The sequence below is a fragment of the Giraffa tippelskirchi genome, chromosome 6, assembly GCF_054371585.1.
Source record: "Giraffa tippelskirchi isolate mGirTip1 chromosome 6, T2T-mGirTip1v1.2.pri, whole genome shotgun sequence".
Taxonomy (NCBI): domain Eukaryota; kingdom Metazoa; phylum Chordata; class Mammalia; order Artiodactyla; family Giraffidae; genus Giraffa; species Giraffa tippelskirchi.
Genome location: NC_137280.1, coordinates 21,185,001 through 22,226,387, shown reverse-complemented (window position 1 = coordinate 22,226,387; position 1,041,387 = coordinate 21,185,001). Strand labels below are relative to the sequence as shown.

Genomic DNA, 1,041,387 nt, shown 5'->3' with positions numbered 1-1,041,387 from the left:
AAACATGCTAAGTGCTATGATTAGGAATATGCAGAAACTGGGGCAGGATATAGGTATGGCACCTGAACCATGGTTTGGAGGTCAGAGAGGACTGCCTGGAGAAATAACTGTCGTTTGCATGAGGAACCAGTGGTAAGAAAGAGCTAGGTGCTTTCCAGGAGCTTCAGGATGGCTGAGACGGAGAGCAAGGCATGAAATAGGGAAGGGATGGAGACGTGAAGGCAATCAGGGAGTTGGAAGCCTTTTAAACCATACTCAGACTTTGGTCCTTACCCAGAGGGCAACAGGCTATATAAACAGGGAAAGCCAATGGTACCTATTTCCTTCCTGCCCATATTTCACTGTCAGGAAATAAGACACATGACCCCACTCAGCTGCATGGACTGTGGAGGCGGGTTTCTGCATGCCCAGGAAAGGAGAGGAGGGATTTGGTGAGCATTAGCAACGTCTACCACAAAGGGAGAACGATTATTACACAGACTGCATATTCTATCTCAAGTATCCACATTCATTCTTTCAGTAGAACAGACACAGAAACAAAAGTTTTAAAAACTGATCATTAAAGTTCCGGTCTATGCGTATATTCATCTACTGCTATAGTACATAAATAAGGATGTATACACACTGTCATCAGATCTGGACTTTACATAAGAAGACCTAACTCATCAGAAACGACCCTGGTGCTGGAAGAGATTGAAGGTAGGAGGAGAAGGGGACGACAGAGGATGAGTGGATGGCATCACCAACTCAATGGACGTGAGCTTGAGCAAACTCAGGGATATGGGGATGGACAGGGAAGCCTGGTGTGCTGCAGTCCATGCGGTCACAAAAAGTCGGACACAACTGAGCAACTGAACAACAACTGCCCCAAGTGCCTGAACAGTTGAAACTGAGGAACATAAAAAGCCCAGTATGGCTGCCAACTTGAAAAAAAATTGCCAAAAAATGTTAAGACACCATTGACAGAGGAAGCTTTGGTTTCAAATCTGACCTCCAAAAGAAAGCCCCAAGTGTGGAGGCTTCAGATTGCTGTGATGGCCTCAAGCCACTTCACCCTGTGCTGAGTGTGTTCCTCAAAGGGAACAGGATAGGGATTGATGTTTTTTAATCATTTTATTTATTTATTTAATTTGTGGCTGGGTGCCATCCTCGTTGCCACAAGGCCCTTTTCTCTAGTTGTGGTGAGCAGGGGCGCCTCTCTAGCATGGCGTGCAGGCTTCTCACTGTGGTGACTTCTCTTGTTGCAGAGCAGAGGCTCCAGGGGGTGTCGGCTTCAGTAGCTTCGGCACAAAGCATCAGTAGTTGTGGTTCCCGGGCTCTAGAGCTCAGGCTCAATAGTTCCGGCGCGTGGGGCTTAGTTGCTCTGCAGCTAACAGCAACGTGGGATCTTCCAGGATCAGGGATTGAACCCATGTCTTCTGCACTGGCAGGCGGATTCTTTACCCCTGAGCCACCAGGGAAGCCCCGAGGGATTGATTTTTAATGATGATATGATTCTCCTTAGTAAGTGTAAAAACTACTTTTGCTAGGAAAATTCCAAACTCTAGCTGACATGATCTCTGTAGACATTACTTGAACTATGTTGCTTTTGCTACTGTTTAGGTGAAGAAACCAGGCATGTGCTTTGCTTTAAACAGAAGCCCAGTTAACCCCAGATTCCACCACTACCAGCTGTGTGATCTTGGGCAATAAACCCAAACATTGTGAGCCTCAGCCTACTCATCTAGAGGATGATCATAATAATGACTATTTTACTATGTTGTCTTAAGGATTAATTTTTTAAGACCTATAAATCACATAATAACATGCTTGCCATGTGGTGAGGGCTCAATTAACAGGAGCCCCTATGACCTCATTTTTCAGTTCTCTGGGCTCAGTTGTAGTTTTTGGATAAAACTTCAAATTTTCAAAATTTAATATTACAAATTCAAAATAACTTCAGTTATTTCAAATGCGCAAAAGAATCAATGTAAGCTGAAGAATTTATACAAAGTTCATTTTAATGAACAAATTTTGTTATTAAAAAAAAACATGAATGCTATTTTGGTCAGATCTTTTTTCATAAAGTTCTGACGAGTGAAATCAAATGTTTGCCACATGTTTTCCCATCTGCCAAGAACTACAAATGTCCTGGCATCTGGTGCAGTGATACCCACAGCCATAGCCACAGGCTGAAGGGCTTTCAGAACCTAACGTGTAGATTCAGAACTCACTGTGCTTAGAGGCTCAAAAAGGTCCTCAAACTTATAGCCCTCAGGCTTGGCTGTGTCCACCGATGATCCCCTAAGGTAGACCGCAGAATTCAGTGCTGGGTGCACTGGAGGCCTTAAGTGAAGGCCCCTTCACAGTATGCTCTCTTCCCTGTAGCTCAGATGGTAAAGAATCTGCCTGCAATGCAGGAGACCTGGGTTCAGTCCCTGGCTTGGGAAGATCCTCTCGAGAATAGAATGGCGATCCACTCCAGTATTCTTGCCTGGAGAATCCCATAGACAGGGGAGCCTGGCAGACTACAGTCTGTGGGGTCACAAAGTGTCAGACACAACTGAGCAACTGGCGATACTGTGCTCTGCAGGTCTCCAGGAAATTTGATCCCTACCAGGGTTCATGTGGTAGAACAGGTTACAGAGAAAGAGGCACAGAACTGAGCAGTGCTTGGACAAGACTGCTTAAACAGTAGTTACATAAAACAAAGCCGAGTAAACATAAAGACCCATCAGGTTGAAAAACACTGCATCACAATCTATGCAGAGTTACCAGGTTGCAGATTTTAGGAAAGAAAGAAGAAAAGAACAATGAAAGAAACTCACACTCTGAAATCAATCTTCAGAAAACAATAAGGGTGAAGTAATAGTGCATTTAGCAGAGTCCCCTGTGCTATACAGTATGTTTTCAGTAGATATCTATTTTATACACATTTTATACACAGTATCAATAATGTATGCGTGTAAATTCCAACCTCCCAATTTCTCCTACCCAACCTCTTTCCTCCTTGGCATCCATATATTTGTTCCCTACATTTGTCTATTTCTACTTTGTAAATAAGATCATCTATACCATTTTTCTAGATTCCACATGTATGTGTTAATATATGATATTTGTTTTTCTCTTTCTGACTTCACTCTGTATGACAATCTCTAGCTCTATCCACATCTCTACAAATGACCCAATTACATCCCTTTTTATGGATGAGTAATATTCCACTGTATATATGTACCACACCTTCTTTATCCATTCCTCTACTGATGGACATTTAGGTTGCTTCCATGTTCTGGCTATTATAAATAGTGCTGCTATGATCATCAGAGGGCATGCATTTTTGAACTATGGTTTTCTCTGGGTATATGCCCAGTAGTGGGATTGCTGGGCCATGTGGTAGTTCTAATTTTAGTTTTCCTAAGGAATCTCCATAATTTTTCTATAGTGGTGGTATCACTTTATACCCCCACCAACATAGCACAGGAAAGATTGAGGGCAGGAAGAGAAGGGGACAGTAGAGGATGAGATGGTTGGACGGCATCACTGACTCAATAGACATGAGTTTGAGTAAACTCTGGGAGTTGGCAATGGACAGGGAGGCCTGGCATGCTGCAGACCATGGGGTTGCAAAGAGTCAGACACAACTGAGTGACTGAACTGACATAGCACAGGAAACTTAATGTACTGTGGTGACTTGAATGGGAAGGAAGTTCAAAAGGGAGGGGATAGATGTATATGTATGGCTGATTCATTTTGTTGTAGAGTAGAAACTAACACAATATTGTAAAGCAACTATACTCCAATAGAAATTTAAAAATAAAGTAGTTGAAGTAACACAATCTTTGCAACAGTAACACTGAGCTAGTGAAGAGCTCACTAACCAGCATATTTCTTAAGTCCTTTCTTCCATTCTCTCCCAAGTATTTCTGCATTAGATGCAGGCAGAAGGCAGAAAGGTCAATTTCTAAAAAATTGAGGGTAAGAATTTACCTTTGCTCTACTTCCTTCTATATTTGCAAAGATCAAAATTTAACCTCTCTTGCAAGGTGATTTTAGAAACATGTAAAAGAAGTAACTAGAAAAGAAGTCATGTGAGCAGGAAAACAGATACACACTCCATTACCAAGAGCTGGGTTGTAGTCCTACTCTGGTCCCTGAGGGAATGTGACTTCACTAAACTGCAAATCTCTATGGCTTCATTTCCTAACATGTACCACGAGAAGGGTTGACCTTTCAATAAATGACCACACATTCCAGAACAGACCCAGTCTGCACCTGCGCTCCTGGAGCTCTTATAGCAATCTCCTCTCACACTGAAATGTGCCCTGGTTTGCCTGATAAATAATGCAGTCCACTCTACTTCTTGGTAGCTTCTCTGGTGGCTCAGGCGGTAAAGAATCTGCCTATAATGTGGAAGACTAGGGTCCAATCCCCGGCTTAGGATTCAATCCCTAGAGAAGGGAATGGCAACCCATTCCAGTATTCTTCCCTGGAGAATTCCATGGACAGAGGAGCCTGAAGGACTACAGTCCATGAAGTTGCCAAGAGTCAGACATGACTGAGCGACTAACACTCACTTTTTTTTCACTCTTACCTCTTAGGTTGTATTTTTGAGCTCTAAAGTTCTACTAACACTTCCATTCATTTATCCTTCTGCATCTAGAGCATTTGTATACAGCAATGCTCTCACTAGAAAAATAATAGCTGATGCGTAGTCACTTATCTTGGCAAGCATGTGAGTAAGAGTTCCTTCCACGTAAGTCCTTTCAGCTAGACTTTTGCTGGAAGTCCAAGATGTCATCTGCCTGGTAGAATCAAATTCTGGAAAACTTAATTCACTTAAACTTTCCAGTGAAGTTAACAAATGTTACTTCTTCATTTTCCTGTTAGTGAAACACGGTATTTTATACCTAATAGTCTTCGTAAACTACTGAATTATAATGATTAATTTCTTGTTTCTTAGGCTATGTTACATGTCCAATTTCCAACTGGTCAATGTACTAGTTAGGTGCTAAAAGCCATCAGAAATATATCCCTATTATGCCATTTCCTGTGGAAATAAGAATTTAATAACATCAATCTCAGAAATATTCTGACTATAAATATATTTAAATGATTTATGATTTTTCTTCCTAAGTTAAGGAATATAATGATTAGTAACAAATGTTTCAATGTATCAACAACATTAATTATCTGTTGGGAATTTTTTTTTTTAAAGCTCCATCTCAAACTTACCAAGTAAATTAAAAAAAAAACTTTATTTTAGCACTACCTCAGCCAAACAAATCTATTTCTTGGCTGTATTATCCGTAACTGATGGTCTTTCTTGGAAACACAGACTCCTTTCTTCTTTCTCCATTGCTCGGCAGCCACACTTGCCTTCTGTGACACTCCTCTGTCTGTCTGAGCCTCCTCCGCCCTGCCCCTGACAAACCATCTCAGGCTTGTCTTTGTCTCTCCTGCACCCTTTAACTGGAGCTGCTGCTAATTTACAAAAGTGATAACTGTTTTAAGCAAAGCTAAGCTTTAACTATTAACACAACAGTGTCAGGGGACAGCTACAGGCTGTCTTCTTCCATAAGAAGAAGGACTAAGATGGATTACTCGATTAATCAAGGCCACCTCACTGTCATACCTTGCAGTCTCATCTTTTCTCCACCAATTAATCTTCACATTTGTCCCCATTCCAAAAAAAGCCTCAAACACAAATCTTACATTCATTTATTATCCAAGTAAATTTACAAACCCTAATCTCTAACTATTTATTACTATCATAACAGATCCCTGTAATGACTGTAAACTCTCTCCAACCCATGTGTGTCTTGAAGCATTTTTAAATGAATAGCTGTATACTTCAAACTTTGGAATATTAACAGCATTTGACAAGTTATATTTCATATTAAAAGATGAAAATGCTTTGGAGAGTCTCATAGTCTAATAATAAATAACAGAAGGGAACCAAAAATTAAAACAGATGTCTTCAGATATGATTTAAACAATAGATAGCAAATAAGTTTTTAAATGATCAAGGCTTGCATAGAACAGAAATTATTCATCAATAAAAAAGAATGAAGTTGTGATACATGCCACATCGTGAATGATCTTTGAAAATATGCCAGTGAGGAAGGCTGTCAAGTGAAAGACCATTACTGTATAATTTCATTTACATGAAATTTCCAGAATAGGTACATCTATAGAAATAACAAGTAGATTAGTGGTTGCCAGAGGCTGGAGGGAGGGGGAAATGAGGAATGACTGCTAATGAGCAACAGGTTTCTCTTTGAAGTAATGAAAATAGTCTAAAATTAGACGGTGTTGAAGATGGTACTACTCTGTGAATATACTAAAAACTACTGAACTACACTTTCAAAGTGTGAATTCATGGTTTCTCAATTATGTCTCAATAAAGCTGTTCTTTTTTCAAAAGCCAATCAATCATCAAGGCTTATAATAATTATACCTAACATTTGCCAAATACTTTCTCTGTACCATGTCCAGATCTAAGTACCTTCAGCTGTATAAACTTACATAATTACCACAACCATCCTACAAGTTTAACTATTTGATATATGAGAAAACTAAATCAAAGAGAATAGGAATAGCTTTCCAAAGATCTCGCAGCAAGCAGGTAGAGATGGGATTCAAACCCAGGACCGACTCCATAGTCCTTGCCTTTAAATCATTACACTGTCCTCCATAGATTAATGGCTTTTAACCCTATCATACTGAATACCGATTTTAAAAAAATATCTAACTATTTCAAAACCCTAAAATAAATTTACAGAAGGTATAATCTTCCTACAGATATAATTAAACAAACAAAAAACCCCATAAAACTCCCTGGTTGTTATATAGAAGAGAAATAAAAACAAAAAAAATTACAGTAAAAAATAATACATAATTCAATATACAAAGACTCACACTAGAAGAAATAATGATCTCAACAGCCAAAAACGCAGACTGACACAGGTATGCTGCATTTTTGATTCAAGTACCTCAAGCAGCATTGTCAACAGTGATGAGATGTTCCATAATGATGAATAACTCTTGGAAAAGCTCCAAATAAAACAATGGGAGACTGCTCTCTATGCATACAATAGCTGTATTCTGGCAAATTCAGTTGATATAAACTGCATGAAATGTCATTTGCTTATACGTTAAAACAATCATTTGGTTCTTCCTTCAGAAAATTATAAATAAGTTCTTGACCTATATGAATGTCCAGCAGGACTTCTAAAAGTCAGCAGTACAAGAAACAGTGATTTGTGACTCCGGACTAACCTGAACATTAGACATCCAACCTCCTGATTCTCCACTCACTAAATGCCAGAAGAGCCTTTTAATCATGGGACAACCATAAAACACCTCCCTCTGACACACAGATTTCCGAAACATTGCTTAGCAGCAGGACTGCCTCTAATGAGGACCATTGCTATCGAAGAGAGTAGATTACACGCTTGGAGCAGAGAAAGCACCACCTGTACAAGAGGAAAAGAAAGGCCAAGTCCAGATGAAGATGGAAAAATCTACTATAGAAGGTGTAATCTAAGGTAAAATGATTTTGAACTTTAAATGAATCCTGAAGAACAGGTCTTCTGGGGTCTTTGGCATTTCATTTTGACACTTCTCTCTCCCTTTTCACCAGCATAAGACATCCCACCTAGCGTAACTGAGTACGCGCCTCTGGTCTGGCTCCTTGTCCAGAAAAAACAGCGTTGGAATGGGCCCAGTCAACTCTGTGAAGTTTATTTGCTCTTTTTCTTCCCTTTCTGTCAAACTTCATCACCTTTCCTCCTCTGCATCCACATCCTCTTCACTCTTCTATGTTTATTAGCAAGTATTCCCGCAGGACTTGCAGAATACGACTGAAATGAGCCCCAAGAACAAATATTTTTGGAATAAAAGATTAGTGGATGTGAAAAGGGACTACGACTCTTCTAAAAATTATTTCATTCATTCAACAACTATTACTACGCACCTTAGATATGCCATATACTGGGTCGGGTACATGCTCTTCTCGCGGACCTAGTGGGAAGACAGATAACTAACAGGCAGTTTTAAGGTACCACAGGGAAGTCCAAGATGGTCTGGATAATGTGGAAGCTGACAGAGATGACACATGACCCAGGCTTGAGGAGGAAGCCTTGAAGAACTGCAAAGCAAGGTGAGGAGAAGAAGAAAGGGCATCTGACCGTCAAGGGTAGTTATATATAGAAAGACTCAAAGTCAAGAGAAAGTGATGGAGTCAGGGCACTACTACTAACTCAGTGCTACTAGGGACAGGACGGAAGTGACAAGGAATATGGCTAGATGTATTAGTAAAAGTCATGTATGTAGTAGGGGTTATATTTGCCATGCTGAGAAGACTGGATTTTACCCAGATTTCATGGGAATTCCACAATAAGGCTTTGTTATGAGAATTGGATTTTCAGAAGGACCATTCTGGCTCCTTGTGGAGAAGAGACTAGAGAAGGGCCATAGCGGGGACAGAGAGACCAGTAACAAGGGTCTTCCACTGTTACAGGCTAGAGATAAGGGTGCAATCGTGCTCACTGGTGTCCAACTATTTGTGACCATGGACTGCAGACCATCGGGCTCCTCTGTCCATGGGATTTCCCAGGCAAGAATACTGGAGTGGGTTGCCATTTCCTTCTCCAGGCGATCTTCCTGATCCAGGGATCGAACCAGTGTCTCTTAGATCTCCTGCATTGGGAGGTGGTTTTTTGTTTTCCACCAATGAGCCACCTGGGAAGCCCAGATAAGGGTAGCTGAGACTAAAGTTGTGCCAGTGAGGATGGGGAGACGTGGCCAGTTTTGAAAGTTATAATGGACATAGAAGTAGACAGGAGTAGGTAACTATCTAAATTAAAGCGGCGGCGGGGGGCGGGGGGGATGGGAGGTGGAGGGTGGGGAACGGCACACACACAGATGTCTGTCACTCAGGGAAGGATGGTGCCATTAACCGAGATGGAGACCACAGGAGCAGAAGCAAGTTGGACCAAATGAGAATGCAGAGGGTGAATTTTGAGGCAAAATATGCAATTGCAGCTCTGGTTACTATGGTACACAATTTTCTCAGAGATCAACTCTTCTCTTTAGAGTTGTTGAATTTTATAATGACAGAACCAAAGAGGGCTTTGGTCATCAGACATTTAACTTCCTCATTTTAAAAATAAAGAAACTGAAGGAATTCTCTGGTGATCCAGTGGTTAGGACTCCTCCTTCTAATGCAGGGGTTACAGGTTGGATCCCTGGTCAGGGAGCTAAAACCCACATGCCTGTAAATGTGGTGATACTATCTGCCTTACAGAATTTTCCAGAGATTGAGTGAGCAAACCTATGAACACACTTAAAACAGTACCAGTCACATGGGAGACGCTCAGGCAATCTTTCCAAGTAGGCATATATAGTTGAAATTTTCATCTTGCAGTTTAGAAAGGAAATCAGGACGACAGATCTAAACTGACTTCTCTAAATAGACATGACAACTGATACATTGGAGTTGGGATGGAGTACTGAAAGGTGGAAAATCTGCTAAGTCTTAAGGAGAAAACATATTTATGAAAGATTCTGGGGGGCAGTTGGTCAAAGTAGGAAAATAAAACCTAGGATTATAGCGCAAAAAGTTAACCGAGTTTAGAAGGGAAGTAGGGATTAATCAAGTAGTAAACACAGCACAGACATAAGTAATGAGAGGAGCCAAGAAAAGACTATGAAGCACGCAAGCTGGATGGCCAGAGTGGAGCCATTTGAGAGACCATTTTGCTTTCAAAGTGCACAAAGTGAAGAAGTCAGTAAACAGGTACTGCTCTCCAAATATTAATTTCCAGGGTGTGTATGTGTGACTAGGCGGGACTTTGTGTTTTGTTTGTTGGTTTTGGAGTGTGCATGCTACTTAGCTTCATAGAGAAAATGGCCCTTCTCTGCAGAACGTTGATGCTGCCACAACTCTTTAGTTTGTTTTGCTTTTTTAATCAAGCAAATAAACCACTTTATTTTTAACTAGGGGAGACTAATCTGGAATCACAGGAGAGCCCACACCGTAGGAGTTCACACTTTGCCACAACTGTTTTTAATTTCTGTGTGCCTGACCTAGCCTGGCCAGTCCTTTTGCTCTTAATAATTTTTGTTATTTTGGTGTTGGCCCGTGGAAACATATTTATTTGGGTTTTTTCTCTCTTTTTTAAAAAATAAAAAGCTATGATCAATTTTAAATTACAGAAAAGTTGGTTATTTACTTGTATATATTTTAACATGCCCTTGTTTACAGTCTGACCTATACCTTGTTTTTTGTTTTGCTTAATGAACTATTGCTCTATTTTCTCTACTTTCATCAACTCAAAGATACTCCAAGTGTTTTCAAAACTCAAAATGTGCTTGGATTTACTTTTCTAATGATTAAGAATTCAAGATCTCTTGACTTACCCTGCAAACAAGAAAATTAACATGTTTTGGCTTTTCTTAATTCTCTCTCACTTACTCCAGTTTTTCATAAACTTGACTTTTTTAGGCATGAATTATTTTTATCTTGTACATTCTCTTTAGGCATATATTTATATTTGTACTATTTTTTATTTATATTTACAGTAAGAATTTAAACTTGTGTGCCACTGGTGTCAGTTTAAAGGTCAGTCTTCTATGGCTTAATCTGTCCTTTTTCTGAGTTTGTTATTAATTTATGTCTTATTCCAATGTACTATGTATTTCATTTTTTTAATGGATGAGTGATATAAGTTTTTAGTTTTTTATTTTATGAGAATTTCTGTCCTTTATTTCATAATGTCATCTTACAAATACTCCTATTTTCACATTTCCTGTATACCTCGGGAAAGGAAAGGAAAGCTGGGGGTGACATCAGCACCATGGCTGCCCAAGTCATTCCTCTTTTCTCTCTTCTTTGACTGACACCTAATTAGACATCTGCAGATGGCTCAGTAAAGAATCTGCAATGCAAGAGACACAGGTTCAATCCCTGGGTCAGGAAGATCCCCTGGAGGAGGACATGGCAACCCAGTCCAGTATTTTTGCCTGGAGAATGCCATGGACAGAGGAGCCTGGCAGACTACAGTCCATGGGCACACAAGGAGTCAGACATGACTGAAGTGACTTAGCACAGCACACACACACCACCACACAATGGAACAAAAGGGCCTGTGCACATTATACCAGGATTCGCAGAAGGCTTCTACGTGCTTCTGAAAATGGGCAGATAGGACCTCAGTAGTGGCTCTGAGGCTGACTTGACAAGCCTGTCCCAACTTCACTCAACCTGATCAGAGACAAGAAATCTGGAAGGTACAAAACTGGGTGGATACCCATGGCCACCTGTGCGGAAGAGTTCGTGGGAATCCAGCCTTTCTGAGGGGAGAGTCTGGCACACCACAGAAGCAAGATGGAGATAGATGAGTTTGGATGATAGGAGAGGAAGGAATGGGCCAGGATGGGACCCTCTCCCCAGGGCGACACTGCAAATGGCTGGGCTTTTGGCAGCAGAGGTCTTCCCTGGTGGCTCAAACAGTAAAGAGTTTGCCTGTAATCCAGGAGACCCAGGTTTGATTCTTGGGTTGGGAAAATCCCCTGGAGAAGGAAATGGCCACCCACTCCAATATTCTTGCCTGGGGAATCCCACGGCCGGAGGAGCCTGCTGGGCTACAGTTCATGGGGTCGCAGAGAGTTGGATACAACTGAGTGACTAACACTTTCACTTTTCACTTTCAGTGGCGACCTCTCTGGCAGAGGTGGTGGAAAGTGGTGACCTCTCCCACAGAGGGGGTAAAAAGTTAAACTCTCCCATGGAGGAGGTTAAAAAGCCAAAGTGGTGAGTGGCTTCTGGGCTGTGCCATTGTGCGGGTTGCAGCTGGAGAAACCCGTTTCTCTCCAGCAACATCCAGGTTTCTGAGGAGGGAACTCTGTGACTGGGGAAGGGAGAGGGAAGGAGGCAAATAACATAAAAGGGCTTTGAAGGAAGGTGTTTCCTGCCGTCTGCTTCACAACCTCAGCAGGAGGTCGGCCTGTGGACCTCTGGGAGTGACACACTTGAGGAGTCCCCACCTGGGCTCATGGGAACCCCCAAAGCTGCAGGTGCTAAGCTCCCACCACCCCCCATTCTGCCATCAGTTCCACATTCCCAAGTGCATCAGCCAGCCAGCTCGAGTAGGAGAAACCACAGGCTTGAGCTGTAGCGCCACCTTCTGGAGTATAAAAGAAAGGTTTCTAACAGCTTGTTGAATTTTAAGAACTACAAAATCAAAGTTCAGTTAAGGGTGGATCTGCTACTTCAAATACAAAAACAGACACGCATACCTTCAAACAGCATGAAAAATAAAGGAAATGTGGTTTCATAAGAAAAAACTGATAATTCTCCAGCAACCAACCTCAAAGGCACGGAATACTGCAGTCTAAATCATAAAGAATTCAAAAAGAACTGTTCCGAAGAAATTCAGTGAGCCCCAAGAAAACGTGAAAAGACAATTCAAAGAACTCAGGAATAAGATATTTGAAGAGAAGGAGTTCTTTACCCAAAGACTGAAATTATTTTTTAAAAAGAACCAAATTCTGAAGCTGAAGAATTCAATAAATGATGCAACGCTCATGTACAGTCACTTCGGTTGTATCTGACTCTTTGCGACCCCATGGACTGTAGCCTGCTAGGCTCCTCTGTCCATAGGATTTTCCAGACAAGAATACTGGAGTGGGTTGCCATTTCCTCTTCCAAATGCAATAGAAACCAGCAATAACAGGGAAGAACAGTTGGGAGAGAGAATAAATGGTCCAGTTCAGCTCAGTTCAGTCACTCAGTTGTGTCTGACTCTTTGCAACCCCATGAATCGCAGCACGCCAGGCCTCCCTGTCCATCACCAACTCTCGGAGTTTACCCAAACCCATGTGCATCCAACCATCTCATCTTCTGTCGTCCCCTTCTCCTCCCGCCCCCAATCCTTCCCAGCATCAGGGTCTTTTCCAATAAGTCAACTCTTCGCATGAGGTGGCCAAAGTATTGGAGTTTCAGCTTCAACATCAGTCCTTCCAATGAACACTCAGGACTGATCTCCTTTAGGATAGACTGGTTGGATCTCCTTGCAGTCCAAGGGACTCTCAAGAGTCTTCTCCAACACCACAGTTCAAAAGCATCAATTCTGCGGCGCTCAGCTTTCTTCATCGTCCAACTCTCACATCCATACATGACCACTGGAAAAACCACAGCCTTGACTAGACGGACCTTTGTTGGCAAAGTAATGTCTCTGGTTTTTAATATGCTATCTAGGTTGGTCATAACCTTCCTTCCAAGGAGTAAGCGTCTTTTAATTTCATGGCTGCAGTCACCATCAGCAGTGATTTTGGAGCCCCCAAAAATAAAGTTTGACAGTTTCCACTGTTTCCCCATCTATTTCCCATGAAGTGATAGGACCAGATGCCATGATCTTAGTTTTCTGAATGTTGAACTTTAAGCCAAATTTTCACTCTCCTCTTTCACTTTCATCAAGAGGCTCTTTAGTTCTTCTTCACTTTCTGGCATTAGGGTGGTGTCATCTGCATATCTGAGGTTATTGATATTTCTCTCGGCAATCTTGATTCCAGCTTGTGCTTCTTCCAGCCCAGAGTTTCTCATGATGTACTCTGCACATAAGTTAAATAAGCAGGGTGACAATATATAGCCTTGACGTACTACTTTTCCTATTTGGATCCAGTCTGTTGTTCCACGTCCAGTTCTAACTGTTGCTTCCTGACCTGCATACAGGTTTCTCAAGAGACAGGTCAGATGGTCTGGTATTTCCATCTCTTTCAGAATTTTCCACAATTTATTGTGATCCACACAGTCAAAGACTTTGGCGTAGTCAATAAAGCAGAAATAGATGTTTTTCTGGAACTCTCTTGGAAAATAGAAATAATTTAATTAGGAGAGAGAAGTAAGATCTTTTTCTAATTGAAGAAACCCTACAAAAGCTATTGGATTTGATTAGAAAGGCAAATATCAGAATAATTGGAGTACTAGAAGAAGTAGAGAGTGGAAGGGGACAGACTTTATTTAAAGAAATAACAGCTGAGAAAATCTCAAACCTGAGGAAGAACTTGAATGTAACAATCCACTTCGTTGTCTCAATGCAAAAAGACCTTCACCAAGACACATTATAATGAAATTGTTAAAAATCAGGGACTGAGAAAGAATCTTAAAAGCAGCAAGAGGAGGAAAGGAAGTAAGTACAAAGACATCCCCAATTACCAATTAGACTATCAGCAGATTTCTCAGCAGAAGCACTTACAGGTCAGGAGAGGGTGATATGACATATTCAAAGTGCTGAAAGGTAAAAGTTGCCAGCCCTACTTATCTAGCAAAGTTATCCTTAAGATATGAATGAGAAATAAAGGCTTTCCCAGACAAACAAAAGCTGTGGGAGTTCACCACCAGTGTACCTGCCCTGTAAGAATGCCAAAAGTTCTTCAAGCTGAAATTCACTCACTCACGTAAAGAAGGAACCTACCTCAAAATAATAAAGGCCATATACAGCAAACGCGCAGCTAACAATATACGCAATGGTGAAAAACTGAAAGCTTTTCCAAGAACAAAACAAGTGTTCCGAAGCTCACTCCCACCACTAGTGAGAAGTACTGGAAGTCCCACTTAGAGAAATTCAGCAAGACAAAGAAACAAAAGGCATTCAAACTGGAAAGGAAGAAGTAAACTTGTCATTATTTGCAGATGATGTGATTTTGTACATAGAAAATCCCAAAGACTCAACCAAAAAGTGTTGGAACTATTAAAAAAAATTCAGTAAATTTTCAGGATATAAAATCAATATGCAGAAATCAGCTGCATTTCTATACACTAATTATAAAAGATAAACAAGAAATAAAACAATCCCATTAACAGCATCAAAAACAATAAAATACTTAGCAATAAATTTAAACAAGGGAGGTACAGTACAGTTTTACTGTACAGTAAAAACTATAAGAATTTGTTGAAAGAAACTGAAGAAGGCACAAACAAATGGAAAAATATCTCATGTTCATGGATTGGAAGGACTAGCATTATTAAAACATCCATACTACCCAAAGCCATCTATGGATTCAATGCAACCTTCATCAAAATAATAGCAGCATTCTTTAAAGATATAGAAAAAACTTCTAAAATCCTCAAACTGCCAAAGCAATCCTGAGAAAGAAAAACAAAGCCAGAGGCATCACCCTTCCTGATTTTAAACTATACAACAGAGCTATAGTAATAATAACAGTGTGATACTGGTATAAGAATAGGTGCATCAATCAAAGAAACAGAACGGGAAGCCCAGAGGCACACAGTCACCTAATATTCAACAAGGGAGCCACAATACCTGTGGGGAAAGGATAGCCTCTTTGATAAATGGTCTTAGGAAAATTGTATAAACATATACAGTGAAATTGGATCCCTATCTTATATCACTCACAAAAGTTAACCAGGAATGGATCAAAGACTCAAACACAAGATAGGATACCATGAAAGTTCTAGAAGAAAACATACGGGAGAATTTCCTCAATACTGGTCTCGGCATGATTTTAAATATAACACCAAAAGCACAAACAACAAAAGGGACTATATCAAACTTAAGAGCTCTTGCACAGCAAAAGAAGCAATTAACAAAATAAAGACAGCCTACAGAATGGGAGAAAATTTTTGCAACCCACATATTGGATAAGAGGTTAACATTCAAATATACAAATAACTCATAGAACGTGACCAAAAAAATGTTTTAAAAATGGGCCAAAGACCAACAGGTACATGAAAAGATGTTCAACATCACTAATCAGGAAAATGTAAGTCAAAATCACAATGAAGTATCACCTCACCCATGTCTGAAGGGATATCATCAAGAAGAGAAAAAGATGACAGGTGTTGGTAGGAATGTTGAGAAAACAGAAGTGGTCCAGCAATTCCACTTCTGGGTGTACATCCAAAGGAAATGAAAACAGTATACAAGGGAGATATATCCACTCCCATGTTCCCTGCAGCTTTGTTTACTAAAAGAAGTTGTGATGTATTTATACAACAGAATATTATCCAGCTATGATAAAGAAGGACATCATGTCATTTGCAACAAAGATAGACCTTGAGCACATTATGCTAAGCGTGATAAGTCAGAGAGAGACAAGTACCATATGATACTACTTATATGCGGAATCTACAGAAGCCAAACTCATAAAAACAGAGAGCAGTATGGTGGTTGGCAGGGGGTGGGCATGAGGGGGACAGGACAGATGTTTCGGGGGACAAACTTGAAACAAGTAGTAAATAAATCCTAGAGATCTGAAGCACAGTGTAGTGAATATAGGCAAGTTGTATTAAGATCAAATTTGCCAAGAGATAAGAATTATTCCAATCATTAAAAAGAAATAACTATATAACATGATAGAGATGTTAATTATTGCTACAGAGGCAATCATATTATACAACCTGTAAAAGTATTAAGTTAGCATACAGTACACAGTCCATGGGGTTGCAAAGGGTCAGACACGACTGAGCAACTTCTGCTTTCACTTTGCATACCTTTGATTTAAACAATGTTATATGTCAATAAATTTCAATTAAAATACTTTAAATTTTAAAAGAGAAAAATTATATCACAATTTCTTCCCAGGAGTGAGTATAAATGTGCCTTTAGAGTCTAACACTGATGTAAAGAACTGTCAGGAAAAAAAAGTTTCATTTCAATTTATTTGTAATTACCCTGGTCTGTTTTTTTGGTTTTTTTTTACTTTTCCAACTGGATGCTTAAACAGATTGTTCTTTATCTCTAAAATTTTAAAATAATTCCTCAGAATCTGTCTCTTCATCAATTCTACCTGATAATTGGTGCGCTTATTTTATTTACAGCTGGTCTTTCTTACATCAGTAAAGCTTTACGCTCTTGTGTATTTGATCCTTATTACTCTTCATTTTTTTTCTGACCAGGACCATTTTTTCTCTAACTCTCTAACTCTCCATTTTTTTCTTGAATATTGATTATGCCCTTCACTGCTTCTATTCAAGCTGTAAATCAAGCTTCATCACTTTTAGGTTTTGTACAGGTGTTTCCTATTTTATCTGCATAAAAGTTACTCCATTTTCATATTTCTTGTCAAATGTATATTATATGACTATGCTAGTGTGTGTATTTATATATAAAATATATATAAACACACATGCATGTGTTGGTTATATAATTTTATAGAATAATTTTCCTGTATTGTATCGAAATCCCAAAGCAGACTCTTTGAGACCTCATGGACTGTAGCCCACCAGGCTCCTCTGTCCTTGGGATTTTCCAGGCAAGAACACTGGAGTGGATTACCATTTCCTTCTCCAGGGCATCTTCCCAACCCAGGGATCAAACCCTGGTCTCCTGCATTGCAGGCAGAGTCTTTACCATCTGAGCCACCAAGGAAGCCCCAAAGCAGATGGTTTATAAAATTTAAATTTATGTGTTTTAATTTTTAGAAGTCTGATATTTCTCTGAAACTTGAGAAAAATGGTGTCATTCTTTACATCATAGAATCTTTCCTAAGTCCAATGTTTCCTTTAACCTGATTCCTTATCGTTCAGTGAGAAGAGCTCTATCAAGGTGAAGGGTTTCCCACAAAAACAGCACAATAACATTCTCCTTGAGAACCTAGACTTGGGGCTCTGGTGGATGCACACAGACTCTAATCAAATTCCTAATGTCTGACGTTCATCCTTTTAGAGTTAACATACTCAGTTAACTATAGGTTGCTGGAGCATATCAGATCATTTGAAACCCAATGAAGCCCATAAAATACCCCTCTCACACTCGCCCCAGCAAGTATTCACCAGCAACAGGCATCTAGATAATCTGAGTACAGATTCTAGCGCCCAACTGCTTATGTCCAAATCCTGGTTCTGCAACTTAGGAATTTTATTACCTAAGTACCTGCTGTGGAGAACACCCCATGAGGCTATGGTAGGAGAAGAATTTCATCAGCTTCTGTTTTCTCATCTCTGAAACAGAGATAAGTTTTTCCCTTATAGGGTTGTTGGAAGGATAAAATGAGTTACTCTGTGTAATGCACTTCCAACAGTGCCTGGCATGAGTTCCTATCATATAGCACAGGTGCTGTTTTTCAGAAGCATTAGCTTTCAAAGGGCTCATGTAGTGATTTTCAGGCTCTGTATTTACACAGATCTATGCAGTATCAAGTAGGAACTGAAATAACCAGAGCAACAGAAGTATAAAGACACTCCCAGAGAGGGCAGAAAATCTCTGTACCCGCTGACCTTTCACTCTGTACTGGGGAAAATGACTGCCCAGAACTGATCTCTTTGGGTGTGTTTCCGCAATACCATGTTCTAATGATTTTGTCAACCCCAGGATGTACATTTATGCCCATTAAAAATCATCATCTGGAAAATGATGTCAATATTCTCCTCGCCTGGCTGGCAATGCACCACAATGAAGAAGGGAACAGACAGCTGTACTTTTGGAATGAGACATCTGGAAGGATCCAGCTGTGCACTCAAGAGGTGGGTGAGACAGGAGATGGAGAGGTGAAGGGCCTTGGGCTGACAACAGGACAGACTTGCAACACAGTGAGTTTTACAGAGAACAATACCCATGATATTGAAAAACACACACACACACACACAAGAAAGAGAAAACCAAAAATGCTAAGGAAGCAGTCACCCCACAAAGGACGTTGGAGGACAGGGCGTGGGCACTGGCTTACTGCTCACACAAAGAGCACCTTTGTGCGCCCGACACTGGGGAGGTTCAAAGGGCCACCAGACATAATCAGGGGTGAGTGCAGAGAAAGGGACTGTGCCCTGTACATACCAAAAAGGGAATAAAAATAAGAGAGTTGTACACATTCGTGATGAGACAGAAGGACAAAGAAAGAAGGGAGAAAAAGGACTATGCCTAGATTCACTGGGCCTCCCACTCTACCGCTCCATTGTGCTCCTGTTATATGATTCTACAATGCATCCACTGAGGACACGCAAAGCAGCATTTTGTTTTTTCGCCTGACCTTCTTCCCTCCCTGTTCCTTTATTATCAATAGTCTTCTTGTTTTTGTTTCCAAGCTCAGCATTATAGATTTTAAGAAAACTAAACAATTCAAATGCGATAGAATTTGACCCATGGATACTGAAGAATTTAAGAAAATATCATAGGTTTCTTTGTTTGTTTCTCCAATCTAACCAGATCAAGTAAAGGACAACTAGTTTTCCCAGTAATTTTGTTTGAAATTGCTTCCATAACTGGAACATTTCTGGTGAAAACTCCTTTCCATCTTAATTATCTGAATAATTGTCTGAATTCACATCCCTTTGAAAAACTGCAGTGTCTTCTCCTTGATTCAATAAATGGCCTTGCTCACTAGTATCTGGAGAAGGCAATGGCAAGCCACTCCAGTACTCTTGCCTAGAAAATCCCATGGACAGGGGAGCCTGGTGGGCTGCACCATGGGGTCGCTACGAGTCGGACACGACTGAGCGACTTCACTTTCACTTTTCACTTTCACACATTGGAGAAGGAAATGGCAGCCCACTCCGGTATTCTTGCCTGGAGAATCCCAGGGACGGGGGAGCCTGGTGGGCTGCCATCTCTGGGGTCGCACAGAGTCGGACACGACTGAAGCAACTTAGCAGCAGCAGCAGCAGCTCACTAGTACGCATGGTTTAGACAGAATCTGTTGCAGTTCTCACTGTGTCCACAAGATGGCAGGCAGGGATCTAGCCTGAGTTTAAGAGTTCTAGTAAAAGACTTTTCATAGCTGTTTTTCTGACTCAGATCTCCTATTACTCAGCCCATCAACAAATCCTTTTTTTTTCTCCCCCCAAATTTATTGATGTATAGTTGAAACATTAAAAGTTACACATATTTAAGGTTTACAGCATGATAATTTGATACATGTACATAAAGTGAACCGCTTACCACCATCAAGCTAATTAACACATTCATCACCTCACAGTTAAACCTTTTTTGTCTTTTTTTGTTTTATGGTGAGAACACTTAGATCCACGCCTTAGAAATTTCAAGTATACGCTATTGTTAACTATAGCCTGGGTACTGCGCATTAGAGCCCCAGGATTTATTCCTTTTATAACTGAAAGTCAGTCTGTTCCATCGACCACATCCAGATTTAACCCATCCTGCAGTTGGCAACCACCATTCTACTCTGCTTCTATGAGTTCAGCTTCTCAATACCTCTTTTTTGCATGCATATTATATGCCAAGAATTCTACTAGATTTGGGGCAGCAATACTACTCAGTTTTAAAAGATTACCTTTATTTACCATATGATTTAGAAAAAATACTGGGTATTTTGTTTCCTGGAGAAAAGGCAAGAACTTTTGGATAGTATATTAATATAATTATTTGGTGCACAGGAAGCTGTAACTAAAAAGTATGCAAGAAAAGTAATACATAAAACAATAATCAAGGTAGAAGACTGGGCATGTCTGGCAATTTTTAAAAATCCTACTGGGATTACCACAAAGAAATCTGGAGATTGACTCCAAAATTCCAATCCTTTTTGTTTCTAAAGGTATTTCCTTTGGAATTTAATTTCCTTACAAAAATAAAATTGTAAAATATTTTTCTCCAGATATCACTATTAACCTTGCCAACCAAGTAGAGTTTGAATTATCAGTGCTAAAAAGAAACTTTCACTGTATTATGAAAGTCCAATAAATAGACCTATATTTTAAAATAAAGGGAATTTCAGAAGTCAAGTGAAAACGGTCCCTTTTCCAGATCTTGAAATTTAAATCTGTTAAATTTTCTTTCTACCATACTGATACTAGGTAACCTTAATTTAAACAAAATTAGAAGCACTGGAAAATGACATATAGTCTAGTTTATTTTACATATTCATATGTTTATTTCCTTTGTGTTCCATACCACTTATCATAAATTATTAAAAGCAAAATTGTAAAAGGTAAACTTAAAAATTAGTATTCAATATTAGAGAATACTAAAATTACATGAAGACAAAATCCCAGATGGTATCATAGATTTAGTCCTGGAACAGAAAAAAAGGGCACTAATGGAAAATACTGGTGATATCTGAATGAAGTCTGTAGTTTATTTAGTAGCATAGTATCAGTGTTAATTTCTTGGTTTTGACAAATGAACCAAGCTTGTTATATAAGCAGAGGAGCTGGGTGATGAACACAGAAATGCTTCATATTTGCAACTTTTCTATAAATCTAAAATCATCCCCCTCAAAAAAGTGAGAAAAAAAAATAGTCTAGGTAACCAGCACTACTGGTCACCCACCATAGACCAGGTGGTAATCGAGAGGCTGGTGACACACACCCTGTCTGAGCTGTTCACGTCTAGAAGTGGTATTAGTATTCATGTTAAATTATAACCACAAAATATCTTGCCAGTATAGTTTACTGGCACGTACATTCTTGCGTTTACTTGCAAGAATTAAAAATCACAAGAAATTAATATGGGTGAAAGAGGAAAGAGAAATGATGCTGTGATTAGTCGCTCAGTCGTGTCCAACTCTTTGCAACTCCATGAACTGTAACCCGCCTGATTCCTCTGTCCATGGGGATTCTCCAAGCAAGAATACTGGAGTGGGTCACCATGCCCTCACGTCAAATAGAGAACCCAGAGGGATACTGGCGGAAGCAAGGAACAGTGGGTTGGATGAAGTACTCAGGTGTGGTGGTGGAAACCCTCTCCATCATTGTCTCCTTTTACACTTGTTCCTGATTAAAATTTGCATTTTCAAAATAGCTAGCAATCATCACCTCACATAGTTACCTTTCTTTTGTGATGAGAACCCTTAGATCCACCCCCGTAGAAATTTGAAGTATACAATACTGTTAATTATAGTCTGGGGACCTAATGTACAGCAATAGCTAGACAGGTGGTGGGAAACTGCTGTATAGCACAAGGACCTCAGCTCAGTACTCTGTGATGACCTAGAGGGGTGGACAGGAGGTGGGAGGCAGGCAAGAGAGGGAGAGGATATATGTATACACATAGCTGATTCACAGTGTTGTACAACATAAACTAACACAACATTGTAAAACAATCATATTCTAATAATAAAATAGCTGCAAAACAAACTTAAATGGCACAATGCTTATGGATAATTTCACGTACTATCTTGTTTTATATCCTACCATTTTGGCTTGTATGGGCATCGTCTGAGCATCACTGACTCGATGGGCATGAGTTTGAGCAAGCTCCAGGAGTTGGTGAAGGATAGGGAAGCCTGGCATGCTGCAGTCCGTGGGGTCGCAAAGAGTCGGACATGACTGAGCAACTGAACTGAACTGATTTTGGCTTGTGTGAGGCATGTTTTACCCCATCCTCCTAAGAAACTGGAAGTGTTAGTTGCTCAGTCACATCTGACTCTTAGTGACCCTATGGACTGTAGCCCACCAGGCTCCTTTGTCCATGAGATTCTCTAGACAAGAATACTGGAGTGGGTAGCCACTTCCTTCTCCAGGGGATCTTCCTGATCCAGGGATCGAAGCTAGGTCTCATGTATAGGCAGATGGATTCTTCACCGTCTGAGCCTCATCCTCCTAAGAGCATGCTTTATAGATAATGGGCAGGTGAGGGGGAAGCAAACAGAAGCAAAAGAAAAAAAAAGTTGTGGAAGAGATGGAGAAAATAGAAGAAAAATAAAAGGTAGAAAAACAGAAAAAGCAAAATCCTCCTGCCTCATCACTCACTTCCCAAGCAATCAAGTTAAGACCCTGTATAAGCTGAACCCACCCTCTCCACCCTTCCACATCACTATAAATAACCAATAGATCACCCAGGGGATGAGCTTCTCACAGAAAGGATTTAATAGCTTTCTGAGAAGGTAGGCTCTCAAATTTCAAGAAACTTACATTTTCATCCTTTTTTCACTAGTCAAGAAGAACCTGACTTCCTCAGAACATTTTTTAAAACCTGAACAAGACAAGCAGTTTCTTAATATACCGCGATCTATCAACAGTGAAGTGTGCGGTATTTAGCACCAGAGGACATGGGATATGATACAGATGAAATTTACGATCTTAACATTTAAGCTGACGAGCCATGTCGAACTTCATTAATAAATAACACAACTATTTTGCTGGAAATCATTTCTCATGTCAAAAACTCAAGGTTCAAGAAGTGGAAAATGTGCACAGAAAGGCAACCACAACAATCAGAAGAGAGAGAAAGCTGAAAGTTCTGGAACATGTAGGTCTATAAGGGTGAGGCCGGAATGGGAACAGAAGAATGAACACAACAGACACCAACATGGACTAGCAGACTCCTCCCCCTAATTCTCTGCTACTAACATCTCCTTCACATCCCAGGGAGGTGGAGTTAGGACATGTGGGAGTATCGCTTCTTTCAGATGGGTAACCTGGGAGGTGACAGCAATGGAAATTGGTAGAGATTAATTCAAAACTGCCTTGAGAAAAAAAAAATGGGGGTAAAATATCCAAAATGATCACCTCTGTGAGTGTGTGTCCAGGATTCCTTTCCTAGGAACTGATCCCTTCATGACCTGGGTGGTTGTTGCAGGAGCTGTCAAGTTACAACACATCACCTGCCCGCTACTTAGTGAGTTTCCTTCCTTAGAAACTTAGACCTGAATCAGGAGACTAGGAGACAGCCTTTCCTCATGTGTCTATGAAGCCTGGCAGCTGTTAGCGTGTGACCGTATTCCATCACGTAAGTTAAGCGCAAACGATAAATCTGAACAGAGTGAGGAATAGAGAGAAAAGTCAGGGTCTTAACAAGGGTTCAGATTCATCCTGCCTTTCCTGAAGCACATAAGCATTCCTGTCCTTGGGACGCTTCACCGAGTGTCCTTATGAAGAAATCTCTGCCTGAAATTCATGTTAGATGGTTTCTGTTCTTTTCAACCAAAATAACCCCACTTAACACAAACAAGATAAACTTTTCTCTTTTTTCTCCCTCTCTGGTCTTTTCCCTTATATCTTCAGGTTTTGTGTGGAACCAATATGTATAGCAGAGAAACAATTAAAAACCGTCATCACCCTGCTGATCAGTAAGGGGAGAGCTTTCAAACAGCTACAGCTAGTCGGATTTCAAGCAGGAGCAAAGGGGATAGTGTTAACTGCTGATGCAAACAAAAACTAACAATAATGATTTTTAGAGTACATGTGTGAACTAGCACTCCACATAAAAGGTTTACTCTTCTTGCCAAATATTGGGTTGGCCAAAATGTGCATCTGGGGTTTTCCATAGAGGGAAAGGAAAAACCCAAATGAACATTTTGGTCGACCCAACACAATGGCGATCTCGACTACCTCTTCCAATGGTACAGAGCTATGCAGAGAGGTGGCAACATGCAGTGCATGTGTTTAAAAGAGTCAAATCTCAGGATTCAATATCTGCACACACTTGACCATGATAAATAGAAAGGGAGATACCCAGTCATATAAAGAGAGTTGTTGAAAACAATAAACTTAAATATGGCTGTTAGCAGGTCACCTCTGACTCTAGAAAGTAAAAGAGTGGCATGATTGCTTGAGGACATTGAACAGCCGTGATGAGCTGATGATACAGAAGTGGTCTTATTGGCACCTAAGTTTGGCCTTGGGGTACAAGATGAAGCAAGGTAAAGGATAACAGAGTTTTGCCAAAAGAACACACTGGTCATAGCAAACACCCTCATTCAACAACACAAGGGACTACTCTCCACAAGGACATCACCAGAAGGTCAATATCGAAATCGGACTGATTATAATCTTTGCAGTCAAAGATGGAGTAGCCCTAGACAGTCAGCAAATATAAGACCAGGAGCTGACTGTGACTCAAATCATGAATCATGAGCTCCTTATTGCAAAATTCAGACAAACTGAAGAAAAGTAGGGAAAACCACTAGAGCATTCAGGTATGACCTAAATCAAACCCTTTATGATGATACAGTGGGGGTGACAAATAGATTCAAGGAATTAGATCTGATAGACACACTGACTAAAGAACTGTGGATGGAGGTTAATAACATCGTGCAGGAGGCAGTAACCAAAACCATCAGAGAAAAAGAAATGCACGAGGCAAAATGGCTGTCTGAGGAGGCCTTACAAATAGCTGAGAAAAGAAGAGAAGCTAAAGGCAAAAGAGAAAAGGAAACATATACTCATTTGAATGCAGAGTTCCAAAGAATAGCAAGGAGAGATAAGAAAGCCTTCCTCAGTGATCAATGCAAAGAAATAGAGGAAAATAATAGAATGGGAAAGACTAGCGATCTCCAAGAAAATGAGAGCTACCAAGGGAACATTTCATGCAGAGATGGGCTCAATAAAGGGCAGAAATGGTATGGACCTAACAGAAGCAGAAGATATTAAGAAGAGGTGGAAAGAATACACAGAAGAACTATATAAAAAAGATCTTCAGGACCAGGTAACCACGATGGTGTGATCACTCACCTATACATCCTGGAGTGTGAAGTCAAGTGGGCCTTACAAAGCATTAGTATAAATAAAGCTAGTGGAAAAAAAAAATAAAAAATAAAAAAAAAAAAGCTAGTGGAGGTGATGGAATTCCAGCTGAGCTATTTCAAATCCTAAAAGATGATGCTGTTAAAATGCTGCACTCAATATGACAGCAAATTTGAAAAAATCAGCAGGGACCATCAGACTGGAAAAGGTCAGTTTTCATTCCAATCTCAAAAAAGGGCAGTGCCAAACAATGTTCAAACTACCGCACAATCGCACTCATTCCACATGCTAGCAATATAGTGCTCAAAATCCTTCAAGCTAAACTCCAACAGCATATGAACTGAGAATTTCTAGTTGTACAAGCTGGATTTAGAAAAGGCAGAGGAACCAGATCAAATTGCCAACACTCGTTGGATCATAGAAAAAGCAAGGAAATTCCAGAAAAATACCTACTTCTGCTTAATTGACTACACTAAAGCCTTTCACTGTGTGGATCACAACAAGCTGTGGAAAATTCTGAAAGAGATGAGAATACCAGACTACCTGACCTGCCTCCTGAGAAACCTGTATGCAGGTCAGGAAGCAACAGTTAGAACTGGACATGGAACAACAGACTGGATCCAAATTGGGAAAGGAGTATGTCAAGGCTGTATATTGTCACCCTGCTTATTTAACTTATATACAGAGTACATCATGAGAAATGTTGAGCAGGATGAAGCTCAATCTGGAATCAAGTTTGTTGGGAGAAATGTCAATAACCTTAGATATGCAGATGACCCTGCCCTAATGGGAGAAAGCAAAGAGGAACTAAAGAGCCTCTTGATGAAAGTGAAAAAGGAGAGTGAAAAAGTGAAAAAGCTGGCTTAAAACTCAATGCTCAAAAAAACTAAGATCATGGCATCCAGTCTCATCGCTTCATGGCAAATGATGGCAGAACAATGGAAACAGTGAGAGACTTTATTTGGGGGGGGCTCCAAAATCACTGCAGATGGTGACTGCGGCCACAAAATTAAAAGATGCTTGACCTTTGGAAGAAAAACTATGACAAATCTAGACAGCATATTAAAAAGCAGAGACATCAATTTGCCAACAAAGGTTCATCTAGTCAAAGCTATGGTTTTTCAGTAGTCATGTATGGATGTGAGAGTTGGACTATAAAGAAAGCTGAGCACCAAAGAATTGATGTTTTTGAACTGTGGTGTTGGAGAAGACTCTTGAGAGTCCCTTGGACAGCAAGATCAAACTAGTCAATCCTAAAGGAAATCAACCCTGAATAGTCATTGGAAGGACTGATGCTGAAGTTCCAATATTTTAGCTACTGATGTGAAGAGAGGACTCATTGGAAAAGACCTTGATGCTGGGAAAGACTGAAGACTGGAGGAGAACAGGGTGACAGAGGATGAGATGTTTGGATGGCATCATCGACTTAATGGACATGAGTTTGAGCAAGCTCCAGGAGATTGTGAAGGACAGGGAAGCCTGGCATGCTACAGTCCACGGGGTCTCAAAGAGTCAGACACAACTGTGTGACTGAACAACAAAATCTGCTCAATGGCATCACTGAACACCTGCCAAGTTTGAATCAGGACCAGCATTTTCAGGTCTCTGTCACAGGATGTCACCAGTATCCTGGGTCCTTAAGAGCAGTCTTACTTTGTACTGAGATCTCTCATTTCCAGGGCAAACAGAGGAACCAGCAAATGTGGCCCCTTGGACTCGATGATCTCAATTTCTCCTTGCATTTCAACATGCTTCTGTGCTTTTTGTATTCCTAAACGTGAAAGCACTTTGGGGCAAATTCCATTAAAAAGCTATTAGCAATGACAGTGGAGGGTGAAGAAAAGTGGTGACAAGGAAGAGGAAATCAGCAAGTATAAAAAGCCATTCATCTCATCAAAAAAAGGGTTTTTCTTGTTAAAATGTGTGATGTATTTAGAACATGTCAGACTCCAAACCATCTCTAGAGAGTTGATATCGTCATTTACAAAGCTAGGCAACACACCAAACTCACTCAGTTTATTCTCATCATACATTCATGTGTATCAAGAAATGAATCTAAACTATTTTTCCACATAATGTGTGAATGGTTTTCATCTTCACATTTTTTCTACTTTGATATAGCAATATAAGATCCATAGCCTTTTCTTACAGTAAAATCTCAATCTTACTTAGATCAGAGTAAATTAGAGTTATGTGGGAATAATAAACTTTTCTTAAGAAGTTACCACCAGGGAAGTCCCCTGGTGGTCCAGTGGCTAAGACCATGCTCCCAGTGCAGGGAGCCTGGATTCAATCCCTGGTCAGGAACTAGATCCTGCATGCCGCAACTAAGACCCAGTGCAGCCAAATAAATGGAAGGATGGGTAAATAAATGAATGGGTGAATAAATAAATAAACATGTTACTATGAAGTATGCATGTTTCTAAGTGCCCTGTGTATATATAATTCCCATGATATCCCTATTTCCCAAATACCATTGTGCCAAGTAATATGTTAATCAAAACTCTTTTCTAGATGAGCAAAGCGAAGCACAGAAAGATCTAATTCTCCCAAGGACCCACATCTAGGAAGCTACAGGACCGGTATTTGAATCCAGATGTTCTGCATTCAAGAGCTTCCCTGGTGGTTCAGATGGTAAAGAATCTGCCTGCAATGCAGGAGACCCAGGGTCTACCCCTGCATCAGGAAGATCTCCCGGGGAAGGAAATGGCAACCCACTCCAGTATTCTTGCCTGGAGAATTCCATGGACAGAGAAGCCTGGCGGGCTACAGTCCGTGGGGTCACAAAGAATCGGACACGACCTAGCAACCAACACATTGTTCTACTTTCAGAGCTGCACTCATAACTAAGCGGTAATCCAGATTTGGGGGGCCACCATGGAGAGCAGTTTGTAATTAGGGGCTTGATACTGGCTCTGTAAGACCTTCACAGACAACAGAGCTAAGAACAACCTTCAGGGCCCCAACTCTGGTGGGAGATGCTGTACAAACCTGGAATGGGCTGTTTGGAGAAAATACAGTGGATTTCCATTTACTTGGCAGAGAAATAGCATTGGATACAGGACCAAATACAAGTTTAAAGCCAATTCCACTCAACTTATTTTATGCTGTAGTCAGAAATGACAGGTACCTAAAAGGAAACATCTGGTTTGCTCTCTGCCCACGTGAAATTCAATACCATTATTAGGCTATCAAGACCCACCAGGATCAGCTCACTTAATCCTTTAGAGATCGCTCCAGCCATTCACTTGCTCACCTTTGTGAGAGTTAATAACTCAACATAAATGTCCTAATGGGACGTGATGTTTTTCTGCTTGCTGAATTATAATTGTTAACGTTATTTAATGATTTGGGGGTAATTTTCTTATTTTCTTATCTTTCGGAATTGGAAATGCTATGGAAGTTACTGGTAGAGAGTTAAAGTATATTTCAGAAGGAAGCCCGGCATATAAAAAGTTTTAAAAGTGTGGCAGCTTCATTGAAGGGACTTGGAGTCCTGGAGCCTCCCCGCCCCCCTACTAGTACATCTCCATCCTGCTCAGGCACATAAAGGTCTTTATGAAACTCCTGGGCCTCCGGATCACAGTTGGTAAACCACTGGCTATTACCAAGTGGGAAACATCTTGAGCTCTGGAGGTGGTACATGATATGCTCTGAGGATCAAGAACAAAGTCAGGTTGTGATGACTCTGCCCAGGTTAGCCTGTCAAGTCCATTTCCCTGAAGGTCTTCACAAGAATGGTAGGGATGGGAGAAGGGAACACCCATGTCTTTTCCTAAAATTCAGAAATTCCCAAGCACATTTGATGGGCCAAACACAAGCCCCTTGGATTTAGGGTTTGAGGAGCATCTTAACATCATTCTAAGGAAAGAGTCAAGCAGAGAAGATTCTATGAAGGTTATTAACACACAGAAGGAAGGGAGAAGGTGAGAGGATGGATGCTCAGGGGCAGAACGACAGTTTGACAGAAACAATAATGAGACAAAAGATAATTCTAAGGACAGAGAGGGGTACCTGAATTAAATTTGAAGGTGCCTAAAAGTGAGAAGGCTGAGGAATTGTGATAGATGCTGGAAGGGATTTCTTTAAGACTCAGGGAGCATGTTGAGGAGAATAAAGCAAACTTTATGATGAATCAGGAGTGGAAACCAGTAAGAACATCTAAAAGTTGAAACGATTTTTAGCACGTGAGGGCAGGATGAGCATCGTATGGCTGGAAAGCCTAGACACAAGTGGTGGTGGTGTTGATGGTGGGGTTTATCTGACTGACGAGCTTCACAATAACTGTGTTAAATTTCATCTTGTTACAGACCTTTGCTCTGGCTGATAGAATACTTTTTAGGTCATATTTCTTTTACCCTAAAATTCCACCGTTTCTTCCAGTTTAATATCACTTATGAAATCTACTTGGTCGATCTCAGTCAGCATTTGTTTAAATGAAATAGAATAAAAAGAATCAAATGAATTTTATACGGTTGTAGTTAGCATTTTTTGTGTGAATGTTGTTTTCATTAAATATGTGTTTATGTATATGCATTTATTATGTGTATATGAATGTATGCATTCTAAGTCATGGTATAAAGTGTTTTTTTCCCCTACTCTTGGGTCATAGTCAAGTAAAAATTTAAAAGTTACTAACTTAGATAACCTGGTCATGGTGATGTTGTTAAAAACAGGCATGGTCCTATGCTTCAGAGAAAGTGAAACTGTATAACCATTTCAGAAGGCAATTTGGTAATAGGTACCAAAAGCATCAGAATTGCTCAGATCTTTTGATCTTATAATTGGCCTAAAGAAGTATTTGATCAAGTACTTAGATACATATATTTTTCACAGCATCATGAATAGTAATAAAACCTGGAATCAACCAAAGGATCAAAGGATAGAATGATGCTTTACACAAATTTTGCGGCAGGTATATAAAACACATCAAAGTTTACTAGCTGTTGTTTATCAATATGGAAAGATACTCATGACTGGATTATATTACAATACAAATGGTGCCACCTAATTTTTCTGTTTAAAAAAAATAAAAACTGTGTGTCCATGAAACAAGCCCACCATTGGCCATTGACGGCCCAGAGGAGTCCTACCCGACTCTGTCCCCACAGCTGCTGTGGTCACAGGCACCTTGTCTCCCTTCCACAACCAAAACCACTCTTGCCCTCTGAAATAGCTGGGCTCTGCCACCTGGAAAGGAAGGGATGTGGGACCCTCAGGTGGGCCAGCTTTGGGCCAAACCTGGAGCAAGGCGCTGCAACATTCTCATGCCATCTCTTTCCCATCCCCAGGCAGGAGGGCCTGGGTGTAGCCACCAGGGCTGGGAAGAGCACACACTGAACCACAGGGTTGAAGCAGAAATCACAACATATTCCAGTAGAAATAAAGTGAGCACCCATAACAGGCACAGGTGAAACAAATGAGTTGGTAGACTTTCTGCAAGAACCATGAGTGGAAAAAGGCAAGATGCAGAAAATGAGTGTAATGTAGTCTCAGTTCTGTAAATAGTTACTATGAATGTATGCTGTTGCTGTTCACTTGCTCAGTCGGGCCCGACTTTTTGTGACCCCGTGGACTGCAGCATGCCAGGCTTCCCTGTCCTTCACTCTCCTGGAGTTTGTTGAATGTATACATTCATGTCTATATATATATATATATATATATATATATACACACACACATGAACATATACATATACATGTGTATTGCCAGGAGAAATATCAACAACTTCAGATATGCAGATGACACCACCCTGTGGCAGAAAGCAAAGAACTAAAGAGCCTCTTGATGGAAGTGAAAGAGGAGAGTGAAAAAATTGGCTTAAAACTCAACATTCAGAAAACTAAGATCATGGCATCCAGTCCCAATACTTCATGGCAAATAGATGGGGAAACAGTGGAAATGGTGACAGACTTTATTTTGGGGGGCTTCAAAATCACTGCAGATGGTGACTGCAGCCATGAAATTAAAAGATGTTTGCTCCTTGGGAAAAAAGTTATAACCAAACTAGACAGCATATTAAAAAGCAGAGACATTACTTTACCAACAAACTCCATCTAGTCAAAGCTCTGGTTTTTCCAGTAGTCATGTATGGATGTGAGAGTTGGACTATAAAGAAAGCTGAGCGCCAAAGAATTGATGCTTCTGAACTGTGGTGTTGAAGACTCTTGAGAGTCCCTTGGACTTCAAGGAGATCCAACCAGTTCATCCTAAAGGAAATCAGTCCTGAATATTCATTAGAAGTACTGATACTGAGGCTGAAACTCCAATACTTTGGCCACTTGACTTATTTGAAAAGACCTTGATGCTGGGAAAGACTGAAGGCAGGAGAAGGGGACGACAGAGGATGAGATGGTTGGATGGCATCACTGACTCAATGGACATGAGTTTGAGTAAGCTCTGGGAGTTGGTGATGGACAGGGAAGCCTGGTGTGCTGCAGTCCATGGGGTTGCAAAGAGTCAGACATGACTGACTGACTGAACTGAACTGTATATATACATACATGAATGTATATGTATACACATGTATATAGGTCGACGGATGATTCTATAAGCACAGAGAAAACAAGTTTAATTATATGGGCTTACCTGGTGAAGATACTAATCAAGGAAGACAGAGTATGAAAGAAAAAAGGAAAATCTAGTAAAATTATTTTGAAATTGAAAAAAATGTGTTTATAGAAAATTTATAAAAAGGTATTTATACAAAAGGTGTAAAATTAGTAACTCAGTGGGAAAGTAGGGAGGCAGTATGAATGTTTCGTTTTTTTTCTTTTCTATTATTTCAAATACTGTCTTTCTTTCTAAAATGAATATAGATTTCAATCCTGTCCAGCCTGAGACACTATTACTTACAGAGCCTCTATCTAAAGATGGACTTCTGGTCCTCACCCAAATAATTCCTTACAAGAGTATTTTCATGGCTCTAAGGGAGAGCCTATATTTTGAAGTAAAAAAAATGGGAGTAGCATATAGAGCAGACAAGAAGAAATGAATCCAGCTGGAAGAGAAGATGCTTGTTAAGAATACATTTTAAGATTAGATAAAGGGAAATCAATAGGATGTCAGGCCTGACACGTAGGGTTTGCCATATGGACTTGATCTTTGTAAGGTATTGTGTCATTTCATAGGAAGACATTGTCACACTTTCCTATCTGTACATCATAATGTCCGCTAGGTCTAACTTCAACACTCTGTGCAAACCAACTCTGAAGAGCAGAAATCCGCACTGCAATGGGATGGTGTTAGTATATGGAAGTCAAAGTGACACAAGAAATACTTCACTGAACTTTTCTCAACCAAACAGCAGATGTTCTTTTCTAGCTACTGTAACAAGTATTTTAGTTTTCATAACAAGCTAAAGAAAATTGCTATATAGCTATAAATGTCAGCCTGAGTTCTAGAATTAATATTCTCCTCGATGCTTCATTTCTTAGAGGACATTCATTCTTTGCAATGTTCCAAGCACTGTGTTTGGAAAGCATCATGCCTTAATGAAATAAGACCTAAATATGCTCTAAGCGAAATAAAACAGTCTCTACTTAATAATGTGAAAGCAAGATTACAAATACACTTTGCTTTGATTAAATCTTAGTCTAGAGTTTGGCAAACTTTTTCTGCAAAGAGTAAGATAATAAACATCTCAGGCTTTGCGAGCCAAATGTTCTGTTGCAACAGCAACGGTAGACAATTTATAAACAAAATGAGAGTGGCTATACTGCAATAAAACTTTTTTTCAAAAATAGATAACATGGCCAATTTTCCCCACAGGCTATAGTTTGCTACCACTAACTAAGACGATATAAAATAAACTTCACCAAAACACAAATTAATCTACATTCAGAAATTTACCAAAAAATAACACTGAACCAAATGAGCAAAGATTGCTGCTGCTAAGTCGCTTCAGTCGTGTCTGACTCTGTGCGACCCCAGAGACGGCAGCCCACCAGGCTCCACTGTCCCTGGGATTTTCCAGGCAAGAGTACTGGAGTGGGATGCCATTGCCTTCTCCAGAGCAAAGATTATTTAATCGTTTAAATACCCTCCTACTCAAATATTTATTGGACAGTTAAGTATTCTACTAGATTTTATGTACAAATTATTAATTTATACCAGATTTAGTGTGTTTTCCTAGAGCATTTTTGTATTTTACGAAATCCAACAATAGAGAGATGAAGATCAGATCTTTTTAGATACACACTAATTTTAAATTAAATACGTAAGTTATTATAACTGTATTGGAATTTTAAGTACATGCTTGAGTATGAAAATATATAAGCCTCTTCTCTATAACTAACTAGATAGCCTCATTTCTGCTGATGGTCAATTCTAGATCAGTTCTCAGTCCAGCCCAGGCACTTAAGTTCAGGCCTACAGTACAATGTTGTTAGAGTTCCAAATTCCGTCATATGTTTTAGGGTTTCCTCCTTTACCCAGTTCCTGAGTTCCTCTACAGTCCTAATACCAGGGAGGCTCCAGTACCAGCTGCTGGGTCTTTATCCCGTTTCTCCCTGGAGCTTGAGTGATAGTGAGTTCCTCGCATAAACAATGATGACCTTAGCATCCTGTGTAACTGACTATGTATTTCCCTCTCTCTGGCTTTTGGGGACTACTGAGATTCTGACCAAGCTTCCTGTAATACACTTCATCCTGCTTCTAGCCTTTGTCACCAGGTGGCAGACTGGGAAAAAAATTCCAATTCTTCACTCACTCAGGGACCCAGGGAACTCAAGGACACTTAGCATTGTCTAGAGTCCTGAGAAACTCAGATGGGAGATGGGGGACAGGGCAGTGACTGTCCCTCTGATGCTTAGATACATGATGTTTCCACTGCAGCCTCTCAGCTCAGCCACCCTGAGCTTGGTGCTAGGGTAGGGAGGACCCTGAGTTTTATACACAAAAATTTTCAGGTCCTCTAGTTTTAAATTGGTCTTTCTTTGTCATTTTCCCCTTGCTGTCTGGGGTAGGTGATGAGGTGATTCACAAGGAAAACATGACCTCAGGAATGGAGGCCAGAATCTCCTTTATTGTAAGGAGAGTCCCATCTCTTGTTACAAGCAGTCCACAGCCCAAGGCTGAAAGCTAATGGGAAAGTGTCTTGTGCCTGGAAGAAGAAGTAGGAGATAAACAATGAAAATGCTCTCTTTAGGACTGTTAGTTTTTAAAGCATGTTCAGGAGGAGGCAGGTATGTTATTCAGACACATGGACTAGTGATGTGAGGATAAGGTGCCGGGGAAGAGAGAGAATAACCGGAAACTGGTTCTGAAAGATCACCTAAAGCAGTATTGATTAGTGCAGTGACTATGCTGTTTTACTTCAGGGTGACTCAGCAGTCAGCCAGGTGTAGCTCTGAATCCTTAGTTCCCTTTATTTATTCTCTTGGATGGACTTTCTGCTCCTAAATCTAACCACTAATCTCAGCTCTTTGAAGATTTTTTTCCTGAATAATTACATCCCTCTCGTACATCATTCTTCTACTGCCTCCCTGAACCATTCTTATCAACATACTTATGTGCTGCAATATCTGACATCTTTAAAAAAATAACAACTCCCTCTAGCTCCCAACTCTTTACTTTGCTCCCATGTACAGTAAAAAAGATAATGCTGTGAAAGTGTTGCACTCAATATGCCAGCAAATTTGGAAAACTCAACAGGGGCCACAGGACTGCAAAAGGTCAGTTTTCCTTCCAATCCCAAAGAAAAACAATGCCAAAGAATGCTCAAACTACCACATAATTGCACTCATCTTACACGCTAGCAAAGTAATGCTCAAAATTCTCCAAGCCAGGCTTCAGCAATATGTGAACAGTGAACTTCCAGATGTTCAAGCTGGTTTTAGAAAAGGCAGAGGAACCAGAGATCAAATTGCCAACATCTGCTGGATCATCAAAAAAGCAAGACAGTTTCAGAAAAATATCTATATCTGCTTTATTGACTATACCAAAGCCTTTGAGTGGATCACAACAAACTGTGGAAAACTCTGAAAGAGATGGGAATACCAGACCACCTGACCTGCCTCTTGAGAATCTGTATGCAGGTCAGGAAGCAACAGTTAGAACTGGACATGGAACAACAGACTGGTTCCAAATAGGAAAAGGAGTACATCAAGGCTGTATATTGTCACCCTGATTACTTAACTTATATGCAGAGTACATCATGAGAAATGCTGGACTGGAGGAAGCACAAGCTGGAATCAAGATTGCCGGGAGAAATATCAATAACCTCAGAAATGCAGATGACAGCAACCTTACGGCAGAAAGTGAAGAAGAACTAAAGGGCCTCTTGATGAAAGTGAAAGAGGAGAGTGAAAAATTTGGCTTAAAGTTCAACATTCAGAAAACTAAGATCATGGCATCTGGTCCCATCACTTTATGGCAAATAGATGGAGAAATAGTGGAAACAGTGGCTGAATATATTTTTTGGGGCTTCAAAATCACTGCAGATGGTGACTGCAGCCATGAAATCAAAAGATGCTTGCTCCTTGGAAGGAAAGTTATGACCAACCTAGACAGCATATTAAAAAGCAGAGACATTACTTTGCCAACAAAGGTCTGTCTAGTCAAAGCTATGGTTTTTCCAGTAGTCAGGGATGTGAGAGTTGGACTATAGAGAAATCTGAGTGCCAAAGAATTGATGCTTTTGAACTGTGGTGTTGGAGAAGGCTCTTGAAAATCCCTTGTACTTCAAGGAGATCTAACCAGTCCATCCTAAAGGAGATCAGTCCTGAGTGTTCATTGGAAGGACTGATGTTGAAGCTGAAACTCCAATACTTTGGCCACCTGATGAGAAGAGCTGACTCATTGGAAAAGACCCTGATGCTAAGAAAGACTGAAGGCAGGAGGAGAAGGAGACAACAGAGGATGAGATGGTTGCATGGCATCGCCGACTCAATGGACATGAGTTTGGATAAACTCTGGGAGTTGGTGATGGACAGGGAGGCCTGGCATGCAGCAGTCCATGAGGTTGCAAAGAGTTGGACACGACTGAGGGACTGAACACAGCAAAATTTCTAAAGGTTTGTCTGTTCCTCACTGACTGTTCCTCACTCTTCCTTAGGAAGGGGGTGTGTGTGTGTGTGTGTGTGTGTGTGTGTGTGTGTGTGTGTGTGTGTGTGTGTGTGTGTGTGTGTGTGTGTGTGTGTGTGTGTGTGTGTGTGTGTGTGTGTGTGTGTGTGTGTGTGTGTGTGTGTGTGTGTGTGTGTGTGTGTGTGTGTGTGTGTGTGTGTGTGTGTGTGTGTGTGTGTGTGTGTGTGTGTGTGTGTGTGTGTGTGTGTGTGTGTGTGTGTGTGTGTGTGTGTGTGTGTGTGTGTGTGTGTGTGTGTGTGTGTGTGTGTGTGTGTGTGTGTGTGTGTGTGTGTGTGTGTGTGTCGCTGAGATACATCCAGCTCTTTGGGACCCCATGGATTGTAGCCTGCCAGGATCCTCTGTCCATGGAAAGCTAAGAAATCAACTCGGCTCTTTTGTTTCTACTAATAATAGTGCTTTCCAAGTTGAGAGAGCAGTAAAATATATGATGTGAACTTTTAAAAAAATATATGATGTATGTACTTCTTTAAAACCCATTATCTACATTATCAATGTAGAATGGAATTGTACCCTTGCAGGGCAGCACAAGTTAGACATTCAGTTCAGTTCAGTCGCTCAGTCGTGTCCAACTCTTTGCGACTCCATGAACCACAGCACGCTATCCCTATCCATCACCAACTGCCAGAGTCTACCCAAACTCATGTCCATTGAGTCGGTGATGCCATCCAACCATCTCATCCTCTGTCATCCCCTTCTCCTCCTGCCTTCAATCTTTCCCAGTATCAGGGTCTTTTCCAATGAGTCAGTTCTTTGCATCAGGTGGCCAACGTATTGGAGTTTCAGCTTCAACATCAGTCCTTCCAATGAATATTCAGGACTGATTTCCTTTAGAATGGACTGGTTGGATCTCCTTGAAGTCCAAGGGACTCTCAAGAGTCTTCTCCAACACCACAGTTCAAAAGCATCGATTCTTTGGCGCTCAGCTTTTGGAGAAGGCAATGGCACCCCCACTCCAGTACTCTTGCCTGGAAAATCCCATGGACAGAGGAGCCTGGTAGGCTACAGTCCATGGGGTCACTAAGAGTCGGACACGACTGAGTGACTTCACTTCTACTTTTCCCTTTCATGCACTGGGGAAGGAAATGGCAACCCACTCCAGTATTCTTGCCTGGAGAATCCCAGGGATGGCGGAGCCTGGTGGGCTGCCGTCTATGGGGTTGCACAGAGTCGGACATGACTGAAGCAACTTAGCAGCAGCAACAGCTTTCTTATAGTCCAACTCTCACATCCATACATGACTGCTGGAAAAACCATAGCTTTGACTAGACAGACCTTTGTTGGCAAAGTAATGTCTCTGCTTTTTAATATGCTGTCTAGGTTGGTCATAACTTTCATTCCAAGGAGCAAGCATCTTTTAATTTCATGGCTGCAGTCACCATCTGTAGTGATTTTGAAGCCCCCAAAAGTAAAGTCTCTGTTTCCATTGTTTCCCCGTTTATTTGTCATGAAATGATGGGACCAGATGCTATGATCTTAGTTTTCTGAATGTTGAGCTTTAAGCCAACTTTTTCACTCCCCTCTTTCCCTTTCATCAAGAGGCTCTTTAGTTCTTCTTCACTTTCTGCCATAAGGGTGGTGTCATCTGCATATCTGAGGTTATTGATATTTCTCCCAGCAATCTTGATTCCAGCTCGTGCTTCATCCCGTCCAACATTTTTCATGATGTGCTCTACATATGAGTTAAAATTGTCTTAATATCATTTTGAAGCTGATGATTCCTGAATCTGTATCTTTTGTACTGCCATTTACTCTGAAATCCAGAAAGACTACTCTACACTCTACTCAGATAGGGAATAAGCACTTCAAATTTAACTGTTCATAATAGAACTTAAAATCCTCCCTTAGTCTTAAGACAAAAAAGCAAACAAATATTGAACTGAGGTTCATAGTTTATTTTTCAGTAATATGTGTTAGCAAATCTCAAATTATTTTGTATATATTGCAGGATTGAGCAAATAGGACAATATATTGAGGATAACAGGAGCCAGGTTTATCACTGGCTGGTTGGTTGGAGAATAAATTACAAATAGAGAAATGGAGAATTGTAAATTGGAGTTAACAGTATTAGTATAAACTTGGGGTATTTGACGTAGATCAATAAATGACAGTGTAAATAAATACAGAAACACACGCACGCATGCACACACAGCTCTTCTGCTGAGTAAACATAGAAGAACTGGCACCCGAGGAACAATGAACACATACAGACCTTGATTTCAAAATACCATTTCTCACAAAGAAGGAATCAGGGTTTCTTGGAAACCACAGAATAAGGAAAGTAGAAGGTAAGCCGGCAGCATCTTCCTGTGCCAGAAAGTAAGGAACTATTCAAAGAACAATGGAGTTATGCCCAGAGAACACAAAACTAGCATGAAGAAACCTCACTGGCTACATCTTGGGAGTCTGGACATCAAAGCAATTATTAGTGGGGCTTCCCAGGTGGCGCTAGTGGTAAAGAAACTGCCTGCCAATGCAGGAGACATTTGATTCTCTGGTAGGGAAGATCCCCCTGGAGGAAGGCATGGCAATCCACTCCAGTATTCTTGCCTGGAGAAACCCCATGGACAGAGGAGCCTGGAGGGCTACAGTCCCTGGGGCTGCAGAGAGGGACACAACTGAAGTGATTTAGCACACATGCACCCTCTTAAAAAATATCAAGGTCTAGAAAGACAAAAGTGATTGAGAACTTGTTCCAGGTTAAAGGCTTCCCTGATAGGTCAGTTGGTAAAGAATCTGCCTGCAATGCAGGAGACTCCGGTTCGATTCCTGGGTCGGGAAGATCTGCTGGGGAAGGGATAGGCTACCAACTCCAGTATTCTTGGGCTTCCCTTGTGGCTCAGCCGGTAAAGAATCCTCCTGCAATGAGAGAGACCTGGATTCGATCCCTGGGTTGGGAAGATCCCCTGGAGAAGGGAAAGGCTACCCACTCCAGTATTCTGGCCTGGAGAATTCCATGGACTATAGTCCATGGGGTCCCAAAGAGTCAGACATGACTAAGTGACTTTTACTTTCAGGTTAAAAGATACTGAAGATACAGAGAAACTGAAAGTAATGCATAATACTGGGATGCAAGGAAAAAAGAAGACATTATTGGAATATTAGCTTTAAATATAGAAGATAAATTAGATGAGAAATAATACTCAGTAGTAAATAAACTGATTTGGGTCATTTTACTGTACTTATGCAAGGGAATGTCCTTGTTCTAGGAAATGCACTCTGAAATAATTTTAGGATAAAGGGTGATTTGCAACTTATTTTTTAAGTGATTCACAAAGAGAAAAGGAGTGTTGAAGCAAAAGAGCTGGCATGTGAATATATGGTGAATCTGAATATCAAGTACAGAGTGTACTATTTTCACAACTTTTCTGAAAGATTGAAGTTGTACTAAAATTAAAAGTAATGTTTGTATCTGTTGTTTTAGAAGAATTAGGAGTAGCATAAAGGTCATAAATGATGCAGAAGCTAAGATCAAGTTCAACAATAGCAATAACAACAAAAAAACACAAGACAGAAGTGAGGCTATGCTGAGAAGGAGTTCAGAATTTTACCACGTAAAAGAAGCTGTTTCCATAAAAGAGCTATGCTGTCTAAATCGTGGCCTCACTAATTATGGCTGTGAAAATGCAAGATCAAGTTCCTGGCATTGTGACAGTTGAAGAATGAAAAGGCCAGTCATCAATACAACGTTTGAAGTCTTACAAAGATGAAAACAGTGATGCAGAGAAGTCTTTGTCTATATCCAAGGGTTGAAGTCCTCGAATAAGACGGAATATGTAGATAATAACAATGAAGGTGGTGAGAAAATTGTATTAAGAGAATAATATTTGGGGTCCAAAGAAAGACATTAAAAAGGGTTAATGGGGAGCACTGAGAAAGAAGCAGATAAAATGGAAGCTCAATGTATAATGACTTTCCCAGGATCAACGAGAAGGAGAAAGTAGGGGGAAAAGTCCTCTGAGTATGGCCAGAAAGACAGTATCATTAGGGAAAAACATGTTTCACTTTAAAAAAAAGAACTGAAAGCATTCCAAGCAAATGTCAAAATTGCAGGGTTGTCTCTTCAATGAATGGTGCTAAGATTATCCATGTTCAAAAGAATAAGCTGGACCTTTACGATACACCATATACAAAATCAACTCAAAATCGACCAAAGATTCAAATAAGAAAAACTATTAGAGGAAAGCATAGGGGAAAATCTTAGTGATGTTGGATTTGTCAATGATTGTTGAAATACAATACCCAAAGCATAAGCAACAAAAGGAAAAATACATAAATTGGACTTCAACAAAATTGAAAACTTATGCATCAAAGGACACATAAAGAAAGTGAAAAAGTCGATGCATAGAATGAGGGAAAATATTTGCAAACCATATATCTGATAAGGTCTAATATCTAGAATATAGAAGAATTCTTACAAAAACAATGAAAAGACAATTATAAATGGTCAAAGGACTTGAATAGACATTCCTCCAAAGACAACATACAAATAGCCACCAACCGCATGAAAAGATGCTCAACATCACTAGTCACTAGGGAAATGCAAATAAAAACAAGATACCACTTCATACCCTAGGATGGTCATAATAAAAAATAGAGAATAACTGTTGGTGAGGATGTAGAGAAACTGGAATCTTCATACATTGCTAGTGGAAATGTAAAATGGTAGAGCCGCTGCAGAGAACAGTTTGGCATCTCTTCAATAAGCTAAACATAGAACTACTACAAGACTCAGCAATTTCACTCCTAAGAGTGCGTGTATGTGTGTGTGTGTGTATACACACAAAAGAAAATTTGTATGCAAATTTTCATAGCAGATCTACTCACTGCACCAACAGGTGGAAATAACCCAAAGTCCACAATGGGTGAATGGATAAACAAAGTGAGATAAATCCATACCATGGAGTATTATTTACCTTTAAAAAGAAATGAGCTACCAATACTTGCTACTTGGATAAACCTTGAAAAACTTACGTGAAGTGAAAGAGGTTAGATACCCTAAGACCACTTACTCTGTGATTCCATTTGTATAGAATATCCATCCATAATAGGTAAATCCATAAAGATAGAAAGCAGGTCAATGGATACCAAGGGCTAGGAGGGGAAGGGTGCAAGGACATGAGGAGTGACTACTTAACTAGTATGGTCTCTTTTTGCAGTGATAAAGAAAGTTCTAGAACTAGATTGTGATGACAGTTGCACAATATTATGAACATACCTAATACAATGAATTTTACACTGTAAGTTGGTTAAAACAGTAAGCTTTCTGTTATATATACTTTACCACAATAAAAACAAATGCAGATTATTTTAGAGAACATGGTAGAAGGAGCTACACAGGTGTGAAATTCTGTAGAGTGTCTGCAGGTTGGGGAACAAACAGATGGGAGGAGTCACATGAAGACAACGAAAAGGAACTTTGAAAACAAATTTTGAAGAGCTTTGAACATCACATTGACGAGTTTGAACATTACTTTAGAATCAATAAAGAACCATTGAGGACTTTAAGCAACATGGCTAATTGATCTGAAGAAGTTCTATAGTTACTGTGACACTCTTTTACATGGAGGCCTGATATGACACCTAAACATCTATCAGACATTCTCTTTTATTGATAGTTTCATTCATGAACTTGATTCAATCGTCTACTTCTCTTTCCCTGGAAGCCAGGCCACAAAAGGCCTTTCCTGGTATATAATTTTTCCAGTCTTCTCAAACTGTGATAAGCCGAAAGTAGCCAGCCTGGTGGCCATACCTAACAAGGTTTTAATAGATCTCTTAGGATGCTTTTTACACAAGGATATGAACGCCTCCCTAAACAATTAGTGGCTTGAAGGCCTAGGCTATTTGAACAAACATATTTCCCCTGCTCTCAGGCAGCCCTGAAGCCTCCTCCCAGCTGTGGGATGATCCTTGTGCGTCAGCACAAAAGCCGGGGCTGCTAACATTTCATGGCAGAAAGTCAACTCCACAGCCTGCAAGTCTGGCATGTGAAGCATATAGATCTATCTTTAATCAAAACCACAGACAGCTGGCACTTTGGGCACTCCAAGAACGCAGACAGGAATTCTCAATGATCTGACTCTGGCCAAAAGCTCCCATGAACACCTGACATTGAGAGACTCGGTAAAAAACCCATTCTTAACTCTTCCCTCTTTGAGACACTATCGTGTCTCAGTTAGATGAGCTCCTAAATCTCATACAGAGATTTAGTTCTCTGTAAACCATAGTTTACACAACCATAGTTCTCCAGTTATGTGCCTCTCCTGGATTTCATGGAGAAGGAAATGGCAACCCACTCCAGTATTCTTGCCTGGAGAATTCCCATGGACAGAGGAGCCTGGCAGGCTACAGTTGATGGGGTCGCAAGAGTCAGACAGGACTTAGCGACTAAACCACCACCTGGATTTCAAAGTATTATAGCTTCAGATTCAAATATTCAACTAAAAATTTTTTTTTTTTAAACCAGCCACATAGTCGCTAGGGTTCATTCAAGATCCTTCATGAGTTGCCCATCATCACTCTAACCTTGTAGATTCAACTCCCACTCTTTCCCCACAGAACCCTAACTTGTACCCATTTCTCTCTTAGTTGTATGTCTTCTGATGAGTCAGTTACTGAGGATTCGTGGGTGAGTAAAACACGGTTTCTGCCTTCATGGTATTATAGCAGCTCAACAGAAAGACGGACACTGGGCTGTCGCAGAAACAAGGCATTTGCCAAGTGTGTCTCTCCAGCACAGTTTCAGTACCTGTCAAATCTTTTTGCCAAAGACATTAGGAGCTTTACAAGACTAGAGATGTCTCCCCATTCCAGGCAGGACTTGACGTGGCATTGTTTTAATTACAGTGAGATGGAAACCTAGGACAATTAGACCAGCCAGGCAGGTTCTGCCATCCCTTTTTGTCTGTTTTTGCAGAAAACACCAGCCCTGCCCCTGCCCTGAGCCCGGTGTGTGTCTCCCCCGCTTGAGTGATCCAGGATTCCTAAGGCACGGGTACAACCCACAGCCAAACCTCATGGCCTTGATCAACTGACGGCTACAAAAGCGAGGCAGTGTTGCATCCTTTTAATACCACCTGGGTCTCAACTGTGCTATCGAATCACAACTCTTTTACTTGTTTTGAGACATGAAGGGGCAAGTCTCTTTCTAACCTGTTATATACTCATCAAACAACATGCGGGATTTTGGACAATTTTAATCTCAGAAATGTTTACACGATTCACATGTTGTCTCTACTTGTGTAATATATAGAATATATTTTACAGTGACTCGTCTAAGAAGAACAAACAGCTAGCACGGTTTATTAACCCTATTTCTCACGAAAAGAGAAGAAAAGAATTATATGCTAAGTGTCGCTGAATGCGTTAGTCGCTCAGTCATGTTCGACTCTTTGCAACCCCATGGATTGTAGCCTGCCAGGCTCCTCTGTCCATGGAATTCTCCAGGCAAGAATATTGGAGTGGGTAGCCATTCCCCTCTCCCGGGGATCTTCCTGACCCAGGGACCAAACCCAGGCAGATTCTTTACCATCGTAGCTACGAGGAGGTAGACAATTAATTTTCTATTTTAACATCACTGGGCTCAGGAATGCCCAGAAAGCTGGTAAACATCTCTCTCTCACTCTCCCCTTCTGCTCTTGCAGCTGGGACACCCATTTTCTCCTGTCATCAGACATCAGAGCTCCTGATTCTTGGGTCTTTGAACTCCTGGGCTTACACCAGTGCACTTACCATTCAGGCTCTCAGGACTTAGGCCCAGACTGGTAGATACAACATTGGCTCCCCTGGTTCTCAGGCCTTTAGACTTGGACTGGATTATACCACTGGCTTTCCTGGGCCTCCAGCTTGCAGATGGCAGACTATGGGATTTAGCCTCCACAATCATGAGTCAGTTCCTATTACAAATTCCCTCAGATATATCTGTAGGTATAGATTCTATTGATGGTGCTTCTCTGGAGAACTCTAATGTACTCTTTTAAAGGGGAAATTGACTGAGGAGTTCCCATAGTATGGTGCTGAGCACACGAAGAGTTTGTGATATGATAGTAATTTTAGTAGTAAGTGTGCTTCCATAGGAAACACATACTCTTCCCTTATTCAGATCCTCCTTGAATTTTCAAATGGCACTCGTTTTAGTGCCTATTAGGTCAATTTCATTTACATACAGGAATTTGACATAATTAGTGACTAAATTCTCATCAATCTCCTTCCATTTTGCAAACTAACATGAACGTTTCTTTCTGGTAGGAACAAAAAGTTTACTTTATTTAGGAGGCTGGCAGCCTGGGGATGTGCCCAAAAACCAACTCTGAGGATTCTGCTTGACCATGAAAGTGTTTAAAGAAAGACCAAACTATCACCAGTTTCTGATAAATCTTAGTGAGTCATTAGCCATACAGCTTCTTGTCTATTACCTCCACTGTTTCTACCCTGTGTGTCAAATATTCTGTTTGCTAGAATAAGGTTTAAACAGAGGCAGGAATAATTGTGAAGTTTGTATGTAGACAAAAATTATTGTTGGGCACCTGTGAACCATGAGTGAGTGTTCATTTTGGATTGCATTAGTGTGACAGAAGCCTATCCCACGGCTATTAGAGTCTTACTACCCAAGTAGACCAACATGGAAATAAGGCAACCCAAGATCCTCTACAAAGCCCATAGAGTCAGTTCACTGTCTGCATGGCAGACTCAACTCTCTCCAAGGCTAGTTCAAGGTCTAGATTCAGCTGGAAGTAGTAGGAATTTTGCCTTAACTTCCAACCAAGGAGTCCTCAGTTTTGGAAATCACTGGTTCTTTATTTAAACATGATTTGTTTTCCCGATTCAGTTTTGTACCTATTAACACTTACAGAGGAGGAGAGATAGGGTCAGTACCCTAGGATACAAACGGGCCTACGATTGGCCATTTCTAAACCAACTCAGTTTCACTTTCCAGGACAGTTTCTTTATGACCCCAGGGAAAGGAAAAAAAAAGAATGAACACTGAATTCTTCTGTTCTAATTCCTCCTCTCCCTACACACACACACACACACACACACACACACACACACAAATTCTGCAGTTGAAAAGGCAGACCCAATACAGTCTAGAATATCAACACATCTTTTGGGTCATCTGGTCTCACTTCTCTCCAAAATAACAACAGCAAGATTCTATTAAAGACAGAAAACAGAAGAAATATGGGGAGAAGGTTAATAGCCATATAAAATAGAAAGTAAATTTAACCTCAGCAAAAATAAAAATTTCGATAATGAAAATCCTTAGCAAACAAAGGAAATCTATCCCTGGAAACACGATACGGATGGTAGACGGTCATGCGAGGGGCTCTAGAAAGGATATACTGTTTCAATGAGAAATTAAAGAATCTCTGAGATTCTAACACATTATAGAGAAGACACCAGGCTACTGTCCCAAGGACAACCTAGCAGGGCTCTCCTTCCTTGGAGCAGGAGAGGCCAGCAGGTGTCAGTGAAAGCTAGAAAATAAAACCAAGTTTGGGTGTTTAAAAAAGACAACTTGTCTAAATTTACACTAGGAGATAACATTCTAGACATGTTTTAATAATAATAATGAAAAGTAATGATAATAAAGGGAATTTCAAATACAAAAACTCACAAAAATTACCCCAAAATTTTGCTAATGAAGACCATGATAAATGAACTACCAATTTTTCTCATATTATCAGAGAACATCTGTCTTAGTTAACCAATGCCACATCAGGGGAGAAAGAAACAGTTCCTATTGATCAGATATACAGCAAACAGTAAATAATTTTCATAAACTTGACCATCAGATGCATTTCCACTTGGCATCAACCCAAGCATCCTGTGAAATGGACCGTTATTGGAGGAACACAACTTTTGATTAATCCCAAGGAATTTTTACTGGCTTTTCCACTCTTGCCATGCAAATAAACTTGCTCAGAGTCTCACTGGCAATTTTAGAAAAAGTCCCCCTATTTAGGGAATTGATACTGCCATAAAGAGTCAAGTGAAAATAATCAACTCCCCTCCACTTCAATCAGACCTAAAATTACAATACTATGCTTAGAATAGATGAGTACCTTCTAGAAAATTTCATATTTTTCTACTATGAAGTCATTGTTTCTTGTTGGGGCCTCACCTGTATTTTCAAATTAGCCATATTCTCAAGAATTAGCTACTACTCTGCCTCAAAAACAAAATTATCCTTGAAGAAATAAAAATTAATATTTTTATATTATGCTTTCCTATTGTGTAGGTATAATAATTCCATGTCCATTTTATAGATGAGAAGATCAAGGCTAAATAATTAACCCACTTGCACACTGAATTAACTTCAGCAACAAGCTTCCATTTGTTAATCTTTCTGACTCAACTCTAAGAGCAAATAAACAAAGAGCCATATGCTACTATAACTGTTTTCAGTTTCCTGAGAAAATCACCAAATAAAGGTAGAACAATGAGACAAATACAGTTATCCAATAGAAAAAAAAAAAACATTCAATACTGTCAACTAAAGCAATTTTTGTCAAATTCTAGGCTAAGAATATTAAACTTGTCATGAGACTACCATTGTAAACAAAACAGACGTTATATATTTGTCATATATAAGAATATATATATTTTTTCCTCCATGTCTTTGGCAGGAACAGAGTGGGTTGTGAGCCAAATTCACTTAACGTTTGCTTGTCAAGGCTTAATTTTATGTTTTTAAATTTAAATGTGAAGAAACTAGGAGAAGTAGAAAAGTATCAGTTATGGAGATTTAAGAAGAAGCTCTAATAATATAAATGATTTTGTCTCCTGAGTTCTGAACTAACCGAGATAAACAGAAGTCAAGCAAATGAGACCACAAATGTCAGCTTGATGTGAGCTGTTGGAGGCAACTCTGGCGGGAGGCAGCAAGGGTCCCTAACAATGTACCCTGAACAGATTTACCTAGAAGCAGGACCCAAGGCAAGGGTTTGACCACCGGTAACAGTTTATTTGGGAGTTAATCCAAGTACTAGAAGAGTGAGGGAATGGGACAGGGAAGGGAAGAAAGCCAGCAAAGACTGTGTGCTAAAGCCAGTTCCCAACGTGGGCAACCTGACCTCAACCCAGCTGGGCATTTCTGGGAGTAAGAAGCAAACATACCTCTGAGAGTTACTCACCCCAGCGTCTACATGCATCAACTCCCACCAAGCTCGTTGGAGAGCTGCCTCTAGGGACATCACTCTAGGGCACTTCCAGGTTGTCCTGTGCATGGGCCAAACACATCCCTCTGGCCAGGCACACACAGTAAGGGAGTGCAGGCATTGGTAATAAGCAACCTTCTGCGTGTCCAGGTGAAGGCTGGGAGAAGAGAGATGGGGCATCCACAGTGTTTGCTAACTCACTGAGTCGCAGGCAGTACATACCAACCTCACCACGGCCAAGAGCAGACCAGCCCTTAGGGTTTCCTCAGCCAAGAAAGGGAAAGGGGCTGAGCCATGCATGCTTATCTACTCATCCAAACTCACATCGGCCAAGGCACTCCTCTGCTGAAAGGAACAAGTGAGGGGAGCAAGAAGACCAGGAGCAACCTCTGATGGAACTAAGGAAAAATGTCCCCCCATAATGACAGCCCAGGATGAGATTTATAGCAGGTGAGAAGTATCTAGAAACACTACCTGGAATGTCTTCACTCATCTTTTTTTTTACCTGTTGTTACTAAGAAAGAAATCCCAAGCAACTCACTCTTTCTGGTTTGACTTAGGTTTCAGTGAATTATTAGTACATTTCTACATAATCTTTCCAGTAGTCATGTATGGATGTGAGAGTTGGACTATAAAGAAAGCTGAGCGCAGAAGAATGGATGCTTTTGAACTGTGGTGTTGGACAAGACTGTTGAGAGTCCCTTGGACCAGAAGGAGATCCAACCAGTCCATTCTAAAGGAAATCAGTTCTGAATATTTATTGGAAGCTGAAACTCCAATACTTTGGCCACCTTATGCGAAGAACTGACTCATATGAAAAGACCCTGATGCTGGGAAAGAGTGAAAGCAGGAGAAGGGGACGACAGAGGATGAGATGGTTGGATGGCATCACCGACTCAATGGACATGAGTTTGAGTAAACTTAGGGAGATGGTGATGGAAAGGGAGGCCTGGCATGCTGCAGTCCATGGGGTTGCAAAGAGTCAGACACGACAGAGCGACTGAACTGAACTGAACATAAAGAATAGAAAAAATAATTTGCGCACTAGAGATCCAAAACAAATATATTCAACAGAGTTGATTGGCATAAAAATTACTTCTAGATTATACATACATACATATCCTCTAAGGTAGAGTTCAAAACCCAGTGGTTGGGTAGTAAAAATCAGTCTACTTTTAAATATTTTTATAACTCCCAGATACCAACTAAATTGACTTAAAGAGGTGAGAAGTAAATAGGCAAAAATAAATATTCCGAATAGCAACACAGCCAAGTATATAACATGTCAGGAAAGAACGAAATGTTTTTATGGGGTTATACCATACTTACACTGAAAAGTGAAAGTGATAGTTGCTCACTCATGTCCTACTCTTTGTGACCCCGTGGGCTGTAGCCCCCCAGGCTCCTCTGCACATGGAATTCTCTAGGCAAGAATACTGGAGTGGTTAGCCATTCCCTTCTCCAGGGGATCTTCCTGACCCAGAGATCGAACCTGGGTTTGCACATTGCAGGCAGATTCTTTACTACCTGTGCCACCATTCTAGGACCTAAATATATTCTGGATGTGGCAGACCAACATACCACCTGATTTATTTTAATCAAAAAGAGAACCCTTTCTAGCATGAAAAATATATGGCAGCCCAGTGAGTGTATGTACATATATACATATACACACAGGCTATGTGTACTTGTGTTTATGTGTCTATGTGTATGTATCACTGACTTATTGAGTGGAGATTAAGTAATGGCCATTGGCAATTTCCATTTCTGTAGACAGTCAATATAGATGTATAAAGTTTCCCTAACAAAAGCATATATGTGCTATAAGAAGCAATGGACTACCTTTCACAGTCAAACACAATGTATTACTCATTCCTCATTGATTTATTCATTCCACAATGACTAAGTGCCTACTTGGCAGATGGAAGATTAGGAAAGAGCAGAAAAGAGGTTGTACGTGTTACCTATTGCTGCATAACAAATTAACCCCAAATGGCATCCCTTAGGACAACAAAAATGTATTAATTACCTCACAGTGTCAGAAATCTGAGGGAGGCTTAGCTAGGTGCATCTGGCTAGGGAGGCTGCAGTCACCTTAAGTCTTGGTTGGGCTGGAGGATCTGCTTCCAAGGTCACTCAGGGGATCCTTGCCCACAGCTCGCAGTTGCTCACCACAGGGTCTTTTCCAAAGGACGGCACACAAAATGTCAGCTGGCCTCTCTAGAAGCCTAAGCTCTAAGAGAAAGAGAGCCACAGGCAGGAACCTGCCTGGCAATCTCTCATGAGACAAGTGTATTTGGGGACTCGAGTCATCATGTAAGAAGTGCTGCTGCTAAGTCGCTTCAGTCGTGTCCAACTCTGTGCGACCCCATAGACGGCAGCCCACCAGGCTCCCCCGTCCCTGGGGTTCTCCAGGCAAGAACACTGGAGTGGGGTGCCATTTCCTTCTCCAATGCATGAGAGTGAAAAGTGAAAGTGAAGTCGCTCAGTCGTGTCCGACTCTTAGAGACCCCATGGACCGCAGCCTACCAGGCTCCCCCGTCCATGGGATTTTCCAGGCAAGAACACTGGAGTGGGGTGCCATTTCCTTCTCCAGTAAGAAGTGCTGCTACCCTCAAACCACCATGATGGAGTTAGCACACGGAAAGGGCCCATAGACCCAGAGAAAGACGCCTGAGGAGCCCCAGCTCTGGCGTCCTCAGCCCAGGCAGCAGACTGTGTGTGTGGAGACCTTAGGGACCAGCCAGCCTCAGCCACAGAGGGGCTTTGACCCCATGAGAGACCTCGAGTGGGAACCCCCTCGCTGAGCCCAACCAACTCAGTGCTATCAGAGACAATGAGATCGTTGTAACCAATCATTATCTGAGGGTGGTCTGTGACAGAGTAATAGATAATCTGAAACAGATCTTACAGAGAATACAACCTCCTTCACCTTCAACAAGAAAGACGATTCAAAGGCACAGTATAGAGCCAGACAAGACAGCGTGCACACACACATATTTGTCTAAGAAGACTCCGTTGTGTTTGGGGAGGTTTTGGCAACCTGAAAGCCAGGGAATGCATTCCCTCCACTTCCTCTCTTCCGTTTAAGGCCTCTTACAGCACTTTTTCTTGTGGAGAAGCTCACCTCTGTCAAATCTTTTTCATTACGAAACAAGTGAAACACCATTTTCTAATCCCTCGGTTTGGAAGTTCTAGTGATCCTCACCTGCAGAAATGGCTATTTTTGAGAGAGAAAACTACCAAATGACTGAGGAAATATTTTACTGGAAGACAAAAACATCAGAAAGGTCATTTTCAACATGTCATTAAATTTTGTTGTTGTGTCTTAAAGCAATGCAATCACCTCACCAGGAGTGAAAGACAACCAGCGCAGACAACAGTCAATAAGGCATTTGCTACCCAGACCTAAGCTTACAGGGTGCTACCGTGCAGGTCGGGAAGCCATCTCAGGAGTGACAATCACAGCATCTGCCAGTGAGATCAATCCTCTGCCTCCCCCTTCCTAGAACATCACTGACCAAAGATGTGTCAATAGGTTTTTAGAGTGACACAATTAACAGCACCATGCGAAGTTGTTAGAGCTTAAAATTTATTGCAGCCTTAATGCACAGAATAAAGTAATTTACAAGCAATTGTTGTTAGCAGTAACTAGAGAATGGATAACTGGCCATTCTGGTGAATGTAAGAGCAGTCCAACAGCTGGTCCTTTTTATGGCGTTTGTAAAAGAGCCTCCCCCGCCTCAACTCTGCTCCCCTGCACAAATCCACCTTGTCAACTATCAGGCAAAATAAAAGAAGGTATTCTAGAGGAGGGCTTCCCTGGTGGCTCAGCAATAAAGAATCTGCCTGCAGAGCAGGAGATGCAGGTTTGATCCCTGGGTCGGGAAGATTCCCTAGAGAAGGAAATAGCAATTCACTCCAGTATCCTTGTCTGAGAATCCCATGGACAGAGGAGCCTGATGGGCTATAGTCCACGGGGTCGCAAAAAGGTCGGACACGACTCAGCAGCTAAACAACATTCTAGAGGAAATAATACCCACAGGACTGAAAAAATGCCACCAGAAAGTGTAGTCTGCTCTTCCAGGGGAAGGCACAGTAAAACACAGTAGATTTGTAATAGACAGTCTATTCCCCTACACAGAGGTGTCTGCAACACTACCTATTAGACTCTAATGACGTATGAGAATGTTTTAGGAAGACATGAACAGTTTCAAATGAATACATTAGATGCAAAAAAGTTGTTGATATTTATTCAAATACAGGTGTTTCAGTAGTTACTCAGAGAACAAATCACAGGCCACAGGCTTAGTTTCCCCTGCAAAAATCCCACTAGGACTAGTCAAAATAGGAAGGCAATGGGGGCGGGTAGTAGCCAGCAAACAGAGAACAGGGGCCTGTGGGGCAGAGGATGGGTGAGGGGAAAGGAAGTGAAACATCCAAGCTTCTAACTTATCAACTCTTTTCCCTAAGTCCCTGGCAGCTCCTCTACATGGGAGTTAGTTTTGCCACATATGCTAAATACGAACTCAGTGGCCTGGGTCCTCCTTTCTACAAGTACAGAAAGTCAAAACAGCTTTGCTGTCAGATCACTGCTGGAATGTTTGATTGGCTCCGCAGACCTCAGAGGCCTGGGCTCCAGGTTTTTGATACTTACATGCTGACCTTTAAGTCTGGGCCAGCTCTGTCCTTTACTGCAGGCGCAACATGGAATATGTTCATGCAGTTCCTTGTTCAGTCACTTTGTTAGAGTGTGATAGGCAGGGTTCAGTCACTCTGCAGGTCAATTCCTGTTTTCTCAGACCAACCCAGAAAGCATACTGGACACGAGCCTTACTTCCTGAGAGAAGCATTCCAGTTAGGCATTCTCATATCCTATTAACCTAAATTAAATGATTCACTAACAGGAGGGTGTTGTATAAAAGGCATGAGTTTAACAAATACAGTTCATACGACTGTGACCCTCATCTGCAAACCTGATGCAGCAACAGTTCAGGTCCAGAAGCACTTCTGAATCACCTAAAGGGCTCCCAAGTGGTGCTAGTGGTAAAGAATCCGCCTGCCAATGCAGGAGACACAAGAGATGCAGGTTCGATCCCTGGGTCAGGAAGATCCTCTGGAATATGGAGTGGCAACCCACGCCAGTATTCCTGGCTGGAAAATCCCACGGACAGAGGAAGCTGGCAGGCTACAGTCCATGGGGTCGCAAAGAATCAGACATGACTGAGTGACTGAGCACAGCACACACAAAGGGCTTCTTAAAAATGCTGACTCCTCGCCTGCCGCAGAACAGTTATGTCAAAAGAACCAGAAGGGCCATGGCACTGGTATTTCTTTTTAAAGCTCCCTTATGATTCTCATGTGCAGCTAAGTGAATTTCTGCTTTATATTATCTTCGGAGACAATAAATTCTTATCGGTTTCAGAATAAAAGTTTTTCAATGCCTTTTCATCCTGTAGGGTTGACCACCCTTTACTGTTCACCTTTAACTGTTGCTATAGGTAGTACTGCTGCTGCTGCTGCTAAGTCGTTTCAGTTGTGTCCGACTCTGTGCGACCCCAAAGACGGCAGCCCACCAGGCTCCCCCGTCCCTGGGACTCTCCAGGCAAGAACACTGGAGTGGGTTGCCATTTCCTTCTCCAGTGCATGAAAGTGAAAAGTGAAAGCGAAGTCGTTCAGTCGTGTCCGACTCCTAGCGACCCCATGGACTGCAGCCTACCAGGCTCCTTCGTCCATGGGATTTTCCAGGCAAGAGGACTGGAGTGGGTTGCCATTGCCTAGGTAGTACTGCAAATGTCCCTAATTCCTCATTAAAAGGAAATTTACTAGTTAAGGAAATAAAAGGGAAGACTTAGGAAAGGGATGGGATAGCCTGGGAGGTAGCAGGAAGGTTCAAGAGGGAGGTATGGCAGAAACTAACACAATATTGTAAAGGAATTATCCACCAATTAAATATTTTAAAATTAAAAAGAAAATAAAAGACAAAAGGAGAGCTCTTAGAGCAATTGTTGCTTAAAAGCAGAGATTCTGTACTCAATGTTATCTTGAGTCTAGTCATCCTCCATAAAGATTTAGCAATTGTTTCCAAGTATCTTATGTAACCCGAAGCTGGGTGCCCTCTAGACAAGAACTAACATAGTGTTGTGTCCACAAGCCAGCACAAGTATATCCCCAAAAGGCCTTGACAAAGGGTATGAGTCTTTGCTTATATTTCTTGAAAAGTGAGAGAGAAGAAATTATATAGCCATAAAACATAGCACAGTTAAGCTTAAAAACACCGTCTTCCCAAAATCCCACATCACAAAATAACAAGCGTCTCTAATATTAGCATCTACTCCCTGCTCTTTCAAAAACACCCTATCTCTCAAAAACTCAGCCTCCTCAACATTTTTCATTTCTCTCTCCTCTTTTTCTAACCCATTCTTTCCTTCTATAAATAGCTTTCTGTCTCTATCATATTTCTGTCATCATTACTTTTTATGTTTTATGCCCAGCATCCATGATTTCTTATTCTAGTAATACGAGCACTTTCCTCAGGAAACAACCCCCTTTCTTGAAAGTGTTTCAAATGTGGCTGAGCAAACCTGTCTCCAGGGCTGAGTGTGAGACCTGGCCGTCACCTGGAATCCACAGTGATTTGTCTACTCAGGGTGAGCACAGGCCAGTCAGGACGGTTAGAGGCAACAGGCCAACTTCAAGACTGCTTAAGCTTTCAGACAAAGAGTTTTCTCTTTCTTCTGAGGATACCAGCCTGAGAGATAGAATACATCTCTAATAGCCCAAAGGACACAGAACAGAGAGGTGGAAAGAACGTGCGCTTGAGTCTCAGAGCATCACTCCAGTAGGTTAATCCCAAACCTACTAAGTTTTCAATGGAAACCAGCTGTGCTTCAAGGAAAACTACCCTGTTTCACAAGGGAAAGAGCAATTATTTTAAAATATATTGAGCTAGGTTTCTGTCACTTGAAACTGAAAGTTACATGCAATACAGAAACCAGTGCTTAGAAATAGGGTTATTATAATAAGAGTCCACAGCGGGGAACTGGCCCAGCAGAGCTAGGAGAACTCTATCCTAACTAAGAAGTTGGAAGTGTCTGTTATGAGGTGATTGACCTATTTACTGCACCTGGGGATACAGAGCACATGCCTAAGAAGGCTGGAATATTAGGAAATTTTGCAGAAAAGCTCTAGAACATAGGGATTTATCAAGTCACCCCTCACTGCCTTCACTAAGCTCCAGCAAGAAACAAACTTCCTTTACAAAGAACTTATATGCATGTTCACCTTACTGGAAACAGAGGGAAGAACATAAAACGTTGCTAAGACAGACCCTTTCTACCCACAAGTAACTGGAGATGTTTTCAATTCTGTTTCCATTTTATTTGCTGGGTTAGAGATCCTAAGTTATCTGCCCTAGCCAGGGTAACAGTGGAACTGAAGCTAAAAGTGGAACAGGAGATAAGATAGCAGGAGGAATCAACGACTTTCTCCCTCAGGCTTCTTTTAAACGCCTGGACTTGTGCACTTCCTGGGACTACTTTAAAAGGCGACAGTCAACCCCAAGGAAAAAAACCAGTCACTGGACTGCAGGTTAGGAAGAAGGGGAAGGTGAGATGGGACTTCTGACTGATCTTGAGACAGAGGTCAAACTGGAGAGATATTAAGCTAACCACCGGTCAGCTGGACAGCGCTTACTCTGGGGCCCACTCACCAGTATCTAAAGTTGGTGGCACTGACTTAAGATAACTAGTTTGTCTTTACTAAAATTTACTGACAGCAAACAAAGCCCAAACCTAGCCCAAACCTACTAAGCTTTTAAAGAAACTGTGTTTTTAGAGAATCCTCAGTCAGTTGAACAAAAGCTTACACACCTAATTTTCTGCAGCGTTTCTTTTTTCACTTAGCAACGTCTTGAGAAGAGGTTCATACCAGTGCTTACCCCTCAAGTTCTACAGACTTCATTGTACAAAAGTTTTATAATCTGTTCAGCAAGTCCACTATTCTGACCACTGACTTCTACCCAATTCAGAGACATCCTAAAGAACACTGCAGTGAATACCCTTGTCTGTACTTATGAAAAGAGGCTTTTTCCTTTAAAATTCAAATCTGGTACTATGGGAAGGCCTGTCATGTTTTAGCTAACAACTCCTGGGAACTCAAACAAGCATCTGATCAAAAAAACGACCTGAAAGTTATCTTTATTACCCGTGTATTTTGTATTTCATTACCTGATCCTAGAGTCTTAGAAACAGCCTCCAAAGTTTTAACCAAAGACCCCAGCAACAAAGAGCAAAGGAGCCCCAAAGACTGAAATATTAAGACCTGACCTTTTGTAAACGCTTCAGCTTCCCACCAGCACAGTCTCCACACTCCAATTCTCTTTTCCTTTCTGGTTAGTTTTGCCAAACTTCCACATTTTCCGGGTATGCCAGCAGCATGTTTGTTTTTCATTTTCTTGTGGCTTGTGAAGCCGCAGATGTGGGTGGGTGGCGGGACTCAGCACTTCACTTTAGCAGTTGGTACCGCCATCGACTGCACACATATGGTTGCCATTAAAGCATATGGAAGGCACGTGTCTAATCTAGAGGGTGAAATTGGCAAAACTGAAACAGCTGTGGCTATTGATCCTCTTTTGAATGGGTACTACAGGAGGCAAATAGTTCAGCCCCCTTTTCTAACCCGCTTACATGATTTCTTTTTTGCAAAGTGGTCAGTTTCTTTCTATTTCTGTTTATATGTTCTAGGATTTTCCCCAGATTTTCCTGGTTCAGTATTTCTTTCTTTCTCATTATAAAATTTTTTTTAAAAAGCCATTTTGCACAGTCTGTAAATACCAATGACAAAAAACAACCTCCAGTGCCGGCAGAAACTGGGTGACCAGGTATTGGTGTATTTTAGAAGGTGTCAACTAAAAAGATGTACAACATGAGAGCTTTGAGTTCAGTTTTATTCGGGGCAAAATGAGGACTGCAGCCCGGGAGACAGCACCTCAGAGAGCTCCGAAAAACTGCTACAAAGAGGCAGTGGGGGAAGGTCAATATATAAGATTTTGGTGAAGGGGGAGTTCAGTGCAATTAAGCATTCATTTTACAAAAGGTTTTCTGCTAGTCATGAGGAGATGATTTCACCATGAAGGGGTTTAGGGCTTATCTAGATATGAAGAGATGCAAGGATTTGGATCATGAAATCAGTTCCTGAAAATATCTCACTATCCAAAGACCTGTTCACCAGTTTCCCTGGAGCACAGAGTGCCTCACTCTCCACCCTGCATTCCCCTCAGGGAGTGTTGAAGGTCAGCAGCTACAGCAGCACAGGGTTCAATCTTTGCAGAGGCAGATGGCAAATGTCCTTGTTGTTAGGTTACTCTCAAAGTTAAAAGCATGGTCCAAACTTAGATGGAGAATTAGGAATCATCACCATAGAGATATTGCAGAAAATATAAAAATGGGTAAGACTGACCAGGAAGAATATATGAAGTCTGGCCAGCTTTGGAGCAACCGACCTCTGAGGGACAGGGCAAGGAACCATCAAGACACAGTCAAAGATGTGGAATAAATATCTGTAAAGTTTAATGTCCCAGAAGTAGAGAGTGTCCTAGTTCATTCAGGCTGCTAAAACAAAAATACCATAAACTGGGTGGCCTATTTCTTGTTAGCATCTAAAGGCATCTGGACACCATCCCAAATGAAAGGAAAGCTATCTAAGATTAGACCACAAGGACACAGAGCTAAGGGTAGGACATCTGAATACCACTGTCATGATCGGCCAAATGAAAGAGCTGGTCTCCTTTGACAGGCTCAAAGCTTACAGCCTCTCTCATTAAAAATAGAGAGGACTATACCAAAACATTTTCATCTGGAAGCAATTGGTCTTCCAGTCTTAGCCAAGCTTCTAAGTACGAGGAATCAAAGACTTTCATCTCATGATGCAAAATGATTCCTTCTTCCCTGGTATGCTATCATTCTGTACACAAGCACCAATTGAGCTGAATGGACTCCCCGTCTCTTCCACCCTCACAAGAATTCACTGAAAGAAACAGACATCCAACTGATTTACAATTCTGGACAGCCTTTCCCACATACATGAGAAACAATTTCTCACAGGGCTTTTCTCAGCTGTTGCCTTTTCCTGACGCAAGTGTCAAATGCTCTGGCAGGTGAATTCTCCATCCCTGTGGTGGCCTTGGGTGTTGGCACTTGTAAACCAGTATATTTCTGTCATCACCCGAATGCCGGAGCTCAAAGGACGTGTGTATTACAGGAAAGGCAGCTGCTGTGGCTCCCGGGAGGAAAATGCAGTTAAGAAATGTTTTAGCACACAACCTCAGCCTTTCCTTTGGAGAATAAGGGGGAGAGCTGGAGAGCTAATGGGGGTCCCAGCCAGGGGAATGGCTACATTCCCTCTGTAGAACCAGATACAAGATACATGAATCTAAGAAGCTTAAAGAGAAAACACAGCAGAGAGAATGATTAAAGATCAGAGCCCACTGCATGCCTCATTTTGCCCAAAGCTTTGTCTGATGTAAAGCCCAGAAACTGTTTCCTTTGATTCTACCTGACAAAGCCCAGGGGTGAAATTTACTTCTAATGTACTTCGTATTGTGTAGACGTAGCAGGAACAAATCGGAACTGAAAGAACAAAATGTATTTATATCAATGGTCATCTTACTCTGTTTTTTTCTTTTCTCTTTTTAAAAATTGGAGTATAACTGCTGTTGCTGGCTTCCCAAGTGATGCAGTGGTAAAGAATCTGCCTGCCAATTCAAGAGATGCAAGAGACACGGGTTCAGTCTCTGGGCTGGGAAGATCCTCTGGAGTAGGAAATGGCAGCCCACTCCAAAATTCTTGCCTGTAAAATTCCATGACAGAGGAGCCTGTTGGGCTATAGTCCATAGGGTCGCAAAGAGTTTGATGACTTAGCGCGCATGCACACACACACACACACACACACACACACACACACACATTATTGCTTTACAATGTTGTGTCAGTTATAGCTATACAACAATGTGAATCAGCTGTATGTAAATATATCCCCTCCCTCTTGGATCTCCCTCCCACCCATCTAGGTCATCACAGCACCGAGCTGAGCTCCCTGTGCTATACAGTAGCTTCCCATTACCTATTTTACACACAGTGTGGACTACTCTTAGCTTGGCTACCTGTCAGTTGAAACATCTAACACTTGACTGGAAGATAGTTAGGTTCATTTCTTACTTTATCAAGTAAAAAAGAGTAGGCAAAACCATCACTGGGTTGAAGCAACACTTTATACTTTGAAAAGATTACAAAATATGAGAGCCAGAAATTATCTTAGAATTAAAATTTCCATACTCCTCATATTGAGAAAACTGAAGCTCAGATTGTGTGAGTTCACTAAGCTAGTCAGCTGATTAGTGAGAAGAGAGGCATTGATGCAGTTATTTAGCAAAAAAAAAAAATGATAATAATTTTTCCAGGCATGGTTGAGTATCAATGGGTGCAAAAGGGAAATAAACTATACTCATCACACCAGGAATCACACATGTGTTACGGTGGATAAATCCAGGAGTGAAGAGCTTATTCAGGGACATTGTGCAGAGTGAAAACAGGAGACACAAAATCCTGTCTCCTCATGAGCCATCCAAGGCTCTTTCCACAAGGCCCACCCTACTCAATACCTTCAAAGGGAAAACTTAACGACACCCCCATCACATCACAATGGAAAATCTTGTGATTTAAGGTTTTATGCCAATGTAAAATGCCATGTGTATTACCAAAATGCTTTCCAATCTCACACATACACTGTTTCTTATAAAGCGTATGGTCTGTAGCCTGCCAGGCACCTCCATTCATGGGATTTTCCAGGCAAGAATACTGGCATGGGTTGCCATTTCCTTCTCCAGGGGATCTTCCCAACCCCGGGATCAAACCCGGGTCTCCCACATTGCAAGCAGACTCTTTACCATCTGAGCCACCAGGGAAGCCCATATTTTAGTACATAGCCCAAATGTCCCAGACTTCAGCACCCAGGAGGTCACATTTTCCTTTCATACATAAATCACAACAGTTAGAACCCATTATCCTTTTGATGTGCAATCTGTTCCAGGTTGTCTTAGTCCATTCAAGTTCAGGATGCTCTAACAGAATACTGTGGACTGGGTGGCTTCTAAACAACGGAAATTTATTTCTCACAGGTCTGGAGTCTGGAAATCTAAGGTCAAGGGACCTGCCTGATTTGATGTCTGGTGAGAGTCCTCTCCCTGGTTCACAGACAAATACCTTTTCACTGTGTCCTCACAGGGTGGGAGGGGGCAAGGAGCTCTCTGGGCCTTCTCTTATAAGGGCACTAATCCCATTCACAGGGCTCTGCTCCTGTGACCTAATCACCTCCCACAGGCCCCATTCTCATTAAGTATAGAAAAGACGTGGAGACATGTCTCACCTAGGAATATACTAGTGCTATGTATTATATGTGTTGCTCTTGTCATGTGAGTTCATCTTGGATGCAGTGTAGGGAATTCTGACAAGCAGAGGTTCTGTACTAACTTTAGTCATTCTTGGAGTCCAGAAAATAATTTTAAACAATAAAGTTAAAGACAATTGGGAGAAATTTTAAATCAGTTAGAAATAAATTCTCCAACTCAAGGTGTCTCAAGTTGTCTGAGACTAATGACATTTGGGGCCAGGTCATTCTGTGTTACGGGGGTGGGGGGCGGCTGTCCTGTGCATTGTGGGATATTTAGCAGCAACCCTGACTCTACCCACTAGATGCCAGTAGCCTCCATCTGTGACAATCGAAAATGTCTCCAGACATGGCCAAGTGTCCCCTTGAGGCAAAATCATGGGTGACTGAGAACCAATGTTTTATCCCAAAGGTATATTGGGGGGAAATAAAAGAAGCCGTCTTTCAAGGATAACTTGGCTATTTCAGAATAGGAAAATGTTCCATTGAGAAGTATACACTGGTCGGATATGTGTCAACCCCACCAGCCATTAGGTTCTCAATGCATGGAACATAGTTTGGGATACAAATATCCATTTCACAGTGGTTTAGGTATTTGGATAAATTCAGTGCTTTCTGCCCCACTTTTTAATACAAGCTCTTTTTTCCATGAGTCAATCTTTTTCCTGGCAAACTGACTTGGAATGGCATAAATAAAAAAGGCATGGTGGCTGCACTTGTAAGGGCATGGCGTGACTTCTTAGGAGGTCAGGCACTGACTCAACCAACGGGATGCAGCTTCGGGTCACAGGGCACAGGCTAGTGGGCTGAGGGGACGCTGCCACAGAGCCACTCACGGAGAGGGGCAGCAGCTTCCAGCAGAGCTAAATTATCCTGGGCTAAAGTTATCAGATGGGATCTGTTCTTAGAAAACAATTCCACTGAAGTAAATGTCCACACATGCAAACAGCCCCATACTTCTATTCCATGAATGAAATTTAGCTACATTAACCTTAAGTGCTGGCATCTCAGGCGGCCACATGCACAAGAAATCAAAGGTTATCTATTCTTCTCAAATATGGTAATGATCTAAAAATAGGGAAGTGATTTAGGAACTAAACAGAGCAATAGAGTTGTTTGTTTATAACCTGTGAATAAGCCAGTGTATGAATTCAGCAGACAACAATTTGAAAATGAAGACATCGCTAGAGCAAACCTTAATCCATATCACAGTCAGATGAACTCAAATTAATAAATTAATGGAGCAGAGAGTCCAACGTTCTATTCTATAGCAAAATATCCGAGAATTTGGGTGACATCTTTTTTTCGGACTATCGATAAGGTCAGCTGGTTGCCTTTTATAGGATAAAGACTTTTCAAATTGGGATTTTCTTTGAAGTACATTTATGATGTCCATTTGCCAGATGTGGTGATAGTCTATGGAAGCAGTATTTAGGAATGGAAAAGTAAGTTAAAAGTGATAGCTAAAAAAAAGTGATAGCTAAATGGGATCTTTTAAGCAGGGTTCTATTTTAGATATTTTTTATAAATATATTCCCCTTAATGAATAATCACTACACAATTAGGAAAAAACCCATTTCTCCTTCAAAATAATTAATTCCCATTTTCCTTTTAGATTAGATTCAAGGTGATGCCTCAATTATGTTACAGATAAAAGCATCATGACCACAACTTTATAGTTCTCTTTAAATATTTCAAGGTCCATTATCTTAGGGGGATTAAGTCCCTATGTGTTTCTCCAGAATGAGGGCCGATGGATGGAAGCTTCAGAAAATCAGGTTTCAGAGCAAAATACAGAAAGAAACCTCTTGTTGTTTAATGAGAATGGCTTAGCCATAGACTGAGCTCCACCGGGCATCAACTCCTCCGGCAGGGTCTGCATCATCAACTAAAAATGATTTAAAGGAGAGGCTAGGCTAGCAGCCCTTAGAACAGCCTCTTCACTCTGCCAGAATCCATCCACTCCAGCATCTGGGGGCGGCCATCAGCTAAGGCTCACAGGTCCTGGGTTTTAAGAGGTCAGATGACTCTCCCAGCCCCACAGGGACCTGAGACAGCCCCCGAGCATCAGGGACAAGAGGTGTGGCCTCTGTTCTGTGTTGGAGCTACTGGTCATGACTGAGCATGAGCTCTGTCAACAGCACAGGTCAGCAGAGAACACAAATGGCCCACTGTCTGTTTTCCTCTGCCCTTACTTCCCTTGCCATCAGCAAAATGTTTTGTCATCAGTTGAAGATCCCATCCCTAATTAGTTAGGTCCCCTTTTGATGTTTTCAAGCTTGCTCAAAATTTTGGCTCACGGGAGCTCAGCTTGGTGCTCTGTGATAACCTAGGGAAGTAGAACGGCAGGCGGGTGGGAGGGAGGTGCAAGAGAAAGGGGATATATGTGTGTATATAGAGAGAAAGGGGATATATGTGTGTATATATAGAGAAAGGGGATATATGTGTGTATATAGAGAGAAAGGGGATATATGTGTGTATATAGAGAGAAAGGGGATATATGTGTGTATATAGAGAGAAAGGGGATATATGTGTGTATATAGAGAGAAAGGGGATATATGTGTGTATATAGAGAGAAAGGGGATATATGTGTGTATATAGAGAGAAAGGGGATATATGTGTGTATATAGAGAGAAAGGGGATATATGTGTGTATATAGAGAGAAAGGGGATATATGTGTGTATATAGAGAGAAAGGGGATATATGTGTGTATATAGAGAGAAAGGGGATATATGTGTGTATATATAGAGAAAGGGGATATATGTGTGTATATATAGAGAAAGGGGATATATGTGTGTATATAGAGAGAAAGGGGATATATGTGTGTATATATAGAGAAAGGGGATATATGTGTGTATATATAGAGAAAGGGGATATATGTGTGTATATATACAGAAAGGGGATATATGTGTGTATATATATAGAAAGGGGATATATGTGTGTATATATATATAGAAAGGGGATGTATGTGTATATATAGCCGATTCACTTCCGTGGACAGCAGAAACTAACAACATTGCAAGGCAATTATACTCCAATTTAAGGAAAGAATTAAAGCATTTTAGAAAGCTAAAAAAAACTGGCTCAAGTCTATTCCTTGAGTGTATTTATAAACTGAAATCATCCATTCAATAAGGACCTACTCGTGTCAGGGACTGTAGAAGGCACTGGGTTGAAGGGGTGAGCAAGACGGGGGTGGGCCCGGCCTTTCAAGGTGGCAACAGTCAAACATGGAACATATACACGTAAACAAGCACTGGCTGGTTCCAGGATGGAAGGGCCACGCTCTCTCACAAATACCCGCTCTCCAGCCTCCCTCTCCAAATGAGGTAGAATAAGGGAAATATGAGGCAGTATAAGAGCCTGTGGCAGCAGCTTCTCACCCACTGGGGTGACAGGGGGCTTGCCAGAGCCAGAGATCTTCTAGCTGAGACTGGAGGGAGGAGGGGGAAGGGGACCTGGGGAGAGAATGAGTGTGCCAAACAGAGGACAAAGCCTGAAGGCCAGCAGTCAAGAGAGTGAGGTATTTCTGAGGAAGCGGTAGAAGCTGCTCATGGCTGGTTTGCAGAGGATCGGGGCAGGGTGCCCAGTAATGAGGATGGAGAGGTGGGCCGGGGTCCCCCTGCTCCCTGCTGTGGAGCCACATTAACTTCCTTATAGAGGGAGTAAGGAAAACCTCGTCCCCAAGCGCCGTAAGCAACACACCCGATCCCAGGGCATGTCTCTTGTCTTTTCTTCAGGCAAAGCTCTGGACCTGCCCAGACATCCCATGTACTGACCCTCTCTGGACACGTCCTGCACACAGCCTGGAGGTGACACTGGTGGCAGAGTCCCTCTACCCCGTCTCTCTGCCATTTCCACCTAAGGTTGCTAGGAAGTTGTCGCCCTCCCCCAGAAGGTGCCTGCGGATGAGAGGAGCCCTGCACAGCACAGGCTCCAGCCCCCTGGTTCTGGTACCTGGATCGCTCCCAGCAGACAGGCATGCACAGGGACCTCACTGGGATGCGCTCCCCCACCCCCACCCCCCATCAGTCAGCGCTGTTCTCAGGGCACAGCCTCCTCTGGAGAGAGAGAGGCTGGAGAGCGGGTGTTAGTGAGAGAGTATGTCCCTTCCACACTGGAAGGGTTTTATCATTGCTTTCTACACCCACCTCCCCGGGGGTTGATTGGAAAGGACATTCTGGAATGATAGATGCTAATTCCGGCCTTTCTCCTGCACACCCCACCTGCAGGGTTGCTCGATATGTGGAGTGGGAGGTGGGGTGATTGTGTGGAGACAAGTCTAAGCGATGCCATGTCTCCATCTATACGGAGGGTCCCTGCCCACACCTCTGCATCACCCAGCTCACTAGTGGATGGAGAGAAAGCCTTCTCTGATCACCTCTCTTAATGACTACCATTGGCTCCGCGTCTCATGAATGTATGTGCATGTCCAGGCCCACCCCTCCCCTGCTTCTCAGAGCCGGCAACTCTCCTGGGCCTTGGCACACAAGGCCCCCGGGGAATGCCCCACATCCTGAGAATAAGTGGACCACGTGGTGGCCAAATATTCTTGGTTGGCACAGAGCGGCCATCCACTGGTGGCCACAGATACTGACAATTAGCTCTAGAGATCAAGCTAGGAAAAAAAGCGAGTTTTATGCGGCTAAAAGTATGATGAGTTAGGCAGAAACTCTACGTACTCTAACTGATCGATTGTGATGCTAAGGAATGATAGTTTATTTTTTTAGGTGTGATTATGGCATAATGGATGTATTAAAAAATAAAAGAGAGATCTTATCTTTCAGAAAGAAAAAAAAATGAAGTGAAAGCGTTAGTCACTCAGTCATGTCTGACTCTTTGCAACCCCACCAGGCTCCTCTGTCCATGGAATTCTCCAGGCAAGAATACTGGAGTGAGTTGCCATTTCCTACTCCAGGGGATCTTTCCGACCCAGGGATTAAACTCGGGTCTCTTGCATCTCCTGCATGGCAGGCAGATTCTTTACATTCACCAGGGAATGGGGGTATAAACTTTATTAATAAAATCCTATGTTATTCTAGGGTTTATTTCAACACAATGTGACAGTGGAAGGAGAGTGGATACTCATGTAGGTGAGACGAGCTTAGCATTAGCTTATGATTACTGAACCTGTGATGGAGATGGTTGGATGGCATCACCAACTCAATGCACATGAGTTTGAGCAAGCTCCAGGGGTTGGTGATGGACAGGGAAGCCTGGTGTGTTGCAGTCCATGGGGTCGCAAAGAGTCAGGCATGATTGAGCAACTGAACTGAATCTGACTGATGGAGATTCATAGTACATAGAAATTATTATTAATACATTATATTCTAGACTTTTGTCTGTGTTTGACAAACGCTGACTTTTGTCTGTGCTTCCCTACTGTGGAGTTTTAAGCGCATCCTTGGTAAATATGCAAACTACTAGAGAGGGTTAAGATACCTGAAATCCTTTAAAAAGGCTTTAACAAATGGCATCTCACTAGATGAATAAAGGCAGAACAAAGTCTCCACAGTCCCTGATGAATTCGGCAAACCTAAGATTGCTTTTGAAAGACCTCCTGCTGTGGATTATAGGTAAATGAAAAGTTGGGCTCAGAAAATTAAAATTTGATCACATACAAAGAAGGAAAAATCAGCAGAGATCACAAGCTGTATATACATTCTCTCTTGGCAAAGATACTGTTCGATTTACCAGATCATCAAGACTGAACAACAAAAACACATTTATTCATTTTCTGAAAAGTTTCAAGTCCAATTCTCCCAGAGGGCAGAGAGCCAATTCCAAGGAGCCTCCAGACCTCCCAGCTCGGTTTCTGAGCGAATGAGCGAGGACAGGAAACCTCTCAGAGTCATTCTTTCCATCTCAGTGATGGCAGGTCTGGTCCTCTAGATGGACACAAGTTTTATTATCAAAGGGATTGGAAACACCCACGCTGAAGCCTATTGTGTAGGGATGTGGCTGGATTCAGGAAGCGAATCCAAACCCTCAGGCTGGGCTCGCTCTCAAAATGTCAGAGACCTGAGAATCCAGTGAGCTTGTCATTTCATTCTAAGTTAGAACTTAGATGTCCGTCACGATCCAAATTCTTAGTCCTGACTTCAGTAAAAACTGTGCCAAGGTTTTCATGTCTCTCTTCAACTGCCACTGAGGAGCTGAATTAACAGACAAGACAGAGAGTGACCACTCAAGCACGTGGTCACTTTCTCTGGCCACTTTCAGGTAAGACCAGAGTCTAACAGTGAACTAATGAGTGCCCCCGGGCACTAAGCACTTCACCAATATCATCAAATATCGACCTCTCAGCTGTCACCTTCCCATTTTACAAATAAGGAAACCAAAGCCCAGAGAGGTTCAGAAAGTGACCCGAGGTCCTACAACTAGTAAGTTGCTCAGCTTGGGCTTAAAACCAGATCTCTAACTACAGAACCCATGTCCGTCACCACAACACGAGCCCATCTTATTAAATACAACAGAGACTAATAAAATATATCAGAGTACTTTCTCTCTGGCTTTGACCAAGTAAAGACACAACACTTTCATTGATTCATTGGGTGGGTTGTCTAGCTGTGTCCTTATCCCTCACTACAGTTCACCTGTCTCCAGTGCTGTGAAATTCCTTTTCTTCCAGAAGTTCATCAGGGCTCCAATCTGGGATATGACAGAGTCACTCATGCGTTTAAAAGCAGCCACTTGCCATGGTGACTCTTCTCAACAACACTGTATTTATTTAATACTAGATACATACTAAGTGAATAGATTTCAGATGCACTCACCATACACACGAAGTTGGTAACTGTGCAAGGAAGTATGTTAACTAGCTTGACTATAACATCAACTTCACTGTACATGTATATCAAGCAATCATGTTGTATACCTTAAATATGTACAATTTTTATTTAAAAAATAAAAGATAGAAAAGTCTTAATTAAAAAAATTAAACTAACTACTTGCTCTTCATGCAAACATGCACACTCAAACACACATTGATTTTGGTGGGTTGAAAGTCAGAAACTAAGAAAAGAGAATCCCTGAAAAGGATGCCTGTGATCACCAAAAATAACTTCTGATTGGAATTCAGAAGAGAGCCCCATCTAAGGCAAAGGTGACCTGTTAACTTGCCAGAGAAACTGTGTTTCGCTGCCCAGGGAGGAAAGCACTCGAGACCCACAGGTATCTGGGCCAGATGGCTGTGAATGCAGTTACAATGTCCTTCTTAACCCTGAAGGACAAGTTCTTTGGCAGGAAAACTGAATACAACCCTTTGAAAGGGTATAAATATTTAGTGCCCTAACACCACTAGTACAACAATCCTATGGCTAATAATACTCTCAATGCAAAGACTGACCATAGTACTCACAGCCCATGACAGCCATTATTTAAATAGCATCTTTTCCATGATGTAACTTTTATACTAGCTGACCACGAGCATTTGAAGCTAAAATAAGACAACTTGTTTCTTCATCTGTGACACTCACATGGGTGCTGCTGCTGCTTAGTAGCTCAGTCACATCTGATTGTGACCCCATGGGCTGTAGGCCGCCAGGCTCCTCTGTCCATGGGGATTCTCCAGCAGGAATACTGGAGTGAGTTACCATGCCCTCCTCTGGGGGATCTTCCCAACCCAGGGATCGAACCCAGGTCTCTCGCATTGCAGGTGGATTCTCTACTGTCTGATCCACCAGGGAAGCCCATGAGTGGGCTACCTTAAATCGAGTAATTCAAGTACTTCTTGCTTTTGAGTTCCATATTACGTTCTTCAAGAAGCTATCATCTATCAGGCTTAGTATTCTGTTGTATTTTCTTCTGGAATTTCTCATGAATGGAGGTGACTAAATGCTTGTCTATGATGCTAGGCCATAAGACAATCTTAGGTATAGCAAATTCTTTAATTTAATTAAACATGTGCGAAGGACAAATAATGACTGTTCCTCACAGACATCTCACAGTGCTCTGAAGTCAGTGGCACAAATAGTTAATAATTTATTTAATTAATTAAAGTTATTGCAATTAAGGGGATCAAAGGTTATGCTTTTCTTAAAACAGAATCATGGATTTTCCTATAATGTCACTCTCGCTGGTTTATATTTTAATTCTGGATTTAATGTGATTTTAAATGATAAAATTCCAATCCAGTGTAACATTTAAAAAGGGAATTTATTAATTAACATAACTGAAGAGTCTTAGGGGAATAACATCTTTGGGTATGGCTTGACCAAGGTGCTAAAACAGTGTTATCTGGATACTCTCTCCATCTTCTCATTTGCTTTTCCCATCCTAAAGGAGATCAGTCCTGGGTGTTCATTGGAAGGACTGATGTTGAAGCTGAAACTCCAATATTTTGGCCATCTCATGCCAAGAGTTGACTCATTGGAAAAGACCCTGATGCTGGGAAGGATTGGGGGCAGGAGGAGAAGGGGACGACAGAGGATGAGATGGTTGGATGGCATCACTGAGTCGATGGACATTGGTTTGGGTAAACTCTGGGAGTTCGTGATGGACAGGGAGGCCTGGCGTGCTGCGATTCATGGGGTCGCAAAGAGTCAGACACGACTGAGCGACTGAACTGAACTGATCTGAGGTTGATTTTACTTTCATACAGTGTCTCCCTGTGTAGCAAAACAGCTTACCTTAGAACTTGGCAATACCAATAGAAAGACAAACCTTTCCTTCCCAATAATTCTAGAAAAACTCTGGGATTGAGTCTCACTATATTAATAAAGTCACTTGCCCCTTCCTACATCCAAAAAGGATAAACCATGCTGGCTTGTGAGATCAGTCACTTATCAGGAGGGGAGGAACTAGGCAGGTGGTGGGTTTTTAGTCCCATTCAAACTACAAAGTAGGATGATTTCTCAAACAAAAATTAGGATGCTGTTTCCAGAAACGAGAAAAATGAAAACAAAGGAGACAAAACTAGAAGTAATCAACTCCATATAGTAAGGTAGAATTTTAGTAAAAGCACTTGTCAAACGCACCTAACCAGATGATCCTAACTTATGCTTTATTCTCTTGCAAAACAACAGTGATTGTTTTGTGGTGGTATTTGTGGATTATAATTTCATAAATTCTAACAATTTGTTTTCTCATTTTATTGACAGATATATTTTGAATAAGGAAGAGATCAAGGGAAAATGCAAAAAGAGTAAGTAGTATCTCCATATTCACACTGACTCTGATGCCATCATGGTAAATTTTGCTTATATTTACATCCAGATTTTTTTTAATGCTATCTCTCACATGTAGAAAAGCAGACAAAAGTTGGAGAACTGCAGACCTCTGAACAATGAGCCTTAGGGTATAACTGAACTCTGCAGGAGAGCTTCTAACCTACTAAAGATTTTTCTGGCTGCTCAGTCTATTTTGTTTGGATTTATTTTGGATTTATTTGTTCTTAGATTTTTCAACCTATACTAGCACGTAATGCAGAAATTGCCAAGGAAGTCATCAACAATAAAATCTGCAAAATGATCCATGCCTTAAAATGAAAGTAGAAATCAACGACTTTCATTGCTTTACACATGTAGTTGGTTTTTAGTGTCCTAACCCAGACATGACTGAGCGACTGAACTGAACTGAACATAATACTATCTTGTTTAACACTGTTGTAGACCAAGACATTCTATATAGGAAGATTTCCCAGATAATTGTTTTAATTATATGTTACTTCGATATATTTTTCTAAAGTGCATTATTTTATGTAGTAGCTTAGTGAGCATACGTATCTGGGCCATAGATAAAAACACCAACTAAATGAATACATCAAGAACTTCCCTGGTGGTCCAGTGGTAAAGAATCTGCCTGCCAATGCAGAGGACACAGGTTCAATCCCTGGTCTGGGAAGATTCCACACATTGCAGGGGAACAAAGCTTGTGAGCCACACAACTACTGAACCTGCGTGTCTAGAGTCTGTGCTCTGTAACAAGAGAAGCCACTGCAATGAGAAGCCCATGCACCGGAACTAGACAGTAGCCTCTGCACACTGCAACTAAAAACCAGCCTGAGTGCAGCAACGAAGACCCAGCACAACCGAATTAAATTTTAAAAATTAACACATCAAAAACCAGCGACAGTCTCACGGCTTACATTGCAGTAACTTACAGGGTTTTATGGATGTTTAGCCAATATATTCGATAGCTTCAAACTCACATGCAATTGACGTGTCCACTGTGTCCCCACCACTGCTAGATTTTCAGCTGCGGCTTCTTAGTGCTGGAAGAGGGTCTTCCTTATTGCCATTTCCAACCTGTGGCAGAAGAGAAAAATAGGTAACTGAGCTTGTTAGAATTTGTTTAAAATAAAACCACATAGATCATTTAAGGAACTCTGCAGTGAATAAGGTACCATAGTTTCAGTGCATAAACTATGTTAGGTCCATCAACTCCTATACTCTAAAGTCAAAGACAGCAGGGCCATGGATGCATTCTTAGAACCTTACCACAGTGGCCAATACCTAACTGGTACTCAGTAAATATGTGCTGAATGACTAAATAAATGTACAGCTTGGCACTTAACTGCTCTGAAACTTAAACGTGGATTCCACCTAAATTGCTGCTGATAGTCCTTGGAAAATGAGAAAATGTATGCAAAACCACATAGCTTAGTGCTTGACACATAATATAATAGGTGTTCAATAATACTACATGAATCAGCATTTTCCTCATCTATGATGCTGTTTGCTTATTTTTTTTATTTTGTTTTTTTTTTTAATAAATTTATTTATTTTAGTTGGGGGCTAATTACTTTACAATATTGTAGTGGTTTTTGCCATACATTGACATGAATCAGCCATGGGTTTACATGTGTTCCCCATCCTGAACCCCCCTCCCACTTCCCTCCCCATTGTTTGCTTATTTTTAAAAATGATTTTCATTTGTTACAGAATTTTTAGAGGCTGCATGGTATAATGGTAAAACCACTTCATCAAGACTGAGAGTATCAAGTTCAAGTCCTGGATTTTTCACATGTTATCTAATTCTGGCCATTAGCAGTTAACATAATTTCTCAGAACCTCAGTTTCTCTGTGGGCAAATGGAAATAATTATTCAACCACATAAAAATGTACTGAATCCCAATCAGAGCTAAGGTCTATAAGATTAAAAAATGGTTTATTGCTTTTCTACATCATACTGGTTCTTATGAAATTCAAATTAGAAAAGAATCTTTTATAAACTAAGAGTCAATTCCAACAATTAAATGGTATTGGGATTATTTTTCAATGAATGCTAAGGCCTTTTTTTTGTCACTGAAAATCATTCAAGTTCTTTGGTTTCTTCTTCTTTCACTGTATCATTCAGAGACAAATCAAACAAGTAATGCCTTGCTTTTTTCAAAGTTTGTTTTTATTTGCAATCGATTTTTCCAAAGCCCAAGTTCTAGCTTGCCTTTGGACTGTTTTGTGGGAGTGAGTTACATATTTTGTAGTTGTTTTGGGAGTGTTGGGGATGAATGTTTGCTTCAAGATCTTAGAGAAAGGTTTACAGGATTTTAATAAATGGATTTGATTGCTCAAGGGATTTTACTTCCCTGTATTGATCTAACAAGGATTCAAGGAATCAAGCATGGATAGGGGAGACAGAGAGTCTCTTTGCAACCAGCTCCTTTCAGTACTGGATTGAGATTCAGGGTATGCTAGGTTGCCAAGTTCAGCAAATAAAATACAGGTCTAGTTAAATTAGATTTTCAGATAAACAATAAATGAAGTTTAGTGTAAGTATTGCCAAATGTTATACCCTATACTGTATCTGGCAATTATAGGTGAGATGATGCCTGCAAGAGTCTGAAAAGACTTCTTATTTACTTGAAAGGGCCTACAAGGAGTCTTAACAAAACTGCAACCTTCAGACCATCTTTATTCAGTTAAAAACTGGGAGAATAGCATTGAAACATGTATATTATCATATGTGAAACAGAACACCATTCCAGGTTCAATGCATGAGACAAATGCTCAGGGCTGGGGCAATGGGATGACCCAGAGGGATGGGATGGGGAGGGAGGTGGAAGGGGGGTTCAGGATGGGGAACACATGTAAACCCATGGCTGATTCATGTCAATGTATGGCAAAAACCACTACAATATTGTAAAGTAATTAGCCCCCAACTAAAATAAATAAATTTATTAAAAAAAAAAAAAAAAAAACAACCCTGAGATACATTTTCCATCTGGAAAAGGGTTTTGTAGGGTGACCAGGGTCATCTGGAAGGTTCTCTCTTACAGTCTCCCATGTAGGTAATTACACAGCTACTGGGACTGGAGTTGTCTAATCACATCAGTAAGCTGCACACCCAAGACACTTCAGAGAACTACTGACCAAAAGTTCAGCTGACCACTCTTGATTAAAGTGTCTACCCTTGGCCGATCCATACAGCTTGGGTATCTCCCAACACGGCGGCTGTGGTCCTAGCTAGCATCCCAAGAATGAGTCCAGTGGCCCCCATACCTGCAGGTTCTGCACCACAGGTTCAACTAACACAGATCAAAAACATTTGGAAAAAAATTCCAGAATGTTTCAGAAAGCAGAACTTGAATTTGCCAAGCACCAGCAACTATTAACACATCATTTACATTGTATTTACAACTATTTGCACAGCATTTACATTCTTTTAGGTATTAAAAATAACATAGAGATGGTATATGCATATGGAAGGACTGCATAAAGTGAAAAGTGTTAGTTGCTCAGTGGTGTTTGACTCTTTCTGACCCTATGGACTGTAACCTGCCAGGCTCTTCTGTCCAGAGTGGGTAGCCATTCCCTTCTCCAGTAGATATTCCCTACCCAGGGATCAAATTCAGGTCTCCTGCACTGCAGGCAGATTCATTCCTATCTGAGCCACCAGAGAAGCCCAGTAAATATATGGAAGGATTGCATGGTTTATATGCAAATACTATACCATTTTATACAAGGCATTTGAGCATCTGTGGAATTTGGTAGTCTCAGGAGGTCCTGGAAACAACCCCTTTGGATATCAAGGGGCAATTAAAGTTCAAGAGCTAACTCCTCTGCTTCTGCACTTAAACTAAGTAAACTCAGTGTATTTGTTGATATCATCAACATGCGTGTTTTAGAGGTGATTAATATTACATGTTACATGGCTTCTGCTCTCTAGAACACATTTACTTCAACCGATAAGAATAGAAAGATGCAAAAGAGAGGTCAAATAGTGGCATGTGAAGTGAGGATTGAAGAAGAGGCAGAAGGACAGGTGAAGGCAAGTTTAAAAGACAGAGTAGTGGTGACAGGGAAATAGCCATCTTCATGCTCAGGGCAGTACATTAAGTGGAAGAGTCATGAATTATATTGGAATGATATATGGATTATCCTGAGAGCTGGTCCAGTTAAGAAATAAATTGACTCCTGGGGAAGGAAAACTAAGGACACGGAATCCAGTAAAAATAAAATCTTCCCAAATATTTTTATATGTTAGACTGTGTAAGGGACTACAACATACTAAATTAATGGTTTATCTTTTTAAAAAAAATTAAATTTGCTTGATTTTATTCACCTAAGTCTATCCCTAGATGCTTTAATAAAAGGCTACTTTCCCTTAAATGCACTTAAAAATGTTAACTGGACCAATGGGATTCATCTCTAACACAGATCTTGGCTTATATTTTGAATTATACTATAACACCTACTGCTGTTGCCTTTCCATATTTCATGAGTGTCCTGAGTATAAGCTGAGAGCCCCAAAGGCATTCAGGAGCCTGAGTGAGTATAAATCCCACTCTATCAACGTTTCTAATCACAAGTCCTTGACATGCTTGGGCATGTACAGAAAATGTATGATTGAGGCTCACTCTGTAAGTGAGCCCCAGAGGTTGCTATTAGTAAAATAAATATTAGGTCTATTGGAAGATTACCTTTCCCAGCCATAACATAGCTGCCTGCTGAGCAAAACAGTTGGTGGCTGGAAAAGTAGTGAATAAGAACATGTTCTGCCTGCTGCTATGAGATGTGAAAGTGGGAGGCTGAGAACCCAATTTGCCCTGAGAGACTCTGTAGCATAGAAAAGGTCAAGCCACTCGGTTGGACATTTGGGCTAAGATGCAACTGAACTGTTTCTGAAAGCCAAGCCCACAGGGAGAACATACCAAGAGGGAAAAATGAGATCATACTGTCCAGTCATTGATTGAAAACTCAGGCTATGATCTTCGGTCTGTCACTGTATCAGAAAACACAGAATTTCACTAATAGTGTTCAATAATGGGATCTGGGAAGCCACTCGAGTAGGGTGGGGAAGGTAATGGGGTAGGGGTTGGTACATTTCATGTTGAATCAGTACACAGGGCCCTGGAAGACAGCAAAATCACACTGGCTGTCAATCAACAGTACAGCATCTTGTTGATGTGGACTGGCCATTACTCACCAGAAGAAAGTTTTCCTTGGAAGATGAGAAGTAGGAATGTAGAAGAGTTAAGGTTGTAAAGAGGACAAAATCAATTTGACTCCATGCAAGATAGAGGTTGAGCTCAAGTTTGAGCTCAATCTGTCCTAAGACAGCATTTCTGAACAACCTTTGAAACAGGTAATATCCTCTGAAATTTTAGTCTTCAGTCTCCTTCCCTAAGAACTAATCTTGACATTAGAGACATTTAGATAATGTTGGAAGTTTAATAAGGTGGATCTTTCCACATGAAATGTTGCTTTAACCTTGTATCATCATTGCTGCAAAAAGACAAGCAAGGTTATTCATAGCTATTTCAAACTTGTTACTATTCCTCTCTCACTTAAAGAAAAACAACTCATGAGATTTCAGTTCAGTTCAGTTGCTCAGTCGTGTCTGACTCTTTGCGACCCCATGAATCGCAGCATGCCAGGCCTCCCCGTCCCTCACCAACTCCCAGAGTTTACCCAAACCCATGTCCATCGAGTCGGTGATGCCATCCAGCCATCTCATCCTCTGCCGTCCCCTTCTCCTCCTGCCCCCAATCCTTCCCAGCATTAGGGTCTTTTCCAATGAGTCAACTCTTCGCATGAGGTGGCCAAAGTATTGGAGTTTCAGCTTCAACATCAGTCCTTCCAATGAACACTCAGGACTGATCTCCTTTAGGATGGACTGCTTGGATCTCCTTGCAGTCCAAGGGACTCTTAAGAGTCTTCTCCAACACCACAGTTCAAAAGCATCAGTTCTTAGGCAATCAGCTTTCTTCACCGTCCAACTCTCACATTCATACATGACCAATGGAAAACCCATAGCCTTGACTAGACGGACCTTTATTGGCAGAGTAATGTCTCTGCTTTTAAATATGCTATCTAGGTTGGTCATAACTTTCTTTCCAAGGAGTAAGCATCTGTTAATTTCATGGCTGCAATCACCATCAGCAGTGATTTTGGAGCCCCAAAAAATAAAGTCTGACACTGTTTCCCCATCTATTTCCCATGAAGTGATGGGACCAGATGCCATGATCTTCATTTTCTGAATGTTGAGTTTTAAGCCAACTTTTTCACTCTCCTCTTTCACTTTCATCAAGAGGCTCTTTAGTTCTTCTTCACTTTCTGCCATAAGGGTGGTGTCATCTGCATATCTGAGGTTATTGATATTTCTCCCGGCAATCTTGATTCCAGTTTGTGCTTCTTCCAGCCCAGCGTTTCTCATGATGTACTCTGCATATAAGTTAAGTAAGCAGGGTGACAATATACAGCCTTGACATACTCCTTTCCTGATTTGGAAACAGTCTGTTGTTCCATGTTCAGTTCTAACTGTTGTTTCCTGATCTGCATACAGATTTCTCAGGAGGCAGGTTTGGTGGTCTGGTATTCCCATCTCTTTAAGAGTTTCCACAGTTTGTTGGGATCCAAACATCCAAAGGCTTTGACATAGTCAATAAAGCAGAAATAGATGTTCTTCTGGAACTCTCTTGCTTTTTCAATGATCCAACGGATGTTGGTAATTTGATCTCTGGTTCCTCTGCCTTTTCTAAATCCAGCTTGAACATCTGGAAGTTCATGGTTCATGTACTGTTGAAGCCTGGTTTGGCGAATTTTGAGCATTAGTTTGCTAGAGTGTGAGTCGAGTGTAGTAGTTTGAACATTCTTTGCCATTGCCTTTCTTTGGGATGGAAATGAAAACTGACCTTTTCCAGTTCTGTGGCCACTGCTGCGTTTTCCAAATTGCTGGCATATTGAGTGCAGCACTTTCATAGCATCATCTTTGAAATAGTTCAACTGGAATTCCATCACCCACTAGCTTTGTTCATAGTGATGCTTCCTAAGGCCCACTTGATTTCACATTCTAGGATGTCTGGCTCTAGGTGAGTGATCACACCATCATGATTATCTGGGTTGTGAAGATCTTTTTTGTACAGTTCTGTGTATTCTTGCCACCTCTTCTTAATATCTTCTGCTTCTGTTAGGTCCATACCATTTCTGTCCTTTATTGAGCCTATTTTTGCATGAACTGTTCCCTTGGTATCTCTAATTTTCTTGAAGAGCTCTCTAGTCTTTTCCATTCTATTGTTTTCCTCTATTTCTTTGCATTGATCGCTGAGGAAGGCTTTCTTATCTCTCCTTGCCATTCTTTGGAACTCTGCATTCAGATGGGTATATCGTTCCTTTTCTCCTTTGCCTTTTGCTTCTCTTCTATTCACAGCTATTTGTAAGGCCTCCTCAGACAGCCATTTTGCCTTTTTGCATTTCTTTTCCTTAGGGATGGTCTTGATCCCTGCCTCCTGTACAATGTCAGACAGCCTGAGTACTGAATTAAACTTGAGTATTGAGAGTCTTAACCCTTTGGCTGCTGGATTGTGTGTGTGGCCAGGCGGGGGGTAGGGGTGGTGGTCACTGTCAAGAGGTCCCTGGGTCAGAGCACAGCTGCTATTTACATGAGAATTTCAACATTCCAGCAACCATATTAGTTGTGTTTGGGTACACTTGCATCATATTATTTCTGTTTATATCCTAGGCTGCTCCAAATTATTCATTACAAGATACAACAGAAAACATGATATGGTCCAGATTTTGTATCTCAGCTGTATTTCTTATGCAAGTGTGTGATCAATCTCAATGTCTTAGCTTTCATGTGTAAGATAGTTGAAAACACAGTGATTGTGAAAACTTTCCAGAGGAAGATCTGTCACCAAAAATCTCACTACTCTCTAGCATTGTCTTTGAAATAGTCTTAAAGAATATTTGTCCTGTAACCTTCCTAACATGGTCATTAAAAAAGCATACATACTATTTTAGCTAGGTTCAGATTTAAAAGAAGGTATAAGTATAGTCATCATCATTAGTGCATTGTGTTGATGTTAGACATTTTCAGCACCTAATAATGTTCTAAAGCAGTGATCCCCAATCTTTTTGGCACCAGGAACAGGTTTAATGGAAGACAATTTTCCACAAGTTGGGGTTTGGAGATGTTTCAAGTGCCTTACATTTATTGTACACTTTATTTCTCTTATTATTAACTCAGCTCCACCTCATATCATCAGGCATTAGATTCCAGAGGTCAGGGACCTCTGTTCTAAAGGGAAGTTTATGTTCCCTCTTTCTTCACCATCCATAAATCAAATATTCTTGATTGGGTAAAAAACATATTCTTCTCCTGTTTTTTACCACAGTAAGAAAAAATAATGATGCTGGCATCTTAAGGTTGATTAGACTATATTACAAATCCAGGGACATCTAATACAAGAACATAAATAAGTATTTATATGTATGCAGACATTGTTGTTGTTTAGTTGCTAAGTCGTGTCTGACTCTTTGCAATCCCCATGGACCATAGCCCACCAGGCTCCTCTGTCCATGGAATTTCCCAGGCAAGAATACTGGAGTGGGTTGCCATTTCCTTCTCCACGGGATCTTCCTTACCCAGGTATCGAACCTGCATCTCCTCCATTGGCAGACATATTCTTTGCCACTGAGCCACCAGGGAAGCCCTATGTATGCAGATATCTGTCTTCTAATTGAGACATGACTTGTAAACATCAAGACTTGCATAGTAAGTTGACTAACAAATATACATGTATATATGTTTACATATATATGTATCCTGTATATCCTCTACTTTACTATCATGAATATCTGAGGACACATACAATTTTCACAACTCATTCTATTTCCTCAGCAGCTGACTTGAAAACAGTTTATTTGCATTTGCCACAAAATCCAAACCCTTAGTGGATAAAGGAATGAAAAGTAAAACATGTACCAAGGGAGATAAACCTGTTTCTTTATCTCATCCCTCAGTGGCTTGAAAATGTTTCTGACAGAAGAAAAGGTTGTAGGAATTTGGTTGCACGTGGTGGAGGATGATTTATGAAAGTTCAATTACAGCCTGACCCCATCTGTGGTATTTGCCAAGAACCAACTGTGTCTTTGGTAAAGAAGGACAAGACACACACAAAAAAAAAGCCCTGAATGCATATTGAGCTTCAAAACAAAGAGCAATATAATAGGAGGCTGCCAGATACAAGTCTCCTGAAAGGCCATTATAATTAAAAATACCTGAATAGTATTTTAAATACAATATACAAGGTCATTCCAATAAGAAGGTAACACAGGCATTGACAGAGAATGACGAGAATACTCAGAAAGCAAGAGCTTGGAAATTACATTGCACATGAAGTTTCACGCGGTGGTTTTCAAAACTGTGTCAGAAGAAAGGGTATAATTCATCTCCCATTCTAATTTTATTGTCATGACAGGAGGTAGGCTGCCACTCAAAGGCTCAGAGACCTGCTATTGCTTCTGCATTGTTTATATCTGCAAGAGATGGTGTGTAATCTAAGTAACATTTTACAAGTCCCCAAACAAAGTTTCAGAAGGGAAAAACTAGACCATTTACTGATTGGTAGGTTAGGAAAGGCAGAAGAAAGAAGCAAGTGCTGAGATGTGTGCTGGGAAATGTCTAATACAGTCCATCTTCAAACTGTGGTGCTGGAGAAGACTGTTGAGAGCCCCTTGGACAGCAAGGAAATCCAACCAGTCGATCTTAAAGGAAATCAGTCCTGAATATTCATTGGAAGGACTGATGCTGAAGCTGAAACTCCAATACTTTGGCCACCTGACGCGAAGAGATGCTTCATTGGAAAAGACCCTGATGCTGGGAAAGATTGAAGGCAGGAGGTGAAGGGGGTGATAGACATTATATGGTTGGATAGCATCACTGACTCAATGGACATGAGTTGGAGCAGACTCTGAGAGATAGTGAAGAACAGGGAAGCCTGGTGTGCTGCAGTCCATGGGGTTGCAAAGAGCCAGATATGACTTTTGGAACTGAACAACAACAGTCTTGAGCCACCTAGCAAACAGTTTATGATGTTTTGAGAATCGGGGCTTGAATCAAGATGCCAGATTTCAATTCTAGTGCCATGTATTTCCTCCACAACAAGGACAATCATTTCCTCCAGAGTTCTACCTACCTGTCTGTAAAATGAAGATAACATACATGTTTTTCCACTGTGAGTTGTAACCACGAGATTATCTTAGGTAAATAAACCTAACACAAGAAGCAATATAGATTTCAGACACACAGGTGTTGAACACTCCTTGGTGTTTTAAAAGAAAAGAAACTTACTTTGAAGAAAAGACGTACAAGGATTTAAAACATCTTACTTAACTAACTACAAATAACATTCCCTGGACTTTGGAGGAGGTAAATCGTTCTCACCAGAAGCATAACAAAGGCTAAATTAAAGTTTCTTTTTTGGTAGTCTCTCCCCGACAGGAAGCTGTTATCTCTCTTCTTCTTCAAATGCTGCTTAGACCCCTGCAACTTAAATTTAGCTCTCTGGCAGCCTCTTCTTCCTCCCTGTGGGCTACAAGTGGTGTTCAATGACAGACAGAGGTTAAACAAGCTACTTCCCTGCACAGCTGCCTTGAAGAAAGAAATCTGAAGAAAAGCCTGTCAGAGTGTTCTGAAGTTAACATAACTCCGACCTCCTGCAAGTGTCCTAAAACTTAAAATAGTGAATTGCCAGCTCGCTGCAAGACTTTGCAAGCAAAGCCATGTCTTGAAGTTGTAGCAAGTCTGCAGTGCTTCCCTGGCCACTGGGAGAATTTAGAAAGCAATCAAGGAGAGAGCAACGCCTCCTTGTAAAACTACACATTGAAAAGCTGACATCCTCCCGGCTCTTCCTGTCACAGATGCTAACTAACGACAGGGAAATTATCTCTTTCTGTATTTACTGAGCCAGGCTAATAGCTTTACCATCCATGCCCCATTTACTCTTTAGAACAATCCTGTCAAAAGCATATTTACACTTCCTGTTTGGATAGAGAATTCCAGTAGAGGCAAGTTAGTAACATGACCAAAGGTCATACAGGTAGCTGGTAACCGGGGTTTCATCTGATCCAAAGTCAGCCTATATAATACAAACAGAGAAGACTAAAGGACAAGAGGATGCTGAAGATAGGAAAACACTCTGCAAGAAGACGGTGGTGGATTGAATGGTGGCCATCCAGAAGATATGTAAATATCCGAACCCCTGGAATCTGTGAATACGATGTTATTCAGAAAAGAGGTCTTTGCAGATGTAATGAATTTTGAGAAACTTGGGATCATCCTGAACCGTGTGTGCACAGGCACATACACGCTCAATTGCGTCTGATCTTTTGTGATCCCACGGACTGTAGCCCGCCAGGCTCCTCTGCCCATGGGATTCTCCAGGCAAGAATACTGGAGTGGGTTGCTATTTCCTACTCCAGGGGAATCTTCCTGATCAGGGATCAAATCCATGTCTCTTGTGTCTCCTGCACTGGCAGACGGATTCTTCACCACTGCGTCTCTTGGGTCATCTGGGTGCGACATAAATCCAATGACAAGTCTCCTTATAAAAGAGAAAGGCAGAAGGTGATCTGACAGAGAAAGAAGAGGAAAAGACATGGACACAAAGAAGAGGACCGTGAAAAGGCAGAGGCAGAGGCCAGAGGGGTAATGCCACAAGCCAGGGGAGCTCGGAGCAGCCAGGAGGCAGAAGAGGCGAGGAAGGATCCTCTCCTGCTGCCTTGAGAGGGAGCACAGCCAGGCCAACATCTTGATTTCTGACTCTGGACACCACAATTGTGAGACAGTGAATTTCTGTTTTAAATCACCAGGTTTGTGGCAATTTATGACAGCAGCTCTAGCAAAACAATGCAGAATTAGACAAAAATCCTTAGGTTAACTTTTGGAGGCCCCTATAATTGTCATGACAAGATTATAAGAGACACCACCTTGCTTCTCTTTGTACCTCTTACATTCATGATACTCACCTGTAGCTCAGTGAATGTTTGTTGAGTTGGCCCCTGGAAGCAGCTGAAAGTGCAGCAAGTGGGAGCCAGCAGTATCTCCAAGCCTGGCACCATCTGAGACCAGACGGAGGAGACTGTGGCAAGTCAGCCCCTTCCAAAGGGCAGATCAGATTGAAATCACCCAGGTGGCTCTTCTTTGAGATTGAGAAAAAGGATCAGGAACCCTGTCTTCATTTTGGGAGACATAGAGGAGGCTCTTCCCAGATGGCTCTGGTGGGCTACAGTCCATGGGGTCAGAAAGAGTCAGACGCACTGAGCACCCAAGGCTGAGAGGAGGCCCCAGGATATTCGAAGCAAATATGTGTTTCTAGTCCTCATCTAATCAAAACACTGTCAGGAAGATGGAGATAGATTCCTGAACATTTAAAATTGGAAGAAAAAAAAAAGAATAAATCAGAGGCCCTTCTATCACTGTCTTTTATTTCATTTTTATTTTAAAAATGCATTCTTTATTAAAGATATGCCAAGGAATGCAGTAACATCTCCTCCCCCATCACCCATTCATTCACTGACCAAACATTTGTCAAGTGACTACCATGAGTGCGCGTCTCATGTTTTCCAACTACACATTCATATTCTTTGAGAATACTACCAGATTTATCTGTTCTGTTCCCATTTCTCTACCTCTAATATTTTTCCTGTAATTTTTTTTTGTCTTGGACAAGCGTCTTGTCATCTTGCCCTTGAATTATTATACCTGCTGCTCCCTTCTTATTCATAGAGGTGATGTTTCTTTAAGTTTTTGGCTGAAGGTTCACATTTTTCACCTGCTCTGTGGCAGCTTTTTTTCTGGTGAGTGTTCTTTCTTGGTAACTTTATTCTTCTTTTCCACAGATTTGTCTTCAAGTGTCTCTGGGTTGCTATTGTACCATCTTACATCTTTTAAGTGGGTTGAACTTTTCTGGACTAGGCATTTAAGAAAGTTCCTGTGAGGAAAGAGGACAGATCAGAGTAGCTTGCAGGTGTTTCAATCCAGAGAACCATCTGTGGCTTCCACAGAAATCTGACTGCTTCTTGCAAATATGATGCCTCCATCGCATTCTTTGTGTACCTTACTGCTTCTGCCTGTTTCAATCACTTGCTTTTCAAAGTTTAGAAGCATTTTGCTTGCCAGTCCTGACACCAGATTTCTACACTTACTACAGCAAAGAGCCATGCAGCTTTTTTACTACATGACAAAGCTCTTCCCTCCAAAAAAAAGTGTTTTTGCAAATTCCTTCTGCAACCCACCATTGCCAGGGCATCTCAGTATACCTCTGGACTTTGTGCTAGATAGATTCTAATCAATCTCAGTTAGTTTTAGCAGTCATTTCACATATGTCAAGGTGTGCAGATTGTTGTCGTTCTTCCGTTGCCCAGTCACGTCTGACTCTTTGCAACCCCATGGACTGCAGCACGCCAGGCCTCCCTGTCCCTCATCATCTCCTGGAGTTTGCCCAAGTTCATGTTCATTGCATCAGTGATGCTATCCAGCCATCTCATCCTCTGATGTCTTCTTCTCCTTCTGCCCTCAATCTTTCCCAGCATCAGGGACTTTTCCATTGAGTTGTCTGCAGATTATCTGTGTCCTATTTCACAGAAGTTAGAGTCTGAGAGGCTTTTTAAAAAAATTTTACTTGTTGCTTTTAGATGATTTCTAGGACAAGAGGGTCAACATCTGGTGTAGAAAGCCACATAAAATGGGCTATTTCAGCATTTTTTTTTTTTTCTCAAAATGACAGCCTTGTACTGAAAGGAATACTTTAAGCACAACCAAATTTTCAGGATTTGGAGTATATTTTAATTCTGTATGTTACATTCACACTGGCCTACGAATGAGGTGTTTGCGTGTGATATAATTAGGACTGGTTATTCTTTCTTCGTTTTCCAAACTTTCTGTCATGACTCTCTGACCCTCAACACATACACATATTCACACACACACATAGGAGAAGATGCTATAGGAAGTTTAAATAAGTGAGAACAAAAAGTCCTTTGAGGACTTCCCTGGTGGTACAGTGGATAAGAATCCACCTGCCTGTGGAGGGGACACAGGTTTGATCCCTGGTGCAGGAAGATTCCACATACCATGGAGAAACTAAGCCCATGTGCCACTGAAATGACTGCCCTCGCTCCAGAGCCCATGAGCTGCAGCTACCGGAGCCAGCATGCCTAGAGCCTGAGCTTCACTGCAAGAGAAGCCACTGCAATGAGAAGCCTGTGCATCTCAACGAAGAGTAGCCCCTGCTCACCTCAACTAGAGCAAGCCCTCAAGCAGCAATGAAGACCCAACCAAGAAACGCAACCAAAAATAAACAAAAAAAATTTTTTTAAACGTCCCCTGGGTTTGCCAATGAGGAAGGCATCCGCTCCTTGACTAAACTGAGTTTGTGGGCAGAAATCAGAATTGTGAGTTGAATGGATTGAGAAGTGAACAGAAGTTCTTAAAATAAGGAGTTAGGACTATTTGCTTATCCCCAGCTTTCCTGAGATACAATTGACATACAGGGATGTGTAAGTTTAAAGGCACACAATATGTTGATGGGATACACACGCATTACAAAATTATTACCAGGATGGAGTTAGCACCTCCATTGGGTCACATAATGACACTTGGCATGAACGAAAGGAAAGTTTTACAGGATCAGATAGAAAGTCAGGGCTAAGAAACTCTATATTTGGATCTTCTTAAGAAGCTTGTTTAGAGAGTGATGTCACAAGCTTCAGAAGTCCCGTCCTTGAAGGTGGGGGTAGACAGCAAGGAGGAGGAAAGGAATCTGTGTCAGAGCACAGCCATTCAAAGCCCTGATTGTGGAGCCAGAGTGCTTGACTCTGATCCCGTTGTTAACTCGTGTTGGCTCTGTGACTTGGCACGACCTTAGTGTCCTTGATCTAAAATGATCCCCTTAGTCTCCTTGATCTAAAATGATCCCCTAATCTAAATATAAAAGAGCCCAGACCTCTCTCCCGAGCTCCAATCCCTGTCTACTAGATAATTTACCCTGAATGTCCTCCAAGGTATCTCCAAGTTAACATGTCCAAAATTTAATATCTGTCCAATCCCCAAGCTTAGTATCCCTTTAGCATTTTTATTCTTTGGGGATCAAACCATCATCTACCTACAAACCCAAGCCAAAAAGGCTATGCCCATCCCAAATGTCTTCATTTCCTTCATATCTCATTGTGACCAACTCTATTAATTTCACCTCTTAATTTCACCTGTAGTACTTATACCCTCCTTTCCTACCTTACCACTACCATCTAAAAGTAGGTTTTCATCATCTCTTTCCTAGACTTCTGCATTCCTCTGCTCAGCACCCACGCACTTGGCCTGGAACCAGCCAGATTCAGATTCCCTAGTCCAGATTCAGGAATCAGGTTCCTGGGTGTGGAGGAGGGAGGGTGGCGGAAAGTAGGAACAGCCGTCCAGTGGCTAGAATTTGGCTCAGTCAGCACCTGCAATTAATTTTATTGGTTTGGGAGGAGGGTGGGAGGGGCACTTAGGTTACCCTAGGCTGTCACCATAGTAACCAGACTTGGTGGGTGAGGCCCTGGCTTCATTCTTCCTGCAGGAGCAGTGGAAATAAGCTGGGTCTGCCTTACTTCCAACTAGTTAATGAAGCTAATTGACTGGAACTTCTGCATTAGAAAAGTCTAAAGGGAATGGGGGAGAAACCAGAGAGCCTATGTGTGTTAGTCTCTCAGTCGTGCCCAACTCTGTGCAATACCATGGACTGCAGTCCGCCAGGCTACCCCGTCCCTGGGATTCTCCAGGCAAGAACACTGGAGTGGGGTGCCATTGCCTTCTCCACCAGAGAGCCTATAGAGACCTCCAAATATCCTGCCCTTGGCGGGGGTTTCCTCAGGATAAAAGAATAAAAGTGGTCTCAGCCTCTACTCTTGCCCACACATCATCCTTGAATCTGTGCTGTGCGCTGTGCATAGTTGGTTCTGCCTCTTTGCGACCCCATGGACTGTAGCCCTCCAGACTCCTCTGTCCATGGGGATTCTCCAGGCAAGAATACTGGAGCGGGTTGCCATGCTCCTCCAGGGGATCTTCCCAACCCAGGGATCAAACCCAGGTCTCCCACATTGCAGGCGGATTCTTTACCAACTGAGCACCAGGAAAGCCCAAGAATACTGGAGTGTGTACCCTATCCCTTCTCCAGGGCATCCTCCCTGTCCAGGAATTGAACAGAGATCACCTGCATTGCAGGCGGATTCTTTGCCAGCTGAGCTGCCAGGGAAGCCCCTATTCTCCATACTACTGACAAAGTGAATGCAATTCTGATCATGCCATTCTTCAGGTTAAAGCTTTACAACGTTTGGATAAAATCTACATTTCTTATCAGGGCTTTCAAGTTCCTCCACAATCTGATCTTACTTATCTCTCTAGCTACAAACTTCACTGTATTTCCTTCTCTGGTTTCCACTGCAGTAGGAGGTAGCAGTGGTCTTAAGAGAACCCTGTTTGTTTAGAGAGACTATATTATGCTGCTTGAATATGCAGAGGCAATGGCACCAAGGGTGGGGAATAAGGAAGTGAAGACCACGGGAATTAGGGACTTCCCTGGTGGTCCAGCAGCTAAGACTCTGTGCTCCCAATGCAGGGGGCCCAGGTTCAATCACTAGTCAGGAAACTGGATCCCACATGCTGCAGCTAAGAGTTCACATGCTGCAACTAAAAACCCCACGTGCCACAACTAAGACAACTGAGATGCAGTACAGCCAAATATTAAATAATAAGTATTTTTAAAAAACACAAAGGAAGCAAGTGGCCATGTCTGGGGGCAGGTGACAGTTGGAGATCAGAGTCGCCAAGGCAGGGTGAAGAATGGGTGGAGGAGAGTCAGAGGGGAACAGGTGGGGGCCTAACAAGGGGAGAGCGTGGTAGGACCCTGCAGACCATTGCGAGGATTTTGACTTTTGCTCTGAAGCAAAAATAAACATGGAAAAATTTTCAGCAAAGTGATATAATCTGACTTAGCTTTTTAAAGGATCTGACTAATCCTGGGAATGGACTGGACATGAGTGAAAGCAGGGAGACCAGTTAAGGAGACGACGCAATGATTCACAGAAGAGCTGATGGTGGCTTGAAAGCTACTAGGTGAGAAGGTGGGGAGGCTAATGTCAGTGAAGACGGTGAGAAATGGTCACATTCTGGATACATCCATGCACACTCTTATTTGAAAAGATTTCTAAGATAGACCACTAGACTCTTTCTGTTTACATTGAGTGGAGGGGGATGTACGTCATTTTCTTTGGTTCTTAAAAGAAAGGCGACGCCATCAGTCTGTAGTTTGTAGGGAAACTCAGGTTTCAGTAAGACATGCTATTTCCTCCTCCGTACCTTGAATCTTTAAAGTTCTCTCTGGGGCTTACTCTCACCCAGCTCCTTCCACTGGACAATAACCCATCATGCTCAGCTCAAGTAGCACCTTCTTTTTAAGGCCTTCCCTAATCCCAAAGATGTTACTATGACCTCAGATACACCGCTATTATAACCCGTATATCATAATCAGAACACCTGATTGCTCGCTTTCTCCATGTCCTACTGGGAGGTTCCTTAGGGCAGACGCCAGTCAGATTCATCTCTTGACACCCATCCCCTCCATAGCACACACGTGGTGCTTAGTGACTGCATGGCTGCACAAGACATCACGTAGTAAGGTGAAGATGGGTGGCACCAATGCAACTCAGAGACGGGGTACTACAGAGCTCAGTGGTTTAAAATCCCTATCCCTAAGGATCACATTAAGATCTTAAATCACATGAGGATCACCTGTGGAGCTTTAAAAACAACCGGTGCAGAGCTGTAATACACCCAGAGATGGCCATACTACTATCTTACCCAGTGGCAAAGGAAGCCTTCCCAGGTGGTGCTAGTGGTAAAGAGCCCACCTACCAATGAAGGTTAGATATGAGACACGGGTTCAATCCCTGGGTCAGGAAGATATCCTGGAGGAAGGCACAGCAATCCCCTCCAGTACTCTTGCCTGGAAAATAGGGTCACACAGAGTCGGAAACAACAGAAGCAAGGTAGCAGGCTTGCACGCACACAGTGGTGAAAAAAAAAAAGAGAAAAACTGAGCATATTGATTCATCTCCTATCACCCTCTGCAGTTTATAAAACACTTCGATATACATTACTAATTCTCACACCAGGTCCAGGACAAGGAAGATTTATACAGGCAGAAACAGCAACAATTAAACGAATTGTTTCAGCACAAAGCTTCTCCTCTATATGCACTCAATCATACATCTTCCACAATAGGAAGAAAAAGGCTTTTGCAGTTGCAATTCTATTCACCCAAACTATAAAGGAAAGGAGTAAAAAGTGAAGGTAAATGATAGCAAGCTTTGACTATGAGGCTAAGACTTGTAAACTTTTCCTGGATGGTACTGGGAAGCGGTTAGAGTGTTTTGATCAGCTGAGTGAGACATGAATTGAGTTTTAAGGTAAACAAGGGAGATGTGTCCAGATGGATTTGCATAGAGCAAAATGAGGAGCGAAATATATTAAGGAGATATCGCACTAATTAAGTGGGGGATGGTCAGACCAAACCAGATGTTGATTTCATTTTACTTTCACTGAACTGTAGGTTGACTCTATACTATTGAGGGATCAGAGCAATTAGAAACATTATACCTTAATGGGTATTGTCAGTTCAGAGTGTTACTCAGTTTAATGAGATACACTTCTAAATTGTGCAGTTTGGACTTAATAGATTAAGCATGAATTGAACCAAGTTAGTGTTAATAACATAGTGAAGATTGAACAACTATTATTCAAAGAAGAGTGAATTTAGTCATAATTACAAGGCCAGTTTCTGAGACATCACCATTTAGACTTAATATCAAAAGCATTTATGTGTTTGTTTCCTAAATTAAACCAATGTGGCTATAGCTTGATCATGGTTTTTGTGACACATGTTCTCTAAAGGTTTCTTTGGTCTCTGGCAATGTATGTAAAGTATTGTTTATGATGTAAAAGTTTACGCTGTATTATATGTACTGAGGTTTGATGTGTTGACTGCGAATCAAGGTCATTTATTTAGAAGGTGGCATCATTGGCCTCAGGGAGAGTGTAAAGAACATTGTAAACCCCTTCCACGTGGTGTTCTTACGCAGTGTATTGGGCACTGTGTTAACTGCTTCACAAGCATCATCTCATATGAACTCACAAACAGTGCTGGGGGAAGTCATGTTTTTGCCATTTTCAGAAAAGGCGATTGAGAAGTCAACTTTCCTGGTACACAGATCCTGAATGGAGATTCAGAATGCAAAACCAATCTGCCTGAACCCATACCTGGGCTACTGGTCACCACACCCTTGAGACCTGCATGTGGAGTGTCTACTGGCCCCCACAGCCTCTAGAAGCTAGAAGCAGGGTTGTCAGCCCTGATGGTGGGTTACGTTCCCTACCCAAGTAAGGCCTGTCTCCAGGGACAGCTCGGTGCTAGTTTTTTTTTTTTTTTCTCCCCCACAATTTTATCATTGTGTACAGATTTGCTCGACGATCACTGAATTTCTAGGACAGGTTTAGGTAACCAAAGAGCCTTTATCAGTAGTTTCTATTGTCTCGACCCAAAGTATGCTGCAAACCCAGGCTGGAGCCAAATGGGAAATAACATCTTTCTAAAGATAGGCTTAGAAATCCTCATCTAATCATTTAAGACGTTTCCTTTCTCAGGTAGCCCAGGCTGAGTTACACCTGGCTGCTAGGCCACCATTCACAGGGTTAGCCAAGAAAATAGGGTCCAGGCCACCAAAAACAAGACCAACCCATCTGCCTCATGTTATGGCACAAGTTTCACAACGCAAATCACCTGTATTCAAAGGTAAACTTACAAAACTTTGTAAGATACACGTGCCATCAAAAGTGGGATCACTGCCATTGGTAAGGCAGCAGCTACAGGATCCATTGCCACATGTAAGATACATCAAAAAAGACTAGTTGCTATTGGGCTACAGAGAGCAGTATTAAGTCCAATATATGCTGTTCCATTTCAAGCAGATTCCTGCTTCTGGAAGTCAGTTAATTTTTCTGGTTATGATAGCAATTAAGTTCTCCTTGACAGTATCATCTGCTTCATGGTTTTCCATTTATTGCAACCCTTTTCCCAGAATGCCAGTACCTTACTAGCTCTCCTCTCAGCAGTCACTGCCTCCTCCGGTCTTCAAAGCCACCAAGAGAGTTCCCTCCACCCTCTGTGCTCCTGGGTGTAGCCATTTTGGCTTTGCTCTAGTTATCAAAGCTTCACAGGTCATCCTAATGTGCTTAAGACCCTAATGTAATCCTCAGTGATTGGAAACCACTGAGCTCCATATTCCAGGAGTTTCCAGGAAGGCACCTGTGCTCAACTCTTTGGTAATTACTACCAAGTAACTGAGACATCACCTGACCCCCAACCAGGCTGAGGGAAACATTTCAGATGCTGCCTTAAAGGCCTCACTATAAATTACCTTAAAATAAAACACTATAAATAAGCGTTCCCTTTGCAGCCTCCAGTCCCTACCAGTCACCCCACTTGACCCTCCCACCTGAAGATGCACCCTGACTGGGGGTTTGGTATCAGTCCTGTCCTTGGTCACACAGAATTATCTAAGGAGCTTTAATTCTCTAACTCCGTGGCTCAACCTCAAGATGATAATAATAGCTGCATATCAAGCGCCCACGTGCCAGGCATGGTGTTCAGTGCCTCACGTGTGTTACTCTTAATTCTCATGCTGTCTGTGAGGTAGATTCTCTGATACTCATGAAGAAACTGAATCTGGGAAAAATTAGATAACATGCTAACCTGCGGTCTGGATTTTCACCCGTGGTTCTGCCCGACCACAGGGTTCATGTTCTCGGTTCTCCTCGCGGCTCCACGTCTCCACGTAAATGCCCCAGCACTTCTGCAACTCCAGAGGGTAACTCCTCACCACAAATCCTCCCCTTCTCCGGTCCTTTCCCAGCTAACGTCACCTCCTCACACCTGTCATTCAAACTGAACCCTCTAGATCATTCCCCAATACCCATGGCAACTAGTGAGTCTGCTGTGACCCTCGATGGCTCCTGAACCTTCTTCTCTTCTTTCAGATCCTTCTCTCAGAATCATTCTTTACAGTTCCTTCCAAGATTATTTTCATAACCTCTGTAAACAATCCCCCTATCCTAGTCTAGTCTTTTTCAAATCCACACCCCACTTTGCCGGTTTTTGATTTGACCATTTGGTAATGCAAATTTGATATCACATTGAGGTTTAAATTTTTTTAATGATGCAATACTGATAAAATACTGATTCCTTAGCAAGGTTCTTCAAAATATAGCTCCAACTTATTTCTCAAATGTGCCCTGGCCTCTTGTCCTTACCCCATAAACACTGTATGTTCTTCTCTAAAGTTCACAAACTGGGGGCCCACAGAATCTGGTCTAAGAACAGTATAGGTTCACCTTGTACTATTATTGTGTGTAAGTTCTGTGTATTAACCATCCATGTAAAGAATTCTTCACCATGTAAGGAACTGGGAGAGTTCATATAAAAACCCAGATTTCTTACTTCTCGAGACATTCCTTCACCTGTTTCCCATGCCCTCACACCCACAGCTGCTCCAACCTGACTTACCCCATGTGATAAATGAGCCGTGTGACCCTCCAGGTGTTTCAGGTTATGGTCTCTATGCTGGGCCATGAGAAGGTCTCAAGGCATACCATAACTTCATGACTTTGTTCATCGCATTTCTTCAGGTTGGTGTGCCCTTTCTCCCCCTGGTAAAGTTTTATTTTGAGGGGCTCAGATAAAGGACCACCATTTCTGTGAAGTCTTCCCAATAAAATCATTCACCTATGCTCAATAAAGCTTTCTATTTCTAATGTTCAGCTGCTCAATTGCGTCCAACTCTTTGCGACCGCATGAACTATAGCCTACCAGGCCCCTCTGTCCATGGGATTTTTCAGGCAAGAATACCGGAGTGGGTTGCCAGTTCCTTATGTAGGGGATCTTCTGACTCAGGAATTGAACCTGCATCTCCTGCCCTGGCAGGTGGATTCTTTACCACTGAGCCCACCTGGGAAGCCCCATTTCTAATGCAGCTCTCCCCAAACTGTTAAAGGCAGTGGTATGCACAACCTCTCCTGCCTAGATGGGAAGACCTTGAAAGTAAGCTTTGCTTTGATCCATTTCATATACTTCCTCACACCAACCACCATCAGTCCTCACCCTTGTATTCTTTCCATGAGCACTGAGTTAAGTAAATTCAGTTGAAATCAAAAGCCCTTTTTTGATGTCCATTAAAGTCTTTTCATTCCCACTTTTCTGTAACTAAACAAGAAAAGGACTTATTTACATAGAAAGGATCAATGAAATTATTATTTCATATGAGCTTTGAGCAAATGTGGGTTTCTAAAGTTTCTTTAGTAAGATTATATCACTGGTGATGAGAGCTGACTTTACCTGATTTCTAAGCATATCATGAAGAGAAGTGTATAAATATTAACTCCCTCCTTTCCCTAGTATCACCCATATGATCAAATAATTATTAATATTTTGTATAAAACACATTCACACCACAAATTTCTCAGGTGGTAAGTACTTCATTAATCAGGTCTACATCTTCACCTCATTTCTAATCTCATGTCTCATAGGAAACTCACAATGTAAACTACTTAGTTCACTATATCTTTGCCTTTTTTATATTCATTTATTTTATACCTTCTTTTAAAGCAGAAGAATGTTGAACTCAAGAATCTAGATCTAGGTTGAGAAAGAAGATAAAACATTTCTTATTAGAAACACTATAGGTAGCATACAGACCTTTCTGTAGGGAAGAAATGCCCAAAGCAGACATGAGGAGGAAAGGGATTTTACACTCTCTTCTGTAGAAGCATAAAGGAAGGACCACAGTTGCCGTGGAAGTAAAATCTCAGAAGGAATGACCAGATTCCTTAGGAGTTCCCTGGTTTTTGCCAAGACTATCTGCTGACAGCTCTAAGCCCCAGGCAGCCAGCTGCAATGCCCGTTAATATGTGAAAGACCATTAACATTTTGCTGTTTTCATTCTCCCCCTGTAAGAAGTGAATGTGGAGCAGGTGTGGACAGGGAAGCAGAAAAGTTCCTTTGAGAGTTATAAATCAGCCTGATCCTGGGTTGACTGCATGGATGTCTCTGAGAAACCCCATTTCTTTCCCAAGGCATTCCAAGTGGGTAAAGGGAATCTAACAGGAACCAAACAGCCTGCAGTGTGTCTACATTCCAAGAATGAATGCCAGAAGTTTCAGACTCAGATCGAAATCTTTGTCATAGTTTTCTCATGTGATTCAATTTCCTCTTAATTAATCAACTGGGATTTTTGTCTCTGCATTGTTGGACCACAGTTAACATTATCAGATGCTGTTGAACTCTGAAAACATCTGACAGATTTCCAGATAGAGTATTAAGTCATCTTCCCAATTGTCTTAATCTTAGGAGGTAAATGACCTACAGGACGAAAAACTGACAACATTTTTTAAAAGTAAATTTGTCTCAATTTCAGAAGTAATTACAGTTCTTACCTTTTTTAATGCTCTTGGACAGCAATTTTCAATCAGTGTGTTTAACTGCATGTCAAGATTGGAGGAAAGTATAAAAATCTATAGAACCGTGGTATGAAAAAAATTCTATTTGTCTTACTTTAAGAAATACTCATGGACCACAGCCTTGTCTGACAGAATGTGGTCTAATGGAGAAGGACATGGCAAACCACTTCAGTATTGTTGCCTTGAGAACCCCATGAACAGTATGACAGGGAGGCCTGGCGTGCTGCAATTCATGGGATCGCAAAGAGTCAGACACGACTGAGGGACTGAACTGAACTGAAGAAATGCTGACCCCTACACATTTTTACTTGGTTTAGGACACATCCTAGATAGTTCTTTCTCTGTACAAATGACCCATCTTTTTTATCCAGTCCTATTAAAACAAAACAAACAAACAAACAAACAAACTATATTCCAGTCTTTGTTCTCAGAACTGAAAGCATGGCTTTTTCTGCATGAACCTAAAGTTATGCCAAGGAAGTTTGTGTTATTAAAAACAAACAGCCGAGTGGGGCTTGCTTCTGATAACATTCACTTACTTTGTCTTTAAATAGTCTTATTTAACAAAATATTTGAAAAAGATTTGTTGTTAATATCAGTCTCTGAAGTTCATTGTGTGTATAGGTCTCAATTTAAAGATTAAAAAAAAATAATTGGACAAAATTTTTGACTATTGTCTTGTGTTTTAATACGACTTGTCTATAAAGTAATTCAAACTTAGAATACTAGGCCCTTTTCTCTCCTCTTATCTGGGCCTCCGTTTTCTCATCTGGTAAATGGAGCTTCGATGAGATGACCTCTAAGGTCTACATCAAATAGAGTTGAAGACAAAAGGAAGAGGCAATAGGATGCCTTTGAGGAGTAGGATGAAAAGAGGCACATGCTTTGCATCAGACATCTGGGTTCCAGTCTTAGATATTATTAGTTATGGGAACGGAGAAGGCAATGGCACCCCACTCCAGTACTCTTGCCTGGAAAATCCCATGGTTGGAGGAGCCTGGTAGGCTGCAGTCCATGGGGTCACTAAGAGTCGGACACGACTGAACAACTTCACTTTCACTTTTCACTTTCATGCATTGGAGAAGGAAATGGCAACCCACTCCAGTGTTATTGCCTGGAGAATCCCAGGGACGGGGGAGCCTGGTGGGCTGCCGTCTATGGGGTCACACAGAGTCGGACACGACTGAAGCAACTTAGCAGCAGTAGCAGCAGCTATGGGAAGTTATGCGTCATTGTATTCATCGATAAAATGGGACTAATTAAAGCTGTATGGAGGACTGCTGAGGTTTCAATGGAAATAAGCCTATTATGTTCCCAGCACAAATTGTACATGTATTTTATGCTCCTATAAATGGTAGGACCATATTTTAAGGTCAAGAAAAACCTAAGGCTGAGCACATGATCGGATCTAGTAGTTTCCACTCTGGCACTTGGAGAAGAAAGGGCAGGATCCTATCACTGTCCTTTACCGAGACGTCCCTCTGCTGTGATGAAACTGGAGCTGTCAGGGTTTAAAAAAAGCGCACCGTCAGGGGGAAGGCACCGCATCTTGGCAAGAGGAGCTTAACATAGTTTCCACAGTCACCAAACTCTCTTCCCACCCCACACCCCACTTCTATTTAAATCCCGGGCCCTCCACCGGTCCACACTCATTTTAGCCAGTGCCCAGGCTCTCAGCAGACAAGGGTGGCATGGCTCCGGGAGAAAAGGAAAGGGGGGACGGGCCGGCCAAGAACGCCCTCCGGAAGGTGCGCACAGCCACCCTGGTTATCACCTTGGCCCGAGGCTGGCAGCAGTGGGCCAATGAAAACACCACCAGGCAGGCCCAGGAGCCTGCAGGCTGGATGCCAGGGGGCACCCAGGACTCACCCGATGCTTCCGGACCAGCGATAGACGCCCCCACCCACTGGAAAGCTCAGAGGGCCCCAAAGCCTTCCTCCCCGAAGCCAGAGGGATGTGGAGATGGACACGGCTCAGAGGAAGCCAGCGCAGTTTCTCCTATCAAAAGGAAAGAGGTGACCAAAACGGTTGTGAGCAAGGCTTACGAGAGAGGAGGGGACCTGGGCCACCTCAGCCACCGGTATGAGCAGGATGGCGACCTGCCAGAGGCCGAGCGGCCAGAGAGCGACATTGACAGACTCCTCCGCAGCCGCGGCTCCCCAACGCGGAGGAGAAAGTGTGCCAAGCTGGTGACCGAGCTGACCAGAGGCTGGAAAGCGATGGAGCAGGAGGAGCCCAAGTGCCGGAGCGACAGCGTGGACACAGAGGACAGTGGCTACGGAGGCGAGACGGACGAGAGGCCGGAGCCAGATGGAGAGCAGGTGGCCGTGGCTAGGATCAAACGCCCCTTGCCCTCCCAGTAAGTGAACGCGTCTCTCAGTTCCTCACCCCGCCTGCCGCGCCCAGAGCAGCTGAGGGATCCCAGAGAACAGGGAAGCCCTGCCGAGTCAGGGTGAGACTCACCCACAGGGCTGGCAGCCAGGTCTGGGTGAAGGCTCGCCCCTGGGCTAAGAGGACAGTGCCCCGCTCAGTCATGGACCTCCGGGTCAAGGGCCCGCACTCTTTGGTTTCCCCCCTCTGTTCTGAACCCTCAAGGTTTAGCCACAACAAAGATGAAGCCATGGGAGATGGGTGTCTGCTACGGGTTAATGTTTGAAGTCAGTTCTATAATGAGTAAGGATTGGCTTATTTTTTTCTGCAGAAAAAAAGTATTTCCTGGTAGACTGAGTGGAGGGACCTTTCCCTTGTCTCAAATCGGTGCCTATAATATTATCAAGAGACACATCTACCCAAGTAGTGCCCATGGAACACAGATTTCTGTGAGCCTGGACACAGGTGGGAGGCTGCTGTCTGACTGAAGAACAACCTCTGAAGTGAGATAGACCCAAGTTCAAATCCCAGCTCTGCCCTGGCTATAGTTAAGAATACTGTGGTACACTTGAAAGTTGCTAAGAAAATAGCTCTTAAATGTTCTCATCACACACACACACACACAAAATAGCCAGTTATTCTTCTAAACCCATTTCCTCCTTTGTAAAATGATTGTAACAATAAATTCTGCTGGTTTGAGAGAAGTAGATGAGATTAAAGCTGCCAAGAACTTAGCACAGTGCCTGCACATAAGCTCACTATATGGAAGTTATTACTCCTCATAGAGAGCTTATTATTTAGCAATTCTTCAAACTTTCAGAAAGCTTTTTTCCGTTTATAAACAAAGGCAGAAATGCTATTAAAGCTAGGTAATTAAAATATCACAATGCTTGTGTGCTGTGTATGTGTGATAAGCTGCTTCAGTCGTGTCCGACTCTTTGTGACCCCATGAACTATAGCCCACCAGGCTGCTCTGTCCATGGGATTCTCCAGGCAAGAATACTGGAGTGGGTTGCCATGCCCTCCTCCAGGGGATCTTCTCGACCCAGGGATGGAATCTGAGTCTCTTATGTCTCCTGCATTGGCAGGTGGGTTCTTTATCACCAGCACCATCTGGGAAGCACAATCCTAAAGCAGTTAAATGCATACACACACACCAACACACACACACGCACACGGACTCAAACTGATACATTTATTCTGACAAGAAACACATGCTTTATTTCAAGACAGTAACTCTCTCTCCACAGAACAGAAAGTCAGGATTTCTCACTCTACAACCACAGGATATCAGAATATGGGGAAAATCTCAGATGTGATGAAATGCTTACAAGCTGACTCCCTCTGGGAACAGTTATATGTGTAGGTGTGCTTTTCAACTTTTATGGAACAATCAAAAAGTAAAGAACGAAATTGGGAACCTTATTTGACAAAACCTGCCTTACAGTTTGTGACCTTAAACATGTTGTGAAAGAATTAGCACTATTATGGGCTTCCCAAAGAGCTTCTCAGGTGGCACAGTGGTAGAGAATCTGCCTGCCAATGCAGGAGACTTTGGTTTGGTCCCTGGGTCAGGAAGATCCCCTGGAGGAGGGCATGGCAACCCACTCCAGTGTTCTTGCCTGGAAAATCCCATGGACAGAGGAACCTGGTGGGCTACAGTCCATAGGGTTGCACAGAGTCAGACACAACTGAGTGACTAACACATATACACACATACACACATGGGTATTTTACCTGCTTTGTCCTTTGAACTCTCACAATAAGGTCGGTAATATCTCATTTTAGGGATGAGAGCACTGAAGCTCAGAGGGAAAGCTCACTCAGCAAGTTAGTGACGTGAGACATGCATGCTCATCTCCAAATGTCAGATGCTTTGAAACCAGACATGATGCTACTCCTCACTCAGCACCTTGAGGAAACATTCAGAGATCTGAATTTGTGCTCTACTTACATTCACATAGAAATTCATAATCAGAAATCACTATTCTACCAGACCGTACGGAACTACAGTCTAAATTTTAGCCTCATGGATTCAGGAGACATGCATGCTAGAAAATGAAATAATAGCACCCAACAGAATAAAAACCGAGGGTAGCACAATGAAGATGTTCCTGTCACCGTCTTTTGAATTGGCAGAGGGTAGGGAGATGACAGCTGGGAACAGTCTCTGACACATGTCCTCTCTTTTGGCACCCAAGAATTGTTCATATGTTTATTTATTTAATCCTCACAACGTTCTTTCAGGGTAGGCATAGTCATTATCTTCACTGGATAGATGGGAACACGAGACAAAGAAATGTTAAGGAATTTGTATAGGATTTTACTGCTCATGGGATTCAAACCCAGGCACTTTGGATCCAGAGCCCACCTTCTTGACCACTACTCTAAACTGTCTCACCTGAAAGTGGGAACGTGCATAGTTCTCATAGTTCCCCAAAACACACCTTCTCTGTGTGCTAGAGCAGGACATTGGCTTTGAATGGGAGACAATTAGATTTGGAATATTGGTTACCTGGGAAAATCCTAAAGTTTCTTCATTCTCATCTAAAAAAATAGCTGTGATAATCCATAGAGTTATTTTGGTATCAATCATGTAAAGTGATGGGCACAGAGTTGTGTTCTGTATAATGCAAGGGGCCAGCCCTGGTCATCTCAACACCACAAGATACTAGGAGACTGGCTGTCAGGGTTTGGGGAAGGGAATAGGGCTTCCCTTGTGGCTCAGTCAGTAAAGATTCTGCCTGCAATGCAGGAGAGCCGGGTTCCATCCCTGGGTTGGGAAGATCCCCTGGAGGAGGAAATGGCAACCCACTCCAGTATTCTTGCCTGGAGAATCCCATGGACAGAGGAGCCTGCCTGGCTACAGTCCATGGGGTCACAGGAGTTGGACATGACTGAGTGACTAAACCTACGTACCTACCTATGGGAGTGAAATCCCTCCCTTGCTTCTTGGGTTCCTTTCCCTCAGTCTTAGAGCACACAGGGTACTGGAATGTTGCCCACAGCAATAGCAGCTCTAAATGTCAGCCAGGGTGAGTGATGCCCAGGGAGCTACAGCGGAAGCCTGATGGGGCTTTTTACCTGATGGGATGCTCACATTACTGCTGGAGATATAAATGCGGCATCACTGACTAGGCCTGTATGAGAGGGGGTTTGTTCACTTATTTTTAGTTCTAAGCACCATTCTTTCCTCATATCCACTAATAGGGAGAAAATGATGTGTCATGGACACTTAAGCAGAAAGAGAGTTTTCTGGATGGTTCTACGGATAACAGAGACAATTCAGGTTCGATAAAAAGTAGAAATATTCCTTAACAAAAGAATTTTACTAACTGGGGCTTTACTTTGAAAATGATTTCCATTGTATGCTTTATTTTTAAAAGTCTTTTGACTGCCTAGCTTTTGACTTGTTTGGTCCAAGTCCTTTAGACAAAGCAACTTTTATCTGTCCCCTTTACAGTAATGGCGCAATATTACATAGTGTATTACATACAATAATGGCGCATTATTAAAATGAAACTCATGCATCCACCCTCTCCTCCAAGGTCTATTCAATAAAAATTAAATGGTTGAGCATGAGGGGGTGTTTTATAGAAAAGGGAACTGAACACAGAAATGTATCCACGTCATAGAGCCGGGAAGTGATGCCCTCGGGAAGTGATGCCAGAGCTTGTGTTCTTCCCAACCCAGGGATCAAGCCCAGGTCTCCCACCTTGCATGCGGATTCTCTACCGTCTGAGCCACCAGGGAAGAATGACTTTACTCCTAGAACTTGTGTTCTTAACCACTGTGTTAGACTCATCTCTCAGCAGAGAATAGACTCGATGAATCAAATGGAGATCCAAGCATCACCTCTGTTATGGAATCCCAGGAAAACTCCCAAAGTGTAATGTTTTGGTGCAACTTTATTAAAGATATCTGCTAGAAACGAAGGAGAAAGTATGGCCTTCTAGTATTTGCCCCAGTTCTAGAGCTTGGAATGCTCCCATGGACTCAGGATGGTTACCAGTCTGCAAGGAGCAGAGTAGCACAGGCCCGATTTCCACACCTGGCTGATAACAGAACAGAGAGCACAGTTTGAATGCACAGTCACCCTGCTTCTGATAAATGTGACCCTGTGGATGTCACGCTCCCATTAACCAAACTCGCTATATTCTTCCTGTAAGAAGAGTAAGCACATGAGTGCACACAGGAGCAGATTCTCCCCAGAAATTCCCTGAGACATCGGAAATGTGGCAGAAGTTCTTGGCTTTACTGACAGAGAAGCGTTTTAGCCTAAGATATGAACACGGTGCCAGTCTTTCAATATCGCTTTGCTTTCTATGAATTTATACTAGGTCGTCTTTCTAAAGCTCAATCTGAACTATCATTCACATTTTACTTGAAAATTTAAAAAACAGGATAAGCTGGTATATTGATTCCTACATTCAATGAACAAGGAGATGCTCAGGGTCTGAGACTTACTAATCCTGATTTAAACCTGATTCTTTCAGACTTTTTAAAAATTGAAATATGAAAGTAATACAGAACAGCTACAAGATAGATAAAATTAAATACTCATTAAGGTATATTTCCTTCTAGTACTTTTTAAGCAACCCAATTTTCTAATTCTTGCTTAAAGGACCAATTCTTTCACTTTCCTTCTCTATTATTGGGAATTATAGTTTGACCATATAACAAATGGACATTAAAATTTATAAGATGCTTTTTTAGATGTTTCTCTTCTTCATAGTGTTATTACCTCACCAAACCCGACCCTTATCCCAAATGACATAGAATTTCAACACTCAGGGAATTTAAGCTCCTAGTTAAAAGAAAAAATATATATCATCAAAGAATGAGACACATACAGTAAACAGTTTAAGCAAATTATCTCTGGGTACTAATTTGAATATTTTTCAATTCTGTGCTTTCTCTAAGTTATAAAATCAATACAGTTGACTCTTACAACATGGGTTTGAGCTGTGTGAGTACACTTATAAGTGGATTTTTTTCAATAAATGCTTATTAGAGTATTGTTCAACCTGTGCTGGTTGAATCCATGGATGTGGAAACGTGGATACAGTGTAACTGTAGAAAGTGAAAGTCACTCAGTCATGTCCCGACTCTTTGTGACCCCATGGACTATATATACAGTACACGGAATTCTCCAGGACAGAATACTGGAGTGGGTAGCCTTTCCCTTCTCCAGGGGATCTTCCCAACCCAGGGCTCGAACCCAGGTCTCCCGCATTGCAGGCAGATTCTTTACCAGCTGAGCCACTAGGGAAGCAACTGTAGAGTTACACTCAAATTTTCAAGTGCCTGAAGTATGAGAGCCCTCCACCCCCATACATAGTTCCCCAGAACAAGCAGATGCAGATCCTGTAGTACTGTAGTGTGTGTGTGCGCACGCTCAGTCACTTCATTCGTGTCCGACTCTTTGCAACTCTATGGACTGTAGCCCGCCAGGCTCCTCTGTCCATGGGATTCTCCAGCCAAGAATAATGGAGTGGGTTGCCATGCCATCCTCCAGGGAATCTTCCCAAATAGAACTTAACGTCTCCTGCGTTCTTAACCACTAGCGCCACCTAGAAGCCCAGTATTATAGTATTTACTATGAAAAAATGTCCACATGTAAGTGAACCCATGGAGTTCAAACCTGTGTTGTTCAAGGGTCAACTGTAATACCAGAAGAAAGAAGTTCGACAAAAATGTTTTTAAAAAATCAACTGTCTCTAGACTAACATAATTAATTTCAGTTGTGCACATACTCTTGCTTTCTTCAACCTGGTGCATATATGCATTTTATATAGTTAAAATTGTAGCATGTGCTCAAATTTGTTTTATTCTGTTTATTTTTATGAATGTCTTTCAGAGATTATTCACCATTCTTTTTCATCACTGAATATTCAGTTAGTACTTAAAAGAGTGTCTGGGACTTCCTTGGTTGTCCAGTGGTTAAGAATCCACCTGCCAACGCAGGGGACATGGGTTCAACTCCTGGTCCAGGACGATTTCATGTGCTGTGGGGCAACTGAGCCTGTGTGCCACAACTACTGAGGCCCACACACCCTAAAGCCTGTGCTCCACAACAAGAGATGCCACCACAATAAGCCCACACACCCCAACTAGAGAGGTTGCTACAACTACAGAAAACCTTCGCCTAACAACAAAGACCCAGCAAAGCCACAGAAATATAATTTTGAAAAAAGTGTGTCTAGTGCACAGTAGGTGTCATACATACTTTAATAAAGGATGGAAGGAATGTCAAAGAAGTTCCTTAAAGGGAGGACATATTATGTTCTATACTATAGGACAGAACCGCAGTTGGTGCTCAGGAGACAAAAAGGATGAGTTAATGAATCATGCTGTTCTTCTCACTGTCTTCTGAAATGTTTCAAGTCTCTTTCCCAGCAAGATGTTTCAGCCTCGAATTTGATATGAACTTTGGGTTCTGCCAGGATGACACTGGGCTTGTGATTGAAGGCTGTGTCTGCCATGGATTGCCATCATTCCAAGGGGACTAGGTATTTACTCTCCTTTGATCATGAGATCTAGCAGCCCATACTCTGGGCAGCTGAACAGGGACAGTCTGTGGAGACACAGATGAAGACAAGGACCAGCAGGGCTGAGGAAATTGCATTTCTCTCAGGGCAGTGTAGTTCCTAGCACTAGTCCATACATATGTGTGTGCTTAGTTGCTCAGTCGTGTCCTGCTGTTTGCAACTCCATGGACTGTAGCCTGCCAAGCTCCTCTGTCAGTGGAATTTCTCAGGCAAGAATAATAGAGTGTGTTGCCATTTACTCCTCCAGGAGATCTTCCCCACTCAGGGATGGAACCCTGTCTCTCCTGCAGCTCCTGCACTGGCTAGCAGATACTTTACCACTGAGCCACCTGGGAAGCCCTTTCAGACATATGTGATCTTTTAAAGTTGTAATAATTGTATAAACAGTTTTTGGATGCTGATTTTTCCCAATTAACTTGGTCATATACTTTTGTCCATGTGTTTACAAAGAACAGTAGTGTTATATGTAGCAGTGTACTCCTAGTTTAAATTCTGATAGTGAAACTGCAGCAAGCTAGGGACACAAAGCGTGGGAATTAATGAAAGTTCGCCATCTAGTGGATGTCATTCCTCTTCGAAAAATAATACAAGTATGTATGCCTCCCTACCCACATCTGTTAGTTTCCTGAATTTGAATGATCAGATTTTAGGAAATGAATTTGGATGGTGAGGAACACCCACATCTGACTTGTTCCTGGGTTTTGACCAGCAAATTATGAGAGTTCAGGGAGGGGCTCTTGAATTCATGCCTGCCATTCACATGTGTGTGTATGTGTGTGTGCTTCCTCGCTTGGTCATGTCCAACTCTTTGTGACCCCATGGATTGTAGCCACATAAGCAATTTCAGCTCTACCCTACATCTCCAATTCCAAAGCTTCCAGACAAGAAGCCACCTGGTGTTGGGGAGAAGGATGGGTGAGTTGCTTGTGGGGATGAGGAATACAGATTTCTGACTTTTATATAGTCCAAGAGTTCATGCTTTACTTATGAGATTGAAGCTAGAGAGATGACAGGAAAGTCTGTTAAAGACAAACTTTGCTGTTTTTAAATTAGGTCTACACTCGCCAATGATGGTTTTTGTTTTAATCAGAAATGCATTCCAGGCTGCAAAGACAGACACACACATTTGAGACACAACTCATCCACTTATTACACACTGTCCTGGCAGGCTGAGCAGCACCATCACATAGCAGAGAGAGCACAGTCTTTGGCCTCAGACATTGGGGGTCTGAATCCCACCTCTTCCGCTGGGCTGGGGCAGCATTTCACAGTAGTTATGCACAGGCTCTGGAGCTAGCTTTACTTTGGTTCGAGTCCCAGCTCCATCATTTAACAACTTCGTGACTGTAAGTAAGTTACCTAACCCTTCTGCCCTCACTTTCCTCCTCTGTGAAATGAGATTAATGGTACCTATCTCATAAGATGGTTGTGGAAATATTAGTAGAAAGTGTTTAGAATGTCAGCACATAGTATTCAATAAGTGTTACTATTGTTAACTAGTGTCTCCTATTTATACAACTAGATATTTCAAAATTTGTGGTACATCATAGATATGAACATAGATATGCTTCACTAAAAATACGTATTTAAAAATCTCTACATGGCAAAGGTGGCAGCAAAGGAGACACATAAAGAGCAGACTTTTGGAAACAGTGGGAGGAGGAGACGGTGGGATTACTTGAGAGAAACATATATATCAACATATGTAAAGTAGATAGTCAATGGGAATTTGCTGTTTGACGCATGGCACCCAAAGGCGGTGCTCTGTGACAACCTGGAGTGATGAGGGGTGGGGGATGTGGGAGGGGGTCCGGGAGGGAGGGACCACATGTATGTCTATGGCTGATTCATGTTGATGTGTGGCAAAACCCATCACAATATCGTAAAGTAATTATCCTCCAATTAAAATAAATAATTAAAAAATCTACACATGAATGAATAGTACAAAGTATGTGGCTGATAAAAACCTTATTTTGGGCAAATAACTTTTTTGAAGTCCCATACAGAGTGGACTCCCTTAACCCACTGATATGATTCCAGTTCTAAATGTTACTAACATGCAAGTTTGAGCTACACATATTTGCATTACCATTGTGTAAGGAAGCTTTTCCTTGAAATAGAGTTTAACATCATCATTTTATGGGGCTTAAAACATTATTGTTACTCACAGAGAAAATAATCTAGGACCTATCTCAAACTCAGAACAATGGAGGCATCGTCCATGACTTTTCTTCTTCCATCTATTTTTTTTAATTGTTTACATGTCTTTCATAATGAAAAATTTATAGACTTACATTAAGATGCATATGTATAAGAAGTACAAGTAGAAAGCAACCCTTGCTAAATTATGAATATCTTGATTTTTTTTACCCTCTCTCTCTTTTAGGGCAAACAGATTCACAGAGAAGCTCAACTGCAAAGCCCAGCGGAAATACAGCCAAGTGGGCAACCTGAAAGGGAGATGGCAACAGTGGGCTGATGAACATATCCAATCCCAGAAGCTCAATCCTTTCAGTGAAGAGTTTGATTATGAGTTGGCCATGTCTACCCGCCTGCACAAAGGAGACAAAGGCTACGGCCGTCCCAAGGAAGGAACCAAAACTGCTGAACGGGCCAAGAGAGCTGAGGAACACATCTACAGAGAAATCCTAGACATGTGTTTTATCATCCGCTCAATGGCTCGCCACAGACGGGACGGCAAGATCCAGGTCACCTTTGGGGATCTCTTTGACAGATATGTCCATATTTCAGATAAAGTTGTGGGCATTCTCATGCGTGCCAGGAAACACGGACTGGTCGACTTTGAAGGAGAGATGTTATGGCAAGGCCGGGATGACCATGTTGTGATTACTCTACTTAAGTGAACTTTCAACGACACAAGCCAAACTTGACCCACTCTTGTCTTAATGCTAAAATGCTAACGTAGTGAGAAAGTAAAATGCAAACTGCTCTGTAATAAGTTACTAAATATTAAACAATTTTTTTACATAAATAACTTTTGAGCACTCTATTTCTGAGGGAGTTTGAAGACTGAGGGAGCACACCCAAAGCATTTCAGAAAGCACACTGAGGATTATTTGTACACAATAAGCATTTAAAATTCCACTTACCCTTTGGGCAAAGATACTTGGCTATTCTTTGCAAAGTTGCTATAGATATTAATGTAAATAATTATATGTAAGCTGAATTTGGGTAAATATCAGCAAACCATATTATGATATGTTTAGGAAAGAAAAAGCATTCCATTAATTTTGGCAAAACTAAACTTAAAATTTTCTAAGCAGCCTGACTTTGTTCTATTATTTTTATCATAGCATCACTTACAAAATAAGCACATATTTCATTTTACTTTGTGGTCTAATAAAAGTTTTTGAAAATACCCGAAAGTCAACATTAGTGCACCCAAAGTGAAAAAAACCATAAAGATGACAACGAAATTTATTTGGCACTAATCTGTTCCTTGTCAATTTTTCTCAGATAGATGTGGTGTGCCTTATATAATTCTAAAAACAAGCTGAATAAAATGTGAGATTATAATTCTTATGGAATTCAATGAAAGTTACTATATGATAGTACTTTGGTGTTACATACAGAAATTAATGTCAAAGTATAATCCTGCAAAATAATAGGTGCTCCTAATTGTAGATTGTTAGGCTTAATACAAAGTATGGATTAAACTACCATAGGAATTATCTTTGCGTTCATATATAATTCTCTTTCAAACTGAAAGTTTTAATATCTTCTTAAAGAGGAAAGTTTGTATATTTTTGTTTTCATAATAGATTTGTCAAATTACATATTACTAACACTTCTAAGTAGAATTTCACATAAGATGTATACTTTTTATCATAACAGTGAAACCTATGTCAAAAGTTTAAAACATGGCACAAGAATAAAACATACTTTTATGTTCTTGTTTTTGTAATACTATTTTAAAGTATATTACACAATATTACTTTCTAGTGTTTGAAATACAAAAAAATACAAAATTATAGCGTGCAACTCGGGTTACTTCTAGAATATTTAGACAAAGGCCTCGTATTCAGCTCTGGACAATTAACAGCTTGCTGCTGCTGCTGCTAAGTCGCTTCAGTCGTGTCCGACTCTGTGCGACCCCATAGACGGCAGCCCACCAGGCTCCACTGTCCCTGGGATTCTCCAGGCAGGAATACTGGAGTGGGTTGCCATTTCCTTCTCCAGTGCATGAAAGAGAAAAGTGAAAGTGAAGTTGCTCAGTCGTTTCCGACTCTTAGCGACCCCATGGACTGTAGCCTACCAGGCTCCTCTGTCCATGGGATTTTCCAGGCAAGAGTACTGGAGTGGGTTGCCATTGCCTTTAGGCAAGTATTAATACAGATCATTCAAAGTTCAGTTTGTCTGAATTAGAGGATGGAATTTAAGTCTTCTGCTCAGAGAGCTTACATTAACACTTCTGAATCAGGCATGACTGTAAAATCAGCAAGTTTCTTAGAGGAAAATGCCTGCTATATGACAGATTTTTATGTTAAAAAAATTTATGATAGGAAAAATCCATAGTTAACAAACTAAAGGCTTTTAGACAAAAAAGTAGAACTCAAGTGGCAAACATGCTAAAGAAAATTCTATGTTCGTAGTCACCAAAACAGCAAATGAAATGTGGGGTGTGTGCAAAATTGCTTAGTCGTGTCCGACTCTGCAACACTATGGACTGTGGCCCACCAAGCACTTCTGCCCAGGCAAGAATACTGGAGAGCAAGTGGCCATGCTGTCCTCCAGGGGTTCTTCCCAACCCAGGGATCGAACCCTTGTCTCCTGGGTCTCCTGCATTGCAGGCAGATTCTTTACCACTGAGCCTACATAAGGCATATATACTATCAATAGTATTTTATCTCTGATGACTCTAAATTCCCAATAACAGGTAGTACACAATTGGTTTCCAAATTTTCAGGATTTTCTTTTTCCAAAATTTCAATCATATGTTTAAAGAGTTTGGGGCTACTGCAATGTACTTTTTTTTTTTTTTTTTAAACCTTTTTGGTATGCACCTCTGTACATTTGATGCCTTTTAATTTCTATAACTTGAAGTTTTATAACTTGCTGATTCCCAAGTTTACCATCTTATCACTCTGCCCACTTAAATCAACCCTGGTAGCTCAGGTGGTAAAGAATTCACCTGCAATCCAAGAGACCCTGGTTCAATCCCTGGGTTGGGAAGATCCCCTGGCAAAAGGAATGGCTACGCACTTCATATTCTTTCCTGGAGAGTTCCATGGACAGGAGCCTGGCAGGCTACAGTCCATGGTGTCACAAAGTCAGACAGGACTGAGTGACTTTCATTTCTCACTTATATCAACAGGAGAGAAGTTCCACATTTTGGATTTTCTTCCTCTTTCACACTGTTGGAAAATGAGGCTGTACTTATAAATTTACTTCTGCTTTTACTTTCCCTTCCCAAATTCAAGTTCCTTTAAAAAAAAAATACTATCAACAGATATATCAGTTATTATTTCTCATATGATATAGGAATAATTCTTTGTAAAGCTTTACTTTGTTTCAATGGAAACTCATGCTTGGAGAAGTATCACTCTACTAAGTCACCATTTTCAGGGATTATAGGAGAAGCAGGGGACCATTTGGCCTATCAACCCTGAATGTTCATCGGAAGGACTGATACTGAGCCAAAGCTCCAATACTTTGGCCACCTGATGGGAAGGGCCGGCTCATTGGAAAGGATTCTAATGATAGGAAATATTGAAGGCAAAAGAAGAGGCCGGCAGAGGATGAGATGGTTAGATAGCATCACAGACTCAATGGATATGTATTAGAGCAAACTCCTGGAGATAGTGAAGGATAGGGAAGCCTGCAGTTCATGGGGTCGCAAAGAGTCAGACATGACTTAGTGACTGAACCATAACAATGCAGATGCCTCCTAGAGTGTGCATTTTCATTCCCAGTACCTAGCACATTTCTCGGCACACTCTTAAGAACACAATGTCTGCCTAAGAATTTAATTTATAAAGGTACTGTAAGAGCTAGCCTCTTAGCCTCGAGGTTTTCAGAGTGCTGTGGTCCACTCACCATCATTCCAATGTTACAGCAAGCAGGCAGGTAGCTAGGTGTGAGCAGAGAAATGGGGACAGGGGCCAAGTGGCAAGAAACCAAGACTCTTATGCGTGGGGAGGGGTGGTGGTCCATAGGCAGACAAAGGCAGGCAGGAAACTTCAGAGTGACAAGAAATCACATATTTTGGGTGATAAGAGTCTGAGAATGGTGGGGAAAGGTGGACTCCTCTGCATTCAAATGTAACCTTTTGCTCTATAAGATTAGCCTTACAGATAAGCACTTACCACTCACCAATGCCATGACACTTCTGATTTTGGCTAAATAACCACAAAAATCCCTCCCCCCCCTTGGGAAAATGGAGCTGGGATGAAAATCCGGGAAGATAACTCCCAAACTCCTCCTTCCCCAGTGAATATTCCATCCCTTCATTTTGTCAGCTACAAATTGGTCTTTGCCAAGGGCATGTGCCATCTGCCTCTGTGGGGATTGAATCTTGAGATGCTGCAGCTATTGACCTTCAACATGCCCTGAAGGGAGTTCAGGGTGAAAACAGGAATGAGAGACTTTGTGCTCCAGAAAAGCTGGTGCCCATTGTTAGAAGATGGAGTAGAAGAATGTGCCCTCATCTTCTGTGAGAACACCAAAATCACAACTCGCTGCTGAACAACCATTGACAGGATGATGTTGGAACCCACCAAAAAAAGATACCCCATATCCAAGAAGCCTCGATTAGATGGTGTGAAAACTTTTACCTCAGCTTAGGACTGGAATCCACATGGCTGGGCCTCGAACCCAGCCAAAACCCAGTTTGGGACTCCAACCCAGCCAAAACCCTGCTTGGGACTCAAATCCAGCCAAAACCCTGCTTGGGACTTGAACCCAGCCAAAACCCACTGTACCTGGTTTCAGGACCTAATGAAGCTCAGGTTCTTGATGTCTCATCACAGAAAGAATTCAGTGAGTGACAAAGTGATAGATAAGAAGTGGATTTATTCAGATACAGAGAGCACACACCACAGAATGTGGGCCATCACAGAGGGAGAATACGGTGGCCGTGAAATGTGCCATAGGTTTTATAAGCTGGGTAATTTTCATATACTAACGAGTTGGAGGACTATTCCAACTATTTTGGGGAAGTGGAGGAGATTTCCTGGATTTGGGCCACTGCCCACTCCTTGGTCTTTTAACAGTGCCTTGGAATTGTCATGGCACCTCTGGGTGTGTCATTTTACTTGCTGATTCAGGATCAAGGTCTAATCTTGTCTGCCATCTTGGTCCCATTTGATTCTAATCAGTTTATGTTGTGTCCTTGGGCTATGCTGCTGCTGCTAAGTCACTTCAGTCGTGTTCGACTCTGTGTGACCCCATAGATGGCAGCCCACCAGGCTCCACTGTCCCTGGGATTCTCCAGGCAAGAACACTGGAGTGGGTTGCCATTTCCTTCTCCAGTGCATGAAAGAGAAAAGTGAAAGTGAAGTTGCTCAGTCGTGTTTGACTCTTAGCGACCCCATGGACTGTAGCCTACCAGTCTCCTCCATCCATGGGATTTTCCAGGCAAGAGTACTGGAGTGGGGTGCCACTGCCTTCTCCGCCTTGGGCTATGACATTCTTTCAAAAGTTGTGCCCTGCCCCTTTCCCTCCTGTTACAGTAGGAGGGGTACAATCACATTTAAAATCAAACTTCATACCTGCCAGAGACACTTAGCAGACACAAACAAAACCTTGTGCACATCAGGACCCAGAGAAAGGCGCAATGACCCCCACAAGAGACTGAACCAGATCTGCCTGTGTTCGAGGGTCTCCTGTGGAGGCATGGGTCAGCAGTGGCCTGCTGTGGGGACAGAGGCTCTGGCTGCAGCAGTTCTGAGAGGTGCAGCATGTGGAGGCATAAGTCCTCTTGGAGGAGGTTGCCATGAGCTCCACCACAGACCCACCAGGTGGGCTATCCAAAACTGGAGAACAATCATACCAAAGAAGTTCTCGCACTCTTGAGAAAGTTCTAGGCCCCACAACAGACTTTCCAATCTGGGGATCTGGCAAAAGGACTGAGAATCCCCAGGGAATCTGACTCTGAAGGTCAGCGGAATTTCATTACAGAACTTCTACAGGACTGAGGGAAACAGAGACGCTTGGAGGACGCAAACAAAATCTATTCCAAGGAGAAAGGAGCAGAGACCTTCAAGGCCGAACAGGTCTTTAGATAGGCATTTTCAGGAACTAATTTTATGAGCCCAATCCTTGTATCTTCTCATAGCTAGAAAAGCACTAAATCCCTTCATAGTAACATCAGCTCCCCACCATGACTATCAGAGAACATTTTTGTAAAGATAGCAATACCAAAACCACATATATTGGCCTCCCCCACCCCACCTCCACACACACAACCCTCTCTGGAGCAGCTCCTGAGCTGAGGTGCCGTCTCCTGGGCTGCAATCCTCATTTTACCTCAAATAAAACTTAACTCACCTTTCACCTTGTGTATCTTTTTAGTCAACCATTTGTAGACACCTGCTAACTGGCTTGCCAAAGACACCAAGCTCCTCACCAGACTGCCTTCTCTCTCGCTCTCTCTGAAAGTGTATCCTTGCTTAAGTAAACTTTCATTTTACTTTCTTAACCTCTCTGCTTTGTCTCCGAATTTTTTCATAATGAAGAAAACCCTTAAAACTCATCGGGAATACCAATAAGAATTATCTCATGGCACTGTGTGCCCAGATTTGGGGAGCATCCCTGTCTCTTCACATAAAAACAACCTGTCTCTAACAGAACAACAATGCATTGACTTTTTGACCAAGAAATTCCAGTCCTGCAAGCAGCCAGACCCCACTTTTGGTAACAATAGGATATACTTTTATCCCTGATCTAATGAGACAGAGGAAAAACATTCTCCAAGTTATTCACCTCTTCTTTTGGAAAGAAACCAGACTGAATTAGCTCATAAGTAGTTACTGCTTACCTCTGACGAGGAGGGAAACTTGGGAAACTTGGCGCACACTCGTCGAAGCTCTGAATTGTTTGCTTCAACATCTCAGAGAACAGAGAACTTCAGAGGTGTTACTTAAAGGCTGATCTGCCTTCTATGGGCATCAGCAACACCTGTTGCTTGTTAGAAATGCAAATAAGGAGCCGCTCAGCACTGCAGAGGTTTCAAGTTTCAGCATGCTGAAAAGTCACCTGGAAAGCTTGCTAAGGATCCCTGGGGTGTACCCCAGAGATTTTAGTAGGTCTGGGATGGTGCCCAAGAATTGGCTTTTCTAACAAGTTCCAAGGTGGTGCGACTATGGCTGTTATTCTTTAGACCACATTAGAGCAAAAGAGGGAGAATTTGTCATTTTTTCAGGTTTTAACTTTTATCTTCTGACATAAAGCTCAGCTGCTTTCAGTTGTAGGTAACAGAAACTGGTTTAAATAACAAAGGGAATTTATTTCCTCATACAAAGAGTAGTTTAGAGGTTGGAGGTCTTCAGCTGTTGCCAATTATGTTGCCAACTTTCTGGTTCTTTCCAAGTCAAGAACCTCTTTCCGAATATAACTGAGAACTGTGAAGCTACCATGTGTGGCAATACATACCAACTAATCACTGCTCCTCACATTTATCTTCAGTCCTACCTATACAGCACTTTTAGCACATTATAGGGCTTCAAAAAAAAATGTTCATCTCTGTCCTTCCTCCTCCTTTGAGGATGTTTATTATTTCCACCCCAAACAATTTTTTTTTTCTCCATTTTCACAACATTTTGCCATACCAGAATAACTCCTGTGTGCTGGGTAGAGTGTGAACAGACACACATGGTCCTTTTTTTTAAAAAAAAGCTTTAAAGTCTAGCTCAGACGACTTTCTTAGTTTTCTTCACCATCTCCCCAAACCAGCTTAGGAATCCTTGCTACACCAGCCTTTCCTCTTACGCAATGATCACAATGTATTGTGTATGTATACTAAATGCTGTGTACATAAAAAATATGAATAAGTATAAAGTAGGCTGAATTGTGTAGAAATGTTATCTGAAGACTGGGTTTGCTGTAAGATACAACCAAGCCAAATTGCAGAAGACTTTTTACTTGCTCTAAGTAAGGAGAACACCAGGGATCTTTTCCAAAACAGTGTCTCTCTGAACAGCAAAACTGGGGAAATTTAAGCTATTGGTACAAGCATATTCACGAAGGGGCTTGGGTGGTAGGCAGAGTTCAAACTTTAGTTGACCAAAATCATGAGGGTCAGAAAAGGTCAACATCATTAGCCCTTAGATTCCAGCTGATCTGGTTGTTGGGATTTAAGTTTTGCAAACCAGCTCAAGCCAGTGCTTTAGGCTAGTCTTAAACCATTGACAGAGAACTAGCAGTCTTTACAACTGCTATCTTTGCTCTTGTTATTTCTCTTGCCTAGTAATGGTTTTGTTTCCACATCTTTTTGTCCCCTTAATTCATTTATTACTGATATCTGTTCAAGGTCAAGCACTGTGGCCAGGCTTGATCACAAAATAGCTTAGGCCAAAAATGGCTCATGTCAAGAAAGCCACGCCTGGTTTTTTCTCCCTACCCCATCTGCTTAGAGAAAGAGGTAAGTGAGGGATAATGACAATGTGGCTATAAAGGCCATGGGTTATTGCAATATGGATCAGGGTCTGCTCAATTGATCTTAGTAGGATACTCTCATTTTAAAATATGAAACATATGTGGTACTGAAGATTGAGAAGACAAAAATCCCATATAATATTATGGACTTTCCCAATGGCTCAGTGGTAAAGAACCTGCCTGCTGATGTGGAGAACATGGGTTCAACCCTTGGTCTGGGAATATTCCACATGCCACAGAGAGACTAAGCCACAACTATTGAGTCCCTGTGCTGCAACTACTGAAGCCTGTGAGCTCTAGAGACCATGCTCCAAAACAAGAGAAGTCACTGCAACAAGCCCGTATGCCACAACTGAAGCCGAGGAACAGCAACGAAGACCCAGACCAACCAAAGTTAAATTTAAAAAAAAGTTTCCATCCATTTTAAAAAGAGAAAAAAATCATATTTCATTAAACCCAAATCTTAAAATATCTGATGGTGTCTTAAAAAATCATAACATCATATTCTTTTTTAATAGTACTCTTCTGCCTTGGAATAGTTAACTACATTGTTATTTCTCCACGTAGGCAAAAAGAAAAGAAAAAGCCACGAAGTCCTGAATGGACATGTCTTCACTTGAATAAATCCTCTGAAGAGTACAGTTGATTTATAATTCCATTTAAGCTCTTTGTTACACGGATGGTCTTTTCTTCTTCCATTCAGCCTGGTAAAGCCTTGTCAAAGAAGAGAAAAAATTTCCAATCCTAAAATTTCCTTTCAAGATACAACTCAAACGATATGAAAACACAAATACATAACACATTGTGTACTATTTTTAATTGTAAAATAATGCAATAAAACAATACATATAGGAAAATGGTTGAAAAAAGTATGGTAACCCCACATGGATGCAGCTCTAAAAAAATAAGTAAAAGGTAGGGTGGGGGGAGATGAAGATGGCAGAACAGAAAGCTGAGCTCACCTCCACCCCAGGAATGCTTCAAAAGCACACGTGGAGCGACTCTTTCTGAAAACAAACTGGAGACTGGCAGAAAGGCTATTCTACAACCAAGGCTCTAAAGAAAGATCCACACAGAGTCAGGCAGGAAGGGACGAGAAGCTGTCACGTCAAAAGCTGCACTCTGAACAGGGAACACACAGGGGAGGGGGAAGTCACAGGCTCGGGGATCCTGGCTGGGGACTGAGGGCTTAAAACATACCCCCCAGAGCTGGAGTCCAATGCTGGGAAGGCGAGTCCTCTCACGCGACTTAATCAGAGGGGTGTTAAGAACTGAGACTCTGCTAGTGACGCCTGCTAGTGAGCTCGCTTACTCCCAGGAACAAAGGCAGAGGAAGTAGACTGGAAACACCTAAGGCTCTGGCTGGTTCTGTGACCACTCCAGTGCATGCCCTGGCCCACGCTGGACACCTGCACCAGCCCCTCTTGCTCTGGTGCAACTGCTTCTAGTGATGTCAACCCAGCAGCAACAAGTAAAGTATATTCAATGTTCAAAAAATCATTCTCCTTAAGAGGAAACACATCTAACTGGAAGAAATGGTTGATTTTAGGACTGGGTTACAGAAAGCACAGATAAGTCTGAAACATCTTGCTGCACTTAAAGCAACCAAGTGCTCAAGAAAATGGAGAAACAGACAGAAGTCAGTATGATGGGGTTCCCATTGGTTAAATCTGGGACAGAAATAGATTATTTGATGCACTGAATTGAAAAAAGCAAAGAACTAACCCATCAGTCCATCTCCTTTCATTCTGCCTCATGTCTGGAAATTCTTTTCCAACCCACGCACAAACCATGACAATAACAACATAATTTTCAAATGATGGAGAAACAAAAGTTCTTCCTTACAGTAAACCCTGACAAACAAATGTGCTGGGAATAAAAAAATTAGAAAAATCATCATTTTGCAATCTTTTAGTAATTCAGGCAAGAAATGCTTAATTGATACCAAAACACTGTGACAATTTGGTGAAGAATAGGGTATCTATGATATCAAAGTATCTCCCTACATATTCCTTATACATTACAAAGGGAAAAATTGATAGCAGAGGAGAAACATGGTGGATACTATTTTAACTAACAAAAGTATCACCAATAAAGGATAAACATACATCGTGTGCATCCTAATATGATACAGAAGACACATTAATTCTGTTTTCCTGTCCAAAATGTATAAATACAGAAAAATTGCAGACATCCATATTGAAGGATATCCAACAATCCTGAATATCAATATACCAACAATCCTGAATATCAATCAACAAAAACATCACTGTCATAAAATAGAAAGAACGACTAATGAGCTTTCCCAGGTTAAAGGACAAAAAGAACAACTGAATGCAATACAGACTCTTGAATTAGATTATGGATCAGGAAAAATAGTGCTTTAAAAGATATTATTAGGACTATTGGTGAACTTAAAAAATGGATTTTTTATTAAATCATATTACTGGATTATGTTAAATTTCCTGAATTCAATCACTTACTATGGTTACTAAAAATGATATTTTTGTTCTTAGGAGATGCAAGCAAACATTTACATTAAGTGTAACAGAATTAGACTTAGTAAAATAGGTGAGTCAGGGAAGTACATGCAGGGAGAGGGGAAACGAGTGGGAGAAGAGAAAGCAAGCAAATAGCTCTTTTGTAAACCTGCTAGTACATATATTCTGGTAAACAAATATAAACATTACTGTTGGGTACATACAAGGAATAAAATTTGCTGGCCAAAGTTAGCTTTGTTGAGTAGAATACTGGAAAAAATGTTTTCCAAAGGTACCTCACTTAATAGGTTTTATTGGCTAATTTAATACTCTTGCATGTGCATGCTCACTTGCTTCGTTGTGTCCAACACTTTATGACCCCAAGGATTGTAGCCTGCGGAATCCTCTGTCCATGGGATTCCTTTAGGCAAGAATATGGGAGTGGGTTGCAGTTTCCTTCTCCAGGGGATCTTCATGACCCAAGGATCAAACCGGCGTTTCCTGCAGCTCCAGAACTGGCAACAGTCTGCCTTTTTTTTTTGGTTTGTCATCATTTATATATTGTGTATATGAGACCTTCATTTGATCTGTGTATTAATTACAAAAACTACCTGTTGATTGCCTTTTCATTTTTAATGTTTTCTTTTGATGAAAAGTTCTTATAATTTTAATGTACTATAATTTATCAATTTTCCCTTTACAGTTAATGCTTTTCTGCCCAATGTATGTGTATCCTAAAGTCATGATGATTATTCTCCAATATCTATTATACTTTTCAAATTAAAAGCATTATTGTTTTTTACCATTCACATTTATATCTATAACTTGTAACTTTTGCATGCAGTAATGGGTTAAGATTTGGTGTTCCATACAGATATTCCATTAAACTGGCACCATTTACTGAAAAGACCTTTCTCTTCACTGAGCAGCAGTGTCAGTTTTTTAAAAAATTAGTTTCTAGACTCTTTAACTCTGATTCGTTCTTTAGTATATCCTTTGACCAATACTACATTATTTTAATCATCTTTTTAATAGATCATGAATATCTGGTATTTAAGACCACAGTCCATTCTTCAGTGTTGCCTTAGTTACTCTTTGCCTTTACATTTCCATGTTAAATCATAGAATAGCTTAATTTCCACAAATTCTGGCTGAGATTTCCACTGCCAATACAGATTGATTTTAGAGAAACAACTTCCTTCAAATTTTGTCTTCAGATCATCAGTATGGTCCCTAATGGTATATATTTCCCACTTACGTCTTTATCTTTTTGTTATATATCTGATATTTTCAATGTCATTACAAAATGACAGCATTTTAAGCTTCATTTTCTAATTGTTGGTTTAGAAAGAATAAAAAGAAAGGTTTTTATACATTTTTTCTTTTTTTAATATTGAACTTGTCTTTAGTGACCTTGTTAAATCAACTAGTTTCACCAGTTGGATCTTTTTGGAAATGTCTATATACACAATTATGTCATATACAAATGACATGTCTTTCATTCCCAATCCTTACGCCTTTTCTCCTTCTTGCTGTACTGAAATGGTTGGTACTCCCAAGATAATACTAAACAGAAGTGGTGAAAGCAGTTATTATTGTCAGGTTTCCTATTTCCGGGAGGAAACTTTCAATTGACCATTACAGATGATGATTCCTATACATTTTTTAAGGATAATTTTTTTTTATGAGGTTGAGGAAGATCATTTTTTCCCTAATTTGCTAAGTTTTTTTTAAAATCATAAACAGGGACTGAAGTTGATCAAATGTTTCTTATGCTTCCACAGAGATGATCATGGAAGAGACTGAAGTTCTCTCTTAGCAGCCTGGAAGAGTTCATGTAAAACTGATCATTTTATTTTCCTTTAAAAACTTAAAAGCATTACCCACTAGAAACATACATACAAGCCTGAGATTTTTGTGGGAAGGATTTTTTTTTTAATTAAGAGATTCAATTTCTTTAATACAAAAATTGTATTTCTTCACAGGGTCAGTTTTAATAAATTATTTCCAAAACATTTTTCCATTTCACCTACACTGTCAGGTTTATTGATGCAAAGTTCTTCATGATATCCTATCTTTTTAAGGCCTGATGGCCCCAGTGATGTCTCCATTTAAATTCTTCTTAACAGTGATTTGTCTTTTTCTTAATCTTGCTGGAGTTTCACAGTTTTACTATTCTGAGATTTTGTTTTGTATGCTTGTTCTAATTTTTTTGCTTATATCTTTCCTTTGTCCTACTTTCTATTTTCATTAGGTTCAATTTGTTGCTGTTTTTTTAGCTGCTTGAGATGGAAGCTTAGAGCCTTTTCTTCAGCTTGTCCCTGGATATTACTATACCCCAAAATTTATCCCAAGAATTTTCTTCTCACTCAGTGTATAATCTCCAAAGATATCTCATACATAGATTGTGGTTTCTACACCTACCTATATGATGTTGATTTAAAAATCTTTTTATCTATCAGAACAGAATAATCATCCCCACTTCCCCAGTCTGCTTTCTAGTTTCTCGTTATATTATAATAAGATTCACAACTAACCTAACTTCCCTATCTGCTGATTGTTTCTATTCTTGTAGATTACCCATCCCAATGTATAATGTACCCCATTCCTAAGTTAAAAACCCAACAGCTATCCTTAACTTTTTCTGACATCCAACTAATAACCGGATCTTGTTAACCCTAATTCCTCAATCTCTTTCAAATCCATGCCTCCTTTTTTATCACCATCACTATTATTCTTATTCAGCCCTCATAATTTTTTCTCCTGACTTCTCAACGGAAGTCTCTATTTTTTCTCTCTACTAATAATTTTTCACAGATCTCTCTTTAAAGCAGAAATTTGATCATGTCATTCTTGTACTCAAATTTTCTTAACTGCTCCTGTGAGATAAATAAATTTCTTGACATTGTATAAAAACAAAGCTTTTTATGAAATTAGCCTTACCTTGCTATGCACTCTCCACTAAAATAAGAAAAAAAGTGACATAATTTAAAAATAACAAACACTCTCACATGCCAAGTACCTTGTTACATCCCCATTTTCTAAACTGTGGTGTTCCCTCCACTTAAATTCATCCCTCCATCATTATTACTATTACCACCACCACCACCACCACAGTTTCTAGAACCATTTTTCACATGTAAAAGACAGTAGTATGGTTAATCAAAGACTTCTTAAATAGAAAATAACTTGCTTATTCAATAAATACAAATTCAAATTTATATTTATGTATTTAATTTTATTTGGTATACATCACTATGACCTTATTGTAACTGAAATCCAATACAGGATTTTTTTATGATTAGTCAACTCCACAAAGACAATAATACTGCTGTGGAAGACCAAAGGGGGGAAAACTGATATATTTATTTACAGTTCCCTATATTGTAAACATTTAATCTATACACTGTTAGTAACTTTTAATGAGAGCTTTACATAGACAAAGAAACGATGCCCTGCATTTCTAGTCATATTCAGCAATAGCATATTAAATAGAATATCAGATTTTCTTTTTCATTAGCATTAAGCTTTCTTTAGATATTATCTAAATTTTCAAAAGATCTAAATATATTCAAGTACTATACAACTAAAACTACTTAAGCCAACATATTTGGCTTATAATTTCATTTTTAGAATAATTTAAAGTGCTATAAGCAACCTGGCAATCAACACTTTCTATAAGAACAAAACTAACTTTAAACATTAATTTACAAGATAATATACAATGTTTATCTGGAATAGCTGAAATTTCAGCACAAGGTCACTGTCACATGTATAACAGCAGGATTCTTTTTTTTTTTGCATAACATGAAGCTTTGAAATTAACTGATGAATTATTGCCATAATGGCTTATTATTGGTTTCCTACAAAAGAGGATAAGAACTACTGATATAGTCTATCTTTTTTTTTTTTTTGAGGTCACTTGACAGTAAGTCTGCATATTCAACAAGTCTACTGAGTTACAATATTCTACTATAATCATTGCCCTTTTGTAACAGCAAATGCTAATGGTAATAACATATACCACTCAAAAAAAATCACAAGTTTTTTTTTCCTTTTGAATAGGAACCTATATTTTGGGAGTTGGTGTGCAACAAGGCTAAAACAACAGAACTATAAAACAGTTTACCTGACACAATATGTTGACGAAATATGCATCTGTTTCATAGTTTTTTTAGTTATGATAATGCCCTGCTAAGCTACAAATACGTAAATAGATATTTTCTTGCTTGATATATTAAATCCAGTAGAATCATCAAGTTCTCATTCTCCTTTGTCATTTTATAACTCTTCATCAGACAATTCAATGATGAAAGCATATGCCCAAACCTGAAGACCATGTGCATTGTGGTCTATTACAATCAGAATTCTCCTCAAATTTCATTTTTATTAAAATGAAATTGAGAATATAGGCAAAATTAATAAAGAGAATGCAGTAGTGTGAACTAAAACTAGAACTCAGTAATCTATGAAGTACGTGTTGTTTTGGCATGTGTTTTTTTCTTTCTAAGAGTAACTAGGTTGAGCATGTCCAATAGTCATTTGTGCCAACCTCACAGATAACGGCAGTATCGTGTATTCATTCCCTCGATATTTCAAGTTAGACTACTTTAGTAAAACAATCAATATAGTTTAAAAAATAATAAACCAAAATAGGTTCAACAAAAGAGCACCATCCTATTAGGAGACTGAGAAAACATGGATTATAGATGAGGTGGTCACTATGATCAAAATGCTACCAAAATTTTGACAAAATCTAAGCTGTTATGTTCCATGGACCCATGCCATGGTATAAACCTAAGAACGTCTGGGACAGAAACATGATTTAAAAAATAAATTTCAAAATTATAGCTATAGTAAATGGTGATACGAACTAATTTTAAAACACAAGCTACATGTTACATTGTATTGCTTCTTGAACTTTCCAAACAATGCTTGTTTGTCCATGTCAGGTTTGGGCCATTATCCTGCTAAGACAGAGAGCGTTATATTCATTCAAAAGCCCAGATTTCAATGTCTTGGATAAAGAAATCTTCCTTCTTAGAAAGTGTATGATTCCCAAATGTTTTACAAGAATGGCTTCTTCCATGGTAGAGATCTCCGTCAAGCCATAGGGCAAATTCTCCCCTGTAATATATAGAAGAGAATAGTTCTAACAAGAGTCTTTTAATACTTATGCCCTAAGTTATAAACGAATAATTGCAGAGGCTGTAAAATATTAATTTAATGAGACATTTCAATATCCAACAACTCTAAAATTCTTTTTTCCAAACCGTTCTCTGCTCCTTGCCACACTGGCACAAGGCAACTATTTTTTTGTTCATATCCCATTATAAAATCACTGAACATACAGAGCAAGGAATAATGAACCCTCTAAAATTAATTTCACAAAGAATTAGCTTTTGAGGCAGGCACTACTCTGTCATTCTTTGTCTGGTATTATAAATTTCTCTCTGCTGTTTGATTTTAACATATTTAATATGAGTTTCTCAGAGACATGAAAACTCCCTGTCATCTAAAATAAAAAGTGTGGTTAGTGTTAAGGGTTCAATCTCCAATTCACAGCTGAGGAAACTTTAGACTTGAGTTGTTCGAGGTCCCACATATAATGTGTGCTGAAGCTGAGAATTTGAATCAGGTCGGATTCTAAATCCTATATTCAGTCTATTACATGATTTTGATTTCTTTGGGGCTCCTGTTTGGAATTCTGGAATATCAAGTCCTTTCCTCCCATTTCCTGAGACCGTACTCTCCTTCTTCAAAGACTGTAAACTTGTTCTAATTTGTTATCGAATGACCCAATGGTTAGTTAGTTTAGCTTGCTGGAATCATGCTGTATCATCAAAACCAAGTTCCAGCAGACATCTAATGGCACTGTGTATGTTACTTCCAAAGACTGAAGGCACGCTTAACAGTTTGAAATTATAAGCCACTTGCTTGTGAGGCTTTCCTGGAGAACTAACTGAATCACATGTAAGACTACCATTTGGAGTAGGGCTGACTGACTGCCCCTCCCCAACAAAAAAGATGTAACTGGAACATATGAACACCATAAGCTGATTCCAATAACTAAAAATAACACTGTTTTTAGTTACCCAGTTATGTCCTTCAGAGAAGGCTATAATAACCATGCTTAATTTTTAATCACTGAAATCATGTCTTCCAAATACCTATCTACACAGAAGTTGTTAAGAGAATTTGTTAGAATCGGGATGATGCATATTCAGGCTAATAAGATTCTGTAACCTGAATGAATTATTATTATTATATATATCCTCAAATGTAGGAAATAAATAACACTTACATAAATTTGGGAATTATTTAGCATGTATTAGGTCTTATTTTGAAGGACACAGAGAAGTAACAAACGAAGGAGGTCACATCTGCCAAGGGCTAGTTAAGAAGTCTGGACTAGGAGGCAGTAGAGCCATCTATCTCCAAATACCATGCAGACCAAATGAAGCTGAAATACCAGAATAAGAAACCGAAGTTTCTTGCAGTGCTTGCTATGCTAAAAGAATCAACTCAAACTGCTGATTACTCATACTGCTAAAAACAAAATAAATAAGAAAACAAGCCCTGAAAACTTTAGGGGGGGTGGGATCACTAAAGTCTTTAACAGGAAAACAAACTGCTATTGTCTAAAATATCAATCCAAATAGTCTCCAGGGTAGAATAATATGAAAAACTTTAGACCTTTTTTAAAAACAGTAAACTGAAAGAAAGAAATACGTCATCATAATTTTTTGAAAATTTGAGAAGCTCGAAGGGATTAGTATGTTTCTCTTTCAAATATCAAGGAGTCACTGTACTCTAGAAGATGGGTTTTAATCGAAAGGGAATCAACTAAACAGCATTCTGAGATGAATAAACAAATATTCTATCAAGGGTTTCATATACATTTAAGCACTTTCCTGCAAATATATACTTCTTTAGTCATAATATAGAAATTAGTCATAATATATAAATTAGGATTCTAGTGTCAAAACTTTTCAAAGATAGCTGATTTAAAAATAACACAAATGAATTCTCAGTTTCTTTTAAAATCTCATAGTCAAATTTTCAAGAGACTTACCCTCCACCACCAAAAGCTAGTGAGTCCATGTCTCCTTTGATAAAAAACATATTATCTCCTGTCCACTTAAAGACCTACAAAAATGGAAAAAAAAAAAAAAAAGCTTTAAATATGTAGATGAAAATGATTACTACAGTTAGTTCTGAATCCCAAATAGTTAATAAAGCCTAAACAGACAGCAAGAAGAATAACAAGAACAGAAAAAGTTTGGGCTGAAAGGGTGGTGCTTTTGCTTTCAGTATTTCTAAGACTAAATATGAAAGCATGTGTTCAACTGCAACATAATTTAAATATACAAATCTTACTATTTCTTCATATATACAAATTTTTCTGACTACACAGGTATCAAGAATTCGATGGTCAATGAGAAATGTTAAAGAAAGTAAAACAGCTAAAAACTGAGTAGATGCTATTTTAACATCAAATTTAAGTGAAGTAAAAGTTGCTCAGTTGTGTCCAACTCTTTGAGACCCCATGGATTATACAGTCCATGGAATTCTCCAGGCCAGAATACTGGAGTGGGTAGCCCGTTCCCTCTTCCAGGGACATCAAATATAAATGTATATTAATTTGATAATATTTTAATATTTTGACATATGGCCAAGGTCTTTTCTTTGGGTATGAATTGGTCTATCATTATTCTCATAAAAACAGGTAACATGCTTATGACTTCCAGTTTCAATTTCTTTAAAGAGCAATGAATATAAAAACACTTGAGAAAATCAAGGGTAAAAACTTCCGGATGTTGGGTTCCCCTGGTGGTCCAGTGGTTAAGAATCTTCCTGCCAATGCAGGAGACACGGGTTCAATCCTTAGTCCAGAAAGATCCCATATGCTGCCAGGCAAGTAAGCCCATGTGCCACAACTACTAAACCTGTGCTCTAGAGCCCATGAGCTGCAACTACTGCAGCCCATGGGCCCTAGAGCCTGTACTCTGCAACAACAGAAGCCACCACAATGAAAAGCCTACAACCAGAGAGTAGCCCCTACTCTCCATAACCAGAGAAAGTCCATGTGCGATAACAAAGACCCAGAGCAGCCAAAAAAACCACCAAAACTTCTAGTAATATTCTTAAATATTTTCAATCTTTCATGGAAGTTCCACCTAAACTTAATACAACATCACTTTTTAGCACCTCGTCTTTACAAACATTTTCCGAAGTATTCATTATAGTTCTCAATAAACTTTAACACTCACTTTTTCATAGATATATAACATTTGTTTAATTGCACTGTTAGCAGGTAGAAACAGTATCACAAAAAGGACTGAAAACAAGCACAACTGAAACTTCCAAAATCTGTAACAACTACAAGCTTCCAGCTAGCTGTAGGCATCAGTTGATATGTTTTATGGAAGGAATGGAAAGCACTGGTTAATCTGCTGAGCCACTTAAACCCAAGTTTGTTAAGAGAGTTTTTCTTGTGCTACCAAATTATATTTTGTTCATGCCTCCCTGGTGGCTCAGTCGGTAAAGAATCTGCCTGCAATGCAGGAGACCTGGGTTCAATCCCTGGGTTGGGAAGATCCCCTGCAGAAGGGAAAGGCTACCCGTTCCAGTATTCTGGCCTGGAGAATTCAATGGACTGTATAGTCCATGGGGTCACAAAAAGTCAGACACAACTGAGACTTTCACTTTCACTTTCTGTAAGCTGTGCTTAGTCACTCAGTAGCGTCCAACTCTTTGCGTACACATGGACTGCAGCTCGTCAGGCTCCTCTGTCCATGGGGATTCTCCAGGTAAGAAGACTGGAATGGGTTGCCATGCCCTCCTCCAGGGGATCTTCCCAACCCAGGGATCGAACCCAGGTCTCCTGCACTGCAGGCAGATTCTTTACTGACTGAGCCACCAGGGAGGCATGAACAAAATAGAATTTGGTAACACAATAAAAACTCTCCTAACAAGCTTGGGTTTAAGTGGCTCACCAGATTAACCAGAAGCTGTTCCTAAAGACAACTCTCTTGTTTTTTTAAGCAACTGTGTTGGTTCCTATTTTCAAGATTAAAATATTATCTCCTAGGAACTGTCTGACATGCTGAACCAGACTGTACTAGAGACACTAAGACTGCACTAGATGCTTCAAACAGAGTCGCACATTCACTAAAATTTATGTACATTTAAAAATTTTAGATCTGATTGGCATTAGAATGTATCTACTTTAGTCAAGTCACAATAAAGAAAAATCAGGTAATCACTTTTGATTTAAACCCAAATGATTTATTTTTTAAGTTTTCAAGACTGACTTTTGCTATTAAACTTATTAAGTAAAGGTTTCTAGAAACTTTACAATGACAATTCATAAACAAAATAGTAATTATGATGTATACTTCTTACTGGGCCCACAATGTGTGTCTGGTACCACATCAAGTGTTATACATATATGATTCTCATTTAATTTTCAAACAACCCTGTTACATTTTATGATCCCCATTCTATCCACAGGAAAGTTGAAGGTGAAAATGGTAAGGGAAAATAAAAGTGCTAAGTTAACAGTAAAAGGCAGAAACTGAGAGTCAAATCCAAGTATGCAAAACTCCAGACTGAATGTTCTGTTCATGATGCCATCTCTTCACAAACTGAATATAATTAGAATAATTGTCCTTACCTCAAATTCTGGACAGAATGTAAAAACAAAGGTCTCTCCAGTTCCATAAAAGCCATCACTCACTTTAAATGGCTCAGATGCTAATGCACCAAAAACCTAAGGATTAAAAAAAGGCATGTTCAATATCAATTTGTTTCTGTAAGCATTATTAGCCCATTATATATGCTTAAGTAAAATACAAAAAAAAAAAAAGGAAATATACCATAGTTTTATCTATCTGTACTTAAACAGAGAAGCATGATCAGTTGTTAAACAACTCATATTATTGGCAGGTATAAACATATCAGTTTCTCAGTGGGAAAATGCTAGATTTTTCCTAGTTTTGAATCTATAAAGATGTTCACTGTAACAATTAAAAAAGACAATCTAAAAAAGTAGTAGACACATTTCAGGGTGACAATGTACATATAATAAAGACAACAGCTGTTGTGGTACTGTAGCACTTAAGAAAGCAAAAACCCTTCAGCATAGGTAAACATTCGACTACTAAAAAGGTATGCTAGTTTTTTCTTTATTATACAGTAAATTCCATGAGGACAGAATTTGGGTCTGAATTGTTCAGTACTATAATGCCTTGACACAGTACAAGACATACAATGAATAAGAGGCCTGGACAAGTCATTTCAATCTCTAGGTCTAGGGTTTCAGATCATGAAATGGGAATGTTGAGTTTGATTGATAATCTCTATAGTCATTATATCCCCTCATATTCTATTTTCATACTCTTAATTTTTAAATAGATTTTCTTATTGTAAGGTGTGTGTATGTGTGTAAACATATATATATGTACAAAATATAATTATACAGCTAGATATGGAATTAGCATGAAGCAAAGTCCCATTTAACCTCATTCATATTGAGAAACGGGACATTACCAGCACTCTGGAAACTCTCTTTGTGCCTCCTGTGTGTGACCACCTCCACCTCCCCAAAGGAAGCTACCAGGTCTGACGACACCAAAGATTTGTTCTGTCCGTTTATGAAACTACTGTTTCAGGGATAATCAATGTTTTTCTTGCTTATCTGTGATTTTGTCCTTGGTCTCATCCTCACACAATTATCTTTAACTTTCAAAACTTTCTCCACACTTCAAGACTGTCAATTTTCACCATTTCCCTTAACCTCATTCTCATCTCCTCCAGACAGAAATGAACAATATAAACACCTCTTTTACTTTTTATAGGTTCTCACTATACTAGGCACATTTTGCTTGGCATTAGAGATACTCCCATACTTTAACATTTTTTTCTACCAGACTGTAATTCTTTGAAGGTAGGAACTCTTTAATTATTCATGCTCATATCTATCCCTCTGCAGAACTCAGCATTGCCTTGCATATCAAGAGCACTCAATAATTACCATATAAACTTAATAAATTCCTGCTACTTCCATCTCTTAAAAGGTAAGGTGTCTATGTTGTTACTTTTCATACCTGCCCATCACTGTCTTTAATCACCATTAGTACTGGAGTGTCTAAACCTGTCATTGTTCGATAAAGGGTCTTCAAGCTTGTGCCATGCTTCCCAGTACCATAAACGAGAGTCCACGGATAGCCGATTGTTCTTGGTGGAAGATGCTTGGTAAGCTTTGAAAAATAAATTGTTAACTTCATACTTGATAGCTTCTTATTGTCAATCTGCAGAATACTAAGCCAGTTGGAATTAAATGATACTTTATAAAATGTAGGCTATAAAAGTTAACAGTAGAAATTATTTATCATTATGAAAGATACAGAGATGCTTGAAGAATATCTGTACATTTCTTGATATGAAATACTAATTGTTCATTAGACAAAGAATCTTACCAAACAATATATACATTAGAGGCAAGAAACATGGATTCCTTATTGTTTGCATCCTCTGTATCATATTAACAAAAATATCGGATGAACTGTTACCTTGATTATTAACACCTCTCAAATCTAGAGTCAGACTCTCAGAATTAGAAATCAAGCTTCAATATGTTACAGCTGTATGGCTTTGAACATTTATTCAACCTCTCTAAGCCCAAGTTTCTTCATTTACAAAATGCGACAATAAGAGCATCCAACTCCTACAGGGGCTGCAACAACTACATTAGATCACCTATATAAAGCAGGTAACTGGTACACAATAAGAAATTAAGCACTAGCTATTATACTGTCTCACCTAAATTACTATTGCCATTTATTTTAATGTCTGGTTACCCAAATCTCCTAATATCTTCCATTACATTAATTGCTATAATTTGTTTACTTTTTCTTCATTGAAGAGTAACAATAGGAGCAATAGCCCTGCTTCTTCAGTTTTTAAATCAACTAAAAAGAAGATATTTTACTCTCATGGGCACATACTCAGAAATGTACAAAAGTGGGTATATCATACCTTTTCAATTTGATCTGGCAGTAAGAGATCACTGGGATCACTTAGGTTTGGTCGAAAAGATTCAGATTCCAGGTCTGCCTTCACTGGAGTAACCTGCTTTGAATTTATGTCTTCCCTCGTAGTAATCTAAAGAAGCAAATAGAAGTAATATATTAATGTAAAACCACAACAAACCTTTAAAATTTTTAGCCTTTTGAGAGATATAAAATCTTATACCTTGAAAAAGGTGGCTAAAGCTTTAATTTAGGATTGTAGAAGGCAAAAGATGCCCCATCTAATAACAATGGCATGTCTAATGTAGAAAGAGATTTCTGCTAAAGAAGACATTTTCCTCATCCACTACATGAGTAAGGACAGGTATTGAAAGATAAACCCTGTATTTCTGTGTAAAAACGGTAAGTTGCATGCAAACTATACTTCTGTTGAAGGGCAAAAGTGAGCAAGCTAGCTTGCTTTTTTCTCTGTGCTATTTAAAGAGATTATTTTTATGAGATTATTTTTTTCATGGTAGACAAAATTTGCCAAAAATAATTAAGAAAACTTCCTGGGTGCCAAAATTTTAATTTAAAAAATAGTACAATAAAAAATATAATGCTTCACTGGTGTGCATTTATATGTGAATTTATATGCTTTGAAAAGGTTACTGTTATTTTTTAAAATGCCTTTAAAATTTTTACTTTCTAAACACAAACTTTTTTAATCTAATTGAACCAAACAATACATCTAAAAGTTAACTTGTTCACAAACCTATTTTTTAAATTAGAACAATCTAATGCACTGAAAAGAATGTATATATCTGTTTGATGAACATGATCTCACTGATATTCTTAAAATGATAAAAATGTTCATTAAATCAAAATAAATTCTTTTAGAATGTATTATGTTGGCACTTTTTTCATGCTAATTTAATCTATAAAATGCAATAATATTAGAAAGTAAAATATATGAAAACATACGTATTACTGATGAAACTTTTAAATCGGAAAACAGAATTCTATTGGAGCAGATAACTAAAATGCAGTAATTTTCGGCGACTGTGATTCCACATAGGACTGAAATCTTGCTAAATTATTTTGTTCCTTTAACATATTTCTTACCAAACCTTAACAACATACATTTTCAACCAATACATGTTCTAGAACTGTATTGTTTTTTGATGAGAACTATATTAATTCTTTCACATCATCATGTTTTACCCTTATTTTGATGATGTGAAAGGTTAAAAAAAAAAAAAATCCGAGGCATCATGAGAAGCATTAAAAGAAAAAAATTCAGGAAAGCGTATTTCATTAAGAAGAGGAAAACACACAATAATACACAAAACTGAAAAAATGAGTTCAAATATATAGTTATTTCTGAAAAATCACAAAGATTATTTCACATATTTTAAAATAATTTATCTAGTTCTAGTGCCTGATCGATACTACTCCAAAATATTTCTAATGCCAACCAGGAAAACCTCAAGGACAAAAACAATTCATCTCATTAAGATATTTGATGTAAGGTTGATACAACTGAAATAGCCTTAAAGAGAACCTTGCTTTCCATTAAATTTTTAAACATTTCTCCACAGTACCACATCTTTCAGATCCCGTTTAGTAAAGATTCAATCTCAAACTCAAGACATTCTTCCAATGTTAAATGAAACTCCTCATCAATCTAAGAAACACAGTACTGAGAACAGTTCTAAAATAACAGAAAATTCCTCTGAATATTTTTAATAAATGAAAAAATGCCAAAAACAATAGCCCTACAGCTCTTCAAGGCAATACCGTACTCTTATTAATACAAAAAGGAATTTTCTGATGGGGCATTTTAGTGCTGCAGTCAAAACAAATCCTTCAAAAAGAGATTTGCTCTGATGAAAGACACTAAAGATAGGAAGTATTCAATCTCTGAAGGGGTTTAAACTACTGAAGGGGGCACCTGGAGACGTCTGCAGAGTGTGCGCAGTTCTTCAGTATTTAGAGCATCGATCCTGCGGTGATACTCAGCCACTGACACTACCTGAATATGGAGACAGGAAGACAATAATTCCACTGACAGTTGAGAAAAACAGCCCAAATAAGATAAAACAAAAACTGGAGAAGTTTAAATGGGAAAGAGAATTGTAATTAGGATTTCTTTCCCCACTCCATGCTGAAAATCCAAGAGATTTATATATTAATCTACAGTGAAATACACATGAATATATTTAACTTACTAACTACCACATCCAACTAACTACTACTAGTACACAATGTAAAAGGTTTTAATTTTATGGATTGTTTCACATAGACAAAAATTTGACTGAGTAAGTAGAATCACAGTCCTTTACCAAAAAAAATGCTATATGAAATATAACATGTTTGCTAACATCAAAGATAACATCTAAAATCTAACTGTGTTGCAGTTTACAAAGAAAATGGTAGTTTCAACTCTCCTAATCATTTTAACTCAAATATTACATCCTAACGGCAATGCTGGAAAAATTTCTTCTAGGCAAAGGTAGCATATACCCAAGCTATACAGTCTGTACCATAACAAAGAAGTGGAAGAGCAAGAAAAAGATATGAAGTCCATTTTAAAACCTAAGACAATAAGAAAAATAAGCTCCAGAAACAGAACATTATAGATTTTTAAAAGCGTATCTAATTGTACTCTCAGGCATGTCTACTTCAATCTTTCTAAATAACCCTGAACTGAAAGTTTTTGCCTCTCCTTTACAGTACTACTTTAGAGTTAGTACTGTAGCAGTTATCTGTGACTACAACTTAATGACTGTCCTACATTCTAAATTACTAAGGAAAATTCTGTATCTTCTATAGTTGCCTAGACCAGTCTGTTGCACATTGCTGAATCTGAAAGCCATGTATGACAGATAAACATTATTATAAAAAGCCCATGAAAACAGACAAGTTTCCTCAGACTGACACAACAGCTACAGCTTTTTCAGATCATGACATAATGCCCCAAACAGTAACCGTAACACAGTGAACTCTGGTCGTGCTATAGTATGTGCTGAATACTCCTGAGCTATGACAAATTCCTCTTGTGATCAGTTATCGGCAAAGGTTCTGGCCACAAAATGCAGTGAAACCAGTTGACCCACAAGAGTTTAGACTTCTAAACTAGGTTTTTAAAAAGGTTCTTGTTCCAGCCAACTAAAATGAATCAGTCACCTCTATAAAGAGCTAGGTAAACTTGGTGAAAGCAATGACAGACATGAAAATAAAAAAAACGGAAAAGAAACTGAACAGATTTTCTCATTCTGGCCATTATTAGATTGACTTTCGCAAAGCAAAGAACACATGCAATATGATAGCTGACTCTCCACTTACAAAGAAATCCAAAGTGGTTATGATCTCAACCTCTGAGGAATTGGATGGAACTAGGTTTTCCTCCTCCTTTATCTATTTTTCTCAGTGGCAACAATAAGACAAAGGAAATAATAAGAGTTTATTAAAGAATGAAAACAGTAAGAGTACAAACCAAATAGGGTTTCTGTGTAAATAAAAAGAAGAAATGAAATGCACATAAAGGACTGAATATAGTGCCCACCACAGAGTAAATAGGGATTAACACTACTTTTACTTGATGATATTACTTGATGATTTTCCATCAGTTACCTAGGACTAGAGGATAATGCTGAAGATTCTCCATATTTATGTTTGGTTTTTATTTTTGATATTAAAACACTTCAGTTTTCAGAGCTCAACTATTTTATATACGGATCTTCCCGACCCAGGAATTGAACTGAGGTATCCTGCATTGCAAGTGGATTCTTCACCAACTGAATTATCAGGGAAACCCAGTTTCCCTACTCTGAAATTTAAATTTAAAAATATTAAAGATTGTTCAATTAAGAACAATAGCATTTTCAATAAATATGAAAGAAAAATTAGGTACTAAAAGTAAAAAACTAAAAATCAAAGCTTCCTTTTCTAAGGCACAAAAAGAACTTTCTGCAAAATATTTAAAGATCAGTTATATTTTTCTTCTGTTTTCCTATAGCATTCAGTCTACAAGAGTTTTCTATACAAGAATTTTCAAATTATATGACTTAACTATTCCTCTCCATTCTTTCTATTCTTCCACTCAACACTTATCTTACACTTAAAGCTCTTCTTTTACCATATAAAACACACTTCCTGGAGGAAAGTAAAGTTGAATTTGCTCACAAAGGGATCAGTTATAATCTGTCCACCAACATCACCTAGAACAGGAACTGACAGTGAGGGAATCATAAACTGCCATTATAAGCTTATTATATCTGGTAATGTCATAGTTTCTTTAATGTCACAAATCTACTTTTCTTTTTTTTTTAAACTATATTCCTTTCTGGGACTCACCACCTCCTTACCCTTAAATATTTACTCATGCTGTGATGGAGATACACAACATTGTCAAAAGTGCAGGTAAACTAATAAAGAAAGATTTGAAATCAAATGACTATGATCTTGGATGGCCTTGGCCTGAAGCAGGATTTCGGTTCCCTGGCCAGAGACTGAAGTCAGGTCGTGGCAGTGGTAACACAGAATCCTAGCCACTGGACCAACAGGCACAGTGGCCAGCGACAAGGCCCTTGACTCATCCGCTCTATACAAATGAATTCCCACAGAGAGAAAAAATGTAGTGAAACAAGTACAGTGTTTATTAGGAGGAAAAAAGGGTATGTTATGAATAGACTCACATCAGTGAACTCAGAGAGCACACCTCGCATTCAGGGTAGTTTAAACAGTCTTAAGGGGCATTCTCTTCTGGGCTTCCTTTGGCCAATCACCTTGCTTGCCTGGTTCTGAAACTGTATCTGGCTTATCCCAGGGACCTTCCATGTGTGTTCACACATCTCTTAGACAAAATGGATTCTCACAAAGAGGCCTATGGGTAGATCGACGTCACCCACTATGGGGAGACGCCCTCCCCCCTTTGACTTTTGAGGAGCCTTTCTCCGCACGTGTAGTCAGGAAGGTCTCTGACTTTGACAAAGAGAAATTTATGGTTTATTAGCTTTATTCTGGGCAAGGCTCAGATTCTCCTTCTGCTTGCTATTGTCTTCATCTTGGAGTATCTGCCCATAAAGAATGACCTCCAGCTGCTCAGCCTTAGGCCCATCTATCTCCTCCAGCAACTAGAGAAATAGACTTTCCCCTATCAAAACGAATAAAGAGATACAGATTCCTAGTATATATGGTAGATCTGAAATTAGTCTCAAATTAACTTTTAATCCCTTAGTAAATTATCATCCATGTACAGAAAGTATTATTTTATCCAAAAGATTAAACCTAAGTAGAAAATGGACAGATTGCTACAAAATGTCCTGTATCATACTCCCAAGTATTAAAGTATACAGTTGAGGAAATCAAGACCTTCTAACTAAAAGTGTATTAGCTGTCAGCTAGAAAGTCATTTCTTAAGGTGCAGAGTGGTTTGGATATACTGCTAAATCCCATATGTAGGAACTACCCTCTGCAGAATTAAGTGCTACTCTCCAGTCTTTACAGTTTTTGACAAAGGACTCTCACAAAGTGCTTGCCTAAGCATTTACTTTCAACAAATTAAAAGGCAGAATGAAATCCACCCATCTCTATTACAATGAGACACACAACTAAGAACAGAAGCTGAAAAAAGAGGAAATGTATAGTTGCTGTAAATGTCATGAATAAGAACACGTTTTCCTAGAAAGAAAGAGCAATACTTTGGTCTAACAGTCCTCTTGGGCTTCCCTGGTGGCTCAGACAGTAAAGAACCCACCTGCATTGTGGGAGACCTGGGTTTGATCCTTGGGTTGGGAAGATCCTCTGGAGAAGGGAATGGCAACCCACTCCAGTATTCTTGCCTGGAGAATTCCATGGACAGAGGAGCCTGGAGGGCTACAGTCCACGGGGTCCCAGAGAGTCGGACGCAACTGACTGTCTTTCATTTTGCTTCAACAGTCCTCTTTCTTGGATTTCTCCTTAGGATTATACTGTAAACAAACCTCCCTTCCCCCAACTGCCTTGCAGACTAACAGAGATATCTGTGAATGTGGAATTTTCATTTCTCATTTACTCCTTACTTTTATTCCTTAGTAAAGGGAGATGACGTAGAAAGAAATATGTTACTAACAATGCCATTTATATTTACTTTGATATCCAAAAATATTTTTAAAAAAGAGGGAATTAAAGTTGAGCTGTTGTAGCTAACAAAAAAGGGCATACAACAGCATCCTGAAACTACCTAAAACTCTGTTCTACATTTCATAATATATGACAAAGTTTTTATTACAAAATAAGACCTGGATTATGTTAAAACTTTGCTTCTTTTTGCTTTAAATTACAACTACTGTTTTCAATAGTTGCAATTTAAATCTTTAGTCAGGCTAACTAATAAAATAAAAAAAAAGAGAACATACAAATAAATTACATCATAAATGAAGGGAGGCTATCACCATTGATAATAATGGAATATTATAAACAACTCTATACTTTCAAACTTGAAAACCTAGATGAAATGGACCAATTCATTGAAAGACACAAACCACTAAATTCATACAAGAAGAAACAGATCCTCTGGAGTAGCTCTATATCTATTAAATAAAGTAATAATTAATAGTCTTGCAAAACATAAAGTACCAGACCTAGTTCTAGCCAACTAAAATGAATTAGCTACCAGTAAACATTAAGGTAACTCTATCAAAAGCTATGCAAACTTGTTGAAAGCTATGACAGACAAGATAATAGAAAAAAGGAAAAATTAACAGATTTTCATTTTGGTCAATATAATGATACTGACTTCCACAAAGGAAAAATGCATACCCTATTGCAGCTGATTTTGTACTTACAAGAAACCCAAAGTGGTATGATCTCTAGCTCTGGAGCATCTCCAGTGAATCTAGACAGATTCACTGCTGCTGCTGCTAAGTAGCTTCAGTCGTGTCTGACTCTGTGCGACCCCATAGACGGCAGCCCACCAGGCTCCCCCGTCCCTGGGATTCTTCAGGCAAGAACACTGGAGTGGGTTGCCATTTCCTTCTCCAATGCATGAAAGTGAAAAGTGAAAGTGAAGTTGCTCAGTTGTGTCCGACTCTTAGCAACCCCATGGACTGCAGCCTACCAGGCTCCTCCGTCCATGGGATTTTCCAGGTGAGAGTACTAGAGTGGGTTGCCATTGCCTTCTCTGGACAGATTCACTACTGAATTCAATCAAACCTTTCAGGAATAAATTATGGCAATTCTCTACAATCTCTTCCAAACAATAAAAGCAGAGAAAATACTTCCTAACTCATTTTATGAGGGCAGCATTATCCTAATAAAAAATACAAGACATACTAAGAAAGACAAACTACAGATCACTATCTCTCATGAACACACATGCAAAAACCCCTCAACAAACGAATCTAATAACATATAAAAAAAGATTTATATATAGGGACCAAGTGGGATTTAATTCCAGGTATGTAAGGGATAGGGGTTTCCCAGGTGGTACCAGTGGTAAAGTACCTGCCTACCAATGCAGAAGACTTAAGAGTCATGGGTTCAATCCCTGGGTTGGGAAGATCCCGTGGAGGAGGACATGGCAACCCACTCCAGTATTCTTGCCTGGAGAATACCATGGACAGAGGAGCCTGGTGGGCTATGGTCCAGATGGTTGCAAAGAGTCAGACACAACTGAAGTGACCTAGCACAGCACACATGCAAGGCATATGCAAGATATTTCAATAAATGAAAATCAACTGATACATTCCATTAAACATAAATAGATGCAGAAAAAGCATTAGTCAAAATCTCACAGTCATTCATTATAAAAACTCTCAGCAACCTAGAAATAGAGAGTAACTCCTGAAACTTGACAAAGAACATCTAATAAAAAAATCCTACAATTAAAATACTTTTCAACTCTTATTCATTATTATAGGAAGACCTAGCTAACAGAGTAAAACAAGAAAAGGAAATAAAATGTATACAGGTGGGAAGAACGGAATTAAACTCTAAGTACATGACATGATTATCTATAAAGAAAATTCTAAAAAATCAACAAAAACCAATGGAATTAATAAGCAATTGTAGCAGGCTAGCTGGATATAAGTTTAATATACAAAAGTCAACTGCTTCTCTATATATCAGCAATGAGTAATGGGAATTTGAAATGTAAAATAATACTATTTATTTTAGTACAGAAACAATATCAGTTCTTCCCAACTTGGTTTATAGACAACACAATTCCAATAAAAATCCTACTCAGTCACTCTGTGGATATAGGCAACTGATTATTTAAGGTTTATGTAGAAAGATCCCAATGCCAGCACTGAAGGACTGACACTACTCAACTTCAAGACTTACTATAATCAAGACTGGATATTGGTGAAAGAACAGATCAATGGAATGGAAGATACAGACTCTAGATACAGACAAGTACAGTCAATTGATTTTTGGCGAAGAAGCAAAGATAACACAATGAAGAATAGTCTTTACCAAAGAGTGCTGGAATGACTGGACATCCACATGCAAAAAAGTTTAATTGGACAAAGTCTTCATACTTTTTCACAAAAATTAACTTAAAATGGATCTTAAACCCAAATGTAAAATGCAAAACTATACAATAACTAGAAGATAACACAGAAAAATATCTAGGTGCCCTTGGGTTTGAAGATGCCTTTTTAGATATAACACCAAAAGCAAGTTGGATTTCATTATAACTAAAAACAACTGGTCTGTGACAGACACTGTCCTGAGAATACAAAAATAATCCGCAGACTGGAGAAAATCTTTGCAAGATTTATATCTGATAAATATGTCATCCAAAGTAGTTTAAGAACTCTTAAAAATAATGAGAAAAAAAACATGAACTAAACACCTGAGCAGACAAACAAGACTATGAAAAGATGCTCTATGTTATATGTCATCTGGGAAACGCAAATTAAAGAAACAATGGGATACTGCTATATACGTCTTCAGGATGAAAGCATTGATACCATTAAATGCTGGTGATGATGTGGAGCAGTAGGAACTCTCATTTATTGTTGGTAAAGGACAAAACAGTACAGTCACTTTGGAAAACTATTTGGCAGTTTCTTACAAAACTAAAAATACACTTATTATATAATTCAGCAATCACACTCCCTGGTATTTACCTAAATGAGCTGAAAATTTATGTCCACATAATATCTGCACACAAATGTTTATAACAATCTTTTAAGTGTCAAAACTTGGAAGTGACCAAAATGTCCTTCAGTAGGTAAATAGATTAACAAACTATGGTATGTTAAGACAACGGAATATTAAAGTGAAAGTCGCTCAGTCATGTTCAACCCTTTGCAATACCATGGCCTATATATATAGTCCATGGAATTCTCCAGACCAGAATACCGCAGTGGGTAGCCTTTCCCTTCTCCAAGGGATCTTTCCAACCCAGGGATAGAACCCAGGTCTCCCACATTGCAGGCTGATTCTTTACCAGCTGATCCACCAGGGAAGCCCAATAGTAAAAGTCAGCACTAAAAAGAAATGAGCTATCAAGCCATGAAAAGACAGGGAGGAGCCTTAAATTCATCTTACTAACTGAAAGAAGCTAACACGAAAAGGTTACGTATAGTATGATTCCAACCATATGATACTCTGAAAAAGGCAAAACTATAGAAAGAGTAAAAACATCAGTGGTCCCCTAGTCTTCAGGTGGAGCAAAGGAGAAATAAACAGACAGAGCACCGGGCATTTTGAAGGCAATGAAAACTACACTGTATCATCCTATAATGGCAGTTACATGTCACTCCATAGAATGTGTAACACAAAGAATGAACCCCAAAGCAAACTACAGACTTTGAGTAATAATGTATAATAATATTAGCTTATACAATATAACATGTACCACGTTAATACAAGATGTAAATAATAGGGGTACTGTGTTTGGAGAGAAAGGGGGTATATGGGAACTCTCTGTACTTTCAAGTTTTCTATAAACTTCGACTGGTCCAAAAAATCAAATCTAACAATTAAAGAAAAGCAGGGAAATGGTAACAAAATTTAGGGAGGTAGCTACCAATCTGGAGGTGACATGAGATGAGAAAGAGAAAGAACACACAGGAGGATACTCTTTTATTGGTAACATTCTAGTTCTTAAGTTGGATAGTGAGTGAATGAGTGGGATCAAAGAGACTCATTTTATCATTAGGTCTCACAACTTATATACTAATAAATATGCTTTTCAACTACTAAAGTCAAATAAACAAAAAAAATATTCTACACTGAATATATCTGTATATGTCCTTTTTTCAGTTATCTTGTAACCAGAGAGCAGATGGTTTATACAGTAAGGCATATATAAACACTTGTTAAACTTCCCACGAACATGTACTATAGGTAGGAAACACAGTATTGCAGAAAGAATCCTGGGTTTAGCTGTAAAACTCCTCTGTTGTAATTTTGATTCTATTTAACAGTCATTCCTACATATGCCTAAGGGATAGGTTCCAGAAACTGTCACTGAAACCAAAATCTATGGGTGCTCAGGTCCCTTACAGAAAATGACAAAAGTATTTGCATATATGTATGCACACCTCTCTCATATACTTTAAATCAACTATATATTACCTGTGCTGTGCTATGCTATGTCGCTTCAGTCATTTCCAACTTGTTGCAACCCCATGGACTGCGGCCCGTCAGGCTCTTCTGTCCATGGGTTCTCCAGGCAAGAAAACTGCAGTGGATTGCCATTTCCTTCTCCAGTATATTACTTACAATACCTAATACAATGTAAATGCTATGTAAATAGTTGTAAATACAATATAAATGCTATGGAAATAGTTGCCAGCATGTGGCAAATTCAAGTTTTGCTTTTTGGAATTTTTTCCTAAATACTGCTGATCTGTGGTTGGCTGAATCTGCAAATGCAGAACCAAAGAAGGCAGAAGTGGCAGATAAGGAAGGCTGACTATATTAGTTGGGTGAACTTGAGCAATCAAACTTAATCTATTTCTGGTTTTTCAAATGAAAATGATAATCATACCTTAGGCACTTTATGAGGAATAAATAACAGTATGTATAAGACATATATAAAGTAGAAACTGATACAATACATGTACAAAATAAATGTTAACCCTTTTCTCCTGGTTATATTCTGATGATTTTGAGAGCAAGCATAGCAAAGAATTTGAGGGCACAGCCTACAGCCAGAACAGAATGGCTGGATTCAAACCATAGCCCTGACTTCTGGTTGCAATATGACTATCGTATGTCTGTTTTGTAAAATGAAGGTGCAAGTAGCAATATTCTGCAGTCTGAGGATTAAATTTTAAAAACTCATGGTAAGTGTATAGTGTTAGTATAAATAATTTTTTTTATCAGTATTATAATCATTATCTTCAGCTGAGGTCACTGGAAAGAGCTTTACATTTAAATTGGTTTTTCTTAAAATTCTAGCTGTAAGCTAATTTCTACACAGATGTAAATAATTCATCATGTGTTTTCAAACATAAAAGCCTAAAATATAAAAAAGAAATTCATCTTGTCATATATGAGGGCCTAGGAAACAACAAAAAAAGGGAAATATGACAAAATCTAGTGAAGAATTGATAGAGAAAAGTGATGTTTAATATTTTAAATATTAAACAAATATAAAAATATTTAATATTTTATGACTTTATTATTATTTTTTGTGTGTAATAAATTTTTATTAAAGTATAAAGGAGACAGAGAAAGCTTCTGACATAGGCATCAGAATGGGGCAGAAAGAGTACCCCTTGCTGGTGTTAGCAGTGGAGTTAATATACTCTAAAAGCTTACACCCTTATAAAATGTGCTTATAAATCTTCGTGTCAATTACAATTTATTGACAAACACAAAAAAGGCAGAGTATATGGGTATATTAAATATATAAACAGCTTTAAGCAAATTTACATTATACATGAAAATAAACTCTGCAACAGTCTTTAAAAATAAGACAGCAAGATGGCTGAGTAGAAAGACACTGAGCACACGAGCATAGAAAAATCAGAATTATTCACAGAACAACTATCAGTGAAACAGATTGGAACCTACCAGAAAAGATCTTTAACAGCTGAAGATATATTGAAGATGGGCAGGAGGGGTGGAGTCATGGTACAGTCCAGACCATACCTTTGGTAGGTGAACCAGAAACAGAAGGCTAACTATAACTGCAGAAGTTCTCTCCAAAGGAGTCTGAGTCCCACATCAGGTTCCCAAACCTGGGCGTCCTTTGCTAGAAAAAATGAGCCCTCAGAATGTTTAACTTTGAAGGCCAGTGGGGTTTCCTTTCAGGATACCCAGAGAGTTGTAGGAAAAAGACGACTTCAGTCTTAAAAGAGCACACATACTCTGGAAGACTTGGGACAGAAGCAATAATTTGAAAGGAGCCAGATTTAGATCTGCTTGCAGATTCTGGAGTCTCCTGGAGAGGCAGGGAGCAAAAGAAGTTCACCCTGGGCACAGAGACACTGGCAAAAGCCATCTTTGGAACTAACAGGACTAATAAGTATAATATGCTCTAAAATATACAGAATGAAGTTAAATCTTTGTCTACTCTAGTTAGCTTAAGTGAGAACCATACTGATGAAGCATGCTTGACTTTATCAATCACTGTGTACAACAGTGATTCAAAAATTTTTATAGATTATAATCCATTTATAATTATTATAAAATATCAGCTGTATTCTCTGTTCTCTATATCTGTAAGATGGTTTCCTTTTTGTCATATTAACTACTTTGTTTTACATTTTAGATTCAATATGCAAGTGATAACATACAGTATTTGTTTTTTGCTTTCACTTAAGCATAATATCCTCTAGGTTCATCCATGTTGTTGCAAACGGCAAATTTTCTTAAGCCTTTCTCCTACCCTACAGCTTCTGGGATTTCTACTCCAAAGCAAGGAAAACAGTTAGAAAATGGGGACCTGAGCTTGTCTACACACCAAAACACATTATACTATATTGTACCATTTTATAAAACTCTCAAAGACATCCTGGTGAGCTAATGAAAATGCTAGGGTTGAGCTATCTCTGTTCTCCAGGACAGCTTAGTTCAGTAATAAATCCACACGAATTTTCTCACCTTTAAAATGGCAAGCGATACTACTGACTTTGCAACTTATTGTGAAGGTTAAATGAAGTATTATATATAAACTCTATGTGCAGAGCTAAGGACCAATGAGAAGCATGCTCTCATATCTGACAAAATCACATAACACCTTACTCTAAGGTTGAAAATGAATCTGTGACTGTAATAAGTGTGTGATGCACATTATAATGACCTATAAAGTTCAAAATATCCACATTTTGCCTGTATTTGTAATGAACTATAGACAGTATTAGCAAACTAATGATAAATGCTAATTCAAACTGCAAATTAAAAATATATGAATAGCATCACTGTTCTTGGTTTAAAAAAAAAAAAAGCTGTGTTAATTGGCTAATCTGATAATCTGATCAGAATTTTAGCAAATCCAATCATTTCAGATGACTAAATCCTCTGTGGTGATGTTTCATAAACAAAAACTTGAAATCATCAACTTAAAAATAAAAAGATTTAACAAAGTACTCTCAGCCAAATTAAAACACCACTAATAGAAATCATTTTGGTATTTTTACACAATTGAGAGTGGCAAGCTGCTGAGGGCAACTTTAAAAGTCACTCTGGCGTCTAAGTATATATCCAGTCTCATTTAAATCACCTACAATTATAGTACAAATAAAATGAACATTCATAAGGCAACATATAATCCTAAACTACCAAAGAAAGAACAACTGGCAATACATTTTCTAACAAATAATGCATAAATATTTATACCAAAAAATACCTAGGAGTCTTATAGTAGTAAGGTTGACTAAGATTTTTCTTTGTTAGAATATTATTTAAAGTTTTGTATTAGGCAGTAATGCTTGAAACTTTTTGGATAGCTTAAAAAAGGTCTTTTCTCATATGGCTAAAACAACAGTCTTCATACACTAAATTATAAATGTATTTGGTTTGGGATCCAATCAATATAAATAAAAATTCATTAAGAAGGTTCTACTCAATTTATTTTTAAGCAAAACAAAAATTTACTCACTTTTAAGGAAAACAAAATTCTGAGTATTTTCCTACAAAGCTTAACTTGAAAATTAAGGCAGTAATAAAAATTCGATAACTTCCTGCTGATGCAAAACAGGAAAACCAAAACACTTTGACAAACCAAAATCATAGTCCCTTATTTATGTCCTTTTGAAGATATTTACGATTAGCAGAAATAACTTGAAGGTACTTTTTTACAATCATACAATTTTGAATTCTGTAAGTATTCTTTATGCTTAAATTTTAAAATTGCATAATTCTGCAGAATGTCACCATAAAAATACTAGTAAATATAGAAACTGAAATCATCAACTAAGATTTACCAGAGTATATTTTTGATTAATTGGTTGATGCCTTCTCCCCTTTTTCCCATACCACAGACGAGACATTTCCTTTCCAGGACAAATTAAGTTACATCATTTCCTAAGAACTGTTTTAAAAAGCATTCTTCCTCTGTCAAAGATCCATTTCCAGCACAAGAGCCCTACTACAGTGACAAAACAGTTTGCTGGAGACAAAGATTTGACTGACAAGACAGAGAGCTAATCACTAAGTAGTATCCGTTGCAAAGATAGTCCTGAGTGGAGACTGTTAAGCTGGGGAGGGAAGAGAGGATTTCCCATGTTTAAGTTTGGTTGCACTGTACCCAAATGTGCAAAGAAAGGACTCAAAGGTTTAAAGATACAGAGCATGTATTTCAAAACACCAGTACATTAAGAAATACACTAAAAATACCTCAGTCATAAAAAAAAGTAATCAGTACAGTTTCCAGAGTTCCTTCCAAAGTATACAAATGATTTCAATTAATATTTTATTGTCTGTTTCTACAGTCATAAAATTCTGTTCCTTATTTATATCTAAGAATCCTATAACATTTCATCTTATATGTATTTTTAAGCATTAAAACATCCTTTGAGGACCCTTCAAACTTTTAGAGTGACTATAAAAATGAAGCCAATCTACCACAAATAAATCCTATACAAATATTCAGTGTGACCTGCAAGTTCCTCTGAGTATTACAAAGCCCATTTTTAAACTGCATTTCCTAACAGTTTCTTGAAAAAGTAATTATTATCTATTATGCCTAGGTATATACTTCACTAACAAGGGGTATCCTGAATGTAACTCAATTTTTAAGATTAAATATTATTATGACTATAAACAAAAAATATCTAGATCACCTGACTTTTAACTAGAGGTAAATAATATACTGAATGTGTTATAATGATACACTGAATATCTCTTCCTTTTTTTTTTTTTATAAATTTATTTATTTTAGTTGGGGGCTAATTACTTTACAATATTGTAATAGTTTTTGCCATACATTGACATGAATCAGCCATGGGTTTACATGTGTTCCCCTTCCTGGACCCCCCACCCACCTCCCTCCCCATCCCATCCTTCTGGCTCATCCCATTGCCCCGGCCCTGAGCCCTTGTCACATGCATCGAACATGGAATGGCGTTCTGTTTCACATATGATAATATACATGTTTCAATGCTATTCTCCCAGAACGTCCCACCCTCACCTTCTCCCTCAGAGTCCATAAAATTGTTCCATGCATCTGTGTCTCTTATTCTGTCTCGCATATAGGGTTATATTTCTTCCATTTTAAATTAAACATACTCTTCCCCCTTTACCTTGCTGTGTGTACACACAAAGCTGTGCACACAATGCCGCCCTTCACACATACACAACCACTTTTCTAGTATATGCACTGCACCATACCCATACCACCACATCTCCTTTCTCCACATTCCAGGATGTGCATGCACAGGACACACTGCACCTCTGATGAACATCCACCCTGCCACTCATACCAGCCACCCCTGTATCTCCCTAACCAGCTCTACATCACACTTACCCTAAGAACTCTCTCCCACAATCCCTCATAGACACACTGTAACCATCTCTACACCAGCTGTACAATACAGAGTCCTCTTAAATATACAGTGAACTGTGGTCACCAACCCCCATCCCTGCACTGCCTCACACATAAAACAAACGTTAAATAATTTGGTGGTAGTGGAGTGCTATTTTGAAAACCTACCATTACTTCCAGCCAGAATTTCTATAACTAAAAATATGCATACCAAAACGTGGTTTAAATGAGATTTAAAAATATATACACACACACACACCATGCATCAGTTCAGTTCAGTCCCTTAGTCATGTCCGACTCTTTGCGACCCCATGGACTGCAGCACGCCAGGCCTCCCTGTCCATCACCAACCCCAGAGTTTACTTGAACTCACATCCATTGAGTCGGTGATGCCATCAAACCATCTCATCCTCTGTTGTCCCTTCTCCTCCCACCTTCAATCTTTTCCAGCATGAGGGTCTTTTCAAATAAGTCAGTTCTTTGCATGAGGTGGCCAAAGTATTAGAGTTTCAGCTTCAGCATCAGTCCTTCCAATGAATATTTAGGACTGATTTCCTTCAGGATGGACTGGTTGGATCTCCTTGCAGTCCAACGGACTCTCAAGAGTCTTCTCCAACAGCACAGTTCAAAAGCATCAATTCTTCGGCGCTCAGCTTTCTTTATAGTCCAACTCTCACATCCATACATGACTATTGGAAAAACCATAGCTTTGACTAGACGGACCTTTGTTGGCAAAGTAATGTCTCTGCTTTTTAATATGCTGTCTAGTTGATTAAAACATATATATATATGTATATATATGTATAAAACATATATATACACACACACCATGCATAGGATAGCCTATTTTGTTTGTTTTAGTATACATCCTCACACCTTCTTCCTAATACAGCTTTGATTTTGCTAAGGTATCTTCAGCCATGTGTTTCTGAGAAAACTGGCTTCATGTCTAGACAGGATGGGCTCTTAAAGATCTAAACCAGTGGCTCCAAAATTTTAGCTATGTCAGAATCACTTGGAACATTTGTTAAAACAGAACACTGGGCTCCAAAACCAGTTTCTGATAAGTAGACTGCAGTGGAGGCTGAGAATGGACTTTTTAATTTTTTGGTGTGCCACAGCTTGTGGGAATTTAGCTCCCCGAACAAGGACTGAACCTGGTCCTCAGCAGGGAGAGCACAGAATCCTAACCACTGGACCACCAGTGAATTCCCTTAATTTTTAAAACAATTCCTAGATACTACTGCTGCTGCTGGTCTGGGGACTATACTTTGAAAAACAATTAAACCACAATGAACTATCATGTCACACCAGTTAGAATGGCTATTATCAAAAAAACAAGATATAAGAAACATGGGAGAAAGTATGGAGAAAAGGGAGACCCTTGTGCACTATTGGTGGGATTGCATTGTATCGATAAACTGGTGTAGCTACTGTGGAAAACAGTATATGGAAGTTCTTAAAAAAATTAAAAACATGTGATCCAGCAATTCCACTCCTGGTTATTTATGTGAAGAATGAAAACTAATTTAAAAAAAAGATGTATGTACCACCATAATCACTGCAGCATTATTTAAAATAACTAAGATAAGAGAAAGATATGGGAAAGATTAAAGGCAAGAGGAAAAGCAGGTGGCAGAGGATGAGATGGTATCACTGACTCAACAGACATGAGTTTGAGCAAACTCCAGGAGACAGTGGAGGACAGAGCTGCCTGGTTTGCTGCAGTTCATGGGATCCCAAAGAGTCGACTTAGTGACTGAACAACAACAAAGATATGGAAACAACCTAAGTGTTCATCAATGAATGGATAAAGAAAATGTGGTACACGTACGCAGTGGAATACTACATAGCCAAAATAAAGATTGAAATCTCGTCATTTGAGACAGTATTGGATGGACCTTGAGTTCATTAGCTAAGTGAAACATTCAGATAAAGATAAATACCATATGACTTCATGTATATGTGGAATTTAAAACAACAAAGAATGAAGTTCACAGATACAGAGAACAGATTGGTGGTTGCCACTGGGGGGATACTGGGGTGGGCAAAATGAATGAAGGGGGCCAAATTATAAAATATAAATTATAAGTAGGTTAGAAGAACTGTATAGTCAACATGGAGACTATGGTTAATACTGCAACACATATTTGAAAGTTGCTAAGAGAGTAGATTTTGAAAATCTTTTATCACAAAATTTTAAGTATGTATTGTGTTAACTACATTTACTGTGGTGACCATTTCATAATATGTGCAAATGTCAAGTCACAATGTGATACACCTGAAATTAATAAGTTATATGTCATTTACACCTCAATTAAAAAAGAAAAATCAACTGGTCTAAGCTATTTTAAGTGTGATTTTTTTGTTTCTTGAAGCCAAATGCTTCCTAATTAATGAATGTAATACCTACCTAGCATACATAAAATGAGCTCAGTAAATCTCCTTTCTATCCCTTTTTTCATAATACTCAGAAAACATAATGCCGGATCATTTAAATTTGGCTAGACATTCCAGAGCTTGAAGGAGACATCAATTTAGCATTACAGAAATAAAATGACAGACTATAAAAATGAAGCACTTTTAAAAAACATATTTTAATTTTTAAAATCACAAAACAGTCATTCGTCATTCATCCCTTCTCACAATATAAATTAAGTAACATTTTGGATTTTAATGGAAATTTTATAGCCTACAGCTTTTGGCTACCAACTGAGGACAATATTAATAAAGAAAGCAAAGCACCGTTCAAAACATTTCAGAGATAGTTAACATTCATAGTTAATATTGGCAATAGTCAAAACAGACCATAATTACTTTTGCATGCTAAATGCTAATATGAAAAGATCTAAGAGCCTAGAACCAGAGACCTACTCTATAGCATGGTACCAAACATATACTTCAAAATTTGTTAAGAAGGTTAATTTTATGCTAAGTGTTCTTATTACAAAATAATTAGAGATGAGAAACTTCTGGGGATGGCAAATGTTTATGGCAAAGGTTGTGGTGATGCCTACATGGGTGTATTCGTTGTTCAGTTGCTCTGTTGTGTCCAATTTTTCGCAACCCCATAAACTACAGCACGCCAGGCTTCCCTGTCCTTCACCATCTTGCTCCAACTCAAGTCCACCGAGTGGGGGATGCCATCCAACCATCTAGTGCTCTGTCACTTCCTTCTCTGCCCTCCATCTTTCCCAGCATCACGGTCTTTTCCAATGAGTCTGTTCTCTGCATCAGGTGGCCAAAGTATTGGAGTTTCAGCTTCAGCATCAGTCCTTCCATTGAATATTCAGGATTGACTCCCTGTAGGATTGACTGGTTTGATCTCCTTGTAGTCCAAGGGACTCTCAAGAGTCTTCTCCAGCACCACAGTTCGAAACGATCAATTCTTCTATGCTCATGGGCTACAGTCTATGGGGTTGCAAAGAGTTGGACATGACTAAGCAACTAACACACACACAGCCTTCTTTATGGTCTAACTCTCACATCCATACATGACTACTGGAAAAACTATACAGCTATGACTAGACAGACTTTTGCTGGCAAAGCAATGTATCTGCTTTTTAACACGCTGTCTAGGTTTGTCATAGCTTTTTTTCCAAGGAGCAAATGTCTTTTAATTTTGTGGCTGCAATCATTGTCCACAGTGATTTTGGGGTCCAAGAAAATAAAATCTGTTACTGTATTTGCTTTTTCCCCATCTATTTACAGTAAGTGATAGGACTGGATACCATGATCTTAGTTTTTTGAATGTTGAGTTTTAAGTCAGCTTTTCACTCTCCTCTTTCATCAAGAGGCTCTTTAGTTCCTCCTTGCTTTCTGCCATAAGGGTGGTGTCATCTGCCTATCTGAGGTTATTGGTATTTCTCCTGGCAATCTTGATTCCAGCTTGTGCTTCATCCAGTCCAGCATTTCGCATGCTACACTCTGCATTTAAGTTACATGAATAGGGTGGCAATATATATATAGCCCTGACATACTCCTTTCCCAATTTTGAACTAGTTAGTTGTTCCATGTCCGGTTCTAAATGCTGTTTAGGGCTTCCCTCATAGCTCAGTTTGTAAAGAATCTGCCTGCAATGCAGGAGACCCCAGTTCAATTCCTGGGTCAGGAAAATCTGCTGGAGAAGGGATAGGCTACCCACTCCAGTATTCTTGGGCTTCCCTTGTGGCTCAGCTGGGAAAGAATCCGCCTGCAATGTGGGAGATCTGGGTTCGATACCTGGGTTGGGAAGATCCCCTGGAGAAGGGAAAGGCTACTCATGCCAGTATTCTGGCCTAGAGAATTCCATGGACTGTGTAGTCCATGGGGTCCCAAAGAGTTGGACACAACTGAGCCAGTTTCACTCTCACTTTTCTTGGTCTGCATACAGGTTTCTCAGGAGGCAGGTAAGGTGGTCTGTTACTCCCATCTCTTTAAGAATTTTCCACAGTTTGTTGTGATCCAGAAGTCAAAGGCTTTGGTGTAGTCAATGAAGCAGAAGTAGATGCTTTTCTCATGATACAACAGATGTTGGCAATTTGATCTCTGGTTGATCTGCTTTTTCTAAATCCAGCTTGTACAACTGGAAGTTCTCAGTTTATGTACTGTTGAAGTCTAGCTTGAAAGATTTTGAGCATAATCTTGCTGGCATGTTAAATGAGTCCAGTTGTAGAGTAATTTGAACATTCTTTGGCGTTGCCTTTCTTTGAGATTGAAATGAATGGACCTTTTCCAGTCTTGAGGCCACTGCTGAGTTTTCCAAATCTGCTGCCATAATGAGTGCAGCACTTTAACAGCTTCATCTTTTAAGACTTGAAATAGTTCACTTGGAATTCACTAGCTTTGTTCATAGTAATGCTTCATAACACCCACTTGACTTCATACTCCAGAAGTCTGGCTCTAGGTGAGTGACCACACCATCACGGTTATCAAGGTCATAAAGACCTTTTTGTCTAGTTTTTCTGTGTGTTCTTGCCATCTCTTCATCATCTTTTCTGCTTCTGTTAGATTCTTGCCGTTTCTGTCCTTTATTATGCCCATCTTTGCATGAAATGTTCCCTTGGTATTTCCAATTTTCTTTAAGAGATCCTCTAGTCTTTCCCATTCTATTGTTTTCCTCTATTTCTTTGCATTGTTCACTTAAAGCTGTCTTCTCTCTCCCTGCTATTCTATAGAACTCTGTATTCAGATATCTTTCCCTTTATCCTTTTCCTTTCACTTCTCTTCTTTTCTCAGCTATTTATAAGGCCTCCTCTGAAAACCACTATTCCTTCTTGCATTTCTTTTCCTTGGGGATGGTTTTGGTCACCATCTCCTGTACAATGTTATGAACCTCCATTCACAGTTCTACAGGCACTCTGTCTATCAGATCTAATCCTCTGAATCTATTTGTCACCCCCACTGTATAATCGTTAGGTGATCTGATTTAAGGTCATACCTTAAAGGTCTAGTGATTTTCCCTACTTTCTTCAATTTAAGCCTGAATTTTGCATGGATGTATATTTGTCTCCAAACTCAAGTTGTATATATTAAACATGAACAGTTTTTTATATATCAATCATACCTCAATAAAGAGGTCACAAATAATCAATATGGAAATATTATACAAGACAATTTGTGTTAACTCATAAATTCTAATTATTTTTAATGCTTTTGATTTACAAATTTTTCAGATTTACTGAATTACTTTTGGTGTTATGATTTGTAATCCTATGTGATTCAATTTTTATACAAAAGTATATTCTTTTTTAATTGCTTTTATCTGAGAAATGTGACCTCAATTTAGTGATGCAGAGATAGTTCAGTTCAGTTCAGTTCAGTCGCTCAGTCGTGTCCGACTCTTTGCTACCCCATGAATTGCAGCACGCCAGGCCTCTCTGTCCGTTACCAACTCCTGGAGTTCACCCAAACCCGTGTCCACTGAGTCAGTGATGCCATCCAACCATCCCATCCTCTGTCATCCCCTTCTCCTCCTGCCCTCAATCCTTCCCAGCATCAGGGTCTTTTCCAATGAGTCAACTCTTCGCATGAGGTGGCCAAAGTATTGGAGTTTCAGCTTCAATATCAGTCCTTCCAATGAACACCCAGGACCAATCTCCTGTAGGATGGATGGATAGGATCTCCTTACAGTCCAAGGGACTCTCAAGAGTCTTCTCCAACACCACAGTTCAAAAGCATCAATTCTGTGGCACTCAGCTTTCTTCACTGTCCAACTCTCACATCCATACACGACCACTGGAAAAACCACAGCCTTGACTAGACGGACCTTTGTTGGCAAAGTAATGTCTTTGCTTTTAAATATGCTATCAAGGTTGGCCATAACCTTCCTTCCAAGGAGTAAGCGTCTTTTAATTTCACGGCTGCAATCACCATCAGCAGTGATTTTGGAGCCCCAAAAAATAAAGTCTGACACTGTTTCCACTGTTTCCCCATCTATTTCCCATGAAGTGATGGGACCAGATGCTACTTTTATTTTGAACAAAATCAATTCTGTATGGATTTTGCTGACTAGGCTGAGAAGAGATCAGGAATTGCTTTGTTTTACATATTGACTCAATTTTAATTTTGGCACTACTTGCTACTTTAATTAAACACACACACACAAACAATGTCTTTAACTCCAGAATACTCATTGTCTGGTAGCTTAAGAAGTAAAACACTAACCAAACAATGGAAGCCTCCTGAAACTGTTGGTTCTTAAAGTTGCAGCAATACGAAACTGTTAAGTCTTCTCTGAGAAATCTAATAAAACACCATAGCAATTACTCTATTTAATGACAAATAAGACAACAGAACTGATTCCACATAGTAATTACCACATCCAAGAGGAAAACCAAATCACTGAAGATATAATATGATAAATCTTACAGCCTAAATTGCTAAGGTTAGGTTAAATATATTAAACACTAAAAATTAATGTCAAAATGGGAAGATCCTATAAATGATTTACAAAATTTCATCAGAAAGCAAATTTTAAAATATTTGGCATAATTACAAAACCTTTGTACAGGTTTATTTAATAAGTAGCCAATAAATTTATATTTATGCATACATGTTAAGTTGCATCAGTCATGTTCAACTCTATGACCCTATGGACCATGGCCCACCAGGCTCCTCTGTCCATGGGATTCTCCAGGCAAGAATACTGGAGTGGGTTGCCATGCACTCCTCCAGGGCATCATCCCGACCCAGGGATTAAACCCACATCTCTTGTGTGTCCTGCACTGGCAAGAAGGTTCTTTACCACTCAGTTCAGCTCAGTCGCTCAGCCATGTCCGACTCTTTGCGACCCCATGAATTGCAGCACGCCAGGGCTCTCTGTCCTCACCAACTCCCGGAGTCTACCCAAACCCATGTCCATCGAGTCGGTGATGCCATCCAGCCATCTCATCCTCTGTCGTCCCCTTCTCCGCCTGCCCCCAATCCTACCAAGCATTAGGGTCTTTTCCAATGAGTCAACTCTTCGCATGAAGTGGCCAAAGTATTGGAGTTCCAGCATTCAACATCAGTCCTTCCAATGAACACCCAGGATTGATCTCTTTTAGGATGGATTGATTGGATCTCCTTGCAGTCCAAGGGACTCTCAAGAGTCTTCTCCAACACCACAGTTCAAAAGCATCAATTCTGTGGCACTCAGTTTTCTTCACGGTCCAACTCTCACATCCATACATGACCACTGCAAAAGCCATAGCCTTGACTAGATGCACATTTGTTGGCAAAGTAATGTCTTTGCTTTTAAATATGCTATCTAGGTTGGCCATAACCTTCCTTCCAAGGAGTAAGCGTCTTTTAATTTCATGGCTGCAATCACCATCAGCAGTGATTCTGGAGCCCCAAAAAATAAAGTCTGACACTGTTTCCACTGTTTCCTCATCAATTTCCCATGAAGTGATGGGACCAGATGCCATGATCTTAGTTTTCTGAACGTTGCGCTCTAAGCCAACTTTTTCACTCTCCTCTTTCACTTTCATCAAGAGGCTCTTTAGTTCTTCTTCACTTTCTGCCATAAGAGTGGTGTCTTCCACATATCTGAGGTTATTGATATTTCTCCCAGCAATCTTGATTCCAGCTTGTGTTTCTTCCAGCCCAGCGTTTCTCATGATGTACTCTGCATAGAAGTTAAATAAGCAGGGTGACGATATACAGCCTTGACGTCCTCCTTTTCCTATTTGGAACCAGTCTGTTGTTCCATGTCCAGCTCTAACTGTTGCTTCCTGACCTGCATACAGGTTTCTCAAGAGACAGGTCAGATGGTCTGGTATTCCCATTTCTTTCAGAATTTTCCAGTTTATTGTGATCCACACAGTCAAAGGCTTTGGCATAGTCAATAAAGCAGAAATAGATGTTTTTCTGGAACTCTCTTGCTTTTTCGATGATCCAGCGGATATTGGCAATTTGACCTCCGGTTCCTCTGCCTTTTCTAAAACCAGCTTGAACATCTGGAAGTTCACGGTTCACATATTGCTGAAGACTGGCTTGGAGAATTTTGAGCATTACTTTACTAGCATGTGAGATGAGTGCAATTGTGCGGTAGTTTGAGCATTCTTTGGCATTGCCTTTCTTTGGGATTGGAATGAAAACTGACCTTTTCCAGTCCTGTGGCCACTGCTGAGTTTTCCAAATTTGCTGGCATATCGAGTGCAGCACTTTCACAGCATCACCTTTGAGGATTTGAAATAGCTCACCTGGAATTCCATCCCCTCCACTAGCTTTGTTCGTAGTGATGCTTTCTAAGGCCCACTTGACTTCACATTCCAGGATGTCTGGTTCTAGGTGAGTGATCACACCATCGTGATTATTTGGGTCGTGAAGATCTTTTTTGTACAGTTCTTCTGTGTATTCTTGCCACCTCTTCTTAATATCTTCTGCTTCTGTTAGGTCCATACCATTTCTGTCCTTTATCGAGCCTATCTTTGCATGATATATTCCTTTGGTATCTCTAATTTTCTTGAAGAGATCTCTAGTCTTTCCCAGTCTGTTGATTTCCTCTATTTCTTTGCATTGATCGCTGAGGAAGGCTTTCTTATCTCTCGTTGTGATTCTTTGGAACTCTGCATTCAGATGGGAATATCTTTCCTTTTCTCCTTTGCTTTTCGTTTCTCTTCTCTTCCCAGCTATGTGTAAGGACTCCTCAGACAGCCATTTTGCTTTTTTTCATTTGTTTTCCATGGGGATTGTCTTGATCCCTGTCTCCTGTACAATGTCACGAACCTCTGTCCATAGTTCATCAGGTACTCTGTCAGATCTAGTCCCTTAAATCTATTTGTCACTTCTAGTGTATACTCATAAGGGATTTGTTCTAGGTCATACCTGAATGGACTAGTGGTTTTCCCTACTTTCTTCAATTTAAGTCTGAATTTGGCAATAAGCAGTTCATGATCTGAGCCACTAGTACCACTAGTACTAATGCCACCTTTATACTTTCACTTAAATGAAAGCTTGGATCGTTTGAGAAAATGTGAGTAATGTCAAGCACATAAAATGGAGAAGTCATATCAGAAACCAAAAACTCAATGTAAGATATTTTTGTCAATACTTAGGCAAGTGTGAAAAGTGAAGAGTAAACCAGAATAATTTTCTTCTCTCCTGTAGTATCACTTTTACTTCATGATCAGGAATTTTAAAAGGTTTTTTATGTATATCAGATAAATTAAGATAAATGCAAAATTCACATGAATCTTAAAAATAAAACAGGCTTTGGGATTTCTGTGGTGGTCCAGTGGCTAAAACTCTGCACTCCCAATGCAGAGGGCCCAGGTTCCATCCCTGGTCAGAGAACTATATGCCACATGCTGGGATGCTGACTCAAACAGCAATTTGTAAAAATACCCTCATATTATGTGTATTTTAAACATTTTTATCACATGTGAAGAAATGTGACGAACTGTGGAAAAGAATTATAAATGAAATAAGTTGATAAAGCTGAGTGGTACATGCAAATTCACTATACTGTTAACCTCTGTATTTATGTATTAATCAAATAAAAGCACAATCATCAGCAAATAGTCGGAGGTCAACAGGTATCTTTTCCCACCTTCACCTCAGGATCTTCCTTACATTGCTGAAATGCCATTAGTGTGTTTTCAATGAAAATTCATAAAAAGAATCCCCATGAAAAAGGAATATTTCTCACAAAATTGCAAAAGCCCACATAACACATTTTCTTCAGTAGACATGCTTTACTGATTTCTGGAACTGAGTACCGGAAAAAAACAGAGAAGACTACCAATTGTAGAAATTGTTCTGCTTCAGCTGCAAGGTAGGGCTATTGAACTACCAACAGCAGAAGAATTTATTCTTAAGATACTCAAGACAGTATGGTTAAAAAAGAAACAAGGTGAGGTAAGCTGATGTTTTATGCTAACTATATTTACTAACGACTAAATTTGAATAAAGTATACATAACAAATAACGTCAATCCAACACACATCTTGAGTTACACATATAGTATTTCTCAGATTTTTTCTCCAAGTATTCAGAAATCTTAGTTCTGATGTATTATAAAGGGTTCGTACTGCTAACAATCTTAAAATGCAGCTATCTTTTCTCTTTGCTAGTAAAGGTAGGTTTCTGCGGCCCTCACCTCTTTCTGGAATTCACTGTACAAATCTCTTAACATTACTCTTTTCTTCCTTCCTTTTTTCATCATATCTAATTCTCAAATTCAAGCCCTTTCTATCTTCAGTAGAACTGACTTTTAATTTGCACATTTGGGAACTTAAATTGTTCCAAATTTATAAATTTTTTCTTGCTAACAAAGATGCACATTTTATTAATTTGGGATGCTACAGTTAATGTCCTTTTAGGGTAGTGATGAAGACAGTGTCGGATCAAAGAAGTTATTAAAGTCAAACAGAAGTACCAGTGAAAATAATCTTGGTAGAGGATTTTTTAAAAATATAATAATAAAGAATAATATTTAAATATTAATATTTGATAATAAATCATAACGTTATCATATTACACAGAAAAATTTTGTTGTTACTAATGTGCACAGGAAGGAAGAACAAAGATAAATGTATTAAACTTACAAAGGTATATTTCTTCAAACTCACTAAAAGAAAGAACATTCTAACAGAACTGTCCTAAACTGAGAAGCACTGCCCTTTGAGGTAATAAGCTCCTTATCACTAAATATGCTAAAGTAGAATCAAGAATGATACAAAATGTAAAATGAGAGAGGCTGAACTGTCAGTAATTTCAATTCTAAGAGTTTATGGCTTTATGATAAAATATTTACTACAAGTGACATAACTTATTTCAGACCAATTGTTAACAAGTACAAGTTATATTTATTATTTATTTTAATCTATGTCCAAATTTATTCACTAATGCTGTAGTATTTACTAAGGGTCAATTATATGACTGCACTGTTCATAGCTCAGCAGATAGAGCAGTGTATGAAACCCATAAAACCCTGCCCTCATGATGCTTACATAGGTAGGGGGAAGGGAAGGGGGAATAGGAAGGGAGAACAGAAAAGAAGTAGAGAAGGTAAGTTTATCACAGGCAAACGTTCCCCAATGTACAAATTTCGTGTCAGCATGAAATAAATTCATAATAAATTCATCTTAAATTCTAAGTCACCTATTCTCTACACCTAGGTAGAAATTTTGAGTTATTGTTATTTTATGTAGGTTCTCTAGTCAAATTCCCTTTCTAAAATTTATCTTTATTTAGAGGATAATTGCTTTATAATGTTGTGTTGGCTTCTGTCATACAAAACTGTGGATCAGCCATAAGTATACATATATTCCCTCTCTCCTAAACTTCCCTCCCACCCCTATAATTTGCCAGAGACCACTGGGTTGAGCTCCTTGTGTTATACAGCAACTTCCCACTAGCTATCTAATTTGCACATGACAATGCATATATGTAATGTTACTATCTCAATTTGTCCCACCCTTTCCTTCCCCTGCTGTGATCACAAGTCCGTTCTCTACACCTGCATCTCTACTCCTGCCCTGCAAGTAAGCAAGTAGGTTCATCAGTACCATTTTTCTAGAATCTATATGTATGCGTTAACATATAACATTTGTTTTTCTCTGACTTACTTCACTCTGTATAACAGGCTCGAGGTTCATCCACCTCAAATTCCCTTTTAAAAAACATCCTTTAAACATTTAAGATACTTTTTATGTTCTCTTACATTTGCTCAAACCCAGAGAATGTACAGCACCAAGAGTGAACTCTAAGGTAAGGAACAGACTTTTGATGGGAAAAAAAAATCCCAGCTTTTTTGTACTTAGTAGCTGTCAGACACTAGACCAATACTATACAAGAGAAATACAATGCAAGACATATGCCATTATAAATTTTCTAGTGGCCACATTAAAAAACAAAAAAATAAATCAATTTTAATATATTTACTTAATTCAATATATCCAAAACATTATCATTTCAACATAATCAATGTAAGAATTAATGATATCTTCCATTTTTTCTTTCAGTTCTGAATCTTTAAAAACCAGCATATATTTTATATTTACAGACTATCTCTATTTGGACTAGCCATATTTCCTTGCTCAACAGCTACAAGTGGGAGGGGCTATTGTATTTACAGGAATTAATTAGCATATTTAACTACATCTCAATGCAGATACCAGATTTTCACAGGAAATACCTGATCTTATTTATGAGATCATATTGAGATTTTATGAAATAGATTGATATATCTAAGTTGTTCAAAACTTATCTAAAAGTCATCCAATACTGAATCAAGTATTGGTTTTTATGTTTAATCAAAATTAAACAATTAAAAATTCAGTACCTTAGTGGCATTAGCCACATTTCAAGTATTCAAAAGCCACATGTCACTAGTGGCTACTCTGTTAGTGCAGCAAAATGTTTCTGACAACACAGCAGAAAGTTTCTAAAATTTAATTTTTTATTAATTTTTTGTCTTCTTTTTATTTGAATCAATTCTAGTTGAAAACAGGTGAGAAAACTCTTTTTCTTTAGAAATTATAATCTGCAGAGTTGTCCATAAGAACTAAGATGGTTCCTTTTAAATAAAAATAGTTAATACTAAAAAAATTAGTAATAAAGTCTATTATTTCCAAAATTAAGTGTTTCAATCTCAGAAGAGAGAAACCTGTCAGTTCTCTGACTTGACTGAAAATACTGCCATCCACCTTGCCACCTAAGTTAGTACTTTACCATCATCTGTCACTATATTCTGTTTTATTAGCTAGGTAATACCTTTTGAAAACACTTTATTTTATCCTTTTCCATTCTACCTTTGTTTGTTACTGCTTTAGTATAGGTTTACATCCTTGATCACCTGGGCTATTTTAAAAGTCTTCTAAATCTAAATTGTAAATACAAAGGGATTGTTTTGCGTATGCCAACACCCAAGTAAATCATCACCCAGAATAAAATACATGACCATCTCCAGTACTCTATATTCCCTCCTGAGCCTAGACAACCCCTAAACTCCCAGAAACAGGTAGTCTGGTGGACTTTTGACTAGTTTTGCCCTTTTGAATTTTATGTAAATGGAATTATATAATATATTGTCTTGCATGTCTGGCTTGGCTTCGTTTATTCTGTGAGACTCATCCATATTGTTGTATCAACAGAACCTTTTCGTTGCTTCATTATTTGGAATTTTATAAATATTCCAAAATTTTTTTTATCCAATAACCTGCAGACAGGCATTCAGGTTGTTTCCAGTTCATGGCTATTGTGAAAGCTGGTAGGGAGATTAATAATATCGGTCTAAATATTAAAATAACTCAAAATAAATGCTCAGTATATGTTAACTCTTTTCCTCCATTATATCGTAGTCACAGTAGAAACTGATGCTGAATATACTACACAGAACGGACTGAGGCACATACAATATCAGGTGTGCGTTTTAAACAAAAGACATGCCATGTATACCTTTAACCATTATACATGTTAAGTACATATACATTCATCACATAAACAACCACAAACAACACCAGATGGATAACAAAATTTGATTCAGTTTATTATCACATTTTAGCATCTGCTCTGTATTTTCTAATGCATGAAGAGGTGACTCCAGGGAACCATAACAAAACAAAGACCAGATATGTCACTCTATCAATCCCATATGACAAAGCATGTAAAATCATAATATGCAAGATAGATCTAAGAGGGGTTAAAAAAAGTTGTTTAGTGTTAATTTGACCAATTATACAAGCTCAGTAAATTTGAGCAGCGCATAAAACTTTCATTACTTTGTAAAATTAGCATCAGCATATTTCCTTTGCATATTGCTAAACTGATGTCAAGATAATGCTTGGATATGAGCTTAGAAGGAGTGCTAATTTGCATGAACGTGTTAAATAACTGCTACGCCTCCTCCATGCAGGAGATAACATTCAAGTGAATCAGATCTGCAATAAATGTTCTATGAAAATTAGTATAACAGTAATTATTCCTAAAGTTCACTCAATAAAAGGCATTTTACTGCTGATAGGCTGCTTCTCTAGCATTTTAAAGCAAAAGGGAAATGGTGAAAAGGAATAAACCAAAGTTACTAATCAGATTTATTCAATAAACACTTATATACAAGGACAGTGAACCTTTAAAATATTACTCATTTAAAGAGCACTTGAACTTTGCCAACTCTAAAACTATAAATTCATACAAAGAAAAAAGATAAATGAAAGCTTCACATTTTTCCCCTTACCTCCCATTCTCTAGCTGCTGCTTCATTAGTAGAATCCTCATTTGTTTCAGATTCTTCAATCTTTTTTACTACTATAAATCCAGGTTCTTTGGTATATTCACCAGTATCTTCTGCGTATGTTTCTGGACTCCACTGAATGAAGAAGGCATACAAGTGGTCTGTCCTGTTAGAATGAGTGATTATGAATAATAGATCTGCTATTCTGAGTTGTTAGCAAGAATTTTAAAATTATTTTTGTTAAACAGCTTCACAAAACTTGGAAGACTTAAAATATTCAAAATATAACATATACTATTCTTTATTTAAAAATAAAACAAAGCCCACTACCAGGAAGACATTAACTTAAACTTTTGGGGCTGTGTTCCGTCAAGCTCCTAACTACACTAGGATTTTCTTCAGCCTGGTTTTGACTAGCTCAGATGCTGTCCATGGTAACATTTCTTTTCATGAAAGAAACTTGATAATGGGAAGGAAAATCGAACTCACCATTTTAACCTCAATCACACAATGATCTAATTATCTAAAATACAACTAAGAACTTACTCTAATTACCTATTTTGAAACCTGACCACTATACAGGTTTTTCCCAGGTTAACAGAAATTTAATTATATTTAACTTTTATGTTTCTTCTTTAAATTTTGTTTACTAAAGCCTAAATCCCTGAAATAAAAATTATCTGAGGGGTCAAACGCACATTTCAAATAGCTATGCTTTGTTGGCTTTAATTGGTATGGATAACTGAGAAGTGATTATAAAACGCTCTACTAACATATAGCAATCAATAATCAACTGTCCTGGACATTTTCCTCAATAAAATAAATTTTTAATAGTGTCATTTGTTATGTGGCAACTAATGCTTTAAAAAGGTATTAAGTATCAACTTTCAGATACTTTGTCTCTATGAAGCAACTTTTTTCATAAAATACTTAAAAGTTCAAAATTCTAATAGAACTAATTTTTAGTGAACATTAGTGAAGGTGCAAGGACAATATTAAAATGGAAAATTTCATGCAAAAATTAAAACAAAGCCAACACTAAGGGAAAAATAAATCCTTATGTTGTTTTTAACTAAAGATATAATAGGGTTGAATATTTCATTGTAATTATCTTGGTATCACTGGCAGATCAGAGTATCTGGCTCTTTGCCTTTCATGTACTCATGAATTATGCAAATCATATCATATTTTTAAATTATTCCAATCACATTTTCTTGAACGCACGGATTGTACTGTATATTTAGGTGAGGAGGGAGAGAAAAGAATTTTATTATTATATTCTTGAAAGTAAGTCTTCAGAGGAACATATAAAGCCTTTCCAAGAAGTACACACACATGTAAGATCGATTTAAGGGAATCAAGCTCTTTCTCTTCCGTTTCCATATGGTAATCTTCACTCATACTCATCTGCTTGAGAACAGCACGGTTAAGATATCTTACAGATTGCTTCTTCTCTGCTTTCACCAAAGTACAATCCTCACTCATCCAGAATTTTACAATGGTACATGTCTTTATAGGTAGAAAACTTCCAGTATAAAAACTTCTAGGTTGCCCAAAGTTGGTACTGAGATAGGGAAAGATTTTAAAGACTGGGTAATAAGTCCTTTTGCATATCAGGTGGTTTCCAATTCACTAATTTCCACAAAACTGAATGAAGCTATTCAATGATGGTTACCAAAAATAATTTTGATGAAAGATGATTAATTTTAGAATATAAACAGAAACATGTTTAAAGAACTGACTGACATTGTTATAAAACTTCTCAGTTTCATAGACTTTTTTATGAACAAAGCTTTTTAGTACTTATAGAAAAAGAAAAAAGAGAGGGGGCAGAACTGAGCCACCGAGTCTTATCATTTCAATGAACAATATTCATCAATGGATACAAAAACTAACTGGGAGAAAGCCCTATTTTATTAAGACATTTCCTGTATTTTACATTTTATGTGTAATAACTGTATGATAAATTATAATTCATGTTGCTTTGATCAACTGTTCATTAGTAATAATTTTAATGATAAAATTTTCTTCCAGGTTTAATTAATATTTGGAAGAATGTAGGTGTTGAAAGACAATTTTCTCTTGGATTTCTGCATGTCTTATGAGCAGAGGCACTGTGTACCTTTGTTCAGCACTACCTTTTCATGTATGTTTGCACAGAAAATAAAGCATAGAGTGGTTTCAGAAGGCGGAGATATTCAGTATCTTGTGGTGGAAGTTTAGTCGCTACGTTGTGTCTGACTCTTCTGTGACCCCATGGACTGTAGCCCACCAGGCTCCTTTGTCCGTGGGATTTCCCAGGCAAGAATACTGAAGTGGGTTGCCGTTTCCTTCTCTAGGGGATCTTCCTGACCCAGGGATCGAACACGTGTCTCCTGCTTGGCAGACAGATTCTTTACCACTGAGCCACTTGGAAAGCCCATTAGTATCTTACTCTGGATCAAAGGGCAACCATGCTTACTGTACATTATAGAAGTTTTAGGTTCCCTAAACTTATGGTTCCTCTTCTTTAACATAATCCATGGCACATGCAGCTGTCACTTGGCCTTCTTCACACCCAACTGTGGGAAATGAAGCTCGAACTCATACAAGTGCTAGAGCTGTGACTGCTGCTGTTGTGATTCTTTTCTGCCAGCACTCATTAAACTGAGGCAGGCCAACTTGTTAACAAGTAGGGTGAGGCTTAGACCCTTCACTGTTTTGAGAATAATGACAGAAAATGTTTAGTATGTGTAATGTCAGTACACACACACAGATAAATGTGTGCATGCATGCTCAGTCGCTTCAGTAACGTCTCTTTGCGAACCTATGGACTGTAGCCTGCCAGGCTCCTCTGTCCATGAGGATTCTCCAGGCAAGAATACTGGAGTGGGTTGCCATGCCCTTCTCCCGGGGATCTTCCTGACCCAGGGATCGAACTGGCGTCTCATGTCTCCTGCATTGGCAGGCGGGTTCTTTAACACCAGCACCACCTGGGAAACCCCAGATAAATGCTTAAGCATATGCAATTTGTTGCAAAAAATGTAAAAAGGAATAAAAATATACTACCTTATAATAAGATTCTATGAGGAAGTATAATTGAAATATAAATTCAAAGAGAAAAGCAGCGATGCAAATTTTAACTGTTTTAGAAGAGCAAATTCAAGTAGTGTTTAAATGTATAATATAATCGTAGAGGGCAAACTGTTACATTATCTAAATCCCACTGGATATATTTAATAGATAAATGTAAGTTTTAACTTAGAATGTCATTATTTATGATACAGTGAACTTAAAATGTCAGTATTTACACTACAGTGATAACAGACATCCTTTACAAATATTGCTCAATCATAATATGAGAAATTTTACTGTGCAGTGAGTATAAAAAATAATTTGAAGACCAGATCCTTTTAGTAGCTAATTTAGTGCTATGTATACAGCAAGCATTTATAATAGAAAGGATTTGATGAAATTTTTAAAAAACAAATTATATATAGTTAGGGAGTTTGGGATGGACATGTACACACTGCTATATTTAAAATGGATAACCAACAAAGACCTTCTGTATAGTACATGGAACTCTGCTCAATGTTATGTGGCATCCTGAACAGGAGGGGAGTTTGGGGAAGAATGGATACATGTATATGTATCGTTGAGTCCCTTTGCTCTTCACCTGAAACTATCACAACAGTGATAAATGGCTATACCAGTTAACAAAATACAAAATAAAAAGCAAAAAAAAAGAAAATTGTATCATTTCCTGCCTTGAGGTGGCGCTGTACCAGTTAATATTTTAATGAACCTTCTTGATCTAAAACATTTTAACTATGACTGTTTACTAGTAACACGAGGTATATATTCATATTTTTTGCATTAAACCACAAAGAGGACTAAAATTAAAAGTGGGGTAAATTAAAGAGTAGGAAAGAGGAGCTAACTGATTTTGAACAGATTTAATGTCAGGTTTTAATCATAAACTATTTCAGTACTTTGCTACTGGTGTGAACTGTTATACAAAATAATTTCAACTCAAGGAATCTCAATGTTTTCCAGATTTTGTTGTTATTGTTTTACCTTTCTTGTGGCACAGCAAACCAATATTCATGTTTCTTATCTCTCTGTGCATACTGTTGCATTGTTGCACTTGCTTGAGATACAAATGTTTTCCTCATAGGTTTTCCAACTCTGAGACATAAGAACTTATGCAATCGATGCCTTCTCTTTTCTTTTAAAAGTGCAGAACCTAGAATTGAGATAGAGTGTTTATTCAATTCTCATACACCATGTTTGAATAATTTAAAACAATTTAGACTAAGTAATGTTTATCTTCAAACTTCTGACAAATAATTACAGAATAAAATGTTAATTTACTGAAAGGTGAATTCTCTTAAGTAGCTTATATATTTTTCCATCAAAAGTAAAGTGACAAGTATAGCTAGACTAATAAACTAACACCCAAGCTATGAACTGATAATATGTCTAAGGGTATTAGGAAAAAAAGTGGAAGATCCAGAAATTCAGGTTAAATTTTTGTAACAACCACACTAAAGTAATTATTCATACACATACGTATACAATATTCTGCACACTATCACCCTTCTAGAACAATATCTAAATAAGTTTGTAGAATTTTCAAATTTTACTGTAATATGGTTGTTACAGAAAAAATTCAGTAAAAAAGTTTCTGAAGCTTTTACATACATATGAAGGTGTGACAAAAACAATATGCTAGATTCAGCCATCTGAGTAGTTTATTAAGCCTGAATTATCTCTAATCTTTCCAACCACAGATGCTGACATTTGACACACTGAAGGTCTGACAATATAGATCAATTCAGGAAACTAGACATTAATTAGCTTACAAAGGAGGCATACTATGGGAGAAAAAGCACTTTGCTATAGTCAGGAGATCTGGATACTAGTCATGGCTTTGTTCTGTGTAACACTGTGCAAGGTACATAATCTATCTGAGTCACAGCAGTTGCATCAGGTTAAAAGAATGAACTTTTACTATTCTTCTCACAATTATATTCCATTATATATTTACATTATATAGTTTTATGATAAAAGATCAGAAACTTTGAACATTTCCCTATATAGAATCTCAAGTTCCTTAAAACCAGCTACGTAAAACTAATTTTCTTGTCCTCCCTCCACATGCACACACAAAAAGAAGAAACCAAATAGCAGCAATCCAGAAACACCTATCTAAACATATCTACCAAACTTTCTCCTTTTAGCAACGTGTCACAATAAGAAAACCCAATCAAACCCTGCACCCAAAACAAACGCAATAAAATACAAGTAGTCTACTGTATTACTGGGTCAACCAGAATGCAACATTTTATCATTTTCAAAGATTTCAGAACATAAGACAACCAAACACAAACATATCAAATAAAGATATCTATGCAAGCATTCATCACAACATCAATCTTAATAATATGAATTGTTAATAACAACTGACTGTCTTAATAAATACAGAAATAGCTAAATTACAGGGCCATTAAAAACCATGAAAGAACTACAAGGGTTCAAGTTGGCCCTTGAACAACACAGGGTTGAATTGCACAGGTCCACTTAGATGTAGATCTTCTTCAAATAATACACACTGTAATACTACGATACATGGTTGGCTGAATCCATGTATGCAGGGCCACAAATATGTAGGGCAGATTGTAAAGTTATACATTAAATTTTGAATGTGGGAGAGAAGTATGTGTCACCCCTTAACCCTTGAGCTGTTCAAGGGTCAACTGTATAATGACACAGGAAAATGTTCATGACATAAAATATGAAGTGAAAAAAGCAAGAAACTATACTACATGTAATCCTAATTTTATATGAAACATATACACATATAAAGATATATACAAATTATATCAATATTGTTTATGTGTGTGTATATAAATGTGTGTATGTAGATACACATATGCACTAAAGAGCAAAGATAAATACACCAAATATTAACAATGATCATCTCCAGGTGATGAATTCTAAGTAATTTTTTATAATTTTCTAAAAAGCAACATATTTGTCAAAAGTTCTTTAGTGAACATTCATTAACTCTGAATAATGAAAAAATATTCAATCTCTTATAGAATGTAATTTCTCAACATCTATTGAATATAATCTTTAGGTCTTCGGTATATCTAAATTATATACAGTATATCTCAGTATATCTAAATTCAGGATATCTAAATGTAAAGACAATTCCCTGTTTCGAAAAACTGAATCAAACCCTAGTGTGTCACTGGTGGGACTATAAAATGGTACAGCCACTGTGGAAAACAGATCAATGGTTCATCAAAAAGGTAAACACAGAATTACCATAGAATCCAGCAACTCTACTTCTGGAAATCAAACAAATTATTTGTACACTAATGTTCATAGCAGCATTATTATTCACAACAGCTAAAAGGAGGAAACAATTCAAATGTCCATCAACAAATGAACATATAAAGAAAATGTGCTATGTACAATGGAATATTATTCAGCTTTATATAGAAAGAAAATTCTTACACACTACAACATAGATGAAACTTGAAGGCATTATGCTAACGGATATAAGCCACACACAAAAGGGAAAATATTGTATGATCCCACTTGTATGAGATACTTAGGGTAGAGACACAATTCATAGAGACAAAACGAAGAATGGTGCTTGCCAAGGACTGTAAGGAGGGGAGAATGGAAGTTATCATTTAATGAGTAGAGAGTTTCAGCTCAGGAAGATGAAAAAGTTCTGGAAATGGATGGTGGTGATGGTTGTACAGCAATGAGAATATGCCTAAAGCTCCTATATTTTACATTAAAAATGGTTAAACTCGTAAATCTTATTTCATGCATATTTTAACAATTAAAATTTTAATTATAAAACAGAAATATATAAATTAGATTAATCTGAAATCAATACTCCAACAGAATATGAGAAATGTTAGCGAAGATACTTGAGTTACACCACTTTTAACATAATGTACAAAGCAGAATCATTGTGTAGTAGAAATAAAAACGATTACTATCATTTTCAAAAGTAAACAGTATGAAAATACAAAGTTGAAAGAGAAAATGGTATTTAACTTATCTTAGTTCTGCTTTTTATTTATTTTAAATTAAAAAAAAAATCTATGGCCACAGCGCATGGCATCTGGGATCTTAGTTCCTCGACCAGGGATTGAACTTGGGCCCCCTGCACTGGAAGCACAGCCTTAACCAGTGGACAGCCAGGGAAGTCTCCTTAGTACTGCTTTTTAAAGAAAAACAATCAGATGATGATGGAACTTGTGGATACTTGGAAGAATTTCAGAAACAGATTTTTATATCTAATTACACTTTTAAAAAATGAAGGGATTATATAACTTTGGCAATTACAAATTGCAATTATGATATATATACAATTTTAAGGGGCTTCCCTGGTGGCTCAAACTAGAAAGAATCTGCCTGCAAAGCAGGAGACCTAGGTTCAATCCCTGGGCTTGGAAGATCCCCTGGAGAAGGGAATGTCTACCCACTGCAGTATTCTCGCCTGGAAAATTTCATGGACAAAGGAGTTTGGTGGGCTACAGTCCATGGGGTTGCAAAGGGTCAGACATGACTGAGCAACTAACACACTACACAATTTTAAAACATACCAAGAACTAAATGAAAAAAAAAAAAGGGAGAAATCAGAGGTATTATAGACTTGTGTTCATTTTCAAGAAATAAATTGTTTAAAGACAGAATGCAGTCAATCAGGAAAGCTTAAACATGGTGGAAAAGATGCTCATTATGTGTACAATCCACTGTGAGATAAGACAGTAGAAACCAGACACTATGTACTTGTCCCAGAGAAACATCCATCAAGGGCCACTAGATTATCCTTCAGGGTGGCCTAAGATATAGCAATTTTTGAGTCAGTGAGCAAAGAGGGAGACAATATAAAGTAAGACTAACTTAATATATTCCTCAACACTTACCTTCTATATCGGCTGTTGCTATTTTATGCTTAATTTCTTTTTGTGACACCTGTTGAATATTCTCCCTTTGCTGTTTAGTTTGTTGCATGGAATGGGATTTCCAGAGTTTCCGTAGCTCTTCTACCTCAGTCTCTGAGTCCTGATTTTGTTCCCTTCCTTGTTTTCCTTTGTTGACATCTTGCTTTTGTTTAAATTCTATTGCTTCCCCACAAGGCATACTTTCTTTTTCAACTTCTTCTTGATGTAGTGAATTCTCATTAAGAGGAAAATCCTGGTTACCTTTTTTTATACCTGTGCTTTGTTCTTTAAGACCTGATATTTTTTGAAGATTATCTGTAGCCTGATCTCCTTCCTTAGTGGCCATTTCAAGATTATTTAAACCAGTTTTAAGAGAAGGAGTCCCAACTTCATTGGCAGTATGTCCAGAACCAGATTTTAAGTGATCGGGAGTACCAGCGGCCTCTGATATGACTGTCGAACACTCTACTCCACTCTGAGTGATGGTCTGCACAGATTCTGATGACGCACCAGATGATTTATCGTGTCGCAGCTCATCTGAAGAAATAAGCTCCTCCCGAATAGGAGAGAGTTCTGATTCTGTGAACACATCTTCAGAAAGAGACTCCTCAGTGCTCCTAGGAGCAGTGCTGGCACTATCATTACCTGCATCACGGATTCTTGAGTCTATTTCATCAGTATTACTTCTTGTCACTTTCTTTAAATGGCAGAAGTCCCTTCCTGATAACTGATCTATCTCTCTGTCAGTAAACAAAATTTAAAGTTATTATTTTTTAAATTATAGAATTTTATTTTCCACAAACTTAACACTGAATATCACTAAAAAGGCTTTTCTAAAAGAACGTAGCATACATCTCTTAACAGCATACTAAAAAACTGATTCATATAGAACAAGTAATTAAGTCAAGTTTTTGCATCAACTACTTAAGATATGGGAAATATCAATGTAAGATTTACTGAATTGATCTACCTGAAGAGAAGTTGAAGACACAACTTTTGCATGAAGCTGTAATTCTAAACTAAAATTTACTCACTGATGAAATATGAAAAATAGGCTTAAATAAAGTTTTGATTAAAAATATAAATGTGTTAATAAAGCACAGTGACTTATACTATGTACACACACATAGTGCTTATATAGATTTAAATAGACATTAAACTAAAATAAATGACTCAAATGCAAATCTAAAAATCAACCTGAACAGAATCAAGGCAAAAGTACTTAGAGGGATTCTTCATGGTTCCAGTTACAACTCTTGACAATTCTAAGAGAACTTGTTCAACTAACAGGTTAGATATTAGCTAGCTGAATGATTCATCGTTATTTCTAGATTTCCATGTTTAATGCCATTTGTAATATACAAGCACTAATGTTCAAAGGTTAGGTAGTTTAAGTTCTACAAGGAGGCAGTGAAAACACTACAGCATGGTATACAAATCAACAATTTAAAATGATGGCTAAAAACTAGTAAATGGAAACTACATGAGTTTTTAGTGGGAAAAGATAGAAAATACTGGGAAGTAAGTTGACACAAAATTTATTGGTGACCTCTGGATGGTGAAGTTGGGTAACTCTTTTCCTCTTATTCTAGTATTTGATATTTTCATAATGATAAACATAATTTTTATTGTGCATAGGATAGGTAAAATTTAGTTTTTAAAAAGTATCAATTAGTTGAAGTCCAATTCCTATCTCTGCTTTCCTTGCACTGATTGATTCACCTTAAGAAATGCAAGCATCTAGTCGGAGAAGGCAATGGCACCCCACTCCAGTACCCTTGCCTGTAAAACCCCATGGATGGAGGAGCCTGGTGGGCTGCAGTCCATGGGGTCGCTAGGAGTCGGAGACGATTGAGCGACTTCACTTTCACTTTTCACTTTCATGCATTGGAGAAGGAAATGGCAACCCACCCCAGTGTTCTTGCCTGGAGAATCCCAGGGACAGGGGAGCCTGTTGGGCTGCCGTCTGTGGGGTCACGCAGAGTCGGACACGACTGAAGCGACTTAGCAGCAGCAGTAGCAGTCTGTGCTATTAAATATGTAACAGTGTCATCTACTGGTGATCAACTAAAACTGCACATATAGGGTACTGAAAGAAAGTGAAGTCCGGCTCTTTGTAACCCCAGGGACTGCAGCATGTCATGTTGCTCCATCATGGGATTTTCCAGGCAAGAGTCCTGGAACTCAGCAAAAAGGTTTGAGAAACTATCTGTAGAAGACCCTTAGGTAAGAGATAAAGTTAAGTAAATCCAACAGGACACAGATTCAGGTAAGTGTTGTAACTTTTTTTTTATGTCAGTCATGCTGCTATTGTTCCTGAACAATACCTTTGAAATCAACTTCCCAGTATAAGACAGAAGAAAACCAATCAAATCTTATACACCTCATTTTACCATACATAACATTATTCTGCAAAACCACACAACTCATTTATCTGATCTGTTGCCAGATATTTGTTTTTAATCAATTCATAAGGCAGGATTGAAAGAAATGCCTTTTTGGAGTAATTTTTTTAAATGTTTGGATCAAATAGATGGTCTTTCCAGGTGATGGTCTAAATGATAAAAAAGTGATTTACAAGAGGAAGAGGAAGAGTTCTACACCATCTGTGTAGAATAGTTATGGACCATACCACATAATACTCAATAAAATCCCAAAGTATCCTAACACAAATGGAAAATCAGGGCAAGAGAAAATGATCTCACCCATGACTGACATACCTATAATCTTGATTCTCTTTTAATCTAATCCTTCACTCCTTCACCTTTGTCTCACCTCTCCAGCTGCCACAGTAATCTTTATTCCTCAGACTGATTTTGGATGATGATATATTAAATAACTAACAGTAGAGGCAATCTTAGGAATAATCTACACCTCTAAAGACGAGTTCACCAAGCCAAAACAGTTATCTATTGGGGTGGCAGGTATAATGGACCTTCTTAAAGAAATGATCTTATTCTACCTTAGGTATTCTAACAATTTATGTAGTTATGCCTCAGAAACAAAAATAACTTTCTTTTTTAAGTCTCTTTTGTAAGTAGTTCTGTCTCACAAAGGTTAATTTTAAAAAAATCATTATCAACTTTGTAAGTTATTACAGGGACAGAAATCTCAGTATCAGTTAAAGTGAAGACAGTTTTTAAACTGTTGACAAAGGAATGACAAATGTACGAAGAAATAGGGAAGTTCTTTTCTATTTCAATTTTCTTCCTTTGTACCTTCCTATTCCTTTCCTTTGTATACCTATCTTTTATTTTCTTCTTTTATTTATTATCCTTCCCTTTTCTCTCTGTCATTCCTTTAGTTAAACACATTACTTTCACAGGCTGTGTTGACCTGTAACCTCACATCTTTTACCTGAAACACACAAATTCCATAAGCAGTACATTCCAAGGTTAACTTTAAACTTGTGCAATCTGTGGGTCTTCTCCCCTATATTTTATACTTTCCTGAGAGAGAAGGATGCAAACATATAAATCAGTAAATAAAAGACAAAGCTGCTCTGGTTTTATCAATATCAGGTCTTTGTTCATGACCTCTTCCAAATCCCATACCCAACTCTTCAGGCTCTTCTAAGGAAAATTTGAAAGGTATCCTTAATTACTTATATTACTTTAAATTACTAATAAAAATAACTTACAGTTATGAATTCTGTATTTGAAGAAAAAAGGCTGGTAAACATTGAATTAAATGAATACTACAGGTTACTTGTAAATATCAGGTTCTCTGACCAAATATGCAAATATCAATTTAAAACAATTCCTAACTATTCCAGTACAGTAACAATAATCTTTTCAATACTATATATGTTTCATTACTGATAAAATGAAAAACATCTATAATAAAACTATTAAGATATACTTAAGGGTTATTAGACCAAGGTCAACTGACTAGATGAAATCAAATTGCAAAGGAGTATAAATATCACTCTTACATGGGTAAGGATTCCTTTATTTTGCTATCCAAAATTTCTTTGTACATTGCCGCTGACATCACCTCTTCCATTGGACACATGATGCCATATTCCTCACAGCCATTCTCTTGAACCAATGGGTCAGTTTTATGTGGATCAAACATTATATTATTTGGTGTAACTAGCAATACACCACTGACAGTGCCCTAAAATGAAAAAGAAAATAATGTTTAATCTTCAAAGTTAAAATTTTCAAAAATTATTTTAGATATTTTTACTGATTTTCTTCCCACGTTAGGCCACCTACCTTATACAAAAGTAGTACACTCAAGCACTATGGCATTCTCATGAAAATGTTTTTAATAATACCCAAATTTTCCCAGTAAATTCTCCTTGTTAGCAGGGCAAAGTACAAAGACTATTATATTCACCGTCAATCAGTCAAGCCAGGAATTAAAATCTGCAGGCTCAGTAAAATGTTGAGTTACATCAGCAAGATAATTGCAGTAATGTAAGGAGGACTGTAAAGTCCTCCAAAGGCATGAGCCTTGTTTCACATTAATTTGCGCACAACTTCTTGTGTTGTTCCCTCACCAAAGGTATCAAATAGTTTCATGCAGACAGTGCAAGTTTAACAAATAATGTGCCTATAACCCAATCCACTATAAAAGGAAAATAGTATAATCTGTTTAAAGTATCTTTAAAAATAAGTCTCCACTTTACTTGACTCTGCTAGCCTAGTTATGTGGCCTTGGGCAAGCACAGCCTCTGGGGCTGTTTCTTCATCTGTTAACATAAGATGGATTAGATGACTTCTATGACTTCTAAGGCATATGGTATCTACTTTAATTTAATCATGAAAAGCTATGACATTTTAAATATATTTATATAAACAGCAATACAAATATAAAGACTTCAACCCTCTAATCTTACAAATGAGTAAATCGAAGTACTTAAGAAGCTGATCTCACTAATATTAGCTAATATTTACTGAATGCTTTGTATGTACCATGCTTTATATATATATATATATCTTTTTCATTTTCTCTTCACAATTATAGTTCTGAAATGAGAATGGAGACGAGAAAATTAAAATTGAGAGAGGCTAGGCAATCTGTTATAAATAATCAACAACACAGCTAACTAATAAGTGGTAGGACTAAGATCCAAAATCCAAAAAGTCCAATGCTTTATACTATAATCTTTCCACACTTGAGTTACAAACATTAATCACTCCAACTCAAGTACCAAAAGTTCTTTAATCCCATACTATTTATCCATTTATTTACTTCTGAAGTACTGTTGATTTACAATGTTTCTTTGATTTCTACATAAAGCGATTAAGTATTAGTAGGTGGGATCCTCTCATCTGGCTAATTAATAATGTCTGCTCTGACCCTGGTTATAATATGAATTTTCCTCTAAACTACTCAAGCTCAATCAGAACAACAAGCAAAATTCAGCCAAGGAAGAAAATCTCCCACAATTATGGGATGGATTTATGAGGTTAACATCAGGTTGTGGTCATTTCAGATTAAGGCCCCCCTTCCCATGGACAGAGGAGCCTGGTGGGTTACAGTTAACAGGGTCACACAGAGTCAGACACGACTGAAGTGACTTAGCACTTAATCTTGAGAACAATTAAATTATACTAAGGATAACCAGCCTAGTAAAACTAGGAAACTGAACTGGGATCTTTATGGACAGTGCCAATATAGAATTTCCCTGACAGATAAAGATTAGTATAGAACAGACTACATCAGATGACGTGAGAATACATTGGGCTAGACCTAATAGAAGTTCCTGGCTTAATTCTTAATTATGATCTTAATAATAATGCTAGCTATATTATTTGTACTTTGCCAGTTTTACAAGATTATTGTTTCTTACAATACCAAAGGTGTGACTGAACCTCCAATGAAAATAATGATGACTAGGCAACGTGAAGCAGTTGATCAAATACATAGCTCTATATGGTATCAATGATTGTAATAGTGTAATTCTAGACATGGGAGGATAAAAGAAGTGGGATTACTTTCCTGGATCATAATTAGAAGACAGATGTCCAGAGATCTTTGACTATAAAGACCTAGTCGAGGAATAGCACACTGAATGGCCTATCAGCAAAATCATCACCTAGGAATGAGCCTTCCTAGCTATGTGGGATGGATGGTCATGAAATGCCTCCCAAAGTATGATTGAATTTAAGACCATGATGGGGCCCTATCAACTAACTGGCGTTTGCCATGCATGCTTGCCATCTACCTCTACCAAGATTAAATCATGTGCTGCTGCAGCTGCTGACCTTCAACATCCCCTGAAGGAGTTTAGGGTGAAGAGCAGAAATGTGGCACTCTGTGCTCTGGGAAAAGTAGGGCAGGTCTTTAGATAGTTAGATATACTCAGGAGCTGATTTTACGAGCCCAATTCTTGCTTCTATTCATATCTAGGAAAGCACTAAAATCCTTCATGGTGACAACTGTTTGCTATGACTAGCAGAAGCTTCAGGAGACCAGCAGAAACTTCCTACCAAAAATTGCTGCTTGACTGCATGTATTCCCCCTTTACCAAAATCACATATATACTGTGCTTCCCCATTACTTATTTGAACAGTTTCTCAGAGCTATCTGAGGTGCTGTGCATGTTGTGCATTTTTTTAAGTCAACAGAATTAATATATACATTCTTAATCCCATTTTCAAACTCTCATTCCAGAGCATAGGCTCTACAGCATGCAGGTTTAGTTGCTCCTTGAGAATCCGCCTGCAATCCCCCCGTTCGATTCCTGGGTCAGGAAGATCTGCTGGAGAAGGCATAGGCTACCCACTCCAGTATTCTTGCGCTTCCTTTGTGGCTTAGCTGGTCAAGTATCCACCTGCAATGCACGAGACCCCGGTTTGATCTCTGGGAAGGTCCTCTGGAGGAGGAAAAGGCTACCCACTCCAGTATTCTGGCCTGGAGAATTCCATGGACTGTACAGTCCAAGGGGTTGCAAAGAGTTGGACACGACTGAGTGACTGTCACAAGACAAGATAAGAATGTGGAATCTTCCTGGACCAGGGATCAAACTTGTGTCCCCTGCATTGGCAGGCAGATTCTTAACCATTGGACCAGCATAGAAGTCCTGTATATTTTTTTGATGATGGCCCACACCAAGGCACATCATAATCAAATTGATCAGCAATTAAAAAAAAATCAAAAAATAGGCAGAAGATTTGAACAGACATTTCTTCCTAGAAGACATAGAGATGACCAAGAGATACCTGAAAAAAGACGCTCAAACTGCTAATTATTAGAGAAATGCAAATCAAAAACTACAGGAAGATATCTCCTCACACCTGTCAGAATGACCATCATCAGAAAAATCTACAGGACTTCCCTGGTGGTCCAATGGTTAAGAATCTGCCTGCCAACGCAGGAGACACAAGTTTGATCCCTGATCCAGGAAGGCTCCACATGCCGCAGGGCAGCTAAGCCTGCAGGCCCTACAGCCTGTGCTCTGTAACAAGAGAAGCCACTGCAATGAGAAGCCTGTGTACCACAACTAGAGTAGCCCTTACTTGCTGCAACCAGAGAAAGTCCATGAGCATCAAGAAAGACCCAACATAGCCAAAAATAAGTAATTAAAAATGTAAGAAATTTTAATTAAAAAAACCTACAAACAATTAAATACTGGAGAGGGTGTGAAGCAAAGGGAACTCTCCTACACTACTGGTGGGAAGGTAAATTCGTATAGCCACTTTGGAGGACAGTATGGAAGTTTCTTAAAAAGCTAAAAATAGAGCTACTATATTATCCAATAATCCCACTTCTGGGCATATATCCAGAAAAAAACATGGTTCCAAAAGATACACACATCCCAATGTTCACTGCAGTACTGTTTACAATAGCCAAGACAGGCATGCATGCTAAATGTCCACCGACAGAGGAATGGATAAAGAGAATGTGGCACATATATACAATAGACTATTACTCTGTCATTAAAAACAGTGAAATAATGCCAAATGCACAACATGCATGGACCCAGAGACTATCATATGAAGTCATGTAAATCAGAGAGAGTAAGGCAAATAGGTAGTATCATTTAAGTGTGTAATCTAAAAAAATTTATACAAATGAATTTATTTACAAAACAGTAACAGACTCAGATTGAGAGAACAAACTCAGGGTTATCAGGAGTAAGGCTAAGTAGAGAGAGAGATTGGGAGTTTGGAACTGACCTGTGCACACTACTATATTTAAAACAGATAACGGGACCACAGTGGCCTGAGGGCAGCTAGAGGAGGAGGCTGTTTGCCTTGCAGAGCAACTCATATCTGTGGCCACACAATCCACCTCCCCCACCAATTCCCACCGTGTGTATCCATTTGGCCACAGAGCCAGCAGGAAGCGCTGGACTCTGGGCACTGAATGGGTGGCTACACCAGACCAATGGCTGTGGCAGCCCTGTCTATGGGCCTTGTGGTGCAGCTGTTGTGCCTGGCCTCGACCCATGGCTAGGTATCTTCCCTTTGGCAAGGGACTCACTTGCACGCTGATAACCTTCTTCGACCTGGCCTGGCAGCTATGTATTAACTTCCCCTCCTTCTAAGTCATGGCTTCAGTGAGTCTCAACATCTGCCTGCAGCTACATATTTAAAGCAACTAACTTTGTGGCAGTGAGGCTGGGGGAGGCAGCAGGATGGCTGACCTCCACCCCAGATCACCTCTTCAGAGCAAAGTGACCAGCTCACCTCAGGCACACACATTTGCTGGCCTGGCCTGCCACTGACCCATATTTTCATGTAAATTGGTCGCTAGAAATCATTATTTGTGGAAAGCTTGCAATATAACCAAGAAGTCTAAGATATAATGATAAGTTGAACCTCAAGGAAATAGCTAATTCAAGGAACAGAATTTAAAAACTTGAAAATCCTCAGAAATAGCTGCATAGCTACCGCACACACAAAACAAAAGACAGCACAAACATAGGGAAGTGACACTGAGCATCCCCCCCACAGGGCATCTTGTGGGGAAAAAAGGAAAAGTTACTAACAACTTCAATGAAGATAAAATGTACAAAAATGGTCCAAATAGGAAGCAGATCTTCCAAATTAGAAAAAAGAAGTGAATAGACTTCCAAATGAATAGAGTCAATTCTAGTCAATAGATGGATAAAGTTAGAAGCTAATCACATTATCTGGAAAGCATACATTTCCTCATCCCAAAAGAAAAATCAAGGGCAAACAGAACCTACAGGGAAAAACAAACATTTCACACTGTACAAGGAGCGCATGTATCAAGTATGAAGCAACCTCAGATGTGACTGTTTTTCAACCACTGCCTGGAGAGTGAGAAGGGGAATCTGAACACTGGCACATGTGGATCAAGACTCCGCAGTCACGGAAAATCGAATCACAGTGTTCAACTTTGCTGTTCAGTGAACAGTGTTTAGATAATCATTATAATGGAAATATTAGTTATGGCTTTTCATTTTTAGAGTAAATCTCTAGGCAAAGCAGGGAAGACTTAATTGTGGTCACAGAACAGAATGGAAATATTAACCAACTTAGACAAGTACAGGCAACAAGTTGGCAGGTAGAGGGGAGGATTAAATGGAATAGTGGTGTTATTCTCCTAAACAAGGAAGTTCAGATACTGTCTCTAGTTTAAAGAGTAAGACAAATTTAGGGGTTACATTTTTAAAGTGAATAAGGTAACAAGTTCAGTTCAGTCGCTCAGACTTGTCCGACTCTCTGCGACCCCATGAATTGCAGCACGCCAGGCCTCTCTGTCCATCACCAACTCCCGGAGTCTACCCAAACCCATGTTCATCGAGTCGGTGATGCCATCCAACCATCTCATCCTCTGTCGTCCCCTTCTCCGCCTGCCCCCAATCCTACCCAGCATTAGGGTCTTTTCCAATGAATCAACCCTTCGCATGAGGTGGCCAAAGTATTGGAGCTTCAGCTTCAACATCAGTCCTTCCAATGAACACCCAGGATTGATCTCTTTTAGGATGGATTGATTGGATCTCCTTGCAGTCCAAAGGACTCTCAAGAGTCTTCTCCAACACCACAGTTCAAAAGCATCAATTCTGCGGCGCTCAGCTTTCTTCACCGTCCAACTCTCACATCCATACATGACCACTGGAAAAACCACAGCCTTGACTAGACGGACTTTTGTTGGCAAAGTAATGTCTCTGCTTTTAAACATGCTATCTAGGTTGGCCATAACCTTCCTTCCAAGGAGTAAGCGTCTTTTAATTTCATGGCTGCAGTCACCATCAGCAGTGATTCTGGAGCCCAAAAAAGTAAAGTCTGACACTGTTTCCACTGTTTCCCCATCTATTTCCCATGGAGTGATGGCACCAGATGCCATGATCTTAGTTTTCTGAACGTTGAGCTTTAAGCCAACTTTTTCACTCTCCTCCTTCATCTTCATCAAGAGGCTCTTTAGTTCTTCTTCACTTTCTGCCATAAGGGTGGTGTCATCCGCATATCTGAGGTTATTGATATTTCTCCCGGCAATCTTGATTCCAGCTTGTGTTTCTTCCAGCCCAGTGTTTCTCATGATGTACTCTGCATATAAGTTAAATAAGCAGGGTGACAATATACAGCCTTGACGTCCTCCTTTTCCTATTTGGAACCAGTCTGTTGTTCCATGTCCAGTTCTAACTGTTGCTTCCTGATCTGCATACAGGTTTTTCAAGAGACAGGTCAGATGGTCTGGTATTCCCATCTCTTTCAGAATTTTCCACAGTTTATTGTGATCCACACAGTCAAAGGCTTTGGCATAGTCAATAAAGCAGAAATAGATGTTTTTCTGGAACTCTCTTGCTTTTTCGATGATCCAGCGCATATTGGCATTTTTCGATGATCCAGCGCAGAAGCGAGGCGGCTGCAACGGCTCGGCGCAGAAGCGTGGCCGAGGGGAGCTAGGCCGGGCCGGGGGCCGGGGGCCGGGACCCGGGGGCGGCAACCGAGAGGGGCTAGGCCGGGCCGGGGGCGGCGGCCAAGAGGGGCTAGGCCGGGCCGGGGGCGGTGGCCGACAGGGGCTAGGCCCGGCCGGGGGCCGTGGGCCGGGGGCGGCGGCCGAGAGGGGCTAGGCTGGGCCGGGGGCCAGGGGCGGCGGCCGACAGGGCCTAGGCCGGGCCGGGGGCCGGGAGCTGGGGGCGGCAGCCGAGAGGGGCTGGGCCGGGCCGGGGGCCTGGAGCTGGGGGCGGCGGCCGAGAGGGCCTAGGCCGGGCCGGGCCGGGGCCCGGGGGCCGGGGGCAGCGGCTGACAGGGCCTAGGCCGGGCCGGGGGCCGAGGGCCGGGGGTCGGGGGCGGCAACCGAGAGAGGCTAGGCTAGGCCAGGCCGGGGGCTGGGGCCGGCGGCGGCAAGAGGAATTACCCAAGGCCCAAGGTAAGAGAAACCCAGGTAAGACGGTAAGTGTTGAGAGAGGGCATCAGAGGGCAGACACACTAAAATTAAAACTACAGAAAACTAGCTAATCTGATCACACGGACCACAGCCTTGTCTATCTCAATGAAACTAAGCCATGCCGTGTGGGGCCACCCAAGACGGATGGGTCATGGTGGAGAGGTCTGACAGATTGTGGTCCACTGGAGAAGGGAATGGCAAACCACTTCAGTATTCTTGCCTTGAGAACCCCATGAACAGTATGAAAAGGCAAAAGGATAGGACACTGAAAGATGAACTCCCCAGGTCAGTAGGTGCCCAATATGCTAATGGAGATCAGTGGAGAAATAACTCCAGAAAGAATGATGGGATGGAGCCAAAGCAAAAACGATACCCAACTGTGGATGTGACTGGTGATAGACGCAAAGTCCGATGCTGTAAAGAGCAATATTGCATAGGAACCTGGAATGTTAGGTCCATGAATCAAGGCAAATTGGAAGTGGTCAAACAGGAGATGGCAAGAGTGAACGTTGACATTCTAGGAATCAGCGAACTAAGATGGACTGGAATGGGTGAATTTAACTCAGATGACCATTATATCTACTACTGTGGGCAAGAATCCCTTAGAAGAAATGGAGTAGCCATCATGGTCAACAAAAGAGTCCGAAATGCAGTACTTGGATGCAATCTCAAAAACGACAGAATGATCTCTGTTCGTTTCCAAGGCAAACCATTCAATATCACGGTAATCCAAGTCTATGCCCTGACCAGTAATGCCGAAGAAGCTGAAGTTGAACGGTTCTATGAAGACCTACAAGACCTTCTAGAACTAACACCCAAAAAAGATGTCCTTTTCATTATAGGGCACTGGAATGCAAAAGTAGGAAGTCAAGAAACACCTGGCGTAACAGGCAAGTTTGGCCTTGGAGTACAGAATGAAGCAGGGCAAAGGCTAATAGAGTTTTGCCACGAGAACGCACTGGTAATAGCAAACACCCTATTCCAACAACACAAGAGAAGACTCTACACGTGGACATCACCAGATGGTCAACACCGAAATCAGACTGATTATATTCTTTGCAGCCAAAGATGGAGAAGCTCTATACAGTCAGCAAAAACAAGACCGGGAGCAGACTGTGGCTCAGATCATGAACTGCTTATTGCCAAATTCAGACTTAAATTGAAGAAAGTAGGGAAAACCACTAGACCATTCAGGTATGACCTAGATCAAATCCCTTATGAGTATACAGTGGAAGTGACAAATAGATTTAAGGGACTAGACCTGATAGACAGAGTGCCTGATGAACTATGGACAGAGGTTCGTGACATTGTACAGGAGACAGGGATCAAGAAAATCCCCATGGAAAAGAAATGCAAAAAAGCAAAATGGCTGTCTGAGGAGGCCTTACAGATAGCTGGGAAGAGAAGAGAAGCGAAAAGCAAAGGAGAAAAGGAAAGATATTCTCATCTGAATGCAGAGTTCCAAAGAATAGCAAGGAGAGATAAGAAAGCCTTCCTCAGCGATTAGTGCAAACAAATAGAGGAAAACAACAGATTGGGAAAGACTAGAGACCTCTTCAAGAAAATTAGAGATACCAAAGGAACATTTCATGCAAAGATAGGCTTGATAAAGGACAGAAATGGTATGGACCTAACAGAAGCAGAAGATATTAAGAAGAGGTGGCAAGAATACACAGAAGAACTGTACAAAAAAGATCTTCACGACACAGATAATCACGATGGTGTGATCACTCACCTAGAGCCAGACATCTTGGAATGTGAAGTTAAGTGGGCCTTAGAAAGCATCACTACGAACAAAGCTAGTGGAGGGGATGGAATTCCAGGTGAGCTATTTCAAATCCTCAAAGGTGATGCTGTGAAAGTGCTGCACTCGATATGCCAGCAAATTTGGAAAACTCAGCAGTGGCCACAGGACTGGAAAAGGTCAGTTTTCGTTCCAATCCCAAAGAAAGGCAATGCCAAAGAATGCTCAAACTACCGCACAATTGCACTCATCTCACATGCTAGTAAAGTAATGCTCAAAATTCTCCAAGCCAGGCTTCAGCAATACGTGAACCGTGAACTTCCAGATGTTCAAGCTGGTTTTAGAAAAGGCAGAGGAACCAGAGATCAAATTGCCAATATGCGCTGGATCATCGAAAAAGGTAACAAACATAAGCGTTAAAAATAGTTGACACAACCATATTTGGAAGGGGGGTAGAAAAACCAAGGAGATAGTAGAAAGGCAGTAGAAAATGCCTCATGTCATCAAGATCTCTCTAAAAACTCCAACTAACAAAGAAACTAAACTAAGAAACTTCTAAATATTCCATGGGCCAAAGAAGAAATAAAGAGAAAGTAATGAATAAAAATACAACATATCAGAACTGTGGATGCAGTTAAAACAGTACATAGAGGAAATTTATATCACTAAATATCTCAAATACTCATAATTTATGAATTACAACTATAAAGAAATGGTTTTCATGTATGACTTCTCAAGTCAGTAGTCAGTATCATACTATATTTACTTACTAAGAAATATGTGGATTTCTTCTGAACACTGTGGTACTTTTACTCTAATTTCCTTTGAAGACTAGTAAGTTCTCTGCCTTAGAAAATCAATAATTGTGGTAGATTAAACACAGATTCGAACTGGATTTGAATTTTGGCCAGGATAGAGAAACCCTGCACTTGCTAACCTTTTCTTAAAAAGTTTCTTTTACTCCTGTGGTAAGGAATATTTAGTCACTAAGTCATGTCTGACACTTTTGCAACCCCATGGACTCTAGCCCACTAGGCTTCTCTGTCTATGGGATTCCCAAGCAATAATACTGGAATGGGTTGTCATTTCCTTCTCCAATGGTGAAAGAAAAGAACTGCTTATTTCACAAGATTATTTTAAAAAGATCACCATGTGCTGATGACTAAAAATATAAATGCAAACTGTCATATTGCAGTAATAAATAAAAAATGATTAAAAGTTTTTCTAAAGTGCTATTCCCTACCTTGCCACTGGTAATATATCTGCAATTAATTTTAAGAAATTTCTCAGTAAATGCTTCTTCCTCCTCAGAAGTTGAAGATACAACTCGTGCAGGTCGAATAGCAGTAAAAGCAGATGAGGGAGTTGCTTCTTTTGGGTGGACTACATCAGGAGTCTTTAAAAAAAAATAAGATAAAGGCATTTCAGTGAACTAAATAAAACTAAGCACATTATTAAAGCCAAATGAATAGCTTTCCCCAGTATTTTTCCTTCTCATCATATTCTGAAGATCAGCTCAAAATGTTATTATTATTTTAAAAAAGGGAAAAAAGTCACTTTTTCTACATTTGGAAAAGATCTCCAGCACAGCTTAAACTCATATTTTCAATTATTTCTTTGATGAGAATATATTTATATAATATTTTTTATATATACACACATACACACACATATATATATATATATATAAATCATCTTGAGAATATTGAAAACCGTACCTCTTATATTGCCACCCTAAAGATACACACAATACACACTCAGTTGCTTCTGAATCAAATGACTGGTCCTGATCATCTAATAAATCCCTCAATTGTTGGGAGCAGAGAAAAGGTGAGTGCTTGTCTGTGAAACCTAGGAATTCAGCAGAATCCATTCACTGAAGGACTTTTTAAAATTTCAAGCTATGAGTTTATCAGTAACATTTTACAAGGTATTAATTAGTTAGATCATAGGTTCTTAACTTTTTTGATGCCATGGAGCATTTCAACAGTGAAGCCTATAGACCTCCTTTACAGAATGGATTTATTTTGAATACTTAAAATAGAGGATTACAAAGAAAAACAATTGAAACACAATTATCAAAACACTTTTAAATTGGATAGATAGGTATATATGCTTCTTTATTAATACATTATATAACAAGATCTAGAGATGACTCTTATAATGATAATTTTGAAGTAGATGGCCATAGACAACATTCTGTGATATTTACAATACTAAATTGATTTGAAAATATGTGAGTTCTGCTGGGACAAAGTCACAGGTATGTCTGGTGCTTTTCTGTAGTTTACTGCTTATATTCTTAATCCTTAAAAATGTTAGATTTCACTTAACATTTTTTATATCCAAGTTCACAGAACTCATAGTTCTCCCAAAAATCAGTATTATGTACAAAAGTAAGACGATTAGACAGGTACCTTTTAATCTCTGTTTTAAATACCTCTAACAAAAGCATTTCATGTCTTATAAGTAAATTCACAATATCTTATAAAATAGTTTTCATATAATAGCAAGGTTCTTCAGAGTTTTGAACTAAAACCTGCCACACTGTAATTAATACCTAATAGTTATGACTTGTCCTTTTGCAATAATAAACAAGACTGCTTCTTCATCAATCTCACAGACTCTTATATAGTTGAAAAGAACTACCAAATTTCAACATAACTTTTCCTACTCTAATAAGTAGATCTAATTTCTTAAACCTATATGAGGAAAGAATTTTTAGACTTCCTTTCTAAGTTTCATATGCCCTTCCTAAAATGGAAGGTTGAATTCCAAGCACTTGAACAGATATTCAACAGATCTTTTTGAAGACAGACCAGTTAAGAACACTGTAAAACAGCTACATTTAATAGACTATAGCTATACTTTTAAAAAATCTAAAATAAAATTGTATTTTAACGCTGCATGACACTGTAAATCATTATTATCAACCTTTTCATTTCAAGATGCAAATTATTAACTTCACATTCATCCTGTTGTCTCTGGCAATACTGTATCTAAGACTTTTATATCATATATAAATTCATTTAGCACAGATAATTAAATAAGGGATATTAATAATAATATTAATTGGAACTTTTATATTTAAGTGTTATAAAAACCATAAGGCACATACTATTGCCTTTACTTTTATTTATTTTTTCCATTACCTTAATTTTTGAGGAAACTTATGCTTGACCAAATTCAGTAACTTGTCCAATGAGTAAGATGAAGCTGAGATGAAAACCCACCTTGCCAACAAATAAACTAGTGAGCTTAACTAGAATACTATGTACTTTCCATTTCAAATATTCTTCTAAATGACTGTGTGCACAGGGGGAAAAAGTTAATACAAAGACATCAGAAAGTCCCCTGCAAGTTGGCACAAAACTACAAATAAAGTTTGTGATGTTGTTCACTTACTCTCAAATCAGGTGACAACATCATCTACCATATAACCGTATTATTCACAAAAACTGTATGTACCTTGTTATACTGTCAAATATTTCTCTTAAAAATAGACCTCATAAAACAACAGTTTGCTATTGTTCCATCACAGTCTCAAATTCTATTATACAACTCAGTATCATTAGCAATCCTGATTTGTCAATGTAACCCTATTAAAAATAACACAGATTAGTTTAACAAATGCTTCAAGTACAGCACAAAAGAGCATTTCTTTAAAAGAAATCAAAATTGTTTGGAGGAATCATAATCAGACTTCATTTTAACTTACATACATACTGATGCAAAGCATCAGGATCTCTGTAGTTCTCTGAATTCACAAATTCTGTTTCTTAATAAGGTGATTTTAAGGCTTATTTGAGTGCTTTCTGAAGCTTCTTTGTGCAATTTTGCTTTAGCCACTAGAGATGGAAAGGTTCTTAACAATATAGAATTAAAAACTATCAAGCATCAATAATCACTTCAATTGTTCAAACATGCAAAAGCAAAACAATTTTATGACAAGTGACCCAAAAAGGCCATCTTTTTTTTCTGTACAGTACGATTAAGTATTGTATAATTTGTAGACTATTATTATAAATCATTATCATAAGCTAATTAGCAACTACAAACTCTCCTTTTCCCATGCTGCCTTGGCTTTATTGAGGTTTTGCTCTTTAGTGACTGAAAATATGTAGAAATGTTCTCTGGTAACACATAGGTTAAGGTATATAAAATTTGAGGAGGAAAAACCATACAGGCACAGAAATACCAACATCTTATTTCATACAAAATAAATAATATAATCTAAAATAAAATGTTATTTTTAAAGCAATGTACATTTCTTAACCAATAAATATGATGGGTACCATTTATTTCATATAAATTATGTTTAACTATCACTCTCAGAATTTATTTAAACTCCTCTTAAGAATTTGAGGCTCTTAAAACCAACATACAGAATAAAATACATTACAAATAAAAAATAAAAATATCAGAGTGAAGAAAAACTGAAATGCAGTTTTAAGTGCTGTACTTGGGGCTTTGGATCTGGCTTTGAACTTTTTGGCAACCAGGTTAAAAAGCAAAGAAGAATCAGTTTTTAAATTCTAATTATGAAAACAATGCTCCCATTCAGAATCTAGAAGAAAACTCTTACTCAGTAATTTAACTATTTATTTGTGATGTTACAAATATAGAGATTTCTTCTATATAAAAAACTGCTGTCCTAAAATCTACATAAATACTAAGTCCTATTATGAAGTTCTATGTTTTCACATATTTCAAATATAAAATTTTGTTCCAAGAATATAAGACTAAGTTATAATTAGAGCACCATCATTTAAAAAGCACATATTAAAAATTGTAACTCCCTAATAAACTCCTGGTTTTTACATTAAGTTTAAAAGCACCAAAGCTAAATTATATTATACAATATGTAGATAATATATAATTCATGTGTTATTTATACATTTGGCATTTATAGTTATTTAACTTTATTTTAATAGAATATGTAACATAAGCTTATGTTTATTATATGTTACATATTTACATATGAAAATTTACATTTAAAAGCATGCAAGTTAAAATTATAATTTATATATATTATATAGATAAAATATACTTCACATATATATATTTTGGGGATTTTAAATTTATTCTTGGTTTAAATATATAATAGTAGAAACAAAGACAGAGAGGAAGCAGGGAGTAAAGAGGAAGGGAAAGAGAGGGGAGAGGGATGTTTGTGACTAGTTTAAGGATGGCATATATGAGAACAATTTTTGAAGCATATGCTGTATTTAATCTCTTTAACCCAAATTGATATTTCTAACTAAAATTTTTTTAACTTCCTGCATGTGTGCTATGACTTTAACATCTGTTTTCAGGTACATAAGTTCAATATGTCAATGAATTATGTGCTTAGTATGATTAAAATAGAGGGAGGTTTATTTTATTAGATATCACATATGTTCTCAAGATCCCCAAAACTCTGTAAGAAATTAACATCACTCTTTTATATATCTTCTCATCTATACGTGAAGAAGATAGTCACTGAATGTCTTTAAAATAAAAAAATAGTTATTTGACTAGAGTTAGAAAATCTTCTACAGCTTCCTGACTAAACTATGTGATTCTCTTTAAATTTTATTAAAGGCAAAGTTACAGGTTCACTGTATCACCCAAGAAGATATGCTGAAGTCCTAACCCTCTTCCTCAGAATGTGACCTTATTTTGAAATCAGGTTTTCACAGATAAAGTTAAGCTGAAGTCATACAGGAGGAGTAGAGTGGACCCTTAACCCAACTTAACCGGTTTCTTTATCTCAAGAGGAGACCACTGTGTGAAGGCACAAACACACAGGGAGAAGAGAGCCATGTGACTACAAAGGCAGAAACTGGAGTGATCTAACAACACAAAGAAGGACAAGGATTGTGGGTAAACACCAGATGCTAGAGGAGGCAAGGAAGGACCCTCCCTCGTAAGGAGATATCATACCCCTGCCAACATCTTGATTCCAGATGTCTAGTCTCTAGAACATCTTTTTTTTTGGGGGGGGGTGTTAATTCTAAAAGGTCTTGTAGGTCTTCATAGAACCGGTCAAGCTCAGCTTCTTCAGCGTTACTGGTTGGGGCATAGGCTTGGATTACTGTGATATTGAATGGTTTGCCTCGGAAACGAACAGAGATCATTCTGTCGTTTTTGAGACTCCATCCAAGTACTGCATTTCGGACTCTTTTGTTGACCATGATGGCTACTCCATTTCTTCTAAGGGATTCCTGCCCACAGCAGTAGATATAATGGTCATCTGAGTTAAATTCACCCATTCCAGTCCATCTTAGTTCGCTCATTCCTAGAATGTCGACGTTCACTCTTGCCATCTCCTGTTAGACCACTTCCAATTTGCCTTGATTCATGGACCTAACATTCCAGGTTCCTATGCAATATTGCTCTTTAGCATCGGACTTTGCTTCTATCACCAGTCACATCCACAACTGGGTGCTGTTTTTGCTTTGGCTCTGTCTCCTTATTCTTTCTGGAGTTATTTCTCCACTGATCTCCAGTAGCATATTGGGCACCTATCGACCTGGGGAGTTCCTCTTTCAGTATCCTATCATTTTGCCTTTTCATACTGTTCATGGGGTTCTCAAGGCAAGAATACTGAAGTGGTTTGCCATTCCCTTCTCCAGTGGACCACATTCTGTCAGACCTCTCCACCACGACCCGTCTGTCTTGGGTGGCCCAACACGGCATGGCTTAGTTTCACTGAGTTACACAAGGCTGTGGTCTGTGTGATCAGATTGGATAGTTTTCTGCGATTATGGTTTCAGTGTGTCTGCCCTCTGATGCCCTCTCACAACACCTACCGTCTTACTTGGGTTTCTCTTACCTTGGACGTGGCGTATCTCTTCACGGCTGCTCCAGCAAAGAGCAGCCACTGCTCCTTAACTTGGATGAGGGGTAGCTCCTCATGGCTGCCCCTCCTGACCTTGAATGTGGAGTAGCTCCTCTCAGCCCTCCTGCGTCTGTGCAACCGCTGCTCCTTGGTCTTCTCCTTTGCTTTTCGCTTCTCTTCTTTTCATAGCTATTTGTCAGGCCTCCTCAGACAGCCATTTTGCTTTTTTGCATTTCTTTTCCTTGGGGATGGTCTTGATCCCTGTCTCCCGTACAATGTCACGAACCTCCATCCATAGTTCATCAGACACTCTGTCTATCAGATCTAGTCCCTTAAATCTATTTCTCACTTTCACTGTACAATCATAAAGGATTTGATTTAGGTCATACCTGAATGGTCTAGTGGTTTTCCCTACTTTCTTCAATTTCAGCCTGAATTTGGCAATAAGGAGTTCATGATCTGAGCCACAGTCAGCTACTGGTCTTGTTTTTGCTGTCTGTATAGAGCTACTCCATCTTTGGCTGCAAAGAATATAATCAATCTGATTTCAGTGTTGACCATCTGGTGATGTCCATGTATACAGTCTTCTCTTGTGTTGTTGGAAGAGGGTGTTTGCTATGAGCAGTGCATTCTCTTGGCAAAACTCTATTAGCCTTTGCCCTGCTTCATTCTGTACTCCAAGGCCAAATTTGCCTGTTACTCCAGGTGTTTCCTGACTTCCTACTTTTGCATTCCAGTCCCCTGTGAGAGTTGGACTGTGAAGAAAGCTGACTGCTGAAGAATTGACGCTTTTGAAGTGTGGTGCTGGAGACGACTCTTGAGAGTCCCTTGGACAGCAAGGAGATCCAACCAGTTCATCCTAAAGGAGATCAGTCCTGGGTGTTCATTGGAAGGACTGATGTTGAAGCTGAAACTCCAATACTTTGGCCACCTCATGCAAAGAGTTGACTCATTGGAAAAAATCCTGATGCTGGGAGAGATTGAAGGCAGGAGGAGAAGGGGACAATAGAGGATGAGATGGTCGAATAGCATCACCACTTCAATGACATGAGTTTGAGTAAGCTCTGGGAGTTGGTGATGGACAGGGAGGCCTGGTGTGCTGCGATTCATGGGGTTGCAAAGAGTCGGACACAACTGAGCAACTGAACTGAACTGAACTGGAGTCTTTAGAACTGTGAGGTAAATTTCTGATTTAAACCACCCATTTTGTGATCCTTTGTTACAGCAATTCTAGGAAACTAATACAGGCAAATAATTTTTTCAGATGTAAAAACAGAAGAGCAACATATTAGAGAGTCCAGAGAATCTTATATTGGGAGCAAAGAAGAAACAAAGCAATACTTCTGTTCACCTTTTAATCATTCTAAGCAATACCTCTGAATCATCTGCTTTACTTTTATTTTTGCTTTTTAAGCAATAATTTGCTATATTACTTCCACACAGCTCTTTACTACGAACTTTCTAGTTTCTACAACTTGTGACAGGTATATTTTAAGATTGTATGTTTCAATCTCAGAGAATGCATACTGCTAATCCTTAAGCTTTCATCAATTAGTTCAAAAAGTGGTTAAGAATATAACACAAAATCTGAATGCAGACTGTCAGGGTTTAAATCTCAGTTCTACCACTCATTAAGTATGTGATATATATAAATTACTCATTCTCTGTATGCCATAGCTTCAATAATAAATGCATAGTAAGTACTTTTAAAATATTAACAGTAACTGCAGCAATATAATTGTTTATGCTTAAAAAGAAGCTTTTAGTGTGTCTAAACTCTATTAATACTTTATATATTTTCTCCTGTAAGACCTTCTAGGCCTGCCATAGAATCTCTTGGAAGTATTTTTTCAAAATTGTATTTTCTTACTACCATGAAATATAATTTGAAAATTATATTTCCTTAACATATTAGAAGTACTCTCCTTTTCTTATTTTTCACTTAAAGTACACTAAAGAGTGTTTTTATTAAGGAGAATACAGCTATCTACTGTCCCATCCTTCAGTGGAATATATTAACATAAAGCAGAAATTAAAAGCCATTTAAAATCATGTCACTTTTTCATCCTACTTATGTTAAACATTTTCCCTCTGAATGCTATACTGAGTGTATGACACTAGTAGCTCTAGCCTAAAATGACATTAGCATAATAAATAAATTTTAAGATGCACAGAAATCAAAGGAGGTAAACAAAAAAGGTTTCTATATTTATAAAAGAATGACAGATTAAAAAAAATGTTTTTAAGAAATGTTCACAGTACAAAAGTGATAGGTCTCACTACATTCACAATGATTAAATATTACCTATCTTTAGGAGCTGGGTCCAAATATTTACTGAGCAACAGTAGTTTCTGAGTTACCAATTTCCAGCTATAAAGTGGAAATTCAAAAAACATGGACTCTGGACTAACCTGCCTTGGAATCCTGATTCAGATACCAGCAAACTGAGTGACAGACACAGAGTACCTACCCTTTCTCCCTCAGTTTCCTCATCTGTAAAATAAGTACTGTACTATTAATGTACTAGAAGAAACAGATGGCACACCAATTTGAATGATTTTAGGAGAGTATAATAATGGAACTATTTACAAAGGTATGCAGTGTATACGAAAATTTAGGGCAAACAACAACAGAGGCTTCATTATCACCCCTAGGCCCAAAGAAGTAAGGGAGAGAGACAGACAGGGAGGGCTCTGTGGAAAGGGTCACGTGACAAGAAATTAGCTGCTGAAGAATGCAGCCACTTTGGAGTGACCCTGTAGGAAGACAGCTGAACAAATATGCTCCTCCTCTCTTCCTCTTATCTTCTGTTAATGTTCTCAGAAGACCAAAACCAACAGAAATAAAAGGTCAAGGTGGCCCATCCATGATGCAGGCTACCACCTAAAAGGATGAAGAAGGATGTAGAATGGGTCTAGAGGGAAAACAAGGACAGCCAGGCCAGGCGCTTATCTCTTAAGTTTGAGGTTAGGCTTAGATGGTGATTCTTTTAAATTGCTTAGAATTTTACCTGACACATAGTAAATTTTAGCTCTTTATCATATATTTACTCTCACTTTCATTCTATCTTCTTCCACATTTCTTCACCAATATATGAAAACATGAGGGGGGACTGTTTGATAATTCTCAAAGATTATATTTTATATAAAAATAAAATATTTAAAAAAACTAATGAGATCCTTTATGGTAATAACATTTTAGCCCTATAAATAAGCCATTAAAAAGCTGAACATTCAGGAAACCTATCAGTGAATATTAGAAATATAAACTTTTGACAATTTATAGGAAAACATATTAAAAAACTAAAAACAATATTTGAATTAATATAGTACAGATGAATTATATCAAATAAAACATAAGATCATAAAATCCTTGCTTCTAAGGAAGTTACACACAGAGTGTGGGAGATATACATTCAATAATTACAATACAGAGACAGAAGCACTTGAGATATTGTATATAAAAAGTCACATGGGAATATTATCTTAGAGGCTAGTAATGAATATATTTCTAGCTCTAAAAAGATATAACTAAAGTTTATAAAATTACTGTTTAAAAGAATTATTTCTGACGACTGCCCACAATCAGACAGTAGGTGATGACTATCACTTGGGTAAAGGGAACTTCAAGAACTATGTTTCTTACCGTTTTCCTGGATTCATCTCAGGGAGAAAGAATTTATTCATATGACTGGTCATATTAGAGGACACTTTGGGGCCACCTTTGACAGAAGCTCAGACACTAAAGGTTAAAAATGTTTCACAGCTTTATTGTTCTTTCCCTCCCTTTTACCAACATGGCAAGGTGAAGAAGACAGCATTTTCACGTAGGTTTTATTGCTCTCTTGAGCTTCAGCACTCTCTTCTCTTTGATCTTATGCCTTTCAATAAAGCCACTTAGTAGGCAGATTTGAGTTAAAGCAAAGGACAAGAAAAGGACCCCACAGGTTTCTAGTCAGTCAAAATGCTATAGTCAAGCTTTTCACAATTTTGCTTTAGAGTATGGAACACAAGCTAAATTAACCTAACCTAAGGTTACACTACTCTCCTTTGTCACTGACCCTTATGAATACACCTCTTTGTTAAGGCCCATGAGAAAATGGCATGGCCATGTTCAAAAAGGTATTTATTCCTGCATCGTTTGGTCCAGTAATACCTATCATTAGAACCTAACTTCCATTTTCATCGATGATGAGAATAAATGTAATATATCCCTTTCATGGGCTTCCCTGGTGGCTCAGACAGTAAAGAATCTGCCTGCAATGCAGGAGACCTGGGTTTGATCCCTGGGTCAGGAAGATGCCCTGAAGAAGGGAATGGCTACCCACTCCAGTATTCTTGCCTGGAGAATTCCATGGACAGAGCAGCCTGGTGGACTACAGTCGATGGGGTCACAAAGGTACAGTGTTGTCATTTTAAAAGATAGCCAACATGATGTTATATGATTAACTTATTAAATATTTAAATTATCATTTAAATTATTATATGATATTTATAAGAGGGCTGATGACTATCTTTGGATTACTACCACTACTAGTTCAGTTCAGTTCAGTTCAGTCGCTCAGTCGTGTCCGACTCTTTGTGACCCCATGAATCGCAGCACGCCAGGCCTCCCTGTCCATCACCAACTCCCGGAATTTACCCAAACCCATGTCCATCGAGTCGGTGATGCCATCCAACCATCTCATCCTCTGTCATTTCCTTCTCCTCCTGCCCCCAATCCACTACCACCCACTAACAGGTAAGTTAATTTAAGCAGTCTGATTTAATAAGAATGTTTCACTTTAAAAATTGGGACTCACAAATTTAATTAACGAAACGAGGTAAAATTTTATTCTAGCCATAGTCAAACTAGATTAAATAATGATGATATATATACAGTGCCGTTTCTTGATAGCTTTGTAAAGAAGGGAAACTTACAGTGGTCTTCTCAAATTCAGCCTCAGACGATGTTGGTGACAGAGGACTTATGGGGCTTAGAGATGGAGAGCTCTCAACACTGGAGACATATTCAGGATCAGGAACATATAAAACCTGAAAGAAAACATTCACATAACAAGATTCAGTCAAACTAAAATATTAATAATCAGATGGTGTTCTCTAAGAAAACACCATTAACAATTTCCTTCAGAAATAAATTTTAAAAATTAAAACCTTCAGATTAAAAGTATTCTTATTACTGAAATAATCTTAACAAAGTTTAAAAAGATTCAAATTTAATTTAGATAGGTTTGATAACACAGACTGTGGGCGACAGTGAAGGGAAACAATGATCCTTATAAATTATGGGTGTTCCTTTTTTTTTTTTTAATAAATTTATTTATTTTAGTTGGGGGCTAATTACTTTACAATATTGTAATAGTTTTTGCCATACATTGACATGAATCAGCCATGGGTTTACATGTGTTCCCCTTCCTGGACCCCCCCCCACTTCCCTCCCCATCCCATCCCTCTGGGTCATCCCATTGCCCCGGCCCTGAGCCCTTGTCTCATGCATCGAACATGGAATGGTGTTCTGTTTCACATACGATAATATACATGTTTCAATGCTATTCTCTCAGAACGTCTATGGGTGTTCCTCTTAAAGGACAATTTGGGAACAGCCAGTTAAGTTTAAAATGCACACATTCTTTAACTGAGTCATTTTATGTCTAGGACTTGACTTTATAGATATACCTGAATATAAAGAAAAAGATACAAATAAGAGTGTTCCTTACAGCAATGTTTACAATAGCAAAAAAAGCAGAAAATTTAAAGTTTACTGTGCTTAGTTTAATCATAATATAAGCACACCTTGTTTTATTATGCAACACCTTACCGTGCTCCACACATACTACGTTTTTACAAACTGAAAGTCTCTGGCAATCCTGAGTCAAGCAAGTCTATCAGTGCCATTTTCCAACAGCATTTGCTCATTTTCTGTCTGTGTGTTACAATCTGGTAATCCTTGCAATATTTCAAACATTTTACTACTATTATGTTTGTTATGTTGATACGAGATCAGTGACCACTGCAAAAAAAGTTATGACTCTCTGAAGGTTCAGATGATGGTTAGCATTTTTTAGCAATAAAGTTCTCTCAAATTAAGGTTTAAATTAAGGTATACACTTTTTTTTTTATACATAATGCTATTACACACTTAACAGACTACAGTGCAGTGTAAATATAACTTTTATACACACTGGGAAACCAAAAAATTCTATGACCTGCTTTACTATGATATTTGCTTTACTGCAGTGGTTTGGAACGAAATCCACAACATTTCCAATGCATACCTGTATACTGGTACAGTGCAACATTCTAGATACATGAGAAAGTCTGAGACTGAGTTATGCATAAATAGAATATTTTCCCAGATCAAAATTAATTTTTAAAAAAAAGAAGAAAGAAGGGCTAGAATATTTTTGGAAGGGTATACAAATTGGTAACTATAGTTGTTTCTGAAAAAGGAAAACTTTAAGTCTGAGATAAATTACCCTTAAGGAAGTTTGAATTTTTTATCAAATACATGTACTGCTTTGAATATTTCTAAAAGCTCTTTAAAACTATATTTGAAAAGACAATTTAGTTATTTTCAACATGTATTAAAAATTCACATGGATATAAGTGACATTTAATCTTTTCTTCTAGAACCAATATGATTTGTTCAAAGTGTGCACAAAACTATTCTTCTTAAATTAACTATATTGCAATGGACACTCTGTTTTAACAACTGAATGCTTCTAACCATCAATACATTTAGAAAATGATACCTGTCCAGTAACAACTGCTCGGGAGAATAATTTATTTAATTGAACAAGTTCGTTGGGCGTTGTATCAAATTTCAGGGCTATACTATTCAAAGAATCCCTTGATTCAACCTGTTGAAAAGAAAAAGAAATTAATGTGTTAAAAGAGAAAATCTAAACCATAAGGTTTAATCATCATTAATATGTCTATGGAACAATCTTACATTTGATTAGTAAGTGGTGTATTTCCATCTTTACAGATAGAATAGCTTGAGAAATTTTGCGTTTCTTAGCAATTAGTCTCAACCTATCATTAGAGTATATGCTTTACCATCATACATTACAATTACATGTAGTTCTCTACTTCAAGCAATTTCAAAATACAAAACATAATTTACAAAACACAAGTGATTTTTATCTTACAAAAGCTTTAAAGCAATATACTGTAGTTTCTAAACATTTATATAACTTTTATAAAGTAATTTTACTTTAGCAAAGCATGCTGTATTAAACTTAAAATGCTATTTCTAGTAATCTTTATGTACCTAACCTGTCATTTAAATGGATAAATTAGAAAATATATTCAAACCAAAGTGAGGAATATGCTTGTGAATCAGTATATCTTAATGAATCATACTTATAGAAATCTTAAATTATGAGATTTAATTGCCAATTATCCTGAAACAAAAAAGTCATTTGATTGGTCAACATATTCCTTTAGAATTCTCCATAAATAAAGCATTATGAGAGCTCTGTAGAGAACAAAATGAAGTGCAATTAAATAGTTTTACTGCATAAAAGATTTACAATAGTTGGAAAATAAGAAAGACAAAAGAGATTATATAAAAGATGAAAAGCAGTTTAAATGAAACAACAAGTACAACAAAAGCTTAGCAGAGGTAAAGAACATATTTGTTCCTAAATGTCCAAGAAAGGTTTTATGGAAAAGATTTAAAGCTAAATCTTGAAGAAGGGGTAGGAATTTGACAAGTAGAGAAAAGGGAAAAGAACATTCAAAGTGAAAAGAATAGAACCAACATATCAGAGACAGAAACGTTACAAAACACATTTGTGAGATTCTCTCTTCCACCTAAGCCATCCAGAGTACACTTATGAATTTAGGATTTTAGGAAGGGAAATAACTAGAGTTAAATCTCAAGAAAGGATGATATTAATAGGGTATTTTGAATTAGACTGTAATAGACTTTGAAAAATTAGGAAAGGTAGATATGAATGTGGGGGGGCTAAAAATATCCAATAAATATATATTTTCCTTTTAAGGTTTGGACTTTGAAAAATTAGGAAAGGTAGATATGAATGTGGGGGGGCTAAAAATATCCAATAAATATATATTTTCCTTTTAAGGTTTATAAAACCAAATTGATGCCAAAGACATGAACTAATAACCTAGTTCTGCTCCCTTCTGTGCAAACTTTCTCATCTATGCAATGAGATGGTATGTCACTTACTTTATTGAGATAATGTATGTAAAAGCCCTCTGTAAACCAATTTTACTTTGCTGCAACATCCGAAAATTTATAGTTACTTTCTTTCATATGAATTAATGCACATTTCATCTTCACTATTATTACTAATTGGGGTAATGAAGTAATTAAGAAAAACCCACTAATATAAAGCAATAAAGTTACATGGCTGAGAGGCATCTTACATTTGTGGCAACAGGTCTAGGATTAATGAGACGAGAGAATCGATGCAGAAAAACCAATATACTACTACAGCAGTAGATCATCTTTAAAGTAATAAAAATGTAAAGAAAGAGATTAAGGTATAAGATTTTCAGATAAGACTCGAGAATATAGGAATGGATTGAATGAGGTGGTAATACAGTAGTAGTTGTAGCATGTCACAGGTGTGAACATTAATGGGCAACTGATGCCAACCTAGACAGCATATTAAAAAGCAGAGACATTACTTTGCCAACAAAGGTCCGTCTAGTCAAGGCTATGGTTTTTCCAGTGGTCATGTATGAATATGCGAGTTGGACTATAAAGAAAGCTGAGCGCTGAAGAATTGATGCTTTTGAACTGTGGAACTGGAGAAGACTCTTGAGAATCCCTTGGACTGCAAGGAGATCCAACCAGTCCATCCTAAAGGAGATCAGTCCTGTGTGTTCATTGGAAGGACTGATGCTCAAGCTGAAACTCCAATACTTTGGCCACCTGATGTGAAGAGCTGACTCATTGGAAAAGACCCTGATGCTGGGGAAGACTGAGGGCAGGAGGAGAAGGGGACGACAGAGGATGAGATGGCTGGATAGCATCATCGACTCGATGGACATGGGTTTGGGTGGACTCCGGGAGTTGGTGATGGACAGGGAGGGCTGGCATGCTGCGATTCCCGGGGTCGCAAAGAGTCGGACATGACTGAGCGACTGAACTGAACTGATGCTAAATCCAAAAATACCAACCTAGATGAACAGCAGACTGATGGTAAATGGAATAAAAAACTAAGCACTGGGCAAGGATGAAGAAAGAATTGGTAAAAGGTTTTCTATAGTTTGTTAAATATGAAGTTAGTAGTAAGAAATGCAAGCATCTAGAAAGGTAGAAATAGAAAAAGTTTGGGTCTCACTTCAGATAGTAAAGTTCTTAAGATTTCCGATTAATAGAATGGAAATGGAAAAGTGAAAAGATACAAGGGACCACTCACATTTGGAATCAACAAGAGCAGAACAACCAGTGAAAAAGGTGTAAGATACAGTATCCTGGGAGCTTTGTTTCAGCAGTCCCACAGATATAAAAATCCACAGGTGCTCAAATCCCTTACATAAAATGGCAGAGTATTTGCATATAAGCTACACATGTCCTCCATATACATTAAATCATCTCTAGGTTACTTATAATACTAATACAATGTAAGTAAACAGTGGCCAGTAAGGGAAATTCAAGTTTTGCTTTTTGGAACTTTCCGGAATTTTATTCCCCAAAATATTTCGATCCATAGGTGGTTGAATCTGTGGATGCAGAACCCAAAGATAAAAAGGGTCAATTGTAACTGCAAATTTCAATTAAGCTTTTCCCCAAAAGAACGGTTCTTAATTTATATTTCAATTTGCAACCAATAACACAAATTTTACTGAATTACGAGAAAAAAATCGGTAAGCTCCTGAATTCAAAACCAACTAAAATTTCATAGTTCTTCACAACCACGTGATTACATATGTAGACAATGAAATGCCCCATGCCTACAGTCTTCTGCCTTAATGAAAACATCAAATTACACTACTTAATATTTTACTGTCTGAATTTATATTCTTAGTTTCTCAATCAGGAAGAGAAGGTACGAGCACACTCAAGTTTATAATATGTTTGAGAGAAGATTCCTTTGATAGTAGTAAATACATTTATACCCTAAATTATCTCATTTCAAACCTTTTAAAAATACTTAAAATTTCAAACTGTCAATTACAGTTTATGAAAATAAAGTGTAACTCAAGGTTTTGATACTTTGTTCAATTTTTAGAACTTATAAAAAATAATCAAGACTCAAGCCAAGACTGGAAGGCTTTGTGATGACACAAACGTATAAACTACTATTTTCTTAATACAGATATAACAACCTATTAGACAAACTATATAGTTAAAATAACTGTTTTATAACATGTTAACATTATCTAACATTTACATTTAATCAAATAAGCAGCATACCACAGACTAGATTTCTCACTTTAGTTCTCCATAGTAACCAGAAATATGAAAGGCTGACTCTAAGGACGTTTTTGAGAGTCATTTCTAGAACAGAGAAACTTAGCTATATATCAGTGCAAATAATTGAATGTGAGAGGTTATTCTAGAAAATTAATATCAATTTGCTTTTTCCATATTCTGTCATTCTCATTATCATTGGTGGGAATACAATGAAGATCACATTTTAAAAAAAGTAACTGCTTCCCTAAAAGCCCAATCTAATGAAAATTATTGTACCTCAGAAACTTTAACACCCAGTAAACTATTATTTTATTAAATTTGCTAGAATTACCTTCATATCACAGTTAATAAAATTTCTCTTTAAGAAAAAAAAATTCTAAATACAATTAAAAACTGAAGTATCATTGTTAGTAAAAGTTATTGAAAGTGTGAAGTACAGATTTTTAAAATAAGGCAATTAGGAACTCTTGTCTCATTTACAGTATAAACAAAGAATACTTCCAATAAGACTATCACAAACAGGAATCAACTTTTTCCAAAACAAATAACTTACAGTATATTCAATAGTCCCTTTGGGTTTCTGAAAAGACATTCTTCTCCCATCTTTTTTGTCTAGGGTCTTCTTTTGGCCAGTATCTGGGAAAAAAGATGATGTAAAATTCTATTAAATTATTTTCCCTTTCAGAGTAATTTAAGGTCATCTAAATAGAGCTGAGGGAGCACACATTTACAGATTCACCAGGAATACAGCTTGCCACCTAGGATTCTCTACTCTAAAATGCAACCAAGTATCAAAATAAGTAAATGTACTTCCTTCCCTGCTAGGTTTACAAACTGACCAGTATGAAGCACTACAATAACTGGAAGTCAATTCAAAACCTAAGGAAGGAAGGAGACAAGATGGAGGAGAAGTAGGTGGACGTGGAGTACATCTCACTCCATGGATGCATCAGGAACACAGAAGATGAGATGCAAAAGATCTTGCGGAGCACGACCTGAGGCTGGCAGGAGTCCCTGACAACCGGAAAGGAATATATAGAGCCACACAAAACTCAGTAGGATGAAGGAAAGAAGGAAAAAAGAAGAGGAGAGTGAGCAGGGTCAGACGTGCACCCAACAGGTGGGGAAGCTGAAGCAGCGGTGAGATCCCCACATTTGGGGCAATCAGTTGGGACCGAGGGAAAGCATTTGAAACTGTTGGAGAGTGAGGCAGCTGATGTGTGACAGTCTGAATAGAGTGAGAACCACACAGACAATCTGGGACGTGGCCCTACATACCCCAGACAGGAACGCAAGTCCACCAGAACGTGTGATGGCTGGGAGCTGGAGTGTAGGGACTGGAGCGCAATCCCAGGGCGAGGACTGCTTTTGACTTCAGAGAGATGGCCGGAGACAGGAGAGAAGATATGGCTGCAGGAAATGCTTTTGAAGGAAAGCTTGGAAGCCATGGAGGCAGGGTACTGCTGCTGAGTCACATGCAGGGTGTGGAGTCATCACTTAAAAACTTGGGAGTAAAACTACCATATAACCCAGCAATCCCACTATTGGGCATATACGCTGAGAAAACCATGATTCTATAAGACACACGCACACCAGTGTTGACAGTAGCACTATTTACAGTAGCTGGGACATGGAGCCAACCTAGGTGTCCATCGACATATGAATGGATAAAGAAGTTGTGGTACATATAAACAATGGACTTACTCAGTCATATAAAGGAACGAATTTGAGTTAGTTCTAGTGAGGTGGATGAACCTAGAACCTGTTGTACAGAGTGAAGTCAGAAAGAAAAAAATATTGCATATTAACACATATACATGGAATTTAGAAAAATGTTACTGACGTAACATTTGTAGGGCAGCAATTTGTAGGGCAGAGATAGAGACTAACTGGATGCATTGCTACAAAAAAAGCTAGTGGAGGTGATGGAACTCCAGCTCAGGTATTTAAAGTCCTAAAAGATAATGCTGTTGAAGTGCTGCACTCAATATGCCAGCAAATGTGGAAACTCAGCAGTGGCCACAGGACTGGACAAGGTCGGTTTTCATTCCAATCCCAGAGAAAGGCAATGCCAAAGAATGCTCAAACTACAGTACAATTGCACTCATTTCAAATGAGAGCAAGGTAATGCTCAAAATCCTTTAAGCTAGGCTACAACAGTATATGAAACAAGAACTTTCAGATGTACAAGCTAGATTTAGAAAAGGCAGAGGAACCAGAGATCAAATTGCCAACATCCGCTGAATCAGAGAAAAGGCAAAGGGATTCCAAAAGAAAGATCTTCTCTGCTTCACTGGCTATGCAAAAGCCTTTGACTGTGGATTACAACAAACTGTGAAAAATTCTTCAAGAGACAGGAATACCAGACCACCTGACCTGCCTCTCAAGAAATCTGTATTCAGGACAAGAAGCAACAGTTAGAAACAGACATGGAACAACAGACTGGTTCCAAATTGGGAAAGGAGTACGTCAAGGCTGTATATTGTCACCCTGCTTATTTAACTTATATGCAGAGTACATCATGCTAAATGCTGGGCTGGATGACTCACAAGACGGAATCAAGATTGCTGGGAGAAATATCTACAACCTCAGCTATGCAAATGATATCATTCTAATGGCAGAAAGTGAAGAGGAACTAAAGAGCCTCTTGATAAAGGTGAAAGAGGAGGGTAAAAAGCTGGCTTAAAACTCAACATTCAAAAAACTAAGACCATGGCATATGGTCCTGTCACTTCACGGCAAATAGATGTGGAAAAAGTGGAAGCAGTGACAAGATTTTATTTTCTTGGGCTCCAAAATCACTGCGGATGGTGACTGCAGCCATGAAATTAAAAGACGTTTGTTTCTTGTAAGGAAAGCTATGACAAACCTAGATAGCGTATTAAAAAGCAGAGACACCAACTTTGCTGACAAAGGTCCATACAGTTAAAGCTATGGTTTTTCCAGTAGTCATGTATGGATGTGAGAACTGGACCACAAGGAAGGCTGAGCGTGGAAAAAATTGATGCTTTCAAATTGTGGTGCTGGAGAGGACTTGTGAGAGTCCTTTGGACAGTAAGGAGATCAAACGAGTCAATCTTAAAGGAAATCAACCCTGAATATTCATCGGAAGGACTGGTGCTGAAGCTGAAACTCCAACCTTTGGTCACCTGATGCGAAGAGCTGACAAACTGGAAAAGACTCTGATGCTGGGAAAGATTGAGGGCAAGAGAAGGGAGTGACAAGAGGATGACATGGTTGGATGGCATCACTGACTCAATGGACATGAGTTTGAGCAAACTCTGGGAGTTAGGGAAGGACAGGGAAGCCTGGCGTGCTGCAGTTTATGCAACTGCAAAGAATTGGGACGGGAGTTAGCAACAGAACAACAATAAAGACTCAGATATAGAGAACAGACTTGTGACACGGTGGGGAAAGGAGAGGGTGGGATGAATTGCGAGAGTAGCATGGAAACATACACATTAGCACATGTAAACAGATAGCCACTGGCAATTTGCTATATGATGCAGGGAGCTCAATTGGGTACTCTCTGACAACCCAGAGGGGCAGGATGTGGTGGGAGGTGGGAGGAAGGTTTAAGAGGGAAGGAACATACGTATACCTATGGCTGATTCATGCTGAGGTATGGCAGAAACCATCACAATATTGTAAAGCAATTATGCTTTAATTAAAAAAATAAATTGAAGAAACGTAACTGTCAGCTGAAAGGAAGTTATTAAAAAGTAAATTAAGGACTTAAAATTTATTAATTTATTAAAAGTAAATTAAGTTATTAAAAAGTAAATTAAATATCTTTCAACACATTTAGTCCTATTATAATAAACTATATTTGAAGATTTATTATTATTATTAACCAAACCAAGTTTGAAGCATGTTAACCTTCACAGAGGAAAACATCTCTAGTTCTAATACAATCATAGTTAAAGACAAAATCTTCACTATGGAGTTATATTAAATTACTGTATTCTTTACACATACCATGAAGTAGATTAAGATATGCTTTCATATATAAACATACTTTTTATGCACTCCATTTCAGATAGAGTGCCAACTATTTGTCACTTGCTTATCAAGATATTTCATTTGAACACATCATTACCACCAAGTTTATAGTATCTGTTTTAAATTCTGTATTAGTGTTAGCTTTCTCATCTGTACTTCACATAACAAAGATTGCACGGAACTGATAAAATATCACTCTTATCTAAACAATTTTAAATAAAATCAATCTCTAAAAAACTAATAAACTCAAAACTGAATAAGATCATAAACATAACAAGATGTTATATTTATGCTCAATTTTTACAAGATTAAAACAGTAATTTTCAAAGAAAAATTAGTTCTACCTGAGCCTAAGGAATTTAGAAAATATCTTCCTCTTTGTTCTCCTTCCATCCAATCTTAATTGATATTTTGACTATACTAGAGTTTGTTTATAAATATCTAATTAGCTCAGCTGGGTGAATGGTTCTAATGAAGCATTAACAATGATAAAAAATAATAAAGTTCTAATTTCAAAAAAACCCAGCTAGCTCTACAGTACTTAAAAAGGCTGTCCTAAAACCTTCCTGATCATCCAGATTAAGGCAGATCTCTACTACTAGTCACACAGTATCTTTGTTTCCTTCACAGTATCTGGCACAGTTTTAAGTTTCTTTTGAAATCTCTTCCACTAAACTGTAACCTATAAAACACCCTACTTAGTTCCATAATGACTCCTCAGTGCCTAACAAAGAGCCTAAACACACAGCAAGCATCAAATGTGAATGAAATAATGTTTTGAAGCTACGGCTTAAACTGTACCTAGAACTGCCACAATTCTTATAGTCATTTTGTTTTTTAAAGAAAAGTGGACAAAGAAGAAAAATATATACTGTATGGCTGTAGAAAAAGAGGTGTTTTCCTAAAGTTATGGTGGGGATGAAAAATGGTATAATTCTTAGGGAAAGACAGCATTTTTTCTTTTCACTATATTCCAATTTTTCTCCATTAAACAGCATATAATTAAGTGTGTTTTTTATGATAAAACATTAAAGCTATTTTCAAATACATTTAAAAAATTAATTCCTTTCCTCTATCTCATAAACAGGAGAGAGTCAAAAGCACTTTCCTCATTTTGCAATTTAAAATCAATGCAAAATATAATTTCAGATTATTTTGACTAATAATATATATCCTTTCATTGATTTCAGGAGTAAATGATGGTCTGCACTTGCTTTGTATAGTAGTATTTTTTTAATCTGTGAAAGCTTCATTAAAGGTCTAAAAGAAAGTGTTAGTCGCTCAGTCATGTCTGATTCTTTGCAACTCAAGGGGCTGTAGTCCACGAGGCTCCTCTCTCCATGGAATTCTCCAGGCAAGACTACTAGAATGGGTAGCCATTCCCTTCTCCAGGGGATCTTCCCAACCCAGGGATCAAACCTGGGGCTCCTGCATTGCAGGCAGATTCTCTACTGTCTGAGCCACCAATTACAATTAAATTTGCAATTGCAGTATCATTTTCAAAAGTTTACCATGGAGTGCAGTTCAGAGAAAGAAAACTAATATATCAGCATTCCACAGCTTAAAGTTTGAAACAAACTGAAAGCACTCACTTTAATAATTTAAAGTTACAATATATTACAATAATTCTTATTATAAGTTCTAAAATTATTTTAATAACCAATATTAAAACATGTGTTGATAAATGTTAAGTACCAGAGCACAATGAAATACACTAATCATTCTATCAATACAGATTTATAATCACAATATTTGAGAGTTGAAAGTGATCACAGTGGTTACGTAGCCCCATTTCCTATTTGTTAACTTTATACTATCCTTTTAAAGACTACTGCTGCTACTGCTAAGTCGCTTCAGTCGTGTCCGACTCTGTGCGACCCCATAGACGGCAGCCCACCAGGCTCTGCCATCCCTGGGATTCTCCAGGCAAGAACACTGGAGTGGGTTGCCATTTCCTTTTCCAATGCATGAAAGTGAAAAGTGAAAGGGAAGTCGCTCAGTTGTGTCCGACTCTTCGCGACCCCATGCACTGCAGCCTATCAGGCTCCTCCGTCCATGGGATTTTGCAGGCAAGAGTACTGGAGTGGGTTGCCAAAGACAGTTGCCAGTAAATATGAATCTGGATTGGGAGTATGGAAAAGAGAGGTCCCATTTCTCTTCCTCCCAAAATTATTAGTATTAGTTTAGAAATGCACAGATATTTATGATTTGAAAATTCAAAATAATAGTGAACATTTATCAAGTGCCTAGCATATGCCAGGGCTTCCATGATAGCTCAGTCAGTAAAGAATCCACTTGCAATGCAGGAGACCCGGTGTGATTCCTGGGTCAGGAAGATCCGCTGGAGAAGGGACAGGATACCCACTTCAGTATTCTAGCATGTGCCAGGCACTGCTCTAAGTACTCTTCATTTACTATTTTACCTATTCGTCAACCTTATGAAGAGGGTATCATTTTTACTCCCATTTTACAACTGAGAAAACCAAGGCACAATTTTGGTTATCACAATAGGATACTGTTTAGCAGTGAATACACTGATAAACATTGTGTGCTAAAAGCACAAAACCGTCCCCCACAAGAGAACAATCTGTCACAAAATGTCAACCCTGCACAAGCTGAGAAACCATGCAATATACCCTAATAGTAAGCATGACATATAGAAGGTGGTCAATAAATATCAAATGAATAAATGAATATATAATACTTTCCCCTGAGATACAATTATCTGGTATGGTGGAAAGAGCAAAGGAGTTAGATTTTACTCTACATTACGAGAAGCAGAAGCTTAATGTATGTAATCTAAAACAAGAAATTCCCATCTAGACTGTATTCTATAAGTTTTGATACACTGTATTTTAATAATTTCATCCAAAATATTTCATGACTTCTACCCTAATTTCTCTGTTTGCTATTTTAAGAATGTTGCTTAATTTGCTAATCTACGACAATTAAAAATTTTCATCTTTTGGTGATTTCTAACTGTACTCTGGTAAAAGAAAATACTCTTAAATACTTAAAACCTATAAAATTATTAAAACTTGCTTTACAATAATGTATAAATTTAGCAAATGCTCCATATACATGTGCTTGAAAAGAATGTGTACTCTATACACAAGGGTAGTGCTATATGTATGTGTATGTGTGTGCATGTGTGGATATGCATGCACATACCCACACACAAACACCTATCTCTATAACCCTGAGATCAAATTTGCTGACTGGGTTCAAATCTTCTATATACATATTGGTTTGTTTCTGCATGCTTTTTCTTTAAATTACTGATAGAGGTTGTTAAAATATCCCACTGTGATTGTGGGTTATTCAGTTCCTCTGACGTTTCTTTATCTTGCTTTCTGTATTTTGAGACTTTTGAGACCATAATATTAGGTTCATACAAAATAAAAGCTGTTATATCTTCCTGGTATGTTGAACTTTTTCTTGGAATATTTTTAGACTTAAAGTTTGATATACTTTTTAACAATAATGTTAGTGGTCATACCATAGATTATAGCCTAAATTGTTAATTTTCAGTCTAATATTTACTAGTACTTTTATCTTCCTTCTGGTCAATGTAAGGATGTTAAAAACTGTGTGATCCTACCAAGACTTATACGCAATTGTCATTGTATATTTCAATTACATATATGTATATTCAAAAACACTCTAAGACTTTATTTTTCTAGACAGTCAACATTCATTCAGTTCTTCCCTCATATTTACCATTTTTATTGCAACTCTGGGTAATTTTGCAGGGGACGGATTCTTAGTTGGAAGGGATTTTCCTCTGCTGTTTAGTTTCCACTGTTTCTGTTGAGAAATCAATTGTCAATCTTATTCTTACAGCACTGACTGCTTGTTCTAAATGCTTTTAAGATTTTTCATCTTTGGTGACATTTGTATTGATTCCACTTGGGGCTTTGGAGAAGGAAATGGCAACCTACTCCAGTATTCCTGCCTGAAGAATCCCATGGAGAGAGAAGCCTGGTAGGATATATAGTTAGATACAACTGAAGCGACTTAGCAAGCACGCACTTGGGGTTTGTAGCGATGCTTGAATCTGTCAATTTCATCATTCTTGGCATTTTCAGTCATTCTTCTCTTAAATAATACTTCTGCCTTCATTCTCTCTCTCCTTTCCTTTGGGGACTCAAATATACACATATTAGAACTTCTAATTATATCTTGTATTAAACTTATTCCTGCCTTTATTTTCCATGTCCTCCCCCCTTTATTCTGGATATTTTCTTCTGATCTATTTTTCAATTAATTAATTCTGTGATGGCCGATTTGCTATTAAATTCATCCACAAAGGTCCTAATTAGGAAATTATTTTCAATTCTTGAATATCCATTTTTCTTTTTTATAGTTTGAATCTCTACAAAACTATCAGCTCAAAATTCTCAACACAGCTATTTTAAATCTGATAACTGCAAGATACAGGGTTCCTGTGGGTTTATTTCTATTCTCTTGTTGTTTCTGATATCTTAGAAATTAGGTACCTAATTATATTTTATGTACTGTATATTAAATATGAAAAATTGTCTATAGACAGAATTTGACACACGGAAAGCTGAAATTCTCTAGAAAGGATTAATGCTTGCTTCTGCCAAACACTTGAGGACACTAGCAACGCCAAATTTTATTAATGCAGTTACAGGAATGATGACTTAAAGCCAAGTTACCATCCTATGAGTTTTCCTCTAGTCCAACACCATTTTGGGGGTCCTAAGTGAGAGTAGTTCATTCCTCTACTGTGGTAGGTCTTGTACTGTGTCCCTGTTCCCTTATACCAACAGGCTGCCAACAGCAACTCAATCTCTGAGCTGCTGCTTCTGCAATCAATACTTCCCCTGGGGAAAAAAGCAATCCCAAATTGGAGCTGCTCTTCCTTCAGCCTCTGTCCTCACTCAGATCCTAACCTAGTTCTATCAACCAGTTTTCTGATATCCTCAATAAAATTTGTTTTGTTTTGGCCCAGCCATTTATTTATTTATAATAGAAGTACAGGTGATTTACAATGTTGTATTAGTTTCTCATATATAGCAAAGTGATTCAGTTATACATATATATATTCTTTTCCATTATGGTTTATTATTAAATATTGAATATAGTTCCCTGTGCTATACAGTAGGACCTTATTGTTTATCTATTTTATATATCATGGTTTGCATCTGCTAATCCCAAACTCATAATTTGTCCTGCTCCATACCCCTTTCCCTTTGGTAACCATAAGTTTTCTATGTCTGTGAATCTGTTTCTGTCTTGTAAATTAGTTCAGTTGTATCATATTTTAGATTCCACATTTAAGTGATATCATTAACAGTATTTGGCTTTCTCTGACTTACTACACTTAGTATGATAATCTCTAGGTCCATCCATGTGGCTGCAAATGGCATTATTTAATTCTCTTTTATGACTGAGTAGTATTCCACTGTGTATATATACCACAACTTTATTCATTCATCTGTCAATGGACATTTCGGAAGCTTCTATGTCTTGGCTATTGTAAATAGTGCTGCAATGAACAATGGGGTGCATGTACCCTTTTGAACCAGTTTTTCTCTGGATATATTCCCAGAAGTGGGATTGCTGAATAATCAGGTAACTCTATTTTTAGTTTTCTAAGGAATCTCCGTACTGTTTTCCATAATGGCTGTAACAATTTACATTTCCACCAATAGTGTTCCCTTTTCTCCACAAACTCTCCGAGATTTATTAATTGTAGACTTTTTAAAGATTGGTCCAGTTTTTTAATTGTTTTAATTAAAACAATTGTTTAATTGTTTTTTAAATTGTTCTTAGCAGGACAGTCTGAATCATCTAGCTTGCTTTTATTACCAGACGGAGAAGCCCAAAAAGATTTTTAAGCAGAGAATTGACAAAGCAGTATCAGACCTTTAAATTAAAAATCATTTTGGTAATAGAATGGGAAAGGCAAACTAGAAGAATAAAGCAAGCCTGAAAAACCAATGATGAATCCTGTATGAGGTCTCATTTTAATATACTAAAAGACTCCTAATATAACTGAATATTGTAATTTTGGCTGTAGTTACTGATAAAAAGTTTGATGATTTAAAAATATTGAGCTGGAAGTCAATATTTTCATACGATAATACAGATTTCAAACTTTGAAAATATCTTCTAAACTAAGAAAGATACACTGAGAACTGCTTTCCTAATTAACTGATTCCATCTACAGTGCAGTAGTATAGGAAACTATGCTTATGTTTTCAACCTTTCACTTGCTGCTGCTGCTGCTGCTGCTGAGTCGCTTCAGTCGTGTCCGACTCTGCGACCCCAGAGACGGCAGCCCACCAGGCTCCTCCGTCCCTGGGATTCTCCAGGCAAGAATACTGGAGTGGGTTGCCATTTCCTTCTCCACTGACTCCTAATTCATAGTCAAAACAAAACAAAATTTTTTTTAAATCCCTCAGTTTTTCTTCAACTTTGTACCCATCCTGCTCTAGATATCAGCCTTTCTGCTTCTTTTCATAGTTGAACTTTTAGAAATAATAGTCTACTCAGTCTTTACTCCTTTAAGAGATTCCACAATGTATTGCAATGGCTTCTGTCTTCCCAGTTCCCTAAACCTGCAAAGGAGACCAAACTAAGGGGAGAATCAGATGAGCTTTTTCTATTTTATTTTATTTGCTCTTTATGAAGCACCAAACTAAGTCCTTAATGCTCACCTTTCCTTTTATTTGGCAACATGTCAAGTCCCTTAGTCTCTAACACATTTGCTGTTCCCCTTTAATGCTCCTTTCCTCTACCTAGACAATGAATTTTTGTGTGTGGCCCACTTCTTATGTGAAAAGTTTCATGATATAGAATGCTACTGTTGTTATTTAGTTGTGTCTGATTCTTTCACAACTCCATGGACTGGAGCCAACCAGGCTCCTCTGCTTGTGGGATTTCTCAGGCAAGAAGACTGGAGTGGGTTGCCATTTCCTTCTCCAGGGATATTCCCAACCCAGGAATTGAACCCCCATCTCCTGCATTGCAGGTGGACTCTTTACTGCTGAGCCACTGGGGAACTTCCATATAGAGTGCTAATAGAGCCTTGCTATTTAAAATTACGTTCTAAGGATCAGCAGCACTGCCATCACCTGGGAGCTTACTGTGAACACAGAATCTAGATTTCACTCCAGAACTACTGATTCACATTGGCATGCACAATAAATTTGAGAAGCACTGTTAATAGAGCTTTTGAAAGGATCAAGCTTGCAGACTGAGTGACTGAAGAAATAGGCTTCTTTACAACTTCTTCACAAACATCTAGTCATTCCTGTTTCTGCTCCTGGTTAAATTATAGTGCTTGCAAAAGAAAATGTCTTCAGGAATTCATACATAAGAAGCAAATCACCGACTAGGGGAAAAAGAAAACAATCTAGCTTGCTTAAGACATAAGAATGAGATTATACCAAAGGTATCAAAATAAAAACTCTTTAGGAATGATCAAAGGATCTAACAGGGAGTACTGAACAATTATATAGTGGGAAAAACTGCAAACATAATGTAATAAATACCAGGAAGTGGAGAGAAGAAATATGGGAGATGAAACGTTCAAATCACCTAAGAGTTAAACACCACCTAAAACTGAAACAAGAATGTAATAATACCAACCTCTTAGTATTTTTGCAAATTCTGATTTAAACACACTATTTAGGAAATACTATCTTAAGGCAAACAAATATTATCTTTTAGTCACTCTTTCCTTCTAATCATCCATTCATCATTTTATATGTAAATAGACATAAAATTGGAGAAGGAAATAGCAACCCACTCCAGTATTCTTGCCTGAAAAATTCCATGGACAGAGGAGCCTGGTGGGCTACAGTCCACGGGGTCGCAAAGAGTCGGACATGACTGAGCAACTAACACACACACATACATAAAATAGATCTGAACAATAACATCTACCCTAAAATTAATAATATCACTAGATATTGAATAGGGGTAGCTTTCAAACTTTAATTTTTGCTATGTATGACTTCATAGTTAGCACGCATTAGTTTTACCAAAGTTTAGAATCTAAACTCAGTTAAGACAAACCATCAGATAACTGCATATGTGAATTAATTATTTTGGCCCTATATGGAATTGATTTTTACAGCCTTGCATTTTGTTGTTATACCACTGAACTACATTAAGTAATGGTGTTAAAAAACAGCTTTTTGAAATTAGAATCTGTATTTACTATAAAGATGATGAGGATATTGTTTGCTACGTTAAGAGTTGCATGAGGATTTTTTCTCTTTATTCTATCAGGAAAAGTCATGTTTCTTTTAGTAAACTGTGATGTATGGCTGATCACAATTCCCTTTTTTCACTGACTGCTAGACATCAAAGGCAAACTTGGGGCCTTTCTCTAGTACATTAATCTGACCTTAAAATATGCTCCTTTTTGTATGAATATTCATTCATTTAACAAAATGTATTGAGTCTCAATGTAAGTTTGCTGGTGGCCATCTAGGGAGTTTTTATATACAGAAGACTATTTGCTATTACTTTACTTTTTAATTAATGTTTGATTTATTGAAGTACAAATATAAAAATCCAGTTTTCCCCTTAAGTCTTCAACTATGTCCGTGTTATTATATTTACAAAACTAGTAAATTTTAACATACTTTCTAAGATGCTTTCAATAGTTAATCAACTCAGAAAACAAACTAGATATCCTTAAATAATCCCATTTATAAACTAGAGTAATTAAATTCTCTCATCTATACTAAAAGGCACTTATAAATCTACTATATTTTATTGTAAACACTTTAATTGCCTCTATAACAAGAAAATCTTTCTGAACTCTTTTAACTCTAGTACATACATTACAATAAAGTTTTAAATATAATGAAAAGTTCTCTTTGGTATTCATTTTCAATTAGATTTTTAGACTAATTTACAGGCACTCTAATAGGCCTAATTCTCTGAAATATAACAAATATTTTAAAGACCAAATATATTAATTATTCCTAAGCTTAATACAAAATACTAAGTATTTAACAAATTTCATCATTTCTATACTTATTTCTAACCTTAACATGAACAAATCTAAACACACCCACTAAAAAAAGCAGTGATTTTCAAAGTGTGGTCCCCAAATGAGCAGCATCAGCATTACTTGAGTTGTTGTTGGAAATGCAAACTATGGGGTCTGGCTCAGAAGTATTGAATCAGAAACTCTAGAGGAGGGGTCCAACATTTTCAACAAGCCTTTGGGTGATGCTGAAGTTTGACACTTACTGCTTTTTTGTAGCCTGAAATGCTCAGAGGCAGTTCTGTCCAAAAACACAGGTAAGTCTTGAGTTCAGCCATCCTGTGAGATGGGCAGCAATTCTAAAATGGGGAAATCTACTTTACTCGTGAGAACCAATGGAATAAGGGAACACTATTATGACTTCAAACTTCATCAGTTACTATCAGAGCAGACTGTGGCTGTTTATCTAGAAGAGATTCTTCCCCCACCTCCCACCTTAGGAAATGAGACTAAGACTGCAGATATCTAGGATTATCCTCTTCCACGACTGACCAGTACTCTTAATTAACAGTTACTCTAACAACTGGGCTTCCTTGGTGGCTCAGATGGTAAAGTGCCCCTGTCTGCAATGCAGGAGACCTGGGTTCGATCCCTGGGTTGGGAAGAACCCCTGGAGAAGGAAATGGCAGCCCACTCCAGTAGTCTTGCCTGGAAAATCCCATGGACGGAGGAGCCTGGTAGGCTACAGTCCACGGGGTAGCAAAGAGTCGGTTACGACTGAGAGGCTCCACTTTCCAACAACTGGTACTACAAATCCTTTACAGGTACTTGGTCTTCCCTGGGTTCAAGCTGAACTATTATCTAACTCTTTCAGACAATCTGCATCTCAATTTCCAACCTGAAATGTATCCAAGTTTTCTTACACCTTCCTTGGAGTTTGTATTTTCAGCTCAGTCATTTAATATTTTTCTGACTCTAAAGAAATTTCAATGACAATCCATCTTATCCTTTACCTAAATTGTTTTAACTTTAACATCAAATAAAAGAATCTTGTATTCTTCTCAAGCTTTTTTCTTGTCTGACATAACTCTTAGGAAGAGTTATGACATTACTCTTAGATAGGAAGATAACACTTAAATGGATTTTGTATCTCTCATTTCTCTGCCTGGCCAAGTTTCTTAATCAGGAAAATGGGTCAATAATAGTACTTATCTCACCAAGTTGTTATCAGGATTAAGCAAAAATATTTGGTAGTAGCTGCCCCATATAAAGTGTTCTTAGCTGCTCTGTTGTCATTTTTCCAAAAGATATTGTTTTATTAATAAATGATAAAAGTAAATGAAAAGAAACTTTAAATATGAGTTCAGATGTACATATTTAAAGTATACTGTCACCAAGTAGGAAAACAGAGTTGCCATAACAGGGAAGTTTATGATAAAAACTATATTACAATTAAGTTGGAATTCTAAATGCTTATATTTAGAGCCCCACTGTTCATGGGGTTCTCGAGACAAGAATGCTAGTGGTTTGTCAATCACTTCTCCAGTGCACCATGTTTTATCAGAACTCTCCACCACGACCTGTCCGTCTTGGGTAGCCATACACTGCATGGCTCATGGTTTCATTGAGTTACACAAGGCTGTGATCCATGTGGTCATTTTGGTTAGCTTTCTGTGATTGTGATTTTCTTTCTGTCTGCCCTCTGATGGATGAGGATAAGAAGCTTGTGTGAGCTTCCTGATGGGAGGCACTGGCTGTGGGGAAAACTGGGTCTTGCTCTGGTGGGCAGGGCCATGCTCATTAAATATTTAATTTTCTGCTGATGTGTGGGGCTGTGCTCCCTCCCAGTGGTTTGGCCCGAGGCGACCCAATTTTAGAGTTTGCAAACTCTATGGTAGGCTATAGGCTCTATGGCAGGGGTAACGGTGAACTCCTCCAAGAGGACTTATGCCAGCACACCACACCTCCCAGACTGCTGCTGTCAGTGCCCCTGACCCCAAGGCAGACCACTGTCAACCCACGCCTCAGCCAGACTCCCACTCACTCACAGGCAAGTCTGGTTCAGTCTCTTGTGGGGTCACTGCTTTTCTCTCCTGGGTTCTGGTGCACATTAAGGTTTTGTTTGTGTCCTCCAAAAGTCTGTTTCCCTAGTCCTGTGAAAGTTCTGTAATCAAATTCCACAGGCCTTCTAAACCAGATTCCCTGAATATTCACTGGAAGGATTGATGCTGAAGCTGAAGCTCCAATACTTTGGCCACCTAATGCAAAGAGGTGACTCACTGGGAAAGACCCTGATGCTGGGAAAGACTGAGGGCAGAAGAAGGGGGTGACAGAGGATGAGATGGTTAGATAGCATCACCGACTCAATGGACAGGAGTGTGAGGCAACTCCAGGAGATAGACAGTGAAGGACAGGGAATCCCGACGTACTGCAGTCTGCAGGGTCACAGAGTTGGAGACGACTGAGCAACTGAACAACAACTAAATACTAAAAAAAATTTTTTTTTATTTACTTAGAACTATGTGATCTAGTAAACTGACTATAGTGATGCCTCCAAACACGAGCTATGCTCAAGGCCTAAAAAAATTTTTTGAATCATAATTTACTCTTTGTTTGCGTGCATGGTAAGTCACTTCAGTAGTGTTCGACTCTTTGTAGTCCTATAGACTGCAGCTTGCCAGGCTCCTTTGTCCATGAGGATTCTCCAAGCAAGAATACTGGAGTGGGTTGCCATGCCCTCCTCCAGGAGATCTTCCCGATGCAGGAATCAAACCCATGTTTCCTGCAGCTCCTGCACTGCAGGCAGATTCTTTACCACTGAGCCACCAGGAAAGTCCAATTTACTCTTTTAGCAGGAACAAAAATGGTGTTATATGGTGTTTTCTTTGTAATTGTTATTAACTAGAGCAGTGGTGTGATAAGCTCTTTAATGTGTCTAAGTCCCAATTACGGTTTTCCGTAGAGGGGACTATAATGCCGGAGTCAGCAAACACTAGAAACTGTAAGACCAAAAGCAGACACCTTGGAGAGGAGAGAGACATTAGTAACAGTAACAGTCAGGTAAGTGGTCTGTTCACAGAAAGAGTAAAATCAGAAACAGATGACCAAAGTTCTATTAGGCCCATCCTTCAATGGTAAAACTATTTTACCATCATCATTACTGAACCTGAAATGGTGACGGATAAGGTCACTAACAACAAATGGAGTCCTGGAATACAGCCAACCTACAAGTGTGGAAGTGTCTGCACAAGATATACTGCTACAACACACAGGATACTTTAAAGAACTGAAGGAAGAGTAATGAACAACAGAGAACTTAAGCAGCTGTTATAAAAATCTAAAATAAGGGTAGTCACAAGCAAAAAGAGTAGAGGAAATCCTTAAAACAGACTAACAGATACTCATTCCAAAGGACACAAATGCAAGGAAAACCCTACAGCCAAAGCCAAAAAAATAGAGCTCTCATTTTAAGCAAAGGTTGAACTAAAAATTGATGAAGAACCATTTACTTTTTACCTGCATATATACATGTTGTCTCTCAAAGGAATTAATTTAGAAGCTGTACTTATTCAAGAACTGGAGGTGGTGATCAAATTATTGCTGGAACACTTATATCTTGAACTATCTTCAGAACTCTGTAGGCATAACTGTATAGACTTACAATATTTTTAACCCCAAATGCTACTTTGTAGCTTTACTTTCCAACATGTTCACTAATCCTGTTCCAAAGGAAAAAAAAGAGCACTGGAGTTGAGAACCTTTTCACCCATCTAATCAACCTCATTTACAAATAAGAAAATATAGGTCCAAAGAGCAAGTAATTTTCACAAATTCTTTCAGCAAGTTAATGGTAGGAAGTACCTACCCACCTGACTGTGATCAGAACTGTGACATCACAAGGTCTCTCTAACTTGTACCAGAGACTTGGGGGCACCATGAATGTTAAAGACTGGGCCATGAGTACACAAGCCAGCTTCACCAGAAGAGGACTTTGTATAATACTTTGAAGCTGCAACTGTGAAAGAGTGTCTGACATATTAACAGCAGTGTGCTCAATAAATGTTTCTGAATCAATGAATCAGATGTATATGTTTGGGTTTATTTATTAAACTATTCACCATATCCTTTCCTGGTTAAGTTTACCCCACATATTCTTCATCTGCCTAGAGGCTGGTCACACTTCAATTGTTTTCAATAAGTCAACTGAGATCTTACACACACAAATCTTTTATTCAAACACTTTAAAGTTCCAGTCCTCATCCCTGGTCCACCTTTAAGAGGATTCTACACCTGGTTAATGTTCTTCAAAGCAGAAACCAAGTACATACCCTTTCGTTTTTCTAATTTCATAAACAGGAGTTGTGAAGAAAAGATTTTATGTATAGTGAAGAAAAGTTAACAAGAGGGACCATGCTAAAAATTACATTTTAATACTCAAGTTTCTTCAAAGCTTAAACTACACACTTACACACAGAGATCAACAGATGTCCTCACTGGTTCACTGCTTTAAAATAAATCGTAGGATGTGGGGTTGTGGATAGATTTTATATTTTCTATACTTTTCTCTATTTCCTAAACACTCTAATGCTCATATAACTTACTCTCATAATACCAAAATGCTATCAGAACAGGTAACAAGAATAAAATATGACCACGAGAAGTCTGAGGAAGCCAACGCCATTGGAGAAGTTACCGCATGCATGACGCCAATACCGCTTCAGCAAGGGCTTTAAAAAATTTCGTAGGGTATCAGTACCGTGTCATTACGATTGATTTTTTTCTTTTAAGAATAGTGCAACTCCACTATGACGAAAGAAAACACAACAGGCGGTAGAAATAACAACTGAGAAGTTTGTTACGTTCTGCCCCCTCAAGACGACACGCAGCCTTTCAAAATACACGATACAAAAATCCACTGAGTTTCTGTGTACGTTACGCATTTTCTTTTTCAAAGTCGTATTAAGTAAGCGTTGATGTGAATTCTCACACATGTCAAATAAAAACAATGACCCAGCCCAAACCCAAGCCAGACAAGGCATTCTTAACGATCCCCTGAGAGGAAAAACACGAGCGTCATAATTGATTCAATATTCACCTCCAGTGGGAGGGAAAAACTTCAGAGCTCCTACCCTTGAAACAGTTGGGGCGGTAAAGAAAGTCGAGTCCCGGTGCAGAAAAGCAGGAAGAGCAGGGCAGGAAGAGACGCGACGCAGCCCCGAGGAGGTCTTCCGCCCCGAGCGCGCAGAGCAAGCGCTCGGCCTCCTCGCCCCCTGCCCGGGCCCCGGCCCCGGCACACCTGCCAACGCTGGCCCGACCCGCGCCCCTTCGCGCGGCGCCCACCCCGCTGCCGTCCCCCCTACCCCTCTGTCCTCAGCGCGGGTCGGCCGCGCGGGACGCGAAGGAAGGCTGGGCTCACCGGGTCCCTCCGGGCTGGACGGCGCCGGGGGCCGGTGGGGTGGGGACCCGCACCCGGGGTCCCCCTGGGCAGGCTCCCTCAGGTAATCCTCGAAGCGCACCTGACGGGCTTCGCCGCCACCCCCGAAGCCCCACAGGCGGTTGGCTGTGCCCCGCAGAAGGCGCCCGCTCTTCCCCGTGAACGTGGTCAGGTAGTCCATCCTGCCACGGGGGGCAGGAGCCCAGGAGGAGGCAGACGGTTTCTGCCCCGACGGCCGCCACTCGGTGCGCGCCCGCCCGCGCGTCCGACCCGAGAGCGGGGGCGGCGGCGGCTCCTCACGCCTCCGGGGAGGCGGGGAGGGGGGAGGGGACGGCCGCCGCTCGGCCCGGGGGCGACCATCAGGGAACTCTGTGGCGGGGGAGTAGCAGCGGGACGAAAGTTTTTGAAAAGTTTTTGCCGTTGCTTCCCAACGCAGATTCGGGGCCAAACTTAGGTTGAAAAGTAGATACATACTTCCTGGAACAGAGGTCGCGGCGAAAAGCGGCGGCCTTTTAGCAAGCCCAGCGGGGCCGGTCCGCTCCCCCCCCCCGTGCCTGGCCCCAGTGGAGCCGGCCCGCCCCGCCCTGCCCCGCCCCTCCCCGGCCCGACCCGACCGGACTTTCAGGCGGCTGGGGGAAAGCTGCGGAGGGCGTTTCCCGACCCGAGGGCCGAGTGGGGCGTCAGGGTGACCCTGGGGAGGCTTTGCTAGTTTTTGCGCAAAGCTTGGGGCCTGGGAGGGCAGCGTCCAAAAGTTTCTGTCCGTCAAGAAGTTTCAGTGAGTTCGTCTGTGTTAGGGGGAGGGGCACGAATCCACAGGAAACTTTTTGCAGTTTGAAATTTGGGGGAGGGAGGCCGAGTGGGTGAGAGGAAGGAGAGGTTAGTTTCAAGGTCGTAGTTAACACAAAACAGCCCAGATTAAGATGCTTCTAGGAAGCATTATGAGACCATCTTCGTAAAATAAAGCATCAGTCGTCACGTTCGAAGTTCGCTGTGACATTAGGAACTGATGTGAACAGTTTGACATTCCATGACTGGTCCTGTAAGGCAAGGTAATTAGGGCTTTAATGTGCACATTTATTCTTTAAGGAGAGAAAGAGCAGTGACATTTGACGGGCGTTCAGTACCCAATATTGTCTCCTGTGAGAGCTGGTTATTCTCTTCCTTTTACGTTTGTTTGAAGGATCTTTAACGAAGTGGGCTTCCCAGGTGGCGCTAGTGGTAAAGAACCCGCCTGCCAATGCAGGAGACAATGGGTTCGATCCCTGATCTGGGAAGATCCTATAGGCCTGGGAGCAACTAAGCCCCTGCACCATAATTATTGAGCCTGTGCTCTGGAGCCCGGGAGTGCAACTACTGAGCCCATGTGCTGCAACTACTGAAGCCCGAGTGCCCTAGAGCCTGTGCTCCGCAACAAGAGAAGCCACCACAATGAGAAGCCCACGTACCGCAATTAGAAAGTAGCCCCTGCTCGCTGCAACTAGAGAAATCCCAAGCAGTAATAAAGACCCAAAACAGCCAAAAATCAATAAATGAATAAAATTTAAAGAAAAAAAATTGGAAATGTATACATTTGAGCAACATCTCACCATTTCCCTCATCCTCCAGACCCTGGCAACCACTATTATCTGTTTCTATGAGTACAATTTTTTATATTCCACATGTGAGATCATACAGTACACAACCTGTCTTTGTCTGACATTTTAGTCAGCATACTGCCCTTAAGGTTTATCCATGTTATTGCAAATAGTATTTCATTTTCATGGCTGAATAATATTTCATGGTGTATCTAAACCTCATTATCCATTCATCCAATGATGGATATATAGGTTGTACCCAGGGCTTAGCTATTGTGAATAAAGCTGCAGTGAACATGAGGATGCAGAGATCTCTTTGAGATGATGATTTCATTTCCTACAGATATATACCCAGTAGTGGGATTGATGAATCCTATGGTAGATCTGTTTCTAATTTTTTGTGGAACCTACATATTGTTTTCCTTAGTGGCTGTACCAGTGTATCCACACCAACAGTGCAGGAAGGTTCCCTTTTCACTACATCCTTGCTAACACTTACCTCCTACCTTTTTGATAACAGCCATTCTAATAGGTGTGAAGTGATCTTATTGTGGTTTTGATTTGCATTTCCCTGATGACTAGTGATGTTGAGCATGTTTTCACATAACTGTTGACCATTTGTATATCTTCTTTGGAAAAGTGTCTATTCAGATCCTCAGCCCAGTTTTTAATTCAACTGTTGGTTTTTTGCTATTGAGTTTAACGAGTTCCATATATATTTTGGATATTAACCCCTTTCAGATAAGTGGTTTGCAAATAATTTTCTCCCATTTCTTAGGTTGGCTTTTTATTTTGTTGATTATTTCTTTTCTGTGATGGAGTCCCTCTGGGTTATTTTCATTTTTGTTGCCTGTGCTTTTGGTGTCATATCCAAAAATTCGCTGCCAAGACCAGTGTCAAGAAACATTTTCCCTCTGTTTTCTTTTAGAAGTTTTATGGTTTTAGGTTTCACATTTGAATTTTTAATTTGCTTCAAGTTAATTTTTGTATATTTTGTACAATAGATGTAGAATTTCATTCTTTTGCATGTGACTACCCAGTTTCCCCAGCAACATTTATTCTTGGCTCCCCTGTCAAATATTAGTTGATGGTATATGCATGGTTTATTTTTATTTCTGGGTTCTTGATTCTGTTTCACTGGTATATGAATATACCATCTGTGTCTGTTTCTATGCCAGTATTCTGCTGTTTTTTTTTTTTTTTTAAATTGGAAGATAACTGCTTTACAATGTTGTGTTGGTTTCTGCTGCACAACATGAATCAGCTCTGTGTGTTTGTTCAGTCACTCAGTCCTATCTAACTCTTTGTGAGCCCCTGACTACAGCCCACCAGGTTCCTCTCTCCATGGAATTCTCCAGGCAAGAATACTAGAGTGGGTTGCCATTTTCTACTCCAGGGGATCTTCCTGACTCAAGGATCAAACCCGTGTCTCCTGCATCTCCTATATCAGCAGGTGTATTCTTTACCACTGAGCCACCTTGGAAGCTATATACATATATCCCCTCCCTCTTAAATCTTCCTGCAACCCTGCCCCCCTTCCTAGCCCTCTAGGTCATCATAGAGCAGTGAGCTGAGCTCCCTGTGCTATTCCGCTGCTTCCCACTAGTATTTATTTTACACATGGTAGTGTATGTGTATCAATGCTACTCTCTCAATTCGTCCTACCCTCTCCTTCCTCCACTATGTCCACAAGTCTGTTCTCTACGTCTGCATCTCTATTCCTGCCCTGCATAGGTTCATCAGTATCCACTGTTTTGATTACTATGACTTTGTAATAAATTTGAAATCAGGAAGTGTGATGTGCATCAGTTTTGTTCCTCTTTCTCAGGTGGTTTGGTGGTTTTGGGTCTTCTTCAGCTCCATATGAATTTTAGAATTGCCTGTCCTATTTCTATGAAAAATTCCATTGGAATTTTGACAGGGATCGCACTGAATATATAGAACACTTTGGGTAGTATGGGCATTTTTAACAATATTGCAATCCATGAACATAGGCTACCTTTCCATTTATTTGCATCTTATTCAACTTCTTTCATCAGTGTCTGGTAGTTTTCAAAGTAGCGATATTTCACCACCTTGGCTAAATTTATTCCTAAGTATTTTATTGTTTCTGATGCTATTGTGAATGGGATGATGTTCTTTCTTTTTCAAATAGTTCATTTTTAGTATATATGAATACAACTGATTTGCTCTGTCGATTTATATCCTACAACTTTATGAAATCTGTTTATTAGTTCTAGCAGTACTTTTATTGGAGTTGTTTTAAGATTTTCTCTATACAATATCATATCATCTGTAACTTTACTTCTTCCTTTCCAATTTGGCTGCTTTTTATTTCTTTGTCTTGCCTTAGTGCTCTGGCTGAAACTTCCAGGACTATGCTGAATAAGAGTGGTGACAGTGGGCATCCTTGTTTTCTTCCTGATCTCAGAGGAAAAGCTTTCAACCTTTCATCGCTGAGTGTGATTTTAGCTGTGTCTTATCATATATATGCCCCTTATTTTAAGGTATATTCCTTCTATACCCAATTTATTGGGAGTTTTTGTCACGGAAGGATATTGAGTTTTGTCAAATGCTTTTTCTGCATCTATAAGTTTTATTCCTCACTGTACTGATGTGGTGTGTAAGATTTATTGAGTTGCATATGTTGAACCATTCTTCCATTCTAGGAATAGGTCCCACTTGATTGTGGTGTATGATCCTTTTAATGTGCTGATGAATTCTGTTTACTAGTATTTTGTTAAAAAATTTTGCATCTACATTCATCAGAGATATTGTCCTGTAGTTTTCTTTTCTTGTAGAGTCCTTATCTGGCTTTGGTATTAGAGTAATGCTGGCCTCATAAAATGAATTTAAGAGAATTCCATGCTCTTCAATTTTTTGTAAGAGTTTGAGAAGGACTGATGTTAATGTTTCTTTAAATGTTTGGTAGACTTCACCAGTGAAATCATCTGTCCTGGACCTTCCTTTTGGGGGATGTTTTTTATTACGGGTCCAAACCTCTTACATTATTGCTCTTTTAAGATTTTCTAGTACATTATGATTCAGTTTTAGGTTAAAGTTTTCTAGAAATTTACCTGTTTTTCCTAAGTTATCTGATTTGCTGGTATGTAAAATTTTTCATAGTAGTCTCTTACAAACTTTTATATTTGTATGTTATTAGTTGTTTTAGTTTAGACTATATTAGAAATAATTTCCCTATCTCTGCTATTTTTTTTTAAGGTATTAGAAAAATGCAAAAAAGAAGCAGACTATGGCCACCTAACCTACTCCCTACTGTGGGGCTTCTATGGGTGCTGAGCAGGCTCTACAACCAACACAGGCACAAAAAGCATTTAATGAATGAAGTCAACAAAGACTGGTTAGAAGCCACTCTGTGCCTACTCTACTAGTTTTCTGGGAGTTAAGGAAGAAAGAGGTAGAGAGAAGATTCTTGAAACACACAAAGAAATGTACAACAGCTTTGTTAAGACTCTCAGATTGAGTTGGTCCTACTACACGTTGCATGATACATAAACGCATTTATGTTTGCTCATTAAACTCTACATGTTGTGTGACATGAAACCTCTCAGCTTTTAGTTTCTCCCCTATTTAATCATCTCCAACACTGCAGCTTAACTGTCGCCTTTCCTCTAATTTTAAAAAAACAACTCCTCTTCACAGCAGTAGAATCCTGCTGATAATGAGAATCAGCTGTGGAACATTTTTAAAAATTCAGATTTCCCAACTATACCCCAGAGAACCTGATTCCAGGATTGTAGGGTGGGTCTCAGGAACCTCATTTTTTGATTATGAGCCGTGTTTGAGATCTGCTCCTTATATTATAGTTCAAGTGTTTTGCGTATTTAGTTCATGCAAATCATACATTTACTTCTGAAATAGGACCACAGGACTAGTTTTGACAACACTGAGCCACTGAGCAGAAGTGACATGTTTTATACTCAGATGTGTAAAGAAACAGCCTCTGTTTAAAGGACTCAATTTTCTACACTCCACATGCCTCTGCCCCTGCCTCAGCAACCAAGGATACTACCTGCTTCAGATGGCACGTGGTGAGATGGTGGCACCATCTCCAAAAACCTGGATCAAAAAAATTTTCAGATCAGAGTCCCTCCCCCCAACTTCAATCTGAATTGGACATGTAAGATGAGTGAGAAATAAATCAAGAAATAAATACTGTTACAGTAAGCCACTGAAGTTTAGGGGTTCATTTGGCACCATAGCATAAGCTTAGCCAACTTGACTGATACAAGGGTTTGTAAATGCTTAATTTACACTGATTTTTATCATACCTTCCAAGTTAATATACAAAAGACGACCTGATTTACATTGTCAAGTTCATGTATCTGTTTTTCAGGCCTTTCTTGCCATTTTTATATTCTGACAAGTATTCTCAGGTTCCAAAATTATGTATTAATTTACCATTTAAATAATGTATATGAATAAGAACTTTCTTGACATTTTTCAACCAAAAGCAAGCAAATAAACCAACCACAATGAGTAGAACAGTGAGGTATGTGTGTGCCAAGTCACGTCTGACTCTGTGCTATTCCATGGACTGCAGCCCGCCAGGCTCCTCTGTCCATGGGATTATCTAGGCAAGAATACTGGAGTGGATTGCCATGCCCTCCTCCAGGGGCTGTTCCCAACCTAGGCATCGAACCCACGTATCTTGTGCCTCCTGCACTGACAAGCTGGTTCTTTACCACTAGCGCCACCTGGGAAACCCAAATGGTGAGGTAGTGGTGCTAAAAAGAACCCATCAATCATCTATCACTCCCAATTTAAAACTTTAGTTTCATCCATATCAGCCTAATTCTCTCAATAAATGTTTTTATGGTCAGAAGATATTATAAATTTGAACTTGTAAACCATATGTCAGAGAAGGCAATGGCAACCCACTCCAGTATTCTTGCCTGTAGAATCCCAGGGACAGGGGAGCCTGGTGGGCTGCCGTCTATGGGGTCGCACAAAGTCGGACATGACTGAAGTGACTTAGAAGCAGCAGCAAACCATATGTATGATCATGTGTGTGTGTGCTTAGTCGCTCAGTTGTGTCTGACTCTTGGCGACCTCATGGACTGCAGCCCTCAGGCTCCTCTGTCCATGGGGATTTTCCAGGCTAGAATAATGGAGTGGGTTGCCATTTCCTTCTCCAGGGGATCTTCCCAACTCAGGGATCGAACCCAGGTCTCCCACACTGCAGGCAGATTCTTTCCTGTCTGAACCACTAGGGAAGCCCATGTATGATCATAACATGCCATTTTTATGTTTATATATTGGTTTTAGGTAAAACTCTATTAAAAAAAGTTTGAAAAGAATTGCTTTTAGAGCTATAAAGAGTAAGTCTCCCTGCCCTGAATTTAGTAATAGCAACCTTGTCAGAGAGACCTTGGTGTTAATCTAGTTTCGTCTCTTATCTTCATTGATTTGTTAGCTAAGGCCCAGAAAAGTCAAGCGAGTCTCTCAAGGTCACACACTTGGTAAGACTAGAGCCAGAAGAACCCGGGGCTTTCCTCCAGGGAGTGCTGCCACATGAAGTTCTCCTTCTCTGACCTGAGCAATTAATTATGACTCTCAATTCACCCAAACTTTCCCATAAACTGTTTTCCAATGTGAAAACTGCTGCTGCTGCTGCTAAGTCACTTCAGTCGTGTCCGACTGTATGTGACCCCATAGACGGCAGCCCACCAGGCTCCCCCGTCCCTGGGATTCTCCAGGTAAGAACACTGGAGTGGGTTGCCATTTCCTTCTCCAATGCATGAAAGGGAAAAGGGAAAGTGAAGTCGCTCAGTCGTGTCTGACTCTTAGCGACCCCATGGACTGCAGCCTACCAGGCTCCTCTGTCCATGGGACTTTCCAGGCAAGAGTACTGGAGTGGGGTGCCATTGCCTTCTCCGATGTGAAAACTAGATCAAACTATTTACTTTTGAGATGCAGATTTCTTATCTATGAAATAAGAACAAATAATACCTGTAGCTCTATTTTGACTAGAAAGACTATCATACTGTTCAGACCCATACTGTTAGACCCACTGTCCCTTGGCCTTAAGTAAACAAATTAAGATTTATTGTCTTCAGAGTTCAGTCTATATACTTCTAGATTAGGGTTCAGCAAAGTATGGCTTGTGGATCAAGTTGAGCCTGATACCTATTTTTATCAGTGCAGTTTTATTGCAACACAATGACACCAGTTCATGTATGTATTGTCCACAGCTGCTTTTATGTTACAACAGCAGAGATGACTAGTTGTGACCAAGACCTGATGATGCAAAAGCCCCCAGATGTATTCCCCCATGCTTATGCTCACCTGTGTTCTAGGTTGCTGAGATCATTTTGAAACTACTCTTGATTATTTCACTTAAGTATCATTCCCTTATCTCTTTCCCTGAGCCAACTACAAATTTATCTCTATTTAAGTTGTTCACAAAAATATTTGGGACTTGGGCAGGCAAAGGTAGGTGAGGATATAGGGCACAAACACAAGAGAGTGTCTTCATGGTTGACAGTCATTACCACTCACTGGACACACTTATCTGAAGAAGTATGAATACACTACCTGAGGCCATCATCCAGTTTTCATTTGTCAGGTATGTCATGCAACTGTTAAATGCTTTTCTAATTAGAAGATGAGGTACAGACTCCAAGTGATCACTGTTTTTCCCTTCCCAATGGGCTTTAAATGAACTTTGTTGTTTCTGTATCCTTCAACTCCACTTTAGCCCCATCTTTTGAAATCTGAATTCTTCATCTAATTATAGTTTTCTGGCAGATGTCCTACTACCCACATAGAGACTGTTATCTGTCAACAAATCTGATGATTCTTCCGAGTTTTCTTTTTGATCTCGGTGCCCAAGTGACTGAGTTCTAGCCAATGGAAGGATTGCAAAAGTGATGTGTGCTTCTTTGATGCCTGGCCCACAAGGGCACCCCACTGATGACCCTCCGTGGTCCTTTCCTTTCACAGCCTGGAAGCAGATGAACACAAAGTCCCGAGAAGCCATTTGTTAAGGATGACCATGAGATAGAAGCCAAGAGATGGAAGGAAGCTAGGTCCCTGAATCTTCTCTTAGAGGGGAGCCACCCACCACTGAGGAACATCAGTTTCAGACTTGAATAAGAAATAAACTTGTATTTAAGCCACTATCTATGTTTTGAAGTTTGTTTGTTATAAAAGGGAGGGTAATTTTCATAAGTTCTCTATCATTCTCATCATATTACTACCAAAGGCTCTATGACTACATCAAAATATCCTCATAACCCAGTTTTCTGGACAAAGAAGTTACACGTCATGCAAAGTGGATGTAAGGGGTCTTTCACTATATCCTCACCTACCTTTGCCTAAATTTCCATGTCACAGTTTTTGTTTTGTATTTTCTAGTAGTTCATTCATTAAAAAAAAAAATAATGCCCAGAGGTTTGTGAACTGATTCAGTCATTCAACAGATGCGGTGTCCTCACTAGGCACCAAGTAAGTGCTAAACCAGACTGACGAACTTCTGCTTCTAGCAATTCCTGATTGCTATTCTTAAAGAACTCAGTAAACACTGCCGAGACAGTTTCCTCAGCTATCACATTGGGATAGCAAAGGTGACCTAGTGTCTAATGAAAACAGTGTAAGTTCAGGACATTTGACACAGGCCTGATACAGGCCTGCTCTGTTGGGAAGGAAGAAAACTTTCCTCTACCCTTTTAGGTTTCCCTGTCTAGACTAAGAATTAAATTGATGTGTAGCTCATTCGTTCTCTCTTTTTTTTTTTTTGCCGGGGGTTGGGCGTGGGGGGGCGGTGTTGCGGGGAAGGGAGGGCTGCACTGTGTGGTATGTGGGATCCCAGTTCCCCAACCAGGGATCAAACCCATGCCGCCTGCATTGGGAGCACAGTCTTAACCACTGGACTGCCAAGGAAGTCTTGCACATTCATTTTTAATTGAGAAAAGCAAAGCAAAATAGGCGCAGTTCTGTCTGTAAATAGTCAGTTCAGCAATGTACATGTTCCTCAAGAAGAGAGCCTCACACTTCCTTCTTATTCTCCTTTATTTTAGGACTTCCCTTTTCATAGAATGATGCTAGTTGGCTGGTTCCTTTAGTGTTTCTGAAAACTCACTCTGGGTTTTAACCTTTCTGACACTCTTCACAGTTTTGTGCCACCCTTTTTTCTTGGTTAACATACCCTTCCTACTCATCTCTTTCAGGATCTAAGTTGAGAGAACATGGTAAGTCACTGAGTTCTCCCCATTTTGCTTTCTCAATAAGATTAGTTATGACTTTGATTTTTTGGAATGCTACCATCTTTCCTCTCTTTAGTTCTAATCTTCAACATTTGATTAAAATGTCTTATTTATTATCTGTCTGGTCAGGGAAGTTCCACACACCATATGTTGTGGCCAAAAAAAATTTATCTATTTGCTGTTGCTATTGTTGGGCTTCCCTGGTGGCTCAGATGGTAAAGAATCCATCTGCCAGTGTACGAGACTGGGGCTTGATCCTGGGTTGGGGAGATCCCCTGGAGAAGAAAATGGCAACCCACTCCAGTATTCTTGCTTGAAGAATTCCATGATGGAGGAGCCTGATGGGTTCCTGATGAGTCCAGGGGGTTGCAAAGAGACATGGCTGAGAAACTTGCAGTCTCCCTAGTGGCATTCAACAAGGACAGGGATTCCACTGCTTAGAACAAGGCCCAGCACATAGTAGGCACTCAGGTATTATATCTGTTAAATGAATGGATGAGTGAAATCATGTCCATCTTTTCTCTAAATTTGATCCCAACTTACTTTTCTATAACTCAAGAAACAGATGTAATTAGGTCTAGCTTACTCCCTCTCTCCATTATTAAGGAGTACCAGCTATCCAACTCTGTTCTCTCAAATTGCAGTTCTCAGCCTTGGCTACACATTTTAGGACTCCTGTGGATCTTTTGAAATCCCAGTGCTCAGGTCACACTCCAGATCAGTGAAATCCAAATCTCTTAGAGGTGGGATACAGACCTTAGGAGGGACACTGCCTAGGTGACTGCAGTGTGTAGCCAAGATTAAGAATCGCCACTGGGCTCCTGTTGTTTCTGTAATATGGTTTTCTTTTCTGTTAGTGAAAATTAAGTCGAGAAAACAGTAATGAGGATGACATCATCTTGTGAGGGATCCTGAAGTAATAATAATGAACATTTATCAGTTGCTTACTATGCCAGGCATCATACTAAGGATTTTTCTTACATTATTTCCTTTGATTTCAAGTCCACCCTGAGAGGAAAGGTAATTAGCCTCATTTTGTAAACTGGTAACCTCAGGGAGGTAAAAGAAAGTTTGCTCTTTCATGGGCAATTTTGCCTCCCAGTAGTGTTACTAGATAAAATACAGGTTATTGTTTAGTCACTAAGTTGTGACTGACTCTTCTGAGACCCCATGGACTGTAGCCCACCAGTCTCCTCTGTCCATGGGATTTCCCAGGCAAGAATACTGGAGTGAGTTGCCATTCTCTTCTCCAGAGGATCTTCCCGACCCAGGGATCAAACTCATGTCTCCTGCATTGGCAGGTGGATTCTTTACCACTGAGCCACCAGGGAAGCCCTAAAATACAGGACTGCCAGTTAAATTTGAATTTCAGATAAAGTACACATAATTTTTTAATAAAATTTTATACCAAATTTTGCATGGGACATACTCATACCCAAAAGTCATTTGCTGTTCATCAGAAATTCTAATTTACCTGGGTGTTCTCTAAATCTGGTGACCCCACCCCCAGGGAACATTTATCTATGTTCGGAGATATTTTTGGTTGTCAAATGGAGGGTGTGTTCCTGGCATATAAGTAGGTTGAGGCCAAGAATACTGCTTAAGATCTTACAATGTTCAGGACTGCTCCCACAACAAAGAGTCATCCAGCTTTAAATGCCAACAGTGCCCAGGTGGAGAAACCCAGATCTAGTAGATGGTGGGAAAGATAATTGCATTATGCCTCTGGCAACTTTTATAGTTTGTTCTCAGACAGCCTTATTTCATCCTCTGCCTAGCTAAAATATTATCTAAGATTCTTTTACATTTGTATTTTAGTATGTAGTGCCTAGGGATAGCATGTTTCTATAGGTCCTGATACCTCTCCAGGATCAGGCTATGGCCACTTGCTGCTATATCTTTCTGTGCTTTCTTTTTCAGCCCCACATTTTTACTTACTGTTTCAAAATCTATGTGGTCCCAACTAAGATGCCTATTTGCTGAAGTCCTCTTTGCACCAATTTGACTTAGTTGCAATTAGCATAGAGAAATCTGAGACTGAAAGAAAGATGTGATAAAAAACCCAGATGGCAAAGGGAGAAGATAGATGCATGCAAAATAGTTTATTGCTAATAGAATGATGCTTCTCTAGAAAGCAAATTTGTACGTTGTGAACACCACTAGCACGAATGGCAATATTTGATAACTTCTAAAGACAAGACCCTGATCCCGGGAAAGATTGAAGGCAGGAGGAGAAGGGGAAAACAGAGGACAAAATGGTTGGATGGCATCACCAACTCAATGCACACAAGTTTCAGCAAGCTCTGGGAGATGATTAAGGACAGGGAAGTCTGCCGTGCTGCAGTCCATGGGGTCACAAAGAGTCGGACATGACTGAGTGACTGAACAACAAAGGTGTGCTATCTGCAGATGTTTTTTCAAAACTTCAGCAAAAGAACACTGAAATGAATTTTCCTCAGTGATTTGATAGAATATGCATTTATGAGCTTGTTATGAAAAAATCTAAGTCAATTTATTTTATAGTATGCATATTTTCTAATTTGATTTTGGAATCTGTAAAAAGCATGCTGGGTATTCTTTCAAGCACTGTGATCAAACATAGTTTGTATTTGGTACAAAGTTTTAACTATTTCTTAAACATTGAATCATGTGCCAGAATTTGAATTTCAAAAGATTTGTCTTTTTCAGGTGTAACTTTAATATACTCACTTTAGGGTGTTTCTAAAAATTGATTTGCAAGGTAACAGATGTCAACTTTATGCCACCAAAGGTTAGAGTTTGAGTTACTTCCCAAAGTAAAAATCACTTGCTATTCAGACTTTTAAAATATATATATATACTTATTTTATTATTTCTAAATAGAGGATTACTATGTTTTAAAATCATCACACTCACTTTACTTCTCCAAAAAAGAAGAGACCATGAATTTTGGATAATATAAAAAGAGTTCTATCCAAAGGTTCTCTTATCCTAAGGTCTTGACAAGGATTATCTGCATTAGCTAGAGATAATCATAATTATCACAATAATCTAATATACATATACAGTTAGTTGAAATATAACATACACATATATACAATGAAGTATAATTGATTCTTAATAAATATGAATTCTTTCTGCTGCTCACATTTTAATATTGAATGTTTATAAGATATTATGTGTTTGTTGTTTCTAGACATACTTTATGTGTCTGTCTCTGAAACTATTAGTTGACTCTCTATGTTAATTTGACTTTACTACTCCACTATATTCTGGTTCATTTCAGAAATATCCTAAATGTGTACATCAACTCTTCAATAGAAGGCATCAACTGACAATTTTTACACCGGAACTCTTTAAACCCCTTGCCCCCAAATCTTCATTTTATTCTATCAATTCTAAACTATCATGCTAAGATCCTCACCCAGTCCTAACCAAGTTGTTACATTGAAAGACCTGCTTTAAACTTGAAAATCTCAAAAATCTCAACTATTACTCCCCTAGTCTTCTCCCCAACCCCAACACAAGGCACTTCAAAGGCTCTCTTGAGTCTCTCTACCACAATAAACTCAGCATTGTCTTACAAAAAGGTAGTTTTAGGGATATTTCAGGGAGCCAACTTTTGACATTTCCATTAGATTATGAATTCCTAAAGGGCTTCCCAGGTGACGCTAGTGGTAAAGAACCTGCCTGCCAATGGTGTAGATGTAAGAGATGTGAGTTCAATCCCTGAGTTGGGAAGATCCCTTGGAGGAAGAAATAGCAACCCACTCTAGTATTCTTGTCTGGACAATCTCATGGATAGAGGAGCCTGGTGGGCTACAGTCCATGGGGTTGCAAAGAGTCAGACATGACTGAAGGCACTTAGCACACACATGAATTCCTAAAAGGTTGTGTCTGTTATCTCACTAATCTTATCTTATTACAGTCTTCTGGGCAAGTGGTTATCAAAATTTTATCTTCAGACCAGCAGCAGCAGCATCTAGGATCTTGTAAGAAATAAAAATTCTCAGGTTTAACCTCAGCTCCATCAGAACATTGGTGGAACCCAGCAATCTGTGTTTTAACTAGCTCTCCAGGGGATCCTGATGTACTCTTAAGTTGCAGAACTACCGTAGATCATAGCAGATGGTCAGTACACAAGAATGTAATGAGTGTCAAGGGGAAGTACGGTAATTCCCAGTTAAAGTAGATAATGTACAATATCGCTTTTTGGAGGAAGTGACAATGGGGACTTGAAGGATTGGTAAAAAATAGTAGAATGTAGTTAACTGTGGCTGAATAAAGTAGGGTTTAAGGGTACTGGGCCAGAGAACAGAAAATGGAAAGAGGGTGAAGCTAAACTGTGAATATCTAAGGAATGTGGACCTTTTTGTGATTATAGTCGAGGGTCATTAATAGTCATAAAGCACTTAGGGATACAGTATGTTAAGGGGAAAATAATTCTGTGCTTCAGTGGAAAGCTATGCAGTGTCTAGAGTACATCTTCTGGATTATCTGATTTTGATTCTATGGAAGCAGATTTACAACTCTGTAAAGTGTAAAAGCTGATAGCTATGCAAAATTATTCTTGTCTATAAACAAAGACATTCTTGTTTGGGCAAGTTCTGTCCAAGAGACTTTGAATTGACTTTCTTCAGCAACAGTGGAAGAGTGTGTCCCCATCTGCACATGCATTCCAATAAGCCATTTCTATGTCTATTTGCATCCTCCTTTAAGTTGGTTGTAACATCTTATTTCTTCCTTAATTAATGAGTTAAATAAAGTATTTAACACATTCATTTTTATATCGGTCTTGATATTACCTTTTTGAGGGGGAAATTATCGTTAAATAGTACTCTCTGCCTGGAGGAGAGCATGGCAACCCACTCCAGTATTCTTGCCTAGAAGAATCCCCATAGACAGAAAAGCCTGGTGAACTACGGGGTTGCAGAGTCGGACACACAGCTGAGGGACTAAGCACAGCAGCACAGTACTCTCTGACCATCTTATTTGTTTTTTTAAAAATATGATGATATTCTTTTAAAATAGCAAAAGGATATACAATAGTTATTAATTGTATATTTATTAATTTGGGGGCTATGAAACTTTGCATCATGCTTCCTATAAAACTCATCTCCAGTAATAAAGGTATTTTAGAGCTTTTGAAATATTGTTATATTTTATGATAATAATTTTAACAGTAGGAAAAACTCTTAGGAAAAACAAGTTGTTCTAGTTATAATTCTCCAGGAAAAGATGATAATATTGTGCTATGCTGTGGCAAAACAAACAAGCTAAGGAGTGGAAGAGGTTTGCAGACAAATCTCAATTATTAGAGAAATGCAAATCAAAACTATAATGAGATATAACCTCACACTCGTCAGAATGGCCATCATCAAAAAGGTCTCAAATAATAAATGCTGGTGAGGGTGTGAGAATACGGAACCCTCCTACACTGTTGCTGGAAATGTAAATTGGTGCAGCCACTATGGAAAATAGTGTGGAGGTTCCTCAAAAAACTAAAAATAGAGTTGTCATATGATCCAGCAATCCCACTCCTGGGCATATATCCATAAAAGGTGAAAACTCTTAATTGCAAAACTACATGCACCCCAATGTTCATAGCAGCACTATTTATAATAGCCAAGATATATAAGAAACATAAATATACATCCACTGATGAATGGATAAAGAAGATGTGGTATATATACACATATATTGTGTATATTTGCAGCAAAATTGATAGACCTAGAGATTATGATACTAAGTGAAGTAAGTCTGAAAGAGAAAGACAAATACCATGTTATCACTTATGTGTGGAATCTAGAATATGACACAAATGGGTTTATTTACAAAACAAAAACAGACTCACAGACATAGAAAACAAACTTATGCTTGCCAAAGGAAAGGGAGGGGGTAAATTATGAGCTTGGGATTGGCAGATAAAAACTCTTCTATTTAAAATAGACAACAAGGTCCTACTGTTCCCTATCACAGGGAACTATATTCAATATCTTGTAATAAACAATTATGAAAAAGAATATATCTCTATATAGATATTAATATACAGATAGAAATATATCTGAATCACTTTGCTCCACACCAGAACTAACACAACACTGTAAGTCAGTGATACTTCAATAAAAAAAGAGAAAAGCTCACAGTTTAACTAACAGGTTTTTTAAGGGCTAATGAGCAATACAGAAAATTTCATGAGAGGCTGTTTTCATGGAAAGAACAGAGAAAGAAAGGCTAGGTGACTGGCCATCTACCAGGAAGAATAGGAAAAGGGAGAAAAAAAGATCTTAAGTCAAAATAAAAAACCACAGACATCTAACAAAGCAGCTTTTTATAAATAGGGAGACTCTCGGGGCACAACCTAAATTACAGAAGTGTAAGGAGCAGCAACTGAGTGTCAGTCATTCTCTGATTCAGAGTCAGCACCCAGATTCCCTTCACTGTCCCATTATTCATTTATTCCTCCAAATACATACCCATCAAAGGAAAACCTTAGATCTTCTAAGTTATTCCATCAAATCCAAGCCAATAGACCAAATACAGTGCCACGCCGGGAAAACTACTTGTGGTTCAAATGGGAAGGTTTCTGGAAGCACCTTGCTCACTCATCCTCTGACTCACTTTATAAACATAAGGCATCCACTGAACCAGTCAGGGGTCGGTTGTTCATCTGTAAACAGTATAACGTCTGCATCTGGGGATGCTGGCAGAGTTCATTAGTTAGTCTTTGAGAACCACTTTTCGGTGTCTACAGGAAGGAGCCAGAAAATATAAAACATATTGCCACAAATACTGCCTTTTAATAAGCTGCAAAAGTACTTGGCTTTTCTTTTTAATAGCTCATGGAATTCTCTTTTACTCCCTTTTCCAGAAACAAAAAAATGATATGCTTTTCAGTGGTTAAATACATGAAGGGTTTATATGATGTTGAAAGGAATGCCTTTCTATATGACAAATACATACCAGCTTAAAGGGTTTCCTATTGATCACATAACATCAAAGGACCTTAATCTGCACTTAGAAGCATAGACTCTCAACAGAATGAGATCAGTACAGGACTCTCTATTAAATGCCTGATTTGGATGACTATGTAGCTCAACATTCCATCAGTCAACCATTAAACTGAAGAATGCCACGAGCAAGGAAACACGGAGAGAGATCAGAGGCATCACCAACTGCTTCTTCTTGTTTTTAAACACAACAAAGGCATTAAATCTAAGACCAACAGTCCAAAGTATTCACAAAGCATAACATCTACCACAGAATCAATTTTGAGAAAGGGAGCTTGGCAGATTTTTTTAAGTCTTCTGGTTTTTACCAGGACTATATCTAAAATTGCCCACAGACCAAAAAATAAGTGCTAATAATAGCACATATTTAAATCCTTTAAATCCTTTGGAGAAAATGGCATCCCGTTAAATGATTAACCCTTTTTACTATAAGAAATTTCTTTTAGTTATTCCTACAATTTCTAGGCAATAAGTTCATTTATTTTGATATTTTTTAAAAATGTATGAAACATTCTAACACATTGAAAAGTTGATACAAAAACATAATAACTAATAGGACAGTTTCAAACATTTCCAAGATTTTACCACATTAGTATCACTTATTGCTACTGTCTTTGCCAAAACATTTTAAAGTAAATTCCATCCATATTGTTTCATCCCTATGTATCTTGGTATATATGTCTACATTTTAAAAGACTTGGGAACTTCCCTTGTGGTCCAGTGGCTAAAACTCTGAGCACCCAAAAGGGTGGCCTGGGTTCAATTCCTGGCTGGGGAACTAGATCCCACATGCCACAACAAAGATCAAAGATTCCAGATGCTGCACCTAAGATCTGGTGCCACCACATAAATAAATAAATAAAATATTAAAAAAGCAATAAAATAAGTGATTTGGACATTCATCATTAACCATTAGGTGCCTTTCTGTTGTTGTTCAGTCTCTCAGTCATATAGGACTCTTTGAGACCTCATGGACTGCAGCACTCCAGACTTCTCTGCCCATCACCATCTCCCAGAGTGTGCTCAAATTCATGTCCATTAAGTCGGTGATGCCATCCAACTATCTCGTCCTCTGTTGTCCCCTTCTCCTCCTGCCTTCAATCTTTCCCGGCATCAGAGTCTTCTCTAATGAGTTGGCTCTTCACATCAGGTGGCCAAAGTATTGGAGTTTCAGCTTCAGCATCAGTCCTTCCAATGATATTCAGGGTTGATTTCCTTTAGGATTGACTGGTTTGATCTCTTTGCAGTCCAGGGACTCTCAAGAGTCTTCTCCAGCACCACAGTTCAAAAGCACCAATTCTTCAGTGCTCAGCTTCCTTTACGGGCCAATTCTCACATCCATACATGACTACTGGAAAAACCATAGCTTTGACTATATGGACCTTTGTTGGAACCTTTGATAGGTTTCCTTATCACACCTAATGAGATTAGCATTCAGAAGCCAAGAACTAGTCCATGCCCAATTTCTCTAATAGGTGAAAAAGTCTTTTTGCACTTGGCTTGTGGAATTGCAATCCAAACAAGATCTACCTATTACAATTATTTCAGTCTCTAGTCCTCTAGACCAGTGCTTTGCAAACTCTAACGTGCAAATGAATCACTTAGGGATCTTAAGATTCAGTAAGACATGGGGCAGAATCTGAGCTATCATCTATCTTCCAGGTGGTGTCAATGTTGCTGGACTCAAAATGGACCATATTTGAAGCAGTAAGATACAAGCAAAGGCTCTGCTGGTGTTTGTTTGTTTTGTGCATGCCAATGGCTTGTTGCAGAAACAGGTCACTGATGCTGGGCTATAGCCCATGGTCTGAATTTCCATGTTTGTCTCCTTTTGATATTATTTAACTTTTTCCTCTTCTAATACCATTAGTTTCTGTGAATAATGTTTGCTCTAAACCCTGAATAGATTCAATCTCACCTCTTTCCATATGAATATCTTAAGGAGTATTATTTGATTCAAACTACTATTCAATCTGTATGAGTATCACATGCTTTATGGCAACTGCTGTGTTAAACAGCTGGTTCTAGAGTCAGATTTCTATGATTCAACTTCACCTCTATCACTTACTATTTATAGAACTTTGGAAAAGTTAATTTTTCCCAAGACTCAGTTTTCTTATCTGTAAAATGAGTATAATAATGCTCTCCTCTTACAGAGTAACCAAAGAATGACATGTGGCATTTGTTCAAGAAATGTAAGCTATTATTGTTGTTATTAATTATGTAATCTTTTTATTCCAAGTTAAAATATTTTAGTTTCTGGGACTTTCCTCTAAGTTCTAAAACTAACTCCTCAGTTATTTGTTCATTTTAGGCTCCCCTAGAAATAAGCTATAGCTTTTCTCTCCTTTCGTACAGTACAGACTATAGAACTGGGCAGGATCCTAAGGGTGAGAATATTATTTGTTTTTGGAGGTTTTCCTTTCCATGCTTTTTCAGCGTATCATGACTAGAAATAAGACTTTAAAAAATCTTAGATCAACTCATCGAGTAAGTCTTTCGAAAAGTGTCAGTTCTTGGCAGTTCATTAATAAAAATTTAGGTAATAAAATTGTACAATATGAATTGTCCCAAATCACCCATCTTAAGTGGATACCGTAAAACTAAGGAAACTTGTTGTTCATGCATATAAATCTTATATAAAGTATAGAACTTTTTGTACATTATCAGTAATAACTGTTTTGATACTATGACTAGGGTTTAGTCAGAGAGCAAATCTTCAAGATTACTGAAGTTGAGTTGATGGGACACTCTGATATTTCCTTATCTCTCTTTTAGCTTGGAAAGTTTGAAGAGAATCCCCAAATTAAACTCGATACTTTGGGAAATCTAAGAAGCTAGGGAAGAAAGCCTAGGTCAATCCACAACAGCACAGTGCATTCTGAATTTTTTTTATGAGTGACTATATATATGAACACAACACATGATTAATATGGACAAGAAGTCTGCAGTGGTAAGTTGAAGCCGTGACTTGTAAATTATTCCTTCTCTTATAATAAATTCCATCAGCACAGAGTCACTTAGAGTCTTCTTTCATTGCAAGCAAGTGCTGGCGCAGATGATCAGGGCCAAAAATAAACGAGGCAAGGAGCCCAATATTGTTCTACACTTTGCTCTTTTTCTTTTTCCTTTTGAGCTTGATTTTCTCAAATGTCTTTCCTATGAGACAATGAATGTATTTGTTTCAGAGATGTATTCTCTTAGTTTAACGATATGGAGAGTAAGATAAGAAGGTAGAATTGGCAAAGACTACTAGCAACAAACCACAACAATTGAAGAGAATAGTTTGAAAGTCAATTACTTTTGAAGACTTATTTGCAAGACAGCCATATGGTAACAGAGGAGTAGTGATATTACCATAATTTTATAATTATGTAGTGTTTGGGAATCAGTATTTACATGTGATACAAGAAAAACTAGAAATCACATGTTAGACTATATAACTATGTCTAACTTAACAAAACACAGTAAAAATTTAAATGAAAAAAAGGTGATATATAAAAAGTGCTCCCCCTTTTTTTGTAGCTATAATATATACACATCCACATATAACACCTAAAACCACATGTAATATATACATACACATATATATATATACACACACATACACACAGCACCTAAACCAAATCAATACAGAATAAGCATTAGCTAACAATGACAATCCATCTATTATCAGATAATAGAGCATCGTATTAGACAATTTGTTTCATTTTCAGACATTTGATTGCATTTAGCATGAAAGCCAGACATAAAAAGGAATTAGATGGAATAAGTCTAATTCAACAAGGTTGAATTTTATTAAAGTTAAAATTTAGAATTTAGGCCACAGAAATTTTCCAAATCATCCATATAAAGGTAAAGGCACAGAAGATGTGTTATGTGACCCATCACCTGCAATGGATGCCACTGCAAAGCTAGGTATGTACTTATGTGATCACACCTGAAGGAAGTATCTGTTTCCACATTAAGCATGAAGATCATTATTTTATTCTCCCCCAACCTTTTATTAAAATCTGAATGGTGGGCCTAATTGGATCATGTTGTATCTTTCTTCATTCTTAATATTTGCAAGGACTCCCTAGTGGTCTAATGCTTAAGAATCTGCCTGTCAATGCAGGGGACATGGGTTTAATTCCTGTTCCAGGAAGTTTCCACAACTACTGAAACTCATGCCTAGAGCTCATGCTCCTAACAAGAGAAGCTACTGAAATGAGAAGTCTATGTACTGCAACTAGATAGTAGCCCCTGCTCACCGCAACTGGAGAAAGCCTGTGCACAGCAATGAAGACACAGCACAGCCAAAAATAAACAAATAATATTTGCAAGATTTACATTTCCTAGGAAAACTTCTGCTTTCCCAAACTGTATTTAGTGTTAGTGAAAGTCAAAGTGTTTGTCTCTCAGTCGTGTCCGACTCTTTGCGACCCCATGGATTGCAGCCTGCCGGGCTCCTCTTTCCATGGGATTTCTCCAGGCAAGAATACTGGAGTGGGTTTCCATTTTCTTCTCCAGGGGATCTTTCTGATCTAGGGATTGAACCCACATCTCCTGCAATAGCAGGCAGATTCTTTACCACTGAGCCACCAGGGAAGCCCCTGGATGTGTAGACTCTGGTCTAAAAAACTTCAAACATTTCCAAAATCTCCAGCTCTCCTTCCTGCCCCATATCTCTTACCACTCACATGTTAATCTTCTCTCCCTTTCATTCTTGAACCTGTTGTTGTTTGGTCACTCATATGTGTCCGACTCTTTGCAACCCCATGGACTGCAGCATGCCAGGCTTCTCTGGCCTTCACTATCTCTTGGAGTTCGCTCAAACTCATGTCCGTTGAATCGATGATACCATCCAACCATCTCATCCTCTGTCACCTGCTCCTCCTCCTGCCCTTAATCTTTCTCAGCATCAGGATCTTTTCCAATGAGTCGGTTCTTTGCATCAGGTGGCCAAAGTATTGGAGCTTCAGCTTCACCATCAGTCCTTCCAGTGAATATTCAGGGCTGATTTCCCTTATGATTGACTGGTTGATCTCCTTGCAGTCCAAGGAACTCTCAAGAATCTTCTCCAGCACCATAGTTTGAAAGCATCAATTCTTTAGGTGCTCAGCCTTCTTTATGGTCTAACTACCACATCTGTACAAGACTACTGGAAAAACCATAGTTTGACTAGATGAACCTTTTTTGGCAAAGTGATGTCTCTTATTTTTAAGACACTGTCTAGGTTTGCTACAGCTTTTCTTCTAAGGAGCAAATGTCTTTTAATTTCATGGCTGCAGTCACCATCTCCAGTGATTCTGGAGCCCAAGAAAATAAAGTCTGTCACTGTTTCCACTTTTTTCCCATCTATTTGCCATGAAATGATGGGACCAGATGCCATGATCTTAGTTTTTTGAATGTTGAGTTTTAAGTCAGTCTTTTCATTCTCCTCTTTCATCTTCATCAAGAGGCTCTTAAGTTCCTCTTCGCTTTCTACCATTAGGGTGATGTCATCTGCATATCTGAGATTATAGATATTTCTCTTAGCAATCTTTATTCTAGCTTGAGCTTCACTCAGCCCAGTATTTCACATGATGTATTCTGCACAGAATTTAAATAAGCAGGGTGACAATATACAGCCTTGACACACTCCTTTCCCAATTTTGAACTCGTTTATTGTTGCACGTCCAGTTTTAATTGTTGCTTCTTGATCTGCATACAGGTGTCTCAGGAGGCAGCTAAGGCAGCCTGGTATTCCTGTATTTGTCTTTGAGATATTTAATCAGCAGTTTCTCCTCCTTCCATGACTTCCATGTCTGATAACCATTACCTTTGATCCAGAAGATTCTCCCTTGCTCTCTTGACCTCATGGTATATTTTTCCAGGCTTCACACTTGAGGTTAGGTCCCATTTCACACAGCAAAAGGCCAAAATAAAATCCTTGAGAGGACTGGTCTAATGTTTTCTTGAGCATAATGCTACAGGTTACTTACAGAAATTTCCATTTAACTGTCCTGTCCATTTACTGAATATTGGCTCAACTCTGATCCATGTATAAAGAAGAGGCCAATGGCTTTCTACCCCACTCCACTCTGCCCCAGGTTCTTAAGACAGCTCCTGAGTAAAATAAACCAGTCCAGGAAGTTAAAAACAATAAGAAAACTTCTGGGTAGTGATCTCAAATCTTTCAGTGAAATAAATGTCTTTACTAATCTCAGGTCTATCTGAGCTCTTAAGAGTCTGGATGTTTTTATTAATTAGTAGTATTGGTATAGAGCTCTGCTGTTTCTGATATCTTTCATTGATGAGCTATTTGGCTATTTCTGAATCTGGATCTACAAGAGAAGGTTATTGTGTGGATGGCTTCAGGATATTAGTTAGCTCATCTCTGGCTTCTAACCTTAATTCTAATTTTGATTACATACTAACACTCTTGAAACTAAAATATTTTACACATGATTCTGTTGAAAAATACTTTTCAATGTAGACCACTGTCAGACCACTGACAAAAGATAAATGTTTTTTCACTAGAAAAGTCTGAAGTTCTTGTAATGTTGAACACAAGAAAAATGATACCATTTGGTTTACTTTTAAAATTCAGTCCCCTACTCCCACTCTTTGGTTTGGGGGGAAAAAAATCTCTTTTTTAAACCAACTATTCACATCAGGGATTTCCAGGTAGAAATATTTTAACTGTCTTGTCCTACACCAGGCATAACTGACTCATCTTTTAAGGTGCTCTGAGACCACATTTGGATTGTGCAACCGGCTGAATGGCAAGAGTTCACAGAGGTCATGTAAGAAAGTAAGATGTTAGAACAGTCTGCAGCTGGTGTGTTTTAAGGTTAAATTTCTTTCACCTGTTGGTATATTTTTAAAATGCCCACCATGTATTTTTAAATAATTTATGCTTATTTTATTGTCACCAATGAACAGAGAAGCAGAAAGGCATGCATTACAGTCTCCTTCTAAACATACAGCTCTTTCCCTTCTATTTATATATCACTTATATTTATATAATACATTTTGCTTTTCAATTTGCTGAAATTCTCATTCATTTTCCCCTCATCAATGCTTCTCTGTTTCAGACTACTAACTATCCATTCTGCCCTTCTTCCTTCTTGATTCTATTTGGGATGACAGTGCGTTTAGCAAAAAAAGCTAATTTTTCACTTTCTTTTTCTAGGTAGTTCTGTGACACAGTTCTAGAAACTAAGATAGAAGTGGAAGTCTGCTATAAGTTTTTCTTCACTGACATGGGTGTTGCCCCTTTCTCCCTGTCACCTTCCTCCTATCTGAAAGATGGATGCGATGGCAAGAGCTATAGTAGCTCACAGAGAACCATGAGGAAAAGGCTAAGGAAATTTCAAAACGACACCAGCTTGACATCCTGAACTTTTACCAATTTCTGGACTTCTTTACACAGGAGAAAAATAAAACTTTCTACGTTTAGATAAGTATCATCAGAAGTCTTTACTCACAGACAGATGCAACTCCTCACTTCTAGAGTAGGAGTTTGAATTTAGGTTCTCAGGTCCCCGCTCTGTAATCTCTCCGCTGTCTCTTTTAGGTTATGGTGTCTGCTAATCCTAGACTTGTTCTAGGATGCTAGAATTTGACTTGTTCCTTTTCCTAGCACCCATGAAATACAGCACTCAATATCAAGTTTAAGCATAAAAAAAAGGTAGTATCACATTTTGGATTTTAATTGGTTACTTCCATGCCCTAAGTAAAAAAAAAAACAAATCAGCCAAAGGCTGTTTTTGGCATTTCTCACCAATCTTTTTCTTTTTTTAATGAGTTTCTTTTGCCTTCTGGCACTCAGTAACCTTTGATATCTACCATTCAACCTCTGCCTAGGTCTGCCCTTTCCTAAGGGCTTTAAGCTCTCAGTTACACTCTCTGCCACCTCTCCATACCAATCAAAGCTGAAGTGGTTAGAGGAGAAATGTAGATTTACTGTCAAGGACGTAATTTTCAGAGATATAAGTATCATTTTAAGAGAATATTTCCATTTCGTAAAAGGGACTTAAAAACCCAGTTGGATGCCTAAGATTGGAAATCACTGAAGAGTCATTAGTGAGTGAGAGGCCTCCTGGGCACCCCTCACCTAATCCAAGCAGCTACTTCTCTCCGCACCTCATCTCCTTGAACTTCTGCACGCACGCTCCACCCCCAGCCAGCACCGAGGCAACACAGCTTAAAACAAGGGATTTGGTGTGCAGTCCTAGAAAAGTACTAGAAACAGGGACAACAAGGAATGCTTTTTGAATAATTCTATATTTCCCAGGTGGTGCTAGTGGTAAAGAATCCACCTGCCAATACAGGAGACAGAAGAGACCAGGGTTTGATCCCTGGGTTGGGAAGATCCCCTGGGGGAGGAAATGGCAACCCACTTCAGTATTCCTGCCTGGAGAATCCCATGGACAGAGGACGCTGGCAGGCTACGGTCCATAGGGTCGCAGAGCCAGACACAATTGAAGTGACTTGGCACACACATACGTTAAAAAAGTATTCTTAGTAGATATTTTATCTGTGTAACATAAATTGGATAATTAAAAGCTTCTCATGTTTTAATGTATGTTTGGCATGCTATAAACTCGCCAATAAATGTTCTTCCTTGTACCTTTGTCTTTTCTTCTTTGCTTGTTTGTTTGTTACTTGGCATAGAACACCTACTTCCTCTTTGAGTTCACTCTACCATAGTTCTTTACATTCCTTCCTTGTGCATATCAGTTCCCTTGTGCCTATCAAGCTTGGGGGAAAAAAAGGAAATAAAAACAAAGCACACTCAAGCAAAGGCCTCAGATGTATGACTCATGGGCTAACTGGTCTTGAGCAAAGCATTTTTTTTTGTTTTAATCTTTTTAATTAATTTTCTTTTTCCATGCTGGCTCTTTGTTGCTGTGCAAAGGCTCTGTCTAGTTGTGTTAAGATGGGACTACTCTTCCTCGAGGTGCACGGGCTTCTCACTGCGGTGGCTTCTCTTGAGCAGAACAGGGGCTCAGTAGTTGTGGGCTTAGTTGCCCCATGGCATGTGGGATCTTCCCAGACCAGGGGTTGAACCCCTGTCCCCTGCACTGGCAGGCAGATTCTTTCATTTTTATTGCAGATTCTAAACCAGTGGACCACTAGGGAAGTCCTTGGGCACAACACTTACCATGTATTTCTTAGGTTAAAAATGGTGAGGTAGACTCACCTTGGGAAGGTCCTTTTCAGTTCCAGGATTCTGTAATTAACCTACATTTAGACATATGTCATTCATCTTGGCAAGAACCTTGTGGGGAAGGTGAGTAATATTATCCCCATGTTGCAGATGAAGAAATGAGGGGTAAAGGTGGTTCCATTATTGCTGCATACCTGCCAGGTAGCAGTGTAAGGAACCAAAGCCAGGTATTAGCTGACTTTTATCTCTACAGAGAAAGGTAAGGCACTACTTCCCAAAACAAAAAGAAAACAAAGAAGGTCAAGTGGGTGGGATGTTAAGGGTTACCTACCAATTAATAGACAGAAGCAGGGGTTTCACTCTCTTAAGATATGGGATTGTAATGTAGATATATCAGACTGTATTAGATTACAATGACTAAGGGAAATTATTACTATATTCTCCCCGAGTAACAAATCTGTTTGAGACCTTATAGTTGTTGAATATCACCTAGGGATGGAGGATCTTGCCACACAAGTTAAAAAGAAAAAGGAAAGCAGTTTATCAAAAATAATGTTTAACCTCTTCTTCATACAAAATAATGATGGTCAGTGAATATTTGTTTTAGAACTTAAGAAACACTTTCGTGTTGATAAATGTTGGTTCTCTATATTTTAGAGGATAATGTTAATTTTAGACATATTTCTTTGCTGTTATCCTTGGCATAATATTACATGCTAATCAATAGAATATTCCCATTTATGAGTTTAAAATTATTATTCTATTAAGCAGGGGGAACAGAATATGGGCACTGGCAATGACAATGATTTCTTTCCCCAACTGTACCATCTTCAGCATTTATCACTCCTTTAGGGGTCATGGCAGTAGCTGGATGTGTAGAACCCTGAACTAGTAGTCAGATGAGCAGATTTATTCCTGAAATTTCACTGACTCATTCTATGACCACGTGCCCATCAGTTGATCTCCCTCACGTTCTCAGATCTTAAAATTTAGTAGTATTTCAGACTTCCCTAGTGCTCAGACAGTAAAGCATCTGCTTGCAACGCAGGAGACCTGGATTCAATCTCTGGGTAGGGAAGATCCCCTGGGGAAGGGAATGGCAACCTGCTCGCCTGGAGAATTCCATGGACAGAGGAGCCTGGCGGGCTATAGCCCATGGGGTCGCAAACAGTCAGACACGACTGAGTGGCTAACACTTCTAATTCACTAACCTTTGAGAAACACTGTGAAAGAAGGTACAACTGTGTTCATGTGCGTGTGTTAGTCACTCAGTCGTGTCCAACTCTTTGCGACTCCATGGACTGCAGCCCACCAGGCTCCTCTGTCCATGGAATGCCCTAGGCAAGAATACTGGAGTCGGTAGCCATTCCCTTCTCCAGGGGATCTTCCTGACCCAGGGATTAAACCTGGGTCTCCTGCATTGCAGGCAGTTTCTTTACCATCTGAGCCAACAGGTAAGTAACTGTGTTTAGAAAATGTAAAAAGGGTAAGGGCAGAAAAGCTAAGACTTGAATCTTAGTCAACTTAGTGTGAGGCGTAACTATTTTTTTTTAAGAGAATTTACAGTTCATTTCACCATTTCTAAATGTTATCATCTTTCCTTCAATCTTGCTTCTTTTACATTTGTAGGGAAAAGGAGATTGAAGAAAAAGGAGGGTTCATCTTCCCTTTTCCCACTCCAACCTCGTAAGTCTGATTCTGCTCTTTCATAATGATCTAGTTGAGTGTTATTCAGAATGTTAATGCAGTTACACATTAAATAGAAGGAGGAATTCCTCATTTTTGAGAAAGGGAAAGCCCCACATATTTCAAAATTCTCTTCAGAGCTTGCTTCACTGCTCCCATTCGTTCACAATTGCTGAGCTGCTCTGCTCCAAGGACACAAAGACAGTGAAAATGTGGCACGAGACGAAGAACCCGCAGATGAAAGGCATTAGATATTTAAACAATTAGCACACTACAGGTCCGTGAGTGTGAAGTGAAAGAAGACAGCATAGGGAGATAGGAGCATCTTAAAAGAGGCCAAGAAGTGGTTTATCAGTTAACTTTGTTGCAACATGGAGGCAAGAAAGAAAGGTCATTTTCTAGACACTGTAAGTTTTATAGCAATGTTTGTTTTAATGAATATTTAATCAAGCTGAATTGTACACCAGGCAATGTGCCAGGCAGCAATAAAGTCTATAAAAGCATCAGTTTGGAAGTTGACTAGATAAAATTACAACCCCATTTCTGGCTATAGGTGTGACCTTGGGCAAGTTGGCTGACCTCTCAAAATCTGTTTCTGCATTTAGAGAATGGAGATTATAGTTAAAATTATCTATATCTCACAAGGTTGTATGAAGATTAAATGAGAGAATACACATAAAGACTCAGCCCAGTCTTTGGCACCTTGTAAGATGGTAAGTGTTCAGTAAATACTGGCTATTATTGAGTAATCTATATATAGTTTCTCACTGAAGTCTTGCAACAATCCAGTGGACAGGCATTCTTAAAATCAGGTCACTATAAAGAGGACTGAGGACACAGAGCACAGGAGATGCTAGGAAGGTAGGTTCCAAACCATAAAAGACAGTGTGTATGTGACATAAGGACTTGGAATATATGTAGCTGCTGCTGCTGCTGCTGCTAAGTCGCGTCAGTCGTGTCCGACTCTGTGCGACCCCATAGACGGCAGCCCACCAGGCTCCCCCGTCCCTGGGATTCTCCAGGCAAGAGTACTGGAGTGGGTTGCCATTTCCTTCTCCAGGGCATGAAAGTGAAAAGTGAAAGTGGAGTCGCTCAGTCGTGTCCGACTCAGTGACCCCAAGGACTGCAGCCCGCCAGGCTCCTCCGTTCATGGGATTTTCCAGGCAAGAGTACTGGAGTGGGGTGCCATTGCCTTCTCCAATATATGTAGCAGGCAATGGTAAATCTTAAGAGGATTTTTAAAAGAGAGAACCAAACAGTTCCATTAATATGTTTCAGAAAGATCATTAAGATGGGAGTGTGGATAACGGATTGGAAGGGCATGAAAAGAGAAAAGAAGGTTAGAAGTCCAGTTAGGAATTCCTTGTAATAAAGCACTCTGAGATATAGTAGTATGGGAAATCCCAGATGCAACACTACAGAGCTTCAGAAAAAAATGGCTGGCAGATCCCCTGCCCCTCCAATCTTTACCTCTTCCTACATCCTGTCATGACAAAAGCTTTAGGACTTGCCTTACAACTAACGTTTTCAGCTATGAATTGCACCAGCAGTCTTTTCAGATTGGTTGTCTTTGTTAGCAAGTGGCATGAAGCTTAATCACCTCTGAAAAGACACCAAGTCCCTTGCTGGCAATGGAAGAACCAAGTATCAATGCGATTTTTCCCTGACTGCAGGGGAAAAGTAGACAGCAGAAGCTCTAAAAACATTTGGGTAGTTTGCTAACTTTATCATTTTTGTCATCTTCATATGTTGGTTATATGATCATTATCAGTCTCCTGTATTGATTCAACAGCAGTAAATCATCCACAGTAGGAAAGGTGATACAAAATATAAACAGAATATCTCACTTTATATTGATTTACCACCACATACCTAATATTTTATCTTTTTCTATTTCAAAAAGCCTATTTTCCACATTTAATGTTCCTGCTGGGAACAGCAGTCCCTTTTCACTATTTTTGCTTAAAATTGTCAACGGTAAAATACATGCTTTGAAAGACAAAGGAAGGTAAGGGAAGATAAAAACATGCTGATGGCCAGTCTTCTCTCAACAAAACTGAAGCTAGTTCATAAGGACTGCTATCTTGATTATGGACCAGTGTCTGAATATATACTTTGAGAAGTGTGTGAGAAACCAAGTTCTGAAATACCACCTTTTCTATCCTGAAGTCTTCCCTTTCTGCTTGTGCTCTGATCCAGTTTTTATTAACAAGTTATCTTTTCTCAGAGTTGCCATGATTTCAATTGTTTGCATAACACGAACATGTACCTTGAGATAAATGTGGTTGCTGACTTGAAAGGTTAACTATATAGAAAAAAGAGTCAAGACCTTGAGGAAAATAAGGGTCTGGGCATTTTCTGTTTTTCAGAATTTGCAATTTTGAAATGATAAAATATGTGTGCTATCCCTTAAGCTACAGAGTACATTAAAAATTAAGCTGCATCTAAACTGTATTATTATATATATTAAAAATTGACTTGAAATATTTATATGATATATTTAAAATTAGGAATTGTAAATGTCTTGAAGAATTAAATTATGGAGTAAATTAAACTATGGACTATTGATCTAATAGTTTTGAAACTGAGAAAAAGTATCACAACAATAGTGAATAATAACCTGGAGATAGTTTCTTCAAGTTTAAGATTTGGTGGTGGTTGTTATGATTATTACAAAAATTTATGATGTTAAATCAGGAAATCAGCTTTAAGACTTGAAAGGGAAAGTATAGGGAAAAAAGCCATCCTTAAATGAAATATTTATCTGAAGCTTAAAAAACATGTAGGAGTTTTTAAAAACTAAGAAAAATGAGATGCTTTTAAAGTAAAAAAAAATATTGTTAAGATTTAATCATCCACATAGATAAGGTGTTAAGAAACCAAAGACCAAAGGAGAAATAAACTAATTTAAAAATATGAAAAAAGACTGAATTAAAAGAGAAAAGTCACCAAACTTCAATCAAGGCCATGTCTTACAGAGAATGAAATTTGTAGAAATACAAATGAAAATATAAATATAATAAGCAAAAAACAGGAAATACTATTTAAAAATATAATAATCAAATCCACAAAAGTGAAAAAGGGTTTCCTTAGCTAATAGACCAAGACAATAAATATCATACATCTACATGATAACTTCAATGATAACTTAACTTTAAAAATTTTTAAGAAAGAATATGAGGTTAAGTGCACAACCCTGACTTGCCTCTAATAAGCAAGCTTAATAGCTCCAGCCCTGAGATATTTCTAATATGTCCAGATTGCATTTCAGGCAGATTCTTTACCGTCTGAGCCACGTGGAAAGCCCTGTTTTGTTTTGTTTTTTTCCATTTTTAAAATTGTTTCTTTTTCGCCTTTAAAGAATTTATTCTATAAAACACACACACATACACACAGGCTATTAGAGCAAACTGAGATTACCTTTTCTTTGATTCACTGTAGGAATTCTTTTGTTTCTCTTTTTTCAGCAATGAGCCCCTTTAGTTATATACCAAAGCCCCAAGTTCATTTTAACTCTAGGTTAAAAGACAGTTTTGACTCTTGGACAATTTTGATGATGCATGGGGAATCATATGACCTATATCTGTGTAACTGGGGAAAGGGTTGCTTTGTAGGCCTCTTTGTATGCATGTTATGCAACATTTTTATACCAGTTTCCTTCTCCGTAAAATGGAAATAAAGTTAGTCCTGCCTACTTCATGAAGTTTCCCTCATGGCTCAGATGGTAGAGTCTGCCTACAATGTAGGAGTTCTGGGTTCGATCCCTGGGTTGGGAAGATCCTCTGAAGAAGGAAATAGCAACTCACTCTAGTATTCTTGCCTGGGAAATCCCATGGACAGAGGAGCCTGGTGGGCTACACCCCATGGTGTAGCTAAGAGTCAGACACGACTGAGCAACAAACACACACACACACTTCATGAGGATGTTAAGGAATTTTAAGTAAAATGAGAATGCATGTAAAGGTTTTTAGAAATGATGCAGTGCAGAGAAAATTCCAGTTATTCTCTACTACTGATAGAAATAGTAGTAGATTTATACTCGAGACACACTTAGAGAAGAAAAACAATTCCAATGCTCTTAGGCATAAATGACTGTCAATTACGAGTGTACATTATGTCACTGGCTGACTCTGAGACCTCACCCTGCACTATTACTACCCTGTCCAGTTGTACTTTTCCCATTCTGTGAACAAACCAAATTTGTTTTCATCTTCCAACCTTTGTATTTACAATCTCTCTACCGGGTTAGCTATTCTCCTGGCTTCTTGTATGGCTTCTCATCATACGGGTTTCAACTCTAATGACACCTTCTCAGAGATGCCCCCCATCATTATCCAAGCTAATCACACCACTGCCCCACCCCATGACAGTCTCATGTGATCACATAACTCTGTATTTTTCCTATTCTTAATATTTTCTTCCTAACACTTACTATTTAAATATCTTACCTGTCTTTCACTTGTTCATGAAGAAATCACCACCATGTAAGGGCACAGTGTCCTTTTTACAGACAATCTGAGTAACAACTTAGCAGGCTGTCACTAAGCTAGATCAGACGGCCAACACTTTGGATGATGGTTAGGAAGTTCACAGTGACCTTGTCAAATCAAAGAAATGATCAGCTGGAAACCTGACTTCCCAGAGGAGCAAGGTGGGTAGAGAAGGACGTGCAATTGATAATTTTCCGAATGATGCATTTAGATAAGTAATGATATCCTTTTACTAATTAAATTCAATATGTATTTACACAACCTTCAGATAACTGATTTGTCTGTAATTTCTATTTAGCAGCATACGTAATGCTGTTTTAAAGTAGCCTCTCTCACTTAGTCCAGTCATCTAAAGCAAAACTGTGATGTGCCACATTTACTGCTGGCATTCCCCAACCTCCTCTTTCATAAAGTGTTTCTTGACTCTTGAGTTATTTAATCCCCTTTCACTCCCAGGCAGCGCTAGTAGTAAAGAACTCGCCTGCCAAGGCAGGGGATGGAAGCGATGAGGGTTCGATCCCTGGGTCTGAAAGATCCCCTGGAGGAGAGCACAGCAACCCACTCCAGTATTCTTGCCTGGAGAATCCCATGGACAGAGGAGGTTGATGGGTTACAGTCCGTGAGGTCGCAAAGAGTTCAACACGACTGAAGTGACTTAGCATACATGCACGTACTCACTATTTACACACCTGCCCCACAACTCTCCAAGGCCCTGCTTTCAGCTGTCAGCAGATCTCTATTTGCAGTTTCTCCTAAATTCCAATTCAGAAGTACACATAACCCAACCGTGACACTCTGTGAAATGCATAATTATAACTGTCTGCATATATGTCTGTCCTCATTAAATTCTACCTGTCTTACCAAATACAGAGCTCTAGCACTTATTTATTACAGAACACAGTAGACATTCAATAAATGCTTTCATTTTGTATTTTTTCAGAGTGTTGCTTTTTTCTTTCTGACACTGCCCACATGTTACTTTATTATTTCTACTAGAGTGTAAACATGAGTGGGATTGGGGTCATTTGTTTGTACACTTTTCCATGTTAAAAACTCACATCTTCTTTTTAGGAAAAAAAAGAAAAATTCAAAGAGTGATGGAGGAAACAGGTGGTGCCAGCTCAGGCAACTCTCAATTTTCCACTTAACTGGAAGAAAAACATATTGTAGAAAATCCCAGAGAATAGTTGAATCTATATATAGTCCTATTTTTCCAATTGATTTACTAAGTGACTTAAATAAGGAATGGTCTGAACATAGACTCCAAAATCAAGTCTTGGGTTTGAATCCCGACTCTGACTCTTAGCTTGCTTGACTTCAGGCAAATTTCTTAATCATTCTGCAATTTAACTTCCTTGTTTATAACACGGGGGTAATAATTATAATACCTAATGAACAGGGTTAATATCTGAGGATACTGTCAACAAATGTTTATTGAGGATATATTATTACACACTAGACTCTGTTCTTGGTATAAAAGAAAGAATATGAAAAAAAAAAGACAAAAAATTCTTCTTCACAGTGTTTGCATTCTAGTTAGCAAGATAAATATCAACACACATACATTTGTTACTGATAAGTGCTAAGGAGGGGAAAAAAAAAAAACAGAGGAAAGGAATGAAATGTGGCGGGGCTGGAGGGTTTTAAGTTTTAGGCAAAGTGGTCAGGGATAGTCACATTGAAAAGTTATAACTCCTGAAAAAAGGCTGAAGAACATGAGGGAGCTGGCTATATTAGCCTCAAAGGGAAGAGCCTCCAAGGCTCAGTCATGTCCAGTTCTTTGACACTCTGTAGACTGTAGCCTGCCAGGCTCCTTAATCTGTGGGATTTTCCACTGGAGTGGGTTGCCATTTCTTCTTCTAGGAAATCTTTCTGACCCAGGGATCAAACCTGCATCTTCTACCTTTCCTGCATTGGCAAGTAGGTTCTTTACCACTGAGCCACCTGGGAATCTCCAAGACAGAGGGAACAGCAATTGAAAAAGCCGTGTGAAAGAAACAAGCATGTCCGGTGGGTTCAAGGAACAGCAAATGTAGTTGGAATGCAGCAAGCACTGTAGGAAATAAGCTGTGTATGTGTGTGTGCGTGCACTCATGTGGGGATGACCAGTTAAGACTCTGTGCACCATGATGAGAACTTCAGCTTGGCTTTCACTCAGAGAGAGAGGAGCTCCCAAAGAGGATTGGGCATAGGAGAGAAACAATGAGATTCACACAGTGAGATTCCTGGTACCATGTACCTCCACCTGCCTTCCTGAAAGCTGACAGGTAGAGGGGTGGTGGGGAAAGTAGCAGAGGCAGGGGGACCAGTCAGGAGGCTGTTGCCATAATGCAGCTGAAAGATGATGGTATTTGGACCTAGAAGGGAGCAGCACAGGTGGCTAAGAGTTGGGCAGATTCTGGATTTATTTTGAGAATAGAGTCTGCTGAATCTCAGGGGTGATCAGATATAGAGTAGCAGAAGAAAAAGAAGAGTCTTAAAAATGCAGTGTCTCTGGTCTGAACAACTAGGAAAATGGTGCTTCCATGAACTTCCAGGAGCTAATACATGCTTGATGCATGATTTATATAACTTTGCTAAAATGTGTTAACATGTTAATGAAATTAATATAGGTAAAGCACTTAGTATAGTACTTAATACCAAGTCTGTCCAATAAAAGTGTTAGCTGTTAACTATTAATAAATTGAGATGGAAAGTGTATTAACCCCCAATATATTATTAGATGAGAAAATGTTCACAGTAGAAAACTTTTGGCTTTTGAAAATAAAGTGACTGAAATGAGATAATGACAGACTCTCCATTGGAAGCTTAAGTGTAGGAGATAAACAGGATTTTCAAATGACCACAATTCCCTCTCCTTCAATTCCCCTTTTCACCTGCACACGCCTTTAATGTAGCATTTTTGTCTTTTTTACTCTAGCTCTTGAAAGTATCCCTATCTTCAAAAGCAACTCATGCACAAAGCATGTTTCTCTTCAAAAAAAATTGTGTTTTATATTTACTATAGCAATGGGATTTACATTTAACTATACTATTTTAACTGATGTGGAAGTATCCTGTGTTTTTAAGATCAGCAATGACATTTATTTTTTATTGTTATTTTATTTTATTGAAACTGTGAAAGCCAATACAATGAAATGTAAGTATTAAAGAATGCTCAAATACATACAAATATCCTAACCAGCTTTTTTAAAAAAGCACTTTTGGTTTCTATGTTCTTCTGTAGCATTTATTTTTCACTGGCAAATTGCAAGATGAAATTTCAAGCTGAAAATATCTGAAATCTTGATGGCAGAAAAAGGGTCCTGATAATGGAAATAACTATATGACTGATCTGATTTGATTCAATCAATTTTGCATCATTTCTCTCTTGTGAATATCTGGGACCAGGGAGTATTATAACTCAGAGTAACTTTTTCCCAGTGGGCATTAACTTATATCATAACTTTCTGTGGGAAACAAGACTCTACTAAAATGTATGTTCATGTGCCAATTCTGTTTAAGCTTTTATGTATAACAGGGCTTGGTAAATAAATAACATTGGGGACCAAATAAATAGACAATAAGTTTTGGTTGCTTCAACCAGACCAAGAAATCAATTCAAACACAGAAAGAACAATAAGTTCTGGCAATCTCACCACCACTCCATTCTGCCATGTTTTTCTCCGTTAGACAAAACTCTGTCATATAATGATTCCAAAACCCACTGTTAAACACCCTTTTGTTATTTTTCCAAAGTCTTACTGTAATTTATAGATCAATATGACTCTTAAATAGAAGGAACAAAGATAGGAAAGGAATTGGGGAATCTAAGTAACACCTTTTATTTTTAATGCCACAGAGGCACTGTGGGCTGTGGTTCTGCTAATTCAATAAAGGATACAAGCTCTCAGAGACTGGCATGCATTCAGCACAGGGATTCAAGATAGCTTTGGACTCGAAAGTTGGAAGTTCTCTGAAGAGACATTTCACAGTTCTCCTTATAATTTAGTCAATGAGTTAATGGGTCACATCATCATTTCCAGTGATAATTAAAATGCAGAATTTACTCTCTTCAATTTGCGATGAATTTTATAATTTCTTCTTTCCTCCCCCCAATTTTCTGATGTTTTAATGTTGATGTTAAAATTGATAGTTGAACAGTACTTCATAGTTTATCAAGTGCTGTCATACACATTTCATATTCAATATTTTACTGGTCCAATATTTTTTACAAATTGTCCTAACAATCTCATGATGAAGAACTTATTCATATGATTTCTATTCTTTGAATATGTAATTTGAAACTCTAAGAACAATTATTAATCACTAAGTATGTACAGTTTAAAGGAGTAGAACCATAACTTGAACCACAACTTTAGTTTAAAAAACACTGCATTCTTTCCATTTCAGTACTGTTAAATATTGGTAATTATCTTACTAAGAAAATTCTGGGAATATCTTCCAGAGGTTTTCAGTCAAGGCAGTTGGTCCAAGAACAAGTAGAACCACAGTGCAAAGGAATTAGAGTGGAGGAAAGTAGTGAGAAGTGACCCAAGTTAGTCATGGATAAGCGACATAACAGAAAGAGAATACTATTACAGAGTTTAAATGTGAAATGCATAGCATTTAGCATATAATACAAGTAATGCGTTTATCTAAAAGTTTTTACTCACATTTCTCATCAAGACTGCATTGATTATAAGATGTACCACTGAGAGAGTAAAAAGCAAAATCCTGTCAATTAAACCATGACACACCACTGATCATAAGATACTTTGAGATTTTAAAAAGTCAAAATGTGAAAAAAGGTATGTCTTAGAAGCCAGGAAATACAGTGCTGGTAACAGCAGAGGGTATGGGAATTCTCAAAATCAGTCGTAATACAACCTAACTAGACAATCAATAAACATTTATTAAGTGCCTTTGGATGGGTATAAAGAAGCAAAATGTGTAATCTAGGCGAAGAGGCTTAAGTGCTACATATAAAATATTAATTGCTGTCTTTCAGTCTTACAATGATGGCCACTGGTTGGAGAAAACAAATCTGCTTGCCAGGGGGATATGACACATAGAAGGGAGCAAGAGAGGAGTAAAGAGGAGGAAGCAACTAGGGGAGGGGAGGATGGCTTGGAGGACAGGTAGGAAGAGTGGAAGGCGGGGTCTAACCCAACCCTGAGCTTCACTGAAATTCATGAGTGATCAGAATCTGGTGTGCACAGATCTTCTAATCTTATAAAATATAATCGCTGGGCTGTATGTGAAATGATTCTTAAAAACAACAGCTTTGAAAAAGGGCTTCACACACTTTTGTAACATCTATAGTCTAAAGATTTTTCCATTCTTGTATATTTTTTAAATCTCAAAGATTGAAAACTTAGACACTTTGGATACCTCTCAAATTTGAGCTAAATGTAAGTGTTTAAACACGGCGTTGCTTGGAAATTACATTTTGCTATAGCTGGTTATCAACTTGCTTTTTAAAAGTTTTAGATTCTGTGATTCAAATGAAAAGTTGTTTGGGCTAAAACCAATCATCCAAATATCTAAGTTGGGCATTTTGCACATTATTGATATTATGATTACCAGCACAAAATCTGTGTGCTGAATTGGAAAAATGAAATTAGATCGTTTATTTTTAATTAAAAACATTTCTTTTTCTGCACAGAGATTACATAAATAAATTACCCTGTATTGTGAGGTAATTGGTTTTGAAATTAACCAAATAAAAAGAAAACTACTCAACCTTTTAACTGGGCATTATAATCATAAATTTATCACTAATTTGAAAGGGAATATCCCACAGCATTATTAAACTTCATGACTAAGTGGTAAACTATATTCTACATTCTGATATTGTTACACAGTTGTTTATGATGAGGAAAAATTAACCTGGTAATAGTATTTACTTCTTTTGAAAAGAAAAATGAAAATAATAACTCAGAACAATTTCATTTTTAAAAGTCAATAATGAATTCCATCTGCTGCATACCATTAAAAATCAAAGAGGTTACTCACATGTCTCAGATCTTTTTAGGTCTTTATTCCTTTCATTGAAAAGTATAGGCCAATCCCTCAATAATAACGTTATTTTGACTTGTCTGACCAAAACTTAAAAAAGACAAAAACCTATCAACTTCCCTCCACATTTCGGTGGAGTCTAAAGGACTTGAAATAACATGCTAAAGGAAAACCAAGGCATTTAAGCAAAGTTTTAAGAGGATGGTTAGGAGAACCTAAGGAAATGCATGCCAGTCTTTGAAACCCAGAGCACAGTGGTGATAAAAGCGTAAGCATGTGACTTAATCACTATCATTACCCTAGCTGTGCACAACCTGTCAGTTTGGGGCAAGAGAAGGTAATATGGAACTATTACTGACAAATGATTTCCTGTGAATGCATTAAAAAAAAATCACCAATGACATATACAAATGGCCACTGGACATGAAAACAGACTTAAAATCACTATGTTTGAATCTATTTCTGGGAGTGCCTCCATAGAGAATCACGGCAGCTGCACCTACAGAAAATCACAGACAAATAATGAACATACACAGAAAGTTTTTTTGCATCCTCTATCCAGATTAGTATTTCAACAGAGTCACTCCTTCCTGGGCACTCCCAGCAAACACTCCCTTTCTGGAGGTAGCTGCCAACAGAACCGCAGGGCTCATCTGGATTTGGAAAATAGAACAAAGTCATCCTTCTCTGACCTTCTAAAATGACTGGTTTAAAGCTGAGAGCACTCACACATACCTTTGCGTGGGCAGAACATTTCTGAGGTCCTCTCTTCAAACCCTACTCAGCCAGCAGTGAGCCGCTCTCAGGAAGAGAGGACGGGATTTTGGTTCCTGTGCTTCCTCGGGTAATACAACACTTCCTTCCTGGGAGAGACTGCCCTCTCCTCCAGGCCCTGACCTCTGGTGGCAGTGTGCGAGACTCAGATTCAGAGGTTTCTGCACACAGGAAACCCACTGCATCTGCTTTCTGACTGCAGCCTCATTCTTGGTTCACTGAACACTCTGGAAACAGTGCCAGCATGCTCTGCCTAGTAAGTTACTAAGTGGACCCTCTAAAGTCTCTCATGGAGTGAGAGAAAAGAAGTCAATATCTAACTTCTGTACGCTTCTTATCTTAAAGTAAATCAATGCACAGCTACTTTTAGCAAATCTCTGTTATTTAGTCCTAACAGCACTGACATTCAGCAGATCTGATAAGGCCGGGTCCTAACTTGGTTGGTGTTTTATACCCTTGCTGTTGTTTAGTGACTAAGTCATGTTCGACTCTTTTGCAACCCCCATGAACTGTAGCCCACCAGGCTCCTTGGTCCATGAAATTTCCCAGCCAAGAATACTGGAGTGGGTTGCCATTTCCTTCTCCAGGGGATCTTCCCAACCCAGGGATCAAACTCGCGTTTCCTGCATTGGCAGGCAGATTCTTCACCACTGAACCACCAGGGAAGCCCCAATATTTATACCTTTACACATATTTAAATATGCTATTAGTTGATGAGCTAATAATCCAAACATAAGTTTGATTTTTGTTTTCCTCCAGAACCTCCATCTGCATTGTCATGATATAGTACACACTGCTTTGCATTACAGTTATTTCCTTCTGTATTTTCTCCCTATAGGGACAAGGAGAGAGTACATCATACCAATAACAGTGCTGCAACTTAGCAACTGAATGAATGGGAAAGAGTCATAATAATCTTCTCTTTCCTACCTGCCTCCAACCCCTCTTTAATTCACATTCTGTGTTATCCTTTAAAAGCAGATGGCACCATCCACTGCCTGCTCTATAGACTCCCCGACCATATATTTAAACTTCAGAATCATAGAGAAGGTTTTGGTGGTTGTTTCCCTTATATTTCCCTTATATTTTTCATGAAATCCTTCAATGGCAGCTCACTGGGATATAAACATATGATAACACTGTACTTTGTATGATGGGTAGGGATGACAATCATCAGATAGAGAAAATGTAGGCTTAGTAGATAAAGATCCAAGGTCTACTTCTGCCACAATAGGTGGGTTTCAGGGGCAAGTTAAAAAGATCTACATGTCATTGAAAACTGCGTGCAGAGTTAGTACACTGTAATGAACAGACAATGATTATAAAGACAATGGAGTTCATGAATACCACCAGTTCACAACATTGTCATCTCTATGTAATATAGTAACACCATGATTTTGCATGCAATGTAGAACTTATGGCATTTGTTGAGTTCAGTTCCACAATAGGCTACCCATCAGTAAGTAAAGTACCTAACCAAACCAACACAACTTTAGAGGGAAATGGTCTGCACTGGCAATATGATTCAGTCTCAAATGAAAAGGTATGATAGCTAATCTTCTATGGAGCTACCTTTGTAACCACCACGAATTATTTGGCCTCTTTAAGAGTTCCAGCAGTATTCCCTACAAACACTATTAAGTAATAAGACAAACTATGTGAAACTTCTGGTGAAGTTCTTGGCACTCCGCTATGTGTTTTAATAGCTATTAATTTCCATTCCACTCCCTAATGACATGACTGGCTTATTCCAGTCCTAGATACCATTCCACTATGTTAGAGCAATGCTAATGCTAACAATGCCTTACATGTAGGTAAGGCTTTATCACTGATGACGTGCTTCAACTAATATTCTCTAGTTACACACACAACCACCCTGGGAGACACTGCTTATTCTCCAAGTTTTGCAGAGTTAGGTATGTATAGAAAATTAATGACAGAATGTTTCGTTGTAGCTTTATATGGTAAGCAAAAAGGGAGGAAAGAAGGGTTTTGAAGTTGCTCTAATGTTCATCTTCATATAATTCAACATAGCTGCAGACTCCTGGCAAACAACAGCAAGCAGGCAGAATACAGGAATGAACTGACTTTTTTTTTTGAAGCAAGACTTTATATTAGAAAAATAGACTCACACACAAAAAAAGAGAGACACACACACAAAACCCTAGACAAAACCTAAACATGTTTTTCAATATCTGCAGAAAATGTAAAATGGGGGCTTTTATATATTTACATTTCACATAGACAGTAATGCTATCCATATCTTCATTGTGTTTGAATTCAAATTCAAATTCAAAGACATATACACACATGTCAAACATACTTGTAAATTGGACATATGAAAAGTACTTGTATAAACAAATATCCATGACACTTACTCCTTGGAAGGAAAGTTATGACCAACCTAGACAGCATATTAAAAAGGAGAGACATTACTTTGCCAACAAAGGTCCATCTAGTCAAGGCTTGGGTTTTTCCAGTAGTCATGTATGGATGTGAGAGTTGGACTAAAAAGAAAGCTGAGCACAGAAGTATTGCTGCTTTTGAACTGTGGTCTTGGAGAAGACTCTTGAGAGTCCCTTGGACTGCAAGGAGATCCAACCAGTCCATCCTAAAGTAGATCAGTCCTGGGTGTTCATTGGAAGGACTGATGTTGAAGCTGAAACTCCAATACTTTGGCCATCTGATGCGAAGAGCTGATTCATTTGAAAAGACCCTGATGCTGGGAAAGATTGAGGGCAGGAGGAGAAGTGGACGACAGAGGATGAGATGGATAGCATGGACATGGGTTTGGGTGGACTCAGGGAGTTGGTGATGGACAGGGAGGCCTGGCGTGCTGCGGTTCATGGGGTCGCAAAGAGTCGGACATGACTGAGCGACTGAACTGAACTGATATACATTTCATATCTATACAAGATACATATTTCCCAGTATTTTGTCATTTGCTCTTTCTTATTCACTTTCACTAGGAATCTGATAGGAACTAGATTTGACTCACTTGTCAGCTAAGTGTAGTTCTTTCAAGGTTTTGTAAGACCAAATTAATCTTTCAATTGTGCTTAGAACTGTCTATTATGCATCTGAGGAAGATAGTTTCCAATGAATAAACACTAGCTCTTGAGCACTGCTTCCGTTTATCTCTCTATCACCTTTGGGATCCAGGATGCTAAGAAGCTCTAATTTTAAAATATTTTTAGTGCTGTGGTCAGGAATGCTACTGCTTCTACATTACCTTCAGTTTTCATTCTAGATTATTTTTCTAGTTTTTTAAAATGTATTTCTTAGTTTATTTTTTGATTGATTTGCCTTATATCTGTTACATCATATGGTTTGATTAATTCATGATAATTAGACTTAATTTTTTACTTGAAAGCATTTTCCCAATTTTATTGTGGTAAGAACAGTGGGTAACCACACAGTCTAGCTCTTACCAGATTCCTAATGTAAGCAAATAAGAAAGAGCAAATGATGACATACTAAAAATTACTTATCTTGTGTAGATATGACATATATATACAGATGTGGACACTTGTTTACACAGGTACTTTTCATATGACTAATTCACAAGTGTGTTTGATATGTGTATGTCTTTATAGCTCTCTTATTTGAATTCTAACACTTAATGTGTTAACATATAAAATTTTGTGTACATTATTGTTCATTATAATAATGTGACTGTTTTCCTTATTATATTTTGCTGAAGTATAGCTGATTTACAAAGTTGTGTTAGTTTCAGGTATATAACAAAGTGATTCAGCTATAGATACACACACACACACACATACATACATATATGTATATATATTCTTTTTCAGATACTTTTCCATGATAGGTTATTATAAGATACTGAATATTGTTCCCTAAGTTTTTTATCCATTTTATATACAGTGATGTATATATGTTAATCCCAAACTCTCAATTTATGTCTCCTCCCAACCCCTTTTTGCTTGTGGTAACCATGTTTGCTTTCTATGTCTGTGAGTCTATTTCTGTTTTATAAATAAGTTCACTTGTATATAAGTGATATAAGTGTATATAAGTGTATATAAGTGTATGATACTTGTTTTTCTCTGACTTATTTCACTCAATATGATAGTTCTAGGTCCACCTACGTTGCTGCAAATGGTATTATTTCTTTTTTATGACTGAGTAATATTCCATTATATACCACATCTTCTTTATACATTCATCTGTTAATGGACATTTAGGTTGTATCTGTCTTGGCTATTATAAATAGTGCTACTATGAATATTGGGATGCATGTATCTTTTTGAATAATGGTTTTCTTTGGCATATGCCCAGAAGTGGGATTGCTGGATCATATGGTAGTTCTATTTTTAGTTTTTTAAGGAACCTCCATACTGTTGTCCATAGTGGCTGTACCACTATGGACATTCTCATCAACAGTGTAGGAGGGTTCCTTTTTCTCCACATCCTCTCCAGTAAATAATGTGACTTTAAATGTTTAAATTTGTTTTATTTTTATGAGATGGATAAATCTCCTTGATTACACAACTAGGGCTTGTTCAAACTGAACGTTTTTCTGAAGATGGGAGGGGTAGGATCCTTTGCTAAAGGGAAATTTTTGAAAAAATAGTCTTTCCAAGACCTGGTAATTTTGGAATCTTGTGATGTTCCTATTTATGTTAATTGTTAATTTATGTTAATTGTTGGCAGGTGCTATTATAAAAGGGGCTTGCCTGGTAGTTCAATCAGTAAAGAATTCGCCTGTAATGCAGGAGACGCCAGTTTGATTCCTTAGTCAGGAAAATCCCCTGGAGAAAGGATAGGCTATCCACTCTAGTGTTCTTGGGCTTCTCTGATGGCTCAGATGGAAAAGAATCCACTTGCAATATGGGAGACCTGGGTTTGATCCTTAGGTTGGGAAGATCACCTGGAAGAGGGAATGGCAACTCCAGTATTCTTGCCTGGAGAATCCCCATAGATAGAGGAGCCTGGTGGGCTATAGTTCTGAGTGACTACGCACAGCACAGCACAGTATTATAAAAGCACTTTTGCTAGTATCTCATTACAATGTCAGGGATGCAGTCTTAATTTGAGATGTGAATTTAATTGTGGTATACACCCTTATCAAAATGCATGCTACAGAATACAAAAGAACACTTTCCTCCTCAGGTGAAGAGCAAAGTTGTAAAATAAATGTGGTTAAGATGCTAAGTGATCAATGGTGTCAGTTCTGAAACAAAGGTTCCTCAGGGGATGCATGCAAGGAAAAGCAATGTTGCCTGGTTGAGGGAAAACACCCAGCTTCTCTATGAGAAGGGTTACTTATTGAGTATTTAATTTCCTTTTAGAAGAGAAAGGATGTTTAAGAGCGATTTTTAAAAGAAAATTTGAACTGCTTACAATAGCGATTATTGTTGGGTGATATATAGGGTATTTCAAGTGTGCTAGTCTTCCTGGAATTAAATGTCTTACAAAATTCCTGTATGTAGAGTTTACTTAAAAGAGCTTTCACCAAATCAGATCAGGTGGCACTAACAAAATTAACTCTGTTTACTGAGCAACTAGAGCTTGAGGCAAGCCTGTGCCAGGCACTGGGGTCACAGTGGTGATTCAATGATGTGGTATACACGTCTTTAATTTTCTTCTGTCTCTTTGTGAACATATTTTCTGACTAAAGGAAAAAAGTTTCTTAAATTTGCATATTTTTCCCTTGGGAAAAATATCTCCAACTGAGCAGGGAGCATAATTTCCATTCTGTTCTTCCCTCCTGTTGTATTTCTCAGCAATGTGCATTAAATGGTCACCTTGTCTCCTTTCTCTCCTTTCTCAGCTAACTCAAGCAGTAGAGTGATCAACCGTTAAGATTCTGGAGCCAGTCTGCCTGGGTTCCAGCCTCCACTTTCCAGCCATGAGGCCTGGGGTAAATTATTAACAGTCTCTGCCTCTTAGGTTTCTCACCTGTGAAACTAGCATTTTAATACTGGTTTGGCAAAAAAGTGCCTTCGGGTTTCAAAAACCCAAAGGAACTTTTTGGTCAACCGAATACTTCCGGCCACCTACGACTACTATGAGCTTAAGTGTTTTCATACATACAAGGAATTAGGAATAGTACTTGGCATGGAATAAGTACTCAATAAATGCTTGCTTATTAAATTGTCATTATAAAGAGAAACCTAAAAATGTAGATGTAGATATTTTACATTTTGCCATCCATATCAAGATAAGCCATGTTATTATAGAAATTAGGTTGAATTCTTCAAAACAAAGCTTCCTTTAACTATCTAATTTTGAAAATTCAAAATTATTGTAGAAAGAAAAGAGATGCCAAAAGGAAATAAAGGGAAAAATACTCACTTGATAATGACAAATGAGTTTTAAGCTTGATTTCAAGCTTCTATAGTAAAATCTATCCAAGAAAATGAATGATTACACACACAACAAGTGCAGTACATTAAAATTATTATAGCCTTAAAGAATTATGTTAATGTTGATTCAGTGGTGCTATGGACACTGCCTAATAGTATATATTAAAATTTTTTACTTTATTAGTTATTATAACTTGATTAAAAATTTCCCTGTATATACATTATATACCTTATACATGTACATATATAAACACATACTGATTTCATTTACCTATGATTTTCCTCTATAGTTTCTCTTCTATTCTTACTTATTTATATTTTTTCTACAAATTTTAGAGAGCATGTATATGAGGAAAAAAAACTTTTTTTTCAACAAAAAGGAGACACTTTTTGAAGATTACAGGCATTTGAGAAGTGGAAACAGCAAAGATCAAGTAGAAGATAATAAAAGAGGAAAATGATGAAATGATTAGTGGATGATTAATAAGAAATAGAATAGATATCATATGAGAAGATAACTCAAGATCTTAGTCCTATTGATTAGTCTTAGAAACAAGTTAGTTCTCTTGAAAAATAGAATGGGCTTTTAGTTTTTGTTTTTATATATGCCTACCATATGTAGTGTAGAAATTGAAATCCTACTGTATTTGATCTAATCAGACCATGTGGCTGAAAATTGATGTAAAAACTGGAATTCATTATTGTATTTTTAAAAACAATCTATTACACTTCCTGACAAAAGTCACTGCTATAATTCAAAAGTAGAAGTACTCTCTACCAGCATTTAATGGCTGGAAAAAAAACAACCAACCAACCTAGATTTGACTAGGTTAATTTTGGAACAGTCAGGCAAGAACGGGGATGGGAAAGGGCAAAAAGAAGAGATTTGGAATGTCCAAGCTGTCTGCCCAGCAGTGCTACTTTATGTGAGACAAAGTCTTTGCTCTACCAACTAAAAAGAACCTTTGTGTGCCTTGTAAATTATACTGAGGATTTGGATTTTAATCTGATGGCAACAGGGAGATACTTAGGCTTTTAAGCAAAACACGTTTTGACATCACCGTTCCAGTTCTCCAGAGTCTGCCCAGTTCTGGCTCCTTAATTCTCAAGGCAACACCTTTGAACTAGATGGGACTCTCCTCGCCTTGTCCTTGGTTCCCAATATCCTCTCTTGTGTCCTCAGTACAAGTACAAATCCACGAGGGCAACTGAAATCAACACTCAGACCAAATTAGACCTGCGAAGGTGGACTCACTGCTCATCATCACAGGATCTGGCCTAAGACTACTCTTTCATCCTCATCTCCTCCTGTTTACTGAGTTTAACATTCTCAGGCTTCTTTGCTGTTGTTTGAACCCACTAAGCATGCTCCTGTCTTAAGGCTTTCCTACTCACAGTTCCTCTTTTCCTAGAATGCTCATCCCAGACACTGGTCTGAACTTGCTCCATCATTTTATTTAGGTCTCTGTTCATATAGCTCTTCCTTAGAGAGGTCTTTTCTCACTACAGTATCCAGTATCCAGGGAAATACCCTTTACATGCTTTTTCCTTCATAACACATCACTAACTGATATCATACCTTTATAAATTTTTGCATAGTCCCCTAAGAATGTGTACTGCTAGAGTCCCCACAACTGAAATGATGTCTGGAACACAGGAGACCAAGAAACATCAGTTCAATGGCCCAACTAGAAGTTGCTGGGCAGATAACAGATGTCCAGCGAATATTTGTGGAAAACCTTAATGACTGAATGTGTACATTCTTTAGGTAGGGCAGTAGACTTATGCTAGACTTAAAGATGTATTCATAATAATCCTGTTGTTATTTTATTTTAAATTTACTTCTAATTACTTATTTGCTAGGACTTGGGGTGTCATGAGTCTTTGCTAGAGATTCGTTGTCTACATTGAAATTTAAAGAGAGAAATAAATCAGGTAAATAGGATCATGTGTTGAAAAAGTAGTTGGGAATAGGAGAAACGGAAAGTATTCAAGGCAAACAGACTACAGGGGAAAAGACCAGGTTCAACAGGAAGCTTTAACCACAAAAAGTCCAGTGTGACAGAAGCAGGGTACAGGAGATGATATGATAAATTAAAGCATGCAGAGGGAGGAGAGATATGAGATTAGAGAAATATGAACCAGGGCCTTCATGTGCGTTGTAAATTACACTGAGAATTTAGATTTTAATCAGAGGGCAATAGGGAGAGCATCAGTAAGATCCAATTTGAACTTTAAAAATTAGCCCAAATACAGGAGACAGATTGAAGGGAGACAGAGCCTGAATGTAAGAGTGACTTTAGGAGGTGATGATTATAATCCATGTGGTATACGAAGCTGAATAATTACAGGGTTGCTGTTCAGTTGCTAAGTCGTGTCCGACTCTTTGAGACCCAATGGACTGCAGCACACCAGGCTTCCCTGTCCTTCACTAATTCCCGGAGTTCGCTCAAATTCATATACATTGAGTCAATAATGCTATCTAAGCATAATGACAGTATGGGTGAAAGAAGTGAATCAACTGAAAAAACTTCACAGGTTAGAACAGCTAGGATTTCTTGAGGGATTATAGCTGTGTTAATGGGGAAGATGTGGTTCAGGAGACAGAGGAAAGAGCTGATTTTGGGACTAAAGAAGAATGACAGAAACTCAGGTTTAAAGAGGGGCATTATAAAACCAGGGCTTCTAGGTGGCTCAGTGGTAAAGAATCTGCCTGCCAATGCAGGAGACGTGGGTTTGATCCCTGGAGAAGGAAATGGTAACCGACTCCAGTGTTCTTGCCTAGGAAATCCCATGGACAGAGGAGCCTGGCGAGCTACATTCCATTGGGGTCACAAAAGAGTTGGACACGAATTACCAGCTAAATAACAACGACGACAATTATGAAACTGACTGTGAAAGATTGGTTTTGAAATACCTGTGGGATATTCTAGTGGATGTCTAGTCAATAGTTGAATTTATAGATCTAGAGTTTATGATAATCTTCTCAGCTGGAAATTTAGATTTGAACAGCCTCTACTCATCAGTGTGAATTAATATTGCTTAGGGCTAACATTCTCATATATTCTTTACCTAGATTCAGCTACTGCTAATAATCCATCTCATTTGTTTTATATTTGTGTTTTTCTCCTCTTTCTCTGATACACATACACACACATACACACGCATACATGTACAATGTATATATTTGTTGAACCATTTGAGAGTAAGTTGCATGCTTCATGGTTGCGGCCCTAAACACGCACATGTATATTTCCTATGAATATGGATATTCTTTTATAGAATCGCAGTGCAGTTTTCAATTTAGTCAATTTCACACTGACACAATACTTTTATATGACTGTCGTCTGCAGTCAAGTTTTGACTACTGACCCAATACTAACACCAGACCGCATTTTTAATTCTCAAATTAAGGTCTACTTCTGCTATATTTAGCTTTTACAATTACACAAAAATCTTAAGAGCTGTGTTTAGCAATAAGGTTTGAAAGGATATTTCTTTATATTACTGAAGTCCATCTCTTGCAGCTTTTTAAAAATTCTACAACTTCCATCATTCTACACAAGGGCAAAGCTATCATTTGAATAAGAGTTGCCCAACTGAACTGTTTTGTATAGCATTTGTTATGATGCCTTTTTAATGACCAATAAGTCTTCTTAAGACTCCAGAGAGCATTCTTCCTGTTCTTAAGATCACCCAATTTGAGCTATATTACTTTTTTCTCCTTTCAAGAAGTAATTGATAAGGAAAGGGTGAAGGATAGTGGCAGAAGGAGATAAAAGTTCATTCTGTAAAGGAGGCTTTACGATTATAGTCACTTTAAAGAAATATCAAAATTATAATTCTAAAAAATGTGACACATCAAGAAATCAGCTTGAGCTAAAGTCAGTAGGTTGTCAGTAAGAGTTCAGAGTAGGATGATGTAAACCATCAGCATTCCACACCTAACAGGACCGGAGCTGCACAATAGGAACCATTGTTTATAGGAATCCTTTTGCACCCACTTGCAAAGTTGCTAAACTGGTTTCTGTTTCCTTTGTGGGTGTTTTGGTCAAAGAAGAGAAGCATGTTTTGGCTTGTCATTGAGAGCTGATCTCTAATGGAAAAGAAACAGCTTTATTAGAATCATTTACCTCCATAAGAACCCTAAGTTCACATGGCCCAAAGCCACCCACACCTGTGCAAATGACCTCCTTCTCCCTGCCTTCTTTCCCAGCCTTCTTTTCTTTAGATATGAGAAATGGACCTGAGTTAATCTGCAAGCCACAACAAAGGCAAATGTTTGATACATCTTAAGTCTTTGATAAAAATTAGTACACACAGCAGTCCTTAGCTGCCTATGGAAACCACTGGCAAGATGACCAACCCTAATGATACATTTGTCATTAGGCTACTGGAAGATCTGCCCCTAAAGTACATGAACTTGGGTGCACCTTCATATGGTACCTGTTTTAGAAGCTTAAATACAAAATCAAATCGTGGGACTCTGGTGTAAATCTGTAAAATTAGGGACTTTGAAATCAGACATTTCTGAGTTTGAATTCTTTCTCTGCTGCTTACTGTGTTGCTTTGGCTGAATTATATACAGCTCTCTATCCCCCCCCCGTTGCCTCTCTAGTAACAAAAGAGAGACAGTACGTACCTGCCAGGGCATTAAATTGTGATTAAATAAGATAACATAGGTAACATGTCTAAGTAAAATATCTGCCATATGGTAGGTACTTAAAAAAAAAATGTCCTGAACCCTCCAGCATGCTGACAAGGACTGATTCACCACAAAGCAGAAGGACTGATTTGAGGCAGAAGGATTGATTTAAGGCAGAAGAGACGGAGGGGAGGGAATAGAGACTTCTTGGAGGTGGTGATATAAATCAGGGAATGAAGGAAAGCAGGACACAGCAGGTTGCGCCTACAGTCCAGACAAGGGCACGCCAAGCCTGAACTTGGATAGCACCAGTGAGAGAGGGCTTGGGAGTGTGTTACCAAGCACAAAAGACATGCGACTCCTCATGTTCACATCTGCGTGGCAGGGAGCATGATGCTGCCCTTGCAACCAGCAGAGGGGAAGAGATGGCTTCAGTCAGAAATGGTCATCTGAATTCTGGATATGTTTTCAGAGACCCTTAGACTATTAGGAACAGTTGCCCAGTTTCAGATGGACGTGTGCTGCTTTAAGCTTAACAGAAAGGTCAGCACCCAAGTTTCCCCTGGAGGAGTTAGCTACCTATAGGTGAGTTGATACAACAGCTGTATATACCCTTAAGAAAGGAGGAAGTGTAGAGAAAGAAGAGAACGGGAAAGCTCTAGACCTGCTTAGGTCAGAGGTAAAAATTCTGTTCCATGTTTTTCAGCTTTAAAGGTTGAATGCCAAAAGTATGTTTGTAAAAGGTATTGAAACTCAGTGTGGGAGGTTCTGTATGCATCTGGTTTCTGGGACATTGGTCATTTGATGTCTTATTTAAACAGCAAAAAACATTCAGAGAGAGTTTCTTTCTTTATGGGGGATTAAGAATAGCAATGGAAGAAAAGCTATGATAAACCCAGACAGCATATTTAAAAGCAGCGCCAACAAAGTTCAATCCAGTCAAAGCTATGGTTTTTCCAGTAGTCATGTATGGATGTGAGAGTTGGATCATAAAGAAGCTGAGCACTGAAGAACTGATGCTTTTGAACTGTGGTGTTGGAGAAGACTCTTGAGAGTCCCTTGGACTGCAAGGATATCAAACCAGTAAACCTTAAATGAAATCAATCCCGAATATTCATTGGAAGGAGTGCTGCTGAAGCTGAAGCTCCAATACTTTGGCTACCTAATAAAACGAACCGACTTATTAGAAAAGATCCTGATGCTGGGAAAGATTGAAGGCAGGAGGAGGAGGGGACGACAGAGGACAAGATGGTTGGATGGCATCGCTGACTCAATGGACATGCGTGGAGAAGGGGACAATAGAAGATGAGATGGTTGGATGGCATCGCTGACTCAATGGACACGAGTTTGAGCAAGCTCTGGGAGATGGTGAAGGACAGGGAAGCCTGGTGTGCTGCAGTCCACAGGGTTGCAAAGAGTCAGACATGACTGAGTGACTGAACAACAAAGAATAGCAAAAATTAACATTCCCTGTGTTGCTTCGTGGCAGGTACTCTTGTGTAGTAGACAGAATAACGACTCCTAAAAGTGCCCCTGTGCTAATCCCCAGAACCTGTGAATATGTTACCACAAGTAGCAAAGGGGGCTTAAGGTTGTAGATGGAATAGATATGTGGGTGAAATGAATTAAGGCTGCTACTCAGTTGGCCTTGAGATGGGAAATTAACCTGACGGGTCCAATGGAATCACAAGGGTCCTCCTAAGTGGAAGTGGGAGACAGAAGGCTCAGTGCCTGTGTGATTCCATATGAGAAAGACATGATTGGCCATTGCTGGTACAGAAGATGGCAGTGGGCAAACACCCAGGGGTTGTAGCCAGGAACCTGTAAAGATCTCTAGAAGCTTCTAGAAAAGGCAAGACAATAGATCTTCCCCTAGAGCCTTCAGAAAGGAATGTAGCCCTGCTCACATACTGACTGTAGCCTAGTGAGATGCATTTTGGACTTCAGACCACTGGAACTATAAGATAATAAATTTGTGTTGTTTTAAGCCACTTACTTTTTGATAATTTGTTACAAGTGCAACAGGAAACTAATATATCTGCTAAATATTAATAGTGTTCATGCCATACTTGAGATAGGACCTATTATTATCCTCATTTTACAAAGAAGCAAAATGAGAAGTCATACCTTGGTCTGATACCAAAGCCTATGCTCTTAGCCACTACCTTCTCCCCCTCTAAATTCCTCCAAAATCTCTAGAAAGGAGTCTGATGTCATCAACTTGTTTCCTAGAAAATGCCTCAACATAGTTCTACTCATCTGAAGGTAACTACATCATAGTATAATGGGGCAGGAACAGATTATAATCACACCTAAAAAAAACCCAGTATAATTGTCTTCTTGTTGGGTGACTTTGTATTCTTTGCTTTCAACCAGGAATGTAAAAATGACCTTGTTATAAATAGACAATTTCCATTCCTTGAAACTCAGTGTCTACATTTCAATGTAAATAAGAAGTAGGAGCTATTTGACTTCAGGTTATTTTAGCAATGTTCTTACTCACATTAAATTTTACTCTTTCTGTCCTGGCTCCTTCCCTCCAGAAGGTGGTTGGTTCAATTAAAGCAGGCTATTAGGTAAGCCTAGGCTGAGTCTTGCTAGAGAAAAAGGAAGAACACCTGACCTGTACAAATAGACTTTAGACAGAAACCAGATAGGCAATGCCAACAGACAGCCATACCCTATCCTTGTGTTTTAATTTAATTCCTGTAGTTGTAGTTTTTATAAACATTTCCTTTTAGTTTTCAAGTGTAAAATAGTGCATTTATATATATATATTTATATGCAATTTTATTTTTATGAATTACACAGTAAATGCTTCTAAAAGCTTGCCTTTTTCATGAAATCTTTTTCCTCATCCCACTTTAGCATAAAGGAATGACTTTGCCCTAGTGCAAATTTGAAAATTAAAAGTCCCAGGATCTCACCTCATTCTTGTAAGATTTCAAGAGATTTAAGCTGAAGAGAGCATTAGGCAGCATCTGGTCTATTAACTGACTGTATTCTGACCTGGCTTTTTACCCAGAATGACATGCTGTACAACCTCAAAAACTGTGCTAAGAGGTGTGTAAGTTAAATGCACACATGTGTACACAGGGCACACAAATACACCCACATCTTGTACATAAACATGAGTTGCTGAAATCATTTCTGAAATGCTGACATCGGGCATAGTACAGTACATAAACTTTTTGAAAACCACTCTCTGAGAATAAACAAGAAAAGCTTATGTAACAATTATCAAAAGGTAGCTACCACCTCTATGTTATTTGCAAAGAGCTGTACAACCATTTGTTCATCAGCTGTGTACTGGAATGGCAGTAAACAGTTTTATTCAGTAAACCTCTTCCACTCCTCTTTGCACCTGGTTTAAAAACGTGTAATCCAACACTTCAGGAAAGCAACTGAGTTTTGTTACTGCATAAATTTCCACATCTGTCCACAGAAAACAAATGGATGAGGTTAAAAAGCAATGATTATTAATGCTGCAAGTCTTCTTAATAAGAGCAACATCCATAGAAATTTACAAAAAGCTAAAATACTATATTGTATCTAATTTAGAGGATATCAACAATATGACAGAAGGAGGAAAGATGGCAGCATCTAAGGCTTTTAAAAATTCACATAAATATGCATATTGTCCAGTAAACTATACATTTTGTGTTTGTTCCCTGTTAAAAGATGATACCAAACCATGAACACAGGAAATAAGCTTTTCATTCTCTCTCCATTAACAGTCATGGCCTTGTCCTGATATAGCCGTGTTTTCCTCTTCTGCAGTTCTTGGCTATTAATAGCCAATGTTTTTCAAATAACTCAGTGGTTCATGACTATGAAGTACAACAAACCTTACAGGTAAGTAAGTTGGAGAGGGAAAGAGCAAGAATAGGGAGTCCACATATTTTGGCTCTAAACTAATTGGTTGCATAAACCTTAGAGAAGTCTTTTAAATTAAACTTGGTAAGAATTCTTTCTGTTCTGACAAGTATTTAGTATTATAAGTAACTAATGATATAAAATATTAATCAGCACCATCTATAACTGAAAATACCTATATTTCATTTGACAGTACCAATAATAGCATTATCACATGGAGGATCAGCTTACATGGGGTTAATTTTTAAGTCAATGGGGACAGTTGAAAAAGATGTATTGTCAAATTTATAATTCAAAAAAAAATCATCAAATCACCCACACATATGGTATGCAATGTTTTGTGTATATCCCACATGTAGAGAAATTCTTAAGCATACTAAAGCATGTTTGAAGGAAGAACAGAAGGAAATTCTATATACAGATGTTTGGACACTCAAACTACATGACTTTAAGAAAGCTATGAAACCCTGGTGGTGAATGGAGTATGGATGGGGGACCATAAAGTATTTCTGTTTGCTTTTTGGTACACTGCTTTGTAGTTCTATTATACATATCTACAATTTTAATAGATTTATTTATCACGAGGTTTAGATGACAATTATGGAGCCACATTCTATACTTTATATGTATTCTGGGTCTGAAGTCCTTGAATAACTTCAAGGTGGTATGATTTCACTGCATCTGTAAGTGGTAGACATGTCTAGGAATATCATCAAAATTTACCCTTTCCTCTTGTTGAAGAGATGGACACGTGTTGGCATACGGTCACCCATGACCTTTTCCCTGAGCTGACTGGAGGATGACGTCTTACCTGACACTTGACTCAAGGACTGCTCTTCTGTGAGCAGACATCTGGATAATCAGACACTCAGATTGGAACTGAGAGATGAATTCTGGAGCTCAAAGACTTTCCTGTTAGAGCCTAGTTGAGGTCATAATGACCAAAGCCATGTACAAGCTAATGGATAAGAAGAGAAACTAAGCTATCACAGGAGAATGGAAAGGACTTGCACAGCAAAATGGAAATCCAAGACCTTGGGGACATATGTATACTTATTTGATTCATGGTGTTGTGTAACAGAAACTGACACAATATTGTAAAGCAATTATCCTCCAATTAAACATTAAAAAAAGAAAGAAAAAAGACCTTGGGCAGCAGGGGAAGAGAGAGGCAACCGTGACTTCTGATTTTCTAGGACCAAGTCCTATCTTCACCAAGCCTGGATTGCAGATGTCACTGCTTGCCCAATCATTACCCTCTCTATTGTTTTTGAGTATAACTGGGTCAGTTTTAACTTCTTATGACGCAGAGAGCCTTGACTAGAAAGAACACTACCATTTAAAGTGTATGAAACATTCTGATGGAAAAAATTATATGTTTTTCTCATTTGACCCTTTTACTAAAGCTCTGAAAAAAATATCACTTTTAGTTTATGGGCAATAAAAAGGAAACAGGAAGGTTGTGTTCAACACTGTAGAGCTTTGTCCAAAACTGGGATTTCCAACTCAAGACTGTCCATCTCCATTATTCCATCTAACCACCACCATTATGCCTAGACAGTTTCTTCCCAGTAGCTAACAAAATTTGTCTATAATCACAGATGTCCTTATTTTCTTACTAACTGACAACATGCCCAGGAATCATGTAGAAAGGTAGAGCTCTCTCCCCCGTAACATAATGGTGCCAAACTTGTCACTGGAGGTTTTAGCCCTTACCCCAATTTAGTAAATCTGATAGTACTGCAAATGGGTGTTGGTGGGCATAACAAGTAAGTGGATTCTGAAGGTACGGGCTATTTTAAAGAATCACAGGCTTTTCAACTAATCTTTAAGTACACTGAGGGTTATTACCATTTAAATTAATGGACTTTAAGTAAAGCAGTTTTGTAATGGGGATAGGCCTTATCAGTTGAAGGCCTTATAAGAAAAGACAGGTTTTGCAGATGGCCAACAGGCAGTTGAAAAGATGTTCAATGTTATTAGTATTCAGAGAAATGCACATCAAAAGCACAGTGAGATATCATTTCACCCCTATCAAAATGGTTATCATCCAAAAGAACAAAAACGATAAATGTTGGTGAGGCTGTGGAAAAAAGGGCACCCTTCTACACTACTGACAAGAATGTAAATTGGTACAGTCACTGTGTAAAACGGGGCTTCCTCAGTGGCTCAGTGGTAGAGACTCCACCCGCAATGCAGGAGCCGCAGGAGACTCAGGTTGGACCCCTGGGTTGCGAAGATCCCCTGGGGGAGGGCATGGCAATTCACTCTAGTATTCTTGCCTACAGAATGTCATGGACAGAGGAGTCTGGGAGGCTATAGTCCATAGGGTCACAAAGAGTCAGACATACTGAAAATGACTGAGCACATATGCATTGTGTAAAACAAAATGGAGGTTTCTCAAAAATTTAAAAATAGAACCACCATATGACCCAGCAATTCCACTCCTGGGTATATATTTTTAAAAAACCCACAAAAACACGAATTTGAAAAGATACATGCACCGCAATGTTCACAGCAGAATTACTCATAACTGCCAAGACATGGAAGCAATCTAAGTGTCTCTCGAGATGAATGGGTCAAGGATGTGGCACATATATACAATGGCATACTACTCAGTTACAGGTGAATGAAGTATTTCCATTTACAACAACATGGACAGACTTGGAGGATATTATGCTAAGTGAAATAGGTATGAGAAAGAAATCCTATGAGATATCACTTATATGTGGTATCTAAAAAAAAAACCCAACAAACTAGGGAATAGGACAAAAAAGAAGCACTCACAGATAACAGAGAACTAGTGGTTACCAGTGGGAAGAGATTAAGGGAGAAGAGCAGCATAGACATAGGGGATTAAGAGGTATAAGTCACTATGTATAAAATAAGCTCCAAGGATATACTGTACAACACAGGGAACGTAGCCAATATTTTACAATAAGTATAAATGGAGTATAACCTTCACAAATTGTGAATCACTGTATTACACACCTGAAACTTATAAAATATCATAAATCAACTATACTTAAATTTTTTTAAAAAAGAACAGATTTCCCAAAGAAAGAATTTGGTCTCAGGGCTGCAACATAGAAACCCTGCCTGAGTTTCCAGCCTGCCTATCCTGTCCTGTCCTACAGAATCAGGATTAAAGACTGCAACAGCAACTCTTGCATAAGTTTCAACCCTGCCAGCTTGCTCTCAGATTTTGCAAGTGCCAGTTGCCACAAAAGCATAAGCCATTTCTTTAAAATAAATCCCTCTAGATAAATCATTCTAGATATCCCAACAGATAGGTGGATAGATTACATATTTTTAAATGTGTGTGTGTATTTCCCCTTGATTCTGCTTCTCTGGAGAACCCTAATACCAAGGATTTGCTGAGGTTGTTGACAGTGGGAAAATTTGACTCAGGAGATGATACAGAAAAAGACCTTAGTTTAAAATCTGCAGGCAGTCCTTCATAAAGATGAAGGTAGAGACCCCGAGCAGATGACACTTGACTTAGTAGAATGTCTTAGTGAGTTATTAAAATACGAATGCAGGATCAGAGCCTAGACTCGGGTGAGGCATGGACAGCTGTGTGATCTTCCCAGTACCAGGGAGTAGTGGAAGGAAGCTGGTGGGAGTTACATGAACAAACTTCAGAAGAAAGGCAGAGGGTCTAGTAATGCGCCCAGAGGCCCAAGTCTGAGAAAGAAATCACTAGGGACAGTAGTATCTGATACTGAATTTGAGTTGTTTCCTGCTCTTTGCTTCACCACTTCTCTCCCCACTCCCATTTGTCACACTTTTAATGTTGTTTTAGTTGTGTCTTGGGAGTCAAAGGAAGAAGGTGTGGCTTTCCAGCTTGACGCAAACTGGGCACAGGGAGTCAGCTTCTGCACCCACCAAGTGCCTTAGTGAAGAACAATGAGTAGAGGTGATAACGGCAGAGAAATACGTTGCACGTAGTCTGATTCAATGACGGCCAGTCTTGAAAGCAGTGGAGGTTAAATTACCCATGTACTTGAAAGAAAAACAGTTTAGATAGACAGCAGATTAAGGATTGCAAGTAATAACTGAGAGCAAGATCTAGGAGTAAGACAATCCTGAGGTGAAATCCTACCCTCCCTGCTCCAAGGGGTGATCTCTTTAAATATGATTTCCTCATTTATAATATCAGTTCAGTTCAGCCGCTCAGTCGTGTCCAACTCTTTGCGACCCCAGGGACTGCAGCATGCCTGGCTTCCCTGTCCATCACCAGCTCCCGGAGCCCGCTCAGTCAACGTATAAAAAAATATTCTGTAAAGGTGTCAAAAACTGAATGCATGTAAAGCACAGAGCATTCTACCCAGTACATAGAAAAAACTCAAACAACAGATATTATCATCATTAACAAAGAGAAGCCTGTAGGCCTTTTCATGAGGTTTGCAAATGCCGTTTAATAACATGTGTGGTTGACGCTGGGCTGTGAAAGACTGTCTTTTCTTCTGAAAGTCAAGCTTCCTGATTTCACAGCAACCTGGATTATCCCTTCACCAGCAGGGCTCTACCCTTTTGGCATTCCACCCGCTCTCCCTGCCCCATCCATTTTGAAAAGGTGGTTGAAATATATATTTAAAGGGTGGTTTAGGTTTTTACAAAAGTATAATTGTATATTTGAGGTCAAGTGTTACAGCATACAATTACACCATATAAACCTGCTTTTTCAAGAGGTTTTTTCACTTAATCCCTTCAAATTTTAGGTTGCTTCTGTTTATTCTTGACTTTCAAAGCAGTTTCAAGGCACTGCTTTCCAAGACATCTTAAAGGGTTTTTTTTTTAATTTAAAATTCTATCCAAATCTTTATTTTTAGAGACAAATTACACATTCAATATTAAACATCTGGGTAATATAGAAATATTAAACATCTGGGTAATACAGAAAAGTAATAAAAATAAAACAACCACCCATCATAATCCCATTACCCATAGGGAACCTTTATTAAGTAATGGTGTATTAAATACACCTTCACACACAGAATACATTTTAAATGACTTAAGATATACTGTATAGGTTCCAACTGATAGCTTTAGCTCAGAAGGATAATATGGCAATATTATCTACCACATACCATTTAAAAATATAGAAAAACAGGATGAAAAATGTTGAGGACTTTTTTTTTCTCTCTTATATTGACGAATTCTATAAAAAGTATTTTGTACTCTATCTTTTTGGAGGAAAGCTGATTGAGGATGAGGATAGTGCCCGATTCTAGACATAATTTCAGGAAATGTATCAGAGAAAATTAATCATCTTGCTTTTTGTCCATTTCCCTGATTAGACTGTTAGCCCAGAGAAAGCAAAGCCCTTTGTGTCTTTTTATCCATTGTACACCAGTACCTAGCTAAGTGCCTAGCACCAAGAAATTGCTTAGTAAGTATGTGATGGGATGAACAAATGCTAATGGCAGATGGGCCTTTCTAAGATCAGCCTATATGATACGGGTCATAGAAAAAAAACTTGGAATAATATAGAAAAATGAGGTTCCTTTTTGCAGTTAACAGATTGTATATATCATCCACGAAGCCAAGTGTTAAAATCCTCAGTAGTGACCGACTCTCAAGTGACAATCATAAAACAGAGAAGCTACTGGACTCTTGATGCTCATAGCAATCTACTGTTAAAGTCACAAATCGCTGTCATTACCCAAAAGCATAAGATAGACTAATATCACTGATATAATCAACAAAAACTTTGGCAGCTTCAAAAGTTGATGAGTTATCATCACTGGAATTGTTTCAACAGAAGTGAATGGCCACTTGACAAAAATGTTTGAGAAGGGATCTGAGCCTTGGGTAAGAGGTTGGAAGAAAGTGCTGTTTAGGTCGGGCCACATCTTAAGGGTAGCAAATGGGAGATCCAAAGGCCACATTGTTTTGTGGATGGGTTTATATGGAAGGCAAAAAACATTTATTTTTAAATTGGTTTGACTCTGTTCTTAAAATTGAGAGACGCAACACACTCACATGTACCAATCTCTAGCAGGGGGCCTCCTAGAGATCCATTACTTTATAAATAAAATTTAGCAATATATTAAGCTAATAAGGCATCACCCTAATAGAAGAATAGTTAAATATTAGGAAAACTAATACAATAATTCATGTAATCATAACCATACAAATTTTACAAAATTCAACATTTTAAAAAATGACATTATCTTAACAAAGATTACAATAAAAAATAAATAAATTGGTTTGACTATCTTTAGATTGGGCATACGCTCTCAAATTCTCATGATTTCCATTACTCTTATTATTTGCAAGTGATGGATATGCTTATTTATAGTAGTTTCTTGACCCCAAACAAGCCTAGGAGTTTTCTGCTCTTGAATTCTGTAAGGTCTCTTTCAACATTGATTATCAAGGACTAGGTGACATGTTAACAGAGTTATTGGGAGGAAGGGATATAAACTTTACACTAAGAATAATCATCACTGTGGGACTTGCAAATCCTTTCTCTACTCTTTATCCTTGACATTCTAGCCTTGACATGAAATACAACTCTCATTACATAAGCTTGTGGCTCACTTCAAAGATTTTGTCTGTTATCAAAATATTAACTTAACCTTTCCCAGTAAGAAACCTGATAAAAATTCAACATATCTGTGGACATCAAAAGAAAATTAATCTTTTTATTACCAGTTGAAGAATAAATATGACCCAGTTCAGATATTTGAAGGAAGATACTGAAAGTAACAAATCTCTCTAACCATGTAAATAGTGAATTCAGGCTCAATGCTCTTTTTGATTTAAGTCATTGAGTTACAATTGTCGGTGGTTTTATCAGTGCACACTGTAACTGTAAACCACTGTGGTAGACCAGCTCTGTGACCCACCACCAATGTTTACTCTTTGAGATGCTGAACTAGTATCTGATAAAGAAAATGGTGACATTGTATCCATTCAGTAATAAACAGCAACTAGGAAGAAATCAAAGTGTTCATTGTATGTTAGGAGGTAACACTATCTTCTAATCTACCTGTCAACTTACCTCCTTAAATTGAATAAGGTCTACCAAGAGAAGCCACTGAACTTGCTACAAAGTCTCCTCTTTCTCATGTGTTTATAATTCTCTTCACAAAAAACCCCTATTTTTTGTGGCAATTTCCCAAGTGATAAAACTTGGGAAATATATGAAAACTGGAAAAAACATTTTTTTTTAAACTGAGGAGATAAGAAAAAATATTTTTAGTACAATAAATTTTACACTTACCCTCTCAGATTAATAAATATGTACTTGGCATTTATTTCATTGATGTGAGTCTAAGAGCAATCAATGAACACCTGAAAAACTTAGTTTAATTACTAAGGCATTATTCTTTTAAACCTATGGTGTCATTTGGCCTGCAATGCAGGAGTCCCAGGTTCAATCCCTGGGTCGGAAAGATCCCCTGGAGAAGGAAACCCACTCCATTACTCTTGCTTGGAGAATTTCACAATCTTTAATTGTCTAAATACCTTTTAAGTGGTATTAAATCTAGACTCATTTTTTTTTTTTTTGGAGCAACAGTTTTTAAAATTCTGAATAACAGCATTTTATTTAATGTTATGTAAAATAAAATAACAGTATGTCATTTAAATGTTTGTGGTATTGGTCAACTATTTTGAGCCAGCAGAATACATCATCATCTACATTTTGATTACAGAGTAAGTAATCAAAGTGATAATAAAATTTTTTCCATAAGTTGGGTTTCTATTATACTTCAGGAGGTTGTTGTGAAACTTGGTTACAGCTGCTTAATTGTGGCTTTAATTTACCACATCCGAACATACACCAAAGCACATGGTAGTCTTTCACGCCAGTTTCTCTGAGGTCTAGTAGGGTATAGGTTTTGATTTTGGATAGTTGGTAAGTCTTCATTTTAGTTGTACTATTATGTTACTTTTCACATCCAATTAAGTAAGTCCAGAGATACCTTTGATCTCCCACTAACATCAATCTGTGATGATGGAAATCAACTTTTCTCAGTTAAATTACAGCTAAGTATTAGTTACAAGTGATAAGTATAGACACTTTCTTTATAATACTCCAAAGTCCCAGTTCTGGAGGGGACATCATGAAGTTGCCTTTAATAATTCTTAGATTCTCCCTTGTTATGGGGTCAAGTGGGACACCTCAGGACACACTACTGGGGCCCTGTGATTCTGCAGTCTGCAGGGTTGTCTTACCCTCATGACTCCACACAAGACAATAAGTATTACCTTCAGACCTGTGTGTACGCATGCAGAGAAGTGTTCACATTTGTGCCTTCCTGGGTTGCATGGGGACTTGAGTAGGTTAAGGACAAGAACAGAGGCTGCGGGCTAAAACTGTTGAAGAATAGTTGAAACTAGTGGCAGTCTTGGAGGATGAGGGATTTTCAAAAATCATATCATAAACTTGATCTAATATGACTACGGTCAATTAGCCTGTCAATTCAATTCAGTTGCTCAGTTGTGTTTAACTCTTTGCAACCCCATGGACTGCAGCATGCCAGGCTTCCCTGTCCATCACCAACTCCCAGAGCTTGCTCAAATTCATGTCCATTGAGTCGGTGATGCCACCCAACCACCTGATCCTCTGTCATCCTCTTCTCCTCCTGCTTTCAATCTTTACCAGCATCAAGGTCTTTTCCAATGAGTCAATTCTTCACATCAGGTGGTCAGAGTATAGGAATTTCAGCTTAAGCATCAGTCCTTCCAATGAATATTCAGGACTGATTTTCTTTAGTATGGACTAGTTTGATCTCCTTGCAGTCCAGGAGACTATCAAGGGTCTTCTCTAACAGCACACTTCAAAAGCATCAATTCTTCCACCCTCAGCTTTCTTTATAGTCCAACTCTCACATCCATACATGACTACTACATAGTTTGACTAGATGGACCTTTGTCGGCAAAGTAATGTCTCTGCTTTTTGATATGCTGTCTAAGTTGGTCATAGCTTTTCTTTCAAGGAGCAAGCGTCTTTTAATTTATGGGTTCAATCCCTGGGTTGGGAAGATCTCCTGGAGAAGGGAATGGCAAACCACTTCAGTATTCCTGCCTTGAGAACCTCATGAATAGCATGAAAAGCCTGTCAATTAGTGATCTATAATCGATCACTGTGGAGCAACTGAACCTGTGCGCCACAACTACTGAGCCTGAGCTCTAGGGCCTGGGAGCCACAACTACTAAGCCCATGTGCTGCAACCACTGAAGCCTGAGTGCTCTAGAGCCCGCGCTCTGCAACAAGAGAAGCCACTGCAATAAGAAGCCCCTGCACCGCAATGAGACAGTAGCCCCTGCTTGCCACAACTAGAAAAGCCCTCTCACAGCAACGAAGACTTAGCACAGATAAAAATAAATAAACAGAATTACTAAAAAAAAAAAAATCTAGAACTTCCCTAGTGGTCCAGCGGTTAAGAATCCGCCTGCCAATACAGGGGACACAGGTTCGATCCCTGGTCCAGGAAGATTCCGCATGCTGCAGGGCAGCTAACCCTATGTGCTACAACTATTGAAGCCAGATTTCTAGAGCCTGGCCTCCACAACAAGAGAAGCCACCACAACAAGAAGTCCGAGTACCACAACGAAGAGTAGCCCTCACTCACCACAACTAGAGAAAGCCCATGCGCAGCAAAGAAGGCCCAGCACAGCCAGGTCTGACTCTCCAAGATCTCATGGACTGTAGCCTGCCAAGCTTCTCTGTCCATGGGATTCTCCGGGCAACAATACTGGAGTGGGTTGCCATGCCATCCTCCAGGGGATCTTCACAACCCAGGGATGGAACCCAGATCTCCCGCATTGCAGGCAGGTTCTTTACTGTCCAATCCATCAGGGAAGCCCAAGAATACTGGAGTGGGTAGCCTATCCCTTCTCCAGGGGATCTTCCCAAACCAGGAATAGAACTGGGGACTCTGGCATTGCAGGTGGATTCTTTACCATCTGAGCCACCGGGAAAGCTCTCTTCACATTAAACTTCTCCAAATTGCATCTGTTGTTCTGAAAATTCAGTAAGGCAAAATTACATGTACATTCTGGTTAGTTGAGAGTTTTCCTAAGATTATTTGTAAGGACTTAAGTACCTTGGGCCCAAAATAGAATGGTTATTACTTTAAAAACTCATAATGAAGAAAAAGACTAAGCAAGAGTAATGGATGAAGGAACTTGCTACTGGACAGGCTTTGGTCCCATGCAATGTCCCTGGCATTAAGAAGAGGATATGTTCTCTAAGGACATGGACTGTATACAAACAAGAGCTAATGAGAAGTGGTCTGATTCAACAGAGGAAACACCTGGGCTAATGTCCGGGTTCTGCTGCCTCTGTGTGACTTTGGGCTTAAGAGATCACTTGACTTTTCTAAGCCTCTTATGTCACATCTATAAAATACACCTCATGTGTATTGTGGAAATGAAGTGAGACAATGTGGGTCAGAAGGCTTTGTCTCCTTGAAGGCTCTTAAGGAACTCTAATGTATTAACAGTCAAATTTTCAAATTAAAATACTGTGGTGTATTTTTCCCCCAACTGTAGCCAGCAAACTGCCACTATTATACCTAGAGGGGGTCATCAAGTTTTAAAAGTTCCCAAAGTTCTATTTCTGCTGTGAGTGAGAAATGGAAATAACTGGGAAATGTTGGTACATCCTGAGCCAAACATACATGGCAGGTGAACCAGACCATGATGCCAATGAGCTTTACGATCTCTCTTTGAGGTAATGATGCCTAATTCTAATTGTTGTGGTCAAGAAAGTCTCAGCCATTCAGATAAACAAGACAACTATGGACATTTTCCACCCATAAGTAAGATAAGTGTTTAGCAATGAGAAGATGAAGAAGGAGGTAACTCCAAAGGTAGGAATCAAACTCCAGTGAACACAATCAGTTTACTTCCACGGAGTGAAAAATAGGACAGTTACGGCAGGACTGGGGAAGTGCCAGACTTTGGTAAGTAATCATAAAAACTAGAGAAGTCCTAGAGGAAAAAGTTATCTTTTCTTCTATAGTGACAGAGCTGGACAGGAATCACCTGGCAGAAGGAAACTGAAGTTATTAGCAGAAGCAGGGAGTCAGAAGGAGAATGCTAACGAAGCATCATGCTCTCAGAGGAGGCATACACAAAGTGATGAGGCTATCATCTTGAAAGGTCAAGAAAAAATGTGAAAAGAGAAGTTTGATCTAGTCAGATTATGGATTTCACAACATCTGCATAAACTGCAGGATACCTCTGGAATAAGCTTGGATGAAGGCTGAGGATCACTGTGTAGGGCTTTGAAAGTGAAGTGTGGAGACAAATGACAATGAACAGGAGAAAGCTATTAAAAGCCTTGAACCTACAAGATTTTGCATGGGAGTTTCCAGAACTGCAGCTTCCTATGTGGTCTGAACAACTGATTAATGATGTTGTTCATTCATCAGCTGAAAGACCCATATGGGCCCAAAACTAAACTGAGGATACAGTAATGGAGAAGACATAGTCTCTGCCCTCCAGGAGCTCACAGGTAAGTTATTACAGAGGAAGCAGTTAGTACTATAAGGATAAGCATCGGGTGCTGGGGAAACACAGGCTTGCTGGGGTGCCAAATTCAGCTTCAGTGGAATCAGCCAGATCTACTTTTACTTTTTCCACTGCACTTATTTCCTTCTAACATATCAGCACATTTATTACTTATTAGTTCTAAAATATAAACACCTTGAGAGCAGTTATCGTCATCTGTTTTGTTAAATGATGGCTCCCTTGTACCTTGATGGATGCCTGTGGGTGCTCAACAAATACTTATTGAACTTATCAAATAAAAAATAGATGAAAGGGAAGTTTAGTAGAAACTGTTGCTAAAACTTACATTTTCAAAGTAATTGTGGTAAGTAGGATTTACAAAATAAGAAGAAACTTTTGGAACTCATTTTCAAAAATCTAAAGCTTGATTCAACACTCTAACTTATGAAGGTTTCTGTTAACTAGTCTCCTCTAACTTGGATCTAGATATGCCCGGATTCGGGAAGGCAATGGCACCCCACTCCAGTACTCTTGCCTGGAAAATCCCATGGATGGAGGAGCCTGGTAGGCTACAGTCCATGGGGTCGCTAAGAGTTGGACACGACTGAGCGACTTCACTTTCACTTTTCACTTCCATGCATTGGAGAAGGAAATGGCAACCCACTCCAGTGTTCTTGCCTGGAGAATCCCAGAGACAGGGGAGCCTGGTGGGCTGCCGTCTATGGGGTCGCACAGAGTCGGACACGACTAAAGCGACTTAGCAGCAGCAGCAGCATGCCTGGATTGCATTTGCAAAGCATGTACTGAATTCTGATTTCGGCAGGTTATTGAGAATTCAAATACTGCTCTAGAAGTCTTAGTTGCAACCTTTACTGAATGTCTTGTTCCTATTATGTCTGTTTCCTCCAAGCAAGGAGGAAAAGGCCACCTCCACCATTATTATTAATACATATGTAAACTGACCATAAAAACAAGAGAAATGCTGTCTTTCTTAATTTCTTTCCCCCATGAGGTATAGTGCTGGTATTCTTCCTCTGTTTGAACAGATAATGGAATGATGCAACTGGTAGTTAATAATTCAAAAAGCTAGTCCTGTGAATGCTCTTTTTTCAGAGTCCAGGGGCCAGGAGCCTACTATCATTTTTAGGGAAGGGTTGCAAACTGGTGATCCACAGGCCACATCTGTGCCTCCCCACCCGCCTCCAGAAGAGTATGGTGAGCCACCAGGGAAGCCTATATATATAAGTTTCAAAACTATTTTTTAATTAATTGCCAATACTTCAAGAACAGGAGATTTTTCATAAAATTCCAGAATGCCAACCTTCACTTAAAAAATCTGGCGGCCATGGGACAGGTATTTCTGCAAAGCAATGGCCTCTGGGAGCTAAAGAGGAGCTGTTGTTTGACCAGGCAGTGTTTTGCAGCTCCAGAAGCTCCAGTCAGTCATTCCCTTCTCCTGCAGGCTGCAATGGAAAGAAGGAGAGGGTTCAAGGCAGGGATTCTAGGTAGGAAAAACTCTGGGAAAAAAAAAAAAAAGAATAGAAAGAGGGAATATTGGCAAATATTTAGGAAACATGATGTGATTCAGTGTTTCTAGAATTTGTGTAATGTTTATGTAAATGGTGGAAATGGGTGGTAATGCTTTAACAATACATTGGATCCATGATGGGGAAGGCACTGAAGGACAACTTGAGGGTTCTGCTTGTAATTCAGTAGACACTGTCTCAGGTGTTCTTCAGCAAAATAAAGACAGTGATAAAGAAAATAAGGCATTCTGCTGAACTCCTGGCATGCATTATCTCATTTAACTCTTATGACAAATCCTATGGAATATGTACGGTTATTATTTCTCATTTTACAAATTAGAAAACTGAGCTTAGAAAGGTTAATGTTTCCATGTCTGAGTAGCTAATAAATGGAAGAGCTGGAGTCAAGCCCTTTTATGATTGCAAAGTTCCTAAACATAACTGTTCTTGCCCTTTGACAAGTCAGAGCTATGCTTTGGCAACAGTGGGTAAAATGAGTGAAAACGGAGGCAAGGATAGAAAGGCTATTGCATTGTTCATGTGAGTGGCAATGAGGACCTGAAGTGATAGTGTAAATGGAAATGAGAAAGCTTGTTTGACTGACATTTCAGAGGAAGAATATTTCAGACTTAGAAACTGGCTATTTAGGAGAGTGTTGATAACATAAGTTTTAGAGTTGGGTGCTCAGAAGAATGGTAGTGCTACAGGTAAAGATGTGAAAAAAGGTTGGAACAGGTTTCCAGGGAGAGTTCAGTTTGATGGGCCCAAGGGATGTTCAGGTGATTATATAAAAGAGGCATGATGGCTGGAATGCTAGCAACCATGTTAAAGACAGAAGCCATGTGCTAAGGAAGGCAGAACAGGGAGATGACTGAGTCCAATGACCTTGTGGAACCTTAAATGCCTATCTCTGATCATTTTGCATTAGCATAAAGGTTTAGTTTGACTAAATACAATAGTTGTGTCTCTGTTACCACAAGCTAAGTGTACTTCCTTTTGGATGAAAGCATTACATTTTCACTGAAATAATGAAAAATTTAGTTCTAACTGCCTTGTTTTCATTGATATCTACAACTTACGGAAACAAGCTTGAGGATCCTCTATCATTTCATTAGAGTCATTCCGCTGTATTCATGGACTAAAGGGTTTTGTTCTATCATAAAGTAGTAATCCAGATAAAGTTGATTAAAAGTAGGCAAAGGGTTTTACAACATTTCTCAAAGTTTTTTAAAAAATGAACAGGAAATCCAATATAAAAATAAAAGTATCTTACGGTATTGCTGGGGAGAAAGCTTAGGGGGAAAAACAGATTTTATATTTAGAAACATGAGAGTTGGTCTTCCTATTTTCCTAAAAAGTATGAAAAGAAATCTGCTGCTAATTACATGACGTGGGATTCTAGTTTTTATAAGGAGCAAGGGATTCAGTTGGCCATAAGTCCACTCCCAAATGGGTCACATGAAGAAGGAAATTAGAGGGAGCTTCCACTTGAATCTGATAACTTGACATGTGATTAAGAGAGGTGACTGTTCCATTGTCTGATGGATTTAGAGTAGCCTGCCCAGGGTTGGGTGTAAAGGAACACTGGCAAACCAGAGAATATCAGAAAACAATGTGGCTGAAGGCCCTGGTGAGAAGAAGGGCTGGGAAACTAGGAATGCTAGGTCTCCTGAAGAAGAGGCCCAAAGGGGAGAGAAGTCATCAATCTTCTAACGAGTTGTCCTTTACCAGCTCTTGTTCTCCTAAAGTCTACTGTCCTTTCAATACCCAGAGTGAGCTCCTAAAAACAAGAATAAGGTCCCTCCTCTGATGACAATTCTCCAATGGCTCCTTCTTGTAATTTAGAATAAAAATCCAAGATCCTGAGCGTGAACTGGCCTCTGTTACTTTCTCTGCAGTCTCCTCTAATACAGGGTCTTTTTTCCTAGTACCTTGACACTCCAAACCCTTGGACTGCAAGGAGATCAAACCAGTCAATCCTAAAGGAAATCAGTCCTGAATATTCATTGGAACGACTGATGCTGAAGCTGAAACTCCAATACTGTGTCCACCTGATGCGAAGAGCTGACTCATTGGAAAAGACCCTGATGCTGGGAAAGATTGGAGGCAGGAGGAGAAGGGGACGACAGAGGATGAGATGGTTGGATGGCATCAGTGACTCGATGGACATGAGTTTGAGCAGGCTCTGGGAGTTGGTGATGGGCAGGGAAGCCTGGGGTGCTGCAGTCCACAGCGTGGCAAAGAGTTGGACATGACTGAGCGACTGAACTGAACTCCAAACTCACTTCCACTTCTAGGCTTCTGCACCTACTGTCCCTTCTGCCTGGCCTGCTTTCCCCTAGATTTTCAAAAGCTCTCCTCTTCATTTCAGGATCATCTCCCCAGAGAAGCTGGCCCTAAACATTCCTAGAGTCAGAAGTGCTTTTGTTTCAAATCTTGATTCCACTTAGGATTATTCTGGCCTTGCCTGTGAAGTAGCTATTTGAGAGTGATTTCAAAATCAAATCACAGAAAGCACTGTGAACAGTGCCTTTAACTTTCCTTGTTTGCAGAGACCCCAAATATTAATTATCATCATTGTTGTTTAATATATCTATCATAACTTTAAATTATTTTATTTATTGGTATTTTCCTTATTTTTTGGCTATTTACTCATGAAAGAATACGAATTCTTTCAGTGAAGAAACCTTGGTTTTTCTCTTCTCCATCTTCAGTGCTTCTGACAGTATCAGACTCATAGTGGGCACCTAAGAAGTAATTAGCTTACTTTTAATTTAATTGGGGAGAGGTTATATGGCAAAGTACAAACAATTGACTTTTCAGTAGCCTAAACCTGAATTTTCCACCATCTGTGTCATCTTGGTCACTTTGGAGGTGTCAGTTTTCCTCCTTAGTGAGATTCTATAATATGGGATACAGTTTTGTTAATTTGATAAGGGTCCCAAGTGTGAAAAGGAGCTTCTCAGGTGGCTCTAGTGGTAAACAGCCCGCCTGCCAAAGCAGGAGACATTAGAGACACTGGTTCAATCCCTGGGTCAGGAAGATCCCCTGGAGAGGGTTGGCAACCCACTCCAGTGTCCTTGCCTGGAGAATCTCAGCAACAGAAGAGCCTGGCAGGCTACAGTCCATAGGGTTGCAAAGAGCGGACATGACTGAAGTGACTTAGCAGGCAGCACGCAGGTGTGAAAAAGTCCAATAATGTATTAGGCAGCAGGGGGCAGCAGCATGCCAAAAATGCAGCTGCAGCTCTAGCTCAGGTGTCTTCGTTTTCCCTTGAGCTGGGTAACTTATATTTAAATATTCCATCAAGTCATTAAGTCCTGTGAGATAAGAAAAGAATTGATATCTTCAGAGAAATGATATGTAAACTGTCTTTTCTTTTTGCAAAAATAGTTTTCAATTTAAGGATGAAGGAAAAGTCAGTCTTGCCTTCTGATTTTATTTCCATGTGGGAAAGCAGTTAATATTGTGACCCATAAGATTTGGATTTAAGGATTGTGGTGCTGGTATTTCCACTCCTCCCTTCTACTAGCGTATGGCCTTAGGAATGTTTGGAATAAGTAGCTGATGATAACTTATCTATAATAGTACTATTCAATTCTTAGGCCAACCCTATGAGTTAGATATTAGAACAACAAACAGTGAGAGATAAGTCATCTGCCTAAAATCACACAGCTGAGATATACAAGCCCTGAAAGGAAGCCATTAACTATTTATAAGAATCTGCTTAGTTTAAAAGTAAACAAGGGACTATATGAACCTCTTGCAAGTAAATGAAAACTAAGAAGTGAGAAAATTTGTTTCATTTGCTTGAGAAATTAGATCATCAAATAAGAGGTTCAATATTCAGTTAACTCAGTATCTGGAAGACCTACCAATAGGAAGTAATTCAAGATAATTTGAGAGTCCTTTTGAGACACTAATTTCTTCACCTTCATCCTGCTTTTTATTTTTTTAATATTTAGATCATAGTTCAGCTGCCCTTACCTTCATGGATCTATTCTTCTGAGCAATTTCTTATCTAAATCTGTAATTTTCCCTTCTCTATTCTCAGGTATTCTAGTACCTTTCATGCTTTTTTTTTTTTTTTTCTTTCCCCATCTTAAAAAGAATGCTAATACTCATCAGTTCAAATACTAACATTTGCTATCTAGAATGTCATAAGAAAAGGAAATATATGCCAATAAGAAAGGGAAAACATGTGGGAAGGGGATACAGAAAAGTTTCAAGAAGATAGGAAAGAGAAAAAGCCAGGTTGCAATGTTTGCGTAGGCACAGTCACGGCCATGTGTGCATGCCAAACAGAAACTCACTGATGATTCAACACTGACCTCTTTGGACTTCTATGAGAAATTTAGCCTATTCTTTGAGGGAAATAAATTAGCTTATTCAAAGATAAACCTTCTGAAACTCTCCACTCTGCTCCACATTATCAACTGTTTCCCTTTCTGCTGAATTACTCTCAAATTATGCTGCTATTTCACCCATCTTAAAAAAGCCCTCTCTTGACCCAATTTACTCCATAGATGAGCACTCCCTTCTGTTGCTTCCTATTCTGGATTTAAAAAAAAGCTCCTTGAATTTTTCCTTATTCACCATTTCTAACTCCTGCTTTCCCAACTTCTCAACTCAACAGCTTTCCTATATGGGTGGGACACTAAAAAGTGCTGATTGGAAGTGCAGCTTGTCAGTTGTCATCTTTACTCCAAGAGCCTCTAGTTGAGCCGATTCCTAGGAGAATTCTTAATATGAGTAGGTGTTTTCTCCTGGGTCAATGTACTTTTTAAAAAGACATTATTTTGGTTCTACCTTTATTCCTACTTCATGAACTATTCAGTATCGCCAACCACATTTCAGGGGTTCTGCACTGTAAGTTTTGTGCTTCTCAGCTTTTCTCAATGTTAGCCTTAGCTTTCTTGTGTCTGCCAAGCTGTCTGCTTTACAACTTCCAAGATATTTTAACTGTTATTTCCTCTCTGTATTCCTTTAACCTATATTGTCCTTCTAAAAAAGTCACTTTACTGACATTTTAGTTGAGCATCAAAAAGGAATTGACCTTAATGGGTGTGTTTAATCTGCTATTTTAACTGGAAGTCACATTTTTAAGATATCTGAAATACTTAGGAGCATCTAACTTACGGTTTGTTTTTAATGCAAGTTAATGCCGCTGCTGCTGCTGCTAAGTCGCTTCAGTCGTGTCCGACTCTTCGCGACCCCATGGACTGCAGCCTACCAGGCTCCTCCGTCCATGGGATTTTCCAGGCAAGAGTACTGGAGTGGGCTGCCATTGCCTTCTCCATGCAAGTTAATAGGTTGGTGCAAACATAATTGTGATTTCAAACCATGAATTTTAAGTCACTATAAATAGATTCAAACACATCTTTATTAATCAAAATAGGAACCATCACAATCAACACATTTTTGCCAACAAGTGTATGTGTGTGTGTTAGTCGCTCAGTCATGGCTGATTCTTTGCGACCCCATGGACTGTAGCCTGCCAGACTCCTCTGTCCATGGAATTCTCCAAGCAAGAATACTGGAGTGGGGTTGCCATTTCCTCTGCCAGGAGATCTTCCTGACCCAGGGATCAAATCCAGGTCTCCTGCATTGCAGGCAGACTCTTTACCATCTGAGCAACCAGGAAGCCTACTCCAGGTTCTTGTAGGAACCTGGAATAAGCTTATTTCTTTAGCGTAAAAATCTGTGCTTCAGTATTCGATGAACTTTTAGAAAGTATTTCCTATCTCCTGCTGGTTGTGGAAGCATTTCCCCTGCAAAAAAGTTGTTGAGATGCTTGAAGAAATGGTAGTTGGCTGGCAAGAGGTCAGGTGAATATGGCAGATGAGGCAAAACTTTTGTAGCCCTATTCATTCAGCTTCTGAAGTGCTGGTTGTGCAACGTGCAATTGGACGTTGTCATGTAGAAGAATTAGGCCCTTCCTGTTGACCCATGCTGGCTGCAGGTGTGGCAGTTTTCGAGGTATCTCATCAATTTGCTGAGCGTACTTCTCAGATGTAATGGTTTTGCCAGGATTTAGAGAGCTGTAGTGACAATAACCTTTTTTTTTTTTTGGTGCAAGTTTGGCTTTGGGAAGTGCTTTGGAGCTTCTTCTCAGGCCAACCACTGAGCTGGCCATCGCTGGTTGTCATGTACAATCCACTTGTTGTTGCATCCAACAATCTGATTGAAAAATGGTTCACCGTTGCATACAGTAAGAAAAGATACACTTCAAAACAACAATTTTTTGATTTGCTGTCAGCTCATGAGGCACCCACTTATTGAGCTTTTTCACCTTTCCAATTTCCTCCAAATGCCAAATGACCTTATAGAATTGTCAACATTGAGTTCTTCGGAAACTTCTCCTGTAGTTGTAAGAGGATCAGCTTTCGATGGTTGCTCTCAATGGGTCACTGTCAACTTCTGATGGCCGACCACTGTGCTCCTCGTCTTCAAGGCTTTTGTCTCGTTTGCAAAACTTCATAAACCACCACTGCACTGTACGTTTGTCACCAGTTCCTGGGCCAAATAGGTTGTTGACATTTTGAGTTGTCTCTGCTGCTTTATGACCCATTTTTAACTTGAATAAGAAAATCGCTAGAATTTGCTTTTTGTCTAACCTCATTTTCTCTAGTCTAAAATAAATATAAAATACACAGCAAGTAATAATTCATTAGCAAAAAAACATAAGGTGAGAAATGTGCATTAAAAATGATGTATAACATAACCACATTTAATAATGTATTTCAATATCAAATGGCAAAATTCAACAATGTAAAACCTCAATTACTTTTGCACCAACCTAATACTATTTTAAAAGATTGAAGTATAGTTGAGTTACAATATTATGTAATGAAAACAGTGAAAGACTTTTTCTTGGGCTCCAAAATCACTGTGGATGGTGACTGCAGCCATGAAGTTAAAAGATGCTTGCTCCTTGGAAGAAAAGCTATGACAAACCTAGGTGGTTTGGTGGTTTAGTCACTAAGTCGTGTCCAACTTTTGTGACCCCATGGACTCTAGCCCTCCAGGCTCCTCTGTCCATGGGATTTTCCAGGCAAGAATACTGGAGTGGACTGCCATTTCCTTTTCCAGGAGATCTTCCCGACCCAGGAATCGAACCCAGGTCTCCTGCATTGCAGGCAGATTCTTTACTGATTGAGCTATGAGGGAAGCCCCTAGATAGCATATTAAAAAACAGAGACATTACTTTGCCAACAAAGGTCCCTATAGTGCAAAGTATGATTTTTCCCATAGTCATGTATGGATGTGAAAGTTGGACCATAAAGAAAGCTGACTGCCGAAGAACTGATGCTTTAGAATTGTGGTGTTGGACAAGTCTCTTGAGAGTCCCTTGGACTGCAAGGAGATCAAACCAGTCAATCCTAAAGGAAATCAGTCCTGAATATTCATTGGAAGGACTGATGCTGAAGCTGAAGCTCCAATACTTAGGTCACCTGATGTGAAGAGCTGAATGATTGGAAAAAATCCTGATGCTGGGAAAGACAGAAGGCAGGAAGAGAAGGGGACGACAGAGGATGAGATGGTTGGATGGCATCACCAACTTGATGTACATGAGTTTGAGCAAGCTCTGGGAGATGGTGAAGGACAGGGAAGCCTGGCGTGCTGTAGTTCATGGTGTTGCAAAGAGTTGGACATGACTAAGCAACTAAACAACAACAAATGTCCCTCAAACAGGACACCTAGGGAGTGAAAGGGAACCTCAGGGAATGTCTGAGGGGCTGGTGGTTTGAAGTAATTACATGTAGTTAGACATTCTCTGATGCAATTATATAGGACTCCAGAGAATAAGTGTATCTATTACCTGAAAGGAATACCGTAACAAAGTAAGTAGAATAGCTTATTGAGTCTGTTATTAGGACCCACTTGATAATAGTGCTATGTTGTTTATACTACACTATTGATAGCATATTTCATCAGCAAAAAACTTTGATAGTAAAGAAAGAAAAAATTATAACTATGTCTGCATATCACTTACTATCTCCATCTATTATTAAAAAGGTCCCTAGAGAAGTCAAAGGTCTTTATTTCTAATCTACCCCAGTTTTCTCTAAGAAATCTACTTTGTGACTACTTTGTGATTAAGTCTATAGACTTCTCCAAATTCTCACTGTTCAGTATATTAGTGATTCCTTCATAAATTAAGCCTGCTTGTCAAGTGATAAGCTATAGCAGTTAATTTCTAAAAGCAGGAAGTACAACACTGCTGTTGCTTTGTAAGTTATTGTATCTGCTTTATATAAAATGTGGTGTTTTCCCGCTAACTTCACTATTATTAAGTTCTACTCATAAACTTAGTAAGAAATTTGGCTTTTTAAGGTTGGCAAAGCCAAAATTAGAGTTGTAGAAGACTTCCTATTTAATTTTGTTTAATGATTTCCACCGTTGAACACTTGTCCTTGAGAAGAAATATACAGTAAGCTTTGTAATGACAGGGCATTTCTGTTTTGTTCCACATGCTAGATAGCCATTTATTCACAGAATAAATGTGAAAGAAAATTTCATTGTGAAGTTTTGCTATTTTTAGCTGCCACACAGAACAAGTGTCTTATTTTTGGCTTATTATTAAAGTTTATATTTCCACATAATCTTGTCTTATCTACTAGGTCTTTGTTATTTTTATTTCTCTCCAAGTAAGCTATCTTGAGTTTTGAACAATATTTGTTTTTCAATACATTAAAAAAAAAATTAGTTGTCTGGCTGTGTTTTTTTTTTTATCACTTATCTGATAGTATTAGAAAATTTATCAGTCACTGGCTGGAAAATGTTCAATATTCTGTTTTTTTTCCATACTAGCATTGCTTTTGAAATCTAAATATTGTCATCTCACAGTAAGTAAACATGAGATTAAATTATTATAATTTTATTTTATTCATCTGTTCTCATGTTTAGAGTGAAAAAAGGTATTTGCTTCTAGACATTTCTACTGATAAAGTGAGAAATGGAAACATGAAAAACAAAAAAAATTAATAGAAATAAGATAAATGTTTTAAATATTTTAAGACACATATCACAGCATCAAAATATTACAGACAGTTATTATAACGACTGCTCTTAAAGTTCAATATTAGCAATTTCTGGTGTTTATTCCATAGAAGGGACACTATACAAATATCCAAACTGATTCTTATTTGCAAGAGATTCTACCATTTGGTTAATTAACCAAATGCTTCACTAGCAGGATCCTGCTTTCTCTAAATATAACTGACATTTCAAGCATTAATAAATGAGAAATAAAAAATAGGCATGATTTCAAAAACTTACTTCTCGGCTTCATGGATACTGGGCATTTTTTTTTTTTAGAATTCAGCCTTCTGCAGTAGTGGGCTGGCGAGTTGTCTTTCAAACACTCTTGCTATTTCATTGGGTTTATTTCCATCCCAAATTCTAAATCCAAGTACAGAGTGTCTTTGAATAGCACCATTTTTTCTCCATCTTTAGCAGACTACTGAAGTGAGAAGTCTACACCTTCCCACTTGTCTTCCTCTGACTAATTTTAAGAAGATTTTAAAGCTGGGTAAGACAGTGGTAGCCAAAAGAATGAAGCAACAAGTATGTGTTTTAGGTTCGAAAGAGCAAGTTATTCATTTACTCAAGAAATGTTATGAGAAGTATTTAGTTACTTAGATTAAACACAGTCAGAGGGAAGAATATTTAAATGTGTTAGCCCCAAGTTGTTTCTCATGAAATATTAGCTTCAATAATATTACATTTTCTGAAATACAAAGTGTATTTCTTCATCAAAGAATGAAAAAGGTAACAGGAAATAACAAGGGCTTTTGCGAACACAGAGGGCACCGTTGGCAGGACTATAAAAAGGTGCAACCACCATGCAAAACAGTATGTAAGTTTCTCAAACAAATAAAAGTAAAACTACCATAGGATCCAGGAATACTACTTCTAGATGTATTACAAAAGAATGGAGAGCAAGGTCTTGGAGAAATATTGGCATATCCATGTTCACAGCAGCACTAGTCACAATGGCTAAGAGTTGCAAGCAACCTAAATGTGCATCAAAGGATGAATGGATAAATGAAATGCAGTGTATACATACAACACAATATCACTCAGTCTTCATAAGGAAGGAAGTCCTGTCACATGCCACAATACTGAGGGATCTTAAGAACACTTTACACTAAGTGAAACAGGCCAGTCACAGAAAAACAAATATTTTGATTTCACCTACATGAGGTATTTAAAGTAGTCATATTCATAAAAGCAGAAAGTAGAGTGGTGGTTAACAAGGGCTACAAGGGAGGGGAAAATGGAAAAAAATGTTTTATGGTACAGAGTTTCAGATATGAAAGGTGAAAAAGGATGTTTCACAACAAAGTGACTATACTTAACACTACCGAACTGTACATGCAAAAGTGGTTAAGATGGTAAGAAAAAGGATATATTGTTTGAAAAGCTTCCTATTTAAATTGTTCTCTGCCTATAATTCTGTGCGTTTAAAATCACAGGGACTAGTCACACACAGAAAGAAAATGCTGGTCATTAGGATATGTTTTCCAGGCTAAATCATTAATAATGCAGGCAGCTGGAAGTCTGTGATCATTCAGAACACACACACTTCTGCTGTGAGTTTGGCATGATGATATGAGACCAGTGAAACTTCTTGGGTTTTTGACCAATCATCACTACCCCCACACGTCACTGATTTAAAGAGCTGCACAGCTCATGAAGGCTAAATTACACAAAATCAAGCACAGAGATAGCACAGTGATTAAGAATATGGGCTCAGAATTCAGCCTTTCTGAATCCTGGCTTCCCTACTTAGAAGCTATATGCATGACCTTGGAAATTCTTAACTTTTCTGAGCTTTAAGCTTTCTCTCATCTGAGTGGTAAAAAAAGAAGTTGTAATTACTCTGTGTGGCTCTCATGAGCAGTACATCCAATGAAGCATGCAAAGGCTTCCTGTACATAACAGTACATATGTACTGGCACATAACACTTAAATGTTGGCTATCGTTACAACTTTTTCTTTTTTTGAAGAAATAGTTGAAGCTATAGTTTTGTTCTCAATATTCGGAGTGGGAAAATGAATCAAACTGTTTTAATGAGTCAGGCTTTATAATTACTTTGATTTTGTAGATTACTTGGTTCCTTCAAATACTAAGATATTAAATATTCAAATATTAATGGTATTAATTTTTACCATTGTTACTTTCGAACTCTATGAGATCTTTTGAAGTAGTAAGAGAGTTCCTTTTGAAGTAGTAATAGAAAGAATACTAAACTTGTAGTAAGTAATCATATGACAGGGTAGATATGCTGCTGACTACTAGCTAAGTTACACTGGGTACATGTATAAACTTTACATCTTTGTATCAATATCTTCATATGGAAAATTAGATTAATTTCTATTAAAATCTTGAAAATTAAGTGTGATCAACTGTAATCATGCTTACCAAAAACAGATGTAAACACTACTATTGTACAAATGTAAGAAGTTTATTAGAGTTATTTGATAATTAAGATGTATGGATTAAGAATCAAATATATATAGGATGTATATTATTAGTAACTGTTCGTTGTGGAGTCATTGCACAGGGCAAAAAAAATGTTAGCCAATTACATGCAGGTTTGCCTTGACGGATGAAAATGGTATCTTTGTCTTGTACATGGACTCAAAGTGCAAACAGCTAGACTGTTAACTGCTTAACCCAGAAACTTGGCTGGAACAGCCTGTTCTAAGATTTCCATTCTAGTCACTGCTTCTTCCAGGTTCCTATAATCTTTGGGTCTTTCAAACACAGACTGAAGAAAGATTTTATTAATAGTGAATTTTCTCCCTTCTCATTTAAAGAAACAGATGCCACATAAAAATGGGAGGGTTCAATAATTGTGTAGGGAAGCTATCTGTACTTAACCATCCTCTCATAAAGATTCACAAGTCTGGAAAGTAGTCATTTAGACAAGATATTCAATTTTAGATATCAACAAAAAATTATCAAATATCATCACTGAGGCATAACATAACAAAGGCTAATATTTGAGTGCTTTTCTGTGTTGGACATTCTGAGCAATTTACGTGCTTTATTTAAGTTAATCTTCACAATGATTTTGAGGCAGACATGTTCTAGTCATACTATATATAAGAAAACTCGGGTATACAGAAGTAAAGAAACTTACCTAAAGTCACACAACTAGTAATGGTTGAACTAAAATTTTAGTTCAGTCCTCTGACTCCAGAGCCAGCAAACTCAGCCACATGGCTTTCCAGCAACCTTCCCTCAACAATCTGTGATGAGCAGAGATGTAAAAATAGTCACTTACCCTCCCACTTTGGCTGTTTTCCTACTCGATTTTATTTAGCTAGAGGCTGGCAGGCCCAGGAATCTGCAAAATGAGGGCTAACCCTGGCCTCAGGTAAGATGAAAGGACACACAGAAGAGCCAGACGTGTGAGGCAAATCAGAGGTGAGGAGTTTCCAGGGTCAAGGAACAGCCATTACAAGATGTTAGACAGAACTGGATAAGTTTCAAGTGGTCACTGTGAAACCAACCACAGCCACAAATAGGGAATTATAGCAAAAGCCAAGCAGCAAGCCAGGAACCAGTCAGCTCAAAAATTCTGGAATCAGAAAAGCCATGGCTAGAGGCAGGCAAAGGAGTGGCGAGTCAAGAATTTCAAGAGCTAGGAGGGATCAGTCCAAGTCAATAAAAAAAGAGGGAGCATTTATCTCAGGAGGATATTTCTATTCAAGAGAAAGATTAAAAAGATTATTTAAGTAGTAACTAAGGTCAAAGGTGCCATTATATAGTTAATAGTAGTTGAGTTCAGATGATGGCAGAAACAGGGAAGAGAGTCAACAGGAAGTCAAGGACAAGCTTGTTGATAAGAACAATGCAAACACCATGTAAATACTTTTAAACTGATGAATAAGTATACACATGAGTTAAGTATTTTGCTAACTAACGAACTGAGTACCCAAGAGTCCAGACTTCAGATGCAAGCATCTGACAATGGACAATGGAACTAACCTGTTACAAATTAACAACTGACCTATTTTACAACCACATTAAATATTAAAATTTTTCTTCCTGTCACATTTTTACAAAATACATAAAGATACACACATACACACACAGATACACATATACACAATTATACACATACACTTATAGAGTATATATGGTAAATTTTTTATTCCTTAAAATGTTGACAAGGAAGCTATGCTGGAATATGAGAAGAACTGACTGATTTGTATTCCTGAACCATACGGAACTATATATATCCTATATATGAACTCATTTCTTTGCAAAGTAGACAAAGTTCTGATAACTTCTATCAGAGTAACCATAATATATCCAATGTTAACTAGTAGGAAAATTATAAAGACTGGTATTTCTGCTTTAGGAAATTATGCTGTTTCAGTTAATATAGCCAGGAGACAGAACAGCATATAAGGAACAGTTTAGGTGTAAAGTAGATAACAGCAAGTTAGCACAAAGATAGCAATTGCAGAAAGTAGCTACTGGAACAAAAGGAAGCAGTTGCTATTATTAAAACAATGGAACTTAGAGAAAGGTTGATATTAGAATGGAGTCTGGCTTTATTGACTACGCCAAAGCCTTTGACTGTGTGGATCACAACAAACTGTGGAAAATTCTTAAAGAGATGGAATACCAGACCACCTGACCTGCCTCCTGAGAAATCTGTATACAGGTCAAGAAGCAACAGTTAGGACTGGACATGGAAAAACAGACTGGTTCCAAATCAGGAAAGGAGTATGTCAAGGCTGTATACTGTCACCCTGATTATGTAATTTATATGCAGAGTATATCATGAGAAATGCTGGGTTGGATGAAGGACAAGCTGGAATCAAGATTGCCGGGAGAAATATCAATAACCTCAGATATGCAGATGACACCACCCTTATGGCAGAAAGTGAAGAAGAACTAAAGAGCCTCTTGATGAAAGTGAGAGAGGAGAGTGAAAAAGTTGGCTTAAAACTCAACATTCAGAAAACTAAGATCATGGTATCTGGTCCCATCACTTCATGGCAAATAGATGGGGAAGATAATAAATAAACAATGGAAGAAGTGATATACTTAATTTTTTTGGACTCCAAAATCACCGCAGATGGTGACTGCAGCCATGAAATTAAAAGACGCTTGCTCCTTGGAAGAAAAGTTATGACCAACCTAAAGAGCATATTAAAAAGCAGAGATATTACTTTGCCAACAAAAATCCATCTAGTCAAAGCTCTGGTTTTTCCAGTAGTCATGTATGGATGCGAGAGTTGAACCACAAAGAAGGCTGAGGGCCGAAGAATTGATGCTTTTGAACTGTGGTGTTGGAGAAGACTCTTGAGAGTCCCTTGGACAGTCACAGTCCATCCTAAAGGAAATCAATCCTGAATATTCATTGGAAGGACTGATGCTGAAGCTGAAACTCCAATATTTTGGCCACCTGATGCGAAGAACTGACTCATTTGAAAAGACCCTGATTCTGGGAAAGATGGAGGGCAGGAGGAGAAGGGGACTACAGAGGACAGGACGGTTGGATGGCATCACTGACTCAATGGACATGAGTTTGGGTAAGCTTCGGGAGGTGGTGATGGACAGGGAAGCCTGGCGTGCTGCAGTCCATGGGGTTGCAAAGAGTCGGACACGACTGAGTGACTTAAGTGAACTGGACAGCTACTCATGTGTGTGTGTTAAGCCACTGAAGTCGTGTCTGACTCTCTGACTCTATGGACTGCAGCCCAACAGGGTCCACTGTCCATAGGATTCTCCAGGCAAGAAACTGGAGTGGATTGCCATGCCCTCCTCCAGGGGATCTTCTCATCCACGGATTGAACTGGCATCACTTGTGACTCCTGCATTCACCCAGGAAAGAATGTGTTTCCCTTTTGCACCCCCTATAGGCAGAGCTCCCTGGTAGCTCAGCTGGTAAAGAATCTGCCTGAAATGTGGGAGACACCAGTTAGATTCCTGGGTTGGGAAGATCTGCTGGAGAAGGGATAGGCTACCCACTCCAGAATTCTTGGGTTTCCCTGGTGGCTCAGCTGGTAAGAAATCCACCTGCAGTGCTGGAGACCTGGGTTCGATCCCTGGGTTGGGAAGATCCTCTGGAGAAAGGAAGGGCTACCCACTCCGGTATTCTGGCCTGGAGAATTCCATGGCCTGTATAGTCCATGAGGTTGCAAAGAGTCAGACAAGACTAAGTGACTTTCACTTTCACTTCCATGGGCAGAGCATAAAGTTGGTTCACAGCGATCCAGCCATAGCTGCAACAGAGCTGAGCCGAGGAGAGTGGGTTTGGATCTGTGAGACAATAACTTAAAAATTGTCACTTGAAGAAATATGTTCAGTGCAACTTATAATTTAATAAAGGAAATCATGTAATTTAGCTCTCCATGTGACTAGTTTAGAGAATCTGCAGATGATGAATTATAAGCTATTATATTAAAGGAAATATTTTTTACATTAAGTAATTTTCGAGAAAATACTATGAATTCTTCTAAGTAAAAGTAGTTAAAAGTTACTCTCCCAAAATACAAAGAAAAATAATTTACACTGAAGAATGCTACAAAAACAATTTAAACAAACATCTAGCTCCTACATGCTAGATGACTATGTATGAAAAAAAATTAAATACATTTTGATTTAAATTGTTGAAGTTCTAATTATGTCTGAAACAATTTTAATTTGTCAAATATCTGTAATATTACTTACATAGCATAAGTACTCTAAGTATATAATGATGCTTGACTTATATAATTTAAGAATTTCCTTTCTAATGTTAGAATGTATGATCAATCATTATAATCATTACTTCAAAGAACAAATAATTTAGAGAGCATACAACAGATATCCCCAATAGACTATGGCCTAAATACTGATTTTTTTTTTTACATCATTGCTAATTATGTGTTTTGCATTTCATCTAGTTTCCATTTTAAATGCTACAAATACTACATGTTTATTTTTACTCTGAATAAAAATCTTTTCAAAACAGATTATACTTTTCAGGTCTTCTGCAGGAGAGTCTGTGGAACCAAGTTAGAGCTCTTCTTGCTAACTTGGCTACCATTGTAAGTACAAATGATTTACAATTCTATATGTTACAAATAAATACAAAGTAATAATTTCTATTCTTAAATTTTCCAGAATATTATTCCAAAATAACATAACCTTCACTCGCTTTATTAGAGTAATACATATACATTTTAGAAAATTTAGAAGATACAGAAAAAAGCAGGAAAACTTATCTTACCACCCCAAGAAAATCATAGCTAATATTTTAGTGCTTTACTTCCAAGATGTCTCTTTTCAATTTTTAAAATCATGACTGTGGTCAAATTCTGTGTTCAAAGTTATGTCCAGCTTTTAATTATTATAAACATAATTTTCTGTGATATTAAATTCCTTATAAAAGTAATATATAAGGTGTTCTTAATATACTTTCAATAGATGAGTTATAGCTGAATTAAACACTCTTTTTTATAAAAAAGCTACATTTTTAAGAAAACAGCATTTCAGGTTGCTGTCTTATGTGTGTTATAAACAACACAAAATCTCTTTTTCTCTGTCAACCTCTTACCTACCTACGTACCTACAAACCTATTATTTGTTGTTAATATGTCTGCCACTCTCTTCTAATTTGCTGTTTTTAATCTGCCATTGACTGGGAAACCATATAATCAAATGTGTCAGGATTTTATCTAACTTCAGAGTTAATGCACTTTGAAATGAGAATGTTAAGTCTCTGCTCCGAGAAAATTGCATGAGCTTTGGTACATAAATGAGGTGCCATGTATGTTAGCAATTCAATACCTGCTCTCTCTCTCTCTTTAAAATCCAGTCTTCAGGATTCTTGGCTGAATCAAGTTTGTTGGTATCATTAGGTAGGTGTCATTAAGTGAGATATCACATGTTCACTTTGCACCTGCTTTAGTGACTAACAGCTGGAGACATGAGAGTTTATATTTGCATTAAAACAAAGAATGAAGATCACTAGAATAGAACTTAACATGGACATGAAAACCTTGCTGGTACATGAAGCTACACTCAGGCTCATCAGGCGTTGAGGATTTGAGAATGCCCTTTTCCATGGAATCAAGTGAGACAAATTTATTTAATTATAATAATGCTAGTGAGAGTGATATGAAAGAGATCAGTAGAACGGAAGAAATGTTCATGAACCTTTGTGGAAAGTGATTTAGGATTATAAATTTAGAGTCTCTAAAAATGTTCTTACCTTGTGATTCAATTTTATTTTTAAGACCCTATTCTAATAAATCAAAATACAGGCAAACATTAATGCATGAAGATGTTCATAGCAACATTCTTAATAGCAATAAAGACCTGAAATTCTAAGTATTTGATACTGGTAACATGTTGAATAAATTCTGGTATTTCTACAGGTTAAGTTAATGCATACATAAAAAATATTTAGTACATGAAGTATTTCAACGATGTGATAATAATGTATATTTCCAGTTAAGAAAATGAAAAACTCTGTCCAATTAGCTACATGATGAGAAAGTCTCATGGAGAAAAGCTATAAAGTAAATGCGCCAAAATCTTCACAATGGTTATCACTGGCTAATGGAATTACAGTTGTTACCTTCTTTATAATTGTCTGTACTTTCCAAGCCTCCAAAAATATACATCATGAAGAATCAGAAACAAACAGTACATGTTATAATTACTTTAAAGGCTGGATTCTGTAACCCTGGTAACTGAGGTAGAACGTTATTTTTGTATGCAAAAATAAAATCTTATATTCTGTCTGTGATAGTTTATATTTGGACAAGTTGGTGTACTAACCGTCAGAACTGGCCAGATGTAACTTAGCTTGGGTGGACAGGCAGTCATGTAGCCTCCTTTCTTCAGAGACACTGTGCTAGATTCTGCTAGTTTTCTCCCTAATATCTGTAGTCATCTCCTATAGAGAAACTTGGTTTAACTGGGCACAAGGCTGTTCAACAAAAGACTTTTGTCTCCCAGCCTTCCTTGGGTCAAGGGGTGGCCATGCAACTAGTTTCTGGCCAGGGAGAAATGAACAAAAGCAGCAATGTGGTAACTTTTGGGTCATGCTCCTACAAGGAAAGGTCTGTCCCATCTCTCCATTTCATCTCTCCACTGGCTGAAATGCAGATGCTGGAGTGGACACTGGAGAAGTCTTTTTAGATCAAGAGATGGAAGATGAATATTAAGATGCCAGAGGAACTAGGAGTCTCTACTCTTGACACTAAGAAACCTGCCCAGGACTCCTTACCCTCAGACTGTTATATAGGACAAAAACGAAACCTTGGGCCTTTATTATAGCAACAGTCAAATTAGTTTCTTAACTCGTCCTGCTTCTATCTGACAGAAACAGCTGGATTTAGCTGATTACTTTTAGAAGATTAGTTTACCATTAATTACGCCAAAACTAAAATCACTATATTTAGTAGCAATTTCCCAACATTTAAAGAGCTAATCTTAAATAACCCATTCTGTAGGCCAATTAATACAGCTATTTGAGGGTACAGAGTGCCATGCTACTTCAAACCAGATGTCCCAGAAGCCATCTAAGGTCCTTCAATGAATGAATGCTTTTTTTTCTCCCAAATTAAATGTCACTCATATGACATATGGTTAAGACTCAGTTGCTGAAGAAAATTCAAAGTATTTATTGGGATAATATTGGGAGCACTTTCAGGTGACATGACTTTTGACACTAGTGTTGAAATGAGAATAAGGTTCTCAACTGCTTACAATAGAATGTCAGGCACTTCAGATCTGACATCTTAAGTATACAGAAATCTTGCTTTACTTTTATCTTAGATGCTGTCCCATCGAGAACTGAACCACAAACTGACTGCAACTGAATACTGCTCAAGCATTTAAAATGGCTTTCTTTGAAAGACTAATGGATATACTATAAATCTATTCTAGATTATCTAAATCATTATTAAAACATGAGAAAACAAACACAAATATATATGTAAAGTTAGTATTTGACTGGTGTTTCTTACCTACTGCAGCAGAATTATTACTGAACACATTGTCTCTATTAGTTATCTTTAGACAAAATTCAATTCAATAATCTCTCCAATTTCATCTCTAGAAGTACAAGACGAATTTCAAGTTTTCTTTTTTCAAATATATATAAATATATTTATTCTTTTTTTTCATACATACATACATAAAACCCAAAGTTTCCCATCTGTCCCCTAGCCTACTAGCATATATTCCTTCAACCCTTGGTGAAAGCACTCCCATTCTTGTACTGGTTCCAATCCTCTCCAACACAACCCATGTGCTTCGAGGGTAACTGGCTTGACCTCCAGATTAAAGAATCAATGGTTCACACCTAAACTAATTGGCCTAACCCAGATCTAACCACAATACATTTATGGAGATAAGGGTGGGCAAGTGCTCTAAGTTGATAAACTTAGGCCAAAGCTCAGGATTTTTGAGAGTAGGAAAGCTGTACACTTATTTGCTAAATGAGATAGCATATATGAGATTCAAGCTCAAGTTCACAACCATTCACAACAGACTGTTAGCTAATGCAGATCTGACATCTTAATCATAAAGAAACCTGAATGTGGACTAAAGTAGCCATCCTGGGGCTGAGGTGGGAAGCTCACAAAGAATGGGTTAGTATTGAAGAAGCAGAAACAAGCAATGCAGAGGGCGTAAAAATGGGTCCTTCTGCTGTCATTGAAACAGACAGATCAGGCCTGTAGAGACAGCAAGAAATTGAGACAAATTCAGGGCTTACCTCCAACACTAATTTCACCTCACATTCGTGGATATCACCAATCCCCTCTCTTAAAGGTGATCCTTGTTTTTTTAACTAGTTACATAATTTTACAGTAGTTTACTTTCATAAACCTCTGCAATAAACCTCTCCACATTGCATGGGAAAGTGGTGGCAAAGAAATCTTTGTTAATTCTCTGTCTATTTTGAGTCAGGCATTCAATGTATACTATTTTGTTTAATTCTCAAAACTGAGAAGGTTGGGTTCTCCATTAACAGACATAGGAAATCAAGTTCAGAGAAGATCCCCACAGTCACACAGCTGTGAATCCCAGTGCTGGGAACTGAATCTCCGAAGCTCAGTTTCTTTCTATTATACCAGGTTGCTTTAGATAAGTAATACTGATAAATTCCAAACAAATAAAAACATTGAGATATCATTTCATATGTGAGTTTTTGAAACATTAGCCAACACCTATCTCTTTACATTTGTATAAAACTTGAAGACTTAAAATTTTGTTTTGGAAAAACTGAGAATTTTTCAGACCATTCAGAAATAACTTCAATGTCAAAACAAGGTAGACAGCAGTGACTTTTAAAAAGAGAAAAACATGAATGTGCTAAATCTGAGCAGTCTGACAACTAGTAACTATTTTTCCTCAATATTTAGCCTCAGCAGGCTCATGTCTCAAATGATTCTTTATCAAAGAGCTGTTTTCAGAGTTTTCCCCCATCCCTCTAAGCTAGCCAGGGTCTCAGAGTTCAAATCTATCTCTGTTGTTAAAGCACAATTCTTGGCCATTCTTCTGCTTTATTACTGTAATTTTCCCCTTGATTTCTTGGCAACTTTCTTTTCCATAATAACCTTCTTCCCCTGCAGATAGTGGCCAGCTTCTTTGTCGACTTTTATATCATCTCTTTCTAGGAGGCAATGAAGTTCAACTTTCCCATTTTTTTTCTCTCGGCTTCCTGTTTAACTCTTCTTTTTAAATGCTCGTGCTCTTCCCTTCTCTAAATCTTCACAATATTACCCAACCTCTTTCTTGATTATTCATGTTGTCAACTAGCTCTCTTTGAGCTGCTTCTTAAATAGCAAAGTCATGTCTAAAGCTCTTGGTAATCATAAACTGATCACTTCAAGTTGAGCTCTATGCAATACAGAAAGTATTTTGGTGGTGTTGTTCAGTCACTAAGTTATGTCTAACTCTTTGTGACCCCATGGACTGTACCCTGCCAGGCTCCTCTCTCCGTGGGATTTCCCAGACAAGAATACTGGAGTGGGTTGCTATTTCCTTCTCCAGGGGATCTTCCAACCCAAGGATCCAACCCGTGTCTTCTGCTTGGAAGGTGGATTCTTTACCACTGAGCCACCCGGGGAAGCCCACAGAAAGTATGGGTTGACCAAAAAGTTTGTACAAGTTTTTCTGTAACATCCTATGGAAAATTTCATTTTGGTGAACCCAATACAACGCCACTGACTTTGTACTTCCAACACTATGTAGCCTAGAAATATCTTCGAGGGGGGTGGGGTGGAAATCTGAAATCTCAAGACAGACACAGTAGAAGTAGCATTAATGGTTTTCCTGAATGTCAAAGTCAGAGCACACAAGGAAGCAGAACTGGATATTCTCATATATGCTGTTCACATAAGGGAGGGTGGATAATAAAAATGTGAGTTACAATCATGGTCAGGGGTCACATCATCAGAGGCGCACCATGACAGTGTATTGACAAGAATGCAGTAGCTGCGTAAATTATATAAGGCTGCATTCAGCTGCAATGTATTCTGGTTATTTTAAAGCATTCACACCTAGAGATATAAATAATATTTACCTTGGTAAAACAGCTCCCACACAGACATTTCACATTTGATTCTTTAAGAGGAAAACATCAAACAGGCATACAAACATTTCACAAAGTTTTATAGTGTTTCTGGATTTCATAACAGTTTGGGATTGATTTAAATGGGCACTGTCAAACTACACAAATGTGAAATATGATTTACTGAAAATAATTTCAAAGTAGAAGGGTAGGATGTCAAAGTGAGAGTACTGATGTGAGTATCAATGGAATATGTATGGGGACTTTTTGTCATTTCTCCAAAATTAACCTAATCAGTGAAACAAACAAAACAGAACTCTCGAGACACTGTTTTAGCAAGATTTTACCCTTCCTGGGTTACATGATCTTATATCTCATAAAAAGTGTTTGGAAAGATGTCCTAGGCTGTTTATGTAGCATACAGAAATAAATATTTTAAACATTTAGTATTTAGTGATCAACTTTTTAAATTAGTTTTTAATTTTTTTCAACATAACACGTAATAGTGGTGCTAGTGGTAAAGAACACACCTGTCAATGCAGGAGACTCAAGAGACGATCCCTGAGTTGGGAAGATCCCTTGAAGTAGGGAATGGTAACCCACTCCAGTATTCTTGCCTGGAAAATTCCATGGACAGGGGAGTCTGGTGAACTACAGTCCATGGGGCCACAAAGAGTCGGATATGACTGAGCACACAATGCCTAATAATCTATGACAGAGAGAGGGAAACAGTCAATCTCTATTGGCTGGATAGCGAATCAACATAATCTTTTAGAAAGCAATCTGGCAACATGTAATAAGTTTCTAAACTTCTGAGTGGGTTACTTGAACTTGGTGATGCCCACCTTAATGAGTTTATCCTAACAAAGTCATAAAGAAAGAGAAATGCATAGGTTTAATTGCATGGATTTTGCTTAAAATACTGTTACAGGTAAACATGAACAAACAAAATCTTTGAAGTCCAATTTCCAACAACACAAGAGAAAACTCTACACGTGGACATCACCAGATGGTCAACACTGAAATCAGATTGATTATATTCTTTGCAGCCAAAGATGGAGAAGCTCTATACGGTCAGAAAAACAAGACTGGGAGCTGACTGTGGCTCAGATCATGAACTCCTTATTGCCAAATTCAGACTTAAATTGAAGAAAGTGGGGAAAACCACTAGACCATTCAGGTATGACCTAAATCAAATCCCTTATGATTATACAGTGGAAGTGAGAAATAGATTTAAGGGACTAGATCTGATAGAAAGAGTGCCTGATGAACTATGGACAGAGGTTTCTGACATTGTACAGGAGACAGGGATCAAGACCATCCCCATGAAAAAGAAATGCAAAAAAGCAAAATGGCTGTCTGAGGAGGCCTTACAAATAGCTGTGAAAAGACAGGAAGAGAAAAGCAAAGGAGAAAAGGAAAGGTATACCCATTTGAATGCAGAGTTCCAAAGAATAGCAAGGAGAGATAAGAAAGCCTTCCTCAGCGATCAATGCAAAGAAATAGAGGAAAACAACAGAATGGGAAAGACTAGAGATCTCTTCAAGAAAATTAGAGACACCAAGGGAACATTTCATGCAAAGATGGGCTCAATAAAGGACAGAAATGGTAGGGACCTAACAGAAGCAGAAGATATTAAGAAGAGGTGGCAAGAATACACAGAAGAACTGTACAAAAAAGATCTTCATGACCCAGATAATCATGATGGTGTGATCACTCACCTAGAGCCAGACATCCTGGAATGTGAAGTCAAGTGGGCCTTAGGAAGCATCACTATGAACAAAGCTAGTGGAGGTGATGGAATTCCAGCTGAGCTATTTCAAATCCTGAAAGATGATGCTGTGTAAGTGCTGCACTCGATATTCCAGCAAATCTGGAAAACTCAGCAGTGGCCACAGGACTGGAAGAGGTCAGTTTTCATTCCAATCCCAAAGAAAGGCAATGCCAAAGAATGCTCCAACTACTGCACAACTGCACTCATCTCACACGCTAGTAAAGTAATGCTCAAAATTCTCCAAGCCAGGCTTCAACAATACGTGAACCGTGAACTTCCAGATGTTCAAGCTGGTTTTAGAAAAGGGAGAGGAACCAGAGATCAAATTGCCAACATCCTCTGGATCATTGAAAAACCAAGAGAGTTCCAGGAAAACATCTATTTCTGCTTTATTGACTATGCCAAAGCCTTTGACTGTGTGGATCACAATAAACTGTGGAAAATTCTGAAAGAGATGGGAATACCAGACCACCTGACCTGCCTCTTGAGAAACCTATATGCAGGTCAGGAAGCAACAGTTAGAACTGCACGTGGGACAACAGACTGTTTCCAAATAGGAAAAGGAATATGTCAAGGCTGTATATGTCACCCTGCTTATTTAACTTATATGCAGAGTACATCATGAGAAATGCTGGGCTGGAAGAAGCACAAGCTGGAATCAAGATTGCCGGGAGAAATATCAATAACCTCAGATATGCAGATGACACCACCCTTATGGCAGAAAGTGAAGAGGAACTAAAAAGCCTCTTGATGAAAGTGAGAGAGGAGAGTGAAAACGTTGGCTTAAAGCTCAGCGTTCAGAAAACTAAGATCATGGCATCTGGTCCCATCACTTCATGGGAAATATATGGGGAAACAGTGGAAACAGTATCAGACTTTATTTTTTTGGGCTCCAAAATCACTGCAGATGATGACTGCAGCCATGAAATTAAAAGATGCTTACTCCTTGGAAGGAAAGTTATGACCAACCTAGATAGCATATTAAAAAGGAGAAACAAAACTTTGCCAACAAAGGTCCGTCAGTCAAGGCTATGGTTTATCCAGTAGTCATGTGTGGATGTGAGAGTTGGACTGTGAAGAAAGCTGAGTCCCAAAGAATTGATGCTTTTGAACTGTAGTGTTGGAGAAGACTCTTGAGAGTCCCTTGGACTGCAAGGAGATCCAACCAGTCCATCCTAAAGGAGATCAGCCCTGAGTGTTCATTGGAAGGACTGATGTTAAAGCTGAAGCTCCAATACTTTGGCCACCTCATGCAAAGAGTTGACTCACTGGAAAAGACCCTGATTCTGGGAAGGATTGGGGGCAGGAGGAGAAAGGGACAACAGAGGATGAGATGGCTGGATGGCATCACCGACTTGATGGACATGAATTTGGGTAAGTTCTGGAAGTTGGTGTTGGACAAGGAGGACTGGTGTGCTGTGATTCATGGGGTCGCAAAGAGTTGGACACGACTGAGCAACTGAACTGAACTGAACAGAAGATCCATTAAGTTGTGATATATCTATACTATATGATCCTATATAATCATTGAAAATGATGCTGCAGAATCATATTATTGGTACAAAACATATATAGGAATATAGTAGTTGAAAAGATTATTGTGTATATACTCTGTGATTGGCATGTTCCAGATGCTGTAGCAACATAGTTAACAAATCTAAGCACATATCAGTCCTTGCAGAGCACACATACTGCTGCTTATCTTAGAACCATATAACATCAACCAATTTTGTTAAAGTGCTGTGGCTTAGCTGGTAATGAATCTGCCTGCAGTGCAGGAGACCTGGGTTTGATCTCTGGGTTAGGAAGATCCCTTGGAGATAGGAAAGGCTACCCATTCCAGTATTCTGGCTTGAAGAATTCCATGGACTGTATAGTCCATGGAGTCGCAAAGAGTTGGACATGACTGAGTGACTTTTACTTTCATACACAGCTTACATGTAGTTAGAAAATCTGGCAAATTATATAAAGTAGTTCTCTCTGGAGAGTGTGTTTATGTTTCATTTCTTCTATTTGCTTATATTTTCTGGTACTTTGTAAAATGATCACATAATCATGTTATTTTTAATTAAAAAATTGGGATATACAACAGGCAGCAATAACAAAAAAATTAGTGAAAAGGAGCAATGAAAAAAGGTTGTCTACAACAACATGGGTGGAGCTAGGGATTATATTCTAAATGAAAGACAAATGCCATATGACATCACTTATAACTGGGGCCTCTCTGGTAGCTCAGAATCTACTTGCAATGTTGGAGACTCAGGTTCAGTCCCTAAGTCAGGAAGATTCCCTGGAGAAGGGCATGGCTACCCACTCCAGTGGATAACCCCATGGACAGAGGAGCCTGGGGGGCTATAGTCATGGGGTCACAAAGAGTTGGACACGACCGAGTGACTAACACTTTCATCACTTATAATTGGAATCTCAAATATGAGACAAATGAACCCATCTATGAAACAGAAACAGTCTCACAGACATAGAGAACAGACTTGTGGTTGCCAAGCAGGAATGGGGAAGGGAGGGATTGGGAGTCTGGGATTAGCAGATGCAAACTAGTAGATGTAGGATGGATAAACAACAAGGTCCTACTATATAGCACAGGGAACTATATTCAATATTCTCTGATAAACCATAATGAAAAAGAATGTGGAAAAGATGTGTGTGTGTGTGTGTGTGTGTATACACACCACACATATATATGTGTGTGTGTGTATATATATACACACATACATATGAGTGTGTACATATGTACATATATATGAATCACTTTGCTGTACAGCAAAAATTAACAGAACATTGTAAATCAACTATACTTCAATAATATAAATTTGAAAAAAGAAAAAGTTGTCTAGTATTTAGGAAGCGTGTCACTTTCTCATGATTTAGGTATGTTTCATTTACAAAAAATAAAGCCATTACAACCTCATAGACAAAAAGAAAAAGAAATGTCATACTGGATAATCGTTTTCAATAGATAGCATTACTCTTTTCACCAAGACAACTCAGGAGAAAAGCAAAATTATCTTTTGGTCTCATCTGTCACTGTTGTACATTTTATCATCCTTCTAGTTCAGTCTCCAGAATTCTAACTTTTTATGTAGGGGCCAGAGGTTAGAGGTCATGGAAAAAGCAGATTTGAGATTTCCAAAATGATGCAGGATAAGAAAAGGAGTACAATTTGTGGTGGACCTGATGAGTCATAAGTGAGAGATTCTGTACTTGGAGTTTTTAACTTCCTTATTCATAATTCCACCAGGGAGGTGATCTCCATTTGTTACACATCAGCAATCATGGAAAAGGTATTTTGTTCATGTTCACAAAGCTAGAAAGTGAAGAGACAAGATCTGAAATCATATCTGGGTCCAAAATCAGTCCTTCTTTCATTACCTTGGTCAGCAGGGCAGAAGAAAACAAGGTATAATAAAGTCAATGACCTTAGAAGCCACAAAAGTTTAGATCAGGAAAAGATCTTGTACATCATGGGTTTCAATTTCCTCATATTAGAGATGGGAAGGCAGAAACTCTGGGAGGCGAAGCAACTTGTCCAGCATCACATTCCCCTAGCACTAGGGAGAAATGATCATAAAATACCACAGTGTGAGTCATTAGGCAATAATTCTACTTTCTTTTGGTCATTACTCAGTGGCTGTTCGCAAATTATTCAGTGATAACATATCATTCAGATATATTTTATGCAGTGAATTTCATTTATATTTTAATTGAAGATATACTGTGTTTGTTAGCAGCTGGAATGGAAAGTCACAAAAATTATTTTTAAAAATTATTTAGCTTTCATTACCCATACTTAGTTTTCATTACCTTTATCGACTCTTTGTGAATACTCTGTGTTTTGAAGAAATGCATAATAGACACAACTTTCAAATTATGTAATTTATCTACTATTCTGACAGACCAACAAGAGTTTCCAAATGTTACCCCATTTAACAGCATTTTATTTAGTATTACAATGAATTTCTGCAGGCCAACTTCAGAGAAGTAACTCCTTAATTGGGTAATTATCTGGAAATCAGTTTATGGAAAACACTGCAGACAGATGAGGCTAAAAAATGTATTTAAACCCTTTCCTCACTGAGGTAAGCAAGCACAAAACAAAAGCCATGGCACCAAACAAGTGTCTCCTCTTTTTGAGGAGACATCTCTATAAAGCACACAGTGCTGACAAAATTGCAGAGCATCTGGTGAAGCCATGAGTAATCTTTTTAAAACCCGAGAACTTACCTGAAGTGTTTGTTCCACCTGTCTTGAATCTAAATAAATTCAACATCCCAGCTATCTCTCTATGCACAGCATGCATTTATAAAAGACAAAGTGTCCCCCGCCCCACCCCTTGCCTCTTCTTCCTACACCTTATGAGATACAGAGAGTGTGAAAACAAAATAATCGCAGGAGAGATTCAAGTTCTTAAGACTCAAGTTCTTAAGTTTGTTGTGGCCAATTAAATAAAAATGAGATAGGCTGATTAAAGGGTGGGATGTACTTGTCATGGCACTTGGCAAGTGAGCTGTACAGAGTCTGAAGCCCAAGACATTCAGGCAGATTCCCTCCTCAGCAGATGGGAATTCCAGGGCATGCAGGGATTTCAACAGAGTCCTAATAGGTTATCTGTCAAGGTCTGGGACAGAAACTACCTCTGGATGCCTGCTACAAGGAATCTTGGTCAGCTGTATACAATTCCCAAAGAGGTAAAACAAATCACTTAGGAGCATCAGTGCTATCAGAACAGGCTTATCAGGTGGGGCTTTGCAAAAAGAGCTCAGAGGAAAGACCCTACCCGGTTTATGGGGCAGACTTCTGTATCCAGTGTATAGCTCAAACCTGCTGACATTCCTGCTTTTTCACTTAGGTTAAGGCCCTTTCACAACTGTTCCTCCTCAATACTGCAGACCATCTGGAGCCAATTATTTTCCAACTTCAGTGCCAGTAAGAATTATCTGCTTGAAATACAGACTCCCAGGTTCCAACCCCAGAGAATCTGGCTTTCTCCACACTACCTTCAGTTTTATGTTTCTCAATGTTTTTAAGCTGTGTTGCCTTTTGAAATGGGGTAGGTCTCTTCCCATTTTGAGAATTGGGCAAATCTCTACCAACTTAACTTTTATTATCTATTATGATGAAAAATAATTGGACTTTTTCTGTCCCACCTGACAAGTAGGACTGGTAAAATATCGGAAAGCTTAATACGTTTTTTCCTAAGCCAACCATTGCCATATTTTCCCCAATGAAGAATCATCGCCTTATTTCAAAGAAGCATGTATATAACCTGTGCTTGTTATTGATGTGGGTTTATTGGAATTTGAGAGAGGTGAGATGGAGAGACACATGGATGTAAGCAGTATCCTTGGTGTCAAGACGTAGGGGGCACAAGTGCTAATTGCAAGGTACAATATATTAGTGATGAGCTATCAAGAGAGTTGGGACAACTTGGACAGAAGAAGATTATAATATGGATGGGACAGGGCTAACATTCAGCCAGTTTGTATCAGAAACTTTTCTATTGGCCAATCTATAGCTACTGCTCCCCTCTCCCAGCCAGCCCTCTCCCTCACAGTCCAGGCTCCCCAGTTTGGCCCCTCTGGCCAACTGATGACCCAGGAACTAAAGAATTAACAATCTCCTTGCAGGGGGCATCCAGCCCTGCAATTGAATTTGACTGGTCTGAGATTCTGCCAAAGTTATTGTTAAATATTTTGAATATCACTATTTTGAATGGGGCTAAAATACATAAATTTTCAGAAAAATCAATTATTTTGATTGAGTGTGAGAAGCAGGAGAGCCCAGATGAGGCCTGTATAAACCACCCAGCTCGGTGTTACCTAAATTTCCAACTGTAAGAACTGTGATTTCGATAAACAGTTGTTTTAAGCTACTGGCTTTGGGGTTGGTTTGTTGTGCATCAGTAGCTAACTCTTATAAGAGAGCTATGAACTTTTACTTCCCAGAGTGGGAAGTAGGAAGCTTCAAGAGGGAAGCTAGCTTTTCCAAGCACATGTCCTAGAAATGGGAGCTCATCTCTCATATAATTTTCACAGTAACTCTATGAAGTGACTGTTATTTCCACTCTGAATGTGAGAAAACAGGATTCAGAGACCTGAAATGACTTCTTCATCAGTTACAAAATCTAATCAGTGATAAAGCCAGAATTCAAAGTCAGTTATATCTGACTTCAAATCACTGATGTGAACATCTGTAGTAACATGCAATATACTTTAGTTTGCTGATGTGTATTCAGTTTCTTAGTTAAGTTTAAATTACTCCTTGATTTTTCCTTCTTTATTAATATGGAGCATTTTCTCCTAAAACAAATAAGAACTGTAACAAAAAAAACATTCCATTTCAGATAGGAGGGTCTGTTACCAACATGAGTGACACTGGACTTGCCTGGTGCAGAGGACAGTGGCTGGACTTCAGGACTGTTAAGTGTTGACCCTTGCTGCATTTTAGCTTAGCTCAGCTTGGTTACTTGCAGAGATAAAGAATATATGCTGAGTCCCAAAGTATCCTATGTGATAAATTCAATAAATGGAAGCTAGGGGGAATTATTTGCTTCTTTCTCTTCCTAGGAGCTATCTGTAATAAGGCAGTTACCAATAAATGAGCAGAATTTCACAAACCATAGTTTTATTGAGAGCCAGTATCTGCTACTTCTGTGCCTCAGATAAACATGTCCAGGAAATATTAATCATTTGACTTTCCTGTCAATGACAAGTGGTCATCATTTAGAAGAAACCTAGGCCAGAACAATAGCCTCTGAGGGTAACATAACCCTTAACTATATGCTTTATATACTTAAAATTTGATTTTAAACTGAGCACTAACGTACCACTACATATGGATTTACTTCCCATGCTCAGCCACCTTATTACGGCAAGAAATTTAAATGGTTTCAAGTACTATAAAGGGGAAAGTTTCTTTAAATCCCACTGATCAGCTTTTCAGGTAATGGGTTATGTCTTTCTTTAGAAGAAGAAAAACAATTAATTAATTGGAAGGGTTCAATATAGAAAATGCTTCATTAACAACAATTAGAGTCAACACTAAAAGAAAAAGGAATTTGAGTTTCCGTGTGTGTGTGTATGTGTGTGTGTGTGTGTGTGTGTATGAAGAAAAGGAAAGAATTCCAATTCATAGGAATTTAGAAAAAAAAAGAAAACTGCAGGTGGGTATTTGCTCAGATTGCTTCAATAGCTTCAAGGTTACAAAATTAATGAGGGAAGGGAATTGCTCAGTTTCAGATGAGAGAACGGGAAGTCGTGGCCTGAAGCTATGAAAGGAAAGCTCAGATAGCTGTTAGGAAACATAGTGAGTTAGAAAGAACATTTAGCAGTGAAGCATACACACAGCCAAGCGACTGTGAGGCAACACCAGCAAAGACATTGCATAATCAGTGAGGAAAGATTATATAAAATACAGGCCTGGCATTACATGGTCATCTTGCATAACAAGGGGCTTCTGGGCAGCTTTGGTGAAGTCACTTTTTGTGTCTCTTACTTTTTAAGGATGATTAGCTGTCCTACCATGCTCAGCTGTTGATGCATGATCTCAGTTAATGATGAGAATCTATGAATTAGGAATGACTCTGCTTTACAGAGGAAATAAATGGAGAGAGAGATGAAGTATTCAGCCCAGGTCATGCAGAAAATAAAGGCAGAACCAGGATGTGAACACAGATTCTGTCATTTGATATCAAAGCTTATGCTTATCATTGAGTTCTATAGCTTCTGATCTTGAAGATGATAACAGAATTTTAAACATAAAAATGTGTATTCTTCGACACTACAGAACACTGGTTTGTTCTTCCCTGAAATGCGTAAATACAGAACCTTAAATGAAAGCACAATACAAAACAGGCTTGTGCAGTCTCATTACTTTCTAGCTTTCTATTGGGTTGGCCAAAAAGTTCGTTCGGATTAGCCATAGGATATTACGGGAAAACCTGAATTAACTTTTTTTCCCAACCCAACAAGTTGTACCCACAGGCAAGTAACAAGGGCATGGAATGTTGGGGTTTCAATCTGCTTCTTCCCATGTCCCCAGTCTACTTTTACCCTTTTCTGGACTTTACAAATGCTATTATTATCAAGAGAGCTCTACTAGGCAAGGGTCATGCCTAATGCCTTCATTGAGTTCTCAGATACTGCTGGTGCTAACAAGAATATGCATTCTGCAGTAAGGCTCAGAGACTTGGCATCTTTGGGGAAGTTTAAAATTAATTTTTATTGGAGTACAGTTGCTTTACAAGTGTCTGGTGCACAGCAAAGTCAATCAGCTATATGTATACGTATATCTCCTCTATTTTGCATTTCCTTCCCATTTAGGTCACTACAGAGCATTGAGAAGTTGCCTGTGCTAGACAATAGGTTCTCATTAGTCATCTATTTTATACACAGTAGTGTATATATGTCAATCCCAATCTCCCAGTTTATCCCACCCTCCTTCTCCCCTTGGTATCCATATGTCTTTTCTCTATATCTATGTCTTTATTTCTGCTTTGCAAATAAGTTTATCTGAACCATTTTTATAGACTCCGCATATAAGATACATTATACGATATTTGTTTTTCCCTTTCTGACTTACTTCACTGTGGGACAATCTCTAGGTTCATCCATATCTCTGTCTCTTCATACTATTTATGGGGTTCTCAAGGCAAGAATGCTGAGGTGGTTTGCCCCTCCCTTCTCCAGTGGATCACACTTTGTCAGAACTCTTCATCATGACCTATCTGTCTTGGGTGGCCCTACATGGCATGGCTCATAGTTTCATTAAATTACACAAAGCTGTAATCCAATTCTTTGGCCACCTGATGTGAAGAGCTGACTCACTGGAAAAGACTCTGATGTTGGGAAAGATTGAGGGCAGGAGGAGAAGGGCCTGGCAGAGGATGAGATGGTTGGATGGCATCATCATTCAATAGACATGAGTTTGAGCAAACTCAGGGAGACAGTGAAGGACAGGGAGGCCTGGCATGCTGCAGTCCATGGGTCACAAAGAGTCAGACATGACTGAGCAACTGAACAACAACAGCAATGTTTCTCTGCAAATGGCACAATTTCATTCCTTTTTATGGGGTAAGTAATATTCCATTGTATATATGTACCACATCTTTATCCACTCCTCTGCTGATGGATGTTTTGGTTGCTTCCATGTTCTGGCTATTGTAAATAGTACTGCAATGAACATTGGGGTGCACACATGTTTTTGAATTAACGGTTTTCTCCAGGTATATGCCAAGGAGTGGGATTTCCAGGTCATATGGTAGTTCTATTTTTAGTTTTTTAAGGAAACTCCATACTGTTATCCATAGTGGTTGTATCAATTTACATTCTCACCAACAGTGTAAGAAGGTTCCCTTTTCTCCACACCCTCTCCAGCATTTATTGTTTGTAGAGTTTTTGATAATGGCCATTTGGACTGGTGTGATAGTTTTGATTTGCACTTCTTTAATAATTAGTGACGTTGAACATCTTTTCACGTGTTTGTTGGCCATCTGTACATCTTCTTTGGAGAAATGTCTATTTATGTCTTCCACCCTGCATCTGTTAACATTTCCACAAACATTTTTTTCTCATTTTACTCTCCAGCAAGCTTAGAGAACTTCCACTGCTCTGCTTCTGTTCTTTATTAAACCTACAGCTGAATAGAACTTACTTTCCAAATGGACACTGCAAATTTTCCTCAGAGGCAAGGTCTTGGCTTAAATAGATGTGTGGATAACTTCATACTGTAGCTAATTTCATCTTCTTCCTAGAAGATTCTGCTCATGTACTTTTCCAACACAGCAATATGGCTTGAATCTGAGTCTGAGGGAACTCCCCAGATCATAGAAAACTGTTTTCCTTTCCATGGATAGTCATCCAGTCTTAGGAATGATACACTGATTTATATCTCATTTATATATCTATGTGTATGCTGCTGCTAAGTCGCTTCAGTCGTATCTGACTCTGTGTGACCCCATAGATGGCAGCCCACTAGGCTCCTCTGTCCACAGGATTCTCTAGGCAAGAACACTGGAGTGGGTTGCCATTTCCTTCTCCAAATCTATGTGTATATACATCCCCAAAAGAAGAGATTCATACATATATGAACCATATCAGTATATCAGTAAGCTGAAGGACTTGTAGAACTTATGCCAAAATAAAAAATAATTTAGAACTTCCTATGGTGGTCTCTATTCAATATCCTGTTAGATGAGCAAATGTAACATTTAAATATATTATGCCTAAAGGTTTAGGTTTAGTCACTCAGTCAAGTCCGACTCTTGCGACCCAATAGACTATAGGCTCCTCTGTCCATGGGATTCTCCAAGGCAAGGATACTGGAGTGGTTTGCCATTTCCTTCTCCAATATTATGTCTATAGCATCCTACTAATCTCCAATTTCCTCAGTATTGCCATAGTTACCTCTTACTCTATGACAATGCTTCATTTCAAACCAGAACATGTAGTTAAGCTCAGAATTTGTCCTAAGTTATTTTATTAAGATGATCATAAACAGAGGCTAGAATGTCTTCAGTTCACACTTAATTGAAACCTTGGGAAAAAACCTTAGCATCATTTGAGAAAACTGAGCCTAAGACTCATCTATTATGACCAGCATATTCATTTTACGCATCACATGAATAAGTACATTGGCACTGAGAGAGTCAATTCCTAGGTAGGTTGATTAGAAGTCCAGGGTCCTGGAGGAGGAAAAGCAGTCTGGAGCCCTGGAGAAGGATTAAAGGGGTCAGGGGCTCTCAAGGAGAAAAGAAACAAGGGTTCTTTTCTACATTGCTTTGTCTTAGTCAATGTAACAATGTATCTTGCTCGAAGACATGTTTCTCCTTAACAAGAACCTTCTGACTAATCCTGTCATCTTAAAATGTATATTATGGGAGTGGGTCTGGTAAGATCTTTGTATTGTTAGTTCTAATCTTGTTAATTTAAGATGCATGTTATGAGAGTGGGTCTGAAAAAACTATATAAGGCCTGGATAAGACTAGTTAGGGGGGCATTCTCCCCTCCCCTTCTGATGTCTATGTCAGAAGCTTTCTCTGGCCCTTTTCTTACTTTAATAAAACTCTGCTACTAAAAGCTCTTGAGTGATCAAGCCTGGTCCCTGGTCCCAAAGCTAAATCTTTGGAGATCATGAATCCGACACTGTTCACTGTAAGCTATCAGCATTACATCTGATGTTATCAAAAAGCTGCTTTAGTAAAATGTGCATTTGAAGTAAAATACTTTTATGTGGGCAACTGAGGTTTTTTTCAGGGCATTAGCTACTCTGTAGCAAATTTTCAGTTCTAGAGCATGATATGGCAGAAGCCACTGTTCTAGAAAAGGAAATTTACTCAGTGTATTTAGTTCTCACTTTATTTTACTCATATTGTATATTACTGCATAAGCCAAGAATGGCTATAGACAATAAATAGATAAATACAGAAAAAATATAGATATAGATATAAATTATTTTCTCAAGTTATGGAGATATTAAACAATACATATTGGCAAATTGTTTTTAACAGATATAGGAATGAATCTAGACATAATATATTAATTTAATAAATAGTGTGTATAAGCAGAGTTTATTTTCTACACCAAAAGTATAGAAAGTATCAGATAAGTAGATAATCAGGTAAGTAGAAAAGTATCAGATAAGCCCACTTTCTGACAAAGATACTTACTATTCCATATTTATCAGCATGGTGCTGGTTGTTTTTCACAGGAAAGAGACTGGAAGAAAATTATTTCCACTGAATATGGAAATTGTGAATTCCCTCAAATAACATGCCAAATTTGTTTTCACACATTTTTTTCATTTTAAACACCAATGTAAGTACAAATAAATTCAAATAAGGTTGGAGATGCCATGCTCCTCTGTAAAGATTCCTGATCAGATCTGCAGTTGTTACAAAATGACAACTTAGAGAAGTGCCGTTACAGCTGCCCTTCTTCCTAAATGCTGCTAGAATAATGTTGGCTTGCAGGAGGCATTCTTAGAAGGGCAACATTAGGATACCACCTCCTCAATGCAAGTACTGGGGTAAAAGAAAAGGGAGGAAATGTAGTGGGCACCACATGGCCCTTCCTCTTCTAGGAACTGCCAGGCTTTCCTCGACCCTTAATCACTGAAGTTCAGTGGTGAGAGGGAGAAAAAAAGAACCTGTGGTTCAAGGAAGGAGTGGGTGATGCCAAGGAAGGCAGGGGTGTTATCGAATGAGCTCTTGATGAAGAAACACGAAGTTCACAACTGGATACTCACAGGGTCTGCAAGAAGCAGGAAGATGGCCACCAGTGGAGCAGGTCTGAGTGATGTCTACAGAAAAGCACTGACGTTTATCTCAGTTATTCATTTCTACGGTAACTCCATGCATTTGTGCATTAAGAACTGAACACACATAAAGAATCTTGGTTGTGAAATTCAGCTTGATTCTAATCCCAAATGGCTCCAGGGACACATGTAACACAGAAAACACCAACCAAAAAAATCCCTGTTGTGATTAAATAAATACACATATCTCACTTCCTTGAACAAAGCCAGTTATGACTAATAACTGAAACAGGTACTCTTTAGCATTTGATAATTCAATGTCTAGATACTCCTGACATGGGCCAAGATAAGACAGAATTCTCTAGGGTCACAAGGATACCTTGGGACTTGAAAGGCATTAAACATATTCAATTCTCCCTCAAAATTCCCCTCATATCTGAAAATTCCACCCTATCTGAAATATGGAAACAAATATACCCAGATACCTCTAACCTCCTACCTGTTCCTCTTTCCAACTCTCACATCTCTACATCTGTTCCATCAATACACTCTTCAAAAAGATTCTGAATCCATTCACTTCTATCTCTCTCTGTGACTATTATTCTTCTCCAAGTTACTACTTTCCTACTACACTGAAACAGCATCTTAGCTGGTGTTTCTGCTTCCAGTCTTGTCTCCAACAATCCATGTTTTACATACACTAACTATATATACATGTATTCACATACATACACACTATATATAATTAGGTTCAAATGGTGGCTGCTAGAACTCTTTACTACGGTCTATGAGTTCCCTTATGACCTACCTCAATTGTCCCTGGTAACTTCATCCACTCTCCCTTCCCTCACCATGCTGGCCTTTTTCCTTTCCTCCTATATGTGTAGCTCATTCCCCCCTCAGGACCTTGGCATTTGCTATTTCCTGCATTTGGGATTCTCTACCCCTTGAAGTTTACATGACTGGCTTCTTCCATCATTTAGGTCTTAATTCAAAAGTAACTCCTTGGGCAATGCTTTCCTTGGTGGCCCAATCTGGAGGATCCATCCACCATCTACCTTTCTCTATGATGTTGTCATATTAACTTTAAAAAAAATTATTACTATTTTTATTGAGCTATAGTTCACATAAAATTATTTTAAACTGAACAATTCAGTAGCATTTAGTGCATTTGCAAGGTTGTGCAGCTAACTGCTAACTACTTCCAAAATATTTTCATAGCTCCAAAAGGAAATGCCACATGTATAAAGAAGTAGCTCGCCATTTCACCTGCCCCAGCCCCTGGTGATCAATAATGTATGTTCTATCTCTATGGACTGACTTTTGCTACACTTTTAATATAGGAGTCATACAATATGTGACTTACTGTGTTTGGTTTATATTACTTAACATTAAGATTTTCAAAGTTCATCTACACTGTAGCTGCTGCTGCTGCTGCTGCTAAGTCGCTTCAGTTGTGTCCGACTCTGTGCAGCCCCACAGACGGCAGCCCACCAGGCTCCCCTGTCCCTGGGATTCTCCAGGCAAGAACACTGGAGTGGGTTTCCATTTCCTTCTCCAATGCATGAAAGTGAAAAGCGAAAGTGAAGTCGCTCAGTCATGTCCAACTCTTAGTGACCCCATGGACTGTAGCCTACCAGGCTCCTCCGTCCATGGGATTTTCCAGGCAAGACTACTGGAGTGGGTTGCCATTGCCTTTTCCGCTACACTGTAGCATGTATCAATATTTCATTCTTTTATGGCTAAATAATATTCCACTGTATGTGTATACCACAGTTTGTTAATCCATGCATCTGTTGATGGATATCTGGGTTGTTTCAAAATTATTTTTAAGTGTAATTTATCTGAAATTATCATGCTTACTTATGAATTACTTGTTTATCATTTGTATCCCTCTACCACTGGAATGCAAGTTCTGTAAATTCAAGGACTTGCCTGTTCATTACTCTTTCCCCAGTAAATCACTATTGAATAAATAATGGCCAAACTTACATTCTATCCAAGTTGGGGGATTTATCATCCATGGATTTCCTTTGTAGCCCATCATTTATACCCTTTCTTTTCCTGCTGATACAATAAGGAAAGGTCTCTCTCTGTAGAGCTTCAGCCTTCACTGGCAGAATCTACACCAACTTCAGTATTTCTAGATAATTTGTAATGTTTCTCAAACTTTTCTGATCATAAAATTCACCTGGCTGAATATTAAAAATATTCTTCTCCTCTGAATATTGATTCAGTAGGTTTGGAGCACCTAAGTCTATATTAAAATGCTTACGGCTATTGTCACGCTCATGGAACATTCCAGGATATGCTTATGATCATGCACATTTGGGAATATTAGCTTACAGCAGCAATTTTCAACCACATTTTGCATAGAATTACGTGAAGAGCTTTTAAAAAGTATCAATGCCTTGGTCCAAACTCTAGATATTCTAATTCAATTTGGGGGTAAAGGCTGAGAACTGGGATTTAAAAAAATCTTCCCAAGCGGTTCTAATGGACAGGCAAATTCAAGTACTGCTGGTTTAGAGCACTGGTTCTCAGCTTGTCTCTTCACTGGCATCACTTGGGGAAATTTTTAAAGTCCTGAGTTTCCAAGGTCTTGACCCAGACAAGTTAAATCAGAAAGCCTGGGAGTGACATAAATGACTTTTTAAAAAAGTTTTTTAGAAAGTTTTTTTACTTTTAAGTAATTGTAGATTTACAATAAAGTTGTGACAATGGTACAAAAGATTACCATATAGCCTTCACCCAGCTGTCTCTAATATTAACATCTTATATAATCACAGTATAATTATCAAGATCAGAAAATTAACACTGATAGAATATTTTAGCTAATCTATGTCTTTTTCAAGTATTACCAGCCTGCTTCAGAGGACTCTGCATTAGGTCATGAAAAGAAAGGTGAAATTCAGGCTTCCCTGGTGGCTCAGTGAAGAATCCACCTGCCAGTGCAGGGGACACGGGTCCAATCCCTAATCCAGGAAGATTTCACACGCCCAGGGAGCAACTAAGCCTGTGCACCACAACTGCTGAGCCTCAACTACTGAGCCCACATGCCACAACTACTGAAGTCCGTGCGCCCTGGAGACTGTGCTCTGCAACAAGCGAAGCCAACGCAATGAAAAGCCCACGCACCGCGACTAGAGAGTAGCCCCGGCTCGCCACAACTAGAGAAAAGTCTGTGCAGCAACAAAGACCTAGCACAGCCAAGAATAAACAAATAAGCAAGTTTTTAAAAGGTGAAACTCATGTAACATAAAATGAACTATATTGAAGCGTGCTGGCCAAGCATTTCACAGAATACCACTCAACTGGATCTGTCTGGTGTTTTCTCATGATTTGACTGGGTTATCCGGAAGCAGACCACACAGGTGATACTGCAGCTCATCTTAATACATCATATTGGGTGTACGGGCTATTAATATGACTTACTATGATTATGAGCACATTTAAAAACTCCCCAGGTGATTCCAATATGCGCTTGAGTTTGAGAACCATTAACACAGAAGAGATCACAGCGTCTCCAGAATCTATGGTAAGTTGATAGATTCTGGGATTTGAATATTACAAAGAGGAAAACAAGAAAAAACATTCTGGGATAATGAAAACTGATGATAGAATATAAATAGACATATAAATATTATAAATATGAATAACTGACACCTAGGCCTAAAATTTTTTACTGAGTGTTCCCTACACATCAGGCATTGGGACACAAAAATATATAGGACATAAACTTGGCCCTCAGGGAACTTAAGGTAATGGGGAAGAAAATATTTTTATAATGAAACATCAAATGCTAATACAGAGGTATTATGATGGCTTTCTGGAAGTGATGTTACCTTAACTGAATCTTAAAAGAAAAGGCAAAAGTTAAGTGAAGAAAAGTGAGGATAATAGCCTTTAGGCAAATGAGGAACTTTATGAATAAATAATTGCAGGAAGAACAGCAAGTTACATAGGTCAGGGGTGGAGTGGACTATATACATTCTACCCTTTATATAGTATAATTTAAACATATATATATATATACATATATATATATAAGAAAATAAAATATATAAGAAAAATAAGATATATATATAAGAAAAATATATATTTATATATAGAAGAAAATGAAGATATATAAGAAATATATATATAAGAAAAATAAAATAAGAAAAATTTCAGCAGAACAAAACAGCATTACAAGTTTAGCTTGGATTGTGTCTTTTAATATGTAAGACTTCAGGGTTATTTTTCTCTAAATAAGAATACATTTCTAATTATGCTTATAAACAGTTTTTCTCCCTTTGGGTTTAGAAACATTTTCTTTCCCAAGATGCCAGCAAATGCTTATAAAACACTAACTGCACACCCAGTATACTGATTGGTGCCAAGGGACAATTAAGAGGAGAATACAATGGAGTCTTTGATACCCAGGTTGTTACCATTTATTTGGAGAGGCAAGTTGAAATGATCCACCACCCATGTCCACAGTCAGGTTTACAGAAACCATGTGGAACTAAAAACACTGAGAACCCATTAATGTCACTACTGTTAAGAGACATGAAATATTCATACTAATGAACTTAGCACATTTCAAATGAATTTCACATCTGAAAAGCTAAGGTTAAATATAGTCTCTGTTATCTTCATGCCCTGGAAAAATTATATATTCTAATTTTTCACAAATGCAAGAGTCACTGAATCCTCTCTCAGGAAGATACAGAGAATAAGCAGAATTACAATGCACTTTTACTTTCTGGTCTTTCACAAATATATCTGGCCAGCTAGCAGCTAAGTTGAAAAAGAATTCTATCGGCTCAGTGGTAAAGAATCCACCTGCCAATTCTGGAGACTCGGGTTTGATCCCTGGGCCAGGAAGATCCCCTGGAAAAGGAAATGGCAACCGACTCCAGTGTTCCTGCCAGGGAAATCCCAAGGACAGAGAAACCTGGTGGGCCACAGTGTATAGAATCACAAGAAGAGTTTGACACAACTTGGCAGCTAAACAACAACATGTATCAAGAATCTCTCTGAAGTCCCTATGGATTTTTAGGAGGCCTGAATACACTGACTCAACTTTGATTTTTAAATGTAGCAACAGTTTAGGCCCGAAGTCCACATATATACACTGCCTAAGAACAGAGAACACAGCTGCCCACACAGTATATTCCTATGGAACTTGGGGGACATAATCAAAATGTATTTGCTTGATAAACAGAAATGGGACTATTCAGAAGAGATCGATGAAAGGAAGCACCATGTGGTTCCTTATCTCAGCGGCAGCTCCTCTGGCTTGGTTCAGCCACGCACTCTCCCTACAGACAAGCACCAAGAGGGGGCAGCTGAAAGTTAAGCTTCAGCATCTCAGATGATGTATAAAGCCTCCCAGGTTTCTGAACACAAGGGTTCCCCTAGTACAAATGTTTCCCCTAGAACAAAGAAACCCATTTCCATCTCTAAGACACTGACCTCAGATGTGGCCTCAGCATTCTATTAATAAACTGAGCTGTTATCACAAACACAGACCAGAATTCAAGTGGCTGGTAAGCATTTCATTTTGGCCTCTAAGGGCCCCAAAGTGAAACTGATGCTAAGCAAATAACTAAGTGAAAGTTTTATATTTTTGTACTTAAAAATACATTTAAAATGCACTCAAAAAAAAAAAAAAAAAAAACAAACCCCTTTGTACCCAAACTGTTTGAAGAGAAGAGGACTTTAGAGTGGTTTTCCTAGGGCTCACTACTTTTCTTAATCATTATGCTTCCATTAAATTTTCCCTAGTTCAACAAGAAATATTCCCTAATGGCAGCAATTATTAAGCACAACATAGCTGGTTGTTGGTTGGATACTATATTTAACTATTTCCTAAAATAAGTATAGTACTTTGGGATGAGTGAATTTTCTGGATAATTTACAAATGTATTTTAAAATGTAATTGCTCCTGATAGTAAACTATTTGAATTCTATTACTCCAGTTAAAAGCCCAAGTAAACAAAGGTACAACAGAATCTGGCCACAGAGAAAGAAAAGCTTCATTTGGGGACTGGGAGAAGGTTTCACAGGAGAGGAAGCATTTGAATTAAGCTTGAGAGCATTAATAGGTGACTAATTTACCTGAGGGTTAAAAGAGAGGATCATTCTAGGATGAAGAAATAACTGAGTGTTTAAATGTAGTGGCAGCTGCTTGCTGCTCGGCTTGGGCAAGGTCACTTTCTTTGGCTTATCAAATATGGTAGGCAGTTGGATTCCATTCATTCATTCATGGGTGAATGGATGAGGCTTCCTAAGACTTTCTAACAAGAATATGGACTGCTGTCATGTTATATACATTCTGGGTTTTGTTCTCTATCGACAGTAGAATTTGAGTGTTTTGAGAGCTGTGACTACAGTATCTTTCTGCACTGGAATTCTCTCCTTAGAGAGAGAGACAGAGACAGAAAGAGAGCAGTTTGAATCCCCCATATGAGCAGTGGAACCCAGGACTAACAGCACAGGTTTCCAAGTCCCATTTCCTTAGCAGCATTGTGACTTTCAGTAGATATTTAAGCAATTTAAGCCATGGTTTTCTTATACATAGTACAGGAATAATGGCAACCTCACCTTCATTGTACAGTGTTGTTATAAGAATTAAATTAGCTATCTAGGGAAAGTTTAGTAGCACGGTGCCAGGCAAATAGGAAGAATTCAGAACCATCAGTTATTTTTTTATTCAGAATGACCACACTAAACTATGTTCTTCCCAACAAACAGCAGGAGTAACAGAATACAGGATCTCCCATGTAGACAGTGAATAGTTGACCCTTTTTCATTTATTTATATCTTCAGTTTGTTATCTGAGTAATCATACCATTTGACAGACAGTAAACACTTTACCAGTTAATCCTCAAGGAACTCAATCCTGAATATTCATTAGAAGGACTGATGCTGAAGCTGAAGCTCCAATACTTCGGCCACTTGATCCAAGGTGCTGACTCATTAGACAAGCCCTGATGCTGGGAAAGACTGAAGGCAGGAGGGGAAGGGAACAACAGAGGATGAGATGGTTGGATGGCATCATCAACTCCATGGAGATGAGTTTGAGCAAGCTCCGGGAGTTGGTGATGGACAGGGAAGCCTGAGGTGCTGCAGTCCAAGGGGTCGCAAAGAATCAGACACGACTGAGCGACTGAACTGAGCTGAAACATTTTACAAACATGGCATTCGTAAGAAAGAACACTTGGGGTCATGTGCAGAAATGAAACTCCAGAGTTTAAAAAAATTAGAACTTTCCCAATCATGCTCACACACGTTTCTTAACATTCATTTACTCACAGAGACAGCAAATATTCATTGAGTGTTTCCTATGTGTCCAGCCCTGAGCAAAGTGCAGTGGAGATGGTGATGAACCAAGCAGCCTTGACTCCTGACTTCCTGGGGATTACAGTCTAGAAAAGGATGAAAGTCACTTCAAAACATCTGATGGGTTTTATAGTGGAAAAATCCAGCATGCCCCAGGGGTTCTGCAGTCTGGTGCGTGACATCACCCTGCTTCGTGGAGCGTGGGTTCCGTGCCGCGGCTCCAGTTTCCTGGAGGAGATGGATGCCCATGGCTGAGTTTACATCGTGGCTGCGTTGTTTTTCCAGGGATGGCACCTTTGAGGCAGGTGTGTTCTTCACTGCTGCTTTAATATATTCATGAATGTGCTGGGGTTATTTTTGTGTTGTGATTCTAGTGAGGGGGAAGGATTCCGTGATTGGATATTTAGACAAGTAGTTCTTTTTCTGCAGCTGGTTTTAGGCTGCCAGAAAATGGTGCATCTTGAAAAACATTCACAGACTACATCACCTCTGAATCCCCAAATATTTTGAGAACTCTAAAAATCACGTCCAACTCTCTCCATATTAATAGAATATGACAAAGCAATAGGCAGTACACATCCCACAAATATATTCAGCTTTCTTTTGCACATAGCAATTTCCTGAACACTACTTCGAGGCCCCAAATACACAGTACACTAATAAATTAAAACCACTTAGCTGGTTATCAATTCATTGTTGAGACCACAGTGTATATTACTTTTTAATTCACCATTCTTTACTGGTTTGTGGGGAAAGTATTATTTGTTCATGCTTCTCATTCAGTTTTTTATATAAAAATTTTTATTGCGGTAAACACTTAACAGGGCATCTACCCTCTTAGCAAAACTTCAAGGGCACTATACAGTACTGTTACCTACAGGCATATTTTTTATAGTTATTTCCTCCACAGTTTTGTAATTTTCCTGCTTTCTCTTTCTTATATGAGAGATTAGAAGATGTTTACCCATTAAGCAGGAGAGAGACAAAGGTGAAATTAAAATGGAAAGTTTCTGGTCAGTCTTTGTTTGTGTGCACTTGTGTAACCAGAGGAACATGATGGCTTGGTGGGAGAAGCAGTGGCCCGGGAGCCTGGAAACAAGATCAGTAGCCACTTAATCTGGGGTAAGTCCCATGAGTTCTCGGACTCAGGTTTGCTTATGGCAAAATGTGCGAGTCAAATTAGAGAACTGCTAAGATGTAAAAATGAATGATTCATACCCCTTCATATCCAATAGGATGCCTATTATTAAAAAAAACAAACAGATGAAAACAAGTGTTGGCAGACAATGTAGAGAAATTGGAATTCATGTGCTTTGCTGGTAGGAATATAAAATTGTACACGTGCTATGAAAAAACAATATGGTGTTTCCTCAAAAAATTAAAAATAGAATTATCAAATAACCCAGCAGGTTCACTGCCAAGTACATACTTAAAAGAACTGAAGACAGGAACAAAGACAGTTGAACATGTGATTATAGCAGCATTATTCACAATAGCCAAAAGGTGGAAGCAACCCACTGTCCATTGAAGGATGAATGGATGAACAAAAAGCGGTAAATGCATACATTAAAATATCATTCAGTCCTAAAAAGGAAGGAGACTGTGACAAATTTTGCAGCATGTCTAAACCTTGACGATGTTATGCTAAATGAAGTAAGCCAGTCACGAAAGGTACTTACATGAGGCACCTAGAGCTGTCAGATTCAGAGACAGAAACTAGAATGAATGGCAGCTGGTAGAGGCTGGGGCAAGCTGGGAACAGGGAGTTCTTGTTTAATTGGTACAGAGTTACAGTTTTTCAAGATGCAAAGTGTTCTGGAGATGAATGAGGTAATGGTAGCACACTCTAGGATGTACTTAATGTCACTGAGTTGTACACTTAAAGATGATTAAAATGGCAATTTTTTTTTATGGGTATTTTATCACAATTTTTTTACAAAAAAATAAGTATACTTTACAACCCCTGTGCTAGAGCCTGGGAACGCAATGATAAACGTCTCAAAGAGGGAACTGTTTAACAGAGAAGAGTGCTAAGTAAACAGATGTTCATGATAAAAGCTAAGCCTGTCCTGCTGTGGAATTATGTAAGAGGGGAATTACCAGGGACAGCAGACAGCAGAAGAGGGATGGCTCTGGTAAGTCAGGGCTGAGTGGTAAGTGTGCTGGTGAAGTGCACAGGCCTTTGGGTAGAAGGATAACCCACAAACACGGCACAACAGACTCAGTGCCTATGCTGCTGAAATGTAAAGTGTGATGGATTTAACATTTTTCTTTCACATGGTTAAACAACTGTACCAGCATCATTCAATAAAATTTCCTTCCTTTACCTCATGCTTTGTGATGCTACCTTTCAAAACTAAAATTTTTAATGTAAATTAGGTCGGTGTGAGGCCATTTACTCTGTTCCTACTGGCCTATTTGTTAGATAATTGTGTTGGTGTACCACTGTCTATATTATTATAGGTTTAAGGGATGCCTTAGTATCTGGGAGGACACCATTATTTTCATTCCTTTCTTTTTATAATGTCCCTATATTTCTTGCTTGCGTTTTCCATAGGTTTTTGCTGCCCACCACATGAGGAACCTCTAAACTGCATTTCCTAGCTTGTTTCTGACGGTTATCAATTTTTGTATAAATACATTGTTTTGCTAGTTAAATGAAGTCTTTTGTTCAAATAACTTCTCAATTGAATGTCTTGATTTCATCAGGTAAACAAATTATCTAAAATAATATTTTTTTCTCCCTTTCAGTAGCTGTTTCTAACTTCTATTTTGTAGTATGCTGAATTGTCTAGACGAGTGCTTCTCAAACAGAGAGGACTTACTTCCCAGGGACCATCTGACAGTGTCTGGTGACATTTTTGGTTGTCTCACTGGGGGTTGTGTTACTAGTTTCTAGTGGGTAGAGGCTAGGGGTGCTGGTAAATCAGACTTTCCCTCCATTATTTTTATTTGCAGGGGAATACAGAACACGTTTACATACTTTCGTGCTAGTCAAAAAGACTCTGACACCCCAGGAAGAGCAGTTGTCTTTTGTCAGAGGCTCCTTCTACCAATAAATGTATCAACATGTGCTTAACTGCTCTCATCAACTAAAAAATAGCCAGATACATCTGAAGGAACACTTCCATCATGGAATTACCTTCTAGAACAATATATAACTGAAAATATCAAAATAGGTTCCTGCTAGCTTCATCTTTTAATGTGATCAGATTTGCTAACAAATGCTCAGAAAAGGCAGCAAAGCAAAGCTGATTTTGCCAATATTGTTGGTTGCTAGGTAATTTCCTTATCACACATATCTGTCTCCCCTTGGATTATACACTTTGACAATATTGTAAATATAAGTAAAAAACTTGTCCTCTCTGCAATTCAGAGTCAGGATAAGAAAGGATATGTAAGCATTCAGAATGGTAACTCACTCAACATTACTCAAGCTAGCCCTTATAAGAGAATAGATAATTCCATCTAAGACTTATATGAACTGACCAGTGTTCTCTTTATTATAGAGATATCAATACAGTCCCATCCCTGACCTTTTAGATACAATGACCCAAAGGACTTGAAGACTAAAAACTAGATTTTTCTATATTCTCCTGTTAGTAAGCTTTCCATTTAGAGTCCGTCAATGAGAGGTATTCATAAAGACTTGAAAAGGAGAAGATAAGAAGACTTTACTTTTCTCCCTTAGTGGCAAAGGCAGATTTATGGGTGGATGGCAATGTGAGGTTTTCAGAGGTTTATGCCTTGATTCTAAGACCATTTCAGTGCTGCAGATAGCTGAGAGTTTGCTTCCTGTCAAATTGGCACTTCCAGGTTTTTTTCAAAATCAGAAATAGTTCTCTCTGACCTTCACTCCCAGCCTTTTCCATAGCTTTGTAGGCAGTCCTGCCTTGTTCAAATACCTAGAGTGGTTTCTGTTTTCCTAAGAAAACCTTAGCCAGTACTCTGTAGTATCAGCTGACCAATGAGTATCCATAGGGAGAAATGTACCTACTTATGTCTGAAGAAATCAAATCATCTGTCTAAGAAATTCAGTAGCTTTTCATACATTTTTAAAGAAATTGTTTATGGCTAAGAATTACATAATTTCTACAGTTTGTTTTTTTGGTCTTTTGTTTCAAGTGTATATAATGTTCAATGTCTTCTCTTATGGGAATCAATCAATCTCTGACCCACATGTGGGTCCTCAAAAAAGAAATAATCTATCAACATAACCCTGAAGAAAAACAAAGATAAACTGATTGTATCTCAGGTGGGGATGTTAAAAAAAAGGGGGGGGGTATAAAAACAAAGGAATGACCACATGAATGGGATGGGATGACACAGCTTAAACTAATTAAATCAGATTAATTTCCAGGTAGGGCACTTGATCCATAAGCCTTTTGAGAAGTTCTGTGAATGATGAGTTCATGCTCACGAGACTACATCCTTCTCCCTTCCCCCATCCTGCTCTGAAGAATCCTTCAATGTCTATATTTAGAGCCAATCACTGAGGACATTGCCAAATAGCACAGACATGTAGAAAGCCTCTTCTTTATGCTTATGGTGCAAAAAGAAGCTGCAAATTTCCGTAGGTGTAGCACATTCACCATCATAGTCATAAAAATGGGACTTCAGATTTGTGAGTCTTAAGTCAAAAGCTAGCAGACTTATCAGCCATATCTGAAATCAATTACAGGGAGAAAATAATTTACCATCCCATATCTTCAACACTTACGGGAAGACTGTGGACATAACCTATTTTCACCTATGAAAAAGAGCACAAACCAGAGCTTGATGGTTTGCTAAAAAAAGGTGAATTTTCTGAGATACCAGAAGTAAGTTACACAGAGTTCCATTAATTTTTTTCTCATGACCTTAGACTTGAAGCCAATGTGAAACTTAGTTTTTTATAGTGTTATTACTTTCTGGCTATTGCTAACAGCATAATTATATTGGAAACATTTATTTAAATGGAATCTATTTATATGCAGTAATGTTACCGCAGTTATATTGAAAGGAATGGGAAAAAAAAACTTTTAAAGTCTAACTCACAGTGGAAATTTACTAAGACAAGATAATTTTATGATTGTATATATGTGAATAGATGAATATGTATCATTTTCTCAATAAACTTTGGCAGAACTATAGATTGGGAAGAAGAAATAAGCTGTTTTTGTGATCTTTTAAAGTTCTGAACACGAATTACATATTTGGGAAGATTTGCCTCCAAAACTTCCTAGAATTGCTTTATGAAGATTAACATAAACCTATCTCAGGGAGGGAGAGGAGAGTACATATTTCCCCCATCAGGTCCTCCACCTGTTTAATAAACACTTGTTTTAAGCTACTTATAGTTTGCTGGTTTTCTTGTGAACTTATTTCATTAGGATTTCAGGTTGGGTAATTTTCATAGTAATCTCCAAGTATAACCTCAGCTGCTAAACAGTCTCTCTCAAGCTAAAGAATTCTCTCCAAATGGCTTAAGAAGATGACTTGTGTACTTATTAAAATGGTGAAATAATTTTGCTGTATTTATAAAAGAGAGGATCATTTTATTTATTGAAGGAAATGGCAGAATATATGTCCTGCTTTCGTACAGGACATACTCAAACCCTTGGTTTATTGGTTACTAACTGTGGGATGTCAGGCAAGCTACTTAGCCTATCTGAGCCTTAACTTGCTCATTGGCTAAATGGAGATAAAAAGTACCGAACTCATAGTATATGCTCAAGATAATACAGAATGGTACATGTAAGAGCCAGGAGGCAATACAATAATAAGCACTGGGCCTAGATAAAATGTTGGAACTTTAGCCCCACTTTGTATTATGTGTTTCTTCTCTGTCACCTTTGAGATCTCTATTCACTCCCAAGGACACCTCTTGGACGGCTCTGTATTTCAACCACTCAGTGTTAGTTCTTGCCCTGCTTCTCCATCTTCCTGAAATTAACTGTCTCCATAGCTCATCACACCTCAGGAAACCACTTTCATGCTTCTAAGGTACTAGCCACCAATCTGCTAAATTCAGTTTTGTCAAAGCGCTCACAGTAAAAATCAAAAATATCCCCTTTCTTCCTCACACGTGGAAAAGTGATTCCCTGGAAAAAGTCTTCTCTTTGTTTTATAACTTGTGGGTGATTTTCATTGGGAGGAAGCTTTGGAATCAAACCAAAACAGAAAATATTGGGGCACAGACATGGCTTTATGATAGCCCTCTAATCACGCAGCTTGCCTTGGCAACAATGAGTGAACCTTGGTTTCTTCATCTGTTTCCTGCTGTATCTCCCTTGGTAGAGATTAACGTGAAGAGAAATGATGAAATGAACATGTATTTCCTATAGGAAATCAAGGAGAGTATATAGCATGCGTGAGTTTCTGCTTGTTTTACAGGTACAAAGATTGGGAATAAATGATGTGTGCTGCATCCCAGGAGCACCGTTGTACCAATTTGTTTCACACCAACATAATCATCATTCATTGATCCACTACTTACTGTATGTCTGATATCTTTCCGTTTTAAAAACATGAATTATCATACTCTTGTGAGTGACTATTAAAGAGTATTTGTTAAATACTTATTGTATTTCATTGGAAATTACTAATTAAAAAAACACATTACCTACATTTAATCCTTAGAATAGCCTATTGATGCAGACAACATCTTTTTAGAGATGTAGAAACAGAAGTTCAGAGAAATTAAGCACATAGTATTAATAAGTAGTAGAGCCAAGATGTAAACAGATTATGCTTGGCTTTTAGCTAAGGCTTTTCCCCTCTTCTCACTGCCTCTTACTGAGGGAACTTCCTAATTGAGGGCAGTAATGCTTAAGAAGTAAAAGAAAAGGAAATCATTCAGAAGTCTATTAAAATGCAAACAAGATTTGACTGTGGCATTGCAAACTCTAAAAAATGGAACAGTATAGACATTACCATGGTTTTATGCAAAAATAAAATATGAATGTATTATTTAAAAAAAAACAGATTAACTGTTGGGCAGAGTTCTCTTTAGAATCCCTTTTGCAGTCATATTTTTATGTAGTCTTTGTTATTGTTGTTGTTCAGTCACTCAATTGTGTCTGATTCTTTGCAATGCCACGGACTGCAGCATGCTAGGCCTCCCTGTCCCTTACCATCGCCCAGATTTTGCCCACATTCACGTTCATTGCACCAGTGATGCCATCCAGCCATCTCATCTTCTGACGCCCTCTTCTCCTTCTGACCTCAATCTTTCCCAGCTTTAGGGACTTTTCCAATGAGTCATCTGTTTGCATCAGATGACCAAAATACTGGAGCTTCAGCTTCAGCATCAGTCCTTTCAGTGAATATTCAGGGTTGATCTCCCTTAAGATTGACTGGTTTGATATCCTTGCTGTTCGAGGGACTTTCAGGAGTCTTCTCCAGCACCACAGTTCAAAGGCATCAACTTTGAAAGAAAGCATTCTGCTTTCTTTACAGTCCAGCTCTCACAACCGTACGTGACCATTGGGAAGACCATATAGTCCTTATATTAAGCTAAAAAGTCGTAGCAGAACTTCTGCCCACTAGTTTTAGAGCTACCTTGGGGGCTATGTAAATGATGACTGATCCTTAGGGTAGAAAACAGCTACAAGGTTTCCCTGAGATGCTGATCATTCGCAATGTCACACTTCTGCCAATCTACTTCTAAAACTAAAATCCATGCATCTCTTTTTTTATCCAAATTGTTGTTAAAGCAGGTTTTCTGAAATGTACAATTGACTTTTTCAAGCAGAGAAAAGGTGACATTTAATAAGTTAATTTTAGTTTATAAGTTTATTAAATGTTAACTTTTCAATTTGGGTCAATCATTTATAGTGAACTTACCTTGTCATATTTTGATCTCACTCAGCATTGTGTCAATTTACAGCTTTTCTGTATAGGTCAAGACAATGGTGAAATGTGAATGAGACAAAGTCCTAAATTCAAGCTTTGTGACTCAGTACTAGAAAACCATTCTCCAAGCTGACTTCTCATTATCCTCAAAGCTATCCTCAGAATTACCTCATGCTTATTTCCCTCTTTGTTTAACTGACCATCACCAGGAATTTGTCAAATGTTTCTGCTGAAATCAAGATATTTTCTCTAAGACATTTTCCTAATCCTTAAATCTATTTAAAAAGAAAAGGTTTGACATGAGTCATTCCTGAAGAACTCATACCCAATTCCATTTCATGACATTTGAAATTAACTTACTGTTTTTTAGCAGTAAGTTGAATGAACTAGTTTTGCTTCCTATCAAAAAATTATTGTAATTTTATCAGTTCACAATTTACTGGCACATGAAAACACACAAATGATGGAAGCTGAGTTTGAATCTACACACACATACACTCTGTAACAAGTCTCAAGCTGAATCATACAATGAGTGTTCAAACACTGCCAGTATTTTGCTTTCATTGAGAAAATATGAAAAGGGTAAGGTTAGCACTTCAGTGGGAACAATGCATTAATTACAGAGTGCTATTTCTAATACACAAATGAGAAATAATATTACATGAGCAAGACTTAGTGCATAATTGTGCTGGTCAGCTATTTATTACTATTCCCTAGGAATCTAAAATGATTCCTTGAGTTTTAGCAATTATTGTAGCAATGAGTTACAGTTGCACAACACTTTACAGTTTATACAGAGCACATTATAGGAGCACCATCTCATATGATAAATAAGTTGCTATGACAACTTATTTAGGACTCTTTGGAGAAAGTGAAATTTAATGGAAAGAAGATAGGTTTTTGGAGTCCAATGTGGATTTAAATCTTTGTTATACCCTTTATGACGTGGATAACCTTGGGAAAACCATGAACCTCACATACATGGATACATATAAGACCAAAAAAAAATCTACTATTATAAGATTTTTATGATGATTAAATGAAATGATAATGCACAGCATCCAGCAAAGATATGTGCTCATAACTGTTGTGTTTTCTCTCCTTTTTCTTCCCCGCTTTGAAGAATCTAGCTCCACATGCATTTTCGCATGCTTAATTTTAACTATGTTTATTGCACTCAAAATACCCATTGTCTATGCTATTCAGAATTGCTGAATTTGTCAGAACTACCTGGGGTCATGAAACCAAAACAAAGAACATAGCTACTGAGAAAAGGATCCTTTCTATAAAGGATTTAATTATTATAAAGGGTGCTCCTTTTAACACAGCAAAACAATTACACTAAATACAAGTTTAAGAGATTTCAAAAAGACAAAATGTGATGAACAGTTCTAATCATGAACAGCAAACAATCAGATCCAGCCTGAAACTTGTACACTTTAGTAAAAGAGCCAGCTTAGTTTTTGAACAACCAAATTCAATGAAAGAATACTAAAAATGGCAGAAAGGACATGGTATAAGTAATGGAAGATGTTTTTATAGACAAATGTTATTTTGACCTAAATTTAGATATGTGTTATACCAAAAATCAATGCTCAAAATAATTTCATCTGAATAGAACACTAATGAAATGCAGTTAAAAATATTAAAATCCAAGGCTTAGAGGCTCAAAGGGGTTTTCTTGATGATAAGGATATCAAATTCCCCAGTTTTTCAAGTAGGAGTTAGAATTCCAAGAGGATAAGTGACCCAGCTCCAAGACCACACATTTGCTTTAGGAATAAATGTGGGAACAGTTTCAAAGCCATGTGATTTTTGAGTCCCCTCTTCCCACTGTTAGTGATTATCTGTCTGACCCTAATGTCAGGGATGGGTTTATCCCATGGGTCAGTCAACTGTACTACTTCTGCCAATTCAACCAGGACAAGGAACTTCGTCTTTCCATCATTTCCCACAGGAAATCCTATGACAGACAAAATGTCTTGATTTGTATAAACTTTGCTGAAAGTTCAGGAGTCATGGGAAGCAGAGGGGAGGAGGGAGCATTGGAAGGCCCAGTATTAGGGAAGAAAATTGGCATCTGGGTTAAAGGATAGCTGAATAAATAAAGGGCTTTGGAGACAGACAGAGATTTATCTCTCTGGAGCTACGTGTTTATATTTCAAAGGAGGCTAAAACTCTGAGCTATTTCGTTTGTTTTGCCAAGGGTTATAAAAATTTAGGGACCACAGAAGATTCATTTATATCAGGGACAAAGATTTCTCTCCCCTTTCCAGAGAGGGCAGCTGTCCAGCTCCTGTATAAACGTCCAGATTGATCACGTCAGGTTTCCTGCCATCCAAACCCCTGTAAGTAGAGTTGACATTGGCCTTACTCGAGCTGCTGCCAGGGCTGGAGGGAAGGGGAATCAGTGCTGTTAATGCTGTAGGTAATCTTAAGTCTGATGCAGAAGCCTCATGCTTGCTTTCAGGGCAAAATTGGTACTACAGACATTAAATATATCAATCACGTATCTTCCCCAAGCTAAGACTACTTATTACTGATTATTACTGATCAGCTATGACTTTTCCCATTGACCTCTCTCCATTTTCATTCTCCTTTTTTAATGAGAGAGCCACTATTTGTTAAGAATTTACTAATTAGATTTAATACTAAGAGCTTTATATGCATGGTTGTTGTTCAGTTGCTTAGTTGTGTCCAGCTCTTTGTGACCCCATGGACTGCAGCACAACAGGCTTCCCTGTCCTTCATCATCTCCTGGAGTTTGCTCAAACTCATGTCCATTGAGTCGGTGATGCCATCCATTCATTTCATACTGTGTCATCACCTTCTCCTCCCGCCTTCAATCTTTCCCAGCCTCAGGGTCTTTTCCAATCAGTCAGCTCTTCACATCAGGTGGCCAAAGACTGGAGCTTCAGCTTCAGCATCAGTCCTTACAATGAATATTCATGGTTGGTTGGTTTCCTTTATTTTATTTAATACTCACAAAAAGCCTATGAAGAAAGTGCTTTTATTCCTACTGACTAGTTGAAAAATTGATCAACAAAATTGACCAACACAGCCAGTAAATAACAGAGCTAAAACATTCAGTGAATTGCTAAATTCTAATATGACTCTTTAGTGTCAGAACCTACATTATTTCTCCTGCTCTGCACTAAACTACATGATAGTGTTCCAGATAATACCCCTGACTAATCAAATTCAGAAACTGCTAATATGTTTCAAATGCTCTAATCTTAACAAAACAATTTTATCTATTACTACCTTAGGGAAATTTGTGTATCTGATAGTATGAAAACTATGTGTGTGTATGTGTGAACATATCTACATTTTTATTTTTACTCAGAAAGTTTCTAATATCATAGGTGTTAAGGGCTTGGAGTCGAGTAGTTTGTTTCAAGAAAGGAACAAAAGTCTTAATGTTAAAGTTTTAGTCCAGGATGATAAGTTGGGTCCAAATTCTGAAACAAATTTTATATGTGTTGCCAAGTGAAGACGCCTTCAGGCTCTTTAGTCTAGCCTTGCTAGTCACAGAGCAGCAGCACCGGCAGTGTTGTTATAAGCGCAAAATGGTGGGCCCAAATCCAGGCCTACTGAGCCAGCATCTGCATTTTTATAAGGTTCTGCAATGTATACTAAACTTAAGAAGGGATTCTTTAGAACAGTCTTATGGCTTTAAAGCTTTCCTTCTAGAACCCTCCTACACTGTTGGTGGGCATGTAAATTGGTACAGCCACTTGGAGAATCATCCCCCCCAAAAAAAGAAATGCAAAAAGGCAAAATGGTTGTCTGAGGAGGCCTTACAAATAGCTGTGAAAAGAAGAGAAGCTAAAGGCAAAGGAGAAAAGGAAAGATATACCTATTTGAATGCAGAGTTCCAGAGAACAGCAGGGAGGGATAAGAAAGCCTTCCTTAGAGATCAATGCAAAGAAATAAAGGAAAACAATAGAATGGGAAAGACTAGAGATCTCTTCAAGAAAATTAGAGATACCAAGGGAATATTTAATGCAAAGGTGGGCACAATAAAGGACAGAAATGGTATATACCTAACAGAAGCAGAAGATATTAAGATGAGGGGGAAAGAATACACAGAAGAACTATACAAAAAAGATCTTCATGACCCAGATAACCACGATGGTGTGATCACCCACTAGAGCCAGACATCCTGGAATGTGAAATCAAGTAGGCCTTAGGAAACATCACTACGAACAAAGCTAGTGGGGGTGATGGAATTCCAGTTGAGCTTTTTCAAATTCTAAAAGATGATGCTGTGAAAGTGCTGCACTCAATATGCCAGCAAATTTGGAAAACTTGGCAGTGGCCACAGGACTGGAAAAGGTCAGTTTTCATTTTAATCCCAAAGAAAGGCAATGCCATAGAATGTTCAAACTACTGCACAATTGCATTTATCTCACACACTAGCAAAGTAATGCTCAAAATTCTCCAAGCCAGGCTTCAACAGTACATGAACCGTGAGCTTCCAAATGTTCAAGCTGGATTTAGAAAAGGCAGAGGAACCAGAGATCAAATCGCCAACATCCACTGAATCATCGAAAAAGCAAGAGAGTTCCAGAAAAACATCTACTTCTGCTTCACTGACTACGCCAAAGCCTTTGACTGTGTGGATCACAACAAACTGTGGAAAATTCTGAAAGAGATGGGAATACCTGATCACCTTATCTGCCTCCTGAGAAATCTGCGTGCAGGTCAAGAAGTAACAGTTAGAACTGGATATGGAACAACAGACTGGTTCCAAATTGGGAAAGGAGAATGTCAAGGCTGTATATTGTCACCCTGCTTATTTAAGGTCTATACAGAGTACATCATGTGAAATGCTTGGCTGGAAGAAGCACAAGCTGGAATCAAGATTGCTGGGAGAAATATAAATAACCTCAGATATGTAGATGACACTACCCTTATGACAGAAAAGTAAAGAGGAACTAAAGAGCCTCTTGATGAAAGTGAAAGAGGAGAGTGAAAAGTTGGCTAAAAACTCAACATTCAGAAAACTAAGATCATGGCATCTGGTCCCATCCCTTCGTGGCAAATAGATGGGGAAACAGTGGAAACAGTCAGAGACTTTATTGTTAGGGGCTCCAAAATCACTACAGATAGTAACTGCAGCCATGAAATTAAAAGACGCCTGATCCTTGAAAGAAAAGCTATGACCAACCTAGACAGTATATTAAAAAGCAGAGACATTACTTTGCCAGCAAAAGTCTGTGTAGTCAAAGCTGTGGTTTTTCTAGTAGTCATGTATGGATGTGAGAGTTGGACTATAAAGAAAGCTGAGCACCAAAGAATTGATGCTTTTGAACTGTGGTGTTGGAAAAGACTCTTGAGAGTCCTTATCCCTTGGGCTGCAAGGAGATCAAACTAGTCAATCGTAAAGGAAATCAATCCTGAATATTAATTGGAAGGACTGATGCTGAAGCTGAAACTCCAATACTTTGGCCACCTGATGCAAAGAACTGACTCATTTGAAAACACCCTGATGCTGGGAAAGATGAAGGTGGGAGGAGAAGGGGACGACAGAGGATGAGATTGTTGGATGGCATCACTGACTCGATGGATGTGAGTTTGGGTAAGCTCCAGAAGTTGGTGATGGACAGGGAAGCCTGGCGTGCTGGGGGCTGCAAAGAGTTGGACATGACTGAGCAACTGAACTGAGCTGATCTTGGAGAACAGTATTGAGGTTCCTTAAAAAACTAAAAATAGAGCTACCATGCATGTGTGCAAGCTAAGTCGCTTCAGTTATGTCCGACTCTTCTTGATCCTATGGATTGTAGCCTGCCAGGCTCCTCCATCCATGGGATTCTCCAGGTAAGAATAATGGAGTGGGTTGCCATACCCTCCTCCAAGGAATCTTCCTGACTCAGGATTCGTACCCTTGCCTCTTATGTCTCCTGCACTGGCAGGCAGGTTCTTTACCACTAGTGTCACCTGGGAAGCCCTAGAGTTGTCATATGACCTTGCAATCTCACTCCTGAGCATATATCCAGAGAAAAATATAATCCAATGGGATTACATGCATGCCAATGTTCATTGCAACACTGTTTACAACAGCCAGGACATGGACGCAACCTAAATGTCCATCAACAGAGGAATAGATAAAGATCTGGTACATATATACAAGTGAATATTACTCAGCCATTAAAAAGAATGAAATAATGCCATTTGCAATAACATGGATGGACCTAGAGAATGTTACACTGATTGAAGTTAAGTCATACAGAGAAAGAGAAATATCAAATTACATCCCTTATTGGTGGACTCTAAAAAGAAATAATACAAATGAACTTAATTACAAACCAGAAAGAGACTCATAGACTTCAAAATTAAACTTATGGTTGCAGAGGGAAGGAATAATTAGGGAGTTTGGGAAGGTCATGTACACACTGCTATATTCAAAATGGATAACCAACAAGGATCTACAGCGTAGAACAGGGAACTCTACTCAATGTTATGTGCCAGTCTGGATGGGAGGGGGTTGGGGGGAGAATGGACACACGTATGTATGTATGTGTGTGTGTGTGTGTGTATAAATATATATATATATGGCTGAGTCTCTTTGCTGTTCACCTGAAGCCAGCACAACAGTGTTAATCAGCTATACTCCAGTACAAAATAAAATGTTTAAAGTCTGAAAGAAAATAAAGTAATATAGATAAAAAAAAATCAAGCTTTCCTTCTGAGTTCTGCTGGTGAAAAGACCAAGTGTTTCCCCTATTCAGGTGGTGTATCACTGAAGTGCCTTGAGACCCTGAGTCATTTGCTGTCTGCTGCTTATCTTGAAGTTTTCTACAAGTCCAAAAATAAAGTAGGAGAAAGTTCTCAGATTGTGCGATGTGGCATGACTCTGCAATAAATAGGGTGTTTAAACAGAATGAATCACAAGTGTGATTTATACTAAGAGGACAGGCTCATGAATACTAATTCAATACTGGAAGAAGAGATGTTTTCAGATGCACTGACTTTCCTCTAAATCAGATAAAAACCATTTGCTTTTAACATCAAACGGTTTCTGATGTGATACTTACGACAACAATCCTAGTCCATCTCATTTTTCTTGACAGGTTTTATCACTCCAATGGACTTAAATCACAGGTGATGACCAAAGAAGGGAACTGAAGCGAAGTTGATGCTCCCTCCCTCTTTGACAAAGAATATCCCCACTCTACCTCTCTTCCAACATAACTTTCATGAAAACATTTATTCTTGAATTCTAGGATGTCAAAGCCACATTGTGATAACCTTTTGCACCTTTGGTTATATGAATGGTATAGTTTCATTTGTTTCCTACATAGCTAATAAGAGACAAAAAATGGAAAATTTGTAGGATTACAGAGCTTGAGGAAGCCGCAAAGATTCCTCCCATTTCTCTGTTCATGTTTTCTCAGTTTCCTTTGAAGCCTATTGGTCTGGTCCTATACATTAAATTTTGGGGAGGTCTCTTTCCAACTAGTTTCAAATCAGGAAATGAGTACATCAAGGCTGTATATTGTCACCTGCTTATTTAACTTATATGCAGAATACATGATGTGAAATGCCAGGCTGGATGAAGCACAAGCTAGAATCAAGATTGCCAGGAGAAATATCAATAACCTCAGATATGCAGATGACACCACCCTTATGGCAGAAAGTGAAGAAGAACTAAAGAGCCTCTTGATGAAAGTGAAAGAGGAGAGTGAAAAAGCTGACTTAAAACTCAATATTCAAAAAACAAAGATCATGGCCTCTGGTATCATCACTTCATGGCAAATAGAAGGGCAAAAAGTGGAAGTAGTGGCAGATTTTCTTCTCTTGGGCTCCAAAATCACTGTGGGTAGTGACTGCAGCCATGAAATCAAAAGCGCTTGCTCCTTGGAAGAAAAGCTATGACATACCTAGACAGTGTATTAAAAAGCAGAGATATCACTTTGCCAACAAAGTATCATATAGTCAAAGCAATGGTTTTTCCAATAGCCACATACAGATGTGAGCTCAGTTCAGTTTAGTCGCTCAGTTGTGTCTGACTCTTTGCAACTCCATGGACCACAGCATGCCAGGCCTCCCTGTCCATCACCAACTCCCAGAGCTTACTCAAACTCATGTCCATTGAGTCGGTGATGCCATCCAACAATCTCATCCTCTGTGGTCCCCTTCTCCTCTTGCCTTTAATCTTTCCCAGCATCAAGGTCTTTTCAAATGAGTCAGTTCTTCGCATCAGGTGGCCAGAGTCTGGGTGTTTCAGCTTCAGCATCAGTCCTTCCAATGAATATTCAGGACTGCTTTCCTTCAGGATGGACTGGTTGGATCTCCTTGCAGTCCAAGGGACTCTCAAGAGTCTTCTCCAACACCACAGTTGAAAAACATCAATTCTTTGGCGCTCAGCTTTCTTTATAGTCCAACTCTCACATCCATACATGACTACTGGAAAAACCATAGCTTTGACTAGATGGACTTTTGTTGGCAAAGTAATGTCTCTGCTTTTTAATATGCTGTCTAGGTTGGTCATAACTTTCCTTCCAAGGAGCAAGCATCTTTTAGTTTCATGGCTGCAATCACCATCTGCAGTGATTTTGGAGTCCAAAATAATAAAGTCTGTCACTGTTTCCATTGTTTCTCCATCTATTTGTGATGAAGTGATGGGACCAGATGTCATGATCTTAGTTTTCTGAATGTTGAGTTTTAAGCTGGCTTGAGTTTTGGACCATAAAGAAGACTGAGTGCCAAAGAATTGATGCTTTCAAATTGTGGTACTGGAGAAGAGTCTTGAGAGTCCCTTGGACTGCAAGGAGATCAAACCAGTCAATCCTAAAGGAAATCAGTCCTGAATATTCACCGGAAGGACTGAGGCTGAAGCTGAAGTTCCAATACTTTTGCCACTTTATGTGAAGAGCCAACTTATTGGAAAAGATCCTGATTTTGGGAAAGTTTGAAGGCAAAAGGAGAAGGGAGTACAGAGGATGAGATGGTTAGATAGCATCACTGACTCAATGGACATGAATTTGAGCAAGGTCTGGGAGATTGTGGAGGGCAGAGGAGCCTGGCCAGCTATAGTTCATGGGGTCACAAAAAGTCAAAGATGACTTAGCAACTGAAGAACAGCAATTTTTCTTTATCAGTTTATTCACTCTTCTTAAGAAACTCCTCTATACTTATATGCTGATTTGGAGTGACATCTTCATCCTAAACCTACCTCCTGAGCTCCAGAACCGCAGATCCAACTGCCTATCTCCCCAGGTACCTCAAAGCTTAATGGCCCCACCACTGAACCAATATCCCATTTTAAAAGTGACCCCTTGAGCATTTCCCATCTTGGTAAATGCCAAACCAGTGCACCTAGACATTCAAATCAGAGACTCAACAGTTATCCCAGAAGCCTCACACAAATCATAAAGTCATTTATTTTTTTTTCATTTTATCTACTGAATTCCTCACCCAATTGTTGCTTTTGTTGACTTTCTCAGATTTCGCTTTTCTCATGTACTTGCATTTTAGTTTCAGACTGCTTCCCTGGTAAAGAATCTGCCTGCAATACAGGAAAACCCGGGTTCAATCCCTGAGTTGGGAATATCCCGTGGAGAAGGAAATGGCAACCCACTCCAGTATTCTTGCCTGGAGAATCCCAAGGACAGAGAGGATACAGTTCATGGGATTGCAAAGAGTTGGACACAACTGAGCGATGAACTCTTTCAACATTTCTCTCTTGAGAGGGAGCTCTTGAGTTTTACATGTTTCTCTCTTTCCAGTACATTCACTCTTCTCTAGCCATTTCAACTCTAGTTCTACTTGCCCCCTAGATCTCCATTCCAGAACAAGATATGAGATGGTGGCTCAGGTTGCATGCTGCCAGTGGGGGAAAAACAGATTCTGACTCCTGGGTCCAGCCTCCAAGCCTTTCTCAGCTTCCTTTGGCCTCTGAAGCTTATGCTGAGCCACAACCTGGGGTGGGCAGTAATCAGAGATTTTTCCTTCCTTCTTTCATGGTTGGAAATCCTTTGCATATGCTCTCTCAGTCGACTGGAGTGGGTTGCCATTTCCTCCTTCAGGGGATCTTCCAACCCAGGGATTGTACCCATGTGTCCTGTGTCTCCTGCATTGGCAGGAGGATTCCTTACCACTAAGCCACCTGGGAGTCCCTGCTCAGGTGCTATAATTGAAGAAGTAAATGGGACCCTGTTCTCCTAGTGTGCATAGTATCTTTTTTGTTTTAAAGAAAATTTTCTATTTGGGAACAGTTTCTACATTTACCAAAAATTTGCTAAAATAGCACAGAGTTCTCATATGCCCATATCCAGTTCCCCTATTATTAACCTCTCATATTAATTAGTTACATTTGTCGTAATTAATGAACACATTACTATGAACTAAAGTCCATGCTTTATTCAGATTTCCTGACATTTTACCTAAAGTCCCTTTTCTGTTCCAGGATCCCATCCAGGACACCACTTTACATTTAGGTGTCATGTCCTCTTAAGCTGTGCTTGACTGTGACAGCTCCTGGGGTTCTTCTAATCCCAGCTACCCTGCTAGAGCTGAGGTCTTGGCTGCCCCTGATTATTTCTGGAATAAATAGAATCCAAAGACCCTTGTGTTCCATGCTCCTTTATTTCTATGTGTTTTTACTCCTTTTCTGGCCCATAGAGATATCTGCTTAGTAAAGAAAATATACCTTAATTGGAAACTGTCAGCTACCTTTGCTTCAAGCATTCAAAACTTGAAATCACAGAATTGATTGGAAAATATTCCTCTTTTTCATTTCCAGCTGGTTGCCAGGTCCTCTTCACTTATGTTCATTGGCTCTCTGTAATTCTCCTTTCATATTGCCTCTACCTTAGATTAGGACCTTGTCATTCTCCATTAATATTATTTTGATACTTTACTTTTTATTTAACTTCTACTGTACACTTACTCTTCACCAGGATCTATTAAGCAGTTTGTATGCATTATCTCATGTAAACCTTCTTAAAAAGCTGAGTGATACAGGGTAATATTTTTACTTCCCAAAGGAAAATTAGAAGTTCAGAGAGGTTAAGTGACTTTTCCAAGGTCACAGGGCTACTTAGGATGGCTGTGTGGGTATCCAAAACTAGGTTGATATAATCCCAGAGCCAAAGCTCTTAAACAGTACAGCATATATCTAAAAAATTATTTTTTCTCTAGGCATATATGCTGTGCTTAATCACTCAGTTGTGTCTGACCCTGTGTGACCCCATGGACTGTAGCCCACCAGGCTCTTCTGTCCATGGGAATTCTCCAGGCAAGAATTCCCATGGAGTGGGTAGCCAACCCATTCTCCATATGATACTCAAAACATTTCTCTATAAAGCAACCTTATCAAGGGACTCCAGTAGGAAAGGGCCTTTAACAATCCCCAAACTGTCACATTAGCCCAAATTCTGTAGCGCACAACATCCCCCATTATCTGGCTTCTCATTTTTCTCAAGCCTCATCTCTAACTGCCGGTTGCCAACACTAGTCATTCATTTATTAAATGCATGAGTAAGCATTCTTAAAACTGCCCACTGAATTGAGATTTAGATAGGCTTACATTAGGGGAGAGGTGAAAAGTAAATCAGAGCATGGAGAGAGAATTACTATTTATATTCCACTTTTTCTAATTTTAATGCCTCTTTTTGGCTATCCTCATCCCATCCCACTCACCCTATGTTTGTTTACAAGAATGTTTCTCATCTCACAAAAAAATCTGTAATTCAGAGAGTTATTTATTTAAAGCAGAAAGTGAAACTTTGTAGCCTTAAATAGCATACCAGATACCCTGTTCCTTTAAACATTATTCTGCTGTTTTGTTACACACTGACTCACTTGAAATAATACTTGAAAAAGACCTCAAAGACACTAAAATTACCAAATTGAAAAGGAAATTGTTTTGAACTGGTCTATGAGACTCTCAATAAATAGAGTTGCAAGGTTCAACTCTCTGTGGGCACCTGTGATATTTTATCTCCAATATACTATTGAGGCTAATTTTTATCTATTTTGGCTCAGAGAACTAGGAGAGGAAATCAATGTCCTCTCTATCAATGTATTAAAATTTAAGCAACAAAGTCCAAGTATCCTTGAGTGCAAATCATAGCAAATAAAAAACATTGTGATGCTGCCAGTAGGCAGGCACTGTTTATAAAGTCTTACTGATTCCTCTTTGATGGACTTATCCTCCACATACTTAATGTGTAATGTCTTAATATTTAATGTCCATAAGACAGGATGTATTAGAAGACTTACGATTCCAACTTATGAAACAGCTGATCAAATACATGACCAACAGAATGGAGTTGAAATGGAATGCTAACATGTGTTGGCCATGTTTATGCAGACAGTATAGGCTTTCTGCTCTAGGGAACATCCATATAAATTGATAAAGACTTATTCAGATAATATTTTAAAGGCACTTACTAACTTTGTTCTCTTTAAACATACATGGTAATGTGAGATTAAGTAATGTTTAACACTGTTTTCAAACCATCATATGAATTTCTCTTAGCAGGTATTTTTACCTACTAAAAAGCTATTAAACTAATTTGCTGAACATAATATTTTCTGCATTGTGAAATCATGTTTCCATTAAAAATTCACATAGCTTTTTACTCACATATTATACTGACACAAAGGCTTTTTATCTCATAGCTTGTCTAGATGATTCAACATCCGAATTAGTAAAGTTTTAAAATAGCTCAGTAAAAGCTTACTCGCATGTAGATGTGCACATGATTTACAGTGATTCTATTAGGAATGGTCACTGAAACATTTATAATTGGGTTATTCAAAGTAATTAACTGTAGTCAGCATCCTTTCAAAACCTCTGGCAGAAATAGCAAATAGAAGCATGTCCCTCAATTGTGTCTCACTTTTAACTATTTTCACATTCTTCGAAGTAATATTCTTTTGGGCAGAGTTGTGAACATGGTCAAAATTTATTGAGGAGTATGAATCTTTCATTTTTTTAATGTGTAAAAATGTCTTTAGATATGAAGTATGAAGAAAAGCCACATCTTAAAAAGATCACGTGATATGAATTGTTTCTTTAAATATATTTTTCATTGATATATAGTTGACATAGGCATTAGTTTCAAGTGTGCGACATAACGAGGGGATATCAATAGTCCTATTTCTGAATGTTTGTAAGATCCGAGAAATGCTTTAAATTGATGATTTTTTAAAAACAGAAATACTGGGAAAAACTGAACATATCAATTCACTGTTTAAACTGCCATTATTGCTGTCCCTGAATATTTAAAATAAAGTAGATATTTTTTAATAATCTGTCATTTTCTTGGTGAAACGGGAAAGTCATGGTGAAACAGGAAAGTCCTTACAAGCATTGGTGGGTGTAAAGGGTACGTTTTGATGGTCGGGACCGAGAAGGACTTATTTTCATAGGAATTCAGCAAATTTCAAATAGGATCATGATTATTTCTCCACCACAAAATAATGTCCATTTTAATTATTCCACAATTTTAACCAATATAGCTTTAATTAGGCTGCTTAGAAATCATTAAATGAATTGACAGGTATAATTTGTTTTTAATAAGTTGTAACTTATGCTGCGACTCAAACACTAAACCAATACTAGTAGCTCAAGGAAACCTTGGGGCATTGACATTTCTTAATCCATTGATCACCACCATAATTAAACCTTGTTCCTTGATCCTGGGTTGATTACTGCTGACAGAGAACAATAATAAAATTAGGGGAAAGAGCATAAGACAATGTACAAAATTTGGTGGAAACTTTGTAAACTAGAGTTGGCAAGCTTCCATAGCATGTTATGAACATTACCAATCTATAGGGGGTATCAAACAAATGTCTTTTTCTTCTTTCTGAGTGCTTAGTAAAACTTAGTTAAAATTGTATAAATGTTTAGTTAAGAAATCTGATTTCTCTTGAAAGAAATAAAGTGTTCATATTTATTCTAGAGTGGAAAGTGAGTTTTCATCTGTGAGTTTTCTTAGGCTTCATGTTTTAAAGTGGACTTTAAATGGAAATTTAAAAATAACACTAAATAAAAACCCATTCAAATTCCCTCTAGCACATACATACCCACAGACACAGATTCTCATACACTGGATAATCCCAAGGTCTGCTTATCCCATAAGTGAACAAAAAAACTGAACTTGGATTTTCAGCTGTCTTCAAATTCCACTATATTAGTAGAAAGGGCCCATTCTACTGCAATGTGATACTTCTACACATGGGTATGTGTGTGCTTAGTCACTCAGACACGTCCGACTCTTTGCAACCCTTTGGACTATAGCCCACCAGGCTCCTCTGTCAAAGGGATCTTTCAGGCAAGAATACTGGAGTGGGTTGCCATTTTCTTCTCTAGAGGATCTTCCTGACTCAGGGATCAAACCTGGGTCTCCTGTGTCTCCTGCTTTTTTGCAGGCGGGTTCTTTACCTACTGACCGCTAGGGCAGCCCACCTCTACATATGCACCAGTCTTTAAAATATGTGAAAATCCCAGTTCTATTTAGGGAATTCCAGATTCCATGCATAACAAGGAAGCTCAACAACAGAATAATTTTCCTTAAATAATCTTCTGACCCAGAAAATATAAGAAGTCATCAAAATGTCAGAACAGACTTCAAAACAAAGTCATTCTTCTCAAGAACATAATTTAATTTGACCCTCAGAGCAGTTATCCATTTTGTTTTTGTGCTTATAGGCAGTGACCTGCATGGCAAGTTGGTTCTTCTGATTAAATTAGAGAGGTTTCCTGTTTTTACATGAAGAATCTAGCTTGGAGAGAAGGTAGGTGCTGGTTCAGCGATGACCTAGTTTTTTTGCTGCAGAATGTGCTGCCTCCAGCAAGAGTAGTTTTTTCCCTCTCTCTCCTGCTACAGTATTTTTCACTTTAGAGTTGATCTTTTTTATTCATATAATTAAAAAGTCTGGATTCAAAATGAGAGGCATATAAGTTATGTGATGATACTTTAAAATGCCTGGTGTCTTGCAATTAAAAAGCAGTTAAATATGTCTTGCTTTTCCCTTTTTAGAATTTCCAAACCAGTTATTACTGCTTTAATTTTACCAACTACTCAGAAGAATTCCCAGGGAACCCCTAATTTTATAGGTGCTCTTTTCAATATGTAAGCATCCTGGGGTTAGCAAGATACAAATTTGTATTTAATTGTGCTTCATCAAGTTTGGAGGGTTGAAGATATTCTATTCTGAAGGCAGGGCAAAGGACAAGATCAGTGTATGTCAGACTTTTTCAATTCCATAGAAGAGTAATAGTTCAAAAGAATAGTTTAGGGATATTTACTAACAATTTTAACAAGTGAGGAGGTTTAAAAATAATACATCTTATTAAAAAATTCTACAGGAGTAATACACATATTATGTCATCATTTCACAGACATTATGCTAAAATATCATCCATTTGGAGAAGGAAATGGCAACCTACTCCACTACTCTTGCCTGGAAAATCCCATAAACGGAGGAGCCTTGTGGGCTGCAGTACATGGGGTCACAAAGAGTTGGACATGACTGAGTGACTTCACTAACATAAGGAGGTAAGAAAAGAAAGACAGGGAAAGAGAGAAGGAGGGGAAGAAGGACAGAAAGAAGAAAGGATGAGTAAAAAGAAGGAAAAGATGGTCATTTTGGTCAAATAAATGTAATTTCATGAAAAACTCGTATTCTTTTTTTTTTTTTTTAATGCATCTGTTTCACCATCAGTGGTATGGACTAGCACCTGCAGAACCACTCACTGAGATCTCTGTCAATGGTCTAGTCCTATTTTTGTTTTTGAGAAAAGAACCTGACCTGAAAGCATTTAGAAGATAAGCTGTTTACCATTCGTTATCAACCTACTTAGATTCTTTCCTTGGTTTTGCCACTATTTCCAGTGTGACTGTGAATAAATCATTCAACTTTCAGACACTTAGTTCCACAGAATGCTACACAGTGGCCATAATAAGTATCCACTCATTAATGTTGAGTGGAATGTTATTAATATAAGCATTCACCCAATTCAACATGTATTTGTTAATCATCTAAGACATAGACAATGCATATGCTAAAATGCTGTGGATTTATCCATGTGATCAAATGGGGAAGGGGTGGCCAAGTATGGGGGGAATCGGGGTAGAATTCTAACACTTCCATAAAGCCCATGACACATCATACAGAAGCATGCCTAGAGGGTAGGGCTGGGGTCTGAGACTAAGCTGGACAGCAAACTGGGGCACAGAATGAAAGGTCTATAGAGCAACAACCTTATCTGGTGGGGAATGAGAAACTTCCTGCTAAAAACCAAGAGATAAGTGAGCATATTCACAAGGATCAGGACTGGAGCCTGGCTTCATATATGCAGGAGGGAAGGGATTATGGCGCCTCATTCAAGCCATATCTTTAATGCTCAACAACAATTCACTAATATTCACGGAGAACCTCCAAGGTCTAGGCACTGTTATAAGCACTTTATACAGACAACTTCATTTACTCTTTATAACAGCCCTTTTAGGAAGCACCAGTTTTTATTTTCTTTTGTAAGTGAAGACACTGAGCTTTGAGATTTTAAGTATCTTGTTCATGGTCACATAATTGGCAGGGGGAATGAGATTCCAACTTAGACATCACATTCCATAGGCCAAGTTCCTCACTGATCCACCCTGCCTTTGGGAGCATACATAGGAACTCTGTAAGCACTATGGGATGCGTGACTACCCTTCTGCCTTCCTGCCATGGATCAAAACCATTCAGGATCTCAGAGAGCTAATCTTAGCATTTTTCTAGGCCAGTTGATGCCTAAACGACTCTTAAGACATAACAGCTGTACTTCAGAAAACAAAACCCAAACTTCCCAGTACATGTGCTCAATTTGTTACATTCCCTTGATATTTCATTTTAATATTCTTTGCTACAACTTATTCTTTTCTTGGTAGAAATGAAGAACATCTGTGCACCTCCTCTTTAAAACAATGCTGGGAAGCTTGAGAATCACTGAATTTCCCATCAATCATCTTCTTCTTCATGCTGCAAATATCAATTCTTCATGTTGCAAATATCAATTCCATTAGTCTTTTCATAAACTAATTCTACGCCAAATGAAAAACAACTCTTTGAAAAAAATCTATTATTAATACATCAAATGCCCTGTAATTGAAACCAGCCTAACTGATTTCTCAGAACTGTATCATTTATTTGCTATAATGTTTATAAAAATTGTATAAGATTTAAACACATTTTACCAAGTAACTTTTCTATTGCCTTCTTCCCTTAACCTGTTTTACTGTTCTTTAAAAACTTATCATTCTTTGACAATGTGTTAAATATCCCATTTATTTATAGCCTGTTTTTCCCAGTAGAATATAAGCACCTGAGCACTTGGACTTCATCTTATTTTCTCTTGTATTACTGGCACTTCAAATAAGACCTGATATGTACTAGGCATTTAGTAAGTACTTATTTAATTAATAAGTGAATAGGTTAACAAATGAAGGGACATATTTTCATATATGGAAAATTCTGAGTTAAACACATACACTAAAAAAACCCAGAATTTGTTCCTCTGAATATAACTGGAAATTACTGTGTAAAGAATAGTGACTGGTTCATCATAGGTGGTATCCAACAAAGAGAAGATGGTGCAGCAAGATTAATATAGAAAGGATAAAAAGTAGAGACTATGCATCAGGGCAAACAGGAGATTAAAAGGGGTGAGCAGACTGTCAGTTCCCCTGACAAGGTGAGGATGAGAACTAAGTCTCAACTGAAAGAAAGTTCCAGAGGTATCATTCAGACACCTGTTGGCCAAGGAGTCCCCTACTGGCCCTGTTTGGAAAACGTGCAGAGCTAGGAACCTGGGAAGGCTAAACTCAAGCCTTTTCTGTCTTCTCCTTGAGCTTGCAAAGAGCATTTAAATAGTGTAAGTAATTTAAAAAAGGGTTTTAAATATAAGATACGACACCATTAAACTCCTAGAAGAGAATGCAGGCACAACGTTCTCTAACATAAATAGCAGCAACATTTTCTTAGGTTGGTCTCCCAAGGCAAAAGAAATAAAAGCAAAAATAAACAAATGGGACTTAATCAAAGTTATAAGCTTTTGCATAGCAAAGAAAACCATAAAACAAAAAGACTACCTAAGGAACAGCAGAAAATATTCTGCAAACAATGCAACCAACAAGGGTTTAATTTGCAAAATATACAAACACCTCATACAGCTCAATATAAAAACAAAACCAAACAAACCGATCAAAAAATGGAGAGAAGGCCTACACAGACATTTCTCCAAAGAAGACAAATGGCCAACAGCCATATGAAAAGGTGTTCAACACTGCTAATTATTAGAGAAATGCAAATTAAAACTATAATGAGTTTTCACCTCACGACAGTCAAAGCAGCCATCATTAAAAACTACAAATAATAAATATTGGAGGGGGTGTGGAAGAAAGGAACCATCCTACACTGTTGGTGGGAATGTAAATTGGGGCAGCCATTATGGACAACAGTATGGAGGGTCTTTGAAAACTAAAAACAGAGTTATCATATGATCCAACAATCCCATTCTTGGGCACATATATGGAAAAGACAAAAACTAATTTGAAAAGATGCATGCAACCCAATGTTCAATGTAGTGTTATTTACAATACCCAAGACATGGAAGCTACTTAAATGTTCATCAATGAGTGGATAAAGATGTGGTATATGCATCTATGTGTGTATGTATGTATATGTATATATATATATGGAATAAAGCCATAAAATGAATGAAATAACGTCGTTTGCAACAACACAGATGACCTAGAGATTATCATACTAAGTGAAGTAGGAGAAAGATAAATATCATATAATATCACTTATATGTGAAATCTAAAAAAAAAATGATAGAAATGAACTTATTTACAAAACAGAAACAGACTCACAGATTTAGAAGACTAACTTGTGGTTAACAAAGCAGAAGGGACTTCCCTGGTGGCTCAGACGGTAAAGCGTCTGCCTACAATGCGGGAGCCCGGTTCCATCTCTGGTTGGGACGATCCCCTGGAGAAGAAAATGGCAACCCACTCCAGTAGTCTTGCCTGGAAAATCCCATGGATGGAGGAGCTTGGTAGGCTACAATCCATGGGGTTGCAAGAGTCGGACACGACTGAGCGACTTCACTTTCACTTTCACCAAAGGGGAAAGGTTGGGGGAGGGATAAATTAGGAATTTGGGATTAACAGATACACACTACATAGATATAGATACACACTATATCTAAAATAAACAACAAGGCCCTACTGTATAGTGCAGGGAACTATATTCAACATCTTGTAATCAAGTATAAAAGAAAAGAAACCAAAAAAAAAAAAGTATGTATAACTGAGTTGCTTTGCTGTACAACAGAAACTATCACAACATTATAAATCAATTATGCTGCAATTTAAAAAAATAAAAATGAGAGCTTTGCTAACTCTAACCTTTATATTTTCTAACAGATATCAAGGTTGTATGATCTTATTCACTGCTCCTCACAGCAGGGGTTCCAATCCTTTTCTAATGCACTGAGTTTTCAAAGCTCTTCCTTAAATTGAACTTTTAACAGATCTCCTCCCTCTTCCTCCACTGAGAAGGGCAAGGATCCTCACCACCACCTCCCCCAGCACCCCTCTCTCACTCCTCTTTCCCGTCCCTAAAGTTTATTGAGCACTTACTGTGTGCCTCACACTGAACTAAGTGCTAGGATTAGTGAAATTTATGGCATCCTTCCCTCCTCATAAGAAGTGACACTTGGTATGGAGGCAGATATGCCAGCACAAGAAGATAAGGAAAATGGGTAAGTCAGATGCAAGACAGCTGATAAACAAGGACAGTGGAGGGTGGTGAATAGTGACCAGATCTATGCAGTCAATAAAGAGCCCCTGTGTTTTTACAATCTGATGTGATTTGTCCATCTTTTGGATTCCACTGCACTTGGAGTGAACCTCTCCTGCCCTTCCTGCTCCTCTCTCATCTCCCCTCTGCACCCCACCCCTCATTATGGCACTGGGGGGCATCTGTCTTGTGTTCCACTCAATGAAGTGCCTGCTTTAACCAGACACTCCCTCCTTTTTTTCCTTCTTTTTGGACACAGCGTGAGGCTTGTGGGATTGTAGATCCCTGAGCAGAAAGCAAATCTAGGACCTTGGCAGTGAAGTTTGGACCCCTAACCACTGGCCAACCAAGCCATTCCCCCATCTTCCATTTTTAAGTGGGGATTATGTTTTTGAAGGCTATGCAGGTTCCTCATATAAACTGCCAAACCCAAATGGTTTTATTGAGCACGAACAAAAATTAGAGTAGGGAAGAATTCTATTCTGTTTTCATCTGTTTAGCCATTAGAGCTAGTCCACTAATTTAATGTTGTATTATTCTAGTTCTAATTAGCACTTTCGTTTAAAAATAATCATAGAATTTTAAGTATGTGAAGAACTTCAAATATCTAGTCCAGTTGTAGGTCACAGCTCCTTAACAGAACATGCAGTCAATTTAGTGAGCTAAATTAAATGACTACATTAAATTTAAATGACTGCATTTAAAACATGAGAAAATAACAGTCAGAATGAATAGAAAGGAAATGTTTTTTGAAAATTTTTTTCAGCTGTGTTGTGGTTGAGTGTGCATGGGGTAAGTAGTGTAAAATGTGTTAGGCCAAATGCTATGATAGTCCCCAATATTTCCTACCCCTCTCACCCTTCCTGTGATCCCCAGGCCTGTGATGGTGATGGACATCACTCCCATTATTAGCTTTTGTTGACTTTCAAACACGGAGATCATCTCTGTGGCCCTGACCTAACTACATAAGCCCTTTAAGGGCAGACAGCTTTCTTGCAAGCCCAAGGAGAGAAAGTCAGAGACGCATTATGGGAAGTATCTGACATGCAGTTACTGGCTTGAAGATGGAAAAGGCCACATGACCTCCAAAGAGAGTAGCCTCTAAAGGCTAAAAGCAAAGCTTCAGCTGATAGCCAAAAAGGAAAAGGGGACCTCAGTCCTACAAAGGAAAGGAATTGAATTCTGCCAACAAAAGAAATGAACTTGGAAGCATTTATTCCTTTTGTTGGAATTCTCTTTCCCTAGCTGAACCAACCTGCAGACAAGAACTCAGTCCAGCTAATACCTTGAGTTAAGCCTTGTAGGTATACCCTGAGCAGAGAACCTAGGCATGCAATGTGGACTTCTGACCTATACAACTATGAACTGATAAATGGGTGTTGTTTTAAACAGCTAAGTTTGTGGTAATTTGTTTCATTGCAACAGAAAATGTATACAGCATTTCACATGGTCAATTGTAAAATAGAGTGCAAGAGAAAAAAAAAAATACTCAGAAAGATCAATTTGCTCTAAATCTATCACTGTACAAATGAGAAAGTTAAGGTCAAGTGATGGTAAATAACTGTGCAAGACTGCACACTTAGTGACAGAAGCCACAGTCCTGATACTGTGATTACAATCATTTCAATTTAGCTAAAGATTCATATATCTCACATCAAAAGAGAAAAGCTTTGCCCCTACTTATTTCAAAACAACAAAATTTTATTGTACTTCTTGTAAGATGAATTATTCTCCTATAAAAAGTAATGAATTTATGCTGCACCATGTTTGGGCTGCTATAATAGGCTTAACATATTTCAGCTATTAGGAATAATTAAGGACCTGAATCTACTGTCTGCACAAGGAGGCAATAATTTCTCTTCCCTCAATAGGAAGTAGATCTATAAATAAGTTCATGAGGGATAAAACTGAGAGATCAAAAGAAATTTCTAGAAAAGCTACTGCAGCCACTCAGCCACTAAGGGACATTTAAATTATTTCAAAAAAGTTTTAGCTCTTTTTAAAAACTTCATTTATTTTTAATTGAAGTTCTTTTTTTAATTTAAAAATTCCCTGAATCATTGCTTGAATTTTCGTAAATCACTGAAGTATAGTACTACACTTCATTGCTAAATTTAAATGTAGTAGTCAACTTAGCCACAAGAGGGTTTTTCCAGTTGTGTGAATCATAAGTTGAGGCACCTAAAGTTATGTTTATTTGTTTTTTTAAATTTCTATTGGAGTATAGTTGCTTTACAATATTGTGTGAGTTTCTGCTGTACAGAAAAGTAAATTGGTTATATGTTATACACATATCCCCTTTAAGTTTTCCTAGAGTTGCCTAGTTTTTAGTTTTTCAGAGTTCCCTGTGTTATATATTAGGTTCTCATTAGATATTTATTTTATACATGTGTGTGCATGTGCATGCATGCGTGCACGCACACTCAGTCATGTGCAACTCTTTGCGACCCCATGAACTGTAGCCCACCAGGCTCCTCTGTCTATGGAATTTTCCAGGCAAGAACACTGGGACGAATTGCCATTACCTTCTCCAGGGGATCTTCCGACCCAGGAATTGATCTCGCATCTCTTGTGTCTCCTGCACTGAGGGAAGTTCTTTACAAGCTGAGCCATCAGGAAAGAGCATTTTATACATCAGTTCAGTTCAGTCAGTCAGTCATGTCCGACTCTCTGCGACCCCATAGACTGCAGAATGCCAGGCTTCCCTGTCCATCACCAACTTCTGGAGCTTACCCAAACTCATGTCCATCAAGTCAGTGATGCGATCCAACCATCTCATCCTCTGTCGTCCCCTTCTCCTCCCGTCTGCAATCTTTCCCAGCATCAGGGTCTTTTCCAGTGAGCCAGTTTTTCACATAAGGTGGCCAAATTACTGTAGTTTCAGCTTCACCATCAGTCCTTTCAATGAATATTCAGGACTGATTTCCTTTACGATTGACTGGTTTGATCTCCTTGCAGTCCCAGGGACTCTCAAGAGTCTTCTCCAATACCACAGTTCAAAAGCATCAACTCTTTGGCACTCAGCTTTCTTTACAGTCCAACTCTCACATCCATACATGACTATTAGAAAAACCATAGCTTTGACTAGACAGACATTTGTTGGCAAAGTAATATCTCTGCTTTTTAATATACTGTCTAGGTTTATACATAGTAGAGTATATATGTCAATCTCAATCTCCCCATTCAATCATCCCTCCTTTCCCCGCTTTGTAACCATAAGTTTGTTCTCTACATCTATGTGTCTATTTCTCCTTTGCAAATAAGTTCACCTGTACCACTTACCTAGATTCCATATATAAGTGACATTATACAATACTTGTTTTTTTTCTTTCTGACCTACTTCTTTCTGCCTGACAGTCTCCAGGTCTCTCTATTTTTCTGGAAATGGCACTATTTTATTTCTTTATGACTGAGCAATATTTCATTGTATATATGTACCACACCGAAAAATATCTTTAAACAAAAGGGCATATTGGCCGGTGTATGGGTTAGTTGGCATAGTTAACTTAAGTGAAATTATCCTGGGATTGCAGTAAAAATATCACTCTACTATATCTTCCATAGAAACTCGTTTGGCTCACCTCTTTGTAGAGGGGGTTGGTATCATTCTGAGTGACACAGAGGCTAACTCTAAAATGTCATGAGAAGGTTAATTTCATTCATAGAGTTGGCTATCTCTGGTTCACAATTTTTTCTTTAATTCCTTTAAGGTTCTCTCATCCATAAACAGAGACTATAATACTTAACAAAGAGTTGTGAAGATCAACTGAGATAGAAGGAACTTAACTTATGCCTGGTATTTAGAATTACTCATAAATGGCAATTCAAATAGATGTTGTTGTTTATCACCAACACATTTACTAAGGGATACTAAATAGATTTGTTCTGCAAAATGATCTTTCAACACAGGTGATTACATGGTTGCTAATAGTTCAATCTTGAAAATGTCTCCAGGCCCAAATTAGTAGAAGGGTGATATCAACAAAGGAAAGTTGACAATTCTTATCTATTTTAACATATAGACATGTCACTGACAATGGTTATGAATAAAATTTTTGCAAATCCAATAATTAAACATTCACTAGTGGCAGGGCTATTTAAAATAAAACAGTTCATCTTTCTGCAATTCAGACTTATGATTTAGACTTTTATTTTCCATGCTTAGCTCGTTATTTCCTTTGATCAAGCTGGTCAATTTTTTGCCCTCATGTTCTCATCTTTAAGAAATATTGAAGTTGTAAGATAAGCTTTATTTTCTGAAGGAAAAATACTGTCATTTTAGCTGTTAATAAACCAGAAAAGCAGCAGATGGTGGTGGACATGTTGAAAGACGGAAGGTGAGGACACTGGGAAATGGAGAGAGGCAGTATGTAAATGTCATGGGCTTTTCCAGCTGATTGCTTTTTAGAACTCTGCTATTATAAGTTTTACAAATGGAAATATGTTCCTGTCTACCCTATCTCATATCAAGTCTCATTACAAGTGACCACTGACATCCTGAAAGACACCTATTAAAAAAGTAAGACACAAATAGCTTCATCTGGAAAGAGGAAACCTGAGAATAGATATGGGAAGAAGACATGATGGGAAGAGAAAGCATGGTTTTAGGCGCCAAATCCTGAACACAACTAGACATACAGGGAGGCATCTCTTCAAGTGTGAAGGAACTAATTTAACCCAAAGACAGAGTAGAATGACTGCACAAAGTCACATAGAAAACTGGTGTGGGAATCAGAATCAGAAACCTGATATGATTACATTTCCAGATAGAGACACTAAAATATCTGAGAAAAATAATACAAACATCCCATATTGGGAGTGCAGGGGTATTGGATATCATGTAAAACATGAGCCCTTTGATGTAACTTTGGTAAAACCATTAAGCCAACAGCACCTACTGTTAGGGCTTTCGGTGATGACTAAATCTCTCCAAGAAATAATAAGCAACACCACCGCATCCATCATCTTCTTGGGTAAATTCATCTCCCCCATGCACGACCTCTACCATATATATGTCTAGCAACTTTTGTCTCAATTAGACCAAAAACACGGAAAATTGTTATTGAGAGGTAGAAATCAAGGTCAAAGACATGATAAGCAAACACTGGTACATAAAAGTGGGCAATGCAACTTATTTGTATTATCTCAAACACTTTATTTAAGTGTTAAAGTTCAGAATTATAGGATATTATTCTACTTCAGACAAAAGGGACACAATGTGGATAGGTTACCTATAATACTGAATACAATATGCATGCTATGTAAATAGTTCCGGGTGTACAACAAATTTTGGATGGACATGCGTTTGAGCAAGCTCCAGGAGTTGGTGATGGACAGGGAAGCCTGGGGTGCTGCAGTCCATGGGGTTGCAAAGAGTCAGACATGACTGAGCAACTGAACGGAACTGAATGTGGATAGACCCTATCCATAGCCTACGACCATATCATACAATGGTATCTATATGTGATTCACTAATGTGCAAGGTGAAAACAGATCTACAACATAATTTGTCCTTCTTCAGAATCATAATTTTCTATTTTCTTAGTGGCTTTGTTAGTTATAGGCTGACATCAACCACCATCTCAACAACCTGACAGAACAGGGTCAGCCACTTGAGAGCCTGAAGGGAGAATGAAAAGAACAAAAACCAAAACCCACAAAAAAAACAGGGAAAAAAAACCCAGCACTGGCTAAAGACTGGCAAAAATGAAAATATCAGCACATAAGCTTAAAATTTAGAAAATCATATATATGTCAGTTACTTCTGTTAGGCAGGATATAGAAAGTCCTCAGGCCTACTCTCTTACTTAACTTTGTAGAGGCTTGTGGTATTTTTACAACTCTGTGTTCAGGCTGTATGAAAAAATGTCCACAGAAACCATCAGCAATATAGTTGCCCCTCTGTATCTGCAGGTTCAACATCCACATATTCAGCCAACCAAGGATTGAAAATGTTTGGGGAGAAAAAATCAGAAAGTTCCAAAAAAAAAAAAAAAATTGCAATTGTTGTACACCCAGAACTATCTACCTAGCATTCATATTCTACTTGGTATTACAAGTAATCTTGAGATGATTTAAAGTATATGGGAGGATGTGTGTAGGTTCTATGGAAATATTATGCTGGTTTATATAAGGGACTTGAGCATCCTCAGCTGTGGTGTCCTTTAGGGGTCCTGGAACCAATCTCCATGGATACTGAGCAACAGTTATAAATATATTATTTAAACAAGGGGACATTAACCACAGCCCCTCACATTCACTGTTCTGATTGGATAGACCTCATCTACTCATTTGCATAAATCATGGTACTCACCAATGGTGTAGAATCTCTTCAGCTCACTTCTTCGGGAAGGATGTTTCTGGGAATTTGCTGCATTGTTCTGTTCTTCTTCAATGATGGGCGTCTTGGGTGCCGGGGGCTTACTGGCTTGTGGCATTTGCTTTCCTGCACCAGCCAAAGGGTTGAACCCTGGAGCAGTAATATCCACCGACTGGGACTTTTTCTTCAACCTACAGGTAGAGCATACCACATGTGATAACGCCTGACTCCAGAGACGGACACAATTTTTTTTCACATTTATCTCCACCATAATTTTTTTTCAACAACTGAGCTACATTTAGCCTTGAAAGAGAACAAGGTTTATTCAGAAATTACCGATCTTCCCTACAGTATTTTAAATCCTTCAAATATTTTTGAAACTGGTCAAGGGGAGGGGATCTTCTAATCAGAATATTTCATTAAAATACATTCAAATGTAAGGTGATAAAGGACTGTAACTGTTCGAATAGCAAACTAAAATCTGGCTTCAGACAAACACAATGCACTGAGCAATTGCTTGAAGTTTTGAACGGAGTATTTTTTAATGTCACAGTAAAACATTAGTTAGAAACAAATAATTGCAACTTCCAGAAGAATAATGAAATGTTTATCTGTACAACTAGAGGCTGCCAGTGCTTTTCTATTTCACTTGTAACAGCATCTTGGCTGGAAAAATTATAGAGTTTATATTGTTTCTCCAGACACTCTCAGTGACAGTAAGTTTACTACTGCTCATCCGAAACTTTAGAGAGACATCAGGTCCAACAGGAAAAGCAAAAGGCCACGCGAGCATGAGAACATTTTTCTTGGTGTAAAAATAATTGGTGAGTGATATGCCTTAAATTCAAATACTTGAAGCTACACAACCTGATATTTGTAATGTAACTGAGCCCTAAGCCCAGCATACCCTTGGCGCTTGGTACTTTTGGAGGCTTATGTTAAGTGTCATTTTTCAAGCCTTAATTCCCTACAGAAAACCAGTTGACAGTTTTATCAGGTATGGTAATCACACCTGCACATTTGCAATTTCCTAAAAGTTTCATAAAACTTCACACCTCCAGGTTTTAGTCAAGCTTTTCTAGTGTATTAGCTCCACTTTCTGCCCCACTGGTCAAACCCTGCTCCTGCTTCCACACTTGGCTTAGATGTGGCCTTCTCTTAGACACTTTCTGTGACACAGACATTGGTGGCCTGACACCATTCTGCATGGGAGGTTATTCATAATGAGCTCTCAACAAGCTTTTATTAAATTGAATTTATCAGAGCAAAATCTTTGTTAAAGGAATAGAATACACCAATTAGTAAAAGATTCTTTAATTAAAGCAGTGTTTATTCAAATTTAGTCATTTAATTATCACCTGTAGAGTATCTGCTATATTTCAGTTCAGTTCAGTTCAGTCGTTCAGTCATATCCGACTCTGCGACTCCATGGACTGCAACCCGCAAGGCTTCCCTGTCTGTCACCAACTCCCAGAGTTTACTCAGACTCATGTCCATTGAGCTGGTGATGCCATCCAACCATCTCATCCTCTGTCGTTCCCTTCTCTTCCTGCCTTTGATCTTTCCCAGCATCAGGGTCTTTTCAAATGAGTCAGCTCTTCACATCAGATGGCAAAGTACTGGAGTTTCAGCATCAGTCCTTCCTATGAAAATTTAGGACTGATTTCCTTTAGGATGGACTGGTTTACATACTACCTATGTGATCTACTTAACACTCATGAAAATTGACTTGCTTTATGAAAATTGTCAACAAATATATTAACAAATGCTCAACAGCACTAGTCATGAGAAATATAAATTAAGACCACTTCAAACTCAAAACAGAACTAGCAGAATGGCTAAAATTTCAAAGAAGTTACATGAAGTGTAATGATGAGGAGCAATTGGAATTCTGGGACATTGATGATGGAGACCACTCTGGGCAAATTCCTGCCACAATCTTAGCTGAAGGCATGCATCTTTTGAGTCACTCATTATATTCTTAGTATTTATCCTACACAAATACAGACATATTTACCAAAAGGCCCAATCAGGAATATTCATAGAAGCACTATTTATGAATACATAAATATCAAAAACAGCCCAAATGTCTTACCAACAGTAGAAATGGGTAAATAGGTTGTGATACTTATAAAATGGAATTTTATACAGCTCTGGAAATGAAAGAACTACAACTGCTTATAATGACATGGATGGGTCTCATAAAAATAACATTGAGCAAAAGGAGACAGACAGAGAAAGGCTCATGCTATATAATTCAATTTATATAAAGTTCAGATAGAACTATCAAACTCTCTATGCTATTAAAAGTGTGGATAGTGGGGAGTTATTACACTGACGGGCTTTCCAAGTGGTACAGTGTTAAAGAATCCACCTGCTAATGCAGGAGGTACAAGAGACACAGGTTTGATCTCTGGATTGGGAAGATCCCCTGGAGAAGGAAACAGCAACCCACTCCAGCATTCTTGCCTGGAAAATCCCATGGACAGAAGAGCCTGGCCATGGGGTTGCAAAGAGTCAGACACGATTGAGCAACTGAGCACGCACACATTACATTAACAGAGATGTGAATGGCTTTCTGGGACTCTGGTACTGTTCTGTTTCCTGATCTGGGTTCTGGGTACCAGGATGTGTTTACTTTGTGAAAATATAATCATCTACGGTTTCTGCATCTTTTCTGAGTATACAGTACACTTCAATAGAGTCTCCATTGGAAATTGGCTGAATTTTTAACTTATTCATTTAAAATCAAGATTATATATGGTTACTGAATAGCTGCTTGCCACAAAGCAGCAAGTAAAAAGAAACAGAATGATTGGGGACAGTAAAAAGAAACAGAATGAAAGTCTTGCCTCTAGCCTCCCAAAGATGGCCAGAGTAGAGTGAATCTAAAGAAGAATCCTTTCCTCACTGGGTTGGCTGTACCTCATCCCGCTGCTTTCCATGAACTGAAAGGGGCTATTCATTCATTCCTCAAAAGGCTACTTTGCATCAGCTAATATTTTGGGGACCAGGAACACACAGCAAACACAAAGGGGCAAAATATCTGCCATTATGGAATCCTCATTCTCATGGAGGAAGACAAGTAATAAGTAACAAAACAAACCATATATAACAAATCAGGTGGTGAAAAGTGCTGTGGATTAAAATAGAATAAAAGGGATAGCAAACAAAAGTGTCCAAGCACATTGTTACATAAAGGAGAGACAACAGAGGGCTCTCAGATCATCAGACTTTAAGAGAAGAGACCTGAAGGAAGAAGCCGTGAGCAATTTGGGGAGCAGTATTTCAGCAAATGGGGAACTTGTTTTTCTGTGTTAGAGGAACAGAGTGACTGGAGGAGAGAAGCAGGAGATGAGGTCAACAAGATGGGGCACAGGGGAAAGAGGATAGATTATACAGAGCTTCAAGGTCATTTAAGAATGAGGCCAGGAGAGGGTCTGATCCAAGGAGGCATGTCATGATGACTGTATTTTAAAACACTTTGTTTGCTTTGCTGAAATCAGGTTGAAGGCTGTATGTCCAAGTTAAGCAAACTGCGTGCAACGACCTTCAAGGAGTCAACACCAAAAATCACTTAGAGTACCACATACTTGAGCAAATAGGGGTTTACTTTGCACAGGATTATGAACTTATTAATGCCTTGGTCCTCCAACAACATCATTCTTGTCCGAGTCTGGAGTTCATTCACTGTAGCTAAAAGTTACAGTAGTATATAAGCAGCATTAAGATTAATAAGTTAAGGAGTAAGGTGAAGGTCATCGAGGCAACAACTTTGATTTGTTCCAATGTGGTTTACCAGAGAAGCACACTTAGGCATTCAAAGATGTAGACTACACTAAAAATATATTAAACCCGAAAAACTCTAAGAAATCACCAATATTTGACCATTTTCACCTACAGAAATGTTAATTTTCTATAGTGCATTTTACAAACTTTATTTCAATATCAAACTTGAGTTTCAGCATAAAGCAAGTTTTTTTTTTGGCGGGGTGGGGAGAGGGGGTGTGAAGGAGTAGGAATTGAAAGGAAAGGTGCTACATTTTACTGAAAAAAATCCAACTGCCCTTTGTATGTGTGCATGCTTTGTCACTCAGTCGTGTCCGACTCTTTGCAACCCCATGGACTGTAGCCCGCCAGACTCCTCTGTCCATGGAATTTTCAAGGCAAGAATACTGGAACGGGTTGTCATTTCCTTCTCTAGGGGATCTTCCCAACACAGGTATCGAACCCACATCTCCTGCATGAGCAGGCAGATTCTTACTACTCTTACTGCTGAGTCACCTGAGAAGCCCAACTGCTCTTTAGTTCTCAGTAAAGATTATTTTCAAAATGTAAATGTGACAAGTTTTATCTTCAATCCACAGAGCAAACTATTTCATCACTAGAAACTGCTTACATTTTATGCTGGCCTGTATTAGAATTGATCTGAGTTGCTAAATTTATGTCTCACACTGGAGGACATCAGCAATGAATCTTAAATGTTTGATAAAGGGCTTGATACTTAATTAATGAAATTCTCCATCACTTCAAATACCTAAGTACTCTACAACTCCTTTTATAGTCCCTGGAAAATGCAAAGGACAAAGGCAAGCAGTCTATATTTTCTGTATTTTCCCTTTTCTTTCTGCTCTTTCCCACCAGACACTCATCCCAATCAAGACTTGAAGGTATCATGTTTTCACTGTTGTCGCTGGAGTCTGAAATACTGCTAGTAGGTTTGTGGGCTTGCTTAAGGAAAGACTTCTATTTGCATGATCTTAGAAAGGAGAACTGTGTAGGTGACTGAATTACTCCTTTAAGGATTCTAAAAATGACTCCTGTAGTTGACAAGGAGACCTGCTAAATGCTACCTTTGATTTCCATATTTCATGAAAGGGGAAGTCTTTGTAAATTTTTAACAATGTTCTTAATTAAATGTGTTAAACAAATGTAAACATAGCATAATGGCCTATGTAGGTGTATGGGAGTAATAAATGAAACACTACAGCTAGAGACAAAAAGATCTCTCGATAGATACCAAGAGGATCTTTGTTTAATGTGCTTTGCATGACCAAAGGAAAAATGACTGTCGACATCTTAGAAGGGGAGAAGGAACTGAATAAAAAGAGGCATTCCCCCCTTGGCACGGCTTCAACAGGCAGACCGCCTTGTGTTTCACCATCTTTGCCTTTTCTTGTTCCTATGTTCTTGAGAGCAGAAAAGAATTATTCCTACTCCTCTAAACATGTATTCCAATACCTTCTTTCATCATGGTAACAAAGTGAGTGAGTGAAGTCACTCAGTCGTGTCCGACTCTTTGCGACCCCATGGACTGTAGCCTACCAGGCTCCTCTGTCCATGGGATTTTCCAGGCAAGAGTACTGGAGTGGGTTGCCATTCCCTTTTCCAGAGGATCTCCTGACCCAGGGATCGAACCCAAGTCTCCTGCACTGTAGGCTGACGCTTTACCGTCTAAGCCACCAGGGAAATCCTCATAGTAACAAGGTTGGATATTTTTCTGAGACTCATATTTCTTCATCTATAAAATGGGGATAAAACAAAACCAGGAAGGTTCTGAGGACTAAGTAAATATCCTATGGAAAAGTACCTAGCATAGCACCTCTATGGAATGCAAGTTCCAATCTCTTTAAGAGGATATAATTTTGTTCAAACTTCTATGGATGCTGAGGAACTAAACTCGGGTATGACTTAACGTATGTAAGAAAAAATAGTTTAACTTGAGTTCTTAACTGGAATTACTTCTCTCCCACCAAGTGAAATTTAAATTGTACCTTCATGATAATTAATCAGATATGTTCCTGAGCTCTGTAGCTATCTGAGAAAAAAATGAACCTCCTGTTATCATTTACTATATAGTATTAGGATGCCCATAGCAATAATAGAAACCGTTGGGAAAATCTACTATAGTATAATGGGAATATTCCCTAGGTCATAGGAAAAGTTTGGTTGGGAGGCTAAAAATTAGGGAAGCTGGAATCCAGCCAGGATATTTGGACTAAAAATCCACACTTTAGAATTAGGAGATAGAAAAAAATTTCAGCTCTAACATTCACCAGCCATGTGACTTTGGACAAGAACTTTGACTGTCTGGGTCTCTATTTTCTTACTCATAATGGTGGTATTCATCCTATATGCCTACTTGACCCACGAGAGTTATTGTGAACAGAAAATGTGTTAATGTTAATGAAGGCACTTTGTAAAACTCCACAGAACTCTGCAGTACACAGTAGTAGCTATACAAAATCGCTCTTTGTCCAATTCACTTGCTCTATACTTAAGCAAACGTACATGTAAACACACATACATGGATGCATGTGAATGGCTGTGCCCCAAAGACTCAAACGCTTGTAGTCCTTTCCAGTCATTTCCAACAAGAAGACCATCTGGGATTCGCACAACTCATTACTGTTAGCAAGGCTGTCTCCTTGCTTCCTAAAAGAGCTAATGCAAGGATATTTTTTAAAGTAGTAAAGCTGCTGAGAAGGCAGATTTTCCAAGTTGGATACTGTGTGCTGCAAAAATGTCAAGTCACTGAAAAAGAGTTTTTGAGAGCAAATGCCTGAAGAATTTTCACACTGCAAAATTAAGAGCTTTTGTTACCCCTTGTACAGTTTGACTAAAAATCAGCAGCTAAGAACAAACCACAAAACCAGCAAAAAACAAGCAGATTCAGAAATCCAACCAGAAGAAATGACAGATTGGAAATCTATGCATTAAAACAAGAAAACAATCCCTCGGGGTATAGAGTATGCCAATTACAGCCTGCTCTGTTACAGCTGTAGCCAAACTATTTATTTTTTGTGCCCCTACAAACAAGGATTAAGACAGAAAATATCACTAACATGGGATCATGAATTACACAATCTTCTTTCACAATTCCAAACCAATGCAAAAGTTTCAACAGAAGTATTCTTTGGGAGTGAAACTGGCATTGGAACCATTAATGGGACAGCAAAACCATATATCTTGCTATAACAAGATGTTTCTAGCCCTGTATTCATTCTAAGAGATTGATGCTGTCCTATTTTGGAGATTCAGAGAACAGAAAATTCAAGAATTGAGTCACAGGTGCAAAGATATGTAGAAATGGTTTGCTAGAAATTCTCTTATTAAATGCAACTGAATTCAACTCTGTGACGAGCAAGGCCAGTTGTATATAATATCAACCAAATAGAAGCATACATGAATCCATTGCTATCATAACCTAAATGTATAACAAAAATACTAGAAATTAAATCCAAAACCAATCTGCCTCTACAGAGTTCAATAAACCCTAACGTAAATGGTTAGCCTTTCTTATTGACCCTTCATGAAAAAGATATCCAAATCCTTGAAGTTTGCCAGGTGGTTTATTTATATCTTCATGCTTATACCAGCCCAGAGAAAAGAGGCTGGAGAGAAGCATTTTTCATCAGGATACTCACCACCAGATCAACTGTATTCCTCCATTCAGAGAAATTCAGTCAGTCCACCATTTCACTACTAGGACTTAGCATGCGTGCCTGTGTGCTCAGTCACTTCAGTCGTGTCCAACTCTTTGCCACCCCGTGGACTGCAGCCTGCTGGGCTCCTCTACCCATGGGGTTCTCCAGGTAAGAATACTGGAGACTTAGCATGATTCTTGGCAAATAGAAAGCACTTCATAAAAACTGTTAAATGAATGAGTGGTTTCCTTATGGGAAAAAGCTGCAAGATAATACAAAAATGCAAGCAACTTCATGTATAAAGTCTATGAAAATAAGCTAAAAGAGTAACTAATTTTGGACAGTTTGGGGGCAGATGTAATAATCAATTTAGTACATACCCACTCAATCATGGTAGCTTCGAAGCTCAGACAAAGGAAATTATTCCACCTCCATTATCAGCAGTATAATAAATTGGAACATTTCTATTTTCACTAAATTTAGCCTTGTAATTTCTAAAAATACACTCTGCAGTCTTGATAAATTGACATCCCTATACAAAAATTTCAGTGGTGACATGAAGAAGTGAAAAAATCAAGGACTCTGTAATCAAAAATTTGGGTTCAAGTTCAGGATCTACTGATTTTAAATAATCTAATATTAAATAATTTTCTTGATTTGAAGTTCTACTTTATATTTTTGATCATTCATTAAGAATTTGCATATTATCTTTCTACGACAAAGTTTTAAAAAATTAAGTCAACAGTATTAATAGTAAAATTTTTATGAGCTTCCCCTTCCATGTACTTTCCAATTATACCACTATATTGCAAGCATTCACTCTGAAATTACACAAATTTCCAATTTATTTCAGTTTTTGCCTTGGAACTTCAAAGCCTTTCAACTGGAAAATCCTGGAAGTAGAAACACATTATGCAAATCCAAAGATTAGGGCCTGAAGGATATGGAAGTCAAATTCTTATAAATGTTGAACAGTCTTCTGTAATAACTCACAGAGATAGAATTTAATTTTATTACCTTTGATGAAATGATTTGTAACATGCTATTGCCACATCGAGTGCATTCTGTTTATTCATCTTAGGAAGAAGGAATCAGAATAAATAAGCACTATTTTAAGACTTCAGGCATCTATCCAACATTGCTGATTAAAGGAATCTATTTTTAACAGGACCTCCTATTACAAACTATCTGTATAATGCATATAGACTAGCTGATTAAAATGTAGTTTTACCTATGCACAACATAAGGCAATTCCAAACTTAATCAAGATAGCTTCTGTAGGTAACAATAATCTGGGCCAAAACCCAACGGTTTACAGTTAAAATGCCAAGGTAGAACAACAGTCTCCTGTGTTAATTTCCCCAAATGAATACATGATAAACTGGAAAAGAAGTTACAAAAATATAGGTCTCTCATTTGCATGTTAATTCAGAAGCTTGAGAAAAAAAATCACTCCATTTAATTCATTGTTTCTTTACCTCTTTAAACCAACCTGTCCTGTTGATGAATATTAAAAAATCCTCAAGTCATTCTACATATTTTCAAATAAAAATGATGCTTGGTGGGTTTTACATGTAAGATTGCATATTGCTTTTATTCTTGTTTGAAAAGGATTTTTTTAAACTGCCTGATGTAGATTCTAATTACCTAGTGAAATACAGCACACCATTCCCCCCTCAATTTGAGGATCATTGGGAAATCTGTTATAATTTTCTTCAATTCACATAATAGTGGTTTAACACACAATGGTTATGAAGTGTTTTCCCAACACAACAAAGTTAGATTTTAGACCTTCTTCAGATAAACATACTATAAATGTTTAAAATTACATTAAATAAGTCACTGGTCTTCTTCCCAGTGACAACTCTATAAACCTACATTTACCTTTCCCCATTATTTAAAAATATTTTCCTATTATAGAAAAGGGTATGATCCTCCTCTTGTTAAAACTAATCTCTCAATGTGTTTTCTGAATCCATCTGCGTCCTCCCTCCATACCCGAGGTTTCAATGTACTAACCATTCTCTTCCCTCTGTAAATCCTGAATCAACTGACCAATAAGGATGGGAGTCAGGGAACCCATCACAAGCTGGCAGCTGGAGCAGCAGGGGTCCTGGCTGCTACCCCATGTTCAGAGAACATCATGAGGATGCCGTGGGCATCATGTCCTAAAGAGAGAAGGCAGAGGAGGTGGGGCCCGACCCCTGCAGTCCTTTCCTCGGTCTGAAAAGTCATTCTTCTTTCTCTGGAGAGGCAGAGATACAGAGAGCCCAAGGTCTCTTCTAAATCCTTCAGAAAAGAAGGAAGTCTATTTTACACACACAAGAAGGGATGCAGGCAAGGCAGGCAAGGTTCCTCCTCCATCGCTTTCTCAACTGCACTCCTAGGTTATCTGCTTCCATCCTGGTCATGAATCTCCCACCAGCATTCAACCAGGTGCTAACATCTCCCATCGCCTCAAGAAGTCCTTTTCTTCCTTAGGCTACCATCCCATTTCTGGATTTCCCTTCTCTCTATTCATCACTGCGCAATCCTCCCCAATACTGCCTCACACCCAGGGCTCTCACAAAACAATCACTGTGGTTTTCAATAATTTCACACAGTCAAAGGTTACTTTTTTTTGGTTTTCATCACTCTTAGCCTTACAATGGCAGGATGTTTGGTGGATATGCAAAGCACAAAGGGTAAGGTCATGGACTCTGATGGAGTTAGGAGCCTGGGTCCAAAACCTGACTCCTTATTATGGGGTCTATGGGGAAATTACTTAATCTCTCCACAGTTTATACTCATTTGTAAAATTAACTTAATAACTGTATTTACCTTGAAGGATTATTAAAAGGGTAACTTCATCCATATAAATATTCAACGAGATTTGTACTAGTATATCTAAGTATTCAACTTTTTTTTAATGGCCCCTTTATATTGAAACATTTTAGCTTAGAGCCCCTGACACATAACACTTCTAAGATTCCGTTTTTCCACAATTCCTTAAAAAGTTCCTTTTTTTTTCACCTCTTTCAACCTTAAGTTCTGAAATATTCAGGGGACTAAAAGAACTGGGCCTCCCTCTGCTTTGCATTCACTATTTCCCTAAATATTCTCATCCATTCCCTTGGAAGAAAGATTTCTATGCTGAAAACTCCCATATTTATACCTCCAGCCCACACTTTCCCCAGAACAGCAAACTTAAATATATAACTAGCTACTTGGCATTATCCATTACCTGCGGCACTTCTTAAACTCACCATGTCCCTAAACACATTCTTCATCCCTAAATTCACCCCAATCTCCCTTCCTCTCTTCTTCATCTGCAAATGGCACCAACACCTCCAGTTATTCAAGACCGAAAACTGGAAGTTATATTTGTTTCCTTCCTTTTCAACAGTCTCCACTTCTAATTCATCAGCAAATTTTCCCTATTCTGTCTTCAAATTACATGTGAAGTCTCCCTACTTCTCCCCATCTTCACTACCACCTCCCTGGTCATCAGCCCTCTGGGTTACTGTCACAGCCTCCATGTTGGTCCCTCTGTTAGACTTTCCTCTCTTCCCACCTATTCTTACAGCAGCCAAAATAAGCATGTGAGGCCTAAAGGAGACAGGCTGTTTTCTTGCTTTAAAGCATTAAATGGCTCCCCACTACAATACGATGAATTTCTAAACTTTGTTCCATGGTCCATAAGGCCCTGCATGTCTCCATTTCATAATTCATCGGGGGCTATTCTTCCTGCTCATGTTCTGGTTATGTTGGTGTCCTTCAAGGTTCTTGAACATGCCAAGTTCTTTCCTGCCTCAGGACCTTTGCACATGCTCCCCCTGCCCCTGACTGACTGAAATGCAGTTTGAGTTGTTGGTTGCTTCTCATTTTTTAAGTCTCCTCAGAAAAACCATCCCACGTGATTCTAAGTAGGGTGTCTTCTATCTCCTACCTTCCAGCCCCACTGAAGCTGTTCTCTGGTCTTCTGCCCATCTGCCTCTCATGGTATTTATCACCAAGTCTAATGATACATTTGTTTTTGTGTCCTTTCCTCTGTTCTGTCTCTCTCACTTCATGGTTCACTCTGGCGGCACTGGAAGAACATGTCCTTTATCCACCTACCATGTGCCTTGCACAGTAAGTGTACACCAAAAATGTTTACTATACGAATAAGTGAATTGGTGAATAAATGAATAATTTATCCCTCTGCACAGACTCCAGACATGAATTGACTCAGAAGACTTATATGGCATGAGGTTATGTTTATTCTCTCCAACTTCTTTCCTTTTCAGTTTGTCTCAGTAACAGTGTCCCAAATCTTTCTTAAGAAATTACCATCATATCTCTTTGGTTAGAAAACCACAATATTCACAGCAGTTATGTGAAAGGAGAGCTGTCTCCTGATCTATGAGCTGGACTAATTTTGAAAGCTGAAAATTATGGTTGAATACATCATCTAAGAAACAGGCTTGAGCCAGAAGATCCGTTTAAACATGTGTTGATAAACTGGCATTGTGATAATGGGCATTTCACTCCTGTATTTTCCGGGTCTCATATTTTTACAGTTGGTAAATTACATTAGGAGAAAAATCAAATGGAGATTGAATGCAGAGAAGCAAAGTATTACATATTAATGAGCCAGAGAAAAAGGGCAGTAGAAAAAAATATATTCATATATATGTTAATTTCTAATTACATTAAGGACTGATAGAAATCCTTACATAACTCTATTTAAAATAGTATATTCAGTCAATCATCATTAAAGAATAAGAAATAAAATTTGATGATGGCAAAAAGTAGCAATCTATATTTAATTATAGATTGGAGAACCTTTAAAATCTGTAGGGAGACTGAGTTCAACCACATAATTTCACAGTGGCATTAATGGAACTAATATTTCTTGAGCTCATGCTGTATGTTAGGTAAATAGCCAATTATTGCCTTAAATTTGTCCACCATAAGCTACTTGAGGTCAGGAATTGCCTTATTCATATTTGAGCCACCACTGCCCTGACGGGCACACAGCAGCCACCATTAAAGGCTTGACTTCACCTGGGAATAAGCTGAAGGACTAGGTACATACAAATGCCCCAGGAAAGACTGCCTTTGTGCCTTCTTATGAACCCTTAGTTGCTTTCTGTCACAAACCTGGTAGTACAGTACTGGCAGTACAGTACTCTTCTGGGTTTCTTTTCAGACCAATGTTCTCAACTAGATTCTGCCATAACTGGGAATAAACCTGACTTAAAACACTTAACCTGAACCTCATCATTCTCATCAGTACCATGCTAGATATTACCCCTATGATATTTGCCTAACATGTTTATATGTCTTTGTGTTCCCCAACATCTGCTGATTCCCATTTATGTTCAAGGCACAGTAGTAGATTTCAGGGATCTTGCTTGCCAGCGTCAATACTCTACATTTTGTTAGGCATTTAAAGCCAATGTTTTCTCTTATCAGGTGAGGTATTTCATGAGTTCTTTGTAGTTCACTCCTTACTATAGATCCCTCCTCTGTGGTTTCTTCTTTATGAGTGAATACAAATCGTCCCTCTGGGTCCTAACGGTTCCTATCCCAGGCCTCCATGTACACTATCATGTTATTTCTGCTGGGGTTATGGCCCTCCCCCAGACAGCCCTCTCAGACAAGATCTAAGACTTTTGCAGGCCAGATCTCCCTCTCTGCTATGGCCACATCTTGCTGATAAGATTCCTTGCCCTGTCGATTTGAGCACATTCATGAGATCTCACCTCTTTGTATCCCAGTGTCAGATTCTCCCTACTCTTCATTTTCTCTTGATTGGGTTAAAGTTGAACCCATTGTTTCCCCCAGTTCTCAGTGAAGCCCCCCATATAGATTTAAGGTGAGTTTGGGGGGTTGGATCGGACAAGATTCCCAGAACACCAGCAGCTCTCTCTAAAAACCCTGTTCTAATCTCCAAACAGTTATAATGGCTGGTGGTGGGTGGTCAGCTGAAAGTCACAAAAGCAGTCCTTGACCAACAGCTTATCAAATCTCAATTAGGTATTCTCATACTTCATTTCAAAATGAGTAACAAGTGTCTTCTCAGATCCAGTTGAACCACAGATAATGTCTAATTTTAACTTCCCGCTACAGATGCAATATACCTTTATTAACCATTCTTAAGGTCATTGTTCTCTAAGAAAGGGTTGGAACCACCAAAGAAGGTAGTGATAGAATGGAGCCATCCTTTAATTTCAGGAACATTTCTAGTTAAATATCTTATACACACACACACACACATATATTTAAATTGATGTTCAGCATATTCAGTGAAAGCTTAATGAGCCCAATGCACTACACTAAGTGCTAAGGATACAAAGATGAAAAAAAAACAAAAAAACCTGTTGCTTTCCTTCAGGACACAAAAGGGGATGGATTTATAAAACAAAATTATAGAAAGTGACAAGTACTCTGGTTACAAGAGGGTAATCCCTCCTCCACTTTGGATTTACCTTTAAATTCTAATATTCACGTGAATTAATTTCACATGAAACAATGGAAACAGTGACAGACTTTATTTCCTTGGGCTCCAAAATCACTGCAGATGGTGATTGCAGCCATGAAATTAAAAGACACTTGCTCCTGGGAAGAAAAGCTATGACCAACCTAGACAGCATATTGAAAAGTAGAGACATTACTTTGCCAACAAAGGTACATCTAGGCAAAGCTATGGTTTTTCCAGTAGTCATGTATGGATGTGAGAGTTGAATTACAAAGAAGGCTGAGCGCCAAAGAATTGATGCTTTTGAACTGTCAGACTCTCAAGAGTCTCTTGGACTGCAAGGAGATCCAACCAGTCAATCCTAAAGGAAATCAGTCACTGGAAGGACTGATGCTGAAGCTGAAACTCAAATACTTTGGCCACCTGATGAGAAGAACCAACTCACTTGAAAAGATCCTAATGCTGGGAAAGATTGAAGGCGGGAGGGGAAGGGGATGACAGAGGATGAGATGGTTGGACGGCATCATCAATGTGATGGACATGAGTTTGAGTAGGCTCCAGGAGCTGGTGATGGACAGGGAAGTCTGGCTTCCTGCAGTCCATGGGGTCGCAGAGTCGGACACAACTGAGCAACTGAACTGATTACCAGCATATTACAAAACAGAAAACACGTTAGACCAAAAATGGAAAAATTAATCTCATTTCAGAATAAAGAGCAGAACTCTCAGCTGAACAAACTTATCTTTACAAGAAATGGAGGGTATCATCATCCATGTTCTGATTTTTCCATGGAGAGGTAAAAATCAAGCAGGCATGGACTGCACACAGGCACTTGAAAACCACTGGACTAGATTGTCTCAAATTCTACAGGTAATGAATTTCCTTTGCCAAGAACCCCTTTATTCAAACTGGTTCCACTCCTTCCTCTACGTTTTTATGCCTTATAGCAGAGGGACAGATTTTCCTACAATTCTCCAAGCCCTGTGTTCAGGGCCAGCTACATAATTTGTGGTTCCCCGTGCAAAATGAAAACGCAAGGTTCCTCACTAAAAAATGTATTAAGAGTTCAGGATAACAACAGCAGAGTATACAAGCAAGTGCGGACAGGCACAGGCCCTGCACAGCTGCACAGGATGCACCAGCGTTAGGCTGGCTCTGTCCGTGTTGTCTAACACAATCCCCTACACTGATTTCCCAAAGAAGAGCTTTAAAAATGACGCTTCAGCACCGAGGAATCATGTTTAAGGAAACATTTCTAGAATGACAGTCCAGCTTGATGAAGTCTTTCTCACTGGTCAGTAAATCCTATCTTGAGGGTCAGAGCTCAACTCCAAAGTATTGCGGATTATGAATTTAAATGTTGTCTTAACCTCCTGGCAGTTAAAATGTTCTCAGCTTAAGTTGATCTTTGTGTCTACAGGTTACATTGGAGCTTAAGAATAATAACATTCCACATGTACACAATTTGACGAAAACCTCCTGGATGGTTGAAAATAATCTCCATGTGGAAAAAAGGACACTGAGCGGCTCCAGCTGTGGGATGGGAAACAGCTGTGGGAAGGATGCTATCCTGCCTTTTTTGCACTTGAAGCAGAAGGTGTTTAGAGGGATCACATACTTATTCTGCAGAGACAGGCAGCATTTCAGAGCAAGAATGACGGGAAGAGTCCCGAGAATGTTCTGGCTTACCCACCATGATTCCCCCTTTAGATTTCACTATGGCCTCCTGCTGTCTCTGCTCTTTCCTCACATTCAGTCCATTTTCCACACAAAGAGCAAAGCACTGTTTTAAAAAGCATAATTCAGGTCAAGTCAGTCCTTCCAATAAAGCTTCTGAATAGATTTCAAACCACTTAACTACATCTTGCAGGACCCTTCACGACCTGGCCCCTGCCTATTTCACTGTCCTTATCCCTATGCTCCTCTCATTCTCTGTTGTGTTCACGTGTTTTTCTGTTTCTGGAAATTCTACTAAGGCATTTGTATTAGAAGCTCTCCCTGCTTGAAATGCACCTTCCCTAGAAATTCATATGTCTGGCTTCTTGTCATGCAGGTTTCAACTCAAGAGCCTCTTTAGAGAAAGACCTTGCTTGACCACCCTTCCTGAAGTTGTCAGTTGTTTCCATCACCAGATTTTACCTGTATTTTCTTCAGACCATTTATCATAGATACATTTTATTATGAGTCATCTGCAGTTCCTAACCCCTTTATTAATGATGTGAGAACTGGAAGCTCACCTGCTTTGTTCACTGACAGATCTCTGATGCTTAGCACAGGATTTTAGATGGTAGAGCAATGGTGTCACATACTCAAATACTTCATTCTGCATTAACTAAGAAGGAAACACTACACACTTTGATTTGAAAATGACAGTGTACCTGCAGAGATTTTTAACTAGAAGGAAATGTTATGTGCTTTCCATCATTTAAAAATGACAGCTTCTCTGCAGAGATTTTTACATATACAGGAAAAAGATTGACATGTTAAATGTAGTACTTCATGTATAGTACCTGCTGTGTTTTTCCTTGATTATTGTGCTTTTTATTTTTAAAGAAATTCTTTGGTAATTTCTCAGGAGCTCAATTAAGTAGTCTACATACGATGACAATTTGCACCCCCAAAATCCATAGAGCACTACAGCTGGCAGCTAGACATTAATGTTCATTGATGATTCTTGGGTCATTGGTTTTGTCAGAGTAAGGAAAGGAAAGTTCAGTGACTACACTTTTAACATTCATTTCTCACTTCACAGGCAAGAAAAATATGGCATTATTATTCAGACTAAGATTTAAAATTGCAAGTCACTGCTGAGACAGTGATGAGAAGGTCAGTTTTAGGGGAAGAGCAATTCTTTTTCTACCACATATTCTCCTGTTTAACCTTGAGGGTATCATCGGAGTCAGAACCCAAATATTGCTTTATCTCACTACATATATCAAACTAATTATATTTCTACATTTCCTTTCTATACATCAGGAAATGTTGAATAAGATTATACTTGCTACTTAAGAATCAAGAAAGAAGAAGGAAAATTGTGAAACATGTTCATAATTCTTGTCATTCACTCAGTTGATTAAGGGCAGAGCAATTCTGGAGACAGTGATCGGTCCATAGTGTATTTTAATCTTTCGTACACAGTGGGAGCAAAATATTATACAGGTTTTGGAGAAACAACCCTCCAGGCATACAGAGAAGAGTCTATTTTGTTACTTTACTGCTGACAACACAGACCAGAAAAAGCAAAATCATGCTACACAAAGGTTTGGGCCATCAAAGGTAAAGAAATTAAAATGAATATATTTCATATTAAATATGTAAGCTTTTTTCCCTGACTTAGGATGACCCTTATGGACTGGACTTCAATAGAGACCACTAAAACTAAGATTTTTCTTGAGAACAAGTATTAGCCCAAAGAAAAAGGAGAAATTAACAAGCAGTTATTCTGGTAATTATATCCTGGGCAAAATTATTACATACTTTTATTATTATTATTATTACTTTTATATTATTATTACATACTTTTAATAATAATATTATTACTTTTACTTTATTATTATTATTACATACTTTTTATTTAAGTAATACATAAATACTAGATACTTTAAAAATATCTATTAATTCTTTAGCCAAAGAGGTAAAACCTGCATCAGTTGGTTTCCTGCCATGTAAGATGACGAGGTGCACGTGTGCGTGTGTGAGGACTCAGCTGTGTCCGACTATTTGTGATCCATGGAATATAGCCTGCCAGACTTCTCTGTCCATGGAATTTTCCAGGCAAGAATACTGTAGTGTGTTGCCATTTGAACTAATGACAAATGAAACTGTCTTGGAAAAAAATCAACTCCAACCATTTTGAAAAACTTTTCCAAGTGACATATAATAATGAATCCCAAGTTGCATTGCCTAATTTACAAACACACACACACATACACCGGAGAAGGCAACGGCACCCCACTCCAGTACTCTTGCCTGGAAAATCCCATGGACGGAGGAGCCTGGTAGGCTACAGTCCATGGGGTCGCTAAGAGTCGGACACGACTGAGTGACTTCACTTTCACTTTTCCCTTTCATGCACTGGAGAAGGAAATGGCAACCCACTCCAGTGTTCTTGCCTGGAGAATCCTAGGGACGGCGGAGCCTGGTGGGCTGCCGTCTATGGGGTCGCACAGAGTCGGACACGACTGAAGCAACTTCGCAGCAGCAGCAGCAGCACACACATACACCTTAAGATGCATGGAAATGGAATGGAAAATAGAGATGCAATCATGATTTAAGACAACAATCTGAAAGTTTGACTTAATGTGCATTCCGATGGTTTATGTTGCGACTTAAAAGTTTCTGGATTTCATACAAAGATTTATTTGATTAAAGCTAAAATATGTCAGCTGCAAACTGTCTCATGAAGTTTGTTAGTAAGCAAAAATTTTATTATTTCTGCAGATAGTGTATTTCCCCCCATACTTTTAAAATTATGTCTGAAATATTCTCTTGATTGATTGATTGATTTGTAAGACAGAGAGTATGTTGGGCTATGTTTAAAGGAATGGTCCATGTGCGGATTTATTATCTAGGCAGCAAATCTCAAAACCATATTTGAGAAAAATGTTTGCTAATAAATTTAAAACATGATGTTCATACGCTTGCAAAATTTAATAAAAGTTGTATTTTATTATAATTTTATAAAATGGAATTCAGAGCAGACAATATATGGGAATTTTCAGGAGTCTCTGTAATAACTTTTGGTGGCTATTGCTTAAGGACAATTATCAGCTAATTTCTAGCAGGGAACTACAATGAGAAGACACAAGTCGTGTGTACAAAAGTCAGAGATGAGTCAGGACATTTGAACTCAGTTAAAAGTATACTAACTAATCCTATAAATAAGTTTTCCTAGGCAATACAATACATTTTTCCTAGGGAAAAAACAGGGCCACAATGTGGGCAGACATTAAAATGTGTACATTTCAAAGTTAGGTGAAACATTCTCATCAACATAGGTTAAATCTCATTCTCTGACATTCAATAAAGATAACCCCCTTCAAAAAACTGTATTGTGACCATATAAATTCTTCTACAGAAACCTTTTCTCCTTGGGGGAGGGGCTTAATCACCAACTGGTACATTATAATGCAACTGAAAAACTTAGGGATTATAAATACAAATACTGCATTTTAATAGCAAATTTCGATCTTCATTGAATACACATTTATGGAGGCATAGTGGCTAAGATTCCAGTGATGTTTCAAATGTCGAGTGTCAAGTAATAAAATCTTCACCAGCTGAGCCAGGTTTTTTTTGTAAGACCATATTAGACCAACTTTTACTGTGACTACTTCCTCATCATTAAGTAGTGAATACCTTCTCTTTGAGATAAACACAGGGTAAGCCTAGAACATTATAGAAAAATGCCCACTGAATGTAAGATTTTATAACAGATGAAAAAGAATTACCTGTCAACAAAGAAATGATTAAGTACCACTGACTCACTGCTCCATTGACTGAGTCCCAATATGAATTTAGAAAGATTACAGGTCTAAGGTTTTTCTAAGTCAATATGTCAATTTAATCAGTGCTGAAGTATCCAAGGAGTTTATTTTACCATCATCAAAAGCATTTAAGTAATCACCCTTTTAAACACTCTGCATTAAGTCCTAAACTAGTGCAGTTTACTCAGAAAACTGCTCTGGTGGATATGAAGCTTACTCTACAATCTCAGGTGTGTCAGAAATATCATTTTTCCTTAAATCCACTTAAATCTAACACCAAACACCCTACAGCAGGAAGTTCAATCTCAGTCACTCTTGTATATTCCTCCCTTGTCCAGAGTTGTGCCAAAAGCTCCAGGATCTTAAGCATTACCAAAATAAAGTAAGTGCCCCCTCGCTTGCCCACCCCAATCATTGGCTTACTTTGTTACAGAATTTGTGGTCACACTGGCTCACATTGGTCCACCCACTGTCCCAGATCACACGGCTGTGATTTTACTTTTTCTGTGCTTGCCTCAAACATGAGAGTCATTGGAGTGGCGGTGGTAGTCTCCCCAGGGGTGTTAGCGGGTCATCCTCTCTGAGATCGCGCTGTCTCTTGATAGTGTGTTTGTTATCACTAGCTCCCTGGCTTCTGGGCGCTTCCTGTCCCCCAGCCACAGGGTAGAGCCTCGTGATTAGTTCTGGCAAACTAGTGGTTAGTGGAAGTGGTATGTGTCAATTTGGCCCCATGAATTGCCAGTGTGAGACCCTCCATTTTTCTCTCTCCTCTGGCACAGTACTAGTAACAGTGCAGATGGCGGCTGTTGTGTCAATCCGGATCCCAAGTGAGCAGATACGGAGTAAAATGAGCCCATCCTAACCACCATGGAAATTAATCTTGAGGGAAAACCAAAAACATGCTGTTTCATACTACTGAGATTTGGGGCTAGTTTGTTACTGCATTATAACTTAGTCTAGTGCTTCTCAAACTTGAGTATGCATCAGAATCGCCTGGAAGGCTTGTAAAAACACAGACTGCTTGACCCTGTTCCCAGAGTTTCTTTTCAGTAGGACTGGGTAAGACCTGAGAATTTCTGTTCCTAACATGTTCCCAGCTGATGCCAATGCTGGTGGTTCAGGAACAAGACACTGAGAACTGCTGACCTGGACTCTCCTGACTGATATGGGCTGCTGGGGAGTGGTGCTAAGTCATTCCTGGGAACCCAAGGCCCACACCATAGACTTGGCAGGGAGAATGAATATATTAAATATCTTTATTTTCATTAACCTCTAAGTGAACATTTGCAATTTCCCTCTATTACAAATGTATGCAATAAAGCACAATAGCATTAGCAGTACCTATAAGTTCATCATGAATAAAAAGTAGAGATATTTTTATATCACTTCATAACTAAATATCCATGCTCATCACTAAATCAAAATCAAGGTTATTACCGGTTATGCTTCTAGAACTTATTGTTTTGAAGTGAAAGTCACTCAGTCATGTCAGATTCTTTGTGACCCCTCGGACTATACAGTCCATGGGATTCTTCAGGCCAAAATACTGGAGGGGGTAGCCTTTCGCTTCTCCAGGGGATCTTCCCAACCCAAGGATCGAACCCAGGTCTCCTGCTTTGCAGGAGGATTCTTTACCAGCTGAGCCACCTGGTAAGCCCAATGCATTAATAAATAAATATATATTATTATGGAGGTGTTAGTCTCTTAGTCATGTCCGACTCTTTGAGACCCCATGAACTGTAGCCCGCCAGGCTCCTCTGTCCATGGGATTCTTCAGGCACGAATCTAGAGTGGGTTGTTATTCCCTTCTCCAGGGGATCTTCCCTACCCAAGGATCGAAGTCAGGTGTCCCACACTGCAGGCAGATTCTTTACCATTCAAGCTACCAGGGAAGCCCATATATTACTGTATCTCAATCTTAAAAAGTGTTTTGATAAGTGAATTCCAATATAATAGGCTTGGTTGATAATTCTCACTAAACTACTGAACGGGACCATAGAAAAAATGAATAATACCTACAGCAACATCTCAGCTTAGACTGAATTCTCTTGTCTTCGGAAAAATTCTTTTTCCTTTAACTGTCCTCAAAATAACTCTTCTCTTTTCTACCTTACACAGCATAATCTCTTCAAGTTTGAGATTCTAAAAAAGATGGAAAAGACTTTCAGCAACTTCTGCTTTTGCACTGCAAAATTCTCTACGATAGGGAAACTAGGGAGCTGGATAACACTATGGAAATTGAGGGGAGGCTTCCAGGGGAATAAACTTTAAGATAAAATCTCTAATAATAATCCTATCACATTCTATCGGAATTAATTACCTTCCTTTCCTTCTCTTTCTATATTTATAAAAGTGTTTTTCTTCATTTAAAACTACTGCAAGTTCTATCTCTTTTCTGAAACTTTCAACAGTTGCCTGACTTTAAGAAGTTTTAGTGTAGCTCTCCATAGCACGAATTTAACATGTATTATTATATATTTACAACTTGAGCTTGATAATAGATTCATCCAAATGTTGCTCTGAGGATAATATAGACAATACCTATATATATTACCATGGGAAATAGATGGGAAAACAGTGGAAACAGTGGCTGACTATTTTTGGGGGCTCCAAAATCACTGCAGATGGTGATTGCAGCCATGAAATTGAAAGACGGTTACTCCTTGGAAGGAAAGTTATGACCAACCTAGATAGTATATTAAAAAGCAGAGACATTACTTTGCCAACAAAGGTCCGTCTAGTCAAGGCTATGGTTTTTCCAGTGGTCATGTATGGATGTGACAGCTGGACTGTGAAGAAAGCTGAGCGCCGAAGAATTGATGCTTTTGAACTGTGGTGTTGGAGAAGACTCTTGAGAGGCCCTTGGACTGCAAGGAGATCCAACCAGTTCATCCTAAAGGAGATCAGTCCTGGGTGTTCATTGAAAGGACTGATGTTGAAGCTGAAACTCCAATACTTTGGCCACCTCACGCGAAGAGTTGACTCATTGGAAAAGACCCTGATGCTGGGAAGGATTGGGGGCGGGAGGAGAAGGGGACGACAGAGGATGAGATGGTTAGATGGCATCACCGACTTGATGGACATGAGTTTGGGTAAACTCCGGGAGTTGGCGATGGACAGGGAGGCCTGGCATGCTGTGATTCATGGGGTCACAAAGAGTCGGACACGACTGAGCGACTGAACTGAACTGATATATATTACCATTACCTGTATTCATTTAGTCACTTATGGAATCACAAATATTATTGAGTAATAGTGTGCAAGGAAATTGGCTTTCTGCTGCAGCTTATCACTGTGAATAGCCACACATATCAGGCGCTATTCTAGGAGCCAGGAACAAAGTGATGATCAAGGTAGGCAAGTTCTGTGCTCTCACAGAACTTTAATTCTATTGGGGAACATAAGTAATAAGTAAAATTGTTAAAGAAGACGAAATGCCCAAAAGTGTTAGAGAATTAAAAGAGGAATGGGACACCACACAGTGCTTCTAGAACTTTAACATGCATAAGATTTGCACATCTCCATGGACCAGCAGCACTGGTGTCACCTGGGAGCTTATAAGAAATGCAGTCTCAAGGCCCATCCTAGACAGAGTTAACCAGACTTGACATCTTAATAAGATTACACATGATGTGTGTGTCTGTTAAAGTCTGAGAAGCACTGTTATGTGACTGCATATCAGTACATAGTAGGTGTTCATTTTCATACGTCTAGTGACAATGAATATTCATTAAATTAACTGGCACACTATAGTTTCTGGCTGATAAATCAGGGTATTAATTAAAAGTGAAGAGAATTATGGTTTACATATTTCAAGTATTTCAAGAAAATACTTGAAAATACTTCAGTATTTCAAGAAAATTATGTTCAGGGCTCATTTTGTGCCTTACAGTGCACACCTACTATGTGCACAAAAAGGTCATCAAACACAATGTTTTTTTCCAATGGGGAAAAATCACTGTTTTTAGTGAGACCAAGAACAATTTATTCAGCTTGAAGTTTCCCTAACTGCTGGGGGGACGGGTGTGGGAAGCAGGAGGGAGGCAGTAATAAAATCCTAATGCTGTAAAAATCTGATGCTTCAGAACCCTCAGCTTCTAGATGGCCTCTGAATACCCAGTAGGAAAAAGGCTGTAGAATGAGGCAGATGGGGAAGGGTCCTCTGCTCATGCTATTTATGAACCATGATCTGCAGAAAGTCCCTTACTTCTGTCCTTAGTTGCCCCATCTGTGGTGGTTTAGTCAATCAGTCATGTCCGACTCTTTGCGACCCCGTGGACTGTAGCCTGCCAGGCTCTTCTGTCCATGGGATTTTCTAGGCAAGAATACTGGAGTGGGTTGCCATTTCCTTCTCCATGCTCCATCTGTAAAATGGGACTAACAATAATAACTAATCAGTGTTTACGATTTTCAGAGATCTTAACTCTTTCAACATCTTCTGACTTATTTCTCATAATCAATATTTAAGGTATGACCATGCCCTTTCTAGAGATGAGAAACTGAGGCTTTGAGTGGCTGAGTGTCTCAGTCCAGATCCTATGAACACCACGCAGAAGAGATGAAGTCTGACAGCAGGTACAGAGGGCAGACTTCAAAGAGAGTATTCTTATCTTTAGCTCAAACTGCCTCATTAAAGTTGGTTTTGGTAATGTAATGCTATATTGATTTTTATTCCTATTCTCATTTTTCTTTCAATCTCCTCTCCTAAAATGATTATAAACAGTAACATAGGAGTAAAAACAAACAAACAGTCTTGGTATTCTATCAGCAGATGCTGAGTCCCCAGGAAAAGTAAGTACAAGCCAGGAAGACAGTGACATCCCTGAAGGGAGAACAGCACATCTGAGCGCAGAGTCTCCAGATATGTGAAAACAGTGATAACAAGGAGTGTGTAAAATGGGCAGAGGACAGAGAGTGAGAGGAGATGACAGAAGAGCACCCTTGGGGGAGGGACTCAGAAGGGGCACCCAGGTGGTGTGGATGCAATCAGCGCACATTTGAACCTGAAGGAGGCAGCATGCTGCAAAGAAATGTATGTCCAGCTTGACATATCTGCAGGCTTTTCCTTAATCTCTAACATAGCAGCAACATGGTATGACCCTAAAGCTCCTTACTGATGACACATGTATCTATAGCTACAGCAAGCAATGATGCAGAATAATTTATAATACATTTTAGAAAGATTTTCTTTTAATTAGTTTAATGTAAAAAGTAACTTGGCCCAAAGGTCCACTCTAGCTCCTTCAGTATATGTAACTATATCTTTACAGAAGGTAAGAAAAATGTATGAGGCATTAAAAAAAATTATTTTTAAAAGCTCTTGTCTCTATCCTCCAGGTGTTCAGAAACCTAGACTCTATTGTTTAGGTGTCTGGACTGGTTTTGCTAAAGCACTGACAATAGAATTTTATCAAATCACTGACAACACAGTTTGGTAAACATTCATTATAATATTAATATAAAACATACGAGGGGTTAACTAGCCTGGCAGCTTACAGGTCTGCTGAGGCTGTGCTTCCTTTCCCCAAAGACTTAGCTTTTTACAACCAGACCAAATACCTGTGGGTGGCAACTTAAAACATATGGAACCATCTGGAAGATGGTGAGTGGACATTGATGTATGGCTGCCGGTTCCCAGAGCCTGGGGAGGGACAGTAAACACTAGGATTTCCTTTTACCTACATCATTGCACAGGTGACTTTCAAGTACCTTCTTCTTGGTGCACCTGCAAAGGAGCTCCAGGGAACCATAAAAGCAGGTACTACTAGGTTTTGAGGGCAGCTTTGATTGATACAGTGAGTACGTGGAGAACCGAGTCTCATTCTTTCTTCCTATTTTGCTTTAGATTCTCCAAGGCCTTCAGACACAACGCAGCACTTTACAAGAAGCTCCAGCTTTCTTTCTTAGGTTTTCTTCTGAGGGCTTTCTGAGCTAACTCCATCAAGAGACAGATCAAAGATTTTGGAGAGGAGGAATTCACGAGTCAGTAGCACAGAACACTTGCTGAATGTATGTGGAATAACAGGCAGCGAAAGTTGTTCAGTCGTGTCCAACTCTTTGTGACCCCATGGACTGTACAGTCCATGGAATTCTCCAGGTCAGAATTCTAGAGTGGGTAGCCTTTCCCTTCTCCAGGGGATCTTCCCAACCTAGGGACCGAATCCAGGTCTCCTGCACTGCGAGCAGATTCTTTACCAGCTGAGCCACAAAGGAAGCCAAAGAATACTGGAGTGGGTAGCCTATCCCTTCTCCAGCGGATCTTCTCGACCCAGGAATTGAACAGGGGTCTTCTGAACTGCAGGCAGATTCTTTACCAACTGAGCTATGAGGGAAGCCCAGAGGAAACAGCTGAACAGGCAGAGGAAAGACCTAAACAAGTAAGTGCCTTATCACTTTCAAATTCTGCCCTAAAATACCTCAGGGGCCACAGCAAACTCACAGAAGGAAGGGGAAAGGGTGGGAGGGATTTAATATTTTCAAGGAAAACACAATGACAACTGTGTACCCTCATGGGACTCAGGATGAAGGAAAAAACAGTATATTGGCTCTAGATATTTAAGGTGCATATCAAAGGAACGATTTATATGAGCCCAGACTCCTGCGTCTTCCCATACAGACCAGCTCTAAACTAACTTCAAATGTATGTGCTTTCTTTAATTAACAATAATCTTTCAATGTTCTGACTACCTTGTTTTTTGTTGCAAAACCCCTATATGTCCTGGTTTTTCTCCCTTACTTCTTTGGAAAAGTCTCTCAAAACTATCTGAGAGCTTGTCTCCTGGGCTTAAGTCCTCAGTATGTCCCCTAGGTAAAACATCATTTTCAACTTTAATGTTGTGCATCTTTCTTCAGTTGACACAAATGGCTACTTTTCCATTGCTTCGACTTAATTACTAAACAATATTTTAGGTATTTATTTCAGTCTGGGGCATCATGAAAAAATCCTGAGATTAGTGAACCCAGGAAGTTTGAAAACCTATGTTTCATGAAATATAACCGGATGGTTTTATACCACTTTTCACTTTTTAAATTTGCATTTTCATTGTTAAATCCAGAGGCAACAAAATAAGGATGACCACATAGACATCTCAGGATGTGCTAATCATTTTTCTAAATATTCATTCAAACCATGTCAATCTAGCTGTGTCCCTCTCAGCTCATTTTACAGACAAGGAATGAACAGAAGATACTGACTCACTTGCTCAAGGTCACCTACATTCAGAGCAGGCAGTAGGTGTGCCTGTGGAACTGGCACTTGTCACCACCACACTGCTGCTCCTGGCAGGCTGGGAACATAACAACAGTGTGACATGGAATTCCACAAGCCTCTCTGCTGTCTTCCACAGACTTGAAAACTCGGAATTTCACACTACTGATATTTTCACACTTCTAAAATGTCACAGATTTCATAGGAGCTTTTGGGGAGGGGTTGGGAAGAAGAGATGCAGCATCGCATTAATGATATGCATTGGTTACAATATACATTCTATTTAGATTAGTTAAAATGTAAAAAAAAGTGCCTGAGGGTCAAGGAAAAACAGTGTACTCACACTGCTGTATGTGTGTGTGTGTCTGTCTGTCTGCAATGACTATCTACACACAAGCATTGATTTCCATTCTATTAACCAAAATAAAATACCAACTAAGAAATGAGGAGAAAACCCATAAAAGACAGCAAAGATAAATTGGGGACAGGAAGGAAAATAAAGAAAGGAAAATCAAGGCCAGCTATTTAGGCAAAATTGGGCTTAAAAGGATAATTCCTCCTAAGGGTATGAAGCCACAGCAAGTCTTCTGGCATTGTATTTAGAATCTGTAGAAATAAGGATGCTTATATTTTGAGCACAGGCTCCAGGATAGTGGATCTGAAAGGAAGGGAGAAAAACATGAACGATAATCCCAGACTGAGACATAACCAGCCAGTATAAAGACAAATCGGACACCCAGGACACGAGAAGGGACTGGGGACTATCATTTGTTTAATAATAAACACCATCCTATTAAGCACACATTCTTCAGGTTGGCATACACAGCCCTCCATAATGTCATATGGCATTGGCTTCTCCAACTCCTCCAACACAGGGGCTAAACTCACCAAATCCGACTCATGCTTCCCCGTGCCTCTTCAAGCCAAGGTGACAGAAGACTTCCTCTCAGGCAGAAAGGCTGCTCCAGGGAGCCTCCCACTTACATTTCCATCTTCACTCTTTCCAACAGTCAGTCCCTCCAGGCTCACCCTTGGGAGGAGCATGCTTTTTAAAGGCTGCATCCTCCTACCATACGTAAGATCGGCTTTGTTTAACCTCGCCACCTCACAGCATTTTAAAACTTCCTCAGGGCATTGAACATATTCTACTCTACTGTTTTGGTGGTTTGCAAGTATTTTAAGTCAGGTAATACATTGTTTAAGTGAAAATAAATAAAATGTGTCAAAGTGGAACGCTGCTGATTGGTAGTGAAGAAGAAGGCTGGTGAAAGGGAAATGTATTTCTTTTTATGTATCTTCGGTTCAAAGAAAAATGTTTTGCACGCAATAGTACGCAGGAAGTATTTGCAGTGTTTAATGAAAACAGGGCTACTGGTAGAGTGATCACACCTCCCGTTCACCTGGAACAGTCTAGTTTGAGCCAGCTGTCCTAGCATAATTATTAATGGTGTTCTTATTCTCTCTCAAGTTTCAATTTGCACACAAATTATATGGTCACTTTAGCTATACAAGAAAAAAAACTGATAGGTGAGAATTATATGTTGCAGGAAAGGTTAAATTAGTTCCTCCAAATCATAGAGCACAGAATGATCTTAATACATATTCCGAAATCAACAAGAGGCAAGCATCTTTCATAAAAACAAACACCTTAAGTACAAAAGACAGCTTGATGAAATGCATTTTATCATTAATAATTAGAATATTTTTGAAATTATTATTGTCATAACAACTCTCCTGATGTATCTAAGTAATATTTTATGTTGTCTACATCATCACTGGTTTATTTAATATTCCAAACTATCAATACTCATCCTCAAATGTAAAAACCAAGCAATCAAGAAATATTTACCTAGTGTCAACTATGCATAAGACAGTGAATAATAGTAAATAATATGCCAGATACACTGACATAAAATGCGCACACTAATTGCACATAGCCTTATCTATGAAAGGAAACATATCTCCTGTGAAAATTTACAATGATGAATTTTTATGGCAGTTTCCCAAAGTCACCCCAGTGACAGTGCTGCACTGGGGTGGGGTCCTCCAGGGCTCTTCTGCACCTTTCATCTTGATGCCAAGTCATTCACAGCACTAGAGGAACCTGAACACGCAGAAAGGTTTCATAATATTTGAGATATTTACTCAATATGATCCAAAACTGCTGCTTACTTGAACTTCAAGAACTTTTAGGTTAAAAATTATGTTGACATTGAAAATTTTATTATATAGTAATTATAGTTTATTGTAATATAATAATATCTATCTGGTCATTTCAATAAGATATTATGCATATGAATTTAACTGTAGTACTATAGTGGGAATCTACAAATTCCACTTCTTCCCAGATGATAAAAGACAAGATGAAAAATCTCATTTCATACATTAAATTAATTAGGAATGTAAATAAAATGGGAAACCATGAGAAATCTCAAAAACCTCTCAATGTTAATAAAACATTATTTCCTGTAGGTCCAGGAAATTAATATATAAACCTTCATTTTATCATATACATAACTGAAAAGGGAGAACTATTTCACTGTTCCGCTATTTTTTTAAAAAAGGCACAAAACTATCAGTATTTTTCTCTAATTCATTCTGTATAATTAAACAAATTTAGGAAATACAGGCAAGATTTGAGAATTTTTTATCAAGATCGGGTCCCTTAATATATCATAATTCTTGACACAGTTGGCTCAGACATCCAGAAGGTCATATCTGAGATAATGTACACATGCAAGATTTGTTAGAAGAAAACCAATGTGAAGCATGGAGTGAAGCTCCAGTGACATTAGCTAAACATAGAACATGAATGTGGAGGCAATTAAAGAATTATGAGAAAACACTTGAAGTGTGTAAAATATGTGTGTTAGACTATGAAATAGGGGGACAGTTTTCTTTTACTTGATTAATTTATTCAAAGGCCATTTATTGAATGAACTAAAAAACATTAATGAGTTGAGCACTTATTGTGGGGCCCCATCTCAGAACATATAATATGAACATACAAAACAATCTGAATGAGACATGGGCGGATCTGCTAAACAGGCTAACAGATGTAGAGGGAGGTAAGGAAACAGCCAATTAACATGATACTGATGATCATGATGACAATACTGTTATCAGAAATCACTACAATGTGTTGAATGTGTACCATAACCTATGCAATATGTTAAGCAAGAGGGAAACTCATTTACAGACAAGAAACTCATAACAGAGGTTCAGTACAGATATACCATCGTTCAGGTAGAATCTGATAAAGCAAGAATTACAAGTCAATGCTCTCAACCACCATGGAGGTGATTATGAAGGTGAGGAAAAGGATATAAGGAGTGTGGTAGGCAGAACATGGCCCCAAAAGATGTTCAAATCCTCACCTGTTGAACCTGTAAATAGACTACCTTGAACAGCAAAAGGGACTTTGCAGATGTGGTTAAGTATCTTCAGATGGGGGAAATTATGTTGGATCTAAGTGGGCCCACCCAATGTAATGAAAATCGTCCTTAAAAATGGAAAGGATGAGGATAGTGTGGTGGATACATGATCACAGTGGAATAGGAGTAAACAACCAATGGGGAAGAGAAATTGGTGGGTTTGAACATGGAGGAAAGAGAACATGAAACAAAATGACTGGCTTCTGGAAATGAAAAGGCAAGGAAGCAGATTCTCCCCTAGTGTAACCAAGTAGGACCCCACGGGGCCTTCTCGGGACAAACCTTTCTCCCATATCCTCTTCCTACCTCCTACTTGTAGAAAAGCTGCATTCTCCTAAGTGTCCTCTGGGGCTTCCCAGGTGGCACAGTTGGTAAAGAATCTGCCAGTCAATGCAGGAGACACAAGAGGTGACTGTTCGATCCCTGGGTCAGGAAGATCCCCTGGAATAGGAAATGGCAACCCACTCCAGTAATCTTGCCTGAAATATCCCATGGACAGAGGAGTGTGGTGGGCTACAGTCCATGGAGCTGCAAAGAGTTGGACACGACTAAGCATACACACACAGGCATCCCCTGAGTCACAAAAGCCTGGCTCAAGAATTAACAATTGAAAGGATGTAAACATGTAGCAGCAAAAGTAGCAGTTGAGCCAGGAGAGTTGGTAACAATTTAAACAGTAAATCAGCCATATGGCAGTCACAAAATCTTTAGTTCCTTCCTGAAGTACCTAGATAACAGTATCTGACACACAATTCCTGAGTTGTTTTACATATGTTTTACGTATGCTAAAACCTCCACCAAAAGGAGGAAGTGAACAACTTGATGACCATGAGCACTTCACCCAAATTACTGGAGCCTGAGGATTGATAATGTTAACCCCTGTGACACCACCTTGTTACCTCACCACCAACCAATAAGAGAATTGCTTGGTGCCCTGCAATAAGTGTTGCACTTTCCTTCAACACAACCCAATATCAGCAGACTTGTCCACAAGGGCAAGTGGACCAAAGTTTGGTTCAGTAACACTAGGGACCCCAGAAAGGAAAGCAACCCTGCTAATGTCTTGATTTTAGCCAGATGAGTGTCAGGAACCATACGATGACAAATTCATGTTGTCTCAAACCACTAAATATGTGATCATTTGTCGCAGCAGCAACAGAAATCTAATACAAGGGGCAAGATTAGAACCAGATGGACAAGAGGGATAATACTATAAATCAGAATCAAAATGTTAAGAGCTCAAATTACAGCATGGCAGTAGGAATGGAGGAAAGGGGCATAAAATAGAGACCAGCTGGATCTGACGGGAAGAAATAAGAAGAGGAAAGAACAATGACTAGGTCTATGTCTTGGGAAAATAAGTGGTTCCATTACCCGAGATTGTGGTGGGGCTGCTGCTACAGCAGGAGCAACCTGAGCAGGGATTATGGAGAGAAGAGAGAGAAGGGGAGATGGCTAGGCTAGCTGTATATGTACTATGTCAAAGTGGGAACTTGCAGCAGGCAGCTGGCTCTGCGTATGTGGTGCCCCTAAGACTGTACTTCTGTATTCATTCTCTTGAGACTATAACTGTGCATTCTTAATGATGATTAAGTACAATAAAGGTCTCGTCTCTCCCTCAAGGTCCCTCTCATTATCCTCCAAACTGACAGTGGCTGTGCCCCTCCTTGTCTCTCCATTTTCTTCTGGAAAGTGACTGACACTCCTTCCCTCACTCCCTCATCCCTTGCATGGGCTTTTGTCCTCTGGCTGACCAGAACACGCCATGCCAGGGTGCCACGCTCTTGCGGCTTCTCCCTCACTCCCTGTGGAAGGAAGCACACAGGGCATCCCCTCAGTAAGCCCATTCAATCCCCTTCCCAGGGCAGGAACGCAGCACCCTTCTTGCTTTTATCTGCATGTTCAGCAAGCACATGTTTACCATTCTGTAAACAGAATTGTTCACAGTCCTTCAACTGTTACAGATCGGTTGCTTCATTTGACTACAGGGCATTACTCACCACTTTGGAAACTAGATTTCAGTTACTGTGGCAGCTGAAGTCAGTGCTTAGGGAAGGACACACACTCGACTGTAATAAATCCAGGAGGAAGAAAATGCTACAGGAAACTACTTATGAACAAAGCCACTGAGCAAGTCAAGGCGACTTTTTGACTGCTAGATTTTACTGAGGTATAACCGACCAAAAAATGGTATATTTTGAAGATGTACCATTTGAGTTTTTATATTCACATACATTGTGAAAAGATCACCAAAAGCAAGTTAATTCACCCATCACTTTACTTACTCTTCTTTTTTCCTTTCCTTGCCCTCCCTTCCTCCCTCCATTTCTTCTTTCCTTTCTTAAGATTTACCCTATCAGCAAATTTCAAGTCTACAGTTCAGTACTGTTAACTCTAGTTTCCATGCTGTATATTAAATCTCTAGAACTTATTTATCATGAAGAACTTTGTGTACTTTTGACCAACCTCTCCCCATTTCTCCCTCCCTCCAACCCTAGTAACCATCATTCTACTCTCCGCTTCTCTGAGGTTATACTAGTTTGGAGTCTGCAAGGAGTAGAAGCAAGTGAGATCACACAGCATTTGTTTTACATGTATGGCTTATTTCACTTAGCATAATGTCCTCCTCCTCCATCCATGTTGTCACAAATGGTAGGATTTCCTTGTTTTTAAAGCACGAATAACATTACACACACACATACACACATGAATACCACATGGTTAATAAGTACATTTAAATTTAAATTTCATAGGTACCATAATAAACCTGAGAATCTATCCAAGAATATGCTATGTTAGGAAGGACAGGTATACGAAGAAGAATGACTTGAAATAATCTTAAAAAATAGCATTGCCTATTATCTATATATAAAGTACATTTATAATTTTATAAAGATTATTTACCCATGTTGACTTTTGGACAGAGACTACCATTAAATTAATGATTTTATTTAATATATTTAGGTTACTTAGCAAAAGGAATTAGACTCTATCAAGAGCATTAAAAAATGGAATTAAAATTTAGAGTGACTGAAGAAAAAATTCCTGACTTCAAATTAAGTTAGTCAGGCCATGTTTTTGAACCAAATCATTCAGTTAATGAGCCAGGAGGTGTTCTGCATTCTTCCATCAATATCAAGCATTTTCCTTCATAAAACAATGCTGATAACTTTCAATACAATGGAAATCCAGTTATTTGGGCAAATCTTTGCCAAAAATGAACAAGCAAAATAAATGATATTTAAATCGATAAATTAGTATAATTTAATGATGAATTGATTGATAATGGAAAAACTGAAATTTTACGCTTTTAAAATTAGTCATACTTTTTATTTTATTCTTTTTTTAAATTTATTTTTAGTTGGAGGATAACCGCTTTACAGTGTTGTGTTGGTTTCTGCCGTACAACAGCGTGAATCAGCCATAGTTATACATATGTCCTTGCCCCCTTGAACCTCCCTCCCACCTCCCCACCCCCTCCCCCCCCCACCCCATCCCACCCCTTTAAGTAGTCACAATGCATTGGGTGGAGCTCCTTGTGCTATAGCAACTTCCCACTAGCTATCTATTTTACATATGTAATGTATATGATTCAATGCTACTCTCGACTCATCCCACTCTCTATTTTTTAAAATTAACTTTAATTTTATGTTCACAGAAAAATTGAGAAGAGATAGGAATTTCCCCTATACTCCCTGCACTGCCTCCCTGGAGCCTCCAGCATTATCAACAAACCCCACCAAAGGGGTACATCTGTTACAATTGGTGAACTTAAACCAACATGTCATTATCACCCAAAGTCCACAGTTTATACTAGGGTTCATTCTTGGTGTTGTACATTCTATGAGTTTAGACAAACTTAGAGTATCATATACAGTAGTTTCACTGTTCTAAAAATCTTCTATCTTTGCCTCTCTCCTATCATTGGCAACCACTAATCGTTTTACTGCTTTCATAGCTTTGCTTTCTACAGAATGTCACAGAGTTGGAATCATACAGTATGGAGTTTTTTCAGACCAGCTTCTTTGACTTAGTAATATGAATTTAAGGTCCATCCCTGTATGTTTTGAGTGATATATATTTCTTCTAAGTGCACAGTAACGTTCCATTGTTTGGAAGTACCATAGTTTATTTATCCATTCACCTACTGAAAGACATCTTGGTTACCTTCAAGTTTTGACAATTACAAATAAAGCTGTTATGAAGGATTGGAGGCAGGAGGAGAAGCGAACGACGGAGGATGAGATGGCTGGATGGCATCACCAACTCGATGGACATGAGTTTGGGTAAACTACGGGAGTTGGTGATGGACAGGGAGGCCTGGCATGCTGCGATTCATGGGGTCTCAAAGAGTCGGACACGACTGAGTGACTGAACTGAACTGAACTGAAGTCTTCAACTGCTCTGGATAAATACCAAGGAACATGATCTTTAGATCACATGGTAAGAATATATTTAGTTTTATAAGAAACCTTTAAACCATCTTCCAAAGTGGCTGTACCCTTTTGCATTCCTGCCAGTGTTGCTCCACAACCTTATCAGCATTTCGTATTGTCAGTTTTCTGAATTTTAACTATTCTAATGGATGTATAGTGGCATTGTATTATAGTTTTAATTTGTATTTCCCTGATGATGTCTAAAGTGGAGAATCTTCAGATGCCTGTGTATCCTCTATGGTGAGGTATCTGTTAAGAGATTTGGCTCATCTTTTTAAATGAGCTGTTTGTTTTCCTATTTTTGAGTTTTAAAACTTCTTCATATATTTTATAACATCAATTATTTCATTTGCAAATATTTTCTTCCAATCTGTAGGAGACTATACATTCTCTTGCGGAGAAGGCAATGGCACCCCACTCCAGTACTCTTGCCTGGAAAATCCCATGGATGGAGGAGCCAGGTAGGCTACAGTCCATGGGGTCGCTAAGAGTCGGACACGACTGAGCGACTTCACTTTCACTTTTCCCTTTCATGCACTGGAGAAGGAAATGGCAACCCACTCCAGTATTCTTGCCTGGAGAATCCCAGGGACGGGGGAGCCTGATGGGCTGCCGTCTATGGGGTCGCACAGAGTCAGACACGACTGAAGCGACTTAGCAGCAGCAGCAGCATACATTCTCTTGACAGCGACTTTCATAGAAGAGAAAATTTTAATTTTAATAAGGTCCAGCCGATCTATTCTTTCATTCAAGAATTGTGCTTTTGGTGTTCTAAATTAAAAAAATCACTGCCAAACTCAAGGTCCCATAGGTTTTCTAACTATGCACTTTTAATAAATAGAGTAAGAGGCTAAATTTCTCTATCTGATCCTTGAAAATCAAGTGCAAATTCATTCATTCTAGTTGAGTTCAGGATAGAATGGCTTCATTTTGAATGGAAAGGTGCTGGCAAAGATCTCTGGGGAAAGTGGCTGGCTCTCCAGATAAACTGGCCCCCTTAGCTTGTGATTACATTGCCCTTTCCCAGTATCTGGTCTGCAGCTTGTGGACTTGAAAATTTAATTATTCATCCATGGGAGAAAGTCCACAGGTAATCAGATTTCCAAGAGACTAACACTTTAAAATCACAATGCCAAGCTATGAATTTATAATGAGAAATGTCTTCAAGTGGACCAGATATTCCATTGGCCTATATGAAAGCTTTGCCTACAAAGGTTCATATAGTCAAAGCTATAGTTTTCCCAGTAGTCATGTATGGATGTGAGAGTTGGACCATAAATAAGGCTGAGCACCAAAGAATTGATGTTTTTGAACTGTGGTGTTGGAGAAGACTCTTAAGAGTCCCTTGGACTGCAAGGAGATCAAACCAGTCAATCCTAAAGGAAATCAACCCTGAATATTCATTGGAAGGACTGATGCTGAAACTGAAGCTCCAGTACTTTGGCCACCTGATGCGAAGAGCTGACTGACTGGAAAAGACCTTGTTGCTAGGAAAGACTGAAGGCAGGAGGAGAAGAGACAACACAGGATGAGATGGTTGGATGGCATCATCGACTTAATGGACATGAGTTTGCAAACTCCAGGAGATGGTGAAGGACAGGGAAACCTGGTACCTGGTGTGCTGCAGTCCATGGAGTCGCAAAGAGTTGTACTTGACTGAGTGACTGATTAACAACAATATGCAAGCTAATAATTCAAACCAAATTATAACTGGAAGCTTTCTGATGAGGATGGAAATAAGTAGATGATTTTAATGGCTACTTTCATGGCATTATTGGGACATAATTTTTAAAAAAGAAATCATGGTTCAGGTGTCATATCACCACCCCCTAAAGATGGAGCGAGAGGTGTTTGGCAGGCATTCTCTTACTAAGCCACCAATTTTTATTTTCAATTTCTATAATGTCTATTTCTTTTCTTCCTTCCTTCCTCCATCCCTCCCTCCCTCCATCCTTCTCTCCTTCCTTTTTAAATAAAAAATGCCAATACTTTCAAGTAAAATCTTGCTCTATGAATCTTTCTTAGTTGACTGAGCTCATATATAAGAGTTGCTTTACATTCACCCATCAGAAAGCAATCTTACTTCTTTATTTCCTAGTCCCCAGTGACTGGAACAACCTGCTACTACTACATCTTCCTACAGGTGTTGGATGACCAAGTGATGGTTTTATTTCTGGATAGTTTTCTATATACTTTCACCTATTCTGTTTCATTAGCTGTCAAGATTTTATCTTCATAGTAATTTAAGTCCCCAACAACTAAGCATTAAGGAAACCAGCAAGACACATTCTGTACATTTCTAAAAGAATGGTCTAAACGCCTTCACATTCTAATACGTATAAAGCCACAGCTCATTTGAAATAATCTTTGAAGCCTGGGAAAGAAGATCCATAGTGAAGTGAAATCCAAATGCGTGAACAAAACAAATTCCACAGTTAATAGCAGAGATGAGGAAGAAGACTTTAGTACTTCCTCAGCTATTTGAGTCTATGGATATATTGAGAATTGAATACCCATCAAAGTATCTAGTATAAGGAAATTAATATTTATTAATTGCCTGCCATGTGCCAGGAACTATGCAGGAATGTTACATACTGAGCTTGAGAAGTAGGTATTTTTATCTCTACTTGAAAATACAAAGCTGTTCAGGAATCTTTGTAGCCTTCTCAGTGTCACTGAGTTTACATGAGCTACACGTGGAATTTGAGCCCAGTTTCCTCTGATTCCTAATTCTTATTCTTCCTAGTATTTCACAACATCGTATCCACTCATTGTTAAAAGACTTACTTGGTTGGAACCCTTGAGAAAGTGAAAGTGTTAGCTGCTCAGTCATGTCTAACTCTTTGCAACCCCACAGACTGTAGCCCACCAGGCTCCTCTGTCCATGGAATTCTCCAGGCAAGAATACTGGAGTGGAAGCCATTCTCTTCTCCAGGGGATCTTCCTGACCCAAAGATCGAGCTGAGGTTTACTGCATTGCAGGCATATTCTTTACCGTCTGAGCCACCAGGAAGCCCAAAAAAGTAGTGAACACCAGTATTCCACACTGCCTCACTATCTTATCTACTCAATGTTAAATGATTTTCTCTGGTTGGAACCTTCCAGAAGGTATTTTAAATCCCACTCTGTGCTCTTGTCCTTCAGATAATGTGAGGGGTCAGAGCATGCATGCCCATGGAACAGTGCTTCAGAGCCCCTGTATGAACACTCCATCCACCAAAATTCAGTAAGAAGAGAAGCCATGGAGGCATCTTGATCTTACTCTAAATTTGTTTTGCAGTTGTGTGTATTTTCCTCATTAAATAGCCATGATTCACTTAACACTGTCAGTATGGTGTCTGTCTCATATTTGACATATGATAAAAATTTATTTAATGAAGGCATCCATGAATATTAAGTGCATCTTATCTTTAACTTGCCCATTATCCTCTCTCTAATTTCTGGCAACAACATCTCAAATTTCTATATATTTCTATATGTCCTACTCATGGAAGTCTAAAAGCATCATAAACATATAGGAAAAGTAGAATTACTTAAATTACTTAAACCTACTCATAATTCATATGCATAGCAATTATGAAGAAGATGACAAAGAATAATATAAGCATTAATGAATAAATTAATTATAATTCTAAGAGAGATATTTTGACTTAATAGAAATCAGATTATTAAATTAAATCCATAAAGAGTATGTTTTAGATATATTTTTCAAAATAAGATAAAACAGGTTAAAATGTAGCAAATTGAGTAGCTCCATGTAAAGAATGATTTATACTTTCCTTTCTCAAAAGCTATTTGGATGTACTCTTTTCCCCCATGGGTATTCTTAAAAATTTATTGTCTGGTCTAGAGACACTTCATATGTTCTCTCAATTTCTAGTCCTGCTATCACTTCAAAAGAAGCCAGTCATATTTACTAGAGTTACCAAAACAGTTCACTGGAGAACTATGCAATATTGCCTTTTATGTTTAAAAAAGGATCAATATTCTAAATCTTGGGCTTCCCAGGTGGTGCTAGTGGTAAAGAACCTGCTGTCTCAAGAGATGTGGTTTTGATCCCTGGGTGGGGAAGATACCCTGGAGTAGGAAATGGCAACCTGCTCCAGTATTCTTGCCTGGAAAATTTTATGGACAGAGGAGCCTGGTAGGCTGTAGTCCAAGCAGCCGCAAAGAGTCAGACATGACTGAGCAACTAAGCACAACATTCTAAACTTTTTCTATCTGGTTATGTTTCTTGTATCCAGCCTTTCCCTATTGTTAGAAGTCGTTAATGCAAATTTCTAAAAGTCTCCAAATTTAATCTATCATGTGGAATTGAGGAGGCAGCAGAAAACCATTACATAACATCAGTGCAGCATCTTCCAAGACAACTCAGTATTCAGTCTTTAACATTATATGTTCTATGCATTGCACATGGCCCAGTTGTTTAAGACACCAAGATCCAACCATATTTTGCTAAACCATTTGCCTATCTTAGGATAAGCACAATAAAAAATTTTCAAAGAAATGAGAAGCCTTTGTCAATCACCTCATCATTCTTACCTAGTTCTAGACATGGTCTCCTTTTTATCTTTTTTTACTAAACTGTCTTAACACTGATGGAGATGATTATGTAAGATTCAAAGACACCAATTTATTTCACTCAATGACCTGAAACAACGAAGCTTTTAAATAATAACTGTCCCCTTAATTTAGTTAGAAGTATTCAATCACTCTCGTCCTTAAATTCATATGGCACTTTACTGGTCTAAATTTGTTCAAGAACATTAAATAATTTAATCCACATAACCCTTTGTAAGATGGGCAAGGCAAGAACTTTATATTCCTATGAGCAGTCTAAAGTTCAGAAAGTTTAAGGGACAATGAAAGTTTACACAGCTAGTGATTGATGGAGGAAATGCACAAAGCTGGGTTCATCCGCCAGTGTTGGAACACATGTCACTGTGCTCCATCACAAGTGTTTACTGAGGGCTTATCATGTGTACCGTGCGTGCATTCCCAACATTCACTATCTAGGTCAGGAAATAAGAAAGACAGGCAGGAATTATGCTATACTATCATTCAAAAGGTCTGGGACTGAAACATTTCTAGGGCTTATTACCAGCTAATATTCAGTCCACCCATCAAAGTAGGACATCGGTAGGACAAAAGAAATAGAAGTTTAAGAAAAAAGGCATTAGTATCCTCAGAGCAGTTATTATTTTTCACAAACCTAATAAATATAAAGGCCTATTTCTATCAGGCTTTTACTAAAAGGAATTGAGAAAAAATGGAGAGAGTGAAATAGCTATAATAGATTTGAATTTTAAAAGCAAGATGATTTGAGAAATATCATAATGCAGAGAAGCAAAATACCTGGACTGCCTCTGCATATTGAGGGTAATGCTAACAAAGTCAAGGTGACCTTTTAGGGTTTCTTTTTTTCTTCGTCTTCTTCCCATCGCTTCTCAGTTGCTTATCACACAGAGTTTGATAATTAATGAACAAAAATTAGCTCTTTGGAAACTACTGTGGGAGAAGAGCATTCCAGAAACTTAAGGCATTGCTACAATGAATGCTAAAAATGTAGAAAAGTCAAGAAGTGGCAAAATGTTGTAATATACTGACTGTCACAATTCCTACAGCTTCCACCTACGTAGCTATCCAACTTCACAACAGAAAGCACTGCACTGTAAATAAGCCAAAACTATTCACATTTCCAGTAAAGTCTCTTAAGTTTGTTCTCTAAATCAAGTTAGAAACTTTAACCTTTTGTGATTAAATTCTAGAATACAGATCTTTATATTCTCAAGTGCTTCCTGTTGTTCAGAAATAACTATAAAGTTCTCAGAAAAAAACAAATGTGAATACTGACTAAATTTACAGCATCTGAGGTCATGTAAGTAAATCTTGGATCTTTATGCAAAAGCTAATTTATATAAAGTAATTAGCAAGCTCTAAATAGTAAACATAAATATCCAAAATTGAATTTGCCTGTGTTTGTGCAAAGAAAGTAATACATGGCTGCCATGTATGGCCAGGCAGGTTGTTCACTGCACAATCCCAGGGGGATAATGATGTACCCAGGAATTATGTAATGTGGCAGCACTTTTTGTGAATTCAATGTAAGCAATTGCTTCCAATTAGCAGCTGAGAATATGTAATGAGAAAATCAAAAGTTATACTGGAGAGGATAATAAAGACATATTAGGTAGATGAGACATTGCCTATAGTATGTCAATGGGAAGTGAATGAAAGACTTTGATTTTTGATTCCGTAAGGCAGAGTAGCATGGCAGCACGCATTAAGTCCTCAGCAGTGTATGGTTGGTCTCAACATCCAACAATAATTTAAACATGCACAGTCCCAGAGAAATGAACACTATAAAATATACTGACATAGTACTATTCAGAGTACATACTAAATGTTTAGATGAAAAAAGCTAATTATTGCTAGTACATGTTTTAACCTAGGTCTCCCGCATTGCAGGCAGGTTCTTTACCAGCTGAGCCACAAGAGAAGCCCAATATTAAGTTAGGATGGAGTTACAAAAGTGATTAATCTAGAGAAAAGTTACCCATTTTCTCCTCTTCTGAGGAAGTGGATATTTAATTGCTATTATACTTAACAAAGTATATCTAGAATTTGTCTAAAGTACAGGACTAAAATTAGATAAGGAACTTAAACTGTCATATATTATTTAAATGCAGTAGAATATTTAATTTCCTACTTCTGAATTATATACACACTCACACATACACATATACTCTTTAACTTTTCTTAGAAACCAACTCTAATGTTTAACTCTAACTTGAAAGAAAACTTTTTCTTACTGCTAGAAGTTATAATGGGTTTATAACAAAAAATAAGCAGTAGGAAAATTACATAAAAGTTCTCTCCTACAATCAAATTATTTTTTTAAATTAATCATAAAGATTATATTAAATTTAACTATTGACTAGCTCAAAGTCATCAGGGACCACTGACCAACTTCTCATGCTTTCACACCCATCCCTATCCTAAACTATTCTTTCTCTGAATTTAGTCAAGTGTTTATCTCTAAACAAAAAGTCTCTTTCAATCGATTATGGTGCCTCATCTTTTTTTCCTTTTTTAATAGGTGCTTTCTGTCAAGCATTTACTTACTGCTCATACATGAAAGAATTCAAATATGAGATATTTGTATTATCCTTTTACTCTGCTTTGAAAGTGTGAATTAATGTTTCTTTTTACCCCAAACGTCAACTTTTGGTGATTTGAGGTGACCTAAAGTACAGACTACAGTAAAAAGTAATCTACTTGGACTCAAACTTAAATTAATGACAATTTGGTTAGGGGCTTGCTATTTTATACTTTAAATAAATTAATGATGGTGTCCTATGTGAAACATTATAGGCCCCCAAATGAGGAGCTCCTCTGGTTACATACAATCCTTGCAGTATTGCTTGCTACATAAAATTCATACAGTGACAATAAACTGTTCTCCCCTATTCATATAATAAGGTCACTTATGGATATTGCTACTAATAGTTACTGTGTCAAGGTTAGTGTCACCAATGAATTTAAATGTAGAAATAAATATTATGTATTAATCCTACGGAAGGCCTTTCTACGTGAGTTCGCTTCTACTCCCTTTTATTCTGACAACATTCCAATCCCAGCCAACATGAGAATTTTAGATACACCAGCACATTATGGTTGAAAATGTACATAATCAATAACAATAGCAGGTAACACTTATTGAATGAGATACCCTACACTTCTCCTGGACTATCTGATTTAATTCTTAGGAAAATCCTATAATTTTATTACTATAAAGGGCGGGAAGTAAAAACAATCACAACACTACCACCAAGAGTGATAAAATTACAGTAGTAGTAACACCAGATACTACTTGATATTATTCACCTGTGCTATTTTTCATCCCCAAGAAAAAGAAATGCAAGAAAGACAAAATGATTGTCTGAGGAGGCCTTACAAATAGCTGTGAAAAGAAGAGAAGCGAAAGGCAAAGGAGACAAGGGAAGATATAGCGATTTGAATGCAGAGTTCCAAAGAACTGCAAGGAGAGATAAGAAAGCCTTCCTCAGCGATCAACACAGAGGAATAGAGGAAAACAATAGAATGGGAAAGACTAGAGATCTCTTTAAGAAAACTAGAGATACCAAGGGAACATTTCATGCAAAGATGGGCACAATAAAGGACAGAAATGGTATGGACCTAACAGAAGCAGAAGATATTAAGACGAGGTGGCAAGAATACATAGAAGAACTGTACAAAAAAGTTCTTCATGACCCAGATAATCACGATGGTGTGATCACTCACCTAGAGCAAGACATCCTGGAATGTGAAGTCAAGTGGGCCTTAGGAAGCATCACTATGAACAAAGCTAGTGTGGGTGATAGAATTCCAGTTGCGCTCTTTCAAATCCTAAAAGATGATGCCGCGAAAGTGCTGCACTCAATATGCCAGCATATCTGGAAAACTCAGCAGTAGCCACAGGACTGGAAAAGGTCAGTTTTCATTCCAAACTCAAAAAGAAGAGCAATGCCAAAGAATGTTCAAACAACCGCACAATTGCACTCATCTCACATGCTAGCAAAGTAATGCTCAAAATTCTCCAAGCCAGGCTTCAACAGTACATGAACCAAGAACATCCAGATGTTCAAGCTGGATTTAGAAAAGATAGAGGAACCAGAGATCAAATTGCCGACATCCATTGGATCACTGAAAAAGTAACAGAAATCCAGAAAAACATCTACTTATGCTTTATTGACCATGCCAAAGCCTTTGACTGTGTGGATCACCATAAACTGTGGAAAATTCTGAAAGAGATGGGAATTCCAGACCACCTGACCTGCCTCCTGAGAAATTTGTATGCAGGTGAAGAAGCAACATTTATAACTGGCCATGGAACAACAGACTGGTTCCAAATCTGGAAAGGAGTATGTCAAGGCTGTATATTGTCACCCTGCTCATTTATATGCAGAGTACATCATGAGAAATGCTGAACTGGATGAAGCACAAGCTAGAACCAAGATTGCTGGGAGAAATATCAATAACCTCAGATATGCAGATGACACCACCCTTATGGCAGAAAGTGAAGAACTAAAGAGCCTCTTGATGAAAGTGAAAGAGGAGAGTGAAAAAGTTGGCTTAAAGCTCAACATTCAGAAAACTAAGATCATGGTACTGGGTCCAATCACTTCATGGCAAATAAATGGGGAAGCAATGGAAATAGTGAAAGACTTTATTTTGGGGGGCTCCAAAATCACTGCAGATTGTGACTGCAGCAGTAAAATTAAAAGACACTTGCTCCTTGGAAGAAAAGTTATGACCAACCTAGACAGCATATTAAAAAGCAGAGACATTACTTTGCCAACAAAGGTCTGTCTAGTCAAGGCTATGGTTTTTCCAGTAGTCATGTATGGATGTGAGAGTTGGACTATAAGGAAAGTTGAGTGCCAAAGAATTGATGCTTTTGAACTCTGGTGTTGGAGAAAACTCGTGAGAATCCCTTGGATAGCAAGGAGATTCAACCAGTCTATCCTAAAGGAAATCAGTCCTGTATACTCAGTAGAAGGGTTGAAGTTGAAGCTGAAGCTCCAACACTTTGGCCACGTGATGCAAAGAAGGGACTCATTTGAAAAGATGCTGATGCTGGGGAAGATTGAATGTGGGAGGAGAAGGGGACGACAGAGGATGAGATGGTTGGATGACATCACCAACTCAATGGACATGAGTTTGAATAAACTCTAGGAGTTGGTGATAGACAGGGAGGCCTGATGTCCTGCAGTCCATGGGGTCACAAAGAGTTGGACACGACTGAGTGACTGAACTGAATTGAACTGTGCTAATTTTTACAGCAACCAATAAAGTAGGGGTGTGTGTGCATGCGTGTGTGGTAGTCACTCGGTTGTGTCCGACTCTTTGCTACCCCATGGACTGTAGATCACAAGGCTCCTCTGTCAGTGGGATTCTCCAGGCAAGAATACTGGAGTGGGTTGCCATTCCCTACTCCAGGGGATCTTCCCAACCCAGGGATTGAACCCAGGTCTCCTGCACTGAAGGCAGATTCTTTACCATCGAGCCACAAGAGAAGCCCAATCAAGTAGGGACTAGTACATACTTTCCTTATTTCACAGGTAAGCACACTGAGGCACAGAGAGGTCATGTAACTTGTCTAGGCAAAAAGCTATTAAATGGCAGACCAAGATTAAACTCATTTTGGCTCCAGAATCTGTGCTTGTAAATCATTACACTATGCTTCCTCTTTATTCTCTCAGGACAATGCCACATATTTATTATCCTCATTTTACAGATGGGAAAACTGAAACACAAAGGATTTAAGTGATTTAACTAAGACTGCTTAGCTCAGAGAAAGGGAAACTTTTTCTGTAAAGGACCAGATAGTAAAATTTTTGGCTTTGCAGAACATAGGATCTTTATGGCAACTACTCTACTCTGGTAATGTAGCACACAAGCAACCACAGATAGTACATAAATAAGTGAGCATAGCTGTGTTCCAATAAAACTTTATTTATGGACACAGAAACTTCATATATAAATTTCATGTGTCACCTTTAAAAAAAAAAACACTTTTCTACAAATCTACGAATATTCTTAAATTGCAAGTCATTCAAAAATGGGCAGTTGGCCAGATTGGGAAGAACAGCTATAATCTGTCTACTCCTGATATAGTCTGGGGTTGTTGGAGCTGATATATTAATCCCAGGTAGGGTTGGGAAGATGCCCTGGAGAAGGGAAAGGCTCCCCATTCCAGTATTCTGGCCTGGAGAATCCCATGGATTGTATAGTCCAAGGGGTCACAAAGAGTTGGATACTACTGAGCAACTTTCACTGTCACTTCAGTTCACAATCCATCTTCAGAGTTCATATTCCAAACAACTGTAATCTAAAGAAGTGTTTCTCAAACTTAAAGGCTCATAAGGATCTTATAAAAAATGCACTTCTTTAGATTAATATAAATGTTTCTTAGTCTCTGAAATCTGCTGTCCATGCTGCTGTCCATAATCAGGTGCTGAAAAGCTTAGCCTTCCAAAAATGCTTTGAGTAACAATGATCCCCTGGCACATGGGGGTTCCAATTTATCTTGTAAATAGAATAATTCTCTAGATTACATAGTCCATAACATTGTCATTACTAAGGAGATGGTACTCTTCAATTTACATGAAATAAAATATGTATGTATTTCTTACTGAATTCATGATTTTGTTGTTGTTCAGTCACCAAGTCGTGTTCGACTCTTGGCGACCCCATGGACTGCAGCACTCCAGGCTTCTCTGTCCCTCACTATCTCCTGGAGTTTGCTCAAGTTCATATCCATTGAATTGGTAATGCCATCCAACCATCTCATCTTCTTTCAACCCCTTCTCTTTCTGCCTTCAATCTTTCCCAGAATCAGGGTCTTTTCCAGTGAGTGTGCTGTTTGCAACAGGTGACCAAAGTATTGGAGCTTCAGCTTTAGCATCAGTACTTCTAATGAGTATTCAGGGTCAATTTCCTTTAGGATTGACTGGTTTGATCACCTTGCTATCCAAGGGACTCTCAAGAGTCTTCCCCAACATCACAGTTTGAAAGCATCAGTTCTTCAGCACTCAGTCTTCTTTACGGTCCAGCTCTCGCATTCGTACATGAATACTGGAAAGACCATAGCTTTTACTATATGGACCTTTGTCCGTAAAGTGATGTCTTTGCTTTTTAACACACTTTTTAGGTTTGCCATAACTTTCCTGCCAAGAAGCAACTGTCTTCTGATTTCATGGCTGCAGTCACAGTCCACAGTGATTTTAGAACACAAGAAGAGGAAACCTGTCACTGCTTCCACCTTTCCCCCTTCTATGTGTGATAAGTGATGAGACCAGATGCCATAATCTTAGTTTTTTTTTAATATTGAGTTTTAAGCCAGCTTTTTCAATCTCCTCCTTCACCCTCATCAAGAGACTCTTCAGTTCCTCTTTGCCTCCTGCCATTAGAGTGGTATCATCTGGATACCTGAATTCATGACAGCAGAGTACAAATAAGTAACCAGTTTTGCTTACAAATTGGACAGTCTTTCTGCCTTCCACTGGCAGTTGTAAGACTCATGTCACTAGCAAGGAAAGGCACAAGCAATATGAAAGAAAACAGGTGCTTCTCATGATTTTTCTTAGAATATTGAAAAGGCAAGACTGAAACTTCTCCCAATGATGAGACTCCAGACATTAAAAGTATAGAAACAATTTGGTAGGCAGTTATTTTAAAAGTATTGTAATAATTTTTTACACAACTCAAGCCTACCCCTAAAGAATAGAAACAATCCTCTTTAGAAATCTCTTCACTTTCCACTAGAAATTAAGCACTAAGATTGCTGGGAGAAATATCAATAACCTCAGATATGCAGATGATACCATCCTATGGCAGAGAGTGAAGAAGAACTAAAAAGCCTCTTGATGAAAGTGAAAGAGGAGAGTGAAAAAGTTGGCTTAAAGTTCAACATTCAGAAAACTAAGATCATGGCATCTGGTCCCATCACTTCATGGGAAATAGATGGGGAAACAGTGGAAACAGTGTCAGACTTTGTTTTTGGGGGCTCCAAAATCACTGCAGATGGTGACTGCAGCCATGAAATTAAAAGACGTTTATTCCTTGGAAGAAAAGTTATGACCAACCTAGATAGCATATTAAAAAGCCCAGACATTACTTTGCCAACAAAGGTCTGTCTAGTCAAGGCTATGGTTTTTCCAGTAGTCATGTATGGATGTGAGAGTTGGACTGTGAAGAAAGCTGAGTGCCGAAGAATTGATGCCTGTGAACTGAGGTGTTGGAGAAGACTCTTGAGAGTCCCTTGGACTGCAAGGAGATCCAACCAGTCCATCCGAAAGGAGATCAGCCCTGGGTGTTCATTGGAAGGACTGATGTTGAAGCTGAAACTCCAATACTTTGGCCACCTCATGCAAAGAGTTGACTCATTGGAAAAGACCCTGATGCTGGGTAGGATTGGGGGAGGGAGGAGAAGGGGACGACAGAGGAGGAGATGGTTGGATGGCATCACCGACTCGATGGACATGAGTTTGAGTGGACTCCAGGAGTTGGTGATGGACAGAGAGGCCTGGCGTGCTGCGATTCATGGGGTCGCAAAGAGCCGGACACGACTGAGCAACTGAACTGAACTTCTACTTTATTAAAGTGTCCTTCCCCACTCCCCCTGCCTCACAATAGATGTCTGGTCATAGCACAGAACTGTTTTTAGAGCCTTCTAGAAAATAGAAAGTCATACACTTTGTGTTAAAAGAAAGCCTTTATGGTTATCTTAAGAGTTTATTATTTTACATAACAAAAGGCGACATTAAGTTTTCTTTTAAACCTACAATCTAGTATTCAGAACCCAAACATTTGTTTTATTTTTCTAAAGAAACCTTGAGATGCCTAATGAGAGCATTTGCTGCCTAAACAAAACCCATATTTTTTATAGTCTTTTCAAGTGGTATTTTCAAAGGCACTGGGAGAAGAGCTGATGTGTGATGACTACCATTAGGAGGCAGTGATAGTCTTTGACCTTTATTTAATCACCATCATCAAAAGACATTTACCACGTGTCCAGTTGTGGCAGCAGCTTATTTGCGCTGCGGTATTAAGTTCCATCCTGCTTTATGGCTGGAAGAAAGCCTGGGTGGTCATTTTATCCAACACGGTCTGCTAACCAAGAACACACTAAACTGTGACAGTATTCTTTTTCCAAATGGTATCAACAAAATCTTTATTACCTTTCCTGCTAATCATTTCATAACAAAGTCAACTGAAAACGAAGGCAAGAGCAGATTTTACAGGACATACCAGTGATGTATACTTGAGGAGCACTATCAAAAAAAGGCAGAAAAAACACACTGCCTAACCTAGTTAGGCAATTTGCAAAATGGCTTACTGCTAGGAAAAATCAAACAAAAACTTTGGAGTACAAAGTTAAGAACAGCTTAAAAAATGCGGGTACTACAACCTAGACAGGAAGAACACGTGCATTCAGAGTACTGATATTCTGGCTTAATAGGGAGAAACTGCTGAGAAATACAATCACAGGACACTGATAATTAGATAACAGGCAAATATGGACATTAATTTTAGAAGAAAAGAAGATACATCACCATGGAGTAACAGTTCAATATAATTTAATTGCATAAGTCTCTTCCATGATCTAAGCATGGGTGAGAAAGTTGTTTGAATATAAACATATTCTTTGTTAAAGCAAGCACTTTGTCTCAAATGTTGAGAAGGATTTATCCTCTAAATTTAAGCCAATTCACATTTGAAGGTAATAGTAAATACCTGTTGGTTTTATTACTTAGTCTTCATTTACCCTGCTCCCCATAACAGCATTCCTCTATTTCCCTCTGAAAAGAACAACACCTCTCTCCTTTGTCACCTGTCTCCTGTGAAAGAGGCTTTGTGATCCAAGTCATCAGTTCAGTTCAGTCGCTCAGTCATGTCCGACTCTTTGTGACCCCATGGACTGAAGCACCCTATGCTTCCTTGTCCATCACCAACTACCAGAGTTTACTCAAACTCATGTCCATTGACTCGGTGATGTCATCCAACCGTCTCATCCTCTGTCGTCCCCTTCTCCTCCAGCCTTCAATCTTTTCCAGTATCAGGGTCTTTTCAAATGAGTCAGTTCTTCCCACCAGGTGGCCAAAGTATTGGAGTTTCAGCTTCGGCATCAGTCCTTCCAATGAATGTTCAGGACTGATTTCCTTTGGATGGACTGGTTTGAATTTGCTGTCCAAGGGACTCTCAGGAGTCTTCTCCAACACCACAGTTCAAAAGCATCAAATATTCAGCACTCAGCTTTCCTTATAGTCCAACTCTCACATCCATACATGACTACTGGAAAAACCAAAGCTTTGACTAGACAGACCTTTGTTGGCAAAGCAATGTCTCTGCTTTTTAATATGCTGTCTAGGTTGGTCATAGCTTTTCTTCCAAGAAGCAACCATCTTTTAATTTCATGGCTTCAGTCACCATCTGCAGTGATTTCGGAGCTCAAGAAAATAAATTCTCTCACTGTTTCCATTGTTTCCCCATCTATTTGCCATGAAGTGATAGGAGTGGATGTCATGATCTTAGTTTCCTGGATGTTGAGTATTAAGCCAACTTTTTCACTCTCCTCATTCACTTTCATCAAGAGGCTCTTTAGTTATTCTTCACTTTCTGCCATAAGTGTGGTGTCATCTGCATATCTGAGATTATTGATATTTCTCCCAGAAATCTTGATTCTAGCTTGTGCTTCCTCCAGTCCAGCATTTTGCATGATGTACTCTGCATATAAGTTAAATAAGCAGGGTGACAATATACAGCCTTGATATACTCCTTTCCCGATTTGAAACCAGTCTTTTGTTTCATGTCCAGTTCTAACTGTTGCTTCTTGGCCTGCATACAGATTTCTCAGGAGGCAGGTCAGGTGGTCTGGAATTCCATCTCTTTCAGAATTTTCCACTGTTTATTGTGATCCACACAGTCAAAGGCTTTGGAGTAGTCAATAAAGCAGAAGTAGATGTTTTTCTGTAACTCTGTTGCTTTTTCGATGATCTAATGGATGTTGGCAATTTGATCTCTGGTTCCTCCACCTTTTCTAACTCCAGCTTGAACATTTGGATGTTCTTGGTTCATGTACTATTGAAGCCTTGCCTGGAGAATTTTTATCATTACTTTGCTAGCATGTGATTTGAGTGCAATTGTGTGGTTGTCTGAACATTCTTTAGCATTGCTCTTCTTTGGAATTGGAATGAAAACCGACCTTTTCCATTCCTGTGGCCACTGCTGAGTTTTCCAGATTTGCTGGCATATTGAGTGCAGCACTTTCACGGCATCATCTTTTAGGATTTGAAAGAGCTCAACTGGAAGTCTATCACCTCCACTAGCTTTGTTCATAGTGATGCTTCCTAAGGCCCACTTGACTTCACATTCCAGGATGTCTGGCTCTAGGTGAGTGGTCACACCATTGTGGTTATCTGGGTCATGAAGATCTTTTCTGTGTATTGTTGCCACCTTTCTTAATATCTTCTGCTTCTGTTAGGTCCATACCATTTCTGTCCTTTATTGTGCCCATATTTGCATGAAATATTCCTTTGGTATCTCTAGTTTTCTTGAAGAGATCTTTAGTATTTCCCATTCTATTGTTTTCCTCTATTCCTTTGCACTGATCACTGAAGAAGGCTTTCTTATCTGTCTTTGCTGTTCTTTGGAACTCTGCATTCAAATGTGTTTATGTTTCCTTTTCTCCTTTGCCTTTAGCTTCTCTTCTTTTCTCAGCTATTTGCAAGGCCCCCTCAGACAACCATTTTGCCTTTTTGCATTTCTTTTTCTTGGGGATGGTCTTGCTCACTGCCTCCTGTACAATGTCACAAACCTCCGTCCATAGTTCTTCAGGCACTATGTCTATCAGATCTAATCCCTAGAATCTATTTGTCACTTCCACTGTATAATCATAAAGGATTTGGTTTAGATTATACCTGAATGGTCTAGTGGTTTTTCCTACTTTCTTCAGTTAAAGTCTGAATTTTGCAATAAGGAGTTCACGATCTAAACCACAGTCAGCTCCCGGTCTTGTTTTTCCTGACTATTTAGATCTTATCCATCTTCAGTTGAAAAGAATATAATCAATCTGATTCCAGTATTGACCATCTGGTGACGTCCATGTGTAGAGGAAGAGTGATCCAAGCCTAAGGCAATCTTAACACTGTTTCCCTTTGGCCTTGGCTATTGGTTCAGGAACATGCATGGACTCAGACTAAACAAGATACACTTAGACATATGCTATTGTTTCTGGGAAAGTAATTCTTCTTTTCCATTGTCTCTAAAAACCAAGACGACTGAGACCAGAGTTACTGCCGCCACTCTGCTAACACATGAGGATTAGAACTAAAGTTGACAAAATAGGAGATAGGGAAAAGAGATGTAAAAGAATAAAGTACTGATGATATTTTTAAAGCCTTGTTTCCAGGAGATCCTGAGCTCTCGGCTTTTCAGCCTATACAATCCAATAAAGTTTTTTTTTTTATTTAAGCCATTAAACAGATTCTTAATTGATTCAATGACTTAAATGATGGAGTAATCCTTCTTTAATATGTTGTTTTAATGTGCTCTTTAATCTTTTGTGCTTGTACATTTTAAGAGTGAACAAAGTCAAACAGTGAACAAACTCTATCTTGCCACCTTAGCCTGATTTTATATTATTTGCAGTAAAGGACTATGGCTTGTATTTCTTTGTATTTCCCAAAGCACCTAACAGTATATTTTTACTGCATATTTTCAAGTTTTGCCTGTTTGATTTAATGAGATCCTTTTATTTGTGAATGAGAAATCCTCAGTATGTTTGAACTGGGGAAAAAGTATCAGGCCAAGACTATTCAAAACTTGAGATTATTTATATACCACAACTTCTTTTTTTATTCATCTATCAATAGACACCTAGGTTGCATCCATGTTCTGCTGCTGCTGATAAGTCGCTTCAGTCATGTCCGACTCTGTGCGACCCCATAGACGGCAGCGCACCAGGCTCTCCGTCCCTGGGATTCTCCAGGCAAGAACACTGGAGTGGGCTGCCATTTCCTTCTCCAATGCATGAAAGTGAAAAGTGAAAGTGAAGTCGCTTAGTTCTAGCTATTGCAAATAGTGCTGCAATGAACACTGGGGTACATGTGTCGTTTTGAATTATAGTTTTCTTAAGACATATGCCCAGTAGTGAGGTTTCTGGGTCATATGGTAGTTTTATCCCTAGATTTTAAGGAATCTCCTTACTGCAGAACATAGATACAATGGAGCATTACTCAGCCATAAAAAGGAACAGATTAGTGTCTACTGAACTGTGGTTGGCGAACCTAGAGCCTGTTATACAGAGGGAAGTCAGCCAGAAACAGAAAAACAAATATTGTATATTAACACGTATATATGAAATTTAGAAAAATGGTACTGATGAACCTAACTGCAGGGCAGGAATGGAGAGGCAGACATTGAGACCAAACTTGTGGAGACAGCAGGGGAAGAAGAGAGTGGGACAAATTGAGAAAGTAGCTTTGAAATATATACATTAGCATGAGTAAAACAGATAGCTAGTGCAAAGCTGCTGTATATTTGTGATGACCTAGAGGGGTGTGATGGTAGAGGAGTGGGAGGGAGGTTCAAGAGGGAAGGATATATGTATACTTATGACTGATTCACATTGTTGTATGGCAGAAACCAACACAACACTGTAAAGCAATTATCCTCCAGTGAAAAATAAATTAAAAAAAAAAGATTTATGTTTATATGTGACATATCACTACTTTTTTGAACAAATGTATCCTAAGCTTATTTATTCAATGGCATATTTTTCTGCATGTCCGGAGTCCAAACATGAGGAAACTTCATTCAAACATTCTGCAAAATAAATGAGCATTACTATTCAAAAGTGACAAGATCATAGAAGATAAGCAAAGAATGACAGATGAGGGATATAACGAGATGTGTCAATGGAATACAACGAGGGATCCTGCCCTGGATCCCAAGCCGGAAAAAAGAGAAGTAGAAAACTGATGAAATTCTAAAAGGGTCTGTAGACTAGTTAACAGAATTTCTATATACCCATTTCCAGGTCTCAATAATCAAAATATGGTGATATAGGAAATTAACATTAGGGGAAGCTGGGTAAGGGGCATATGGAAACCCACTCTATTTTTGAAGATTTCCTCTAAGTCAAAAATTATTTCAAAATAAAAAATTTTTTTTAAAAAAAGCACTTTTGGACTTCCCTAGTGGTCAGTGGTTAAGAATCTGCCTGACAATTCAGGGGGCACAGGTTTGAGTCCTGGTCCGGGAAGATTCCACATACTGGCATGCCACACCTACAGAACCTGAGCTCTAGGGCCCACAAGCCGCAACAAGAGCAGCCAGTACGGTGAGACGCTCGTGCACCGCAACTAGAGAGAAGCCCCTGCTTGCTGCAGCTAGAGACAGCCCGCACGCAGCAACAGAGACCCACAGCAGCCAAAAATAAATAAAACAAAATTTTTAAAAAGAGTATTTTCTCTTTCAAAGTATCTTAAATATATACTACATGCTATTATTGGAATTTATCTCCCAGAACGAACTTTAGAGCAAATTTTTGAAACAAAAAAGCTCACATTACTTTAAAATTAGAATCACTAGGTTGGCATCCACTTTATTTATGTGAGACCCTTGAAGAATCTTCAGCATTGGGAACAATCTAGAATGTGATCCAGTAAATCTAGGTTGTTTTTTAATCACCAAGTCTAACTAAATTATTTGAAGCAAATTGTAGGCTTCCTCAGTGGCAGGGCTTCATCCCCTCTTCATTATTCTACCATATCTACATTTATCCCTTTATATTTAGTACAGAACTGTATTTTTGGGGGGGAAAAATCAATAAATATAAATTGAATAGGAAGTAAATTATACCTAATATATGAAATTTATAAGGATGTAAGTAATTGAATAGAAAGCAACAAAATCAAAATGTAATTATGTCATTTCTAAGTCAAAATTTTAGATTCCAAAGAATAATCAAGAGCATGATCAAATCATACAGTAGCTGAATAAATTATGGGGGTTAAAAGAATAGTCCTTGAAAGAAAAGTTCCTTTTCCTTGCCACTCTCCATCTCCCAAAAATGTGGCTCAGTTTTTCAAATCAATAATATTAATGTTGTTGTTGTTGTTGTTCAGTTGCTGAGTCCTGTCTGACTCTTGTGATCCCTTGGACTGTAGCCCTCCCAGGCTCCTCTGTCCATGGGATTTCCCAGACAAGAATACTGGAGTGGGTTGCCACTTTCTTCTCCAGGGAATCTTCTCAACCCAGGGATCAAACCCATGTCTTCTGCATTGGCAGGTGGGCTCTACCACTGAGCCACCAGGGAAGCCCAATAATATTAATCAGTTCAGTTCAGTTCAGTCACTCAGTCGTGTCCGACTCTTTGCGACCCCATGAATCGCAGCACGCCAGGCCTCCCTGTCCATCACCAACTCCCGGAGTTTACCCAAACTCATGTCCATAGAGTCGGTGATGCCATCCAGCCATCTCACCCTCTGTCATCCCTTCTCCTCCTGCCCCCAATCCTTCCCAGCATCAGGGTCTTTTCCAATGAGTCAACTCTTCGCATGAGGTGGCCAAAGTATTGGAGTTTCAGCTTCAACATCAGTCCTTCCAATGAACACTCAGGACTGATCTCCTTTCGGATGGACTGATTGGATCTCCTTGCAGTCCAAGGGCTTCTCAAGAGTCTTCTCCAACACTACAGTTCAAAAGAATCAATTCTTCGGCGCTCAGCTTTATTCACAGTCCAACTCTCACATCCATACATGACCACTGGAAAAACCCTAGCCTTGACTAGACGGACCTTTGTTGGCAAACTAGTGTCTCTGCTTTTTAATATGCTACTTAGGTTGGTCATTCCTTCCTATTCCTATGTTATATTATGAAGACTCAATTTCATGAGAAAATGATGAGTGTTCACCTTTTTGTTAAACTAGAAAATCATATAAAATAAGCCGTTAAGTGTCTAATCTGTTATAGTGCAGGATACAAAGTTCATAAAAGTTTTTCTTTGAATTGAAGAGCACATGGCCTAATAAGGACAACAGATATGGCAACATCCAAAATATAAACATGTGGAATAACAGAAGTTTATATTAATAAAAGGTACAGAGTAGGGCTGGAGAAGGAAATGGCAACCCACTCCAGTATTCTTGCCTGGAAGATCTCATGGACATAAAAGTCAAGGCTTTGGTCATGGGGTCACAAGAGTTGGACATGACTTAGCAACTAAACCACCACCATGATCATAGGGCAGTGGAGAAATTAATACTTTTTGGACAATGACATTAGAGAAGGTTTCTTAAGAGATGTGTGAGTCAGTATTATTTAAGAATAAGTAAGTTTGAGATTTAAAGTGGCTTAACCTACACCAAATGGCTAGTTTATGGAATATTCAAAAATAAAACTTAAGTCTCCAAACTGTCCCTTGGATAAAGTGCTATCAATTGCCAAAACTATGTGGTATCCTACCACTATGTTCAAATTGTTGAAGTTATCTCTTCTTAATCTATGACAGAGAAGATGACAACAGGTAACGATGCTCCTCAGGTTGTTAATGGCAGCTCCAGTCTTCTAGGTGCTTAAGTCAAAAACTTTGATATCATCTTGATCTTTCTCTTTTTCTCTTACATTCCGTAATTGGTCCATCAGCAAGTCACATAGGGTGCACTTTCAAAATTTATCCATCATCTGACCACTTCTCATCCTCCCATCACCACTGCTCTGGTCCAAGCCAAGAGTCTCTCACCTGGTCTCTCCACTATATTGCAGTCTATCCTTAACACAACAGCCTAAGTGATTCTGTTAAAAGGTCAATTAGGTCATGTCACTCATCTGCTCTGTATCCTCCAGCAGCCTCCCACCTACTCAGATTAAAGTCAAAGTCCTCACAATGACCTACAAGGTTCTACATGGTTTGACATCTTATTATCTTTCTGACCTCATATCCCACTACTTTCTCTCTTGACTTTCCTCTTCAGCATTCTTCAAACACATCAGGCATGTTCCCACTTTAGGCCTTGTACTTATTTTTTCCTCCACTGACACCCACAGTTGGCTCCCTCACTTCTTTCTAGTAATGATCCAATAATCAACCTCACAGTGAGGCTTTTCATGGTCAAATTATCCAAAATTTCCCAACATTTCTTATCTTCCCTTTCGTATTAACACTGAAAAATATTTAACATACTATATATTTCACTCAACTATCTTCCTTTTCTGTCTGCTCCCTCCAATCAAGTGGTTCTCATGACAGCAATGACTTTCTATCTTTTTTCTCTACTATCTTATCCCTAGTGACTCATAGTAGATACTCAATAAATATTCACTGAATGCATAAATGTGTGTAGATGTCAAGACAACAAAGAATAAGTGTTCAGTGATGCAGAACAGAGAACCAGACAAGAGCCGAGCATCCATGTTTACTGAATAAAGAGGTACCTCCCTACCTGACATATCCTAGGTGCCCAATAAATAATCGCTGAATAAATAAAGTATGTTCCTTCTATTCCTGCTTTCTGGAGGGTTTTTATCATAAATGGATGCTGAATTTTGTCAAAGGCTTTTTCTGCATCTATTGAGATACCCATATGGTTTTTTTCTTTCAATTTGTTAATGTGGTGTATTACATTGATTGATTTGCGGATGTTAAAGAAACCTTGCATTCCTGGGATAAAGCCCACTTGGTCATGATGTATGATCTTTTTAATATGATGTTGGATTCTGTTTGCTAGAATTTTATTAAGGATTTGTGCATCTATGTTCATCAGTGATATTGGCCTGTAGTTTTCCTTTTTTGTGACATCTTTGTCTGGTTTTGGAATTAGGGTGATGGTGGCCTCATAGAATGAATTTGGAAGTTTACCGTCTTCTGCAATTTTCTGGAAGAGTTTGAGTAGGATAGGTGTTAGCTCTTCTCTAAATTTTTGGTAGAATTCCGCTGTGAAGCCGTCTGGTCCTGGGCTTTTGTTTGCTGCAAGATTTCTGATTACAGTTTCAATTTCCGTGCTTGTGATGGGTCTGTTAAGATCTTCTATTTCTTCCTGGTTCAGTTTTGGAAAGTTATACTTTTCTAAGAATTTGTCCATTTCTTCCAAGTTGTCCATTTTATTGGCATATAGCTGTTGGTAGTAGTCTCTTATGATCCTTTGTATTTCTGTGGAGTCTGTTGTGATCTCTCCATTTTCATTTCTAATTTTGTTGATCTGATTCTTCTCCCTTTGTTTCTTGATGAGTCTGGCTAATGGCTTGTCAATTTTGTTTATCTTCTTGAAAAACCAGCTTTTAGTTTTATTGATTTTTGCTATGGTCTCTTTTGTTTCTTTTGCATTTATTTCTGCCCTAATTTTTAAGATTTCTTTCCTTCTACTGACCCTGGGGTTCTTCATTTCTTCCTTCTCTAGTTGCTTTAGGTGTAGAGTTAGTTGATTTATTTGATTTTTTTCTTGTTTCTTGAGGTATGCCTGTATTGCTATGAACCTTCCCCTTAGCATTGCTTTTACAGTGTCCCATAGGTTTTGGGTTGTTGTGTTTTCATTTTCATTCGTTTCTATGCATAATTTGATTTCTTTTTTGATTTCTTCTGTGATTTGTTGGTTATTCAGAAGCGTGTTGTTTAGCCTCCATATGTTGGAATTTTTAATAGTTTTTTTCCTGTAATTGAGGTCTAATCTTACTGCATTGTGGTCAGAGAAGATGGCTGGGATGATTTCAATTTTTTTGAATTTACCAAGGCTAAATTTATGGCCCAGGATGTGATCTATCCTGGAGAAAGTTCCGTGTGCACTTGAGAAAAAGGTAAAATTGATTGTTTTGGGGTGGAAAGTCCTGTAAATATCAATTAAATCTAATTTGTCTATTGTATCATTTAAAGTTTGTGTTTCCTTGTTAATTTTCTGTTTAGTTGATCTATCCATATGCGTGAGTGGAGTATTAAAGTCTCCCACTATTATTGTGTTATTGTTAATTTCCCCTTTCATACTTGTTAGTATTTGCCTTATATATTGTGGTGCTCCTATGGTGGGTGCATATATATTTATGATTGTTACGTCTTCTTCTTGGATTGATCCTTTGATCTTTATGTAGTGTCCTTCTTTGTCCCTTTTCAGGAACATACCTCAACATAATAAAAGCTATATATGACAAACCCACAGCAAACATTATCCTCAATGGTGAAAAATTGAAAGCATTTCCTCTAAAGTCAGGAACAAGGCAAGGATGCCCACTTTCACCACTACTATTCAACATAGTTTTGGAAGTTTTGGCCACAGCAATCAGAGCTGAAAAAGAAATAAAAGGAATACAGATAGGAAAAGAAGAAGTAAAACTCTCACTGTTTGCAGATGACATGATCCTCTACATAGAAAACCCTAAAGACTCTACTAGAAAATTACTCGAGTTAATCAATGAATATAGTAAAGTTGCAGGATATAAAATTAACACACAGAAATCCCTTGCATTCCTATACTCCAATAATGAGAAAACAGAAAGAGAAATTAAGGAAACAATACCATTCACCATTGCAACAAAAAGAATAAAATACTTAGGAATATATCTACCTAAAGAAACAAAAGACTTATATATAGAAAACTATAAAACACTGATGAAAGAAATCAAAGAGGACACAAACAGATGGAGAAATATACCGTGTTCATGGATTGGAAGAATTAATATAGTGAAAATGAGTATACTACCCAAAGCAATCTATAGATTCAATGCAATCCCTATCAAGCTACCAATGGTATTTTTCACAGAACTAGAACAAATCATCTCACAATTTGTATGGAAATATAAGAAACCTCGAATAGCCAAAGCAATCTTGAGGAAGAAGAATGGAACTGGAGGAATCAACCTGCCTGACTTCAGGCTCTACTACAAAGCCACAGTCATCAAGACAGTATGGTACTGGCACAAAGATAGAAATATCGATCAATGGAACAAAATAGAAAGCCCAGAGATAAACCCACGCACCTATGGACACCTTATCTTCGACAAAGGAGGCAAGAATATACAATGGAGAAAAGACAATCTCTTTAACAAGCGGTGCTGGGAAAACTGGTCAACCACTTGTAAAAGAATGAAACTAGAACACTTCCTAACCATACACAAAAATAAACTCAAAATGGATTAAAGATCTAAACGTAAGACCAGAAACAATAAAACTCCTAGAGGAAAACATAGGCAAAACACTCTCCGACATAAATCACAGCAGGATCCTCCATGACCCACCTCCCAGAATATTGGAAATAAAAGCAAAAATAAACAAATGGGACCTAATTAAAATTAAAAGCTTTTGCACAACAAAGGAAACTATAAGCAAGGTGAAAAGACAGCCTTCAGAATGGGAGAAAATAATAGCAAACGAAGCAACAGACAAACAATTAATCTCAAAAATATACAAGCAACTTCTGCAGCTGAATTCCAGAAAAATAAACGACCCAATCAAAAAATGGGCCAAAGAACTAAACAGTCATTTCTCCAAAGAAGAAATACAGATGGCTAACAAACACATGAAAAGATGCTCAACATCACTCATTATTAGAGAAATGCAAATCAAAACTACAATGAGGTATCATTTCACACCAGTCAGAATGGCTGCTATTCAAAAGTCTACAAGCAATAAATGCTGGAGAGGGTGTGGAGAAAAGGGAACCCTCTTACACTGTTGGTGGGAATGCAAACTAGTACAGCCACTATGGAGAACAGTGTGGAGATTCCTTAAAAAACTGGAAATAGAACTGCCATATGACCCAGCAATCCCACTGCTGGGCATACACACCGAAGAAACCAGAATTGAAAGAGACGCGTGTACCCCAATGTTCATCGCAGCACTGTTTACAATAGCCAGGACATGGAAGCAACCTAGATGTCCATCAGCAGACAAATGGATAAGGAAGCTGTGGTACATATACACAATGGAATATTACTCAGCCATTAAAAAAATACATTTGAATCGGTTCTACTGAGATGGATGAAACTGGAGCCCATTATACAGAGTGAAGTAAGCCAGAAAGAAAAACAACAATACAGTATACTAATGCATATATATGGAATTTCAAAGATGGTAACGATAACCCTATATGCGAGACAGAATAAGAGACACAGATGCATAGAACAATTTTATGGACTCTGAGGGAGAAGGTGAGGGTGGGACGTTCCGGGAGAATAGCATTGAAACATGTATATTATCATATGTGAAACAGAACACCATTCCATGTTCGATGCATGAGACAAGGGCTCAGGGCCGGGGCAATGGGATGACCCAGAGGGATGGGATGGGGAGGCAGGTGGGTGGGGAGTAAAGAAAAAAATAAATAAAAAATAATAATAAATAAATAAATAAAGTAATAAAAAATTACGTAAGGAGATTTCTTCTAGTTTCAGGATAAATAAGACCTGCTATTGAACAACTATGAATCTAACAACAAAAAAAGCCAATAGACGCACTGCTAAGAATCTCTTTCACTGACACACTGTGTTAATTCAAGGAACCCACAGACATCTAAGGGTGGCTGCAGCAGGCTGACATTTGTCATAGTGAAATCTCCTCCGTTTGAGAATTCTCTGGCAGTGCAGTGGTTAGGACTCCATACTCTCACTGCCAAGGTCTCTGTCTGGGAACCAAGATCCCACAAGCCGCACAGAATGGCAAAAAAGAGAAAAGTTCCTCCACTCTATGCAGAAGAGAAAAAAGGCATAAAAGAAGTCAAGCAATGTATGGTTCCTCCTTTACTTCTTTTTTTTTTTCCAATTTTTAAAAATTTCTGCATTTTTTTGTACAAAACACTGCACAAGGGACAAGTCTCCTCTTTTCTCACAAATGCACACATATAATTCATTAATTTGTGTGGTCTAGAAATAAACAACTTGAATAAATAACCTAGCTTAATTTTACTCCATTAACTACATTATCAGTTTTCTCATCACAAAATAAGAATAAAAATTCCTATGTCACAAGATGTTTTGAGGATTAGTGCAACACTGGGATTGAAAATGTTTTATAAAGTATCAAGTGTGATTATAATTCCAGAGGAAACATTTGTGGAAGACAGTACTTTTCCATGAAGATTCTAAGTTCAACTCAAAAGGCTACAATCAAACAAATAATGAGAGTATAATCAGAGAGCTTTAGCAATTGTTATGTTAAAATGAAATAAATACAAAAATAACAGAAAAATAGAAATTCACTTAAGTGTGAAGATAAATAGATGAGGCCCTGAAATTACATTCTGCAATACAGAAGCACCTGTGGTTTTGAATAATGATGTACTGATGAAGAAAATGCTACTTCTATGAGCAATAACTGACTATGTGCGACTCAAATGAGTCAGGCTTAGAGCTCAGGTTTTCCTCATCTAATCTAGGACTCTAAAATATAGCTAGCTATAAACATTTATTGAGTTCTTACTATATGCTAGGATTGCCTTAAGTGTTTTACATGAATAATACAATGATGCTGGTGCTCCCGTAATCTTTGCTTCCCTGGTAGACTGGTTGAGACAAACATAAACTAGGTAATTTAGCAAGGTCACACAGGTCAGAAATGGCTGAGCTAGGATTTGAACCAAGGCAAGTTGATAGCCTTGCTATGTTCTCAACCTCTATGCCACTTCTCTAAGCAGAGCTAGACTGCCTTGCCTTCCATTATGCATTTCTCAGTCTTCATGAAAAACTAGTTCATAGGCTCTTATTATACTTTTAATTAGTTTATCTAAGGTTTTGGATTACATTTGCTATCCACTCAGAGAAGCAATGTGTTCTCCCAAAGTTCCTCACAGGAGCTGAAGAGTCTGTGAATGGCTAATGACTGAAACAGAGGTGGAAAAATAACACATTCAATGCAGAAATAGCGATTAAGAAGTTCAACACAATATCCTATATACACCTTTACATGTTGCCTAAAGCATAACAATCAGAAAAACCTTGTGTCCTTTAAAGGTTAATAAAGACTATTGTAGGAACGTGAATATATAAAGCTAAGAAATCTAAATTGATTTCTATGAAATGATTTTGATTCTAAATTATTTGCAGAGGCATAATTTTCTGGAACTGATTATTATCTTTTTCCAAAACTCCTTTGAGATATACAAAATAGTCCAACAGAATAACCAACAAACAAAAACCTGTAATATCACCCAAGATCTTCCACATAAGAGAAAAATAATACATAAATATAACTAAAAATAAATATGAAAGGGAAATAAATTCACCTGTACCCAAATTCCTTTAAAGTGAGTCAGTACTCTTTTCTCTAAATTTACGTCTCAAAAATACAAATTCATATATTATCTTTAGGTGCTTTAATTTGGATGTTTCTTACAGATGCTAACGAATAACTGTGGTATTAGTCAGACCTGATTCACATTCATCAATGAGTAACTTCCTTTGGCTCAGTAGAATTACTTATATTACGTATTCTTTATATTTTTGCAACACTTTGCATATACAGTTGACCCTTGAACAGTGTGAGGGTTTGGGGGGGTTCAGAGTGCCGATCCTTCCCTCGACCACCTCCCACAGAAGAGAGTCTGTGTTGTGCTCTCTGTCTCAAAAACAAACTATAAATGATTCACTCAAGGGTAGGAAGCTGAGACAGTCTGGATAGTATCAAGTCTCAAAACTCTAGTTTTGATTCCGTGTATTTTGATCCCTAATCAAACACAAACTTTTTCCTGCATGCCTAGAGATCTGTAAAATGAAAATATAGGTGCTATATACATTGAAAAAAAATCCACACACAAGTGGACCCATGCAGTTCAAAACCACGTTATTCAAGGATCAGCTGTATCATCTACTCTTATCTGCACAATAACCTGTGAGGGGAAAGGCAGGTATTATTATTTACAAATAAAGAAACTTAGAATCAGTAAGAAGTCTATATTTTAATGTTTAAGATAACTATAAAAACCATATTTAAATTTTACATCAATGCTTGACCCCCTAAATTCCTATTATATATGTAAAAACATCTAATGAAGGGAACTCATCATTTCCCAAGGGGATTACGCCTACCCTGGCCAGATCTGAATTTGGGAAAATTTTTCCTTACCAAAGTCTGTTCACATAATGTCAAATTACTGGCCTTAGTTTATCTTTAAGGTCACTTAGGACAAATCTATTTTTGGATAAATAAATTTTTAAATATATGTGCTTGGCTATTAAGTCCCTCTATTTTCTTTCCTGCAAGCTAAACATTATACTTGCTTAACTCTTCTTTGTGTCTTAAGTATATATATATAAAATTAATATATCTTATATTTATTACATACATATATAATACAAGCATATTATATAAGCATATATAAAATATGTATTATATTAAATTACCATATAACTTTACACACAATAAATATATAGTATATAAATATACACTAATTTATAAAATGATACATATATTTATGTAAATATATGTAACTTTTTAATATAAACCTCTACACACAGGATCCAAATACTGCATTTTTTGTGAGATGTTATACAACCCTAAGGAGATGAAACTGAATGTCATTCAACTGCACTGTTTTATCAAGTTAATACATGTTTGAGTAATTACTGCTGCTGCTGCTGCTGCTAAGTCACTTCAGTCGTGTCTGACTCTGTGCGACCCCATAGACGGCAGCCCACCAGGCTCCCCCGTCCTTGGGATTCTCCAGGCAAGAAAGAACACTGGAGTGGGTTGCCATTTCCTTCTCCTGAGTAATTACTATATATCCCAAATTTGACCAGCACCTATGCAAAAAACTAAGGTGGTATAATATGTGGTAACTTATCTCAATCAATTTATAGCCCAGTTGGATTTATCTAATTTTAAAAGTATATGGACTAATCCAAGAAAAATTAAACACTCCATCATCTAGTACTAATTAAAAGTATAGTAAGGATTTAAAGGATTATCACACATGCTATATGTATCTTACAGGTCACACACATGCTACAATTTCTGCTGCCTTGTCCATGGCAGGCATTGCTAAGACAGCAACTGTATTGAGTGCTGAGAATGGGTCCATGACTTCAGAATCCTTCTCTGGGAGAAATGCCTTAAAAGAGTAATTAAAGGTAAGTTTGGGGATGGTGGCTCAAACTACCACACAATTGCACTCATCTCACACGCTAGTAAAGTAATGTTTAAAATTCTCCAAGCCAGGCTTCAGCAATACGGGAACCGTGAACTTCCAGATGTTCAAGCTGGTTTTAGAAAAGGCAGAGGAACCAGAGATTGAACTGCCAACATCCCTTGGATCATCGAAAAAGCAAGAGAGTACCAGAAAAACATCTATTTCTGCTTCATTGACTAAGCCAAAGCCTTAGACTGTGTGGATCACCACAAACTGTGGAAAATTCTGAAAGAGATGGGAATACCAGACCACCTGACCTGCCTCTTGAGAAACCTGTATGCAGGTCAGGAAGCAACAGTTTGAACTGGACATGGAACAACAGACTGATTCCAAATAGGAAAAGGAGTACATCAAGGCTATATATTGTCACCCTGCTTATTTAAATTATATGCAGAGTATATCATGAGAAATGCTGGGCTGGAAGAAGCACAAGCTGGAATCAAGATTGCCAGGAGAAATATCAGTGACCTCAGATATGCAGATGACACCACCCTTATGGCAGAAAGTGAAGAACTAAAGAGCCTCTTGATGAAAGTGAAAGTGGAGAGTGAAAACATTGGCTTAAAGCTCAACATTCAGAAAACTAAGATCATGGCTTCCGGTCCCATCACTTCATGGCAGATAGATGGGGAAACAGTGGAAACAGTGGCTGACTTTATTTTTCTGGGCTCCAAAATCACTGCAGATGGTGACTGCAGCCATGAAATTAAAAAATGTTTACTCCTTGGAAGGAAAGTTATGACCAAACTAGATAGCATATTAAAAATCAGAGACATTACTTTGCCAACAAAGGTCCATCTAGTCAAGGCTATGGTTTTTCCAGTAGTCACGTATGGATGTGAGAGTTGGATGGTGAAGAAAGCTGAGCACCGAAGAACTGATGCTTTTGAACTGTGGTGTTGGAGAAGACTCTTGAGAGTCCCTTGGACTGCAAGGAGATCCAACCAGTCCATCCTAAAGGAGATCAGTCCTGGCTGTTCATTGGAAGGACCGATGTTGAAGCTGAAACTCCAATACTTTGGCCACCTCATGCGAAGAGCTGACTCACTGGAAAAGACCCTGATGCTGGGAAGGATTGGGGGCAGGAGGAGAAGGGGACGACAGAGGATGACATGGTTGGATGGCATCACCAACTCGATGGACATGGGTTAGGGTGGACTTAGGAAGATAGTGATGGAAAGGGAGGCCTGGCGTGCTGCGGTTCATGGGGTCACAAAGAGTCATACACGACTGAGCGACTGAACTGAACTGAACTGAAATAGGAAAAGCAGTATGTCAAGGCTGTATATTATCACCCTGCATATTTAACATCTATGCAGAGTACATCATGAGAAATGCTGGACTGGATGAAGCACAAAGTGGAATCAAGATTGACGAGAGAAATATCAATAACTTCAGATATGCAGATGACACCACACTTATGGCAGAAAGCAAAGAACTAAAGAGCATCTTGAGGAAAGCGAAAGAGGAGAATGAAAAAGTTAGCTTAAAACTCAACATTCAGGAAACTAAGATCATGGCATCTGGTCCCATCACTTCATGGCTAGTAGATGAAGAAATAATGGAAACAGTGAGAGGCTTATTTTGGGGGGCTCAAAATCACTGCAGATGGTGACTGCGGCCATGAAATTAAAAGACACTTGCTCCTTGGAAGAAAAGTTATGACCAACCTAGACAGCATATGAAAAAGCAGAGACATTACTTTTCCTACAGAGGTCCATCTAGTCAAAGCTATGGTTTTGCAGTAGTCATGTATGGATGTGAGAGGTGGACTATAAAGAAAGCTGAGCACCAAAGAATTGATGCTTTTGAACTGTGGTTTTGGAGAAGACTCTTGAGAGTCCCTTGGACTGCAAGGAGATCAAACCAGTCCATCCTAAAGGAAATCAGTCCTGAATATTCGCTGGAAGGACTGATGCTGAAGCTGAAACTCCAATACTTTGGCCACCTGATGCAAAGAACTGACTCACTGCAAAAGACCCTGATGCGCAGCACTGTTTACAATAGCCAGGACATGGAAGCAACCTAGATGTCCATCAGCAGACGAATGGATAAGGAAGCTGTGGTACATATACACAATGGAATATTACTCAGCCATTAAAAAAATACATTTGAATCGGTTCTACTGAGATGGATGAAACTGGAACCCATTATACAGAGTGAAGTAAGCCAGAAAGAAAAACAACAATACAGTATACTAATGCATATATATGGAATTTGAAAGATGGTAACGATTAACCTATATGCGAGACAGAATAAGAGACACAGCATGGAACAATTTTATGGACTCTGAGGGAGAAGGTGAGGGTGGGACGTTCTGGGAGAATAGCATTGAAACATGTATATTATCATATGTGAAACAGAACACCATTCCATGTTCGATGCATGTGACAAGGGCTCAGGGTCGGGGCAATGGGATGATCCAGAAGGATGGGATGGGGAGGGAGGTGGGTGGGGGGTCCAGGAAGGGGAACACATGTAAACCCATGGCTGATTCATGTCAATGTATGGCAAAAACTATTACAATATTGTAAAGTAATTAGTCCCCAACTAAAATAAATAAATTTATAAAAAAAATAAAAATAAAAAAAATAAAAATTAAAAAAAAAAAAAAAAAAAAGACCCTGATGCTGGGAAAGATTGAAGGCGGGAGGAGAAGGGGATGACAGAGGATGAGATGGCTGGATGGCATCACCGACTCAATGGACATGAGTTTGGGCAAGCTCTGGGAGTTGGTGATGGACAGGGAAGCCTGGCATGCTGCCGTCCATGGGGTCACAAAGAGTTGGATACGACTGAGCAACTGAACTGAAGTGAAAGAGAACAGTTAATTATTTTTCCCAAGGTCACAAGTATACACGCACAAACACACTTAATATGCTCAATAATTTGATGCCACTCTCAGATATTTCATTTACAGAGTTAATACAAATTATCTCAGCTACTTTTTGGGATTTCTTTGGGAGGCACAGAGTATAGACATTCTGAGCTTCAGAGAACACAGAACAATGAAAGATGTTTAATCGGAGTTAGCGGCATAGTTTTTGCAAGACCGCTGGTGATTCCATGGTTCCAACTTAGTTTATGTCTCTGCAACAATCCTGGTCAGAGTATGTATGGGAGGAGGGGTTAAATTCCAAAGAGGGAAAAAGCGACAGCCCACAGGCCATCTGAAATCTCCGCCCGAAAGACAAGGGGTCAGGCCATCTGAGCAAATGTCCACAATACAAATATCATAGCATCTGCACCTGGGAAACACCTGAATTTCTTTGGGAATAATTTTGGCTGATCTGCTAGTCTCCTGTCTTAGGCCAGTGTGTGTGGCTAGCTCATTCTGAGCACAGAGAGATTCTGCCTTATGGAAAGTCTTTATCATAACAATTCACATTATCGAGAGCATATCCCAAACTCTGAAACTCCCAGCAGAGTGCATGCCTACTACCTAAAACGATGAGAATTTACACAAACTGTTTCACCAGCAATGGACATGATTTTACCCAGGCATGAGGCATAGACATTAGCCACTTTTAAAAGACTGCTTAAAGCCCCTTAGCTCCTATTAGAAATGCTTCTGAAACCAAGGCTGTTGGTGGCCCTACCACTTGACTTGGTACAACTGTTTACAAAATGCCAGGAAATGGCAGGTAGGTAACCATCTAGGTATACAGAATCCACCATGTTGTATTCCATGCAATTCCCAGATAATTGGAAGCAGAATACATAAAAAGATGATGATGGCATTTAATCCTGCACTTGGAAACTGATGGTGACAGTTCTTGAAGGACAGGGTAGCCTCAGAGAGTGTACTGGAAGTCTCTGTAAAGATTTCCAGGTATAAAGAGATTCTCAGTGATTCTTTGGGTCACTTTCAACTTGGAAAGACACTGATTCAGAGCACTGGTGTCAAAAGTAAATTTAAAGTAAACTGCAAGTGTCAGACTGCAATCTACAAGGCCAGGACCATCTCTGCCTTGTCAATCATTGCACAGTACTACTTTGCCACAAACAAGCACTCCTTCATTATAAAAGGAAGGGGAGTTCCTTGGTGGCTCAGACAGTAAAGAATCTGCCTTCAATGCAAGAGATCCAGGCTCGATCCTTGGGTTAGGAAGATCCCCTGGAGAAGGGCATGGCTACCCATTCCACTATTCGTACCTGGAGAATCCCATGGACAGAGGAGCCTGGTGGGCTACAGTCCATAGGGTCACAAAGAGTCGGACACGACTGAGCGACTAAACACATACACACAAACTATGAACAGCAGATACGCTAGGGGTTTTCTAAGAGATTGTCCCACCTTCTCCCTAGTGAAAGGCTCTGGTTTAGGACAGAAAGTGGTTCATTAATTACAGATGGGAACAGGAAGAGAGAAGACTACTCCTAAGAAGCACTGCCAGAAGCCCAAGGTATAGCAGTAAAAAAAGCAAGGAGGCTGAAAGAAGTGATTATCCTGCTCACGTGAGTCCCAGTGCCAAGCACACTGCCTGGCACACTGGAGGAATTTAGGACACGTGCAATCAATAAGTAGATGCTAATTAAGTAAATCCTAGTTTTGGAGGTGGAGAAAGACTGAAAATGTTGATGGAAACTGTCTAAGATATGATAATGATGCCAGTCAGATGTCTTACCACTTAATTAGAGGGCAATCTAATGATGCATTTTTATATAAAATGCTTATAAAAAATATAGCTGCAATTTACAGGAAGAATACATACACAGGCATCCGTTTATGTATGTGGTCTCGAATTCCTGAGTCTCCATTTATCTGCCATCCTGGCTGACATGGGACTCTGCTAGGAATCCAACCGAAAGAGGGGCTGGGCAGAGGGATTAAGTAGGTTTCAAAGGTAATCAAACAGCTGATTAATTTATTGTTATGGAGTTTATGATGGATAGATGTAAATACAAAAAAGAAATGCGGGTGAAATTGTGATGGGGAGGAAAAAGCAATAGCTCATAGATATAGATTCAAATTCTCTCTTTCCTTCAAGCTACAATGATGCTATTAAATAATTTCCAACATAATTATCCTGTCAATAGGAATAAAGCCAGACAATGGTGATAGATGTTTTCAAATTAAATTATTTGAGTATTTTTTCAAGTGCCCTTTTTATTGTGTAAATAACTCAATGCCTTTTTTTAAAGTAACTAATGTTTATTCTGCTTCTGCTGAATATATTAGAAGCCTAGAAAATCCTTAATGAAAAGCTGCTCAGAAAACAGCCACGCTGTTTCATAAGAGCAGGATCACATGACACGATGACTAGACTCAGAATCTTCAGAGGAAGGAAGAGTGGGTAAGGTATGGGGGACAATATCCATATTCTATTCCCAGTTACGGCTCCATCCTCTGGATGACCTAGGATGCAGCTGGTGCAGACGTCTTTCTACGTGCAGATGGTGACTCAGAATTGTTTTTTAAAAGTTTTATGTTTAATTCTATATCATAGATCATTTCCTCTGGAAAGCATATAATACAAAATGATCTTTTTTAGTTCTTTCTTCCATCTGTATTCCCAGTGAGAGCTATTAACTCCTCCTGTATATAGACTGATGTGAAATGGCATTATGTTTATAGAATTTCACAGTGAAAGGCTAATGATAAAAATATTCTAGAAAATACTTTTCAAAGTTTTTGAATTATAGGACTTAAGAGCTCTGACTTTTACAGCCCAGAAGAAAAAACAAATCCCTACTGGAATTTGGGAATTAGTCAAGGATTATCAAGAAAACACTAAATATATCTTCTGTGGTATCAGATTCAGTGGATCGGAATCTAAACCACATCTTAACAAGCTTCTGTGCCTATAAAAAGTCACCTAGAATCCAGGGAATGAGAAGCTGAGGCCCCATACTGCATTTCTATCCAGGATCCCATGTGACTGATACAGGCTGGACCAGACAATATTTTCAATAACACTGTTCTAGAAGGCTATCACCTGTTCCTTATTCAATATCTCTTTGAGTCATGTTACCATCTATTTAAAGAATGATTTATGGCTGACATTAGGGATTTGGACATAGATTCTTGGTTTTGACCCTTGTTAATGAAATGAGGAGACACCTTTAAAGAACCAGTCATTGGATCCTGGCTAATGTTTTTCTTTAATCAATCTACAATGTTCCAGCTGAGAATTTAAATTTGCTCTTAAAGGTTCTAAAATTGCTTCTAGTTGTCCTTTTTGAGACTCTGATCTCTGGTTAATTGTAGTGTAAAAGTTGTGAATGTGTAAATGATGTTTAGCAAATAGCGTGTACAATTTTGATGAAATGTACACAAACACTGGATTAGTGAGTTTTTGTTTGTTTTGTAAAATGCAGGTCTTGACCAATGCAGAACTTAGATATTCTATCTAAAGCAAAAATAACAAGTCCATTGTTGAATGATACTGGACTGAGGGAACCATTCATATAAGAGCAACAGGGAGAAGGCAATGGCACCCCACTCCAGTACTCTTGCCTGGAAAATCCCATGGACAGAAGAGCCTGGTAGGCTGCAGTCCATGGGGTCGCGAAGAGTCAGACACAACTGAGCAACTTCACTTTCACTTTTCACTTTCATGCATTGGAGAAGGAAATGGCAACCCACTCCAGTGTTCTTGCCTGGAGAATCCCAGGGACAGCGGAGCCTGGTGGGCTTCCATCTATGGGGTCGCACAGAGTCGGACATGACTGAAGCGACACAGCAGCAGCATCACAAGTCCTCCAAGGGAACAACATTCTCTCACTTCATACTACTCTACAGTCAACTAGAGGAATGAAATATGCCAAACTATATTTATTCAAGTTTCACTGAAAAATAACTGTGCACCAGCAGCAAGAGGACAAAGAAAAATACCATATGGTTGGTCTTTATCTTTCACCATGTAGTCACAAAAAGTGTGACAAGTTTTCAAATGAGTGTATACAAAAGTTCAGAGGGCACTGGAGAGGCAGAAACAAAGTCCATCTGGGGTAGTAAGGATGGCAGACTTGGAGATGGCATTTAAACTGGATCACGAAGAACCAGTGTTAGTTTGAGAACAGAGAAGTCAATTTCATGCTGAGTGAATAGGAATGAATGTGACAGCACAGAGTTGCAAAAGGATCTCCCATTGACAAAATCTCACAGTTTGGAGGAACAGTGTGTGGGACTGAGCGGTGGGGAGAGGAGACGGAAAGGGTAGGTTGGGAGCATTTTAATAATAGTATGCATTCAGCCCATGCTTGAGTCACTGAGTTCATCAATTGGGAGACACAATTTACAGTTTTAACCTTTTTTTATCTTTTCAGTTTTAACCTTTTAACCTCTGAAATCAGGATGCAGCTGGACAGGTGGCACTTACTATCTTGTCACTACCTATGATTGCACATAAACTTGCAAAGAGGGTGGAATAAAGTAACTCTTCTAAGTCATACTTTGTCATTAATACTCCTGATGAAACAGAGAACAATATTATGCGGAACAGAACACAAATGTCAATGACTCTGAGCGGGGAGAGAGATGCCAAAATGCCAGGCTTTCACTGTACAATTGTAAGAATCGCCTTGCGTATGTGCTCAGTCACTCAGTTGTGCTCAACTCTTTGGGAATCTTTGGACTATAGCCCACCAGATTCTCTGTCCATGAGATTCTCCAGGCAAGAATATGGAATGGGTTGCTGTTTTCTCCTCCAGGGGATCTTTCTAACCCAGGGGTCGAACCTGCATCTCCTGCATTGGTAGGCAGGTTCTTTACCACTGAGCCACCTGGGAAGCTCCTAAGTACCTAAGAATCACCTTAGCCCGTGTATTTTGGTGATTTATTCTTTGCTACCAGCTTCCCTCATAGCTCAGTTGGTAAAGAATCTGTCTGCAATGCAGGAGACCTGGGTTCAATCCTTGGGTTGGGAAGATCCCCTGGAGAAGGGAAAGGCTACCCACTCCAGTATTCTGGCCTGGAGAATTCCATGGACTGTATAGTCCATGGGGTCGCAAAGAGTCGGACACAACTGAGTGACTTTCACTTTCACTTTATGTACCAGAGTGATAGGTAATAAAAATCTGATTTTATCTGAAGTCTCAAAAATCTTTCAGGAGGAATAAAATAAAAATTCAAAGGCATGTAAGAAAGAAACAATTGTGCCATACTCGAATTTACAGATTTCTTTTCCCTTCAGTTCAGTTCAGTTGCTCAGTCGCATCCGACTCTTTGTGACCCCATGCACCACAGCACGCCAGGCCTCCCTGTCCATCATCAACTCCCGGAGTTCACCCAAACCCATGTCCACTGAGTCGGTGATGCCATCCAATCATCTCATAAATAAAGCTGTGTTTTGTGATCACTGACATCCTACAACAGCACGTGGATTATAGGGCATGCCAATCACTGTGCCAGGTGTTTGGGGTATAATGGGGAACAAAACACGATGTGTCCCAGATCTCACACTGCTGCCAGGCTACAGTCTTAGATGCTGGGCCTGGATTATGTATTATGATACGGTCTTCCTGGGGGGTTTAAGGATAGGAATGATCAGATATTATTATATTTTCAGGAAGTTAGCTCTCACGGTGAAATACAGGCTGCATGGCAGAGAAAGGGACTGATGATAGGACAGACTAGTTAGGAAGATCTTGAGATAGTTTGTGCAAGATATAATGAGGGCCTGAATGAAAGGCTGGACTAAGAAGAGGATTTAATCAACATGATTCGTACTCTCATAGTTCATGATTAAAGAAAACCAGCACACAATTCAAACTGCCTTCCCATGGATGGAAAACAGTCTAGCATTTGAGAGCTATTTGATCATCAAGCATATTGTCACTTTCAAAATGCTCCATATACTGTAGCCTTAAATCGCCCAGCATGGAGGGCAAGGCACCAGCTAAGCCCTGGGAATACAAAGAAGAATTGAGTCTTCCGAGGTGAAGGAGAGAGAGAGAGATGGAAAGGTGATGTGATTATGTGCAGTGATAGAGGAGCAAGTTCAGTTTGGGAGAGTTCAAACTGAACAGAACTGCGGCACTGCCTGGAAATGGAAGGACCTCCAAGGGGGAGCCACGTAGGACTAGATGCTTGAAGAAGTACAACAAAGTCACAGAGCGGAATAAGACAGGGCCCTCTGAGCAGAGATAAGCCTGTGCAAAAACACTGAGCTGAGAAAAACATGTTTGAAGCAATTTTCAAAATATGAATATGTATGGACAGGAGGGAGAGATTAGGGTGTATAAAACCCACAGAGCTTTATATCACATTAAAGGGTTTCAATTTAACCTTGGAGCACTGTGAACCCACTAAAGGATTACCTATATTTCAGTTTATGTTATTTCCATAGGCTTTCAAAAATTTTATCATTCTAAATTGGATTACACATAAAAACAAGTCCAAAAAGGGTTTTAACTATGTTTCAAAATAAACAATAAAAAGGGAAGAGACTGCTAATATGTCCCCATTAAAGTATGCAATTAATTTGAAATGCTTCTAAAATGGAAAAGCCAGGAGCAGTAAATTTTTGACCAGTTTAAAAGGACATGTCCAATATCAAGCAGAGAGAGTGGCTGTGTTTTCAGAATTATTCCACGATGTACTTGGATCATGTAATAGAAAGAAAAGGTGTCTGCAGATACTGAGTGGCCTAAAGATTACTGTTTGTAAAGATAACAAAATATGGAAACCTTTCCCTGTTAACTAAAAGTTTCTCTTTTATATTTCCATGTGCATGTGTGTGTTAAGTTGCTTCAGTCGTGTTCAACTTTTTGCGACCCCATGGACTGCCAGGCTCCTCTATCCATGGGACTCTCGAGGCAAGCGTACTGGAGTGGGTTGCCCTGCCCTCCTCCAGGGGATCTTCCCAACCCAGAGGTCAAACCACGTCTCTTATGTCTCCTGCATTGGCAGGCGGGTTCTTGACCACTAGCGACATGTGAGAAGCAGATATACATATACATATATGTGTATATGTAAATATAAGTAGTATATAAATATGTATATATAAATGAATGATTAACATCAACATTCTGCTTTGCTGTCATGTTTATAGAGTAACTTTAAAATGCTGCTGTCTTTGAGTTCAGACTTACATGCATTTCACAGATTTAAGAACCCACAAAAGAATAAGAAATTCAGCTAATGTCACGCTTCTCCTTTGGATATTAGTGGGGTGCAGCACCCATCTTCTACCATTTTAAAATAACCATTGAAGAAGAAGCCATGTCTTTTTCCTGTGTCTTTCATTATACACATGACCCTACTAGAAAGAAACCAAATGCAGATGGAGTCAGGAGCTAGACCACTGGTCTGTGTTACACATTAAATGTTTGAAATACTTGCCAGACTCTGGGACCCCAAACTGAGTACATAGCAGGCATTTAGTCAAGCATTCTCTCTTCCCCCCAATCATCTCATGGCCTCATGTTTTTAACACTGCACTGTGTGAGGCACATAGCAGCCTTCCTGATGTGATAGCATATTAATATTTGCACATTTAACTCTGAGTTTTACTCACTAACCAGTAAAATCTGGAGAGCAAGAACTGTGTTTTACTCATTTTTGAATCTTCTAACAAAAAGTAAAATGCCTTGCAAAAAATAAAAGCTAAAGAAATCTATGTTGAATTATATTGCAGATACACGTACAATATTTAAATTTTTTTACTGCTAGTCTCAATAGAGATGAGCATTTCTGGAAAACAATTAAAAATTTATACTAAATTCTGTCCCTTTGTGCTATTTTTAAATCATTAATATTCCAACCAGTGTACTTCAGCATCATCAAAACCAATATATAACAAACAAAAAGAAAAAAAATTCTATCAAAAAACAATCATATAAATTGCTTTGAAATGGCACTGGCTTTGAAGGAACTGACTATACACAAAATGTCAAAATTATAAGAACAAATCCTTTATTCTGAATAGTGTATATTTAAAGAACAACTACCATGATGCATTTTCTGGATAAGTTTTTGTCTCCAAGTGGGTAGAATTCATATGTATGAATAATATATATATTAGAGCCAGGATATATACTTGTAAGATTTCCATTAGCATGCACTCAGATGGAGTCCTAGATTCCAGATGGTCTAGAACAGAACGTTCAGAGTTATCTACGTTAAAACTCCCATTTCAGATGACTGTGTTCTTGTCATCACCTCCAAAGCATATATGTATTTTCTGCACTAAACCTTGAGAAATAAACATAATGTAAAATCTCTCTCAGACATTTAAGATGAGAACAGAGTCAGGCTCCACATCGCTAACTCTGATGGATTCCACAAGAGCACAAAGACTGTGTTACAGTCTCTCTTGTTTCCCAACCTGTGATGGGGACAGAACTGAAAATCACTGTTTGCTTCTTTACAAAATACTGCCAGATAAGCAAACCTGCTTCAGTTCCAGAAGCAGGAAAAGTCAAGCAAATGAATTGACGAGCTGCTTGTTCTTAAGAAATAAGAAAAATGAGGAATTATTTTTCTGAGGCACAAAAAGGAAGCACCAAGCATTGTAGAAGATTTACTTTGTTTTCAAACTCAAAGAGGAAAAAAAAAAATCTCTTTCAGGGCTCCATAAAATAGAAACACAAAAGCATTTAAGGGATAATTCTCCTATGTACCTGGGTGGCTAAAAGATGCCTGTTTCATTCTACAGGAAATAAGATTGGGGCCACTGGAGACATGGAACTCAATGGGTTGTACATAGTGAACTGCTGTTCACTCAGCCATGGAAAGCATATCCTTATGGAGAATATCCCAGATGATGTATTTCAGAGCTGCCTGTACCTCTTTATTGTTTTTATTGCTTTTGTTTTGCTTTTCAATCCAAAATTTAGACTTTAATGACTAAACATTTTCACTTCTCCCATCAGCAAAAATTTAATAGATATAGACATTTCAATTTTCCCATGTCCTAAGTCTTTTTCAGTTTGCTTCAAAGAATCTAAACTAAGATACTACTTAGAGACAAAGATGATGAGATCAATTATAGTCCTTAAAGTGATGGGGAGTATTTTAAAAAGTGTGTACTTGGGATATAGTCAGGCATAAGTTCGATCAAGTAATCACTAAGAAATTGCAGTATTATAAAAAATATCCTCATAATCAAATCTTAGCTTTGGTTAAAGTAACTGGTTCATCTCATTCTTTCTGTCAAGTGTCTAATTTAAATACTTAGGCAATTGATCATTCACCTATCTGAACATCCATCATAATATGAATAAATCATGGTTCGTTCATCACATGAAATATTATGCACCACTGTAAACCCTAGCCAAAACTACTGGTGTGAAGCATTACTCTACCATGACATGTAATTGGGTGAAATATCAAACAGGATGTTTTTATGTCTGTTTAAAAACATGCAGGGCTTCCCTCCTAGCTCAGTTGGTAAAGAATCCGCCTGTAATGCAGGAGACCCTGGTTTGATTCCTGGGTCAGGAAGATCCCCTGGAGAAGGGATAGGCTACCCACTCAAATATTCTTGGGCTTCCCTTGTGGCTCAGCTGGTAAAGAATCCGCCTGCAATGCAGGAGACCTGGGTTCGATCCCTGGGTCGGGAATATCCCCTGGAGAAGGGAAAGGCTACCCACTCCAGTATTCTGGCCTGGTGAATTCCATGGACTGTATAGTCCAGGGGGTCGCAAAGAGTTGGACACGGCTGAGTGACCTTCACTTCACTTACTTAAAATCATGCATGCATGTGGGAGAGTACACATGTGTTTGTTGTTTAAGGATGAAGAAAATTGCAGCCTCTCCACTATCAGGAGAGTAGGTTCAGAAAGGGGATGAGGCAGAATTTTTTCTTTGTGCTTTTGATTTGTATCCATAAGCACATATTTTATAATTGAAATATTATGAAGAAAGTATCAGTGGAACTTTAAAAACTTAATCTTGAATTGGATTTGTTTTAATTTTTTAAAAATCTACTACCAAGCTACTATGGACTCTATTCCCTTCATTAGTAAATGTGCAATGCTGAGAAATTTATTTACTTTTTACATTTAGTATCCTAATAAGTACAATAGGAATGATAACAATACCAATTTCACAGGAGTGGTTGTGATAATTGTGTTAATATATGTAAGGCATACAGAATAGTGGTCCATATTAAATAATAAACATCTTCTAATGAAAGTGGTGGTACCTCTGAGGCCAGTTCTAAAGAAATAATTTGTCAAAGTTTCTGAATAACTCTACTGGTTTTGCGACTAAAACATATTCTATGTAGCTGTCTGCTTTTGCCTCAGAACTCTGGATGGTTTTCCTCATTTAAATATTGATGGAAGGAAGGCAAGAAGAACTGCAGGTTTTTCTCATTATTAAACGAAGTGTCAAATTGGTCAAAAAGGAAACATCTGTTGAAACAGGTTGACTCTTATTTAGGAAATTTCAACCCCTAAAGTATTTCTATAATGCAGGAAAACACCTATATATTTTTAATTATGTTTCCAGATAATTGTGGTTTTCTTGCTTCCCAGATATAAATTCATGGTCAACTTTATCAAACCAGGTGGCAAAGGGCTAATTAAGTAATCTGGTTAAATACTCAAGTTTCAAAAATTATGTTTTTTCCCACTTACCCCATCTGTAAACTCCACATCAGAAGGAAAAAACAGCTTTAATTATGTAAAGTAATATAATTTTGATATTCAAATGACATTAAAAACTACTAATTCTGTAGTCCACATTGTACTGAAACAAAGAAAACGAAAACATAACCTTATAGATAAAAAAGGGATTAGTAAGTAAAGGGAGTTTATTTCTTGGGGTGAAAGATGAGTTTCTATACCTTTGCTATGTCATATGTTCTAAAAGATCACACAAGCATCTACCATTGCCCATAAACAACTGAAAACTGAAAATATCCAACAGATATTTGGATGCTAGACCAATACCACTGCTAGTTTAAAAGACAAAGTGCTTGAAAAATTATCATTCTAAGAAAAACACCAGTTTTTCATGACTCATTTTCTCAAGTAATTATTTTAGAATGATTTAAATAATGTATCAAGCTAAATACAACATGCTAAAATATAAAATAAATGCTTAGATACTTTTATGGAGAACAAAAAGTCTGATTATCTCCCCATATCGTTGAAAATCGTTTAACCCACCCATAAGAGGTGCTAGTCAATGACAGGGAGTACTGGGGTGAAATAAGAAAAATACTGTTCAAAAATTACAAAGCACCATGGCTTTGAAAGGGATCAGAAGTAATTAATACAGCAAACCAAGCATGTCAGAAGGTTTCTCCTTTCTTTAATACCTATGCCTTTAGCTGCCTGCCTTGTTCATGGTCCCATTTTGCTAGAAAACAAACGGTAACAGAAATCCATCTGTTTGGTCTCATAAACACAGAGATTTGATTTTCCACTTGCACAGAAATCAGAGATCTATTTGCTAATGAAGTAGGAAACGTTTTCTTCATAAAAACAGAGGAAGTGACAACAGATGGAGTTGGTAGATCCCACCTACCCTGGGCTGTTTTTGTCCTTCGTCATTTCTGTGCAGGCGAGCAGGCAACCTTAGAGCTGAGTGGGAGCCCAGGCGGATCTGACGGGCATTGCGTTACCTGTGAGCCTGGTACTTGGTGTCGCGCATGCTCCGCCCACACCTCCACCAGGGGCCCGGCTGTAGGGGGAGGGGCCGGCGTGCAGAAAAACATCCGAGGAAAAAGGAGACCCTAAATTCCCCACAGCAAGCTGTTATCCCCTAAAGAACACGCCATTGTGAGTACAAAGAAGGCGGGTGTTATAAACGGAATTGCTTTTCGATTATGTATGTGAGAAATATGTTTCCATAAGTGTATTTTTCTTTATGGCATATCATTTAAACTACACAGTAAGATGTGTTAGTAAATGGTAGGTAGTACTCAGGTGAAATTTCCTGGTAGCACACAAAACAGACAAGCATTTTAGAGACAGTGTCCATATCAGACTTTTAATCTTCAGAAAACTCAATAATATTGAGGCGGACACAGCTCTCACTAAAATTCATTGTGTTCTTACCACGTGCTAGGCATTGTGGTACGTATTGTCTTACCACACAGTGGTGCCCCTGAAGTATTACTCACCCTCACAGTGGTGCCCAGGAAGTAGCTACTATTCATATTTCCACTGAACAGACAAAAGAATGGGGAATTGGAAAAGTTGTGGAATTTGCTCAGGGTCAAATCGCTAGTTAATGGCAGACATGGGATTTGAACTCTGTCCTTTAAGACTCCAAACACTGACCCGTTGACCACTTTATCCGCTTTCCCTCACTTTATTACATAACTTTAGGTAAAGTCCTCCATACTAGCAGAATATTCTTCCTAAATATTAAAAAAGAAATACTTAGGTAAGGTAGATTTTGTAACTTAATGTGCAGTATTACCAGAGATAAGCCTCAGTTACTGACAAATTAATACCCTCAAAAAGTTTTAAATGCCTTCAAAGAAACATTTAACTTTTAATTTATTTTCAAAATCTTGGATGATGATGATAAGATATTAAAAACCTGTAAACACAGTCCTTAGGTGTAAATTACCTAGCATCCTAATAAACAGAAGGAGCAGAAAGAGTCAAACATATGTCGTTTAAAGGATATGTTGGGGATGGGATAAAAGCTTAGACTGCTTCTACCAGAGATCATTGTAAAAATTCAATTTTTAAATGGAGAAGCTCCCTGTGGATTCAGAGAAGCCAGGAAATAAGAAAGCCCCAGGGCATTGCCACACCTTGACTTGTGAAGAGAAGCAGAAATGAGTTATACCAGCTTCCTCAGATGACAAAGCAATCTGTTAAGGAGCTGCATTTGGATACACGAAGGCGTCCACCTTGCCAATTTCTAGAGGGAAACAGTGAAGGGGAGGTGAGCCACCTCTCATCACACGCATACGTTTTTTCACTCATATCCACCTGCTTGGGCTAGAGAAGAAGACTGTCACAAAGTCAACCTCCATTTCATAGCCAAGAAAGAAAAGGTTCTGCCTGGTTCTCTCTGCACACAGTAGGGTTTAAAAATGTGCTAAGACTGTGGTCTTGTCAATCCTTCTGTTCAGTAGCGCTCATGCTCCAGGAGAAATTAAGGCCAACTTGCTTTTAAGGTAGAACTAAACCAGGCCCAACGACAACAAAATCTGTTTTTGCTACTCTTCTTCAAGAGGAGCTAGATTTTTGTTGCACTTTTAGAGAAATAGTAAGATATGACTTGCCACAGGTAGAAATTCTTCCCCAGCCTTTGCAATCTGAATAGTGCTAAGCTGTGAGCTAATCAGTATGTGTATCTTTTCTTTCTGTCCCTAATATTTTACTCAGGTAAGACCTAATTAAGTGGACATGTAGAGTAAATTAAAAGGCAAAGAAAGGCAACACATGCATAGCCCTAGCTCCTTGGGAAGAGTCTAAAAGGAATAAATTCAGAAAGCCAGTGGTTTAGGACCCCTAAATTTAAAAGCAAATATCAGGAAATAGAACAAAAACAAAAAGCTAAAAGAATAAATAAATATATACATATAAATACATTTTGGAAAAACAGATGTCTTCTGAGTATTAACAACAGTAAAAGCAACAATGCAACTATCATTTTTCCATTATTTTGCTCCAGGTAGAGTTCTAAGCAACTTTCATGCATTATCTCATTTAATCATCCCAGTGACAGTGAGGATGGGATTCCTATTAAACCCAATTCATATGTTGGTGGGGACTGAGGCACAGAGATGTAACTGGCCCAAGGTCACATGGCTGGTAAGTTAAGGGCACCAGAGCAGTGATCTAATTCTATACCCATCAGATAAGCAATAGGGCTTGAACCAACATGCTTATCCCTGGCCCTTTATCTTAAACATGCTACTGTCATTCACTAAATCCTAACTGTGGGCTAGGAACTAAGTACTTAATTAATATAATTTGATTTAATATTTAGAGCAGCATTACTCTCATGCCCACTTTTTATAGATGACAAAACAGAATCTTAGAGTAGTTAAATAATTTGCCCAGCTACAAAACAGCAGACCCAGGCTTAGAATCCAAGGTTGGTGACTCCAAAGCCCTTACACTTTGTTCCTGTAAATACTTTGATGTAAATCTGTAAATACTGTGTTGACTTCCTGAAACTCTACTACTCAGGCAGCACTGGTTCAGACAATGTAGTATATAGACAGGCATCTATTTTGGAATGAGAAAGTCCTGAGTTTGATTCTGCTTTTTGTGGTCTATGGGCCCAGGACAAGTTAGTTAATCTGAATGATCTTCCTTTGAAATGAGGATAAAAAAAATCCAACTTTATATGGCAGCCCCAAAAAAGAGTAGGTGCTCAATAAGTATGTGTTTTCCCACCCAATTCTCCAATATTTTGAAATTAGTGACCAGGCTTTAGAATAAAGATATCTGGAGCTTCCTTACAACTTGGAATTGAGAACTGGTGAAAAATGGGATTCATAATCCCAGTTCCTATCTGGTCAAGTTAAATAGTGCTGTTCAATAGCCATATAACATAAGCCATAGAAGTCACATCAAAATAACTAATTTAAATAATATTTTATTTTACCCAGTGTACCCAAAATATCATCATATAATTTCAACAGGTGGTCAGTATAAAAATTATTGATGTATTTTGCATTCTGTTTTTGCACATTGAATCAATGTGTATTTTTCAATTACAACACATGTTGATATGTACTAGTGGCTCCTATAATGGACAACATTTTAATATGTGAATGTTATGGTCATTTCTCTGTTTGTGAGAGATCTTTTCCAATCTCTTCTTTCCTTATTTAGTCCACTCTGGATTTAGATGTAATTGCTCAACAATATGGTCCTTGTATACCTCCCTTGACCTCCTACATTTACCTTTATGCTGATATTCATGGAATTAATTAGATTTACCCATATTGCAAAGTATGTGTGGACAGTCCCTAACATCTGAACTGCTCATCAGAAGTTAAATCCCTGAATTACTTGTCCTGTTCACATGACACACTGTATATGCTGCTTTGTATATCTTTCTCTCTGACTGTATCTCTCCAGGTAGACTATAAGCCCCTTAGAGCTTTTCTAGATATCTCTACAGTCCCCTCTTCTAGCACTGTGTCATGTACCTGTTAGACAATGCACTTTAGGGAATGACGACAGATTCCCTCGAAGAACTATCTTCTGGGTTTCACCATATCTACCACAGCACTTTGCCACAGACTCTCAATTCATTTTTGTCTGAGTGAATGAATTTTGATTCACTGGCTAATTTGAAAAGCTCTACTGTCCCCAGTGTGAAAATACAGCCAATAATGAGATTATCTAAGAGGCTTGTAGGAGGATCATCTTAGAAAGTTAGGAACTAATTTGTTATCCTTCACTCACAGAGAGGATTTATCAAATTGGGATCATCACCCTGGCTTCCTGATTCCTCATCCTGTACTCTTTCCACTGGGTTACATTATTTATTTCTGTGCACATTTTTCTACTTAATTTCTCCCAAGGGGAGAGTATTGTCCTCAAAGTGGGAGGTCAAAAACACTGAAATAAAGATTGTTGAAATGCTGATAAAGACTGTGTTTGGGGAAAAGATAGAAAATAGTAGTGCATTCTTAAAATGAAAGGTGAGGAGAAAGTCCATTTTATGCCAAATATCCTTTATTTTCAAGATGTAAACAGGGACATTTTATTCAATGCAAAATTCTGCCATGAAATTAGATACTAAATCATTGCATTTTTAAACCTTGACTTCAGAGAATCTATAGCTTCTAGAAATAGTATTTCTCTGTATGTTGACAGACGTATTTTAAGAGATATATCACAAGCAGGCTGGTGCTTCTAAAGGTCATTTCCTTAACAAAGGGGCATTTTTTTTCCCACAAAAGTACAGGAGATTTTGAAATTATCTGACAATAGATTTTTAAAGACAGTTATCCAGAGATGAAGATCATTGTAAAGGGTAAGAGATAGTGCTTTGAAGGCTTATAGGTATGAATTTGAGACCTGCCTATGCCCCTTACTGCTCCTGGATGGACAGATGTTATTTTGTTGTTTTTCTCACTCCATGGCCATCTCCCCTTTTTTGAGGTGAAGGTACAATGGACTGCTTCACTTCTCTTTGTGGGCTTTGTGTTGTGTTGAGCCCACTTCCCTGCCCCAGGGGAGAGCTGGGGATTCAGATTTAGGCAAACAAGGAAAATGATATTCAGTTCCAGCAATGTGCAGGAAGTTCAGGGAAAGAGGCATGGCTGGTCTGCTAAGGACTGGTAAGCAGAGAGGGTGTGAGCCTTCAGCAGTTGGCAGCCATTCAGCCCCCTCAACAGGAAAGGCTGTGTGTGCAAGTAGCTGACAGAGAGGAAGCACGGCCAAGACTTGGAGAGAGGGAGGTTACATATTTTGAGCTCTACCATAATGGAAGCCAGTCCTGACCCTTGGCTTTACATGAATTATCAACAACTATGTTTTCTCTCTCTTGAAATTGTTACGCGCATGATGAAACAGTAACTTATGGAACTTCTCTCAACCTCTTATTTTTTAGTGATAAAATACCCATTTTATCAGTCTTTGGGGAGGAGTTAATTGAGATTATATTCATGCAGTTCCTGAAATAGAGTGGGATGCAAACAGTCAATGGTGCTATTTTTATTTTAAAAGCAGTGGAGAGTGAGGTGGTTGAGAATGTGAGCTCTTGAGCCAAAGAGATTATGTTTGAAAGCTGGAAGTGCTGCTCACCTGCAGGGCAAATTTGAGCAAGACTACCGGACTTCTCAGTTCCAGTTTCCAAATTTATCAACTGGGAATAATAGTATGCATTTGAGAGAAATACCATACCATTTAGAAATAGCATATGTGAGGGCCTAGCTAACTGCCTGGCACTTGACCAGCAGCCATGAAACGGTGGCTACTTGTTTTGTTATTACCAATTTCAGTGATTATGATTTCGTATCTAATATATTTTATGTCAAAAGCATTCTAAATAGTATCTGTTTAAGTTTTTAGCCAGAAAGTCATGATTATTTTTAATCTTTCTTTGGAGAGAAAAAGAAACTATGTCATGTGCATTTCAAAAAAGTGAATGTGATCTTAAACAGTGAAAATGAATGTGACATCCAAAATAAACAAAGTAAAGCATCCATCTGACTGATTCTGTAGCTCAAGTTTAGGTGTCCACAGGATGTGGCTGGTCACGTAGATACACGTAATGGCATCCCACAGAGCAGTCAGGAATCAGAGCACTGAAGGTGAGAAAATGTATCACATGGAAACTGGCTGTCATATCTGGGGCTGCTGAGTGTAGGGAAGTCTGAGGGGATTGGATGGGGGCACATATCTTAATGGCTAAGAGAAGATGGTTCCCAAGGACCAGGCAGCAAAGTGAAAGCACAGGGAGATAGCTTCCATTGTTTGGAGTCAAAATGTTTCCACTTTCCATAGCTTTATGATCACCCCTGAGTCCTCCACATCCTACCTATAGACATAGTACTAGCTTTCCATCTGGGACATCAAGTCATACCCACAAGTCCCCAAAGTGCTTGCAGTCACACAAACATACATGAATAATTCAGGACTTTATAAATGATTAAGCAGATGTACTGGTATTTATCAGCAGCAGGGACTTTCCTTTCACAGTATCACAAATCCTCAATGATTGAGAGTAATTAGGGAGAGGACCTGAATGAATAACTGACAAGCCCAGATTAGTAAGTCATTTCATAGTTTTCTACATTTAAGTAGACTCTGTAAATAGCAATAAAGTCAGCAAGTAAGATGTCCTTGTCAAAAGAAGCCCTTCAGGTTCTTCAGAGTAAACTGTAGATAAATATCATTTGCAATGAGAATATTATTTACAGGCAAATGGGAAGTCATACACTAGAACCATTGTCTTTTTTTCCTGAAATTTCTAGGTCCAATCAGTCATTTATGCCCTACTGCCAAATAAATATTAAATATGGTTGCTGTTCCCCATCTCCAATACTATCGCCCTACTAAAATACAGAAATTTATGGCATAAACATATATAAAGATACAGCATGTACATATTGTGCTTAGTTGCTCAGTTGTGTCCAACTCTTTGCAACCCCATGTACTGTAGCCCACTAGGCTCCTCTGTCCATGGAATTCTCCAGGCAACAATACTGGAGTGGGTAGTCATTCCCTTCTCCAGGAGATCTTCCTGACCCAGGGATTGAACCCAGGTCTCCTGTGTTGCCAGCAGATTCTTTACCATCTGAGCCACCAGGGAAACTCAGCATATACATATATATGTACACAATAACTGCTATGTATAATATTGCATTATTATTGTTAATCATATTGAAAGGCGGCAGGGCCACCCCTGGGTATGTCACACAAGCGAATTCTGTACAAACAGACCTTGTAAAAGTCAACCTTATCTTATCTTGGCCTCCCTGTATATTTTAGGTGCTTTACCACGATAGACTCTTCGTTCAACCTGGCATAAAGCATTTAGGTTTTGCCACTTCTTTGGGTCTCCACATTTCCTCACGAGGGCTCCCATGTCAAGTAAAACTTACAAGCTTTTCTCTAATCTATCTGTTGTCAGTTTATTTATTAGACCCAGCTGAAAAACCCTAAGAGGAGAGAGGTAAAATGGCACCTTTCTTACAATATGATAATGATACAATTTAAGTATGTTAATAATTATGAATCAAAAAAAATATATGTGTCTAGCATAACACACATACACACAAATCTGCCATGCCACTCCCCTGCTAAACCTTTGCAGTGGCGTCCTAGAATACCTCGGAATTCCTAGCTTAAAATCCAGCTCCTTACCCCAAGGCTCCTAGCTGTCCCGCCACCTGTATCTTCTGCCCCTCTCTCCCTCACATTCTCAGCCACACAGACCTTGGCAGTCTTCACACACAGCAAACTTGTTCTCACCTGCTGCTCCTTTGACTGCAGAATCTTTCACTAGATGTCAGCATGGCTGATGCCTCATGCAGCTCTTAGCTCAACTGTTACCTTCTCAGAGGTGCCCCCAGGATCCTACAGCTAAGGCAAATCTGACCCACTGTGTCCCCCAGACACACTCACTTTCAATCATACTGCCCTGTGTTATGGTCTTCATGGCACAAGTCAGTTCATGTTGTGGCATCACCTCATTTAAGTATGAATTTCCTTGTTTATTATCTCACCTACTACTGTTATAGTAAGCTCAAATGGAGTAAAGACCTCAAGTATTTTATATATAATTGTGTCCTGAGTCTCTGGAATAGCACCTGACTCTTGGTAGGCCCTCAATAAGTAACTGCTAAGTGAATAAATTATAGTTCCTGAATCCAACTTCTTCCAGGTTTACTGAGGTATAATTGCCATTTGACTTTAACAGCAGTTACTTACTCATTTTTCTTAGCACAGATAAACTTTTTAAAATGTTGACATTTAGATTAACTTCTATCCAAATTGTTACAAATTACAAATGAAGTAAATTGAACTCAGCTTTTTTTTTTCTTTCCGAATCGTTTAACAGTGAGCAAGTTAAAATGATCACCCCCAAAAGCAATTTTTTTCTTATCTGTTTTAGTGGCATTCATAGCTTCATAGTCAAGATGTATGATATCACCAATAAAATATGCTATTTCAAAGCACATTGAAAGCTCCAAGTTTTTGGAAAATTGTCTATATCTTAGAGTTACAGTTTTAATGAATTTTTCAATGTTTTCTTCTCATCACCTCTTCAGTTAACAAAGTTCACAACTTTGTAATAAAGTTGGTGCTTTTTAAACTGTAGCAAGCAAAATGCAAAACTCTCTGAATAGATCCTCTATGATTTAATGGAATATTAGTGTTGCCTAAACCATCGGGAACACAGTAATTCAAATGATTATATTGCTATGCACACCCATATAAACATGCATGCACACAACATCAAAATGAAATAATTTAATCAGAAGTAACATTACATTCTAGTTTTAATGGCAGAACATATACACAACTAAGGCATGATGTCAGAAAAGTATGAGATTTAAGAGATAAATTGAATATTAAACTTGTCCTTTAAAAATGTTTTGTAATGTTGTTTTTCTCCCCACTCCTAAAACAACTTTTAGGTTTGCAGAGGGACATCTCATGGATGATAGATTAATCCTGTAAGCCAAAAACTCATTTCAGTACAATTACTTTTCTAGATAACTTTTAACTGCTAGGTGAGAAAACTCAGAAATCTAATTCTGTTATACACCTACAAGGAAAAACAAACAAGAAAAGTATATTTTAAAAAATGTGTTTTTTTTGGGGGGGAGGGATAAATTGGGAGATTGGGTTGACATACATATATGTCTATATATGTTGACATATATATATATATATATATATGACATGCTACTATATATAAAATAGATAACTAATAAGGTCCTACTGTATAGCACAGGGAACTCTACTCAATATTCTGTAATGACCTGTATGGGAAAAGAATCTAAAAAAGAGTGGATATATGTATAACTGATTCACTTTGCTATAAAGCAAAAACTAACACAACATTATAAACCAACTATACTCCAATAAACTTTTTTCTAAAAATTTCTTTCAGCAATGTTTAGAGAAGTGAAATCCAAAAGTAACTAGAGGGCTTCCGGGTGGTTCAGTGGTTAAGAATCTGCCTTGCAAATGCAAGGGTAACCGGTTCAATCCCTGGTCCGGGAAGATTCCACATGCCTCGGAGCGACTGAGCCCCTGCACCGCAACTACTGAGGCCAGGCTCTACAGCACATGTGCCTAGAGCCTGTGCTAAGCCACCGCAATGAGAAGGCCACGCATAGCAACGAAGAATAGCACCCAGTCTCCACAACTAGAGAAAGCCTGGGCACAGCAACAAAGACCCAGGACAGCCAAAAATAAATAAATAAAATAAAAGAATAAATCTTTAAAAAAGTAACTACAATCTAAAAATAGGGGGATGCATAAATAAAATGTATGGAATAATATAAGACTAGATATATAAATATATATATAAAACACAGACACAGTGGGGGAAGGAGAAGGTGGGATGAATTGAGATAAGCATTGACATATATATATATACTGCTGTGTACAAAACAGATAGCTGGTGGGAAGCTACTGCATAACACAGGGAGCTTAGTTTGGTGCTGTGTGATGACCTAGAGGGATGGCGTGGGAAGTGTGGGAGGGAGGATCAAGAGGGAGGGGATATATGTATATTTATACCTGCTTCATGTTGTTGTACAGCAGAAACTCATACAACATTTTAAAGCAGTTATCCTCCAATTAAAAATAAAACTATAAAAAATGGATTGAGTAAAGCAAGTTGCCACAAGATACAAACACATATGATGTAATTTATACACAGAATACAATATTCCTATATTCCTCATTCAACACATATTTTAGGGGCATCAACTTTATGTCAGTTATTATTTGAGACACAAAAAGATGTAATCAAAGAAGGTCCCTGACCTAACAAATAATCTAGTGAAAGAACAGATGGCAAAAACAGATAAATGCATGTATATATACATGCATACATGTCAGGCGGTGGTACATTTTATGGAGAAATATAAAGCCTGAAAAGGGATCATGAGGACTTTTCTATTATAAACTGAATGGGCTCCCCACCGCACGGGGAAGTGACTTTTGAACAAAACCCAAATGCAGGCAGTGATCTTATGGAACCACAGAAGACAGTCTGTGGAACAGCCATCCAGGGAAGGACGAGCAAGAGCTAAACCTCAGAGATGGAAATGTGCTTGATGTGCTTCCTAAACAGCAAGGAGCCCAGTGCTCCTGTAGCTCAGGGGGCAAGGCGGAGATCGGAAGGCTTGGAGGTTGGAGGGTGGATCATACAGGGCCTTGGTGAACATGGCAAGGATTTTGCATTTTATTCCAGTTGCAATGGTGCCCCCATGGGCTAGGATGATGGAAGTTATTAATACATGATCTGATGTATGCTTTTAAGGATCAATCTAGCTGCTGGGTGGAGAAGAGATGGAATATGTTGGAATGATTCTATGAGAGAGAAATCAAAGAGCAGCTAGGAAGATGTGGCAGTAAACCTGATAAAAGATGCCATGAGGGAGACTAGGGAAGAAGCAAGAGCAGGTAAACAGGGCTTGGGACTATAATATACTTTCACTTGAAGGCAGAGCCAAGCAGATATATTGTTAGTGCATAAAATGGTACGTAGTAAAAGCACAGAATTTACATGTTGATAGTATTGCCTCTAGGAGAGGAGAAAGGGGAATAGGAAAATCTAGGCAGATTCAACTCTCTCCAATATTTTATTTCCTTTAGGGAAAAAGAAAACCCTCTGATCCAAATATGATATAATCTGAACATCTGTTAATTCCTGGTTTTGGATATTCCAGATATTTGCTATATTATCTTTCTAATATCCTGGTTTTCATATTTTCCCATAGGAATTACATTCTACACAGAAAAGAAGAGTAAGTAATATCTATGCTTTTTTCTCCACTGTGAATCATGATTCATCCATTTATTCAACAAATATTCCTTGAGCATCCATTCATGCTGCGAGACTCTGGTTGCAGGTGCTTTGGAAGCTATACACGGCAACACAAGTCCTCATGGAGTTTATATTCTGCGGGAAAAGGCAGACTATTGAAGTAACAGATATATATATAAGGCCATTTTGGATAACGGAATATGAAGAAAAATAAAACAAGATGGCAGAGTTATTTCAAATTGGTTCTAGCTTATTTTCTTATAAGAAAAATCTAATTTATTCAGTTTTATTCCCGTAGGAAGTTGGTAAAAATAATTTATCATCAACATCACCTTATTATTATTATATCTCATGAATTTTGCAGGTCAGGGATTTGGTCTGGGTGGAGTGTGGAAGGTTTATTTGTGTTTCATGATATTGGGATTTTAGCAGGGATGTTTCAGAAGTCTGGAAATAAGAACAACTGTAGGATATATTAGCATATCTTGGGCTTCCTTGTAACTTGGTGGCCCCAGTTGGACTTCTATGTCTGCTCAGGACTCTAAGAACAACTGTCATTGGAGTTGCAGGCAGAAGCTGCAAAGTTTCTGTGACCTAGCCGCAGAAGTCCTAGAACATCACTTGTGTCACATACTATTGGTGAACCAAGCCACCGAGGCCAGCTTACACAAAATAGAAAGGAATTAAGCTCTACCTCTCAATGGGAGGAGTTGTTGTTTAGTTGCTAACTTGAGTCCCATTTTTTGCAACTCCATGGACTACAGCATACCAGGCTTCCCTGTCCTTCACTATTTCCTGGAGTTTGCTCAAACTCATGTCCATTGAGTCAATGATGCCACTCAACCATATCATCCTCTGTTGCCCTCTTCTCCTCCTGCCCTCAATCTTTCCCACCATTAGGGTCTTTTCCAATTAGTTGGCTCTTTGAATCAGGTGGCCAAACAATTGGAGCTTCAGCATCAGTCCTTTCAGTGAATATTCAGGGTAGATTTCCTTTAGGATTGACTGACTTGATCTCCTTGCTATCCAAGGGACTCTCAAGAATCTTCCCAAACACCACAGTTCCGGTTGGTCTTCAGGGCTTGGTCTTCTTTATGGTCCAACTCTCATATCTGTACATGACCACTGGAAAAACCACAGTTTTGACTATACGGACCTTTGTCGGCAAAATGATGTCTCTGTTTTTTAATATGCTATCTAGGCTGGTCATAGCTTTTCTTCCAAGGAGCAAGCTTCTTTAATTTCATGGCTGCAGTCGCCATCCACAGTGGATCTGGAGTCCGAGAAAATAAAATCTGCCACTGTTTCCATTTTTTTCATCATCTATTTGCCTTGAAGTGATGGAACCAGATGCCATGATCTCAGATTTTGAATACTAAGCTTTAAGCTAGCTTTACACTCTTCTCTTTCACCTTCATCAGGAGGCCCTTTAGTTCCTCTTCACTTTCTGCCATTAGGGTGGTGTCATATGCATATATGAGGTTATTGAGATTTCTCCCAGAAATCTTGATCCCAGATTGTGATTCATCTAGTCTGGCATTTCACATGATGTACTCTGCAAATAACTTAAATAAGCAGGGTGACAATATACACCCGTGACGTACTTCTTTCCCAATTTGGGACCAGTCCATTGTTCCATGTTCAGTTCTAACCGTTGCTTCTTGTCCTACATATGGGTTATTCAGGAGACAGGTAAGGTCTCTCTTTCCTTACTTTTAAGAATTTTCTAGTTTGTTGTGATCCACACAGTCAAAAGCTTTACTGTAGTCAATGAAGCAGAAGTAGATGTTTTTCTGGAATTCTTTTGCTTTTTTTATGAGGAGTAGCAGGAATTTAATCTACCACAGAGAATTACTTTATTTAGAGATGCATTAACTAAAATTCATTAATTAAGTCTATAAAATGGAGCAATAATGTCTGCCTCAGAGCACTGTAAGGATAGCAAATAATGTATAGAAACTATCTACATCAAAGCAGGGTTTTGGGGCCAGACACCAACTCTCTGTGCAGTCAAAAATTTGTTTATAACGTATAGTCCCCCTCTGTAGCCATAGTTTCTCCATATCTATAGCTCTACATGCATGAATTCAACCAACCACCTGTATAGCGTAGCACTACAGTACTGACTGTTAAAAAGAATCTGCATATAACTGAACTCATGCAGTTTTAACCTGTATCGTCCAAGGGGTTAACTGGAGTACCCAAGAGGACCTCTAAAATGGATCTGTTCCCATAGACTTAGGAAAGGAACAACAAGACTCCAAAACCATTTTCCTCTGAGATGAGGAGGGTCCAGGAAATCCTTGAAATCCACTAGGACTAGAAGAGTGGGATAGTCATAATAAGGCTCTATTATTTTCTCCAGTACTTGGAAGACCATGATAGGAAGATAAGCTAAAATACCACACCTAAGATACTCCAAACTCTGCATCTGTCTTAGTTCCCAAAGCTTTATGACTTCTGAAAAGTAGGTAGCCACTTTGTTTTGGTAAAGGTAGAGAGTATAATTTTATACTCAGCAGGTTTTTAGACATGGAAGGAGATAGGCAAGTGAATTCTTGATTCTTAGGATTATAAAATCAATAAACTTTTCTTCCTGAGGCAGCTGTTAAAACCAAGGCATTTTGAATAGAGTAATAAATATTCCTTTACTTACCTCTGAAACGAAGTCAGATAGGTAAAGAGCACAATCTACATTTGAAGAAACTATGGGATAAACATAACTTTCATTCCCATTGTGCTGTATACAATTGTATTTTTTAAATGCTAACTAACTTCATTCCACCAGTTCTCTTTTAGAGATTAAGCAAACTAAATCGGTCCATTGGTTTTTATAACACATAAAGTTCCTTTCAATTCGTTGAATGGGCCTTTGAATGTTTGGAAAATGCATTCATTTTATAAGGGATTATGACTTAAGAAAAAATGCTTAAAGAAAATAAAAGATAGCAACCTATTGTGTTGTTAAATGAAATCACTAAAATTTTATTATGTAAATAAAATCACTAAAATTCTATCTGCACTTATGTAATAGGCTACAGAAATCCTTCTAGCCTTAGTTTTCATCTTAAGGAAATATAAATCTCTCTAACCATCAATTCAAAGAGAGTTATTAGTACAGAAATCACTAGAAAAACATTTACACTGAACATACATAAGCTTTAAATATACTGAATAAAATACTGGAAGACATGCACAAATTTACCTATATTTCACAATCTTATTTTCTTAGCAAAACTGAGAAATCCAAAGCAGTCTAGAAAAAACTCAACTACACAGGAAAAAATTTATATAGAATCTTACAGTCCTCTAAAAATATATTGATCTCTATAATAGCTCACTTGATAAATCAATTGTTTCTTAAGCCTCTACTATATGTCAGATGCTGTACTAAGATCAAAAGATATTTAGAAGAAATTCTTAACTCTTGAGGAGCTCACAGTCTTGAGCTGGTAGCCTTCTCTCCACCCTTGAGGAATTGAGGGTGGAGAGTGAAGTACCTGCGTGCATGCTTAGTCGCTTCAGTCGTGTTCGACTCTGTGTGATCCTATAGGCTACAGCCTGCCAGGCTCCTCTGTCCATGGGATTCTCTAGGCAAGAATACTGAAGTGGGTTGCCATGCCCACCTCCAGGGGATCTTCCCATCCCAGGGATCGAACTCCCGTCTCTTACATTTAACCTGCATTGGCAGGCGGGCTCTTTACCACTAGTGCCACTTGGGAAAGAGAATAAAGTACCAAGGGCCAATTTTATCTAAAAGTGCAGCCATTGCTAATGAATTTTCAGCAGGAAACAAATATGAACAGAAACGGATCTTAGATAGATCACACAGTAAGTGAAGAAACCAGATTGTGAACCCAGGGTGGTGAGTACTGACAGCTCTCACTTTATCCTTCTGTGGACAACTTTGGATTGTTGCCAACTGAGATTGAGCTGAATCCTAACTCTGCAACACAGTGGTTATGAAGCTGTAGACAACACCTTAACTGCTCCAAGCCTCAGGTTCCGATTTTGTAAAAGAAGGGTTTAAATTTCTGTTCATGGCTGAGAGGATAAGTAATCATCTTGTGGTGTGTGTGTGTGGGGGTCTTCCAGGGCGACCCGTTGCACATATGGCACCAGACCATGCCTCCCACACGTCCTGTAACTGGGATGCCTACATATGTTGGCATTTGAATTTCTAACTCAAATATCTTTATTCCTTTAGTAATATGTTGAGTTGTTTTTAATATTTCAAAAACCATTTAATATTAGTCAGTTTTCCTTAAATGCAGCACTCTGTACCTATCATCACTCCAATACATCAAAGTCCTATACTCTCTAGTTCTATACTATAAACAGTTTTGAAGCCAAAGTCTAGTGTCATCTACAGTCTTTCACCTAGATTTTTGAGAAAGATATTGACTACTCCATGCCCATAATTGTGGTATTCCATACAATATGGAATCCCATAGGAATTTTAGTTAAATGTCTGCTCTGGCAACACTGTAAACCAGTATACTCCATACGCTTTCCAATCTTCTCTTCTTTTTGCTTTCTCTACAATAGAAGGTGCTATGAGAAATACACGAACTCCCAGTCTGTCTTGCAGGCAGGTGTGGTCATGTGACAAGTTCTAGCCAATGAGTGGTGAGTGAAAGTCCCAGGAGTAACACAGAAGGGCCTTCTAAAGTGAAGTCTTAACTTTCCACCCAACCTCGTTCTTTCTGTGTTGAATACAGATGACATGCCTTGGGGTAAAGCCATCTCAAGACCATGAGGATGAGTGGGCTGTGAACCTTAGGCCTGCTGAGAAACAATACTGAAGGAGCTCCTTTCCTTAGTAACACCTTTAAGCACCCACATTATTCCTACACTTCTTAGTTACAGATTTCTTATATGAAAAATAAACCTAGTACTTATTTAAGTTATCTGTAGATGTTCTCTTCAATATGGTAGCCACTGGTCACATAAGGCTTTAAAATGTTAATAAATTAAAATTAAATCTCAAATTTGGTTCCACAATGTTGAACAGTGCCATTGTAGAACATGTCCATAATCACAGATATTTCTATTTAAACTGCACAGAATAAAATGTTGTTTGCAGCCAAATATACTGTGAATGCTACTGATGTTAATGTTTTTATCACTAAGCCAAGGGCAGAAACATTTCAGTCCCCATCTCTCAGCTAAGCCATATGCCTCCAGGTATTTGATTGTTTCATGTTGAAATAGCATACTCTGATTTATCGCTAGCCTTTCATCCAGGAGATTTTTCATACTTTCTTAGAGGATTATATTAGTCTGTCAGAACGTATTTTTCACATAACTCCAAATAATCAAGTACTCTCCCTAGAGATAATGGCAGAATTAAGAAAATTAATATTCCTGTGCTAATATTTCAGGAAGAAAGGAAAGGCAGCCACATCATGTCACAATCACAACATTGCCAAGTTGAAGCAACTGACCCCAGTAAATGACAATCTCTCCAGTGGTAGCTCTCAGTCCTTTCAGAATATACCAGTCTCTTTTATTCTCTTAAAAATTATTCCAGGACGAGAGCTGAATCTGAGACCCACATTATCCACAGCTGCAAGCCTAGCTATCCGAAGCTCTGTCCTGCAGACTTTGATTAGGCTTCAATAAATATAGTCACGAATCAGCCTATCAAACACAGAGGCATATCACAGAATTTAAATCAATTGAAAGAATATCTGATGAAGCAATTTCTTACAATTTAAACTTAGTTATAGCAAAAGAGGAACAGATGATGAAAATTTCAAGAACATTTATGACAAATTTCCTAAGGTAGCAATTCTAATTTTAGCTTATTTATTTAAGTCAGAAAACAGTGATTATAATCATATCTAATATTTATTGAGCATTTATTATGATCCAAGAAGCATTGCAAGCAATGTTAATAAACTTTTTTTAATCCCCACAAATGTACTCTGAGATAATTACTGTTGTTATCCTAATATTATACATAAAGTGATTAAGGCACAAAGAGTTTTAAAAATTTGCCCAAGGTCATGCTGAGTAAATGAGTAAATGGTGAAACTCAAATTCAGATGCTCAAAGATCTGTCTCCAGGGTCTTCCTCTTAGTCACTATATTCTTTCAAATGGATCATGTTTCTACAGAAATGTCAAGGATTATTCATTGACTTCATGCAGATAATATCACTTTCAACCAGGTACCAAGATACACCCAGAAGTCTCAGGCCACCCTGACACTTTGTTCTCCATCACTTATACCACTTGAGCTTCCCTGGTGGCTCAGACAGTAATCTGCCTGCAATGCAGAAGACCTGGGTTTGATCCTTGGGTCGGGAAGATCCCCTGCCGAAGGGAATGGCAACCCACTCCAGTATTCTTGCCTGCAGAATTCCATGGACAGAGGAGCCAGCCCGGTAGTCTACAGCCCATGGGATTGCAAAGATTCAGACATGACTGAGAGACTAACACTTTCACCAAGATACCCCCAGAAGTCTTAGACCACACCAACACTTTTCTCCATCACTTATACTCCTACTTCTTAAAGAACAGAAAACAGCAATTATGAAAATGAGTATTTTCTGAGATATAAAGTTATTTTAGATTAAGGCATGATCCTCAATTATTTTAAAAGAGTGAATAAAAGACATAGAAAAGAAGAAAAGTATAGCAGATATGCCAGAAATTAGAGGTCTGTAGAATCTGGGTAACAATTTATAAAAATATTAATGTCAAACAGTTACTGAACACCTAAAGTGCCAGGCCTTATTCTGAGCATCACATTTTACCCTCACAACATCCTAGTGAGGGAAGTATCGTGATCCCATGTAAGAGAAGCAAGCAGCTGAGTCACAGAAATGATCAGGCCGATAGTAGATGGTGCTCCCAGGCATCTGGCTCCACAAGTGACCGTTCACACTTTTTGTGGCCTGGCCCTGACCTCTTTGCTACCTCAGCCCCCACTCCTTTCCCCTTTGTTCACTCTGTTTCAGCCTCCTTGTGTTCCTTTCATGCTCCCTCTTCAAGAAGCTTACAGTAATTTTCTCTTTTATCAGAGAGGCCTTCCCTGACTTCCTAAAATGACAATCCATGGTCCCAACTCCAGTACCTAGCAGATATTTATTGAATGAATAAAGAAACAGACCTGTGTCAAGTCTACTCCCTCAGGGAGGTACAGTGATGTTTGATACCAAGAAGACACTTCACAGGTGTTCTGGATTTGCTTTCCTTTCCTCACTAGTCTTTGTTCAGCCAATTTTTGGGGGGGTGGGGTAGGAGTCAAAGATTCTAAAATAAAAGATCAACTTTAGGAAATAAAACATATTTCAGAGAGAAACTAGTTCATACAACCCTATGACTATAGATGGTATATCCCTTTTACCAACCTAGAGGATAAAAGAAATAAAATCAATAAGGATGCGGACTTACTGATCCCTTAGTTGTTTTCACTGTTGTCATTCAATGGTAAAGCTTACACTTTCACAAAATATATTATGCAATGTATAAGATTGTATCAGAGTAAAAAGTAATATTATAAATGAAATCATCTAAAGTCAAAAATATGCCAAATAGTAACAAAATTTGAGTGAACTGCAGTTTTCAGTTTTCATAGGTTACTTCCAAATTATCCAAATTATTTTTTTTAGTCTATTTACATTAAATAACTCAATTCTTGGTGATGGTTTAAAGAAACACCTGTATTTCAAAAGGAAAAATTATAAATACTAAAATGCATAAGGAAAATTAATCCTCGCTGGTAATAAAAGAAAACTGAATAAAATAGGGCATCATTAAAAAATTTATGAAATGGAGAAAAAAATTAAATTATAGAAACTAATGATAGAGTCCAAGGAAATTAAAATCTCATAAAACTGTTGGCCAGGGTAAGACTTGAAAGAGGGCAATTCAAAAACTTCATTAGAGACTTCTAATTTTAAACACATATTGGTCCATCATTTACATCAGTACGAATTTTTCCCAAGAAAGTCATTTTGAATGTTGGAAGATTTGTCAGATGAATGCCTGTCATAGTGTTATCCGAATAGTGAAAGACTGAGAAACAATCTTAGTGTGACCAAGTGAACTGGTTAAATACATAATTGAATATTTAATAGAATTTTTACCCCCATTTACTAGTCATTAAAGATAATGTTATTCAAGAATATTTAATGACATGGAAATATTTATGTGTATTTTAGTAGGAAAAGGAGTTAACTAATTATGACAGAGTGAACCCATTTAAATGTACAGAAAAATTCCGGAAAAGTACACACAAAGTTAAAGGACTCAGATGACTGAATCTTAGATAATAGTGATATCCTCCCTTTCATTTCATGCATTTTCTGATTTTTCTAAAAAGGACAAAAGACATGTTTTTTTCAACTTAGAAAGAAATGATTATTATAATTTTTTTAAAACTGCTTGATAAAGGAGGAGAACGTATTTCACCTTTTCCCAGTATCTTGTGTAAGGTGATAATGATGAAATTATTTGTCTGGCTAGAGGCTCCTGATGGTAAAGAGGCTACGATTTATCTCTCAGGGAATGAAGAACAACCTCTTAGGACATGTACAGCTTTTCATTGTATCTTCATCTTCTGTGGTTAAAAATGCTGCCTACGTACACAGACCAACACTACCCAATTTTCCTCTCCTTTCTAAATCTAGTTTTGCCTTACCAAAGTTTAAATAATGGTAGACATCCACTAGCTAAACAATTGATCAGGTTCAATAAGTTGCATAACAGAGGCTTAGCAAGTAAACTTAATTTAGATGCATTTTGAGAATAATTAATTTATCTACCAGAATTTAGGCAATTTATTCTTTCCAACTGGCTTTCAGGTATATCCTAGCCATAGTTTCAGACATATAGAAATAACTCCTTAAATAAAGCCCAATCACTTAACTTGAATGACAGTTCCAAAACTGCACACTTGAAATTGCTTTACCAATGAAGAAAGCATGGTCAGAGTGACAAACAGATTCAAGGGATTAGATCTGATAGACAGAGTGCCTGAAGAACTATGGACGGAGGTTTGTAACACTGGACAGGAGGTGGTGATTAAAACCATCCCCAAGAACAAGAAATGCAAAAAGGCAAAATGGTTGTCTGAGGAGGCCTTACAAATAGTTGAGGAAAGAAGAGAAGTGAAAGGCAAAGGAAAGCAACCTAGATGTCCATCAGCAGACGAATGGATAAGGAAGCTGTGGTACATATACACAATGGAATATTACTCAGCCATTAAAAAAAATACATTTGAATCGGTTCTACTGAGATGGATGAAACTGGAGCCCATTATACAGAGTGAAGTAAGCCAGAAAGAAAAACAACAATACAGTATACTAATGCATATATATGGAATTTGAAAGATGGTAACGATAACCCTATATGCGAGACAGAATAAGAGACACAGATGCATAGAACAATTTTATGGACTCTGAGGGAGAAGGTGAGGGTGGGACGTTCTGGGAGAATAGCATTGAAACATGTATATTATCATATGTGAAACAGAACACCATTCCATGTTCGATGCATGAGACAAGGGCTCAGGGCCGGGGCAATGGGATGACCCAGAGGGATGGGATGGGGAGGGAGGTGGGTGGGGGGTCCAGGAAGGGGAACACATGTAAACCCATGGCTGATTCATGTCAATGTATGGCAAAAACTATTACAATATTGTAAAGTAATTAGCCTCCAACTAAAATAAATAAATTTATAAAAAAAAAAAAAGAAGTAAAAAAAAAATCCCTCAAAACCTCTAACTCACTCCACCCAGTCCCATCACCTCCCCTGGAATGTACTTTTGGTAACAGTTTGCAAACCTTGTGAACAATAAAGCTGTCCTTTTGCTTTAAGGAAATAAAAAAAAAATAAAAAAAGAAAGGCAAAGGAAAAAAGGAAAGATAGACCATCTGAATGCAGAGGCCCAAAGGATAGCAAGGAGAGATAAGAAAGCCTTCCTAACTGAACAATGCAAAGAAATAGAGGAAAACAATAGAATGGGAAACACTAGAGATCTCTTCAAAAAAATTAGAGATACTAAGGGAACATTTCATGCAAAGATAGGCACAACAAAGATAGGCACAACAAAGATAGGCACAACAAAGCACAGAAAATGGTATGGACCTAACAGAAACAGAAGATATTAAGAAGAGGTAACAAGAATACACAGAAGAACTATACAAAAAAGATCTTAAAAACCCAGATAACCACAATAGTGTGATCATTTATTTACCTAGAAGCAGATATCCTGGAATGTGAAGTCAAGTGGGCCTTAAGAAGCATTACTAAAAACAAGGCTACTAGAGGTGATGGAATTCCAGTTGAGCTATTTCAAATCCTAAGATGATGCTGTTAAAGTGCTGCACTCAATATGCCAGCAAATTTGGAAAACTCAGCAGTGGCCACAGTATTGGAAAAGGTCAGGTTTCATTCCAATCCCAAAGAAGAGCAATGCCAAAGAATGTTGAAACTACTGCACCATTGTACTCATTTCACATGCCAGGAAGGTAATGCTCAAAATACTTCCAGCTAGGTTTCAACAGTATGTGAACCAATAACTTCCAGATGTACAAGATGGCTTTAGAAAAGGCAGAGGAACCAGAGATCAAATTGCCAACATCCATTGGATCATAGAAAAAGCAAGGAAATTCCAGAAAAACACCTACTTCTGCTTCATTGACTATGTTAAAGCCTTTGACTGTGTGGATCACAACAAACTATGGAAAATTCTTAGAGAGATGGGAATACTAGACCACCTTACCTGCCTCCTGCAAACCTGTATGCAGGTCAAGAAGCAACAGTGAGAACCAGACATGGAACAACAGGCTGGTTCAAAATTGGGAAAGGAGTTTGTCAAGGCTGTATATCCTCACCCTGCTTATTTAACTTATATGCAGAGTACATCATGAGAAATGTTGGGCTGGATGAAGCACAAGCTGGAATCAAGATTGCCAGGAGAAATATCAATAACCTCAGATATACAGATGACACAACCCTAATGGCAGAAAGTGAAGAGAAATTAAAGAGCCTCTTGATGAAGGTGAAATAGGAGAGTGAAAAAGTTGGCTTAAAACTCAACATTCAAAAAATGAAGATCATGGCATCTGGTCCCATCACTTCATGGCAAATAGATGGGAAAACACTGGAAATAGTGGCAGACTTTATTTTCTTGGGCTCCAAAATCACTGTGGATGGTGACTGCAGCCATGAAATTAAAAGACATTTACTCCTTGGAAGAAAAGCTATGACAAACCTAGACAGCATATTAAAAACCAGAAGCATCACTTTGTTGACAAAGGTCCATATAGTCAAAGATACGGTTTTTCTAGTCATGTACAGGTGTGAGAGTTGGAAAATAAAAAAGGATGAATGCCAAAGAATTGATGCCTTCTAACTGTGGTGTTGGAGAAGATTCTTGAGAGTCCTTTGGACTCCAAGGAGATCAAACCTGTCAATCCTAAAGGAAATAAATCCTGAATATTCATTGGAAGGACTGATGCTGAAGCTCCAATACTTTGGCCACCTGATGTGAAGAGCTGACTCACTGTAAAAGACCCTGATGCTGGGAAAGATAGAGGTGAAACTGATGGAAGCAGAGGCTTCAAAGAGCATTTGGTTATTTGCTTCCAATCTTGCTTCTCTGAGGTCACGGTGAGAACACAGTCAGTCAGTCTTGCCCTCTGAAGGAATATAATAGACAAGCATGTGGAAGGAAGCCCCAGTTGTCCCAGCCCATAGCTAGCTACGTGAGAGAACCCAGCCAAGTGATCTCCCCACCCTACAACTAACCAGACATAGTGAGCCCCACTGAGCCCAGAAGAACCATCCAGCTGACCTACAGACATGGGAATAATGATAAATGCTTGTTATTTTAAACTACTATGATTGGGGGCAGGTTGCTACATGGTATTATTTTGGTGATAGATAACTGATATACTCATATATCAGAGTCTTCCAATTTTAGCTTCCTTATTACACAACTTGGAATTATTTCAAGAGGTCTAAGAAAGAGCAGAATTCTACACTAATATTCTTAGTATTAGTATTCTTGAATACTAATATTCAAAGTGTGTATGTATGAGTAGCGGGGAGTGGCCTGTATCCAGGTGTTGTAAAAAATCATCTATTTGGGAAGGGTACAAAATGTGTGAAAAATTCTATTTGCGTAAAGAACTCCATTTTGGGAATATGTTTTATCATGTACAGAGTATATTATCATAGCTGACATATAATTTATTACTAAATATATGCACATGTATTGGAGGCACATATTTTATTAATAGGTATACACCCTCAAAAAAGTTCAGAGGACACTGATTTTGACTGTTTACATTTGGTAATTTTCTTATCTAGCCTGGGCTTTCATGGTGGGTCATCTCTTCAGGAACTAAATGAAAACAAATTCACTGGCTAGGTGTCAGTATTCTCTTCTGAATATGATGCAATTTTAAGTATTTTAGAAAATTATTAGTATTCTATTAAAGTAAAATGAAAAATAAAGGTAGTGATGTACAATGTTTTCTTTTTTAAATATATTGTCTGTGTATAGAACATTTGCAGGGGAAAATACTGCAGTCTCTTTAACATGAGACCATTCCTCAAACAGTAACATCTTAGTTTGCCACATCAATTTAGAGTGATATCTTATTAAAATTTGGGATATAAAATATTTTAGATGGAAAATTTAGACATATATTAGTTTTACTACAAAATACTTACCAAAAGACACCTTGATTTTAATGAGTTTATACTCATTATATCTTTATAGATTTAGCAGTTCTGATTTTGTAAGAGATTGCACAGATTAATGGTTTATAGTGATTTTAAAATGCAGCTAATTTAGTTAATCACATAAACCCCCAAATAACTCCTTTACTGGAACTAAAATTACAAATATACATATTAGTAAACTAATAAGGAATGATGTATTTTTCAGGTTAAGGACATGTATAAGAAAGATATATTCTTCATGACTTCAGAGAGTAAAGATAAATGTTAGAACGTAAATTCTACAAATTAACAAATAAAGATGTACAACGTTCAATTCATGACCAATTTTACAATGTGCTACATCTTTAAAAGGAGAGTAATTTCAAAATGTCAACTTTGCTTCAGCATGGTCTTCTTCTATGTCAAATTCTCATAATGCTGCCACATGCTTTTTTTTTCTTTTACTCTTAGATCATTCTGCCAAATTCATACACATTATATTTAAAGGTATTTTTAAAACACAAGTAGTTTTCCTCGTCTTCACATAAAAATGCTTTCCTTCTTTTCAGTCCCAGAGAGCTACATATTCTGGGCTACTGATTTTCCAGAGAGCTCAGTTTTAACCCTTTGAAAGAAGGTTGGAATAATATGTATATGTTTATCTAGGTTGAACTGTATTCTTTCAAAAAAAAAAGAGAAGAGTTTAAAATCTGATTTACATATTGATTTCCATAGTGTTTTGAGTTATATCTAATTCCATAAAATGAAATAAATTTGTCACTTTATACTACTGCAGTCTAACTGGCAAATAAAAGGTCCAAGTTATTTTAAAAATCCATTGAATTATTGCCCATATTAAGGAACAAAGAACCTGAGGGGTGGCTAAGAGGTTGTCCCCAAGGATGCAGGAATCCAGACATGCAGAGCTGAGGGATGCAGTGTGCCAGCCTGTCCTGAAGGGGGAGCCTCTGCAGCCCCACCAAGGAGGGAGATACTTCAGCAGAGTCTCCTGGCAGACTTCATGGATTTTAGCTCCCCGTGCCTCTAGCCAGATAACGAGCTCATCCGTCATCTCTTTAGCTTTTGAGCCAACAGGCTATTGACTGGATCCGGGCTCTAGGGACTGGGATGTTCTTGGAAGAGCTGCTGATACTCACCATGTGACCTCTGTCAAGCCAATCGATATGCCACTCAGCTCTTCCATGTTCCCTTCCTGCAAATGGAGGATAAGAAACAGCCTGCGACCTATCCAAGTGTGTGCTATTTTACAAAATGCTTTTTTTCCCCTCTTGTGTGGACATTTATTCTTTTCCCATAAATGAACGGATTAATAACACAATTTTCAATGGCTGCTGCATTGTGGTCTACGGCAAGGATACACTGTTTTTTTCTCAAAAACAAACCATCAACAAACAACAGAAGGGACGCTTAGCACCATTTCAAAAGATCAGACATTCTGTTATGAACAAAGGATCAGGAGATGACAGAGACATTACAAAAGAGAGAAGGACATGAAATATACAGAAAGATGGCATGAAGAGATGAACACATTTGTATATTTTCAAATGAATCTTGTGATATATATATATATACCGAGTAGTCCATTTACAAAATGGAATAAAACAGTAAAGATTACAAAATCCCAAATTTGTAATCACAGCCCCAAATGAACCTCCCCCCACTCACTGGTTTACTGTCTTTTCTTTTTACTTTTGTTGTAATCACATTCTGTAAGCTGCTATTCTTGTCAAAAATTAAAATTTAAGATGCCCTTTACGAAGCTGACCACTTGACACTGAGTGGACAGCTGGATGCCCCAGAGACGGCCTCAGCTAGTGACTCAGCCCGATCCACAAAGTCCTCTGCCTCTGTCCGTCCCTGGTCACTTCACGTCTAGGAGTGGTAAAGCCCCCTCTCACCACCACTGTCCCTCATCCCTGGAGGTTGCTGTGCTTTCCCTATGGCCCCCCTACATTCTGGTTACCCTTTGTAAATCATCCCTTTTTAAACTGAAGTCTCCTCAAAGTACACACTCTGAGTGTGCCACTATTTCTGGTTGGGTCCCTGACTATACATATTCCATAGGTATAAAGACACTATAATAGTACTATGAAATATGTAGGGTTTAGTCAGTACACAGCAGGGGAAGGAGAGGGTGGGTCAAACTGAGAGAGTAGTGCTGAAACATATACATTAGCATGTGTAAAACTGACAGCTAGTGGGATGTTGCTGTGTAACACAGGGAGCTCAGCCCAGTGCTTTGTGATGATCTAGAAGAGTGAGATGTGGGTGGGGTGGGAGAGGGGTTCAAGAGGGAGGGGACCTATGGCTGATTCATGTTTTTGTATGGCAAAAACCAATACAACATTGTAAAGCAATTATCCTCCAAGTAAAAATAAATTTTAAAAAGTAATACTGATGCTATATGGTAATAGTTGGAAATCCTAGTGGTTCCTGTTTACATCACAAAATTTGGTTGACATGGAAACAACTTTTTTTTTTTTCTGTAAACAGTGATAGATTTTGTAGATAACAGTTCTATGGATTATATTAGGGACAAAAAATTTGATAAATGAGTTCACTGGCCTCAAAGGCACATTTGAAATTTAATAAGACTATTAGGTGTTTTCTGATTATGTTTTAAACAATGAATTTCCTCCATCTCATGGAATAAAGTGAGAAAGAACTAGTTCCTGAGAGTAAAGACTATATAAAACATACTGTATTAACCCTTACTGAGATCTGAGTGATAAATCCACATTCTCTCTTATTTTCACAGATTGTCTTATTTGCACAATCATCTCATGTTTGTATAATAGCAGAGTTTCAATAGTGAACACTGTTGGAATACATACTATCTGATAGCTATCATGTTAGGCACATTATATAAATTACTGCACAATTTTCCAATAATCTTATGACATCTGTATTCTTCTTTTTTTTTTTTCAGATAAAGACACGCAGCTAGAAGTGAAACTTGACAGCTTGAAACACTATGTTAAGTGTGCATGCGTGCTCAGTTGCTTCAGTCATGTCCAATTCTTTGCAGCCCTATGAACTACAGCCCACCAGGCTCCTCTGTCCAAGGGACTCTCCAGGCAAGAATACTGGAGTGGGTTGCCATGCCCTCCTCCAGGGGATCTTCTCGATCCATGGATCCAGCCCATGTCTTTTACACCTCCTGCGTTGGCAGGAGGGTTCTTTACCACTAGCGCCACATGAGACGTCCCATGTTAAGTGTAAGACACCAAATATGATTCATTGGGCACACACAGAAATATATTTGATGCACAATATGCCTTTAGGTCTCTTTACAATACCCTTCCTGTGCATCAATCTTGTTTCTTTGTAATGCTAATCAACATTCTAAGTTAAGAGAAAATTCGATAAACCCTAAGGCCCCTTCCAGGTCTCACCACCTACAGACAACTAAGCCACCCGATAAATAAAATCTTCAAAAGCTATAACTTTCAGTTTAAATCTGGGGATAAGAAATGGCTAATTAAGTAGCCATTCACAACACTTCAAGTCTTTCTCAGGAATACAAGACAAAAACAGTTCATAATAACACACCAGTAATACATACTGAATTCTTGTATTTGCCGTGTACTCACTTTTTTTGCATTATCTCATTGAAAGTTCATAGTGACCTTAACAGTAGGTACAAATACTATCCTACTTAAGTAGTAATTAGAATCCTAATTCCTTATGTATTCTAAATATGCCTCATTGTTCAGTCACTGAGTCTTGTTCTATTCTCTGTGAGTCCATGGAATACAGCAAGCCAGGTTTCCCTGTCCTTAACTATTTCCTGGAGTTTGCTCTAACTCATGTCCATTGAGTCAATGATGCCATCTAACCATCTCATCTTCTCTTGCCCCCTTCTTCTCCTGCCCTCAATCATTCCCAGCATCAAGGTATTTTCCAATGAGTTGGCTCTTCACATTAGGTGGCCAAAGTACTGGAGCTTCAATTTCAGCATCAGTTCTTCCAGTGAATATTCAGGGTTGATTTCCTTTAGGATGGACTGGTTTGATCTCCTTGCAGTCCAAGGGACCCTCAAGAGTCTTCTCCAACACCACAGTTCAAAAGCATCAATTCTTCAGCACTCAGCCTTCTCTATGGTCAAACTCTCAAATTTATATATGACTACTGGAAAAACCGTAGCTTTGACTATATGGATGTCTGTTGGCAAAGTAATGTCTCTGCATTTTAATATGCTGTCTAGGTTTGTCATAGCTTTCCTTCCAAGGAATAAGCATCTTTTAATTTCATGCCTGTAGCCACTGTCCACTGTGATTTTGGAACCCAAGAAAATAAAATCTGTCACTGCTTCCACTTTTTCCCCATCTATTTGCCATGAAGTGATGGGACCAGATTCCATGATCTTAGTTTTCTGAATGTTTAGTTTTAAGCCAGTTTCTTCACTGTCCTCTTTCACCTTCATCAAGAGGCTCTTAAGTTCTTCTTTGCTTTCTGTCATTAGAGTAGTATCATCTGCGTATCTGAGGTTATTGGTATTTCTCCCAGCAATCTTGATTCCAGCTTGTCCTTCATCCAGCCCACCATTTTGTATGATGTACTCTGCATATAAGTTAAATAAACAGAGTGACAATATACAACCTTGACGTACTCCTTTCCTGATTTGAAATCAGTCTACTGTTCCACGTCCAGTTCTAACTGTTGCTTCTTGACCTGCATACAGATTTCTCAGGAGACAGGTAAAGTGTTCTAATATTTCCAACTCTTGAAGAATTTTCCACAGTTTGTTGTGATCCACACAGTCAAAGGCTTTAACATAGTCAATGAAGCAGAAGTAGATGTTTTTCCTGGAATTCCCTTGCTTTCTCTATGATCCAATGGATGTTGGCAATTTGATCTCTGGTTCCTCTGCCTTTTCTAAAATCAGCTTGAACATCTGGAGTTCTCTGTTCACGTATTGTTGAAGCCTAGCTGGAAGGATTTTGAGCATTACCTTGCTAGCATGTGATATGAGCACAATTGTGTGGTAGTTTGAACATTCTTTTGCATTGCCCTTCTTTGAGATTGGAATGAACACTGACCTTTTCCAATCCTGTGGCCACTGCTGAGTTTTCCAAATTTGCTGGTATATTGAGTGCAGCACTTTCACAGCATTATCTTTTAGGATTTGAAATAACTCAACTGGAATTTCACCACCTCCATTAGTTTTGTTCGTAGTGATGCTTCCTAAGGCCCCCTTGACGTCACACTCCAGGATGTCTGGCTCTAGTTGAGTGATCACACCATCGTGGTTATCTGGGTCATTAATGAAGACCATTTTTAAAATGATTAAACTGTGCCATTTTAAGCCAAACAACTTTTTCTTCTTTCAAAGAAATGACAATGGGTAGCCATGGTAATTGACTTAGAATTAGCACCCAATTAATTTTAAATTGTAGCTTCAAATTACAACATAGAAATCATAGTGCCTGAGTGACCTGATTTTGTGTGCTGTCAGTACCTTCAGGATCTGGCTTCAGCTCTTCTGATGACCTCTTCTCCTGAAGTCAAACTACGTTTGCAGGAATGTCACCCCACCACTCAGTCTTATCCTCAGGCCCATGCATGTTCTAATTCTCTTCTGCTTTCTCATCTTCATGCCTTTCATTTCTCAATTGTATTAAAACTCAGATAAAAGGTTATGGCCTCCAGTAAGTCACTCTCTTACCCCAGGGGTGTTTCTAAAATGTACTTAAATCAATCACAACACTTAGAGATTATATTATAATTAACTGATTATTTGTCTACAAGCTTTTTAAGAGAGGGGCCTGTATTCTGTTTACCTGGCAAAGTACTTGAGAGTTTCTCAGAATCTGTTGAGTGAGTGAAAGCCCAGGCAAGACTGTCCTAAGAGGACAGCATCAACAGTATGGAAAACTATCTGAAGATATACTGTGAGCCAGGTGCCAGGCTCTGTATAAATATGTATTCTCCAGAGACACACAATCTAGTTAGGTGAAAAAAAGGCAAAAAAACACCCCATGATATAATATATAAAATTACGTAAGTTTAAAATAATATTGGCTTGGTGACAAAAGAGCAAAAATTTCTTACTATTAAGGGTGAGAGTAATTACCATAATGTATCAAAGAAAGTGTTTTATAAAAAACTTAATTATGCAACTTTTTCCTATGCCAGAAATTATTCTCCAGAAGGAAGCAATATGATAAACATCTAGTCCTTTCTCTACATATGCATATTCTCTCTCACTCTCACCTTCTTGCTTTCACATGCATGTGTGCATGCCACACAAGCACACATGTATGCACACAAACACATATACACACAACACATGTATACACATAAACACACACTAAAAAACATTAAAAGCTTTTAAAATAACCAAAAGATAAAGGAAACTTTATCTTACATAAGGATTCTTATGTAGCCTACTCTCTAAATTAAAAAAGAAATTATCTTGGTTGCTAGAACTGAAATTTGAATATTGTCTTCTAGTCAACATCAGCTGTTAATTCAAACTACGGATAACATAATGATGCTTTCCCTTTTGGCAAAGCAGATTAATACCGATAAAAGATGTCAAAGCATTATTATAAGTAATAAGACAGATGGCAATAGATTTTAGGCCTGCAGAAAAGCCATAAAAATACACTGAATATTACAAGGAAGAGAGGTTTCAAAAATGGTGAAATGTAAATCATGGCTCCATTAAGACACTTGAACAGTGTGCCACTGTGGTGTCAAATGAAGGCAGCAGATTCTGAGAAGACATGTCACCTGTCACTTCAGATATTTGTTTACAATTCTAGGAGTTTATACTCCATTATGAAGGATGACTCAGATTAAATTCAGGCCATCATGCCTACAGTAATTAGTCTGCTAATTCTGCAGCACAGCTTTTGGCTTCTGCTCAGCAGTTGGCCTAAGGTTATAAACTGGACTATTTATTAAGCCTTATTAAGACTGCTGTCAGCTGTAATCATATTGCTCCTCCACACAAAACCTTCAGTGGCTCCCTGCTGCCTTCCTAATTAAGTCTATACTCCTTGTCTCGACATTTCAAAGTCCTTTACCATATGTTGCTAACCTTGCTTTCCAGTCTGTATTTTCACCACTCCAAAGGTTGTTCTGGTCTGGTCCAACTAAACTTCTTCTCCTTTCTCAAACACCCTTTCTGATGTCTATTCTTCACTCATGAGTTTCTGACTGGATTGCTCTTTCTGCTTCCCATCATTAACAGCCCATGCTGACCCATCCCTCTATGTGACCACAGTTTTACAAGCTTTCCTGATGTATCTCATTAAGTTCGTCTATTAAAGAAATTAAGTGATAAAAATGGAAAAAGTATCAAGTTTAAATGAGATAGATTTGATTCTGAATTCTAATTTTTTTTTCTACTTGCTGATGAGCTTAAGCAGGTTAAATGAGATTTCACATGTAATGATTCTGTTACAGTGTCTGGCACATGGTAGAAAATCTATATATACTGGTTTTCCTTTCCCTGATTTCTCCAATGCAACATAGTCTCTCCCCACCTTGAATTACATGACAGAAAATACTCCAACTGTGTCACTTGGTAGCTGTTTATGATCTCTTAGCACTTGTCACATAGGAAATATGTGCCTTGTCATCAATGACTAATCACTGATGGCACATTTACTAATGAAAACCCATCAATCCCAGAAAACAAAGTTCCAAATATCATAAATCAGTTCATTAAATTCAGAAATTTAACATAGCTCCTTAACTCCTTATTTAGAAAAAAAATATTATTGGTTAAGAAAAAAGCACTCTGCACTTCTAATGACGAAATAATTACAAGATATTCAACCAAAAGTAGATCCAGCATTAGCTATATTTTCATCCTACTTTGTTATTTACAATCAAACCACCGTGTGTGCAGTGAGAACTGGATTTGCTTTGAAAACTGGAAAACATCTAATTAAGAATATTTTTTAGATAGCACGAAGCTATCTAATAAAATAAAAATAAAATCTAATTGTTGACCCTTAAACAATATGTTAAAAACCTTTTCAGTGTTACTGAAAATTTGTCTTGATTATCTCTTATTCAATTTAACAATGTCTAATAATCCCTAACTGTGTCTGGGAGACCTGAAAAATTTTAAGAGATAAGAGCCTTAACAAGAAGGTCAGTAGACAGTGATATCTTTCTACAATTATTAGTCCATACATTAATAAATCACAATGAGTACTGGAAGAATGTTTAATTCTGAGATGAGTACAGCAGTATATCTGGGCTCAGGTACCTGCATGCACAGTGAGTACATGTTTTGGCGTAATATTAAATGGCTATGTATTCAAGAGCACTTTAGATCAAAGTCAAAGCCAAAGTCAAAAATTATCATACTAAAAACAGGCTTCAAGTATGATGAACATGATGGATCAGTAACAGCTCTTGAAAAATAAGGTATATACATTTAAAAAATGAAAGCAAAGCTAAGCCTTGTCTAAAACAATTTTCTTCTTTAGCTATTTGTCAAAAAATGTTCTAAGTCAGTTGTAGACAACCAAATGGATTCCCTAGCAAGCAGTGAAACATGTTATTTATCAAGATTTGCTTTCAGAATAATGCAAATTACCATCTTTCAACTGAATTTCTATAACATGTTGAGCATGAGTGTTCCCTTTATAGGACAATAAAAACAAATAAGATTATGAAAGATATAAATATACACATCATCATTCTGTACTGAAATATATATATACCTTTTTTAAAGAAAATGATTTATCTGATAATATAAATAATACACATTATAAAACTTTTAGAAAATTTAGGAAAATACTAAAATAAAAGAAAATCACCCCACTATATTTAAGTTCAATCTGCCAGTTAACCAACAAAAATAGAGGCTCACATTGCCTGACTTGATTATTAACATAATTCTATTTCAGGACAGAGTTGTAGGTCTAAAACTTCCTGACTCCTTGTGTACTTCACCTTGAAAATGATAATACAGGTTCAGGACTTTCTATGCCAGAGTAAATTAGGTTATGGAAATTGATAACAATACTTATGTAGGAATGGTTCACAGCCCAAAGGGCTGTAATTGTTTTAATTCTATAAGATGCACACTGTTATGTATGGTGACAATTTTTTTTTTTTTTTTATAAATTTATTTATTTTAGTTGGGGGCTAATTACTTTACAATATTGTAATAGTTTTTGCCATACATTGACATGAATCAGCCATGGGTTTACATGTGTTCCCCTTCCTGGACCCCCCACCCACCTCCCTCCCCATCCCATCCTTCTGGATCATCCCATTGCCCCGGCCCTGAGCCCTTGTCACATGCATCGAACATGGAATGGTGTTCTGTTTCACATATGATAATATACATGTTTCAATGCTATTCTCCCAGAACATCCCACCCTCACCTTCTCCCTCAGAGTCCATAAAATTGTTCCATGCATCTGTGTCTCTTATTCTGTCTTGCATATAGGGTTATCGTTACCATCTTTCAAATTCCATATATATGCATTAGTATACTGTATTGTTGTTTTTCTTTCTGGCTTACTTCACTCTGTATAATGGGCTCCAGTTTCATCCATCTCAGTAGAACCGATTCAAATGTATTTTTTTTAATGGCTGAGTAATATTCCATTGTGTATATGTACCACAGCTTCCTTATCCATTCGTCTGCTGATGGACATCTAGGTTGCTTCCATGTCCTGGCTATTGTAAACAGTGCTGCGATGAACATTGGGGTACACGTGTCTCTTTCAATTCTGGTTTCCTCGGTGTATATGCCCAGCAGTGGGATTGCTGGGTCATATGGCAGAAAAATAAACGACCCAATCAAAAAATGGGCCAAAGAACTAAACAGACATTTCTCCAAAGAAGACATACAGATGGCTAACAAACACATGAAAAGATGCTCAACATCACTCATTATTAGAGAAATGCAAATCAAAACCACAATGAGGTACCACTTCACACCAGTCAGAATGGCTGCTATCCAAAAGTCTACAAGCAATAAATGCTGGAGAGGGTGTGGAGAAAAGGGAACCCTCTTACACTGTTGGTGGGAATGCAAACTAGTACAGCCACTATGGAGAACAGTGTGGAGATTCCTTAAAAAACTGGGAATAGTATGGTGACAATTTTAAAGAAGTCTGGAAACTGTTTCCAACAGTGGATCTTAAATAGCTTTCATATTTACAGCTAGGTTTGAGAGGTGAGTTTGTAGCTCCCTTTTGGTCTCAGAAACACATTTCCTCCATCCAAGCATTTGAAGGATAGGTTGCCTTTTGGGATGCTGGGGAGTGATTTGTATGCTATTGGAGATGGCAGAGGAAATTTCCCGAGAGACACCCAACGCCTGGGACAGCCTGATACAGTCAAGAAAGAAAGTTGTAAAAAAAAAAAAAAAAACTAGATTCAAATGCTAGAGTTACTAGTATCTCAGAGGAACTATGAGAATGACCTACAAACAATAATTTTAGAAAAGGAACATTTTTGAGGGTTTACTATTAATATGTATTGAGAGTATACCAAGAAATTTATAAAAATTTTTAGAGTCAATCTTCACAATAATCCTATGAAGTAGGTTCTGCCTCTCTCTCTATTTTACTACTGAGAAACTGAGGACAAGAAAGTTAAAATATCACAGTGTTAATGAGCAGCAGTCACCACCAGATCCAAAGTGTTCAATCCTATACTCTTAGAGTAATAGGTAGAATGCAGGGCCTTTTGCAGCCCAGCACTTCTCCTGTTCTGAACATAATACAGGCCCTTGGGTGACAGTATCTAAGATGATATAGTTTAATCTAAAGGATCAAAGGCAGGCATAGCCTGAAGCCTTAGACCCTTGAGATGCCAGAAGCCACTGTTCTAAGACTCAAAGCGTTGTTCAGAAATCAGGGACCTTGGATAAGCATTCATATCATTGCATTACGGATATTTATAAAAAATTATGCCATCAATATATATTTACTACTGAGAACAAATCTATTGCATTAGGGACACAGGATAAAATAAAAAATAAGAAACTGTCTCCCGGAAACTTCACTGGGAGAAGCATCATCATCCATATGTCTCCCTCATGACACTGAAGGGTTCCTGAATGAACCAACTGTGACTTCCACATTTTCATACCCTTCATTGTGCCAATCATGTACCATAATGTGCCTATTATGTGGCAGTTGTATACTACACTGTGTCTTCATGGTATAGGGCATCATGGGCACCCAATGGATGAAAGCCAGCATGTTTACCCTGGTCCAAAGTGCCGTGCATGCTCTGGCCTTGTCTTGTGTCATCTCATTCTCCTCCCTCACTTCTTATCATTCTTTTTTTTTTTTTTTAACATCTATTTCTGCTTTATTGACTATTACTTTACAATATTGTAATAGTTTTTGCCATACATTGACATGAATCAGCCATGGGTTTACATGTGTTCCCCCTCCTGGACCCCCCACCCACCTCCCTCCCCATCCCATCCCTCTGGGTCATCCCATTGCCCCGGCCCTGAGCATTTGTTTCTTGAAGACATCGATACTTTCCCAACCCAGGAAGCCTGTCCACAGCAGCTTTCAGCTTAAGTTTAACTTTCATAGAGAAATCTTCTGCACACTAGGTCAGGTCAAAATTCCCTATAAACCAATCTCATCCCATAAGATAGTTTTCCTTCTCAAATGCTTACCTTGAATATAAATAAACACTTATTTATGTAACTAATTATAAGGACAAAAACATTTTAAGTCTTATTTGCTGCTATAATCTCAGCACCTAACATAGTTTCAGATAACTGGTAGGCCCTCAGTAAGTGGATGAATAAGCATTTCTGAACAAATAAATCCTTTCTGGATCATACATATAATCATTTAACCATTTCTGGAGGACCACAGATGCATTAAAATGGAGAAATACTGAGAAGCTTAGAATTTAGTACAAAATAAAGTTTTTACTCATTGGAAGAACTGATGCTAAAGCTGAAGCTACAATACTTTGATCACCTGATGCGAATAGCCAACTCATTGGAAAAGAACCTGATGCTGGGAAAAATTGAGGGCAGGAGGAGAAAGGGATGAAAAAGATGAGATGGTTGGATGGCATCATAGCATCAGTGGACTTGAGGTGAGCAAGCTCTGGGAGATGATGAAGGATAGGGAGCCCTGGCGTGCTGCAGTCCATGGGGACACAAGGAGTAAGACACGACTGAGCGACTGAACAACAACGATGAAGTTATTAGAAATGATTGCTCTTTTCTCTGAGACACTCATGTAAAGCTGGTTGTTGTACACATTCCATTACCTTCTTTTGCTGGTATTACCAATCAGTCATCCATGCAATGCTTTTATATTTTTTGAGTCATGTCCCATATCACATTATCCACATCTCAGGTTTCAAGTCAGAATTTTGATAACCTCTTTGCTGTGTCTGTAAACATTTGCATCTCGTCTTGGCTCAGCACCAATTTGCAGGAATTACCTTGGAATTAATTAAATGTTCTAAGAGGCCAAGGCTCCTTCTGAAGGTTCAGGGCTCATTTTCAAAGAAGGTTCTGGGTTGATTTTGTACTAATGAATTGATTTACTGAATAAAGAAAGAGTCATATCTTTCTTCTAAGGATGTCACTAACAGCCAACATCTACCATTATTCCAAACCAGCATCACTGGTCTCCACCCACTAAATACTAGTAGCAAACTCAAGTAATGTCAGTCAAAAATGTCTCCAAACAATTGCCCTGTGTCACCGGAGAGGTAAAACCATCCCTTGCTTGAGAACCATGACTCTAACTGATGTATTGCACAATCATGGATGCTGGGGTCACGGTCAATGGTACCTGGGGATGTTAGTGAAAGCTTCCCAAACAATATGATGTGATGCTAGAGTTGAGGTTTCAAGTGTGGGCAAGAATATATTCAGAAAGCCAAAATGAACCCTTTGCACGTGAGTAAATTTAACTGGAGATCTCAAAACTGGGAACATTCAAGGTCAGTACTAACCCTCCCTGGGCCAATCAACCCTCCAAACTGCACATGAACACTGCTCTCCCATGCTTTCCCTTCTCTACCATAACATGTTTTGTACACTCTGCGCTGCTGAAAGACATGTATTTACTCAATAATGGTACAGGTTCAATCACTAGCTATGTGATCTTGGGAAATCATTAAACTTTTGGGAGTTTCAGTGCCCATGTCTATAAAGTGAAGGTGTTCGATTAGTGTTTGACCTCCAGAGCCTCTTCAAATTAAATTCTTTGATAAATACTTCTTGTTTTTTACAGTAGTCTCTCTGCTCATTAAATTAGATACCCTTCATGTTATATTGATTTTCAGTGGGCACTAATCAAATAACAGTTTTAATAAGTTGGGTACTGAAAACTGACTAGAAGTGTATCCCCACTTTTCACGCCCCTCTGGGGAACACATTCAGATTCAAAGGAGAAATCATTCATCTTTAAGACAAATAGCAGCATTATTGCACTGACAGTGAATTTAACTCTCGGGACTGCATCATTTTCAAAGAGTTATAATCTTGTCATGTCACAGATGTACACATATTCATATTTATATGTACACACATTTTTTTTCAAAAATACTGAATGTTTCCACAAAGAAAGAGAGAGGGAAGAATTGAGTTCAATACATAAACCATGTTCTGTTTTTTTAAACAGACTTTTTTCTAGAGCAGTTTCAGGTTCACAGCAAAACTGACTGGGAAGTACAGAGAATTCCCATATACTCCTTGACCCCACAGATGCACAGCCTCTTTCACTATCAACATGCCCCACCAAAGTGGTACACTGGTTACAGCTGATGAGCCTACAATGACAATCATTATTATCCAAAGTCCATAGCTTGTCCTAAAAATCCTATGTGCTCTGTATATTCATCCCTCCCTTCTCCCTATCCCCTACCAACCACTGACATTTTTTTTTATTGACACCAATAGTTTTGCTTTTTCCAGAATGTCACAGTTAGAACCATACAGTATGTAGCCATTTCAGATTGGCTTCTTTCATTGAGTGATTTGCATTTAACTTTCCTCCATGATTTTCCATGATGTGATAACTTATTTCTTTTTAGTGCTGTATAATATTCCACTGGTTAGATGTATCCCTGTTTACCTGTTCACTTATTGAATACATTTTGGCAAGTTACGTCTTTGACAAGCTTTGGCAATTATGAATAAAGCTGCTACAAACATCATGTGCAGGTTTTGTATGAACATAGTCAAACAATTTTTAAAATGTGGATTTATGTATGTGAATACATACATAAACCACTACTAATACTACTGCATAACAAATCACCCTGAAAGGTAGTAGCTAAAAACAACCACCCATTTAACTCATGATTCTCTGGATAAGCAATCTTGACTGGACTCATCTGGCTGGTTCTTTTTTCTCAACTGCCCTCCTTCACTGCCATCAGGAGCAACTTGGCATTGATCTGTTTTGTACTCTCTCACGTCTCTGTGACTATGGCTGGGTCAAGGGGGCTGACTCAGCTCCAAACTATGTTCTCTCACCCGCCAGCAGGTTAGCATCTAATTGTACACATGATATCTGGGTTGGCTTCCTAGAGGGTGGAAGCATGCAAAGGGCTCTTGCAGGCTAGGCTCTGAATGTGCATAGTGTCAATTCTTCAGGATTCTGTTGGCTGAAGCAAGTCACAGGGCCTACTCAGATTCAAGGGAAGGGGAAACAAACCTCACTTCTCGATGGGAAAAGCTGAAAGGTCACTTTGTACAGGGCATAAACATAGGAAAATGTGAAGAATTGTGCCATTGTTTTGCAATCTGCTACATCTGGGTTATTAGACTAGCAGGACAACATCATGGTTTAAATTTTGAACTCTGGAAGTCAGCCACCGAAACTCAGAACTTTCTTTGTCATTCACTAGCTGAGCAGTAATGACCTCTTTAACCTGAAATCATCTTACTTGTAAAATTGGCATAATAATGGTAACTACCTTATAGTGTTATTAGGAGTGTAAGCATACTGCCCGGCACACAAAGCATTCATGATGGCTTTCCATTGCTACTATTCTACTAGCATCACGGGGACTTGGTGCTGGTGCTTAGTCGCTCAGTCGTGTCCGACTCTTTGCCATCCCATGGACTGTTTCCTGCCAACTCCTCTGTCCATGGATTCTCCAGGCAAGAATATTGGAGTGGGTTGCCATTTCCTTCTCCTGACTTTACCTCACTATTAAAAAAAAAATTATTGCCCAGTTTGAGAAAATGAGATAAACTCCCCTTCTTCCTCACATCATTCATTGTTAAGTCACTTCTTTAAATCATGGTTCTGAGGATACAGAAAGATCATGAAGCTATTTTTGGTTAGTTTTTACTTTTGTGCTAATTAATGGCTTTTTTCCTATCTTTCTCGACAAGAACAGAAGTAATCATCAAAATTTTCATTTGCTGGATAGTTTCAACTAAAACAACTTTTAAAACTTAATTTTCCATCTGTCTTTAATTTTTCATTTTCTTAAATGTACTATTCACTTGAATACATGGTAACACGTTGAAATTTTTGAGTAGTAGCTACTAAGCCATGTAAATTGAATTATAAAGTAAAAAGGATCATTTAATCCTCCAAAATACATACCTACTTGTATATATCTGTCATTTGTCCATTCAGCAGGATCATACCTTTGAGCATGTTTTATTTACATATCAAAATTACATATTCTATCTCTAATTGTGCTTCATAATGGAACCTTATTACGAAGCCATTTTCATTGCAGACATTTGCTTTTGTGATGCAACAAATTTAAAACCTGTTTATTTTCCTAATCCAAATTGGATGTTATAACTCAGTATTTCAGTCACTCAAGTAATTGGCCAACTCTGGCTACTAAATTATAATATAAGATCAATTTATGTTAATTTTTAAAAGGTTTTAAAAACTCTGTTTAATATTTTACTATTCTTGGAAAAAAAAGAAACTGATTTGAAAGGAATATTTTTGTTAATGTTGGAGAAATGCTGGGATTCTTTCAGTCCAAAATGTTCATGCTATGTCATTCTTTCATTTGTTTAAAAATTTATGGTGTTATTCAAAGTAAAACTTATATATATAAATGTTTTCTAAATATAACAGTATATAGAATATCAAAATGATGCTAAGTTAGAATATAATATAATCAAGAATTCAAGACTAAGGAAAACTGAAGCATACCCTCTTCTGGGGGTATTTTTAAGAAGGCAGCCATAAAACCACAAGAATAAAACCCAGAATTGAAACAGATAGCTCTGGTATACATATACAGAAAGTGCTGCTATTCAATGGGAACATGATTTCCAGTTATTCAAATGAAACTTCCTTTACAACAAGAAGATTTGGCATTTAAGTAGTTAAGAGCATCTTCTAGGCGCACTTTGGTGGTGACACAAAGGAAAAGTAGGTAATATTCCTGACTGAAGAATGTTGGAGTATGCTTAAGAATACAAGGCATATGGATATTAATGATGTAAGAATATACACAGAGAGCACACATATGAATGATCATTAAAATAGTGAAAGATATGCAACTACTAAAAGACAGTTTTTTAAATCAAAGTAGTCAGAAAGCTAATAATCAAGAATTTATTTTGTAAAAATAGTGAGTCTTAAAAGGGCAAAACACAGAATAGGAGAAAAATGAAAGTAAGTTAGGGAAGTTGACAAAAATAGAACTGAATGAAGACAACTCCTATCATTGCTTTACATAGCTGTCTGGTGATGAATTTTCTTACCAGACACAAGGAGACTTGAAATAAGGAAAAATACACTAAGATTGTCTATAGAACTCTATTTTATTGCTGAGGTAGCAAAGCACAGGAATTAAGAGTTTGAAATCTGGAATCAGACTGTCTGGATCCAAACCTGATTCTGTCACTCATGGGTCAGGTGGCCCTGGGCAAGTTCCTTGGCTACGTGCCTCAGTCTCCTCATTTGTAAAACAAGGAAAACAGCACCTGCTTGTATGTTGGATTGTACCACAGCCACTGGGTTAGGGTAGGAACTACATTTCCCAGAACTCCTCCCCTTGTACGTTTCTGGGTTATTCTCATCAAAAGAAAACTTGTAGGAGATATGTAGAGTGGAAATGAAGTAGTGATCATTTAATCTCTGGATGGCTTGTAGTCAGATGTGATGATGGACAGATGCAGAGATACCTGATGGTTTTCAGTCTGTCCTAACTTTCTCCCACTGCCCCGTTAGCAGTTCTTCCTGGCTTGTCATGCTGCTGACCAAGAACAGGACTCAGGGCTGCCAGCAGACACTTGACTGAGGACCCACCAAAGCAGAAGTTACCAAAAACACCAAGCTTCTCTCTCTGAGCTCCCCTTCGTGTTGTCATTTCAGTGTCTGGATGTACCTGGATTCTCATATTGATCGGCATGCAAATAGTAAACCATGTGTAAAGGAAATTAACTCTCATGCTTACAACTGTCATAGTTGGAAAGTGGGTCTAATATTGTTCTCTCCCCACTAGTTTCTGTCTTAATAAATTCTATTAAAAATTGTACTGTGGCCTGACGATCTCATATCTTACTAGAGATTCTGAGAGGTTCTGTTCTACAGAAACACCATTGTAACTGCTCGTTGTTCATATTTCGTGGGCAATAGAAGCTACAAGTGACATGAAAACAGTAACATTTTGACTCAGTGGAAAAATTCTGGAGTTTTGGTAACTAGAAAAATCTGTATGTGACCCCTGACTTTCTGCCCTCCTGTGTGACTTTGAGCGAAGTTCTTAACATGCTTGATCCTAATTTGCCTCAAAAATAAAATGGAAATAATACCACTCTCAAAGAACTTTCATAGAGGCTTATGAAATAACACAATAATATTTGGACAATGGCTGGTATATTGTTAAACACTTAGTATATGTTTGACCAGTATTATTATTTATTTTCTAGATCTCAAGGCCTAAGAAATAAAAAATGCACAAAAAGAAAATTTTAAACTCTCTGGATTTGTCCTTGTGAAAAATACTACCAGTGTTCCATGATTCCCATACATAAGACTTGTTGATTTCCTAACTATACTCATGAAATAAGTTAAAGTTAACGTATTGTAAAAATGGTGAATATCTTCTTTGAAATGAAGTGCCTATTTTTCAAGATAATATGAAAAATAGGCACTTCATTTACAGAGGATCAAATTAGGGATAATGTATACTTTCTAGCATGTTGAGAGAAAACACACAGATGGCATGCCAAGTCATTAAACTAGCAGACATGTTTGACCATAGACCTTTTAGCATATCTGAAAATTCTGACAATGAACATATTAGAAAAAAAGAATAGAAAGTTAAGTAATGAAGGTTCTGGTTGTATTTCCACTTCAAAGTTCAGTTCAATTCAGTCACTCAGTCGTGTCCGACTCTTTGCAACCCTATGAATCGCAGCACGCCAGGCCTCCCTGTCCATCACCAGCTCCCGGGGTCTACCCAAACCCATGTCCATCGAGTCAGTGATGCCATCCAACCATCTCATCCTCTTTCATCCCCTTCTCCTTCCACCCCCAATCGTACCCAGCATTAGGGTCTTTTCCAATGAGTCAACTCTTCGCATGAGGTGGCCAAAGTATTGGAGTTTCAGCTTCAACATCAGTCCTTCCAATGAACACCTAGGATTGATCTCCTTTAGGATGAACTGGTTGGATCTCCTTGCAGTCCAAGGGACTCTCAAGAGTCTTCTCCAACACCACAGTTCAAAAGCATCAATTCTTCGGCGCTCAGCTTTCTTCACCGTCCAACTCTCACATCCATACATGATCCCTGGAAAAACCATAGGCTTGACTAGACGGACCTTTGTTGGCAAAGTAATGTCTCTGCTTTTAAATATGCCATCTAGGTTGGTCATTACCTTCCTTCCAAGGAGTAAGCGTCTTTTAATTTCATGGCTGCAATCACCATCAGCAGTGATTTTGGAGCCCAAAAAATAAAGTCTGACACTGTTTCCACTGTTTCCCCATCTAAAGTTAGGTATGCACTTAATATAAAAAACTACTCTGACTCCTTTAGTCATGAATGCCTAGGAAAGTGAAAGTGTTAGTCGCTCATTCATGTCCAACTCTTTGCAAGCCCATAGACTGTAGCTCACCAGGCTTCTCTGTCCATGGAATTTTCCAGGCAAGAATACCAGAGCAGGTTGCCATTTCCTCTTTCAGGGGATCTTCCTGACACCAAGATCAATCCTGCATTGGCAGGTGGATTCTTTACCACTAACGCCCCCTGGGTACATATAATATAAATGTGTTAAAATCTATCTCTTATTTCACAGCAGGGTAACACTCAACCTTTCCTGAACTAACATAAAATCATAACAGGCATGTCCTACCTGGGATAGAGAAAAGTATAAGTAACTGCAAGAGTTACAAAGAGGGTCATGATTCATTAATTTTATTATTCCTCTCTGCTATATTACACAGGGGTTGGCAATTACCCCCACACACACTAGCAAAGTAATGCTCAAAATTCTCCAAGCCAGGCTTCAACAGTACGTGAACTGTGACCTTCCAGATGTTCAAGCTGGATTTAGAAAAGGCAGAGGAACCAGAGATCGAATTGCCAACATTCACTGGATCATCAAAAAAGCAAGAGAGTTCCAGAAAAACATCTATTTCGGCTTTATTGACTATGCTAAAGCCTTTGACTGTGTGGATCACAATGAACTGTGGAAAATTCTTAAAGAGATGGGAATACCAGACCACCTCACCTGCCTCTTGAGAAATCTGTATGCAGATCAGGAAGCAACAGTTAGAACTGGACATGGAACAACAGACTGGCTCCAAATTGGGAAAAGAGTACATCAAGACTGTATTTTGTCACTCTTTTTATTTAACTTATATGCAGAGTACATCATGAGAAATGCTGGAATGGATGAAGGACATGCTGGAATCAAGATTGCTAGGAGAAATATCAATAACCTTAGATATGCAGATGACACCACCCTTATGGCAGAAAGTGAAGAAGAACTAAAGAGCCTCTTGATGAAAGTGAAAGAGGAGAGTGAAAAAGTTGGCTCAAAACTCAACATTCAGAAAAGTAACATCATGGCATCTGGTCCTATCACTTCATGGAAAATAGATGGAGAAACAATGGAAACAGTGACAGACTTTATTTTGGGGGGGTCCAAAATCGCTGTAGATGGTGATTGCAGCCATGAAATTAAGACCCTTGCTCCTTGGAAGAAAAGTTACGACCAACCTAGACAGCATATTAAAAAGCAGAGACACTACTTTGCCAAAAAAGGTCCATCTAGTCAAAGCTATGGTTTTTCCAGTAGTCATGTATGGATGTGAGAATGGGACTATAAAGAAAGCTGAGCACCAAAGAATTGATGCCTTTGAACTGTGGTGTTGGAGAAGACTCTTGACAATCTCTTGGACAGCAAGGAGATCCAACCAGTCCATCCTAAAGAAAATCAGTCCTGAATATTCATTGGAAAGACTGATGTTGAAGCTGAAACTCCAATACTTTGGCCACCTGATGCGAAGAACTGACTCATTTGAAAAGACCCTGATGCTGGGAAAGATTGAAAGCAGGAGAAGGGGACAGAGGATGAGATTGTTGGATGGCATCACCGACTCAATGGACATGAGTTTGAGTAAGCTCCAGGAGTTGGTGATGGACAGGTAAGCCTGTCATGCTGCAGTCCATGGGGTTACAAAGAGCCGGACACGACTTAGCGACTGAACTGAGCTGAACTGGCAATTACCTACTCATATCACTATATACACAGTTCCACTATTTAGTGTTTCATACCTAAATTATGTAAAACACTGTATATATTTTTACTCCTAAGAAGAAATTGTATTATTTCATTTTTATTCCATTTTAATTGGGTTATTTTCCTCCTTCCTGAATCCAGTGAAATCCTAGCATGAGAAGAAAAATAGGGCTTCTAATCTGGGTGTCTAAGTACAAGCCCTCAGAAAAGCTTCTTTTGGGACACTGAAATGTTAGTTTAAATAATGCTTTTTAATTAATCACATCTATGGCTATAGCACTCTTTTTTGAATTATGAGTTTAAAGAATAATACACTGGATAGGGTAGATAGCATCAGATTATAAAGCCCATGAAGGGTTATAACAGCTCATTTTCATTCCAATTGTTCCCAGGAAGGTAAACAGCTGAGAGCTTAGATGAAATAATGATGATAAAATGCTAGAATTTCTATTTTTGCAGCTGTATCCCTGAATACAATAAAACTATAGAGCTAGGGTATTTTATATACTAAGCCATTTCTATCATCTTTATTCATTTAATTTACACACAAACAGAATGATGCACTTACATAATTATGAAATTAGTTTATCCATGTCAGAGATGGAGAAACTGACTCAGGATTATTTAGGAGGCTTAAAATCTAATTGGCAGTCCCTTCTACTTAAATTTCAAAACATTTTAGTACTTTCAAGTGGTCTTTGGGGCATCAAAATCATTATGGCAGGTGAAAATAAACAATGACAATAGAGACAGACATTAAATATTCAGTATTTCAATTTGGATGAGACTAGTTAATGGTGGTGGGGGAAGGTTAAATTGAAATTTTAGAGAAAATGAGAAAAAAACTCTGGATGTGCATGTACGAGGAATATTTTTAGAGAACAATAAGAACAAGTAAGGTAGGGGTGTTTCAGCAAAGAAAAGAAGCTACGCTCACACTCATATCTATGTTACAACTCAATAACAACAAAAATCAATTTAAAAATAGGCAGAGAAACAAAATAGGCATCCCCCCTTCCCCCAAAAAAGACATCCAAACAGCCAATGGATACATGAAAAGGTACTCAGCATCACTAATTATCAGGGAAATGCAGATCAAAACCAAAATGAGATATCATTTCAGACCTGTGAGAATGGCAATCATCAAGAAGACAAGAGATAAGGAAGTGTTGGCGAGGACGTGGATAAAGGGGACACTTCTGCCTGGCTGATGGTACTGTAAACCGGTTTAGCCACCATGGGGAACAAACAGTAGGATGGTTCCTCAAAAAATTAAAAACAGAATTACCTTATAATCCAGCCATCCATTATCCAAAGGAAGTGAAAACAGGCTTCTGAGGAGACATATGCACCCTCCTGCTTATTTATAATTTACTTTTCTGATAGTGATAAAGCTGACTCTAGTTATTTGCAATTTACATATATATGTACACATATAAAGTAATTTCAGAATTGCTACTAAGTACTCCTGAGAGAAACAAACTTGCCAATTAGAATATAATGTTCATGCACAGTTCTTTTTTTGTCTCCAGCTTTATAGTTTCCAGTCAAAATATATTTTCTAATTATTTTAGATAAACTACTTTTTCCCCACTATGATAAATAATTAAGGTTATGTCATACATCTGCAACATCTGTAAGTTAGATTTGTTTTTTCAGTCTGTATTCTATGCCCTAGAATCACCCAATATTGTGTTTGATCTTTTAAACAATGTATTTACACACACTGAATTTAACATTTGTGATACATTTCTATGGACTATGATTAATACATAGTGTCCTATATCTATCACCAGACTAGTACACGAACAGTTTCATCAGAATTTCCTTGTGTACTCCCTTTTATTCAACCACTGTCACTTCCTCAAAATCCTGACAATCACTGATCTGTTCTCCAACCTATACCTTTGCTATAATGCCAAAGAAATGGAATCACACTATATGTAGCTTCTTCAGTCTAAGCTTCTTTAACTTAACAAACTATAATTACAATGTATCCATGGTGTTGCTAGCATCAATAGTTCCTTCCTTTTTACTGCTGAATTGTAGTATTCCATTGTATGACTAGATGACATTGGTTTATCTGTTAATCAGTTGATGGATAATCAAGTTGTTTCTGATTTTAGGTGATTATGAATATAGTTATTATAAAAACCTTCATACAGATATCTCTGTGAATATTAGTTTTAATTACATTTGAGTAATTATCTAGGAGTGGGGTTGTTGGGTCATATATCAAGTATATAATTAATTTCTGTAAGAAACTGCTTTATTTTATATCTTTTTTTTTGCCATTCCAAAAAGTATGTAGCAGTAAATATATTCCTTAAGAATGTCCTCTAATTTTAAACGTTTTATTTTCAAAGTGAGCAACATGTCATGATATATGGGTGGCTGTGTGTCAATTGTTTAGAAATACATCTCTTCCACTCTCAACTCTCAGAATAAAATATTGTGTCTCAAATGCCCAGTCAGTGGTTATTTAATCATCTAATGGATTGTAAATCTTTAGAATAACATGGTCTGCTTTTTTAGATAGAGATTCCATTAAAAATTCACTCTAATTCATGACTGGTACTGGCATCTACTGTTATTCAAGTCCTGAGATCTCACTTGGCAAAAGAGCATGATGAGGGTCCACTGCCATCTATGAGTGATGCACAAAGGTGAGCAGCCATTGCCCTTAGTTCTTTTCAATGTCCTCCAGTTCTGCTGCTAGTGTGTCATGCTTGCGTAAGGAAATCCTTGGTGAAGCTGGCACCATGTAACCATTTCTGCTGATGCCACCCTATCTCTGGGGAGGTGCTAAGGGGGGGACAGGATAAGGGGGCCCTTACCCTCAATCTTTGAGCACTGTTTCTGGATTATAGATTTGCAGGTGACATTTTCCTTCTCTAACATTTTCTATCTTTAAAATTTTTCTCTTTTGTAGATGTATTGATTCAGCCATCAGAAATAAATCAGCATTTGGAAGAACACTAAAAAAGAAATAAAATAATCAGGGATTTTAAAATTTTGAGTTTGTAGATCTCAAAAGAATACACAAATACATTTCTGCTTCACAAGAAATTAGACTATGGTAAAGAATATTTATATGCAGAGTACATCATGAGAAATGCTGGGCTGGAAGAAACACAAGCTGGAATCAAGATTGCCGGGAGAAATATCAATAACCTCAGATATGCAGATGACACCACCTTTATGGCAGAAAGTGAAGAAGAACTAAAGAGCCTCTTGATGAAAGTGAAAGAGGAGAGTGAAAAAGTTGGCTTAAAGCTCAATGTTCAAAAAACTAAGATCATGGCATCTGGTCCCATCACTTCATAGGAAATAGATGGGGAAACAGTGGCAACAGTGTCAGACTTTATTTTTTTGGGCTCCAAAATCACTGCTGATGGTGATTGAAGCCATGAAATTAAAAGACGCTTACTCCTTGGAAGGAAGGTTATGGCCAACCTAGATAGCATATTGAAAAGCAGAGACATTACTTTGCCAACAAAGGTCCGTCTAGTCAAGCCTATGGTTTTTCCAGTGGTCATGTATGGATGTGAGAGTTGGACGGTGAAGAAAGCTGAGCACCAAAGAATTGATGCTTTTGAACTGTGGTGTTGGAGAAGACTCTTGCGAGTCCCTTGGACTTCAAGGAGATCCAACCAGTCCATCCTAAAGGAGATCAATCCTGGGTGTTCATTGGAAGGACTGATGTTGAAGCTGAAACTCCAATACTTTGGCCACCTCATGCGAAGAGTTGACTCATTGGAAAAGACCCTAATGCTGGGAAGGATTGGGGGCAGGAGGAGAAGGGGACGACAGAGGATGAGATGGTTGGATGGCATCACTGACTCGATGGACATGGGTTTGTGTAAACTCCGGGAGTTGGTGATGGACAGGGAGGCCTGGTGTGCTGTGAGTCATGAGGTCGCAAAGAGTCGGACATGACTGAACGACTGAACTGAACTGAACTGAAAGAATATTTGTTGTGATATATGAAAATCTCAAGTGACATAGACTTGAAATTTCATTTCAAATAGAGCACATGTTTTTATTTGTTACATCTCAGTATTCATTACTCAAAAAATATTTTAAAGAAGGAACACATTTTCCCTTATGACTCAAGTCTTGGTCATGGAACACTGGCATCATTTTAGTGAAAAAGTTTATTATTTATTTGTACTACCATATGCATAGCACCATCTACTAGTGCTACTAGTAAACTCTCACTAATGCATACTCTAAATTTCACTTTGGATATTAACCTCAGCAGAATAAGATATAGAGTAAAATGTTATGATATTTTTTCATCAAATATAATATTTGTATCTTTAAAAACTTTTTCTTAGGGAAATTTAAAATATATACAAGAGTAGAGTATAATGTAACTTACTTACAATTCAACATTTTTCAGCTCCTTACATATCTTTTAGTTACCAACTCATGGCCAATCTTGCTTTTTCTATACCTCCATTCATTTTGCTCAACACCCATTATTTTGAAACAAATCTCAGAATTTATAACATTTAAATTTCTACATTGTTTTCAAAGGCAAACCCAGTAAGAGATTAATGGCAAACATAAGCAAAATGTTTCCTTCAGTTTAATGACACTTATTTAAAAAAAAATCATAGGTACAAACTTGCCAATCTCCTACAAAGCATATTTTTAGGGGCTCCAAGAGGTCAAATGACCACAAAACTGATCATTTAGTCCTAACTACTGCTTAGTAGTGACTTAGAGGCATCCTGCAGCATTAATGCATTCTCTCTAGCTCTTGACAAAAATACACATCAGTTGCCCTGAAGGGGAAGTATTATGAGGCAGTCCATTAACCAATCAGTTTTTGAGCTAGACAGATGATAAGTACCCTCAATGAGATAAAGCAAAAATGGGAAATAACCATCATGAGACAAAGATAAAAGGGAACACTGTAGCTTCTCTAAGGAGGAGGAAACAAAAGAGGCAGAGGGTACCAGTAGGAAAGTCAAAGATATCAAAAACCACTTTTGCCAACTTTACAATTTTGTCTATGTTCCTCTTGATTTTCAGTCAACAAAGAAGAGAACAATCGTGAAGAATCTGAATGAGTCACTCTTAGGTAGAGCTACTAAATCTGCTTGAAGAGGATTAGTCATAGAAATTTCTTGAATGATTCACGTAAGACCAAACTGTATTGGAGAGTTTAGTGTATGATTCTATCGGGACAATCAATACATATTGACTTACAGAAGATTTGGGAATTCTGCAAAAGAAAGTAAAAGCAATTTTATTTCTATTATCAGTAGCAAATTAACCATTTGTTTTTCAAAGGTAAACTCTTCTGCTGAATTATTTATTCTGCATTTGATTCTAATGGTAAAAAATTTCTGTAGAAGAGAAACATCAATATACAGCATATGCAATGATTATGAGCTACACAACTAGAGCCAGACTTGTTCATTTGCTCAGTTGTGTCCAACTCTTTGTGACTCCATGGACTGCAGCACGCCAGGTTTCCCTGTCCTTCACCATCTCCCAGAGTTTTCTCAAACTCATGTCCATTGAGTCCATGATGCCATCCAACTGTCTCATCCCCTGTTGCCCCCTTCTCCTCTTGCCTTCAATCTTTCCCAGCATCAGGGTCTTTCCCAAAGAATCAGCTCTTCACATCAGGTGGCCAAAATATTTGAGCTTCAGCTTCAGCATCAGTCCAAACTTCCTGGGTGTAAAGACCTGCCCTGACACTAACTTGCAGTGTGACCTTGGAAAAACTGCTTAACTTTTCTATATCTCAGTACCTTCATGTATAAGAAGGGGAATAATAACAGTTATTGTCTCTTGGGGCTGTTATGAGGGATTAACTGAATTAATATATGGAAAATGTTATAATAGTGCTTAAGTCAAAGTCACTCAGTTGTGTCCGACTCTTTGCGACCCCATGGACTGTCACCCACCAGTCTCTTCTGTCCATGGAATTCTCTAGGCAAGAATACTGGAGTTGGTAGCTGTTCCCTTCTCCAGGGTATCTTCCTGAACCAGGGATTGAACCCAGGTCTCTAGCATTGCAGGCGGATTCTTTACCGTCTGAGCCACCTGGGCAACTAGTAAACACTACGTAAGTGTGACTGCTCCCCGCCCCACTCCTCACCCCTAGGATGTACGTTCCAGGAAGGCTAGTATTTTTTGTTCATCACTGTATCCATAGTGCCTAGTGCCTAGTACTAACACAAAACAGGCACTAATTAACATTTGTTGAATATATAAGTACATAAAACTTTAGTTATCTTATTATAGGGGAAATTTTAAACATGAATGTGTACTATTTACTATGACATTAGAGAATAAACAATCCTACTAAAGTAAAAATTCTAATTAACTATTAATCATGAAGGAAAAAATTACAGATTCTGTGACTACTACTTATATTCATGATGGATAAATTTGAACACCAAGAGCAAATGAAGCTAATCCATATCCAAAAGGCAGTGATGTCTCAGAGATTTGTTCTTCTACTTAATATCTGAAGGCATATCTCACCAATAGTATTAGTCTTTTTGAGGCTGAAATTTTATTTCTTTTCACAAGATACAGTTTTGATATCTGGTCTACATTAGAAAGATAACTGGGAAATGGGAATTAACTAGCCTCTCACAAGCTTACTAATAAGCGTATGGATCATTCAATGAATTATTCAACAATGATTAAAAGTATCAATTAAAAAATGTATCTAGGCGCTATAGACATAGGCAGCCCAGAACTGTTAAGGAGATAATATTTAGTTAAATAATTTGCTTTATTATGAGAAAATACAGCCAAATATGGAGATGCTTTACACTGGCATTATATGGAATACTTCACGGAATTGAACTTTTCAAAAACCTAAACTTACCGCTCTTATACAGGGGTTTCCCTGTGGTAAAGAATCCACCTGCAATGCAGGAGACATGGTTCAATCCCTTGGTGGGGAAGATCCCTTGGAGAAGTAAATGGCAATGCACTCCAGTATTCTTGCCTGGGAAACCCCATAGACAGAGGAGGCTGTTTGGCTACAGTCAACGGGGTTGTAAAACAGTCAGACACTACTTAATGACTAAACAACAACAACCCCTCTAATATAGTGTTCAAATATTTTCATGAGCATTTTCCCAAAATGATTCTAATTCTTTCTTGCTTTTTTGCCCAGAACAGGCATTGTATGATTAATTTTTATGATGGATAATTTAACATTTTTGTAATGACTTAGGGTTATCATTGCCAAAATTAATTATTGCTCCGTGTTGTAACACAGGAAAGACCTCGGAAGTTTTTGAGGTTTGGAAAGATGTTTGTCTTGTGAAAGGCTCTGGAATACTATGATTCTTCATTTCTTATTAAAAGGGTGACAGTAAAGACAGGGGTCTACACTGAACATTCACTTTGCCACTGAATTCTGATTTTCTATCAAGGCCATTAAATAATCACTCTCATCCCTCAGGAGCTTCAAGGGGACCCCAGGAAGAAATTCTGAAGTGAGAGAGAACAGAAGGGTTTTGTTGGGCAAAATAAATTCTACTGCATCCTAAGGAATTCTTTACTAGCTGAGCCACCAGGGAAACCCAAGAATACTGGAGTGGGTAGCCTATTGCTTCTCCAGGGGATCTTCCCGACCCAGGAATTGAACGGGGGTCTCCTGTATTGCAGGCAGATCCTTTAACAACTGAGCCACCAGGGAAGCCCTTCCCCCAGTAGGGCAAGGGTTTAAACAGCTACAGCCAATCATCGCTTTGCTTTTGCATCTTCTCTAAGATCCTTGCCCATAGCTCCTGTCGGTGGAGTGCCCCTAACCACTTTTCTGCATGACACTGTTCCACTGTGATGCACTATATGCTCAAACTCTTGAAAAAAAGTTTAATGTGCCTCAGTTCACCTTCTAACAATAGGCACTGATGAACCTTAAGGTGCAGGAAAGTAAAATAGTGGAATTTCTTAGATGCTGTATTCCTTTTATGTTTAACTTAAGAGAGTTTAAACATTTACGGTAATAGACGGCATAACGGCAGTGTTAGGCCAAGAGCAAGGGCTTCATGTTTTTTAAGGACTGACTCAATGACACAGGCTTGAGATGGGGACATCATTATTCCATCATTTGTTCAGGGTTAGCTGCATATTTTATTTATATCTGGGCCTTTGTGTAGCTTTTCCAGAGAATGGGGAAATAAGGATGATATTTATCTTCAATCCCTCATACAATGAAACTCCTAGTTGTTACTTCTTGAAGAATTCACTGGATTTGCCACTGTCACCTCTTCCTCCCCCTTGTAATTTGTTGTTTCTAATTTTTTATGGTCTGGGAAGCCATAATCTAAACTTCCTAAAATTAAATCTATAATAAAAGTAATATTTGCCTGAGGGCTTTACCCATGGCAAGCACTTGGACAACAGACAATGCTGCAACTATTTTAGGACATAAGAGAATTTTAAACCTCATTCTTCATTCTTAATGTGTTCTAGGATGGCTAAGATTCCCAAATAAATTACCATGAGATAAATAAGGCATTATTATAAATGGATTGAGAGCTCCTGAAGTCACCAACTTGGTACTGACCTGATGCATACCACTTAAGTGTCTCATCACAATAAACACTTTCTGAGCAATCTCATTACCAGGAAAATAAGTGTACCTATATGTCTTGCCTATAGTATGTGCCCTACAATAATCTAACTGAAATAAAGTTCTAGGAGAGATGCAACTCTAGGCTTAAAATACATGTTAAGAATACATGTTTTTTTGCCTTAAAATTTTCCATGTGGGAAAGAAAAAGCTATTTTGAGTTCCACTTATGACCGTTGGGTTTTCCACTATCTGCTAAATATTCCAATCCCTTTATAGTGTTGTTTTTAAAGATAGTTACAAGTTAAATTAAAACAGAAGGAAAGCTAGATCAAAACATCAGAGAAGCTACCAAATGGAAAAATCTCAAAAGGATAACTTCCTTTCCTAGGCCGATGAGAACAATAGCATGGAGCTCCTCTTAGCTTACGTTGGAAGACGTAGTCATGTCTAGATGGAGAAAGAGAGTTGCTACGGAATTTCCAGCAACCTCGGGTATTCAGTGCTGGTCACACCTCTGTTGCCAACTTCCACTAACAAACAACTAGGAAGAATGAGTGTGGTCTGTGTGCAGCTGCAGCTCCTGCTATTTGCCATCTATTTTTTTAAACTGTATTTGAAATTATGCCTCAAGGGTGGTTAATGGGTAAGTTCAATAGTTTTGTGTGTTTTTATTCTTATTTAGATCATTGAGGCTTGGCATTGCTGGCCATTCTCATTTTTTAAAGCTCTTTTTTTTTTCTTTGTACTCAGCTTCACAACAATTTCATAACTTGGATCAGTACCCTTTTACTAATCCTGAACTTTCCATTTCTAGCTTTGTATTTCAGATGTTTGCTCCTGAAGTAGATTCACAGCTACTCTTCTGTCTGTCTCTTTCCTACCTTCAATCATCCATTTTACCAACCTCATATTAATTTTCTTACAAGAGCCTTTTAAAAATAGAGCTATCATATGATCCAGCAATCTCACTCCTGGGCCTATATCTGGAGAAAGCCATGGTTCGATACATACACCCCAATGTTTACAGCACCACTATTCACCAGAGCCAACACATGGAAGCAACCTAAATGTCCATCAATATATGAATGCAGAAAGGACATGTGGTACATGTATACAGTGAACTATTACCCAGTCATTAAAAAAATGAAATAATGCCATTTGCACCAATATGGATAGACCTGGAGAAAATCATACAAAGTGAAGTAAGTCAGACAGAGAAAGACAAATATCATATGATACCGCTTATATGCAGAAACCAAATAAAGATACAAATGAACTTAAACATATTCACAAAACAGAAACAGACTTACTTATGGTTACCAAAGGGAAAGAGTTGGGAGGAAGGATAAATTGAGAATTTGGGATTGACATATACACAATACTACATTTAAACTGGGGCTCTGTGACAACCAAGAGGGGTGGGATGGGGTGGGAGGGAGGTTCAAGAGGGAGAGGACATATATATTCCTATGGCAGATTCATGTTGATTTACGGCAGAAATCAACACAATATTGTAAAGGAATTATTCTTCAATTAAAAAGAAATAAAATAATAACAAACAAGAGCACAGAGAAGTCTTGATCAAAATTCTGTAACAATCTAAATGGGAAAAGGATTTGAAAAAGAATAGATACATGTATATGTATGTGTATGTGTGTATATATATATAATATATATATATACATATATATATATAAACTGAATCACTTTTCTGTATACCTGAAACTAACACAATATTGTTAATCAACTGTAATAAAAAATAAATTTTAAAAAAACTGCTAAAAATACCAGGCACTCCACATAATAGTGGATTATGTTCTAAATTCTTCTCTCCAATCTTATCTTCTCCTATTTCTTTGCCCTTCCCTTCACTTCAGCTAAACTTGAAGACTCATGTCTCAGTGTCACCCTACTCTTACTAGTGGATGTTCAGCTCCAGGGATGCCTTCAGTACTGTCCTATTCAACCTCCTTTAAGACCAAGTACAATTTCCCACTTTGCATTGATTTGGTTGGGAGGTTCAGAGAAGAAAAAGACAAGAGAGAGATGAGAAAAATCTCCATGATTTCTCCTCCTCAACTGAGAGTATTCATATAAAAAGCAATGCTTTGGGGGAGGAGGGAGGTCTTCTTAATTATGTAGGTTTACCAGGTGGCTCAGTGGTAAAGAATCTGCCTGCCAATGCAGGAGATCCAGGTTTGATCCCTGGGTCGAGAAGATACCCTGGAGAAGGAAATGGCAACCTGCTCTAGTATTCTTGCCTGGGAAATCCCATGGGCAGAGGAGCCTGGTGGGGTACAGTCCATGGGGTTGCAAAGAGTTGGACAGGACTGAGCACACAATAACAATTATTTCTCAAGATAGTGTCCGTTACTTTTTTGCCGGACACGTTATATCCCAGAAATGCAGTGCTTTTCGTGAGATGGCTAACTCAGTGAAGAAAGAGAGAAACTCTACTGAAAAATTGGCTTAAGCAAATGTAGGAAGTATTCCTTCTTAGCCCCATTCTGGTCTTTAACCTCAAAAATCACCAAATTTTAAACTTGAGGTGGGCTTTCTTGTCCAGATTTCTAACACTGGTGGAATATACTGCCTCTAGTTGACTTTCCAGTACGGGAGGGCCACCAAGAATCAGAGGGATGTCTGGATAATATCCATGTATAGACTTGAAGACCTCTGCATTAATCAGGGTTCTTGTTCACAGGGAAGGTAATCGAGCATGCTTAAGTAGAAAGTATTTTATTGAAGGGTAATAAGTAGTTATGAAGTCCCAACCACATTGCAAGAATTTCATAGAGGAATTCTTGCTGGTGTTGCCAACTCCCTACTCAACAGCTATGATGTCAAAGACCAGACCAGTAACCATAGAACAAATGCCTTTGTTGCCTTTTCTGCACCTCACTTCCACACAACCCAAGTCTCAGTCGACAGAATCTGCTTGGCAGAGCCCAGAGCACGAGGAAAGCTCTAGTTGCCAGGGAGTCTTGCAAAGGTACTGTTTGAGTGTCCAGGCTCCAGGCCAGGAAGATATGCTAGGAGGGGAGTAGTGTGTGTGTGCATGATAAGTCGCTTGAGTAATATCCCACTCTTTGTGACCCCATGGATTGTAGCGCCAGGCTCCTGTAGAGCCCGGCTCCGTGGGGTTCTCCAGGCAAGAATACTGGAGTGAGTTGCTATGCCCTCCTCCAGGGGACCTTCTCCAACCAGCAGTGATCTAATCCGCATCTCTTAGGCCTCCGGCATTGGAAGGCAGGTTCTTTACCACTAGTGCCACGTGGGAAGCCCAGAGGGGGAGTAGAGTGGGTATCAAATGAGCCAGCCTGTAGCATCTGCTTCGCGCACTTACCATACAATGAATAGCTTGCTTCTCTCGTGTATAGCAAACTGGATAATGAGGCCCTGCAAAGACTTGATTAAGAGAGTAGGCCCTGGACTGAGACTGCTAAGGCTCAAATCACATGTCAGACAGCACCTATGTGATCTTCGGTAGTCACATGTTATTTCTACCCATTTATTTTGTCTACAAAGGGGTTATCTGTAATTCTTCACTCTCCTGATTAGTGTAAGGATTAAGAGCATTGAAATGTAAAATACTTGAAACACTGCCTCTTATGTACTAAGTGCTCAATAAATGTTTGTTAAAACTATTTCCATGAAATTGTGACTTTTTTTAATTTATGTAAGCTGACCTAAGATCTCTGTGCATCTTTACCAGAAGACAATTTATATAAATTGCAGTTAATGGAACATGATCCCTGCAGAGTATCAATGAAAACTTTGCCACCTTTTTGTAATACTGCTGTTAAAAGATGAAAAGAAATCTGTTATTAACTTGCCTCAAATTAGGTAATTGTCAAAACCTATGATTGCTGTTCCAGGGAAGGTAATGAAAGCTTCCAGAAATCTTTCTTCTTTGAAGGAATAAACCCCGTCCCAGAATGTTTGAATTCTGAACAGAACTCTCTATTTTCATCTCTGAAAAAAAAAATAAGACTCCAGACTGGAACTAATATGGGAAACAACACAATGGTCTTTAATGTTGTTTTCAGTCAATAATTTAAAGACAGTAAAACAGCAACAACAAAAGCTTTTGACCACTCTTAGTATCTTAGATAACAGAAAACCCCCATCTCCATCAGGGCCAGACCATAGGAAAGAGCTGTTCTGGATCTTGCATTTACCTACAACAGCTCCCCTGCCAATTCTTGAGCTCCTTTGTTTATTAGAAAATTCTTTCACTCAAAGATTTGAGAATCTGTCTGCCAAATTTAACCCACTGGCCAGGTCCACCCCATAGCACTGTATAAAATCTCTCTTTCCTCCATCGCAGTCCCAGGACAGCACTGTCCAGGATAGGCAGTTGTTCACAGGTTGCACAGCCTGCAATATCATTAAGGACATGGGCTCAAGCACCTATCTTCCTGACTGTGTGATCAGAGGGAGATGCATGAACCTCCCTGTGCCCATTTGATTCTCTGAAAAATGGGTGGTAATACGTATGCCTACCCCACTGGACTGTGAGAACATTACATAAGATAATGTAATAAGCATGAGTTATTAATGATACCTTCATCACCATCCTCACAGACTCTGCACTGGTCTTGGAGTTGGCTAACAGTTTGTTAATGAAAACATCCTTATGAGATGCAGTTCTATCTACCTTTAATACATGGATTCATTTTGTCAGTCTCCTCCATAATGTGATGGTTGGAAGTGTGCACTACTCTCTGTGTGTGATTTAACTAGCAGAGCGGACAGATGAAGTTTTCTTCCTTGCCCATCTGTTTTTGCTCTATGCTTTTTTTGATGTCACATATTATAATAGGTATGGGAGCGCATCACACTCTGGTTTACATCAACTTTATAGTCCAGTAAAATCCCCAGGTCTTTTCCTGAGCAGCTGCTGTTATGCCAACTGTTTTTCATACTATGTTTTGTGAGTGATTTTTTTAATCAAAGTGCTGTATGATAAAAGAATTCTGCTTAGACACAGTTTTGACTTGGTTTGTGTGATTTATGGGTACAGACTATTTTGGTAAATAGGAATAAACAAAATGAAGATGATTCCCATGGTACTGAAAATCCAATTATCTCCTGGCTCCTCCACCAGACTATTAGCTAGATGAAGCCTAAGATTCAGTCCTGATCATCTGTTTGTTTTTTAGTCAAAAGTGTGCACTCAATATATGATGAACTGCCAACCTCTGTACAGTAACGATTGCTCCCTTTGTTCTTATCAACCATCTGCAAGATAATCCTGATAGATTTGTGAACACTGTATCAGTTTCTTCATAACACAGTATTTCAAATGATGCAATGACAAGGCACACATCTGGCTTACAACCAATACTTCATTTTAATGCAATCTTGTAGCTGCCTAGAGGATGTAATATATGTCACTGATAATACATTTCCAAACTAATACAGCGTGGCTTATTACAGGTACTGAAGATAAATTTAGATGTACAGACACCAATGATGTTAACTACGTAAAATGCATTGGAGTTTTACATAGAGAAATTTAAAAATACATTTTATGCTATTATCTAATTAAAACACTGATCAGTAGTGTTCTTGCCTCATTACACAAGCAACTCAAGGAATGACAACTGCTTTTATGATCATTTATTATTAACAATGGAAAAGCATGATTTCCATTAAAATAGACACTTTGAAATGAAACGAGCATGCTCTCCTGAGGTATGTTTATCATTCTTTCCTTCCCCATATACTTCAAGTCTCTCTCCTTCCCACCCTTCAAGGCATCCAGGACAAAAAAAGTGGAAAGAGCATTAAAGTTCTTCCTTCTAGGTAGGCCCAATAGTCTTCTACCCCATGATTATTCTAGATGTACAAAAATAGAGTAGCAAAGAGCAAAAACTCTGGATGTAAGCTGTCAGTGGTTCAGACAACCTCCCTCTACTTACTTGGGTAAGTTCTTTAACCTGAATTACCCTTAGTTTCCTCATGTGTAAACTGGTGATGATCCAATTTTCAGGAGATGTATAAAAATTTACTGAGATTAAAGGGAACTCCCTGGTGGTCCAGTGGCTAGGACTCAGCACTTTCATTGCCAGGACCCGGGTTCGATCCCTGGTTGGGGAACTAAGATCCAAAAAGCCACATGACAGGGCCAAAAAATTTTTACTGAGATTATATGACAGTGTACCTAGTACAGTGCTTAGTATGGAAAATACATCCTCAGCCCCCCATCCACAACCCCCAAAGTAAAACAAATACACAAATAAAAAAACCTCACTGCAATTCAAAGACCTGGATAGGAAAAGAAAAAAATACCAGATTTCCAGGACCCTCTGGTAGGGCTGGGCTGAAGAGTGAGAGGGCACTAATCACAAATGTGGTTCACGTGGGAAAGAAGGTCCAGCAAGTGTATAAATGCTCTTCAGGAGACCTGAGACTGGGCCAGCCTGGCAAAAGGCTCTGAATCAACATTGCATGAAAGAATTCAGGACAGGAAGGAAAACATCAAGATTTCTGTTTGGAGGATTTGCAATCAACTGAAAAAATCAGCAATGATAAATAAGATAGTATGTTGCATTATGGGGCTTCCCTAGTGGCTCAGTGGTAAAGAATGCACCTGCCAATATAGGAGATGCAGGAGACTCCTGTTCAATCCCTGGGTGGGAAGATTCCCTTGGAGGTGGAAATGGCAACCCACTCCAGTACTCTTGGCTGGAGAATTCCATGAGGAATTCTTGCAGAGGAGCCTTGCAGGCTACAGTCCACCGACTCCCAAAGAGTCAGACATGACTTAGCGACTGAGCACGTACACATGCTTGTTGCATTATACCTTTAAAACAGAATGGTGTGTGTGTGTGTGTGTGTGTTTTAACTTGGGGATCTGGATTAGCAAACAAAGAGAGAAAATGCAACTCCAAATTTCTATAAAGACTCACAAAATAAATCTGGGAGGCCCGTGTAATTTCATTTTGACCTGTAATTTTACTATGAAGAAAATAAAGTATCCAGAGAGACTGTGGTTTAGTCAAGGTGAAAGTTACTGCAGAGGGACTTCAAGTTGGATCTTCTGGTTTCTGGTCAGTTAAAAGTCTGATTTGCATACACTTATTTGCTAGATATTGGTATTACATTGACAGGAAAACTTCATATATAAACCATAAAAACAGAAAAAATCATCTGAAGGAACCTTGTCATTTAGAAAGAGATGTTTTGCTTATTGTCTATTAAGCATCTATCAGTTGGAAATGTGTACATTGTTAAGTTTGCTTTGGCTAAGAGATTAAAATTAGTAGCCATTTCAAACATCCATGGGATTTTCCTGGTGGCTCAGGTGGTAAAGAATCTGCCTGCAACGCAGGAGACCTGGGTTTAATCCCTGGGTCAAGAAGATCCCCTGGAGAAGGGAATTGTAACCCACTCTAGTATTCTGGCCTGGAGAATCCCAAGGACAGGAGACCTTATTGGGCTACGGTCCATGGGGTTGCAAAGAGTCGGACACGACTGAGCAACTAACACTTTCACTTTCACGCACACAATATGCACCTGGATTTGTAACTAGAGGTATATTTATGCCATTAAAATATTGAGTTATAAGGGTATTAGGTGAATTTTTCAATTAAAAGCTTTCCTCAAACAGAATGTCACTGTAAAAAAAACTCAGTAACAGAATATTCTATAATAAGGAATATTTCTTTATGAACAAATAAACTGATGACTTGATAGATGTTTCAGATGAATATATTATAAGGAAGGAATGTGATGGGAGTTAGATGTCTCATTCAGGAAACAGTAAATGAATGATATGAACAGAAAAGACACAGCCTGTCTGTTTGGGTCCCACGTCTGAGATAGGCTGAAGACCTTTGAGAGATGGCCTGCTGGCCAATATGGAACTGCTCTCCTTATATTTTCTCTTCTGCCCACTCTCTCTCCTTCATGTTTAAACAATTGTTCCCTCTCCACACACTTTCTACCCATTACCTCAAGCATGCTCAAATCTTTCCAGTCTAAAGAACTTCCTCTTCCTTATTCCTGCTTCCACCTCATGACCAGCCTCCTCTCTCCTACTCATCACATGGCAATTTAATCAAGGCACATGTATCCTGTCACCATGTCATCCTTCTCTCTCACTTACAAGCCGAGTACACTATGCTTCTGGCCCATCATTCCAAACAAAGTGTTCTCCTGTGTCACAAGTTACCAGGATCCTAATTTCCACAGCTTATATTTAGTTCTTATTCTGTAACTCTTCATGATTTGGCTACCCACCCCTTATGAAAACTCTCTTACCTATAAATCTCTGCATTGCTTTTTTCCTCAACAAATTTGAAGCAAAACCCCTCAATTAAATATTCTAGATAAATAACAGGTGAATCTGAAGTTGAATTATTGTAGCAGTGACCACTGCTACTCTGTTTCATGAAAAGGTCACTCTCAAATCTCTCATTAATCTCCTTCCTCATATATAGAAATCATATCTAATCCTTCAAGTCTTTATTTAAAAAACTACCATGAATTATAATATCTGACAAGGACCTGCATCTAGGGTATATAAAGAATTTTTGTAATTTAGTAACAAAAAGTCAAATAACCCAATTAAAATATGGACAGATGATCTGAATAGCATTTCTCCAAAGAGGTGGCCAAAAATTATATAACAAGAGTCTTAACATCAACATCATTAATCACTGGGGAAGTATAAGTCAAAACCATGAAATGCTATCCAAATCCACTAAGATGACTAGATTCAAAAGATAGATAGTAACAAGTGCTGACAAGGATATAGAGAAATTGGAACACTCATACATCCCTGATGGGGATGTAAAATGATGTAACTATTTGCAAAATAGTCTAGCAGGTCCTAAAGAAATCAAATACAGAGTTACCATATGACCTAGCAATTCTAGTCCCAGTGATGTATTCATGATAAATGAAAATAATGTTTATAGAAAAATTTGTATATCCATACAAAAACCTGAGAGTTCACAGCAGCATTATTTATTCTAAAATGTGGAAACAACTCACGTGTCTGTCAACAGGTAGACGGATAAATAAAATACAACTTATTTATATGTAAAATATTGTCTATTCTTAGATATAGTATGTATGTATATTAATGAACCACTATTTGCAATGATTTGGCAATGGCACCCCAGTCCAGTATTCTTGCCTGGAAAATCCCATGGACGGAGGAGCCTGGTGGGCTACAGTCCATGGAGCTGCTAAGAGTCGGACACGACTGAACGACTTCACTTTCACTTTTCCCTTTCATGCATTGGAGAAGGAAATGGCAACCCACTCCAGTATTCTTGCCTGGAGAATCCCAGGGACGGCGGAGCCTGGTGGGAGGCCGTCTATGGGGTCGCACAGAGTTGGACACGACTGAAGCGACTTAGCAGCAGCAGCAGCAAAATAATGAAAAGGACTGAATTACTGATAGGTGCTATAACGTAGATGAACTTTAATATCAGTATGCTAAGTAAGAGCAGCAAGTGATAAAAGAACATACATGATGCCATTTATATGATAAAAATATTGCGGTAATTATGGTGATGGTTGCACAACTCTGAATATACTAAAAGTTATTGAACTGTATATTTTAAATGAGTGAATTATATGACATATGAATTCTATTTCAATAAATCTGTTATATATTTTTTAAATACCATGAAAACCAGAATGGTCAGGAATGGCCTCCAGCAACACAAATTCCCCTTTGAATAGTTTAAACATAAAGGAATCAGAATTACTGTTTTAATTTCTATACCAAAAACTTGGTCTTAAATTTACATCAACTGGATGCCACAGCTGATCAGAAAAGAAGCATATCTTAGTTGCTGACAGAATTCTCCTCCTGTCAAAAAACAGCTTTACAAAAAACAGCTGAAACTGTTAGTTAAATATTAACAGAGAGATCTTCTGCATATCAATTATGCCCAAAGTAATTATTTTTGGCAGTCACACTATAAATCTAGACTCCAGAGAGACAATTTATACCATCTGTTCTTAAACTTGAACATGTACCAGAATCACCTGGAGGGCTCAATAAACTACAGACTGCTGGATCCCAGCCCCAGAATTTCTGATTCACTAGGGTTGCAGTGGGGAGTCCCTAACAAGTTCCCACGGGTTGCTAATTCTGCTAGCCTAGGGATCACAATTTAAGAACCACTCCCTGTTCTATACTAATCTATTTAGTTTACTTGTGGTCTTACTTAGGACTAATTTATCTCAAAGACAGTTATCGAAAATCAAACCTGTTACACAAGCCATGTGGTAGATTAGAACTGCCATAGTAGAAGAACTGCTTGACTGAGAGAAAGCTATTGACATAAGATAGTAGTGTACTGAATAGGCCACCACTTGAGCTTGAAATACATGATGAGATTTAAACAGTGGGAGCAGGTACAGAATCAGAAAGTCACAGAGAAAGTCAGGCCTCAGTAAATTAGATGAATGCAAAAGAACTAGAGAGAGATCAATAAAGTTATGCTCCTTGGGGCAATGAGATGACAGTCACTAGGACATCAGTGCATCTTAACTGGCCTTCAGTTCCTGAACCACATTCTCAATTTTGTGAGGCCTAATGGCCCTGCTGTATCAGTGTTCCCCCGACACTTTCTTGTGTCACTGTTTCTGCAGTACAGCAAGCTGTGTGGCTGAAATACCTGTCCTCATTATTCCAGAGTCATTCCTACAATAACCTGCCCCTGTGAAGGGCAGACTTCAGTGGGAAGCTTTCCTCTGAAGTCCAAAGAACATATTCCCAAAAAGACCTAAGGATACAGGTTGATCTAAGGGCCAGCTCTAAAAAATGGTGCTTAATAGAGATGTGCGCTCATTATGGACTCAGAGCTCATATTTGATAACCACATGATAAAAACTGACAAAAATGAAGCAGGGAAAAATAAAACAAAAATGAGCTCTTATAATTGCACTTATAAGAATATACTCCCCAAAAAGGAAGATAGCGGTCCCACATTGCATGAAGTCAAGCCAAACCCGGTTTCGGTGTCCAGTTATTAGCCATACTTTCAACAGAAGCAACAGACAAGCTAAGGCATCACCAGGGTAAAGCAGAAGGAACTGGAAATTATGTAACTGAGTAAGAGTTAAAGGAATCAACATGGTTTGTTTGTGAAACTTCAAAGAAAGGCAACAAAGGAGAAAAAGATAACTTCTATCGAATCATTTTAGTGCTTCCCCTAATAACCGCAAACGACAAGAAAGAAAGAAAAAATTCCACAGTCTAAATTGGGGAAATTCAGATTATTCTTTCTTCCTCTTAAAGATCTCCAGTATAAATCAGAATATAGAACACTGCGTGCCATGTAGTGGATGCTCAATAAATAATTGTTAAATGAATTAGCCCAACAAAGAATGTGTGAAGTACTGAAATCAATCAGTCTACTGTTTGGAAGTCTTGCTTCCCCAAATAATCTGACTGGGGTTCCTCTTCCTCCTCATGATACCTGTTAACATAGACCTTGGAATTAGTGGCCTTAAGAATATACATGTGAAAAATGTTGTGTTAAACATAGCATATATTGTTTTAGGTAAAATGATAAACTAGTAATCAGAGTAGTAGCCTTAGAGCCAAAATAGAGGGAAACTTGTAACAGTAAGAAAAGCCCAAATTCATATGGGCAGCCCATGAGGCTGGGGACTCACAGGAAGAGGGTTGAGGAAAGGGTGAACTAGGATTAGTTCAGAAATCAACTTAGGATTTCTGTTTATGGGATCCATGGCTTGGGTAATTATCCAAACTAGGTCAGTAGTTCCCAGACTCTTAGATTTATATAAACATAAATCTGAAAAATTAAATTGGACATCCACTTTTGGACTAAATACTTCTATTTTTATCAATTAGGGACAATGATTATTGTTTACTGTCACCTTTTCACAAAAGAAAGACCATTTTAATAAGAAATAATCATTTTGAATGAAAGAAAGAAATTTAGCAAAATTAGGCAATTATTTTTATTTTTCTCATATTGTAACAAAATGGTTCATTACTGACTGCCCCTTGTCCATGAACCCCAACTCTGTAACCAATGCCCTATGTGACCTCAAAACTTCCTTCTCAAAAACATTCTATGATTTTAAACAAATGTCCCACCAGGGCCAGGCAGTAAGTTTTGATGATATGAAAGGGCTCAAAGACAGAAAGGGCAGAAGATGATAAAACACAGGTCTGAGAAAACTTCTCCAAAGTGTCGAGGTTAAAAATTAGGATCACAGGATTGGAATAGAGCTGCCTTATTTTCTCAAATATTAGGATAGTTCCTGAATTAGCTCTAGTGAGCCAGGGCTCTAATTTAGAGCTGAAAATATATCCACAGAACTTCTCAGTGCCCAACGACACGCGCCTGCACACATTAGACACAGAACAGCCTTACGACAGTGAAATCATTCCACCTTCTATTCCAGCATTGGACCTTTTTATAAACAAGATCTTCCTACCAAAACTATATATGTCCTATCTATCACAGTGCCTCGCAGAGGAACGAGGCTGACTACTCTGGTGAATGTTCAGCCAGTTATGAGGGCAAAGCATCTGGTGAGCACCAGGTGCCAACTAGGTGCAAGCTGACCTCATCTCTGTCCTAGCAGTTGGCTGTCCAGACACACTCTAACTGAGAAGCTGAAGAGTCATATATGTTCTGGTCACAGCTAGAGCTCCATGCTTCACCTCAACCAACCACATTTACACCTTGCCAAGTGGAATAAGTATTTGATGTATCTGTTTTATTCTCCAAATACTTAAAATCTGAACTTGGAAAAGCTATGGAGGGATATCAAGCAAATCCTCACTTCAAGAAAATTACTTTCTCTTACTCAGTTCATGAAAATCCAGAAGTAATAAACATAATGAGTGCTTTCATCATGCAGGAGAATTAATAGATGCCTTTCAAATCTTTTCACATCATCATCTTCACAGTCACTTCAAATATCTAGCTAGCGTTCCACAAAAACACTAAAGAGAATATTACAGATTGAAAAAGATCATCAAAATTTCAATGAGCCTGATTCTACGCAAATTTTGTATCTGCCTACAATTTTATGACACTATAAAAACCTCAGGGAAAACATCTAAATAAGAATGTACCCAGGGACATCACTTAGCTTGAATTTCAATTTTTTCTGTCATATTCATGAAAGCACTTTGTATCAATAATCTAAAACCAAAGAGCAGTTAACCTAATTTAATTTCTTTGTCAAATGTTGGAGTAAAACCCAATTTTCGGTTACAGCAGGAGTCCAGGAAGGTAGTGTGCGTAAAGCTGAAAAGCCATCTGGAACAACAGGATCCCTCCTGTGTGAAATATATCAGTCAGAAAACATGGTGAAGTCTCAGGACTTCTACTTTGTATGGTGAGATCTCAAGCAAATGAGGGAGGCCTTGTGCATCTGGCTCTTTAGGAATCATCTGTCAGGGAAGGTGATTCTCTCTCTGTTACTGTGACTGTGCTGCTCGGCATACTTAGCATAGAAGTTGTAAAATCATGCACCATTTTACCTAAGGAGACCTAGATCAAAGGAAAATGTTCATTTTAATTCAACTTGGTATCTATAATTAATAGCTTCAATTCACCCAATATCATTTATGTGACCTCTGTCAATGTGAACGTGAAAGAAGGTAACTTTACAAATTCTGGGGACTCAAAACACATTCAAAAGTTCAAGAGTAGTTATTATGAAATACACATATTTCTTGTTACTTGGGAGTAGCATTATTAAGTAGCATTGAGAAATGAACTAATTGTCTCTGTTCACAATAGAAAAACTTTAATGTTGTTGAACCACCAATAGAAAAATAATGTTATCAGATAAAGAAAATTATTAAATCAATTAATTGTTAAAAGGAAAAGGAAATCCATAAATGTCAAATATGACCAAAAATAAATAGCAAGAAAGTGGTAGTTATAACTCTGCAGAGATACCTCCTAGACATCAAATGGTACATCCAGAAAGGAGAAAGGATTAGCCACACTTCCTTATATAGTCAGAGCCTTGCATAAATCTAGCAAAAGAAGAATCCAATAGGTTGATATTATATGCTTGTAAGGCCATTTTATTCCACTTTTGGCAATAAAGTCATTTTCAAGCTTTCTCAATATATTGGATCTATAATTCCATGGTTCCTAATGAAGGTGGCAGGTGTCCACGGATGATTTCTTCTATGACCTGGATCAATATACCATTGACAATTAATACTATGGATTGGAGCCAGTTTAAAATAACTCCCAATACACCAGAAGTTACAGACTTCTTAAATTTATGGTCCAATTAAATTAAAACACACACATACATATACAAGATAGGGGAGGAGGGTTCAACATTGTGTTTTCAACTTTAATTTTGCCAAATAAAGACATAAAAAGTAATAATCTGATTTCTATCTATAAGCAGTACCATGAAAGAAATCATACTGTACCACCAAAAGTGCAGAAAGGCCATAATCTTAAAATAAAGATGAATTTTTCCCAAAGAAAGAACATCTAATATTTCTATGCCAACATTCTCTTCAAAATACACATTAACATTTGAATACATGTTGTGTTACATCTGATTCCTCACTAAAACCACACTTACAAACAACCAGAACAGAATAGACACTTCACTGTTTAATGCACTTTTGTGTTTATATATGGAAATCAGTCTTGAAGTTTATTTTGTAGGAGGAGATTTAAAAATAAATGTAAAATGTAAGTTGGATAATTGATAATCTAGTCTCAATTTCCAAATTTACAAAAAAACATTCATTCACCTTCTGTTCAGTTCAGTCGCTCAGTCATGTCTGACTCTTTGCGACCCCATGAATCGCAGCACACCAGGCCTCCCTGTCCAACACCAACTCCCAGAGTTTACCCAAACCCATGTCCATCGAGTCGGTGATGCCATCCAGCCATCTCATCCTCTGTCGTCCCCTTCTCCTCCTGCCCCCAATCCTTCCCAGCATCAGGGTCTTTTCCAATGAGTCAACTCTTCGCATGAGGTGGCCAAAGTATTGGAGTTACAGCTTCAACATCAGTCCTTCCAATGAACACCCAGGACTGATCTCCTTTAGGATGGACTGGTTGGATTTCCTTGCAGTCCAAGGGACTCTCAAGAGTCTTCTCCAACACCACAGTTCAAAAGCATCAATTCTGTGGCACTCAGCTTTCTTCACCATCCAACTCTCACATCGATACATGACCACTGGAAAAACCATAGCCTTGACTAGATGGACCTTTGTTGGCAAAGTAATGTCTCTGCTTTTCAATATGCTATCTAGATTGGTCATAACCTTCCTTCCAAGGAGTAAGCGTCTTTTAATTTCATGGCTGCAGTCACCATCAGCAGTGATTTTGGAGCCCAAAAAAATAAAGTCTGACACTGTTTCCACTGTTTCCCCATCTATTTCCCATGAAGTGATGGGACCAGATACCATGATCTTAGTTTTCTGAATGTTGAGCTTTAAGCCAACTTTTTCACTCCTCTTTCATTTTCATCAAGAGGCTCTTTAGTTCTTCTTCACTTTCTACCATAAGGGTGGTGTCATCCGCATATCTGAAGTTATTGATATTTCTCCCGGCAATCTTGATTCCAGCTTGTGTTTCTTCCAGCCCAGCGTTTCTCATGATGTACTCTGCATATAAGTTAAATAAGCAGGGTGACAATATACAGCCTTGATGTACTCCTTTTCTTTGGAACCAGTCTGTTGTTCCATGTCCAGTTCAAACTGTTGCTTCCTGACTTGCATACAGGTTTCTCAAGAGACAGGTCAGATGGTCTGGTATTCCCATCTCTTGAAGAATTTTCCACAGTTTATTGTGATCCACACAGTCAAAGGCTTTGGCATAGTTAATAAAGCAGAAATAGATGTTTTTCTGGAACTCTCTTGCTTTTTCCATGATCCAGCGGATGTTGGCAATTTGATCTCTGGTTCCTCTGCCTTTTCTAAAACCAGCTTGAACATCTGGAAGTTCATGGTTCACGTATTGCTGAAGCCTGGCTTGGAGAATTTGGAGCATTACCTTACTAGCGTGCGAGATGAGTGCAATTGTGCGGTAGTTTGAGCATTCTTTGGCATTGCCTTTCTTTGGGACTGGAATGAAAACTTCTTCTTCACCTTCTGTAAGACTCCTTAATTCAAGGTAGAATATTTCTGTAGATGAAATTTCTCCTATACTATGCCTGTAATTATTCAGATGTATCAGAGTTGTTGGATTTTTTTAAATGGATGATAAGGAGAGACAGGCTATATTCCTGAAAAAGATTTTCCATTAATCTATTTTTCTTTCATTATTACATCTCACTAATCATATCTGCTGTACATTTATATTAAAAATATAAATTGTTTCAAAAAATTTGAAGATCACAGAGATGTCCTTTTAAATAGAAATCCAATTTAGACTCCAGTCTCAACCGGCAGCTCTCTCTAACACTGAAATTTATACTTTATATGAACTTTTTCCTGTAATTTGATAAGTGAGGGCATCACATTTAGAATGTAATCCAGTCTTTCTCATGACATACACAACCCCTGATACCCTCACCTGCTACCCTCACCAAGTTCAGTTTCTGGGACTCTCCTTTCTATTGGATGAAAGAAAAGTGAAAGTGTTAGACACTCAGTCGTTTCCAACTCTTTTGGATCCCAAGGACTGTAGCCCACCAGGCTCCTCTGTCCATGGAATTCTCCAGGCAAGAACATTGGAGTGGGTTTCAATTTCCTGCTCCAAGGGATCTTCCCAACCCAGGGATCAAACACAAGTCTCTGGCATTGCAGGCAGATTCTTTACCATCTGAGCCACCAGGGAAGCCCACTGTTTCCACCAAACTAGCTTCCTTGATGATTCCTCAAACACACAAGGTCCATTTCAGTCTCAGAGCCTTTGTTCTTCTGTTTCTCTGCCTGAAATGACTTTCCTCTATAAGTTGTATATCTTGTTCCCTCTTGACTTAAATGCCACCCGTCCAAGAGGCTTTTCCTGACCAATTTCCCACTCCTGCTATAACTATATTTTCACACTGCTTGATTATTCTTCAAAATCTTCACCACTATCTGATACTATAAATCATATTTGTTAATCTATTTACTAGTCTTCAGCACTAGAATATAATATTAATCAGAGTAGGGACTTGTTTCATTCATTATTCTATCCACAACATTGAAAACTGCACATTGTAGACACTCAAAACACCAGCTGAATGAAGAAGTACGGATGAATATAATTGTAAAATATTCTAATTTACATAAAAATAATGCAATTAAACTATATTAATTTGTCTCTAACTGTACAGGAACTGTTTTTATATTCCTATAAAATTCATAACAACAAATCTATTCTTTAGAAAAGAACACAAAACCAAGTATAAATGAATAAATCTAACTCTTACTCAACTGATTCAAAAAGTGATTTTTTTCAATTGAAGTGGAATAGTTTTAAAATCAAGCTGAACTCCACTATTCACAATAGCCAAGACATGGAAACAACCTAAAACTACCTAAATTTCCACTGACATAGAATGATTAAAGAAGATGTGGTATTTATTAATACATATAATGGAATACTACTAAGTCATAAAAAGGAATGAAATAATGCCGTTCGCAGCAACATGGATGGACCTAGAGATTATCATAGTAAGCAAAGTAAGTCAGAAGGAGAAAGCCAAATACGCTATGATATCACTTGCATGTGGAATCTAAAACATGACACAAATGAACTTATCTATGAAAGAGAAATAGACTCACACACATAGAGAACATTCTAGTGGTTGCCAAGGATTGGGGAGAGTTAGAAAAGTGGATTGGGAGTTTGGGATTAGAAGATGCAAACCATTATATATAGAATGGATAAACAACAAAGTCCTATTGTATAGCACAGGGGACTATATTCAATATCCTGTGATAAAAGCATAATGGAAAAAATACAGAAAAAAATATATATATAACTGAATCACTTGAATGCACAGCAGAAATGAATACATTATAAATCAACTATACTTCAGTAAAATAACATTTTAAATAAGTCAAACTGAACTCTTCACAATTTTAAAATCAAGTGAAAAAAAAACAAACAAAACTCAATAAGCAAACAAATATTTAAAAAGTCAGGAGGGATATATACCAGGATAAAAAGTTATTGAAAATTTTGCACACCAATAGCAAATGATATTTAAGATTTGACAATTTAATTGTGACCATGCTGAAAATAACATTAACTTAGCCTATACAATTATTTTACTAACAAAAGTCTTTTCATAGATCATCCACTGAGCTTTACCTTAATTGTTCAAGCCCAAAAATAGTTGGTGTTTAGTAACTCCACCCTTAATGGTTGGAATGGACTGCTGAGTTTTACATTAAAACCTCTACAGTCTAAGGAAACATTTCTGTCATTATTCACTGTAGTTGTTTCACAGCAGAGGAAATTACGGTTCCTCTGATAATGATAAAAGGCATATTTCGCAGTGTATTTATAAACCTGGATGATATTCAAAAGGAAGATGATACATGTGACCCATTAGCATTCCCTGAAGTGTACTTGATTTTAGTGTTTACATTCTTTCCCTGATATGATAGTGACTTGGTGATCAATCAATTATTTCTATGACTTGTGATCAACGGCAAGTTTGAGAGCTGGTCAAAGTTACAGGTGTGGGTTTTGGTCATCAAAAAATGAAACTAATTGGCTCCTGTGGGAATGGAACCTGCAACCCCAGACTCATTAACTCCACAGGAAACTGCCTGCAAGCAGACCAAAACAACACAGTTATCTTCAAAATGTGATTCATGTCTAGTTGGCACTGGTTTTTAAGAATAAAAATAAAACATTCTGTTTTACTAATTATTTTCTTATTCCAAAGAGAAAGAATCTGAGGTAGATATATGGAGAAAAATATCCAGAAGGTTTCCTCTAAATTTTTAAAAAGCTATTTCTAAAGACACACAGCGCAAAGCCAAAAATGGTCAAGAATTCTAAAAATACAGTGTGTGTACTTAAAGTGTCAAGCATGAATCAAGATAGCATTAATCATGTTAATGACGAAGGGATTTCTATTTCAAAAGGCATATTATGAACAGAAAGACATATTGAAATTTTTCAGAATTCCGTAAATTGACTTTCATCCAAATCACTGCCCTATAATGTAAAGTATGGTGTAACTTGGGGGACACACTGAGGTTCCACTTTGGCTATTTTATACTCTCCTATCTTTCTCTCCCAGGTTATTTTCTCAAATCTGCCTGCAATGCAAGAGACCAGGTTCAGTCCCTGGGTTGGGAAGATCCCCTAGAGAAGGGAATGGCCACCCACTTCAGCATTCTTGCCTGGAGAATTCCATGGACAGAGGAGCCTGGAGGGCCAGAGTCCACAGGGTCACAAAGAGTTGGACACAATTGAGTGACTAACAGTTTCACACTTTCTTTTCTTCTATGTTCAGGATCTACTGCACAAGCTGAACATCCCCACTTAGAAGAAGATTAAGTTTAGGCTCTCAAACCCACTCTTTCTTCCCAGTGCCTGAATATACTAGCCATTCATTCAATATGCACTTACCATGCTGAGAAATACACACAGTATCTAACCAACTAAACTTTTCCTATCACTCAGAAGCTCTCGTCTTTTTCCAGTTTGAAGCACTGCACATAAATATTTATGTATTAGCTTTTTATTTTTTCCATTTCTCCAATATTAGGCTAATGACAACTGACTTTCAACCTTTACTGTAAAACTCAGGGTAAAAACTTCCGTTGCAATCTCTACCTATCCACATTTTCCCCTTGTGGGTTCTGATATCTCCAAAAATAGAGACAATTCAAGTCTCCACTTTCTCTACCTGTCCCCGAAAGCCTACCATTTAACAATGTAAATAGGACAAGAAGTTTGCAGAAGAGTGGCTAAGGCAATTTTTGAGGAAAAATCCTAATTATTCCCCTTCTCCCCCTGCCTTAGAATAAACAGGCTGCTCCATCTCTCCAGAATATTTTTTTCTCCTAAATGCAATGCCAAAGAATAAGATAAAATGATACATTTCTGTATTACTTATTAAAGAAGAACTGAGGTAAAAATATTATAAATAATGTCAATAACCTGACAAACCAGATTTTATATCTTTCTCAGTTCTAGGATTCTAACACACTGTATCTGGATAAAGAAGATAATCCAAACTAGTTTTAATCTCCTATTAGAGCATTACTGAACTTAACAACATTCATAATAGCATTTTATACTACAGGCATATCCAATAAAGACTATTTACCACTTCTAAATTTAGTCAATATATCAGTAACTCACACAATTCAGACTTTTGTAATATTTCCAATTTATGGGCATGCATGATAGAACAGTTTGTTGACTTTTGATAAAATTCTACTGGTCAACTCTAAGAAAATACTTCCCTGACAATTATCAGCACATTTTCAATGTTTATGAGGGACTACCTCTGGTGAAAGGATTAGCATATATGATGAGTCCTTTTCTAAAACAAAAAAGGAGATGAGCTGACAAGAACTTTCTCAGAAATCTCACATTTTCTCCATAACCTTGATGTCTGTCTGCAACTCCAGGAGTGACAATAAGATAGAGCCTTGCCTGACTGGCACAGTACCTCGTAACCCAGTACCTTGTGACCTAGTAATATTTGATTACTTTTCATCTGAAGAGAATTACTTACAATAGGAAAATAAAATAAAAAAATTAGAAAACATATGAAATTCCAACCTGCATGGGTGAAATAAAGAACACTACTGCCAAGAATCCACCTCCAATGTGGGAGACCTGGGTTTGATCCCTGGGTTGGGAAGATCCCCTAGAGGACGGCATAGCAACCCACTCCAGTATTCTTGCCTGGAGAATCCCCATGGACTGTAGCCCACCAGGCTCCATCCATGGATTCGCAAAGAGTCGGACAAGATTCAGCAAGTAAGCACAACAAAGCCATACAACCTCACTAGCCTTTACATGTGATGGTGTCACTCACCTTATATTTATCAAAGAGAGAGACGACTTCAGAAACTGTTCAGTGAAAATAGAAGATGGCAAAAGATCAGGCATGGTTTGAGTCCATTTTTCCAAAAAGACGTGAGTGTATGTAGGAAAGACTATATCTCAGCATTTATAACAGTGGTTTTCTATGAATGGAAGGATTCAGTTCACTTTTCATTTCTGCTTTGTAATTTTCTATAGTGTTTGACTCTGTAATTAGTTTATTTCTTTATGTTTACAAATAAATACAAGAGGTGCATTTGTATTTCTGAAAACTAAGCCACTTATTTCCAAGCATAAAAAACAAATCTCCATTTTGATTTTCAAAACACCCTGGGCGTCCTCTTAGAGAATGTATCACATTAAATCAGTTACTTGAATACAGTCGTCCCTTGGTATCTCTGAGGGATTGGTTCCAGGACCTGCCAAGGATACTAAAATCCAGTGCACTCAAATCCCACAGTGGGCCTTACACCTGAAGTTTGTGCATTTGCAGATATGGAAGGCCAACATATTTAGTGAAAAAAATATGCAAAAATGTGAACCTGAGCAGCTCAACAGTACATGAACCGTGAACTTCCAGATGTTCAAGCTGGATCTAGAAAAGGCAGAGGAATCAGAGATCAAATTGCCATCATCCACTGGATCACAGAAAAAGCAAGAGAATTCCAGAAAAACATCTATTTCTGCTTTATTGACTATGCCAAAGCCTTTGACTATGTGAATCACAACAAATTGTGGAAAATTCTGACAGAGATGGTAATACCAGACCACCTGACCTGCCTCCTGAGAAATCTGTATGCAGGTCAGAAGCAAAAGTTAGAACTGGACATGGAACAGCAGACTGGTTCCAAATCAGGACAGGAGTACGTCAAGACTGTATATTGTCACCCTACTTATTTAACTTATATGCAGAGTACATCATGTGAAATGCCAGGCTGAATCAAGATTTCTGGGAGAAATATCAATAACCTCAGATATGCAGATGATACCACCCTTATGGCAGAAAGCAAAGAAGAACTAAAAATCCTCTTGTTGAAAGTGAAAGAGAAGAGTGAAAAAGTTGGCTTAAAACTCAACATTCAGAAAACTAAGATCATGGCAACTGGTCCCATCACTTCATGGCAAATAGATGGGAAAACAGTGGAAACAGTAAGAGACTTTATTTTCTTAGGCTCCAAAATCACTGCAGATGGTGACTGCAGCCATGAAATTAAAAGACAATTGCTCCTTGGAAGAAAAGCTATGACCAACCTAGACAGGATGTTAAAAAGCAGATGTTAAAAAGCTATGGCTTTTCCAGTAGTCATGTACAGATGTGAGAGATGGACTATAAAAAAAGCTGTGTGCCAAAGAATTGATGCTTTTGAACTGTGGTGCTGGAGAAGACTCTTGAGAGTCCCTTGGACTGCAAGGAGATCCAACCAGTACATCTTAAAGGAAATCAGTCCTGAATATTCATTGGAAGGACTGATGCTGAAGCTGAAACTCCAATACTTTGGCCACCTGATGTGAAGAACTGATTCACTGGAAAAGACCCACATGTTGGGAAAGATTGAAGGCAGGAGGAGAAGGGGACTACAGAGGATGAGATGGTTGGGTGACATCACTGACTCGATGGACATGAGTTTGAGCAAGCTCTGGGAGTTGGTGACAGACAGGGAAGCCTGGTGTGCTATAGTCCATGGGGTCACAAAGAGTCAGACACAACTGAGCGACTGAACTGAGCAGCTCAAACCTGAACCTGTGCTGTTCTAGGGTCAACCTCAGTTAGTTTTCCTGGCCAAACGCTAAGCTCCTCTAAGACCAGTCATCGCTTTTCACCAACACTTCCTTGATGGTTTTGGGTTTTACATGGGTAGTTTAGCAGTTAGGAGAATCAAATGGCTGTCTACCTTCACTTCCTAACTTTGCTACTTAGTGACTGTATCATATTGGGCAAGTTACTTAACTTTCTGCACCTCACTTTTCCATCTGTAAAAAATGTAACTAACAATATTACATTACTAAGATGGTTGCTGGGAGGAGTATGCAGACAAAGTATCTTTAAAAAAAATGCCTAGTACATGGTAACTGCCATGTAAATGTTCATTCTTGATAATATTTACTTAGATTGCATATTGTAAAAATTACATGTTTAAAAACATTACATATATGTACATATAAAATATTTATATATGTTATATATGCATATATATACACACATATATATATATATATACACGTCTTTTAAAAATATTTTTGAAAGGAGGAATTCAGGATGATTATCAGAAAAGGAAGCACTGGAAGTTCTTCCAAGCACCCCTCAGCATTGTACCGTCTCCCCCTTTGTGCTACAGACATAGGACCCTTTTTTAATTCTTCCGGCCTCATCATGTCTCTTGCTAATTATCTCAGCTCAGCAACCATTCTTCCCCTCAGATCATAGCTTGACACCTCTCACCTGTCCATGGATGCCTGCAATTGATTCTGTACATCCCTCTGTCTCTGTCTCAACCAGTGTCAACTCCATCATTGTCTCCCTCTAGTAATTATTTACTAAAGACAAGAAGAGGATTCATGAAACACCTGTTGTATGTCCCTGTGTGACTTGTAATCAATTCCCACCACTCTTTTTGACACTGAATAAAAGTGAAAGTGTTAGTTGCTCAGATATGTCTGACTCTTTGAGACCCCTGCACTATAGCCCGCCAGGCTCCTGTCCATGGAATTTTCCAAGCAAGAAAACTGGAGTGGGTTGCCATTTCCTTCTCCAAGGGATCTTCCCAATCCAGGGATCAAATCTGGGTCTCCTGTATTGCAGGCAGGTTCTTTACTGCCTGAGTCACCAGGGAGGCCCTAACACTGCATAGTCTCTCATAAACTTGGAACCTTCCTAGACTGTATTTCTCTTTGAGATTCTGCATGAAAGGGTCAAATTATTTTATATATTTTTTTCAAGGTTCACACACATACCTTCTAGAGAAAGAAATCCTTTTGATTTTAACATGTAAAAAGATATTTTTCTTATACTTGTATTTCAAAGCTAGGAGTATTGCTTGGATAGTTGTAAATATGTATGTAAGTATCTTAACCTATATTTTCTAAATCCCTAGGTTACATGTAGGGAACACAATTAGGCATCCCTTCTTCCATTAATCCTCAGAGTTAAATTTTAAAATCAACACATGGTTATGGTCAGGTATGCATAACATCATAGTAGGCAGATCAAACTCTTCACAGATTGAAGGAAGTTTTGGCTATAAGCCCAATGCTAATATTAATGAGAAAGTCAAGCCAAGGAGAATCCAGCAGACCTGGAAGAGAAGAATCAGTGACAAACACTGCCAGTGTTACTGTAACTCCTAGCCATGAAGCAGCTGCCCTGGGAAACAGATGGTGGTGTCTGGCAGTCACAGCCCTTAGTGTCGGGCATATCCTACCAGGCACGCCAACTCTGTTTCCTTCGAACACTGGAAGCGTGTAACTGTCCTTTCTGTGATGATGTGACCTCAGCCAAACTTCTGATTTAGGTTCCCAGATAGTTTTCTACAACAGTTAGAGTATGCACTCCTCAGGCCAAAGCAAGCAGTCTGCACACTTAAAAGTTATACACGTATCTTATTTTCAATTAGTAGTCTGGCAACCCAGTCTATTTTCTGATGGCAGTCAATATTTTCACATCTTAGTTTCTGGATTTCAAAACAGAGAGCCAGACCCTATTTCACTAAATTAATGTAGCTCTGAGAGAAATTCCCATAGAGAATTGATAAGTTACTCTGCATCTATATATATTCAAATATTTATAAGATAATATTTCCCAAATTATAGATTAGAAGTATTAGGACATATGGATGATTTACAAAGGCTAATGTGAAAAAGAAGATTAATGATTTCTAAACTGGGTATAGGGACTTCCTTGGTGGTCTGTGCCCCCACTGCCAGGGATGCAGATTTGATTCCTGGTTGGGGAACTAAGATCCCACATGCCAGGGGGTATAGCCAAAAAGAATAAATAAATAAATAAACCAGGTTTAAGTTAAATAAATCAGTGGCTTGTTTTGCATATCTGAGATTTCCTTTCCATACTCCTTTCTTGCCAGTACGTGAGGAGCCCAAATTCTAAGAGGTAGAATGGGAGTGCCAAATTGCACATAATTGTATGAAGGGTGGACACTGGTGAAGCAAATTAAGAGCTTACTATAAAATCTAACGTGGAACACCTGCTGTAGCCAGAATTAAATGTATCATCACATGAAAATATCCAAGAGCTATTTCTGTAAAATTTGAACTTTTAACATGGAAAGAATTCTAGCAAATTTCAGACATATGAATTCTATAAGATACCCTCACAATTTTAAATTCTCTTTTCAAATGAAAACATTAATTTGCCATTGAATCACCTGCTTTGCATTTTCTCCCATTCATTCACACAGCACACATTTCTAGAACATCCACTAAATTGGACTGGAACCACAAGACACCATCTCTCTGTTTGTGAGGAGTTCATTGTGTTTGGGATGGCCCCCGATCAAAACGTTACCTCACATCAAGGCATCTGTTAACTGAGGAACAAACCAAGGACAAGCTCTAGTGCCAGTCTCGTCCTGACTTTGCCAAGCAGGCCATACCACAGCCTGTCTTGAGATACGATAATTATATCTGTGTTTTAATATCCCTCTCCTTTCCTATTTCTTATTCATCTCCTATTTCCCCAACCTCACCTCCTTTTTCTCCCCCACCACCTCTTCTTTCTTCCCGTTCTCTGTCCCCTTTCCTTTCTCCTCTTTTTCTTTGGCATGCAATTTTTGTTTTGAGGATTCAACTCCAACACACATGTCTACCAGGTGGTATAATTCTTTTTTTAAAAAAATATGTATTTATTTATTGGCTCTTCTGGGTCTTTGTTGCTGTGTGGGGGCTTTCTCTAGCTGTGAGAAAGCTCAAGCTCTGCATGAGCTTCTCACTGCAGTGGCTTCTTTTGTTGCTGAGCATGGGCTCTAGCCAGCTTGCTGGTTCTAGAGGGTAGGCTCAGTAGTTGTGCACATGGCTTATGGGATGACCTACAACATATGGGATCCTCCCAGACCAGGGATCAAACTGGTATCACCTGGATTACAACATGTATTCCTAACCCTTGGACCACCAGAGAAGCCCCGGGGGTATAATTCTTTTAAAAACATGTGTCCTTAATAGCTCCTAGGTGTTGAAGGGGTTCACAAGCTTTCCAGAAATTGTTTAATTTTTAAATTTTAATGATAATTTTATTTTCATCAGAATATAAAAGTAAATATTTTATGGTAATAATTCACCCCTGAAGTACTTTTTCATTTATTTTTACAGAATATATTCCAGCTTCAATTTTTTTTTTTATTGAAATACTTAGCACCTAGTAGGGATCAAAGAATATATTCTAAGGCATCCATAAAAACAGGTCCTTCAGAAACACAACTCTAAACAAATGATCCTATGTTCTGCCTAAAGACATTGTTTACTTAACTAAAAACAAATGCACACAGTTAAACTGCAGAAACTCGTCTTTAATCTGAGGCTATCTATATTGCCAGCACAAATTGAAGACAAGCAGGAAATGGGCTCTTAAGGAAACAGAAAAGATTACCAGATATTTCTGACATTCACATACTGAATACTGTGAATTTGTATAGTATCACTTATTCAGCTCTTTATCTACAGAAAAAAAACCAAAGTTCAATAAACTGACATCAAATTCATCCATGTTAGTACTGCTCTTCATTGTCATAGAAAAGTTGTTGATTATTTGCCAGAAAAATATCTTCATGCTTTTTAAAAACCACAAACAGCTTTTAAATGAAGTATAAGTAAAAGATTTTTCCGAATGTCAGCTATTTAGAGATATGAACCTATAAAAGAAGTTTCTTTTCCATATTTAAGTTCTATTTAGTTTAATTTGGGTAGATCTATTGAAATAGGAGGCCTGAAGGAAAGTATTGATGAGAAAATGTCTACCCCACCCTTAGAGCCACCCTTACAGCTTATGAGACCTGGATCTGGGAATATGACAGCAGAGAGGAAAACTGAAAGCCTATTTTATGCCCATCCTTCTCTTCCCCTCAGTGTGAGAGAAAGAAAGGCACTGGATGTTATTGGAACTCAGTGGCAGGCTTGAACCCTTCCCAGAGTCCCCAGATCCCCCGGTGCTTAAAATGTCAAACCTTTAATTCCAGGTTGCTTCCTTCAACCTAACACAGGACAACAATCTCTTGAAAACAGATTTTTAAGTTCTCTCCCTCTTTGAGTTCTGACCACAGAACTTATAAAATATTGTATCATGATATATGTATATTTGAATTTAAAGTTAGAAAGTCATTCACTTACCATGACAAATTAGTTACAGACATTGCAGCAATTTCTGGAGGAGTCTTGTGGCACAGTCTTCTCTTGGTTTCAAAGTAGGGAATGAGTAGGTCAGATAGACAAGACCGTCAGGAATTTAAGCTTTGCTACCACAATGATGCATAAACCACTCAGTTACTCACAGTTTGAGAAAACCTGGAAAGAAAAAGAAGAAAATAGTATCATTAGTACCTAGTTAATATAACTTTTCACACTTATTTCATTCAGGTCAATAATTTTGCCATGCTGTAAGTCACACAAAATATGGATTTTTTTTCTGAAAATGTAAGACACTCATAAACCAAAGAAAATTAAACCAAGTTTAGGATAAACTGAATGCTTTATCTGGAAAATAAATTGAAAGATTAATAAAATGTTAATTCTCTGAAGCAGAAAATACGGAGGGAATAGACTGTATTTTAGAGGCACTGAATTTTTTTCCCTTTAGGGTCAATCAGTTATGTGCTCTAAATCAGTTTTATACATTTGTGATAAAAAAGTTCAAGATATTGATTAGCTCATAGTAGATACTGAAAAAAAAAGAGTTCCTTGGCACAAATTGTCATTATATCCAAAGTTTAATAAAAAATCATTCATTACTACATCTGAACAAATAATTTATAATAACACATGGGGGATAATCAGTATGTTTTTATGTAACAAACATTTCCACACACTTTTTGGAACATTTACTGTGTACAGTGTTCTATGATTTTGAACCAAAATTTTCTTAAGGTACAATTAACTCCATGGTACTATGTTAGGCTCTTTCATTAGTTCAGGCCATAAATCTGTTGACAAACATTCACTGAACATATACTATGTATGTTTAGGCTATCCTAGGTAGAGCTCAGGAATAAAGACAAACAGCACATAAATAAAACATTGTCTCTGCCATCAAAAAAATTTAATATAAAAAAGATAATTATAACAAAATAGGACAAGAAAAATTTACACAGAGTGTATGGGAATACAGAAGAGGGGCTTCTATCCCACTATTAAGAGATTTTTGGAAAGATTTCTAAGGAAAATATGTCCCATACTAATACCATCAAATCTCATTGCAAGTTTCAAAAGAAAAAAATTAAAGTGACAGAATAGACAGAGTTTATCCCTTTCTCATAGAAACCAATCTTGAGTCTTAAGAAGGCCAAGGTGGATATGGCAACTTCATGGACACCAGGTAAGCAGGCTCCTTTTCTGTTTCACCATTCTCAACAGATGGTTCCCTATCATGCTCTAAGTGGCTGCTGACTCCAGGGAGTGTGTCTGGGTCCAGCTAGCAGAAAACAGGAAGAAGGAAAGAAGGATGCATCCTAAAATTTACACATGAAATTTCCACTTGCATTTCATTGGATGGTGTGTAGTCACACGATCATTCCTAGTCTAACAGAGGCTAGAAAATGCAGCCATTATTCTGGACAATCATCTGTTTAGCCACAAACCAAGGTGTCTATGAGAAAGAAAGTGGGGTGGGTGGAGTGGGCCTTGAGGGAAAACTAGCACTGTCTGCCATGTTTGAGGCTCTGTGATCTTTACCCCCAATATTTTATGATGTTGTACCTACTGCATAGTGGCAAACATGGGACAGAGGAGAAGTGGAATTGATCCATGTTCATGGGTAATTTTACATATTTGATATATAATTTTAAATATCAAACTTCCTCAGTTTTCTTGAATCATTCATAGAATCAATAAAATGTTTTCTGTGCCCTACTATTTACCACGCCTTAACTAAGGACACGAAGATTAATAAAATATAGTCTTTGCTCAGAAAGAGTTCACTGTCTAACACAGATACCATCAAAAATAAAATAAAAAAATAAAATACACTCTAAAAATTGCTGTTTATGTTCAGCATACAAGGAGCTATAGGGGAATAGAGAAAGTACCATAACTCAAATGCTCTAATTGTAAGAGATTCTGACTACCAGTGGAGTAAGCAGCTCGATAGTCTATATCCTAAATCATCTTGCATGCCAAGAAGTTTTCAAGCCCATCCTGCCCACGGTTAATTGCTAAAATGTATGGGGGCTTATGTTTACTAAGGATATAAGAACTTGACATTCCCCTCCTCAAACTGGTAACTGCAAACTCTCATAATTTATATTCGCTGAGTCTCTAGGGTTTGGTTATTGCCCCTTTCCTCTACCCCCAAAAATGTATGTAATACTGTCTGACACAATTCATCCTTTAGAAATTCTTAATTCTATCTTTAGAGAAATGTAATATATCTGGATGTTATTATTTTAATACCTAACTAAATTATGCTTACTGAATTATACTTTGGGGTTTTGCCAAGAGTTTGCACTGAGGGACATCATTAAAGAAAATAATGAGTAAACAAGCAAAAACCAGGCCTGTGAAATCAGCTATTAGGTTCAGTGAAATATTAGTCAGCACAAAAATACTGCCCTTGTAAGCATTTGGTGGAAAAATGTGTCAGGTCTCAACACCAGGAAAACTACTGTTCTAAATTTCTGGTTTCTGTCAATATGGTTTGCTTGATTTAAATTCAATAATGCAGAGAAATAGAGAAAACCAATAGAATGGTAAGAGTAGAAATCTCTTCAAGAAACTTGGAGATATAAAAGGAACATTTTATGCAAGGATGGGCAAGATAAAGGACAGAAATGGTAAGGATCTAACAGAAGCAGAAGAGATAAAGAAGAAGTGACAAGAATACACATCAGAACTATACAAGAAGGTCTTAATAACCCAGATAACCACAATAGCGTGGTCACTCACCTAGAACCAGATATTCTATACTGAGAAGTAAAGTGAGCCTTAGGAAGCATCACTATAAACAAAAATAGTGGAGGTGATAGAATTCCAGCTGAGCTATTTCAAATCCTAAAGGATAATGCTGCTAAAGTGCTGCACTAAAAATGTCAGAAAACTTGGAAAACTCAGTGGCCACAGAACTGGCAAAGTTAGTTTTCATTCCAATCCCAAAGAAGGGCAATGCCAAAGAATGTTCAAACTACCGTATGACTGTTCTTGTTTCACATCCTAGCAAAATGATGCTCAAAATCCTTCAAGCTAGGCTTTAGCAGTACCTGAATCAAGAAATCCCAGATGTACAAGGTGGGTTTCAAAGAGGCAGAGGAACTGGAGATCGAATTGCCAATATCCTTTGGATCATAGAAAAATCAAGAGAGTTCCAGAAAAACATCCACTTCTGCTTCATTGACTATGCTAAAATCTTTGTGTGGATCAAAACAAACTGTGAAAAATTCTTCAAGAGATGAGAGTACCAGACCTCTTTACCTGTCTCCTGAGAAATATATATGGAAGTCAAGAAACAACAGTTGGAACCAGACATGGAACAATAGACTAGTTCCAAATCAGGAAAGGAGTACGTCAAGGCTGTATATTGTTATCCTGCTTACTTAACTTATTTGCAGAGTACATCATGCGAAATGCCAGGCTGAACGAATCACAAGCTGGAATCAAGATTGCAGGGAAAAATATCAACAACCTCAGGTATGCAGATGATACCACTCTAATCACAGAAAGTGAAGCAAAATTAAAGAACCTCTTATGAGGGTGAAAACGACAGTGAAAAACCTGGCTTAAAACTCAACATTCAAAAAGTTAAGATCATGGCATGCAGTCCCATCATGGCAAATAGAAGGGGAAAAAGTGGAAGCAGTGACAGATTTTATTTTCATGGTCTCCAAAATCACTGCAGACAGTGACTGCAGGCAATTAAAAGACACTTGCTTCTTGGAAGAAAAGCTATGACAAACCTAGACAGCATATTAAATAGCAGAGACATCACTTTGCCCGCAAAGGTCTGTATAGTCAAAGCTATTTTTTTTTCCAGCTTCCCTTATAGCTCAGTTGGTAAATTATCTGCCTGCAACACAGGAGACCCAGGTTCAATCTCTGGGTCAGGAAGATCACTTGGAGAAGGAAATGGCAATCCACTCCAGTATTCTTGCCTGGAGAATCCTATGGACAGAGGAACCTGGAAGGCTAGAGTCCACGGGATCACAAGAGTCAGACATGACTTATCGACTAAACCACCATGTTTTTTTCAGTAGTCACATATGTCAGAGTGACAGTTAGACCAGAAAGAAAGCTGAGTGCCAAAGAATTGATGCTTTCAAACTGTAGTGCTGGAGAAGACTCGTGAGAGTCCCCTGGACTGCAAGGAAATTAAACCAGTGAATCCTAAAGGAAATCAACCCTGAATATTTATTGGAAGAACTGATGCTGAAATTCCAATATTTTGGCTACCTGATGCGAAGAGCTGACTCATTGGAAAAGACTCTGGTGCTGGGAAAGGTTGAAAGCAAAAGGAGAAAAGAACGGCAGAGGATGAGATGGTTAGATAGCATCACCGACTCAATGGATGTGAATTTGAGCAAACTCTGGGAGATAGTGGAAGACAGAGAAGCCTAGCATGGTATGCTTCACGGGATCTCAAAGAGTTGGACATGACTTAGCGACTGAACAAAATCAACAATTCTACAACACATGGCGTTACTGCAATTTATGCTTATTTCCTTGCTTTAACTTATGGGAAGCTCTGAAGCAAATTTATACATCTCTTTAAGAACTATATAAGGCCTTGGGCCTTGAGGTCTGTTTTTTTACACCAATCCATTTTTCCATTTTTGCCAACTTTGATTTTTAAGCTGTCTTGATAAACACACACACACATATACACACTATACTTATGTAAATACATATAAAACCATTCTTAAGTCTGTTTTAGAATGAGAAAAGACCACAGTTTCAGAGTTGTTTGCTTCTACAAAATGAAGAAATAACATGTAAAGAAATTAGATCCAGTATCTTAGAACAAGTCAAACAAAACTGTTGCTCTTGTAGGTCAAATATCATCAGTGTATGTGATCCAACTTAACATAAGTGAAGAGTCAACCACTACAGCCTTCAGCCTGACTAAACCTTAGACATGTTTCTTTTTGACTGTGGGTCTCTGACCTCCCCTTTCTTGGAAAAACTACCAGTGTAAATTCATTCTCTGCCTCTTTGAAATGTAAATCTTCTTCCAGTCTCTGGCTAGTTTTACAACCAAGGAAGGCCCTTCATAAGTACCTAAGAACCAACCCTTTGAAATGTAACTCTAAAAGGAGATATTGCTCCGCTCCCCATTCTCTGTGGGAGGACAGAAGCCTAACTTTCATAAACACCAATCAACAAAGATGCCTGATCACAATGACCTACCTCCCCAACACCTCCACTACTTTTCTACTAGCTCACCCACAGCACATAAAAACCTTCCTGCCTTTTGTTTCAGCAGAGGTGAGTTCCATCTCTTTCCTCTACTTAAAGAAAGAAAGAAAGAGAAGTCATTCAGTCATGTTCAACTCTTTGTGACCCTGTGGTCTGTAGCCTACCAGGCTCCTACATCCATGGGATTCTCCAGGCAAGAATACTGGAGTGGGTTGCCCTTTCCTTCTCCAGGGGATCTTCCCGACCCAAGGAACGAACCTGGGTCTGCCACATTGCAGGCAGAAGCTTTACCCTCTGAGCCACCAGGGAAGCCCCTCCTCTATTGAAACAGTCTTGACTTAAGTTATCCCTGCCAGCTGAACTCTGGTTCAATTTTTCTTTGAGACAGTCTTGTTTTTAGTCCTTAAAGTTCAGAAAAATTTCCTAAGGTGCTGGCAATATTGTTAAAAACTGCAGTCTTTTCTTAATCTACTTTACCTGCAAGCACTATCAACTTGGATTTTAATAAGTTCATATTAAATGTGGATTTGTAAAAAAAAAAAAAAAAAACAAAAAACAAACTAGAGAATTGCATTTTAATGTAGACTGCATACAAGTAAAATATTTGAACAAAAAAATCATAGTGACCACTGATAATTGAGGCTTCCCAGGTGGCAATAGTGGTAAAGAATCTGCCTGCAAAGCAGTAGGCCCAAGTTCGATCCCTGGATCAGGAAGATCCCCTAGAGAGGGGAATGGCAACCCACTCCAGTATTCTTGCCTGGAGAATCCTATGGACAGAGGAGCCTGGAGGGCTACAGTCCGTAGGGTCACAAAGAGTTGGATATGACTGAAGTGACTTAGTATGCATTCATAATTACTATGACATTAGTTTTGGTATTACATTATCTTTTATTTTTATTTGCATCTTATAACTAAATGATTCATTTCTTCAAGGACATACACCTTGAGGCACTCAATAAAGTTTACTCAGTTGGAAAACACATGCTCAAAAAAAGCTCATTATGTTTACATTTCCATGAAGTAGAGTTTTTCAGAGGCCTTGAGAGTGGGCTTGTTATTCTTTTAAATGACATTTAAATGATTCATTGTTTATCAATACAACCTTTCCAGAAAAAAAAAATCTTTATGATCTTCAGGCAAGTTTAAAATTTCCATTTATTGTGATGATTCACAATCTTTATTCTAATCCCAATATCAGTCTCCACACTGAAGTATGAATTTATAGCTTTCGGCCAAAATTCTAGCATTACTAGGAGCCATATTCTGCCCCTTTGTCACAAGGAAAAGAGAATATATCTTCATGGTTATATAAAGGTTTCAAAATATATGGAATAATTTGACTTTCCCTGAATGCCAAGCCAGGACTTATAAGTTATAAGTATAGGCACAATTGTTCTCTTTAGATTAATCTTTTAGCACAATGTTAAGGAAAATGGTATGTGAATTTACTAGACCTCTCACGGCATAGTCATTAAAAATGTGAATAACACCTGAAAAAAAAACAACAGTGGATTATTGTGATTATAATTTACCAAAATAATTATTTTAATAGTTTTATTCATGAGTAACATTCTAGACTTTAAAATCCAGTTGAAAGGAATATGGTATTTTCATATGCTCATTTAGTTGAAATTACTTTGCCATTTAGTTATAAGCATAAAAGAATTTCTGTAAAGTGATCTGACTTAAGCAAAAGAAGCATTTTCATAACCTAGTCCATACATAAACAGATGCTTTTGTGTCTTTAAGATGTTACAATTCCATGAATATCAGCTTAAGGAACCTACCACATAATAAAAGTATGCTTTTATATATAACCTATACTTAAGACAATAAATATATAAAAATACTTGGAATAGGAAAGGAAAATGATTAAGGGTTTTTGACCACAAACCCTATTGAGTGATACTAAACATTATATAGGATAATTTCAAACTGGGTGAGAGTACTGGAGTGGGCTGCCATTGCCTTCTCCTGTAAGACTTGAAGTGATCTGATTAACATAGATAGTGTTTCTTTCAAACTTTCCTAACCCTTGTTAGGTGCAGCTCCCTCATAATACCGTGTTCCTAATCCACAATAACTTTTGGAAACAATGGATTACTTCCTTTACATAGGTCTATATTTCCCTCTAGGTTTTAAGTTCCTTGAGAACAAACACCAAGTCTCAACACAACCTAGTAAACCTAAGGCCTATCACAGTGCCGGAGACGGAGAAGAAAAAATAATAAATGTAAGTTAAAAAATAAAGAAATAAATGTCTGAAATAAAGAAATGTAAAATTCTACAGAATGCTGAACTAAAGCAGTGACTCTTTGCCTTTTAAACTAAAAATATCATTTTTTTAATTTTGATTTTTATTTACAGGTTCCATACTTCTAAAATGTAATCACTTTTTAAACTGATTTTTTATGTTTCTTTGAAACTTGTATACATCAGGGAATAATAATTATGGAAACGTTGAGGGGAAATCATTTCATTTTTCAAGTCTCTTTTGCTCCTCAATTTTATCCGAACCATGGCTTAGAAGGAAACTACGTAAACTAAGATCTTTCTGTTTGGATATGCAAAATGAGGTCAAACAGTTCTAATACTTTATCTACTTCTGGAATCATCACACAAAATCCCTACTAGGAGACAGATGTTTCTCTCTAGAACAATTCCGTGATTAAGGTCAGCATGGCTATAGACCAAATAGCACAATTACCTTCCAAGTTGTTTTTATACCCAATTGATACTTGGCCCCCAAAATACAGTCTTTGCAGAAGGTTGGGAAATCCCACACATGACAACTTCATATCAGCACAGATGGTAACCTTGGAGAAAAGCTAATGCAAAACTTTATGTGTCCTTTCACTGCAGTGCAGCTGTCATTTTACTTGTATTAAAGCCATTTCATGGGAGATATTAGTATTCAATTGAGCATGTCAGTAATTGGTCTAAAAGCATTTATCACAAGAGACTTGGCTATATTTATGATTATCCTAAGTACCCACTTCCAAAATATCCCCTATGTTCACATTATAGGAAGTACTTATCATAAGAGAAATAAAAGGTTATGGGCCTTAGAGTAATTTTTAAATAAATTAACACACTAAACAAAGATCACTTTAAAAGAGTTTGAGATTATTTTCTTCAGAATAATTGACTGTACCAGATATTAGTAGGACTTTCTGAAGAATATTCATTTTATTCTTATATAAACTACCATGATACATTTTTCACCTGTGTTTTTGTGCTTTGATCTCATTTTCTCTCAAACCATAATATAATCATAAGCTTCTCTGCTGCCTACATCTTCCAACTCCATCTCTTCCTAATTCTTCTCCTCTGTGTCCCTGATTCCATACAATCTTTCCTATGACTTTAAACTATGCCTTTCTCTTACTTCCTACCTTTACTGACGAACTCCATGAAATATTACCTGCATCCACTGTCTTCTCTTTTTCATCACCCATCTCTGCCTTCTAGTTTCTACTCCAATAAGCTCATCACCAGTCAACTGATTCCAATAGTCTTGTGTCAGATGCCATTCTCATTGTTTACTTGTCCTGAACTCTCCTTCTTTAACTTCTAGGATGCTGAAACATCCAGGCTCTCCTAACCCTCTCTGTCCTTCATTAATCTATCACCATTCCTCCATTTCCTTTATGTTGAAATTCTTGAAAGTTTTGTCTAATGTGATTTTCCCAGTACATGATTCACAAAGTTCTATCTATGGATCTGATATTTTTTTCTGACTTCCAGAATCATTTTTTCTAGTTATTTATTAAACAGCTGACAAACCTTGTTTCTTGTTGTTATTTTACCACTTAACAATATCTCAAGTCACTGTTCACTTTTTATACCTACTACCACCACCCAAGTTCAAGCTCTTATTATGCTTTGTCGTAACTATCTTTTTTCAGATATTTTTAAGTAACTGAAAACAAATAAATAAATAGATACTAAAGAACACTTTAAAATCTTAAGATGGACCAGCATTCTAATTGAAAAATAGATTTTTTAAAGGTTCTTTGGCAGGTTAGTGTTTGATAAGGAATATATCATTGTCTGGAAAATACTTGAAGCCTATCCCTGAGTGCTAGTCTTCTCTGGTACAGTTTTCAAATCACTACCTAGAAATGGCTCCATTGGCTTTGAACTTGTCTCTGATCCTCAGTCCATACTAGAAATTAATTTTAATAAGGCAAAGCACATATACACACAAATTCCTTATTTAGAAAACCTCAGATAACCTCCACCACCTAAATACTACACTTGGGGTCTCTTCCATATTGTTTGGCCCCTATTTTCTGGCTTGTCCTCACTCAGTTCGATTACCACCATTTAGTGAATTTGTTTTCACCCTCTGCTGCAGGCCTCACACAGCACTCTGTACATTGTAAGTAGTCAAAAATATTAAATTTAAATCTCAGTTCAAAACTCAAATTTTTCAGGTGTACCTTATTGTACCCAAGGGTAGCACTAACTACACAAGTCTTTTAAAATGTATGATACATCTAAACTGCCTAAGGTTCTTAGAATTTACAATATTTTTTGATGAGTCGCTGAAGGTTCAATCTCATGTGGATTGCCCAGTAGAAAAGATTGACAAAACACAGTTTATTTAAGAACAGAAAGAATTTTTTCTAAATAAATCTTTCAAGTGAAAAAATACCTTAGGCACACTTAATAAATTTTCCTGTAATCTCAGAACATAAGCACTTTAATATTCAGGATTAACTTGGGAGAATAGCTAATACAATCATGCTGCGATGGAGAAAAAAGGATTTTCTTAGCTTATCATCCAAATTTTCTTTCTTCACAGCAGCACTTACTCAACAATTTCTTCGTCAACTCTTAATTTCTTAAATAAAAATTTACTCCTCTCAACCCCAAGTCTTTGTGTTCTTCTAAGAAACCACACTCTTAAGAATCGTCAGAAACACTCCTTGAAAATGACCGAATGCCTCCTTCCTCAGCCAAAGTTCTATGATTTGAGAACCATATAATAGGCAATTTACTCTTCAACATTTCCTTAAGGACCCTGAGATGTTCAGAGTTATGCAAATACATAAGGTTTTTATTTGTTGGTTGAATTGTTTTTTAACATTACTTTTAACTTCTCACTTAAAAGTTGTATCAGCTTATTTTTGGATATTTAATATCCTGGATCTTTTTTCTTATCTTTTGATAACATTCATTTTTAAAATGCCACATTTTACCAAGAAAATAAGTATTTATGAAAAACTTTTAGCTCCCTTTGTTGACTGTGTTCTGTAATTCACTGGGAAAAACTGCTACAATCTCATTACCAAAAAGTTGCTTGAAATGATGCTGCCTTGGATAGTTTTTAAATTGTTTGTACCATTCTTGGCTTGGTGTTGAAACCTGACTTCTATACCAAATGATCAATCTCTTTCATCTTCTTCAGATCTTCAAAGATATGTAGTACCTTCAGTAACATCTATCTACTTTCAAAGATCATGATTATTCATTGCATGAGGTATATTTCTAGCTTTTCAAACATACCAAACTATGCTTGAGTGACACAGTGAAGCTTTGCAAAACCAATAATCATAATATAGAATTGTGATAGACATTTTTATAACTAGGGAAAAAAAAAGTCTATGCATTATAGATGAAGACATACACATGACCAGGCTAACATCTTTTGTGTGTTCACCCCTTTCAATATACTTTCAATGAGTCTTCCAATGAATGGAATTCCCTAGATCTTTTGTACTCACCAACTTTCTTCAAAGGCTTTTCCATTTCATTAGAAGACACTGAAATGATCTTCTAAGGAGAACAGCTAAGCTATGATGGAAGAACACATTCTCCTACATGGACTCACCTGCAACTTAAATATTTCTATTTTTGCACTATATAAATTTGTTACTTGAATTTCTATTTGGATGGTAAACTTTTAGTGAAAATTTTTATACATTGTTTTAGCAAATATTTGGATAGCAAGAGTCCAGATAGTGAGGGCTTTCTGTTTTGCAGGAATACGCATGTTTAGTGGTCTATAATTTAAAATTTTAGAGTTAAGAAACATTGCCCAATTCATTCCTCCATGCTCCAGGCAGAATTAATTGCTGCCAGTTAAGAACCCCTATTACTGCCTATAAATGTTTAAAAATCAGAGGGGGAATCTGGTCTGTAGCATCTGCCAATTTCTGTCATGTACAGAATTCAACTATAAGGGGGCAATTTCAACATGCCAATGTGGCATCGTTGAAAGGAAAGTTGGGAAGGAATGCTTATTATTGGTCCTCAGGCACCATGTTGGTGTGGGCTGGCAAACAACCTGTACACAGAGTACAAGGTGTGGAGAAAGTGAGGAAAGGGGGAAAGCTGAGATAAAATATTTTTAAAAAATGGAAAGAGAAGCACTGAAGAAAATTCTTGGAGTGAAGAGGTCAGGTCAATAATAGATGGAAGGATGAAGCCAATACAAAAATTAAAGAAAACTTTATCTGAGGCTTAACAAAAAGAGGTGAGGTTGGTTATAGACAGAGGAACTTTTTTAGGTATAGGATGGGAAATTGTGGTACTTAAGACCAAGAGAGTTCAGAGTTTCCAATACTTTTGAACAGTAGGAAGCTAAGCAACTGGGCAGCCCTGGGCTGTCAGGATAGATGAGCTCATGTGGGGTATAGGAGCAGATGGTGATCAGGAGCAAGTACTAAATATATGTGTATGTATGCATGCATATAGTTGATGTACTTACCTATCTATCCCTACTAGACTGAACTCCTCCAGAGAAATAAAAGTAACTTTTTTACCTTTGTTTCTTTGACATATATTGCCTAGCTCTTTTTGTTTTCTTTTAACATTATTCTTTTTTTTTCAAACTTTTTATTTTATATTGGGGTATAGCCAATTAGGGCTTCCCTAGTGACTCAGATGGTAAAGAATTAACAGTGCTGTGATAGCTTCAGATGAACAGCAAAGGGACTCAGCCATAAATAAAGATGTATCCATTCACCCCCATCTAGGTTACCACATAACATTAAGCAGCGTTCTATGTGTGATACAGGAGGTCCTTGTTGACTTATCCATTTTAAATATAGTAGTGTGTACATATCTTGATAAGTAGACATAGACTCAATGATCAAATAAACACAGAAAAAATAAGAAAGTATTTCTAAAAGGACATACTATTTTAAATATCCTTTATTTCTCAATCTCATTCAAATCCAATTAACTAGAATTTAAATATCATGTTTATGGTATTTGCTGTTGTTGTAGACAAGAGAGCATTTACTTGGGGAAGAATGACCTAAGTCTCAAGATAAAAATTTTAAGTAATGTACTGCTTATAAAAGAGATTATATACACATAGATGACATAAAACACAGGAATCTCTCTCCCCTTTTTATAGGATATGTAGAACAGTACTTTTAGTATAAAAGCTGAAATATTTTAAATGCGCTTGTGCTAAATGAACTATTCAGGCTTAGCTCTCACTTAATGTCTTTATTCAGAGTTCATATTTGCTTATTTCTGCAGTATGAATAGTGCAATTTTATGTAATATATCTTTGAGATGACAATAAGATTTGCTATAAACGTTTTGCAAATATCAATAAAGGTTGAACAAAACAGTGGCTTTAAGAGAAAACGTTTGAGAGATATCCAAGATTGTAATAGGCAATATAAATTTATTGCAGTTTACGTCATTGCTTTCTGCTGTGTTCCCTGGTGCTTTTACATTCTTTATTAATTCATCCATTCATTGATTCTTTGGACCATATTTAAATGACTGTTACCTGAGAGGCATTGTTCTATGAGCCAGGATTGTAGCAAAAAAATACAAAATAAAAAAGCTGCTGTCCTCATGTGGTTTAATATCACAGTATAGGAAAAAGATTATAGCAACAAAATAATAAAGAAGGAATGATAAATGCTGTGAGGAAAAGCAAAGTAAGGCAAGGGGCCTGCCTGTGAAAAGGCTATTATTTTAGATATGGTGGTCAAGGAATGTCAATCTAAGGAGGTGACATCTGGAAATATATATATATATATAAAAGGAAACAATTGAATCTTTCTAAAGCACTTATGGATTTTGAAGAATTTTTCAAAGTTACATAAAAATAAAAGTAGGGAATACAGTAGCTCAAGTAAAACTTATAAAGCATATTATTACACTTACTTTTGCTTTCTTAAATGGAATAAGCCAAAGAAAATTTATTGATGACTTGAGTGGCAGATCATTATTATGATCCATTTAAATCAGAAGCTTTTCTTTCCTTTCCCCAACTGACAGCTGCTCCAATTACAACCTATCAGTTGACTGCTGCTAATTGCTATGGTATGGAAAATTAGAGATATAGTTAAAAGGATTCAGTGAAAACAGTTAAAACATTCTAACTGATGGCCTTAATGCTTGCCTATAGAGAAGAAGTCTTGGTGGTAGGCCTACACAAGTTCTTTCCTTAACTCTGAAAATTTGTGTTTGTCAACTGACTCAGAAAAGAAACATATAGATAAAAAATATGATTTACATATGAGATCACAAAAGCTAATATTTATTAAGTGCTTACCCTATTTCAGACTCTGTTCTAAGCACTTTATCTCGATTCCTCTTTCAAAAACTAAGCATGCTCTCTCAGTTTTATTGTCTGGAAAATGCAGAGAAAAGTAGTACCCTCTTCAGAGTTTTACTGACAAATTTATTATTTACCATCTATTATATAGCAAAGAAAAAATTATATTTTTTATCAGAAGGAAGATAGAATAATATATAAAGACTCTCAGACAGAAATGAACTTGTGTTTTAGGTACTGCAAAAGTCCAGTATGACTCATTCAGTGTGTGTGCGTGCTCAGTCACGTCTGACTCTTTGCGGCCCCATGGACTGTAGCCTGACAGGCTCCTCTGCCCATGGTATTTTTCAGGCAAGAATACTGAAGTGAGTCGTGGTTTCCTCCTCCAGGGGATCTTCCCAACCCAGGGATCAAACCTGCGTCTCTTGTGTCTCCTGCTTTGGTTAGGTGGATTCTTTACCATTAGCATCACCTGGGAAGTACTACTCATTCAATATGTATTCAATATATCTAAATAGCAGTATGTGCTACATGCCAGAATATTACTGGTTATCTTTTTTTTTCTATTTTATCTTTTGTTAAATTTGTCAATGCTCATATTTGCTGAACACATGCAATGAGGGGGTAACTACCAAATAGCAAGATTTCAAATCAGTTTCCCAATGTGGAAACAGAAATCCCAAGTCTGTTCTTAAAGAAAACATGAAATGCAAAATATGAGTCTCCCTTTAAGAAGAGAAACAGCTTTAACAGAAAACTGAAAAAGACATTGCTTTATTTAGGTGCTATGTATAAATTCCTTCTTTTGAGGATGAGGATAACTTGAGAGGACAGAGAGTATTCACAGCTCTATTTGCTAAAAGGTAGATTAAGACCAGATACGACATTAAAGAGAGAGGGAGGGAGAGAAGCAGTATGACAACAGAGAAGCACGTATTTCCTTTCCAGATAGTCACTCTTTGAATACATTTCAAGAAGAATAAAATACGTTGGGAAAGTGAAAGCCACTCAGTCGTGTCTGACTCTTTTTTGACCCCATGGACTATACAGTCCATGGAATTCTCCAGGCCAGAATACTGGAGTGGGTAGCCTTTCCCTTCTCCAGGGGATCTTCCCAACCCAGGGATCGAATCCAGGTCTCCCACATTGCAGGCAGATTCTTTACCAGCTGAGCCATCAGAGAGGCCCAAAATATGGTTCAGGATATACTGACAGTTAATATCAATACACCTGTAAATCATTTCAGACATAACAACTTACAATGAAAACTCTGAGATTTTCCACTGAAGAGTAAGGTGTTTTTTTTTCCCCCTAAAGCTATAAGAAGCCAAATTAGTTTTTAGTTTCTGAGACAGTTATTACAATGTTATGTTTTCCTTATGTACAATTTTAAATACTGAAATACAAATGCTTCTGATAGTACTTGAAGCCAAACATGATATGAAGTTCTGTTTATACTTCAATATAAGGTAAAGGTGATTAATTAAATTTAAAATGGAGACTTTGTACTTCTACTTCCTTTCTTTGAAGAAATGTTTTCTTCTGTCCCTTATAACTTGACAGAAAAAGTATGATGTCAAAAACACTTATATTTGGAACTCTGAGACATTTAGGACCTTGTACAACAAATTCTGACAATGTTTAAATAATTTTTAAAGTCACATCAATAGGCACCTAAGAGTCATTCCATAATGAAAGTTTTCTATGTGCACAATGTTACAAAGTTCAGAGACTTAGGTTCTACCCCAAGATGATATCAGAAACCTATGAGACCCTAGTCCTTTAAGGAGCAGCAATCTCTGTCTCTATCTGTAAAACATGGAAGATGAAGTACGTCACCTGCCTGAAATATTTCATAGAATGTCAAGCACTATTCCAATAATCTTTATCATTTATTACCATTGTTACCTCAGGTAACAAGTTTTAAGATTCTAGGATTGTGCTAATAAAGCTCTTTGGAAAAACTAATAAAATTTGAATCCCTAAATATGAAATTGTATTTCACATAATATTAACATTAAATATATTTGATTGTATTCTAGTTATTAGGTGTATAACGATATGTTCATCAGATATTTAATTACCTAGAAGGCCATAGTCACAAATCATGCTTTAATAGTACGTAATAAAGTTTATCTCTTTGTATCTCTCTTTTTGCCTTTCTCTGTTTCTGTCTCTCCTTCTTTGCACAGAGACACACACACAAGTATATTGCTTCCCCATTTTTAGAAAAATTAGTAAATAAATCAAGTATTACTATTCTACTAGGTATGTCCTATGCTTCAGTGAAAATCTCTATTTAGAAAATTTTTGGATTCTTGACAAACTAATTTCAACAAATGTTGGCATATATAGCTGAAATATACAATAAATAATTTAGAGAAAGAAATGTTAAGTTTTCTTCATTTACTGACTTTTTTCCCCTCTCTGTTCTCAGCTTATGCTGCTGTCACATGTGACATAAGCTCTTCCTTTCTGTTTTCTTATTTTAGTCAATAAGCCAACATCATGTACAGAACACGTCTAGAGAAATATTATCTTAGAATAATAATTTCTTCCAAACTGTTTTTGTTCATTAAGTATGACATCTGACAGAGATATTTTGGACTTAAAAATCATAACTAAAATCTCATCAGGAAACAGTAAGAATATTCATGAATTATCTCTGTACTTCTATGTTAATTACAAAACTAAATAAGTCATGCTTTATAATGCAGAGATTGTTCTCAATTAGAAAATTGACTAAGCATAGCTGCTGGATGTTAAATTTTAACATATTTGTAAAATACAAATACAGCTTTCTTTATGAAGGGTTTATAATATCCTATCGTTATGCTATAGACATTTGCCTAACAACATTTGAATTAAGCTCTTTGCCTAAATGACACTTGCCAGCATAAGCCATTGGTTTATGTCAACATTCCCAGATCATTAAAGAGTCCTTCTGGTCTAATGTTTATAACAAGAAGTAATAGGAAGTTTTGTCAGCCTGTGACACTGCCAAAAATTCTCCAATTTGGTTTTCATTTCCTACTAAGAACTGTAGAGGAGTTCACCAAGAATAAAATACCTTCAGAAGAGGAAGTTGAAGTCAACGTAGTGGGCCTTGCCAGCGTCCCTTCCCAAATCCAGTTAGTAATAAGACTCTGCAGGGAGGAGGAACCTGGCAACAATAAAAACGTGCTCTAAATTAGTTAAAGCTGATGGACACAATGTGATTCAATGCATTGGTTTGAATTTAGGCAGAAGTCTACAGGTGAAATGTGAGTGAGGGAGCAACATATTACAAAGAGATCACTGGGTTAGTTAGACTGGGAAACCCAATCCCTTAATGACCAGAGGTAGGTCATTTGCCCCCAAGGGAGTAACACACAGCCATCATTCAAAACAGCCTGATGAAACACCCCCAGTCTCTGACTTTGCCACTGGAACTGCTGAATGCCCATATCACATCTCAACTGCTATTCTTCCCAACAGCACACAATGGTCGCCTCAGCGTCCTTGGAGATGCATGGGATGCCAGACAATACTTAGTCCTCACAGTCAGTCTGCATCTGTCCAAGCTGAATAAACTGCGATCCTGCCATCTGCTTTTTGACCAGCCTTCCTCACCCCTCCCTTCTTTCCAATGGGCCTAAGGAAAATGGGATTGGTGTTAAAGTCAACTTTTCTATTCATATCTTGTGAATCTGAATTATCTATGTAAAAACTCACTCTTATAGAGAAAAATCAAAGACCCTGAACCTAGTTCTAATTCTAAATAATCGAGGAAATCATTTAGCTCAAATTACATGCTTTAATATTACTTCAGTGAGTAGGCTACCATAGTGACTGTAACCAAGTGGGTATGATGGGGTGAAAGGAGGAGAACAGACACTAAAGGTCCAAACTGTCATGTCCTTCCATGGAAAAGAGTTTGTGAAAGATGCAGCCTTTAATTCTGGGTGGTGAATAAGGCAGTCTGACTCAAATATTTTTCAGTATTTACTGCAGACCACTCTTCAGTTTGGGATAACCAGAAATCAAAGAAAGACCTGATCTCAAGGAGTTAAAGGTGCGGTGAAGGTGGCAGAGATGAAAATGTGCACCTAAGTATGATGTAACTGTATGCCTGGGGATTAGAAGAGGAAAGTGGAGGATATAAAGGCATGGATCAGGGCAAGGAAAGGCAGGTCTGGGTGAGCTTCCTAAAGGTCAAGTCAGAGTTTATGAAAATTGCCAGTTGAGGCACTTTGAGTGAGAGAAGAAACATATTCCAAGGCCACTGAGACAGCATGGCATGTTGACATGGTTAGGAATGGGTATGGCATAAAAGGTATGTGTGTGTCTGCGTGTCTGGGTGTTTAGGGTAAGACGTGAGATGAAATGGGAAAGGTAGGTATGATGTTCCAAAAAAAGATGTTAATTTTTTTTAGATGTTAGGTAAACACTTAAAACACAAGCAAGCAAAACAAAAATAAGCTAGAATTTTTCACTATTAAAAATATTTGCATGTCAAAGGGCACTACAAAGAAAGTGTAAAGATACTCCACAGAATAGGAGAAAATATTTACAAAGTAGAGCTGTTAAGGCTTTAGCATTCACAATATATAACAACTCTTACAACCAATAAAAAGAAAACTTGTCCAATTAAAATTGAGGCAATTAACATATTTAAATGTTGGTGAGAATGTTTAGAAATTGGAGCTCTCATATCTTGTTGATTAAAAAGCAAAAATGTGGAAAACAGCTTGACAGTTACTCCAAAATTTAAACATAGTTTTACTACATGACCCAGCATTTCCACTCCTAGGTATTTATACAAGTGTTGAAAGCATGCACTCACACAAAAACTTACAATAAATGTTCATAGCACTGTTTTCATGATAGCCAAAAGTGGAAGGAAGTCAAACGTGCATCAGCTGATAAGAGGGTAAACAAAATGTAGCATACTCATACAACCATACAATGGAACACTATTCAGCCACAAAAAGAAAGGAAGTACTGAGACATACATAGATAAACCTTGAAAACTTTATGCTGAGTAAAAGAATACAGACAGAGAAAGTCTCACTTTGTACAATTCAATTTATATGAAATGCCCAGAATAGGCAAATCCACAGTGACAGAAAGCAGATTATGGTTACCAGGAACCAGGAAAGAATAGAAAGTGACTGCCAATAGGTATGGAATTTCTTTTGTGAATGATGCAAACGTTCTGGAATTAGCAGCGATGGTTGTACAGTTGTTTTTCTTTTTAAAATATTACTGATTCTATACTTTAAATGGGTGAATTTATGGCAAACATTTTATTTTGATTAAAAAAACATTTAATGTGTTGCCAAAGGAAATGTAAACTCCACGGACATGACATGGTAGGTTTGAGTCTCAATTACAAGGTACAAGTCTCCAAAAGTCAGTTTTATCTTTCTTGGCTTTTCCCATGATCAGTCCTTGTACTATAAATGCATTCAATTTCTGGCCAACAAATTATGTAGGAATCAGTAAAAATCTAATTTGTTATGATAAGTATGGTACATTTCTTCTTTTTTATATGGAGACTTAGTGACATCTAGAAAACAAGATGCAAATTAATTCCAATACACTGCATGCAGAATGGTAAAGAGCACAGAAACTTTGATATTGAATGTAGAATGTGTTAAAGAAATATCAAGTAGACATGAAATAAAGACCCAGGAGGTGATTTAGGGTAGTGATTGTTGTTGTTGTTTAGTTGCTAAGTCATGTTGACTCCTTGTGACCCCATGGACTGTAGCCCATCAGGCTCCCTTGTTCATGGGATTTCCAAGGCAAGAATACAGGAGTAGGTTGCCATTTTTTTTCTTCAGGGAATCTTCCCAACCCAGGGATTGAGCCCAAGTCTCCTGCAGTGACAGGCAGACTCTTTGCCACTGAGCAACAACAAGAGTAGTGCTACCCCGGTACAATTCACAGAGCTCTGCTAATCAAAGAAATGTTAGTTACCAGTCTGCACTGACATAGAATCTTGTACCAGAATGAAAAACATTAATTTGTTATGATAAGCATGACAAGTTTCCTAAACAAACATGGCAAGATCTTAAGTGTCAGTTTTTCTTCTATAGTATGTTTAAAAGTGGAGATCCAACTGGAAAAACATCCAACTAGAAGAAGAAATATGGCAAAAACGGATTCTTAAAAACAATACATGCACAGCTCTAATTTTGAAGCTGCTAATTTATCATGTTAGCCTAAACTTCCCCTTGATACCTTCCCATTTCCTGAATACATGACTTGGTTTTATAAATTCCCTAATCCAAAAAATGGTATCATTTATTTTATGAGAAAACAAAAAGGAGAAGAAATTAGTGTATGTGGAGTTGGACGGAAGGAGAGTAGAGATACATACACCCTGTCCTTTCTAAGAAATAAATATAACAAATGGTGCCAAAAGCATTCCGTTAAAGACATTTATGTAGTGTTTCCTATCACAAATTACAAAGAATAAAATTCTGTCAAAATGGAATTTAAAGAACTTCCTTCTGTAATTCTCACAAATAACTTCAAAGCCATCACTTATTACATTATAGCTTTACTAAAAAGCTAGTACAAGATATGTTTAAAATAATTTTATAATTTAATTCTAAAATGCCTCTAAGATTCTGTAATTGCAATGAATTTAGTAAAGAAAAATGTATTTGTATAAGTGTTTCCATGACAAGTTAGTCTATGGTAGCAAAAATTTTAATTGTGAAAAACATTTGAAGTAATTTTTCAAATATTTCATTTCAATCAACTAATGGAAAAAGTTAACTTTAAAATATTTTGTTGATATTAGACAATTAGAATATACTACTTTTTTTGTCACTGGATGAAATGTTTACTTGATGATTAAAGTTAAAGTGAACTTAAATATTTATAAAGTAGAGTAAATAATATTGGAGTAGCAGTTCATAAACAGACAAATAACAAGTAGGTCTTGAACAAGACAGTTATTTATTGTACTTCTGTGATTCTGGGCAACTTACCAACCATAAATCACAGCCATATGCTAATAAAGCAACTCCAAAGTCTAAGAGATATTTACAATGAAACTTGCACTTAATACTTTCCCCTTCTTAACTAACATTTTTAAAACCAGCCAGTTACCACTTAACAAAATTAGCTTCTGGAGATCAAAGAATTATTATTTTCTCTGAGTCCTCAGAAAAATTTGCCAGCAACAACCACTTATTTTTGTAGTTGAAATGTTTCTAATGTATTTTACTGTATGGTCCAATCACTTTGGTTGAATGCTTCAAAACTGATCAAATAAAAGTGCCACTAGCTCTTCATACCTTGATGACACAGCCCAGTGAACTCAACAGCAGTCACCGGCACTTATACTGAATCATGCTGATTCAGTATGATTTGCTCCCATGCAGCAAAGGTGGGGTCTTGAGAGACTGAGCCATAAGCAAGCAGTCTTAATGCTACTCATCAGGTAAACAAAGCACATTCAGAGAAACTTTTACCCATGAGACGATTATCTTCTTTTCCCTTTTAATTTCATAAATGAGCATATTTTCCCTTTTTAAGGTATCAAATGATAAGTGTCTTTCTGTTGTAATAGATAGTCTGGTCAGAGACAGTTGAAAAGGGTTGTGGAAAAAAAAAAATCACTTGCTGAGCCCAAAGAACGTATTCCACAACACTTGGATATCTAGGTTGAAGTAGTTTTTTTTCCAGTGAGGCTTCTACCTTACCCGACTATGATGCCAAACTGAAAGCAAATATTAATACTTGAAGGAGCTAATTTTATTTTGAGGAAAGAACAGCTATCCTCATTCAACATTATTTCTTACAAGTCTTCAGAAAGTTGCCTGGCATTGTGTTAAGAACTGTAAATCCAAGTAAGATATAATACTACTCTTAAATCACTCAACCTAGTTGGGGAAACAGAGGAAGCAGAATGTACAAAGGCCAAGATTTATAAAACAGAATGGGAACTCAGGAAATAAGAAGTTTGTGGTTAAATCACAGGGCAGATATGGGGGAACAGCCAAACGATGAGGCTAAGAAGAGAGATAGAATTCATAGTGTGGCCAATACTTATTAAGGATGAACTAGATGCCAACAGTGCAAAAGGGTTCCCTTTTCTCCATGTCCTTGCCAACATTTGTTATTTCTCGTCCTTTTTGATAACAGCTTGGTGTAGCTACTATGGAACGCAGTATGGAGGTTTCTCAAAGAATTAAAAATAGATCTACCAAATGGTCTAGCAATTCCACTACTAGGTATCTATCTGAAGAAAATTAAAACACTAACTCAAAAGGATATACACACTCTATATTCACTGTAGCATTAGTCACAATAGCCAAGATATGGAAACAACCTAGGGGTCTATCAGTGGATGAGCAGATAAAGATGTGGAATACATGCAATGGGACACTACTTAGTCACAAAAAAAGAATGAAATCTTGCCATGTTGGACTACATGGGTGGACTTTGTGGGTATAATGCTAAGTAAGTGAGAGAAAGACAAATACTACATGATTTCATTTATAAATGGAATCTAAAAAACAAAAGAAACAAACAATAAATAAATAAAAACAAAAAGAAAACCCAGACAAAATAAAACAAAACTCATAGATATGGAGAACAGACTGGTGGTTGCCAGAAGGGAAGCTAATGGGGGGAGTGAAATGGACGAAGAGGATTAAAAGGTACACAGTCTTGGCTGTAAAATAAATGTCATGGGGATTTAAGGTACAGCATAGAGAACAGAGTCAATAATATTTTATTAACTTTGTACAGTGACAGACGGTATCTAGGCTTATTGTAGTGATTATTTCACAACATACCCAAATGTCAAATCACTATGTTATACACCTAAAATTGATGTAATATTGTATGTCAACTATACCTCAATAACAATCTAACTATATGCCAGCTGCCGTGGTAAATGCCACATATATTTTTTTCTCATTTAATCCTTGCAAAACAAGTCTATAAAAGCAGACCTTATTTTGATCACCCAATTATAGATGAGGAGGCTGAGACATAAAGAAGATGTGTAAACTGATACCTATGCTACCCAGTTAATAAGCAGGAGAACTATGATTTGACTGTGGCTCCAAGATTCCAGAGTCTATGCCTAAAATAAAGGGCCTTGTGTAGAAAAACAAGTTTTGCTTCTTTCTTGTTGTGTCTGACTCGGCAATTCCATGGACTGCAGCCTGTCCCACTCCTCTGTCCATGGAATTCTCCAGGCAAGAGTACCAGAGTGGGTTGCCATTTCCTTCTCCAGGGGATCTTCCCGACCCAGGGATTGAACCCAGGTCTCCTGCATTGTAGGCAGATTCTTTACCAACTGAGCCACTAGGGAAGCCCTTGCAGATGAAAAGGTGTTAGGGATGAGTCTTACAAAGATAAGCAGCACAATGAGTTTGACTCCAGACAAAGGCTACCCTGACCCAAAGTTGTGCATGAACTTCAAGGGACAGACCATGGAGTAGGTAGGTATCTGGACGGCCAAAGTGGTAATGGAGGCTGGAAATGATGGAGCTGTGAGTTTTGGCAGCAGAAATGAAAAGAAGCCATGGCTTTACTCGAACACTGATTCAATTAGAGATATTTAAGTTTCTAAATAATGACTGTGAAATGAGAAATATGCTCTTGATAATCCCTAAGAGTCATTAAATGTTCTGGTCTAAAAGAATGAAAGGTGACAGGGACTCCTATTATGCACTATTCCTGCTGAGAGCTTTTCTTTTCTCCTATTACTTTCTTCCTCTTCTGTCTTTTATTCTTGGCAATTCTGAATTCTAAAACAAAACTGTCACCCTTTCAATACATGTGTGAGTCTCAGCAAGCAAGGCTGACCAACACTGAAGTATAACACCTCCACTACAATCAGCTGCTGGCATGGCTGTGCTTACGTTTCACTTCGTGAATTTTCAGACACGTCCAAGAACATAGTTGTGCCTCCTTTGCTTATTAAATTTATGTTTAATTTTTAAAGGGGATTTTTTTCTATTTTTAGAAATTTATTTATTTATTTTTTTAAATAAATTTATTTATTTTAGTTGGGGGCTAATTACTTTACAATATTGTAGTAGTTTTTGCCATACATTGACATGTATCAGCCATGGGTTTACATGTGTTCCCCTTCCTGGACCCCCTTCCCACCTCCCTCCCCATCCCATCCCTCTGGGTCATCCCATTGCCCCATCCCTGAGCATTTGTCTCATGCATCGAACATGGAATGGTGTTCTGTTTCACATATGATAATATACATGTTTCAATGCTATTCTCCCAGAACGTCCCACCCTCTCCTTCTCCCTCAGAGTCCATAACACTGTTCTATGCAACTGTGTCTCTTATTCTGTCTTGCATATAGGGTTATCGTTGCCATTTTTTAAATTCCATATATAAGCATTAATATACTGTATTGGTCTTTTTCTTTCTGGCTTACTTCACTCTGTATAATGGGCTCCAGTTTCATCCATCTCAATAGAACCGATTCAAATGTATTTTTTTTTTAATGGCTGAGTAATATTCCATTGTGTATATGTACCACAGCTTCCTTATCCATTCGTCTGCTGATGGACATCTAGGTTGCTTCCATGTCCTGGCTATTGTAAACAGTGCTGCGATGAACATTGGGGTACACGCGTCTCTTTCAATTCTGGTTTCCTCGGTGTGTATGCCCAAAAGTGGGATTGCTGGGTCATATGGCAGTTCTATTCCCAGTTTTTTAAGGAATTAAAGGGGATTTTTTAATCCAAAAGAGGATTTTACTAGATAGGCGTAAAAAGCAAATAACAAACTTGTCATCATTAACAATCTTCCCCTTGATTGTTATGAAACAAATGAGGCTAATCTACAAACATCAGTGTGCCTTCCACCCCCCTAAATCAAAAGGGCCCCAACCTACTCCTATCAGGGCACTGTCCTACCCTTCACGTCTTCCACCTTGACCTCTTAGCACTGTAACACTTTGAAGAATGCTACCTGATAGAACACAAACACAATACACACATTACTCCAATGTAGTCTCTTTATATTTCTTTAGGAGTTCTGAATAGGCAGCATGATTAACTGTGGAGTGATTTTTTTAAATATTTTATTTCTGTATTTATTTAGTTGCTGTGGGTCTTAGCTGCAGCACACAGGAGCTTTTGTTGCAGTGCATGGACCCTCTAGTTGTGGCGCTCAGGCTCCAAAGCATGTGGGCTCAGTAGCAGTGGTCTGTGGGCTCAGTTGCTCTGCAGCATGTAGGGTCTTAGTTTCACAACCAAGGATCCAACTCCCATCCCCTACATTGCCAGGCAGATTCTTAACCACTGGGCCACTAGGTAAGTCCCAGCAGCGACCTGAATGAAGGGAAAACATGTTCCTACATTTGGAGAATCATATCTGAGCTGTCCATGATTCCTACAGATTTAGAAGATCACTTTGAAGATATTCTAAAATTTAAGTAACTGACCTGAAGAACTGTTAGTTGAGAGATTTGTTATGTGCACCTCCAGATTGAAACCTGGCATCACAAAGACCTGAACTAAACATGGGAGTCTGTTATTGCTGGTCACCTTGTCCTCCTATGTAAGAACCTCTTGTCCCCTAGCCAGGCCATTTCCTCTCCCCCGTCCCTCTCAGCAAGGCACTCAACTCATATTACTCAGAGCTTCTCATCCTTTGAGATGAAAATTTATCCAAGGGTATGCACACGGAGAGAATGGCCAAATACAACCCTTCTGAAGAAATTATAAACATCAAGGGGAAGAGAATCATAGTCTTTTCTCTGTAAATGTGAACTATGAGGCCTGGAACTAAGAGCTGACCATCTCTGTTGCCATTCATTACTCAAAAATGGATGTCAAAGTAAGAAGTGAGTAAAGGTGAGAGAGACACGCATGCATCCAGGATATTCGTGCTATTGGGTGAAGCCCTGGCTATACCATGCCTGAATCAATACCACACCCTTCACCCTTCCCATTCCTTTCTCAGTTAAGCTAATTTGATTTGAATTTCTGCCATTTGCAGCTGAGAGTCCTGATTACCAATGCAAGAACAGCAGTAAATTAACTTTCTCTTTGAAAATGCAAAATAATAGAATATTGGTTAAAAATAACTACATTATATAATGAAATAAACTCATTATCAGTAGATTAACTTGAATTATGAACTGATACTTATAATTCCTTTGGCACTGAGTAACCAACTTTGGAGAACCTTAAGAGACAAAACCAAAGGATCCTTTTTTTGAAGAATCATTTATGATGAAAGCTAATAGGAAAAAGCTAGTAGATCTCAACATTTAAAACAATATAGAGAGTTGCATTTAGCAAGGCACATTTTAAGTTGAGCACAATGGAAAATATGAGTGAATATAACATTTCATGAATTATGCATTATATCAGAACCTCATTTGGTAAGCATTCTGACCTCTGCTATTTCTGTTCTGGTGTCTGTTGTAGTCCCAATTAATCAGGAAAGAAATTAGCATGGTAGATAATAGATAATGGTAGAATTAAAGACAGGAAGTTGAAAACCTTCATAATAATTTAACATTTAAAAGCATGAAATTAGTTTTGAAATTAAAATGAAGTCAAAGAGTAGGAGCAAGAAGTTACCTCTTTCTAATTCAAGATATAATTTTTAAGAGGACATAAAATTTCTCTCTATATTTTTATTCTCCACAATGTAGTTCAAATGTGAATGAACTAAATATATAATAAAAACATAGAGAATAGTGAGTCAGTCAACGTAGGCCTTGCACTAAAACTGAATATATGGCACATTAAAAAATAATCTGGTGATTAGATGTGAGAAAGCTTTTATAAAGGACACTTCATTTCTGAAATTATTACCATAGGTAAATAAATATTTTCATCATAAACAGAAAATTTTATTATGTTTGTTTATTCTCTATCCCCTCTCTCACAAAAATGCACAGGGATATATTTTTGTCCAAGCACTCAGAGAAGTATTAAAAGGTATTTAATAGACACTTGTTTAATGAATAACTGGAAAGTTAACTATGACAATGTTGAATGAAAATAAACACCATACACAGCCCTCTAGTTTATAACATAATTTATAATTACCAAAATGTACTTTAATTAGTAAAACTCATAGTTGTACATAAGAGGAAAACTATACATAATTTAAGCCCAAAGAAAACACCTAGGCCCAGAGGATACTGGTTTGTAAACAAATATGTCCCCTATTCATCGGTATGTGGTCTCTTTTTTTCTTACAAATGAGACCCAACAAGTCAGATGAGGAAAAAGAAGGGAGATAGAAAAGAGAGGCAGGGAGGAAGAAGACGGGGAGGAAAAGAGGTAATTTCTGTGACATAATGGCATAGACAGTGACTCCAAGACTCATATTTTCAGTAATATGGTGGAGTCAGCTAATGCAACTTCCCCTATTCCAGCTACAGATAGACAGAAGTCAGAGATAAAATTTAACAGTAAATATTCTGAGCTTGTAAGAAAAAAGGAAAATTCCCAGGTGCTAAAAATGAAGATAAAACAGTGAAACCAGTAACCCATGAGCCCTAACTGGGGAGCTAGCTTACAGCATAGACGATGGAAACTTAGTGAATGTACATCCATAATGGGATCAAGAATGCGGCAAGAAGTTGGAATGGAGGTCCGCCCTTTTATTTACATTTTTTTTGCAATTTAACTTTTTTAATTGGAGTATAATTGCTTCACAGTGACGTGTTAGCTTCTGCAGCAGCCGAGCTCCCCGTGCTACACAGCAGGTTCTCACTAGCTACCTATTTTACACATGATAGTGTATACATGTCAGCGCTACTCAATCAATAGAGGCCTTTTAAATCAGCATTCTTGACAGGCTTACACCTCAGTAGAAGGAACACTAAAAGAGCTCTCTCCATCAGTTCACGGAAGCAACAAGAGCATTGTTTCATCCAAGGCTGTACAATGAATACAGGAGAGAAGGAGGGTTGTTATAAACGGAAATGATCTCTCTGATGAGAAATAGAAACCCCAGTTTGTCCACTTGAGGGTGTAGAAACCAAACTGTAGATATATGTATGTAGTTTGCTTCAAAAATAGGGTTTTTCTTTTTTTTTTGCAAGTTAATAGTGGGTTATGAAAATGAAAGTTAGGGGAAACATTAATTAATAAGAGACCATCCAATAGCCTCCATATATACACTGAAACCAAGCTCCACCCAAGAGCCAATAAGTTCCAGAGCAAGACATACCACGCAAATTCTCCAGCAACGCAGGAACATAGACCTGAGCATCTACATACAGGCTGCCCAGAGGCACACCAAATCCATAGACTTCTCCAAAATTAATACTGGTCACTCCATTGCACTCTAGAGAGCAGAAATTCAGCTCCACCCACCAGAACACCGACACAAGCTCCCCCAACCAGGAAGCCTTGACAAGCCACCTGTCCAACCCCAACCACAGTGAGGAACCTCCACAATAAAGAGGAACTTCATACTACCAGAATACAGAAGGGCCACGCCTAACACAGCAATCTAAACAAGAAGAAAAGGCAGAGAAATACTCAGCAAGTAAAGGAAAATGAGAAATGCCCACAAAACCAAACAAAAGAGGAGGAGATAGGGAATCTATCTGAAAAAGAATTTAGAATAATGATAATAAAAATGATCCAAAATCTTGAAAGCAAAATGGAGTTACAGATAAATAGCCTGGAGACAAAGATTGAGAAGATGCAAGAAATGTTTATCGAGGACTTAGAAGAAATAAAAAGGAGTCAATATAGAATGAATAATGAAATAAAGGAGATAAAAGACTCTGGAGGGAACCAACAGTAGAATAACGGAGGCAGAAGATAGGATAAGTGAGGTAGAAGATAGAATGATGGAAATAAACGAAGCAGAGAGGAAAAAAGAAAAAAGAATCAAAAGAAATGAGGAAAACCTCAGGGACCTCTGGGACAATATGAAACGCCCCAACATTCGAATCATAGGAGTCCCAGAAGAAGAAGATAAAAGGAAAGGCCATGAAAAAATACTCGAGGAGATAATAGTTGAAAATTTCCCTAAAATGAGGAAAGAAATAGTCACAGAAGTCCAAGAAACCCAGAGAGTTCCAAACAGGATAAACCCAAGGCGAAACACCCCAAGACACATATTAATCAAATTAACAAAGATCAAACACAAAGAACAAATATTAAAAGCAGCAAGGGAAAAACAACAAATAACACACAAGGGGATCCCCATAAGGATAACAGCTGATCTTTCAACAGAAACCCTTCAGGCTAGAAGGGAATGGCAGGACATACTTAAAGTAATGAAAGAGAATAATCTACAACCCAGATTACTGTACCCAGCAAGGATCTCATTCAGATATGAAGGAGAATTCAAAAGCTTTACAGACAAGCAAGAGCTGAGGGAATTCAGCACCACCAAACCAGCTCTCCAACAAATGCTAAAGGATCTTCTCTAAACAGGAAACACAGAAAGGATGTTTCAACACGAACTCAAAACAACAAAGTAAATGGCAACGGGATCATACTTATCAATAATTACCTTAAATGTAAATGGGTTGAATGCCCCAACCAAAAGACAAAGGCTTGCTGAATGGATACAAAAACAAGACCCCTATATATGCTGTCTACAAGAGACCCACCTCAAAACTAGGGACACACACAGGCTGAAAGTGAAGGGATGGAAAAACATATTTCATGCAAACGGAGACCAAAAGAAAGCAGGAGTCGCAATACTCATTTCAGATAAAATAGACTTTAAAATAAAGGATGTGAAAAGGGACAAAGAAGGACACTACATAAAGATCAAAGGATCAATCCAAGAAGAAGACGTAACAATCATAAATATATATGCACCCAACGTAGGAGCACCACAATATATAAGGCAAATACTAACAAGTATGAAAGGGGAAATTAACAATAACACAATAATAGTGGGAGACTTTAATACTCCACTCACGCATATGGATAGATCAACTAAACAGAAAATTAACAAGGAAACACAAACTTTAAATGATACAATAGACAAATTAGATTTAATTGATATTTACAGGACTTTCCACCCCCAAACAATCAATTTTACCTTTTTCTCAAGTGCACATGGAACTTTCTCCAGGATAGATCACATCCTGGGCCATAAATCTAGCCTTGGTAAATTCAAAAAAATTGAAATCATCCCAGCCATCTTCTCTGACCACAATGCAGTAAGATTAGACCTCAATTACAGGAAAAAACTATTAAAAATTCCAACATATGGAGGCTAAACAACACGCTTCTGAATAACCAACAAATCACAGAAGAAATCAAAAAAGAAATCAAATTATGCATAGAAACGAATGAAAATGAAAACACAACAACCCAAAACCTATGGGACACTGTAAAAGCAATACTAAGGGGAAGGTTCACAGCAATACAGGCGCACCTCAAGAAACAAGAAAAAAATCAAATAAATCAACTAACTCTACACCTAAAGCAACTAGAGAAGGAAGAAATGAAGAACCCCAGGGTCAGTAGAAGGAAAGAAATCTTAAAAATTAGGGCAGAAATAAATGCAAAAGAAACAAAAGAGACCATAGCAAAAATCAACAAAACTAAAAGCTGGTTTTTCAAGAAGATAAACAAAATTGACAAGCCATTAGCCAGATTCATCAAGAAACAAAGGGAGAAGAATCAGATCAACAAAATTAGAAATGAAAATGGAGAGATCACAACAGACTCCACAGAAATACAAAGGATCATAAGAGACTACTACCAACAGCTATATGCCAATAAAATGGACAACTTGGAAGAAATGGACAAATTCTTAGAAAAGTATAACTTTCCAAAACTGAACCAGGAAGAAATAGAAGATCTTAACAGACCCATCACAAGCACGGAAATCGAAACTGTAATCAGAAATCCTCCAGCAAACAAAAGCCCAGGACCAGACGGCTTCACAGCGGAATTCTACCAAAAATTTAGAGAAGAGCTAACACCTATCCTACTCAAACTCTTCCAGAAAATTGCAGAAGATGGTAAACTTCCAAACTCATTCTATGAGGCCACCATCACCCTAATTCCAAAACCAGACAAAGATGTCACAAAAAAGGAAAACTACAGACCAATATCACTGACGAACATAGATGCAAAAATCCTTAATAAAATTCTAGCAAACAGAATCCAACATCATATTAAAAAGACCATACATCATGACCAAGTGGGCTTTATCCCAGGAATGCAAGGTTTCTTTAACATCCGCAAATCAATCAATGTAATACACCACATTAACAAATTGAAAGAAAAAAACCATATGGTTATCTCAATAGATGCAGAAAAAGCCTTTGACAAAATTCAGCATCCATTTATGATTAAAACCCTCCAGAAAGCAGGAATAGAAGGAACATATCTCAACATAATAAAAGCTATATATGACAAACCCACAGCAAACATTATCCTCAATGGTGACAAATTGAAAGCATTTCCTCTAAAGTCAGGAACAAGGCAAGGATGCCCACTTTCACCACTACTATTCAACATAGTTTTGGAAGTTTTGGCCCCAGCAATCAGAGCTGAAAAAAAGTAAAAGGAATACAGATAGGAAAAGAAGAAGTAAAACTCTCACTGTTTGCAGATGACATGATCCTCTACATAGAAAACCCTAAAGACTCTACTAGAAAATTACTCGAGTTAATCAATGAATATAGTAAAGTTGCAGGATATAAAATTAACACACAGAAATCCCTTGCATTCCTATACTCCAATAATGAGAAAACAGAAAGAGAAATTAAGGAAACAATACCATTCACCATTGCAACAAAAAGAATAAAATACTTAGGAATATATCTACCTAAAGAAACAAAAGACTTATATATAGAAAACTATAAAACACTGATGAAAGAAATCAAAGAGGACACAAACAGATGGAGAAATATACCGTGTTCATGGATTGGAAGAATTAATATAGTGAAAATGAGTATACTACCCAAAGCAATCTATAGATTCAATGCAATCCCTATCAAGCTACCAATGGTATTTTTCACAGAACTAGAACAAATCATCTCACAATTTGTATGGAAATATAAGAAACCTCGAATAGCCAAAGCAATCTTGAGGAAGAAGAATGGAACTGGAGGAATCAACCTGCCTGACTTCAGGCTCTACTACAAAGCCACAGTCATCAAGACAGTATGGTACTGGCACAAAGATAGAAATATAGATCAATGGAACAAAATAGAAAGCCCAGAGATAAACCCACGCACATATGGACACCTTATCTTCGACAAAGGAGGTAAGAATATACAATGGAGAAAAGACAATCTCTTTAACAAGTGGTGCTGGGAAAACTGGTCAACCACTTGTAAAAGAATGAAACTAGAACACTTCCTAACACCGTACACAAAAATAAACTCAAAATGGATTAAAGATCTAAACGTAAGACCAGAAACTATAAAACTCCTAGAGGAAAACATAGGCAAAACACTCTCCGACATAAATCACAGCAGGATCCTCCATGACCCACCTCCCAGAATATTGGAAATAAAAGCAAAAATAAACAGATGGGACCTAATTAAAATTAAAATTAAAAGTTTTTGCACAACAAAGGAAACTATAAGCAAGGTGAAAAGACAGCCTTCAGAATGGGAGAAAATAATAGCAAACGAAGCAACAGACAAACAATTAATCTCAAAAATATACAAGCAACTTCTGCAGCTGAATTCCAGAAAAATAAACGACCCAATCAAAAAATGGGCCAAAGAACTAAACAGACATTTCTCCAAAGAAGACATACAGATGGCTAACAAACACATGAAAAGATGCTCAACATCACTCATTATTAGAGAAATGCAAATCAAAACCACAATGAGGTATCATTTCACACCAGTCAGAATGGCTACTATCCAAAAGTCTACAAGCAATAAATGCTGGAGAGGGTGTGGAGAAAAGGGAACCCTCTTACACTGTTGGTGGGAATGCAAACTAGTACAGCCACTATGGAGAACAGTGTGGAGATTCCTTAAAAAACTGGAAATAGAACTGCCATATGACCCAGCAATCCCACTGCTGGGCATACACACCAAAGAAACCAGAATTGAAAGAGACGCGTGTACCCCAATGTTCATCGCAGCACTGTTTACAATAGCCAGGACATGGAAGCAACCTAGATGTCCATCAGCAGACAAATGGATAAGGAAGCTGTGGTACATATACACAATGGAATATTACTCAGCCATTAAAAAAACACTTTTGAATCGGTTCTACTGAGATGGATGAAACTGGAGCCCATTATACAGAGTGAAGTAAGCCAGAAAGAAAAACAACAATACAGTATACTAATGCATATATATGGAATTTGAAAGATGGTAACGATAACCCTATATGCGAGACAGAATAAGAGACACAGATGCATAGAACAATTTTATGGACTCTGAGGGAGAAGGTGAGGGTGGGACGTTCTGGGAGAATAGCATTGAAACATGTATATTATCATATGTGAAACAGAACACCATTCCATGTTCGATGCATGAGACAAGGGCTCAGGGCCGGGGCAATGGGATGACCCAGAGGGATGGGATGGGGAGGGAGGTGGGTGGGGGGTCCAGGAAGGGGAACACATGTAAACCCATGGCTGATTCATGTCAATGTATGGCAAGAACTATTACAATATTGTAAAGTAATTAGTCCCCAACTAAAATAAATAAATTTATTAAAAAAAAAAAAAAGAAACCAAACTGTACTGACTGCAGAGTTCAGGAGGCCAGAAGTTGAGAAAAGAGAAGTGGCATTAGAAGATGATAGAAAATGGCTTTTTAAATATCCAGGTTTCTGATTTTTTCCAAATAAACAGCCAAGTTTGCTCAGAAATAAAGATCTGATCTCAAAAGAGAACACAGATGTATATAAATGTGTTATAAGAAGAAACCCTAGAAATAATAATGATCCTCTTGGAAAACATTAAAGTGGAGAACAGGAGGAAAATATTAACAACGATCCTTGGGATTAAATTAAAATTTTCTAATCAGAAGCAAAAATCATCTGATAATTGACTATTGTTCTACCTTCACTGACAAGAGGAAGAACCTGCTTGTCTTTCCAGGGGCAGAATTTAGGTCAGAAAATATGAGCAAAGTTAAATTTAAATATATTTTTCTTACCCTTTTTCTTATCTTATTAGGATTATACTGCAGGCAATGCTAACATTTTAATATCCAAGTAAACACGATAAAATTTATCTAACCAGAGTATCCTAACATTCATCTTATGCAACACTTTAGGCCAACCTGATACAATATCATTCTGATTTTTCCGGTACTACAAATCATTTTAACAAATAAGTAGTACATTTTCTAAACTGCTTAAGGACTTGGAAACATAATTTGATTGCTTAACAGAATCATTAGAATTAATAATAATTAATAGAATTATTCTATTGATTAATAAAATTCTTCACTTGTAATCACAGATTTAAAACTTCAAAGACTCTTTGATCAGGTAAAAAAGACAGACTAGAAAGTTGCACGCCCATGATCAACCACACAAATCTTGAGACCAAGATGGAACCTACAATCATATCATAAGTAATTAAAGCAGAGTAAAAAGGAGTAATCTGAAAGTACAATTTGCTTCAAGAATACAACATTCAGTTCAGTTCAGTCGCTCAGTCATGTCCGACTCTTTGCAACCCCATGAATCACAGCAAACCAGGCCTTCCTGTCCATCACCAACTCCTGGAGTCTACCCAAACCCATGTCCATTGAGTCAGTGATGCCATCCAACCATCTCATCCTCTGTCGTCCCCTTCTCCTCCTGCCCCCAATCCTTCCCAGCATTAGGATCTTTTCCAATGAGTCAACTCTTCGTGTGAGGTGGCCAAAGTATTGCAGTTTCAGCTTCAATATCAGTCCTTCCAATGAACACCCAGGACTGATCTTCTTTACGATGGACTGGTTGGATCTCCTTGTAGTCCAAGGGACTCTCAAGAGTCTTCTCCAACACCACAGTTCAAAAGCATCAATTCTTCGGCACTCAGCTTTCTTCACCGTCCAACTCTCACATCCAAACATGACCACTGGAAAAACAATAGCCTTGACTAGATGGATCTTTGTGGGCAAAGTAATGTCTCTGCTTTTCAATATGCTATCTAGGTTGGTCATAACCTTCCTCCCAAGGAGTAAGCGTCTTTTAATTTCATGGCTGCAATCACCATCAGCAGTGATTTTGGAGCCCCCCCAAAAAAGTCTGACACTGTTTCCACTGTTTCCCCATCTATTTCCCATGAAGTGATGGGACCAGATGCCATGATCTTAGTTTTCTGAATGTTGAGCTTTAAGCCAACTTTTTCACTCTCCTCTTTCACTTTCATCAAGAGGCTCTTGAGTTCTTCTTCACTTTCTGCCATAAGGGTGGTGTCATCCGCATATCTGAGGTCACTGATATTTCTCCCAGCAATCTTGATTCCAGCTTGTGCTTCTTCCAGCCCAGCGTTTCTCATGATGTACTCTGCATAGAAGTTAAATAAGCAGGGTGACAATATACAGCCTTGACATACTCCTTTTCCTATTTGGAACCAGTCTGTGGTTCCATGTCCAGTTCTAACTGTTGCTTCCTCATCTGCATACAGGTTTCTCAAGAGTAAGGTCAGATGGTCTGGTATTCTCATCTCTTTCAGAATTTTCCACAGTTTATTGTGTGTCAGACTTTATTTTTTAGGGCTGCAAAATCACTGCTGATGGTGATTGCAGCCATGAAATTAAAAGACGCTTACTCCTTGGAAGGAAGGTTATGGCCAACCTAGATAGCATATTGAAAAGCAGAGACATTACTTTGCCAACAAAGGTCCGTCTAGTCAAGGCTATGGTTTTTCCAGTGGTTATGTATGGATGTGAGAGTTGGACGGTGAAGAAAGCTGAGCGCCACAGAATTGATGCTTTTGAACTGTGGTGTTGGAGAAGAATCTTGAGAGTCCCTTGGACTGCAAGGAGATCCAATCAATCCATCCTAAAGGAGATTAATCCTGGGTGTTCATTGGAAGGACTGATATTGAAGCTGAAACTCCAATACTTTGGCCACCTCACGCGAAGAGTTGACTCATTGGAAAAGACCCTAATGCTGGGTAGGATTAGGGGCAGGAGAAAGGGATGACAGAGGATGAGATAGGTGGATGGCATCACTGACTCGATGGACATGGGTTTGGGTAGACTCCGGGAGTTGGTGATGGACAGAGAGGCCTGGCATGCTGCAATTCATGGGGTCGCAAAGAGTCAGACATGACTGAGCAACTGAACTGAACTGAACTGATTGTGATCCACACAGTCAAAGGCTTTGGCATAGTCAATAAAGCAGAAATAGATGTATTTCTGGAACTCTCTTGCTTTTTTGATGATCCAGCGGATGTTGGCAATTTGATCTCTGGTTCCTCTGCCTTTTCTAAAACCAGATTGAATATCTGGAAGTTCGCAGTTCACTATTGCTGAAGCCTGGCTTGGAGAATTTTGAGCATTACTTTACTAGTGTGTGAGATGACTGCAATTGTGTGGTAGTTTGAGCATTCTTTGGCATTGCCTTTCTTTGGGATTGGAATGAAAACTAATCTTTTCCAGTCCTGTGGCCACTGCTGAGTTTTCCAGATTTGCTGACATATTGAGGGCAGCACTTTCACAGCATCATCTTTCAGGATTTGAAATAGCTCAACTGGAATTCCATCACCTCCACTAGCTTTGTTCGTAGTAATGCTTTCTAAGGCCCACTTGACTTCACATTCCAAGATGTCCGGCTCTAGGTGAGTGGTCACACCATCATGATTATCTGGGTCGTGAAGATCTTTTTTGCACAGTTCTTCTGTGTATTCTTGCCACCTTTTCTTAATATCTTATGCTTCTGTTAGGTCCATACCATTTCTGTCCTTTATTGAGCCCATCTTTGCATGAAATGTTCCCTTGGTATCTCTACTTTTCTTGAAGAGATCTCTAGTCTTTCTGGTCTGCGCAGAAGTGAGGCGGCTGCGACGGTCCTCATAGAAGTGTGGCCGAGAGGAGCTACCCCACTGCCGAGGCTGGGGGCGGTAGCTGAGAGGGGCTACCCCAGGCCAGAGGCCGGGGGCAGTGGACGAGAGGAGTTACCCCAGGTCCAAGGAGCGGCGGCTGCATGGGCACAGGAGGGCCAAGAGGAGTTACTCCACATTCAAGGTCAGGAGGGGCTGTCGTGAGTAGATACCCCTTGCCCAAGGTAAGGAGCAACGTCTGCACTTTGCTGGAGCAGCCGTGAAGAGATACCCCATGTCCAACGTAAGAGAAACCCAAGTAAGATGGTAGGTGTTGTGACAGGGCATCAGAGGGCAACACACTGAAACTATAATCACAGAAAACTAGCTAATCTGATCACACAGACCACAGCCTTGTCTATCTCAATGAAACTAAGCCATGCCGTGTGGGGCCACCCAAGACGGATGGGTCATGGTGGAGAGGTCTGACAGAATGTGGTCTACTGGAGAAGGGCATGGCAAACCACTTCAGTATTCCTGCCTTGAGAACCCCATGAACAGTATGAAAAGGCAAAAAGATAGGACACTGAAAGATGAACTCCCCAGGTCGATAGGTGCCCAATATGCTACTGGAGATCAGTGGAGAAATAACTCTAGAAAGAATGATGGGATGGAGCCAGAGCAAAACAATACCCAGCTGTGGATGTGACTGGTGATAGAAGCAAAGTCCGATGCTGTAAAGAGCAATATTGCATAGGAACCTGGAATGTTAGGCCCATGAATCAAGGCAAATTGGAAGTGGTCAAACAGGAGATGGCAAGAGTGAACGTCGACATTCTAGGAATCAGCGAACTAAGATGGACTGGAATGGGAGAATTTAACTCAGATGACCATTATATCTACTACTGTGGGCAAGAATCCCTTAGAAGAAATGGAGTAGCCATCATGGTCAACAAAAGAGTCCGAAATGCTGTACTTGGTTGCAATCTCAAAAACGACAGAATGATCTCTGTTCGTTTCCAAGGCAAACCACTCAATATCACAGTAATCCAATCTATGCCCCGACCAGTAACTCTGAAGAAGCTGAACTTGAATGGTTCTATGAAGACCTACAAGGCCTTCTAGAACTAACACCCAAAAAAGATGTCCTTTTCATTATGGGGGACTGGAATGCAAAAGTAGGAAGTCAGGAAACACCTGGTGTAACAGGCAAATTTGGCCTTGGAGTACAGAATGAAACAGGGCAAAGGCTAATAGAGTTTTGTCAAGAGAACACACTGGTCATAGCAAACACCTTCTTCCAACAACACAAGAGAAGACTCTACACACAGACATCACCAGATGGTCAACATCGAAATCAGATTGATTATATTCTTTGTAGACAAAAATGGAGAAGCTCTATACAGTCAGCAAAAACAAGACCAGGAGCTGACTGGGGCTCAGATCATGAACTCCTTATTGCCAAATTCAGACTGAAATTGAAGAAAGTAGGGAAAACCACTAGACCATTCAGGTATGACCTAAATCAAATCCCTTAATTATACAGTGGAAGTGAGAAATAGATTTAAGGGACTAGATCTGAGAGACAGCGTGCCTGATGAACTATGGACAGAGGTTTGTGACATTTTATAGGAGACAGGGATCAAGATCATCCCCATGGAAAAGAAATGCAAAAAGGCAAAATGACTGTCTGAGGAGGCCTTACAAATAGCTGGGAAAAGAAGAGAAGGGAGAAGCAAAGGAGAAAAGGAAAGATATTCCCATCTGAATGCAGAGTTCCAAAGAAGAGCAAAGAGAGATAAGAAAGCCTTCCTCAGCGATCAATGCAAAGAAATAGAGGAAAACAACAGATTGGGAAAGACTAGAGATCTCTTCAAGAATACAACATTAAAACATTAAAAAAGGAACAGAATCACTACACTTTATTCCATCTGTTTTGCTTATGCATTTGTTAGTTGCTCAGTCGTGTCTGACTCTTTGTGATCCCATGGACCAGAGCCTGGCAGGCTCCTCTGTCCATGGGATTTCCCAGGCAAGAATACTGGAGTGGGTAGCCATTCCCTTCTCCAGGGTATCTTCCCGACCCAGGGATCAAACCCAGGTCTCCCGCAGTTCAGGGAGATTCTCTACCGCCTGAGCCACCAGGGAAGTATGCATCGTGTATTTCAATTTTTTATTTTGTTATTGTTTTTGATTGATTTCTTATTGTTCATGACCATGAATATAACAACTTCTGAGTCTTGTGATTCCATCTAGTGAATCATCAAGCCTGAAGGTAGTCTTGGAGATTGCTAACACTCCTTTTAAAGCCATGGTTGAGTCCTATTAAACCCAGGAAACCTTTCCTCATCCAGCGCTCTTTGATTTTCCTCTTCTTTGCCACGAAATTGTATATTGTCTTATCTTTTTCTATGGTTCATTGATCTTTTGACCTATGAAAATTTTACTGCCCCAAACAAATAATTACAAAATTTTAACGAATAATGTATATCCGATGCTACACCTAACTGGACATTTCAATAAAACCTGTTATACTGAACTTAATTCAGATACGTACTGGCAATTTCAGTATAATATTAATCAAACACTTCCATACTTTGCAATTCAAACAAGATGGTTACATCAGAGACCTTTAATTCATTTGTATGCTGAACTGAAAAACAAGTATCAAAAGGAAGGCAAGTGTTTCCCCCACTAGCCAAGTGAACACACACTAGCAGGAGATGGTTATTTTCCCTCCTCAACATTTAATTGGCCATATGAATTATTTATATATAACAATCAAGTTTAATGGCAAGTTGATATAAAAAAAAGAGATTGACTCAGAGTTCAAAATATATCACTAGATAAAGCAAGCATTATTCTATCAGTGCTTTGTAAAAAGCATTCAAGTTTCTATGATTTCACCTTAGCATTTAGTATCCACTTAAATATATTGACGGTGATTTTATGTTCATAAAAACACTAGGGACACATTTTTACTGCTGAAAAAGATCTTAAATTTAGCCCACTGAGGAAGGGAGCTCACAGAAGTTATGTGATTTGATCAAAGACATACAATCTAACTCAGATCTCTTAATTTCCATCTATGATCTAACTGTAGAAGCATACTGTACTTATACGAAATCAATCATATTGATGATGACTGCTGGCTGTGCACACATCTCTTCTTTTATTTCATATGCAGCAAATAGGAATTGCGATAGATGACATCATCTAAATTCATTCTTCTATAGAAATGCTTTCACCTTTAAAGAAAATTTTATGCTATGATAAACAATAACCATGGCATCATCATTTCTATGGTACAATAAAAATCAAAATAATCTGTGCATACTTGCACAGAAATGTAAATATAAAATATATTTTGAGGTTTTCTCTGTATGGGCATCTTCCTAAAACATTCAGATCCCAATGAAAAATATAAATCAGGAAAAAGAAATGTGATTGGTAAATTCCAGTGATTCAAGAGTTGATGTGCATTAACAGCAATAGTGATATTGGATAACATTCCATGAACATGAATGAGAGTAACCAGCATATACGCAGCCAGGGCTGTCCTGTATTAGCTCATATAATCTTCACAGAAACCCTGTCATAGATGCTATTATCATATCCAATGTACAGCTGAGAAAACTGAAGAATAGAGAAGTTTAGAAATTTGGTAAAGATAAATGCCAAAGTTTGAGGTCAAAACCAGAGAATCTGTTTTCAGCCTTAGGATTCTTAACCACTGCAACATTATGCTATCTTGTCTCCTATAGGTAGTAGGTCCTCTGTAAGAAAAATGTGCAAATAAAGAAAAACACATACAGATTAATTCTAAAGGGAAAATGTGCAGATTCCGAGAGAATATTAATGAAGCAAAGATATTAATGTTTGTTTACGTTGTTAGCAGAATACATTACACAAAAATTCATTAACAGCTAAACAACATTAAGAAAATGCATTGTTCTCCTGAGGGAAAAATTTCTATGAACTAAAAAAATTTAAAAATTCTCTCCAAAGTCTCCTTCCTCTTTTATCTTTTATTACTTTTATTCTTTTCCTAAAAGGTCTGTTATCCACTTCTGGATGATAAATGCAATTTTTTTCCTACAAAATTTCCTTTATAGTTCAGGAGGCCGTAGAAGAAATTATAGAAAAACTACAAGATTTGAAAGTTAAGAGATGTGGATTATATTTATCTTACGTTGTGTGAGTTTTATTCAAACACAATACACACCGTCTCATGGCTTCTTTTGTACTGTATCAGCAGAGATGAGCCAAAAAGGTCCTTATGGCTCCCAACGTCTAAAATATTTACCATCTGGCCCTTTACAGGAAAACTTTACCCATTAATGAGATAATCCACAGGTAAAACACTTAAAGAGAGTTCTTCTCATGCTGATCATCAGTCAGGACAGGTGAGCTCAGCATGGGGGACAGAGGGTGGTTGATATCAACAGAGAGCACCAGGTGCTCTGAAAACAGAAAGGAAACATCCCTGTACCCAAGGACAAACCCAGGACATGGCATAGAAGGATTTCTAAAGCTTTTTTCCTCTTTGTTGGTATAAAACCTTCTTTTCAAATAAAACATGACACTGAAATTCAATACACAAAATGAATAAAAGCAGTGCCATTCTCGTTGGGAACGGGGACGGTCAAGCTACAATTCAGGCATCCTGGCTCCCAGCCTTTGGTCCTTTCCTTGTATCATATGCTGTTCTTTCATATAATAAGGCTTTGTTATTGTTTGATTTTTATTTGCATAATGAAGATAAATAACGTTACGTAAAGAGGTGCTTTAACAAATTTGCTTTCCGGGTAATAATCTAGGGCTTCCTCAACAAAAGGTTAATCTCAAATTTTTTTCAACATCAAACCCAAGAGATATTTGGTAGCTCCAAATTAGAGTTGATTATTTCACAATTGTAGCATAAATCATCATGTTAGAAAATAACCCCTTGTCAGGGGTGCTGAAGGCAACTTTGAATGTCATTTCAAATGAACTCTGGGGTAGAATTTGGGGTCTGTGCCTTTGGTTTGTGGGAAAGCCTGTGTGAGGCTGCACTCTGATTTTTCTCTTCTACCTCATCACTCTTACTTCCCACTGCTCACCAAACATCTTTTCAAAATAATCTTAATGTCATTTATAAATTGGAAAAAGGCTCTGCATTGTATTGAATAATATCCAGGGTTTGCTTGGTCATCTGAATTAAATTCACCCATTCCCATCCATTTCAGTTCACTGATTCCTAAAATGTCCTTGTTCACTCTTGCCATCTCCTGCTTGACCACATCCAGTTTACCTTGATTCATGGACCTAACATTCCAGGTTCCTATGCAATACTGTTCTTTACAGCATCGGACTTTATTTTCATCACCAGACACACATATAACTTTGGGCCATAAAGAAGGCTGAACACTTGAAGAACTGATGCTTTCAAATTGTGGTACTAGAAAAGATTCTTGAGAATCCCTTGGACAGCAAGGAGATCAAACCAGTCAATCCTAAAGGAAATTAACCCTGAATATTCACTGGAAGGGCTGAAGCTGAGGCTTCAATACTTTGGCTACCGGATGTGAAGAGCCGACTCATCGAAAAAGACCCTGATGCTGGGAAAGATTGAAGGCAATAGGAGAAGGGGTCGACAGAGGATGAGATGGTTGGATGGCGTCACCGACTCGATGGACATGAATCTGAGCAAACTCTAGAAGGACAGGGAAGCCTGGTGTGCTGCAGTTCATGGGGTCGCAGAGTCAGACACAACTTAGCAACAACAGGTTTGCTCAGTCCATCAGTGCCTTTCCCAGCACCCCTCTCCCCAAACTCAACATCCACCCCCAGCTTCTGTCTCTCACCTGCTCCCCCTGCTACCTACACTACTGCCAGTCACAGGCCCACTATCAAAGAACCCTCCTCACTGTAAATACTTCTTTCATTAACTGAGGGAGAAAAAAAATACGCTAAAAAAAAAAAAAAAAAACCTATCAGATCTATTGTATTTTTTTCTTTGAAACATGAATAATCAACTGAAAACATTAATATGGGGAAAATGTATGTAAACCCACTGGTCTTTGTCCCAACAAACAAAATTTTCACAAGTTGTTTTTGTAAACTGTGATTTCAAAGGCCATTCTACCTAAAAATTATTGTTTTCAACATAGAATTTCAAGAGGTAAAATGAATCCTAGATTTGAAGGAATTTCATTTTTGTCACATGAAGTATTATATTATAGACTTGTTTACTAAGTCTTATACATTATTAATCAACATTTCCATCTGTCAAAGCTGTAAGCAAAATAATAACTGTTGTCAAGAATGACAGGGGAGAAGAAAAAAAGAAAAGAGAGAGAGAAAGAAAGAATGAGAGTTACAAACAGAGTGATTTCAACTCACCACCAAGAAAGTACTTATGGAAAGAAGTAGATGCTCTGTAGATTTTTAACTGATAAAATATTATCTATTTCACCCTGAATTCCAAATGAAAGGGCATATCCAATTAGCATCATTATAGGCGAGGCAGCAGAATCATGTGACAGGTTAAAACATTAGTCTTCATAACCATTCCCACTTCTCCTCTTCTTCGGATTTCTGCTATCTTTTCTTTGTGGGCTCAGGGCTCATCAGATGTAAAGGGGAGAAATAAATATTTGCAGAAACTTCAATCCAGGACAAGGAGATCCTAAAGGCAGATGTGCGTGATGAAAAAGAAGACGCATCTGTGAGGAGAGGGGCAAAGTAGTGAGGTTCAGTGAGGAAGAAAGCCCTAGAACACGATCAAGAGGGATTTGAGCACACTCTAAGAGAGGATTTTAAGTGAAGTATGATATGACTGGGTCATCACATGTCAATAATAGTTACTATTGCTCCGAGCCCTGCAGCCTGAGAGACAATCTCCTGACAAACAGGAACAGATTTACAGAGTGAAGCTTCACTCAGCTTCTCAGGCTTATTCCAGATCCCAAGAGGGTACCTCTCAAATTGCCTCAAACTTGGAAATAAAAAAAAAACAAGAACCGTAACAACCTTGTCAGAGGAACTCCCTGCAAAACTTCAACAACTGGGATGTGAAATACTGCAGATAAGCAAGTATTCCTCATCAAAAGCTCCACTGATTTTTAAATTGGGCTAACAAGCCCATCCACAGAAGTGCCCAGAATATAAGATAAAGGATTTGCCTCGATTCTTCCTGCCCAAGGCTACCAAGGAGCCCATTTATCTTTAGGGAGTTATCCTCTCAAATATTCCCCCAGCATATTGCCTAAGGGGAAATGGCTGCAGCTGCTTCTTAATGCATTTTCTTTTTTTTTTTTTTGGTCACGAAAATAAGTTTCCTCATTGAAAGGGTAAATGGAAGAAGAAAAGGCTTCTGCAAACTGTCATATTTCACAAGCAAAAGGCCTCTTTAAAATTCCCTGGGAGTTTGATTTTCTCTTTCAGGCCAAAAGAACTTTAATTGCCCAACTGTAGGATGGGCGAGATAGGCCTTGTTTCTACAGTCCAGACCTAGACAAAAAGTTTAATTCTCTGAAAAGCTATTTCTCTCCTATTAAATCACTTTCCTCCTGGATATAAAGTTGGCCAATCACCAGTCTGAAAATGTGCTGCCTTTAGTGGAATGTGGTTTTCTTTAGTCGAAAGAAAGTCACTTTTCAGCTTGTCCTTCTGACTGCCTGGCAAAGGAGTACTTAGCTGCCTTCTTTCTCATTTTCCCTGGCTCCACTTCAATGCCATCCACTATACAGAAGGCTTCTAGATAATAATAACCCTAAATTACTTCTGATGGAAGATCTTATGGAAAAAGAGCCTGTGAAGTGGTAAGTTTCAAGAATATTTTATGACATTTTAGCTGTTGCTGCTATTGTTCAGTCACGAAGCCGTATCTGACTCTTTGCAACCCCATGGACTGCAGCACACCAGGCTTCTCTGTCATTCAGTATCTCCCAGAGTTTACTCATATTCATGTCCATTGAGTCGGTGATGCTATCTAACCACCTCATCCTTTGCTGCTCTCATCTCCTTTTTTTCTATTTTAGCTAGTTACCTTAATTTCGGAAGGAATCTTTAGGGAGCCCACAGGTTGGGGCTTTAAGCTATGGAAAAACGTGGGACCAATGTAAATTACCTTGGGAATATACAGGCTACTAGAAATATCAACTATTCAAAGAATCTATCGCCTTAAAGACATTCATATAAAAAGGAAAGACATTTATGGATATTTCCTCATTTATTAAATGGTTGTTGACAACTGTAAATAAAACTATGGTTCAATTCATGTATTTATCTCTTTCACCATGCCAGGCTCTAGTGATGTAAAGATAAACAAGTACCTGCTCTCCATAAGATTAAGAAACTAGCAGAAAAGCAAGCATCCTATAATTACAGTGTGAAATATGCCATCCTTGTGATATGAGTAAAGAAAGTGAAGGAATGCAGACGGGGAGGAAGTAATCTAACCAGGAGACAGAAGAAAAAAAAGGATGCAAGAAGCTTTCACTTGAGGGGAAATTGGAGCTGAGCTTTGAGAATCATCAGAATTTGCTAGGCAGGAAAGTAATGAGGTGCCATTTCAGGTACTGTGGATCTGTAGCATATTTGAGGAAAGGCAGAGAGCTCAGTGAGCACAGGAAATAGGGTGAAAGGGTAGGAGAAGCGGTTCACAAGCTAGATTTTTTAAGGTCTTGAAAACGATACAAAAAATCAACCTTTCTTTGAGGCTCTGAGGAGCTGTCCATGATTTCTGAAGAAAAGAAAACGCACAAACAAAAGGACTGGCCAGAAAGATTACCACTGAGACAAACAAGTACAATAAACATTATAGAACATAGTGTTTGAAAAATACATTTTCTTACACTTAGATTTTAATCAGTTCTCAGTTCTAGTGTGGGAACAGAGAAGTCCGAACCAATTACTTCAGACTTTCCCTTTTGTGAGAGTGTTTACACTGATAACAAAGCAATAGATATTTTAAAAATTTATCAATTTTGTTATTATAATTCTGAAGGTTAGATTTTTAGTTACAATACCTATCTGTATTAAGTATCCCATATATTTGGTATTGATAAAATTTATGTAAGAGACATTGGAATTTAATAATGTATCACTATTTTCTTATCAAGGTTGTTTGGACTAGATTAATTTTATCTTTTCACATTTAATATTATTCTTTACACAGCAGGTTTATTTTCTTTGTTAGTCTTCCTTGGAGTACTCTTTCATGGAGGATTAAAGTTTAGAATCTCAATGGACAGAAAAAGAAAAGGGTTTTCCAAGTGTTAATTTTTAGAAAAAGTATACAAACTCCCCAACTCCTTTTTTTTTGGTAATTTGGTAAAGATGAAGAAAAGAGGGGGTGAAGGGAGAGAGAGAAAGAATGAGAGTTCTACAGAAAAGGTATTCTGAGGCATCCTGCTGTGTTAGTCAGATCCACAGCTGCTCCAAATAAGTTCGGAAGCACTGTGCTGTGAAGTGGGAGAGAAACTCTGTTTGTTAACTGCCTTGCTCCAGTGGTGTCTTAGCTAGAAAGTCATCTGGGGGCATGAGCTACAGGAAATATACATTGTGGTTATACTGTATGCAAAATGCTTTAATATGATGAATATTTAAAATCAGACCTTAAGCTTAGAATGTTGATATGCACAAAGCCTTTGACTGTGTGGATCATAACAAACTGTGGAAAATTATTAAATAGATGGGAATATCAAACCACGTTACCTGTCTCCTGAGAAACCTATATGCAGGTCAAGAAGCAACAGTTAGAATCTCACATGGTACAACTGACTGATTCAAAAATGGAAAAGGTGTACAACAAGGTTGCATACTGTCACCCTGCTTATTTAACTTATATGCAGAGTATATCATGCAAAATGCTGGGCTGGATGAAGCACAAGCTGGAATCAAGATTGCCAGGAGAAAGATCAACAGCCTCAGATATGCAGATGACACCATCCTTATGGCAAAAAGCAAAGAGGAACTAAAGAGCCTCTTCATGAAGGTGAAAGAGGAGAGTGGAAAAAGCTGGCTTAAAATTCAACATTCAAAAAATTAAGATCATGGCATCCAATCCCGTCACTTCATGGCAAATAGATGGGTAAAAAGTGGAAATAGTGGCAGATTTTATTTTCTTGGGCTCCAAAATCACTGCAGATGGTGATTTCACTGCTTGCTGCTTGGAAGAAAAGATATGACAAACCTAGACAGTGTATTAAAAAGCAACAATATCACTTTGCCAACAAAGGTCCATTTAGTAAAAGCTATGGTTTCTCTGGTAGTCATGTATAGATGTAAGAGTTGGACCATAAAGAAGGCTGAGTGCTGAAGAATTGATGCTTTCGAATTGTGCTGGAGAAGACTCTTGAGGGTCCCTTGGACTGCAAGGTGATCAAACCAGTCAATCCTAAAGAACATCAATCCTGAATATTCATTGGAAGTACTCAAGCTGAAGCTTAATGGAAAAGACCCTGATGCTGAGAAAGGTTGAAGGCAAAAGGAGAAGGGGCTTGAGAGAGGATGAGAAGGTTAGGAACACCGACTCAGTGGAAGCATGGTATGCTGCAGTTCATCAGATTGCAGAGAGTAGGACAAGACTTAGCGACTGAACAACAATATTATGTGTGTGTGTGTGTGTGTGTGTATAGAGAGATAGATAGGTAGATGATAGATAGATAGATAGAGAGTAGATAGATACATGAGCTTCCCTGGTGGCTCAGTGGTAAAGAATCTGTCTGCCAATGCAGGAGACGCAAGAGACCCAGGTTGCAGGTTCCATGCCTGGATTGAGAAGATCCCCTGGTAGGAAATGACAACCCATCTCAGTATGCTTGCCTGGAAAATCCATAGATGGAGGAGCCTGGTAGGCTACAATTCATGGGTTCATAAAGAGTTAGACACGACTGAGTGACTGAACACACATGCACACACACACACACGTGTGTGTGTGTGTGTGTGTGTGTATATTTACAAAACCTTTCATATAAAAAATAGTAAGGTATGTTGCAAACTTGGTCATCAAATTGTAGCAAACATTTGTAACTATCTTTTCAAGGATAAAACAAATGTATCAAGCCACTAGCCTTTCCTAGCCTAACGTTTTACTTAAGTTTTGAAGGGAGCAGTTCAATGCTGAATCTTTACAGAGATCTAAATAAAATAAAGAAACAAGGATGTGATTTAATATTGTAGGTTCATTTATCTTTCTTTGTAAAAATAAAAAAAAATCACTGTAAGTAAATGGTTATAACCCTCAATGACCAAGAGAGGTAGGGAGATGGCAGATAAATGCAAAATGTAATGAGGCAGGATTGTCCAAAAAGCCCTGCCTGTCTTCAGTCTAGATTCTTTTCAATAAAGATTGATTGTAGCCTTCAAGGCAGAATGTACATCATTACTCTTTAGATATCCCATTCCAGGAGGCTAAACTCCTCCCTAGAGATTTTCCTTTGTTTGTGTACATGTGACACAGAGAAAAAGAAGCTTTCAATCATGTATTTTATACATTTACCCTTATATAACCAAACAACTGATAAGTTTGCATTAGAACATAATTATCCAAAAAAGACGCCTATGTTTCTCCAATGGTCAGATTTTCCTTTACACACCCTGTTACCAATGCTGGGTCACTTCAATGATACAAAGGTACTTTAGATTTACTATAGTTTTTGATTTGACAAACATTACTATCAAGTCGTACAAACCTTTCAAGACCATCTGCCTTTCCAAATGGTCCATCCTACCGATAATCCATTTCCAAAGGCCTTTGAGAAATACATTTCATGATTCTTTCCTAGTTCACATCCAAGTTTAAAAATAACACACATACCAAAAATAAAAGTTTTTTTCTAATCTACACTACATGCCTCTTGTTTCCAGTTTGGCTCATTTGAAGTTATTCTTTGTGGAATTAAGAGCTATGTTAAAAATAAGTAGAGATGACTTTCTCTGACCAATGGAATCAGAAGTTCTCTCTCTACCCACTGCTACATGGGCTTTCTGAGCTTTGGTTTCTTTTTAATGAAATGGAGAAAATAACAGTGCATATCTAAGCAATTACAATTACCTCTTTTGTTACCTTACCCGTTATGTTTTCTGTGGTATTTCTTTGATTCTAAGGTGTCATTGATTCTAAGTCTCACTAGTGAATTAATAATAGCTTTTCTGAACATCTTTTCTGACATGTTAAATGAATAAAAGCATGAGTCTTAGGATCAAGACAAAGAGATTTTTCAAAAGTAATTTTCAACCATGCCATAGAGATTTTCAACTATAAATGAGTATGTCAAGAGGATGCCATCCAGCTGTAGGAAGTTTCATATATTTTATCTTGTCTTTAAATAAATACATCAAACAAGTTAATGTCATTAACAAATATTACTGGGGTAGGGAAAAGGGGAAGAAAACACCATTCATTTTTTGGTGGCTATTTGTGTTGTCTATGTAATTTATGTAAGTTCTTTTATTTAATATGTGCAATAATCCTATGAAATACATGTTATTCTCCCCATTTTACATTGAAGGGAACTCAGGCACCAAAGAGGTTAAACAACAACACAAACAAAACTTGACCAAGACAGAAGACCTAGTCCATGCAGAATGGAAAGTCAAAAGTCTAAGACCCTTTCTATTACAATGCCTCAACAAAAAATGCCAACTTGATAATTTTACAAAAACCGAAATCTCTACTAAAATATACTTTCATAGGCTTAAGACAATTTGCTTAGAAACATATCCTTTGTATTATCTGAACCTAATTCTTCAGAGATATTTACTTTTCTAACCTTAAAACCAATGTTATCCCCTGGAGACAATTCTTGAGTTACTATATTGTAACATCCTAATGAAATCATCTTTTCTAAAATTCAGTTAAGAGCCCATTATTTTCATATATGTCAGGATACTCTTTCTTTAATGAGACTAAACAACTGATTACTCATGTTCTATCCATGCCTATATTTGCCAGAGGTAGTTAGGAGTTTGTGTGAAGCATGGCTGGGCTAGTTTTGAGCTGTGGGACTTTGGACCACTTACTGAGCTTCTTTAAGCCACAAATGTCATCTTCATTTAAGAGTCCATGTTCATAAAGCTCTCAGCCCACTTAGCACAGAGTAAGCTCAGCTGATTCATTCTATTAATATTTTAAATGTTACTGAAGTTTACAGCCTATGTCAGGGAATTCAAAATCTCAATGCATTTAACTTTAGCTTAGGCAGCGGGCATGTGTGCACAGTATCTTATATATAGAAGTAATTAAGCCTAATTTTAGACTCAAGCATGTCATATTCAGCTCCATCACTAATTAACAATCAAACATTGTCTTCCCTTTAGAATTAGAAAAGCACTGGTGCTAATTCCATGGTGGTCCATAATACCCACCTTTTCAGAGGTCACACCTTAATCAAAACATCAAGAACCAAGGGGAACTTATTTGCAATGAATGAAAAAACATATTCCATAGATTCTGACCTCATGACATACTCCTAGAGGGAAAAGGCTCTCTGCACTTTTGAATTCCTACTGTAGAAAATATTCCCTTTTGGTCATGTGTGATGATCAAGTGCTCTGTGACCACCTCTAATAAGGAAGCCTGTTTAACGCTACAATTTTATACCTTCCTGAATTTGTATGATCACAGAAATTTTTTTTTTCTCCACATATCATCTATTAAACCAGTCTGGGATTCAAAAGATCCCAATGGAAAGTACAAAAAAAAAAAAACAAAAACTCCTCTTTAATTTTTTTGTTAAAACAATGGCATTGTGGATTTCCTCTTCAATTTTCAGGAAAATTCTACTACAGAGGCTTGGAATTAATGTTAAAAGTTCAACTAATTTAGTATTGATCACTCCAGGATGAGAACAGCATAGGGCAGTAAGTCATATATGTCATACTAATTGTTTTAGTTCCATAAAAAGCTTTATGACTTAATTTGGCAATGGATTCCTACCACTGGAAAAAAATATATCTTTAAGCTATGATATGACTGAAATAATTCATTTTGTCTTGGCAAGAAGAAAAATCAAACTACATTGCACAAGAGATTCTTGCTCATCACAAAACAGCAATCTAGCAATTCATAATGGTGCTTGCTAAGAAAAAAAAATTCCATATTAAAACATGGTCTGAACTTTCTGGTCACCCATTTAGGAAAATCTCATTAAATTCAAAAACACCCAAATGAAAATCAAACAACCGTGGAAAACAATATGCTTTATTTGCATGTTTCTGAAATCTACTGCAAGAAAGAATAAACTGTACCCTAATTATACTGGTTGCCAGTGGACTTAAAAATTAAAATGACAACTTTTTTCAAAAGAAATATATGTACTTAGGGAATTTTTAAAGTTTTAAGAATGAAATTATAGCTTCGACAACATGAAGCTAGGTGAGAGCAAATTTTCACCAATCTTGAAGGCAGTCATGAAAAATAACAATTATTTTTAACAAGAGAGAGGCCAATATTTCATCATCTTGAAATAGTGTTTCATACAACATTATGACTACTCAGAGTATTAGTACAGAAATACAAATATATACTGAAGGAAAAAAAAAAAAAGATCCTATATGCCCTTCCTAAATTTCACTTTGATTAACTGGTCTCTGATGTTATTATCACATGTTTCTAATGACCATGTTTTTATTTGTGGAGTATAATTGCTTTACAGTGTTGTGTCAGTTTCTGCTGAACAACAAAGTGAATCAATTACCAGTTCAGTTCCGTGGCTCAGTTGTATCCGACTCTTTGCGACCCCATGGACTGCAGCACACCAGGCTTCCCTGTCCATCACTAACTCCCGGAGCTTGCTCAAACTCATGCTCATCGAGTTGGTGATGCCATTCAACCATCTCATCCTCTGTCATTTCCCTTTCTCCTCCTCCCTTCAATCTTTCCCAGCATCAGGGTCTTTTCCAATGAGTCAGTTCTTCACATCAGGTGGCAAAAATATTGGAGCTTCAGCAACAGTCCTTCTAATGGATATTCAGGACTGATTTCCTCTAGGATTGACTGGCTTGACCACCTTGCAGTCCAAGGGACTCTCAAGAGTCTTCTCCAACAGCACAATTTGAAAGCATCAATTCGTCGGCATTCAACTTTCTTTATAGTCCAACTCGCACATCCATACATGACTACTGGAAAAACCATAGCTTTGACTAGACAGACCTTTGTTGGCAAAGTAATATCTTTGCTTTTTAATATGCTGTCTAGGTTTGTCATATCTTTTCTTCCAAGGATCAAGCATCTTTTAATTTTGGCTGCAGTCACCATCTGCAGTGATTTTGGAGCCCAAGAAAATAAAGTCTGTCACTGTTTCCATTGTTTCCCCATATATTTGCCATCAAATGATGGGACTGATGCCATGATCCTAGTTTTTTGAATGATCAGCCAGCTTTTTCATTCTCCTCTTTCAATTTCATCAAGAAGCTCTTTATTTCCTCTTTGCTCTCTGCCATAAGGGTGGTGTCATCTGCATATCTGAGGTTATTGACATTTCAGTTATGTCTATACATATACTCCCTCCTTCTTATGTCTCCCTCCCATCCCACCCCACTCCCTCATCCCACCCCTCTAGGTCATCATAGAGCACAGAGCTGAGCTCCCTGTGCTATATATAGCTGCTTCCTTGTAGCTAGTTATGGTAGTGTATATGTCTAATGACCACTTTTAAAAATAATACCTCCAAAGTAGTCTATGCAGTTCAAAGGATTTGCTCTTTCAAACAGAAGGCTCTGTTTTGGTGTGATCTTACATCTGATTATCTGCCCTAGATAATCACCATGAAACATACAGATCTACACACAATGTAGGCACCCTTTACTAACACCTGAAGGAGTAATTTTAAGTCCAACCTGTTGATTGAGTCATGTGTTAGATGACAACTATATTCACATTATATAACAAACGGTATAGGTTTCTGGGTTAACCTAAGCTTTATTAAATGATTTTCAAATAGCAATCTTATTTTGATTCTTCACAGGTAATACCATAAAATTTAGTGCATCTTAGTGTACAAATCTGAGTCACTCAAGCTTGAGAATGCTACAGACTGAATGTGTCCCCTCAAAATCTCTATGTTGAAACCTATTTACTAACGTGATGATATATGGAGCGGGGGCCTTTGGAAGGTCATGAGGTCATGAGATTAGGTCACAAGAACAGAACCCTGAAAAATGGAACTGGTATTCTTTAAAAGAGACTACAGAGAGCTCCTTTGTCCCTTCCGTCACTGAGGACATGGCAAGAAGAGAGCTGTCTACGAACCAGAAAGTGGTGCCTCACCAGACACTGAGTCTGCTGCTGCCTTCATCTTGGACTTCCCAGCTTCCGGAACTGCGAGAAATGCATTCCATTGTTTTTAAGACACCAGCCTTCCCAGGTGACATTAGTGGTAAAGAATCCACCTGCCATGCAGGAGACACAAGAGATGTGGGTCTGATCCCTGGATCAGGAAGATCCCCTGGTCAGGAAGATGCCCTGTAGAAGGGCATGGCAACCCTCTCCAGTATTCTTGCCTGGAGAATCCCATAGACAGAGGAGCCTGGTGGGCTAGAGTCCATAGAGTTGCAGAGTCAGACACGACTGAAGAGACTGAGCAGACGCACACATGGATGATGATAGAGAGCACTTTAACCGGGGAAAGAGCTTGGATAAGTACCCAGCATGGCAGCCAGCTTCCAGTATGCCCGGCCATGATTTCCACGGAGCATACTCCCCAACAAAGAACAGAGAAAGCTGACCTCTTTAACTCATAGGATGCTGAGGAAATGAAACAGTGCAGCATCTCAGGTGAAATCATAGATGATACTGTGGCTTCTGCCTTGCTTTCTTAGCTTGCTCGCTTTGACAGAAGCCAGGCGTTACGTTGTGAGGACACTCAAGCATGGGGAAGTCCAGATGAGAAAGAATGAAGGCCTCCTGCCAACCACTAGCACTGTGTGAATGAAACATCTTGGAAGCCACTCCAAGTCAAGCTTTCAGATGACTGTAACCTTGTCTGGCAAACTGACTCAAGCTGGTGACAAATCTAACCAGGGCATCCAGCTCAGCTGCTTCTAAAGCCTTGACCCATAGAAACTGAGATGCTAAGTAGTTATTGTATCTCTAAGCTGTTCAATTACACAGTGATACACTGAATGATAATGGACAACTACTAACTTGTGGGAGAGTTTAATGCACATCCCTGGTGGCTCAGACGGTAAATAATCTGCCTGCAATGTGGGAGACCCAGGTTTGATCCTTGGGTTGGGAAGATTCCCTGGAGAAGGGAATGGCTACCCACTCCAGTAGTCTAGCCTGGAGAATTCCATGGACAGAGGAGCATGGAATCCATGGGGTCGCAAAGTCAGACACAACTAAGTGACTACTACAAGACCTTCTAGAACTAACACCCAAAAAAGATGTCTTTTTCATTATAGGGGACTGGAATGCAAAAGTAGGAACTCAAGAAACACCTGGAATAACAGGCAAATTTGGCCTTGGAGTACAGAAAGAAGCAGGGCAAAGGCTAATAGAGTTTTGCCAAGAGAACACACTGGTCATAGCAAACACCCTCTTCCACCAAAACAAGAGAAGACTCTACACATGGACATCACCAGATGGTCAACACCAAAATCAGACTGATTACATTCTTTGCAGCCAAAGATGGAGAAGCTCTATACAGTCAGCAAAAACAAGATGGGGAGATGACTGTGGCTCAGATCATGAACTCCTTATTGCCAAATTCAGACTTAAATTGAATAAAGTGGAGAAAACCACTAGACCATTCAGGTATGACCTAAACCAAATCCCTTATGACTATACAGTGAAAGTGAGAAATAGATTTAAAGGACTAAATCTGATAGAGAGAATGCCTAATGAACTATGGATAGAGGTTCATGACGTTGTACAGGAGACAGGAATCAAGACCATCCCCAAGAAAAAGAAGTGCAAAAAAGCAAAATGGCTGTCTGAGGAGGCCTTACAAAGAGCTGCGAAAAGATGGGAAGCAAAAAGCAAAGGAGAAAAGGAAAGACATTCCCATTTGAATGCAGAGTTCCAAAGTATAGCAAGGAGAGATAAGAAAGCCTTCCTCAGCGATCAGTGCAAAGAAATAGAGGAAAACAATAGAATGGGAAAGACTAGAGATCTTTTCAAGAAAATTAGAGATACCAAGGGAACATTTCATGCAAAGATGGGCTCAATAAGGGACAGAAATGGTAGGGACCTAACAGAAGCAGAAGATATTAAGAAGAGGTGGCAAGAATACACAGAAGAATTGTACAAAAAAGTTCTTCACGACCCAGATAATCACGATGGTGTGATCACTCACCTAGAGCCAGACATCCTGGAATGTGAAGTCAAGTGGGCCTTAGGAAGCATCACTACAAACAAAGCTAGTGGAGGTGATGGAATTCCAGTTGAGCTATTTCAAATCCTCAAAGATGATGCTGTGAAAGTGCTACCCTCAATATGCCAGCAAATCTGGAAAACTCAGCAGTGGCCACAGGACTGGAAAAGGTCAGTTTTCATTCCAATCCCAAAGAAAGGCAATGCCAAAGAATGCTCAAACTACCGCACAATTGCACTCATCTCACACACTAGTAAAGTAATGCTGAAAATTCTCCAAGCCAGGCTTCAGCAATATGTGAACCGTGAAATTCCAGACATTCAAGCTGGTTTTAGAAAAGGCAGAGGAACCAGAGATCAAATTGCCAATATCCACTGGATCATCGAAAAAGCAAGAGAGTTCCAGAAATACATCTATTTCTGCTTTATTGACTGTACCAAAGCATTTGACTGTGTGGATCACAATAAACTGTGGAAAATTCTGAAAGAGATGGGGATACCAGACCACCTGACCTGCCTCTTGAGAAACCTGTATGCAGGTCAGGAAGCAACAGTTAGAACTGGACATGGAACAATAGACTGGTTCCAAATAGGAAAAGGAGTACGTCAAGGCTGTATATTGTCACCCTGCTTATTTAACTTATATGCGGAGTACATCATGAGAAACGCTGGGCTGGAAGAAGCACAAGCTGGAATCAAGATTGCTGGGAGAAATATCAATAACCTCAGATATGCGGATGACACCACCCTTATGGCAGAAAGTGAAGAAGAACTCAAGAGCCTCTTGATGAAAGTGAAAGAGGAGAGTGAAAGTGTTGGCTTAAAGCTCAACATTCAGAAAACTAAGATCATGCCATCTGGTCCCATCACCTCATGGCAGATAGATGGGCAAACAGTGGAAACAGTGGCTGACTTTATTTTGGGGGGCTCCAAAATCACTGCAGTTGGTGACTGCAGCCATGAAATTAAAAGACGCTTACTCCTTGGAAGGAAAGTTATAACCAACCTTGACAGTGTATTGAAAAGCAGAGACATCACTTTGCCAACAAAGGTCCATCTAGTCAAGGCTATGGTTTTTCCAGTGGTCATGTATGGATGTGAGAGCTGGACTATAAAGAAAGCTGAGCGCCGAAGAATTGATGCTTTTGAACTGTGGTGTTGGAGAAGACTCTTGAGAGTCCCTTGGAGAAGACTCTTGAGAGTCCCTTGGACCACAGGGAGATCCGACCAGCCCATCCTAGAGGAAATCAGTCCTGAACATCCATTGGAAGGACTGTTGCTGAAGCTCCAATACTTTGGTCACCTGATGCAAAGAGCTGACTCATTTGAAAAGACCTTGATGCTGGGAAAGATTGAAGGTAGGAGGATTGACAGAGGATGAGATGGTTGGATGGCATCACTGACTCAATGGATATGAGTTTGAGTAAACTCCGCAGAGTTTTTGATGGACATGGAGGCCTGGCATGCTGCGGTTCATGGGGTCGCAAAGAGTTGGACACAACTGAGCGACTAAACTAAACTGAATAAGTAGATAAATATTGAGCATTTTCCTGGCAATATACACATTTAGCTGGCTTTCCATTTTATTTTGTGTAGATCCTTTAGTACCACACAGTTTTTCACATAGGAGAGAGTTTCTAAATACATTCTAGCATTAAAAGAGAGCTTTTTAGGCATTAATCAATAGATGATTACATGAAAGCTTCTGGTTGTGTGGATATTCACTTGCAGCTTCTTTCTTTGGATTTTGATATAAATGGAAAGCAGTTAATAGAAAGGAAGCTACTGATACAAAGGGCAGGGAAGGGATTCTTTAACTCTTCTAGGTGTAAGCAGGTCAGCATTGGATTATGGACCTATAGCCGATCCCACACATTGTCAGAAATCAGACTGACAACCACGGCCTTTATATCCTCAGAAATCTCATTTCAAGAATGTATACCCATTGACCTAGCATCTTCAGAGCTCTCTACAAACTACCGGAAGAGATTTAGAAGTCAATACTTACATCATTTGTTAAATTCATGGCACTAACAATTCCAACTTCATTAATTTAAAATATATCCCAGAATCAACCACCCCCCAGGTCACTGTGCTACTTGTTGAGGACACACCCTTCCAAAGGACACACATGTGGTCCCTGCCCTTAGGAAGCTTACATTCTAGTAGGAGATATATATAGATTAAAAAGCTAGGGGGAAAAATGGGTCAAAAAATCCCAGAGCAAGTGAGTATGAGACCCAAGAAGTTTGTTGTGGGAAGGGTACTTGAAACTGAAGAAACAGCATGGATAAAAGCCCAGAATGAAACAGAATAAGATACATTTGGAAACCAGAAGATTATAGGTGAAACCAGAAGATTATGAGTGAATCAGGAATGTAAGGAAGTAAGAAGGCTAACAAAAAATGAGGCTGGAGAGGGAGGTGGGTGCCAGCCCATGAAAGATAAAAAGATTTTTGAATGTTACCTCGAAGGCAAAATACTCATTTTACGTAAATTTCAATATAGGGTCAGTATCCCCTTGTCCCGCTGTGTAAACTACAAGTGTTTTTTCCCTGTCAACTTTTGGGAGGTGTTGAAAGTCCAGTGGTTAACATAGTTGCCTTCCATCCTTGGATTCTTTTTACATGTCTTCCCTTTAGCTACTAACATTTTCCTTTTATTAGTGCAAACTTGTTAATACCTACATTCTATTTGGAAAATATCCATAAAATGTACATAGAGTGAAATTGCACAGATACTAAGTATAGCCCGTACAATTGGGAAAATGTTAGCAATTGTACACATCCTTGTACTCAACATCCCAATCAAGATATAAAATATTTCTATTATCCCCAAAAGTTCTCTTGCTTTCCCTTGTAAGCAGTCAGTTTTCAACCTCCATAGGCAACCACTCTCTTGATTTGCTGTCACCCAGATTAGCCACCTATTCCAGAAAGTCATACAAAAGGAATCATACAATATGCACTGTTCTTTCACATAACATAAATGTTGTAGAGACATCCGTGTTTGAGTGTGCATCAGTACTTCATTTTTCTCTATACTGTTTGCTAACTAGTATTCTATTGTATGAATGTGTTAATCTATTTTCTTGTTGGTAAACATTTGGAATTTTTCCAGTTTATAGTTATTGCAATTAAAGTTACTATATGAAAAGTACAACTATTTCTGTAAACAAAGCTTGTTGTTTATTCATCTGTTGTGAATAAATATCTTGACCTAGCCATACGTATATGTTTAATGAGATAGTGATAATGGATTGCCACAGCTTTAAATCACAATGTATTATAGTAAGGATTTGTATATCAGTTCTTTGTGAATCTAAAATTATTGTCTTACTTGAAGATAAAATCTGAACACTTATGTCTAATATTACAATTTAGGAGTCATTATGAAAACCACTCCTTTGATGTCCCCAAATAAGAAACATTTAGTACAAGGAAATTTTAAAAACTCAATTGAATAATAGTATCAGTAACTCTTCAAAATCTAGAGGATCAGATTCATACTGCATTTTAATGGGAAAAAAAGAGCTTTGAAGTTATGGGGCAAAATGCACAATGAAGTTAGCCTAAAAAGTAGGGGGAAAAAAAGCCATTTCACTTCCTAAAATCTAAGCCCTTTGGATGATACTTTACCCTCTCCTGAGGTACTTAAGAAGATTACCAAGAAGTCCTTTAGTTTTTGCTTTATATTACAAACTGCAGCTGTGAGTGAGAAATAGTAATTAAAAATCTCTCTATCCCAGTTATGTGTTAGTTGCCCAGTCGTGTCCAACTCTTTGTGACCCCATAGACTGTAGCCTGCCAGGCTTCTCTGTCCATGGAATTCTCCAGGCAAGATTACTGGAGGGGGTGGCTACTCCCTTCTGCAGGGGATCTTCCTGACCCAGAGATGGAACTCACATCTCCAGCTGGATTGCCAATTCAACCCTGCATTGGCAGGTGGATTCTTTACCATTTGAGCCACCAGGGAAGCCCAGTTATAGGGAAGAACAGAACAGAAGAAAAATCCACCTAACATAGTTAAACAAATGGCAATGGGGTGAAAGTACAGAACAGAGAATGAATCTGAGACCCTGTTACCTACTGTGAATTACACTGTGATCACTCCAGACAACTGACCCCAATTAACTGTTAAGAGTAGATACGGATTTACAGAAAAGAGGGGTACACTGGCAGATAAAAAGAAAAACAGGAGTAGCAACCGTAGCAGAAAAAAATGGATGGGTGTTTGGAGACGGGTGTTTGGATAAAAACAGACTTTGGAAATTATTATCCACATAGCTAAAAAGATCATTAAATATTAATGATTTCTCAAGTAAACATAAATCTTTAAGATCATCTTTATTACAGTAGAAAAAGAACTATTAGTAGAACTATGAAAAAAATTACTTAAATCTCTTAAACAAATTTAAATTAATTTAATTGGAGTCATTTCTTTATTCAGAGCTATTAACACTTAAAAGTATATTTGCTAAATTGGACTCTCTGAAGTAAAATTTGAAAGCATGTTCTTTCACACATGTTGACTCTTAAGCTGGGAATAAATACAAACTCTTCGGGCTATCTTTTTATGAATTATATTTTGGAGACTAAGAAAAAAATTTTCAGATAACACAAATTATAGTAACAAAAAGGGGAACAAATAAAACATAGAACTATGAAAAATGATTAAAATATATTAATTGGTAGACAGTGCATGGGATAGGAAAGCACTGTATTTTCAATTGTAATGAATGTAATTTTTTCTATATAATACTTTTACCTTAGCCTAACATAATTTCTTCTTCTCATTTAGAAGGCAAAAGTACAAAATCTCTAAACCTAGTTTTTTATTCTTTTCTGCATAAAATACTATATTACTTAAAGTGCTATGTAGCTAAATAGAGATAATTCTGGTAGACATTGTTATACTTTTATCTCAGCCCCAAATATGGAAAACCAATTTAAAGTAGGCATGTGGGTTTCTATATATATATTAGCTGAACTACTGCTGCTGCTGCTAAGTCGCTTCAGTCGTGTCCGACTCTCTGAGACCCCATAGACGGCAGCCCACCAGGCTCCGCCGTCGTTGGGATTCTCCAGGCAAGAACACTGGAGTGGGTTGCCATTTCCTTCTCCAATGCATGAAAGTGAAAAGTGAAAGGGAAGCCGCTCAGTTGTGTCCGACTCTTCGTGACCCCATGGACTGTAGCCTACCAGGCTCCTCCATCCATGGGATTTTCCAGGCAAGAGTACTGGAGTGGGGTGCCATTGCCTTCTCTGAGCTGAACTGCTAGCTACTGTGAATTACATTGTAATCACTCCAGACAACTGACCCCAATTAACAGTGAAGTAAAGTTGCCTTGAGTCAAAGTACGACCTATTGAGAGACAATCCCCCAAATAACCATTTAGACCTGAGTTGTCCAATATGGTAGCTACTAGCCACAAGTGGCTATGAAGCGCTTGGAAAGACGCTAGTGCAACAGAGAGGCTGAATGTTTTTCATCAATTGAGATGTGCTGTAAGTATAAACTACACACTAGATTTTGAAGATCTATTATAAAATGCTAAATATCTCACTGATATTTTTCATATTCCTAATAAATTGAAATATTAATATTTTTGATACATTGGGATAATAAAGTATATAATTCAAAATAATCTCACTGGTTCCTTTTACTTTCTTAATGTTACTACTAGGAAATTTCAAATTACAAATATAACTCACATTAAAGTGAAAGTGCAAGTCATTCAGTCATGTCCGACTCTCTGCGACCCTATGGACGATACAGTCCATGGGATTCTCCAGGCCAGAAACTGCAGTGGGTAGCCTTTCCCATCTCCAGGGAATCTTCCCAACCCAGGGATCAAACCCAAGTCTCTCGCATTGCAGGAGGATTTTTTACCAGCTGAGCCACATGGGAAGCCCGAGAATACTAGAGTGGGTAACCTGTCCCTTCTCCAGCGGGCCTCCTGTCCCTTCTCCAGCGGGCCTCCTGCATCGCAGGAGGATTCTTTACCAACTGAGCTATCAGGGAAGCCCTCACATTATACTTCTATTAATAGCTCTGGTCTAGATTCTTTAAAAGAACACAACCCAAAGTAGAGCATCTGGTTCTGACAGGTTTTAAAAGCTATGAATTCATTTTACTTTCTTCAAATTAAAATGCACAGTGATTAAGTCCAACATTTTGGGGGGCTAACAGATTGGTTCTTACAGTTCAATGAATAGGCATAGTTCTAGGCTTAGAATTTAGACAGCAGGAATGATCAAACTAAAAACACTTATCCAAGAAAATGTGTCTTCAAGCAAAAGACACAGAATATAAAATAGGACAAAAAAAAAATCCAGTTGTCGGCCTTTTAAAAGAAGTACATCAGATATTTAGAAATGTAGGTGATGACTAAATATTTGGGGTGAGCAAAGAAGTTCAGTTACCATTTAGAAAGAGATTAAATCATAGCACAGCAACAAACTAAATTAGAGAGTATTTGATTAAAACAACTCAAATTTAATCAGGATTTCAAGCACTAGCAGAAAGGGTTGATTCAATCAATTTTCCTGTAAAAGTAATTAAAAATAATATATAAAAATGGAGTCAGACAATCTTATTTAATGAAACAGATAAGGCATTTTATAGTAGTGATTTTTACTATTCTAGAAAAATCTTTCAGTAATTTGCACAGCTAAAAAAGAGGTAAATAATACTATTTGAGTTGTTTTTACCAACATAAGTGAAATACATACTTGCTAAACTACTAGTAGGTATTACAATTATGAAAAATGAGATTCCTACTCAAATATATTTACCTGACAGATACTAAAAGGAAAAATACACTAGTTTTAAAATATTTAGTTAAGATTTTAATAAAACAAGTTTATGCATTATACACATTTTATTTCAATATATGTTAAGATATTACATTAAACAGATATTTGTGTTTTTGAGCATATGAGCCATAGATACTAAAAATGCCACAATGACTTGGAATTCTGGTTTTCAATCTATCTAGTAGGTTTACTTGAATGATTTAAGGGAGTTTTTACACACAAATTTCCAAGTTTATGGCAAAGTAAGCATCCAAAAAGGTTTACTCCTTTGCTTATATGTGTGAAATGTGTATAACACTTAAAAATATCAAAGACAAATTCAGATAAATCAATATAGCAAATTAAAATATTAGGCTAACTTAGGGCTTTCCTTTTGATGTCTTTAATTTAGGAAAGACAGGTATGTATTCCTTTTTCTTCTTCTCTCAAAATATTCAATCTATAGTTTTTTCCCCTCATTATACTTTACTGTCATAGTTTCTAAATGATTCTCAAAGTTTTATTTTTTTTTAAGGCACAGGCTCACCCTTCATTATGGTACTTAATAAACTTAGTATTATAGGAAAACAAATTGCTGAATTCAAACATAGTCAGAAGTTCTTCTGCCCAAAGAATGATTCTAGAACTTGGGCCAAAGACAACAGACAATAAACTAGGGAAAAGTAGCAGGTGGCCATGAACTCCTTACAAAGTTATGATGCCTACACTCCAATATAACTTCAATCTGGTCATATGTAGGTAGGTCCTTCTTCTGTTATTTCTTTCTTATCCCTATTATCAGTAATTTAACAATGGTGATTTTTATGTTTATCTACTCTACTTTTAATTCTCTCATGTGGTAGAGATTTTTGTTTCCTCTTAAAGAAAAATATGGCCAAAACTATATTTTAATTTCTGACTTCTAAAAGGAAGAATTTTTACTTGAAGTATAAATAAGTTATCTTTAATAACTGAAGTATTAACTGAATCCTTAAAATAAACCTCAAAATTTGTACATGTTCTCTCATATAATTCTTAGAATATCTCTGAAAATCTTTAAACCTTTCTAAGGAAGTTGTTGCTTTTAACAGGTAACAGAATTAATGTTCAAAGCAGTTGTTACTTAATATACTGTCCAATCATACAGCAACTGTAATCATTAGGTTCTAAGATGAGTTTGTTTCATTCAAATGCATCCCTGAAATCAGGAAACTACTTACAGTCAATGACGTCTTCATTTGATGAAAGTCAGTAACAAGATCATTATGGCAGAGATCTGGACCTTGACTGATTCATTCAATCCAAGCCCTCTTGTTCCTCTCTACAATGGCATTACAGTGGCTAGATGGATCTATACCTGGAGTTCCCCATTAGATTGCACTCCCAGACCCTGTAAATTTCAAAGCATGACTACATTTGTGTATTCCTATTGATTGAGTACTGAAATTAATCCCCCAAAATATAAAAAACAAATACAAGAAAATTTAAAATACTCTATAACATGAAAACACCTCAACTCTCAAATTATATGATTCAAATTCCAAAATCACTAGATCAATACATAAGTATAGCTAAAATAACAGTGGTTATAAAATTTATAAACAACCTTTATCAGTAACAAGCACCCCTTTCTAGAATAATTTGGCTCTAAGTAACATCCATCATCCCTAATTTGGAGCGATGTTACAGATATGCCCAAACAAACACTGCATTGAAAGATTCTTGACTTCAGACCTCAGCTTTTATGTGACTTAAGTTTTACCACTTTATATTTTTAGACCTAAAATTGTCACATTTTACAATGTAAGGGTTTGAATCATTTTGAAATATTCCAGTTCTAAACCCAAACTATCCATTCTCTAATCCAGACATACAGAAAGAAAAAGGTGAGAAAAAAGAATGGAATCATTCAACAGAAATTATCCAACAGGGTTTTTAGCAGAGACATCCTGGAAGGCAGGGTATGAAGGCGCTCTTTCTCCTTGGTGGAAAGCACAGCACTAATGCACAGAGTCCCACCTCATTTCAACTAAACCTCTTCAAAAAGGTAATGCGGAAGAAGTTCTTTTTCAATATCTGTCCCTCTGACTTTTATGAAAGAAGAACTGAAGCAGTAATGGTTTTCCTGGCAAGTTATATTTCAATCTGTCTATGAAATGTCTGTACAGTGCAGTCCTTATGACATAGATGAGTCACTATATGCCTTGGGTTGAATATTTGTAGAACATCATAAAAACAATGATTGATGGTGCATTTCATGGTGCAAATGATGCATTAATTCATTTTTCTGAGCACATTAACTTAGGGATCCATGTACAAAAGTGAAAATTGTAAATGTTGAACAGAAATATGGAAGTCTGCATAAGGGATTAATTTAGATGAGAGAAATGTTTTAGGTCACTCACTGGGATGAGTTCATTTTATTCAAATAGAGAAAGTCATAAAACAAAGAGGCTTCAATATAAATCTTAGACATGGAAAAGGGGAAAGGTAGGGGCTCAAAGTAATCAAAGGTAATGAATGCAAGGAAACCCTGGGGTGTGGACTAGGATTTTGCTCAACTGAGAAGGCAAATAAAAGTAACAGAAAAGGTTCCACAGTCAGGAGCCAAAGAGAATACACATCGGCTCAGGAAGGTTGATCTTTCTAGAGACATATGATAAATTCTATCAAATAACTCTACCATTTTTCTTAATCTGTAGACCCACTCTTATCTCTAACTATGCTTTTCCTAAATGCTATATCACAACTATAAAGACCTACGTGTATTTTTCAAAATTGTTTTGCATTTTTTTCCCCCTGTGCCTTAGATTTTGCTTATGCTAACTGCTTTGCCTAGAAGGCTTTCATGCCATTTCTTCCTTGACTTTTAACAAAATCCTGCCCATCTTTCCCAGAGCAGGACAGATCTCATCTACAGCACCATGTAATGTTTCCATTCTCCAAGAATCTATCTTTCTCTTCTTCATGTTCCAAAACACTTTTTAAACTCTCCCTCAACATGTCTGTCTCTTCCACAAAATTGTGATCTAATTTCACACAGTGACTAGAATGCTTACTTAACATACACATTTTTATAATATATACTTATGAATAGCATATACTTAACATATTCATTCTTTAATGAAATAAACTATTTCCTCCAGGCTTGAAATAATAAAGAAGAAACATCATTTCTGAATAATATCAAGGTGTCATCAAGCATATGGTAATGTGCCTGGCAGAGAGGAGGTTCTCAAAAGATAGTTGACTGAAAAATACTGGCCATGATCTTTATAATACAGAAATAGTGACTCGATGTCCTTAGTTACAGAATGAATGGAAATATGAAAGAGTTTTTTGGGGGGAGAGTGAGACAGAATGTGGATTAGTGAGTTTAGAGCCATAAAGCAATGTTCTGTTCTTATCTATTACTATCTCACCAACCACCTGGAAAAAAAATTCCTAAGAGTAGATGTACCATTTCCTGTGGGTACAATTACATTCTGAGAACTACAGTGCATTCCCTGTACACCAATACTCCTCCAACAAATACAGAATTAGTTTGTGCATCACTATATTGGGTTATCATATTATAGTAGTTCACATTATTGTTCAAAAATATTGTTGCTGGAGGATTATCTATACCCATCATGCTGATATCAGGCTGTAGCATGACTTTCTTTGACCAATGATATGTGGGAAGAATTGACACAGGTGGGCAGAAGCTCTTGGATTTATTATAAGGTTTGCCATGTTGGACCATAACGTTGAGTTGGACCATAAAGAAGGCTGAGTCCTGAAGAACTGATGCCTTCAAACTGTAGTATTGGAGAAGACTCTTGAGAGTCCCTTGGACTACCAGAAGATCAAACCAGTCAATCCTAAAGGAAATCAATCCTGAATATTCATCAGAAGGACTGATGCTGAAACTCCAATACTTTGACCACCTGATGCAAAGAGCCGACTCAATGGAAAAGACCCTGATGCTTGGAAAGACTGAGGACAGGAGGAGAAGGGGGTGACAGAGGATGAGATGGTTGGATGGCATCACCAGCTCAATGGACATGAGTTTGAGCAAACTCCAGGAGATAGTGAAGGACAGGAAACCTGACGTGCTGCAGTTGATATGGTTGCAAAGATTCAGACACAACTGAGCTACTGAACAGCAACAACAACAACAACTGCCATGTTATTTTTTCTCTCTCTCTTATGAGATAAGCAATGATCTAGATATAGGCTGACTTGTCAGCCTGACTTCAGAGTAAAATCGAGTAAAGGAGAGCTGCAGCTGACTTGCAATGGACACACAGCATGAGTGACACATTTCTGTGGTCTACAACAGGGGTCCCCAACCTCTGGGATCTAATGCCTGATGAACTGAGGTGGAGCTGATGTGATAGCAATAGAAATAAAGTGAACAATAAATGTAATGCTCTTGAATCATCCCAAAACTATCCCTCCACCCTGGTCCATAGAAAAACTGTCTTCCACAAAAATGGTCCCTGGTGCCAAAAACAGTGGCAACCATTTCAACTCTTAATATTTGTAGGGTAACTGTTAACACTCCATAGCCTAGGTTACACCAACCTATTATATGAGTGTGTATATATGCTGGATTGCATAAGCACTGTATTACATCTAAACATATACATATACAAAATGTACACATACATGTGTAAACGTGCTTTTCTTATGTTTTGTCTTTCAGGAGTTTCAGCATCACTAGAGGGGAAAGAAAGGTGTGTCAGTGTTGACAGATTAGTAAGGCTCTTATTCTTCTGCCAATAAGTAAAATTGCTTTTGTTATCTTTTTCTCCCCCAGAAGTGTCTCCTCTCAATAAAATAAACATAACTATCATTTGATATTCCCTATCAAATCAACTATGTGTATATTCCATCTATGCGTAGAATCTATGTGTAGATTCTGATTCTGATTATCCACCTTTGCATCATTTTCTACTCAATTCCACTCTATTTCTATTCCATTCCACTCGACTTTATAAAATGCTGCATAAGAAAACAGATATTCTAGAGATAGAAACAGCACTCATCATGACTGATTCCAACTGTTAGGATTTATTCTCCCCTAATCCTTACTTGATATGCATCAAAAAGCAGCAGAAAATCTGACAGAGAAGGCAGAGGAGCACACAAGAAAAGAAATTGTTGCTTATCTACCAAATTTTGTTTTGCAATGTTTCTTTGTAAGGTTTACATCTGGTCCTTTGCTGGATTGCTGCCTCCCATGGTGATAAATTTTATATATCCACCAAGGCAATAGTTTGCCATCAAAAACCTGTTCCCCATGTCAAGCATTTGCACTGTATTCATGAAGGACTCTCACCAGTTTGTGTGCATTTCCTTTATCTTGTAGATTTCTCCCTACTCCTTTCCCGAAGTGTTCTTGAGCCAAGATGTGTGCATCTGTGAGAAAATACTCTCAATGAAAATTTACACAGAATTGTAAGACTGGTAAAAAGAAGAATCTAAATGCCAACAGTTAGCTTAGTGCTTGTGCTAAGTCACTTCAGTCGTGTCTAGCTCTTTGTGACCCTATGGATTGTAGCCCTCCAGGCTCCTCTGTCCATGAGGATTCTCCAGGCAAGAATACTGGAGTGGGTTGCCATGCCCTTCTTCAGGGAGTTTAGTGCTTAGCAGACACTTAGTAAGTATAATATCCCTTCCCTTAAGAAAATTATCTAATTCAAGACAAAAGAACAAGCAAGAGAATCTATCTAATCTAAGACAATAAATTATTCAATGCATGACAAAATAAAATAAAATCTGAGTCCGTTTGTCTAATATATTCCCAATCATGGGGCTCAAATCACTTTACCTTGACAGTAAGTGAATGAGAGACGCAGTTATCAGCTTTGGGAATGCTGTATTGATAACACAGTGGGATCACCTCTTAAAGTCTGTAGGAGGAGTGAATGAGAATGAAGTACGTGAGGTAGGTGGGAGTTTCAAGAGTAAATCCCCTAAACATTAGTGATTATGACACTGAATAAAGCCATCATCACAGTGTTAGGGTGTGCTTGGACTCCTCTGGCAGGTGAAGAATTATTTTTTAGGGCAAACCAGTGGCAACACAGTATCTGTTACCAGTTCAGGTCAAAATAAATAGTGAACATCATAAGGCAAAATTTAGGAAAATTGTACCAGCATGGGCTAGGAATTAGGTGTCAAGATCTAAGATTACTCTAGTCCCAGCTTTATCATTTCTCTCTTGAACCTGCCTTGGCCTTCAACCCAATCTTAAGTACTATAAAGACAAATATTCACTGTTTTTCCAATGACAGAATGAGAGCCAGAGATTATATTTAGCCCCCAATATATACACAGACCTCATCACTCCTCATCAACCCAACCCAGGGCATCACTAGAGAACAGCCAATCACCAAAGCTAATGGAGAACCAGAGCTCTATCTGGGGATCTTTTTACAGGTACCTCCTATTTGCTGGTAGGAACTGAGGAGGGTGATGGCCAAGTTACTTAACTTCTCTTTGCCTTGGTTATTCACCTGCAAAGTGAACGTAATAATGACACTGTCCTTCCAGAGTTTTTATTTTAAAAAATGGGAGAAAATATTTGCAAACCACCTAAGTTAGGGACTCACTTAATTTTAGTCTTCAATAAATATTAGTGATATCATTATTACTATCACCAACATCAACATCATCCTTATAGACTAAGTCCTTTTTATACAGGCTTTCAGGACTAACAATAGGAAGGATGCCCTTAGGAAGTTCACCCACAGCCAAGCGAGAGTTCATAGAACCTTTGACTGCCTCAAAGCAAAACAAAGAAAAAAAAGAAGTGGGGAGTGAAATGACTAAAATTGCTGTCATTGATAACATCATAACATCCTTAAGGGACAACTTCAGGTTGTTCTTCCCAGACAAAGATGAGCTAACACACTCCCTAGGTTGTGGACTACCAGACCAGAGACCTGTAATCCATAAGCATTCTGACTCCTGAAACTACTGTTAAGAAGTATCACAAGATGATGATTACTTCCAATTTCTTTGTTCTTCTTTAAAACCCCCTAACTCAAAAACCAAGTTGGAGTGGTTCTAAGGCTTGTCTCTCTGTTCCTTCCTTGGCCCTGCAATAAACCTTGACTTTGCTACAAAAAGAGAAAGAAAGAAAGGGATGGGGCACAATGCAAATTGATGCTAAACCCATTAGACCCTAGAAGAACTACAGACAGGAGCAACCATTAAGAGACTGAGAACAAAGCTGGCTTTGAAAATTGCTGCCATGGCTGAGGTCTTCCTGATGAGTGGTACACCTCAGGGAACAATGACTGTGAGCACCGATGGAAGAACTGCCTCAGGGAGCAATCACTGGGAAGAGCAGACAGGGTGAGGTCAGAAGACCTTCAGGCTTTGTGATTTCCACTAAGGAAGCATGACTCACTCTCTCCGGGGATAGGGGCTCAGTCTGCGTTATTTTATAACACCTGGAAGTATGTGCAGCAAAAAGATTGATGATATTCCATTATACTCCTCCTTAAAGACAAAATCCATGTCTGATTCATCTTTCTATTTCCCCACATCATCCAGCACTTTAATGGTACCTGGTACTTTCTGTACACAGTAGATGCTCCAAAAATCTGTTGAATGAAAAAAAAAAAATTAAAACCTGAGCTCCAAGTTTTCTGATTGGTTATGAAACCTAGAGTCTCCAGATGGTAACTGGTTCACCTGTAACTGTAATCAGATCTTAAGATTTTCAAGGAATTTTGCCAAACACCATATCTGAACTCCAGTACCCACTAACAAAGAAAGAAAGAGAAATTGCTAGATGCCACGGGCTCAAATCTGACTGTGACATCGTTTGTGGTTGTGGTGGTTTAGTTGCTAAGTCGTGTCTGACTCTTATAATCCCATGGACTGTAGCCCGCCAGGCCCCTCTGTCCATGGGATTTTCCAGGCAAGAATACTCGAGTGGATTGTCATTTCCTTCTCCAGGGGATCTTCCTGACCCAGGACTCAAACTCTGGTGTCCCGCAGTGCAGGCAGATTCTTTACCCACTGAGCTATGAGGGAAGCCCTCGTTTGTGGTACAATGAGATTATTATAATATATGTACAGAAGTCTCCTTTATATCTGAAATGATATCACCCAGGCCAATTGCTCTCTTTCAATAGACATGGTTGATGACTCCAATGTGCAAAACTCATCTAACTATTAAAAACACTTCTACATATGAGGCTATAAATAGTGTCATTCAACTCAGATTTTGGTTAGCCTAGAGAAGTCTTTGATTTGGGGTTACTCCAAACTTGAGTGCTAAACATTATGCCCAGCATAATGTTTACACAGTAATAATGTACACAGTATCCTCTGGTTCTTTGAAATTATGATCCTGCTACATAGCATGTGTGCGGAAAGAGCAAATTGGCCAAGATGGCGTGTTCAGGCTCTCTCGCCCCACATTTTATAAATAATGACTCTGTAACAGCTGAGATCATTTGTAGCACTGTGCGTGTGCATCAAGAGGTGCTCCCTTGGTCATGGGCTACTTTGTGCTGTATGCATATATAAGCTCCACCTAGAAAGCAGCAGCAGCAGCAGCATGGCTATGCCCGATGTGTCAGCCACGAGAGGAGAAAATATAGCGTGTCTACTGTTACAGCTGCTGCAACAGCCAAGAGAGAATAACCGTATCTACAGTTCCCATGGCTCTATGAGTTTTCTTCCAGCTTCCCGCTTACGCCTTGCCTACCCTGGTTTCAGCAAACAATGTGAACAGTGTGAACAGCAAGACAACTGGCATCACAAACAGGATCAGCGATACATTGTGTAAAGTTTAATTGGGTATCTACAACATTCCAAACATTCTACTTGCTACTGGCATTATAAGACGCAGTCTTCCTTCCACCTGCTTATTGTTTTGGGGGAGGCAAGGAAATTTCAGTCAACCATTCTTGATATATAATAATGCTATGAAAAAGGTAAAACACACAGTTTTGTGAAAAGACATGAGACCCATCAGAATGGTTAGATAACCTGGTAGGCTTCCTAAAAGACGGTGCTAAGTTTTGAAGAACAAGTATGGTATAGCTTGACTTGCCCTGTGACCCTACTTCATAAACATGGGTTAATTTGTTATTTTAAAGGAATTCAGGACTTTCCTGGCAATTCAGTGGTTAAGATTCATGCTTCCAATGCAGGGGGTATGGGTTTAATTCCTGGTTGGGGAACTAAAATCTCACACGCCTTGTGGCAAAGTCAAATAAATAAATAAATAAAAATAATAAAAAGTTTAAAAAACATTTAAAAGAAGAATGTTCTCCTAAGCCTATTCTCTTTCACTTGCCCACTAGTCAAAAAACAAAATTAAAAAAACCCTAATGAAAATCTAGAAACCATATCTTTAAGAAGGTATTGCTCCACAAAGTACTTTATTTACTTATATGTGTGCAGTCCCACAAAAAGTTAACAATAGTTAACTTTGGCAACCACAGCACACATATGAAATTAAAAAATCAGCAATTTTTCAAGAATGTGGATAACTCTGAGAACTTGGTCCTGCTAGTTTCCAGTAAAGGCCAGAGATGAGTCTGGTATGGAAACTCTCTCTGGTCTATGGCAAAAGGAGGAGCTTGTGCTAGAATTTGCATCAGGGTATTGCTTCCTTCCTTGAGAAAATCTCGCTATGCAAAAGAAAGTCGGCTGATTTACATTTAGCACAAGCTTCTTTGTCACAGACTAGTGACAACAAAGCCTGCACCCCAGTGCTTTGGTGACACTGATCTAAATGAAAACCACCCAAAAAGGACAATTCTTGTTCCCTCACACCAATACCGAATCCCTCAGTGAGTCCTCTGTGTACCATGTTTGTGTCCTACCTTCCATGTTTTGTGCATATCCCCAACGCAGCTTCTTTGACCATTTCTGCCACTACAGTCATAGCCCAACAAGACTTATTTCTCACATCCATCACAGCCACAGCCCACTAAATGATTCCACTTTTTCTGTCTCTGTCCTGTGATTAACCTGCCTTCTCGGCAGCCAGGGCAGAACTTCCAAAATCTTCAGTTGGGTCAGGTCACTCTTGGGCTTCACAAATGACTTTAACACGTGCTAAGGACAGGAGAGATAAGAAAGCCTTCCTCAGCGATCAATGCAAAGAAATAGAGGAAAACAACAGAATGGGAAAGACTAGAGATCTCTTCAAGAAAATTAGAGATATCAAGGGAACATTTCATGCAAAGATGGGCTCGATAAAGGACAGAAATGGTACGGACCTAACAGAAGCAGAAGATATTAAGAAGAGGTGGCAAGAATACACAGAAGAACTGTACAAAAAAGATCTTCATGACCCAGATAATCACGATGGTGTGATCACTCACCTAGAGCCAGACATCCCGGAATGTGAAGTCAAGTGGGCCTTAGAAAGCATCACTACGAACAAAGCTAGTGGAGGTGATGGAATTCCAGTTGAGCTATTTCAAATCCTCAAAGATGATGCTGTGAAAGTGCTGCACTCGATATGCCAGCAAATTTGGAAAACTCAGCAGTGGCCACAGGACTGGAAAAGGTCAGTTTTCATTCCAATCCCAAAGAAAGGCAATGCCAAAGAATGCTCAAACTACGGCACAATTGCACTCATTTCACACGCTAGTAAAGTAATGCTCAAAATTCTCCACGCCAGGCTTCAGCAATACGTAAACCGTGAAATTCCAGATGTTCAAGCTGGTTTTAGAAAAGGCAGAGGAACCAGAGATCAAATTGCCAACATCTGCTGGATCATCGAAAAAGCAAGAGAGTTCCAGAAAAACATCTATTTCTGCTTTATTGACTATGCCAAAGCCTTTGACTGTGTGGATCACAATAAACTATGGAAAATTCTGAAAGAGATGGGAATACCAGACCATCTGACCTGTCTCTTGAGAAACCTGTATGCAGGTCAGGAAGCAACAGTTAGAACTGGACATGGAACAACAGACTGGTTCCAAATAGGAAAAGGAGTACATCAAGGCTGTATATTGTCACCCTGCTTATTTAACTTATATGCAGAGTACATCATGAGAATCACTGGGCTGGAAGAAACACAAGCTGGAATCAAGATTGCTGGGAGAAATATCAATAACCTCAGATATGCAGATGACACCACCCTTATGGCAGAAAGTGAAGAAGAACTGAAGAGCCTCTTGATGAAAGTGAAAGAAGAGAGTGAAAAAGTTGGCTTAAAGCTCAACGTTCAGAAAACTAAGATCATGCCATCTGGTCCCATCACTTCATGGGAAATAGATGGGGAAACAGTGGAAACAGTGTCAGACTTTATTTTTTTGGGCTCCAAAATCACTGCTGATGGTGATTGCAGCCATGAAATTAAAAGACGCTTACTCCTTGGAAGGAGGATTATGACCAACCTAGATAGCATATTGAAAAGCAGAGACATTACTTGGCCAACAAAGGTCCGTCTAGTCAAGGCTATTGTTTTTCCAGTGGTCATGTATGGATGTGAGAGTTGGATGGTGAAGAAAGCTGAGCGCCGCAGAATTGATGCTTTTGAACTGTGGTGTTGGAGAAGACTCTTGAGAGTCCCTTGGACTGCAAGGAGATCCAACCAGTCCATCCTAAAGGAGATCCGTCCTGGGTGTTCATTGGAAGGACTGATGTTGAAGCTGAAACTTCAATACTTTGGCCACCTCATGCGAAGGGTTGACTCATTGGAAAAGACCCTGATGCTGGGAAGGATTGGGGGCAGGAGGAGAAGGGGACGACAGAGGATGAGATGGTTGGATGGCATCACCGACTCGATGGGCCTGGGTTTGGGTGAACTTCGGGCGTTGGTGATGGACAAGGAGGCCTGGCGTGCTGCAATTCATGGGGTCGCAAAGAGTCGGACGTGACTGAGCAACTGAACTGAACTGAACTGAAGAACAGCTTTCCTGGTTCTCCGGCTGCCTCACTGGCTGCTGCTCCATGGGCACCTTGCTGTTTTCCTCCTTTGCTTCCGATTCTCTGAACATCCCTCTACCCTGAGCCAGTCCTCAGATTCCTCCTCCTTTTAATCTCTGTACTATTGTTTCTCAGCCTCCAGGCTTGGCATTCTCTTTCACATTACCCACAATTTTATTGGAGTATCTTTTCTCCAAAGCCTTTACCTCTGTATGTGCTTAACGGTTGATCGTTTCCACAATCTAGAATGTGATGTCTGCAAAAGCAGATTTCTCTAGATTTATTCACCACTTTTTTTTTTCCTACGTTTGGCAAAGAGTAAGCAATCAATTTACATATTAAATGAAAGAATGAATAAATAAGTTGAGAATCCTCAAAATTAATATGGAACGCAAACTACAATCAGTTTATTATACAGTTAGCAGAAGTATATTACACAAAAATATGTATTTCAAGAGAGGGGGTTCCTATATATAAACTCCCATCAGGTGCTCATTCATGCCAGGCTGTAGGGAACATCTGAACTTTCCCTGGACTTTCGTTCCCCTAGACGTCGCTCCTCCATGACTCATGCTTTTCTGTACTGGAATGATCCCTTCCCTGGGTCAGCGTCTGTACTGCAAACAGCAGAGAACGCTCAGGTTTTCAGTCAGCAGTTGTACCAAGAGCAAGGTTCATAAATTCAGAGTCGCCACTTGAACGTCTGCAGACCTAGTTCTTTCTCATCTTAATTTCACAAAACCAAAGGAGGCTCCTTGTCTTCCAATAGACTATTCCTTCCACAAATGAGTCCTCACTGCCGAGGAACCCTGGATCTGCATGGCCCACCTGTCCCTTAGGTCCCAGCCAGCAACCTCCGCAGCCGACATGGGCACAGTCACAGCAACAGGTTGTGCTTTGTAACTCACTCCTTTCGGTAGAAGAGCATGCAGATTGAGGTGCAAATGCACAGGAAACTCCCTGCACTCAAGTGTGCATTCTAGTCACTTCCCAGCATAAGACTGCAAAGTCTCCATCTAGCTGAAACCAACCCCAGGGGACTCTGTTCTCTCAGCTCTGTTTTCTTACAGAAATGATAACTGATAAAAAACCAAATACTTGGAGGCAAATCCCAAATTTAGATTTATCTGCTAATTCGTATTTATTAATCAATCTCCTCTGGATACAAAGGTGAGAACTGTTTTGGTTCTTGTTTTTTTTTTTTTTTGTTTTTGTCACCAAGGCAATAGTTTATTAAGCCATCGGTTCACTACACACAGCACAACAGAGTTTCATTACCTTCATGCTACTTTTTCTTGTGCAGCATTTTTCTTTTGAAAATGTGATGTTTTCCCCCATTAAATTACCTGGGAAGGAGAAATCTATTTTTTTCTATTACGGGAGCATAAGGGATAATAAAAACCTCTGCACATTCTATGATATCTAATAGAAAACTAGTGTTTGTTGTATTTTCTCTTCTAAATGGAAGACAGTAAGCTAACCAAGATGTTTCTTTACATATTTGGAGACCATTCTGGCCATATCCTGGAAGATAATGTTTTCTGATCACTGAATAATGATTTACAGAGTACCTCTCCTTCCAGCTTAGGAACCAGGTTCTATTATTAGCTAAAGGGCTTATCTTCTAACCCTTCTTAGCAGAAATTATTATCCATGAGACAAGCATCAATGTAACGAGTCTTAATAATGTCTCTGATTCCCCTAGCCTCCTTTAAGCCATGAACAATCTTAATTTATAGATGTTGCATGAATCTTTTCGGAAAGGAACTATGAAAAAAAAATATGCCACTAGCAGAAACTTGTGTCAGAAATGTTACTATAGACCCTCTGCTTTCCACTTTAGGTTCTCAGGACACTTAAGTGCTCTTTTTCACTACCATACTGTTCATTTGCTCCTCCCTGTCTTTAAAAGGAAATGCCTGTAAGAAACCGATACCTAGGATACCAAATGGAATGAAGCTGTTGCAGGATTGTGCATCCAGAATGACTGACTCATATTTTCTAGCTATTTAACATCCAAACAAGAAATTAAATGTCTTTCATTGCTGAGTTACTAGAAATAGAGGATAATTTGTCTTTTATTATTGTTACTGCTTGTCCCTCTAATCTTGTTATTCATGTTAGAGACCATTAATGGGGCTGTAATATCTTATTTGTTGAACAATGGACCTTAGAATGCCTCATGGTAAAAGCAAATGCATCACAGATAAATGTACCCATGCATTTCAGATGGCAAGGCTGTAACTACAAACCAGCCAGCTACCATTTAGGTGTGTTTCTTAATACAGAGCAGCACTGTCTCTCATTTCTGTATATGGGAAAGACCTAGGATGCTACTATCTTGAAACCTGGTTTCAAAGACCCAAGGTTATTTAAAGGAAATGGCAACAGGAGGAAAAGTGAGCATATCCTTTGGTCTCCCTTATAAACTTTCTGGCTCAGACAATAGAAATTTTCAAAGCCTTCACTCGACACCAAATGACATACTCAGACCTCTCCCTTCCTGCTGCCATTTTAGTATAAGGAGAGTTTATGGGAAGCATTCATGCTTCAATTATTTTATTTAAAAGTAATGGGGACATTCCTGGTGGTCTAGTGGATAAGACTCCATGCTCTCAACACAAGGGACCTGGGTTTGATCCCTGGTCAGGGAACTAGATCCCACATGCCGCAACTAAAGATACCGCATGCCACAACTCAGACCCAGCACACCCAAATAATAAATAAATATTTTAAAAATAAACAAAAGCAACAAAACCTAGCTTACATGAGCTTAAATAGAAGCGAGAAAATAGGCTCACGCCACTGAAATATTCAGGAGTCTTACTGACTTCAGGTGTGGTCAGATCAATAGGCTGACATGTGACTTTTCATCTCATTTCTATTTTCTCTGGACAAGCTTCATTTTTAGGCAGTCTTTCTCCATTCGATAACAAAGATGGCCACCAGCAGCTCTAGATACGATCCTAACAACTCTGTTCCCCCATGAGAAAGATGACACTGTTTCTGTACTCTGTCAAAATCCCAGGGAGTGCTCTCATCATCCGGCCAGCTGGGATCACACACCCATCCTTGAACAAACCACGGTCGCTGCAGGTGGGGGCCTGTGGCTGGCTGGGTCACACGTTCACCCTGGGGGAACAGAAGCAAAGGAGGCAGGCTCACTCCGCATCATCTGCAGGACTGAGAGGTTGATTCTAACGGGTGGGGCAGTCCACAAAGGAATTTTACACAGACCAAAAAAAAAAAAAAAGAAGTACCTTTTCATGGGAGTACATTCTCAAATAAAGGACCTAAAATAGAAAACAAAGCCCTCTGATGTTATGGTTAGGCTGAGGCTCTTGCTGACATCATGCATAAGGATGCCAAACACACAGAAAAAGGATTCTCTGTAACTGCTTTAGTCACCTCCTCTGAATATCCTGTCTCCAGGTCCTTTCAAAGTCCTCCTTCACAATGTAGAATCCGTAAGAATCCTTCTAGATCTTCTGTGTACTAGGTAAAAAAGAACTAGGGCATTAATAAAGAGCCACTTAAGTACAGGTGGATGCTGGCCATTTTATCACAGGCTGCCTCAGCTTCATGTGAAACCTTGCAGAAATTGCACAGAAGGGGACACACAGATCCTGGTTTGGCAGCTTGAGAGGGAAGAATGTTCTTGCTGTTCATGTCCAATGCCTCCATGAGAATCATACAATCATCTGGTAATTGACTTATCATCCCCACTGGTAGCTAATATTAAAATGAGGCAAGAGCTGCTCCAATTAACCTCTGGACAAAATGTTGCCATTTCAAAAAGTGTTTACATGAAATAAAGACTGTATTTTACATTCTTACTCATATGACCAAAATATTGCAAGAATTTTTAATTCAGAGTAGTGGTTAAGAAGGCCACAGAGACAACAGTGTTCAAAATTACAAGTCAGTTCCATTCAATTATGGCAATGATACCTCCAGTCTTTTATAATGAGGTTTGAATAAACAGGTTAACAGTGGCAGATAAAATACCAGGCAGATACTTGAGTGATTTTAATAACCCTTTCTTTTAAAGACTGAAGATGTTATAAGAGCTTTTATAATGGAAACTTTACGAAGAAGTCTTCAAAGGCAAATGACAAAGGCAAGTGGTTTAGAATTCCTTCAGTTCAGAACCTCAAAGAAACAAGTAATTTAATCTTGGCACTGAGACCAAAAGCCTGCTACCCAGAAGTGAAGGAATATTTGTAATAATGTATATGTATTATGGTATACGTGTCATGTTTCCTGTATTTAAACAACAACCTTTTCTTTTTAAGGTGAAAGGCATGCTACTTTTGCTTAATGTCATCTGTTCTCTTGGGAAAGAAATAATGTTACCTCTGTGTCAATAAGGAATAGTTGATTATGTCAATCTCTGTTTCAAAGATCAAAATCCTCAGCCTGGCCAAGAAAATCCAGTATTGTCTGATGCTGGCTTCTCTTTCCACCTTCATTTGGTACCACCCTGACCCTTGACCCAGCCACACTGATCATCTTTCACTTCCTCATAAGTGCCAAGCTGTTTCTTCTGCTTGGGACACCTCTCTATTCCTGCCCCCAGCTCCACCCCTCCAGCCTTCAATTAGAGAGCTCCTCTTTTCTCCAGGTCAGATCTCACTTCTGTACAGCCTCCCACCCCACCTAGTTGCTGTTTCAAGCTCCTTCCCACACTACAGCTAGCAACCTCCCCCCAGCACCCACAGGGGCAGGGACAAGTCGGCTCTGCCCCTCATTTTATGTATATGATCAGTGTTCAGCTGAGTGCCTAGCACATATTCAGATCCCAAACATTTGTTAGAAAAATGTTTCCCAGAAAGTATATTTCAGTCAAAACATACTTTGGGCAGATTTCACAGTGATCTGCAGTCTTTCGACATGTCAGGAAGGTCACAGTAAGAACACTATAGTAACTTCAGGAAAAATTCCCAGATAACTATGAGGTTTTGCAGACCAGACCTAGATCAGTGAAAGAAGTTAAACAAAGGCAGATTTTATTCCAAAAGAGGCAAAACCTCCTGTCAGGGTTGTCAAAAATGAAATAAGCTATCCTGAGATAATTTAGACAATCTACTTTCATAATAGATATGTAAATATTTATGTAAACTATAACCCACAGGGAATCAATCCTCCCATCCCTCAGGGGTCTAAGGGAATCCCCATTTGCCCACTAGCATTGCTGACATTTAAGTCACCCAAGCGGTTCACTCTGGAGTGACAGTATTTATAAGAAAGTTTGAAAGATAATAAAAGTAAAAATATAAAAATCTTGGCAAGGGAGACGTGTTCACTAAAATCTTACCTGACTTGCCAGGGAACTGAATCACAAATAGAAAAAGAGCTCTGACCTACAGCTCTGAAGTTAGATACCAGTCCTCCTAGAATTCACAAACACGAGAGTGGAAGTCACCAGGCTGACCCCTGTTAACAGCTGCCGGTCTCTCCAGCAAGGGTCCCAGAGGCCCCAGAGCCACAGACACGGGATGGAGTTCTAAGACCAAGGCGCTCTAACGGGCCAGATCAAAAGGCATCACAGCATGTCCTTACTTCTAAGGCTGCACTGGTCCCCACTCTAGGAGAAGCCTCTCTAAGAGGCCACTGAGGATTTACAGATCCTGAAAAACATGTCCACTGCCCTCCCCAACAAACATGAAACCTGCTAGAACCACTGCTTCCTATGGAATGGCACAGCTGGCATCTGGCAGATCAAGCCCATGTGCAGAGTGAGAGAAGACACTCAACACCTCCAGCTTCCCGGTCCCAGCCATCTGCTGCGAGTCCAAGAAAGGTTCCAGGTGCTTCTGTGATGTTACGAATCCCTCTAGGAGTCTGTCTGAGCCTATGACCTCTTCAAAGAATGAGATACATAGGATTACAAAGGAAATGAAATACAATGAAAGAGTTATCAAATTATAAAAGAATGAATTTGTGACATGTTTCTTTTTCTAATAATCTAAATAAAAAGATCCAACAGCAGATCTAATAATAAGCATACTTTCAAAGCAGGAATGAGCACAGATGATTTTTTAAAGTATATCTACCAACAATTGTAATGAAATACGATATTATCTGTGATTATCTGCTGACAAGGCCACAGGTACTGCCATTCTACTGTGGTTTGTGACCTACACCCATAACAAAGGACAATGCTAAATTTCAGTTAGAGGTTAACAACAATAAAGATGTCATTTTCTGCACCCAAGTTTGTGCACCAACTGAATGCTATCCATGCCTATGAACTACAGCTTAGGAGCTGCCAGTTCAGAAGATTATTAGATGAAGATCCTTTAACCTTGATGAGTTTATGACCAATTTGACACAAGTTTAGGGTAGTGAAAAAAAAACTGTAGATACATTTACAGAGGGCTTTGAGTTTCAAAAATAGAGTAGTTTATACATCAATAGCATTTTATGCGGCAAAATGAAAAAACCTCAGATCATATACAGGACTGTCTTCTTGTTGAGCAAATTATGACCTCTAAGTCTCTCCTAGCCTTACAATCAGCCCCTCTAATTATCCTGCTTTCTTCGTAACTGTCTTGATCTACTTTCGAGCCTCTGCATTTTCTAAAGTGCCACGTTTTCCATGAAATATTCATGGCTCCCTCCCTGACGGTTATTCTCCCTGATCACAGGCACGGCGATGAGGTCAGCACATATCTTCTGTTCCTTTTCATTGTAGAATCCTCAGTTCAGTTCAGTCGCTCAGTCGTGTCCGACTCTTTGTGACCCCATGAATTGCAGCACGCCAGGCCTCTCTGTCCATCACCAACTCCCGGAGTCTACCCGAACCCATGACCATCGAGTCGGTTATGCCATCCAACCATCTCATCCTCTGTCGTCCCCTCCCGCCCCCAATCCTATCCAGCAATAGGGTCTTTTCCAATGAGTCAACTCTTCACATGAGGTGGCCAAAGTATTGGAGTTTCAGCTTCAACATCAGACCTTCCAATGAACACCCAGGATTGATCTCTTTTAGGATAGATTGATTGGATCTCCTTGCAGTCCAAGGGACTCTCAAGAGTCTTCTCCAACACCACAGTTCAAAAGCATCAATTCTGCGGCGCTCAGCTTTCTTCACCGTCCAACTCTCACATCCATACATGACCACTGGAAAAACCATAGCCTTGACTAGATGGACTTTTGTTGGCAAAGTAATGTCTCTGCTTTTAAATATGCTATCTAGTTTGGTCATAACCTTCCTTCCAAGGAGTAAGCGTCTTTTAATTTCATGGCTGCAATCACCATCAGCAGTGATTTTGGAGCCCAAAAAAATAAAGTCTGACACTGTTTCCACTGTTTCCCCATCTATTTCCCATGAAGTGATGGGACCAGATGGCATGATCTTAGTTTTCTGAACGTTGAACTTTAAGCCAACTTTTTCACTCTCCTCTTTCACTTTCATGTAGAATCCTAGTCTGTGGAATACCACCACAGTTGGTTTATTCATTCCCCAAATGATGGACCTCTGCACAGCTACCAATATTTAGCAGTTATGAAAATGGCTGCTATATTTGAGTTCTCCGGGTCTACCCTCACTCTTATGCCTTGGGGCTTGGGGTGGCTTTTCCTTACCCTTTCTGCCCCACTCTCCTCCCATGGCAACCAGACTACACTCTGGATCTGGGGCAGATCTTGGCTTTGTACCAGCGCACCTTCCTGGGCTCAGTGGGGTTTCTGCTCCTTCCCCAGTGGTATAAGGTTTTTGCTGGCAAGAGAAGAATGTGGAGCTGGAGGTGGGATTCTACATCTGTTTCCAGGGGCAGCCTTGCACTATGCACACACCTGTGAAACCAACATGGTCTGTCTCTGGTTAACTTCCCTGCCCTAAAAACTCTTTGGAAAGCACTGAGCAGAAGACCATGGGAAAGAACTTGTGCACTTATATGTGGAACCTAAAACATGATACAAATGAATGAAACTTGCTTGGGTCCAGTGGTTAAGACTTCATGCTTCCAAAGCAGAGTTCAACTCCTGGTCAGGGAACTAAGATCCCACATGCCATGCAGGAGAGCCTTCCAATTTTTTTTCAATTTTAATTAAAAAATAAAATATGATACAAGTGAACTTATTTACAAAACAAAACAGACTCACAGACATGGAAAAGAAATGTATGATTACCACAGGGGAAAGCAGAGGAAGGATAAATTAGGAGTATGGGATTAGCAGATATAAACTACTATGAATAAAATAGACAAACAAGGTCCTACTATACAGCACACAGAACTGTATTCAATCTTCTTGTAAAACAAAAAAAACATAATGGAAAGAAATACATGTATATGTATAAAATAAGAAATATATGCATGTATAATGACAAAGAATATATGTATATGTAACTGTATCACTTTGCTGTACACCAGAAACTAACACACATGGTAAATCAATGATACTTCAACAAAAAGAAGAAAGAACTGGTGAGAGAGCGCAAACTCCCCTTGTATCTACGCTCTCACATATTCTCAGCTTTCTTGTCAGCCCTCACTTCACTTTCAAAAGCATTTCAAAATACTTTACATCTTTATTTGCTTTGTAAAATCATTTTTTAATATTATTATCTTTAGTTGAAATAAAACACACATAACATAAAATTTATGATCTTCACCATTTTAAGTGTACAGTTGAGCGGTATTAACTCCACTCACTGTGTTGAGCAACCATCACCGCTGTCCATCTCCAGAAGGCTTTCCGTCACTTGCAAAGCTAAAACTCTGTATTCACTAACCAAGAGCTTCCCATTTCCTCCTCCCTCCAGTCCCTGACAACTACCATTCTACTTTTTATCTTCATGACTGTCTGAGGCACCTTAAACAGTCAAGGAAGAAAAGTGGAATCATATAAGAATTTGTCTTTTTGTGACTGGTTTCTTTCACTTACATAATGTCTTCAAGGTTCATCCATGTTACAGCATATGTCAGACTTCCCTTCCTTTTTAAGGCTGAATAATATTCTATTGTATGCCACATTTTGTTTATTCACTCATCTATCAGTAGACACTTGAGTTGCTTCTACCCCATGTCTACTGTGACTAATACTATGAACACAGGCATACTCTTCTTATCTACTTTTATGTATTTGTTCTTCCTGTGTTCTGGCACAGGTAAAAGGGTTCATGTCCCATATCTCCTTAGAGGGACTCATCCTTCTCTGATTTCAGTTCACTTGCTTATCTTGTGAGCTCAGTTCTTGATGGGCCCCAGACAAGTTAAGATTTTGTATATTATTCAGCTTTTTCTCATTGTGATGGTGGGAGTGATTTCTTGCGGCTTTCTCCCTCTTAAGTGGAAACCAAACTTCTGAACTTTATTTCATTTTAAAAGATAATGAAATAGTGTTGGGAGCAGTGGGAAGATAGAGAAGAATAAGATGGAGGGACGTTACTAAAAGAGATATTAATGCACATCTTCTATATTTTCTAATTTAAGAAGTCATCAGACAAAAGCAAATATCAAGACCTAGAGCTCTAAGTATGTATTTAGGAATATGGAAGTAAACACTGGGGGGAAAAACTGGTTGTTTCCTATGAAAAGGAACTGAAGATGGTGAGCACTGGAGGAGGAAACTGTTAGTTATATCATATGCCTTGTAGAAAATTTTGACTTTATAAACATGCACATGTATAAAATTTGTTGAAAAGCTTAAAATTTTTTTCAGTATTATAACTGATTCCCCAAGGTGGCAAAATGCAAAAAAAAAAAAAAAATTCCCTTTTTCTTTTTGAAGTCTGGGCCCCGTGACATGGAGAAAACAATGGAAAAAGAATTATATAAATTAATATGACATTCATTCTATCAATGTAAGAGCCTACCTTGAAAGCCAGAAAAGGAATTTTAATTGCTTTTTAAATTAATTTACTTATTTTAACTGGAGGCTAATTACTTTACAATATTGTAGTGGTTTTTGCCATACATTGACATGAATCAGCCATGGGTGTACATGTGTCCCCCATCCTGAATTGCTTTTAAAAAACAGTTTAGGAATACACAGTATCTAGGCACTGAAAGCAATGCAAAGCCACATTTATATGCACAATTTCCTCTTTCTTTGAGCCAACAAGTATCTTGTGAAACAATTCAGGAAGGGAGGACTCTTACACAGAACAGCTCATTCCAGGTGTGCAGAGTGCAAAAAAGTGCTAGAAAAGCAAGGAAGAAAATCCAGACAGTTGAATCATAGAACTTTGACACAGAAATCTCCAAGTCTCAATCATCCATCTATATTACCTTCTTGCATTTTTAAAATATCAAACCATTAGAAATTTCCCTGTATGAATTTTTAAAGGAAACTTTGTGTCATTATTTGATTTGGAAACTAGCACTTAGCATGAAAGAAGATAAAACAAAATCGAAAACAATGAAAACAAGATACTTTTATTCAACAATATTGTAAAGTTAAAAAATAGAAAATAAACTAAAAAAAAAAATGAAAGCTTGGCAACTGAAGCTTACTCTATTTGAAAAGGAGATAAACATGTATTTGAGATACTAGTTTTAACACTGTCACTGAATTGCAACTTCCTCCTTGCCTTAGTAAGGAACACTGAAGGACAACAAACTCAGAATCTTTTCAATTCATTCAGTTCAATACATATCCATACACCTCCCAAGTCATCTTGTATAGAATCAGTCACACTGTTCCACACTCTGAGAGACACTTCTTTAGCCAAAGTCCCCTCCAGGTTTCACATTAACATATGAATTTCAGAGGCTCAGGACCACCTCTGCTGGCAAAGACAGCCCAGAGCAGGAAAGAGATTAAGGAGAAAAATCACTCCCCACCTCCAACTCTATTTTTAAGATGGCAAAAATGAAACAAAGAGGAATCACATATGAACAAGGTAGGTAATCCTGGATAGTCAGAAAGCCACAGAGAAACCATATGACAGAATAAGACAGGGCTGATGATGATCTGGGAAGTACTCCAGGTAAACAACTTGAACATATATTTGTAAAGTAGATTCTGATGAAACAACAAATTCACTCAACAAGTTAATTATTGACCTTGTGCTTTGTGCCAGATACTGTACAGTTTCCTGGTTTGTTGTTTATCACCACCGTAGTAGATTAATGAAATATTTATCTCTGTAATAACTAGAGTCTGTGTGTGCCATGTTCACTTCTATTTCCACAACATATAATAATGCTTTGGGGATCACGAATGTCCTATGTAACCCTAGAAGAAGACAATCTTAAACATGAAATGTGGGGCCAGTTATCAATCTAAGCTCCCTGCATACTCAGAAATCTCTTCTATCTCATCCATAACAAACATGATGAGCTTCTGCTGAATGTTTCCAGAGATAGGGACTGCTGAACCACACTCACAGAAGACTGTTCTCTCATAGAGAAAATCAGCTTCTCTGGAATTCCCAGCCATAGGTCCTAGTTCTCAAGCAAGCAATAAAGATGAAATCTTTCTTTCTTTTGACATTTGGAAGCTCATTTTATATTTATCTTGGACTCCTCTTTGCCAAGTTTACGGTCCGTAGTTCAAAAAACTGCTCTTATAAAGTAAATTGTTTTTCCATTAGTTCTCCAGCAGACACATGATCATCTGAAAATGGGTGCCTGAAACCAGGCATGATACTTCAGACAGAGTTTATAACAGAGAATAATAGGATAGTACCCCTTCCCACTATTTAGACCTCGCTGTGTGCATGGCTGTTTATCCTATCCACATAACATTGGCACTAAGTTGGATAGCATCCCCTCAAATCTCATGTTCTTCCTGGAATCTCAGAATGTGACCTCATTTGAAATTGGGTCATTACAGATGTAACTGTTTACATTAAGATGAGGTCATAGGGGAACAGTACAGGTCCTTAATCCAATACCACTAGTATGAGGAGAGAAGAGACACAGATTCAACGTGGCGGGGGGAGTGGGAAAGAGCACCATGAGACAGTGGGGGCAGAGATTAAGGTGATGCCTCTGTAAATGGAGGAACACCAACGATTACAGGCAGCACCAGGAGCTAAGCGAAAGACATGGAACAGATTCTCCCCCAAAAGTCTTTAAAGAGAGAATGGCCCTGCCAACACCTTGACTACAGGCTTCTATCTTCTCAAACTGTGAGAAAATAAACTTCTGTTGTTTTAAATCACCCAGTGGGTGGTAATTTGTTAGAGCAGCCTTGGAAAACTGACACAGTAGTTTTGTCTCGCACATAAATAACACACTTCTTTTTCGTTTTTGTTTTGTTTTCCTTCCAGTAATTGATCATCACTGAAGCAAGTTTTTCCATCAGGAATCCATGTAGTGAACATGAGTATGCCTGTCCAGTATTATCTAGTCCCCTCTTTCCAGTAGGGGGGGATTACAGATTATGCCTTGGTAGCCCTTTGGGTCCATAAGCACAGGGGTGGTGGACTGCCAGTCATGATGCCCTGTTCTTCCTCTGAACTTGTTCCCAAAATGCAAGCCCATGTGCCTGATGCACAACAAGGCCAAACAATACAAAACATCAGCGTTTGGAATAGAGATTTATTACAGGGCCCTGCAAGGAGATGGGTGGCTCATGCTTTAAAAACCTTGAACTCCCCTAAGAAAGAAAAGAAAGTGAAGTCGTTCAGTAGTGTCTGACTCTTTGCGACCCCATGGACTGTAGCCTACCAGGGTCCTCTGTAGATGGGATTTTCCAGGCAAGAATACTGGAGTGGGTTGCCACTTCCTTCTCCAGGAGATCTCCTGACTCAGGGATTGAACCCAGGTCTCCCGCATTGTAGGCAGACACTTCACCGTCTGAGCCACCAGGAAGTCCAAACTCCTCAAAAGCTTTCAGCAAAGCCCATTTCTAAGAGAGGTGAGGGAGGGGTGTGGTTAGTTGCTGCAGACATCTTGTATCAGATCCTTTGCTCCTAAGGTCAGGGTAATGATACTCCTGTAAATCTCCACCAAATGAATGTTATTCTCTGTTCTGATAAGGAAGGGTCCGGGTCTCAAGGTACAACTTTCACCCTCCAAGGTCCGGGTCCCAGCTAAGAGGAGACCCAGCTCAGTTGGCAGCAGATCCCTCAGGGCCAGGTTCCCAGGCCGTACCCAGTGGTCATCACTGAGGGAGCCAGGTGCCCAACCCAACCGGCTCTCAGGATCCTCAGGCCACACAAACGGGGCGGGAGCAGGTCCCACAGATTATGACCTGCAGACTCGCTGCTATTAGGTCACAGAGGAGAGGATGGGGGAATCATTCACGGCTGCCATCAAGGCCTGAGCCAAGGCCAGTGGGCGGCCTTGGTGAGGGCTCTGGAGCCCTACAGGACACAGCCCTCAGCCTAGTCCCTGGGCCCTCCAGCTCACCCACTGACCCAAGGCCTGGTGAGCTAGAGGGTTTTGCGGAGAGGCTGGGATCCACCTCTTACCTCACTCTCTATCTCACGACCAACATTCCACCAACAGCTGACTGAACCCCGCCACCAAAGGTTGCTCCGCGACAGCAGGCTGCTTGTGGGCGGGGCCCACTTCGGTGCTGACCAATGGCTGAGCAAGACTCATTGCCAGGTAACAGGGTGAGGAGTAACGCACAGGGAGGGCAGTGCTCTGCTGCAAGCTGACTCTTTTTCTCTCTTTCTGGCTCTCTCAGAATTCTGAGTCTTGGCCACAGAGCCCCAGTCATGGAAAACAGCTAGAGTTGACTTATTCCAGCACCAGGTTATCATTTTCAAGATCTCTTTCTTTAGCATTTCCTTCGATTCCATAAACTCCTCCAGGACCGTACACTGAATCCCTTTCTGTTTAAATAATCCAGAATCAGTTTCTACTTAATTCAGTTAAGGAATGCTGATAAATTACAAAACTGAAGCTTTGAATTTTGTTCTGTTGTATTTTATTGCTTATCTGATTTTGACTTACCACTACTAGTAGGTTCCATTGAAATTTCAGCTTCATTTCATTCCCTTCCACAAAATAATCTAATTCACTCAAAACTTTTCCATGTATAATTGTCTGTAATGGATTACTGTGTTTTGCAAGCCTCTGCGCCTCTGCCCAAGAAGAGGAAGCTGATGGAAAACTTACAAGAAATGAATGCATAGTTTCCACCTGGACTACTAACAACCTTTTCATTCTCACTACCATTAACAGTGAACTAGTCACATGGTTCGAGCCCTAAATCAGGTCCAACCCAAAGCCAGATACATATACTCCCATGTTTTACTCAGTTACACATTCATGAAGCCTCTCTTTTTATTCCCCTCTCAAGTCACTTAAAATCAAGTTTTCCGATTCTTTACGGTGAAAATATATGAACAAGTTCAAGTTTAAATAGTTACTTTCAAGGGCATAGCTGAAGTATGGTGAATTAGCAGCGTACAAGGAAAAAGAAGGGTGCAGGCATCATGCTAAGATCTTTACTTGCTTATCTTACGGAATCATCACAAGAATCATACCATAATCTGGTCAGTGTGATTTGTAAAAGATAGGAGAAGCTGGAAAGTCATTTGTCCAAGTTTTCACAGCTAGTGACTAAAACATAGAGATTTGAATTCAAGTTTGAATGATTCAAAAGGGAATGTTTGTTCAAAGTTGCCATCCATCCTGGCTTTCAATTTTAAGTCTTTCATTATCGCAACTGATAATATATCTTTACCATAAGTTACAAATAAGACAACATACATAAAATACTTTACAACTCACAAAGTATTTCCAACACATGCAGGTTTTTATATTTTCACTGAATCTGAAACTCTTCAAGGAACCACAATGGCAACAGCATTGATTTAAAACAAAAACAAAACTATTAACTTAGCAACAGAACCATCAACAAGGGCCAATATTCAATTTTGTTCACCCCAATTACGAAAAAATAAAGATATGCTTGATTATTTTGATCATTTAAGTGAAAAGTTGAGTTGAGCTCCTATACAAATTCAATTAGAGATCCACTGATGCCTTTTTTAATGTGTCTATAAAAGAACTTTATAACAACTGAAAAGAGAGGTTCTTGAGTTGAATAATCATTTTTAAATAAACAGAATAAACATGGATTTAACCGAGAGAATAAGTGTGCTCTTAAGTGGAGAATATTGGGATGGAGACTCTGAAAATAGACTCAGCTGAAATGATGTAGCATAACCTTGGGCAAATCACACAATAATCCTGAGTCCCCAAGGCCCCATCTGTCAAAAGAGGACAACAGACCACTTCACCTTTAAAACCCCATCCTAACTATGACCCACCCCCATGTCCTTTTCCACCTCAGCTTGCTCATGAATGGCCCCACTGCTTCCCCATCGTGGACAGTAACCATTTAAATTTCAGCACTAGAAGGAAACATAAGCCCATCACCATCACTATTGACATTGACAGGTACTTTGCTTTGAAAATATTTCCTCTAACCCTACAGTGAATTCTATAGGAGAAAAAAAATTCTGTTTCAGAGATGAGGAAATTAGAGCACCATGAGGTAATAAAAAAAAAAAAAAAAAAAAACCCTCATCTAAAGTCACAAAACTACTAAGAGCGCCAGATCAACTCCCTGGACCGCTACACCTCTTTTCTGCTAATGGGGAGTGAGTGTTCTGGCTCATCCGTTGGTCTTCTCCAAATACATAAAATTGACTCACAAGCCTGGTTGCAACACTAGTTCAAATCAAAACTGCTGAAATCATGTTTCATAATCCAGAAGACTAAGATGTATGTTTGCTCAGTGGAGTCCCAGACCAATGTCAAGTACCAGGCATGTTTGTGTGTAAAAGAAGCTGCTTCTGGCACCCGTAACTGTGCTCCCAATGACAAACAATATATCTCTTTCATCTCTTTAAAAAGACAGAGATGGCTCTAAACTACAAAATTAGAAGGGATTGTATCAACCAACTTAGCCCAGTATTCAGATTCCAAATTATATCACATAATGAATATTCCAGAGATAGAAGAGACACACTCTTTATAATGAAGACTGAAAGTCTTAGGAAATCTTCTAGGCTACTTGCTTCTTCAGATGAATAAGCATTTATGAACGAAAGTAAAACCTTCCACAGGCAAGGTTACCTTGCTAATAAGGTAAAATGAAATTAAAAATAGAAACTCTCTTTGCCTTTGCTATAGAATAAATATCAAATTCTTGCTTTTGTTGTTCTCACTCTTGAATTCAGCAAGGGCAGCATACACTGTTCAATAAAATTTCCAGTCTTTACACTGCCCTTCTTCTAACTGGACAGTGACTGACCTGCCGCAGTGACCACCAAGTTTGTTTACAGGTAAGAGAAGCTGCCATATTAGTTCATTCCCTATTCCCAATACTTAATACTCTGAGAGTTTAAAGCATAGGTAGTACCTGGTACAGCAGAGATGTTCAGCTCTGTAATCTTTGTTATTAGTTTCATCAAAATAGTGACAGGATACACTCAGTTTTTGAAAGTGAGACTTTGTTGTAGTTTTATTGATGAAAATGATTTGAAATTCTGCTTCACTCTAACCATCTGTACCAGCCAGCCCACTGCCTCCTACTATGGCTATTAAATGTATAAAAAGGCACACATCAGCTCAACAAGTTTCTGTGGGAAAATAAACCATCTCTCCTTGCTCAGACGTCAAACAAAATCAATAACTATTTCCAAAAGAAAGGAAGAGGTAGACAAGAACTGACCACTTTCACCTCAAACTGCTCACTCCCTCCTTGTCTGATCTATAAAGAAACTCAGGTAATTGTTTCCCTCCTATTTTTTTTTCTCTTTCTGCATTTCACCAAGGTGGTCTGAAGTATGAATATTTTCAAGAACAAGGCTATATATATCCCTATAGCCTCTTCAAATTTAATGAAAATGAATATCCATCTTGTGTTTCTTTGCAGAGACAGATTTTTAGAGACATACATGAAATACATGTATGTTACTCTAAATAAACATGGTTTTGCAAACCAGTTGCAACGCACAGTGCAGCTCAGCATTGAGTTCAAGTGCCCAGAAGAGAACCTGCTAGAGTTGAAATTACACAGGCTTGCTGAATTTACAGAGTTCATTGATTCAAATCATTTTCTTGAGGCTTCACACAGCCCATGAAAAGTGCCCTCAATCAACACCAATGTGGCTCACAGTGAGGTTCTGATTTCCTCAGTTCTTTCCCTCTTGTCTTCGGGAAGAGGAAGCCTTCCTAAGATCAAGAATATGTGACTAAACAAACAACTGAACAAGGCAAGACAGGGCTGCAAGCAGAGAAAATGATGTTGCCTTTGTGGAGAACAAGGGCTCTCCCCCCCAATACTTTTCCAAGAGGCAAAGCTCTGTTCCTCTTAGAAGCAGGAAACAGTTGTTTGTGCTTGTACACACAGGAGTGAAGGAGGGGATACTGACTGCCCCAGAGACTAAGCAGGAGGCTCTTCTGCTGTGTGAATTCCTGAGGGACTGAAGGCTGGTGGCAACCAGTGATGGAGGGAATGGTTATTATAACAAGAAAGGAAATAAGCAGCCCTAATGAGAATCCCTTTAGGATGAATTCTGAAACCAATCAGCCAACCAACAGAAGCACCGTGCGAGTGGAAGTAGACAGAGGGGAGAGAGTGGAAATGCTGACCAAATCTCTTCAGTGTCATCATGACCACGGTTTTATCTAACAGGTGTTCTGAGTTCCTGCATGTGGGCCATCTTAGAACAGCACTCTGATCTTATTACATCTATGAGTGTAAGCTATTGTTCCTCCTCTCCAGGCAGTGTATTGTACTACAGGCCAGAAAGGTTTGCTTCTCAATACATGCCTTGCTGTTGATTTAAAACTGAAACTAAATCCCTGAAAATTATATGGGATTCTTACCTTTCTGGGTGGACAACTACAAACACTAAGGTTTCATCTGGGAACATTTCATGAGGCTTCTAATAAATGTTCAGCTAACATCTTCCTTTGATTCAGTTCAATTCCTCGCTACATGAAGAACGTATTAAATTTAAAAGAAATTAATATTAATTAAAAATAAAAACTATGTATTTTTAAAGGCAATTACCAAACAAGTTCAGTGAAAAATACTGCAGTAGAACAGTTTTAACTTGTTTTCATCAAAAAAAATGCTTACTCAGCTCCTATGCATACTATATGTGTCTTTTCAGACATTCCCAATCTATTTTAGGACCTCTTTTTTGAAGGCTGAAAAGAAGTCCTGCTAAAAGGAAATCTCTTTAATTTACTTTATTAAAGCAAGTGTTTTTGTACATGGGGGACTGTTTGCAAAGAGAGTCTCTTAATATTAACTACTCTTGGTTTTTCAAGGTAGACTTCCAATGAAAATATGTGAAAGCATCCTGACAGGAGTAGCTTTTCATTCTAATCACACCTGGTCTAAGCCAGTGTTCTTCATCTTCAGTACTGCCGACATTTGTGTGTGTCTGTGTCTGCTCAGTCGTGTCTGACTTTTGTGACCACATGGACTGTAGCCTGCCAGGGTCCTGTGTCCATGGAATTTCCCAAGCAGGAATACTGGAGTGGGTTGCCATCTCCTCCTCCAGTGAATTTCCCTGACCCAGGGATTGAACCAGAATCTCCTGCATTGGCAGGCAAATTCTTTACCACCATGCCACCTGGGAAGCCCCAGTTGGATAATTCTTTGTTGTGGGGCAATTCAGTATATTGTAGAACATTAGCAACTTCCCAGGCCTCTGCACAAAAGATGCCAGTAGCACCCCTTCCCACCAAAGTGTGACAGTCAAAACATCTCCAGGTACCGCCAGTGTTCTTTGGGGGGGCAAAATTGCCCCTGTTGAGAACCAAAGTTCTAAACCTATCAATAAGATCTATTCCCTGGAGTAACAGAAAGTGATTTCTCTTTTCCCATTTTGGTTAGTATTTCTCTCACTCATTATTCTGCTTCATCAAGCCTTTTCACCACTTTTTTTTTTTTTTTGTAATGTCTTTACCTTAGGGCTGCAACGAATCTGTTGATTATTGATTATTTCCTAAAGCAAACCTGAATTTAGGGAACAGTTCCCCAGGAAAATTTTTGTCAAGCTAGACTTCTGAAGACTAGGAATCAGTCCAAGGATACAACCCTTTGTATTTCAAATGCAGGAAGTTTGGAGTTAAGGAGTTATTCTCATTTCATACTGAATTTAGCATTATATAAATGAAGTTTTACCTCCACACTCATGTAATATCTTCAGATGCCTAAATTCGAACTTCACTTGATACCCTAATCAATTTGCCTAACTCTCCTTCCTCCATGACGCTCCAGCAAAGAACAGACAAACATATTTGGTTACATCTATTTGAACAGCACTCTAGGGAGAATTAACAGGCAAAATAATAGTTTATTTCACCTTCACCACATGTATTAACAATAATCAATGAAGAAAAAACAGTGGTAGAAGCAGAAAATGACAGTATATGCCTTTTTATTCAAACTTTTCATCTTATAGATATCCAGAATCATGGTCATATTTCAAAAGGCATATTCCAGTAGTTACTAGAAACTGGGCTAGCCACTGTCACATGGAATAAGATGATACATCCCTCCCATTAGAAGCTTGTTGCTCTTCCTGCTGTGTCCCTCCAAGGGTCAGTGATCACCCTGCAAGGACACCCATCCTATGGTCCTCATCACTTTTTTAGAGTTCCTCACTTCGCTTCCTGAGTCTCCCTCCTGCAATCTGGATGTTCAGAATTATTTCTGATGCCTGTACACACCATCTCAGAGCCCAGTCCCCAGAGACATCGGCAGACAGTAGGTACAGCTCTCACTCCCCCTTCTTTGAGTCCCTCCACAGATGGCACCAGTTTCCAGAGTTGACTTCATCGTCATTTTTCATATTTGGTGAAGCCTCGCTTAAAATATGGCCCCGATGACACAATACAGCAAGCTGGATGGAGTCTGCAAAGCAGTGGACATGGTGGCCATTCCCGCTCTGCCGCCCCCTTCCCCTCCAATTTCAGATCAGTACATTGCAGAAGCTTCTTCCCTTCTTGAGGTTGGTGGGTAAAATATCTGCTCGTCAAAGAGAGGCTTTTATATATAGCTTTTTTGCCCTCAGAGCTGGTTTAGTCTTAGTCATTTTCCTTTTTAAGTTACAATTTAATTACCTGTGGGGAACTCAAGGGAGACCCACCTCCGGAGAACCAGTAAGTGTCACTCACTCTTGTCCAGTTTTCTGGACTCCAGCTATTTGGAATCATCACTTGGGGTCCGCGGGGCAACATCACCCAGTCACCTGCAGGGGCAGCAGAGCGAACTGCGGAACACCCCCCCCCCCCCGCCCCGCCCCCGTCCCCGTTCCCCATGAGTGACGCCCCAGGGAAAGAGCGGGGTCTGTGGGGGATTCGGGAGCCCCTCTAACCAGCGGGATTCCTGGGATTCCCTCCGGCAGAAGAGGGACAGCCGCGTCCTCCCGGTACCGAATCGGAAGACAAGACCGGCATCAGGTGTGGGGGTGTGTAGGAGCCGGGAAGAGGTTAGAGAAGAGCATCACCGGATGAGCAAAGAATGTGACCCTAGCGAAAGGAGGCAGAAGAGACGCAGGAAAGCACGTTTCCTTTAATCCCCTCCCCGTGCCGCCTGTGGAGCCCTGGATCTCCTCGTCATGGAGACAGACTGCAGCAACACAGGCGACCCCGGGCGGGCAACACGCACACTGGCGCGCGCGCACACGCATACTCACACGCCCCGCCGCGAGTTGCACACTGCAGACTTCTTCTGCCTGACTTCCCGGCCCCAAACACCGCACCTTCGGGGCGAGACCGCGGACTCCTGTGGCCTAGAGCAGAAACCCCCTTACACACACACACACACACACACACACACGCACACACACACCTAAACATACACATTCAGGTCCTGCTTTGTACCGCGGACTCCTGTGGCCTAGAGCAGAAACCCCCTTACACACACACACACACACACACACACACACACACACACACCTAAACATACACATTCAGGTCCTGCTTTGTACCCCAAGGGTGCTGGGAACCACTTAAGGGAAGCACGGACAGCTCTCCTGCAAACGACTACCTTCCCGGTTGGCTGATCTGTCCAGATCTACAAACTCGCCTTAAGCAAGCCGCCCGGTGACCAAGCCAGGTAGGAGATGAAGGAGGACCACCTGGCTTGGAAGTGAACCTCAGAGAACTGCTACTAAGTCACTATTCAGAGGACCGCACATAGCAGCCTCCAAGCCTCTCCTGAGCCTTCTGATCCCAACCCTGGCCCCATTCCTCTACTCGATCGCTTCACTGTTCCCCTCCTCCCCTTCACTCAAATCCCCCAGCGATTTTCCAGCTGGCCCTTCCAGGCCACTTTCTGCATCCATCCTCTGCCCAGGCAGTTCCCAATATTTGGCCCCGCATATTCGCTGCAAAGACCTTGATCCAAGGCTGCCTCTCTCCATCATTATACTGCCCTGATCTGGTACAGATTTCCCCAATTATTCGAGTCCACTCGCTTCCGGAAGCAGACGGCCTCTTCCACCGACGTCCTTTGCTCTGGTTCAAATCCGCTTTCCACCCGTCCCACTTTCCATCCACCTTCCCTCCCGCCGCTCCAGCCAGGACACGCTCACCCTCTCCTATGCCTTCCACACTGGGTTCTCACGTCGCTCCCACCTTATCCCCCGGGGACACCCCTCTTTCCCTCTGTGGCTGTTCTCAGCCAGGAGCCCGCATCCCAAACCCAGCCTCCCCAGCCGGCACCAGCCCGCTTCCTGGCAGTGCGGTCCTCCCCTCTCCCCAAGTTGGCCCCCTTAGCCTCCACCGGAGTCAGTCTGGCCCTCCTGCTTTGCCGGTACCCCAGTTCCAACATCCCAGTGGTCATCACTTTCAAACTGGCCAAAAGGCTGGCCGAGGCGTCCGGCACCGGGGGGCAGCGGGGCCAGCCGGCTCTCCGGAGCACCAGCCGCGCCTCCGGCCAGGGCTTCCCTGGGGGCGCCGGTCCCTCGCCCCACCGCCCAGGCACCTCACAAACTTACTTGCGGGTCGCCGGGAGGGGGTTGCGGTGAGCGGCGGCGGGCCCGGCGGCGGCGGCGGCGAGTGCGCCCCTCTCGGCGGGGCTGGGCTGCGCGGCGCGGCGCCGGCGCTGCACTCCTGCGGCCGCGCGGTGGACCGGCTCAGCCTGACGCAGCCCGGTTCTACCCCCGCCGCCGCCGAGGCCGCCGAGCGCTTCCAGACATGCTCAGTTTCCAGACCTACCCGCGTGGACGCTACCATGAGCGAGCGGCGGCGGGGGAGACAGAAAGGAGGCGGCCGCCCGCCGGAGGCTACCACGCCGGAGGCCGAGGGAAAGTGGGGGCGACGCGCCTCTAAAAATAGCTCTTGCGGAAGCCGCTGCTCGGGTTTAAAACGCACCCCCCCCCCGGCCACCTTGGCGCTCGTACGTCCCCGCAACCGGGGACTGGGGACCTGAGGGCGCGCGTCCTTCTAGGTCCCTGCCCGCACTGGGAACCCCACCCCGGGGAAAAACCGAGCTCCGCGCCCCAGCACCCGAGAGTTTTCGCCGGCACTAAGCCCCAAGCTTCCCCGATTTCGGGCTCCAGCCTGTCCGGCAGCCCGAATTTCAGGCTCTCGCCAAAGAAATGAAAGAAAGTTGGGTTAAAGCGATGGAAAAGCTCCGTAACGGCGAAATTAAGACTTCTGAAAGAGAACTGCAAGTTTTTTTTGGATGCTTAGTTTTTCTGGAAGGAAAAAGTAGGAAAGGAGGTTGATGATCCACGGCCGAGAGAGGGGGCCCTTGAAAGAGCTTGTAAAATACAGAATTCTTTTCAGGGCGTCTCTGACTCCTCATTCCACAGGATTTTGCATCGTTCGCTGACACTCTCCCTGACCTTAGTGATTTTGTTATTCTTATAATCTGAACTGTAATTTCTTTCCCCCACGTTTTACCTCCACCCTTCCTCCCCCAATCCAACTTTACATGCAAAAAAGGAAAGGACGCACACTGGAGACGGGTAGATTCTGACACCCGAACTGGAAACCAGCCAATTGGTAACCCTTCGCAGGGAGGGCTCGGTACTGTTCTCCAGTTCAGCCAGGAAGCATCCTGAGGTCTCCTGAGCATCCAGCTCTTTCAAATCTCAAGGTCTCAGAGCCGCAGCACCTGCAAATACACCTTCCCCGCTCTTCATTTTCAGTCTAGTCTACCTTCATTCCTAGAAATCTACTTTTGAAAATTTTCCTGCCTTGAAGTGAGAGGTGCAAAAGTTTCCTGGGTCAAATTCCCGTCTTCATTCACCCTTCACAACCATCCAATAAGAGAATCATTATTATTCCTCTTCTAAAGATGAGGACGTTGAAGTTCAGGGACGTTCCTCTCTTGTCTGGAATAATAGTGTTGAACCCAGAGTCTGCCTAACTAGAAACTCCGATGGCTTCCGTATAACCTACTTCTTTGAATCAATAGCTTTACCTGATAAGGGCTGGGGAAAAAAAAATCGATTTTTCTGTGTGGAGTGCTCAGAATGAGAAAATGCCAAATACGAGTTTTGCTCTTCATTATTTTCCCCCTAATTTCTTTCTCAACATTCACAGCTTAGATTGTGTGTATTCTATTGAAAGGGACGAGTTTCGTTTTTATTCATTCAGAGAAAATGTACTGCGAATCTTCTAAGAACAATGCACCTACTGGCAATGTATTTTATATCCCACTGTTCAGATTCTTTGCTACGCCTACTTTCTTTTGCCGTTGTTACAAGTTAGTGAGGTTTCCCTAACCCTACTAAGTAACGTAGGTGTACATTTTCACAGTACTGAGTGGTATGTGTCTCTCTGGACTAAGCTGTCCTCCCTCTTACCTTCCCTTCCTTCTTAAAATTTAGTGTCATGTCTAGCCCAAAATAGATGATTACTTAATGCTTGACCTTTTACTTGCTAATCTCCAGCTTCTCCATTCCTTCTTCCTTTAGTGTGTGCATTCCATAGATGTCATCTCCAGAACTAGAGCCACTTGGTAATGACACCATTTTCCTAATTTTCTATGAGCAATAGGAAGATCAAAATGGAATTTCTCTTAGAGTATCAGCACAACTACCCCCATTCCTTTCCATAGGTACTGAAAGAAGGTGAAAACTGTATCTTCATCCCAGTTGTGTTTCTTCCTTTCTCAGTTATTAACTTACAGTGGGTATGATTATCTGAACATCTTCATGCTACAGCATGCATACTAAGCTTAATCATGAAACAGGCAGATTTTGATGTCAAAGTTAATCCTCTATGATTTCCTACCGATACATGTAGTTCAAAAACCTACTGCATTTAGGGTTCTTATTAGCAAGTGACAGAAATTCAACTCTAACTTACTCAAGCAAACGAAGGAAATGCACTGGGCTATGTATGTATCAATAACTCAGCTGGGCTGATTCAAGGCTTAACAGCATCAGCTGGAATGTGTTTCTCTCTCTCTCACTTGCTCTCAGCACTGCTTTCTGTTTGGGCTTCATTCTCCATCAGACTGTGCCCAGAGTGCAGCTCCAGCCTTACACAGATGACAAAGTTGGCGATCTTACAAAGAAAGCAAACCTTGTGCTCTGATGAGCACATCAATCTTTGTAAAAGGAGTCTGGTTGGCTGTCCTTGTACATCCTCTAGGGTAAGAAACCTCTCCAAAGGAAATATAGTATCCAGTCAGTAGAAGGGATAAGGTGTGCTTTTGAGAGATAGAAATAATAGGCATCCACCACAGGCATGTTTCCCCATAGAACAAAGGGGACAGCAAGCCCGTGGCAGGATATCAGTTGATTTGAGTTATTCATAAATGAGCAAAAGAATAATGATGCTTGCACATGTTCTGTCCTCGTTTTAGGAAGAGATACTTTGATTTGCCTAAAGATAGCAGTTAGTTCCTCTTTGTTGCCTTTCCATCTTTACTGCAGGGCCATAGATACTTACAAGGTGGTGCCACTCATTAAAGCTTTCTAATGAGCCTTCATTCAGCTGAGCCCTCAAGTCTACGATCTATCTGTATGGGAAAATGACATTTTCCACATTCTTAAAGCCCATTATTTCTTTTTTGATTTAACATACCTGATAATTCTGTAAACCATGTGACAATTAAAAACTGGGCTATTTCTCTTTTGCCTCCAATCCTGACGGGGAAATGCTGCTCTTCCTATAGTAAATGTATTATGTCTTTCTTATGGATCACTGCTAGAATTATTGAAATAAGTGATTATCATTCCCTTTCTCTTACCCCAAATCCATGCATTCACTTGTTCCCTTTTTTAATATTTGTTTATAAATAAATAAATGCAATCTGAGTCACTTCATTTAAACTGTATTTTATAATGATATTAAAATCATCAAATTCAGATCTTTTCCTTAATATTCCTCCTCATTGACTTCTGAGAACTCCTCAGTCAGTGTCTCTTGTACCACACCTTATTAATCCACACTTCTGATTATTCCTCTTTCACTTTCCTAGTTCTTTGTCCTTCTCTTACACCACTTTCCCATTTGTTTTTGTTGTCTATATACTTGTTTTTCCTCTCCCACCGAAGCACAAGTTCGTGGAGGATTGGGACTATAGTGAATTTATGTGTGTGTGTGTGTGTTTTATCTTCTTCAGTGTTTGACAGATGTTCACTGAAGCGTTAGTGGATTATAAAGGGAAGGTGAATGTTTAGATCTGAAACAATGGGTCTAAGCCTGAAGTTTCCAGTTTCATTAACTGGAGAAAGTCTGGATAGGGCTGATGCTGGGGGTAGGATGACATGGCATATAGACTTTTTCCTGTCTCTCCATTTTGTCTGGGGCTAGCTCAGTATAGCCCCTTATTCCCTCCCTGACATTTTCTTACCAACCTTCTTGAAGTTGGAATGCTTCAATGTGATCTGTGCCACACTGCCAAGCACCTGTAATTTTCTGCGATACTGGCACTGACCACTGAGCATATTCTGCTTTTATTACATAGAGACAGTTTATCTTAGACACCTGAACACTGGGCTTGCCTCTCCACTGCACTCTTTTCATACTAAATTTCCTTTTAGAAAATCAGGACTAAATTAGGAATGTGAAATTACTCATAATTGAGTTCCTCAAGGAAAAAGGCAGTATCATGATGGCTTCATTGAAGAGCTATTAAGAGCTTGTCTTTTGATACCTGTTATTTTCCCATTGTGGAAAAAAAATGTATAAAGAGAGAACTAAATGGGAGCAATTCAAAGACATTAATGCCCAAATTATTCTTTCATTTCATGACCATAGATAAATGTCATAACAGATCAACTAATGATATGCACTAAAGGTATAAATGTTCATTTCCCCCTCTCTCTGCACTTCAAGGCTAAAACTGCTCTAGGTAATAGTCATGGGACATTAAGGATGCTCATAGTATTTGTGAATCAAAGATGCTTCTTGACTAAAAGACTTAGCTCTGATGGCCCTTTCCTCAGGGAAGAAGAATGTGGGTAATTATGCACTTCAAATATCAAGCTGCTCTTTTCTTGCCTCTAAATCTAACACAAACATGGCTTAGTTATTGAGCAGGCAGCAAGGTCGGGTTACAAACTGCAACTCTTTTCACTTCTCATTGAATCCAGTGCAACAATAACAAATATTCTTAACGCGTGATCTCAAATTCTCAAGTTGTATCAAGAAATTCATGATCATTATTTCCAGAATACATTTGAATACAGTAGTTCAAAAATCCTAGTCTGCATCAGTTAATAATACTCAATACTTACCATTACCTCTGTGTCTCATTCGGCAGTAGGCACGTACTCTGCATATTTTTATCATTTAATTCTAATATCAGTCCAGTGAAGTAGTATGTTACTTAGATCTTTTAAATTGTACATATAGAAATCCAATCTAAGCTAGTTTAGGTGAAAAGGAAGATTTTCTGGCACAATAGTGCAAAATATAACCTTCAGAAGGCAGGGGGCTTCTCTGAACCTCAGGTTGTGGAAATACTGTCATGATTCTGTCCATTTCTCATCGTCATCTCTCCCTTGTGTCAGCTTTATTACCCCACCTTGCAGATAGGCTTTGTCTACAACTGGCATCGTCTAAAGATCTCTCCTTTAAATATAGATCGAATGTGTTACACTTGTTTTAGCTTTAAAACTCTCAGAGAATTAGTTACTTGCTTCCATAAAATAGAATATGGAAAAGGGAAGTAGCAACTTTCCAGTGGAGAATCTTGGCAGACACCACCTTAACCAAATGATGAAGGTTAACATCACCATTGATGTCATGTGGAACTTGTTTACCTCCTGATACAATATGATAAGAAGGGCACTCATCTCTATAGAATTATTCCCCCAGGCTAGAATTCTACAAAATATCAGGCAATCTTAAACGGAGCAGCAGTCTACAAAATACCCAAACAATATTCCTCAAAACTGACAATCATAAAAAAACAAGGAGAGACTAAGAAACTGTCACAAACCAAAGAAGACCAAAGAGACATGAAAACTAAGTCCAGTATTGTACCATGGATTGGGTCCTGGAAAAGAAAGAGGAAATTAATGAAAAAATTAATAGAATCTAGAGTTTAGTTGGAGAAGGCAATGGCACCCCACTCCAGTGCTCTTGCCTGGAAAATCCCACGGACGGAGGAGCCTGGTAGGCTACAGTCCATGGGGTCGCTAAGAGTCGGACACGACTGAGTGACTTCACTTTCACTTTTCCCATTCATGCACTGGAGAAGGAAATGGCAACCCACTCCAGTATTCTTGCCTGGAGAATCCCAGGTATGGCTGAGCCTGGTGGGCTGCCGTCTATGGGGTCGCACAGAGTCTGACACGACTGAAGCGACTTAGCAGCAGCAGCAGTAGCAGAGTTTAGTTAATAGCAATGAGCCATGTGCTTAAATACTACCAAATTTTGCTGTTATAAAATTATACCAGCAAGATCTAGGGGAAGGAATGTGTGTGTATGTGTGTGTGTGTCTGTATGTCTGTGTATTCTGAGGCTGCTAACCCAGGGAAGAAAGAGGGACATAATTTATCAATGCAGGGTTTATCAGAGGGTTTGCGTTTGATGTACAAGTTTGAATGGCTGGAAAAGGTTCTAATGGTTTGTTCACTTGGTTATCTAAATCCTGGTCTTGTGGAGACTATCCTAAATGGAGTTGAGATGCTAGAAATTCCTGTATGTAATATAAAGGGGATGTGAGGTTGTGGAGATAGGAATGTTTGAGTGGCATTATCAAGGAGGATTGGCTCAACTATTCCCTACTGGTCCCCAAAAAGGACCAGAAGACTTCTCATCAAGACACTAATTGCCTCATTGACTCTCCTCTTTGGCTACAAATGAAGGTGAGAGATGTTGACATTGAAATGGTTTCTAGGGTGTAATGGAAATAAAGGAAAATCAGTGTGGATGAGGTCAAGAACCAACTTAACCACCAGAGTCAATGTGGGTGGTTATCACAGTGGGTAACAAGGCTGAAATGGTCATAGAAAGTGTGACCCAAAAGAGATATTTTGTTGTTGTTTAGTTGCTCACCCATGTCCAACTCTTTGGGACCCCATGAAAGAGTAGTTTGCCAGGCTCCTCTCTCCATGAGATTCTCCAGGCAAGAATACTGGAGGAGGTTGCCATTTCCTTCTACAGGGGATCTTCCCAACGCAGGCATCAAACCCACATCTCTTGCATTGGCAGGTGGATTCTTTACCATTGAGCCACCAGGGAAGTCCCACAGAAATCTTTAAAAGTGGCTGAAAAGTCATGGTCTCTTTTGGACTGGATACCTGAGTATCATACTAAGGTCCTACTTAATCTATAGGTAGCTTGTGTTCTGGTGAAAATGGACTTGACTTTAGTCACAATAGAAAATCATGGCTATCTACCTAATTTCCAGACCTGAGTTAGAATACTGGAGTCTGGTTACACTCAGAGAGGAATCCTCTACCACGAGTAGATATTTTGTATATATATATATTTTAATTAATTTATTTTTTAATTGAAGGATAATTGCTTTACAGAATTTTGTTGTTTTCTGTCAAACCTCAGCATGAATCAGCCATAGGTATACATATATCCCCTCCCTTATGAACCTCCCTCCCAACTCCCTCCCCACCCCACCCCTCTAGGTTGATATAGAGCCCCTGTTTGAGTTCCCTGAGCCATACAGCAAATTCCCATTGGCTATCTATTTTACATATGGTTTAATGTAAGTTTCCATGTTACTTTCCATACATCTCAACCTCTCCTCCCCTCTCCCCATGTCCATAAGCCTATTCTCTATATCTGTTTCTCCATTACTGCCCTGTAAATAAATTTTTCAGCACCATTTTTTTTAGATTCTGTATATTTGCATTACAATATGGTATTTATCTTTCTGTTTCTGGCTTACTTCACTCTGTATTATAGGTTCTATGTTCATCCACCTCATTAGGGCTGACTCAAATGCATTCCTTTTATGACTGAGTAATATTCCATTGTGTATATGTACCACAATTTCTTTATCCATCCATCTGGTTACATCTAGGTTACTTCTATATATTCCATAGACTAGTTGATTGTGTGGATTTAATCTGCAGCTTGTACAGCTGGTGGGAGGGTTTTGGGTCTTCTTCCTCAGCTACGCTGCCCCTGGGTTTCAACTGTGGTTTTATTTCCACCTCTGTATGTGGGTGATCCACTGGGGTTTGCTCCTGAGGCTGCCCTGGAGGGCTTGGGTTTGCCCCTGTGAGGGCCAGGTGTGGAGGTGGTGCAGCACCTTGGGTCACAGGGGTTCTGGCAGCACCAGGTACTCAGGGGAGTTGGCAGCTAGGGCAGCAGGGAATATAGTGCTCTAGAAGGGTATGGCAACTAGTATTGGCCAATACGCTCCAGTATTCTTGCCTGGAGAACCCCCTCCCTGACAGAGAAGCCTGGCAGACCACAGTCTACAGGGTCGCAAAGAGCTGGACTTGACCGAAGCAACCCTGCGTGCATAGATGCAAGACTTTTTTTTGCCTGTGGCAGCTCTACCCCAATGACAGTTGAGCATGAAGGTGGCTCAGCTGCTTGGCTTGTGGGGTCCCTGGTGGCACCGAGTGTGCAGAGACATGGACTGCTTCTGCCTCAGAAGTTATGGTCCTATTGGAGTCTTTTTTCGAGCTTCTTGTAGCTGGCGATCAGAAGGCCTCTCTTGTCAGTCTTTCTCTATAGCTCTGCCCGTTCAGGCACTTAGAGGGCTCCCTTGCCTGGGGTCCTTCTCTGTTGTTCAGCATGAGAGGCACATAGAGGGGGCCCCCCTTGCTGGGGTTCTACTCTGTAGTTCAGTGCATCAGGCGTTTGATGGGCAGCCTCTCTACTGTTCAGGGGTCTACGCTGGCATGTGGGGAGAGGCAGGCTATGGTGATGGCTCCAACCCCTATGCGTGACTCAGCAGTATTGCCTTGCTTCCATGGCTGCCCAGCTTTCCTCTACAGGCATTTAACCTAACCCACCACAGTTTCCTCCCTCACATCTCCTCTGTCCGTCTCTCTGCAGGCAACAGCATCCCTCATCCTGGGTTTGATCCACAATCCCTGAACTCCAGCTCCCAGCTGCTGCACCTTCCAGGGCACCTGTGTCCCTGTCTGGGGTATGTATGGCTGCAGCAAGAACTGTCTGATTCTCATTCCATTTAAGCTGCCACAGATCAGTTGTTTCACTCTCAGCCTTAAATGTTTCTCCTCTGACTCTGACAATTGCCCTGCTACGGGGATCAGACCCCTGCTTTAGTTCCCCCACCCGCTGAAGGCAAGTTCGGTCCTACTAACAATCCTGGTTTTCCCCCTAGATCCTTCCTCCTACCGAGTTTTGTGTGGTTCTATAAATTCTTTCCCGCTGGTCAGGTACTCCTGTCTGTTCTCAGCTGGTGTTCTGCATGCACTTCTGTGTCTGAATGTATTCCTGATGTATCCATGGAGAGAGATGTACTCCATGTCCACCTATTCCTCTGCCTTATTGTTCCCTTCCACAAGTAGATATTTAATTCTTTTCCCTCATTTCCCCCCAAAGGATGTGCAATTATTTCCCAGAGTGACTATCTTGGGAAAAGGGAAATAGCCAGATCTTTCTGGGGCTTACTGCATTCTAATTCTAACCGAGAGCACCACTGTGGTCCACTGGCAGAGGATAAGTAGAAATTCTGTTCTTAGTGTCACCTGGAGAAGGAAATGGCAACCCACTCCAGTGTTCTTGCCTGGAGAATCCCAGGGATGGGGGAGCCTGGTGGGCTGCCATCTATGGGGTCGCACAGAGTCGGACACTACTGAAGTGACTTAGCAGCAGCAGCAGCAGCAGTCAGTGTCACCAGGGGCTCTGTGATTCTACAAACACATTCTGTACTTAATTTTCCTTCCTGAGTGAAGAGTTGGAATACATATACTCAGCAGCTGTTATGAACTCTGACATTATCATGAAGGTTTTCAAGGCAGAAAATCACACCCTCCATAACACACAAGCAAAGCAAAATACTCCCCAAAGACCTAAACCTCAACCTCCCTAGCAAAGTAATAGTGAGCCAAAGCAACATCACAGTGCTTGGGGAATCACAGACAAAAGTGTTACTACCAAACTTGCAACTTACAAGTGTAAGTTGCAGGGGTAGTGATGCAATCACACCCACACCCCCATTTAACTTACCTCTTTCATTTATGCACAAGCTATATGGATACTAGAAAAAGACAGAGGATTCTCAGAAGCTTAATTAGGTGATTGCACCAACTGCAGTTGATTTTTCAAAGGTGACCTTATTATTGGAGCAACTCAAGACAGCCCCTGACATCTGGTATGCATCTATTTATCGGCCAGATATGTTTTTCATTGTCTCTATAAGCACAAAACTGTAGAAAGTATTCAGTTTCACCTTTATTTAATAGAAAAGCAGAACCATTTACTGTCTTTTTTTTCAGGGTGAGATCAACTGTCTGGTTCGGCACCATAACATACAATCCAGAAGTCCCTTGATTATGTCATCTGCCCCTAGGTTTTATGCTGAGCAACTGATGACACTCTCCTGGGGGGATATGGTGATCAGAAAATCATAGGTGCACTAAGTTGCTTTGGTAAGACATCCAGGAGATGGGGAGATAGATTCAGATAAAAATTTCATATATGTAAGAATATATTTATGGATATATATATAATTATTACCCAGTTTTTTATTTAATGTTGCCCCTCTTGGCTAGAATGTATGTTCCAAGAAAGCAAGGATTGTGTCTGCTTTGTTGACCACCATGTTACTAGCACAATCTCGGCACCTAGAATAAATGAACATTCAATGGATAGGTGTGTTATTTAATGCTCATCCTCTCCTAAAGAATGGTGAAATTTTTATAACAGCTATCTTCTTCAGGCAGAGATGAAGTTTTTACTGCTCAGCATTATAATTCAGAAAAGGTTTTGAATTCTGCTAAAACAAGATTTGATGTGTAATCATTTGGAGGAAGAAGCATGGTTTGGAATAAGTAATAAACATTATAAATTTTCTCAGATCTCAATGACTTGTGCTTGAAAGAACTTCCATTTATGAAAAAGGACAGCATAAGTACTTACTTTAAGAGAGGCTAGAAAGATATCAGTCACAAAGGGCAATTATTATATTGTTTTGTCTACTTGTTTGCTTTTACCACTTACTGTTGAGCAAACAGTTCATGAAGCACCAAAATGATGCATATTTAATAGGACAGGAGGTCAAGAGAACAAGAGAGAGGAGTAAGCAAGTAAGCAAAAATGAAACATCAGTAAGACATTATTTTATATCAAATTTTTAACAAAGAAGTCAGTAAGAAGGGAAATATTTGGTGAAAATTTTGGGTTTTTACTATTAAAATTGTGCTGTTTTAAAGCTTCTAGAGTAAGGAGCTTGTTCACTAACCCATATTTATTAGAGGTTACTTTGTTCCTCTCCAATGAGAAGAGACTCCTTCCTAAATAACCAGTACACTATGCCAACAGGGAAAAATCTACATAAGAAACCAGGAATGGGTCATCGACACATCATATTTTGCTAGTGCAGGGCATATGAATTTGCTTCATTTACCCACCTCCCATCATCTTTCTAGAATCCTAACACCCCATCCCCACCTCCCAGAGTTGGGCTGGATGCTCTTCCTAAAGCGAGTGTTATCATATTGTACTCATTCCTCTCTAATACTTACGGGTTGCCATCAACCACTTTCTCATCTGATACCTCAGTTGAGGCAAGGGGTATGTCTTCTTTCAGATAATATCTCCAACACTTGCACAATGCCTAATCACAAAGTAGCTTTCAACAAATATGGGTTAATGGACAAGGACATGAAAGATGACATGACCCTCTCTACAGAGAATCATCCCAGACTCGAGGGAAAAGGAACTGATCTTGACATTTTTTAATTCAGAGAAACAAATGTGGAAATGAGGACTGACCATGAGGTTAAAGGGCCCACATCCTGGACTTGTACCTTTTTCTGAAGATCAGCATCATTTTGACCCATTCAGCACTAAGAGAAAGCCTTGTATTCTGACTGTAGTGCAAACTTTCCTGCAATAGAGGAACCACTGTGGTGAGGGGATTTTTCAAGGCATTCCCTGTTGTAGCTATAGAAGTAATCAAGTTCTTTCTTCCACTTCCAGAGGTTATTAAAAATAAATTGCTTTTCTTTTAGGGACAGTACTTTTTATATCCTGTCTGCCCCCAAACTCTAAGGCTGTATGATTTTTTAATGTTGTAAATAGTGAAAGTGTTAGTCTCTGAGTCATGTCCAGCTCTTTGTGACCCCATGGACTGTATCCTGCCAGGCTCCTCCATTCATAGAACTTTCCAGGCAAGAATACTGGAGTGGGTAGCCACTCCCTTCTCCAGGGGATCTTCCTGACCCAGGGATCGAACCAGAGTCTCCTGCATTGCAAGCTGATTCTTTACTGTCAGAGCCACCACGGAATTTTGCTATTTTAATTTCATTTTCAATTGTTTGTTGATAGTATCAATATATAGAGATGCAGTTTCTTTTGTATATTGATCTTGTATCTTATAAATTAACTTATGCGTTCTTATGTATGTACGTGTTAGTCACCCAGTCGTGTGTGACTCTTTGTGACTCCATGGACTATAGCCCACCAGGCTCCACTGTGCATGGAATTCTCCAGGCAAGAATACTGGAGTGAGTTGCCACTTCCTTCTCCAGGGAATCTTCACAACCCAGGGATCGAACTCTGGCCGCCTGCATTGCAGGCAGATGCTTTACCATCTGAGCTACTTGAGAAGCCCAAACACATATTAGTTCTTAGTAGCTTTTTAATAGATTACTTGGAATTTTATATGTACACCATCCTACCGTCTGCAAATAAAGGCAGATTTCTTTCTTTCTTGCTAATAAACAGGACTTATTTTTTTTTCTGTATTGCTGTGGCTAGAAATTGAATTATAGTGATAAATAGAAGACATTTTTGTTTTTTCTCAACTTTATTGTATATTGTCACCGTGCTTATTTAACTTATATGCAGAGTACATCATGAGAAACGCTGGGCTGGATGAAGCACAAGCTGGAATCAAGATTGCCAGGAGAAATATCAATAACCTCAGACATGCAGATGACACCACCCTTATGGCAGAAAGTGAAGAAGAACTAAAGAGCCTCTTGATGGAAGTGAAAGAGGAGAGTGAAAGTGTTGGCTTAAAGCTCAACATTCAGAAAACTAAGATCATGGCATCCGGTCCTATCACTTCATGGGAAATAGATGGGGAAAGAGTGGAAACAGTGGCTGACTTTATTTTTTTGGGGTCCAAAAATCACTGCAGATGGTGATTGCAGCCATGAAATTAAAAGACACTTACTCCTTGGAAGGAAAGTTACAATCAACCTAGACAGCACATTGAAAAGCAGAGGCATTACTTTGCCAACAAAGGTCCGTCTAGTCAAAGCTATGGTTTTTCCAGTGGTCATGTATGGATGTGAGAGTTGGACTATAAAGAAAGCTGAGCACTGAAGAATTGATGCTTTTGAACTATGGTGTTGGAGAAGACCCTTGAGAGTCCCTTGGACAGCAAGGAGATCCAACCAGTCCATCCTAAAGGAGATCAGTCCTGAGTGTTCGTTGGAAGGACTGATGTTGAAGCTGAAACTCCAATACTTTGGCCACCTCATGCGAAGAGTGGACTCATTTGAAAAGACCCTGATGCTGAGAAGGATTGAGGGCAGGAGGAGAAAGGGACAACCGAGGATGAGATGGTTGGATGGCATCACCGACTCAATGGACATGAGTTTGGGTAAACTCCGGGAGTTGGTGATGGACGGGAGGCCTGGCGTGCTGCGGTTCATGGGGTCGCAAAGAGTCGGACACGACTGAGCAACTGAACTTGAACTGAACTGATACTCTTAGGTATATCATTTGTTGTTGTTCAGTTGCTCAGTCATGTCCGACATTTTGCAACTCCATGGACTGTAGCACACCAGACTTTCCTGTTCTTCACTGTCTCCTAGAGTTTGCTCAGACTCACATCTATTGAATCAGTGATACTATCCAACCATCTCATCCTCTGTCACATGCTTTTCCTCCTGTCCTGAAACTTTTCCAGCATCAGTGTCTTTTCCAATGGTATTTCATTAAGCATCCCAAGAGGTATTATATGAGCTGTAGGTTCTTCTTGATGCCCTTTATCACATTAAAATAGTTCCTTCTCTTCTTCAATTTTGATAATGTTTATAATAAACAGTTACTGAATTTTATTGATTTTAAAATTTTTATTCTGAATTGTGAAGTACATTGATTGATCTTTTGAAAGCTAGATCAAGTCTTTATTCCTCGGATGACCTTCACTTGCTATAAATGTTATTTCTTTTTATGTTACTAGAATCAATTTTCTTGTGTTTTGTTGAAGGTTTTGTGGATCCAGGGATATTTGTCTGTAATTTACCTATATTGCAATGTCTTTGTCAGAGTATCATAAGTAGGATAGCCTCAAAAAAAATGAGTTGGGAATTTTTCTCTCCTTATCTATTTTCCAAAAGAATGTGTGTAAGATTCATATCATTTGAAATGATCTGGGTCTAGAATTTTCCTTGTGGAAACCTTTTTTGTTATCAAAGTCAATTAATAGATATAAAGCTATACAGATATTCTATCTATTCCTGAGTTTGGTAAGTTACACTTATCAAGAAATTTGTTCCTTGTTCCAAATATTGAATGCTAGCTTAAAAGTTTTCATAATCCATTATTATAGGTTTAATACCTGTAAAATTTTTTATAATATTTGCTCTCTCATTCCAATGTTCTTACTCTACATATTCTTTTACTTGATTAACATTGCTAGGGTTTTTTTTTTTTTTGCCCATTTTATTAATCTTTTTAAACAACATTTGTCCTTCACAAAATAAGTAACTTAAATGGATCACATAACTAGTTGTAAAATGCAAAACTGTAAAACTACTGAAAGATAACATAGGAAAAAACCTAGATGACCTTGGGTATGGGGTTGTCTTTTCAGATACAACATCAAATGCATGATCTATAAAAGAAATAATTGATAAGCTGGACTTCATTAAAGTTAAAAACTTCTGCTCTGTGAAAGACAATGTCAAGAGAATGAAAAGATAAATCACAGGGTGGAAGAATATATTTGCAAAATACACATCGAATAAAGAATTACTACCCAAATCACACAAAGATCTCTTAAAATGTAACAACACAACAAAAAACAAACAAATTAAAAAATAGACCAAAGATCTTAACAAATACCTCCTCAAAGAAGACATACAGATGGCAAATAAGCATATGAAAATAAGCCCCATATCATATTTCATCAGAGAAATGAAAACTAAAACAGTGGCAAGATATCACTACACATCTACAGAAATGGCCAAAATTTGGAACACTATCAATGGCAAAAGCTGGCAGGGATATGGAGCAATGGGAAATCTCATACATTGCTTGTGAGACTGAAAATATTAATAATACATATGCTATTATTGTTTTGTTTTAAACAAAGTAGTCTGGTTTTTTTTTTTAAGGAAAAAAGGTAGCAAAACAGTTACCAACTTCCCATTAATTTCATGTGGGTCCAGTTTTCCATCTCACATCATCTATGTTTAGCCTAAAAGGCATCCATTTCATCCATAGCCTAAAAGTACGTTTCTGTCTACAAGATCATCTATGTCAAATACCCAAAAAAGACAATATGCTTGGCCCAACTAGCTGTTGCTGGATCCATTGTTTTTATTATTTCATATCAGCATATGAATTAACTGCCATTATGTATAGAATCCACACTTGACTTAATGAGCTGTAGATAAAGTTTGAGGGTAACATAGGACCAAATTTTGCTGACTAGGACTAACTCTTCAACATAACCTATAATGGAATACTTTCTCCTGGAATAGTACCAACTACTATTCAATAAACTATGGAAAATTCTTAAAGAGATGGGAATACCAGACCATCTTACCTGTCTCCTGAGAAACCCGTATGCTGGTTAAGAAGCAATAGTTAGAACCAGACATGGAACAATGGATTGGTTCAAAATTTGGAAAGGAGTATATCAAGGCTGTATATTGTCACCCTGCTTATTTAACTTATATGCAGGGTACATCATATGAAAGGCTGGGCTGGATGACTCACAAGTTGGAATCAAGATTGCTGGGAGAAATATCAACAACCTCAGATATGCAGATGAGACCACTTTAATGGCAGAAAGCAAATAGGAACTACTCTTGGTGAAGTTGAAAGACGAGAATGAAAAAGCTGGCCTAAAATTCAACATTAAAAAAACTAAGATCATGGCATCTGGTCCCATCATTTCATGGCAAATAGACAGGGTGAAATTTTGAAACAGTGGCAAATTTTATTTTTCTGGGCTCCAAAATCACTGCAAAAACAGTGACTGCAGCCATGAAATTAAAAGACACTTGCTCCTTGGAAGAAAAGCTATGACAAACCTAGACAGCATATTAAAATGGAGAGACATCACTTTGTTGACAAACGTCTGTGTAGTCAAAGGTATGGTTTTTCCAGTAGTCATGTATGAATGTGAGAGCTGGACCATAAAGAAGGCTGAGTGCTGAAGAACTGATGCTTTTGAACTGTGGTGCTGGAGAATACTCTTAAGATTTCCTTTGACAGCAAGGAGATCAAACCAGTCAATTCTAAGGAAAATCAACCCTGAATATTCATTGGAAAGACTGATGCTGAAGCTGAAGTTCCAATACTTGGGCCACCTGATGAGAAGAGACGACTCACTGGAAAAGACCCTGATGCCGGGAAAGATTGAGGGCCAAAGGAGAAGGGGGTGGCAGAAAATGAGATGGTTGGGTGGCATCATTGAATCAGTGGAAATGAGTTTGAGCAAACTCTGGGAGATAGTGAAGGACAGAAAAGCCTGGCGTGCTGCAGTTTATGGGGTCACAAAGAGACGAACACGACTTAGAGAGTGAACAATAACTATTCACTGAAAGTTTATGAGTTTCCAGTACAGTTTATTGGCTAACAGATAAGAGATTGTTTTGTCTAATCCTTATCATTACCTTGGCTTCCCTGGTGGCTCAGACAGTAAAGAATCCACCTGTAATGCAGGAGACCTGGGTTCAATCCCTGGGTTGGGAAGGTCCCCTGGAGGAGGGAATGGCAACCCACTCCAGTATACTTGCCTGGAGAATCCCCATTGACAGAGGAGCCTGGCAGGCTACAGTCCATGGGGTCTCAAAGAGTTGGACACAACTGAGCGACTAAGCACAGCACGGCATAGTTACCTTGGTTTCCCTGGTGGTTCAGGCAGTAAAGAATCTGCCTGCATTGCAAGAGACCCAGATGCGATCCCTGATTGGGGAAGATCCCATGGAGAAGGGAATGGCTACCCACTCCAGTATTCTTGCCTGGAGAATTTCATAGTCAGAAGAGCCTCAAGGGCACGATGGAGCAACTATAATTACCTTAGGAGATAGTTATTTTTATGTCTCAGACATGTGAAATAAATTTCCTAAAGTCAGTCACAAGATCATTTATTGTAGAAATCCAAAGCCTATGCTATAGGATCTCAAAAACTATGCATATTTTTAAAAACCACCATGCTGTGCTGCTTCCTATAAAATTAACTGGTTGCCAACATTGCTTACATAATCTGCTTGAAGATGTGCTATAGAACAAAAGAATGATCACTAGGGAAAAAAAAATTCCTCAAGAATGATGAAATTTGAGTCAAAAAGTGCTGGCATTAAAACTATTTAGATATATAAAGCTAACTCTAGGTAGTTGTTCTACATATGGTTATGAAGTTAATTTTAAATGTGTTTTTGAACCAGGAAGATACAACATGTAGTTGAAATAGATGGCAGTGATTACAATTATATAAATGTTCCATTTTCCATGAAAGAGCATTTAGAAAATTTTAGTCTTTTAGATAGATAATGGAAAGAATGAAAGAAAACTAAACCGGAATTCTGACATGGTGATCTCTGGATTGTGAAATTATGTCTTATTTATTTCATTATACTTTTCTGTATTTTTTGAAATAATAAGAAAAACTTTACTATAAAACAAGATTTCCTTTTTGATGTCGTGAAAGACTCAAAACACTTGAAATATGTAATGTGTTATGTGTTAAGTCGCTTCAGTCATGTCCGACTCTGTGCAACCCCATGGACTGTAGCCCACCAGGCTCCTCTGTCCATGGGTTTCTCCAAGCAAGAATACTGGAGGGGTTGCTATTTCCTTTTCCAGAAGATCTTCCCAGCCCAGGGATTGAACCCACGACTCTTACGTCTCCTGCATTGGCAAGCAGGGTTTTTTACCACTAGCACTACCTGGAAAGCCCTGAAATACGTAATAGCTGATATTTATTCCAAAAATGCATCTGTGCAGGAAATTTTTCCTTTGAGTCAACTTAATCCAACCAAAGCTCCCACTCTGTAGGCTAACGAGAAATGGAGCCATAGATACTCCTTGAAGTCTGCCTACAGGAGAATTCTGCAATAGTCCTGAATGTTGTATGTTTTGGGTTGGCCAAAAACTTCATACAGAAAAGCCCAAATGAACTTTTTGGCTAATGCAATACAATATAGCATTTGAAGGTTGTCACTTTTCACTGATCTATACTGGTTACTGTTCAGCGAATCAGCAGGAAGACCTGGGTCCTTGAAGGCCAGGATCTTTCTCTATCTTGCCACCTGGAATGAAAGAAACTTTTCCATTTTCTTGAGATCCTAATCTTCATAACATTTATGGTCCTCTTGTACTTCCTGGGTTAGAGCAACTCATCCTTTCTCTGCTACTTTTTTCAACTCCCTCACAGCACTTACCTCTCTTCCGTTTTCCCTTGTGTAATAATTCTCCTTTCAGTTCAGGCTTTCACAAAAGATTGGAAGAGATCTTTGGACATTAAAAAATAAAATCTCCATTTTGTTCTTTGTGATGAGTAGACAGCCAAAGATTTTTGGCAGTTAGTTCAGAGAAAAGCTTCTAGCTAGGCGCTGGAGTTGAAAGGGACTCACAACCCAGTTGGGAAGATGGGCCACATATATGGATAAATAATCAGCCAGAGAGCACCAGTGCATAAAGAGTAAGTACAAATTGGTGGTCATGGTTTTATTGTCATCTTTTCCCAATGTCTTTAAATCTTTCCTTCATCTTTTTTACTTCTTTTATTTTTATCTGGGCTTTTTTCCCCCATCATGTCCTTAATCAGTATCCTCAATCTTTTCCCCCAAACGGAAGCAGACAGATTTCTTCCTTCCTACACAGTTTACTCAGTGAGTATGTCAGAGTGATTTTGTTTTTCTCCCAAAGTAAATTAGAATTTTGAAATGTCAGGTAGACAGATGTGTTAGAAGTTCTTTCAGGTAGAGGAAGAGAGATGATTCAACATCTTTGCATACAGGAAACACAACAGAATTTAGTTCTATTATGTTCTAGTGCATATAAATCTCATAAATTGAAGGCTCTGAATTATTTCAACAAAACTCTGCCCTTTCCAAGGTTTCTCAAGAATAACTCCTGGTTAAAAAAGTAAAGTGATACCACAACACAATTGGCTGCCTCTCTCATATCGTCCTCTGAGTTGTCAATTTCATAGCACTTCTTTCTTCTCTAAATGTGCCTTCTTTACTAAAAGGAACCAGAGGTTTTCCTAAATGAGTTAGTGTGTCCAGTACAGTATAATCTCACCTAGCTTTCCTGATCACCTCAGTGTCTGTCTATTTAATCTATCAGAGAAAAGAAATATGGAGGAAGAAAAATAATAAGGAAATATGTATAATATTGTATGTTTGTATAATATTAGAAGATTGAAATAAAACACAGAAAAAACCATTTAAGCCTTTACTCTCCCCCAAATATCCCCTTAAGCTCATCTTTCTTATGACTCTTTGCTATAATTTTTGAAACAGAGATTGATTCTTAACATTTTCCATTTTCAAGATCTCAAGAGCACATGAATAGTGTATACTAAATGCATATTGAAATATTCTCTGTTGTTCTGAGCTGAAAGAAGATTTCTCCTTGGATATCATGATTTTAGTATCAAAAGACTTGGGTTCTAATCCTTGCTTCTCTTCCTAGACAAGTGATGTTATAGAAGAGACAGCTACTCTGTATTTAGTTGCCTCATTAGTAAGATGAGAAAAAGAATCAAGTTCCTAGGATTGTTGGGAGGGATACAACAGGTACCCCAATGGTTGCAGAGCCTGTAACATAGAAAGCACATATTTGGAATTTTTAAAAATATTTATTTATATTTATTTTTGGCTGCACTGGGTCTTCAATGCTACACGCAGGCTTTCTCTAGCTGTGGCGAGCAGGGGCTACTCTGTAGTTGTGGTGCGCGGGCTTCTCATTGCAGTGGCTTCTCTTGTTGAGGAGCACGGGCTCTACAGGGCATGGACTACAGTAGCTGTGGCACATGGGCTTAGTTGCCCTGTGGCACGTGGGATCTTCCCAGACTAGGGACTGAACCTGTGTCCTTTGCAGTGGCAGGTGATTCTTAACCACTGGACCACCAGTGAAGCCCTATATTTGGAATTTTAAAATGCTTTCTTGAATATAAAGTAAAAGAGAAACTAGTTTATGACCTATACTTAGAGGTTTGGGATTGGTCGATATATTTCCCTCTCTTTGGGTATATACCAAATGCCACTAGGCAGGACCCACAGAGTTTTGGGGAGAGCCTTTTAAAACCAGCAAAGTTCTAGGAAGTGCTCTCTGCCAAACATAGGATTGCATCTACTGTTTCCTGACTTTGACTTCTGCTCATAACCTAACTGTGATATCTGTTGGTGTTTTCCATTCCATTCCAAAGGGTCAGCAGTCCTTTGCTACCCTCTATTTTCTCCTCCTGACTTTGCCCGTGCTTGTCCAGGACAAAAGGCTTTGCTCTTCTTGCCCTTAGAAATTCCCCTGACAGTGACATCTGGCAGAGTTCAGGATTGTGCTCTGCAAAGGAGCTTGGGAAGTAATTTAAAAGCTATTTTGGAGTCAGAGCTCAGGGAAAAAGCGTTAGTAAGACAATAATATTAAGGGCTAGTACTTTATAACTAGCTTTTTGTATTTGTTTGCTTATCGGGTTCATTTAGCTCTTTTCCGTAAAAGAAAGCAAGTTTCTGAAACTTGTTCACTCCTAAAATGAAAAAGAAACCTTATTTGAATTTTAATAGACAAAGTCTTAGAGTGATATCTAAGATAGTGTTTGTAACTGACAACATTTGATTGCTTATTCTCCCAATTTTAGGTAAGAATTTAATAAAGGAAAGGCTCGGATGCTGGGTGGGTACAAAATCAAACCAGATGTAGCCTATGTCTTAAGAAGCTTTACGTGTTGAATAAAAAGCAAAAAGTTTAGAATAGAAGTGAAATATTAGAGGAATAAAGTCTCATGGGAATTTAAAGGAAGGGGAGATTATTCCTAGCTACAAAAACCCAGGAAGCCTTCATGTAGGAGGTAGTTATTTATTTCTTTTTTCATTGTAAATTGATATTTTGTCTTGGAAAAAATGCAGGGAAGGAAGGCTAAGAAATGAAGGCATGCCAAAGGATAAGTACAAGGAAACATATGTAATGAAATAAAATTTTTACCTCCAAAGTCTAACAATGGATAGGTGAATTGACTAAGTTTGTGGTGAGCATCAGAAGCTCAGCTGTAGCTTAATAAAGGCAATGCATTAGGCCAGATAACTGTAAAACCCAGAGGAATGTGAACTTCATGCATAACTAGATCCAAGTTCTCAAACAATGTCATCAGGCTCACCTGAGGTCATCTCGCTCAGCCCATTGGCTGTGCTTTCTTTCATAAATTCTCAGAAGTTCTTTGCATGTAATGGCTGCTGGTTATTCTAGGCTATATGCTGCCAGGTCAACTTTAGTGGAAAAGGTGTTGGGGCTGAGAGTTTAGGTTCTGTTTGGAAAACAGGATGTTGCGGGGGGGGGGGGGGGGGGGAGGGTGTTTCACGCCTATCCCTAAGGCAACTGCTATAGCCAGGGGAGGGAGTTTCTTTGGTTGACCAAGTCTGCATTGTGTGTGAGCCCTTAGAGCCTGAGAATGGAATCAGCCTCGAGATAACCCCACAGTCTGAGAATCAAGAGAGGTCGTTCACCAGGAAAAGCCAGGATGATGTGATTAGCAGAAGGATGACTGAATGGAGGGGCCGTAGGAGCACACGGTATTCCATAAGGAAGGAAAATTCCAGGTCTGGGAGGAGGAGGAGGAGAGTCTGACTAAGCGATCTCCTGATCACTGCTGTCATCCTTCCGGCTGTGCATGGTTCCTTCTTTAACACTCTGCTCAAAGTATAGTTTTTAAAAAGCAAGCAAATCTCCATTGGGTCTCATTAGCACAGCTAAAGCCAACTGAGTGTTTAAAAAAATAAGAACTACTGTGAAAAGATAAACTGAGGCATATTAAAATGTTCGTTTATTTGAGCAAAACTCAAATGGGTTGTCCTTGGATTTCAGTTTCTAACCTTGAAGCATTTACAAGCTTAGATTTTGGTTTGGTTCTGTGAACCACCACAGCATGAGAGCCACCTCAGTCTAACAGGTCCTGTTTATAAACCGATTTAACAATACAAAGGACTGGAAGTACTGTATTACCAAATAACAACCTCTCTTTTGAGAAAATCATAGAGTAGGGGAAAGGGAAAATCACTTTTCTGCTTCCATCTTCCTGGATAATGCCCAGAATTTTGTGGCTACCCACTCCAGTATTCTGGCCTGGAGAATTCCATGGACTGCAGTCCACGGGGTCGCAAAGAGTTGGACACGACTGAGTGAGTTGCACTTTCACATTCTCTGGAGACCCTCACTAACAACAATTTTTCAAAGTCTGTTCCTTGGACTCTGAAGTCTGAAGGAAACTACTAAACTCTTTCTGGAAGAGGAAATGTTTCCAATGTCTAATATGTTTAGGAAACACCAGGCATTACAAGACAAAGAAGCTTCTTTACTTCAGCACTCTTTGGAGCCTTCACTAAGCTAGCATAAAGGAAAACTCCCAAGGGTCTATATGAGGGTGGATTTAATAAGAAGCATTTCCCCAAGTTATTTTATCACCAAAGTTTTAGATGAACTTCTTACAGGAGTATTGTTCCTTAGAACACATTGTGGCAGCAGACTACTGTAAGGCCTTCAGGGAGTGAGGAGAATTATGGATGGCCACATGCTGGTTTCCTTTTGGCTCAGACCTTTAGAGTCTGTAGTTTGTAGGTAAATTCTGCAGCTCCAAATTCATCTCCTCCCTTTTTTTTTGTTTCCCTCCAGCTCGAAGTTCCATATTAAAAAGTCATTATCAAAATGTCACATTCTAATAATGCAGAGAAATTTAGAGAAAGTCTTGTAAAACAATACATATTTTTAGAAGTTTGAAGTCACCAGGAATTTTTTAAAGAGAAAGAAATGAAAATTTCAAAAAAGACCTATGAATTCTAGAAACAAAGTACTTTAATTACTTGCAAACATTTGAAATCATGAAGATGATATCTATGGTAACATCATGGTCTCTAAAATGTGTTCTGAATAATCGGACAATAATTTCTGCAAAAAGCAGAAGTGATGGCACTTATATTTCTATTTCTACTAACAATGTGTGAAGAGTGAACTGACACTTTAAACTTCTAATGATTTTTGAAATAGATAAATATTTTGAAAGAATATTTACCAGATAATTTTTAAGAGTTAGATTTTTTTTCTAAGTTAGGATTATTTTAGCATCCTTGCAAATTCAGACCTGGTGCCAGATAGTTGTACTTTCTGATAATTTTACTTCACACTTCATTTATTTATATGTTCATTATTCATATGGAATGACATATGTATGAGATAAATTTTTATTAGCATACCTTTTTGAGGATCCAAAAATAATCACTTCTATATATTAGTTCTAGCATAATTTCCTCTTCCTCCCTTGAGCTAAAAATATCTGAACTCTAGTACAGTCACTTACAATCTTTTTGTGGCCTTATTCCTATGTTTAAAATTTTTTAAAGACATATAAAATAATATTTTTAAAAGTTTTAAGTCAATTGATGATATACTAAAGACAAAAGACCTGGAGAAGGAAATGGCAACCTACTCCAGTATTCTTGCCTGGAAAATTCCATGGACAGAGGAGTCTGGCAGGCTATAGCCTATGGTGTTGCAAAGAGTCGGGCACGACTGAGTGACTAAACAAAAGACAAAAGAAAACTCCAAATTGTTCCTATCCTTAACATCCCAGTTCAGAGAGTGCCTCCCTTGGTTCACAACAGTCCAAGAGGGAGAGAACATTGCCCATCCTGTGTCCTGTCCAATCTGCCAGCCAGCACCTTTATGTATCACTGATATAATACTCTGCCTTGTCATCTCTGGGATCTCACTGTGGGGATTTCCTCCTGGTCTCTAGCAGATACCCACAGGTAGTCCTATCAGTTGAGACATGGTCTTAGCAATTGTTGGGTCCCCTGGATTACTGTAATATCTGCTGAACATGTAACTTTAGTTTCAGCAGAAATGAGAAAAAAAGTCATAACTTCATTCTCTCCAAATCACCATGTCAGCTTCTAGATTTCAGCATCTTTATTCCTTCCCATTGTATTGCCTTCCTCTCTGACAATCTGCAAAGATCAATGTGTATTCACCTCTGTTCTTCAAAGATATGATGGGTTTGTGGAAAGAGCTGTTTTGGAATCAAATAGAGCTGGATTTGAATTCTTTTTAGCTAGCTGGTCTTAAAAATCAACTTAGACTTTGTGTCTGCAGTGGCAGAAAAATGACAATCTTATAAGTTGATGAAAGAATCGGGTGAGATAAGTATCTATTAGGACCTTGGGACATAATATATATTTATTCCACAAATATCAAGCCCAGATGGAAAATACTCTCTTCCTGTGCCATCTCCACAGACTTTTCTGCAATGTTTCCTATTCCCAGTGAAAGCAGCAGAGTCAAAACTATTTGCTGGTCATTGCATTGGACTCTTCAGTGCAATAAAATAATTGGAATTCATTTATTTAGCAGGTGTTTATCATGTAATCCATGCACATTGCACAGAGATAAGGATAGTATAAAGAGATTGAAGAAACAGCCTCTACTTTCTAGAGGAAGCATACATCTATTTGGGTAGGTAAGAAATGAAGCAGCAAAATATCAATTCAAATTACCTATGTACATTATTAATTGAAAAAAATGAATGCTACAAGAAGTGCTGGAGAATACTTTTAAAAACTGGAGATCTTAGTGTAGGGATATTTGGAGAAGCCTTTTTGAAACTAAAATCTAACCTTCTACAAAAGAATGCTTTTGGTAAAATGATTCCATAAGGCTATTTCTCTTTTAAGCTTGATATTTTGAAGTATTGCATGTTTGATATTCTGAATATTTTATTCAATTTTCCTTGTGAAAAAAGTCAAATGATTGTTTCAGAGTTAAGATGGCTTTTAATTCTGTGGGAAAATAATCACCACTTTAACAATAAAGAGATAATAAAGAGACAATTTTTACAAATATATATCCAAATTACAAAAAAAAAAGCAAGCAGCTATTGTATTTAGACACAAAATAAGTTTTTCAGTAACATTTTAAACTTTTAAAATGAGGCTATTTCTATCATAAGCTCTGACCATGTCACTTCTAGGTATATATCCAGAGGAAAGAAAATTTGTCAAAGAGATATATCACTCCTGTGTTTATTGTAACATTATTCATAATGTCCAAGTAATGAAAACACCCTAAGTGTCCATCAGTTGATGAATGTATGATGAAAATATCCTGCCATTTGTGACAAAATAGATGGACCTAAAGGATATTATGTTAAGTGACGTAAGTCAGACAGAGAAAAACTAATATTGCATACCCCTTATATGTGGAGTTTAAAAAAACAAAAAACCAAACTTGAAAAGACAGAGTAGATGATAATTACTGGAAGCTGGCTGGTAGGGGAATGGAAGAGATGTTTAAGGGTACATACTCGCAGCTAGTATATATATAGGTCCCAGAGATCTAATGCAAAACAGAGTGATTATAGACAATAAAACTGTATTGTAAACATTAAACTTTCTACACAACTAGATCTTAAATTGTTCCCATCATTAGAAGAAATGATGATTATGTGACATGATAGAGCTGCTAATTGTTGCTACAATGGCAATCATGGTGCAATATAAATGCACTATATGTTTTATGACTTAATCTTTTAAGTCAATCATATCTCAATAATGAAAAAACAATCCAACAGTACCAATCTGGAGAAAAGCCACCAAATCAGATGAAAGAGTTACTTAATATTATATTGATAGTTTAGAAGTTACTATGCTTCAACACACAACTTAGTGACTGAACAACATCAGTGATGCTTCAACACTATAAATATAACTCCTTTTTTTGGTGTATTAATTCATTAACTCAATAAATATAGTAAGTATCTTTCACAAATTAAAGGTGGTCCCCGCCCTCCAGGAGTCTCTGAGTTAGTGAAGGAGATGGGTATTAAATATAAATATGTGGGGCTTCCCTGGTGGCTCAGTTGTGGGAAATGCAGCTGCCAGTGCAGAAGAAGCAGGTTTGATCCCTGGTCTGGGAACATCCTATATGCCATGGAACAACTAAGCCCATTAGCCACAACTATTGAGCCTGTGCTCTAGAGCCTGGGAACAGCAACTACTGAAGCCTGTGTGCCCTAGAGTCTGTGCTTCGCAACAAGAGAAGCCACCACAGTAAGTCTGCACACCACAACTAGAGAGGAGCCCCTGCTCTCCACAAATAGAGAACTTGTGAAGCAACGAAGACCCAGCACAGCCAAAAATAAATGAATGAAATTATTTGAAAAAAAAGATACGAATATGTAACTAAATAGATAATCACAAATTTTAATGAACAAGAGTAGAGGACAAGAATGGATGCAGTATGAAAAAGAATATAAAGAGGGACCAAATTTAGATTTGGGAAGGTATCTGGGAATGGGTCTCAAGAGAACCGACTGGTAAACTGAAAGGTAAAGAATGAGCAGGAGTTTGCTAGTGAAGAACATGGCAGGAGAATTCCCAGGCACAGGGAACAGTGTAGACAAAGGCCTTGGAGTTAGAAAGAGCCTTAAAAAGACCACTTAGTTAACAAATGGCACTTCCCCAGTGGCTCAGAGGTAAAGAATCCACCTGCAATGCAGGAGATACTGGGGATGTAGGTTCAACCCCTGTGTAGGGAAGATCCTCTAGAGGAGGGCCTGGCAACCCAGTCCAGTGTTCTTGCCTGGAGAATCCCACAGACTGAAGAGCTTGGTGGGCTACAGTCCATAGGGTTGCAAAGAGTCAGACACGACTGAAGCGATTGGGCACACAAGCACACAGTTAACAAACAAAGATCAAGAGAAGGGTGGCATGTGCTGAGATTGAGGAGGGTCTAGGAGATCATGGGTTTTATTCTAAGTAAAAGAAGAATCCATTAAAATCTAAAGGTAGCTTTTTATAATGATGTACAATAGCATTAACAAAATTGTAGCACATTGATTCTTAGCAAGTGCAAATAAATGGTGACATTATCATTAGCAACATGAAAATAAATTCAATTCTAAGATGAATTTCTTAAAATTTTTATTGCTGTTCCTGAGCCTCTTGATTCTACATGTTAATATAATAGATTATGACCTAGTTAGTATTTAAGTTTTAGGAACTAGTTCTTAGGGCTTCTCTGATGGTGCTAGGTGGTCAAGAACGTGCCTTGCCAATGCAGGAGACTTAACTCTGGGTTGAGAAGATCCCCTGGAAGAGGGCACAGCAACCAGTATTCTTGCCTGGAGAATGCTGGACAGAGGAGCCTGGTTGGCTACAGTCCATAGGGTTGCAAAGAGTCGGACACAAGTGAAGTGAATTAATTAGCACAGCACAACAGCACATTTCTTATGAGATTCTAGTGTCCTTAAGACTCAATGCCATAAAAATATCAGGATATTTTTTTCCTGCAGTCAGGCATGTTGCAGGAACTCAAGGAGTTATCACCAAGAATGGAAGCAGTTTGAACTTTCCTTTCTACTGCAGCAGTTGAAATTCAGATTAGAACTGAAGGCAACCTTTTCAAACAATACATTTAGAATGTCCCTTTAGATACACATGATATTATTTCACTGTAAGATATTAAAATATTGGTTCCAAATGCATTATTCAGAGAAATAAAACTCTTCTTCCTACATTTCTTGTTAGTGAGAAAATCTACAATTGGGGAAATTCATTCAAATCTGATTAATTAACAGAAATTCCACACTTTAATTAGAAGCAGCAGCAAACATGAGAATATCTATTTTGGACCCAATTTTACCATTAATAAAGACAGACTCTTTCAAAATAAGACTTTTTTCTTTTTAAAAGGGAACAGTGATGAGATTGCTTCATTAAATCCTAGTGTTTCGTTTATAGCCGCAGAATCATTTAACAGGTTTAATTTTGCTTAGCACTGTACAACTAATGTTAAATTCAAAAGCGATTTTATTTTAATTTCCTAGATAGTAAGTTTAATAATTTTAACTTCTACTTTGATATTACTTTGTATAAAAAAAGAATACTTTCCTTTTAATTTTTTTCAAGATTTTTTTCAAGGGAAGTCTCCTTATCTAGGCTCTGGTGTTCAAAGTGGCATCTCCTTTATTCATTCCCCACAGAATTTGCTCCAAACAAGTCTAGGGGAAAAGTATGGTAGTCCTCCCCAATCTGCAGGTTCATGTACCATGGTTTTAGTTACCCATGGTAAACTGTGGCCTGAAAATATTAAATGGAAAATTCTAGTAATAAGCAACTCAGAAGTTTTAAACTCACACCTGTCTGAGTAGCCTGATGTAATCTCCTGCCATCCTGCTCCATCCTGCCTGGGAAGTCAATCACCCCTTTATTCAGGGTATCCCACTGTTGGTCACTTAGTAGTCTTCTCAGTTGGACTTCCCAGGGGGCGCTAGTGGTAAAGAGTCTGCCTGTCAGTGCAGGAAATGCAAAAGACATAGGTTTGATCCCTGGGTCTGAAAGATACCCTGGAATAGGAGATGGCAATACCCATTCCAGTATTCTTGACTGCAAAATTCCATGGATAGAGGAGCCTGGCAGGCTACAATCCACTGGGTGGCAGAGAGTCGGACGTGACTGAGACTAAACAACAAACAAAAGCCTCCTCGGTTATCCAATCTACAATTGTGATATCACTGTGCTTGCGTTCAAATCATGCTTATTTTACTAAATATTGGCTCTACAGAGCAACAGTAGTGATGGTGGTTATTTGGATATGCCAAAGAGAAGCCGTGAAGTGCTTCCTTAAGTGAAAAGGTGAAAGTTCTCCACTTAATAAGGAAAGAGAAGAATGCTGAGGTGGCTAAGATCAACGGGAAGAATGAATCTTCAGTCTGTGAATTTGCAAAGAAGGAAAAAGAAATTTACGCTAGTTTTGCTGTTGCACCTCAAGCTGCAAAAGTTAAAGCCATAGTGCATGATAAGTGCTCAGTTAAGATAGAAAAGGCATTAAGTTTGTACAGTAAGATAATTTGAGAGAAAAAGAGAGACCACATTCACATTACTTTTATTACAGTTTATTGTTATAATTATTCTATTTTATTATCAATTATTATTGTTAACCTATTATTATACATATATATATGTATATATATACACACACACACACACATATATATTTGGTTCATGTACTGTTGAAGCCTAGCTTGGAGAATTTTGACCATTACTTTGCTAGCGTATGAGATGAGTACCATTGTGCGGTAGTTTGAACATTCTTTGGCATTGCCTTTCTTTGGGATTGGAATAAAAACTGACCTTTTCCATTTCTGCGGCCACTGCTGGGTTTTCCAAATTTGTTGGCATATTGAGTTAAGCACTTTAACAGCATCATATTTTAGGTTTTGATAGTTCAGCTGGAATTCCATTACCTCCACAAGCTTTGTTCATTCTCCAAGCTAAGCTTCAACAGTAGATGAACCGAGAACTTACAGATGTTCAAGCTGGATTTAGAAAGGCAGAGGAACCAGAGATTAAATTGCTAACATCCATTGGATCCTAGAAAAAGCAATAGAATCCCAGAAAAACATCTACTTTTGCTTAATTGACTACACTAAAGCCTTTGATTGTGTGGATCACAACAAACTGTGGAAAATTCTTCAAGAGATGGGAGTACCAGACCACCTGACCTGCCTCATGAGAAATCTGTATGCAGGGCAAGAAGCGACAGTTAAACATGGACATGAAACAACAGACCAGTTCAAAAATTGGGAAAGGAGTACATCAAGGCTGTATATTGTCATCCTGTTTATTTGATTTATACGTAGTGTACAATTGCAAAATGCAGAGCTGGATGAAGCACAAACTGGAATCAAGATTGCCAGGAGAAACATCAATAACCTCAGATATGCAGATGACCCCACACTTACAGCAGAAAGCGAAGAGGAACTATAGAGCCTCTTGATGAAAGTGAGAGGAGAGCGAAAAAGTTGGCTTAAAACTCAACATTCAAAAAATGAAGATCATGGCATCCGGTCCCATTACTTCATGGCAAATAGATGGGGAAACAATGGAAACAGAGACAGACTTTATTTTGGGGGGCTCCAAAATCACTGCAGATGGTGACTGCAGCCATTAAATTAAAAGGCACTTGCTCCTTGGGAGAAAAGCTAAGACCAACCTAGACAGTATATTAAAAAGCAGAGACACTGCTTTGCTGACAATGGTCCATCTAGTCAAAGCTATGGTTTTTCCAGTTGTCGTGTATGTATGTGAGAGTTGGACCATAAAGAAATCTGAGCACTGAAGAATTGATTCTATTGTACTGTAGTGTTGGCAAAGACTCTTGAGAGTCTCTCGGACTGCAAGAAGATGAAACCAGTCAATCCTAAAGGAAATCAACCCTGAATATTCATTGGAAAGACTGATGCTGAAGCTGAAACTCCAATACGCTGGCCACCTGATGTGAAGAATCGACTCATTGGAAAAGACCCTGATGCTGGGAAAGATTGAAGATGGGAGGAGAAGGGGATGTTAGAGGATGAGATGGTTGGATGGCATCAACGACTCAATGGACATGAGTTTGAGTAAACTCTGGGAGTTGATGATGGACAGGGAGGCCTGGTGTGCTACAGTCCATTGGGTCGCCAAGAGTCGAACAAGACTGAGTGACTGAACGGAACTGAAAGCAATTATAAAATTGACTATGGGAAATATTAATCTGACCTTTTAAGAAACAGACTTAGAGATTATAAGAGTCAACCCAGGTGACTCAGTGGTAAAGAATCCACCTGTCAGTGCAGGAGACACAGGTGTTTCCCTGGGTGGGGAAGATCCCCTGGAGAGGGAAATGGCAACCCACTCCAGAATTCTTGCCTGGAAAATCCCATGGACAGAGGAGCATGGTGGGCTACAGCCCATGGGGTCGCAAAAACTGTCAGATGTGATTTAGATCCTAAACAACAATTTTCATTCCATATTCTAAAACTGATAAACTTAATTTTTAAAAGCTGTTTAGGTTTACATAAAATTGAGCAGAAAACACAGAAAATTCCCATATATCTTCACATCTTTTCTTTCTCTCCACACACAGTTTCCTCTATTAAGTTTTTGCATTAGTGGTACATTTGTTACAATTAATGAGCCAATATTGCTACATTATTATTAAGTAAAGTCCATAGTTTGTACTGTGTAGTCTATGGATTTTGGCAAATGTATAATGACATGTATCCACTATTATGGTATTGTACAGAATAGTTTTTCTGCGGTATACATCATCCCCTGTGTTCCACATATTCATTCTTCCTTCCTTCCTTCCCTCAAACCCTGGAAGCCACTGACCTTTTGTCTACTTGACTTTTCCAGAATGTCATGCAGTTGGCATTGTACAATATGTAGCCTTTTCAGATTGGTTTTTTTCACTAAGCAAGAGGCATTTAAGTTTCCTCTATGTCTTTTCATGATTAGATAGCTCAGTCCTTTGTATCACTAATATTTCATTTTATGAATGTACCACAGTTTATTCATCCATTTACCTACTGAAAGGACATGTTAATTAATTGCTTCCAAGTTTTAGCAATTAGCAATAAAACTGCTATAAAATTGTGTGTTCAGGTTTATGTGTGGACGTTAATTATATATATACACACACACAGATATGTATATTCTCCAGGCAAGAATACTGGAGTGGGTAGCCATTCCCTTCTCCAGGGGTTCTTCCTGACCCAGGGATTGAACTTGGGTCTCCTGCATTGTAGGCAGATTCTTTACCATCTGAGCCATATATATATAGATACAACAAGGTCTAGCATATAGTAGGTTCTCTGTAAGTGCTAACTCATGGTAATTCAGCTCACAATTGATTATTTCATACTCATGTATAAAGAAAATATATAAGGGAACCAGTATCTGGAGCCAAACAAACTTTGGGTTCAGGCAGAGGTTGCCTAGATCTTCAGCAAAATTAATTTTCTCATTTCCTAGGCACACAACGAATCTATGTTTCCCAGCCTTCTTTGTAATTGAGTATGGACAATTGCCTGCATTTTAGCCAGCAGAATATGAGCAGAATTGATGAGTAAGTAAGGTTTGGCCCATAAAAATCACTTCCATATGTCCTCACCCACTATAACAGAGATGGCAACCACCAAAGCAATCTCAAAACTCTTGAAGACGGCAGAGTAGCCAACAGCCTGAGCCCTAGACTCTATGTGCAGATATCATCACACCAAGCAGAACATTTGAGTTGGGCTGTTCTGTGAACAACAAATAGACTTCTATTATACTTGAGCTAGTATAAATTTGGGGGACAAATTTGTTACAGCAGCTTGTATCACTCTAATATTGTGGCTGATTACATTATCACCAATGGAAAAAATTGGTTGCATTTTTGTAAAAATGATACAAAACCAAAAATAAATAAATATACCTGAAACTTACATATTATTTAACTTGAGGTTTTACAAAATATCATGTAAGGGGACAGTATGATTAAACATATAATTATTGAACATATTAATGATAAACAACTATATTTGCACTTTTTTTTTTTTTTTTGTCTTTTGGTTTGGGCTACATATCAAGTTTTAAATAATATGCATCACAGTGAGTTGACCTTTTTGTATTCTGGCTTTGCCATCTAACAGAAACATTACTCATATTCATATATATTATTTTAATAAGTGCATAACACTTCATTTAATTGAAATACCACATTTTCTTAATCATTCCCTATTTTTATATTGTCAGTTGGCTTCTAGTTTTTATAATAAATATAATAGTACAATAAACATCTCCTGAGCATTTTTCCCTTAGAATAAATCCTTAAATACAAACCACTAGGTCAAATTATACAAACATTTTATGATTCTTGATATTTTTTCCAAATTATTAAAAAATTGCTTCAAATTACTATTTCACAAAAATAAGTGGGCTGTTAGATTATGCTCCAAGTCACTTCCCCAAAATTAGGACTTAAAATTTCAAAATCAGTGAGATACATTGATCTTATGGTAAAAAATCATGAAAATGAAGTCACATTTTCTGTATATTCATAGGAATCAAAACTCACCTAGCTCAGTGTCTTGCGTATTAAAGTGTTTAATGAATACTTGCTGAGCAAATGAATATATGAATGAATAATAAGTATGTGAATGAATAAATAAATAAACGAGTATATGGGATCATTTTTTCTAGGTTGGTATTTTTCAGTGTAGTAAGTGTACTGAGGTAGTTTTAAAAATTGTTCATCATGAGGAATGAATGTGTCATCATACCAAGATACTGAACAGGCGAGTGAATCTGAATCTCCAGCAATCATGTCTGAGGCTGTTTATATCACTGAGGCAGAAACAGGAAGAAACAGGAAAGAGTATCTTGGATAGAGTCCTTTAAAAAGAGCCAGGAGGGAAGTTGGAAGGACAGGTATAAGCATGAGTCCAAAGGCAGGAGTGGTTGTGTTTATTATCTGTGGGATATCTCCTCAGCTTTAATTGGGGCTATTACCCCTTACTAGTCACACAGTTCCATGGAAATATCTATCTATCTATTTACCTATCTACCTAACTATGTACCTATCTATCAATCAATCAATCATGACTCTCAACCCTTCCCCATCCCTGGGCACTGGTGATGGGTTTATGAGTGGTCATAGGAGTCAAGCTGGATGAATGAATCCTTTCCAAGGGACTTGAAAGAAAATATAAGATCAGTTTCTTCCCTGGAAGTTGTAGTACTAAGAGTAAAGCCCAGAAGTTGTGATTGTGCAAATATTTTGTCAGGGGGAGTATCATATAGAGAGGTTGTTTAAAATGGAGGAGCTGGTATTTATTTCTTGTGAGGCTTCATACTAATTTCTAAGTTATTCCAATAAGGAAACCAGGGAAAGGTTGAGCATGATAAAAGATAGCTACTGGTCTGACAGGTTTTCCAACCAAGCCCCTTTATTTTCGAGTAAAAATATGTAATATTTGTATGTAAAAATATGTAAAATATGTAGAAATATGTAATGATTTGATTGCTCTTTTACTGGTTTCTCAGGATTCTACTTTGTTTTAAAGATTTAATTACAATTCAGTTAAAATGTCACAGCACCAACTATCTATTTCAGAAGAAGTTGGACCAAAAAAAGATCTTTTGTAGTTAAATTCTATGAATAGTTTCCATGATGACATCTCCTTCTTTAATTTTTTAACACCAAAAACATTTTGTCTTGGCATATAGCCAATTAACAATGTTGTGGTAGTTTCAGGTGAACAGCAAAGGGACTCAACCATACATACACATGGATCCATTCTCTCCCCAAGACCCACCCCATTCAGGCTGGCACAGAACATTAAAAAAAATGATAAAATGCCATTTGCAGAAAACTGGATGGACCTAGAGAGTGCCATATTGAGTGGAGTAAGTCAGACAGAGAAGAAGAAATATCATACACATCCCTTATATGTGGAATCTAAAAAGAAATGATACAAATTAACTTACAAAACAGAGACTCAAACACTTAGGAAGTGGAACTTACGGTTGCTGAGGAGAGGGATAGTTGGGGACTTTGGGGAGGTCATGTACACCCTGCTGTGTTTAAAATGGATAACCAACAAAGACCTATCAGAACTCTGGTCAATGTTAGGCCTCTCCTTGAGATAAACAGTCTTTGTCTTTTATACCTGAGATAATTAATTGACAGTGATGTTGGAAAATTGTATTTTTTCCCCCAAATGTTGGTGAGTCTATGAGACTGTTGTTCACTGGGCTTCTCACTGACATTCCTCTCTGGAAGAGGGCACTCTTCTTCCAACCCAGTGGCTGTCGTGGCTTGCCATGACTTCTAGCCAGCAGAATGTGAGCACAGGGGATATAAGCCAGTGTGAGTAGAAAATTTAAGAACCATTTTGAAGTTTTGTCATTGTTTGTTTCCTTTTGCTATGAGAATGGTATATTCCAGGTAGGGGCTGCTCCTTTATTCTAGAGCAAAAAGGAAAGACACAGAGTAAAACCACATCTGACCTCCAGGCCACGTGTAATATGGAAAAGAAATAAACTTTGTTACTGTGAGCCACCCATATTTGGGGATTATTTATTACTCGAGCATAATTTAGTGACAGCTAGCTGTATTATAACCAATGACTGTTTTTCCTTTCTCATTTGGGGCGCTGAGAGGCAGGATTCTTCTATTCTCTAACAGAGAGCCTGAAAGAGCTACATGCAAACATTCTCAGGAGATTGTGCAAGACAACTTCTTAAAAATATCCTATGTTTTTATTTCCCCTGTTAAGACTGATATAAATGAGTTCCTGGAGAAAACCTGGATTAAGCACTGCCATACCATACCTGCTTCATGGTGATTTACCAATGCCATAAGTTCAAAAAAGAAGGAAGAAAGTCACATGAAAATAGCTCAAACCTCTCTCAGTCTGATGTGGCAAGAATGTCCAAGAGACCATGCTGTATTCCATATCTCAATTTTTTTTCTTATTGATTGTGAACAGATGGGAGCTGTACTATTTGAGGAAGAGTAAACCCTGGTATTTGGCCATTATCCAAAGGTAAATGAAAGAAGGGGGTGGCATTCACTGGGCTCAGTAACAGAAGACAACTAAAAATAGGTGCCAAGCCCAATCACAGTTAGGCTGTGAGTTATTAGGCAAGAAAGCATTTTTTCTCAGCATCTTAGGGTGCTCCATTCACAAGTTTTAAATTGCCTAGTAATTTATCAACTTTATTTATCTCATCTTCGCACTCATTTAACATCCACCTTTATGGCCTCTTTATTTTATATTAACCTGTGATACAGATTAAGATGATTTATACACTGAAGCAGATCCCTTTTTGCTCACTTGGTCCATTACGTTCAAGAATGATACTCCCAGCGCTCAGAGGTTTCTATTCAAATGCTCTAACTTTATTCTGAAAATTAACGTTTCCTGTGGTTATAAAAGTTACACTATTAATTAGGGGCTCTGCAACCTTGAAGGTGTGGTCCTGTGAGGGTTGCTGATGTTAACACTGGATGCTCTGATTAAGTTTCCCATCATTTCTAGAGCAATTGTTAGAATTGCTAAGTCTTTTCTCATAGATAAAGAAGTCTTGAATATGTGATAACAACCTCTTAGAACAGAGCCAGATAATCCTATTTCTACTGCAGTGACTCTGATGTTAGACTCCCAACCAGAGGAATAAAACAATCCACTGTTGTTATTGTTGTTTAGTCTCTAAGTTGTGTCCGCCTCTTTCTGACCCCATGGACTGTAGCCCACCAGGCTTCTCTGTCCATGGGATTTCCCAGGCAAGAATACTGGAGTGGGTTGCCATTTCCTTTTCCAGGGGATCTTCCCAATACAAGGATTAAACTCATGTCTCCTGCCTGGCAGGCAGATTCCTTACCACTGAGCCACCAGGGAAGCCCAAAACAATACACTGTGCACTAGTGTGTATATAAGCATAGTGCTGGCAAATGAGACAGTTTATTGACTGAAGATCAAAAATGAACTGGCACTCCCGAGGCTCACAAGTGGCTATTGTACCATTCTCAACAAACCTCACTTTGTTACACATTTGAAATGCTATCCTTGAAATTACGCCCTAAAATGAACTAAATTCCAAGAACATGAAACAAGATGGAGGAAAGTCAACAAACAAATATTGAACAAAATGAGCCAGATACAAAAGAATACATGTGTATAACAAAGCTAGGTGACATTAATCTATAGTGTTAGAAGTTTGTCTTTCCACAGGAGGTAGAGGCTAAAGTTGGAAGGGACATAAGATGGTCTCCAAGGATGGTAGTCATATTTTATTTCTCGATCCAAGTGGTTGTTACACAGATGTGTTCTATTCGTGACAACTCATGTAAGTGTATACTTCTTATTTGTGCTGCTGCTGCTGCTAAGTCACTTCAGTCGTGTCCAACTCTCTGCGACCCCATAGATGGCAGCCCAGCAGGCTTCTCTGTCCCTGGGATTCTCCAGGCAAGAAAACTGGAGTTGTTGCCATTTCCTGCTCCAATGCATGCCTGCATGCTAAGTCGCTTCAGTTGTGTCTGACTCTGTGCGACTCCATGGACAGCAGCCCACCAGGCTCCTTTGTCCACGGGATTCTCTAGGCAAGAATACTGGAGTGGGTTGCCATTTCCTTCTGCTAACTATTCTGTAAATAAGTTATACTTTAATTAAAAAAAGGAAAAAATCATACTCCAGAACTGAAGGCACAGTCTTGGGTGGTGGAGTCTTAATTTGTTTTGAGAAACTTTCTATTTCTGCTTGTCCTTTAAAGCAAGTTTTATTCCTATTTTATTTCTAACCAATCAAACTCTGCCTCTTGAATGTGGGCAAACTCTGACCCATAATTAAATGTTGACTGAGTCCTACATTTCAAACCACATTATAGAATTGCTCATTTATTTACACCGTCTCCCTGAAACCAAACTGACTGATTTTTATTTGGGCAGACATTGGCATCATCTATTTCAATTTGACCTAGATCTTTATTCCATGGAATTTTTAAAGTTTGGATGATACCAGCGAAATCTTAGCAAGTTTCATATTCAAATATGATTTAGCTCCATGTAGGGTCTTAAAGAGGAGGGAATGGCAACCCACGCCAGTGTTCTTGCTTGGAGAATCCCCATGGACAGAGGAGCCTGGCGGGCTACAGTCATAGGATTGCAAAGAGTTGGACACAACTGAAGCAACTTAGCATGCATGCACGCAGAATCTTAAAACGACCTAATTTTCTGTACATACCATGCTGGGTCTGATCCTTAATGTTCTATGTACTTCTCCATTTGTTATTTTAATTATATCAGGTTGATTCTTTGATTGAGGTTTTTAAAAATGAAATGTATTTTGAGATCTCTACCACTCAGGCTACCAGCACACGCTTCCTGAACATTCTTTCTGTTAATAGAAGCATTTATTGTTAGGCTTTGTAAGATAAAATCCGCTGTACTTTTTTAACTCAATCCTGATACCAGGCACCTCACAACTGACTTATGCTTTATGCACACCAGTTATCATTAACATTTGTTTTTCTTCAAAGATTTATTTCCCAGTAACCATGGTGGAACAGTCTTTCCCCTCCCATAAAGCTGCTTATAGATGCCATTCAGGTGTGTGATTAAATTTAAGACCTTCTATAGCTGGTCTCTCATGTGGAAACAGAGTTTTGGGTTCTGTTTCTTATTTTTTGGAGAACCTCATGAGTGCTTTCCACATATGCTCTAAATAAGGACAGCTTTGCCTTCCAGACCCTGTGTGTACTTGTGATCAGGGAACATTTGCTTGTTTAGTTGCTCAGTTGTGTCTGACTCTGAGTGACCTCACAGATTGTAGCCCACCAGGCTCCTCTGTCCATTGGGATTCTCCAGGCTAGAATACTGGAGTGGGTTGCCATGCCCTCTTCCAGGTGATCTTCCCAACCCAGGGATCAAACACAGGTCTCTCCCATTGCAGGCAGATTCTTTACTGTCTGAGCCACCAGAGAAGCCCAAGAATACTGGAGTGGGTAGCCTATCCCTTCTCCAGGGGAACTTCCTGACCCAGAAATCAAACTGGAGTCTTCTGCATTGCAGGTGGATTCTTTACCAGCTGAGCTACCAGGGAAGCCCCAGGTGATCAGGGAAATTTGGGTAAATTTGGGTAAATTAAATCATAATAACAGTCATGATCAAAGGTAGCTTCTCATCAGAATGAATAGGATTGGAGACCCAGACTGGAAAAGTAAAACTTTTATCAAGTAAAACTTTTTAATATCAAATAAACTGGGGAGGGTTTAAAATTATATTTTTCTTATACCTGCTCAGTTCTACATACAGTTTTTCTTGGGCTCTGGAGGATTACTTCTTTCATAATTAACCCATAACTTGCCTCCTATTTGGCCAAAGGAAGTTGCCATTTTTAATTAATATTTTTAGTGGATTATAAAGTCATAAGTCCTTGATCTAGTTTAATGAGTATGAAACCTCATCTGTTAACAGTATATTTTTTGATTTTTAGCTTCTATTTTCATGAATCACATTTTTTTGTTAAAATTCTGTTAACAAGCAAGATTTACTTTTTTTCTTTACTTGGGCTTCAACAAAGAAATGTTCGTCTTTTATGTGCAGGAACTTCATGGTGATTATGGGCTTCCCAGGTGGCGCTAGTGGTAAAGAACCCACCTGCCAATGCAGGAGACGTAAAAGGTGTGAGTTTGATCCCTGGGTCAGAAAGATTCCCTGGAGGAAGTCATGGCAACCCACTCTAGTATTCTTGCCTAGTAAATCCCATGGACAGAGGAGTCTGGCAGGATACAGTCCATAGAGTTGCAAAGAGTTGGACATGACTGAAGTAACTTCATGCACCCATAGTGATTATGACAAAATATATCTAAAATGGGAGGATGGTCTGATTTATTCATCAAATCTATTTCCTTCATTTTATTTTCCCCTGTCTCTTGGTCTTATCTTCTAGGATGCAGATAACCATGGTGATGACCCTATAAAGCCTGGTCCATTGAAACCAGTTTCAGGAGGGAATTTACCAATGATAGACCCAAAACTGCTAACCTTTCAGAGGCGTGAGGACTTTGATCTGGGAGTCAATAATGTATTTTATAGTTACATTCTGTCCATTGCCTGAAGGTGGAAAGAAGGTAAAAGTTTCATTTTATATTGTTATCTATACCCACCTATAGACAACTCTCGTGAAATGTATTCCTGAAGCATATATTTTGGGACTAGGGACCCTGTATTTTTTGTCTAGTTACTAAGTCATGTCCAACTCTTTTGGGACGCCATGGACTACAGCTTGCCAGGCTCCTCTGTCCATGGGATTTCCCAGGCAAGAATACTGGAGTGGGTTGTCATTTCCTTCTCCACGGTATCTTCTCAACCCAGGGATCAAATCCACCTCTTCTGCATTGGTAGGTGGATTCTTTACCACTGAGCCAGCAGGGATGCCCAGGGACCCTGTGTATTTGAACAATATTCTGCATAAAACTACTAATGATGACTGCATTAACCAGAAAAGTGATCCTATAACCTGAATGAGAATAACATACAAATTTAATTTTTATCTGGGAGGCATAATATGTCCCAGTAATAGACAAATAAGTATTGCCATACATATGAAAAGATACTAACCATCACTCAAAACAGTAATGAAAATTACAAGCAAACTGATATGCTATGATTCATATACAGCAATATCAGAACATTTAATAACATTATGCTAATGAGGGAGTGAGTATAAATTGTCAAAAATTTCTATGAATCGTAATTTGACAATAGCTACCAAAATTACAAATGCACTTATACAATGACCTAGCATTCCCTTTTGTAGGAATTTATTTTACAGATGTACTTGCACTGTGCAAAATGATGTATATTGAAGAATATGCATTAAAGCATTATAACGTCAATGACAAAAGACTGGAAGCAACTCAGTCTGAAAGCAATGAACTATAGAATGATACATTCATACAATAGAACAACATGCAGGCATTTAAAAATAATGGAGACACTTTTATGTGTTGAAATGATTTTCACGATACCTATATTATTAAAAAGATGCCAAGCAGTATGTGTCATATATGACTATTTATGTTTCTGGAAAGACTTGATATTATATACATAGAGAAGAAAATCAGGCTATTTATATTTCTCCTTAGATTGATTAGACTAAACAGTATAAATTGAAATTAGTTTCCCTTACTTAACATTACCCCTTACAATTGGAAGGGAGTAATGGTAGGGTCGATTATTCTACCGCTTTTCCTGTTTGCTGGTTATGCACACACATGAAGTCTAGAAGAAATGCAAGCCTTTAATTCAGGCTCAAAAATCCAATTTCTAACCCCTACTGCATGCACAAGGACTAGGAGTATTGATGAGGGAGAGTGTGGAAGTCGCTCCTTTGTTCTTTTCAAATTATCCCCAATTCACCAGGAGATCAGGGTCTTTTGGAAAAGTCACCAGACACCTCACAAAGCTGTCTCTCACGATTCCTAGGGAACAAATCCACTACTTTGGACTCTTTCTCCTCTTTCCTTTTCCTTCCATTAATGTTTTGCTTGTCTTGCCCTGATTTCCCGTTTTCTCATCAGTCTCTGGTATAGTTTTCCGTCATCTCATCCCATTCCAGTTCTACCCTGGGTGAAATAGATAGAATGGCAGCAGGCATCCTGGAATCCTGCCAATGGACTACGGGAATAGCCAGACCTCCAACCCTGGGCCCCTAAATGATCTCAGATGATAATAAAACATACATTTTCTTCCTCTCTCTTGGATTCCATTCCTAAATGATGCCTTTCCCTCCCCTCCTCTGTTTGTAGTAGGTGCTAAGACTGGGGGAAGGGGAAAAAAATCTCATTCTGCTCTCTACTTTATTTTTTGAGGAGAAAGAGGCATCCCACATTTAGCCCTAGCCTGAAAGCATGCCTGTTTAATCTAGAGTCAAATTAATCAGACAGCTTAGGCTTTGGCTGCCTCTCAATTCTCCCTGCTCCTTATAGTTCTGCTTTGTTCAAGAAAAGTATCTATCTTCTTTACCAGCTTTTCCTCCGACTCAGCTCTTTACTTAATATGAATAATTAAAACTGTGCAACTAAGAACATCAGAAAGCCTACAGTCAAGCTAATTTATTTTAATTAAAATTTGATTCACAGCATTCAAAGGTCCCACTAGACAAAAATATGCACCGAAATTCAGAAGATACTTTGGGAGCCTGGAGAAGGTCAGTCAGCATTTCCAAGGACTAATACCAATTTAAGATCATTAAAATGAACTTAGGGAAAGTAAACAGCAATCAAGAAATAGATATAGATATTAATGTATATTTCAATATTTGGTCTTGTGGGATTGTAGATTCCTCTGGGCTTCTAAGTTGAACAAGTCTGGAAAGATCCTCTATGTATAAATATTTTAAATGTATGTGCACAATTGCAAATTTGGTGGTCCAAAATAACATTAAGGTGAAAATGGGTTTCTTGCATTCAAGAGCAGAAATGGGATGCCTGCATTATATGGAAAAGGAATACATTATTCTATAATTATAATTTAATTTAAAAAATCTCTGTAGTAATTATATATTAAACAGCATCAGTCTGCTATTGGAGCCCCTTTTAAAGTGGGACCATGTCCTAAATTTTCCATCTATTTCCAAATCTTCATGGCAATGTTAACCAGTCAGATACCCAATTCTGTAATGCTCTCAGGCACTGTGTACTTGCTTAAAGCAGTTTATGATTATTTTAGGCTACTCAAAATTGTCCATAGTGAGTAAATCATTCTCAGCTAAGATACGTCTTGTCAATTTGCCAGTTGCTGACAAACACTGCATCTTCTCAAAATAGCTGAATCTACCTTCAATTGACTGGAGTCTCCTAGGACTTTTGATTGGGCCTTAATTTTAGCAGGTTGTTAGGGAAGAAGATGAACCAGATGTTGAAAACTTCCCACTCCTGTGGACTTAATTACCACTCCTGGCATACAGAAAGCATCAAAATATTCATATTTTTTGAATGAAAGTTGAGTGAATATATGACAAGGAGTATTTTTCAATTATGCTTGTGATTTATGGCTTCCATTTGACATCCTTCTGGACCTTGAACAGAGCCTTTGTTTTTATTTGCTTTTCTTCTGTAGGCTGTACAACATAGAATTATTGTACTTTTCATCCAGTGAAGACAGGAAGAGAGAGAGAGACAGAGAGAGGCAGTTATCACAGCTGCAGCTTCAAATGGAGTTATAGAGATTACCACATTTGTGGAGCCCATATCTGTATAAACTCAAATGTACTATATTTTACTAATAGCAAAAAATGCAGTTGAGACAAAGAAAAAATATATAGAATAAATAAATAATAGAAGAAATTAATCAAAAAAGAATTACATTTTCTAAGTATTCTTCATTTTTGCAGCATCAGGGCAAGTTCTGTCTTTAGCTCTGAAAAGCCTTTAGAGATTTGAACAAAGTGTAAGTGACGGTCTCTACTGAAATTTTCCATTTAAAAAGACAGCCTGGTGTACAGTTATATAAAAGGAAAAATAGCTGGTACAGGCTAAGTTGGTGTATGACCTAATTTGGAGAAGACTCAGTAGATTTCATCACTCCAAGATCATGATCTGCTTGAAGATAATAGGCTATCTACTTTATTTCCTCCCCAGGGTCAACATTATGCCAACATTATGCCTTCTTTGTGGGTCCCTTTCTCTATAAAAATATTAAAAATTATATTTTCAACTGATATAATGACAAATAGGTTAATAGCATCAAACAGTTTTCTTTAACTTATGCATTCTTTTTTTTTTTTTCCTTCTGATTCAAGATCAAACACTTTGATTTGTGAGCCTCTAAAGGCAGTGTGGCCCTAGGCACAATGCTTTCTCTGCTCTTTGGATGGTTGGCACAGAATGACTCAGTGCTGGAGCTGCAAGGATCTTTTTTTGTAACCTTAATTTTTCTTTTATTTTTGGCTGAGCTGGGTCTTCCTTGCTGCACTGACTTTCTCTAGTTGCAGTGAGCACAGACTAGTCTATGCTGTAGTGTGTGGGCTTCTGATCGTGGTGGCTTCTCTTGCTGCTGAGCCCCGGCTCTAGAGGGCACAGGCTCAGCAGTTGCAGTGAACAGGCTTAGTGGCCCGTCGCATGTGGAAGCTTCCCACAGGATGAATCAAATCCATGTCCCTACACTGCAGGTGGATTCTTAACCACTGGGCCACTGGGGAATTCGTGGTAGGATCTTTAAAGTAGAAGTCCAGTGTTTTCTTGTACTGGGCCAAATAATATGATCTTGGAATGAAAAGTAACCTATGGGAACATTTCTAATTTGTGCAATTCAAGGACGGATGGTTTTTCTTTAGAGATCTTAACATCTGAATAAAGAGAGCTTTGCAAATGCCTAGCTGTAGATGGGTACGTGCTAATTAAATATCAGCATCTTTTAAAGCAGACTTTGTATGGAGGTAGAACACACACGCAGCATATCAAAAGTGAACAGCTCAATGGATTATCACAAAGAGAACAACCTCAAGTAATCACAGCCAGAACATGCTATCAACATTTTGACACAAAGCACATGCAAGAAATAATTCAGAAGTGGGGGCTGAAAATATGAAAAGAGACATGGCTTAATATTTACTTTGATTCTAAGAATAAATGACTTACACATTTGTGTAAGTGTTCTATTTTATCTTGCTGTCATCTTGTTTATAACAGCTACCCGCTTCCTATCCCTGAATTTTACTCCCGATCCTTGATCTTCAACTCATTCCTCAGCAGTATGTTACTCCGGACCTCCCCTCATTTCGTCACCGACATGTCCACTCCCAGCATCACCCTGTCATTTATTTGTTCTCAAATATTTGAGGACCCATCATGTACCAGACACTGCCTAGTGCTGGGATACAGCAGTGAACAAGTCTCGACCATCCTGGACCTTCAAGGTTAATATAAGAGATATAGACATTTCATGAATAACTATTAAATTCAATTATATAAAATACTAAAAGGTAAAGGTACAGCATGCCATGAGAGTGAATAATACAGAGGCCTAAGCTTATTTTAGTGGTAGATTATTCATTCTTCCCTTTTTTATTAGACTAAAGATGGTAATGGTCATACTAGTGACCAGTGACAGCTAAGGTAAATATGAAACTTTGTACAATAAGTAGAGACAGTTTCATGTTGTAGAATAAATTATACTGTTGTAAATCTTTATACTATTTTTGTTGGTGATGTTAAAATATTTGGATTTTTATCTTTCAGAATCTCATCATCTGAACAACAGCATCAGTTTCCATGTTATCCAGATCACTGTGCAAATGCCCTTCTGTATCTTCATCTCTCTCTCTTTCCCTCTCTGTCTGCTTGTCTGTCTCTCTGTCTCTCCCACATACACACATATGCATGCATATATTCCATTGTTGTTATTGTTCAGTCGCCCAGTCGTGTCCAACTCTTTGTGACTCCACGGACTGAAGCATGCCAGGCTTCCCTTTCCCTCAACATCTCCCAAAGTTTGCCCAAGTTCATGTCCATGTCCACACATCCCATAGCAGATCCTAAAATCACAATTTTAAGCAACTCTCAGATCTCCAAATTTTTTTTCTCTTATTTCAACAAGTACACAAGATTAAAACATCTTGCCACTTAAAAATCCTCATAGATTTATACCAGAGTGAGGACAGATTGGTGATTGCAGCCATGAAACTGAAAGACGCTTACTCCTTAGAAGGAAGGTTATGACCAACCTAGATAGCATATTTAAAAGCAGAGACATTACTTTGCCAACAAAGGTCCGTCTAGTCAAGGCTATGGCTTTTCCAGTGGTCATGTATGGATGTGAGAGTTGGACGGTGAAGAAAGCTGAGCGCAGAAGAATTGATGCTTTTGAACTGTGGTGTTGGAGGAGACTCTTGAGAGTCCCTTGGAATGCAAGGAGATCCAATCAGTCCATCCTAAAGGAGATCAGTCCTGGGTGTTTATTGGAAGGACTGATGTTGAAGCTGAAACTCCAATACTTTGGCCACCTCATGCGAAGAGTTGACTCATTGGAAAAGACCCTAATGCTGGGAAGGACTGGGGACAGGAGGAGAAGGGGATGACAGAGGATGAGATGGTTGGATGGCATCACCGACTCGATGGACATGAGTTTGGGTAAACTCTGGGAGTTGGTGATGGACAGGGAGGCCTGGTGTGCTGCGATTCATGGGGTCGCAAAGAGTCGGACACGACTGAGCAACTGAACTGAACTGAACCGAGGATAGACGCCTGGAGGAGAAGAGCTTGGCTGCCCCTCTCCCGCATCAAGGCAACTCATCCGCTTGCCCATCCTGTCACATAACACCTGGAATCGAATTGCTGCCACTTTGTGATGACCCTCCACTCTCCTATGAGTCTTTTTTTTTAAACCAAATCTCTGCTTAATGTTTGTACTTTTAGTCCTTGAGTATGCTTGCCTTCCTGTTCCATTTTGGCAGGCTTGATCATGGCCATAATTAAGTGAAAGACAGGTACACAGGATGATGCCTCCTGAGTCCACCATTCTCTGAGGCATGGCTGAAGTACAGAGAAATACAAACATAAATCCTGAAACACATGGATGTTTAAGTAGGATTATGTCGGTTTGCTTTTCTCCCCTCAGGTATTAAGTTGAGGTCCCTGAACTTCTGGTACCTAGTAGGGACTCAGTAAATGTTTGCCAAATGAATGGATTTGTTTCTATTCTCTCCCCATGTAGTCATCGGCTCCCCATGATTTCCTCTTTAGAAACTGGATTGTCTTAGGTAAAAAGGCTTAATGTGTGCAGGGGCCCGACATTAGGCAACAGTTCCCTGGCTATAGTTTCCACAGCCTCCTGAAGGGCTCTTCTCATGTTGAGGGTCTCATGGCAAACGCTCCTCCTCTAGCATCATTGTATTTACTTAGAAAGGGTTTTTTTTTTTTTTCATTTTGCCTAACAATTTCTTCCTTGGGTTAATTTAAAAATTTCAGGTAGCTACCATCTGGTCTCATGGATTTAACTGCATTTGGTTTCTTCATAATTTCCAGAATAGCCTGGGCATTTGCCAATGTTTATTCAAGCACCTCCTACCTGCACACTTCAAAAAGCGATTTGGGAGTGAAAATACTCTTAACAACTTCTCCCCTAAAGATGTTGGCCAATAATTTATTTACCCTTCTGCTATCTGTTCTGTCCGTTTAATATGGTCTGCATACTGTGCTCATCATGTGATTATCTTCTATTTCTAAAGACACAGCTTTCACCTTAGAGCCTCTCCACGGTACTTTTTTCCTTCATTTCTCATTTATAACATGCCTGGTACATTCGAAGATGCTAAAGTTCTTTTACTTGCCTAGATTTATTTTGTTAACTTATTTATTTTATGTTTGGTTGTCTTGGGTCTTTGTTGCTGCACGGGCTTTCTAGTTGCAGTGAGTGCAAGCTTCTCTTGTTTCAGAACACAGGCTCTAGACCATGGGCTTTCAGTAGTTGTAGTACATGGGCTCAGTAGTTTTAGCTCCCAGGTTCTAGAGCACAGGCTCAGTAGTTGTGGTGCATGGGACTAGTTGCCATGAATAAAGTAGGATCTTCTTGGAGCAGGGATTGAACCCCCGTCTCCTGTACTGGCGAGCAGATTCATGACCACTGAGCTACCAAGGAAGCCCTTGCCTGATTTCTTTCTTTAAGGGAATATTCCTAGGATAATTCCTTCAAATTTTCCAGCTATGGATGGCAAGAGTTTTGTGTGTGTGTGTGTGTTTGTGTTTAAGTATATAGTGATTCTGATAGCATATTTAATCTCAAGATTTTAAACAGCAATCTTGAAGAACTTCTAGAATTCTTACAGATTAATGAATTTTTATGTAGTTTCATTGAAAATTTCTATATTTTGTCCCCTCATTTATCAAAAATACCTACTTATAGGGAAAATAAATATTTAAGTGTAATGAATTTTAACAAGACATAAGACAAAATGTTTGATGGTATAAATGGACAAAGAGAATACTGGGATTGATGTTTATATAAGTCTTATAAGTTGAAGAGTCTGAGGATGGGGAAAAAAATGTCCTTAAGTGCTTTTAAACATAACAGGCAAGAAATAATTAAGAGATTGAGGCAACCTTAAGAAAGGTCTCTGGAGTCAGGCCATAGGGTTCAGAATTGACCTTATGCTGACTGAACAATGGTTCACATGAAGAACTAACGTAATCTTGCTACAAAAATAGTATTTAAAAAGGAATCAGGCTTTATTCTTATCACATCTATAGTGTGTTCTTCTCCCTGAGTATCAGGGGTTTTATTTTTTATTAATTAAAAAGGACACTGTCAAACTGTAGTATAATAGAACAAACATTACTAAATGACATCTAGCTCAAAACAATGATGAAAAGAAGATGAAGTGGCCAAAATGTGAACATGAAAGATGACTTCAAACACTGGGGAGATGACATGGGCAATAGGGATTTAACCCAATTTAACTAGAAAAAAAAACAACAAACCTAGGATCCATGATTGGGACTTAAGAGGTTTCCAGCTTCAGTTCAATATAAAAAGTTTTTAAAGGTTGTCCCAACAAAGTAGTGATGTTGCCCTGTGAGGGAGTCAGTTCCTTGTTGCCAGAGCTGTTAAAACAGATGCTGAATAAAAGTCTGTCAGAAATTCCATCAGTTTGGAGGTTAAAATAAGATAATAATTTTCAGCTCCAAACCAAAGATACTTTAAGTTCGGTTAATTTCATTTTCTACAACTAGAGAAGAAAGGCTGATTTTAAGTGCTGCATTTACCTTTAAAACCCATTTGGAGGAACTTCCCATGCTTAACAGTCACAGCAATTCTAGTTACCCAGATGGCTGTGGGCTAACATTCCCTGGGCTCTAATCTCTAGAGGAAACATTAAGGAACACGGCGTGACCACTGGGGCCTGAACTTGAACCTGTGCGGGGCTGTGGGCTGTCCCCTTTCTTTAACAGCAGATGCGAACATCTACTGGTAGATGGCCGTTTTAACAACTGCCACCGCACAGACACTTTTGCTTGGCCGACCCACCTTTTATTTTCAACCCTCTTTTCCCGACCTCCTTCTGGGCTGTCATGAAATAGAAGCAGGGTCTTATAGTAAGATTCTTGGGAAAACTGTTGTTTTCCTGATCCAGGCATTGCCACTTCCTCCTTCTTCAGGGTTTAATCATGAACCCTGAGGATTGAATCACAGGAGCTAATGTATAGTCATGAGGAAAACACCCTGGAGGATCGTAAAGACAGCAGCTCCGACAAGGGCCTTACAAACCCTTTCTTTCTGTTTGTTTAAACATTTCTGCTCAGAATTTTTTGATGCCAACAGCTGAAAGCATTCCTGACCAAGACATGATCCTTCCTGATTTTCCCCCTTGGGAATGCTGTATTTCCAGTCATATGATTGCTTAAGCATCTTACACAACTTATTCTTTAGAGCTACCCTCATCTGTAACTGAGAGGCCTGAGGAACACAATGGATGTTTATGGAACCATAGAATCTTAGAAGGAAACAGAAAAGTTCACATGTACAGGAATTTTCTTTTCTAAGATCGCTGGTAAACATTTATGCATTTATGCAATATTAATTGGGTGCCTACTAGATTTAAATGCCTTCATTAAGGAATCTCAGTAACTATGAAAGTAACCTTTGAACAGCTCTGATTGATAGAAATTCTTTTGTTTATGAACCAATCCTTTTTAAAAAAGTCTTAGATGTATAAAGGATATGATCTCTGAAATAGCTATCAATATAAGTTATTGGAAAATGAATTGTCACAGTGGAAAGCGCATGATCTTTGAATTAGAAGATTGGTAGAAACGGTTGGTAGAATCTGTGGGCACTGCCTCTTACTAGCTGTGGGACTTGGCAAGTTATTTGTGCTAGTGGTTCTGTTTACTCCTATCTCCCCTCATCCCACTTACTCTCTCCATGCTGAACTTCTTAGAGCATATCACCTAGGCTCCCTTTCTTCTGCTCCTGGGTGGGTTTGGTCAATGGGAGGCATGTGCAGGAGACTAGAAGATGGGAGGAGAGACAGTCAGGGTCTCTGTTCCCTCAGTAAACTCCCCCCATTCCCTATGGTTCTGCTAGTGGCTGCACTCCACTATGGTTCAACCCCTAGAGGATGGCCTTTCTTCCCTCAAGCCTTCATGTGGCCCTAGTGACATCCATCTCTTCCCTTTTCGTTTTGGGTCCAGGTGTGTTAGAGGCAACCTACTGTGGCCCTTTCCTGTTGCCATTATTGTATGTCCTTACCCTGTCCTTCAAGGTTTCCTTATCTGTCTCCATCTTTGAAAATGGTCCCTTCTGAATCGGTCATCTGTTTCTTGTGTCAGCTGCTACATTATTAAATCTGTCTGAGTCTCCCTTTACTCACTGGCATGGGAATACTAATAGACACCTCCAACAGTTCCTGGGAGGGATTAAATGTCATTACCTCGGTACTACAGTTCAGTGTCTGGCCCATAGTAAATGTGCCATAAATGTAAGACTATCAATATTACAGGTAAAGATATGATTAGCATAGTTTGCATGGGGGGAGGGAACCAAGAGCAGTCCTATTTTTACATACTGCAGGATCCTTTTCCTGACATAAATATAGCCTAACACATAGGAGTGGAAAGAATATGCAATTACATCAATGGCTGTGAATGTCACAAGGAGCAGAGCTTTTCTCAAGATCCTCACTCTCCCCTACCAAACTCATCCATCTTTCTCTCCCTGGGAGGTCTGTTCATTCAAGGATGAGTAATAGGTAACACTTCACAAGCTGAATGCAGAGCACCTCCATTCATTTTATGATCAGTATAATTATCTGACTAAAGACAATTCAACACACTGTATCACTACCATTGATTCTGTTTTTCTGTATGGTCAAATTAAATGCTTATTAACATGTACACACCTTAAAGAAAGAAAATCTGTTACTTTCTTTCCAAGGTGAATATTCTTCCCTTAGAATCGCACATACTTCTATGTATCACTTGTGGAACTGTCTTGTAGTTAGTTGCTTGCTTATTGATCTTCTCTGTGAGACCTTTTTACCCACAGTACCTTACAGAGTTACCCTTACCATAGCAGGCACTCAATAAATGCTTGTTGAGTGAATGGTGCCTAGGAGTTAACAGGGACTATTGGTTTTATTTAGGTTCTGGAGTAAGACACAGATGGCTTGGCAGATGGCATGTAAGGTCATGCGATGCCTTCCCAGGGAGCCTGAAGTTATTCACAGAGAGCCATTGCGTCACCATTGTGACCAGCCTGAGTGCTCCCGTGAATCTGAGCAGACACATTAGCGATGGGATATTAGTAGGGGAGAGTTCAGCATCCTGCCAACTTCGAAAAGACAGCACAGAAAAGTAGGAGAAATAATGGCCTGAGGACACCAGTATAGGTCAATGAGAGCTACATCTCAAGTTTAACCACGATCAGGGTCAAGTGCACAAAAAATGATGTAGGACTTTTTTTCTCTTCCTAACCGAGACCTTTTGGCGTTAGATGTTAAGCATGTTAAAGTAATGAATAAACCAAAAAGGTGCTTCTGAACAATTTGAAGTCATGGTTGAAAACATCAGAAAACAAATCTGAGGTCCACTGAGAATTCCTTCATTCCGATCACATTGTTTTATATTGACTGCTGTCATCACTCAAAAGATATGCAATAATTTACACAGTATAGGTACTTAATATTTCCTGATTGACAGGTCACAGTGCAAAGGGAACATTACTGGTAGTCTTTACTCTCCAAACCCTATCTCTGATGCCAGAAAACTTTAGTATCAAAGGTCCTGCAGTGCCCTGAACTTGGCATACTCCATTACCTCCGGCTTCTGCCATGGCTGTACCTCTGCCTAAAATGCTCTCCTCTCCTTTTTATCTATCTCAGCCCTGCATGTGAAGGCTTCCAAAGTTACACTAACACCAGGTAATTAACAATCCCATGTGCTTCCACGATGAAAGTATCTTTGCACAGTAGATTTTGGCAGTAACCATACTAAACAGTATCATCAGGCAAAATCAGATATAGGTAGTTAAAATTATTTTGAAATAGTTTAGTCATATGGGGTTCCTCTAGTCTTTCATTCTTTTTCCCCAAGAGTCACAGTAATGCCCTCCAAAGGGTATCTGGCTCCATTTACATTTTTCCTTGTTTCCACTATGAAACAGATATCTCCTTGTAGATGCTTTGATGTGGTTTACAGGATGTAAAATACAGATAATTTATTCATTCAACTTCTGGAAGTACTGCTGGGGGGCAACCCTCACCTGTCAACACTCTTTGGAGATGCCTCCGCTGAAGAGTGCATCCTGATGAAGCTGGCTTTCTGTGCTGTCCCAATGTCCTTTCTCCAACTTGGGAGAGTTCTGAAGGGTTGTTCCTAATAGCTTATGGTGAACGATGTCTGATTCATGATCTCTGAAGATTTAGCTTCAGGACCAGGGACCAGGGACCAGGCTTGATCACTCAAGAGCTTTTGTGTAGCGAAGTTTTATTAAAGTGAACAAGGGACTAAGAAAGCTTCAACATAGACACCACCCCAAGTGCTAGTCTTATCAAGGCCTTATGTACTTTTACCAGACCCACTCCCCCAACATACATCTTAAATTAACAAGATTAAAACTAACGATGGAAAGGTCTTACCAGACCCACTCCCACAACATATGTCTTAAGATAACAAGATTAGTCAGAAGGTTCTTGTTAAAAAGGACAAACTATTCTCGAGTAAGGAGAAGGCAATGGCAACCCACTCCAGTACTCTTGCCTGGAAAATCCCATGGACGGAGGAGCCTGGTAGGCTGCAGTCCATGGGGTCGCTAAGAGTCGGACACGACTGAGCGTCTTCACTTTCACTTTTCACTTTCATGCACTGGAGAAGGCAATAGCAACCCACTCCAGTGTTCTTGCCTGGAGAATCCCAGGGACGGCGGAGCCTGGTGGACTGCCGTCTGTGGGGTCACACAGAGTCGGACACGACTGAAGCAACTTAGCAGCAGCAGCAGCATTCTCGAGTAAGATACATTGTTGTTATATAATCCTTAGTACAGAGTTTAAGATGAGTTGTTTTGTTGTGTAATTATTAGTTCTGGGCTTAAAGAAAATAATGTGACTAAGACAAAGCAATGTAGGAAAAAAATGTCCTTTTCTCCTCCTTGAGAGCCTCAGACTCCTTTCTCCTCCTCAAGGGCCCCAGACTCCCTTGTGGCTTAGCTGGTAAAGAAGTCACCTGTAATGTGGGAGACCTGGGTTTGATGATGCCCTAGAGAAGGGAAAGTCTACCCACTCCAGTATCCTGGCCTGGAGAATTCCCATAGCTCATGGGGTCGCAAAGAGTTGGACATGACTGAGCGACTTCCACTTCACTTCACTTCAAGGATTAGCTGTCTCATTCCACCTTCAGGACTTCCCAGAGGGTTGACTGAAGCTTTGGCTGTGGCTCAGACCTTTCCAGAGGGTTGACTGAAGCTTTGGCTGGGGCTCCGTGGCTACCTTCTTCTTCTGCCCCATTCTGCTTGCTTCCCTCCCTTTCCCTTCAACAGGTGTTAAGACCACTAGGTCTTCCTAATAAACCTCCTGAATGCACATCTCTGTCTCAGAATCAAGGAACTCCACTAGTGAGAGCTGGCAGGAGGGAGCCCACATGGGGATGGGATTTGGGAAAGGTTCGCACAGCTCCCTGGTAGGTAGGGAGGACCCCATTAGTGAGTCCAGAGCACAGAGAGTCCCTGGCACACAATAGTGTCATTGCAAAGACTTTTACCTTGGAAAACAGGGATAAACACAGTTAGAAAAGATTATACCAGCTGGTGTGAAGTGTGAAGTGTTTGAGACATAAGGGGAACATAGTAACTACGAGAAGGATGGAATTGGTGGCTTTGGCTAAGCTTGATGGATGCTTTGGAGAAATACAGCAGAAAGCTGAGAATAATGAATCTTTACTTAAAAGCTAAGCTTGTTACCTTGGAAAACAGGGATAAACACAGTTAGAAAAGATTATACCAGCTGGTGTGAAGTGTGAAGTGTTTGAGACATAAGGGGAACATAGTAACTACGAGAAGGATGGAATTGGTGGCTTTGGCTAAGCTTGATGGATGCTTTGGAGAAATACAGCAGAAAGCTGAGAATAATGAATCTTTACTTAAAAGCTAAGCTTGAAAGCCAGAAGGCCCCTTTGGTAGCATCAAAGAAACTCTCATCTTCTGCAGCAAAAGGGCAGAGAAATTGAGGCCTAAAGAGTAGTTGGGCTTCAAAAAGGTACGGATCCTTCCAGGGCAGGTCTGCTGCACCAAGATCAGGACTCTGGTTGAAGAAAATAAAAATGGAACTATGATCCTTGGGATGGCATTGATGTCCTGAAAATCTTGAATTCCCAGACCTCATTCAATCCTTTGGGACTACAAAAAGGCTGGAAAAAAAGTGAAGGTGTTCATTGCTTCAGTCGTGTCTGACTCTTTGTGACCCTGTGGACCGTGGCCTGCCAGGCTCCTCTATCCATGGAATTCTCAAGGCAAGAATATTGGAGTGAGTAGCCATTCCCTTCTACAGGGGATCATCCCTACCCAGGAATTGAACCTGGGTCTCCTGCATTGCAGGCAGATTCTTTACTGTCTAAGCCACCAGGGAAGCTCCAACTAAAAGGCTTATTTCTCCCTATTAAAGACTAGGAACTGCCTACTAGGTAAGAAGCACGATTGAGTTATGACATCACTGCAGCTAGGGATGTGCTGGGCCTGCTAAAGAAGTGAAAGTGAAGTTGCTCAGTCGTGTCCGACTCTTTGCGACCCCGTGGACTGTAGCCTACCAGGCTCCTCCATTCATGGGATTGGATTCTCCAGGCAAGAATACTGAGTGGGTTGCCATTTCCTTCTCCAGGGGATCTTCCTGACCCAGGGATCGAACCCGGGTCTCCCACATTGGAGGCAAACGCTTTAACCTCTGAGCCACCAGGGAAGTCCCCTAGATAAGGGAGTGTTTGTTTAATTATTTGGGATGGCTCTCCTGGGATAGGTAACTGAACATCCTGACAAGGCCTTGGAAAAAATAATGAAGACAAATGACTAGTCATGGACCACATATGGACAGATATGTCAGAATATCCAGAACATATAGTGTAAGAAGGGATTAAAGGCTCAGAGATGTGGGTGTGGCAGAGGGAAAGAAAGGAAAAAAGAAAGTGAAGTTGCTCAGTTATGTCCAACTCTTTGCGACCCCATGGACTATAGCCTGCCAGGCTCCTCCATATTCCAGGCAAGAATACTGGAGTAGGTTTCCATTTTCTTCTCCAGGGGATCTTCCCGACCCAGGGATTGGATATACTATAAATACATTATGTACTGCCAGAATTCTCACCAGGGGACCATGTTCTATAGAAGAGCCTGGAGGATATACCATTCACCAAAACAATACAGGATGTCCTGATAAAAGCAGTACCAATATCAGTTAAAAGGTCAGAGGTGGCCATCTCCTGTAAGCTAGAGTTAATAGCAAGGTTTACAGGGCGGAAGCAACAGAGTTCAGTGGTACCATTTAACTGTTGGAAGGCGGATAGACACATTTTAATAAGAGGCAGATTTGGAAGGGCTCCCAGGTAGGGCCTGCCTTTCAGAGAGTTATAGAAGTTTTTTATACAGCATGGTGTCCCTGGGCCTGTGACATACATGGGCAGCTAATACTAGAAGCAGGTGGTAGTACTACTCAAAGAGTACAATTAAAAGAAATTAAGAATGAATCACTGGGAATCTGAGGGCGATTGCCCTCCAAAGAATTATAATACCTTGCTAGATCTGAGGCAAATGTTGGGCCTGAAAACTAACTTACTGAAGGAGAGGCCTGCTTACCAGAAGAAAGGACCCTGAAATACCACAGCAAGTGTCCATATTATATTCTCTCAGGTTTTCTCCAGTTCTCAGTTTTAAGCTGTTAAGTTTGGCGATGATTTGTTACACAGCAGTAGATAACTGATACAGCTACACTGGTCGCTTTATGCATGCACCCACCAAATGAACACTAGGGGGAATCATCTTTCTTCCTAATTATGAAACACCTTTTCCAGAGTGGGAATCTTTGGCGAGAATTCACATGACAAACACCTGTCTTCATACACTGGGTCTGTCCATAACTTTTCCCCAATCTCGTTTGTCACCAATTCCTCTTCTTTACCCCCAAGTCCATGACCATCAAGTCAAACCATGTGTTCGTCACAAATTGGTATAGATTTTGTTTCAGGACAACTCTCCTAGGCAAAAAGGACAAAGACATCTACTGCTCAAGGTCTTGCCTATTGATTAGACCAGGCTTACCCACTGCCTTTTAAGTGATGCTTAGTGGGGATGTAAGTCTAGCTGTCTTCCAGCTGATGCCAGGACACTGAGCAGAATCAGTTCTAAACCACAGTAGCTGTGTGTTGGAGGAGGGGGAGGTGGTGTATCAGAACTAGACACACAGGTCCATGCCTTGAGAAAAGAATATAGGGTTTGAGTGTGTCATTTGATTTTTGATCTAATAAGTGCTTATTCTTCAACTCCCCCACCTCCACACACACACACAAACCTCATGGTCTTCAAATGCCAACAGTGACAGTGACCTTCAAAATTTTTCTTTTGGTGGGAACTTCATTCTAAAGAAACTCAGAATATAATTTTATTAGATGTGCTGTCTGGCAGGTCCTAGGCTGACAGTTTTCTATCCCTTACGAGTTGACTGGATGTTTTCTAACTCCTAGATTTCTTGGAGGTTCTATGCTGCAGCCACTCCTGGTACCATTTCCTTTAAAGTCAAGATTCTTACCTACCACCAATAGAGGCTGACTTTGGCTGAATTAAACTAAATTATAATTTATTTAAATAGACATTGTGTTACCTGAAGAATTTTTGGCAAAAATAAGGACTCAGAAAATGGACAACTATAAAAGGTGATGGTGCAGCCAGAACCAAAAAAGAAGATCAGTTTTGAGAAGCAGTCTAGTGAGAGGACTGGTTCTAAGGGCACCAGGCATGGGTATTACAGTGTGCACCCACACTGCTGCTGGCACTGAGCAATGGCTGTCACCATGGCGACACTGCCAATCCTACCTCCGGACACCAGATGTTGGTGCTGGTGCTTCTGCCACAAAAATAATCCCCCTGCTTCTGGTTCCAGACTCCAGATACAAGTCAGGTGCATTTGATTGGCTAAGCTTGGATCAAAAATCTGAACAATGGCTGCCTCAGAGGCTAGAAAGAGATGCACTGAGCTTTTTGGCTTTTACAGTAGAAGATAGATTCTTATTAACACCCATGTTCGGAGAATTTCTGAAACACAGGAGGGAGGTCAGATATTAGACAAAGAAGAAAAACACAAATGCCCTGTATCTAAGATCCCTCTGCTCTATTTTTCCCTGGTCCACTTCCCCCACTATACTATATGTCAGTCTTCAGGAATCCATCGATGTTTTAGGACATGGGATAATAAACTTCGTAATCTTGAACTTGCCACCCTGTAGGCTGAACTTCGAATGTGGTCTGAAGAATTACAAAGCTGAATAACCAGGTAAGGAATTACATTTTTTTTTTCAGGTTGAGAAATTTGTATAAAAGGAACTCCATGGCACAGGAACACACAAATGTTGGAGTTTAAGAGTTATTTTTTTAAATAACTAAAGAATACAATCAGTTTCACAGAGTAGAAATTGGTACTCATATGAATAAAAATGAGTTATGAAAAAGAATTGCATAAGAACCATTAGAAATGAAGTTTAAAAATTCAGATGAACAAAACTAAGAGAATATTTTGAAGATATTAGACTCTGAACTTAAAGTCTTTCATAAAAGTGTGAGTCACAATGAATGAAAAATAATTTTACATCTTCTGAGACAGTTTCAAATGAGATGTTTAAATATAATTCAGCCTCTGACCTCCTTCTCACGTATGAACCATACTAAATAGGGAGAAGAGATGAATATTGAACATAGACATTGTGGAAGACAGAAATGATGGATCTTTAAAATTCCTGTTATACAAGGCTGATGGCATTAATGGTAAAAGAAAATGGACACAGGTCTATCTTAAGAGCTGACTTGCTTCCCCCTGCTTCAAGCATATATGTCAACAAAGGCTGTGGTTAAGAAATCTTTTCAGTATTCATATATGGAGTAAGTGGGTAGTCAGGTGTTGAGCAATCTGGAAAGGTCGTGGTGACCTTCAGGATCATTGCAAACACTGTGTGATATGCCTGAAGCACGGATTCCAACACAGGAACTATGTAGGGGGATAATTGATGGGCGTGACAGGTACTAACAGAAACCAGAGAGCTTCTAGGCTTGTTCTTCTTAGGGCTAGGCTAGCTGCCCCCACCAAGTCACCTACCAGGTGTTTTCAAGTTCATCTGTTCCTATAAAAGTCCCTGTCTCTGTCTTTCTTTTTATCTGACTGCCTATCCATCCATACATCTATATCTACCTATCATCATCATCATCACTTATCCATCATTATTACAGAGAAATTCAGCCACAAACAGAAAAAGAATATAATAAACCTTCAAATACCCATTTTCCAGCTTCAATAAGGATGAATTTGTGGCCACTTCCACTCTTCCCATGACCCTATGGACTCTAGCTCACAAGGTTCCTCTGACCATGAGATTCTCCAGGCAAGAATAATGGAGTGGGTTGCAATTTCCTTCTCCAGGGGATCTTTCTGACGCAGGGATCAAACCCAGGCCTCTTGCACTGCAAGCTGACTCTTTACTGTCTGAGTCACCAGCGTGCATTATTTTGAAGCAAATACCTGACCATATAAAGTCCCACATGGCTCAGTGGTAAACAATTGCATCTGCCAATGCAGGAGACACAGAAGACCTGGGTTCGATCCCTGGGTCAGGAAGATCCCCTGGAGAAGGAAATGGCAACCCGCTCCAGTATTCTTGCATGGAAAATTTCATGGATAGGGTAGCCTGAGGGGCTGCAGTTCATGGGGTCGCAAAGAGTTGGATATGACTGAGTGACTAACACACACACACACACACACACATCTGACCATATAATTGGATCTTACAAACATTCTAGCAAAGATCTCTAAAAGCTAATAACTTTCAAAAAACATAACCACAATACCACTATTACAAATAAAATTAACAATGTTTCCTTAGTATTATCAAATATCCAGTCAGAGTGCTAATCCAATTATTTCATAAATGTCATTAATATTGAGTAAGTTTTTTGCGGAGGGATGGAATAAAAAACCCAGATAGGGTTTATACATTATGATTGGTTGATATGTTTCTTTAGTCTTTCCCCATCTGTAAATTCCCCTTTTATCTCTCCCTCCTTCCACTACTTTGCAATTTATTTGTTGAAGAAACAAGGTCATTTGTCCTGTAGAGTTTCCTAGTCTGGAGCCGTGAATTTTTGAGAACAAAAAATAGTAATAAATGAGATGTGAATGTTCACAGTCTTGTGCTTCTGGCCCCTAAGAGAAGTCTGACTTTGCTGTATAAGTTCTTGGGGTTTTGTGCAAAAGAACAGAGCTCTAACAGAGAGCAATGGACTTGGGAAAACCCAGGAAGGAGAACTGGCCTCCAAAATTGGCAAATATCCTTGCCCTGGTGCAGGAAAGAAAGAATGAAAGTGAAAGACAGAAAAGGAAAGAAAAGAAGCCCTAGGAGGAGCTTAATCTGAGGCTGTGAGCAGCTGTAGATTGACAGTTAAATTGGGAGAGAAAGCAATTTGGAGGGATAGCTGATATTTCTATGGAAAAGGTTAAGGTCACAGAAACAGAGACTGTAAAATTTTTTAAATGTGAATTAGATACATGCTAATCATCTCACCCTGAATATTTGGGGTTGTGTTTTTAAGAAGCCAAGGAAATATTGGACTTTTATTTGTGATGTTTTTCATCATTATTTAAAATGGAACAAACTGGATTATGTGGGGCCTCAATCACCTTCCTTTGGTTCATTTCTTTAGGTTTCTATACCCAGAAGGAAGGCCAGAATGGTGTGTCCTTTTCACCCACTCAACCCACCCACAGTAGCTGGAAATCAGTGATCCTTAACCTTTTTCCCTCACTCCACCCTATTCAGTTCAGTTGCTCAGTCGTGTCTGACTCTTTGCAACACCATGGACTGCAGCATGCCAGGCTTCCCTGTCCATCACCAACTCCTGGAACTCAAACTCATTTCCACAGAGTCAGTGATGCCATCCAACAATCTCATCCTCTGTCGTCCCCTTCTCATCCTGCCTTCAATCTTTCCCAGCATCAGAGTCTTTTCCAATGAGTCAATTCTTCACATCAGGTGGCCAAAGTATTGACGTTTCAGCTTCAGCATCAGACCTTCCAATGAATATTCAGGACTGATTTCCTTTAAGATTGACTTGTTGGACCTCCTTGCTTTCCAAGGGACTCTCAAGAGTCTTCTCCAACACCACAGTTCAAAAACATCAATTCTTCAGCACTCAGCTTTCTTTATAGTCCAACTCTCACATCCATACCTGACCACTGGAAAAACCATAGCTTTGACTAGATGGACCTTTGTTGGCAAAGTAATGTCTCTGCTTTTTAATATGCTGTCTAGGTTGGTCATAACTTTTTTTCCAAGGAGCAAGTGTCTTTTAATTTCATGGCTGCAATCTGCAGTGCTTTTGGAGCCCAAGAAAAGAAAGTCTCTCACTGTTTCCATTGTTTCCCCATCTATTTGCCATGAAGTGATGGGACCAGATGCCATTATCTTAGTTTTCTGAATGTTGAGTTTTAAGCCAGATTTTTCTCTCTCCTCTTTCACTTTCATCAAGAGGCTCTTTAGTTCTTCTTCACTTTTTGCCATAAGGGTGGTGTCATCTGCATATCTGAGGTTATTGATATTTCTCCCTGCAATCTTGATTCCAGCTTGTGCTTCATCCAGCCCAGCATTTCTCATGATGTACTCTGCATATAAGTTAAATAAGCAGGGTGACAATAGACAGCATTGACGTACTCCTTTTCCTATTTGGAACCAGTCTGTTGTTCAATGTCCAGTTCTAACTGTTGCTTCTTGACCTGCATACAGATTTCTCAGGAGGCAGGTCAGGTGGTCTGGTATTCCCATCTCTTTCAGAATTTTCCACAGTTTATTGTGATCCACACAGTCAAAGGCTTTGGTATAGTCAATAAAGCAGAAGTAGAAATTTTTCTGGAACTCTCTTGCTTTTTCGATGATCCAACAGATGTTGGCAATTTGATCTCTGGTTCCTCTGCCTTTACTAAATCCAGCTTGAACATCTGGAATTTCATAGTTCATGTACTGTTGAAGCCTGGCTTGGAGAATTTTGAACAGTACTTTGCTAGCGTGTGAAATGTGTGCAATTGTGTGGTAGTTTGAGCTTTCTTTGGCATTGCCTTTCTTTGGGATTGAAATGAAAACTGACCTTTTCCTGTCCTGTGGCCACTGCTGAGTTTTCCAGATTTGCTGGCATATTGAGTGCAGCACTTTCACAGCATCAGCTTTTAGGATTTGAAATAGCGCAACTGGAATTTCATCACCTCCACTAGCTTTGTTTGTAGTGATGCTTCCTAAGGCCCACTTGACTTCGCATTCCAGGATGTCTGGCTCTAGATGAGTGACAGACCTTACAGAAGCAGAAGATATGAAGAAGAGGTGGCAAGAATACACAGAAGAACTATACAAAAAAGATCTTAATGACCCAGATAACTACAATGGTGTGATCACTCTATTCAGTAGGGCCCATGTCAGTTGATATGCTTTTGGCTGCAGGCAAAAAGATCCTTAACTCAAAGTTACAAAAATAAAGCAAAGTTATAGTGCCATATAACAAGGAGGTCTGAGGTAGGGCAGGGTTATTTAAATATCTTCAGTCAGTTTTATCCCAAACAGCTCAGGCATGCCCTCCTTTACTGGTTTCCTTGTCATAAGATGATTGCAACAGTTCAGATAATCAAATCTTCACCAAACTATCCAGAGGCAAGAAATAATAATTTTTCTTTCTTTTGTGTTTCTCTTCATGAACAAAAATTCTTTTTCAAAAATCATAGCTTCTTTATGCATCTTCCCCTTTTGACTCATTTTCCAGAACTGGGTGCCATGACTCATTCTAAAACAATCACTGGCAAAGGAACATTGAATTACCATGGTTTCATTGGCTTGGACTAATCAAGACCCACACTTCTGAGGGGATTCTGACACCTTCTGTGAGCACAAAGTCATGTAGAGAGCAGAAAAGAGGTCTGTCTTTATGGAAGACTGAGGTGGGGGGATTCATTTGTTAAGGCATCCAAGAGTGTCTGTCATGGGTCTTACAGGCACCAAAGATATAGGAAAAAGAATCCATTAGAGAAATAAAAGCATTCATAGAGATGATAAAGCTTCTTATTAGAGACTTATTAGTATCCTCTTTTCCCCAAATTCCTGTCCCCAACATCCCCCCAGCTTTGGTAGGTTTAGTTGCTCAGTCATTTCTGACTCTTGTGACCCCAATGTCTATAGACGACACCCAGGCTCCTCTGTCCATGGGATTTCCCATGCAAAAACACTGGAGTGGGTTGCCGTTTCCTTCTCTAGGGGATCTTCTTTACCCAGGGATCGAACCCAGGTCTACTGCATTGCAGGAAGACTCTATCGATTGAACCACCAAGGAAGCCCAGCTTTACATATCTTAAAACTATAAAGTCTAAAACATTTTGTTTATGGGAATGAAGTGATTGAAGAGATAATGACACGCCTTTCGCTTTTATCAGCACAGTACATTGGGTGATATGCCTAGGGAAGGAATATTTTAGCCTGGGAGGTAGGAGGTTTCTGCTTTTTTAGGATTAGAAGGGCCAGAACTGGGCTCAGAGGAGAGAAGGCAAAATTAAGATTAAAGAGATCCTTCTCATGACATCATCATGCTCAGCATAGCAGGAATTCAAAATAGTGTGATGAGAAAGAGAGGGGGCACATTTGAGTGAAATATCTATAGGTATAGATATCTATTTAGAATAGCAGTCTGCTACCTTTTTAGCACCAGGGATCCATTCCGTGGAAGACAATTTTTCTACGGACCAGGGAGGAGGGGTGGTTTGGGGACGATTCAAGCACATAGCTTTTATTGTGCACTTCATTTCTATTATTATTTCATCAGCTTCACTTCAGATCATCAGGCATTAGATCCTGGAGGTTGGGAACCTCTGTCTTGGAATCTTGGTATAATGATTAGCAGTTGAATAGAGAGCAAGTAGAGAAAAGGAGAAACTGACTCTTCATTGCAGCTGTCCAGAGGATTTCTCAGGGGAGGCGGCAAGGGAGAAGGAAGCAAGTTTTGACAAATAGGCTTGATCATGTAGGCCTCTGGAGTCCAAAACAAAATTTAACATTTTTCATTCACTCATTCATTCAACAAATATCCCAGACTCATCACGCTACTCCTTCCCCTCTACCTATGTTCGGTCTTGTCTGCACAAATGAACCCAGGACTATTTCTGCTGGAGCAAGGAAGATACTTGTATCTAATTTTTCTCTATGTATAGAACTCATTATCTCTTTGGTCCTGGGTGAATCATATTCTGAGACACAGTTCTATTTTCTTTCTTCACTGAAGTATTCAGATGTACTAAATAAGATCATTTCCTCCACTCTCTCTCTCTCTCTCTTTTTTTTTTCCATGCTACAGGCTTTCTCTGGATATATTCACCCAATCCTGGTCTTTAAATTCCATTTCCTCACTGATGACTTTGACACTGGTATGTTTAATTCAAATTTGTTTCCCGTTTATTAAGCCCTAAAACCATTTGCTAAGTGAACATGTATACCTGAAAATCTCATAGGCTTCTCATAGTCTCCATCTCCAGCCAAAATGGATCTGTCTTTGCCCTCTACTTGATTCTTCTCATGTAGACAATATAAAATATTCATTAACTCATTTAGCCTACCAAACTTCATGCTAGGTGCTTTGATTAATCAAATGATGCATATGACATACTGCCCTTAAGATCTTACTTCTGAATTTTCACCTTCTAATGAAAAAAGAAAAGTAAGAGAAATTAGTGATAACCCTTTTGTTTTCTAAAATTCTGTGTTCTTGCCAACATATTTAAAAGGGCATATGTTTTAATTAGTGTAGGTTTAAAAAAAAAAAACACCTCTGCTTTTATTTCAACAGAAATGGTTTAAGTAAGGAATTGGGGTTATGCCAAATAAATGAAGTAAATTACTTAAAAGATAAAATGGCATGATGAAGCAATGTTATTTTTATTAAGATGATTGATATGATTAGTGGTGACCTTGAAAACATTCATAAATGTTTTAAATTGGCATAAATTGGGGAGACAAGATGGAGAAAGTGATGGCTCATCCATGTTAAGCAGAAAAATGTCTTAACAAGAGGAGAATTCAAGTAGGCAAAACATGAATTCAGAAAGAAGACTTTGATCACATAATTTGCTTTTAGGGAACCAGCCTACTTTCTCATCTAACAAAATTTTTCATGATGATATGATATGAAAGACAGTATTCTCTGTTATTCCTGAGTATAAAAAGTTCTTATACTATAATTTCTTAATGAAGATGACTTGCAGATAATGCCTAAATTATGATTTCAGGGAAATGGCTTTACAGATATGGGTTAGTGATAATCACAATGCAGATGAAAGTAAAATGTGTAATGTGACTAAATAATAAAAACTAAGAAAAAAGTGAGTGCTTATGATGACAGTTTAAAGAGCAGAGTCTGAAAAAAAAAAAAGAAAAAAAAAGAGCAGAGTCTGCCCTCTAAGCAGGTTAGAAATGAGTAGGGAAATGAGTCATAATCACAAACTACTTCTGTACAAAGTAAATACTGATAAGTTTTCAAAATATAAACAGAGCTATGAGAATTCAAGTAAAGGTAGTTCATATTTAACAGTTAACAAGAAGTCTTCATGGAAAAGAACCAGGTGATCGGGGTCATCAAAGTGAGCTGAGTAACTACCGCAGGCCAAACACGGGTGTTTCTGTTAGATCTTGATGCTGGTCCTTGGGGTGCAAGGTGGGATGCAGGAGCAAATTGAATATGCGGTCTGGACAGTATGCAATGCAAGTTGTGAGGTAGCAAATATTAACTGGTTTTGAATCTAAGGGCTAGGTGATAAATGAGGGTCATGGTGCAAGGGAAAAAAAAACTGGAGAAATGAGCATGAAGTATGAGAGTAAGGTGATTAAAGATCTAAATAGAATTCTCATTGGATCCCTACATGAGTTTATATAACTGAGCTGTGTTTATTTAAAGAAGTCCACAGAGGATAGGTCAGAGGTCTGTTTCAAAACAAAGGGCATAAAACAGAATGTAAATCTGGAGAAAGACTTGACTAATGTGGAAAAAAACAGCAGGTTCATTTTGACTGACGTTTAGGGCCGCTTTAGATAAAGAGATATTCAGACAGGAACTTAAAGGAATTGCTGCATTTAGATGTTACGAGGAGGAAAAGGAGCCAGAAAAGAATCAAGCAGTGGCCAAATGTTACAGGAATACTAAGAGATAGACAATTTGGGAAAAATGACTTTTGAACTACCAGTTTCACCAAAGAAAAAAGGTAAATATCAAAGTGGAATTGCTACTATTGGGGATGCACATAAGCATAATAATTAATAACACAACTCTAACTACAGTTACGACTGGAGTCATTGTGATATTAGCACATGTTTTATTCTTGACAATTTCAAAAATACAGAGGGAGTTGTTTTTGTGATTAAACTCATTTGTTTTGAAAATGTTTACTTAGGAACTTGATATCTTAGACAAAAATGACAAGTACTTATTTTCCTGGAGCTCTTAGCTTGGTTAGAGTTGTTCAGAATCAACACATGGGGGTGGAAAAGAATCATGGGGGGTAAATTTCAAGATGAGGTCTTTCATTAGGGATAGTGTCCTAGCTGTCTAATGCTGCATAACACCCTTCAAAACTTAGTGTTTATAACAACTGGCATTTTATTGTTTCTTATGATTCTGCAGGTTGCCTGGCTTAGCTGGGTGATTCTTCTGCTCTGTATGAGATTGACTGGGGATACAGTCATCTGAGGAGTCCACTGAATGCAATGTTCAAGATTTCTTACTCATGGGACTGGAAGTTAATGCTGGCTTTTAGATGAGTGCTCACTTGGGGCTCTCAACTGACACATTTACATGTGCCCTTCCACGGATCTTGAGCATCTCGCAGTACGGTGACTGGACACTGAGATGAAGTGTCCTAGGAGCCAGCATTCCAAGAGGGAGGAAGCAGAATCAGTTGCCCTCTTAAAGAACAGCTTAGACATAGTCCAGTGTGACACTTCTACCACTCTCTATAGTTGAGCCAGATTCAAACAGAGGAGAAATCAAGTTCACTGCTCAGTGAGGACAATGAGAAAGAATTTGCAGCTAATCTGAATGCAGCAAGTATAAGAAATCAATTAGGTAGTTAGAGAAAACAGGCAATATGCTGTGAATTTTTTTTACTGTTTATACACAGTGGGCAAAAGGAATAGTATGAGATAACCAAAAATACATGGAAAATCCCCTTAGCTAAATAGAAAGTAGTACCTAAATCAAATTTGGTCAAGAAAGGAAGGGGTTTCTACCTAAAAGGACCTTTGTATCAAAAGCAAAACATACCAGGAAAAAAAAAATCATTTTTTTTCCACCACTAGAGGGAGGAAATCCCCAAAACAACGATTCACAGAAGAGACTTCATAATAGTTTGCCTGTAGAACACAACACAACACAACAGACTGTGCTTTGAACTGTTTCAAAATTTGCTGTCAAAGTGACTTTCGTTGAGAAGTTAAACAGAGCACTTGATGTGGTTCTTATGTATATATTTCATTCCTAACTGTGAGTTCATATTTTCTGCATGAAAGTAAGGCATTGCTATGACAAAAGCACTGAAGAACACTATTCAAAAGAAATTAAACCATGAAAAGAATGTTTTGAGTGTAGGAGTAAAAATAATTAAACGTTAATTATGTCTCCTTTTACCTTTTGCATTTCATCATTAAAAGTATTCCTGAAACCAGAAGTCAGATAAAATAGGATTTTTTTTTAAAGTGGAAAGCTCTAACAAGCTGACTCGAACGTTTTTCATCTTTGAAAATATTTTCAGTAGGATAGATCTAAATTCAAATTTGGAACAATGGAGTCTTAAGGGCTTCAAATCTCCACGCTTGAGTATGAGGTCACATAACACATTGGTACAGCATTTTACTACATACATTTATCAGCAAGCAAAGAAGCCATCCATCATCCATCAGAGCATGTTTTTTTCAGGTGCTGCTATAGTCCATGCACTAGACCAGCCCTAGATGTACACTGGTGGGTGGATAATAGAGATATGTTTCCTAACTTCATGGAGAGTTTAGGCCGTTATATGGATAATAACACAAATAATTATAATTGAAATTTTAACAAGTCACACCTAAATTTAAAAGAAATTGTGAAAGAACAAAATTAATAATAATAATAAAATTATGATTCATTCCTTTTTCATCCTGTCTCACAATTTGCGATCTTAGGATGTTGTATTTGTGAAGGTTGTGTTCTCTCTAGGGTGCCTAGACACAACTTTTTTAAAACTGTATGTCATCTTTGCTATCTTTGGAATTCTAACATCTCTTCTGTTGTCCTTTCCATTATCTAGAGTGCCCATCACCCACCTCAATTTACCTAAGTGCATTTACATCACTCTTTCTGCTAAAGAATCCACTCAGTCTCTCGAGAACATACAGAGCATTATCTGTTTCTTTTCAATCATTCATCTATCTCATGGTCAAACGCCAAGTCTTTCAGTGCAGTTAGTAAGAGATACATGTTAGGAGTGTCTTCAATTGCTCTGAATATTATCTCCAACTCAAATCTCTCCTGTACTCGACTAAAAATCTAGCTGCTTCTTTCACATTTGCATTTGGGTACTTCAAACTCACCATTTTAAAAATGAAGTGGACTTTTGTATGCTACTTGCAGCTGAGATTCATATCCATATTTACCAAATATTCCTTGAGTATCTACCGTAGTCTTTGGGATATGCTAGGCTTTGTTCAGATCATATTATAACCAGCTCATTACTTATCAACCTCCCTCTTTGCATGCTGACATAAACACTACTGATTTTCCAGGTCCGATTGAAAATTAGAAGAGCACTAATATCTATGATTCTTTTTGGGAAAAGAACATGGATTTTTTTCCAGAGGGTTATTCCTCTCAAGGCTCCTTGTAGTTATCATCTTTTCACCCTCTTTTAGTTTCTCCAAACTCTGCCATTTGCGGTTTTCCTCAATTTATCTTTCCAGAATCCAGAGACATTCTCTAGTTCATCTGTTTCTGTAGAGTTAGTAATTACAAATTGTGAAGTTGCTGTTTCTAACACTGTGGGTATTTGGCAGTAGCTTCTTGTAGGCCACACTATAGAAAAAAATCTTTACCTCTTGTGTATCAAGTAGAGACAGGTACTCAGAGGTGTCTCTGTGAAAATAGTTTTTAAAAACATACATTAGGAGGGTCCTGTGTTGTGGAGGCCTGGCTGTAGAGACGAAAATGCAATCATACAATGTGAGAAATAACTGAAAGAATGGCCCTGTTTTCAAAATGTAATTCTCAGGTGGTAAAATGTAGAAAAATTGCATACAATTGGAATCAATTACAGTTCAGCTCTTAACTTCATGACTTGCATAAAGGTAACTTGTGAACCCTCTTATTTAACTTGTTATGGGTTTTATTGAGATGCATGTTCAAGTGAAATTAAAAGAATATTCTTCCCTTTGGTTTATCAGTGCTAAGATTTACTTGTTACTATTGAATAATCTTTTGTATCCATGTTTGAGGAAGGACAGATTGTTTAAAGAGAACCAGAATTGCTTTGGCTAACTCACAGGATATATATGGAAGGATGTATAGTATGGTTTAGATCATTTACTCTGATTGTGAAAGGCTAATTTTCTTAAAACATTATGCTGAAAAAAGTCTCAGATACAATATAATTTAACCTTTTTATTTTACCAAAATTTTTAAAAGGGAAATGAGAGCTTAAACAGTTAAGTGACTTGCCCAAGATGACTCAGCTTTGTTGGATAGGAGACATGTGGTAGATTAAAACTAGGTTCTAAGTACCATAAAGCAGATAGTGTTCATCTCTCTGTCCTAATCACCACTGCATCTTTAGTGCCTGCCATATTGACTGGCACAGTATGGGTATTTAAGACATATTTGTTATATGAATGAATAATAAAGAGTGTGTACTTTCACTCTTTCATTTATTTTTCTGAAGTTAAACTAAGTCCATGAAGTTTCTTCAACCTCAAATATGCACTTGTCTTTGCTACTTATTTCTTATTATAACTAAGGTTGTTGTTGTTTGTTTTTTCTTAGCAAAACAGTGGATTGAAGGAAGCATGGACACACCTAGAGACTATTGAGACCATAAGAGCCAAAACAGGTGAAGAAATAAACCCTACCCTCAGGAGAAGGGACTTCCCAGGTGGTGCAGTGGTAAAGAATCTTCCTGCCAATGCCGGAGATGCAATCCTTGGGTCGGGAAGATCCTCTGGAGGAGGGCATGGCAACCCACTCCAGTATTCTAGCCTGGAGAATCCCATGGATAGAGGAGCCTGGGAGGCTACACTCCATAGGGTTACAAAGAGTCAGACATGACTGAGCTACACATGTACAGGAGGAGGAAATCATTCTGTCTGCATCTAAGAATCCAGAAGTCAAGAACACATGACTTATGCATAAAAAGGCAGTTCTATAGAAGGCAAGTTTGAAAGTATTTAGGTTGGTAGCATGTAGAACACGATACTAAGGATCTTTGGAGGCAGACAGTAGGCTAAAGGCCACAAACACAGTTCTTTGCTGGCTATTTGGCACCCCGGTCATTGGTTTGGGGTTCAGGGTCAAGGTTCCTATCCCCAAAGAATCACAGAAGTGTCTGTGATTATCAGAGAAGAAAGGAAGTTGAAATTCTGGCTTACCAACCCAGGGCTATGCATGCTATGACCCAAATGGAGACTGTTACACTGAAAAAAATAAGTTACGGCTTCTGAACAAGCTAAATGTGAACGACGAAAATTATAAGTAGGTTAAAGTTTTCACATAAACTTTGGGCTCTGTTGGAACATTATCCTTTTTTGGTAGCACTTAGAACAACATGCTCACAGAAAAGTGCCAAGGTGTTACCCTCAGCAGAATATAATATTCAGAAAGTGGGAGCAGATAAAACTGTGGCAGATTGATGACCAGCACTTCTGCTTGCAGTCTCCTCTTGGTCCTCTAATTTATAGTCCACGGCCCTAGCCAGAGACCTTAACAATTCAAACATTTCTCTCTTCTGATACACACAAATTTACAAGTTTTTAAGGTGCACTTTTTGCCATAGAATTCTTTGAAAGACACAGTTAGAATATCTCAAAGGAATTTCTACAGACAAAATGGAAGTTTTAATAATTATAAAATGATGAATTCACTTAAAACTAGTGAAGGATTGGAGTGCAGCAAAGACAATAATAGGAACTGAGTTGTAGAGATGCTCGCTAAGAATAAGCTCAGGCACACAAACCTCAATTGAAGGGTAGCAGATCAAATAGCCAAACAGACTTCCCATCTTATTTTGTTGGAAATTGAGGATCTTCCTGTAAATCTCTTAGACATGGATTGTATCTTTGAAATGGATTCCTGTGGAGCTAATTCCTGCAAGCTACAAATATAGCCGTTTACTAATTAATACTGATTATTGATGAAGTAGGTGACAGATGAGGGGGCAGAGGTGGCTTACTGATCTGATAAGATGCCCAGGAAAGGGAGAAAACAGTAACAGAAATCCAAGATAACCCAAGACAAAATCCCAACATCCTTGTTCCCTGGTTTTCTGGCCATTATTATTTGATAGTTAAGTGACTTGAATGATCTGATTTACCTACTTTTTCTCCCACTCCACTTTGCTGCTAGAAGCCTAGATTCAGAGTTGTAGGCAGGGGTAGAAGTTTTCAGGGGAGAAACATACGGAGAGGTAGAAAGGTGGAGATTTACCCACCCTTTGCCTTTGTCCCTCTGTCTTCACAGACACCCCATTGTCCCCATAGTTGGCTTAGCCCCCAACAGGATTCTGAGATTATTTCTCTAGGTTTTGTGACTTAAGGAACTCTCACTCAGTATTTTAGTGCAGAAGAATCAAATCAGCCTTGCAGGTGGACCTGCTCTGACACTATCTCCAGGTCTAGAACCTCAGCCTTCACATAGCCTTTGTGAAAAAGCCCCTACTGCTGCTGCAGTTCTTCAGATACTGGCATATATCTGCTCCGAGGAATAAGAATCAGGCTCAAGGAGCGGAGTAAGGATCCAGTAACAAGATCTAAAATTTTAGGGAATAAAATGATACTCCAGGCAGTAGAGCTGGACATCAGTTCTGTCTGGGTAGTATCCCCAGCATATCTTACTTAATACTGAGTAAGTGGAGTGTTCGAGAGGGTCTATTTTAGTTCCTTCTGTGTGGGAAATACAGACCTGGGTGGTAAGAGAGGATCAAGCTGTCTCAGTAATGAGAAAACATCTGGGTAGGTAGTCAAGTGTGCACTAGGATATTTCATATACTGTGTATTTTCAATTACTTGTTGAGCTGGAAAGTGGCAAAAAGATCGAAGGAAATATTGCTATTCTGCATCCCCACTATATAAGTCAGAAAAACATCAGTAAATGATTGAACAGGAAGTGGACTCCACATGCCATCTGTTTAAAAGGCTGCATTAGAAAATTGGCATAACCTTCGCTGCCAGTAACCGAGGGTATAGTTTATGAGAGATGATTTTGGCCCCGATTCTGGTCTAGATTGCTTCTGTATATGTGTGCGTCAGCATGTGTGTTTCCCTTGATGGGATTTTTTATATCTGAAGAGAGATTTTATTGATATTTAGAAAAAAACTGAAAACTGGAAGAACTTAAATCTCAGTCTTCTTGGTCCTAGATCCCCGTGTCTCTGCCTATCATATTCTGCACACTGCATTTCTGGGCAGGCTGACTTCTGAGGTCATCTTTTTTCTTTTTCACATTTCATGTATGACTTTTTGGTAGTTTAGAGATTCCCAAAATGTGTTTATTGTAAATATTAAGCAGTAAGACCATCCTCAGGTCAAATGCACTTAGGAAATACTGGGCAGAATAAAGTTAAATGGTTTTTTATTGTGAGGTTTTGCCGAACCTTAAAACTGCCAATAGTTCCTAATCTCTGAGAATTAAAGTGCTAGATCTTTATTTGAAAACAGAACTGTTCCTTTTTTTTTTTTTTTCCATTCGTGAGGAACTCTGGAAACTATTTTGTTTTGGAGCACATTTTGGAAAAGCTCCTATGGAACCCAAGGGGAAAAGTTTATATAGGGTTTTTTTATCTTGTTGAGTTCTGTCAAGTTGGTTCCTCCTTTGCTGCTCTGAAAAATCAGGAGGCATTATTCTTGTAAATCAGATTCCTTGGGATGATCAAAAAGCAGACCTTCTTGGAATTTTAACTTTGCATCCCTGTCCCTGTGTCTGGCCCTGATTCCTTTCCTTGAAGGCATGAATTTTCCTTTCCTAAAATAGAATAGGTTGCTGTAATCAGTGAAGCAAAATCATGGCTCTGAAAGGATCATTTTTAGACACTGTTTGTATCATAGACCTGACAGCTATAAGCTAAAATCTACTAGAGATGCTTTCATAAAAAAACAACCCTAGGCAAGGTAATATTATTGAATGTTTGACATGTTTACTCTAACTACTAAAAGTGTGTAAAGTAATAAGTACGATAAATAACTGCAGGGAGATTAAAGTACGATATGAGCTGTAAATTAATGTTAACCAGTCTTTATGGCCAGGAAGGGCATGCCTTTATAAACTAGCTTAATGTGGAAGTGTGTGAAAATTATGGGAAGTTTTTACAGAATTCATAATCACACTCTTCACATTATTATTATTCTACCCTCTAATCTTGAGTTGATTGTTTTGAAAATCTCCTTATTTTATTTTTTGTCCATGATAAGTGTAATTAAGCTCTCATAGAGCTTTACATAGTAAAAGGTACAATAGTCTCAAAACCCAAAACTCTGTGAGGCATGAATAATTAATCTCCTTTCAGGGATTAAAGAGAAAATGCAAACAATTCAGTTGTAGCCAACTATCTTACTGATATCATCTTAGAGATATCTAATAAGATATCTTCCTCATGTCTTAGAGCCAATATACGAATCCGCTTCTCACAACACCAAATCCAAAAGTCCACATGCCATCATCTGCATTGTGTGAATAGTGTTAACATTATACATACATACATATATATATATATATATATATATATATTTAATGTATACAATGATTATATACTTAGCACTTTGAGTTTTCATCTAAAAATTTGTGGGTAAAGCATCCAATTATATGACCGGCAATCACATTTCAATTAAGTCAATGGTAATTCTTTTAGATTATGATTATTTAGAATTCCTTCCTCTCTATTCCCCTTGCGTCTCCTACTCTTTTTCCCACTTCAGTGCACTGGAAAAAAGGTAAAGGGTACCTTCCATAGAAGATGATAGAGAAGCCATTCATCTGGGCTATTCACAGAGTCTGCTGAATAATTTTGCAGCATGTCAGTATCACATGCTGGGTAATCCAACATTCCAGAAAACACAGGAGTAACCTGACACATACCTCTAGAGCAAATGCCAGAAAATTCCTGGATATGTAAAGGTGTCATTCTTCCGGACAAGTAAACCATTTGTTATACATCTGGTCCCAAACTGTTTCTATCCTTCTTTAAAAGGATCATACCTAACCCTGCAAGCTCAGGTTAAGGTACCTAAAAACCCAGTAGCGACCATTCACAAATGACTTCTCCCCTCTGTCGTCATCAATATTCATATAAATGAGGAGATGCTTTTCTTCCTAGAAAAATAGATCTCCTTCTGCCAATGACAGCATACCTAAAACCATCCTTAGATCATAAATGTAAAATTTGTTTTGAAATATTTCAAATGGACCCATATCAACAGACCTACTCACATCTACTAATCACACTATCTTTTTTTAGAGCTTGTATATTATTTCCTGCCTGCTATAAATTTATTCTCAATACTCTACACAGGCTTGCAGGGGAAATGTCATTTATTAGATTCTTCCCAAGATTTATTGATTAATTCTCACTTTTTTTTTCTTAGGAAGAAGGCACATGCCATACTCTGCAGTTTATTTCCATGCTAATCTCTAAACATAATTTCATTAATTTACAAAGCATCTCCATTAAGTGGCAAATAATTTTATGGATGCAAAAGTTGGGCTATGAGGAGTTAAGATTAGCATAAAACTACATAGCTTGAAGAGACAGTTAGGAACTGAACTTCTATATCCTTGTCTGGTTTTGATGCTTTGATATTCAGCAGAACTGGAGAGATCCCCTGGAGGAAGGTATGGCAACCCACTCCAGTATTCTTGCCTAGAAAATCCCACAGACAGAGCGGCCTGGTGGGCTATGGTCCATAGGATTGCAAAGAGTCTTTCACAACTGAAGTGACTTAGCATGCAGCACGCATGGTAAGAAACATGAGTACTGAACTTAGATTTAGGAGCCATGAGCTTGAATCCCAGATCTGCTTGTTGCTAGCTGTGTGAACTAGCTAAATTATATGACCTCTCTGAGCTCAGATTTCATTATCTGGATGCTGCAGAGAATGTAATTAACTTAGAGAGCTCATAGGAGGATTAAGTGAGATCATCTACATGAATGGACCTGACATTGGCAGATGCCCACTAAGTGTGAAATGATATTTATAAATGTCCAATAAGTAGCTTCAATAAGGGGAAATAACCCTATGGGCCTCATTTCTGTCGCTGGCTTTGGGATAAGTTGTTATTAATAGAAGAGGCATTTCAATTTTAAGACAAGACTGACGTGCATCCAAGCAGATTAATTCTCCAGTCCAGAGTCCCACAGTGTGAACATGAGGAAAATATCCATACTAAGAACTTGTCTTAATGTGGAAAAGATCATCTGAACAATGAGTCCCAGGAAATGAGGCCAAAGCACTGAGCAATTTAATCATATTCTCAAATAAGAAAGTAGGAAAAGAAGATGGAAGAAAACTCACTGAGGATCCTAGGAAAAGGAGTGCTTCTTTTTGTGTGTGTGTCCAAGGGAAAGAAATGGATAGAATTGGAAATGGAATTGAGAATAGGGCAGAGTAGCCCCAAAGAGATGATTCAAAAGGTAATGTCCTTAGACAATACTATCAAAACAGGCTGTGGTATCAGAGGAGAACAGACCTAACTGTCTCCACTGGGAACCCGTGGGGAGCGTCTGGTCTGCACATGCCCTGCTGTTAGAGTTCTCATTACAAGGAAATGGCCTGGAGTCAGGAGTTTTTATGTTCAGATTTTACTAACTATATTGTGATGAGAGTATAAAGAGTCTGTAGAAAACTGGTCCAGAAGCCTGGTCAGATTCCAGAGCTGGAGCGGAGAGTCAGAAATAATAAAATCAAATAATTCATATTTTCACCATTCAACAAAACATCCTTCTTCAGAGATTTGGAAATGAAAGTGTCTAATTTTATTTATCTTGTTGAACTAACACGACTCATCTCAGGCTTGAATTGTTGATACTCGTAATGAGAAACCTTTACTTGGCCAAAAACTGTTAAGCAGGGAAAGGTTGATTATGAAAGAGTCCTTCAGATAGAATAGGAAACAATGAGACCAAACGTCAATTGACATCATTGCAATGTGCCATTACGCTGCTGTGGAAAATAAACCTCATTTAAACTGCATTATACTTGATGTTTGAAGATGTTAGTAACTGATGTTGCTAAGATGTAACTACAGATAATTAGGAAAGACTGATAGCAAACACCCTCTTCCAACAACACAAGAGAAGAATCTACACATGGACATCACCAGATTGTCAACACCAAAATCAGATTGATTATATTCTTTGCAGCCAAAGATGGAGAACCTCTATACAGTCAGCAAAAACAAGACTGGGAGATGACTGTGGCTCAGATCATGAACTGCTTATTGCCAGATTCAGACTTAAATTGAAGAAAAGTAGGGAAAACCACTAGACCATTCAGGTATGACCTAAATCAAATCCCTTATGATTATACAGTGGAAGTGACAAATAGATTTAAGGGACTAGATCTGATAGAGTGCCTGATGAACTATGGACAGAGGTTCGTGACACTGTACAGGAGCTAGGGATCAAGACCATCCCCATGGAAAAGAAATGCAAAAAAGCAAAATCGCTGTCTGAGGAGGCCTTACAAATAGCTGGGAAAAGAAGAGAAGCAAAAAGCAAAGGAGAAAAGGAAAGATACTCCCATCTGAATGCAGAGTTCCAAAGAATAGCAAGGAGAGATAAGAAAGCCTTCCTCAGCAATCAATGCAAAGAAATAGAGCAAAACAACAGAATGGGAAAGACTAGAGATCTCTTCAAGAAAATTAGAGATATCAAGGGAATATTTCATGCAAAGATGGGCTTGATAAAGGACAGAAATGGTAGGGACCTAACAGAAGCAGAAGATATTAAGAAGAGGTGGCAAGAATACACAGAAGAACTGTACAAAAAAGATCTTCATGACCCAGATAATCACGATGGTGTGATCACTCACCTAGAGCCAGACATCCTGGAATGTGAAGTCAAGTGGGCCTTAGAAAGCATCACTACGAACAAAGCTAGTGGAGGTGATGGAATTCCAGTTGAGCTATTTCAAATCCTCAAAGATGATGCTGTGAAAGTGCTGCCCTCAATATGCCAGCAAATCTGGAAAACTCAGCAGTGGTCACAGGACTGGAAAAGGTCAGTTTTCATTCCAATCCCAAAGAAAGGCAATGCCAAAGAATGCTCAAACTACCGCACAATTGCACTCATCTCACATGCTAGTAAAGTAATGCTCAAAATTCTCCAAGCCATGCTTCAGCAATACGTGAACCGTGAACTTCCAGATGTTCAAGATGATTTTAGAAAAGGCAGAGGAACCAGAGATCAAATTGCCAACATCCACTGGATCATCGAAAAAGCAAGAGAGTTCCAGAAAAACATCTATTTCTGCTTTATTGACTATGCCAAAGCCTTTGACTGTGTGGATCACAATAACTGTGGAAAATTCTGAAAGAGATGGGAATACCAGACCATCTGACCTATCTCTTGAGAAACCTGTATGCAGGTCAGGAAGCAACAGTTAGAACTGGACATGGAACAATAGACTGGTTCCAAATAGGAAAAGGAGTACGTCAAGGCTGTATATTGTCACTCTGCTTATTTAACGTGTATGCAGAGTACATCATGAGAAACGCTGGGCTGGAAGAAGCACAAGCTGGAATCAAGATTGCAGGGAGAAATATCAATAACCTCAGATATGCAGATGACACCACCCTTATGGCAGAAAGCGAAGAAGAACTAAAGAGCCTCTTGATGAAAGTGAAAGAGGAGACCGAAAAAGTTGGTTTAAAGCTCAACATTTAGAAAACTAAGATCATGGCATCTGGTCCCATCACTTCATGGGAATAGATGGGGAAACAGTGGAAACAGTGTCAGACTTTATTTTTGGGGGCTCCAAAATCACTGCAGATGGTGATTGCAGCCATGAAATTAAAGACTCTTACTCCTTGGAAGGAGGGTTATGACCAACCTAGATAGCATATTTAAAAGCAGAGACATTACTTTGCCAACAAAGGTCCATCTAGTCAAGGCTATGGTTTTTCCAGTGGTCATGTATGGATGTGAGAGTTGGATGGTGAAGAAAGCTGAGCACGGAAGAATTGATGCTTTTGAACTGTGGTGTTGGAGAAGACTCTTGAGAGTCCCTTGGACTGCAAGGAGATCCAACCAGTCCATCCTAAAGGAGATCAGTCCTGGGTGTTCATTGGAAGGACTGATATTGAAGCTGAAACTCCAATACTTTGGCCACCTCATGCGAAGAGTTGACTCATTGGAAAAGACCCTAATACTGGGAAGGATTGGGGGCAGGAGGAGAAGGGGACGACAGAGGATGAGATGGTTGGATGGCATCACCGACTCGATGGACATGGGTTTGGGTAGACTCCGGGAGTTGGTGATGGACAGGGAGGCCTGTTGTGCTGCGATTCATGGGGTCACAAAGAGTCGGACACGACTGAGTGACTGAACTGAACTGAACTAATCTGCTATTAAATCTTTAATAAAATCATGCATGGCTTCTTGTTCCTTTCATGATGTATTTCAGTGCTGAATTCAAATTAAGAAGAATTTGGAAATGCAAAAAAAAAAAAATTCTATTCCTTGAAATAGACATTTATGCAGTTCTTTATTATGGCTGACAATTTATATAATCTCTGTGAGTCATTAAAGGAAGCTGGCATGATTGACCTCAGTGCTTCTGATGTATAACTAAAGAGGAGAGGAAAGTAATAAAAATGTGTCAGGAAGCCCACAATAATGTTTACTATTTGGGGGGGTGGTTCTCTCCTGAGTCTCCTTTTCCAGACTCTCTCAACACCATGTTGATCACATAAATTACTATGAATGAAGATTAGACTTGAATTCCATTTTTCTTTTTCCTCCTGTTGATGTTCAGAAGTGCATTTTATTGAGTGTAATGCAATGATGTGACAAAGATACAAAGAAAGAAATAGAAGATAATGAATCATCCTACTTAAGGTTTCTTCTTGTAATAAGATTTTTTTTTTGTCTTCACATTACTGTTCTTTGGCCCAGGGTAAAGTCAATATTTTTCAAGAATGCATCAGGTTCCCCATTCTGACAAGTTTCAGGATCCTTGAGGATTATTAGTCTGGAAATACGGGCTATAAAACAATAAGGTTTTAAAATTGTCATGGAGTTGCCAAAAAGTTACAAAAGTTGTAAATGTAAAAATTTACATTTTTAAAAAAATAATTTTTAAAAATTATTAAAATAATTTAAACAATTATTTAAATTATTGTTTAATTTAAAAATAATTTAAACAATTCTTGTTTTTTGAGATTTTTTGGATGTGGACGATTGTTAAAGTCTTTATTGAATTTGTTACAATTTCGCTTCTTTTTTTTTTTATGTTTTTGTTTTTTGGCCAAGAGACATGTGAGACCTCAGCTCCCAGACCAGGGATTGAACCCACGTCCCCCTGCACTGATGTCTTAATCACTGGACCAGCAGGGAAGGCCCTAAACAATTCTGAAGTATCCACAGTAAGCAGTGAGAAATTTGTCCTTAATTTCCTGTTTTCTGTCATAGTTTGGTCTGCAGTTCCCAAAGGGAAGGGGCCTTGCATGTGTGCTGAGTCGCTCCAGTCATGTCCGACTCTTTGCGACTCTAAGGACCGTGGCCCACCACACTCCCTCTGTCTATGGGATTCTCCAGGTAAGAAAACTGGAGGGGATTGCCGTGCCCTTCTCCAGGGGATCTTCCCGACCCAGGGATTGAACCCGCATTTCTTAAATCTCCTGCATTGGCTTGCGAATTCTTTATTACTAGTGCCACCTGGGAAGCCCAGGAAGAGGACTTGGTAGAAATCTATTTTTTCCACTCATGTGGTGTTTGGTTAATACCACCAAGAAATGTTTGATCAGTGTGTACTTGATCACTTCCAGTGATGGAGGACTCATGACCTCAGGAAGCATCCTGTCCCACCTTTCAATATTCTTTCACTGTATGAAAGAGCCAAAAGCTCTCACCCTAGACTTTCTACTCATTAGATAACTCATGAACTTTCAGTGTGAAATCTAACATGCAGATGGTTCCCTCCTGCTCCAGGGATTTCTTCTAGAGGTGTTTTTCCTAACGCTTCTGTGCATATCTGTGAATTAACTCAGATTAGTTGCTAAATGGAAATCTTGCTTACATTCTCTGGGACACTACAAATAACTCAGACTGGAGGGTACATTCTTCTTATACAGTCAATGGCACTGTCTCTACTTCCTCACCTCCTGTCATTCCTGATAGTGGCTTGAAACGCTATATATCAGTGTACACATTTTTTGAGATCAAGAGAATAATCAGAGGCATTGATGGAAAGCCAGGTATTTCTGAAAGATATTGATTACAGTTAATTAGATTTGTTTGTGGGGGAGTGGATAAAAGTTAACTAGACTGGATATGCTATGAAAGATCAAAAGGCATCATTTACAAAAATGAATTCTCATGCTGGATCTAGAGAATAAAGAGGTTTTTGTTTTTTGTTTTTGTTTTTGCATTTAAATCTTTGTGTTCTTACTCCATATATTTAAACTAAGAGATATTTTTATCTGAGTTGTCACCGTTTCTTATTTTTCCACAAACTGAAATTGGATTATTTAAAATATACAAATTTTTGTCTCCATTCCTGGGTCAAAGAAGGAAGACTTCCCTCCCTTGGAATGGAGTGGGAAGGAAATATGTGTGGTTCTGGCTTTTCTTCTCTTTCCACTGAAAAGCAGCTACTGGGTATCCAACTTGATAATTATGGATATGGCAGTATTTCCTTTTCCTGTTCTTTATTTATATTATACTCCAGGTATATGGAATAGTACTGAGAGAGTCAGTTCCTAGGTAGGTTGATAAGAAGTCTGGGTTCCCCAAGTAGGAAAAAGGGGTTGGGGGCTCTCAAAGAGGAGCTAGGGGTCTGGAATTCTCAAGGAGGAGGAAAAGACATACCTTTTTTCTCTACATTCCTTAGTCTTAGTCACATAAAAGGTTTTTTTCTTTAAATCCAGAACTGATGATTACACAACATACAACTCAGTTTAAACTCTGTACTAAGAATTATATAACAACAATGTGTCCTGCTTGAGGACAGTTTCTCCTCCTGAAAACCTTCTGGCTAATCCTGTTATTTTAAGATATAAATTATGGGAGTGGGTCTGGTGCAGTTTTCACAAATTTGAGACATTCCTTTGATTTGCAGTAATAATTAATTAAAAAATATGTAACTCCCTTGCTAACACTAGCAAAGGGGGCATTCTCCGTCCCTCTTCTGATGTCTATGTCAGAAGCTTTCTTTGTCCCTTTTTACTTTAATAAAAATCTGCTATACAAAAGCTCTTGAGTGATCAAGCCTGGTCCCTGGTCCCGACATTAAATTTTCTTTGGAGATTACGAATCCAGCACTGTTCACTGTAAGCTATCAGTACTATAATTTTGATGTTATGCGAAAAACTTTCAGGTTTTGTATTTTTTTCTATTTTCAAATTTAATTGCTACATAAGAAGAATCAGGTGGTTTGAAAATCAGAATCTTGGGGAAATTTTTAAATTTAACTCAGTACTTCCAAGTTGCTCTCTGACTGGACCAATCTGTAGGGGGCTGCTTAAATGAGAGAACAGGTGGCAGAGTTATTGAGATACACTAAAGAAGCAAAGAAAGCTATTTCAGGTTTTCTTTTACAGAAAGTAGGTCTGGATTCCATTTCTATTGAAAACATATTTCGATATTCATAACAGCAAGGTGCAAAAACTCCAGTAGAAAAGACGCCTTACTCAATCAATCTCATCATTTTTACAAATGTTCCCCCCAAATCATTACTTGAAAACAAAAGAATCTCACACACTATACTCAATGGTTAGTACTACAGGTTTGTGAGAAAGTTTCAAGTAAGTTTCAAATCCAAATATGATTACAGACAATTTCAGAGGAAGAGAGATATAGGTAAACACTCAAGCTCTGTCATTTATTGACTATGTAATTTTGGATAAGTCATTTAATTACTCTCAGCCTCAGTTCCCTCATCCATTTGATGGAGATAATTGTAGCACTGGCTTCATTAATTTTTCTAGGGCTTGTGAGGAGTAAATGACATGGGTTATGAAGACAAATGAGACAACTAATTAAAAAATAATTTCGATCAAGTTGTATCACTTCTCAAAGCATTCCAAAGGTTTCCAATATAATTAGATTAAAATTCAGATACTTGATCTTGGCTTGTAAAGTCCTGTGTGATTTAGACCAGGCGCAGCTTTCCAATTTTTCTCCTACAATATTTGCTCACATGTCTTACCCTGCCACCATGCTGGGATTTTTTTTCCCCCTGACAGTTTCTTTAACATGAAAAATGTGTTTCTACCTTAGAGTTTCTGAGTTTACTTTTCCCTCTATCTGGAAAGTCCTTTCCCCAAATATTCCAGGATTGATTGTATTCAGGGAGTGACTTAAATTTCATTTCCTTGGGGAATGTTTCCAATCTGTGCTCCCAGTTGGGAGAATGTTGTCTATACCAGAAACATCTGTAATACTAAATGAAAGTAGCTGCTTACCTATATTCTATATCCACTGGAAATATTTGTCAAAAATGAAGGTAAGGGACGTCCCTGGTGGTTCAGTGCCTGAGACTCTGTGTTCCCAGTGCAGGGGCCAGGTTTGATACCTGGTCAGGGAAGTAGATTCCATTGTCACAATTAAAGGTTGCACATGTCACAACTAAGACCCAGTGCAGCCAAATAAGTAAATAAATAAAAGAAAGCATAGATAAAAGGTGACGATGCCCTGGAGAAAAATAATGCATGTATTGTGGGGTACAACCAGCAAAACTCCGAATGAGGAAAATGGCAAAGCAATTGAATTTAAAGAAAACAATAAAGGTAAAATAAGTATGCTTTCAGATAAACCAATGAGATAATTAGTCACCAGAAACAAAATTTAAAAAAATATATGCTAATGAAAAAATTTCAATTGGAAGAAAAATAATCACAAACAGAAAAATTAAGCTTCAGAAAGGGCATGTTTATGCATAAACATAAATGAATATTGACTATATAAAACATTAAAAATGTTTTATACAGTTTGTGTATAACAAAATGTTTTATACAGTTTATGTACAATAAAGAAAATATGTGTAAAAATACAGAAGACAGGAGCAGGTAAATTATATTAAAAGTCTTAAAAATACATATGTAATTGAAGGAAGAAAATAACTCCAGAATTGAATTTTGAGATTTGAGAACTACTTTCTCTGTAACTGATAAAACAGCTGAACAAAAGCTCTGCAGCGGCAACACTGATCCAAACAACCCTATCAAACACCTTGATATTTAGACAATACCACATTCAACAATTCCTAAACAACAACAAAAATTTTTAGTGCACATAGATCATTTCTTGTTCTCACAAGATGGATCAGATACTGGCCCATAAAACAAATCATAATTCAGGTTAGAAGATTGAATAATTCTGGGTATTTTGGGGGCGGTGAAGAAAGCGTACATCAATAATAATATCTAAGAAATAGCAACATACTTGGAAATTAAATAACATACTACTAAATAATCCATTGTGAAAAAGGAAATAATAAGTCACTAGAATATAGTTTGAACTGAAGGATAATGAAAACACAGCATATCAACATTTGACAGATGCAACTGAAACAGTTCTAAGAGAGAAAGTTATAGATTTAAACGCTTATATGAGAAAAGAAGAAAGATCCAAAGGCAATGACTGAAGGTTCTATGCTAAGAAGCTAGCAAAGAAGAACAGAATAAATGTAAACAGCTATAGAGAAATAAAGATAGAACACATAATCAATGAAATAGAAAGCCAAGAATAGATTTTGAAAAGGTCAATGGAATTGATTAATTCCTAGCGAAACTGATCAAGAATAAGTGAATGAAGACAGGTTTGTAAACTTCATTTAACTTTAGAAAATCAACCAATTTAATTCACATTATTAACAGAATAAAGAAAAACTATGTGATCATCTCAATAAATGTAGATAAAGCATTTGACAAAATCCAATATCCATTTATGATAAAAACTCTTAGTAACTAAGAATAGAAGGGAACTTCTTCAACCTGATATCATCTACAAAAAGCATATAACCAATATAATACTTAAAAATAAAATATTTCTAATATTTCTCTAATATTTAAAACAATTAAGAATGCTCACTCTCATCACTTCTATTCAAAGATGTACTGCTTTTGAATAGTGATTAATTTATATGCAATGTTGGCCATATAGTAATAATATAGTACATGTTAGCTATTCTTATTCTTTTTTATACTACTTACTGGATCATGCTGTATGAGTTAGTATAAGGGTACCAATTCACCTGTTTTATTGGTCATGTTCTGCCTGAGTAAATGAGAACTTCAAAAGGACAGACTATGCCGCAAAAAGCATACCTCTCATCCTAGTCAACATCTTAACTGCCTTGGAGATGGAAGGCAAAAATATGAACTTACATTCTGGTGGAAGCCCACTGCCCCTTTCAGGAAAAGCAGCTCTATGTCAATAATGAGTGTTCTGCTGGTTTTATTTACCAAGAGACAAATATTTGTGAAGTATTAGGTTAATTTTGCTTGCATCCCTGCTGGGCTTGATAAGAATGTTTATTTCAGACAAGAAGGAAAATGTCACAGCATTTGAGGTATAAGAAGCATAACACTTCTAAATTGTTATAGCATCTTTCAACAAAATTGTATATACCTGGCTACCTCAAGTCTGGTGCAAACTGACAATTATAATGCCTGCCTGAAATCTGACTTTAGAAGCGGTAGTGCCTCACAGAACAATGGTGAGAGGCTGCCACATGTTACAAGATGGGACTGATGTCACATCCAACTATTCAGTTGTTTTGGAGCTTCCTGTATTCACCAGGTCTAGAATTTGAGTTACAAAAAATATCAAATTTGGGGAAAAAGTATTTCTTTCCATAAGTTTGTGTAGGAGGGCACCTGCAAACAGTCAAAGACTATTTCCAGATGAAAATTGTGTTATGAAATGTAGAATATTAACAATGTGTTTTGTTCCTCTGTTTTCTTTCTTCCCCCTGCATCTCAGAAAGCAGAAAAGACTTATTTCTGGTATTAAGGCGGTTTAAGGCATCTATTTATACCCTCACAAACATTTTGTTATTAATCTAGCTGAAGCTGGAAGCCAAGATTTGGGGCACCACCTACAAATAGGTTATGTTATTTGATGTTTGACTGCTGCAAACCTGAGTTTCTCTTTTGTTTTGTTTCACTAGAAACATTTCAAGTGAAGGCCCTCAGGTTTCTAAGACCTCTGTTAAATTCAGTTTTCTCCAGAAATATATGCACCAAACTAAGAATGGAAACCAGTCTGAGGAAGTATCTCTCTCTTCTCTGCTTTGCTGTTTACTTTCCCTCAACTCTTTCCTGCTTTAGCCTCTGCTTTCTAGACACTAGATTATGAGGAAAAGGCTTCTGGTAACAAAAATGATTTGCATAAATTCTTATCATACTGGTATCAATTTCAGTGACATCAAGAATGAAAAAGAGAGAAAGTAGTAGAATGGAGAAAGGATACAGGGTCTTTCCATAAATGGAGTATTCCTCGTTGTCCACCCCTGAAAGTAAATCCGGAAACTCCATCAATATTTCAGTCCTGGGATAGACCTTATAGTAATATTTCCTTCTAAAGTCTGACATTGATTGAAATAACTTCATAAATATTTATAAATACCACCAAAACTTGGGGCTGATTTAAAGACGGGTGATTTAAAGAAGCTTCAATACTTTGGCCACCTGATATGAATAGCTGACTCATTGGACAAGACTCTGATGGTAGAAAAGGCAGGAGGAGAAAGAGGGAACTGAAGATGAGATGGTTGGATGGCATCATCAAATCAATGGACATGGATGTGAGTAAACTCTAGGAGATAGTGAAGGACAGGGAAGCCTGGTGAGTTTCAGTTCATGGGGTTGCAAAGAGTTGGACACAACTTAATGACCGAACAGCAACAACAAAAGATGGGTGAGTAGTCTTTTTTAACCAGTTGATTAGCTGAAGTCAGAGTGGGAAGGAAACAGAGGTAATTTCTCACGGGTTTGAAAGAACAGGATGAATGAATAAGAATTGGATGATGATGATGGTGATGATGATGATGACAGCATTTAAAATTCATTTATCAGTTACCTGACTTTCCTGGTGCCTCAGACAGTAAAGCGTCTGCCTACTCTGCAGGAGACCTGGGTTCAATCCCTGGGTCGGGAAGATCCTCTGGAGAAGGAAATGGCAACCCACTCCAGTACTCTTGCCTGGAAAATCCCATGGATGGAGGAGCCTAGTAGGCTACAGTCCATGGGGTTGCAAAGAGTCAGACAGGAGTCCATGGGGTTGCAAAGAGTCGGACAGGAGCGACTTAACTTTCACTTTCCTTTCATGCCTACCCTCAGTGCTGTGTTTGGAGGAAACTAAGACTGAGAAAGTTGAAGTAACTTAGTAACAAGCAACAAAATAACATGATCATACAAAGACTAAAAGACGGATTAAACCCAGGTCTTTCTGACTACAGTGCCCAAACATTTGGTCAACCAACCGTAGATTTATACTGCCTCTTGTGAAGCAGACAAAATTGGGGACAGCACTCCAGAATGGGGCAATAGCATAACCAGTGACAAGGAGAAATAAGACACAGTTCATACAGGAATGCTCAAACTTGCCTGATTAAAAAATTAATTGCTTATTGGGGTTTTATGGAGCCCAAGGTGCAATTTTCTTATTAAGTTCTCTTTAAGTGCTCTCATATACCTGAAAATGTTATCTGAAAAAGTTGCATGCAGTGGGAAATGTTATATCAATCTATATAGACTTTAAGAAGGAAAATAAAAAGCTTGAGCTGAGAACTGCCTGTAAAATTCCCTGCCCTTTAAATTTCCCCAAATTTTATTTTCTTCACCAAAGGGGAGGCACACAGTTTCTTTTAGGGCAGAGCTTCTCTTATGACATTAAACTGAGGTTCTTCTAATAACCAATTATTGCCCATTATTTGCTTATATGGATTCCAGTTGTACAATTAGAAGACATTATTAATTTGAAAGTAAAGAAAGGAGCAAGGCACAAATTATTCTAGACTCACTTGATTTTTTTTTACATAATAAATTTTATGTAATTTTGGGACATCCAAATGAAAATTCCCTAACGACTATCAGGTTTGTAGAAATAGACCATGAAAGACAGATCTGTAATGAAGATGTATATTTGAGAATCAGAAATTAATGGCATTTCATTGCTTGAAGGGATCTTAGCATCTGGCACAAAATTCTCGTTTTATGAAATGGAACCTCCATAGCTTAAATAACATGCCCAAAGTCACAAAGTAATTTAGTGTAAGAACTGAAACTGGCTCCCAAATTTTCTGACCAATTAGTCTAATATTCTTATCAGGCCATCTAATTATTATCAGTATAATAATGATTACTCAGTCTATGAAAGAAGTGAATTGGAGTGGAAAAAGGAAAATAAACTAAGAGACATGGAAATGAATGCCATCCCCAGGGTTTTGGGGAACATTTATAATTAAGTTATGTATTGAGTTGGGCTCCAAAATCACTGCAGATGGTGACGGCGGCCATGAAATTAAAAGATGCTTGCTCCTTGGAAGAAAAGCTATGACCAATCTAGACAACATATTAAAAAGCAGAGACATTACTTTGCCAACAAATGTCTGTCTACTCAAAGCTATGGTTTTTCCAGTGGTCATGTATGGATGTGAGAGTTGGACCATAAGATAGCTGAGCACCGAAAAACTGATGCTTTTGAACTGTGGTGTTAGAGGAGACTCTTGAGAGTCCTTTGGACTGCAAGGAGATCAAACCAGTCCACCCTAAAGTATATCAGTCCTGAATACTCACTGGAAGGACTGATGCTAAAGCTGAAACTCCCATACTTTGGCCAATGCGATGCAAATAACTGACTCATTGGAAAAGACTCTGATGTTGGGAAAGATTGAAGGGAGGAGGAGAAAGGGAAATGACAGAGGATGAGATGGTTGGATGGCATCACCGACTCAATGAACATGAGTTTTAGCAAGCTCCAGGAGTTGGTGTTGGACAGGGAGGCCTGGCATACTGCAGTCCATGGGATTGCAAAGAGTCAGACACGACTGAGAGACTGAACTGAACTGACTGAACTGGATTCTTCATTAAAGAATTAAACTAGTTTCTAATTAGATCAATAACTTCTTAAAAATAACAACTTGCACACTAACTTCAAAAGTTAATGTAGATTATCTGCAGTTGTATCAATAATTTGAGTTAGGGACTATTCTAAAATTAAACTAGCATAGTAAGAAATAATTTCAGTTCGGTTCAGAAGCTCAGTCGTGTCCGACTCTTTGCGACCCCATGAATCGCAGCACGTGACATTGTACAGGAGACAGGGATCAAGACCATCCCCATGGAAAAGAAATGCAAAAAAGCAAAATGGCTGTCTGAGGAGGCCTTACAAATAGCTGGGAAAAGAAGAGAAGCAAAAAGCAAAGGAGAAAAGGAAAGATATTCCCATCTAAATGCAGAGTTCCAAAGAAGAGCAAGGAGAGATAAGAAAGCCTTCTTCAGTGATGAATGCAAAGAAACAGAGGAAAACAATAGAATGGGAAAGACTAGAGATCTCTTCAAGAAAATTAGAGATACCAAGGGAACATTTCATGCAAAGATGGGCTTGATAAAGGACAGAAATGGTATGGACCTAACAGAAGCAGAAGATATTAAGAAGAGGTGGCAAGAATACGCAGAAGGACTGTACAAAAAAGGTCTTCACGACCCAGATAATCACGATGGTGTGATCACTCACCTAGAGCCAGACATCCTGGAATGTGAAGTCAAGTGGGCCTTAGAAAGCATCACTACGAACAAAGCTAGTGGAGGTGACAGAATTCCAGTTGAGTTATTTCAAATCCTCAAAGATGATGCTGTGAAAGTGCTGCCCTCAATATGCCAGCAAATCTGGAAAACTCAGCAGTGGTCACAGGACTGGAAAAGGTCAGTTTTCATTCCAATCCCAAAGAAAGGCAATGCCAAAGAATGCTCAAACTACCGCACAATTGCACTCATCTCACATGCTAGTAAAGTAATGCTCAAAATTCTCCAAGCCAGGCTTCAGCAATACGTGAACTGTGAACTTCCAGATGTTCAAGCTGGTTTTAGAAAAGGCAGAGGAACCAGAGATCAAATTGCCAACATCCACTGGATCATCGAAAAAGTGAGAGAGTTCCAGAAAAACATCTATTTCTGCTTTATTGACTATGCCAAAGCCTTTGACTGTGTGGATCACAATAAACCGTGGAAAATTCTGAAAGAGATGTGAATACCAGACCATCTGACCTGCCTCTTGAGAAACCTGTATGCAGGTCAGGAAGCAACAGTTAGAATTGGACATGGAACAACAGACTGGTTCCAAATAGGAAAAGGAGTACGTCAAGGCTGTATATTGTCACCCTGTTTATTTAACTTATATGCAGAGTACATCATGAGAAATTCTGGGCTGGAAGAAACACAAGCTGGAATCAAGATTTCCGGGAGAAATATCAATAACCTCAGATATGCAGACGATACCACCCTTATGGCAGAAAGTGAAGAAGAACTAAAGAGCCTCTTGTTGAAGGTGAAAGAGGAGAAATAATTTACTGGTAAATAATTGTTTTAATGAAGTGACATGCTACAAATATAAACATATATACTGTACCTGTTATAAATATATATATATAGTGTGTTATAGATATAAATATATATGTATATATTGTCTGTTAAATTATGAAGAATCTATTATTTGAATGCTTTTACATGTACAATAAAGAAATCTTCCTCTAGAGATTATTATGACATCTGGATTGAAGAAGAGTACTTATAGTATTAAGATCCAATTTTCATGTCATGAATGCTTTACACATTTTGGAAAAATATGCTATCCAAAAATGTATTGTTATGACTTGCATATTTAATACTAATAACATTTGCAAGGTGAAAATTTAGAATTTTCTTTATATATGAATATAACATCTACTCACCTAAGATACAGAAGCATAGGCATGAATAAGGAATACAGACATTTAGGGGCAAAATTACTTCATTTATTTATAATTCAAAATTGTTGCATATCATCTTCCTAAAACTCCATTTCTTTCTGTAATGGTTCTCATTTTTAATCATAGTTTCCCCGTATATTTAAAATTAGAATTTTGAGTGCTTAGTATGTCCAAGACTATGCTGTAAATGCTTTTTATATATTAACTCATGTAATCCTCACAACAATTTGAACATATAGTTACTATTATTGTCCTTACATATGAGGAAAGCCAGGCACAGAGGAGTTAAGTAACTTGCTAAAGTTTATGCAACTAGTAAATGAAATAACTGAAACTGAGAAACCTATCTCTAAGGACCATATTCTGAGTCAGTACATTACACTGCCTATTTATGAACTGTTGATTCCCAATAAAGATACATACTGTCTACCCCTACCAATTTGGGGATTACCCTACTTGGGGTTTGTTAAGCTATAAGATCTGAATTTATATTTTTTGTCAAATTTGGGCCACTATTTCCTCATTTTTATCTTGCCTGCATTTCTCTTTCCTCCTGCTCTGGGATCCAATTATCCATATGTTATGAAGTTGGTTATTAGTCCATGGGCTACTAGGGTTTGGTCTCCTTTTTTTTTTTTTTTTTTATAAATTTATTTATTTTAGTTGGGGGCTAATTACTTTACAATATTGTAATCGTTTTGCCATACATTGACATGAATCAGCCATAGGTTTACATGTGTTCCCCTTCCTGGACCCCCCACCTACCTCCCTCCCCATCCCATCCCTCTGGGTGGTCTCCTTTTTTTAAAAAAATTTTTTTTCCTCTTTGTACTTGAGTTGGAATAGTTTCTATTTAACTGTCTTCAAGTCCACTGATTCCCCTGTTTTCCAGTGTTCAATCTACTCTTAAGTTCATCCAGTACATTTTTCATCTCAGATGTTATATTTTTCAGTTCTAAAATTTCCATCTGGTTTTTATATTTCCATTTATCTGCTCTGATATCCCATATGTTCACTCATTATGTTGATCTTTTACTTTAAATCTTTAAACACATTTAGACTAGCTTTTTAAATGTCCTTGTCTGCTAACTCCAACATTTTTGTCATCTCATGGTCTGGAAGAAAATGTAGAGAAATAGCTTCAGTCAAAGCAGAGGCTGTGTGCCTTTGTGTTCAGAGAGTGGTTTGACAGGAGATTTGGGTAGTCCGTGCACACAATGGGTTTGTATATAACCATGAAAATAAACTATCTATAGCTAAATACAACAACATGGATAAATTTTTGTAGCATAATATGGAATGAAAAAAGTAAGCCATTGAGGACTTTACACAATATCATAGCCTTTTTTAAAAATTGAAAAACAGGTAGCATTAACTAATATATTGATTAAATATACATATAGGCAGTAAATAGCAACAGATATAAATAATAAGAAATATTTAGGATAATATTTGCCACTTAGGGAAAATTGTGGGAGGAGAAAATAGATAATGCTACATTATGGGTTATATTGCTGGTTTATGGATATTTAAAAATTGTAAAGCTAAAAGATTAAATCCACAAAATAACAAATAAATAAAGCCAAATAAAGGAAGTTCATTATACCAATGATAATAGTATATTGTGAACAAAGAATTATGATTATATGGAGAAGGCAATGGCACCCCACTCCAGTACTCTTGCCTGGAAAATCCCATGGATGGAGGAGCCTGGTAGGCTACAGTCCATGGGGTCGCTAAGAGTCGGACACGACTGAGCGACTTCACTTTCACTTTTCCTTTCATGCACTGGAGAAGGAAATGGCAACCCACTCCAGTATTCTTGCCTGGAGAATCCCGGGGACGACGGAGCCTGGTGGGCTGCCGTCTATGGGGTTGCACAGAGTCGGACACTACTGAAGCGACTTAGCAGCAGCATAGGGCAATTCTATGCCCTTGAGGGACATATCAAAAATTTAAAAGAAAATTAAGAAGTAGACAATGGGAAATGATGCTGGAAATGTAGGAGATATCAACTCATAGTTTTCTCTGTCTTTTCTATCCTTGTTAGCTTCAACTGTAAGCAATAAGAAGCAGACTCAATCTTTATTTGAATTTTGGGGCCCATCCTTTCTAAAGAGGAAGTAACTCAATGAGCTTGTCATCCCAACCCTCTACTTATAAAGGCTTCCACTTATGAGCTACCAGCATATGGGATCCATGAGATCAGTCAGAATGACGGGCCTTCTTATCTAGCTGACACATCAGAAATCTCCAGCTCTCTGAGATGTCCTCCGACATAGATGTAGCCCCATGTACCTTTCTCCATTTCTGTCTCCTCTACTACCAACCATCATCACTCCCTATATCACTCCTCCTGCCTACAAACCCCCATATGTGAACACACACACACACACACACACACGCAGACATGGAGGAGGGGTACTTCATCTGTCTCTATTGCTACTGCTGTCCACTCTTCTTAATTTCTCAATTCCCTTTTAAGACTGGATCCATGCCCAGGCCAGGAGTTCTGCCGCTTCACTTTTTCAGGCTAGTCTGCAGCGCTAAAGCTAGAACTTTGTGCTGTATTCTCAGTTTTGTTTGATTCCCCTGTCTGACCTGTCATCTGTTCCAAAAGTCATGTACTTTGACCTCGCTGCCTGGGTAGACTGGGGAGGAATTTTTAAAGTATTTACTACATTTTAACGTCTAATAAGAAAGAATTTTAGTGAACAGAAGAGAAAAACACTTTTTAATGAAATGCTGCTGTAGGATATAAACTCAATTTCTGATAATGTTTTCTAAGAGCGCGTAAGGACTGAAATTATTTTTGAATTACTGTCAACTGCTTGACTTAAAAAATTATTCCATAAGAGTTCTGCGTTGGAGGGGTTATGTTGTGTTTAAAATCATCTGTAGCTCTGTGATATTCAATTCAGATTTCATACAGACATGGGCTGTGTGCCCCCAGAATCTAGACTGTACCTAGGCTCATATATACTCAATAATCTTGTCAGGCAGTGCAAATAAATTGTGCTTAGATTTAAGTTCTAGACAGGGAATGGATTTTATTTTAGGTGCTGTAGAGAGGCACTGAGGGCTCTTTTTTTTTTTTTAACAGAGACAAATATCTGGATTAGATTTCTTTTAGTGTTGGTAACTATGGGAACAATGTAGAGGATCCCTTGGATATGAGAAGAGTGTGGAAGGAGTGAGACCTCTTTTGAGGCTATAACAATGGACAATAATAGAGTTTATGTGGGCTTGCACTGGAGTCTGTTAGAATAAAAGTGGATGAACAAGTCATTGTGTGGGCAGAGTTGTTAGGACTAGCAACAACTTGCAGGCATCTTCAGAAGCTTATATTTGATCTTTGCATCTGCTGTAGCATGTGGGAATTCCTTGGACTTATTTAGAGTTAAGTCAAAAGTTATAAGGCTGGGGACATGTCATGAGTTAGAGGGACAGATGATAAGATTTGTATCATGAATCTTAGAAATTAAAATGATGAAGTAGTCATTTATTGGGACCAATATCACAGAAAGGAGAAGGAGAATTAAGATTAAGATGTAAGGTGATGTCTTATACGGAAATACTTTGATTTTTATTCTTTCTGCTACAACTATGTGGGATGTACAGAGAGTCTGTCTGGTTTGGACCTTAGGATATTTCAGACTTGAGCAATTTTATTTGAGAATTATTTGCATGGGCTTAATCATGAAAATTATGGAAATAGTATGGAATGAGATAGCACATGAATCATAGTGAGAAACATGATATGCTAAAATATAAACTTGGGAGAACATACATTTAGATATTGGGCTGATAAAACAAGCTAGAAAAGCAGAGTCAGATGAAATTAGAAGAGAAGGATAAGAACTAGGCCACCACAGGTGGAAGGGATGCCAGAGGAAAGAACATTAGGGAGGATACAGTCAAGAATGAGGGACTCTGCAGAGGTCAGTACAAGCAGAAGGAGGAGTTGAGAAAAGGCGAAACATTAATCGCAGCAGAGACTTTAGTGTCGAGCAGAATGAGGCCTAGGAAAAGTTCATTTAATATAGCACAATATTAGTGAAGCTTAATAAAGAAGTTTGATTAGAGGTGGGAACTATGCCTAGATTACATGAACCAACATAGAGAATAGACAGTGATGCTCTTTTAAGTTATGCAATAACAGGAAGAAGCTAGCCAGTTTGGGAAGGAAGGGAAATTGAAGGGACAGATTTGGAGCTCTATGGTTTGGGGGAAGGGAGGAAGTGGACAGTGGGAGCTGGAATATGTAATGTGTGTACTGATGCAGAGAAGTCCTGGGGAAGCCAAGGAGGACTGAAAAGTCCCATAGGCATAGAGCTGCTGAGTGCATAAATCCTTCCCAAGAAATAATATTTGAAGGTAAATGAGAAGAAAATGAAGGGAATTCATATAAGATGGCCTCAATCATTCCTGGAAAGTGAGCAAATTCTGGTTATCTGCCAGCTGAAGGATTCTGGTAGTGGTTTAGGGTTTCATGGTGAATAAACATAATTTCAGATTATCTCCTTTGGTACATTTCTAGAGTAGTTTTGAGGAAATCCTGTCAAGCTCTTTGGAGAGTACATATTTTATAGAGATAAAATATTACACTTATTCTACCCCTCAAATGGATTTATAGCCCTTTGTTCACCCCGGAAACTGGGAAGCTGTTCACCTTGATTCTGTGTATCATGTAATAGCCATTGCAATCAGATTGTTCTTTCTGAGTGATAATTAGCCCTTCATCAGTTTGTTTCCTGCCTATGACATTTTTGCAGTGAGTTTTCTGCAGCAGCCCCGGGTGAGTGAGTGTGCAGGCAGGAATAGGGCCAGTTCTCAGGCCAGGCTGCTAGCAAACTATTTCTTCCTAAAATGTCAATGCATCTAGTAGTCAAGTCTCCTCATACATCATACTAAAAGGAAAATTCTCTGTAGGTCAAAGTCAGATGATATTATTCCAGACAAATAGCCTAGATAACAATTTTTGTTATATATCTAAGTGTACTGTATTTATTTATTTATTACCATTAATAACTTCAGCTAAGGAAATCTTTTAAAGTAGGGCTCTTCCATCACCCTGAACATGTCCATGCTTTCTACTCCATGCAGGAAATGGATTCTTGGTTGATCCTGACATTTGGGTTAGAGCTGAATGCATTAACAATAAACTGGCCAAAATATGAATGAGTTCTGATCTAATATACATATTATATCATATATGGTAAATTAGATAGATTTTGCTTCAGGTATAACTAACAAATAAACAACAATAACAACAAAAACAGTCGTTTAAAGTAGATAGAAGAATGTTTATCTCCTAATGAAAAGTCTAGAGTTCTGCAAACCTTGATTAGTATGACAGCTCTGCTCTGTGAAATACTCAGGGTCCCTAGACCCTGTCCAGCTCATCTGGGCCTTGTGCTCATAACCCGATACAGAAGAGATTACATTCCAAATAGTATAATGAAAGAAGGCATAAAAAGGAAGTGAGAAAGAGGTATTAGGGAGAACTCCCAAAGTTTGCCACATAGAACTTTTGTGAAAGTTCAGTCAAGTGGCCAGCATTTAGTCACATGGCACACTCACCTATACTGACATTTTCTAGATGTTCAAGTGCTAAACTAAAATTTGGAGGTTGTATTACTGAGCTCAACTGGGAGTCTTGGCCACAGTGGTATCTACAATTCTTTGCCCTGGAGGGGAATATTCATAAGCATGAGCAGCAAGGAGGCAACTTACTAGTTGATAGAAGAAGAGTGAGGAAGTTTCTTTGATCAGGAAGTAAGTGAAAACTAGCTCTATGTTCAAAGCACTGGCAAGAGTTCTTTACCAGCTCTCTCTAAATACAAACTGGTTAAGGTCTTCTTTGGTGCCCTCATCAATTTTACTCTTATTGTGTGGTCTCAAGATTCTATGTATGACCATCAGTGCTTTGAAAGGACAACCAGAGTTGCCTACACCCTGTTGGACAGTGAATCAGCTTCTGAGGAAGGTATTAAACACTGGCTGTGGAGGGACAACTTTTTGAATGCAATTGTTTAGTGGAAAACATATGTTCTATGCATATTCATTTAGTATAATAAGAGCCTGGAGAAGTTAAGACAGCTGGAGTTAATTTGGGAATAGGAACAAAAATTATTAGCTCCCAGAGATTAATATTTTGCTGAGGAGTTCTAGTATCTTCTACCTCTAAAAATACTTTTTAAAGTTTTGACTGAGGTAAATGAAGAGCATTAAACCAATATTTAGCAGCTGGGTTGTACCTGTTACACATGAAAAGTTCTTGGTAAAGAAAGAATTGATGGCGTTTACTGTATTTCATGAATATGTTATCTAAGTACCCCTTAGTATTTAGTCCCCAACCATCCTAAAGGTAATGAGTCCATCAATGTTCACCAAATTTTGTAAACTACATTACAATGAAAGGTGACAAAAAAATACTCCAAATAGGCAAAACAATCTTGAGAAAGAAGACCGGAGCTTCAGGAATCATACTCCCTGACTTCAGACTATACTACAAAGCTACAGTCATCAAAACAATATGGTAGTGGCACAACTGACACAGATCAATGAAACAAGATAGAGAGCTCAGAAATAAACCTACACAATGATGGTCAGTTAATCCACAACAAAGGAGGCAGAAATATACACTGGAGAAAACAGTCTCTTCAGTAAGTATGTTGGGAAAATTGAATGGCTACATGTAAAAGAATGAAATTAGAACATTCTCTAATTTTATATACAAAAATAAACTCAAAATGGATGAAAGACCTAAATGTAAGACCAGATACTATAAAATTCCTAGAGAAAAACAGAGGCAGAACACTCTTTGACATAAACTGAAGCAATATTTTTTTGGATCCATTTGCTAAAGGAAATAAAAGCAAAAATAAACAAATGGAAACTAATTAAACTTAAAAGTTTTTGCAATGCAAAGGAAACCATAAAAAACAAAACAAAAAAGCAACCTATTGAATGGGAAAAACATTTGCAAATAATATGACCTGTAAAGAGTTAATATTCAAAATATATAAATAGCTCATACAACCTGACATCAAGAAAACAAACAACCCAATTAAAAAGCAGGCAGAAAAACTGAATAGGCATTTTTCCAAAGAGGAAATGCAGATGACCAACAAGCAAATCAAAAGATGCTGAACATTGCTAATCAAGATATCACCTCACATTTGTCAGAAAGGCTAGCATCAAAAAGAACACAAATAATAACTGTTGATGAGAATGTGGAGAAAAGGGAATCCTTGTACACTGTTGGAAATGCAAATTGGTGCAGCCACTGTGGAAAACAGTATGGCAGTTTCTCAAAAGTCTGAAAGCAGAATTACCATATGACCCAGCAATTCCACTCCTGGTTATATACCTGGAAAAAACCCATCAAAAAGATACATGTACCCCAATGTCCATAGCATTATTATTTACAATTGCCAAGATATGGAAGCAACGTAAGTATCCATCAACAGATGAACGGATAAAGAAGGAGCAACACACACACATATATAACAAAAAAAGTAGCAGACTCACAGATATAGAGAGCAAACTAGAGCTTACCATCAAGGAGAGGAGGGGCAACATAAGGCTAGGGGGGTAGAAGGCACAGACTATTGGCTGTAAGATAGACTCAAGGATGTATTGCACAACACAGGGAACATAGCCAATATTCTATAACAACTGTAAATGGAAAGTAACCTTTAAAAATTGAGCACAAATTTTAAAAGAAATAAACAGGTTTTACAACCCTATCATTTAGCACTTTGTTCTTTCATTATTGTAGTTCTAAGTCCTTACAACTGACTTTGCTACTGACAAGTAAGAAACAGATGAATTGCTGGATTTCATCTTTGCAAGGGTAGGAGAGAGAAGAAATCTATAGTACTTGTCTTGCCATTGATTACTTTTCTAATCCTGTTTAGCTGCCTGCCACACCACACTGACAGGCACTTCTCATCTTCTCTAGTGCTGAACAGCAATAAAAACAAAAACATCTTTTCCTTCCTCCCTCCTTTCCTTCCTTCATTCTTTCCTTCCTTCCTCCCTTCCCATCCCTCTCTGCCTTCCTCCTTATTTTCTTTTTCTCTCTCTCCCCCTCCCTCCACTCCTCTTCTTTTCCCATTCCTTTCCTTCTTTTCTGGCTACACTCAAAGAAGGGAAATGCATTCACATGGTAGCCAGTCAGACTTTGCAGCATGAAGGTAAATGTGAATTAAACTTTAGCTCTGAGTCTTTAAATTCTGAATCTGTTAAAAGATCTAACCCTCAAAGTGTTAGATACAAAATAAATATGGTTGTATGTTTTTCTACGATTTTCCCACTCTTCAGTTGGACTCCTCCTTTCTCTTTTTGCCCACTCCACTTGAGACATGTGAAGGTCGTGTATTGGACATGAACACAGGAAGAAACTTGAGCTTCCCAAATGCCAACTCATAAGCAATGATTCTCATTCAACTGCCTGGGTTTTTTAATCTTCTGGGTCTTTACAATTAAGAGTGCTTGATAATTTGGCCCCAGATTTCCAGAGCTCAACTGAGTAATTTAGGATGGCAGTGGTTAACTGGAATGCAGTTCTTCAATTATTATAAAGCAACAAGAAGGGTGGGGATTGGCATTTGTCTCCTGGGTTGGACGTTGGCAGGTTAAGATTCTATAAATCTCTGGAAGAGTTAAACTCCAGTGCACAATTAAGAGAAACTGCCAAGCGAAATTTTATTACAATCTCTACACAGTCTGCACAATAGGACTAGCCAGTACATATAGTATTTAGTAAAATATTGATGGAACTTACTTCCTCTACCACATATTTATTGTTACTTTCTATATTTTAGAAACTGCATTGGATAATACAGGAGTAAAGTATAAGTCATGGTGACATTTATGACTTCAAAAGTAATAATGGAACTGGACATAAAAATAAAACACAGGAGAATATGATGTTATCCCGAGTATCCAAAATAAACAGATAAGAACTATTAACTTCATGGAAAGATAACATAAGGAAGGTACATCTAATCACACTTTTAAAAAATTCCAGGTTGTAAGAACAATATGAGCAAAAACACAGAGATGTGATATGACATGGTGTTGGTTCAAGTTTCACCAGCAAGGAGCTGTATTGACTTGGCCAGAATATTTACCTGTCTGGACCTCCAGTTTTTAATTTTTAAAGTAAGTTATTTGGTCTTAAATCAATTCAAAAAATGTATCTGTGTACCTACTGCATTGCATAAGAAATAACAATGAATAAAACATAGCACTTTCCCTTGAGGGACTTTCAATCTATTAGAAGAAAAAGACAAGTAGACCAATAACCAGACTTAAAGCAGTCCTCATGAAAAATCTGATAGCCTGGAGAGTCAACAAGGAAAAGTTAAAGTCTTGCCTAGCAACAGGAAAAAGCCACAGGCAATTAGGTCGGATTTATCTTAGAATAAGTGATGATGATTACAACAACTAATGTTTCTTGAATAATTGTATGTGCCAGCTCTATGTGCATTACTCAAATTACCTCATTTAATTCACATTAAAAAAATCTATGGGTTTATTATTGTTATTCCACTTTGGAAAAGAAAACTGAAGCATGGACGTGTTAGGTGATATATCCAGGTCATAGGCAGATAGTGCCAAAGTTGATATTTAAGTGCAGACAATGCAATGCAGGACTCTGAGAGCTTAATCATTACACTTTGTGACCCATATCATCATGTCCATATCTTTGATTATGGAGACTAGTCAGGGCTTTAATTTGCTGAGAGCAGGAAGATAGCATGGCAGAAAAATGCTCCACATCTGAGTAATTTGCAGTTAGTGAAGACCCAACCATGAGAACAAAGGGCTTTCCTTGTGGCTCAGATGGTAAAGAATTGGTCTGCAATGCAGAAGACCTAGGTTGGATCCCTGGGTTGGGAAGACCTGGAGAAGGGAATGGCTATCCAATCTAGTACACTTGCCTGGAGAATCCCATGGACAGAGGAGCCTGCTGGGCTACAGTCTGTAGAGTTACAAAGAGTCAGACATGACTGAGCGACTTAGAGTTTCAACCACAAGAATTAGGACTTCAGATTCCTCATCAACTGAGAAAAATTGCAGAGCTGGGTAAGAATTCAAGGTGAGGATCTAGGTTTTGCCAAAGGAACCAGAATCTCATTTACTGAAACTGGAGCTCAGTGCAAGAATTAACTACAAGGAATCAGTCACAAGTCCGAGCTGTGGAAGAGAATACAAGATTAGAGAAACCCCAGTGGTGAGCTGTGGTAGACGAGTGTTGCTATTGTGGCATTAAGTACAGGCTTTGAGTTATCTTGAAGCTTGGAATAGATCATACACTCTGAGTCACTATGTGGCATGGTGGTCAAGAATACTTGCTTCAAATATACTTGCAGACCTGTTTTGGAATGCCATTTACACCACTTACCAGTTGTTAGCAATTACTTTTCTGATAGAAAGTAATTTTTTTCTTATATAAATGTAGGCACGCTCTGGTTTGGTGTGGCAGCTCCAAAATCATCAAGGATCCAAGCTCCTTACACTCACTGCTCTGCTAAGCCTAGTGTATCTTCCACTTTGTGCTCTAAGATCTGTGCTCCAGCTCCAGCCATCATGTCTGCATTCCAGCCAGCAAGGAGGGTAAAGGCACTTCCCAGAAGTTGTCTATACCTTCTTTTATGTTCTCTTTGTCCCAAACAAGTCATCTGGCTAAACTGATCATAAGGGAATGTCTTTAGTCCATATAAGCATGCCCCGAGATGCATATCGGGTTCTACATTACTGTAGAAAAAGTAGAGAACAGATATGAGGAGACAGTAGTTTTTGGTACTCTTTATAACTGGTAACATCAGTAGAACTACTTCAGTAGTTATTGTATGAAAGGTTGAAGTACTGAGACCTTCCACTTGCAGGAATGAAATGAAAATTCCCAAGGGGATTGGAGTTTTGACCGATCAGTACTGAAGGAGCCTAGTCCTGCACATAGGACTTCTATTAGCAGAAGTCAGGAATTGGAGTTTGAATTTTGCAGTTAATAACACCTAAAAGTGAAAGTTGCTTAGTCGTGTTCGACTCTTTGCGACCCCACGGACTATACAGTCCATGGAATTCTCTAGGCCGGAGTGGGTAGCTGGTCCCTTCTCCAGGGGATCTTCCCAACCCTGGGATCAAACCTAGGTCTCCTGCACTGCAGGCGGATTCTTTACAGCTGAGCCACAAGGGAAGCCCCAATAACACCTGGCTAATCACTAAATGTGTTTCCTCATCTTACTGAATTCACAGGCTATGTTTGTTTGTTTGTTTCCCTTGCAGTTAGGGATGACTTATGATATGGAATTCTAGTTGATGAAATATGAGAAGGATCATGTTTTGTCCAAGCCTGGAACATAGAGACTTTCCATGTGTGAGTGTCTGGGTACTTTTGCCTTCTGAGGTGACCTGTGAAGTCACTTAAGATGGCAGAATTCTTCTTACTCCCCCATCAGACTGGCCTGCTTCAGGGATATGGAAATAAACCCCTACTTCACAGCCCTGTTAATTGTTCTCTTTTCATGGTCAAATGCTTTCTCTTTATTCAGGTCTCAGCTCTAGAATTCTTTCCTAAGAAAAGTTTCTTTTTGTACCCATCACCATCTTTCTTGCTACCTTTAAAATTTTTCTTTGAGTTTTATTGCTGATCACTCCCTCTCTCACCATCCATTCATCTCTCTATCCATTCATCAGTCTCTTGAAATTAGAATATAATACTCATGGTGTCAGAGACCTTGAAAAGTTGGTTCATTACTGTATCCTAGCTCTAGGGTAGTGCTTTGTACATTGTAAGTAACTACTCAGTAAATATTTATGAGAAGATTCAGGAAGGAATTCTATTATTTTTCAAACAAACTTTTCAGTATAAAATATAGGAATTGTTTCCCCTACATTGTGTGATTTAGGGATACACAGTCTTGTAATAAGTAAAATAACATAGATTCACTTATGTACTGTGTGCTATAAATACTTGATAAACAACACAGATATTATTTGGCATATATATACCAGACAGTACAGTAGATTCACAGACACCATATATAGCAATTGCAAATTAATATAAGATGTAGAAATTATCTCATTTACACTGTAAATTCCTTGATTTTAGGGCATTTCTTCTAATGTTCTTACACTTTTTTGGTATCTTGCAATTAATAATTGATAAATCTGTTTATTGGATTTCCCTGGTAGCTCAGCTAGTAAAGAATCTGCCTGCAATACAGGAGAACCTGGCTTGATTCCTGGGTTGGGAAGTTCCCCTGGAGAAGGGACAGGCTACCCACTCCAGTATTCTTGGGCTTCCCTGGTGGCTCAGAAGGTTAAAAAATCCACCTGAAATCCGGGAGACCTGGGTTTGATCCCCTGGAGGAGGGTATGGCAACCCACTCCAGTATTCTTGCCTGGAGAATCCCCATTGACAGAGGAGCCTGGTGGGCTATAGTCCATGGGTTGGCAAAGAGTTGGACATGACTGGGTGACTGAGCACAAATTTGTTTATTAACTGAAGAAGCAGACTTTACTAAGATTTTGGTTTTTTATGTGATTAGCATTATCTCCATCAAAGAAATAATTGACTGTTAGGTATATGATGAGAGTGTTAGTTTCTTAGTCGTATCCAACTCTTCGTGACTCCAGAACTGTAGCCTGCCAGGCTCCTCTGTCCATGGAATTCTCTAGGCAAGAACACTGGAGTAGGTTGCCATTCCCTTCTCCAGGGGATCTTCCTGACCCAGGGACGGAACCGAGGTCTCCTGCATTGCAGGCAGATTCTTTACCATCTGATCTACCAGGAAAGCCAGGTACACGGTAGCACTGCTTTTTTTCTTTTTACTATGATATTAAACTCAATCCATGATGGCAACCCCTAATACTTGCCAGTACAAGGGAGAAGAAAATGTATAATATGCGGAGTTCTGGAGGTCAGAAGTCTTATGTTTATTTAGCTATGCACCTAGGGATAATTTACTTATGCAGTTGATCATTTATACATAAAAGAGAGGACATTATAAAATTTAGAAAGAGCTACCAATTTTTAGAACAAATATATTAAATATTGAAATATAAAAATGCCAAAGAAAGAGCAAGTAAAAAGTTGCCCCCCAAATCAGTCAAAAGACCTATCCACCAGACAAAATACAAACTTCCAGATTATATGCAAAAGTCTTTCCAACAAGCTTACTTTGCATGTCCAGACTGCTGCTTTCCTAGGCCGCACTACCTGTACCACTCAGGACATTAAGGACAGGTTATCGGTTTGGTTATGCAAATATTTGGTGACACATTAGGCATAACTGCTGCAGGAATAGGATGTCCTAAACTTGAAATTCTAACCCAGGAGAAGGCTTAAAGTTCTATAATGGTTTTGTGGCCACCTAGAGGTTGGCTTTTCTGAGTAGAATAGCCAACACTACTCACTAATTTTATTGGACAAATGAGAACTAAAGTTAACCTGGTATGTCTTAGAATATATTTTACTTTGTATTGCTCCAATACTCCAAAAAGATCTATAGCTATCTAAACAGTATATCTTGGATTATTAACTATATGCTTGGCACAGAATAAACACTCAATTAGCAACTTTCGAATGAATTTGTTGGAACCAACCTGTCTGCAGAAGTTAGGACCAGTGAGAGCAACCAGGTGGTACAGTTCAATATTTCTTAAATTTGAATGGGCATATTAAATACTTTTTAAATTGCAGATTCTGAGTCAGTATTTTTGAAATAGTACCTGAGATTGAATATTTCTCACAAGTTCCCTGACACTGACCATAATACCGGCCCTCAGAGAACATTTTAAGTACCAAGGGTCTACCTATTGCTCAGGTCTTTAAACATGGCCACATTTTGGAATCACTTTAACTTAGAGAACTCTAAGAAATACATATGTGTACATGGAATCCAGAAAAAATGGTTCTGATGAACCTATTTGCAGGGCAGGAATAGAGACACAGAGCTAGAGAATGGACTTGTGGACACAGAAGGGGAAGGAAAAGGCAAGATGAATTGAGAGAGTAGCATTAACATATACACACTACCAAGTGTAAGACAGATAGCTAGTGGGAAGCTGCTGTGTAACACAGGGAGCTCAGCTTGGGGCTCGGTGATGACCTATGGGGTGGGGTGGAGGGTGGGGTGGGGGGTGGGGTGGGAGAGAGGCTCAAGAGGGAGGGGAGAATATACGCATACATCTGATTCACTTTGTTGTATAGCAGAAACTAATGCAACATTATAGAGCAATTATACTATGATAAAAAAATACCCTATGATAAACCATAATGGAAAAAATATTAAAAAGAATGTGTATATATGTGTGTGTGTATATATATATATATATATGTATAACTGAATCACTTTGCTGTATAACAGGCATTAATGACATTGTAAATCAACTATAATTCAATAAAGATAAATAAATAAGAAAAAAAAGAAATACATACGCTTGTGTTCCACTTCCAGAGATTCAGCTTAATTAGTATAGGGTGTGGTCTGGTCATCGGGGGTTGTTAAAGATCTTCACCATATGAAGACCACTGATTCAAACGATAAAGACATGTATGAGAGGAGCACAGTAGAGTCGAAAGAGAATTTTTATCGTACAAATTCTCTTCTTTAATGTATGTGGAAATTTACTGGTAAAAATAGTCTAGAACATATTGTCATTTCACCTTTGGATGTATCTGTTATGAGCAAGAATAGTTTTCCTCTGACACAGCAACAGCGTCGCCTGATCACTGGATTTGCACCTGTTCTCAGCTGGGAAAGCAGTTAATGTTCTGAAGCTCCCTAAGTTTAAAAAAAAAAAACAAACACAGAAGACAAATTCTCTAGTGTAATTTTTCATTATCTTTTAAAAAACACTATCACATGTTGCTCATCTAAGGCTAACTACCCAGCTTCCTGAGGGCTATTTAGTTTTATGGGAAAACTGAACTGAGATGCTCCTGAGATAAATGCAAACATGTTCTTTTGTAAAGGGGCGCACATGCTGGGTGAGCAAGGAAGCTTTGGCTCATCTTTGATAGGCCCAAGGGAAGCCAGTGAATCATTATGATGAGCAAAGCTCTGGACCATCTGATAACCGGGGAAAATTCTGATGAATCTATGTATAAAATTTAGCATACATAGTTCACAGACACATGATTTGGAAAGATTTTGAAAGTATAAACACAGTGTAAAGAGCAATGCAGGAAATGGCTACAGCCCTAAATATTTAATTGAAAATATTCTTTGAGGATTGATATCACAAATACCCATCATTTGTAAACATTTAATTAGTGACTTCTTTCGTTTGATGTAGGAATCATGCTAGGCCTGGATATACAATGGTGAGTAAAACAGACATGATTTGGGCCTTCTTGGAGCACCGAAAACATTTAAAAGGAAGAGACAAATTTTGAAAAATATCTGGGAGAAGTATTCTGGGAACATGGTGACTCAAACACAATTCTCTCTCTATCTCTTGTTCCTCTAACCTAAACCCAAGCTATTTGCCCCTACTGATACAAATAGCTACAGGATTCTGTAGATAGATGTGCATGAATGATGCTCTTGTCTTGGCTGGCATCCTGGTGGAGAAAAATGGTACTGAGATTTCTTCCCTACTGGTTTGGAGAGCAGTTGGAGAACAGCGTGCATCTCAATGTAAAATCTGAGAGGAGTGGATCCTGCTAAGAGCTTGGTCCTTAGAGAAGAATAGATGCTTGTGCAGAAAGTTCACATTCTCCCTAGAATCTTCCTGCAGGTGCTGCCATCAACAAATGCCTGCATATATACCATCAGCACATGGGGGTAGGACACTTCACCTTCCACTACCTATGAGAATGCTCCACCCATCTAAGGGGACTAAAAGCCAGAAAAAGGAAGATCAATCACAATAAATGGAATCCATCCCAAGTGAAATAGAGCTCCAGGTGGAGGCAAAAATGAAGAGAAACTAAGAACACTTTTTTGGGAACTGAAACATGATTTTCACAACTATATAATTCAGTATGTGTATGAAGGAGAGGATGACTTTTGCTGAAACCTGAATTACTAACCTGAAGATCAAGTTTAAGCACTATCCCAAAGTACAGAGGGGAGTACTAAATAAATTGAAGGTATAAAATGGAAAATATATGAGAATTAGTGGATGGGTCCAAGAAAATTAAAAAATGAAAAATAGGAATTGCAGAAGGAGAATGGAACAGATGTAAGAGAAGCAATAATTAAGAAAAATATTTTTTTCTGAGCTGAGAAAAGATCTGTATTGCCAGTTGAAAGGACTTAATAAGTTCCAGACAGGATGAATGAGAAAATGCACTGACCTATGCAAATTCTGGCAAAAATCTCGAGCTTACGAGCATCTGTGCAGAAAAAAAATAAGTAGTCTACAGAAGAATAGAAAATCAGATGGATGCTAGACCTTTCATTCCCAACTTAGTTGAAAGGCAGTGAAACAGCATCTATAAATTACTAAGGGAAAAAACTACAGCACAAAAATCCAAACCTAGCTAAGCTACTATTTATTCATTAGGATGAATCTTGAACGGTAAGACTCAATGTCATAAAATTTAAGTTTTCCAGAAATTAATTTATAAATATTATGCAGCTCCAATTAGAATCTCAAGTTATTTTTAAGTAGAGACTGAATAACCTAACCTTAAATATATATATATATATACACATATATATAGTAGGTTAAATGTCAAAATATAGCCAGAACATATTAATTAGGGAAATAATGCAAATATGACTCTTGTCTTATCAGAGATCATAATACTAGAAAATAAAGCCTTTGTAATCATATCAATGTAATATTGATATAGATATAGACAAAGAGTGGGAAATATAGAAATTCAGAAATAGACCTAGTAAATATAAGAATTTATTACTTGCCAAATGGTAGTTTAATAAAATAGGAAAAAGATGGGTTATTTATTAAGTTATGTTGAGTCAACTGGCTATTCATCATGGAAGAAATAAAAGTGAAGCCACATGTTATGCCAAATCAAGAATGAGAAAGAAGATATATAGGATGAGGTAAACATTTTGATACCTACAAGCTGTAACTTTTGTTTAAGACACAAAATACCACAAAGAGTAATTATAATGACTATAATGCACAAAGAGCTAAACAGTGTAATATACCAAAATTATTGACATAAGAAGAACAATGAAAGTAAAATAGGCAATATATATGGTTAGGCAGTTACATGGGAGAATAAATCCAAATAGCCCACAAATTCACACCCGTGCATGCATGCTAAGTCGCTTCAGTTGTGTCGAACTCTTTGTGACCCTATGGACTGTAGCCTATCAGGCTCCAAATTCACATCAAGATTCCTAATTCCAGCAACAATGAGAAAAATGCAAATAAAACTAACCGTGATATATCACTTTATTCTCATTAGACTGGAAAAACTCTACATATCTATTGCTAGTGGGTCCATAGAGAAAATGGAATTCTATATGTGTATATAAGCAGATATTCTATATGCTTATAGAAATATAAGATTATGTCGCTTTTTAAAAACTTAATCCAACCACATCTATTACAAGGTAAGATTTTTGTATTCTTAAAAGTATTATGCAAACTCTTAGAAAATAATTCCTGGAAATAAAAGCTTTAACACACAAAATATATAATATCTATGAGGATTTTTATTGCAGTATTGGGTATAGAAACTAAAAACTGGCAACAAAGTTAGTGTTCAACAACAGATGAATGACCTGATAGATTAAGACTCAATTGTACATGGCATACTATGTGGCCATTAAACAATGGCTACCAGATGACTTAGAAGACCTTCCCAAGATGTTACTGAGCAAAAACAGCAAGGTGCAGCAAGGTGTATAAACCTACAAATTAAATATTGCAAAAAGATAATTATATACATAAGGTGAAGTAAAGTGTTAGTAGCTCCGTCATGTCTGACTCTTTGCGACCTCATGAACTGTAGCCTGCCAGGCTCCTCTATCCATTGAATTCTTCGGGCAAGAGAATACTTCAGTAGGTAGCCAATACTCCAATACTGGAGTAGGTAGCCATTCCCTTCTACAGGGAATCTTCCCAACCCAGGAGTCTAGCCTGGGTCTCTGGCATCACACACAAATTCTTTACCAACTGAGCCACCAGGAAAGCCCAATTATATACACATATATTAAAGCTCAACATTCAGAAAGCAAAGATCATGGCATTTGGTCCCATCACTTCATGGCAAATAGATGGAGAAACAGTGGAAACAGTGGCAGACTTTATTCTTTCGGGCTCCAAAATCACTGCAGATGGTGACTGCAGCCATGAAATTAAAAGACACTTACTCCTCGGGAGAAAAGGAGTCACTTATGACCAACCTAGACAGCATATGAAAAAGCAAAGATGTTATTTACCAACAAAGGTCCGTCTAGTCAAGGCTTTGGTTTTTCCAGTAGTCATGTATGGATGTGAGATTTGGACTATAAAGAAAGCTGGGCACCAAAGAATTTATGCTTTTGAACTATGGTGTTGGAGAAGACTCTTGAGAGTTCCTTGGACTGCAAGGAGACCCAACCAATCAACCCTAAAGGAAATCAGTCCTGAATATTCATTGGAAGGACTGATGTCGAACTGAAACTCCAATACTTTGGCCACTTGATGCAAACTGACTCATTGGAAAAGACCCTGATGCTGGGAAAGATTGAAGGCGGAAGGAGAAGTGGACAACAGACGATGAGATGATTGGATGGCATCACCGACTCAATGGACTTGAGTATGAGTGGACTCTGGGAGTTGGTGATGGACAGGAAGTCTGGCGTGCTGCAGTTCAGGAGTTGCAAAGATTCAGACATGACTGAGCGACTGAACTGACATAAATGATGTACTAATGTGATAAGTGCTATGAGAAATTTCAGGGAACTGAGAAGGCATATAGGATGTTTTTCCTAGAGGAAATAGCATATAGAATACGATATGAAGGATACGTCCAAGTTGGCTGTGTGAAGAAGGAGGAGAAAAATGGTCTAGATGGACAGAATTGCTCATGAGAAGACTGCATGTGGGAAAAGAGTTTAAACTGGTATTTAGGAGGAACTGTAAGAATTCTAGAACAATGCTGCTGCTGCTGCTAAGTTGCTTCAGTTGTGTTTGACTCTGTGCGACCCCATAGACAGCAGCCCACCAGGCTCCCCTGTTCCTGGGATTCTCCAGGCAAGAATACTGGAGTGGGTTGCCATTTCCTTCTCCAATGCGTGAAAGTGAAAAGTGAAAGTGAAGTCACTCAGTCGTGTCCAACTCCTAGCAACCCCATGGACTGCAGCCTACAAGGCTCCTCCGTCCATGGGATTTTCCAGGCAAGAGTACTGGAGTGGGGTGCCATTGCCTTCTCCGCTAGAACAATGGGAACTTGATAAAAGAAGAGAAACCTAGCTCAATGTGAGATAAGAGGACAGGGCAGGCAGGCAGGATTTCAACATAAGAACTTTGGTTTTATCTCAAGAGTAATGAGCACATTCAAGGGTTTAAGTAAGGAAGAAAACAGGAGCATACTGGTGTTATAAGAAAATCACCCTGGCTGTTATAAAGAATTTGGATTGTAGTGGGCAAAAGTGAGCGCAGAATGTTTGATTTAGAGACCTGGGATGGTGGCAGAGAAATTGGGAAGAGAGAAGATTTAAACATAATCAATGATTCAGAGGAAATAATTTATAAGCGTGATATATTATAGTGTTATTAAGATGGGTAAAATCAATTTGGAAAATGGTAAGATAAATTTTGGTATATCACTTTGACATACTATTTGTATTTTTCAAACATTAACATCATGGTAGCAAAGAAAATACAGTGGTAAGAAAAATAATGATAACATTTTAAAGCCAAAGTTTTTATATTATATATTGTGATCTTAGCTACATAAAAGAGAAAAAGTGTGTTTATGTATGTATGACCCAGAACATGTATGTGAATCTTCAGGTGAAAATAACACCAAAATGAGAATAGTTATTTTCTATTTGGTGTGACCAAGTTGATTTCCCCCTCATTATAATTTTTTATAGTTTCCAAATTTGTCCAGTGACTACAAACTACTGTATTAATGAGATTTTTAAAAAATACAGGATAACAAAAGTTTTGTCAGAATATTTTGATGTTTATTTAAATGCTAAATTAACTAAATGTTAAATTAATTAAATTAATGCTAAATTAATTTAGCTAAATGCCAAATTAACCTTTATCTTATTTTCTTTACTTAAAAATTGTCTGGGGAGGCGGGGCTAAGATGGCGGAGGAATAGGACGGAGAGACCACTCTCTCCTCTACAAATTTATCGAAAGAACATCTGAACGCTGACCAAACTTCACAAAACTACTTCTGAAGGCTGGCTGAGGACGTCAGGCTTTCACAAAAACTGCGCATTATCTTCAAAAGAGGTAGGAGAAATTATAAAAGATAAAAAGAGAGACAAAAGAGTTAGGGACGGAGACCCGTCCCGGGGAGGGAGTCGTAAAAGAGGAGGAATTTCCAAGCACCAGGAAACCCTCTCACCGGCGGGTGTGGGGGAGGATTTTTTATCTCGGAGGGCAACGTAACTGGGAGGAAAAAATAAATAAAATCCACAGATTACGTGCCTAAAGCAACTCCCAGCAAAGAACCCCAGACGCTCGCATCATCCGCCACCAGCAAGTGGGGGCTGAACGGAGAGGAGCGGGCGGCATTGCCTAGGGTAAGGACCGGGCCCGAGTGCCCCGAGGGCGATCTGAGGGAGCTAACGTGAGATAGTAACCTAAACTGTGGGACAGCGAGAGAGAGAGAGAGAGAGAGAACTATCCCGCGAAAAGCCCAACTCTAAGGCACTGCCGGCCCGCTCACAGAACAAAGGACTGAGCGATACCAGAGGAGAGCTAGCCGGCTGCGGACCGCCCCATCCCCCTCCGGACACAGCGGGCAGGCAGGGCCCGCCAGAGCCGGAAAGGGGCAAACTCGGCTCCAGAGAGGGCACCCCCTACCAAACTGCAAACAGGCTCCCAGTTTCTAAGCAAAGACTGCCTGAGATCCCGGAGGGTCGACAGCCGCCGGGAGGGTCGCAGCCAGAGACCAGCTCCCCAGAACCGACACAAAGCACACCGGAGCCGGGCGCGCCCGTAAACCGAGGCGGGGACCAGGGTGGTGATAAGCCGCACCGCCCCAACAGGGGACAGCGCCCTCGCCAAACTTCTGGCCGCCTGGGCAGCTCCGACCGGGAACGGCACAAGCCGCGGGCGAAACCGAGTCTGCGCCTTTGTGACCGGGAGCCTGAACCTGAGCGGCTTAGACCTGGGAAGTGCACGCAGCTCAGGGCCCGCTCCCCGGCCGAGTAACCTGAAGCCTGAGCAGGGTAGACGGGGAAAGCACACACGCCGTGAGCGGGGGCGAACCCAGTGCGGCCGAGACACTGCGAGCTTACCACACACACGCCAGAATTGCAGTGTTCCTTCCTCCCCACAGCACGATTGAACAAGCGAACCTAAAGAGATCACCTCCACCGCTTTGTTGCAGGGCGGAAATTAGATACTGAAGAGATCTCCAAACAGAAGCCAAATAAACAGAGGGAAGCGCTTTGGAAGGGACAGGCCAACAGATTAAGATCCCTGTAGTTAATACCGACTGCATTAAAAAGGACCTATAGATCTTGAAAAGTATAAGCAGGAATAAGGATCTATCTAAAACTGAGCAGATCCCACACTGCTCACAACAGCTCCAGAGAAAGTCCGGGATATATATATTTTTTACTATTATTATTTTTTTTTTTTTTAATTTTTTTTTTTTTTTTTTTTAATTAAAAAAAAATTTTTTTTTTCTCTTCTTTCCTTTTTCTTCAAGTCCTCTATTACACCTTTAACTTTCATTTTCATAACCCACTATTAACTTGCAAAAAAAAAAAAAAACCCTATTTTTGAAGCAAACTACATACATATATCTTATACCTTTTGTGTTTTCTTTTTTTTAATGTTTTTTTCCTGTTCTACATTTTTTTACTGTTTCTTTTTTTACTGTTTTACTGTTTTTTTTCTTTTTACACTGTTTCCTTTTTTCTTTTTTTTTAGATTGTAAGTTTTATAAGAGTCTAACCTCTACTCTAGATTTTTAATCTTTGTTTTACATATTTGATATCAACTTTGTACATTTAAGAACCCAATCTTTAGGACCCATTTTTACTCAGGAGTGTGATCACTGGCCTGATCACTCTCTCCCCCTATTGATGCTCTTTCTTCTCCCCCAGGGAACCTCTATCTCCCACCCTCCTCCTTCTCTTCTCAACCCAATTCTGTGAATCTCTGAGGGTGTTCTGGGTACCGGAGAACACTTCAGGAACAGGATACTGCCCAGATCTCTCTCTCCCCTCTTAATTCCTCCCTTTCTACTCATGCTCACCTCTATTACCTTCCTCCCCCCTCTCTATGTATCTCTGTGAATCACTCTGAGGGTTCCAAACTGTGGAAAGCACAGAGGGAAGTGCTTACTGGCTAGATTGCTCTCTCCACATTTGAATTCCCCTCTTCCCCTCCTGGTCACCTCAACCCCCCCCCCCCCTCATCTCTCCATGTAACTCAGTGAACCTTTCTGGGTATCCCTCACTGCGGAGAATCTTTTCACCATTAACCTAAAAGTTTTATTATTGAGGCTGTATGGAAGGAGAAGTCTTGAGGCTACTGCAAGAATAAGACTGAAAGCCAGGGGAAACATTAATTAATAAGAGACCATCCAATAGCTTCCATAAATTCACTGAAACCAAGCTCCACCCAAGAGACAATAAGTTCCAGAGCAAGACATACCACACAAATTCTCCAGCAACGCAGGAACATAGACCTGAGCATCAATATACAGGCTGCCCAGAGGCACACCAAATCCATAGACATCTCAAAAATTAATACTGGTCACTCCATTACACTCTAGAGAGCAGAAATCCAGCTCCACCCACCAGAACACCGACACAAGCTCCTCCAACCAGGAAACCTTGACAAGCCACCTGTCCAACCCCAACCGCAGTGAGGAACCTCCACAACAAAGAGGAACTTCATACTACCAGAATACAGAAGGGCCACGCCTAACACAGCAATCTAAACAAGATGAAAAGGCAGAGAAATACTCAGCAAGTAAAGGAAAATGAGAAATGCCCACAAAGCCAAACAAAAGAGGAGGAGATAGGGAATCTATCTGAAAAAGAATTTAGAATAAGGATAATAAAAATGATCCAAAATCTTGAAAGCAAAATGGAGTTACAGATAAATAGCCTGGAGACAAAGATTGAGAAGATGCAAGAAATGTTTATCAAGGACTTAGAAGAAATAAAAAGGAATCAATATAGAATGAATAATGAAATAAAGGAGATAAAAGACACTCTGGAGGGAACCAACAGTAGAATAACGGAGGCAGAAGATAGGATAAGTGAGGTAGAAGATAGAATGATGGAAATAAACGAAGCAGAGAGGAAAAAAGAAAAAAGAATCAAAAGAAATGAGGAAAACCTCCGGGACCTCTGGGACAATATGAAACGCCCCAACATTCGAATCATAGGAGTCCCAGAAGAAGAAGATAAAAGGAAAGCCCATGAAAAAATACTCGAGGAGATAATAGCTGAGAATTTCCCTAAATTGAGGAAAGAAATAGTCACAGAAGTCCAAGAAACCCAGAGAGTTCCAAACAGGATAAACCCAAGGCGAAACACCCCAAGACACATATTAATCAAATTAACAAAGATCAAACACAAAGAACAAATATTAAAAGCAGCAAGGGAAAAACAACAAATAACACACAAGGGGATCCCCATAAGGATAACAGCTGATCTTTCAATAGAAACCCTTCAGGCTAGAAGGGAATGGCAGGACATACTTAAAGTAATGAAAGAGAATAATCTACAACCCAGATTACTGTACCCAGCAAGGATCTCATTCAGATATGAAGGAGAATTCAAAAGCTTTACAGACAAGCAAGAGCTGAGGGAATTCAGCACCACCAAACCAGCTCTCCAGCAAATGCTAAAGGATCTTCTCTAAACAGGAAACACAGAAAGGATGTTTCAACACGAACTCAAAACAACAAAGTAAATGGCAACGGGATCATACTTATCAATAATTACCTTAAATGTAAATGGGTTGAATGCCCCAACCAAAAGACAAAGGGTTGCTGAATGGATACAAAAACAAGACCCCTATATATGCTGTCTACAAGAGACCCACCTCAAAACTAGGGACACACACAGGCTGAAAGTGAAAGGATGGAAAAACATATTCCATGCAAACGGAGACCAAAAGAAAGCAGGAGTCGCAATACTCATTTCAGATAAAATAGACTTTAAAATAAAGGATGTGAAAAGGGACAAAGAAGGACACTACATAAAGATCAAAGGATCAATTCAAGAAGAAGACGTAACAGTCATAAATATATATGCACCCAACATAGGAGCACCACAATATATAAGGCAAATACTAACAAGTATGAAAGGGGAAATTAACAATAACACAATAATAGTGGGAGACTTTAATACTCCACTCACGCATATGGATAGATCAACTAAACAGAAAATTAACAAGGAAACACAAACTTTAAATGATACAATAGACAAATTAGATTTAATTGATATTTACAGGAGTTTCCACCCCAAAACAATCAATTTTACCTTTTTCTCAAGTGCACATGGAACTTTCTCCAGGATAGATCACATCCTGGGCCATAAATCTAGCCTTGGTAAATTCAAAAAAATTGAAATCATCCCAGCCATCTTCTCTGACCACAATGCAGTAAGATTAGACCTCAATTACAGGAAAAAAACTATTAAAAGTTCCAACATATGGAGGCTAAACAACACGCTTCTGAATAACGAACAAATCACAGAAGAAATCAAAAAAGAAATAAAATTATGCATAGAAACGAATGAAAATGAAAGCACAACAACCCAAAACCTATGGGACACTGTAAAAGCAATACTAAGGGGAAGGTTCATAGCAATACAGGCGTACCTCAAGAAACAAGAAAAAAATCAAATAAATCAACTAACTCTACACCTAAAGCAACTAGAGAAGGAAGAAATGAAAAACCCCAGGGTCAGTAGAAGGAAAGAAATCTTAAAAATTAGGGCAGAAATAAATGCAAAAGAAACAAAAGAGACCATAGCAAAAATCAACAAAACTAAAAGCTGGTTTTTCGAGAAGATAAACAAAATTGATAAGCCATTAGCCAGACTCATCAAGAAACAAAGGGAGAAGAATCAGATTAACAAAATTAGAAATGAAAATGGAGAGATCACAACAGACTCCACAGAAATACAAAGGATCATAAGAGACTACTACCAACAGCTATATGCCAATAAAATGGACAACTTGGAAGAAATGGACAAATTCTTAGAAAAGTATAACTTTCCAAAACTGAACCGGGAAGAAATAGAAGATCTTAACAGACCCATCACAAGCACGGAAATCGAAACTGTAATCAGAAGTCTTCCAGCAAACAAAAGCCCAGGACCAGACGGCTTCACAGCGGAATTCTACCAAAAATTTAGAGAAGAACTAACACCTATCCTACTCAAACTCTTCCAGAAAATTGCAGAAGATGGTAAACTTCCAAACTCATTCTATGAGGCCACCATCACCCTAATTCCAAAACCAGACAAAGATGTCACAAAAAAGGAAAACTACAGGCCAATATCACTGATGAACATAGATGCAAAAATCCTTAATAAAATTCTAGCAAACAGAATCCAACATCATATTAAAAAGATCATACATCATGACCAAGTGGGCTTTATCCCAGGAATGCAAGGTTTTTTTAACATCCGCAAATCAATCAATGTAATACACCACATTAACAAATTGAAAGAAAAAAACCATATGGTTATCTCAATAGATGCAGAAAAAGCCTTTGACAAAATTCAGCATCCATTTATGATTAAAACCCTCCAGAAAGCAGGAATAGAAGGAACATATCTCAACATAATAAAAGCTATATATGACAAACCCACAGCAAACATTATCCTCAATGGTGAAAAATTGAAAGTATTTCCCCTAAAGTCAGGAACAAGGCAAGGATGCCCACTTTCACCACTACTATTCAACATAGTTTTGGAAGTTTTGGCCACAGCAATCAGAGCTGAAAAAGAAATAAAAGGAATACAGATAGGAAAAGAAGAAGTAAAACTCTCACTGTTTGCAGATGACATGATCCTCTACATAGAAAACCCTAAAGACTCTACTAGAAAATTACTAGAGTTGATCAATGAATATAGTAAAGTTGCAGGATATAAAATTAACACACAGAAATCCCTTGCATTCCTATACTCCAATATTGAGAAAACAGAAAGAGAAATTAAGGAAACAATACCATTCACCACTGCATCAAAAAGAATAAAATACTTAGGAATATATCTACCTAAAGAAACAAAAGACTTATATATAGAAAACTATAAAACACTGATGAAAGAAATCAAAGAGGACACAAACAGATGGAGAAATATACCGTGTTCATGGATTGGAAGAATTAATATAGTGAAAATGAGTATTCTACCCAAAGCAATCTACAGATTCAATGCAATCCCTATCAAGCTACCAATGGTATTTTTCACAGAACTAGAACAAATCATCTCACAATTTGTATGGAAATATAAGAAACCTCGAATAGCCAAAGCAATCTTGAGGAAGAAGAATGGAACTGGAGGAATCAACCTGCCTGACTTCAGGCTCTACTACAAAGCCACAGTCATCAAGACAGTATGGTATTGGCACAAAGATAGAAATATAGATCAATGGAACAAAATAGAAAGCCCAGAGATAAACCCACGCACATATGGACACCTTATCTTCGACAAAGGAGGCAAGAATATACAATGGAGAAAAGACAATCTCTTTAACAAGTGGTGCTGGGAAAACTGGTCAACCACTTGTAAAAGAATGAAACTAGAACACTTCCTAACACCGTACACAAAAATAAACTCAAAATGGATTAAAGATCTAAACGTAAGACCAGAAACAATAAAACTCCTAGAGGAAAACATAGGCAAAACACTCTCCGACATAAATCACAGCAGGATCCTCCATGACCCACCTCCCAGAATATTGGAAATAAAAGCAAAAATAAACAAATGGGACCTAATTAAAATTAAAAGCTTTTGCACAACAAAGGAAACTATAAACAAGGTGAAAAGACAGCCTTCAGAATGGGAGAAAATAATAGCAAATGAAGCAACAGACAAACAATTAATCTCAAAAATATACAAGCAACTTCTGCAGCTGTATTCCCGAAAAATAAACGACCCGATCAAAAAATGGGCCAAAGAACTAAACAGACATTTCTCCAAAGAAGACATACAAATGGCTAACAAACACATGAAAAGATGCTCAACATCACTCATTATTAGAGAAATGCAAATCAAAACCACAATGAGGTATCATTTCACACCAGTCAGAATGGCTGCTATCCAAAAGTCTACAAGCAATAAATGCTGGAGAGGGTGTGGAGAAAAGGGAACCCTCTTACACTGTTGGTGGGAATGCAAACTAGTACAGCCACTATGGAGAACAGTGTGGAGATGCCTTAAAAATCTGGGAATAGAACTGCCATATGACCCAGCAATCCCACTGCTGGGCATATACACCGAGGAAACCAGAATTGAAAGAGACGCATGTACCCCAATGTTCATCGCAGCACTGTTTACAATAGCCAGGACATGGAAGCAACCTAGATGTCCATCAGCAGACGAATGGATAAGGAAGCTGTGGTACATATACACAATGGAATATTACTCAGCCATTAAAAAAAATACATTTGAATCGGTTCTACTGAGATGGATGAAACTGGAGCCCATTATACAGAGTGAAGTAAGCCAGAAAGAAAAACAACAATACAGTATACTAATGCATATATATGGAATTTGAAAGATGGTAACGATAACCCTATATGCGAGACAGAATAAGAGACACAGATGCATGGAACAATTTTATGGACTCTGAGGGAGAAGGTGAGGGTGGGACGTTCTGGGAGAATGGCATTGAGACATGTGTATTGTCATATGTGAAACAGAGCACCATTCCATGTTCGATGCATGTGACAAGGGCTCAGGGCCGGGGCAATGGGATGATCCAGAAGGATGGGATGGGGAGGGAGGTGGGTGGGAGGTCCGGGAAGGGGAACACATGTAAACCCATGGCTGATTCATGTCAATGTATGGCAAAAACTATTACAATATTGTAAAGTAATTAGCCCCCAACTAAAATAAATAAATTTATAAAAAAAAAAATAAAAAAAAAAAAAAATTGTCTGTATTCAGATTGAGTTAATTGCTATTTTGTTTAAACCTTTAAATACATAAAAAACTTAAATTACCAAAGGTATATGTAGATTTTAATTAACTTCAGCCTTAAGGCTATTTTTATTTCTAGTTTGCTTGGCTGAAATTCTGGAAAAGCTAGTAAATCCAACATATTATTAATGCAGATTTCCACAAAAATTCAGTGGAGAAACATTGGCGATATGGGAATTTGAAAGTGAAAGTGTCATTCAGTCATGTACCACTCTGTGACTTCATGGGCTTTAGCCTGCCAGGCTCCTCTGTCTGTGGGGCTTTCCCATCAAGAATACTAGAGTGGGTTACCATTCCCTTCTCCCGGGGATCTTTCCAACCCAGGGATTGAGCCCAGGTCCCCTACATTGCAGGCAGATTCTTTACCATCTGAGCCACAAAGGAAGAAGGAATTTAATAAATCATAATTCTGAAATCTGTCTATGGAAATAATAAGCTTTTATTCCTAATGTAGACGTGAAAACATTAAGCTGATGTGTGTGTAGATAAGATAGAGCTTCTATCTTAAATACCAGAAAAGGTCAGTTTTGTTAGATAGGCTTTCCCAAAGTCTAGACAGGGGTGGGGTTTGATCATAGGAGTAATAAACTGGGAAGTGCATATATCTTCATTTTGTGAAGAAAGAGGAAATTTTATACACAATGAGATAGTTGTTTATAATACATATAACACCTTACATTAAAGCATTACATATTTAAAAATAATTTCCAAACCCTCAAGTCATGTCTGACTCTTTGGGACCCCATGGACTGTAGCCTACCAAGTTCCTCTGTCCATGGGATTTTCCAGACAAGAATACTGGAGTGGGTTGCCATTTCCTTCTCCAGGAGATTTTCCCAAACTAGGGATTGAACCCAGGTCTCCCGCATTGTAGGCAGATGCTTTACCGTCTGAGCCACTGGGGAAGTCTAGAATACTAGAATACAGGCAAGAATACTAGAGTGAGTTACCATTTCCTACTCCGTAGCTAACTCCCTATTTATATGTAATTTTTTTTTAATGAAAAGGGATGTTTTTCCCCAAATTCATGTTCTTAACTTTTAAGCATATTAAATGGTTCCCTTATCTACACTATTGAATCCTAGCAGTTTAACAAATGTTATCTATGAAGCAAAATCTGTTCAAACTGTGGCATATTGCAAAATAATACAGTGAGAAAATAATGAGATTTTGCTTAATTATGTACTACTTGGTTACACTATAACGTTTGGTAAAGGGATATGATTCAATTAATTCTTCATGTGGATATTCAGTAAATGCCAGTGGGATAAAGCTAGACTGAGAGGAGAAATTGCAAAAGCAAAATTTTCTTATTTTACTTCACATTTACAGTTTCACATCAAAAACTAGTGGTTAAAATATTTGAAATCAAATTTTTATTGTGTTGACTTGATGGAATATTTTGAGAAACACAGCCTATGAAATGTTTCAAATTTCAGCTTATCCAGATTTAAGACAGTTCACGTTCATTTTGCAATATTATATGCTACTGTTTACAGCTTAAGATATGTTAGTGAACTGAATGACATATTGTAGCTCTTCCTGCTGAAGCCAAACATATAGAACATTGAAACAAAGCAAAATAAAACAGTAGCAAAAACCTTAGAAAGCTGTTGGAAAATATAACTAACCCAGAAGATAACAGAACACTTGGATTTTATCTTTCGAAAAAAAATCCAGAGCATCCCCTTGGGATTGGTCAATAGTCAGTCTAATAACTGGAAAAAAAAATCCAAATTTCCACAATTTCTGATTTTTGTCATTTTTGCTGTTGATAGAAAACAATTTATTTCCATTGAAGCAATGTAGCCAAGTTTGGAAGCTGGCCTAGTCATAGGATTGTTGTTGTTTAATTGCTAAGTTCGTGTCCAACTCCTTTGCAACCTCATGGAGTGTAGCCCGTCAGGCTCTTCTGTCCATGGGATTTCCTAGGCAAGAACACTGGAGTGGGTTGCCATTTAGCTTCTCCAAGGATCTTCCTGACACAGGGATTGGACCCACATCTCCTGCATTGAAGGTGGATTCTTCATTGCTGAGCCACTAGGGAAAACTTAAGATTAAAAAAGAGATCTGATAGGTACACTGGCTACTGGCATCATTTCCCAAATAATATACTAGACTCACAGAGTTGTCTGACTTCAGTTTGAGCACAAAATCAATGACTGAGGTGAGAGATTCAACAAAATGTTGTTACTTTTGGGGGTGGGATGAATTGAGAGATTGGGATTGACATCTACACATGATTGATACAATCTATAAAATAGATAACTGATAAGAACCTCCTGTATAGCTCAGGGAACTCTACTCAGTGCTTTGTGTGACCTAAATGGGAAGGAAATTAAAAAAAAAGGGGGGAGGAGGGGGGATATATGTACGTGGATCGAGAACTTCCAGATGTTCAAGCTGGATTTAGAAAAGGCAGAGAAACCAGAGGTCAAATTGTCAACATCTGTTGGATAATAGAAAAAGCACGAGAATGCCAGAAAAATATCTACTTCTGCTTTATTGACTAAGCCAAAGCCTTTGACTGTGCAGATCACAACAAACTGTGGAAAATTCTTCAAGAGATGGGAATACCAGACCACCTTATCTGCCTCCTGAGAAACCTATATGCAGATCAAGAAGCAATAGTTAGAACCAGACATGGAACAATGCGCTGGTTCCAAATTGAGAAAGGAGTAGGTCAAGGTTGTATATTGCCCCCCACTTATTTAACTTCCATGCAGAGTACACTGTGTGAAATGCTGGGCTGAATGAAGCACCAGCTGGAATCAAGATTGCTGGGAGAAATATCAATAATCTCAGATGTGCAGATGACACCACCCCTGTGGCACAAAATGAAGAGGAACTACAGAGTCTTCTGATGAAGGTGAAAGAGGAGAGTGAAAAAGCTGGCTTAATACTCAACATTCAGAAAACGAAGATCATGGCATCTGGCCCCATCACGTCATGGCAAATAGATGTGGAAACAATGGAAGCAGTGACAGAATTTATTTCCTGGGGCTCCAAAATCACTGCAGATGGTGATTGCACCCATGACATTAAAAAAGGCTTTCTCCTTAGAATAGAGGCTATGACAAACCTAGACACCATATTCCCTTGTAGCTCAGTTGGTGAAGTCTACCTGCAATGCATGAGACTCAGGTTCAATTCCTGGGTCGGGAAGATCCCCTGGAGAAGAAAATGGCAACCCATACTGGTATTCTTGCTTGGAGAATCCCATGGACAGAGGAATCTGGCAGGCTATAGTCTATGGGGTTGCAAGAGTTGGGCACAACTGAGTGACTAAGCACACACAGAAAACAGCAGAGACATTACTTTGCCAACAAAGGTTCATATATTCAAAGCTATGGGTTTTCCAGTAGTCATGTATGGATGTGAGAGTTGGACCATAAAAAAGACTGAGCACTGAATAATTGATGCTTTTGAAATGTGGTGTTGGAGAAGACTCTTGAGAGTCCCTTGGGCTGCAAGGAGATCAAATCAGTCAATCATGAATCAGTCCTGAATATTCATTGGAAGGACTGATACTGAAGTTCCAATAGTTTGACCACCAGATGCAAAGAGCTGACTCATTAGAAAAAAACCTGATGCTGGGAAAGATTGAAGGCAGGAGAAGAGGGGGATGACAGAGTATGAGATGGTTGCGTGGCATTACCCACTCAATGGACAGGAGTCTGAGCAAGCTCTGGGAGGTGCTGAAGGACAGGGAAGCCTGTGTGCTGCAGCCCATGGGGTCGCGAAGTGTTGGACACAACCGAGTGACTGAACAACAATGAATGTACACATATAGCTGATTCACTTTACTGTACAATAGAAACTAACACTATTAAGTAACTGTACCACAATAAAAATTACCTAGAAGTTTTTTCTTATGATTGGTTTCACTCTCTTTTTCAAACTCACACTGCTTCATTTTTAGAGACATACTTACACAGATTAGCTATTCTTGTTAACTATAGTGTTGCACAGTAGTGGTGACATTGTAAAATGATTTGGGGTGGTAAACAGATTAGACTTATTTTAGTAAATATTTTCATATGTTTTAGAAAAATACAACTGACACTCTTAACTATGGTTTCATTGATATTGCCTAGGATGAGGCTTATTTTATAAAATTATTGATATAATGTTGTTTTAAATAAAAATACTATAAATATAGGGCAGATGATAAATCCATGGCAAAAAAAGTTATGAGTCTGGTTTTGAATAAAGTTTGTGAAATACTATTTTATGCTAAAAATGTTCTTAAATCTCTGAAGACTCTTAAGTTCTCCAGAAGTCTAAACTATTGAGCCAAACAAATAATAGTAAGTGAAAAACTAACAGCATTAATTAGTTGAACTGTCATGTTTTCTTTATTTTTCCAAGAGTATGCCTTTTAAAATAAAAAGTGATTTCATTTTGATTATGTAAATTAGTTGCCTTCTTTCCATCTCTTTATCACTTTTGGCTTAGACTCTCATCATTTCCTTATTAGACTAATGCAAACAGTTTTCCTTTCCATTCTGTTTTCCTTCTTCCAGCATTGGTCCAATTATTCTCCACATTACTTGTGAGAATGACTTAAAAAAACACACATTTGATAACTTTAATCTCCAACTTAAAAAGAAAATCTTGGAATGGTATTCCTTTGCTGGAAAAATAAAGTCATATATCCAAACCACTCAGCAAAGCCACTCTCCCAATTTCTCACTCTTTGCCTTCTTATTCTCCTTCTATTCTGTCTTCTCCTCAGGCTCCAGACACATCAAAGAACTTTCTGTTTCCTGAAAGGATCCATCTCTATATGTTGACCTGAAGGCTGATGTATATCAAGACTCAGCTGATTCATGGATTATTTCTTTCATGATCAAACACTCACAAGTGTTCCATGTGTACTGTGCAAGGCAACGCATATTTCCTGCCTTTGCAGTTTAATGGAGAAGAGACATTAAATAAGTAAAAGAGTAATTACATAGTTAAAATGATATTAAAGTCTATGAAGAAAAACACCTCAGCTGATATAAAAGAGTAAGAGGGCAAGCATTTGTACAAGTGAGCAGGCACAACCTGAAGCTGACATTGAATGTGAAACTTGAAACTTGAAACTTGAAGACTATCTGTATTAGTTTCCTGTGGTTGCTATAGCAAATTATCACAAACTTACAGGCTTAAAACAACATAAATTTATGCTGCAGTTCTGGAAGTCAGAAGTCTGAGGATTTGTGGGGCTAAAGTCAAAATTTGGCAGGACTGTGTTGTTTCTGAAAGAAAGGAAAGGAAAGAATCTGTTGTCTTTTCCAGAAAGTGCAGACTGTCTTCTTTCTTTGCCTTGCAGCTCTCTTTCATCTTCAAAGCTGACAAGCACATCACTCTGACCTCTGTTTCCATCTTCACATTTTCTTCTCTTTCTCCTGCCTCTTCCTTCCCATAAATATCTTTGTGATTACCTTGGGCCCACCTGGATAATTCAGGATAATCTCAATGTAATGAACTCCTCTGAAGGCCATTTTGCCATGAAAGATAACATAGTCACAGGTTCCAGGGACTGGACATGGGTATCTTTGGGGGGTATTATTCTGTCTGTCATGGTCTCCAACCACTTATCACCTGCTCTTATCCCTCACCTCCCCTATCTGGCTGACCTGGTACCCTGAGTTCTCCCTTAGAGTTCTGTGAAGTCCCGTCACAGCCCTACACCATATAGCAATTTCTGCTCATGAATCTGCCTCCGCGACTCTAATATTCTGGGGGGTCATGTCTGGTGAATGTTCAGATTCCCAGCTGCGCATAGCATTTGCATATAGTAGACATTTCATAGTTATTAGTTAAAAATAATGTCCAGTTTATTTGAGAACAATGTGAATGCTGTTGCCCAACTGCCTTCAAAAAGTAAACTTCAGCTAGAAAGTTTCTGGGTTTTTAATAAATACCATATACTAGAAAAAGTTCATCAGCACTATTTTCCCTTAGGTTTCAAACAGTGGTTAAGTGTGTGGGTATAGGCATTAGACGGCCTAGTTTGGAATCCCAACTTTCATACTCATTAACTGTGTTCTTGAGTATACTCCAAGGGGGAAAAAAGAAAACAAAATATTTTTTGATGCCTTAGTTTCCTCAAATGTAAAATGGGGCTGGTAATGGCACTGACCTCATAGGACTGTGGTGAGGATTGAAAGGATTAATATAACACATATAGGCTGCAGCAATGAGTATAAGCTGTTAATATTATCATTAACAAATATTTAATGAGTGGTGATTATAGTTAGGGCAGAAATTCAATTGAAATTTCACCTAAATCTGATTTCTGTACAATTAATCAAGATTTCACAGAGAAGAAAAAAAATTTGAACTGAAGTCTATACATTATTTTGTTTTCCTAGCAGACTTGAAACCCTCTGAGAGCTCTGTCATGCACCTACAAGTACATGGGAGATTGATGTTCAGTTTCAGCGCTTACATTTTTACTTGCAAAACAAGATTCTAAAAATATATATTAAATTAATAACCGATTTGTGGCAAAACCTTAACATTTTCAGAGGTGAATAGCTTCACCCTGGGGCCATGGTCAAATATCATCTAGTCTTTGATAATTTAATTGAAACTAACCTTGGTGATAAAAATACAGGCTTTTTTTTCAGGGACAAAGTTTGGTTTGGGAGAATGGGAGGGGCCTGGCCTTGACCACAGATAACAAGACTCCCATTGGGGAACGTCTTTGAAAGGTTAACACATATTTCATTTTGTGTTCTAGCCTCCCATGACTCCTTCTTGGCATTCTCTTTTAATTGGTGGTGTTATTCTTTTCTTATTTGCAGATAAATTACATTTTATTGTGGATGTTTTCCAAGATTGTGGCTAGGCTCTATGGTTTATTATGTGCTTTCAGTTTTCTGTCAGGTTTTATATCTTTTAATCTTTGGAATTTCAACAGATGGTGACTCTTTCTGGAGGTTAGATGAGCAATTAAAATGCTGTCTGGTTGCTGTGTGTCAGCGCATATGCTATTCACATTTCATGCTAAATGTGAACAAACCACACAGCCTTCTTCTTCTGCCTTACTTTCCTCTTTGGGAATTTAGGAATAGAAATTTTCATTCTTCCTGACTGCTGTGAGGAATGAGTCAGAGGAAAGATGTGACAACTAGCTCAGTTAATACCCACCAAAGCTAGGCAGAAGCACAGACTCAGACTTGCTCCTAAAAGCAGTTCTACCAATAACTGTCCTCAAAAGGGGTTCACAGCACATAGTCAAATGATGTGAAAAAGTCAGGTTATAAATTAACCTTTAGAACAAGAACTTAATTACTTAGAAATATTCCTGTGTGCCCTAAAGACAAATGTGTCATCCTGTAGATATAATCTTCCATTTTGTTAATAGTTGACATCCATTTTCAACTTTGTAGAATGTTAAGAGAAATACATAAAGAAAATTCATTCCAGCCTCATGACCTGGAATTCGATTAAAAATTAAATGAGATGTTGAATTGTACTGGAACTATAATGGGTTTTGATTAAATCTGACCAACTTTTATTGCACATCACTTATTTAATGAATAAATTTTGATACTTAGCATGGAGGATCAGCCTGGAAAATCAAAAAGATAAATAACACAGCTTTTGCCTAGAAGGAACTTACAGTAAATTTAGGGCAGACAGAAATATATTGCCCTTGCCTAGAGGATACTTAATAAATGTTTATTAAACAAATGGTAAATGTCCTGAGAGGGGTGAAAGACTGGTATGGAGCACAGAGTAGGGATTGAAGTTGAGTGGGAGTATTAAGGGAGGCTGGACTTAAAAAGATAATATTTATGATTGATTTTTTAACAAGGTAGATTAAGCTGTTGAGAAGAGGGCTTCTTGGGATTGGGACTGGCACATGCTGGGTTACAGATACAGGAAACAGTTTAGTATAATCAGGGAACTGTGAACAGCCTGATGTGGTTGGAGACTGTAGAATATAGGCCATGGGCAGTGTGGGATATGGAGCCAGAAAGGAAGTACAAGGCCAGATTATAGAGGCCTAACTTGCTGTGAAAGACTTTCAGTCAAAAATAGAACTGGAGGATGTAAAATGAGAATCTTACATGTGCACTCAGGAAGACAAAACTTAAGCCCTAAGAGACTGATTTTCCATAAATGCCTGATTTACAGAAAACTCCTAGTGTTGGAATTTTCTTGGATGATGGAAGGCTGATCAGAGGTTGTCTCATATCAACCTTGGCAAGTTTTGCCAGAGGCATGAATGGAAGATGACCTAGGTCAGCTTAAAGTCTCACAAAGGGGGGCTGAATAGGGCTTTGCTTGTATTTCTGCACTGACTTCATCTGGTTGGAAGTTCAAGCCTGGTCTCCATTTGGTTTTTTATTTTAATTGACTAACTGAATAATTGCCCTATTACAGTTTCTACCCATAAATGAAAGCTATCCTAAACCCTCAAAGGACAGGCCCATGGCTTGCTACTGTTTGCTTGTCCAATATTGCAATACCTCTGCTATTCCCAAATAAACTTATCTTTTGGAGTTATCTTGGTTACCTCTTTATGTAGGTCAAAAATACTAAAAGAATTTTAATTTTAGGCAATGGAAAATATCAGCATTGAAAATACAGGCAGTATTGTGTTGGTAAATCTGTTCTCAAAAAAACCCGTATTTGTAGCTTTTGCCAATTTTTGTAGTGTAAATTCTCCTGCTATGTCTGGTTTCAACCTACCAACCTGATATCACTAAACTCAAAGCTGGGGAGAGACACACATCAGCACTTTCCAGACAGTGTGAGCTGGTCCCCAGTACCATGCTCAAATAGCTATTTTAGACAGGTTATCTTGGCATCTCATTAGTGAACAGAGTGGAAATGGGGTCAGAGAATGGGTTGCAAGACTAAACTATAAGTCAGGGGAAAGATGAAGAAAACTGAAATGTGAAGTGGGGATGAAGAGCTGAGACAGATTAAGGAGAAAATGGTTAGCAGGGCAGAGTTTCTGAGACTGAGGTCTAAGGGTGAATTCTGTGAATGCCCTGAAATTATATGCGCTCTTTAGTGCCATTTGGACATGAGTCTTATTAGATCTTCAATTGGTCAATGACCCTCAAAATTTAAAGGTCAATGACCTTTAAAATTTAAGAACTGTCATGTTTAGATAGGATAGACAGAATTTAGTAAGTGTGTGTAAAAATAAGATCAGCTGATGAGTAAAATAAGATCAGCTGATGAAAGAAAAAGAACAGAGTTGTATATATTTTGGAGAATTATAACTTGGGCAGTTAGAACTTTTTTTTTTTTTTACCATTTTCTGGGACAGGGAAAGAAAAACAGGAGCAAATTCAGATTAGTAAGGAAAACTCAGAAGATTAACTAATAAAAGTGATTTTTTGAAAAAGATTTTTAGATCAATTTTAGTTTTACAGCAAAATGAGAGAAAGGTACAGAGATTTCCCACATACCCCTGCCCTAACACATGCACAGCTTCGCTCACTACCAACATGGCTCCGCTAGAGCGGGACATTCGTTACAACTGGTGAGATTACACTGATGTATCATAATCACTCGAAGTCCACGGTTTACAGAGGGGTTCACTCTAGATGTTGTACATTTTATGGGTTTAAAAAATGTACAATAGCAAGTATCCATTATTATAGTAGCATAAAGAGTATTTTCACTGCCCTAAAAATCCTCTGTGCTCAGTCTATTCATTCCTCCCGCTGACAACCACTGATATTTTTACTGTCTCCATAGTTTGACCTTTCCAAGAATGTCATAATGTCATATAGTTGGAATTATACAGTATTTAGCCTTTTGGATCAACTTTTTTTACTTAGTAATATGCATTTTGGGTTCCTCTATGTCTCATGTCTTGATAGCACTTTTTTTTTTTTTTTAGCACTGAATAGTATTCTGATGTCTCAATGTAACAGTTTATTTACTCATTTACTGGCTGAAGAACATTTTGATTGCTTCCAAGTTTTGGCAAATATAGATAAAACTGCTGTAAACATCTGTGAGCAGCTTTGTATGTGGACATAAGTTTTCAATTTCTTTGAGTAAATACCAAGTTGCTGTATCTTATGGTAACATTATGCTTAATTTTGGAAGAAATCACCACCGTACTGTCTTACAAAGTGGCTATACCATTCTGCACTCCCACCAGCAATGGATGAGTGTTCTTGTTGTTCGACAATCTTGCCAGTATTTGGTGTTGTCTGTGTTTAAGATTCTAGTCATTCTAATAGGGTTGTAGTGGCATCTTTTTGTTGTTTTCATTTGCTGTCATCACATATGATGTGGACTATCTTTCCATTTGCTTATTTACCATTTGTATATATTTGATGAATTGTCTATTGAAGTCTTTGGCCCATTTTAAAATGAGGTTGTTTCTTATTCATCAGTTTTAAGAGTTCTTTATTTTGGATAATCGTCTTTTATCAGATGTCTTTTTACAGTATTTTCTCCCAATCTGTGACTTGTCTTCTCATTCTTTGGGCATTACTTTTTACAGAGTGGAAGTTTTCAATTTTAATTTTGTCCAGCTTATCAATTCTTCCTTTTATGGATTGTGTCTTTGGTGTTGAACCTATAAAGCCATCACCACACCCAAGTTAATCTAGGTTTTTTCCTATGGTATCTTTTAGGGGGTTTATAGTTTAGTTTTGTATTTTACACTTATTATATATGTGATCCACTTCATTTAAGATCTGCTTTTAGATTCATTTTTTATTTTTTTTGGATGTGGATGTCCAGCTGTCCCAGCACGACTTGTTGGAAAGACTTTGTTCCATTGTATTGTCTTTGCTTTTTTGCCAAAGATCAGTTGACTATATTTATGTGCATCTATTTCTGGGCATAAACATGATGTGTAAGAGAGTTTTAGAACAAAATTACTTGCAATGCAGCAGAGTACAACAAATGCAGCATGAGAAAATCAAGTGCTAATACTAATTTTATTACTGAATATGTGAATTCAGATATAGGAACTCAGAATATGTTTTTTTATAGAAACAAAATGATCATTTTGATTATATTTCCAGGCCAACTCAAGACCTTGTTGATGACAAAGAGGGAGGAAGAGGGAACATAGGAGGAAAAGGAGAAGACAAAGGAATAAAAGGGTAAAGAAGAAGCTGAAGCCCTGTTCTAAGTTCTGTTCTTCCAGCGATATGAGGCGGCAGCTATCAGAATTAAGAGGAAGTGCAGAGAAGTAGCCTGGGTAGCACACAGGCTAAGAAATCAGAGGACCTTTAGTTTATATCAATTGTAGAGCCTTCTCTACTGAAAGAAAAACCCACTGCCTAAGAGCTGTGATGTTCAGTTTTATTTATGGACCTTACTGAGGACTATATCCCAGGAAACAGTCTCTCAGATAGCTCTGAGGAACTGCTTCCAAGAAATAGCAGGGGAGCCACTATGCATATGAATTTGGGGGGTCAGAAGTACATGTGGCCAAGCGTACATCTTGGTAAAAGATTACAGATATCTCAACTTAATAATTTTAGGGCTTTACCATGGGGAAATGCAAGAATTTGGGGTCACTGAAATTATCTTGAGATATGCATCTTAACTCTCTAGAGCCCCCATTTTAGCCAGAGCACCCAAGGCCTTACCCTGCTTTCACCATCCTGAGTTCCCTGCAAGGCACGCTGAAGATGGGCAACAGCAGTGAGCTCATATCTAACCTTTCATATAACTGGATGGTGAGCAACATTCTGTGTTCTTTTTGTTGTTGCTGTTCACAAACTTCACCAAGTAAATTAACCTCTCTAATTCTCATTCTCCTCATTTCTTGAACAACATAGGTTGAAACTACCCTGGTCCACCTACGTGTGGATTTTTTTCAATAGTAAATACTATAGCACTGCACAATCCACAACTGATTGAATCCTCAGACAGGGAAGTGCAGATACAAAGAGCCAACTGTATGTTATAACGAGACTTTTTCTCCACGGAGAATCAGCACTCCTAACTCCTGTGTTGTTCAATGGTCAACTATACTAAAATCTACTTTTCAAAACCATTGTATAGGTTGGAGATACTGTCTCTAAAGACTCTAATGATAATTGTTCGAACTAGCTATTATTATTAAAGCAAGATAATTCTTTGGTATTTATTCTGATAGAATCTGATTTACCTAATATAAGTAATATGAATATACTGGTGACTTTCAACTTCCCTGGTTGCTCAGTGGTAAAGAATCTATGTGCCAATGCAGGAGATGCGGGTTTGACCCTAGGTCAGGAAGATCCCCTGGAGGAGGAAACGGCAACCCACTCCAGTATTCTTGCTGGGAAAATCCCATGGACAGAGGAGCCTTGCTGGCAACAGTCCTTGGGGTCTCAAAGAGTCAGACACAACTTAGCAACTGAGTATGCATGCATGCATTTTTAAATTTCAGTGTGAATAAAAAATCTTGAAATTGTAGGTAAATAAAGTTTTACTTCAGTGGGATTTTGTTCTATTGTAACTTCTTTCTAATCAACCGTTACTTGAACTTGTGGACATATAAAAGAAGTTAAAAAGAATTCCATGTAACTAAAATCAGTGAGACTCATAAATGTCTCCTCATCCACTAATGGGTTTCAGAGAAAACTGACTTTGTTGGTTGATAATCAATATGCACTTTGTTGGTTGATAATCAGTATGAGATGTCTTATGGTTTAGGATTTGAGTCATATAATTTTTAACGATTTGCCTTCAGTTTTCCTTTGTCTTGCTGAAAATGACTTGAAAACAAATCTCTATGAATTGAACAAGAATTTCAGTTCTTACCCTAAGTAGTAAAATATGACTATAATAGACTCCAAAGGTTTCTCCTGGACCTGTTAAAGAGTTTGAATTTAAGTAGTTTTCTAGGGCTGCTGTAACAAATTAACACAAACTTGGTTGTGTAAAACAACAGAAATTTATTCTTTCAGTTTCTGGAGGGCAGAGTCTGAAATCAGTGTGTCCACATTCTATGGGAAAATTCTGTTCCTTGCCTCTTATAGCTTTTGTGGCTTCAGGCTTTTCGTGGTACTTCTGGGCTTGTGGCCATATCAAGTTAGTCTCAGCCTCTTTCTCTGCTTTTTCGTGTGTGTGTGTGTGTGTGTGTGTGTGTGTAAGTAATCTCCCTTTGCCTCTCTCTCATAAAAACTCTTGTGATGAAATCTAGACTGATCTCCTTATCTTAAAATCCTTACTTTAATCACATCCACAAAGACCCATTTTCCAAAGAAGGTAGCATTTACTCTTTTGACAAACCAGGTAATAGTCTCAGGTTCCAAGGATTAGAAAGTAAATATACCTTCTGGGGAGGGGAGGTATTTTTTTTTCCCGACTATCACAGGGTTTGCCATACATTTAATGCAAGCAGAAATGTTGTTTAGAATGAATTTGTTTTAAATACTACTGAGAGTAAAACATAAAATATGTGAAAAAAAAACCACAACAAAGAGATAAGATTCTTAGACACAGGAGATTCTTACTTCACTTTGGTCATGCCTAAAGCCTTCATGTATGTGTTTCTTTAATTAATAGCTAGGAATTGCTTTTTCTATGCTGCTCAATTTTAACTTGAGTTGAGTGAAAAATCTAGGACACTGTGAGAAGTTACAAAATTGTATTGTGAGTTCACATAGCCAGCAGGCCTTTCATTTGTTTACCTCCCTCTTGAGATATTTCAGCTTTCCTAGGGAAGCTGAGGATGTTTAGTACTGGCAGGTATTGCATACACAGAAGATATTTAATAAATAGCTGTTTCCTCTGTGCAAGTTTAGCCTTTGGTTTTATAGGGACACGTTAATATTTTAGATCTAAAAGCTAATCTTCAATTAAAAATGTTGTGTCAACACGAATGTAATAATTTTAATACTTATTTTAAAGCCTGGGTTGAAAAAGTCAAAGCAAGCAAAAGTAATAGAAAAGGTAAATAAATATAAAAGCTGGTACTTTGAAAGGTGCAATAAGATAGATTTTAAAATGCAATCAGATAAGGAAATAGAGAAGGCAAAAATGTTCAACACTAAGATTGAGAGAACATGTAATCACAGATACAGAAGTAATTTTAGAATTGTGAGAAATTATTCTATGCATCTTTCTATAAGGTTAAAAGAATGTGTGGCAAAGAACAGTTGGGCATATCTTTCCCTTTCTCCTTTGCCTTTTGCTTCTCTTCTTTTCTCAGCTATTTGTAAGGCCTCCTTAGACAACCACTTGGCCTTTTTGCATTTCTTTTCCTTGGGGATGGTTTTGCTTACCGCCCACCGCCCTCCCCGTACAATGTTATGAACCTCTGTCCATAATTCTTCAGGCACTCGTCTATTAGATCTAATCCCTTGAATCTATTTGTCACTTCCAGTGTATAATCATAAGGGATTTGATTTAGGTCATACCCGAATGGCTTAGTAGTTTTCCCTACTTTTTCTTCAATTCAAGTCTGAATTTTGCAGTAAGAAGCTCCTAATCTGAGCCACAGTCAGCTCCAAGAGGGAACACAGGTGGTCAAAACAAGATGCTCAATCTCAGGAATCAGCAGAAAAAGCAAATTAGAGGTGAAAGGCATAAAAGAGACCCAGCTGCTCCCTTCTGCTATGTCTGAAGGGTCTTTTCTTTCAGAGGAGCTATCAGGCTGTGCTCCCAAGAACTCACCCAAAGTGGACTTGCTGCCTCTGCTAGTCTTCATTCTTTATGGTCTGAGCCACCAGGGAAGCCCCCCTCTGCTAGTATTCATGCTTATTCTGTGGCATGCCTCATACAATCTAGAGTACTTTACACCTTCATATTTTCAAGTATTTGCATCTGCCTGCAGAAGCTCTTTGTCTAGGATGACAGTCAGATACCTCAAGAGATAATTTAGAATACAGTGGAGTAGGTGGGAAAACGCTATAGAGGCCCCAAAGACAGAGCCTCAAACCTTGCCTACAGAGGTCAGTATGGGAAAGACAAGTTGCCAGATATTCTCTTAATCTGTAGGTTGGAAAAACTGGGTTCCCAACTGTAGCTTGACAATAGCTCTGTAGAGTCTGTAGTGATGTCATCTCTCCCATCCCTGTCTTGAGCTTTTGTGTCTTTCCTCTTCTCTTTTCTGTTCATCTGATCTATCTAGTTAGAGGTTTGTTCATATCAAGTTTATTCATCTCTCAAAAAACCAGTACTAGATTTCATTGATTTTCTTTATTGCTTTTCTTTTTCTTTTATCTCAGTCTGACTTTTATACTACAATTTAACTTTTTTCTACTTACTTTGGGTTTAACTTGCTTTTCTATTTTTCTGGTTTCTTAAAATGGAAGCTGAATTCATCCATTTGAGAACCTTATTCTTTTCTTTAATAAAGGTTTTTAGTTCTATATATTTCTAAGTACTTCTTTATTAGCACCCCATAAGATTTAATAGGAAGTGTTCATTTTCATCCACTTCAAAATATTTTTCAATTTCTTTTTTGATACATGAGTTATTTTGAAGGGTATTTACTTACCAAATATTCAAGAAGTTTTCTGTTATAGATATAATTTCATTGCACTCAGAGAACATACTTGGTACGTCTTGAACTGTTTCAAATTTTTTTTGAGACTTATTTAATGGTCTACAACATACCTAGAGTGTGTTCTCCACTGCAGTTGGGAGAAGGTTCTAAAAATGTAAACTGGGTGAATCTGTTAAAATCTGAGTTATTCTTACTGTGCCTCTATTCCTGATTTTCTCACTTTATGAATTTAGTTCCTCTCAATGTTTATATTTAGAAAATATTGTCATCTGCTCTTTAAGTTATTAATACTATGTACAGATCCCTGGGTCGGGAAGATCCTCTGGAGAAGGGGATGGCTACCCACTCCAGAATTCTGGCCTGGAGAATTCCATGGACAGGGAAGTGTGGAGGGCCACAGTCCACGGGGTTGCAGAGTCCAACTGGACTGAGCAACCACCGCTCCACTACTACTAGAGCGATGTATAGCTCCCTCTAGTGACCAAATTCAAACTTTCATATTTTAAAAATCATTTGCTTCTGATTGTTTAGAGAAATGAATTTAGTAAAAAGTAAATATTTTGGTAATTACAGATTATTTTTTAAATGTGTCTCCACACGGTGAATTTAACTGAAGTGTTACAAATAAAACTTTTTTCATTTAAGTTTAAAAATTATATTTATCATTATGGGGGGTTCAAATAGCTATATCATTTTTCTAACCTTTTTGTCAATCATACATTGTCTAGAACTTTTACGTATAAACTGAAATATGAGTCCATTTGGCACAAATACAGATTATTGGTTATTTATGAACTCTACTCTGTCCCCATAGATGACACAAATTCCTCATTCCCCTAATCAATTATTCCACTTGCAATAATTGAATATCTGTTACAAGCCATTATGGGTTGAACTACGTCCTTTTTGAAACCATGCATTGAAGTCTTAACCCCTAGTTTGTCATAATGTGACTTTACTTGGGGGATAAACTCTTTAAGTGAAAATGAGATGATTAGAGTGGGCTTTATCCAGTACTACAGATTTCCTTATAAACAGGGAAATTTAGAAAATAATTCATATAAGAAAAATATCTGAACATGAAGATGGCCATCCACAAGCCAAGGAGAAAGGTCTGAAAACAGACCCTTCTCTCACAGCCTCAGAATGAACCAACCTTGCTAACACTTTGGTTTTGGACTTCTGGACTCCATAATTATGAGACAATACATCTCTGTTATTTAAGCCACCTAGTTAGTGGTTGGAGAAGGCAATGGCAACTCACTCCAGTACTCTTGCCTGGAGAATCCCATGGATGGAGGAGCCTGGTGGGCTGCAGTCCATGGGGTCGCTGAGTCAGACATGACTGAGCAACTTCACTTTCACTTTTTACTTTCATGCATTGGAGAAGAAAATGGCAACCCACTCCAGTACTCTTGCGGGGAGAATCCCAGGGATGGTGGAGCCTGGTAGGCTGCCATCTAGGGGGTCGCACAGAGTCGGACACGACTGACGCAACTTAACACTTAGTGGTACTTTGTTATAGTGAAAAGTGAAAGTCGCTCAGTCGTATCGGACTCTTTGCAACCCCATGGGCTATACAGTCCGTGGAATAATCCAGGCCAGAATACTGGAGTGGGTAGCCTTTCCCTCCTCCAGAGAATCTTCCCATTTCAGGGACTGAGCCCAGGTCTCCCACACTGCAGGCGGATTCTTTACCGTCTGAGCCATTAGGGAAGCCCTTGTTATAGTAGTAGCCATAGAACACCAAAGCGTGCCAAACACAGAACCTAAGTTCAAAGGCAAAAAGCACTGTCTTAGTACCATGAAATTCAAAGTCTACTAGAGAGATGGTCTTATTAACTTTCAACCAGTATATATTGGTTGCAATTCATGTCACAGAGGAGAGACATACACTCCAGATCTGGTCAAAGTATGGGGCATCTTGTCTGTGAGGTAGAGACATCTGAGCTAATCTGGAAGACACAGTATGACTTAAAAAACTGAAGGACAGAGGAGATGTTGGGAGGAAAAGGAATAATACCAGCAAAGACACCAAAATAAAAGCTAACCTGCTAAATTATAAGATGAGCCAAGAGTTGGGAAACAGTGTTTTAAAGCTAGAATTTATGTTGTTCAGGGCAGTGGTAAGAGATGAGACAGAGGAGACAGAAAACAGTATTATTGTAAAGAAGACAAATATGTTTTGCTTAAGAGGCTGACAATCTAGTTACATACACAAAATTTAAGTATGTGAAGAGCGCAGAAAGGATAAACATGTAAATACAAATGAATATTAACTCCATAAAACAACAGTAATAGTGACTTGTGAGTTTAAATAAATGTGGAATTAATAATGTCACCAGAAGCTGGGAAGGGTAAATAGAGTAAATATATTCTAAGCTCCTTGCTGGTAAATGGTAAAAGTATTCATTTGTAATAGATTCTAAAATGTCATAGATAGGTGATAATTTCTAGGACAACCACTGAAAGGTAATAAAAAAATATATAACCAACAAGTTCACCAAGCAAAATGAAATAGTAAATACACTTGATTAATCAAAAAGAAGGCAAAAAAGAAGAAAAAGGAACAAAAACCAGTGGAAAAAATGGAAAGCAAATAGTAAGATGGTAAAGTTAAATCCAAATATTCCAGTCATTAATTTATAGCAACCAATTAAATATAAAATATAGAATTAAAACAACCAATAAAATAAAAATAAAATACAAATCCAGAGAGTGAATTAAAAACAGCAACAAAACAACTATATAATTCAATGATATGTTGCCTGTAAGAGACACACCTTAAATATAATGACACAAATGTTAAAAGCAGCACAGGAAAAGATAAACTATGCAATTACTAACCAAAAGGCAGCTCATGTAGCTCTGCTATATTATACACTTTAAAACTGGTTTTTAAAGCAAGAAGCATTACTAAAGATAGAGATACTTTGTAATAAAACAGTCAATTTCCTAAGCAGACATTCAATTCCAAATTTTTTTAATAATTAATAACATAACCTTAATTTATAAAACAAATTCAGGCAGAACTAAGTGAAGAAAGTAATAAACCATGATCATAGTGAAAGATTAGCCACTTTTCTCCCTATGGCCATGGTGTTTATGTAATCACTACATCAAGGTTTTGACTTTTCTGTTTCATTTGAGTAAACAAAACAGTAACTACTTACAAAAAATGGGGAAATTTGAATAAAAAATAGTATTTGAAAATATTTTAGGAGATATATAAGCTATATGTATCTATCTTTATATTCCAAATCACATTTTAAAGTAAGCAAGATTTTTTAAGAGTATTTGAAAGAAATTTCTCAAGTTGAGTTTTCTGGGTGAGAGTTTGATTTCTCCTCCTGAGATTTTACTGTGTATGTGTGATCAAAAACTTGCATTTTAAGTTTATTTTCTGTTAATATATTCAGAATTGCTAAATGAATTTTAATTACTAGTGATGAGAAATCTAAAAATGCTTATGGTCTTTAGGGAAGCTCAGTTTCAAGAGACCCAAATATTTTATATTCTTAAAGTTTATGCAGTACAAGTAAGGCTTGCTGATAGGAAGAGAGACATATTGCTTCTTGGAGACCATGAGAGATTTAGATAGAGATGACAGAGTTTACTGTGAAGCTTCTGTTTATACTTTGTATTCTGATTCTCCATCAGGTACTGAATAAGACAGTCAAAGCTGGCCACACACCCCTAAATAGTGAGGTTGTTATTTAGGGGAACTGAGCCCTGTGAAAGCACATACTTTAGAGTATCACAGTTTGACTTTGCTTCTGAAGCAAATCTGGCTATCACTTTTTATGGATTTCCTTTTCTTGCTATTCCTGTACTTCCTGTATATTTTTTCTTAATTCTGCCTGCAGATGTTTCTTTTTAAAAAAAATTATTGGAGTATAGTTGTTTTACAATGTTGTGTTAGTTTCTGCTGTACAGATGAACCTATTTGCAAAGCTGAAATAGAGACACAGACATAGAGAACAAATGTATGAATATTAAGGTGGGAAACAGGGATGGTGGGATGAATTGGGAGATTGGGATTGACGTATATATATATATACTACTCTGTATAAAATATCTAACTAATGAGAACCTACTGCAAATACTTCTTAACTGAACACTCTGTTCAAACGTTCTGTTTTTAATTTTGTGTGCTACATTTTAAACAGATGCACTTTCTTCCAGTTATTTTAAGATAGAATGGAAGAAACCAGGGGGATTAAAATAATTTCTATACTGGATGTGTATCTCAAGTTGCTTTGATTCTCTCAAGTGCTTTAGAGAGTTATGCATTCTTCTTCATAGCTAGCTCTCCAGGCATCCTGCTCACAGATCAATCAATATTCATCGCTAGTTCTCTTGAGGTGCTACTCACAGATCAATAAGCAGTGCTTTCAGGCATACTAACCTCTTGGCATAATCAGCATCTCATTCGAATGTGCCATCTGTGCTCCACCAGGGACACCTTTCTCTCACAAAACTGGCAATAGTGACAAAGTTCATTTGAATTCCTGGTACTCATAATCCTAAGGAGTCTGAGATTCCTTTTCTAAATATAGTCACCTCTCCTTGGAAAACTCTTACCGCCCCATTACAGTAAATCAAGGTTCACATTTATTTTCTGTGCTGGAAAAAGAATGCCTCACGATATTCCTCTAAGATCTCTTATCATTCCATAACGTTTGCCCACGTTCCCCCAAACAGCCTCCTTCTTTGCCATCATGCCTTTTTACCTAAATTCACCAACAAGGAGGCTGAAGGAAATCAGATAGAAATCTCTACAGGACTTGTCAAATCACTTTTTAATGAGACCTACAGGTTGTTGCTCAACAACAGCATGAGACTCTACCCAAAGATTAAGTCTGTTTGTTCAGAGGCAGTGTTCAGGTAAGCATCGTAGCTGCCTGAGAAAACATGCTAACTCATCAGAGGTTTATTTCCTCCTTTAATGTCTGGAAACAACAAAACAAACAGAAAGTCCTAATACCAGGCTAGCATTCTCACTAGATCTAAGCATATTTCAGGATATCAAGTTGATGCTCATTAAAATAAAAACAACTCAACCTGTCTTGAGGATATACAATACAGATGCCAATGGATTTTCTTTTTGCTTGTTTTCTGTATCTAACTAGGAATAAACTACTGGAATGCCACAGGGAAACTGTTTTTATCCTAGCTACTTTAAACTCTTTCAGTATTTCAAGAGCAAATTTGAAAAACTGATTCTAGTGGAAAGAATGTGAGCTGAGCCTCCTCAGATACCCCCAGAGAAGTAGAAAATGATTAGTCAGTTAGGAACAGAGATTTGGGGTGGAGGGAGATTTAGCAGTGACATAAGAAATAGTCTTTCAGTTTTGTAAATTTTGCACCATTTGCAAAGCAATGACACCCTCATGTCTCCATTGGAGACAAGCTAACATTTGCTTCGGTGATGAAATATTTACCAACATTATGATGTAAGGGTGATGCTCAGTTTCAAAAGTTGCTTATTAGGAGTCTATGAAAATGTTCATCTGGATTTTGCTCTAAATGTTTTCAGCTTTCAGTAACGTGAAAAAAATGGACAGCATGGCTTGGTTTATTGCTGTCACTTTTAGCTGATATTTGGTCAGAAAAATATTCATTAATTCATTCTAAAATATTAAATAAACAGCTATTAAACACCAGGAGCTGCATTAGGTATTGATATTGAAGAGGAAAGGCATGTATAGAAATATACAGAACTATTCTTATTATATGTTTACTGTTTTATAGATAAGATTATATTCCTAAAAACTGCATTTAAATAAAATTCTATAGATTTAAAATATTAAAATAGATGTATCTCTTTTTATATAGATTGTATACACATGTATATGCATGTGCACACTCACACACACACATGCACACACACAGTTTTAGAAGATGGATAACCTGGACCTTCATATCTAACTCCAAACATATACACATATAAATTACATATTTATAGCCTCCCAAGTTAGATTGCAACCTAGAATTTGATTTTTTCTCAGAATACTTAGAAGAATGTGGTAAGCATTATAGGTGTTCACAAAATTATTAATTGGTTGATGTTAACACACTGATTCAACAGGAACGGTTCAAAACAGAGAAGCCAAGGATGTTATTTCAGTCAGAAAGTCCTTTACTAGGTTACTTATTTTTTTTTCTAGGAATGCACAGAGAATTTGAGTATAAAAGCATTGTGGTACTTCACTGAGATCCAAGCTATATTCACGTTCCGAATCCGAAATGATTGCTGCCATTAGAGTCACAATGTGTAGATGTTAGTTGCCATTCCCAGGATATTATATGCTAGGTCTTTGTTCCCCTATTTACAGCTACAGAGTTGTGTTCAAGTTAGTGAAAGATGTACTTTTCTGTCATAAGTTTGGGCGAGAGAAAAAATAAAGATGTTCTCTTCATGAAGAACTGATATTTGGCAAAAGAGAAATTTCCTGCAAGTGTGTTATTCTACAACAAGGAAAAGTGGCATCATGGAGGCCTGAGATATACCTTTATTCACTATTTGACACCGCAGAGACTCGATACACGTTTGAATTCCCCACAAGAATATGCGCTGCTCGGCAGCGGGTGTCTCCGCCTTGTTAGCTTTGTGTTTCCGTTTCATAACACATTGCTAAAGGTTTGAGGATAGACTAGGGAGTCTCCGGTACACCTCAGAGACTTTCTCTCCATGTGTGATTCTGCCTTAAGCCATGAAAGAGCGCCATGGCTGTAACCAGGGCTGGACTCAGTTTCTTTCCTCAATGCTTCTGTAACAACACCATCTCATCGAATGTCTTAAATTGTAGGTTTATTTCTGTATTATTAGAACTAAGGCTATTTTATCATTGTTCCCTTTAAAAGCCCATTTTAGTGCTTGCATTAGTGAGCATTTAGTACATGCATGCATGCTCAGTCCCTTCAGTCATGTTTGACTCTTAGCAACATTACGGACAGTAGCCCATCTCTGTCCATGGGGATTCTCACGGCAATAATACTGGAGTGGGTTTGCCATGTCTTCCTCCAGGGGATCTTCCCAACCCAGGAATCACATCCATGTCTCTTATGTCTCCTGCATTGGAAGGGAGATTCTTTACCACTAATACTACCTGGGAAGTCCATTTAATACATGCTTGTGAACCTGATAGACAGAATGCCTGATGAACTATGGACAGAGGTTAGTGACATTGTACAGGAGACAGGGATCAAGACAATCCCCATGGAAAAGAAATGCAAAAAAGCAAAATGGCTGTCTGAGGAGGCCTTACAGATAGCTGGGAAGAGAAGAGAAGCGAAAAGCAAAGGAGAAAAGGAAAGATATTCTCATCTGAATGCAGAGTTCCAAAGAATAGCAAGGAGAGATAAGAAAGCCTTCCTCAGCGATCAGTGCAAACAAATAGAGGAAAACAACAGATTGGGAAAGACTAGAGGCCTCTTCAAGAAAATTAGAGATACCAAGGGAACATTTCATGCAAAGATAGGCTCGATAAAGGACAGAAATGGTATGGACCTAACAGAAGCAGAAGATATTAAGAAGAGGTGGCAAGAATACACAGAAGAACTGTACAAAAAAGATCTTCACGACACAGATAATCACGATGGTGTGATCACTCACCTAGAGCCAGACATCTTGGAATGTGAAGTCAAGTGGGCCTTAGAAAGCATCACTACGAACAAAGCTAGTGGAGGTGATGGAATTCCAGTTGAGCTATTTCAAATCCTCAAAGGTGATGCTGTGAAAGTGCTGCACTCGATATGCCAACAAATTTGGAAAACTCAGCAGTGGCCACAGGACTGGAAGAGGTCAGTCTTCGTTCCAATCCCAAAGAAAGGCAATGCCAAAGAATGCTCAAACTACCGCACAATTGCACTCATTTCACACGCTAGTAAAGTAATGCTCAAAATTCTCCAAGCCAGGCTTCAGCAATACGTGAACCGGGAAATTCCAGATGTTCAAGCTGGTTTTAGAAAAGGCAGAGGAACCAGAGATCAAATTGCCAATATCCGCTGGATCATCGAAAAAGCAAGAGAGTTCCAGAAAAACATCTATTTCTGCTTTATTGACTATGCCAAAGCCTTTGACTGTGTGGATCACAATAAACTGTGGAAAATTCTGAAAGAGATGGGCATACCAGACCATCTGACCTGTCTCTTGAGAAACCTGTATGCAGGTCAGGAAGCAACTGTTAGAACTGGACATGGAACAACAGACTGGTTCCAAATAGGAAAAGGAGTACGTCAAGGCTGTCTATTGTCACCCTGCTTATTTAACTTATATGCAGAGTACATCATGAGAAACGCTGGGCTGGAAGAAACACAAGCTGGAATCAAGATTGCCAGGAGAAATATCAATAACCTCAGATATGCGGATGACACCACCCTGATGGCAGAAAGTGAAGAAGAACTAAAGAGCCTCTTGATGAAGGTGAAGGAGGAGAGTGAAAAAGTTGGCTTAAAGCTCAACGTTCAGAAAACTAAGATCATGGCATCTGGTCCCATCACTCCATGGGAAATAGATGGGGAAACAGTGGAAACAGTGTCTGACTTTACTTTTTTGGGCTCCAGAATCACTGCTGATGGTGACTGCAGCCATGAAATTAAAAGACGCTTACTCCTTGGAAGGAAGGTTATGGCCAACCTAGATAGCATGTTTAAAAGCAGAGACATTACTTTGCCAACAAAAGTCCGTCTAGTCAAGACTATGGTTTTTCCAGTGGTCATGTATGGATGTGAAAGTTGGACGGTGAAGAAAGCTGAGCGCCGCAGAATTGATGCTTTTGAACTGTGGTGTTGGAGAAGACACTTGAGAGTTTCTTGGACTGCAAGGAGATCCAATCAATCCATCCTAAAAGAGATCAATCCTGGGTGTTCATTGGAAGGTCTGATGTTGAAGCTGAAGCTCCAATACTTTGGCCACCTCATGCGAAGGGTTGACTCATTGGAAAAGACCCTAATGCTGGGTAGGATTGGGGGTGGGAGGAGAAGGGGACGACAGAGGATGAGATGGTTGGATGGCATCACCGACTCGATGAACATGGGTTTGGGTAGACTCCGGGAGTTGGTGATGGACAGAGAGGCCTGGCGTGCTGCAATTCATGGGGTCACAGAGAGTCGGACACGACTGAGCGCCTGAACTGAACTGAACTGTGAATAAATGAATCAGTGAATGAAGAAAATGATTTTTGATCAGCTCTAAGGTCCTGCGAGGTTCTCATTTCATGTGTTCCTACACACAAGATATGTTTATTTTCAGAATCTTGATGTTTGTCTAGGGGAAGAAACCAGTAATTCCTAGGGATTAATTTGTCTAGAGCAAATAGTCATGGACACTACACCTTTGTTCACGCACCAAATCCATGATGAAGCTCTGAAAGAAAATAAATTCTCAGAACTTTACAAAGCTGGCAAACTTTTGAAGGCACACAGAGGAGAAGGTGAAAATGGAAATTTACTTTTAGTTCTCTCATCCAATATAAATAAAACACAAAATTTCAAAGAAGAAGGAAAATTTTTTTCTACAAGGTGAAAAATAGATATGTTTCTAATTTGTCTATAAATAACCTTGTGTGTGTGTGTGTGTGTGTGTGTGTGTTTGCGCTCAGTCATGTCTGACTCTTTGCAATTCCATGGACTGTAGCCTGCTAGGTTCCTCTGTCCATGGGATTTTCCAGGCAAGAATTCTGAAGTGGTTGCTATTTCCTACTCTCGGGGATCCTCCTGACCCAGCAATCAAACTCATATCTCTTGTCTCCTGCATTGGCAGGCAGATTCTTTACCACTAGTACCATCTGGGAAGCCCATAAAAAAGAAAAAATGGGCTACAGTCTTCCACAGTAGCAAGATAGTGTTTCACATTATTTATTATTTTGTATGAAATGAACCTTTGGAGATTATCTTAAAAAATGGCAGTTCCTCCTTCAGCATTAATAATTCTATCCTCATTTGCTATTCATTCAGTGTTGGACAAGTCACTAACTCTCTCAGATTCTCAATTGTCTCAATCTACAAAATAGTTTGTGAAGAATTTATGAAGATTAGGGATAATGAATGACAAATATCTGGTACATATTTGATGTTCCACAGTTAATAGGTGTTTCATCATCATCAGGCTTCCCTCATAGCTCAGTTTGTAAAGAATCCACCTGCAATGCAGGAGACCCTGGTTCGGTTCTTGGGTCAGGAAGATCCACTGGAGAAGGGATAGGCTATCCACTCCAGTATTCTTGGACTCCCCTTGTGGTTCAGCTGGTAAAGAATCTGCCTGCAATGCTGGAGACCTGAGTTTTATCCCTGGGTTGGGAAGATCCCCTGGAGAAGAGAAAGGCTACCCACTCCAGTATTCTGGCCTGGAGAATTCCAGGGACTGTATAGTTCATGGGGTCGCAAAGAGTCCAATACAACTGAGTGACTTTCACTTTCACTTTTCATCATCATCACCTTCAAAATGATCCTCATGAGTCATTATTATGAAAATTAACTTGAAGTTTTAAACAGATTTTAGAATTAGGGCATAAGATGTTACAAATAATTCATATGTTAATAATAAATGGAACATAACATTTCTTTCACTGACTCGATGGACATGAGTTTGGGTGGACTCTGGGAGGTGGTGATGGACAGGGAGGCCTGGCGTGCTGCGATTCATGGGGTCGCAAAGAGTCGGACACGACTGAGTGACTGAACTGAACTGAACATTTCTTTCCAAACCATCCTGTTCCTCTTTAGTAGAGCCAGCTAACTAACTGATCTATCAGGTGACTGGCTTAAGTTTAACTGAGTCAAAGGAAAGCATAGAGTTATATATGTGCTAACTCACAATGGGTTTCTTAAAATTTGTATCCTGTAATTTTATTCTAGAGATCAAGAAAAATCTACTGTTTTTAATGAGTTTGCCAATCTCATCATGTTTCCTAAACTGTAAATTTACTTGTCTTATCAAATGTGGGATGCAATGATTATGCAATTGTTCAGAATACTACAAAAGAGATTACATGGGATTAAGTAGAGAAAAGCACGATCAATCATGTAGCAAACATGTTGAGATTAATCATGTAACAAACATGTTAGATTTCTTGCTAATCATCAAAGAAATAAAAATTAATTTCATTTTTAATGAGTCAGTATCATAGCAAAAATACTAACAGAAAAATCTGACACATATTTTAAGCTAGTATATTAATATATTTTTATGACATTGGAAATTAGAATAGCCTTTTTGGAAAGCAACAAAAGTCACAAAATTTGTTTTATCTTGGTCAAGCAAATGAAATTTGTAATATGTATTCTCAAAAAAATAAAAAGCAAAACATTTATAGAAATGTTCATTAAATATTTTCTGTATAATGAAAGCTAAATAATACTCATAACAGCCAGCACTTCTGTTTTACTTATGCTGTGCCAGGCATGTTTTAGATCCTTTACAAGCTTGTTTAATCCTTACATGCTCTCTTTTTATCTCCCAGATTAAGGAAACTGAGGTGCAAGGGGCTTAAATAGTTCGTTTCAGTGCAGAAGATATCAGACTGTAGATTTTCTTCCCTAAACCATTACATTTTTAGCCCCACAAAAAGATGGAACAACTTATGACTTAGCAATAGGGAAACTGTCATGTAAATTATTATTTTAACTGGACAGAATATTATGCAACCGCCAAAGTGAACCATTATGAAGAAAATGAGCAGCGTAGACTTCTAAAAATTATGCTAAATCATAAAATGATATAGTATGATCAACCCATTATGGTTGTAACTGTAAAATATGACTCTCATATGAGGGACAATGTAAATGAGTATGCAGAGCCAGTCACATGCACACAGAGATTACCAGAGGGTTGAGATAAAAAAAGAGGGCATAAGAAGATCTAGCCACCTACTAAATCCTCTGTAAGAGAACAGCTGTCCACAAGATCAGACCCAGAGGCTATGGCAGTATACTCATATGATGCTGCACAGGCTTCCTAACAGAAGAACATTTTAACTGAATGATGGAGAAGAGCACTTGGATTTAAAATTTTCAAGTAAATAGTGAGGTGGGTGAACCTGGAGGCTCTTATACAGAGTGAAGTAAGTCAGAAAGAGAAAAATAAATATTGTATATTAATGCATATATATGGACTCTAGAAATGTGATATTGATGAACCTATTTGCAGGGAAGGAATGGAAATGCAGATATAGAGAATGGACTTGTGGACACGGTAGGGGGAGGAGAGAGTGGGACAAATGGAGAAAGCAGCACAGACATATATACACTACCATGTCCTTGGATTGTATAGTCCATGGAGTCGCAAAGAGTCAGACATGACTGAGCGACTTTCACTTCTCTTCACTTTACTTCATGTGTAAAATGGACAGCTGGTGAGAAGTTGCTGTAAAACACGGGGAGCTTGGCTTGGCACTTCTTGATGACTTAGGGGGTGGGATGCAGGGAGGAGAGGTAGACTCAAGAGGGAAGTGATATATGTATAATTATGGCTGATTTGTGTTGTATGGCAGAAACCATTACAACACTGTAAAGCAATTTTTCTCCGATTAAAAAACAAATTGAAAAGTGTGACATATAGATGGAGAATCAGAGACAGAAGGAAAATTTTTCCTATTTTATTAACCAGAGAAAAGTCAAAGGAGTTTGAAACCTGAGCCTGGCCCTTAGTTGGATGGAGTTTAGAAGAACAGACTCCTGCTGGCTCAGATGGTGAACAGAGCTCCTTCTGGGGTCATTGCCTGGCAAGTGCTGTGAAATTATAGATAGCCAAAAGATTCCAGCAGAGGTAGATAGTTGTTGATGGCAGTAGGGGTCAGATCAGAAGGAAATCTGTGTCTCTTTTCGAATGGAGTCAATTTCTAGAAATTGTGGGCTATTAGAATCATAGAACACGAAGAGCTACAGAATGCTCAAGTATAGAGCAGTAGAAGATCCTCTAAATCCTTCTCTCTAGGACTTGGGAAACCCTTGATAGCTTTTGTCTTCATGACTGTGGAATTCAAGAAACGGCCAACTGGAAGGCATGAGTCAGGGCCATTGAACAGCTGGGATGGGGCAAGGTCTTGACAACAATTAAGTAAAATATGGAAAGGAATGAGTGATAAATATGATTTTTATTTTAGAAACTTTCTTTAATGTTAAAATATTTGTCAATTAAAAAAAATCTGGCAATTTGTGGAAGTTGTACTTTGGCAAGTCTTCTCTTTTAGCTGTGTTCTTTAGCTATCCAAGTTCCTATAAATGGTTGTTTTTAGATGAGAATTTTCCTTCTTCTACTCTTTTTCACTCACATCAACAAAATAAAGCAAAGTGGTTCAATTTATTTATTTTTGCCTTTGTTTTCCTTGCCTGAATATAAAGATCCAGATAAATATTGCTAATATCTACGTCAAAGAGTGTACTGCCTATGTTTTCTTTTGTGATTTTTATGGTTTCAGGTCTGACATTTAGGCCCTTCATCTATTTTGAGTTTATTTTTGTATGTGGTGTGAGAAATGGTTTAGGTTCATTTCTTTCCAACATCATTTATTAAAAAGACTGTCTTTTCTTCATCGAATATTATTGTCTCCACTGTCACAGATTAATTGACCATATGTATGTGAGTTTATTTCTGGGTTCTCTACTCTGATCTGTGTGTCTGCTTTTGTGCCAGTACCATACTGTTTTGATTACTACAGCTTTGGGGTATAATTTGAAGTCAGGTAGTATGATACTTCCCACTTCACTCTTCTTTCTCAAGGTTGCTTTGGACATTTGGGATCTTTTGTGATTCCATACAAATTTTAGTATTATTTTTCTTCTTCTGCAAAAAATACACTTCCTATTTTGATAGAGATTGCATCGGGTAGTATGAATATTTTAACAATGTTAATTCTTCTAATCCAGGAAGAAGAAATATCTCTCTACTTATCTGTATTATCTTCTATTTCTTTCATCAATATCTCAGAGCAGGGGTCCCTAACCTCTGGAATCTAATGCCTGATGATCTGAGGTGGAACTGATGTAATAATAATAAAGTGCACAATAAATGCAATGCAGTTGAATCATCCTGAAACCTTCCCACCCCATCCCTGGTCCATGGAAAAATTTTCTTCCACAAAATCAGTCTCTGGTGCCCGAAAGTTTGGGGACCAGTATCTTAGAATTTTCAGAGCACAGATCTTTCACCTTCTTAGTTAAATTTCTTCTTGGGTATTTTCTTATTTTTGAGGCAATTGGAAATGAGATTGTTCTGTTGATTTCTTTCTGGTAGATCATTATTCGTTTATAGAAATGCACAGATCTTTGTGTATTAATTTCATATCTTATTTCATTTATTAGTTCTAGTAATTTTAGTGGAGTCTTTAGAATTTTCTATATACAGTATCATGTCTTGTGCAAATAGTGACAGTTTTATGTCTCCCCTTCCAATTTGAATGCCTTTTATCTTTTCCAAACACAACAGTATTAAACACAACAGTATTAAACTAGAAATCAATTACAGGAGAAAATAGGGTGAAACAAACCAACACACAGTGAGAGTGGGCAACCCTGACTTGGTGTTAATCTTGGAGGAAATGCTTTCAGCCTTTCAACATTGATTATTTCATTTCTTTTTTTTTTCCTGTCTGAATTATGTGGCTAAGACTTCCAATACTGTTGATTAAAAGTGGTGGCAGTTGACCACCTTGACTTGGTTTTCATCTTAGAGGAAATGCTTTCAGCCTTTCAGCATTGATTATGATGCTAGCTGTCATGAACGGCCTTTATTATGTTGAATTATATTCCCTCTATACCAACTTTGTTGAGAGTTTTTATCATGAAAGGATGCTGAATTTTATCAAATTCTTTTTGCATCTATTGAAAATATCATGTAATTTTTATCCTCTGTTTTGTTAACATAGTTAATCACATTGATTGACTTGTGGATATCGAATCATAATTGCATATCTTGCATAAATCCACTTGATCATGATGAATAGTCCTTTTAATCTGTTACTCAGTTTGGTTTGCTAATGTTTTGCTGAGGATTTTTATATCTATGTTCATCAGTGATATTTGGCCTGTTGTTCTTTTTCTGTGGTTTCGATGTATGGATTTATTGTCCAGGTAATGCTTCCCTTGTGGAATGAGTACAGATACAGAACTGTTCCTTCCTCAGCAATTTTTGGGAATAGTTGGAGAAGGATAGGTACATGATATTGTCCCAGAGGTCCTTTAAACTATATTAATTTTTCAAACATTCTTTTTCTGTCTCTTTGCTATTTTAGTCCTGTGATTTCTAATATTCTGTCTTCTAAGTTGCTTATGCATTGTTCCATATCACTTAGTTTTTGATTCCCTCTAGTGTATTTTTCATTTCAGTTATTCTTTCAGCTGTAATTGGTTATTTTTTATATTTTCTGATTTATTGTTGACATTTTCACTATGTTCCTCTATTCTTTTACCAAGGTTGGTGAGCATTTTTATGACTCTTTCTTTGTCATTACCTATCTCTATTTTATTAGGGCTTTTTTTTTGTTTGTTTTTATCTTGTTCTTTCCTTTGGAACATATTGCTTTGTATTTTCATTTTGTTTTGCTTCCCATGTGAAAGTGAAACACAGGCAGGTGAAACAGTTACCTCTTGAAGTCATGTGCTTCTGCAGAGCATTTCTATGCAGACTACTTGTGCCTGATGGTTTTAGAAGCAGGGCTGGAGCTGAAGTGAACGTGGCCCAGAGCTTTATCGGTGGGGTGGTCTGAAGCTTCTCCCAGTGCACACTCGGGCTTCTGTCTCAGGGTGGAGGTGGGGGGCTGGAGTTGAAGCCTGGTACGGGCCAGGGGTTCTCCTGGGATGTGTAGCCACTGCCTAAGTGGGGTGCTGGACCCAGATCCCTGTGCCAGCTGGGGCTTCTCCAAGGGTGCACTGGGAGCCATGGTCTTGGCCGCAGGTCTAGGGCTGGAGTCATTCGAGGCTGAGGTCTCTCCTGTGGCCTGTTGAAAGCTGCTACCTTGGCGGGGTGGAAGGGACTGGAGCTGAAGTCTGATATATGCCGGGGCTTCTCCTGGATGCACTGAGGGCCACCGCTTCGGTGGTTGCTGGATTGAGAGTATCAAGAGGGTGAGCCAGGTCTTCTCCTGGGGCTCATCAGAATCCACAGCTTTGGAGGAGATCACGGGGGCCTGGAGCCAGGTGTGGACTGGGTGTCATGCTTGGGTGACCTCGACAGGCCAGGTAGAGTACCAGTCACTTTTTAATATGTTGCCTCTGTGCTGGGACTCAGAGCTAATTAGTTTGTACACACACCCATTGTTTCCTCCCACCCTCCAGCTCTTCTGAAAGTAAGCTCCTTTGGTTTTCAAGGCTAAATAAGGGGGTCACCTTCCCATTGCCCATCCCCAGGGGCAAGATGCCCAATGTGGGGCTCAAATGCTTGCTCCTTTATGGAGGACCTCTGAGTTTGTAATATCGCCCTCCTCTTTGGGGTCACCTTTCAGAGGGGCCTGAGTCCAGATTAGAACACTGCTCTTCCCTTCAACCTGTCTCAGTGTGTGTGTGTTTCTTATATTCTTAATTATAGAAGAGCTCTTCTGCTAGACTTCATATCATTCTCAGAGTTATTCTACATGTATTTGCAGTTTTGGTGTGTCAGTGGGAGGAGGTAAGCTCATGATCTTGCATCTTGATCCTACCTCCCCCTACTACCTTATACATTCATTTCCCAAAAGCCCTGACTACCATTCACAGATTCAAGTTCTAACACTAAAAACATTTTAGTATGAAATTCTTGCCACTGGCTTATTTTGGGGTTTAAAAGAATCAAGTGCTACTGAGAAAAGTGCACTTATCTACCTTTCTAGACTAATATTCATCAGTCTGTACCAACTAGCCAAATTTCATTCCTATTAAACCACCAATGCTGTCTAAGAACTTTAAATTTATCTTCTAAGCAGCAAAACGTATATATTGATTGGATTGTAACCCAAATAGACCTTGTTCTGGGGGATCTGCTTTAGAAAATGAAAAACTCCTATTGTTGAGCTTTGCAAACAGTGTCATACTATGGCATGAAGCATAAAGCATAAATAAGCTGGCCAGTACTGAGGCTAGGCCAGCTGGTTGCTAATGAACTTCTTTTCTAGGGCCTTCATCTGCTGTATTTCCTGTGACTCAGCGAAGCCTCCCACCCTCTGTTCAAAACAGTTATGGATCATTTTGGAATAGTTTGCAGTACACACCCTTTATACTTTGATGACATCAAAGGTAGTTAAATTTAGTCACTAAAATGCAAACATTTGCCCATGGAACCAGCCACAGGACTCCTTTTAAACACAGTACGTCACCACTTTTCACCAATAATACCAGCTACATTTTGCTGAACATTCCCTGTAATCAGACACTTTTCTGAGCACATTCCACCCATTAATCCATTTAGTCCTCTTAATAACCTTAGTGAGAAGATATTACTCCCATTTTTCAGATGAGTAAACTGAGGCACAGAAGGTTGAATAACTCACTCAAGCTCACACAGAGAAGTTGGAGTTGTAAAGCAAGGAAAATGGCACCAGATTCCCTATGCAACAGTCTCAATTCTTCTTTGCCCTCTCCCACCCTAGCCATCACCGTCTGGTGCCTTACATATAATCTATGATCCAGACACATTCCATTTCTTTCAGTTTTAAGTAGATCCCCTGCTTATGCATGGCTATTGCCCCTGAGTTTGCAATACTCTGGTTTCTCTATGGGGGATGTATGCCTCTCTGCATTTAAACCAACATATTCAGTAGACCCTTGCAGAAATATTGTAGTTAAGTTGGGGGAGAGTTACAGGACATTCAAGGGGAGAGTTACTTTGTTTTGCTTTAGTGTTAGTTTGCTTAATCACAGGGCTTCCCCGGTGGCTCAGAATCCGCCTGCCAGTGCAGGAGATGCAAGAAGCACAGGCTGAACCAGAGGGACAGATAGATCCTCTGGAGAAGGAAATGGCAATCTGCTCCAGTATTTCTTTCCTGAAAAATTCCATGGCCAGAGGATTCTGGCCGGCTACAGACCATGGGGTCCAAAGAGTTGGACACAACTGAGCACACACATAAAAGGATGGAAGGATGGGCAGTAAAGAAGAGAATTACAGTAATGATAATTGGGATCAGAGCTCCCCTGCATTAACTAGTTGATGGATAAAGGGAAGGATAATGAACCAAACATGGAACAACGGACTGGTTCAAAATTGGTAAAGGAGTATGTCAAAGCTGTATATTGTCACCCTGCTTATTTAACTTATAATGCAGAGAACATGATGCAAAATGCTGGACTGGATGACGCAGAAGCTGAATCAAGATTGCCAGGAGAAATATCAATAACCTCAGATACACAGAGGACACCACTATAATGGCAGAAAGCGAAGAGGAACTAAAGAGCCCCTGGATGAAGGTGAAAAAGAAGAGTGAAAAAACTGGCTTAAAACTCAGCATTCAGAAAATGAAGATTGTAGCATCTGGTCCCGTCACTTCATGACAAATAGATGGGGAAAAAGTGGAAATGGTGATAGATTTTATTTTCTTGGGCTCCAAAATCACTTCGGATGGTGACTGCAACCATGAAATTAAAACTCTTGCTCCTTGGAAGAAAATCTATGACCAACCTAGACATCTTATTAGAAAGTAGAGACATCACTTCTCCAACAAAGGTCCATATAGTCAAATCTATGGTTTTTCCAGTAGTCACATACAGATGTGGGAGCTGGACCATAAAGAAGGCTGAGCACCGAAGAATTGATGCTTTCGAACTGTGGTGCTGGAGAAAACTCCTGAGAGTCCTTTGGACTGTAAAGGGATCAAACCAGTCCATATTAAGGGAAATCAAGCCTGAATACTCATTGGAAGGACTGATACAGACTGAAGCGCCAGTATTTTGGTCACCTAATGCGAACAGCCAACTCATTGGAAAAGTCCCTGATGCTGGGAAAGATTGAGGGCAGAAGGAGAAGAGGGTGTCAGAGGATGAGATGGCTGGATGGCATCGCTGATGCAATGGACATGAACTTGGGCAAACTGTGGGAGATGGTGAGGGGCAGGGAGGCCTGGAGTGCTGGTGTCCATGGGGTCGCAAAGAGTTGGACATGACTTAGTGACTGAACAACAACAGTGTGTCTTGGCTAGAGATTCTTACTTTTGTAGCATCTTGAGCTACTGGTCTAAATGAGATTCTAAGCCCCCCCGCCCCATCCTCTTCTTATTCTGTCCTTCTCTTGTATCACAACTGAAATATGATTTTGTTTAGTAATAATCCATTCATATTCTCATCTCAAAGCAGTAAAACAATTCTTCTCTGTCGAGCTCTACTAAGAATGTATTGAACTCTCTGTTTCATCTTGGAACCAGTATTTACAGGAACCGAGTTCAAAACAGATTTCATGTGCTGTGTTCCATGGTCTTATTTTAATATCTTTCAGAATTAAAATTTTCTTTTACTTTCTATATTAGAAATATACCGCTTTATCCTTCTATTGATAGACGAAATATCTAATGTCATCTGTCAGGCCTAGAAGGTTAAGAACTTAAATCCAGATCTTAGAGAACGAATAACTCAGGTGTCTCAGTTCCTGCTCTGTCTGCCTCACATTTCTTTTTCAGGCATGTGCTAGCCTGCCCAGCATTCTTCTACAGCACCAAATAACTAGCACTATTAAGGAAACAGTCTATATTCATCTGTTTACTTAATAGTCTTTCCTACTAAACAAATTGAAGGAAAATATTACTAAGCCTATGTACAGGTAAAGAATTTGAGACGTAGAGAGTTGAACAATTTGTGATAGGTCATGCAGAGAGTGATCAGGTCATGTGGCTAAAACACTCCAACTTTGGTCTTTTTGACCTGTATCTTTTTTTTTTTTTTTTTTTAGAAAAGGAATTCAGTTTTATTACTGAATGGGCATTAAACCGGAATGTGAATCACATTACAGGCAATCCACTAAGAGGTTTCAAGGACAGAAAGAACTCTCCCCCTTCTATAAAGGCAAGCAGGTATAAACTATTACATAAATGTTTTCAAGATAAACAATAACTATTCCTCAGGTATGACCTGGATCTTTTTTCCTAGATTATGCTATCTCCCTGATATGTGAGTCAGTGATTTATTCTTTCTTTTTCCTATAATTGCTGTACGTCATTTTCTTCTTCATATTACACTCAGATTGTCAGAGGTTAACGTCACTATTAAAAACTTACAGGATGCTGGGGTGGTGCCTCTCCCATCTGTGCCTAATTTTCCAACCTGGCTCTTGCACAAATGCATTGATCCAAGCAGCCAATTCTAAAGGAAACCACTCCTGAATATCCATTGGAAGGACTGATGCTGAAGCATCAGTATGGGGCTGACTCATTGGAAAAGAACCTGATGTTGAGGAGGATGGAGTGCAAGAGAAGGGGGCAACAGAGGATGAGCTGGTTGGACGGCAGAACTAACTTACTGACATGAGTTTGAGTCAACTCCAGGAGCTGGTGAAAGACAGGGAAGCCTGGCGTGCTGTAGTCCATGGTGTCACAAAGATTTGGATGGCTCAGTGACTGAACATCAGCAATGGATCCTGGAGAATGACTCGAGTATAGACCACTGCAAGCTCCAACAAGGAGTAGCCCTGTTCACGGCTGCTGTACTAGATGTAGTGTCATTGCTACAGCAGATTTATAAAGCTGCATGTTCCTCATGGTATGCAGTTGTTGATTTAGTGAGTGCACTCTTTTCTATTCTGGCCAGATAAGGGGATCAGAAACAGCTTGCATTTATATGACTGGCACAAAGGCATTCATTTGTGCTTTTACTTCAGGGTTGTGTTAATTCTCCTGCCTCTGTCATCATATAATCTGGAGAAATTCAGACAGAATTCCTCAGAACATTACATCAGCCCACTATATCAGTGACATCACACAGGTCAGACATGAGGAACGAGAGGTGGTTAGCATGTGGAAGGCTTGGGAAGTGACCTGCTCTTCCCATGATGGAAGATAAACTATATGAAGCATTTACTGTAGAAAACTTGTAAATTCCTTCTTTATGCCTTTGAATTGTGAATCTTTGGAACTTTCCGAGTGGTCCAGTGGTTAAGTATCCACCTGCCAATGTAGGGGACACAGGTTCAATCCCTCGTCCAGGAAGATTCCACATGCCATGGAGCAACTAAGTCCCTGTGCCACAAGAACTGAAGCCCACATGTTCTAGAGCCCATGCTCTGCAACAAGAGAAGCCTCCACAATGAGAAGCCTGCACACCACAGTGAAGACAAGCCCCAGCTTGCTGCAGCTAAAGAAAACCTGCTTGCAACAATGAAGATCCGGTACAACCAAAAAGAAACAAAGGAAGGAAGCTATTTAAGTCTTCTTCTAGTCTCTTGGCAATTTCAAAGCCCAAGAAATGTCCCGAGAACCATCCCTTAGAAATGTAACCTTGAAGAAAGACTGTGTCCCTCTCTCCCAGCCTCTGTGGAAGGGCAGGAGCCTAACTCCATGAAGCATCAATTCACAAACGCAGATGATCTGTTCACATTGATTAACCTTCCCACTCCACCAAGCCCTCCAGGACTATTCCCCTAACTCACCCCAGTGTTTAAAATATCTCATCTTCAATCCTTCTCCCCTATTGCCAGTATCCCCCCCCCAATTATATTGTGATATAATTTATATTTCACATTGAATAAGTTTAAAGTACACAACAAATGATAGGATATATGTTTATACTGGAAAATGGCTGTCACAATTGTTAATATCTATCGCTACACATTTACAAATTTGTTTTATCTGTGTTGAGAACTTTCCAGATGTACTCTCAGCAACTTTTAGATGTATAATATACTATTGTTCACTTGATTCATTGCCTGTTTAACTCAGTCTGGAACAACCTGTCTTTGATATCAGCAGGCTTCATGATGAGAAGATCTGGAGAAGCTGCTTTGGCTGTGTTTGGAATTTCAGAACTTTCTTTTCAAGCCTGAACCACCTACTTCTGGACCATGACACAAAAGAAGAACAAAAATCTATCTTATTTGAGCAGCTGGATTTGGATGTCTCTCTGTATCTCAGCTTGGCATGTGTCATAAGTAATACAAGGCCTATTTGACTGAGTTCCTTTAAAAAGGAGACAAGTTTGAAAAAAAAAACCTGAAATGTAATTTTGTTTTGTTTTCTTCCTCTGAATATGAATTATGGCACTGAACTTTGTTAAAAGTCAAAACTAAGGAAACTACAACAGTGCATGCAGCATCCCATCACACACAATTGAAATAAATGAATGTGGTATTTAAGTCTTGGATCAAAATTGTGTTGTTCAGAACAGGAAAGGACAAAGAGGTGGATACATTTATAATATTTTAAGATTCAAATTGGCCAAGTTATACAATGATTTATTTATTAGAAAAACATTGCAGAAAACCTATCCTCAAGTCCACTTTACTTTCTCAAATATTTAGATTGCTCAGAAAAAAATGAATATAATAACATGGTAAACATAAAAAAGGAATACTTCTGTTATAACGGTATTTTTTAAAAAAGGAACAAAGAAGGCAGACCATCATCCAGTTATACAAAGGGTTAAATCCCAACCCACTTCAGTCACCCATAGACAGGGTGCCCTGAGGGGTATTCAGGATGGGAAAACAAAAGGATAATGTATTCTGTGTTTTGGATGACCAGGCCCCTAGTTAGTTAAGATGCACTCCTCAACAAGAATCTCAATGACTCCAGATTCTTGCATCTTCTTATACTAGAAAAGCACTAAAATCAAGTTGAGATCTCTGTTCTTTATGATTAGCAGTACTCTTTTATCAAGATACACCTTTGACTATGCATTTTCTGTCAAAAAATTTTTTTTTCCTATCTATTCTGGGTCCTCTCCTACCTCTTGGGAGCAGTTCCTCAGAGCTACCTGAAAGATGTTTCCCAGGCTATAGTTTTCAGTAAGGTCCCTGAATAAAACTGAAACTCACAACTTTTACATTATGTATTTTTAAGTTGACAGTAGTCATGTGTATTTCCTAATGAACTTCTCGCCATGTCCTTATTACAGTTTTCTTGGGATGATGCTAATTTTCACCATGTCGCTCATTGACACCTTTCTTCTTTCCTTTTTCTTTCTCTATTTGTAAATATTGTTTCATTAATTGATTCAACAGAAATTTTGAACACTTACATTGTGCCTGGAACTGCTGTAGGTACCAACAAATTGCTTATGTTATCCTAAATGGGGATGGACAATAAAATATGATCACATAAGAGAACACTGGTTTGTAACACAGCACAAACTGAAGTGGAGAGGGAGGTGAGGAAAGAAAATGATGACAGGGAAATTAATTGGAGAGAGAGAGCTAGGCTAGACAGGCTGACCAGGGCATATACGCCTACACAGTGCCAGGGAAGAGGAATCCTCACCCAGAAAGTGCAAATGCAAAAACTCCTGGGAAGGAGAGAGCTGGGCTCCATGGAAGAGGAGGAGGCTGTGGAAGCTGGGATATGGTGAGCAAGGAAAAACAGAGAATGAGAGGACGTGAGAACTGGAGAGGCCTCATTCAAGGAGGGACTCAGGAGACAGCCTCGGTGTTTAAATTTTGTTCTAGGAAGAAAGCAAGGTTTTAAGAAGATAAATAATAGGATCAGGTTTACATTTTTCAAAGACCAGTCTGGTCATTAGCGGTGCTTGGATTGCAGAAGAGAGAGAGTCTTATCTTTCACCACTGAGGTTACACGCTGCTTGGGGGTGGGGATTTGGAAGTGATGACTTCCCCAATTAGGGAACTGGTAGTGAAATCTCTGGACACCAGAGTTCATTTGCATATCACAGCTTGATTGGCTTGAAAAGGTTTCTTGTTTGTATTCTGGTCAGACTTCCAGCCAGATGGCTTGGGGCTGAAACTGAAGCAAAAATCTACCCAGCTATGCACAGGGATTTTATTGTTGTTTTGTTTAGGAGGTCTGGAGATAGCACTGGGAAGGATCAGGGGCCACGGGGAAGTTTGCCTCTGCCCCCCAGAATGTGAGAGTTAAGAATGAGAGTAGCTCAGATGACAACCAGGCTATTTTTCTGGGGCATCAAAAAATCAGTAAGCACCACAGCACGAGCTCCATTCACACTCCATTTTAAGTCTGCATTGTGGTTTTATTAGTTATACATCCATCTTCTCCATATCAGGATCTAAAAAAATAATTTTGTTCTTAGAACTTCTTAGCACTCTTTATAAGTATCACCTTGAAGTTAAATGAGTTGGAATTAAACCATTCATGGATTAATATACATGTAGTAGAAGATACGAAGTGAGTGTGCTAATACTTAGCAAATTATTATTTAGGAGATGAGCATATTGGAATAATTAACATAAATAATTAACACACTTTAAGACTATTGTGTATTATGGGAAAAGAGATTTGAACTATCTGTGAAAAACTATTGGACAAGCATCCTTGATGATGATTAAAACTCAATAACAACTTTTTTTTTTGCTTTCTTTTATGAGAAGAAGATAAATGTACTTGAAATGCTTCATTAACTGGAAAGTCTGCTTTATGCCATCCAGAGCTGAATTTATACTTGCACAACATGCAAATATTTTCAAGGTATAACATTTTAACTGCAGCTGAATTCATCTGAAGCAGCCTGAAAAAATGAAACTAACACAGCCCATAATTCCATTTTTCATTTTAACAACCTCGGCTAAACATTTTTTCAGGATTTAAATTTTTGAGGTAAACCAGTCTTAGTGACTTACGATCTCACTTTCTCAAATTATATCTGCCAGGTTTCATGGGGGCACAACCACCATCCTCAGATGCCAAACAGGACCAGAGTAGGAACCTGGCTTTGTAAAAAGTCAGGAGCCAGTCCAGCAGCTGCAAATTTTACCTTTATATAATCACCCGTTCTTTTGTCTTAATAAACAGTCTCACTTAAAAAGCAAATGCTCTCAGGAAAGATGGGAGTTAAAACTTTGCAGAATTTACTTGTACTTCACCTGTTGGATTTGACAAAGATCAAAATATTAAGAAAATGTAACTAGGGACTTCCGTGTTAGTCCAGTGGTTAAGACATGGCCTCCCATACAGGTGGTACAGGTTCAATCCTTGATCGGGGAACTAAGATCCCAGGAGCCTCTTGGTCAAAAAACCAAAACATAGAAGCAATATTGTAACAAATTCAATAAAGACATTAAAAAAAGTCCACATCAAAAAAAAAAAATCTTTAAAGAAAACACAACTAAAAGAAGGATATTTTGATTCTACCTGCAGATATTTGCAGAGAAGAAAAGTTATTTTTACAGCTTGCAACACTACCTAGGCATGTTTTATGGGGTGCCTGAATATTAGTGATGCAGTGAGAGGGCTGAGAAGAAAGGATCATCCTGAGAGAAGGTCCAGACAATAGAAAGGAGAGGAGAGGCATCCACTGTTGTCTAGGGGATGGAAATCTGGGGCTAGAATAATAGGAGATCTTGATTTTTTATCCTAGGTTTATAAACAAAGCCATCATAACTTCTCAGGTAAAAAAATAGATCCAGGGCAGATTCAACCTTTGTGTGATGCCTATCTGTCTCTGGGCAAATTCTAGGAGGAAAAAATGAAAAAATATATGAATACAAAATTAATTGTAGAGCTGTTGAATTTTTTTTTTTTTTTTTTAAAGCACAACATAAAAGCTATGCATGGAGTTTATTCAGTATGTTATTGAGAAAGTACAGCCTGGAATACAGAGCTCTGAGAAACTGCTCTGAAGAGGTAAGGGGAAGACAGGTCAGTGTATATATGATTTGGGGAAGGGAGTACATTCAAACAAGTACATGTCTCAGTTTGCTGCAAGTCACGGGGATTAGATATCTTATGGTTTCAGGGCTTCTCTAAGTATGAGAAGATGAAAAAATCCAGGTTCATAAAAAATTTTCTCCTGAAAATATTTAGAAGCCTATTCTGTCCGTTTTGCTGGAGCACAGTGTGCCTCATTTCTGATCTCCACCATGACTTCCTTTCAGGGTGTATTAAAGGTAGTGACTTCAGTGGATAATGGCTCAATCCTTGTAGAGCTAGATAGCTAGCAACGTTCTTTAGTGGGCAGAGCCTTGGAAGATCCACATGCCAGAGGACAAAACTAAAATGTTAGTGATGAGTCTGACATCCTTTATTCAAAAGAAGACCATCCATGGATTGGTGGAACACAGTGCCTAACAAGCAGTGGTACACTCTTTCCTGCGGATTTTGGGCAAGAACATGTTTTAAGGAGTCCATTACCATATGTAAAATTAGATAGCCAGTAGAAATTTTCTGTATGATGCAGGGAGCTCAAATTCAGCACTCTGTGACAATCTAGAGGGATGGGATGGGGTGGGAGAAGGGAGAGAGATACAAGAGGGACGGGGCATTCGTATACCTCTGGCTGATTCATGTGGACATATGGCAGAAACCACCATAACATTGTAAAGCAGTCACCCTCCAATAAAAAAATAAATAATAAAAAAAAAAGAGACAATGCAGAAACAGGGCATGATTGGCTCAGAAGTGGAGGATTTCCTTGTAAGTCTAGCAGGTCCTATTTTCTAGGGTAAGTTCAACTAGCTAGAACTGGGTTGGAGTATTACAATTGGTGTTAGGTTTCCTTGACAGTGAGGCATTTCTGGTAAATGAAGGCTGGCTTAGGTTTAGATTTGTGAAGTGGGCCAGGCCACTGGGGCGGGCAGTCTCCATTTTGCAGGTCACCACATATGAACTAACTGTATTAGTGTATGGAATTAAGGGCTCCTGAAACTTAACCATCTATTAGTTTCATGGGCAATAATGACTCATAGTAGAGATCAGAATTTCAAGTCTCATACGACATAGCTGAGATCCAAAGAAGGCTTCCAGTTAGTACTTTGAGAGAGCTAAGCTTTGAATCTAGTCTCATGAAGCTGAAATCTCTGCTATTATCTCCCTATGTAACTTCAAGCAAGTTACTTTATCTCTTTGCCTCTTTAGTCCTATCTTGAAAAATGAGAGGCAAAATAAAACAAATGCACATTTCTCCCCAGTTTAATAAAAGCACTGCCAATTTACCCAAGCTGAAAAATGAGAAAGTTATTCTCTGGCTTCTCAGACTCTCACCCCTACAATCCAACAGAATGTCACACAGAATGGTGAGCAGCAGTACGGCTGCCATACTATATTCTTACAAAACTCTTGTTTTTTTTTAAACACATAATTAAGCATATTTAAAAGACACTTACTTACTCTGTGTTAGAGACTGCAATTTCCTTTTTCTGCCAGCACCCCAGGGTTTCATTCCTAGTCTTACTCTATAATAGCCATGGGTTCTTGGGCCAGTTAACTGGTTTCTCTATGCTTCCATTTCTCATTTATAAAATGGTGATACTACTGACAGCTTTAAGTTATAATGATCATCAAATAACTTGATGAATTAACCATTATTTTTTCTAGTTCAGTTCAGTCACTGAAATCTGCATATAGATTTCTCAGGAAGCAGTTCAGGTGCTCTGGTATTTCCATCTCATTAAGAATTTTCTACAGTTGGTTAAGATCCACACAGTCAAAGGCTTTGGCGTAGTCAGTAAAGCAAAAATAGATGTTTTTCTGGAATTCTCTTGCTTTTTTGATGATCCAGTGGATGTTGGCAATTTGATCTCTGGTTCCTCTGCCTTTTCTAAATCCAGTTTGAACATCTGGAAGTTCATGGTTTACATACTGTTGAAGCCTGGCTTAGAGAATTTTGAGCATTACTTTGTTAACATGTGAGGTGAGTGTAATTGTGTGGTTCAGTTCAGTTCAGTCACTCAGGCGAGTCCGACTCTTTGCCACCCCGGGAACTGCAGCACACAAGGCTTCCCTGTCCATCATCAACTCCCGGAGTCCACTCAAACTCATGTCCATTGAGTCGGTGATGCCATCCACCATCTCATCCTCTGTCCTCCCATTCTCCTGCCTTCAATCATTCCCAGCATCAGAGTCTTTCCCAATAAATTAGCCCTTCAAATCAGGTGGCCAAAGTATTGGAGTTTCAGCTTCAAAATCAGTCTTTCCAAGGCACATTCAGGACTGATTTCCTTTAAGATGGGCTGGTTTGATCTCCTTGCAGTCCAAGGGACTCTCAAGAGTCATCTCCAACACCACAGTTCAAAAGCATCAATTCTTCTGCACTCAGCTTTCTTTATAGTCCAACTCTCACATCCATACATGACTACTGGAAAAACCACAGCCTTGACTGGAGGGACTTTGTTGGCAAAGTAACATCTCAATTTTTTAATATGCTGTCTATTTTGGTCATGACTTTTCTTCCAAGGAGGAAGTGTCTTTTAATTTCATGGCTACAGTCACCATCTGCTGTGATTTGTAGCCCCCCAAAATAAAGTCTTCTATTGTTTCCAGTTCCCCCATCTGTTTGCCATGAAGTGATGGGACCAGATGCCATGATCTTAGTTTTCTGAATGTTGAATTTTAAGCCAACTTTTTCACTCTTCTCTTTCACTTTCATCAAGAGGCTCTTTAGTTCTTCTTCTCTTTCTTCCATAAGGGTGATGTCATCTACATATCTGAGGTTATTGATATTTCTCCTGGCAATCTTGATTCCAGCTTGTGCTTCATCCAGCCCAGTGTTTCTCATGATGTACTCTGCATATAAGTCAAATAAGCAGGGAGACAATATACAGCCTTGACTTACCCCTTTCCTTATTTGGAACTAGCCTGTTATTCCATGTCCAGTTCTAACTGTTGCTTCCTGACCTAAATACAGATTTCTCAAGAGGCTGGTCAGGTGATCTGGTATTCCCATCTCCTTCAGAATTTTCCACAGTTTATTGTGACCCACACAGTCAAAGGCTTTGGCATAGTCAATAAAGCAGAAATAGATGTTTTTCTGGAACTCTCTTGCTTTTTCGATGATCCAGAGGATGCTGGCAATTGGATCTCTTGTTCCTCTGCCTTTTCTAAAACCAGCTTGAACATCTGGAAATTCACCATTCATGTATTGTTGAAGTCTGCCTTGGAGAATTTTGGGCATTACTTTACTAGCGTGTGAGATGAATGCAATTGTGTAGTAGTTTGAACATTCTTTGGCATTGCGCCTTTCTTTGGGATTGGAACGAAAACTGACCTTTTCCAGTCCTGTGGCCACTGCTGAGTTTTCCAGATTTGCTGGCATATTGAAGACAGCACTTAAACAGCATCATCTTTTAGGATTTGAAATAGCTCAACTGGAATTCCATCACCTCCACTAGCTTTGTTTGCAGTGATGCTTCCTAAGGCCCACTTGACTTCACATTCCAGGATGTCTGGCTCTAGATGAGTGATCACACCATCATGGTTATCTGGGTCATGAAGATATTTTTTGTACAGTTCTTCTGTGTATTCTTGCCACCTCTTCTTAATATCTTCTGCTTCTGTTAGGTCCATACCATTTCTGTCCTTTATTGTGCCCATCTTTACATGAAATATTTGCTTGGTATCTCTAATTTTCTTGAAGAGATCTCTAGTCTTTCCCATTGTATTGTTTTCCTCTATTTCTTTGCATTGATCACTGAGGAAGGCTTTCTTATCTCTCCTTGCTATTCTTTGGAACTCTGCATTCAGATGGGAATATCTTTCCTTTTCTCCTTTGCCTTTCCCTTTTCTTCTATTCACAGCTATTTGTAAGGCACCTCAGACAACCATTTTGCCTTTTTGCATTTCTTTTTCTTGTGGATTGACTTGATCACTACCTCTTGTCCAATGTCACGAACCTCTGTCCCTAGTTCTTCAGGTACTCTGTCTATCAGATCTAATGCCTCAAATCTATTTCTCACTTCCACTGTATAATCATAAGGGATTTGATTTAGGTCATACCTGAATGGTCTAGTGGCGTTATATGGCAGAGTAGAAGGACATTTGCTAATCTTCTCCTGCGCAAACTCCAAAACTACAACTCGCTGCTGAACAACTGTCAACAGGAGAATGTTGGATCCTGCCAAAAAAGATGGCCCACGTCCAAGGGCAAAGGAGAAGCCCCAGCAAGACTGTAGGAGGGACAAAATCGTGTTTAGAATCAAACCCCTTACCCTCAAGAGATGCTCAGGGGGCAAAAAAAAGCTTGTGCACAAGACCCAGGACCTCACAGAAACTGAGATGGAACTGTGTTTGAGCATCTCCTGCAAAGGTATGGGTCAGCAGTGAACTGCCGCAGGGGCAGGGGCTCTGGGTGAAGCAGACCTGGGTATGGCAAAGCCCTCTTGGAGGAAGTCACCATTAACCCCACCATAGAGCTGCCAGAACTTACACAGGACTGGGAAACAGACTTTTGCAGGGTACAAACAGAACCTTGTGCACCAGAACCCGGGAGAAAGGAACAGTGACCCCACAAGAGACTGACCCAGACTTGCCCGTGAGTGTCCAGGAGCCTCTGGCAAACATGTGGGTCGGTGGTGGCCTGCTGTAGAGTTGGGGGCACTGAGTGCAAAGGCAGTGTGTGCACTGGACCTTTTGAAGGAGGTTGTCATTATCCTCATTACCTTCACCATAGTTTGGCCTCAGGTCAAACAACAGGGAGGGAACACAGCCCCACCCATCAGCAGAAAATTTGATTAAAGATTTACTGAGCATAGCCCTGCCCATCAGAACAAGACCCAGTTTCCCCCTCTGTCAGTCTCTCCCATCAGGAAGCTTCTGTAAGCCTCTTATCCTTATTCATCAGAGGGCAGACAGAATGAAAACCACAATCATAGAAAACTAACCAAACTGATGATATGGACCACAGGCTTGTCTAACTCAATGAAAGTATGAGCCATGCCATGTAGGGCCACCCAAGACAGACGGGTCATGGTGGAGAGTTCTGGCCAAACGTGGTCCACTGGAGAAAGGAATGGCAAACCACTTCAGTATTCTTGCCTTGAGAACCCCATGAACAGTATGAAAAGGCAAAAAGACAGGACACGGAAAAACCTACCCCAGTCAGTAGGTGCCCAGTATGCTGCTGGAGATCAGTGGAGAAATAACTCCAGAAAGAATGAAAAGACGGAGCCAAAGTAAAAACAACACCCAGTTGTGGATGTGACTGGTGATGGAAGTAAAGTCTGATACTGTAAAGAAAAATATTGCATAGGAACCTGGAATGTTAGGTCCATGAATCAAGGCAAATTGGAAGTGGTCAAACAGGAGATGGCAAGAGTGAACATCAACATTTTAGGAATCAGCGTACTACAATGTACTGGAACGGGTGAATTTAACTCAGACAGCCATTATATCTACTACTGTGGGCAAGAATCCTTTAGAAGAAATGGAGTAGCCATCACAGTAAACAAAAGAGTCTGAAATGCAGTACTTGGATGCAATCTCAAAAACGACAGAATGATCTCTGTTTCTTTCCAAGGCAAACCATTCAATATCACAGTAATCCAAGTCTATGCCCTGACCAGTAATGCTGAAGAAGCTGAAGTTGAACAGTTCTATGAAGACCTACAAGACTTTCTAGAACTAACACCCAAAAAAGATGTCAGTTTCATTATAGGGGGCGGGAATGCAAAAGTAGGAAGTCAAGAGATTCCTGAAGTAACAGGCAAGTTTGGTCTTGGAGTACAAAATGAAGCAGGGCAAAGGCTAACAGAGTTTTGCCAAAAGAATGCACTGGTCATAGCAAACAGCCTCTTCCAGCAACACAAGAGAAGACTATACACATGAACATCACCAGATGGTCAATACTGAAATCAGATTGATTGCACATTCTTTGCAACCAAAGATGGAGAAGTCCTATACAGTCAGCAAAAACAAGACCGGGAGTGAACTGTGGCTCAGATCATGAGCTCCTTATTATTTTCTAATCAGTCACCAAATCAAGAGCAGCTCCGATCCATATCTCTGGACATCTTCCCCTATTTTATCTTTGCTTTCTTACTGTTTCCAATCAGGATGCTTCCCAGAATTCTCTTCAATATCAGGACAGAGCTAGGGTATAAACACCCCTATGCTTTTCACTTTTCCTCTGCTATTTCCTATATAATAAACAATTCAGGTGGGATATGTTTCTCAGTATCTAAGTGTCCACCACCTTTCTGCTCTTTTGTCACCTGTCTTTACTAAAGCAATATTTTAATGCTCTCATTAATCTTTTCATCTAGAAGACTACAGTGTCTTTGGAGCTCCTACCCCCTTTCTGTTGTGTGTCCTTAGTAATTCTGAGTGTTGAAGGTTTGAGATACCTCTCCACCTCCCACATATTTCAGCCCCTCTAATTAGCCACAGACTGATACAGGGACTGACTGACTTGACTGTAGGATGTCATGAGGCCTCTCAAAGCCTTTGTTTTCTTTCTCATTCAGGGATTGGGATAATCACTGTTCCTACTTGACTGTGGTGAGAATTGTATTAACCGGAGCATGTAAATTAGCACACTGTCTAGCACACTGCAAGTACTCAAGAAGTACTGAATATTATCATCATAATCACTATTATCTCCAGGGGAGTTTGGTAACATCCTGTTTCCTTTCCTCCTGCAGAATACTTTACGGGATGGGCTCAGTAACATTCCAGTTCCAAGTTTTGAAAATAAGGAGCAAAATATTAAGTATGTTGGTTACGGTTATCTCCTAGTAAGGACACTTCTTTCTATGATTGCAGAATCCATTCTTATGCTGGTGTTATAGCAAACATATTGCATTCTTAGGAACCTCTGGTTCTAAAAAAAATTTAAATAATTAAACATCTAAAAGAGAGATTGACTTATGCTGTGAGAGAGACTGCATTTTACTTCTTCTGTAAATGGTCTTATAATAAGTAATTTCAAAAGATATGTTCAAAATAGGAATGCCATCAGGGAAATGTTAGTGCAGATGGAATGATTTTAGAGCTCAAAGTAATTAAGAATTCTTGGCAAGAAGAAACTTTGAAAAAATAGAATCCAATTCACCCATAATAGTTTAATGCTGTACCTTTAATAAACTCTTACTAATACTTATTTATGATATACCAAAATTTGGGACAAAGGCATATAATTGAAGCCTTTATATTCTGGGTACATTCATTTAAATTATTGATTGGGCCAGTGTCCTATTTTACAATGTTCTACTTTAGTGCAATAAAAATTAACTATTTGGTATGTCATTAAGAATGACAACAAGTTCTGGAATTGCTAAGTATTTGGAACAAAAAGAGAGTGCACCTAATAATGAGATAGTTTATTGGCTCAGAAAGTACTTTAAAGTTTCTTACACATTAGTGCTATCAGTTAGGTTTCTGATGACTAACCAAATTGCGTGAACACCTTTGATTAAAGGCAAATACAACTCCAACCAATAAAAAGTAACACTTTGCTTAACAAAAAAAATGAGAATAAACTGTATGTTAAAATAAATCATAATACACAGGGATTCAAAACATCAAAATAGAAATTATGGTTATTATAAACTAAAATCTCTACTAAATGTTGTATCCAAGAAACTATTAATTCAAATTTACAAAATTTAACAACTAGCCATCCTTTATTGACTTATTTATTCAAAATTATGAATATCAACTATATGCCAAAATTCACACTAGTTGTTGCACACCCAAATGTTAAAAGAAATATACATGGGATCTGTTTTCAAGAAGCTGAAAAATTAATGAAGTAGACAAAACAAAAAATTACCTGGTCTACTTGCACTTTGAAACTTTAAACCCTTGAAATAAAGAGAAAGATGTATTACAGAATAATGGATGAGTAGAACTTAGATAAGGTAGTACTATTTTCAGAGGATGTGACATTTCTGATGAGGCCTATATGATTCCAGGAACCTGTCATAAGGAGAGAGATAAGGAGGAGCTTCCCCACAAAGGCAACTATGCACATGCCAAGTTCCCAAAGTATTCAAGCATCTGAAAAACAGGAAGGTCAGAGTGGTTAATAAATAAAGGGAAAGATGGATTGAAATGACTTTGGACAGGTAGCTACAAATCAACTGATGCATATAAATAGCGGTTATATTTTAACCAATACGCAGTGGGGACCCTTAAAGTCTGGAAGGGAGCAGTTAATAGAGAACTTATACACTGACTTCTACTACATAGCAGATATTGTTCTTCCTAAATCATAGACCAATTCAGGAGGCAATGAAATGGAAGGAAGTTAGAGAAGAGAGGAGGGAGGATGGATTAGAAGTGAGAGAGGAGACCACCCTGAGACTAGGGGATTAATGAAGAGAGAGATACAGCTCTCAAAATTGATTTTTAATTTGAGTATTCTTTTCCTAAGATTGGAAATCTCACTTTGTAATTGATGGACAATTTTGTTCACCCAACTTTTATTGATTGTTTAATGTGTCCAGAATTTCCCAGTTGATAAAGACTTAATGTAATTGGATTGATAATACAATCATGGAGATAACAGATGAAGGATATGGAAAACAGGGAATCTCTTTGGTGCAGAGTCAGGCAACTGTTTCAGTTGGAAAACAATCTCATTCATTCATATGAAGACTATTTTGTATGGTGATCACATGAAACCATGGACAAGGCTCTGTACATTCTGAGGTGTGTAGAGTTGAGTCATGTCTACATACTTTCCTCAAAGAACTCACATCCAATGGAAGCAAGGCAATTATAATAGAGCCAAATGAGGATCTCAGGATTCTGAAGATCCTTTCTATCTGTTACACAGGATATGCAGCTTCATTCATTGATCCACAACAAAATGCGCTGATCACTTAATTCGTGCCAAGTATCATCAACATGTCTGTTCTAGAGTATTACTGTTTTACAGAAATTTTTTTTTTAAATGTGAAGGAAACTAATATATGCTATGTACCTACTTCATGTCAGATAATATGTTGGGTTAGGTTCCTTTATATTTTCATTCATAGCAACTTTATAATAACCACCCCTCTTCTTTTTTGTGAGGAAACAAAGGTTCATATAGTATGTGCAATTTGCCCAAATTCAACTACCTATTAAGGGTTCCCAGGTGGCACTAGTGGCCCTGGGTCAGAAAGATCGTCTGAAGAAGGGAATGGCAACCCACTTCAGTATAGTTGCCTGGAGAATCCCATGAACAGAGGAGCCTGGTGGGCTCCAGACTATGGGATTGCAGAGTCAGACACGGAGTGACTTAGCACTCATGCACACAACTACCTATTAAGCAGCAGAGATAAAATGTAAATGTTTCATTGATTTTAAAGCCTGTTTTCTCCTAATCTTGACTATCCCTAAATCTTTACTTAGTGGGAAAAATATTTTATCTCAGAAAAATGGGATATGTTTTGATGCAAATTAATAAGTTTGATGGCAGATTTAGATGTACAGAAATAGAAAGATGTTCAAAAGATAGAGTTAAGTGGAAAAAACTTATTGGAGGTTAAAACATGTCAATTAATAATAATCCCCAAATAAAAGCCAATAAACAGGAGGACTGAAACTGAAAGGAATTTAATGGTTATATATAGAATTGATATACAAGTTTGCCTCTCAAAAAGCAGGGAATGAAGAAGTGGAAAGAAAAGTCTCGTTTAGTACTCTGTCTAGTTAAATTTTTTGTAAGAATGAATCTATGCGAACAATTTTTTGGACTCTGAGGGAGAAGGTGAGGGTGGGACGTTCTGGGAGAATAGCATTGAAACATGTATATTATCATATGTGAAACAGAACACCATTCCATGTTCGATGCATGAGACAAGGGCTCAGGGCCGGGGCAATGGGATGACCCAGAGGGGTGGGATGGGGAGGGAGGTGGGTGGGGGGTCCAGGAAGGGGAACACATGTAAACCCATGGCTGATTCATGTCAATGTATGGCAAAAACTATTACAATATTGTAAAGTAATTAGCCCCCAACTAAAGTAAATAAATTAATTAAAAAAAAAAAAGAATGAATCTATGCATCACAGATAGAATAAAATAAAATAAATACACCTGTAAATAAACTCACATTGTATTCATTAAAATAACTGGGTGATAAGTAGAGTAGTGTGGTTTCACGTGTGTAGCAGAGAGTTTGGAGACAATTGTTTCTTTCATTCTGTGCACGCTCTCTCTGAAGTTTTACTAGATAAAGAGATGAACCGTCAAATAACAGAATTGATGGTGGCAGAGCTTTTCATGCTGCCGTGGCAGCCTGAGACGTTACTGTAGATTAATTCAGACTAAAGATTTTTGGTCATTACAGGATCCGCACAGAGCAAGTCACAGATGCCAGCTGTAATGTAGTTGCCAGTTTCTGCTCAGAGGTCAGGATTCTTGCTTTTCGACTTTATGCTTAGACCTTTTGGAGCAGCGATAATCAATCAAAAGGCCCTTGTTTCACCCACAAGGTAAGCACAGACTCTTACCTTTCCCAATGTTTGCCAAGCACTCCCTCTGTTAGTTTTTATATACCCCTTGAGAGGTCTGGTGTGCTGTTTCCATGGCTACTCATTCTGAAGAGTTCTTTTGGCAATGGTACAACCTGCGTGACTCAGATTTTTTTCAGATGTTTCAGTAGAACTAAGGGCATCTTTGTGAAGAGGCTGTGATTGCCAGTGAACTGGATATATTGTATGTTCTGGGTTTGATACTTATGTTAGTATCAGTTTTTTTTCTCAAAAGCTTTTCCCAAAACATTTACCTTTGGATCAACAGGTACGTGTATGATTACAGGGAGTAGGTCTCATGATACGGAAGGAAAAACCCTGACCTAGAGTCACCGAATATATTCAGTTGATAAAACATAAAAGTAGAATTGCCAGCTCCTAATTCCTACTTTAGTGCACCGTCCACCTACATTGTGGTACCCCTATATGAGTCTTTTTGGACAGTGCCTACTTATCCTGAGTTATCAATCATCACACCATGACAAAGCCAAAAGGGATGCACCTTCACAGCCCACCTAGCTATGAACTGAAAGTTTGTGTTTCTCCAACATTCATAAATTGAATCTCTAATCCCTAATGTTATGATATTTGGAGATGGTGACTTTGGGAGGTAATTGGGTCATGAAATAGAACTCTGATGATGGGAGATGAGAGAAATTTCTTCACTTCCTTCTGAAATGTGAGGACACAGCAGAAAGGTATCCATCTGCAAACTAGGAACCCAATTAACCAGCATCTTGATGTTGAACTTCTCAGCCTTCTGAACTGTGAGGGGTAAATTTCTATTAAGCCTATTTTTTTAATAGCAGCCTGAACTAAAATATATCCAGATCAATAGACTTCTTATTTATGATTGAATAAGGAAAGAATAGGTGTTATTCTCTTTAACACCACACAACAGAAATTTAATTCCCCATTAGATATCTTTCTTTTTCTCATTTTTAGTTCCTGAATGTTGCATGGAGGCATCAGTCTCAAGTAAACATGGGTATGACTGACTGCATTCAAATCACTCTTTGCCAGTTGGACAAGCTGAATGGTAAGTCAGGAAGAGCTCAGAATTTTTCTACCTTTCCTTTTACTGTTAATCTCTGGAGAATACATAAACAATTAGGTAGAAACCATTCAATAAAGAAGGGGAAAAAAGCAAGATGAATAATAAACCAGCAGAAATTTAGTCCCTTAAAATCAGCATCATGAGCAAGGGAATTTACAAACAGTTTTAGGGCATGGTAATTTCTTGTATAGATGTTTGTGTATACATACACACACACACACACACACACACATATATATAATATACATGCAAGTCCATGATCAAATGTATCTGGGAAGCTTGCAATTTCACTTTGAAGTATATAATAAACATTCCCATAATATCACAGAAAAAAATGTATTTCACTTGTTTAATTCAGGATGTCCCAAGCTTATTTGAGCACTTGTCAAACTTGTCTTTCTTCCTTTAACACTCAACATTATCCTGCAGAACACACTTTGGCTCTAAAGGAGAGCAAGTTGAGAATGGTAGCCTACAGTTTTTCAGCTCACTCTAACCATTAAGACCTATGAGCTGTCTCCACTTGCTTGCAGAGCCTGTCATTTTGTTTTAAAATAAATATTTTAATCACAATCTCCTGTACAGTTGTCTTCTAATCATAACATAGCCACTTAATGAGTGCTCATATTCACACACACTCTAAAACATCCAGAATAACTAAGACCAAGCAGCGAGATAAGAGGACACGGCCCTGGGTATCAGGAGACCAAGAGGCCAGGCTAGACGAAATATGTAAATCTTGGGAGTTCTGACCTCTGAATATTAAGGTGGCAAGAACAAAGTTTAAGCATAGTTGTTAAAAACAAAGAGCCTAAATAAATATGAATGAAATCAAAGTTTACACTAAAATTAAACTAACTAATGGGTAGTCACTGAATATTAAGGTCGTTTCCAAGAAGATAATACACTGAGACACAGATTGCTAAATATAAGTTTAAATATATCTACTTCTGATTTAATTTTTATAAGAGACAAAAGATATTTGAGTATATTAATAAACATGTCTTCTGCCACATTTAAAATTTACATTGTGAAAAACATATTTCTAAAAAATTATAACTTTTAATTTCATATTTATAAATTTGTGAATCTACTATAAGATGTAAATATATGATAGCTCAAAATTGCCTGTTTCTTTGTTTTGGCTGGAAAGTAAAGGTTACTAATAGTAAAAATTTATAATTAATTTATAAAAGTAGAACTACTAGAAATAGAGTGAAGGAAAGCAACTTTGTATGCAAAGTATGGGAACAAAATGGGACATAACTTTATATGAAGAGTATGCAAGGAATATAGCATGTGTTTTTGTAGTGGAAAATGAGTAATGTCATCCAAAATAAAATGATTGGTTATTCTAGAATAAAAGGAAAAAGAATAAGAAAAATTCTAATTGGATATAGAAATTTTTCAGAAGATTTGTGGAAAAGAAATTACGTTGTGAGGCCAAAGTTTGCTAAATTAGTTTTTCATTTTCATTTCACATTTAATGAGTTCAATAATGTACTGATACAAAACTAGACTTTAATATTCTCTTTGTTAAAGCCATAAAATTTTGTCAATTATTCATCCACTCTTAGTAAAAGTTTATAAAGGGTTTTTCTTTATGTAGATGAAATCTACTTAGGAAAACAAAGACTCTACAGTTTAGAAAATACTTCCTGTGTTCCACGTAGTCTTTATCAGGTCTTTGACTACTTAGAAAAGCTGAGTCATTTCAATATTAAATAAGCCAAGGTGTTTTGTTTGTTTGTTTGTTTTACAACCATGTAACTTTCTGCATCTGCAATGCATATCTTCTCATTCTCACTTTGGCTAAAGGTATAACGATTGTTGCACAGTGACTTATGCTTCTATCTGATCAACTGTTTTAAACCTATTGGCATTTCATACAAATGTCCCCAAATCAAATTTTGAATGAAATCTTTTCAAATTTGCACTAATTTCGGGATTTTCCAGAGGGCTCCTAGAAAATCTCAAAAGTTGTACTTTCTCCTTATAAAAGACAAATGTTTATTAATACTTAGGCATCTGATGCGAGCAGCGGACTCATTGGAAAAGATCCTGATGTTGAGAAAGACTGAAGGCAGAAGGAAAGAGGGTGACAGAGGATGAGATGGCTGAATGGCATCACCCATGTAATAAATAAACTTGGGCAAACTCCAGGAGATGGTGAGGGACAGGGAAGCCTGGAATGCTGCAGTCCACGGAGTCATGAAAAGGTGGACATGGCTTGGAGACTGAACGACAAGACATATTTGATGTTAAATTGTATAGGAAAGATTGTCAAATAAATGATGTTTAACCTCCTTAGATTATATTTACATGACAAGTGTGAAAGTTTTAGTCACTTAGTTTTTTCCGACTCTTTGAGACTCCATGGACTGTAGCCTTCCAGGCTTCTCTGTCCATGAGATTCTCCAGGCAAGAATACTAGAGCAGGTTGCCATTCCTGGGGATCTTCCCGACTCAGGAATCAACCCCTATATCCCACATTGGCAGACAGATTCTTTACTGTCTGAGCCACTAGGGAGGCTTCTTATATTTACATAGATACGTTATTAATATAAGTAATGTAGAAATTATATGAAATTCCTAGAATTCTGATATGGTCTGGTATAATGTTATCAGTAATAATTCCAACTTTTATCTTAAAATACTGTATATCACAAATACAACCAAGTTTACTCATCAACTGCATCACTTTTTGTGTGGGTGTGAATTATCCACAGATCTTTAACCATGGATATTTTTAAGTCTTTTGTCATTCATAGTTATTGTTTTGGGCTTCCCTGGTAGCTCAGACAGTAGAGAATCTGCCTACAATGCGGGAGACCTGGGTTTCAATCTCTGGGTTGGAAAGATCCTCAATTCTTCTCTGAAAGTGTTTATAATCAACTATAAGCAACTATGCTTCATCTTCAAAGATATTCATGGAAAAAACCCTGACAGTACTGTAGAATTCCTGTTTCTGATCACTTTAAGATTGCAACACCGAACTAGGTAAGGATTTCTAAAACTAATGGGAAACTGATTCATAAATCTGCTAACCCAAGATGAAACAAAACAAGAATTACAAGAGACTGAAAGTACTGATGAAGATAATTATAACTGTCATGACTTTATTCAAACCATTCCTGGCTCTTTAATGTTTTGTTTTCAAGATTTAAAAGACTCTTTTTTTTTTCTCCTCTCTTTTAAGCTATCTGTAACTTACAGCACTATGGTAAAATATATTTTGTCAGCAACGGTTGAAACACTTGTTATTCTCCTTCCCTGATCTCTCCAGAATTCAGGAACTCTTATTAAATACTCTTATTTTTCTTGACAATATATGTACTTACCTAAGTTCAATAAAAATCTGTACTCCTTGTGTAATAGAACACAACTAGGCAATTTCTTAGCCTGACTTCTATGCCTAAAGAGACTTTCAAGGTCTAATCTGAGATTCCTTATTACTGAACAATTTAAAGAACTAAGGTTGATCTTATAACAGTGGTAAAGTACTTTAGATATGACCCAAGCTTTGACTGACAAGTCATTTTCAAGAAAATGCATAGACTATTTTTTCATACATTTATGTAAACAATCAAGCCAAGTTTAATAGGATTAGTATCACTTTACAAAACAAATTGTTTTCACAGTAAATATCTTTGATAAAAATGTGCTGACTATAAAAAAAAATGCATTTCAGTAGATAACTCTAGTGTACCCATTATCAGATTCTGTTAATTGTCTTTGAGGCTTTGTAATCTACTTGTAAATTTAAGAGAAAGCACCACACAGACCATATGCGGACAACCTCATGCCTGTTGCTATACGGGTCACTTAAGAGAGTTCACCATCTATAACACTATAACATCTGATACAGTCAAACTGCAAACCAGGAAAATCCATCAGACGTAACTGCCATTCTCATTCCACCATGTAAGGATGATTCAAACTCAAATCTAGAAAATTTTCTCAACTGGCTGCTCCCCAGATTCAGAAACTGAATTAATAATTTACTTGAACTTTAACCTTTGCTAACCTCTTAACCTTTCTTTAAAATGAACCTTTGTTTTTCTTTTGCTTCCAAAGAAATGCTTCTCATTAAATCACCTGATTGCGCACAGCATATAGAGGTCTAACTTAGTACTTACAATGCCACCTCCTGAAATAGAAACATCCATATGTTCATCTCCTCCTAAGTGGTCACCAGGATATGTGATTGCTAATACAGCATTTTTTGCCTATGTAAATAATGCAGAAAAATTGAAACCCAAATACACACACATTATTCAAAAAAAAAAAGTAGTGAAACCTGTATCTTAATAAAACCCATTTGATTTATTTAATTGGTTAAATCTTGGCTTCTGCAAATCTCTGTTTTGGGAAATTGTTCAATTCTTGGCTATTATTCTCCATATAGTCATCATGTTAACCTTTCCAGTGCATTGTATCCTGTCAAGGGCATTTTAAAATGCCTTTCAGCAGCCACTCACATATCAAACAATATCCACGAGGACTAGGCAATAAGAACTCAATGATCTGACTACCCACATTCATGATGACACAAAATCATTGGTAATGGAGACCACATGACTCCCCATCCTGACTACTGAACTAAAAGAAGTAGCAAATATGTGATTTTTCAGCCTGGGCTAAAATCAAGGTGTTGGCAGGGGCTGTGTTTCTTTCTGGTGGCTTTAGGAGATAATCCCTTTTCTCACATTTTCCAGCATCTAGAGGCTTCTAACATTCCTTGTGTTTATTCCAATTGTGGCTCCCTCCCTTTTTCAAAGCCAGTAACATTGGGCAAGTCCTCTTCAAGGCCATCTCTTTGGTTTTCTCTCTTCTGCCTCCTCTTCTACTTATAAGGACCCTTGTGATTACCTTGGCCCACTTGGATAACCCAGGATAATCTCTTCCATCTGAAGGTCAGTGAATTACCAGCTTTTACATATCTGCAGCCTTAATTCCCCTCTGCATAATAACCTATCTATTCACAGGTTCCTAAGATCTGGACATGGACATTTTTAGGGGGCCATTATTCAGCCTGTGCTGTGCTGTGCTTAGTCCCTCAGCTGTGTCTGACTCTTGGAGACCCCGTGGACTGTAGCCCGCCAGACTCCTCTGTCCGTGGGGATTCTCCAGGCAAGAATACTGGAGTGGGTTGCCATGCCCTCCTCCAGGGGATCTTCCCGACCCAGGGATTGAACCCAAGTCTCTGGCACTGCAGGTGGATTCTTTACCATCTGAACCACCAAGGAAGCCCATTGTTCAGCCTACCACATAGTAACAGAAAGATTAGTCACAATGACATTTATTAAGTACTTACTGTATACAAGAACCGTTATATAGAATAATTTATTTAATCCTTACAATAGCCCAATCAAGTAGGCATTTTTATCACCATTTTATAAATTAAAATACCAAGGGAGAGATGTTCAACAGCCTTGTTTTTAAAGTCATGGAGCCAATGAAGGAAGAGGACAGGATTCAAACCCACTCCTGTCTGACTCTAAAACTCTTGTTTTAACTGAAAACATCTTTCCCATCAGATCTTCATTCCTTGCCTCATACTTTTTTGACAAAAATGAAACCACACAATTCTCTTCTTTTAAAATTCTTTTACATTTTTGATGGATTGGAAAAAATTCAAAGAAGTGTAACATTTTGTGAACAGTGAAAATTATCAGAAATTCAAATTTCAGTGCCCATAAATAAGGTTTTATTGGAAAATGGTGTACTTGTTTATTTACGTGTTATCTATGCCCGCTTTCTCACTACAGCACCAGAGTTCAGTCTATGGGACATATACTGTAATGCCTACAATCTGATCTTTTACAAAAAAAAAAAAGTTTGCTGACCTCTACTTTTCACCAACACTGCTAATATCCAGCTCTTCACTGGTGGCAGAGCCCAGCCAGAACACATTGACCTGAGGAAGTAGCATTATTGTGTGGAGAGACTGATGTTTCACTCATACCCCTGCAGGTAAAATTTTTGAAAATGGTAACAGTATTGAACACCTTCCTTGTAACTTTCTCTGGTCTGTGAACAAGGAGTGAGCTAGACTTTATCCTTAGAACTATCTACTCTGACCAAGCACTGGATGAAGGGTATTTTATTTATAATATCATTTACTCTTAACTTTGAGAAATATTACTATACCCATTTTACAGATAAAGCAACTGAGACACAGAGAATTTAACTCATTTGCTACAGATCCCAAGTGGTTGAAATCTAGATTTTTTTTTCTCAAACAAAGTCTGTGGGTCTGTTCTCTAGATGACACTCCCATATCACCTATACCCCGTATTCCAGAATAAAATACCGTGAACGAGAATTCTCAAATTATGTTTTTCATTGTTTCCACCTGTGACTCTAAAAAATGTTAAAATAAATAGGGGTATGTAAAAAGCTTAAATACCCTCTTGTATGAGTATCTTTCACTAGTGAGGAATCCTATACCGCAGTGTGAAACAGGACCAGAGCAACATCGAATCCTCCTCTTTTCCCCACAAAAATGAGACAGAAGGGGCTGCAATGGCTGAAGTGAAGGAGGGTCCTTCAGAACTGCAAATTAAATCTGAAGTACTTTGCCAACTGACTCCCAATCGATTATTCCAAGTGTTTGTGCTGCCGAGAATGGGATTTCTCCCAGGGACTCTGAAGAGTGGTGCTTAATTATTCATCATGAAATTTAATTTCAGAGCTTGTAATCATGTAACTGTTTAAAATGGAATTTGTCACTGAAACATGATGCAAGAAAATAGAGGATTATTTAACATCTACTCATCTCACTTCAAGATCAGTTTAAAATTGTGTGAGTTTCATGATTTCATGATGGCAATCACATAAGGGCCATGTAAGCTAAACCCGTACATGTTTTCTGCTAATTTGGTTGATGTAGGTCATTTTCTATCGTGAACTGGAAAGGATATTACAGATTAGGGGATGTAGATATAAGATTTTTCTTTCCTCCCAAAGGTGCAGCTCTACATAAATACAATTAACTTGTTCTAAGCCATTCCTTGAGATGCTTAGAAAAATATTAACTGATAAATCAAGGCTAAGGTAAGAGATGAGGAAAGACACTAACTGAATTAAGTAAGCATGAAGTGACTCAAATTAGTTTTAATCTTATACAGAGGCCAAAAGTGCTTTTGAACTTGACAGTATCAAAGATTACTGAGGAATACTTTTATCAGAAAACTCCGGTCCTGGGTTTGGCTGTAACCAGAGAGAGAGTGAGGCACCCCACACAGATGTCTCAGAATAGCCTGCCTGGACACAGATGACCAAGACACAAAGCCACTTCCTCATCATGTTAATGAAAATGAAATTTGCTGAAGCTTGTTGCTAAGTTCTGTTCCATTCTTTGCTAGCCCATGGACTGTAGCCTACCAGGCTCCTCTGTCCATGGGATTTCCCAGGCAAGAGTGCTGGAATGGGCTGCCACTTCCTTCTCCGAAGTAATTTTTTAAATTACCACTAAAACATAAATAAAATGCTCTCTGAATGTGAAGGGGTTAGTTGCTCATTCGTGCCTGTCTCTTTTCAACCCCATGGATTGTAGCTGGCCAGACTCCTCTGTCCACGGGATTCCCCAGGCAAGAATACTGGAGTAGTTTGCCATTTCCTTCTCCAGGGGATCTTTCCAACCCAGGGACTGAACCTGGGTCTCTGGCATTGCAGGCAGATTCTTTACCATCTGAGCCACGAGGGAAGCCCAAAATGCTTTCAAGGAGTAATAAAATAACTACCATTAAAAAGAAAACCTGGCAATTGCCTAATAACCAATTGTAAAAGTTAAAAGTTTCTAATTTAAGGTGATACTATGATTTGGCATTATCTGAGGTGATACGGTTCAATGAATGACATAGTTTTTGCAAAAAAAAAAAAAAAAAAAGCATGCACATTTTGTCCTATTGGGTATTCTCTAACCTAGTTCCACATAGCAATAAAGTTGAAAGTTGACCTCTAGGAACAAACCAACTCCCATTTTAGTTTAAACCAATTCAGTCTTTTTTTTTTTTAACATGGCTAGTGATGCCCTGCATGACCTGGAATATATGACATCTCATCCTTGTCTCAGGAGAAGGCAATGGCACCCACTCCAGTACTCTTGCCTGGAGAATCCCATGGACGGAGGAGCCTGGTAGGCTGCAGTTCATGGGGTCGCGAAGAGTCGGACACGACTGAGCGACTTCACTTTCACTTTTCACTTTCATGCATTGGAGAAGGAAATGGCAACCCACTCCAGTGTTCTTGCCTGGAGAATCCCAGGGACGGGGGAGCCTGGTGGGCTGCCATCTATGGGGTCGCACAGAGTCGGACACGACTGAAGCAACTTAGAAGCAGCAGCAGCATCCTTGTCTCATGCTACTGTGTCCTCAGCTTACTGGCTTCTCTTTAATGCTTCGAAGCCTATTATTTTTTCTTTTGTCCCTACTTTTAAGCCTTTTCGTATCCTGTTGCCACAGCCTGAAAAGTCCCAGCCCTCATCACATGACTGGCTTCCCTCTTCTGGGCTACAGTGTGAACGTCAGCCCTCTAGCAAGGTCATTCCTTTAGCTCATCTAAAAGTTGTACTCTTCCTACCCTCCATCCACTTTTCTCCATCACTGAACCTTGTTAATGTCAGAGCATTTATAACAGTTTATAAGTACATGTCTATGTGTCTAATAACTTATATAGTATCTCTTATCTCAAATTTGTAAGTTCCACAAACTTTTGATATTGCCTGAGGTAATATCATAGACGAAGTTTTAAAACTAGTAACCACATTCTGAATAATGTAATGAAAGGTAATATAATTTATTAGGTAATATACATATAATAATATAATGAAAGATACTATAATTTATTTCTCCGAAGTTTCTCAAGCCCAATTCATAGATGCTTTACTTTATTCTAATAGTTAAGTGAGAAGTACAAGTTTTAAAATACAATCTCTATCAATAAAAAGCTTGAAATTTTATCAGAGCAACCCCTATACTTCTGTTACTTAGCAGCAGCAGCAGAAGTGATTGTCAAAGGATTTAAGGCTTGAGATAGGATATTAATTTGTTTAAGCATAGAAAGAAAGAAAAGCCCCAAGGAAGAATATTTTAGATGGAAATGCAAGCACAAGGAATGACATAAAAGGAAAGAATAGCATGCCATGTAGTAAAGAAAAAAAACAAAGGAGGACAATCACCCATTATCTGTGGGAAGTAGTTTATGTGGGTTTAGGCTGAGAATGTAACCTCATGGAGAGATATTAATGCTAGATGAAGTGGATCAGTGTGAGCTCTTAGCCAACAAGTTGTCACTGTTGATATAAGAGAGATGATAAGATACAACTGAAGTTTTAGCGGAATCATCTAGCAGGACCTAATGGGGGACAAAATGTTCTCTGTAACAAGACGAACAAGATAACTGAAGCAATGCATAAAAGATGGTAATGAAGATGCACAAAAGTAGCAAAGGAAACACTGAGGGTAATCAGTAATTCCTTTCATCTGAAAACAGGAGATTTTATCCTGTTTGAATAAACGACTGAGAAATTTTAAGACTCTTACAAGTTGAAGTTGTAATTTTTCTTATCAAAAGAACACTTAAATAATAAGACATAATTTTAAGGGAAAGTTGATTCAATTTGAATAACCAAATGGCACACTATCTTAACTTCTGACAAGCTTTCTTCACGTATTCACTGCTGAAGTTTTTATCAGCTAGAATGAACTTCTAATCAACGGACATTCAAAATAAAATAAATGAAGCAGGAGTTTGGATTCAATTTTCCTTAACCAAGAATGCTTCAGCTTTTCTTTTGGACAAAATTGGCTTAAAAAGTTTGGCCCTGTGAATAATAGAAGCTTTCTTCACTTGACATCATCCTCAGATGTCACCTCATACCTCTGTAATTTATACCAAATTCGAAAAGTCTTTGAGAAGCTAAGCACATAGGTCTTTTTAATGAAGACAAGCTAGGAGGGAACACAGTGCTCTTTTGAGAAATTAGAGCAGGACTCTTTGAACCTTTTTTCCTCTTCATCTTGCCTGGTTTTATAAGTTTTGATTCTATTTCAATCTTTTAGTGTGTAAAAGTTATTTGCATAAAGTCATCTTCAAGAAAAATTGCTCTTGGGTCTTAGAAGAAAGTCTGCTACATCATCTTAAAGCATCTTAAAAGTCATAGGAAAAAAAATAGAAGCCCCAAAAATGATATTGACTCAGTTCAGCAAAATCTCTTTTATCATCTATGCATTATAGACATTTAGAGGTCTGCTTTTCACAATAGATCACAGTATCAGTGAAGCACATTGGTGCTTATTCCTTTCAAAAATAATGTACTACTATTTTTTAATAAAATATATTGGCTTTCCTGCCTATCTTAAAGGTAATTCCAGTCTTATGAAGCACATTTGAAAAATACAGAGAAACATAAACAAGAAGGAAATTATTTGTGATCTCATCACCTAACTTTACCACTTTGTCTGACTCTATCTAAATTGGAATCACACTGCACATTCTACTGTATAACTTGATTTTTTCACTTGATAATACATAATAAACCCTTGTCATGTTTTTAAATACACCTCTCAAACATTTTTAATGGCTGTCTACTGCTAGTGGAATCATATTTTATTTTACTAACCACCTATTGTAGCAGCTTTTTGACTTTTTAATTATAAGTACTACAAGTAATATCTTTGTGTAAAAACATTGTATATTTCTCTTTCTTTAAGGTGAATTTTTAGGATTGAAATTGCAGAGTCAAAGGTATTTATATTTTATGGACTTTTAGTATATTTTGCCCAATTGCCTTTCTACTATTCATAAAAATGTAATTTTAGGTATCTTATCTATAGCCACTCATTTGTGACTACTGATACTTCAAATTGTGGTGCTGGAGACGACTCCTGAGAGTCCCTTGGACAGCAAGGAGATCAAACCAGTAAATCCTAAAGGAAATAAACCCTGAATACTCATTGGAAGAACTGATGCTGAAGTTCCAATACTTTGGCCACCTGATGCGAATAGCCAACTCATTGGAAAAGGCTCTGAGGCTGGGAAAGATTGAAGGCAAAAGAAGAGGGTGACAGAGGATGAGATGGTTGGATAGCATCACCAACTTGATATACATGAACTTGGGCAAACACCAGGAGATCGTGAGGGGCAGGGAGGCCTGGTGTGCTGCAGTCCATGGGCTGCAAAGACTCTGGCACAACTTAGCAACTGAACAACAGCAACAACAACACATGGCATTTAAGTTTTCATTTGCTTTGCAATTTTGTCCTTTGAGCTGGTCATCAGTACAAATTATCTTCTGTTGGGGTCACGTACACATTCTGGGATATGAAAGCATGCTAGGTTCAACTTCCTGCTTGCCTCTATTGAGGAGAATCAGTGGGATCATGATACAATATGGTATTGTAAAGGTAGTCAAGGGCAAGATTATCAAGAGACTATGGGTTATATTAAAGAATTGGGCAGTCACTGTAGAATTTTGACTGTGTGGGTACAGATGTGTGCACACACATGTGTATGTTTACTTAAGGTCCCTTATATTTAGATGTGTAGGACTGGGCCCGTATGTTACTAACAAGTATGCACCAGTATCCATCAGTTTGTAAAAGCGCAACCATACCTGTTGTTGAAATACTGACATAATTTCATTATTAGAAGTAGTTGCTATTGTGTGCCCAACTATCTTTCTGCCATTTGAGTGGGTAGTCCTGACTTTATTCCAGAATCAAGCAATCAAAAAACTATGCCTGGTATAGCAGTGGGCTTCCAGAATGCTGTTCCAGCACTACTGCCAGCATGTATTCTTACAAGTTGATGCCTGTCTAGTAGAAATTGTAGATATTTTTTTAGATAACTCCTTCCCAAGGGGATAATTCTTAAGAGAGTTTTCATAGCTGTTAAGGAAAGAAGTAACAGCAACTTGTCCCACTTTGGTTAGGGTAAGGGTAGTCAAGAAAAAGGGAAATAGAAAGAGTTGATTTAGGAATTAAAATCAGAGATGAATTAGATGTGGAGGTTTAAGGTGGATACTTTGAAATGGTGGTCAGAGAAGGCTTCTCTCCATTGTTGACATGTAAACTGAGCTCTGAATGAGAAAGGAGCATGGGGAAGAATATTTTTGGCAAAGGAAGAATAGTTATAAAGGCTGAAAGGTGGACATGAAGCAGGAAGGAAGGGGTCAGGGCACAAACTTTAAAAAAAAATGACATAGCCCTAGGACAGAACATAAACTGATTAGGACCAAATAAGTCCAAGTTGGCAGATGACTTCCACTAGAACTTGAGCCTCAATAAATGTTCATCATAACATATCAGCAAGCTAAATGACACACCCATCAGTGCCATGACAGTTCTGAGGTGAACCATCAAAGGCCAAAAAGTGAGTGGTTGTCCAGTTCCTGGAAATCCCCACCCCTTCTCTGAAATAGTGGAACAATCTGCCCACTCATTAGCCTACAAAATTAACCAGCCCATAAAAACTAACAGGCTATATTTCAAGGCCACTCTCTTCTTCTGAAATGGCCCATACTCTGTCTGTAGAGTGTTTCTTTCTAAATAAATCCACTTCTTACCTATCACTTTGTGTCTCACTAAATACTTTCTGCAATGAGACATCAAGAAGCTGAGCTTCATTAAGTCCTGAAACCAGATGCATGAGCTCAGTTGGAAGACCGAGGGTTCTGACCGAGTATGAGTCCCAGCATGTGTGCATGCATGCTCAGCTGCTCAGTTGCGCCTGACGCATTGTGACCCCATGGACTGCAGTTGGCCAGGCTCCTCTGTCCATGGAATTTTCCAGGCAAGAATAGTGGAATGGGTTGCCATTTCCTTCTCCAGGGATCTTCCCGACCAGGGATTAAATCTACATCTCCTGCACTGGCAAGCAGATTCTTTAACACTGTGCCACCTGGGAAGCCCCCCACATGGGTTCAAGTCCCAATCTGACTTGCACGGTTTCAGAAAGAGATTCACACATTTGCAGACATCAAAGGAGAATAAAGCCACAGCATTCCAGAAAGTGGAGTGGAAATGATGGGAGAGTGGAAGAAGAAAAGTTTAGCACGGTAGGAGATAAGTAATGATGGCAAGAATGATTTTCCTCAGATAGGGAGGGAAGACCCTTCTGCATGGCAGAAGGACTGGTCCGGGTGCATGTAGGTCACTAGATTTGATGTCAGACATTGAACAAACACTAAACTGATTTTAGTCAATTTTCCTGTAGTCATGCGCAGGTGTGAGAGTCAGATCATAAAGAAGGCTGAGCCCTGAAGAACTGATGCTTTCGAACTGTGGTGCTGAAGACTCTTGAGAGTCCTTTGGAGTGCAAAGAGATCAAACCAGTGAATCCTAAAGGAAATCAACCCTGAATATTAATTGGAAGGAGTGATCCTGAAGCTGAAGCTCCAATACTTTGGCCACCTGATGAGAAGAGAGACTCATTGGAAAAGACACTGATGCCGGGAAAGATTGAAGGCAGAAAGAGAAGAGTGTAACAGAGGATGAGATGGTTGGATGGCATAATTGACTCAATGGACATGAGTTTGAGCAAATTCCGGGAGACAGTGAAGGACAGGGAAGCCTGGCATGCTACAGTCCATGGGGTGCCAAAGAGTTGGACATGACTGATCGACCGAAAAACAAACCTGATTTTATTTTTAATAATATTATTAGAATTATAAATTATCAATTTGCCAGATACGTAGCTTACATTACTGTTTAAAACCATATTTCTCAAAATATCTGTATAGGCAAGGCAGAGAAGTGCAGTCTGAATCACTATAAAGATATTATCTTAGTTGTATATAGAGTCAACTATAATGTGTATGTGCTGTGCTAAGTCGGTTCAGTCATAGCTAACTCTTTGCCATCCTATGGAATGTAGCCCACAAAACTCCTCTGTCCATGGGATTCTCCAGGCAAGGATACTGGAGTGGATTCCCATGTCCTCCTCCAGGGCATCTTACCAAGCCAGGGACTGAATCTGTGACTCTTAAGTCTCCTGCATTGGCAGGTGGGTTCTTTACCACTAGCGCCACCTGGAAAGTCCAGGATCATGTATATACATAATGTGTAATAATGAATGGATCAGCCATTGTGCATTTGTTCATTCAGTAAATACTTACTGAATGTGTACTGTGTACAAGGTATTATGCTGGGTCCTTGTATTATAATAATAAAGAAAAAAGTCAGGTACAACTTTCTGGAAAAAACTTCACAGCTCTCTTTCCTTGGGTTCCTTCTAACAACAGAGACTGCTCCCTTGTTGTTAATTTACTTTGCAAAAAGATCCTAGGGTACTAGAATTGGATAACAAAAGGAGAGAAACAGGAAGGAAAGGAAGGAAATTTGAGGATGTAGCACTGAGCTAATTACCACTGTGGGCCCTTGGAGGAGTGAGCTGAAGTACATCAGAATTGTCTGCACTGGATTTGGAAGTGGGGAATGTGAGCCATTGGCTCCCATCTTCCGCTGATCACAGGTTGCCCAGAGGAGTGCTGACTCCCTTGCACCTCCAAAGAGGTATAGAGTGTGGTTAATTGGGCACCTTCAGTTCCCCATGTTGAGCAACCAGATAGCCCAGGATTTCTTGCATGGTCTGTGGTACCCAATAAAACTAGCTGCTAAATGATTAATTTCTAAATATAAAATGGAATGTCTGTTACAAAACTAAATTATGCTGAGCAGACTGCATGGCATAAATCCTTCACAGGATGCTATAACCTCTATCGTTTTTTTCTGAAACTACACCACTCCTAGATACAGGGTGAAAGAATCGATAAATATCTGACTTGGGCTTCCCACATGGTTCAGTGGTAAAGAATTAGCCTGCAATGCAGGAGATGCAGCAGGAGCCTCAAGTTTGGATCCCTGGGTTGGAAAGATCCCCTAGAGAAGGAAATGGCAACTCGCTCCAGTATTCTTGTCTGAAGAACTCCACAGACAGAGGAGCCTGGTGGGGACAGTCCATGGGGTAGAAAAAGAGTTGGATACGACTGAGGGACTAGACAACAATACAACGATAGGAGTCTGCGCATCTCATTTAGAAACACAGAGGACAACAGCAGAAGAAATAAATAAAACAACTGAACGCGGAAAGTAAAGGATGCGCAGCAAAAGTGTTTTAAGGGGGCACCAGCCTGCAGCTGGTTTAAACAGGAATAGCTGTGGGGGTGGGGGGAGGTAGGCCAGGGCTGTGTGAGAGACTTTACTGTCCACTGCTTATAGTGTTTAGTTACCTCATCACAGACCCTTAACATATGCAGTTGGCTGCACTCTACAAAAACTCAGAGGGTGTAACAGTTTCCTAGGGCAGCTGTAAAACACTACAAACTGAGTGGCTTAAAAAGAACAGAAATGTATTCTCTTATAATTCTGGAACCCAGAAGTCCAAAATTAAAGGGCTGACAGGGCCACACTCCCTCTCAAGCCTGTGGTGGTGATCCTTTGGTCTCTCCTAGCTCTGGTCACCCTGGGGGCTCCTTGGTCTGTGGCAGCACAACTCCGATCTCTGTCTCATCTTTACATCCTATCTTCTGTGTTTCCGTGTTTTCATACAGCATTTCCTGCCCTCTGTGTCCATATTTCCCTCTTCTAATAAGGGCACCGTTTCTATTGGATCAGGGAACCACACTGCCCCAGCATGACCTCTTTATAGTTAATTACATCTGCAACCATTCCACTGGAGAAGGCAATGGCGACCCACTCCAGTACTCTTGCCTGGAGAATCCCAGGGACGGGGGAGCCTGGTGGGCTGCCGTCTATGGGGTCGCACAGAGTCAGACGCGACTGAAGAGACTTAGCAGCAGCAGCAGCAGCAACCATTCTTTTTCCAAATAAGTTTACAAGAAAGAAAATATATCAGCTAAGGAGACATCACAACAACTACAGCGTGGAGAACCAAAGTCCTCACTAATAAGCTGGTGGTGAGAACTGAAAGAAATTCACACCTCTCAGAAATATTGGGCAGGTGGCATAAAAATAGGAGATTCAAGAGAGGAGGTTGCTTTAGAACAGGGAGAAAAACTGAATTCAGCTTTGAACACACTGAGATAGAAATGTTGAAGGTATTTAACCACAGACCTACTATGTCCCAGATGTTTGTCTAGCACACATCTACCATTTTTCATAATAATTCACTTAGTTGAAACTCCTCTACACTTTGTAAGTGAAGCTTCATAGAGTTAGAACTTTATCCAGAGTGTGAAGGCGTTGATGTCTATGATGTTCTTTGAAGTGAAAGTGTTAGTCTCTAATGTCATGGCTGACTCTTGTGACCCCCCTGGACTGCCCTCCAGGCTCCTCTGTTCATGGGATTCTCCAGGCAGGAATACTGGAGTGGGTAGCCATTTCCTTTTCCAAGGGACCTTCCTGACCCAGGGATAGAACCCAGGTCTCCTGCATTACAGGCAGATTCTTTACTGTGTGAGCCACCAGGTAAATAAGTTGCAACATACTTTTCTTTGGCTATTCCTCTTTCTCAACCTTCTTCAGTTAGTTCAGTTCAGTCACTCAGTCGTGTTCAACTCTTTGCGATCCCATGAATCGCAGCACGCCAGGCCTCCCTGTCCATCACCAACTCCCAGACTTTACCCAAACTCATGTCCATTGAGTCGGTGATGCCATCTAACCATCTCATCCTCTGTCGTCCCCTTCTCCTCCTGCCTTTAATCTTTTCCAACATCAGGGTCTTTTCAAATGAATCAGCTCTTCGCATCAGGTGGTCAAAGTATTGGAGTTTCAGCTTCAACATCAGTCCTTCCAATGAACACCCAGGACTGATCTCCTTTAGGATGGACTGGTTGGATCTCCCTGCAGTCCAGGGGACTCTCAAGAGTCTTCTCCAACACCACAGTTTAAAAGCATCAATTCTTCGGCGCTCAGCTTTCTTTATAGTCATCCTTCTTACTGTGAAGGAAAAATTTTGCCTGATGTGGTAGTTAACAGAGGATGTTATAACCATGAAGCCACCACATTATAGCTTCCCCAACTCAAGATGGAAACAGGATCCCACCATCTAGCAGTCAGCTGCTGCGGCCACCCCTGAGGAGACCAGGGATGAGAAAGCACAGGATACAGATTCCAGATGGCTGAGGTGCATATCAAAGAAATGATTTCAGTGATCCCAGACTCTTGATTCATCACATACATAGAAAAGCACTAAATTCCTTAACTTGATATAACTGATTTTCTTTAATTAACAGTAATCATTTGGTGTTCTGACTACCTGGTCTTTATTAAAAAACTCTTATGTACACTGGCTCCTCACCTTGCCTCCTTGGAGCAGTCCTTCAAAGATATCTGAGAGCCTGTCTCCCAGGCCTGAGGTCCTCAGAAAGTCCACCAATAAAACATAATTCTCAACTTTGAGGTTGTGTCTTTTCTCTCCCTCTTCCCCCTTCTGTTAGTTAATACATCTTTGTCTTGAATTAAGGTTTCAGTCTAGGTAGAAAATGTCACTGCCAATAAGTGATGGTTCATAAATGTTTTGAGAAAAAAAAGGTCTTTACAAGTTACTCCTCCTAAACTCTGAAATTTGATTTTAAAATCACTTCCCAAGTAAAACCTTGGAACATTGTTATTGCATATTTTAAAGTTTTTCCATCTTCAAGTTTTAAAATATGAAATTTACCTCAATAAAATACCTTGATAGTGATCTAGTTTCAGACTCTAAAAGTTACATTTCATAATACCTGTTTTAAACAAAAATAACTAAAGCCAAATATGCTTTGCTTTGTCATAGTCCCACATGGACAATTTTTAATTAAGCATAATTAAACTCAGCCTCTTCTGTCTTATTTTATATTCCCATTCCATATGCTATATGTCTTCTAGTAAAGAAGATGTAACTTTAATAAAAATCACCTTTTGTTCTTTTCTCATATGCTATTATTTTATAGCTTTTAAATCCATTATTATTAGGCTCAGGTGCTGGGGATTATTGATTCTCCATACTTTTCTCCCAGTAAAGATTAAGGTAAGATAAAGGAAACGACAATTTCTAACCTGGTCTAGCCTTGAAAAAATAAGACTCAGAATAATATTAGTGAGTCCTTCCCTGGAATGACTGGATTTGAGCAAAAAAGTGTTACTTCTCCCATGAATTCAGGAGGGGGGATGAATTTGGGTCAGGTATTCCATCAGAAATCCCCCAAGATTGCCTAAGTACTCGTAGGTTCATTCCAGTCTAGAAACCTAAATGAGCCCCAAACTAAGCTACCTCTAAGACAATCGGAAAAATCAAAGCAAATAGCTTTATCATTATGTTTTTCTTGATATTCATTGACTCTACATTTTAGTGTAACCATATGTGTCTCAGTCATTGAATTGCTGAATGGTTACTGAAATGTCTCAATGCTGACCTCTGACCCTCTGTGACCCTGGAGAAGTGTAGTTCCCACTGGGGCAGCTGAGATTTCCAGGCTTCTCTATTAATACAAATAACCTTCTCTCTTTACCTTCAGTTCACTGATCACACATATCACACATATTGCACACATATCACACTGATTGCACATATCACAATTTTCTGAGTAGGCCAAGATATCAGAAGAATGGGAAGCATTGGTTTAAATTACAGAGAGTAATGAGGGAAAATGTTAGCTTTAGATAGACCTGCTATAAGATAAATTTAGTATATTCTTATTTAAAATATCATTATTTATATCAATAGTTCTTAAATTTTGCTTCATATTAGATTTAGCTGCAGAGCTCTAAAATAATCTTGATGCCCAAACTATACCTCAAACTAACTACAACAGAATTTCTGAGACTGCAGCCTGGCTGAGAGATAGTGCTTTATGGGATTCCTAATGATAGAGAACAAATATGAGATTCTCTGAAACAGTCCCAATATCTACTATTATTTTATAGGAAAGCAAGTTATTAACTGTGTACCTAAATGGGCAAAATATGTGCATCTGAATATGATTCAACTTTTACAGCTTAATACTATTTTTCTCATCAAGAAAGTCACAAGAAAGGAACAAAAACAGCTCTGATGTATCTGCCAAAGTGACAGCCAATCCACCAGAGTGGTAGATACAAAAGATTACTTCAGTTTGATGAGATTTTGTTTTTGGTATGTGACAACTGAAAACATTTAAAAATTATGTTTCTTTGTTAATTATTTTATTTATACAGCCTATGAGTTATGCTGTAAGGAAGGGAAAATAGGCATTGGTTTGGGTGAAGGGAATTAACATGAGCTCCCTCTGTGAGCACTTTTGTGTTCTGCTTTGAGAGAATGTGTGTATAGTAAGGAGCCTGGAGGATGACAGGTTTGATTAAAAGAACTTATCCTTTTTTCTTCAACTGTGAACAGCCAAACAGGATAAAATCATTAAAAACACAAAGACAAAAAACAAAAGCTAAGTAACTACCTGGGAAGACTAAATTGTGGAAAGCAGATTTAAAAAACTGAATCCTGAAATGCTAACTTTTCTTTACTATGGCAGGAGGAGAAGGGGAAAACAGAAGATAAGATGGTTGGATGACATCACCAACTCTAAGGACATGAGTTTGAGTAAGCTCCGGGAGTTGGTGATGGACAGGGAAGCCTGGTGTACTGCAGTTCATGGGGTCGCAAACTGAGTGACTGAGCTGAACTGAAGTGATCAATTGTTTTGCTAAGATATACTGCTCTTTTCTCTAACAGTGTGTATCACGTAACTAACATAATCATGCTGAATAATCTATGTCAGCTATTTCATTCACAGAAGACATTTTGTTTTAACCAAGTATTCTTAACTGTTTTACCAATTGGTTTTAGGAGGTACAAGGACCTCCTGAATTTATGAATACAATAGAATTTTACGTTCATTTCCCTACTGACTTTAGGGTAAGAGTTCATTGTTTTTCATTAATTTCTCATAGAATTATCTAACCCCAAAGTATTAGGCATCAAATTTTAATGGTCCAAAATTTATTATATAAATTATTTAAATCTAAGCCCTCAAGGGCTAAATTTACATTTGTCTTTTATCTCATCTCCAAATTTAGCAATATTTAAAGTTAATATAATGAACACATTGCACTATCAGGAAACAAAATAAAAAGAATAAAAGTTGACATTGGTCCTTTCCTTGGGCTGACTTTGATAGAGAAATGCTGAGGGACAGTAAATAGTCACTTTGGTGGTAGAATGATCAGCAAGTTCTCAGTTCCTCCTTTTGTGACTTTTTCCAAAAGGAAGATACAGCTGCAGGTGCCACATACTAAGAAAAGGAAGGAAAATAGCCATGAGTCTGCTAAAGAAAAGCAATAAGAAGGGAATTAGATGGCATTATGCTAAATGAAATAACTGCAACAGAGAAAGATAAATAACATATGATATTACTTATGTGTGGAATCTAAAAACACTACAAAATAGTGAATATAGCTAAAAAGTTAGCAGACCCATAGGTAGAGATAACAAACTAGTGATTACCAGTAGGGAGAGGGGGAGGGGCAAAATAGTGGTTGGGGAGTGGGAGGTACAAACTATTGCGTGTAAGAGAGACCCAAGAATTTATTGTACAAAACAGGGAAGACAGCTAATATTTTAAACTGTAATTGGAAAGTAACCTTCAAAAATTGTACAAAAATTTTAAAATATATACTTTTTAAAAAAGAAGATTGTTAGAGACTGGAAGATGGAAACCCCCCAAAAATGTGCAATGAATTCCAAGCCATCCATTTCCCCTCTTTTGACTTGCTGTTTTTGTACTTTTTTGTTGGTTACAGCTGTGTTCTCAATAGATGAGCAATTACATAGTGTTAATTTTAATTTAACCTGTGAATAATGGTGATTAAGGGATCTATAACCCAAGCATGCTAATTAAGCACCCTTTGTATGAGTTCTAAGAGTGGGAGATTTGGGTGTCTATCCATTAGCCATGTTTGTGAGCCCATGGCTTCATCCAGCAATGATGATTTTTCACTGGGTTTTATTGCCTAGTATCAATTTTACACCTTATCCTTGTCCATGTAAGGCTTTTCAGAAACATCAATGGAGTTGGACTAAATTATCTTAACCACTGCCTTCTTGCTGTTTTGAGGGAAAGAGGCTATCTGCATGACAAGTAAGACTGTCTGCAATACCATGTCACAGCTCATTTATTTAAAGATTTATCATTCATCATTGTCAGAGACTCTGAGGACCAAAGAACACCATGGTCTATGTCTCATGATCATTGTGAGCTCTTTCAAGTGTTTAGAAGACTAAGCACAATGAAACTTAAGGCATGAGTAGGAAATAGTTTTAACTTTTCTGAAATGGATTTTTTTCATTTAAAGAAGAGATTTCTGTATAGAGCTGAGCTACAAAGATCACAAATTTTGCATATGTTTAGAGGTTTCTGATGCTTTATAATTTTAATTTTTATGTCCTCCCCCCACACACAACAACTCATGCAGAACTTACACAAGGAGTAAGTAATCAACATTTATTATTGACTTGGTATGTATGACAGAAAGTGAAGAAAAAGAGCCTCTTGATGAAAGTGAAAGAGGAGAGTGAAAAAGTTAGCTTAAAGCTCAACATTCAGAAAACTAAGATCATGGCATCTGGTCCCATCACTTCATGGCAAAAAGATGGGGAAACAATGGAAACAGCCCCTGACTTTATTTTTTGGGGCTCCAAAATCACTGCAGATGGTGACTGCAGCCATGAAATTAAAAGATGCTTGCTCCTTGGAAGTTATAACTAGCCTAGACAGCATATTAAAAAGCAGAGACACTACTTTGCCGACAAAAGGTCCGTCTAGTGAAAGCTATGGTTTTTCCAGTGGTCATGTATGGATGTGAGAGTTGGACTATAAAGAAAGCTGAGTGCCGAAGAACTGATGCTTTTGAACTGTGGTGTTGGAGAAAACTCTTGAGAGTCCCTTGGACAGCAAGGAGATCCAACCAGACAATCCTAAAGGAAATCAGTCCTGAATATTCATTGAAAGGACTGATGATAAAGCTAAAACTCCAGTACTTTGGCCACGTGATGCAAAGAACTGATTCATCTGAAAAATCCCTGGTGCTGGGACAGATTGAAGGCAGGAGGAGAAGGGGACAACAGAGCATGATATGGTTGGATGGCATCACCAACTCAATGGACCTGAGTTTGAGTAAACTTTGGGAGTTGATGATGGACAGGGAGGCCTGGTGTGCTGCAGTCCATGGGGTCGCAAAGAGTTGAACACAACTGAGTGACTGAACTGATGTATGTATGTACATCTGTGTAGGTATTTTATAGTTAAAGTTTATTTCCTTGTGGTAAGAACTTTAAAGATCTACTCTTAACAATTTCCAAATGTACAATACAATGGTAGGAAATTTATGTATTTAAATTGACAAAATACCCATTTGCAAACACTTCAAGGATATGACCCCCAAATCACCAATTAATGTCGAATCATTTGTTAATATTTTTCATAAACAGGCATCTGCCAATGAAGGTAGGCAAACTAAATTCATTCTTTAAATTTTTGTTTACATTCTTGGATATTTTATCTTTTCCTTTCAAATTTTCTTTTTGAAATCTTGTCTTGGCAATGTATTTTAAATATCCAAGAGCTTTTTCTATTTTCATTGCCCTTTTTTCTTTGTATCTAGTTCTTTAGGGTGGAGAATCTTTTTGAATATCCCTGAGAGTAAAAATTTTGTTTCTTAAGGCTAGATATTTCTTCCTGGTTAAGATATATATATATACACACACACATATATATATATTTTATTTATTTATACAAATATATTTATACATATAAAATTATTTTATATTATATATTATAAATTTATATATAAACATATAAATATAAAACAACTTCTACTTATTAAGATCAATTAAAATACAATAAATTTATTTTTTATTTAATTTAAAAATATTTGTTTCTGTGTACATATATATATTCATTTATATTTCTTTTTTATTCTGAAAGCTTTCTTGGACTATTTTATGAGGCCTGGTAATTTATTTATCTTCTTAAAAGTAGATAAGGATACTGACTGAGACCTTTGTGTATATGAGCGGTTTATCACCTCTCGTTCAACTTTACTTTAGGGTTAGTAGGCAAAATCCAACCATTATCGGGTAAAGCCTCACAAACACCAGAAAGTTTACGTGGAGCTGACTCTGAGATGTTGGGAGCCAAACAGATTCCTTCATTCTCCCCAGTTTTTCTAATTTACTAACAACAACAACAAAAAACCTATTGATATTTTGCCTTGGAGAGGGGAGATAATCTACATGCAGTGTGATCTGCACGATAAGAGAATTATCTGAAATCTGTAGAAAGCAGAAGAGACTGTTCAGTTTTCTTTTAGTGCACTCCTGGGATTTATATTTTATTAATGTTGTCTACGCTGTCTTACAATTCTTGGGGGTGGAGGTTAATCTTTAGATTTTTGTTTAGTAGAGATACAAATAATTTCTTTCCAGTAGAAAAGATGATCCTAGAGATGACAGTTTGTGTTCCAGATGGACATTAACCAGCTGTGTATCTAACCTAGCATGCCTACCCTACCATAATTTCTATTAAATTGCCTCATTCTAACTTTATTAACTCCCTCATTAGTTGAATTTAATATCTTGACATGTGTTCATTTTGTAATTATATGAGAGTCATGCTCTTATCTTTCGGAATATTATATTGAATAGCTGTTAAAACCTAATCAGATGACCAGGAACAAGTCCATGGTTTGATAAAATAAGATTTATTGATTTGCAGCCAGGGAGTACACTCCAGAGGAATTCTACTGGGCCAGAGGGAGGAGGGAAGTGTCTTTTATAAGGTTTGGCTTTTCACTGAAGGACTCTAAGGAGGTGGCTCAGTGGAAAAGAATCTGTCTGCCAATGCAGGAGACTCAGCAGATGTGGGCTTAATCCCTGGGTCAAGAAGATCCCTTGGAGGAAGAAATGGCAACCCACTTTATTAATCTTGCCTGGAAAATCACATGGGCAGAGGAGTCTGGTGGACTACAGTCCATACGATTGCAGAGAGTCAGGCATGACTGAGCACACACACACCTTCAGTTCAGGACTGCTTGCTTTTTCTAAAGCAGGTTTAGAAGAAATGGGATTGACTAGGCACTGGGTCTGCCTTAAGGTGAGGAAGACTTGGCATTTGAATATTCCCAGTAATAAATGAAAATTGCTAAATGGGTCTGGAGCATCATTGATAAGAAAGCAGTAGTCAGTTGAAGAGGGACAGGTGGCAGCATTTTACAACAGCTCTGTGATCTTGAGTGAAATAATGTCTTCTGTTAACTTTAAAGCTGACTTTTTCTGTTTATTTTCACAGCCTGAAGAATGGCAAAGTGCTCTTTTCCTTTTCAGTTTGAGGTGACTTTCTCTCTTTAAGTCTTGGGTAGGTTTTTACTCTTTCCTGGCATGAGAAGGTGGGAGATGGAAGGTGAGATAGATATTTAACACCTTACCACCTTCACTTCTTCTCTCTTTTAAGCCCTATTTTTTTCTCTCTGGTCATCTATGCAACATTCTATTTCTGAGTCTAGAGAGGGGTCAGCAAACTTTTTCTGTAAAAGGCCAGAAAAAAAGTATTTCAGATTTTGAAGGCCAGATGGTCTTAGTCACAACTACTTACTTCTACCAGTATAACAAGAAAACATCCAAAGAAAATTCATATATGAATAGCTTTGTTCTAATAAAAATTTGTTTATAAAATCAGACAGTGGATTGGACTATAGCTGCACATTTGGTCCATGGCCATAGTTGCTAATCCTGATCTAAATTCTCTCTCTGTTTCTCCCAAAGTGATCAGCTCCATTTTTTTTTTTTTTTAACCATTGTCCCCACAACATCTTTTCCTAGCTGTGACTTCCTTTGCTGATTCATCTTTCAACATTTGATTTTGATTTTGATGTTTCAGAAGTTCACTGAAAGATATACTAATAGTCCATCTTACTTTCACATCACTGTTACAACTTTTAAATTTCTTTTATCATCTTTATAGCAAGGTCTCTTATGATATATGAGATAATTTCTTGGGTTCAACTTATTATCTTGAACTGGAGACAGTATAAAAACTTTTTTAATAAAAGTGAGTCAAAATAAAATATTTGCATTGCTCATTAAGTTATGCCTAGAATGATTATTTTATCACTATCAGCATTTCTTAAGGTTCCAAATTTTCATATTGAATAATGCTGGTATAGTTTTTCATCTAAAAGAGCTTCATGTCCCAGAAAAGCTGAAAACAGGTTTAAAAAACAGGTTTAAGAGAATAAATATATTAACAACAACAACATCCATTTGCTCAGTACTGGTAAATGTTTAAGTGAAGCAATACTACAAAAGAGATCTGATTCTGAAAAATTAGTTTATTTGTTGTTGTTCAGTCGCTAAGTGGTGTCTGACTCTTTGTGACCTCATGGACTGCAGCAAGCCAAGCTCATCTGTCCTCCACTATTTCCTAGAATTTGCTGAAATTCATGTCCATTGAGTGGGTGATGCTATCTAGCCATCTCATCCTCTGCTGCTCCCTTGTTTTGCCTTCAATCTTTCCCAGCATCAGGGTCTTTTCCAATGAGTAGCTCTTTGCATCATGTGACCAAAGTATTGCAGCTTCAGCATCAGTACTCCCAATGAATATTCAGAGTTGATTTCCTTTAGGATTATTATGTACATAGAGAAAACTTTAAAATCAAATATTTCTGTTTGGATTTCAATCATCACCTCTTTTTCTTTAGCTTCTTTTATAAAGATACAGATACAAAAATGCCAAATACAGATGTACAGGTTTTGTAAATAATGATTCATTCATTTTCTAATATACAGAACTTTCTGAAAAATCTAGATTGGGAAGCATGTCTGGGAATTTAGGCCAGAATAGGGACATTCTACTATTTATTGCAAATCTACTCTTTATCTTCCATCTGTGGGAAGAACTGAATTTTCAAAGCAGATTCCAAATATATTCACCTAGTCAGATACATGGATTGTTGCAACCTTCTTCAGAAATCCAGTCACTATCAAACTATAGGTTTGCCTCCAGAAGGAGAAATGGAGAGGAAGCCTTGGCTCATGATAACAATGCAAGAAAGGGTGAAACAGTCCTTAATTTTGAGAAACAGTAATGCTACCCACTGCTACAAGGACCAAATGGATATTAATCCACTACCAGTTACATGAGTTATTCTTTCAATCATGTAGTACATTCAGGATGGAAAGAGAAACAAAGATTCTCTTCTCTGTTCTCCTCATTGTGAAAAGAAATGAAGATCTCTTTGTTTATGGTAAAAGAAAGCAGAACTAAGAAGAAAAGGGCTCCTCCATCCCCTCAAAACTCATAAAAAAAATGAACTGTTATACAAATGCAACTACCATTCTACTAAACATCACTTAATCTGTAATTCTATAATGCTGATACAGTCAAAATCTTTTTTTTTAACCTAAAAACATATGGAAGATTTCACAAAAGAAAGGAAACTTGGGAATTATAAGCAAATAGCTAAATACCTGGGCTTAACTAATAGAGTGAAATCAGCCATAAACTAGTTAACAATGTGCATATCTTAAGGGTATGACTTTTCCAAGCTGATTATTTTAGAACTGGTAACTGGCAGGCGAAAATCACATATGCAGAACCTTTAAGGTATCTTCTTCAATAGCATCTCAACAGACAGTAATTAGGTTTAGACTCCAGCAGCCTGCAGCTGAGGCTGTGTCACATGGTGATGGATGCTTACGTATCACAGCGTGACTCACAGAAGGTAAAAAGTAAAATGAATCATCTTGGCTCCCTGTCCTTATTTTTGGGGAAAAAAAAATGGAATAAGCTCCCACTTCCACTTGAGAAAAAATTGAAAGTGAAGCACCCAACGTCCTGTGATAAAAGCAATATTTCAAAGAGGTTTAGATTTGTGGCTGTTGCTAAGATCGAACCTGAAATTACAAGACTTCACCAAGAGCCAATCAGCCAGTTAATTGTACTTTTTTCCATTGAATCAGTTCTGCGTCATACAGCAACCTTATTATACACACGATGTATAAATTCACCAAGTTACTATTTTAGGTATAAAAGCAAGCAAAGGGTGAAATAATTGAACTCTCTTTATCTAGTCTATAATTACTAATGAGGAGTAAGAACCAAGTACGGCATTCCTTTGTGCTGCCAACTAAAGAATGTCACTCTTCCTCTGGCTCTGCAAGGATTAGGTCAGTAGCCACTGCAGCTGCTGACCTCCAACACCCCCTGAAAGCAGTTCAGGGTGCGGATCAAAAATGAGGCACTGTGCTCTGGGAAAAACTGGCAGAACAGGCCTTCAGATAGGTATTTTCAGAAGAAAAATTTTTGAACTTAATTTTCTGTGTCTTTTCATACTTAGAGAAGCACTAAAATCTTTAACGAAGACATCTACTCTTGGTGATCCATGTTCTACTGAGGTTCATGCCTCATTGCATTCACCCCCTAAATCAAAATTGCGTATATGCTGACCACCCCCTGGGCTTCCCTGGTGGCTCAGCTGGTAAAGAATCCACCTGCAACTCGGGAGACCTGGGTTCGATCCCTCGGTTGGGAAGATCCCCTGGAGAAGGAAAAGGCTACCCACTCCAGTACTGTGGCTTGGAGAATTCCATGGACTGTATAGTCCATGGGGTTGCAAACAGTCGGACACGACTGAGCGACTTTCGCTTTTTCGCTTGACCACCCCCCTTATCTCTTCAGAGCAGTTCCTCAGCTCACTGAGGGAGATTTTGTCCTCTGGGCTACAGTCCTCAGTAAGTTTCCAAAGAAAACTGAAACTCACAGTTCTCACACTGTGCAGTTTTTTTTCCACTTAACAGTGCAAGTCATCTGCTTAATTCATTCTTTCTTAAACATTATTTGTCCTTTTGTCCATTGCAACTTGACACTGAATTACTATCCAACATGCATAACCCCTCCTTTCCCCACCATCACCATCACTCTCAACTTAGACATTAACAAGAGGAAATATAACTCATTGGATTTTTAAAAGAAGTATGTTACAAGATAATTTTTAAATACAGCAAAACCATAACTCTCGTACAAGTAAAAAATGAACATGGAGCAAATTAATTAACATTAATTAATGAGGGACTGAGCAAAGGCATTAAAAATTGGTTCAAAGGAGAAGCCAAAGAGAAGAAACATACATAGGCAATAAAGCAATGATGAATTGGTGTGTTAATAGATGTAAAACTGGCTCCTTTCTCAGGAGCTGGGGGATCTGTATACCTTCACTGGAAAAAAATGCATTTACATATCTATGGTCAGGAATACTTTGCATCAATATCAATTTTCTAAACTTACAGAGCCATAAAATAGCTAAAAAAAATGAAGTGCACAAAATACTCTAGATTTAGGTATGGTAGAAAGCTGTACTACACAGTGATTAGCATCCCATAAAATATGAAGTCTTGTTTTTTGTTTCTTTTTAAAAATACTGATAGGAACACGAGTAAATTAGATTTCAGTTCAACAAAACCACTAAACAAAAAAGTATGTACATGTTTGATAGGATCATATACATTTTACCTCATTCTATTTTGTGCATATGGAAGATAAACCCAAAGATAGCCAGATAACTTGCTTTGTAACTACTGATGAAGGAGAAATCTTCTACTATTCATTGACTTCTTTATAATTATTTCTTATACATTCAATTATCAAGATCTGCCCTGTTGATTCTCCTCTTGTACGTTCTCTTACACCTCACCATTATTTTTCATCTTCACCTTAGCCCACCATTATTAGCCCAACCATTTAGTCAGTAAATCACTCAGCAGTTGGGTTATGATACCATTTAGTCTCACTTCTTTGAATATATGTTTACTGATGGACACAATACTGTTAGATTGGAAATAACATTTTCATGGGACTCTCCAATCAAAAATCTTTTAAGATTTTTTAGCCTTACATTCAAGGGCAATTGGTTAATGGAAAAGCAACTACAACATGAATGAGCCACCTTAAATCCCATTTTAAAAAACAAGCTAGTAGATATTTAAACAAAGAGAAAAATCAAACCTGGCTTATAGTGAGTAAAATTCAGATAGGTCAACAAGTACGTAAAATGGAAATTTTTTCCAAAAGAGTTTTAGAAGCTGCCAGATTCAACTTTTAAAATTTCTTCTACAAGGGATAGAAATGACTTTTAAAAGAGATTTCCAAGTTCACCGAAAGTTCAAAATTCATTGTCTTTGTCTTCACTGTGACAGTACGCTATAGCTCCAGAGTGATTTAGAAGACCTTGGTTGAAGTTTTGGCTCATTACTTCTCAGTTGTGTCACTCTGGTCAGTGTTCAGCTACTCTCAGCTACATTTCTTGTTTCGTAAAATGGAGATACAAATGATGACAACCCTACTTACTCTTCAGGGTTATTGTAAGGGCTGGAGGTTGAAAATACTGAAATAATTACTAACTGATAAAATATTGTTCAGATACTAATAGTACTAAAAGCTATGTGCTCTACTTAGTCACTCAGTCGTATCCGACTCTTTGTGACCCCATGGACTGTAACCCGCCAGGCTCCTCTGTCCATGGGGATTCTCCAGGCAAGAATACTGAAGCGGGTTGCCATGCCCTCCTCCAGGCAATTGTCCCAACCCAGGCCTCCCACATTGCAGGTGGATTCTTTATCATCTGAGCCACCAGGGAAGCTATAGTGCTAGCTCTTGCCTCTAGTTAACAGGGATCAGTTCAGTTCCGTTGCTCAGTCATGTCCGACTCTTTGCGACCCCATGAATCGCAGCACGCCAGGCCTCCCTGTCCATCACCAACTCCCGGAGTTTACCCAAACCCATGTCCATAGAAACTAATAATAAATCAGAACATAAACTGCCTCAAGTTGAAGATCTTCTGCCATTTTCTTCCAAGAACAAAAACACTGTTGCCTTTTCCCCAAGAACAAAAGTTACATCAGTGCCTAGGTTCCCATGAAGAGTATGTCAGTTGATATGTAGTTTGATGTAACTGTTTTCATCAATTTCTTACTCACAATTTTACCAAGTTACACTAGATTTTGACATTCGAATTTCATTTAAAGAATATTCAAATAGATAAAAACTTAGAAATAGCTGGAAATTTTTATATGGACTATAAAAAGAGGGATTTAAAAAATATATTAACTTTGGTCATAATTTAGAAATATAAGTATGCATTGTATCAAAACAAATCACAAAAAATGACCATGTAAAATGCAATGTTTTATCTTCAACTATTATAAATTTTATTTAAGCTAAGTGAATAAAGTGTCACACAAAGTTAAAGAAGGCAATTAATACCTTATTAAATATCTACCTTGTGTCAGGCACAGTTTTGGGTTACCATGTCTTGGGTTAAACTCTGTGGAGATGCTTTACTGAGTTAATAAAAATTATTATGAATGAACACATTATTAATTGGGTTTATGTGTAGGTCTCACAAAGCGTACTTTTAAACAAGAATTTGAATGCTAGTAGTTTATTTTGGAAATGACTCCAGGAAGTACTCTAAACAAGTGTGGAAGTGAAACCAGGCAGGAAAGACAGGCATTGGAGAGTGCTTTATTGAGCAGTTTTCCTCTGTGGGCAGCATAGGAAAAAGCCAATTTATAACCCTGTTGTTAGGAGACTGTAGGAAACATTCCTTGGAGTTTTTCCTATAAGAGCTAAGAGAAAGCTGGAATATTCATTCATCAACTTCATTCCTAAAGGAAACCCAATAAATATTCATTGGAAGGACTGATGCCGAAGCTCCAGTACTTTGGCCACCTGATGTGAAGAGCCGACTCACTGGAAAAGACTCTGATGCTGGGAAAAATTGAGGGCAGGAGGAGAAGCGGACAACAGAGGATGAGATGGTTAGATGGCATCACCGACTCAATGGACGTGAGTTTGAGCAAACTCCAGGAGATAGTAAAAGACAGAGAGGCCTGGCATGCTCCAGTCCATGGGGTCACAAAGAGTTGGACACAACTTAGTGACTAAACAACAACAACAACTTCTGTTCCTCACTGGTTAAAAGATTTCTACTGTGGCACTAATCCTTCAGAAACTACAGAAGACCATACTTGAGGCCAGAGAACACCCTCAGGCGGAAAGACACAGGAAGTCATTGATCTGAGGGAACCGTCTGCAGAAGCAGACCACAGGATGTGGGGGGGACATCTGTAGCATCTACTACATTAAATCAATGAAACATGTCATTATGCTAATCACTGAGGGGACACCAAAGAAACCAAAAGACTAAAGCATTCTTTGAGTTGAATCTCTTTGTCATGTACAGACCGTGTATCAGCTATTGAGCTAGATACCAGGAGGAAAATAAACAATAAAATACAATCTGTGAACTTAAGGGTCTTATATCAGGATGAGGAAGTATACATAAGCCAAGATAAAAGATGTAATTTAAAGAGCTACATAAATTTTGAGTGCCTCCTAAAAAAACAAATGTAAGTGAATTATTCAGATACAAAGAAAAATGAAGCAAAGATATTATGGATGAAAATGATTGACATATATACACTGTTGATACTATATTTAAATAGATAACTAATAAGAACCTACTGGATAGCTCAGGAAACCCTACTCACTGCTAGTGGAGACCTAATTGGGAAGGAAATTCAAAAAAGAGGGGATATACGCATATGTATAGTTGATTCACTTTGCTGTGCAGTAGAAAGTAATACAGCATTGTAAAGCAACTATACTCCAATAAAAACTAATTTAAAAATTAAAAAAATAAATTTTAAGTTATACAATAAAACTAAAAAATCAACTATAAAAAAAGGAAAGAATGATCTGATCAGAGAGATAACCTGAAGTGAGGTGTTAAAGATGAGTTGGTTGAAGGATTGAAGAGAAAACATAGGAGACAGGAGACCTATTGTGTGTAATCTGGTGTTGATGTGCTGAAAGCCTAGGGCTAAGAGTGTGCCACAATCTTGGGCTAAGATCACATCACGATGGTGTGACCACTCACCTAGAACCAGACATCCTGGAATGTGAGGGCAAGTGGGCCTTAAGAAGCATCACTGCGAACAAAGCTAGTGGAGGTGATGCAATTCCAGTTGAACTATTTCAAATTCTAAAAGATGATGCTATTACAGTGCTGCACTCAATATGCCAGCAAATCTGCAAAACTCAGTAGTGGCCACAGGACTAGAAAAGGTCAGTTTTCATTCCAATCTCAAACAAGGGCAATGCCAAAGAATGCTCAAACTACCGCACAATTGCACTCATCTCACATGCTGGGCAAAGTAATGCTCAAAATTCTCCAAGCCAGGCTTCAATGGTATGTGAACCGTGAACTTCCAGATGTTCAACCTGGATTTAGAAAAGGGAGAGGAAAAAGAGATCAAATTGCCAACATCCGTTGGATCACAGAAAAAGCAAGAAAATTACAGATAAACATATATTTCTTCTTTATTGATTATGCCAAATACTTTGACTGTGTAGATCATAACAAATGGTGGTAAATTCTTCAAGAGATGGGAATATCAGACCACCTTACCTGCCTCCTGGGAAATCTGTATGCAGGTCAAGAATCAACACTTAGAACCGGACATGTAACAACAGACTGGTTCCAAATTGAGAAAGGAGAACACCAAGGCTGTATATTGTCACCCTGCTTATTTAACTTACATGCAGAGTACATCATGCAAAATGCTGGGCTGGATGCAGCACAAGCTGGAATCACAATTGCTGGGAGAAATATCAATAACCTCAGATACGCAGATGATACTACCCTTATGGTTGAACGTGAAGAGGAACTAAAGGGACTCTTGATAAAAGTGAAAGAGGAGGGTGAAAAAGTTGGCTTAATACCCAACATTCAGAAAACTAAGATCACGGCATCTGGTCCCATCACTTCATGGCAAATAGATGGGAAAACAATGGAAACAGTGGCAGACTTTATTTTCTTGGGCTCCAAAATCACTGCAGATGGTGACTGCCACTATGAAATTAAAAGACGCTTGCTCCTTGGAAGAAAAGCTATGACCAACCTACACAGCATATTAAAAAGCAGAGACATTACTTTGCTGATAAAGGTCCATCTAGTCAAAGCTATGGTTTTTCCAGTAGTCATGTATGGATGTGAAAGCTGAGTGCTGAAGAATTGATGCTTTTGAATTCTGGTGTTGGAGAAGACTTTTGAGAGTCCCTTGGACTGCAAGGAGATCAAACCAGTCAATCCTAAAGGAAATCAGTCCTGAATATTCATTGGAAGGACTGATGCTGAAGCTGAAACTCCAATACTTTGGCCACCTGATGTGAAGAACTGACTCACTGGAAAAGACCCTGATGCTTGGAAAGATTGAAGGCAGGAGGAGAAGCGGATGACACAGGATGAGATGGTTGGATGGCATCACTGACTTGATGGACATGAGTTTGAACAAGCTTTGCGAGATGGTGAAGGACAGGGAAGCCTGGTGTGCTGCAGTCCATGAGTTCACAAAGATTCAGACATGACTCAGTAACTCAACTGAACTGAAGATTGTGCCAACAGAAAGCAGCAAAGACATGCTATGTACTGCCCAGTTGCTCCTTTCCCATCCAGGTCAATCCTTTACTAGCATGTCTTTCAACACCAAAGTGGTTGGACCCCTTGAAATCACATTTTAGGCTCCCTTCCAGTTGGAGTGCCACATATGGCTAGGATAAAAAAAAAAGAGAACCCAAATATGGCAGAGATTAAAGCTTATATCCCTAAAAAATTAATCTTAAATTCACATCCACACCCACCTCCCTTGTGTCAATAGTTTTCCTGGTCTTTTAGCTAGATCGATTTACCTGCTGACTTATTTTTCATCAAAATGAACTTGGGAGTTCTACACTGAGTTTAGCTCCAAATCTCTCTAGATATTGGTCATACTCTATGCCTGCATCCTATTTCTTAAGAATAGAAAGTTTTATGACCAAGCTTCTATCTTATCTTACAGTCTGGGTCCCTGTTTCGAGTGCCGTTCTTCTGGAAATAAAGTAATGATTTGTTACAGAAGTTTTCGCTGGGGCTGAATTTCAGGTCCTAAATTGAATAACTGGATCCTTGCTGTCATGTTTCCCATGTACCTTTCTGCAAAAATTTTGCTGGGTATCTACCAATGACCCTCTTGATAGTATTTTCAGTTCAGTTCAGTCACTCAGTCGTGTCCAACTCATTGCTACCCCATGCACTGCAGCATGCCAACAGCAAAATTAAATTGAGTGTCAAGTAAAAATACCAGCATATAATTGTCTCTCAAGGAATGTCAATATCTTTCCTGCCCCAATTTCTTTCTGCTCATACCATTTTAGGACTTGTATTTCTGATCTCCTTTCCTCTGATACCTTACTCTCTCTTCTTAGCATCCATCTGTACCTCTGTTGTCACTTATGACCCTATATCTTGCATCAAATTCTTTGTAGCTATTTCTGATTTAACAACCTAGTCTTATCAATCTTACTTTTCTTCACCCTTTCTCACATCCTGCCTTGTAATACATATTTTTTAGCACATCAGCAAATGTCGTGAGGAAGTTTTTCAGCAACTCACTGAATTGATAGCTTTGGGAAAGTAATCATTTGTTCCATTGTTGAAAGAATGAGATTGATACTGCTCTCCTAAAATGCACTTCAAGCCTAATTATACGGAAGTTATTCTTGTATGTCAAATTGTGGGTGGTTGTTTTGTCCATCCTGTGTTTTTCTCTAATTTTTTCACAGTGGGGGAAAAACAGTAGCAAAATTAATTTCATTTAAATGAGATGGGGCAGTAGGAATTGAAAACTGAGTAAGATTTGCATAAAAAAAGCACTAAATTTTCACTTTAGTTTGACATGGTTCAAGACCTCATAGTATACAAATAAATATGGTAGCTGCATAGAGATATAGAACCAGAAGAAGCATATGATATACTTACTTTTTAACAAAATACGTGGGACCAATCCATTTCTGTTTAAGAGGACTGAAACCTTAAAGCACTCATTTTAGATCTCTTGATATATATGTTCAATAAAATACATAATTTGATTGTAAGAAAAGGCTGAAATTATTCTCTGGATTCACTGCAATAAGTTCATAGCCTCAGGAGTTGTTTTTTTTTTTTTTCTGTAGAAATAAAATGATGTGATTTGAAGCTTGAATGAGATCCCACTGGGAGGCAAGATGAGCAGAAATGAGAAAAGTACTGGGGGCAATAGATCAGAAAATACTCTTTTGAATGCTGCAAGCGACAAAAGACAGCTAGAGGAGACATCTTAGCCAAGGAAGCACAGGGGAAGGGTGGCATGTGCTTTCATAACTTTCACAAAGATGCCAAAACCCATGACAATGCTTGCCAGTTCTAAGTGATAATAAGGTTCTACAGGCTTGATTTATGTGTGGCCACAGAATCATGTAATATGATGGTTTTCTGCTACAGGCTACATCTGTACCATTCTAACAGTCTGGAACGAGGCCAGGGTATCAATACTTTCAAAAATCTCTACACAGAACTCTAAAGTGGTGCCATGTTTGGGAAATACTAACATAATAAAGGAGGCAACAGAGGATGAGATGGTTGGATGGCATCACTGACTCAACAGACATGAATCTGAGCAAACTCTGGGTGACAGTGAAGGACAGGAAAGTCTGGCATGCTGTAGTTCATGAGGTCGCAAAGAGTCAGACATGACTTAGTGACTGAACAAAAACATAAGAAAACCCTAAGGTCTGAGAAGGGTGAATAAATTTAAAACATATGGAAAGGAGAATTTGCCATTTGCTGCAACTACCACCATTCCATGTTTTACCACTAAGTACACATTTTGTATTTGTTAATGAGTTGTGGACACAAAGGGACGTAATAGTGGAGATTTCATTTTAAGCTTATTAAGTACAGTGTCACAAAATCTGCCTTGCTCTACTGTCCTGGAAAAAGAATATGTATATGATAGTTCTCTCTATCCAGCCCATTTCAAGCAAGTAAACCTTGTGTACATATGTGTGTAAGTGCTTCTATGTATATGTATGTAAATGTTTATGCTTTGGCAAGTTTGAGATCTGATTTGATATTTTATCTTGGGGAAATATATCTAAGATAATTCTGACTTGAATACACTCTGATTTTTTCTTCTACTTCATCAGAGCTAATTCCAGCCATGAGACCAATACTCCGCTGAGTTGCAGATTCCTATCATCCATTAGCTCCTCCATATGCTGAAGGATAGTCAGATGGTCAAAAGCTTGAAAAGTGGAAAGTCCAGTGGAAAATCAGAGGCCTAATACAGATGTTTTATTTGTTCTTCTCTTTTTTCCTTGTCCTTAGATCCTATATAGGCAATGGATCTTTTTGCACTGATGACAATCGCGTTAACTTTTACCCTGAGGGGATCCTGAATGTGCTCTAGTGAGATTATGAATGATGGTTTTTTTCTCAAAGATTAGGTCAGATTCTATGTGTATCGGGGCAAAATGGGAAGCGAAGACTGGGGAGACCAGTAACAGTCACAGCAAAGATGACTGATTTTTGTTTTTTGGTACTGTTGGTATTTTTTTGAAGCAGTGCATTGCATTGTCCTTATATCCTTCTTCAGTTTTTAGGTTAGAACACACATTATTGCTGATGACTATGTTCTATCTGGTGGCCATCTTCTTAACTACTCTGAGCTGCATTTGATTACAACCTGTTTCAGGGATTATGGTATTATTTTATCATATTACATCTTTCCATCATCTCTTCAGTTTCTCTGTAAGTAAGGACTATTCTGCTCTGGAAGTACCTCATCAGATTGTTATGTTTGCCCTGTAAGTTCAGTTATTAATGTTCTGGAACATTTCCCTTGCTAATTTGTTCCAAAGTATAAATTTATAGGTCACCATTATAGAAAATCTTAAATGTCACAAGAGGAAGCTTCCTGTAACATGATAATGTTCTTCTCTATTTCCCATCCTTGCTGATAGCTATCGCATATTAAGGTTTCCTTAAACAACTGCTGTTCTGTGCACTCTACTCACTTAAAATTTTACTGATGGAGCTAAGATATCCAGACCACCTTACCTGCCTTCTGAGAAATCTGTATGCAGGTCAGGAAGCAACAGTTAGAGCTGGACATGGAACAACAGACTGGTTCCTAATCGGGAAAGGAGTACATGAAGATTGTATATTGTCACCCTGCTTATTTAACTTATATGCAGAGTATATCATGCAAAATTCTGGGCTGGATGAAGCACAAGCTGGAATCAAGATTGCAAGGAGAAATATCAATAACCTCAGACACAAAGATGACACTACCCTTATGGCAGAAAGTGAAGAGGAACTAATGAGCCTTTTGATGAAAGCGAAAGAAGAGAGTGAAAAAGCTGGCTTAACTCAACATTCACAAAACAAAGATCATGGCTTCTGGTCCCATCACTTCATGGCAAATAGATGGGGAAACAATGGAAACAGTGAGAGACTTTATTTTCTTTGGCTCCAAAATCACTGCAGGCGGTAACTGCAGCCATGAAATTAAAAGACACTTGTTCCTTGGAAGAAAAGTTATGAGCAACCTAGACAGCATATTAAAAAGTAGAGACATTACTTTGCCAACAAAGGTCCATCTAGTCAAAACTATGGTTTTTCCAGTTGTCATGTATAGATGTGAGAGTTGGACTGTAAAGAAAGCTGAGCGCGGAAGAATTGATGCTTTTGAACTGTGGTGTTGGAGAAGACTCTTGGGAGTCCTTTAAACTGCAAGGAGATCAAACCAGTCAATCCTAAAGGAAATCAGTCCTGGGTGTTCATTGGAAGGACTGATGTTGAAGCTGAAACTCCAATACTTTGGCAACCTGATGTGAAGAGCTTACTTATTTGAAAAGACCCTGATGTTGGGAAAGATTGAAGGCAGGAGGAGAAGGGGCCGACAGAGGATGAGATGGTTGGATGGCATCACTGACTTAACGCAAATAAGTTTGAGCAAGCTCCGGGAGTTGGTGAAGGACAGGGAAGCCTGTTGTGCTGCAGTCCATGGGGTCCCAAAGAGTTAGACATGACTGAGTGAACTGAGCTGAACTGAACCTTTTTCCAATTGACAGAATTTTGCCTTAGATATTTATTCACTTCAATAAATTTCATTCCATGAGGATTTCATTCCATGAGGATTTCATGTGAGATTTTGCTATGATAACACAAATATAGTTAATATTTAGAGTAACAGAAATAAACTTACCAGGGCCTATTTGGATCAAAGGATAGTTTAGCTTGCAAATAATAGTGAGAAATTATTATGTATTTCTCCTTTAGAGTTTACGTCCTCTCATTAAAGTTCAGAATGTGATATTCCAGGGATACTAAGATATTTCTATACACTAAGCTTTGCTTCAGGTAACCTTCAAAGATAGCAACTTCGCACTTTAGAAATGATATGTGATTAAGTATAAAATACAACTTGGTTCCAAGCCCTACCATTTTCTCTCTGTGATCTTGATACAGTTCAATGTGGTCTCTATTCTCTTACCCATAACACAGAGAAAACTATGCCTACATTGTAGGTATGTTCTGAGAATTAAAATAATGCCTAGCTCATCAAATGAAACCAAGTGATGAAAACCAATGCAGCATTTGATCTTTAATTTTGGACAGTTTATTCTTTTCTTGGATTCTTCTGTTTGATTCCTGTGGCTTGCTAAAAGTGTTGCTAACATTTTCATTGGAGAAAGCTCCTCTTGCTACGCGTTTTCACTTCCCCTCAACAACAGTGATCACCTCTTCAAAACATTGTATGATCTTTTCATAAATAATTTTTCTTAGATAATTATTGTATCTGAGTTACTTTATGACTTAGAGGTATTTTCCTTGAATGTCAATATATTTTAGAAGTCATTATTTGGTTTGTGAGCCTTTGAAATGCAGTATTAATATTGAACCATGGTAAAGTGGCCCATTTTAAAAGCCCAGCAGAGGTTTTATTTTTATTCATTTTTTAAATTAATTTATTTATTTTAGTTGGAGGCTAATTACTTTACAATATTGTAGTGGTTTTTGCCATACATTGATATGAATCAGCCATGGGTTTACATGTGTTCCCCATCCTGAACCCGCCTCCCACCTCCCTCCCCATCCCACCCCCCTGGGTCATCCCATTGCCCCAGCCCTGAGCATTTGTCTCATGCATCAAACCTGGACTGGAGTTTAAGGTGATATCTTTAATTTCTCTTCCCATCTGGATTATAAATGATGTCTTGAAATTATAAGGACAATGTCTTTCAAATCCATAGGTTCAAATGACCCTGAATTACCTGCATATGCTAAACTAGATGTAAATTTTATTCATTGTAATATTCATTTGTTTATTGTAATAATTGGCCTAGTACATTACAAGTGGTAAGTACATCACAAATAGTTTCTGACTGATCTTCCTATTTGCATATAAATTACGGAATGAGTGGACAGGTTAGATTTATGTTAGTAGTATAACTCAATCATTTCCATAGTGCTTAGATTACAGGTTTACTTAAGCCACTTCCAGCTTTGGAAAAGCATTATAAAATATAACAAAACTACATAGGAGAAATTTAGCTAAAGATAATCACTCACAGGGATGTGATGAGACGCTGACCTCTCATGCTGGTCTCTGAGTTATAAATTTCCTTATGGTTCCAGCTACAAATGGGCCCCAGGGGGCAAACAATGTAATACTACTGGCATTGAAATGGGCAAAGGCCACTCTGTGTTCAGCTGGTACAAACTACAAGAGGGCAGTATATCCCTGTTTGAGTGTTAACTACGACTATGATTTCATGTATAGAAGTCTCTGTACCACATACACCATGAAATAAGGTGTAAAGCATTTGTATTTCTAATAGATACCTGTTTGAGTTAACAACTTGGTAATGTCTTTGTTGAAAAACATATGAGTACATCAGAAAAGGCTAGAAGAGAATCTTTACCCTTGGCCAAATTACATACTTTGTGAGTTGAGCCAAAGGCTGATTTTTTCCCCCAAGTACATTATTTACAAAGCTTTTTTTTTAGCAGCGTTTTTCAGTCATAAAGTCAGAACTCTTTTCAAACAAATTGCTTCCTTAATATTGATTTCATGTATAAGAATTGGATAATTACATAAAAATTCAAGTTGAACCAAGAAAACAGGTTTTCAATTAACTTTGTGCTGAATATAATTACAAGGTGGCTGTTCAAAAACACCTGAGAAGGCCATTTACAAATTATAATTGCTTTTATCTTGAGAGAGAGAAGCAAGGTTAACTATTTAATGTTATGGTGGTATGCCAAGGCTTTAAAAGTTTAGTCATAATGAAACTTTGATTAAATAGTAGTTTCTATAACTTGTAACCATTTCATTTTTTGTTAAACATCCTTGTGCTGTGCTTAGTTGCCGTGTTGTGTCTGACTCTTTGCAACCCTATGGACTGCAGCCTACCAGGCTCCTCTGTTCATGGGGATTCTCCAAGCAAGAACACTGGTGTGGGCTGTCGTGCCCTCCTCCAAGGTAAATATCCTTTATAAAGATTGATTAGGGGGGTGCCTTTCTCGTATAAACTCTATAATTGTCTGTGAATAAAATTGGACTGATCAGAACTTGGACCTGTTGTAATAAAGAAACAAATGGCAGATATAATATATACAAGGACCTTACATTTATAGTACTCTTTTCTGATATTTTTGGATATAACTTTAATCTTTACTTTCATTTGAGAATTAAAATGTATAATAAAACTAAATCCCACTGAATCTTCAAAAATTATATTGAAAAAACTTTCCATACATCCAACCTCTGAAGGAAAATCAGAAATTACAAATTTATTTCTTTCATAGAGTCAAGAAAAGTCAAATATAGAAATGTTTATTCAATAAGATTTTAGACAAACCTCTCAAAAGTCAATAAATTCAATAAACGTATTGCTTGTTTCATATTGAGTGTGCTTTTAAATTTTTCCAAATAGCTCTGATCCTGTTTTGGGATGCTTTTTGATAAAGTATTTGATAAAATTCTTTGGAAATATCCAATAGATTACATTAATTCTGAGATCAAGGTATCTGTCATTTATCTCTAATCCTCCCATTTATAGAGATACCACAAGTGTAATGTGACTGTGTATATGACAGAGAGAGGGAAGGAGGCAGGAAGTTTGGGAGGGGGAAGGAGGGAGAGAGAGAATAGTTCTTGTTAGTTCATTTGGCTTGTTTAATAAATAGATGGATGGCTGGATGAATGAGTAAAGTAATTTAATGTATCACATTTTGGTCAAGAGAAGGAACTAGGCATGCTCATAGTCTGATCTTAATAACATAAGATGAAATTCTATGCATAAGTTGTCTTCCCAAAACACAAGAGAAGACATGGATATCACCAGATGGTTAATACCAAATTCAGATTGATTATATTCTTTGCAGCCAAAGATGGAGAGGCTCTATACAGTCAGCAAAAACAATACTGGGAGCTGACTGTGGCTCAGATCAGGAGCTCCTTATTGCAAAATTCAGACTTAAATTGAAGAAAGTAGGGAAAACCACTAGACCATTCAGGTATGACCTAAATCAAATCCTTTATGATTATAGACTGGAAGTAACAAATAGCTTCAAGGGATTAGATATGATAGACACAGTGCCTGAAGAAATATGGACAGAGGTTCATGACACTGTACAGAAGGCAGTAATCAAGACCAACCTCAAGAAAAAGAAATGCAAAAATGCTAAATGGTTGTCTGAGGAGACCTTACAAATAGCTGAGAAAAGAAGAGAAGCAAAAGGCAAAGGAGAAAAGGAAAGATATACCGATTTGAATGCAGAGTTCCAAAGAATAGTAAGGAGAGATAAGAAAGCCTTCCTTGGTGATCAGTGCAAAGAAATAGAGGAAACAATAGAACGGGAAAGACTAGAAATCTCTTCAAGAAAATTAGAGATACCAAGGGAATATTTCATGCAAAGATGGGCACAATAAAGGACAGAAATGGTGGGGATCTAACAGAAGCAGAAGATATTAAGAAGAGGTGGCAAGAATACAGAGAAGATCTATACAAAAAAGATCTTCATGACCTGGATAACCACGATGGTATGATCACTCACCTAGAGCCAGACATCCTGGAATGTGAAGTCAAGTGGGCCTTAGAAAGCATCACTACAAACAAAGCTAGTGAGGGTGATGGGAATTCCAGTTGAGCTATTTCAACTCCTAAAAGATGATGCTGTGAAAGTGCTGCACTCATTATGCCAGCAAATTTGGAAAACGCAGCAGTGGCCACAGGACTGAAAAGTCAGTTTTCATTCCAATCCCAAAGAAAGGCAATGCCAAAGAATGCTCAAACTACTGCACAATTGCACTCATCTCACATGCTAGCAAAGTAATGCTCAAAATTCTCCAAGCCAGGCTTCAACAGTACATGAACTGTAAACTTCCGGATGTATAAGCTGGATTTAGAAAAGGCAGAGTAACCAGAGATCAAATTGCCAACATCCTCTGGATCACTGAAATAGCAAGAGAGTTCCAGGAAAACATCTACTTCTGCTTTATTGACTATGCCAAAGCCTTTGACTGTGTAGATCACAACAAACTGTGGAAAATTCTTCACGAGATGGGAATACAAGACCACCTGACCTGTCTCCTGAGAAATCTGTGTGCAGGTCAAGAAGCAACAGCTAGAACTGGACACAGAACAACAGACTAGTTCCAAATTGGGAAAGGAGTACATCAAGGTGTATATTGTCACTCTGCTTATTTAACTTATATGCAGAGTACATCATGCAAAAGGTCAGGGGGGTTGAAACACAAGCTGGAATCAAGATTGCTGAGAGAAATATCATTAACCTCAGAAATGCAGATGACACCACCCTTATGGCAGAAAGCAAAGAACTAAAGAGCCTCTTGATGAAAGCAAGAAAGAAGAGTGAAAAGTTGGTTTAAAACTCAACATTCTGAAGACTAAGATCCATGGCATTCAGTCCCATCACTTCATGGCAAATGGATGGGGAAACAATGGAAACGGTGAGAGACTTTATTTTCTTTGGCTCCAAAATCACTGCAGATGGTGACTGCAGCCATGAAATTAAAAGATGTTCCTTGGAAGAAAAGCTGTGACCAACCTAGACAGCATATTACAAAGCAGACACATTACTTTGCAACAAAGTTCTGTCTAGTCAAAACTATGTTTTTTCCAGTAGTCATGTATGGATGTGAGAGTCGGACTATAAAGAAGGCTGAGTGCCGAAGAATTGATGCTTTTGAATCGTGGTGTTGGAGGAGATTCTTGAGAGTCCCTTGGACTGCAAGGAGATCCAACCAGTCCATCCTAAAGGAAATCAGTCCTGAATATTCATTGGAAGGACTGATGTTGAAGCTGAAACTCCAATATTTTAGCCACCTCATGTGAAGAGTTGATTCATTGGAAAAGACCCTAATACTGGGAAGGATTGGGGGCAGGAGGAGAAGGGGATGACAGAGGATGAAATGGCTGGATGGCATCACCAACTCGATGGACATGGGTTTGGGTAGACTCCGGGAGTTGGTGATGGACAGGGAGCCCTGGCATGCTGCGATTCGTGGGGTACAAAGAGTCGGACATGACTGAGCAACTGAACTGAATAATTAGTGATGTTGAACATCTTTTCATTATGGAGAACAGTATGGAGGTTCCTTAAAAAACTGAATATAGAATTGCCATATGATCTGGAAATCCCACTCCTAGGCATGTATTCTGAGAAAACCATAATTCAAAAGATACATGTACCCTGATACATGTAAACATGCAGCGCTGTTTACAATAGCCAAGACATGGAAGCAACTTAATTTTCCATCAACAGAGGAGTAGATAAAGAAGATGTGATACATATATACAGTGGAATATTGTTTTTGCTGTTTTAGTTGCTAAGTTATATCCAACTCTTTGTAACACCATGGGCTGTAGCCCACGAGGCTCCTCCTCAGATTTTCCAAGCAAGAATACTGGAGAGGGTTGCCATTTCCTTCCCCAGGGAATCTTCCTAATGCAGGGGTCAAACTCTTCATCTCCTGCTTGGCAGGCAGATTCTTTAAACACTGAGCCAGCTATAAACACCCAGTGGAATATTATTCAGCCATAAAAATGAAGGAAATAATGGCACTTGCAGCAACATGGATGGACCTAGAGATTGTCACACTGAGCAAAGTAAGTCAGACAGAGAAAGACAAATATCATATGATATTGTTTATATGTGGAATATAAAACATGGTATAAATGAATTTACAAAACAGGAATAGAGTCACAGATGTAGAAAACAAATTTATGGTTACCAGGGGATTAAGGGGTGAGGGAGGGATAAATTGGGCGATTGGGACTGACATATATCCACTACTATATGGGATGACAAATAGATAACTAATTAGAACTTACCATGTAGCACAGGGCTCTACTCAATACTCTGTAATGACCTATATGGAAAAAAAAAATCTAAAAAACAAATGGATATATGTACATGTATAACTGATTCACTTTACTGTACACCAGAAACCAATATAACATAGTATTATAAATCAACTATATGCCAGCAAAAATTATTAAAAAAATCATGAGACACACATAGAGAATTTTCCTTTGCCAAACATATCATTCACAACAAATAAATGTTTTTTGTTTCCTTTGTGGACTATCCTTTACATATACTGCCAGGTAGGTAGGTAATCCTTATGTTAACTAGTTTATATCCTGCAACCTTTATTTCACGACCTCAGTTACTGTCAGCCAAAACAGTCCAACCGTATTTCCTACTTTCTTGATATCATAACCCTTTGGCATCCACAGGTAGGTTGGTCAGCACTCCTGCATTACTGAACTGCCAAGGTTCTTTTCAAAACCAGACAATAAAGATAAATCAACAGATACCATCTCTGAGGAAAGAAACTACCAGCAGAAGATTAAATCTTACTCTTGTCTCTTATTCTATAGCAAAGGGACTAAAAATAGTGTTGCATCAGTTTTGTTCCCTCTGTCTCCAGTCTCCAATCCATTCTTCCCGAAAGCAGAGAGGTAGTGTTGTCCTTCAAGTCCTACAAAGTTTTAAAAAGACTTTGTCTGTTCCTTACATTAAGATACCTTAAAACATTTGAATTTTAGATCACACATGTGGTTCTGAGATGTTATCAAATGCCATTGTGCATTTTCTTGGTCCCTCTATTTAAAAGGTGACTTTTCATCATGAATATCCCATATGAAATGCTATTGTCTTTTTTCCTTCCTGTTTAAGTGTTTCCTCAATCACATTGTAAACAAAATTGGAGCCATCATATTTCTACAGCAATGAAGTAATAGCTTGACCACTTAAACAACCACAACAATACCTGCCTTTTGCACACTTACAGAATCTCAAGCCCTTTTATCCTCATTTTTTACTGTGTTGACTTATATTTCACAACCATGTGGCTTCATAGTGAGAAGGTTAGAAATGATATAATTCTTATTGATAAGAAAGAAATCTGAAGTCAACCAAAGAAAATGTTGTTTTAAAAAATTTATGGTGCAGTCTCTACTATAGAAAATAAAGGATAAAATTATACTACATTTTGATGGGTGCTTAAGAAAATAAGTTCATAATAACATAACCATATTTGAAAAACAAGAATGGAGTTAAAGTAAGTTGTAATTTTACATGGGCAATAAAATGGAAAATCTCTCCCTTGGTTAAATAGAGCTGAAGTGTTCAGTACAAATGAAATTTATTAAAGGAATCTGAAGAAACATTGGCAAGCTTGAATTTTGCATTGGGATGTTACAAACAGTATATTCTAAGATAGCTTTTACTAATAATATGTAGAGCTATAAACCTGAATACAATTATTTTAAAAGGACTATTGCAAAACTATGTCTAAATGCCAATTTCATCTCTCTGAGAAACATAATGGATTGATAAGACATTTTATTCCTACAATCTCTTCCAAATAGCATTAAAAATTCAGTGTTATCTCACAGAAGCTATCTTAAATGAGATTGCATATCTATCTCCAAAATAAGATAATACATTAAAAATTTGCAGGTTATACTTTTTATCAAAACAATGTACGATACATAATTATACCCTTCTATTTTGGGAATGAAGGATGAGGTCTGTAACTTCATTTATATCCATATACTTTGTGTTTTCTTTAATAGCTTTAAAAAGTCCAAACAGTTTGTGGTTTGTTATGTTTTCATAGTAAAGGTAAACAGTTCTCGAGTATAGTATTCCATTTTTACTTCATGTCCTCAAGGTTAGGGTTTCTGCAACAATTTCTCTATTTGTTTCACCATGGGCATCTTGTAATCCAATATCAAAATACATGACTAATATATGAATATGAGATATTCAGAGCAGAAAATGAAGGTATCTACCCAATATCCATTTAACTTTTTTTCCTTTCTAATGTAACTGCAGTTCTGTTCAGGACATCAATATATCTAAAGAAAATAATTTAATCTCTCCGTCTCAACTGCAGTTAAGGATGGTCATGTGTTATATTTCCAGATGAGTTGTTGGAGATTTTTTTAAATAAATAAATAAGTGTTACCACCAGCAATACGGATATAATGAGTAGATACCTTGTGAACATGAGAAAAATACTGTGTTAAGAACAACAGATCTGGAAATTAGAAAGCAAATGAATTTTTGATGGCATACTTGAACTGATGTGTCAAACCTGAATTATGTATTTCCTAATTTCATGTTATGAAGCAGGTAACCTAAATAAGATTTGGTTAAGCTACTCTTTTGGTGCTTTTATTATGTGCCCTGGACACCATTGTGATACTGTGTTTTTATTAACTAGGTGGGAACTGTAACTCTTCATTAAAATCTATCAGTCCCTACCTTTTCAATCACTTCATTAATGTCTCTACCTTGAGACTCAGTCTTGTCTGATTTCTGAGCCAAAAACAAATAGAGCAGTAAGTATATTAGGTATTTTAGCACCACAATCAAGAAGACCTTGCAATAAATCTTGCTGCCAAGAGATCAGGACTTGGCACTTGAGCATTCTTATACCCTGAAATAATGGCTTAGTCTTAGGAATTTATTTTCTTTCCCTAGTGTTGTAGTTTTCTCTAGGACTGGCAGGAGGCTTAAGTCTCAGTTTTATTTGTATAAGAACCTGATCTTCTTCCTAATCCTTGTCAGTATCCTTCTAGAAGAAGGTTGCTGGTTAAATGCAAAGGTTTCAGGCTATGCAAATGTCTTATTTTGGGTTGAATTGTAGAGTCATTCATTTGCTCTAAGATCCCATGGAGCTTCATGCCTGAAATCTCTTCCGTTTATGACTGATCCAGGAAAGCAGAGATTACCCAAGAATTTATCATGCAATTTGAATTCAGAATTTCTTTTAAAATTAAAAATTTGTACTTGTGGTTTGAAGCTGGAAAAGTCCACCAGAATTACCAGTCATTTAAGTAAGGCTTGACCTGAAAATAACAGAAAGTGACAGCGTTTCCATTGCTTTTGGGCTTTAAAAATCTTGAAACTTTTAAGAATTGATGAGAGGGGCAGAGATTTACTTCTCTGTGAATCATTCATGTGTAAAAGCATTTTATTTCATACCAAAAAAATTCCTGAAAAACTCAGAAGATCTGTTTCAGTCTGTAAAGTTCAGTAGGCTCTCTATTCACCATTATCAAAAGGGAAACACAGGGCTAAGATATTTAACTTTTAACTAGCCACATTTTGGTGCTTAAAATTTTGACAAAAGGTAATCAATGCTTTGTATAGGTTAATGAAGGCTATATGAATGGGATGCATGTGCGCATGCACACACACATATATATACACACACATATATATTCAATTTCTGTGACAGTCATTGAGTAAATGACATTTACATTTTAAACTTCTATACTGTGATATTAGTGAGAATAAGAACAATGTACCTAAAGACCATTTTGAAGAAGTGTATGGGATATCTCTGTTATGATGTTCAACAGATTTACGTTTTTTCAAAAAAATCAAAGAATTTACAAAAGAGAAAGACCTTCAAACTATTACAGTTGTAAACACTGTGAATTTTACACACATCACCTAGTCCAGATAAAAATGTGTAACTCATATTGTACATACCAGTCTGCTTTACTTACATAGTCCAACTTCATGATGTTACTCATTGACCTTTGTATAAGAAACTAACTGATGAATCTGTTTTGAACTTCAGAGTCAAATCATTCTATCTTTTAAAGGACTGACACATTTATCAGAAAATATGAGTGCTATTGCTTTTTGTATTTTTAATTTTTGGAGCCTGAATGCCAGAAACCACAGAACTAAATTCAAATGCTTAGTTACGGTAATCACCTGATCCCTTTTCCAAGTACATTTATCTCCCTTCATCGTGACCAAAGTGTATACGTATAATAAAGTCTATCTTCTTTATCTTAAAAATTGTTACCGTTTGTTTTTAAAAATTAAGCCACTTTAATTTTGTGAGGGAAATAAAGGGAGAATCATATAAATATGTGGAGAAGGGAAAAGCTACCCACTCTAGTATTCTGGCCTAGAGAATTCCATGGACTGTATAGTCCATGGGGTTGCAAAGAGTTGGACACGACTGAACGACTTTCACTTCACTTTCATATGAAAATATGTGAAGATATAGTCAAATAGTTGAAGTGTGAAAATTGAAATAATTTGAATTAGCATGAATATTGATAAAATAGCTAAAATGTGAATATTGAAATAATAAAATTGTCTTGTAACTAGTTTGATTACTATTTAAAATGGGTTGATTAGGTTTACATTGTTTATAAACAGCCTGAAGAGTTGAATCTTTCAAATCAATTAGCCTTTAACACTATTTCAACTGTATCAGAAGCAGTGAGAAGTTACAGAGGAAAAATATAGCATAATTCTCAATGACTGACTCTATTCCAGCAGTTTTGCAATGCAAATTTTTGAAATGCAAGTGACACCAAAAAATGAAATCACTAGATTTTAGCCATAAATATATGAGAAATAATAGTTTACCACAATGATACAGAAAAGTTTATGTAATCATTTTACATTATAAAAATAAAACTTAGGCAAAAGGGCATAGAGAAATTGGCATTACTACTGCTATCATTTGGACATAATTGAGAAAAAATATAAGATGAATGAAAAGTTTTTAGAACATGTTATCTAGGAAAGTTTTTAAACTTTGTTTTATTTTCAAGCAGCGTCAAAGTGGCTGTCTCCAGGTCATCATGCAATAAATTTGATAATAACCAAAATATGATCATAAAAATACTGTGTGAATTTGCCAACTTTATACTGCGGATTTCCTGTTATCTCCTCCCCTTGGTGAAATGACTTCACATTCCCTAATTTCAGTATAATCCATAATAATATATATAACTATAAAATTATATACTTATGCGATGTGTATATATAAAATATGTACACATATACTCAATACTCATGGCTCAATACTCATAGAATACTAGGGATAGTAGAAGTGTTCTTAAGATACACTTTTTTCCCTCCTCTATTTTACATATGGTAATATAAGTTTCCATGTTACTCTTTCCATTCATCTCACCCTCTTCTCCCCTCTCCCCACGTCCATAAGTCTATTCTCTGTTTCTCCATTGTTGTCCTGTAAATAAACTTTTCAGTACCATTTTTCTAGATTCTGTATATATGTGTTAGAATACAGTATTTATCTTTCTCTTTCTGACTCACTCCACTCTGTATAATAGGTTCTAGGTTCATCCACCTCATCAGAACTGACTCATATGCGTTCCATTTTACGGCTGAGTAATATTCCCTTGTGTATATATACCACAACTTCTTTATCCATTCATCTGTCGATGGACATCTAGGTGGCTTCCATGTTCTAGCTATTGTAAATAGTGCTGCAGTGAACAATGGGATCCCTGTGTCTCTTCCAATTCTGGTCTCCTCACGGTGTATGCTAGGAGTGGGATTGCTGGGTCACATGGTGTTTCACTCCTAGCTTTTTAAGGACTACCCATACCGCCTTCTGCAGTGACTGTATCAGTTCACATTCCCACCATGTGAGTGCTCCCTGTCCTCCACACCCTCTGCAGTATTTATTGTTTGTAGATGTTTTGATGAAGGCCATTCTGACCGGTATGAGTTGATATCTCACTGTAGTTTTGATTTGCATTTTCTAATAATGAGCAATGTTGAGCATATTTTTATGTGTCTGTTAGCCATCTGCATGTCTTCTTTGGAGAAATGTCTGTTTAGGTCTTTTCCCCACTTTGTGATTGGGCTGTTTGTTTTTCTGGTATTGAGCTGTATGAGCTGCTTGTATATTTTAGAAATTAATCCTTTGTCACTTGTTTCAACTGCTATTATTTTCTCCCATTCTGAGGGTTGTCTTTTCACCTTGCTTATAGCTTCCTTTCCTATGCAAAAGCTTTTAAGTTTTTAAGTATATTCCATAATAATATATATAACTAAAATTATATATGTATGCAATATGTATGTATAAAATATGTACACATATACTCAATACTCATGGCTCAATACTCATGGAATACTAGGGATAGTAGGAGTGTTCTTAAGATACATTTTTAAAGGCAAGGAAAGAGAGGGAGGCGATACAAATTTGGAAGAGATAATCTATTCAGTTCAAACAGAGAGAGGCAGAAGACAGATCACATATTTCATTGAATCTGAAAGTCATTAATTTTAAGATTAACTTATTTTTTGACTACCAAGAAAGAAAAAAATTTGCTGTCAACTACAGTATGACACATCATTCATTTGAAGATGCATCCTGAAATTAGCATATCAAATGTGAAGAAGTCCATCTTAGAATCAGTGAAATGTATCAACATATGTAGTATTTTTTGTCTTTTTTCTATTTTGAGTGATGTCTCTTTAAAACATGTATTTTCAAGATTAATATTTTAGATTAACATTAAAGGTAAGTTTTACCTCCAAGCAACTGAAATTATTAAATAAGAATGTTGATAAATTGCAAAAGTTTCCTTTTTTCATGAGTTATTTCTGAAGACTAAAATGTGGTTAGTTCCTTGTTCATAAAGAAAAGGTCTCCCTTGCCGATAAACAAGTTATAGGTTTGATACAAATGATTGTTCATTATTCGTATATGGAACTTCATGGGATCAGCCCTCTGAGTTAATAATTAATGTAGAATTGGGAACATATTTGTCTATTTTTTGTTTCTTCTAGTGTTTGAAGTATAAATGCTCTATTACTAGAATAATTTCCCCCTCCAATTTAGGACCCTTCAACAAAGTTGTTATTCACTATTTAAAACAAATGCATATACTTTGCTCAAATTCATGGAACACTTGGGCATATGAATCTTCCTTCAAAATTCATAGTTTTTTTCATTCGTTAATTAAATAGTGCAGTCTGGTATCTCACCATAGTACAGACACATTTTAAGCCCAACTCTTCCTTTCCTAATCAATGTTAAATATTGTAGGTTTCATTAATAGCATGACAGCTCTGAATTTATTGATGACTTTGAGTTAGGAGCCTAGTTGGTAAACTATAGTATGTTTTTTTAAAATGTATTTATTATATTTGTCTGCGCTGGGTCTAGCTCCTGTCGGCCGCCGCCCCTGGCCCCCGGCCCGGCCTAGCCCTTCTTGGCCGCCGCCCCCGGCCCCCGACCCAGCCTAGCTCCTGTTGAACACCACCCCCAGCCCAGCTTAGCCCCTGTCGGCCAACTGTACAAAAAAGATCTTCACGACCCAGATAATCACGACGGTGTGATCACTCACCTAGAGCCAGACATCCTGGAATGTGAAGTCAAATGGGCCTTGAAAGCATCACTATGAACAAACCGAGTGGAGGTGATGGAATGCCAGTTGAGCTATTTCAAATCCTCAAAGCTGATGCTGTGAAAGTGCTGCACTCAATATGCCAGCAAATTTGGAAAACTCAGCAGTGGCCACAGGACTGGAAAAGGTCAGTTTTCGTTCCAATCCCAAAGAAAGGCAATGCCAAAGAATGCTCAAACTACTGCACAGTTGCACTCATCTCACATGCTAGTAAAGTAATGCTCAAAATTCTCCAAGCTAGGCTTCAGCAATACGTGAACCGTGAACTTCCAGATGTTCAAGCTGGTTTTAGAAAAGGCAGAGGAACCAGAGATCAAATTGCCAATATCCGCTGGATCATCGAAAAAGCAAGAGAGTTCCAGAAAAACATCTATTTCTGCTTTATTGACTATGCCAAAGCCTTTGACTGTGTGGATCACAATAAACTGTGGAAAATTCTGAAAGAGATGGGCATACCAGACCATCTGACCTGTCTCTTGAGAAACCTGTATGCAGGTCAGGAAGCAACAGTTAGAACTGGACATGGAACAACAGACTGGTTCCAAATAGGAAAAGGAGTCCGTCAAGGCTGTATATTGTCACCCTGCTTATTAACTTGTATGCAGAGTACATCATAAGAAACGCTGGTCTGGAAGTAACACAAGCTGGAATCAAGATTGCCAGGAGAAATATCAATAACCTCAGATATGCGGATGACACTACCCTTATGGCAGAGAGTGAAGAAGAACTAAGGAGCCTCTTGATGCAAGTGAAAGAGGAGAGAGAAAAAGTTGGCTTAAAGCTCAACGTTCAGAAAACTAAGATCATGGCATCTGGTCCCATCACTTCATGGGAAATAGATGGGGAAACAGTGGAAACAGTGTCAGACTTTTTTGGGGGGGCTCCAAAATCACTGCTGATGGTGATTGAAGCCATGAAATTAAAAGACGCTTACTCCTTGGAAGGAAGGTTATGGCCAACCTAGATAACATATTAAAAAGCAGAGGCATTACTTTGCCAACAAAAGTCCGTCTAGTCAAGGCTATGGTTTTTCCAGTGGTCATGTATGGATGTGAGAGTTAGACGGTGAAGAAAGCTGAGTGCCGCAGAATTAATGCTTTTGAACTGTGGTTTTGGAGAAGACTCTTGAGAGTCCCTTGGACTGCAAGGAGATCCAACCAGTCCATCCTAAAGGAGATCAGTCCTGGGTGTTCATTGGAAGGACTGATGTTGAAGCTGAAACTGCAATACTTTGGCCACTCATACGAAGAGTTGACTCATTGGAAAAGACCCTAATGCTGGGAAGGATTGAGGGCAGGAGGAGAAGGGGACAACAGAAGATGAGATGGTTGGATGCATCACTGACTCAATGGACATGGGTTTGGGTAAACTCCGAGAGTTGGTGATGGACAGAAAGGCCTGGCATTCTGCGATTCATGGGGTCGCAAACAGTCGGACATGACTGGGTGACTGAACTGAACTGAACTGTCTCACAACTTAGCTGGATCCTGAACTCAAAGTCTCACAAGGGTATTATTGAGGTGTAATTCAGGCTACATTCTTATCCTGAGGTTGACTGGGGGAAGAATCACTTCCAAGCCCACTCAGATTGATGGCAGGATTCATTTCTTTAAAGTTGTAGAACTGTGGGTCTGGCTTCTTGCTGGTCCTCTGCTGGAGGCTGCCTTCAACTTGTAGAGGCTACCATAAGTTCCTAGATGCTGCTTTTAGTTCCTTGGCAAGTGGCTTTCCCAACATGATCATTTACTTCTTCAAACCAGCAGGGAGTGTCTCTAGAGACTCACTCTAGATCAAGGTACAGTCTTCTATGATGTAACATGATCATGGAAGTAACATGCCATCATCTTTGCTATATTCTAATGATTCCAAGTGTTGAAGAGGAAGAAATTTTCCTCTACCCTTCTAGGTTCTTCTGGCTGGTCTAAGAATTATATTACATATTAACAAGGGAAATCAGAAGTGCAATAACAGGTATATACAGGAAAGACCCAGGATAACTGCATAACTTGCCAAACTACTCAAAACTCTCATCTTAAATACCACCTTCGGCTATAGACAAAAGAAAATATTGGCAGTAGTTTGGAATTTCAAAGCAGAGGATGGCAATTCACATGGAGATGGTAAAGCAAAAGTTTAGTAAACAAATGTATGCTGGGCCATGCAGAGACAATGGACTCAGAGAGGAATTTTAACAAATGGGCTTTGCTAGATGCCTCCCCATCCACACAGGTGCTTCAAAGTGTAGTTATCTATGGTGATAGCTCCCTTCCTGGAACAGGCCCTTCTCTCAGACACTTAGGGAGAAGATCAAAGTTTCTTCCTGCTTCTTTTGAGTCTTGATTGTCTTCAGTTTGAAATAATCCAAGTGTCAAAGGAGCATTTTGGGGTGGTTAATTTTGCTCCCCTGCAGAAGCAAGCCAAAGGCCCCACACTCAGTGGGAGAAGGAACAGGGCATGAGCACAAACATCTGGAGACACATCTTTTTTGGCTGTGCTGACTCTTTGTTGCACATGTGAGGACTTCTCTTGTTGTGGCATCTGGGTTTAGTCACTCTGTGGCACATGGGATCTTAAGTTCCCTGACTAGGGACCGAACCCAACTCCGTTGCTTTGGGAGGTGGATTCTTAAGCACTGGACCACCAGAGGAGTCCCTGGAGACAGACAGCTTGATGGAAACTTAGAGTCTCTCTGCCATAGTTCCTTAAAATGGCAATGTGCATATCTGTTACCCAGCAGAACCCTATGGGGCCTTCTTGGGACAGACTCCTCCCCCCCATCCTCTGCTTTAGCTTCTCTCTGAAGTACCTGGATAACGGTATCTGATCCACAATTCCTGAGCCATTTTACAGACATGAAAACCTCCATCAAATGGAAGACAGTAACTACTTGATGACGATGAGCATGTAGTCTCCAGGTCACCTGGAGCCTAAGAATTGATAATATTAACCCCTGTGACACAGACTTGTTACGTCACCACCAACCAATCAGACAATTGGGCATGAGCTGATCATATACCCTGTGACCCTCCTCCCTTGCTAAGTCACTTCAGTCGTGTCCGACTCTGTGCGACCCCATAGACGGAAGCCCACCAGGCTCCGCCGTCCCTGGGATTCTCCAGGCAAGAATACTGGAGTGGGTTGCCATTTCCTTCTCCAGTGCATGAAAGGGAAAAGTGAAAGTGAAGTCGCTCAGTCATGTCCGACTCTTAGTGACCCCCTGGACTGTAGCCTACCAGGCTCCTCCGTCCATGGGATTTTCCAGGCAAGAGTACTGGAGTGGGGTGCCATTGCCTTCTCCCTTACCTGGCCTTTAAAAATGTTTTGCTGAAAGCTTTCAGCGAGTTTGGGGTCTGGGGGCCATGAGCCACTTGTCTCTTTGCATGGCCCTGCAATAAACCTTTCTCAGCTCCAAACTCTGATGTTTTGGTTTGTTTGGCCTGTGCGTTGGGCACATGAACTTGTGTTTGGTGACATATCCACATCTGGGAAGTCAATGCTTACAGCGTGCACTGTGGCCCAACATTTTTGACTGGAAATACTGGTGCTCCAAAAAACATATTCTAGGAAATGCCACATGAGAAGGAAGTAAGCCCCATGTACAACAAATAAATTTGAATCCCTGTTCATTTTCATGTGCCTCTTTTCCCCATTTGCCATTCCTCTATGCACACAGAAACCTTTTTTATGTGACTTTATTAAAAGTCAAGTCATAAGAAATATCATTATAAAAATTATTTGCTCAGGTGCTCAGTGGAATCATTGCTTCTTACCACTATAACTGAGTTTATTCCAGCCTTTTATGTTATTACATGAAGAATAAGAACTCCAGTTTCATGAACTTATGTCTCCACATTGTAATACTTTTTGATGAAGAATATCTCATTATGAATTACTGAGGCTTGTATCCCAAGAGGCCTCATTTTTCCTTGAAATTCTGCCCAGGGTTCCCTCTGGAACTCAGATAGACATCAGGGACTATTCTAGGGAATAGGTACCCTGCTGTTCTCTACTTTTCCAGAAACTTTTCTCCTTCCTCCCCAGTAAGTCAATCCGGTTAATAGATACCATGAGGCCTTAGTTTCAGTTTGTTTGACAGACCCACCCAGAGAGTTTAAATACTACTTTTGTTTTCTTGAAAAAATAATTGCACAACACGCAAGTTGCAAGTTAAGTTTGATTTGGGGCAAAATGAGGACTGCAGTTTAGGAGGCAGCGTTTCTGATAGCTCTAAGACACTGCTCTGGAGGAGGTGGGGTGAGGGTGAGTGGGGTGTGCAGCTAGGATATGTAGGAGTTGCAACAAAGGGCAGGTAGACAGGAACATCAAAAGATTATTGCTAATTAAAAAAATCAGATATCTCAACTGAATTAATTTAGCACTTTTCTATGTATGGGAAGATGCAAGAGTCTGGGCTCACTGCAATCATTCCTTTGATATATACCTCACCTATATGGGACCAGTATCCTGTGTTTTCACATCCTGAGTTTCCTCAGCGCTCACCATAGACAGTGGCTACAGTCTGATGGCTGCTAGATGGCAGGTATTCTTCCCTTCCTGAATTCCCTCAGGGCTCACCCATGCAATCACTGATGACTGTGACATCCTTTGTTTACTGAGATGGCAGGAAATATTCCATTTCTCAGGCTCATCTAACACCCCTGCTATAATATTCTACCACCTTTGACATGTTTGACATTTTGGGTGTGGCCATCTCTTCTGTAGAGACCTCCATAATATGTAAGAGGCCAGGTAAGAGAGAGGCTGGAGGAATGTAAGAATGTCGCCTCCCATATCAGTAAACAAAGAATGTGTGGCCATGAAGCTACCAGTCGCTGGAACCACCCAGACTGTGCACCCTGATGGGATTCAGGATGGAGAAAAAACCAGAAACTGGCCTTACATAACTAAGGTATATATTAGAGGAATGATTTCAATGAGTCCAGACTCCTGCAACTTCCCAAACATAAAAAAGTACTAAATGTATTAATCTGAGATATCTGGTTTTCTTTAATTAACTGTAATCTTTTGATAGTCTGACTACCTAGCTTTTTCTTTTTTTGCAAATACAACAACAACAAAACACCTCTTATACATCCTGGCTACTCCCTTACCTCTTTGAAGCAATCCCTCAGAGCCATCTGAGAGGCTGTCTCCCAGGCTTAAGTGCTCAGCAAGTCCACTAAAAGAAATATATTCTATTCAAAATATAATTCTCAACTTTTACATTGTGCCTTTCTTTTTTCAGTCGACACCTGTTAAAAAAAAAAATGGTCCCAAGATCCAGAGAGTAGATGCTGGATGGCTGTGATAGTCCATGTGGGATGTGTGTCCATGTGTGCTCAGTCCAGTCTGACTCTTGCGACCTCTTGGACTGGAGCCTGCCAGCTTCCTATGTCCATGGAATTTTCCAGGCAAGAATACTGGAATGGGTTGCCATTTCCTTCTCCACTCTGTGGGGGTGGGCATGGCTAATTAAGAGAACCGATAAAACTCTCTCATTTGAGGAAGCTGGAATCCAGCAGTTTTCAAATTATGTTCAGTGTAGTCCTGCAGCTGAGGGAATTTCCTCTAGGCTGCTTCCAGGGACAATCTAGAGATTGATCCAGAGCATCCCATCCACATAGGACCCAGATCAACATACAGTAATGTAAGATTTGAAAACTGTGAGATGGTTTTACTGTCTGAGCTGGTAGGGCTTCCCTCGTGGCTCAAGTGGTAAAGAATCCACCTGCAATGCAGGAAATCTGGGTTCGACCCTTGGGTTGGGAAGATGGTGTTAAAACAAAAATTGCACTGGACAAAGTTAAACAGCTAAGGATGACTTCATTCAGTATATCACAATTGGAGAGACAGATTGGACTCAACTCCACTAAACCAAAAGGCAGGAGGGATTGTAAGTACTAGGGTGAGCTGGTGGGAAAGCACTGGAGGACAATTACCGTGGGAAGCTGATCACAGGGATGTGTAAGTACACTGAGTTATTCCTGAGTTTGCACGTTTTTCCTTTTATGTTTAGGGCATTTCTGTTTGCTATAGAGACTGGGAGATAGCATGTTATCTCCTTTTATGTTTACAATTCAAAGAGGTGGTTTCCAGGTCCTTAAGAAAGACATTCCTGGGTTATAAATCTGGCAAGAGGCTTTTAAAAAGATTTACACCTTAATGAGACAGAATTTACAGTGACAAGTTTTCTAAAGTACATGCTCTAAGAAAAGACAGGTCAGGGCCTAGAGTCAGAAAGTTAAGCCTGTCTAAAGTTTACCAAAGCTATAACAAAGGTTAAAGCTCTCTTATTCAACGGTAAATTAGCCAAGGCCTTCAGGAAATAAAAGATCAAAATTAGAAGACCCTCTCCTTACATGTTCCCATTGGAAACAATCCATAAAATAAAGCAAAACAACTTAATTTTTACTGGGATATTCCTCTAAATCGTGATGCAGAACACTGAAAAAGTGGGCTGGGACAATAGGTATCCCACCTTCCTTTGTATGCTTAGTTGCTCAGTGTCCAACTTTCTGCAACCCTATGGACTGTAGCTCACCAGGCTCCTCTGCATGGGATTTCTCAGGCAAGAATACTGGAGCAGGTTGCCATTTCCTCTCTAGGGGTCTTCCCTGGCTCAGGGATTGAACACATGTCTCTTGCATCTCCTGCATTGGCAGACAGATTCTTTACCACTAGCGCCGACTGGGAAGCCTTCCTTTAAGGCAACCTAAAACTTTCCCCACTTCAGCAAGAAAGGAACTGATGAGAACAAAGGCCCAAGAGCTGGACAATTGACCTAGTATCCTAGCGCAGATACTCACGATAGAGGAGACGAAGAACTAAGAGCAACCACATGTCTGTATTCATTCATGACTCTGCTCGTGAGCAATCACACTCTGAGACAAGTGCATTAAGGACTATTCTTTAGATGTATGCCCAGGAGTGGAATTGCTACATCGTATGGTAGCTCTTCTTTAAGGAACCTCCACACTGTTCTCCATAGTGGCTGAACCAGTTTACATTCCCACACATAGTGTAGGAGGGTTCCCTTTTCTTCACACTCTCTCCAGGACTTATTGTTCCAGAGAAAACCATAATTTGTAAAGATAAAAGTGCCCCAATGTTCGTTACAGTACTATTTACAATAGCCAGGATGTGGAAGCAACCTACTAATAAATGTCCATCAACATAGGAAAGGATAAAGAAGATGTGGTGTATCTCTACACCGTGGAATATTACTCAGCCATTAGAAAGAACGAAATAATGCCTTTTGCAGTAACATGGATGGACTTAGAGATTGTGACACTGAGTGAAGTAAGTCAGACAAAGGCAAATATCATATGATATTGCTTATATGTGGAATCAAAAAAAAGGATACAAATGAATTTATCTACAGAACAGAAATAGAGTTACAGATATAGGAAATACACTTATGGTTACCAGGGAGAAAAGGGAAGGAGGATAAACTGGAAGATTGGGCTTGATATATGCATATTACTATACATAAAATATATCATGAATAAGGACCTACTGTATAGCACAGGGAGCGCTATTCAATACTCTTAATGGCCTATATGGGGAAAGAATCTAGAAAAGAGTGGATGTGTGTATATGTATAACTATCTCACCTTGCTGTATACCTGAAACTAACACAACATTGTACATCAACTATCCTCCAATAGAAATTTTTTTAAAAAGAACTATTCCTCCTTAGAGGAGGCAGGTAAGAGAGTGAAAGGAGAAAAATAAAGGAAACTTCAAAGAACTTATTGCTATATGGGCTCTGATTTTAATAAAATATTTCTGCAACCAAACAATAAAAAATTAGAAAATCTGAGATTGAAAGACCTCTTCCAGTTGAAACATGTTATTCAATTTATATGTATCTTCTTCTACTGTGCTTGAATTTTACTCTGTTCAGTTTTACTTAAAATAATGGTTTATGGTTTGGACTCCATGATTCACTGGAGTTTTGAGATTTGCAGGAATGGAAATGTAACTGAGCAGGACCCTCTGGGGCCTTCCTGGGACAGATCCCTCCCCCATATCCTCTGCTTTAGCTCCTCTTTGAAGTACCTAGATAATGGTATCTAGTGAACATTTTCTGAGTTGCTTAACAGATGCTAAAACCACCACCACATGGAAGAAATTAGCTCCTTGACAGCCATGAGCACATGGCCCCCAGATCTACTGTGCTAAGGATTGATAATGTTAACCCCTGTGACCCTACCCTGTACCTCACCATCAACAAATCAGACAATTGTGAGAACTGTGCACAAGCTGATCACATACCCTGTGACCCCCGCCCCCTTCACCTGACCTTTACAAATGCTTTCTTGAAGAGGACAATGGTTCAACCCCCAATCAGAAGGATCCCACATGCCATGGGACAACTAAGCCTGCGAGCTAAAACTACGGAAGCCCATGCAACCTAGAGCCTGTACTCTGCAACAACAGAAGCCACCTCCATGAGAAGCCCACATGCCACAACTAGAGAAAGCCTATGCATAGCAACCAAGACCTAGCACAGCCAAAAATAAAAACAAATTAAAAAAAAGAAATGCTTTGCTGAAACCCTCCCAGAAGTTTGGGTTTTAGAGCAGGAGCCACCCCATACTCCTCATATAGAGGCCTTTACAATAAACACTGCACTTTCCTTCACCCCAACCTTATCTCAGTTGACTAGCTTTACTGCATGTGGGCAAGTGGACCCAAGTTTGGTTTATTAACAAAAATTGATCAAACTCTTTGCATAGTTTGACCCATCTGAAGCACAGAGAAATGTAGAAAACTGTTTTGAATCTTGAGAATCATATAGATGTGCCCCAACTGTTATAGTGTATTAAAAACTGCATTGAAATTCTGAATTACTGGGTTTTTTTTACCAACTTCTTTTCTATCCTGATTATCCTCATTGAAACATTTGGCCATTCAAGTCAAGACTGAATAGTAACTGAGCATCTGGGCATAGTTTCCATAGTTTCTGTAGCAGCTGAATGAGATTGAGTTGTATTTGTGTTGAAAGTGTGAGTCATCAACTTGAGGTTTGTCATATTTACAGCAAAAGACCTTGGTTGAGACAAAACTGGAGACAGAAATTGCAATAACAATCAATTCTTGGATAATTTTCTGGGTAAATTCAGCACACTTGAACACAAAGCTTTCAAAACAGTCTTTAAATTAAATTTGCTATAAAAGAAAAGATAGAAGCATTCAAATATGGTTTTGGAACAAATGTTAATCTCCCAATGCCAAAAATTTGCTGAGAGTTTCTGGAAAGATTATTTGGACATGCGTTATTTTAATTTAGTTGAGTATTCTCTGAATAATTCTGTCATATGAGGCTAAGAGCCCAGGTTACGGACAAAGACTACCTGAGTTCTAATAGCAATTTTTGCTGTACTAATGTGGCCTAGGGCAAGTTATTTAACTTCTCCATGCCTCATTTTCCTCTAACATAAAATGGCAACAGGGGGTTGTTTAAGAGAAATAAGCAGGATTAGCATAGAGAAAAGTGCTAATTCAGTATTTATTATGATTTACAATCTGTACTTTTCCAAACTCCACAGATTCATTATCAAAAGATTACTTAATCTCATTTTAAAATGTTTGATTTTGCAAAACAAGTTTTTTATACTTATTTTATATTTTTAAACTGTGTCCACACATTTTTAATATTCTGTTTGTCATTAAATAGCCACTTCTATTATCATTGTCTACTATCATGGCCAATTGCCTAGCTACAGTAAGGTGACACACTATTTTGATCTGAATTACTCAAGTGTTAGTCACTCAGTTGTGTCCAGCTCTTTGCAACCCCATGGACAGTAGCCTTCCAGGCTTCTCTGTCCAAGGGATTCTTCAGGCAAGAATACTGGAGTTGGCTGCCATTCCCTTTAATCCAGGGGATCTTCCCGATCTCGAGATCAAACGCAGGTCTCCTGCATTGCAGACAGATACTTGTATGATCTGAATCACCAGGTAAGCCCAAATACAGGGCCCTACTAAGAATTACTCAAATTCAAGTTTATACTTGAGAATACAATTTTCAATCTTTGTTGAACTTTTCAGAAGTTTAAAGAATTTATGTGCTGGCATAAAATGATTCCACATTAGTGGAATAAAATCATAGTTTAGGGTAACTCTTTTATTTACTTTTCTACAAGAGTGTTTTCAGTTTCAAATACATGTCTTGAGACATTTTTTGATCAATGAAATGTTCGAAAGACAGAAAAGTTGATTTCTTTGATTATTACTTAAGGAAATAGGTTGGAACATGGGGTTGCTTCTCAGTTCTCACTGATCTGTTTTCATAATTTAGCTTCATTTCTTTATCTGAAGTAATTTCCTAGAATACCATGAATAACCATATTTCATACAAACATAAAAATAATCAAAAGCTAAGAGAAAACAAACCTTTTTTTCCATTCTATAATAGAGTCTAACCCATCTTATAGTTTTCTCTCTAATGATATCACTACCCCTTTGGGGTAATACGTTGTTTTGCCTGATTCCTTAACTCCTTAATGTAAAATTTATTCTAACCTCGTTTTTCCAGTTTTTATTGTTCTGAAACTCTCTCTATACCAACCCACAACCTGGCACCAACTGTTCAAGTTAATAGGTCACCTCCTTCTGGTCACTAATGGAAGCAGAACATTAAATAGGAATGAATCCAATACTAACAGAAATACTGGACTCCTACCTGAAATCAACAACAGTATAACACAATAGTAGAACTAGACAGTACTTGGGGTGACTACTGTGTTCTCAGTCACCTTTGCTTTTAATGGAAATAGGCCTGCAAGAGAGAAGCAGAACTCCTACCCTTGTGATAGCATTACATGGCTCTGTCCTTTTGACCATGCTGATTGGCTCTAGGGTAGACCCTTGACCCTAACTGGGCTGGTAATATTCCTTTTCCAAACAACTGGAAACTTAGGCTGAAGGGACTCAGACACTGAAAACATTAGAGCTGAGTCATGTCAGTGTCAGAGCCTGGAGAGAAAGCATGAACTCCCACCCTGCTACCTACACTTTGAGTAAACTGCTATGAGCATTATCATTATTATCTATTTTCTAACATTTCTTGAGCACTAGTGGATCAGGGGCTATGCTAGGTGATCACTGAGCATTAGGTCATATAATCCTTTCAACATAAGGAAACAGATTTTGTGAGGTTAAATAAATGGTCACACATCCCATAGCTAGTCAGTAATAGAGCGAGCGAGTGAGTGAAAGTCACTCAGTCGTGTCCAGCAGTTTGTGACCCCATGGACTATACAGTCCATGGAATTCTCCAGGTCAGAATACTGGAGTGGGTAGACTCTCCCGTCTCCAGGGGATCTTCCCAACCCAGGGATCGAACCTAGGTCTCCTGCACCGCATCTGTGTTCTTTACCAGCTGAGCCACCAGGGAAGCCCATCAGTGATAGAAACACTACAAATCCAGAACCTATTTCTTAACCATTGATTTATGCTTTACTTCAGCAAATGTTTATTAAACAACTTCCAAGTGGCAGGTAAGTTTAAGAGAATGGAAATGTGCACGCCAATATACTTGACTATATTTTGTAAAATCTGATTTTTCACCCAAAGCCACCCTTTCTTGAAGGTTATTATGTAGATATTTAGGAAAAACATTAGTTTTACTCATCTCACTTTTTGGTTTCTCTATGATTTGTCTGGAATCTAGAATTTTTTTTAAAATTTTAAATACATCCCTACTTTATACTCAGTAAAATCTATTTCCCTAAATCCTGAACCACCAGACATATTCAAAAAGAACACAGATCAATATGGGAATAAAGCCTTAGATGAATGGTGGGAAATTTGACATAGATTTATTGAACTAGCCTTCACAGAGGAGCAAGGACCCTTGAAAATTGCTACAGCCCATGTCAGGCTGAAAAATAGCAAACTGCTATCCTCTAATATGTGATATCTCTATGCTAACTATAGTTTGAAGAGCTTACCTGAGTTATTTTAAAATATATGCAATTAGCTACAAAGTTACTGACTGCTTAAGGCCAACAGAAAGCTAAAATTAAAGGCTAGAGCTGTTTGCTTAGCATACTTGGACTTGAATGCAAAGAATTATAGGGACACAATGTGCTCTAGCTTTTGGTCACTGACATTCCCTAGCAGTTGGAAAACTGCCTGTGATAGATGCTAGGGAGTGAAAATAATATCTGGTTACTGAGATAATTTTCATAGCTATTTATGTTACCATTCCAACTTCAGCAGTGGTTCCTAATACTTGAAACATTTAGATAAGAAAATTACAAGCTTTTCTGAAAAGTATTAGGAAGTAATAGGAGAAGAAAATTAATGGTCTTTAAGTATTTGGCTCATTCAGCATTAGCCAAGTAATTGGATACACGACAAAGCCAGGCATGAGGCGGTTAGAGTTTATGTACGCATTTCAACATAGTTTGTACATTAAACTGAGTCTGACAGAACAATCATGCATCTGGGTCATACAATCTATGGTAAGAAGCTTAATGTAATTCAGTTAAACTCATTTTTATAAAAGTAAGCTTACCATATAAAGAATTTGTGTATTCAAAGGTCAAAGCACAATACTGGGGTTAGTTGTTTGTCCCATTGGAAAAATCATGGTACAGATATTATTATCCCCATTTGGCAGATTGGACTCTTGAAACAAAGTAAGATTGTATGCTTTATCTCAGAATTACTGACTCAATATTCTAAATAAGAGAGGACATATTCAATATTTCATATTGGTTATTCCTCTCTGTTTATTTCTGTTCATATGTTTGACAAGTATATTTAAATAAAAGTTAAACTATTTTAAAGTTTGATTAAAAATTGAGAAAAGTAGAAAAGAAAGGAAGAAATTGTGGTAAAGAAAGGAAAAAAGCTGTAGGAAAAGAGTGAAATATCAAAAGGTAATGAAGAACATTAGTATAAAGTCCTATGTTAAAGTTAAAAAAAAAAAATCTTTGCTTAGAGAGCAAGTAAATAATCAATAAATAATAGTATACCCTCAGTAAGCACTGTGTTGATAACAGAATAAAATGAGCTTAACAACCAACCAACCAACACTATCCCTTATATTTTCAATCATAGCATATTTGACATTGCATTTATTGATTTTACATAAAAAATAAAGAAATATAATATAGATGGAAAATTCTGAATGCAGATAAGATCTTAGCATTATATTAACCAAATAAATTCAAAACAGTGACAAAACTCTTTATTCATTAGAAAAAAATTCTATCCCAGTATAATCCAGCCATTTGATCAAAGCATTCAAGGGGGAGATATAAAGAAAGTAACATGATTTCTCTCTTTTCTCTGCACATCCTATAATTAAGCTCTTTCAGAATATGGATGAATTTCTAGCCCAGTAGTGGTTAGTGTGTAGGGCAGGAGCTAAGCAAATTCAAAAATCAAAAATGCAAAAAACAGTACCATTCCTTCTCCAACTGAAATATCTGGAAAATGACTAGCAATGTTGATTGTCACAATGACTGAAACTTGCTACCTGACCTCATGGCCTGAAGGCCAGAGATCCTATTGCTTTACAGGGGACATTCCTATATGAAAGAGAATCACTTGCCCCAAATTCCACTGCACCCCCATTAAGAGATACAGGAGAGGTAACAATTACCTGCCCCACTTGTATACAAGTCTGCCAGATGTTTTTAACCTTGGATGATAATACTGTTTAGATAGTAACTTTCACATCTAATTTCTTCACCTCTATCATCCAGGAGATTGTGAAGGACAGAGAAGCCTGGTGTGCTGGGGTCCATGGGGTCTCAAAGAGTTGGACGTGACTGAGCAACTGAACAACAATCAATCCAGGAGCTAACCTATCCCAGTGCACATCCATAAGTAGTGCTCAGTAGAAATTTGCTATAACTCTATCCAAAAAAATGATGAAGAGTGAGAAGTTGGCCTGAAAAGTTAAAGTTAAGGTGGACTTCAGCGTGTTGTTGTTTTCAAGTGGTGTCACTGCAGGTCAATAATTCTTTGCTTGGACTTTCACATTTAGTGACTTGATCACATCAATTCATTTAGAGATAGTAAGAGTTTGAAGTAGTGAATCACATGAAAGAACTTATGAATCTCAAAGTTTCAGAAATTCTCATTCTGCCCTTGGGTAGGTTCTAAATGAGTATATGAGAAGCAGGGCTGCCATGTAGGGGTGTGCAGGTTGTACACAGAACAACTGGCAGGGACCCCATTTACATGGACTACTGTGCAAATGATGTCCTTAGAGCTCTGCAGCCCAATCTTATGCAGCAACTTAGAAGTATTGCTTGGTGGGAATAGAATTGAAGGAGGTTAATGTTCTTAAGAAAAATTACCATAAGTTTGTGAGATCTTGATTGCCACTCATCACCTTATGTGAATTTTTGTACGCTCAATAGAAGTTATTAGATTTACTTTTTATTCTAGACCATAGTGGAAGTGTAATGCCAATTTTCCCCTCTAGAATCCAGTAAGAATAACTAGTGTTTCCTGAGTGTTTACTAAGTGCTAGGGATTAGTTTAAGAATACTATGTTTTAAAATTAACCTTCAGAACAATCCTATAAGGTAGGTAACTATTATTCTGTTAGAGATAAGGAAATGAAGACACAAAAATATTAACTGATATGTCCAGCGTAAGTGGAAGTGAGGAAAGTACATGAATTATGCTCGGCACATGGCTAGTACTAAATACAGAGGTAACTGTGACTGCAGCAAGCTAATCTCTGTATTTTATGTTGCTCCAGAACTGACTCCATTTTGAAGGGAGACCTGTTTTTTTTTGTTTTTTTTTTAAGCTTACTCATAAGTTTAAATTCATCGACAATCCCTCTACACACTGAAAAAAGTAAAAGCAGGTGAATTACATAAAGGAGTGCTTGATTTTTATCTGTGACCCCGGCAAATAACACCAAACAAAAATGGTAGGATTTTCATGCAAAATGACATGTACATTGGTTATGAAAAAAAAAACAAAAAACTCTACCTGTTGAATCATCCTAAATAGGAAGTGGAGGATATAACTATAAAAAAGAACTCTTTGGCTTCTGCTCACGCTTGACCTTGAGATGTTTCTAAGCTTCAGGGAAGAATTGAATTTCTTTGGCCAGTTGTGATTTTTGTTGAATTCTCTTTTCACATGGTGACTATTTTCTTGCCCATAAATGTCTTGTCTTTAAAGGCAAGGGCAACAGTGTGTGGAAAAGAACAAAATGAAAAGTATTGAAATGACAAATTACATATTCAGAAACCAATACTGAAAATAAGCAACGAATAGTTCCCTGGATTAATACATAAAATATATGAAATATTACAAAATGAAAATATAAGCAAAGTGAGACATTTCTGGAAAAATTGAGGAGTTCTCTTTGTTTAAAAAAAATATAGTTCCATCGACTGAGCAGGAAAGACAGGTTTTAAAATTCATTAGAATAAGCAACTCTAGGGAAGCACCTTAGGGAAACTTCTATGTACAAATCAAATTGGATGTCAAGTTGAGCTCCTGGGAGAATGCAGTTAAAATTATAGGATCAGGGAGCATAACTACATAAGGAAAGCCTTGTTATACAGTCCTTGGATAGAGTGGTGGGGGCTAAGCCTTAACTTGTATACAAATTGAAACCATTATAAGGTTTGTGGTCTCTGAAATACATATGAAACTGCTTAATAGGCTCTTATGTTGGCTGCAATATTAACCCAAATGCAAAGTATACAACTCAACAGTGAAGTCATAACATTTAATTTGGAATCTACTATGTGCCTAGCATTATGCCACAGAATTGGACTACAGCAGTCTATACCCTCAAAGAGTTCAAAATCTGAGGATGAGGCACGTACACAGCATGTCATTATTAACCTCAATCCTTGCCCCACCAACACCATGAAATATGAGCATCTGATCCAAATGAAGCCAATGACCACACCTCACCACTGACATAACTGATTGGTTTGATATGATTTGCTGACCTAAGCTGGACCTGTCAAATTCTTCTGCAAAAATTAGCATTGGATAATCAAAGATAGTGAGGTTAATGTCTTTTGGAGACTGAATCTTACATACAAAACTCCAAAACTTGAAAGAAAACAGGAGTTAGGATGAGTCAAAATGTTTACCTACTTGAGATGGAAAGCTTGATGGTGAGTGACATTTTTTCCAAGATAATCTGTTTCCCACACATGGTGAGGGTCAGAGATCCTGATTTTCTGGGTGTTTCTGAGGTCTAAGATGGGTCTTGTCCTTTCAATTCATTGCTCTTCAGGTCCTCACCTCAGATATATGGCTGGTTTCCATTGTCTTATCACTAGCCATGAAGTCTAAAGGATGTGACTGGCAGTGTATCAACTGAATCAGAATTTTTCCTAATTTATATTCAAGTCTCCTTCTCTCTGGACTTCCAGGGGACACTGTTTACTGGAAGACTCTTTGTACAAATGAAACTAGATTTGCCAAGCAGTACACCTGGAGGAATGCAATTAAACTCACACACCAGGCAGACTATCTATAGCAGTTACTAAGCTGAGTGCTTCATGATTTTTTATGTAGAAGCTTGGGAGAGATGGAAAACATAAACCTGCCCCATCAGATGGAAACTTTCTTCCTGTCATGTGAAAATTCTTCTTCCAGTGATCAATAACTATTAGGACAATTTCAATCATCTGATGTTCAAGATCTGAGAGTAGGAAAAACTGCCTTACACTTCTAGATAGATCACAGCTCCCTGGAACATCAGGCTAGGAGACTGTGGAGAGGAAGATCTTCAACCTAAATTATACCAAGTGCAGGAAAGTTCTGTGGGAAGGAAGCTTGACTAGTCAGAAGATCTAGGTGGCTTAAGAGGCTTGCAAACATAATTATAATATATAAGGTTAAGCAAACATATCAATCTGGTGGCATTAGTGGTAAAGAACCTGCCTGCTAATAGAAAGACGAAAGTGATAGGAGTTCAATCCCTGGGTCAGGAAGATCCCCTGGAGTAGGGCATGGCCACCCACTCCAGTATTCTTGGCAGCAGAATCCCATCTACAGAGGAGCCTGGTGGGCTACAGTCCATGGGGTCGCAAAGAGTCGGACACAACTGAAGTGACTTAGCATGCACGCACACACCAATCTTATCTTCCTAACATGAGGAAGATCAATTATGACAATGGACATAGGAGTGAAAAGCAACTGATTAATACAATTCACGTCAAGGCTGTATATTGTCACTCTGCTTATTTAACTTATATGCAGAGTACATCATGAGAAATGCTGGGCTGATGAAGCAAAAGCTGAAATCAAGATTGCCGGGAGCAATCAAGATTGCTCTGATGAGTCCAAGGTACCTTACAGGCCAGCAGTACTGAAAGATTTTATCAGTGGAGCATGTCCAAATAGAACCTTATAAGAACCCCTGTCTAAAATACATATAGGTGATATTTCTTTAATATACATTCAGTTATAAGTTTAAATTGTTAATATTTATGTTTCTTAAGGTACATAATCAATGAAGATATGGAGCCTGTTTAAACACATACGTGATGGGGATTATGGGTAAATGTTTTAGGCGTGTCAGTCTTTGTATTTGTGAAAATTAAATATTTTCAACCATTCTTCAGAATATAGTTTAAAATTTATACATCCTCCTCCATTTAGAGTTGAATCACAGGTACAGAATTAGAATAGCTATCTTACTCTAACCAGCTCATGTACTACAACATTGCAACATTACATGAATCTTAAGGGTTGTGATGAAACTTACAGTTACATTTATTCAATTCATTTAAAAGTTCATCAATATTTTATGAAGCAAAAGCATGAGCTGACAGTCTAAAATACTGATCAAGAAAATGCAAATCAATATGTTTAAAAAGAACACAATACAATTTAAAGTCAATTCAAGTTCACATTTTGTGAAAATGTTTATGGATGTTCTTTGGTTCCGGCTGATTAAATCTGATTGAACAATTTGGAATGAAATTAGGTGTCCTCATATTACTGATAACTTGGCTCACTACAATCAGTGTAAGAACCACTTCACATTTTGAGCTTCCATAAGAAATCTTTGAAACTATATTATAATACAGCTAAGTCCAACTCTAAGTGGAGAGAATAACTCCTAATTTAAAGTGATTTTCAAGGGCATCAGTTAAAGTTCTCCTTTTAAAGTATCTCATTCCAGCATCCCCTCCCTCTTCCTTCTTCCCTCCCTCCCTTCCTTCTCACCATCTCCCTCCCTTCCTTTCTTTCAGAAAAGTTTTTTCCCTCTCTACTTAATGATAAAATTCCAAAGGGAATAAAAATTCTGTACATGAAAATAGGAGTACTATGCCCAGTGGAGCTCTGTGTGTTCACTAGCCAATATTTACTGAGCATTTGCTGTATAATCTACTTGAACTGGATGTTTTATGGCTCTGTTTTCCAGTATCTTAGCTACTAACTACATGGAGCTATGTATACTTAAATAAAATTAAAATTCAGTTCCTCAGCCACCCTACCACACTGCAAGTGCTCGTAGACACATGTGGCTCTAGGCTCTGGTGCTGAACCGCCAGCGCTAGGACGCTTCCATCATCACAGAAAGATCTTTTGGACAGTGCTGCTCTAGGAGATCCTAAAAGTATAAATCTCAGTTTCTGCCTGAAGGATTCTTTTGTATGTTTAGGAGAGTCAGACTAACATACATGAAGCAATAGGTCATTGGTGTAGATAAGTGGGCAAGTTTCCTGTTAAGGCATAGTGGAACTGACTTGAAGTGCTTTGGGAAATATGCCATGATCTCATAAGTTAAAAAAAAAAAATGAATGCACTTATAGAATGAAAGCAAACAAAGGAGTAACTGAGTGAACAAATCTGCTCTACTACGAAGACAAAGACAGGAGGGTGGTCCTGCTTAAGAATTTGGTAAAATGCCTATGTGTGGGACCTTTCCGGTGGCCCAGGGGTTAGACTTCACCTACCAATGCAGGGGGTGCTGGTTGAATCCCTGGCCGGGGAGCTAAGACTCCCACATGCCTCTTGGCCAGAAAACCAGAACATAAACAACAGAAGCAATACTGTAACAAATTCAATAAAGACTTTAAAAGTGGTCCACATCAAAAAAAATCTTAAAAAAAAAAAACCTAGGAGCATAAAACTCAGTATTTCACCTGGGTTTATGTGGCTCTGAGAAAGCAAACATCATCAATGTATGTAGTTCAGCAGTAGGAAGATGTTTCTCATGCCTAGCAGGCATCAGGGCAAAGTTGGGAAGAATTTAAGAAAATAGCTGAACACAACGTTGCTTCATACCCCCCAGCATAAACTCCATTGTGAAAAATACCACCTTGCAAATTAAAGGACAGCTAGGGAGCTGTTTCTTTACTTTTTTTTTTTTTTGAGGCTAGAGCCTTTTCAAAAATTACTGACTTTCAAAATCAACATCTGCCCCTGGGAAAAGTGTATGTGCTTATATATACATTGATGTGTATCTGTGTTATGTCTCTTTCACAAAATTGGAAAAGAAGTATTTCTCACTCACCTGGATCTCAAATCTTGAAAGGATACTAAATTTAAAGAGTGCATACTTCCCTTAGAATTTCATGCAGGACTTGAAAAGCACAGGCTACCACCAATGATCTTGATGGTGATTACAGGGCATTTTTTTTTTTTTTTAGAAAAAAGAATTATTCCGGCAAGGGAAAACATATTCCTGGGGCAATGGGGTGGATAAGGGCCCAGAGTGCATTAAGCAGCCATGAGGGCTGGCCAGGATATGGGATTTGGTTCTTCTCTGTTATTTTGTAATATTAAATAGCCCAAACCCAAGTGGGGATTATATTATAATCTCCCATCTGGCTTGAGCCAGTTTACACAATGAATAAAAGTCAAACATAATTATAAGCAATTTTACTTATAAATTAGAACTAATACACATGAGTACCTCATGCCCTAAAGTTAATAGGGCCTGGAATTAATTCCTAAGACAATCTTAGCACCTAGGGACTCCAATTCTTTGACCTTGGAACATTTTTAACTTCTAAGTCACTTGCTGAGTTACTGCTAGACTATCAAGTTAAGTCTCAGGGAGACTGTTAATGGAGTGTAAAATCTGGGTACAGTTTACAAATAATTACTGTTGTCCCCAGGGAAATTGTTCCAATATTGCATGTGTGTCAATGGATGCATATGGGTGGACATATGTTCAATGATGGAAATGTTTTCTGGTTGTTAGTGGACAGGTTTCATCTCTGTCCTCTCTTCTCCAGAGTAACTGCACTTCTTGTAGTTTTCTGAATTTTTCACAATCCACACTGCTGTATATTATGTGCTCACAGTGAATGTTCAGTGACTTCTTTAATCCAAACAACTTTTAACTCTTTAGCAGGTGGAAGGCTTCCATAGGACCTGAGATTCCAAGATTAAACAAATCAGTTAATTTAGAGAGAAATCAACAGGTATGTAGAAAGTATCTCTGAACCATTTAGAAGATATTTATAACATCCCTATCACATTTACATCCTGCTTTATACTTTTCATATTCTTTGTGTTACATTAGCTGGATTTTCCCAGATGCAAGGTTGGGGCTAACGTACTGGAATGGAAAGGGCATGGACTTTGGATATGACTGGGTTGGAATCTAAACTTTGGAAATTAATACATGTGTTACTCTTACTGAAGCTAAGTTTTCTCTCCTGTTTAAAAAAACAAAACTAAGCCTGATTTGTGTAGTTGCCAAGGCCAAATGAAATACCTGGCACACAGTAGGAGCTGTATTTACATATTCCATTTCAGTTAACTCAGAGGATTAAGTTTATTTGTTGATGTCATTCAGTAGGAAAGATCTAATTCAGATTTTTTCCTTCTCCACAGTTCTTTTTGGTAACAAGTTGATTGTGAAATTAATCCCTAGTATTTTTTATCAGGGCTTCCCTGGTTGTTCAGTGGTAAAGAATCTGCCTGCCGATGCAGCAGACATGCGTTTGATCCCTGGGTTGGGAAGATCTCCTGGAGAAGGAAATAGCAACCCATTCCAGTATTCTTGCTGGGGAAATCCCATGGACAGAGTAGCCTAGCAGGCTACAGTCTAGGGGGTTACAAAAGAGTTGGACATGACTTGCAACTAAACAATAACAATCTACTGTCAATCATGGGTAAAATCAGTCTGAGAACCAAATACTTATTTGTAATTGGCAATTATTATTAATAGTAGAATAATTATTTATCAGTCTGTCCATGAAGAAGACCTAGAGACTTTGGAGGTAGTGAAGTAGGGATGCAGTGCTGGTGGCCTCTTGCCTCTGGCCAGGTATCACTTCATTCTCACTTTGGAGCGCCTGGTGCTCCTCAATTGCTAGTCATACACATGACAGCTGCACCTCAATGTTCATGGCAGCACTAATTGCAATAACCATGACATGGAAGCAACCTGAATGCCCACCAACAGAGGAATGGACAAGAAGATGCACCCATATACACGATAGAATATTATTCTGCCATAAAAAGGAATGAAATTATGTCATTTGCAGAGACGTGGATGGATCTAAAGGCTGTCATACAGAGTGAAGCAAGTCAGAAAGAGAAAAAACAAATATTGTATGTTAACACATACATGTGGAATCTAGAAAAATGGTTCAAATGAACTTATTTGCAAAGCAGAACTAGAAGCACAGACATAGAGAACAAACATATGGACACCAAAGGGGGAGAGGGAGGGTGGGATGAGCTGGGAGATTGGAATTGACATATACACACTACTATGTGTGAAATGGATAACTAGTGAGAACATACTGTATAGCACAGGGCACTCTGCTCAGTGCTCTGTGGTGACCGAAATGGGAAGAAAATCTAAAAAGAGAGGAGATATATGTATACATATAACTGATTCACTTTGCTGTACAGCAGAAACACAATATTGTAAAGCAAATATACGCCAGTAAAAAAAATTTTAAAAATAGTGGAAACAATTGAGCTACCTGGCATTTAAAGCAAAATTCACACACTAATTTTTAGGAAAAATACTAGTTCTCCCAACATTACTAAAAAAAAAAATAATAATAAGCTTGACACATTCAAGACCACACTCATCAAATTCTCTTCCTCTGGACTTCCCTGTTTGAAGCACATATTTTCAGCTTACTGTTCCTCATACCACTGCCTCACAAAATCTCCTCCTCAATTTAGGCAAGTTCTCATATTTTAGACATGCTCGATCCTTCAGGAGAGATGCACAAAATGGTGATGGACAAAGGAGAAGATCCTGGCCTCGTCGTTCAGATGCACAGAGTGAATACGATTGGTCAGTGCAATGAGGGAGGACAGCTCCTCACTTCCCATTTGCCTTTTTTTTTTTTTTTTGCCTGAGAAGATGCTGCTAGCAAGGCCTGAAGCCTGTGTCCTTTTTCCATCATTTCCCATCCTCACTGCTTCACTCAGATTTATGAAGTCATGTGGCTACAACTTCTCCAAAGACCCAGGCTTTGATTCTAGCCTTTCCCTTGCCACTTGTACAGTCTCCTGCTGCTGCTGTTGCTAAGTCGCTTCAGTCGTGTCCGACTCTGTGTGACCCCATAGACGGCAGCCCACCAGGCTCCCCCGTCCCTGGGATTCTCCAAGCAAGAACACTGGAGTGGGTTGCCATTTCCTTCTCCAGTGCATGAAAGTGAAAAGTGAAAGTGAAGTCGCTCAGTCGTGTCTGACTCTTAGCGACCCCATGGACTGCAGCCTACCAGGCTCCTCTGTCCAAGGGATTCTCCAGGCAAGAGTTCTGGAGTGGGTTGCCGTTGCCTTCTCCGTGTACAGCCTGCATTATGCTCTTATTAAAAAGAGTCTTGCAGCAGCTCTTCCTTTTCAACTTTTTATTTTATATTTGAGTACAGCCGATTAACAATGTTGTGATAGTTTCAGTGACTCAGCCATACATATACGTATAGCCATTCTCCCCCAAACTCCCCACCTATGCAGACTGACACATAACATCAAGCAGAGTTCCTTGTGCTATACAGTAGGTCCTTGCTGGCTATCCATTTTATCAATATAGTAGTGTGTACATATTGAGCCCAAACTCCATAACTATCCCTCCCCCTCACTCTTCCCCGCCACCCGGCAACTGTAAGTTCATTCTCTAAGTCTGTGAGTCTGTTTCTGTTTTGTAACGAAGATATTTCGTATCATTTCTTTTTAGATTCCACATGTAAGGGATGTCATATGATATTTCCCCTTCTCTGTCTGACTTACTTCACTCAGTATGACAATCTCTACCTTTTTTCCTTTGCATTTAGCCTCAAGGATCTGTTGAGTGATTGTCAAGTAGATCAGATTCAGTTACTCCCCACACCATCCTACTCCTTCTCAGAAACATGTACTGACATCCCCTTATGTTAAAAAGAAAAATGAGTGGAGTTTCTTCACTTTTAGACCCTCCATAATATTCTGTTAATAGTCACATCCTACTTCTTTTTCCATGGTTCTCCTACTTCGTGCTCTAGCCTAGCCTATCAAGTTACTTTCTCCCCTGATGCATCTCTTTTTTGCTTCTATGACCCAGAGGCTATTCTTTTCTGTCAGTTCTGCGTATAGAAATACTATCTGTCTTTCAAGAACCATCTTAAATATCAGTGTTATCACAAAACTTCTCTTGGTTGCCCAGACCCAAATCAGATCTCTTCATCTGAATTTCCAGATCTTTCCCTTCACACTATGGCACTTACATTTTTATAAAACTATGAAGCTGCGTAACTATAAACATTTCATGTGGCATGCTATGGTTATTTGTTCAGTGATTCAGTCCCTATGAGCTCTCTCTTAAGACTGACAATTATATTTGTATGTCCTATTGCTACTTAGCATAGTGCTGACACAAAACAGAAGTTCCATAAAATTTTTGTTTGAAATGGAAATATGAGATATCCCGCTGGCTTAAAGCAAATATAGACTGTCTTGTTTTGTTTCTTCAACTCTATTTTAGGACTTTTGCGTGTGTTAGTCTGTCAGCATTGGGGTGCACATCTGCAGAAGACATACCTTTGATATTACATCTGAAATCACTTTGAGATGACTACACACCAGTGATCTGTTACACATTAATAGGATGGTTTTGCATAACTGTGGGCTAACGTATGTTGGCAGCAGACTTACCAGCAAACAAGTATAAATCAAAATAATATTGTATCTCATAATCATGATTATCAGGCTTTCTCATAAGGAGATATGACTAATGTATCTTGAGTAAGAGCCAAAATACATTGACTTTGATTAATTTACTTATATTTCCTGATTAATTTATTGATCTATCCAAGGGGACTAACTATGGTAGTGTCTTTTTTCTGTATAATTTTCACAGCTATATGTAAAAGTGCTTTGAAACAGTAAAATTCAAAGATAAGCTAGCAGTATTGCTGTTTTCTGGGCTTCCCAGATGGCTCAGTGGTAAAATAAAAAATCTACCTGCCAATGCAGGAGACATGGGAGACGAGGATTTAACACCTGGGACAGGAAGATCCCCTGGAGGACAAATGGCAACACACTCCAGTACTCTTGCCTGGGAAATCCGATGGAGAGAGGAGCCTGGCGGGCTACAGTCCATGGGGTCACAAAGAGTTGGACACAACCAAGCATACAGGCAGCATGCATTGTTGTTTTCTAGTAAGAGTTGTATTTTTGCACAGAGTCTTCTCTGTGCTTCCCTGGTAGGCTTTAAGGATATCAGCTGTAGCTGTAAAGGAGGGGAAATCCCTGGTTTACATGGTACAAGAATCAAAGGATCCTGGTAATATGTCGTGATCATTGACAAACAAACCCACAAAATAACCATACACAGGCATCAACCATAGAGAATACTAATATACAGGCATCAACCATAGAGAATATTAACACAAGTAAGGTCAAGAGTCCTATTATTTGTTTAACTGATTGTGCTCTAAACCCTTTACTGAGAGACAATACTGATACACATTATTCCCTTTATTCTTTACAAGCACCCCGGGAATCAGGTATTATTAGCCCTATTTATGGATGAGGGCAGGAAGGCTTAGCAAAGATGTATAACTTGCCTTGAGTCAGAGAAATATTGTGTCAGACACCTAGTGTGACTTGAACCCAGATTTGTCGGATCCTGAAGTATAACCATTATAAAGCCTTCCGGACTTAGAAAAATTCAAGAACCATGGAAAGGATGCTGATGCTCCAGAAACATGGAATGACTGCCATTCTCTCAGCACAGGCCATGTTGGTCTCACCTCCATGGTTTGAACAAGTAGTTCCCTCATTCTTGACTACTGTCTCCTTCCTCAAACCATACCATAAGCCAGAACCAACTGTCCCAATGTTTGCATCCTTTAAAGATTACTTCAAATATATGTGAATAGAAAAATCAAAAAAGGGATAGAAGAGGCACTGCTTCCAATTACTAAGAATTTCTTCATGTACTGAATGATTCATTGCAGACTCCAATAAATACTACTGAATTTGGCGGCTCATATATTTTAATGGCACAATGTAGTCATCACCAAGGACAGTGGAAAAACCTTTTCTAAAAATGTGATTAAGTAAGAATGTGTTATATTTGCAAGTTATCAAAGACACTACCAGTATAGCTCCATTTCCAGAGAGAAGCCTCCTCCAAATAACTGTTCATTTGGGAATTTCATTTGTGATATTAAATCAATTTGAAATCACTTGGTGCAAAAATAAAGGAACGTACATATTATTACAAGTTTAGATCTAAATCTCATTTTCATATAAGAAAAAGTTTTATTTCTAACTGCCCACTATTTTTTAAATGCACTTTAGTGTTTTTAATACAGTTTAGCCTTAATCTAAAAATTATATAGTGTACATCAACATATCCTTTGGAAGTGAGATAAAGGAAATGGGAACATAGTTTCTATTTTATAGAACATTGGAACAAAAAAATCCAATATAGGCAGACAATTTAAAGTACTTGAATAATTAAAAAAAATTTTAGAACCAAAAAAAAAAGGGCAAAAGATTTGAATAGACATTTCTCCAAGATGACATACAAATGGTTAATCAGCACATGAAATGCTCAATATCCTTAGTTCAGTTCAGTAGCTCAGTCGTGTCCGACTCACTGCGACCCCATGACTGTAGCACGCCAGGCCTCCCTGTCCATCACCAACTCCCAGAGCCTACTCAAACTCATGTCCATTGAATCGGTGATGCCATCCAACCATTTCATCCTCTGTCGTCCCCTTCTCCTCTTGCCCTCAATCTTTCCCAGCATCAGGGTCTTTTCCAGTGAGTCAGTTCTTCACGTTAGGTGGCCAAAGTATTGGAGTTTCAGCTTTATCATCAGTCCTTTCAACGCACATTCAGGACCGATTTCCTTTAGGATGGACTGGTTGGATCTCCTTGCAGCCCAAGGAACTCTCAAGAGTCTTCTCCAACACCACAATTCAAAAGCATCAATTCTTTGGCATTCAGCTGTCATTATAGTCCAACTCTCACATCCATACATGAGTACTGGAAAAACCAAAGCATTGACTAGACGGACATTTGTTGGCAAAGTAATGTCTCTGCTTTTTAATATGCTACCTAGGTTGGTCATAGCTTTTCTTCCAAGGAGCAAGTGTCTTTTAATTTCATGGTTGCAGTCACCATCTGAAGTGATTTTGGAGCCCCCAAAAATAAAGTTTGTCACTGTTTCCATTGTTTCCCCATCTATTTGCCATGAAGTGATGGGATCAGATGCCATGATCTTAGTCTTCTGAATGTTGAGTTTTAAGACAACTTTTTCACTCTCCTCTTACACTTTCATCAAGGAGCTCTTTAGCTCTTTTTTGCTTTCTGCCATAACGGTGTAGGGAAATGTAAATCAAAATCACAATGAGTTACTACTTCACACCCACTAGGATGGCTAATATCAAAAAATGGAAAATAAGAAATGGTGAGGATGTGGAGAAATTAGAACCCTCAAACGCTGCTCTTAGGAATGGGATAGTGCGGCTGCTGTAGAAAAGAGTTTGGCAGTTTCTGAAGAAGTTAAACATAGAATTTACCATATGATCCAGCAATTTTTCTCTCGGGTATATACTCCCAATTGTGAAAACAAGAAGTCAAAGAGGTACTTGTACAACTATTTTAATAACATTTTTTACAATACCAAAGGCTGGAAACAACCCAAGTGTCCATCAACAGATGAATGAATGAAGCAAATGTGCTGTGCCATGTACCAACACACATGATGGTATTAGCAAAGATGGTATTAGCAAAGATGATGGTATATTCAACCATAAAAAGGAATGAAGTTCTGACATACAGTACAACATGGATGAGAACATGGGCTGAGTTTAAATATGACTACTAGTTAGACATTTAAGGATTCATTAATTTTTGCAGTTGTGGGAGAGTTTCTTCAGGATATTTTATTTTATTTTATTTTATTTTATTTATTTATTTTTTTTTCTTCAGGATATTTTAAAGACCACATCTTACGCTATTTATGAATAAATGAAATATGGAACTTGCTTTCAAATAATCCCATGAGGAGGTGGAGAGCTGGAAGAGTGAGTGTGTGGCTGAAACCAGAATGGAGGAGAGCAAGTTGATGTCACTTGATGTAAAGCTGGTTATCTGCGGGCTCGTGGGGCTCTTGTCTCTGCTTTGTTTATGGTTAAAATTGTCCAAATTAAAACCTTTTAAAGGTTAAAAAAATGTTAACAATATCAAAAAATTTGGTCATCACCTGTTTTGTGACCCTTAATCTGCACTTATTTGTTTGGTATTTTAGTAATTTCTTTAAGCTTGATCTTACAAAGTCACAAATAAGTTGTGATGCTTGAACTTCACTGTTGGAATATTTACAGGATGACAAAATCTGGGGATTTTAGTTAGAACACTATTTAATTAACACTTTGTTTTTGCTATATATATATTAAAATTCTATTTGCTCAGCTATCACACTTCTGCCAACCACAAGAATATAAGCATGGGTCCAAACAGAGATGTTAAAAAAAATAGCGTCTGGAAACAGGAAATTAGCTGCTACCAGCACTTAGCTTCACGGGCAAGCAGAACTCAGATGAGAGTCTAGTGACTTGTACGAGAGATTTGATGACAGTTTGAATGATTTGAGTTTTGTGCTGCCTCCATCGTGTATGCTAAGTAGCTTCAGTTGTGTCTGACTGTTTATAACACTATGGACTATAGCCCACCAGGCTCCTCTGTCCATGGGATTCTCCAGGCAAGAAGACTAGAGTGGGTTGCCATGTCCTCCTCCAGGGGATCTTCCTGACCCAGGGATCAAACCCCCTGAATGGTCTCTTATGTCTCCTGTATTAGCAGGTGGGTTCTTTACCACTAGTGCCACCTGGGAAGCCCACTGTCTCCCAAACTGAGAAATTAATTGCTCTTACAACTATAAAAAGAGTCAAATATACAGATGAGTTCTTACGTCCTTGTGTACACATAATGTATAGTCAACATATAATTGAAACAATATAAAAAATAAATGAAATGTATTTAAATCTATTTTGGAATATATTAATGTTCAACTTATATGCACATAAAAAAGTACAAACCCTAAAAGGTCTAAGAAACAACCTTCTTCCTTTTTCATCTTATCCATGTCTCATCTTCCTTCAACAGCCCTAGGGAAGTTCCAATAATCCAATGAATATTCTGAGAAGTCTAGTCCATGTTACTGTCCTCTGGGCCCCAAGAATTAATCTTTTGCACAGAAATTTTTCACATTACAGCCTTTTCTCTAACATCATTTAGTATTTATTATTTAGTATATTTATGATTTATTTCAGTACATAAGGCTATCTAGTCATCAATTCTCTCTTGCATGTACTTCATCTTTCTATTAGGAGACTATACTAATAGTATGAATGAGGAGCTTATTATACTTCTTTGTAACCTCATAACAACTTCTGTGGTGGTAGAATTATCAACTGATAAAAAAATGGTATCTATAGTGTACTTTATATTTTAATAAAATAGCTAATACTACAAGTAGATGTGATACAATCTTGTACCATCTGGGATCATATTTGCATGAGTAAGATCCCTTTGAAGTCCCCACTGAAATCCCTTTAAATGAACTAAGTGCATTTTCAATGCAAGTCTAAAGTGCATGAATATAATGTAGCATCAATGTAGAAATATTTGTAATAAACATGAAAATATGAAGTTTTTTCTAAACATATTTTTATCTGTCTTATTTCTAAACATATTTTTATCTGTCTTATATAAGCCTTTTAAATTCATGCTTGAATATAGCAAGTTTTATGACATTGTTTTTTGTAAAAGAATCTAGTTCCTTCTTATAAAGGCTAAAACAGATTCTTCCCAGTTGGAAATCTTTCTCATTTCAGGCACATTACAAAATCAAGGATTTTCATACTCTCTATTTCATATTCAAAACTCAATGTACCTTGAATTTAAACACATCCTAGAAGTATTGATACAATGTCCTGTGTAAGTCATTGCTATTTAACCTGTATTCAGGACAATAATAGATGTGGTCAGAGAAGACATCTCTGTGAAAGTGACATTTGAACTGAATGCGGAATAGTGACAGAGTTAGCCTTAGTTGGATCTTTGAAAAGATTATGCCGGGGGTGGGGTGGGGGAAAGTAAAGATCAGATCCAACCTGTAACAAGTAAACTATGTATGTTCTGAGAATTGAAAAGCCAGGCAGAGCGACTGAAGCTTAGGGAACAAGCAGGAGCATAGCCTACAGTGAAGCTGGAAAATAATGTGGAATTGCTGTCCTCGGCCCCATGGATTAAGTCCACGGCAAATGATGCTCAGGCTCTTGGCAAGTTCAGGCTTACAAGACGATAGAGCACTGTACTCTATGCTGTGCTCAGAGGTCCTGGATGTAGGATAGAAATTGTCTGGCACTGATAGTGTGTGGCAGAGTTGGTCATTTCATTACATTCGTAAGAGATGTTCAATTATATTTTCACCCAGAATCAATTTTTATGTCAATCTAAAAAACTTAAATGAATTGATATGTCAAAATCCATTCTATAAACCTTGTTTCCAAGTACACCTTCTCTAAAATATATATTACTTATTTGTATTATTTTTAATTAGACTTTAATTGCAATAAACACTTCCACTCTGTATGAGGAATAACGTAAGTTGAAAATATTTCTGTGAGATACTTTTTATTAAGTAAATTTGTATTGAGTTTATTCTCTACCTGCAGACACTCTTTTGCAAAGGTTGCAATACAGCAAGAGAGCCTAATTTGATTTTTTTAATTTGAAGAAGAAGTCCATTTCTTCAGCCCAGTATATGACAGGATGTCATTTTGATTAGTGTACCCTTAGCTACATTCAGGCTGCTTAATTTCAGTAAAGGGTGGCCAGGATTTATCTTCAGTGAGGAAATTTGACAGAACTCATAATAGTGTCACAGCAAAAGTAGCATTATTTTAAGGAGACTCTATCACCCTCTGACAACAACTGAACATTTCAGCGTGCTGTCAAGACCAGCTGCTTGGAAACTGGGTGGACGTGCAATGAGGTTTAGAAGAGATGCAAACATGAGGCAGAAAGCCTGATTTTCAAGGACATGCTTTGTTTTCTCCTAAGTGTACAGCTGAGAACTAAATGTCGTTTCAGCTTCAGTGTTTTGACCTCAAAAAGGAAATGAATAACAATACTTCAAATTTTAATAAACCGTAAGAAACTGCTTTACATAATTCAATTCAGAATAAATGTGAAAACAAGAATAGATATATAATTTTCCAGGAAATTTTAAATTTACAAAAAGTGACTCTTAAAGCATTATAGGATTTAAACAGACTGATTCTCACAGGTGATCAATTCGTCAAAGAGTATATTACTAAAATCACAAGGATCAGATGGTTTCACAAAGAAATTTTACCAAATCTTCAAAGAGCCAATAAATTTCAGTGTTATTTGGTTTGCTTCAAAGAATAGTAAAAAAAACAACAAAAAAAAGAGAAACTTTCAGAATCCTTTTGTAAAATGAATGCAACATTAATTAATTCCAAAGTGTGATAATGTTAGACACTAAAGGACTATGGCCCAAAACCACTGGTGCCTACCAGTGAAAATAATCCTAAGTATGCTGGGCTAGAAGAAGCACAGGCTGGAATCAAGATTGCTGGGAGAAATATCAATAACCTCAGATACACAGATGACACCACCCTTTATGGCAGAAAGTGAAGAAGAACTAAAGAGCCTCTTGATGAAAGTGAAAGAGGAGAGTGAAAAAGTTGGCTTAAAACTCAACATTCAAAAAACTAAGATCATGGCATCCGGTCCCATCACTTCATGCAAATAGATGGGGAAACAATGGAAACAGTAACAAACTTTATTTTTTTGGGCTCCAAAATCACTGCAGATGGTGACTGCAGCCATGAAATTAAAAGATGCTTGCTCCTTGGAAGGAAAATTATGACCAACCTAGACAACATATTAAAAAGCAGAGACATTACTTTGCCAACAAAGGTTCTTCTAATTAAAGCTATGGTTTTTCCAGTAGTCATGTATGGATGTGAGAGTTGGACTATAAAGAAAGCTGAGCACCAAACAATTGATGCTTTTGAACTGCTGTGTTGGAGAAGACTCTTGAGAGTTCCTTGGACTGCAAGGAGATCAAATCAGACAATCGTAAAGGAAATCAGTCCTGAATATTCATTGGAAGGACTTATGATAAAGCTGAAACTCCAATACTTTGGCCACCTGATGCAAAGAACTGACTCATTGGAAAAGACCCTTATGCTGGAAAAGATTGAAGGCAGGAGGAGAAGGGGACAACAGAGGATGAGATGGTTGAATAACATCACCAACTCAACGGACATGAGTTTGAGCAAGCTTCGGGAATTGGTGATGGACAGGGAAGCCTGGTGTGCTGCATTCTATGGGGTCACAAAGAGTCAGACACGACTGAGTGAACTGAACTGATCATACTTGGAAATAAAATACAGCAGCACATTAAAAGAATAATGCATCTCAAAATAGTAAGATTCTTTGAATTCGAGGATGGTTCAGTATTAAATAACTATTAAGTTAATAATATTACAGATGAAAGAAAAAGAATAAAATCTTGATCATCTCAGTAGATGTTGTAAAGCCATTTGACAAGGTTCAATAAAATTCTTGATGGAAACAGTTGAAGCACAAAGAATATACAGGCTTTTCCTTAATGTGATACCTATCCCAATCCAAAAGTTACTATTCTTAATGGCAAATACCACTTACAGTCATAACAAAATAAGATCACCCCCATCACACACCATTCTTGGGCTACTAAATAATAAAAGTAGGCAAGAGAAAACACTACAGGTAGAAAATTAGAAATGAGATATTAAAACTCTTTCTATATGCAGATTATATACTTGAATAAACCAAAAGGAATTTTAAAACTGCTAAGTGAAAAACAAGATCTTTCAGTAAGGTGATGGGATATAGAACATTAACAAAAAGAATGATTTTGATAATGATATTAAAATCATTAGTATAAACCATTAGAACATGCAGCTGGAAATGAACTTTATATGCAAAGCAACAGAGAAGTTACCTAGAAATAAACTTAATAAACATTAAAGACCTGTAAATCATTTCTGCATGATACACAAAAATCACTGGATAAATGACTGAATAAATACATTCAGTATAATAAAATAATCCCAATAAAAATATAATTTGATCTCAATAAATTTGCTAAGATTGTCTTTTAAGCCAAACTAATTCTAATTTTATACTGGAGAATAAACAAATCTGGATAATAAAGGTCTGAAAACAGAAAAGCAGTGAGAGAGACCAGTGATATCACATACAAAGCATATGATACACTCTCCACATTTAACACATTGTGATACAGGGACAGCACAGAACTTCACAAAATAGATAAAATACATTTAAGTGTTCAGGGTTGGATTAAAATGGTATTTCAAATCAAGGGGAAGTAAAGCTTTATCCAATAAACCTTGTTAAAACAATTAGCTAGCCTTCTGAAAAATTTTGAACTGGTACCTTACACTCTAAACCAGCAAAAATTCCAAATGAATTAAATATTTAAATATAAAAATGAAATATGTGTAATATGAGTTAATTAATTTCTATCCTTGGAGTGGAAAAAGACTTTCAAAATGTGACTCAAAGTCAAGATGCCATAAAAGAGAACATTTATAGATTTGAAATCCATGAGCAAAAAATTTCTGCATAGAAAAACATTAAAGTCAAAGGTAAATGAGAAATAGTAAGAAAAATTGTAATTTATATCCAGACAGGGATTAGTTTTCTTCTAATATAAGAACTCAGAAAACAGTTCATAGACGATAAAACACCAATAGAAAAACAGACTAAGAAGACAGAGTTCTTAGAAAAGTATTCAATATAGAGACACAAAATATAAAAAATGTCCAACCTCCCTCATTAAAGGAAGACATGCAAAAACACTATGGTACTATTTTTCACTTACTAGGTAGGGAAAAATTCAGAAGTTTCCTGACATACTCTAATGGAAAGGTTGTTGGATACAGATGCTTTAATACATTACTGGCGGGGACACATGAAAGAAAATCTCTCATCTATCCGCATACAAACCATATTCCCTTTGACCTCATAGTTTCATATGTAGAAATACAAAACATTTACCTGTGTTTAAAGTGACATGTGCACAATGGTGTGCTCAGACGTGTCTGACTCTTTGCGGCCCCATGAACTGCAGCCTGCCAGTATCCTCTTCCTATGTTAGCTTCCAGGCAAGAATACTGGAGTAGGGTGCCATTTCCTACTCCAGGGAATCTTCTCGACCCAGAGACTGCACTCAAGTTTCTCGTGTCTCCTGCATCGGCAGGCAGGTTACCACTAGCGCCACGTGAGAAGCCCTGTGTACAGTGGTGTGCCTTTGTGCTCAGTCGTTTCAGTCATGTTCCACTCTGTGTGACCCCACGGACTGAAGCCTGCCAGGCTCCTCTGACCATGGGATTCTCCAGGCATACTAGAATACTAGAGTGGGTCGCCATGCGCTCCTCCAGGGGATCTTCCTGACCCAGGGATCGAACCCACCTCTCTTATGTCTCCTGCATTGCAGGCATATTCTTTACCACTAGCACCACCTGGGAAGCCCATGTACAATGGTGTTTGTTGCCATATTGTTAGTAATAGCAGAAGATAGGAAAAAACTAAATACTCATCAATTCTGAATTGGTCCAACAGACCAAGGTGAAAAGATAAATGGAGTGGTCTTCAGTTGAGCCTTAGATAAGATCTCAGCACTAACCAACATCTCTGATTCTGGCCTTGCAGAGGACCCTGCTAAACCTTCCTTGGATTCCTGACCTATATAAACTGTGAAAGGGTAAGAAGTATGCACAGTTTAAAGATAACATTGTTAGGCAGTAATGGGAGGGATATAGACTGAGAGCTTTATGAATCATAAAACTACAATCACTCTTCTACACTCGTTTTTCTCACCATCTCACACACAAACGACTTATGAGCTTCCTGTACAAAAAAGATCTTCACGACCCAGATGATCACGATGGTGTGATCACTCACCTAAAGCCAGACATCCTGGAATGTGAAGGCAAGTGGGCCTTAGGAAGCATCACTACGAACAAAGCTAGTGGAGGTGATGGAATTCCAGTTGAACTATTTCAAATCCTAAAAGATGATGTGAAAGTGCTGCACTCAATATGTCAGCAAATTTAGAAAACTCAGCAGTGGCCACAGGACTGGAAAAGATCAGTTTTCATTCCAATCCCAAAGAAAGGCAATGCCAAAGAATGTTCAAACTACTGAACAATTGCACTCATCTCACATGCTGGTAAAGTAATGCTCAAAATTCTCCAAGCCAGACTTCAGCAATATGCGAACCGTGAACTTACAGATGTTCAAGCTGGCTTTAGAAAAGGCAGAGGAACCACAGATCAAATTGCCAACATCCGCTGGATCATTGAAAAAGCAAGAGAGTTCCAGAAAAACATCTATTTCTGCTTTATTGACTATGCCAAAGCCTTTGACTGTGTGGATCACAATAAACTGTGGAAAATTCTGAAAGAGATGGGAATACCAGACCACATGACCTGCCTCCTAAGAAATCTGGATGCAGGTCAGGAAGCAACAGTTAGAACTGGACATGGAACAACAGACTGATTCCAAATAGGAAAAGGAGTACATCAAGGCTTTATATTGTCACCCTGCTTATTTAACTTGTATGCAGAGTACATCATGAGAAATGCTGGACTGGATGAAGCACAAGCTGGAATCAAGATTGCCAGGAGAAATATCAATAACCTCAGATATGCAGATGACACCACCCTTATGGCAGAAAGCGAAGATGAGCTAAAGAGCCTCTTGATGAAAGTGAGAGAGGAGAGTGAAAAATTTGGCTTAAATCTTAACATTCAGAAAACTAAGATCATGGCATCCGATCCCATCACTTCATGGGAAATAGATGGAGAAACTGGAAAAAGTGGCTGACTTTATTTTTCTGGGCTCCAAAATCACTGCAGATGGTGACTGCAGCCATGGAATTAAAAGATGCTTGCTCCTTGGAAGAAAAGCTATGACCAACCTAGACAGCATATTAAAAAGCAGAGGCATTACTTTGCCAACAAAGGTCCATCTAGTCAAAGCTATGGTTTTTCCAGTAGTCATGTATGGATGTGAGAGTTGGACTATAAAGAAAGGTGAGCGCAGAAGAATTGATGCTTTTGAACTGTGGTGTTGGAGGAGACTCTTGAGAGTCCCCTGGACTGCAAAGAGATCCAACCAGTCCATCCTAAAGGAGATCAGTCCTGGGAGTTCATTGGAAGGACTGATGTTGAAGCTGAAACTCCAAAACTTTGGCCACCTTATGTGAAGAATGGACTCATTGGAAAAGATCCTAATACTGGGAAAGATTGAAGGCAGGAGGAGAAGGGGACGACAGAGGATGAGATGGCTGGGTAGCAACACCGACTAATGGACGTGATGGACAGGGAGGTCTGGCATGCTGCAGTCCATGTGGTTGCAAAGAGTCGGACATGAACTCTACACAACAGCATTTTGAAGATAATGAAAGTCCTCAAAGAAAAAGAACCAGTGCTGAGGAATACATCAGGCACTGATGGGCAAGCATACTTGAGTCTGTTTTCAAACTCTCTACAAATGTAGGAGTCCACCATTAAGTACTGAAACAAGTAAGGAAAAGAACTCTTGAACTGAATTTGGATTTATATTTTCACATGTCAGGTGAATAGAACTTCTCTTGTTTTCAGTGGAATAAGTTTGGTCTTACATACTGTAATTAAACCTGCCCCAGAAAGGCATACAAATATTTGAAATGTTAAGTTTAGATTAATAAAAAAGGATTAGCATTCTCATGTAGTTCTACTAAAAATTATTTGTCATATATCAATAATACCCACTTAAAATATGCATATTTACATTTTTCATTGGGTAAATAGTCCCCTCATCTCTTTTTGTATTTTTTGTAAGTCATAGATTTACAATGTGTTATATTTACATTTTCTTATTTGTTGTATCAATCATGAAAGAGAAGGTAAGGGGTAATGGGATTTGTTAGCTAATTTGTGCTCTTTCAGCTTGCTGTAAGTAGTTGTCCCAAAGCGTAGAAAAAATGCTTCAGAGTCTTACATAAACTATAGCTGCTTTGATATCTTTTTCTCACAGTAAAAGCAAAAGTGAAAGTCACTCAGTCATTTCTGACTCTTTGAGATCCCATGAACTATACAGTCCAAAGCCGTTCCCTTCTCCAGGAGATCTTTCCAACCCAGGGATCAAATCCAGGTCTCCTGCATTGCATGTGGATTCTTTACCAGCTGAACCACCAGGGAAGCCCAAGAATACTGGCGTAGGTAGCCTATCCCTTCTCCAGCATATATTCCCCATGCAGGAATCAAAACAGGGTCTCCTGCACTGTAGAAAGATTACCAGCTGAGCTACCTACCCACTCCAGCATTCAGGCCTGGAGAATTCCATGGACTGTATAGTCCAGGGGGTCACAGCGAGTTGGATACGACTAAGCAACTGTCACTTCACTTCACTTTCTCAAGGTAAAGGACTGTTAAAAACAGCAAGAGGTCAGACCTCTCAATATGTTCTGATCACTATCTCACATACAGAGTAAACTCAGGACACATTAGATCACTGTAAACATGAGTGAAGGAATCAGGTTTTAAATCTTTTATGATTTAAAACTTTCTGAAAGCATGATTTCTTTAAGAAACCATGGAAAATTCAGAATCAGAAAATTAAACTGAAATACCAAATAAATGAAGCTTACCACCCGCAATTCTTTTATATGGTAATATTTTCAAAATACATTCCACATATGTAAATCGGGCTCATCACTCAGAATGTCAGTGGTTGTATGGTGCTGTTTTACAATGAGGGTCGCAGGACTCATAAACAGGTAGTACTTAAACAGCCACGGAATGTCAGGATCTGAGGTTTCTTACCACTAATTTTTAAAGTTTATTTTTGTTTTCTCCTCAACTCAGGTTAGAAGCACTGTTTTCTTTCTTTCTTTTTTTTTTAAGAAAAATGTGTCTGTAGAGATTCATGTGGGCTTCCCAGGTGCCAAAGGCATTCCTATAAATTAAGTGCATGAATCTACATTTCTTTTGGTGACTTTCAGGCTCTTTGGCTCATGTTCTGAGTTCTGACCAACCTAGACAATTGGTTTGCCTGCTGGCTGTGAAAGTTTCAGCAGTTCTGCCATAGCCACAGCATGTGGCTGCCACTGCTACTCAGCAAACAGGTCTTACTCACTGGTATCTCTTTTTTTTTTTTTTCTGGACCAGATCACTCTATTTAAAAACAAGAAATCTTCTCTTCTTAGCCCATCTAAATCAGGTGTGACTCCTCACAGAAAGTTCCCAACACATTGTCTTCTCAAACATGTTGTTCTACTGTGAGTTTGGGGCTCCTGGGTTAATATACAGTGTTCTACAGAACACGTATTTGTAAAACAAGATAACAACTACTGTAGTTTTAGCTTTCCCAGGAGTCATACTTGCAACCATTCTGAAAAATGGGTTTCCTTATTGTCATTTTATAATTGAAGAAACTGAGGGTCAGAGAAGCTGAGAATTTTGCCCAAAATCAAACAGTTCAAAAACAATGTACTTAAGATAAAGCTTTCACTTTATTTTCAGAGCATTTACGCACACTTCACATGGTCTCTATTTGAGGGCAAAACTGACATAAGCCTTCTACTCTTAGTTATTTTTAGCATTTGGTTTTGCCTAGAGGAGTCTGAAAAGAGGGGCATAAAGGAAAAGTTTTAAAGTGGAAGCAATAGGAGTGATCACCTAATCAGACATTATTTTAAAGTGAACACCATATCTAGACAGTGAATCAGGACAAAGTTGGATCTAGAGTAGACGTTTTCTTAACCTCGTGAAAGGTGTGCCTTGAGGAGTCAATTCCACAGCATTTGGGAAAATGAGACACAGGGTTCCCCCACTACCCAGCAACAGAGCATTCCTATGAAACCTTTGAGCTGAAATAGCATAAAACAAGGCATATTCCCCCTGCTTTCCAAAAGTTCACCTTACACCACTTTGCTTTTACAGAAGACTTATATTAGTAGAGAAGAGCTTTATTCATAAAAGAGAAATCTTCTTTGAATTTCTTTTGGTTAGTGAAAACAGGTACTAACGTAGAGTAGAGGTCTTTCCCAAAAGCCAAGTGGCTTAAAAACAAAGGGAAAAATTAAAAAGAGCCAGATACCTGTATTTGTTCTGGGGCACATACTTTCTGTAAGACCTACACCTGAAGCAGTTATCACTATGAACAAGAAACAACACAAAAGATGTCCCTTACTGTGGAGACTGAAGCAGCTAAAACGTCAAATTCTCAGTTTGGAAAAACTGCAGTTTCTCTGATAGTGCGTTTCTCAAGGTAGAGTAATCAGGATGCTGTTGAATAGCGCTATCTGCTGGTACTTGGGTAGAATTACACAGATTAGTTAGACTTCAGAGTGACCGTTTTCTTTAAATGGTGTACTTTTATTTACAGGCTATGGTAGTGGCAAGAATACACAGAAGAACTATACAAAAAAAACTTCATGACCTAGATAATAACGATAGTGTTATCACTTACCTAGGGCCAGACATCCTGGGATACAAAGTCAAGTGGGCCTTCGGAAGCATCACTACGAACAAAGCTAGTGGAGGTGATGGAATTCCAGTTGAACTATTTCAAATCCTAAAAGATGAAGCTGTGAAAGTAATGCACTCAATATTCCAGCAAGTTTGGAAAACAGCAATGGCCACAGGACTGGAAAAGGTCTGTTTTCATTCCGATCTCAAAGAAAGGCAATGCCAAAGAATGCTCAAACTACCACACAATTTCACTCATCTCACGTGCTCCAAAGTAATGCTCAAAATTCTCCAAGCCAGGCTTCAACAGTACATGAACTGTGAACTTCAAGATGTTCAGTTTGGATTTAGAAAAGGCAGAGGAGCCAGAGATCAAATTGCCAAGATCTGCTGGATCATCAAAAAAGCGAGAGTTCCAGAAAAACATCTACTTCTGCTTTATTGACTATGCCAAAGACTTTGACTGTGTGGATCACCACATACTGTGGAAAATTCTTCAAGAGATGGGAATACCAGGCCACCTGACCTGCCTCCTAAGAAATCTGGATGCAGGTCAGGAAGCAACAGTTATGACTGGACATGGACCAACAGACTGGTTCCAAATAGGGAAAGGAGTACATCAAGACTGTATATTGTTACCCTGCTTATTTAACTTATATGCAGAGTACATCATGAGGAATGCTTGGCTGGATGAAGCATCAGCTGGAATCAAGATTGCCAGAAGAAATATCAATAACCTCAGATATGCAGATGACACCACCCTTATGGCAGAAAGTGAGGAGGAACTAAAGAGCCTCTTGATGAAAGTGAAAGAGGAGAGTGAAAAATTTAGCTTAAAGCTCAACATTCAGAAAACTAAGATCATGGCATCCGATCCTATCACTTCATGGCAAATAGATAGGGAAACAATGCAAACAGTGAGAGACTTTATTTTTGAGGGGCTCCAAAATCACTGCAGATGGTGACTGCAGCCATGAAATTAAAAGATGTTTACTCCATGGAAGGAAAGTTATGACCAACCTAGACAGGATAATAAAAAGAAGAGACATTACTTTGCCAACAAAGGTCTGTCTTGTCAAAGCTTTGATTTTTCCAGTAGTCATATATGGATGTGAGAGTTGGACTATAAAGAAAGCTGAGCGCTAAAGAATTGATGCTTTTGAACTGCTGTGTTGGAGAAGACTCTTGAGAGTCGCTTGGACAGCAAGGATATCCAATCTGTCCATCCTAAAGGAAACCAGTCCTGAATATTCATTAGGACTGATGCTGATTGAAGGCGGGAGGAGAAGGAGACAACAGAGGATGAGATGGTTGGATGGCATCACTGACTCGATGGACATGAGTCTGAGCAAGCTCTGGGAGTTGGTGATGGACAGGGAATCCTGGCATGCTGCAGTCCATGGAGTCCCAGAGTCAGACATGACTAAGCGACTGAACTGAACTGATGGCATACACAGAAATGAGGCATGAATACTGGGACACAGAGTAGGGGCAATCAGTGGGCTAACTGAAGAAATAAACATATTTGACTATTGGTTTAGAGACTCTCAAAGTTTTGCACTTGGCCTGAATTAATGAATCAATGAATCCTAGGACGCAGTGATCTAAAGGAAAATTTAAAACATGGTGACTATGTAAAAAAATGAAACTTCTATGTGACAATGATTAACACAACACACAAAGGACTTTCTAACAATCAGAATGAGTATGGCATGGTTTTCTGGTTGCCTGCCATCTCTTCTTTGCTCTCTACCCCAGTTTCCAGTAATACACTCATCCAGTAATTATTCAACCAATACTCAGTCATCAAATATTTATTGAGCACCTAGTGTGTGCTAGGATTTTTACTATGAAGTGGAAATACATGGTGAACGGCGTAAGTCCTTTCCCTAAAGGAGTTTACATTCTATAATGGGGTGAATGGGAGGGTAGGGGATACAAATCAAATAAATATACTTCAGGTGGTGATTAGTAGGATAATCAATAAGTGGATGAGTGCAGAGAGTTATGAGATGGCTACAAATTTACAGAGATGATCAGGAAAGCCCTTTCTCAAGAGGGACACTGAGAGGAGATGTGAAGAAAGTATAGGGCAAAGAGAAAGGAGGTTATTAGACACAGTGTTATCCTTTGACATGTGGGGATATATTCAAGAATTAATATCAGTAAGTAGAGGAATGGCCCATACCACCCTCCTCCCAGCTATTGCGATCCTGAAGCTGGGAGCCCATCCTGGCCATCTTTCCAGAGTATCTTCCTCTTTGTTAGGATGAACTCCTGATCTTTTATGAATCATCTCTAGATCTTAGGGAAGTTAACTTGGATCATGGCCTGACTCAGCATTTCAGCATTTATAACTATCTTAACATTACCAGGCTGACCACTTTGCTTTTTATTGCAACATACACTGGTATTTTCATGCCTTTGACCTTTTATAGCAAAGAATAATACAGCATGGACCAATTGTAGGTTAGGAACCAGCATGATCATAGAAAACAAATGCCCAACGGAGAACAGAAAGAAAATAGTTCAGATTGTGCTATGCTAGACTTTTCCGTCAAATCCCTGCAAAAACGCATGCCTCACAGGCCTCTTATGTTCCATAGACCTAGGATTAAACTCATGATACTGACTTCCGGCACCCAAACCTGATTTTCTTGTTGTGATCTCTATTGTAGTAAATGACTCCATTTCTTTCCCATTTGCATGTGTCTGAAACCTCAGAGTCATTCTTGATACCACCTTCTCTGATACTTTACACCCCTAATAAATTGCCAGTTATACTGATTCTGTAAAGTATGTCTATCTACTTTCATCTGCTTCTTTGCCACATCTATATCCAAGCTACTATTATTGCTCAGTTAAACCACAGTAATTGACCTACGGTTTATTTCTGGTTTTTGCCCACTCTGTCCATACCTCATATACTTCATTTTTCTGCCCACACCCAGAATTCTTTTTAAAAAAACTATGATGTCTCTGTACTGCTTAAAATTTTTACTAGCTTCGCATTGTCCTTTAGAAAAAAATACAAAATCCTTCATAGTGTCCCTCCAGAATTATACATATATACACAAGGGAATTCTCCTCTATGCTTTAGGCAGTTACTGTTAAAATGGTATGTTAAATGCCCATGTACCACCCATAAAACTGCATATTCATTAAATTTACAAAAATCTTATACCAATAAATTTGTTTTTCACTTGATTTCCAAGTTTTCTAGAGCATGTTTGATTTTTTCAAAAATACTCTGAAAATGTGAGGTATCAATGGGTAATTATTTTTAATATTAACATCAATAAGCAAAATACCCAAAGTTTTTCTTTTAACTAATGTTTCCTTTCAAAGACTGTGGGTCTAAAATCTCTAACAGTGTACTTTTTCAAATGCAATTCAAGTACAACTCAATCCAAAGAGACAGGGAGAATCAGTCCTCATCTGTCCCTCACTGGCTTTTATGATATCACCACATTGATGAATAATAAAACAATAGCATGTACTGGCCACCCATGTAATTAGTTTGCTATTTAGTTGTTAATGTAAGTGACAAACCAAAGCATAACTATTATAATGAAATGGAAAAAAAGTATTGTCTTGTATAACTAAATTTCCCACACCATGCAACAGAAAGAACATGAAATCTGATGTAAACAGACCTAGTCAGGGATTGTGGCCAATTATTAAGAGACTGGAGCAAGTTATGTCATCTCTCTGGAATTCTATTTCTTCATTTCAAGATAGGACATTTTAGAAGAGGGGCAAATTCCTTTTATAGAATTGAAAAAATGTTAAGTAATATCTATAAAACAATATTAGCAAATATGAAACATGTCAAACCTACACCCAATCACATTTAAGTCTATGTGAAGTAAAATCTTGTAATTTTGTAGGTTAATCACTTTTAAAAGTGTTAAGTCAAAGGCTTTTTCCTTTGTAATATTGAAATATCACTGGCTTTAGACTAATTTTAGAAAAGACTAGCCTAAAAGAAAATCTAATAATAAACTGTGAGTAAGAAAATCTAATAATAAACTGTATCAACCTGTTCTTGACGAGCTGAACTCCTCATGCTACTGCTTTCCTGGGTGGAGCTAATTATAGGCGTTCCTCTGCACCGAGGGGGCTGCTTCAGCTTGTACAAGTCACTAGATCATGAGAGAATCACAATCATATGTGTGCTGTGGGACCAGCTGTTCTTCCCCTTCCTTTGTCTCCAACTGACGACCTAGGCAGCAGTCAGCAACCAAAATGGATGGTGAATGACTTTCTCCAGATGATTCTAGTACCCAATCTTAAGATCCAATTTTTTAGTCTTCCCAACTGAGGCCCCAGACATCACGGAACAGAGAAGACTCAAATTTCTATTCTTATTATGTCCTGTTTGAATTTCTTTCCCATTGAATATGTGAATTTATAATAAAATAGTTGCTTTAAACCAATAAAACAACTAGACCAGTAAGCTTTGTGGTGGATATTACATAATAGTGATACTACTTACATGGGAGCTTCCATGACAAAAAGAATTGGCTTTGCTTTTGAGTCTGGGGTTAGGAGGAGACTGAAAGGCCTTTTGCCACCTAATGGGAAGAGCTGACTCATTTGAAAATACTTTGATGCTGGGAAAGATTGAGGGCAGGAGGAGAAGGGGACGACAGAGGATGAGATGGTTGGATGGCATCACCGACTCGATGGACATGGGTTTGGGTAAACTCCGGGAGTTGGTGTTGGACAGGGAGGCCTGGTGTGCTGCGGTTCATGGGGTCGCAAAGAGTCGGACACGACTGAGCAACTGAACTGAACTGATATACATAATCTCACTTGATCTTCTCATTTAACCCTTGAAGTAGTTATTTCACTTTTAACAAGCGAAAACCATCCACAATAACTTATTTGCCCAAATTCATAACAAGTAAGTGGTCAACCAAGGACTATATGTCAGGTTCTCTAATTACAAGCCTTTTGTTCTTTTACAAATAATAAATGATTGTATAGAATTCCTGATATTTTTAAACTACTTGACTAAATATACAGTCTTGCATGTTATGACAGCTATGACTGTCAGTTTTTAAAGGAGAGAATTTCATCAAATTGAGAAACATCATGTGTCAAGCCCTGCCACTTCAGAAATAATATCTGTACTGCAATTAAGTTCTTAAAAAGAACAAACAGAAAGCATAGATAATTTCAAGCATGTGAAGAGAAATATCAGAAAAAGTGATACAGGAGGTAATTATTCCCATTACCAAGTACTTCTTCATGTACAGAATGAATTACTATTATCACTGCAGGCTCCCTTACTTATTAAATAAACTTCGATTTATTAAAATTTAATTTCCACAAAACTTAGTAGAAATAAAGCTTGTCACAGAGTTTGAAAAAACAAACAGTGGAAAATTATCTAGTCTAGCTACAGCAATTTTGTAAAGTGGAATAAACACGCTTTTATTATCTAACTCTTTAGTTCTTAGTTATTAATAAAGCAATTCATACTTGTTCTTTGTTAGCTTTCAAGGAAACTGTGATTTAGTTGATTTCAATCAACATTTATTGAGTATAACTCTATGCAGGGCACGAATCTGGGAGCTGGAAGCATTTAATTACAATAACCCATGGCCCCTGATCTCCAATGAAAACAATACGTAAACACTTGTAAGACAAGGCAGATTTTGGCAAGTGCTACACAAGAGGTATTATATACAACAAAGGAAGGAGGAAGAAGAGATTTAATCCAGAATTAAACTGTGTGCAAAAGCTTTGATGAAGAAACAGAAGTGAATATAAAGACTTCAGACTTGAAGGCTGACAAAAACTCGTATTTCCACTTAGAGATGTTTTTAGTTCTACTGAACTGTTTTTAATATACTGTGTTGGTAGGCTCAGCTTTGTAAATCCAAGTTCTCAGCAATAGCTTTAATTCTATATGTATTGATTGCTCACAGAGCATTTAAGTAAATTATGCCCGATATGGTATGTTCTATAACAGGGGTCCCCAATCTTCGTGCCATGGATGGGTACCTCCTGTCAGATCAGTGGGGCATTAAATTAGAAATAAGTACATGATAAATGTAATGCGTTTGAATCATCTTGAAACCAAGCCCTCCCCTCCTCCCCCTCCCCCAGTGGAAAAACTGACTTCCACAAAACCAGTCCCTAGTGTCAAAACAGCTGGGGACTGCTGGTCTACAAGATGGTTTCCAACAAACAGCATCCCTCTTCTCCACTAAACAAATAGATAAATAAAACAGAATAAAGAGGAGACCAAACAAGTATCTGTGCTGAGAGTTTAGTCAAGAATAAGATGGATTCCTGGGTGAGCCAAATGGACCTGTTATGCAAACCTCGGAATAAGAACATTTACTCACCAGTCACAGAAGCTCTGGCCTTTGCACCAACCGACCTCACCTCTCTCCTCCCGGGCAGAGCTGGAAGAAGAGGGAAACAGTGCTTCCTGCAAGCAGCAGGCTCTCAGGAGAAGGCTGGAGCCCAGCATGGGGGGCGGGGTGGGGGCGGAGAAAAAAGGACAGTTAGAGCTCCCACTTGGCCCAGCTAACATAAGGGTGCATGTGTGTGCAGTCGCTCAGTCAAGTCCGGCTCTTTGTGACCCCAAGGACTGTAGCCCGCCAGGCTCCTCTGTCCGTGGGATTCTCCAGGTAACAATACTGGAGGGGGTTGCCATTTCCTCCTCCAGGGGATCTTCCTGACTCAGGGATTGAACCCCAGTCTCCGGTATCTCCTGTATTGGCAGGTGGATTCTTTTCCACTGAGCCACCTGGGAAGCCCCAAGCTAAGAGTATCCTTCTCAAATTTACTATGCAAATAAGTTACTCTCCTTCCTCTGGGGAGACAGAAGAAAAGGACCAGGAGTGGGAGAGAAAGGGCCTCCTCATGGAAACCAGCAGCAGTGAAGTTGTGATCCATCTTAAATACCCCCCAAGACGATGTGAATGATTAGAGAAGAGATGCATCTTTTTGTATCGATCATTCGCTGTTTCTCTTTTACAGACTTGCTCATGCTTTTAAGTTTTAAAGAATGGTCCATTTTTCTCTTGTCGACTTGTGTGATTCCAAATCAATAGTGTAACAGTAAGTATAAGAGCAAAACAAGTAGTTAGCACCCTGGTGTCTCACATATAGAGCCTCTCTGCTTCTCATTTTTCTTTCAGTTTTTATCATCCGCCTTCCCTCCCCACTGGGGACTGGCTGGAAATGCAGAAAGGAGGCACCTTTTATTCACTGGTTGCTATGCTTGAAACCAAAAGGCAAGAAGAGGGAAAAAAAACAAGTGAAACAGGCAAGAGTAATACAAGAATTGGCTTGGAGGAATTCTAGAAACAGAATTTTCTAGAACAGATATTTCTCCTTAAACCAGTGAATGATTGAGTAGATATGTAGGTATTTTAAAGAGTGGTCATGTTCCTGAGTCCTGTGCAAATGTGTTAGTAAACTGACATAAAGCTTCTTGAAAATTCGGGACGTTGGATTAAACATGGATAAATAACAAGGACCACAGGAGTTCTGCTGAGTGTTATGTGGGAGGGGGGTTTGGGGAAGAATGGATACATATATGTGAATGACTGAGTCCCTTTGCTGTCTACCTGAAACCACCAAAACATTGTTGATTGGCTGTACACCAGTATAAAATAAAAGTAAAAAAAGTTAAAAATCCAAACAGCTGTGTTTGCATATTCATCTATGTTTAACATGTATTATTATAAAGAGCAAGAACTTTGAAATGAAATAAATATTTGAAAATTTGTAGACCAAAAATATTTGGGGCATATAGGTACTTTCTTATTTATCTATATCAACGACCATTTTAGTTCTTTTAAACAAAATTGTGACTATAGCAGCTTGGGTCCCCACCACTTGTATCTCAGAAACAAACTCTGAAAGCTTTTTTGTTCTCTAGAATTATCATTATTTCAATCTAATATTTGGAAGCAGGTAAGTCATGACCAAGATGAACTCATATCTTGAGTTTGTCTGCAGGATTTATTCATTAGGTAAAAATCTCATCGTATTGCAGAGAGAATAATGGTGGACAGGGAAGGAAACACAACATTCCAGAACATTTAGAACTTTGATGTGACCATACATATTTTAGCTTCAGTTTGTGACTTTATTAAAACTATAGTATATTCACATTTCCCTTGCGGCTCAGACAGTAAAGAATCTGCCTGCAATGCAGGAGACCTGGGTTCAATCCCTGGGTTGGGAAGATCCCCTGGAGAAGGAAATGGCTACCGACTCCAGTATTCTTTCCTGGAGAATCCCATGGACAGAGGAGCCTGGGGAGCTATAGTCCATGGGGTCGCAAAGACTTGGACGTGACTGAGCGGCTAACACTTTAGCTTTTCATCTATATTTCATAGCACAGGTACACTTCTCTTTACAGAGCGAAGGCTCAAAACCAACTGAACTTGTCACTTTAAATGAAGACATATCATGGTAACTTTCTCTCAGAAGAAATATTTCTGAAATTAAGAACTGTAGTTTTCCGAAGAGCTACATTATGGCTTTCCTCTAGTTTTTCATGTCAAGTTCTGCTCTAAGCAAAGATTTTCATATTTCATGAGTTATTATCACTACCTACAGCTTGCCAATATAGGAAGAGGTCTGGCAGGAGAAATCACCTCACTGGCCTTGAAATGTTGGGAGTTCTAATTAGTGGAGGGTAGTGACAGCTTGTGCCACCTGGAGTATTTTAATATTCCTCCCTAATGAGATGAATATCACTTCCCTGCAATCAGGGAGCTTTCCCAGGGTTCCCAATCAACTCACACTATTTTTAGATTCATTCAAATTGGCTAGTTATGAGGATTAGCATGAATTATGCCTAGTGTTTTACTAGGTGTCCAAGTGTCATTTCAATACCAGAATCATCATCTTGGTATTCTGTGGAGAAAGGTTAGGAATGGTTAAATTACACCCCACACTGCACAAAATTTGTTGAAAAGATGTATCTGATCTTAAAACCAGATCTTGATTAGAAATGCTCTATTTTAGGAAGACAGTGAGAAGGGATTGGTAAATATAAAGCCTTCTCAGAGAGCTTTCTAAAGATCTCGGTTTTTAATTCAATAATGGAGGGAAAAATAGGTAACTGACAACAAAGAAAATGGACTTGACATTTCACTGATAGTTCTAAAACTCAATGTAAGATAAATGTCATTAAAATATTAAAGCCAATTAAAAGGACTTTAAGTTACATTTGAAACAAAATAATTAAAATAGTGTAGGGTAAATAGAGTCTTGGTAAGGCATGGCAAAGTCATGTGGAACTACTCAACTTGCCCAGAGAAATGAAACATTTTTTAAGAGAACACATTTCTCTTTTAAAAAAGTGAAAATGTTCTTATGGACAGACCACCTTCTAGGATTCTGAGAAAGCCCATGGACCCACCTGCCGGTCTCTTAAACTCTGAACACTGCTGGAGACCAGGAAGGGTATGAAAAGTTTGAAGATCAGTTTTGATTTTTCAAGAGGAGACAAAACAGATCAGTGAGCTCTTGAGTCTGACCTTGGGCAACACCCTGAACTAGATTATTATTAAAGGAACGATTTGTGAGCTTCTGCAAGAGAAGTATTGGAAGGTCTGCCACACGACCTTTCTAAGAGCTGCTGAAAGGAGGATGTGTGACCCCAAGGAATTAACTTTTTCTTTATCAAAAGATTCCTGCTGTTATGGGCTGAACTGTGTCAACCTCAAAATTTATAGGTTGAAATCCTAACCACCAGTATCTCAAATGTGGCTGTATTTAGAGATAGGGTCTTTAAAGAAGTGATTAAGTTCAAATGAGGTCGTGCAAGTGGGCCCTGCTCCAATATGCCTGGTCACCTTTTAAGATGAGATTAGGACACAGAAACGCACAAAGGGAAGACAGTGTGAAAATACGGGGAGAAAACCAGTCCAGGAGCGAGACCTCAGAGAAAAACCAACTCTGCCGACACTTTGATCTCAGACTTGGAGCCTTCAGAGCTTTGAGAAGATAAAAGTTCTGTTATTTAAGCCACCAAGTCTGGAGTGCGTTGTTATGGCGGCACAAGCAAATGAAACGCAGCAGCTGAGGTTCAATAAGAATCATGTGGCGGCGATGTAAAGTGGAGGACCCTTAAAGGTACCGTGATAAAAACAGGATCTATGATTTTCTGTACTTATATTATTTGGTACTCAGTTGGAAGAGGTAAGTCACATTAGTTATTTTAACAGAATTTAACCTAAAAAATTGCTAACTAGCCATCTGAATTTCCTGGGACAGCCATAACAAAGTACCACAAACTGGAGGGCTTAGACAATAGAAGTTTATCGTCTCACGGTTCTGGAGACTGGAAGTCTGAGATCAGGGTGTCAGGAGGGGTGCTTCCTCCTGAAGGCGGCGAGGGAGAAGCTGTCCCTTGCCTTCCTCCTCATTTCTGGTTGTTTTATGGTAATCTTTGGCATTCCTTGGTTTATGGATATCTCACCTTGAGCCCTGCCTTCCTGTTTACCTGATGTTCTCCCTGGGTGAGCAACTGTCTCTGTGTCCAAATTTCCCCTTTTTAGAAGGACAGAGTCATATTGCACAGGGCTTCCCCCGTGGCTTAGTGGTAAAGAATCTACCTGCAATGTAGGAGACTTGGAGGAGAGGCAGATTAGATCCCTGGGTCAGGAAGATCCCCTGGAGTAGAAAATGGCGACCTGCTCCAGTATTCTTGCCTGGGAAATCCCATGGACCAAGGAGCTTGGCAGGCTGCAGTCCACGGGCTCGCAGAAGAGCAACTAAACAACAACAAAACAACAAGCTATTGCACTAGGGCCCACCCCATTGAGCCCATCTGAACTTGACTATCTGCAAAGGCCTGAGGAACCAGAACTTACAGCAGTCACTTATGTTAGGGACAAAATAGAATTGGCCACTGCAAGTGCATTGAAGAAAATGACACTTACTCTTACCTACATTGCAGAATTTTCAGCTCTTCTCAGCAGAGGACATCGGCGAATCTCCCAGCCACCGAGTCTACCCACATCATGTCTGGACTTGCTTGTTCTCCTTGATCCAATAGGGAAGAAAACCCCTTGGCAACCAGTCATATGTAAAAGCCAAATCACTTTCACGTTTGTCTCATTAAAACCCCTAGCCTGTCAGCAATTCAGAATTCATTGCTTTCAGAGCCTTGAGTTTCCAGGTGAAAACACTTGTAGTAAATACCTCTTTCTCCTTTGTTTTTCTCACTGTGCAGAGTTTGGTTTTTGACAAATCCTATTTCCAAATAAGTTTCCACTCCCAGGTACTGGGGTTTGGAATTCAGTATCTTTTAAGGGAACACAATTAAATCCATAATACTAGGTCATCTAAAAACCAAAACATTTTACATATAGAAACTGAAGGAAGAGCTACCACCACTAGGACTGGAGGAGAAAAGGGAAAGAAGGTAGAAGCCTGGAGAAGGTGCCCCCAGGAGCTAGAGGAAGAGGTGTGTGTGTGTTTGTCACTCAGTCATGTCCGACTCTTTAAGCCCCCATGGACTGTAGCCTGTCAGCTTCCTCCATCCATGGGGATTCTCCAGGCAAGAGGAGTGGGTTGCCATTTCCTTCTGCAAGAGGAAAGAGTGCTTGTACTTGTGCTCGACTGGTGGAATCCCTGAGAAGGGTGCAATAAGGCTGCTTCCGCAAATGCTGGGAGAACAGAAAATGCTGGAAAACCCACAAACTTCGGAGAAACTGCATGCTGGATTCAGCCACTGCTGCAAGAAGGCAGTGCTCCTCCCTGGGTGAAGCATCACCGGGGTGATGCTCAGGGGAACACACACTCTCAGCCCCTAGAGCCCCCCCTATTGGCAGAGTTTCTTAAGGGGACGCTGGCAAAGCAGAATTGTAGTCTGTAAAGTTCCAGCCCGAGCACCACAAAACAGAGTCCAGACAAGGTTTGTAGCTGAGAAAAAAATAAACCAATACCTAGCATAGCATTTAATACGATTGGGCCAAGATCAGCAAAGGAGCCAGGGACCAACGGAGAAAAGTGTTTGAGGTCATGATTCTGCAAATATTGACCCAAAGGTGTCACAAAATTCCTGGATTTGTGGTTACTGATGTGCAAGTTTTTGCCTTAAATTCCTTATCTATTAAATGGATATGATAATAAAAAGTAGCTCACAGGACTGTCGAGAGGACACATAAGATACACTTAGAGCAGTAGATGACAGATTGAGGGCTCAGGACTCAGTAAATACTAGCTCTTAGTTGATTACTCTCTTGTTTAATCAGATTAACTACAAATTCAAATACCAGCAAGTTTAGGGCATATACCTTCCTCTACAGGGAAGTAATGAAACTTAAGAAAAGACAGGCATTTGTGCACTACCAATAAAACATACACGAGAAATTATGGACTTAATTTCATGAACTAAAATCAAATGTCTCAACCTTCTGTTACTATTTAGTGTTCCATGGCTGATAATTGCTTCCAGAACTTTAAAGAAACTTTGAGAAAAGAGAACTTCTGCTTATGAGCAATATGACTTAAAAAGGCAAGATAGGAAACAGTTTTAAACCTGACTCTCTGCCACAAGTTGATGGTGGAATTATCTGGAATGCTAAATTGAGAATTCAAAGCCCCATCTGGGTTCAGAGGGAAAGAAGTTCAGAATCACTTAGTGATTGTTGCTGAAAGTGTGAGGTGACATTCCCGTCCCCTCGTTGATTTTACCAACCTTGAATAAAGAGCATGGCTTGCAGGGTCAAAACTAGAACTCAAGTTCTAGTTCTTTGCAAAACTGAGAACAGAGAAAATAAATGGAAAAAAAAAAAACACCTTATCATCTCTGTAGAACTCAGTAAGTGTTAGTAGCTCCTTTTCCTATATATGCTTTGACAACAATGCATGGTAGACCTAAAACCGCATTCATACCTGTCAAATTTCATAATTCTGCTCTGATTGGTTATACTACAAGTAATTAGTGTAAAGCACAGTTTTAATGAAATGGGTAATGCATTCCAAATTCATTTATGCTATAGCAGAATATCTATAATCGTGTCATTTGTCACACACACCCCCCAAATTTAAACAGAACTATTTTTCAGTGAATGAATAAAGATAAAGTTCGGCTTCTCTACACATATAATTACTTCAGCATCTAAAGATGATGCAGATTACATGAGATTTGTTTGAGTTCACCTTTTGCTGAATCAGGGAACAATTTTCTTTCTCCTTTTTACCAAAGTGAAAAGTAATGAAATGTGATTGTTTTTCGGTGCCTGAGAAACAAAAGGAATCATTTCACGGACAAAAATAAGTAGCTTCCATGGGGCAAGACTTTTGTTAGAGTAGACTCTTTTGTCTTTTGTGTGTGAGAAGGTCAGCATCCACATTTAAGTTCCACCACTACATGAATTTCATATTAGTTCTGTGAAGTATCTGCTCCAGACACTGCATTTTCTTCCCCTGGATTTTTAAAACATATTTTCTCAAAGGATTCCATCACAGAAGCTAAACTTAGTCTGTACTTGTCAAAAAAATCTAGTGAATATAAAAATAAAAATATGTGTTGGATATGTATAAATCTTGGCTCTATTTGGTCTTTCCCATTTACTTCATTGTTTAAATAGCACCATCTGGTGGTGAAATGAAATTACTGACATTATATTGTATTTTTTTTTTAATTTTTTATATTTGAATATCTGGCTCAGAAGGTAAAGAATCTGCATGCAATGCGGGAGACCCGAGTTCGATCCCTGGGTCAGAAAGATCCCTTGGAGAAGGGAATGACTACCCACTCCAGTATTCTTGTCTGGAGAATTCCATGGATAGAAGAGCCTGGTAGGCTATAGTCCAAGGGGTCACAGAGTTAGACACAAGTGACTAACACACACATAGTTGGTTAACAATTCCAGATGTACAACAAAATGATTCAGTTATACATATACATGTATCTATTCTTTTTCAAATTCTTTTCCCAATTAGGTTGTTACAGAATATTGAGCAGTGAAGAAAATGTAGATTCAGCACAGAAAAATATTCCATTTTTTTTTTTACATTAAATTTGGGTTATTCATTGTAAATTTTCATGCTTACTGATTTTCTCATTTTAACTATGCCTAGTTTTAAAGATACATACAACCTATTAAAACTTACTACAAGGTAATAGTTATAAAAAATACATACATTTAGACCATGACAAGTTTTATCCATTGTTAAATATAGTTTTGTTTAATACCCTTTAATATTGCTGAAAAGCTCTACTGGTAGAATTTTAATGATGTGATCTTTAAAAATGAATTTTAAAGCTTTTTTAAAATTCACCCTAGTGAAGGACTTTAATTCACTCATTAAAATGATCTTATTGCACTTTTCTTTGAAAGTAGTCTCGTATGTAACAAACTACAGTCACAGAAATTTTAAAAATAACTTTCCTCATAAAACACCATCAGAATTAATAAGAACCATTTGTGGAAAAACGTAATTGTCACAGTGTAATAGCGGTTTTAGGCTTCAAAAGAAGCATTGGATTTAAAATGTGATGCTTCTGCCCTCTTGTGGCTTAAAGGGCATATTTCCCTCTGGAAATAAAATTATAGCACCTCCTGAATAATGCTTTTTATGTTTAATAAGAAAACTGAGTTCGACCAAAGAAATACAATAAATAGTCCATTAACTACAATTAGAATGTCCTAGTTAATTCACTATGACCGTTAATAGCAAGTTAATGAATAACTTATTTAAATCTCGTTTGGTAAGTAAATTTAACCACTGAAAATCCTTTCTCACGTAACCATTAGCACCCTTCACCAGTTCTATGAAATATTTTTTGCAAATGCTACAGCAAACCAACGCTCTCCAATCGAAACTAGAAATTAGTAAAACTAGTTTATTTTCCTAATGATCCTAGTGGGAGATGAACTGCTTCCCTGTTATATTTTAAAAAGCAACCCTCCTTCTTTTCGCTGCAATTTTAACTTGGGATGAATTCAAGAGCCCTTGCCCGGGGCCAGGATGTGCATTCACCTCCGGGAAACCCTTTGGCCCCAGGCAATACGGGCAGAATGGAAAACAAGCGTTAGACACACGTTCCAAACGGAGCAGCCAAGCCTTTCCTCCCCATGCTGGCTCCGCTGCTAGCAATGAATGGCGCTCTTCAGAATTCTCCCTGTGAACAGAACCAATTCTCTAAGAGCCCGCTCTGTGTTTACAGCTCTCACCTGGAGCTGGGAGTGTTGTGGTGGATAAAGGCAAACAAGAAGGACGCAAAGGGACGATTCCGCCTTGGCCTTAAACCCCAGGCCGTGGAGGACAAGTGCTTATTTTCCAACTCTGGCTGAAATGGTCTCTGACTGCCCCCTCTCTACAGTCACCTCGATGCACTTCCATTTAGATAATAGGATGTCCTTATTACTGAGAAGGAAGGGAAATAAAGCAGGTAGTTATATTCTTCCTTGATGTATTCAACTCAGTAAGAAGAAAGCATAGTCAACGGCGAGACCAGGCAGCTGGTTTGGGGCACCGCTCCCCACCCCGCCTGATAACCCTGTGCATCCTGTCGCCTGGACACGCTGCTGCCTGTTTGTGGTGCTCAGTCACTCAGTCCTGCTGGACTCATGACCCCATGAACCGTAGCCCACCAGGCTCTTCTGTCCACGGAATTTTCCAGGCAAGAATACTGGGGTGGGTAGCCATTCACTTCTCCAGAGGATCTTCCTGACGCAGGGATCAAACCCCTGTCTCCCTCATTACAGGCAGAGTCTTTACCACTGTGCCACCTGGGAAGCTGCCCCCTTGCCGACCAGGACCTTTTAACACAAGGCTTTTCAACAAGAGGTTTTCTTTATGGAGTGGACATTTCTTTTCTCTCTTATTCTGAAAAAACAGCTATGATTTATCTCAATTGCCATTAACAGAAGCAAGATTGAGTACTAGGAAAGAGGGGCAGTGGGATGCAATGGGACTCAGGGCTGTTCTTAAAATATCTGCATTGCCAATTGCTATGTTTTCCTGGAAGACAGACCGGCAGGGGTGGGGGAGGGGCGGAGTTGGCCAGCTTGGAATCTTATCTGAACTTGCCCCATCTTAATCAGGCACTGATTAAGGCAGGTGCAGCAGACCTGGGTATGGCAAAAGCCCTCTTGGAGAAGGTCGCCATTAACCCCACCAAAGAGCTGCCAGAACTTACACAGGACTGGGAAACAGAATCTTGGAGAGTACAAACAGAACCTTGTGCACCAGGACCCAGGAGAAAGGAGCAGTGACCCCACAAGAGACTGACCCAGACTTGCCCGTGAGTGTCCAGGAGTCTCTGGCGAGGGCGTGGGTCAGCGGTGGCCTGCTGCAGGGTCAAGGGCACTGAGTGCAGCAGTGCATGCTTGGGACCTTTTGAAGGAGGTCGCCATTATCTTCATTACCTCCACCATAGTTTGGCCTCAGGTCAAACAACAGAGAGGGAACACAGCCCTGCCCATCAACAGAAAATTGGATTAGAGATTTACTGAGCATAGCCCTGCCCATCAGAACAAGACCCAGTTTCCCCCTCAGTCAGTCTCTCCCATCAGGAAGCTTCCATCACCCTCTTATCCTTCTCCATCAGAGGGCAGACAGACTGAAAACCACAATCACAGAAAACTAACCAAACTGATCACATGGCCCACAGCCTTGTCTAACTCAATGAAACTATGAGCCATGCCATGTTGGGCCACCCAAGATGGATGGGTCATGGTGGAGAGTTCTGACAAAACATGGTCCACTGGAGAAGGGAATGGCAAACCACTTCAGTATTCTTATCTTGAGAACCCCATAAACAGCATGAAAACGCAAAAAGATAGGACACGGAAAGATGAATTCCCCAGGTCGGTAGGTGCCCAATATGCTACAGGAGATCAGCGGAGAAATAACTCTGGAAAGAATGAAGAGATGGAGCCAAAGCAAAAACAGCACCCAGTTGTGGATGTGACTGGTAATGGAAGTTAAGTCTGATGCTGTAAAGAGCAATATTGCATAGGAACGTGGAATGTCAATTTCATGAATCAAGGCAAATTGGAAGTGGTTACACAGGAGATGGCAAGAGTGACATCAACATTTTAGCAATCAGGGAACTAAAATGGACTGGAATGGGTGAATTTAACTCAGATGACCATTATATCTACTACTGTGGGCAAGAATCCCTTAGAATAAATGGTGTAGCCATCATAGTAAAGAAAAGTCCTAAATGCAGTACTTGGGTGCAGTCTCAAAAATGACAGAATGATCTCTGTTCATTTCCAAGGCAAACCATTCATGTCACAGTAATCCAAGTCTATGCCACAACCAGTAATGCTGAAGAAGCTGCAGCTGAATGGTTCTATGAAGACCTTCTAGAACTCACACCCAAAAAAGATGTCCTTTTCATTATACGGGACTGGAATGCAAAGAAGGAAGTCAAGAGATACCTGGAGTAACAGGCAAATTTGGCCTTAGAGCAGAGAATGAAGCAGGGCAAAGGCTAACGGAGTTTTGCCAAGAGAATGCACTGGTCATAGCAAACACCCTCTTCCAACAACACAAGAGAAGACTCTACACATGGACATCACCAGATGGTCAATACCGAAATCAGATTGATTACATTCTTTGCGGCCAAAGATGGAGAAGCTCTACACAAAGAGCAAAAAGAAGACCAGGGCTGACTGTGGCTCAGATCATGAACTCCTTATTCCCAAATTGAGACTTAAATTGAAGAAAGGAGGGAAAACCATTAGACCATCCAGGTATGACCTAAATCAAATCCTTTATGATTATACAGTGGGATCCACAAACAGATTCAAGGGATTAGATCTGATAAACACAGTGCCTAAAGAACAATGTACGGAGGTTCATGACGTTGTACAAGAGGCAAAGATCAAGACCATCCCCAAGAAAAAGAAATGCCAAAAGGTTGTCTGAGGAGGCCTTACAAATAGCTGATAAAAGAAGAGAAGCTAAAGGCAAAGGAGGAAAGGAAAGATATACCCATTTGAATGCAGAGTTCCAAAGAATAGCAAGGAGAGATAAGAAAGGCTTCCTCAGTGACCAATGCAAAGAAATAGAGGAAAATAACAGAATGGGAAAGACTAGAGATCTCTTCAAGAAAATTAGAGATACCAAGGGAACATTTCATGCAAAGATGGACACAATAAAGGAAAGAAATGGTATGAACCTAACAGAATCAGAAGATATTAAGAAGAGGTGGCAAGAATACACAGAACTGCTATCCAAAAAAGATCTTCATGACCCAGATAAACATGATGGTGTGATCACTCATCTAGAGCCAGACATCCTGGAATGTGAAGTCAAGTCGGCCTTAGGAAGCATCACTACTAATAAAGTTAGTGGAGGTGATGGAATTCCAGCTGAGCTATTTTAAATCCTAAGAGATGATGCTGTGAAAGTGCTGCACTAAATAGGCCAGCAAGTTTGAAAAACTCAGCAGTGGTCACAGGACTTGAAAAGGTCAGTTTTCATTCCAACCTTAAAGAAAGGCAATGCCAAAGAATGTTCAAACTACCACACAGTTGCACTCCCCTCACACGCTAGCACAGTAATGCTCAAAATTCTCGAAGCCAGGCTTCAATAGTACATGAACCGTGAACTTCCAGATGTTCAAGCTGGTTTTAGAAAAGGCAGAGGAACCAGAGAACAAATTGCCAACATCCGTTGGATCACTGAAAAAGCAAGAGAGTTCCAAAAACCATTTACTTCTGCTTTACTGACTATGCCAAGCCTGTGACTGTGCAGATCACAATAAACTGTGGGAAATTCTTCAAGAGATGGGAATACCAGACCACCTGACCTGCCTCCTGAGAAACTTGTATGGAGGTCCAGAAGTAACATTTAGGACTGGACATGGAAAAACAGACTGGGTCCAAATTGGGAAAGGAGTACATCAAGGCTGTATATTGTCACCCTGCTTATTTAACTTATATGCAGAGTACATCATGCAAAATGATGGGCTGGATGAAGCACAAGCTGGAATCAAGATTGCCGGGAGAAATATCAATAACCTCAGATATGCAGATGATACCACCCTTATGGCAGAAAGTGAAGAAGAACTAAAGAGCCTCTTGATGAAAGAGGAGAGCGAAAAAACTTGGCTTAAAGCTCAACATTTTGAAAACTAAGATCATGGCATCCAGTCCCATCACTTCATGGCAAATAGAAGGGGAAACAATGGAAATAGTGAGAAACTTTATTTTGGGGGGCTCCAAAATCACTGCAGATGGTGACTACAGCCATGAAATTAAAAGACACTTGCTCCTTGGAAGAAAAGCTATGACCAATCTAGACAGCATATTAAAAAGCAGAGACGTTACTTTGCCACAAAGGTCCGTATAGTCAAAGCTACAGTTTTTCCAGTAGTCATGTGTGGATGTGAGAGTTGGACTATAAAGAAAACTGAGCATCAAAGAATTGATGCTTTGAAATGTGGTGTTGGAGAAAACTCTTGCGAGTCTCTTGGACTACAAGAAGATCCAACCAGTCCATCTGTAAGGAAATCAGTCCTGAATATTCATTGAAAGGACTGATGCTGAAGCTGAAACTCCAATACTTTGGCCACCTGATGCAAAGGACTGATTCATTGGGAAATACCCTGATGCTGGGAAAGATTGAAAGCAGGAGGAGAAGGGGATGACAGAGGATAAGATGGTTGGATGGCATCACTGACTCAATGGACATGAGTTTGAGTAACGTCTGGGAGTTTTTGATGGACAGGGAAGCTTGGCATGCTGCAGTCCATGGGGTCGCAAAGAGTCGGACACGGCTTAGTGACTGAACTGAACTGACTGAATCAGGCACTGGAGAAGTTCCCACATGAGTCTTGGCGCCTGCTCAGGTGAAGACACTCACTTTTCTTCACAGATGTATTCTGCTCTGTCCTACTCTTCAGCATTGGAGGTAGAACACGGTGAAGAAGCAGCTCACAATATCAATACTGTAAAAAACAAACAAACAAACAAAAGTGATAGAAACCTCAGTTAGAGTTGGGAGACCAGAAGGGGGAGCACCTCCTACAACTATGGCAGAGCCCAAGGAGAAGAAGAAAGAATCCTCTTCTTTCCTGGCAAGGACTCAGCCAGAGAAAAGCCTTGGACTCTTTTACTACATCCTTCCCTCCTTCCTTTTTCCCTTTATAACCCCAAAAGATAGTATCAGAAAATTGCTATAGCTAATCAGTGATTTTAGCAAAGTTGCAGGATACAATATCAACACACAGAAATCACTTGCATTTCTATATACTAACCATGAAAAATCAGAAAGAAAAATTAAGGAATCAATCCAATTCACCACTGCAACAAAAAGAACTAAATATCTAGGAATAAACTCACCTTAAGGAGACAAAAGAACTGTACACAGAAAATTATAAGACACTGATGAAAGAAATCAAAGGTGACATAAACAGATGGAGAAATATTCCATGTTCCTCAGTAGAAAGAATTAATATTGTGAAAATGACTATACTACCAAATGCAATCTACAGATTCAATGCAATCCCTGTCTAATTACCAATGGCATTTTTCACAGAACTAGAACAAAAAATTTCACAATTCATATGGAAACACAAAAGATTCCCAAATGGCCAAAGCAGTCTTGAGAAAGAAGAATGGAGCTGGAGGAATCAACCTTCCTGACTTCAGATTATACTACAAAGCTACAGTCATCAAGACAGTATGGTACTGGCACAAAAACAGAAATATAGACCAATGGAACAAGATAGAAAGCCCAGAAATAAACCATGCACCTATGGGTACCTTATTTTTGACAAAGGAGGCAAGAACATACAATGGGAAAAAAACTGCCTCTTCAATAAATGGTGCTGGGAAAACTGGACAGCTACATGTAAAAGAATGAAATTAGAACACTTCCTAACACCATACACAAAGATAAACTCAAAATGGATTAGAGACCTACATGTAAGACCATAAACTATAAAACTCTTAGAGGAAAACATAGGCAGAACACTTGATGACATAAATCAAAGCAAGATCCTCTATGACCCACCTCCTAGATTAACAGAAATAAAAACAAAAGTAAACAAGTGAGACCTAATTAAACTTAAAAGCTTTGGGACAGCCAAGGAAACTATAACCAAGGTGAAAAAACAAACCTCAGAATGGGAGAAAATAATAGCAAATGAAACAACTGACAAAGGATTAATTTCCAAAATATACAAGCAGCTCATACAACTCAATGCCAGAAAAACAAACAACCCAATCAAAAAGTGGGGAAAAGACCTAAACAGATATTTCTCCAAAGAATACATACAGATGGCTAACAAACACATGAAAAGATGCTCAACATCGCTCATTATTAGAGAAATGCTAATCAAAACCACAATGAGATATCACCTCACACCTGTCAGAATGGCCATCCTCAAAAATGCTTGAGAAGGTGTGGAGAAAAGGGAAAACTATTGCACTGTTGGTGGGAATGTAAATTGATACAGTCACTATGGAAGACGTTATGGGGTCCCTTAAAAAACTAGGAATAAAACCACCACATGACCCAGCATTCCCACTCCTAGGCATATACTCGGAGGAAACCAAAATTGAAAAAGACACATGTATCCCATTGTTCATTGTAGCATTGTTTACAATAGCTAGAACATTGAAGCCACCTAGATGTCCATCGACAGATGATTGGGTAAAGAAGTTGTGGTACATATACATAATGGAATATTACTTGGCCATAAAAAGGAGCACATTTGAGTCAGTTCTGATGAGGTGGATGAACCTAGAACCTATTATACAGAGTGACATGAATCAGAAAGGGAAAGATAAATATTGTACTAATGCACATATATGGAATCTAGAAAAATGGTACTGAAGAATTTATTTACAGGGCAACAGTGGAGAAACAGACATAGAGAATAGACTTATGGACATGGGGAGAGGAGAGGGTGAAATGTGTAGAAAGAGTAAGATGGAAACTTACATTACCATATGTAAAATAGATAGCCAACGGGAATTTGCTGTATGGCTCAGGAAACTCAGAGGCTCTGTATCAACCTAGAGGGGTGGGATGGGGAGGGAGGTGGGAGGGAGGTTCAAAAGGGAGGAGATATATGTATACCTATGGCTGATTCATGGTGAGGATTGATGGAAAACAACAAAATTCTGTAAAGCAATTGTCCTTCAATAAAAAAGCAGATTATATATTAAAAAAAGTGTTCTTCACTTGTTGTGTGGGGACTTACACATGGCTCACCATGGCTATACACCTGAAATTACAATTCTCTGCTAACCTTGCAAAAACTCATCTTTGCTGGAGAAATATCTGACAGTCTATTTGCTTCAGGTCAACAATACATTCCTGGTCCATGCAGGTCCCTGCCACCTGCCCTGACTGTAGTGAGCCCTAGGTTTCCCAGAACTGGCAGGAGCACTTTTGCACAGATGTCCCCAGAAGGAATTCTCACAGACCTCCAGCTAGAAGAAGCAGGACCCAAACACCGTGTTCTGACTGTCTTCCTGTTGTCACTGTTGTCCTTTCCTTACACAGGCAAGTTTGTTGTTACTTCTGTGTGGAGAAAGACAGTTGTAGTGAAAGAAAAGCATACAGGGAATTTCTACGATCCTGGTAAAAATCTACTTTGTAAAGTTGGATGAGGGTACATAAGTTTTTATTTTCTCATTTCACTTCAAACACACATGTGCATTTTGCACCTTTTCTGTTATGCCTGTGACATAACTAAAGAATTTTAAAAGTCATGTAGTAAAAAAACATTGGTTGGGACTTCTCAGGTGGTCCAGTGGTTAAGACTTCTCCTTTCAATGCAAAGGGTGTGGGTTCAATTCCTGGTTGGGGAATTAAGATCCTACATCTTACAGCCAAAAAATCCGACAAAAAACAAGAAATATTGCAGCAAATTCAAGAAAGACTTTAAAAATGGTCCACGTAAAAAAAAAAAAATCTTAAAAAAATTAAAAAACATTAGTACCATGTTAGCATGTTTCATGAAAGAAATCAGATGTGAAAAGGTGCATACTTCAATTTTTACATAAAATTTTACAACTGGCAAAAACAGGGCAGTGGTTACACTTGAGGAAGTAGTACCTGGAAGGAAACACAGAGTGGATGCACTTAGGAGATACTAGTAATATTCTGTTTCTTGATCTGGATGCCAATTAAATGGGAATGTTCACTTCATGGCAATTGACTAAGTTGCCTTCTGTATCTCCAAGTCCATGGAAAGAATTAATTGCCCCTAAAGTGGAACAAACTTATTCTCTTTCTTGCATTGACGCCACCAAGTTTTTTTCCCAAGGAAACAGGGTTTTATTCCTCATTGGCTCATCCATATTTCTGGAAATGCAGTTTAGCAAAACTAAAATATGGCACTTTTTTTCCCCCAGCTAGTGATATAGGCAACTACAAATAAATATTTGCATTTTTTAAAATTTCTCTTTTCTGCCTCTCCTCAGGCAAAATATTTAAAACAACTTTTAACAACTCTTTATGTACACTTTCATTGCCACTGTCAGTGACATCCAAGAAACATTTCTGCGATGGTCAGTTCAGTTGCTCAGTCATGTCCGACTCTTTGTGACCCCATGAACTGTAGCTCACCAGGCCTCCCTGTCCATCACCAACTCCCAGAGTTCACCCAAACTCATGTCCATTGAGTCGGTGATGCCATCCAACCATCTCATCCTCTGTCATCCCCTTCTCCTCCTGCCCTCAGTCCTTTCCAGCATCAAGGTCTTTTCCAATGAGTCAGCTCTTCACATCAGTTCACCAAAGTATTGGAGTTTCAGCTTCAACATCAGTCTTTCCAATGAATACCCAGGACTGATCTCCTTTAGGATGGACTGGTTGGATCTTCTTGCAGTCCAAGGGACTCTCAAGAGTCTTCTCCAACACCACATTTCAAAAGCATCAATTCTTCAGCGCTCAGCTTTCTTTATAGTCCAACTCTCACATCCATACATGACCACTGGAAAAACCACAGCCTTGACTAGACGGACCTTTGTTGTCAAAGTAATGTCTTTCTTTTTAATATGCTGTCTAGGCTTTATGTACACTTCCATGCCACTGGCAGTGATGTCCAAGAAACCTTTCTGCGATGGTAGAAATGTTCTATACTCTAAATACTAGTCAGTGTGGCGAAAGGCTCTTGAAATATGATGGAAGAACTGAAATTATAATTTAAATTTAATTAATTTAAATTTGATTAACCACATGTGGCTAGAGGTACTGTATCATGCAGTGCTCTTCAGGAGTGCAGGTACCTTTGCTCCCTAAGATCTTGACAACATTCTCTTTGATAACCTCTACAGCTCTATGTTTCACCCTTTACGCTTCTGTCACCATGATTTACTTAAGGTACTGTACATGGAAGGACTGATGCTGAAGCTGAAGCCCCAACACTTTGGCCACCTGATGCAAAGAGCTGACTCATTGGAAAAGACCCTGATGTTGGAAAAATTAAGGGCAAGGGAAGAAGGGGACTACAGAGGATGAGATGGTTGGATGGCATCACTGACTCAATGGACATGAGTTTTAGCAAACTAAGGTAGATAGTGATGGACAGAGAAGCCTGGCACGCTGCAGTTCATGGGGTTGCAAAGAGCCAGACGTGGTTTAGCGACTGAACATCAGCAACAATTTACACTCTGTTACTCCATCATTTCCTTCATCCTCTCCCTTCTGCCTAGAAGGTGGTTTTTTATTCTTCCACATATTCTATCATTTCCCTTTTCCATCTCTCTTTATGTTTTGATATTCTGATTCACTAGGAACCTCCCCCGACCTCCTCATTCTTGGTTAGTCGCCATCCTCACTTTATGTTTCTTTTCCAAAACACTTTGTGCCTCTTTCCATCACAAAACTTACCTGAAATACAATGATCTTTTATAAGTTTGTCTCTCCCACTGTCTTATAAATTCCTTGCAGGTCATATATACCTCTGTATTTCTGAGAATCAAGACAAATAGGATCATTGAATGAATGAATGAATAAGGAAGCAACAGTCTATCCAAGAGTCTGTGGCACAGACATCTGGTATATGGAGTAAATTTGTGGGAAGAAGGAAATGTACCTTGAGGAAACCCCCTGAAAGAACAAAAATGGTCCACAAATGGCTAATTTTATTGCAACACTCTTCATAATAAAAAATAATTAAAGCAACTTAAAATACCTACACTGGCAATATGGTTTAATACACTATGCTCTACCCACTAGATGGAATATTATGCTGCTCTTAAAAACTGTAATTATTAAGACTAGGCAGTATAGGGAAAATGTTCATGATCTGCTTAAATGAAAAAAAAAGTCTATAAAATTCCTTCTACACCAATAATTAGAATCATATAACATTATGATTGCCTCTGGGCACAAATCAGCATCGAATATATAAAAATGAAAACCTTTTTATTGTAAATTGGAAGTTTGTGTGCTTGCTTTGCTTTTAAAAAAAATAATGTTTTAACATTGCTTTGTACTAGTTTTGTTTTTTTTTAAAGGTGATCGAAAATTCATGACGGTTTCCCTGAAGTAATTCATCCAGCAATGAGCTTTAAGCATGGATGTTTGAGAAACAGCAGTTGTCAGGCGTGTGTCTGTGAGGAGTGGAGCAAAGATGTAGGTGATCAGGACCTTCGGGGGGCAGCAGGCTCATTGTCCACTTGTCTGTAGGCTATGCTCCTGAGAACTCCCATGTGTAAAAACTGAAGCTTGGTGTGGAGGAACCAGGGCCAAGATGAACTTAAACATTCTTCATGTGTACTGAAATAAGACCCTGAGACTAGCACAATACAACAGAAGCTTATCAATATCAATTTTCATAAATATTGTATACGGAAGCCTGGTGTGCTGCAGTCCATGGGGTTGCAAAGAGTCGGACACAACTGAGCAACTGAACAACAACGTTACAATTAATTTCCATTCACTACATCTTACTAGCTTTTCAACATGTTGTCTTTTGTCAGAGATAAGATGCATAAGAAGAGAATAGAGACCTTTTTTGTTACTCACACTTGGTCCATTAAGCAAATTCCTGCTGCCTCTCTGGTCTTACCTTTGGGAATGAGGCAGCAACGTGACTATCTCCTCAGGACCGCGAGAGAGCAGATAGTGAGCCATCTTGTTTCCTGCCCGGAGTGAGTCCACATCAGCTGAAGAGACCAGAGATCAACCGTCAGATGTTGCTGCTGAGGAGACATTAGCAGTTACCTGGAATCAGCCAGGAATCAGCCAGGAATCAACCAGGAATCAACCACTTCTCCCCAAAGGCTTTTTCTGTGCCAGGATCACATGTTTCACTGAACTTTCATGTCTAAAACTAGTTTGATTCCTTTTATTTATTTGAGAATGGTATTTAGAATTCATCATATAGATGATAGATGGATTAATTATTAGTAAGGTTTCATTGTTTCTAGGCATTCTCAGTGAACAAAGGAGCTTGGATCTATCTGTCTGTCTGTCTGTTTATCTGTCTCTCATGCCTACATACACATCTGCATTTATCTCCTTATTTATCTATCCATGTGAACACACATACATACACACAAATGCATAAAACAAGAACAAAACAAAAACATGCATTCATATTGATACTTGTGAATGTAATCAAATGCCTTGGGTTCATTCTAGCTTTTCCACTCCAATTTCTTGCATCATTTGTAACTTCTTTGTCTAATAGTAAAAAGAAAAAAGAAAAAACCCAGCTCTCAATATCTACCATATACTTATCTTCTAAATCTAGCATAAACATAAAGTATTTTCAGGATTGGTAACCTATAGTTCTGTGAGAAACAAACTTCCTATCTAGAATACAATATTTGTGTATGGGTTCTTTCAGTCTTTTGTCTTACATTATTCAATCAAAATATGATTTTCCATTCTGTGTAGTAATGTTATTACTTTTAGTGCAACTAAGTTCATTAAGTATAGGTTGTATTTACTGTGGTTTCCGTATACATTGTCGTTAATTTATAAAGATTTTTAAGAAGTAAAATTTGCTATTTGTGGTGGACAGTTCTACAGGATTTGACATATGCACAGAATTGTATACCTACCATAATATCACAGTATGAAATAGTTCCATTTCCTTAAAAATTCCCACATTCTTCCTTTGTAGTAAACCAAATTCTTCACTTTCTATCCCTATTAACCACTGGCTTGATTTTCTTCCTAACAGTTCTGCTTTTCTTTTTTTAAGAATGGCATATATATTGGCAATAAACAACAACAACAATTTGCTAAGTCATATCTGACTCTTTTTGTGACCCCATGGATTGTAGCCCACCAGGCTCCTCTGTCCATGAGATTTCCCAGACAAGAATACTGAAGTGGGTTGGCATTTCTTCATTCAGGGTATCTTCCCAACCCAGAGATCGAACCCATGTCTCCTACATTTACAGACAGATTCTTTATACTACTTGACCACCAGAGAAGCTCATTGGCAATAAATGGTATCATATTCTATGCAGCCTCTTGAGTCTGGTTTCTTATGCTTGGCAAAATGCACTTAGGATTTGTCTATTTTTGTTTTTTAATGGATGTGCCAGTTTGTTTATGCATTCACCAACTGAACAACATCCATGGTGTTTCTAAATTTTGGTGAGTGCAAATTATCTTCTATAAACATTTGCATACAGATTTTTGTGTGAGATTTTCACTTTTCACTTTAGTAACATGCTATACTGTATTCCACAATGTAGCTATATTCCTAGTAGCAATATTTTGCCCTTTTTTTGTCTTCTGTACTCCTACTAGCACTGTAATGACTTCTAGTCACTTAGCATCCTTGGTGGTGTTTGATATTTAATTTTTTTAGCCATTCTAATAGACGTGCAGTGGTATCATTATGTGGTTTTACTTCCCAAATGACTAACGATGTTGGGTATCTTTTCATATGCCAGTTTGCCCTCTATATTTTCTTTGATGGAGAGTCTGTTCAGATCTTTCCACTAAGATTTTTTTTTTTCCTAGTAAGTTTTAATTTGACTGTTCGTTTTGTTATCACTGAGTTTTAGGAGGTTTTAATATATCTTGAATAGAAGTTTTTTTTTTTCAGAAGTATAATTTGCAAATACTTTCTTTCAGTCTATAGCTTGCCTTTTCATTTTCTCAATAGTGAGTTCTGTAGAACAAACATTTTTAAATTTCATAACGTCCAATTTATGTTTTCTTCAATAAATCATGCTTATATCAAAAATCTCTGCCTAATACTAATAATGATTTTCTCCTTCATTTTGTTCTAGAAGATTTATAGTTTTATGTTTTATACTTAGAGCTATAATCCGTTTTGAGTTTATTTTTGTGTATGTTGCAAGATACGGATACCAAGTCATTAATTTGCACATGAATATCCAACTGTTCACCACCATTTGTTGAACAGACTGTCCTTTCTCCATTGATTGCCTTTCCGCCATAGTTACAAATCAATTGATAATATTTGTGTATGTCTATTTCTTGGTCTTCTATTCTGCTTCATTGATTAATGCATCATTAATTTCACCAATGTCATCCTGTCTTGATTATGGTAGCTTTATAGTAATGTTCAACTTTATTAGTCACTAGGGAAATGTGAAGTGAAACTATAATGAGCTACCACTGTCCACTCACCAGAACTAAAACTGACAAAACTAAACACTAAATGTGGGCAATCATGTAGAAAAACCAGTCACTTAAACATTATTGTCGACTGTGTAAAATGTACAGCCACTTTGTAACATGATCTGGCCAACTCTTATAAAACTGAACACTGGAATTATCCCAGTAATTCCAGATCTAGATATTTATTTTATAGAAATAAAAACGTATGTCCACAAAAAGACTTACACAAGAATATTATTGTACCCATCCCCCCATAATAACCCAAGCTTGCAAAAAAGCAATTGAGGCTTCAGGGAACAGGGTGAGGGTAACCAAGGTGTCAGACTACAGTGGGAAAAATGTAGAAACTTCAGAGGACAGTGATCAGAAGGTGACAACAAAAGTAACAGATTCCAAAACAAAGGCCAGAAATGGAGTTTTGGTAAATCATTCGGACAGTAATTTGATGTAGAGGATTTATGTGGCAAAAACAGAACTATGTTCAGCAACACAGAACTGAACATTATTTTTCATACAAAATTAAAAGCACATTGTATTTCCTTCCTGACTGCTTTCCTGACTACTTCCTGACTACTTACTTGAAAAGAGACAAGCTTCATCTAAATTATTTAATCTGATTGATGATTGTCATTTATAAATTTATTGCTACTTCTGTGTCAGGTATTCCTTTGGAAAAGGTGTGTGGATTCATTACATATTCTAATGTATTGTCTATAGATTATAAGATAAAGTCAAGCATGCATCTGCTGATACTTTTTAAGTTGACCTGTCTTTATACTTAGAAATGTCTCTTAATAGCAGTCTTCCCTGGTGGCTTAGATGGTAAAGAATATGCCTGTAATGCAGGAGACCTGTGTTCGATCCACGGTCGGGAAGATTCCCTGGAGAAGGAAACAGCACCCACTCCAGTATTCTTGCCCGGTGAATTCCATGGACTGAGGAGCCTGGCAGGCTATATAGTCCACGGGGTCGCAAAGAGTCAGACATGACTGAGTGACTATCACTCAGAAACAGTCCAAGGTTTTTCAATAGGCAAATTCTAGATAAACAAACCATGTAAAATGGAATTGTGCTTGTGCTCAATTGCATCTGACTCTTTGCAACCCTGTGGACTATAGCCTGACAGGTTCCTCTGTCCATGGAGTTTTCCAGGTAATAATACTAGAGTGGGTTGTCATTTCCTCCTCCAGGAGATCTTCCCTACCAAGGGACCAAACCCATATCTCCTGTATCTTCTGAATTGGCAGGCAAATTCTTTACAACTGTGCCACCTGGGAAGCCCTGCATAATGGAATTTGTTGTTGTTCAGTCACTCAGCTGTGCCCCACTCTCTGTGACCCCCATGGACTGCAGCATGCCAAGTTTCCCTGTCCTTCACCACCTCCTGGAATTTGTTCAAACTCAGGTCCATTGAGTCGGTGATGCCATCCAACCATCTTGCCCTCTGTCATCCCCTTCTCCTGCCTTCAATCCTTCCCAGCATCGAGTCTTTTCTAATGAGCCGGCTCTTCCCATCAGGTGGCCAAAGTATTAGAGCTTCAGCTTCAGCATCAGTCCTTCCAATGAATATTCAGGGTTGATTTCCTTTAGGATTGACTGATTTGATCTCTTTGCAGTCCAAGGGACTCTCAAGAGTCTTCTCCAACACCACAGTTCGAAAGTATCAATTCTTCATCACTCATCCTTATTTATAGTCCAACTCTCACATTTGTACATGACTACTGGAAAAACCATAGCTTTTACTATACAGACCTTTGTCAGTAAAATAATGTCTCTGCTTTTTAATATACTATCTATGTTTGTCATAGCTTTTCTTCCAAGGAACACTCAAAAATAAAAGCAACAATCTACTCCTGTTACACATTGAATGAAACAAGACTTATCCAAGACTACATATTGTAGGATTCCATTTATATGGGTTCTGGAACAAGCAATATTAACTTATGGTGCCTAAAAAAAAGATCACAGCAGTGATTGTCTGGTTAGGTAGGATGGTATAGAGGTTGACTGGGAGGAGATTTAAAGGCAATTTCTGCGGGGATGATAATGTTCTGCATCTGGATCAGGGTTTGAGCTGCACAGGTGTGTGTTCTTGACAATACTCACTGCATGATGCACTTGGAATTTTACTTGGAAAGGAAAAAAAATCAATACTTACTGTTCCCTTAGAAAGGTGTCTGGAAGCAGATAGTTCCAGGGTTCTGTGTATCAATGATATTATGAAAGATCCATGTCTTTTCTTTCCTTCTATTTTGCTGCCTTCCACAGTTGGCTTTTTGTTTTCATTCTCATGGCCTTATGATCAACGTGGCAGTCCTAATGGTGTGTTGAATGGCACCTTAATCAAGTCTGTGAGCTACAGAGTCAAATAGGAGTTGAATTTTGGTCTTTCTACGTATTGATTCTGTGGTCTTAGATATACTTCTTAACTTTGCAAAGTCTAAGCTTCCTATCTCTAATGTGCAGCTAATCATATCTGCTCCATAGAGTTGCTGTGAAGCTTAAATGAGACAACCACGTGAAATGCTTCCTAAAGAACAGTGTTTTTTTTTTTTTTTGGTAGAAATATGCACAGATGAGATCAAACTATAGTATCCTTACGAGGATTTTTAAGAGTTCATGTTGCTTTCAGTTTTGCTTAGCTGGCACTCAGATTTGTAGAAAACTAATACTACAATGTATAAATAGTACAGTTGACCATTGAACAATGTGGGGGTTAGAGGTACAGTCAAAAACTTCTGACCACCCAATAACTTAAATACTAATAGCCAGCTATTAACTCGAAGCCTTACTGATGACATAAAAAGTCAATTAACACATATTTTGCATGGCATATGTGTTATATACTATATATATATTTACAATAAAGAGACCTAGAGAAAAGAAAATGTATCAAGAAAATCATAAGAGAAAATACACTTACAGTTCTGTACTGTATCAATACGATAAATTTATATCATTTGTTTACAATATGAATTGACTGTCAGTACTTACATCAGTATTATCTCACATGATACACTAGATGTTATACATATTACTAACATTAGACATCAAAAACAAAGATATGTGAAAAAGAAATTTGTATTTATTCAAAGGTATAAGGATTCATGCACTGATAATGAAGCAACAGTAATATGATTGCTTTATGTTAGTCTAGTGCATTGCTTCATGGTAAACTAGCCTATACCCTGGTGAACGAATCATTATAAAATTTTGGGGGCGTACAATATCATAGTCATAATACAGTATGGGAAACATTGGTAATTGTTTTTTAAAAGCCACTTACTTGTGATGCTAGGCTGATACGGAATTTCTTAAATTATGAGAGAGACAGGCATACTGTATGGCAGGGGTCCCCAAATTTCCATGATCTAATTGTTGATGATCTGAGGTAGAACTTATGTAATAATAATAGAAATAAAGTGCACAATAAATGTAAAGATCTTGAATCATCCCGAAACCATCCCTTCCACTCCAGTCTGTGGAAAAATCATCATCTACAAAACCAATCCCTGGTGCCAAAAAAAAGTTAGGGACCACTGCTGTTTAGTAAGGTGATTCACTGAAAGCAAAAGTTATGAAATAGTAGGTAAACTAGCACCTTATTAATTTTGTATTAAATCTCTCTCATTTTAAGCCTATATGAGGACAAACTATCCTATACAAGTCTTGCACATGATGTCCTACACAATGAATATTTAGGTTATGATGATAATTACCCAGAAATCTCTCATACAGTTCTTGCTGTACAGTCACTAGATTTTCAAACAATGCCTCTCACACACATACACAGTAGATGTGTTTATTATATGTTTATTAATATTATCTGTATGGTATGATGATTGTTTACTATTAAGTGCAAGCAGATCATCATAAAGATCTTCATCCTTATCATCCTCACATTGAGTAGTTGGAGGAGGAGAAAGAGGAGAGATTAGTCTTGCTGAGTCAGGGGTCACAGAGGCAGGAGAGGAGGAGGTGGAAGGGGAGACAGGAGAGGCAGGCACACTTCCTGTAACTTCACGGAAATCCATCATAATCTCTGTCTGACTCTATTGCTTTTTTATTTCTTTTCAGATGCTTCTACACACTACTAATCTTTCTTCCACCATTTGCTTTAGTTTCAGTGTCCCTGTCATAGAAGGGTCCATGTTGTAAAAGAAGTCTAAAACAGTCTTGAACAGTTGGAACTCTTCTGCCAGACGGTATAATATCTATTTGTTCTCTGGCACTGCTTCTGTCCTTTTCCTCATTGCCTGCACTGGTTTGGAAGCACTCATCTCTATTAGATCATCTTCTATTAATTTCTGGTGTGATGTCTATTCACTCCTGAATTTCTCTGTGATTTCTTATCTAAAACCCTTCACCCCCTACATTTTTTGGTCATATTCAGTCTCTTTCTTGATTTTCTTGATTGCCCCTGTTATAAATTCTTTGAAGCCATACACAACATCTGGACACAGCAAGAATTTACTGTTTGGGGCTTGTTGCTGTTCACAGCTTTTTCCATAACAATGATGACACTTCCGATGGTGCGATCCTTCCAGACCTTCATGATGTTCTATTGGGGTTCTCTTCCATAGTGTTGTTGATGATCCTTTCCATACAGTACCATGTGGAATGAGCCTCAAAGGTCCTGTGACTCCCTAATCTAGAGGCTGCATTAGAGACATTGTGTTTGAGGATGAGCAGACCACTTTGACATCTTCAGTGTTGAGTTCATAAAGTTCTGGATGACCAGGGGCATTGTCCAAGGACAACAGATGGAAAGGATCATGGATAGAAACAATCCAGAAAAAAGGGTTCTTATTGTCCAGCACTTCTTGTTGTTCAACCAAAAGACTGGCAGCTGACAGTGTTTGTCTTTTCATTCAGGGGTCACACATAAGCAGCTTTGGAGATCAGGGCAGTTGCAGAGCTGATCATAAACTGGACTGTATTTGTACAAAACAGTAGCATTAGACTCTCCCTTCCTGCCTTAAAACCTGGTTCTCATTTGTCTTCCGTACTAACAGATATCCTTTGTGGCACTTTATTTTTCCAGAACAGGATGTCTTTGTCTGGATTAAAAACCTGTCTAGGAAGACATCCTTTCTCCCCAGAGATTCTCTTAATGACATCTGGGAACTCATCCTGCATAAGTTAGCCGTCTTCCCATTTGGTCCGGAGTGATGAACGAGGGTAAAGTTGCCCTAGAGTGAAAATCACTCTATCAAACACACTCAAGATGTAACTTCATTCCAGTTTAGCTCAAGATTGTACCCTCTACTCTAAATATCTACTTTTAGATTGGTAGAGCTTCATTCCCTGAGACTTAACATCATTATTCACAAAGTCTGCTTTTATAAAGCAATTCATTTTTTAAGGTGGAATGGAAGGTCAGGGGATAGAAAAATAGAGTGAAAAGCAAAATCATTATAAGTAAACAGCTTAAGTAGGTGCTTCCCCTCACTTACTCAAGGACGAATGTACATCATGATGTCTCCTTGGCTCCATCAGGCCCTGTACAGAATCCAGAAAGGCCCCAGAGACTCGCTGGCTGGCTTACACAGTAAGTTGCATTCTTATTTTAGAACTCTGATTCTTTCTCATGTCTCAGCTCAAGGGCTCAGAGATCAAAGAGGAAACCTCCCTCGCTGGATCCCAGCTCTACACGGGTTCAACCCAGCTAAGTTGCTTTTCAATTCCAGGCTGCTCCCATTGTCGCACAACTGCAAATCCTCCCCAGGGGCCAAGCGAGGGGCGAGCTGACCTCAGCTACCCCGTGAGTTAGTCTCCAAAGCGGGCGGGCTGAGGTCACCCTTCACCCTGGCTTCCCGCACAATCAGTCAGCGGTCTCCCAGCGAGTGCAGGGAACGGCTATAGTTAGATTTTTCATTTAAAATTTGGCACTGCCTGCAGTCATTCGCTTTCCTTCCCATGCCGGTTGCCATTATATTAAAAAGAGTAAATTTGCTGCTGCATTACTTACTGCCCAGAAAATCCAGCTGAAACCTGCTCCTGCCAAATCCGCAGTTTCAATGCAAAGCCAAAGACTTTAAATAGCTCCTGCTAGTGAGGATTTTCTGCTCTCTAAAAAAAAAAGAAAAATTTTTATTTTGATAAAGCCTCAGTTTGAAGGATTGGACATGGACCATTAGAAACAGAAAATGGTTGTCCCTCTCTCTCAATTTCTGACCGCCCCATTTGCCTAATTCTTAAAGGCAAATTCTCCTCAGAGTGGTGGTACTTGGTGGTTTTGATCAGAGTGAGGGGATTTTTCTATACTTACATTTTGCCAGAAGTCTCTCAAGTCTTCCTTTAGAGGCCCGTCTTCCACACTTAAAACATTTATGCTTACAGGCTCACAAGTATACAAAGCTATTAAAAAAAAAAAAAAATACAGTGGAAAGAGAAGTGAAAAAAATGGAAGTTCTCAGAAGGTCCCCAGATTGGGTAATGGCCTCCCTCTCCTGAGATTTTATGTGATTCCCTTTACTTATTTCATAGTGCTGCAAACAAGAAAGCAGGAAAATAAAGAAGTGAGTTTTTTTCCTTTCCTATTCATTTTTCTAGCTCCAAATTATCTTGGACCTAAACCATTTCAGAAGTTTGAATAGATGTTGAATGGTGATGCAGGGAAAATAAGAAACTGATAGCAGAAAGCATTATTTTAATAAATGTGTAATTGTGTAGAAGTAAGTTTGACGGTTTGCAGTTAGTAGGGTATATGCCCTTTTTCTTAAAATATCTTCAGAGATCAAGTCTGACAGTTTGATTGTCTAACTTGCTCACAATTTGGAACTTTTGGGAATCACACCTTACCTCTCTTCTATTGGTATGATGTGCTGGGGGGAGGATCTTGAGACCTATAAGAGTAAGAATATAAAGATGTTTCCACCCACTGTGGCATCTACAGGGAATTCTGTTAAAATGTTTTGAGAAGTTCTAACCTTTCTGAGGTTCCTTTCATCTAGAAATTTTAGTTTATCTTCTTAAGACCACATAGGCCAGATTGAATTCCTTTTCACAAGACACTATTTAAAGACTCTATTTTTCCCTCCCTTGGAATATTGTAGCATCTTGGATAAACACCCTACCACTCAGTCAGTCACATATAATACCATGGTTTGCGCACCCCTTTTTACTGGGGTCTAACTTCCCAGGTGGCTCAGATGATGAAGCGTCTGTCTACAATACGGGAGACCCAGGTGCGATCCCTGGGTCAGGAAGATCCCCTGGAGAAGGAAATGGCAACCCACTCCAGTATGGAGTATATGTATGGAGAAGAGAAAGGCTACCCACTCCAGTATTCTGGCCTGGAGAATTCTATGGAGTGTATAGCCTTTGGGGTCGCAAAGAGTAGGACACGACTGAGTGACTTTCACTTTTTGTTTTCACAAAAAACTGACACATATACATGTAACTGAATACATATAACATACACACATATGCATATAACTGAATCACTTTGCTGTACACCTGAAACTAACATGGGATTGTAAATCAGCTATATTTCAAATTAAAACATTTAAAAATTAGAAAAAAGAAGATAGATGTTAAAGTAAGAGATCATGAGGAGAGCTGGCATTTGTGAAGCAAGATAATCAGAAGTAAAGAGAGCTCACATAGGACTTCCCTGGTGGTTCAATAGTTAAGACTCCATGCTTCCAGTGCAGAAGGTGCAAATTTGATCCCTGGTGCTGGAACTAAGATCCCACACCACAGCCGAAAAAAAAAAAAGAGAGAGAGAGAGAGCTTCCAGAGAAGTAGCTGCTGCTGAAAACTGTGAAGTGAAAGTCGCTCAGTCATGTCCAACTCTTTGCAACCCCATTCTCCAGGCCAAAATACTGGAGTAGGTAGCCTTTCTCTTCTCCAGGGGATCTTTCTAACCCAGGGATTGAACTCAGGTTTTTCACATTGCAGGTGGATTCTTTACGAACTGAGCCACAAGGGAAGCCCTAAAGCTGTGAAAGTGTCCCCTTACGTTTTCATCTGAAATATAAGCTTTATCTTCTTAGGGTAATCTCTGTGAAGTCAGACAAAGAATACTTGAAGGGGGAAAAATAAAACAGCTACTAGGAAGCTGCAAGCTACCAACTCCTGAAGCTCACTGGAGATGCTGAGACAGCAGCCCTTGCTGGCTGACCTCAGGGCACACCCTAGGAACTGAGTAAAAGACAGAAATTCCCATTCAACCCACAGCACTGTTCAAACCTGGAACTGAAATGAGAACGAACAAGAGAAGACAGCTAAGAGGACATGGGTATGCCTTCTCAAATAAGGTACCGTAGATGAGAAATGCGTGCATATTTGACTTCCGTTTGACTTCACATGTATAAAATCACAATTATTTTCATTAAAGTTGTCTGACAACCAAAGATACTGGTAGAAGTTCCCTCTTCTTAGTAACTTTCTCATCAGATTTTCTGATAGTACACAGTAAGCTGTGACCACTGGGTATGAGAAGACTGGGGTCTCTTTTCACACAACTTCAAGTGCAGTGAACTCTCGTCATAAACTTTGTGCTGCACACATGACAATAGCTACTGTCCATTTCTCTCAGTGTGACTGGTGACGCAGCACACCCCATTCCTGTTGTCAAACGTGAGGTGAAAATAGGAATAAAAAATGCAGGTGGGTAGAACATATAAAGATATACCTGCAAAATATATATATATATGCCACATGTATTTTCAATGTACATAATATATTCAGTCTATAGTTTCAAAAATCAAGTTTTTTTTTTCCTTTAGTAATATATCAGTGCTGGGTTGAGCTTTAATTTTTTAAACTTTTCAGTGGAACCCTGAAATCAGCTTGAAGAGAACAATGTGTCAGTATAATAGGTGTACTGGGGCTTCCCTGGTGGCTCAGAGGGTAAAGCATCTACCTGCAACGCGGGAGACCCGGGTTAGATCCCTGAGTCAGGAAGATCAGCTGGAGAAGGAAATGGCAACCCACTCTGGTACTCTTGCCTGGAAAATCCCATGGACGGAGAAGCCTAGTAGGCTACAGTCCATTTGGTCGCAAAGAGTTGAAAACCACTGAGTGACTTCACTTTCACTTTTTCATGCATAATATTAACAAGCTTAATATATTTACATGTATATGTTCCTTGGTATCACATGGACTCTTTGATCACAGCTTGTATTTACTAGGCATTTAGAAATGATTTGTAAGTTTTTTAAGGAGAGAAGAAACACAGAGGGAAGTATGGAAACAACTCACTGTATTCATCATCAATAGAAAACAATTATCAACCTCACTGATTAATATTTATATTTAAATATTTATTGAAACCCTGAACTGGGCACGTACATCTTATTTTCTATATATCTATATCTATATATATATATATATATACACACACACGCATATATATATATGTATGTTTGTATGGAGAGAGAGAGAGAGAGAGAGCGTGCTAATATAGCCAACCAACTGCCTTCTAATCAGACCAAGTCAACATATAACAGGCTATATTGCTAAAGCTTTAATTAGGTACAATTAACCTTTATATTTTTTTTTCATGACTCTTACAGAAACATTTTTCATGCTAGTAATTAACATGTGTATCTGTATTCCTAAAGCTTTAAAGAAATCAAACTCACTAAATGATCAATTATAACACTGTTCAGTGAGCTAACAATTTAAGTATGAAGCTAATATACCTATATTAGCTTCATTAGGTATGAAGCATATTGAGAGGTTGCTGCTGCTGCTAAGTCGCTTCAGTCGTGTCCGACTCTGTGCGACCCCATAGACGGCCGCCCACCAGGCTCCCCCATCCCTGGGATTCTCCAGGCAAGAACACTGGAGTGGGTTGCCATTTCCTTCTCCAATTCAGGAAAGTGAAAAATGAAAGTGAAGTCGCTCAGTCATGTCCGACTCTTAGTGACCCCATGGACTGCATATATGTACATATACACACACAATTACACAAACACACACATACTTTTTTTTTTTATTGGCGCTACCTCCCAGTCATCTGGGAAACTAGTCTGGTCCAACCAGCTACCCCTTCTCCCAGCCTGCTTTGGGGGACTGGCATGGAGTGAGAGGCCACCTTCTGAGTGTACTGCGGCCCATGCACTCCCACAGGGAATGGGAGGCACTCAAAAACTATGTAAACCCCTGCCTCTGGATATAGGAGCGGGGGCGGGCGGCCAGCACTCCTGGGACCTCCCAGCCCCAGGGGATGCAGGGGCTAGGTGGCTGGAATGGCCAGGCCAGGCAAGCCCCAGCTTGCCCTCCTCCAAAGCACTGCACTGCTCTCCCAGTAGACAACAGGGACTTCTTTTCTAACTGTGGGAAGGGGCAGCGTCTGGGTGGAGCCACACAGCCACCTCCAGCCTTTTTCTGCAGAGGCTTCAGAGACCACCCTGCTTCCACAAGTTGTGCCTGGCCTCCAACTCTATCCAGGCTGAACCCTGGGGACATTAACTAAAGATAAGAAGGGGTGGGGAGAGGGAACTAGGATGTTGGGGGAATAGGGTGGGTTGAGTTTTACATTTGTTGTCTAGTCGCTAAGTCGTGTCCCAATTCTTTATGACCCCATGGACTATAGCCCTGTAGGAGCCTGCCAGGCTCCTCTGTCCAGGGGATTTTCCTGGCAAGAACACTGGAGTGGGTTGCCATTTCCTACTCCAACACATACATTCTTTTAAAGGAATTATCTCAGATGACTGAGGAGGCTGCAGGTCTGAAATCTGTAGGGCAGGGTAGCTGGAAACCCAGAAGGGAGTTGGTGTTGCTGCAGTTTTGAGGGAGAATTTCTTCCTCAGCTGTTGACCTGTAAAACTAGAAAATAAGTGACTTGCTTCCAAAATACAGTAGTGGGACAGAATAGGACAGAATATTCCCATTCTACTGGAAAATTTTTATATGTCTCTTCAGAGTAATCTAAAGTTTTCCAGTTTGTGCTTCAGAAAATTTCCAGACTCTACCCATTACCCAATCCCAAAGCCACTTGCACATTTTAAATGATCTCCAACAGTACTGCCCCATTTCTCAGTACCAAAGTCTATGTGAATGTCTCAGCTGTTATAGCAAAATATCAAAAGCTAGGTGACAATAGAGGCAGAGATTGGAGTGATACATCTACAAGCCAAGGGTCAAGAATGCAAGCAACCATCAGAAGCTAGAAGCAGCTTGGAAAAGTTCTTCTGTAAGGGCTTCATGGGGAACCCAACCCTGTGGACACCTTTGTTTTGGATCCTAGTCTCTAAAACTGTGAGAATAACTTTCTATTGTTAAACCACCCAGTTTGGTACTTGTTACAGCAGCTACAATAAACTAATATACTGTTAAATCTTGCTTTTTCTTTCTCTTTTATATTCAACATGTTTATGTTCTTCAGCTACTGTTCTTTTTCTCTTCAACTTTGGAAAGCCATTAAGTTGATTTTCTTTTTTACTCTTTCTTTCTCCAATTTCCTAATTGCCAATGTATAGTAGTATATTCTCAGCTTGGCATTTGTACCAATTCCTTTCCTAACACTTATTTTTGCATATGCCAAATCTTCCTAATAGGAAAATCCTTCATATGTTCTACTACTGGCTCAGCAGTGCTGAAGCCAGACATGGTTCACCGGAAGACCAGATGTAGCAATATTGCTACATAGACTCTACCAGGATGTAACATCCACATTATTGCAAGGATTCGAATTAATAAGTTCATCAAGCATTTATCTTGTGTCCACTACGTTCCAGATACTAGCTAGTCACTGGACAGAAGAACATCAGAAGGTTTAATAAATGTTTTATTGAAGAAAAAAAAAATCTAAATTATATTGACATTAGTAAGACTCCTAAGGATTGTCTCACTTTGCCAAGAGCTAACCTTCTCCCAAATAGTAGCTGGGCTAGTAAGGGGCCAGTCCTAGTTTCCTTCTCTTTCTTACTTTTCTACTGAGTCACTGAGACCCCAGCATGTCCCACAGCTCATTCACTACAAAGCCAACCTCTGTTATTCACCACCTGTGTGACTTGCTTTGAATTCTCTGCACTGCATCGATAACAGTTCCAAAACTTCCATGACGATACATTTGATGACCTAGAGTTGTTTTGAGGATTAAAAATGATAGCCTATCTTGTGAAAATACAATATGATAACTGTTAATTATTATTACTGCTGCTCTCCAGGACACTGTAATCTAATGGGGAAGAGCTGTGGAGCAACTATTTCTAGGTTCCCAGAAAATATATATACTTGTAATCAGCTTGAGTAGTATCTTTCCTGCCACCTTGACTTTTGTCTAACTTTAGTATTCATTTAGGAAACTAAAATACAGTTTACGCTGGTCAGCTCTAGTGTCTCTAGAGTTTACATCATGGGAAAAAAGTGTCCTAAGGTAATGAAAGGTAAGTTCCTCTTGAGAATACAAGAAAAGATCATGCCCTACTTGTGGATAAAGGCATCATCAGCTAGTTGTTCACTCTGCTTCCAGATTCCTTCATTTGTTACTTCCCATTTATTGAGCAAGAACTCCTCTGGGTTTGGCCTTTGTTTTGCCTATAAACAGTAGAAGAAGATTCATTATTTAGCTTGTTCTTTGTCGCTACCTATGACCTTAGGTGTTTCAGAATAAGTTGATGAGTCAGCTATGTCTTGACAACCTTGCTTACAGTTGATAACCTCACTGTTTTATTCCAACCGTATCATGCTAAGGTGGTAGGGCGAAGTCAGACACTGGTGTGGATTCCATTTCTACAACATAGTAGCTGTACATTCTTTTGGGCAAATGAATTAATCTCCCTAAGGCTCAGTTTCCTCAGTGTAAACTGAGAGAAATAAGGACAAGATAAAGTCATCAGATGAAGAGTTACCACATGGTATGGCTGATGAAATGATCACTCTTATTATTTTTATTTATTCTTCAGTCATTGTTGTGTTTGTTTACCATGATGTTTTTTAGTCAAACCGATCATATATATGTGGAATTGGGGAGAAAGAGACAAGGGCCATTGAATACAGAGCAGGGTACTGAGCATGGCAACAGCTGGATATATTTAATGTGCATGCTCTCTGTCCTTGAGGTGGCCAGCATTAGTTAGTCCCTGACCTTGACCTCAGATGACCCATTCCTGGGTACTTCCTTTCCTATCAGTCCTTCCTTCAGCTATTTTTTTTGTTTGTTTTTAGTGTGACTTTCCTTTTTAAACATATCTTACAAAGTAAGTTAATAGAGCAATTATTTATTTTACCAGTTGAAAAGGGTAGTGTGAAGCAGTACAAGGAAGATTGTAACATCTATCTTGTTGTTCAATCACTCAGTTGTGTCTGACTCTTTACGACCCCATGGACTGCAGCACGCCAGGATTCCCTGTCCTTTACTATGTCCTAGAGTTTGCTCAGACTCACGTCCATTGAGTCAGTGATGGCATCTTAGCATTTTAGAAGAGAAACAATCTGGATTTGGAATCTAATTCTGCTATTTAGTAGTGTTATGACCTTGAACAAGCTACTTATTTCCCTGAATTTTGGATTCTTGACAAAAAAATAGCTATAATTTTATCTGTCTGAACTGGTTTTCGAAAGGAAAAAATGCATTGCACAGAAAGCACCTAGAATGTATTCTAACTTAAAACTGAGAGGCTAAACGTTAATACTATGAAGATACAAATTATTATAACTGAGAGGTTTTGAGACAAAATGTTCCTGCTGTTCTACTTCTAGAATAATAAATGGATGAGAAAAAAATTAATGACATTTTGAAAATAACAAAGTGGGGAAACTTGCCATACTAGATATTAAAATATATGGCTGATTTAAACAAGGATATGCTGATTCAATAGATGTAGCAAGTAAACAGACCAATCTAAAACAAAGTTTAGCCTATACATAAGAATTTAGAATATGATAAAAGAAGCATCACAGAAAAATTAGAAAGGTATGCATTGTTTAATAATTGATATTAGGGAATTTAGCTAAATATGTAATAAAATATGGCTATATCTTTAATTTGCAATATATAATATAGTAAATTCCAGATAGAAAATATAAAACTGTAGTAAGATATTGGAGAGATTAAGTGACTTGCTCAAGATCCCACAGTAGATGAATGGTATAGCTAGAAATTAAATCCATACACCCTAACCACTGTGTGATATAAAACTGTATGAATAATGTGTCATCAGTTCTTTGAAGGCACCTAAATATACACACATATGCACATCATTGTTTAGTTGTTAAATCATATCTGACTCTTTTGCAAGTCCTCATGGACTAGCCCCCTAGAATCCTCTGTTCATTGGATTTCCCAGGCAAGAATCCTGGAGCAGGTTGCCATTTCCTTCTCCAGGGGATCTTCCCAACCCAGGGATTGAACCTTTGTCTCCTGCCTTGGCAGGCGGATTCTTTACCACTGAACCACCTGGGAAGAAATGAACACCGTATGCACATACATATATAAGGATACAGCTGCCCTTCAATATCTGAGGGAGATTGGTTCCAGGAGCCATATGTACACCAAAATGGAGGATTCTTGCTTACAGAAAAGGGCATAATACAATGAATGCAATCAGCCCTCTGAATCTGCAGGTTTCTCATTCTAGGATTCAACCCATGGCAGACAGAAATTTCCAGTCTCAGTTGGTTTAATCCAAGGATGCAAAACCCTGAACTATGGAGGGCCAACTATATAGTTATTGAAAAAAAATCTGCCTGTTAGTGGATCCTGCATTTTAAACCCATTTTTTTCAAGTGTAAATTGTATACTCATACATACACATTTTTAAAGGTTGGAAGGTACTAGAGAAAAATGCTATCATGATGAATAATAATGATTTTCTATGGTGGTTGAAATCACATTTTTTCTTTATATAATATTATATATTTCCTTCAAAAAACATTTGCCATTTTTATGATCAGAAAAATAAATAGTCCTAGAAATGAATCTGTTCCTTTTAAAAGGGGAATTAAAGATACTCCCTTCTCTATACATATATCCCTATATTTTCTCAAAATTGCTGATCCTTGAAGGTCAGAGAAAAGTTATCTATTAACTCATGACAATGTTTGGTGCAGTATAATTAGCAGCTTAGAGGGAAGAATCACTCTTGCATCCCTAAACTTATGGTAGAACAATTTTCAAATTTGTCTCATCCCCCCTGCTTCATGTATGGATGTGAGAGTTGGACTATAAACAATTCTGAGCGCTGAAGAATTGATGCATTCAATCTGTGGTGCTGGAGAAGATGCTTGAGAGTCCCTTGGACTGCAAGGAAATCAAACCAGTCAATCCTAAAGGAACTCAATCTTGAATATTCATTGGAAGGATTGATGCTGAAGCTGAAGCTCCAATACTTTGGCCACCTGATGCGAAGAGTTGACTCAGTGGAAAAGACCCTGATGCTAGGAAAGACTGAGGGCAGGAAGAGAAAGGGGCGACAGAGGATCAGTTGGTTGAATGGCATCACTGACTCGATGAACATGAGTTTGAACAAACTCCAGAAGACAGTGGAGGATGGGAAAGCCTGGTATGCTGCAGTCCATGGGGTTGCAAAGAGTCAGACATGACTTAGTGACTGAACAACAACAACTGATTCTCTTGAATAAAATGGGTTTTCAAAGGCTCCTTTAGCTCTTATTTTGGTATCTTCCTTTTTGCCTTTTTAAAAACTTCTAGAAATATTACTGTTCTCAAGATTTTGATGACTTTACAGAAGTCTGAGTACACTACTCCCCAAACCAAGAAACTTAAGACTGATGTGATTTCTGAGGCCATTTCATATAATATTTAAGAGGCTGCCTATGACTTGATTTTCAAATGTTGTTAACTGAAAAACTTAGCTTAAAGTGAGATGAGGGGGCTTCTGCTTCCTGCCATGATGTGGACCAGGATAAGCTACTGGATCAAAATCAAACCTGGGGAATCTACAGAAGCTAGAGAGAACCAAGAAACCATGAAGAATTTCAATCCAGATTGAAACCTACCTTGAACTGGTGAGGCCTGCAGCATGTGGTATGTGGTATGTGGCATGTGTGTGTGTGTGTGTGGTGTTTATGCAGCAGGGAGAGGCTTAGTTAGAAGAAAGCTTCTCCCATCATTGCCTTAAGAGAATCCTCCCTGCCCTTTCACTTCAGAGGTCAGTGGTAATGGTGGCCCTGGTCACTAATGTCTGTGTTCATGGGTAACATCTGGGCAACATTAAGCCCTACTGAGCTGAAGAATACATAAAACAGATGGAGCCCGAGAAGCCATTGTTTGAAATTCAGCCCAAGAGTACCAGGGTCATAACAAAGGTACTCAGAAGCTGATTTGTACAGATTCTCATTAGCCACAGATGGGACAATCTGAACATCAAGAAGGATCATAATTACAATATAGATTTAAATGTATCATTTGTTTAAATTGATGACTTCATAGTGACAAGAAAAATTAATTAGTCATCTTTGAGGGATGGTGGGGGACCAATTAATTATTTTTGAAAAGTGTATTATAAGCAAAAAGAAAAAAAATCAAGCATTCACCCTCTTTTTGCAAATCAAATTGAACTCAACCTAACCAAGGAGCAGATAGTGGAAGTTTTCCTTTGAAAGAGTATTCAAGCTGAAGACAAAAGAAATGATAAAGTTGGAATATCTTCTCTTTAAAAATCCTAAAGAATAAGAGAATCTAGGCAGTGATGATTAGTAATTAGTAACATCACAAAAAGAGAGCTAGACTAGATGCTAAGTGCCTCCCGATGGATGTATACAGTGAAACAGTCCTGCCAGAAAATCAGCTTGAAATCTGATTAGATCTTTAGATTCAAATACAAAAAGCAAAAAGTAGAGGTGATGAATGAACATATTAAGTGACAGCAGAGGAATTCAGACACCAAAATATAGACTGTGGAAGTGCTACAGGACAAAAAACCGATTTCTTCAACAAGAAACTGCAAGCAAAAAAAAAAAAAGAACAAGAGACAGAAGAATCTATGGATTAAAAGAGTTTTAAGAAACAAATCAGAGGACAGACAGACTGAAACCACAATCACAAAAAACTAGCCAATCTGATCACATGGACCACAGCCTTGTCTAACTCAGTGAAACTAGGCCATGCTGTGTGGGGCCACCCAAGATGGACGGGTCATGGTGGAGAGGTCTGACAGAATGCGGTCCACTGGAGAAGGGAATGGCAGATCACTTCAGTATTCTTGCCTTGAGAAACCCATAAACAGCATGAAAAGGCAAAAAGATAGGACACTGAAAGATGAACTCCCCAGGTCGGTAGGTGCCCAATATGATACTGGAGTCAGTGGTGAAATAACTTCAGAAAGAATGAAGGCAGGGTGTCAAAGCAAAAATCACACCCAGTTGTGGATGTGACTGGTGATACAAGCAAGGTCCAATGCTGTAAAGAGCAATATTGCATAGGAACCTTGAATGTTAGGTCCATGAATCAAGGCAAACTGAAGGTGGTCAAACAGGAGATGGCAAGAGAGAACATCAACATTTTAGGAATTAGTGAACTAAAATGGACTGGAATGGGTGAATTTAACTCAGATGACCATTTTATCTACTACTGTGGACAGGAATCCCTTAGAAGAAATGGAGTAGCCATTATAGTCAACAATAGAGTCCGAAATGCAGTACTTGGATGCAATCTCAAAAACGACAGAATGATCTCTGCTTGTTTCCAAGGCAAATCATTCAATATCACGGTAATCTAAGTCTATGCCCCGACCAGTAACGCTAAAGAAGCTGAAGCTGAACGGTTCTATGAAGACCTACAAGACCTTCTAGAACTAACACCCAAAAAAGATATCCTTTTCATTACAGGGGACTGGAATGCAAAAGTAGGAAGTCAAGAAACACCTGAAGTAACAGGCAAATTTGGCCTTGGAGTACAGAATGAAGCAGGGCAAAGCCTAACAGAGTTCTGCCAAGAGAACACACTGGTCATAGAAAACACCCTCTTCCAACCACACAAGAGAAGACTGTACACATGGACATCACCAGATGGTCAATACTGAAATCAGATTAATTATATCCTTTGCAGCCAAAGATGGAGAAGCTCTATACAGTCAGCAAAAACAAGACAGGGAGGTGTCTGTGGCTCAGATCATGAACTCCTTATTGCCAAATTCAGACTGAAATTGAAGAAAGTGGGGAAAACCATTAGACCATTCAGATATGACCTAAACCAAATCCCTTATGTCTATTCAGTGGAAGTGAGAAATAGATTTAAGGGACTAGATCTGATAGAGTGACTGATGAACTGTGGATGCAGGTTCGTGACATTGTACAGGAGACAGGAATCAAGACCATCCCCAAGAAAAAGAAATGCAAAAAAGCAAAATGGCTGTCTGAGGAGGCCTTACAAATAGCTGTGAAAAGAAGGGAAGCAAAAAGCAAAGGAGAAGAGAAAGGATATTCCCATCTGAATGCAGAGTTCCAAAGAATAGCAAGGAGGAAAGAAAGCCTTCCTCAGCGATCAATGAAAAGAAATAGAGGAAAATAATACAATGGGAAAGACTAGAGATCTCTTCAAGAAAATTAAGGATACCAAGGGAATATTTCATGCAGAGATTGGCTCAATAAAGGACAGAAATGGTATGGACCTAACAGAAGCAGAAGATACTAAGAAGAGGTGGCAAGAACACACAGAAGAACTGTACAGAAAAGATCTTCATGACCTAGATAATCACCATAGTGTGATCACTCACCTAGAGGCAGACATCCTGGAATGCGAAGTCAAGTGGGCCTTAGAAAGCATCACTACGGACAAAGCTAGTGGAGGTGATGGAATTCCAGTTGAGCTATTTCACATCCTGAAAGATGATGCTGTGAAAGTGCTGCATTCAATATGCCAGCAAATTTGGAAAACTCGGCAGTGGCCACAGAACTAGAAAAGGTCAGTGTTAATTCCAATCCCAAAGAAAGGCAATGCCAAAGAATGCTCAAACTACTGCACAGTTGCACTCCCTTCACATGCTAGCAAAGTAATGCTCAAAATTCTCCAAGCCAGGCTTCAGCAATACGTGCACCGTGAAATTCCAGATGTTCAAGCTGGTTTTAGAAAAGGCAGAGGAACCAGAGATCAAATTGCCAACATCCGCTGGATCATCGAAAAAGCAAGAGAGTTCCAGAAAAACATCTATTTCTGCTTTATTGACTATGCCAAAGCCTTTGATTGTATGGATCACAATAAACTATGGAAAATTCTGAAAGAGATGGGAATACCAGATCATCTGACCTGCCTCTTGAGAAACCTGTATGCAGGTCAGGAAGCAACAGTTAGAACTGGACATGGAACAACAGACAGGTTACAAATAGGAAAAGGAGTATGTCAAGGCTGTATATTGTCACCCTGTTTATTTAACTTATATGTAGAGTACATCATGAGAAACGCTGGGCTGGAAGAAACACAAGCTGGAATCAAGATTGCTGGGAGAAATATCAATAACCTCAGATATGCAGATGACACCACCCTTAGGGCAGAAAGTGAAGAACTAAAAAGCCTCTTGATGAAAGTGAAAGAGGAGAGTGAAAAAGTTGGCTTAAAGCTCAACATTCAGAAAACTAAGATCACGGCATCTGGTCCCATCACTTCATTGCAAATAGATGGGGAAACAGTGGAAACAGTGGCTGACTTAATTTTTCTGGGCTCCAAAATTACTGCAGATGGTGACTGCAGCCATGAAATTAAAAGACACTTACTCCTTGGAAGGATGTTATGACCAACCTAGATAGCATATTGAAAAGCAGAGACATTACTTTGTCAACAAAGGTCCATCTAGTCAAGGTTATGTTTTTTCCAGTAGTCATGTATGGATGTGAGAGTTGGACTATAAAGAAAGCTAAGCGCTGAAGAATTGATGCTTTTGAAGTGTGGTGTTGGAGAAGACTCTTGAGAGTCCCTTGGACTGCAAGGAGATCCAACCAGTCCATCCTAAAGGAGATCAGTCCTGAGTGTTCATTGGAAGGAATGATGTTGAAGCTGAAACTCCAATACTTTGGCCACCTGATGCAAAGAGCTGACTCATTTGAAAAGACCCTGATGCTGGGAAAGATTGAGGGCAGGAGGACAAGGGGACGACAAAGGGTGAGATGGTTGGATGGCATCACCGACTCAATGGACATGGGTTTGGGTGGACTCCGGGAGTTGGTGATGGACAAGGAGGCCTGGCATGCTGTGGTTCATGGGGTCACAAGGAATCAGACACGACTAAGTGACTGACCTGAACTGAACTAGTCCCATACTGTTAATGGTGTTCTCCAAACAAGAATACTGGAGTTGGCATTTCTTCCTCTAGTGCATCACCTTTTGTCAGAAGTCTTCACTTCAACTTATCCATATTGGGTGGCCCTGCATGGCATAGCTCATAGCTTCATCGAGTTACAAAAGCTTCTTCACCATGACAAGGCTGTGATCCACAAAGGGGGTTTTTCCAGTAGTCAGGCTCGGATGTGAGAGTTGCACCGTAAAGAAGGCTGAGTGCCAAAGAATTGATGCTTTCAAATTGTGCTGCTGGGGAAGACTCTGAGAGTCCCTTGGACTGCAAGGAGATCAAACCAGTCAATCCTAAAGGAAATCAACCCTGAATATAAAGTACTGCTGCTGAAGCTGAATCTCCAATATTTTGACCACCTGACATGAAGTGTCAACTCATTGGAAAAGACCTTGATGCTGGGGAAGATTGAAGGCGAAAGGAGAAAGGGTGGGCAGAGCATGAGATAGCATCACCGACTCAATGGACATGAATCTGAGCGAACGCCAGGAGATAGAGAAGAACAGAGGAGCCTGGTGTGCTGCAGTCCATGGGGTCGCAAAGAGTCAGCCACAATTTAGTGACTGAACAACAACAACAAACTAGTCTCATGGTTGTTGGGAATATGTCAGCAAAGGTCTTCATCACTGTTTGGAGACTGAGCATAGAGGCCAGGTGGTCCTATGGTCACCATACAATTTATCTGTTAGCTACAGAGCCCTTGGTGACAGAGAAGAGATTTACTACACAGTAGAGCCCTAGATATGGTCAGTGGAAGGACAGAAGGAACTGAATGTGTTCATGGCAGTGTAAGTTCTGCTCACAACCATGTACGCAGGAAGGGAGGGACTGCAAGGAGAAAATAAATCAAGACTTCAATTTGAGACATTTTATTTTGAGTTCCTTGAGAGACATTAAGTAAAGATATGTTGGCAGCTGGAAAAATGGGAATGGAGCATAGGGACAAGGTTGGACTCAGAGACATGAATATCACCAGATGGTATTTAAAGCCAGGGGAATGAAGGAGACTGTTTGGGAGTAAGTGTAGAGATACAATATAAGGAGATCTCAGACAGATCCTTGAGAATTTCCAGCATTTGGAAGGTGGGATGTGAAAAGAAGATCCAGCAAACAAGCATGGAAATTAGCAACCAAAGAGATAGGAGGGGAAAATGCTCTGATTCAAACACCTAGTATCATGCCTTCAGATAGGATTACTGAAGTGTCCTCTTGGATGGTATCCCAGCCTCCCGAGTATTTTTCACATGAATTTCAAAAAGAAAATATGATCAGATTGTTCCGTCACTTAACAATAATATTTCAATCAATACTCTTCATGGTTTGATCCCCTGACAGTTGTGATAATATAACTGAATTGGAAATATTTTTCTGGGAATTTTCAGAAGATAGATCACAGAAGGCAGACATCTGGGTTAACAGAACACAGGATTACTAATTACTTCCTTACAGGTCAGTGACTTTTGCATAGGACACAACCATATTTGGTGGTCCTGGCATAAGACTGGTACTTATTCCTATTACTTAGGATGGCCACTGCAGTATGGATTTCAGAATGTACTGATCTCATGAAGAAGTGAAGAGAAGTGAAGTGAAAGTCGCTTGGTCGTGTCCGACTCTTTGCGATCCCATGGACTATACAGTCCATGGAATTCTCCAGGCCAGAATACTAGAGTGGGTAGCCTTTCCCTTCTCCAGGGGATCTTCCCACCCCAGGGATCAAACCCAGATCTCCCGCATTGCAGGTGGATTCTTTACCAGCTGAGCCACAAGGAAAGCCCAATAATACTGGAGTGGGTGGCCTATTCCTTCTCCAGAGGATCTTCCTGACCCAGGAATCAAACTGGGGTCTCCTACATTGCAGGTGGATTCTTTACCAACTGAGCTATGAGGGAAGCCTCATAAGAATGGCTCATGGCTCACCAATAGTTACTAAACACTTGATACTATTTCACACTATATTTTAGTGCTTATTTACTTGTTTGTTGCCCAGCAGTAAACTGCAATCTCTTTGTGGACAGTCTCTTTCTTATCCATCACTCTATCCCTAGTATGTAGCACAGTGCCTACAGAGTATTATGATTAAAAATATTATTGAATGTATAGGTGCTATTAGAATAAAGTCTATCTTTTCTTTTAATAATTACTGAAAATTTTACTAAGTATGTGTTTTGTGTTGAGAAATGAACTAATTTCTGGGAATAAAGGGATGAAACAAAAGTATAAGTTCCCTCAGCATATGGAATAAGGATTGTCATTCTCAGACTAGCCAATTTCATTCAGTTCATTTCAATACAACTCAAATCAGTTTAACTCAATTCCCTGCAATTCAAGTCAACCAAACTCATTCCAAATTCAACTCAATGTAGTCCAACACAATTAAATGTAAAGCAATGCAATGTAGTTCATACAATATAATTAATGTAATCAAACAAACTTTAATTGAGCATCTCATATATACCAAGTGCTGGGATAAGCATGTAAACATTCAATAACTCATAAGAATTTTACAACACAGTTTGGAAAATATGCTTCTTTAATGAAGCATTGACTAAGGCATCATAAACTATGCCAACTTTAATGACTATTACAAATTGTCTCACATTTCTCTAAGCAGAAATGCTGGTCACAACATTGAAATGGAAATATCTCTTTTTTAAAAAGGCCTTAGGATATTGATTATTCAACATATACAAGAAAATTTTAAAAATTTAATTTCAAATTAAAAGTTAAACAACAAATTGAATGATGCCCATATGGAAACTTTGAGGTATGCATGATTTAGCTCTTAGCAGTGTCCCTGTCTTTGGGATGTTGTGTATTAGTTCTTCAGGTTTTTAGATCCAAGGAGCCTAGGAAATGGTAAATTTAGCCCTTTGATTTGTGTATCTTGATATGTCATAGTTCTGTGCCAAAAAAACTGATCAGTTTTATCAGGCTCTGACATGGCTGTGATGCTTTGTAGCATTTCCACCAGAGCATATTGTATCATCAGAGAGAAGTTACACATTGCGCCAATTTTCTAATTTGGATCATCACCTAACAACAAGTTGGAGAACTGGGACATGGGTTAGATGCTCTGGCTCTCTCCATCCATGCCCAACCCTCCCAAACATTTGTACTCTTCAGTTATACTGCAAGGGAAGTTACAACTCACTTACCTTCCCCTGGAAATCTAAATTTTGAGTCCAATAATACAGACACATTTATTTCCATTTCTACCAAATGGAGAACTTTATTTCTGGCTTATTTTCCTTTTGCTCTTCAGTATCCAAAGCAACCCTGAAATTCACCAAGTCATATTTATAATTTTTCCTTTATCAAAGAAACAAATACAATTATTACTTGTTGTTCAAGTTTCAGGTTGTTGATATTTTTTCTGCATCCTTTCAGATTAGATTAGGGATCCATACAATGAGCTCCTTCACTTCTATGGATGCTCCTAGAACACTGTCCTATAAATGCTTCTCTAATTGTTTACCTTATGTCTAGACTAAAAGGTTGGTGGGAAGGGGGCCATTCGTGTCCTCCTCATCTCTGCATTTCTAGTAGTTGTCATGTAAGTGTGCCCAGTGAGTGTTCAATGTAACTGTGAAGCCTGGAACATGTTCTTGTACAGTTTTGGTTCCTTAAATACCCTTTGGAGGAAAAAAAATCTCTCTGAGTAGTTACTTATTGAGTTCTCTTGCTTTGGGTCCAACAGTTTGGCAGCACTTCAGAACCACACTCTGTAATCTACATTTGAGGCTGAATATGCATCTGTTTTAGGGGAGAAATGTGCACTAGCCTTTATGTTGAACCTGTATTATGTGTTGTAGGTAACGGGAGGCATTCTCCCATCAGTTATGCCAATCCACTGGTGGTTTTTCCTCTGCTTTTTGTACTGGAGGCTTATAACCATCATCTGAAACCTTCTAAGTAAAGGCCAAGCACTGCCCATACACCCAGGAATTTAAAAGACTGACCACATGCCTTAAAGTTTAATATAGGTAAATATTAAATATTAAATAGGTATAGTACAAGGTAAAACAAGAATCTTTTTTTTTTTTTTTTTAGAAAAACTGGTTACTTGTGCAGCTTATGCATTACATAAAGAGTTTTGGGGTGACTTCTAGGATATTTCTGTATGCATAAAAGTCAGTTTGTGGTTTTTCTTTGTTTTAAAAGTTCTTATTCCATTAAAGTTACAAATGCAAGAACCTATCTTCAGTTTTAAGAGGCTTTTGTTTGAGTTACATTTCATATAATTCTATTTAAAATTCTAGCAAATTTTACCAACCACCTAATTGCCTTTGGAAAATATTTGGTTTCATTTAAAATTTCATTAAATTTTTACTTTCCTTCTAAGTACTTGGGTTGTCTGAAATAGTAAACAAACTATTCCCAAGTACTAAAATAACTTATGTATCTAATAATTTGAACATATATGATGAATCTAGGGTTGTCTTAAGTGATTCTGAACTCTACATAAATCACAAGTATGAATTAACTTGAATATATGGCTAACTTATTTTTCTAATACGCCAAAATAACTGAAATATTACTTCCATATAAAATCATAAACATATATAAGTCTCTCTTCTTTCAAACATTTGTACATTTAATTCTAAATTTTCCCAGGTTTAAAAGGTACTCACCTACCAAAGAAACTATTATATACTCCTAACAGAAGTTAGGAGTATATTATCCCATGTAATTTTGTGTTGCTTTATCAAAACATTTGAAGCTATATTTTTAAGGACAAGACATTTTGGCTAAAAGGCTGACAGACTCCTAGGGGATTCAGTAAACACTGCATCAGTGAAAAACATAAGCTCACGATAGAGTGGTCTCCACAGGACTCTGTTGGTTTCTGCCTATATGTAAGTCAAATCATTATGCTTGACCCTCTGAACTTGTATGGTGTTACACGTCACTACACACTATGTTATATATCACTGTATAATTATTATCTCAATAAAAATAGGAAAAAGTAAATTTAACTAGATTTAAATATAATACGTAATAAAACAGAAGGAAAGAAAAAAAGAGTGATCTAACAGGAGCCATCAAGTTCCTATCCCTACATCACTTTGTTGGATGGAGCATTTCTGTGGTTGTTAGGATATAGAAATGCCTTTTCCATCTAGTTCTGAAGACCTTTAGATTGATGGAATCTTTTTTCTTTCATCTCCTTGCTGCTGCTGCTGCTGCTGCTGCTAAGTCACTTCAGTTGTATCCGACTCTGTGCAACCCCATAGACAGCAGCCAACCAGGCTCCCCTGTCCCTGGGATTCTCCAGGCAAGAACACTGGAGTGGGTTGCCATTTCCTTCTCCATAGGCTTCTGCAAACCTAAATATCTTTAAATAGTATCCAATTAAACTCTTATTTAGTCACAACCTCCAAAGTCATCCTCTTGGCCATAATCCCCAAGTGAAGTTTTTTTCATTGATTAAAAAAAAAAAAAAACATGGCATTCTCTGCTCAGATACTAATATGCCTATAAAAAAGTTAAATAACTTTTGTTGCTTATGAGTTCAATCATCTGTAGAAGAAGAATGAAAAGAGTGTCTTAGGGTAACCTCAGGATTGGCAGTGCCTATCAATTTCTAGTCAGTTACCCTTACCACAGCTTTATAATACATATTTTTCAGTACAGTCTAGAGAAGTTGGGGCCTGGAATGGAGCTGGTAAGTTCTTCTTCTAGGTGTTCTTCTTCTGGGTGAATTTTGTTTTAGGCACCACATGTAACTTTTCAGTTCAGTGAACATGCAAAGGCATGTATCCCTTCTATGGGCTGGTAAGAAGCTGTCTTGGTATAGTTCTCCCAAACCCAGTCAGCTCTCTGATGGCTACCCTACGCTGAGTCTGTACATTCAACCCTTATCCTTTGGGAGGTCATTTCTCATCCATTTAAGCTGTCTTTGTTACTGAATAAAAGCTCAAGGTAAGGGTCCCAGTACAAGTAACTAAGATACTGTATTCCTCTTTGACATTATCTCAGAAAAGTACTCAGGAATTTTGGAGACATAGCAAGTACTCATATCATACACAAATGAATTAACTCAAAATGAATTTTAAACATAAAAGTTAAAACTATAAAAATTCTAGAAAATGGTATAGGAGACAATCTTCATGACTTGGAGTAGGCATAGAACTTTCAGTAAGAAAAAAAAGTATATTTCATAAAAGAATATGATAAATTATACTTTATCAAAATTTAAAATTTCTACTTTTCTAAAACATTGCTTAAAAAATTAAAAACCAAACTAAGAGAAAATTTTGACCATATATACATAGAAGATAGATAGATACCTAACAAAGGATTTGTATCTAGACTATATAGGGGCTCCAAAATCACTGCTGACGGTGAAACAGCCATGAAATTAAAAGACGCTTGCTCCCTGGAATAAAATCTATGACAAACCTAAACAGCGTATTAAAAATCAGAGACATCACTTTGCCCACAAAGGCCTGTATAGTTAAAGTTATCATGTTTCCAGTAGTCATGTACAGATGTCTGAGTTGGGCCATAAAGAAGGCTGTGCACCAAAGAATTGATGCTTTCAAACTGTGGTACTGAAGAAGACTCTTGAAAGTCCCTTAGACAGCAAGGAGATCAAACCAGTCAATCCTAAAGGAAATCAACCCTGAATATTCATTGGAAGGAGTAATTCTGAAGCTCTAATACTTGGGCCACTTGATGCAAAGAATGGACTTATTGGAAAAGACCTGATGCTGGAAAAGGTTAAGAGCAAAAGGAGAAGGGGGCAACAGAGGATAAGATGGTTGGATGACATCGTGGACTCAATGGACATGAGTTTGAGCAAACTCCAGGAGATAGTGAAGGAAAGGAAAACCTGGCATGGTGCAGTCTATGGAGTCACAAAGAGTCAGACACGACTTAGTGACAACAATATAAAACAGAACTTCAACATGTAATTAATATAGAATTGTTAATAAGATATTTCACATTCTGCACACCATGTTGTTGAAATCTGGTATGTATTTTAAATTTAAAATGCATCTCAATTAAGACTAGTCAAGGCAATGGCACCCCACTCCAGTACTCTTGCCTGGAAAATGCCATGGATGGAGGAACTTGGTAGTCTACAGTCCATGGGGTTGCTAAGAGTCGGACAGGACTGAGTGACTTCACTTTGACTTTTCCCTTTCATGCACTGGAGAAGGAAATGGCAACCCACTCCAGTATTCTTGCCTGGAGAATCCCAGGGACAGGGGAGCCTGGTGGGCTGCCGTCTATGGGGTCACACAGAGTCGGACACGACTGAAGCGACTTAGCAGCAGCAGCAGCAGCAGCATATTTCAAATGCTCAATAGCCATTGTGGTTAGCGGCTACCATATTGGATAGCACCATTCCATATTTTTGTTGTAGTCATGACTATACAGTATACATATTTCCCAGACTTCATCACACCATAATCTTAAAGGCAGCAATTTTATTATATGTAAATTCTACCTCAATAATTTGCTTTAAAATATCTATCATGTTTCTATTTTCTTCATTGAAATTTGAATACATTTGTATTAAATTCCATCCAGATAAGATTGTTTTCCATCTTGCAAACAATAAATTTAAAGGTATAAGTAACCTCTACCTCCTCACCTGTTACATAATAATGGAGAAAAAATATAGAACCACATTGGTAACTCCGATCATTGGCCCTCCACAAATACCCTTATACTTCAGTTCTTACAACTTCTTGAGATTATCCCCCCAAAATTAGTCAATATCATAAACAATAGGAAAACACTCGTCATTAAAATCAGTAGTAAGACAAGAATTCTATCAAAATTAATTTATAACATTATTAAGAATGTTATACCTATGTAAAAATAATGCTAGCTAGTACGTTTTGAGTACCTACTGTGTGTCAGACACCATCTTAAATTTTTATTTAAATATAGCTTAATTTTGTTCCTGATAACTTTGAGATAATTATTGTTTTTGTTGCTTAGTCACTAAGTCATGTCCGACTTTTTGCAACACCATAGACTGTAGCCCACCAGCTCCTCTGTCCATGGGATTATCCAGGCCAGAATACTGGGGTGGGTTGCCATTTCCTTCTCCAGGGGATCCTCCCTCTCCAGGGATCGAATCTGTGTCTCCTGCATTGGCAGCTGGACTCTTTACCACTGAGTCACCAGAAAAATGATTGTAAATCTATTATACTTCAATTTAAAAATTCTATAGGGTGGCTGAATGGATTTTAAGTTCAATTATATACTTTTTACATGAGATTTGTGTTAAATTTAAGGCCATATATAGGATAAAATTTGGCTTCCTGGATGGCGCTAGAGGTAAAGAACACTCCTTGCCAATGCAGGGGTCATAAGAGATGCAGGTTTGATCTCTGGGTCAGGAAGATCCCTGGAGGAGGGCATGGCAACCCACTCCAGTGTTCTTATCTGGAGAATCCTATGGACAGAGGAGCCTGGCAGGCTCCAGTCCATAGAGTCCTAAAGAATCAGACACCGCTGGAGCAACTTAGCACACACCAATAGGGTAAAATTAAGTGTTTGGGGAAAAAGGTATTCTATGCAAATGATACTTGCCTGAGTCTATTGTCAGGCAAAGAAGACTTTAAGTCAAATCTCTCAAAAAACAAAGGTTATCGTATAATGACAAAGGGGAGGTAGATATTATCACCCCTAATTTACACATGAGGAAACTAAGGCTAGGAGGATTAAGTAATGCTCCCAATCTAGCTAATGATACAGCTGGGGAACTAAAGATCTTTTGAATCCATGGTTGTTGGTGATAAACAGTGACCTGTACACTACTTCTCCAAAGGTAAGATTTTGGAATCAGTGCTGTACATACTATAAAAGAATAAACTGCTGCTGCTGCTGCTGCTAAGTTGCTTTAGTCATGTCCGACTCTGTGCAACCCCATAGACGGCAGCCCACCAGGCTCCCCCGTCTCTGGGATTCTCCAGGCAAGAACACTGGAGTGGGTTGCCATTTCCTTCTCCAATGCATGAAAGTGAAAAGTAAAAATGAAGTCTCTCAGTCGCATCCAACTCTTAGCGACCCCATGGACTGTAGCCTACCAAGCTCCTCCATCCATGGGATTTTCCAGGCAAGAGTACTGGAGTGGGGTGCCATTGCATTTTCCAAAAGAATAAGCAAGAATACAAAAATTGTTGTTTTCTGAAAACAGACTATTTTGAAAATCCAAAAGAATTCCTTAAAATGGTATTAGAATAAAAACATTTAGTAAGACCAGCTATGAACTAAATATACAAAAATCAAAAGGTTTCTTATAGAAATTAATAGGAAATATATGGCGAGAAGAAAAGGGACTTTATTTCAGCAACAAATGCCTAAAATTTATAGGAGAAAAGTTAAAACACAGTTGTAAGCTTCTGCTGAAGTCTCCCTTCACTTTATGAGCTTAAAGGTAGATGAAACTTAAAAAATGGACACAGCTTAAGTTTTCTCCCAGCAAGTGCCTGAGCTTTGTGAAAATCAGAAGTTATAACTTTAAATGCAAGTTATGTAAATTTAGAAATGTAATTTAGAATTTTATGAGAAACCTTGACACATGAATTATCTTGTTGACAGTACTCAAGTGCATGTCGGAATTAGGGAGATAAGAAAGAGAAGGTTAAAATTTTCACTCCAGTGACCATATGAGTTCTATATACAAAGAATACCATTAGAGATTAGCCAGTTGGAGCATGGGTTGTGTTAAGTTTAAAACTACGTGATCTGATTAGCTTCATCACGGTTACTGGGCATGTTTGAGAAGAAGGAATAAAAGGCTTTCTGTGGTATTTTAAAGTTTAAATATGAAATATCCTTTCGTCATTTCAGGAATGTAATTTTAACCATGATGTTTGTGAAGCTTACAGAATTTTAAAAAATGTTTATGACAGGCCTTGCAGATGTTAATTATTGTCCTATAAGTCACAAAACATATGTATTGGAGGAATATAACATATTCAACCTACAAATAATGTCTTCAGCTCTGTGTAAAGACAGGTACAGGTATCTCTTTATATATACTGTGAATATCCATTTAAGATAGAGAGCACATGACCCTCTCTCTTACCACCGTACAAAATTCAGTCACTTTATTTGAGATTTTGACTAATCTCTAACAAGTCACCCCTGACAGGTCTGAGGCAAACAAAGTCTAAATGTCAGTTTCTTCCATGGACTCTGTGTAAATGTTATTAGATTCATCACACATTCACCCATTTCTTCAATTACTTTTGCTTTTTTGTATGCCAGTTCTTCCCTTCTGGTATAAACCTCATCTTACTGAGATCACTTACATCATTTATTGGTTTTTTTTCCACTTACATCTTTATTCTTCCCATGAGAATCTGTGAGAGGTCTGAACTCTCAGCACCTAAAAATTTCTATATTTTAATTTCTGTCTGACATGAGGGGCTTTGGTTCTTTCTTAGAATGCCTTGAAATTTTTTAAAACATTAAAAAAACAAAATGAATCCTCTTTTTATCTCTATAATCAGTTGAAACAATCTTATTTTAGTATTTTTTCAAATAATTCTAATATCTCAAGTTCATGCTAATTCTCTGTTTTGGGTATCTTTCAATACTTTTCTCAAACAATTGATTCTGGAAGAGGATTAACGGATGAATACATTGTCAAGGGGTCACCGACTTCTCATTTTTTAAAAGGTCTGAACCATTGGTTAAATGTAGGAAGATCTGATCTGAAAGTAACAGAAAATTCATCTCATTAGGATTATACAGTGAAGCGGTTTATTTCATATAACAAATTCAGAGTTAGGGTGACTTCAGGGTGGTTCATTTAATGACTTAACAATGTCCCCAGAAGCCCAGGTTCTTTCCATCTTTTTATTATTAATAGAATATACCTGGTCTCCAGGCTCTATCCACAAACTGGCTTCCCTCATTACTGAAGGATGGATGTAGCAGTCTTATATGTCAAATGCAGACAAGAAGATGCAAGAGGGTGAAGAGAAAGAATTTTTGTGGTATCTCCTTAAGAGTGAGGATACTTTTTCTAAAAATCCCACCACAGACTTTGCCTCATATTTCTTAAGCCAGAGCCATGCTCACATGCAGTCTTTAGTCAATGACTGGTGAATGGTATTACTAAAGTTGACTAATTAAGGTTTTAAGTGAATTTGGATCTATTAATCTTCCCAAGTTTGGCTAGTAAGAAGGGAAAAATTAATACTATATAAAAAGTCTGGAACTCTGCTCAGTACTCTGTAATGGCCTATAAAAAGAATCTTAAAAAGATTCTTAAAAAGACACAGGAAAAGAACACATGAAAAGAATCTTAAAAAAAAGTGTATATACGTATAATTGATTCACTTTGCTACACAATTGAAACTAACACAATATTGTAAATCAACCGTACTCCAATAAATTTTTTAAAAAAATATACAATGACCACCATCAAAAAAACTTACAAATAATACATTCTGGAGAGGATGTGGAGAAAAAGGAACCCTCTTGCACAGTTGGTTGGAATGTAAATTGATACAACCACTATGGAGAACAATATAAAGATTTCTTAAAAAAAAAAACAAAACTAGGAATAAAACTAACATATGACCCAGCAATTCCACTACTGGGCATATACACTGAGAAAACCATAACTGAAAAAGGTACATGTATCCCAATGTTCACTGTAGCACTATTTAAAATAGCTAGGATGTGGAAGCAACCTAGATCTCAGTGACAGATGAATGGATGAAGTTGGGGTACTTATATACAATGGAATACTATTCAGCCATGAAAGTAATGAATTTGAGTCAGTCTTAGTGAGGTGGATGAACCTAGAGCCTGTTATACAGAGTGAAGTCAGAGAAAAATAAATATCATATAATAAAACATATATATGGCATCTAGAAAAATCATACTGATGAACTTATTTGCAGGGCAGGAATCGAGAAGCAGACAGGGACGAACTGAGAGAGTAGCACTGAAATACATAAATTACCATATGTAAAATAGATGGCTAGTGGGAAGTTGCTATATAACACAGGGAGCTCAACTGCATGCTCTGTAACAAACTAGGGGGATGAGATTTGTTGGGGATGAGAGCAAGGTTTAAAACAAAGGGGATAAATGTATACGTATGGCTGATTCACATCATTGTATGGCAGAAATCAACACAAGATTGTAAAGCAAAATATCCAATTAAACGTTTAATATATATATAAACAATCAACAACATATTCCAATATTCTGATTTTTAACTTTTTCCCCCCTTTGTTTCCTCACTCTTTTATCTCTTCCTTCCTTCAGGATGGCAGTGGATTTATAGAACCTAATTTATTTGTCCTGAAAGATTTGTTTCTAAAACAAATCCACATTCAGGAAACTTATTTGATTCAAGGGCAGACTTTATATCATGATGGGATGCCATGGAGCATGTTTTAAAAGCTAATGTGATAGAAAAGCTGTTTTAGTTCAAAAAGCTATACACTTGGAGTGCTATTTTTAGTCCTGTGCAATTAAGACTTTCTGGGATTCTTATTGTGGTCTGAGCATCTATGGAGGGACTCTACACATGATATCCCTAGGATAGCTACTGTTGCATTTTCTTTGGGAATATTACTGAATATGTCCATCAGTTATTTAGGTGTTTCCTATATTGTATTTTATTTAGAAAATATTGATATAGCAATTATGGAGAGTCAGGCACTGTTCTATCATTTCACCCATATTAACTCATTAACCTTCATAAACCTATGAGTTTATTACAATTACCTCCATTTTCAGATAAAGAAACAAAAGCCTGGCATGTTACACACCTTGTTCAAGTCACAGAGCCAGAAATGACAGAGGAGGATATGAAATCCCTCAGGAGAAATTGTTTTTAGGACCTCATATCTGAAAACACTGCTGCTGCTGCTGCTGCTAAGTCGCTTCAGTCGTGTTCGACTCTGTGTGACCCCAGAGATGGCAGCCCACCAGGCTCCCCGGTCCCTGGGATTCTCCAGGCAAGAACACTGGAGTGGGTTGCCATTTCCTTCTCCAACGCATGAAAGTGAAAAGTGAAAGTGAAGTCGCTCACTCGTGTCCGACTCGTAGCGACCCCATGGACTGCAGCCCACCAGGCTCCTCTGTCCATGGGATTTTCCAGGCAAGAGTACTGGAGTGGGAAAACACTGCCTTCCCTAAAAAATTCTTAAAAGATGTTTTTCTGTGCGGAGAAGGTTAAAAATATAATTGACTGTTTCTAACCTCCTCTATCTTTGGTGAATGAAGAGGCTGAAAGCCTAATTTTTTATTCAGCTGTAATAGTTGTATTGAAGTTCATGAGCTTTATTGCCCTTTATTTTCATATTTCAAATGTTTATATTTCATGACTCAAATGATTCCTATTTATTGGAAGTCTTTATAAAAGTGACCTTGAATTCTCAGTAAAGTGGATAGGGAATGTATATATATTTCTCAAAATAAGACAGATCGCCATCTATTAGGGCCCACATGATGCAGAGATGTTTAATTATTTTCAAAAGTATGTACCAGTCTTGAGATTTACTTCCTTTAGTCTCTTTTAATCTCAGAGCTCTGTATTATACATCCATAGAAGTCGCATGTCATGTTACACTAAACAAAAATTTAAAATAAGAGAACTTTATTACTCAATATACGGGGTATCTGACTTGAAAAATATTTCTCCTGGACGAGGGCATTACTGTCACAATAATAGAATGGCTAGCGCATAAGACCAATGACCCTGAGGAGAAAACTAGAATTTTTCTGTCTTTAGAGTCCTTTAGGAAATTTTGAGCCTTCCAACTTGCAGATCAAGCAGTTTAGGAGGAAGAGAAACCATTTTATCTTGTGCACATGTTTTATTTCCAAGAAGACAGAGGAGATATCCTGTTGAATGAATCTCTCAGTTTGGCTTCTGATCTCTGGGGAAAGCATCTAATCACATTTAAAATAAAAAAAAATTGTCAAGTGTATTTTTGGCATGTGTGCTAAGTCACATCAGTCATGTCTGACTCTTTGCGACCCTATGAACTGTAGCCTGCCAGGCTCCTCTGTCCATGAGGTTCTCCAGGGGAGGATACTGGAGTGGGTTGGCACCGTGCCCTCCTCCAGGGGATCTCCTCAACCCAGGAATTGAACCCGTGTCACTTATATCTCCTGCATGGGCAGGTGGGTTCTTTACCCCTAGCGCCACCTGGGAAGCCCAGAGTATTTTGTTTTTCACTCAGTCATATATGACTATTTGCAACCCCATGGACCACAGCACCTCACTCTTACCTGTCCTTAACCATTTCCTGGAGTTTGTTCAAACTCATGTCCATTGAGCTAGTAATGCCATCCAACCATCTTGTCCCCTTCTCCTGCTGCCTTCAATCTTTCCCAGCATCAGGGTCTTTTCCAATGAGTCAACTCTTCACATCAGGTGGCCAAAGTATTGGAGCTTCAACTTTAGCATCAGTCCTTCCAATGAATATTCAGGGCTGATTTCCTATAGGATTGACAGATTTGATCTCCTTGCCATCTAAGGGACTCTCAAGAGTCTTCTTCAGCACCACAGTTTGAAAGCATCAATTTTTCAGCACTCAGCCTTTTGTATTGTCCAGCTCTCACATCTGAACATGACTACTGGAAAAAACATAGCTTTGACTATACAGACATTTGTCTCTGCTTTCTAATATGCTGTCTAGGTTTCTCATAGCTTTTCTTTCAAGGAGCAAGCGTCTTTCAATTTTACAGCTGCAGTCACCATCTGCAGTGATTTTGGAGCCCAGGAAAATAAAAGTCTGTCACTGTTTCCATTGTTTTCTCATCTATTTGCTATGAAGTGATGGGAATGGATGACATGATCTTCACTTCTTGAATGTTGAGTTTTAAGCCAGGTTTTCACTCTTCTCTTTCACCTTCCTCAAGAGGCTTTTTAGTTCCTCTTCATTTTCTGCCATAAGGGTGGTGTCACCTTCATATTTGAGATTACTGATATTCCTCCTAGCAATCTTGATTCCAGGTTGTGCTTCATCCAGCCTGGTATTTGGCATGATGCACTCTGCATATAAGTTAAATAAGCAGGGAGACAATATACAGCCTTGACATACTCCTCTCAAATTTGGAACCGGTTTGTTGTTCCATGCTCTGTTCTAACTGTTGCTTCTTGACCAGCATGCAGGTTTTGCAAGAGGAAAGTAAGATTGTCTGGTATTCTTATCTCTTTCAGAATTGTCTACAGTTTGTTGTGATCCATGCAGTCAATGGTTTAGCATAGTCAATGAAGCAGAAGTAGGTGTATTTCTGGAATTCTCTTGCTTTTTCGATGATCCAACAGATGTTGGCAATTTGATCTCTGGTTCCTTTGCCTTTTATAAATCCATCTTGTACATCTGGACTATCTCAGTGCACATACTGTTGAAGCCTAGCTTGAAGGATTTGGAGCATTACCTTGCTAGCATGTGAAATGAGTGCAATTGTGTGCTAGTATGAACATTCTTTGACATTGCCCTTCTTCAGGATTGGAATAAAAACTGATGTTTTCCCAGTCCTGTGGCCACTGCTGGGTTTTCCAGATTTTGCCGGTGCTGGCATATTGAGTGCAGCACTTTCACAGCGTCACCTTTTAGGATTTGAAATAGCTCAGCTGGAATTCCATCACCCCCACTAGCTTTGTTAGTAGTGATGCTTCCTAAGGCCCACTTGACTTCACACTCCAGAATGTCTAGCTCTAGGTGAGTGATCACACCATTGTAACTATCTGGGTCATGAGGATCTTTTTTGTACAGTTCTTCTGTGTATTCTTGCCACCTCTTCTTAATATCTTCTGCTTCTGTTAGGTCCATACCATTTCTGTCCTTTATTGTGCCCATCTTTGCATGAAATGTTCCCTTGGTATCTCTGATTTTCTTGAAGAGATCTCTAGTCTTTCCCGTTCTATCATTTTCCTCTATTTCTTTTCATTGATCACTGAGGAAGGCTTTCTTATCTCTCCTTGCTGTTGTTTGGAACTCTGTATCGAGGTGGGTATATCTTTCCTTTCCTCCTTTGCCTTTAGCTTCTCTTTATTTCTCAACTGTTTGTAAGGGACCTCAGACAATCACTTTGCCTTTTTGCATTTCTTTTTCTCGGAGATGGTTTTGATCACTGCGTCCTGTACAATGTTATGAACCTCCATCCATAGTCCTTCAGGCACTCTATCAGATCTAATCCCTTGAATCTATTTGTCACTTCCACTGTACAGTCATAAAAGATTTGATTTAGGTAATACCTGAATGGCCTAGTGGTTTTCCCTACTTTTTTCAATTTAAGTCTGAATTTTGCAATAAGGAGTTCATGATCTGAGCCACAGTCAGCTCCTGGTCTTGTTTTTGCTGACTCTATAGGACTTCTCCATCTTTGGCTGCAAAGAACATAATCTGATTTTGGTATTGAACATCTGGCGATGTCTATGTGTAGAGTCGTCTCTTGACTTTTTGGAAGAGGATGTTTGCTATGACCAGTGCGTTCTCTTGGAAAAACTTTGTTAGCCTTTGCCCTGCTTCATTTTGTACTCCAAGGTCAAATTTGCCTGTTACTCCAGGTATCTCTTGACTTCCTACTTTCGCATTCCAGTCTCGGATGGAAAGGATATCTTTCTTTGGTGTTAGTTCTAGAATATCTTGTAGGCCTTCATAGAACTATTCAACTTCAGCTTCTTTGGCACTAGTGGTTGAGGTATAGACTTAAATTACTGTGAGATTGAATGATATGCCTTGGAAACAAACCGAGATCATTCTGTTGCTTTTGAGATTGCACCCAAGTACTGTGTTTCAGGATTTGATTACAGAACTTACATAGAATTGGGGAAGCAGAGACTCTTGGAGGCACAAACAAAACCTTGTGTGCATCAGTACCCAGGAGAAAGGAGCAGTGACCCCACAAGACACTGAGGCAGACTTGCCTGTGTGAGTGTTTGGGAGTCTCTGGCAGAGGTATGGGTTGACAGTGGCCTGCTTCAGGGTCAGGGTCACTGACTACAGCAGTCTTGGGAGGTGTGGGGTGCTGGCATAAGTCCTTTTGAAGGAGGTCGACATTACTGCCATTACCCCTACCATAGTTTAGCCTCATGTGAAACTACAGGGAGGGAATACAGTCCCACCCATCAGTAGAAAATTGGATTAAAGAGTTACTGAATATGGCCTTGCCCACCAGAACAAGACCCAGTTATCCCCCCAGCCAGTCCCTCCCATCAGGAAGCTTGCACAAGCTTCTTATCCTCATCCATCAGAGGGCAGACAGGATGAAAACCACAGTCACAGAAAACCAACCAAACTGATCACAGGGATCACAACCTTGTCTAACTCAATAAAACAATGAGTCATGTAGGGCCATCCAAGACTGATGGGTCATGGTGGAGAGTTCTGATGAAACATGGTCCACTGGAGAAGGGAATGGCAAACCACTTCAGCATTCTTGCCTTGAGTACCCATGAACAGTATGAAAAGGCAAAAAGATATGACATTGAAAGATGAGTCCTCCAGGTCAGCAGGTGTCCAGTATGCTACCGGTGAAGAGCAGAAAAATAGCTCCAGAGGAATGAAGAGGCTTAGCCAAAGTGGAAACAATGCCCAGTTGCAGATGTGTCTGGTGGTGAAAGTAAAGTCTGATGCTGTAAAGAACAATACTGTGTAGGAACCTGGAATGTTAGGGCCATGAATCAGGGTAAATTGGAAGTGGTCAAACAGGAAATGGCAAGAGTGAACATTGACATTTTAGAAATCAGTGAACTAAAATGGACAGGAATGGGTGAATTTAATTCAGAGTATTTTCTAGACAATATTAACTTTACATGAGCAGATAGTGCCTCTACATTATTTCTACATTATTATCAGGTATCAGGATATTATCATTATCAGGTATCATTGAAGATAGAGAATATAGAGCTTCTGTTTCTCTGACTATTCTATGTGGTAGGAATGTGGTTATCTGGAAAATGAACTTCATCTACTGATGGTGGTTCTGTGTTGGATCCTCCCTGGCACTGGGCCCACAGGGGCATTGGCCTGTATGTAGCCTGTCAGAGTTGCCCCATGGTGGCCCAGAGTTGCCCCATGATGCCCCATGATGGCTCACTTTTGGATGCTTCTCCAGTCGGTAATTGGACGTGGGCTGTCAGGGGAAGAGCATGTCCTTGGGGCCGAAACAAACTCTAAAAGACATCACAACTGCACAGCCCTCTCAACAGCTGGAGCAAAAAGCTCTTCCTTGAAGAAGATCTAGGGGTACGTTTCCAAGTCCTCCATATCCAGTGACTTTACTCACATCTTTACGAACCCAAAGTAATTCTGAGAAAGGTACTCTTTACTGCTTGCTCCCAGAGGAAAGGTTATACTATCTGATTGGAGCTTTGGAAAGACTTGAGTGACAATCTTCTAAATCTTTAAACATGATTTTCTCTTGGTTATAAAAGGATGCATGAGGAAAAAAACAAAACAAAACACACAAACAACCTAGCAATATGTTGTATAAGATAATTATGACAGTTTGAAAAACATAACACAAGAACTAAATCTTCAACTGAAACTTTCCCTGGAAGCCATTTCTCAGGTAAATGCAGGGCAGAAGTCAAAGTTCCTCTCCATCAACAAGTTGGTCCTCCTGTTCTTCTCCTTCTTGCCCAAAGAATGCCTGGACACTATACCTCAGGGTGGTATATGGCATATACCACCCTGTAGCGCATATTTACCATATACATCTACTGTAATATAAATGTGGGGCTTCTGAACAATTTTGCATATAGGAAAAGGGTGGCCCCAGAAAAGGACTTGGAAGGAGGATACTCCTTTGTTTGGGATACTCAAGCTGCCTGCTTCTCTTCATCTTCCTGTCTCTTCTACATCCCTTAAGACTCAATTTAGGTGTCTTATTCCTGTGTCAAGAGCCTATCTTGAATCCCGGCCCTTACAGGAGCCTGTCCATGTTGCTGTGCACGCACATGTCTCTTGATGTACTATATCCTCGTGCTCACCCTGTTGAAACTCATGTTTCTTTTTACATGACTGTCTCCACACTCCATCCTCCCAGACAGATATTTTGAGCTTTGGGATTTACCTTATTCAGCTCTGTGCTGAGCTATTTCAGATATCTAGTAAATTTTACAGCCTGTCAGCTAAAAATGTATTGGAAATTATCATATTAGCTCCCAGTTGAAATTAGGGGACAAAAAAAAAACCTGGTCATTGGAAGGGTCTTCACATCATAATTCCTAGCTCTCTCTTCTTTCAGTGTCTCCATGTTATTCCATCTCCTATCTTTTTCATAGGTTGAACAATTTTTGTTTGTTTCTTAACATAGATTCCATAATGAATCCATGCTTATTTTCTTTCATTTTTAAAATTCATTTACTTTTATTGGCTGTGCAGCATGTGGGATTTTAGTCCCCTGACCATAATCACACCCGAGTCCTCTGCATTGGAAGCACAGAGTCTTAACCAGGGAAGTCCCAGATTGAACAATTTGAAATGACATGTTATAGAATGGAGTGGTCACATGTTTCTGTTTACTGGGTCAACTTCTCAATTCATAAAAATTCCTTAAGATTTACCCCCAAACTCATACAAATGTGTAAATGAAAATGCATTATTAGTAGTAAAAATAGCTAGTGTGTATATAGAGTTATATCACCAATCTTAACATCAGTCACTGCAGAGATATTATACTTTAGTTGAAAAACAACTAGTGACAGCTTACTGCAAGATGACAAATGAATCCTGACATTTATATTAGTAGGTTTATAAACCAGTTACAAGGTAAAAAGTTAATAATTTGAGTCATCAAAAATCCATATATATAACCAAAATACTCATTTGGAATAATGAGTATTTTCAAAATACAAGCTGGATGGAGTAGGGGAGTTAGAATGAAAATTACATTAATTTAACTATAAGACTCTATAAACTATGAGTTCTTTGATAGTGAGGTTATCAAGTTCATTGTTAGCTCTGTTCCCATCACCATCACCTCTATACTCTAAACTGTAGCCTGGAAAATCACACTTGTAACATATATATATTAGGAAAATGATTTTTTTCTAGTAATTAGGCTTAAGGACTAAAAGTCCTGTGCAAAATCATTTTTTTTTAAGGTCATATACATGTGTTTCTACTTCACCAGAGTTTTTGCAAAACCCGAAGCTTAGTTCCCTAGTTGTGTCATTCCCTGGATTGGGAACATTACTTAATCCTCCAAGCCTTAGTTTCCTCATGTGTAAATTGGGGGTGATAATACCTACTCCCCTTCATCATTATATAATAACTTTTGTTTCTTTGAGAGGTTTCACTTAAAGTCTTTGCCTGACAATAGATTAGTCAGGCAAGTATCATTTGCATAGAATTTCTTTTTTCCAATCACTCAATTTTATCCTACATAGGGCCTTAAAGTTAACATGAATCTCATGTAAAAAGTATACAATTGAACTTTAAAAATCTATTCAGTCACCCTACAGATTTTTTAAAATTGAAGTCTAACAGATTTGCAATGGTTTCCCTGGTGGCTCAGTGGTAAAGAATTTGCCTGCAAATGCAGTAAACATGGGTTTGATCCCTGGGTTGGAAAGATCCCCTGGAGGAGGGCATGGAAACCCACTCCAGTATTCTTGTCTGGGTAAACCCATGGACAAAGGAGAACTAGAGGGCTACAGTTCATGGGGTCACCAAAGAGTCAAACATGACTTAGCAACTAAACAAGTGTATCTTCAGAACTATTAAGCTTAAAGCTCAGGTGAATCACTACTAAAGTGATCCCCACCTCAGCCTTGGTTGTTTGAGGACTGAGATATTGAAGAGATTTAGCTCTCCTCAAAACCTCTTTAAAATCTTTAGGTTTTCTTATTTTTTAGGAAGCACTACTCAAATTATAAAAATAGTCTTGAAGAACTGTGCAGAAGATTTAGCTTCTACACAATGGACTTGGGTGTCTTTTTCCTTCTAGTCTGCAACATTTCTTATTCTCTGTTACAGCTTTCCTCAATCATTGGACAAAACTTTTACATTTATTTGTAGAAAATGTAAGTAGTCTTCTAAGCTGGTAGGGTTCTGTAAATTACATCCCCCTTACCATGCTGGACAATAATACAATACTGCTGCCCTCTCAGGCTTCTCAGATAACTCAGTGGTAAAAGAATCTACCTGCGGTACAGGAAACCCCAGAGACACAGGATTGATCCCTGGGTCAGGAAGATCCCCTGGAGGAGAAAATGGCAACACGATCCAGTATTCTTGCCTGGGAAATCCCACGGGCAGGGGAGCCTGGTGGGCTATAGTTCATGGGGTCACAAAGAGTTGGATGTGACTGAGCACAGGCTGCCCTCTCAGGCTTTTTCTGCCCATTCTCCAGTCCTCCCAACTCTCACCCACATACATTCAAGATTGCAAAACTTTGCCCAATCTGTATTCTCTGTTTAAAATCCTAGCTCTTTTCTTTCCTTGGCAAGATTTTATGCATCCTTTAAGATTTATCTTTAAGATTTATCTCAAAGACAACATATTACAAAAAACAACCCTACTCTCTAAATTTCCCCTGGTGGAATGTTTCAACATTTGCTATCTCTCGGGATAGAGTATGTTATGCTATAGTAACAAGTAATGCTGAAGTCTCAGTGGCTCCTCGTAAGAAAGTTTTATTTATCATCACAACACATGTCCACCACAGGTCACCTGGATTCTCTGCTCCCTATCATCACTCTTCTCACTCTACATCCATTGTCTGGAACAGAGGTTGGCAAAATAGTGGGCATATCTGACCTACCATCTGTGGGCTTTTTTTTTTTTTTTATGACCTATGATCTAAAAATGCTTCAAAATTTTTTTAAACTGCTAAGGTTAAAAAAAAAAAGAATATGCAACAGAGACTGTGTTGCCTGCAAACTCTGAAATATTTACTAATTGTTCATTTATAGACAAAGGGAAAGAGAGCACATGGCAAATCTTGGGAAAACTTTTAAAGCTTTTACCTAGAAGTAAACAGTTCATTGGATTCCCAGGTGTCTCAGTGGTGAAAAAAAAAAAAAAAATCTGCCTGCCAATGCAGGAGATCCAAGAGACTTGGGTTCCATTGCTGGGTTGGGAAGATCCCTCATGGTAGGAAATGTAAACCCACTTCAGTATTCTTGCTTGGAATATTCCACGGACAGAGGAGCCTGGCAGACTATAACCCAAGGGGTTGCAAAGAGTTGGACAAGAATGAGCACACACATACACACACACAAACATTTCGTTGACTAAAGTAAGCCATGTGGAGACTTTCCTGGTGGTCCAGGGGTTAAGAATCTGCCTTCCTGGGGCTGCATGTTCAATCCCTGGTGGGAGAACTAAGATTCCACATGCAGTGAGGCAACTAAGCCCATGAGCCACAGCTATTGAGCCCACCTGGAGAAACAAAGATCTGACAGGGCCAAATAAATCAATATTAAAAAAAATAAAAAATAAAGCAAGCCATGTGCCCCAAACTGACATAAGAGGCTAAGAAAACATAATACTTCCCACAAAAGAATGAGATATTAGTAAATAAAAGCACAGCCTATCCCATCGTCCAATATATATTTATATTTCTTTATTTTGACAAATTTTTTTAATCTCTAATCTTTTGAGGTTTGGTTGAGCTGTTGCATAGGCCCCGCAGAGTTTCCTTAAACTGTCTACAGTAATTTTTAAAAGTAATTCTAATAATGCTGACTGACATTTGCTGGGTGTGGTTTCTATCCTGCCTTTTAGATTGTGAGCCCCTCTCGGTAGCTCCAGCACTTAGTCTGTTGCCTATTATGTAATAGATCCTCAATACATGTTTATCAAGTGAGTAATTATCATACTCACTGAATAGAGAAGATTGATATGAAGAACTTGACCAGAAGGACTGACAGTGTTACGCTTTCCAAGATTTATTGGGAATACAGTTGCAGACTTCTGATTAAATGATAAATTAGGTGATGGACCACCGTATTATAGACTAAAATGGGGAGGGTGTTGTACTCAGTGGTTCAAAATAGATTTTGGAGTCTGACAAACCTAGGTTTGAATCCTACTCTAGTCTATCATTTACCTGTTTTGTGGCAACAATAGCTAATATTTATTGTTCAAGATTGGAGAAGGCAATGGCAACCCACTCCATAGTCTTGCCTGGAAAATCCCATGGACGGGGGAGCCTGACAGGCTGCACTTCATGGGGTTGTAAAGAGTCAGACATGACTGAGCGACTTCACTTTCACTTTCATTGTTTAAGATAAACCATCTTATTCAAACCATGAAACAATCCTTTAAGATGTAGAAACATCCCACGAGAGAAAAAAAAAAAAAATTTGTCCCAAATGCCATTGTCTCACCTCTCAGTTGGATTCCAGAGCTCAACCAACCTTGAGATAGGTCATTTAATCTTTTAAGAACTCAGCCTACATCTCTATAAAATGAGGGAAAATGAAATACTTACTCCTTATGGCCCCCATGATGACTTAAAGAGAAAATGTGAACTGCTAACATTTATGAAAAGGTGACTATTAGCTGTTCTAAAGGTAAGAGTACGAGATTACCCTACTGCCTCTAGCACAGTAGGCCTGCATTTGAGCTGTGTAATACAGCCTGGCTCCTCCAGGCTCTTTAGGATTCTCTATGCTGCTCTCGGGCTTCCCTGGTGGCTCAGTGGTAAAGAACCCACCTGCAAATGTAGGAGATGCAGGTTTGATCCCTGGGTTGGGAAGCTCCTCTGGAGAAGGAAATGGCAACACATTTCAGTGTTCTTGCCTGAATACTGTCTATGGAAATCCCACGGACAGGGAAGCCTGGCAGACTATAGTCCATGGGGTCACAAAAGAGTCACACACGACTTAGCAAATAAAGAACAATATTGCTCTTAGTTGGAGCTTGGATGCTGCTCTCAACACCCTTTCCCACTGTCTAGATTGGAAATAGCCATAGGCTATATAGCACCATCGGAGAAGGAAATGACAACCCACTCCAGTACTCTTGCCAGTAAAACTCCATGGATGGAGGAGCCTGGTGGGCTACAGTCCATGGGATCGCAAAGAGTCTGACATGACTGAGCAACTTCATTTATATAGCACCATAGTTAAAAAGTTGATTTCAGTGGAGAACATTTCAATGAGATGTTAAACAACGCATGGAAAATTGCTGAATACTAAATATCTCTGGCCACGGTGCCTAATTATAAGTGTTCTAGGAGTCAAACCTAACGCACTCTGCTAAAAGAGAGAACTAAGATCAAAAATATTTTTAGTCTATTCAATATATACCATAAGTTCTAGGCATATTATATATCAGCTTAGTCGTAACAGAGATAGTTGCAGTAGCAGTAGTGTGTATGTGTGCTTTGTGCGTTTAGTCACTCGGTTATGTCCGACTCGTTGTGACCCCATGGACTGTAGCCCACCAGGCTCCTCTGTCCATGAGGATTCTCCAGGCAAGAATACTGGAGTGGGTTGCCATGCCCTACTCCAGGGGATCTTCCCAACCCAGGGATCAAACCAAGGTCTCCCACATTGCAGGCAGATTCTTTACCATCTGAGCCATCAGGGAAGCCATAGTAGTAATAGTTAAAATTTAATGGGGGGAGGAGGTTGGGGAAGGAACGGAGAGGGAGGTTAGGGTTAGCAGATGTAAGTTTTTACATACAAAATGGATAAACAATAAGGTCCTATTGTATAGCACAGAAAACTATATTCAATATTCTATGACAAATCATAATAGAAAAGAATATTTTAAAAAGAATATATATGTGTGTATATATGTATATATAATAGAATCGGTTTGTTTTATAGCAATAATTAACATAACATTGTAAATAAACTATAGTTCAATCTTTTTTAAAGATTAATGAATTTTTAATCATATACTTGACAATGTACTTTATACAGAGTATAAAACTCACTTACAAAGGTATTGCAAATGTCCTCAATATTACAGAATTATAGATAAGTGGGGCATAGAGTGTGTGTCTGGAATTGAAACAGAGGAGAATAAATTTTAGAGTTGGGAGTAGAAAATGTTAACAGGTTCAGAAACAATGTATGAAGATGGGGAACAAGTATTACTGACAATCTTACCAATATCTAGGAAAGAATCAGGACTTATACCAAGATCTAGAAAAGGTCTAAGTCCCATACATTTTATTATCAGAAAGAAATTTTCAAAGCCAAATTTTCCCTATCTTCTTAATAGGGAATCTTCATTTTGCTTGCTTTAGACCTGATGACTTACAATCTCACAAAGAATGGGGACTTGGAAGTTCTATTTCTCTACATCACTGCAACTCCCATCAAAAATATTCAAGCCTTTTTCTACAGACCACCTGCCAGACCCAAAGCCTAAATCCACTTTGATTCCCTGGGCTGCAGAAGTTATTATTGTTAATCCTCTTAATGAGCGTATGGAAAATCTTTTAAGATGAATTTTTACTCAGCAAGATATAACTTGATCCTTTTCCTTTCTATGTTTCACTTATCAGAGCTATATGTCTTATATAGGAACAAATCATTTATTATATATCTATCAAAAAGTCTTGGTTTTTCTGTTCCTCTCCAAAACAAGAGTACCATGGAATGCACCATAAAATGTAGCTTTTGTTTTACTGAAGTTTTTATTATTTGCATTGATTTGCAACAATCAAATAGCTTTGGATAGAATTTTAGAATGGGGTAAGATATTTGCCTACTGCTAGATGCCCTTATTTTGAACAAAAGTTACCAAGGACATGTAATTATCTAAGATATACTTAATAAATAGGTGAATCAACCTTGTGTAAACAGAATATTGGAGTCCTCACTCTACATGTACTTATATTCACATTTATAGTCTTGACCATAAATAAGTTTACATTCAAACAACTATAAAATCAACACAATTCTTAGAAACAAAAATATGTGGCAGATGACACCACCCTTATGGCAGAAAGTGAAGAAGAACTAAAGAGCCTCTTGATGAAAGTGAAAGAGGAGAGTGAAAAAGTTGGCTTAAAGCTCAACGTTCAGAAAACTAAGATCATGGCATCTGGTCCCATCACTTCATGGGAAATAGATGGGGAAACAGTGGAAACAGTGTCAGACTTTATTTTTTTGGGCTCCAAAATCACTGCTGATGGTGATTGCAGCCATGAAATTAAAAGATGCTTACTCCTTGGAAGGAAGGTTATGGCCAACCTAGATAGCATATTTAAAAGCAGAGACATTACTTTGCCAACAAAAGTCCATCTAGTCAAGGCTATGGTTTTTCCAGTGGTCATGTATGGATGTGAGAGTTGGACGGTGAAGAAAGCTGAGCGCTGAAGAATTGATGCTTTTGAACTGTGGTGTTGGAGAAGACTCTTGAGAGTCCCTTGGACTGCAAGGAGATCCAATCAATCCATCCTAAAGGAGATCAATCCTGGGTGTTCATTGGAAGGACTGATGTTGAAGCTGAAACTCCAATACTTTGGCCACCTCATGCGAAGAGTTGACTCATTGGAAAAGACCCTAATGCTGGGTAGGATTGGGGGCAGGAGGAGAAGGGGACAACAGAGGATGAGATGGTTGGATGGCATCACCAACTCGATGGACATGGGTTTGGGTAGACTCTGTGAGTTGGTGATGGACAGGGAGGCCTGGCGTGCTGCGATTCATGGGGTCACAAAGAGTCGGACACGACTGAGCGACTGAATTGAACTGAAGGAAAGGGATGAATTATTTGGAAACAATACAGCTGACAAGAACTTAATTTCCAAAATATACAATCAACTTCTACAACTCAAAATGAAAGAAACAAACCAATCAAAACATGGGAAGAAGAGCTAAGTAGATATATCTCCAAAGAAGACATACAGATGGACAATAGGTGGACATCTTTTCATGTGGCCATCTCTTCATCATTCAAGACAAAAGATGGACATCTTTCCATGTGAAAAGATGCTCAACATCACTAATTATTAGAGAAATGCAAATCAAAACTACAAGGTATCACACCTCACACTGGTCAAAATGGGCATCACCAAAGAGTCTACAAATAATAAATCCTGGAGAGGATGTGGGGAAAATGGAACTCTCCTACAATGTTGGTGGGAATGTAAATTGGTGCAGCCACTATGAACAGTATGGAGGTTCCTTAAAAAAATAAAAATAAATTTACCATATGACCCAGAAATCCCACTGGATATATATACAGAGAAAACTATAATTTGACAATACACATGCCCCCTAATGTTCACAGAAGTGCGATTTACAACAGACAAGACATGAAAGTAACCTAAATGTCCAGCCACAGATTGATGGGTAAATAAGATATAGTACAAATATACAATGGAATACTACTCTGTCATAAAAATACTGAAGTAATGCCATTTGCAGCAACATGGATGGACCTAGAGATTATGATACATTAGTGAAGTAAGTCAGAGAGAGAAAGACAAATATTATGTGATATCACATATATGTGGAATTAAATAAATGGTACAAATGAGCTTATTTACAAAACAGAAGCAGACATAGAAAACAAGTTATGGTTGCCAAAGGGAGAAGAGGGGCAGGGATGAATTAGGAGTTTTGAATTAGCAGATACAAACGGTGCATGCGTGCTAAGGCATTTCAGTCGTGTTTGATTCTTTGCAAACCTATGGACTATAGCCCACCAGACTCCTCTGTTCATGGAAATTCTCCAAGCAAGAATATTGGAATGGGTTGCCATGGCCTCCTCCAGGGCATCTTCCTGACCCAGGGATTGAACTCAGGTCTGTTATGTCTCCTGCATTGGCAGGCAGGTTCTTTACTAGCACCACCTGGGAAGCTCATATTACTATATAAAAAACAGACAAACAACAAGGTCCTACTGTATAGCACAGGGAACTATATTCAATATTTCGTAACAAACTATAATGGAAAAGAATATGAGAAAGAATGTGTGTATATGTATGACTGAATCACTTGGTTGTACACCAGAAACATTCTAAACTAAAACTAACTACACTTCAATTTGAAAAAAATTTTAATAAAGAAAAAGAGGTGTGTGTTGATATCAGTTGCATCTCTTAGAAACCTGACATGAGTTTTTACAATTAATTTTGAAATTAGGTAATCCCGTCGAAGAAGCCTTTGCATTAGATTGTTTCTTAATATCTGTGTGTACTAAGTATTAGCCTCATCAATGCCTCAACCCTTGCCATTTTGAAGGAAGCTGAAATTTCTCTATTGCTTTGAGGATACTCCATCTCATAACAGATGTTTTCAGCCAGTAATGAGCCAAATCAGTCATTCTTATCAAAGGCTACATCGCGTCTCTCCTGAGGCTGACAACTCGGAGCATCTTTAAAATGGGCTTCAATTCTGTGTTGCCCAATCACCTCCAAGCTCAGCATTTTGTCTTCTCAAGGAGACTGCTGCTGCTGCTAAGTTGCTTCAGTCATGTCCGACTCTGTGTGACCCCATAGACGGCAGCCCATTAGGCTCCCCCATCCCTGGGATTCTCCAGGCAAGAACATTGGAGTGGGTTGCCATTTCCTTCTCCAATGCATGAAAGTGAAAAGTGAAAATGAAGTCGCTCAGTCGTGTCTCTTAGCGACCCCAAGGACTGCAGCCTACCAGGCTCCTCCATCCATGGGATTTCCAGGCAAGAGTACTGGAGTGGGTGCCATTGCCTTCTCCATCTCAAGGAGACTAAATTGTGCTTATAGAGGTAACTCTGACAACATTTTTGCTTTCCTACCTCTCAACACTCCCTTTGTAAAAAACAGAAACCGAGACCCTTCATGGGGCTGTTTGAAAGAATTATCATATGTGAAACGAATTGCCAGTCCAGGTTCAATGCATGATACAGGGTGCTTGGGACTGGTGCACAGAGATGACCTGGAGGGATGGGATGGGGAGGGAGGTGGAAGGGGGTTCTGGAAGGGGAAAACATGTACACCCATGGTGGATTCATGTCAATGTATGGCAAAACAAATACAATATTGTGAAGTTAAAAAATAGAAAATAAACTAATTAAAAAAAACAAAACCAAAAAAAGCCCAAAAACAAACAAAAAAATGATGAAAAGAAGAAAACATTTTTGCCAGGTTAAAAAACACTGAGATGTTTGCTTTCCCTCATCTGAACTTGAATCAGTGTAATGAATGTGCTTCTAACTCAGTGCTGTGTCTCACTTTGAGAAGAAGAACTGAGTTTTATTGTTGCAAGGCATTCTTGTTTCATGATATTGACTTGTGTGTCAGCAGAAGTAGTCAAAATTGAATAATAAGTAGTTATTTATGGAGTTACTTGTCTCTCACTCTTCCTCTGAAGTCACTTTCAATTGTAGGGGACAGTAAAAAAACATTTTATCCTTTCTCAATTTCTAGTGTGATAGATATAACATACTTTTTAAAGGTCAAATATTTATAAAACATAAATGAGTTTGGGGGTGGTCAACCTCTCCAGATGTTATACGGTATGTACTGTGAAAACAAAAACAAGTTATTTAACATTTGTAATTATATATGCTGTGCTTAGTCACGCAAGTCATGTCCGACTCTTTGCAACCGCATGGACTGTAGATTGCCAGGCTCCTCAGTCCATGGGGATTCTCGAGGCAAGAATATTGGAGTAGGTTGCCATGTCCTCCTCCAGGAGGTCTTCCTGACCCAGGGATCAAACCCAGGTCTCCCATATTGCAGGTGGATTCTTTGCCATCTGAGCCACCAGGGAAGCTCAAGAATACTGGAGTGGGTAGCCTATCCCTTCTCCAGGGCATCTACCCGACCCAGGAATCAAATTGGGCTCTCCTGTGTTGCTGGTAGATTCTTTACCAGTTGAGGTAGCAGGGAAGCCCTAAAATTAAGTATGCACATATTACAAATACACATATTACAAGAGAATTCCAGAAAAATGCCTACTTCTGCTTTATTGACTATGCTAAAGCCTTTGACTGTGTGGATCACAACAAACTGTGGAAAATTCTTGGAGAGATGGGAATACCAGACTGCCTTACCTGCCTCCTGAGAAATCCGTATGCAGGTCAAGAAGCAACAGTGAGAACTGGACATAGAACAATGCACTGGCTCAAAACTGGGAAGGGAGTACATCAGGGCTGTATATGTCACCCTGTTTATTTAACTTATATGCAGAGTACATCATGCAAAATGCTGGGCTGGATGAAACACAAGGTGGAATCAAGATTGCCAGGAGAAATATCAATAACCTCAGATATGCAGATGATACCACCCTTATGGCAGAAAGTGAAGAGGAACTAAAGAGCCTCTTGATAAAAGCGAAAGACGAGAGTGAAAAAGCTGGCTTAAATCCCAACATTCACGAAATGAAGATCATGGCATCCAGTCCCATAACTTCATGGCAAATAGATTGGAAAACAGTGAGAGACTTCATTTTTTTGGGCTCCAAAATCACTGAAGATAGTGACTGCAGCCATGAAATTAAAAGACATGTGCTCCTGGGAAGAAAACCTATGACCAACCTAGACAGCATATTAAAAAGCAGAGACATTACTTTGCCAACAAAGTCCATATGATCAAAGCTATGGTTTTTCCAGTAGTCATGTATGGATGTGAGAGTTGGCATGCTGCAGTCCATGGGGTTTCAGAGTCCAGCAAAACTGATCAACTGAACTGAACTGATATTGTAAGTATGTATGCCTTCATATGTTGAAATATATACTAGATAGATACACATATGAGGACCTCATTCTTCCTTAATGTTAACAGGTCCAGCCAGTGAACAAGGGAATTAACACACTTGTTTCCTTCTTCTACTGCTTCTCTGTAGAAGAAGTAACTGCAAATCTGTATCCAAAAGCCTAAATGGAGTTTTAGTATTTATTGGGTCCAACTGAATCTGCTAGTTTAGCCTCTAAGGTCCATGCACAGTTTGGATTGTGGATGTTCGTAATGGAGTAATGAGTATCACACTTCATAATGCTATTGTGTATCCGCAGTATCAGAACCATTCCAGCGCTGGGGTGGGGAAAAAAATTCAGAGACCCTGGCTTTGAAGATAAATGGAACTGTCACCTTTTATCTTATATTAGTCAAACCAAACACCCCCTTTATAATATGGGGTCTGCTGATGGAACTGAATGGGTTTTCTGCTCTTGTTAGAAGTTTAAAAAGGAGCGTAGTTATGTGTGTTCACAAGTGATGACTACTTTTTACTTGGAAACACCAAGTCTAAAGTTTTCTAGGTAGTTTGAATGTCTTCTGCTTCCTGTAGGGGAAGATGATTTGGAAACATCAACCAAACTTAATGGGGTTTTTTTGGGGAATGATTCACTAGATAATTAAGTCATTTTATTTACCTCTTATTACAGAGACCTTTAAATCATTTATTAGCCTATCTATTCGTTAATTCTCCTACAAAATATTACTTTGGGATGAACAAAAGATTTGTGTTACTTAAAGAAACATTTTCTGTTGTAAACAAATTAACTTGAACCTTTAAGAAAACTCAGTTATTTACATAGAAGGTTCCTTTTTTACTTTTGGAAGTTAGGCTAAATCTGACAAGCATGGTTTTAACTGTGTAAGGTAAAGGCTATGGGCCATGGGGATGTAATGACAACTACGTGCGTGCGTGCTAAGTTGCTTCAGTCGTGTCTGACTCTTTGTGACCCTATGGACTGTAACCTGCCAGGCTCCTCTGTCCATGGGGATTCTCCAGGCAAGAATACTGGACTGGGTTGCCATTTCCTCCTCCAGGGGATCTTCCCAGGGATCAAACCCACATCTCTTATGTCTCCTGCATTGGTAGGTAGGTTATTTATCACTAGTGCTACCTGGGAAGCCCCAGTGACAACTACAGGGAACATTTATAAATATGATTCCTCTTTTCTCCCACCCTACCCCAAATGAGAGCGTCAAATATATTTTCAGTTCTTAAAGTAGTCAAAACCATAGAAAAACTAGGTTTTCATGCTAAACCAATCCAGGTATCTTACAACCTAAGTTCACAGCCTAGATGTCTGTGGATGGACTGCAAGATTTCTGAAACGTCGAATTGTCTGGGAAAGATTGTATGATTGCCTTATAGATCCACTTTTATGAAAAAGAAATTTTATCAGTTCACGAAATGATTCTGTTATTTAAAAACAGTTATAGTCACAGACACAATAGCACAGACAAATCAAATCCCTATGCCAGTTCCCTACAGGATGAAGAGACTGTCTTTCTAGTAAAATACTCTTATAAGAGAAAAGAGCTACGGAACTAGACCTATAGTGTATATCTATGGAATGTATTCACTTGATGATAAACTTTGGTTTAGTGGATTTGTTGAATTATAAATGGCTAAATATTCACTTCTCTGGATCTTGGTGCCCCAGGTCTTGCTGAGTATGGAGATCCCCAAGTTCAGGACATCTCCTACAAAGGAGTCCCCAGAGATCAGCAACAGGAATCTCATTTCCCTCATGTGCTGACCACTCAACATTGGGTAACTCTAATGAAGCATCCCTCATGTGACAACCACCTCCTTATCTGTTCCCTATGAAATCATGATGAGAACAGAAGTTATCCTTCACATGGAATCACCCCCAATTTGCCAAAGTTCAGATTTTCTTAGCTGTGACATTTGTTTGTGAGATGAAAGTTTAGACTGCATTTCTGGCAGCCATCTGTGATTAGCTAATTGAATTGTTCCAAGGTACTTGTTGCCACCTTCAGCCGGATTTTCAGCTTGAATGACTGTGCCTCCCTTCAAGCTAGTCTTGACCTATTATATAGTAGCTTCTATTAGTTTTGGAGGAAAAAAACATGTGAGTAGTTTGTCCACCCAATTTGACAGTCACCTCCCTAACCTAAATCTTTTCTTTAAAATGGTATCGTAATAGTCACATTTGGTTAGTAATAGAAATATTGTTTTTTGTTAGAGGCCTGAAGGAAGGTTATCGACATTTTCTTCAAATCCCTCTCTTCTCCCATCTTCTCTTTCTACAGAGGGTAGTGTTTCTCTCAGTAACTTTGGCTCTAACGGCAGAACAAACCAAAGTACTACACAGCTATTACAGTTGTCTTTTGCTTAATGAACTAAAAGCCGTTTTTTTCCTGAATTAACAGATCATTTCATTTAGTCTGAACAGAATTATAAACTCCGCCCCCATCTCACCAGGACATTCTGATCCCCCTCCTTCCAAGTCCCCTTATATCAGTTTTCTGAATGTCAACTCTTCTCCTCTTTCACTGGTACCTTTGTCAAAGCAGGGAAGTAGAATTCACCTCGTCTATTGAAACTGTGCATTGCCTCTTTTTCTCTTTTGTGCTTTTCACCTTTCAGCCAGTTAAAACACTGTTTTTCCAACTATAGGATGCAATCCATAAATGGGTCATGAAATCAATTTAGAAGGTCATGACTAGCATTTTATAAATGAAAGAGAATTGCCTGGAGTAGAAAATAGAGTGCATGTAACAGCACAACACAGCACAACAGTAAGGGTAACAACTATGCTGTGAAACTCTTTAGTTGAGAGAAAGAAAAAGACTATGTATGGGGTCCCCGGATAAAATAGCTTTCTTACCATTGGTCACGGTCATAAGCATTTGAAAAACACTGAGCTTAAATTCTGGGACTAGGATACCATGTCCCCTACATTCCATAGAGAGGGATTTAAACTTCCTAAATCTATCAGTGATTTGTGAGTTTTTATGCATAGGTGGTTTAGTTGCTAAGTTGTGTCTGACTCTTGTGACACCATGGACTGTAGCTCACCAGGCTCCTCTGTCCATGGAATTCTCCAGGCAAGAATACTGGAGTGGGTAGCCATTCCCTTCTTCAGAGGATCTTCCCAACCCAGTGATCGAACCTGGGTCTCCGGCATTGCAGGCAGATTCTTAATCAACTGAGCCACTAGGGAAGCTGATCTCTTTTCAAATCTGGTGAAACAATGGCCCTTTTCCAGAAAAATGCACAGGAGCACAAGCTCAAAAAAAAATTTACTGTTGCTAAGTGGGTGGGGAGAAATAAAATAGGAGTTTGGAATTAACAACACACACTATTATATATAACATGAGTAAATAACAAGGCTTCCCTAGTGGCTCAAATGGAAAAGAATCCATCTACAACACGGGAGACCTGGGTTCTATCCTTGTGTTGTGAAGAGCCCCTGGAGGAGGGCATGGCAACCCACTCCAGTTTTCTTGCCTGGAGAATTCCTTGGAGGAACCTGGGGTCACGGAGAGTCAGACACAACTGAGTGACTAAGCTCAGCACAAACAACAAGGACCTACTGTAAAGCACAGGGGACTATATTTAACATCTTGTGATAACCTATCATGGGAAAGAATCTGAAGTAGAATAGATATGTCAGTTCAGTCCAGTCGCTCAGTCGTCTCCGACTCTTTGCGACCCCACGAATCGCAGCACACCAGGCGTCCCTGTCCATCACCAACTCACAGAGTCTACCCAAATCCATGCCCATTGAGTAGGTGATGCCATCCAGCCATCTCATCCTCTGTTGTCCCCTTCTCCTCCTGCCCCCAATCCTTCCCAGTATTAGGGTCTTTTCCAAAGAGTCAACTCTTCGCATGAGGTGGCCAAAGTATTGGAGTTTCAGCTTCAACATCAGTCCTTCCAATGAACACCCAGGATTGATCTCCTTTAGGATGGACTGGTTGGATCTCCTTGCAGTCCAAGGGACTCTCAAGAGTCTTCTCCAACACCACAGTTCAAAAGCATCAATTCTGAAGCGCTCAGCTTTCTTCACTGTCCAACTCTCACATCCATACATGACCACTGGAAAAACCATAGCCTTGACTAGACGGACTTTTGTTGGCAAAGTAGTGTCTCTGCTTTTAAATATGCTATCTAGGTTGGCCATAACCTTCCTTCCAAGGAGTAAGTATCTTTTAATTTCATGGCTGCAATCACCATGAGCAGTGATTTTGGAGCCCAGAAAAATAAAGTCTGACACTGTTTCCACTGTTTCCCCATCTATTTCCCATGAAGTGATGGGACCGGATGCCATGATCTTAGCTTTCTGAATGTTGAGCTTTAAGTCAACTTTTTCACTCTCCTCTTTCACATTCATCAGGAGGCTGTTTAGTTCTTCTTCACTTTCTGCCATAAGGGTGGTGTCATCCGCATATCTGAGGTTCTTGACATTTTTCCCAGCAATCTTGATTCCAGCTTGTGCTTCCTCCAGCCCAGCATTTCTCATGATGTACCTTTCATATAAGTTAAATAAGCAGGGTGACAATATACAGCCTTGACGTACTCCTTTTCCTATTTGGAACCTGTCTGTTGTTCCATGTCCAGTTCTAACTGTTGCTTCCTGACCTGCATACAGGTTTCTCAAGAGACAGGTCAGATGGTCTGGTATTCCCATTTCTTTAAGAATTTTCCACACTTTATTGTGATCCACAGAGTCAAAGGCTGTGGCATAGTCAATTAAGCAGAAATAAATGTTTTTCTGGAACTCTCTTGCTTTTTTGATGATCCAGCGGATGTTGGCAATTTGATCTCTGGTTCCTCTGCCTTTTCTAAAACCAGCTTGAACATCTGGAAGTTCATGGTTCATGTATTGCTGAAGCCTGGCTTGGAGAATTTTGAGCATTACTTTACTAGCGTGTGAGATGAGTGCAATTGTGCGGTAGTCTTTGGCATTGCCTTCCTTTGAATAGATATATATGTACATATAAAAATCAGTTTGTCGTATACCTGAAACTAACAACATTGTAAGTCAATTAAAAAAAACAAAATTAATGTTACTCATAGAAGTTCAAGGGTTGCTGCCCTTATAATTACATGGAACGTTCTCAATTCTTGAACCTTTTGTTTTACCCTAAACCTCTCGTTTTAGTCCATACATTCCTTCCATATGTGATTTTCTATGGCTGTCTCCATATATTCTCTCCCTCTCATATTCTGAACCACCTGCTTGCTTCTCCAACCATAAGAAATTTTCAAACTCAAGTCATCTGACTCAACCTCAGTACAATATTCCTCCCTGATTCTCTCTAGAAACCTGTCTTTCAGGTGTTGCTGACTTATCTAGAGAGAAGGGCATTTTCTGCCCTTCTTCATTTGCCTTTCTTTCCTTCATCTTCAGTTTGGGCTTGTGTCTATGTAGGATGAAGACTGACAGGGAATGAAGCTTTGCACTCACCAGACACATTCTATAAACATTGTTCCTATAAAGGGTAGTTATTTATTCTTTGAAGCCATCCATCCAATAATGTAGATATACATGATTACTGAATAGACACGTTGAAATTCCTAGGTGTTTGACAAAATGAAAACAGGTTGCACCAGTTCCTGAAATCCTAGCAATGGTTTAAAAACTGCACTTTCATGCAAACATAAATTACAAATGGAATTATGATAACTGATTACCCCCCTACATGCACACAAATCATCTGTAATCCTGCCCTGGAGCGCTGTGGAGCTGGCTCATTGCATCTGCTCACAGCATTTGTCAGTCTATTCAACCACTGCTACTTCCTGTGGCAAAGTGTACAAGGGCATTTAGAAAACCTGTACGTCTCTATTTCCCTAAATCTACTATTAGGGTGTAGAATCGTCAGGGCAGAGCACTGCTGCTTCACAATAGGAATAATCCTGAGTGTGTATCTTTATTTTATTCATCTTCAATTGCTGTTTGACAGAATTTCATGCTGCCGGATGATGTTACATTGACAGCCGAGAGATAATTTCTGTTTTTAATCCAGAGAACAAGAGCCACTTGGGAAGTGACTGTAAATGTCCTCTGGGTGTCCCAGAGATATGCCTCATCCCCGTGCTAGAAGCTACACACCTCTGGGAAGGAAACAACTTTGATCAGTAAGTCTCTTTGGAAAACATGAAGAGGAGGAGATGTCAGTGATTCCCTCATGAGTCATGGGGTCTGAGATAAAGTGAGCCCTTCCATTTCCAAATCAGTTTTTCAAGTGGTGGCAATGCTGTCATTACTCCCAGGCAACAGTTTTCAGTGAAGAACTGAAATGTTTCTGAAAAGTAATGTTTCCAAACATGCCTCTCATTTCTTTCAAGATCGTCATGTAAATTGTGGGTGAAAAAAAGACCTTTCTTGTGATGAAGATGTCATCAGCTTTCTCAATTCTAGCACTCGTCTCACCTGGCTATACCTGGTGGGTGTCCTGTTCAAGATGCTGGCTAAGCAGGTTTGATGCTTCGCTTTTTAGAAATAGAGTGTTCTCAGGTTCATCCTCCAGACCTTTCTCATTTGCTTAAGGACAAAAGCTTTATCCTATAACCAAAACATGTTCCTGGGTCAGCCCTCCTGAGGACCTGGAAGATGTCTCACTGACTGTACAGAGAATATTTCTCTCTTCTATTTTTTTGGGCCATAGGGGGGCAGTTTCTTTTTCCTAGGAAGTAAATTGCTGGCTTTTCATTCTTGCTCTCCCATCAATTAGTGGCCCATCACCTAAGCTACTACGGTGCATAACACAAAAATCGGGCTTCCCAGGTGGCACAGTGGCAAAGAATCCACCTGCAATGTAGGAGACACGGGAGACATAGGTTCGATCCCTGGTCCAGGAAGATCCCCTGGAGAAGGAAATGAAAACCCACTCCAGTATTCTTGCCTGGAAAGCCCCATGAACAGAGGAGCCTGGTGGGCTACAATCCATGGAGTCGCAAAGAGTTGGACACAACTTAGCAACTCAGCAACAACAATACATATACATACGTTAAGCCATGTATTACTAAATACATGTACACACAAGACTAAACCAGCAGTCCTTAACAGCCAGGGTACTTTTATATGTTTCTTTCTATACACACACACACATATATCATTGTTCAGTCACTAAGTCATGTCCAACTCTTTGTGACCTCATGGACTGTAGCCCACCAGGCTCCTCTGTCCATGTGGTTCTCCAGGCAAGAAAACTGGAGTGGATTGCCATTTCGTTATTTAGAGGATCTCTCCAACCCAGGGATCAAACTCAAGTCTCCTGCATTGGCAAGTGGATTCTTTACCATGGAGCCACCAGGAAAGTCCACACATATATATGCATACATAATATACTTCATACATATTTCCATATATGCTGTGCATTTAATATACATATATTTGTCATGTACAGAATATATATACATATATATGTGTAAATGTGAGTCTAGAGGTCTTCGAAGGCCAGGATTCCTTATTCCTTCTTGTGTCCCAGTATTTAACACTGTGAATGACATACAAATAAAGTCAATCAATAAGATCAATAAACACCTGATGAACTGAAAAGAGCCAAACTCTTCAGTTCATTTCACTCAGTCGTGTCTGACTTTGTGACCCCATGGACTGCAGCACACCAGGCCTCCCTGTCCATCACCAACTACCGGAGTTTACTCAAACTCATGTCCATTGTGTCGGTGATGCCATCCAACCATTTTGTCCTCTGTCATCCCCTTCTCCTCCTGCCTTCACTCTTTCCCAGCATCAGGGTCTTTTCCAATGAGTCAGTTCTTCACATCCGGTGGCCAAAGTATTGGAGTTTCAGCTTCAGCATCAGTCCTTCCAATGAATATTCAGGTCTGATTTCCTTTAGGATGGACTGGTTGGATCTCCTTGCAGTCCAAGGGACTCGCAAGAGTCTTCTCCAATACCACACTTTAAAAGCATCAATTACTCTGTGCTCAGCTTTCTTTACAGTGCAACTCCCACATCCATACATGACTACTGGAAAAACCATAGCCTTGACTAGATGGACCTTTGTTGGTAAAGTAATGTCTCTGCTTTTTAATATGCTGTCTAGGTTGGTCATAACTTTCCTTCCAAGGAGTAAGTGTCTTTTAATTTCATGGCTGCAATCACCATCTGCAATGATTTTGGAGCCCAGAAAAATAAAGTCAGCTACTGTTTCCACTGTTTCCCCATCTATTTGCTATGAAGTGATGGGACCAGATGCCATGATCTTAGTTTTGTGGATGTTGAGTTTTAAGCCATCTTTTTCACTCTCCTCTTTCATTTTCATCAAGAGGCTCTTCAGTTCTTCTTTGCTTTTTGCCCACAGTCAACTCTCATTTCCACTAGCAGGTTTTTACTTATATGCCCAAGTGTCTTAGAACACTTTCTCCTGTGTGATGGATTAGAGCTCCTGATGGATAATGTTGATGTTCTTTGGTCAACTTGCTTAACTCACCTGATCCCATGAACAGTGCTTGGGTATCAAACCAATTGTGCAATAACCTGGAATCTTTGCACAGTGACATTAAACTTCACAGCCCCATTTGGGAGTGATTCTCTTTCTTTCTCTGAAAAACAGCCTTTCTTACTTCCTTCAATTCCCTTTAATGGGCTGAACTCCCCCCAGTTCCAGGCCTATTTATATATATTTTTTCTCCGGAAATACTCTTACTCAGCTTCTTTGTTATCAGAGAGCTATCCACACTTTCTTTCAGGAGAAAGATCTCTTACATCATAGTTGTAAATTATTAACTATTTATTTTGTATCTTAATCTTTGGAATCTATGTCCCTAGTTCATGTCCTGAAATAAAATTATGTGCTTAACTATTTACAATAGCTAGGACATGGAAGCAACCTAGATGTCCATGGACAGATGAATGGAAAAAGAAGTTGTGGTGCATGTGTACAATGGAATACTATTTAGCCATAAAAAGGAACACATGGTGTCACTTCTAATGAGGTGGATGTACCTAGAGCCCATCATTCAGAGCGAAGTAAATCAGAAAAACAAATGTCATATATTAACACACATATATGGAATCTAGAAAGATGGGACTGATGAACCTATTCACAGGGTAGCAATGGAGATGCAGACAGAGAGAACAGATTAATGGACAAGGAGAGGCTCTGTAATAACCTCGACGGGTGGGAAACAGTCGGAGGTGGGAGGGAGATTTAAGAGGGAGGGAACATATGTTCCCTATGAACCTATGGTTAATTAACCATTAATCTATGGTTAATTCATGTTGATATATGACAGAAATCAAACCAATATTGTAAAGCAATTAATAAATTAAAAATAAATAAATATAATTATATAAAAATAATGTGTTTAAATATTTGTTAAGAAAATGTATCACCAGAAAAAAAAAAGAAGAGGCCCCAAATAACAGGCCAGTGGCAAGAGGAAAGATTGACGGCTTATGGCCAGAAGGCAGAGGCTCAGATGGAGCAAGAGGGTTAGGGCCAAAAAGGAGTGCAGCAAGGATCCCAACCCTCCATCTCCCCAGCATAAATTCCCAGTTGGGAATCTTTCACCACCAGAGGTCTATAAGTTCCCTCCTTGGAAAATTGGAAAGAGAGGGGACATGAATGTGAGCAGGTACCAGTAGGAGGTGAGAAAAGAAGCAAAATTCAGCCCTAGAGCCAGTAAAGATCTCCTGGAGAAGGGAATGGCTACCGACTCCAGTATTCTTGCCTGGAGAATCCCATGGACAGCGGAGCCTGGCGGCTACAGCTCATGGGGTGGCAGAGAGGGTCGGACAAGACTGAGCGACTAACACTTTCACTTTCAGCCCAATATCTTTGTCCAGTGTCATTCTGAGCGCTCCCACTAGGGTTTCCTCCAAACAAACCCCAAGATTCCCCCGTCAGCCTCATTGTCTGTCCCTCTGGCTCCAAACAGGCCTCTAAGTGGGAGGGAATGGAATGGAGTTGTCGGAAGGTGGGCTGTGGAACCTGACCTCCAGGGTGTGAATCCTGCTTCTGCCACCCACTAGCTGTGTGTTTGGGCATGTTATTTAATCTATTGTTCGTAATAAAAGAAGGATAAAAACATTGTCTACCTCACAGGTTTCTGGGAGGGTTAAATGAGTCAGTTCAGGTAAAGCCCTTGGTGTTCAATGTGAGTTTTTTACTTTTTGAAGATCCTCAAGGGAGTTTTTATATGCAGAAAAGATTGTTATGAAGTTGTATTGGGTTTAAAGTTATAAATTTAAAAATTTAGTTTTCCTTAAATGTTCAAGTTTAATTTAGGAGTCTCATAAATCAAACAAATTTAATCAGCACTTTTAAATCTTGGTCTCACAATTTGAATATTCAGAAACTTTTAAATTTATTTAACAAACACAGCATGTTTAATAATGTTTATAAAGTTTTTCAATTCCATCTTAACTCCTAAATATTTATGCAATTCTGTTAGGTCTAACAAAATAAACTTAAAAATTTAGTAAACACTAATTTCCCTAACATGTTTTGACACTGTTTACAAGTATAGTAACAAGTCAACCTAAAATTAGAAATTCATAGCAATGAGTTAGACATACATTTTAAACTACAATTACATATTTGACATTAATTCTAAACCATTTATGTCATCCTAAACACTATTAGAGATCACTTTTTCAAGTATTGCTGAGAACCAACTCTTCAGCTTATTAAAAAATCACTTAATAATTTGAACTATGGATCAGGATGCAACTCTGATTGACAAGCTCAGACTGTTTGCATAGATGCTGTGTCAAAGCCTTGAAAAGAGGTACTACACAACCTTTGCCCATTGGATTCAAGTTATATATTACCTAATTTTCAAATGACTTGAGTCAGTAATCCCTACTCAGGTGGTTATACTACTTGAGTGGATTACATCAATCTATTTACTGCTGATTCTCTTCTGAATTCTTATCACATTCTTTTCATCTGTCTGTACTAGGCTTTACATTTAAGCCACATCTAATTGGATTATGTGAGTCACAGGACTATTCTGGGGTCACAATTTTACAAAAGGCATAAGAAATACTCAAAGAATGAGAGCTGGTATTATTAGATTATCAATATTGTCATTTTCTTTTTTCTTGAAATTAGATTTATCTAGGCTTCTTTTGGTAACTTAGGTCTGTGCTATGCTATTTTTAGTCGTTCAGTCGTGTCTGACTCTGTGACCCCATGAACTGTAGCCCGCCAGGCTCCTCTGTTCATGGGGATTCTCCAGGCAAGAAAACTGGAGTAGGTTGCCATGTCCTCTTCCAGGGGATCGTCCCACCCCAGGGATCGAAACCAGGTCTCCCGCATTGCGGGCAGATTCTTTACCTTCTGAGCCATCAGGGAAGCCCAAGGATACTGGAGTGGGTAGCCTATCCCTTCTTCAGGGGATCTTCCCAACCCAGGGATCGAACCAGGGGGTTCGATTGCAGGAGGCTTCTTTACCAGCTAAGCTACCAGGGAAGCCAGGTAACTTAGGTTAGTGGTTCTCAAACTTTAGCATGGGATCAAAAGATCAGAGTCACCCGGAGTGCTTGTTAAACCATAGATTGCTGGGCTCCACCCTCTTGTCTCTCATTCAGGATGTTTTTGGGGAAAGGACTGAGAGTGAGCATTTCTGATAAATTTCCAGGTGATGATGATACTGTTTGTCCAGGGGCCACACTGAGAATCATTGCCTTCGGTGTTATCCAAGATAGCGACTCTTTCTATGTTTTTCCTCACTTTATGCTCTACATCTCAGCTTTTTTGAAAAACAATGCAGTCACTAAGGTGTACTATGTGTCAGGAATTGTGCTAAATTCCAGAGATGAAAGAATTACCTGGGCACTACTTCACACATTTTCATAGTATGCATAGCTAGAGATGACAGAGTGCTCCTAGAATTAATGGAAGGAACACTTTGACCCAGATTTGAGGAGATCACAAGAGTACAACATAAAAAGGAACTTTAAATTAAGATCTAAAAGACAACTGAGATTTAGCAAATGGCAGATTGATAAGGACACAGGCAGGGAGGGGAGAAGGTAGGCATGGGGGCAGGTGGCAGGGACTGTTTTCCACAGAAAGCTCACAGCTGAGACAAAGCAAATGGACTAGACGCTTTGAGTCTTAACCCCAGAAGCATCTAGAAGCAGAATTATTTTTAAAAGGTTTTTAACATGATCATGTTTTCAAATCTGTGATAACCAAAGAAAGCCTTACTGGAGAGTGAGGCACATGGGGATGGTGTGATCTACAGGGTGTGGGTGGCTGACCTGAAACAAATAGACCACCAGATTTTCTCCAGCAAAGATGGATTTACTTGGGATCTGCAGATACTGGGACTTTGGGGTCTGCAATCACGGAGAGACAGGTGCAAGTCCCTGCAGAGCCAGGGAAGGAGCTGGCTTTAACAGAGGGGAAGAGAAGCTGGGAGGGCTACAGAAAACAGAGTGCATGGCTTTTCATTGGATGAATCCTTGCCAGGGAAGAAGAGTCTTTCCTCTTGTTGGACTCCTACCATAGCAGGGGCTGAAAGCCCCCTACTCTGGTTTTCCAACTCTGTCTAATTGAGGTTTTTGTTCATTAATTCTTTAATAAATTAAAAAATGATGTCAGTCCAACATGGACAGATAGTACAGATGACAATAGATAATGACAGTAAACTCACTATAGACAGGTCATTGTTTCCAGGGATTTGCATATTTTGGTGAGCAAGAACTATTCTGAATTTCCTAGCCTCCTTTCAGTTCACTATGTGAAGAATCCTAGCCAATAGGATGTGGTTAGAAGGGATACATACCACTTCCCCAAACTTAGAAACCCTGGGTTAATAATGAAAAAAGTCTGCAACAGCCTGAATACCTAGATGACTACTTGGTCCCTCCTGCCTATGAAAAGTGAAAAAAGTGAAAGTGTTGGTCACTCAATCGTGTCTGACACTTTGGAACTGAGAGAGTCAATTCCTAGGCAGGTTGATAATAACTCCGGGGCTCCTGGGGAGGAGAAAGAGGTCTGGGGCTCTCGAAGTGGAGATAGGGGTCTGGAATTCTCAAGGAGGAGGAAAGGACAAACATCTTTTTTTTTTCTCTACATTCCTTAGTCTTAGTCACATAAAGTGTTTTTTTCCTTTAAGCCCGGAACTGGTGATTACACAACAAACAACTCAGTTTAAATTCTGTACTAAGGATTATAGAGGACATGTTTCTCCTTCCTGAAAATCTTCTGACTAATCCTGTTATCTTAAAATATATATTATGGGAGTGGGTCTCGTAAGATCTTACATCCTTGAGACATTCTTTTGATTTATTGTAATAACCAATTAAAAAGTATACAATTCCCTTGCTAAGACTAGGGAGGGGGGCATTCTCCAGCCCCCTTCTGATGTCTGTGTCAGAAGCTTTCCCTGTCCCTTTTCACTTTAATAAAATTCTGCTATACAAAAGCTCTTGAGTGATCAAGCCTGGTCCCTGGTCCTGAAGTTAAATCTTCTTCTTCAGAGATCACCAATCCAACATCGTTCACCATAAGCTATCAGGAACCCATGGACTATATAGTCTGTGGTCAGGGTAATCAGGGGAGTCCAGTCATTTGGACCATAAAGAAGGCTGAGCGCCAAAGAATTGATGCTTTTGAATTGTGGTGGAGAAGACTCTTGAGAGTCCCTTAGACTATAGGGAAACCAAATTAGTTGATCCTAAAGGAAATATTCATTGGAAAGAGTGTTGCTGCAGCTGAAGCTCCAATACCTTGGCCCCCTGATGCAAAGAGCTGAATCACTGGAAAAGACCCTGATGCTCGGAGGCATCAGGGAGAAGGTAGATAGAAGGCAAAAGGAGAAGGGGAACGACAGAGGATGAGATGGTTAGACAGCATTACCAACTCAATGGACATGAATTTGAGCAAACTCTGGGAGATAGTGAAGGACAGAGGAGCCTGGCATGCTGTAGTCCATGAAGTCACAAAGAGTCGGACATGACTTAGCGACTGAACAACCACCAGCCCCACCACGGGGTGGTGTTGACATCACTGAGTTCAGGGAAAGGTAAAGAAGTTTTCGGGAAGTTGTGGTTACCATGGGGAACAATGCTCTTCTACACTTCTCTACCCAAAGCTAATTGAACCCAGGGTCTCTTAACAACTGGTCCCCAGTGCTCATCATAGAGCTTGTGTCAGAGTAAGAACTCAAAACTGGAATGAAACTATGAATGAGTGAATGAATAAATGAAGAAGTGAATGAATAAGTGAAACAAGAGTAATTTTGAAGGGCACAATATTGAGACCAACTAATAGCACTTGCTTTCGTACTGTTCCTGCTTGAGATTTGCAGCATGCAGCTAGCACAGATGGCCCCGAGATTGCAATTCTCTTTACATATTTACTCTGCTCCCACTCGTTTTCACTCTCTCCCCACTCCCACCCTACCCCCCACCAGGAATGGTCATGAATCACAAATAACTCCACGATTCCCTGAAGCATCTGCCTCTGATCACAGTGTGAGTCCAGCAATCTTGTAATAGACTCCACAAGTGTTTTCCTTGGGTTAAAAAACTCATCAAAATTAATACTAAATTGAAAAGGGGAAGTTCACAGTGAGCTAGCTGTCCTGTGTAAGTGAAACATGCAGTCTGGCAAATAATAAGTTCTTTTCTCTAAACTATGTATAAGGAATGAAAAGTGGGTGAAAAGGACACCTGCCTATTCCCATCTATCAAATAAGGCCAATTTAATTTACCAATAGATATAAACTTGCCTTGTTTGTATGATGGACAATCCTCCTGTTGGGCTGCTCCCTGCAGGAGTGCAAGCTCTGTATTTGTCCAACTTCAAGACTGAAGAAAGAGCCCAGGGTCAGCGACGGAGACATCAGCGGTTTAATCGGTAGGGGAGTTTACCCATCAGAAGCAAGGTCCTGGAGCGACACCCCCACTATGTGTGAGAAAGGGCGAGTGAGACACAGCAACAGTCCTCACTACCGCAGAGAGGGAGGTTCCCAGTTACAAAGGGAATTCACTTCAGGTGGGCTCACTGGTTACCAGGGAAACCAGCAGCCGAGCTTGCCCTTCACCATCCCTTTGAGAAGCTATCATCATGATTAGAACAGTCACCCAGTGGGGCCTGGGGCTAGTATGTAGGCATCTACAGATTAGGCTCTGATTAAGGGAGCAGGTGAGTCTTGTCAGTAGGGCGTAGGTGAAGCAGGCACGGGTCAAGCAGGGGATAGACCGAGAGCGAGAGAACAGCCATTTTGAGTGGACTGATCATACACCTCCAAACACAAATAGGTGTAGAAATGCAGAAGAGAGCTATAGACCCGAGTGGAATCATAGTGGTTACCGAGTTCAGTAGGAGTGGAGCCTGGAGTAAGGAAGAAAGCAACACTGAATAGGACTGGCGACGCTGGCAACTGCACAAAAGCTCATGTAATGACCATCATCGTCATCTTTAGCCTTGTCACTCAAAGCAATCTGCACCTCTGCAGCCCTGTGTCACCTGAGAGCTTGTCAGAAATGCAGACTCTCAGGCCCCTCCCCTACCAGGCCCTACTGAATCAGAGTCTGCAGCGGAACAGGATCCTCAGGTGACTCCTATGGACCTAACAGCTTGAGGGGCTTTGCTCTAAATCACAGCATTCAAAGGGACTATTGAGCTCAGATTGATTCACTTTAGGGTCACTTTAGAATTTATTATCCAGATGGGGACATTTGTGAGTGTGAATAAGGGGTGTTAAAATAAATGTAACTGTATATTTTAAAAATACTTAGCTATTAAGAAATAAGTTATTTTTATATAGAAGTGGATCTATAAAATAGTTGTAGCTATAGGCCATCTTTAAAAATAAATTCTTTCTAAAAAATAGAAATAAAACATATCAATGGAAACTAAAGAAAAAATTCTTTATCTTGACCTGAATGTTAATATAAGTGCTAGGTTAAGAGTCTGATATATTATCAATGTGAATCTAACTTTATGTTAAAATACATATATTACAGAAATACATATGTCTATAATTATGTATTATAGGAATACATATTTCTTGAAGAGTCAGACATGATTTGGCAACTGAACAACAACAATTACAGAAATAGATAGAGAAATGTGTACATATATTGGTTGCTATACATACATACATCCTAACTCTATTTGCTGAAATGATCTAAAAGCAGGGATGTTCAGTAGCAATAAACAAACCTAGGGTTAAGAACTAGGCTTCTAAATACCATCCTATAATAAAAGGAATCTGGATCCTTTGGGGAAATAACTGACTCAGGGGAGAGGTTGAGGAAAATAGTAATATGATATGACGTCAGTAGGAATGGGTTGTGAAATTAGGCATTCCGAGGCATGGAGTATATTGTAGTGCCAAAAAGAATACATTTCTCTTGTTTTAAGTCACCTATCCTGTGGTACTTGTTACAACAGTCATGAGAAATGAACTTTCTCACTTTTCCTTATCTCCAGAGAACATTTGAGCTAGACTTACGTGTGTAAGAGAAAGGAAAAGTAGCTGGAATTTTAGCTGCTTGCCCGCTTGCCTTGTGTTTCCTTCTGCTTTAGCGGTAAAAGGAAAGCGATGAGGGGAGGGAACCTGAGAATAGAACTCAGGTCTCTGGCTCTTACCCATTAGCTTTGTGACTCTGGGTGTTTAAAATCTCTGGCCCTTAGTTTTCCCTGAAAATGAGAAGGTTCCACCTGATTAAAAGATTTTCAGATATTGCTTACAGATTCCATTATGACTAAATTTTTAGTTTTAATTTCAATATTAAAAGTCGTATGTTGAATTACTTGAAAATTATAATACTTTTCAACACTTAAATGGGTTACATATCAGACAGCAACACTTTGAAGACCGACTGGGTAATAAATTCTGCTGCCAGCTTAGTTTATTTTGATATTGACCACAGAATATCACTTCTGATTCTGTCTACATTTAACTCAATGCTTCTCATCTTGTGCTCAAGAGAGGATAACATAGAATATTCTATGGTTATTCTGCTGAAAGGCTTCAGAAATCCAGTCTCATTCTAAGATATGCTGATATAGTAGGTTTTAGTATTCCATAGAAGATTTAACTACAGAACAATCTGGAGAACAAATATAAACCATTGCCCTTTTATCACCCTTTCCCCAGACCATTCAACTGGTGCTAATATTTTGACCTACATTTTGTCTTGTTGAACATGGGGCATTCTTATCAGTGAGGACTGAAGATCTTTGTTTTTTTCTGTGATTTGGTCTTCAAGTAATCCAGACCCAGACCCATCCTTCTCCACTCACCTGGTGCAGACTCTCACTACCCCCATTTAGACCATCACTATGGCCTTCTAATTAATCTTTCTCTCTAGCATCTAGGCCTCACACTCACTCAACCACATTCCTAAACTTAATTTTCATTTCATGACTCTAAGAAGCAAGGTACAGGGTTAGCCCATAAACCTCAGCCTGGCATTTAAGGTCTTGTGACACCAGATTCCTACTTATACCTTTATTTTCTTTAATTTTCCAATCTGAGCCCTCTTCTTCTTCAAAAAATTTCATTCACTCTTCACCCTCACATGCTGCTTTCATGCTATCATTTATAATGATCTCTACATGTACAAATGAGGGACATGAAAAGGATTTTGTGTGCAGGAGGGCCTCACAGGGCCCTGGGTTTGGTTGTTCAGTCGTGTCTGACTTTGCAACCCTATGGACTATAGCCTGCCAGACTCCTCCTCTGTCCACGGGATTTCCTGAGCGAGAATACTGGAGTGGGTTGCCATTTCCATCTCCAGGGGATCTTCCAGACCCAAGGATCAAACCAGCATCTCCTGTGTCTTCTGCATTGCAGGCAGATTCTTTACTTCTGAGCCACTGGCTTCCCTGGTGGCTCAGACAGTAAAGAATCCACCTGTAATGTGGGAGACCTAGGTTCGATCCCTAGGTTGGGAAGATTCCCTGCAGAAGGGAATGGCTACCCACTCCAGTATCCTTGCCTGGAGAATTCCATGAACAGAGGAGCCTGGTGGGGTTGCAGAGTTGGACATCACTGAGTAACTTTTATTTTCACATGTACAAATACCTTTATCTTCCTCTGCACTCTATAGGGTCTGGTTCTGGTCCAAATGACACTATTTCAGCCAATGCTATTTCCTTCTGTGAGTGGCTATTAGAAGTTATTTTCAACTACACAAATAGTATTTGAAATATTCTTTTGGATATAATGCACAGGTGTTTCAGGGCTCCCCAAATGACAGGTAGCTTTCCTTATCATTTCACCCATCTTTTTAGATCCTACCCTATCCATAGAGTCTTCCTCAACTTTCCCGTATTGGTTTCCCTTTTTCTTTTTGTCTTTCTATGCCCCTTAATCTCCCTCAGTCTTCATACCCTGCCCTAGTTTACCATTTAGTATCTCCCAACACTCTAACATATTAGAAGCATTTGGAGAGAACTTTAAAAGATTCCCAGGACCTACAGACAGGAGTTTTTAAAAAATTGATCTAGTATGTAGCCCAATGTACCAAAAAAAAGTATATATATATGTTGGCACTTTAAAGATATTCCCTAAGTGATTCAAATAAAGGAACAGTGTTGGAAAACACTAACCTAAACCAGAAGACAAACTCCTTTAGAGAAGCTACCATGTATCATACCTCTTTGGCTTCATGCTCAAAATAATGGATACAGTCCAAGGTAATCAATAAAGATATGTTGATTGGCTGACTTTCTTTTCTTTTTAAAAAGGAAAAGGAAGAGATTGGGGAAGGAAGATCCATTTGGCTTCATCCTCAAAATAGTGGATGCAGTCCTAGTCATGATCAATAAAAATATGTTGACTGGCAGATTTTCTTTTCTTTTTAAAGAAAAAAAAAGGAAAAGGAAGAGATTGGGGAAGGAAGTCCTGTTAAGAACACCCAGCCCTGCTGGTTTCCATCTGAGAGCTCAGCAGGTCTTCATGGCCAGTCCTGTGGTTCGCAAGGAACATGACACTTTACTAAGAGTAGATTCCTGCAAAACTCTACTAAGAATGTCAGTTGGGTTCACCTCACTGTCTAGTCAATGGCTAAAATGGAAAACATCAGCTAAAATCAAGATTTTACATTTGAAAATAGTTATTCTCAACAAGCAACTGAAGAAAAGTTTTTGACCACACAATATTCTTTTTTTAATGTTTTTTCACAGTATTTATAAGCTATGTTTGGAACTAGTACCTTATATTCATTATGCTACCAAATTCAGTAAGGAGGAATAATAGTGCATCACAACCTACCTGCCAAGAGTGCATCCTAGCCACAGGTGAGGCAACTGTCTTTCCAGCTGGGGATGTTTCCCAAACTGTGGTAGACTGTATCTGTCTTGATGTGCAACCGGTCCCATCTTGCCTCCTGAATCACATCTCAGCATCTCTGGATGGCCCATTAGATCCACCATGATCTAACCAACATTATCTGCTCTTCATTCCCCCTCAACATGCAAAGCCTCGGAATGAATAAATGAAAAGTGTGAAAACTAGAATCATTTACAAATTGCCAGCATGAAACCCATGCATCTTTACTCATCAGAGTCACTTTACCATACCACTTTCCTGCTGCTCAAAATACAAACCTCTGTCTCTGGCAAACTCCATCTAAAAGTTGGGTGCATGTGACCAACTTTGGTGCCAATTCTTCTGGTAGATTTTGTAAGCCTTTCAGACATTTATGAAATCAGTCTTTTTCTGTGCTCCAGTTGGTAGAGGGTGGGGGTGGAGGGGTAGAGAACACAAAGACAGTGCTTCTTATATATATTTATAATGAAGAACTTTTCTAGTTCCAGAGCCTGGAGTCTCCAGTTCATTTTAATATAATAAGTTATATTAACTAGGTACATAAAAAGGACAACCTCTCCCTTTACTGGTTTGTCATCATGTTACTACATTTATCCAGTACTGTTTTGAACCTACTCATGTGACAAAGAACAGGTATATAGGGTTTCCCTTGTATTTTAAAGAAAAAAAAAATATGCCAAACTTCTCCAACAATCTGGAATTTTATTCCATTCATATACATGCATAGTAACAACATTTGTTGAGAAATTATTTCTATCAGAAGTAGAACATTATCTTTGTGATCACCAGGTGCAGTATTGCTACTCTTATATTTAAATAGATCTTATATATGAATTAAATTCATACTTGCAGCATTGAGTTTAGGGTTTCGATTTAGACTGTGCCTTTCAAAAGATAAAACCGATTAATACTACTTCATTACTTACAATACTGCTTCCAGTAATTTTGTTCATTCTTACAAAGTATTGCATTTAACAGCAAAGGTTTAAAAATTGAGACAGAGCTGCATCAGCGAAAGAAAATACAAGTACTATACAAGAAAAAAATTGCCATCTTCATTTAACATACATGTTTAAGATTAAGAAAATGGACAGAAACGTACGGCTACATACAAATGCAAAGCCTAGTGACTAAGAGACTGTATCTGCTAAAATATAAAGTGCAAATGGAGCCTGATTATCCAAGAATTGAAATCTTAAGGCGAACTTATAGCACGTGTATTTAGAACATCTTTGCAAGTTATATTTTAGCATATACATATATCTGCAACAGCATATAAGAAGAAATCAAGATACACAAGTGCTTTGGAAGCTATTTCTAAAATGCTTTTCTGTATTGTTTGTGACTATTTTCTTCAAAAGCTACTTACAGTGCAAACCATATGTGCTACACAATAACTATACAATAACATTACAAATGACTTTAATATAAAGTTTTTAAATAAAAAATAACATAACCACAGCTATGAATACTGCTGGTAAAATAAATTAATTTTTTTTTTTTTGGAAAATGGCACCAATAATACACTTTACTAATGGACTGTAATGAAATTACACCTTAAGTCTTCAACTCAGCCATAATGAATTATCTCCTGATCACCCGGATGTAATTCAAACAGCTTTTTTTTTTTTTTTTTTCTGTACTGGGTAGAACAACACACTAAACACTGGTACCAAAGGTGACTGATGTCCATTGATTTAGTGATTTCATTTGACGTGTTCCGCGGCATGTGATGAGCAATAAAACTTTTTGTGAGTTATAAAGTTTGAGAGGTTGTTGAACTGGATGTCACAGAGCCGGCAGTATTTCCCGCTGGTGGGCGCCTGGGTGGAGCCATTCACACTTTTTGCTATACTAGACAAGTGGTCCTCTGCGGAGGGAATGCCTGGGGAGACGTTCTCGTTCGTGGCTAAGGGGTTCTCGGAGACCCAGGAGGGAGACTTGTGGCCGTCTTCACGCTGAGGGTGCTGGGCAATGTTCTCCTGCTGGGGGTTGGTGGCAGGGCGCTCTTCTTGCTTCAGTCCACCATTCACGATGACCATGCCTCGATTTTTGGGCAACAAGGGCAGGGAATCTTTCTTCGGCACCGCGCACCCATTGGAAGAAGCCTGGCCTTTGGGAGATTCATTTTCCGCGTTTGTGCTTTGCTCCACATCAGCGTTATGGATGACCAGAGAACCGGAAATGTAATCACTTGGCTTGATTCCATAGTACGGAGAAAGCTGGTCGGCTCCTTTTGCCTTCTTTATTGCTCCAGGGTACAGGCATTGGGGAAGAAACAAATGTTTGTTTTCTTCTTTTGTCGCGATGAGCTGAGCGGCTTCGCTGAAGACTTTCAGGCCCTGCAGCGTCGCTAAGTGGGATGAGAATAAGTTTCCATTGGGGGAGGGCTGCTTCAGGTTGCCATTTTTCTCGCATTTTATGATGCTTCTTTCATAGCTGACGTCGGGGCTGTTTCGTTCGCTTTCTGGATTCGGAAACACTTTGCTGTCGAGTGGAGCCAGGTCGTTCCGCTGGTGGGCGGTGACCGGGCAGAAATTTTGCTTGTGGGCCAGGTAGTTTTCCACCTTGTTAAAACTGATCTTGCACACGGTGCACTCGTGGTAGTCCAGCAGCCTTTTGGGAGACGCGGTCGTCCGCTCGGACTGGGATAAACACTTTTTGCTGAGATCGATGGGGACGTCCATCTCCAGACAGGAGACGCTGGAATGAGCAGTGTCACATTTAGAAACTGGGACACACTTGTTCATGGCCAGGGAGGTTTCCAAGTGCTTTGAGACAATTCCTGGAAAGAGATCGCATCTTGGGTGGTAGCACTCGCCCAGCCCTTCGGTGGCTTCTTGGGTGGAGGTACAGGGATTGCTGAGGTTGGCTACATCGAGAAAGCGCTGCTGGACTAGCTGGGGCCTTTGATCCTGTTCCGGCAGGCACATCTCATACATCTTCCTGCGCTTGCGCGTGCGCATGGTTCTCTGCATAGCAGGCACTTTGTTGGAAGCTGACCTCTTGAGCGGAGGGTCGTGGCGCGTCGCACAATAATACTGTTTGTGGACCATGTAGGTTTCGTGCCGGCTGAAAGTAATGTTGCAAGCTTCACAGGTAGTCTTATTTGGGTCACTTTCCCCATCCACTAAGGGGACGCTGGGGTTTTTGACATCAACAGGTTTCCCATTAATTTTATCATCATTGCTATTGGGGGTGGAGAGCTTCTTAGCTTGCGTGGAAAAGTCCTTGTCGTGGCCCTTCCCGTTTGGCCCAATTAAATCTAAAACGGTGGAAGAACTGATGCAGGGTGTTTGAAGAAGTGGATTCTCGGGATCTGCAGAGTGAGTGGCTGGATTGAGAAGATTGATGGAGGGCTGACCCGTGTTGGGACTCACAGCCTCCTGCATCTTTTCTGAAACTCCAGGGAACTCGGGGGACTTGGCCATCTGCTGCCATCGGCTGCTGCAGTAATGTTTTTTGTGCACTAGATAATTATCCAAGTTATTGAAGGTTATGTTGCACTCAAAACAGGTAGCCCCCTTGGGCATCAAGGGGCTGTAAATGACAGGAGGGTAGCTACTACTTCCGTGCCTCAGTCGCCGGTGTACCAGTTCAGACATCTTGGCTAAGATCTCTGAAGCTTGAGGGACCATTGTGATATCTTGGGGAAAAGCAAACTGAGATAGAAAGGGTCCCACGGGGAAAGAAGGCCCAATATTAGGCTGAACTGGAGATGAGGCGAGTCTTGGACTAGAGGGCTCAGATTTTATTTTTGTGTAAGAAAAGCTTTGTTTATTGGTTGTAGGCTGAATTTCGGGTCTCTGGTTAGTGAGAAAGAGCTGAGTCTTTTTCTCACACTTGTCCAGCTCCGTGTCAGAGCTCGCATCTTTAGTCTGCATGGCCTTTTGGCTCTGGGGGAGTTCGCTTCTGGTCAGCAAGTCTGTGGCTGGCTGTAAGCTGTCTTCGGTTCCACTTGGAGAGTGTTCCATGTCACTTTCTCGGGGCAGTTTGCTGCCAGGGACATGGAGCTCCTGGTGCTGCAATAACTCCCTCTGAGTCTGGAAGCCAAAGTGGCAGTGATTGCATCGGAAGGCAGCTTGAGTGAGATGGGAGAACAGGTGTTGGTGAAAGTTGATCACAGAATCAGCAGTGTAGCTACAGACGGTGCATTTTAGACTAGCACCAGGGGGAAGGAATTCTTCTATTTTCACTCCTGGAGAAACATACAAAATCAGAATACTGAGAACCACACACTTTGGTTTGCTGGTGATACGAACCATTACTAATGACCTCATGTCTTCAACACAGCAGAAATGAACTGAAATCTTGCAGAATCTCATTTGTGATATTAACTTTTTTCTTATGATATCTTTCACCATATGTGATAATAATAAACTGTAGTTAATACTTTCCAAAGCACTTTCATGAGTATTATCACACTGTAGTGGGATGGGCATTGCTGTTTTAATTTTACAGGTCAGAAAAATTCAAGGAGGCTAAAGGAATTGATTATGGTAATAAATCTAAATAATTATCTAATAAATTCAGTGATGAAGCCATGCCCAGACCTCAGATTTTATGATTTCTAATCCAATAGCCTTCTTACCAAACCACTGTGCTCTACAGTAGGAAGAGGTAAGCATTTGTTAGAGTTGATTATGACAACTTGTATGCAAATGAAGTAACTTAGTGCACTTAATGCTAGAATTAGGTCTTTATTCAACAGAATCCAAATAGAAATCATTTTGTAAAGTAATTAATAACATCCTAATTTATCTTTGGTACAAATTTAGAATTTCATGGTTTTGCTTAATATGGGTTATCTTTATCCATGGCTGATATTCAGCTGATATTTACTAGTATGTTCAACTATATTAGTATACTAATATAGTCATTTTGGACTGACATTTGAGCTGCTTAATCATGGCCTGTTTCTGGTCAGTTACTAAATATTTTGAATATCACCACTGACTGGTGGGTAAGTCTCAAAGCAATATTGTGATTTACCGGAAATGTATATTTGGTCACTCAGATGAGGAAAATCTGTTTCTCCTATGCATCTGGTCTTTATCCTTGGTTTCTGGCTCAAGGCTTCTTAAACTGTTGGAATTTGTTGTGATAAATGTATCTTTGTTATGTTAATGAGGTGACTTTTGTAAAGCCCTCAGGTAACCTAAGGATGGAGACTGGTTGCCAGAAGAACCAACCCTATAAGTAAAGGGTTGGAACTTCCACTGCCTTCCACTTCTGAGAAAAAGGGCTGGAGATTAAGTTCAATGGCTAATGGCCAATAACTTAATCAATCATGCCTATGTAATGAAGCCTCCTTGCCCATTCTCAAACCTAGCCCTATTCACCTCATCCATCTGGCTGTTCCTGAGTTATATCCTTTTAAAATAAACTGGTAATCTAGTGAGTTAATGTGTTATCTGAGTTCTGTGAATCACTCTAGCAAATCAATCAAACCAAGAGGGTGCCGTGGCAATCTCTGATTTACAGCTAGTTGGTCAGGAGCACAGTAGACTGGTCTGAATTGGGATGAGAGTGAGGGTGGTCACTCTTGTAGAACTGACCCCTTAATCTGTGGAATTTAATGCTATCTCTTGGTAGTGTCAGAACTGAGTGGAGTTGAATTGCAGGACACCCAGTTGGTGTCTAAAGAGTTACTTGGGGATGTGGGGGGCAGGGGGAACCACTCCCTTATGAATTAGAATTGGGAGCTAGATACTTTTACTCACTAAGGTCAACTTGTGTCCCGTTTGTTGTCATATGGTTAAGTCAGGCTTGCTTCCTCTTCTCTGCACTCTAGACTAAAATAAGAAATACCTTCTATATTCATAAAATGAAAATATGGCAGACAACACCCAGTCCTATAGTGATAAAAGAAGACTTCTTTTATTTTTCTCCTTAGCTAATCCAGGACTCATTTTTCTATTGAAAAATGGAAAAATCTATCTCTTATTTTTGTTTTGTGCATGACTTTACACTCACTGTGTGAGACAACCAAGCTGTTTCTGCTTCCCCTGGTCTGTCACCTACATAAAGACAGCTCATTTGTAGGGAAAAGGTAGAGAATGAGTAAAAAGAAAATTGCCTATTTTTATGGGTACAAAGACAAAAGCTTGAACAGTACTTGAGTATTGTAGGTTGGAGTTAGTTTTTTTTTTTTTTTTTTAAACTGAGCACCTATTTTAGTTTTTAATTATTCAACCCAAGCAAAAACAGGGAAGGAAGTCACCCCGGGGTGTCTAACAAGTTTTGCATTCTAGGTGCTCAAGAACTGTGATTCCCAAAACTTGGTTTGCCCTATCCAAGAATGTTTGAAAAAAATACCTAAAATTAATGTAATTATCTACACTTGGTTCACTTCCCTTATTTTTAAAATATAGGAATTAGAATACTATGAGATGATACTGACAGTAATTGGGCATACAATTCCAAAATAAGTGGGAATAGTAAAAAAGAGGGGATATATGTATACATACAGCTGAGTAGACACACAACATTGTAAAGCATATATACTCCAATAAAAATTAATTAAAAAAAATGGGAATAGTTGCCACCTTGCTGCTAAGGGAAGGCTTTAAATAAAGAAGACTTGTTTTGCAGGCTAATTTTTCCTAAGAAGTTTTAAAACATAGCACTAAAAGTGTTTTTATATCAAAAATTCAACTATGTTGTTATCATGCATACTCTAGAAGTCAAGAACCTTTTACAGATCCATATTTAAAAGTTAATTTCTCTCAAGTGGGATTTTAATTGGATCTTTCATAATAAAAGCTTTATTTCCATTCAGCAAATACTTTTTATGTAAAATATGTAAAAATGCAAATATTTTTATGTACCTACTATTTAGTCCCTGCTGTGTGGGAAACAGTGCATGGTAAGTTTGCAAAGATCCACCTGGCACATAAATGAATGAATATTGATGACAATATACAAAGGGTATTGCGATTTCTAAAACTGATGCTGCTTGACTTTAGTTGGGAAAAAACTATAGAGTGCTTTGGCCTGTAAACTGAGCACTGTAAGTCGTTAGCAAAGAATTCAGACCCAAGTCCTTTGAACAGAATATACTGATTGTACGTGACAAAAGGTAATAACTATCTGGTTCAGCAAGTTTAATTTGATTTTATAGGCAGAAAGAGACATACGAATGTATGTATGCACAATATGTATGAATGTACATGTGTATGTATGTAGAGAAAGAACAGGGTCTCCTGGAGCAGAAGAAACAAGGGAGGCACTTACCACTGTGTGAGTTCAGGTGCATTTCTAGAGCTCGGGCATTTGAAAAGCTCTTGGTGCATTGTGGAAAGGGACACAGGCTGGAAATCTGAGGAGCAGTGTCCTCATTTTCCTCTGACACTGGTGCAGCTTCTCTTTGCCTTCCACTGCAATAGTACATCAGATGGGCTTGCAGATTCCGCTCACTGCGATACCAGATGCCACAGGACTTGCAAGGGAATATATCCTCTGCAAGCAGAAACACAGGGACACGTTAGCTGCTGCCCACTTAGAGCCATTCATGGGTAAACAGCATTTGGTTCAGTTTTTTGAGTCTGCTCTCTGGTTCTGAATTAGGTAACCAGACAGTGGCTAGTGAAGTGTTGGTGTTGTTCCACAGTACAGGATTGAGCTTATAAAGGAATTTTACATCCAATGCAATTTACCTTCCCACAGACTCTTTACAAAGTGGTACTGTAGGAGACTCCCAACATAAAGCACAAGAGGTTGATCCTAAATTGTTTATATTGTATTTATGGTTTAGAAGAGTAGGCATTTAGAAAATAACAATATGAAATGTTTTATCTGCTTGATTAAAAGGTAAAGGGTCTAATGGCTGCTGCACTGAAGTTAGCCTTGATGTCAACTCCTGACATCATTTATTCATTTAATAAATTAATTACAGAGTGCCTCCTAAGTGCCTGATTTATGCTGAGCTGGCTGTAAAACAAAATGAGAGACAAAACAGCTGTTCTTAAGGAGCTTAGATGGCTTGGAGCTGGTTAACAGGTGGTTAGATCATTATATCGGAGAAGGCAATGGCACCCCACTCCAGTACTCTTGCCTGGAAAATCCCATGGACGGAGGGGCCTGGTAGGCTACATACAGTCCATGGGGTCGTGCAGAGTCGGACACGACTGAGCGACTTCACTTTCACTTTTCCCTTTCATGCACTGGAGAAGGAAATGGCAACCCACTCCAGTATTCTTGCCTGGAGAATCCCAGGGACAGCGGAGCCTGGTAGGCTGCCGTCTATGGGGTCGCACAGAGTCGGACACGACTGACGCGACTTAGCAGCAGATCATTATATAAGAATGTGATGACTGCTCTGATGGAGGTATCTGAGGGGTGTTTTGGGGCATGGAAAAGAAATACGAGTCTGGGGAGAGAACTGGAGGGAGGATAAGGTGAGAGAAGGATTTAGAGGGAAGATGATGACATGCCTTAGCTGCATTGTGAAGGATGAAATTAATCTAGTCAGGTGGAGAAGGGGATTGTATTCTTGTAATCAAGGGATCATCCATGGGAGCCTACGAGGGACTGGGTGGAGGCTGGGAGGCTATTCTGTAATCTCAGGCAAGGGGCTGGAAGAGATGAGGCTGCAGAAGGCAGGGACAGACTACCAAAGACCATGGAGGCTTTTGTTTTTTGGGGGCCTCACCACATGTCATGAAGGATCTTAGTTCCCTGACCAGGGGTTGAACCTGTGCCCTCGGCAGGAGTCCTGACCACTGGACCGCCAGGGAATTCCCCACTGTAGGACTTTTAAAGTTCAGGTTTCTATCTCAATGAGTATGGAAAGTTACTGAATCATTTTAAATAACAGACTGACAGAAACTGCTATGATATAATGCTAACTGTGGAGCAGAATTTGAAGGTATCAACTTTGGAAGGAAGACTTATGACTTACGATAATTGAAGTAATATAAGTGAACTGTGTTACAGTTTGAATTGTAGCTAATAGCCATATAGTATTTGTTAGGTCATGCTATACTATGTATGATGTATATTTCTCATGGATTCATTCATGGAAAATTTCTGTGTGTGTGTTTTCACCCTCATTCATTAATAGGTAAAGAATGTGAGGTTGAGTAACTTGCCATGATCATGTAAGTGGGTGAACTAAGATTGGAAAACTGTGTAAACACTCTTCCATAATACCTCAATGGCAAGAGGGACAGAGAGAAGAAAAATTATATTGAGGAAGTAGAACTAACTGACTGGAAGTGATGACCACTCGAGTGGAGGTTAAGGTTTGTCTTTGGTGCTTAGGCTTCTTGTTAGCATTTCTGTGTTAAGTGATGGTTCATTCATCTCTACAGGGAATAGAAGACAAATGGGTGATGAATTCAGGCTAGCACATGTATAGTGACCAAATCTGACACTGTATTGTGCAAACTTGGCACTTTTGTAGTGAAAGGGGGCATGGATCAGAGGGGATGGCAGATAACCCTGTAAACTGGGACAAATTCGGGCACACTGGGGTACATGGTCACATTAGATGCATGCAAGTGGATATTTCTGTGAGAAAGAGAGATGAACATTGCAAAGATGGCAGCAGAGGTCTGAAACTCGCCAGACCCAGCTGGACTTGTGATTTATAAACTGTCCACGGACAGTGGGTGGTGGAAACCCATGAGAGTGAAGGAGATAGCTCAAGAGATCCTGTTGAAGGAGATAAGGAGAAAATTAAGGACCAAATTCTAGTGAACAAGAAGTAAGGAACAGGTAGGTACAATACAGAATTTCCAAATACAATATAACTACAAAATTACACCTGGCTACTGTTTATTATTTAACCCTTCCCACCCAAGTTAGTTACATTTACACTTCAGAGGGCCACAATATTTAATAAAGTGGCTATTTATGTAGGATGACTTTAACTGATTAGCTAATTAAAGAATGGGAACAAAAGCCTGTATGCATCCATGTTGATTTATTTGAGATTAACAGTTATCTTGCTACAGAAAGCAAAAAAAGTATAACCTCAAATATAATTAGAATGAACATTCATACACTGAAGTGTCACAATAATATAAGGTACCCCTAGGATACCTGGTGGGCTTCCCTGGTGACTCAGTGGTAAAGAATTCGCTTGCACTGCCCAAGCCACAGGAGACACGGGTTCGATCCCTGAGTCGGGAAGACCCCCTGGAGGAAGGCATGGCAACCCACTTCAGCGTTCTTGCCTAAAGAATCCCCATTGACAGAGGAGCCTGGCGGGCTACAGTTCATAGGGTCGCAAAAGGTCAGACATGACTGAAGTGACTTAGTGTGTATGTACAGGATACCTGGTAACAAAATCATATGATCTCAAATTAAGTTATATCAAGCTCCTCGCTATCCAAAGTAAAGGTCCAGTAAAGAAGATAACTACATTTACACTAAGGAAATCTAAAAATACTGACGTGGGTTGGGTGCACTGAATCCAGTGGTTGCATGCAGAATAATTCCAGATACACATGAGAAGTTCTTTATTCTGGAGGATGCAGTTACAGCAAGAACATAATTAATGTTGAATATATATATATATATATATATATGTATATATAATATTGAGACATGGCTGTAGTCTCTAGAATTTTCTGCATCATTCAAAGTCTCAGGCATTTTCAAGGATATTTTTGAGGGCAATTTTTTTTTTTGAGGACATTTTTTCAAGGCAATATTTCACTTGTCTACTGGCTTCAGATTCTGTTCTCCTCTTAAGATGTAACTGGTACTCATGTTTTCTCTCAGAGACAGATAAAAGCAGAGTGGACTCTAGAACTCAGATCTTGGGACTCCTGAATCATTGATTTTGTGTCATATCAGATGTCACTATGTGTTCAAGAAATACAAACTAAGTTCAACAGTCCTTTTAACAAAATATAATCACAAAGACAGATTTTCCAGGGCACATTTTAAAATTTTGCATATAAAGTACTCTAAGAAGTATTTTTCTTTCTCTTTTTAATTTTTTGTACTAGATGGTGTCTTGATTTATCTAGCCTACATTTCCCCTTCATTAGTATATCTAATCAAACTTGATTTTGTTTCCTTTTTCTTATGTTTTAACTATATGGCTCTTAATACCAAAATTATTCTACCATAGGAGCATCAGTGAAAGATACTGGGCTTCTTATAGCTAAATAGCCTTCAACATGGCTTAGTTTAGAATATCAGTTTTTTGTTTGTGACATTCAGGAATCCAACGTGAAATGAATGAATTTAAGTTCTTTTTATATTCCCATGAGAAGTGATCACACACACACACACACACACACACACACAGTTAAAGTTGGAGAGAAGATCAAATAAAATCACAGCACCGGAGGAAAAAACTCTGTCCCTGGTTGCCTGTCAGTAGACATTATTTTTTTCTCTCCCATAAATACCCATTACCACTACAAAGCTATTGTACTGGGCTATTGCACTCAACACTTACTATTGACAATAGCTGTGGGCAAAATAGAAGCCATGGCAGCTTGCTGAGGAAGCAGCTGAATTGAGTCCAGCAGGCGCGCCGGGTACATCCCTTCTGTAAGAGTCATCTGACTGGCAGCCTGTAGCCTTGAGTCAAAATCCACCACAAAGGCAATTAGCTCTTCACCCTCAGAGATGGCCTTTGTAGTCGTGCACCAAAGCTGACCCCCTATTAAGAAAAAAAAAGGAAGAGAAAGATAGAATTGACATAGAATGCTCCAGCCTGCTGTACATTGATGTCAATAGCACCTTCTCATGTTTTTCACGTCAGTTTCTACTGGGTGGAGTGTTGGATCAAGACAATAGCTGCCCTCCTCTTCCCTTTGTTCACTTAAAACAATAAAACAGCCAGTTATTTTACCAGCCACATGGGTTTATAACAGCAAAGAACTGCAATTCGGGACAGGCAACTATGGCGAACCACATGAAAGTCTGGTAAAACAAAAGAAAGGAAACTTTTTATGGGGAAGGGGAAGTTGGGAGAGCTATGATAAACCAAAAGTCCATTGGAAATTGGAAGTTTGAAATATAGTGGCTTTTCATTGGCTGAGTTGTTACAGACTTTCATTGGCTGAGCTGTTGTCAGGTGACAAGAAACGCTTTCTTCCTCCAGCTGAGCGGCATTAAATAGTGTCACTTCCTGATGGAGATACAAAGTCCATCTCTTCCTGTTGGGCTCTGTATTGAAGTCAAGTGGCACGTGCCAGCTCCCACACCTGACTTCCCTACTCCATTTTAGTGAGGTTTCCTTTTATGAATTTTCATACCTCCTGTATGGAAAATTATATTTCTTGCATTAAATGTACTGTTCAGTGACCAACAGTAGGAGAAGACTAAGGACCAAGTATAGACATAATCTGTACAGAGTTTTGTCAAAATGTTGACAACTTTTTGCCTCTGGTGCTTGACTTAATCATTAACCATGCCATGGTATATACTGCCTAAGAACAAGCATGGTAGGGATCCAACCACAAAATGTATTCCAATTGAGCCTTTGAGATTACTCTTCCTGTACCTTACTCCTCTTTTTCTCTCTTTCCCAGACACTGATATATCAGATACTGATACTGGTATATATATAAATATAAATATATATGTATAAGATACCTAAAACTACAAAGCAAGTAAACAAAGTTCCTACAATTTAGAATTGAAATTCCAGTTAGTTTTGTTCTCTGCGTAAGTCTGCTTCCATTTTTTTTTTTTTTTTTTTGGAGGGGCGGATGCTGAGTGATCTTTACTTTTATAATATTTCTTAGAATACAGCTTCTTTATCTCCCTTTACCCTGACTGAACTTCCTGAAAAGAAGATACACCAAAGATCCTTTTCAAAAAGGCTTATTTAAATATAGATTTGTTTAAATGAAAAGAACCCTTTCTTCAAACACTAAGATAGACTCGGGCTCGGTGCTTCAAATGATCACGTGTGGTGCATTAAAAAGAAAATTAACTATGCAAGTACATCTTCTAATGTATTGGAATGCGATAGCAAATGCTCATTTATTTAACATGTTTAGACAGGCAAAGCACTTATATTTTGTTATCTACACTCTCAGGCCTAGATACATATCCTATACAGTTATGCCTGAAATAATATGGCATAGTTGATATGTTATAAAGCTTTTTTTCTCATTGTGTATATATTGCAAGGCTATATATTGTACTCATTAAGCAAGCAAAAATTGTATCCATTCTGATAAGTAATATTGCTCTGTTTATCTTTCAGAGTAACTGCCTTTTCAACTGCACTTCATTTTTTCCACCCTCAAAGAGATCATAGTTTTTAAACAACTTGTGGTAAAAATCGGGTGGAAAAGATAACAATAGCATATGATACGGCACAGTTGACTAGAAGATTCAGGACATCATTTTAGAGAGACCTGGGACAGTTAATTAAAGCAGCTGATTAAATGTTAAAGACAAGCAAACAAGACACCATTTGTGACAGTATGTTTGTGAAAAAATAAAGCTGAAATTACTGACCTCAAATTTTTATGAAAATTTCCAAGGAAAACACAAATTTACTAAAGGACTAGAAAACAACCTTTTTTTTTTTTTTTCACTTTGGCTCTAACATATCTGAAAGAATACAAATTTGCCAAAGTTGAAAAACAGATCCACTTTGGTATCGATTGCTTGATTTACAAATGCAGAAGCTAAATGGCGTCATCGTGGAATCCGATGAGTGCTGAAAAGCGCTAAGTTGGTGCTGTTTCTGCTGGTGACACCTCTTTTCCCTGGGAGGCTTCTGCATTTGGCTGCTCTGCCTTCTCTGATGTGCGTACAGATCCAAACTACTCATGGCTCTAGACAAGGTAATCATCTGCACCTTATATGTTTCCTCTGGGAAACCGCGTATTAAGTGAGTCTGTGTAGTAGAGAGGTTGGGAGGCCAGAGGCAGGCACTGCAGTTCAGCCTCCTAGCCTGGTCTTTTGGAGTCACAGGATTTCAGCGTTGAACTGCATAACTTACATTACTGGTAATAGTTTCCCATTTTTGATAAACTTATATTGTTGGTAAATCTAGCTATGGCTATGTTTTACAAAGGAAAAGTTGTGAATTCAGGTACCCAGGAGAAATCAATAGTTTAGAGAAGGTAGCACTCAGCTTATCTTTACCACAGCAGGGAGCTCCATAGCAAGATGACTCCAAATACTTGTGCTCAAACTTTGAACCCAAAAGATCCAGTCAATAAAATAAAATAAAATAACACTCACAAATTATAAAGTGCAAGGGGGAGGAGATATATGTATACTTATAGCTGACTCACATTGGTGGACAGCAGAAACCAACATAACATTGTAAAGCATTATCTTCCAATTAAAAAAAAAAATTAAATATGTAGAAAAATTTCTCCAAAAAATAAACAAAAAATCATTTTTCTACATTATTAGGCAGTCTGGCAGTGGTAATACATATCTGTTTTCAGACATATTCAGTAATGTTTCATATTTTATTGTCTTTATCATTTTATATTATGGTTTCATCAGAGCACGTCATTTCAAAAGGCTAAATTGGACTGAAAATGTACTTTGCAGGTTTGATGAGAAAGTCAGCTGTCTTAGGATTTAGTCTTTCAAATCAATCATTCAGTTCAGTATTCACTGAACTCCCCACTGTGTGCCAGGCCGGGTGCTATGGCTTCACACACAACTTCACATACAAACTGAACGTACACATATAAACAAATTATAATACTACATGCTGGTGTCATGCCCTAGTGCTAAAGAAAATGTGAGAGAGGTGAATAGCTGAGACTTCTTGGGGGAGTCAGGCAAGGCATCCAAGATGACTTTTTTTTTTTTTATTAACTCAAGAAGAATAGAGGTAAAATAGCTGAAGTATGTGTGGGGGAACCTGGCCGCTACATCATTACTGGCAGAGAAAGGAACATGGGTGTGAGAGCAGGATTATGGAAGAGCCTCAGGGGCTGGCAAACCAGGAGCTTACCAGATGATGGTAATTCTACTAGCAACATAGTAAAGCTGGCATATTAACAAGTAGTATTATATAGACAATAACATATAATTGGTATTAATTAGAAATAATTTCTTTGGGCCTGATCGACTAGGAAGTTTATGTATTTCTCATCTATTTTAATTCTATCGATTATTCTGAGGTGAATGATAGTATCCTCATTTAAGAGTTGAAAAAATTGAAGCTTGGAGAGGTTAACTAACTTTGTCAAAGCTACTCCACTTTGCAGAATCATGATTTAGATTTCTGTCTGTCCACCTCCATAGCCCAAGTGTGCATGTATGTGCATGTGTGTTGTATGTATGTGTATGGATGGAAATATGAAATTTGGCTTTGAAATGGTAGAGTTTGAGGTACCTGAGTGGCTTTTTGGTGGATGTATACAGGAGGCAACTGGACCTAGGGGAAGAATAAGGCTAGAGAAAAAAAAATAATTTGGAAGTCATCAACACATTCTAAATAACTGTGGGTGTTCTTTGCATTGGTGTGGTAATACAGAAAGAGTATAGCATGAAAAGAAAAAGAACAAAGATTGAAACTTGGACAATCTAAACATTTAAGATGTGGGTAGAGGAGATGCAATGATTTAAAGACATAGAAAACATATATTTGGAAAGGTGAGGGGGAACCAAAAAAATGGTGTCAGAAAAGTCAAGGGTTGATTCTTGGAAAGAGCTTGGACAAATTTTTTGGATGATGAGTTTACAGCATACAACTTGAGGAAGCCACTTATATGGAGAGATATCCCAAGTATTGTAACACAGTTTTATTGATTCAAGTAAAGTATTCTAAGTGTGACTGCTAGTGAAGATATAATCCCATCTGGAGGAAGTATGGACACTGGAACCAGACTCCTGGGGTGCAAATCTTGGCTCTGCCACTTGCTAACTCTGTGACTTTGAACTTGTCATCTAAGCATTCCATCAGTTTCCTCAAAATTAAAAATGGAAATGATGATAATAGTACTGAACTCAAGGTATTATCGTCAGGATTAAATAAGGTTGTACAGGTGGAAGCTTAAGAACAGCACTTGCCATCAGTTCAGTTCAGTTCAGTCGCTCAGTCGTGTCCAACTCTTTGCAACCCCACAGACTGCAGCACACCAGGCTTCCTTGTCCATCAACAACTCTTGGAGTTTACTCAAACTCATGTCCATCGAGTCGGTGATGCCATCCAACCATCTCATCCTCTGTCGTCTCCTCCTCCCACCTTCAATCTTTCCCAGCATCAGGGTCTTTTCCAAAGAGTCAGTTCTTCACATCAGGTGGCCAAAGTATTGGAGTTTCAGCTTCAGCACTGGTTCTTCTGATGAATACTCAGGACTGATTTCCTTTAGGATGGACTGGTTGGATCTCCTTGCTGTCCAAGGGACTCTCAAGAGTCTTCTCCAACACCACAGTTCGAAAACATCTATTCTTCGGAGCTCAGCTTTCTTTATAGTCCAACTCTCACATCCATACATGACCACTGGAAAAACCATAGCTCTGACTAAACGGACTTTTGTTGGCAAAGTAATATCTCTGCTTTTTAATATGCTGTCTAGGGTGGTCATAGCTTTTCAGTAAGTGCTATATAATTGTTAACCATTATTCCTTTTGGTTTGGTTTGGGTGGGTCTGTTCTTCTCATTTCTCACTGCCCTGCTAAGTCCAGGAAAAGAAATCTCACAGGAAAGAAAACACAAACCTATGAATTCAGTGAGTACATGTGTTTGTGCTTCATGGGAGAAAACTAACTCATTTCAGAAAAAAAGATTAAGCCTGCATCATTTATGGATCACATACCGTATCTTGACCAGTTAGAAACTAACAGTTTCTAGCAATCTACATGGGGCTGAGGAGACATGAGAACCAGTTTCCTACCCTACTGTTTTTAGAGCTAGGGTAGATACAGCCAACTCTCATTTACAATTCAATGGAAGGCAGTAGTATTCATCTTGATTAGGAAACAATCTAAGTGCATGAAAATGATAAATCATGTTGATATTTTGGTTTTTTGATGTCTTCACTGATTGCCCTCATGTTCAATGGAAACAAATCACAGGGTATTACATTTGGTTTTAAAATGAGACCTTCACTATCAAAACAAAAACAAGAACACACAAAGAAAACAAAAACCCCCAAACAAACAAACAAACCACCAGAAAACAAGCGCTGGCAAGGATGTAGAGAAATTAGAACCCTTGTGCATTAGCAGTGAGAGTGTAAAATGGGAGAACTACCCTGGAAAAGAGTATGACAGTTCCTCAAAAAATTAAAACTAAAATTACCTATGATCCAGCATTTCTACTTCTGGGTATATACTCAAAAGAACTGAACACAGGGTCTCAAAGAGATATTTGCACACCCATGTTCAAAGCAGAATTATTAAAAATACCTACAACATGGAAGCAACCCACTGTCCACTGACAGAAGACTAGATAAGCAAAATGTAGTGTATACATACAGTGGAATATTATTCAGCCTTTAAAAAGCTGACAATGCTACAACATAGATGAATCTTGAGGACCTTGTTATAAGTAGAATAAGACAGTCCCAAAAGGACAAATACTGTATGATTCCACTGATATGAGGTACTCAGGGTATTCAAAGACAGAGACAGAAAGTAGGATGGTGGTTGCCAGGGGCTAAGGCAGCAGGAGTGAGGAATTATTGTTTAATGGGTATAGAGTCCCTTGGACAGCAAGGAGATCAAACCAACATCTGCAGCTGAAGCTCCAGTACTTTGGCCACCTGATGTGAAGAGCCAATTCACTGGAAAAGATGCTGAGAATGACTGAAGGCAAAAGGAGAAGGGGACAGCAGAGGATGAGATGGTTGAATAGCATCACCAATTCAATGGACATGAATTTGAGCAAACTCCCAGAGATAGTGAAGGACACAGGAGCCTGGCATGGCCATAGTCCATGGGGTCACAAAGAGTCAGACATGACTTAGCAACTGAACAACAACAGCTTAAACCAAACAAGAGTGAGGCCTTCTTCCTTCAGTTTTCCTAATGAAGCTACTTTACTGGTGGCACAGTGGTAAAGGATCCGCTTGACAATGCAGGAGACATGAGAGACCTGGGTTTGATCTCTGGGTCAGGAAGATCCCCTGGAAGAGGGCATGGCTACCCATTCCAGTATTCTTGTCTGGAGAATCAAATGGACAGAGGAGCCTGGAGGGTTATGGTCCATAGGGTCACAAAGAGTTGGACACAACTGAGCAGCAGCAACTGAAAGCTAAGACTAGCAGAATGAAGTTTCTACTGAGATGCAGTTTACTTTCTTTGTCCACACTAACTAGTTTCATTTGAATGAATTATAGATGCTAGTGTAGATCTGAAAGTTCTGAGTGTTTCAGCTCCTGGTGACTTTGTTGATTTGGGTTTCTGTCTGTGTTTAGTGTTCCTATCAACTATCTATGGATGTGAAATTTAAGGAATCTAAACAGATGTTTTCTGTAGCTTTCAAATGCGGTGGTATGTTTAATGTCTCCAGATTTAAACCAAGAGGATTTTCTACATACTGATCTACATGAATATTGATGTAAACACCAATAAAATTATGTAAAGGTGTTGGGCTTCCCAGGTGGCTCAGTGGTAAAGATTCTGCCTGCCAATTCAGGAGCCACAGGAGATACAGGTTGAATCCCTGGGTCAGGAAGATCTCCTGGAGGAGGAAATGGCAACCCATTCCAGTATTCTTGGTGGGATAATCCCATGGACAGAGGAGCCTGGCAGGCTATAGTTCATGGGGTTGCAAAGAGTCAGACACGACTGAAGTGACTTAGCATGCATATCAAGAAGATTTACATGGTGATAAGACATAGCTTTAAAATGCATAACCACAATATGGTGAATAACATTTATCTTTGTGATGTGGAAGTAATGCCACGTTATCTTCTAACATGAGAAAGAGCTTATACTTAGCACTTACTATGTGCTGAGTGCTAGTCTAAATATTTCACATCTATTAAATATGGATGTAGCATTTGCCCAAGTTGAGTTGGATACTAAAAGGCATCAAAATTCTTTATAACCATGACTGCACAGTACATTCACCTGGGAAATCTTCATCAGCACTGGTTCCTGGGTCCTGCCCCAGATCAATCAAATCAGAATCACCGGGAGTGAGGTCTGTGCTTCATTATTTTTCAGAAGCTCCCCAAAAGGCTTCCTATGCCTCCAGAGTTAAGGATCACTGGCATAAGGGTAAACTATTCACGGTTTGTACAAAGTAGAAAGAGTGGAACTCCAGGAACAAAAAAGTCTCTCTTGATAATCAAATATTTCATAGACTTGTTCAAACAGTTCAATAGAGAGATGTCTACTTTGAAACTCAGAAAATGACAACTGAAAATAGCTTTGAATAATATTTGAAGAATATGGACATGATGAGTGAAAAGGTGTAGAAAAGTGGATAAAGAAGGTAATGACTTTGCATCACCCTTCAACTGCATAAACCAGTTAGGAATTTAGTTAATTTGTGAATTGTATTCAGCTTTACAATGTTTAACTATTTATTATTTGGAAGATGTGTAACTTATTATTACAAGTGATCAATAACATTGCAAAAATCCCCAAACCTGAAAGATCATATCATGCAAACCAGAGGGGGGAAAAGAAATCAGGTTCCTACTGCCTGGGCAGGAAGTCTTTATCAAATGACATCAGGCACTAAGGCAGCTGATACCTTCCTTGATTCTTCCAAATGGAAAGATTATTTTAGGATTCTCTCCTTGCCTCTAGTGCTGCAAATAGTCACTCTCCCCAGTCTCACACCCACACACCACCCCCTTCACAGATAAAGGGCAAATACATTCAAGGTTCCATAGAAAGTAGTAACTACCCAGACCTTGACGTTCTTGAAAAACCATGTACTTGCTGTTCTAAGTAATGTTTATGATCAAAGTTCTTGTACAAACAGATACAGTTCCTAACAGGAAGCTTATAAATTCTTTTCATAATTGCTGTCAAAACTGCAGTGAAGTGTACTACAAGTTTTGATAATAAAGAATAAAGTCACAGTTCAAACTCGATTATATTTTGGAAATTCACACTCCTCTTCCTAGAAGCGGTGGCCTTAAATATCTCCCCATCCTGCCAAATTTTTCACTTGCACTTTTTATTATTTATGAAATCAGTGTCTGCACAATGTCAGGCAGACCTCTGCTGATAAACTCTAATTAAGATTAAGACAAGCCTTTTGGAAAGGATCCCATCATTAGCAAACATGATAAACACAAAAATACTCCCTACTTGTCAACCAGGAGCAATTCAGTAACCTAACAGTATTATCTGTTGCTAGGTTACAGAGCTGACGAAGCTTCAATTATATTGTTTGACCATACCTATAGAGTTCTGTATAAGCAACATGTATCCAGTATAAAAGCATTTAACTTCGTCCATGCTATCTGCAATTCATGCTTCCTTACAATGGTAAAAATCAGGTTAATAATTACATAGCACGCTGAGAAATCTTTTCCATGTGTTATGTCTATACATGTGTCTTTCTAATTTATCTGTGTGATTGATAGACGCTTGCTTTGTAAAAATAAGGAAATGCAAGCAATGTGACGCTGTAAACCTTGAGCACAACTACATCTGGGCTCATCAAGATATGGACCTAAGCTTAGCATAAAAATATACAGCAAATGGAACCAATTAAATCACATTTAGATTCTGTATTAATATTATTCTGCCTCAGTATGTATAAGGATAAGGAGCCTCAAGCAATTAGATAGGGATGCCAGTTTGAAACTTTATTTTGAGGTTAAAAAAACCCCAAAACCACACACACTAACCCAATAATACAAAAGGAAATCAGTGGTTTTCAATACTAATTTATTCTAATGGATTTTCTAAGGATATTTTAAAAGTTGAAGTTGGTAACTTTTACTACACAGCATTAAGTCATTAAAGCTTACTTCTCTTTATTGGACTGGGAACACTAAGGGGAAAAATCAATGAAACAGTCTCCAAAAATACAGACATATGACAGGGGAAAAAAACAAAGAAAACTCATGTATGTAAAAAGAGAAAGTCTATGTGAATCAGACCTTTGAAATATTTTACTGTGGATGATTTTGTGTGTGTGTGTGTGTGTGTGATTTTCATGGAAATTTAAAGAAAAGGTAATTACACATAAATGAACCAGCATTTTTAAATAGCTTTGGTGTAAAATATATTATATACTAAATTGCTACAGCATTTTGATTCCTTAAGATGTACAGTGATATTCCCACATTAACCTAAAAGTCTGTTTCCTTCACGTGTGTGAGATACAAGAAGAAGGTGGTCAAGTGACCACAGTTCAATTAAGAAAGATTATATATTGTTCTATAGAGTAAACCGTGATCCCCTTTAGGCACACTAGTGTAAATCCATTCTCTGGGGGAATAAATGGGCTGTTGAACACACACACACACACACACACACACACACACACACACACACACACACTGTTTCTGGAAGCAGAAGAAACAAGGATACTTGTTTGTCCATTAACTTCTTTTTTTACCTAAATAATCTGAAAATCCAACATGATGCCCACTTATGAAATTTAGTCTTGACACAACTAGGAAGAGACTGGGCAGAATAATTCCTCCAGAGCTAAATAACAGTCCCATTTCAACATCGCAGGTGTTACTACCTAGATCTCAAGGTAGGGACATTCACACAGCACATATATCTATACGTAGCCATGATGTTTAATACCAATTTTATAATGAATTCTAATCCAATACTGTTGAAATTCTTGACAGTGGAGTAGTGCAAAGAACAGAACTTATAAATTATGTGTGCCCCTTCTTTGCAAACCGCTGTGGAGGTTTCTTTGTGCATTGGCAAATACAGTAGGAATATGAGGCATTGTGTGGGTCCTCCTGCACAGCACCTGATAAAAGAATAAAGAGCTGTGACATATTCTTAAAACAATAGAGGAATTAAAGGGAAACAATGGACCAGCTGCTTCATTAATACAATCAAAAGGGAGCCCAGCACAGAGGAGTCCAGATAATTAAGCACTACTCTTTTAGACCTCCTTTCTAGAATAAAATTGCTTAAAAATGTATTAACTACTTCATAGTTGTTAGATAGATCTCTGCACTTGTTTATTTAGAGTTGATTAATGCCTTTTTTCCGTATGCAGCAACATGCCAAGTCATAGTTTACAATAGTTTTTGAATAAAATAGAGTGAGGATAATTGATAAAGATCTGTACCATACACAGCAATAAATCAAAAGCATTTTGCGAAAGGTCTTTCCTGTTTTTAAATAATCTTTAACATTTTTCATTTGTACTTATAGGCAATGCAGGGCGTTTTGGGGCACTTAACTTTCCCATGCTGGCTTTCCTGACGTCTTTTTATAGAACATCCTAGCAGTTCCTGAGAGGAGGAAAAAAATCAGACTTGACCAGAAACTCTAGAGTGTGTCTTTGGTTTGGGGGGGCCAAAGAAGAGAAGGGATTTTGTTTTTAATTCTTCTTTGCCTTTTCCAATCAAGAGGGATGGGCACATGGCAGAATCACTTGCCAAATGCACGATTCATCCTTCATTAACTTGATTATAGAAAACAAAGAAACCAACTTTTTATGCTCTTTATATTAAAACACAGTTTACAATTTAAGATAGCAAGGCTTTTCATTCTTCAGCCTTTCCTGTGATGTCAATAGAACATTTAATTGCTTAAGAACTGGCAAATTGGGAACTGAATCCTGTGTGCTGAATGTTGACATGAGAATCAAACTTCACACTCTGCTTTTCTCCCAAATATTTTTAAGTAGGCTTATGTCAACCCAACATTAAAATTACAAACTTCACTGAGTCATGTGGTCAGTTTAAGTAAGATTTACTCTATTCTTTGATTTTAGGATCTTAATTGAGAATCTCAGATACAATTAGAAAGAAGAAGGCAGGGAGATAAATGAATAGACGTACTTAACGGTATTTCTGAGATTGAGAAGAAAGATTTTTGCTTTTACACATATGTTACATATGATTTAAAATTTATCAGCTGGAGTCATATTTCCAAAGACTTTCCTGGATTATGTCGATATTTGAGAGGATATGAAATATCTAATTCCAGCTATGAAACCTGATTCTGACTTCAGGAGTTAGTTTCCAATTAGCTTGATAAGTTTTGCTTGCAAACCAGGAAATAAAAACATATAAATTAATAATCGGCACAAACAAAAATGACTATTTTGTGCTGTGCAAGTCGCTTCAGTCATGTCTGAGTCTTTGCCACCCCATGGACTGTAGCCCACTAGCCTCCTCTATCCATGGGATTCTCCAGGCAAGAATACTGGAGTTTTGTTTTGATTAAGCCCCAAATTTACTTTGTCAGTGTGAGAGTAAATTAGATAGACATGAGTTTGTTCACTGGCTTAAGGTCAAGTGACTCTTCTTAAGGATATATCTTTGAACATCTCAGGTTTATAAACTGTGTCCTTACAATAATGCAAACAAACTAGTAAATACAGTATTGGTAATGTGTTATTGCAGGCTTCCCTGGTGGCTCAGTGGTAAAGAATCTGCCTGCCAAAGCAGGAGATGCAGGTTCGATCCTTGAGTCAGGAAGATCCCCTGGAGAAGGAAATGGCAACATACTCTAATATCCTTGCCTGGGAAATCCCATGGACAGAAGAGCCTGGCAGGCTATAGTTCTTGGGGTCACAAAAGAGTCAGACATTACCTAGTGACTTAATAACAAATACAATGCATTATTGCAAAAATGCTAAATTGAAAGCACCCTCTTTCAGCAGGTATTTTGGAAGTAGGTTTAAGGACATCATCTGTGAATTGTCATTTTAAATATTATATGCTGTATTATTTAGCATACATTTAACAGATAACATTGGTTTGACAGAACTCAGAATAAAGAAACAAGAACACCCTCATTAATCGAGAGGGATTGTCTGTGTGACAAACAGGAAATACTGTCATCCCATTTTATAGTCAATGAAATCAAAGCCAGCCTGGTTAAACCAGTGTGTTTCCTAAACTACCCTCCTATCAGAGTGCATTCCCTGGCCCAAGCTTGTAATCAATCCCCACCAGGTCTTTCTGCTCATGGTGTGTATCCTCCCAACAGAACTTATATTTTTTCTGTAAGAAAATGTTGCTCACTGAAATACTTACCTTTCCCTTTGAAGAAGCACAGGAAGTCCCTTTCAGAAAAGTAAACAGTGTCCCTGTGTTCAGTTCCAGGTTTCTGCTGAAGCGTGTAGGTGCAGAAAGTTTTGCTTAGTTAATAAGAAGGCACTCAGCACTGCCTTGGGGGCTTCCCAGGTGGCGCTAGTGGTGAAGAACCCATCTGCCAATGCAGGAGACATAAGAGATGCAGGTTTGATTCCTGGGTCGGGAAGATCCCCTGGAAGAGGGCATGGCAACCTGCTCCAGTATTCTTGTCCGGAGAATCCCATGGACAGAGGGCTACAGTCCATGGGGTCACACAGAGTCAGACACAACTGAAGTGACTTAGCACAGCACACAGCACTGCCTGGAATATCTTCTGAACTTATGTGTTGAAGGTGATGAAACTCAGGTATCCTACCTGAGGTTTAGGCAAAGAGATGTGATGTTTTATGGGATTTCAACAGGAAAAGATTTGCTCATGGAGTCTTTTCAGCATCCCTGGGCTTTGTGCTCTAGTCTAAGGTGGACACTGCCCTGATTTTGCAAGAGGTTGCCATGGTGCCATGAGGTAGCTATCAGACTGTCTGGCTGCCTGACCATCAAGATTTTAAACAACTAGCCCACAGGTGACATTACACCCTAAAGGCGATCTGTCAAGATTCCACCTGCTGTTGATAAACTGATTACAAAGCTGCTTAAGACTCTGCTTGTAAACAAAAGCATTTATCAACTAATAATTTGCAATAAACTGATGTAACTCCCAGCTGAGCCCCTAACTGTAATTGTCTTTACCATCTGCCTATTAAAACACCATTCTTCATCAACAATCAGGAGCAGAAGGGAGGAAATCTCCACCAAAATACACAACTTAAGAGTTTATGAATAATCTGAGTGCATACCGCACTTTCATTACGACTCCTGTGTTGGGGAGGCTTAATTTTCATTCTTGCTAGCCTGGGAATGCCAGAAATTAGGTGAAGAAGAAAAAAAAAAAGAGCAGAGGGGAAAGAAAATGAAACATTGTGCCTACTGCTTTGCAGAGGAATAAATTATACAAGTTCATCACGAGAAGCTGTTTTTAATTTCTTTCTTTCCTCCTTCCAAAGCTCTGTGCAATGTCCGTCGCAGTTTCCTGATGAAAGCCCCCCAGCACCACGCTGGGAATGAACCTCTCTATTCCTTTTTCAGCTTGTCTCTTTCCATTATACTGCTTTGTTTTGCCTCTTCTTTTCTAATTCCAGGAGGCTCATTAAACTTCTCCAGGGAGTCAGTTTAAAAGTATAGACTCCTCGGAAGGGCTGCAAGGCCAGGTAGAGGAAGGGGCAGAAGGAGCTGGCAGGGGCCCTGCATTTGCAGTCCTCTGTCTATTTCACAGATGGAGGGCTTCCCTGTTCTAGGACCACAAGCGCTCAGGGATGCTTTGCCCAGTCTCCTCCCAGAAGATGGTTTACAATACAGTGGGTCTGAATGGTCAAAAACTCCTTGTTCTCAGCCCTACATCTTCATGCATCCATTCTCCCCCAAACTCCCCTCCTATCCAGGCTGCCACATAACATCGAGTAGAGTTCCATGTGCTATATAGCAGGTCCTTGTTGGTTATCCATTTTAAATATGGCAGTGTGTAACATGTCCATCCCCAACTCCCTAATTGCTGTCCACCTGAAACTATCACAGTGTTGTTTGTTAATCAGCTATCCTCCAATACAAAATAAAAAGTTGTTCTTAGAAGAAATCCTGTCCCTCAGGTGCTGACCAGATGCATTCACAGAAGGAAGAAACTAGGAAAGGGGGATAAATTCCTTTTGCATTGTGTTTTTCTGGAAACCTCTCTCTGAACAGCCAAAATCATTCCATGCTTGCTCAAAGTTTATTAACTTCTAAGTACATTTACTCTAGTTTTCTCTTAAAAATATATCATTTGTTTAAAAAAAAACATAAAGACACACACACAAGCTGTCCTCATGTTGCTATTTTTAAATTACACACACATACACACACACACTACACTTTTTCATATCTTTTTGCTGTCCAGAGGATGTTCCTTTTCAAAAAATTATTCCTTTACGGAGAACACATTATTTCTCATTAAGAACTCAATAAATCTACTGATAAGCTATTTATCATGATGTGCAATGACCAACTCCTGTTATTAAGGTTCAAATCCTGGGGATAACAATTTGTATCAGTTTTTTTTTATTATAACATAATTTAAAATGTTTATATTTTTATTTCATTTTTCTAAGAGCTTTTCTGTAATTATTTTCCTTTACAGTCTACTATTAAATGTTAAATGTAACAGAATTAATAATTGCTTCCATAGCAACAATGGAAATGGCCGCTCATATAACTGGGTGTTATTGTGCCTGGTCAGGAGACAAGGTTTATGGGAAACAGTGAATCTAATTTTCTACATGGCTTATGGAGGACCTGAAATGCCGGCAGAAGTGCATGTTACTATGTTTCTTTGAATTTCAGAGACATAAAGTATTAGAACAAAGATTTAACATGTATTTTAAATAACACAAAAATCTTCAAAGACACTGTGAAGTAGAATTCCTTCTAGAAGTACTATATCTCCTTCTTGTCCTACCTTTGAGACTTTTATCAAGATACTGAGATTCTTTGGACACAGAACTTTTTAAATTAATAAATATTATACAGAGTAAGAGGGAAGGTGTTTATGTTAACTTACAGTGAGGAGGGCATGGCAACCCACTCCAGTATTCTTGTCTGGAGAGTCCCATGGACAGAGGAGCCTGGCGGCTGCAGTCCACAGGATCGCACAGAGTTGGACGCTACGGAAGCTACTTAGCATACACGCACATAATGTCTTACAAAATGAACAGAAACACTAAAGAATTCAACTTACAATTCAATGTTAAAGATGATTAAGATTAAACTTTTATGTTCATTAACTGCTTTCATATAACTGAAAGAAATGGTTCTACAGTGTTTTATTTGTTTTAAAATTTGTTGATTTTTTGCACTAGATGGTTATGTTCATATCTTGATTTTAAGTGAAACCAGAAAAAAACATTTATAGTTATTACTTCTAGGTCTAAAATGCTCTTGATGGTCTCTTCTAAAATATGGAAACTGAGCTTATTTCTTATTTGAAGTGTTGCTGGATCTCTATCCTAAGGCGAATTTTTGAATTATTATATAACGGATTATAATAGGACGCTTTCATGTGAAATGAAGATTATTTATAGTGCATGGATACTCTTTGATTTTCTTCACAAATCTCTATTTTGAGGTATGTGTACCTGGTCTCCATTTGCAGTCAGTTTTGGTAAGAAAATAGTTTTACCAGCAGATGGCGCTCGGTGCATTCTAAGAGTCTAAGCCGAAGAAAAGATGGGCTTTATTTAATTCCATTTTATCCTAAATGTGAAGTTGCTACATCAAGCTTCATAATCCCCAAAGATTTCTATTAATTGACTAAACAACTCTGTGATAATTTATAGACTGTATGGTGCCCATCTAAATGGCACTGAATTCATCTCATGAGCTTGTGTCAAGATAAGAAAGCATAAAGTTGTAAGTTTCCCCAATGAAACAGGAAAAGAACCCGTGTTCCTGAAGAATAAGTATAATGTGAACTCACCAAAAAAGAGACAACTGTCATTACTGTGCTTTTTTAGCACCTCACTTTCTTAAACAAAGCACACGAAGCACTTATTTTTGAATGGGTTTATAATCTGTAGTCATGGATGTTTTAACGTCCTTCTATAATATAACTCTTTGAATAGATATTTGATAATTAGGGAGACACGTGTATTGCCTTGAATGTTATGGGGAATTATGTATTTGTTCTAAGAAAGAAAAAAAACAGCTTTGAATGATAAAGGTGATTATATGTGTAAAACTAAATCGCATACATGCTAAGTCATGTCCAACTCTTTGTGACTGCATGGACTGTAGCCTGCCAGGCTCCTATGTCCATGAAATTTTCTAGGCAAAAATTTTGGAGTGAGTTACCATTTCCTTCTCTAGGGCATCTTCCCCACCGAGGGATTGAACCCGTGCCACCTGCACTGGCAGGCGGATTCTTTACCACCAGCGCCACCTGGGAATCCCCATAGAACTAAATATACCTGTAGAATGTCTGTCTGAAATGATGTCCTTCTCTTTTTCTTCTCCTTTCCTCTTGCCTGCCTTCTCCTCCTCCAACTGGGAGAAAACTTTGCTCTGAACTTTAAAACCTCAATTCTTAAGTTACCATTACTAGCAGTAATAGCCGTTACTAGCAGTAATAACTAACAGTATTTTGATTTCTCTAGTGACAAAGAGTGTAAGAAATTTTATCTGAGTGTCTTCATAAATTCCTTCTACACTCACCTTCTCCTACATCTTGCTATCTTTCTATCATTGAGGGCTTTTCTTCACTTGATTTTAACTTAGCCTTCCACATGGCAAAGATACCCATGATCACACGACATTCTCAATCCTTGTCATTCTTAAGTGGAAGTCTTGGATCCGAGTCCCAATTAAAGAGCTGCTTTACACTGAGGCTTAAACTCTAAAGACTTTTTCAACTGTTGAATTCCTAGGCAAAATCCCATTAAACTGAGTGGAGAGTGGGTTTGAAATCCTCAATGGGGCTGCCTAATAAACATCATATTGCATCCCACCATCATTTGTAAGACCTGCTTAAAGTACGTATTTTTAGAATTTGTACAATCTAGCTACCACATAAGGGCTTTCCGGGAGGCTCAGTGGTAAAGAATCCACCTGCAATGCAGGAGACATGGGTTCAACGCCTTGGTCAGGAAAATCCCCTGGAGAAGGAAAGGGAAACCCACTCCAGTATTCTTGCCTGGGAAAACCCATGGACAGAGGAGCCTGGAAGGCTACATACAGCCCATGGGGTTGCAAAGAGTTGGACACAACTGAGTGGCTAAACAATTACAACAGCAAGAAGCTTCTGTATAATCTTATTGCCACTGAAGAATGTTTAGCATTTCTTACAAATTATATTAGCATTAAGAAAATTCAGAAATTAAAAACAAGTGCTCAGTCGATATAATAGCATATCGAATAATTTCAAAGGAAGAAATGGGGCTACACATCACTGCAACTCCATGAACAGAAAAGGAGTTGGCAGCTCTGCCCAGGGCTTTGAAAATCCATCTTTCAAGGTCGGCCCTTGACAGTTGAGTTAGGAAGGGCAGCGTGGAAGGCAGGGTGGCCTCCTGCCAAGGCTGTTGCAGATGAGTGGGTGATCTTAGGGGAATGAACTGCAAAATCTCAAATTTTTGCTTGTGTGATGATAAAACCAGAGCCAAATGATTTCTCTAAGACTGTATGGCCTTCTGTTCCATTTTCATTGTGCAGCTTGGAATGATAAATTTTATTGTGCATTAATTTGCAGAAAAGGGTCAATGCTATGTTCAAGAGCGCTATCAATTGTTTTCAGTAAAGTTAATAATAAAATACATTGTCTTTATACCCAAATGGGTGTAAATATCCTCAGACTAGTGTCATCTGGAGATAGAAAAATGTATTGTTATCACTGCCTTTAAGAATAAAGAGGAAAAAAGTCTTGATTCTCAGTGCTTCATTGATCCTTCTTGGTTGGACTCTGTTGTGACAGGATGTGGTAAAATATACTCATGCAGGAGGAGAAGGGGATGACAGAGGGTGAGATGGTTGGATGGCATCACCGACTCGATGGACATGAGTTTGAGCAAGCTCCAGGAGTTGGTGATGGACAGGGAGGCCTGGCGTGCTGCAGTCCATGGGGTCACAAAGAGTTGGACACGTCTGAGTGACTGAATTGAACTGAATTGAACTCATGTTTTATATCACATTTTATCGGTCATTTTTAGGTATGAGTCTCAATCAAGTAAAAGAAAACAAAGAGGAGTCGGTGGGGGGACCCTTTTGTTGGAGGCTGTCCTCAGTACTGCACACACATTGGACACTGACATCAGGGTGTGGTTTAGTGTGGGGAAGAGTGACAGAATATCATACTCAAGAGTGCAGTTCATCAAGGAGTTCATCAGAAAAATGGACGTGAATGACATCTGAGCTGTTACATCTATGTATTTCGCTTTATCAATGCCTGGCCTTCACAGGTGGCACAGTGGTAAAGAATCCACTTGCCAATGCAGGAGACATAAGAGATATGGGTGTGATCCCTCAGCCGGGAAGATCCCTTGGAGTAGGAAATGTCAACCCACCCCAGTATTCTTGCCTAGAGAATCCCATGGACAGAGGAGTCTGGCAGGCTACAGTCCATAGGGTCGCAAAGAGTCAGACACAGCTGAGCGACACACACACACACACACACACTGGTATTTTCTTAAATTCACCACAGCACCCATGTCTCTGAGTCACACCTTCCTTATCATCTGAGTGGGTTTATTTTTTTAATGTTCTTTTGATTGCTTTACTACTGCATTTGGTCTTGAATTTCTACATGGGCTTTGTGATTTAATGGTTTAGAGTAGCCAAGATATCATTCAGATATTACGTTGGAAAATGGAAAAGTTAACTAAGGTTAACTTGAGGTAATAAAGCATCCTCTATGATCTAGCTATGAACTGAAGAACCTAACTGAAACTACAGCTTATTGTTTAACATTTCTTAAACATTAAGTGTGTGATCTCAGTTTTACTTATAAGAACAGAAAGATCCTTGGAAATGAGCTGCTATTTTAATAGAAGTTGGACATAAATTTTTGAGCAGAAAGTCACATGGTTCTGGTTGGTGTCCAACTACCTTCCTTGAGATCAAATCTAATATCTTCTTTTTCCTCCTGTTTGTTTTTGTAAGCATTTGTAAGTCTGAAGACCTTCTGTATGGGTAGTGTAGCAGTGCATCATCTGCATGGCTCATCTCTCTGGCCGTCCTACACAGAATTGTGTTGCAAAGTCAATAGCATGAGGAAACTTCTATAGGGCACTTGGGAGAGAATCCCTGATCCTGGTACCTAGAAGATGATCGAAGTAAATCTGTTAGAATTCTGCAAATCCCTGATTTAATTCTTTGCAATATTTTCATGAACCACTCTTTCAGCTCTAAATTTACTAGATCAAGGGTAGTTAAAAGACCAATCTTCTATCTAGTCTACCTACAGCCTGATAAAAATTGAAATATAAACAGAAAATGAAGGTGGAATTTTGGGAGGAAAAAAAGAGAAACAACCTTTTTTTTTTCCCCCAATAAATTTTTCTTAACATAAGCAAGGAAGGCACAGCAGATTAAGTTATCTTTCTTTATATCTCTATTAAGATGAAAGTAAAAGAAGGAGATAAATTGTTAAGTTATGACATTTTTTTCCTGTACACAAAGGGTCCAACAGAATGATCTGGTTGAAGTATCCAGTAGAGCCAAAATTTTAGGGAGTGGAAGATTGCTAAAGAAGGAACTGAAAACGTCAAGACAGGATATAATTAAGACTTTAAAAGGATTTCAACAGAGGTAGGGTCAGGCTAAGGACAAACTGTGGTAATGTTTTATAAGCAGTGATAAGAGGGAAAGACAGGCAAAGGAAATACAGTATAAAAATAAGAGCTCAAGATGAAGACTCATTTTTGGATTTTAGTCTTTGAGAACCAACAAAGGCCTGACATACGGAAAATGACAGTAGAGCCTGAAACACGGAACCCCCGTCTTCTGACCTCCCAAAGAAAGAGGAGAGGAGAGGGAAGACAACAAGAGAAGAGAAAGGATTCCTACTCTGGAGAACACTTATCCGAATCTCTGAAGTATCCCATAGTGGGAAGTTCCATTTGGGCCAGGAAGTGGTCACTGAAGCCAAGAAGAGACCTGGAGGGGGAGTGGTGGGTGATTAGAGAGTGAATCAAAGGAAAGGGTGGCTGAAACAAACTGATAGACCCTGATTTTTATCTTGAGTTGTGGGCATGAGTAGCTAAACCTAGCTCAGCAGGAAGGCAAAGGGCCTACTTTTTCTATTTTTAACAAAGTGATATGTGCTTCATAAATGACCATGTTTCCTTTGTGGCTGAATTTGTTTTTCAGAGACTGTAAAGGAAAACAATATAAAAATCCACCAAAAACATGAAAAGCCCAATAGATGACAAATGATCTTTAGAGAAAGAAACCTGGGTTTTTTTTCCCATAATCTTTCCAATACAACTCTTTGGGAAACCCATGGACTGTAGCCCATCAGGTTCCTCTGTCCATGAAATTCTCCAGGCGAGAATTCTGAAGTGGGTTGCCATTTCCTTCTCTGGGGTATCTTCCCCACCCAGTGGTTGAACCCACGTCTCCTGGATTCTTTACCATAGTGCCACCTGGGAAGCCCCAGGCTTATACAGTAAAGAATCTGCCTGCAATGTGGGAGATCTGGGTTTGATCCTTGGGTAGGGAAGAACCTCTGGAGAAGAGAATGGCAACCCACTCCAGTATTCTTGCCTGGAGAATTCCATACACAGGGGCTATAGTCCAAGCGGTTGTAAAGAGTTGGACACAACTGAGCAACTAACCTGACCTTCCTCTTGAGAAATCTGTATGCAGGTCAAGAAGCAACAGTTAGAACCGGACATGGAACAACAGACTGGTTCCAAATAGGAAAAGGAGTACGTCAAGGCTGTATATTGTCACCCTGGTTATTTAACTTATATGCAGAGTACATCATGAGAAATGCTGGGCTGGATGAAGCACAAGCTGGAATCAAGATTGCTGGGAGAAATATCAATAACCTCATATATGCAGATGACACCACCCTTTTGGCATAAAGTGAAGAAGAACTAAAGAGCCTCTTGATGAAAGTGAAGGGAGAGTGAAAAATTTGGCTTAAAACTCAACATTCAGAAAACTAAGATCATGGCATCTGGTCCCATCACTTTATGGCAAATAGATGGGGAAACAGTGGAAATAGTGACAGACTATTTTTCTGGGCTCCAAAATCACTGCAGACGGTGACTGTAGCCATGAAATTAAAAGACGCTTACTCCTTGGAAGAAAAGTTATGACCAACCAACAGCATATTAAAAAGCAGAGACATTACTTTTGCAACAAAGGACTGTCTAGTCAAAGCTATGGTTTTTCCAGTAGTCATGTATGGATGTGAGAGTTGGAGTATAAAGAAAGCTGAGCGCCGAAAAATTGATGCTTTTGAAGTGTGGTGTTGGAGAAGATTCTTGAGAGTCCCTTGGATTGCAAGGAGATCCCAACAGTCCATTCTAAAGGAGATCAGTCCTGAATATTCATTGGAAGGACTGATGCTGAAGCTGAAACTCTAATACTTTGGCCACCTGATGTGAAGAACTGACTCATCTGAAAAGACCCTGATGCTGGGAAAGATTGAAGGTGGGAGGAGAAGGGGATGACAGAGGATGAGATGGTTGGATGTCATCAGCGACTCAATGGACATGAGTTTGAGTAAACTCTGGGAGTTGGTGATGGACAGGGAGGCCTGGCATGCTGCAGTTCATGCGGTCACAAAGAGTCAGACACAACTGAGTGAATGAACTGAACTGAGTGACTAACACTCACTTTCCAAAACAAAATGTTAAATAAGACATCTCTAGCATATATTGGTCTTACTCCATTGAATGTCACCCATAAGACTGTAAATATTTATGTCTGGTAGGAAACACGAGGGCTTCTAGACTTCCTGTTAGAGATGACGAGAACAGAGCTCCAGTGAGTTAGGGGGCATGTTAGAGGTCATACAGACATGAGAGTAACTTGTCTTCCACTATAGAACTGCTGTAGGATTTGCATGTAGCTCATGACTTTATGCATTGTTGTTGTTTAGTTGCTCAGTTAGTAACTGTTAAACCCTTACTATGTACTATGATATCTTACTTTTTTTTCCCTCCAAATAACTTAGTGAGGTTAGTGGAGTCATTATATTCACTGAGGTAAAAGTTTAAAGAGTTGAATATTTCACATTTATGGAAATTCTAAATTATGGGACTAGACCCTGAGCTGGCTCACTCAAGAGCTCTTTGTTATGCAGCCCCTCAATTAGTTAAACACAATCAAGTCATCAGTTTGACAAACACAGAACAACTCTCCTAAATGTCAACTTTAAGGAAGGGCTCTTATCCCTTTGGAAGGTACTCTTGATGATGAGGGTATAATTCAAATACCCATGGTGTGGATATAACATCACTCTTTCAAATTCTACATCTTATGAGTGACTAATGATGTTGTAAGTGAGGGAAAGAGGTAGTGAATTACAGATGCTTCTGTGGTTCTAGTCATATTTATACATTTCCAGGTTTAAAACAGTGGAGAATAGGAGTCCTAATTATCCACGAATAAGGAATAAGAGATTAATAGGTATTTGTAGCATCTTATTGTTCCAGTAGTTTTTAAAAATAAGCTAATTGTATGAAACTTGGGGAAATAATTTATATAAAATGTTATTAAAATATGTTCTCTCACTTTGGTAAATAAACTTCCTATGTAATTGCAAAAATATCTAAGAAAAACTTTTTATCACCTTCTTTTGAGATGCATCTCTTCATAAATCACTAAAAATCCATTCTGCTTTGAATAGGTGTTTCTACTTTCCCAGGACCTGGTGGTATGGATGTTGTTAGATCTAGGAGATGATTTTATTTTATTTTTTTGTATAATACACTTAAGATTTAAGTGTGCAGTTTCTGCAAATAATAATGGAAGATGAATGTGCAAATCCTTGAATACAATGCAAATGACTGTCACCTTTAGGCAGGAGGAAACAGGTATGTGTGTGTGTGTTCTCTCATTAAGGTATGTTTTTCTTCAATAAATGACATATGCAATTGCATATTTAACTGGTGATGCTTTCTCTAGGTTAAATAAAAATGGTCATCCTTCCCTCAAAATAACATCCTATCAGAAATGTTAAAGTAATCAGTAACCAGCCCTGCCCTCTCCTTAGGCCTCTGTACATTTTTGCAGAAAAAACCATTTATATAAATATAAACAAAAATGTGTGTACATATACAAATATATAGAGAGAGACAAAGAGGAGAGAACTTCTGCTTACCAATTTGATTTTATATAACATCCTATATAATAACTTTAAAATTGCTAAATAAAAACTGTAGCCAGAAATGCATGCAAAATATTTTCATTGTTGTACACTACAAAAAATATTGCTTTCATAAAAGCAGAGAGAAAGCGATTTTGGAAAAGTTTTGGAAAGAAATTGGAAACTTTGAATGATTTGAGAAATTAAATCTTTTAATAAAATAGCAACAGAAGCTTAACTGTTGGAAGTTTAAGGTATTAAAAAGCACTTGAACAGCTAGCTTCTCTTAGTCTCTCATCTGTCAGCCAAAAAAATTTTTTTGATATTTCCTGATTGTCTATTTTTCCCTGGTGAAAGTTATTACATTCCTTTACCCACTTTTTAATCAAAATCATTTCCAACTTATTTCAGTCTGTCACAATAATATTTTCATACAAGGAGTGTTGTAACCTAATTCCTTCATTTGAATAATGCATTCGTTTTTAATTACTGCAACTTGATCTCAGATTATTCAAATAACTGTTTCATTTTTTATGCTTACCCTGACCCCAGTGTATTTATAGGCTTTTATCCTTACCTGATACCAGTGTAATGTAATTATAGATTGTATTTTAATCATCTACTATATTCTAGTGAGTTTGTTTAAATCACTCCAACCCTAAGCCTTTTATTTCTATGCCTTTTAAAATTCTACAATGGCATTCTCTTTGCATAAAAGCAATATTTTTGTAGTTTACAACAATGAACGAATATTTTGCATGCATTGCTGGTTACGGTTCTCATTTAATAATTTTAAAGTCACTATACAGGATGGTGTGTAAAATCAAATCATGCTTTGTAAACAGAAGGAGACGTACATTGTATATCGCTTGAAATCTTCACACCTGTTTGTTTTCTAGATTGCCCCGCTCCAGTCCCCACAGCTTTAAAACCACAGATGCGCGTTACGCTCGCGATCCCTGTATCCACGTCTGGTTCTTCAAATCCCCGTAAACAGCTACTCTGCTGTGACAGCAGAGGCCAAATTTCCTTTGTGGTGAAATAGGCTTCTCTGATATGAGTTACTTTTATTAGTATTTTTACTATTGATCATTTCATAATGGCTTGATTATTTTCTAAACTATAACCCATCAAGAAAATCCATTATTTCTAAGCTCTTTTAGGCCAGTATCTGAGCTGTTGGCACAATGGCTGATTTCAGCCGCACGTTTAACAATGAACCAGGAATTTGGTCTGAGAAGATGGCTGACAATATTGCCAATCTATAAAGGCCTGGTGTCCATCTCCTGATCAGATTTATAGGCCCTAGAAATAGATTTTCTTGAGTAAGTCTGATTATCTTCTCAAAGTCCTAGAATCATTAGATTTCTCATCACCCTCACTCTTAGTCAACCAATCATTAAATCCTGCTGATTCTGCATCCAAGATATGTTTAAAATGTTTCTCCTCTTTTCCTCCTCCAGTGATGCTCACCCAGTTCAGACCCCATCAAATCTCTCTCACAATGGTTAATCCCCCTACCTCCCGTCCTGTACTTTTCCAATCTGTCCTCCACACTTTTACAAGGATGCATGGCTAATACACAAATTTGATCCTGTTCCCACCCTCAATGAAAATCTTTGAATGGCTCTCCATTGCCTACAGGAGGGAACTTGGGCTATTTTATCATGACATCCTGGCAGTAAAGCATCATCCTGGCTATCACTTTTGATTGTGAGGAATCAAGAGGATCTCAGTAAATAACATTTAATTTTATGTACAAGTAGAATTTGTATAACCTCTCAGGTGATTGAGAGGTTATAAAGCCTTGAGTTCTGACATTAATGGTTAACAAAAAACAGGACTGTTCATAAATCAGTGCTGGTTATGGCTACAGATCAAATCTTCTCAGTGTCTATCTATGGATTAGGTTTTCTCTTTCCTCCACCATGTTATACACTTCATCTTTAATCCCTTCTTTTACTCAAACTCAATAAAACTGTGGCAATAAATGCCTAAAGATAAATACAATACACAGAATAGAATATAATTTTATACTACTGACTTCTTTCACATTTAGTTCAACTACTGAAATTTTGGCGAAGTCTTAATTCATTGTTAAATAAATTGCATGAGGCCCCTTGAAAATTAATTTCCAGAAATGCCAGTTTCAAATTATTAAAGTGTAAATAAGAGGACCAAAATTTGTGCCCAAAACATCAGAAACAAGAGGCCACTCTGTATGCTTTTTACTCCTATTGTAAATTCTGCCTGCTGAATAAAGGCCACACAAACTTATTTAACTGGTGAGTTGTTAGAAATAACTCAGAGAACCTCGAAAATACATCACACCATTCAAAATAGCTCAGAATGCAAAATGTGATAATGGCATGAAGTAGGGATTTGGGGACAAACTGCCTGCTAACTCTCAAAAATGAATTATACTGTTTTTTCCAACCTCCGTGGAGAAAAGCTTGCTCCCCTTTGGGATTTCTTCTACCATTTGGTGCAACATTCACTTGGCTATAATAACACAGGCTTCATTAGAGAAGTAAAATGCGATTGTCTCCATGAGATCAAAGGACAGTCTATTAAGTAAAGCAACTCGGACTCTAGGATGAAATAATACGAAAAGTTAGAATTTTACGGTGAATCAAAATGTGAATCGTACTGGCATACTGTGGCTAAATGCAGAACTGAGATTAGCTTTATTAGGGGAAACTGACAGTGGCTGGAATGATCTGAAAAAAAAATATGAAAAGCTATATGAATTCTAAACAACGTATTTTATGTACTAGAGTAAACAGCATTGGTGCTAATTTTAGTAAGTTTGAAAGCACTGCAGGTTAACTGTGAAAGTCCTAAGAAAAATATAGACCCCTCAAGTAACAGGTATTATAATTTTTATAGCAAAGTCCATGTTCAATGATTCAGGGACCTAGAAAAGATGGTCTATGTTAAAATAAAACAAAGCCTCTAACCATTACATCAGCTGTGTTCAGAAGGGATGTAAGCGACATGTTGTATACCGACCACTTAGTTGCTCCTCAAATCGGTAAAAATTTTGCTCTTAAATGAAACACAGAACTTAGTACTAACTGTTCAAAATCAAAGGCCTTTATGAATTCTGAAAGCTAGAGTCCATGTTTGCCTGAAGGAAACAAAGAGAGGAGGAGACAGGTAAATCAAACTTCTCTGCACACTAGGGCTTCTGAAGCTGACTTCTTTATACATGCTTATTGAAGATTTGGCATGTTTTCTTCTAAATGGAAATGACAGATTTTAAAACACCTTACAGTGTATTTCAGTGCATTATAACACTTAAGTCATTTACAAAATTGTATAAAATTACCCTGAAATTGCATCAAGTATAGCAATGTACCATGAAACTAAAAGGATAAAAATCATAAAAAACACATTTCATTTTGCAAGGGAAATATAATAGAGTCAAAAGAATGAAACAGTTAGCCCCTCTCACATTCTTGAACACCATTAACTTATTACAACATTCTTTGTACCCATGGAAGACCACGAGATTCTTTTTTTTTTTCCAAACAGAAAACACTGAGTTAAAAAAGGACATTGGTTCAATGAATTATTGAAAAAAGTAATAATTAAAGGATTATAAAAGAGTAATATCTATTAATCTTATAATTAGAAAATTATCTGTGAAAATCCTGAGTAGATTTAGCAAAACATCGTTTTTTAAAATTAATTCTTGTTATAATGTGACTTTGATTATTTTCTAGTGAATATATATTTATATATTCTAGCTATATTTATATTTCTAGTGAAAAATATATATAGTATTTCCTAATTCTTTAAATATTTTCACAAAATCCATATTTTCCTCAAGATAAATAATTTTCAACGTGGTCTACCTTTGTCACCAACCAACACACCAATTTTAAAGTTTGGCTCCTATAGCAGAAAGCAATGAATTGTACTTTTATCTGTTCCAAGGGTCTCATACTTATAGTTCTAGAAGATCAAAGGGATTCATGGATATTCACCAATTAATCTTAAATGGACTCAAAAGAAGACACCAAGATGAAAATTTGGTGAATAGAATACCCTACTCAAGTAGTTGCATCCTCTCATTTTCAGACTCTGAAGGTAATTAGTTACCTCTTCTTCAGTTCCTGCTCAATACAGTTTCTGCATTAAATAGAAGCTTCTCTTAATGCTAACTGGCTGCTGGAAGGTTGGCTGTAATCTTAGGACCATGATGTTTGAGACCCCCTTCTTTTAGATAAGAAGAACAACACAACTCCCAAACCCATAATAAATCACCAAGTTTGCTTATTGGTTTGGCTCCACTTGCTAGGTCATCAGAGATGATCATCATGACATTAGTGCAAAGAACTGACAATTTTAAAACCAGAAAAATCTGGGTGAGGAAACCAGCTCTGAATATTTAGCATCTGTGTGACCTTGGGCAATTTAATTAATCCTCTGAGACACAATTTCCCCATCTGGAAAATGGGGATTATCCCGCTTACTCTCGGACAATTGTTGTAATTGTTGTATAAGGTCACTTTATATGAAGGACACAGTACTGGGATGAACAGGGAATAGGTGCTTCAAAAAATGTTTGCTCTCTTCTTATAATTATTTTACCTGGAATGGCAAAGACTTTGCCCTGGAAGCTTCAACTCAGGCAGATTGCAAAACATCCCCTGCTTGAGATATTGTCCTTCTAGAAGGCATTGGCCCTAGAAAGCACGTTTCGTTTGCTGTTGGCCCTGGTTGCCTTTTGGGGAGTGATTTATATCACTGATTTCAGACTGTTATTCCCAAAGAAGATTGGCCCTATTTAGCTTTCAGACCTCTATTGTCTGCTACATTTTTTGGTATAAAGTTGCACTTGCTGATATTCTGTATGCTAAGAATACAGAAAATAGGTGTTGGCTGCAAACACGAAAACTCTTGGGATTTACACATATTTATAATGCCAAAAATCCTAAATTGTTGGGATTTTGTTTTATTTTGCTTTGCCTTTTAGATCACAGATTGAGTTTGTTAAGCTGGACAGAGTAAGTGAAGATATGAAAAAGGAGAAATAAAGTCATTGTGACTGATGTGATATTTTAACTTTTTGCTCTGGTATCTATTTTCTTCAAATGTGTATATTTCATATAATTCACATTTACTTAGAGAAATTTGACTAGGAATTTTTTAAAATTTTGGTTCAATAAAAAAATGAACATGACACATATTATTCATAAATATTTTCTAAATTTTATCAGTGTAGCTAGATTGGAAACACTGACCTCAGGTTAAATATTCTATCACATGTTATCAGCCCTATGCTATTGAGTCTAGATTTGTTTACATTCAAAATTTGGTAAGGTGTTTAATTTTTAAAATTCTAAAACAATTGTGAGGTTGTGTGTGTGTGCATATGGGTGTGTAACATAGACTGGGGCATTAATTTTAAAAATAAAAACTATAAATGTGCAAAAATATTGATATGAACAAAACTCCTGGACAGAAACTCTACTTCTAATAGTCAGACTTGATGCACATCCTGGTCCCTTGGCATACCCAACTCAGAGCCATCTGTTATGTTGGCACTGTGCCCACTCACAAGGAGTTATGCCAGTTTAACATGATATAGGTGACACCAAAATGAAGGTTTGAGAGGATAGATAGTGGAGTGAGCTATGACCCCTCCTGATCAGGACCCTTGGTGGCTGTCTTTATTGGAGAGGCGAATTTGTGTTAACTCTGTGCACCCCATGTTACCAAAATCTTCATCTAAAAAAATTCAGTGTGCTACATACTAAATACAGTATTAAAATTTTTACCAAAGCGTGGAAAGTTAAATATTTCAGCTTAAGACCTTGCACAATTTTGGACTTAATATTATCACAACACATATTCTTAACAGGTCAAGAACACGTATGGCAGTGAAATTGATTTTCAAAGGGATTTTCAAAGGGCTATGTATTAATATATATAGTACATATAGTTTTATAAAAGGAAGCATCACTAAAAGGGCTTCCTAGGTGGCGCTAGTGGTAAAGAAACTGCCTGCCAATGCAGGAGACTTGAGTTGTGGATTTGATCTGGGGGACGGGAAGATCCCTTGGAGGAGGGCATGGCAATCCACTCTAGTATTCTTGCCTGGAGAATCCCTGTGGACAGAAGAGCCTAGCAGGCTACAGTCCAGAGGGTCGCAAAGAGTCGGACATAACTGAAGTGACTTAGCACATCATACCACTTAAAAGAATCCACTACTTCCATTTTTGTTCAAAGGGTTTCTCAAATGCTTTTCCTATAATATAACTGAGAATTTCATTGCATTTATTTTCTTCAGTCCTTAAACTAACATTGAATTTCCACTCTACTGTTGGGGACTAAAAAAAAAAAAATTCATGTTTTTGATACCACTGTTATTCTATCAAACTCCCTGTAACATTTTACAAAATGTTCATACTGTTAAAATTTGTAGTTTCCTGACTTACATTGCCTTGCACTTTTCTGAGTTAAATGTGTTATTTAGAGAGGAAGTCATACTCCAAGGCTTATAAGGGAATTCAGAGAAATAGATATTTTTATACAACCAATGGGTCAAGTTATCTTGAGTCCAAATAGCTATTAGCAGTGCAGAAGTGAAAATGTCCATCCACATTCTTGAAGCATCATGGAATTTTCCTTGGTTTCTCTACAGCTTATAAAAAGAGAAGTAATTTAGAAATATGGAAAAAAAGAACAACCTTCCAGAGCACAGCCTACCTGACTTCTATTCCTGAATTTGTAATTTATAGGCCAGCTTTACTTGGTCACATTTGGTAGCACAAAACATAAGCTGGCAAGTAAGAGATAATTCTCATCATTAATTTATTCAGCCACTTACTTAACGTCCATTCATGGAGCACACATAAGGCAATGTGGAGCCCAGAGGGTAAACGATTACATGGACCGTTCCCTCAAAGCGCTCAGCCTGTCTTCATACAAGAGGGGTGGCAGCTTTCTCCTCTCCAGCTCCACCACGGGGATCACACTAGATCTATATATTGAGGTGCCAGTGAATACTTGTGAAAGAAATGTTCAACTCTCAAGACACATCATCTTTAAAAAAAAACCTCTGACACGGGGCAGGTGACACAGAGACAATAAGAAATGGTTTAGTATGATTTAAAAGGCTGTCAAGGTGACAAACCCTTGTGTGTTCTGTTACAATCTGGTCATTTTTAAACTATGTTACTTTGGATAATAGTTTATTCTCTCTGAGACTCAGTTCATTTTCCTGTAAAATGGGGTCATAGCTCCTACTTCATAGGACATATTGTTCTGAGGATTGTAATTGTATACATATGCAAAATGTAACCCAGAGAAGGGGCTCAAGCCTGTGTGATTCAGGCAAGAATGGTATGTCCATTTCTCACTTTTGTTTTTAATTGGAGTCTATTGCCTACTTTGGAAATTTGATCTGAAATGTGCTAAGACCTTGCAGAAGTGGATTTGTGGCTTTCTCAACTACATCTGCTTAAATCTATACCCCTGAAGAGGTCCCAGTTGCTTGTTTTAAAAAATTAAATGTCAATCTATGTACCAAGGTGGCTCAATGGTAAAGAATATCTCTGCCAAGCAGGAGACGCGGATTCAACCCCTGGGTCGGGAAGACCCTTTAGAGATGGAGATGGCAACCCACTCCAGTATTCTTTCCTGGGAAATCCCATGGACAGAGGAGCCTGGCAGGCTACAGTCCATAAGGTAGCAAAACGTTGGACAGGACTTAGTGACTAAACAACAACAACTATGTACTATGAAGTAAAAATCATATACACTTCCTTTGATATATACACTGTCCTTTACCTCCTTCAATCAGTGTTTCACCCTCCAGAGCTACAGAAAATAAGCTCTTTCTGTTTTGTTCATGATCACCTCCTTAAAGCCTATCGGACTGTCTAGCACATGTAGGCAAACAATACATATACATGGAATCTATAAAGATGGTACTGATGGACATATTTTCAGGGCAGCAATGGATATGCCTACATAGAGAACAGACTTAAGGACATGGGCAGAGGGGGAGTTAGGAGAGGGTGAGACGAATTGAGAGAGTAGCATGGAAGCATGTACAACACCGTTTGTAAAATAGATAGCCAGTGGAAATTTGCTGTATGACCCAGGGAACTCACACTGGGGCTCTGTAACAGCCTAGAGGGGTGGGAAAAGTTGGGAGGTGGGAGGGAGTTTCCAGAGGGAGGGGACATAGGTATACCTACGGCTAATTCATGTTGATATATAGCAGAAACCAAAGAACATGGTAAAGCAATCATCCTTCAATTAAAAATAAATAAACTAATAATACACATGTGTGAAATGAAGGGATGTCGTTATCCCTGCCATCGGTCAGGAACACTGGGGAGGCATTCTCCCCTTGCCTCTACCAATAAGCAAGGTAAGAAAGCAAACAGGGTCATGATGACTGAAAAGAATTCATGGGCTGATTTCCGTCATGCATAAAAGCACCCATCATTTTACTCTGAAGCCATGGGTAGTGCTGAACACTATTTATACTATGTTTTCTCCTATACATACATACTATGATAAAGTTTAATTTATATGTAGAAATTAGAAATTAAATTTATATGTAGTACATCATGTGTACTCTGATTATAGTTCAAGATAGTAATAAATAGGGTTGAATTCCTTGCCTCTAAGAACTCATTATTGAGTTTGGTAGTGAACATAGCAGTCTCTTCTTAATCCATGGTTTCGCTTTCCAAGGTTTCAGTTATCTGTGGACAACCACGGTCCAAAAATACTAAATAGAAAATTCCAGAAATAATTCATAAATTTAAACTGTGAGCCTTTCTGATGTACTGTCCTGTTCCTTCCTGTCCTGGACGTGAATCATCCCTTCGTCCAGCATATCCTCACTGTATACACTGCCTGCCTGCTTAGTAGCTGTCTTGGTTATCAGATTGACAGCTGTGGTATCACAGTGCTTGTGTCCAAGTCATCCTTATTTTACTTAATAATGGCCTAAAGTGCAGGAGTCGTGATGCTGGCAATTTGGATATTCTCGCACTAGGCCTAATTTATAAATTAAACTTTATCATAGTATGCATGTATAGGAGAAAACATAGTATAAATAGTGTTGAGCACTACCCATGGTTTCAGGCATCCACTGTGAGTCTTAGAAAGTATCCCTCTCAGATAAGTGGAGGTGGGGGAACTACTGTACACACACACACAGACACACACACACGGGCAATCATTAAGATAATTCATATGTCAAGGTGAATCATACAAACATCACTTGTTACAGGAGTTTGGGAGAATAGGAAATTATCGTACCTACAGTAGTTGGGAAGCCTTAGGGAAAGAGGTGGAATTTGAGTTCTCATGAAGAATGTATAAGACTGATATTGTGAAGAGGAGTGTTTTGCCCTAGCAAAGGAACCCAGGTTGGGAAGTGATCTGTTTACTTTTGGCCATCATGGCAAATTCAAGAGAACTGGATTCTTACACAGCTATCTTGAATATGGGAAATCTACCTATTTGTTCAGTCTCATTTTCTTCACCTTTAAATTAAAAGGCTGGTACGTTGGTTCTTTTCAACTAATTCAAAGGCCAAAACTGACAAATGAAGTAGAGTAATGATCCCAGGCCAATACATACTATTACTATGAGACCACTCCAGATGAGTTTTCAGAGCCTGAAAATCAAGAAAATAGTTTTCTGTGAGCCTAAGCTTATTCACTGTTACGTGTGAAATGGAGCTACAAAAAGGTAAGAATCCAAATACCTTATAACCTTGCTAATCTCCAACTAGCTCTTATCAAATGGCATATTAAAAATATCTTTGGAAGGGACTGTCATGATCCAAATAAAGAGATGCCTGTTATTATGAACCAGGAAGGTCTTCACAGTCAAGGGTGAATTTTCTATGATGACTCTGGGCCCAGATGTAGATGTTTTCCAAAACGAATGATCCATTCATATCATAATAGAGCAACTACCTGAGGCATAGTTTCTGTCCGAGCCTTTAGAGTTAAGAGTGCTTTCCATTAAGAGCTCTCATAAATTGGTAGATTAGAATAACTAAGCCATGCATATTGAAACTAGTCACCTTTATGTAACATCTAGTTAAAGTTTTTGATCAATGTTAACTAAAATTGCACAATGGGGCTCCTAAAAAACAGAACAGTCATTTTTGTTGTTGTTGTTAAAACTGAATGAACAACTGAAACCACAGACCAAAAAGCATAATGTCTGTTGAAATATCTAGAATATAACCGCTATATTACTTTTAGTAATGATAAATGCTCATTTTACAACCATGGGTTCATCTGTATTTAAGATTAGCTTGAATTCTGATACAACTATGGATAACAAGTATAATGTATCCTCACTGTTATACAAAAATAACTACCGCTGTTTGTGGAGTAAATAGTGTGGGTGTGTATGTGATTTTCAGCTGCCAAGCATTATCTTGTATAGGCAAGACAATGTTCAGAAATGCAGTGAGTGTCATGATTTTGTTCCCTTTCACTGATGCCAGTGAAATGTTTATAAATGTTCCCATCTGAGGCAATGAAAGACACAGGTGATTATTGCTACTGAAGTATATGTCTTGGATCTCCTTTGGTATTCACAAAGTAGACACTTAGCAACGTCTGTGAGAGGCACAGATGACCTCCTATTAATATTATTAATATGCATTTGTCAGTGTCACAGGTAGTCATGGGCCTTGCTGTCCATTACGGTACCTGTGTAGGTATTAGGAAATTCCTATACTCTCCAACCCCTGGAGAAGGAAATGGCAACCCACTTTAGTATCTCTGCTTGGAGAATCCCATGGTCAGAGGAGCCTGGTGGGCTGCAGTCTATGGGGTCGCAAAGAGTTGGACACGACTGAAGTGACTTAGCATGCGTGCATACTCTCCAACATGCCTTACATCAGTTATTCCCTGAGTCAGGGCATTCCAGCTTTACAGTTTCCTTGGTTACAGAAGTCCTGGGAAAGAGAGTGCTAAGATTCTATTGCTCAGAGAATACTTGAATAATGAGGCAAGTGGGTAGGGAGAGGGGTTCCAGAACTGATAACTAATTCTTTGGAGTTATTTTTTGCTGACATGATATTGCTTCGGAACCCCGGAAGCTCAGAAGAAGGAGGAAAAACAAAAGAGGTAAGAGTAGAATGAAAAGAGCCCACCACGTAGCTTTGCTGAGGGATAGCTCTGCTCATCCACCATATACATTCCCACACTGGAGCAGGTCACTACAGAGTAGAGAGAGAGTGTGTGTGTGTGTGTGTGTGTGCACGACACACGTGATTAAGAATATGGGGTATTTGGTTAAGTCACAAAAGCACATCAATAGGTTCACCAACCATCATGGGAACGTTGTCATTTCAGGGTATTTATCAATGTATTTTGAATTATAGAGTCATAAAATACATTCCAAATATATTAACTATGGCTTTTGGCCTGGATGTGGAGGACTATTTTTAATATGTGCTTAGATTTTCATTTTTAATTACACAGGTGACTGCTTAAATGTTCCCATTAATATAGAAAATTAAAATGTTTAATTAATAAGTTGAAATTGATCATTGTTTTTATATTTTCATAAATAGACTGAAAGGAGCTTTCATCATATATCTTTTAAAGCAAAGATATGCATTTATGGCTACTACAAAGTTACCATCTTCACCTTATGAGTCTAATATGCAACCAGAGTAAGTCACGGGGCCGCTATAAATTTGGAGATAAAATGCCTTTAGACGTCACTCTAACAAGACTTGCGTGCTATTAGTATTCTCTCAGGGATCAATTTTAAAAGTTGTAACATAATAAAAAATGGTTGGACTATATTTCCCCACAGCTTTCATTTTATTATGTTGCATGAAATATGCCTTTATTGGCTATAGCATTACTGGAAGTAAAATATACTGGGCACTGAAAAATTCTGTCACTTTGTATTAGCTGTAAATTATCGACTAGTATAAACCCTAATTTCATTTGTCACATTCTGTTGCATTGCTGCTCTTCCTTGTTCCCATTCTGTCATTCTGGCAGGCCCGCGCTGCCCCAGGTATCACGGCACCGCCATCTGCACCCGACATCTGTCTCTCTATTGATCACACGGGTTTAGCACTTGATCAAACAGAGCACAACAGAATACATCTCTTTTTGCAATACTGCCAATGCCAACTGCTGCATGAAATCTACTACAAAAGCCTCCTTTACCTAGTTGAAAAACTGCATTTGTGTAGCTCTTCTTTGCTATATAAACCTCAGCATTTTCCCCCCTCTTCCATGGAGCCTTAGTTATATGAAAATAAATCTAGTTTTCACGTATTTGAGAATTAATCAGGTTCAGCGTGGCCAAAGCTGCTGATGACAATAAGTTACCGGGAGACATAAGGAAGATGATGTGTGTTGTTTAGGCCTACCTATGTGCAAATCATGGCTCCTGCTCTCTCAGTGTGTTTGGGGGCATTTGTCAGGATGCATGAAATCTTAGACTGGCCAACAGGCTTTTTCACTTTTTATCTAGCAGATTTGGTAGTATGTAACAGGACCTTTAAAGCCATCTAAGCCCTGAGACAAATGTTTCACTTTGGTGTACAGGGCTCAAGCATTTCTGAGCCCTCTAGGTTTCACCAAGTACAGGCAGCCCCCTGTGAAGTCTGTGCAGCAACTGCAGATTTTTAGTTAGCTACAGGGAAAAGCAGCATATTTCCCAAAGGGCTACAGGGTTTTACCCATGTGACTCCCACTCATCTTCAGGTAGGAACACATGAACAGCCATGAAAACCAATGCCAAGATGTTGCAATAAACAGCCAGCACAATGGGAAGATAAGGCTACGGGGAGATATTCAAAGAGAGTAAAAGCCAGAATAGTAGCATTTTTAGTTCCCAGAAACACAACAGTCGGATTAAGGTATATAGTTATTTTTGTTTTCATATTTTCATACTTTCCACAGTGAGACAAATTGTTTCCAAGGAGAATATCTTATACTCACCAGGTAAACAAATAAATAAAAATGCCCCTAAAATTTTAAGACAGATAGCCATATCAAGTTTAAAACGTATTCAATATTTTACCAGCCAGAGATTGCGCATTTTGTTTATAGCCTTACAGATGACTTTGGGGAAAGGGTGTATAGAAAAAGCCTTCAATATTAAAAATGATCAAGTTTTAAAAAATTATTTTTTATTTTAACTGACTCATGACAGTTATAAAATTATCACTATTAGTTACATCATAAGACAAGCGGATTCTAGCAATGTATTATTCATAAGATGTTTTGTAGCCAAATAACATTAGAGTATATAGTTGTACCAACAAATTAATATTTTAGAGCTAATTGAAATTGTTCTTCCTATAAAGATTAAGCCTCTTCCACCCAACACACTTCAGTCATTAAAATAACACTTTCAGTGCCTTGTCTAAATGATGCCTGACATTAATGCAAAGTTATATTAAAGTACTCAAATGACCAGTTCTTTTGTAATGTATTCTATACGATCAGACATTGGGTCAGAGTTGGGCAGTGCGTATGAAGTAGTATCAAGTGGAAGCTAATTAAACTATATTCTCCATAGAACTTTACAGAAAAAAGAGACCAATAATCATCAGAAGGTATTCTGAAAATGGCATTTCTAAAAGGCTTGCAGTAAGCTTTAATCTCCTTGCATAAGGGTAATTTTTGACATAAAGGTTTTATTGTAGGCTCAAAACTTCAGTTGGAAAATAATTTTTTACTATGTCAATAAAGTCATTAGGAAGTCTCTCAAATGCTTTTCTTACATGCTTTTTATTTCCTAGAAAAATCAAGTTTCATTTTCAAGACAATAACGGTTTCAGTATTTTGCCACATTTTCATTTTGCTAAATATCTTCCTGAAAATGGAGTTAGCCTTCCCTGTTTTTGCTGTTACAATTACTATATCTGAACACACACACACACACACACACATACACACACACACACTTACCCCTGACCATCACAAAATGCAGGAAAGCAGACACACCGAAAGTCTGTAGCTATGGCAGACTTGTTCGCCCACTACAAAAATCCTCCTAACAATAGCTACTTAAATCTGCTACAGCCAGGGCCAATTTTGCAACAGTCATGTTTGGGCTTACAAATCATGTCCTGGTTTTGTTCCCTGTTATCTGTCAGACACATCTGTGTTAAAAAGGGGGGAAAAATCACATGCTTTACCTCCATCGACAGAAAAAAATTAGTCACTACCTCTTTTTTCTTACAATTCAGATTTCTTACATTCTTTTTGAAAAATTAGATTCCATTGAGAACAGCAGGTCACAGAACAAGAAATTCAGGTACAATATTCATCTCTAGAGATCAGGGGTCCTAGATAAAGACTTTGCTCCTGATGTCTTTTATTCAGAGAATTTTCATTGATGTCACTTCATCTCAAACTTTTCCTCCCTGCATGATAAGACAGAGCTTCCGAGCCTGAATGTACTACTTCCTGCTGTCTAGAATAAAGCACACGCTTATGAAGGAATAATTCGATGTCTGACACTACATATTTTCAAGAGTGTAGACAGAAGAAATTCTTTATAAAGCCAGTTAAATATAGATTTATAGCTGAATATTTGCTTTTAAATTATTCAACTTATGCCTTAATTTAAGCCCTCTCATCAACAGAAATAAAGCAACCACATCTCTCATTGTTCATAAGTATAATTTGCCCTGATTCTCTTTCTTGTTTTTGGATTCAAGGGAGATTTTGTTGACTCTAACCTAAGAATCCCCCACTCACCCCAGTGGAAAACGAAGGTGAATTTCATTTGTACTTTATTCCTACAGCACTGATGGGAGATTCAACACGAACATGATGACTGTATTTATGATAGTTAATTAGTAATAGGGGAAAATATCAGGCAGTGAATATTTGCCTATAATACTTAGCAAGCACAAATTAAAAATCTAAGCATAAGTATTGTTAAGATATGTAACAGCATACGAGACATGCTAACACGGTTACAAGACCCATTCAGAGTATAAACATTTGTGGAAACATCAGTACAAAATCCTATGTTCACTTAATGAATGTCACATTTAACTATCAGCAATTATTTGGTATAAATAATTGAAGTATTATTTTTATTTTCACTTTTAATGATATTTTTGTCCCCATTTTTGGTAGAAGAGATGCATTGTTACATTATTATATCATGTAGCAATGAACATATGGTTAACAACAACAACAAAAAATGAATTTATTTTTTTACCAAAGTGTCTTCAAAATTTAAGGCAGATTAATCAGATTGTCCAACATCATAGTTTGGTTAAATGTAAAGTTACTGATTATTTAATGTATTTAGCTTTAATCATTGACACTTTAGAAATCCAAGGGTCTTTTCCTTTCACATAAATTTGGTCTTCTCCGGTAGCAGTTCTTTCGAACATAATTCAGAATTCCTATAGTAATCCCAATTGCAAAAGGAATTAAGAGAGATTTAATAATAAAAATGAAGACTATTTCCAAGGACAGTTTCTATTATAACACTTCTAGTTGAGAGATGAGACTTGTGTGAACTGTCTGAGGGTTCAGAGGAGCTGTCCATGGGTGGGCTCTGTGAATAAAGTTTCTGGTGTGGTTTCTATGGCTCCCCAACCTCCAAGTGTTAAAAGTCAGGCGTCAGCGCCACAAAACCCATCATTAGAATTTAAACCACTGATCTCTAGAACCTAGGATTTAAATTTCCAGCATATCATTATGTAACACAAAAAGTCACTTGTCATGGTGGAAATTGCAGCTAATTCAGGCATCCCACAGCCCTTTGTTTGGTTTGCTAATGAGGAGAGCTGAGAGAGGAGCACGCCCCCTTGGGGTGACCCTCGCTTCTTAGGTTGGTTCTGCTCAGGTGTGTCGGAGATAGATCCAACACACTCAGAAACCAGATGCCTACAAAAAGCCGGATGTGCTTTTTTTATGCACTCAGAAAAGGATTCTGAGCTCTGCCTCCCCGCCCTGCCTCAACCTCCCAATTATGTCCTGAGAAAATTCTACTCCAGTGGTTTGAAAAACCCGTACAAACTGTTAGGGGTCCTAATGAAATTTCTAAAACTACAATTTGTATTTTAGATCTCCCTGTGTATTTAGGGGGAGAAAAAGATTTTCTACTCTCAAATGTCCATAAAGAGAGGCAGAAAAATATTTGGACAATTATATAGAGTTTATGACTGCAACCATATGAGTTGAGAGGTAAGGGCTGGAAGCACATATGACGTTGTGTGTTCTTGAAATCACTCCTAAAGTTCTTTTACAAACAAGGTGGTTAATTATTAAAACAGAACAAGTGTTGTTTGCTTATTCCATATAGTTATGTTAAATCATCAGCTGAGCACTATGTAAAATGTTCTGCGTTGACAAGGAAGGAGAAAATATGTACAGGGGCTTTAAAATATGCGTGTAGTCACCACAAACAACTGTTTCCTGTTTATGACAAAGGAGTAAATAATCCATTGATCTGGCAGCGGGGCACCTGCTTTGCAACCAACTCCGTATCAGTAGTCCCTGAACCCTCATTATTTTTCCTCAATTAAAGTTCATAGTCTCGGGAAGTCTGTGCTGAGCAGATGTACAACTGTTCTTGACGACGGAACACAGAAGAATCACAAATTTAGAAAACTACTGCCATTTCATAAACCCCCGAATCACACCATTTGTTGTGGGTAAGAAACATTACAAACAATATGTCTCTTTTATAGGCTGCTAAGCCGGCACGTTACAGAAAAGAATATTAAAGTTCAAAAACTGTCACATGAGCAGTACATTATGAATACAGTAATGCATTTTTTTATGATTCAAATAATGGTTACTGAAATGAAAGAAAAATAAAATCTTCAGTGGGTTATAATGTAGAAATTGTGACTGCGAATTAGACAAAATTGGAAATAGGAGAAAAACCAAGCACAAAGTAATGATCTGCAGAGAACTACAAAATGTAATAACGGATGAATTGCAGAAATATAAACTCGACTAATGCTAGTTTTATTTTCATCTTTTGCATAATTCTGAAATCTATGAGCTCTGATCATTAAGGCAAACTATTTAAATAAAAAATGCAGTGAGAATCCAGTTTCAAATATAACTAAGAGACACTTGGCTGAAGAACTTTTTTTTTAAAACAATCTACCTAAGGTCAAATAGCACAGCATCATCCATTTAAAAAGCTATATAAATATAGCTTCCATCGCTCATAAACCTCCTTTGTGCTTAAGAAAATGAGGAAGAGAAGTAAGCAGTCAGGGAGATGTTCATTTCCATTTTATTTTTAAAATGCTATCTCCATAAGACACTGAAATACATATTTTGCAGTAAAGAAGATGAAGCTCCTATACGACATTTCTAGTTCTCCTTTCTCTCAGCATAATTCTGATTCCACAGTATGTGCTCTACAGACTGTAGCAGATTGTGAGGCTTGAGGTCAGAGTATATGCTTAAAGCATCAATGGCTACACCTGTCATTTTAGTTTTCCCGGGAAGAGTGTGTTATTGTTTAACGCTATAACATGCATTCGTTTTCCAATCTGACTTCCAATCCGACTGCAATGGAGGTGACTTTAACTACCCATTACCAAAAATATTTCAATAATATTTCAACTTCCAGTCTCTATTATAATTATTTTTCTTTAATTATTTGAGATGCAATTTTTCCTATCCATGCGGACTCCTGCAATCCATTTTGGTCTTCCTGGGAAGTCATACCACAGTTTGAAAAAGTGGAAATAAATCAAGTTTTACTTTGATGTGTAATAAAAATGTTTAATTCTGTATGATATGATTATTGGTAGAGAAACATTTTCCTTCTTCACTTTTCCATACTATTTACGTCTGATTAACATAGAGAATATCTTGAGCAAATTACCAAATCTGTTTGGAAAAATGTACCTTGTATTCACTTAAAAGCCTGCATGCTAAACTGATAATTCAGTTATTCAGGGCTTGATGAGAAAATGACCTCCCTCAGAGAAAGGGTAGAGTTAAAATACCCTGAGTGGTCAAAGCTCTCTTAACAGCTTTGTTACAGGGTAAGCCCGTTTTTATGACAATCCTTCTTATATATTTCCTCCAAAATGGATTTCTTACACTTTCAAGTAAAATGTCAGAGTTGCTTTTAAGATACTTTTCACTAATTTCCCTCCTGGAAAAATTGGTTGTGGTCTACCAATGTTGCTCCTCTGAATCAGGCAAACTGCGAAATTACTCTTGTTCATTTCAGCCTTAAGAAAACAGCTCAACATGTAGTGACCAAAGTTATATTGTCAAAATAGACACACATGGTACATGGAGTAAAATCCCTAATTTCTCAAGCACCTCAATAAAATCGTGACAGAAATAACTTCCTAACATAAAACACTCATAATATAGAACTGTGCACTGTTTCCATAATTCCCTGATTTTATTATACTCATCTAATTCATTTTCCTTGAACAATATTGATTTAAAAATCACAACTGAATATACTATTTGTAAAACTGTATTTTTCAAATAATTAAGTTTGTTGCAGAGACAAGTACAGATTGCTGTGGCTGCAGAGCTCTGCTTGTAAACCCTTCTGGAATCCATTCTTTGATGGGAGGTAAGTTACTCATATTCCCTGAGTCTCAGTATCTGCACTTGTAGCCTGTGGATAATGCAGTCTATGGTGATTTTTTAGAAAGATAACAATAAAATAGAGCTTCCATGGTGGCTCCGCAATAAAGAATCTGCCTGCTAATGCAGGAGACATGGGTTTGATTCCTGGGTCGGGAAGATCCCCTGGGGAAGGAAATGGAGACCCACTACATTATTTTTGTCTAGAGAATCCCATGAGCAGAGGAGCTTGGTGGGCTACAGTCCATGGGGTCTCAAAAGAGTCAGACACGATTTAGCAACTAAACAACAACAGTAAAGTAACATTCTCATCACACAGTAGGTATTCAATAAATATCAGTCCCATTCTTTTCCCTGTGTTTTGACCTTGACAAAGCATTAACAAGTACACATTTCTCATTCTCATTTTTGGCCACTAACACTCACTAATGCGGCCAAAAAGCAGAGATATCACTTTGCTGACAAAGGTCACTATAGTCAAAGCTATGGTTTTTCCAGTAGTCATGTGCGGATGTGAGAGTTGGACCATAGAGAAGGCTGAGCATGAAAGAACTGATGCTTTCAAACTGTGGTGCTAGAGAAGACTCTTGAGAGTCCCTTGGACTATAAGGAGATCAAACCAGTCAATCCAGGAAATCAACCCTGAATATTCATTGGAAGGACTGATGCTGAAGTTCTAATACTTTGCCTATCTGATGCAAAGAGCCAACTCACTGGAAAAGATCCTAATGATGGAAAGATTGAAGGTAAATGGAGAAGAGGGCAGCAGAGGATGAAATGGTTAGACAGCATCACCAACTCAATGGACAAGAATCTGAGCAAACTCTGGGAGATAGTGGAGGCCAGAGGAGCCTGGCGTGCTGCATGCAGTTCATGGGGTCGCAAAGAGTCGGACTTAGGGACTAACAATAACAACTGTGTGGCCCAGGAGAAATCTGACAGACCCTTCCCTCCATAGTTTTCTCCCTAAACTGTTCATTAAGCTGAAATTCTCAATTCTTCTGAAACGGGCATCATTTCCAGCCTGATTAAGTACTAGAGATAATAGAATAGCGTTTGCCTGGTTAGGTCAATTTTTCCCTTCTTCTCTGCCTTTCCCTCCTTTTTCCTTCCCCAGCCTTTCCTCCCCATTACCATTCTTATCTCTCGTTGATTCTCCTATATCCCCCTCCCTCCCTGCTTCTTTCTCATTCTCTTTCATCTTAAAAGACAGTATTTGCTTGTGATGACCTAATGGTCATTTGGCACACTGTACTGGACTGTCGTGGAAGAGGCAGCAGTCCTGGAGGGGAGAAAACCACAGCCATGAGCAGGATGTAACGTAAGAGGGTTCTGCAAGGCAAGTGGGGTTTAGAGCTTCCCCACGGAAAAGAACCTAAGGTGGACTGGGAGCCTGTGGGAGAAGGAACGCAAGTTTCAGGGAAACATTTTTCTCCTTTTGCCTTTAAATATCTATTTGAATAAAAGGGGAGAATTTATTAGATTTAATGTTTAAAAACATTTTCTCTGTTCTCATGGCATGCCAGGGAGATGTTTGTTTGCTTATCTTTCATCATTTTTAAGTGCCTCAGAGACTAGTAATTTTAATTCCTACGTATTACAAAGATATATGCAGATTACTTGGTCAGTTTTCTTTTTATATTTAAAATTTTTAGCAGACAAAAGCATTTTTAATATATTCTTACAAAATCCCCAAACACGTTCGTCCATTTTGCATTTCAGTTTTACCTTCCAAAATTTTATTTTGTTCCTTCTTAATGTCATCAGTGAAATTAACTTATGAAAAGGGGACCAAAGGTGAATGCTTAGATAGAGAATACTACTGATGCCTCAACAATATCTCTAGTAGTCTGGATAAAGCCACTCTGTCCAGCTAGTTTCCACACTTCAGCTCACGTTCATACTGTCAGTCTCACTTTTCCAAGTAATTTAATGGCAAGAAAATACAGGTTCACTTCATCAAACATTGTTTCCCTAGATGGTGAAGTTTTTGTTATCTTTGAAAACTGAGTTAATTCTTTTGATTTATTCCTAAAGGCAAAATTGGCAGCTATGTCAATGCATCTTATTATATCAATTTGATTGCAAAGTAACCATGTGACAACTAACGCAGAGTAAGTGATATTATCAGTTGAGTACTTTAAACCATCAAGAACTTCAAGATTACATTAAAGAAACAAAAATCTAAATCTTAAAATATATATATATATATATATATATGTATATTTTGACTATGCCACACAGCTTGCATGTGGGATCTTAGTTCCCTGACCAGGGATTGAACCTGACCCCTGGCAGTGAAAACACCAAGTTCCAAACACTGGATCTCCAGGGAATCCCAAAAAACCTAAATCATTTTTTCAGAGAGCTTTTAATTGAAAAGTCCTCTTCATTCATGTGAGTCAAAAAACCCACTGCCAAACAGTCACCCATTATTTACCTTTCAAAAGACATTACCCACAGCATTTTATGTCTATTTTTTAAAAAAAGTATGTTATGCTTCTTAGGGTTCTTAGTTTAGATACACACCATGCAAATACAGAAATGATTCAGTTATGCTTTACTAATGCTTAATAAATCAAGATTGCATAATGAAGAATGTATTTACATTCTAAACCTTAGCCTAACATTTAATTAACAGATCCAATATGTATTCTCCTTTGAATTTAAAAATTATTGTATTTGGTCTATAGTCTTCCTCTAAAATGACCTTGATTTTTAAAAACTGTTCATTGCCTATTTCCACAATGAACAGAAATAATTTTTAGAAAAAATTAGATAAACTGACTAGGCATAAATAATATATGTGAATCATCTTAGTAACAAAAGCTTTCTGTCCCTTTTAAGATTTTGTGGCCTCTACCTCAACAATTCAATAGATTCAGATTAAATAACAGGAGATAATTTGGGGAGATTTTATATAAGAATAATGAGAGCAATGTTCAAGCACTAAGATAGTGGGTTACTCCATTAAGGCCACCAATGGAAAAAAACACAAAAACAAAAACATCATTCTCTTACAAAAATATAAATGTATGTTGACCAAACTCTACATACACTGAAGTAATCTAAGCAAGTTGATTGGCAGTCAAACTTGCCAACTGTTAAAGGAGCTCAACTTCGAAATATTAAGCCTACCATCTATGTGTGAAAACACGAATTGTTTCCACTTTGAAAATTTCATTTGCTACTAATGCTTCTTGTGAGAGGTTTAAAGATTTTTTTTCAGAATCACTTTCTTTTCACCAGTGTTAGCACACTAGTATATTTAACAGAGACATTTACATGCTTTGCATTTTAAATGCCTCGGAAATCCAAGCACAGAGCCTGCACATTTCCGCTGCACCATCAGATGTAATGAGTTATGGTACTATCGGCATGTTGATAAGCTATAGCCCAAAGAAGAACAAGAAGGAAGTATAAAAAATATGGCCAGAGGATGGGATAAAATTATCAGCTAGTGTGTTTTCCTGTTTGGTTTTAATCTACATTTAATTAAATTCTTATCTTCTGTGTACTTATGGTCGCATTTGAATGGCGAGACTGCATTCATTATGAATGGTAAAACTTAACTCAGAGAACATTACATGTGGCTTCTTTAAAAAAGAGAAGAAGAAAAACGCTGTCTTTATTCTTTACACTCAGGTTGTATAAAAAGAGATCAAACTCTCTCTTAGGTCAAGTGCAGTAGCACTTAACCTTTGGGTTAACTGATTTGGAAAGTTGGACTTAAATCAATTTTTAATGCTATTTTTTATTTTTACAATTTGGAAATGTTATCAAATTCTGAGCTTGAACAGAGCTGGCAAGGGAAGCACTGAAGTGCATTAAGGAAATGCCTTCTTCATTCTTAAAAACAGAGATGATAACAGGAAGTTTTTATTAGTGCTGCAAAATGTGTGCATTAGTCTGCACCCTTAATTATTAAAATCATTACATTCCCTTGTCTTTATATGCTGAAATAAGAAAAAAATGCCTTAGTTACTATTTAAATGTTTTTTTTTCCTTGTGTCACAGACTCTTTGAGTTCATTCAAGCATCCCTATATTTCAGAAAAAAATAACAAAATGCTTTGAACATAGCATCTGGTTATACACCTATTAGTTTCCTAACACTTTTAGTTTTGTGCCAGGAATGTCAGGGCAAATTGAGAATATCCTTAAAGCCATTAGTATCTGCAATAATAAGCATGATTTCCTAGGTCAACTTGAAGACTGTGTCAGCCTTAATAAAGGGAAACAGAGGCAACTGTTTCTGATTGAGGTTTCAATGTATATTAATGAAGAAGTGAGTTTTGAGATCAGATTGGCTATCCCTATTGATCAAAATTCACCAAAAGCCAGAACAAAAACCTCCCCATAGTTACTATACTACATGCACACACACACACGCTGAGAGAATGCAAATTAATGTGTCTCATATTTTTATAGCTTTTCTTAAAAGCAGTAGTTTATGACTAGTACCTGTATGCTAGTGAAATAATCACATTTCAAATGAGCGTGTGTTTTTACCCTGTTATTTTATGCAATGGGGAATACTAACCAGGAGAGGTTTAACATTCCAACTGACTGCTCAAATTTAAACACATATAATTAAACAATGGCAGTTACCAATGACATACTGACATATTTCCCCCAAATATCATAAATACGTTGGGAATGTCTCCACTTTTGAAAGGAGCTGTAAACATTCCTACAATTGGGCCAAAAAAGTTTTTATCTGAAACACTGGAGACTCCAAATTTTGATGTCTAATGGGATGAAAAGACCTTCTATTAAGCTAGTGACCACTCATTTACTCAGACACTCCAAAGAGGAGAAAAGATTTTCAGTATACATCCCTTACACTTCAAAGGTTTCTTTCTAAAATAGCATTTTTATTTGGTTGGGCATTTATACAATTCAGCAGATGGAAATGTCATTCTCTTGTACATAAGTGAACATTAAAATCACAACAGGGAAGAATTAAAAAATCAGGGATAAGGTGGTGCAGTGGTAAAGAATCTGCCTGCCAAGCAGGAGATACAAGAGATGAGGGTTCAATCCCTGGATCGGGAAGATCCCCTTGAGGAGGAAATGGCAACCTACCTCAGTATTCTTGCCTAGAAAATTCCATGGACAGAGAAGCAACCTAGATGTCCACCAGCAGACAAAATAGAAAGCCCAGAGATAAATCCACCTACCTATGGACACCTGATCTTGGACAAAGGAGGAAAAAATATACAATGGAGAAAAGACAATCTCTTTAACAAGTAGTGCTGGGAAAACTGGTTCAACTACCTGTAAAAGACTGAAACTAGAACATTTCCTAACACCATACACAAAAATAAACTCAAAATGGATTATATATCTAAATGTAAGATCATATAAAATATAAATGCTCTTAGAGGAAAACATAGGCAGAACACTCTCTGACATAAACCACAGCAAGATCCTCTATGACCCACCTCCCAGAGTAATGGAAATAAAAACAAAAATAAACAAATGGGACCTAATTAAACATAAAAGCTTTTGCACATTGAAGGAAACTATAAGCAAGGTGAAAAGGCAGCCTTCAGAATGGCAGAAAATAATATCCAATGAAACAACTGACAAAGAATTAATCTCCAAAATATACAAGTAGCTCATGCAACTCAATACCAGAAAAATGAACAACCCAATCAAAAAGTGGGCCAAAAACTAAACAGATGTTTCTCCAAAGAAGACATACAGATGGCTAATAAATACGTGAAAAGATGCTCAACATCACTCATTATTAGAGAAATGAAAATCAAAACCACAATGAGTTATCATCTCATATCAGTCAGAATGGCTGCCATCAAAAAGTCTACAAAAAATAAGTGCTAGAGAGGAGAGTCCATAAAAAGTAAGTGTGGAGAAAAGGGAACCCTCTTACACTGTTGATGGGAATGCAAACTGGTACAGCCACTATGGAGAACAGGGTGGAGATTCCTTAAAAATTTGGAAATAGAACTGCCATATGATCTAGCAATCCCACCGCTAGGCATACACACTGAAGAAATCAGAATTGAAAGAGACACATGTGTCCACTGTTCACTGCAGCACTGTTGACAATAACTAGGACAAGGAAGCAACCTAGATATCCATTGGCAGACAAGTGAATAAGGAGGTTGTAGTACGTATACTCAATGGAGTATTACTCAGCTATAAAAAGAATACGCTCGAGTCAGTCCTAATGAGGTGGATGAAACTGGAGCCTATTATACAGAGTAAAGTAGATCAGAAAGAGAAATACCAATACAGTATATTAACACATATATATGGAATTTAGAAAGACGGTAATGACGATCCTATATGCAAGGTGGTAAAAGACACACAGATGTAAAGAACAGACTTTTGGACTCTGTGGGAGAAGACGAGGGTGGGATGATTTGAGAGAACAGCATTGAAACATGTATATTACCATATGTAAAATAGATGACCAGTGCAAGCTCGATGCATGAAGCAGGGCACTCAAAGCTGGTGCACTGGGACAACCCAGAGGGGTGGGGTGGGGTGGGGAGGGAGGTGGGAGCGGGGTTCAGGATGGGGGGACACATGTGCACCGTGGCTGATTCATGTTGATGTATAGCAAAAACCACCACAATATTGTAAAGTAATTAGCCTCCAATTAAAATATGAATTAATTTTAAAAATAAATTCATGATCAATAACATTACATGGGTTGGTAGTATTTCCCAGCAATCATACTATCTTTCTGTAGTCCATCCATTCTCCAACACCCAATCCCCATCCATTCTCTTAACTTTGCCTCCTTATTAACTAAGAAAATCATAGTCATCTGAAGAGAATTATATTTCCACTTTGATAGCACTCAACTATACGTTCCAGTGTCTCCATATACTCTGCTCTTATGACTATTATTTTGGATGTGCTGACCATGCCCTTATTGAAAGCCACCTTCCACTTCGGTGTTAGGTACTCCCCATTTTTCCTGTAAGCCTCAATTTTTCAGTCTCAATGAGATCATTCCCATCAGAATGAAAATATCATACTTTCTTTATTGTCAACAACAGCGACAACAAAACATTCTAGCTCTTATTAATCTGCTCACATTTAAAGCAAGCGTTTCCCAGGTGGTGCAGGGGTGAAGAATCTGCCTGCCAATGCAGGAGACACAACAGACACAGGTCAGATTCCTGGGTCAAGAAGATCCCCTGGAGGAGGAAATGGCAACCTACTCCAGTACTCTTGTCGGGGAAATCTCATGGGCAGAAAATCCTGGTGGGCTACAGCCCATGGGGTCGCAAAGAGTCGGACAGGACTGAGCACACATGCTCGTCAAGAAAATTAGAGATACCGAGGGAACATTTCATGCAAAGATGGGCTCAATAAAGGACAGAAATGGTATGGACCTAATAAAAGCAGAAGATATTAAAAAAAGGTGGCAAGAATACATAGAAGAACTATACAAAAAAAGATCATAATAAGCCAGATAATCACGTTGGTGTGTTCACTCACCTAGAGCCAGATATTCTGGAATGTGAAGTCAAGTGGGCCTTAGGAAGCATCACTACAAACAAAGCTAGTGGAGGTGATGGAATTCCAGTTGAACTATTTCAAATTCTAAAAGATGACACTGTGAAAGTGCTGCACGCAATAGGCCAGCAAATTTGGAAAACGCAACAGTGGTCACAGGACTGGAAAAGGTCAGGTTTCATTCCAATCCCAAAGAAAGGCAATGCCAAAGAATGCTCCAACTACCACACATGCACTCATCTCACACGCTAGTAAAGTACTGTTCAAAATTCTCCAAGCCAAGCTTCAACAATACGGGAACTGTGAACTTTCAGATGTTCAAGCTGGATTTAGAAAAGGCAGAGGAACCAGAGATCAAATTCCCAACATCTGTTGGATCATCAAACAAGCAAGAGAGTTCCAGAAAAACATCTATTTCTGCTTTATTGACTATGCCAAAGCCTTTGACTGTGTGGATCACGACAAACTGTGGAAAATTCTGAGATGGGAATACCAGACCACCTGTCCTGCCTCTTGAGAAATCTGTTTGCAGGTCGGGAAGCAACAGTTAGAACTGGACATGGAACAACAGACTGGTTCCAAATAGGAAAAGGAGTCTGTCAAGGCTGTATGTTATCACTCTGCTTATTTAATTTATATGCAGAGTACATCATGAGAAATGCTGGGTTGGATGAAGCACAAGCTGGAATCAAGATCGCCAGGAGAAATATCAATAACCTCAGATATGCTGATGACACACACCACCCTTATGGCAGAAAGTGAAGGACTAAAGAGCCTCTTGATGAAAGTGAAAGAGGAGAGTGAAAAAGTTGGCTTGAAGCTCAACATTCAGAAAACTAAGATCATGGCATCTGGTCCCATCACTTCATGACAAATAGATGGGGAAACGGAGAAGGCAATGGCACCCCACTCCAGTACTCTTGCCTGGACAATCCCATGGACGGAGGAGCCTGGTAGGCTACAGTCCACGGGGTCGCTAAGAATCGGACGACTGAGCGACTTCACTTTCACTTTTCCCTTTAATGCACTGGAGAAGGAAACGGCAACCCACTCCAGTATTCTTGCCTGGAGAATCCCAGGGACGGTGGAGCCTGGTGGGCTGCCGTCTATGGGGTCGCACAGAGTCGGACTCGACTGAAGTGACTTAGCAGCAGCAGCAGCAGATGGGGAAACAGTGGAAACAGTGGCAGACTATTTTTTGCAGCTCCAAAATCACTGCAGATGGTGACTGAAGCCATGAAATTAAAAGATGCTTACTCCTTGGAAGAAAAGTTATGACCAACCTAGACACGATAATAAAAAGCAGTGACATTACTTTGCCAACAAAAGTCCGTCTAGTCAAAGTTTATGGCTTTTCCAGTAGTCATCGTTTTTCCGTCTATGGTTTTTCCAGTAGTCATGTATGGATGTGAGAGTTGGACCATAAAGAAAGCTGAGCACCAAAGAATTGATGCTTTTGGGTTGTGGTGTTGAAAAAGACTCTTGAGAGTCCCTTGGACAGTCCCAGTCCAAGGAAATCAGTCCTGAATATTCACTGGAAGGACTGATGCTGAAACTGAAACTGCAAAACTTTGGCCACCTGATGCAGAGAACTGACTCATTTGAAAAGACCCTGATGTTGAGAAAGATTGAAGGCGGAAGGAGAAAGGGATGACAGAGGATGGCATCACTGACTCAATGGACAAGAGTTTGAGTAATCTCTGGGAGTTAGTGATGGACAGGGAAGGTTGGTGTGCTGCAGTCCATGGGGTCGCAAAGAGTCGGACATGACTGAGCTGCACTTAACTGAACTGAGCACACATGCAGAAGTAGCATTTAAAGCAAAACTCCTTGAAATAGTTTCCTCTTCACGTGCTCTCTTTTTCAAACTTTCCAACAGTGCTCACTTCTGCATCTATTGGTTTTCTTGTCAATATCATCAAAGTGAAAGTGAAAGTGTAAATCACTCAGTCGTGTCTGATTCTTTGCAACCCCATGAACTGCACAGTCCATGGAATTCTCCAGGCCAGAATACTAGAGTGGGTAGCTTCTCCCTTCTCCACGGGATCTTCCCAATCCAGGGATCAAATCCAGGTCTTCCGCGTTGCAGGCGGATTCTTACCAGCTGAGCCACAAGAGAAACTCAAGAATACTGGAGTGGCTAGCCTATTCTTTCTCCCAGGAATCTGCCTGACCTAGGATTTGAATCGGGGTCTCCTGCATTGCAGGCAGATTTTTTATCAACTGAGCTATCAGGGAAGCCCTGATATCACCAAAGCCATTGCTAAATCCCGTTTCTTGGATCTTGTCTTCCTTCAACATCAGAAAAACTGAAAACAGTTTCTCTGTGAAAACTTTTCTGCCCTTGGCTTCCCCTCAGCACCTTCTCCTGGTTCTTCCAATCTCACTGGCAGCTCCTTCTCAGTTTGCTTTGCTGGGTCTTCTGAGTTCATTTGCTACATATTCCTCCTCCTTCATTTTGTCCGGGCACTCTGAGTTGCCCTGCTGTTCATGAAACATGCCAACACATTCTTGCTTCTACCTGGATATTCCTGCCTAAGACAGTTTCATGATTAGACTCTTTACTCCTTTTAGAATTTCTCAAATGCCCCCTTCTAAGTAAGGTCTTCCCTCATTATCTTATTTTATTTTGCCACTTCAGCAGCATGTGGCATCTTAGTTCCCTGACCAGGGATTGATCCTCTGTCCCCTGTATTGGGAGCACAGAGTCTCAACCACTGGATCACCAAGGAAGTCCTGCTATCTTAAATTTCAAACCTCCTTCTGGGTTTTTTTTTGACTTATTTTTTCTCTATAATGCTTCTAAACATTTAACCAAGGATACATTTCTTTGCATTTATTTATCATCTTCCTTCTCTACTGGGATATGAACTCCTAAGGGAAGAGGTTCACTGCTGAATTTGATGTCTAGGACAACACCTATCACACACAATAGGCCTGCAGTGACTATTTATTGGGTAAATAAAGTAGACCACTATTTTAACTTTTTATTATGTTTTTATATTCTATAAGAAAATGGTTTTCTGTCTATTTTCTATGACTCTGAAATGATTATATATTAGTGTGCTGGACTTTCTGGTATTTTAATAATATAGAATTGCACACCCATAATTAAAGCTAATTTTACTATTTTTACAATGTTATTTGGCTTTAGGGTGTATTTCTATGCTATGAAAGTTATTTACCATTATTTTTTTATTGTTTTATTCTTCATATTGCATTAGAATGAGCCCTACTATGTTGGCATCAATCACAACTCTTATATTTATATTGATTAATTCTTTTTGAACACCTCTTCTTCTCTCTCTGTGTTTTAATCTTTGGCGGAAATGGGAGAGGATGATAAAAGTATGTTTATGAAATATTTCAATTCTGATAGAACAGACCTATGTGAGGCAAATGGATTTAAACGCTGCATAATAGTTGCCATTTCTGAACCCAGTTTTGACTGTCTGTGAAGCATGTAATAAAATTAAGAAGAGCATAAAGATTGGATTTGGGTGGATTATCTTGTCTTCAGGATCGATTATGTTGACCTAAGTCCATTAGCCAAACTGTCCCCATATTAAGGAGCATTTTTCACTAATTTTAAGCCAAATACAATAATTTCTGGAGTTAGGTGAGCATAAAGGGAAAAGAAAAGGGGATTATAAGGAAGCAAACTTGTAGAGAGAAACACAAACTTCAACCCTCTATGAAACAGACCTGAAAGCATGACACTATTATTTGTATTGGCAGTGCCTTCCTTACAAATTGTTGACTTTTTTTGAACCAACCTCTAACCCACCATTTCTGAAACATTCCTAAGAAGACTTAAAACACACTGTTAAAAGCATATCTGCCCAGAAGCCCTGGAAAAACTATAGCTGCAAAGTGTCTTTACTGTTTATATAAGAGCAATCAAAGGTATCAACAAGCAAGACAGCTGAAACTGCTCTCTCAGAAAAAGAAAGCAAAATTGATCCAAACTGAATATTTCTATGAAACGGGTTACAGGGAATTCTGCAGCCAAGTAGGCATCCCCCATATGCTTGTGTATTCCTCCCTATAAACATGAATATTCATAAATACAATCCCAGTAGATGGAACAACCTAAGTAAATTACTGAACATTAGGAATAGAAGAAAAACCTTTAATGCAATTGAAGTACTCACACAGACCTGGACAGTTTGCATCAAATAACTGGACAAAAAGATTACAACTACACTGTCTTCAATCGTTATAATCTGTGACTGAGTTGTTTGATCTGTATTAGTTACCATGGTAAAGGTGAAAAGTTGTTACTTGACCATCCTTTAATGCTACTCTTGCTAAAATCTATAGTATTTTCCCCCCTTTCCTCTTAAACTGAGGTCAGAGAACAGAGAATCATTTGAAGCATGCATTATTTTACAGCAGTGTTCTCAGAGGTTACTGAGGCAGTGACTCTACTCCTTAAGGATCTGACACTTAAATATTTTATTTCTTTACTTGGATTTTTTTTGTTGCTGTTATTTATTTCTTAAGTTTGTCACTGTCCCTGCTGCCAACAAACACTTCACTTTCTAATTCAATGTGAGCTGGGAAATCAACTAACCAGTCTGTATAGGTTGTATCTAAATTAAGAATTCATGAATTCTCAGTGAAGATTTGACATGCTCTTACAGTGATAAAGTGTTAGACTAAAATACGATACAGTTGTGATATCTAACTAAAGTTTGGTTTTTTAAAGCAAAATCTATATTTGCATCTATTGAAATGTATGCCTACATGTACATTTAGGTGTTTTGTTTGTTTTCTCATCTTTCTAGGTTGCTGGCTGTGTTCTGGAACATAGCAAAAATATATAGAAGGTATATATCTACATTATATATTACTGTAATATTTGCTCACAAGAGAGCACCCTCCACAACAAAACATTAACATTGACAAGTTATATGAGCGGAGCTCTTTGATTAGATGAGGCCAAGGTGCAAGCCTCTTCTGTGGTCCCCATCTGACTTACCCTGCACAAGCTGCCTCTGCCAGGCCACACAAATTTGACCCCAACAAGATTAAAGTCATATACCTGAGGTGTTCCAGTGGGAAAATCAGTGTCACAGGTACCTTGGCTGCCACAGTCATTCCCCTGGATCTGTCTCCAAAGGAGGTGGATGATGACATGGCCAAGACAACTGGTGACTTGAAAAGTTGGGAGTACAGTGAAACTGACCATTCAGAACAGGCAGGTCCAGGTTGAAATGGTACTCTCTGCCCCTCTCTGAACATCAAAATATTCAAGGACCACCCAGAAATGAAAAAAAAAAAAAGCAGAAAAACTTAAAGTTCAACGTAAATAAGATTTTTGACGAGATTGCAAATATTGCCTGACTGATGCAGTACCAACCTTTGGCCAGAGAACTCTCTGAAATCATTAAAGAGACCTTGGAGGCTGCCTAGTTTGTGGGAATACCCAGTAATTAAGACTACAGAGAAAAATATTTTGATAAAGGGTCATTGATAACCAAAAAGGAATATGGAATATTCAAATAGTTACAGGGAAGTCATATCAACTCTTCATGAAATATAAAAATAATTTGGTAGCAATTCTTCTCAGATTTATGCTCAGTGTGGTCATGCATGCAAATCACCTGTCTACCAAGGTTGTGAACTGAAGTTGTGAAGAAGGCCACAGACAAACTTCAATAGGTTCACGAGCACCTTAAACATATATGCAATATCACATGTGTATATGCACACATTTTATCTGAATGAATTAAAAATGTTGTAAGAAAAAACTTTGAAATACTTAATGACCAAAGACAAACTCTTAATAAATTGATGAAATAATAGTAGTTAAATTAGTTTATTATTCAATGTGAGAGTAACTGATATTCTATCTGGTGTTAATCAAAATAGAAATATTGCTTATAGAACGAATGTTTGTAAGGACTTGCATTGCATTTGTAGAAGAAACAGTTCTTGTGTACAGAAGCAGAATTCAAATGTTTAGGTAGTGAAAAAGTTACCTAATAAATTACAATATTCTTATGGAATATGATGCCTCCATGTGTAGCCAATCATTGGGAAACCCAATAAATAACCCAAGCACCAATAAATCCTCAAGTGTTTATTAATTTCTTACTCTGCTTCTAGGGGGTCTGTGCAGTGGTGATAATATGACTCATGGGTTTGTCTGAACAATTATCAATACGCTTGGCATTTTATTCCACAGTGTGGAAGAATTGAAAGAAATTAATAAACGTCAACTGCTTGTCCTGTGTACTAACTGTTGAAAAAAATTCTTTATTTTTATCTGCTTACTTTTCAAAGGATGCCAAACTGGTTCCTTATGAATGTGATACCCATTGAGGCTGGTGTTAATACAGTAAATTAGACTATCTTGAAGCGTACTGGAGGCTCAAGGTCAAAAGCCGCTTTGTACTGAAATGAATATTAACTTGACAAATGTTTCCAAATGTCTAAACTGTAGAGGTGTACTAGAAGTTTACAGATGTATCTTTTATTTGAGTTCATGTTCCTTCTATGTTCGCTACACTTAGGGGATCCAATTTTGCTTATAAGTGTATTGGCATCTGCAATGTGATTTGATTTCTACTTTAGTTCATTAAAATTGTAACCACCATGGCATATTAAAATTTCACTAGATTAGAGAAAAAATATTAATGCTTTTAAACTGGAAGATGTGTAAACATTGGTACTTAAAATATCTCTTAATTTAAAAAGCAAGCTAAAGTGACATATCATCTTTAACTTGTTATCTCTAACATTACTTTTGTCTACAAGTTGGGATAATCATCTTTCTAGGTGCTTACAAAGATGTTACATTTCTGAAAAGGAGATAAAGTAGGTATTAGTTTACTTTTCTTGAAGGTCCTAATGAGAAGGATTAACACAGCTTGCTGTGTGTTACTGGTCTACCTACTGGATAGACACGTCCCAGGAGACACAATTTGGACTCATGTGCTTCCCAAGTGGTGCAGTGGTAAAGAATCTGCCTGCCAGTGCAGGGGATGCAGGAGACAGAGGTTTGATCCCTGGGTTGGGAAAATCCCCTGGAGAAGGAAATGGCAACGCTTTCTAATATTCTTGCCTGGAAAATTCCATAGACAGAGGAGTCTTGGAGGGTTACCATGGGGTTGCAAAGAGTTGGACACAATTTAGCGACTAAACAACAACAATACATAAAACAGCAAAAATGTTTCTTCCTTCCTGCCAACATAGCTTAACACTCACATTTCCATCCATAAAGAAGTTGGAAGGACTTAAAACTGACTCAGATTATACGTTTATGATGACATGATCACTGGATTTTTGGTGGTATTTCCTTACACTTTATTTTTAAAATTTTAAACCACTTTACTGAGGTAAGATCAGCATACAAAAAACAACATATTTAACGAATACAACTTTATGAATTTGAAAACAAGGCTACATCTTACATATTATTCTGAAAACTTAACAAGGTTGTTTTTAAAACCCACTTCTACAATATTGTCTGTTAATTAAAATTCTTCTTAAAAATAACCAATATTTTATATACCGTGGAGTCTCATGGGGCTTTCCAGGAGGCACTAGAGGTAAACAACCTGCCTGCCAATGCAGGAGATGTAAGAGACGTGTGTTCAATCCCTGGGTCGGGTAGATCCCTGGGAGGAGGGCACGGCAACCCATTCTAGTATTCTTGCCTGGAAAATCCCACGAACAGAGGAGCCTGGTGGGTTACAGTATACAGGGTTGCAAAGAGTTGGACATGACTGAAGCGACTTAGCACATATACAGGGAGTCTCATGTTCTGTCCTGTGTGTGTTAGTTGCTCAGTCATGTCCAACTCTTTGTGACCCCATCGACTGTAGCCCACCAGGCTCCTCTGTCCAAGGAATTCTCCAGGCAAGAATACTGGAGTGGGGTGCCATTACCTTCTCCAAGGGACCTTCTCGATCCAGGGATAGAACCTGGGTCTCCCTCACTGTAGGTAGATTTAGAATTTTTAACCATCCTAGCCATCAGGGAAGCCCCCATGATCTGTCCTAAATAGAGGTTTTAAAATTGTTTCACATTGGGAAGGAGACTGCTATTAAAACGATAAAAATTGAGTTGTTTTTGTAAATATAGTAAATCAGGTTATTTTTTCAATTAAAAAATAAAAAGAGGAAGCAAAGAACTTCACCACAACTTTAAAATCTGTAACATACAATGTATCCAAGACATTTTCCCTCTGTAGTGGATTATTTGTCTAAAAGCAACAGTATCGTTTGTTTCTTTAAGGGCATATACTCATATTTTCATCAAAAACTGCTAGCAAATCACAAATTCTCTATTCACTTTTTTTCAGCCAGCAACAAATTACAAATCCCACAAGGATATTTTCCAAATATATAAATTTCTAAGCCTCATACTAAAGGGACATGTTGTCATATTTATTGAATAGGTAACAAAATAGTCACAGACATCCTGAAAAAGAACTATAAAAGAGGTTCCTTGCAGACCTCATCTGGAGTGAGGAAAGTAGAATGATTATCAAAATTGAAATAGGAGGAGGGTTAACATGTGGTGCCTGACTGAGTCAAGTCTCTGAGTGAAAAACTCTTAAGCCATGACCATCTTGCAAGTTCAGGGACACTGATGAAGCTGTTAAGGAACAATCTCTTATAACTTTAAAAGTTTCTGATTTATCAAATATTGAGAATCATGGGATCGGGGCCAAATGAGCCATCCTGTACTCCTCTGCCCTTAATTCAGTGCAGAGTGTAGTCTAGGCAGTTAGAAATTGCAGTTTTGTGAAGCCTACCAAATGGAGGACTTGCCCATCTCCCATGTACTCACTGTCTTCTGAATATTTCTCAGCAGACAGCATTTTTTTTTTTTCCTACAACTCAACTTGCTCAAGAGAAACATAAGACATTTGGCATTTCCTTAAATATTTTGGAATTTCCTGGTAACATAAACATTTAGAAAAATGCTCATATATAGTATTCTTTGCTTATAAACAGATATATAAAACTATTTGTAAATATGGCTTCATTTTACAGTGACATAAAATGGCTCAGATGCAAGGCTATTTCTGGAGTAGGTAGGGACAAGAGTCATTGCTAGTGGGGTTCTAGATAAAATACACTGTAACTCTTTCTT

The 1,041,387-nt window shown here is 38.6% G+C and overlaps 3 protein-coding genes, 4 long non-coding RNA genes and 1 pseudogene across 57 annotated transcripts in view; 4 read left to right on the top strand and 4 right to left on the bottom strand.

Moving 5' to 3' along the window:
* Positions 1-88,777: 88,777 nt before the first annotated feature.
* On the bottom strand, positions 88,778-89,363 carry LOC145510098 (transmembrane protein 126A pseudogene; annotated as a pseudogene).
* A 5,099-nt stretch (positions 89,364-94,462) lies between these two features.
* On the top strand, positions 94,463-105,650 carry ABRA (actin binding Rho activating protein). The gene is made up of 2 exons (XM_081500432.1): positions 94,463-95,176; positions 104,125-105,650. Exons 1-2 carry the CDS (start codon positions 94,509-94,511, stop codon positions 104,600-104,602), a joined length of 1,146 nt encoding a protein of 381 aa, XP_081356558.1. The 5' UTR covers positions 94,463-94,508; the 3' UTR covers positions 104,603-105,650.
* A 14,059-nt stretch (positions 105,651-119,709) lies between these two features.
* On the bottom strand, positions 119,710-612,257 carry OXR1 (oxidation resistance 1). 50 transcript variants are annotated; one of them, XM_081500390.1, is made up of 19 exons: positions 611,917-612,071; positions 579,347-579,516; positions 533,200-533,292; positions 516,365-516,538; positions 357,679-357,875; positions 196,209-196,291; positions 192,012-192,119; positions 190,180-190,293; positions 179,680-179,832; positions 169,311-169,495; positions 165,359-166,116; positions 161,478-161,646; positions 157,425-157,587; positions 128,801-128,881; positions 126,875-127,000; positions 125,944-126,096; positions 124,512-124,607; positions 121,908-121,981; positions 119,710-119,959 (listed from the first exon to the last, which is right to left on the bottom strand). In XM_081500390.1, the coding sequence occupies exons 4-19, from the start codon at positions 516,385-516,387 to the stop codon at positions 119,824-119,826; spliced, it is 2,619 nt and encodes an 872-aa protein (XP_081356516.1). In that variant the 5' UTR covers positions 516,388-516,538; positions 533,200-533,292; positions 579,347-579,516; positions 611,917-612,071; the 3' UTR covers positions 119,710-119,823. The 50 variants fall into 50 exon arrangements, with proteins under 50 accessions (XP_081356516.1, XP_081356511.1, XP_081356531.1 ...); XM_081500385.1 differs by having other exon boundaries at positions 165,353-166,116; positions 611,917-612,066; XM_081500405.1 differs by lacking the exons at positions 128,801-128,881; positions 579,347-579,516; positions 611,917-612,071 and adding exons at positions 559,410-559,732; positions 592,795-593,159; positions 603,400-603,455.
* Positions 214,683-219,206, top strand: LOC145510095 (uncharacterized). Its single transcript, XR_014056671.1, has 3 exons — positions 214,683-215,117; positions 217,996-218,149; positions 218,865-219,206. It is a non-coding gene; the product is annotated as an uncharacterized LOC145510095 (long non-coding RNA).
* LOC145510096 (uncharacterized) lies at positions 603,217-603,846 on the top strand. The gene is made up of 2 exons (XR_014056672.1): positions 603,217-603,355; positions 603,437-603,846. It is a non-coding gene; the product is annotated as an uncharacterized LOC145510096 (long non-coding RNA).
* A 231,132-nt stretch (positions 612,258-843,389) lies between the features above and the next one.
* On the top strand, positions 843,390-862,716 carry LOC145509578 (uncharacterized). The gene is made up of 4 exons (XR_014056209.1): positions 843,390-843,573; positions 847,335-847,584; positions 853,937-854,009; positions 860,983-862,716. It is a non-coding gene; the product is annotated as an uncharacterized LOC145509578 (long non-coding RNA).
* Positions 862,717-886,451: 23,735 nt separating this feature from the next.
* LOC145509112 (uncharacterized) lies at positions 886,452-907,181 on the bottom strand. Its single transcript, XR_014055861.1, has 6 exons — positions 907,123-907,181; positions 898,609-898,705; positions 897,426-897,506; positions 895,013-895,109; positions 892,440-892,524; positions 886,452-887,984 (listed from the first exon to the last, which is right to left on the bottom strand). It is a non-coding gene; the product is annotated as an uncharacterized LOC145509112 (long non-coding RNA).
* A 64,696-nt stretch (positions 907,182-971,877) lies between these two features.
* The window catches only part of ZFPM2 (zinc finger protein, FOG family member 2), a 499,502-nt gene continuing 429,992 nt past the window's right edge, over positions 971,878-1,041,387 (bottom strand). For both annotated transcript variants that reach the window (XM_081502271.1, XM_081502272.1), the window contains exons 6-8: positions 982,615-982,821; positions 978,432-978,656; positions 971,878-975,393 (exon numbers count right to left, since the gene is read on the bottom strand). In XM_081502271.1, the coding sequence (XP_081358397.1) occupies positions 972,902-975,393; positions 978,432-978,656; positions 982,615-982,821 (2,924 nt within the window). In that variant the 3' untranslated portion in view covers positions 971,878-972,901. The remainder of the gene's footprint in view (positions 975,394-978,431; positions 978,657-982,614; positions 982,822-1,041,387) is intronic.

Coding starts and splice junctions, on each gene's coding strand:
- ABRA (XM_081500432.1), top strand. CDS start 94,509: ATGGCTCCGGGAGAAAAGGAAAGGGGGGACGGGCCGGCCAAGAACGCC. Junction 95,177..104,124: donor AAACGCCCCTTGCCCTCCCA/GTAAGTGAACGC, acceptor TCTCTCTTTTAG/GGCAAACAGATTCACAGAGA.
- OXR1 (XM_081500378.1), bottom strand. CDS start 214,249: ATGGACTACCTGACCACGTTCACGGGGAAGAGCGGGCGCCTTCTGCGG. Junction 157,588..161,477: donor TTTGCTGTGCCACAAGAAAG/GTAAAACAATAA, acceptor TCATTCTAACAG/GACAGACCACTTGTATGCCT. Junction 126,097..126,874: donor TGCCAGATCAAATTGAAAAG/GTATGATATACC, acceptor TATTTTTCAAAG/CTTACCAAGCATCTTCCACC.